The following is a 1,045,615-nucleotide window of genomic DNA, read 5'->3' on the forward strand; positions in this document are numbered from 1 at the left end:
GCGAGCCCGTCGAGTAAACAAGCGGCGTCTTCATGTCTGGTGGTCTGACGCATTGCGCGGCGACCCCATTGGAGGAGTCTGCCCTGACGACCAGCGGCGTTTCTGATTGGACATTTTGGTTGGACCCGGTGCAAATAAAAGAAGCCCTGCGGCGCGTCGCGATCGGCGGTCCTAGGTGAAAGCTGACATGTGTGTCAGAGCGAACCCGTTTTAGAGCAGACCTATGTGTTAGAGAGGAGAGCTCGGCTCTTCGAGTCTCTGTCGGCCCCAGTGCCGAATTTGTAATGCCTCTGTATATAAGCTGTACATAAACCTTGTTTAACTCATCGTCGTCTCGTCCGCTCGTCTCATCAGCTCTGCGCAGAAGCAGTCGCGAGCTGATAAACATACGCTACCAAACGGCTGGTGACCTTCCCGGCGGAGTTGGAAGCAGTGGCGCCTTCGGGACCGTGTTGGCGTCGCCGTCTTTCACAACAGTGGTTGGCAGCTGCGGGATCGGCCGGCGTCAGCGACATCGATGCGGTGAGTGCCTGATGTTTTCCCCTCAGTTCACCAGACTACTCTAGCTCAGGTTGTAGTAGTTTAGAGAAGGGCTGTGTGAAGCATTGAAGTGAGCTTTGATCGTTTCAAGCCAAGTCGAAGCGCTTTGAAACCAAAGTTAATGCAGAGGGGGTAAACACGGGAGTGTGAAAAATTGCTTGCGCGTCTTGCTAGTAGGCTTATAGTGGGTACGGCAAGTAGATTCTTAACAGGGGCAAACAGCAAGAGGCTAGTGTGAACGATGGAGAACCTTAAAGTGAAGGAACTCATCGAAATTTGTGAGGAACTCGGCATTACTTTGGGCTGTGCGAAACGAAAGCAAGCGATCCTTGAGATCATGAAGGATGAGGGAGTGTCGGCTGAGGAAGTCGATGAGGCCTGGGCGGATATCAAAGCACGCCGCGAGGAGGCTGAAAGGCGAGAAGCTCGCGAACGTGAGGAGGCTGAAAGGCGCGAAGCTCGCGAAGAAGCTGAAAGGCGCGAAGCTCGCGAAGAAGCTGAAAGGCGCGAAGCTCGCGAAGAAGCTGAAAGGCGCGAACGTCGCGAGGAGGCCGAGAGACAAGAGCGCCTAGAGTTGAAACGACTAGAATTGGCAATCCTACAGTGTTCGCAGGCGCCTGGCGTAGCTTCTCCGACGATTCAGGTCAGCGGTTTTAGAATTCGAGACCAACTGCCACCGTTCGTAGTAGGCGAGGACATGGCGAAGTATCTCGTCAAGTTTGAACACGTCTGTGAGCGAAACGCTTTGGAGCGGTCTCTTTGGGCGCAGAACCTGTTAGCTCTTCTTCCCGGCGAAGTGTCCGACGCGATAACTTGCTTGTCGAGGGAAGCGTTTGAGAGCTATGACGAGGTTAAGGAAGTGCTCTTGAGACGTTATAAGTTGTCACCCGAGGCTTTCAGGCAAAGGTTCCGGTATGCTGAAAAGGGGAATGAGTCACACGTTGACTTCGCGTTTCGTCTTAAGGCCGATTTAATTGAATGGCTCAAGGGCGAAGGTGTTTATGACGACCGCGATAGAGTGGTGGAATGCGTTGCATTGGAGCAATTCTACCGCTGCATCGAGGATAATGTCAGACTTTGGCTGCAGGACAGACTTGGTGAAGTACAGCTAAACAAGGCAGCAGAGTTAGCTGAGGAGTATTATACTCGCCGAAAGTTGCATAGCAGGGCAGTGCGCGTTGAAAAGGATGAAAGGAAAGAGGGCTTTTCAAGAAAACCTGATCAACGGAAACCCGCTCCGCACCGTAATTTCAAGAAGGACCCGTCTCTTACGAAGGACAGTGTAGGGGAAGGGCAAACAGAAGCGGAGAAATCGAGTGAGGTTTCTACCACACAGGCATTTGAATCGGAAAACAAACGGAAGCCGCTAATCTGCTACAACTGCAAAAAGGAAGGACACATCGCGCGAAACTGCCAGGAAAAGTTTGCCTTCGCAACGATCCGAGAATCAGAAAAAAACATGCGGTTGTTGGAGCCGTATCTCCAAGAAATTATGGTGAATGAGAAAACGTGCCGAGCACTTAGAGACTCAGCGGCAACCATGGACGTTGTCCATCCTTCATTGGTGTCTCCGGATGACTTTACAGGGGAATGCGCGTGGATCAGGCAAGTCGCCGAGGAGCAGAGTGTTCGCTTACCAATCGCCACGGTTGTCATTGAAGGCCCGTTCGGTAAGCTTCGCACCGAAGCGGCTGTGTCTGCCGCGCTAAATGATCGTTTTCCTTATCTTTTCTCCAACAACTCAGAGCAGCTTCTCAAAGAGCAGGGCAAATCGTTCTTCCCCAACTTAGCGTGCATGGCCCTCACGCGATCGCAAGCGCGGAAGCTATCGCGGCAGCTTGATCTGGTTCAATGCGGTGAACTCTCAAGTGACCTTGTCGGCGGGTCGACGGAACCCCAGAAGGGAAATTTTCCGCGGGAGTCATGTGAGCAGTCACGCGAGCGGCCCGTCGCCGAACCGACCGGCGTGGTATGCGTAGAAAGGGGAGACGACATGGCGCCATTGAGTCAGAGCGACAGGGTTGCAACGCTCTCGCCTGTAGCGGAAAGTTGGAGCGAGCTGCCGAGAGTTGATCGAGAGACGCTCATTCGAGAGCAGCGTGAGGATCTCTCGATTGAAGCGCTAGTGGAAAGCCACAAAAACGCGGCACAAGTGCTGCCGAAGGAGCACTACGAGAAATCGGTGAAGAAGCGCGCTTTTGAAGTTGATAATCAGGTAATGCTGCTGCAGCCGTCCAAAAGGAACAAGCTTGAGATTCATTGGGAAGGGCCCGCCAAAGTGATATCGAAGCTTCCCGATACGAATTATGAAGGGAAATTAGGAAGGCGGCGGAACAAAATTTATCACAGTAACTTGAAAGCAGTCGTAAATTTACTTTTAAGTGCTTCAGAGGAAGAGGGAGCGGAAGTTTTGAGTACTAGTGAGGTAATCGAAGGGGGATCGAAAGTAATCTGGGAGCAGATAAACCTAGAGCCTAGGTTAAGTGAAGCCCGGAAGGAGGACCCGAGGAGGATTGTTTCCGAGTTTGGAGACGTGTTTTCGGACCGCCCCGGAAACACGAGGGTGATCGAACACGATATCGAGCTAAGCGGTGAGGAGTCAATCCGTAGCAAGCCGTACCGTTCTTCCCCTGTGCAACGTCGCAAGTGTGAGCCGCTCTTGGTGCCGCATAGGTATCGTCGCCTAAAAGTGGTCGGTTACTGAGGTGGAGCATGTTGCTCCACAGCGCAACTTTGACGTTCGCTATCAAAAAAAAAAAAGGGAAAGCTAAACGCTAATGCAGGTGCATTGAGCAGTGCGTTCTAGCTAGTACCTTCTCAACCTTTCGGTTTCTGGCGGGCGATTCGGGGCAAAATTTTGACCTCATCACGACCTGGGCTGAGCGCTCTCGTTCAGAGTGATCTCAAGGGGCCAACTTTATGTGGTATTCTAATTCGTTGCGTTGTTGTAAGTGTGAAAAATTCAAGTTCTTACTTTAAGTGTCCCACATGTGCCTCTTGATGTAGAGGGAACAAAATTCCGATAGACACGTAGATAGGTATATGTTGTTCTATACTTTGTCTGGTGTTCTGTTGGGTGACCGAGGGCACTTGCTTGTGTCGTGTGTTGTCTGTTGTCGAACCGTTCTTAGCAAGATGAAGAACCATCGACAAGTGCTGAAACCGAAGATGGTCAGAAGAGACGAGCGAAGTTGGCCAGCAAGTTGTGGCGACAAGCCAGTGGAGCTAGGATCTGTCGTCAAGAATGGGATGTGTTCCCGCAACAGTCTGGAGCTGCATTCTCCCTATGGCCCTGGAGGCGAACCTGGAGGGACCTGGCGAACGAGCGCGCCTGTCATCCGAGCCCCGTGGAAGCAGCTCGTCTTTTCGGCGCATTGTCTGGCGGCGGGGGTGCTGTTATGCCAGCGAGTCCACAGCAAACGTCCGTGCCTCTGAAAAAGGCAATCTGGGTCAAGGCCAGCCCGCTTGACGCGAACAACTCAACGGCGTCAACAGGCGGACGGCGCCTTTCTGGCGCGCACGTGCAGTGAGTCAGCGCAGCTGCGAGCCCGTCGAGTAAACAAGCGGCGTCTTCATGTCTGGTGGTCTGACGCATTGCGCGGCGACCCCATTGGAGGAGTCTGCCCTGACGACCAGCGGCGCTTCTGATTGGACATTTTGGTTGGACCCGGTGCAAATAAAAGAAGCCCTGCGGCGCGTCGCGATCGGCGGTCCTAGGTGAAAGCTGACATGTGTGTCAGAGCGAACCCGTTTTAGAGCAGACCTATGTGTTAGAGAGGAGAGCTCGGCTCTTCGAGTCTCTGTCGGCCCCAGTGCCGAATTCGTAATGCCTCTGTATATATGCTGTACATAAACCTTCTTTAACTCACCGTCGTCTCGTCCGCTCGTCTCATCAGCTCTGCGCAGAAGCAGTCGCGAGCTGATAAACATACGCTACCAAACGGCTGGTGACCTTCCCGGCGGAGTTGGAAGCAGTGGCGCCTTCGGGACCGTGTTGGCGTCGCCGTCTTTCACAACAATATCGGAAGAGTGTTTCGGTGTCGCCTACGTACTGCATTCCACAGATCGAGCATTCCAGGAGGTAAACTACATTACGCGTGTCGCAGTTATAGAGTTATAGTCACCATTTATTTTCACGCTGAAGTTAGATGTGGTGCTATTTGCGATATATATATATATATATATATATATATATATATATATATATATATATATATATATATATATATATATATATATATATATATATATGGGAAAGAAGTGTATATCTAAGGGCTCGTTTTTCCGTGTTTTAACACAATATTAATGAGATCTAACAGACAGTAATGCCAAGGAATGTACAGGGGAAGTTATTAGAACCAATGGAATGTAAATAAGAAAGAAAAGTGGATGAAAAAATAACCAGCCGTGAGCAGGAATCGAACCTACGACCTTCGAATAACGCGTTCGATGCTCTCGAACGCATCCACCTTTCTTTCTTCTTATTTACATTCCCTTATTTCTTCTTATTTACATTAACTCATCCCCTAATGAAGGGAGGTCCCCTCCCGAAACTGTTGGGAAATAAATATATTTATACTTGTTGACAACGCTCCCGTTGTGCCATTCCCATACCTTCACGACTAACTGGCCCAATGAATTATTACTCCCACTATATATATATATATATATATATATATATATATATATATATATATATATATATATATATATATATATATATATATATATATATATATATATATATATATATATATATATATATATATATATATATATATATATATATATATATATAATGAAAAAGGGCAATCTTTCACCTGAAGAAGAAGCCTACCAATGAGTAATACGTTGATCTCTCTCTCCCTCTGATCGACTTATCATTAAGTGTTCCTCAACAGACGAAAGATTCGTTTGTTTTTATTTGAGGACCTGCACAGTTTGACGGTGAACTGCCATCTTTGTTTCTACGATTCATCAGCCTCTTTAATGACGTTGCACTCGTGTGACGGGGCTTCCTTGCCCGAGCGACTCGACCGACCGAGATGAGAACCCTCGCAAGCGCGCCTTCGCGGCCACTTGAAAGCAGGCTCGTGTACAGACGTCGACACAACGGCGGTCTCCGTTGCGAAACGAGTGGCCGTCGCGCGAACCTCAGGAATTAATTTCGGCCCCTCGAGCGGGACGCGATTAAACGACCGTGTATGCATGCGAGGGCCGCACGCAGTAGGTTACGTGTAAGGCGCGGCGATGAGACGCTCGTTCAGCGAACTTGGGGAGCTTGCCGCGAGTAAGTGTCGCGTTATCGTGGAAGGGGCTCCGGCCGCTCGCGGTAAGAGGGGGCCGCGATTAAGCGAGCGTCCAATTAGCGGCGTCACCGCCGATCACTGGGCGTTAGAGCGATGCCGTTAAGGGGTCCTCATTTTCTGGCCTCAGGTATATCTTACGCCTCGCAGGTGCGGATGAGTTAAGCGGCGAAGGCTTTAAAGGCATACAAGCGAGGCATATACGCAGTGCATATGGGGAAAGGAATAATGAAGTGCGTTCGATAGCCCCCACGATGCAAAGCACGTCATTTCAAAAGGGGCGCAGACCGTCAAAAGGGGCCCAGGAATTATGGGCATAGCAAGAAATTTGCTCCGGGGGAGCGGGAGGGGGGCTGAGGTTTAACCATACTATGTTTATTCGTACGAATGCTTTTATATACGAGTGTATATATACACATGCTAAAATATAAAATTTCGGGAGGAAGCGATACTAGCCCCACTACTTTCCTAATTACGACATTGCAGCGAATGGCGTAAGACACAAATGGACTGATTAACCGGCTACGAAAGCGCTTACATTGACACAATAATGTGTTTTAAACGCGGGCGATTCCGTGTGGTCAAACGATGCGCCGCCACTTATATTACCGCCATACTTCACTAAGTGGCCCTATTATCAAGCACTGGTAAATAAGTAATAAAGTCACGCCCTTGATGCCATAGTTTCGCGACCCAAGTTTTGGTATTTTGTATGCTGTTTTGCATTACACGATATACGTGATCCCTTTGACAGAAGTGTGTAGAGACCAGCTGTACCGTGTCGAACTATGGGGTATAAGGTATACAGTATACCTTACACACCATAGTTCGACACGCCAGCGACGCCGGCCACCGCTATTGATAGAGGCCTTACGCCAATCACATTTAGGCCAGATGTTAAAATGACGTGTAAGCGAAAACTTGGGATTATGCGTGCCTTGGATCATTCGGAATAACAATTTAGAGCGCGTGATTGCGTTTTAAATTGAAGGGCCCACATTGTATACACTGTATCTCTATCTGTATCTCTGATTTTTTTTTTGACTGAGTATTTTTTTGTTAGCACGTCATGTACCAGCTCTTAAATATGGGTTACTCGTTTTAACAAAGAGGCATGGTGCTATAGAAAAGACGATCATGTACGATGATTAAAAAACTGCATGAAAAAACGCAGGAGAAGACGAATATTACTGCAGAATAAGCGTATGCTACAGCAACTGAATTTGTTTTTTAAAGAAAACGAACGTATATGAAAAGCAAACAGCAGCTGATCACCACGAACAGAACGAAAAAGTCAAGATGTGCGCCGACAGGTAACTTATCTCAGCCTTGTTTAACACGAAGGAAAGTTTGGTCACACATTCATCAGCAGCTTTACAGAATTAGGAAAGCTTCTAAGAACTCTCAAACATGTCTGGCCCGTATGACGTGCAAGCACTTCGGCATAGGACGTCCAGAAGTGGAGTACAGAAGTGATTTGATGATTGATTGATATGTGGGGTTTAACGTCCCAAAACCACCATATGATTATGAGAGACGCCGTAGTGGAGGGCTCCGGAAATTTTGAACACCTGGGGTTCTTTAACGTGCACCCAGTACAGAAGTGGGGCACAACTTCATGCAGATTGTGCGATTGTCTTGCCCGATAAATTTTGTTGTCGTGTTCGTTTTAGTGTAGTGAAAAAAAAAAGGGACAAATCTTGCGCGATTATACCAGGCGTGGTTTTGAGGAAGGTGATTCGGGTGGCAAAAACATTGCGGAGACAAATAGGATAAAAAGAGGAGAGATAAAACTTGAAGTTCTTGGTTCGATCACTTATAGGTTGCCATTCGGGCAGAGACAACACTTTCAGCTCGTCCTTGTAGCCCGTGGACCTGTAACCTGTTCCCGTGGTTCGTCTCAAGGACTGTTCGTCTCAAGGACGAAATACACTGCGTACATGAAAGTAGCTTACACCTGCCTACAAGATCTCTACTGTGGTTGGAATGACTTTGGCAGCGCACTGTGACAACACTTTTGCAGCACTTCGACCTGCACGTGAATGCTGCTTGCCTAAAATATGTCGACATATGCAGGGTATGTTTAAGGCACCCCTAGCAGTTTCTTCATCCTTTATACTCAGTCTTACTGGTGGTATATCTGCTCGTGTGGTCAAAGAGCGAGCGAGAGAGACGAAGGCGAAATGCAGGATGGTTAATGAAGCTTTCGCTCGATTAGCGATCCAACCCATGGTATAGGGGAAAGGGGTAATACGGGATTCGATAAAGAAAAAAATAACCAAAATGAGCAATATATGAAAATAACAGTCAGTGTTAGCCCCCACAACATCACCTCACGCATACAGTTACCAGACTTCAAGATGCGTGATATCGAAAAATTCCCAGGCCGATAACTCATCTAATCATGTAAGCGTGGCCTGTGAACTTTTGATCACGCCTGTATGTACATGCCTCAATGTTGTTCTGTATGGATCGCGCATTTTTCCTGCAACTAGAACCAGACATTGGAGCACACGGGTGCAAAATTGTACTGTAAGCCAAACTTGACCCGATGTACCTCGCTATCAAAACCTGGTTTTCAAACGTAGGACCCCAGAATTCAGCTGCTAACAGACCTTGTTTATGCATAATCTCAACGTGCCATTGAGTTCTATCCTATCCTGCGTTCTCCCATAGCACAGACAGCGAGAGTACATTATCGCGCATTATCAACCTGGGCGGATAATGCGCGATAATTATAGGTTCACGTTTTGAGGTGAAAGTCCACAATATCGAGGTTTCAAGGTCATCTGAGGTCAAACAATAATGTCTAAAAAAGAAAAGAGCGCGAGCGTGCGAGATGCAGATCTTCATCCACCTTGTCTTGGCGCCGATCGCATGAACAGTAGCGCAGGGTGTGAAGAAAAGGGTAACGCGTGTTCCGAAATAGTGGCCTGCCAAACATGCACATTCTAGAAGATAGGGCCCCCTTGGCGGCTGTCGTGGCCGGGCCCAATTTGGCGGCTTCTGCTCGCTATATAGACTGTGTATTCTTGCGATGTTGTTACATTTCTAAAGCTCCATTGCATGGTTCCTATACGGCACCGTGTAGGCTCAGAGCTTTATTTCGCATCGCTGCGGGTTTAACTTGGCTTTCGACTTTACTCTCTTGGAAAGTTGTAGGCGTCCCCCGCAATTTTTTAACGCTCCCAAATTTTGAAGCGAAATCAATCATTCAAAGCACGCCAGAAGGACAGGCTTGTTCGCAGTAATCTAAACGTTTTTAGCTGTCCTGTCACCACTAGTACGTATACAGCTTTGTTACGCAATGTGACCTAGTCGAGAGAAAGCACTAGAGCATTGCGAAAGGCGAGGACAGCCAGCATCACTTGGTGGTTGTTAGACAGGTGGCTTCCGCTGTATGCACATACTTTGTCCGCGGCGTCGCGCACGAAGAACAGAAAAGCAAAAAAAAAAAAAGAAGTTGTGGCTGCTACCGAGAGTAGGCCCCGCAAGTTCGGCGGGTGAAGAGAGCGTCCGTCAGGCGACAATCCAACCCAATCGAGAATCAGCTCAAATTAGGGAAGAGCTATATACGGGGTGCGCGCGACGGGCCCCAGAGGGGGAAACGGAGAGGTGACGTTAGCGGGAGGCTCGTTTTTCCTCATTAGGCCCAACGTGGCCGCCACCGCGCGCGACGGTGCGCTTCAGTGCGCCACGCTACGCGACGCTCTCGACGTCTAGGTGTGGAGGACGAGGGGTGTGAAAGGCAGCGGGAACGGTAGCCGGGTGGGACAGAACCGAATAGCGCAGCGCTAACAGCAGCAGCAGCACACGACGGAACAGCAGCAGACGACGAGGCAGTGGCGGTGTCATCCGTGCGTGCGTGTTGCAATGAAGAAAAACGAGTGCCGGAACCGCGACGCCGAGTGCGGGCCGTAAATTTTTCACCCTTCCCTCCTCCTCCCTTGCTGGTGAGCGGGGGTGGAAGTTCTGGGCCAGGAGTGGGGAGGGGGAGCAGTTGGCAGACAAGAGTGTCGGGAACGATAGCGCAAGACGCGTCAAACTATACAGATGCATCGCGAGGCGCAGTCGGGTGAAAGGCACGGGAAGAAGGTGGGCCACCTCTGCGCGGCGCAGGGGTTGTCCCCTTCCATTTCCAATTTGGACGTCTCGTCCTCGTAAGAAACTGCGGTGCGCGCGACGCTCGGGATGAAATAGCGTCGGTTGTAGGCGAGAAGGGGGGATCCAGAGATGGCAGGGAGGAGGCCGCGCGGGGCTGTCAGTCTGCCGTCGCTGGAGACTTGTGCACGCCGGGTTGCGAGGAGAGAGGCTTTCCCAGGTGCTTAGGGCTGCGGGATCAGGATTGGCGGCCCAGGCAGCCGAGCGACGGCCGGGAGATTCCCGCCGAGACCGCCGGCTTTGAGCGCTGGATTAAGGCCGTAAATCTTGCGCCGCTCCCGCGAGACTAATAGGTCTGACCGCAGGCCGCGCACTGCTGCGTCATGGCAGCTGCAGAGAGCAGCAGCCACGCCACGGAGTCCGCCTCGTTTTCCGTCTCTATTTCTATCTGCCAACTCGGACGTGCGTGTGGTGCTGGAAAGTTGGCTCCCTTCCCCGGACCTGTTCGCCTTGCTCCAAGGTTGCACGCCTATATCCACGAGACATGTGTTACGGGCATTCTAGAGATGACGCCACACCGTGCAGCGAGTTTTCTGCGCGCTCCCCAAAAACTTTTCCACCACCTCGGTGCCTTTTTTCCCGGTCTCCCGCAAAGAGTGAGACAAGTTTCGCGTGCCGGAAAGCAGGTCGCCTCCCGCCATGCGTCTTCATAGCCCGCGGTGTGCAGCCAGACGTTCTTGATTGGGCGGACAGATGAAAACGGAAAGGTTCGCGTGTTTACCGAGATTTATCTCGCTCAGCGGGACCTGAGACTGACTCGCAGTACAGAGCCAACAGGCGTCGGCTTCGTGCTATACAGAGCAAATACATTTTCCAACCGAGGCCGAAAGGTGAAGAATGCTACACTTTGAAAGGTGTATACATGGGAATGCAAATGGTACATAAACACTGGTGTGTGCGAACGGAATGAGCGTGTGATTGCTTCCTCCCGTCACGTATATGATTCCCTATCTTGCCCAAAACCTATTTGCAACTAGCGTGATGGCGACCGGACGCACTAGTAGAAGGGACGTCGGACACTTGCATTACAAACATAATCACGCTAAGGTTCCTAGTCTGCTTTGTTTTTTCCCTGTGTTTGGACAGCGTACAAGACCGGGATTTTCCATAAAATGAATATCACGTTACACCATTTCACCATAGCGGGTCGCGCACCAGTTAGCCACCTTCATTAAATGGAAAGTTATTATTATTATTATTATTATTATTATTATTGATGTTGTACTTGTTCTTGTAATAGGATTGATTGATTAATTTGTTGGGTTTAACGTCCCAAAACCACCATATGATTATGAGAGACGCCGTAGTGGAGGGCTCCAGAAATTCCGACCACCTGGGGTTCTTTAACGTGCACCCAAATCTGAGCACCCGGGCCTACAACATTTCCGACTCCATCGGAAATGCAGCCGCCACAGCCGGGATTTGATCCCGCGACCTGCGGGTCTGCAGCCGAGTACCTTAGCCACAAGACCACCGTGGCGGGGCACTCTTGTAATAGGAGCAGTACCAGTAGTAGTCGTGATATTGAGTGTTGCAGTGGCACATACGTATGCTCTCGTTAATCAGCCAGGAACAAAGTAAGACATGGATTAGACTTGTGAATGTTAAACAAATAAAACAATTAGTTGGTTTATGGTGGTTATAGTACCAAAGGAAAAGCAGCAGTGATAAGTAAAACTACAGAAATAAGTGAAAGCGAGATCGACAACTCGAAATAAGTAAAGCGATAAAAGAAATGGGGTCTTGATGTAGTCACGGGGCCTCAAGAAGAATATAAAGAATTACTTGGCGTCTGTGCCAACATGGACAACAAACTAACTTGGACAAAAGGGTGAGGCATAAAGAAAACTGAAAGAGATCGTCAGCTGCTAGCCATTAACAGTTACTAAAAAAGCAAAGGTTGGTCAGTATAGGGCCGAATAAACCAAACATTTGCCATGAAACATATCAATGAAAAAAAAAAACGCGACATGCAATAAAATACAGAACCTTATCGTAAATCCGTAACCTGAATGAAGATGCATGGAACACATATTATTTTTAAAGCCTTAATTCTTTATGGTATATATGCACCTTTACAACTCCGTAGCACTTTTTTAAGACTTACTCCAGCAAGCATTTTAGTTCAGTTCCCGCGGTGAGTCTACCTGCGCTATTTCTTGATTTCTGCAGTGAACCAACGATTTGCAAGAATCTGCGGCTGCTACAGACGCCTGTTAGCCCACGTGATTTTTGCTCCAAAAACATGCTGTACTCGCTGCCATGATGGCACCACTGAAAGCGCCGTGTATAACCACTTACATGCAAGACAAATAGGTAGAGTAAGGTAGTGAAAACTTGGCAGTCATATACGCTTTATGCAAAAAAACAAAACATAAAAGACTGCAGCAACGTTTTAGGTCATCCTCCCCACGAGCTCATTATGTAAAGCTGAGAGTTGTTTAGCCTCCGAGCATGCCTACGTTAGCGCTGCAATAATGTGAGTGGGAACCACCTAATGGAGTGCACAAAAAAAATACGCACTTGAGTAGACGAGCACACGCCCACGTTAACTTGCACGCAATTATTTGCTTTGTTGGATGCTGTGAAAATAGTGGAGACACAGATACCATGCCGCATTAGCGCTGCACAGTCGGAATCGCTAAGTTCTAACGTATACGGCACGGTATACGGCATCAGCTCAGCGTGCACCACGTTTCTGAGCGCGAAAAATGCCCAAATGAAACAAACACGGCAAGCCACAGAAGCACTTTTCCTTGTCGTTTTTCTTTTTTTTTTTTCGTGCGCCTGTTTTTTTTTTTTGCAGTTTATTGGAACTAGCGTATTGTTTCGTAAATAACCTTCGCAGCAAAAGGGGAAAATGTGCTTCAAAATTGGGGTTGCAGAAAATATTCGGGAATCATGCATGTCTTTTTTTTTTTGTAAAAATAAATATGGGGTGCGGACTATATAATGGGCCGTGTTATACGCGTGAAACTGTGGTATGTACCAACAAGACCATCTTGCCATAAGTACTACGCTTTATTCGCTGCTCAAAAATGAGATAGATAGATAGATAGATAGATAGATAGATAGATAGATAGATAGATAGATAGATAGATAGATAGATAGATAGATAGATAGATAGATAAAATTCATTTACACAAAGGCGCGCAGAAGTTTTACTGGGATGATGCACATCAACAAGAACTATATATTTGAACAATGCTTGAATATGGGATGCAATATACGTAATAATAATAATAATAATAATAATAATTATTATTATTATTATTATTATTATTATTATTATTATTATTATTATTATTATTATTATTATTATTATTATTATTATTATTATTATTATTATTATTATTATTATTATTATTATTATTATTATTATTATTATTATTTCTGGGGCTTCACGTCCCAAAACCACGACATCATTATGAGAGATGCAGCTCCAAAAATTTGGACTACCTGGAGTCCGTACCACTTTTTCTTCATGTTTTTCTAGGGTAATGAGTTTTTTCTAGGTGCGTAGCACTTTAGGGGCTATTCTTCAGCATCCGTATATCTCGCGTGGTGGGACCATACTTAAAAATCAAGTGGTCAATACAGGTCTAAAATAAGGTTAGTAATTAACGTGGTTGCTTGGACGAATTGGTACGACATGAATCCCGTAGAAAACAGTGCAATAACTAGGGACAAGAAAAGAAGGAGACAGTCAGCGGCACTGCTCAGGTTAGTAATCCTCGAAACCTACTTAAATTAAACGATCAAGGTCTGAAATATTCACTTAGCAAAAATAACCAATACGCTCTCGGAAAAACTAAGTTAATATCACGTGATACGCTTCGAAAGATGTCGAATACACCAGCGCCACAGGAGAGAGGGTGCCAACAGCATGATTGCTTCTCCCACCGGCGCCTTCGTTGCTACATCTGATTGGGAAACGAACTGAGGCAACTCGCTCCAGAAGACACGCATGCCGATTGTTTTAATAAGCAGGAAGTCAATAAAGCCCTTCCTCTAAAAAAATATAGCATGCATGTCGCACACCAAGTTTGCGAATCTCCCCAACAAAATTCTACTCGTGCCGGTGAGGTGCATGCTTTCCTCAAATAATGACGTCATCGATGGTTTGATAAACGGAGCAGTGGAAAGTCTACTAAAGGAAATCACCGGGGGACAGTGCTACGCACTTCCTCACGTTTCGCAATAGCGGAGCTGAATTATGAAATACACCAATCGACACCAATCGCAACACAAGCACGACATTTTTTTAGTCATCATTTTTGCTCATAGCATTTAGGACTCTCCAAACGAGTATATTATATGAGCCAGGAGGCTCGTGCCTCCAAACGATTGCTTCCTCTGTTGACCCTTAGCAACTTGAAGAGTACTGACACGATATTGAGGCATCGCAAGCGGGGAACACACATCGTTTTCTTCGCAGATAGTGCTAACGAACTCCTCACCCGAGCCAAGACAAACGCATAAAATATTATAAAGTTTCCGTTGGCATCTGCAATTTAGCGCCACTGAAATGGTAAATACCGTAACGGGTCAACACTCTGGGTGTACAAACTCTGCCTCTGCATGTGGCCGAAATTGACGAAATGAATGTCGCAGTGACTGGACTCATCGCCATTTACATGAACACGTGGAGCTGGCATAAGACCACATAGTCGCTGCTAGTATACGTCCCGAGTAGATGTCGCCACGTGACTTAGACATCAAAAACTGTGTTGACACATCACCACAAAACCGCATCCCCCCCCCCTTTTTTTTTTCCTTTTTCAAGGTAGCAGGATCAAAGATACATTCGATGCTTTCCGAGGCTCCTGATTACTCCTTTTAGGGTTCTCGACACCAATGCTTTCATTTAGAGCAACAATATGAAAATTTCTAAAATTCCGGTCAGTAATCCTTTAAAAAAATGTTGCTGTAAAGTATATAAGCGCCATCATCTGCGGGTATTTATTTTTGATAGACTGCTGTAGCTTACTTTGTAACCCGGATACATAAGTAGTACTACGAGTGATATGCATCTGAATCTCTACACACTCATTAAGTACAAGAAAGTGAGCTCGAAGAAACAGGTGTGCTGTCCCATGTGTCCCACTCCCTCGCACAATAATCAGGAGACTTGAAGTTTTCCATATCCCAAATGAAATGCATGCTGGAGAAATGCTGCATGATATTGAGACCCCGTTTTTAGTCTCTAAAACAAAATCGTACACATCTTCGAAGTATTTTTTTGTTGAATACAACCTGTTTGAAATACAACCTGTAGCCTTTCACATCGTTGTTGCCGAAAGTAACTCCACAAAAGTGCAACATTGGGCCAATAATAGCATGCGGTAGAGGGGGGGGGGCTGTACGCTGGCGGAGGTCATCACTCTCTGAAACGAAAGCCGCGCCTTTCTTTGAAGGGGGCGGAAAGCATGTCCTCCCCCCTCTTCAATTTACTCGACTTCGCTAAAACTCGGCTATGAAGAAACGCGTGCCGGGGAGAAAGCTTCGCCGCAAGGACAGGTCGTGTTCAACAGTTTTTGAACCACTGATATACACAGCAATGGTGTGACCCCGACACGGTCCGGCAATCGCGCCTCCACTGGGAGCACGGCGGTGTTCGCGATTGATGGATGTCTTCCTCGGGCATCCTGCTCGCCGCCTCCACGGCAGCGTAGGTAGAACGAGCAAAATGAAAAAAAGGGACGAAGGAAAAAATGTGCAAAAGTGTCGCGATGTTTGTTTGCTGTTTTCTAGTTGGCGTGCGTGTGGCGCACGCTCACTTGTATACAAGTACAAGGACGATCGGACGGCAGCAGCCAAAAAAGCCCGCGGGCTGGATTGGTGTGTGGGAAAAGACTGAGACACACACACGCACGAAGAGAAACGCGCCCGAGCCGTATATAGCTAGTCGACGCTCTGAACGAGAGACCATTCTTCTCCGGCCGCCTATTCTGTCGCTTCGCTTCCTTTTCTGCCCGCTGTCTGTCTTTTTTTTTTCTAATTCACTCCTGTATCGGTTGATTTACAACCTGGCACGCCGCGACAGGAAGACGTGGACCATTTGTTTCGAGGTCGCGTCTTCTTTCCTGCAACGCCCTCGCCTTCCCGCTCCTCATAATGAAGCCTCATCGGCAGGGCCGCGATTTCATTTTTGGCGCCGCTCAGCACTTTTTGGTCGTATCGGGGGCCCGGCGCGCCACCGAACACTGGCCGTTTTTTTCAGGAGCCCACTTGATGCGTTTTGTTTTTTCTCGATGAGAGCCCGAAAAGTGGCGGCAGCCACCCAAGCAGGTGCCCCCACCAACCTCCAGCACCCCTCTCCATCTCTCTCTCTCTCTCTGTTAGCTCACATGCTTTAAGAAATGCCGTTCATCTCACCCTCTCTAGGAACGGCTTTCACAAAGTTGTAACTTCGTGTGCCCCGTTGGCTTGTATTCTGCGAGTCGTTCTTATCTTACACTGTACTGTACACCCTCCATTCTTGAGGGTTTGCTGGTAGCGTATACTTTAATCTCGGCGTTTGTGGTCAGCCTCGCGCTTGCGCAGTCTTTGGTACAGCATCGCGCCTCATATCAACTTTTTTTTTGCTCTTTGTTCTACTATCTTTGTCGTTGTGCAGCGATAATACATTCTCAGCCGTCCGCACTTTTCTTTAACCCTGTCTCGGTCTTCTACTATTTCACCTTCTTGACGCCCCGTTTTTTTTTTTAGCTGTTTTCCTTATTTCGCAGCCCCAATACTGCATCGGCAGGAAGTGTCCAGCGGCGCGCACACTTTGGTGTACGCTTGCGCGAAGAATGCGAGGCGCCTGTGTGGGCGCCGCGTCAAGGTAACAGTGATATACATGCGCGCGCAAGGGCTGGCCGCCATCTGACCCCTGGGCCGAGACGAGCGCGCGTGAGAAACCAGTCACGCGATAACTGGACCATCAGCGCAGGTCTCGTATACTATACAGGGAGGGCGGGTGGCCGGCGCGGTGTTTCCCACTGCCGGCGACGATGACGAATGGGTCACCGGCCGGACGAGGGGAAATGGGGCAGCTCGCCAGCCCCGGGCTCGGACCGCCGCTCCTTATTTCCTTCCCGGGCGATTCGGCCATTTTGTTTTGTGCCACCCTTCGCCTTTCCTTGCGAAGAAGAAGCTCCCTATCTGCGTATTCTCATCCATTTATTTCTCGCTTTCATCGTGAATGCGCCCTCGGGGCAACGGGCCCAGAAATGGAGAGAATGCTATTCTTTTGTTGCTCTGTTTTGCCTCGACCCCCTCTGGTTTACACGCACGCAAGAACCAGCATGCCAGAACCGATGACATACACAGTCGAAAACAAAACGCGAGCAAAAATAGACGATGACGCTAGAACGGAGTTACCTCCGTGGCATCCCTGTTATGAGGCGAAGAGCTAGGGAGTGGAGGAGATGAGTATGAGCTGGAGCTATTCGGCAAGGAAGGCGTGGAGCCGTGAGACGAGATTGCTCCGGGCAGGTGAGAAACAGCATCCTCTCCCTGACAGGCCGCTGGGATGCTCTTTGTCCACGGAACCCTCCTCCCCCTCACCTACACCCATGGCTGAGCACCTCAGGCGCTGCCACTTTTTTCGCTTCCGCAGCACTGACCATCACGTAGAGGTGCGAATGGGACCATGTAGCTAGGTCATTCACCTGCAAAAAAAAAAGCACCAAACAAGGTGAACTTGCGTTTGTTTCTTTGTTATAGCTGTCGACAGCTTTGTCAAGCTATGGAAATATAGCTTTTACTACAGGCTCCAAGGCTATCATGCTTAGTTTTGATGACGAAAATAAACTGAATTGACTTTAATTGTTTGTAGTGCTTTTAGCTGTCCTTCACGAAGCTCTGCGAGTGACGTCGCAATTTTGTAGGTCCTGCAGTTTGTGTATCAGGGTGCCCTTTGGCCAAATTCCAAGATCTTTCGAAAAGTAAGGAATATCGAAGGCGGGAGGGGGGGGGGCGCCGATAAAAAGTCCAATTCGAAGATAACCTTACAAAATTAAGGAATCGCTTGAATATATAGAACGTGCCTAATTTATTCAAGCACAATGCCAAAAACTAGCATTTGAACGCAACCGAAGCCTTGCGCGAATTAAGATAGAAAAAAAGAAACGCAAAACAGTGAACGACATCAGAACAGCATTATTAGGATTTATAAACACCTTACTCTCTTCCGATGACGTAGATTTTTTTTTTTTACTCGACATATCGAAAGCATCAATTTCGCACCGCTGCTTAGCAATCTATACATTCGCCCCCACTTTAATGCACGGATTGAGGGCTCTTGCTCATTCCGAATGCATTATATTTTTGTTAAAAACTTCAGCACCTACATTGCGCAGGTAACCTCCAGCGTTTCAGACTTACTTCTTTTGTAATCTACATCGGCAATTTGTCCACATATGTGCATGTGCCATTGGCTTTTGTTTGCATTGTCGCGTTTTTCTGAAAGGCCAAAAGCAGAAACCGATACTGGGCTAAATTTCATCGGAACTTAAAGCACGCCTAAGCGTTTTTCACATTTAAAACTTTTGTGGACCGAACTGGAACACTTTTTAAGGGTAACGTGAACTTGAGAAAGCATCTTCGAATAAAAAAATGCGACAAACCCCGCAGCTGTGCAAATCAAACTGAGAAGAGCGCTGCGTCAACGATCGTGGCCAGAACAACCCACGTTGCCGCGTCCAACATGTTTCATTAGTGACGAAGTTGCTTTATTATCACGCTTACGCTGCGCAATTACATTTTTTCATGGGCGGCTCGGTACTTACTATGAGACATGATTCCGTATGGCAAAACTCAAATGGAAAAAGTAAGTCACCTACTTCTTCTGCCACTGCTTGTGTTTCTGTTCAGATTTTTCGCATCAGTATCACGTCCTTGTTTTCCTCCGACACGGTTTAAGGTACTCGGCTGCTGACCCGCAGGTCGCGGGATCAAATCCCGGCTGTGGCGGCTGCATTTCCGATGGAGGCGGAAATGTTGTAGGCCCGTGTACTCAGATTTGGGTGCACGTTAAAGAACCCCAGGTGGTCAAAAATTCCGGAGCCCTCCACTACGGCGTCTCTCATAATCATATGGTGGTTTTGGGACGTTAAACCCCACAAATCAATTCCTCCGACACGGTACATTTGAAATGGAAGACAACGCAAATGGAGTTATCGGGAACCAATTTATACCATGAACAAGCAAAATTTAACCTAAACGCTGATGATTGATTTGGATTGATTTGTGGGGTTTAGCGTTCCAAAACCACCATATGATTATGAGAGACGCTGTAGTGGAGGGCTTCGGAAATTTCGACCACCTGGGGTTCTTTAACGTGCACCGAAATCTGAGCACACGGGCCTACAATATTTCCGCCTCCATCGGAAATGCAGCCGCTGCAGCCGGGATTCGATCCCGCAACCTGCGGGTCAGCAGCCGAGAACTTTAGCCACTAGAGCACCGTGGTGGGGCAACCTAAACGCTGAGGCACAAGACTATAGCTAAGCAGCTAGAGAGAAGATCTGAAGCATTTCTAGGAGGCCTTCAATTGATCTCAGGAAAAGGAAAAGCTGTCGGCAGTACATAATACCTGTCACGCTGGTAGTGTTAATGTGATTAGGTTCAAATGTCATTCCAAACAACGAATGCCATTCGATCCATGGCGGTGCTACACAGGAAAAAGTAATGTTATTCATTCATGATATTGATGTCGATAGTTCAGAAAAAAATGGCCGGAAATGTTGAGCAAGGCACATGTTGAGTGATAGAAAAAAGTTATTCATTTTAAAAGACATGCGGGAAGTCGCTTCGCTGAAGAAATACGCGTAGAAATTGTATAGACGCCTTTCCGCAGCTAGTTTTCTAAGCGAAACTAGATGGCGCACCTGCACCAAAGCATCCTGCATGGCCTGCTCTTCGGCGGCACGGCCGCGATGTGGCGTGTGGCGGACGTCGCCGTGCAGCCTACGGCGAAAAACGGGCGGCGCAGAGTATGCGGGCGCGGGCGAGCGTAGCAAAAAAATATGTCTCGTTATATAGGTGGCTTTTCATTAGAAGATGAAGAAAAGAGGAAAGAGAAGACGCTTCTTTCTGTCTCCCGTATCGGGGAAGGCCGTGCTCTTTAGCAGTTCGCCAAGCCCGGTGTGCTGCCGGGCGACGACGTGAGAGTATCTGAAGCACTGGCGCTCACCGCACTGTCTGCCGTGTCAACATGCTTTGCTGGCCTTCAGCCAGGAAGCGGCGGCGGTGAATCGGCTGGCCGTCGGAGACGGTGGAAAGGAGGAGGCCGTGTTCAAACGTGGCAGCTGGCAGAGCCCGCTCGCTGCTGCGGAATACGGTCCATATCTAACGTTGGTCCATATCGCAGAAGATACGGCCATCATAAGCACATGTGATCCACTTATTCAGTAGCCACAACCGATGGAATAAGCACTAGCACCATGACATGCGCAGCGTGACAAGAAAAAAAAAGAAACAAACAAAAAAATTGACTGGTTCACAGTGCGTGGAACGTGTGTATGTATTGCGGTGTTAAGCTTGTGGAATTTGAAGTCAGGTTTCTGTTTTAACATTTTTTATATAAAACAGGTGCCACACCTTTTTTCTCCTTTTTTGATTGGTGTCGGTCGCTATCTCCACCTGTGGCGGACGGCGCAACAACTTGACATTTTGCATGGCCTCCGAAATGTTCGTGAAGATCTCGAATAACTGTCGACTGAGCACGAGCCATTCGACAGGCATCCTATTATAGGAGGCTATGCCCAGACGAACGTACGGCACCGCACGAGTGCACAGAAAACGTCACCGGTGCCACCAGCCGAGACGCCAAATGATATGCCAGTTGTGTTTAAAAAAAATGGTTAACGATGGAGAGTACAAGGTACTCTACTATGGGAGAGCTCAAAGCCGTCCCGTGGGCCTCATACCAAGAGGGGGGGGGGGGGTTAGAAAAAGTGGGTAACGATTTAGAGTACTTGGTACTCTACTATGGGAGAGCTTAAAGCCGTCCCGATGAAGGAAGCGAACGGAAATGAGACTTCTCGTTTCGCAACTTTATACTATTGTTAGTGGAGGCTGCTGATTCCTTTGCGGACTCAGCGAGCGTAGCGGAATGCGGCCTTCATGGGTGCGCTGGTCGCTTGCTCAGTTCCATGTGCAGTTTTCCGACGACTGGTGCTCTCTTGACAGTATGCTTGCCGGCAATCAGCCGTTTCTGATACGGCAATCTCATCTTTTATCGGGGTCACTTGTAATTTCCTGTAGCTCCCTTTCATTGTTGTCTGAATAGGAATGATGCGACCACCGTTGTTTCTTGTAGCAACTGACGTTTTGAGCTGCTACGCTCGTGGATTGCTGGCTGTTATGCCTGCGAGTCCACAGCGAACGGCCGTGCCTCTGAAAAAGGCAATCTGTGTCAAGGCCAGCCCGCAAGTCCGCCTGACGCGAACAACTCAACGGCGTAAACACGCGCGGCGCCTTTCTGGCGCCCACGTGCAGTGAGTCAGCGCACGTGGAAGCGAGCCCGTCGAGTAAACAACCGGCGTCTTCATGTCTGGGGTTCTGACGCATTGCGCGGCGACCCCATTGGAGGAGTCTGCCCTGACGACCAGCGGCGCTTCTGGTTGGACATTTGAGTTGGACCCGGTGCATATAAAAGAAGCCCTGCGGCGCGTCGCGAGCGGCGGTCCTAGTGAAAGCTGACATGTGTGTCAGAGCGGACCCGTTGGAGAGCAGACCTATGTGTTAGAGAGGAGAGCTCGGCTCTTCGAGTCTCTGTCGGCCCCAGTGCCGAATTTGTAACGCCTCTGTATATATGCTGTACATAAACCTTGTTTAACTCACCGTCGTCTCGTCCGCTCGTCTTATCAGCTCTGCGCAGAAGCAGTCGCGAGCTGAGAAACACGCTACCAAACGGCTGGTGACCTTCCCGGCGGAGTTGGAAGCAGTGGCGCCTTCGGGACCGTGTTGGCGTCGCCGTCTTTCTCAACAGTGGTGGCAGCGGTGGGATTTCGAGGCGCCCTTCGTAACGTCGTCGGAGGCGCGCGTCGCAACATGGCATGGCAATTGCTGGCATGGAGAAAGAAAGCAGTTGGGATAGGACATTAGCTTTCGAGAAAGAAAAAAAAAGAAAGAAAGCAAGCAAGAAAGAAAATTAGTAGCTCACACACGCACACGCCAAGCTTCTCTTGCCTTCCTTTTCCCGGGAGTGGTAGGGCTCCTGAATGTTTTCTAGATGATGTGACATGCTGTATTGAAAGCGTGGAGATATGTGGATGACAACGAAGACGAAGAGTTCTGAGTTCAATAATTGCATAGTCCTTGCGTTGATCTATTTGCAAGCCGGCTTGCTGGTTACAGGCAACCCCAATGCTTTGGGGCACCGAGATAATACTTACATGAAGTGACGGGCTAGATAGATTTTGAACCGCAGCAGGTTACTTGTAAGAAGAGGGCTTTTTGAAAGCATGAGACAGGTAAACTTGAGAGAGGAGAAAGCTTGAGATGAAAAAAAATAGGTTGTCACCTTTTTGTAAACTATAGCAGGTACACCGACTTTCGGGTTTATTATACGCAAATGGTGTCGTTTAGTTCAACGTTACTAGAACGTACGTTCTTTAGTTGGCGGCGTGGTCAGTCAAGGAGACGTTCAACTCCTCTCTGATATATGTGTAGCGGAGGCATGATGCTGTGAGATTTTAGTTAAGCGTCACTAAATCTGGTTTAATGGTGTTTCTTTCTATCTTCCCTCTTCCATCTATTTCTGTCTATTTGTATCTGTCTTTTAATCTTTATTTTGTTCCCTTTCTTTCTATTCCTTTCTATGCTATGATTTACCTTCTCCCATCCTTCTTCCCTCCTCTTCACCCTCACTTCCATTTGTACTATACTATACAAAGCTATGTCATGCTCTGCTAGCGTGGCTATAGACTAGTCACAACGCTTGCCTTCGAGCTGTACGACCAGCGACGTTTTGAGCTGCAACGCACGTGGATGAATGTCTAATTGCTGGCATGGAGGAAGGAAGCACGTGGGATAAAACCAGTAGCGTACCAACTCTAGCAGACAATAATGCCAAGGATAGTATAGGGGAAAATAGACCGAATTGTAATGTAAATGTCAATGAAGAAAAGTGGGTGAAAAGATAACTTGCCGTGGACAGTAAACGAACCCGCGACCTTCGAATAACGAGGAACTATAGGTCAGCTGCCACAGCTCCTAATAGGTTCACGTGCTACGTGACGCCAAACAGGCTCATGAAGAGTGTGCTACACTCGCCGCCATGGCTACTGGTGGTGCTGACTGACACTCCCACGTTTAAATTCACATATTTACCCAATGAAGGGGGGGGGGGGAGATAGCCGCCGTGGTAGCTCAGTGGTAGAGCATCCAAATTGTTATTCGAAGGTAGCAGGTTCAGTTCCTGTCCAGGGCAAGTTATCTTTTCACTCACTTTTCTTTCCTCTCGTTTCCAATTTGGTCTAATAACTTCCCATATACTTTCCTTAGCATTAGTCTTTGTTAAGTTTGATTCATGTTGTGTCAAACATAAAAAAATGAGCCCTTAAGTATACACTAGCGGCAATGTCGGCAAAATTTCACTTATGTTGCAACATAGCCCCGTAACAATTTCATTCTCCCGTAGGAACATGATTGCGTAATTACTTTTGTGACGGAAAACTACACCTTACTTGTTCATTTCCACAGCGTGCACCCAAGAGTGACCACTGCCAAAAGGGGGGGGGGGCTGAGCCTCAGCCCCCCCTCCATTTTTCTCAGTGGGAGAGCTTGCGCCCCCTTGCCCCCCACCCCACCCCGGCTGGTACGCCTATGCATACGATCGGGCCCCCCACCATGAGATAAGGGCGCGCGAGCGTGCCTCCACCTTCTCCACTATGAGGGGCAAAGTGCGCGTGGGAGATTAGAACGCGTTCCACCGCGCGCTCATTGCGCCATCTTTCTGGTAATGCTGAAAACACGATACACCTCCTCCCCCCCCCCCCCCTATAGGTGCCTATCACCAGCGGTAAGTGGTAGATATAAATAGCTTGCCGTTTGAGCGTTGACGCAGTGGTTAACGCCTCGCAATCACGAGTCAGAGGTTCCCCGTGCGATTTCGCGTGCCGGAGTCTTTTCAGGATTTTTTTTTCTTCCTTGCGTTTTCATATACATAGAAACGTATACATATACTGCGAGTGACGGCCACGACGACGTCAACGCCGACGTCGATGCTGACGCCGGCAGCAAAATTTAGTGGAGAGTGTCCATATTATTGCTATCGCAATAAAAGTCACAGGCAAACCTCTGACTTCTTGGGCCCGCGACGGAAAGCGCCCAATGCTTCACCGACCAATTCATCGCGGCATATACTCACCTTTTTACACCTTATATCTGTCACACATTCTTTCTCGCAAGGTGGTCTCTGTTGGCGAGGCGGGGTGGTGCCGCCATCTGTGAACGCTGAAGAGAAGTAATGTGACATGACACTTGCTAGCACTGATGTAGAACGCTTCGTCGACGGCGAAGTTAAAGCATGGTGTCTCAGAGGCCATGGTTAAGTCTTCTTTGATAGCAGCGAAAAGCCTCACCACGCCAGGACATGGGAGTCGCGGAGGCAGTTATGTTCCTCACCTTTCTCTTCCGGTTAGCATCTGGCGGCTCGTTGTCGGATTCGTGCAGCTTACACGTGCACCTAGGTTGCTTCGCCACTGACCACTTTGGGTGCGATAGCACCGACTCATCAAACTTCTGCAGTAAGCGCTGCGGCAAGGCAACGATGTCGACGGCCTCTTGTAGCTACAAGAGCAGCCTTTCAGAGCATTTTCGATACACTCCTGGGGTAACTGCTGCAAGCACACTTGCTGGGTACCCACTATGGCATTAATAATAATAATTTCTGGCTAGTAGGCCGGCATTCGCCATGCTATCCTTCGTCATTCTTCTGCGAAGCGTGGTATCCGCTAAACATTTGCAAGGATTTTGTGCCAATTGTTCATGCACTGGCAGGCGACGAAGAGGAATTTGCCTGAAGTCGGTATGCGCCACAATTAGGAGGCGGTCAAGAACAATCTTTTGTAACGGGTTGGGCCATTGAATGACCCACTCGTTACGCTATTTGCATTGTGGGACTCCTGGTTGGTGCATTGCTGTTCTAAAACGCTTCTAGTCATATCAACGCGATTCCTTTTCCGTCATCAAGTCTGCCTAATGCAGGTTTGCGAACAAACCACAAGCACTGGAGTGGCTCAGTGGTAGAATACTGGGCTGGCACGCAGCGGGCCCGGGTTTCAGCCCCACTGTGTCTTTGGTACTAAGTTGTTTTTTTTCTTATTATTGCGTGCGATAGTGGTTTTGGACACCGGCGGTGACGGACAACTACGGCGCCGCACGTGACCCGAGTTGTGACCTCATAACAGCTTCTGCTGTAAAAAACGGGTTAAGAAATGTACTCATTTATTTAAAATTTCTACAACGCGAAGTAACAGACGCACAGATGTTATAGTTTGCGGTGCGACCACACATTTAAAAAACCCAGAGCGTTTAGCACTTGCTCGCTTTAATACACAGTCTCCCATGTGTCCATGCGGGCCAACATCCTGGAACGGAATTGCCGTAGCCCTAGGAGAGCAAACGTCTGCGCCTGGGTTCATTGCACTCGTGCAGCTGATGCCATCGCTGCAGATACATGCATACACGGGCACAAAGGCGTCTGCTTGTTCACATCATGGCCGACAGCGCCGATGCCAAGACGCCACTGAGGTTTTACAACAGCCTTCCGTACTCCTGCTCTCGAAAAATAATAGATGCCTTAGATAAAGCAGCATTAAACTTGTTGCCGTGAATGCGCCGAGTCAAATTGAGAAAGCCGAATGCCACCCTTTAAGTATATATAGTATCTGGGGTGGAGAGTACGCATTCAGATCAACTACGATGGCGAATGTGTTTCTCGAACTCATTCAATTGCTAAAGTCATTCAATATTAATGGCATTATATATCGCTGCGTAGCAGCCGTAAAATGTCTTTAGATGCGAATGCTATTCCGCTCGAATGACATGAGAGCGTCCAGTGTGACAGGGGCAGGAGTCTGTTTCTAGAAAGGACCCCTTGCTTTTCATGTTAAGTCATACGATACTAAGCTGTACGACACGTCTAGTACTGTTATTTTTTCCGCGTTGTAAAGAAAGCCCCCGAAATTGGAAAAAAAAAATCTCTGTGACGGACCGCGAACGCACTGCTATCTATAGGCTTTCTTCACAACACAAAAAAATAACAGTGCTAGACGTATTGTACGGAAAACAATTCAGTCGGTGCTTTCTTAAAGTGCTCTACATCTCAGTGTTCATATTTTGGGTTTCCAGCCCATAATTAAAGAATAGGTAATTAGGAATTATTATTTATTATATGGGGAGAAATAAAAAATAGCCTGAGTACCCACAGGCTAGAGCGAGTAGTATGCGCTTGGTTCAATTGGCCTTCTAAGTGCCTTTCATTTGCAAATTCTTGGCTCATGTTATGTGGGACACCTTGTATACATACCCTCAAACCTCATTACAACAAAGTTACACCTTACAAGGAAATAAGTTCGTTAATTCAAAAATGTCTTATAAGGGTTATTCCTAGCACTATCTACCGCAAAACTATTTTTAATTTACTTCGTTATAGCCGATGTTTTGTTATATATGTGTTTGTTTTATCGAGGTTTGAGTATAATGCATGCAATGTTACCATGGGCTGATACCACACATGGCGAGATGACAAGTAGCCCTATCCAAAAGTATAATGTGTTCTCCCATGGATCCGGTAGATGCTGAGAGGAGGGGGGGGGGACGTGGCAGTGTGATGGCCAATGATCAGGCTTGTTACAGGGCCAGGAAATAGCAAGTGGCCCCGCCGCGGTGGTCTAGTGGCTAAGGTACTCGGCTGCTGACCCGCAGGTCGCGTGCTCGAATCCCGGCTGTGGCGGCTGCGTTTCCGATGGAGGCGGAAACGTTGTAAGCCCGTGTGCTCAGATTTGGGCGCATGCACGTTAAAGAACCCCAGGTGGTCAAAATTTCCGGAGCCCTCCACTACGGCGTCTCTCATAATCATATGGTGGTTTTGGGACGTTAAACCCCACATATCAATCAAATAGCAAGTGTACGAGAATACGAGTTTCGCAAAGTATGGGTGAATACTAGTGGTAGATACGCGGAGGCATGGTATTTTATTTATTTGTTCATTTATAATGTCAATTCCATCAAGCATAATTACACGAAGTGCATATTTGCCTTGTTACAGTATAAAATATAAGTATAAAACGTTCAAAAACACGTAAAAAAGATATTAGCAGTTAACTAGGTAAATAATGATGATTCATATGTGGGGTTTAACGTCCCAAAACCACCATATGATTATGAGAGACTCCGTAGTGGAGGCCTTCGGCAATTTCGACCACCTGGGGTTCTTTAACGTGCACCCAAATCTGAGCACACAGGCCTACAGCATTTCCGCCTCCATCGGATATGCAGCCGCGGAAAGCAGGATTCGAACCCGCGACCTGCGGGTCCGCATTATCTATAGCCACTCGACCACCACGGCGGGGCAACAAGGTAAATAGGGAAACTTAATAGCACATCATGATATATCCTAATACGCCCCGCCGGGGTGGTCTAGTGGCTAAGGTACTCGGCTGCTGACCCGCAGGTCGCGGGTTCAAATCCCGGCTGCGGCGGCTGCATTTCCGATGGAGGCGGAAATGTCGTAGGCCCGTGTGCTCAGATTTGGGTGCACGTTAAAGAACCCCAGGTGGTCAAAATTTCCGGAGTCCTCCACTACGGCGACTCTCATAATCATATGGTGGTTTTGGGACGTTAAACCCCAGATATCAATCGATATATCCTAATACGGAAAAATAAAAGGGGGTCAAAGAGGCATACAAAAAGAAAAAACCTGAAATGAGAATACAATGATGTAAAATAAAATAAAAAGAAGTGACAATGTAAATGAAAGAGTGGGGTGTGTGTCAGATAAACGGTATTGTCTGTACAATATATAAAGGAAAGAAATTATACTTAAGTATGGCGATACAAGTATATTATCACTGGACAGCATGTACTTGACTTTCAACCAATGATAAGAAGGAGGATAACGTAGTGCTTGTTGTTACATTAGGATCCAGCCTGTTACATTCACGTGTCATTAAAGGAAAGAAATGAATGCTTATAAGTTTCCGTATGAAAGATGTGTTCATGTAATGATATTGGGTATTTGTGCCGCGTTTGTCGTGTTTGTTTTAAACATAAGTATTTGGAAGTGTCAATCTTTATGTGTATGTGAATTAACTGATACACCATTTTTAATCGGGCAAGCTTGGCTCGGTTTTGTAAGGAGAGAATACCGGCCTGTTTTAGCAATGCTGTGGGCGAATATTTTAGCTTATATTTATTGTAAATGCATCTTAGTGCCTCTCTTTGAACTGCTTCGACTTTGTAAATGAGTTCTTTAACAGAAGGAAACCAAACAACATTAGCGTACTCTAAAGCTGATCTGACAAGGATTTGGTATGCTAATAGCTTTGTGATAGGGGGCCCTATCTTCAGGCGTCTATTAAAAAACATTTTTAATGCAGTTGAGGTGACGTTGTTTACATGGCGTTCCCATCTTAAGTCATGGGATAGTGTCAAGCCAAAGTATTTGTACTCATTAACTGCGTTGAGAGTGACGTCACCTATAGTGTACATGAAATCGGACGCGTGTTTTTTTTTTTTCTCGTTGTGGACAGAACAGCTGATTTTTTAACGTTGAGTGTCCTTTGGCATTCTTTACACTATTTTGATACGAAAAATCAAGAGGTGCTTAATGTAAGATGGTCACTTTAAGAATCAATTACTGGGTATAAAACACAGTCATCAGTAAAGAGTCTGATGCTGACAGAAATATTATAAGGTAGATCATTATTGCATATGAGAAATAAGATTGGAGCCAAAACGCTTCCGTGTGGAACTCGGGATTTTACATTAGATTTATGGCAATTGTGCCGGTTGACTTCTACAAACAGGGTGCGCTCATTACGATAATCTTTTATCCAGGTTACGATGGGCCTTTTTCCCAACGTTAGTTCGAGTTTATGAATTAGTTTGTCATGTGACACACGGTCGAATGCTTTCGAGAAATCTAAAAAGATAAGATTGATTCGTTCCTGTTGGTCGACACTTAGTGATACATCGTGTACAAGTAGTTGCGCGACTCTGGAGACACCTGTTCGAAACCCATGCTGACAAGGTGTTAGTATTTGTTCCTTTTCGAGATGTTTGGTTATGTGCTTTAAGATGATGTGTTCCAAAAGTTTGCAGGCTGTGGATGTCAGTGAGATGGCTCTGTAGTTGGAGAGTTCCGTTTTACTTCCTGATTTACGAATAGGAGTTACTTAAGCTGTTTTCCAGTCATTTTGCAAGGTCCCTGAGGACAATGATTTGTTAAAGATAACGAATAAGTACTTCGCCATTCACTCAGCCTATCTCCGAAGGAATGCATTTGATATATTGTCACGTCCTCATGATTTCTTAGAGTCTAGTTTGAGTAGCAAGTGAAGTATGCATGCATGTTTCGGTTATTGAAAGCTGACCAAGAGGTTTTGATTTAGCAGGACGTTACTGCGGAAGTGAGCCATTATCATCCGTGAAAATATAGCAGGAGTAGTCATTAAGCAGGTTAGCAGACTTTCGGTTGTCTACATCTGAATGAAACCATCACAACAAAGACAAAGAGGAATTAATAATGAGCTTTATAGGGATACGACCAAGAAAAAGCCTCCTTAGATACTACAGGTCACTGGATAGCAGTGGGTCGGCCTGCAGTAAAATTTCAATGGTGCGAAACGCTATAGCTGCTGCCGGCCGAACCACTGCTATCGATTGACCTGTCATATCTAAGGAGGCTTTTTTTTTAACCTCCTTTGTCGTATCCCTATAAAGTTCATTATTCATTCCTCTTTGTCTTTGCTGTGATGGTTTCATTCAGATGTAGACAACCGAAAGTCTGCTAACCTGCTTAATGACTACTCCAGCTCTATTTTCACGGATGATGATTGCTCACTTCCGCGGAAACGTCCTGCTATAGCGTTTCGCCTCCATTGAAATTTTACTGCCGCAGTCGGGGTCGAGCCCGCGACTTCGGTATCAGCAGCTGAAAACCGTAACCACTGCACAACATCAGCGGGCAGAAATTATTAATTAGTGACAACTTAACGGGTTCAATTATTTCGGAACATTTGAAGAAAAAATAAAAAAAACAACAACATGAGAGTCATAACATTATTTCATGCAAAGTCATCCAATATCAATGCTCAAACAACGCTGTTAGCCTGGATATGACACATTCACCACGATAATAAAATTACGAATAAGTTAAAAGGTCTAATTACGCCCACAAGAAAGCAGCTATATTCAAAAAATTTTTTAAACGTCTCTGAAGCCCTCATTAGCGCGAATCTTGTTGGCCACGGGTCCTACTATTCCAGTAAACTCGGTCGCATGTACAATATCATTTAATCAAAGAATATTTAAGTCCTTTGCTTTCTGTAACCTGGTGTGGGCATTTTATTATTTTTAGAAGTTTCATATTCATATATGGTAGGTAAACAAAGTTTCAATTCAAAGTGAGAAATTTTCGTCGACAGTGGCGCTCACTAGGTTCGTTTCGACTTCAGGCAGTACGCGCTCAATGTCACACGACTCAAACATGGTGGACACTGTTGAAGATTAAGTGCTTCAGCCGCGGTCAGCATATTGGTATAAAACCCGTTTGATAAAATACTGTGATGGATGCCAACCAATTTTTTTTCGGGGGGGGGGGGGGGGGGGGGCAAAAATATTGTCGCCACGTCCACGTGGCGATGTTGGGGCTGGCGGTACGTAATAAGGGATGGATTCACAGCCAGTTTCGGATGTATACTGGGTGTTCTTGAGCTCCGGTCACATTAATAAGTCGCGAATAACGGAAACTGTGGCTTTTGTAAGGCCGTTATGCAAAATAAGTGTTGCGTTATGCAAAATAAGTGGGCACGAGGTAGTGGGCCTCTAGCTTCTCTCGAGGCTGAAGAAGACGATCTTGTGACTGAGCTGTTCAGGACACGCTGCCTTTCGTCGTCCCAAGGTGTATCTGTGTTTTATTCGCGTTGTACCGCGACACTGGTGGAGGTGCTGGGCCGCAACCCTGTCTGATGCTCCACACGCCCGCTGGGAGCCGCTCATCGAGTCCAAACGCACTGTCACCTGTAGAAACACCGGTGCATCGCTCCAGTCGACGGTTGCGAGGCCTCGCGCCAGAGCTGACTCACTCGCCGGAACCTGCTAGGCACCGCACAGCTCAACCAATGGCCAACGCAAGCTCGCAACAGGTGCCCCAAGGCAGCTTTCCGACGCACCCATCTCAGGTGACCCTCTTTCAACCCCTCGTTCCCGATCGCTTTAGTGGCGCTGCCCATGAAGACGTTCATGACTGGCTTGACCACTATGAGCGTGTTGCCAAGGTAAATCATTGGTCGGAACAGGAAAAGCTTTGGCGCGCCTATTTCTACCTTGACGACGGTGCTCGTACTTGGTATGAGAATAGAGAAGGCAATCTGTCAGCTTGGCCCGACTTTCGAGAGAAGTTCGTCGATACCTTCGCCAATATCGATAGAAGGGACCGCGCGCAGCAGTTATTGGAGCTACGGGTTCAAAAACCCAACGAAACCGTTGCAATGTTTGCCGAGGACATGACTCGTCTATTTCAACGAGCTAACCCACACATGACGGAAGATAAAAAGTTGAGTTACCTCATGCGCGGTGTCAAGGAGCAGCTTTTTGCCGGGCTACTGCGCAACCCTCCGACTACCGTGGTTGACTTCATTAAGGAGGCTACGGCTATCGAGCGGGCCCTTCATCAACGCTGCAGGCAATATGACCGCATGTCCTGCAATGTCCCAATCGATGCTACCGCCATGACGTCTGAGAGTCAGAGCTGCTTGCGAGACTTGATTAGGGAGATAGTTCGCGAGGAACTGCAGAAGTTGCGGAATCCTGTTGCTGAAAATCCCATCGCATCGATCGCTGAAGTCGTACGCGATGAAATCCACCAAGCGTTGTCTACGGCTAGTCATGATGCTCAGCAGCGTCCTATGAGCTACGCTGCCGCTCTCCGACGTCCACCACCCGCTATGCCGACGCTGTACCACCAGGTACCGATGGCCCCTTCGTATCCGCCGCAAGAGCCGACACTGCATCAAACACCTACGCTACAGCCACACAACCCGCCATCCACAGCCACCCCATGGGCATCGACGCGTCCACCGACCCGGAAAACAGATGCATGGCGCACCGTGGACAGGCGTCCACTATGCTTTCACTGCGGAGGTGCAGGACATATTGCCCGTCATTGCTGGCATCGAGGTGATTCATTCCGTCCTCAACGACCTTGGTTTGATGGTCGACGTGCCAACGACGAATACACTCCGCGCCGTGACGACACCTCTTTCTATGGAGCCCGTTATCACTTTGAGGACGGCTCTACCACTGCAGAGAAGGCAATGCCTGCTCAGCCTCCTGGTCCGAGACGTCAGTCCCGCTCTCCGTCCCCCGCGCGTTCGCCTTTGTCGCACCACCGCACCTATGCGAACCTTAATACAAGAAGGTCACCTAGCCCGCGCCGGGGAAACTGAGAGCGGCGACCTCCGGGGGCAAGGTTGCAGGCCATAAAGATAACGACAAGAAGCCCCCACAGCACGACGCCATACAGCCGATAAGCCGTGAAAGCGATGAAATTGTGACTGCTGACCTTAGTGTTCTTCTCGACGGCCAGAAAGTGACAGCTTTAGTCGACACTGGTGCCGACTTCTCCATTATCAGTCAGGACCTCGCCGACAGCCTCAGAAAAGTGAAGACGCTGTGGACGGGCCCTCATATAAGAACAGCAGGAGGCCAGTTATTGATGCCCTCGGGAAGATGTACCGCAAGAATTGACATCGGAGGTTCTCCTTTCACGGCGTCGTTCGTCGTTATCGCCGCATGCTGCAGAGACGTAATTCTCGGCATGGACTTTTTACGGGAATATGGTGCCGTCATCAACATACCAGAGAGCTTGATTACGTTTTGCAACAGTTCGGGCTTACCCGATTCCCCAGAGGCGCGACCAAACCAACTGCGTCTTACTGATGACGATGTGGTTCTCCCTCCGAGGTCATGCACGCTTGTTTCTGTGGCCGCCGCTGCTCAGTTTGACGCCGAAGGAGTTGCGGACCGAATAAGCTCGCTGCTCTTCACCCACGGTATTTCTGTCGCACGAGGTATCGTCAGAGTTGCTGCTGGACGCACGGACTTGCTGCTGACCAATTTTAGTGCTGAGCGCCGGCATCTTCCTAAAGGCACGGCTGTCGCCTACTTCGACGATGTCATAGATGCCGAAGGCTGCTTGGCGGTAGTCGACGAGTCGCTAAATCTTGATTCAGCGCCTGTTCTGGACGTTAGCATTACTTTGCCAAAAGACGACCGACGCAGACTCCTTGAGTTACTGGCCAAATTTCAAGACTGCTTTTCGACAACATCAAGAGTTGGCCGCACGCCTCTAACCAGGCATCGAATAATTACCGAGGAAACGGCGAGACCTATTCACCAGAACCCTTATCGCGTGGCTCCAAAAGAACGTGAAGCGATACAACAGCAGGTAGACAGAATGCTTGAAGATGACGTCATTCAGCCTTCACAGAGCCCCTGGGCGTCGCCTGTAGTCCTCGTTAAGAAAAAGGACGGCAGCCTGCGCTTCTGTGTGGATTACCGGAAGCTAAATCAGGTGACCAAGAAAGACGTATATCCACTACCGCGTATAGACGACTCTCTCGACAGACTTCGACATGCTCGATACTTCTCTTCAATGGACTTGCGGAGTGGATATTGGCAAATCGAGGTGGACCCGAGAGACCGCGAGAAGACCGCTTTTGTGACACCAGATGGGTTATATGAATTTAAGGTCTTGCCATTCGGTTTGTGCTCAGCCCCTGCTACCTTTCAAAGACTCATGGATACCGTGCTTTCTGGGTTGAAGTGGAAAACATGCTTAGTATATCTGGACGACGTCATAGTGTTTTCCGCGACGTTTGACGAGCACCTTGAAAGACTTGAGGTGGTCTTACGAGCCATACAGTCCGCGGGCCTGACGTTGAAGCCTGAGAAGTGCCACTTTTGCTACGAAGAGCTGCGATTTCTTGGTCATGTCGTCAATCATGCTGGTATTCGTCCCGATCCTGAAAAAATCGCAGCCGTAGACCAGTTCCCTATGCCGACCGATAAAAAGGCTGTCAGACGCTTTCTCGGCCTCTGCGCGTATTATCGACGATTTATCGCGGACTTCGCACGCATAGCATCACCACTAACTCGCCTAACAAGAGAAGACGTCACCTTTGAGTGGAATAACGAAGAGGAAGCTGCTTTTAACGATCTTCGCCAGCGACTACAAACACCCCCAGTCCTTGCCCACTTCGACGAGAGAGCCCCTACGGTGCTTCACACCGATGCTAGCAATGTCGGTCTGGGAGCTGTGCTTGTGCAGCAGCAAGATGGCGCAGAAAGGGTAATCGCTTACGCAAGCAGAACGTTAACACGTGCTGAGGCTAATTACTCCACGACTGAGAAGGAGTGTCTCGCCGTGGTATGGGCGGTTACAAAATTTCGTCCGTATTTATATGGCCGCCCCTTCAAAGTAATTAGCGACCACCACTCACTGTGTTGGTTAACTAATCTTAAAGACCCTACCGGCCGATTAGCGCGTTGGAGTCTCAGGCTGCAGGAATTCGACATGACAGTCGTACATAAGTCAGGGAAATATGGACGCCGACTGTTTGTCCCGTTCACCCATTGAGTCGGCAACCCTACCCGAGGAGGAGGAAACATCATTTCTCGGTGTCCTCGACACGACCACCATTGCGCAGCAACAACGAGACGACGCTGAGTTGCTTGGCTTAATTACCTACTTGGATGGCAGATCTCGGAAGGCGCCAAGAGTTTTCGCAAGAGTGTTGTCATCATTTTGTTTACGTGGCGGAGTACTCTATAAAAGAAATTTTTCGTCGACGGGATCTGCCTATCTGCTCGTCATCCCAGCAGCCCTTCGCACCGAAGTACTGAAAGCATGCCACAACGAGGTTACCTCTGGCCACTTGGGTTACACAAGAACGTTGGCCAGGGTACAGCAAAGGTATTACTGGCCAAGACTAACCACAGCCGTGAAGCACCACGTCCGTACCTGTCTCGACTGCCAGCGACGCAAGTCACCGCCAACTAAACCAGCTGGCCTCCTGCAACCCGTACAGGTCCCAATGACTCCATTCCACCAGATCGGCATGGACATTTTGGGCCCACTCCCTACTTCTACTGCAGGCAACCGATGGGTTATCGTCGCGACGGATTATTTGACCCGTTATGCCGAGACAAAGGCTATCCAGAGAGGTACAGCAGCGGAGGTGGCAAAATTTTTTATCGAGAATATTGTACTGAGGCATGGTGCACCAACCGTCGTAATCACAGACAGAGGAACCGCATTTACAGCAGCTCTTTTGGACCATGTTTTGATGCTGAGTGGAACAACGCATCGTAAGACCACCGCATACCACCCACAAACAAACGGGCTGACAGAGCGTCTAAACAAAACCATTGAAGACATGCTTTCGATGTACGTTGACGTTGAACACAAAAACTGGGATACAATCTTGCCTTACATAACGTTTGCATACAACACGGCCAAGCAAGAAACGACCCGCATGACACCTTTCAGCCTCGTTCATGGACGGGAAGTACGAACCATGTTAGATGCAATGTTACCGCACGAAGGCGACGACATCGTCCCGGACGCCGACACGTTTACGGAACGCGCAGAAGAAGCTAGGCAACTTGCACGTTTACGGATCAGCCAGCAGCAAGACTACGATGCAGGCCGCTACAATGCTCACCGCAGAACAGTCGTCTACCAAACTGGCGACAAAGTATGGGTTTGGACGCCCATACGAAAACGAGGACTTTCCGAAAAACTTTTAAGAAGATACTTTGGACCGTACCTAGTTGTGCGACGACTGAGCGATGTCACTTACGAAGTTGTTCCCGACTGTTCGTATAGTACAAGGCGTCGCCAGCACCATCCTGAACTCGTTCACGTAGTCCGCATGAAACCCTACGTCAGCGAGTGATTGCATGATACTTTAATTTAGGAAAAAAAAACTGCATTACAGACTGCGCATCGGGGCGATGCTCTTTGGGAGAGAGGCAAATGACGCGTGTCTACATGTGGACGATAACGATGATGGGGCATTTAGTGGGCACGAGGTAGTGGGCCTCTAGCTTCTCTCGAGGCTGAAGAAGACGATCTTGTGACTGAGCTGTTCAGGACACGCTGCCTTTCGTCGTCCCAAGGTGTATCTGTGTTTTATTCGCGTTGTACCGCGACAATATATTCATCTAGAAAACGAAGATGAGCGCCGATGTAAGTGACATTTGTTCATTGTTATATAAATAGGCTACTTTCGATAACTCGCATTCGCTAACTCACACAATTGTCCAGTCTTGCAAAATCCAAATCAAATAACAAGCTTTTACTGCATATGTCTCACACTGCATTTTAACGCCGAACGTAAAAAAAAAATACAAGGTTTGCTCGTAACCTGCCGCACAGTATAACAGTATATTAGAGCTGGAGGAGTGGCCTCTCTATAGCCCCTTGTGAACTCTCTTGGGGCGATATACGGCAAGTACAGTTGCACGGTACCCACTAAGCCATAAGTCACCATAATTTTGCGAAGTATAGGAATATGTTCCCTGTGTCATTATTCATCATTCTGCGTAGTAGCGAGGCAACCGCATTATGCGCACTTTGTGGATGCTGCGGAAGATATCACGAAGAATTATAGCGGAGCTCTTTGTAATGAGTCGGTATAGCTTTGAACCACTCATTCGTTACGCAGTTGACAGTGTGTCATGCATGGTGCTATTTTACGCTTCGTTGCATCTCTTGATGCTATTCCGTGTCCGGCATAACGCCCGTATATGGTCTTTCTGCAAAGGATTTGCGACCACTAGCGTAGCTGTGTAGTAGATCGAAGGCCCGACTGCCTAGGGCCCGGGCTCAAGTCCCACTCGCTTTCGCTACTTTTTTTTCCCATTGTGCGCGATATCGGCAACAGACAACTACACGACTTTCTAAATATTTGATCAGAAGGCGTCAATGGGACACCCGAAGGGTAACAAAACTGTCGCGCCAGGTTTCTGGCTCGTTTTAGACATCCACATGATTTCTTAACGCGTAGCAGATTGTGGGTAGAAAGCTATGCACGGCACGACGAACGTGGTGCACGCAGAAGCAACGAGAGGACCAAAGAACAGTTCGTGCCATTGGCCCGGCTTTGTGAAAAGCTTTCCGGCGTGTCGTTAACGGCACCGTCGGCGTGACACGAAGCGCACGAGCACGTGATATATCTAAGAGCGACGCTGAAAACAAAAGCTAAGAAATTGGGGGGGGGGGGGATTAAATAGGGTGAAAAAAAGGAAGAAAAAATACATGGGACATGTCTATACAATAAGAAAAGCAAGCCTCTCCACATCTTTCACCTATCGCAAGTGGTGCGGCTGCAGCGCGGCAAGTGGCGAATGTGGCCTGGCTCCTATTTCTTTTCTTCTTGCGCTTCGGAAAATAACGAAAGCATGAAACGGAAGCTGCTGGCTCACTAGCAGCAGCAGCAGTCAGGCAGCTGCAGCGCGGAGCCAATTTATTCGTGAGAGCAGAAACGTGTCGCGCCCGGGCAGAGAGAAAAAGACTCGGCCGCGTCGCGTACGTGGCAACCGTGCCGAGCCCCCAGCCTGATGCGTGCAGAAGGCACGCGCTCTTGATAGCACGCGCGGGCTACAAACGGCGGGGTTGCGGAATAATAGACGTGCGGAGTGACAGCGCTGCAACGAGCTCCGCACCGGAAGAACTGCGTGCACCTTCCGCCTCGGAACCAAGGTGCGCGGAGGAGTAATAAAAACCAGGGAGGTGTATACTGATATGCAGGCCCAGCCTTCTCGTACATGCGCTGCCTTGGTGGTGCTGTTTATACATTCGCGGCAACTTGGCGTCAGGTATAAGCGCAAAAGCAGGCTCCCGAAGCAACGTACGAGCACCCATGCTTGTCTCTCTTTCATATTCATTTTTTTTCTTCGTCAGACGTCATTCATATGTGGGCAGTCCATACTATCTTTCAATGGAGTGCTTGTTTGCATAATATGCGGCTTTTAGCAAACAAATCTACGCTAATAATTGCCGTTTTGGTTTGTTCCGTAAAATTTTTGTTTGCTTGCACGCCCTCTGAGGAAGCTTTGGTAATCACAGTGGGCATGAACTTTCACCCTTGTTCTTTTTGTTGTCCTCTCTATGGGGTATCAGTTCTCAATTTTGTTACTTGCTCCGCTGTTCGCTAGAGAGGCACGAATACAAATCGCTTCACAAATGCAGAAAACGATGCAACTCGAGATTGCACTTACATTCAACGTAACTGACCGGAAGACTTTATTATATAGCATTTTGAGTATACCATACCCACTCATCTCATATCTCGTAGTACTTTCACTTCTCACTGCGTGCAACCCAAACGCCATTATATACCTATGCTCGAGCTATACCGATTGCCGATTTAGAGAGTTTAACTAGCAGCTCTAGTTTTCTTCGCCTGTGGTTCGTATCATTCGTTAATCACAATCATGTGCTCGCTGTCTACCATGTCGCTTTAAAATATTGATGTGTACGCTCTGTATTTCCTCCTATATGAAAGCAAACTGAATGCATATATGCCTTAAATATGCCTTCATAAACTATTATAATAGTTTATGAACACTGTAGCTCCTACACGTTGGTTGCTTGTACAGGACTTCCCAGAACGGTTACTTATTCTGAAATCTTGAGTGACGTCGTTCATATTTATCTGGAATAGCGGATAATTGAATCCCCTCATTCTTATGCAACCGGCTCTGCATTAATATAGTTTATATATTTCCGCTATGCTTTCTGGTATTTGTAAGCTGAGAGTGTTTTTAGAAGAAGCGCCGTGAGCTGACAAGACGTGAAATGATCGACACTGACCCGCCTATACACCGTGCTTATCTGTATATATTGTAAGGAAAGAAAGAAGGAAGAAACAAACAGAAAGGCTGGGAGGTTATTCTGTTCTTAGCCTGACTGGCTACTCCGCGCTGGGAGAAGGGGTTAAATGAGACAAAAGATTATAGAAGAAAGCTGCTATAAAAAAGAAAGAAGAACAAAAAAAAGAGAAAACAAGGAAAGGAGAATACGACACTTCTTATAATGAGCTAATTTTATCAAGCTAGTTTTATGAAGGTGTCAATAGCTGTAGTGACTGTTCACAAAAAAATAATGTTGTTGTTGTTGTTGTTGTTGTTGTTTTTGTTTTTAAATGCAGTGTTGCCTGCTTTATTTCATAGACTGCTGTGAGTGTATGAGCCCGCAGAAGTGTTGGGGATTTTAGTTGGGCCTAGCTAAATAGGAATACCAGGTTATAAGTGTGCCACGTGCGTATTTTATCATACCGCTTCGCTTTGCTTATCCTTCTGTGACTCGCAAATATCGTGGTAGCTCACACCAAGGCGTCAAAAAACGCATCGTCAGGAAAGAGGAGTTCATGTACCATACGCGCACGAATGGCTTTGCAGCGTTGTACTACCCCTGAAAATATTTATATTTAGCCACTACCAAATTGGTACTCTCCCCAGTTAGAAACGGAAAATGGTCGTTTCATTAATAAAATACGCAAGTGACACCCTTATAACCTGGTATTGCTCTGTAGCTTGGTCTAAATAAAACTCCAAACACTTCTGCGTGCTGGTGCACACACAGTAGCCAAGGAAATAGAGTAGGCAACATCGTTTTTTTTTTTTGAAAGAAACAAAGAAAAAAAAAGACATTTTCTCTAAACTGCAGTGACAGCTACTCAATGACACCTTCATATAATCAGGTAGTTTCCGTCTACGCTTGCGTGACCAATTATGTAAATATGCCACCAGGTAGAACGGAATCAAAACAGGATGTAATATTCTGACGACGCAGGTCCCCTGCTTGGCGGTAGCCTTCTCTGCAATGCAAGAAGGCAATGTGAAAAGGCGTAGCAAAGGTAGCTGACATCACATTGAATTTTTTACGCGTTTTGTGGTGGGACACGGTATACAATCATCACTGCAGAAGCGGGTTACGTTCTAAAATTACTTTGTATCATTACGTGACAGCTATGTTCAAGAAGAACTTCGTCCTAGCTTTTTGGTTCGCCAGTGTGCTTTTCAGTGACAACACTCGTGCGCGTTAAAGAAACCCGGTGGTCGAAATTTCCGGAGCCCTCCATCACGGCGTCTCTCATGATCATATGGTGGTTTCGGGACGTTAAATCCGAGACACGAATTAAATCATCGGTGACAACTCTCGAAATGGGAGAGGGCTGTAAAGGGTTTTTAAGCTCTGTGTTTCGGGCTTTCGTCGCCAACATTACATACATACAGGGTGTTTCAGATAAAAAGCATCTAGTAAAAAATTAAACATCAGTGCTACGCGTCTCCAATTAACATAATATTGCTTTAAATCATATAGAGCACGTCAGAATAGTTTTACGATCCGCCAAGCTCGGCAAATAATAAAAATAAATACGTAATTAACATTTTCAATAGAGACTCTGAAGAAAAATCTTTAATACAAAACTTGTAGCGCTCATCTACAGTGAGATAACTGCGCTGCCAATTTTTTTCCTGCCTTTGTTTCAAGTGCGCACAAGTTCAAAAAAATACCACGTGATTGTCGCGCGGCTTTCTCAGTGCCCTCAAATTTAAGTTCAAGGAATTACCAAAGACTGCTCACGCACGAAGGAAAAGGAGAAGAAAAAAAAAACTTTGACAAAAAAGCGACCGCCCCGTGACAATGCAATACGAGACTGTAGGCCGTATTCAACGCAGCGCCGGTATTTTTCTCTTTTCTTTTCGGGCTAACGATAAACATGACGGAGAGGGAGAAGGTGACATTGTGATGAAGTAAGGCTATGATAGAAAGCACGATGAAAATAATTCCATGAATTTTTTTGTCACACTTTCATCGTATTACGTGCGATTTCTGTTATGGATACTTGCAAGCAATACGGCACGATTTACTGTGGGTTCAAAAGCTAATTGCTCGTACTTCGTCTCAATTTAGAATGGCATGTTTAGTAGTTGTCTGTTAGAGCGCAGTGCATACAAATAAGCAGAATGAATAAAAAGGCGTTCAGTGCTCAAATAGCTCATCCTTGAATAATAGGAAAGCTAAGTATTAGAAAGAGATCAGCCTAATTGCAGTCCAAAGTTCTTTTATTGAGACATCATGGGAAGTTACATAGCGTGCTCAAACATCCCTCCATCAACCGCTATGCACAACCTACGCTGAGTCCACACAATTTTCTGTCGCGTGTCGCAGCATTTCTGGAGTAATTAAGTGGCACACATCGGCTATTCTTGACTTCAGTCTGTCTGGCGTAGTCGTTGCTACGGTGTAGACACGGTCTTGAACGTATCCCGATAGAAAGAAATCTAACGGAGTGAAATCTGAGGACCGAGCGGGCCAATCTACAGGTCCAAGACGGCCGATCCATTTCTCAGGAAATTCCCGATTGAGCCAAGTTCGTGGACGCCCGCAGCTGTGTGGAGGACGTTTTGCTGGAATCTAAGCTGCGCTAGAGGAAGCCTGCAGGTGAAGTCACTCAGTGCGTCATTTAGTATTTCCCTGACGTAGCGTTCTCCAGCGAGTGTTCCGTCGAAAAAAATTGGGCCAATAATTTTGCCATCGTAGATGCCACACCAAACACTCAAAGACCCCTGCAGCTGGTGTTGTGACTGGAACAGCCAATGAGGATATGTAGCGCTCCAGTGATGGCCGTTGTGAAGGTTGACTTGGCCATTAAGCGAAAAGCGGGCTTCGTCTGAACAGATTATGTTATTCAGGAAGCCGGGATTATCTTCTGCCTGTATCAATGTCCAATTACAAAAGTCAAGACATCTTTGAAAATCTCTTCAAACTGCTGATGCAGATAAACATAGTAAGGGCGAAGTCCTCCGCTCTTGAGCATACGTCAAACACTACTGTTGGAAACACCGTTTTCACCACTCACGTCACGCACACCTGCGTAGGGATGGGCTGCCATGAAAGCGAGAATGTCTGTTCTAAGCGACTCATTCCCACCTTTTGTGCGCTCACGCGGCTTTCTGAACGTGCCTGTCTCCTTGAGAGTTTCGTAATTTCGCACCAATATCGAATAATTTACACGAATTCCAGGGTGCCAGCTGCGAAATAATCTTGCCGATTTTCTGCTGTTTTCGTTTGCTCGGCCGTCGGGGAGAATCATTTTCGCACGTTCTTCATTAGTAAACCGCATCCTTCCAGACCCTGATTTTCCCTTTCCGAAGCGTGCCCGAAAAAGAACTGCGCACCACGTATTTCCGTCGTGCTTTTTATATCCTTCTTTCATCACAATTTCACCCTCTGCCCCTCCGCCATATTTATTGTTAGACTGAAAAGAAAACGAAAGAAAAAATGCCGGCGCTATCTCGGATGCTGTCAACGGTCTCGTATCGCATTCGCACGTGCAGGCCGCTTTTACGTCGAAGCTTTTTTCTGCGTTTTTTTTTCTCTTTTATTTTTGTAACGGTACCATCCTACCATCGCTTAACGTCCATCGTAGTCACCGATGGCATGTTCAAGCGACCTTCGTGCATGAGCAGTCTTTGAAAATTCCACGAACTTACGTTTGAGAACGCTAAAAACGCCATGCGTTAGGCGGTAATCTCGTGATTCTTTTAAATGTTTGCGCGCTTTAAACAAAGGCTGAAAAAAAATTAAGCACCACTGTTATCTCACTGAAGATGGAAGATTCTATTATTTCCTGATGAGCGCTACAAGTTTTGTATTGGAGATTTTTATCTAGAGTCACTATATAGAAAGTTCAATAAGTAATTTTGATTAATTTCCGAGCTTGGTGGATCGCAAAAAATATTCTGACTTACTCTGTATGACTCAAAACAATACTGCGTTGATTGGAGATGCGTAGCGCTCGTGTTTAATTTGTTATCCCTTGGTGCTTTTTAGTTGAAACACCCTGCACTATACGTGTAAAATGAAGCGCATAAAATCACCACTGTGCCTTACGTACAGCATACAGGCAGACACACCCCATCTAAGCTCTCATTGGGAGCTATTTAAACTAAATAATGACATTAATACCTCTGAATGTGACAGTCGTTTAGGAACGGTCCACCCTTGGGTTAGGAAGTCTTCTTGGACCATGGAAATATACCACTTGTTCGTTTCATTCAACGAAGCCCATTTTTAAGTTTGTGAGAGAAACTTGTCTAATTTAGATATGCTGTCAAAGGCTTTTATAACGAATTCTCTTGGACCTTCAAAACTCCCCACTGCACAGGTCACTTACCGGGAAAGGTTGCATATGGTAACACTTGCAGTATATAGCCAGGACGTATAAGGTATCATTCGTTATACAAGCCGTTGCGTTTTACAGGCGTTCGTTGTAAGGCTATCATTGTCGAGGATTTCATTGAAGAGGCATTCGACTATTGTTTTAGTGTTGCGCGCGCGCGCGCGTTTGTGTGTGTGTGTGTGTGTGTGTGTGTGTGTGTGTGTGTGTGTGTGTGTGTGTGTGTGTGTGTGTGTGTGTGTGTGTGTGTGTGTGTGTGTGTGTGTGTCGTTCACTGTGTGCGCATTATTCTTCATCACACCCATTTGGAGGAACATGAAATATACGTACCATCGGGCAAACCTATAAGATAATCGTTAAAGAAATAATCTCTCTCCTTCTCAAATTATATACAAAGGGTGCTACTGTTCCCAAAAATGTTGTTGGAAAGTTCAGCTCTCTTTTAACAGCAGAGCTGTGACGGTAGAGTTTTGCCGTGTGCCGTAGATAAAAAAAATTATCATCATCATGAACTGGCCTTATGCGACCTACTGCAAGCACCACTTATTTTTCTTTGTTATTTCGAGGGATTCACGTCTCCTTGTATTCGGATTATAACTCGCCGGTGCACCATATAATACAGCTTATATTTCGTTATAAGAGGTAGCATAAGCCTTGAGTGCAAGTTTTAATTCTCCACCTGTACATAGAGAAGTGGAGCTGTCCGTGTATCACGCAATTTGTGCTGGCAATTAGTTATTAAATAGCGCTGAGGCGCCCGCAGGTCGCGTCAAACCTTCGCACCGCATATCCGAGGCGCCGAAGCCTTCATCACGCGCAGTCCCTATACACAGCTGGCTTTTGCACGCGTCACTCATACAGAGCGGACGGAGACAAACAGGCAGGCATGGCGGCAGAGAAAGAAATAAAGATGGAAACCATACGACACCGGAGTGAGAAATGACTTGGCGGCCGTTTAGGCCCCCGCGTGTGTATAGCGCGCCATAAGCAACCTGCAGGCCCCGGATAAATGCGCGCTCACCTCTATAACGACAGACTGGATGAGGAGACCGCAACGCCCTGCGGTTCGCAATCAAGCATCATTTTCGCGGTCATGCGCACGCACGCGCGAGCGTGCCATCTCTCTTATTTAACCTGCCAAGAGGAGGCGGGCCGTTTTCCCGATTGCCGCCGTTTCTTCTACAGCGGCTCCGACGGGAGGGAGCTCGCGATCTTCCTGAAGGTTGCATCATCGCCCAACAAACAACCGCGGCTCGTTGGTCCGTTTCGCGTCGGGAAACCCCTCCCATCCGCGCCGCCGCAATTAACGGCGGAGGCGGCCTTGTTAAAAACGTAATCGCGCGGAGCGCCCGTACACGGCGTCGTCACCGCAGAAGGAAAACCGCAGGCAGGCGTGACAACTATCGGGGTCATATAGCCTTTCTTATATATGCCCTCCCTTTTTTCCGTCATGGTCCCTTCCTCTCTGCCGGTTTACGGGACCGCCGTGCGGGAGAAGCACGAACCAGAGCGCGGGCACGCCATCGGGTCGTTTGTTATGGGGCCGCCACTTTCACGTCGACGCAACCGACTTGAGCCTGAAGCCGACGCGCCGCACGATAGAGCTGGGAAAGGACATGAATGCGCATATGTGCGCTGTGGATTACCGGAGCCCCTCTCCTAAACAGGTATCCTACTGCTGCTACTGATAAACTACCTATCCTACTACTACTACACCACTACCACGGTATACGACCACTACTACTACTACTACTACTACTACTACTACTACTACTACTACTACTACTACTACTGCTGCTGCTTTACATACAGAATGCGCTAAACTTTAGGACCTCTGTCTTCGAGAGACAAGTATAGCAGAGCGCGTTCCGCGGGCTGGCAGATTACGTAATACGTGCGAAGGATGCCAACCGCGGCGAGCCTTATTAAGTGGGAGTGCGCGTGTGTGAGCACGCGTTGTGCAGACACACCGCTCGACTCATCATTAATCAACCGAATCAGCGGCAGAAAGCCAATTTAATTATCAGAATTAATGAAGCTTTAATTGTGACAGCAAGCAGAAAAGAGGGAAGAAAAAAAGAGAGAACGTCCATCGATTCTTCCCCCACTTATAAAACATTTGCCAGCCGGTTGCACCGCTAAAAGTGTATCCGTGCGCACTTCGTATGAGCAGCGTTCGAGTGGTAGGGAAACATCTCAAAGGCATCAGGGCGGGGAAGGCAAGTGGATGGAGAGGGAAGCTCAGTTAACGAACCTGGCGTCTATGCGGGCTCAAGAAATCTTGCGTGTAGGCATTTGCTATCCACACTGCTTCGTACTACATATACGCGTCGCACGGTGGCACGAATGAACCAACGCGTTCCTTTTTATGCCTTTTTAACTTCTTTCCCCTCATTGAGGAAAGCGAAAGTCGACCTACACTCGCGTCTCTCTTTTGTTCTTTTCCTGTCGGGCGAGTGAAGCACCATTCATCAAAGGCGGCCGCGAGCAATTCATTTTGGTCGCAGCGACAAGCAGGTTTACAACGGGAACATCTGCGCCCTTCGATCGGGCCAGTCGGGGAGCCGGAAACAGGCCGCTTCCCGGTCTCCGAGAGCGGCCGATAAAAGCGCGGGACATTTAGAAATCGCAGGCCACCAAGGGGGAGGCGCCAGCTGCGGCCGATATCCGTTTTTCTTTCGCCTCCATTAAGGTCTTTTGACGCTTCGAGAAGTTGCGGAAACTTGGACACGAAAGAATAATACGGGGGAATTTCGCATGGAACTGTCAAAAATTGTGTACGATTCGCGTATAGAGCCGGAGGTTTACTACTACTACTACTACTACTACTACTACTACTACTACTACTACTACTACTACTACTACTACTACTACTAATAATAATAATAATAATAATAATAATAATAATAATAATAATAATTCAACTCGCCAACTTCCACTTCCAATTTCATTTTCGCCATCGAAACAATACACGATAGCCGAGGAGCCCACGCGAACTAACTCTGCATTGTTTAACAACGCCTTGGATACCTGTAAATAACAGTCGACAAAGAAGCCATATGTTTCAGCTCAAAAGTAGCCCACCCATCGTCCGTGTAGTCGTCGTCGTCATCATCGTCGTCCTGATAATCAATATTGTCCTTTGTGTAGCTATGGTACGCAATGCTCTCTCTCCCAGCGATCTGAAAGCGACTATGGGCATGTGCAGCGCCACACATTAAGGGGGGCACCGTTGCCTGGAACCCTCCCCTAACTTACCTGTTGTTTTTGGCACTCGTCTTTGCGCCCCCCCCCCCCCCAGAAAAAAAAAGCCACTTACACAAATATGCATCATTTATTCTATATACAGAATATGGATTTCAACTTTGGCATTTTACTGTTGTTGCAATGCAATACCAAGCAACTGCTAAGCGCTGTATTAATGAAGCCCTGCAACACTTTTTCAGCGTGGTCAAGGAACGCTGGAGCTTCCGGGGTGCCCTGGCGGCCAAAGCGCGCACTTCTCAGCCGCTCCCGCAGGCGAGAGTGGCAGCTGGTAGAGGTGGTGTGGCCGCGCCGCACCGAAACAATTCCAAAGTTCGCTGGTGGTACTGCTGGTATTCAAGTGCTACAATAGTTGGAAATGAGGGAGGACGTATCCTTGTGCACTTTTCCTTCTTGATCATATCAATAAGAAAGGAGGCGGCGTCGCATCCAAGCGGTCAGACGAGCAAAGTATGTTCTGCTCTCGCTGTCCTGTCAGGCTGGTTTCCAAAGCAATTTGCGCCTGTCTGCTAGATTTGATAGATAATGAAGACGGCCACCAGTGGATAAAAGGACGAAACAGCCGAATTTATACAGTCTTATGCAGGAAATAAAAGTGGCATATTATGCTGCATACGTATGGCATATGTAAAAAAAAATGTTTCATCTGATCACCACCACCAAACTCCATCTGATGCCCACATGTGAAGTGAACGATACGAGTAAGTATAGTCAACATAGCTTGCGAACAGGGCCATAGAAGGAAAGCTGCCTGCCCGCAAAATTTATGTGGGGGCACGTTAGCCTAAGCCACCCAACTACTACATATAAACACTCGCGATGAATACTCGATGTTAAGATGGCTCTGTTAAACCAAGTTTGTGCTAAAGACAGGGCTTTTGTTACGAATACGGCAGCGGACTACACTCGAAGCTTAGCTTTCTGGAGTCAGCCGATGCGGTAAGCGTTTCTCTCACTGGTTGCCGTAGCTAAGGAACATCAGAATTTATGCCTTGCTAGGGAAGGATTAAATGTCTTCAGTTTTTACTCATTGTTTAGTTTGCCTAAGGCACAGTTTTAGTTTTTCTGCTTGCCTCTGTCTACTTAAAAAAAAAGGTGTCTGTCCAACGTCAATTGGTAAGCTTTCGTGAGCCAAACAGGATAATATTTTGGAGCATGCTGTAGCGTGGTTATCAGAATTGTGACCACTTGGGATACTTCAATGCGCTCATATATCTTGGGTCACGGATATTATTTGTATTTCGCCTCCCCTAAATGCAGCCATTGTGGTCGGAGATCCATCCCGTGCTATCAAGCATAAGACCGCGACACCACCTGTGCTATGCTGTCGTGGTGGTTTGCTTGATCAATGTACATGTGCATACATACCACGAACAGGGCGTACATAAGGCACCAGAAAAAAAAAATGATGCCGCAGCTACTACTTCCTCTTTGTTTGTTTTTACTACACAAGAGGGCAGTGTGGTATCGTCGCCGAACGGTCTTATCAATGGGTGCATATGAGCCGGCACTAGCTTAGCACAAAATCCAGCACGCAACCAGAAAACGATGATGAGGGAGTTGCCATCACTGCACACCACTGTCCCTTTAATGCCACATATATAGACACGGTCCACTCTGCAAAGCTTCTCTTCAATTTCGAGTGCTCTTAATGCGAGAGTATATAGCATTCGCAGATAGTTTATTTGTTTTTTTTTCTAAACCACGGTGAAGTATTACAGGCGCAATGGCTTTTCGAGCTGTCCGTTTCAAAATGAAGCGCTGCAGCGGCATCCGCATGAGCTTTCCCCTTGGAAGACTGCGGTTGGTCGTCTGGGCGCGAGCGGTTGAGTTGTGTCGCGACTCTCCGCCAGGGGCTGTTTTACGGCGCGCCCCCTATCCTGCGCTGCCTTTCTTACCTTTATAACGGAGATGAGTATCCCTTTCTAGGCTGTTTCACGGGAGCACGAAAGCTGACGCCACAGCTTCAGCCCTGTATCTTTTTTTGGGGGGGAGGGGGGGGGTCACCTATGTTAGCAACAACCAAGAGGAGCTTATGGTGGTGCCCGGAGAGCCTTCAGTAAAAAGGTCCAGGCTCTAGAGATATAATATAGTGTAGCACGTGGCCTGGAATTCACAATTATTTCTCAAAGTCAACTAGATATCATTCCCTATTCTTTTCACAAACGATGCCACATGACCAAATGATCGAGCCATATACCCAAATTCACGGCCATCGGCTGATTTGAGCATCGTGAGCACAGCCGGGCTAGGTGCAGTCTAGCCCGGCCGTGTCGTGAGCTGTATAGTGACCGCTGCTGCCGCGGGAGACCGCCACGTGCCCGCGCACCTCCTCGCAATCACACTCAATGTAAGTAGCACCTTCGAAAAAAAAAAATGTGCTCAAGGCACTGACCCGCGCATGACGTTAATTCTTTTCCCCCGTGCCATCCCCCTCAAGAATCCGTCGTGTGCGAGCGTAGCTACAGATTTGTCATACGTTGTAGTTGCCTTTTTCTCTTCCTGCTTACCTTTCTCACCTTCGTCGGGACGAGAGAAGAGAAAAAGCAACTAAAACGTATGACAAATCTGCAGCTACGCTCGTACATGACACATTCCAAACATTATTACTGCAGTTTATTCGTGAAGCAATAAACTCTTTAATGGAGCCATTCGATGATTAATTAGAATAGTGTTTCAGGACCTCTTCAAGCTGTGATGTAAAGCCGTTGTACACATGGTCAAACATTGTTACGAAATGCAACCAGTATGTACGCTTCCCGCTTCTGGTATCATTCACGCATTTAATTTAGAATGCTTTTAAAGCTTTTCATCAGTATTTCAAGTGAGAAATGTGAGCTGCCGCGCTCTTTTTGCAAACTAAGAAAGAAAACTAACAAGACCAATTTTTTGTCTCTCATGCACTAAACGGGGAGCCGGAGGGGGGGGGGGATGTTGAGGGTGGAGGCGGATGTGGCTAGCATGCGCCTCAGTCTTCTTGATTGTCAATATCTCGTAATAGGCGAGCATATTGTGTCATGAACTTTAGTCTGTACTAATGGTCAGCGTGAATCGCGTCTAGAACGAACATGACATTGCATTCAAACGTCATGCCTGTCAGACCCATAGCGCAATCGTCCAAAACGGTCGCTACATTGATGTGTACCTACGAAGGTCTCTATGTTGGGCTACTGATATTTCTGTAGGTAAGTAACTCGGTTTAGGTTAGTCTTGCTCGTGGAGCTTGCAGATAGTACACAGAGCACGACACGTAAGCGTTGTCAAAAAACTCTGGAAACCTAATCAGCCCAAAGAATATATAACCGATGCGCTAGCTCAGTGGATAGCTGTATCTAACTTTGACTCCCCTCCGAAAAGGCTGATTTTATACTTTGACTTCTCCCTTATGGTCCTGGAAGCGGACAGCGAGGGAGAAAAACAAAACGTAATTTATCGCACTATACGGGTATACGATGCCGCATGCTAGTCTTATAATGAAAGAAAAGATATTGGCCACGCTTCGGGAGGGGTTCCTATTGAACCTTTTGTATTGGCTCAATCAGGGGTACGTGCCGAGTTTACTCGTGTTATTATCCACAATAAAAGAGACGTTTTTATGCAAAGGCAGCAACCCAGCCACACAGGCAGCAACATTAAATTCAGACCCAAACCTCCTCAGTGAAGTGTGGGATGCTGCGATCTCCAAGCCGGACCTCGTCGATTTTTGTCCATGTGTTATTTCAAGCCCTCTTTTCAGCAATGTTTTGGTCCCTGCTGATACACTGAAGCAGCACGAAATTTGCGAAGCCTTTCAGATCTACAATCTTGGTCCTGATAAGTGTGTGAGCGCGCCATCTGTGTTCCTGAATCACAAAGAGCTCCGGTATTTTGACATTAATTTCAGCATGTCGTGATAGAGGGCCTTTCTGTGTGATTGTTGTGTGTGCGCATGCTCATCGTCTTGTTCGCCCTTTTATTAGAATAAAGTCAGTTGACAGTCCATTCAGCACCCTTCATGTCCCTGTCTCTTTTTTCTTGTCTCCATTTCTTCCACTTTAATCGGTGCTGCTGGTATTCCTACTAAGTTATTTGAAGACGAAGGTGCGAGCAAATTTTCAAGGACCAGTATTCATTTACCCATCATCATATCGCATATCAAAGACTTGGCAGAAACTGCTGTCAGTATCACCAGAGTCCTCTCTGGTATCACCAAGCTGGTCGGACGAAGTGGATGAACTATTCCCACGCAGCAGCGTCACTTGTAGATGTTCACGCGCCAAAAAAAATAACAAAGGCTCAACATTGAGGCACATAATAATAACATCCCTTTCGAAAAACGCCCTGTACAGGAGAATAATGTTCATTGATGCAAATCTTCTGAGCAAGGCAGACGATCCATTCCAGTTAGTGCTAAGTTTCTTCTTCATTATTTTCTATTAAACTTTCATTTTAACTGATCCATTTCTTTTTTGTATAATTTTTTTTCTCAATATATAGCTGCCCCACAACTTTCAACAGGTTACTAGTCAACCATAGATGTTCAAATATGAATCTTTGAAGAAAGAATTCAATCAGTTAAAAGGACTGGGTGTATATGTCGAGTGGTTAGGACGTTCACCTTCGGGTCGAGGACACGCGGATTGGAATCCCACCTGATTATGGACGCCAAGGAAGCATCCTCGCTGCAGCCGGAGGCATCAAGTTTTGGTCGCGACAGCCGGAGTCTCATCTATGACGTCGATGTTCCTGTGCTTCAGTCTGACTAATAGCTGGGGTGAAGAAAGACGCCACTTCCTTTCCACCTCTCTCTCTCTCTCTACTCGTTTTCTCACCCATCATTGTTATTATACCAGCCACTATGTAGCGGTGAGTAGTGGCATTTGCCAAATTTCTGTGGCACATGTCCGTTCTTGATGGTGGTTTTCGGGCACGTTCACGCACAATCAAAAATTGCCCGCAGCTTCCCTCGGGGGAACACTGAGGAGGATGCGGACCATATAATTGGTTAACGGGGTGTTAAAGTGCGACTTACTTGGGTCGATGGCTAAATTGGTTAACGTGGTTGTGAAATGGGGTGTTAAATTGCGACTTACTTGGGTCGATGGCTAAATTGGTTAACGTGGTTGTAGGAGGGGGTGTTAAATGAGTGAACACGTACACACTGTTGTGACCGGCGCCAGAGCGGAAGAGGGAGCGGCGCTCCTTTAATCTTCAAACAAGTAACCGAACGACCGGCTGCCTACTGTTAGGACCGGCGCCAGGTCTGACAATGGATCGGCGTTCCTTTTGATGTTCCTTTTTAGTCGCCAAACGGGCTGGCGGCCTGTGTCCGCCATGTATTGTTCCCCCCTGGCCGGAGGGTGCGGCGTCTTGCCGCCACGACACCGTGAGCAGTTCGGGAGACCACAAGTGCCGCTTCTTCTTTGGAAGATGACGGCGGCGGCGGCGGCCGGAAATCGTCCCGCTAATTGAACGAGTCGTTCGGCGACCATTTGAAGCTTGTTTACGGCGGCCCTTTCGATGGATGCAGTCATCAACTTCAGACCCCTCGCCCAGCGACACCCCTTGACGAGGAGGAGCCACGTTCGTGCCACATGGCCGTGCAGTGACCACGCTTCAATTTTGAACGTTCACGTGGACCTTGCGTGCTCGTCACCCTCGCGGGTAATGTGTGATCCGTGGTTGGACGGTGCCCTCTGTACGCGGTCCCCGATCTAGGGATCTGGGGAGGACAGACCCTTTATAATGAGCCCCCGCGGCTCATTCGTGTGTGTTTTTTTTCGAGAGCAGAACCGAGCAGAACCATGTAGAACCAAGCACCATGTAGCGCTATGTTAGGAGACATGTAGAGGCCTGCCACGTTTGAGAGCTCACCGTGTAGGGAGTTCGCAATGTACATATTGTAAATAAACCCTCTTCAAGTCTCTCTTCCTCCTGCCTCGACAACTTCATCCCGGACCTCCGGTGTCTGGAAACCCCGGTCGCAACAGCTGGTTGGCAGCGGTGGGATACGAGTCTGCGACGGAGAGCGACATGTACCGGAGGCCAGCCGAAAGCCCTGGAACCCGGCGGGATCGAAGCAGCGTACCACCACCGCACGTAATGGGGTGAGTGCCTGGCTTTGTGCTTGAGATATATCGAGTCTTTTAGCCTAAATTCGTTAAAAGATAGATATAACCAACAACTGCCTGGCCACTGTGGTTGTTATCTCAGCACAGGGCAGCACTGGATGATTATCTGAGCAAGTACGCTAAAGCAGGAAAGCTTAGATGATTCAATAGGAACAAGGGGTAATGTTTCAAAATTTCTAAGGGTACGTTGCGGGTTAAATTTTAGGATGTTGTAAAAAGCAGGAGTGAAAAATTAACAAGAAAAAGTAGAGAGGGATGTTGGCCACGTAGTGCTACTTGGGTGTTTAAGCTTGTGGTCTCCGCTGTGAGATTTGCCAGGCTTCAATTTCTCTAGACCCAGAATTGAAGCGCTGGTGGGTTTGTGTTTTGTCACAGCTGAGCCAAAGCAAAGTAGTCGCCATGGATCTTACGAGATTGACGAGAGAGAACCTGCTGAACCTGTGTTGGGATCTGGAGCTAGATTTTAATGATGATATGCCTGCTTCTAAACTCCGCGAAGTGATTCTCGAAAGCAATAGTGACAATGAGGAAATCGAGCACTTCGGGAATATGTACTTATTGGACCAGGAGGAGGAAGTACAAAGGGCGCAAAGAAAGGAAAGATGGCGCCAGGAGGAATTGGAAGCTGAGCGCAGGCATGAAGAACATATAAAAAGGATGCAGGAATTAGATGAAGAGATAGAAAGGCTTAATTGTGAATTGGTGGCATTGCAGCAGAGTGGTCAATCCATAGATGTAGCGCACGAACGGTGCGATGTAGCGGCGGTGCCGTTTAAGACCGAAGCGAAGGCTACAGGTCAGACATCTGTAGATGTAGCGCACGAACGGTGCGATGTAGCGGCGGTGCCGTTTAAGACCGAAGCGAAGGCTACAGGTCAGACATCTGTAGATGAAGTGCACGAACGGTGCGACGTAGCGGCGGTGCCGATTAAGGCCGAAGAGAGGGCTACAGGTCAGAAATTTGCAGATGTACCGCACGAACGGTGCGTTTCAGCAGCGGTGCCGTTTAGGGCCGAAGAGAGTGCTGCGGGTCTGATATCTGTAGATATAGCGGCGGTGCCGTTTGAGGCCAAAGAGAAGGCTAGTGCCTGTAAGGGAATGGAACAGGTTTTAACCCATTCTGAGGGAAAAGAGCTCGCGGTCACAGCAGGGTGTGAGGGTTCCGTGGTGGGGGAAACGAAGTTAAGATTAACAGAGTGTTCCATCGAACCTTGCAGCCCTGTAGACCATGTTGATGAGCGTCAGAGGCGGACGAAAGGCTCCAGGTTTGGCACCAAGGAATGTGCCAAACGGAGAAAGCGTCCGAAAAACAGAAGCGCGGCAAGGCTCGCGATCAGCGCGGCGCGTTTGACGAGGACCTTCAAACGGCGTGGCGGATTTGCGAGAAAAGGCCCGTTGTCTTCTCTGACTGGCTTAAATCGCAGGCGTCTGAGCGGCCGGAGAGTAAGGAACAGAAGTGCGCAATCTACGCGGCCGCGGTCTTACGATGAACTGATAGGCAATCATCAGGACTGGGCGCGCGAGATGGCGGAGGAGCATATCGGTGATGAAGAACGTCAGAGTAGGACGAAAGGCTCCCAGGTCCGCACAAAGAAGCGTGCACAGGGGAGAAAGCGTCCGAAGGGCAACAATAAGGCAAAGCTCGAGATGAGCACAACGCGTTTGAGTAAGGGTTTCAAACGGCGTGGTAAAATCGCGAGAAAAGTGCCGTTGTCATCTCTGACGGGTCTGTATCGTGTGCGTCCGAACCGCCGGAAAAGAAAAGCGCATCGTACGCGGCAGTGTTTGAAGGAGAGATTGCTAGGCAATTATCCAGACAGTCCGCGCGAAAAATCAGATGAGCATGTGGGTGCTGGTGAGCATCAGAGATGGGCGAAAGGCTCCGTAGACGGCACCAAGAGACGTGCAAAACGGAGAAAGCGCCGTAAAAACAGGCAGGCAGAAATCGCGACGCGTTTGAGGAATGTATTCAAATGGCGGAGCGAAATTTCAAGAAAGTTGCCGTATCGCAAGCGTCCAAGCGGCCAGAGAACAAAGAAAAGAGAAGCGCATGGTGTGCGTAAGTGGTCGAGGGGCAAGAGACCCTTCCGTTGTTCTCGCGGTGCATTGGACGGGGTGCGGGGCAAAAGAGTCGGTGGTTTTCGAGGGGCAGGAAGCGACAGCAAGTCGGCTTCGAGGAACGTCGCGGGGTTCGGTAGCAGGGCGATTGACGCGTGTTGTAGACCCCGTTTCTCGAGAAAATCGTTCCGGGCGCGACCACCGCGAGTTCGACTCAGAGTTGTTGCGAACAGCTGTTAGCCTCTCGGAAAACGTCGACTCGGGACTGTTGAAAGGAACATTTTGTTTGTTTTTGTGATTTTGTAAATAACTCGTTTGTACCTTGTTTTCGTTAGCGCTCTATCATTTTGGTAGCCTATATACGTTGTATAGATCTATTGGAAGGATAGTGACACGCATTAGAGCGTACAGAATTAGGCGTTTGTCATCAGCACCGGAGTTGGTTTGTATGCGTCCGAGCCGCCGGACAAAACGAAAAAAAAAAAAAAAAAAGCACGTTGGGTAGAAAGGCAGACCCTTTCGTCGCTCTATCGACGGCATGTTTGATGGACTGCGGGAGTGCGAGGTACTCAGCGAGAGTAAGAACGCAGGTTGTCAGCGCAGAGCTTTGCGGGGGTCGGAGGCGAAGCGAATGGGTTTTGCCATTGTTCCATTTCCCGTTCGCCTAGAAAGACCCACAGGACGCGACACCGCGCGTTAGTCCCAAAAAGGAGTAGACATCCGTGAGCTTTTGACGATGGTCATTAGTGGATTTATTTTGTTTTGAAATTTGCTTTTGACTGTTTAAGTTGTTTTGGATTTTAATGTGTTTTTTAAGAATCTCGTCTACCAAATAGTGTTTAGGTAACACAATTTTGGTTTTGTTCATTTCTTGGGCGTTGTACGTTTAGCTAAGGTAAGCGTTGTGCGATGGCATAAACGACACGCATAGGAGCCTGCGTCATGGTAGATACGTGTAAATGAGCAGGAGCAACGTTATGAACTAATTATGACTGAGCGTAGAGACGCAAAGTTATTGCTTGCGAGATTTTTCAGGATTCATGCGAAACTTTTTTTTGTTGTTCATTTAATGTTTTGTTCGCATGTGTCCGGTGTGTAAGAAAAGCTAGCTCGTGAGTTTATATGTATGCTTTGTGAAAGTGGCAACAGCAAGGGAACGGTTAGGTGGTATCTCATCCAGGCAGGAGCACTGTGATGTGCGTTTGCGGATATATAATAAAGATGTTCCTAATGCAGGTGCAGCACGGCAGTTATGCTTTCGTCTTCTCAAAAGGAATTGACGACTGGCTTTGGCGGCACTAAATTTCGGGAACTAAAAGATAGCGTGAAGTAAAATGCTTTATTTTATGAGTATGATACCTGGTGGGTTACGGCGGATTGCTCACGCAAGCACTCGGGTATGCCACGGTGAGCGCATCACTTGACAGTTAGTTTTCTTGAAAGCAGTTTGATGGGAAGATTATTATCGGATCGGGATTAGGAGTTTTGGTGAAACCTCAGAGAAACGTCCCGATTGCTGCTTTGTGTTTGGTAATACCGCTTAAGTAAGGTTGCTTTTGGATAATTTGTCGGACTCGACGTGTCTCAGTGCGGGCAGGGTGCTCTCCCGTGCCTGTGGTGGTGTGTATGAATGCTTTTCCCAGAGGGGAGCCACAAGGAGCGAGAGGGAAAGAGTCCTTGGCTGAGCGTCATCAGCAGTGGCCTGGAAGACAGCACTACACAGCGACACTTCGGGCAACCTGTGCAGCTGGTCACCCTCAGGTCGCTTCTCCCGCCGGCGGACGAGCTGTTGTGACCGGCGCCAGAGCGGAAGAGGGAGCGGCGCTCCTTTAATCTTCAAACAAGTAACCGAACGACCGGCTGCCTACTGTTAGGACCGGCGCCAGGTCTGACAATGGATCGGCGTTCCTTTTGATGTTCCTTTTTAGTCGCCAAACGGGCTGGCGGCCTGTGTCCGCCATGTATTGTTCCCCCCTGGCCGGAGGGTGCGGCGTCTTGCCGCCACGACACCGTGAGCAGTTCGGGAGACCACAAGTGCCGCTTCTTCTTTGGAAGATGACGGCGGCGGCGGCGGCCGGAAATCGTCCCGCTAATTGAACGAGTCGTTCGGCGACCATTTGAAGCTTGTTTACGGCGGCCCTTTCGATGGATGCAGTCATCAACTTCAGACCCCTCGCCCAGCGACACCCCTTGACGAGGAGGAGCCACGTTCGTGCCACATGGCCGTGCAGTGACCACGCTTCAATTTTGAACGTTCACGTGGACCTTGCGTGCTCGTCACCCTCGCGGGTAATGTGTGATCCGTGGTTGGACGGTGCCCTCTGTACGCGGTCCCCGATCTAGGGATCTGGGGAGGACAGACCCTTTATAATGAGCCCCCGCGGCTCATTCGTGTGTGTTTTTTTTCGAGAGCAGAACCGAGCAGAACCATGTAGAACCAAGCACCATGTAGCGCTATGTTAGGAGACATGTAGAGGCCTGCCACGTTTGAGAGCTCACCGTGTAGGGAGTTCGCAATGTACATATTGTAAATAAACCCTCTTCAAGTCTCTCTTCCTCCTGCCTCGACAACTTCATCCCGGACCTCCGGTGTCTGGAAACCCCGGTCGCAACAACACGTATGCGAAAGGGCGGCGCTGGTCGAAGGGACGTCGATCATTGTGTTTGTGGATTCGTTGGAATTCATTTCACCGCGACCTTGGACGTCGACGCGCCGTACAAACCAACCGACGAGCGGCAACTGAGCGAGCGAGCGCCGACCTTGAGTATATATACAGCACGACGGCGCATGCACTGTCAGCTGTTGAATGTTCTCGAAGCGCGACGCCACATGCGCGTCCACTGGAGAATCAGCAGAATTGTAGATGTCGAACGCGGTGTGTAGAGGAGGAAGGGTGCACAGATGGTGGAGGAGTGAAGCGCGCGCGGTGTGTAGAGGAGGAAGGGATGCACAGATGGTGGAAGAGTGGGCGACGGCGCGACGGCGCATGCGCGCGCGTCAGCTGTCGAATGTTCGAGAAGCGGTGCGGACGGCGCGGACGGCGCGGACGGCGCACTACAAGGCGCGAGTATAAGATGCTCCGCATCTAAAACTTTACGCCAAACGGTTAGAACAGCCTTACTGTTAAAATGAAGGTTTCTGAAAGCATGCTTTGCCGTCTGATGGAGACTAACACACATGATTTGCATAACGTGTACAGTTGCAATATAAAAAAATGCATTGACCCCAAGCCCCCCCCCCCCTTTCCACCGGCCTTTTTTGTATTCTTGCTTGCGTAATATGCATGTGTTTTGACCTGGGCCTGTCATGGCTATGGTGACGCATGCGCAACATCTTTTAATCCTCAGTCACCACGTGTTGCATGAATTCTTTGGCGCCGGAAACTGACAAATAAGCACCATTCGGTACTGAAGGCATCGAGTCTGCCAGGTTCGAAAAAATATCGTTCCATATGTGATAACAATCAGGGCAACCCCCTTAGACCTTAGACCAGAGGTCTGCCTGAGCCCAATACGTGGGGTATTTCAAGTTTTACGCGTTCGCGCGACGTTTCAAGAAAGCAAAACTTTACCAGCACCCAACGGAAACCCCATCCCTCCCTATCGCCCTCTCGCTTTCTGCACTGCACTACTGCGTGACGAATCACCTCCCCGCATTCTCATCACCACATTTACCAATGACGATGTTCGCCGTCACGTGCTGCAGTAGTTTGGCTAACTGTCGGATTGCGACCAGGTCTCCAGATAAAACTCATGACGTGCTGCTTCCACTTCAGCTACGTGGCCTTCTTTGCGCGTTCCTGAAAAAAAAATACAATCATCTACACTTGTGCCTAGTTCTTCATAGTTAAGGCGCAGAAAGCATCGATGGACTTCTTTTACCCACAATCTCGAAGGCAGAACGAGTTTTCAGCGGTTGTATATTCAAAGGCATGATGCGAACGGTGAGCATAGAAATTTACTCAAATAAACGAACTCCGCCACTGCGGGGTAATGTTCCGGCGCTATTGGTTCTACCTTCTGCAAGTTCAAATAAATAAATAAGTAAATAAATAAATAAATAAATAAAAAAGAAAGAAAGAAAGAAAGAAAGAAAGAAAGAAAGAAAGAAAGAAAGAAAGAAAGAAAGACAGACAGATAGATAGATAGATAGATAGATAGATAGATAGATAGATAGATAGATAGATAGATAGATAGATAGATAGATAGATAGATAGATAGATAGATAGATAGATAGATAGATAGATAGATAGATAGATAGATAGTTTACCTCGGACTCAATTTATGCTTTAACCACGAAATGTGAAGCATGCTTCTTTCGGCAGAGCAAGGGTCTAAAACACGTGTCCCGCGAACCTTTCCATAGTGGCCCGTGACTTCAGAAAGAATATACTTGAGTGACTTTGCATCAGTATTTTTCTCCCCTACTCTGATTAAAGCGCTTTCTTTGGTGCAGCTGAAGACACGGGACTGGTCTCAAGCGTTTTTTTTTTTTCTCCCTTTACCTGGAGCACCCAATTTGGTCCCCATGCATAACCGTGAAAAAAAAAAAAAAAAAAACTGCGTCTCAGAATTTTAGTCAATCTGCAGATCGTTATGTTTCTCGTGAGCACTGCGAGTCGCGTTGAAAAACAAAGTTCGACTGGGATGTAAAATATTAGGACGAGCAACGCGTGCTAGTTAGGATGACAAGAGAGAGAGAAAATTTAATGCGGAAAGGCAGGGAGGTTAACCAGAAAACATATCCGGTTTGCTACCCTGCACTGGGGAAGGGGTAAGGGAAAAGGGAGGAAGAGAAGCACAAACACACACACACACACACTCGCACACAGTAGTGTCATAATCGTTCAACGAGGCGGGTCGCTCGCAGAAACTTCATCAGCGCCTTCGTTGCTTTCTGGCGTGAAGCTCGATCTTTCCGACATTCCAAGATTGACAAGATTGATAGGATGACAAAGGTTCAATACTGCTCTGCACAGAAAGCTGGCTTTAAAAAACGTGCAATCGTAGTGCTCCTCTTGGATGGATGAAATCATGCGCTTCTAGATTACTTCACACAGTAGTTGGTAAGCAGCGACCTCACCTACAGTCACGCACGTGTGGTACGTTTGGGTGTTAGTGTGCTAGCGTTTGCATGCGCGGCCATGAAAGTAGATACAGAAAGAGGAATATTTACCCCTAATAGTATTGAGATTGTTATCAGACCGAACGTTTTCATTGCGAAATATTACAAAAAATTGACAAAAAGAATTGCTAAGTGCTTCGAAAAAAAAACTCTGGCAAACACTTAGCCGCTACCAACCTATGGATCCACAATCATCTGGCAAGAATAATCGAGTTGTGTTGAGCTCACATTCCCAATGACGATAGTGCGCGCAAACTCCGCGCTGGTGAGCACAATCTTGATGAGAGCATGACGAAATGAATGTGCGTCACTAGCTGCAAGAATAAATACTATGCAGCTTTATTTCATGCGTCCTAAGCGTGATCATTATACGAGAATGCGTCCGTTAACAGCTATGTAATGGGACTTCTGACGATACCAAATAGCAGAGTCAAGCACCTCCACCCCCTCTCCCCTCGCACACCGACTCACCACACAGCACTGCCGGACAGATGCACGCAGTTCAAGTCCGCGAGGCATGCTGACTGCACGTTCATTAAATTAGAAGTTTCTGCACTTTCGACATAGAACGACGGCCCCAACTCCAGCAAATACGTGGCGCGGCAATTATTCGTTCAACCCGGCCTGCCGGCGTCCCTGGCTGGGCTTCCTGGCGGAATTCCCAGCGCTGCGTTATGTTGTTAAGCTGGCCATTGTCTCTCTATATTCTCGGCCAAAGAGGCGCTCTCTCCCTCTCTCCTAGTCCAGCGCACAATCCGCCGCGAAACGAAATTCATTCCTGGCGAGGAAGAAGGGGCAAAAATTTTCGCCAGACGACGCCGGGTTCTGGCTTGGCGACCCGGGAGAGGCCCGGGGCAGCAGGCCGCGCAAAAATGCGGCGCTGCGCGTCCTCGCGCTTCAAATGGACTCGCAGAAGAACGCAAGCTGACACCGCCGCACGGGGACTGACTGACCGTCGGGCCCTGGAGCCCTCGCCCCTTCAATCTCTCCATCGCTCTATTACGCCGAGCGTCCACTTCTCGCTCGAGGAGTGCTGTCCTCCTCTTCTTTTGCAGCGCGGGGAAACGCGATATATTAAAGCGGCATCTGGCACATTTCATTAGAATGGCCGCGCAGGAGCTAGCTGGACGAACGCCTTTGACCCCCCCCCCCCCCCCCTGCTTTCGCTTCGCCGGCGTTTTATTTATATACATAGGCGCTCTGCACTCTGGCCCTTAGCGCCAGAAAGTGGGCGCGCCATATACGTAAGGGAGCGCCGGACCGAAGTGACCGGCAGCCTCTCCTCCTCGACTCTCCCTCGCCCATATTTCACCGCCGCGGCTGTTGTGCGACTGAGCCGAATCCTGGCCGCCGCCTCCGCAGCGGTGACGAATGTACGGAGAGAGTGGCCGGCGCTCATCAAGAGCCCCAGCAGAAGCTTCGCGTTGGTAAGCGCCGGAATACAGCACTCGGTTCCGCAGCGAGCAAAGCTGCGGCCGAAAGGGAATTAAGCGGGACAGCGGGTGGAGAGAGACCGTTGAGGCGCAAGGCAGTTTGAGACGACAGCGTCCCACGCGGCGGCGATAAATCCGCGAGCGCTCGGAGTTCGAGGCCTTTTCGGCTCGCCTAATCCAAAGCCCCGTTAGTCGGTTCTCTCACCCTCGACGCCGCTAATTGCGGCGACGTAATTAAAGCGCGAAAGCCCAAAATCGTTCCTCGCCACCATGCCGCCATACTCGCTGAGGAGCGCTGCCCTTTCTTGCACCGAGAGTTGGGCAATTTACGGATACTATTATTCCACGAACGCACGGCCAGCTCTGAAAGTTTGGATCTATATAGGCACTGGGCTGGTGGCTGTACTTTGGTGTTTATGATGCGCGTCTGTGGAGTGGTGAAAGAGGCCGGTCTGGCGGGCGCTGTTGTAGCCCTCCGACTTACTTTCAATCAACCGCCGAGTATGAAGTGCATTCAGCGCCTCTCTTTCTTCTACGTCTGATAGCAGCTCCGAGACTCAGTGCAGGTGGGTGCCCTGCATTGAAGACCTACGCAGGGGCGGATCTTCGTATCCGCCGTTGTTAGGCACGCTTCCTGTTTTGTTTTATTTTTTCAGCTTTATGTATTCCATTGTATCGAGTATGACGTTTCTGCGTGTAAACGTCAAGCAAACGAAAGATGAAGATTGCGCTCTTTAAGCACGATGTACAAGGGAATGAGTGTCCCGTGTTAGAATGGCCAAAGTCCCGAAACTGGTTCACCCCCTACGTTACACGCCATGTCACGCAGACAATAATTGTGGCAAGTTGTATACTGAACCACACGTATAAGCAGCGAAGATAACTTGTGGTGGGTTGTGAAATAGAGCCCCCCCCCCCCCCTCACGTCAGTACTCCTCAAATTAATATGCATAGATAATGCACTCGTGCACAGAAAAACACAAACACGCACTTACATATAGGGCCTCCCGAAATGCAATTCAGGCTACGGCTCAGTACTGAACACGAAGTCGAACGCATCTTCATGGTTGGGCTTGGGTGAACTCTTTCATTTGAAAAGTGGCGGCTTCCCCGCGGCTCAGCTTCACAATCTTTGAACTGGAATGACACTTTGTCGTAGCCAGCCATGGTATCTTTTTTTTTTCTTTATATTCAGCAGAATATAGGAAGGTAGGCTACGTTAGAGCCGGCTATCCCAACATCATAACAGTAATGTACAATATAAACACACAAAACGCAAAATTAAGAATAAAATAAGAAAAACTAATCAAATGCAATATGTACAATACTATATACATTATAGGGCCTATAATGCATGAATAAGCATGAAATGTCTGGTCATAGTCTAGTTAATATATCGGGATCACATTGCGGATAGAGTCCATACAGATAGCGGCAAGGTATAATATGAACTAAAGACAATTCATTCGATTTGTGTTCATTAAAAAATCGCGGAGGGCGCTCGCTGCGCGCCTGTGATTATCCCAATGTGGCCATGGTCTAAGTGTTTTTGTAATCGTGAATGGTCGTCTGTCAAGTCGGTTCAAGCGATCCCTCAGTTCAGCGCGTTGTTGATCGTATTGCGGACATTCTAGAAGAATATGCTCCTCTGGCGCATCGACATGATCGCAGTGCGGGGATGTTCTTCTTTTTACGTGGCATAAAAAGTGAGGTGTGTATGAAACCTAATCATAGATGGTGCATTAGCGTGTCGAATGGTCTATCGATCTTTTGATTAAGTGAAAATGGGAGAGACTGATCTATTTGATATAATAGCGAAGGCTTTGTATTTTGGTCATACCAAGCGCCGTCGCATAATTTGTGGCACAGTTCACAAAGAACCTTCTTGTTTTCTGAGGAATAAACGGGCGCTGGGGTCAAGTGAACTTTTTTTGTGTGCTGCAGTGGCTAATTTGTCAGCAATTTCGTTTCCTATCACTCCTACGTGACTTGGAAGCCACCGAAAGCATATCTTATGAACGTCCAGATAACCGATGGTAATTGCTCTAATATTCCATATATGACGCTATCATCTATATAGAAATAAAAAACCTTAATAATTTGCAGCGCTCCTTAGGAGTCAGAATGTATTACCCAGTTCTGCCTTTGCTGGCTTTCAACAATGAATTTTGAAGCTTGTATTATTGCAACAAGCTCTGCTCCTGTAGATGATGTCTTTCGAGAAACTCGTAAATCTTTTTCTATTTATATGCGGGTGAATGAAAAGCCGCAGTCGAGCTTTCGTCCATTGTAGAGACATCCGTGAAAACAAATGTGAAGTGGTCTCGATGATTGTGCATTTGTTGAAGGGTCGGAAATTTGGTTTCAAGGTAGTGTATCAAGGATTTTTTTCTATCCCTTTGATGTCCAAAGTGACTGGAGGTGATGCAAGCTGCCAAAAAGGAAAATTTGTATCTGGACGCAGCAAGTATCGTTCTTGTTGAAGTGCCACCTCATAAGCTCGCAAGGTGTCACCAATTAGCCCGTTTCTTTAAATAAGTTTTTCACGAAGCGGATAGGCATAATGCCTTTGCGATAAGCGGAGGAAGTGGCGGCAGAGTTCATGAATGCGAAGAAATTGAATTGGCGGTTCTCTTGATTTTGCGATCACGAGGCCACTGTGAGTTGAGCGCGGTAATCCCAGGTAAATACGAAGACTGCGTGTTGTTTAGTTTACGCTCATTTGTTTGAGACATACCTTGCATAACTGGTAAGAAATATGCAATGGCTTGTCGAACAAGGACTCTATAAAACTTCAGAAGTGCTTCTGATGTGCCACCCCATTTGGTTCCTGTAATACATCGGAGAATATTCAGTGTCCGGTTGAACCATTCTTCAATGTTGTAAGTATATGAGGTTCCCAGGTTAGCATGCGGTCCAATGTTATGCCAAAGAAACGATGCTTGCACACAACAGGCACTGCAGTCTGGTTGACCGAGACGCTTAGCTGATCGTGACGTCTTCTGGTAAAAGATAACACTGCAGATTTCTCTGCTGAAACATCCATGCCGCATTCTGTCAGAAAGCACACCGTTATATCTATGCCTTCCTGAAGCAGATCCTGTACTCCCCGGCATTTATGCCCTGACGACCAGAGGCAGATATCGCCTGCGTACATTGAAGTATGTACTGATGATGGTAAGAGAGTCGGCAGTTGGTGCATTACTATGTTGAAATAGTAGAGGGTTTAATACACTTCCTTGGGGTACACCTGTTTTGAGGCCTCGTAGCGTGCTGCCGCCAGTGATTGTCGCCATGAATACAGTTCAGCCAGTCAGAAAATCAGAAATCCAACGAAGGAGGCGTCCCTTCGTTCCTAGACTATATAACCCGTACAAAACATGTACGTGGCTGACTGTGTCAAAGGCACGCATAATCTCTAAGAAAGCTGCAATTGCTATTCGTCCGAATGTCCTCTCGTGCTTCTCATGAATGACAAGGTCTAAAACAACTGTATAAAGCACTGCGACGTGGATAAAAACAGATAGTTGGTCAGGAAATCCATCACTGACTTCTATCCACCACTGCATTCGTTGTTGCACCATTTTCTCCATGACTTTGCTAATGCAGTTAATTAAGCTTACTGGTCGTAAGAAAGACAGCACATTTGCGGGATTAACGGGTTTAGGAATCGGAACGGCTTTTGCCACCTTCCAGGAAAGTGGCACCGACGCAATTTTCCAGCTGTTATTATATATGCCAAGGAGCGCCGTACTTCCAGAAGGACCGAGGTTACACAGCATGCTGTAAGTGACATCATCTGGGCCTGGGGAAAATTTTTGTCGGACGTTGCGTAAGGCAGGCAGACTGCAGTTCAGCTAGGCTGAATTGTATACGTCTAGGAATGAGTGCTCTTCCGTGAGTGCGTCTCTTATTAGTCGCTTCAAAGCATGCTCTTTTGAAATGAACAGGCTTGTGAACGCTGCTTCCGCTGGTATAGTGTTAACAAAGCGCTAAATTCGTCAGCCATGATATCTTCCGTTGAATTCGATGCCAATACTATCGCCCGAAAAGAATGAGTGTGAGTTACTGGATAATTTAGGGAGCGAAATAATTGCTATACTTTTGAGACTGAAGAATAAGGGCTTAAAGATTCACAAAATTCTCTCCATTTCTTCTGTGAAAGTTTAGAAAGCTTTCTATATACGCATCGCCGAGAAAATCTTTTGCGCTTCTTGATACTCGTCTACGCTGTCTGTACGACGATATCGGTGCTCGGCTCTTCGACGAATAGTGCGAAGTTGTTGGTATTCAGTGTCTATGATCGTGTGCCCTGCTGGAATCGGAAGTGTTTTGCTGCTATAGATTCAATGTTGGCGAGAAGCGTGTTAATGATGGATGGGAAAATGTTTATTACAGAGAAAAAAATGAAATAAGGGTTAAAAGCAGGTGGGTGGGTCCCCTAGTCCTGGGCTCCACTGGCCTCAGCAAACCACCGCGCCTGGTCCAGGAGCACCACTTGGGCCTCATTTTCCTCGCTGGCGAGCAAGGTCTCCCAGTGCTCCATCGTGAATGTTTTCGCCGGAATCTGAGGCGTATTACTTTGGCTGGCCTTAACTTACATTCCCATGTAATGCGAGCAAGTGTTGACCGTCCTCCACACCACGGGAAAGAACCGGCGTATGCGGTTGGGTGCATCGCATGTTTAAACGCAGGTGCGTATATGTATTTGTCTGCAGGTGGCACCACTCATGCGCTTCTTTTATACACTCAGCCGAGAATGGGGTGGTGAGTATCGCCGTCGTTGTCGACGCTACTGTTCTAAGATATCTCGAGGAGTGTGTGGAGCCTGGAGTAGCAAACGGGTATCTGGACGAGGGACGGTTGCTCGGCGAATAATAGCTCGAGCTGCACTGTCTGCTCTATCGTTACCCGTTTCCTCTATGTGTTTAGGGTACCATATGATGCAGTATTCCTGGTCTAGTGTTGCACCTGCGTGTGTAGCGTGTTAATGAAAACTTCAATGTCGCCACAGTTCTGTAAATTGCTTGCATTTAAGTGTCTGAATAATTGTCAATTCGGGATCCGTGCACATCTACTCTTCCTGGGATTACCAAACTTCATAAGAGGGTGGTCTATTATTACGGGCCGATGGTCACTGTCATGTGACTGAATGTCCACTGACCATTGCGATTCAGCTGCAATATCTGTGCAGCGAAATGTCACGTCTTAGCATGCGATATAAAATGGTCCGCGAAAAAAAGGTCGGCGATCCATCATGCACTTACGGTGCAGAGATTGTAACGATACATAATGATCTTTATGAGTTCTCCTCTAGAATTGAAGTATGTTTAGCCCCAGAGAGTGTGGTGAGCATTGAAGTCACCGCACACTATAATCCGCCCCCACAAAGATGTTAAACGGTGGTCCAAGTCAGTAGTAAAAACTGGCTTTCTTGGTTCAATATAGACATTCACTATGTGAATTTCACGCTTCCCGAACTGAACCTCGCATGTCACATACTCAGGAACACCTGTTCTACATACATCTGTGAGAAAGCATGGTAAGTCTTTGCGTAAACACAGAATTGCTCGGCTAGGTTTAGTTGTTTGGGTGACAAGATCTGTACACAACATAGTTTGAAATTCTAAAGTTTCAATCTGCGCGGGCTTCTGATATGGATACAATGGAAAATTTGCGCTCATACACTAGCCTGTGGAAGTCGCCCAGTTTCCCCCGCCGGCTATTAGTATTCCATTGGAATATCGCGACATTATTGAAGCGACTATTCATATTTGCCAGCACCAGTGGAAGCCAAGTTATTGGGTCCTAGAAGTGGTTCCATAGCAAGCAGAACCTGAACCCCTGGTAACGATGTAGATCATGTTGTCATTTTGATAATGACCTTAACTGCGGCAAATAACATCGGCACCAGCATTTGTCCAATGTTGCCACTTGTGAGCACACCTCCCGAAGGAACTTCTTGAAGTGCTGCGGTACCTCTGGCTGTCAAGCGCTTGGTGCTGCAGTAGGCTCTTCCTTTGAAGCTGGTATTTCTGATGGAGATGGACCTTGAAGAGGCTTTGGACTTTTCAGTGCATCGGCATATAGTTTCTTTCCACGGTGTAGCTCCTTCCACTGACGTTGTCGGGGGTACTGTTTCGGCCTGGTGTTCTCCACTATGTCAGGATTAGCGGATGGTCGGTGGCGTTTTCCGGTTTCATATTGTAGATTTTCTTTCTTCTGCTCCGCTGCTGCCTTTTTCTGCAAACACTTTCTGAACGAAGACGGGTGTGGTCTGTCGCTGTTAGCGCATCGAGGTTGGCGGCGTGACGTGCAGTCCCTGGACTGTGAGAACCTGCATATATATTGCATCGTTGTGGTCCTCTGCAGTATTTCGCAATATGTCCGTGTCTTTGGCGTTGGAAGCATTGCACGACACCAAAGAACTTTGTCGTTGGATGACTTGTGAAGCCCAGCATCACCCTTGCCGGCATTGGTCAGTCTGATCGAAAGTGTAAAATAACGTTCCTGTAGAAGTGAGTCTCCACTTCACCGTTTTCGGTCTGTTTTGTTGACAATTGCCGACGAACTGAGACGACTCCTGCATCCTTCAGGTATTCTAGCAGCTATGAGTCACTGTATTTCAAAGGAACGTTCTTTGTCTGACCAACATTTCTCGAGTAAGAAGCAGGCACCCTTAGTCCTACAGTAATTCCCAATTAAGGTAGTCATCGCCAGTAATCTGTTCGCTGCTTCTAGAGAGGCAACCAAAGCGAGAACACTTCCATCTATTGCAGTTCGAACTTCTAACAGTTTTTCCCTTTTCACGGCTAGTACCTGTGCATCCAAAACATTTGGGTTTACGCGCCCAAACGACCTGTCTTGTAGAGAACTAAAGACAACAGGTATGTCTTGCCTTTGTTGTTTCTTGTAATAGACGGTGATGAAGGGGTCGGCATCTGGTAGGTTTTGGTCCTCATCAAAACAGTACTGTGGTGATTGGGGTGATGATGATATTGCCGACAACTTTCTGACAACTATAATGTAAACGAAGAGGAGTAGCTTCAGATAGGCAAAGCTCTCCTTAAACACACCTATTAAAAAAACTTGATTAGTCTAGATTCATAAATGCTAAACAGCGTCTGTGTTAGGATGTTGATTGCGTCTCCTCATCTAAAAACTCACTCTTTTTTCTTTCTAAAACAGCACTGATTATGTGAAACACAACTGACCGAGTTTAGAACACACTTTCCCCCTCACCTTGACTCCTGTTTCCTCATTGATGTTATCTATCTCGACTTTTCAAAAGCATTCATTCGATCGTATCGCCCATCGTCGGATAACTACCAAACTCGCATGCTCTTGGTCCCCGAGTGCTGTCCTGCATTGAATGCCTCCTCACAAATCACTCACAACACACTGCCATCAATATCGTATCATCAAGTATATAGCTCTGGCTGGTCAGGCGTACCACAGGGCTCAGTGCTTAGACCTCTTCTGTTTCTAATTTGTCGAAACGTCCTTCCTGACAACATTTTATCGTTCATTCAATCATTCACTGTTGATTGTCGATGCATATTTATTTATTTATTTATTTATTTATTTATTTATTTATTTGGATACCCTAAGATCCCGGAGGGCATTCCATAGGAGGAGATTTATAAGGAATGAAATACAATCACATTTCAGACATACAGCAGTTGAAAAGCAAAACTAGAAATATAATACAGAGCCAACATTTCACAAATGAACACAATCAAAGATCACATGCACGGTGTAAAATTGAATGAAGTGATCTTTTGAAAAGTGGTATCGTGCTCTAGAAACGAGTGGAGTGCTAACGGAAAAGATTGATGATCGTTGATAGGGGCAATGCTAGATAGCAGTGAATTTCATTGATCTATTGCTAGTGCAAGAGGTGAATACCGGTATTTTTCAGTGCCACAATTAACCAACTAATACTCCAGAAAGACTTAAAACAAAACTGTAAAATGCTGTTCCCATTGGCGTAGGTTCCTCAGCGTTTCTAAGTACAAGTACAAGTGTGTTACTCTCAAGCACAAAATTTTGAAATACGAGTATACTGTCTGAAATCTACAGCAGTCACCCAAGTCAGCTTTTACCGTTAACTTGGAGTCACAGTCCCGGATCAACTCTGGTGGTCCACGCACATAACAAATCTTATAAACGGCTGCTCTAAATAACTTGGCCTCCTTAAACTATCACTTTTTCTGTCCCTAAATCTTGTAGGCAAGGTACGAAACGTTCATTCGGACAAAACATGAGTATGCCTCAGCATCAACTAACTAGAAGTAGTGCAGTATCGCACTGCACGTTTTGTTGCTTCAAACTATGATTGGCGCTCAAGTATCACTTACATCAAATCATCGCTGAGCATAGCTAGTCTAACATTTTACCGTATAAATTTCATAACTTTCCCTCTTCCACAAAGTGTATTATGAATTCACTCACTTCAGAAACCCTAATTTGCTTCCACCCATCCACACTTCACGCCCTCTGTCCAGTATCTTCAGTGTACAACGCTTGCACGGCACCGCAAAAGCCTTCAACAATTCCTTCTTGCCTTCTTGTCGACTGTTGTTGAGCTATGGAAGGTGCCACCCGAAGACATAGTCAATGAACAAGACCTCAAAAAATTTATGCACCTACTTTCATACTTTCTTAAACACTTAATCTGTGAATTTACTGTTATTTCATGCCGTATTCTTTTGTGACGGCATTCATAGCCTTTTTTCTACGTCTTTTACTGTCGTTATATTTCGCTTTTCGGATTCTAACTCGTATACTGCATTTTTCGAACCTTTGTTTATTTCTTGTATGCTTATTTCTTCATTATTGCATAATAATGACCATGTTGCTATTGACGTTTTTGTTCCCCTCCACCCCTTACGTAATACCCTGAAAAGGGCACTTAATACTCTTAGAAAAAAACGTTTATAATCAGTTAATAAACGCGTGTGTTTACTAGTTTCCGGAGTATTTTACCACCTTCGTGGTGTACTTTTACTAGCAACCAGCTAGTACAGGTTGTAACTTTAGCCGTTACTAACTAGGGAACATTTCTCAGTATTTTTAACTAAGCAACTACTAAGCCACCTACGTTGCCAGATCTTTCGTAGATGCCGCAGTCCATTTTGTCGTATTGGTGAGATCGTAAGCAAAATTTAGGCAAGCTCTAATTTCATTGATTACCTTGGAATAGAAGTTTCGTGCGACGTAATGTCACACATATAGGTAAATAGAATGGGACATGATGATGCGCAGAAAACCAGAAATATCTTACACATTCTGTGACTGCTAACCAGTACGCGGGGTGCTGCCCAAAGCAGGGGTATATATAGCCTTCAGGCTACTGCGACAGTAGAATTCTGCTATGCCCAAGTCTTGAAGAATAACATGTGCATGCGTTTGCATGCGTGTTCTCTCTATCCGTTCATATGAGTTCTCATACTCATATGAGCATATTATCATGTAGTATGAAAGCTCATCGGAGCATATCATATGCCCATATAAGTCCATATGCGATGCATATGTGATCATACATATGTGAATCTGATCTGATGATATGATCATATAGTCAATTCTCTATAAGTATATTGCTGTGATTCGCACTTACCACAGTATAGTTTCATGACGTAGTTAAAAGCCATTAGTTAATTTACGAAGGCCATGTCGACTCGTTTTTTTTATCCTATATTTTTGTATTAGAATCATTTTGATATGGCCACGCACACGAACATTAAACAAATAGGCGTAAACCTCTATTTGCAGAGGTTACCAAGAATTTAGTAATGAACTAACCACTCAGGTCAACATTATTCACTCAGTAGCTAGGTAGTAATTTTCGCCAACCTGAATTTTACTACCTTCTTTTACTAAAAGGCTAATGCTTTATGTGACAAGTGAATGGCTAGTTTTCAGTTAGTGAATATGCCGACTTTTAGTTTTAAGAGTGAAGGGTGAGTAAATGATACCAAGTTTTCTGTAATACCCCCCCCCCCTTTTCTTAAACACTGTTGCGAATGACGGCGACGCCAACACGGTCCCGAAGGCGCCACTGCTTCCAACTCCACCGGGAAGGTCACCCGCCGTTTGGTAGCGTATGTTTCTCAGCTCGCGACTGCTTCTGCGCAGAGCTGATAAGACGAGCGGACGAGACGACGGTGAGTTAAACAAGGTTTATGTACAGCATATATACAGAGGCGTTACAAATTCGGCACTGGGGCCGACAGAGACTCGAAGAGCCGAGCTCTCCTCTCTAACACATAGGTCTGCTCTCAAACGGGTCCGCTCTGACACACATGTCAGCTTTCACCTAGGACCGCCGATCGCGACGCGCCGCAGGGCTTCTTTTATATGCCGGGTCCAACCAAAATGTCCAATCAGAAGCGCCGCTGGTCGTCAGGGCAGATTCCTCCAATGGGGTCGCCGCGCAATGCGTCAGACCCCCAGACATGAAGACGTCAGTTGTTTACTCGACGGGTCGCTTGCCGAGGCTGACTCACTGCACGTGCACGCCAGAGAGGCGCGACAGAAAGGCGCCGTGGAGTTGTTGATCGCGTCAGGCGGGCGACGCGGGCTGGCCTTGACACAGATTGCCTTTTTCAGAGGCACGGACGTCCGCTGTGGACTCGCAGGCATAACAGCACCCCCGCCGCCAGACAATGCGCCGAAAAGACGAGCTGCTTCCACGGGGCTCGGATGACAGGCGCGCTCGTTCGCCAGGTCCCTCCAGGTTCGCCTCCAGGGCCATGGGGAGAATGCAGCTTCAGACTCTGTTCCGGGAACACATCCCATTCTTGACGACAGATCCCAGCTCCACTGGCTCGTCGCCACAACTTGCTGGCCAACTTCGCTCGTCTCTTCTGACCATCTTCGGTTTCAGCACTTGTCGATGGTTCTGCAACTTGGCAAGAACGGTTCGACAACAGACAACACACGACACAAGCAAGTGCCCTCGGTCACCCAACAGAACACCAGACAAAGTATAGTACAACATATACCTATCTACGTGTCTATCGGAATTTTGTTCCCTCTACATCAAGAGGCACATGTGGGACACAAGACTCTTAAAATAAGAACTTGAATTTTTCACACTTACAACAACGCAACGAATTAGAATACCACATATAAAGTTGGCCCCTTGAGATCACTCTGAACGAGAGCGCTCAGCCCAGGTCGTGATGAGGTCAAAATTTTGCCCCGAATCGCCAGCGAGAAACCGAAAGGTTGAGAAGGTACTAGCTAGAACGCACTGCTCAATGCGCCTGCATTAGCGTTTAGCTTTCTTTTTTTTTTCTTGAGCGAACGTCAAAGTTGCGCTGTCGGAGTATCACGCTCCATCTCAATAACCGGTCACTTTTAGGCGACGATACCTATGCGGTACCACGAGCGGCTCATACTTGCAACGTTGCAGAGGGGAACAACGATACGGTTTGCTAGGGATCGGCTCCTCACAAGTTAGCTCTATATCGTGTTCGATCACCGTCGTGTCTCCGGGACGGTCCGAACACACGTCTCCAATCTTGGAAACAATCCTGTCCTCCTTCTGGACTTCACTTAACCTAAGCTCTAGGTTCAACTGCTTAAACATTACCTCCGATCCCCTTTCGATTACATCACTAGAACTCAAACTTTCTGCTCCCTCTTCCTCTGAAGCATTCAACAGCTGATTTACGACCGCTTGACGTTGCACGTATGGTTTTATCAAGTTGTAAATTTTGTTTGGCCGCCTTCCTAATTTAACTGCACAATTGGTATCAGAAACCGTCGATACTACTTTTGCGGGCCCTTCCCAATCAACCTCAAGCTTGTTCCTTTTTGACGGCTGCAGCAGCATTACCTGACTTTCTACTTCAAAAGTACGCTTCTTCGCCGATTTGTCGTAGTACTCCTTCGACAACACTTGTGCCGCGTTTTTGTGGCTTTCCACTAGCGCTTCAATCGAGAGGTCCTCACGCTGCTCTCGAATGAGCGTCTCTCGATCAACTCTCGGCAGCTCGCTCCAACTTTCCGCTACAGGCGAGAGCGTTGCAGCCCTCTCGCTCTGATTCAATGGCGCCATGTCTCCCCCTACGCATACCTCGCAGGCCGCTTCCGCGACGGGCCGCTCGCGTGACCGCTCACATGACTCATGCGGAAAATTTCCTTTCTGGGGTTCCGTCGACCCGCCGACAAGGTCACTTGAGAGTTCACTGCATTGAACCAGATCAAGCTGCCGCGATAGCTTCCGCGCCTGCGATCGCGTGAGGGCCATGCACGCTAAGTTGGGGAAGAACGATTTGCCCTGCTCTTTGAGAAGCTGCTCTGAGTTGTTGGAGAAAAGATAAGGAAAACGATCATTTAGCGCGGCAGACACAGCCGCTTCGGTGCGAAGCTTACCGAACGGGCCTTCAATGACAACCGTGGCGATTGGTAAGCGAACACTCTGCTCCTCGGCGACTTGCCTGATCCACGCGCATTCTCCTGTAAAGTCATCCGGAGACACCAATGAAGGATGGACAACGTCCATGGTTGCCGCTGAGTCTCCAAGTGCTCGGCACGTTTTCTCATTCACCATAATTTCTTGGAGATACGGCTCCAACAACCGCATGTTTTTTTCTGATTCTCGGATCGTTGCGAAGGCAAACTTTTCCTGGCAGTTTCTCGCGATGTGTCCTTCCTTTTTGCAGTTGTAGCAGATTAGCGGCTTCCGTTTGTTTTCCGATTCAAATGCCTGTGTGGTAGAAACCTCACTCGATTTCTCCGCTTCTGTTTGCCCTTCCCCTACACTGTCCTTCGTAAGAGACGGGTCCTTCTTGGAATTACGGTGCGGAACGGGTTTCCGTTGATCAGGTTTCCTTGAAAAGCCCTCTTTCCTTTCATCCTTTTCAACGCGCACTGCCCTGCTATGCAACTTTCGGTGAGTATAATACTCCTCAGCTAACTCAGCTGCCTTGTTTAACTGTACTTCCCCAATTTTGTCCTGCAGCCAAAGTTTGACATCCTCCTCGATGCAGCGGTAGAATTGCTCCAATGCAACGCATTCCACCACTTTATCGCGGTCGTCATAAACACCTTCGCCCTTGAGCCATTCAATTAAATCGGCTTTAAGACGAAACGCGAAGTCAACGTGTGACTCATTCCCCTTTTTAGCATACCGGAACCTTTGCCTGAAAGCCTCGGGTGACAACTTATAACGTCTTAAGAGCACTTCCTTGACCTCGTCATAGCTCTCAAACGCTTCCCTCGACAAGCAAGTTATCGCGTCGGACACTTCGCCGGGAAGAAGAGCTAACAGGTTCTGCGCCCAAAGAGACCGCTCCAAAGCGTTTCGCTCACAGACGTGTTCAAACTTGACGAGATACTTCGCCATGTCCTCGCCTACTACGAACGGTGGCAGTTGGTCCCGCATTCTAAAACCGCTGACCTGAATCGTCGGAGAAGCTACGCTAGGCGCCTGCGAACACTGTAGGATTGCCAATTCTATTCGTTTCAACTCGAGGCGCTCCTGTCTCTCGGCCTCCTCGCGACGTTCGCGCCTTTCAGCTTCTTCGCGAGCTTCGCGCCTTTCAGCTTCTTCGCGAGCTTCGCGCCTTTCAGCTTCTTCGCGAGCTTCGCGCCTTTCAGCCTCCTCACGTTCGCGAGCTTCTCGCCTTTCAGCCTCCTCGCGGCGTGCTTTGATCTCCACCCAGGCCTCATCGACTTCCTCAGCCGACACTCCCTCATGCTTCATGATCTCAAGGATCGCTTGCTTTCGTTTCGCACGGCCCAAAGTAATGCCGAGTTCCTCACAAATTTCGATGAGTTCCTTCACTTTAAGGTTCTCCATCGTTCACACTAGCCTCTTGCTGTTTGCCCCTGTTAAGAATCTACTTGCCGTACCCACTATAAGCCTACTAGCAAGACGCGCAAGCAATTTTTCACACTCCCGTGTTTACCCCCTCCGCATTAACTTTGGTTTCAAAGCGCTTCGACTTGGCTTGAAACGATCAAAGCTCACTTCAATGCTTCACACAGCCCTTCTCTAAACTACTACAACCTGAGCTAGAGTAGTCTGGTGAACTGAGGGGAAAACATCAGGCACTCACCGCATCGATGTCGCTGACGCCGGCCGATCCCGCAGCTGCCAACCACTGTTGCGAATGACGGTGACGCCAACACGGTCCCGAAGGCGCCACTGCTTCCAACTCCGCCGGGAAGGTCACCCGCCGTTTGGTAGCGTATGTTTCTCAGCTCGCGACTGCTTCTGCGCAGAGCTGATAAGACGAGCGGACGAGACGACGGTGAGTTAAACAAGGTTTATGTACAGCATATATACAGAGGCGTTACAAATTCGGCACTGGGGCCGACAGAGACTCGAAGAGCCGAGCTCTCCTCTCTAACACATAGGTCTGCTCTCAAACGGGTCCGCTCTGACACACATGTCAGCTTTCACCTAGGACCGCCGATCGCGACGCGCCGCAGGGCTTCTTTTATATGCCGGGTCCAACCAAAATGTCCAATCAGAAGCGCCGCTGGTCGTCAGGGCAGATTCCTCCAATGGGGTCGCCGCGCAATGCGTCAGACCCCCAGACATGAAGACGCCAGTTGTTTACTCGACGGGTCGCTTGCCGAGGCTGACTCACTGCACGTGCACGCCAGAGAGGCGCCGACAGAAAGGCGCCGTGGAGTTGTTGATCGCGTCAGGCGGGCGACGCGGGCTGGCCTTGACACAGATTGCCTTTTTCAGAGGCACGGACGTCCGCTGTGGACTCGCAGGCATAACAACACACACACACGGTAGTGGACACGTATTTTCCATTTGTGTCCAAAATAACAACGCACATTGCACAGGAGATTAATTTTCTTACCTCCAGCTGTCTTTCATCGCCTAACTGTGTTCCTCCAAAAGGCCTAACGCCATCGGTAAGAAGCCTATATACAGGCGTGGCATGCTCTTCTTTGCCGGCGTTCCTGAATATGTGCTGTGTTTGTGCCCCGCCGCTCATGAAAAGTCATTGAGCTGCCCTGGTTTATGTGTGCATAGATATATTTTGTGGACTTGCGCATCAGCAGTCCTAACGCGGGTGGGGCCAACAAGCCGGAGTGCCAGCTAATAATTGGATGGTGAAACAGGTGAGATCGGGCGCGTTTATACTAAAAGGTCGGCGTGACTCAGGGTGACTTGCAGTGCACCTAACGTTCACGTGTGCGCTATGAACCTTTATTGTTCATCGACGCAAAAAATATATAGCTATCCTACCATGCAGCGCTACATGGGAGATCAAAATGCTGCGCCTATATATACCGGATGGTCGAAGTGCGGTTGTATAACGCGAACAGTCTGTTCATGTGTTTTATTGCGCATTGATTGTGCGTATGTGTCTATTTATATGTTAATCTCCGCATGTATACCACCGATTCTGAGTTATTTGATGTTTAAGAAATTCGTGGGCTCACTGTGCGATCAGACCTGTCATCTTTTATTTGCTCATTTTTGACAATCTCAAATAACCCTCAGAAATCCCCCCCCCCCCCCCAAAACCTTGTAAAAGCAGTAAAAAAATTACTCTGTCTATACGCGCTCGAAACCTCTGCGGGGTATTTACTACACCCTTTCTACGTTTAAAAACTCGCTTAGCATGAGAGTAAATTTTTAACTCGACTGGTACGTCGTGAAAAAAAGAAACGGAATACGCTATAAAGGACATGCAGTTAACCCCTTTTTTCTGGTTATTTTTGTCTAGTGTGAACACTCAGCTACCTCTGTGAATGCACGATTCACTATCACGCTCACGCATTACTATCACAGAGGAATCATCACCGTTCTTTTTTTTTTTCAATTTAACGAGTGTTACATTAACAAGCTTTTACTGTATTGAGGAAACCGGAAATGTTTGGAAGTAAAACTAGAATTTCTCCCGTTGCTCACGCTACTGAAAGGTACCCCGTATATAGTTTGTACGCACTGCATTTACCAAACCTTGGCGGATGCGTATACATGTAGCCGTGCAAGCAGCTTACGCGTCAAAAAGCTGGCTCTAGTTTTGTTTCAGCTGCGGCGCATCTCCAATTACCTGCAACAGAAAAGTCCAAAGCTTGTAAGGCCCCTCTTGGGTGCTCCTGTTGCGACGATAGGCTTTAGTGAGCGCGAGCGAAAATGAAATTATTTCCACCACGCACTCGATGGGATAATACGGCCTCTTTCCTCTTGTTTTCTTCCTGGCGTACGGAACAAAACCGGCTTAGAGTAATTGAGCGCCGACGAGGCCGTAACTATTAGGTTCCGATACACGCGCTGCTGTTTCGCCAAAACCTCTCGCTCCTCGCGCTGCGAAGACTCGCCCGAAGCTATGCGCGAGCTGGTGATCCCAAAAGGATGACGGTATCGCGAAAAATTGGATCGCACCGACGTCACCCCAGCCTTCTTCGCCTCCGGGAGTCAATTTTGTGCCGCGCTGCGGCTTCTTTCGACTGTAATTAACGGCGGGGAATCGAAAGGGAGACGCGCTGCGCCTGTCGCTGTGTGTATAGCACAGACACCACTTCTAAAGCGGGGCAGCAAGGGAGAGCGATTGAAACAAAACGAACTCCTCTCCTCCACAATCATCCCGTTCCCTTACAGGTTTACACTTTTCGTATGCTTGTTTTTACCGGAGTTACTATAGCTTTTTCATTCGCAGGCACGAAAAACGCGGAAAGAGGGAGGCTGCAGAACTTTTACATATAGTATCTAGGGCAAAAGAAAGAAAACGTGGACGTCGGTGCACTGAAGAGGAGACACGCGAACGAGCATGCTTGGCAAGCGCGGACCAAAGGAGGGTCGGGCCGCTTTAGAAAATATGGGGACAGAGAACGCGTGCGTGCGTGAGAATGGCCGAGAGCGGTCGTTCGAAAACAGCGTCTTCTTAATTGCCGCGACAATTAACAGTCGTCGCCTAAAGAACAGAGGCTGAAGGGAACGAAGCACGACTCGAAACAACCGCCCCCCCCCCCCCCTACTGTCGTCCACGCTTTCCGCGTCCTTTCTGAGCCTTTCCACACCCCACTTCCACCGAACTGGTATTGTTTATCTCGTGGGGGGGAATAGGGGGGGGGGCGGAAAGGGTGATGTGATTGCTGCGGGCACGGCTTTTAGATGGGCAGCTTGCCTCATTGTTAGGCAGGATTGGAAGAGAAAAGAGTTTGCAGGATGAGAAGGAGCGGGGGATAGGGAATAAAAGGGGGGCGGTGGGGGGTTGAGACGGCTTTCGACAACAATGCGCGACTCAGACGACATGCACACACCGATGAGAGGACAACAATTGCGCGCGCCCGCCTCCAGCTGCCTTTCCTTTGTCAGACGACGCTTCGCTCTCTTGGTTAGCGAGAAACGGGGATCGCGGATGCAAGAAGCGCCAGTGGGCTGTTTGACGCGGCCCCTCTTTGTGCGCATCTCTCTTCGTCTTCTACCGCGTATAACCACGTGCGGGCATCCCTACTTTGGAAGACGGGGGGATGACGAGAAGTGCAGGCAGCCTCCTCCTCCTCGCCGACTGCTCTGTTCGGATTTCAAGTGATGCGTTGTGACGTTTGTCGGAAACGCTCGGCTGCTCCCATTCGCGCTAATTATAGAGGTTAACCAGGATACGCGCGGCGGCCCGTCGTCAGCCTGACTGCGGTTTCGTTGGGACGCGCGGTCTGCGCTGGCGATCGCGCCTATTCACGGCGCCCGTTTTGGATCCGCGTCGCCGACGACGCTGACAGACCGCGCGACCCCGCTTGCAGCGGAGGAAACGGAATGCGCACACTGCTGCTTTGCATGCGAGAGAAGCTTGAGTTATGCGCGCAGATATTGTTACGCGCCGGCATCCCGGATGAGTTCTCGGCCGTGTAAAACGTTGTCCAGAGCGAGCGCTTGAAGGATTGAAGGGAGAAGCGTCCCCCCCCCCCCCCCTCAACTCCGCACACACTCAAGGGTACAACACGGAAACGAACAAAGGTCGAGGATATTGGTTGCCGCCAGTTTCTCGCCATTGTTCGAGGCGGAAGCGACTGATTCTCCCATTGTCGCGTTCATTAGCGGCCCGGTGGTTGACAGGAACAAGAAGGGAGGAGAAAAAAAAAAACGTGTGTTCTGGAGAAAAGACCGCCTGCCGTATACAGTAGACAGTTTGTTGGAAGCATTGTTCTAAAGCGCAGCAAGTAACTCTCTCTTTGCTGGACATGTACTCCTGTGTCGGGCTCGAGTGCGACGACATGCCTGGACGCACATCGACGACCAGCGTGGGCGAAACAGTAGAATACACTGATTGGACGAGCCTTCTAACCCTATTCGTAACTATATAGTAAAGAGTTGTTACTCTATCGCAATGTTTAAAACTAAAAGGATACTCTTCACTGAAATATCATGCGCCCATGTTTTGCGCAAACAAACAGTTCGCCCCTATAAATCGAGCTATTTTCATTGTCACAAAAGCTGTTTTCATTCTTTCAAACCTCTCGCAGCGTCTTTAGCGCAGACTCTCAGCACTAACTCAGTTGAATGCCGTACTTACATGAACAAGTTTCAGTATGGATCACATTTATTGTTTTTCACTCTCGCGCATACATAACTTTTAGCATGGTTACCTGCCAGCGCTGCTACCGTAGGAGCTGCGGGTATAGCTACATAACAACTGACGGCGGGCGACCGCCATGCGTCAAGAAAAGGCCCCATTCTTTCCTGATCTTCCATTCCACCTGACGTCCAGCCCCCCACCAAACATGGCCGTCCCCAGCAAGCGATGAAAATCCTGGCCCAGTTGTAATAATTTCAGGCTTCTACGTCCGAAAACAACGATATCAATATGAGTGACGATGTATTGCAGAACTCCGGAAATAAGCCACACCGGTTTCTTCAATGTGCAACGAAATCTAAGCACACGAGCTTCCAGCATTTTCGGCTCCATCGAAGTGCGACATCCGAGGACGCGATCTAACGAACGATCTTCGGGTCAACAGCCGACCACTGTATAGCCACTGTATACCAGCGCGGCGCACAAGTTGGGTGATGTTAAAGTGATTAGTAATAAGATATTATTAACCTGAAACTCACAAGAATATACATGCTGCTGTCATTTCTTAATTTTATATGCTAACTCATCATCGTCATCAGGCTGACTACGTTCACTGCAGGGCGAAGGCCTCTCCCGTGATCCGCCAATCAACCCGGTCTTGTGCTTTTTGTTGCCACGTTATACCTGCGAACTTTCCAATCTGATCGGTCCCCTTTATGTCTCTTTTTCATGCGTTTGCCTTCTTTGGGAATCCAGTAGGTTACCCTTAAAGACCAGCGGTTATCCTGTATACGCGCTACGTGCCGGCCCATGTAAATTTCGTCTTCTTGATTTTGACGATGATGTCCGTAAACTCGGTTTGTTCCCTGACCGACTCTGCTCTATTATTGTCTCTTAATCATTTTCCTTTCCATCGCTCACTGCTTCGTCCTCATTTTGAGCTGAACCCTCTTTGTAAGACTTCAGGTTACTGCTCCATAGGTAAGTACTGGCCAGATGCAGCTGTTATATACATGCTCTTAAGGGCTAGTAGCCGATTACCATTCACGATTTGAGAATGCTTGCCGAATGTGATCCACTCCATCCTTATATTTTATTTCAGTCTCATGGTTCGGCTCCACGGTTACTACCTCTCCTAAGTAGACATATTCCTTTACAACTTCTAGCGTCTCTCCACCTATCGCAAAGTGCTGTTGTCTTCCGAGACTGTTGCACATTAATTTAGGCTTGAGCATATTAATTTTCCAATCTACTCTTCTGCTTTCCATGTCGAGTTCAGTAATCATGAGCTTTAACTCATCCCCTGAGTTACTGATCAAGGCAATGTCATCAGCGAATCACAGGTTACTAAGATGCTCTCCATTAACTCTTTTTCCTAACTCTTCCCAATCTAGGGTCCTGAAGACCTCTTGTAAACAAGCGGTGAATAGCATTGGAGAGACCGTGTCTCCCTGTCTTACACCCTTCTTTTTTGAGATCCTGACACGTTTTTATCGAGAATTATGGTGGCTGTGAATTCACTGTAGATTTCTTCCAGTATATTTATGCAGGGTGCTTCGATGCCCTGATTTCGTAGTGCCTGCATTACTGCTGATATCTCTACTGAGTCAAACGCCTTCTCGTAATCTATGAAGACTATATGTATAGGGGCTTGTTTTATTCCGCGTATTTTCCTATTACTTGATTGATAGTATGCACATGGTCTATTGTGATAGACTGTACGAAATCCTGCTTGGTTCTTCGGTGGACTGAAATTTAATGTCGCCTTAATTTTATTAGCTAGTATGTTTGTAAATAGTTTGTACAAAACAGACAGTAAGCTGATCGGCCTGTATTTTGGCAAGTCCTTGACGTCTTCTTTCTTATGGATTAAGATGATGTTGGCGTTATTCCAAGATTCTGGTACCCTTCCTGTAAAGAGACACTTCAAATGTAAGGTGATGAGTTTTTCTAACATAATTTCTCCACCATCTTTGAGTATAGGCCCAATGTTACCTTATCCTCACCAGCGAGTTTGCCGCTTTGCATTTCTTCTATGGCTTTCCTTACTTCCCTTGTTGTTACGGGAAGGATGTCGAATTCCTCTGGGCTATTATTGTTTCTCACGATATCATCCTGGTTGTTTCGGCTTCTAGCTGCACAGCTCTCTGTAGAACTCCTCCGCCACCCCGAATATCCAATCCATATTAATTATGACGTTGCCTTCCTTGTTCCTTAATGCATACATCCAATTTTTGCCTATGCACAAGTTTGCCTTCGCAGCTTTGAGGCTTCTGTCGCTTTTTGCAGCCTGCTCAATTGTCTCCATGTTATACTTTCTGATGTCGGCAACCTTGCACCTATTGATTAACTTATAAAGCTCCACTAGCTTTATATTGTCGGTTGAATTTGAGGCGGTCATGCTAACTCAGGCACGAGAAAATTCAGATACTCGCTTGCACTTACGTCCGTACGTGTACCCATTGTAGCAGTGAACTGAACCTCAAGTTGTGCGAAGACATTTGCTGCGCTCTGAATAAAGACAAGTAAACGCACTTAGCGAGAAAGAAAGGTTGTATACAATAATTTTAAGCATCATTGCACTAACAGTGACTGTCTTGTTTGTTTAATTGTTTTCGCATTTTCTTCTTTTGATTTCACGGCTTTGCTTAACAGTAATTGCGTGTATTGTTAAAAACCTACTTGCATTGCACACTGCTAATGGTATAAACTAGTGCCCTATAATTTGCTCGATCACCTTTCTTTTAAGTAGCTTGCTGTTATTTGAATTAATTATTTTTCGTCATCACAGTTACAACTATCGCTCTAAAAAAAGAAAACACACGAGAAAAATATAATGCGTGAAATCCTGCAAGACCTCATCACTGCATCAATAAATAGAAAATGCGTTTAATACCACTGATCTTTTTTTTTTCAGGTTTTCTTTCCCAGGCAGTACACATTTAGCTAACCAAATACCGCACAGTACATGCTTAATTAGACAATGTAAGATATGACAGCGGCTCGCGAAACGGACGTTCCAATTTCAGCGAAAAAAAAAAAACCTTTCACGCACTTTTCCTACAAACATGCATTACCTTGACTGAACGTGTCATTGTACACACCCTGAAGAGGGGAAACGTTCTAAGCATATGTCCCACGAGGCGCCACTCACTTGAGACGAAATTTCTTTCACATTCACTCGACGCTTCGTAGCTATAAATAGGAGCACTTCCGTGCAAACATATGGTTCACCCACGCCTGATCATTTGGCGCGATGCCAGCGGCGAGCATTTACACGGTCCAAAGTTGCAGTTAATAACTACAAATGGCTTTATTGTATTTGTTTGTTTTCTATAGTAAGGGGGCACGGGAATTCCTCAGTGCCACTCCTTTGAGCCGAATTCCACGCAAATGCTGCAGCGCCGACATGACACTCTGAAAACCGACGCATCCGAGTACAAACCACGTGCGCGAAACAATTTAGCTGCGCGTTGACAAGCAAAGGGGAACACACGAGTGAAGTCGCGAATAGTTGGCCACTTGGCTCTTTCTTTTCTTCTCCTTTTTTTTTTTCTCGCGTATATTCTGTTTCTCCGACGAATACGCTTCATCGCCGTCGCTGTTCTTCGTCTTTCCTCAAACTGCGACCGAGCCGAGGAGAGCGAAGGATGCGAGGTAAGGGGAGCGCCACGCGGGAAGTGATTAATTAATTGCGCGTACGTCGTCAAGTGCGGAAATGATCTCTCCACTGCTCTGCGCCAAACGAGGCCGGGTGAGGTTTAACGAAGATAAGGAAAAAATTAAGAGGAGAAGCGCGCGGTTTGAGCATGACGATGTGTGCAGGCGGTGCGTTGAAAAAGAAGGAGAAAGAAAAAAGGTTTCAGGGCGAAACTATGCGCCGGGCCTCCGCCACCAACCGCTTCCGTGAATACAACTCTTTTGATGGCACCGGCAGCGAGTGCTTGAGAATTTGCAGCTACTTAAATTCCATTGTTGAAAAAAAAGCCGTTTTCATTCCAGCCAGCTGTTTTATTTGGATCTGTCAAGAACACTTTCAGCACCCTCTGCTACCTGGCAATGACGAGAAGTTTATGGTGGCTAGAAGCGAGCCAATGTTTTCGTGACAGTCACCGCGAAGTATTCGTCACATATGGAGGAAAAAAAAAACGAAGACGAGTCAAACCAAGGCATTCGGCCCCGGTAAATTCCTGGCCAGAGTTCTACGATTTTCGTTTCGACATGCCCATTTATGATTTTTCTTTGGGGTATATGTAGCAGTGTATGCCATGAGTAACGGCACCTTGCCTCGGGTAATGTATAATCATTACCAAATAACCACATATTCACTCGAAATCACGACCGTACATTTGAGAGATTGAGAAAATCATACCTAATTTATTATTGCAATAGACATTATACAGACAGTACGGCAGATTTTCGTCGTCGTAGTGCCGCCATGACGCGCCGTCTATAGTACAAATAAGTAATATTGCCCCCCGTGTCGCATGTTTTAGGAGCGAGTGAAAGCGTGCGAGAGCTGCCGACGATAGACATATTGCATGTATGTAAAAAGCGTAGTGAGGTGCTTGTAGCGACATCGCGGCGGGTAGGCTCCGCCCAGCCCAAAGCTCACAAGCGCCATCTATGATCACATGACGATTTTCATGCCCCGCCGTGGTGGTCTAGTGGCTAAGGTACTCGGCTGCTCACCCGCAAGTCGCGGGTTCAAACCCCGGCTGCATTTCCGATGGAGGCGGCAATGTTGTAGGCCCATTGGCCGAGATTTGGGTACACATTAAAGAACTTTAGGTGGTCGAAATTTCCGGAGCCCTCCACTACGGCGTCTCTCATAATCATATGGTGGTTTGAGATGTTAAACCCCACATATCAATCAATCAACGATTGGCGCAGCAGCTGGAAAGCTGCCTCCGAGCACAGCGTGCCGGGGAGGCTCCGCAACATGGCATGAGCTGCGTACTTTTCTGGCATGGTATATTCCAGGGCGGCGATGGCATAGTGGTTAGATCATCCGCCTCGCACGCAAAAGGACCATGGCTCGAATCCCGGTGCCACGCAGTTCCCAACTGGATAAAAAAAAATCCACGTGGTGATGGAACTGCACTAAGAGGCCTGGGGTGTGGCTTCACCGGTGACCACCGCCGCTAACGCACTCCCTCACCAGAGAAGGATTGGGCACCCTGGTGATGTATCTGGCCACTACCTGCCACATGCATACGTCAAATAACTCACGGCCCTCAGTCCCCAGCAGCTGCGAAGCAACTGACCAGGGCGGTGGTCAGATCTGCAATGCAGCAGAGGGTGCTAAGAATCTCTGGGTCCGCAGAGGCCGCCATTGAAACCTGAACTTCGCCACGTTTAATGCTAGAACCTTATCTAGTGAGGCAAGTCTAGCTGTACTATTCGAGGAGCTAGAGGGTGCAAAATGGGATATAATAGGGCTCAGTGAGGTTAGGAGAACAGATGAGGCCTATACGGTGCTACAGAATGGGCACGTCCTTTGCTATCGGGGCTTGGCTGACAGAAGAGAACTGGGAGTGGGGCTTCTAATTCACAGAAACATAGCTGGCAACATAGAAGAATACTATAGCATTAATTAAATGGTTGTAGGTATCGTAATTAAACTGAATTACAGATACAAGATGATGGTGGTACGGGCTTACGCACCTACATCCAGCCATGATGACGCTTTGGTTGAAAGCTTCTATGAAGACGTGGAATCGGCAATGAGTAAGGTAAAAACACAGTATACTATACTGATGGGAGATTTTAATGCACAAGTAGGAAAGAAGCAGGTTGGAGACCAGGCAGTAGGAGATTTTGGCATCGGTACTAGAAACGCCAGAGGAGAGCTACTAGCAGAATTCGCCCAACGCAATAATTTACGGATTTTGAATACCTTCTACCGAAAACGAGGAAACCGCAAGTGGACATAGAGGAGCCATAATGGCGAAAATAAGAACGAAATAGACTTTTTAATGAGTGCACACCCAGGCATCGTGCAGGATGTGGAAGTGGTTGGCAAGGTACGATGCAGTGACCATAGAATTGTACGGTTTCGAATTCGCCTAGACTTGACGAAGGAACGACAGAAACTGCTACGCAAGAAGCCAATCAATGAGCTAGCACTGAGAGGGAAAGTACAGGAATTCAGAGTCTCGCTTCAGAACAGGTACTCGGCTCTTAGTGAGGAAACCAACCTTAGCGTAGATACAATGAATGAAAAACTGACGAGTATCATTACGGAGTGTGCAGTGGAAGTTGGAGGTAGTTAGACAGGACACTGGCAAGCTTTCCCAGGAAACGAAGAATCTCATTAAGAAGCGTCAGATCATGAAAGTCTCAAGTACAACAGACAAAATAGAACTGGCAGAGCTTTCAAAGTTGATTAATAGGCTAAGGTATGCGATGTAAGAAGGTATAACATGGAGAGAATTGAAAACGCTCTGAAAAACGGAGGAAGCGTCAAAGCAGTGAAGAGGAAACTTGGGATAGGCAGAAATAAGATGTATGCACTAAGGGACAAACAAGGCAAAATAACTACCAATATGCATAGGATAGTTAAAATAGCGGAGGAGTTTTACAGAGATCTGTACAGTAGCCGGGACAACCACGACCCTAATACTATGAGAACTAGCAGTAACCCAGATGACACCCCACCCCACCATAGAAGAAGTCAAAAAAGCTTTGAAGAGCATGCAAAAAGGCAAAGCTGCTGGTGAGGATCAGGTAACATCAGATTTACTGAAAGATGGAGGACAGATTATGTTAGAAAAACTAGCCACCCTGTTTACGAGGTGTCTCCTGACGGGAAGAGTACCAGAGTCTTGGAAGAATGCTAACATCATCTTAATACATAAGAAAGGAGATGAAAAGGACTTGAAGAAAACAGGCCAATCAGCTTGCTCTCTGAAGTATACAAACTATTTACAAAGGTAATTGCTAACAGAGTAAAGAAAACATTAGAATTCAATCAACCAAAGGAACAAGCAGGATTTCTAACAGGCTACTCAACAATCGACCACATTCATACTATCAATCAGGTAATAGAGAAATGCTCAGAATATAATCAACCACTACACAGAGCCTTCACAGATTACGAGAAGGCGTTTGATTCAGTAGAAATATCAGCCATCATGCAGACACTGCGTAATCAGGGCGTCGATGAAGTATATACAAACATCCTGGAAGAAATCTACAGGGGATCAACTGCTACTATAGTGCTTCATAAAGAAAGCAACAGAATACAAATTAAGAAGGGTGTAAGGCAGGGAGACACAATATCCCCAATGCTATTTACCGCGTGCTTACAGGAGGTTTTCATAAGCCTAGAATGGGAACAGTTAGGGATAAAAGGTAATGGAGAGTACCTTAGTAACCCTCGCTTCGCCGATGACATTGCATTGCTGAGTAACTCAGGGGACGAATTGCAACTCATGATTACGGAGTTAGACAAAGAGAGCAGAAAGGTGGGTCTTAAAATGAATCTGCCGAAAACGAAAGTAATGTACGACAACCTCGGAAAAGAGCAGCGCTTCGAGATAGGTAATAGTGCACTTAAAGTTGTCAAAGACTATGTCTACTTAGGGCAGGTAATAACCGCAGAGCCGAACCACGAGATTGAAGTAACTAGAAGAATAAGAATGGGTTGGAGCACATTTGGCAAGCACTCTCAAATTATGACAGGTAGATTGCCACTATCCCTCAAGAGGGAGGTATATAACAGCTGTATCTTGCCGGTACTTAGCTACGGAGCAGAAACCTGGAGACTCACAAAGCGGGTTCATCCTAAATTGAGGACGACGCAGCGAGCAATGAGAAGAAAAATGGTAGGTGTAACCTTAAGAGAAAATAAGAGAGCAGAGTGGATTAGAGAACAAACGGTGGTTAAGCATATTGTACTTGCAATCAAGAAGAAGAAATGGACATGGGCCGGGCATGTAGCGCGTAGACAGGATAACCGCTGGTCATTAAGGGTAACTGACTGGATTCCCAGAGAAGACAAGCGGGTTAGGGGGAGACAGAAGATTAGGTGCGCAGATGAGATTAAGAAGTTTGCGGGTATAAATTGGCAGCAGAAAACACACGACCGGGTTAGCTGGCGGAACATGGGAGAGGCCTTTGTCCTGCAGTGGACGTAGTGTAGCGATCGGGCTATGCCTTGACCCAGCGAGTCATTTGCCACGCCGGATTAGTGCAAAAAGGACAGTCTCGCCAGGTCTGGACAGAGGAAGCAACAAAGGCCGGCCCCACGAGACGTCGCCTGCTGATTGACAGCGGCGCCAACGGGATGGAATGTCGCCAAAGAGGGTTTTGGAGCCGCCACTCTATCTCCGGCCTGGGCCAGTCACGCATCGTTAGCGCGTTAACCGGCAGACGACGACGGCGCTGGTCAAAGGGCTCTCCCCAGAGAATTCCACGAACCTGGCACCTCTCAAAAGGCCGCTCTAAGATCTCCTCGTGGGAACGCAGCCCGCGGCCGGCATCAAAGGGGTCGAGGCGCCCGTGCGTCTTCCGCCCTCCCCCTCCCTGTTCTACAGCAGCGCTGCGACTAGTGGCAAGAGTGTGTGTGTATGTGCAAGCCTGTGTTGTGCCTCTATGAACAGACATGATGGGCGGTACTTCAATGAGAGGAACTGCCACATCACCATTGGTCCGCATTGTTTTATATAGTGATCCCCAACCTAGGGACCTAGGGAACGGGGGTCAACAAAAAGGGCGTGGAGTGCCTCGCCCAACGTTCTTCTCTTCTCTTCTGTCATCTCGACAACTCCATGTAAAGATGTAAATAAACCCGTTAAGTTTGCTCAAAGCTCTCCCCTAGTCCTTGGCTCGACGGAGCGACGGCGATCGGCCCCGCTACCCGCAGACTGCGGTCGCCGCGACGCGCAACAACTGGATGGCAAGCGGTTGGATGTGAGCCTGGAGGACGGAGAATGAACAACACGCCGAGATCATGGAGACTGGCAGCTGTGGACTGGTGAGTGCTGGCTTTGGTTTTTTTGGTTGCCAGGCTGATAAGATAGAAGTGCAATCTTTTCGCTGGTAGAGGCTACCACAGAAGCAGTTGTTTACGGAACTTCTGGGTAGAGAGTGAGCTGCACCACACTAGTTCTCTGTCATGGATTGGAAGCGTTTGTTGAAGAATCAGCTCCTGATTCTGGGGGAGGAGCTGGGAGCAGAAGTAAATGCGGGGATGAAGAAAGACGCAATTGTTAGCGCTATCGATAGCTTGAATCTGAGCAGTGAAGATATTAAAGAAACATGGAGCGAGATTCAAAAGCGTGAGGAACAGGAGCGTCAGGATAGACGACAGGAACAGGAACGCCAAGAAAAGCGTGAGGAACAGGAGCGTCAGGATAGACGACAGGAACAGGAACGCCAAGAAAAGCGTGAGGAACAGGAGCGTCAGGATAGACGACAGGAACAGGAACGCCAAGAAAAGCGTGAGGAACAGGAGCGTCAGGAAAGGCGTGAGGAACGGGAGCGTCAGCTAAGGCAAAAAGAACTGGATATAGAACAGTTGCGAATCGAAGTGGAAATGAGGAAGATGGCAGGGGTCCAAGGAGTGGAGGTAGAAGGCAGACAAAATCTTTGTGATTTATCTAAACAAATGCAACCCTTCAAAACAGGGCAAGATGTGGGCCTCTTTCTTGTGAACTTTGAGAGAACCTGTGAAAAATCGAAGCTTGGTCGTAGCACATGGGCTCGAAATTTGTTAAGTTTGCTGCCATGTGAAGCAGCGGATGTAATCGCGCGGCTTCCGGTGGAGGATGCGGACAACTACGACAAAGTGAAGGATAGCCTTCTAAAGAGGTTCCGACTTTCGCCAGACGCGTTCCGCCAGCGGTTTCGCAATCTGACAAAGAAGCAGGGCAGCACGTATTCTGATTTTGCCTACGAGTTGAAGGTCAACTTAATAGAATGGATGAAAGGAGCCAACGCTTTTGGGAACTTCGAAATGGCTCTTGAAGAAGTGGCTCTCGAACAGTTTTTTTCAAAACTTTCCGAGCCAATGAAGCTCTGGATCCAAGATAGAACCGGCGTAAAAACAATACAGGCAGCGGCCGACTTTGCTGACGAGTACGCGTCACGCCGGGGAGAAAGAGACGAGGTTCCTCCAACAAAAGCGGGAGATAAAGGGAAACCTTGGACGGCGAAGCAGGGAGCTGGCGCAGGTACGACTGCACAGAAAAAGACAGACTTCGCTGCAAGTGGTCAAGGATCACAAAACAAACAGGGGGGAAAGGTTTCGGGGGATTCTTCCAAAAAGAGTCCTTTTGAGGCTCGGAAACCACCTACTTGCTACAAATGTATGGAGGAAGGGCATATTGCCGTAGGCTGTCGTAGACCCAGGCCAGCCCTTTCGTACACTTCTGACTCAGCCACTAGCGAGGAGCTTCTTAGTCCGTACCTTTTTAACCTAACAGTGAACGGAAAGCCGTGCCGCGTCTTACGAGACAGTGGGGCAACCATGGATCTGGTGCACCCGGACTATGTGGCACAAGCAGACTACAACGGCAAGTGTGCATGGATTAAACCAGTTTTGGAGGATGGAAGCATTTGTCTTCCGGTAGCTCGAGTAATTCTGACAGGACCGTTCGGAGAAGTGGAGACGGAAGCGGCGGTGTCAGACAAGCTGCCCCCGCAGTACCCCTATTTGTTCTCGAATCGGACCGACCGTCTGCTGAGAGAACAAGGGAAAAGTTTTCACGAGGGAACAGTACAAGCCTTGACACGAGCTAAAGCACGAGCGTTAGCAGCCGAACTAGAGCGGCAGGAACCGAGTTTTACCGGAAGTCCCGCAACACCAGCTATAGTCAGCGCAGTTGAGCCTGCTATCCCGTCGCCTACTGAAAAAGAAAGAGAGGGGTCAGAGAAGCAGACTAGCACTGATACAGCGGAAAGGGAATCGGAGGAGGGGCTGCTCGCGTTGCCGGTATCAAAAGCACTAAGCAATGTACTGGGGAAAGTGACAAGAGACGAGCTCATCGAGCAGCAAAAAAGCGATCCTAGCCTTAAGGAGATTTGGAACATCGTCAGGGAAGGGGTGGCGAGGAAGAATGTCAGTTTTCCGGTCAAAGATGGCATCTTGTACCGCCACTACCGGACTGCAAAAGGTCGCACGTTCGACCAGATTGTAGTGCCGGCTAAGTATCGGTCTGACATTGTGGATCTCTGTCACGGAGTTGGTTGGTCGGGGCACTTAGGAGCTCGGAAGACCAAAAATAGGCTCCTAACGGAGTTTTATTGGCCAAGATGCTTCAAAGAAGTTGAGAAGCACGTAAGAGCGTGTGATACCTGCCAGAGAGTGGGAAAACCGCACGAGAAGGGAAAGGCACCACTTAAGCTTGTTCCGCTCATTTCGGAGCCATTTCGCCGGCTGGTAATAGACGTTGTGGGACCACTCCCAGTGACAAAGTCAGGCTACCGGTATTTGCTTACCGCCATTTGTCCAGCAACCAAATTTCCTGAGGCGATCCCAATGAAGGAGCAAAGCTCCGTAGAGGTAGTCAACGCCCTACTGTCTATTTTTTCGAGAGTGGGCTTTCCTCAGGAGATACAGTGCGACCAGGGCTCAGTATTCACCAGCGTTCTCACTACGGGATTCCTGGAAAAGTGTGGAATGAAAATAATCCACAGTTCCGTGTACCACCCGCAGTCCAATAGTGTAGAGCGGTGTCATTCCGTGATGAAACGAGTTCTGCGAGCCCTTATCTTTGAAAGGAAGTGTCAGTGGGATGCTTGTCTTCCGGCAATGTTGTTTGCGCTGAGATCGGTCACTCATGAAGCGACGGGTTTCAGCCCCGCGGAGCTGGTTTACGGACGGACGCTCAAGTCTCCACTGCGACTTTTGCGCGAAACCTGGGAGTCGAAGAGTACCGACCCTACGGTGGTCGAGTACATTCTGGAATTGCTGGAAAGGCTGTGGTGTGCTCGCGACATTGCTGAGGCGAACATGAGAGAGGCGCAAAATAGAGCCAAGAGCTACTACGATCGAAACGCGAAACTGAGAGCTTATCAGGAAGGCGATCAGGTAATGGTCTTGCGCCCCTCGCGAGCAAATAAGCTGGAGATTCAATGGGAGGGGCCCTTTCGGGTTGTGAAAAAGCTCTCGGACACAAATTACGCACTGGAACGTAAAGGAAGACGCCGAGAGGTTGTCATTTACCACCACAATTTAATGAAGAGTTATGTGGGAGAAGTGCAGAAAGTGAACTTGGCTCTTAACAGCACGGAGGAGCTAGCACCTGAAATTCCAGGCTTGGTGGGGGTTGAAAGATCAATGGATGTTACCGATGTCATGAAAGCCGTAGCACCGGCCGAGGGCTTGACTGAGAGGCAGAAAGTCGACTTACGCAACTTATTGTCAGAACACATCACTGTTTTCTCGGAAAGGCCAGGGCGAACTGAGGTTATCACTCATGACATTGAGCTAACTTCTGACACCACTGTGAAGTCGAGGCCGTATAGACTAGCCCCGCGACAGCAGGAGATCTTGAAAAAAGAAGTAGATCGAATGCTCGAGCTTAAGCTTATCGAACCTTGCGAAAGCACCTGCACGTCCCCTATGATTCTCGTTGAGGTTCCGGGAAAGGATCCACGGCCTTGCGTGGATTACCGCAAACTTAACGCGATCACGAAGGACCAAACCTATCCTATACCCAACGTAGAGGAGCTGGTGGAAAAAGTGAGCGCCGCTAAATACGTCTCGACTTTGGACTTAGTAAGAGGCTATTGGCAAGTTCCAATGACTAAACGAGCTAGTGAGTATGCGGCCTTTGTGGCGCCGACGGGCACATTTAGGCCCCTAGTTCTGAGCTTTGGCCTTAAGAACGCCCCTTTTTGCTTTTCAAGGCTAATGAACCGAGTTCTGCAGGGGGCTGAAGGCTACGCTGTTCCCTACTTAGACGACATCGCTATTTATTCCAATACATGGGAAGATCACCTGTACCATCTTAGCGATGTCCTTAGACGTTTGACGCACGCTGGACTGACAGTGAAACCGGCTAAGTGCCAGCTAGCCCGCGCCGAAGTACGGTACCTAGGGCACGTGGTAGGGCAGGGCAGGAGGCGACCTGATGAGTTGAAAGTAGAGGCGGTTAGCGAGTTCCCGCAACCAGAAAGCAAGACGGCTATCCGCTCCTTTTTAGGCCTGACAGGGTATTATCAGCGCTACATCCCTCAGTACTCGGAGGTAGCCGCTCCGTTAAAGGATGCACTGCGCAAGAATGCTCCAGAAAAGGTAGTTTGGAGTGCGGAAATGGAGGGCGCCTTCCAGGGGCTCAAAGCGGCTCTTGTTAGCTCACCCGTACTGCATGCACCGAACTATGATCGTCGCTTTATTGTGCAGTGCGATGCCAGCAACAGAGGCTTAGGAGTAATACTGTGCCAGGAGGATGAGAACGGGAACGAGCACCCTGTGTTGTACGCCAGCAGGAAACTCTCGGTTCGTGAGGAGGCCTACAGTGCTTCGGAAAAAGAATGTGCCTGCATTGTGTGGGCTACCCAAAAATTAGCCTGCTACCTCTACGGAACTTCTTTTGTCTTCGTCACTGACCACTGCCCACTGACATGGCTATCGCAAATGTCGGGAAAGAATCCACGACTACTACGTTGGAGCCTTGCGCTTCAGGAGCTTAACTTCACTGTGAAGTATAAGAAGGGTTCCGCAAACGCCAATGTTGACACATTAAGCAGAGCTTTTTAGCTTTTCTTTTGCTTTTGCTTTCTTTTGTGTTCAGTTGAGGGGCGTTTTTCCGTAATAATTTAAGGGGTATTTGGAGTAATCGAAATTTTTTAGCTATGAGCAAGAGGATTAGTGTGGTTGCCATTTAAAAAAAAAAGAGCGTAGGTGCATTGTGGCACATTTGAAAGACCGGCCTGGTTGCCGAAAACTCATTGCCGGCGCTTGCTGGTTCTAGCGGTGGGTCTTTGTGGTTTAAATGGTGTTGGGAGACTGCGGTTACTGTGATCTCTCCCGTCGAGCAGCTGATACTACCCGACGTCCGAGATCTTCCCGTCGGCGGAGGAGCTGTAGCGATCGGGCTATGCCTTGACCCAGCGAGTCATTTGCCACGCCGGATTAGTGCAAAAAGGACAGTCTCGCCACGTCTGGACAGAGGAAGCAACAAAGGCCGGCCCCACGAGACGTCGCCTGCTGATTGACAGCGGCGCCAACGGGATGGAATGTCGCCAAAGAGGGTTTTGGAGCCGCCACTCTATCTCCGGCCTGGGCCAGTCACGCATCGTTAGCGCGTTAACCGGCAGACGACGACGGCGCTGGTCAAAGGGCTCTCCCCAGAGAATTCCACGAACCTGGCACCTCTCAAAAGGCCGCTCTAAGATCTCCTCGTGGGAACGCAGCCCGCGGCCGGCATCAAAGGGGTCGAGGCGCCCGTGCGTCTTCCGCCCTCCCCCTCCCTGTTCTACAGCAGCGCTGCGACTAGTGGCAAGAGTGTGTGTGTATGTGCAAGCCTGTGTTGTGCCTCTATGAACAGACATGATGGGCGGTACTTCAATGAGAGGAACTGCCACATCACCATTGGTCCGCATTGTTTTATATAGTGATCCCCAACCTAGGGACCTAGGGAACGGGGGTCAACAAAAAGGGCGTGGAGTGCCTCGCCCAACGTTCTTCTCTTCTCTTCTGTCATCTCGACAACTCCATGTAAAGATGTAAATAAACCCGTTAAGTTTGCTCAAAGCTCTCCCCTAGTCCTTGGCTCGACGGAGCGACGGCGATCGGCCCCGCTACCCGCAGACTGCGGTCGCCGCGACGCGCAACAGTAGTCAGGCTGATGATGATGATGATGATAATATTCCAGGGCCATGTGCACTGGAACCTGCGTACTTTGACCAGCCATGTGCACTGCAGTGAGGACAGCTGAACAACAGCTTGCCTCTCGTCCATTCTTCGATGATTGATATTTAACGTTCTGTTACATACCAAAACCACCTTATGAATATGAGAGATGCCATAGCAGAGGGCTCCGAAAGTTCGACCACCCGGGGGTCTCTAACCTGCACCAAAATCTGAGCACATGGGCTTACAGCATTTTCACCTCCATAGAAAATGCAGCCACCGCAGTCGGGATTAGATCCCGCGACCTGCGAGTCAGCAGCCGAGTACCTTAGCCACTATATGCCACCACGCGGGGCTCTCGTCCACTCTTGCGGCTCGTAACGGCTTGCGGCTCGTAAACCAAGCCGCAAGCCGTTCAAACGTTTTTGACTAATACTTACATACAGACCATGTGAATGTCATGCTATCAATTTCAAGCAACGTCTCAATCGCCAGCCGTTCTAAGTGTGCCTTACAGCTTCGTTGCATGCCCAACTTCAAAGCGTGTATTGGAGACCCCATTTTCTGCATTGAAACTACCGAAGGGGCTAACAAACCGAAGAGGAGTCGAGAGGCGCCACTCGAATTCAGACAGCAAAACCGAGGCAATGGATCGAAAGACTTTGAGCACTAGGAGGAACGTCATCATCTGCAGTCAACCTGTATTAAATTTCCCGGCAGCTTTTCCTCTCTTGCCCCTTACTCATTTTTTTACGCCAGCAAGTTGTCACAATTCTGTATTTCGCCCCACTGACTAAACTAGGTTACCAAAATATGCCATCTCAACTTTCTGGTTCTCTTTGACCACAAGATTTGGCCGTCGTAGAATTATACATGCTACAGCAGATGCCGTCAGTATATCAAAAGCCAAGGCGAGCGGGGGCCGGAACTTTTCTAGTTTACAAGGCGCTAAGAGTAGTGCTGTTGGTATTAGGGAGGGGTAATATACTAAGCACGTGACATAATTTTTCTCGTCAACGTTTGAGGCCACCTAAACTGTGTCACGTTTCCCCACATGCCATACTTGCCGCCGATGCTAACCTCGGTTTCCCTAAAACGCGCGTCCCTAAAACGCGCACCGACAGCTGTAACTGCCTCCGCAAAGGTCGACCTAAATCGGGCCGTAGAAGCGATTGCAAAATAAAGCACTCGTTTTTTTTTTCTTCTTCACACGTCTCCTGTCATTGGCGTTGCGTTCAATTCTTCGCCAGCATAAACGATGCCGACCAGTTACCGTGAAACATGGAGTTTGACTAACTCTTCCAAGTTCTTCGCCCCGCCGCGGTGGTCTAGTGGCTAAGGTACTCGGCTGCTGACCCGCACGTCGCGGGTTCGGATCCCGGCTGCGGCGGCTGCATTTCCGATGGAGGCGGAAATGTTGTAGGCCCGTGTGCTCAGATTTGGGTGCACGTTAAAGAACCCCAGGTGGTCTAAATTTCCGGAGCCCTCCACTACGGCGTCTCTCAAAACTATACGGTGGTTTTGGGACGTTAAACCCCACATAATCAATCAATCAATCAATCAATCAATCAATCAATCAATTCCAAGTTCTTCTGATTTCGTAGCACTGTGGCTGTCTGACTGATCTGCGCACGCGCAAGCCCTCGAGCCTCAGTGACGGGAATGATAAGAGTGCGCCATCATGAACACTGTCATTGGGCGTGGAAGCGATAACAGAATGATGCCAGATCTTCGTTCTAATCACAAAGGTCAGTTACCTTTCAAGATTACCATGTACATGCTATAAGTCTGACGATCGTTTTCTTATCGTGTTCGCATGCGCCCAAGGTGTTCTACAAATATCTTGTTTGCTTTTACTTTAATGTGGACATGTCAATAGTAACCCATGACTCAGCACCACGACACCAAAAGGCAGACTTCTTGAGGTTCTTAATAAACGCTTACGAACTTGAACAAGCTATCTGGACGCAAAGAATCCGAAGACGCAACGCTGGTGAGCTCAAGACGTAACCGCAGGATATTCCCGGTGCGATCAAAGTTCACACCTCCGTTCTCTAGCAATGGCGGACCGACCGAAGTAAACTAAAAAATACCGCCTCAAACTAGAAAAAAAAAAAAAAAAACGCACGCGCACTACAAGCCCGGTTGGATGACGCAGAGGACCTCTCCCGCTAAGCTTAATTCTTACGTTGCCTGATGTTGCGGCAGACACTATACTTTATTTAAATAGCAAGAAAAAGAATACTGCATATTCTTAAAACAAGCTATCAACCATATTATTGTCAGTTTCCAACTATTAAGTCGCTTCATAAAAGCAATACTTTGACCCATTTTGACAATATTTTGGGTATAGCAAACAGTCGAATTAATATCGCAACAGGAAAAAAAAAACTTTGTTACCTTTTAAACTGCACCATGCACAAAAGGTTTGTGGGTGAAAAGTGTTTAAAGTACGGCCTAACCTTAAACGAATTTATAATTATATTCACCAACCAAACCCGTCGTTTCATCCTTGAACACAACGTTCTAGTCGCATTATCCCAGCTACAAAGCGGAGGGGATATGTAAGAGGTGAAGGTCACTGTTTAACATAATCCTCGCAAAACAAAAAGAAGTATGTGAAATAACTTACGATTATAACCCAAACATAAAGTTTGTAACTGAAACCTGTTTAACCAATGGCGCAGGTTATTCAGAATGGTTACAGGAAAGCAGCAAAACCGCATTCATAAAGTTGGAGTTGGTGTTTTGTTAGCGGTTCAAAAGCTTCTTCAATAAATTATAATACCAATTACTTATGAAATAGAACGTGCATGTTGATGCGTCATACTAAATTATATACACCGAAGTAAGCGTCTGCTATCGTCCACCCATAGATTCCTCATCATTCTCTCAACTTAATGAGTGTCGCGAAGTGAATTCGCATGTGGCTACGCAGGATCAGACGACGGGTTACCTCATAACATCCAAATATTATGTTCACTCGAAACCTTATTATCTAACCCATCCACAAGAGAGTATAACTGATTCGCAGATGTCTTTTGTTCCGATTTTAGTTTATCTGAACTAGTTACTTCACCCATACGTATCACACAGATTATCATGGTAAATCCTGGGTCTCGCATAGAGTAGCTAACCGGTTACCCTGTACTGGTAAAACTCCCTACCTCTCCTTCTCTACCATGTCTTCTCTCGCTTGGATCTCGTATTAACGTTATGCGCAGTTCCAGATCTAACTTTTGAACTATATCCACTCTGTATTAGGATTGAGCAATCATGACCTGCAACTTTCTTAGTTTACCGTGCTGCGCAAGTCAAGCCGCGAGCATCGTGTAAAACATTTAGAGACTTCAAAAAAGAAAAACAAGCTTATCGGATATACATAAAGTACTTCGTTCATTTCTAGACACTCTTGGAATATGATATGATGACCGACCACCTAATGATAATAATTTATGAGGTTCAACTCCCCAAAACAACCATATGACAATGAGAGACGCCTTGATCATTAGAGCTCCGGAAATTTCGACTACCTGGGGTTCTGTAATGTGCACCTAAATCTAAGTACACGGACTTCTAGCATTTTCGCCTGCATCGAAAATGCTGCCGCCGCATAGCCGGGATTCGATCCCGGGACCTGCGAATCAGTAGTCGACCACCGTAACCACTGGACCACCGCGGCAGGTCCATCGTTTAAACAAAACAGTGGGATGTTTAAAATCAATGCGCGAACTCATTGATCGGTGCATTATTTACGATAGGTATATTCTAATGATAACGCTCCTTGGTACAGCTTTTACCTAAACGTCTAACAAAAAATACGACCCTTTCGAAAGGGCCAAAATGTCATAATTATTCCAAGCTGGTGGGTCTACTAAGCGGCGGTTGATGACTACTCAGGGGCATCAAAATCAGCTTGTCTTTTTTTTTTTAACAGTACAGCTGTCCTAGCTCGAGATTATAAGATGAACGGGTACGTGCCACAGAAATTGGGCAACTACCCCTCCTCACCACTTGACCACTAAAGATGAACAAGCCAACAGTTAGCCGAAAACATGGCTGCGAAACGACGACGGCTAGCGAAAGACCCCGAGAACGTACTTTGCATTTGCCTGTCTCGTACAACGAGAGAATACTAGGGGAAGGCAAAGGCGGGTGCGAGACGACCCCGGAACCATGGAAGCCTTGCGCCAACGACGACGTGCGCGTAGATTTACGAGGTGCGAACGCTGTTTCAGCGCGAGTTTTCGTCTCAGGAGGTTGGACATCCGGATCGTGTCTGTGGGTGTCTGTCGTTTAATTGGAACCTCTCTGCGCCGAGAATCAACCTAGGAACAACCTATATGAGGCTTCAGAATCGACAAGTTGCGCTGTTTCAAGCCTTCCGCGACTTGTTTCCAGCTTTGTTTCTGTTTTATTTTTCATGAGTCATTTCCTGATTTGTTAAATATACCCATCGTCACTTTTGGAAATCCTAACAAAATTTAGTCGAGCATCAAGTGTGCATGTTATATATTTTCTGTTCAAGCAATATAGCTTTCAGTTGTCAGTAAGCACTTGTGGTGTTAACTTTCTTATTCTTGTCTTTTTTTTTTGCACTACTTTTACGCCATAATGGATCAGCACCAACTGACTCGCCACTCCGTTTTTCTTTACCTTATTAAAAAAAAAAAACATTGACACCCGAAACACAGACAGCCTTTTGAGCTCGTTTATACTGTCGAGACACCTTAGCATAAACCTTCTGAATAATACGTTGGGGCAGTCATGCTATAATCATTGTATTATGAACGACTCGATCAGCTACAGACACGTGATATTGAAGTTATGGATACAAATGTCTTAGATTCAAATGAAAAGCGTCATGTGGTATCGACAGCATGAACTCATATTTTCTTCCCATTACTTGCTAGCATTCATCCATCGTACTTGAATACATTTTCGCTCGGTGAAATATTGATGCAAGCTTATCGAAACAATATAATGTCGAAAAATACCAATCCGTGAACCTGGTAATTCAAATGGCCCTCATGAGGCGCAACTACAGGCCTGTATCGCTAACATAAGTATCCTTTAAAATAGTACAACTCATAACTCCCCCCCTCCCTAGTCACTCATCTCGATATCAATAATTTTTTTCACACCATTGCAGTACAGATTACCCCAAGGTCTCTATTGCGATACCCAACTTTTATTACTAGTAATGAGCTTCATAGCAAGCAACATTGATTCTGGAGTATTTACAAGTTGTATCTCTACTGGTTGTATCTCCGCAGATTTTGCTAAAGAACTTGATGAGGCCGATCATGAACTACTTCGACAAAAACAACGTATTAAACATTAACCCCACAGTTTTTCATAGGATGAAGATATCTCTGGCGTCTCGCATTGTATCAAAAGTACCTGAAAGAACTCATTTCTGTGTAAAACAAGTAAACATTGGAATAAACTGCCACGGTCTTGTGTTTTTATTAGAAATGCTGCACTTTTTAAACAGACAATAAGTAACCGACTTCAGGAAGTTTGGGTGCTTTACAGTGCCTTTTGTTTGCTAGTTTCCTTATTGACACTACTTTCCTTATATGTATATTTGAACAAATATTTATAGTTATTATGTAGTGTACGACTGTAATTTTTTACCAACGTGCCTAAGTCACATTTGCAATACTTCTGGGATTTTGTAAGCGAGGACCACGATAAGATTAGGACGCAAGTCACCGTAAGGGAGTGTACATTAACTATGACCTAAAGGGGGTATTTCAGTTTATCTATGACCTCCATGGGTTACCTAAGGTGCACTTCTACTAACGTACATGAACATTCTTTAATTTCGTCTTCGTTGTAGCATTGCGGGGTTCTAACCAACAACGTAGAGTTGACTGACTCTTCAAGTTGCACAGAAAACATAAAAAGGAAACGCTTCATAGCCCCACGCTCGCACATATATGCTACCGTCGTTATGTGGGTCTCTGCAACCTCAGTATAATCACTGCTCACATTTCAACCTATCCTACCCTCCCTGACAGATATCTTGATGACAATAATAACCTCATCTGCATAATTAAATCAAGTTACTGTTCTAAATGCGACAAACTTGCACATTGACGAGCACGGAAAACAGCAGCAGTCTCGCCAAAACAGACCACGACAAAAAAAAAGGGGGGGGGGGGGGGGTTGCCCAAGTGAACAAGCTCCAACAGCGCGCTTGAACAGACGGGCACTGGAAAGCAGCACGGAAATCAGAGCGGTACCTTGTTCCTTGAAAACTCTACTCTCATTCATTTTGTCAACAAAGGTGGAATCCTAGCGAATAAATTGAAGGTTCGCATCCTTGAAATGTTGAAATATAAAGCTCGCATTATTGAAAACTTGGGCTGAAGCGATCACGCTGTGCGTCAACGTGCAGACCTCGATTCCAGAGTAACTTCTCGTATTGCGACCATTTAGACGCAGGAAAGCTTGCATTAACGGTAAGAACGCAATAAAATACTTGTTTATTCGTAAAAAAAATGAACCAAACACAAGGGGACATTACTGACATCAGTAACGTCACTGGTATGTGCTGTGGGAAGTTTGTATCTGCGTCGTCAGCACCCTTTTACTGTTCCGAGACAATCTCTATAGGTATATAAGATTGATCACGTAATTCACCGATCAACGATAACTTTTCGTGACAGCTTTTATTGCCCCTCCATGTGCTGTACACGTGATACATGCATTTCATATTTTGTATGGTCGGTTGACCTTCCCCTTACAGTGTGCTTCTCCTGCAAACATATAGGAAATCCTCAATATTAGATAAATATATTAATGAACTGAAATGATGCCGATAATCACTTCGCAATTTCTTATCCTTTTTTTTACCGCCCTACGCTTGCCCTTTGCTTCGGAGAGTTATCGCTCATGTGGGAGTACGCCTTATTTCCAATATTTATGCGAGTGAACACGAATAGAAGCCCCTTCGAGAAGCAAGGTGTGGGAGCGGGCTAGTTGCTATTGCATGTCTGAAACAGCTGAAGCGCAAAAAAGGGTAACAACGGGCAAAGAGAACACCGAGGACAAGCGCTACCTTTTTTTTGCGCTTCAGCTGTTTAAACCGTCGACAAGTAAGGGAAGATATGACCAATCTTGCTCAGTAAAAAACAACTCATGCCGCCAAATGAGTTACCAGCAGCACTTCTCCCATGTGCACTTACGATTCCTGTAATCTCATTTGCTCCTTCCGAGAAACGCAGGTACTGCACAGCACTACATGCACGAATTTCGTGCAGTCACACAGTCAAACTCGTCGTACAGTGAAGAGACACATCGATCAGTTCATTTAGAAAAAAAAAGAAGGAAACCAGCTGCACAATCTGTACAGTATAGTCCGTATCGCATCGTACTTTATTTTCCTATTGAATGTGTATAGGGCACTCGACCTTAAGAAAACGCGCATTAGTATTGAGCACCACGTAACTCGAACATTTCGCATATTATCCTACAAAATAATAACAATAATAAAAATCAGGCAAAGCATGCAATACTCGGCGCAAGGATTGATACAACCAAACTAGATGAGACAAATGCGGGTTCTTCAAGTTTTTTTATACGCCTCAGCTAGGTGACGAGGATCGTTTCTACGTTGATTATCAACGCAGAGAGGTTCGAATTAAGTCACAAACCATCACTGACACGACACGGATGCCTGAACTCCAGATACCGAAACCCACGCCGAAACCTCTCGAAGATCTACGGGTAGGTCGTCGTCATTGGCCATCGCTTCGGCGTCTCCTCGCAGCTACCGTCGCCTTTGCCGTTCACTGTAGTGTTGAGCCGACTGTTGCCTCTTTCGTCTTTCGTATAAACCAGTGGTGAGTATAGGGGAATTCACCCAATTTATGCGGCACATACCAGTTTTTGATGATGATAGCTGTGGGATATAGGCCGCACGAATTTCTGCGGCTGATACCAGTCTGTTGGGCTAACTGTTGCACCCTTCATTTTCAGTGGACGACGTGGGATTTACCCGAATTCCGTGGCACATGCCTGATAGGCCACACAAGACAGGCCACATAGGATAGGCCGCGCAAATTACGACTGCGTTGAACAGCTAGCCGGCAAAAAAAAAAAAAGTTTACGTGCAATGCACATTTATGTAATAATAAAAATATATAAAGCTTGCAAGATTGACCAATTGGACATATTAAAAATGAGTTTGTTAAATCAATTGAAGTTGCAGTTAGTGCTTGAACACTCCAAACTTCAATTTTCGTTACGCACAACAGCAATTAAGGCCCTATACGTACTGTGCACTTGAACATACTGCTCAGGTTTTCCCGTTTAAAGTGAATGACTACGCATGCTACACTTTCAATGCAAAACATATTTTCCCGCAAGTCACAAAAAAAAAATAGACAAACACTCACAAACTGTCTCTCACGAAATACTAGCGCTCCAAAACGCGTTGGTTTTGAGTCACTTGCAATCGAGAGAGTTGCAAACGGGGGGCCCAACAAGTATTCGCAATGCGTTAAGTGTGTGTGTGTGAATGCGCCTCTTTCTTTGTTTTTCATGCAGGTAAACACTGTAGCGACAGTCCCACAACGGAGAGCACATATATGATTAAATTCACCAGGGCGGTTGCATGGTTGCAGCGTACACTCATTCGTCCATCTCAACTCACGAATATTTTGCTGCAAGCACTTACCTTTGCGCAATGCATGTACGCCAGGCGTCAATTACGTTATTCCAACCATCCTGAATCAATTTTTCATTTCACAAGCAGACAGAGACCGTTTGCGAGAAGCATTGCTGCAACGGCGTACCAGTTCAAATGTAGAGCGCAGGAGGCTACGACGTTAGTGTGTCGGAGAGTGTCTGTACTCAGCACTTCCGGTTACGGAACACGAGATATCTGCGAACAGCAGCGCTTAAGAAGGCATCTTGCAGCGCTAAGTTCAACCAGAGCAGGCATAATTAAGAGCGCAATGACCTACCATGCTGGCTACAGGTGCGTCGTAAACACACACGTTTTGTAGCTTTGGCAGAAACATTTATGTAAAGCAGAAACTTCTTTCGCCCGCAGACGTTACGAGGCGTCCTCCCCAGCCAGCTTTCCTTTCGAATGCTTGCTTTGGCGATGCGCATAAGCGATCGCTAAATCTGCTTGCTCTCGGAGCTTCAGTCTTACGCATATAGTTTATTACAATACGAAGGACCTCTGGGGGTTCGATCGATCAGCCACCGCGGAACGATGGGTAGTGCAAGGATTTGTCTAATCTCGTGCTTGACGCTTCTAACGCACTTGTGCCTTCGATTGCTGTTGTGACTTGGCGTTTTTTTTTTTTTTTGATAAATTGATTGACAATTGTGAACTTCGTGAGCCGATTTCAATCGGCGAGCCTAAGTATATCAACGTGGTGAAGTGCTGAACTTCGTCTTGCGACAGAGCGGCTTAAAGCCAAACGGAGCTTAACAGGGGCCAAATAACGAAGATCAGACAAATTTGTGTATACGGCCTATTATTCCCATGCTGGCTCAATCACAATGCGTTGCAGCTCCCATTGACCACCAGAGCTCCTCCAAGTATATATATATATATATATATATATATATATATATATATATATATATATATATATATATATATATATATATATATATATATAAGTTTATGGTCTTACATGCATATCTCTCAACGTTACAGCACTCCTAACAGCAAATGAACGGGACAGCAGCGTTGGAGATAATTTTGAGACATCTTAATACTGAACGTACTGGAAGTTCTGTTTGCAAGAGAAAGCCAATCGTATTCTAACGAAGCCTAACAATTGTTTACTATGGCAAATAAGTATTTAACAAATAGTCTCTTGCGTCGTAAAGCAATCTGAATCATTATCATCATGTATAGAAAATACTCGCTCACCACATTCAAAATTTGGTGTGAAGCTCAACACGCAAAAACATGCATATCCACTAGATCCGCTCTTGCCGTGCGTGTCTACGGAACCGAGGTAACGGGAAAACGCATACTTGGGGCTGAAAGACTGCGTATACCTATAGCCTTTTGTTCAGACCTACTATCAAAAACGCACCTTCGAGTATGCACGGTTACGTGTAGACATGGAGGAAGCGAAAAATTCATTCTCTACTCCGTAAAACCATGTTTTTATTCTGTATTTCTTTAAAGCAAAGCAGAAAACGCTGAGCTATTTCTTGACTATGTCGCTGTCAATGCACCGACACTAGTAATCGAATGCGGCACCATCGGTCTTGCCAGGAAACTACAAATGCGTGCTTTGGTTGAACACTCTGCCACAAAAAATTTTCGTTCCATGTGTCATATGTTTTCTGAAACTCTTGCGCACTTCGCATCGCGTAAACATTTCCTGCTGTCTTTTCTCTCCCCCAATACGCTTTACCTTTAGACGGTCATGTTACGCCATATAACATTTTGTATCACCCCTAAAAAAGGCTAGATGTCAGGTACACGCTAGCAACACTATTTCCCACCAAGTGCATGAGATCTATCAAGCACGTGCGCGCGCACACACGCACGCCCACTAGCGGCATTCTATAAAACAATCACTCGCTTTCCAACTGTAGTGCAGCCTACAGCGGTTACAGGCTTGTCAGCTTTACCTACGTAATAATAATTTCACATAACTCCAACTCCTCGAAGTATTATATATATATATATATATATATATATATATATATATATATATATATATATATATATATAAATATAGAAACCCATAGCATGCAGACTTCGTGCAGACGCGCATGCGTCTCATGGCCAGGCGCTCGTTTTCTACAACAGAGAGGCAAGGACGTCTGCACGAGTTCCACAGTTGTGTGTGTACGTGTGTGTTCGTGACAAAATACGGGGCCAAAAAAATGAAAATCCAGACATCCCGTTCTTCCTTTTTGCCCATCTGCTTTTCTTTTCGTTTATTCGGCTCCACCACACACGAGAGGTGAGAGGCGCTTCGGGATGAAAAGGACAAATGGGGCGGACGCAGGTGACGTGGCAGCTAGCGAGACACATCCGGCGAATCTCCCAAACGTCAGGGATAGGAGCAGACACTTGCGCAGCTAGCCGGTGTGATTTGAAGGAAACCACGCTGGACTGCGCGGCTGTGTACGCACGACCACCAGTGGAAGCATGGAACAGAGTATTCACACACAATGAGAAAGAGCGCGATCGCGCCGCCTGACACAGATGTGAACTGGGGATTGAGGGCAAACGATAGTAAAACCAATCGTCATCCCAGGAATTCGGAGCAGCCACGCGTGTAACGAAGTAACCAGCCCACGATACTACTAACGCGCTCGCGACCGGTGCTACAGCACGCAGACAACGTTAGCTTCGGTTAGTCGGCGCAACCACGCAGGAAACCCGTAGCTTGCTGTCGAGGCGAAATTTGCGTCCTTGTTGAGCGCCGGTAGCGACGAGTGGAACCTTCCGCGAGGCACCAGTAAACTATAATAATTGTTGGGGCTGAACGTCCCAAAACCATGATATGATTACGAGAGACGCCGCAGTAGAAGGCTCCGGAAATTTCAACCAATTTCGACCACCTGGGGTTTTTAAACCTGCACCGATATCGCACAATACACGGGCCATAAGCATTTCCACCTGAATCGAAAATGCGGTCGCCTCGGTCGGAATTCCATCCCGCGACCTTCGCATCAGCATTGGTGCACTAGGGCGACACCAGTTGGCCAGTGCAGTTGAACCACGCGTTTAGAGATTGTGTAAATGTTAGTTCAATAGCTACACCACTCAATTAAGAGCCACTGAGGGGTTCACATCCTGAAGCGAGTATATTACAAAGATTTATGACGGCACAGTAATGACGGCACAGTTATGACGGCACAGTAAAATTAACCATCGCTAGGGTTTTACGTGTCAAATACAGGATGCGATTACGAGGCGCGCCGCAGTGGAGGGCTCCGGGAATTTCGACCACGTGGAGTTCTATAAAAGTGTGCCTAAATAAACCTGAGTTTACGATCGACCTGTGGTAAGGCAAGGTGATCTTTAGTTTCCAATCAGGTGTGCAGCCTGCCGCTACTAAATTTTTAGCAGCAAATGTGGAACAAGCTCGTGTGTCTACTTTGCCTCAAAAACACGGCCTTCTCGCATGACGCCCGATTATAAATAAAGTGGTTTCGGTCTGTTGACGTGAATGAAAGGTTAATTACAACATAAGAGGTAGCTCTCCCTGATGAAGGTAACATATCCGGTTGAGCATTGATAATCCGGTCTGTAGTAAAACTTGCCTAAACTAAGAGGCTTGAATAAAGCAGTGAGGTGCATCTGTCTGTAAAATTACCTTCGCTAAACTCGCCGAGAGCTTGAGGAAAATGGTGATTTTTCTTCGCTGCAACGCTAGCACTTTATCGTGCCTCTAGCAAGGTGGCGAATTTCACTTTCTGTGGGAGACGACTTCCAATGATTTTTTTTTCAAAAACCTCCTTGTATGGTAGGTACTGTCTCAGACACGCTTCACGCTGGTTAACACAGATCTCGAAGGCTACGTTTGTTTAAATCTGATCTGGCGAAAGCGCTTCGACAGCCGGAAACGCATCATACGCACCATGATTGAGACACCCCTTTAAGGGGAGGGGGGGGGGTGTCAGAAATTTGTGAAACGTCTGAACAGCAACCAACATTGCTGGGAGCAGCTTTTGATAATAAAAACTGCCTGATAAGTTCAAAAGGCCAATGGCTAAAAAAAGCTGCCAATTTACGAGGCGGGCTATCGACATACCCTTCATTGCTGTGTGTTGCTGCTCTATGCAAACTTTTATCTTAGAAGCCACTCATATTTAAAAATTCTTCTAATAAAACATACACGCGCTTTTAAAATTGCTAACCGCAGGTATAAACACAGCCGATGATTGATTTTTCATAGAGCAATAAGAACGGAATGCGGGGGGGGGGGGGGCTGTAAAAAAATTGAGGGACGCTTTCTAAATCACAAAGTGTGTTTGGCGAAAGCCTGTAGCACCTGGACAGGCTACGTGATGTCTTTTCTTTTACACTCCGAGTGGAATGACACACAAACGGAATGTGTGCGTGTTTTCTTTTTCTCTTTTCACCGCGAATCACAGGGAGACGCGAGACTAATCTGCCCTCCGTTTATCAGTTTCGCATGCATTCGTATTCTCGCGTTTTGCGAATCGTGCAGACACGCCATACACGTTCCAGTGCTGAAGGGCCCGTTTATCCTCCCGAGCGAGGGGACTGTGCCAGTGGACCGGACACCGCAAGTATGATACATTAAGGCTTCCGGCTTAAAACCAGTTCTCTGTCCCTTGAAAATTTGTAGTAGTGAGAGTATCTCTCACATATCTTCACTAATGTGTCCCTCCTAAGATGGTAGAGGCCCGGTAGATAATCGTTAAGCAAAGAATAAGTCGGTATAATACAGTTAAAACAGGCGATGCACTCATTAAACGCCACAGGCCCGAAAAGCTCGCTTAGTAAACCGCGCTGAGAATTACGCCATCTAGACATACGCCCTAACGCAAGGAAGACGGTGTTTCCGCCGCAGTTGCACCGACTCGTAGACCGCGTCACGTTTTACACGGATCATCCCGATGTATACCTCATTCGCCTCGCAAAATGCCGTAAATCTCCAATCACTCTTAACGCCTAATCGTACACGTCCGTTCAATATGTACACTATACCGATCACGTTGAGCCAAGCCCAGCGAAATCTATACGACACATGCACGTCAGGGCGAAAGAAGTGTGTCCCCTCAGTCGTCCTGGAAGGCGGCCACGCTACGCGGACACGTCTCCACCGCGCGGTGGTCCACTCACCGGGCTCGGCAAGAGCCAGATGCCACGTCACCTTCACTCCACCCCGCACGTATAGAGCACTACCACTACGACAGTCCGGCCGAAACGCCCCTCACCCGAAAGTCCATTCAGCGGAATCGTCTTTTTTTTTTGCCTCTCTCTCTCTCTTTTCTCGTAATGTTTCGTCGTGCCCTATATATATGATCAGCGTCTTCGTAGCGAAGCCATGGCAGGTCGCCGTGTCACTCCAGAGACGGATAATGATGAGAAGGGCGCGCGCGCGCTCGAGGATGGCGCACAACGAGAGATGAAGAACGGTTTCGTAGTTTTTGTTTTCCTTTCGCGACGACGAAGACGACCGGTGAGAGTGGGTGGGATGGAAGAAGGACGGGAGGCTCCTCTCACATGGGGGGACTGAGCGGCGTGGAGCTGTCGCTGTGGTGTGGCGGCGGACTGTAGGCCATGGCGCGCACCCCGTGGGGAAGCTGCAAAAAGACAAAAACAAGAATGCACCACAATTAGGGCTACGCAGACACATAGCTTGTTCAACGCAAGGCAAGGGTCAGTATAGGCACGCCTCTATAACGAAAGCCCCCCAAAACGCACACAGTCACAGTTTCCTACCATGCCACAGGATTCCCAAAGCATGGCTGGTAGAACCCCGAGAATCCGAATACCTGCTCGCTCAGAGGCTACCCGAATGTGCTCGCAAACGGGATTGCACGTCGCTATCTTGAAACATCTGTGTATCTTTATGCACTGTATAAACACTGAGCCACTCATCCCTCTGAAAGTTCAAACCACGAGTCAAATCGTTCTGCGCTTTGCCATGCAATATTACCAAATCAATCATCAATCACCAAGTTCACAACCTGCGCTAGCGTTCTCGGTACCTTCGAAAGCAAAAATCCTACGTCAATTAGCAAGGTCAGCTTTCTCCTCATCATCATCATAACTACGCCTGTCGCACGCCGAAGGCCTATTCCATGTTTCTCCAATGAAACCGCGGCCCTGTGCTTGCTGCGGCAGTGTTATCCCCACAGGCGCAAATGTGTTTAACAACAATGCTTAAGTTCGAAGCACCATATTCGAACCCAGCCACTGCGACGGCATCGGAACGCTCTATAGCGATGAACAGTCTCCTACACGGTTGAACAAGTACGAAACATTCGTGGTCGGTCACTGTTAAGGAACAATAACGACGTGTGCTCTTAACATGCACTTCAAGACAAACGTACATACAAAAAAAAAGTACCCCAGTGCATTCAGAAGTGAAGGTACGGTGTGCGCGCGGGGCTGTGACCGCGGCTGCACACGAGAAATTACGGGCCCAAGTGGCGCTGCCAATAGACGCAGATAGCAGTTGTAGGTTAAGACGAGCGCGAGAAAAGCGCTCCCAGGCTTCGTATACGGTCGTCCACCACGGTCTGCCGGATTCCAGCTAAGGAAGCGCGAGCTTAGAGGAGGGTGGCAGGAAGAAGCACGCCGTCGTCCGGCAGAAGCCGTTTTCGATACGCCGGGGGCGCAGCGCCCATAAATCCCCGCAGAGGTCCCCTCGACGACGGCCGCGGAGTCCTGTCGCCGACACCGCGGACCTCCCTCCCTCCCCGTGCGCCCTTCATATAAGACGGCACATCGCTCGGGCCTTGGCTACATCCCATCCTTCGAGAACCCTCCCTCTCCAAAGTCGGCGGCGCCACGCTTCGTATCAGGCCCCGGCCAGGAGTGCCGCGCCGAGAGAGGAGCGCCATTACCTTAGGGCGGCGGTAGGCAGCAGGCGTTATCAAGCGGCCAGATGGCGTGGGTCCAGGCGGCACCGCTCTTTTCGGGGTGCCACTCGCTTCCTCTTTTCCCTGCAGTTTCGCGCAGAGCGATGTTGGACTCCCGAGATAAGCCACGGGCTCTCCCCTCTTCCCCAAATCTCCCTACGCGCCTCCTTTCCTCGTCTTCCCAGCGCCGTGTAGTCGTCGTTGGCCACAGCGGACAGAGGTGACGGGAGAGGGGGGGCAAGGAACTGCGGCGAAGAATGGCCTAGCCTACTGCTGTCCCTCCTTCTGTCACCTCACCTCCGAACCCCGCTGTCGTATCGCGCAGTAAGTACTGCGCCGACCAGCCTCATTTCCAAACCGGCCTATGGCGGGGGTGTCGGTGCTAACACACTCGTACGCGCAAATTCCGTGCAGCACAGTCGAGAATGAGTGGAGCAACAGATTAATAGAAATAAATGGTAAGGATTTGAATTTAGCCTAGCTGATCGCTGAGGTGCTCGTACAGTAGCTAGCGAATGAGCTAACGCTTAGGAAGACAGCAACACATACAAAGCATCGGTAGGACTTCACAAATGCTAGGAGAAGACTGCCCAGGGAATCTCAGTGCAGAGCGCCGGTGCTTACGTAGCACAAAAAGGCTGACACCACCGGCGTACTTTTCCTATTTCAGCCAGCACAGTTTCCGCCGCGATGCCGTATATGAGGCGGCGAGCGGCCACGATAACTGCACTGTCTACCAGCTCAAACGGCACATGAAACTTTGTAGACACGAGCAATAAAGTTTAATGAATGTTAAGTAAAAACCCTTGATTCAGATACCGCTCGGGTAATGCGTACCACCATAACTCCTAAGGATGACACGTGAGATTTAGGCATGTTCTAATTATACTCGACACACTTACAAACGAGTAGTGCACATTCTCACGGCTACGGTTGTCACATTTTTTGTTTCTTTTGCCCTTTCCTCCAGCGAACGTCATGCAGACTACCAAAGAAGTGGGCCTAGAAACAGCCAGCGAGAAAATAAGTGCACACCAAGCTAGCAATGCTGGCGAGCAATTTCAACATCTCTTATGATAGGCCGAATAGACGGCAACGCAGTGCTACATATCCATGTCCACAGCCGGCGCTAGCCAAATCCGAGGTGCTCACGTACTTCTTCCCGTGTGCCACCATGACGCGAGTGGCGTACGCAACGACCCGCTGACGCAGTTCAACGCGCTGCATGCAATTCTGACGAGATGGAGCACAGTGCTGCGCTGGGCCTTAGTACTCCGAGGGTGATAACGGTAGGTCTGGGACGGCAGGCTTCCCTCGCCCATGTCCCTCACCGGAAGTGAAAAAGCCGTGCCCTCAAGGCAATGCCAAACAGCATCATGACCCCCTGTTCCGCTGTCCGCTCCACGTACACGCTTCCGGTGGGGGCCAGGAAGGAATAGGCCGGCACATCGAAGGTAAAAAGGGCGTCCTCGCCGCTGGCAAAGTGGTCAAATGGCAGCCACGGGTCTTAGCAAATATGGATGCGCGTGTACTGCGACGAAGCATCGCAGGTACGTCGGTGCACCGCGCATACTACGGATTTGAGCACATGCCTCAAAAGTAGACGCAATGCTCGGCCAATCAAATGCCAGGTGTTCGCAGAGCAGAAAAAAAAAAAAAAGAGCGCGTCGCCTGTCACTTTATCGGAAAAAAGGGAGTTGTGTTAATGCAAAGTTTAGGATACGTAGTGCGTCATTCCAAACCCGAAGGTAAAGGAACAAGAAGTAAAAGCTACCCCCAGCGGCTGCCGCATAGACGAACTTCGTAAGCATTGCGTTCAACGAGCGAGTGCACTATGATTACACATTCTACTTCAGAATATAAGACCCCGCGACACTGAATAGAAAAAAATACAAATATAGCGTACATTGCTCGATACAGCGAACGCAAGCGCAGAAAAGCGAAAAACAAAAACAAAATGCGCCAACAAGTCAGAAAGCCTCACCAGTTTATCCATAACCACGTAGAGAGTGTCCTGACTCTGCACAAAGAATTACTTGGAGAGAGAGCACGCGGATAAAACACAAGAGCTCCTTAATCACCAGGCAAACAACTTTAGGTAGTGGTCCCAGAGGGTCTCTCTGGCATGCCTTGTGTTAGGGTAGTATTCCGAGTAGGAGAAATCTCCATATCATCGCTTTAAAATTACCACTTCCACATGTTCTGACACTGTCGGCGATTAAAATTTCAACTGCGCCGCCCGGATCACACAGGCAAAAAAATTCGAAACTTCAGAGTCACCGAGGAAAGCCAAGCACACTTATGACGATTAAATATTGGTTGTTTAAAAGGCATAATTCATTGACTTATTAATTTCAGTAGTAGATGTTTCGATGTAATCAAACACAACATATGAACCAAGTGAAATTGTCGCTGAAGACGAGCAAGAACATGACAGTGACGATACATGTAATTTTATGTCACGAGAGTGAGTGAGAGATGGTCAAAGAGTAGAGGAAGAAAAACTGCGTGTTAATTTTACGGTGGTTAAATTTACGTGTTGTCATTACTGATTGTTATAATTAATTCTTGTCATGTGCAGGAGATCATACTTTTATTTCTAACAACGAGACCTCCTTTTGAATATTCCTTGTGTGTATAATTATAACCATTTATTAATACCAATGAGCTTACTCCGATTCTGAAATATAGTTTCACAGAAGAGCCTTATCAACCAAAAAGTATTAGAATAGCGTGGGATACTCATTCAGCTGCACAGTAGAGCACATCTGGGACCTTTAACTCAGCAGCGGACGGGGCCCGTAAGAGCAAAGCACATAACTCTCAAGCAGCGGAGACGCAGAACGACAAAAGAAAATGCCACGAAGAGAACATGTCGCTCTGAAATTTCATCGCAGCCGCTTTCGAAATCCCGAAACGACATAATAACGCGGCCCGAGAAGACCGTTTTCGCGCCCCACAAACGACATAACGGGATCATCTCGGCAAAGCCTCGAGTTTTTAAAAGACTCCTCACAGAAACAACCCGCTTTCCTCCTCTTTTCACTCGTCCGTTCGCGTGCCGAGCGCCAGTCTTCTAGAAAGTATTGAAGCGCAGTCGGCATTAGGAGAGCCATACGTCAGGGCTGCTAGCGGGGAAAAGAACGCGAGCTCTGAAAAAATCAACGGTCCTGCATCGTGCAGAAAGAGAAATCTCGGCTAAAGAGCCTCTTCGGCTGCAGTAATGACAGACAAGGCAGGGTGTGCACTGAAGGCAGACCGCCCACTTCCCCTCTTCAAATGCGAGACTCGGGAATTACTAGCTCGAACGGAGGAAAAAAAAATTGAAAAAAAAAAGGATTTAGACAAAAATCTAGAAAAAAAAATACCGGCGCAATATGTCAGCGATACAACTTCTACCAAGACGTCATCGTTCTGACGCATACTGCTGCTTCTTAACAGCGACGAAAAATGAGGTCTGCGCTCAGAGAGAGAGAGAGAGAGAGAGAGAGAGAGAGAGATAGAGAGAGAGAGCAGTACAGAGCATGATGAGAAAGCGTCCAGAGTCGAAGTGAGGGGTGCTGCAAGCGTGAGAAAATGAGCAGCACAAAGCAAATGACGCCAGAAAGGCGGGAAATTATCAGGGAACCTGCTCGTTTTTCGTCGTGTACGACGACGCGACACGTAAGCAACGATGCAGCATGCAGGCCCTCCTTGGCGTCGACGCGCAGTGTCGGAACGACATGCCACCCGCGGCGCCTGTCAAGCCACCCGACCACCGCGCCCGCCAACCACCACGACAACGAGACAGTGGAGAATGACACCCGACCACGCCCCCCTTTGACGCCATTTTTACTTTCCCCCTCCCTTCACGAGCATCGTAATTTGTGCTCAAAAGTGTAGAAGTCGAGAAGATGTCCAAGTGCCCATGTTCGTCTTGCTGCAAGCGCGCGTCAAGTCAGGCAGCGAACTTCACTTATGCGAGAGTCGTCGCTAGACGAAGCCGATAGAATACGGGGGGCGAAGAAGAGAAAAAAACGAGGGGGCTCGCAGAAGCATCGCGTCGCGCCACTCTTCTGCCAGACGGATTCGCTCCGGAAGCCAATATCAGCGCCAGCATGCGCTGTCGACCAACAAAAGACAAACTCCCATCTTCTTCTTTCCCCATCCTCGGTTACAAGGCGAAAACAGCGAGCAACTTCTCCTTTTCAGCAGCTTTCGCGAGGCGAGCAGGCAAGAGACACGCGCTCAGCGGCGTCCGGCCGCCATAAAATTAGCGGCGACGCGCGGCAGCGAAGGATTTTCTCGTTAAAAGAGAAAAGGGGCCGAGTTGCGAAAAAGGGCGGCATAGAAGACGAGCATGCAACCGCCGCCCACGACGACGAACGAGACGCGGGAGGCAGACGCGACACGCGCAAAGAAAAGAATGAAGCCCCCCTCCACAGTGCAGTTGCTGGCGGCCCAAATTGCCCGAACAAGAAGTGCGGACCGACGCTGAGCTGGCTCGGCGAGGCCGTGGTGTCTTGTCTCGTAATTAAAGGAAGTGCAGCAGAACATCCAAGTTTGCATTACAAACCCATTAAGAAACGACTTTTTTTCTTCTTCCTTTATTGCTGTCTCGCTCGCGTTTGCGTGGGAAATTAGAGAGCCCCTTTCGAAGTAAGCACTTCCCCTCTTTTGCGTACGCCCGAATAACTTGAGCGCAAACGAAAGATCCGTTCACTTTCCCCTCCATTTCCGAATCCCCCCCCTCCCCTCCTTTTTCTTTTTACCCGTTTCACTTTGACTCCAAGTTCACGAGACAAGCCGGAGCAAGCTTCCCGTTGCCGTGCACCGTGCATGCAGTTCACGCTGCGCTTTCTTGCGTCACGTCACCATAGATGCACAGAATGCGCGGAAAGTTGTTCCGCATGAAACGGTCCCTTCATTCAACGAAGGCAGTGCCAAGACCTTGCCAGGGCTTCTGTGAGACACATTCTGGGCTATTCGGAGATGCTGTAAGACTGCTCTTTAAGGGCACTAAATGAGATTGCCGCAAGTTGGTCAAGAGGCATGCATTTGCTCCGTATAAGATCCAGGAATGATCAAAAAGGGGGCACGGGGCTTCAAAATTTAAAACTACATAAAGGACTTCCGTAAGGTCGTACATTCAGCGTTCTGGTGACTCGTTTCACTCATTCTGTGCTTTCAAATAGCAACAACCTAAGTACGTACCAGTAAGGACTTGGGACCAATCCAGCTCTCTGCAAGAAAGCACCGAGCCTTTCTATTGCAGGCCACTTCTTCGTTTAGTTTCGCGAGACTTCAAAAGCAGCTCACGCGATGTGACAGTGCCCTCACAGAGTAGTTAAGGGCTCCATGTGCACTTTGTAGAGAGTGGGCTGACGCTCCTGGAATCTTGAGTGTGCACAGTGTAATAACGTTGCATTAAAAAAGCAGAAAAACAACAACAAAAGGAATGGGAAACACGCACAAGTACCGTTTCGTGCAGCCTCATCCAGCTTTCCAATGCACTCCTTCAGACCCGTGCAGCAACAGCAGGAGCGAGCACCTTCACGCCTACACGAGTCAATACCTTCTTACGCTAGGCTCGTAAAACAAACCCGCATCGCACTGAAAACCGCTGCAGTCGGCAACGCACACACGTCCCCTCCTCGCCCAACAAGATAACGACCGCCGAGAACAGGATCACCCGAACCCTCCAGAAGGCCCGGCCGCGGTACTTAGAAGAACACGATGCCCGCTTTTTAACGTCCATCGATGATGGCCACGCCAGAAGGTCGAAAGAGGAGGGGAACACTGCTTCACGGAGCCCTGCCGTACAAAGCGTGCAACCCGGAACGAGCGAACGCAAGGCGTAAAGGAGCTCGTTTTCTGAAGGAAGCAAAAAAACAAGCAAATTTTTCATTGCTGTGCCCGCGCGCGACGGTTTACGACTTGGGAAGCGCCTACCAGAACACGCCGCGCCGGTGGTCGACGCCTTCCCCACAGCGACGACCAGAACGGCGTTCAGGAGCCTGCCCAGGCGGACCGAAGGAGGGGACCACGCCGTTCGTGTCAAGAGCGCCAGAAACACCGGGGCGCGCGCGCTAAGAACCACCGCACACAAAGGCTTGCGGCGGTGCAGGCACAGCGCAAGCACAAGGGAGGGCCGTTTTTACAACCCTTACAGACTTACAAGTTGCGCAAGGCCGCGGCCGGCGCGTTTGCTGCTACAACGTGAAGAGCGCGGCACTGGCTCGGACGGCGCGAGACGGGCTTTTATAGGACCGTTTCCGCCGCCGTTCGGTTTTACGGCCCGCCAAAGGCGCCTGCTCCTGGCGCGCAGAGGTGCCAGCCCCTCGCTCTGGGAGAGAACGGACACCTCTCGCGCTCTTCACCGAAAGGGACGTGGACCTGCTACGAAAGAAGACAAGGAGGCTAGCACGGGCCACGGAACGCACAGATGAGGTGGAGTTTAATGGGATGTCCGATAATGACAATTTCCGGTGCGCGCACGAACGTCGTCGCCACCCTACATCCAATGTTTCCAATCCAGTCAGCTGAAGACAAACGACGTCATGCCAAGCAACACTCACTTTCACCTCGTCATGCTACAAATTGCAAGGAACAACGCCGATGCAGTCAAATTCAGAAACAGAAGTACGTGGTTTCAGAATGAACCAAGTGCGACTCACCAGCTTGCTTTTAGCGTTCCCAAGATGCCCGCCCATCCCTCAGCTTCCTGACACTCTCGTATAAGCGCAAAGGCGCTCGGCGAGCCTCCTTTCCTAGGTGCGTGAAGAACAGCTAAGCGTTTTGTCGTTTCAAAGTGTATATTTTTTAAAGAGGAGCAACACAGGGTGAGATATCCACACTGCTCAAGTGGGGCCGCGCTTGCCGTGCAGGTGACATTTGTTTTTCGGCTCCCGCGGTCCAGTTTTATGGTTTATTTATGGCCGTGCTTCGCAGAGCTGCGGTTATGGGACCCTCCGATCTTTTATGACCGGTCGCTCTTTTCTCGCCGACGGCACTCACGGACAACGCGAGCGCCGCCCGACGGCCGCTGCCGGAGCGAGGAAAGCCCCCGCCAGATCGCTCCGTTTCAAATCCCTTCCTTTGGCATATCATCTGACTCGCCGGTACGATAGTCATCTGAAAAACGGGCGAGGCGAAGAGCTTGGTGGCTTGTTTGCAAATCGGTCGCAGGCAAGTCTCGGGCGCAAACATGAGCGAACAACAGGACGATGCATTGTAATCAGACGAGTCGCAGACTTCAGGTGCATTGCGCTGCTTCTTTCGCAGTCTCTCGCCCGCCTGCTCGCAGTATAATGAATTGCGCGTCCAAGAGGCTGCGGCTGCTTTATCGGTAGCATTTTACTGTGACCTTTACCTTCACCATAATGACAACAAAAGAAGAATGTGGGACGTTTGCGTAACTTTTAGGCCACTATACACGTTACAGATGACAGTGGTTTGAGGTAGCAAGGAGGATTTCACGCGGCCCAAAAAAGGAGCACGGCCAGCACTACTGCCTGCCATAGTGTCGTACGGGAACCAGGGAGAGAGGAGGAGGGCAGTGGAAGTCAAGCGAAATAACAAAGCGGAAAGGTGAGGCCACCTTCTTAAGAGCACCAAACGCGAGGTTTCGGTACTTCTCGCGCTATTAGAGAAGCCGCGGGACGGCACTCGGAATCGAGGGAAGGGCAGACGTTCCTCCGCGAAATATGCATTGTAACGTAAACGTGGAGAAATCATAATGGATCTCGAAGGCGCTGCATTAAAATACAACGATTCTCCAAATAGACGAATATACGAGAGACACGATCGGCCTGCTTTTACCATTTCTTAGCCAACGAAATCGCCGATTTCGGCCTAACTTAAGCCGTGGTAATAATGTTAATAAACTAAGTTGCCGAATGAATATAGAGCGTCCCAAGGAATTGTCAGTAAACAGGGCGGAGCTATACAACGCAAATTATTTAACAAATGAACGCATGAAGAATAAAAAAAATTAAAACAGCTCCACACTACCACGTGTCATGCCTGCTGGAAGCACACAGCTGGACGGCGTTCTCTGTTTCTTTTTAGTTTTCATCGTCTTCCATTTATTCATTTTCTCTGTTCTGTTTATTGTCTTTTATTTCTACGTTCACTTCAATTTCTTCCTGTTTGTCCCTAACTCAGTATTCCTAAGCTATGCTTTATTCTTTTTCCTCCACCTCTCGTTCGCTCCCCTTTCCCACCACCACATTTGCTACGCTACGCAAGACTACGCTTTGCTTCGCTAACGAGCCTGGATAGGACAGTCGCCTGCGGATCGAGGGTACTCGGGTTGGAATCCCGCATCTCAATATATATATATATCTGTTTTTCTCCCTGTGTTGGTTCTCTCACCGATCAAGTTATTGCACGCCACTGCGGAGAAACCGGCTTACGTGTTCTGGGCGCCAAGCAGAAAATGAAGAGGAGGATGAAGAGCGAGCGTGCCGGATCATGATAATGACCATTTCTGTTCCCGGGTCACGGACGAACGCTCGGCTAAAACAGCTCCACTGTTAATAAACAAACAAATAAATAAAGAATAAGCAAATAAATAATAGAACAAAATCGTTAGCTGGCCGCGCAGTCTTCCGGGCAAAAAACTGTGCATGTCGCCGTAGCGAACACACGAGGCCCCGCACTGTTTCGAATGCTGGCCAGTGATGATAAGCCTAGATCCCGATCGCTGCACTGGTGGAGGAGCTCAGTATTGCTCGCCCGCGACGAGAGTACGGCGACATTCATCCAGAGCGCGATCCAAGCTCTCTCATCAGCGCCCTGAATTTGGGCTCCACACGCTTCATGCCTTGGCGGAGATGGTCCAGAAGAAATAACGGAAACGACCGGAGAGCAACGGGTGCTGGAGGCGCAAGACAGAAGAACAAAGAGAATAAAGCACGTGCGGTGGAGAGGTAAAGGAAGAAAAACGCGTCACGCTACTCGGGCAGCCAAGGCTGGCGCAAAGGAATGGATGGACCTTGCGCTGATGGCGCGGTCGGCGCGCGAATATATAGGAACGAGGAGATCGGCGGCCGAAAAGAATGCCCATAGCTCACTGGAGCAGCGACGGCACTTCTTGCCTTGAAGTCCTTCGCTCGGCTGCAGGATCACAACACCGCTCGGCGAAGACCGGGCTCAGGACGCGTGCAGGGCGAAGCCACGCCGAGGGGTCAGCAGCGCGGAAAGATAAATGTAAAAAAAAAATCTTCTCGAAAAAGCGCTACAAATCAGAGAGCATCTCCAGCGCCAGTCTTCTCGGAACATTTCCTCCAATAACAAAGGGAAGACAACAAAAGCCAAGACGACATCGAGGCCCAGCGGTCACCCCCACGAGCCGCGGTCCGGGAGCATCGCGCAAGAATTTCTAATAAAACCCGGGCCGCCGGGAGCAAGAACAACACGTGAGATACGCGTTGCTCGCCGAACGGCTTCTCGCGGGGGCCGCGCGAGGAACGCCCCTGGAGCGAGCGTCGCCGCTCACGCAAGCAGCAGAAGAATGACGCGCCTCTTTCGTTATGCCGCGGCTCGAAGAGGAAACCAAAGAAGAACGACAGGAAGCTGTGGAATCCGGGTCGGACCCCGGCGTTTGAGCCACAGGCCGGACGATGACTAACAGCGCTACGCCGCGATGGAGCGGGTTTCGTGGGGCGGGTGGGATTGGAGGAGGTCATCGCCGATCAAGCCTGCCGTCTATGCACCAAGATGGGAGGGGGAGTCGACCCGCTGTCAAGCTTTTTTTTTTTCCGCGCTGCTTGCCGCAAGAACTGGGGTCTCGCGCCTAGCTGTCGCGTCTCCTAGCAGACAACACCGCTAACCCCCCCCCCCCCCTACCCCGAAAAAAAAAAATGAATGAGGAGCTAGAACAAAGGCGCCTTCGGAGTATAGCTGCTTCTTGTATACTCTTGCTTTCGTGCAGCACACACACGCAGCGCATCGGCCGCACGATGCGGTATGCAGTTATATAGCGTTGGATGGTGAAAATTCCGGAAAGTCCATGCTAAGACCCTTCCAAAGGAAGGGCTGGCAAACTTTACGAGGCACCTCAGGCTTTATCGGAGTTTGTTTCTTCGCGCATCACGGTTTCACCGTACTCGGCTGCCATATTACGGTTTCTACAAGCTAGGAGTGACCAGACTTTTCCGAAAAAAAAGTCAGATTCGCAGTGACCATCCTTTGAGCATCACGGCGGGACATGTGCGACGACAAGGCTGGAGGCGTCATCGCAGAGAACTTGAAGCGCATACGAGAAGCGGTATAAGAACAGCGTGTTCAATGACAGCAAACGATTGAGGCAAAAAAAAAAAAAATCTAGGCCACGCGCCCACGAGCGACGATATTCAGAACAAGGTGGCACGTAAACGCCGCGAAGTCACAATTAAGAGCACCACCACTTTTGAAAAATGAAAAAAAAATATACGTTAGATACTGTCAGTAAAGCTTTATGAGGAAAGTACATACGTGTAAAGTGACCACATAAGGCACTACGTAAGAGTGCGCCACAAGCTACACAAACACAAAGCCCGTTAACGGTGTGTAGGTTTAGGTGTATATGCACACATCATGCACACGCCACGGGAAGGCGAACGCATTTTACTGATTTGCAAATGATGCCCGCCGCGGTGGTCTACTCGGTAAGGTACTCGGCTGCTAACCCACTGGTCGTGGGATGAAGTCCCGGCCGCGGCTGCTGCATTTTCGGTGGAGGCGAAAATGCTGTAGGCCTGTGTGCTCAGATTTGGGCGCACGTTAATGAACCCCAGGTGGTCGAAATTTCCGGAGAACTCCACTACGGCGTCTCTCATAATCATATAGTGGTTTTGGGACATTATACCCCACATATCAATCAATCAATCTGACCAGCAAATGCGCTTCTCTGCAATGCACACGTGTCCAACAGCACAGACGCACCATCGGCCAAGGTTCAAGAGAAAACTAAGTTCCATCTGCGCACGCTGCGGTTTTTCTGCTGTGCATCAGGGCTTTAAAACAGCCAAGCCTGCATTCTTCATGCAATAAGACAAGCAAGCGGTGCTCGCACATGATAATTGAAAACATGGCTGTCCCGTAAGGCTAGCTTCGCAGTAACGAAAAAAAATTTGTCGTGTTCACATATTTTTTGGAACCTCTATTAGTAAGATCAGTCTGTTTTGTATAATATAGAAGTAAACCATCCTTTCAGTTTACCAACAAAAATATCACTATAAGCTTTTTCCCTCGTAATAAATTCGGGAGAGCAGCTATCTGCAAATGGCTGCCCGTCGGATACTTCCAAGCGGTGTAGATAAGCAAAATACTTTCCGGCATAGATAGTATGTAGTGGTTCTCTAGGTTCTCGCTAAAATTTGCAGGTCCTAATTAAGATTGCAGCAAACATATACATGAAAAAGTCTGGATTGACACATTAATTCAGCTGTACTTTGTGTAATGTGTTCTAGTTCTTCTTCCATTTTCCCCTCCTGAAGCGTAAAAAGGCTCCCACTAGCCTCCCTGCCTTTTCTTCTTCGTATCTCTCTATGTCGAATTAAACCTTATTTTTAATTAAAATAATGAAGTAGGAGAGGTTGGTGCCATTACGGTGGCACCACCTACTCCTTTTCTCATAGTCGACAAGATATGCCGTAAGATACACAAGAAGGACACAAATTACGAGACTGTGCAACATACTATGTGAAAGCACACGATGGCTAAACATCACAGGTAAGTTCACATACGGCTAAAAGGTACATATGTTCCACTCACAAGGTCAGTTCACAATGAGTCAAATGATTACACATATGAAAGACCCTATCTAAATATTACACATTTTCTTCATCATGGAGGTGACATTGCATACGGTAGGTTAATATTTCCATGAAATATTTGATTGATATGAGGGGTTTAACGTCCCAAAACCTCCATATGATCATGAGAGACACCAAAGTGGAGGGCTCTGGAAATTTAGACCACCTGGGGTTCTTTAACGTGCGCCCAAATCTGAGCACACGGGCCTACAGCATTTCCACATCCATCGGAAATGCAGCCACCGCAGCCGGGATTCGATCTTGCGACCTGCGGGTCAGCACCCGAGTACACCTTAGCCACTAGACCCCCGCGGCGGGGCGATAAAATATTTGATGGATTGATTGATTGATTTGTGGGGTTTAACGTTCCAAAACCACCATATGATTATGAGATTGATTGATTGATTTGTGGGGTTTAACGTCCCAAAACCACCATTTGATTATGAGAGACGCCGTAGTGGAGGGCTCCGGAAATTTTGACCACCTGGGGTTCTTTAACGTGCACCCAAATCTGAGTACACGGGCGATAAAATATTTGATTCTTCAAGAAACTTCTTGAAGGCGACAAGCGCTCTTAAGACCTGCAGTTGGCCATGGAACCAGTATTTTTGTCACTGTGAAAAGCCTCCTATCTAGAAGTTGCAAACTTGCTCGTATAGTACTTTTATTTGGGTGTCATACTTCGGGCACACCTTAATTTGCCGTTTAAATGCGATACTCTCTCCAGAGCTTGTAGGGTAACAAAGAAACAAGCAAGGAAACCCGCCAAGCAGCTAAATAAATATGAGAAAAAAAAGGGCCATTAATGTAGCAGGCACGCATGATTGAGACCCAAACGTTGTGCCGTAGTGCACTAACGTCTGTTATGCCCTTAATAAAATAGGAAAAGTGCGTGCTTGTATACGTTTGCTGCCATATATCACGCGACGAAGCGGGGAAACAACAAAAAACAAAACGCTTCGACAATCTGCTCGAAGAAAAAAAAAAAGGTCGCTTGTATTGGCACAATACTGAAGCTTATCGTCCTTTAAGGCCCACTTTCCCTAGCATAAAAATCGCAAGAATTCTACGCGATATTAGAAAAGCTCCCCCACGCCAGCTACCGTCGTGTTACAGATGCCTACCGACATCCGTACGAAACAACCCAACGAGCGCCTCTTATACCGTTTCCCCCCCCGCAAGTTTCAGAAACTTTTCTTATCACAGCGGTACGGTCACGTTCGAATCGCAGTGTATACGCACGGAAGTCAAAGGGTCTGACAACGTTGCTCGGTTCCGGGAAGAAAAAAAAACAACAACAATGTAAGGAAGCACGTCCGCAGAGCGGGGCGATGACCGAAGGGGGCATCAAACGAAACAAAAGCGAAAACGGCTGCATCCTGACGATGCAACGAGCAGACGAAAAAGAAAACGCGACAAGAAGAGACGACAAACGCGCACGACGGCAAAGCGGCGACCTCTCCTCGCTAAGGACGCCGCCGAATCGCTTCGCCCCTGGCGGAATAGCCGCGTCCCGATCCCCAAGGACCTCGCTAATGGCGGGGCGTAATTCGCGACGGCGCCTCAAAGGCTCCTTCGACCCGAGCGAGGAGCCTCCGTCTTCCTTTTGTGTGGCTCGGCCATCGACCAGCCGTATAGGGCTTGGCAGCGGGCACAATGGCCACAGCATCGTAAACGTCAGCCGCAGCTTTGTTTACGAGCCGACGCCGGCTTTTCTCGCGTCGCGCGATCCTCCTCCTGGGTGCCCGGCCGCTCCTCTTAGGGCACCCCCCTAAGAGGCTGCTGCCGAGGTGCCGGACGCGATTCCCGACACTAGCAGGAATTCGGCAGACGCCTCCGACGAGCGCTCACAGTGGCCGCGGGATTCGGGTGGGCTTCGCAGCGAAATGATGACGCCTACGCGTTGATAGAGTTATTACCTCAACTGTCAGACTCGACAGCTACCTGTATGGCATGCGCTTCGAAACCCGGCGGAGTGGCTAGGTGGGCACCTGGCGACCCTGTGGATTGCGGCAGTTCCAAATACAAGGCATATACTATAGAGTGAGGCGAAGCGTGAATAAACGCAGTGGCGCCATTCTGCTGGGGTAAAAATATTATGAATTCGTTGTATGTACGTATATTGTAGACGTTCGTAATGCCTCGAGCGTGCTGGTTTAACGAAGGCCTAAGCATGCATTTTTCGGCTGCCTATTGCCTGCAACTGTACAATGGCAGCGCGAGCGTGTGGTATGTTGCAGGGTCGTGAAAAAAAGAGAAAAAAGTCGCTACAGAGATACGGCAAAATACCCAGGCTCAAAGGCAGCACACCTTTTGCACAAGAAGCCGTAAATCAAAGCTCCGGACATTTATATCGCCACCACACCGAAGACACCCATTGCAGAGCGGCGGTAGATTTTATCCCCCGTCCTAGTCGTCGGCAGAGCTGTACACTGTTGGTCACCCGCTGCAATGTGACGCTACCTCTGAGCGACCGTTCGGGAGATACATACAAAAACAAAAGATCGACATATTCCACCCTGTCGTATCATTGTCACTGAGGACAGCACACCATATATTCGATAATAAACAGTTCGTTAGCGTGCTCTGAACATTACAAGGGAAATAACGCGAAAAAAAATGGCCCCACCTCCCCGAAGGGAATCTAGAGGAAATGCGAATGCATTGCGTAGCGTCCATAACAGCGTTTCGCACGTGAGAACCCAGCGTTAGAAGAATAATGTTTTCTTTTTTTTTACAGCGTGCAGCCAATAGCACCGTTCGCAGCAAGTGGCGTTTTTCTGTCGCGAGAAACGCGGTATGCGTTTCCAGCTCTAGTAGCTAGCGTGCACGGTTAAAAAATACTATGAAGGAACAAAACAAACAGCGTTCTCAGCTCGGCGTTGGCACTGAGGCGGTGGCAAGTCACGTTCAAGTCAAGGAGGTGAGGGCTCCGGTTACTAGGGGCGAGGATAAGCGGGCGCACCCGCTGCTGTTGCTGATAGCTGCCGACGCCGAAGCGTGACATGGTGGAGACTCCGGTTGCTAGGGACGCGCCCACCCACAGCTGTTGCTATGGCAGAGGGCGATGGACAGATCCCGACAGACGCCTGACATAGCCCGACTAAGAAATGCAGTCGCATTAAAAAAAATTACCCGTGTTAACAAACCCACCTACCACAGTATCAAAAATACCATACATGCCGTGAGAGGCTAAGCTCAAATATGCGCGAGACCAACATACAGAGGGCGCTACGAACTTGAAGTTACAGTACCAACTCGCCGTGGCAGCATCACATGGACATTCGGCTGCCGGAGTTCAGGTGTGAAATTGAGAAATGAAATGTGCATATTGCGCTCCGTAATATGTGTGTGGGTGTGCGTGTGTGTGTGTGTGTGACAGCTGACCATACGATTATGAAATAAACGCCATTTGAGTTCTCAGAGAAGATTTAGCGTTTCGCTTGAGCGTCCTTTTGCGGAAGCGGGGCGTACCGCTCAGCTCAACACTCACACTCAGCCGATACATCTTCAAGGCGCCTCGGAGTAATCCATGCGGGGAAAATGCGAAATCGAAACAGCAGAAGCAGCGGACCGTTATATATTTTGAACGTGACAAGTCCGATTGGGGGGGGGGGGGGGGTTGCAGCATACATCAGGTACGCAGGTGTGGACCTAACAGTGTTACGGATGGCACGAGTACTCTGGATCTGTGGCTAGCTGCCGTAAGATTAAGAACGTGCCACGATACGACACTATGGGATGCAAAACCAGGGTTGAGAACACAGACTCTACAGTACTAGTGGTAAAAAAAAAAAACACTTCCCCCATCTTCGAAACCAAGTAACTGGATCAGAGGCAGAACGATAGGGACACGCGTTTGACATCATCACCGCGCGCTGTCAGTCACCTCGCCACGGCGTCTAACAGTACGAACACGGGGCCGATAACACACAGGTCACCTAAACGGCGTCGGTACAACAGATCAAACAAAGTAAGCGTGACAACAAAGCCTTTCTAAACTGGCCTTTCTAGGGAACACGACAAACAAACATCAATGGCTGGCTAGGCACTGGCACGCGTGATGTGCAGGAGGAGAAGCGTTCAGTGTCATCTCCCATCAACGGGCCACGCTCAAACCCTCGCAGCACGATACGACCGGTAGCCCGAACACTCAAAGGACGCGAGAAAAACAAACACGAGTACGCGCAACTCGAGGACCTCCCGCGTAAGCGGCGCCTGAACGAACGAGTTGCCGGGGTGCTCGTGGGAAGAGCTCAAGGCGGCGGCGCGGGTCTACAGTGCTTAGATTCGCTTGTTGCTTCTATGTTGCCAGCGTTTGCCGACGTGTGTGCGTACCTCCATCGCGAGCGTTTCAGTGTTTTTTTTTTTTTTTACTCAGCGCCGAAGTCTGTGGCTACGTTTAGTGCGCCGAGTGTTGTTACGTGTTATGCGCGTCTGTGCGGACGAGAGGGTGCGCCAGGAAGCATTTTCCGCCTTGAGTGTCAGCGCCTTCTAAAAATGGGGGGAGGAGGGAAGGGATGCGGCGGGTCCGGGACGATCTCTTAGCGTCAGCCGGTGTCATAAGTCAAACGGATGAGGAGAATTGAGCGGACAGCGGAGGCGCGCAAACAATACCTTACGCTGAACCCCCCCCCCCCCCCCCCCGAGCCACTCCGGGCTGCGAAGACGACACCAGAGAGCAAGAAGCTACGGCGCCGAGGAACGCACAACGAGCGTTCCTGTCACCGCTCATGCGCATCAAAGGGAGCGGCACCACGCGCCGGCGATGGCTGTGTTCGCGTCTGTCGCCTGCTCGCTTGTATACACGGCAGCCCTCGCGCGATCCCGCGATACCACTGCCAGCGACGCGTTAAACTCACCATCAGCGGCGTAAAGTGTACGGTCAAGCCTGTAGTAACCCACTCATTGCGGAGGAGCGTAACAGCGCTGTACGTTACTTGGAGACGAAGAACCTATTTTGCGGGGCTGTTCTATTTCGTCCATTCGCTGTCACGCACAGTCAACCGACTTAAAGCCTGCAGTTATAGAGAAGTATTAATGGGGGATAGTAGTACATATACAGATTGCATTTCATCTCATTTTATTACACTAAAGACCCTTCAAGGGGGTGTTACATAAGGGGTGGATGTAGAGAAACTACACATAATGGTATTGCGAGAAACGTGATGTGTAACACTTTGCAAGAATAAGGTCGGGCAGGTAATGGCGGCGATGCTGTGGGGAGGGTCGTTCCATTCAGAAGATGACCGTGGAAAGAAGGAGGCAGAGAATGTCTTGGTGTGACAGCGCGGACAGGTGGCTTGCAAGGCATTACAGGTGCGATGAGATATGCGGGCTGGCGGGGTGATAAAGTCCAGCCGATCACGTGAGCTGTACAATAGAACTTGGGGAACAGAGCTAAAGTGGCAATGCGACGACGAAGTGCAACAGTTGATAAAGATGATTGTTCCCTCAACGATGACACACTGATATGGTACGAGTAGCATGAATGAATAAATCGTACGACGCGGTTCTGCAGTGCATCAAGTGAATTTGTTAGATAAGCCTGAGACGGGCTCCAAATGGCAGCGGCATACTCGAGCTTAGGTCTGATTGTGGATTTGTAGGCTACAAGTTTTAGATGTCTGGGAGCAAGACGCAAATGACGTTTTAGAAATCCGAGTGATTTGTTAGCTCCCGCTATTATGTTAGTGACATGCAGGCCCCACGCTAGATCATAAGGCAATGTTACACTGAGGTACTTATAGGATTCCTCTCGGTCTATTTCTACGTTACCATCTCTGTATTGAAAAGTTAGAGTTTTGAAGACGTGAGAAAGATAATGATTTGCATTTAGTTGGGTTAGGTGTCATGAGCCACTGGTCACACCATGCTTGAATAGAATTAATCATGGTGAAGTGCTTGCTGTTCAGATGGATTAGTAATAGTACGATAAATGACGCAGTCATCAGGGAACATGCGAATATGACATGACACATGTAAAGGTAGGTCATTAATGTATATTACGGACAATAGAGGGCCTAAAACCGAACCTTGGCGAACCCCGGAGGTTACTAGAAGGGTTATAAACACACTCATTAACAAAAACTGACTGTGAGCGCTCCCTCAGAAAAGCCACAATTCAATTAAAAACACAAAAATTAATGTTTAAGCATGAAAGTTTAAAAAGAAGATCGAAGCTTATGAGACACTTTACTAAACGCTTTCGCGAAATTTTTCGCGAAAAGAAACGATGGCATCAGTTTGTAGGTTACAGTCTAAGTTTAAGTGTATATCACGAAAGAAGTTAGCTAGCTGAGTTTCACATGATAGACCTTTGCGAAAACCATGCTGTGAAGGATTAAAAAAATCATTTATGTGAAGCCTTATGTCATGCTTTGTGAATAAATGACATATTCGATGATTTTTACATGGTCTACTTGTTAATGATACTGGACGATAATTCAATGGCGACTGCTTACTGCCAGACTTATGGATGGAAACGACCTTTCCCACTTTCCAGTCATCGGGTAAGTGACCTGTAGAAAGGGGCTGGGAAAACAAGACATAAGAAAGCAGCCGAGATGTTCTTGGTATTTAGTAAAAAAACTTGTAATTAATTTCGTCAAAACCAACTGATGATGTTAGTTTTAGATTATCTATGCGAGATATTATGCCATCAATGAAAAACCCCATCTCAGGCATTGGCAGCTCACTGGTAATGCACTTTGATCTTAGTACGATTGGAGGCCTGGCATGATCATTAGTAAATACACTTGCGAAGGCGGTGTTAAAAACGTTCGCACATTCCTCATTACTTATAACATCACTGTTGTCATTAGAAAGTGTTATCGTATGTTTGTGTTCAGGGTTAATCACACGCCAAAATTGGTTTGGATTTCGTGTTAGCATACAGGGAAGCTCATGGTGAAAAAAACGTGTACTTAGCACTCTGTATTGCCGCGAGGTATTCGGTTTCAGCTGAGTAGTACCTATCCCACAGCAACGAGTTGTTGCTCTGTTTAGCAGCTCGAAAGTATCTTTGTTTCTTATTTTCTAGTCGCTTTAGTGATTTGTTGAACAAGAGTTTGTTTTTATTAGCAGGGAAACTACATACAAGAATATACTTATCACGTAATTCTGGTACTTTGGCCTTGAAAAGTAACCAGCTCTCTTGTACTGAATGATTAATAAATTCCATCTGGGTTAGTTCGCTGTTGATAGCTTCATAATTGGCCCTATCATAAAGTCGAATTGTTGTCTGATAGGTTCCACATACTAGTGGGGCAAAGTTAAAAGTGGCATGAACAACCTTGTGATCGCTTATTTCCCTCAAGTATGTTTTAGATGCCATACAGTCAGGGTGGTTGGTTAATATCAAGTCTAGTATGTTTGAAGAGCTCTGTGCGGCACGTGTTGGTTCAGTTATCAACTGCGAGAGGCTGAAGTTGAGACACACATCTACAAAGTTGGCTGCTTCACAGATCAAGGTTCATGGCGACATAGACTACAGTAGGCCACGCTTCGTTGACATATAACAAGTCGTAACGACTGAATTTCAACGTCACTAGTTTTCGCGCTCTGTCGGTGGCATACGAGAGGCGTCACATCTCCAGGATCGGAAGGCCACGAACGGCGGGCGATGAGATAAGAAGAGATTCGAACGAAAGGAATTTTCATCTCATACCGACCGGAGCTCACTTCCCTGTCACGCTACACGAGTTGTGGCGAACAGCGGGTTTTCCACCCCACGCCGCGTTTGTCACATTTCTCGAAAGCTTCTTATCATCGCCCAGTTTCAGGTCAGGGCTTCTAATCAGGCGCCCATAATAGCACCTCGAATCGCGAACCTCACCGAAACACCATATATCACAGCGGGAGTGTCAGAAATAAAGACAGAGGCAAGAATCGGGCGAATAGTGACACGACAACACACTCTCGCCTTTTCTACCTCCGCGAAGACATATTGCGGAGCGTCAACACTTCCGGGATCACTTTTCAGCGGGATTAAGTTTTCCCGAGGTTCCGTTAGCGACCGGTGCCTCGCACGCGGTTTATGCTTTCTCCCCTTCTTCTTCATCATTTTTTTCTTCTCCCCACAGTCGCATCTAACAGACTCGGAACACAGTAGCATCTACAGTTCGGCCGGGAAAAACTTTTCCATCGCAGGAATGAGCTGGAACGATGCGGCCACAAAGTCGAGAAATAACAATAATAAAAATAATAAACGGTAAAAGCGTGGACAAGAACGCCGAAGGCGTGGCGTGGGACAAACACAAACTCGCACACAGCCCTCCCCAGCAAATCGATGATCTCTCGAACAATAAATTTGCCGCCGGAATCTCCTTTTCCCTTCTTTCTCGTCTCCTCTGACTTTCTCCTCCTGTCATTTTTTTTTTAGTTTGTTAGCTTCGCATTGTTTCAGTCACTGCGAACTATTTTCACGCCGTATACAGTTATCTGTGCGGGGAAACTGTACCCCAGTGTTGCTCTACAGGGGGGCGTTCGTTATTTCGAGCTATTTTTCATCCCCCTTTTTCCATGAGGAGCGCTTCGATGCGAGACAAACACCTCACGGAGACTCCGCGACCAACGCGTGGACGTTGAAGACGTAGACGCGAAGAAAAAAAAACCATAATAATTCCTCCGCACAGAAAGAGCGGCGAAAAGAAGCCCGCGAAAAAAAAAAAATTAAGAGGCGCGCATCGGGCGAGCGACCTTTTATACTTTCGGCCACCGCCGCCATTACTGGCCCCCACACGCGGGCAACAAACCAGACACCGCTGCAAAGGCTCGTTCATTTTTGTAATTAATGTCCTTCCTGCCCACCTATTTTTCTATACACTCGCGAAACTTTGCTTGCTGCGTACTTTTAGCGGCCTCCCACTTCTTCCTCCTTCGCAGCGCTCGTGACAGCGACCCACGCATTGTTGCCAGCGCTCGGTTTCCCGAACGCGACGAAAGCTGCGAGCTTTTTTGGCAAAAGCGTATTCCTTCGGCAGCATACAGCGGTCCCTGCTTTTTCTCGCTCTTTAGTTTCTTTGTCTCTTACTTCGGCAAGTCCTCTCCTCCATTCTCCTTTGCTTTCCCTCTTTCCTGCAATCTGTACACTGGCCAGTCATTTTGTCTTCCCTAATTTAGATCGTATAGAAAGGGGAACGAAAGTGGAGAGGAACGAGGAACCCACAGAAGCGCGTGCCTTCAGGAGCGGTGCAGATATAAGCAATACAAAAAAAACACCACAAACTCGCTACGGGTCCTCTCGGCCTTGTATCCAGGCTGCTACAGCTAAAGCAATAAACAGCACACTTACAAACTAGTCGAACTAGAAAGGGGGAACAAGAAGGGAGTTGGGGGATTGCGGGAAGAAATCACCGGGAGCAAAATCAGCCCCGGGCGATTATGATATATAATCTCCTGCGAGGTGTCCATATTATTGTTACGTGTTTTTTTTTTCCCTGCACCCTGCAACACCTAACGCACGCACAGTGGCGCCTTCCCCCTCGGCGCGTGCACGTTCCCTGTAAAAGAGGAATCCGCTGTGCATCATTGGGTGCAGCAGTTCCTGCTTCGCAGCGCAGCTCCTTCAATTGCGCGAAGTAACAAGCGACGCCGTTCTTTTGCTCTTTCATTTCTTCTGTCTCCTCGGCCAATCAGCTGCGACCGGCCGGCGCAGCAGCCCGCGCAGCGGTTTCTTGAATGATGGCGACACGAAGAGAAGAAATGAGAGAGAAGGGGAACAATTGCTAAGAAAGGGCTGCCGCAGAAAGCCGTATCAGAAAGCAGGCACCCCCCCCCTCTTCCATATACCCCCCTCCTTCCCTCTATTTCCTAGCTTCAGCCTGGAAGCACCCTGTCTTTCCCTTCCGATCCCAAACTGGCGACTCCTGACCAGCGCCGAAATTTGATGGAATGTCCGCAATTTCGGGCCCTGCTGACCATTACGGAGGGGACAAAAGGAGAGGCACAGCGAGGCGGGCGGTGTACGTGAACCCATTCCCCCCCTTGGCGCTTTTTTTTTTTTTCATTCCTGTTCTCTCCCTCCAACAGGTCCGCCTTTCTGTGTGTAAGACGATGTGCGTACACTAGATCTTTGGCGAGCTATTGTCTTTTCTCGGCTGAGGGGCGGAATGGCACCGCGTACGAGCGGCGGCGAAGCGGGAGAAGGGGCGGACGGAGGGCGAAGAAACGAGCCGTCCCTTTGATGATTATGACTACACGTTGGGGGAAATCGGTTCTTTATTTTTACCTCTATTGCCGCTGTTGCGCATCTTGGGCTCTTTTTCGGTCGAGCGTGCCCTGTTGGGCACCATGCTGGTGCCGCGAAACAAGCCGGCGTCGTGTTCTGGCGGCTTGTCAGCCCTCCTTATTGTCAGCAAGGGAGGAGGAGGATTCGGTGGCCACCGGAACGGCCTCGATGTCCCTAGCTCTAACACCGCCATTTGTCCATGAGAATCGAAGAACGCTCCCACACAGGACAGTTCCGTGTACAGCGCTAGGGGAAGACGCCGCGAGAGCCTAGCTCATACGGCGGGCCAGGACATAAACGTGTCTTAGACAACCTTAAAAGACGTGACACCAAAACACAAGCTACAGATCTTCGTAAAAAATGGCCCTAGTGAGATCCACGGGAAACACAATACAACGCTCGATGCACACACGCTTTGAATTAGTAAAGATTCGCCGTTACTGTTGCGCAAGCCAATAGCATGCCCGTTTCTTCCTCATCATCTCCGCACATCTTCACACGTTTCAGGGCACTGAAATGTTCAGGTGTCCCGACAAACGCAGACAGTTACGATGTCCCGCGTTGTTTTTCTCTTCAACACTGACAGAAATAAGCAATTGTAGAGGCTCTCTACAAGTAACGTAACAAGCCGACACAAAATTATTGGGCACTTTAATTTATGTAATCATGTAACAGCAATCATGGCAGGAGGAGACAAGAAGGTCCACATACAAGGCAACGCGTTTTTCGAGATCAATCTTATGAGTGGCGTTCAGTTACCTGCATACGTGTTTATTGGAATAGTGCGTATTCCATTTCGAGTCCAGCTTTTCCTTTTCTCTCACTCTCACACACACACACACACACACACACACACACACACACACACACACACACACACACACACACACACAGCGCACGCGCTAAATATCTGATCGCGTCTGCACTAATCCCCGTATTCAGAAACGCTAACTGACAAACTTGACTTGCCATCGACTTCAATGCAGCATAAACGCGTTTCAAACGCACTGCATTGAAGGCGATTTCAAGTCGAGTTCAAGTCAGTCAGCATTTATGAATACGGGGGGGGGGGGGGGGGTAAGTGCTTTTATATATTACATGCGCATGTTTGCAGCCAAACGAAAAAAAAAGGGGGGGGGGGGGGCAAACTGCGCAAATGGTGCGTAGCATCAACATAGAGCCGGACATGTTTTACAACGTATGTTGGTTTCGTGCTTCTCAACGGTTCCCGATCGACCTTCGTTTTGCGCGTCTTCAGTTGTTATATACATGGCGCTAATACTAAAGCGACAGGAACGCACGAAAAGGAAACAGTGTTACATATACACCTTCACTGTGGGTCTTTAAGCACACAAGGTCGCTATACTCATTGCGAAAGAAGCATCCCCGTATTTTTCTATCCACTTCTTTCACACTTAGATGAGACACCGTGTATGGCCAACAGGCCGCCACAGTGTGTGCCGAGTCAAGAGCGCACACACTCTGCCGAGCGTTAAGCAAGTGGTTTTCTTCGAACAGCCACCGCTCGGCTCGGAAGGCATCCCCCTTGCTTGGTAGACACGCGTGAGCGGTAAGTGAAAGCGACGGTTCCCCGCGATGCGCTCGCAAAATGCAAACGCCACGGCACGGGAGTGCGCTCCATTTCTGCTGCAGCAATGCGTTATATAGAGTGCAAACAAGTCCACCCACACACCTCCACAAGCGGCACGTACGCACACGCTCTTTACACTGCGCCGCCCCTGATACGTGGCGATGAGGCACGCGCGGCGCATGGTAAGAGGCGTCGGACGTTAGAGCGCTGGGGAAAGCGGGCCTCAGGCAAGGCTTAAGAGAGAGAGAGAGAGGAAAAAAAAATAAAGCACCTGGACGCGCGAAAAGGCAAAGTGGCGCGGACGTTAAAGAAGCATAAACAGCGAGGCGACAGCCACCGTGAGTCGGCGCGGCTGTTTCAAATCGGCCGCTAATGAAAACAGAGGCACCCCAGTGCCTCTTAAGGCAACGGCGAAAGCCAAGAGAGCTTCAATGCTGCTGCCACCGCTAGCGGGCCGCGCAAGAGTGTATCGAAATGGGCAGGAAGAAGGGGGACGAGAAAAGCCCAGGCGTAAAACAAAGACGCAAGCCGCGAATGACAGCGACCGGGAGGCGCACGGGTGGTTTCTGGTGGTTGAAAGCGAGAAAGCAAGGCGGAGAAGAAAGGACTCTGCGCGCGCACTGTGTACACACACGTACACGCTCGCTGTCTTGGTCGCGTTATTTTGGCTTGCCTGTTAATGTTTTTTTCCCCCACCGCCAGCCCGGAGAGTAATTTATGACCACGGGCTGCAAGCAGCCGGGGAAAAGCCTTGGAGCGCCGGCAGAAAAGTCGCAGCGCCGTCGTCCCTCCGCCGTAACGGCACGCCGCGGGTTTATACCTTGAAGCAAGAACGTGTGACAAAAAAACAAAAAAATGTAGCGAGGAAATGACAAAGCGCGCGGGATTGGGAAAAGGGGAGGTCCATAAGCCAGCAAAACAATGATTGCAAACAAGAATGCGCCCTGAAATGAAGAGGCTGGTGAACGCCGCGACAAGGTGAGAGAGAAGAACGGCAAGTCGTAGAAAAGCACACGAGACTACAAAGCAAGTGACAGACGGGGCACAGCGACAACGCCGTGGGAACGCTAAAGAAGAAGAAGCAGAAAAAAAATACTAACGTTACGCCTTACAGCAAATATCATAGGGGAGGGTTGGAAATACGAAAGAGAAATGAGAGAGAGAGAGAAAGCAGCGCAAGATGCTTGTTACGGACACGGCCAGCTCATCTTAGCATGGCAACAAAGGTATCTCGACAACGGTGCACAAAGCACAATAGAAAACACGAAGACGATGGCGCAGAGTGTAACTTCTTCGCCTGTTTCCATTTAATCAGTTAATTTCTCCTGAATATTTCTGTCTCTCTGTCGTGCTGCTCCTCTTATACAATTCGGTAAAAAAAAAAAGCGCCAGTCGAAACAATGCTGAAGAAGTGCACGCTGGAGAAGAAATTCAGCACCGAAGTGTGTATGTACTTAAGAAAAAGGAATGAGCAATGGCGAAAGGAGTTTAAAAATAAAGTGATAAGGAATAATCAGAAGGGCAGCGCGGGGCGAGAAAGGACGAGATTTGGCAGCGACTTTCATAAAGAACGTTTCTCCACTCCCCCCCACATCTCCCCCCTTTATTTTTGAAGATAAATGCAGCCCGAATTCTATCTTTCGCTTCTCTTCTTCTTCCGCGCCTCTGTTTCGTCATTTAACTCAGCCTGGTTTGATTCATTTCACTGTCCCGCCTGGTCTCCGAGGCAGCTAGTCCCGCCACCGTCGCGTGCGCGGCTTGCATTTAAGCGAAAAAAAAAAAAAGGACGTTTCCAACTTCAGCCTCGTTCGTTAAACGCTAGTTCTGGCGGCAGAGAGGGGAGCCACGCAGATTAAAAAATTAAAAGGCGTGGAAGAATGCGATGTAGGCGCCAAGGCAAGAGGCAATAATAAAGTCGAAGAAGGCAGCGGCGGGACAACGCACACGGCGACGCAACTGTGTCTGGTGCGAGCGGGTAGAGAGGAGAGTTGCTGGGTGAAACACATACATCAGGTGCATAACTGAAACAGGAATGGATCAGGTACGTAAGCATCGCTAGCAAGGGGACTGCGGCGACGGGTGTAGGGTAAGAGGAGACAAGGGAAGGGAGCGCAGCCTCGGGAGCTGCAGAGGGAAGGTGGTGCGAGGAGAAGAGGGGCGAGATACAAGAAGGATTGCGCGGAGCCAAGAAGGCAGTTGGAGAAGGAGACGGATTCCGGAGGAATTCTCGGGCTCCACCAGGAATGTAAGCGAAACCCGAATAAGAGGAGAGAAATAAAGTTGGAGAAAAAACGAAAAAAAAAAGGGAATGAAAGAAAAAGTGCCAGGCGCTCGGAAAACAAGACTGGCAGATGGAAGCAAAGCGAGGCTCCTTGCAGCTGTTCCCGCCAGTTGCGTGCGCTATACCGTGCCAGGCATAAAAGAAACAAGCCGAACACCACCGCAGGCAGAAAAGGAGTGGTAGTGGGGGGGGGGGGTTGCATAGATAGATAGAGCGTAACTTAAGCTTGCCTCGGAATAAGAGAAAAGCGAGGAAGACTAAACGAGTCGGGAGCTTTGCGTAATTTATATTTTTGACAAGTTAATTTTACACACCAATGAGCAGCAGCGGTGGCGGCGGCACGCATCGAGCTGAAAGTGAACATCGTTATGCGCGGCGCTGGCAGAAGAAGGAAAAATAATAATAAAGAACGTGCGGCGAAGTAAGGAGGGGTGAAAAAAAAAAAGGGAAGAACAGAGTTCTCTGGCACGGGATGAAAAAAAAAAAGTCTTAAAAGACAGCATAAGACGTCTCACAGAAAAGAAACCTCCCTAAAAAAAGTAAAAGAAAAAGCGCATAACATCACGGACCGGAAAGGAACGATCCCACCAGGACAGAAATGAAAAACGAACCGTGACGTTAACAAGGATGTGAAAAGAAAACGATAAGGGAATAAGGGATACGGTGGACAGAATGAATAGGAGAAAAGGGGACGGAAATGAACGCCGCACGCGTCCAATACCCGCCGCTCGGACACGCACGAGCAGAGCGAGCCCGCTGGACCTGGCTGTACCACGCGAGAGTTGGAGATACGCGGCCGGCGTAAGAGAAGGATGACTGGTCGCTCACGCTGCTGGGCTGACGCTGTCAGGTGCGCAAGCGACAAATGCCGCGCGGACTAGAGCAGACATGGAAACGGACGTGGTTATTCAGAAGAATAAAGTCTTTTTTTTTTTTTAGCAGTGAGCTGATACCGACTGCCCCGCTGTCTAAATACGCATATGAGATACGGAATCTTGCAAGACCCACATAGCGTTCAGGTGCGTCGACCTACACAAGCGTCTGTGCCGATCAATGTCTTTTGTCGCGGAAGACGGACGCACCGGATGCGGATGAAAGAATGAACCTTTACAACTCAGGCGCAAATCATACGCAACCATCGTCGAGAAAGCAGATGACTATGAGGTGAGATTCTGCGGACGATCTCACGGCGATCCCCGATGGGACATTCGATATGTACCAATCGGTCCCCTACTGTCCCGTTTTCTCAATGAAATTGTACAGCGATGAAATGGCACCAGAAAGAACAACCACGTTTTGAAAGCGTCGCTGATTCCCTCAGCACAGCTTAACTTCCACTGCGGAATCTCACTAACGCGTGCACGGCACATCTTATATCACACCGCAAGATCAAACGCTATCACAACTTAAAGACGTGCGTATGTGGCTCGGCGTCACCATGCCTGACTGAGGCAGAGTCACCGATTTTCTCGTCTCAACGAAGAGAATCGCTGGCTGCCTCCTGCGCCGCGTTCTACCCTTGCTAGCCACCTGGAGTCCCTAGCCATTGGTACGGCTCCAGGAGCAGTGACATGGCGTCCCTAGTTGCTGGCGCGCCCCGCGAAGCGCTGCCTTTGCGAGACGATGCCGGCTTCCTGCGATGAGCGCCAACGGCTAGGGACGCCGGGTGGCTAGTAGCATGAGTGGATGGAGGTGAAGAGAAAAAGGCGGGGGCCGTCTCTCTGAGAATTTCCTTGCAAATGCTCAGCTGACATCGAAGTTTGCCGAGCTTTATCACAACAGCTCTCGTATGCTACTCCGCTCAGTATTTTAAAGCACGTTAAGTTAGCCGTAACCGAAATTACACAAGTGCACTTCCCCAAGCGACTCGATCGACAGAATCAAGATGGCCAACACCAGGCTCCAAACAAACGGAGAGAACCCGCGCACTGTTTCAACCGCGGCTTCTGGCGTGAGGTGCATGGAGAGACGGCGCTTCAAGTAAAACATAGGTACGTTATAGTAGCTGTCCAGCAGTGCTGAAATCGTGCTTTACAGAAACGACAAAGGGCAGGCGGATAGACTGTTTTCCAAGCACAGTTAGTGACCGACATCTGGGCAATAAACTTCGCCTTTGCAACGAGCGTGTCGGCCAGACTTCGGAGAAATTTAGGACCTGCGGCGACACGGTTAATCACCGGTTTTATGCATTTTGAATACTTCCGAAAATCAGCCTTCATTACGAGTCAGATCAGTTACGAAAAAAAAAGTCGTACACGAAAAATGAAAATATTGTAATGCTTTCACGTTGAAATGCCGCAGTAATCTATGCCGCCACCCTAAATTAACGCAGTGCCCCCCCCCCCCCCCAAAGAAGTAGGTGATGTTCAGAACCGCTTGTTATTTAGAAAATATTGCGGCGCACATTTCAATGTTGTAATCTGAGAGGCAAGCAAAAAAAAAAAAACGTTATTTGTAGTTGAAGTACAAGACGGCAATATCTTCCCTCGCGTTACTATTTCTCTATATTTCAGTGAGCGCAGAGAAGCCGACGTGTGGTCTGACTCGAGATTACAATGGGTGCTGCCATGCACTACGATAATTCGATATTTAAAAATTACAAATGCACTTACGTTGCAGGCGCCCTGCACTGCAGCGTTAAGGCAGAGACATTACTGGCGTAAATACTCTACAAATGCCATATAATTTGTTTTCTATTCATGACTAGTACAGCACAGTGATTTTGGCCACTGGCTCGACGCATAACGATTAAGTTGAAAGTATTATGTTAGTCATGTTGAATGCAGCGCCACGAAACACACAATACGAAGATATTTAGTACACGGGACACTGCCGCCCTACGCCTATGGCTGCAGCACAATTATTATTAATGTCCACAAACCTGCACAATTATCAGCATTGCCTTGCGTTTCACCCACAACCCAACTTTCCGGCCATCCGCAAGGCCCGGTAGAAATAGCCAATCAGGACAATCACTCCCATACTTACTGTTTTCCTACTTATTCTTTTATTGATATTGTTTTTCTGCTGACTATATACGCATGAGCGCAACGAAGTGCACTCCGTTGGCGACAGCGTTACTGCTCAACATGGCAGTCACATCTCGGTCCTTCTTGTCGGAGGAAATTTCGCGGGGACTCGGGTAAATATCATCACGTAACATAAAAAGAAAAGAAAACGAAGAAACATAAATAACATCAATCAATCTTACTGCTATTCGGATACTGTGTACAGACAGTTCATGCATAGCAACAGCTCCCCGTAAGTCGCGGTGGTTTCGCGAATATCACAGCTATCGATGCGTATATCCTGCAAAAACTGTGTTTGAACTAAAAGCTTGCGCGGCGCTTTTCGGCGTGCCATCAGTTTGCTGTATAGGTATGACGTAGTACGGCATACGGAACGATAACAGGCCCAGCGAAGACAGTTGGTGCGCCCCCCTTCCATCGGCAGGCAATAAAGAAAAGGCGTCGAGATCTTGCACATCTCAGTTTTCTCAGCAGTGTAGGGGGCTTATTTCGTGTACGCGCGAGATCCCGGTGTGTAGTGCACGCGCGCGCAGAAGGGGGTGGTGCGCGTCAAGGAAACGCGCTCCCCTTTCCTCCCCAAGCAGAGGAGGCGCACATCCATTCCAAAGTGGCATTCCGCAAAACAGAAGCACGGCCAAAAACGAAGAAGGGAAAACAAAGGCAGCAGGACCGGACACGGCGTGGATATCGGACCGGGCCCAGTGGCAACGTTGCAGATGCGCCGCTGGCTAGTTGAAGGCGAGCCCCCCGCACACCGATGGCCGATTTTTCCTTCTTTTTCTCGGCGCAACGCTTCCTCCACCTCGAGGGCGGGCGAAACAAAAGGAAGTCCGGCAGACAGGCAGTCGGCGGGAAAGAAATAATCGGGACCAAGGAGAGACGGCCGGGAAAAGAATGGCCAAGCAAAGGCATAAATCCCCATTTCCCGAGCGCGCTGCAAAACGATCTCCTCCTGATCCTCCTCCCGCCTCCCATCTCTTTCCCTTCGAACTGGGCAAAACGGGCATCGTGTGCGCTGCCCCCCCCCCCCCCCCCTCCACTCCACGCGCGTAGAAACGCGTCCGCAGCCATGTCGCGAACGCCCTTCGTTCTCTACACTTCCCCTCTCTATGTTTTTTTTTCAGCAAGAGTAGCAGCTTTTGTGTTTTTTTTTATCCAGCGCACTCTCGAGGCGCCTCTTTTTCGCCGCCGTTCTTGGCACCCCCGGCCGCTGCCGTCGGCGGCCGGCCTTATTTATTCGCCGGACTTATGTCGTTGTTTCGGCGAAGCGCGCAAAAATCCCGCGGAGTAAATCATTAGAAAAGCGCCTGGCAGCACCGGAGAAGTTCGGCACCGAACGGGCTGACCTCCCCACACTCCTCCCGCCCGCACCCGGGGATCTCCGGCTGATCCTTCGCGCAGCGTTCTGTTTTCGACCCCTCGCACGGCTGGAGAAGGCAAAGCATGCGTCTCGAAGACAGCGAACCGGACGAAAAAAAACCCAAGTGCTCCGATCCCAGCGGGCGGCCCCTTATTATCGTAGCCTCGTGCCACGCAGGGATCTGTCTCTCCGGGAGGCATTACAAACAGATAAAAAAAAATCCTGCGAGACAAAGCGCGCCAGGGACTCGAGTGAATTCATTGGTGGCGATGAGAATACGGACAATTAAGCCGCGAGGTTCGTCCGCGCTATTGCGCATTAGATACAGATATACGCGTGGAATAGCCGCGTGGCGACATTATTTACAGCCTAGGCGCAATGTTTCTAGCGCGATAAAGTCACCGTATAACGGTGCAGAAACACGAGCAGTTGATTAATGGGAGGCCCTCAAGAAACCGACGTTGCGCAGAAGCAATGCGTACGAAAGACCAGGAATATGGAGCAGCCAGGAGTGTCGTTTTCTTCACATCAGAGGTTTAAACTTTAAAGAATATATCTAACGCATAGCAAAGAGACGAATTTGCTTACGACACGACCCTTACTTGCTGTCGAAAACGACCGGAAATAGAAACCGCGACAGGTGGGTTGTACTATATAAGTATACTTATATATTACAAACCGCTGTCGAGCTTTCGGATCACGGTCGAGAACAGCGAGAAAACTTTATTTCGTGTCCTTGCTTTTGTCTACGTAGGTGGCGCCTGGAGGCAAGCCCCGCCGAAGCATCCCTTCCTCAGGTGGCGGCCAGACCTGGTGTCTTGGCGGGGTTCAGGAGACCCTTGGTAGTAACCGAGTGAAGCCTTCGGACTACTGAGAGACCGTGTCTTTCGCTATTCGCCTTGCAGCTGCAAGGAGAATACTGGTTGCGTAGTGTTATCCAAAAACCTGAAACGCACAAGTGGATCCCCCGTACTTCTCCTTTTCTCCATGGATTTCAAACGTAGGCACACTGAGGCACGCATGGTACTTGCCGTCGTCCTCCACTTTGTGTAGTGTTAAAAAACTAGATCATGTCAGCTCATATCTCCGCATATTTCGCTGCTGTGCAGTGCCGAGTGCGCAGTTCGGATAAGCACAGCCTTGCGAAGGCGCTGCCAGCATTGGTTCCGCGATCGACATCTGCAGCTGTTGTGGCTCATCTACACGGTCATCGATATAGAAATGCACGCCTCAGTGCCCGCGGTGGTCGGCGGGACTCGTGGAGAAGGGCCGGCGATCAAACGCCACAGGGCAAATATGGAGCCCATTCGCGCGACCCGGGCACCACAAGGGACGGCCACGGTTAGATGGACCGTGGAAGGAATCCTCTGCCCGCGGCCGTTCGATTTCCAACAGAGCGAAAAGGGGGTGGAAGAGGGGGGAGGGGACGCCCATCAGCGCTGCGGTCGCGGCAGGTGCAGCGGAGCCCACGAAGGCTTATCTGACCTCCCTGCCGCCCCTCGTTTCGCGATGACCAGAAGTGCGGAAGGAGCGGGCCTCGAGGAACTCCCCAACGGCGGCGGGGCTGCGTCGAGATGCCCCCTCAGCGGCCAATCTTCTCTGGATGGACGCGAGGACAGCGTGCCGCTCAAGTTGCGCGGGAAACGCGCAGCCGGTAGCGATGCAGTGCTTTTCCGCGAGTGCTGAGTCAGCATCCGAGGACGCTCTGACGGCAAAATTCTTTCGCATGGGCTTCACCGCGAGCTCCTCGAAATGAAGTGGAATGACATAGTAGACGTGCACCTATCTAGAATAAGAAATGCGCATTATTCGTTGAGCTTTGGGGTCTCACGTCATCGAGCGATTGCTTTCGGTGATACATCCCTTTCAGTTCACTTGGATTGTCTAGGCCGTTGAGAGGGTGCCCATCACTCGACTGGGCCGTTTTACTGGACATTGCGTCGAACAAGATCAAAAATATGTACACTAAAGCATGGAAACAGGTGCGCTGACCTAAGGAAGCGTAGTTTTGCGCCGACGCTTGCTGAATTGACGCCACTGGCTGCCAGCGCGTCGCCTGTGTGCTATTCTAGACGTCGTCAAATCCCGCTATCTTTCTATTGAGACCACATCAGAACAGAAGAGGTGGCGAATATGGCAATGAGAAGGAGCTTGAAATCTTCAGCATATCGCGCATCTCTCACCGACCGACTGGGAAGTGGAGATGTGCAGCTGCTGCATACCGAAATACGCTCATCAAGTGACCCACCCAATAACTACTTATCTACAAAAAATAACCATATAGACACGAATCAATAAGAATAACGCGTAGTCAACAACAACGTGTGCAATGCGACGATGACACAGAATCCATGCCTGAAGAAAGGCCTCATTTTATGTCCAAATGAATACGACACAATATATTTCAGTGGCAACTCATAAGGTGGACAGACGGAATGATGACACACTGAATACTCTAAATTCTTCCGAACACTTAGGCGTCCAACACATAACGACGTCTCAATTTAACTAAACAATTTCATATTTCTCAGGCGATACTCGAAAAAATTTATGTATGCATATTCATATACTTGGCCTCAGAGGGTACGCCCAATTTGGCCTTATAGTACATAAGCACAATACCAAGTCTCAATCGGAGACACAGTATGCTAGCATTGCTTGTGCGCTTAAAACTCTCCACTACAGACACTTTCTCTAAAAAAAGTCTTCGGGGTAGTTGGTTTGGAAAGTTCAATGAAGCCACATCAACGAGAAGACAGCGACGAAGGAAGCGAACAGCAGGTGCGTGGAAGCGCTAGTCCTGCCCTCTTTCTTGCCTGTGTTTTCAGCGCTATGAATTTATTGAACGTTTCCCCAAAGAAATTGAGTGTCCCCGCATAACGTGTAACGCCCTGCCAAATATTTTTACCCGAATTTTATACGCACAAAGAAGCACACTAGTATGCGAATAAACACAGAGTGAGCACATCGAAAATTGCCACCGATGAGGTCACAACCATAGAGTTTCCAAACATACACTAGAAGGAACTCTGGCGCTAATGTCTATGGGAGCTGCAACGCACGGCACTTCAGCGAGCATGGGAATAATTGGTAGTAGACACATTTGTCTAATCTTCGTATTTCTGGCCTGCTTCTCGCTTCGCGTGTGTTCGTGTAACTTGGAGCAGTTTTCTCACGAAACAAAAATCGGCAAATGTTCAGCGGTTGCGCTTCACCATATTATTTTTTTTTAGGCTTACCATTTGGAAGTGGGTCACGAAATTTAAAAGGATTTGTTCTTTCTTTCATTACTAAACCGAAACTAGCAATAAACAGAGACGCAAGTGCGATTCGCCGCCCGCAAGTACGAAGGCTTGACAAATCTGTGTACTACCCATAATTCCCATGGTCGCTGAACAATGGCAGCGCCAGAGTCCCCCCCTCTAGTTAATTTTTGCAAACTATATGGTCACAACACCCGCCTTATTTTCCGAGAGGACGGAATATAGGAAATAAAGATAGAATGAATGTAATAGGAGAACAAAATGACGGATACACAGAGGTTTTTATAGCATGAACACGTAAAAATCAGGAATGTACATCGTGCGTTTAATTTCATACGGAACAAAAGAAAAAAAAACTAAGTGCTCGTGTTTCTTTGTTCGACACAATTTTACAATAAAACCCCCGACAATGAAACCAAGGAAGACAGGGGATATTATTTGAAGTTTTTTTAAAGGAGCACTGACATCAAATTTACTCATGCCAAGATTTTTGCGTCAGCGAGTAGCTATAGACCCCGTAGCAGCGATTCGCGACCTTAAACGCAACTGAGGGATGCATAACTATCACTTCTATTGATTTGTATCACTGGTATCTAGCACTATTCAAAACGGCCGGCAATCCCTCCATTTTTAGCGCTGGGAGCACCAGCAGTGGCGCTACTTCGCGGTCACCTCCAGATCATGCCACAGCTGACCACTTCTGCACAGAAAAGAGTGACGTCAGGCTCAGCTGCCCCGCAAACATTTCGTCTGCTAGGCGGACACATTCAGTCATGCCTTGTCACCTGCATTGTCGTCGCCGTACAAAGTGTCAACTCGGGTTCAATACGATAGTCTGGAGCTTGGAATAACTGCGATTCGCAACGTCGCGAATTATTTTCGCTTCGATCGACCTTTTGCAGAACACTGTAAGCAAAAACTATCCGAGTTTGGGGTTTTTCTGGCTCATGACCTCTGAAAACTCCCTCGCGTTTAAAATTACTACCTCGCGTAGGAGTAAAAGATAGTACATGACATAGTTTTACCACCACCTCTCAGGCAAGTAGTAAAAGGATGTCAAAATCCAGTTTTACCACTTAGGGAGTTTTCTATTACGTGATTTTTAACCTGCGTTTCAGAGTTTATTACCACGTGACTGCAAGGTGCAGCTGCTTCGGCGGCTTTTGCCCCATACCCCCCCCCCCCCCCCTTGTGACGCTCTCAGTGAATACTGAAGGTACGCGAAGCCCACAGATGTTTTTTTTTGTTTTTGCATCGCCGTGCCTCTGGACTGACTTCGAGTCAGCGCACTTTTACTGGAACTGGGGGCAGCATAAGCACAACAAGCGAGAACAGCATTCTTTGAAAGAAAAAAAAAAAAGACGGAGGGGGGGCCTCTCAAAAGAGAAAAAAAAAGAAAGAAAACCTGCTGTGGAAAGTTGTCCTGCATATTTTCGCAAATTGTTGCTTTTGCTCGGCGGTGGCTTTGGAGACAGACAGTGCAAGAAGCTCGGTATCTGTGTGTCTGGTTGGGCTGATGGATCTCACGTGTTTCCTACATCATCGAGCGACCGTGCTCTTCCGAGCGCCTCCGAACCTGCACGTCGCGGATATCTCCAGTTCGCGGATATCTCCAGATCTGCCAGTGGTAACAAAATCAGTCTGGTGTCGTCGTCCGTGCTTGCCTGCTGGAGCAGCAATAAGCAAAATGCTTCACTCTGTCGTCGGCACCGAGCCGCGGCCACCAATGACCAGTGGGAGTGTGTCGCCGGGGCAGGTGAAAGAAGCATCGCATATATTTTGTTCCACAGTAGGCGATGTCTGCACGAGTAATGTGCTGCCCGAATTGCCCACCTCATGCACCAACTGTTCTCAAACATGTAGCACGAAGCCGATAAGAGGCAGACGGAACCAACAAGCGGCGGCCGGTGAGCACGAAGAAAACCCGGACCTGCCCGGATGGTGGTCTTTCGTTGGAAGTATGCATACACCGCCCCGTCTCCGCAAGATAGCGGTCACGCGTTCATTTGTGTCTGAAATAACGACGAAATTCGCACAGGATATGTGTTCTGTGATTGCCAGCTGTGTTTCATCGGATAGCCGTGCTCCTCGAAAAGGCCTAGAACGCCGTCGGTAAGAAGCTTGTGTGCAGGCGTGCACCGCTCCTCTACGCCCGTTGTGATGAATACGTGCTGCTACTGTGTTTGTGCACCGTCGCTCAATCAAAATCATTGAGCTACCATGGTTTGTGTGTAATTAGGTATATTTTATGGACTTGTGCATCAGCAGTACTAACACGCGTGGGGCAAAGAGCCCGGTGTGCCAAGCAATTATTGGATAATCAAAAAGGTGAGATCGTGTAGATTTATAATGAAAGGTCGGTGTGACATTTAGTGCCCTGCAGCCCACCTGAAGCTTACGCTTGCACCTTTAAGCTTTGTTGTTAATTGATGGAAAAAAAGAGCTCTCCTACCGGTACTACTTGGCCGGTCAAAAAGTCGTGCCTATATATATACCGGATTGTCGAAGTGTAGTTGAGAAACGCGTGCAGTCTGTTCTAGTGGTGTATTATTCTGCATTTGTTGTGTGTGCGTGTTTGTCTGAATGTGAATCTATGTGTCACCAATTCTGCCGTTCAATAAATTCAATCAGTTCTGCTATTCAATAAATTTGTCGTCTCTGGCCGAATGCACCCGTCAATTTTTATTTTTTTTACCACCAGAAATAACTCCCAGTAATCACCTCAAAAACCTTGTGAAGGTAGTAAAAATTTACTCTCTCTATACTCGCTGAAAACCTCACTGGGGGGGGGGGGGGTAAATATTTACTACTCTCCCTACGTTCAAAAACTCAGTTAGCACGAGAGTAAATTTTTACCTCGGTAGTAGGTGGTAAAAAAAAACCAGGAAAGGTAGTGCGCTAGAGGACAAATGGTTTACCCAGTTTTTGAGGTTATTTCAGGTCATTTTTGTTTAGTGTGAACAGTGATTCTGAAATGGACGCTGTTCCAGGCAGCACTGCAGAGGTGCCCGAGGATGCACGCTTGAGCCATGTTCGCTCGTGTGTCTCAGCTATATTGGTGTGTTTTGGCGTGCAAAGCATTCAGGTATACGCAGAGGGGTCAATGCAATGTAGCTATCGCGAATGAGCATCAGTGCAGAAATAGAATACGTTTCCTGCTTGCCAGGTTCTTTTTTGCGCCTCCAGATGGCCCCGCCCACCCAGCCTTTCGCGGTTAACACTGTATTAGCATTTTTACGCGGACGCAAAGTCTACAGATGAACTGATATTCAACGATACCCGCGTGTTACTTGTTAGCGATGATATCTGACTATACGCTGTTCCACTTTTGATAGCTTGTGGTCCTGCTGATGTGTAACACATACGTGATACGAAAAGACACCCTCATTGCGCTTTTTCAGTGCTTCGAACTCGACGACTGCAACTCACCTGCAACTCGCAACGATTCCCCGACATGCTGACCGACAAGCACACGTTTAATCATGCTCTTTTCTTTCGCCGTTCTTTTAAAGGTGGTTTTTGTCTTGATAATTTCATGAAATCATTCGAACCGGTGCGACGAAGATCAGATGCGACGAGCGAGTGCGTTTCTCCACTTCAGCGCCACGATAAGAACACTCGGATCGTACACGTCATCGCTACTAAGACATCGTCACTCAAAATGGTATTAGTGGAATGTATCACACCGAATACGTAGCACTAGTGTCGATGTCGCGGGGCAGTTTACTTTCCGTTTTTCCTCCTTAGCTTTTGTACGTTGTTTGACATCGAATTAAAATAACTTGCACGCGACGGATGCCGTTCAAATTTGACCAAGAAGACCTATGCTACCAAGCGATCGAATGATGGGCACATCTCCATCTTAAAATTTGATGTCAGTGCTCCTTTAACTGTACTGTAGTTATGACATAGATACGAATAAATTAAAAAAAAAGACGAATGGCAGGCAAATAGTCGGCGGCATAGACCAAATCTGCAACCTCCGGATAACGCACCCGATTTTCCGATACAGAAAAATGTACGAGACATTCATTTTCTATCCCGTCGTACACTACGTAAGGGCGTCGCAGTGCGTGTGGGACAACTCCACGGGGGCAACGATACGCTGCACGATACGTGAAACAGCTATATACGCATGGCAACGGCGGGAGAAAAGCCCGAAGAGAGAGAAAGAGAGCAATAAAAAAAAGCGGGAAACGGAAGGAAAATGAACGGCGATGTGCGTCGGTCCCTCGCTTCAACTAATGAGGTCCTCCGACGCCCGTCCATCACCGGGGCACATGACGTGCCGCACGTCGCTGCCGCAACATTCATCCGTAGCTGCGGCCAGCCGGGGACCCGAAGAAACAGTTCCCACGCGGGTGCAGCGTGTAAGAGCTTGTTAACTTTCACAGAGCCGCTCGAAAGCCATAAACAACGCCGACGACGGCACCGAGCGGTGACAGTTCGAACCTCGTAGGAAGAGCCACACGGCGCGCTGACGGTTCCAGGCATCGCTTAATCCCGCGCACTGGCTCCCCCCAGACGCCGGTCAGCGCAGCACGCGAGAACAGGTCGCGCGACACCAGAAACGCCGAGTAACAACCGTGGGTTTCATCTTTGACGATACGAGGGCTGCCCCGTTAAATGAAAGATGGAAACGGGTAACTGCAAGAACACTCTTGATGAACCGCGTCACAGCTGCTAGAAGTTTACGTACTGTGGATATTTACGTACGCACGTACTTTCCCCGACTTGTGCGGTTGTTCATGTCTCGAAACTCTATCATTGGGCTACGGGGCCTTTGTCGTGCCGGTGCACTTTTACCTGACGACTGCTAGTACTCGATTGAACAATAATTTTTGTAGTATTATGATGTGCCCAAGTAACGACATGATTACGAGGCACGCCGTAATAGAGAGCTCCGGATAAATTTGGACTACCTATGGCTCTTTATTATGGAGCTGAATCTAAGTCCAAGGGTGTTTTCCATCGCACTGCCCCCTTCAATTGAAATTCTGACTTCGTCCAAGTCCCCGTATCAGGACGGATTCACCAACCAAGAAGCTTTCTTTATGGGGAAATCAGCACGAATGTCGTCGTAGCTATACAAAACCAAGTGATTGTCAATTTTGCGCTTTCATAACCTTTCCGCAACCTTGCGGATTGCTACAGAACTACGAAGTACTAATGCGAGTTCCCTTCCCGAGATTTCATGTGGCTCACCGCATTGCACACATTGGCCTGTATATGGGCGGCAGCACGTACACTCTGCCAGTACAAGAACATCCTGCACGGCAACGTGTCACGAATGCCGGCTTCCGTCGACGCGTCCAAATCTGACGGAAATATATTTCCCGAAAATGGCAGTCCGACGAGGCAACGCTGCGTATACGTCACCCGGTTCTGTGGCACACTCCTGAGCGAATAATAAAAGAAAGGCCACACCTCTGAATGCACGGCACGCCGCCCCGTGGGAACCAACGGAACTTCCGACTGAAAGAGCTAGCTGGCTCGCATGACTCTTGAAGAGTAAAGACGACAAAAATAATAACGGACGCAGGTTCGGACCATTTTCGTCTCCCAGCTATGTCACAGTCCCCAACCGCCCACGTCGGCGCATCTACTGTAAAAGTCAGTGCATTGGAACAGCACAGTAATAACTATAAGGCGACGACAGAGAGCGCCACGCGGACGTGAGTCGCATGGAAGTCGGGGCCAGGGTTGGACCGTTTTGCGCTGCATCTCCCGCGCAATGGACAACGCTGCAGCGGCGGAATACATATATACTTATACTTATTGCATGAAGTAAAGGCAGTGCCAACGCCGTTTCGGGAAAGGCTATTTCTGTCCGCGGGAGTCACAGCTATATATACTGCATGGTAGAAACACGGCCTTTTTCAAGCGCCGATGCGCAATCACGTAGCCGAGAGATTTCAAGGTTTTCTGGCACCTTTGCCAGAATTTCTGCGAAGCTCTATATACACTTGAAGTGGTGGGATAGCAAAGCGTTCTAGACTAAGATACGCAACAGACTAGGGTGCTATTTGCGCACGCAAGCCGCCTGTGATAACGCAAAAGTATGCGAATACGAGTAGGCGAGCAACACGTTTTCTAATTATTACTAACATAAAGGAACGCTAGCGTTTTGCCCAAGAACCGTAGGCCTGCCCTGCTTTTTACTGGTATACTCAAGCCTCCTGCATCATCTAGTCTAAAGATCGAAAGATTTGAAACTTGAACATAATAAAGATGGATGCCCAAGCCACCTGTTGTTGTCCGCTGTAGAGTGCCAATGACCAAGTGTCATCAAGATAACTATGCGCGGTTGCCCACATTCACTGTTCTTGGCGCAGTTATGACTGTTATATGAGTGAAGCTCCTCTTTTAATCTAACCTTGCCCTGCGTCAGGCGTAACTGGCAGTATCTGACAGACAAACAGATAGACAGACGGACGGACGCACGGAAGCATGGACGGACGCACGGACAGACGGACGGACAGACACAGGGACAGATGGTCAGACCGACGGACGGACGGACAAACGCTTCGCCCCACTCATCCGTGGATATGCTGCGACTTTTTAAAGTAAACATGTCATCGCGCCTCATTTGTACTTTATTTCTACAGCGAACCACCACCAGGCATGAAAAACGTCAGCATGCGTGAGTGGCGGTGGAAATGCTGGAGTTTATGGTAACGTAGTGGATGTCTGAGATTCATGCGGATGCCTCCATCGCAGTGATGTAGTCTGGAATGGTGGAATCAACCGTGATGTTGTGGATACGAGACGAACATGCCTCCGATCTTTTACAAGCGATCTCGTTCGGCTTACTGCAAATGATTTCAACCGAAGTGTAGACATCTCTCCACAAAAAAAAAAAGAAAAAAATAAGCTTAGGAGAATTACGCTAGATTAGGATTTGGTGAGCGCGCCTTCAGTGATTAAAGTAGCCAACTTCTGCGAGACTTACTCCGTGCAGGGTTCGCGTTTGTGTAGCTCATTCCAACTTATAAACTACCTCTGTTCTCGTTAGCCAGTGGTGACCGGTGCATTACACGCGTTAACATGTCACGTAAACGTAAATGCCCGAATCAGTTGTAGTATTAAGACGACCTAGCTTTGTGCAGAGGGCTGCGATGCTATAGAGACCCAAACGAAGGCGATGTCAGGGACGAACAAGCAATACTGGCCCGGGACGGTGATATTCCAACAAAGTTGGACACCGAGTACGAAAATATGACTAAAGAAGACGGGAAGTATTTGTATATGTCCTGGATATTCATATCTTGGTTTTGTGGCGTAAAAGCACAAGAATCCTTATCATTATTATTAACATTTCTATAACGTAGGACAAAACAAACTGTTGTACGACTCGCTGCTCATTTCAAAGACTAAGTAAGGAAAGATATTGCTGTCAAAACAGACAGGTAGAGGAGAAACTCGACCTAACATCGAAAAGACAGGCAGGTCCAAGCGACTACGTGAGCTCTGACACGCACGCTCCAAAGGCAACAGCGGATGGGCAACGAAATGCGAGCCTCAGAAATTGCGACCAATACACACACGCGTGCTATACACATGTAAAGGGACGGCTGTCGACGGCATAGGACAGCGCAGCCGGCAGCGACTCCACGAGTCCTTGTCAGCTGCTCGTGCCGTCAGTGAAGGCGCCGTCGCTGGACGTCAAGTAGCCAATACGCGCGCTGGGAAGCGCTGAGCGATTGCGTTTGCACGTTGGCGTCTGCGGACAGACGGGGCGATGACGCACGTCGCCGACAACTGCGTCCGTAAATGGCACCTGCGCGGTACATACGCGTATGAACGTCGGTTTCGAGTGTCGCAAAATGACGGCGACTTGGGTGGGTCAGGGGGGCTCGCTTTCATTATGAGTGCCACGAAGGCTGCATTCGCGGACTCCGCTGTTGTTCCGACGAGCGGATACCTATATAGACGGACGCAGACAAGCTGCCTCGATCAGCGCACGTTCTTGACACGTCGTTCAATAAATGGGCAAACGGTGATGCTTATAGAGGCCGCGCAGGCGTCGAACATGGGTAAGCGCGTGGGCGAGCATAAAGTAAGCGCGAACGTGAGCACTCGCCATGTGCGCATATACAGTGCCGGCACCCATCAAAGGGATCCCTTAGAAAGAAGGCGCATCAAGCTGCGCTGATCTCAAGGCTCGAAGCTTAATTGACGAGCTAACGCAGTCTGCATGTGCTCAAGTGCACATGCATGGAAAGGGGCTCATTACACGAGTGATTGCACATATCGCAGCACATGTGCTGTAAAGCAGTATGCCTGAGCCTATATGAAGAACAAAGACTAATGGAGAGAACAGGAAAAAAAAACATTTCTTGTGCGGTAGCGAATCGTGTTAACCGATTAAGTTGCCCACAGTGGAAATAGCATAGAGCCCAGTTCGCAGGTTATCTTGTATTACCTCATAACATAAAAAGTTACGCCCTGCAATTTTTCTTTGATGCTACCTGCATTTGCTTTGATAACTACACTGCTGTCCTGCAACCTTCAAGTAGCGCCTAACATTTGTCAAGGTAAACAGAACTCGCAAAATATATCCCAACAAATAATTCAGGGGAAGCATTAAAGAAAGGCAACAAATCAATTTAGACTGATAAGTCATACTTTGAAAACAGTATAGCCATTAAATTTACGATAGTATGACTTATTGATGAGAGAAAAAAACGAGTCAAGGTTCCATGTTCAAATTATGATGACCCACCAATCTAAATAAGGGCCGCGAAAACACGCTTGTGATCAGTAAGATGAGCAAACAACGATTGCCATGCATACCAAATAATGGAAATGAGGGAAATAAACTAGCAAACGCGTGCGGTCGAGCAGCTTCTATGCGCAAGTAGCGGAGGTGCATACATGGTATAATAAGACAGCATGCTTTCTTTAAAGGCCCCATGCGGTGTGCAAATGTTAGCTCAAGCGGGCCCCGTTAATGGTAATTTCGTCATCAGTGCTTTGCGACCCTCCAAGAACTATATATCATTGCTTTAGTATCCTCAATGTGAATATTGGCATGCCACCCCCCCCCCCCCTTTTTTTATACTGATGGCGGTGGAGAACGATTCTATGCGCATTAAGTAGACGGCAGTCGTCCAAAAGATGGTCGATAGTCTCACTGCAACAGCGCGCAGCACTTGCAGCGTCATTAGTCATTCGGGAGAGGACAAAGTGTAAGCTCTGTCGAAGAAAACCTGTATCTGCACGACAGAGCTGCCTCTGGTCAAGGACCTAGTCTTCAGAATTTGATTAAATAATTAAGAATTCAGGAGAGGCTGAAGGGGAGGGCTTCGGTAATTACGACAACCTGGGGTTCTTCACCGCGCGCCTAAATGTAAGTACACGGCCTCGAGTAATATTTTCACCTCGGTTTAAAATGCGGCCGAGATTCGATCCCTCAACCTGCATGTCAGCAGTAGAGCACCGTGGCGGGTCAATATCGTTTAATTTACTCGAGCCCACTCCTTCGGCTAACTGCTGTTGTTCGGCAATCTTTAGTCGATGATTTGATTATTGCTGTGTGGGGCTTAACGCCCCGGAACCACCATATGATTATGAGAGACGTCGTAGTGGAGGGCTCCAGAAATTTAGACCACCTGGGGTTCTTTAACGCGCGCCCAAATCTGAGCCCACGGGCCTACAGAATTTTCACCTCCATCTAAAATGCAGCCGCCGCAGCCGGGATTCGATCCCGCGACCTGCGGGTCAGCAGTCGAGCGCCTTAGCCACTAGACCACCAAAAGGTTACAGCAATAGCTGGCGCGTTTACGTTTACTCGTCGCGATCACGTGATAATGTGCTATTGTCTGCAACCAAACAACCTGTTCTACACAGAGACGATCCTTCGTCATAGAACTAAGTATTATGCACATTTCGAAGACTCACGTGGTAGGCCGATAAAACTAATGAATTAAGTCTACCCCCGGTAGTGCTTTCCTCCAACATTAATTTCCATTTTACGTATTGGCGTTCAAATTAAACGCATCAACTTAGTCAATCGCCCCCTGCGCCTTGCTTGGCTCCATCTCCTTCGTGACAGGAAGGGAGCGCCTTGGTTCCTACGGGTTCTCCACGATATCACCTCACTGCTTTCGGAGAAAAGTGCGGCACGCTTAGGTGGATGCATTGCTTAGGTGGATGCAGGTGGTAGGTACCACCGCTTAGGTGGATGCGGGTGGTAAAGCTGTCGTGGCTCATTCTTTGGCATATCATAGTTCGAACCATATCACCTCACGAGATGTCTGAATGCAACTGACTTTTCCGATTTCGTAAAAAAGCACCCACGAAGGCCAGTGACTTCTCTCGATTCACGAGCGTCAAGATGTCCGTCTGCCCCTATACTCGTGACACTGAATATGAAGGCGTTGCAAGAGGGACAACGCCCGATTCTGATCAGTTTGACACGGTGCCAGTTAGGGATGCGGCTAGCCTGTAGTGGTGCTTCAAAATAAGTTAGAAGACACACGGCTGCGGACGACCAGGTTTGAGTCATACGTTCCCTTCGCATTATAGAGACCTGCTAATCGGGAGGAAGCACGCTATGTGAGGGAACGCCATTAAGATGGGAGGGAGCGAGAAAAGATGTAGTCACAAAGAATACTGCTTTAAAAGATGGAGGAAAAAACGCACGCAGTAAATCAGGAATATAGAACAGGAAAGTAAGATGGCGCTAAAGTAAAAAAAAAACAGATATGTCCAAGCATAGTTCGAACAACCTGCATGGGAGGAAATTGGGAAACTAGGTGAGAGTGTCCGCGACGAGGAAAAAAAAGAGAAGAATGCTGCTGGGATAACGTGGACATCAATGAAGGGTGGCGTTGGGGAGGTCGAGGGAAAGGCACTAAAGAAAAGGGACTGAAACGTAATAACGGGGGAAAAAAGAAGAGAGAGGTCCCTCAACGATACGAAGTGGAGGCAGGCACCAAATCGCCACGATCTCGGAGCAGCAGTAGCGGCTATGCCGTTGTGTAGTATGCGGCGGAGCAACGCACTATAGAAGCCCCGGGGTTTCCTGACTGGGTTCCCGGATAGGGAAAAGTGAGAGCCACCACTGAGAGAGGTGCTGCCGGTTGGAGAAGGGTGGCAAGTAGAGCTCTGACGTGGGCGGCGGAGCGTATAACTCACCTTGTCCTTCATCCCGAAAGCCCCGTTATCGGGACCGACACATCGCTCTGCCCGCCGGGCTCGCTCTCCGGTCACGAAAAACAGAAAGGCTGGAAGAAAAGGTGGCGCCGGAGGGAGAGGAAGGGAACCTGTCCCGTTCCCCACAGTTTCGCCCCGAAACACGTCTTCCCTGTACATCTCGACCTCCATACATAGTGTGTGCGCGCCACCGCCGACTCGAAGCCCCACCCCCCTCCCATCTTTCCCCGCTCAGACTGCCCTCCTCCCGAGCTTCCCCATCTTCCAGCGAAATCATTTCAATTCCCGAAGGTATCAGAAATTCATAACGTCCCTGCATTGAGATGCAGCACGGGCGCCCACTTGGCTCACCCCGGAGCTCTCTCACGCCGGTGTGGCCCAGTGCTCCCAACACGCACGCACAGACGCCTCCGGCAGACAGAACAACCAACACTTCACACCCGTCCTCGCTGTCCCGCAACCAGCAACTTTCGCCCGCGTTATGATTCATTCGGATTGTCTCTGCTCCGCCGCTCGGCCAAACCTCGTTTGCAGAGAGTTTCACGCTATACGAAAAAGAGAGAGCACAAAGGCCACGAAGCAAGAAGAAAGTCGAATAGACGGGCAAAATAAAAGCGGCAATAGGCCACCCCATCCCCGGGTTCTTTCTGCCGCGCACATTGGCGATTCGTCTCACGAACAGAGCTCGCAGTTATATATACGGGGCCGTTCGAGGGAAAGCTGGACGAAAAAGACAAAGGACAAGACAGTATATGCGGCCAAGGCGCGAAATATGGTAGTCCGCTGGCTCGGGTGGCGCTTTCATTTCACTTTCCCGCTTCGCCGCCAGAGTCGAGGAGTTACCATAATACGGCGACAAAGTGGCAAACAATGGCCGGCACTGGAAATCCGGGGACCGGACAAGAAGCACGGAGATGGTCGACTCCCCCGCGACTGGCGAGGAATTTCCGTCCACCTTTCCTGCCCAATATAACTGGCTCACAACACCGGCGAAAGAAACGCTATATGCGAAAAAAAAAAAAGTAGAAGTAGTAGAAGCCCAGATACAGGAAACACTAAGCTTGAAGCCACGTTGCTAGAAAGTTCCCGTCAGTATCCTCTTCCACATGCAAGCAACAGAATACGCATATTCAAATATTCTTCTCTAGCCAGTGCACTTCTGCATTTTGATGCGTGCACCAGAGATCGCAGCCGCAACTTTCATCGGTGACATTCGTTCGCCTCGCAGTTCAGCTGTCTCTGGCTTCGTCGCCAAAGGCATCTGACCATTTTATTAATGGCATTCCAATATTCTTCAAGCAATCGTATATACGTTTGCTGAAATGGCATAACACTAAATTTGACTGTTCAAAATTTGAGGTTTCAAAAAAAAAAAAAAAACGTTGCCACTAGTCTAGGGTTGCCACGTATAGCTACGCGGGTGGCCTCCTCTAACAGTGTTGTTGGAAATGCTCTGTAAAAAAAGGGAACCAAAGCTAAAGGACACAACGAGCCATAAAAGAATGCTATGATCCTGCAACATATAGTACCTAAATTTTCGCACACGCCACGTTGTTTGGTCACGTTATGTTTGAGGCTCCGAACAAGTGACCCGAGACCGAGCGACGCTGACACGCAGTTACCTGACGCACAGCTTTGTAAATATTTGTTTGGTGCCGAAACTCGGGAATCAACTGATGCTACGCTTGAGAAGCAGCACAACAAGAAGGAAAAGGAATATAGTGCGAACTGGTGCCAAAATTCAAAGCAACGGTGCTTCCTACTAATACGATAGCAATTATATAGACCCTCTTAGCCTGTATTTGCTGCAGCCGCAATGCTGCGTGTATGTATATGTTAGTATATATACACACAAAAAAGCCACAAATATGCATTTTCCGCAGCGCCTGGGGAAATTCGAACCTGCGACACATAGCACCGCAGCGCGCTGCGTTAAAAGACTGTGCCAACGGAGCCGAAGCATACTAACGGCAAGCGATTTATATACACAATTTACCGCTGGCGGTATCCATAAATGCGAGGTGCGAAGCGCGGGCTTGAAATCGTCCCCCTGCACGTTCTTTTAGGGGCGAAGCTCCGCTTAGTCTTAACATCCATCCGTCTGTCCGTCTGTTTGTCTGACAAACAGACGGACGGATGGACTCTTCGCACCACTCATCATCATTCACTCCGTAGATTTGCTGTGTTTTTTTTTTTTTTGCCAGAGTTGCGATGTGCGTGCCCCTATTTATCTAAAACACTTGTACTTTGCCCTACATGATGTGGTCGCCCGTGCGCTAATCTCGTGACGGGGGCGCTTTGTACATACGTCTTGTGCATTGAACACAAAGATTGCGTTGAAGTTGCACAGCACACGAAAATTACTTCGATCGGTGCGGCGGCTCCGTTTGCGAAAGGAGTGAGCAGATAGTTGGAGGAGCCAAAGTATGGGCGAGTTAGTTGAGCATGGTCGACACTATAGGAGCACGCTACTGAAACACAAAGTAACACTGAGATAGTAGTTAGCTTGCGCTCGTCTTGTGTATACCTGCGTGTTCTTTTCGTGCGTCCTGCAGCATATTTGAGAAGCGCGCTGCAAGTGTCGAGTTGTGACAGTTGTTCACACTCGTCCTATGTGTGTGTTTTTTTTTTTCGTGCGTCCTTCGACATGTTTGAGCAGCGCACTGCAAGTGCTGAGCTACTTTCTTTGAGGGACACTGCAATTTGTTGCTGTGACATTCATCGATTCGCCCATGCGGCGAAACTAAGGCGCTTTTTTTCTACTCCTCGCTCGAGGAAAACCAGAAACGATAGCAGTGTTGAACGTGCATAACATGAACCGAATTTTGCAACAACTCGTTCCTTTCGAGTACGTAAATAAAACGTCACAGTTGTGGTTTGTGCTTCTTATCCGTCATTAACTAGTTTTACATTACCTACACAGATGGGCTATTACCAACTAGCCCGATCGAACTGTCTTAAGTCACGACAAAGTCGCCATTCTAGCCAATAGTGCGCACGCGTCCTTATCTGACAAAAGAACGGAGGAGGGACGAAGAGAAACGTTACGAAATGAAGCACTTTATGGCTTACATGTTTTTCTTTTTATTGTAAGGTTCTGTTTAGATAGCTTCCATTTGTGCACTGTAAAAGGTTTTGTGGAGGAACTGCGCAGTTACCCCCGAAAAAGGCTTTTTGCTCCCCCAAAAGACAGAATGCGCGCGAAAGATTGAGCACGGCAGGGCAAGGAGGGGCACTTTCCTCCTTGTGGAGTAAAGCCCCTTTTTTTCTCAGCAACTATAGGAATGTTCACGCTGTGTGCAAACGAAAAAGCCCTGTCAGACGGTGCCGTAGCGTTGTGTGGTGTAGTGGTTAGTGTACGTGCATGCTGACTGAGTGGTCGCGGGTTCGAATCCCGTCTGTTTGCGGAGAATGTTCTGCAATCTATTTCCGAATGCGATACTTGCACATTGACTGTACATCTAATCAAATGCCAGCACGCACTTCGAAAGGCTGGTTGAGGCAACCTGACTTTTCTTTCGCTTACTGTTGTTGCTCCTTTGAGGAGTAACCGCGAGAGCGTGGTTACTCCTTGGCAGTTACTTCCGAAAATTGTGCGATGGGCGTGGCAAGTTAGTTTCTCCTCTAAAGGAGCTACCTCGATACTCCTTTACTTCTTAGGCCCAAACAACGAAACGTTCCTTTCCTTTGACCGCGTCCTCTCCTTACGTGAGGCTTCCTTACAACCAAGTACCGACGGAGGAAGCAAGCGTACTCTGAAAGCTCCCTTAACCCGTCCTCGCGGGAGGAATGGTTGCCGCGCTCCTGCGTTCGAGATTATCGAATATAAGCTTTGCTCACAAGCGTTTGTACTGTAAAAAGGAGTTGGGTCACCACGTCACTTCCAAATTGAAGTGTTAATATAGAGACGCGTGTACGCTTTCTTCCAACTACGACTACTGAATGTGAAAAGCCACCGTAGTTGAGCGCAAAACGTGGTGCATTCTAGAAACACTGAAACGCCCCACGGAGGAAAGAAAAGGGTTTCCTTTCCTTCCTCCGTGGTGCAGTGCACGCACGCTCGCCGCTCGTGTCTCCCCGCAGGGGTGGGGTGAGAGGGTTGCCTCGAAAACGAAAACATCACGTGGGCTAGCTGTGAGGCGAAGCGCTCGTTCAGGGCAAGGAGCGGACCTAAGGGCGCACGAAGGTAGCCCCAAAGCAACCTTAAGCTGAGGAAGCGCCAAGGAAGCCTTCACCGAGGGCTCCTTAGTGAGGAAGCTTTCAGAGTGACATAAGGCGGCCTCACAAAAATGAAGGCTTCCTTACTGAGGAAAGGAACGTTTCGTTGTTTGGCCCTTAGAGTGTAGCTGGCAAAAGTGAGCACACATTTTACCGCTCAATCAATAGAAGAAACGAGGAGATCGAAAGCAGAGCCTGTTGGAATTGCCTGAGCATTACGAATCTACGACATTTCGTCGCACATTTCGCCTAATTTAACCAGGTGCTAGCAACACCATTTCTGGCTAGCGTTAGCCCATGAAACTAACATCGGTCATTTAGTTGTGTGATGACTTTTATAATTCTCTGCAGCAAAGTAACCAGTACACAAAAAATGCGTTGAAGCGTAGACCGAATGACCATTAGCTGGGTCGCTCAGTATAACTTAGACATGAACACTTTGTACGGTGCCACCATGGTAACACAGACAATTACTGGTGTAATTCTACTGTAAGCCCTGCAACGAACACCAGACGTTCAAGTATCGCCGGATGCGTTGGCAGCAAGCAAGCCGAGACATCAACCGGCAAGCGAAGACATAGGGGAGGCCTTATAACGTGCTACATGTGACGATATTCATGATAATAACGACATTATTTTTTATTCAGATAGCGTACGAACTACATACAACTATTGATATATTGAGACGCACTGAAGCGACCATCTACTTTCTCTAAAAAATAAAAAAAGTCCTTTGCATCTTTAATGTGTGTTCTGACTTGTCACGTATATGAGTGTCTTTTTAAACGTGACAGTATACGTGACTGTCACGTATATGACATCACGCGTCTCTTAAATAACAGTCACATGCGAGGCTAGTCAAGACATGAAGAAAAAATAAAATAACCTTAAGTGACTCACCTTTCTTTAAAATGTGTAGTTTAACCTCTGACACTTGCTTATAGTTTTTATGGGCCAGCCCACGAATTGACAAAGATTTTAGTTTTCGTCTCTTGATTGCTATTGCGTTCAGCAAGCTTGCCAGAAAATGTACTGTACATATGGATTGGCGAAAATTCTATTTTCCGAACAATTCGAAGATGTGTCGTTTTTCTAAGCACAGACCAAACGTTGGCACAGACGGATCTTCAGCACCCAGGAGGCAGATGCGTAGTTATATGCCGATACGCCAATACTATTTCTCTTATAACCGAGGCAAGTTGCGTTTTTTTTTCCTGGTTCTTTAAGGAGCCACACTACTACCAATGTATTACTATTACGCGGATGTTTCATGCGCCAGTCTAGCTATTTCAACCACTTAGGCAGCAGATATACAATCTTGATTATATGTTCCATAGTTTAATTATTTTAGGTGCCAGAATCGTGTAGTAAAGTTTTATCAACCCGGGAAGCACACCACTGGGTTTTGGTAAGCAAGGTTTGCTACTCGAGGTGCACCAAGACCCGTTTCCGCAAATCGGTATCGAACAATAAGCAGCTAGATTACAGGAATGCCTCGTGCGTCCACTTCGGCGCTACAAGCCGCGTCCGAACCTGAGAGTGAGCTGTGGGCACTTAAAAGGCGCATCTTGTGACAACCAATACAGGCGGCGCAAAGATCAGAGTGAGTCGTGATCGTCACACTGTATCTCACCAGACAACGTCCGGGTGCACAGCGAAGGGCCTTCCTCGGTCGGAGAGAGAGGAAATGCAAGAGGCGCGATGCTTTTCACTTGAAACCTTTTATTCATCTTCGAATCCCAGTAACGCAATCGTCCACATATATACACAAGCGATATTTGTTTCTGTCAATCGGGTCGGGCCAAACAGGGGAGGGGAAAAAAGAGGGGGTGATGAAGGGCGGGAGATAAAAACGCACAATGAGAGCGCGCGCGGCGACACGCCCCGGGTATTATTATTACACACACTCCGCTGTAGGCTACACAACTTTGCCGGCGGCGCCGGTTTCGAAGCCTCAACCGCGTCCTAGCAGCCGGCGTCGGGCCTAGCGTCCGCCACCGGCTCGAGCACTGGGTCAAGACCCGCGGCCACGAGCAAGGGCCGCCACCCGCAACCGACGCGGCGATTACGAACGGAGGCAGCGAAGCCAGCGCCGCCCGCCTGCGATAAGCTAGACAAGGGGAGTCCATCCGCCACAGCGCCTAAAATACTTCTCTCGACACGCCAACAGAACCAGACGCGCGCACTCAGACGCCCTCGTCACAGCAACCTCCCGTAATAGCTGCTCGTACACTTCGCCTAAAAGAAAAAAAGGAGAACGCTAGACCGCCTGCCCCGGTTCTTTGCACACCGGCGCGCACTCTTCGAAACATCGTCCTCTGGCGGTCACGTCACACACACGCACGCACATACACACACTTTGCAAAGCACACCGCCATCGCCCGCTTTCAGAAAGATGCCGACGACGGTCCGCAGAGTCACTTAGCTTATATTGCCGTTGCTTTCTCCTCGAGAACACACACTACACCTCAGGCCACAGTCGGTTAATAAGCGTCCTCGAGGAAATAACTCCGCCCTCCCTCCCCGACACACACGCGAAAAGGAGAAACAAATTGCGGATGAACACCCGCACACATACACAGGTCAGTCAGCCACTTGGAGCACAACAAACAAACGCAGCCACGTCAGATGGCGCCGAGATACGTATTTACACGTGTGTCACTTTTTTTTTTTCGGGTTGCGTGAATTCGCGCACCTCACGTGCACCAGCCGCATGAACACTGTACATGCACAGATGAGATAGGAAGAAAAGAAACGAGCGGAAAAAAAAAATAAAGGAGTGCGTTGCAACGCCTCGTGCACACGATAAAATGTAGAAAAAGAAAAAAATACACTCTGCGGTGGCGTACGACCGTGTGGTCGTGTTGCCCGTCTCTCTCCTGTAAACAGGAAAAGCAGCACCCGGCAACAAAACGACACTCCGCAAAACACACACACACACACACACACGCGCACGCACTCATTTACGTCGACGCCGTAAAACAGCACACCGTCCACATGGCAATCGACATCATCGGCGCACCAATCACAGCGCGCCTGCCCAGCACATGCTACCCTGTTATTTAGAGGAGTGTATTTACATTTGTGTCACATCCGCACACGCCACAAAAAAACAGACCCCCGATTTCACTTTCCCAGCACACGCAAGCTATCCATCCCCTCGGCACTGAGTGTGTACTCTACCCCATTTGCTCGTGCGGTCATTCGTCAGGGAATAGTTAAAAACTCGCCGCGGTTCTCAGCGCAAAAGGCGAGCAGCAGCGGTTGAGGCAGGCATCGAGGCCGAAGTCAGGTTCATCGAAATTTTCATTGAAGTAATAAAGCAGCCCTGTCATCCACATCTCAGACAAACCGGGTAACTCCAGGGCTACGGCATCATTACACCGAAGAACAAACCAACGGATTTTATTAAGAAATTATGTAGCTTTTCAAAAATGAGCGGGCCACGCTACCTGCCAACAGATGACCCTAGCACGATGAGATTTATCGAAACTGACATGTTAGGCAAGCTGCTTGTTCTTGCAAGTTAACAAACTGAATCAAGCACGAAAATAGTGCGCGTGCTTTAGAGTTCGGATAAGATAATACGACAAGATGCTTTCGAGGTTCCTTTTCCGGCCTCGTGCGCGCTTACACCCGCTCGCTCGTGCTTCCTGACAAACATTAGCACGAGAGGTGTGTTGTTGGTATTGCGTGCTTTTAAATGGCAGTGAATACGAACAGAAGCAGGTGAAAGAGGAGAACGCCCACCGGGCAATGGACGATGCCAGAACACAACGAGGGGGGAGGAAGAGGCAATGTCACACTCGAAAACATGCTGCAGCTGCGGCAGATTTTGCTGTTTTTTTTTCCTCTCTCGTTTGCTTTTACGAAATACGACACGTAGTTTGGCGCAGCGTTTGGTCGACTAGGAAACAAACAAAAAAGATGTCCGTTCAGACGCACCTGATACCCCACGAAGGCACGCACAATACTTCGGGCCAAAGCTTTACCGTTAAAGCAATAGATTTGACGAGGTAAGTTTTTGCGAGGCCGAATGGCCGATGAGTACGCAAAGCGGCTTTCATATTCGACGCATCACAATTCTCGGGCGGATGCACGCGTTAATACCACTGCTACGAATACGACTCGCAAGGGTAATGCTCCCGTGAAGTTTGACCGATCTGATTTCCAGGAAAAGTGACCCCTTTTTGAAGCCCCTTACAAGCACACTTCCTTTAATTCTTAATAATAACAATAATAATATGCGAGGTTTAACGTCCCAAAACCGCCATATAATTACGAAAGACGACATAGTTGAGAGCTCCAAAAATTTCGACCACCTGGGGTTCTTCAACGTGCGCCCAAATCTCAGCACACGGGCGTACAGCGTTTCCGTCTTCATCGGAAATGCAGCCGCCGCAGCCGGGATTCGATCCCGCGACCTGCGGGTGAACAGCTCCTTCAATGCTCGCCCAGAACTTTATTACCAGGCTGTTTTGATTACGTTGAGAGGAAGGAAATAATAACACTATCTGGAGTTTTACGTTTCAAAACCACGATATGATTATGAGAGACGCCAGAAGGCTCCGAAAATTTCGATCATCTGGTGATCTTAACATGCACTGACACCCCACAATACACAGACCTTAAGAGATAATCATGAACGAATTTTAGGATCCACTCGCAGCAAGAAAAGGGGGCGCGCATGAAACCAGGAAACTAAACAGCAACGGCAGTTTCCCAGGAAAAAAAAAAGTTGAAATAACCTCATACCACCTATCCAAAATAGTCTTAGTCACATGCAAATGGAGCGGCGAAATAAAATAAACTTTAGGGGTTTTACATGACAACGGTTGCATCTGATGGAAGATGCCATGGTAGAGGCTGCAGACGTCTCTTGAGTAATTTCAGCTATCTAGTGTTCGTTAACGCGATGCACGATACAAGATCCTTCGCTCCTTCAGTGCGCGACCTCGTGCTGTGGTGTGATATATGGTCTTAGCCACTGAACAAGGCCGCGGCGGGGCGTCCAGCGCTAGTGAACTCTTGAAAAATGGCAACGAAACAAAAACGACGTTTCGGATACGCACGACAGGCGTCTTATTCTGAAGACATCACCGAGAAGGGGCGTCGACGTGTTACTTATATTTTTACGCTCTTCATAGAATTTCGCACGGCTCACGTTTAGTCTGGGATTTAAACAAGGGAGAAAGAAATACCAAGAAGACATCTGTCACGCTGGACTTAAAATTCCGTGTTAAAGAAAAAAAAATATGACAAGACATTCTTGAACAGCGACAACGAAGAAAAGTGGTCGACCGGGGCATTGGAATTTTTCATTGTTTGCCTAGAACGCAAATACGGGTAGCAGAGCTGTGCGCATGCACCGTATAAAAAAGGACCACAATACATACGGTCGAGATAAAAGCAACAAAAAAAAAATACGAGAAGGAAAGTGACGGCGTGAGTTGTGAATAACTAAAGCACCGCAGACGGAAAGAAGAGACGAAAGGTAAATCGAATTAGCCAGTGTGGGGACGTCAAAGCAATATGACAGGCGAAGCTCTCCCTCTTCCTTTTGTTGTTTCTCCGTGGGACACTATCGACAGGAGCACAAAACTTTCTCATTCCGCACGGCGCACTTGAAAAAAATCGATGGCATCAATACGCCTCGGGCCGTGTACGTATGCGTGCCCGATCGAAATAATTTGGACAAAAGAAAAACGAACTAGAATCGGCAGAGATTACGCGGTGCTTTCCGATAGCTGTCGTGAAGTGCCGCCGGGAATATTCCTCCGGGTTTCTCAGCGTATGCCCAACCGTTTACGCGAGAACTTCTGTCTTGCATGCGGTGCTTAAAGTATAAACTGGAGGGGTTTTACGCGCCAAAACCACAATATTATTACCAGGGGAACCTTAGTGGAGGGCTCCGAAACTTTCGACCTTTTGGTGGTCTTTAACGTCCACTGCCGTCGGACAACACACAGGCCATGTCACCTTCATGGAAACGCGACCCCTATCGGCGCGATAGATTCTCTGGTTCAACCCTACGGGTGAGCAGCCGAGCCCCGTCACCGCTACACCATCTGAGCTGACTTCCCAGACAGCGCTGTCGTTGCGTCTGAAGCAAACCGGCGTGTGGAGGTATACAACCAAGTGAATTAAGCCTAGCGATTCGGCACCACGTCAAGGCAATGAATATGGCTTATACTTTAAGCTTGGAAGCCAGGTTACACACACGTCACATAAGTCGTGCCTGGGCAATGCGACGTACGTCTTAGGCAATGCGAGATTACCCGCTGCTCACTTACGGGCCAATTTAGTGATTGAAATCGCCAGAAAAAAAGGTTCGTAACAGCGCACTGTGCATGAACCTTGGACAGAAAAACTTAAGCGGGGGCCGAGTGTGCATCGAAGTCACACGAAGAAGAACGCCAGGACCATATGATGTCGTTTTATTGAATTCACATGTTCAGCCTTTATTCTGGTCTCATTTTGGATTAGTTGCCGCCATGCGATGAGATGCTGCTCACGGCGATTATAAATATTCCGGTAAACAAAACAAAAAATAAATAAACGAACTGAGAAGAGAGGAAAAGGAGAGTGCAGGCGCCACCGAAAAACAGGATATACGCAATGATCCTTTCACAATAAGGCCTTGCGGCGCTCCAAGTCGCGGAGACAAACCCCGGGTTCCGTCGGCGTCCGAGCCCGCCAGGACCCCGGTCGCGACTCGGACCGGAGCGCGCTCGCGCAGCGCCAGAGAGTGCGCATGCGCCGCGAACAGCGGCCTCTCGCCCACCGCTCGCGGCACACGGCGGGCTCCCCGCACGGAAACTCAGAGGCGAGCATCAGAAAGACGAGAAGAAGAAGAAGAAGCTCGCCCGCAGATGCGAGGAGGTGGAGGAAGAGAGAGAACGCCGCAAGAAAGTGGGCGTGTCTCGACTCGCTCATTGGCCCAGCCGAGGAGGGGACGAAACCGCCTTGTCCAATGGGCGACCAAAAAAGCCCACTTTCTATCGCTTCCTCCCCCCCTCTACCCTTCGCTATCTCGGCTCGAGCACTAGTTTTCTAACCGTTGCCCAAGCAGCACATCTGAGACACCCAAGAAAATGAGATAGCCTTCACTTTCTCTTCGCGTCTGCTACGGGAGAACGTGCCTATGTCGCTGCTTGTTACTTGCCCGCACTCCTTCCTTCCCCCGCCTCCGCACACTGCCCCGGAGCGAAGAACGCAGCCAGAGAAGAGGCAACCATCACGGCCCTGCCCGAAAACTTTTCTTCCCACCAGCGGCGTCCCACGGCCCGAAAGCGCCGGGGTCCGAAAGAAATAAACGAAAAAAATAAAAGAACCCGAGGCTCTCTGGCGCGCGCCCGGCGAGTCCAGGAACAAGCAGGCCGCCTGGGAAACACGAGCAACACGGAGAATGTGCGTGGGACTGAGAAAGATTCTTGAGCGAAGAGCGTAACTGGGTCGAGCACCAGAGATTCTCCTCGCCTGTGCGTAAGACAAGCTTGGAAGGAGGAAAGAGTGCGCAATACCGCGGAGTACAAAAAGTAAAAAAGACCCGAGTTTTTCGTTAGAATTAATCAGAAAACTTGCGAGCGCCGGCGAGGCCGTGCGTCCGGATATGACAGGGGGGGCGCTTTCGTGAGATAATAAGTCCGACCATAATCAGCGCCGCTGCTCCCTAAAGTTTGCCGCTGGCATTACGAACGTGCAACGTATAACTTACGCAATACAGATCAAGCTGTCTAACACGTTGCCTAAATCCGAAAAGAAAGCACGATCGAGTTTGGTTGCATTGAGAGTATCGCAATTTTTACCTACACGCAGGGCGAATCACAACTGGCCTCACTTATAATCGTACAGCACAATAATAGAATAAGGGTAACTCCATCTCTCTTGCTCCAGCAGAAAACATGGAAATTGTAGCCGAGGCCTTCAGTTATCGTCTCACATAAGAATTGCTAATCCATTCCATACTCACTGAGCTCTGATCCATAAATTGAACGGACCAAATAACGTGCGCTTGGACTCTTTCAGCTTACAGGTTCACACGCGAAGCGTCCATAGTAAACCATACTATAGCAATTGGATGGTTTACTGTGGAGTACATTAGTATAGAAGCGGCGTCGCCAGGAGGTAATACACCGGATCCGTACTTCCCATTCCCTCCCTTCGTAAAATGTTTTTTCACCATAGCATACAAAACACTTGATGGCACTCGCCCCCATCTGCCTATACGGGCCCCGATTCTATCCCCTACCCCCACTTAAAAAAAAATCTGCCTACGCCCGTGTAGTACAGTATGGTAACCATAAGCGCGATACTTTCGCCTGCAGTGTTATAATCAGTGCCAGCTACGCACTGTTTTGTTTTTATTTCTAACATCCCCGCTGAAAAACTGCCGCAGCTGCAGAGCACAGCTTCAATGAAGAAGCAAGTCACCGGAAGCGACAACACATAGATCATACTCAAAATAGTAATAATAAAATCGTGCCTATACTAAAGGAAAATAATTGACATTTGGGCAAGTGGGATAACGGTAACGCATTTTGAACGGGGCAGCGCGAAAACGAACACACAAGAATATAGTGAGCTTTACTTCAACCTTGTGTGTCTGTTCTCGCGCTGCCCATGTCACAACGCACACACCGAAGAACACTACTCAGGTCAACGAAAGAAGAAAATGGGCAAACATCTCGGGTAGAACGAGGAATAGCAGGGCGCGCGCGCACGAAAGAAAACTGCCCACTTTGATTCAAAAACTGCGCGCACCGCAGAACAACGGCCTAATGGTTCTGCCGACGCCATTTTCGTGAAATTCTGAACACTTCAATCATGGTCGACATACCTCGACCGACCTTTTCCGTTGATAACACTCGCACAGCCCATGTGCTCTGAAGTTGCGGGCGGGCGCACAAGTTATTTTCACGTACACTACACCAGCGGCTGGAATGCACCGGATAGGTCAGGCTAAAGGCGTCTTCGAAAGTGATTATTTCAGTTAATAAAGCACCCTTTCCACACTGTTTATTATCCCCGATTTTACATTAAAGGAGTGTAGACACCAAAGGCTTCCGTGATGAAGAATTTGGCGGACGCAATGAACAGAAAGAGGAAGTTGTCAAGTCTCAAGTTGCATATGAATGCGTCCCAGATGTTTGCCAAGGTGTGTTCGACTGGCGGTCACAAGAAACCTAAGCCGAAGGCATACGCGATCAGAATTTATGCATGCCCTCCAAGATGTACGCCCAAAAGCGGATGCCAGAGCACTGCTTACAGTTGCACGCAATAAACGAGAAAACTGGCGCTGCGATCGTTGCCCTACCATAGGAATGATGGGAAGTACAGGATCGGGTAGCGTCAGCCAGCGAACTGTCCACGGATCTTTTTTTTACCGTTTCAGTTTCGTTTCTCGCGCAACGTGGATAGTGGTGTGCAGTGCAAAGCCCCAAAGCCGTGCCCTTGCTGTTCAAAGAGGCTGACGACCATTAGGAATCTTGGTTTGCTGCGACGCTTCAGAAGCGCCATTTGACAGTTTCAGAGAAACGTCGACCACTCATCGCTGCGTATAGATGTAGCGTCTCACGCTAGTGCAGGATATTGCATGGAGTGCACGCTTTTTTATAAGCGCGTCTTGCCAAAACTCGAAATTGTTAGTAAAAATAACGGAAAAGCAAAGTAGACGCACCACCACGCTCTTCTGACTCAATTTCACAACAAAACTAAAGATGTACTGAGCCAAGACCACTTGGACAGGCGCACCTATCGCATAAGACGCTACGTCAAGTGTTCCCTACTCAATACAGTACTGTTACTTCCATTAAGAGAATGATTTGTGCGGTTTAACGTCACAAAACCACGATATGATTATGAGCGACGCCGTAGAGGGCTCTGGAAATTTCGACCACCTGGGGTTGCACCCAACGTGCACCCAAATCTGAGCACACGGGCCTACAACATTTCGGCGTCCATCGGAAATGCAGCCGCCGCAGCCGGGATTCGATCCCGCGGCCTGCTGGTCAGCAGCCGAGTACCTTAGCCACGAGACCACCGCGGCGGGGCCTTCCATTAAGAGATAATGCGTAGTTTCGCGGGAAAAACAAGTTTGTTTGTTTTCATGTGTTGTAAAAATTAATTATTTGGTGTGCCGAATACGGAACACAATGGCAGAACACTGCATACCCTGGTGGTGAAATTGGTCCAGGTTTCCCTTCTATCTCACGAAAACTTTTTACAAGTTTTACGTAAAAAAATAATGAAGCGAGTTTTATTTGGAAATAACTTCATGTCACTTTATTTTACACTCGACAAACAAGCGTCGCACACCTCGAGAATGTAATCCACCCGAAGCGGATCCGAAGCCTGTACTTCCCATAATTCCCATGGTCGAACAAGCGCCGCTGAAGGAGCCCGCATACACACTAGCGTCACATTACCCTCTATATGTGTTATAACATGAAATTTTATGCTGAAATACTTCCATACCACACGTGGCCACAGTTGTCACGTTCGTCGCGCACATCTCCAACGTCGCACATATCCCAGCTCTTTTTCGCCGTTTTCGCTGATGCTTATCGCGGTAAATCTGAAAAGGCAGCCACTCTTCGTCTATAGACTTGAACGTTGAAATAGCCTCAAGCCTTTCGTTATCTGACGAAATTCGTCACAACATTCCTAGCAAGCACTAGTGACACGTAGTCGGTTTCGTGTTAGGCTATACTGTCCGCTCTATTTCGGCGTCTGCACTCCTTTAACAATCAGCGTAATGACGTCGGTCCGCAGGCACTTTAAAACGGCGCCCGCCAAAGCCTGTCTAAACCTGTTTTGCACGCAGAATATGCGGTCTAGCGAGTGTCAGCAGGAAGCTAGTGAACGCAGTTCCTCATTCGCGCCCGAGATGTTTTTCGCCCCGATAACTAGGAGATGAGAAGCACGAATAGTGTCGCTTGCGCGCGCGCACACACACACACACACACACATACACATTCACCACACTGGCGGCCCGGCAAGCACCAACGAGGCCGGCAATGAACGCCGGCAAGTGAAGGAAGCGATGTTCACATTTAACTACACGTGGCGGATGGCCAGGTAAGCGAAGGGTTAGCGGGGCTGAAAATCGGGAAGAGATTCTCTCATTATCTTATCTTACACATTTGAGACAGACGTCAGAGACGTAGTGGTGATGGGCTTCGCAACATTCGTTCCCAAGTGAACAAACACAGACAAGCGATTCAGAAGTACTTAAAAAAAAAAACAGACTGATCGACAAGAACACGTGTGTCCGTGCGCGCCTGCACATCGTTCCCCGCGTCGCGGTTATAATTTCGCTCACATTTTCCCTTTCACTGTGCCAGTGAGACGTCCCAGTTCGGCGACAGCTGATATGCGGATCGCGGGAAGGCTCCCCAATTAGCTGTCAAATCGCCATATCGGGGCGAACATGTTTGTTTCAGGTTGGGCGTAGGCTATTAAACACAGGTAAATCTGCAGGCATCGATATCTGGAAGACGCTCCCCGACACGTCACTGTTCTAGTTAGACTGGAATCAGTCTGAATAATTGCGATTAACAAAGAAAAGAGTAGGAACTATCCGTTTTCCCAATCAATGCGGGAGTCAATAATAACTGTTGGGGTTTAACGTCCCGAAAGCACGATACGATTATGACAGACAACGTAGTAGAGGGCTTTGAAAATTTCGCGGTTGTTTAAAGTGCACCTAAATCTAAGTACACGAGGCTCTAGCCTCCATCAAAATGCGGCCGCCGCGGCCATGATTCGATCCCGTGACCTTGGGGTCAGGCGTGGAGCCACATAACCACAAGATCGCCGTAGCGAACAACTAACGCAATTTTGACATGCAAAGCCCAAGAAAAATAATATTAATAACGCATGCGATCACCTCACGCAGTCTCGAAGTGTCGAGCTTGTCCAGCACGACCGTTCATGCGTGCTGAACTGCCAAAGCAGTTTTCGATAATACATTTCACAATAGCTCAGCAGGAGGTGTAAGTAGAAGCGACGTCTGAGTCAAGGGACAAAACAAGAAAGAAAGCGACGTTCCCCAGCTTTCGGAATAGCAGTAAACTCTGCGGGCAGCGAGGAGCTTCCACCACACGGGTGCAATAACGGAGCTAGATAGGCTGAAGATCGCCCCCCGCTTGGCGCCGACAAAAAGCAGCCGCCGAAATGGGACAGCGGGGCTGCACACTCGGATCTCGAATGGCGCCACAAGGCACCACGATCGGCAACGACACCAGCGGCGTACGCGGCAGAGGCTCACGGACACACGTGGCCCAAAGCAACGAACGGCCAAGTGATAAAAGCAGTCCCTCTGGCGTCCCTACGACAAACAGTTCAATAACGTCGTAACCGACACGACAAGACGTGCACAACGATGAAGTGGGGGCTCGCTCTTCGGGGGGAAATAATAATAAGCACAGTCTTTGCAAGTTCGGCTCCGGATGGGATGGAAGGCCTGCCGGCGGGCAGGTACACAAAACCACTGGCACTGGAGCCGCGGTTGCCGTCACAGCACCGTGCCGCGCAGCAGTTTTCACACACGCGGCAAGGTGGCGGCGCGTGCCGGGAGAGGCGACACGCGGGATTTTTCCGTCCGACCGGCAGTTCTCTCTCTCTTTCCCTCGTTTTCATGGATGGCGGTGAAGAGGAACGCGAAAGACGCAGAAGCGGATTTTTTCTTTTTCTCTTCCCCCAAGACTCAGGTCAGGGGTCGAACTGCGGCAGCACGCAGGGTCAGCAGCAGCAGCGGCCGTAGTGGTGGTCGTCGCGTCGCACGGGGGATGACGTGGATGGTGGGGACTTCTTCCTCCTCCTCCTCCTCCTAGGGTTACGGTCTTGCGTCGGTCCAGCGCGCAGAACACTTGCCGGCAGGTCGACGCTCCGCCATTTTCTTCACAGAAGGGAACAGCACCACGTTCCCAGCCAGCATTCTTGCTCAGATATTTTCTCCTTTTGTTTGCTTGATTTCTCCAGCCTTAATTTTCCTTTCAGGGAATGCCGTGGCGACGATGTTCCGCCGACCACTTCCCCGCCTTCTATTTCTTTATTTTGGCAAAAACTTGGCAGAGTTGCGCGAGGACGCACGCACACAAGAGCCACGCAGAGAACAAACACGCGCACACCAGTGTCCTTATTTGCATTTGGTGGTTTCCTTCTCCCCCTTTCTTTTGCATTCCTTTCCTGGGCCGACGCAGAGGCGAGGGAGGAAAAAAATAAAGGGAGAAGAAGGAGACAAGGTGAGGATGGGAGGGGGAGGGGGAAGACTTCCCGCGTAACGTGTCTTTCTGTCTTTACAAAAAGCCGGCGGTTAGGTCGGCAGGCGACGACGACGCGACACTGGCGCTGCCCTGCGTTAGAGAAAAAAAGGGGGAAACAAAAAAAAAGAGAGAGAAGGAGAAAAAGGGGTCTCGCTTACAGCTCTGCGCGCCTCTCGCTCTCTCGCACACACTGTCTCCCCTACGCAATGGCGCAAATTTTGCGATCACACAAGCACAGTGATAGGGTGAGTGCACGATGACAAGCAGCAAGACAACTAACGCCCTCGCACTTATCAGGCGATCACAGAATGACCAGAATGTTAATACAGCAACACCCGTGCACACTGACAATCAAGATCACGTATACCCGTACGTACAGGTCACTTTGGCACAATAACAGAAAGAAAACAACGTAACAAAGAAAAGGGAGCGCACAGGAGGAGAACCCATTGCAAAAGCAAACGAAAACTTCGAATGAAAGTGGGAAAAACAGGGGAGGATGGAAATGACGTATTCTACTTATTTCAAATTATTCCTCTTATGAATTGATACAAGTCTACTTCTACAACAATATCTGCCCAAATACACAACACGATTCCGCGGCTGCTCTCGCACAGTCGTGAATTACTTTTTATTAAACCGAAACGGCTCGTAGTGGAGTGGAAATCAAGCTTAGTGCGAAAATAGACCACAACGAAGACTGACATGCTAATGGAGATGCCGAGGACGTTGAAAATGGGCTAGCAGTGAGAGAATAAAATCTTCATGCGCGGCTTTTCAAATGTCGGGCACAACCAGTGGTCAACTGTGAACGTGACAATTATAATGGTTAGGCGTCCGCGTTGACGCTGTACCGAAAGTCCCGCGAATGGTATGGTTAAATTGTTATTTTTTCGTAGTACAGTACGGTTTCCGCTCATAATACTTTCTCTAAGAAAACACGTCGGCTTACGCATATTAAGAAGTATATTTGCAATGTTACCAGAGTCCTTTGTTATCTCTCTGGGCTCTGCCAGCCGCTGTAAAACTGCCGTCACGCCAGGATGTTTTTACTGGGGGGGCAACCACGAAAAGTGAGTTCCTCCGGGGGGGGGGGGGGGGGGGGGCAAGCAAGCTCTGCTCCTACTAGGTTTTCAATATATGCTTCCGGGCACTTGGGTGGGCATAGGGAGGGCAGGCGAGAATTTTGGGGGGGGGGGGGGGGGGGCTCCAGCCCACCCTTGCCCCCCCCCCCCCCCCCTGGCGCCGCCCCTGCGTCACGCTATGGGAGAGCTTCGTTCGCCACTCAAAGCTGCCGTGAGAAGGCGCCACTGTGTCACAGACAGCGTCATACGCCCACTCTTGGAAGTAGCCAGCGTGTCGAAAAACGAGGCTAATATCGCAAGTGTTATAATTAAAGAACTGACGTCTATTTGTATATACTTAAGTGTGAACGTGGGTGCTACAGCACACGTGCTGGCCTCTTTTGACAAGAGCAACAATGGGGCCTTCGTTGGAAATGCGCGGCGTTTAATTTCAAAAACATCGGGCAAAGTTATAAGATTGTGGAGCCTACTGAAGCGCCGAGACAAACTGCAATGAAAGAAGGAAGACGAAAACGACCGTGTACATAGAGCTACATGCTCGTGAAATAACTCAGATGATGAAAAAAATAACACCAAACCCTCCTCCCTATCGCCCCATATTCGATTAGGTAAATAATCATATAGCGACTTTGGCATGTACAACAACGAGTTTTTTGTTTCTTTTTCATGAACTGGGACATCCGGGAACAGTACGTTTCAAGAAGTGATTTTTATCCAGGTCCTCCTTTAAACAAATTCGGTTTTCCCTGGTGAATGTTAAAAGTGCCTACGTGAAGGTAGGGCGAACGTTATGGAAGTTTAGAACCCTAGAATACAGCTCCCCCCCCCCCCCCTCCCAACCAACTCCAAGCGACCACAGCGTTGGGCTTTGGTTCCATATGCAAACTGAGGCGGTAGCCTAGTGACCAGAGAGGTATGGACGGAATCTGATATTACTGTTAATTTTTTAGCCATATCTAAAAGGCTATGCGCTTCGACACAGCAAAGTATGTTCGCGTGTCGCGCGTTCAGAAATCAGCGCCACTCTCGCATAACTGCAAACTGACACTAACAGTGAAGTGCATCCGCTCAAAACTACACTACGTTTGCCCATGGCACCGGAGTAGAAGGACTAAACGGAGATTCATCGGATGCACCAAGCAAAGCTTCAGAGCACGCTAAAGATTCGGAACTGGCGCCACAAAAATATCGATAAGGAAACGCCAAAATTAAAACGGCTTCATCTTTGCGTAATAAGATAAACCAGCGCTGAATGCGCGTAAATATTGTAAAAACAAGGTAACAGAATTTCCATAGAAAGTGGCTAAAATAAAGGGAATGAAGAAATGAAAGTCCAATAAAAGGGCCATGACACCCAATCTTAGATCAATCTGTATAATGTGGGTTTATCCTTGTGCGATCACAAATAAGCCGGTGAAATCTTGGCGAAATCGGTTAAACACTCAATTTAAAATTGAATAAGGCAACACTGGTGCACTCGCGAGCAGCAGAGAACGAGTCCGACGATAAAGCCGTAGGGGGGAAAAAAACAACATTCGTGGAGCCTTCCGAGTCTGGGGTGTAATTACGAAACAAAATAAGTAAATAGAAAAAAACATTGTCCTCGCCGACAACGCCTTCAAAAAAAAAAAATATTGGCAGCGTGCGAAGAGCCACAAGTCTCTAAGCAGAATGGAGAAGGAGACCACCGCCATTCCAGTGCTACAGTGATAATAAAGAGATACGCTTTAGACCACGAAGAATAATCGCACAAGGAAGCGATGCGTCATCCATTTCAAAGGACCTATGCACGGAGTTCTTGAAGTAATGTTGCAGGGCCTATACGCTGCACAGTACTCTCAACATAGGCAGAATAGTAAGAGGCATTAGAAGGGAGTAGGAACAGACAGAAGAGGGGTTGAAAAAAAAATGCGGCTAAACAAAAAGCAAACAAATACGGTGCCCAACAAATATCCAATGAAATGCATTTTTGCTCCTGCACATAAAGTAAGCTAACACAAACAATGCCAGCAGCAACTGGTAGCTACAGGTGCAGCTGCGCATCTGCAGCTACCTGTAACAGCTAGCTACCATTCACGTGCAACACAGATTTCAAGAAAAAAAAAGAAAGCACGTGAACGCTGGCAGGTACACGTAGCTGACAACGTCCACGGCTAGAGGTAGCATCAGAAGCCGATGAAGGCTGTCGATGGCTGCCTTTAGCAAGGTACGAACGACACATAACAAGAAAATACTATTCGTCCCTCTACCAGACTGCTTTTGCGTAGCGTTACCGTTTTAACGATGCCGCCCTGCCAAGCGCCATGTGCGCAAGAACGCATCTGTACTGCGGCACAGAGTGCATCTTGATCGAGCGGCAACGGTTAGCGCGGTAATGCTGTGACACGCAAATATATATACCACCAATAGACTCGAACAGAAATGTAGAGAAGTATCAGCAGTACAATGCAACAACGCTGACGCAGCAACAGAAAACTCAGGAGAAACGCGTACACTGCTCGAACAAAGGCAACATATCTACTTGAATCAGTTGCGAATATATACTATAATAAACAACAGAGAGCTATTTCGAGTTTCAAGAAATTACCAATAAACTAAATTGCATGCGCTTGCCTCTGACGCTAAAAGTAAGCAATTGCACTGCATTATCGAAGCTTTAGGCAATAAGATAAGTGAGAACACCCACAAAATTGTCGTGTGCACAAAAAAGCAGCAATCCAGAAGAAATTTGGGCAGACTGGTGTGCGAGAGCGGGGCGAATGAACATCAAAATGCAAAAAAAGCAGCAACACTGCCAATAATCTGGCGCTGTAGTTAAAATGCCACAATCTTTCGCGCAGTTAATAGAGCATGCGTTCAGTCCACCTAGCGCGGTAATAAGGCCACCACAGGGGTATGACTAGCACTGTCAGCAAACACACTCAGCAGGCAGAGAGGGCGCGAAAAGGGCAGACAGAAGGGCGTGCAGTGATTTCCGAGAAGTACCAGAGACCATGCTGAGGGCACTGACGAAGGTCGAGGCGCGCGCTTTCCTAGCTTTGGCGGGCATTGTGAGGGACCTGTAATGGATGTCGCGAGCGGAAAAGGCTTTCAGGGCACCGCAGTCAGCGCTTGCGAGATTCACGGCTGGCTGATGCGAGGACCGGGCCTGGCCCACGTGCGGGGAAGTCAGACGCCAGGGGAGAAACGTGTCAGGTGCCGAGTCTACACGTCAGGTGCCATAAATCTCTTAGCGACATCGTGTGCTGACTGCGGGAAAAAACTTTTACGCTTTTTTTTTTCTGAGCGAATGGTTAAATGGCAAACGTCTGTGAGTAGAAAAACGGCAGGCTGCAATTCCCGTGTTACGCAAAGGCACGCCACTACACACAGCGACTGCATTCACACGGGTGGCAAGGCAGGAACACGTAAAATGCACAGCTCATACTGGTGACTAGCGCCCCCGCGATACAGGGCGTTCACAAGCGGGCGTTCTCACAAGGAGTGGTTTTGGGAGAGAGAGCTTACAAAGAGCAGAGGCGAGCTTCATCCCGCGAGCCATCATCAACGATCGCCGCCGCCGCTGCCTCAGGCCCACGTCTCCAAATTGCAGAGCTAGCGGAGGAGGAGGGGAGTGTTGGGTGGGGAGGACAGACAACAAAGCGTGGAAGCCCACGGTTAGTCTTCTTTCGACGCCTCTGACGAGAGCGACAGAGACACGACACGGCACAAAAGGGGGTCAACAACACGGGTCTCCAGCAAGGCGCCTTGACCGCCCCTCCGGTCTGGCTTACAGACCCTGCCTAACAGACGTGGGCCCTGGAGACAGGAGCGGCTCCTCCGCGAACGCCCACTCGAATACGCCATCGGGGGGTTTTAAAGAGGCCGCCAAGTAGTGCACGACCGCGTTTTATTACTGCGCATAGCCCAGGCAGAAAACTCCACGGGATTTGACTGAAGTCATGTAGCAGCTGCCACCTATGCATCCTAGATCACCAGTGTCGCACACAATTCATCTATATAGCTTAAAACATATTTTCCCCAAGGAACATCACAAATTGGCGACGCCTGTCGAACTAGCTGTCTGTACACTTGTGGTGCACATATCTAACATAGCTACAACGGCTACGTGGGCCCATAAGTGGGGACGCATAAAAATGTACGCCCAGGAAACGCTCAAAAACATTTGTTTTTATTTCACAGGCAATTCAAGCTTCTAGTAATGACGAAGGCAGACAATATGCAAACCTAGCCCCGATGCGAGCCCCAAAACTTCGGCGCGCCGAAACGAGTGTGACATGACGACCATCAACGCTGCCGACGAGCGTTGAATAAGAGAATCCTGCGCTCTGAGATTAAGTACCTCACGGCGTACCGAGGTAGCAAATGGAAGTACAAGTTGGATATGAAGGATAAAACACCACGCGCGTTTCGATCAGCCTGGGAAGAAGCGTTGTTAAAGCCAGCGTTCCACCTGAAACAAAACAGCGAAAACACGATCGCGGGAGTGTGGGCGGGTGTGGGTAGGTGGGAGGCCTTACGAAAGTTCACCTGCTTCTATACTCGCTCGAACGGGTAAGTTGAACGAGACAGCGGCAGTATGTACAAGCAGGAGCTCTGAGAGTAAACGACGCGAGGAGGGGTTAAAAGGGGGGGGGGGGCAATAGAGACGTAAATCTTCGCCTTCTGTAAACTCGGATGCGACGCACGCGCCTCCTGGCAGCAGCGACGCAAGCACGACGGTTCAGTTCGTCCAAAGAGAAAACACCGACGTGTGTATAGAAGGCAGGGACTGCGGCGGTGCGCAACAAAGGAAAGCTTGTTAGCGGCGGCTTCTCAGAGGAAAAGAACAAAACAAGAACGCAGAGAGAGAGAGAGAGAAGACACAGCAGTGTTGCGGGAGAAAAGGCGCAGGGGGAAGGGCGTGCGTGTGTGCGTGCTCGGCCGTTAATGGAAGGCGGACGCCGGGGCCTCGGAGAAAAACCCGTAACCGAGGATTAACGCCGGAGTCGGTCGCCTCCCGTAATCCCTCCCGCGCTGCTACTGCGCCTACTACAAGAGTGAGCCAGCGCTGTTATTGCCTCACTCTTTGCCCCCCCTTGTTGTCTCTACGCTCGAAAACAAGAAGTAAAGCGAGAAAAATGTCGGACGGAGGAGAGCTCTTGTTTTGCGCGGCAGGCAACGATAAAGAGCAGAAGATGTCGCGGCCGAGCGAGGAGGAGCGGCGGCACATGCGGCTAATCCGCTTTCAGGACGCTGCTGGCCGGCTTTTGCGGAGTTGCGGCGGCGTTGCAGAGGAGAGCGCCGCTAAGCCGAGAGAGCTTTGCCGCAACAGGGCGCCCCTGATCGTCCCTACCGCTCTCTGAAGAGAGAGACCGCCGCCCTCGGCAGAACGAAAGAAAACAGAAGCTCAACAAGAGGACCGAGAAATAAAAAAAAGAATCTTACAGAAAAAAAAACAAAGAATCGCAGGAGCGAGGTAGACGTGTATGCGGTTTTCCGTCGTGGTTAGAGAGACAAGGGGTATCCTCCATCACTAACAAACCGGGCCGCTTTCTTTGCCACTCCCGAAACGAACATATAAAAAAGGCATAGTTGAACAGGTACGCCGCAATGCACAGTTCCAGTGCGCCACTTTTTCCTCTCCCGAGAAAGTAACGGCGGACACGCGTCCATCACGCGCGACGGGCCAAACAAACGTGCCGCGACTATTTTACTGCGCTCCCTTCGTGCTCGCAGACAAACTGCGCCAAAACACCAGGCTGCGGGGTGCATTCGTAGCGTTGCAGGCTATGCACACGTGGCGACGTCTGCGCGCATCGCAAACGACCTGCCTGCAGTGCCGAACGCCGACGATGTTCACATCAGCGTCGCCTCTCTTCACCCGTTTCACTTCGCAGCGCATGCACTCACAACAAGGTCTTGTGTCACACCTGCTTGGAAACTATGAAGAGCTCCCGACTGTTTCCACATTTCGCTTTTCCATCACTGCGGGATTGTAGCGCAAGTGGGCCTTTAGGTTGGTCGTAAAGGCGTTTTAAGCGCCGTCGCTCAGCTCACATCGCATACTGTGGCACCGTTTAAATCGCAGCGACGGGAGGAAAACGGCGGGCGCCGACGAGAGCATTGACAGCGTTGGCGCAAGCAGAGCGCCCGCAAAAAAATCACGTCGGTTCACCACACAACGTTCATCCCATCAGCCCCACTTTCTCATCTCTCTAGAATACACTTTGTGACAGTTCAAATAGTACACCGGCCACAGCTTATCATCTCTGTGAGACTACTTATCAGAGAAACCACCAGCCATTCCTGGGCGCACGTGTCCGCCGAGAAACGAACACGCACATTCCAAAGACTCGCGCACAGACAACTATGAAGAGCCTCATACAGCGGTAGTTTTGCTTTTAGAAATCCTCACGGCCGCTTATAGACTACACGAAACTTCGGCCACCTTCGAAAGCATTCTATGTGCTCGTCCGCCTTTTGTTCAACGATGAAAAACACAAGACCCGCGGATGATGGGAGGCCGACAGCGCCGCCAGATTTTTATTACTTTTACTCGTTCACTTGGAACGCCTCAGGCGCTGAAGCTATAGAGTCGAACATAAGATACATCCTTCTAACTACAACCCACCAAAGTGCACCACTGGCGTTGATCAGGAAAAGCAAGCGTGGTAACGCACTTCTGATAGCTCGGTGCTGGAACGCCACGGCGAGCGGCACCGAGTCCGCCGCTCATTGGCTCACAGTGACAGAAAACGTCGGCCATTTCCCATTTTCCAGTGCTGCCCTCTGCTGCTTCCGTAGGAGCGGGGAAACCCGGTATCGCCAAAGCGAAAGGCTTCGAGAGGTGCTTCTCGATTTTTCCCGCTAGGGGCATGGGCGCATGAGCCGTGGCATCGTGAAAACAAAACAAACAAAAAAAAAAAAGGCCGATGGAACCGACCGCGGGTCGTATTCTGAGACGGTAAGTTTCGGCAACAGCATCGCTAAGCGGGGCGGAAAATCTCGAGTGTCGAACGATTGAAGCGACTACATGACCACCATTGCTCAACCAGCCAATCAGCGGCGGTACCTCCAACTCAGAATACGGCTCCGGTCTCAGTGAATGGTCGGCCACGATAGTACATTGGAAAAGAAACCTCATTTACTTCAACCTTGCTCGAGGCCGCATTCGAGATAGAAAAATTCCGCGCAGCGCATTTGAAGAAAAAAGAAAAGACAGCACAAAATAAGCAGAGCGAATGCTTACACTGCCCAACTCGCGAAGCTGTTCGTCAAGACAATAAAACTAGACTGAAAGGGCAAATATGTTTACGGTGATCACCGAGTGCGGCCTTCACAACCAGTCCGCAGAGACTGGCGTAGCTGAGGTGAACCTCTATCAGCGTGAACGAAAAATCGCTGCACCGCACATCTCAAGGCGGCACAGCGTAAGAACCAAGCGTTGCAAGATGTTTATACACTGCGGTCTGCAGCCTTCAGCCAAGGCGGCCAAACATTACGAGTGCCACTTTTGACTCCAGGAAAGCAAAAAAAAAAAAAATTACGCGGAACAATTTATAGGTTGTCCTTGCTGGTTTGGGAGGCCTCAATCGAACTGTGCGAGCTCTATCTACTAACGCTCGTTAAATCGTGCTCACTCCATACATTCCCAGGACAACCCGATGTGTCGGTCAGAGTGAACTAACTTATGTGCTGCGTCCTGCAGTACACAACGAACGCGTCAAACGATCAATAAGCCACGTTACAGCGTCGCGGTCAACTTGAAAGGGAGGAGCTTCGCCTAGGGAATTTCTTGTCTAAAAAAAAAAAAAAAGGAAATCTGGCACGAGTCTCTGCGTACTTTAAAAGAAATAGTACGGCTTTGTAATCAAGGATGGTACTTGGATTTAAGTGAACTTCGGCCCTTTTGCATTCAATAAATACCTGTTTACTTTAAATGAATTTCTCACGGAAAGCTCTTTTCTTGACAGGAATAAACAAGGAGGTTTTCAAAAAGAAAAGTGCTGGATTGGAACCTCATACAACGCCTTATTGCTGATAGTAAAGCCAGCACTTGTCCATCATTTATCACTAACACATGTCATCTCAAGGTGGTACCCGCCAAGAGGTTCAAGTGGTTTTGCTTTGATAGTGCAAAAGCTATGTTAACTGTATAATAAGAGATAATATTTGTCGACGAAAGTAACATACCGAGATGAGTATTGATGACTTGATCTTCGATAAAGTTTTCAAATACTGAATTTAAGGAAACGAGAACGAAAACACACGTTGAACAGTGTCTGCTCACAAAAAAAAAAAAAAATGCCGTATTAAACTTGTTGGACGTCGGAAGACAACGATTCCTTATCTTCACCGAATGCTAACTTTTCGTTTTACCCTTCCCAAAATGGCGGCCGCAGCCGCCATCTTGAAGCGGGTACGGCTCCACTGTCGAGGCATAATTTCCAATCCAGCAATTCTTTTTAAACCTGTTGGAGAAAACGCCATGTTCAGCGTCTGATTTTTGTTTTTTTAACTGTGATACATGTTTCTCTCTTTATCGCTGACCTGTCGCTAAAGTCACCTTGGGGTGCGGGTGGTTCGAAGAAGAAGAAAAAACAAAAGTTCTACGTTCTTGATTTTCCGTTCCTCATCTTAGAATAAGCTTTTCTCCTCAACTACACCCTGCCGCCCCAATTATTTGTCCAATTTTACTGGTAGGCACGTTCCAGAAAGTGTATCCACGGTTGTTGGTCCTCGACTGCGCGTCTAATGGCCCCTTCTACAGGGCCGCGCATTTTATCGCTGTAGCTAGACGTCCAGAATTTCTATGGACCACGCAAGAATATTTACCAGATAAACGGTCTCAATCTAGCATTGTTTCTCAAGGTGAATGACATGTGCGTAAGATCCAACGACACGAGTAATTCGAAGTGAAGAAACTTCTTTACGTACAGCAAAAAGCTGTTCGCGCACAGCATGTGCTTGGTCTCAATAAGACAACGAAAAGGCCGCATATAGCCGAAAAAACGATGAATATGGTGGGGAGTAAAGATAGAAACGAAAATCACGCATACCATCCACCCCTCGCGGCGTACTTTAACTATTCCAGTGCCAGATTTCCCTTTCACAATCTAGCGACAAAATAAAAACCACCACGACGAGGCTCCACGAGGACAGGTAGCGCAAGCGAAGACGCCCAGCTCGTAAGACACACGCTAGAATAAAAGACAGAAGCCAGGTGGGCCGACTTACCTGCGATTGCACGTTGGCGCCCACGGCGTTCTGGTAGGAGTCTCCGCCGTTCATACTCATGTTGTACATGGAGTCTTGCGGGACGCCCGGCGGTGGTGGGCTTATCATAGGACCCTGCTGACCCTGCGTCGTCGGCACCATGCTGTAGGCTGAAGCGCCGGCCGCTGCGGAACAAAAGGGCAGAGGAGGAAGAAGAACAAAAACACACAGTTGATGAAACTCCCAAGACTCCGCCATTGACGCCACCGCGGTGCATGGTCCAGCAACAAAACACACACGCACGCGTAGAGAAGCTGTGGTAATGAGCAGTACCAAGGTCATGGCACTTTACACACCTGGCAGTGAGCATGCATGTGCGGTTCTCGTGCTACGATAGTCAAACGATGATTACGTTGATACGCGAAAGGCTGTTTACCGCGTCATTCAGGGAATGCCCGTCTTACAGATAAAAAGCTGTCTCTGGTCTTGACCTTTTTCACTACAATGTATTAGCAGCACTGCAGGAAAGTTGATCGCGCACCATTAAAAGAAACACAGTCGCCCTACTCACCCAGCGAACTGCATACTCGCAGTTTACTTTAATGCTGCCCTCTAAGACAACAGCTAGGCTTACTGCTTGTTGGCGCAAGCGTGCCAGTGGCTTAATGGCTGTTTAAGTTCGACCGTTCGCATAATGACAAATCAAACGAGAAGTTTTCAGCGGGCAAACCGAGAGCCCGCACCAAAACGTTCAGTTACGCTGTCCTTTCAATATTTACGTTCCCTCTGGCATAAATAAGAAAGGTGAAAGAGTGTGAGCGCTACGCCGAAATTGTAGCACAACCTAGATTTGCAGAAACGTTCCTGGAAAGAGTAACACTGCACCGAGAAAACAAACAACGCCAGGAGAGTGACGTAATGACATTCCCCTGTCGAGGCGAAGTAACTAACTTCCGTGCAACGTGCGGTACCACAGCAAATGACAAAAATAAGAAATATAAGCAGACGAGAAGTGGGAGAAGGAGGGGGTGGTGGAAGGCTATGGCAAGTAAAGCGCACGATGGGCCACAGTAGTCGTAAGCTAGGATCGCCAAGAGAGGCAGGCCGCACAAAAGGCACCCCGAACGGATCACCAAGGAAAACCTCAGCGAGATCGGAATAAGGCAGGCCACGGGGACGGCCAAATAAAGGAGGACAAGGGTAGGAAAAACGAACAAGAAACGCGCTGAGGCGAGAAAGAAAGTGAGCGCAACTGGCAGAAGCCGAAAACAGAGGACAGACCGCGTAAGAAGAAAAACAGAGCTGCCTATTGCGATGCCTCCCGTCCTGTGTGGCAATATAAGCAAGGGTACTTTCCCTATCCGGCCGGGGGGAGCCCGGCTCACTTTGAATGAGAAAGGCGCTAGAGAAAGCACTCGCTGGTCGCCAAGGAGGAAGCCCAACGAAAGAAGAAGCGAGGGTGCCTTCAGCCGGCATTGATTTGGCGACCGGAGGAGGCGAAAAGGCGCCGGAAGGGCTAATGGAGCAGCCGCCGCGTCGCCCTCCTGCGTCCCCCGCGTGACGACCCCCCTTTTCCCTCGGCTGCTCCCCAGAGTTTGTACATACACACCAAATCTCCCAGAAGGCCCGTTTTCCTCAAGCTGCCTACACCCCCCCCCTCCTTTCTCCCTTTTCACCATACTCACACACGAAAAACAGCTACATAGGCTATGAGAGTGCGATAGCCAGCCAGGGCCAAAACAGAAATTAGTGGCCTATGGAATAAATGATCGGAACGTGAGACGCATCCTTTTTTTTCAATTCCATCAGCTTACCTTCAAGCCATGCAGGACACCTGCTGCTACACTGCGTCCAATATCGCTTCCTTAGTTTGATTAAGAAGTCCCTATACATAGTCCCTAGCGTCCAGCTCGAAACACGCAATGCCAAAATGAAGTGATTTTACTATTACGAAAATTCGTTCACGAAATTGCAGATAGAGCGGACGACGCCATCGACGAAAGGACGACGCAATTTGCAGTCTTTGAGGCCTGAACTCAAATACACTAGAGTGTACAATCTACAAAATGCAAGCATAGATCGTTACACGATACGGGCGTGCAACGAAAGAGTGGTTTCCACATAAAGAGCGGCGAAACTAACGGCAGCTTAATGTTTGCGAAGGCGAACGTGCCACATGAATAAAAAGCGTCGAGGGACCAGTAGGAGCGTTTTGTCGGGCACGATATCCAATGGGAGCAGTGTTGTGAAAGCGTTTTTCATTCCACTTCCCTGTCTACGCTAGCAATGTGCGGATGTACCCAAAATGATAAGTACAGTATGAAATTATTAACATTATTGCAAGTTGGTTATTACACTGAAACTGCAGTAACAGGCCCTATACAATAATTTTAGCTTTCGACCAGATTATTCAACCAAGTCGAAAAGATTACGACAACTGCGCTTTGCACAGCCCGCAAGCAGAAGACGAAGCTATAACTAAACGCGGCTCGGTCAAACTCACACGGCAAAGCCCGTCGCCCGTACGCCTACGTAGGTGCCCACAGGAGTAGTGCGACTCACAGGGAAGGTTGCTAGGTGTACGTAGACACAACAACGGATTGCTCCAGAACTCGTCAGCGTGGGCAGCGTGAAAACGCACACGTAGAGCAACAGCGCAGGTGCACATTAAGTAAGAAAATTTTATAGGCTGGAATGTGTTTCGCAGCTGCAGGCTCACACGTGCTGCTACGGAGTCCCTGATGGTTGCTATAAGCGACGCGTAAAAAACTTGGCCAACGGTGGGAAAATATGCTCGCCTGTTCGAGGTGTAAACACCCACGTTAGATAAAAAGTGAGGGCTACCTCACGCTTCGATGCAGCATTTGTTTGCACTGCATCGATTTAGTTTGGCACGATGCTTTGTGAAGTGTCTGTTTCCTACCCAAAGCTCGGCCATTATAAGCGATACACAAATTTGAAGAGAACCGAGCACATGGAGATGTTTCAATGCGGGATCACCAGAAGAGATGCCGGATGAGGGACATCACGGGAATCGGCCACGCTCGGGGAAGACGCGCAAATAAGCGGACGCCAGCCAGACGTCGGCGGAAGCCGATTCGACACGATATCAAGGGAAGAGCGCCAGAAGGACGGTTCAATTTGTCAACAGCGCGCGACGCGTTGCCCCCGTCAGTGGCGAAAATAAATTCGCAGTATTGTTTTCTCCCCACCCCCCTCCTGCTCCTTTCAGTTTTCATTAGTAAAAAAAAAAAGGTGACATCTCGGAGCCAAGCTAACTCATACACCGGCGGACGAAATAGATACAGCACCAGCCACTTGAAGGCTCCGCCGGATTGCACTTTTCATTCTCGCCGCTACTGAAAAACAGCATTTCGTCAACACAACGCCGCTGCTGTTACGTGGGACCATCGCTCGCGCATTTATTTTTCCACTTGTAAATTTCTTTTTCTCCCCATCCTCACGAACTTGGGAAAGCAATGCCGAGGCAGCCCGAACTCAGGCGCGCACTCGGCGTGTGGAAAGGCGGAGACATTGAAAAGCTTTCGGCGAAATTGGACGGCTCGTCTTGAAAATAGGGGGTAGAGCGGGGGACAAGGGGTAGCGGGCCAAAGGGACCGAGAAGGAAACACAAGCATGGCAACCTTGAGACGGGCTAGCGTCGCCGCCTAGCCATTCTCCTTTCCTCCTCGCTCTGACACCGTGGCGTGAACACACAAAAGATAGAGAAAGAGAGGGGGTAAGGAACGACCGCCGCCGCACGTCGGGTCGCAAGGCGCCTGCCCGAAAAAAAAATTTATACGGGACATCAATCGCGATCAAGCCTAGCCGCGCCTCACACGTGTTGTATACGCACGTTTGCCGCCGCGGTGGCAGAGGACTTGCAGGTCTTGATAGTGTGCGACCCTCATCGCCTCGCCTACTTATCACACTTTTTTTTGCAGAACTGAGAAAGAGGCCCTCAAAATAAAAGAAAAGAAAATAAAGAAATAAAGGCGGGGGGGGGGGGGGGGCTATGGATGACGGGACATCGCAAAAAGAACAGAAAGCCGCGGCCAGCTTGTTTAGCCTAAGAGGCAGCACTTTAAAAAAAACACTGTCAAAATAGAAGAGTGAGAGGGACGAGCACACTTCGAAGCAGTCGTCCTCGGCCTGGACGAAGCTGTCGGAGAAGAAAAAAACACTGAACGCGAATGAAGCACATAGGCAGTGGGCCATGCTATTGCGTAATGGACAGCAGGCGTCTTGAAGAAAACCGAGCTTCGGAAAGTCGGGGAACAGAACACGTTGATGAAATAAATGGACAGTGTGGGGGGTAACATTTCGCGAAAGAGAAAAAAGATTCCGAGCATTCCTCAGATGAAGCCGTTCGAGGAGGGAAGATGAGCTTACACGGTGTCTGGTAAGCAGGCAAACACTCCGAAGCAAATTTCATCTTGATGCGGAAGTCGGCGAGACGGAAATTCGAATCCCCCTCCCCCCCCCCCCCCCCCCCAGAAAAAAACCGACGGATGCGACCCCCGTGGAGGCCCGATGTTGAGAAAGGACGAGCTTCAAAGACAGCCCACGTCTGCGGACAGCTGAGCCCAGGGTAAACTTGAAGGGTGACACTAACGGCAGTCAAATGATCGCCCAATACTGGTGAGAGTGGAAAGCTTACGAACCGACAGCGTTTAGATACGACAGAGAGAGACCACTTACGTGCTGAAGTCTTTAACCACGCAACGGAGTCAACTTGGCCCGACATCGACCGACCAGCGCACGACGAACGCAAACAAACGCCTTTTAATTAGCCCTCGATATATTGCAAATGCGAAACTATGCCAATAATACTGCAATATCGAAAGTTTGGGAATCATCTCGATTACATTGCTTTCATGCTCTAGCTATGCTAAATCTTATCTGCCTGCCCACTACAACGTTCGCGAAAGGGCAATTTTGAGTGTCGACTCACGTATTCGTACACACTACGCACGCTCTCGATTTGTTTTCCCTGTGCATTACAGTTACTCGCAGTACAAGAAAAATAAACGCAGGCAAAGTTATAAAGCACAACAAAAAGAAAGTCTCCGCCCGATATGACAGCCAATATTAACTAGAGTGAGACATCAAGTGCACACTGGTACAACCTACACCCAACTCACGAGACAGACGACGGCCGAACAAAGAAGGAAAAAACGAGTAAAGAGTCCCGTGAGACCTTCCCGTAACGCAAGAACACGTCAACAACGCACAGTGTGTGTGTGTGTGTGTGGGGGGGGGGGGGGGGGCAGAGTGTGACGCGCCAAGATTGGGAGATGAGAGGAGGATGGGAGGTTGAAATTTCTTCCCGCATCGCGCGCTTGCAAAATATTCGGTGGAAGCCTGCCTATATAGAAGAGCCCGCGTCACCCTCTTTCTCTGAATTTCCCGCCATGCCCGCTCACATCAGCAATATCAGCAAAGGGGGCGAGAACCCCAGATTTATACACACAAAAGTGCAGCCCAAGCTTCCAGCGGCGGCTCCTGCTGGTATGGGTAGCTGGGTGAATGCTCGCCGGCCCATCGCAAAATGGAATGGAAATGAAGAAATCCCGCCGTCTTCCATCTCTGCTAGTCAGTTTTAGGGATTGACATGGGAGAGACGAGGTTTCTTTTCTTTTTCTTTTTCCAAGCGAGAAAAGGAAATGCTTGGCAGTACATGCGCAGTGCGGGATGTTTATACGGAGGAGCTAGCTTGGAACCGAACGCAGAAGAGTGCACGGAGCCACTGCAAGAGACTAGGCAGCCCTATTCTGCAAAACATTCTCAGAAGAAAGCTAATCACTGGACGAAGCATGAAGACGAACGTATCTGCTGCCACATGGGGCAACCGAAATACAACACAAGCCTACTATCTCAAGCTCTCATGACAGCTCTAGTGCGACGCCTTGTCGCCTTGTTTTCTGAGACAGCGTCCGCATTCTTAAGGGTTGATCGTGTTACTGACTACGTTGGAGAGGTAAGCGAGATACTTGCGAAGACACGATATATGGATACACATTAAGAAGTGGATTGATTTTTAGCATTTAACGTACCAAGATCACCATGTGAGAGACGCCGTATAGTGGAGAGCACCGGAAATTTCGACCACCTGGGGTTCTTTAACATGCACCCAAATCGGAGCACACGGGCCTACAACATTTCCGCCTCCATCGCAAATGCAGCCGCCAGAGCCGGGATTCGATCCCGCGACCTGCGAGTCAGCAGTCGAGTACCTAGACCACCGCGGCGGGGTCACATTAAGAAGTGCTGGCCTGCCTGAAGCGAACAGCTCAAACGGTGTAGCTTGCAAATGCGATAAGCAGGAGCATTATACAAGACTTTCTACTTTTGAAGTGGATGCAAATCAACAATGAGTGTGCTTGCAAGTTTCTTTGTCATAATAAAGAGAGAGTGTAGTGCTGCGACAAGCATCTCATGACGTGCCACCTGTATTCGCACGTCGCAAGAGTCGTCCTTGGTTGGTAGAGTGAAAAGTGGACGTAACGAACGAATAAATACAACCAGAAACGACATTTATCGCTTTCTCTTTTTTCTAACACTGAATGGCGCACAGAAACCCTGCGTACACTGGACGAACAAGACCCGCTGACTCGGGGCCAGCGAAGAAATGACGAGAAACGAGGCCCCCTACACGTATTTGCCAATAAGTTAAAAAATAAAAGCAGCACTGAAAGGAACCAACAAGGCCAATCGGGCCTCAATGCCTCCCCCCCCCCTCATTTCCCTAGCATAGTTTCGATTCTCAAGTTTCCGACCCTTCCCATCGGGCCTCCGACGTCAAACTGTTTGACGTATTAATCCAGATAGCCCGAGGGTTGTTGCTCCCCCTTCCTGCGCGCTTATTTGGACTGACACCCTCCCCTCCTTTCCAGATTCGTTTTCCGGAATAGAAAGAACATTGCGAGGGGAGAAAAGCAAAAACAGAGTAAATGAGTGTGAGGCTGGGGGGAGGTGAAAGGGTTCCTTCAGTGATTGCCCCAAGTAGCGGCCCCCGCCGAGATGATGAGGAACGAGGCCGAGTGGTTACGGCCGCCTTCGGCGCCGGTTAGGTCTAGCACGAGCTATAAGCTATTTCCGCTCCAGAACCAACGCCCATTTGCTCCGTTCACAAAGTGGCTCGCCTGGGGCGACTCTTTCCCGAAATAAGCCTCCTACGTCGATCCCTGATGAGAGACGCGGCGTGGCCGCAAGCCAGAACGGTTATTGTCGTCGTCCGTCGTAAAAACTGTGACGAGCGGCACGAGCGATGAGGAATGGGCGACATAAGCACTTAGAACAATGAAAGGACAGCCACAACAAGGGGCGCCGGTCGATACTTTTCCTCGATACCTTTCCGTAACAATAAACGTTTCTCTCGATACTTCTAATGCTCTCGCCCGCTTTGCATGCGCGCACGGCTAACAAAACGATTTAGACAGCACTCTCAAATTACTCCAAGCTTAGAAATACGAGCAACGCCTTCCCGAAAAGGGACCTGGTTTGATAAAACACGCTGGTTGCTTTACTTTCAGAAGGCGCCACGACGTCCCCGCTTATTCACGCCGGCCGTTTCAAGACCCTTTAAACCTGAACAGCTGGCACGTGACACAGAGGCCACTGGCCCATTCGGTTCACCGCGGTGACGCAAGCGTGAACTGGTTGAAATACGAAGCGTACCTGGCGAATAGCGGGCGACGGAAGAAAGCACGGAGGCGCTTCAGGGGTGGGCAAGAGTAAAGAAAAAAAAAAGCGGCAGCAACAATCGATCGCAGAGTGGAGAAAAATGCAACCTTATATTCCACCTCAACGGCAGTAGGCGGACGGGAGTGCGTGGCCAAATGGAGCGCAATCGACTCGAAGCCACCACCAAACCACTTGGAGCAGACACGGCGCGCCGCACTCGTCCCGCAGCTATATACAGGAGGCATCGAGCGACCGCAAACACACGCGGCCTCCGCATGCAGGCGCGCTTGACCCTCACTGCAATACAAGGCTGGCGGGGGGGAAAGCCGTTGCTTTAATAGACGCCACGTCGGGGCTAATTAGCATCCCGTGACCGGGGCCAGAAACCGGGCATAGACGGGGGTGAGCAAAGCAGCCTCTGAGATCGAGGGCGAACGTTGTAAGAGGCCTTATACCGCGAGGTGGCCACTGCCATCATTAGTTGGATGGGAGTGGAAGCTACCGCTTTGCAGGCACAGGCTGCTGTAGGCGTTATAGTGTGCTCATACCGCGACAAGAAAGCGCTTACCGAGTACGCACAGAGCTCGTTTGAGGATGAAAACAGGACACGCGAATGGGCGACGACCGTCAAAACTACCAGTGTAACACGCAGAAACACAGAGTTTGTCCAGATGCAAAAAAGTTCGCTACAAAAAAAAAAAAAAAAAAAAACAACGCGAGGACGAAAAAGGAGCGAAAGAGAGCGAACGCTTTTTAAGCGCTCTGCACGGCCACTTGAACACAACGTCAAATTTTGGCAGTCCTTTAGAGATGAGGTGAAAGAAGAGACTGAGAAAGAGCGGGGAAAAATATTAAAATAAATAAAGAAAGAAAACTGCTTTATATAGGAGTGCTACGCGCTGCAGCTATAGATAGAAGGGACGCGAGCTCGTCAAGTTGCGGCCGATCACGTTGGACAACTGAAAGCTCTAGAATAACAACTATATAGTAACGAAAATTGAAAAAAAAGGAGGAGGAGGGTAGCAGCGAGGGGACTTTTCTTGAAAACCACGACTTCCAGATTTGAGAAACCTTAAAGAACAAAAATCTTGCGCGCACACACACACACACACACACACACACACACACACACACACACACACACACACACACACACACACACACACCTCGCTCAGTGCGACGAAGTCATTTGGTTTATAAAGACGTCCTCGTCATGGCAACAACAGCGGAGTACAATTTTATCATTCTTCTTTTTATTTATTTTGCGCTTTTCTTTTTGGCGGTCATATAAAATAGGCGTACTTCGAAGAAATGTCTAGAAAATCAAAACTGCGCCATTCCTCGCACAACGACAGCAGCAATCTCTCCGTTTTTCGTTTGCCTTCAACCAGAGACCGTTGCATATAGCCGAGCGACTTTTGTCCACTTTGGAACATGCGCAAACATTCGCAAGTGCACGGAGTGAGGGTCAAAGGCACGGGGACGCCCTGGAATACAAAAACGGCATAATGCGCAGCCATTCGTGGCTCACCGAACGAAGACGCCAACTTTTCGGCCACTCGCTCGCTTTCTTTTGCCCTGTTCTTTTCATCTTAAGCTTCAAGAACGCGTATACAAGAAAACACTGGGTGAAGAGAATCCCACCTTCCGTCACTTTAGCGAGAATGCATGAGCTTCTCGACGCAGTGGGAGAAAAAAAAAAACATAGCATGGTAACAAAAACGAGTGGGCATGCAGTGGTCCGACGGCGGCTAGGGCGTCGGGGGCGGCGGCAATTCGATGAGACACGTGTCTTTCGCACGAGAAATTGCATTGCAGAGAAGCGAGCGTCCTTCTTTGGCAACCTTTCCGAATGCAGCAAGGACGAAATCTTAAAAAAAAAAAACCTCCACAGCTAGACGTAGCATACTATGACTGCGGGAGTGAAACACGCAAACTGCGCAAAAAAAAAAAAATCGCGAAGCCATACGACCAAGGACTGTACGAATGCAAGAAGGGACCGTCGAAAATTCCTGCAAAGAAGTCTGTCCGCTCTCATCACGTCAGAACGCGTGCGTCGGCAAAAGCAAGAAACGACAAAAAACAAGCCAAGCGAGCCATGCAGCCACACAAGACTTGCGAGCTCCACTCCAGTAGCGGTGCAGCATGTACTATACGGGGCGGGGATTTATCGCATGCGGGGCGCCGCTGTTGCGCGCGACACCTACACAGACAGACTGGCCGCCGAGCGACTGAAAGCTAGACGATGTTGCGTTACGCGAATGTACTGTTCTGGTGTTCGTATGCGGATGGAGTAGCGCGGCTACAAGTACAGTAAAGTTGGCCACAACGAGACCAGGTGGAGGCGAAAAAATTACGAGGGGCGGCCGCCTAGCCGTCCACAATGGCGGCGGCTGCTTCAAGTGCAAGTTTACGCTATATATACACTGTGAGAAAGGATAGCTCACATCGCTCGATTTACTGAAACACGCGCTAAACTTGGTCGCAACGTGATATGCCAATTTTACTAAACAACACTTGATGGATACTGCCGCAGAGAATGTCGAGCAAGTTGAGAGCTGTCGCCAGTGGGTCGCGTAAACTCCACTCAAATTCTGAGGAGTACGTGCAGTCGCTTCTTCATTTAATTAGAATGTAAACGAGGATAACCAGTGTAACGGCGCCTACGTGAATGGAATTTTTTCGGGGGCCTGCGTCTACCACGGACTCCTTGTTGTAGCTTTGACCTCCATAGTCCACCCACATTAGCCACACAGGATGAAGGTCTGGTTTGACGGTAAGCGTTTACGCATTCCCATAGACGACAGAGAGCCATCTACGCTGTCTCCTAAAGGCACGCGGCCTGCTGCGGTAACAGTTATGTACATGGCATGGTAAACCGAGGGCTGCCTGAATGAAGGACGGGCAAAGATGGCGCCTCCCAAAGAGAGACGGGAAAAGAAGCAAGGAAGGGCGCTGCACTGCCATACGCGTGTATCACCATGCGCTGTTCCACTTACTATGTCTGTCTGTTTTCTTTTTCGGGAATGCTGAAAAGAGCAAGGGGATCAGAGTCAGGAGCGCTGCACAACGGCTGATTCGCGCACCACACACTGCTACATTTACGTCGAACACCCTCGAACCTATAAAAGCGCGACACACTGGCAACGTGAACAACAGACAGACAGAGAGACACTGCCGCAGTTGCGAATGCTTACGTAATGCCGGCGTTGTGTGAAAGTGCTGCATCCATTTCTTACAGTGAAATATCAACACGGCTTTCCAATAATCGCACAAAGGTCCGAGAATCTTTTTGCGATCCCTGGGTGACCATTAATGAACGCGTGATACAGTTATCAAATCTAGAATCCCGGTGATGGAATATCCAAGTCTGGCGGTGGACGCTGAGGGTCGAAAAGGCAACGCCTGTCAATGGCCGCGGGGAGCCATATGCACGGAAAGACGAGAAAATGCCACTAGCTTTGCGCACGAGACGAAGACGACTGCGAAAGAGAGCGAAGCAAGCCTTCTACGACTGGTCAGTACCACGTGAGAAACTTACTTAAGAAACGTGCAACACGCAAAGATAGAGTCTCCGTGTCGCGAACTCAATAATCCGAGAACAGCGAAACACCCGGTAAAGCTCTGCACGGAAGAAGGAAAGAAGGAAACAGCGAACACAAATATGAACTGAATAAATAAATAAAGAAAACCCAACAACAACTACGCAACTACGTGCTACGTAGGTGCATCACGGCAGAGCTTGGGTCGTCGTGCAGCGACATGCGACTACTGTCCGAGTCACACGAAACCAAGTACCTTCCAGGACCATGAAACCAACCGCAAAACAAAGAAAAATAACAAGAAAAGAAAGAGACTGAGATAGGAACGTTCGAATACGCCAGAGCGGCCGTGAGCCTGAAAAATTTCTCCGCGCACTCTTACTAATCTTGTTTTACGCTACAAGAGGGGAGGAATGAGGTGGGTGGGGGCTCCCGCTTCAACCACGCGCTTTGGCGAACCCAGATAGCGGAGAAAACGGCCGCGGATCGCTACGGGTCTGCGTCTTGGAGCAGGGGCGCGTGAACCACGTCGACAAGCATTTGCAAGCGGACCGATAACGAGAACACGCCGCCAAACAACTCCGAGGGGAAGAGCGTTGGCGCACAGCCAGCCTACGGGGAGGGGAGGCACGTCAACCCCCCCTCCCTAGCATTTACTCGCCTGAGAGGTGTGAGAGAGGCTTCCACGGATTTAGCTTTCTGGGTTCGCTTTTCGTTGTGTTATTTACAGCGATTTCGGATCCGTTCCCGTGGCACGCTCACACACACGAGGCGGCGCTTCTTCGCTCTTATATATCACGCACCTACACAAGCGCACGCGCGAATTACAGCAGCACCCAAAATGAGCGCTTCGCGGAGCACGAGCAACGGCCGCGCGTGCCGGAGCGGAGAAGAAAAAAAAAACCAACAAAACTCTACAACAGCTCCGGGTGGAGGCAAATGCTGGAGAAAAGCACTCATTCGACTCGCATAGCCGATAGGACGCGCACGGTTCCGTGAGCGAGCGCTCTCCCAGCAAACGAAGAGGAAAAAAAAAAGTTGAGAGAGCCCTAATAAGGGGCATTCATGGCGGAAAACAAAAGAGGCGCACCACAGCTCTGCTGCTCCCTTGTGCATGCAGACGGGAGAAGCCTGAAAGGCAAGAAAAAAAATAATAAAAATAAAAAACGGCTAAAAGGGGAACGAAGAACGCGGTCGGAGACAAACAAAAGGATCCCGCCGCAATACAAGCAAGCACACACACACGTGGACGCGGTGAAAAGCAGTGCCTGCTCCTTATCGGCAAAACAAAAGCCGCGCCGTCGGCCCGAAAACGAGCACGCGCGCGCGTTTTCACCGCATCGAAGAGGCGCCTATTGCTTCTCCCACCGAAACCTTTTCTTTCTTTTTTTTTTCTGCCTGTTTTACCCTCAGCCTCCCCTGCACGCATTCGGCGGGTGGGCAGGCGGGCGCCGTCGAGCGTTCGATGAGCCTCCAAACACATGCATACATTACGGCGCGGCTCAAAGCACCGGTGCATCCCCCCCCTCCCCTCGCTCTCTCACGGTTGCTGTTTCCCATGTACGCGCCATTGCTGGCGTTTTCCTTCAAACATTCCCTACGGCAGAACGCAAAAGCCCGAAACGATGAAAAAAAAAAAAACGACGTAAAAATCACTCGGACCAATGATCCCGGCAGCAAATGTATGCTGCTCGCGAAGACGGAGGGTGCAAGGAGAGAGAAACTGAAAGGTTTCGCGAGCGCGCACACAAACACTTTTACAGCGGGCTGCGCACCCGTGCTTGTTTTTCACGAGCACGGAGAAAACGGAGGGGGTGTAGTCGAAGAAGAAGGCAGCATCGCAGAGGACGCTGCAAACAGAAAGAAACCCAAAACACCATCCGCCGCTGGGGCGGGAAGTGGCGAAAAATTGCTCGGCTAAAGTCTCGGGAGCATCGGCAAATACGGACCCCGCCGAGCCGGTGCCAGCGGCCGGCAGATAAGGCCGCCCGCGAGGCGCGAATAGGGAAATAGGGACGAGCGAACACATCCCGCGCGTCGTGCAGGAAACCTTCCGCTACGAGGAAGCGCGCGGTAAATGCTCATCGCGGCTCTCGGAACATTTTCTTTTTCTTTTTTTGGTTCTCCTTGTTCCGAACTTCGAAGCGTCCTATCAGCGCACGACACCAGTCGAATCGGCACGAACGAGTGGCGGCGAGAAGCACAAGAAAGTCTGTAGTGCCACATCACACTTGGCTCTACCGAAGCAAAACGAGTACACTATTGAATTTTCGACGCTTTCGTTTCTGCTGCTTCACAGCTACGACACGGCTATAGGACGCGTACACCAAGGAAGCCTCACAGCGACCTGGACCGACAATCAGCCGCCTTTTCGTTACTCTTCAGTATCACAACATGCACTGGCTGAAAACACACGCAGATGCGGTTGCGCTACGACACCGATGTTCCCTGCCCCACAAAAATGCTCGTCTAACGTTGCAAGCGCACATGGGCTTTGGGCCTCCAATCGCAGCAATTGCTCCGTTTTAACGGCTCACGGCTGCGCATGAAAGCGCACGTCAGACTACCCACTTCCAAAAAAATATATCACGGCATCCGCTCCCAAGTTAGCTTTCCAAACAAATCGCTTTGCCATGAATCCTGTCACTTTCGCGATGACTATAGCATGCCGCTACAAGATATACCATCTTCCCGTCACCCACCGGTCATATATAGATGCACTTCCTCATATCTATGTCGTTCGTATATAGATGCATATTCCTCGCAGCTGAATGAATGAATATTTCAGTGCTTCAACAGATATAATTTCTTTCCTAGTGGTTTCTCGAACTAAATAGTTATCCGCGGCAGTCAGGGGAATCAAATAAAAGAAAAAGCGAGGGCTGTCCAGCAGCGGACCTGCCACAGCGTAGTACATACAAGTGGGTAGATGACGCCTAAGGCAAGCCTGCTTTTGCCGTGGGTACCACAGCGGTCAGGTCATTGCAAGAGCTTCGGTTACGCATCGCATCGGGCGTCAAAAGGAGGCATGCACCGACGGAGCAGGAACTGCACTTACCCTTTTTTGCTGCGTAGAGATTGGCCTCTTCTTGCGCTTTCCCTATGTTCTTCTTGTATCGTATCCGCTTGTTGCCGAACCAATTAGACACCTACACGAATGCCAAGAAGGGCAGGGTGGAAGAAGAAGGAGTAAGAGAGGGAGAAAGCACACGTTTAGAATCTCTTTGTCACCAGCCACAAACGACCGTGACCACACTTCTAACTACAAACAGTGAGGCGGGAAAATATGGAAACTTTCAGGGAGATGAGGGAAAATTTCAGAGATTAGCAATCCTTGAACAGGAGGCGCCGCAGTAGTCATGAAGTGATTACTTTGACAGAGACAAGTCTTGTCAAAACTCAGGCTTTGGCGACACCCCCCCCCCCCCACCCTTCAAAAGAATTTTTATCTCTAGAAAGAGTACGGTTGCTAGGATACTGTTTTCTACTGCAACGAAAGTGGGCGGAACGATCACTTATACACAAACGCGCATTAGCTTGAAAGTGAACCCAGCGAATAGGGAAAAAAAATCGCAAATACTTCGGCCATACTGCGCAGCAGTACAACGTCACTATTACATTCTTCTCGGCACAATTTTACATAAGCACACAGCGAGTGACGCGAACGTTTCAAGTCTGGCATATTTTTATACTTTCTTCTACGCCTTATCCACCATGTGAGCATAATTCTTTCAATTTAGGATGAGCGTTTTTGTTTTTCGCCTACGATGTGAACGAGTTAGGCGAAGAGTTGTAACCAGGGGTACAGAACAAAATAATTCGGGCAAGTTAATCAAGCTTCGTTGTCTACATTTTGTCGTAACCACAGCAATCAGTGAATATAGCGGCTACTTACGACACATTAACACCAGAATGCAGAAGTCGAGAGAAAACAAGAAAAAAAGAAAAGGAGGGGGTAACAGAGGAGCCGCGCAAACCGTAAATGAGCCTGATAGTCACACTGGTCGAGAATGCCTGAGCAAGCGATTATCCGCTATCGTGTCAGGCAGCACGGCTGCGGGATTCGCGGGCTCCTTCCTCGTCACGGAACCGCGCGTGCGAAGGCACAGTGAAAAGCAGGAGGCAACAACCACCCCCCTTGTATCTGCAGAGACGGCAGCAGCACGCAGATACAGCTGTCGTCCCGAACACCGCCAGCGGACGACACTGCGCTCGTTTCCCCCGCAGGCAGCCCCGCGTAAAATATGTGCGCACGGCGTCCTTATGCTGATTTCATCCACGCGTCCCCGGCGAGCATGACGCGATGCGGCGGCGAAGGCAGCGCAGCGTGAACACGAGAATGAACGGGGAAGAAGCTAAAGGAGCGAGCCAGGAAGCCAGCCGAGCGAGCACCCCGCAACTCTCCTCTTCCGCATTTCCATCCTCTTTAATCGGCAGGGGGGGCGACTCGTCGCATTTCCATACTCTAGAAGCGCGAATAGCGCGTGGAGGCGATGAGAGAGGACACTTTTGCATAAGAACTTATTCATAATCTTCCGCAGGCAGACCTCCCCCAACCTCTCCGCACGCAAGGCAGAGAGCGCTCCTCATCTCGGACTCGGTGGCGTAAAATATGTCAGGCGGCGACAAGATAACTGGTTTATCGGCAATTCGACGGGGATTAAGAAGTCACCGCCGTCTTATATGGCAGAAGCGGAGACGAGGGACACGGAGAAGGCGGCCTCCGGAAAGGAAGTACGGCAGTGACGAGGGCTTGGAGCGCTGCATATATATACGCAGAGGAACGCGACGCGTTTTCGGCGCGTTCACTTTGACGCCCGCCGACACTGTTGATACTGAGCTGCTCGCGGCAAAAATGTAACCGCGATGCGGTAAGCCACCATATTATATGTTATCTGCTATTAGACACACTACGCTGGTTCACTCGACGCTATCAGTATAGGCTGGTCGCTGCATCTGCGTTTCGACGACATTACGTCAAACTAGCTCCACGAAAACATGCGCCGCACCTCATTTAAGCCCGCGCAACCGAACTGACGCGAGAGTGGGTGGGTGGTTGAGCGCCACACGGCCGTCGCGGGAGGAAACATTCAAGCGGCGCCTCAGAAGCGATTAGGCAAAAAGCGGAGGAGAAAAGCGAGCCGCCGCTTTCTCAATTAGCCCCGCTTAACTACCTTAAACGAGATGCTCCCAAAAGTCTCTCCCCAAGGCTCCGCCGCCGCGACGTAGCATTGCGCCGCGTGGGTTCGCAGTCCCGCGCTTTTGCCAATTGGAGAGATGAGAACGCGCGGACTGGGTGCACTCTTTTGCAGGCTCTGCTGACGAGCAAAAAAAGAAAGCATTTGCGGAGCACCGTATCACGCCTTTTAATTCTTCGCTCGTTTCGTAGACAAGCAAAAAAGGTCGCGAGAGAGACGAAAAATTTTTAACCGGCCGAAGGAGGGCGGAGGATAGCATTCCAACTGCCATCCTGCAGCGACGCTTGTCACCTTTCTCTCGCAGCTCCCGATGACGAGAGCGAGCACCAGCGGTGGCAATTAGTTCTCCCGCACCTCGGATGATGCGTCTAAAAGCGCGGTTCATTCTTGCCCCTTTCTGAAATGCCCGGGAAGCGGATTTCTACGAACGGTATGACGTATATACAGCGATTGTCAAGTGCGCCTCACGACAGCAACCTACGCAAACCAAATTTAGAAAAAAAAAACGAAAAAAAAAGCACAATGCGGCTTTCAATTAGTGATTGCGCATAACTAAGCTTCACTTATTCGCCAACTCTGCAACGGTGCTAACTGTCACGGCATAAAACTAGCGACGCAACAGATGCGTACTCCAAACAACACAGTTGGGGCTGTAGAGGACTCCCCGTTTTTTTTTTAAAGGACAATGTCGAGCCGAGACTCACATTACAACAAAAAGAAACCACATTCCACTGAGTAAAAAGTAACCTAATAGGCAAATTCCAAAGTATCCACCACGAATACCGTACAGTATACTCCCACTAATCACACTGCAAAGTACAGAATGAAGTCAGCCACAGAATAGCTGACGCACTCTGAGGAAAAAAAAAAAGTTCTACTCCCTTTAGTGAGTCCCGACTAGCCACAATATTTTACTCTTTAGGGTCCCGTGACTTTTCGACGAGAGTGTAATGGTTTCCAAATAGACTTCACATGTTTCTTTCAACAGTCACCAAGCAAAGAATAGCATATAAAGAGTCAAATGACTCCCCCCCCCCCCCCTTTTTTTTAGGGCAATGAGCTGCGGAGAGGAAGACCTTGTTCCACAGTTATTGCAGCCTTCTTCTTTTCCTCACTTTAAGACCACCTCAGGCGATTCACAACGCTGCATGTATGATTGTGCCTGGACACCCGAAGACGTACCTGAGAGACAGTGATGCCGCATTTCCTTGCGAGTTCCTCCTTGGCCTCCTCCGACGGGTACGGGTTGCTAAGGTGCGAGTAGAAGTACTCGTTCAGGATCTCCGTCGCCTGCTTGCTGAAGTTCCGCCTCTTCCGCCTGAAACGCACGAAGACTTCAACAACGGCAAAGGCTACCCAACACGAGCACGTAGACGCAACCGGGCACAATTATGTGTGCAGCACCATGCGACAGCCATCAACTCTTAATCATTCCTAAGGAGCAACGCTTGTTCTATTTATGTGTATCATTAACTGGAGTGACGCTGCAGAAGAAAGCAGGGCAGGATGGATGTTTCACACTCGGTACGCGGCGAATGCACACATACTGTTCAGTGGGCAACGCTCTTCGCCAGTGCCCTATAGATAACAAGTGCAAGGGCGCGCGAACTGCCTCGAACATTCCCACAGGAAAAAACCGAGAAGGAACAATTTAGCCGATTGTGTACAATAGTGCGAAATGACAACTCCGTTCACAGTGTCAAACACGCACGGCTCGAAATCACACTCATAGGAGTGCTAGAATTACCAGCATTATTGCCTTCATGTTGTCCTATACGAACCGCGTAATGAAGACAAAAAAATAAATGGGAAGGCACGGAGTCTAGTCAGATGTAAATTTCTCATCTACTACCCTGAAATGAGGTAATAAAATTAGGAAGCGGGCAAGCAATGAACACCATCAGTCTGAGGTTGTAGTCGCTCGCTCAGAGAGACAAGTTTTCTGTGTCGGAAGCTGAAACTGACCTACTTTTATTTTCAGCCAGCACAACCTGATTAAACCCGTGATAATGAAGAAGATCAAATCTAAAGGGCGCAACACCAAAGATCAAATGCACAAAAGGTTTTTGAACAGTTCATTACTCACTGAGTTGCAAGGAATCGAAATGTCCTATTAGCAAAAGCAGCTCGTCGTACTTCCCGGTGTCTTTGTCTTTTTTTTTTAAACACGGCTTTCGGTATATCTGTCCTCATAGCACACAAATGCTACTCAGCGATGTTTATTTCACCGTCGGCAGCCAGAAAAGATTGAAAAGAAACGGGTGAGGGAAGGGGAGGTAAAGTGGGAGTGAGACTTCAACAACGGCGACAAGACGTGGACAAATGAGCGCGCGGTGACACGGAGACACCATCAGTCGCCGTCGTCGACACGAAAAGAAGAGAGAGAGTCGAGAAAGAATGAGAAAAGATATAGCAAACAAAAAAAAAAACGACACGTGACATCGCACGCCACGTGACGACACGCACTGACTGCCGCCGCACCCTCCACTCCCGCCGTGAGCTGTGAGGCGGGATGGTAAATGGCTAACACTACTATATGAGTAAGGATGGAGAGAGAGAAAAAGCGGTACAGAGACTGTTTCGAAAGGCAGAAACCGAGAGAGGCTTCCGGGCATTCGAATATAACAGATCGCATCACCCGGACAGCCCGGCGCGGCTGAGAAGAAATACTCTCGGCTCAACAGAGCGGCTTACAAAGCATCTTTTCCTGCACGACGATGCGCAGGAGAAACACGTGAAGTACAAGAAAAAAAAAAGGGGGGGGGGGGGGGAAGAGGAAGAAGGGGGTGGCGGCCTGTTATAAATTGCACGATTATTCTAACGAACTTTAGATTTGCGATCCATTCATTCGGTTGCGCGCTTCCAGGCGTGTAACGGCGACGAAAAAAAAGAAAGGACACGCAGTCGTCACAGCGTCGTTGCCTCCCCCCCCCCCCCCCAAGAAAAAAAAAAAACGACCATGAACGGCAGTTCGAAACTCACCCCTCCGCTTCATCTCTGCACTTTCTTCGCACTGCACTCGTTGCCCTTTCGTTTAGATCTGTTCTTTTTTTTTCTCTCTCTCTCTCTTTATGTCGAACTCCGTCATTTTCGCTAAAACCTTTCCAGTTGCCTTTCCTCTCGACCTTGTTCAAAATTTTTCCGTGGCGCTCATTTCTGAGCTTGTCCTCTTGAAAGGGAGGACAAGCTCCTCGGCACTCCTTCATGCAGTCCTCATATGGTTCAATGAAAGCGTCCCGTAAGTATAGCGCGAGAAAACGAATGCTCGCCTCCGCCCACTACACGACGTTACGCCCGCGCATCGCTCAGAACCGGCGGAGACCGGCCCCCGTCCCTTCAACGTTTTGCTCTCGCGATGCGTCGTTATTTCAGCACTACTCGTCTAGAGCTCTGTTTTTATTTCTAACACAAACACACACACACACACACACATTATATATATATATATATATATATATATATATATATATATATATATATATATATATATATATATATATATATACAATTCCTGTTCTGTTTCTTTGGTTCACTGCTTCGAGACCGGGCCAATAACGCGATAAACTTTCAAGAAACGAGAGAGAGGGGGCGGAGCAAGAGAAAAGTTTCTGTACATCGCTTCACCAATGAGCTCATCACTCTTTCTCTTCTTTCGTTGCGAAAGCGGGGCGAGCCGTTATCAAGCAGCAGCAGCAGCAGAGCCAATCATTCGAGCAGACTGGTGACTGCTCTGCCACGAGACGAAAAACACGAACCACGGCGCGACGGGCGACTTTCAATTCTAGCATCGGGCTCTATTTGCCCGCTCCTTGGTTCAAGCTTCGAGAAAGAAGAGACTGTCCTGCGCAACCACCCAGACTGCCCTGCCCGAAAGCAGAGGGAAGAGGAGGAGGCATCATGCAAATGAGCACCCGAAAGATTGGAAGCGGTAAAATGAAGGAAGTTACGCGAGGAGAATGGCACACTGATCTGCTCGATTGGTTTGGAGTGACTTGCTTTCTCGTCACTGAGAAGGAAGGTAGCCGGGGACAGAATAGGAAATGAAGAAAGAAGACAATCGCACTAAAGACCTAAGATGACGCGTCGCAGAGGAGACGAAAGAAATGGGGGAACTCAAATCCCTGCAATCAACCGAGCGTTCGCAGGTCCAGACAGAAAACTCCGGTGAGTCGCGCGTGTTCCGAGGAACGGCAAGTTGCAGTGAATCCGCCCATTGAAGGGAGAACGCTCGCGGAACGAGAGGAAACAAGCCAACGCGGCAGGTGTAGCAAGAAGGATCAAACTGAAGTGGCATTCGCAGGAGATGAAGATGAAATACGCGATAAGAGAGCCAATCGGATGACAATCGCGGCTGCAGCACGGCGTCGTGTGGCATCCGTACATTTATTCTTTGTCTTAGAAAGAGAGAGAGAGAGAGAGAACGGTTACTAGTGCGATGGTGCAAACGGTACATGGGCGCAATCTGCCTGCGCCACTGTCTTTAAGGTCACGATCGAGAAAAGGCTCGCGGGACGCGTTACGTCAGCCACGCTGTACGCAACCTTCGTTCCTTCTTCCGTTTCGCAACCCGGGGGGCGCCAATGCCCAATCGCGGATCAGGAGGTACCCGTGTGACACAAACAAGTCGCGCTCGAACGAAGCAATAGCAGAGTAGTAGCAAAATCGGGAAACGGGGCTCGTTCGCTCGTCTCGCCAAGGCATGGGCGATCCGGTACTTAGGTCGACGACCATTTCGCCCTGCTGCGCCGCACCATTATCCGCCTGTGTCTGCATTGTCAAAAATTTGACTTACATTTTTTTTTTTTTTGCACATCCCACCCGGGGTCTGCGCTCGTCTGCTCGACGGATGTCATCGCAGACAGAAGCAGCAGGCTACGAGAACGATGCCGTTCAACTTCCCATCCATCACTCTCGTATCCCAATTTTTCCCTCGTTCACCTCCCCCCTCCCCCTCTTCTAAGAGCTTTACCGTAGTGCCCCTGCTTTCGTTCCGAGTCGGCCTATTGTAACTTCGTTGGATTTCTTCAGCAATTGAAATCTGCCACCTTCTCCCTAACATCGCTTCCTGTCCTGCACTCAGGCGATTAAATGAAACGAAATGCCTCCCACACCCTCCCGTCTTATTTGTGTTATACGTGCGAACACTGCACACACACACACACACACACACACACACACACACACACACACACACACACACACACACACACACAGACACACACACACACACACACACACGCACGCACACACACACACACAGACACACACACACACACACACACGCACGCACACACACACACACAGACGAGAACACATCGGATAGATAGATAGATAGATAGATAGATAGATAGATAGATAGATAGATAGATAGATAGATAGATAGATAGATAGATAGATAGATAGATAGATAGATAGATAGACAGACTTTCGGCCCAGGCGTACAGCCAAAGTATTTTTTTTTTGTTGAATGAAAAAAAAAAACTACATAATTTTATTTTGAGGTAGACCTTCACAGACTGTTGCCCTGTCTGTTCACTCGAGGAATAATTAGGACGGCTCACTGATGTCCAATAGTGGCGCAGCTGGATCACCGATACCGCCGCGGTTATTACTGAAACTGACCAACAACACGACAAGGTAAACAAAATAATCAAATTGGGAAGAAAACGATGGCGTCAATTTTTAAGGGACTCTCCAGAGTTGTTCGTATGGAAGGGTACCACAATACAGTGGGCGCACAGACGGCTGAGATATGCCGACTGAAAAAAGCGCACTGCAATAAGCAGCTCAGGTGTACTGCCAGAATTAACGCCACTATGGGGAAATGCACAAATCACTTTACCGAGTGTTATTTCCACGGCCAAACAAACATCGCTCACGAATATCGGGCACCCGAAATTCAAGACTCGCGCAATCCACGCATTCGGGAAGCCTTCTTAAAAACGAATCCAAGACGGGGTTTTTTTTTTTTTTGCGAGAAACCTCTTCACACCTCTCCGCTACTCGCTCCGAGAAGAAACAAGTGCGGCCTTTCTTAAAGACGACGGCTTACTGCGCGGCTCTTTCGCGAGCTGTAGAGTGGAAAGCGCAGTCTGAAAAGTGGCGTCGTTAATCAGCCGAGAAAACTTGCCCCTTTTTGCTGCACTATACACTGTATTCCTTCACAATCTTTTTTTTTCTTTTTAAAACCCAGAACCGAACGCCGCGATTCTCCATTAATAACCGGCGAAATCGCCACGGCAAGTTCAGCGATATCATGCACGCGCACGACCTAGAAGGAATAAAAATATGCACGTACATATTGTAAAATGAAGGGCGATGCGACACAGACAAACGCATAGGCTAGGCATGAAAACGTAATAAAAATAAAAGATACAGGGCCTGGCTGCTACTATCACCTCTTCACCGCCATAAAAAAAAAGACGGGGGAAGGGGGGGGGGGCACTTTAATAAGCGCCTGCGATAAATACTCGGCCGCCCACCCCGCTTCAAACTCTTAGCTCACCGAAAGATATGCGCGAACATATTCAACGCAACAGCGAGATTTCAGGAAAAAAAAAAGGTGCAAGAAAAGAATAAAAGAAAACTCGAAGCGCCGACCACGAGGCTTAAGAACCACTTTCCACTGGACGGCAATAACAAGCGCTGTTACGGACACGCACGCACACACACACACACACACACACACACACACACACACACACACACACACACACACACACACACACACACACACACACACACACACACACACACACACACACACACACACACACACACAAGTTTGAAAGGTGAAGACTTAGTATCGGCGGCAGGTCTTCACGATAACAAACTTCGACGAAAAACTTTGCGATCGGCGAGGGGGTTGCATTAGAGGCAGTATGGAAATTCTCTGCACGCGCTTTAACCCTCAGCAAGGTCTCCCTCCGAACCTTCCTAATAAAACTCCGAACGCTTACTATCGCAGAAAAAATAAAAAAATAAATAAAAGGCGAAGGGTGGACTGTGACTAATATCCGCCCCAAAACAATAACACACAGCCAATGCGCGCGCCGTAGGTTCACCAAACGAAGCGGGGCCACCGCTAGAACGACGTACCGGCAAGGCACATTCGCGAAAAACATTTTGGCAACACAGCGCAGGAATTAAAAAATAAAACAACAAAAAACAAGAAAGCAAATACGCACGAGAAAGATAAGGCGGCATGCTAGTTTAGAGGCTGGCAACATTAAAACACAGGCGGCCATTCTTTTCAATTCCCCCCCCCCCCCCCATTCTCCACCTTCTCCGCGTTTCTAAGGAGAGCGGCGCAAGCACTTTTAATTTAATTACGTGAGGAGAGAGACTTCCTCGGGAGTTTATTTATAAATCGCGGCTTAATAAGACACAGCCGTCCCCCTGATTTCTCCGCCGCCGTACGTAGCACTCTCCGCCACGCTGCTCGCTGTTTTCATCCTTTCAGCCCTAATTTTTATTTCATCGCTCATAATTCTCCTTCTCACAACCCAGTCTGCGAGCAGCTCGGTTTTGCATCTAGAATCATGAGCTTCGCGCCAGCAAGAGCGAGAGTAAAAAAAATATGAACAAAAGGAGTGAGAAAAACACGGGGAGAAACAGTGAACTTTTAATTGTTATTTATTCAGACAGAGAAGGGTCCAGCTCCTAGCAGACTCTTCAAGAGCAAGAGGCTTTCTAGATGCTCGTTTTTTCATTCCCAACTTTTTTATCTTTTATTTTTTAAGCATTTAAAGGCGGCATGGTATGAAGAGAGAGAAAGAGGGGGTCGAAGCTAGCGCCCAAGGCCCCGCCGCGGCACAAACCATAAACATCAACCCCGCGATAGAGAGTTCTTTCAAGTCAGCCTCCTTGCGCGCTCCGGTTTTGAATTATGGCAGCAGCAACGGCAGCGTAAGGCCGCTGCCACTGTCGTTTCTGCGAAGGCAGAACAGCAGAAGCAGCAAAGATGGTGGTGGCAGAGGCTCGCCACTCGCGCTCCTTAATTTGTTTATCAACCCTCTCGAAGAAAAATTGAAGGCCCGCCCAGGCGTTTCCCCCTTCATCTCCCCGCTACGCGCCTCACACTCTCTCTCTGAGCTCCCCTGCGAAATCCTCTGGACCCCGGCGGTTGTATCACTCTCACACACACACTTACATACAAACATGCGCTCGAGCACGGCGCACAACAGTGAACGCATATAACGTGCAAGCCGCATAATGCCCCGCAGTATGGCATGAGCAAGATGATTTTTTTTACACTGTTTGTTTGGTCGCAAAAGCTTGCCTTAAAGGTTCAGCTGCTCATGAAAACAACACAGTGATAACGGCAGCACAAAACGAAGATTAGCGAAGAAAGAAAGAAAGAAAGAAAGAAAGAAAGAAAGAAAGAAAGAAAGAAAGAAAGAAAAGGATGAGGTATTTTGGCCTGCGCTGCATGAGCCAGGGGTTCGAACCGCGGCGCTGCCCGCTTGGAGCGGAAAGGCCCTCCCCTCAAGTCTCAAGGGGAAGATCCCCAGGGACGCTGCGAATAATAAGAGCGGCTTCCCGCGGACGCTGCGAAGCGCAAACGCGCGCTGCAGGGACGAGCGGGGTAGATTTATCACGGCTTATCCTGCAGATAAAAGCACCACGGGCACTTTTGGCGTTGCTTTTTTCTTTTTCGATGTCTGTGCGGTGGCCGCGTTGTTTTTCCACCTTCTCACCATATGGCGCTGCTCTGAAAGGCGGACTGCACGGTATTCATTAGGGAATGTAGATGGATGTCGCAGAAGCCGCTCGAACGTTCAACGAGAGGTACGACTGACCAATGTGCCTTTAACAGAATATACAAGTTGCGCAAAGCCATCAGCCAATTTGAAGCTACTACACACCATAGAGAGTTGTTAGGTGCAAAGAGCGCAAACTTTATTCAATGAACGCGCTACACCAGCGAACTGAGCTAAATTTGCGGTAGCGTGTTACATATAGCCGAGAAACGAAAGCTACGAGAAATGAAGGCAGGCCTCGATACATAGCGCATATGCGAAAGTCTACTCAGTATGAGCCGCGTCTATAACATAATATTTTTATCTGCATGCTAGAGAACATGTTAAATCGTAAGATTGCGGTACAACGAGCTGCCTGAATTGAAGTTTTAGCAACGACGAACTCGAAATGAAACTACGAGTAAGCCTGGCACGCACCTGGCATCGAGGAACCTGGAGCGGAGGATCATGACGGCTTCGCAGGTGCTCTGCTTGAGCTGCACCTGGATGGAGTTGAACTTCTTGTGGATGATCTGGACCATGCGTTCGATCTCCTTGGGCGTGATGGGACGCGTCCGGCTCTGTTCGCGCAGCAGGTTCATCACGTGCGTCGTGAACTCGTTGCACGCCTGGGAAGAACAGAGCAAAACGACACAGGTTAGTGACACGTACATCCACCAAAAAAAGCGTAGTAAGCATTTCGCGACGAATAGCTGGCTGCGTCTCAACACGCGGTTCAATAAGGTTTACAGTAGTGAGAGAATGCAGGTACATAATGCAAATCAGATTGCGTACGTACAAATGACACGAAGGCTGCATCTGGTCATGTAACTGGGAAAATGCCCTTTTAAAGATGGGTTTGTTGTAAGTGTAGTTGTAAGCCATCAGACAGCCACAAAATGATGACCCGAACATTAATGAAAACCTCAATAAGAACGATCAGAGCACGACGCTACCTAACAAATCTTCACAAACATTCACGGAGAACACTGCGCATGGCTGAAATAGTTCAAGCAGTTCAGTACTGTTGATTCACAGTATGTAAAGCTACCTCTACTAAGTTGCTGACATGATGCCAGATTAAGCAAAGTGCCGCCGGAGGCAGCACTGTTTACGCAGGGTTAAAGGTCCGCTTCCGCCGAGATCGGGGTCAAAGGACAACGTTGACAGAGAGAAGAGGACGAGAAGAGAGAGGTGTGAAAAGTTCATACGACACATTCTCGCGCCTCCAGCGCGGGAAAAGAATCGGACTGTAAGCCACATTGAGCAAAGAGAGAGCGCGTTGGCCACTCCGGATGAAAACACGGCAATCTCGAGGCCGCTCACTGGGCGTAGTAAACCAGACTAGCCGCGTATGGCTGCGCGGGGGAGGCCTAATCATCGGCGATGGTTTCCATCGGCTGACACAGGCGCGCATAAAGCCAGACGGTGCACGAAGCGGGCTCCTCTCTCCCTCCCCGCTGGCCTTCCAACCCGCAGGGCCCCTTTTATCTGATTGAAACGGGCTGGCCAACAAAGTTCCCGGCGGCCAGTTTTTCCTCGGCGCTGCTTCTGCCCAAATAATAGCATTATGGGACGTGGCCAAACACTGATCGGACGGCCCGTCACACGCCGGGCGTTAAATTCAAACGGACAAGCGGCCAGGCGTCACGCCGACAAAGTAGAGTGTAGCGAAGCCCGCCGCGAAAATAGGTCCAGCCATGGTTAGAGCCCCTACGCTGCCAGTGGCGAAAATGAAGAAGCAAGAGCGAGAGGAGGGGAGATATAAAAAGCGTTAGGCGCCGGTAAATGCTGCAGAGAGCCCGCAACGGCCACGGCCGAGTTCACGCGCCGCCGCGAAAGCCCACCATGCATCCGCGCATTCGGCTTTCCCGCGGCAAGGGTACTAATGCGGGAAAGACAGATTGCGGGGCAGTCACGGCCCTCGCTGGACGCAGTCGTCCACAAGATTCGAAATGACAGGCAGCGATGCGCATTCGGAGTGTAGCAACTCCAAATGAAGGGCCGAGGAGTCCGACACCGCAAAATACGTTAAAATGAAAAAAAAAAAGAGGGCGGGGGGGGGGGGGGGCACCGCATTATCTTCTATTAGGCACCATGAGTACAGTGTCGACCTGGCGCGCAGCGCTACAACCTAGTATGCTACTCATTGCGTCGTTAGGTTCACGCTGAGAGAACCTCAAAAGCACCGACCTAAGATGTTTTTCAGTTATCTAATGTATTCACTATTCCACCTGAGAGTGGAGGTACATTTATATTTTGTATAAGGTATTTTCTACTACAGAATGTATCAATACTCGCCGTAGACTTGTTCTCAGCAGAAAAAAAAAAAGTCAGGTATGAACTTCCACGGGTCCAATAAGTTAGCACAGTGTAGTGTTACTTCACTTCCTGTTTTCAGACGTTGCGGCATGTGCATCCTTAAGATCCAGACGGCCCTGAGATCAACTAACTATAAAGATATCTATTTCTGTCTCGCCGCCTGCACAGGCAACCACCATTATGAAAAGGAGCAAGCAACTAGTTTAGTCCAACGTGCCATGTCCAATGTCCTTCGACGCGAAGTCAAACAAAAAAAAAAGATAATTGTTAGGAAGACGTGAAACGCGTTAGGCGGCGAAAACTAACAACCGATAGAAAAAGGCGAAGGGACAAGGACAAGTGGAAAACAAGTAAACAAATCGGAAACGACTCACAAGCGGCATTCCTTCAGCCGCTTTAAAGAAGCACACCAGAGAGTTGAGGTACCAGAACGAAACGAATAAAAAAAGGCACACCTTCTCGCCCAGCAGCTTGCCACATCCACCCAGTCAACGAAATCGCCACATATCAAAGGGAGGGAGAAGAGCAGCCATATAGAGAACTAGTAGGAATAAAGCCCTTTGACCGACCAAGGCCGATACGAGCTTACACCCAGTGTATAGCCTCCGCACAATCAAGCAAGCAGAACGCATAGCTAAATGCGGCTCACGCACCAACACCGGACGGCTCCGTCTCGTTCGTTCGTAAGCACCATTGGCCGGACATCACACACGTGACTGCCGTGACAAGTCACGATTGGTCAAGAACTAGAGCTCCCTCCTCGCCGTTGGCTATCATCTGGCTATCATGCATCCATTTTCTACTCGGAGCAAAACAGAAAGAGCCGCAGCGAATGAAGAACAAAAGCACCGTTTCTTTTTATCTCACTCGTTCTCTCATTTTTCGATTCTCCTCTGGCTGACGCTTTAGTTGAACCATTTTATCCGCATATACACACAATTTGGCGCAGTTTCTCTGGCCCTGCTCGCTGTCGGCCGCCGTTCGCACCGCCGTTCAAAGGAGTAGGCCGCCGCAGGGCAGCCAAAGCAGGGAGGAAAGCGCAGAGGGCGTCGTTCTAGGGTTCCGTTTTCCCTGGAAGGCTGCCATTTCCTGGAGGCCCCCTGTTTGTTCGCGGAGACAGTGATGAGTGTGGTAACCATTTCTCTTAATGGGCATCATCTATTACGCGTCCAGAGAACAAGGCTCGCCGCCGCCCCAAGGCGCCCAGGAGGGAGAACTGGAATCGAAAGGAAAGCGGCCTCCTCCCCACCCTTCTCCATCAAACCTCTTTTCGTCAGCTCGCATCCTGTCGATAGCGCCAGGGCGCCCAGCGACACAAAAGAGACACGGCCGGCAACCGAGGAGGAGGTGGCGGCTAGCTCCACTCTCAACCAGCCCTCTCCCCTCCCCCACTTTTTTTCTGCCAACCAAACGATCACGCGAACGGACAAACGTACGGCGACGCTGAAAGCTCGCCCGATTCGGCATTTCTCGAGTCCCCTTTTCAGTGTGACCGAGCAAGGAGAAGGAGCTATAACTTTTCACCCTGCAGGCAGCACACACTCTTGTACGAAACCCACGGTTAAATCAGCGCAGAAAACGAAGACAGGAAAACAGCCAGGCCTATTTGGGCTGTGCTCTCACCGCGAATTAAAGCGCGAGCCCGCCGGACTTGGCCCTCCAAGAGGCGAGCTCAATTCGTTTCGTTATCGTTCTGTACACTTTCACATTGCGAAACGTTGGCGCGCGTCTTTTCAGGCCGAAATGAGGAGTTTAGATAGTCTTATGCTCGTCGGTAAATCGATGCTGTTATAAGAGTCCATGACAGCCGCATCTGTAATGCGCGTCCAATTTTTCAGCGACATGTGTGTGAATTAAAACGAAGACGTAAAGAGAAAACTGCACTACGGACAAAGTGAAAAGTTTTGAGAACACTAAAGTTGACGAGGAGAACTAACGTGCTATGCATACACGGTAAAAGATTCAACAAACTAACCATTCGTTGCTTTCATCGTCCGTACTCGCACTAATAAACCCACTTTAAAGACAAATCGCATCGAGCCGGCTATTGAAATTTGAGGCAACAGACGCTCATACAAAAGAAGTAAAAATTTACATCGCTGCAGACGAATATTTCCTGCAGCGTTGCTTTTTTTCGTACCGGCAAATATACGCTTTCTTGCTCAATTTCTTGACTCATTTATGCCGCTTATTGATATTCTACTGCCAGTCGCGTTCTTTTAAGCTGTTAAATTGCGTATGAACTAGGAAAAATCCGGGCTCCCCCTTTATACATCTGTTTTCTTTTTTTTTTCAGTGGCTCAACCACAACTTGTGTCTTACATTCCCGTCGACTTCCTACCGCTTTGGGCACAGCTGCAGCCTTTAACGTCAGAACCCGAGCACGGCGAGAAATAACTTCTGCGAAAGAGACAACCTGATGTACACTGAATAAGCCGTATGTAATTTACTGCGATAGTTAAGTTGCAATGTTAAAAACTACAATTTTAATACATGATGTTTTATTACCTAACCTACCACCATCCTTTCCGAAACATACACTATAAATATTCCGCATGAAGCCGACACACATAGGCTGTTGCCCACAGGCACTCTACACAGTACAACCAACTGGATACTCGAAGCAAGAAGCAAGACACAAAAGACACAATCCACGCCATTAAAACATACACGCAGTACCGAAAAGCAAGACTATCGTGCCAACATAGACGCACAGAACCAAGAGCGGCCAGCCTTCGAGCCTTCCGGGCTCGCAGTTGAATCGTAACGCTTCCTCCTCTATACGCGAATTGCGCGTTTCTACGTCGGCGGGACAGCAAACAGGACCCCGGAGACTGTGACCACGAAGCAATCAATAGATTCGCCCGAGGGTATCGCGGTCAGGCCCCGACAGAAAGCAAAGCTGAGGACACAGAGCAAGCTCAGCAAAGGTCGAAAAGAAAAACCGTCCTAAAAAGGAGAGCAGGACAAACTGTGGACGCAACGCGAAGATCCTTGCCAAGAAAAGAAACCACAGGCTATCACAGTGTGCGAGCTATACACGATATAGCCGGACCTCTTCTTATACAAACCGTAAGAATTGCACGTTTTGATAGAGGAAAAAAAAAAAAACCGCGGGCTATGGGAAGTGCCGCCGTCGTGTGATTCGGCCAAGGAGAATCGCTAAACGACGCGTCGACGGCGGCAGAGTTTCCGCGCGGCCCTTGCGCGGTGCTGAGCCAGCACACGCCACCCGGTGTTGTCCTCTCCAGAGCACTCCCCTCCCGGACGGCGTTCGGGCCCGGGGGCGCACTTTGGCCTATCGGCAGTCTCAAGGGTTCGCTCGGCAGTGGCCATTTCTCTCTACCGCAGCGGCGGGCTAGTGAGCGGGACGATGCCCGCCGGAGCGTTTTTGAGCGGCAGTCACGCAACTTTTCTGGAGCGTCTTACCGTTTGGCAAGAGAATTGTTCGTGCCCTCTGGTAACGGAAAAGCCGAAAGCAATACGAAGAGAAAGCAAGAATGCTACGGGCGAGCAGCCGGATTGCAGCTACTTCCAACATTGAATTACTGACATTACAAGTTCGCAAATCAAAATTTTTGAACATGTACAGAAAATAGGGGTAACCACTTTTACGGCGTTGCTGGCTGCAATTCTGCCACTGACACATTTTCATTAAAAAAGACCTCACCTAAGGATATGTGGAACACAATGCCAGACTTTCCAAACTATGATTTATTGCACAAACCCTTCCTTCTTCAACGTACGTTGAAGCGAGCAAGAGATCTAGTCATCACAAGTTAGTCCCCCAGAGCTTAGTCAAGCTGCGCAAGCGCAGCTTTTCTCTCGGGTCCCCTATTTTCGCAGTGACAATGCGCTGTATTGTCCGAAGCGAAAATAAAATTTGATTTGATGATGATGATGATGAAGTCGACAGAAGGCGGGCTATTCCTACTGTATTGTTTTTTTTTTATACTTTTTTTTCAACTGGACAGCTTTCAGCAGAAACGGCTTCGATCGTTAGCTGCATATTACAGTTCGCCAGAGAGCGCCAATCCGCACGGCAATGCACCTACTCGAGTCCACAGCAGCGCCAGCAGCCATGGAACGGGGAGAAATCTCGCAGGTGCAACCCGAGCATACGGGAGGTCTACGGCAGCAGCCAGACGAACGGTAATAAAAAGCCGCCGAAGAAGCAGCAGCAACAGCGCCGGATGCTGCTGCAATACGGTAGCGAGGCCCGGGTCGTATTCGCAGCCCACGTCGTAAAAGCGCCGACCTCCCATTTCCCGTAACAGTCGCGGCGGCTCGTTCGCCAGCAACGGCAGGCGAACGCACGCAGAAGAGTTTTGCTCTTCGTTCGACCACCCGGGCCCTCGGTTTGAGACGCGCAGTAACGACACGGGGCGCCCCGAGCAAACGACCCTATGATCGCCGCCTAATGCCGATTGAGAGGGAGGGTGGCAGCTCGGCGCGTCCGCAACCGTGGCACCCGCGATTACCGCCTGGCAGCGACGGGTATAACGACGGCTTTCAAACAGGCCGATACAGCGGGGACGTGGTGCCCGCTTCAATTGGAGAACCAGGCCGATGATGATGTCCGCGGTTACGCCCGATTGCCGCCGAGTATGGTCGCCTTTTTTAAAAGGGAAATGTAGGCCACGAGGTCGGAACAGTTTACAGCCTCGTCTTTCCTGCATCTCGCTCCATCATCGCACTCATTACAGGCACATTTTACTGTAACAGATTGACACCGAAGGTAGATTGACTAAACGCGGCCTACGCTGTGCTCGCAAAAGAGCGCTGCATATACGCAGAGAGAAAAAGCCACAGATAGGCGGCCGTGTAGAGGCACGAGAGTAAAATATTGCGCTGATATAGCAAAATCTGTTTTCATGGTTCTTGCATCAAGTCCTCCACAGCTTTCGACCGGGTATCACCACGAATTGGCGGTGTTACATAGCGACCTGTGCCTTTCTACATGGCACACCCCCCCCCCCCCCCCCCCGTTTCTTTCTGTCTCGCATAATGCGGGGCTAACAATGCTCGGTGCACATTGTATTTTAACCTGCTTCACAAAAGACAACGAGGCCATAAACGTTCCTGCTTTTAAAAAAGCCACCCGAAGACACAGCTGGAGCAGAGCACCAATTCTTTAAAATTCGCAGGTAACTAATCTAACTTCGAAAACAAGTATGTCTTTTCTTGGTGGCGCGCGCACATATTGTGTAGCCTGCACCGCGTGAAATGGCCATCACACGGTGCGGGAACAGAATTCGCATCTATTTCTAGAGCTGCGAATACAAAAGGTTGACCGAACGTATGCGACTAGTGGCACCTTCACCCCTTCTGACACGCTATTTCGAGATGGCAGATGGGCAAAAAAATAAATAAAGAGAGAGAGAGCTTGCAGTGCTGCCTGGAGCCCGAAGCTTCACCGCCCCTTCACCCCCTAACTCCACACCACAGTACAACACCACTGAGACGCTGAAACACGCACGTAGAAGCGGAGCGTTGCGACGGCACACTGGCACGGTGGCGAAACGCAGCACGAAAGAAGCCAGCATACCAAATGCTTTCAAGGGGAGTGAAACAGATGCCTATAAGTAGGAGCGCAAAACGCGCCTCTTCCTACATTCGCAGAGCAGAGAGACGTCGGCCCTAGAGAAGCGAAGGCAGGGAGCAGGAAAGGAGCAGGATCAGCATCTTCCGGAAATTAGCGAGAGAAGCCGGTCGGCGGGGACGTGCTCAAGAGGAGGACGCCATCCATCACGGGACACAGGCCGCCGCCACCGGCTGCCGCTGCTCGGCGTCCTCTTCTTAGGCGCGCGCCTATGCACACAGCGACGGCCGTGAAGAGCAAAAGTAAGAAGTCAGAAGCAAAACGGGAGAGAAATAAAAACAACGCCTGTTCCCGCAGGCAGCACACACGAACCGAGATCTCCCCCAGTGGGTGGGAGGAGAGAACAACGCGCACGAGCAAGCAGCAGCGTCGAAAGCTGAGCGAAAAGACCGTAAGTACAAGGAGGACATTTTACGTAAAGGGGGCGAAGAATTAGGAGACCAGAGAAGAAAGAAAACAGGCAAAGCAGCAAGCGCCCGTCGCAGAAAGCGAGACAAAGACGGCCCGCCAGAGGGAAGTGGGGAAGGGATACCCATCCCTTCGATGCTAGTCAAGAATGCGGGATGAAAGGGAAAATTAAGAGCCAAAAAGCGGACGGAAAAAGAAGAGCCCTGTCTGAGACACCCTCACTTTGCCCCTAAACAAGATGCAAACAACGCCCCCATTCAAGGCGAAAGACACCTTCCACACTCCCGCGGCTGCTTTCGGCACCCTTTTCATCGGCCTGCTCAGCGCCACTGTTTTTCTCCTTCTTCTGTCGCCGCGCATTCCCAGCGCAGAGAGAAATGAGCGGAACGACACGGCGCCTATTTGACAGTCTTGTTGCTTTGTTTGCCTCGACAGCATCCCTGACAAGTTTCCGATTAGCGCCACGCCGTTCCACTGAGCTGCCACTTCGGCTCCTTTTGTTTTACGCTTGCTTCGCCACTCCCTCGCAAAGTTAAGCGTCGCACGAACGCACTTCAGGGAAAAAATAAAAAAAGCCCATCGGCGCGAGTTCCAACAGAAATCGGGACTTGTCGCAATGCCCTGCGACAACGACGAAAAGGCAGCTGGAGGGACGGAAAGACGACCGCGAAAGTGACGCGTCACAACTCCAGGAGAGAGCCAACCATCACGAACACTATATGCGACGAGACGGTCGTTACACGTACGGGACAAGAGCATCTACGAGAGCGAAAGCATCCCTCTAGATACTCTTTTATTTAGCGACCAAATGCATGGCATGAACCACCATTTCTTCACGGATATATATTTCAATCTCATGAACAACAACTATGCAGGGAAAAAAAGTGTTTAGCTAGATTGAGAACTACGGGAAATATAGAAAGAGAAACACTGCGTACAGATACCTTTCTCGTCGCGTCATGGAGGCAGGTTCATAACGTACTCGTACACCAACAGCTGGCTTTGATTACGTAAAGGCAGCATATTGTCGTTGCGATTTACCTGCTTCAATATGATAACAACGCGGCCGAGACGTTGTTGGCCTTCGTGCGTGAACAACTGAAGCAACTGCGCGCAATGAACTGCTACTATTATTATTATGGCGTCACAATATTTGCATCCCACTATGATGTGCTCTTAAACATGGCAGTTTTAGCAACGTCAGTGCAAGCTTAAGAGTTTCCCATAAATACACCAGAGAGAACTGAGGCGATAGGGTCTACGAGAGGTGCTACGCACAGCGCTTCAGCCAGCATCGGAATGATGGGCAGTATACACAAATTTGTCTTCGTTCTTGCGGCTCCATTCGGCTCCGTGTGGCCCGAATCCACTTTGCCGCAAAATGAAGTGCAAAGGTTTAGCAGTTACGCTTCTCCACCTTGGCTCACCAATTCAAAACGGCCCACGATGTCCACAACGGTCCATTCGTTTATTCGAAACAAAACGAAAACACAATAAGCAAAGCCACGAGCGCGTTCGAAGCCACAAGCACGAAGACTAGACAAATCCGTGCACAACCCACCACTACCATGGTGACTGAACGATCGCAGCGCCAGAGTTGATTTTAAGGGAACACTACGAGTGCAAAGTGAGTTCGCCTATTTTCGCCTTGTCTCGTCACACCTGCATTGCCAATTAACCAAATGAGATCAGAAACAACCCACACATTTTAGTAGTTCGGGCGCTCTCTCTATCTCTCTCCTAATTGGTCCCCCACAAAGCAGAGCAAAGTCCCAGGAATCGAGGCGCCAGCAGCGCCATGAGCGAGATGCGTAAGTTATAAGTACGTGTAATGGTTAGGGCTTTAAAAATAATAAAATAAAATAAATAGAACACCGATGCGTGGGCGGATGAGGGCGGGATTCGGCGATCGCAAGAGCACAGGAGCATCGATAATTTACGCCTTGGTTCTAACGAACGAATGTGCTAGGCCACCAATCGTTCCACTCGCAGGAGCGAGACCGGCTCTTCTTGCGGGCTCCCCCGGTCCAATTAGTTCACTTTTCTTTTTTTTCGCCACTGCTTTTTGGATCCCGTGGCATAATAACCAGTATCAATTAGCGGGGCACCCGAGCCAACACGAAGGATAATAACACACCGCGAAACCAGCTAAGAAAGACAGCGCGGAAAAAAAAAAACGTGGAATAAAAAGATGAAAATAAAAACGATGCTGCTCTTCAAGAACACCGTGCATTAATGACGGATAGCGTTCGGACCTCAAGGGTGGTGGGGGGTCATATTTTCTTGAGCACGCCGTTTTTCTGTTATGATATTATTGTTTTGGTGCCCGAACTGGCAGAGCTAGGCCCGTCTTCCTCGTTTACCCTTTAATCATTCTTCAAGACGAGCAGACTACCAACTACGCTTGTCAGATCGTGACAGGGGACACGATGTAACGTGATAAAAAGACCATCATTACCCGGCTCTTCGATGATCACACTGATGACTAAATCAAAACGACTTGTAATTGATAAGTACCTTGCGCAGCAAATAGTGAAGAAAGAAAACTGCATTTTTGGAACAGGCGTGGCAGAATTCGCGAACTAACTTTTTTTTTTTGCTCAGTGTAGTTTTTTTGCCATAAAGAGCCTACAGAGTGGTTGGGAAATGCCGAGGACACGTCCAAGCAAGCGTTCCTTCAAGTGCACCCAAGCCGAACCTTGAAATTTTACGCAGTAGATCCTCATATGCTAAGGTGGATCAGCTCCCATAAGCTGCACTTTGCCATGCCTCGCCACTAACGCAGCGCCAAAGAAAGCGCCAGCGATAAACGCTGAACGTAGTAGCAGCAGTAGTATGTAATGTGGCAGTGGTTTCAGGACAGAGAAATGCGTTTATTTGTGCAACCCATAAGGAAGGAGTCGCAGCTCAGGCGTCTAGACTCAGCACGAAACAGTTGAAACACTGGCTCCTCTTTTGGCCGCGTCCCCCCCCCCCCCCCCCCAAAAAAAAATAACGGTAAGTGCCCACCACACCTGCTCACGTCTCCAGCCCACTGCTTACCAACCGTCAGCAAGAAATCGCCACAGACTGGCGCCCGCGCATCGCACCGCCCAGGAAAGCGGATATATTGCGCACCACACAGCGAGCAGCCCGGGGCGGGCATCGGGGGTAGTTTTCATTTCAGCGCCAGTCCCGGTCGGCCACAAATCACGTGGCTTCCAAGCGCACGAGCAAAGCACTCCCCCCTCCCGTCTGACCACCGCGCGTGGGAAGGACGGCACATTAGAAGCACCTGCGCAGCAGAGACGCCGCCGTCTCGTCGCGCCGTTATGAGCAAAAACCCTAAGCACCGGACACGGTTGCAGCAGGCACTCGTCCGCGGCCTGAGCTCGCAAGTAAGGAAACACGCGGCTAAATAAACCAAGCTCCGCCACTGCAGGTTTACAAACAAAAACGGCTTCCCCATCTGCGATGTGGGGTGCGCAACCCCTCGTGCACCGACAACGCGAGTTTTCGAATCGGATTACGCTGCGTACACCACTGCAAGCACCGGAGCCAGCATGCGTACACACCAACAACGCTCTGCGCATTACTTTACTTTTTTAAGCTACGTTCAAATGATGCATCTTTTGTACGTTTGCGTTGCCCCACTCCCACAGCTTCACAGGAGCCCACGACGCCCAGCAACGCATTCGAGCTTCATAACGCGGACTCACTATGCCGAGGCATTTAAACAACCCGACTGAAAAGATAGAACCACGCTGCAATGTGTGCTAATGACTGAACCCTTAATAAGCAGTCATTAAAGGAGGGAGAGAGATACTGACTAATATTGGTTAGAGGTGAACAAATCTTCGGAAAACGCGACAGGTCACACACACACACACACACACACACACACACACACACACACACACACACACACACACACACACACACACACACACAAAATGAGAAAATTAACTGCCAGCTGAATGGACACAACAGAGTCAGGGGAGCGGGCACAGGCCTAATTTAGCGAAGAAAGCCAGAATCCGTCTCGCTCAATGTCGATTTATTTTTGGAGCACAGCCAAGTGCAGTCAAAACTGCATTTGTTTCGGTGGCCTACTTAAGTAGCAGAGCCGCGAAGGAAAAACAAAGTACTGAATCTGTTGGAAGCGAGACAACGCGAGACATAAATTTCAGGGTCGGTCACCCAAACAGCGGCTCATATTAGTTATTCAGACGCAGCCGGCCCGGGGCGGACCGAGCAACCGAGCAAACCTGAGTGTTTTAAGATGACCACGCACATATTTTACACCTTACTGCGAGTAGAGTTTCTCATGCAGCCCACTGCCTGAAAGTTCCGGCTGGCGCAGCAACCTTCCACCCACCCATGCATAAGAAGCAATGTTTGCTAGAACGTCAAGAACTGAAATACGCCTTAACACTCCATGTGGAGGGAATAGTCGAAGACGCTAACCAACCGCAGCGGTGTAGTTTGCCCCGCTTCGCTTTGAGACAGGCCTGTAAATACGAAGCTCATTTTGGGTGCGGATACGGCAAGCAGGTGCAGGACCCAATCGCGATAAACATCTGGCACCAGGTTCACCGGTGTACAGCGAAGCCCGCACCCTAACAGAGGTCTAGAGTATACTGCCTGCGACTACACAGTTCGCGCAAAGACAAAACCATACTATATACTTGGACTGTTCGGAAGTTCACTCGTACGTATACATGCGACCGCGCGGCGGCAACAATGGAGTTGCAGCCCAACACGCGCGTCTATGGCGCGAAGAGAAAGCAGCACTATAAGCCTAGACACACTCGAGCTAGCAGACGAGAAGCCGAAGACGCGCCTCAGTCGCAGCTCATTTTTCACCACGCAGAAAAACCGCAAGGCGCCGCAGCTGCAGCTCTCCTCTCTCGCGTCGCACGCGCCATAGCCGGGGCCTAATCAAATCGCGCGGACCGCGGAGAAACGAGCTCGCTCCACCGAAAAAGGAGAAAAAAGAAAGCCGGGAATAAACGAAACCGCGGTAAACGAACGCACGAGAGCACGCGACCACGAAGTAGGAAGCCACAGGCTCTTCTCTCCGGGCCGCGTAACAAGAAGCGCGCGCCAACACAGCTCGCACTCCGCGGCCGTCGGCACACGACGCGATGCAAACAGGGAAGAAGGGCAGTGTAATGAGCTCCTTCGGCGACGCGAGTCCCCTTTTCTTTGCTGGCAGCAAAGTCGCCCCATCAAATATTCAGCGCCCGCTTCGCGCCGCGCGATCAAGTAAGGCCATTAACTGGGCCCCGAGATGAATGCGTCCCCAGCGGCCGACATCGGCTCCCGTATGTGCGAGCGCACGTGGCGCCGCCACTACTATGCACGCCAGGCGGGAGAAGAAAAGAGAGCAAAAAGCCAGCCAAGAAGGCGACGTTACGGTGGAGTGTCACCGAGCACGCGGCGGCAGAAACCCCTTTCGTACCGGAGGGTCTCAATCTGGTAGGCACACCTACAGCAAGAACCGTTGCGCACCACCCACATTATGCCAGCTAGTCCTCTATGCACCGTTCCATGAACAGCGCCGTACCCGCTGCGGTAGCACGAAATGGAATAAGAAAAGACGCAGTGTAAGCACGCAGTTGACGCCCAACCAGAGCACCTAGGCGAAAGCAGCAGCGCCGTTTCATCCACTCTATCGGCGTCCTAGCGAGAAGCGCCACGCCAAGCCCATTAAATTTTCAATCGGCGCACGCGAGCGCCCTAGGCTGGGCCAGGCCGCCGGTTATGCACCGAGGACGCCAACGACGGCCAAAAAGGGCAGATAGAGGCGGTTAGCCACCGCATCACCCGACGCCGAGGCTGCCGTCCCCAACGACTTTCGTGTCTCACCCCCTATTGAGCTTTTTTTCTTTCTTTTTTTTAACCTCTCCAAGCAACGTGTCACGGAGAGCGTGAACAGCAACATTGAGTGGCTATACATAGTGTGGCGAGGCGAGAATGAGGACAAATACGAGGTACGCCTGCTGTGTTACTGCAACGAGTTAACTCCGACGAAAGAGATACGGCCAAGGCAAGGCGCTTTCATTTGCAGGGCACGCGCGCCGTCCATAAATACGAGAACAGCGTGTGCGGTAGGCGGCGGCACGCGCCGTTATGATAATCCGCGCAGTTCATTCCTGTACGTACGAGGCTAAAGAGAAGTTGCGATGCAAAAGAAGACAATTCGGGGACGCGCCAAACGTGCAAGACAGGAAGCCTACCCTTGGTCGCAGTTTTCGTGTAGCACAAAGCCCTGCCACTCTACTTCACACATCAGAGTCCCATGCGAAAGAAACTTGCCTCAGCTTGGCTCTGGTAGGTTTCTAGAAGTGTCGTGAGTTCGAGCGCAAGTGTTCATGGCGTTTGTCAACCGAGGAGAGAATGAAAGAACCTAGCACACACATGAAAGAATATACTTGTGAAAGCACGAAGAACAGCGAGTCATCATAATGGCAGGAACCACCTCTGAAGGCACATCACAAACGCTGCAATTTCTGGGTCGCGAATGAAAGCAAGGCATTCTTTTAGTAGACACTGGAGTGTTTTAGGTAACCCCTGAAATCAACCTCGGTTTTAAAGGAACGCGTGCATGCTTACAGCACGAAAGAAGATAGGTTGATGAATAGACAACACGCTGTTGCTGAGGGATACGGACCGCGTCGCAATCTTGGGAGCACAAAAAAAAGATACTAATGCAAAAAGCATACAAAACAAAACGTCAAGAAAGTCGGTGTAGAAGAGAGGGAAACGGCTGAGGGAGAGAGCAGGGAAGCGAGAGGCGATCGGTGAACCCTTGGGAAGAAATAAAGCGCAAATGCAAGGAATAAAAAAAAACAAACAAAAACAAAGCACGAAGGCTGGGTATAGTGAAAGGGGCAGCGGCCAGCAGTCATGCAGAGAGCCCAGAAATCCATTACCGGACCGTTCTTGGTTTTTACTAGTTTTCCTCCGCTTCTTCCCCAAAGGGCAGAGACGAGGAGGAGAGGTGGGCAAGAGGCATTTCCCAGCCACAGCAGCGGCTTTTTTTTTTGCGAGGGAGCGCGTCGTCATTCGGGAAAGAAAGCCCTTGGCCGCCCTCACCCCGCCCAGGGTTACGAAAGATTACTCGTAATCCATCCAAAGTTTGGACAGATCCAGCCGGGCGGGCCAGCCACCGAGCACAGCGAGAAACCCCAGAGAATAATGATAAAGAAAGAAAGAGGGCGCAACCCCGGAGGCAATTTCAGCTCCTCCGACCGCCACGGGTGGCGGCGAAGACGCGAGAGACCGCTCGTGCCCGCCAGGCGTTAGGGCAGCGGATGCGCGGCTTCGGGGCTGCTGCCCGGCGGGGAAAGCAATCCGGATGCGCCACCTGAACCGCGGGCGACGGCCGCGATACGACGACCGCACCAGCGGCAGGAAGAGAGCTCACCACAAACGCTACGTCGACTCGTTTTCCGCTGTCGAAAACTAGCACTGGCCGACTCTGCAAGCGCTAACTTCCGAGTCAGCACAAAACGAGGTGATCTAAACGAGGCACCGTTCGAACTGCTGGAAGAGTTGGAAACAAACCCATGAGAGCTCCAAAACAAAGATATCGAGAAATCAAGCTGTTCTTTTGCAGTCAAGCTCGATTAGAAACTAAAGGTGAACGCGCAAAAATAATTCAAATATTCATACTCGGCAACATATGGCACAAAATTATTTCAGATACGGCTATATGAGAACTGGTGTATTTGCATATTCGTCTGAACTATGCATAGAATAATCAAGAATGTTAAGATCTCTAACGAATTCAACAGAGGTACAAATATAGAACGCCGACCATAAATCTGCGCGCGATATTTCAGTTCGTTCGTCAGCCAAGCTTAATTCTAGCACGTCTAAACTAGTCGAAGTAGCAACTTGATAATGAAGTCTCTAAACGAAAGTTTGGTTGGTTACATGCAAAACAAAATCACTACAGATATCGTCAGTTGTCTGCATATAACTGGACAAAAGAAATAATCAAACTAGGTAGCAGTTAGAACCCATCCAGGCAACAGCTAAACTTGAACAACGCGATCTCGAGCTCTCAACGAGCAACATCAGGCACAATGTACACTATGAGTCACTACAAGAAGTCAGTATAATATATACGCAAAAAATAAAGAAGGTGCGCCCGTGCTTCCTAAATATATGCGTTCTGGCTATACTTTAGTCAACCGCAGTACGCTACGTCAGCAGGCCGCTCTAAATTCTGTTGGAACAACAATCGAGCCACCGTGAAGCAACTTCAGCTATGTTGTCAAGAGGCAGAACTAGCACATCAGTCACAAGAACGAGTGCCTCTCCAAGTTATCGATCGTAGCCTACATGGAGGATGAACAATAGCCAGGATACTTCAACACGCGGTCTGGAAGAGTCGGCGAAACATTGAAACAAAGCGCAGATCGTACGAGAAATTCAACTTCCAGACAACTCAAACTTACTCAGAGCCGCGAATCCCGCATTGTGAGAGCAACGCAAAAAAAAAAAAAAAGGTGACAGAAGCGGCGGGGATGCATGAAGCAGAATGGCGGAGGGCGGTTGACCTTTCCTGTCGTTAACAGAGCAAGCAGGGTTGTAGCGAGCGCTTCTGCGTCGAAGAACAGCGGCGAGGCCGAGCGCGTACGAAGGTGCGGCCAGAAGCATATCGCGGTGTTGCCGAGAGTCGGGCATCCGGTGCGCTCCTTTCCCCGCTCCTCTTCGCAGCGCAACCTCATCGCCTCTGGCGCATTCCCTTATCACATTAGGGACCAACTCGCATTAATCCGATTGGCCCGAGGCGAGCGAATATTCTCCGGCCAAAGGAGGAGAAGAACCCGCCGCCGGGAATTCGGCCATCCGCCACTTCGGAAACGCCACGCACAAGGGCGCCTGGCTTGTGTGGGCGCCACAAGAGGCACGCCGTTGAGCGGGCTTGCTTATGGAGGGCACACCAATGCGCTAATGGGTTGCTGCTGCCGGACTACAGTGGTGTTATCTCCTCAACCCGTCTATTCCTCTCTTCGTCCCCGGTCGGTGGGCGCGTGGCCAGAAGCGAAGAGTGTCCAGTGTCCAGAGCCGGGGGCATAAAGCGACCGACTCGTCGCGATAAGGGGCAGAGATGCGCAGACGACCTCGCCAACGTACGCTTCTAGACAGCGAAGTTCTCGTTACACATGGTGTAAACAAAATAATAAGAATATAACGGGTGCTGCTGGCGCTCAAGACGACAAAATCCCGCTCACGTACGGTTTAGACTGACGATGAGCACGACCTAGATGAGTTGACGAGAGATCTTTTTTTTTTTTTGCAAACTACGACTCGATTCAATTATCACTAATTTGCAGTGCAGCGCTGATCTATTCTTTAGGTCATTAATTGATCTATTCTTTAGGTCATTAAGGCCCACGCATTTAGGCTCAAACCACAAGGTTTTACAACAGTCGCATTTTTTTTCCCCGGGCGACGTAAATAAGGTTTCCATAATCTGGAATCAAACACGACCCTACACACTACGTTTGCTATTAGCGCAGCAAGTTATTGAACGTTGAAACGACATAATATTCGAACAAAAGCGAAAAGTAGAAAGCTAGACAAACCACGGCGAACCTCAAGATTCGCTCGCTACTTGCGCGTCACCTGCTCCCCTTTGATGGTCGCCTGCAGAGCGTGCTTCTCTGCACGCTAAGCTATGATGCGGGAAAGCTAGCGGCAGAACACGGTTCTGCCGGTTCCAAAGGGAACGGTTCCAAATGCGGTAGGGCAACGCGTAGTACAGGAAACCTGTAAGTGCAAAGCTCGAGTAATGGTGGTCTTGAAAACCAATTTAAAAAAATGCATTGGTGACATCTGAGTGTCGATGAAGGTCGAAGTTACTTCTTATGAGAAATGGTCACTAATAGGGTGACGTAATAAACGCGGAACTTCTGCACAAGCGGAAAGCTTCCTGACATATGTACGTGCTTTATACTGAAGTGAAGATATGATGGTAACAGTGGGGGGGGGGGGGGGGGCAATGTAACTTTCTGCTACTATCAGTGCGTGCTTCTTATTACTTCTTTTTGTCCAGGAGTTTCCCTCGGAACAAAGGCCCATGAGTCACCCAATCAGATATGGCAAACCGGAGACAGCTCTCGTCGTATCACTCGGTATGGATAAAAGACGCGCCGGCTTCCGGCCGGCATCACTCCCGGCCAAAGCATTCTCGTTTTATTTCTCGGCCGATGAAAACTCCCCGAACGAAAAAAAAAAGAAGAAAACTTCGCCAGCCAACTCAGGCGCCGTAAGAAACGAATGCCGGGAGCAAATGAATAACAAGAATAAAGAGCAAGAAAGTACCACGCGAGTGGACGGGGCCCGATGTCCGGCCAGGACACTGACCAGAGCAGCATGAGGGCGGCAAGAAAACGTGCTCCGGAGAATGGTCCATTTATTTCGAGCCCATTAGCGCCTTGGCGAGTTCGCCTCCGTGCGCGCGCGCGCGCGAGCAGGGCGACGCTGACCACGCCAACAGCACCGCAGCAAAACGGAAGCACAAGAGAAAGGAAGAGAAAGAGAAAAAAAGTGAGCAAAGAAGAAAGCTAAACAAGCGCGCAAGAAGCAACGCCGCGTCAGCAGACTCCGTCAAGCGTGCGTCGTCGCTGGACACTGGTCAGCGTCCAGCAAGCGTCACGGGGAAAACGAAGTACGCAGATACACTGGAGAAAGGGGACCGAAAAAAGAAAGGAGAGAGTCCGGAAAAGAGGAAGCGGTCTTCTTCGGAGCAAAACAGCAAGCTAACATTACACGAGTAGACGGGGCCAGAGAGTCCATTCTGGCAGGACGCAGCGAAATCCAAAGGCTGCGTAGCGGGCAAGAGAGCCAGCGCCACATCAGCGAACGTCAGCGAAGAGGAAGGGCGAGAGAGGGGGGAATGCTAGTCCGTCTCCAGACTGGCCCACCCATCAAAGCGAGAAGTGGCTGACGCTGGGATGCGCGTGGCAAGTCCAGCTGACTTGACTCCTTTTCATGCTTTTTTTTGTGTTTTGCGCGCAAAGAGGAGGTTCGCTACCGACGAAGAGGTCAAGTGGGACGTGATCAATGGGCAATCTGCGGACGCCAGACAAACGGGACCCTAATAACGCCGTGGCGTCCTCCCAGCAGCGACACTTAACGACAGAAAGGGAGCAGCGCCTTCAAAGAGGGGGTGTGTGTCCACTAGCCACGAGTCACCTAAAAGGCGCCGCACAGGGACGGACCCCGTGCTTTACCACCCCTATCACTAACCAAGCGAACGCGTAAATCGCCTAGCGCTCGTTGGTCGCACGAGCCACCAGCGTTAGCAGCATGTGGTGATCGCTACGAGCCAGAATTAAGACATTTCGGCTCGTTGGACAAAAGTTATCCACGAGAAAGAAGTCAACTCTACATTTTTCCGATTGACGCCCAGTTCGCTTTTCTCGTACGGCTTACTGACGGCAGGTTAAGCCTGCACCAAAATATGCGCTTTTAAATAAATACTACCTTCCATGCCAAGTTTGTGAGTCAAGGCGAAACTGGCGGCTAAGCAACCCGACGAGTCTGGTGACCTAAATGAGCATTCAGGAAACTATCGCATTTTGAAGATCGCATCTTTCGTGTACACGCATTCATGTCGAAGGTTATACTTGTACGTACGTTTATTATAAGGATGCTTCGCACTAACCAATTACACGTCAAAGCGCCCGATTGCACGAACAGTTTTGGGGTCGGCTTTTATGCCACAGCATGACGCATGCTGTAAGAGACCCACGTCAGACAGCGAGTTTGATGCCCTTCCGACCACCAGCACTAGCCGACCACTTAAAGTTTCCCATTCCAGACCTTGCTTTGTAGAAGAGTGTGCTGGAGCGCTACCAGACGGAACTTCAAGGAAGAGGAGAGAGATAGGCGCCTCTTGCAGTTGATAGCGAAATTATACACGAATACGGGAACTGTGAGGGCGCCAAACGACTCGGCTTAATCCTTGATGCGTGACGTCATACCTCGAACGCTCTAAGGAGAACTGTCCGGACCACCGCCTTGGCCCGCTTATACAACCAGTGTTATCTCAGGAGCAACGACAAGACCCGAAGCTGCCACTGTAGCTGCTGCTGCAGCATCGACGGGTAGTTAGTTCCAAAAAGCGTGGGGGAGGGGGGGGGGTTACATAAAGTAGCGTCGGCACACTGCTTCACTGCAGCAGCAGGAGGGCGGCTATGGAGCAAACAGAACACATGCAAGCGGCCCAGCCGAGTGGGGATACCACGCACGGCAGCGGGAAAGTCAAACACGTTTCGTCCCCTGCGCGTCGTCTCGTGACCGTATGTGCATATATGTATGCACGCGCGCGCGCGCCCGTACAGGAATCGATACACGACCCAAGTGCAAGGGCGACGTTCTGCAGGCGGGACGACGACAACGGATGGGCACGGAAAGCGAAACGTTGTGCGAGAAGAGGGCACACGTGCGTATCGTCGCGCGAAAGAAACACGCCCCCTTCCCCTGTGCTCTCTTTGCCGGAAGGTGGTGGGTGCAGGCGAGCGTCCGAGGCGGCGCGACGAAACGTGACTCATGGCTCGGGGCTCATTTACATGCTAACAAGCCACGCGGCACTCTCCGCGACGGTTCCGTGAACGATGCACGTTCCGCTCATGGCCCACCACGCTATTACACAAAAGCAGGCACGACGGTACGCACGAAAGGTGACAGAGACGGCACAAAATCAGCAAGAATAAAATATGCGCAGAGGAGACTAGGCACCGAAAAGGAGCATACTCCCACACATAGAAAAAAAAAAAAAATGTTATAACCAGGCTATATTGTGGAGCGTGGACGGTCGCGTGGAATGACGCTCGCTACATGAATTCAACGCCGAATGTACGCAATGCCTTAGATACACTCTCTGGCAGGTACCACGCCATATTCGCCCCGTCATCAAAGCAGGCTTCTAGAAGCTGTGCGGCTGGTTTTGCTGTTATGCATTATGAGCACGAAAGTCGAAAAATCCTTCCACAGAGACACGTTGAAACGAGATTTTGCCAAGAAAATGGGACACTAAAAGGATGAAGGGGTGCATAATGAAAACGTAGGCGCGACTGTTTTTCATTTAATACACCACGAAAAAGCCTCAGACATCACCTTCGAAGGTGAAGCGCTTCATGTGGAACAAAATAAAGTATTTATAACGAACTGTGTTTCGTTCGTGCGTCGCGTGAATCATACTTGTCAGCAATCAGCTGATTAGGCTGCCCTTTTCAGAAAAAAGAAAAAAGCACGGGTTTCTCCGCATACGACCACGTACGATCATACCACAGACTCGATCCATGCGGTAGGAATCGAATAATTAGGCAACCGAGGAGCTACTACTAAGCAGCTACCTGGGCCACTCGATCATTCTTTACAATCTGCCACACCAAATACAAAAAAAAACTTCGACTTAGGAGTACGGACGCCTACGACGCTTGTGTATTTAGACGACGGAAGATACATGAAGTCTAATCGTTTTACTTTGTCTTTTTTTTTTAATTCCTGCTGCGGAAAATTTAATTTTCACACCAGAAAAAATGAAACACCGCTTCAGACCGATTCCTCATTCGTTGTCATAGTAGATAAACAGCACAATACAACGAAGCCGATTGCGCTGTTTTCTACTACGATCGCGTACCCAACACGCTGAAGTTGATACGATTTCAAAGCTAGTTCGCTATTACAATACGTTGCAAACCCAAGCCCGTATGCTGTTTTCTTTCCAACTTGTTGGTACATATATGTGCAATATGTCTACCGCTTTTCTCCAATTGTCTTCCCAGTTTGACGCAGTGCGCTCCCATTTCAGTGTAAGAATGGCGAGCTCTGATAACCTACGCACTGTCCACCTATAGGAGGAACACGGCGACAAACCTTTCTCGAACGCGGGGCGAGTCATCCGTTTCGACCCTGACCTTTGTGGCCACCGACGCGTTTCTCCTTCTCTTTGGAGTGAATAAAGCAGTCGTTTCAACTCAACAAATCACGGCTCGCACACCTCGGGCAGTCGTTCTTCATCAACTCGTGCAGGGGAAGCAGCAGCAAAGCACGGATCGTGCATGCGTGTGCCTCATCTCAATCTCACCTCGCAGGCAGTGAGGGCACTTGCGCTCCATGACGGGCGGACAATTGTCTCCCACGCCTCGGAGAGCTGTGTGTGCGATCAAGGATGATCTCCTCGCACCGAGAGGCAATGAAAATAAGCGCGCTCTTAGAAAAACAAAACCACGCGAGACGCAGCAAAGAGAGAGACAGAAAAACGCAAAGAGAAATTAAAGAAGAACCACCAAGGCGAACGAGAACTACGCAGGGACTGCTACCAGGAGCAGAACTAGGGAGAAACAAGAGAGAAGAAACAAAAAAAAGTGAGAGCAAAAGGAAGATAGCCAAGGAATACACCGGCTCCAATTACGAGCCGAGCAATTAGGATCGCGAGAAGCTCGACAGAGATGAAGAGAAGGACGAAAGGGAGAGCCTATTTAGGCCGGGAGTTTGCCTAGCTCCCTCCCCTTGCTCGTTCGCTCAGCCATCCTAGAGTTTGCAGTGAGCGAGCCGAGTTTTTCAGAAGCGGGCAATGCAAGGGAGGAAAACACGCCCCGGCGAGCCGAAGGAAGAAGCCCGGAGGAGGCGAAAGAACAGAGCCGCACTTGGCTGCTTCCACGCCCTGCGCTCCCCGGCGTCGGCGGGCGAGCGCAAGCGCGCGCGCGACCACCGCGGCGCTGCGAGCGTCACGTGCACGCTTGCGTGGCAGCGCCCAATGAGAGCCCGGGTCCGGACCCGGGGCCACGCCGACCACGGGCGGGGCTCGACGCGAAGGCCGGGGGGTCCAGACGACGCCCAGAGAGGCCGGCGCGGTTACGATCGGCGCGCCATCGCAGCACGGGCCGGCCCCGGCGCGAACCAACGGCGCGTCGTCTCGAAGCCCGGGCGTACGAGAGCGTGCGAAAAACGCAAACGACGGGCCATGCAGCGCCACCATGTGGAAACTACGGCACACAAAGCAGCCGAGGCACGAGCAGGTGAAATTGCTCAAGGAAAAACTCGCCCCCACTGATGGCGAGTGAAGCATGTTCGAGCACCGCCATTACGCCCCGCCGAATCTCTGCCGCTCAGATGGGCAGCCTGATCATGTCATTCAAGGGAAAAAAAAATTAATAGCCAGTGGAAGGAACATCTGCTCTTTTTGCAAGCACCACACATAACCTTTATGGCGATGAAAGACGAGCATTCGCCGCTCCCAGTTCCCGCAGTACAATAAAATTTGCAAGGGCTGAACGCGCCTGCGGGAAACGCTTCAACTACCGACATTGTCCGCTATTTTTAGTACAGAACTAACCGGATGATTACGTTAGCATACCAATTCATTAGGTGTCAGCACAGCAATTTTTCTAACGAAAGGTTACTTCTAAACAAATATAGAGTACAACTACACGAATCTGTAAAGAATGGGGAACACGAAAAACGATGTAAAATTGAATGCATTGACGCCCTTGACGTCACAGATTCCTTAGCTAAACGCGAATTGCCGATCAGTAGAACAAGATAATCCGCTCGTGCAGCAAACATGTTCCAGAAGCAGACCAAAACCGACTTCCTTATGTCCACGACAAGAAAGAAAAAAAAAGGAGGGGGGGATAAAATGGCACCACTTCTAGTTACTGTTATGGGCTCTGCATTGGCTTGCCCGAGAAGAAAAGTACACAAAGGTCGAGATTATGTAACAAGCTCAAAATGTATACACCGCTTGTTTGCGCGCAGCACTGATACACCGGAGCACGATTCATACAAGACATGCATGGAAGAGGAGAGTCTTGCGACACCAGAGAGCAAGTAGGAGGAAGAAGAGGTTGTGGAAGCCTCTTGACAGCCGTTAGAAAAAAAAGAAAGAAAAACAAAATCGACGCTGCGAGAGCGGTGAAGCAAAAAACAAAAAAGTGGAAGTGTTTAGAAAACGCGACAAAGCAAGGTCACTTATCTAGGGCCCATCGGGGGGGAAGAAAAAAAGAATACGAGGGCGCGTTGTAAAAGGCAAGATACGAGAGCGAAGAGGGGAGGGAGGCGACGGCGAACACGGGTCCGTCGGCGGCGTACGCTAGAGTCATCCGTCACCGGTGCCAGCCCGGCCGAAAGACAAGCGGCGCGGGCGATCGCACAGCGGACAACTGGCGTCTTACTCGGCGCAGAATGAACAAGCGCCGCCGGAAAGGGTGCTTTCCGGCGTTTCTAAAGAAAAAAACGCCAGGCCTGCGCCGAAGCAGGCACAGCGAAAGCGAGAAGAGCAGCAGCCTTTCAGAGCCTTTTCTGAACACTCGTTGGGTAACATCTGCAAGCACACTTGCTGGGTACCCACTACGGCATCAATAACGCCGTCTCAGTTTTCATCTGCACTGAAGAGGCATGCAGCATCGCCAGATGAACGAAGCCGCAAGTATTTTAACTCAATGACGAAACCTCACGGCGTTTGTTTTATGAAGTGTTTAGGTACCGTATTTGTAGGCGGCTAAAATAGGCAAATCGGTGGAAGACGGCACGCAACCTTCACAGTATCACCACTCGACCGCGACTATAACTTTCAAATCTCCACCTATAGCCAATACAGCACTATTCGAGCGACGTGCGCACGAAAGCTGTAAGAGGTAGCCCATACGGCTTTGGTGCCACTCCAACAGCGGCAAGTTCTGTCACGGAACGGCGGGAAGAGAGAGCCCATGTCGCTTGGCAGCGGTCGGTTAAGTAATGGGCGCCGGAGCCGCCCGCTGGGCACGCTGCAATTTTCTCGCCGATCTCCTCGGCGCGATTCTAACACGCGAGTGTGCGCTCGGGCCCCTGAGGTTCGCCGCCCGTGCAGACGTGCCGCGTACAGCTTCGGCCGGGAAGATGGAGGCCTATGCGCTCTTCCCTACGGAGCGAAGCGAGTGCACCGTACAGCCGATATCCGAACGAGGATGATCCAATCCCATTAGAAACGGTTGCGCCCGCCTCCTCCTTCCAGCGGCACGCGCGCCCAGACAGGGTGAAGGGGGGAACCCGAGTGGCGGCCCCAGACGTCATCCATCTCCGGAGCCGTACCCGGATACACCTAATTGACAGCAACCCTTTCTCTCCCGACGAGACCCATTCGTGCCTTCTAAGTTGCGCACTGCGCACCAATCAGCCCGAGAGGCAGCCCCCCCCCCCCCCCCCCCCCCACCGTATCGCTATGCACCCACACATTCTGTTTCGAGAAATTTTTACTTTTGCCGCCTTCGCTACCCGTTTCCTACAAACGGCTGGCGCCTCGTTTCGAGGTTGGAAAAAAGTGACTGCTCCAACGACACCTGTTTTGGTACTGTGTTGAAGTCGCTTTCTTTTTTTGTTACCACTTTAAACAAGCACAGTGCGAACGAAGCAAGGGAATTACTTGGTTGACTCTTATGCTTGCTTACGACACATTTCTGGATTCACCCTTCGCGACACTCACAAAATAACAGTAACCAGCACAGGTTCGTACATGAATCGAAGAGCAAGAAATGCCACAAAGATGAATGTCACAATGCTAAAAAGCGTTAGCGAGAATATCCACATGACGTATGTAATGCAGAAGGAACGAGAGCGCTTAAAGGAGCTGAAAATCCTAACGAAGGCGTTAAGGAAAACCATCCATTACAAAAATCAAGCTGTCACTTTAACAGCTGCGCTATAGTGACAGGGCAACAGTCATCACACATGCACGACGGCCGAATCGAACGGCAATGGATTTCTTTAAGTTCGACTGATCTGCCCATGTAACTCGGACGAGTGTGGTAACTGTAGTCCCTCCACAAAAGTCTAGTTGTTCAAAGCGACGGGCTCTCTCGCTAGACTCAGATCCTTCAAATAGACCACTAAATGTATCGATTTCGAAATCACCCTATCCACCGCGTGGATTAAACAAGGCGAGACACGATATTAAGGCCGACTGCTCCGCCTTTGTCTTGCCAAAGAGTCTCTCTGACGTTCGAACAATCAGCCAATCACCAGTAACTTTGCATTGACTATCTAAAATGGAATAATAAATGCAGACAAGAAATCGTAGACCTGGTCACGCTGCGGGTCTTAACCAATGGGTTTGCCGATCATAAAATTCGCACAAGGACGTCAACCTGAGTACAACTTCTCTCGGAACAACGAGAAATATCTAAATAGGCGCTCCATAAGTGTACGTGGGTAAGCGACGACTCGACTCATTGTCGCGCAGAGGCGCTAGGCGACAGAACACCACGGGAAGACGAAAGATTTGCGAATGAGTCGCCACCAGAAATGTGATGTATACCACATACAACACGCTCTCAAACAGCTTGTTGTCCTTCCAAGCGGTCGACTCGCGCGTTATTATCAATTTACCATAATCGTACTACGAGGAGACGTTCGACACACGCAACTCATTGCCGATTACGCCCATCAGCAGCACTCCCAGTCATGCCGGTTCACGTGGTCTTGCGCAAAAAAAAAAAAAAGAGAAAAAAAAACCGAACAAGTGGTCGTTGGAGGGACAATGTTTCATGGCGCGATGGGCCCTCCTCCATACATTTGCAGGCCCTGCTATACTTGGCTACATGCGGCCCAACAGCCCTCGCCTCGACTCTGTATAGCACCGAGCCCTGCTGTCATGTTCGATAATGCATGCACGCATACTTTATGGGGCGCGCAATATTATCTGGCGAGGAAACGGCAGCGAAGGCCACAGTTACGCAAGCGTCATGCAGTGCGACGGAGCGCAGTGACGCAGAAGTAGCCAACCCGTTCGAAAAGGAGAAAAGCCCTCACATAAAATCTTTATTCCTCCAGTTTTTTCGCCCCGAGGAGGCAGAGTCAATTACGCGATGCGGCCGATGCTTCCGCGCCCGATCCTGTTTCCGGAGCCACGCAGGCGGCGACGGAAATATCGCCGCGCGCGTTCAGCTCGTTTTCCCCCAATCTTTTATTCCATTTTCTCGCCGCTGCGCGACCCCCTCTGAGATGAAGAACGGAACGAACGCCTCATCTCGCCACTTCTTGCCATCTTAGCGTTACTCCCAACGTTTTATCATAAGTTTTTTTTTTTTTTTTGTGAAAACCCATCGGGAAGGTTCTCGTTTTCGTCATATTCCGCCAATCGAAGTAAAAGTAGGCTGTCTTACCGGAAAATGACGAGGCGCCCGAGAGGGGGCAGGGGCACCAGGGAAACGACGCCGGAGTGAGAAAACAGCTTCCACGGCTCGCGAACTTCACCCGCGCGCCATTTCCTCGGCCTTATAGCCCGCAAAGATGTTCCCGATGTCTCGTCACTTCATGTGCTCGTTCTTGCGTGCACGCGCTCAAAGGGGTGAGCGGGAGATATGAGGCATAAACGGCAGGTCCCGAATAGCGGAGAGATAGGGGAAAATAAAACGGCACTACGGATACGAGGACGGAGTTCAAATGAAGCTATGAAACCACGCGAACGATGGAATATAGACGAGCTGGTTTGTAACTGCAAGCGAAAGCAGACAAAAAAAAAAAAAAGAACACGCTGAATACGCAGCTCTCCTCAGTCGAATGAAAACTGCAGCGGAACGTGGCAGCAGAAATCGTACCAGGTCACCACCGAGCGACTTCACTGCCATCTGTTGGTGGAACTTTAGTGATGACTGTAAAGTATAAGGCCCAGGCTATTTACGTGGAAAGCCTTCGCTCGAAGCAACTGTATCTTCACCGACCTTCGTGACTGACTAAGCCGCTGCCTAGCAGTCTGCATGCGCTGCAAACGCCTAAAGTCGTATAGGCTAGCTGTCCATCAGAAGCTCGCGCCAGCGTATTTACAGACGCGCTACAGTAAAAATGGGATATATCTGACACACGTTCACAAGAGAGAGAGAGAGAGAGAGAGAGAGAGAGAGAGAGAGAGAGAGAGAGAGAGAATGGTGCTCGTTTTAACGCAAGCGAAATGGCACATCCCACCGCGCGCCAACGCCACGCCAACAGCCCTCGACGCGCCAGTCGGTCGCCCTGCTCGAACGCAATGTGGCGTGATCACGTCCCGACGCACGCATCGGCAGCACGCCACTGCCGAGCACGCCCCGCACACTGCTGCGCAGACAAGGAACGCGCCAGGAAAACACACGACCGAGAAAGAAGCGACGCGAGACGAAGCAAAGAGACAAGCTGAAAAGACGAGCCCTGCACCGAAGAGACAACTTTCTGCACAGCCGCCTCGCACGTGCGAACGCATTTGTTTCTCGAGATTCACGAGACGCATACAGGGGCGCGACAATGGAAGACGCTCGAAAATATGTCGTCCGTAGCTTATACGCTCGTGGCACGAAATCTCCGGACTCAATGGACGGAAAGGGAAGGATGAAATACGACAAAAACGCCAGGTTCGAGATCGAGTGAGGCCAGAACTCGAGTCTGGGACTTGGCGTTTCGCGAAACTTCGCTTGATAATCGGGATAACGTTCATGCGAAATTGTGGAGGCATTCACTAAGGACCTCAGCTTCTGAGATAACTACTATCGGCCGGCCAAGTTCTTATTATGCGAAGTGTTATTGTGAATTTCGGTTCGTGGCAGCGCCGAAACGATACACTTGTCAAGAGCCGCTATTCCAGCACATCTTTCGTTGGGGAGATATAGTGTTAGAAAACACTCCGCTGTAACACGCATTACCTGCGTCCTCGCAAGAAATCCGTGATGACCTTCAACATGCGAAAAACCCAGGTCACAGGAAATATGTAGCTGCTTTACTCAAAGGCAACGGATTTGATTTTACTATTTGATTTGATACCTACTTATATCTAAATTTGATTTGATACCTACTTATATCTAAAAAATACAAGAGAGATCCGTCATTTTCGAAGGCCTTCACGAAACGACAGCGGATAATGGCGCCTTTACGACGTGAATGCTCAAGTGTTTCGACAATCCTGTGATACCGATTCAGGATCCCGACTCAGCGTACATATCGCTTGCCGAACTCATAGCAACTTACACGATTCGTTGCACATAAATTGCTATGCAGTGGTCTGCCTCATAAGACAAGAAGCCTTAAGCCTGCTTCCAGCCCAAAGACACACCCTGAAACAACTTTCCTATCGCCAAAAAACTGTGTGGATAGAAGCTGCAGAAACCAAGTCGCCTTGAAAGCACAAACTGAACAAACTCAGCTTTGAGGATAGCTATCTACGCCTTCTCAGTTGAATACGCGTACGTCATCGCCAATCAAGTGCAAGCCACCACGATTGCGTGTGTGCTCCATAGGCCATTCGTTAATCACAGTATTTTGGGAATATTCATCCAGAATATACAAAATAAATACCGATTGCACCGTGACCAATGGATGCGACGCGAATAGCTCAAAACACTCGTCTACAACGCTGGAACGGCGCGTTCAAGCTCTCTTCGAAGTCGCGTATACAGTTAACAAGCAGTTTATGCTAGCCCACACTTGAGCATTCATCCTCTGCGATCATGCATGCGTTAACTTCGGCTCGTTCAAACCAGGTGAAATCGGCAAACGTGGTCAATACAGAGCACAGCGCCCGTTCTAGACAAGTGTGTTGACCTCTGTATACCTAAAATAACCGAATAACTGCACGCGCAGACAGCGAGTGGCGTTCGTGCCGTGACATGCGTGCACACGTGCGTGTATAAGCATGGGAGAACTCACCTGCTCGTACTTCTCGAGTTCCTGGTGGTAGATCTGACGGATTTGCGCGAGCTTGGCCCTGTAGTCGGAGTGCTCGATGGCGTTTTCGGGCTGTCCACCGGCCGATGCGGCAGCCGAGGCATTGGCGGCCGCGCCGGCACCACCGCCCTTCTCGGGTCCCGCCACGCCCTCAGCGATCAGCATGTTGTCCAGCCGCATCAGCTGAGGGTCAGGGGGCTCTTCCTCTTGCGTGTTTCGTAAGCTCAGCACTGCGAACACGCGCAAGAGAGGAAACGGTTTAGAAATGCATCCAGGTGACACTGGCGCTTAGACAGTTTATAAAGACATCTTTTGGAACATCTCATACTAAATGCATTACAAGCTGCGTAGAACCAGTGTCCCACAGCAGCACCATCGGTTGGAATCACCTGAAAAGTGAAGTCACTCAACTACTGCACACGGCCTCGTCCCCCCAACGTCCGACAGGTGGTTACTTAGTCTCGCTTCAACTGAATGAACATGAAGAGAGACAGACAGACAGACAGACAGACAGACAGACAGACAGACAGACAGACAGACAGACAGACAGACAGACAGACACGTGTGTGTAATCATGTTCACACACAGGCACACACAGCTCGCATACTTATACAATATTTAATTCTTGCGCTTTGCATGTACCATCAGGACACAATTACCGGGTAAGCGTATAGTTAAGGTATGCAGTTATTTAGCTAGCCCTCAAATTTAAATGTGACGATGCATTAATCTCAGAGGTGTAAAGAGCCTACAACTACGCTTCTACACGATCTTGCAACTTGCCCTTACAGAAACCCAGTTGCAGCCACGGCCCTGAAATGAAGCAGGGGTCTTGCGATAAACCTGAGCACACGAAGTTCCCAAACACATGTGCTTCGGCGGCGAAATTTGGAAAAAAAAGAAAGGAAATGGGGCGACCTGAAAGAAGGGCGCTGACATTTCTGTTGGCTTACCGAATATTTAGCATGGAATTTCGAGCTTGCTCCGGCACTACAAACGTAACTTTACTAACAACATCAGAAAGGGTGCCGCAGCCACACATTTCAAGTGCAAACGTCACCCTCGCTGGCAGACCTGCGACAAACAACCACGTAGTAAGCGCGACAGGTTTTATGCAAGCACGCTAGCATAAAACTTGCACAAAGCGAGAGACAGCAGAAGAAACGCGCGGGGGAAAACCTAGCCGCCGCAAGTGGCATCAGTCACCGGAGGCATTTTGCAAAGGCCAGAAACCTTCTATGCGGCCTTCACCGGCTGCCTACGGGGAAAACGAAAAACGACGCGGCGACAGAGGTCAGACTTGAAGATGGCGAACGGCGCCTAAAGGGGGCGACGCGTAGCACTTAGTATATAGCGTAGAAAGGAGTTTCGAACAAACCAAGTGGAGTGCCATCGTCCCTGCTCCCAAAACATTCCATGCAGTGCGTACAAGAATAAAAAAAATAATTAAAACACAGAAGCGAACGCAGTTTAAATCGAGCCATGCAGGCGACGAAAGAGCTAGGAGGCGCCAGGCGAAGTTTTCAGACTTCCCGCGGTTAACAAAAGACACGTTACGCGAACCCGGTCATCGAACACGATCGCGCAAAGTTCACACTTAACGGCAGAGCCATCACCTGAGAAGCACGCTATATATTGCTACGCTGCGTGCCAAAGCGGCTTGTAAGCCATCCCAGTTCTCTCGCGGGGTCGTGAATCACCAAAGAAGCGAGCGCGTCGAAGCACCAACTAACACGAGGAGTAAACTGCACGCCCGGAAAAGCCACGAGCAACCACCGTGCTACGCGACACTTCCAAACACGTGCACACAAGCTAAACTTGTTCATATATATATATATATATATATATATATATATATATATATATATATATATATATATATATATATATATATATATGCGAACGAAGAAAAGGCTGCTGAACACGGACGAGCGACGCGAAGTTTCCGTACTAAGAATCCGGCTGAGAAGCGATTAGCGGCGAAACTTTTTAATTACCCCGGGGAGGCGAAAGGGAGCCGGCGATGCCATCACCACCATTCGTCGCCGTCGCCGCATCGTCCTCGCGATGCACAAAAGGGGGAACACGCCTCGGGGCGACGCGTTAAAAAGGCCAGCGTCTGCGCAAAAGCCGCGACGTTTTCGCTAGAGGGACTCGGCAATATTAGCGGAGAAAAGAAGGTCTCGAAGAAAGGGCCCCTGGCCTTATAGCCGCATGCCCCCGTTTTTGAAACAGCCTCCGACCAGAAGATACACGAGAAGGCAGTGTGCTTCCCAGCGCTTACATATATGGAAACGTCGCCCTTTACAGCTGTCCCTTTTGTGAGAACTGTAGCCTGTCAGCTGAAGCAAACGGAAAGAGATCCTGAATGCACGAGGACACATGCACCATAATTACTATCGCTAAAAAAAAAAGCTAGTCCCACACGCTAATTGATTGAAAAATGGGGCGGGATCCACGCTTTTCTCAACTAAAAAAACTGCCATTTCCTTATTGGTTTTCAGCAGGCTGCCACGCTTGTTAGCATGGGTTACCACGTGGTCCTGAACCGATGGGTATACATATAGCACAGACGATATTGCAGACAGCCCAGATCGCGGACGTTAAGTGGATGGCTAAACATGTTGAACGAATGCGGGGCACGCTTACACCGAAACAACGAAAGGTGCGGGACGGAGTAAGACGAGCCAAGTGCTCCAGAGATGTCACCCGCGAACAGCGGCGAGTGTTGGTAAACTCAACGCAGAATCTGCAGTTTCACGTTCTCTGATGCGATAGCAGCGTCAAACGCACAAAACGCTGCAGCCTCAGTATATGGTTACGAACAACAAGTTTATTACGTATATACACGGCTTAAAATCAACATTGTTATACATGTCCAAACGAACGCCTCAATCCACACATTTTCCTGTGCTGATGAGCGCAATGAATAACGAAAACGCAAGAACACACAACTTTGTTATAACTGCAGCCATAGCCGCGCGCGCAAGGGGGGCGAAACGCCAACCCCATACATTGGCATTATAGGAAGAGGGGGGCGAAGTCAGCCTCCCTACATTGACATGATAAGGAAGTGGGGGGGGGGGCGACAAGCTTTCGCCTCCCCATAAAGGGGGGGGGGGGCGAAAGTATGATGCCGAAAGTGTGCTGCCGTGTGTCATATACGGTGGGACATTTCATCGACAAGCTTGCACGGCCGAGACGCAAAAGAAGTCGTTTATACGGCGTATCCACAGCTTGAGCCATCGCGACGTATTCGGCAATCAACGACAATCTTTCAAATGCCCATTCCCAAGCGACACTAAACTTAGAGCCACTTTCGAAAGCGCTCGGTTGCGCACCGCTTTCACGAGTGGCGCATACTAATGGGCCTGTTGAGCAAGACCAATGGCACGGAGAAGCGAGGAAGACGGATGTTTTCACTGCACGCTTTCGTCATCCATTCAAACTGTATACGCACCTTGCCCACCGCGGTGGTCTAGTAGCTAAGGTACTCGGCTGCTGACCCGCAGGTCGCGGGATCCAATTCCGGCTGCGGCGGCTACATTTTCGATAAGGGCGAAAATGCTGTAGGCTCGTGTGCTTAAATTTGGCTGCACGCTAAAGAACACCAGGAGGTCCGAATTTCCGGAGCCTGCCACTAGGGCCGCCTTCATTATCATATGGTGGTTTTGGGACGTTAAACTCGACATAGAAATCAACACGCACCTCTGCACGATGACGAAATTTATTACATGCGGTAAAAAAACACGATTGCGTCCCGCAACATTCCCGATGAATTGACAGTGCTCTCCTTAGCCTCCGGAGGTTTGAAACAATTTGTGAAATAAATTGCGGTAAAGATTCCAAGGCGGTGCAGTTCGCAAAAAAAAAAAAAGCCAGCCTCTGTATGCGCCTGTTTTATATAGTTGGGCCACAGCGTGATGCTCCAGGCTAATGGTAAAACGCCACCTCTAGCTGTATAAAAATATAAGAAATAAATCAAATTACACTGAGAGGCCCAGCGGGATTCGCTGGAACTACTACTCGGGTTGTTTATAAACTAGGACGACGCTCAGGCATTGCACACGCAAGTCCAACTTTTCCTGGCAATCAAACAACACAAGCAACGCTCGCGGTGTCGCGCTGCAGTTTCTTCGCCCTTGCTTTGCTCTGAAGTCACACGGAGAGATGTCGCAAAGAAGGCAGGCAGGCACAAGGGACGCGCTTTACAGTGATGTTAGGCAACGACTACAGCCCACACACTGATGGCGAACCGACGCAAAGGAGAAAAAAAAAAGACCGCTGACGTCACTCTGATGCCGCCACGCTCGGCGGCGCCAACCATGCAAGCGCGACGAACAGCGCGCGGGCGCCTGATCTGCATGACTTTGGCGCGGAGACTTTTTGGTCGCAAACTGCGCCCATGCTCGTATATTCAAATAGGCCCGGAGCGGCGGCGCTTGAAAGGAAAAGATTGGGGGGAGCACTGCAATGGCAGGAACACGGCGCCCGAAACGGGCCAGAAAGAGAAGACATGCGCATAAACACGCGTGCTCTACACAAGCGCCCGAAGGGAGAGTTCACGAGCTCACGCATCGCTGGAAAAACGAGAACAAAGGGACGAGGTGCAACTCGGGCCAGGGCGAATCGCGAACGAAGTGGGAAAGGGGCCGGAGGGAAGAGCAATTTATCGCCTTCAAAGCGGTGAGTGTCGACAGCGCCCGTCATAGCGGCCAGCGACGCCTCGCCATAAAATGCACCGCTTTCTCCGCCGGACGTGCAGTCATCATCCTTCAGGGGTGGGCGAGAGATTGCGACCGCACTGCGCGACCCGCCCGGATTTGTGCGGTGGCAGCGTTAATATATTCAAATGCGCCCAAACACGCGCCGCAAAGGGGAAGAAGCGGGCTTTCGGGGGGCCATCTTTGCACCGAACCAGAGGCGGGAGCCACGAGTGATTACCACAGCGGCGCCTCAGCCCAGAGTCAGCGCGGCAACAAAGGGATCGGCTGCGCACACCCACGCGCCTCTCAAGCGCCGCTCCCGCGCTTCCTTTCGTGCCCGATTCAGCGTCGGATAGATTCCGAGGAAAAGTAGGGAAGACGCCATCATGACGCCTCTCGTACACAGCATCACGGCTGAAAGCAGCGCTTTGTTTGAGCGTTTCTTTCACCCCTACAACGAGGCGCTGGTTCCCTTGTCTCCCGGCACATATGTGAACCGCTTCAAGCCCAACGTAACACGCATAGCCCACGAGAGGACCTGCATGGCGTTGCATGCGCGCGCTACTCTTATAAACGCCAAAGCAGAAAAAAAAAACATAATTGCACACACGCAACGCCGGAGCGAAGGTGCTTCGGACATACGAATATGCCTAGTAATTCCATCACAATTGAACTCCATAGCTGACTAAATCATTCCAGTTTGACAAAAGCTCATTTTCCTTGTTTCGAACAAAGGAAGAATGTGCATAATAGATGTGGGAGCCAGCTGTATATCACCTAATGCGCGAGATTCATTTCGCAATTGAGATACAAGTATGCCAAGAGTGCGTGCCGCAGACACAACAGCAAAAAAGAAACACGACGACGGCTAGGAGTTGCGTACAGGTGCCATTCGCGCGACTGGTGCAGTGCACACGAAATTCACGATGAGCACGAGAGGCCAAACCAGGCAGCGGTATTCTGAGCTTGCGGGCTGTGGTTATCGATTTGCAGAACGCACCCCCCTTCCCTCCCAATAAGAGAGAACGAGAGAACCAAGGCTATTTCCGGGCGTTTTCATTCGACAAGTGCGTGCAGGTGCAGCAACGCTACACGCAAAGACGCCACACTGAACGACAGACAGCGTAAGTTAAGAAAGAAAAAGGAAACGGGGGAATAAAACGCGCGAAGAAAAAGAAAAAAAGACTGTCAAGCCCTGCGCTATAGCTCAGGCGGGTCGTTAAAAAGAAAACACAAAAAAGGCGCCATTTTTACTCTTACCGCAGCAAGCTGCTGCCGAGAGACCACTAAATTCATAACCGCTCCCGAGTATAGCGCGTTGCACACCACCAGAGGTCATCAGCATTAACGACGCGATAAATCTCGGCACGCACGAGTGCACAGGGTGGCGCAATGCCGTGACCGCCTCAGCACTTCGACGACGCAGCTCCCGAGTGCCACCGATAGCCCCAGAGAGGCTGGTAGATTAGTATACCCGTTTCATACACTCGTCACGTGGCCTTCCCCTCTTTTTCGCCCCTTCACCACTTAACTAGGGCCGCATACAGAAAAGCATCCCGCGCTCGGCTTCGCCCTACGATGCCTTCCGGACGCCTCAAAGAAGCAGCTGTGACAAGTCACCGTTGATAAAAGCCTACCTTCACAGCCTAGCCCTGTATTGGTCTGTTAAGCAGGCGACTAATGCTCCGCTCGACTGCGTGACGTAACATTTCCTATGTGTACGTACATCTAAATGAATCGTTTGCCGAAGGAAATGGTATTAACGTGGACAGAGCAATCATAACATCATTCCATGATCTGAAAATTTCACCTCTCTGCCGCCCTTCTATGCCAGTAGAAACAGCGCTGTACACTGGCGAACGACACAAACGAGAGTTAATGCTCGAAAATGTTCCAGGACAGGCATCCCTATGGCTTTTACACATACTGGGATGTCAGTGGAAGTCGTCCATGTTTGCTATAATACAGGACTTCATGGACACCACGCGGTTAAGGCACTCTTACACGCAGGTCATCGTTAAAACTTCCGCAAGCTCCAACTTGAAAAGAAGGCCGGAAAAAATGACACCACCTCCCTTCTATTTTATTTATCTTTACCTTTAGAGAGAGAAAGGCGTCAATTCAAACTCTAGTCAGCAACTAGGGACATATAAAGGGGAATAAAATAAACATTGATAATGACCATGATGATGATAACGACGACAAGGAGAAGACAAAGTGAAAGAACGAATCCTACCCATGATCCACAATAAACTTGCGAAACATCTGACTCACGGTTTTCTCACTTGACATTAAACAACGTAGGGACTTTCGCTCGGCTGATATTACGGACTCTTCTACCACACTTGCCTGGGCGAAAAAAAATATATATACTAATCAGTGCAAGCCCGACAGCACTGACGATCGAATCCGTCAACGGCGTGCCGTGTAGCAGAGCGAAGACGGCGCACTTGCGGCGAACTTCCTGCACTTCAAAAGTTTCCCACCGCTCATGGTTGGCGACAATCTTTGTTTGCATCGATTCCTCGTCAGGAGAGAGAAGTTGGGGCAAGCCCTGGAAGAAAAGACACCTTCTACCGGTTTGGGGGGAATAGAGAAGTCGACGAGAGCGCATACGCATCGGCGAACTTCGACCAACGATGGTATAGCTCTCACTCTGCTAGTCCCTTTCCCTCCCACCAATGATTCGGCAGACTCCAATAAAAGGGGAGAAACTCGCACATATAGGAGCAAACCTGATGGATGGGACCACCGAGAAGAAGGAATGACCTGCGGGACACTAAGAGGTGTGCGTTCGAGCAATTGAACACGAGTGAGACCTTCGTAAGTATAAGTGCACATACAGTCACAGTCAGCAGTCAAGTACGTCTTCTAATACAAGCAGCAATATATATATATATATATATATATATATATATATATATATATATATATATATATATATATATATATATATATATATATATATATATATGGCGCTGACTGACACTCCTACGTTTAAATTCACATATAAACCCCAAAAAGTGTATGGGGGATGGCCGCCGGGATAGCTGAGTGGGGCATCGGACGCGTTATTCGAAGATCGTAGGTTCGTTTCCTGCTCACGGCAGGCAATTTTTTGACCAAATTTTCTTTCTTCTTATTTACATTACATTGGTTCTTATAACTTCCCCTATACATTCCTTGGCATTATTGTCTCTTAGATCTCATTAATATTCTGTCAAAACACGGAAAAACGAGCCCTTAGGTATACACTTTTTTCCCATATATATATATATATATATATATATATATATATATATATATATATATATATATATATATATATATATATATATCCTTACGCATAAACATGCCTGATGACCAATACAGCGAGAAGCCAACAAAATTCTTACGCTTGTAGCAATATTTAGGCGATTCGCAGATGATAACGGCGACGAGATTGCGATACCGAGTGACATAATTTGGCTTATTAAAGGCTCATAGTCTGCAAGTAGCTAAATAATCCATGCTAACAAATAGCCCCACCAACAACAATAATACTAATAATAACATATAACATGTAAAATTAGCCGTGAACCAAAAAGAACTCGCACTGCTGTATGAACTTCATTGACAGGCCCGGAGTTCAAGAAATGACAATAAGAACGGAGGAAGCAAGCTATGGGTTCCGAAGAGAGTAGGAAAATGCCGACGAGAGATAGAAAAAAAAACGCAATAGCGACAACTCAAACGCAGAAAGTAGCATGCACGACTATCGGAAGTATCCTAGACTATACTTTCACGCACAGGCCCAGCTGATGGGCGATAATTTCGCGAAGATCGGTCAGCTGTTAAGCGACAACAATCTAATCCAATGTAATCACACACACACACACACACACACACACACACACACACACACACACACACACACACACTCTCTCTCTCTCTCTCTCTCTCTCTGCAAAGGGCGCCAAGGACCCGGCGTACGCATACAGTATACGACGACGATGGGTGAAACGACGTCGATGATGTCGGTTCTCATTTTCGGATCGGCACCACAGCTGTGGTTGGGAACTTCTTTTAAGAGCAGGTAACGAGCTCGGTGTTTTTAAGAGAGAAATATACTGTACAGTCTTCTGCTATGCGAAGTTGAGTGCAGTGTACAGCCCTGCAGCGATCTTTTGTGAACGACCCCGTCTTCCCATGTATACCTATGTTAGACTTTACTCATGGCATACCGTGTTATTCGTTCGGGTTTACCGTAGAGTGTAGCGAAGACCCAAACATACCAATCGAGATTTAGATTTGTCTAAAGTTAAAAATGATTTCGAGCCTTGCGATGGGCCTCAACACTCGCGGGTCACGTAACTTAGCAGCGAATTATTTTCAACCTATTCCTACCGTATCCTAAAGTTGGGCTACATAGCAGATTAAACAGACTGACGAAAACTAAGAATCAGGCACAAGTGAACCGATACCGCGCGCGGGAGGTAACCTGTATGCGCGCTAAACTCGCAAGTGTATTCACCGAGAGACGATATAAAATGTCACAATCACGCGATTAGTGCCGAGAACAAGCGGGCTTCGACGATTCTACTGGGACGAAAACTCTGCACTGAACTTCGAACGCGGGGCTTGCTGGGGCGGTCGGCTGATGCTCCCGTACAATAGCCGACGACGGCGGCGGCGATGAGGTGGGCGCTAACCCATCGGCCGCCGCGAACACAGGACGGCGGCCAGACGCCGCCGAGATAGGCCTCTAATGACCCCCACAGGCCCTACTCGGTCGCAACGAGCCTTCTTGGGGAAGAACCCCGGCGCCAAATCAAACTTCGATCCACCCCGATGAGCTGGGAAGCACCTTTGCTGCTTTCCCTTCGGCGGGTCCTTTCGCAAGCCGTACTTGCCGCCGCCATTCCTCGGTGTGTGTACGAGAAAAGTCGCTCTCTGCTTATAGAGCCGCGGGGATAGTAAAAGAAAGCCCCCGTCGACGGCTTCTATACCTCCTGGAATACTCCGTATTGCCAATCTCTCCGCTTGATAATGGCCGCTGCGGAACGCAGATAGTGAGGATGGGGCGAAATTCCGCCGATACGCTAAGGCAGCCTCGCACGAAGCCGATCCTCTTCCCGCGCGCCACATTGCCACCAGCACGAGGAACGCGACTGCAATGCGGATGAGAAGCGCACGTGTCGAGATCAGACTGCTCCGGAGTTTGGGACTCGTCGAAAAGACTAACAACGCCGCAATGCGAATCTCGACAGGGTAGATCTGATAGACTAGAAAAGAACGTAGAAGGAACACCGAAGAAAACGCGGCTACACGCTCGTCATTTCCGTCTGAGGTGAAGCTACGAAAGCAGCTAACCTGTGTGCTCGCAAGATGAGGACTCATTTACGCATTAATTCAATAACGCCTTATTCTGGAACGTCAACATGCACGCTCTCATACCGTGAACAAGGAAAAAAAAAAGAGAAAAGTTAGAAGACGCAGAAAATAAACGAAAGGCTATAAGCTTGCCGAAATCTCATGAGGATAGACGTCGACCGAGTCAAGATCACGGTTTCTGCAATACTTCTCACTTCGTTTTACCGAGACGGTACAATCCGCGCACATACGACCGCGTAATAAAGATCGCGCAAAGCTCGCCATCATTAAAAATGTCTTAAACGGAGACTGATGAAGAGTGTTCATGTTATTAGTAAATTATCCTTTCACAATTCAAAAATCACCGTACTCGCCGCGAAAACGCGCAGCAAGAAAACGCGCAAAAAAAAAAAAAATGCGGGCGGCGAAGCCACCTTGAAATCCTTGTACCAAACGCTGCGACGCCATAAATTTTGACGGCGTGTACCGAGGCCTGTGCGTATCTCTTAACAGGTAAAAATGAACCGCAATGTCTGCTCACGGGTTTCGGGAAATTTCGCCCAGCCGCTTTCGGCAAATTACGTCAAATAAGCAACATTCGTGACGTAACGCACACAGATATAAGCGCAAAATAAAAAAAAACACTTTGACCTTGATTTTCTCCTCTAATAATGAACTTATGATGGTAACATTAGAGTTCTCAGAGAAGACTTCATGAGTCTAAGCCAATTTCATTATTTTCTCTTTAGTGTCCCTTTAAGAGAGGAGTGGCTGTGACAAAATAAAAAAGACTTCAGCGTCAGCCACTTCGACTTCCAATCTTCCAGATGCACAGCGAACAGCCGGAGTCCGAGGTCGTCGGATTCCGCCGTCACCGACTGCCAGGACTGTTCGTTTACACAGACATTACACGACAGAAACGGCTCGTTCAGCCGGAGGCGCATGGTGGGGGGCAGGACGAGCGGTAGTACAATAAGGAAGCCGAGCGTGTAGAAGCTTGAGTTGAAGGAACGAGAGGCGTCAGTACCTCAGAACGATTGCTCCTGCCCTCCTGGTCAACACGTCTAGGCGCTAATCCACAGCGCACGCTTCTTTACGCCACTCGCCTGAACTCAACGTTCGCCACCCACTGCCATTCGTTTCCTGTACAGCAGGAAGGAAAGTCGCTATCTCCAACCTGCTCATTCTTTGTAGAACGTTTTTTTTTTTCGCCCTTTGCGAGAAATTGTTAACTGAAAGCTTTCCAGTCATTTGTGCGCCAAAGGACACCCCCCCCCCCCCCCCGTCCCTTCACTCTTTCTTATACGTACGTCTTATCACTACACATATATAGTGTCGACAGTGCTGCTCCCTCCTTTTTCATTCTTACCCATAGGAAAAAGAAACAAAAATCTTATTTGAACCAGCTACTCAGCAACTCGTACTTAAGTGCTTTCGAAGACTATATCGGAAAAAAAAAGCATAAATTTAAAGGGGCGGAGCCAATGAGAAAGATGTTTAGATAAGTAGCGGAAATGAAGAAGGGACTGCGGGAACACGCTCACATTGCGAAAGGAGGTGCCGGAACGGCGAAGATAGAAATTAAGACAAAAAAAAAAGGAAATCGTGGGGGAAAGACGACGGGTGGACGATCGCTATGCGATGGCAGTGGTGCTTAAAAAAAAGCAATTCGTTCAAAGAAGCAAAGAAAATTAAAATTCTAGCACGAAAAAGAAAATATAATGAATAAAGCGGCGCCAGCGGATAAAAGAAGCCCCATCAGCAAGCAACCGTAGCGGACACCTTTCTTCGAGGGCGGCACGTCGCCAATATGCGAACACGCGCGTACGTGTCGTCTAGTTTAAGACAAAAGAGACGAATATAACAACGAAACAAAAAACAATGACGCCACACTGACAAGACGAAAAAAAAGCAATAGAGAGAGAGAGACAGACAAAGAGGGAGGGAGAGAGAGGGAGGAAGAGAGAAAGAGAGAAGCGCACGCTGCCAAAGAACAAAACGCAGTACGACGAAACACGTTTTCTCACACAGTGGGCCAAGGCACGAGCGCGCTCCACCTGCTAATAACAATATTATCCGCGGGGCAATTTCTGCCGCGGGCGCAGCACATCTATATACCAGAGCGCAACCACGGGCTCTAGCTTAATGCTCGCCACACACCACTCTGCAGTCACCACCAAAGATACCGGCGCGCAGTCGGGAGGAAGGAGGGGAAAAAAAATTGAACGCTTTTATTTATTTTTAACAAAAAAAGAAATAACGAAGACACCATTGCAAACGAAAGCATGAACGCCGACTGATGCAAAAGGTGCGATTCGAAAGAGAATGAAGAACGCCCCATTTAGAGCAGAGAGCGCTGGGAAACACCATTGGCACATCCAGAAGGGGAGAGAAAGCGAGAAACAAAAAAGATGAAGCGTACATAAAAACGAGACGTCAGCTTGCCGAGAGACCCACGTGGATGTTAAAAAAAGCATAAAAAATAATACTGAAAGGAAGAAAGCTTGTTCGTTTTTTTTTTTTTTTTGGTTCCCCGAAATAAGCACGCGTTACAAAGAGAGCGAGAGCGTAGACGGCGGCAGAATCTAATTCCTCAGCCACGAGTTCGCGTAATTTCCTACTTACTCTTCGGGCCGCACTCGATTACGGCACACACGTTGCGTTATTACAGTTATTACTAACGCTTCGTGCGCCTGAACGCTTCACTTTCTCTGCTGTCCGCTGCCTTTCATTTCAATTGCAAAGCGCGTTCTCTGCGGCGATACCGCAGTGCCAGCCGTGGCGCCGTACGTGGCACCCATTGTCTGACCGTGTCGATGAAAGGACGGAGAAGGGGAGGGGGCGTGCATGCAGGTGGATCTACGTGTGATCAGGACGGGGAGAAGATACAGACGAACAGCGATTGGTTAGACAGCGCCTTTCACGGTGTACCATGCAGGCGAAGGCTGAGAAGGGCATCACTCAACCGCCCAGTTTAGACGCCAGCTTGAGAAGGTAACTATAGAGAGTGTGCTGCGCTCTATTTGGGAGATGGTTAAAAAGCGGTAGCCTTTGCTCACTGCGGAAATGAAAAGTCTCCCGATCTTTTCTATCAAAGTACACAAAGAAAGCAACGACGAAGAATGTCGCGGTGTTCTCGAATGCGAGATTAACGACTCTGCTTAATTAAGAGACGAGTAAAAGAGACCAGGCTCATTACGCTGACGCAAAGGACATGGCGGCAACAGGGGTCGCCACGATGATACGCAAGTTTTCTTGAATTAACCTTCGGAAACTTGACGCTGCATCCTTTGGTAGGCCTAGTCAAGGTTGCGCCGGTGTTCACTGTGCGCAGTGAATTACTGTAACAGAGCGAACGTGTCTACGCGCATGCCCGAGCTATAGAGACGTGGCCGTTGATGGTGAAGGTGTACTATAACGGAGAGTGCTAAAGTAAAGAAACGAAAGACGCCTGTGCTCGCGAGAACGTTCGACACCACACCAAGTTAAACCAAGAACAACTTCAGGCGCTTACACAATCAAGGAGCCTGTATTCCCTGATTTGAAGCACCGCAATACCCCAGAAAAACCCCTAGATAGGGTGGCGACGGAGACTTATGTTTGCAGAAATTGCGTCGTTCTGCGCTAGTGAACTGTAATCATGTTATAACTGAGCCAAAATAAAGAACTTTCCTTGGTTGTAACGAGGGTTAAAATCATGTCCGAGAGCCATTTTTACTGCTTCCGAAACAAATGAAACAATGGGCATCATTGAAGAAACAACCCCTCGCGGGCGCTCATTCAATTTTCTTACACGTAAATATGCTACGAGGAGGAGGACAGACAAAAAAAAAAAGAAAAAGAGAACAGCGTGCAATCTAGACAAAGATAACGAAAAAAAAATAGAACATTAGTTCTTATTTTACGCCATTTCAGTCGACGGATATAAGTGGTCAAGCGCTCTCAAAACAAAAAAAAAAAAAACAATCGCAAGGTATGTCGTGAAATCGCACGCACACCGAAGTGCGATACACAAAAACAGATAAGATGCGCGCGCGATAGCAGTATAAGCTCGCGTTGTACAGCCTGCAACAACCCCCGGCACAGTACGTAAAAAAAGGTGTAAAATAAAAGAGCGAAAAAAAAACAAACAGAACGGGCAGGGAGGAACCACCACGTGCAGAGAGGCGCCAAACTGCTAACGGCATCGTTACCGGCCCCGGTGCTCGGTCGCAGTCATAAAAAGCTCATTCGGGGGCGGTTCTGCTTGCTGCTTTTTCTCGGAGGTACACAGTTCTGTACTGCTCACCGCCGGTTTGTTGTTTCTTTCATCCCCGGTGTGCAGAGCAAAGGATCCTCCACCGTGGATGGAGTAAGTAAAAGAGAAGAGCCTGGTACGATCGAGGTACCAGGTGTATACGCGCGGGAAGGCGGCGGCTGCAGAGTGAAGAGGGAGGAAGCGGTAATGCACTCGAAGCCATCAAACGCGAGGCGGTGCTCGGGGAGGGCCCCGTTATGGACCTTTGATTTAGGGCAGCCTGTTAGCCTCCCGCCATAAAGCATGCCGCGGCCTCCGCGCTACGCATCGAGAGTGGGCCCAACGCTCCTTCTCGCTATGCGCTCAGACGGCAGCAAGAATGGGAAAACGCAGCGAAGAGCACAACGGGTGGCACACAGTTGGCAAGCTACGCAGTGTCGTCAGACAACTAGACTTCCTTCGCAGTTCCTGTAACGTTTGGCGAAGCATGCACGCGCGACGCTGTTCTGCGTCGAACATCAGTGCTGACGCATGTGAAGTTAGGCGTGAGGAAGGGCGAGACGAGCGATATTCTAAGTTAGAAGGACAGAAAGCTCACATACACAACCGCCACGAACCACACTTTCTTTTTTTTTTTTTTTTGTATGGTAAAGCGGCCTATGTTTCTCGGCTGGTTCTCTGCTCCGTGAAAACGCGACGCAAGCCACTTAAGCTGTTGCACGAAGCGTGGCTGTTTCCAGCGGGTCCTGTTGAGCACACCAAAATAAGGACATCATCTTACCGCCCACAGTATATGACGGACGCGGCTCGCCATCTTGCACGCGCGTCTGCCCGTGGTCTAGGAGGACGAGAATAATGCGCCGACATTAAAGATTCCTGCAACGCCAAATTCCGCATGCACAGTCGTCAAGACAGTATAGCAGGCACGGCAAAAAGAACATCATGCATGGTGAGAACGCTAGGGTAGGGCAGGGGGCTGCTGATGTTTATACACATACCAAAGATGCGCGTGCCACTGGTGACAGCGGCCATTCGAGGTGGCTCCTCTCGTGCCTGTCCCTTTCAACTAGAAAAAAAATACTAATAATCGAAAAGGGCAAGCATCCCCATTTCCTCCTCCATCGTATATAGGCGCCTGCCTCGTGGACGGCTGCGTAAGCGTTCTCACGCGGCGCCCCGAGCTCCCGCGACGACGATTCCCCAATCTCGCGGTCGCTTCCTCGGCATATCCGCGCCATTTCTCTTCTCGGAAGCCCGGCCAATTCTGCACCATCTGCCCCCTCTTCCCTGCTGCTCACACGCAAACAAACGGGGACAAATAAAAATAAACAGACCGGAATACGGAAAAGCGCCCACTAAACAACGAGCACCGCAGGCGAGGCCAACGGGCCGAAATGGCTCGAAGCTTATTTGCTCACGGCTTCAGAACCAAAGAAAACAACGGCCAGAGGAAAATCGGCCGGTCGCGAGAAGCAGCCGACCGAACAGCACCCCCCCCCCTTCCCCACCACCAGTAGTGGTCTGACCACGAACGAACGGAGGCGCTAGAAAGCGCGCGTAAAAACGTCCGACGCAGAAATCCTCCGCCGACATACATCACCGAGAATGCGAAGAGAGCCCCGGATCGAAGAAACGACGGAAGAAATAGCCACGGCTGGCCCCCCGTATAGCAACGGCTGTTGGAACAAACGAACACCACAAAACAAGTCGGCAGCGGCGTCCAAAGCCTCGGGGGGACCACAGCGGTGGGAAGAAAAAGGGCGCACTCCACCTTTCCACCCGCTTTCCCGAAGTCCAGAATCTCTGATCAGAGAAAAAATGACGACGAAAGTCCCGAGAAAAAAAAAACGACAAAGAGTAAAGAGATCGGGCCGAGTAGGGAAGGAGGCGACCCGAGGGGGTGGCCGAAATAAACGGAGCCGAGGAGCCAAGCCAAGCGCGCTGACCACGAGATTTCAGGTTCAGCCAAGCGTCGCGCCGGCCGCAGCAGCCAAAGGCAGCGGTCCACGAAGCCGTCCTCTTCGGGTCTCCGCCGACACGCGCCAGCGATCTCCGCGCCGGTCGCGTCACATCGGTCGCGATGGCCGCTCCCCCTCCCTTCACCCTCTTAACCTTTTCGGCCGTGTGCGCACTCTATGCCAAAAGTTTAGGCCCGATAGAAAGCCACGCTCCAGCAGCGGCTGAATTCCCGATGTCATTACTCGCGACACGAAGAATATACAGAGAGAAGCGGCGGGGAAAGGCTGCCCCTTCGTACAAGCTTTACTTGAGACGGACGCCGTACAAATGGCGAAGAAAGGCTACACCGTTTTGGCTAGAAGTACGAGGTAGATCTGCGAAATCCTCCAGTCAGAAACAATAAGGACGAGATATTCGCGACTGTTCCGGCCAGCGTAGGCAAGCAAATGCGCGGGAATCACGATTAAGGTAGGCCAGCATTTGAAAAAGCCGTAGTTTCCCTTTTGTTTCCCACCAACCAACGAATATCAATTAGAAGCGCGCGATAACGCTCTCACTGCCACACTCGTTGCTGGTATAGCATTTTACGCCACGCATCTCTCCCAATCACTGGCGCGTAAAGACATGGTAGCCACTCTAAACATGAACCTTGGTTTCACACACGCGACCTTCCATGAGAGGAATCACGCAGCAGAAAAATAAAAAGTAAACAACCCCCGAGATGAGCTGAAGCTCCCGAAGAGGAAACAGAAACCAACCTGAGCATGAAAAAGGAGAGAAAATAGAACGACTCGACTCACTTATTGCCGCATGTGCCACTAAAAGAAAAAAAGGCACCGAAAAGAAGAAGAAAAAAAGAACGGGCATCGGAGAGTGCAGCGCCTTGATATATCGCGCGAAATGGACGAGTGCTACTTAAGGCTTTCAGGCTTCATTGGTGTGAGCGATGAAATACACAACGCAGGAGCAAAGCGATACGGCGTCGCGCACTGATTTCAAGGAGGTTTGGGGAAAGGTGGAGGGTGTTTTACGTCAACGTTAAGCGACGACTGAAGCAAAGAGAGAAGTGTCGGGCGATAAAGCGACGAGTTAAAAAAAAAATCGTGAAGAGGCGGGAGATGCTGAAGAGAGGCTCGAGAGGTAATGCGAGAGCGACGTGACACTTGATGCTTCGCCTAGCCTGGCGGCCGCCACTCGAAACCGGCAAGCTGCGTGACCGATCACTCGACGGGAGGAGGAGGAGGAGAGCGTTGGAGAGGGCTCCTTCGTGTCCTTTACAAAGATTGCTGCCGAACAGGTGGCGGTAGGAGACAGAAGTGCGACGCGCGTAACCCTTCGAGAGCCACCAGCGACGCTGCGCAACAGCCCGTGACCCGTTCACGAAGAGCCGGATGGGAATGCGAGCGGCCAGAAGCTTGTTTTAAAGACGCAGAAACGCGCGCTTCGCCGTGCACCCGGACACTGATACATGCACCAAAACTAACACCGATAATAATAATAAAATTAAAATCAGTGAAACACTGTAGGAAGCTGACATCGCACAAACGTATGGAACAAAGCAGGTATCCACACAGTAGCTAAGAGCGCCACGACTTGGCTAATGAAAGGAGGGAACAACACGGTGCGACGCCTTTTAATCAAACCAAAGTTTTAACAAACGCGCCACTGACAACAGTGAAAGCAACTTTCACACATTAGATACATGTCTCGTGTTCTGAATTTTTGTTCGATATCTACTTCCATAAGAAAGAAAGAGAGAGAGAAAGCGAGACAACCCTGAGCCAATGGAAGGCAATGAAACCACGGCGAGGAAGCTGGAACTCGAAAGCGGCGTGGAATAAGTAGAACAGAATAAAAGAGCGAGGCCTCTGCTCGGGTCACGAACTCACGATCTCACGGCGATAATGAAACGAGCCCGGCACGCCTTTCGAAACGAATAATGCAGCGAGGGGGCGAAACAACGAGCGCGCGATAAAAAGAGACACAAGGAGGAATTCGCGCCACCACTCCCCCGGATGCATGCGCCGAGGAGAGGCCAACGAGGGGGGTAAAAAAATACAAAGGCGGACAAGTGGGAGGAAGGTTGCTGGAATGAGAGTCACGCCGGCGTCGTCCTCCCTTGCCAATGAAAACCACCCCGACTTATAAAAGGAAGCGAAGAAGGTACAAGCGCAACGACGCTTGCGTGCGCGTGGAGAACAACGGGCGGGATGAGGCCCCGCACGCGCGCCGTCCGAGGTGATGCGGCGATGGGAGGGAGACGGCCGTCTGGGCTGTCAATCAAACACGAGCAGCCTCTTGCACAATAGCGCTGCACGACGCAGTCCGGGGCCTACGTATGAAAAAAAAAAAAAAAGCGCGAGAGGGGCGCACGTGACGAGGCGCCCAAGAGGTCTACGCGCAAAAAAAAAAAAAAAAAAAAAACAGGACGGTGATAAGCAGAGGGCGGTTAAAAGAGGAATAAAAGGCGCTTCGGTCACGGCTCTCCCTCCGACGCACGGGGTGCAGAACCAAATGCGATTAGGGAGCCCAATGTGCGCGCCTCGGCTTTCCATCGCCCTGGCTTCTCATCATCTTGGGCACAAGCGCGTAGCAGCCGGATGATCTGCCAAGGAAACTAGGGGCCCGCGCCGAGTGACGACCATGCACGCTTCAACCGCGCCGGCCATCGTCCAGTCGCAGTAAAACGACAGGGCGACATCTCGCGCGCGGTACTGGCAATCAAGCACAGAGCAAGGCTTTCACCAATGCGAGCTGGCAGTGCGGCCAGGGTCGAAGCAACAATGAACGCTATATGCAGGGAATGATACGGCATGATTGACGATGTCGACTCGGATTACTCGTAATTTGTCCGCACTATATACCAAGCCTGGCACATTGCCCCGTGTGAGCTTCCACCGATATCCCGAGAGAGTTCAATCAAATGTTTTATTTCTACGGTCATCGAGACGATCACTGCAATAGCGACATCATCCGCACGATCGTGAGAACATAAGTGCGCGCAATTGAAAAGAACACGGGAGAGAAGGAAAGCGCCCTTGAAATTGGTGTTGCGGCCCACGTGTGTTAAAGAGTTCCGAAATTAGAGTAGTGAGGGCACAAAAAAAAAAAAACCGAAAACATGCAACGAATAAGGGTTTAGGTTTGACCGCCCCAAAGAACTGTGCGAATTCACCTTAGTCCTGTTTTTTTTTTTTCATTAGTTTTTATCGAGAAGAGATGTTCGCGAAGTTGTCCAAGTTTCCCGGCTAAAAGAGCAATGAGAACTTGGAACACGAGACTTCGGATAACAGCGAAGTCATTGGTAAATGGACTTAAAGAGCGTAGAGGTCGCAGGAATCTTAATGCGTTCACAGGGGTTGGATTCGAACAAACGAGACTGAAAACGAGAAATCAATATAGGAGGCAACGCGATAAGATGTAGTTCAGTTGAATACTAAAAAAAGCACAATAGATAAACAAAGAAACAGGGTGGAGAAAACGACCTCTCTCGGCAAGAGCGGAAACGTTGAGTGAGGATCGATGGCAATCACCGAAAGCTGGCACCTGTCACACATTCCACAGGGTGCACCTTTCGGAGAAACCGCAGTTGCGGGTGGTAACATTCGAAGCCCATTTTTGGCGACAGAACGATACGATGTTGAATTTCTCGCTGTGCTATCTCGATTTGAACATCATCAGCTCAAATGTCGCGCAGCTGAACTTGAATACTAAGACGCCTTGCATGGCCACAGAACACAGAAGGCACAGAAGCACGATGCATGCTCTTTTTCTTTCCTTCTCTCTCTCTCTTTCTTTGTTCGCAGAAGGGTGTCGCAACATACTTAATATGGGACATGTTCGCAGTACTGAAAACCCGAAACGCTCGATGACAAACCACTAAGTGGATCTGTAACGAAGAACTGCTGAAACAATGGCTGGCACATCAAGGAAAAAAAAAACTTTCCCATTTACGTTTGACTGCGGCATTGTGCTGGATTGTAATTGTGCTATATATGAACGATATGCCCAGTGACCTATAAAGTAACAATGATGTGCATAAGTGCACCTACGGGAGTCTCGGCCATGCCAATGACGCAGCGACCGGTCGACAAACGAAGGCATCCCTTCGATACCACGAAAGACTTTTGACGAAAATGATAGCACTGCTTCCGTCTGCTCAGGTGGGTGCTGAACGAACGCCGCCTTCTGAACGACTTACCAGTATCAGCGAGGTGCAAGAAATCACCGACGAGAACCTTACCAGGCATTTCCAGGAGATTTGAATTTGTCAGCGTGAAAAAGGTTGCCCGTTTAGCAGAGATAAAGAAAGCCCCAACTTTTAAGCGGTCATGCATAACAGACGAGTGTATTAGGCGCGTCCTCATAACTCAGGCAAGAAAACGACAGATCTATACCTTTTATTTCTTCAAATCATAGTCAAATAAAACGAGGCGGTGGCCAGTCGGAACACGAGAGAGCCGCGTCATGCTTCCAGAAGCATTAAGCGGACACACCGTTTCCCACTAGATCTCTTCACCGATGAAAATCACGCAGCAACCTACGGTGAGAGGGAGAGAAAAAAAGTGCCAAGAACAACGAACTAAAAAAAAAGAGAGAGAACCGAGAAAGCCATGAGCCATAAGACGCTAGCGAAGAAAGCCCCAGATAGCCCCCCTCTCAAGACGCCTTTCACGCAATACAGAGAGATGAGATCTGAGGGAGCACGAGCGGCGATGGCAGAGGAATCGAAACGTAATCGTCCGGTCGCGCGACGCCAATCGTCCCCGAAGAGGGACCGCGCTTCCTCGCTGTCGTGCGACCCTAAATCTCTCCTCAGCTGCTGCCTTAAGAGGAGGACGGCAGTCGCCGCGGGATCCTCGAGCTTTGAGTATGGGAAAGAAAGACGGCGAGAAGGTAGCGGTGGGGGCACCAAGGTGCTTCGGGAGGCCTACTCCTTCTACAAACAAACGAAAAAGAGTTCCAGCGAGAGAGAGACCTGAGGTACACACAAAACGACACTGATTACTGAGCTACTCGTGGACTTTATGATCGGGAAACTAGAAATTAGTCGTGAAAACGGTACTTGCCGTAAAAAGACGCTCAGCCCGAGCCTTACTGCACATTCGGGAAGCACTGTTTCATGTACCACGTGCACAGCTCTTTCGGGGACAGTACGGTCCTCGTCTGAAGAGGACAATGTTGAGGCGTACGTTACTAACGGAGGAAGGGTATTCGAAGTTATTTAGGGAAATGACAATAACGACCACGCCGTGCTGGTCAGCGATTATGAGAGATGCCAATAGAGTGTGCGAAGAAAGTGAAGAGAAGCAGCGAGAGGATGGGTTTTTGTCAAGTCACAACAGCATGTACCCGAGGCTCAGATCTCAGACCACGACTCACAAAGAAAGACTTGAGAGAGAGGAAAAAGAACCGGCCGAATTGCGGTCTCGACACCACCGTGCCACTTTTTTTTCCTTCTTTTTCGGAGCAGGCACCGTTCCTACTGTTTGCCCGCTACACTGGCACAGCAGTCGCGCGTGACTACGCACCAAAAGACGAGTGCCGATACGTCGGCCGGTCAACACGCGAGGGAAGAAACTAGCGCACACAGCAAGGCGCACGGGGCAAAATACTGAAATGAACAAAAAGCCAGAAAAAAGGCTAATTCTATTTGGCGCCGTTAATTCCGCGCGACAGTTATTCAGAGGCGCCTGTAATTTGGCTCGCAGCCCAACGAGCTCCCCTGGCATCACACCCCCTCTCTCCTTGCTTACCCGCGGCAGTACAAAGGCTCTCTCAGGGAGATGGCGAGCCAAGCCACTAGACAAGCACGGCGAAGCATGGTCTATGCCTCGAAGGCACGAAAAAGAAAGGGTGGAATGAAGGCCCTGTTCTTGGGGAAGCGCTCCCGAGCGAGCCCCCACACCCGACTCGTACACACACACACGTACGCAGCGCTTACTAATACTCTGCCCTTTCGTCCCACCGCCTCCTTTTCTCCACGGCCGTGCCTGGGCATGAAATTAAAAGTTCACCCTCCGGGGGCACGCTGCGGTGGCAGCAGACACATGCTATGCCGGGAATCCGCCGATCGAGACACGGGCACGTAGGCAGGCAGGCTTTCCCCCGCTGCGACGCTGCACAGCGGTGGCGCTCCCTTCGTTAGCCCCGTCATCCGGCACCGGAGGATTCGAGAACTTCGCACTTGTTTTGCGGAACTGCAACAGTTCGAGGGGGGGGGGGGGGGGACTTTGCACCGGGGCACGGAGAAACCCTTGAAGGAGCATAGATATATGCCAGACAGGCGTATATTACGGACAGCTGTATCGACAAGTGGCCCGAGATCCGGATGTGTAGGAGCATCCACCATTCACTCAACGTTTCGACGCATTTTTTTGTTCCAATAAACCATTTTGAGATCTCGGCTTTCATTTCATTTTGTCCCCAAATAATGTTGAATTTTCTGGCCAAAGAGAACAAGAGTTCGAAAACAGGAACCATGCTCTAGAATCCGCGCGAATATCATATATATCTAGGTCAATTAGTCACAGAGAAAAAGAAAAAAAAAACTCGCCTTAGACTAAAAATTGGTTGGAACGCATACGGTAGACATTCCTAAATCTTCACAGGTCAATTACCACTGTCGCCAGAGCTATAAAGCGCAAAATCATCGCATACAGGCAGTAGCGACATATGGTGTAGGAACTAAGACAACAATAAAGAAATCCGAGAAAAAAGTCTAGAACCACGCAACATGCGACTCGACTGGAAATGATAGGTGTAACATTTCCTTTAAAGAGACGGACAACCGGTCGGAACGTGCGATTATATTCTATACTAGAAATGGAATTATGGCGAATTAGTGACAGAATCGAGCATAATCTTTATGAATTCTGCCGGCGGGCAAGACGCCGGACCTATGCGCAACTCTGCTACCTACGGTAGCTTATACAGTAACTCTATACTGTGTGAACAAGTAGCTAGGACTGCTGTACGTGGTCAGCTGTGTTTTAGACGCACCGTGATTCGCACATAAGATTAGTCTAGATATATTTGGCATGCAGGCTTCATTTTGCGTTTATTATTACGAAAGAGTTGTCAGCGAGAAGCGGCGCTGCGTTTGCGGCATCTAGTGGAACCCTAAACCCGCGTCAAACTACGGCGTACCGCGACGCACGTATAGAAACACCCGCGAGACATTGATTTGATTGATTTGTGGGGGTTTAACGTCCCAAAACCACCATATGATTATGAGAGACGCCGTAGTGGAGGGCTCCGGAAATTTTCGACCACCTGAAGGGGTTCTTTAACGTGCACCCAAATCTGAGCACACGGGACTACAACATTTCCGCCTCCATCGGAAATGCAGCCGCCGCAGCCGGGATTTGAACCCGCGACCTGCGGGTCAGCAGCCGAGTACATTAGCCACTAGACCACCGCGGCGGGGCCACCAGCGAGACAAGCTTCATTGATAAGGTCTCACTTGTTAGCCACGGGACGACTGCTAGCAGTTTGCAGCATGCGTTGCGCATTTATTACAACCAATGGTGATTTAAGGGCAACATCGCATACTAGTAGTGGATGGGAAAAACAGTCTAGGTCACGTAGGTGTTTCGATTTCACTATTTTTGCATAGTGAAGCGTAGACTTTGGTCGACGCATCTAACTTTGGTCAACGCGTCTTATCTACAAGCGACATCCTCTCTGTGAGGAACCTTTAAGTCCACATCAAAGGCGCACAGATAGGGTAAATTACCGGTTGCGCTCACAGGTCTAGCAGCTTTCCGAAAGCACTTCACCGCAAAGAAACACAAAAAAACAATGAATATGCCACATCGAGAAACACGATTGCTGCGCAAGTTTAGTCATAACAGTGGTACCACTTAGAGTTACACAAAGTTGCGGTGATGACACTGCGGAAGGAGTCATTTGGCTCTTTCCGAGGAGGAGAAGCCACGGGGACCGATAAACAACGACGCAGACACCCGACTGTTCAGTGAAAACGCTCACGACCACCTCAGAGGAAGTTTCACGGGCATAAGACAAGAGACGACAAGCCCACTCCCGTAACGCTAATCCCCGCGAACATTACGCTCGAAGCGGCGCGCCTATCGCCTCTCCTCGGAGTTAACGGCAGGACGCGCGGCAATTAAGGTGGCGCGCAAGGATTGTGAGGCGACCAAAAGAAGCGACGCTCGCCCGGAACGACGCTGGAGACGCTGCGGCAGCCGAGATAGAAGGCCGCGGCGCGCTGTCCCCGACGATCCAGCTGCTTGGCTGTTAGTGCTACTGCGTCACCCAAGCGACGCTAAAGCACCGCGGGGGAAGCACGGCGAGAAGCTTTTTTCTTTCTGCTCCGCGAACAGCAGCAGGCGGATTCCTGTCCCGAGTTTCCCCAATCAGGGCGAATAATCTTGTTTGGGAAGCAGTGAGCGCCGCTTTAACGGTCCTCGGAAACGCAATAAAAGGAGCGCGCGCACCGAATGCCACAGAGCCCCGCTCGCTCACCGGGGCAACGCGAGAGAAGCAATTTAGGCGAACCCGCGCCGTTACCTCAGGCCCAGGGAAGGAAGCGGGCGGCGAAGACGACCGCGCGCGCCCCGGATGCTCTGGAGACCCGGCGTTCACGAGACCCGGGTCCGAGCATGCAGGGACAGAAGGGGGCTCGCCGGCGCACCTAATTGCCCGTCGGCGGGGAGACAGCAGTTGCGCTTCCCCACCCGCGAAGGTATGCCTAATGAAGGTGCCTGACACACACTGGCCACTTGAATGGTTGCCAGAGACCCGGGCACGGCATGAGAGAGTGAGTTACAACTTAAAATAGGGGCCTCAGGCTCCGATTTTCGCGTACTGCTCATTGTATTGCTCGGAGGAATGCGAGGAAACACCAGAAACTGAGTCTACGCGCTACAGCTCGTACAGTATACATCAACTGCAGGCTTTTCATTTTAATGGAAACATTAGCACGAGTAGTTTCTTATAAGCTATTTACGCACAAAGACTTGGCTCCAAGTTTATATTAGTAGGCTCAGACGACGAGACAAGCGAGGATCAAATACGAAGAATGATGTGTCCCGGTATATATAGAGCTTAAAGTGTCAGACCGCGAGGTCACAGTAAAAACGAAAAGACACCTACGCAGCGCTGCAGTTACAGCTGAAACACTCGTGCCCTCCTCTGCCTTTGACTGCATCGCAATTTGCGTCCCCTCCTTGCATATGAACCAGCACGTCCATCTACAAGTATTGCTAAGAAAGTTACAAAATGCGAATTGCATAAAAGAACATAGCCAACCTCCACAAATCAACTAGGCCTACTTTTCAAACATGGGCGACTGGGCTAGATAAAGCTTGCGGCATACATGCAAAGAAAAACGCAATTGCACGTTTCCAGTGGGACAACGACTTCATTAGGCGAACGACAACGCCTGGCCGAGACAACACGGAAAACAATCCCCACCCACGACAATGAAACTTAACGTTCCGGCGTTGTCGCATTCGCCTAAGCGCGAGGACACACAACGGAGGCTATTCAGCAAGCAACGCCGCCGGAAGTGTCCCTGCACCATCCAGTGGACAGTAAACTCGTGAAACGCGCCAAGCGGAGAGAAGCGATGCCGCGGGAGACGTGAGATAGGACTAAGAAGGGAAGGGTAACAGAGCCAACGACTACGTCCCTCGCAGATGAGGCGGAAGGCGGCGGTTCGCACACGCGGCAGACCGAAAGGAAAGCGATTCAGATAGCCAACGCATTCACTTAAAGAAACAATAACCGGGACCGTAAAAAGCTGCGGAACAGGAGCCTCGAACGGCCGCACGCATTTCTGTTTTGTCCCCTGGACAGACCAGATGCACGTTCGCAGTGCCCGACCGAGTGCCACCAGGCGACGGCGTGTGCCCGCCACGAAACTTGCAGAAGCGCGAGCGTTAACGGGACAGGGTTCATCAAGCACGCGAATAGAGGCGGATAAGCGGGAAAGAGGGTACGGCAGCAGTAGAGCGCGTAGACGACCCCCGTAACGCTACGACGCAACTCTGTCTTGCACTTTAGCTGATAAGAGTGGACCGATAAGGCCCCATCCCCGGGACTCGTAATTACACCACCCAGCTTCCAACGAGGACAATCGCGGCCCACGCGAGCTATTCAACGGGCTTTGAGCACAAGGGCGAGCCGCGTGGCCATTCCACGGCACGTGGTCCTTTGTCTCGACGGCGAAATGCTCCATTCGGGGTGCCATCGGTAGAATTTTTTTTTCGGGCGATGCGAAGTAAACGGGATCAAAAAGTTGCAACGTGCGCGACTTACCGATAATTCAACAGGAGCGTGCATCAAATCAAGCAATCCAATTCATGACCACTCCTTCGTAACAGTACACTGTAAGCAAAAACTATCCGAGTTTGGGGTTTTTGCGGCTCATGACCTCTGAAAACTCTCTTGCGTTTAAAATTACTACCTCGTGTAGGAGTAAAAGATGGTACATGACATAGTTTTACCACCACCTCTCAGGCAAGTAGTAAAAGGATGTCAAAATCTAGTTTTACCACTTAGGGAGTTTTCAGTCACGTGATTTTTAACCTGCGTTTCAGAGTTTATTACCACGTGACTGCAAGGTGCAGCTGCTTCGGTGGCTTTTGCCCCATTGTGACGCTCTCCTGAAGGTACGCGAGGACCACATTTTTTTTTTTTTTTTTTTTTTTGGCATCGCCGTGCCTCGGCATTGACATCGAGTCAACGCACTTTCACTGGAACTGGGGGCAGCATAAGCACAACAAGCGTGAACAGCATTCTGTGAACGAAAAAGAAAAAAAGACGGGGGGGGGGGGGGGTCTCAAAAGAAAAAAAAAAGAAAGAAAACCTGCTCAGGAAACTTGTGCTGCATATTTTCGCAAATTGTTGGCTTTTGCTCGGCGTTGGCCTTGGAGACAGACGGTGCAAGAAGCTCGGTATCTGTGTGTCTGGTTGGGCTGATGGATCTCACGTGTTTCCTACATCATCGAGCGATTGTGCGCTTCCGAACGCCTCCGAACCTGCACGTCGCGGATATCTCGCTTCCGAGCCGAATCGCGAATATCTGCCAGTTGTAACAAAATCAATCTGGTGTCATCGTCCGTGCTTGCCTACTGGAGAAGCAATAACCAAAATGCTTCACTCTGTCGTCGGCACCGAGCCGCGGCCGCCAGTGACCAGTGGGAGTGTGTCGCCGGGGCAGGTGAAAGAAGCATCGCATATGTTTTGTTCCACAGTAGGCGATGTCTGCATGAGTAAAGTGCTGCCCGAATTGCCCACCTCATGCACCAACTGCTCTCAAACATGTAGCGCAAAGCCTATACAAGGCAGACGGGACCAACAAGCGGCTGCCGGTGAGCACGAAGAAAACCCGGACGGTGGTATTTACACCGCCCCGTCCCCGTAAGATAGTGGCCACGTGTTCATTTGTGTCTGAAACGACGACGAAATTCGCACAGGATATGTGTTCTGTGATCGCCAGCTGTGTTTCATCGGATAGCCGTGCTCCTCAAAAAGGCCTAGTGCGCCGTCGATAAGAAGCTTGTGTGCAGGCGTGCACCACTCCTCTACGCCCGTTGTGATGAATACGTGCTGCTACTGTGTTTGTGCACCGTCGCTCAATGAAAATCATTGAGCTACCATGGTTTGTGCGTACTTAGGTATATTTTATGGACTTGTGCATCAGCAGTGCTAACGCGCGTGGGGCCATGAGCCCGGTGTGCCAAGTAATTATTGGATACTCAAAAAGGTGAGATTGGGTAGATTTACAATAAAAGGTCGGTGTGACATTTAGTGTCCTGCAGCCCACCTTAAGTTTACGCTTGCACCTTCAACTGTTCTTGTTTATCGATGCAAAAAAAGAGCTTTCCTACTGGTCCTACAGGGCCGGTCAAAAAGTTGTGCCTATATATATACCGGACTGTCAAAGTGTAGTTGAGCAACGCGTGGAGTCTGTTCTAGTGGTGTATTATTCTGCATTTGTTGTGTGTGCGTGTTTGTCTGTATGTGAATCTATGTGTCACCAATTCTGCCGTTCAATAAATTCAATCAGTTCTGCTATTCGATAAATTTGTCGTCTCTGGGCGAATGCACCCGTCAATTTTTATTTTTTTACCACCAGAAATAACTCCCAGTAATAACCTCAAAAACCTTGTGAAGGTAGTAAAAATTTACTCCCTCTATACTCGCTGAGAACCTCACTGGGGTAAATATTTGCTACTCTCCCTACGTTCAAAAACTCAGTTAGCACGAGAGTAAATTTTTACCTCGGTAGTAGGTGGTAAAAAAAACCCAGGAAAGGTAGTGCGCTAGAGGACAAATGGTTTACCCAGTTTTTGAGGTTATTTTAGGTCATTTTCGTTTAGTGTGTATTTCGCTATTCAGTGACATCATCGGACGCTACAACGAAATAGAGCCGGCACATGCTCTTGCTTCTCACTGACATATTAAGCATGCGGTATATAAAAGATGCCCCAATGGATCATTGCGACATTTATGTGTGATATACCCCTGCAACAAGAAACATAGGAGGAGCGGAAATGATAAAAGGAACGCTTCAAGGGTACATTTATTGAGAGGTTCTTGTGTTTTTCTTTATTCTTCCAGCTACCTTGAAGAGCACCACCGGCGCACAAGGTACGCCCAACAACCTCACGTATACAGACTTGTGACAAAAGGCTGCCTCTCAGTGCTGCGATGAAGTCGGGAAAAGTGAAGAAACAGAGCGCGGCTTTTCCACTCGGTGGCACCCAAGCAAATCGAGGGTCGAAACGTTATGGCGACAGCAGATGCCTCCGGGCAGAGAGAGCCTCCTATCGGCGGGGCGCTTCTTCCGCGCATCATCGCCGAATGCCGAGAGGTAATGCAAGACAAACGGAGCGCACGCAGCTTCGAGACGCGCCTTTTATGGCGGCGATGCTCCATTTCGTCGAGGGACCGTTCACCTAGAGCCGCGGACGTCGCCGGCTGGGAGTCTTCTTCTCTCTCTCTCTCCGACCGCCAACGCGTCGGGACGACCAGCGATTGAGTGTCCGCGGACACAGAGCACCTCGAGAAGCCGAATACCATATCGTCTCCGGAGAGAATGGATCCGGCTATGAAAGTCGTGGAAAGGGACACGACACACACGCACTTTCGGACACGCGCAAGTAGCCAAGGACACTTGGGAGAGCAGTGCGCAAGAGTGGCTTCTTCGCAAACTCCCCCCCGTTTTAGGTGCAGAAAAAACAACGAGAAGCGACCTCTCGAAGCAGATGGCTCGAGAAGAGACGCGGGGCGACAGATTGCTTTTAGGCAGCGTCCATTTGTCTACGGACCGCATCGCCAAGGGATGAGGCCCTCAGGACGCGCGGCCTATACGAAAGGGCGGGTGGGAACGGAGACAAATCGGCATGTACGAATCTCCCCCCCCCCCCCAAATAAAAATAAAAACCGACCACATTTGCGCGGTCGCGTGAGCGCGCGCGCACGCGGCGCAAGCTGCTGGCTTCTGAGCCGCCTATCGCGCTCTTCCCAACGACCATTGCCGCCGGCGGCGCAGACGACAGCGTCAAGACGAATGACCGATTCGAGGGGACTTTCCCGCCATCCTTTCCCCTATCATCCCCTCCCCTTTCCCCGCCACAGCCTCGCCTACATTGCAACTTCATTTTTCAGGACGTTATTTTCCACTTTCTCTTCTTGTTTAAGACCGCTGCTGCTCATATCGAGAGCATGTTGTAAAACCGCGACCATGCTATACAGACGGCGAAAACATTTTCTACCCGGAGTTGCCCCCTAGCACGGTATGTATTTTGGCTTTATTTTTTTCATGTCGTGGCCCCGTTTCTTCGATTCATAGGCGCGGAAAAGTGGCCGATATTCCCCACACACACCCCTCTCACGTTTTCCGACCACCCCACAGTCATTCTCTTCGGACCGCAGTGCTTCTGTTCCTGTTGAGAAGGTGCTGCGAATACAGTGTCGGGTGGCTATCCTTTCCCTTAGTCTTCTGTAGTAAAGGTTGCGCAATGGTGTTTTTCAAGGATTTCTGCCTCAACGGTGGCTAAAGAGACAAGGACATAGTCGGGAACCATTACAGGGAGATGCACGGGGCAGCGCTCTATGCCACGATGAATCGCTGGTCATACTTAAAGAAAAAGAAAAATGATGAGGGCTATGACGGGCAGTACAACAGTGGAGGCCAGATTTTTGCGACACCATCCAAGAATTAACCCCTACTATTAAATGAACTAAATAATCGCTAACGAGCCCCCCCCCCCCCGCAATGAATGATCAATTAGCAAGGTTCTTATGCACAGCAATTGAGTAATTTGCCAGCGCATCATACATTGTTCACCACGCACTTAACCTCTGCAAACACAAATGATACCCGGAACCTATTGCGTACCGAGAGGGAACGTGCTAGCTATTCTTCTTTAGGCGCATTACAAAATGTCGGCGATAACACCCGTGCCTATCTATAATGTCACCAAGACCCAGGGCTGCGGAGGCGAGAGAACACTGGAGACAGGTTGAAGCCCTGCACGCACTCTTAAGGCAATAATGGCTCTGTATGAGCACAAAGAATGGTGATCACGAAACAAAAGAAGAATAATGTGAGCATAGCGTCAGGGCGACCATCATTAGGCTTTTTTCATTAACGCCTCTCCCAGCCACTCCCGACCGCTAAGTAACCGTACTAGAATACAGAATACGCTGCCCTGAAACTATGATAGCTATTTGGGCTTGTTCGTTTGACGCCATACGGGGTGAAAAAGCGCAAGACGGGAAATCGCTCTTTCTACGAAAAAGGTGATGTTTCTAGTGTCGTGATGCGAATTTCATTCACAAGGCGCACACGCGATGTGTCAACGTTTCTTTTAGCTACATATGCAGTTGCTTGTCTCAAAAATAAAACACTGCTGTAAGTCAACGCTCGCGTGTGTTAAGCCCCTCCTCGGGGCCCCATTTTATGCGCCTTCACCACGTATTATGTCCTAAATGTTGTCCTGCTAACGACTCGTGGAATCTCAGATTACGCCACTCATCAACTACATAATTGCCAGTTCTCTCGTGGGGCCACTTATACACTGTGTGGTTCTTGGACACGGACACTTGTCGTGCATGTAGAAAGCAACATCGGCGACGTTGTCTGCGTTTCTGTGAAACGCCTTCTACTTTTCTGATTACGTACAGTATAGGGAAAGTATAAGCAAACCTGACTGAGAAAAACAATGTTAAATATAGCACCTGCACTAGCAGCAATGCCTCAGAGACGTGCAATAAAAATGAATTAAAAATGAAAAAAATATGTGTGTCTGAAGACTTTCACTAGGTACGTCGTACTGAGTGCTCTGCACACCAACAGAGTCCTGTGGCAACGCAGAGAAAAGCGAAATAAATGAGATAGAGAGAGAAAAAAAGGGGATTGCAGAAGAACAACTCTTGTTCAGCCAGACCAACTCGCTGCGTATGAGGAGGTGGACGAACGGAAGAAAAAAAGGAGGCATCGAAACGAAGGCAAAGTTGGCCAGCGAGGGGCGCGCTCGGGAGTGATGGATGCGAGCTGCGGGAAAGCTCTCGGGCGAAAGCTCGCGCGAGACCCAACAGGCGCGGAAAAAGGAACAGCCAGGCGCACGCATAGAAGGCCGGCAAAGGAAACGTGGGCCGAAAAAGACAAAAAAACGAGGCACAATGCACACACTCCGATGATGGCTGAATGAATATAAAAAAAGGCAAAGCTCGAGAAGGAATAGAGGTTGGGCCGCAGTTTCAGCTGGGTAGCCAGAATGCAAATACGCAGAGGCGCCGAGAACGTGCTCCTCGTTGCCAATGAAAGAGGGTGTCTTATCACTCAAGAGAGCAGGCGCAGGTCAGCGGGAAAAGGATAGGAGGATGGGGGTGCCACACGAGCGAGCAGCGTAATTCTACTCCATGCTCAAGAATTTCAAAGAGGAGCTCCGGCTGCCGCGCAGCGAAAGAGAACGAGCCCGAACACCAAGGAAGGAGAATTTCAGCGAGGCTGGAGCACAGGGTCACGATACCGGGCGCAGAAAGGAAGGCAGGTGATAAGAAGACATTCGGTTCCGTTTAATTAAAAAAATTCCAGAAAGATGTTAATCAGCCGAGGGAGAAAAGGGCCCGGGGACACGTTGGTTAGCGGGGTAGGCAGAGAGAATGGCCCAACAAGCCGCACTCCTCTTCTCGTCATCGACAACGCCCCGGTTCCCTTATAGCACACGAGGCGTTGTAAAAGCGGCCCACGCGGAGTAGTTAAAAGAAACCCGGGCGTCCGAAGAGGGAGGGGGAGTTTCGAGGCGGCGGCCAAATTCTTGAGCCCTTATTATAGACCCCAAATGAATCGGTCGAAGCAGCGAGCCATCGCGAAAGAGGAAGAGAGGGGGCCGGGGAAGCCAAAGATCGCGCGGGCGCGCATCAATGGAAGAGGCAGAGGGGAAGCGCTCAAGAGGAGAGCTGCAGCTCGGCTTCAATTAAGCCGGTAATTTATGATGAGGCCATGACGACGACAACGCGAACGAAAGGGAGGGGGGGTCAAAGAAGGAGTGGAGCGAACACGACGCGCCACACTGTCGTCAACCCCGGCGCCGACCCTCGTCTCGAAGGCTACATGGCTCGCTGTTGCTATACTAGCCAATGTTTCGCAGCTTGTAGAGGCTGCGTGTCGATAAGGCCCACAGCGCGGCAACGGCAGTCCCTTCAACTGCTGCGCGGCGCGCAGTGTAGTCGCAAAGGGAGCACGTTTTAAACAACGGTTATGTTGCGCAGCCGTGCAAACGTAGAGCACACACGTAGCAACGAATTGATTCGCTCGTCACACGACAATAGTACATGAGAGATGACGAAGCGAAATGTGAATAAACTAAACTACAGTGCAGCCCGACGCGTCGTCTGTTTGCAGCCCAACAAGTTCGACACAGACGACAAGTGCCAAAACGTCCTCTCGACCAACTGCAGATGCCCGAATTTAATTTAATGCGATGCCTCGCTCGTTACTTACTTACACGAGTGCTACATCTCCTTCGCGTTGTAGAAGTTGGCCATGCAGCGCGGAACGACACAGCCTGCCAACTTCGAGTCACCGACCACGTCCCCCGGGAACGCGGCAACAGCTCCACCGCACGCGCCAAGCTCGGAGCCCAAATGCCAAAGACTCGCACGGCCGAAAAAAAGGGGCTGAGCGGATTAGTGTGGCAGCGAGCGGAAGGAAGAGGAGGCGGCGCGGGAAGGATGTCCGACGGCGCCGCTACGGAAGCAGATTAGCCGCCGCGGCTCGGGTGGGTATCGTTAATCCACTCGAGTGAAGCCAAGGCACGCAAACAGACCCCGCACGACTCCGTGCCTATAGATTCAGCACAAGTTCAGACCGCAAAGAAAAAAAAAAAAAGGTGGAAGAAGATTTCAAAATTACTCCGGTTCACTGCCGTTCATGCAAGCTAGAACGCAGGTTACCCAAAGAATTTATATATAGAGGTCGCATGTTCGGCTCCTGCCCATGGAAAGTTATCTTTTCACCAACGTTTCTTTCTTCACATTTACCTTACAACTTGGTCTAATAACCTCCCATGTACCTTCCTTGGCATTATTGTGTCAAAACACGGAAAAACGAGCCCTTAACCCTTAAGTGTACACTTCGTTCCCTTTATATATATATATATATATATATATATATATATATATATAGAGAGAGAGAGAGAGAGAGAGACAAGCACGTCAACGTAAACAACAAAAAAAGAAAAAAGAGCAGCATCAAGAAGACCTCAAAACAGACGGCTCAGCTATTTTAATCAGAGGAGTACCAAACATGCATCTCTGTTTGTTTTGCTTATACACGTGTTGCTGCATGCCGGGTGCGCGAAATGTCTTCGAAGTCCCTATCCCTTAAAATAATGAACATGATACCATTTATTGACTTCCTCTGGCCTGTTTTTACCACAGAGCATATATTCATCCAAAATTGAAGAGAGGTCCAATAATCGTGCAAATTTTGGTCTTCCTAACCAAGAGAACCTAACTACTGACCTACATGGGAGACCTCATGAAACAAGTGATCCAAAGTTAAATATACAGTTGAGAACAACCTTAAAGTTGCCCCTGCTAATTTTTTTTACAGCAACGGCTGGATGGACACAAGGTACTTAAAAAAAAAAACACGAAAACTGAACTCCGGGAAAGCACTAATGTAACGCCTCAAGTAACGCGCATAGAGTGTGCGAGCTGACTTGATTGATTGATTGATTGATTGATTGATATGTGGGGTTTAACGTCCCAAACCCACTATATGATTATGGGAGACGCCGTAGTGGAGGGCTCCAGAAATTTAGACCACCTGGGGTTCTTTAACGTGCACCCAAATCTGAGCACTCGGGCCTACAACATTTCCGCCTCCATCGGAAATGCAGCCGCCGCAGCCGGGATTCGAACCCGCGCCCTGCGGCGTGCGAGCTGACTGGCTGCGCTTGGCAGTCGTGCGAGATTGAAGCCGACGTCCTAACCAAGCCGCAATCTTGCTTGATTCGTGCTCACTCGAAAGTGAGGCGGTAAGACTTCGATTATATTGTGGGATCTAAAGCCAAGATCCCCGTAGGAATATGAGACACACTGCAGTAAGGCTCTAGAAAGTAATTTTGACCGTTTAGGGTTACTCAACACGCCCCTGGTGTCCCCGCACTTCTTGGTCTTCTCCATCTTCCGTTCCCCTCCTATTGTGACGCAGACGCCATGACTAGGGATAAAACCAGGTCTTCAAGTCCAGGCGCTAAACTACAGTAGCATGTGGAGTGAGGCGTGATGAGGTGCGTCACTAATGCGTGTGAAGTAAGAGCGCCATAGGTGCGGCTTGAAAAAGCTCAGCTGTACGGTTTTTCAGTGAAATTAACCGGCAATAGGTAGGCTGTAAAATTAGCATTATCTCGGATTACGTGCTTCAATATTTGTATCGAGGTCCATGTTTTGGCTCTTTCGGTTGGAAAGTTCGTGCAATTTGCATAAGGAGTTGTATGCTTCAGGCACATCTCTGCGGAAAGGGGGGGGGGCGGTGAAAAAAAAAAGCTTAATCACAGCTTATCTGAAAAATTGAGAACTTCTAACACCTTTTACAACATCCTCGGATTTGCTAAGCACACAAAACTTAATACGATATGCACTATATAAAAAAAGAAAAAAAAAACGCCACACAGAGAAACTTTCACCTCGCTAACATAGTGGCACGAATATCGAAGTAATCTATATTTAGCTTTCTAATGATATTATTTGTGTGAAGAAAAAAAATGGGGGGTTCTATCAGATAGTCTCATTCTCACCAAATGCCCGAGTACACTCGCCGCTTTTTAAAAAGGTTTTTGTTCATTTTCTGCACCAAATTTCAATAAAACTTATGCGTCTCATTTTAAATTTGGTGCAGCAAGCAACAGTGTTGGCATTAGGGGTCTCCCGATTCACAGTCTCAAGATACACGAGCTACGTGCACAAATACTTGTACGGGCGATGATTCATAAAGCAGATAAAGCAACTTAGCAGTCTCGTACTCTAGTTTATGTAAAGATCCGCGGATAAATCTTCGTTAAAGAAGCTTTTGCAGGGGTCACGGAAAGACATTTCACGTTTGCATAGCCCTCCAAAAGCAAATTAATGCGGTAAAAAGTGTCAGTTTACTAACCCAACGTTTTCGGCGCTACTCTACAAGTACTCCACAATTTAGTGCGCCCAACACAGAGCCGATTGCTCAACCAATCAAGTAGTAAGCCATGTACGCTTCACCGAGAAATTCTACGAAACAAATACACCAGTCCGCTTCCATCGTTCTATGACGAGTTTTTGGCACGTGAATGACGCCACGTGGAAATAATCTACTGAAAAAAACGATGAAAAACAGTTCAAAACTAGGAAAACAAACTCTACATGCAGTCACGCTATAGCTTATTCAAAGCGTTATGTCTTAGCACACATATTTCTCATTTTCAAGCCCTAGACTTACTGCATTTGTCTTTATCTTTCATCGGTTTTGTTACCGCACACATCACGTGTGGCACAAGAACTTATTACCTTCTGCGACCCCCCCTCCCCCCTCGCACACACACACACACACACACACACACACACACACACACACACACACACACACACACACACACACGCACACACACACACAATGTATAAAAAGAGGGAAATGTGCCGTTCAACATCCCTTGACGTAGTCGGTGACACGAACGTCTACGGTGAGGGGCACCGCTTATACGGTATGGGACTCACCTGCAAAGAACAAAAGGACACAAGATAAGTCTCAATTTTGAGGAAATTGTGTCTTTCTGCACTTAAATCAACATGAAATCAATACTGACGTTGAACATGTGCACAATACAAGTACACTATGAACTAAACAGCATAACACTTGAGCCATAAGAAACACGTAAGCGTATAGTCAATGCACAATTGCCTGCAGCACTGAGAGCCGTTACAACTGATCAATCATATTAAACACACAGAAGGCTTGTGATTGCCTCTACATTGCAACGATGCTAGATCTTTCGGACAGGCCCGGAAGATCTTGCAATCATTCCGAGTTACAACACTTGCGAGTGCATCTTCATCTGTTTCTTGCACACTACACTCGGCGACAACTTATCTCGACATTAAAGCGAAGGGTATACGGAGTCCTGGATTCCGCACATTCGTGGTGCTCCTCAAGTAGTACGGCATATTGCGGCTGATATCGGGTTTGCTCACTCGCATCATTTACGGGTTCAGAAAGGTACGGAAATGTGAATTCGATGCATGTTTCAGTGCACATTTTTTTTTTAAGTCGTATTAGGAGTAAATTTTTCTTCGAGAACTATAAAGAGCTCTTTTGCGGCCGTACACAGACCCCCTACGTAATGGACGCAATGATTTTTACTTTGGAAGCCGGATGTACTGAAAAGTTGGTGCTTTCTAACTAATGAAAAAAAAAAGCTGGCCTTCTTGCAAAGTGTACTGCAACTGTATTTGACCTGCGAGTTCTCGCAACTGTTTGAGTCTCAGAATAAACAAAGCAGCGTATATTTCCACAAAGAAAATGGGAAAATTATCAGGAAATTTAGGTACTATTTTTTGGCACGGTTGCTGGCATGCGCTTGTGTGTTGTAGCTTCCGCTGTGCTGTCAAGCAAAGCTGTCTGTAGCGAGTTTAGCAGAGTAATGACTCACGCCGAAACCCCGATTGCGATATAACACACACAAGTCTTGCTCGTATCGCATACTAAGCCTTCATTACCGTGGCCCTCATGCAGCGGGTCTCATACCCTTGATGCATAAAGATGATTTCAGCAACACAGGATCAGAACAGTAAGCGAATGGCGATCAGACGAAGTCGAACCGTGCAGGGCTTCAAACGCCGAGCCGCGCCTCCCGTTTAAAGCTTGGCGCCAGGGTGAAAAGGGCGCGCCACGTTTCGTCGCGGCGGCGCCAGGCAGCGCCACGGTCTGCAGTCGGACCGCGGTCCGAGCACGCGCTACGCGGCACGCTCGCGGCCCAAAGCGAGTCAAACGGCGCGCGCTCCACGGAATCCCGGCGACGACCGCGCGGCCGATGCCGTCAGCAGGCGACGCGCCGCGGCCAAAGCCGTAAACCGCGGCTGCGAGATCGCACTGTTTTCATTTCGCGGGCGCTGGCGCGAAAGCTTCATTACAGCGTAGCGTCTTCGGCGCACTTCACCAACCGCAATGACATGACGTCCTTGACATGATATTAGCGATCATTCCCCTTCGCCAATGCAGGGTAGCAAACCTGAAGTGCGCCTGCTTGACTTCCCCATATTTCCTATCCTTTCTTTATGTCTACTGGTTGTAGGAAAGCTTTAATAATATTCAGAGCACTGTCAGGCTTGACAGGGGATGATTACGGAAGTTTTGGAGGTCGTGGGTCTTCGTTTAAAGCAACAAGAGTATGACTAATGAAGTAATCTGTATGCTTAAGTTAAATAAGGGTCTATGACCTTATAAATTAAGATCCACGACACCGTAACAAAAGCACTGTCATGCCTCAGGTCAGGGCCGGATTGACAGTGCTGAGCGCCTTGTCAAAAAAAAAAAAAAAGGCCTCTGCCCCACCCCCTTTCTTTCCCGTTTTGTCATCTGGTCATGCTTGAGACTTGACGCTTTTTAGATTCACCTGCAGAGAACACAAGTCATTATTATCCTAACCCTCTACGGAGTGTTTAATATCACTTGAGAGTTTCCTTTCTTGCGGAGCACGGGGAGAGATTGTCATCGTAATAATTACCCGTATCAGGAGACGAAGACACGTGGACAGCATTAAGACTTGTTTGGTTCGTTGGATCATACCGAAAGAAGACTAAACTGTGCGAGGAGTTAAGACGAAAAGAAGGAATGCATTTGTATATGCCCACTGATCACATCTAGTAATACAGATGGCTTAACATTTAAATATCAAATATTAGGCGCATTAAATATTAAGCGCATTAAAACGATACTTCGGACAGGAACCACTCTCTATGCGCCTTCACATTGCGTGTTGGTCCAGGTGCTAAAATCCTTGTGAGGGTGCTTGCTGTGTGTGCACATCCACTGGATCAGCTCCTTCCCTCTACATGATGCAAGGTCTTGGGCGAGTAAAAGGTTTTTCCTACAGATTACAGAACTCTGAGTTCAATTCAAAATTATGCACGTTGCGCAACGAACAACCTCTTAAAAGGATGTAGTACAGCGAAAGCTGTTATGAGATCAAAACTCGGGTCACATGCTGCCGTAACTGCGCCGCCAGTGTCCGTTACAACGCACAAAATTAAAAAAAAAACTACCAATAACACAGTGGGCTTGAGCCCGGGTCCACTGGGTGCCAGCCCAGAATTCTACCACTGAACCATGCCGGTGCTTGGAACTTGTTGGCAAACTTGCCTTAGGCAGGCTTGATGACGGAAAAGCAATCGCGCTAATACGACTTATCAGCGAAAGAACAACTGCAGTCATCGCTCAATGCAAATATCGTAACCAGTGGGTCGTCCAATGCTCCAACCCATTACAAATGCTTGTTATTGTTCACCAATGAACTGTGGTGCATACACACTTCAGGTATACTTCCTCATCGTCGTCAGCCACTGCACGAACAATTGGCACAAAATTCCTCGCAAGTATTTAGCGGGTAGCACGCTTCTCAGAAGATTGACGAAAAATATCATAGCGAATGGCAGCCTACTACACAAAAAAAATAATTATTAATGCCATAGTGGGTATCAAGCAGGTCTGATTGCAGCAGTTATCCAATGAGTGTTTAGAAGAGGCTCTGAAAGGCCACTCCTCTAGTTTTCCCTGTGACTGTGCTGCGCCTTTCGCGCAGGCCTGGCGTTTTTATTGATTACTGAAATAGGTTATTTGTTTCTATCGGGGGAATCCAGCAGGAGGGTTGAACTTTTTCGAACTTCGAACAAAACAACGAAGTCGGTCATTTTTTCTGGCCGTGGGGGAGGGGCGGCTTAAACCGGAGGGCCTGTTTCATTTGAACTCTCTCAACCCTGGATAATCCGGCCCTACTCAGGGTGCCTTCAATGCTATGCTATTCAACAACGTTTTCCAGTCAGTTTCGTTTCCGAGGTCGATACAGTATCGCAAAATCATAAAAGAGAAGAAGGTGGTCATGCCGGAGCAGCTACACCTTGCGGTGTTTAGGTGCTAGCTTCGGTCAGCTCAATCACCTGTTCGATACCGCTACACGACACAACCGATGGTGCTGAGCAAGCAAAGCAGAGCCAGCAACAAAATCGTCCACACACACGCACAATGAGCAGCGCGCGACTACAGAGCAAAGCGCGACGTACATTCTGGACGAGCGTTAACGAAAGAACGTTCAGGCAAAAATATCCCCGTAAAGACTACTCAGGAAAAAAAACAAAAAAAACGCCAGCGCTGGACGAACCAAATGAAGGACGGCAACGGCGTAAGAACAGGAAGGAATGGGAAGGGGCGAATGCGAGACCCCGCCAGTATAGGAACAAGAGCCGGAGCTTTGGTATTCATCGCGGTATTGCGGCAAAGAGATTGCATCGAAAATGCATGAGCGTTCGGAGAGAGAAGGCCACGCGAACCCTGCCCCTTCCTACCCTCTTTTGCCCATTTCGCCACGGATGCGGGGACTGTGCTTCGCCAGCCATGCGCGAACCCTTTCACTCTCGCTTTTTTTTTTTTTCTAAGCAGCGTTGGATATCCGAAACGATGTTCTCAAAATTTTTTCACTTCGGTCGCGCGCCAACGAACGGCGGCTGGGCGGACGAAAAGAGCAGCCGGCGAAGGATCAGCCTGCGCGCGCAAAGGTGCCGCGGGTGGTATCGGGGCACCAAAGATTGGAAGCCATCGAAGTCACGTACACGCTCATGCGTTGTTTACATTCAGAGGCCCGAACCATGCGATCGGTTAACGCAAATCCGTATTGAATCGCAGCTCGCATGCAAAGCGGCATAATCTCCGCAGCGCTTCTTTTCAGGTTCTAGCAGCCTATAGTTTCTAAGCGTTACGCGGAACCGCCCGCTATCAGAAAATCAAGTGGTCTCCGCGGTAAGCTTCAACGAGATGAAACAAAGCGCACAGCAATGTCCACTTAGCCGACCAGGGGAGACATCGCTTCAAAGACAGCGCGAAAACGGCGTCATAGTACTTGAATTTGTCTGAAGAATTTTGTCGGGATGATCGCGTTTTCCGGATTGCATTCAGCTGTATTCGGGATGATTTTATTCTCTGGAATAAAAGCTAAAAGACCGGAGCTGCCACACCGAAAGCAACGCACAGAGCGGGCGCGCGACAGGGAGAGTGAGCGAGCGAGAAAAGATGACGAAAAGACACGAAGCTGAAACGTAACAGAAGTAGATAAAACTGGAATAACCTTTCTGACCTATTTCCCACCTGCTCTTGCAATAATCTCACCCTCGAAAGCCTACCAACAACCACTTCAAAAGATGGATTACAATGTGTGTGTCAGAACAATATGAAAACAATAAACTTCCGTAACTTGTATGAAAGGATTTTTCATCGGGCGATACACGAAAATAATTAGGCTAGTCAAGCACGTTCCATTGCGGTACACGTTATCGAAAGGGCGCACTCCGGAGAGATGGGAGAAAAGCCCGCTGCTCAAGGCCGCACAGCCCGTTTTGACGAGGAACCGAAACGGGAAAGCGGCAGCAACGGTTGGCAGCAACAACACCAACGGGTCGAACGACGACGCACGTTTCCTTTGTTCTTCATCGACCGGAGAGAAGGCGCCATACATCGTCATTCTCGATGCCGTGGTCTGCAGAGTCAGCAACTCCGCGGGACGGTCAAAGAGAAAGCGAGGCGCCCCTGGTGGCAATCCTACGCCACGCGAGGACTCTGTTGTTGCGTCGAGAGCTATGTTGTTTCGGAGGACGATGGTGGACTACACCGTGCGAAAGAAAAACGTGGACATTACGCGATATAGAGGGAAAACACGGGCCAACGTCATGGGAACCGAAATAGCAACACCAGGAGACGCTACCAAATGTTAGCTCAGCCAAGCCAATCTGGCAAGTACCGTATTTACTCGCATAACTTACGCACCCCTAATATTTCGTCAGCTTTGCTAAAAATAAACATTTACACCCAAATTTTGCGCTCCTCGAGCGAGCCCGCCGACACGCGCACTAACTGGACTTTTCGATGCTTCGGACGGGCGCGCGCCTCGCCGAGAAAACAAGCGCAGTCGAATGAGTTGCGCGTGCGAAGTTCCTTATTACGAGGTCTTCCCACGAACCTAGAATGCCGTACCTGAACGGGTCACCGCAACTGCTCGAGCGTTTGCCTCTGCTTATCTTTACCACGGCGAGAATGCACGCTTATGTGATTCTTAAAAAGAGAGAAAAGAAGATATAAGGGAGCCCCGTAACTGTCTGCATCACAGTGCGACACCTCAACAGTGGCTCACGAGGGATATGCACGCTCGCAAAACGGCACGGGCATCTGTCAGCATCGGAGCTGCGGGAGGCCCTGTCGCGCGAACCCTCGTTTTCTGCGTCCGCGCTGCAACGCACGCTTGGTCGATCTCGGAAGTTCAGGCTTCGCCATCCTGCCAACGCGCTTTTTACGGTTCCCTTGCGATGAAGAAGGAACAGGAAACCACGCCGCCGCATAGCACTTCAAGATGAAGTACCTCAACGTGTGACGATCGGCGATCGGTCCGGGAGAAAGCAGGTGTGCGCGCTTGCTAATGCAAGTTTCCCGCCATTGAAGAAGGCCTTTCACATTATGTGCGGATGCTTGGGTCTTCCGGTTCGCCGTGTGGTGGGACCTACTTTCTCACAGCATTGTCGAAAAGAACTTCGAAAAAAAGAAATGAAGCATACGAACGAGCTCGACGGAACCGAGGAGGATGCGCATTGGGAGGGCGCGACAGTGGCCGCGACGATGATTCCCAATCGGACTTCGCAATGAATGATTCCCACTAGACCGACCGGATCTGACTGATAAAAGTATACGTGCTAATTCTTTCAAGTTAACGAGTATGCTTCGTTTGCACTCCAACTTCTTTTTTTTACGTATATACTGCACGCGTTAGGACTGTGACAATATTTCGTAAACACGCTCGCGAAATCCCCGAGTTATTTGCACACCCCCTTCTCGGGGCCCCAAAACTGCAAAAAAAGTGCGCGAATTCTGCTAGTAAATACGGTATTACGAGAGAGAGAGACAAACCGCTTCAGACAAGACCCGCTCGGACGTGGGTGTCGATGAAAAGACTGCATTAAAGAGAGGCGATTGGAGGGAGCCCTGCCGGTAAAGAAGCACCCTCAAATGTACTGGCAACATGTTCGTTTGACAAGTTTTAATTATGCGTTATCGTGGTCTGATTGGCCAAAACAAAGACATCATAAAGAGGAGCATCGTGGTCTATGTGGTGGTAATCGGGTTTAATCCAGACAATCGTTACTCTTTAACGTGCTCCCGAATCCAAGTAAATGGGAAATATCGAGATGCAGCCGCCGAAGCCGGTGATCCAACCTGAGACCCCACTGCAGAGAGCAACGCCACAGCCGTTAGGTAAGCTATCACGGCGAGGAAGGGAACAACTACCGTTAGAGGACCGACCACACAGTCATCGTCACACTAGGCTTCATGCAGCCGACTAGGTTATTCAGACGCAACGGAGAGCACTAAATAAGGCCGGGCAGCCGCTCCGTTATGACGCGCCTCACGAGCTTCTTTTATCCGCGTATCGACGCCGGCGGGCCACGATATACTCGCCATTGAGGTGAGGGAGGGCGTGTGGCCAACCCCCTTTCCATCCCGTCGAGCGCAGAGGAAGATGGACGCCGAGTGAGACGCCCTTCGTCATCGAAGCCAGTCGCAGAAGAGGGACGGCAGCCCAATGGACAAAATATAAAGAAAGTGGCATAGACGATGGGGAAAAAAAAAAACAAAAGCGGTAAAAATGGGAAACAAGAAAACGAGTAAAACGGGAAAACGGAGCCGTCGAGAAACGGAGCTTAGATAAGCGAGAACGACGAAAGTACAACGGCGGGTGGATGAGGAAGAAGGGGAGGGCGACTGAACAACAAAAGTATATAGATAGTAGCTCCACGCGGCAGGACAGAGCGCCTGAAGAGAGCGCTGGATATCCCTTTCTGCGAGAGCCTTTGGGAGAAACGACAAGAAAAAAAATATTAAGGAACGAGGCCATCTCGAGGCGCATCTATGTATCTCCGCTTCCTTCCTCCTGCCCACCTCCTCCTTCATACAGCGCACGACTCCTGGCAAAGTAAGGAACTACACGACAAGCGACAACAAACGTGGAAGAGAGAGAGAGAGAGAGAGAAATACAAGAGTGAGAAAACGGAACGCATATCAAAGAAAAGTTCGCGCGAGATTCAGACAAAGTTTGGCCTTCTATATCGAACTGCTGAGGACACACGACGCACCTATAGGACATGGTAGCAAAATCGACCAGGCCTGCTGACCCAGCGACACCACAAGAAAAGGATTACGCGACAGTCGACAATATGTGCGATAAAAGGGAAAAAAAGAAAAAAAAGATCATCACGAATAGCGAAGACAAATAGCTGAGACAGACATAGGCGGCGGCAGTGGCATCACTGGGAGAACAGCGGTAGATACGCAGTTACAACGACACGACGCGGAATAAGAGCATCCACGAATATAAGGCGCGCCATTCAGGAAAGGCACTACACACGGCAAGTCCAAGGCACGGGAAGATAAAGGGCTTCGATGCTCGATAAAATGCAAATTTTCAGAGCCAATTAAAACAGATGCCGATGAAAACGACTGGGCCCAGTCTAGTCTATTCTCGCATTCTGTGCGCCGATAAGCGACTTCATTGAGTGTGAAATCACCACCAAAAAAGGGCCCCACTGTTACTGCGCCTCATATTTGAATTGCCCACGCAGAAACCGAGGAGCTTGGCACAGCACGTCACGTGACCTTCTTTCTATCCCGCCCTATGTATCATCAGCAAATGGAGACACCCACAAAGAGACGTGCTATAATCGTGAGCAGTTGGGCAGACTTTACTTTCCCTACTTACAGCTTGTTTTTTTTTTTCCTCCCGGTTAAAAAACGCGCTACTGATGGCGCAAATGGGGAATAATTTATTACGGTAACCTAATCATTTGAATCGAGCTCTACGGAACGTTTAGCTAAGCATACTTTTAAATCCCACAAGTGTACAGGAAGCTGACGAATGTTATTCGCATAAACACGGCAACGCAAGCGTTCAGCCGAATAGCAAGCAGGCCATCGTGCTCGGGGCATATATACTACAGAGCGCACACGCACACAAAGGCAGGAGGCTGGCAGTACAAGCGATAAACACCATGCCACACACACACAAAAAAAATTCTAAGCAGACCAGAGGCAAAATAAGAGGACAGCAATAAAAATCAGAACACGAAAAGATGGAAAGACTGCGAAACAAGAAACGGCGAAGGAAGAAGATCCCGACGGAAGCGAAGCTTCACTTCCGCCCGCCCAGCTTCCGTTTTGTGCGCGTAAACCTTTCCGCGGCAGGGCTTCCCAGTACATGCGCTGTGTGTGTGTGCGGACACACACACACACACGCACACACACGCACACACACACACACACACACACACACACACACACACACACACACACAGCAGGCTTGCTGTCTTCTTTCATTTCATCCCAACGCACCCTCGGAACTCCGACACGCAGAGCGGCCCTTGGGCCTCGGGATCGTCAGCCACGAGGGAAAGCGTCGAAAGCAGGAGATACTGGTACTCCCAGCAAGCAGCATATTTGGGTCATAACGCCTGACCTGTTAGAATAACACAAAAGAGTTTACTTTTTTTTTCTTTGCTAGTTGGCTGCGACTTGCCGAAGAACGCTGCATCGCCTTCGGATCGGTATAGCGAAACGAAGCCTCTCCGAACGAACAAAGATAGGCAATCACATAACTCGGAAACAAAATTCAAGACTCCCGAAAGACGTGAGCGAATGACGCGGTAACGGCAGAGCATGCAATGGCGCCTCGTACTCTGAAGAGCTTTATGACGCCACGCACAAAGATGTTCCCTGCCGCTCTTAACGCAACAAATCACCTATTATACATTGGTGAACAGTTTTGCCACAGAAATTGCAATGAGTTTAACGGCTTGGGGGCAACACTTCGTTGGAACAAAAAATCAGAATATAAAAACTTAAACTAAAAAAAGTGAGCTGCGTCCATCAGAAAAAGAGAAAGTCGTGTTCCTGGGCTGAGGAAGTTCCGCCGCTGTAGGGAGGAGTGCGGCGGCCGGCCAAGCGAGCCGTCGTGGATCGCGGCCAAGGCACGCAGCAGTCCCGGTCGGGGCCTGCGCCCCGGCGAAGGAGCAGCGGCCCGATATCTGCGGTCGACAGGCGGACGACTCCGGGGCGGCAAGCCTCATTAGCCAGCAAGCGACTACCCTCCGAAAGGCGCCCTTTCCTCTTTCCCGCAGTGGAAGAAAAGTCCGCGCCACTCCAATATAGTTGCCCTTTCGCCCCGCTCCTTCGTCTCCGCCATTGCGTCGTACCATCCTCCTCCTCCTCTTTTTTTTTTTTTCGCCCTCGCTGTGATGCGCGACGCAACGGTGGCAAAGTTTAAGCCACGAAGGAGCAGCTCATTGGCTGCTAGCAGTACGTATACCATAAATGGACGTTACATATACGTCGCACCTAGACGGCTCACCATAGTGGCTTGCGAAGCAGCGAACGAAAAAGTATGCGTTACATAGGGCAGTACTGCCCCGCCGCGGTGGTCTAGTGGCTAAGGTACTCGGCTGCTGACTCGCAAGTCGCGGGATCGAGTCCCGGCTGCGGCGGCTGCATTTCCGATAGAGGCGGAAATATTGTAGGCCCGTGTGCTCAGATTTGGGTGCACGTTAGAGAACCCCAGGTAGTCGAATTTTCCGGAGCCTCCACTACGGCGTCTCTCATAATCACATGGTGGTTTTGGGACGTTACACCCCACATATCAATGAATGAATGAATATATCCATCAATCAATCAATAGCACAGTACTTTCATCCCAACACGTGCACTGCACGCGTTTCACGTTCTGGCGCCTCGCATGAAAGGCTCTTTGTCTCAAGCCATAGGCGCAGAGAAACAGCGTGGAGCTTATAGCAGAGCGGATATCAGCGCAACGTCGCCTGAATGCTGAAACGCACCAACAAAAAGATACTCATTCAGTAGAGTTCGGGGATTTTAGGAGCCACAGGGCCACCATGACCACGAGGAACGAAGTGGTGCGGGACTCCGTGTTTATTTTGAGCTGTTCATATTTTTCAACGAGTACCTAAGTATGACAAAAAGGGAAACGATCTCGCCGCGTGCATTACAACTTCACACGGTCCGAAAAGTACATAAACGCGTTTTTCAACAGACTAGATCCAGTGAAACGGTTTTTTTTTTTTTTTCAGGTGACCAATTCGTAGATTTTTACTTTCTGTTTAAACAAATCAAACGTACTATGAAAGTTTGTATTATTATTGACAAGAAATGCAGCCTGTTATTACTTCATAGGGATGAGTGCACGCGCAAAAAGAAAGAAACAAACAAAAACGAGGGAGGGGGGGGGGACATGGCAAACAAACCTCCACAATGAGAACAGCGTAAGTGAGAAGGCGCAATTAGGTCGTAAATGAGAAATAAATCAAGCAACTAGAAAACCAATAAGCGTCACCTCGGCTTCCGGCGGTTCCAATTATAGTTTCGCTTTAACAACGTACACTTAAAAAAAAAAAAGTTCTCCCCATTCACGGATGGCCATGCGCGCTATAATGGCGCCTAAAGGAAGTGCGAGGTACTCGTCCGCGATGAAAGAAAAAGCGCGGAGGAGTCGAAACGTAATGGTATAGCGACGTAAAACGCAGCGCTGCTCGACTAGAAAGCTCCTCTGGCGCGCACTGGGAACAAAAAGTCGTCTTCACTGTCTTCCCCTCCTTGAGTCCTCCCTGTTTCTTTCCCATTTCGGAGGAGTCACTCGCCGCAGCAGAAATTCTTAATAGCAGCGCACGCGCAAAGACAAAGAGACGGCCAGCTGAGAAGAAGACACGGGAAGAAGCGAGGCGAGGATTAAAAGAGGGGACGCTAGAAGGTGAAGGAGGGGAGGGCGGCGTTGTTTTGGTCCAAATTCCATCATACGCTTCATTAATTTCTCATTCCCATGCAAATGAAGAAGACGCGCGCGCGGGCCCCACTCGAGAAGGACGCCGCGGGGGGAGCCCACTCCGTAATGACGGCGCTGTGAAAGCTCGAGTGGCCACCACGCTGAGGATGCTAAGGCGCGCGCTGCTTGCACAGTTAAGGCCGGGGATATTGCGACGACGGACGGGGCAAGCTGGCAGTCTCGCCTCCTGCTCCTCGCTTCTCCGAGCTCTGCTTTTTCATAGCGAAGGCTCATGAATATGTTTTGGGAGCGTTCTTCCCCGAAGGGAGCACAGGAGGGACACACCGGCCCGTACGTGTCCCGAGGGCAAGAGAAAAACCGAGCGTCTGATCGTTCACATTTCACGCCTCAACTAAGAGGTGTATTCAAGGTATTATTACAAGCAGGCGCTGGTTGAGGCACCTCCCAGTTTGTCCAATGTGGCACGCACCACATGATAGCGGAATCCTGTATACTACATTTGTGACACATCGGACAAACCAGGATTTGTGCCCAACATTGCAGGAACGCTTAGGCCTAATGTTTGCACTATTCAGTTTGTGAGGTGTCGAAAGTGCAGAGGCTTTTCCCGTCCGTGTTTTCGACCGCGTAGTATGCTTAGATCATGCATCCCCAACTGGCCCAATCATCCATTTTGATGAGCTCAACCAGACTCGCCAAATATTACTCGCCCAGACTCGCTACGACAAAGGCTCACGGCTCGATCTGAGTCAAGAGAGTCTGCACGAGTCGACGTCGACTCAAGAGTGAGTTTGGAAACCTGTGGATATTACTATTAATGAACACCTTTTTGTGTTACGTAATCACAAACGCAGATGAGAATGAGTACGTGCAAGAAGATTGCACGGAACATCACTACAGAATAAAAAAAAAAACTACACTCAGATAGGCGCCATAACTCATGGCAGCTGATAAAAGCGTACTGACGTTATTTTTTTTTTAACTTTAAGTGAAGATGCTGGATCTACATTAACAAAGAGTCGGTAGCCTCAGAACCACTTCGAATTATTTAATATATTTTCCAGACCGAATTCCAGATTGCCATGACGCCTAAGATGGTCACATGGGAAGGCGACACGGCGAGCGAGCATCATAGCGTCACACGCTCTCTGCACGCTCGTGAGATCATTCGCAAAAAGATACAGCAGCCTAACAAAGCAGCAGCACGAAAACTATTTTACAAGCCATTTAGAGTGCCACAAGGGCTTAACAGTTATAGGACCTTCCCTTAAAGAAAAGAAAAAAAATGCAATAAATCGGCAAGATCACGGAAGTCACCTTGCAGTTGTTAAACGAATGAGCGCAGAGAAAACAAACAGCCCACGTTAGGTACAAAGCTCACGGCGCAAATAAAAACGAAAAAAAAAACGGCGTCTGAAACTAGCACGGGATTATTTTTCCCTAAAGACTAAAAGAGCTCGCTTACGACCTCTAAAGAGGCGAAACAGAAATAAGGCTTCCATCAACAGGGAGAGAAAAAGAAAAAGGGGGCCGGGAGAGGAGTTGGTGTCAGAGATCCAATTGGCCGCGGAGACGGCGGCGCAGTGAATAAGACAATTCCAGGGCGACGCATTGAGGAGAGAAAGAAAGCGGCAATTGACTCCGGTTTTACACGCCGCCTTAACAACGAGCGGGAGGCCACACACACGCGCGCACACACACATACACACACGGAGATGGCGAGGACCGTGGCTCACCGGCCCAGAGCTCAAGCGCCGCCGGCCGAGTGAGGAGGCAGAGTGGAGGGCAAGGAGAGAGCGCTTATCTCCGTGCAAACGATGGCGCCATCAAAGCGCAACAATTTCATCACTTATTCATGGCCGCAAAAGCACCGCTCGTTTCCGCCAGCCAGATTCGGGCCTCTTTCGCGCCAATGGGCGCCCTCTGGCGGCCCCTGGAGGGGCTCGCCCGCTTTTCGGGTTAGGGGGAGGGGCGAAAGGGGGCTCGTTACACGCGCACGCAGCACAGGTTTCCTCGAGGGGTCGTCACTACGCCGCACCCGATTATCGCGTTCACCCCCCCCGCCCCCCTTTCCCGGACAAAAAAAAGAGTTTCGTTAAAACTATCACACACACACACACACACACACACACACACACACACACACACACACACACACACACACACACACACTCTCTCTCTCTCTCTCACTTTATATAGCACGTTTTTCGCTCAAAGCGCGGAACCAGCGAATTCGTGGTCGACAGCGAATTACTCCACATCAAAGTACCCCCCCCCCCCCCCCCCTCGGGAAACTGTTCCCGACGCACGTAGGAACATTTCATTGGCACCTATATGGGAAAAGGGGGCGGTAAGAGAACCGTCTCAAGTTGGCGGCTGTGGCGTGTTGTGGCACCCATCACGCTGCTATCACGCTGCTATCACGCTGCTGAGAAGCGACTAGGGTTCGACTCTCGTCCGCCGCTCACGGTTGTGGTCGGAATGCGACAACGTTGACGTGCTACTTAGACCTCTCTAGCTGTACCGCATGTTCCGTATTCATGTCATCTTATGCCGGTATACAGGGGTACCGAAGCCCGTCCACAAACGGAAGTTCTTGTGGCTGGCGATGTTTTCAAGGATAGTGCTCGATTGAAGAGGGCGTAATATATATCAGCCTGATGACTAAAGAGAGCTAAAACGAACAAGGGTACTTCAATGGCGTACGCTGACATACTCACTGCGAGGAAAGCTAGCGCTAATGACTTGCACGAGTTATGGACACCACCTTGAATATTTCGAAACAACAGCACAAAGCAAGGTTTACAACAACAGGCCAGCGAAACATTCAATTAACAGAGAGAGAGAGAGAACAAAACTGGCTGATATCATTGAAAGCGCTACAATACGGACACCTACCTCAAAAGCACATAAACTGCAACGAAAGCTACAGGCTAGTTAATGGGGTTTAATTTAACGCGCCAAGCCAACTTTGGCAATGAAGACTGGCGTGGTGGAAGGGATGTGGAAAATTTAGGTCATCTGTTTTTTTGTTCTCCGAAGTACATAGTAATAGTAGTAAAGAAAGTAGTAGTAAAGAAAAATAATAGTAGAAAAATAATAGTAGTAAAGAAAAAAAAAACAGGCAAGAGAAGAAAGCCCCCTTTGTGAGCTACGCAAGAGATCACTTTGTCGATAAAAAAAGCAAACAAATGAAACAGCGCTACGCATTCTTTTTTTTTTTTTCTCATGTCGCGCAATTCTAACGTTGCATGATCGCATCCCAATGCCGGAAGGGGTGGCACTTGGCCCGACCGTTTTAATGCATTAAAATTTACGTCATAATTATTACACAATAGAGCCCTGTGATCTTCTTGACTTAATCCTCTGTCGTTCTTTCGGCTGCGTCCTACAAACAAAACGAGCCACTCCAGAATAGTCCCCTTTCGTTATTTTGTTTTTCATGGTACACGTGTAAGCTTTTGCCAGTGCTTACAGATATGAGAAAGCGGCGTACAATAATAAACACAAAATGCTCAAGAACTGTCAACAATACGCTCCACAAGGCCCGACGCTGTGCACGCGCTCTTCACACCTTACGGACTCCTTTTCTCGCCTCCCATTGAGAACAACACACTCGGAATTATGTAAGCGAAGGCGCACTAGACTCGAGCGCCTTTCATAACGGAGCGATTCGAAGCAGCGAACACGAGTACTTATACGAAGAGCGGCGGAAGGGACCGCGGCACATCTGAGAGGCGGCGGCGCAACAGCCAGCGCGTAAGCGGAGAGCTTCCGTCGGAGGCCGCGAGTAAATAATTCGCTCCGCGACCGGCGCAGGCTCTAAAATGGAAAAGGAAGGGGGCGCAAAGAGATTTGAGACAATCGTTTGCTCCGCGCCGCCAACGCCGCTGTACGAGGAGATCGGCGAAGAGAGCTCCGCGCAGATTGCTCGCTTGCCGTGAACTGCGCCACTCTCCCCCCCTTTCAGCACGCGGCTATGACGGCGCGGTTCTGTTTTTTTTGTTTTTTTTTGTTAATACAGAGCGGCGTGCGCTGATACGGGACAAGCGTGGACGTGAGGGGAAAAAAAACTAAACAAAAAAGTTTACCTCTCTTTCATGGCGGCTTGCCCACGCAACAGTATGTCTTTGCGAATCAGTTGTCTAAAAATATGAGCGCGAAAAATACACCATTTTAACGAATAGCGCCATATAATGTGTTTAAGTGCACGCACAAGAGAGAACTGTACACGAATATAGAGCGAAAGGTGTGTGACGGTGCCCACTGAGGAAGCGACTTGAGAGACGCGTTCGCCTACATTCGACTTCGCGCATACCGTGGGAATTAAACGCGAGCGAATTCAAGAAAGACAACTAAATTCGAAATAAGGGGAAAAATTAATTCTAAGGGAAGCCAGAAATACCACGAATAAAGAGGAAGACAAATATATGCGACAGCTCGAAGCTGCAATGAATCCCGATGAGCTGAAATAGAGTAAATATATAACACGAGCGCGACGTCAACTATACATATACAAACAACTAGCCCTTCTTCCCAGTCGATTGTATTGATCCCGCCCTGGGCCATCGCAATGGTTTTAAGGTGCTCGAGTGCTGAGCCAAAGGCCGCGGGATCAACCCCCGACCACGACAGGCGCATTTTCAACAGAGGCGAAAATGCCTGAGGCCCATGTACTTAGATTTGGATGTACATTACAGGACCCCACATGCTCCACATATGTTGAGCCCTCTACCACGGCGTCTCTCAATCATATCGCGGTTCTGGGACGTTAAAGCCCATTAATCACAATTAAAGATCGCGCCCGAGAACTTAGCGCACAAAGCGTGGCTTTGCACTGTCCCCCGAGATCCGAGTAATTGAAAGCTTTCGGCACCTGCGTGATCGGCCCAAACCTTTTACTAGGCGACGACGTCATATTATGACGTCATGTGATGTGACATCACACAATGATGATGATTTTTTTGCATCTCTAGAGTGTTCACGCCATCGGGGGTCGCTTTGGCTAATATAGAAAGAGAAAAGAACACGTGCCCCTAGAAATAAAGCACGACGTATACAGAAACGGACGCGTCGTTTCTGAGCACGTGCGGCACACGAATGTGACAAGCACCACTCAAAATCGCGCGCAGCCATCGATCAAAGCCGAGGTCCTGTTTGTCCGCGTCGGCGTGAGAAAACAGTCACGGTTTGTGGCACAGCGCCAACATTGAGTCGTGCACGCACAACCGGAAGTTTAGAAACAAGACAGATGTGCAGTCGCGAAAGATAAAAGCAAAACTCTACACGCGACCAACAACCGCTTGGAATCTAGAGCAGCTCGCCGAAACGCTTAACTTTTATTTTGATTTATCGGCGAGCGATAAATAGTTTCGGTTCCATCCAGCGACGTGAAATGGGACATGAGTACGCGCAGTGGAATAACGACATTACCATCCGGCATATACAAAACAATGCGGCCCGTACTCGCCGCAACCCTAATTTTGAGTCCGGTGCAATCGACGGCGCAGCGTACGCAAAAATCGGGGAGGGGTGTAAATATATCGAAGCAAATGAGCTGCCGGGATGAAGAGACCGCACGACAGAGCTCGACTGCACCTGCAATGAGGCCGAAATCGAGCCACAGACGGGGCGAAGGATGCACGGTCGAACGACACCCGTGATGGGGGTTTCTTCTTTTTTTTATTTTTTTTTTTGTGGAAAGTCGGAATATTCGATTCGCCACTAAAATATAGGGGGCCGGAAGAAAGCAACGACTCTAACGAGAGAGAGAGAGAGAGCAGACGCAGTGGCGGCGACAAGCGAAATATCGAACAAGAGTCCCGCAATAATCGGATAAGAAACTAAGCTGACGGAACAATGAGAAGCAAGCCGGCAGCGCGAGTGGCGTGCGCAGACGAGGCCAAACAAAGCCACCTCACAAGCAGCAGCAGAAAGAAGGGGGCACGGTCGAGCGACCAAACACGCATTCGAGATGAAGCGATAACGGCGTCGAGCGACGATCAGCGCGCGAGGCGCCCTCCCCCCTCCGGCCGCTAATGTTCCGCCGACGCCAATGTCAACACGCCGCCGCGGATAGAGAGCGGCGTCCATTAAAAACAGCGCGGAGGGGCGAAGGAAGGCGCTCGAACAGGTAGCCCCGGCGCCGCTCCGAGTAGCCGGAGACGCCCAGGAATCAGCATAGCAACTCTATTACGGTGACAAATGAAGGGCGCCGCCGCAACAAGCGGCCGCCTCCCTTGCCCTCGCATTTCCCGCTGCTGCTCTCTGCTCGGCCGCGCTCAAGCTATACCATCCCTGCTACCATTACACGCGCTTTTCCTCGATACTGTCGCAACCCGCCTGTGTACGCTGTACGGATTGGACGGGGGGCCGAACACAGCGACGCCCACGCAAAGGGCTGGCGGAAAAACTGACATCAACAAGCAAACACGCTTCGCGCGAGGAGCACAGGTCGGAGAGCTGGCGAAAACAGCGGGAGCCACGTAGTGAATAGTTTTTCAGCCCCGTCTCACAACGTCAGCTCGCCAACCCGGTCGCGTAATTTGAACGCGGGAAGACACCCGACAAGTAAGAACTCGCTCGTTCGGCACTGCAATGTTACCTTGCCGCTAAAGAAAACATGAGGCAGCCTTTTTCTGTTTCTTTTTTTTTGGGGGGGGGGGGGGGGGTGGGGAGGGGGGATGAGACGCCCTTGTATGCGTTGATGGAATCCCAACCGACGCAATCGAGCTAATTAAATTATTTGGGCAAAGAAAGACAACGTCAAAAGAAGTATTCAAATTCTAGCAACTTCGATGAGGAATGAGTGCGAATCCCGTAAAATTTTACACACACTGGTAGCCACTGCGCAACAAAGTATCGGAGCAGAACCCCCCCCCCCCCCCCCCCAAAAAAAAAAAGTGAATGAACTCGTACTACCTTTCGGTGCTGCATAGTTGCAAGTATCACTCAATATCACGATTTATCCACCAAAGGTGACCCAAGTACCGCTTAACCACGACCAAACCTAGCATATCGAACAACACGACGCTCCAAACGAGCAGATATTCCCGCATCCCACATTTTCTGCTACACCGAAAGACCTCACACTTCGGCTCCATTTACGGAAGTGACGCCATACATGAATGTAAAATCCATCGAAAAAAAAAACTGGAGAGAGAGAGAGCGTGACGTAAATATTCGTAGGACAAACCAGCGTCGAAACATTTAAGCGAGCAATGTCAAAGGCAAACGCGGCGCCACGAAAATGACGCAGCGACAGCCCATAGAGCTTTTATGATAATGGTAAGGACGGCTGAGGCCACGCGACGGGGCTCTTCAACAGGCCAACAGGAAAAAAAAAAATGCCGACGAGCAGCGGCAAGCGCAAAGCTAGCCGGCTACTCTACACAAGCGAGGAGGCAAGTCGCAGCAGAAAACAAAGAGATCAAGAGCCTGCATCACAAATGCGGTAGTATTGCTTCATCATGCGGGAGAACTTGATCCAGACGCATACGCTAAAAAGTTACACAAACTTGATCCAGACGCATACGCTGAAAAGTTACACAAACAGCTATACGTCAATAAGGTTTAAGTAGACGCGGGGATTTGGTAATGCTTTTGCGAGAAGACAGAACGGGGACTCATGGACCAATAGTTCTTTCAGACGTTGGTGCAAATAATACAATGTTGAATGTCACGCAATGGCAGCGGCGGAAACGGCACCGATGCTTGCGTCTTCTTCGCCTCGAAAATCAGTTTTCGCAAGCGCGATTTGAAATAACAGTCTAATGTGAAGCGACTTAAGCGAAACAAACCGGAGATGTCGACCTTAGCCCCTTCGCCAGGCGACGATAACATGCTAAAACCCCTTTCAAAGAATAATATCAGAAAAAATAAAGCAAAAGAAATCAAGGGAAGGAAAAAGCCAAGACCTAGCAATGCTCGTCCGCGACGCATCGGTGAACGGCGAAACCATGAATGCAGCATCACAACGCATGAGCAAACGCTACGAGCCGGTTCAGTATCGCCCTTAGCATTCCGACCGGAAAGCTGGCTTTCCGGCTTCGCTCCAAAGCATTGGGAAAAGCCATACATACCATGCTGACGTCGACAGCGGTAAAAAAAGGGGGGCCTGATATTATTATTATTATTATTATTATTATTATTATTATTATTATTATTATTATTATTATTATTATTATTATTATTATTACTTTGTGCTGCCCTTTGAGAACAATAAGACCACACACCAACGCCAACTATTTTACTGCAGAGTGACTATATGCTGACAGTGTGAACAGCCCCAAAGCGATAAGAACACATTGTTACTTAGTCGACGATACAAGAAGTAGCCCTGCTCGGTCCGACTCAGCGAATCCGGCTGAGTATGAGCAGATGCACGACGTTCCTAGCAACCTGAAAATCACGCTATAGGCGAAAGGATAAATTACAAAATTTCACGATTAGATTAAGTAAGAAAACATAGTATAGTAATCTAGGTGGCGAGAGGAAGCCGAACAATTGCTGCAGATAAGAAACAGTACAGCAGAGTCACGAATGAATAGTAGAAACAGTCAGACTAACTCAGCGAACTCTAAACGCTAGAAAAACATTTACGGTAACAAACCAATCATCCCCGCTCAGTATTAGAATTTGACACAACATTGTACCATCAAATAAAACATATAGAATACCGAACGAAGAATGGCTATTTGCTGACATCACAAACTTTTTCAACTTTCTTTAAGGCGCTTGCTCCGGTAACTATCTGAAGTCCCTCGAAGCAAAAGGAATTTTCGAGGCTAAATTAGAAACCAACCTTCCGAGACGCCTGTATCAAGAAAGTCGCCAGGAGCTGATGTGGCGGACTTCTACGCCAAGATAATACTCGCTCCCAGATAGAAGAAGCCAGAGAAAAGAAAAAGAAATAGGGAAGCGAGGCCAAGCATGCACTCGACGAGCCCACACGCGAACGAGAAGTGTGGCTCGAGGCCGCAAAGCGAGCTCCCAGGGCGCCTGAAACCGGCGCCAAGCAAAAGGCGAGTGCCCGCAGCAGCCGATGCAGGCACGCATCGCGTGCACGCCATCGCGAGCAGCTCTGCGTCTCGGTGGGCGAAGCCTATTAAAAGACCGTTTACATTAGAGCCATCCCTCTTCGCCGTTCGAGCGCTCTCCTCTTCGCGCGGAGGCAGCAGCACGCGAGCAGCGGGCCAAACCAAACAGAAAAGACGAGAGATCAGCGGCGGCAATCGGAATATAATCATTATGTTCCGAGTGGATGGGAGGAGGGGTACACAACAGAGATAGGGGAATAAAAGAGAAAGCGAGAGGCTCAGAAGGCGGGGGTTGTTCTCTTGCTCGCAAAGAGTTGGAAAGTGGGCAGGAGCAGCGGCGACGAAGAGAGGCCCCCGGAAAGACGGTCGTAATGGCTTTCGAATGGCTCCACCGGGAAGCTCTTCTCCATAGCGCGCGGCGGCGGCGTACGTTAGCGCAGGCCGCCGGATAGCCAGCGAGGCGCTGCTCTGTTAGCTGGCGCTGTGACGCCGCACTTGCTGGCCCCTCTTCCCCCGACCGCGCGTTGGGACAGCATCTTCCAGGCGGAGGAAATGACAGCGCAAACACGCTCTCTCCCTCTGGACGCCGGACAGAATCGCTGTCCGCGTTTCTCCGACCGTTCTTCGAGTCATTCATTCGTTCGCTGCCCCTTCCCAATCAAACTGCCTCCGAGCTTCCATCCAGCTCAGCGGCTCAACGCGGTGTGTAGGAAAAGTTCGGTGCAAAAGATGTCAAACTTGGTCATCCGCCAGCTTTGACTGTACGAGCTAGCACTGCCAAGGAACAGCTTGGAATGCACAAACTGAACCTGTCGGGGATAACGCACGGAAAGGCCAAATCGACGTCGCAGTTTTCGCGGTCAGCGCATATAAACGCAGAGATGTAACGCAGCGAATCAGCGTTCGACTAATAAGCTCAGTTCACTAACCCCGGGTCATCTCAATAATTCACCGAATATCGAATGACGAGGAGATATCAGCATTTTTATTGTCTTACTTATTCGTCACGAGTAACACTAAATATAACGGTGCAGCGGTCTATATCAATCAGTTTAATTATCTTGTAGAAGAATGTGAAATAGAAAGTCTTTCCGACAAGGCAGAGAAGCGCTAATTTGAAGACAATCAAGGTGTACTCGAAAGCTTGTTACGCCAACGGCAGCTACACGTAGTTGTAGATTGCATAAAACACAGAAATCGTAGGGAAAGCGACCTAGGGACCGCACAATAAATATCCAAACTGAGCCGCGCGATACGGAGCTGGAGAACAAGGGCTGCGGTGTTCATTCATTGGCGGCCGCTACAACTAGCACAGCGTAACAGAGGGTCAAAAAAGAGGGAGCGAAAATACAGGGACGGGAGCTTGAGCGGCACCGCGCGAGAGGAAAAACAAAACAAACAAAAAACAAACAAAAACAATCCGAGCCGATGAAGCGAAATAGACACAGCGCGCGCGCACGCACACACGCACGCCGGTTTCCATCATCGATTCGCCACGGCCATCCGCGCAGCTGAGCGCGGGCGTCTATCTTCTTCCCGGCGTGTATGCTTCTCGCCGCCACGAATCGCGCCACGTGAGCCCCCACCGAGAATGCCTCGCCAGTGCAGAGAAAGTGGATGCCACGCCGGGTGGGAGATACAAAGTAGGATTCGTGGAACTAAGCCAAGAAAATAGCGAGATACGGTCGAAACAAACGAGCACACAAAAGACGACGTCCAAACAACAGAACGGAAGGGAAGAACTTTATAAAACATTTATCAACGAGACCGCAAGCAGATACCAGAAAGAGTAAGGAAAAAAAAAAAAAGAAGGAACAGGTAAAATTACTTCCTTGCGAGGACCTTTTGCGTACTTGATGGCACAGAAGATCCTGTCGCGAAATAAAAAGCGTGCAATGAACAAGGGAAGCGAAGAGAACCTACATCGATGAAAACAACGGGGAATAGCGAGGAGAAAGCGATGATGGTCAGTCTGCATACGGCTATCGACAGACCGACTTGCACGCGCAAACAGGTACGCGTGAACGCTAACCAAAAAGAAAGAGAAAACGCAAGAGGTCTTTATCGCAGCGCAAAACGCACGCACGCTTTTCTTTTCACTGAAGAGGTTTATTAGGGTTTCAGGCCGCGGGCGCGAAACCAGAAGGGGCTCGAAGCGCGAGCGGCTGACGGCGAGTCAGCGGCGGCTTTACGGGCATTTCGTTACCAGAGAAAAGCTGGGCGTGGAAACAAACACACTCAAGAGAGCACAACGCTGAGAGACACGAGCGTGTTTGTGTGCGGCGGGCGCGCACGTTGTAAAGCAAAAGACAAGGGAAATGAGGCGGCGCAAAGGAGAGGGAGAGAGAGTGGTGTCGAGAAACAGTAAACGGACGACGCCGCGAGAACAAAGCACGTGAGAAGATGAACCGGGAGAAAACTAAAAGGAGGAGCAGGATGAGAAGGCAGAGGGGAAACAAAAAAGAAAGGCTTCTTTTACCTTCGGCAGCCAGAGGAACACAAGCCACGGTGCGCCTGAGGAGAAGCACGGGGTGTAGCAGCACGCGAGCCATACTCCGGCAAAAAGAGAGAGGCAACACCTTCGATTTCCCGCGCGCTCGAGAAAAGGAAACGAAGCGGCCTCAGGGAGAAAAGAAAGAAAACACAAGCCGAGCGTGGGGCCAGGGCGCGCGCGGCGGGAAGAGCAGCTAATGAAAAATATCAGAAAGCCATTAGTAAAGAGGCGCCTTCCAATTTCACGCTTCGGGAGGCATCCCTCGGTGCGCGAGAGCCGGCATCATCGGCGGCGGTGGCGCGCGTCCCACGAGACGCCGCTCGGCCGTCGCCTTGGAAACGCCGCTGACGCCCTTCCTCCCCATCTTCCGGCTCCTCTTTCCCTTCATGCCCCAGAGTTTGCCGCTCATCTCCCACCCGCTATTCCCGAAACTCGGAGGTGCCGCTCTCTGCCTATCGAAGAGGTTGCTGCGGTGCGAGAGGCGATGCGAATTTCGCGTGTTTGGTTTATATTGCCTCGCGCCCAAGACCTGTGCCCCCATCCAACCCCACCGTTCTCAGGCGCACTGAATGCCACTGCTGTGTGGTGCGGGGAAGCAGAGTCCAGCACGGCATTCGAGCCGAGGTCTCGCTCTCTCTCTTTCTCACGCACGCGCAAGAGTGTGCAACTGATAGAACCAGCGAAAGAACATAGTACAGGGGCTGCCACTGAGCGTTAGAGCCGCCCTCATCTGAGTAGCCAGCAAAAAAAAAAAAAAAAACACCGAGAAGATGAAAAACAAAATGAAAAAAAAATAAGACAACGACCGGGGAGCGACACCACGAAGAAGGGAAGGATGTAGAAGACACGCCAGGGAATCCAGACCCCACTATCTCGTTTTCGGTCGCGGAATAAACACGGCTTCCAATATAACTCCGCAGCACCTCGCCTCCGAGGCAAAGCTTGATGCCAGGGTGCTCAGCAGTCTCCTGTGGCGAGACTTGGCGCCGGTGGGGAGGAAGGGATTGCGTGTTCGTGCGGCAATCCCCAAACCTTAAGCCTCTCCCCACGGCGAGGAGCAGAGCACAAACAAGACATGAAAGTGAACGGCAAAACTCGGCCCCTGCACACTTGCCCCGTCTCTCCCTTTTTCTCGCTCCGGTCTCCTTTATAAGGCTGCAGTTTTCCCGAAAAAAATAATAAAAACATGCGCCCTATTCGCTCACAGGTAGGCGCTTTTTCACGCTCGAAAATGTATGACTGCCATATTTACACATTCCTGCTATCCGCAAATGCGCAGACGTTCCGACTGAAAACGTCACACTCCGGTATTAAAGAGGGCAGATAACAACGCAAGACAATGTTTAGTGGTCCGAAGGCCACATGTGATTATAGACACATAAATAGAAACTTGAAAATTTAGGGAACGACGTGCGAAGGTGCTCATGACGCAGATGGGGCAAGTGAGTTTGTGTATATCTTGTACCAAAGCTCGATGGCAGAGCTTGCAAATGTTTACGTGAAGTACGCGTAAACAATCAACACATAATGTTCTCTGGCATCACAACCCCCCATCTCACCAATGCGGAGTACTTTTCTTACACGGTAGCTAACGGTAATAAATCAATCAATCAATCAAGAAATAAATAAATTTCGGAATATATTCAGCCAAAAAATACACTACTAGCTCATATCTATGTGAGCTGTACAACTTGCGTGCCTAAGCAAGCAAACCTATTGATTCGTTTTTATATTGGCCCAAAACGGTATACAGACGTCTGTAGTTGAGACAGAGACTAGGCGATGCGCCTGACCTTTGCGGAAGAACATTGTTATTTCAGCGCTCGAGGCTGTCAAGGACGCCCTCTTACAAGATTGGGAAATCTGCTCAATTGAGCATTTTCTATTAACGATGTCATTCTACCACGCACACAGAACACCAATTCTTATCAGAACGCCGACGACGTTGAAGCGGTTATGCAATATTTCGCTAAGACTACGGCAAGATGGCAACATTGGGTAACAGTTTAGAGTGCCGAGTACAGTGGATAGTTTCGGGAAATATTTGCGCCCAGACAGTGGCCCACACTGCCGAAGGAACGACGATCCACGAGAATCGAGCGCAGAAAGAGAATGGGAAGCTTCTCGCAGACACGACAATAGCAAGGTGCAAAAATGGAACCAAAGGAGAAAGGCAAGGCGACTGTTGGGGCCAATCAGTGGGAGACTTAGTTAAGGGCAGTCCATCGTTCCTGGGGCGACATATAGACCTAAGGCGCCTACAGCCAGACAGAGAGAGCTCGGGACAGGACAGCCGGAGCCAGAACGCCGCTCGTACTTTCTCGGTGGCCGACGAGGGTAAAAAGCATGGAGGACCATTACGAGAAACGGGCCATAAAAACGTGTCCTGAATCGCACCTCGGCTTCTTCTGCCTCCCCCCCCCCCCATTCCCTAGATAGCCACAGCGATGCGCCTGCTTTATTTACAGTCTCGCCCTTTTCTATTTTCTTTTTTTCTATCTCTACTGCGGTGCCGGGCTGTATGTGAGAAGGGAAGGAGCACAAACGCGTCCTGGATACTGACCAACCAAACGCTCTTCCACTGAAACACACACACGTACCGCACGGAGGGCAACGTCAGTCTCGGCATGCTCCGCGCAGCGAAGACCGGCCGAAGGAAACGCGTATACTGCAGACAAGGTGAACATCCGTCTTCCTTCAGTGACTAAGCAGCGACCGCGGCGGGCGTGAAGAGACACTAAGAGTACGATCATCTCTCGGTCCTTTCGAAATACGAAACGGAGGCAGTTCGAGCGGCAGAGATTCGTTTTCTGAACCGAGACCGAGCTCAAGAAGGAAAAAGGGTGGAGTCGGACAAAGGCGAAATGCTAATGGAACGTCACGTGACGGATACTGCTTGTTCACTTTCTGGCCTTGCTGCTGCCGGAATACATTACGCGAAGTAGGGCTTATTGAACGCCTTAGGAATAATCGCGCGCCGCAGCAGCCTCCATACTGGCCGCATGGATGCGACAAAAGTGCGTGCTGCGATAACTTCACGACGGCGCATTTTCATCTTTTTTAATCGTTGTTTTGCATGAGAAAGAGGCGGTGGGCGAGTATGAAAGCAGGGAGAGAGGGCGCGTACTTCACTGTTGTATCCTAAGGAGTGTCACCATCTTTGTGAGGTCAGAAGGAATGTAAATGGAGGGGAGGGGGAGGTGAAGGTTGCTCTCTCCACGAGAATGTTACTCGGACTTGCGTTGAACCGAACGACGCCATTACACGAGTTGAACAAACGATGCCCATCAAGGGCCGAGTAGCATACAAGTTGCAGATGTGCTGAGCGAAACACATTTTTTTAAAAGCAATTGGGGCGAGCTCAAATACTTAAGTATTAAGAAGCACACATGCAAGAGCTTTAACAGCGAGGTCGGTGAAGAAAAAAAAAAGCAAAGTCGACGACCAAAACACGTCCGCAGAGACAAATTGAAACACACGTACCGTTTCACCACGCGATCACAAAGAACGCACACAAAAGGGTGGCACGTACCTGCAGAAAAAAAGAGAAAAAAAATCACAAGTTAATAGCAATCGAAAACAGGGAAAGCACTCATAATGAATGCATTGCTTTACAACATTCATTTCACTAATTGTTTCGCGTTAACGACGAACTGCAAAAAAAAAAAAAATCTTCTAGACAAGCAGGGACTCTATTACACGCGAAACTGCTTCTAAAGAAACGGTCAAACCACTGCTCCGCACTGCACAGTAACGCAACCAGAACGTGGCAGACAATTAACACGTGGTCATTACAGAAACTTATATTTAAATGAGAAGCGAACGCGAGACGGGAAGTAAATATCACAACTGCCCGTTATATAGCGTCAGTTCGCTAACCAACCAGTTACCGCCATCCACGAGGAAAGCGAGCCACGAAGCTATACGCACAATTGAACGAGTGCAGAAAGCAGCTCATACTGCACGTGTATATATTTGTAAGAAGAGCGAAGGCGTCAGTTTGAAAGCGCGAGGTGAGACGGGAAACAGTTCGCGAAGCGAGCCTCAATAAGTTTCAGTAAGGGAGGTAGCAGCGCGAGTAACTAACTAGGCCCGTTCCCTCCAAAAATGTACGCAAAAGGAAGAAGAGAGCCCATTGAAAGGAAAGTTGAAAAAAGTAATAAGAAGTGAGCAATCGAGGCAACGAAAGTCGACGCGTAAAGAGCGAGAAAAAGAGAAATACAGTGGGGGTGGTGGATGGACGAGACATAGCCGGGACGAGGCGGTATGAAAGAGTGGGGGCGCAAGATGCAAAGCCGAGTGGAGTCTAGCTGCTGCTGAGCCGGACACAGAGAGAGAGAGCGCGCGGTCAAAGAGGCAGCAGCGGCGGCGAGCGCACGCACAGACAGCGCTGCTAATGGATAATGGAGGCGAAAGAGCCCTAATGAGAATGAAATTACTTCGCCCCCACGTGGCTCATAAAGGGAACAAACGAACGTGGAACAAAGGCAGGCCGTGCTCCTCCTCCCCCGCCAGAAGAAGAAAGACCGGAGAAGATGGTCAAGAAGGCTACACCGAGGGGAAAAAGAACAAGGTGCAGGGAAAACCAACGAGGGAAGAGGCTCGCGCCATCAAGCACCTTCGTTTGATAATTCCCGTCACCCCCTTCCCCCCGTTTTTTTTTTTTTTTAACGAGGCGACACGTGGCTTCCTGGGGGTGCGTAAGCAGCGGCAATGAGGTGCGCATACGCACGCAAGCCGGAAACCGAGCGGCAGTAACGGCTGCGAGCGATTCACTCGAACATTTCCCCGCCAGTAGGCATCATCTACGCGTACAAATTCAACAAGTAGAGAAGGCGTAAGTAACGCGAACATGAAGCCAAACTGTTGCTGCGCTTATCGCATCAGATCAGCACTTGAACGCTGTTTTTATGGGAACCAGAATACGAATATCGCGCGTCGGCGCAGGCATTTCGGATAAGGAATCCGAGTCAACGCAGAACACACCGGCAAGATGAGTGCGACGCTGAGTGTAGCGAGTGTGCTGAGTGTGCGTAGACCTAACCAAAACGCGGACGCCATAGAATGCGGCGCAACGCCGCTAGAGAACTCGTGGATCCGCCGGCTCGCTGCCGGAGCACGAAGCGAGCACCACGACGGCACGAATGGGGATCGAGGAGACCCGACGCTTTGGCTTCGCACGGCGCGCGTGCCTCGCTTGGAGTAACTGCGTGACTGGAGCCTTCTTGCCTTCGTCTGCGCGCTCTTTTCATTACCACGCCTTTTGTCTTCACACACACGTACAGAGAGAGACGGGAGGTCGGAGGGACAAAAGGCGCGGCTCGCACTCACGCGATGCGGGCGCAAAAAGAAGCAGGGGCCACGAGACGCGCGCTAATAAAAAGAACCGAAGGCAGGTCTTTCTCATTAGTGGTCCTCGAATATTTATGAAGGACGTCTCCTCTCTCTCGCCGGGGCTCCGGTTCGCCCACTCGGCCCGGCGCACACACGCTGCCGTCAGCCAAAGAACGGGCTCGGAACGCGGCGCGCTCCAAAGACACGAAAGAACGGAGATAAAAGCCAAAGGGAATCCCCAAATCTTTGTGATACGAAAGCAGAGAGCGAAATGAACAGGAATTAAAGAGGAGAAATTAAGGAGCAGAAGCCGCGCGAAGAGAGACTGCTCAAGGCAACCCTCCCCCCCCCCCCTTTTTTTTTCGCCCTCCTTGTCCGTGGCATCGTTGCAGGAATGACAGTGTCGCCGGCTGAAGGAGTAAGAAAAACAAAGCGAGGGACCACATCGGCCTGAAGTGCACGCGCACGACCTTATCGCCACTAGAAGGGCGTTCTTCGGAGAAAGGAGAAAAGCGAATGAATAAATTATTGCCCGGTGGCGGCGCCAAGGAGAACAAAACGCAAAAAAAGGGAGGGGGGGAGTTGCGCGTCCCCACCGTTTGCTGGGCCATTTCCTTGAATATTGCCGACGGCTTTCAAATAACGAGCAGGACGGGCAATAAACACCCCCCAACCCCCTCCTTACACCACTCCACCCTATTTGACTCCATTCCCGCACTTTAGGTCCCCTCTCCCTCTAGGTTATTCTTTCCGCCACTCGTGTTAAAAGGTTTAACGAAAGTATTTCGTTTTACACTTCGGAAAGCTGCTCGGGCCATCTAGAGAAAAGAAACGACGAGAAACTGAGCCAAAGATGGCCGGGGCATTCACCGGTGCGGTCGAATTACTGCAGACAGCCACCTGTGGTATCACCCTAGTGCGCAACCACGATGAGCGAAAAGGAAAAGGACTCCTCAATTGATGCGCGTCTTGCAATAATGCTAAAAGGCTGTGCAGCATACACTGTGGGATGAATTGCCGGGCAGGTTTATGTATCACGGATATTGCGACTTCTCGGAGAACCGTTATCGGGGAAACAAGTTAATCTTTGTAATATCAAGCACTCGACACAAAATGAAGAGAAATATAAAGAAGTGAAAGAAGACAACTCCAAATGTCAAAACGTTCATAGACAACTGAATGTATATGCACAGGTAAAATGTATCCACCTCAAGCTTACGCGCAAGCCGCTCTCCCGGCCCGGCTAACACACAATCACGGACCAACTTGAAAAGAGGGAGAGGGACAACAAATAAACAGGTTGAGCATGATTCGACATAGGATGTCTAAGTGCGACAAAGCACAGATAAGTTAGAAAAAAACAAACAAGATCTATGCACGACAAAACTGGGTAAAAGGAACAAAATTTGACACGCAAGTGATATAGACGAACTTGGAGATCAGTGATGATCAGCCGAGACGTATGCAGTGTGCACCTTTATCGACCATTCCCGTAGGTGCATTGAAGCATGAATCCCAGAAAAAAAAGGGAGGGGGGGAGGAGGGTAAAGAGGGCCGAGAAAACGGTGCGAGCAAAACAACTCTAGAATCGAGTGGGTTGAGAACGCCGCGACTAGTAAAGTAAGCCGAGATAAAGGGGAGTCCGGAACGGGACCTGCTCCATATTGGAGCGAGGGAAGCGCACCTTCCGTTAAACCACCGTCCCTCTATCTGATCGATGAAAGAGAGCCGCCACTCACCGCTGCACGCACTCCACAACGCTCGGCTTTCATTGCGCAAAAGGTTGAAACAAAACGCCACCGTAAAAAAACCAACCATTTCCCCGCACGTCGTCCAGGTACCTCTATCCGCATATACATACGACATCGACTCGCCGAAGAACCTGGAAAAAAAAAAAAAAACGACGAGGAGAGAAAGCGAGCCGGTCTCGTCGTCAGCGCGGGGCTCACGTTTTCCTCGCGTTGAAATGGCGCGCCGGCCGCACCGATGAAAAGCTCGTAATGCAGTTACGAGAACCATTTCACGCCGCCCGTCCTCTGAGCGAGTGTCGTGGCGCTACCTTTTGAAGTGCCCCTTCGCGTGGGTGGCATCGGCGATGGAAAGAAGAGGACGGCGAACTGTGAGCTCTTAGTGATCTGCACTAAACCCATCGATGGGGCTGATAATGCACGCATACGCACATAAAACAATGTCAAGAAAGAGATGGAGGAGGGTAGCTGCAGGAGTAAGGAACAAAAGAGAGAAAAGATTTACGAGCTGAACTTTTCGATTAAACACGCGCAACGACGCAACGATACATGAGCGTAAGCTCACTTTATAGATAAAAATGAGATAAGGAAAATATCAGAAATATCAGCGATAGCCACGACTTCCTAACGCTTCCACGCGCTCACGAAAGGGGAAGGTCTGACTGAATGAAGCAACGAGTGGATTGACCGTGCGAACTTGGGCGACTGATATGCTGTGAGCGCTGCAGTTGCAGAAGTGGGGCATTTTTTTATTTTTTATTAACGAGCAACCTCTAACGTTTCCGTGATAGTAAGCGCTGAAAGCGTTTCTTTTTTTTTCTTTTTGTTCTGCAAACCACGTTCATTGCTATGCGACCACTTTTCTCTCACCTATCCTTCCCACCCTTCTTTCCCCCTCCCCGTAGTGCAGGGTAGCAAACCGAATGCTAAACTTCTGGTTGACCTCCCTGCCTTTCATTCTACTCTCTCTCTCTCTCTCTCTCTCTCTCTCTCTCTCTCTCTCTCTCTCTCTCTCTCTCTATCTATCTATCTATCTATCTATCTATCTATCTATCTATGTATCTATCTATCTATATCTCTGTGTGTACGAAAGTCGGACCCAAGGTCACTTATACAGAAGCGGACTGTACAATAGTCTTATTGAGTCACCGCCGCCGGTGACGATACTTTTGAAAAAGGTACATGGATTGGCGTACAGTGACAAAAAATAAATAAAAAAGCCAATTATTTATGCTCAACGAGAGAGTGTGGGGTTTTTTTAGTGAGGAATGAAACAAAAACCCCAATAAATCGGTTCCAATGCGGAAGACGTTAGAAACGGCCTAATGATTAACTAGCACGCCACGAGTTAGAGTGAAAGAGAGGGGAACGTGAGGCGAGAGCCCAAGTAACGCACGTACTAACAAGCTCAGAGTAAAACACAAAACACAGAGAGACAAAAAAAAGCCGAGTTTCGAAGCACAAACAACTAACAATGTATCCTTGCAGATGCCGCCACGAAACGCATTCCACGCATACAAGAGACTTCTTCTTCTTGTCGTTCCGTTTTTCATTCCATCCTCCCTAGATTCTTGTTTAGGGCGCCAAAGAGCAGTTTTTCAGGGAAGCAAAGCCCACCTCGTCGAGGTTCCTGTTAAAGCCCAGTGCGCCGCGCCTCCACGAGCGTGCCTCCAGGCGCTTTTCAAGTTTGCCAGCAAAGCGGGCCGTCGCCAGACGCGAGGGACAAATAGAAAAGAGCGCGGGAGCGAAGCGTCGACCGCAGCGAGCCGGTGGAAGAGAGCGCCTACTACCGTCGCAATATTATTAAAAAAAAAAAAGTGCCATCCTGGCTCTCAAAATTAATCACAGCGCGTGCTGAAGCAGCGAAGGGATGCGACGGCGGCGCCAAATGGAGAGGAAAAGAGCGCCCGCGAAGGAAGAAAACGGGCCGCCCAAATGCAACGGAAAAGAGAGAAGAGGCGCCTGTCGCAAGAAAAACTACATTTCGTATCGCCCACAGCCGAGGGTGCGCATAGCGAGGCCGAAAGCACGAGCTTTTTCAACCTCGGATGAGGCGTCCTCTTCCTCCGGCAATGGAAAGAGTTTGGGCGCGTTGGCGTCCGCTTCATCCCTTCGCGTCGAGCTGCGACGATTTCTTTTTTTTTTTTCTGAACCAGAACGCGAGCACGGGAAGGGAGAGGACGGGAGCGGGGAAGGATGCGGGAAATTCCGCGCGTTGCAAAAGAACGCCGCGATACGGCTGCCTATAGCGAGCTGTCCAAGCGCACCCTTTCCTGCTCCAACCAACCACCACCACACACCTCCGCGCGACGGTAGCAGGCGAAAAATCCCGTTTGTTGGCGCGCTCGTTCGCGGCGGCGGCGCAAATCCCCGCGCCACGCGTAGCCTAGAGCTCCGTCGCATGCTTTCACCCCTCTCCCTCCTCTCGAAACATAAACAAGCCGCAACTCGGGGCTGCACCGAAAACGCACATAGAAAACCGCGGCGGCAGCAGCTACGCTGCTTGAAGGGGGCGCTAGAGACGACCTAACCCGCGAAAGCTAGCGACCAGGTAAGGCGCAGAAAGGCGCATATGCCGAAACGCGCCAACCATCTTCCCTTCACGCACCTTGGTGCACCGTGTTTTTTGGCCCGGTTACTTTCTGCTAGAAGATGATTCGAGAGTTGCGAAGTCTTCTTTTCCAACTTGTTGGCAGTTAGCAGTCGCTCTCACGCGTTAGGTTTTCATTATTTTTTTTTTTTTTTTTTTTTGCTCCGGGGCGCCGTTAGCGCGAGCTCGCTCTTGCTGCCGGTTCGGCTGCTTGGCCCCGCGGCGCGGAGCCGTTGCCCCCGTTGCAAATTCCGAGGGAACGGCTGGAAAACGGGAGCTCGCCAGGTCAAACAAAGAAGACAGTGAGCCAGGAAGTAAACACTAGGCGGTAAGACCAACGACGTTCAGAGGAGGTGGGCGGGCGAGAAAAAAAAAAGAAATGATGAAACAGAGCTGCTCCTCGCGAAATGGAAGTTGAAAGCCGTCAACGCGGACCACGCCACCGCAGAGACCGGGCGCTTTCCCGCCTTTGGGAAAGGCTCGCGCCCGGCCACAGAGCGGAAAAACGATTGGGCGCAAAGTGGCGCGAAATGACGCAGCAGCAGGAGCACTACGCCACCGCCCCAGTAGCGTGCAGTGAAAGGAGCCACGCCGTCGAGCGAGGCGCCGCCGATCACGGGTAAGAGTATGGAGGACTATGGACAATACGGCTGCTACTCGGTCAGAATAGAGCCTCTCCCGAGTGCTGAGGCGACGTGCTCGCAAGGCGGTACGCAGTGCCAGCCTACCTATCACTGCCTCAGTAAAACTATAAATAAGTAGTGCGCGCTCCTGGAACTTGATGGAGGAAAGGTCGACTACAAAATTTTTAGAAATGTCTAGAAATGATCAAAGAAAGGGAGAGAGATACGACCTAGGGATTCACGGTCGCTTCCACTTCAGCTTGAATACGTATGCAAACAAATATGCACGCTTCATTCAAAGCACGAAACTTGAGCACACCGCAGAATATTCTCCCAGGCACTCGCACTCGCTGCATATAACAAAGCAGCAGCAGTAGGTACCGTTCCATCGTCAGTACACATCTGTTCCGACTCGGAGATGCTGTAGTCTTATACAGAAAGGAAGAAGAAATAAATGCGCGGATGCTCTGGCTGCGACCACTGTGGACCGAGAGCGGTTACATTTTCGTGTTGCACGGGGCACGAGAGTTCGGATGCGGCGCAACGCCGCGTGCCTGGCGAGAAGATTCGCAGACCCAAGGGCGCGGCGGTTCATTTATTCAGCGCGAATCGCCTCCTGCGAAGCCACCAGCTGAAGGAGGAGCGCATCAAAAGGGGGTGCTTCGCAAGCCTATAGAAGAATGCGCATCAATGCGGTGGTCAAAAGCCAGGGATGCACAGAAATTACTATAGCAGGATGTAAATATCGCAGCCATCCGCTTACGAAAGCATATTCAGCCTTGAGTTAAGCCCGCGCTGCTCCTTTCTTATAGAAGAGAAAGAACAAAGACCATGGTGACAAGATGGCAAACACCCGATGCGGCTTCAATGATAAATGCGAGAGTAACGTACGACCACGGCTCGAAATCAGACGTGCCACGCGCATATCGTTTGTTGACAAGCTGTTGGGAAATAAAATGCTAAGACGCGGCTTCGACATCCCCATGCGCGATGTCAACACGGTACGCGCGATGCATTCAAGATACGGCGCCCGAAAAGTTTACCAGCCTGAAACCACATTATTAGTTTTGTTTAAAAGTTACAGATTGCTTTCTAAGAGCAAGTTCAATCGGCTGCCTCATAAAAGCGCTTTAAAGGGGTCCAAACTCTAGTTCGCTTCACACGACATGTATTCCAGTGGGATATCGCCGTCCCTCAAGTTGAGGTTTGCTGTTGTAGGCCCGTGTGCTCAGATTTGGGTACACGTTAAAGAACCCCAGGTGGTCGAAATCTCCGGAACCCTCCACTACGGCGTCTCTCATAATCGTGTGGTGGTTTTGGGACGTTAAACCCCACATATAGATCAAGTTGCGGTTTGGTGAGCCTCTGGCTTGTTGGTTTCCCCGCCTAGAAGGTATACATAGTGACTTTATCTCTACCCCCCCCCCCGTCCCTCCTCTCTGGCTTTCAGGCATTGCTATCGCACACCTTATCTCAAAACCAGCGGCTGCTATCTTCAAACTGGAAGATACGGTACTTGCTCCTCTCTGTCGAATCTGGAACAATTCTCGCTACGCCACACCCAATGGTCGCAGTGCAACTACGAACCACAACGTGCGTCACGAACCCCAGCAGCGCACTCTTCGTGCCAAGACACGAAAGAGATCAAAACGCGTGGGCGGGCTGGTTGTTTTACGATCATGAAACATAAAAAGCGGTGCGCACATCGGTGCCTGCTCTTTGCGTTCAGTCGCGCTGTTCAAACTCATTAAGGGGTGGGTAGAGTGTTGAGGCCCCACTGCGCGCACGCGATTTTCCAGCGACAAGCGACGAGACGAGCGACAAGATTTGCTGTCGCGGATGCATAGCCGTCGCTTGTCGCGTCGCCCGTTTCAGCTAGAAAAGATCGCTTGCCGCCCGGAAGCCAGCGTGGCGATTTTTGACAACATGGCTGCGCCCCTGGTTCTCGCTGCGGTTGCAATTTGCTCTCGATGCTTGTTATCCGCGCGTACTCCAAGGAATGAAAGGTATCAACTAACCCGCCCCCCCCCCCCTTTTTTTTAACATTCGCATCTCATTCGAAAAGAGAGCGAGCAGCCGTAGTTCGTCGTAAATCTTGCTATCGAAGGTTTGTTGCCAAGTGCTCTCGATGCGCGGTAGCCGTCACAGCGTACGCTTCTGGGCAGGCACGTAGGCAGAAATATTTTTCGGGGGGGGGGGGGGGGGGGCACTTTCATTTCGGGAGAGGCACCCCCTTAAACTGGCCATTTTTCGCTTTCTATGTCATGGCGAAAATATTTCGGGGGGGGGGGGGGGGGCGTGCCCGGTGTGCCATCCCCTGGCTAGCCCCTGCTTTTGGGCATCCTGCCACGGTAAAATCAAAGATTGCGAAAAAAGAAGGTCATGGAATGCTTATGTGGCCTTCCTTATGTCACACAAGACAGTAATGAATTTGGCATCTTGTCATGGAGAAACGTTAAACTGCTATTCATCATTTATGCACGCGATAGTTTCAATTCAAGCAACAATAAAATAACACTGTCGCCGACATGCGGTTGCAACTGTCCCTATAGAAAATCGCGTGCATGCGATTGAGCCTTTACACGGGACCTCGCCGAGAGTACGCTCCCTACCTCGAAAAACCTGGACACGATGCTTTTTTCACTTTTTATTTGTTTAAATCTCGAACAGCAACGCACCGGCTGTTATCTGGCTTGTCGATCTGGCTTTCAGTAGGCGCGAAAGCAAGCGATGCCGCGGCAACGCCGACGAGCGACGGCCGAGACAGCGAGGCACGCGGTGCCGAGCGACGCCCTGCTTGGGCCGAGACGGATGGCGCACCGCGACACGCGCGAGGAACGGCCGATCCAGGCCTCCGCGCGCTCCTGCGAAGAGCCGCTTTTAGATCAGCCTCGCGGCGATCGGTGGAGACGCCGGGACCCCGAAAATAGGGACAGCGCCGCGGCTCGCTATTTTCGGGGTCCCGAGAGCCCCCGGCGCACCTATACGGCAGAGCGCGTGGACAGCCGCGTCGCTCCGACGCCGCCAAGTGCGCCGCGCCCGGGGCGTCCAAGCGTGGCGCGACGCGCACACACAAGACCCCAGCTCCCGGTTCCGGCTGCGCGCCAAGACGCGCGCTCTGCACATGTGCGGATATGTGTACAACGCGAACAGCGAGACACGAGCAACGACAAAAAAAACCCGGATGTGGCGGTATATACGAGCGACGAGCGAATGGCGAAGTCGAGCTGAAACGAGCTTGACGAGGCGAATAAAGGAACAGACACCGCGACTGGTCGAGAGAACAGTGCTGCGCTCGAGACTGAATCGGAAAGGAAGGCCCGCGAGTCCAGATAGCAGGCGCTGTAAGAGAGCACAATGAGCGCTGAATTTTGCATTAGCGAGAATCACTCTCGAGTGTAAAGAAGGAAGAACACACTCAGTCCAAGCTTCGATACGGGAGGGCGCAAATCTTTCTCGCTCCTTACCTTGTGCGAATCAAACGACTCTCTCGGAGGAAACGAGCAAAGAGAGAGCGAGAGGGGAGGAAGCACAGTAGCGATAATGGGAAGACATTAAAGAAAAATTAACGTTTCCAATCAGGCCCCAACAGGAGACGGGGGAGCGAGGAAACAAAAGGAAGAATAATTTGCCCGATTGGAGCTCGGCGTGGAAACAGAACTGTTTCTCCATTAACATTCCGAAAGCACAATGGGAGTCTCAGTGACGGCGCTCTTACGCGGGCAACAGCCGCCCACGGAGAGCGCTGCCATCCGGGCGGGGCATAATTGAGAGTTTGATGAATACGTCTTCATTTGAGAAAATTAAAAGCGAGGCTCGGCCGCCGAGTAAAGAGAAGCCGATGTGTGCGCGCGCGCGATGGCGTGCTATAGGGAGGAGTGGCGCGAGGAGGGCATTTTCTCACCCCCCGTGTGCGGGTCCGTCATTAATTAAGCGCGAGCGCCGTTTCTCCCTTCGCACTACTTCGCAGCCGCCACTCTCTGTCCACTCGATTCAGCGCCCGCGCGGTGCCGGCCGCCTATGCCGCTTTCCATCGCCCGTATCACTTCCTCTCGCGCTTCCTTTTGCCGTGCTTCCCGCCAAAAGCCAGTTCCGAACGCGGTTCGACGCGCTGCGTCAGCGGGACTAGACATTGCAGCATAAAACAAATGTAACACCAAAAACTGCCGTGCCCCAAAACGTTTCTGTACGTACTGAGATAACAGCGTCGCAAACTCCAAGGCATGCGCCAACAGGGAAGCTATCTTTCATGGACGAATATGGGCCAGGCATTTCGGAAAAGAATTGCACGAGAACACGAGGATCCCAGCGCAGCCTCCCCCTCCAATACACACACACACGTGTGTGTGTGTGTGTGTGTGTGTGTGTGTGTGTGTGTGTGTGTGTGTGTGTGTGTGTGTGTGTGTGTGTGTGTGTGTGTGTGTGTGTGTGTGTGCCACTGCAAGCGCTCTTCATCCTCTCAAAGCACGCCAACGTGGGCAGCCCGAATATGCGTTGGGCTAGTGCGATTACCCGGACAGGATCCTCTCGGCCACCCGAGAAAGGAAAGGCGGCAAGAAGTGCCCGGCTGTCCATTCCTCCCCGGTCAGCCGAAGCCCCCGGAGCCACAGCGCGGCGACCAAGCCGAGGGAACCCGGGCTCTAAGCCCATGGCCTCCCGCGGCGACCAGCGGCGCTGATGAATGAGATGCAATCGGCTTCGCGGCGCTCGTAGACGCCTGCCTTCCTCATGTTTATCTTGGGCGGCGGGGAACCGGGGGATTATCCCGGATGCGCACACCCGCTCCTCGCGTCCCTCGATGCGCCTCGCCGGCTGCACACGACTTCCTCACCCGATGCGGGAGCCACCGTGTCGCGCGCCCTCTTCTTCCACGACACCACACGCGCGTCTGTGCGTGTACACGTTGCTCGCTTCCTAGCGTGTAAGTGCCAGTTGCAGCGATCCTGCGGGAAAGCGAACACACACACACGCTCCCGCCGGCGACGCGTCGGTGCAGGATCGATTGCTCCCGCTGGCAAAAGGTTGGCGCGCGCGCTTCAACGTTCTCCATAGATGAGCTGCGGGAGTGGCGAGCTTTCGCTGATGCCGCGATTTTGCCGCGCTCGTCAATTCGCCGCGCCATCCACTGTGGCCGACAGCGATGATACCACTCGCGGTGATGCAGTTTACGGATTAACTATCTCGTACGAGCCGAGGTTAAGAGGGATAACGAGACGGTGTCTCACGTCGCGCGTAGAAAGGAAATTGCCACAGCGACTGCGACGTCTTTTGCGAATGATACATGCAGTTGTCCTAGCCAGTAGAAATGACGAATCACGCACATAAACGTACTAACGCACATACAGCGCAAGCGGTCAGGCTTTTTTTTTTTTTCATACTTCCCCGAAGTGTCGACGAATCGCAAGCTGCTGACATCCGGCAGTCAAGAAAAAGGAGCCAATGAGTCACATTACTCCCAGATAGACGTGACGTGCCTAAGCTGTCCTTGACGATCGGCCAAACAAGGCTTGCGAAACAGACGCGGTGACAACGCTACCAAGAAAGCAGTAAAACTACACAAGACTTGCGAATAACAGCGTACCTGAATAACAGCAGTTAAAAAAAAATACTAGGAAATATCTCTATTGCGATGCAATTAGCGTACGTTAGTAAAAAATAACATAGAAAATTCCGGCAGCGAAGATACGAGCAGTTTAGTACGTATTACAGTAGCAACCGAACTCTAATAATAATAATAATAATAATAATAATAATAATAATAATAATTGCTGGGCATTTGTGTGTCTAAACCCCCATATGATTACGAGGGAGTATTTGGGATCATTTAAAAGCACACGGGTGTTGCTTACACTTCGCCCTCATTGAAACACGGGTACCAATGCTGGGAATCGAACCCGCGCTCTCAAGCTTAGCAGCGCGACACAGCAATTCCTGCGTCGGTAAGGTGCCCATAACCGCCGTGAAAAATACCTGTATTCGTGTAGAAAGACATCGCAGTCACTTAACTCAGAGCACTGGATATATTACACCAGTTTTAATGAGAAATGACGGGCATCGCTTGCCAGCTCGCTCAGTAATGTTGACTGCTGTGAAGGGGAAAAAAATAGGCAAACAACTAAACAACAGAAACTACGCAGGCACATAGGAGCAAGAATTTACAGTTTTATTCTCTTGTGAAAGTAGCGCAACACGACAGGCGGGCGCTGGGTATACTTCACGTAACGTGCGTTCATCGCTTACGAATAATTCCTGGCACAGAAAGCGAAGGGGATTGGCTTATCGCAGCAGCGGTTCCCGTAGAAGTCCGCATACCGGCGGCTATCATGCGGCAGTGCTTCTTCACCGGCACTCGCTTCCTTTGTATTGATTATCCCCCCCCCCCCCCCCCCCCCAATCAAGCTTTCCAAGCGCGCATCGGCTACAAGCACGCGAGGGCCCACTGCTGTTCATCGGCACGACTGCGCTTCGCAAGGAAAGCCGTGGTATTTACATCGCAGACGGGGCCGTTTGGCAGGCGGCGATTGCAGCCGTCCGAACGGAGCGGCATCGATGCTAATCACGCCTCCGTGGACACCCTCCCTCCCCGCAATATTCGCGCCCCCGCCGCGCTGCCAGCCAGACTGAGCGTTGCGTGACCGGACTTCCCACTCCGCTGCAGTAATCACGCGTATGACGCCGTGCGCCCGCTTTCTCCGGCGTACGTGAGCCACGCTCGGAGCTCTTTAAGTGTACTCAGCCCTGCAGAATAATGCAGGTGCCCTCGGGAACGCTCTTCGAGGTCAGCGCTGCTCGCACTATTGAGAGCGTGCTCACACAAACACGCGATGGACACAGCGCTAATTTCAAACTCACGTAAACAAGACAATGCGCAAAAGCAGGAGAAGGTGAGCTCTTGTAGAAGAAATCGCATTTGCAAGGAATGCTGACGTTGGAGCACCTTCCAAGTTTAGCCAAAATAACTAAAGCTTGACGTGCGCGCATGATTCATGTTAAACGCAGCTTCTTGCGCGTGGTAACCATTACCCTAAAATCCCGAGCAGACAGCCCCCTTCCCTTCCCCCGTCACTTTTTCGAGAGATTTAAAATATCCACCGATAACAAAGAAAGCCTCTCCCCCCCACCACACTCTTCCGCCATTTCCAGTGCAACAATTCAGAGTTGTTCTTCGCTCAAGGTCGAATTATGACAGTCAATGCAGGTGTATTCAATAAAGTATTTCATTGGAAGCACTGTGACTTTTCAACCACTATCTTGAATTACATTCCAGGACCCCCCCACCCTTTTTTTTTTTTGATCTTGTAAGGATTATCTTTCACCGTAGCGGGGGTGGGGCTTGCTTGGTATGTCACAGCACGCTGGGGTTTAAAAAAAAAGTGGTGGCAAAAAAAATGGTATTGTAATCCTATACATTCTACTTTAAACACCTAATTACGTGAATCAAAAGTGCAAATGGGGCTGCCGCATAAACACACATTTAAAGCGCTACTCGAGAACAGTTCTCGAAAAGAAGGAACGCAAGTGATTTAAGACCCCTTTAGTGAACGTGTCACACGCGTACAGGCGATTCGGAAGCAAGGCACAATCATTTCTTCCCACAATCACGCAAACGCCATTCAAAATGACGGCGAGGCTCCTGAAATGATTTCTCGATCAACACACCACTTTGTAAAGACATTCGAGACGCCGCGATACGACTCCCCGAGCTACCCTGAAGCTGCGACATAAAATACGGCCGCATGCTCCTCTCGACATCCTGCTAGAAGGCCCAGTTGGCCGCCGCGGCAGCGACACAACTGGGGGACTTCCCTTATGCACTCCTACTCCTTTCGAACGCGAGGCGAGCAAGCGGAAGTAATTTCGCGCGCAGCGCATCTAGGCGCGCTCGCGAAGAATACAGCGCGAAGAAAAGAGGGGGACTAGTCGCCGGGCAGAGAGGAAAATGGGGTGGTGCAGCAGGGACGCGAAACGAAGCTTGGACTTCCCAGCGCCGAGCAGAGCGTGAGGAACCGCGCCGAAAGAAAGGATTGGGGTGAATGAGGGTGGAGTGACGAGCACGCTGCGAGCCAGGGCGTCGTTTCCGTGTAAAGAAGGTGAAAGGGCGGAGGTGAGGCAGGGGAGAGAGGGGGGTATGAATCGAACAGCAGCACGAGCATGAAAAGCGCAAGAGGACACAACGCAACTGCCTAGAAAGACTTTCAACGGGCCACGCGGAGTGGGGGGAGGCGGCAACGCCGTTGCCCGGGGAGACGGTCCCCAAACAAGCACACTTCCCCACTCGGCTCTTGCGCGCTGCGGGCAAGTCAACACCCGGCGCCGCTTGTGCCCCACCGCCGCTGCTGCCTATGGGCCACAGTGGCAGCCGCGCATGGACCGCAGCAATCAGGCAAATTGGGAACCCCGCCTGAGCAAAAATGCGAGCGAGCGCGCGTACGCCAAAGCTGAGGAGGCGACGACGGCGCAGCGTGAGGTCCGATGTGACGTTCGCTTCGGAGGCCGCTAGCGAAAACACACAAACAAACGCAGGTACGGCAAACGACGCAAGCAGTGCTTACTGGTCCACCTCAATTTAGCTGCGCACGACGCGGAAGCATCACCTATTCATAGTAGAGTGCTCATGTGCGCCAAGCGAGGACGTCGTCATAAAAAGTAGCGCTGCAAACGAAACACTGTTTTTCCACTGACAACCCGGTAAGCAAAATAATCCCCAAGCGTGTAGGCAACTGAGAGATAACTTGCATCTTTCCATCCGAATAAGGGCGTTAGAAAAGGAATGCCTTGTTCTTCAACAGTTTACACTTACTTGAAGAGGTAGCTAAAAGAACGGTAGGAAAAGAACGGGAAAGCCATCTCGATCGAATTGTTGAAGACATATTGTTCTCGCAGAGTCTGCAAGAAGCTCGCCTTATGGGCGAATCGGCCGTTACGTACCACGATGTCATCATGCCAACAACAGCACTCGTAGCAGCGCGCCTTCAGCCAACATTCCTGCACAAAACAGAGCTCCGCTCGAAGAGAGGATGCCCCAAGGCGTCCAATAAAAGACCCAAGAAACAGAGCGAAGTGCCACTGCTGCTACTTGCTGGTTCTTCAGCAGGCAAGAGCGTACAGATGCCCGAAAGGCAAGCCCGGACCGTGAGGCATATTAGCACCAGCGACAAAAGCGTGGCGGGCACGTTTATTGGACTGTCGATTCCTGGCGTTGTGTTCCTGTCAGTTAATTACGGCGTTTCCAAAACGAGGATTAGCGAGGAAATAAGGGGGAACAGGGGGCGCAAAAAAGAATAAAAACGAAAACAGAGCAAGGTGGAAGCGGGGTCATGAAGCTTTGATGCAGAGGAGAGGCAGGCAACAAGGGCACGGAAACAACGTGCGTTCCACACAGAAGAGCACCAGAAGCCAGCGCTGGCGGCGAGAGCGAAAGAGGAGGATAAATCGCTTTCAAGGGTTGTTAGTCTGTCCGATGGGCAGCGAGCCGTAAATTCTCTTTTCGGCCCCTACGCTGCCTCGAATCCACGTGGGAGGCCCGGCTCTCGGGTTCATTCTAAAAGTGGCCCGCTGCTGCCAGGCCGGAGTTTTGTATAGAGGCGTAATTGCCATTTCATCGCGCGTCGGTTCGCGGGTCCGGCCACCGAGGTCTCGGGGGAAGGGCGGACGTGAGCTAAAAGGGGCTCGAATGGAGGAGGGGCGAAAGAGGCGAGACGTAAACAAGCGGCAAGGTGCCTGGTACTTCCGACAGGCTCGTCTTTACGGGTTCAGCATAACAGACGCTACCGCGCGGCACACTCTACATCCGTCACCATGGGCGATTTACGCTTTGTAGTTTATAATGCTGTACTTCAAACCAGCAGTGGTCGCCAGCGCGAAGAAGCTCCAATACTTATACGCATGTTCTATAACAAGAAAAAAAAATAAAATTAACTCGCACACACGCTCTATCAACATCACAGCAAGCTAATATTAGCTTGCACTGCTGCCACCATTACGACAGCATTCACATTTCACATAAAGAGGGTTTTGTGTATGAAACAGCAGTCACAAACAAACTACTTGGTCCTGCTTGCTATCACGATGATGGGTATCACGATGCTATCACGATGAAATGCTATCACGATGATGGCTAAGGAATAACCGATATCATCGACTTGAAGGTGCACTGCGTGGCAGCGGGTCACCGAAAAATCACTTGCCAGCGATGCCATACGTTCTGTTCTTACAGTTTTCGAGCTCCTCGTGGCAATAGCGAAAATGTCACAGGGTGGCACACCGGCTAACATATGAAGACCATTTATTTAGTTGTAAAAAAGGTCTTGCCGCAAAATACCCTAGGAATCCCAAATTTGACGGTGGCCGAGCAGAGGCACAGGTGCAAGAAGCACCCCGAGATGTCGCACTGTCGAAGGGCATTCTTTCGAAACGAGAAGAGCAAAACAGGGAGTCGAGCACAGCAGCCGAGAAGCTCACACATCAGGGCGAAACAAACGAACAAACAAAACCCCACGTGGGTTCCCCGCGGCAGCAGGAACACACCAGTTGTTCTGATGTGTAGATATATCCCTCTAACCCATATCAAATTAACACAAAGGGGCAGTTTTAGTGGCGCCAGGACTTCTGCAGGAAAGAGGGCAGCGCGCTTCGTGGGCGCCTGAAAGACACCTTCCAGGTACTCGGGTAGTGCTACCTACCAGACACATCATACAGACAAGCTGCAGTTGCGGTCGCGCTGCTTCTAGTAGACCTCCACTGTAAAGCGAGGGCAGCCACGCAACCCATACCAACCAATCTACGCAAAAGTAGCCGTGGTGGCATTGCGTGTACAGATCGTACTGCCATGCCATGGGACGCTAAAATAATAATAATAATAATAATAATAATAATAATAATAATAATAATAATAATAATAATAATAATAATGCAAAGGACAGCAGAAAGACAAAGAAGCCAAAGTTCCGGGAACAATGGGTTGGCCCGAGAAAAGGGCTCTCCTTCCCGCACAGAGACAATGAGAACAGAGCGCCTTTCGTCGAGACTGAAAAGGAACGGCGGGAAGCCAATGCGAAACAGAGCGCAGCTGCCTCGGAAGCACGCGAATGAATCCAGGAAGGTGGACGACAAGCGCGTATGAAGGAAAAAAAAAAGTCATCTTGCCCGATAAACGGCATAGAAGTACTCGGGAAGAATCCTAACCAAGATGGAGAAGTATCCGCAAACATTCCGCACGGTGGCTCGCGAGGCTTTTAAGCGAATTAAGCAAAGGGTGGGGTGGGGTGCAAAAAGGAACTGTGACAAAGGCGCCAAGTCCTGCTCCGATTCATTTTTATGCGAGAGAAACAAAAAGGAAAAGTTTGCGCCTCTCGGAGGAACAAAGGCACAATGAGAGCAGGTTTTCTTTGTGCTCTCGCCGCGAACCTAGAAAGCCCCCTCCCCCCACCCTTTTTCCCCGGCACATACGGGGCTCTGGTGCGCCTCCTTCAACCTTTCTCATTCACTCATTCATTCAGTCACCCTGTGTGTTCAGAAAGGGAGACAGGCAGAGACGGCAAGGAGACGGCTGAAGTAGGCCTGCTCTTCCAAACCGCTATGGACAACTACTGTAGTATATAGCAACGGTGAATACTGGCAGCCCCCACCCTCACCCCACACACACACTTCAGTGATGCATTTATGATGATTCGTCGTCTGAACACCTTCCTGGCATGAGCCACACATCAATGACATCGTCTCAGAGGCCAATTGCTGTCGGCTACATTATTAGGACAAAGTTTGGACAAAGAGATATTTTGTGTTCGAATACGCATATTTTATTGAACGCAGAAAAAAAAGTGTTGGCGAGCCTTTTTAGTACATAGAGTATCGCCGACTTTGATTAGCGAGAACGTCACAAAAGCTCCACTGTAGGTAAACAAAACATTTAATGTAAGCTAGTAAAGTGAATACACGACGAAATAACGACATGATTACGACGCACGACGTAGACATAATTGCTATGAATAAATTCTCTCCATTTCGGGTTTCCACAACGCACAAGTCCATCAAAGTATACGACACAACAGCTTTGGCATATCGCCCCCATAAGAAACGAATCGACGTGTACACATAGGAAAAACATATTGAACATGAACAAAGAAATACCTTTACTGTGGCGGAGAGCCAGAAACGACATAAAAAATACAGCATATCCATAGAGTGAATGATGATGAGTGGGGCAAAGCGCTGGAGGGTTCCATCGCTAAACCGTGAACCATCCACGAATATCGTCCACTACATCATCAAAGACGTGACAAACACTGTATATATTTATACAAGAAATTTTATTATTGGTAAGTAGTAGCGATACGTCGCTTCCGTTCCCCCTACATTATAACAGCGTTATGGTTGGTGATGTGGTGGATCGGTGATGGGGCGTGGTGGGCTATTTGCAAGGACGAAGTAGTGGGACTATAGGCGGTCAACGTACATACATAGAAGGGATGTACAGACCCACGTTTTCGATCAATCGCCTTATTACCTGCAGCAACGCCGAGCTAGAGACCAAGGAGTCTACTGCACGATGAGTCCCAAACACAAGGCAACCCATCATGACACGTTATCGCACGCGCTCTCACATAAAATAAAAAACAACAACTGAGGAATCAATCATCTTCTCCGCTGATTTGTTCCTTACACTCCAATGTCGTTGGAGTTGTGCCACTTTCAACGTCTCCGCCCCCTCGATACCAATGCCAACTTTTCGGGAAAGCGCACGAGATACGGGGAATGCGCTGTGTACCGACCATTGTCATAATGATCCCAGCAGTGTGAGAACAATTAAAAAAGTTAGACGAGAATGGAGTTCACGAAAAAAAGAAAAGACCATTGAAGTGGCTGACCGAATAAGCAACGCGATACAGCAACAGGAGCCATCACCGCTACCACAGGGACGGTTTTATGCAGCCACTGTGCGCCTGGGGGAAAATTAATCTCGCAATCCCGGGCGTTGTTGCATACTCCTGCTGGCCGGATATCACCGGCGAACAAAAGAAGGCCGCTGGGATCAACGTCCGAGGCACCCAGAAAAAAAAAAAAAACATTTTGAGCCCACCCACGCGCCTGGCTGCCTAGGCGGCGCTTCGCTGAAAACTGTAGCGGCGCTTGTACCAGGGATTAGAAGAAGCAGAGACACTTCTCTGGCGCGGACAAAAGAAGCGCCGCCGACTCCGTGTAGGAGGCCAAGGAATAAAATTGGCAGCTCATTTTGCACTTCCTCTTGACACACGAGGGCTTTCGCGGGCTTTTGTCCATTGTGAATATGCAGGACGGCGACTAGGTAGCTGATGCACCGGGGGTGGGAAAATTAAAAAAAAAAAAAAACGCCGAAGGTGTAAACGGCTCCACTGCGGATGAAGAGAAGCGGCGCTGGGACACCGGGATAACGTGCGCGGGGACTATGGGAAAGACGGATGAGAGCAGCGAATGGGAAACCGCGACTGAGGAATACCGAGGCGAGTTGGAGCCGGAGTTCAGACATGTCACGACAACTTTCATTAAGACTACAAATTAAAAAAAAGGATCTCGCGCGATAATTAACACGATCGGGTGCTGTGAAATAGAAGGAATCAAATAAATATTGAACTAATGTGAATTAAAATCAGGCCACACGTGGAGTGCGAACGGTGGCGGCGCATGCCGGGCAGAGGTGTGCATCTTCCACGAGGCTTTCAAAGCGTGTGGAAGCGTTGACTGGTCAGCGCATGATACAAAGCAAGATAAATTCGGAATTATTAATGGGAAAATAAAAGGCAGGGATGAGATTGACCGATCAGTAGTTGCTGGAGTAGATAAGCACACGTTATGAAAATGTAAGCTTGGATGAAAAAAAAATAAAAGAAAAAGATATAGTTTGCCAAAATGCAGTGCGTAATCGTTAAAATGAAGAAAGCAAGAAAGAAAGATAATAGATTAGGAGTTGCTCAGTCACCACCGTGTTTCATAACGGGTGACACTTAGATGGTAATTGAATTGCTGGGGTTTTACGTGCCAAAACCACAATATGATTATGAAGTACGCCGTAGCGCAGAACTGTAGGAACTTTGAACTTACGGGGTTCTTTATTATGCACTGATATCACACACATTTCGCCTCCATCGAAATGTGACCGCCGCGTAATCGAACGATCGTCATCAGCTACATAACGTCCAGGTATGTTTTCCCACATTAAATGTGCGACTCAAGACCCCCGTCGGGCACGTGCTTCGACTTCGTCGTTGGCGTAAAACAGCCTTCTAAAAAAGAGAATTGCGCTACGACGTTCCGTAACGCAACCAGCTCAACAAGGAAAAAGACGGGAAACAAATTTCACGCCATACATGATTGAGATTCATAACTACCGATAATCGTGCTGAATACAGTCCTCCCCTCTCCCCGCCGTGCGCCACACATTTTTGTGGCTCTGTACAACGTACATTCAATCCGGTCAAATTGTTTGTTTGTTCTTGCTTTTTTTTTTTTTTTACATGCTTCGAGGTATCTATTCGAACGGTTCAAGATGACTGCTAACAGCCGTCGGCTCCCTCAGATCTTCCTTTTACGCCAGACGCGACGAGCAGCGAGATGGCGACAAAAAAGGGCGCCCCGTGGCGGCAGCAGGCACCTCATTACCCATGCGCCACCGGTCGAGAGCCCCCCGGCGTCATTAGGACGGGAGGGTGGACAGAGCAGCGAGGTCAGCCGTCCGCGCTTGTCCCGCCGCCACGCCCCGAGCAAATCGAAAGGCAATTAGCTTTTTCCCGCCGATGCCACCGCAAAACGGCCGCTGCCCGGGCACAGTTCAAACAATTTCGGGGCCCTGGTTTGAACGTGCAGTTCGCCGCCCGCCCAACTCTGACAGCTAGAGCTCGGCACATCATTTCCGACCTCCCCTCGCCCTCACCCACTACGAACCTGCCTGCTGGCCCGCAACTACCGCCAGCATTATCTCCGCGGAGCAAAGCACACACACACACACACGTTGGCGGTGCGCTGTCGGAATAGTATATTCGACGACAGTCCTCGCTGATCAGACCTGATTCGCCTACTAATGCGACAGGGAGCGCGAAAATACGTACAGACCAAAGTACGGACGCACCCGCGACATAAAAACAAGAAAGCACGGCGGGCGTGTTGAGTACATTAAAACGAGGCCGTGTATATGAAAAGAAAAGGGAGAGAGAGAAATGGGTCCATGTCAAAAGGCAGATACTTACCGCAGAAGCAGTCAAATCACGCTAACATTTAGCGATGTTCCGTGTGCCGACTGAATACTAAGCGCATGCGGTAGCCTACGGTCGAGTTTGAACACCTATCGCCGAAAGGCTCTGTTCCTTGCTAATCGTCATGAACGTCAGACATAATAGCTGTAACACTGCTCGAACGAAAATATTCGGAAACAACCACTGGATCTGCGTCTATACATGGTCAGTATGAAAGCAGGAGGGCGGTAGGATGCGTAATTACAGGTCGCCCATCCAAGTGTGCCTTGAAAAAAAAAAAGGCTAATTGACCCACCAGGGTCACCTGTTTATCTTCGTAATGGACGTTACATTTGGCGGCAGAGAACCGAAACGCTGTTCACAAACCAGCTAACTCCCCAATCGAAACGGGGCGGGGCAATAGCCAAGACTCAGCCGATAGTACAGGTTGGAAAAGCATAAATGGCTTGACAAAACAGGGATGCTTTTCAAACCATTAATTAATTGATATGTGGAGTTTAACGTCCAAAACCACCATATGATCATGAGAGACACCGTAGTGAAGGGCTCCGGAAATTTCGACCACCTGGGGTTCTTTAACGTGTATCTAAATCTAAGCTCACGGGCCTTCAGCATTTTTCGTCTCCATCGAAAATTCAGCCACCGACGCCGGGATTCGATCTCGCGACATGCGGGTCAGCAGCCGAGTACCTTAGCCACTAGACCACCGCGGTGGGGCCCTCTTCAAACCATTAATCAGCAAGTTTATTAGAGTAATCACAGTTCAATTGCTCTCAGTTGACGAATGTGTATAATGTGTGTAATGGGTTGAAAGAAAGAGAGAGAAGAGAAGCGAAAAGTTGTAGTCGATAACTGCGCTGTAGATGGTGGCGCCGCGCCAGAGAGCGTCGCTAAAAAGGAAATCGAAACGCAACTGTCATTTCATTCAAGCCAGGCGACGCTTAACCAACGCTTCTGACGCAACTTTATTACAATTAGGGCATTAAAATGAGTAACACGACATGACTAAGGGAACGTACCAATTTTGACACCAGTTCTAACATTACGGAAAAAGAGCCCCTCACCATCTTTTTGATGGAGGTGAAAGCGCTGTAGGCCCGTGTGCTCAGATTTGGGTGCACGTTAAAGAACCCCCAGGTGGTCGAAATTTCCGGAGCCCTTCAGTACGGCGTCTCTCATAATCATATGGTGGTTTTGGGACGTCAAACCTCATATATCAATCACCCCCCCCCCCCTCTTTTAAGTTATTTGCACACACATGTGTTTTCGCGTGTTTTCGTTCACAGGCTGCAAAATTCTTCAACAAAGTGCAGGCAACTCGGGTCACACGTGAAACGCGACAAGGTATGGCTCCTGCCGCATCGGCACGCATTCTGCGAGTGGCGCGACGCCCAAGCGCGAAGAAACAAGACAGAGCCGTCAACATGAACGGGGAAGGGAAACGGGGAAGGCGATGAGGAGGACAGCGCCCATCGACGAGGGACCGAGAATAGCGTCCCGTATGAACAACGCCGACGACGCCTTGCACTGGGGGATATGTATACGACGAAAGCGCAAACACAGGTCCGAAAAACCCCGGCGCGCACTGAAGCTTCACTGAGAAAAAATAAGAGAACAAATGGAGCGAACGAAGAATAAAGGCAATTTAGAGAAGAAATACAAAAAGGCGACTGGAAGACAAGGTATGGTGGAAGGCCGCATTCATGCAAAGCACTCGCGCTGGGCTCATAGCATGTATGAAATCAGAAGAGAGCGGGGATAAGCGAGAGGGCAAGGCGAGGAGAACACGGTCGGCTCCACGCAGGAATATATGTATAAGTTGAGACTGGCAAAAGGAAGAAGAATAAAGCGGTCATAGTGTACGGGGGATAGAAAGAAGAAAAAAAAAACATCGACCAGGCGGCTCCTGGCTGCGGTCGAGCACGACATGTCGCACGCACGCGCTCGTCCGGCACAGCCCGGCCGCGCCAATCGATGCGCATTCGGGAGCCGCGCAACAACACGGCATGCGATGAAACAGGCGCGCGCGCTCGATTCGACACGCAAGCAGGCACGCACGCACTACTTCGCGGCTTGCAAGGAGAGCGCCCACTATGGAACACACATGGCCACCGATACTGGTAAGGAGAGAGAGAGGAGAGATTCCAATCTATTTCTTCTAACAGTCGAAAAGAAAACTTACGTGATTCTTAAAGAGAAAAGTGAGCCCCGTAACTGTCTGCATCAGAGTGCGACACCTCAACAGTAGCTCACGAGGGATGGGGATAAGGAGAGAGTAAAAGGAAAGGATTAAAAAGTAAATAGATATAGAGAGGAAGGAGAGAGCGAGGCGCAGGGACAGCGAACGACAGAAAACGACGGAAGTTCCCGCAATCCCGCGAACTGCGGGTCAGCAGCCGACTACCTTAGCCACTAGACCACCACGGCGGGGCAACGCTGCAAACGAAAGTACGTGCATAACTTAGTCTTAAACATTATCGTTTCAGTACGTGACTACTGTACCCCAACGCGTCGACTGCACAACTCCGACAGGTAAGTGATTGGTAGTGAACCAATTCGATTCGATTTCAATTGCTCGTTCTGAAAACCATGAACCCAGCCATTACTCCTGGATGAAGGCGCCACCTATAGGCCCTTTTCATAATTTTAAAGCTAGCTTTGCTGCGATGCATTCGGTCCAACTATTGACGGCTAGTCTCTTCAGCAAACAGCGCAAGGAAGCGCGATTCGCTTGCGCTATGACCCAGGAAATGTGGGCACAGCCTTCTTAATAAAAGCCCCAGCACGTGAAACAAAGACCTTCTTTCCCTCTGACAAACGACTTCGACAAGTGTCGCCATTAGTTGTGTTTATGCAGCGCAGGGAAAGGGCAACAGAACGTCATACAGATACATTTTTAAAGGCTCACAGTGTTCATTCTTAGCCTGCATAGGGCTCTAACTCGGAGCATTTAGGGAACGCAAAAGCGTATCAGTAAGGTTTCACAGGTGATAAGGTTGATTAAGACGTTCTAAAGGAGTGCTCTGAATAAGATTATTATTATTATTATTATTATTATTATTATTATTATTATTATTATTATTATTATTATTATTATTATTATTTCGCGTGGGTGCAAGTTACTGAACCTTGTGAACGTATGCGCTTTTTCTTATTACCCGTACAACAACGAATAAACTTCGCTTTGTATTACTTGTATAAAACGTTATAAGAATAACTGATGAATGCGTTAACGAACATGCAACAAAAATATAGTTTAAAAAACTCTCTCTCTGGCATTAGGTGCACTTTCAAGTTCCCGGCAATACAGACGACTGGAGCAGACACATAGAGCAATGAAATGTTTGAAGCTGTCACTTTCTTGCTTGAAATTACATTTTTGCGAAAAAAAGAGAACCGTTGAGAGTTTTAGACAATGAGTGACTACTGAAAAAGAAGAAGAAAAAAAGTACATGTTCTAAACAGACGCATTAGAAAGTGAGATACACAACGCTAATACTTATGAGACACTGGCGATTATTTATCAAGTTTATCAATTTAAGTACCTCGATAAAGAAGCAAATGTGTCATCTCTCTGCCAGCATCCAGTATAGTACCTGTTTCAAAGCGTAGTATTCTTCCGAGCAACCATGTTCCCCCAACAGCAAAAGCAGCAGTAAAGGCGTTACCTTCACCCGCGCTGCCAGCGCGCCGATTTTTGCACGGGCCTCGGCACCAAACCCAATCGAGCCTGTGCTCCCGGAATGCTCAATTACGTTGCCCGCAACAGCGTCTCAACGTCACGCTGGAAGCGCAGCGAGGCGTGCGCAGATCCCAGCGTGGTTGCTGAGTCGATCTACAAGCTCCGCATCTCCCCGCTCTAACTCGGCGGGCCAAGCTAAAGCCCACCCCGCGCTTCTGAACCACCCATACGTCGTCAGAAAAAACGCTGAGCGCGGCGGAAGAACATCGGCATTCGCGACCTCGCCGGAGGAGAAGCGCGCGCGGGCATGGAACCGTGCGCTAAGAGGCCACAACATGCCGCCCAAGCCCCGAGGAGCGACATAAAAACGGCGGCCTCGCTTCCCCGTAGAGGAGCCTAAGGCAACACGAACCCGGGCAGGCGTGCAGCATCAAGCGACCCAGCCGAAATCAGGCACGAGGATCGTCATCGCACACAGTTCATTCGGGCAGGGAGAGAATGTCTCCAGCCAGCGGAGAATCGATGCGCGAACGGCGGCGCCGGTGAAGCGCTGGCGCGGACCAACGACCGAGCTGCAGACGCGCCTGAACGTCACCGGGAGGTGCTCCAAACGACCAGAGGATCGGGAAGAGGGCGCAGACCGACCGTGGTATTCGCAACCACGCCACCCCGTGGTGCAGGACGCGGATGCTAAAGGCGAGCGAAAGCTAGTCGAGCACGGAATGATCCGACATACGCAGAAGCTCTTAAGTAGAAAGCAATATAGAGGAAAGATAAAGTAAACCAATATGCCAGAACTAGTCTGCACACAAGAGCAACGGCCAAGTTGATATGTGGGGTTTAACGTCCCAAAACCACTATATGATTATGAGAGACGCCGTAGTGGAGGGCTCCGGAAATTTAGACCACCTGGGGTTCTTTAACGTGCACCCAAATCTGAGCACACGGGCCTACAACATTTCTGCCTCCATCGGAAATGCAGCCGCCGCAGCCGGGATTTGAACCCGCGCCCTGCGGGTCAGCAGCCGAGTACCATAGCCACTAGACCACCGCGGCGGGGCAGCAACGGCCAAGTTAATATTGGTATTGCACACAGTAGAAACACACGCAGCCCAAGTAGTAGCTGAAGCACACGTGCACTTCAAACTGCACATTGGACGTCAACTCCATCAGAAGGGGCTTCAGATATTTAGAGATACCACAAATATTGCGTAGCTGCTTCTATAGTAACATCTCTAGATGCCTCAGAACGAAACGTACAAAAAAAAAAAAGAAACGACAGCCCAATAAAGACTGGTTACCCGCGTATCACTGTGTTGCGTGACGTCTCGTACAGACTGACGAGCGAAAAAACGACACAGACGCGTAGGTCACGCCAACTAAAACCGCGCAACACTACACAAACCCGGCCAACCTCCGATTCCAATCCGAACGCTTCGTCGGCGTAGTTCCGTAATCTCAGATGCGCGATCGCACACCAGGGAAAGCAAACCAACCTCGGAGCTCTGGCCAAAGCTGCTGCACGGACGCGCTTTAGAAGACCTCGGGGGAAGCCGGCGGCGAGCGTCAACTTGGATGCGCGAGCTTTAATGGGGGCGAAAAGGAGAACGATGCCACGCAGAACTGGCACCTGCCACCACTACCGCGGTGGGGGAGAGGAAGGAAACGGGAGGCCGGAAAGAATAAGCCCGGCGATGGGCGCTTCGGAGAAGGGACAAAGACGCGTCCTTGTTGGCGTCGCCAGTCGTTTGTCTCGAGCACCGGAGGGGAGAAACGCGCGCTGCGCTGATGAAGATGGATTAAGCGGCGCGCCCGACACCGGGCGCCCGCCGCGTCGCCGCCCAGAGCATCGCTCGCGTGCACGAGAAGGTAGGCTACTATACCTGGGCGAGGACGAGACCGAAGCCAAGGCTGTAGGCCGCTGACACCGATACCACGATAAAAGAATAAACTATAGAACTGTGCATAGAGAAGGGCCTCACGATGGCTACACCAGACAGACACTGCGTGGCCGCAGCTGGGGAAAGATAGATGGCAAACATTCGTTTTACCGCACCTTTTTTTTAACGAATGCAAAGCACGCGCCTTTCATTCCGACTTCCACAGCCTAACCGCAGGGTTTTCGCGACTGTACGACACTCTTTTTTCCACGCAGATTAGACTAAAAGCACCAGGTTGGTCAAGACATTCGAACTAAGCGGACGAACGAAAGGCTATTAAATGAATGCTACAAGCCAAAGCGTTAACATTGTGTTGTTCCCTACCGGCGTTGTTCCCTACCCTAAAATCTCAAGAACGAAACGCCAAACCCTTCAATTGTCCGCAAAGGAGAGCAAAAAAGGACAAAAAAAAAAAAGACCAAAAGGTAATGCATTCGGCGAAGACGCCTTCCGAGCAGCCGCCGTCAATCCAGCCAGAGCAGTTCTCGCGCGCAATTATCGCCCTTCAGATTTCGACTTGAAGAGGAGGGGGAGGGGGGGGAGGGACATAAAAGGAGCGCAACGTTTTCTCTAGCGACCGCAATATTCCAGCGAAAGCACGCTCGACACGAAGTCCAAATGGCGACGAGGGGTTCGCGTTATTAAACATGCACGCGGCAGATCGACAGGAAACGAGTGCGGGATACCGACAGAGAGGCAGCTTCCGTCTCCAACTTCCTCCCCCCCCCCCCCCCCACTCTGTACGCAACGTGTTTCGAAGTTCTGTAATCAACAGCCGGCCCGTTAGCGAAGCAGAGCAACGAGTGCTGAAGGTGTACGCGCCGTTTCTTGAAGACGTTGACACGCTGCATCGATTTTACGAGCACGCCACACGCGAGGCTGATAAAGCACACGCCTCGCGCGAATAGCGTCACGTACACGAATCGAACGCGCTACCGCCGCGTGGTTCAGTCGGGCCAAAACTGCGAAAACATGCCACGAGTGACTAAGCTTGAGATGAATCGCGCTACTCCCCCGCCCTTTTTTTTCTTGGTAAATTAAGACACGGTGTCACTGTAAAGTTCCAAAGTCACGCAAGTATCGACGCAAATATCCGGTAAAGGCAAGCTGTAAAGGCATCAAGTCAGAGAAAAACATGCTTGATAACGAAAACGTGCACCACAACCGCGAATACCCCAAGCTAGCTTCTCCGTGTGCACGCATGCCATGAGGAGAAACACGCTTTGCAACAAGCCCACATTTTTAACAGCGAATGCCCAGCGGAAGGGCATTCTACGTCACCGTATAGAAACAAAACATATCAGGTTAGCAAACGTTGAATAGTCTGAAAGGAAAACGAACTAAATCTAAACTTGTCCTTATCGCGTATGATGGAGCGACGATGTCGGTTAAATTGATGGAGCTTGATTTCACCAGTAAGGGCTCCACAACAGGCTCGACTGTTCAGGATAGTTCGATTAAGATAACTTTCGAGAATAATTAGCACAAGAGGGACGCACCCACAAAGGGCTTGTCGCTAGAGCGTCACGGTCCGGTTTTGCTGGCTCATGCAGCCGGCAGAGACTCACCATGAGGACAGTTTAGATTACGCCGATTTGTTTATAGTATTACTTGCAAAACGAAGCCAGGCCTGACTTTCCTTAATGGACCACTATGACCATATACCTCCGTGGCCATTCTTTTTACGCCTATCGCTTCATACTGTTACGCCTGAGAGTCCAGACCGAACGTCATTGTCTCTGCAAAGGCAATCTGTGTCAAGGCCAACGAGCGAGCCCGCCTGACGCCATCTCAACGACGTCATCTAACGCGACGCGCCGGTGTGTCTTACGCAACGCACGGCGAACTCCCTCAACCCACGGGCCCGATGGCAGCCCGATGATGCAAGCGGCGCCATCCAGTCTGGAGTGTCTTACGCAATGCGTGGCAACATCACTCGTCAGTGGGCGCAACCCAGCGGCGGTTTGTGACTGGAGGAATCTGACATCACGGCCAGCGGCGCTTCTGATTGGACGTTGGTGACGTAAGGCATCACCCGGGGCCTATAAAAACAGCCAAGCGGCGCGACGCCAGCAGCCGACGTAGGCGTGCGAGAGAAGACATCTCGGCTCTTCGAGTCCCTAAGCTGTCGACCCCAGTGCCGAATATGTAACGCCTCTATTTCTATGCTGTATATAGACATTGCCTTAACTCACCGCCGTCTTCTCCGCTCGTCTATCAGCTCTGCGCAGAAGCAGCCGCAAGCTGAGAAACGCGCTACGGATCAACCTTGGCGGCCCGTGATCTCGGCGCACTTCGCAACAGTGTCGGCGGCGGTGCGAGTCGTAACAATACTCAGCGTCTGGCAGCTTGCAGATAAGTAGTATTCGAAGGTAGATCGCACTGTTTTCCCATAAAAAAAAAAAAAAAATCGGGCCAGGCTTCGCCTCCATTCATATAAATGAAAAAGTACGGGGTGGGGGGGGGGGGTATATGTTTCGACAGCGTTGTAGTTTAAAAGGACGAAGACGTACGTTCCGCAGAAACGCATTATTATTCTATGTGTCCATGAATGTTGCGAACGTTAATACCAAGGTCACTAAGGTTCCACCCGGACGTTAGCTAAGCCAATTAACAATACGATTTCACAAGCGGCGAATCAACTCCTTTTAGCAAGGAATGTGCACACAGCCTAGCCGCTCTCATGCACCCGGTTGGATACTCCACTTCGTGGGCACGAGGGGAGACTTGGGTAAAAAAGCCTAGCATATCGGAAAGAGCTACAATAAAAAGAAAACTAAGGGGCAAAGGTGCACCACACAAATGAAAAAAAAAAAGAAGAAGCGAAGAAAGTGGCCGGGATGGCCACAGGGATCAGGAAAAAGAGACAATGTGCCCCAGGAACGGGTCGATATAGAGCCGAAAGAGGGGAGCCCTACACCAGGCCGAAACACGCTTGAAGCACCGACAGAAGCCAGCGGGGGCATCCAGAGTTTCCGCCAACAGACCCGAGGCGGTGGCGGCCTCGCCGTGATAAAACGGAGCCGAGAAAAGCCGAGCACCACGAAGCTGGGGCGAAAGAACCACCACGTTCCAGGGTGAACTATACGGACGCCATCGAGAAGGCGGCAGCTTGCTGGACATCGACAGTCGTTTATCTCTACAGTAGTGGGCTGCAGCTTCGAGGCCAGTTTTCACGCGTGGCATAGCCCCTCCCCCCCTCACACACACACAAGAAAACGTGCGAACCTATGCGCCATCGTCGCTGTCGTACCCTTACCACGCAAGCGAATTGAAATTCATAATTAAAAAAACTAGGCTTAGCAAAGCGTCGTCAGTTATACAGGTAGATTGAAGTGCGAATGGACCAGCTTATTGATGGAATGGCGGAAGATTCAGAATAACAAAGTGCGTACGTTAAACAGCGAGTGGAATATACAAAGGGCCTGAAAGCAACCTAGAAGTATCTATTTATTTATTTATTTATTTATTTATTTATTTATTTATTCGATCGAGTGACTAGCTGACGAAGACAACAACCCGAAAAAAACTATGGGCATCACAACTTTGTACTCAACCACATACATCCTGCTCAAAGTAGTGCGATGGCTAACTTCGGCCGCTATGGAGAGAAGCGCCAAGGATAGTACAGAAGAGAGAGAGAGAGAGAACAGATGACGCAAGGAGGCTGGCGTGGACACAAGAAGAGTCACGTGAAGAGAGAACCAGCCATCAGCGATCGAAGCGAGGAAGCACTTTAATGGTCTTCGCCGGAGCAACAAGGCACGATGAATTCTCGGGCACTGGCCTGGCCGAGAGCCCGCTTTCACCACGAAGCACTCAAAACAGAGTCGGCCACACGCAGTACAACGAAAAACAGAAAGGAAATTGTCCTGTTTACAACAGAACGTACACGCTATGATTAGAGACTACTGCCATTTTTTCGGGAGCGTGACAAAGTGAAAGGGATTACGAAAAACAGTGCTCGCGGAGTGTTTACAGACCGAGTCAAAATGTTTTGGCCATTAATTCGGTAAACATATGGAACACAAAGAAGAAGAATAAGAAGCCTCACACCTGGAGTCACGCGACCAACCGGGGCTAATGTCACTAAGAACATCACTACAAATTGCTCTCCTATTAACGTGTGTTACGTGCAGCAGGAAGAGCCAAAGAGGAGCAGATCTCAGTTAATAACGACGAACACTCGCTGCCTGAACGCTTAAGCGATAAACTTGGCAGCCAAGAGCCTTTAGCGAGCGTACAAAATCGGAGAACGGGACAAGGCGCCCGGGACGACAACGTCACAAAGCGATATCATGTGATTTCGGCTCTGCCAGCAGTTGTTGCATTCACCTCCAAAATACGAAGTGAGCACCCAGCCACGGGCACAGCTGGCGAAACCAGAACGACCTGACAAGCTAGACACAAACGCGTACGTTTTGAGTCAGAGCTAAGCAAAACATCCTATTCACGATGGCCATTTTGCTAATTCTCAGGCACCGAAGGCAGGGCTCACCACAACGCACCCAAAAAGAGGACCGCCACACCAGGAGACGTTGATAGCCCCGCGGTGAAAGCAGAGCTAGTGGCCACTTTGAGAAGCCGGCGGAGGAAGTGAGGATGAGGACGCGCGGACTTTGGTCATTTCCTCGCAGAGGGAAGCTGAGAGCCAACGGTCAGCCTTTATCTCTCGACAACTTTCTCTGCACTGCACTGCACTGCCCTTCGGCCTGTACCCGCTGCAGTTCCTCAAATGGCCTGCCTCGCATCGAGACTCGACTCGTGCACCAATTGTGTGCACAGTTCGGCAGCTTCCCTCTAGATACGTACGCACAAATGGCACAGCTAGACACAAGAGAACCGTCTCACGTGCAACTGCTAATGCAGCGCAATACATTGAATGATATACACAAACAAACTGAGAAAGAGGCACGCAGCGTCAATGCATGCGCTTATCACCCCTACCGGTGCCGCTAGACTGCCCCGCTAAGAGGTCATGAACCCGTTAAAAAAAACATTCCGTAGACAGCACCATATTAGTCAACTCAGCTGGCTGTAACTCAGAAGCAAATGATGAAAACCATAGATTAAAAATAAAAGTAAAAAAACATCAAGGGCACAATTGGGAATAAACGCCCCATGTACAAGCAGCGAAGAACTCGTTCGCTAAACAGGCCGCCCCACGCAAGAAAGTCGCACAGAAGTGGGACGTCTTCAACGCCGGACTCCAAGAGCACTGTACCGAACTTGGAGGAAGAGCCGCAGAAAGCTTTCGGATTCTCCAGGAGCGGATGGAGCGCGACCATCACCACTCTCCGGCGTGTACTGCGCCATCACATGCGCACCGCCGCACGCTAAACAGCGGCAAAAGTCATCTCGAAGTGGGGCTACTGCATCGCGCCAATGAAGCGGGTATACGAGCACGCACACTATGGAGCAGCCGTAAATGAGAGCGCTGGAAGAAGGGACCACCGCCAATTACAATAGATGTCTCCCGGAGGGGGGGTGGGGTGGAGATGCTGCCAGCAGACTTGGCCCCCACAGCGACCAAGGCATCAAACGCGTAGAGACGACTTGGCGTGCGTCGAGATAAGCGCCACCCGCAAAAGACCCAGCGCATTCCCTCGATACCCGAACGGCTGACCGTGCGGGATTAACAGAAGCGCACTTTCCTGCCACAGGGGAGAAGAGCAGATGACCCGGAAAAACAGCACGCTCGCGCGCTATCACGGCCACCGCTCTCACGCGGAGTTACCGGCTAAAAGGTTATCGACAGGCTAGTTTTCGAAGGGTTCCGCTTTCATCCATTTCGTTAAGGGCGTGGCTATACTGCGAAACTGCCGTGCGCACAAGGCGCCTCGAACAGCGTTTGGAATAAACATTTCCACACAAACATCAGAGAGGAAGGCGAGGGAAGAGGCGAGAGGCAGGAATGTGAACCAGTCTAAAGAATTCGCACGCTATACACTACACACTGGGATAGGGATGTTTAAATGTTAGAGGATGGGAAAATAATGGAGATGGGTGGCGCGCGCACACACACACACGCACACACACACACACACACACACACACACACACACACACACACACACACACACATCATGAGCACAATATCGCTACTGCCCCGCCGCGGTGGTCTAGTGGCTAAGGTACTCGGCTGCTGACCCGCAGGTCGCGGGTTCGATTCCCGGCTGCGGCGGCTGCATTTCCGATGGAGGCGGAAATGTTGTAGGCCCGTGTACTCAGATTTGGGTGCACGTTAAAGAACCCCAGGTGGTCAAAATTTCCGGAGCCCTCCACTGACGGCGTCTCTCATAATCAAATGGTGGTTTTGGGACGTTAAACCCCACAAATCAATCAATATCGCTACTGGTATGTAACCTCAAGTGTAAGTCTGTCGTCTTTAAGTATTTGAGCAATGGCCTGATCGCCTTCACGCGCGATGGAAGAAGAGGGAGATCTGTGAGCGTCGCTAACGCAACAACGGCGGCATTACTGCGAAGCAATGGAACGACGCAGCCGCGGTGAAACCATCTTCAGCCTTGACTGATAAAAGAATTCGTTACAGAAAAAAGTGACCCCCCCCCCTCTCCCATGAAGCTCTGTGCCCGATAAACAGGGTGCCGCTGCTCTAAAAGCAATCACGCGGGGGCGCTGCTGTAGCCGCCACAGTTGGTGGTCGGTCGGAGACCCGAACTCCGGCGCGTCTGAGCGGTTCGAGCTCGCGTCTCGCGCGCGCCGCGACGGCTGTAATTAGCGGCGGCCCCTCGTGCCCCCGCAGCTACGGTGCATCCAGAAGGCGCGGGTAGCAAAAGAGAGGAACGGTCATTAGGAGCGCGCGCTCGGCCGAGCATGCCGCCGCTCTGGCCCGAGACCAGTTAGCATCAGCCGAGATGGCCGCGAGGCGCGTCAGCGGCCGACTCTTGATAAGTCGCGCACACAAACAGCGTGCGCGATGAAAAGGACGAGTTCACGCGCCAGCGACACCCGCGCAGAGCGAAGCGGGGCGCGGATAGATTGCGCTCCCGACGCCGCTGCAGTCTTGGCCGCTCCAGTGCGCCCCGCAAATGAAGGCATCGCGTCTCAAACGCCGCGCTCAGAGCAGGCGGTTTTCCTCGGGCGTGAAATGCGCGTGTACACGTAACGAAGGGCACAAGCCAAACAGCCCGCGCGAGCAGGAATACAGAATGTATCGCCACAACACGCGCTCAGAAAGATTTGGGGAGATCTTACTTCAAAAAACAAAGGGGGGGGGGGGGGGGGGCTTACCATCATGTAATGAAGTTCCTATAGCCGGGGGCGACGTGGTTGCTCAACTAACAGCAACAACTGTCTTACACCCGGCTATAGTGCCATTAAAATGAACGGCAGGAAAAGTGCAATAAGAGGGGTGATCCCATACGTCATACACACTGTAAGCAAAAACTATCCGAGTTTGGGGTTTTTCCGGCTCATGACCTCTGAAAACTCTCTCGCGTTTAAAATTACTACCTCGCGTAGGAGTAAAAGATGGTACATGACATAGTTTTACCACCACCTCTCAGGCAAGTAGTAAAAGGATGTCAAAATCCAGTTTTACCACTTAGGGAGTTTTCTATCACGTGATTTTTAACCTGCGTTTCAGAGTTCATTACCACGTGACTGCAAGGTGCAGCTGCTTCGGCGGCTTTTGCCCCATACCCCCCTTATGACGCTCTCAGTGAATACTGAAGGTAAGCGAAGCCCACAGATGTTTTTTTTTGTTTTTTTTTTTCTGCATCGCCGTGCCTCTGGACTGACCTCGAGTCAGCGCACTTTTACTGGAACTGGGGGCAGCATAAGCACAACAAGCGAGAACAGCATTCTTTGAACGAAAAAAAAAAAAGAAAAAGACGGGGGGGGGGGGGGGGGCTCTCAAAAGAGAAAAAAAAGAAAGAAATCCTGCTCTGGAAAGTTGTCCTGCATATTTTCGCAAATTGTTGCTTTTGCTAGGCGGTGGCTTTGGAGACAGGCAGTGCAAGAAGCTCAGTATCTGTGTGTCTGGTTGGGCTGATGGATCTCACGTGTTTCCTACATCATCGAGCGACCGTGCTCTTCCGAGCGCCTCCGAACCTGCACGTCGCGGATATCTCCAGTTCGCGGATATCTCCAGATCTGCCAGTGCTAACAAAATCAATCTGGTGTCATCGTCCGTGCTTGCCTGCTGGAGAAGCAATAAGCAAAATGCTTCACTCTGTCGTCGGCACCGAGCCGCGGCCACCAGTGACCAGTGGGAGTGTGTCGCCGGGGCAGGTGAAAGAAGCATCGCATATATTTTGTTCCACAGTAGGCGATGTCTGCACCAGTAAAGTGCTGCCCGAATTGCCCACCTCATGCACCAACTGTTCTCAAACATCTATAGCACGAAGCCGACAAGAGGCAGACGGAACCAACAAGCGGCGGCCGGTGAGCACGAAGAAAACCCGGACCTGCCCGGATGGTGGTCTTTCGTTGGAAGTATGCATACACCGCCCCGTCCCCGCAAGATAGCGGTCACGTGTTCATTTGTGTCTGAAATGACGACGAAATTCGCACAGGATATGTGTTCTGTGATCGCCAGCTGTGTTTCATCGGATAGCCGTGCTCCTCGAAAAGGCCTAGAACGCCGTCGGTAAGCAGCTTGTATGCAGGCGTGGACCGCTCTTCTACGCCCGTTGTGATGAATACGTGCTGCTACTGTGTTTGTGCACCGTCGCCGAATGAAAATCATTGAGCTACCATGCTTTGTGCGTACTTAGGTATATATATATATTTTATGGACTTGTGCATCAGCAGTGCTAACACGCGTGGGGCAAAGAGCCTCGTGTGCCAAGCAATTATTGGATAATCAAAAAGGTGAGATCGTGTAGATTTATAATAAAAGGTCGGTGTGACATTTAGTGCCCTGCAGCCCAACTGAAGCTTGCGCTTGCACCTTCAAGCGTTGTTGTTAATCGATGCAAAAACAGAGCTCTCCTACCGGTACTACATGGCCGGTCAAAAAGTCGAGCCTATATATATATACCGGATTGTCGAAGTGTAGTCAAGCAACGAGCAACGCGTGCAGCCTGTTCTAGTGGTGTATTATTCTGCATTTGTTGTGTGTGCGTGTTTGTCTGTATGTGAATCTATGTGTCACCAATTCTGCCGTTCAATAAATTCAATTAATTCTGCTATTCAATAAATTTGTCGTCTCTGGGCGAATGCACCCGTCAATTTTTATTTTTTACCACCAGAAATAACTCCCAGTAATCACCTCAAAAACCTTGTGAAGGTAGTAAAAATTTACTCTCTCTATACTCGCTGAAAACCTCACTGGGGTAAATATTTACTACTCTCCCTACGTTCAAAAACTCAGTTAGCACGAGAGTAAATTTTTACCTCGGTAGTAGGTGGTAAAAAAAACCCAGGAGAGGTAGTGCGCTAGAGGACAAATGGTTTACCCAGTTTTTGAGGTTATTTCAGGTCATTTTTGTTTAGTGTGCACGCACAAAAATAAGACTTCTTGAAGCTTGTGCACAAGAACTAACATCCGCAAAAAAAAAAAAAATCAACAGCGAGAAACACATAGAAGTATCGGTGCTTTGTGTGCGACAAGTGTGCCGTCACGGAAACGTCCACACCTCATTACTGCACCGTCACCGAAAGCATCCGGGCTGAACTGAAAAAAATTTCAACGTGGATTTTCCAACAGAACGCACAGCGGAGGTCTTGCTCTACTGCGAACGTCAAAGTAGGGGAGGAGAACAATCGCAGCCTGCGCTGGTAGCGTGGAAGCAACCAATACCACGATAGTTACGTTGCTCTCAGTAACATGTACTTATTGAAGAATCTAACGCCTGAATGATCTCGCAGCACTTGACTGAGCATACGAGGACAGCCTGCGTAAAATTGTGTATCTGCAACTTCACCACGTAAGTGAAAGTGTGCCCATCTAGCTGGCGCGAGATGAAAACGTGACCTACCGCTGTCAAAGAAGTCAAGATCGACGATAGGAAAGGCTATTAAACAGCGTTAAATTACACCCGAGTGGGGCTGAAGTCACCGGCGAAGACGCTTACGCACCAGAAAACACGGACACGTCACTCGACAAGAGCCGCACTCAACGCGGCGCAGCTGCGACAGGTTTACCAAGAGGCGCGCGGTGCTAGCACCGAAGAAGGATGAAGCAAATATGACAAATGGAAACACAAGTGCCAACGAGCTGCAAGAGAGACGCGGGACGACCGCGAGCGGCAGGGCGCGCTCAGGCACAAAACGACAGAGCAAACAACCCCTGGAGCTATGAGAGAGAGCCGAGAAAAGGGCCAGGAAGGAGACTTTCTAAACTGAGCCCGGCGGAGTGACGCCATGGGGGCTGGCGACGTCAAAGAGGCGCCCGGTCGCGCAGGACTCTAGACACGAGCATGCCCGCGGATCGGCCAAGAAGGATGGCAGAGCGGCCCAACGCTAAGCACGGCGAGATAGATGCATGCTTCGGGAGGAAGCACAAAGGGGGCCGCCGAAATGAACAATCAGAACTGCGGACTGAAGAACGCTCGACGAAAGCGACCTGGTACGTGTACAGCTTTGACGACACGTCGACAAGCTTCGCGCACCATCCGCGCGAATAAGATTGGAAAGCAGGGACTTTAGGAAAACACCCGGACACGCATACCCGACACGCATACGCGAACGTGGGAACGTGGAATGCGAGATATTTACGCTAACCACGCATCGTGGTAAGCACGATAATGCAAACATTACGAACGTTTGATCCAACGAATTCTCCAATTGCAACACACTGAGCAGGATAGGTGGGCAACATAAAAAAATTGGAGCTCAATGAGACACCCAAGAAATATATTTTCCGCTTACAGCTCATCATGATTAAGACTCGCCAAAATTTGCCTCAACCAGACTTCCCCAATTTCTTGTTTCTCAACCGGATACTACGCAGACTCATACTCACCAAAAGTTTCCTCACACTCACTATACTATTGCTCAGCCAGACTCGCAACTTGATCGGAGTGAGTCAGTCGACTCACGATTTTGCGGAGCTGCGCTAATTAGTGGCGAAGCAATTAATGAGAAAGAAAACTTCCACGTTTTCTGTCACTTTAACGACCCAGCATACTCATGAGTCGACTCACTCAGACGGAGCCGTGGGTAAAAGCGAGTCCAATTGAAGAAATCCTTGGTGAGTGAGTCCGAGTGAAGCCCAAGCGCAAAACATCGTTTTGAATGACTCTGAATGAGCTCTAGCCTATTTGCCGACCTATGTCTGCACGACGATGCGAGGCAGACGCTTTTAAGGGAACCCGACGCCCGAACTTCCCCGGCCACACTCGCTGTGAGCTTAAATGACTGAACGTACGAATGGTCTTCGATGGAGTCGTCAAGTGGCTAAGAAACGTGACACAGCCGGAAAATCGGCCCTCACGAAGACGAAAAGATAAGAATTACAGCTAAAGCAACGCAGAGAGTCCGCGTAATGCTAAAATAATGATACAAGAGGAGCCGACCTGGTGGCGAAAAAAAAAAAAAAAAGACAATACAGACGACGAAAGGCGCGCCCTCCCGCAATTCAGCGCGAAGGGCCCGAAAACCGCGGCGCCCGACCCGTCATAATAAAATAATCGCGCGGAGCCGACCAATAAAAGGGAATCCCAGCCGGCCATTAAAGTGTGAAGCGCTTACCCTCGAATGGCCCATCGGTTCTCTTGCACGCCTCCCTAGTTATCCGATTTACTTTTTATCGCCGTCTCATTCAATGCGTTTTTCTGTAAGCGAGGTGCAGCTGGCGTAAGCACAGCGGCCGCTACCACACGGAGTGGCGTGCCACCGATCTTACGAGAACACTTGTATTCCGCGCACAACGCAACCGAAGGCTCCATCCTCATAAGCACCGCCTGTTCCAAACAGAAGCAGCTAATCGTTCTCTGCAGTTCAGAGCGCCAGCTTCAAAAACATCGGGTTGATTGAAGACAGCCGTGACAAGACAGATAAAAAGCAAATCATAGCAGCACTGCTCTGCTGAAGGTATTCGACAGCCCCTCCCCCTAAACACTTCGAAGAGAGAGCGAGCAAGTGAGACGAAAAAAAAAAAAAAACAAGAAAAAAACACAGGGAAGCTAACCAGACACGCCCCATTTACTCCATGCGCTGTGCGAAGGAATAAAGGGGCGAAAGGGAGAAATGGACAGAACAACCTATTCCAGGACATGACCAGCGACTAACGTCCACTCGGAAAGAAAGCATGCAGTAGGCACACGGTGGTAAGCAAGCATGGTGCGCAACTTTGGCCGTTGAACACTGCCAGTCCAACCGTCCAATGTGGCGGAAAACACACACAAAAAAAAAACTAGAGAGCGTAAAGGATGCAGTGAACCTCAGCGCTGGCGACACAACGCTTTCTCGAAGCGTGTCAGAAATGCCAGCTGCCCTCGTGTCAGACGAGCTGCAACGCAGAATAGACAGCGCTCTGTGCAAATCACCCCGGACCAACGTCGCAGATCGTACGACACGGCAAAAGGGATCCGGCTGCATCGCGTCGCCCGTTCGGCCGGATGTCGCGTCCGTACGCCTCGCCGCCACTCTTGCACCTCCCCCTGGTGGCTGAGCGTCGGACACGCTGTCTCTCAACACGTCGACAGGCATGTCGCCGATCCGTACACGCTCAAGTGTTCCGCGCGCATCCCCAGTGAGCGAGCGGTGTCAGTTTGCATCCACCGAAGAGGAGAAGAAGAGTGATGCATCACCACCCTTTCGTGCCTCCTGAAAGGCGACGCACTCGAAGGCCCGTCTATACAAAGGCAGCCGGCTTCCCAGTGCTCGAGACGCGCGGTAAACACAAGCTGAAGGGCCGCCGCTGTCGCCACTTTTTTTTTTTTTTTTTCACGCAACTTCCGCATCGCGATAAATTGCACATACCGTAACGCAGATGACACTGTAAACATCGACCAGGCCTCTACACGCGTGAGCTTTGTTTTGTACAAGGCGATACAAAGAATCGCGCGATAAGCTTAAGTCACACTTCCTGCCTTAGAAATAGGGAATTATGTGGACATAAAACATTCCCCAAACTTGCTGCGTACATTACCTACTTCTGAAAACGTTTTCTACAGGTCTGCTTTTAGTGCAGCTGCAGTGTCACGCAAGCTGCGGTAATGAAAGTATGCACCTTGAACACCAGTTCCTCGCGCGCAATAAGCGGGACGGCAGGGCAAATAACTCGCAACTCCAAGTTCACGCATGTTGGCTCGCGCTGCTAAAAGGAAAAACCGCCCGCCTGATGCGAGTGATGATGGAAAGTCTCCAACGACGCAAGTGTAGCACTGTGCGGCTTTTGCCAAGGCGCTGCGACCATCGGTCAGCAGGCGTTTTGCGCGGCAATGAAGGGCACTCGTGCCGACGCCCTCAAAAGCTTCTGGAGAAGCGTAAGCGTCCGAAACCTATCACGAAAAACCGGCTCAACGCCGAGCATGCAGTCGATTCATCGAAAGCACGTTTTTAAAAATTCGCTTTTTTTCGGTATCCTCCTCAAAGCATACGGTGCAGAAGCCCTGAAATTGTGTACAGATGTCCCGCCTGTCTAAAACGCTAGGAATAGGAGCACTCCGCAGCACGCAGGCGACGTCCATAGACAAATTCCACGGGACTTACGTCACGAAAAGGCGGTGGCGCTGTCTTAGTAGGCGAAAGACGCTCTGCCTACCACAGTTTCTGCTGGGTTTTCCACGGTGCGTGAGGTGTTCCGACGAACTACGTCACGGATGGATGTGAGTCGCGTCTCACAACTCAGTTTTGTTTGTTGGCGCACTTCGCAGCCCTCAGCGCTTGTGGCGGAAGTTACGTGCAGACGTCGCTATAATTTTACCCATAATGTCGACATCGGCCTACCTGCGTTTACAAACATGGAATGGGTCTACAGGTTAACCTGAGTTGATGTAGCTGTCATCTGAGCCTGCGTCACTCGTGGCAGCACATGCTCAAACGTGAGCATGTTGAAAATGAACAGGTGCGAAGCACACAAGTGCGGAAAGTAATGGAGATACGAGGAAACGAAAGAACGATAAACACGGCGCTTGCGTTCGTCATTATTTCGCTTCCCTCAGTTCTTCCTTCGCTGCATTGCCGCCCTACTGCTCTTCGTCACAATGCATGAACGCAGAAACAAGTTGCCCACAAGGCACTTCTAATTCAAATGTGACCCATCTCAAATGACATGCTTTCCACAGACGCCGCCATCTGCGCTGTTCGGAACGCGCCACTCCAGCGTTCTAGACAAGGGTGTTGAACACTGTACGAGACGAAGATTAAAAGAGGTTCGGAACGGGCGGTCTACGCCGAACGAAACAACCTTAATCAGAGCGGACAAGACGACCGGCATGGCCTAAGCGCTAGCGGCGGCACAACCGACATGGAATGAGTTGGAGCGAGCAGAGGAGGAAGAGGACAGGTAACTTTCTGCCCGAGGCTGAAACTTTCTCGCTCACCGCGAGAAAGTGCGCGAATGAAGGGGTGTGACGCTCTGGCAGCAACAAGATTTCAATCCATCAAGGAGTAGCCCGCGGATTCGGGCATGCTGTCACGTGCTCCCTCGAGGGTGGAAACTGGGAAGTGTGGGGTGTGTGGATCGAACGAGTATACAGACGGGAAGCTGACGCAGAAATGTCGCCTAAAAGTGCTCACAGCTTACACGCGACATGAAGGTAACGTCGCTGCAGCCACTTCAAGAAAGCGTTATACGCACCACCCATTCGGCATTTTGCTGTGGTCTCGTAAGCTGCGCACGATTACGCGAGACAACTTCAAAAGGGCCTTCAATGTATGCTAAAAATTTTCTCACAATCTGGTTTAACGCTTTGCTGGTAAATAATGGCGCGAAAATCAAGTGACACAATAACAAGAAAGACAGCTCCAGCAGTGAGAGACAACGCAAGAAAATGCCAAACTGAGGTCCTGTATTTCAATGCATTTTTCTTTCATGTTAGTCGGACTCACACGAGGAAGTGACAATTCATTGGTACCGGCCACGCACCACGGCGCAGCCCGAACCGGGAGAAGCGCTGGAAACTTTTCGGCAGGAAGGGGGAGGATCAACGAGAGAGGCCCGAACAGCGGCGCCTGGCCGCACCGGCGACCGCGAGTCGACCGCGGCCGCCTACACGAAGGGGCTACTAGACCAAACGAGGAGTCGGGAAGTATCCGAGGAGGAAACCAGAGAAGACGGGTTGCAGGCGAAAGGCAGCGGAGACTCCGCGAGCGCGCGGACGAGGTGGATGGAGGCACGCCCGTGGTCTGGGCAGCCGCGGATGATTAATTACATCGAGGGGGGGGGGGGGGACCCAGAGCTCGCGTTTCCGAGGGCAGCACACGAGGCAGTCCCGGCTGCTTCGATCCACTCGCCCACGGTCTTTCCTCCCAGGAGCAGCCGTGCACGCGGAAGGGCTTTGTGGGCAGCACGCGGCCGGTGCGGTTTCCCTCGGAGTGAGGACGACAGCGTCGGCAGCAGCGGCGCCCGTCACGATGCTAACTTGCCAGCAGTTGAACGAGGGCAAGCGGTGCCGTTCCCTGCACGCTCCAAACCTTACTTGGCGTTCCGCGGGCAATCCCGAGAGTAGGACGCACATCTTCCTACCTCATACGAATGTGCGCGGTTGCTTTCGGTCTGCGAACACTGCTGGCTAAAGAAGCGGCCTCGCAAGGTACACGCGCGCGGGCTACAACACACGAAAGGGACCCCGCACTAAGCAGTTACCCGCTCACCGATTGATACGGTTCGCCCAGACTGCAGACACTCGCGAAATGATGTCACTGGAAGCCACGGATGCTGACGGCGAGAGATTTTGAGGAGCACCGCATCGCCTAGATATCATTATGCGAAATAGAATAATAAAATGACTCGAAGAGCATCAAAGTGAATGCACCATGACACATATTCCTTCCTTGGCTACCTATAAAACACGGTCAGAAAAGAAACCCACGAACCCATGTGTAAAGTGAATGACGTTTTTAAGACATCGGCAGCAGCGAGTAGCATCCTGCTCGAAGGAACCAGACAACACCAGAAACGACGAGAGCGCGTAGAACGATTCGCGAGCAATAACAAAACTTTCCGGGGAGAAACAAAGACCACAGCGCTCCATCAACGGGGTGTGGCGGGTAAAAAAAAAACAATTTTAACTAGTGCCGGAGACAAGGGAAACGTTAGATCTGAACACGAGCGAGGCTACGTGTTTCCCCCGAGGGCAGCCGGCGACTAGCCGAGGCAAAAAGAGCGCTGGGAGAGAGCAAGGCTTCCCGCGGAATCAGCAGCGGGCACGCACCAGCGAGCGCGCTCACGCGCGGCCGGATTCATTCAGACGGCCGAGTTAGTCGACGCTCGATTAAGCGCGACCACGCGCCGCGCACAAATGTTTATCGCAGAAACACGCGTCTCTTTCTCTTTGACACGCTTTCTCCCATCGCGACCGCGCCCATAGCGCCACCGCTGCCTTCGGCCAATCAGATAGAAAGAAAAAAAAACCGCGCAACACAAGAAGGAGAGACAGAAAAAAAAAAGGAGAGCGCCCATGGTGACCACGTGCAGCGAAACTTTCTCAGCTCCGAAAAGTAAACAAACAGTGGCCGAAAACAAAGGAGCAGAATAAAAACGTTCCGGCATCAAACGTAGTTTGCGGAGGGAGGAGCGGGCTGCAGACAGCGCTTGTCGGCCACGCGGGCAAGAAGAGTTCTTTCTCCCAACCCGGCGGAGATAACGGTCCGACAGACAGCCTGCAGAGCGATAAGGGGCCGAGGACGACGCCGAAGGGTTCAGCGGGCCGAAACAAAAGAGGCGCGCGATAGAAAAGAACAGCGCAGCTGCTGGGCAGGCGGCGTACGACGACTACGGGACTTCTCTTCCCTAGACGAGTGACAGACAGGCGAGAAGAATCAAACGTCGGTCCGGCGCAACCAGGCAAGTACCGGGGAAAAAAAAGATGCCCGCGGCCGCATAGCGCGCAGATATGAGTCGCCCTTTCGCTGGTGATCTTGCTTTCTGTCGTGTACCTCCTCGCAAGACCGGGGAAAAGTTTTCTCCCCATTCAACTTTATTTTCCACACTAACGGAAACGAAAAGCAGCGCGACGACCGCAATTATGCTCGCTGCTGCGTTTCTCTTCTTAGTTTGACTTCATGAAGATCGTTTTGTTCTTTGACAATCCCCCTCCCCCCCCTCGCCACCAATTCCCTGTCCTGACAGTCTCGCAGAATTCAACCGTCTTTCAGGCTGCGCGACCCGTTTGTCCGGAGAACTTCCACCTTCATTGGCACGAGCAGATAAGTGGGTGACATGAGCACACGGAAAACAATGGAGAAAGCCTTTACGCTTGCCGCACGATGAGGAATATGAATGCCCCGGCAAAGTGAACCGGCCAGGTTCCTAGGCTGCACAAACAAAACGCGACAGCGACACAGAAAGTTCCGGCACTGCAAAAAGAAGCCTCAATCGCACGCCGTAAAGAACGAGCCGACGACAGCCCGCGAGTCAAACTCTCTCGCGCTCCCTCCTTGTCCCGTCTCTCCGATGGAGCTGGGCCAAACAAAAATGACAGCTGCGACAAAGAAGATGAAACGAAGCGGCAACGGCGACAAAAGGCATCGCGGGAGGCGCGTCAACGAGAAGGAAGCAGCAGCCTTCGGGGAAAAAAAATGTGGATCAGGCCGCAGAACGCTGCCGCCTTGAACGAGAGAAAAGGAAAGGAGGGACGTTCCGGGCCCCGGAGATAACATTGGCGAGCAGCGGGGCAAGCCATCGCGGAGACAATGGGCAGGCAGCAACACTGCTAAGATCAGAATCGTCACAAGCGAACTTTCGCTGCCTACTTTTATTGTTCTTTCTACGAGTGTTTCTCTTATCCCGCCAAACCAGTGAGCCAATAGGCGAAACTCATCGGAACGTTGGGATGAAACACAAATGGGCCGCAAGTCTGGAAGCCCAGGCGCGACACAAGCTACTTTATCTGTACGCCTCTATGCGGGTCCAGAATCCACGGGTTGCGAAGGGTGGGAGATGTGTGCGTGTGTGCTATACCTTCCGCAGTAAGCTACGAGGCACAGAGGCCGCATCGCTGGCGGCCGCGCAAGCATTGCGAGTTTGGGAGCGACCGAAGCGATCCGCATTTCCATAAATCAATTCCGGCGGCAGCAGAGAAGCGCGCGCCGCGGCAGGACCAGCCACTGCCGCTTCTCGCGGTTCACATCCATCCCTAACCAGAAATGCGCACCCCCGGAATTCGAAATACGAGTCTCGCTCGCTCGCCGTCCTACTTGCAGGCAGGCTCTTGGCACAGTCTTCGCTGCGAGCCACGAACAATGCACAAGAGAAGAGAGTGGGTCTCAGACCAAGCGCAAAAGGGACTTCCTCCCACGAGATGTGGAGGAAACAAAGCTTTCCTCCCCCCAAAAAAAAGAAGCCCTACACCACACATGCGAAGTATATATATATATATATATATAGAAAGGGCACGCACAGTCAGAGCCGCGGCAAGGAATAACGAAAAAAGTGTAGGGAAAGAAGAAAAGGGGAAATTTCGCGCGAGAGAAAAACAAATGTGAAAACTTTTGGAGCGAAACGAAAGAGGGGGAGGAGGAGGTGGTACGCGGCTGAAGCCGACGCAAGGGCCCACCAGGCTTCGCCTGCATGAAAAAAAAAAAAAGCAGAGCGCAGAAGAAAAAAACACAAAGAAATCTTTTCTTACAACACACACAGAAGGCAAAAAAAAGGAGGGGAGGGGGCGAAGAAAACTCAGGGAGGAGCGCAAACAGCGCCGCAGCGACAGCAACACGCGCGTACAAACAAAGCGGGACGCATGCAAAATTCTCTTCCAACTCGGTTCGGAGCGGGAAGAAAGAGGTTTGAGCAAGGCGAGCTGTTCCGTGCCGACAACATGAACCTCGCGAGAGCGCGCCTCGGGGAACTCTCGAGCAAACAGCAGCCCCACCTCCCTCCACCACCCAGAGCACGAGCTGCGCCCAAAATGCAGCGCGGCGGCGGCGGTGCGCTGCTCGTCCATTTCCGCCTTTCGGGACCGAAAACGAAGCAAAACAGAGACGGCGACAAGGATGAAAACCTAGAAAGAAGGCGCGAGGACAACGCGTATTCTGGCGCCTCTCACAATCATACGGTGGTTTTTGGGACGTTAAAGCCCGCATATCATCAACAACGCATATTCTCGCAACACTCAGGGGGGGGGGGGGGGGGAGCCGTGGTCTGGTTCGGCCAGCGATCCGCACTGTTTGAGCGCACGCGTCGCTAACTGGCTCGATACGTGCCGCCAGTGTATTAGAACTCTCACTTTAGAAGGTTTAGAACTCTCACTTTCGCCGCTCTGCTCCCTAGCAGCACTGCTGGTACCTATCCACAACTATCTTACAGTATTTCGGAGATCAACAGCCAATGCTCGTTCCTATTAACAGAGCACTTATATATAATTTACAAATATTCCTTAGATTCGTGTGTGATACCTGATGACTGGCGCTCTGCAACAATAGTTACAATTCATAAATCTGGGTCCCCTTTAGAATTAAATAATTACATACCACTTTCTATGACATCCCACAGCTTGTAAACTGCTTGAACATATTTTATTTAAGGAAATTATGACACATCTCGAGGATAATGATTTAATTCATGCAAATCAACATGGTTTTAGGTCTAATTTATCTACCATAACACAGTTAGCTGAGATAACGGATGACTTTTTAAGTGTAGCAAACATGAGGGGTGAAATTGATGCAGTATTTTTTGGGCTTTTCCAAAGCGTTTCGTGCTCCACATGCTGATTTGGTAACCAAACTACACTCTATGGACATTGAACACAATATCATTCGTAGGATAGAATGTTATCTGTCCTCAAAGAAACAGTATGTTGCCGTTAATGATTGTATTTCCAATACATTGGATGTTCACTCGGGAGTACCACAAGGTTCGGTACTTGGCCCTTTAATGTTCTTAGTTTTTATAAATGATATTTATTTGTCCGTTCATTTGCCTGTGAAGATCCGACTGTTTGCCGACGACTATGTTGTGTATGCTAATGTTACTGACCATTCCGACCAAGTTCGACTCAATGATACGTTGCCCTCAACTGGCGTATGGTGTGAAACATGGGGATTGAAGCTTAATACTTCCAAGACGGAAGTGTGTTACATTAAGCAACAAAAGAGAACCCCTAGAATTTTCTTATACTATTATTGATGCTTACAATAAATAACATTCAAAAAAGTATTTAGGTTTTACAATTACAAACAGTTTAACTCGGGAAACACACATAGAAAACGTTCGCAGGAACGCGCTAAAAAAGCTTGCATTTTTCAGACGAAAATTACGTCGGAAGTCATCAACCGTAAAGTTAACTGCATACAAAGCTCTCGTGAGACCAAAATTAAAATATGCGGATCTGATCTGGAGCCCGTACCAAACGTACTTGATCAGGAAATTAGAAAGAGAGCAAAACCTGGCCATGAGGTTTGTATACACCACATACTCGCGATTTTCCAGTATGTCAGTTCTTCGCGACAGGGCCAAAATGAAAAAAAAAACTAGGTCATCACAGAACTGTATCTCGCTTGAAAATTTTTGTATCAGCTGTACCACGGTCAGTACAAAATACCACGTGAAAACTACGTAACTAAGCCCCCCATGCAGTCTGGTCACACAAACCACAACAAAACAATCAAGCAGACGTTTAATAATCTTAATATACACCAGTATTTTATTTTTGCACATGCTATATCACAATGGAATACATTACCCGAAGAAGTAGCAAACGATAACACAGCTGATTCATTTGTTCAGTTTCTAAATAACCTTTCGTTTTATATGTAAAGTTCTGTTCATGCTGAACAGCTTTGTTGCAGTTGATTCTCGCATTCACTTCTTTATGCGTAGTCTTGAACTCATGTGTTGAAATATTGTACGTGCATACTTTATCATTTATAAAGTTGTGTTCGTTATTGCAAAGCACATATATTTATTCATTTTCTTTTGCTTGGTAACTGTGGTTTACTACTTAATTTGTCGATATTTCTAAGCATTACTGTTGGCATTGTTTTCAATGATATTCCCACTCCTGCTTGGGCGGCTAGAGTAGGGCCCGCAGTATTTGTAAAATAAATAAAATATTTCTTCACTGGAAAACCCCGCGAGTAAGATCCATACGCGCAAGCAGAAAGCGCAATTTGATTGAACGGACGACACAACACACACGCTCTCTCTCTCGTCATCCAGCAATGGAGCTGCGCTGGAAGGACCGAGAGAGCGGCCCGAAAATATCGACGCTTTGCTTTCTTTTGTACCTTCCCTAACTAAAGCAGGGCGGCATGATTGGGCCGGCGTGGACAGAAAGAGGAGCTCAACCAGGCGGCGCACAGATTGCCTCCTTCGCCGAGTCACAAAAGAAGAGCCCAATCTTGAGAAAGGCTAAAGACAGAGGCAGCCCAAAGAAGCGGCGCCACAGACGCCACCAGCGCGGCAGCCATGGCTTCGGGGTCGAGCCAGGCCGCTCAAGCCCAGGGCGGCTCAAATCGAATCCGGCGCCGTTTTATTGGAGGCTCCCCGCGGGCGGTGTGGCGGCAACTGCAAGCGGGTTCCTGATATTGACCAGCAGGCCTCTTCGCCCGACAGTCTCTCTCTGTTTCTTTTTTGTGCCTGTTGTTGTTGTTTTCATCTCCCACCCTGCACACTTCGCTGCCTCTGCGAACCCCGGGGCTGAATCCGCGCTGCTGCCTCCAGGCCTAAAGCTGGGGCGCAACTTGGACCCATCCCCATTCCTGGCCTACGAAAGCCAAGCACTCACCACGACAACGTAATATTATCGTTATTATTTACCATACATCTGCAGGCTATCGGATAACGACAACAGTCGTACTAAAGCATTCTCAGGCGAAAAATATGAAAGCCAAAAGAGCAACAGGATGAACCCATACACACACACAAAAGAAAAAAAATTCGGCTGAAGCCTTGCCTCGCAAAGCACATCTATACAGCCTTTCCATACTTTAGAGAAGATGCGATGAACTGAATAGATTGATTACTTCTAATGAATCATCTTCTTCTAATGAATCATATTCTTCTAATAAATCATTTTCAGGGGCACTTTAAGAGTTCAAAGCGTTCGCAGTCTCCGTGGAGACCGCAGTCCACCACTGGTAGTCAACCCCTCTTGGTATCGCGATGACGTTCACGCAAGTCATGGGCGAACATTTTGTCATACCATGTAATTTAGGTATATACTATTGGCAAGGTGCAGCACACGGTGGACCTCCGGCAGAATATTGCCCAGGATGCACTTATGAGCTTCGTCTTTTAGGTGTGCTTAGCAGAGCAAACGCAAGAGAACCGCGCAGAGCAAACTTGCTTCATGTACAGCGGCTGGTAGATCCCCAACATTCGTACACCGCCTGCCGACTAAAAGCGAGCGCTACAAAACGCAACACGGGGCACGACGCAGGAACGCCGGCGGGCTTTAAACCTGCGAATACGTCTGCACGCTGTCATCCGCGCTGAACGCACGTTCTCCACATCCATTTAATTTGGCAGCCCCGCTCTAAAGCAGGAGCAACGAATTTGTACCCAACACCCATTCGGCGTAACAGCTCCCGCAAAACTGCGATGCATGCATGCATTGCGCTGCTGCCAGCTGCTCGGAGTCTGCGTAAATCGCGCCGAAGGATGAGAGCCGTGATGCCAATGATGTCCTCAGAAATCGCCGAAGCGAAAGACCCCCCCCCCTCTCTCTCTCTCTCGCCAGCACTCTGCGAATTACAAACAGTCGGGCCCCTTGCGGAACCGCGGCATAGCCCGTTCCATCTTTTATTTCAATAAATTGCGGTGGGCGCCACCACGCAGGTGGGGATGAAAAGAAAAAAAAAAAAGATCGCGGAGGGCACCACGGAAATCGCACAATACACCTCCTCCCCACCGCCTCCACAGGGCCTTTCCGCGCGTGAGGCTATAACTGCGGGGCGTGGCTGGTCCCGGAAATGAAAGAGCCGTCAAAACAGGGCCTTTCGTTTCTGCAGCTCGTTAATCATTGGCGGAGCAGGGATGGAGGGTGGCGCTCAAACAAAAGAGACGCCACCGTCGTACACGTGGCCTCCTACTCCTGCAGCGTGCACGCGATGGAGCCGGAGCACCTCCGCGCCGGTGTATGTCGCCTAGCTGCGCGGTCGCCAATATGCAAAAGAACGCGCCATCACCGGTCGGGAACTTGAAACCTGGGCTAAAAACCGGCACGACTGACGGAAACAACGGTAGCTAAGAGATATAAAAACTAGAAAACAGCCCAACATCGACAGTATGTAGCCTACAGGTTACTCGGAAGCAACTTCCCGAGATTTTCATGAGGCGATATTTCCTCGAAAAGGGAGCCATCGAATAATCGAATGTTTCCGCGTGTTTATGTGCACACGGGCTCGGCGCCTGAACGCCGACCGCTGGGAGACCTGAAGATTGACAGCGGCGACGCACGCGAGAAAGGAGCAGACAAATAAAGCAGCCGTTTAGCCGCAAACGCGGTGGTGGCTAGCAACCGGCAATTAGACCGGCCCATTCATCACACCGCTCGACTGAGAGATCGCGGCAAACAGCACGCCCGAAAAAGATCTCCCCCCTCGGTCGCAATCGAGCTGTCATCGTGGCAGCCGGCGACCGCGCCAGCAGCGCCGCTCCACTCTTTGCCCTCCGGGAGCGCGCCGGCCATTCATCACGGGGCCCCGGTCCGCAGCACGCGCGCGCCCGCAAAACACGTGCGCGCTCTTCAACGGGAAGACCCCGCGCCAGGACCCTTTCTCCCGGTGCTCCGGAGCGGACACGAAGACTTCCCAGAGGACGAGCCACGACGTGGAATAGTACCATGGGACACCGGGAACGAATAACAGGCTGTACGGACAGAGCTGGCTCAGAGTCAGTGGCGAAGAAGGTGCACGCGACTGTTAATGTCAGTTGGTTTCTGAGAGCTGAGAAGACTGACACTGGCACAAACGAGCGCGACACCGAACACGGCGCGTGAGTGGTTCTTCGATACTGCAACATTTTCGCCGATCAATAGCCTAAGTTCTGGCTTCGGTAACTTGGTTAGTGAACTCGCTAACGAGCAGCGGATGCCAGCGAGGAGATGGGAACGGGAAAAGTCTTCGCAGCCGGCATCGAAGCTTCGGAAAGGCGACGCGCATTGCCTGGGGACAAGCTTCCCGGCGGCGTGCATGCTGGCTCGTGGAACAAGCAGCTGCGTCCCTAAAATAGCGGCCCTCGTGCACCCTGCGACGCTCGGCCCCCTTTTTTCGTTCTTCCCCACTTCGGATCACGCAGTCAGGCCAGAACGGCAGAGAGGATGGAGTAGGGTGCGCGTCATCGACGGCAGCAGCGCCGCACCAAACGACTTTCCCTAAAAAGACGACTGGCGCACTTTTCTCCCGCAACTCTCATCAGCGAAGAGAGACGCTCAGGAACAGCAGCAGCAGCAGGGGAAAAGGGGCCGAAAATAAGCTGGAACGAGCGCAGGGAAGGAGGCAAAAAGAGGTAATAGGACAAAGGGAAAGAAAAGGGTACAGCAAGCATTCAAAAATGTTCGCCAGCGGTTGAAGAAAACGGGAAAACGCCGGACGAGCACCGGATAATTGCGACCATGTAAACGAGAGGCCCTTAACAGAGTCACACGCGCCGACACAAGAGGGCGGTCGGAGAGAAGAAGCGCATGCATCATCGTATAATGGTACCTGCCCTGCCGGCGAAACGTGGTTCATCAGGCCGTTCGTCGCTGCCGCTGACAGCAGCCGGAGGAACGCGAGGGAAGAGCCCCGCGCGCAGGCACTGGGGCGGCTCGGAGAAAGCCGGGCCTAATTGCCCGTCGCCGTAATGCGCACTGGGCCGAGATTAAAGCCGCCGGCTCGAGCCAAGCGAGCCGTGGAAGCTGCCAGATGCGCGCGCGAATACTAAGTACGGCCGCTCGCTTGTTCTCCCGGCACCAAGTGACAGCGCGCTTCTGCAGGGACAGCCGCGCAAAACTTTGCTTCGAACTTGCGCGTAGGAAGATTCAGAGCACGGTTCGGGGATCACGGCCAAGGACTGGCAGTGAACGGCCTGACGGCGTGGACGCCAACACTGACTGAGATGTGGTCGCGGAAGCTGTTCTGGGAAGGGCTACGCCCATTCAAAGCCGGTAGCGAGGTTTAGAATAGTGTACGCAAAGCTTTGCGGTAGCGTATGAGCCACTGCGCATGCGGCGTACGCTATCACGAACGCCATATATGCATACTCCATTTTAACGTTGCCTAGTGTGTGCTACAGGTATCTCCAATAATGTTGGCGACCCTCACATCCTCATCGTTGAAAATTTTGTACGTGCCAACGAAAAGCTTCTATACAAGAAGCGAACAACGTTGTCACGCAGTAAATTATACATTAGCCGGCCCTCAACGACAGCCCCAAGGTTGAAATGATCTGTTCGGTGGTGCATGGCAAGTAAAACCTCCTAATTGAAGAACATCGTACTTTGGGAAGCGCGCTATCACCACCCTCGGCGATATTTACATGTATGCAGTTGTGTCCTTGGTTTCACTCGTATAGTAGACAGACGGCCGATATGCACAAAGTCAAGCCTCATGGCTAGGAAGAAACCAAAACGCGGTTTCTCTCGACATCAGTCGAGTCAACTAAGGAACTAGCCGGTAGTTTCGTTTCGCGAAGTCATTGATACTATGTACCATCGGCACTCGCAAATGAGGGGGGTGGTGGAATGGAGGTAGGGGGTTGTGCAAGGAAATAGAGTCCCTGTATATGCTAGCTTTAGGTAGCAGAGTTGCGCTGCTGTTTTCCGGGCGGGACTTCAGTGCCCCTATTCACCGAGCGCCATCACGAGGTATATAGGTGGTTCATTTTCACTGCGAATAAGCTAACACTGCGCAGATGCCGCCGATGCTTCGCAGATTCTGGGCTGATAAGCGTGGTTGACATCGGCTGTTGTAGTTATCGCCGCTCTTCTTCGGTATACTGTAGCCATGTTGTCTGTTGGTCGCGAGAACTTTGGTAGCAAAGGCATTCTGTGTTGAATTGTACTACGTACAGCCCATGTTGTTAGACGTGGGTGCAGGATTAGCGTCCAGTGAGGAAGGAATAAACGCTTGGGCCTTGGGGTCTTTTCATCTATTGACGGCACTGCAAAACTTGCTGTATTTGTATTACCCACAGATGCAGCAATGAATACGCTATACAGGCAGAGTTGGTCAGCTTGTGTGGGCTACATACGTCCGAATCGGTCTGACGGGTAAAACGCCAGAAATAAAGAGAGAAGTTAAACTGCAACTATTCCAATCGGCAAGATGTTGCTGCTAGAGCGTGAATTTATTGCAGCGTTCAAACCTTGAGCGAAAGGAATGTTGGACGCGACAGGGCTGTTGAACAATGATTCACATCAACTGTCGTGAGCCGCGCGTAACGCGGGCTTCGCACGGCCACTCTCGATCGCTATCCAGCTCGATTCAGTCAAAGCCTTTAAAACTATAGCTGACTTCCTCACAGTGTTAACGAATGAGCCCAACGCGACGAAAAAATCCCATCCCTAACTGGCCCAATTGCGTTCAAAAGTGCAAAAATAACTTCATATCTGTAAATTGTAAAAACAGCGGAAAAAAAGACGAAGCTAATGTGTGACCAACTATAAATATATATCTCACTGGTTCAACGAGCCGACACTTTCTCTATAATTATAACATACCAAGAACGTTATTATAAAAGCAAGGTTTCTAGGAGTGACCGGAGCAACCGAGTTTGCTCGTACCTTCATCAAAAATAGAAAGAAAGCGGAAAAATAAATAAAGCAACGCTAATACTCTGAAGCGCGAGCGCTGCTACTACGCGGGTGGTGAGTGGCTTTCCCGCAGTACATGTGAACCCAAGATGGCGTACCTTGGTGCAACTCTGCTCCGTAAATGTAGCATATACAGTAATACCCATGTCACATGGGCACCAGTGAACCTTGTTAAAGCCCGTCAACGTAAACCTCCCATAGGGAGTTCGACGGAGATGGAGTTGTGGCAGTGTCACACGGCAATGACAAGGTTTCCATAGTTACCGCGAGGAGGCTCAACCAGCGCTGTTTGATTTTCGCAGAAGTATACCAATTTCATCTCTGATTGCTTTTTTTGTGAGCCTTCGTTATGTGATTTTAACAAAAACACAATATAAGTAGGTCTGAAGCCTACAAAGCATTAAAAATTACTTCAAATGAAAACGCATTCGCTAACTGTAGCAACGCTGGCCACCTTGTGTCTAACGCTATGTTAGTTTATAATTGCGCCGAGATGGACGACTAGTTGTTTTTGTAGCCCATGTACGAAAGTTTTCGTGTTACCGTCCTTCGTGAGCGCACTCCAAGTTACCCTTGAATTAGGTTGGGTCCCATTACCCATGCCTGCAGCCGCCGAAGCAGGTGGCGATGATGCAGCCCTGTCAGTCATTCCTTCCGCGGACAAACGCAAACACGGCGACGACAACCGCACGCATTAACGATATATTCTTAAACGGCGGCGCCCAAACCGACTCGCGATATATTGTCTAGGAATATACTTCTAGGCACTATATCGCGAGGCACGTTGTAGGGGCATCGGTGAGAAGAGTAGCTGCACTCTGGCGGGCTTATATATATTTAAAGAAAACCACGTTATGAATGAGTACTGCAACAAAAGAACGTTTAATATTGCCAAAATGTATTATTGTTCCCACTGCGGCAATTTAGGGCTCGAAGTATTTTTCTGGCCTGCAGCTACTGGGGACGAGAATACCTCGTTCCGCTGCAAAAGGAGATCGTCGAACGTCCTTTGCGAAATGCTCCGTTTACTTTCGTTTGCGTAAGGGTTGCCGTGCGACACGGACCGCGTCTCCCTTGTCGTAAGGATGAGGGAGTTAAACAGTGTTCACGGGTGCCCGTGTGGCAGGGGTATCACTCTACGAGGAAAGTAACTAACGTTAGCCTGGCGGCGAAATCCCGAGAGTACAGGGCGCCATGTTGCTTGCCGCGGAGAGTCACAAGCTGTATACGCGCCGAAACAAAGTCACAAACTACAGAGAAAGAGGGCGCCATTGGAAAGGAACGAAAACAAGCAGGAGAAAGGTGGGGGATCGGACTCGGGCAGCGGGCAATAAAGAGCTATGGCGCGTCTGTTTGGACGTGGATTAAGCGCTGCACTGCGGAGGCCCATACGGGGTTCTCTGCAACTATGACGGACCTGCGCGAGCGTCGCACGTCATAACATCCCCGGGGGGGATTAGCGGTCCCGCCTTTTTCCTGGCCTGGCAGGGTGCGCGTATAGGAAAAAAGGCGCGCGCAGCTAGATGGATGCGGAATACTGCGAATCTGCCAAGCGGCAATCGAGCAACATTCGCAATATAACCCATCCCGAGAGGCATCAGTTTCCTCTGCGCTCACACAAGACACCGGCTGGCGCGGTTAGCTGTGTGTCGTGTACGATGCCAAATAGTAGATACCGGGCACGGCTGAAGAAAAAAAAGAAAGAAAACGTCCAGAGCACACAAAGGGTAGACCCACCGAAATGAAAATTAACGCGCCATAATTGTTGCAGAATACATTACTGGTTGGTTAACAGTAACGGTCCTAAGTCTACCCCTGAGGCGGCACTAAATTATTAATCAAAGCAACTCAACCTTAATTTACCTAACAAACATCTACCACCCATCGCGAGCTGAAGACAACAGGGATGAGGTCATTATATAAGCAAACCAACCAGAATGCCGAAAAAAGATTAAAAAAAAAAACACGAAGTGGCGACAGCTGCCTATACCGTGAGGAAACTCAGTAAAGCTGATGTCCCAGAATCATAGCCCAATGAAGCCATCCAAATCTTCTATTTCGCAAACACAATCACGCCTGCTACAGATATCACACGAAGTGCGATTCTACAGAGGACACATCCCACGGCCCCAACATGTGGACTCCGTAAGAGGATATCTTTTTCTTTCTCTCGTATGCTTATGTAAGGACCCACACTACAGTAAACGCTCCAGAGTAAAAATGTAACGATTCTGTGCCGTATCTTTTTTCTGCCGACGCATTCTGACATGCAAACACCCATGTCACGCGGTTGCCGGCTCAACATACGTAAAGCACCCGTGATGGCGAATACGGGTGTAAAGAAAGAAAGAGACGAGAAAAAAAATTGAAACGCGTTTCGCAGAGCTGGGAAGGTCCAACGTTCCCACTATGTCCATTGCTGGTCGAAAGCCCCCAGCGTATAGAACTGGCGCAATTATATTTAATATGGGAATAGGGGCCAGATGACGGGAAGAAAAAAAAAATCTCTACGTGGACCTAGTGTTTGAGAATTGCAGCTGAACAATAAGAATTAAAAAAAAAAAAGATCACAGAAGTCAGCTGAGAAGAGTAACAGAGCCTGTAAAATCCGGGCCACACATATAAGCGAGGGTGGAAAAAAAAAAAGAAGCACGAAATCCGTCGACACCGCTCTTCGATCTCGCGAGTGGCAACTGATTTAGGGCTCAGTGCCACTCCTCAACCAGCACGACCCTTTGTGACACCCTTTGACAACGGGCGCGCGGATGTCGGGCCGTCATAACAGGGCTAGACACGCAGCGCGAGCAGCTACCTAGCTCGTGTCACTCGAACAAGAGCTCCGATGACGTGCTCCATAAACGAAGAGGAGAGGGGGGTGGGAGGAATAATCCCATCGGCAGAAGAACAGTGGAGCTAGGCGACGACAGGGAGAGGCTTTGGAATATAATAGAGCCATCATCGAGACGACGCCACAGAGCTGGTGTGGGAAAAAAGAAAAGTAGCGATAACTGGACCCGGCCGTCAGAACCGTCGCTGACAGAGCGAGGCTTAAGAAGTCATTTACGACGAGAGATCACACAGGTCGCCGTCGGCACCTGCTCCGCTCGCCTTTCACCGGCCATCGTCGGCGCGATCGAGTGCGCGCGCGCGCTTTGTGCACCTTATTTCAGCACGAGCGCCGTGCTGGGTGTAATCTCGACTGTTCTGCGCCACCTAGACAATTTCGTGAGAGGCCCGAGAAAGCTGTAAAATAATCCGATAATATCCTGGACCCTCATCCGCGAAAGGGGGATTATCGAGATGGCGCGAGGTTAAGCCTTCGGCGACAGGCGGGCTTGGGTCGGAGCCGCGCTTTTTGACGGCTGGTCAGACGTGCTTTCTCTCCCGCTGCGAACCCGCACCCTCGGATACTACCATCGGGGCTGTGCGGTGGACGGGCTGCCCACACCTGTCGCCGAAGGCTGAGGACTTGTTTAAAAAACGGCACGGGGGATTGGGTTGCCATCAGCTGCCAAGTACGCGACTCATGGTCCACCTCTCTGTACGTTACGACTAAGCATTTAATTTGCGTTCTCTCACTCTCCGTGTGTCTCCCTAGTACGACAATGACAGGTACTCTCGACAGCTGTCAGCCCTCCACCAAACTTAACGCTCTAAGATTTATTAAAAATCACAGCGAATTCTGGCTTCAATAACGTAGAACGTCCATCATTATCACGCTACGAAAATTAGCCAGTGGATGGGGAGCCAATGGTCCCAACCTAAGCCTTGAAAGAGTAAATCGAAACGCAAGCACCGACAAAAAATATAATCGCGACCCAAACTGTGTCCTCTTCGCGCGACCACACCCGCTGGACAACATTTTCAGACAAACACATACCACTTAATAGCTACAATGTAAAGCAAATTATTCAGCCTACATAGAAAATACTGCCAGTCAGCGAATCCACATACATGATACGAATCGCTTCTCTAACAAGATCATATTATCGCTGAACCTATTATAACGATATAACGCCGTATTTTCGAGAAAACGACACCATTCACCGGTCGAAATCTAATTTCAGCAGTCGTGAAGAATCGCGCTGACACCAAGCCCGCCTTCCCAGTAACACCATGCGTGCTTGTGGTAGCGATCGATTCTCAACCTTGAAATCAAGCTTAATATTCAAAGCGTTCAGCCAGAAAAGGAAAAGAGCAAAAGGAAACAAAGCTGTGACTATCTCTCCAGACACCCTTACCTACAACAAGCAGGAACAGTTCCATAACGTTCCAAAAAGATAAGCCAATCAAAACTGACCCCACTTTCGGCTGCTACACCGCAGATCTACAAATGTAGCCGCGCACAAAGTAATTCCGAGGAGGAGTGAAGAAAAAGTAATTAAGAAAGAAATAACCAAGATGTGGCAGCATAGTTTCGATTTCCACTTTTGCACGTGCTGCGAATTCTGTAACAAGTTCTTCCCGGCGAGGAAAGCGTACGAAACAGTGTTAGTGAGCCCCGGCGGTGGTAAAAAAAGGGAAAAGGAAAGCTGGGGCGACGACGAAGGCCCCAGCGGGAAGGAGACTCCGGGCCCCAGCGAGGCGGCGCGCGCGTGTCTCTGCTAATCCAGGCGACACCGTTCCGAGCCAACGCTTCGCGCCTCTGGGGCTCACACCAGGGCAGATGCAATAGGCCTCCGCCGAGCAGGGGGAGCTCAAAAGCCAACGCCGGCCTCCTTCCCCACAGCGAAGTCAACTCCTTTCCCGCCTATTCCAAGCAGAGTGTATACATAGTAAGGGACTGCCTAAGCGTCCAACCCCCCCGTCCGTAGCCTCGCCTCCAGGACGCGAGTGAGAACCCTCCTCTTCCTCCGCTCAGCAATGGAGCCACAGCAGCACACGGGGTCCGAGCCACCAGCGCGCAGGCAGCAAATGAAAGATTCCCGGGCGCTGATAATCCGGGTCGCAGCGTCGGCGCCCGGGTCCACGCCGTTAATCCCTTAATCTGGGCGAGCGGGGCCGGCCGGCGCCCCATAATCCCCAGGCCGAAATCGCGTCCCAGAGCCGGTTACAAATTGGCCGCCCAGCCTTTCTTCGCCTCGGCCTCCATCCAGCCTTGGCTCGCACCCTACTCGCCGACGAGTTTCAACCCCCCCGGCCACTCGGTCGTCCGGTACTTTTTTCGCTGGCAAAGCGGAGGTTCTCGCCCTTTCTAACACTTCCACACGATGGAATTATAAGGACCCCGAGCACGCGCACGCAGAAAAGCCCGCACAGCGTCGCAGTTTTTTATACTACCCCCATCCACAAAGACTAGGAACCTTTTATCGCGAAAACAAAGGGGCACAGCATGCACGCGGCACCAAAGATACACAGCGACGAAAGGAAAGTAGAGACACACGACCGTTCACCGTGGCGAGAACCGAGAGAGAGAGAGAAAGTCTAACCGCTGCTGAGTTGATCTGGTGCAGTTCGTTGGCACTGTTCGTACGAAATCACGGAGTAACTCACTACGCACTTTTCCGCACGATGACACAGCGGCACGGCTTCCAACTGTTTTCACTTCTGACGAAGGCAATTCCGACACCGCCATCACACACCGCCATCACACACCGCAATACGCGTACCACTCATCAAAACCGTTCCCAAACCGACTTGTATTCCCTCGCTAATTAGGTGCAACCCCCCTCCTCCTCCTCCTCCATCAGAAGAAAGAAAAGCATAGGCTTCCTCGCGTGTCCCCGAAAACCAAATATAGAGAACTCAATGCAGGTGGACACGACGAACCCACCTGTCATTGCCAGCGCAGATGCTGCCCTCTTGGCGATGCATAGATTTACAACAAACCAAACTGTCAATTGAGACCACCTGCTATTCCCTAACGTATACTCATGTCGCACAGCGCAGAAACTATATTTTGCCTCCATCAAAACGCGACTTGCGAGTCCAGGATCAATCCCGCAACCTTCGAGCCAGGAGCCGAGCACCATAACCGTTAGATCACAGCGGCGGACCTAAGGATATTAGCGATTCGCACCTAAGAATATGCATACGTCGCAGGAAGGATTATAACCAGTAGCCTCGCCCTCAGAAGCGGAACGAGAAAGCGACCTATTCAACCTGGCGGGCAGTGTAGGAACTAACACTGACCGGTACAATTTGGCTGTATGTAGAGCACTTTAGCAAGTTTCGGAAATGCGATACCGAATCACGCTTCGGCAGGACGATACCCTAATTCCTCTTTTCCCGCTTGTGCTTCTCCCAAGGACAGTACGTGCTCCTAACGGCGCTTTCCTTGTTAACTATGCGCAACAATGAGGCATGACAATATTAGTAATTTCTGAATAGAATTGGTGGTGTTTCGGTGCATTCACTGGAATAAGGGGCGGCAAAAGCACGAGTGGGCCAGGAGATGCGGTACTGTAAAGCCATACCGTGATTCCACAGCGAGTTTCTCTAACTTGCTTAAAGACTTTAGGAAAGCTAACTACGCGAACGCACCTGCTACATTCGGCACCGACGACGCGCCTTGCAGAGAGGGCAGCGTCACGACGCTCATCGGCACCAAGCCAGCGTGCAACCCAATCTGTCTTGTTCCGGTCGCATCGACGCGGTGCGCTCGGCTCGCTGAACCTGCTTGCTACTTTAGGTGGTCGACAGCGGCGCTCAGGAAAAGCACGAAATAACGAAGAGAAAAAAAAATTAAAGTGCGAGGGCGGAGAACGGCCCCAAGCACCAGCGCTATCCGAAATAGACAGCGCCATCACTGCCAAGAAACGTCACGTGACCGGGGATTTCGAGGCGCACACACCGAGCCTCTGAATACACTTTCACGCGGGCTATTTTCTGTTTCCTTCCTTTTCGACCGGTTCCTTTTCCGCCACCGCCGAGCTTCGAACATAGCACGCTGCGCAACGTTATTAGTGCCAACAAGCGCATTCTTCAAGGATTGCTGAGCCATCGCAGGGAAGCAAGCGCCCGAAGAAAATACCGGACGGTAAAAGAATTCCTTCGCTAAATACAGCCGTTTTGCCCCCCCCCCCCCTTTTTTAATGCTACGTAATATGTGTGAAGCATTTAAACAAGTGAAACGGATTATTTCAACTCTGAACAGAAGCGAAAAATTCTAATGGACGAGTGCGCAAGCTGAAAAAACAAAGAAAACCCCGAAATGCCGCTTATATGCGAGATTTTTCGAAGCGAAAGCGCATATGCCTGCAGACATGCGGGGTGGGGGGGGGGGGGGGGGGGGCCTTGGTGGCATCTTTCAAGTATCGTTGTGTGAGGTGCTTATTGATACGTGAGGCCTACAGTTACTAGGCGACCACAGGAGAACGCGCGGGGTAAGAGTGATACATTTAGGCATGATTCCTTAAACGACAACACCAGGAGAGAAGTCTACACACCACGCACCACACGGACCCATTTTCACTTGATTTAGCTGTACTCAATCTCATTTCGCACAGGAACGTTCGATGCTTTACAAACAACCACACGTACTGGTAACTACAGTTTATTCGGCTGCCTTCTCTAAAACGTAAAAAAAAAGGGAGAAGAGAAAATTACCAATACTTCACCGCGAGACCCTATACCCCCCTTCATTCATCGCAAACAGGAAACTTGGTACAGTACAGCACCAGTACATTTTCGTGCCTGTCAAAATGCTTCCAAATCCGTGAATGCACCCTCACCCCGTCAACGACAACGGACGCAGTGGAAGCTTAATTGCAAGACAAAATTCCGAACAGCTGGTACTACGCTAAAACACAAAAGACAGAGACATACGAGCAAAACTTGAGCGCACAGAAAGCGGGTGTGCGAGAGACCCGTTACGACCCCAAAACAACTGTAGCACGCTGGGTCGCTGAGCCCACTGTGAGACACGCTATAAAGGAGCGAACAAACAGACAGAAAAAAAAAGTATTCAGCCAAGTTACACTTGCGCTCCCTTTACCACATTCGCCTTTACGTACGAATATCTTAAGAAGCAAAGACACCTTGAGCCAAGAGAGAGGAGACGAAGTTATCGTTTCGACACCTCGGGAAACCAAATAAAACAATAATACGCGCTGTAAGGAAAGCAAGAGGAGACGCGAAGACAAGCATGGCGAAGGCTGTGACATGTATATTGAAAGCCGAAGAAATGAGAGCACGGCCGAGAGAGCGTTCGTCACGTTAACTTGTCAAGACTAGTAGCAGGGCGCCGGTCGGTAACGAAGGGCGAGAGACACGACGAGGCTATGTTTCGAGAACTTTGAGTAATTTTCATTTATTTCTTTCGTGAGTTTGTCGACAGACGCGGATAATAACCGTCATAAGCTAAGCGAGGTGGCAATGTGCAGACAAAAAACAGAGGGTAGCAACAATAAAAAAAACAAAATGAAAAAAAAAACTAGGAGGCTACGTTTCCGCACACTCCCCCCCCCCCCTTTTTTTGTTTGCTAACAGAGAAACGGGCGCGTTGAAACGCCTCCCGAAAAATGCGTTCCACAAGGCGCTGCAAGACAAGCGCTGTCGCGCGCACCGCGTGCGCCTCGACACAACCGCTCCTCCTCCTTTTTCGCCCGACACGCGGCGAAACCGCTCGCGCGCCATTCGTGACGACGTTCGCCTTATTAAACCGGGCGGCAGCAGTCACTGCGAAAGCGCGCGATGCGTTATTACGTGTCGTGCCTTTGCTCGCGCGCACCGGGTTACATTTTTTTTTTTTTTTGTACCTTAGAGAAGCGAAACATCCGCGCTCGCCACACTCAACGGGACAGTTTCGACAGTCCGCGCGTTTACGACAGACGCTGGGCAAGTGGGGGGAAGGAGGGGGAGGGGGACTAGGCAGCGACGAGGGTTAGAGTGAAAACCGCGCACACTGCCGTCAACGCCATCCGTGGCTCGGGTCCTGTCCCCCCCCCCCCGCCAAGTCAGATGGGGGTGGTGCCTCGCTCGTCTTATCACCATACACCTTTCTCCGCAATTTAATTAAAGGGGGGGACCAGATCAGACGAGAGAGACAGTCCGTGCAAGGTGTCGCGGCTCCAGCTTTTCAGCTGCACAAGCGCCAGCCTTTTTTTTTCTCTCTTCTGTTGAGCGACGGCCCCTCGTGACATTCACTGAAGTTGTCATACCGGCGAGAACAGTGGTGGCTTTGCAGCCACACGGAGTTACATCAAAACTTCTCAACTGTAAGAATCCGCGGCAGCATAGTTGCAGCTGGCGAACGTTAACGGTCGGCAGTTTACGTTTACAGACGACGCTCCAACGGTGAAATGCCACTACGCAATCATCCGTCGGCTCATCAATGAACATTATCTGAGATCGTTTTCACTGGCGGCCGCAAATTCAGAGCCCCACTCGCACAGTTCGGATGTCAGGGAGGGTGAGCATGTTACCAAACTCGACTATGATGCAGGACAGCGCGCCAAGCGACGCTTGCAAAGATCCTGCTCAAGCGAATACAGAATGTGAAGTTTGAAGCGCTCCCGACTTTTATATAGTTCAATGTGTCTGGTTCACGGTTCGCACGGATTTTCCCTTTTTGAGCACTTTCAGTCATATCCATTCCTGAAGATAGATGAAATCATTCCATTACTTTCAAGAAATTAAACGAGTACCTATACCATAACGATAATTTACAGCTTACAAACTAATGTCTAACAATGTATTTCACTGCAACATTCCAACCAAAAGTTACAATATGAAAGAACCCTCAGAGACTACCTAAACAACTAGACAACAGCTTTGCTGGCAAAACCTGCTCGTCAAATCCACTTCCCTGCGGCGCTTCGAAGGCATGCGGGAAAGCCAAACACAAAGCTACACATCGTGGGGTCGCCTTGCGTAAGCGCGCGGACGAACGTAAGTCCGACCATGAATTGAAACATTTAGCGTAATGTGAACTGCAATCATTACATTAAACACTTACTTCCAGAGCAGCAAATCACACCTGAAAGCAATAATACCGGTTGTCAAGAATCGCTCCATGGCACACGTCCGTTAAGACTACATCAATAAACCGTAACAATATCACGAAACTATTCGCATACAAGGTACTGGTACAAAAGTGTTGTTCGCTGTTTTAAAAAAGACGAGTATAAGCGATAATGAATAGCCAGAGAGAGCGGGAGAGAGAGAAGTTTCAATCTCAGTTTCTCCACTAAAAATCGTCGCTTTACTGCCACATGAGTTAGATGTGCTGAAGGAAAACCTGCTCGCACAAATCGATTTATCAATTTATCGTTTACATTTCGTCTCAAGAATGGCCGGGGGAAAGTCCATTTTGCCACCACTGGGAGCGTTTAACTCGTACTTCGTGGTCCGTTTAGCCGGGTATATATATATATATATATATATATATATATATATATATATATATATATATATATATATATATATATATATATATATATATATATATATATATATATATATATATATATATAAAAGCTAAGAAATGATACTGTCATCGAACTATGATCCTACACAGCCTACGCCAAACTCCAGTTGCGAAGGCAGCTAGCCGCTGGAAGCAACAATCTCACCTCGGCAAGCGCTGATCAACCAGGAAAGTAAGTCGAAAAGAAAAAATAGCGGGGGAAAAACCACTGGCTTACCTGCAAAGAGACAAAACATAAACGGCAACCTTAGACACTCATTCATTTTCACTCATTCGCAGTAAGGTTAAACACAAGCGAGTAGCCAGTCTATTACATACAAGTAAAAGTGAATGGCTGAGCAACTGAACGCCTCTCTAACAACGCATGTCCGACGAGCTCATTATTGATGCTCAGCGAATCGAGGAGAAAAATGTCGCAGCCCTACCGACGTGTGAGCGACAAAATACCGCGGTATAAAGCGCAAGCGCACGGCAGCACACATCGATTAGCGTCCTATTTGAGGGTGCCTGCAAAGCGGCCCTCTACAAGCTGACAACGCCGTGATAACAAATACTCGTTGTGTGTTTAGTCCCCGATTGTAACAATCGCATAAGTCGGTACAGGCGAGCTGGCATGATGTCTAAGGAAGGCGTGTACGTGCACCGGTCTTAGGGGCTACGGATCTCACGCGATGTGTCACACTGCGATTTAGACCAACATTAAAAAAAGGCATAAGTTCAGGCAAAGATGGAAGCTTGCTGGAATAATAATAATAATAATAATAATAATAATAATAATAATAATAATAATAATAATAATAATAATAAATGTTTCAGTCGACGCAAAACTGGAGAAAGTGCGGAGCAGTGATTCAACCTCACTTCTCTTCCAAGCCCCTTTGCTATACTACACTACACATGGTTTTCTCACCGTAGCAAGCGACTCAACACATGAAGACATCGACCGCCCTGTCCCCTAAAGTGCTTCTTCCTCTCATTAAACATTCCTGCAGACGCGGCTCACGTGTTTGAATTTTTTTTTTCAATCTATTAGACTAACAATAGCAGTATCATACACCGCTTTAGGGTTTCAGCAATTGTACACACCCTCTCCCCTACTCCAGGCTTACGAAAGTAGAGAGTAGCGTTCTAAAGGTAAGAGCTCAGCATGTTCAGTCACGCGGGAAACCGAATCGAAAGAAGATACGCCCGCGGAGGACGCGGCGCTCGGACTGAGCCATAGCTCGAGAAGAAACATTGAAAAAATGCCGCGCGGAACACAGCAGCCACAGGCGGCGGGGAATCGTAATGCTGCGATCCATCACATGAACACGGACGCCGATTTGCGGGACGCACTGCACGCTCGTGCACGGGCAGATGAATGAATGGGCACGGCTGAATTCAAGCGAGCAAATGTGACACACGGAATTGGAGAGAAGGGGAAAGAAACGTAAGCGATGAAAAGGCGAGGCGGAGAGCAGAGAAAGAAAAAAAAAAAAGGAGGGGGCAAAACAGTGTACCAAAACGGAGAGAAATCGAGGCACGGGGGATGCGCGTACTCGACGGCAGAACGCGTGCACCGCGACGGGGCTCCCCTTGTGTTGGCGAGTACGGCGCAATCCATCACGAGATTCGGATGAGAGGCGCTCATTTAACGCGAGAGAGGCGCGTTATGGGCACGCCTCCTGCGCGCTACACATACAGAGGTCTCAATCAATAGGCACGCACGCCAGAACTGCGACGGCACTTGCCACCTTGCGCACGCGCGCGGCAGTATAGGAAAACTGAGTGAACCCTTGAAATGGTGAGACGCAGGTTTGCAGCGCCGAGGCGCAATCTGTGCGTTGGCTCATGAGCACAAAGAGAACGGCAAGAAGGCTGTTCAGGCAGAACGCGAAAGTGACATGGACAAAAAAAAAAAAAAAGCGCACGACGCCACCCCCTCCCCGTTCTCTCTCTCTCTCACACGCACCCACGCACACACACACACAAGCACACACACATTTTCTCTCTACTGTTGCAGACGCCACTGTTATACAGGAAGCCTCAGCTTGTGCAGCATTGCAGGCGATGCGTGAAACGGAGTAGGCCTATAGCCATCCTCAAGATGCATCGGAGTCGCAAGTTACTTAACGTACCAAATAACTGGGTTTAGCTTCAAGACAAGTGCACTTATGAAGGTGTCAAATTGCTGGTCTAATGTAGTAACGAGTTGCCGTTATAAGAATAATCCTTGCCTACTTAGTGAAGTAAAGGAGAGAATACACTTTCTTACCCCTACTCTTTTTTTACCTCACCCCCAACCCCCACTGTTTTTTTTTTCTTAACGAAGCTTGTTAATTTATTCTGCTATATCAGCTACTGTAGCTGATTTTCAGCACACAAGGTGTTATTGTCTGCATACGTCTGCATGCAACGAAGCAGCATGCACGCATATCAGCGTCTTTTCTTTTTAGCGTTAATACATTGAAGGTAGGCAAAGTTCGCCCCTGAGCCAATAACAGCCGGAGCTGCTGCTGGGGCCGCCAGCCCCCTTAATAAGATAAAATGAGTGGCAGGTCACGCGGAATAAACAGCAGATTAAACGACGCAGGTCAAGCATTCTTGAGCTCCAAAGAAAGCCCGCGGGAAACCCACACGCACACAAGCTCGAACTGTTGATGCGGCACAGCGACAAGCGAAAAATGCAAAAGATGAGCTACGAGAGTAGCTCGGAAGACTACTTAAAAGAGGTCCTTCTCCAACGACGTGTGCTCACCTAACCGGATTGGCGAATAACGCCGATTTTCGCAATGTTAAAAAGGATCAGCCGGATCGAGCACAAGGGAGGAGGCGGAAGCAACGCCCGCGGGAGGAGTGGGAAGAAACGCAGAGACTCCGTGACGCTCCACTCGACGTTCGAGCCGTGCAAGAAACAAAAAAAAAAAAGAAAGAGAGGGAACTCTCCTCCAGGAGATCTCACTCCCCCACCGCGCATGTGTCAGTGCCGAGTCGTCGTCTTCGCGGCGGCGAGACTACGGTGCCCTTATAAGCCGCTTACGGGCCGCCGTGCGACGAATTTGCCGCTCCGCCGCAGACGACGGAGCCCTGCGAAGCGAGCCGCGAGTCCCGGCGAGACTTTCGACGTTCGCCGCCGCCGGCCCTGCCGGTTCGCTTTCCTGCACGCACGCTCACAAATCGGCAAAAAGGAGGCGGGGAAGACGGTTCTTCTTCCACAGCCACGAGTCCAAATCGGTTCTCGTCGGTGCGCGCGGCCCAATAGAGTTTGCTTTCCTCCCTTTACGTGCACGCACAAGAATGGAGAGACCACGTTGCCTCTTCCACAAACCACTCCCATACGCTCGCTTTTGTCTATCTGTTTTTTTTTTTTTCATTTTACCGTTTTGCTCTCTCACACTCTCCATTTTACTCCTCGGCGCGTCTGCCGGTTGAGAGCGCACGAGAACAGGCAAACGGAGATGACGCGTGAAATGCAATAAATTCTAGTCTCGGTTCACGGACGACGAAGGCAGGCTGCTCCAAGGAACGGGGTGAACCGAACGGAAGGTTCCCAAACCAAGCACGGGAACGAAAGAAAAAAAGGTACAATCACGCAGAACAAGCGGGCACCGGCTCGAGTGAACGTAATAACAGTGGAATATACGCAGTCTACTAAGAGATCGTCTACAGACACAAACTCACTCTCAACCGTCCTCTTTCTTCTTTTTAAAACAGTGTAGCGGCGTGTGCAGCTCCCCTGCAAGAAAGGCGGAGTCAACCAACCTGCAGTAACAGCCGAGAGAGACAAAAGGAGGCCCACCGCTCTCTTCTTAACCGGTCGGGCCACGCACACACACAGGGTGACTTGAGCGCGAAAAAGAGGCGCACACACTGTGCTAAGGCGAAGCGGCGTTCCTCGACAGAAAGACGGTGGCCGCTCAAATCCACACTGCGCGCTCCGCCGTACGAACAAACTGAGCGTTCTTCTGAGCACACTTCGCAGACAGGGAAGCACAAGCCGCACGGAGCCAATCCGGCGACGGCTGCAATCCACTAGGTAAAAACATGGCCGGAAGATACTGTGTCGCCCGTGTCCCTTTCATTCCCTTCCCCTGCGCGGTGTTGTGGAGGTGTCCTCTATAGAGACACAATAACAACGCCACGCTTATTTCTTCCCTTTCCCTTATCAAAGTCACTCTGCTTCAAAGCGCTTCTCAAGTCGGTGTGCTCGCCAAGAAAAGTTCGAACTACTGAAGACAACGTCGAAGGTGATGAACGCTGCCTATAAACCCAAGTGGCTACAAGATAGGCGCAGATAATATGCGTGCACTAGAAAATAAAGAAGCAAATGAGAAAAAAACAAAACGAAAGAACCTCACTACCGCAACCTAGCCAATATAAGTTACAAACTTTCCAGAGATCAGGTGCGAGTAAAAAAAAAAAAGAAAGAAATGAAAAGAACCGGCCTTGAACGAAACTTCTCTACAGGCGCGTGGCAGAGCCAGGCTGAAAGGATAGACGTACAAAAAAAAAAACAAGAAAGAAAACATTCCGAAGCCAAGTGGAGAGAGCGAAGGCACATAGTGAAAGACGGAAGGAGAGCGGCGCGGAAGCCCCCGCGCCCACGGAATTATAAACACACTCCAGGAACGACGCCTTTGACAGCTGCGATAATATTGACTCGGACGACACTCGCGAGGAACGTAAACAGAGACACCACCAGTCGCCGCCGCCGCCGCCTCGTTGCTGCGAGCGCACGCGAAGGGACTTTGGTGCTAGAGAGCATCAAAGGGAAACGGGATTACTTTCCGCGCAACCAGGTGCCGCTGTGCGCTTACTTGATCACAGGGAGACGAAACTGTCCGAGCCGGAGACGGTAGAAGAAAACAGGACCGCGTATCTGCCTGCAAGAGTGGGTGGTTCCCAACGAGGTGGCATCGTGGTGGTCGCAGTATGAATCCCTCTAGCCGATATGTACACCCTTACGGTATCTCGCCCCCCCCCCCTTATCGATGTGCAGTCAAAGAAAGAAAGATATGCACGACTCCACCGACATTCGGCAGGATTGGTTGCATAAGAAGCAAGAAAAAAACAACGACGCCCGTGGGTTCAATAGAGAAAGCTTTTCTTAGCGGCGCCGGCTTGCTCGAATAAGCTCACACACCACGAAACGACCTGCAACACTACAGTCGAACTAAACTTTTTTCCAAATGTCTCACGAACCATCTAAAGAAATCAAAACCTCAAAGTACCAAAAAAAAAAACACGAGATTTATATATTATACACGAAAAATTCAAACTGAACTTCTTGAGTAGGCGGAATTAACTCAAAAGGCTGGTACTGAACCGGCTATTCCTCGAGCTCACGAAACGAAAGTCTTCCCGAACGAAAACTCTCCGAGAAATGCGCCGCATCGACGCATATGGTTTGCTGGCGATTAGGAGAAAAAAAAAAAAAAAGACCGTCGGGGCACGACATAGGATATCGGAGACATATTTGGCGTCTCTAGTATACGGGACGAACATACTACCGGGATTGCGGAAAATGCCAACTCGCGAATAAATGCGAAGCGGATAATAAGAAAAAAATGAAACGTTTATACGCTAACACGTCACCGACATTTCCACTCTCTCACGTTTCGCTGCGGCAAAAAGAAAACAGGAAAAAAATAAAACTTTCGACATTCGCGAACACAGCACTTACCACGCAATCGGGCACGTGCAATAGTAAAGGACACTTCCTCGTCTAGCCCACGTCACCCGTCACTTGGGAAAAAAAAAAAAAAGCGTATGCGTATTATCGCGCAGACCTGGCCATGGAGCACTATACTGGCGCCTAATAAAACAAGCGTGCGCCACGCAAGCTCACCTGAAATAACTCGCGCAAACACACGGCCCTCGTATAAACCCGCTCTAAAAAGATCCGCACGAACGATAAACGTATATATAGAGAAAAAAAATAGAGCGAGAGATAATGTCGAAGGCCCGTTGCGAGCGGGAAAATACTTATAAACGAGGGACAGCATCGGTTATAAGAAACAGCAAGAAATTAATACTCTCGTTCCGTAGATCACTAAAACATAACAACAACGTAACACAAGATAAGCCATACCGCTACAGAAATGCCAAGATGCTTTTACACTCTATGAAAAAAAAAAGAGTGCTCTGACTTTTTTTTTTTTTCTGCGAGCGCGGACTTGGGAAGTATCTTAATTGTCTTTAAAGACACACGATGACTCTCTTACGAGATGGTTGGAGTCTATTCAGCCAGTCGCGGGACGCGGAATACCGTTAAGCTGTCTCTCGAAAAAGAGTGAAAACACTCGTCCAAAAATATTAGCCCGTACACATTCTGGAAACTGTAATAACAGCCGCTGAGAGAAAGTGGAGACCCGCTAAGACAAAACACCGGATCTTTTGCGTAACTTCTCGGACGCCAGTGCGGAACGAAAACCAACACCAACAACAACAACAAAAAAAAAACGGGCGAGGTCACGGGGGGCAGACACTGTCGTATGTATGCACAGCAGAAACTGGAAGACTTGCGCAATTTCATAGCATCGGCGCTACGGCCGCTGAAGTCGTGATGAGAAACGAAGCGGAACGCAAAGAGTAGCAAGGGGCTCCGAAAACAAACAAAAAGAAAAAAGGGGGCAACCCCAGGCAATAACAATAGCAACCGCAATAATGCTAATCAGAACAATAATCTAGATCAGAATGAAACGACAGTGGTATTGCGGACATGGCTCTGTAGAAATGACAGAGTTTATTATTGTTTTCTTTTGCACGGAGACGCGCGTGAGAAAAGCAAAAAATGCAACGTGAAATGAGGAATGTACTGAATGAATCAGTGCGTAAGAGCTTTACTGATCAGAGAAGATAAATAAGGAAAGAGCGAAAAATAGCGACAGAAGTGACGAAGAAAAGAAGAGAGGGAAGAAGCACAACATACATCCCAATGGCAGCTCAGCGTTTGGAGCAACCGCGTAGCGAATAAGAGGAATGGAAATTCGCTCCGCGTCTCTGCTCATAGGCGGCGGCGGCGGCAGAAAAGCGAGGAACGCGCGCGCTTCGCCAAGCGTCGAAATTGAAAGCGCCGCCAAGTAGCGACGTGAAGAAAAAAAAATAAAAGAAAGCTCGTGTCGAAAAGCACGAGGCGGCGGCATAAAAGAAAACATCTGAAATCGCCGAGACTCGGTTTCGCCTATGCGGTTGCGCAAGTTTAAAGAGTGCAGATCAGTTCATTTTATTTTTATTTGGCAAGAACTGCGGACGAAAATTTAAAAGAAAAGAAAAAGATGTTGGCGGAATGAGGAATTGCCAGCATATCTATCTATGGCTTATAGACAACGAGGTGGGCGGAGGCCACATACGTAGTACGTACAAGACACGACTCATTGGCAAAAAAAAAAAAAAAAATCTCGTTTACAAAGTCATTCATTGAGCCCCACAGACACAAAGATACAGTAGCAGCCTACTCGGGTTATTAAAAAAAATAATCGGTACATGAAACATTCCGCGTCAGTGAAATGCTTCAAGGAGCTGCTTCTGTAAATGAGGGGGGCCGCGCCGGCGGGATCGGTTTGATGCCGTGAACTTTGTGTGTTATAGCATCTACTCTATACAGATATATACTGAAAACGGCGCACGCAAACGAGAGCGTTCGCAACACGGGGCGAAGGTGAGCTATTTATTAAGAGCGGAAAGGACGCCGCTGCACTCCTCAAGACCACTGCCACTTTGCAACTCGGCCCTGCTTCAAGACCACGCACACGCCAAGACGCGCCGTATAATGCGGAAGCGAAATAGTATAAAAGGAAGGCCAGCAAAACAAGTTCGATCTACCATGCTCGGCACGTCCACAGAGCGCGATATGGCGGAACGAAAATGGAAGGAAACAAACAGAAGGATCCCGCGAGCCAATACCTCTGCTACGCATCCGGCCGTGCTCAATTCGGTGCGTTTGTGCAAGTGTGGGTAGTGTTTATAAGGCAAGTCCATTTTCGCACGCTCTTTATTATTCAGCGACGCGAGCAGCTAAACTCGAGCCAGCGAGACACTCGCTTTCCACACATCGTCCTTTTCTTTCAATATTCGCGCTCCTCGGTCACCGTGTCCCACAAACGCCTTGCGAGGCGTCATTTTTTCTTTTCTTTCAGTACATTTATCGCGCGCGCATGCTCCGAGAGTCGCCATGCTGATACACTACGGCGGGGTGCGGAGCGTAACGACGAACCACGGCCGCGCGTACACACACGCAAGCCATGCGCGGCGCCGCCCGCGTCTTCTTCGCTCGTCGCGTTTCTCGCGCGCAAGAAAAACGCGGCCAAGTTCGTTACGAATGTGCGTCTCGTTGCCGCGACCGCTCCGTCGGCGGCGGCTCTGACGCAAGCAGCAGCAGCCCTTTTACGACGACGCGGTTCGCAGGAGAAAGGGAGGCGAAAATCCATCTCCTTTCGAGGAACAAGGGCGACGCGGACGAGAACGCACGCTCTGCATGCCGAACACACAGCGGCCGCCCGAGTTCCCATAATAACGCCAGGCGTAACGCGCGCCTGAATATATATTCGATTTAGTTTTTTTTCCCCTCTCAGCACGTGCGCGAAGACGACAACGTGGTCGCCACTGCCGCTGCAAAAAACCAGAGAAATGCGCGCTGAATTCTGAACGCTGCCGAGCTCCAACGCATGCCGCGAAGGAAAATGCTGCTATATTTTTGTTCCTTTTTGCTTCGCTGCCCCGCATCGGGTCAACGCGCTACAGAAGGCGCATGAATATTGCGGTGCAATGTCGGTCACACAGTCCAACAGTGCCGTACAAATTCAGGGAGTCGTCAAAGCGTTCCCTATAGTAGACGAAGTTGCGGTTCCGTGAGCAATCTATGAATGAAAACTCTGAACGTCTGAGTCGTCTGTGCGCCGATAAATCACTCGGAAAAATCCCATATATATATATCGAGACACGGCGCGTAACTTCTTTGGTACAAATATCGCGGGTCGCCACAGCAAAAGTGTCTAACGCTGTAAGTTCATCCAATATCTAAAGTAAATAAGACCCCAATTACACTCGGTTAATGATTTGCAACGAAGAATGATTGCGAACTTGCGCAGGCTGCCGCATATTAATTGATCACGTAGCTGCCCTAACAAAACAAATCGAGACGGCGCCGAGTGAAGTGCACTTCTGCTGCTCAACGAAAGAGCCAAAGTAGGCGAAACAAGGGGAATGAATGTAAATCAACGATCAATATCGAAACTCCACAGCGCACTTATCAAGAGAGAAAAGCGCCGAGGCCAAAGGAGCACGCAAGCTGAGCGTCGAAGACCGGCAAAACCAAAAAGAGAGCACGCGTGCACGCGCGCGCCGGAAAACTCGGGAGAAACACGGGCTCGTTACAAGGCCGGGGCGTCCCCCGAGAAGGGCTCTGGCATAAGTGAAGCGGTCGGCCGGGGACGGAGCTAGGAATCAAGCAAAGGCAGCCACGGTCAGAACACGGGAGCCGAAGAGAACGAACCGAGGAGAGGAAAAAAAAGGGCAAAAAGGGGCCGCGAGGAAGAACAAGAAGCGGAGCAAGCTCCATTCGCAGAGTTTCTTCTTCGACACGGCCATCGAAACGCCAAAGGGGAACGAAGGGAAAGGAGGAGGGAATCAGACGACACGCTTCCTCCATCCGAAGAAGGAGAGAAAGTACGCGTAGGAAAGTCTCGGAGCCAGAAAGGAAAAACCGGGGATCTTCATGCTTCGGGGAGCTCCGGGCGAGCGTGTCGCGGCGACGCTAAGAGCCATTCCGTGTTCTCCCGGAGGAAACGTGGGGCCCACGTGTGCGCGACCCTCCCCCCGCCAGCCTCATCCAAACCCCGTAACTATGCCCAGCGCAGAGCGATAGCAAGGTGCTGGCCCCCCCGGTGGCGAATACATGGGCGCTCTCGGCAGCGCCCTGTTGCCCGGCGCACCGTTGGAACCTGTCGCTGTTGCCTTGGCGCGCACAGCCAACGCGGTAACGACACTTGGCTGCGCAGCGTCGTCGTCGAACGGGCGAGCCCTTGCCCCTGAAAAGGCTCCCTCCCCCACTTTTGCACGGTCGCGTCACCTTCTCTACCAAACTATATACATGTTCGGCTTTCGAAATACTCGCGATGTATCCCAGACTCCCACGGGAACTGTGGAGCTGAACCTTTAAAGGACGGTCCATGTTTCTCGACCTTCCCCGCGCAAGCTAGCGAACATTTCTCGCTGCAGCCTCCAGCAAGCTTTTGCCCTGCCGCTTGGACACGAGTGGCAGTCAGTGATTTAATCGGCGTCTACTGAGAACCTGCGCTTTCCTTTCTTCAGCTAAAAGGACTGCCAACATTTGTTTACAGGTTGGTACGCACCGATGTGTTTTACAGTTCAAGAAAAATGCGGAGCCATCTCCATTGAACGCTTGAACAAGCGGTAAACTAGATGAGCGTCACATTTCCACTAAAGGCCGTTTGCCGCATGCAAGAGCAGTTTGAAATGGCTACAGACGTGTGCGCTTGTTAAGTTGCAGATCTAGGATAAACAACAGCAAATCATGCAGCCGACAGAGCAGGAATTGCGGTGCAAGCATATTCTTGCATTTTGACAGCGCAGCAAAAAGCGCGAAAATATAAGCCCACCTATATTACGCAGAAATGCATGCTCCAACTAATCCCAACCAACGAAGCTCACCGACCGAAGAGTTGCCCACGTTTAAGCAAAATAGTGCTGATTCGCGGCATCCCCGATAAATTGCTAAAATGGTGGAAATTCTGCAGGCAGTCCAATTTTCCATTCCCATTGACGGTAAAATCCATCATCAAAGAGCTCCTGCAACTTGATTAGAGTTCAAGAGACCTGTACTACAACACATAAGAAACCTAGTCGATAGCAATCAGCTGAAAATTGGCCTTGTTCGCGAGGCATTCTGGAAATCAACAGCTTCAATAGGTAATTGTAAAGCAGCCGTGTACTGATATCTCGCCTTATCCCTGTTGCACAACAGTGACGAGGAACGCACAGTTAAAAATACACCATCTGAACAATGTTAGCAACATGATTTTTATCATAGCAGAATAATCACTGAAAAACGCGAAAGGTGGGGTGAGGTAAAATAGTAGCTCTCAATCAGCACCGGCTCAGTTTCCAAACATCCAGAAAAAAAAAATCTCAGTGTCCATAACACACTCGCCTAAGACAACTCGAAAGCGAGAAGCAGCCTTTTTCATTGTAATCTCGGTCGTGTGATCTTTGTGACAAATTCCTAGAACTAACAGTGCTGCACTGCCTTCGGGATCGGTGACATTGCAAGCTTTCTTAACTTCAACTGGCTTTCCGTTGCCTATGTGATCTTTGACTAAGCTGAATGTCACGTATCACGCGACGACACGCCATGATCATTTGCAGTACCGGTTATGGTGACATCATGATGACGACATCACGTGATCATGATTTTTTTTTTACATCACTCGTGTTGATGCCGCCGACGCCAACGGTCAATTTCGGAGTTTGATGAGCAATGTAAGGCTTTAATCTTTATTTAAAAAAAGAAAATAAGACAACATGACTTTAGGAACGGGTCGCCAGAAAAACACTACATAGCATCCCACATTCGGTGAACCAGAACCCCCATGAAAATGGCCACATGGTATGCCGCTACCTAATGAAGACATCGCGCGCAGGCAGCGGGCAACAAACGAAGCACAGCCAACAGACATGCGCAGACAAGGAAAGGAGGCCCCCGAAGCTGCCTCTCGGCGAAACCATCCATCTTCATCGTCGCCGGCCTTGCCGCCATTTTCCCGATCAGCGCGCCCGGCCGCCGCGGCGGACAGGAAACGCAACAGCAACGCGGCTCAAAATCGGTGGAATGCAAAAAAAAAGAACCCGCCGGCGAACGCCAAGAACAGCCGATTGCCGCTATAAACGCTGCTCCCCCCCACATTCGCACGAAATAGACAGCGAGAGCGAGCCACATATCTGCCACAGCAGCAGATAAACAAAATAAACAAGTGCACTTGATCACAAGCGGAGATGTGAAAGAGAGAGTGAGATGTAGGGTGCGAAGAGGTAAGCGTCGCTAGAGAGTTCTAGCGGCAGTTATCCGGCGTGGTACGGGGGTGATTCCACGAGAGATCGACACGGCTCGAAAAGTTGATATTTTAGATTTGATTGTTTATATTATATTTTGTGCACATACCACCCAGTAGCCCGAAAGTGCACCTCGTTTATTTATTACCTGCATAGTTTAGGAAGAAAATTTTTTAACTTATTTTGTACAGAGGGTCCAAGTTCGTCTGTTGTCATTTTCGAAAGTTAACGACGATATAAACACAAATATTACCTTGATGACGATGATTTTATTTCTGGTAAATGCACGCGCAATGAAAAGTGAAGCAGCATTGTTTGAAGTTTGTATGCTGAAGCAAAATATTTGCGAAAAATATCTTAACAAGTGACATTTTTTTTCTCAAGTTACTTGATTAGAGATTTTTTTTCCTCCTAAGCTAAGCTAGCTAGTTTTTATAACTCGGTGACCTATTACAACATAATATTTACAATATTGCCTGTCAATACCGCGGCTGTACCCTCAAACACAGAATTTTATAAATGGCCTCAAACTTTCAATATCGTCGACAGTAAAGCCTATTGAAAAATTAATATTTAAAAAACCCCATCTTCGATTGTTCTTAAAATCTCATACAACGTTTTCACAGATGATAGAAAAAGAATATTCCAAAACATATTGCATTATTTTATTTGCAGCGACAATATTACGGGTGGAAGTTCCAGCTTTTCGAGCATGCACTCAGGCGATAAACGCATGAGAAATCGGGCTAAAGAATGTGGTATTGAGTTTCTGCAGTCGTTTGAACAAGACCATATTTACAGAGGAAAATCAGATTTGGTAAACGGGAATGACCGTTTTAAGCACGCCCTTCTAAAATAACCTCAATTTGCGTTTCAAGCCGAGGCTTGAGACCCCCCAAGTTTTTGGCACCTGAGTTGCTCACCTCGGTTACATGAGGCATCTATTACAGACATCTGCTTTTAACGTTTTGGTTCAGAACACTTAAATTAAAATAGGCTCGCGAGAGGAACCACCGAAGCATAACGAATATTGACATTTAGTAACGCTGCTGCCGCCTCCTTAACCTGCACACGGTTCTTGTAGGTAATGTATGATATCATAGGGTTTCAACTATCGGACACGGTAAGAAATCTATAATTTTAACGAAACATAATTTAGTAAAGCTTAGCAAAGCACGAAACCTCACTCTCCCACCTAAGAGCAGCAAGCTTGGGAGTGATTAAGCCGGCATCTGAAATGATGTTGTAGAAGACCATATGGCTGAAGAATGTCAAAATGCTCTGTGCGAATGGGGATTACCTAGAGACCATTCGTTACTTCAAGATAGTTTAAGTGCATATTCTTGCCACGTGTTGCAGGCCTATAATTTCGGTGCGTTTGGTTAATCTCACCTAACAATACAAATTATTGTCGTGTTTTGCTAGTGTCAAGCACTGCCGTAAGTCATCTGAAAAACTGCAGCGTTTTGAGCACACCATGGCTTTTGTTCAATGCATTCCTCAGCTTAAGAGGGAATAGGGGAAGGGGTCATTCCAAGTGTTCATGTACTACCTTCCGTGGTCCTATGCTGGTGTTAGAGCATTTTAATACATCGCGTTGTCTGCAAATGTGTACGAACTGCCTTAGAGTGCGTCTATATGTCTTGCTCCTCCGGCATTAAAGCTGAGCGAAGCCCACCAGAAATGCATTTTTACAGAAATTTATTCCTCAGTGTGCTAATCTGCTTTTCCTCTGTAAGTATGGTCCTGTTCAAAGGACTCGGAGGCTCAAGCCCACTTTTTTTTAGCCAAATTTATCACGCGTTCATCGCCTAAGTGCAAGCTCTAAAAGCTGGAGTTTCCACCCATAACATTGTAGCTGCAAATAAAATATGCAATATGTTTTTTTTTTCAATATTATTTTTCTACCGTCTGTGAGGAACGTTTTACGAGATTTTAGGAAAAACAGAAGATGGGGTTTTTTTCAATATCGATTTTTCAATAGGCTTTACTCTTAACGAATTTGAAAGTTTGATGCCATTTATAAAACTATGTGTTAGAGGTACAGCCACGGTATTGACAAGCAATATTGGAAACATTACGTTGTAATAGGTCACTAAGTTATGAAACACTAGCTTATTTAGCTTAGGAGGGAAAAAAACCAAATCAAGTAACGTTTAAAAAATTTCACTTCAGATATCTTTCCGAAACACTTTGCTTCAGCATACAAGCTTCAAACAATGCTGCTTCACTTTTCATTAGGCTTACATTTACTAGAAAAAAATCATCGTCATCAAGCTAATATTAATTAGTGTTTTTATATCGTCGTCAACTTTCGAAAATGACAAGGAACGAAATCGGTCCCCTTGTACAAAATAAGTTCAATATTTTTCCTCCTAAACTATGCAGGTAATAAAAAGCGAAGTTCACTCTTTCGGGCTACTGGGTGGCATGTGCACAAAATATAAACTAAACAATCAAATCTAAAATATCAACTTTTCGACCCGTGTCGATCTCTCGTGCAATCGCCCACGGGCGAAATCGTCGCCTATAGTTCTAGCTCCGAAGGGCGGCGCAGGCGCGCACGAAAGAGCAGGACTGCGGTAACGACGCTAAAGTAGGAGATCTATATACTGCCGCATGCATGTTCTCAGAGATTCACTTGCATCTCACACCACGACAACGCTCACAGTGCCGCTGACGTCTGAACATTAGGACAAAACCATTGAACTATGCTCGGATGGAAAGAGACAAAACAAGGCGCGAACGCCGTCAAGGGAGCGACCCAAGAAGTCAACGAAAGTATGACATCCTGCCGGGAAATCACAGTGCAGACCACGCAGTGTTGCGGCCAACAAGTTTGGACAGTCACTAGTACGTTCGATTATTCTCGAGCGTTCGGGGCTGCGTGTGATTGGGTCAGAACAGCGACCGCATGCGGTGCTTCTAAATGAAGCAATAAGCGCGAGACCTCGCACCGACATGTGCAGGTGCCGCGGGCACGAGTGGGAAACCACAACGAATTGCAAAAAAAGAGGGCACATCGCGGCAACGAAGCCGGCAAATCAGAACCGCCCATCCAGCGAAGCTGACCAAGGGCCGAGCACCCGAGCGTGGCCTTGACTCCGTCCAGCTGTAGCGAAACGTCGGGGTTGTTCAAGTTAGGCGCATCGGACGACCAGGGAGACGAATAAGTGTTGTTGAAACTCCGCGGAGGCAATCGATGAGAAGTCAACACGATGAACTCGGGGAGCACTCATTGGGGGTTTATTTAGCTAACACAACTTCAAGTTACAAAATGCACTGGGTTACAAAGACAAAACATAGAAAATGGTGGCATACCCCTCGGCCCGCATAGCTAGTCTCCGGTGGTGAGATCCGCCGTTGACCCCGACTCCGCTCCGCTCACTTTTCAAGTTCAAACATCCTCTTTTAAACCCTTGGTCGAACAAAGAGTCTTCACAAAAACCAATCACATGTTCGGACTCGCAGCATCTCAACCAATCACAGAAACACTTTCATAAAAGGCACTACATTTGTGAAAACCTCCTTACCAAAATGAAACACGCAAAGGGAAAGGTCCTCCGCACGTGACACTCTCTCCCATACCATGCCGTGCTGCTTCCTTCGGCCGACTACCGTCGGCGGCCGTTCCCACGCTCGGGCCCCGTAAGTTCTTTCATTAACTGTTGCTTTCTAGAAGCGTCCTTAAGAGCGATGGGTACACCATTGCTTACCAGGTGTACATGCGACAGCGAGGCACCCCGACATCCTAACAACAGCGCGAGAGAATATGGTCGTTTACCTGCCGCCACTATGTCTCGGTCAGGCTAAGTGGTCGCGTCCCCATGTCATTCTCAATGACACGCGTGCCTGTTAACAATGGCTTAGACTCAGACGGTGGCGCCGGACCTGCCTTCTGCTAGACGCTTTTCCTAGTAAGCTTTCCCCTTCTAATCCCGAACGGGGGCGACCTTGACTGCTCGGTTTGTGAGCCGTAAAATGCAGCGTGTAGGCGCCTGTCCCAGGCTGGAAAACACGATTTATCCCACATTCCATTAAAGTCAAAAGCCGAAGCTCTGTAATGGCCAGAGAAACGAACCCAAAGGTAGAAGAGTACAAAGAAAGACTTAAAAAAGAAGCAGGAGTTGGTTTTGCACAAATTTCCTGAGAAGATACTGGAGCTGGAAACCTTGCTCTCGCGACACCTCCCCCCTACGAAAAAGAGTGCCCCACTCGTTTTATCTGCAAAACACGACAATAAATAGAATAATTATACAAAAAGGTTTTGCATTCAACAAGTGAGATGCTTATTTAAAGACACTTATGCATGTGTATAACAGGTGAGAGGCTTTAAAAAAATTACATAAAAACAACAGACGAAAAACAAAACAAAATCATTGGACACAGAAATATATGGGTTCACTCATCGGTACTGCAATACAATTCAGTGTCCGTTTCGTAAGCACTGGCATTCTGTTGTGCGCTGTTATTACTTGAAAATGTCTTCCAGTCCGAGTAAAGTTCAATGTCCGTGTCGTAGCTTTCGCACTGCTGTACTGGAACACTGGTCTGTGTCCCGCGCACACAATGTTGCAAACGGAGTTCCTGACCCACTCGCGAACCGCACTCGCGCACATCACCATTGGAGCCGCACTCGCGCACAACACTTTGATGCAATCCGTGGTCATCTCTCCTTGCACTGCACTCGCGCACAACACTTCGATGCAATCCGTGGTCATCTCTCCTGGCACTTCCCTCGCGCACATCACCACCGAGATCGTGCACCTCATGATTATCATCAGACTCATCGTCCGCGTCGTCGGCATCGGAGCCCAATCGAACGTGGCAGGGCTTTAAACGCGCCACATTCACAACGTCACGTTTTTTCCCAGTTTGGTCTACCACCTCCCAGTTGTTCTCGGCTACCTGGCGCACAAGACGGAAAGGTCCGTGATATTTGTGAAGAAGCTTTGTCGTCTTCCCTTTCGCCCGGGAGGGAGTCCACAAGTACACCAAGTCGCCCTGATGATAAACAACACTTCGTCGCCTAGCATCATAGCTGCGCTTGTTCTTCTCCTGCTGACGCTTCTCCCGTTCATTTACTATTTTTCGAGCCTGCCGCAGCCTGCGGGCCACTTTCATTGCATCCAGGGTGTAGTCGAATCCATGTTGCGCGCCCGACCCTACATCCACCGGTAGTGTCGGTTCATGTCCGTGAAGAAGAAAGCAGGGAGTGAATCCAGTCGTCTCGTGGGTGGAAGAATTGTATGCAAATAGAACGTACGGTAGGAATTCATCCCAGTCGCGGTGGTGTGAGGAAACGTACATGCTGAGCATGTCAGCCAACGTGCGGTTAAAACGCTCACACAAGCCGTTGGCCTGTGGGTGGTATGCTGTTGTGGTGGCATGCTCGCTACCCACGAGCCGGAATACTTCTTCGGTCAAGTTGGCGACAAAGTGCTGCCCACGATCGCTTATTACTTTCTCCGGGGCACCATGACGTAGGACGATTTGTTCGACGAAAGCTCTGGCTGCTTCTGCGGCAGTGGCCGCTGGACACGCGACAGCCTCGACCCACTTCGTATGGTAGTCGGTAATCACGACGATGTAGCGGTTCCCTGCTTTGGATTTAGTGAAAGGCCCAATGAAGTCCATGCCCACCTGCTGAAAAGGTCGACCTGCAGGTGGGATCGGTTGGAGGAAACCGACCGGCCTCCCCGGTGGTTGCTTTCGTGTCTGGCAGTCGGGGCAGGAGAGAACGTACTTGCTTACGTACGAGAACATCTTCGGCCAGAAATATCGGCAACGAACTTTCTCCCATGTGCGCTTGACACCTAAGTGGCCTGCCGTGGTGGCGTCATGGCAGTACCTTAAAATCTCAGATCTCAAGCACTTGGGGACAACGAGCGCAGCACGATCCTCCTGAAACCCTTTCGCCCTTCGATACAGTACACCGTCAATCAACCGAAAGCTCCGTGCCGTTCTTTTAGTTTTCCTGACAACGGGCGCATCTGGGTGCTCGAGGTGCTGCATAATTTCTTTCATCCATGGGTCTGCCCTCTGCTTTTTTCCAACATCCACCTGATCCAGAACCAGCAACGGTAAGGGGTTTTCTTCGCTTACAGGCACGGGATCATGAGGAAGGCGGGAAAGCGTGTCGGCATTTCTATTCTTGAGGCCAGGGCGGTGTCGCAACGTTTCTGTACCGTTGGCTCGTGTGGGGACTGTGAGAAGCTGACCTTCCGACAATGGGCCTTTGGGGCGGCCGGGCTGGCCCCCTAGGCCCGGCCGCTCTCGTTTCCCGAAGGATTAGGCTGCACATTCTGATTGCCTTGGAGCTCAGCCTCATCGTTCCTGTCATCTCGGAACCGCTGCCAGCACTGTTGTGCTATGTGACCTATGCGGCGGCAAATCTGGCATCGGGGACGCCCGTCGTTGGCACGGGAAGTTCTCTGAGGCCAAGGCATTGGGGGGCGACGCACCTCGTCTTCGATGCTTTTTAGCCGGTCAGACAGCACGGCGATCGAGTCCGCAATCGCTTTTAGGTCTCTTTCGCTGTCAGCAGCCTCCCGTGGGCAACGCAATTCGGCCGCGGCGCAAGTGGCGACACACGTAGGAGGAGAGTACCCTGTCGATGCGGCGGGTGCGAACCCTACGGGATGCGCGATGTTTTGCATCCACGACTGTAATCCGGTGGAATACTGGATGCCAATCGGTTGTGGCGCCGACGCACGGCTCATCAAAGCTGCCAGATTTATGCGTTGCAAAATTTGGAGCAATGCAGTGCAGCTCTCCGGGTTTGCGATTATCATCTTCTCCAGAATATCCGGACGTAAACCGCGTATAAGGTGCCGCAACCGATCATCTTCCGTCATAGACGGGTTCACTCTTGCACAAAGCTGTACGACGTCATAGTAGTACTGCTCGGGGGTTTCGGACGGCAATTGAGTGCGGTTTTGTAGCCTCAAATAGGCGATCTCGACTGAGTGGCGACTTGTAAAGGACGTGTTTAGTAGCGTCGCCCATTCTTCCCATGTATTAGGGGCACCGGTTAGAATTTGAGTATTGTGCCACTTTTTCGCATCTCCGTCTAAGGCCAGATATAGAAATTTCACCTTCGTGGCTTGGTCCCAATTATTGAGCGATGCTACATGTTCGTAGCAAAGTAGCCACTCGGAAATAGATTCCTCCGGCGCACCTCTAAAGACCGGTGGTCCGATGAATGGTTTAGCTTGGGGGGTAGACATAGCAGAGAAGAAGGTATGGGGTTCCGTCATAGTGGAGCAGTCAGAGGTAGGTTCCTTATATTTGTTGTTGACTCGGGGCATAATTTCAGAGCGTGACTATCGGTACCGAGCAACCTCCACCACTTTGTAGCGAAACGTCGGGGTTGTTCAAGTTAGGCGCATCGGACGACCAGGGAGACGAATAAGTGTTGTTGAAACTCCGCGGAGGCAATCGATGAGAAGTCAACACGATGAACTCGGGGAGCACTCATTGGGGGTTTATTTAGCTAACACAACTTCAAGTTACAAAATGCACTGGGTTACAAAGACAAAACATAGAAAATGGTGGCATACCCCTCGGCCCGCATAGCTAGTCTCCGGTGGTGAGATCCGCCGTTGACCCCGACTCCGCTCCGCTCACTTTTCAAGTTCAAACATCCTCTTTTAAACCCTTGGTCGAACAAAGAGTCTTCACAAAAACCAATCACATGTTCGGACTCGCAGCATCTCAACCAATCACAGAAACACTTTCATAAAAGGCACTACATTTGTGAAAACCTCCTTACCAAAATGAAACACGCAAAGGGAAAGGTCCTCCGCACGTGACACTCTCTCCCATACCATGCCGTGCTGCTTCCTTCGGCCGACTACCGTCGGCGGCCGTTCCCACGCTCGGGCCCCGTAAGTTCTTTCATTAACTGTTGCTTTCTAGAAGCGTCCTTAAGAGCGATGGGTACACCATTGCTTACCAGGTGTACATGCGACAGCGAGGCACCCCGACATCCTAACAACAGCGCGAGAGAATATGGTCGTTTACCTGCCGCCACTATGTCTCGGTCAGGCTAAGTGGTCGCGTCCCCATGTCATTCTCAATGACACGCGTGCCTGTTAACAATGGCTTAGACTCAGACGGTGGCGCCGGACCTGCCTTCTGCTAGACGCTTTTCCTAGTAAGCTTTCCCCTTCTAATCCCGAACGGGGGCGACCTTGACTGCTCGGTTTGTGAGCCGTAAAATGCAGCGTGTAGGCGCCTGTCCCAGGCTGGAAAACACGATTTATCCCACATTCCATTAAAGTCAAAAGCCGAAGCTCTGTAATGGCCAGAGAAACGAACCCAAAGGTAGAAGAGTACAAAGAAAGACTTAAAAAAGAAGCAGGAGTTGGTTTTGCACAAATTTCCTGAGAAGATACTGGAGCTGGAAACCTTGCTCTCGCGACACAGCGGCGAAGGGAATTAGCGAGCCGAACGCGGAAGCGTTTCAAGGCTGCCGCGCCGCCTGTCAGACGGACAGAGCTGTCCCATCGCGCCGACCCAACCGGATTTTCTGAGCCTCGAGCGACAGCAGGCCAGAGCGCTTTTTAAGCCCCGCGGGATATCGGAATATCGCAGCCGTCCGCCGACGCGCATTACGCCCCGCGAAGCCCGAAAGGCGCGCAGCCTCGATTATAGCCATGGACGGTCTCTTCTTTAGGACGTCGTTCCACCTGATCGTTTGTTATTTCTTTCCCCTCACTCATGAATGCGGCTTGGTTTCGTCACTCGCGCGGCTTAGCCTTTTCAGTACGCGCTGCAGTTTGCATTTGTTGATTCCCGAAGCGCGCTCTCAAGGAAAAGCGCCGTCGAATGGCGAGCCCGTCAACTCATGCGTCCGTCACTCGGGCCTAGGCTCACGATAATTACTTTGAATGAACACTTCCACCAGCCGGGCCAACCCGGTCAGCTCGGAAAAGCTGGCGCGAAGAGAGAACGGCACTGCGCCAGAAAGAACGCCGACGCGTTCTATTACGCCGCTCAGTCCTGACCATGCACCAATAGAGATAACAAGGAACGTTGCTGTAGATAAGTAAGTGCGCGTGAACACGACCACCTCAACTATTACATACAAGGAGAATAAGAAGCGAACAGGTCTTCCGCCTCTACAATTACAAGTGCGAGGCACCAACTGAAAGGTGCGGAATGAAGAAATGTTTCGCAACCATGCTGCTGTGAACGCAATTAAACCTCGAAGTACCATGGGCGCTTGGGAGGCACATAATAACACTAGTTACTATAGTCGCTCACACGACCCACTGTCCCGTCACAGCACTAAAGCGGCCTTTCCCGCTACACACTGCAGAAATCGGTGAAGCCGACATAGGCACGCGTTAGCGCAAATTGAGACTCCCTCGCCAAGTGTGTCCAGGCGACGCAGCACAGAGAAGCGCTCACGTTGAGGTACCACTCGATTATCGCTATATGCTGGCGAAAGATAAGCTTAAGTTTAGGAACGGAAGTAATGTAACACTTGCGACGAGGCAGCAACGCTGACAATGCAAGCACATATGGAACTACTACACCGCGGTATAGCATATCAGAGTTCGCAAAAGCCCGTTGTCATTATGCTGCGGCCACGTTCACACACGCTTCATTTCTGGACTAACAACAAAACTAATGTACAGGGCTGATTTGACTGCACATTATACTGGCCCGAACGACGGCGAAAAAAAATGGAAAACGAGAAATGCTCAGCACAGAAGAAGCGAAAATGTTTGAACGAACATACAGTACTGGCGCCCAGCTGGTTATTTACCCTAAAGCTTTCACTTGCCCCACATTTCTGTCGTCTTCACCGTAGGCAGGACCAAGTGGGGCAATATGGCGCCGTGAACACCAGTAGGAGATGATCCATGGCACACAATGAAAAATATCAAGTGGATCGACTCGACGCACTAATTTGTCGCACAGCAGGTGACTGCGCCGAACTTCTAAGCACGAAGCTATAGAGGCCAAGCAAAACTTGTCCACGCTAATGCACGTTTCGGAGTACCGGGACGCTCAATAGGCAACACAGCGGGAAAGCAGTTCTCCGTGAATAAAGTTAATGCCATCGATTGGCCACCTTAATGGCGAAAGTGAGGCGAAGCGAAAGACCCGCCTAAACCTTTGACAGAGCACCCATTTAGAGGTGTCGCAGCAAAGACGAGCCTCGCGCGACGAGACAATTTTCACGGCTCACACCTCCCTCCCCGTCGCAGTGCCATCTTCAACTGCTATCACGCCTGGCGTCCCCCTTCCTCCGTGAGCCACGATGGCAGCGACGCAACCGAACCGTCGATCCGGACAAACGCCAGCCGCTGGCCGACATCAGCCCCCTCTCTCCCCTCCGCGCGTCCTCAATCTCCCTGGAACCCACGGGTTGGAGGGAGCTCCGCCACGTCGCTTATCGGGCCAAACAAGGCGCTTGCTGCCGGCACGGTGACACCGGCCTCTCCCTGCTCGCGCGTAGATGAGAGCACAGACGTCTGTGTACACCGCGCCAAGTATGTACGCACGGCGTACGCACACAGCGCCGGCACACAAGCGGGGGAGCCAGCTGAGCGCAGTCCAAACAAGGGCGTCGCGCTCGCCGGGACAACGAGCAGGGAGGGTGGAAGAGGTGTTCCCTATCGCGCGCTGCAGGCGGCGTCCAGCGCGCGCCTGGGCTCGCGATAAGCTTCCCGGGGAAACGGCGTCGTTCCCGAACGCGCGTGTATATCACACACGCAGCCTCGCCTTCATTGCCTGCACACCCCGCCCCAGCATTTTTTTTCCCCTTTTCTGGCTCTAGCAGAGGAACCCATCGCTGCTGCGGCCGGCGACACGGGGATAGTACGCCCCACGCTGGGTCCCTGCGCGACGTGCGGCCACGCTCTTTCTCAAACTCGGTCGCGTTCCGTCTCTCCGATTTCACGGCACAGGGAAGAACACTTATGCCATTCAAACTGCCTGGTTAACTCATTGATCATCACTGACCTGGCATGAGAAATGCATATTCACGTGCGTGAATACGTAGAGCAAACTAATACAGGCATTACATGTCGAAGTGCGTATTCATAATCTATAAGAGTGGAAGAAATTCTTCCGATTTCGGCATAGATCCTCTTCATGGACCACTGCAATCAAGATGTAAAAGCTGACAGCACTGTCAGCGCTCACCAACGCCTCACCGAGAAGAAGATCAAATGTGGGATGCGGAAATCATGAGCCCCTCGAGGCTGGCGTCCGCAGTGCATCATCGGCACTGGATGCAAGGGAGGGACGGGCGGCCAATACATCAGGGCAGTGAAGGCGGGGAAGCGCCGAAGGCAGCGCGAAAGGCGCGCTGATGGAGGGGACAGACAGAACGCGTCTTCGTGAGACTGTTGCGTGCGGCGTAGTGAGGGGGGAGGCACGCGCGAGGTGCCCAAGAGCGCCAAGAGACGCGCTGTCAGGTTGACAAACAGCGCAGGGTCCCGGAACAGGCAGTCGGGAGAAGCGGACCAAGACAGATGGTGCGCGCACCCGGCGGCCACGGTTCGCGCCGAGCTCTCCCTTCCCAACAACCAAACCGGCGCAGTCAATGCTGTAAACGCGAGCCCGGGTACCAAGCCGCTCCAGGCCGATCAAGTCCGCCTGAAAACGCTCCTCAATGCCCGCCCCAGTGGCAACGGTGCTTTCGAATGAAGGCAACACGAAAGTCAAGGTTCTTAGCATGACAGCAATTCTAATTGTTGGGCTTTGGAGTCCTAAAACGACGATATGATAGAGGACGCTGTAGTGGAGGGCTCTGGACATTTCGAGCACAATGGGTTCTTTAACGTGCGCCTAAACCTAAACACACGGACCTCCAGCATTTTGCTACCATCGAAATGCGGCCGCCGCGACCGGTATTCGATGCCTTTGGTGAGCAGTCAAGCAACGTAACCAGGGGGCGGGTAATTTCGCTTCACAAGGCACGTGATTCGGGTCCTTCACCAACGCGAAAGCAATCAGAAACATAATCGAACGCGCGCTACAAGGAACTTTGCTTGGCCTACCGAGGGAGGGAGGGAGGGATGGCAGCTTTGCCAGCAAAGAAAAAAAATCGCGAATAGACAATGTACGAAACTGGAACAGAAATCATGTTTGATGCTGAATGAGCCTATTTACAGTTGGGAAAACAAGTACTGTTCACAGTCGAGTTACGAAGTGACAGAGGAGGAGAAAGGTTGACTACCCCTGTATTACGCGAATTTAGTGCATTTCTCGAAGAGAGGATACCTCCCTAAATGAAAGCCGCATCCAAGAAGTGCTGCAGAATATATTTTTTGGCTCATTCAGAAGGCAGTAAAATGTGTGCAGAAAGAATTTTAATGTATCCATTTGGAATTTAATGTATCCCTTGATGTAGACACAATGGTATCCATTTGTGTTTTGCATGCCTGTGCTACTTTTTTTCAAAATGCGAATAAAGTTATTATTGTTATTACCATTATAGAGGTCCAATTAGGGACTTTTCACTGAACAGCTCCTCATATATATATATAGCTACGTAGCTAGACCATCAAGAGAGACCTTCTGCGGACAATACTACAGCTTGCCCGCTGTGCGTGCTGCGTTCCGTCTTGATCAGTGTAAATACACTCGCAAATAGTCACGTCTCCTCTCATTTCTTGCAACAATATTCTATAGGCTACGACTGACAATATTATAGGCTGTTGCGACGGCATAGAGCATGACTTTCCATATATTCTTTCTCAACTTGAAAGTTCGTGCAGTTAGGGTGAAAAACGGCAGTTTGTGTCAACTATGTTCTTTTCTTCTTTCTGTAGGATGAGAAGCGACTTCGGATGATCAACCTCCACCCCAACACAACGACCAATTTTTGCAATATCCCCTAGCGCAGCGGTGGCTACGTTTGTTTACGCAATCTGTTTACGCTACATTTGCAAACACGTGGCCTTAAGAAAGCAAAACACGTTGCTCATTACATGAATTAAACCTTCTCCGCAGTCCACATGTATTGATATAACCTCGATGCGCTACGTATAGCTGTAACCCATCACTTTTATCAGGCAGTGCTAAGTCAGGCGGGACGTTACACTTGTCGCGTTCCAGAACCAACGTCCAAAATATTATATTGGTTTTGTCAAACATAATACAGCCGAAAACTGGTAGCGCACACATTTGGAGCTCATTATTTTTGTTCTTTTAATGTCTAAATAAAACATCTCTGACAGAAGAATAATTAAATATTTAGTTGCACTCTAACTACAATTATTTAGTGAAACTGACGCAACACAATAACGCTGCTACATTTTCGTTCTTTGAATAAAATGTTCAGTGTCTTACGTTTAGTCTATTTGAATTTAACGCGCTTGTACACAGTGAATCGTACTTCGCGCCTGAAGGGGGCAGTTTATCAAGATAGCCGGAAAACAATGCGATAGTCTTCATCTCACAGAACCTTGCTATAATACATCAGTCGCGCCACTGCCGCTGCTCCGAGTTAAACATGACCCGCTGGCCCAGCTCATCCATTTTGCGCAGCTAATAATTGAAGTTACGACGGGAACAAAAGAAACGCGATAAGAGGCGTTCCATTTGATGCAGGCCGGCCGCTACTATTGTCAACATAGAGGGGGGGGGGGGGGGGATACAGAAGCGGCGAAAAAAGAGAAAAAAAAAGTAGAAGCTATCGCTCCGAACAGTGGAAGGATATTCGACGACCCATCGCCGCCGCTTATTCCGTTAACGAGCATCCCGCGGTCGAGCAACGGAAACAAATAACGCGGCAGACAGGGCGCGTGAGACGGTTCGCTTCGCATGGCAGCCCCACCACAAGCCTCCATGGCTCCCGGCGCCTGGCGAAATGAGCCGCCGCCGTCGCCAGTGGAGGAGGCAAGAAAGTATACGCGTTGAGAGACGAGGGGACTGCATAGCCGCCAAAAGAAAATAAACAACCAAGGCCGTCATGATGCCTCGCCTCGGAAGCTCGACAGGGAGGGGACACTGCGGATGAGTACGGGCTGTGGCTTTTCACAGGCTCAAGGGGGGTGGCAGAGACGCGGGCTTCCCGACAGAGGAATCTCGGGTCCCGCGGTGCACAGCGGGACACCCCAAAACCGGGGCCTCCTCCTCTCCCAGTTATATACATCGTCCAAGGGGGAGGGAGAAGCCGTCGCGCTGCAGTCCCTCCCCTTCCTCGTGCTACTCTCGAACCAAAGACGGGGAAAAAACATTCAACGCGGCAGCACGGCGAAATGGAGGCCCACAAGTAACGACCGTCGCCACCAAGGACTTGAAGCGAGAAACACTGCATACGCGAGCGACTTTCAGCGCTTGATGTGGTCACGCTGCCAGCACTCTCGCAACGCATCATCGATATGCTGCTGGAGTGCGAGTGTCACGCCACCACGCTATAGCATCAGCCACCAGGGAAGGAAGATGACGCGATTTCGACTGCTATTATTCGATCACAACGGTACAGGCTTGATCGTACAAAAACCCAAGTTCGGTGGGCCGTCAGTAGTGAAGTTTAAAGGGACCAACAACTGTGCAGAACATAAAATGAGATGACTGCAAGGATGGAAAGATTGTACCTTATGATGACTCAAGCCAACCTTATTTTTCTCGTGAGAAAAGGAGTTATATTTTTATTTCTTTATTCAAGATTGCGAAAATAGCCTGTGGCGCTACCTGGTGGCAGAAACTTCAATGATCCGAGCTGCCCTGTCGCGTGACCATAAACTAGCGTACACGGTCAACACTTTTCCTGTTAATATTGGAATATTGTTTGCTTTTTCATAGTAAAAGATATTACTCCATAAAAATGTACTTATAGGCCTGCGTGAGGTGTGCGCAATGAAGTGTCGCTGCCTTCGCATGACGTAATGATCCCGTGGTCGTCAGCGCGTCTTGAAAACTTTTCTACGTGCTCATGAAACCATGCACCCAAATTTCCAGGTCACCAAGACTTTAAGAGTGACGTTTTTTTTTTTTTTTTTTTTACCTACACTTGGTCTCGGAAATGACGCGCAGTAACGTTTTCGGTGACTCGAGGTGGCTCGTGTGTCGACAGAGTAACAGCGACGGGATAAGCCATCCACTACTTAGGCGCATCAACCTTGGGCGCAGGCGCACGCAACTCGGTACAGATACAGGGAAACTGTACAAAGCCACACCGTCTCATTGTAATGCCTTGTTACTACCAAAAATAGTTGTGAAGCTCAGAATAAACGTGTTTAAGCATAGTTACAGGAACTCCTGCGAAATAAGAACAATGACAGCATGGACAAGTCGCTAGAAGGGCTGCCGGCATCACTATCAATTCTGAGCGTTGCTGGTCAAAAAAAGCACGTCCATGTTCAGAGCATTTAAATTCGAAGAATACTGATTATAAAGTAAGTACGTGATTCTGGGAGTAATTACTGCCGCTGCGAACACAGCGAAGGGTAAGCTTTCAGTCGCGCCGGAAAAACCTGGGTCGGAAAAAAATCACTTGTCGGTCCCTTTCACGTCGAGACATCCAAAATGTACACATCACGGAACAAAAAAGCCACGCGCAAATGAGGAAGACAGAGTGATACCATGAAAAAGGTGCAGTGCGCATTCGACCAAACGAATGCACCACGAAGGTTAAATGTAATTTTAGAGCCAGCATTTCTATGTATACTCTTCAACGCTCATAGTCCCCCCGACTCACATATCTGGTACCATGTACGAATTCACGGCACCCTTTGGCCAAAAATCGGGAAGTGTCGGTTTGACAGGTTGTGCGGTGCGATCAAACCATGAGAGGTGACAACGCTACTGCAAATCGATGCGAATACTCGAAAGCGCCCATCGTTTGCACATTTAAATCCATTATACACGACCGAATCGCTGTCCACTGATCTACCATCATAAAGCACCCTTCCTGCCAGCGACACTTGAGCAGTCAGTGGGTATACGCGCATTATTATATGTCGCATAAGAAGCCACTCTACGCGACGGTGCGATTCGAGGAAGCACTTGCATCCTAAAAGCCAAGCTACAGTTTGGGACGAGTATGCAAAACAATGCAATTCACGGCTTTTGCAAAGTTGTTATACAGTTAGACCAGCGTTTATTTAAGAGTGCAGTTTACAAACAGCTGAGAGCACGCCGCATAAGTAAGAAATTGAGGCTGACGGCATCACGAGCTCAAGAATTAGGGATCTCAATAAATGGTACGAACGCGGAAACAAGAGTTCTGACTTTCATGCTGATAGTGCACAATACGTTTCCTTGCGAGGACGTCACACGAAGCAGTATGTTCGCAGCGCAGCGCAAAGAACTGCTTGCAGCTTCGTGCGCCCCGCAGGGACAGAAGAAGAATCTAGGAGACTTTAGGGGGGAAAAAAAGGAGAAAAATGAACGGTAGAAGAAGCGCCAAACCAAAGGGTTGCGACACGTTGCTCGAGTCCGCTAGAGTCTTGGAAAACTCTCGGGTTGGACGGCCACCACAAGTGGCCACGCCATAACGAGTCATGGTTGCGAGTGACGGCCACAAGCCTTAACGATGAAACGCATTAACGGGAGTCCGAACTCCGATGGGACGCACTGGCGGAGGAAAAGAAAAGATAGGAGAGTCACGTAAGCGGGCCCCTCTAGGCGGAAACTTCGGCAGGAGAACCTAACGCACAAAAAGGATGGCCGAGGAAGTATCAAGCAAGAAGAAAAAACGAAAGCACGAAGAGGAGGGTGGTGGAACGGATGTCTCGCAGCGACGAAGAGACGGTCTCCCCTCGTTAGCGCCGACCGAAACCCCGGATTCCTCCCACGACCCAGCAGGGCCCACAACCTCTCGCAAAAGCTCGACCCCGGAGTGAGAGAGGAACAGCAAGAGTAGGGAAGCTTCCAACAGAGCGCGAAAAAGCAGCAGTAGAAGAAGAAGAAGCATAGATGCGAGGGGAATGGCAGGACCAGCAGGACGGAATGAGGAGGCCCGCGAAACTTGTGGAATCTAATTTTGGCCAGGCAGGAACGCCGCCGCCGCTTTGCTCTTCTTCGACCGAGTCCCATCGCCGCCTCTTGCGAATGCCAACTCCGCTAGCTGCCAACGGCGCTGCCACCATCCTCCCTCACTTTCTTGCCTTCCTCTTTGCATTTTTGTTCTTTTTGGTGAGGCGCTGTTCTACCCCCCCCCCCTTCCTAATACCCCCTTTGTGGCAATGCGGACGACATTCTCGCATGTCACACCAGTCGCGCGCGATGGAGTTTTTATCACAAATATATTTCGCTCGTCATTCGTCTCTTGACGCGTTGAATGTGACCTGGCAGACCACCGCAGAAGAGCTGTGCAACACGCGCAGATTGCTACAAGAAGAATGCACGGGTTGTATTATGCGGTAACTCGATGAGACAAAGTAATCCAGAGATAACGTCGGAGGCTAACTAAGAAAAAAAACAGCGTGAATACGAATGAAACAGACTGGTAATTAAAAACTGGATGGCCACTGAAATGCATGCATGAAAAAAGCTGGCACATATGGAGAGTGACCAATTGACGATTCACAAGACGCACTCAAACTGCCACGGCACAGTGACTGGAAGTGTTCAAGACCATTAAGGCGGAGCGCGTTTAACTTTATAGCTAAGGGATAAAAAAAAAACAAAAGAGGTGCCGGAAAATGACACGCTCATCACTTTATATAAACCAACACACCGGAAAAACGTACGTCCTCACTTTTCGGCCTGCGCAACTTTGCAGGATTTCTACTGCGTGCTTACCCAGTCAAAGAGGTAACTTGACCAACTCATACGTAAGTAGCACAACGGCGAGATCAACGAATGCTTAGAAGTAAGGGACCACACACCCGATTACCTCATCCCCATAACGGGGGGGGAAATCGCGCCAAATGGCAACAAGGACCCTTTTGGCTTCAACTGACAGTCTGAGCAGGATCTTGTTACTAAATAGCACCGTCATGAATGCACGTAGCCAGCTGACGGGTCGTAAAGCGTCGTTTCGAAAATTCATCCCAAGCACCGTCGTCGTCCGGCTTGCGAAGTTTCAGCGCACCTTAATAAGCCGGAAAATCCGACGCCAAGACACGTACGCACTTTCACCTTCTCTCCACGGAGCGCAGCCTCTCTCTGCCGCACAAAGCTCCGAGAAACGGACAAGGCGCAATATATAACCACAGAAAGCGCAGTATTGCAAAAGAAGAGCCGGTCTACACGCGCGCAATCTAAGGTACAGCACGCGTGCGCTAGTTGAAAACCATAAACTGCGGGTTCGCTTCCCTGCTGCTCCATCTCGGGTTCCTCCCGCGCTCGGCCGTCGCTTCCGAGTGAGGATCCGTCTTCATTCAAAGGTTCGCGTTCAGTGAGCGTCGCGCAGCGAGCACCATCAGCCTCGCGCGAGTCCAACGTGCGGCTCAATGCGCCAGCTCGAAGCGCCGGCTTATGTTCGTGTCCAGGGTATACGCCTATCAAATTGCCCGTGCCCACGACCGCGCTCAGCGCACGCATCCGCGTACGCGGCCCACAAGACGACGCCAACAACGCAACGTCTTGACGCCACGCTGAGTAAATAGTGGCCGCATTATACCGGCTTATTATTACGCCTCCACCCGGACCGAGGGGCGGGAAGAGAGAAAAAAAAATACAAGAAAATCTACGCAACACCGAAACGAAACGGCTGGCAGTATAAGCACGAAAATTTGGCACAAAGACTATATTTAAACGCACACACAAACGGCTCCTTATTTTCCAGCTATAGCTAGCTCGCAAACAAGCCGAACAAAGGGGTTTCCTGTGGAAGATGTTTCAGCAGCAGAGGGCGCACAACTTAAACTCTGATAAGGAAGGGGCAAAAAAAAAAAGTTAAAAGACAGACTCGTTCGGGGAAGCCGTGAGGAGGGCAGAGAAAGAAGCTGCATGCATCGACCTTGGAAAAAGCATTACGACAAGCAGCAAGCTCTGAATGGAAAGTCTATGCCCAAAAAACTCGCAGCGTTCACGCCAAGAAAAAGATATACCATTCTCTAAGAAAGATTATCGACGATCGGAATACTCCCTGATGCGAAATTTGGGCGCACCTCAACGCGTGCTTTCCTTTCCTGGTAGACTATTGTGAATAACTTAATCAAAATGATAATTTAGGGTTTCACGTCCAAAAACAACGATATGATTATGAGAGACGGCGTAGGAGAGAGCTCCGGAAATTCCCACCATCTGGTATTCTTCAACGAACACGGACATCGTACAGTACACAGGCCTTGAGAATTTCGCCTTCACCGAAATTCCGATACCCCTGCTGGGATCAAACCCCCGACTTTCGGGTCAGCAGCCAAGCACCATGAGCACTGTTATCACCACCGCACAAAAGAAGTCGAGAGAGACGCATATGTACAGTCAGCGTAAAACGTTTAGGGACCGCGAGACACAAGGACAGGCTTCATACTCGCGCTGGTTCAGCAGGCGACCTTTCTTTACATTTAGACTCAGGCCTGTTCTAAACCGTGCAAGCTAACACGCATTGCGCAGTTTCTACCAAATACAAGCTTTCTCAGACTTAGTAGTGACCAATCTTACGGCGCCCACTGTAAGACCGGTTACACGTGTCATTTCCCACTGCTACGATTTCTTAAAAAGAGAGAGAGAAAAAAAAAGCAAAAACCACCGATATTTGTGTCGGTGGTTCTCGTATGCGTTATCAAACGTTATGTATAGTTTAGCGCCACTATAGTTTAGCCCTTTCCCCGAAATGTTCTATGCGCACCGGCTTCACTGATAAAAACACAAGAGATGCGCGGACGGCGGGACCATGTTCATCGGATGAAAACATACTGTCACGCCCCATGACTGCGTTCCGAGCTCTGAATGACGAGTTACACTCAGTTATCAAACCCGAAAATGAACCCGAACAAAAGCTGAACAATATTTTCGCACAACCTAGCAAGAGACTTGCTCAGAGTGGCGGCTTGTTCGACCCTCGGAGTGCAAGGGCTACTGAATTAAAGCCAAGGAGGCACGGATGCCCAAGGTTAAAAGCGCTCCAAAACAAACTGCACTGGCGACTGCGGAACCTCCAGGCCACGTTCAGTAAGCGTAAGCGTGAAAAAATTAAAAAAAAAACAGGAACGCGCTAGAGCACAAGGTCCTCCATGTCGTCAAGAGCTTAGAGAAAGCGCCGCGCATCCTGGTTCGAGAAACCGGCACACACGCGCCGACACCGGCTCCGCGGGCGACCCGCACAAACGGACCTGCGCGTCCGAAACAACCTTTCGGCTTAAAAAACTTGACGGAAGCGGCAAACCCTCCTCTCCTCTGCATCCGTCTGCCCGGGTGGTCGCGCCGTATTTACACGACGCTTCGCAACAGCTGAAACGACGGAGAAGCCGAGTCGGGGAGTGCCACCACCGCGAAGGACAAATGTGCGCGACCTGCAAGACAACGACGCCGCGTTAAAGATGCAAACGGCCTGCGTTTCCCGCTGAGAGTCGCCTCGAGGAGCCCGCTCCTCGACTGGCCGGGGTGTCCGCACGGGAGAGCGAGAGGAGCACATGCGCGAGCATGCCTGTTTCCACGCCGTACGAAAGGGGGGGAGACGCCCTAGCGCGGAAATACACACCCGGACATCTAAGCAGGACGCCACCCAACGGTCTCCCGCGCAAGAGAAGCTCGCTGCGGGTGCTTGCGGCATCGCGAACGCTGTTGTGCTCTTGTGAGGCAGTCTTGAAGAAGCTAAACGACCAACTAGATGAGCTATATGCCCGATTTCGGGAGTGTACAGCCCCTCTTAAAGGGAAGACCGGAGCGCGTGCCGTCTACTCGGCGCCGGCTGGCTGAGGCAACCAGTTTCGCGCAGGACCAGTGAGCGCTGTGGGCGGCGCTAGTTTGCCGTTTGCTACAGTTGCGGTCGCGCTGCAGCTCGTCGCGAAGCGCGACTGAAGTCGCAAAACCTTAAAAAATAGTCGCTTTCCTTCGATCTAGAAGGAGAGCAAGTTTTGGAGCAGGTTCGGAGCACCAAAAGTTGTGTTACGGAACAACGAGAGTTAGTTTTGGAGCAGCTTTCTAGGGTCAAACATCATTGCCAATCAAAATTATTGCTGTTTAACAAAAAAAAAAATCCAACGGTTTTCACTACATATCCAGTACTGTTGAGTTTACCAGACTTACCACCTGCGCGCGCGTTTGTGTGTGTGTTTGTGCGTGTGCGTGCGTGTGTTACAAAAAAAATCTCATTTCATACTCAACCTGAAACGAAAAGAAAAATATATTACGGGTGGTAAAAGCATGCAACTATTTCTTCACACGAACGTATCTGGAGAGTCTCGCTAGCCTCCGCAGCGTTGCACCAGATGCGTGAAACGGAGTGTAGAGAATCGTGGCGCACTTCGCTTGGCGAAAGTTTGTTGTCCCAACGCTAATTAAACATACCAATCTGCTCATCTGTGTTCGGTCTGGAGCGAAGTGGGCACGAGGAATTCACAAACAAATCCGCGCGCACAGTACTCTGCGAGCCGCCCGGCAGCGACGGTGTAGGTAGCATAGGCGTCGCACTGCACGCAACTAACGAGGGTATGATACGAGTCCACGCAACCACACCGTGTTTCTATGAAACTGTCAGTTGTCGCTTAGTATCATATCGAAGTAATGAAGTGCACATATGAATAGCGGAAAGCCGAGTCCGTTCTGTCGCTATTTCAGTCGCTGCGGATCGCGGACCCTGATAGTTTCGAAATGCTCCTTGGCGTCGCCACTGCGCGCCACAAAACAATCGTGCGCAAGTGCCAACCACGTATGATCTTTTCCGCGCTCTAGCAAAAAAGGGAGAAAAGAGTTCTTGGTTGGTACTTTGGGCGACATCTGCTGTGGTACTGTGTTTGTTTATTGGTGGTGATGGGGAACATCAGAAGATGCACATTTGTACTACGCGCACACTCTAGTGCACATCGTACCGCGTTCCCGGCTTGTACAAATCGCCAGTTTCACAGTAATACTACACAATTTGAAGGGGCCCTGAAACACTTTTTCAAGTAACCATGGAATGAACTCTCTAGAAGAGCTTATTGCCTCACGAATTAAACGGCACAAAAATTTTAAAAATCCGTCCACTGCGAGTGGAGTAGATTTTAAGTGGAGTTTCGTGGCATGCAGCAATTGCATTCTCTCTTGCCCCGACGAAAGCGCTGGAAGCTAAGCAGGGAGGGATGGCAGGAGCAAAGAAAAACGTCACGCACGCCTCGCGACCTTGAGCACTTTTTCCTTTTCTTTTTGTTCGAATGCGCGGCTTTTTCAGCGTGATCGCGCGCGCACGCGTGGACAAGTCCAGCCTCCCGCGGTAATCTCTGTAACGACCGAGCGCGCTATGTTCAAATCATCCAATGGCTGATAGATGGGCTCACTAAGAGTGATTTTGGGCTTATTCCGCGATTTGTCGAGAGAAGAAGAAGCAATTTTCAGCTGACTTTGATTATTTATTGTGGATTCCAGGTGACGTGCAGAGCTGTAATATTTGGCTCGCGCGTTGTCGGGAGCTTCCACTACCAAATCGGCAGCGTTTTCTGGCCATGCCGAAAAAGTGTTGCAGGGCCCCTTAAACGGTTACTCATGTTGGTGCCACGACGTTGACGGGGGAACTACGGCGATAACAGCAATGAGAGCTTCACGAATGAACCGAATTACTGAGTGATCGAACTACACTGAATGTGGAGGCAGCCACGTCCTTGGTGCAGTCAACGCTCAGTGCTGGCCAGTCGATGATAATAATAATAATCGGCTAGATCGCGCAGCCTGGCGCAGCAATTCCACCACCCGCTTGCGTTACAATCACAACAGGCTAAAAAATAATCATTCAGCAAAGCCATAAAACTAAGCCACGGGCCATGTGGTTGAGAGCCCTGGTCTATTTATTCCTCCCACTTTGAAGTTTAGTTTTGCTGCAGATCGCCACTGCTTCGACAACGTTTATCCTTGCCACTTGGCGGTGCATTTTTTTTAATCAAGACATTTTTTTATTGCAAGTTGTTCTGCAGCCTTCAGAATAAGGGACTCTAGCCTGCAATATGATCCTCACATATTGTGTGTCACTCCGGTTATAACGAATTTCAAACTTAGAAAAAGAAATAAAAAAATGACGGGAACTGAAACAGAAAAGATAAAGCGTGATGGCACCCAAAACGTGTCACCATGCAGGGATCGCCTTGCGCGGAAGTAGAGGCGGAAACCAGGGCCCCTGGCCTGCGCAGTGGTAGAAATCTCCGCGACGCGTCGTTCACTCACACCGAAGCCTCCATCCCCGCCGAGGAAGCGACGAGAGCAGGGCGCCGACGTGCGAGGAGCGTTCCTGGACAGCGTCAGAAATACGCGACGAGAAGTATACAGCACATAAGCGCACGTCACCCCACAGGGCCCCCCGTCTTTTTCGCGGTCGGCGGAAACGACGTCAGAGGAAGATTTCGCGGGGCCCGCCGCCGATCTGAATTGCCGCCGTTCCCACGCCAGGGGCGCCTATACGGCCGCGTCTCGTTCATCACGGCGGCACCTGCGTCGGCTGCCGAGCAGCATTTGCGGGCGCTATAAAGATGCCTAATTGGAAGGAAGACTCCTAGAACCATGCCCCACGACGAGGAGGAGTTGGGTTTCACCCGCAGTGCAGTCTCATCTCCGATAAGACCCCGTCCGACTCGCTCCGGCCTTCCTACGGATAGACAAGCTGAAAATGATTCAGAGAAGCGGAGAACTGCCAGCTCACCGCGGCAGCTCACCACGATCACCCCGTGCTGCGCATCACCCCGTGTTTTTCGTTTTTTATATACCTTGCATCGCTTCACAAGCATGGCAAAATAACCTTCTTCAAACGGCGAGGGGTGCTTTAGCGCGCAAGTTATCACAGCGGGCCGCGACGCACACGCGCCGAGCCTTAGCATGAATGCCTTACCAAGTTTCTACGGCCTTCAAGCATAGACACAGGTATGTGTTCCGTGAGAAAACATATGAATCCCCGTGAAAAACAAAGACGAGAATGAGGCCCGCAATCCAAAGGCGCTATTTCTTCAACCGTAAGTGCACCAACCAATCACGTCGGCGATCTAGTGTTGGGGAGGACGTAACGCTACACCCCCGCCTCCCTTTCCTGGCTGACGCAACTACTCCTCATAAACTTATACCAGCCTCTACGCACGTGTTTTAAAATAAATAATGAATTAATAGAATACCACAGCAGTACACTCGGGCTTTCGACAAAGATGCCGAAAATGGAACCCGAGTCCCGCCCACTGCAAGTGGCGCTAGCAGTTTACAACGGGTTAAGCGATTCAGCGCTTTTCACCGAGAAAGACGGCTCCGAAATCGCACCGTTATTCTTAGCAGATCCCCGAAGTGCAGTTCTAGCAGAAGGGCAACCCCATTCTACGCTGTGCCAGTTGCCGCTCTCAGAAGAGACACAAAGTGCGGCTCCGGCACCTTCCCCAGGCGGTGGCCAGCCGCACGGAGCTGGCCGAGGACGTACAGTACAATCCCGAACCGACATCAACCCCCCCGTCCTGGCGAGAGAGAAACCACGAACACTGCCAAAGCAAACACTCGATATCGGCGGGCGAAAAGGAGCAGGACACGGCCCCTGCAAGACACGATTTCAGGGAGGTGCGGTTCCTTGCAGCAAGCCACGGGGTGAGGGCGAAGAAAAAAAAAAGAGCGAGCACCTCGATAGCGGCGGCCTGTCGGAACAGCCTACATTTCCATCACCGGGGGACAGCGGACGGGGAAGGCTCTGGCCGATCTATCATGCGCGCCTCTCGCGTGAAGCCACGCCGCAGCACACACACGCGCGCACGAGCTTCCCGGAACGCGGGCGAGGGTATCAGCGGACCCTCTCCCTGTTCAGTTTCGTCATTTCGAAAGGAACAACGGCCTGCGCGGCCGCCCCCTATGGTGCCCCCCCCCTCCCCCCTTCCTTCCCCCCCCCCCCCGACGCGCGGACAAGGTGGTCCCAGCGCGGTCACCGCAAACACAGCCGATTTCAGATACCCAGTACTACGGAAGCTCAACCAGTGGCTGTCGCAACGCTTTGAAGTACGAGTGACATGAACCCTCGTGCAATCGGTAAACCTCGCGCCTGATTTTTATTACGTTTTATTTGTACTTTTTTTTAAATTCTGACCAGAAGACGCTGCCAGCTGCAACATTCATATTGCCGGCGATACGTACAACGCGGGTTAACGAGATACTTACGAAACGGCGTGACCGCGAGCAACATTGAGGTCGGACACTAAAAAGCACAGTAAATTGCATTTTTTCTTTAAGCAGCATCCCCAACTATTTTCTTTTTCGTTAAGCAATAAAGCTAGAGCCCTTCCACTCTTCTCAAGTTTGGGCGATGCACGGGGGCACACAGCATAGATAGCAAGGCGGCGGCGGCTAGTCCTGCGGCGAGTAAACTCGCCTGGGTCGCGAGATGGGACGAACGATAATTGCGCCAAGACCGACGACGTCGCGGTCGTTGGGCGAACGACGCGCCCACCTTGGCTCCCCCTCTCCTCGCAAGCCGCCGCCGCGTGACTCAGTGGACAGCGCACGGCGATTGCGTTTGCAACCCCCCCCTTCCCCCCTCCTTCACTCTGCTGGAAGAAATCGCCGCAGTCTGCTGGGCGGCAGCCAGGTCGCACAACTCGCCATCAAAGAAGACCGCGCTTTCGAGCTTGTCTGTTTTTTTTTTTTTCTCCCTCTGCCTTCACTCTACCTTTCATACACGAAGGGGAAATAGCTCGACGAGTAAGTCCTAAGTGATCTAACTCCGATTGCGCGGGACGCGTGCATACGCTTAGGACGAGGTTACAGCAGCAGCTAGTATATGCTACACAGAGCGCTGAGATGACGCATCATCGCAATGCCAGAAGCTCAGCGGCGTTCCACAGAAACCACGAACCTTCTTTTTCAACCTCGGCCACACTTTCATCGTTGTTTTTTTTTTATATATTCCTTCTCCTGCGCGCAACGTTGCCAACGCGAAATGTGTCGACACAGCGCGAGAGCGGCGCCGCAGACTGCAAGCATGCCGTCCCGCTTCAGCGCAGCGAACGAAGTCGCGCCACGCTCATTCCGCCAGTAACGAACGGTAAGCCACGCTGTGTCGACGGTTAATTTTTCTCGCCGCCCCGAACTAAATAAATAGACAAGAGGCGGCTGAGGAGACAGCTCGAGTCAACGCGCACTGGTCGACACACACGGGCCAGGAGGGTTGCGAGCTCGCGAAAGTGGCTCGAGAAGCAGCAGCGCAGGGACAGCTGCCAAATGTTGGCGGAGGGAGAAGGCGCACGTCGCCGCCGCCAGGTTGGAGCAGCCAGGCCGACGTGTATTCGCGGCGAAACGGGCGCCCTTTGATTACACGCCTAGGGTCGCTTCCTCTCGCTTGCATTCCGAGCGCGGTGCTGCAAGAGGCCCGCAGCAGAAATCCGCGAAGGGAGGGGTCGGGGGAGCCGCGTGCCAGCAGTCGTCTTCGCCAGTCTATTTCGCGCACACGTGCGCGGCAAGAACCGGAGTCATTCGTTGAGGCGTGATAAAAAGCGCGCGAAGCGAGGCCCAGCCCGCCAGCCAGCTAAGTACAAAGGCACCGGCTAGTAGTACACACACTCCCGCGCCGCCGCAGGTGAGACGCCGTTGAGATGGCCGCCGGTTCTGCCTCGCGCACTTTGCCTTCCGTGTTCCCTCCACGCTTCTTATTTTATTTTTCACCCGGGCTGTCCACATCCAGATCATATATCACGTCCGACGCATCCTCTCTGCTTTGCCAAGCGCGGATCATTCGCACTAGCCAGCTAGGCGGAAAACGTTCGTCAGCTGCCTCAAAGTGGTTTCACATTGTGCCCGCTGGAGCTGAGCCACCACTGGTCGCACACACCTGATGACCGTCCGAAATACGTTCACGTATCAGCCAGCAGCTAACAACAGTGATTTAGGTGGCATAAAAGACGTACAGGCTTATAACTGTAATTTACTTTAATTGCGCGAGAACTCAGTGACCAGAAAGCAACACAAAGTAAACAAGTTCACTATCGAAGGGAAGTTTCATGAAGACGTAAAAAGCACCGTTGCATCTTTCCTTTGCCTTGTCCACAACTTTACTGAGCGCTGTTTTTAAAACACCTAGGAACCTTACCAATCCCGCGCTGGGTTCGAACAGAATATTTAGCTGAAAATTCAAGGAGTTTTTCAAGGATTTCAAGGCTGCAAAGAGGAAAAAAAATTCAAGGAGTGTTAACGCAATTTTGTTTTCGCACATGACTGAAGAAAGCAGTTGTACTTTAGCACTAATTTCTTTTACAAGAGTAGCTGTCTCAACCTCTTCTTCATTAGCTGTACGACGAAAACTATTGGCCTTGACAAGAGAAGTCTGTCATTTCTTGCTTCGGAGTCTTCTGAAAAGTGATCCGCTGACTTCAGCAAGTACATCCGAGTTTTTTTTTAGTTTTGGCTTCCTCTCTTGCATGCTGTTTAGCTCGAGTTTCAAGGTTCCCGTACACCCGAGTTTTTTTTTTTTTTTTTTTTTTGAAGTTTTGGCTTCCTCTCTTGCATGCTGTTTAGCTCGAGTTTCAAGGTTCCCTACTGTGCCACTGCTTGCGTCTTCTGTTCTTCCATGTGTATACATATCTAGGCTTGGCTGGCGCACTGAAGACTTCAGTTCTTTCAACTGTGGAACGTTAAGCAGCCCACCGTGGGTTTTCACAGCTTCGCAGATGACTCGTTGAAAAATATACGGGAGCTCTGCCATGTTTTCGACAGCAATCTGCTTGTTCGCACTGAAACCTCGTTCTACTGAAATCTGTCCATGGCTAAGCAAGAGAAGGACCTTCATCACTTCCCATGATTTTGAGAATGACGGGTCTTTCTTTATCAGCACACAATGGGAACGTCAAGGCGTTCCGGGTGTTTTACACAGTTTTGCATATCATGTTTTTTTCCTTGACAGAACTGAATTGTGCACACACAATATCTTTTGTGCTCAGAAGGAAGCTTCCTGTCAATTGAGCTAAGAACAACTTTCAGCTTCCCTAGGCACATTTCTATCTTCATCATCTCTCTGGGGTCGAAACATGACAACCCTTGAATGAGAGGGTACTTAAGAGTACTTCTCTCCACGACTTTCAGGATCATATTCAAAATAAACGTCCAACACTCACTTCTCGACTCAAAACACATTTGGGACTTACTTTACTGCTTTTCAGGATCTTCTCCACCGCACGTCCAACAAACACCTTCTCAAGCGACGTCTAAATGGCAGCGTCAGCAACATATAGAAGCAAGATTTTTGTGATGCTTGTGGCTTCTCTCAATACTGAGCGCTTCACAAATCTTGCAAGAAGGCACCTCAAAACACTTTCAACCTCTTTTGATAAAAAAAAACAAAGAAAAGGCAGTCTTGCGAGAATCACTTTGACAAACAGTGAAGAAAGGCTGCACAACCATGGCAATGTGTAGAGAAAAGTTCAGTTTGGCAAGTGCAAGCGGGTTCTTTAGAAAAGCACTGACGTTTTCATACGCTCAAAATTTTGGAATGGGTAGCCTGTGGTCACGTACAACTTCGGTGTACTGCTTCAAGTGCTCCCACATTGCCAGGACTCTCTCCAGTACTTGACCATTCTCGACTTAACGGTGGGATACAAAAGGAAGTAGAAACAGCTGACTACCTGTCTCTTTTGTGAGAACAAATCGGTAATGAGTCTTCCGCACGGTAGCCCAATATATAAAACGATGCGCCACCGATTATGCCTGCACGGGTTTCGCAGCACCCGCTCCAATGGATCGCAGCCCTGCCCGCGCAAGTATAATGCCGTGGACATGGCCTAGGTCGAGACGGTGCAGAGATGGCAGAATAGCGAGAGTTAGGGACCGAAGCCCGACTGAGCAATGCGCCTTGAATCGGATTAATTTCCAATCGATATTAGTCTTGTCAGACGCTGTAACGACTGTGCTATTTAAAACTGAAACTCCCAAACACCTTTTAGTTAGCACAGCTTGTTTTCGTGATCATTAGTAAACAAAAAGGTCTTTGGAATGAGCGTGACTTACAGAGATACTTCGTTAATTTACCTAGTCGAAAAAATTCCCGCGGCGTTTTCAAGTTTTACAAGGAGTGCAAGAGTATTCAAGGTGTTTCAAGGGCCCTTGTACTTATACTGTCAGTATCAAGAATATTTCAGGATTTCAGGGAGTTGTGCGAACCCCGAATCAACCCGAATTGCTTACCGCTTCTGTGACAAACGTGTACGCGGAAACACCTGCTACGTGAACAACGCGCAACTTGTGCGGGCTGTAGCGGTCAAGAAAAGCTTACAGGCCAAGCGATGCTCGTTTGAATCCGCGTTCGTCACGATTTTTTTTAGAAACATAGTTCTTAAACATTCGCTTATTTCTATCTCATTTCTTGTCAGAATAGAATTCAAAGCCGTGCCCGAAAGGAACGTTCGAGAGGTACGGTTCTAGGACGATAACGTCCGCGCACATTGCACACTAATCACGAGACAGTCGCCCAGAGAGCGAGACGGAACATTCCAGCAGAACGGGTTGTAGAGCAAAGGCAGGTCAAGAGACTGTACATAGCTCCCGACAAGGAAAGAGAAGCGCCCTCCCCAGCTCCGTCCATCCAGCACCGCCCGCTTCGTGGCCGCGGAAGCAAAAATCGCGACGAATTCTTGCCCCACTTCAGGAGGACTAAATTTTGCTGCCCCACAACTTCTCGCCGTCGAGGTAAGGAAGCCGAAGGGGTTTATCGACGAACGCGTCCACTAATGATGTCACCAAGCACGTTCGACAACCTTTACGTCGCACGACCGAGTCTTGTATCGCTGCTCGGCAGCCAAATAGTAAATAAAGAGGAAACAGTGAGAACAGCAGCGCGCTGAATATGCGCGGCGCTCTAGTTGGCCCAGGTGGGTTCGCGATCTGCACCTCTCTTCTTGGGCTGCTTGCTATTCCCGCACCGAAACCGGCCAAACGAACAGCCTGACCCCGTTCCACCTTCCCCTCGATTTGTCCACCAGGTCGAGACTTGTGTCGCCGGTTTATTGAAAAATTCCACCCACAGAGAGAAAGGGGGATTCTTGCGACGCCGACGGGACAAGAAGACGAGGCCTCCACGTTCCCTCCTCTGCTGGGCGAGCCCAACCCCACCACCACCACCAAACCGCGACCCCTCGTGTACGCGCAAGCCGGGCAAAAAGGCGCAATCAGCGCGCGCCATCAGCTGCACCGCGGCGGTCACCCAGACGAGAAGAACACAGGCCGCCGCCGTGCCAACGGACGAAGACGCTCTTTCGCCGTACGTGGAGAGGGAAGCAGCGACCGGCCATAGACACACACAAGCGGCCCAGGAGCCAGCAAACGTGCTGCGTGCGCCTACTAACGCGCATTACTACGTACACGAAAAGTGTGTGAGGGGGGGGGGGGACGAAAATCAAGACCGAGCAGGCAGGGATCAAGAAGTAAAGCCATCCTGGCGTGTCATGGCGCTCACGCACACACAGAGAAGAGGCGGTGTCTTGGTCCTCTTTAATGCAAGTTTCATGGGGCGTTTATTAACGAGACCCATTACCGCCATTACCGCGCGCGCAAGCTTTTACTCACCCCGGTCCCCCTCCTTACTCCTCGTCGCGTCGCGCCAGCAGAAGCGCGCATAAACTTGTTCACAGCCTTTACGCCGGGCTAACTCACACACCCCTCAACCACCCGCTGCTCGGGCTACGCTCTCGCGTGGTGCCCGATTTTGCTCGCGAGCACCAGACCAGGAAAACTAGTGTTTACGAGTTCAAACGCGACAACACTGCGCCGACAACGGCGCTGCTGAAGTGCGCCATTAGTGAAACCTTAGTCACCCCGCGCTGCCAGAGACAGACAGTGGTGGTAGACTATTTGATGGGAGAGCGGGCTAACAGATTAGCTTGCGCCACACGTCAACCTGGGCGTCTGGCGGAACTTGCGGGTCTTTCTACGTCAGACCGTTGTTGTTGAAATGTTGGTGATGAAGAACGGCGTGATTTCGACTAATAGGAATAATAATATCTGAAATTTCACCTCTCTAAACAACAATATGATTATGAGCGACGCCGTAGAGGAGGGCTCAGTAAATTGCGGCCATCTGGTATTTTTTAACGCCCACTGATATACCACAGTACACGAACATGATATTTCGAATACGTAAGGATAGACAGGAATAATAAACTCACTGTTTAGTTCCGTGACATTCGAGTTACAACAGTTGACGCAAGGCCTGCGATATCAGCTGAAGAAACATTACCCCAGCGCGAACACTCATGTTTCCTTAGCTTTTTTTTTTCCCGGCAATCGTGCGGACTACTGCACACTTCTAAATTGGGGACAGGAGAGAACCATCATACATACGTCACACATGTAAATTGATCGTCTAGTAGATTTATCTTAGAAGCAGACAAAAACAACACCGACGAAACGAGCGATGTCGAAGTAGATATACGGTTACTCTTGCGCACAGAGAAGTCTCTCACTCCCTGAGCTACAATCCTCACTTAAGCAGCTCTAGAGTGTGCCTTGTACTGGCTCTCCGCATCTTGTTTTTTTCTTTCTTTCAGGTCTCGAATATGAACTTCCATTGAAGGTTTTCCCAGATGTCTATGAAGCATTCAAATCCGAACGCACACTGTCAAATGAGTCACCACGGGGGCGTACACACACGCACACTATATATATATATATATATATATATATATATATATATATATATATATATATATATATATATATATATATATATATATATATATATATATATATATACCCTCAAACCTAGCCCTGCGAGATATAACAAAACGATGCAGTTAGAGCCCGAACGTAAAGTACAAATCTCTAGCAAGATATTAATCAGCCCTATCCTCTCTCTGACAAGCGCGGTGCACCCTTCGACACCCCCACCGCTTCCAGCCAGCGGAGGTCATAAAACACACGGAGACACGACGACCACCGCCACACGGCGAGATATCGCCGTCAACCACGAAGGGAGGAGAGCGTCATCTGTAGCGCCGATGTCGATAGACCGATAATCTCAGCGCGGAGACAGTGACGGTGGTCAGAGAAGAATTTACGACCGCAATAAACGCGGACGCCGACACGACCGCCGCTCGGGAACGGTAGCTACCTATACACAGAGAGAGAAACAATAACACTAAAAAGAGGGAGTTAAAAAAGGGAACGATAAGCCTATAGAATGCAACCACCGCTTCTACGCCAAGATTCCGCGACAACTACCGTAGGAATCAGTGGCTGGTCGACGCTGCTCACGTTAATCCACTTATAATGTGTACGTGCGCGCGCGTGTGTGCTTCTACGGAAAAGCAACCGCCAGAACTTGCACGAGAGATGAGAATCACGAATCTATCCGCACACGGGTGTATTTGACAAATGCACGAAATACCAACCGACAGAACGAAAAAAAAATAAAGAAGAAAAGAAGGGAATGAGGGAGACGTTCCTCTTTCCGTCATGTAATACGTGCCAAGGAAAAGTCTACGCTTATCAGTAAAATGACAGCTTAATGAATGGGTAACCCTTACGCCTCATTCAGTCACTTCTACGCCAAGTGTCTCGGTTATATTACGGTGTTCATGTTGTAATGTATGTTGTAAGCCAAAGCACTTTTGTTATCGCGTAACACCATTCCGAACATATTAAAAAAACAGAATTCGCATCACTTAATCACGACTTGCCGTAACACAAGTTGGGACGCATTGTGCGCGCGACGAACTGAACGTAACGGAGTTGTTCGGTGATCAGCCAAATAAATTAAAAAAAAACGTGGCAACGGTTGAAGTTACACCGCGCACGCATCCGCGACGAACTTGCAGAAGCGCTTTTCCTCCTTTTCCGAAGGATACGGTAGCAATCTGCTGGCTCGCGTCGCTTAGAGGGAAAAAAGAGAAAAGAAATAAAAGTGGAAGACAGCGAAACGCAAATAATGCACGACGGTGTGTGTGCGCAGAGCGTGGCCCGATGTCACGGCGGCCGAACCTCCACGAAAATGCGCGCATAGAAAGAAAAAGAATTAAAAAAAAAACGTTTCGAACGTACATAATAAAACGAGGCGATGGAGGCGCACCGGAGTATGGAGGGACTTAGAAGAAGGGAGAGGGAACCTGCAATTGGCCCGGCCTTCTTGCGCCGGGCCCATGGCAAAACGGTGCATTCCAGAGGGGAACCACCCTGCGTAGCAGCTAGGCTGCACAGGCGCGGATCGCCCCCATCACACGAGCGAAATAGGCTCCTTGGTGGTGCAGCTCGTCAAAGCGCGCGCAGCAGAGACTCGCCGGTAGTTGTCTATGCCCCCATGCCCTTTGTTTTTTTTTTTGTTTTTAGGTCTTTGCTGCGAGAAATTCAGTGTTCAGTAGGTGGAGCAGCGATCTTCTTCTTTCTCGACGGAGTACACGCATGTGCACCCGTAGGCTGCACTTTGGACGATGTACACTCCCGAGGCCACGGCGAGAGAAGAGGCGACGACCGCGAGCTACACCGTGACCAATCGCAACACGAAAAAAAAGTAAATAAATAAAGTGCGCGCCACAATCCGAAGCAGGAACGCTCTCCTACGAGCTGCGCCGAATCGTCGCGCTGCTGTGCATAATATAAACGCACAAGTAAGCCATTCTCGGCACTCACTCTCAGGGCATACCCCCCCCTCCCCCCCTCCGCATTTCCGAAGCGACCTCAGGCGTACGCGAGGCGATGCTTTTGCACTGAAGTTCGAAATTATCACGCAAGGTCTCAGTACTCTTCCAGAGATGAAAAAAAATCGCGAATTTGTTCAGTGGCAAAATGGTGCTTCCTATTAATCGAGGATAAACTATCCACCTAAATTTTGCACACAATCAGCGGTCGCCTATGCGATGCCCCGACCAAAACAAACGCTCGAGGCTGCGGTATACTCGACGAATCGTTCATTCGTCATTGCGCATTCGAAAGCGATATGACATACAGCATCCCTCCACTACAACCCCACCAGCGGGCACCGAACCTCCGACCTGGTGGGAAGCAGCAAAACGTAGTAGCCGCCGACGAGGTGCACGCACTCCCGAGTCATCTCGGAAGCGTATACATGGCTGGAGATAATCGCGTCATTCCACCGTTGCCCGAGGTGCTAAGAGCGGCCATTCATTCAAACAGGTTAGCCAAAACAAGGAGCGAGAAGCAGAGCGGAAAGCGTGCAGTCTCGCGAGAAAACAATTGCAACAATATCTCTCTCCGCGCGCACGGAACCGTTGCCGTACCCAGCAAGGCCGGCGCGCCATTCGTCACCGGTTACAGTGTAAGCCGCGGCTGCTGCCACCGTAGGTGCACGCACATGCATTTAGGCTGTCATCGTGGCAGGTGTGCCCGGTAATCTGTGTCTACGTGTCGCGCACGCACGCTCGGGTTATAAGGGAAATAATAAAAAACAAAGAGAAGCGGCGCGTTCTGGTAGCCCGCGGCAGGCAGACGAAGCGAGGGAGTCATCCGTCACGAAGACAGTCGGACGGCGTGCGCGCGCCGGAGACAGAGCCCCGCTGCGCTTCCCCTCTCGGGCGATCATTTCGGGACTGGCCGGATTACGCTAAGTCTATACTCGGCCGCGCGCGGCCGATCAGTCTCCGTACGCCACAACTCCCGGCCTGTCGGCGGCGCGACGCTCCGAGGCGATGACGCCGCAAAAGCGCCGACTCCGCCGAACAAAGAAGGGACCGTGAGAGCACCTGGTCGTGATAATGACATACAGACAGATAGAGCAGAGCGTTAGCGGAAAAACAAGGCGCCTTCAACTATTACTGCGGCGGCAATAGAGTAGTAACGGTTGAGACATACATCATCAAGCGCTGATTCTTACGCTACAGCGTGAACACCCGCCGAGTCGTTTTCAGAGAGCGAGAACGCCGTATAGTCATCGAACGGTTCCGGTGCTCAAACAGAAAAATTTTCGCAGCGTTTAGCTCATACAGCAGTGTAAATAACTCGTAAGAAGCCACGTTTAATATTAAATTCTGACTGATCAGCCTCCTCGCCCTCCCCTGCACCTGTCAGAAAGGACTGGGAATAAGATTGTGTCATGCGCGACCCATGAAAGGTTCGATTCAAATCGACAAACGGCTCTTTCAAACTACGAAGGTATACAGTCGCCTCATTATCGCAACATCAAAGCAGGAACGGTGCACGCGATCAAAACCACCAATTTTCGACTAGCAGCACCAGTCTACTAAGAAAATGAGCCGCCAATAATATATATATATATATATATATATAAAGGTGGAGAAAGAGAGAGAGCAGCTATGATGAGCAGTGAAATATCCTTCATTCGGCAAGCGCAAGCCAGATGGCGCCACAAACCACGTCGCGGACCCAGTGGATACTCCACAACCTAGAACGGGGTCTTTCTCCGAGGCACGTGCTATTTGAATATTTTTAAATCAAGTTTCCAACACGCGCAAAAAAAAAAGAAAACACCGATTGACGAGCGAGAAATAAACAAGTGTATACCTCAGCCCGACTTCAACCGAAGGAGTACAGCAAGTTGTTACAGCAGGAGAATATTTACAGTTAGTTTCGGTTTACTATAACCAGACACGTAACTATGCTTGCAGCGCTGTCCGCTGCGTTCGGAAGCGACAGTAGAGGACTCGACCAAGAAAACCAAGCACAGGCGGCATACGCCATCCACGATACACGAAGCACATCGTGCCCGCCATCACGCCAAGAAGCCATTTTTGAAAACGTGCTCAGGCCGCCGGCCAACGTGGGGCCAGGCCGAAGCTGAGAATTCCTCAAGCTCCGCAAGTGACACCTGCTACATCGCACACAGTAGGAGACGTGACTCCGCTTGAAAAAAAGGAAACAAGCGGAGCCACACAGTCGAGAGTAATAGCCGAGCGGCCACAGCGGAGCAAGACGAAAGGAAGAATAGCCGAGCGAATGCTACGATAGTTTCGGCGGAGACAGCGGAGCGTATAGCTGCGCCACCTGTTGAACACGGTTGAAGCTACTGTCGATCGAGCATGGCCTCCGAGATTGTGAGCGCACGGCGAGTTTCTCTCTCCGGCTGTCCCATTCGCAAGGAGACCGCGTGTTCCAGAGGTGGGCGCAGTCCGCTTTTTTTTCTCCGCATCGCGCCGCTCTTTCTTTCGGTCGAAAAGCCTGCCGCGCTGTTGGCGAAGCTTCTATATGGAGAGAACAAAAAATATGGTTTTGCGCTTTTATATAACTCTGTGTTAGTTTGGAAATGTCGAGCCAAGGTGTACGAGAAGCGAAGTGAATGCTTGGCGTATATTTTCTCAAATCGACTTGTTTTGCTGTAGATTTGCGCCGCCCATATTAGAGCGCTTATAATTGCGATGCCTTGGCGAGAGATGCGGATCTGGAGGAGCCCGGAAACTTACTGTACTTCGAAGTTTGCAGTCTGTATAGTAGTATGGACACCTGCCGCACCCAAGCAGAGGGTGAAAGAGCGTCGCCAATTGGCTTATTTGTCCCCCGCTTGAGTGCGGCAGGGCTCCCGGCGCGTGCGTTGTGGCTGTGCGGGAAGCGCGTGGAACAACCCTGAGAAGGACGAAATGAGCGGCTCGCTCCGTAAGACGATTACTTCGCTCAGCATACTGCGAATGCGCATTTTGCGTTCCGCTCGTACGCTGGGCCCGCTGAGCCGCTCGATTATTACTCTCTCATTTGAGCACGCCCGGCAGGAAGTTACGTATGCGTTGTAAAGAAATCAGTGTGAAAGCCTGTAAACGGAATATATGTACGAAGTTCGTACGTTTCGCTCGCGGTACGCTCATCTTCAGCAGATCTCGCTATAGCAGTGAAGGTCCACCTGTCGAACGAGTACCTGCACATGCGAAAGTGTTTTTTTTTTTTTGTATGTCTATGCGTATGTATAAAACTGTAAGCAACGTACCGGTGCGGCAGCGCTGGAAACCACGCACCGCACATGTTTATGCTACTTGAGCTGCTACATGGTACACTGGCATCAGTGAATACACATCGGACTGAGATTCACGGGGTAATATCGCTATATGGACACACTGTACGTATATCAGAACGCGCACACGGGGACTGCGTCTCGTGTTCTTTCAAAGTTCTGGCGGTCAACACCCATAAACTCGGAACTTTTGAGAACCACGGGCCCCTGTCCAGCGGGAACGAGGCGCAAATCCCTTCGAGCGGAAAGCGTGCGGGCAGCGCGAAAGCGCGCGATGGGGATGACGCAGGGCGCGGCAACGAAACGAACATTGGTTCGCTTCACACCCGAGCATATTTGTCAGGCGAAAAGGAGCTGCTGCATGGCGCACGTAATCGAGCAAGCGGGGAGAAGAGATAGCGGTTCCCCGCAACAAAACGGCCATCTGCACCGGACCACGGTCGCCACGAAAGCGGCAGAGAGAAGGGGAAACAACAAGTGTAGTAACGCCGAGAATCGCAAAAGAAGCGAAGCCAGAGAGAAAGCACCTAACCGCAAACGGGCTGCGCGCCACGGGAGAAAAGAGGCGCGGGGGTGCCGAGAAAAAGCATTGTTTTGCCAGTTCGCGCCGGCTGCACCAGACTGTCCATTAATTAAACCATTAGCGTGCCGGCGACCAAGCCACGGCAAGGAAGTGCGCGCAGGCGAGCCCGTATGCAGGCGCGGGGCGGTGTGTGGACTGGCGCGAAAACTGGCGCATCGCCGCAAACGCGCCCAGGCAGGCGCGAAACGGCATCGCCGCGCGACGCACTGGCCCGGAAGACATGCTGCCGCCACCGGCCTGCAATGAGATCGCGACACGGTGAGGGGCTCACCCTCGCCCTGGAACGGAGTCGCCCGCATTTGTACACGTGGTGCCAACACTTATGATGACTGCGTTCGCGTGCGCTTGCCAAACTTCGATTAACCGGCGGTTTCTCATCCGCCGTTTTGACACCAATCATAAACACTCCCAACGACGAAAAAGATGCTTGTCAAATGTCTTGCAGCGCCCAGCTACGCAGGCAGCCACACGACCTTTCGAATAGCCTCGAGCGCCGCTTTAATGGCACCTACAGGGAATAAAGCTTGTGAAAACACAGGAAGCCACTCCCGCACAACCTATAAATAATGCTTTAAGAGCACTGCCACGACTGGATTGTGGGAAACTACACGCGTAAAGCTACGGGCCCCCAAAACAACAAAAGCAACCTCTGCGTGCGAGCGACATTTAAACAGTTCCAGGCCCGAGAAAAAACGAGGCAGCTCCAGTCCGTTTCGCCCATCAGTGAATAATTCGAAGCAGGCGCCTGTCTTTTCCGCCGCACCGTGAAGCGCGCGGAACATAGCCCTCGGCGCGTTCAACTAATCGAGTGCGTGCAGCAGCCGATGGAGGCGTGCCTATACACAACACGAGCTATAGCAAAAGCCGAGCTGGTTGCAGAGCCATGCATTCATGACGGCGATGACACAACATTGCTCAGTTCGCCAGCCGAAACACGCTCGGCAGCGGGGACCTATATAAGGCCAAAATAGCCCGCGAACAGCCTTAGGCATTCAATTACTTTTCCCGAAAAGGTCCAGAGCCGAAGAGCACAGCGGCCGGATCAACAAGTAATAAAACAAAAAGCGATCAGGTTATGGCCAGCTGAAGAAAAATAAGTGCGTCGCGAGCTGGCGCAGCAACGGCTGCAACTCGTCTCCCATGGCGGTAATTGAATAGCTGCTCTTCACGCTGTAGTAACCTGTTATTAGCGCGCCGAATAAACCCCGGTGGAGACGGCGCGCGCTCAATTTCACTTTTCGTTCGTCCAAAAGGTCGCTGACTTGACAGCCCCAAACGAAGAAACACTCTGCAGAGGGGAGAGTGCGCAATACAGACAGTAGAGCGCTTTAAACACGACACTCTATCCTGAAACATTATTTTATTTTTTCGTTTGTCATTGTTGTTCTCACGGTACTGAGAAAGTGCACCAGTGTTCTTTCTCTGTCCAGTGGCGAACCCGCACCATCTCGTATATAAAACTGAAGAACATCCCCGCGAAATCGCGTACTACTTTCCCAACGGGCAAGCACCCTCCCTACTAGCAAACTAAAGCGGCGACAGGCCACAGAGGTGTAGAAGCAATAGTGCTCGACTGGTCACTTAAAGGCTGCACTTCGATAGAGGCGAAACGCTTGAGTATCACGCACAAAGCTTCGCACATAAAAAAAAAAACTATAAGTGGCCGCAAATTTCCGAAGACCTCCACTACCCCTGCATCGCGTTTTTGGGACGTAAAACTCCCAACAATCATTACTCGTTAAGCTAGAGCAGCGCTCATTAGGCGCCCACCGCCCTCCACGCAAAGTAAGTGCCTTTCGCGCTACTTCCACTCCAGGCGTTGCGGCACTACCGTCCGGCACATCATCGGCGTCGTCGCGGCGGCGGCATCACGCACAGTCGAACGGAAACTGTCCAACAAACCAGCTATAACAACCAGCAGCAGGCGAGGGAGGAAAGCGTCCTGCCAACCCGACGCTTCCGCGACCCGGAACGGCAGTCCCGGCAGCGTGAATATAATGGGTCCGATAACGAGAAACGACAACCCTCCCTCCTCACGACCCTCCGAACGTCGGCGACACTGCGGGACCCGCGCGTGAAAGCTTTTCGATCGCACTACGACAATTCGGTGCTCCCCAATCACGACCCGGCGATGCAGTCGCTCTAATACGGAGCAGCCTCCCACATTTAAGAGAAAACGCATCCTTGCTTCGTCGCGATCCGAGGTACAGGACAGTTCTCGTCAAAACGCGCGCACTGGCATAATGGTTGTTTCGAGTCATTATCCTGTGCGAATCACGATACCTGGCAACCTAATGTCCCCGCTACGTAATTCAGAAAAAAAAGAACAAACAAGAAATATAAAATAACTGATGTGATGTTGTACAAGCTGAAAGACATTTATAGCTGCTACCAACTTCTGTTCACCCGTGAAATAAATAAAAATGAGTGCAGACGATGCCGCTTCGTCTTTCATTTTCCGGATTACCACTCGGGGTGGTCGATCAGGCTATAGCTGATGAATCATCATCTTCGAGATAGACAAGAAAAAAGAAAATTACTCCCCAACACCGGCCACGCCTGCTATTTTGCCAGGAATTCAAGCGAAAATAAGAAAAAAAATCTGTCATCCCAAGCTACCCGTCATACACGTCTGAACCTTCAACGCCTCGAACAGCTTGTTATTACAACACAAAGGGGATGACTGCGCTGCACACGTATGAACCAGACACACACAGACGCAGATTTGCAACTGACTTTTATTTCACACAGTCCACCAGTCGGTTGCAAGTCTGCGCCTGCGTGTGTGTCTGGTTTATAACGTGTGTAGCGCAGTAATTCCCCAGTGTTAATAAGCACCAACTCCGTCTTTGTCGTGGTCCTTGTTAACGCCAGCACTGTAAAGGTATACAACACCAATAACGCTAGTCTGCAGAGAGCGGCTATCAAAGAAATGCCGGAATAACCCACGAACGCACAGGCGAAAACCATCAGTCCGTGAGATACGGTGCTGCGCGAGGAATGTTAATCCCTTCCAGCCACGAAATTCAACGTGCAACACGGCAAAGGGAAGGCAAGCCACGGAAATACAAGTAAGAGAACGTGACTCCATTCAATCGCTACCTTGGAACGGCGAAACACACGATGATCGAATGCCGAATACATCGAGAAAAAAAAAAGAGCCATAAAATAAAAGCCCGGATGGCGATATATATCTTCGGTCAAATTTCACGATGTCGGGACAAAAAAAAAAAAAAACAGGCAATAGAATTCATACCACTCGAGCGCCATCTAGGAGCCCATTCATTGCTCATATGCAAGGCTACAGCACGAAGCACACCCCTCCACAAGCGCCACAGTTCCAGCGACGAACGAGAACCCGTCCGAATTTTTACCAGGTACGCAATGTAAGCGCATTTCATCAAAAAGAAAGCGACGAAAAAACTACCAACTGATCCCTTGTCCTACTATACCGTTCTCCTTTGTATATAAAACCGGAGAAAGAAACATGAAAGAATAGTCAGCGCGCCGTTGGGGACAAATCGCTCTCTGAATGGAGGAAGCCACGCGGGAAAACTAATCAAGCGCGAGTCGATCTTCCACATGCGCGCGCCCCTGTGAACATCGTGCGAGAAAGGGAGAAAGGGACGAAAAGAAGAAACATAACAGCAGATAACGCCCAAACGGAATCATACTGTAAAAAGAGATGGGGGGGGGTCTGGAAACATAGGTTCAAAGGCGCCATTGCGGCACCTTTTCTTTCGAATAGCTTTGTACGGGCCATGCCTTCCTTTCTCGAAGCCTATACATGTCAATCGCACAGATGTGTCCGATCAGACGGCAGTATGTACTTCCAGATTCCTTTACTTTAGCTTTACAACAATGCACTTTAACGACAAGCACGAAATCTCTTATTTTACGGGACGAATTAAAACTTATGTGCGCCGCAGAATAAACAGCTCTTCTTTAATGTGAGGCGTGTAAATGAAAAAAAAAACGAATTCAGCAAAAGTAAAAAATAAAACATTGCCGCAATTTGAAACTGAATTCGTAAAGCGGGATTTAGTTATCATGACGAGCTTGACTTCATATACGAGAGGTTGAGATGGAACAGACGTACAAGGCAGTTGCTTGGGATGACAAATTTATTTATCTTTTCCATATTGAAATTCTTCGAGACCCCGTGTTTTATTGCTGGGTGAACTCGCATTACCTTTCATCCCCGGTCCACGCAAAATCTCGAGCGCTAGAAAAAACAGACAAAACTTGATCGATTTCGGTTGCGTCGTAACACATCGCCTAGCTCCTTGTCCTATCTTTCCATGTCTGGTCACCAGTGTCCTGCACTCTCCAGCCGTTAAGAAAGGAAGGAGAATAAGCTTTAAAGGAACGTCAGGTTTTCGCGAGGTTCCTGGTGAACTCTTACTGCAGATGTAAGAAGGTGCAGTGCCAACCGTGGAAGCCTCTCATAATTGAACACCGACAACTAAACTGAAGAAAAGAGCGGATCTGGAAGAAGTACACCAGAAAAAAAAACTGTTTGGACCACTGACGTTCGCACAGCTGTGCATGCAAAATTCGGCAGGAAATGCAGATTTTTCAATGATAATTTAGCTACGCCGAAGTGCAGCATCCAATCAAAGCGTACGATCTATTACACTCGCTCCTTCCAAAGCACCAAATAACACACAGAGACTGTTAAACTATCAGCACTCAACAAACCATCGACGCAACGACACCGAATACAAAGAAAAAAAGGCGGCAACCACCGGGGCACCATCAATGAGCCAAGGGATCAGAGAGAATAACAAGTATCAAGCAGAGAAACAAGAAGCGAATCCCAAAGAACAAAACGGTCAGCGCGCGGCAGTCAAGCGGGACATTGCGAATGATAGCAGCACGGTCCGAAATCCCGCGACCACAGGGTCCACTTTAAAAACACTCTCCTCGTCGCGCCAAATAACAGTAAACGCCAAACGAGCGACCTCCTTCCGGCAAGCGCCACGGTAGTAAGGGAACGGCAGCATGAGAGAGACAAAAGAAACAAACAAACAAAAAAGAAAATCGTCGGGGGGAGCGGGGAGGCGAAAATGACCGGCCCATAGATGTATCCAACGGCCACGCCGTGAAAAGGAGGGAGGGGGGGCAACGAAACAGAGAGCAGCAAATCTGGCCACCGTGCCGCGGCGGAAAAGTCGACGGGGCCAGGAAACAAATGGGCAGCGAAGCGGCGAAAAAGAGCGCGCGCGCGCCGACGGAGCCAAGCCAGCCACCGAGCGCGCCCTTCGCCCGAGCCCCGTAATCAAATCGAGCGAGCCATCGGCGGGATTCCCTCATCCATAAAACACAAAAGGCACTTCTTCCTTTTGCCCCCTTTCCTCCTTTACGTCGCCAGTGCGCGGCGAAAAAGACTGTGCTCTGCAGTGGTGGCGGTCGTGCCGCCGCCGGCGAACTCGCACCAACGAAGAAAGCGAGCAAAAAGAATACAAAGATTAAAAGCAAAAACACGACGGCAACGAAACAGACCGAGGAGCGCCGACGGCGACGCCGGAGTCGCGCACAAGAACAGCGCGGCTAGAACAAGAAACAAATCCATAGCAGCCAGAACGCTGGCCAGAGAGAAAGAGAAAAAATAAAGGCTCGGGGAAAGATAGATAAAACGAGAAAAGGAGCAAGAAAATAAGGGGGGGGGGGGGACGAGACACACAGCCGGCGCGGCGTAGAAAGAGCTCCATAACGACGCCCACTCAAGTGCCTTTTTATTACCGGGCCAAAACCACCGCCGGGCCCACATCATAATCATAAAAACGGGATGGGAGGGGGGGGACGCCAGCGGAGGATAAAAGGGAAAAAGAAAAGGCGAGACATGCCTTCTGGATAGAAGGAGGGGGCAGCAGAGGGACGGAGCATCGCGCAGATTCTCAACGGGAAAAACTAACAGCGTTTTAATTCGCGCCGAGCTCTTTTCCCTCGAACGTTCGCGAGAACTTTTACTCCTTCACAATCCATAGTATTGCTTTTTCTTTCTTTGCTTCGCTCCTCTTGTTCGGTAATCGTCTGGCGTTTTTTTTTTCTTTTAGTTTGTCCTCTGCTCGACCGCGCATTCTTCCCTAACGGTGTCGTCTTTTGTTTTCTTGAACGTTCTCCTTTTCGACATTGCGGCTCGTCTTTTTTCATTCTTCTTCCCGCTAGTAGCGCTAGGCATCGCTGACGAGGATGTATATCTCGAGCTCCGTTGCAGTCTTTCTCTCTTTTTGCGGCTGCGAGAAAAAGCCGCCGCGCGCACCTCTCGCGCTGCCACGGTGGCCCCGGGGCTCTCACGGTCGTTGTCGGAGCTCGCATGAACTCCGCTCATTTGTCGTAATCGCGCCCTTGGCCTTGCTGCCATAAGCTTTGCAGAGGGGAGCGGGGCGCGAAATCAACTAAAGCCACGACTCTCGGAGCTTACCACGCCGTCAAAACATCACCATGACCTCCCGCTCGTCACAATTTTTTTATTATTTTTACGACCACTGAACATCTCGTGGATCATCGTTTCCATTTCAGTATATAGAAAAACTCTAAAGGAGATTCCGCAAATAAATAGTAGTTTAAAGAGCAGTCTGGCGAGGTGAACAAAGGGACTTCGCTGACACCATGCTACACGGAAACACGTGCATCACGTGCAACTTCCGCCAAGAGGCGGGACTAGACTTGTCGTAACATTGAACGGGGTAACGCAGCAGAGGCTAAAAACGTTCAGAATTAACTAATAATAGCTGGGGTTCGTTCAGCGTCTCAAAAACCACCATATGATCACGAGGGACACTTTAGTGGACGGTTCTGGAAATTCGAACCACCGGTGTTTTCCAACTTGCACGGGGTACACTTACCTCCGGCATATCATCTCCAACGAAATGCGACCAGCGCGGCCGGGATGAAACCCGGAACCTTCGGCTCAGCAGCCGAGCACGCATCGTAACCGCAACACCACTGCGGCGGACGTGTACATGTCACGTGCACGACGCCGGCAAAATGAAAGAGCACCCGTATATAAGGAGACCGACGCCCACCTCCGAAAATTGTGGTTTTAGCTACATCAGTAATGTACCACACCGGCGGTATTAGCAAAATCGGTCGTCTTGGGCTTATAAGCAAAAACAACGGCCGTGCAAGAGAACTCGAACCACTTCTCGTCAAAGTACGAAACGAGGCCACCCGCGAGTCCAACTTGGATAAAGGTGGCAAAACCGAGACAGACTCGGCCAGCACGGCTCGCCTCAAGGGAGACAGGGAGATGAGCCAGACGCGAAGAAAGGCGCAGGATGCGCGACGGAGATGCCATATGTCGCCTCCTCCCAAGTGGTCCCTGTCCCCCCGGATGCTCTCACGCTCAGCGATGCCGCAAGGCGAGTCGCAAAGGTTCGGGAGGCGACCGACCGCAGGCGGCTCCCTCTCTCTCTTTTCTTCCGGTAAGCGATACGTAACGCGGGAGAAGGCGGGGGGATGTAAAAAGGTAGCAAAGTTGAAAATAAACAAAACCGCCACGGCACATATCCTTACAGGGTGTAAAACCCACCGCCAAAAGCGCTGAATGACGAAGATTAAAAGAGAGAAAAAAAATCAAGAGGAGAAGGCCAATCGACAAGACAGAAGGCAGGCCGGAGGAGACCTTAGCCGGCGCAGAGAGGAGGACTCGGTCGCCTTTTGTGACGCCTGACAAAGTCGCGTCACAAAGTCAGCCTGTCAAAACAGCGCCTCGCACGGAAGAAGGGAGCGCCGAAAAAGCTCCCGCGCGCAGCGGTAGCTCTCGCAAAGACGGCAAAAACTCGACGGACGACCAAAGGACGGGCACCCAGGGCTACGGACACCGCGACAGACTCGCAACATCGCTCCAGATGAAAGGCAGCGGGCGCGCGCGCCGCGCACACCACGCATTCACGTACACTTCGCCCCGAGACGCGAAGCACACGCGCGCACAATGAGCGCGAATAAGCCGTGCAAAGCTCGACCCCCGACACGGGGAAGCTGGGGCAGGCCACTTTCAAAGAAACAGCCAAGGGCTGCAGCCCTACAAAGGCCCGCACAAATGCGGGACGAAGGAGAAAAAAAAAAGTGCGGCATATGCCTTCTCTTTTTACCTTCATCCGTGTAGCAGCACCTCCCCGCCGATACCCTCTCGTTGGCTTCCTGCCCGGCCATAGTTGCCCGGCCACAAAGGCGACAGCGTGTTGACCTGTCGCAGCCATTTGCCACGCACGCGAAAAGCGCATGCACCGGGCCTCGGAAAGCCAGAGAGAGAGAAAGGGGGGGAGCCGTCTGCGAGCTGACGAAAAGCCGTCAACGCGACCAGTGGCGCCTTCACAACGCATTTCACGCCGGTCTCAAAGCGTTCCCGCCCCAAACGAGTGTCATTGTTTCCTATAGTGCCGATCATCAGGACTGCCAACTGGTTCAAACCAGAGTGGATGGAAGAAGCAAGAGTGACCCGCACTAAGCTTCCAGATAACATCGCACTGCGCAATAAGGACTATTCGCAAATAGGCAGCTTTACAATATGGTACGCACAGAGAACGTTCGTTAGTTGTGATATGCTATTCTCATAACTGGAACGCGGATACCCAAAAGCATTGCGTACCCTACTCTAACGCTGCCTAATAACGCCTCTGAAGCACTTCGAAAACGTTGCAAAGCGCGGAGTGTTCGCCGTCTAAATGACCACGTAAAACTAAGTGACACGAAGCCACACCATTTTGCTCCTTCGTTATAACTGTCTGACCGCGACGTCATACATTTCACCCGATCACGTCTGCCCATGTATATTCTTCTAATTTTCTCTGTCAAAGAATGACTGCAATGCATTCCTAAATGGGATCACATCAGAAAACTTCGCCAGCGCCGCAACATACCAGAGAGACTATAAAACATCAATCACGCCTTAATGACGTAGTGATTTCACTGCAAAAGTGGAAATAAAAAAGAAAACAAAATTTTTTAGCCCTCCGTTGCTCCAGAAGTAACAAGGCTCTCTTGAGCCAAATCAATGGAAAAAATGGGAGGGGGGGGGGGGGGTTGCAAAGAGCGAGACTAATCAAAACTGACTTGGCGTGTTATGTTGATTCATTTCTGCTTTTCGTGGCGATTGCTGACACTTTGACCCACAAGATAATGAACGGATGGCGGATTTCACGGCGGCCAAAGACAATGCAGAAACACGCAGTGATCTCACGTCGTCTTTAGCGAAATATCTAACGCAACCTCGAAACGCTAAAAGCGTAGGGGCGAGTCGGAGCTCCGCAAGGCTAGATTTGGCGGTGGCCTCTGTCAATAAATCCGGCCCATATCCATCCCACTTTATTATTGTTACCTTTCTCCTACACTCCCCTAGCTGATTTGGCCAAAAGTAGAATCCTCAATAAACAGTTAACTCTCCTTAAGAAACAGCGAAAAGAAAGAAAGAAAGCTACAGGACATATAGGAACGACAGACCAAATTACCGGTCTTTTTCTTTTTTTTTCATTGGGTGAAGTGCGTGGAATCAACAAGCCCGACAATCCGCATTCATTTGATCATTCATTCATTCATTCATTCAGTTATTCAGAACACGGGGAGTGTGTTCTTCACTGCCGGCAACTTTATGTCCGCAGTACAAGTTGCGAAATCTAACAATATTGACGCGTGTGCCAATCACTAGATGGCGCTAGGTGCACGCAGTTAAACTTGTAATGGTGCGCCTAGGCGGGGACAGCGGCGAAAGCCGTCCGTACGCACAGGCGGCCATAGTAGAGTAGGTTGCATATACCGCGCGGATCCCGCTGATTCTGCGAGGCGCATCTGTTCAACTCCACCCCCTTAAAACTCGGTGACGCCGCTCGATTCCGTAAAAAAAAGCGAAAAATAAATCGGACGAAAAGTTATTACGGAGCGGCGACCAACATCTGTGGCAAGCGCAAAACGGCACGCCACTATAGAGAGCAAGTACAAAATAAAATTTATAAATAAAGTTCCACGACGCAAATGGACACTGGGCGCGATAGCGGTTAATATAGAGCATAGTTTTTTTTTTAATTAATTCTCGTCGTTCGCTTATGCGCTTCGCATGACGCGCCTATCTTTATAGCGCCAATATCGCCGGTGCAATATTCCGAGTAATTCGCATTTTGTTTTTCGTTTTGTTTTCTTTCCAGCGAGTTCGTTCGTGCGTACGCGCGCGCGGGATAACGTTAGCACACAGCCCGGCTTCGCTAATGGACATGTCACACCGGTCACGTCAACTTTTGATTGGATGTTCCCCCGCCTGATTCACAGCCGCAAGGAATGCATTAAACGGTTGTGGTAAGGTACTCTGCGTTTTCGTTGCTATTGTTTAGGCACGTCTTCACTCACGTTTCACGGAATACTAAGCGAAACGAGTAATCTTTTTTTTTCGTTGCAGTGCTGTACGTTCTGCGTTTCTCTTCGGATTCGGGGGGAAACACCACAGTCGTCATGACTTTCTAAAAAAATCGCACAACACACACACACACACACAATATATATATATATATAGTGTGTGTGTGTGTGTGTGTGTGTGTGTGTGTGTGTGTGTGTGTGTATATATAACTGAAACCGCCTAATAGCAGTGAGCAAAATTAATTGCGAGAGACCCAATGATAAAAAAAAAATCAATAATTGAACTCTATGCAGCTGCGCGGTCAACATGTTCCTCGCCCGACGCCACCTGGAAGCCGTACAACTCGTTTGTGTAGAGCGAGCGCTATAGGAGACGAACAGTAAGAAAATTTCGCTTGAGCTAAATTGGTTATATAAATGCGTATCATTCCCGTCGGTGCAAGCTGGGGCAAGAGCTTCGGGACTCGCTTCACCGTCAACAACCACTACATGGCACAATGGGCGTCAGCAGGGTCTCTTAAAAGGAGTCACTCGCCTTCCTCAAGCCACTCCAGAACTGCCCCCCCTCCCCCTACCCAAGCGACACTAGCGATTCCACCCTCCCCACATCACGATGCAACACGGTACTTGCACCCTTCAAGACAGAATCCTGGCGACGGCCATGCATGGCGCTTAAGCTAGATTGTGCGTCGTGGTTTAAGGGATATAACATAACGGCACATCAATTATTAGACAAACAGGGCGCTTGACCTTCGCAACGCATTCACCAACAATACTACGTGGGTGTATCTGCAGATCGGCTAATTGGGAAATAAAAGCAAGGAAAAAAAAACACTGCCACAGGGTAGCCAGGATACCCTTCTTTACGGCGCCAATACAAGACCCAAGAGCGCCGTGGTTGCAACCCAATTTCGAAGGTGCATATCCTAAACCAAACGTTCCAGGGCCCCGCCACGGTGGTCTAGTGGCCAAGGTACTCGGCTGCTGACCCACAGGTCGCGGGTTCGACTCCCCGCTGCGGCGGCTGCATTTCCGATGGAAGCCGAACTGTTGTAGGCCCGTGTGCTCAGATTTGGGTTCACGTTAAAGAACCCAAGGTGGTCGAAATTTCCGGAGCCCTCCACTACGGCGTCTTTCATAATCAAATGGTGGCTTTGGGACGTTAAACCCCACATATCAATCAAACGTTCCGGGATCTGTTGCATTTATTTCACGCACCTATTTCAAGCGTAAAATTACGCCACCAAAGTTTGTCTATATTCACGCTATATATCCTAAGCTGTTTTTTCAGGCAGTCCGAAATTTCGTTCATGTGGTTCCTTTTATATATGATGAAACCGAGAACGTGTGCGTTCTTTTCGATAAGAACTTTAAAGGCACAGGCAGCTTCTTTATAGGACACGTTTTCTCAGGAACTGCCATTTCTAAAGAGTTCGGGTTTGTTTTGTTTTGTTTCTCGGCGGCTCTTTATTGCAACTGTATTTGTTGCCATAACATTTTTTTGCTATTCTTTTTAGCAAGTGAGGTAGTTTATAAATTATGTATAAAAAATAAGACTCAAAATAATGAAAGCTTCCACCTACGTACACTATTTTAGTTGAGTAGCTACGTATTCATGTTTATTTATTGTGGCTAAAATCAGCCTTCTGCCTTTTTCAAGTTTTTTTTATAATGGGGCAAATGTAACAAAACAATTGATTTCGAAATATTGTAAATTAAAGAGGGAAAAACAAGTTTCTTTCATGTTTCGTTCAAAACGAGGACATGCCGAACAATTCAAATAATAGCAGCGAACCATATAGTGATTACACGAATCAGTTTTTCGCTTGTTTTATTGTTTTCTTGCTTTCCTGGCTTGTTTTGCAATATCTTCCGTGTGTGCATTGGCCTACTGTCGATAGCAGTCGATTTCCCTCAGCCGTATATCACATCTTTGAGCCTCATCGATGTACCCAACAACGTTGAGAATGTTTACTCGGAGAATGGATGCCTTCCCCCTCCCCCCCCCTTTTTTTTTTGGCAGTTCGAACGGCATCAACGGTGGCAGTTTTGTGTGTTATGATTCTGAAGAATACGATCCGTTGTGTTCTCTACGAGTGCCACGTTTCCTCCGGATTACGTGCAGACACTCGCAATTGCGGTTTGTAGAAGATGCACAAAAAATAAAAGCGTAGCCATTGTCACAACGGGCAACATTTCGTCCTCGTGGCGACGCGGAATGAGGACAAACCTTACATGCTGAAGTGCTCGCACGAGTGGCCCCGGTCTCATTTCTGTTAGTAGCCGCAGCATGACGATTTCCAAATATATTATGCTTTTTAAAAGAGTGTCTGTGATTTGTCAACACGAGAAAATCATTTACCGCCACAACTAACAAATGCGCAACTAAACTCGAAATAAATCCACCTGTTAAAGCAAGTCGGCTCGGTGAATGCCACTCGTTTTCAAAAATGAATAAATAAAAACGATGTATCCTTATGTACAAGGAATACTCTCTTTTTATAAACCTGCTAAGCTCATAGAAACTAGCAGTTTCGACTTTTCAAAAGTTTAATTGACACACACACACACACAGACCGAAACCCGTTGTTATAAACAAATAGTTCAAACTAGCCTCGCATATTCGGTAATATTACTCTAGCCATGCTTATATTTCCGTGAAGACCTTGTTGACTCACCCAATGTGACCCGCAGTTATCCAAAAGCGCGAAGAGCTTTTTTTTTTTAATCCACAGAGACTTGCTTACCTGCAAAAAGAGAAAAAAAAAACGAGGCACAAATTTAGGAGAACTTTACACCAGCGAGCACACGCACACTTTGCGGGCACTGAGTGATTATTTTAACGCTCCCAATCAATAAGAGCGAGGGAAAGGGGGTTATGTATAGACATTAGTTGCTAGTACCAGCAACAATATCTGGGACTTCACGAGCCGTAAGCTATGATACGACTGCGAGGGAGGCCGTAAAAGTGGACTCCTTATTATTTCTGACCGCCTGGGTTTCTATTATCAATGAACAACGAGGAACAAAAAGTATGGCTATTTTTTGCGCAAAATAGCCATACTTTCTGTAGCTTATTCACTCAACTGACTAGCCCAGCAACGTGTATTCCTAGGTTCTGCGACGTGCACCTAAATGAAAGTAAAACGGGCGTTCTTTCTATCAGACCCATTCTAAATGCATCCTCCGTGGCCTGAGATTGAAGCTGCGTTTTCGAGCGAAGCAGCGAGACACGCGGGTCGTGGTAAGACAACATATTATATATAAAGAAATTATTTTTTTTTTTTCGTTAGAGCTCGAAATAGGCCATATGCTCTTGAGGACGCCCAGTCGAATGTCGTTTCTAAGGCACACGCGTCTCACGAAAACTCGATGACCAAGAAAGCGCACATGCGCGATACTCAAGGCCACCACTACGGACCAACTAAAATGGGATTCGGAAGCGCCCTCACGAGACAACATCGACAACTGGCAGGAAAGCAACACTGCAAAAAATGAAGATCAGACAGCTGTTATTTGAGCTCGGCAACATACGAACACACTGGGAGCTTACTTTAAGAGCAGTCACGCTTCGACTTCTTTAAGGTGAGCAAGCAACAGTGTGCGATCAAACTATTCTCGAAACGTCCCAAACGCGGTCCTCCAAGTTTATTATACGATAATAGAAAAAGAATTATAGCACAAAGCTGGCACACAGGTCGAGAAACACAGGACAGGCGTTGTCTTGTGTCAGCGCCTGTTCTGTGCTCCTACACAACCTATGTGAATATTTGAACAATAAATACTACGCGAGTGTGTATGTTTGAATTTTCACGTCCCTTACAGCCACGGAAAACGCTGCCAGTGTGACCTGAACTGGCGTAGCGTCAGCACGTCTTTATGTCCACCGCAAGTTCAAGCTGTCGCTAATGATGACCCCGTCCTGCTTCACTCATGTAATCACTGCCATCAAATTCCCTACTTTCATTCCACCACCCAACTTTCCATCATCTTTTATTCATTTGGAAGACATTCTGCAACGACTATAATCCACCGGTTATCTGCTTCGCCCGTAAGCTATATAGCTTTCACGTGTACATTTTTGTTGTCTTGTGTTAGGTATCCGATATACTCGCCACTTGTTGTTAAACATACCGCCGTCGGCTTATGATCATAATAGCTATTATTATCGTAACTACAACTACTACTATTATTAAATGTGTTCAAGCAGAGCTTGGTTTGTAAGTGTGGCTCCAGATACTCCTTTTCGCTCTCTTACATAACAGTCTACATCACGCGAAGTACTTAATAATCATAAAAACACACTAAAATTACACAAGTTTCATGCTATACGCGTATCATTTTGCCTTCCCTCGGCTCCTTCACGGCCCGTAAGTTCTCAAGATTCTTCTGGAGCTGATGCTCAACGAAGCTGGTGCATTTAGACAAAACAAAGCTGCAACTATCAAAATTATAAAGCAGTAAGCAAGCGAGAACACGCCAGCACAATAACGTCCGAGATACGTCTCTCGTTACACCGAGAGACACTGCATGCGTGTCAGAAAACACTTCGACAGCGTGCTCGTGGAGCCTCCGACTTTGGTGGGCGGCGCGCCGAGTGCCATCTGTCCCTGCGACTCGTTCTCTATTCGGATAAGGGGGAGCCTTTCTATGCTGTCACCACGTGAGCACGGGGTGACGGCCGCGCTCGTCGCCAGCCAGCACAGCGCCAAGACGCGAGGAAGAGACGCCGCCAGTTAACAGCTCCACGGCCGAGCGTTTATACAACACGCGCGGGAACGCCACCAACACGACAGTCAGGTGCGGCGGCCCATAAATCTCGCCGGCCAGTGTGTCCGAGAGAGCAGCGGCTGCAGACCAGCGTCGAGGGCCAGCTTCGCTAGGCTGGCTCACATATAATACCAAGCATGCACATACAACACAGGTGACGGAGGTGGCGGCGTCTCGCCGCTCAAGGGCGGCGCCTTAATTGCCAGAGTGTGTGCAAGTTGAATTCCGCCGGCGAAAACAGAACTGAGACTTTTATGTGCGATTAAAAACGCCTCACGCGCGAAGGAAGAGAGGGAGGAAGGCAAACAGTCGCATAAGAGTTCAGATAGAAAGCTATGAGAAACACGTATGAAGAACAACAACAACAACAACAACAACATTATTAATAATTGGGGTTTTGCTTTCCCTAACCATGACATGATTATGAGAGAAGCCATAGTAGACGGCCCCGCAAATTTTGACCATCTGGCGTTCTTTAACGTGCACACACATCGCAAAGTATACACGGGCCATTTCGCCTTTATCAAAATGCGACCGCCACGGCCGGGATCGAACGCGCGACCTTCGGGTCAGCAGCCAGGCATTCTCACAACTGATCCAGCGAGGCGGACGTGTGAGGAATAGTTATACAGTCGACACGAAACCTGAAAATCGTGCGGAGAAAAAAAAATGCCGCTGTAACTAACGATCAAGCACGCCAATCGTCCACGTGGTATCTAGTGTGCGAGCACCAAATTCATACGCCGACCTGTGAATGGAAAGAGTGTACCACACGAGCATGTAGACACACCGGAGAGAAAGCGGGTATCGTCCAAGTATGCACAGTGAAAGCCCGCAAGCTCCACGAACGAACATTTTAAATGAAATAGTGACGAGACCGACAACCTTAAGAAGCACACACTGAGAAAGCTCGGCAGCAAAGATTAGCTTCAAGCGCTCCAACTGAAAATGCACATAAGCGTCAGGATTTCACTCGCCACCACTTGAGTTACGACCTCTTGAGTCCACCCTGCAAATGGCCACTGTTCCTGGCGGCCGGACGGACGCAGAAAGACGAAAAACAAAGAAACCCCAAACGCGGTTAACGCCGTACGTACGCCTTTCTTCCTGCGCCAGCTGGACGCCGAGTAGACGACGAAAATTAGAAAGGGTGGAAGAAGGGGGGCGCGCGCCACCGGACGCCTGCGGAAGGACCCCGGCGTGGTCAGCGAACCCGAGCGCGCCCCGCCGGACCGGACTTGACGCGGCTCGGTCCACCTGGGAGAGGACAGAGCGAGGCTCCTCGGACGCACGCCTAAATGCCCCACCACGGAGAGTGCGGCAATTTTCGCCGGCAACTACGGGGAGGGGGGACGTCAGAAGAGAGCTCTTCGGAGGAACAGGAGCACGGCGGCTGTCGAGGCGCAGAAATGCGCACTTGGCGGGGGCAGCGCGAGCAGGAAGGAAGGGCAGAAAACGACGGAGCTGCAGAAGCGGATGAGACTCCCGGACGAGCGGGGCATTCAAACTTGGGAACGAAGCCGCGCCACAGTCAAAACTAAAACGTGGCTCCGGAAGCACGTGCGCTTCGTCGTATATGATGGGAGGGCGACTACGTAGGACGAGGGATGCGACAGTGCGCAAGAAGGAAAATCTGAAAGCGGGCGGTGTTAGCCAGGACGTCGCCACTGTTGGCAAAGGACGAGCTGGCATCGGGCAGAGAAAAGAAAGGATGCGCAGATAGCATAGAAAAATGAAAGAACCCGGCAGCGACCGGTGGGCCGCACCCTCCTCGCCGGCACCAGCGGTTCCGCCACCGCGGGAGGCGAATCAATGCCGGCTCGCGCGCGGTGATTACCCGGGGACGTAACGAGAAAGAAGACGAGGGGGGCACACCTATGCAACGGCAGAAAACTCCTTGGCTGCCGCTCCTCCGAGCGGCATCCCATCATTCGAGCGGCGGCATGCCCCGCGGGCAACCCAGGTACGCACCAGAGGGCCCCGCACGACCCCAGAGCTGGAAACGCGCCTCTACATACATGCGCGGGCCTCGAAGTACCCCGCGAGCCAGAGTAGGAGAGAAGCGAACCATTTACGGGTTGAGAACGCCTACTCGTCAAGCGCAAGCCATTTTACACCCGATTCGGTGGAATGCCAGTAGCGAGCACCCTTTCCTAGCAGGCCTGTTTTGAGAGACACGGCTAAAGAAAATTGCTTCAGAGGAGGACCACACCCAAGATGGTCTCTCTTATCTAGTGATGCATCGGACCACTCCGATGTACGAGACACTCGGCAATCCGGTATTATCGCCGGCCACGGCAGGGTGCCGATCAAGCATCGACCGTCGTTCGAATGACGTGGCGATTCAGTCGCGCCCAGCGTGAACTTGTGTACGAATACGCGTAAAGATGAACTGTAGATCGCCGATCTAACATTCCCGAGCAGCTGCGGTCAGCGCCTAAAGCAACGACACTGGACGGACCGGCGCTACATCACAAGCACGGAAACTCAGCTCGTAAGGCCATAGAAGTATACAGCAGTAGTAGCACCACGATACTTTTCTGCTTCACTCACTCTTTGCAGGAACTGCGCGTGCGAAAGGAACGTTTTGCAATTTATAGGCGGCGAGTTAAAAGGAGCCCGTCATAACACCGAACAACAAATAGGCACTTTAAAAAAATGACGTGGTCCCCTGTGCACAGTACGCGAACCGACCTGAAAGAAGAGATCTTGAGCGGACGAAACACGACTGTTCGCGAGGAATGCTGGCACCTGTCGAGCAGTAAAACAAACTTCCGCGCAAGAGACGAGAGCCGAAGCGTCTAAAACGCACCGAAGAGCTCAAATAAGCCTTGCGGATGTGTTTTTTGTTCGGAGCAGTAAAAAACAACTGTCTGGCAGCGCGCGCGAAACTCAGAAAAATCCAGCGAGTAAGAAACAAATAATAAAAACGCGCGCAAAGCAAACCCGCAACGTCGAAACCGCTTTGAGAAAAAGAAAAAAAATTAACTGAGAAATAAGGAGGACGGCAGAGCCAAACTGCGCGCAAACAAATGCGCACAATCTTTTTCGTGCACACGCAAGTACTACGCGGCAAGACAATGAGCGTGTCTAGCGCGGAGCCAGGGAACAAAAGGAGTGCATGAGCAGGCCGGAGAAACTAGAATAAAAAAAAAAAAAGAGACAGCGCCGGAACACCAGCGATAGAGGAGCAGCACTGGTACTACCAGCGCACAAAACGACGACGTCTCAGACGAACAAGGATCCCTTCCCTCCTCCTCTACCACCAACGCAGATATCGGTGGTAGAAGAAGCGTCCGACATAAAGAGCACGTAGAGTCAAGTCGCACGGGCGTCCGTAGCGAAGAAGAAGCGGGAAAAAAGAAAGCCCCGGAACGACGATGGCGAATGACTCGCGAACAGGCCTGTGCCGCCAACGACGACGACTAACACAGTTCGCGCGGTGGTGAAAATGCAAACGAGTCTCGGGAGTCTCGTCTTTTGGCCCCGCGCGCACTTCGGAGCACCGTTTCCTTTCTGGGGCTCGTTTTTGTTTCCATCTCGCTGTAATAAAAGAGAAGCTGCAGCAGCCGAGCGGCGCGATATCTCGGCGACACTAAGGGCGGAGTCTCCCCCCTTCTCCTCAGGGAGGCGCGCACTACGCAGTGGAAGACGGTTGCAAAACTTCCATCGTACGCACACATTCCTTTACTTACTTATTCATTTTTTTTTTCGTTTTCGCTCCCACGTAACCACCGCTTTCGACAGGGGTAATTTCCTTCGACTGAAAGGACAGCTTCGGCCGCCTTCTCCCTGACTTATGCCTAACTACACGGCGAGACATTGACTAGCACACATTACGAATCGGTACAAGTCGTAGCGCAAACAGGGCAGTGGAGGAAGAACACCCCGCATACATTAATGCGCGAGATCGAAGGCGAGCGAGTGCGCGGTACAGCTTCTGACAGGTCACTGATAACATAGCCCAAAGATTGCCAAAATAGATAAAAGGAGGAGGCGACGAGTTACATCGGCTATCGGCGACGTCCAAACATCACATGCGAGACAAAACGTATAAAATAAGAACACCGACATTTCGCGCACCGACGGCACAAAACGGGCGCTGAATTCGCCGATCACGTTAACACCCAAACGAAGCTAGCCTTGAATTTCGATTGATTGATTGATTGATTGATTGATATGTGGGGTTTAACGTCCCAAAACCACTATATGATTATGAGAGACGCCGTAGTGGAGGGCTCCGGAAATATAGACACACCTGGGGTTCTTTAACGTGCACCCAAATCTGAGCACACGGGCCTTGAATTTCGAGCGACAACTTCGTAGCGCACAAACAACGTGTGCTTCTTTTGAATCCGCCTACTGCGAAATCCGCCTAACGTCGTCTAACTAGGTGTCGTAGAGCACGCTGAGCTCTCAGCTGCCACAAGCATCCGCACAAATGCCCGCAAGGCGTCCACGACGGCTCGTATCCAGGAGCACTCGGGCTCACCCCGACGCTGCGATGCCTTCCCTCTCCCACGTGCCCCCCTCTCCATAAGCTGCCCTCGTGAGCACCCTCTTTGTTCGGGCAGTTATCATTACAGCCTCGTTTTCGCACAACACGCCAGGGCACCGGCTTGAAGGTGCGGTGCACGTCCCTCCTCGGTTTCCTTCTTCCCAACCCCTATCTCAGTAGCGCCTAAATGGAATCCGTTTTTATGACCCACACTGTCCGGATGTCCCAGAAGCCCCTCTTCTAGGCTCGCCCAACAGTACACACACACTGACACACTGGCTTCCTCACTTTTATCCGGAAGAATGCTGCAAGGTTCGCCTACGGCTCACTGCTGCGCCAGTGCCCTCAAATACCGAGGGAATGGACAAAAGAAAAAGTGCAAACCTTGCTCCGGCTAACACTTCAATCGCTAACGCAAGTGCTTCAGTACCCCTTTAGTGCACTCGCATGTTTATATGTGAATGGGTACAATATCAAGAAGGGAACATTAAAAGGGCTAGGTCTGACCAAGACAAAATAAACGATGTAATAAAAGCAACTGTTGTAGTTGTGACGCTCGACAGCGATACTATAGCGTTGGAAAAAGGGGATGATGGAATAGGAGTAACAACGCCCAGAGTATACAGGACGAAAGTCGTCGAAGAGTACGTGAAACATCTCTGGGACGAGAGTGGCAGCACACGTTTCCAAGCAGTAACATTTTTAACATTGCACGCAGACTACAAGTGAGCGTTGACGTTGCAAACAATGGATGATGACGCGAACGTCGACAAAACGCGCGCGTGCGACTCGAGAAGTCGCTGCAACTACAACGTCCGCTGAAACACCACCATTGTAACGAACAAATCCGTGAGAAGAGAGCCGAGAACGCCTCTGAACCTTGCTCTCACGGCGAGCACAACTAGAACGACACAAGCAGCGCGGCAATAAACACCAGTGTTCGCGCGAAGCGAAATGGGACAGACCAGCGGCCCAAAACGAGTAAAGCGGGCCAAGCGCAGAGAGGACACGATCGTCGCGGATGCAGTGGTGACTGAACAGCGTGCGTCGTCAGGTTGCGAGGAGGTGGACGCGACGATCGAAGTAAGGACAGACCCCATTCGAAGGAGGACGGCTCCGGAATTCAACCTCCCCACCCTGCGTGACCCACTGGCACAACAGTAAAGTGGCCGTGCCGTAGGAAAAGAAGAGCAGCAGGACGCACGCACGCCAAGGGAACCAACAGATTGGCCTTCCGCGGCGAACCTCGGCCGGGTGGATGGAAGACGGGCGAGCGTCTTGGGTTACGTGAGGCGGGGAGAGAGCCTATCCCTTTGACCTTGGGTGTCGGATCGGCGAACGACGCGTCTCGGAAAAGGAAACCCGAGGCGCCGTCACGGCGGACGTGAGGGGAGAAGAGCTCGACGAGAACTCCGAGCTGCGCTGCCCCCTGAACCCCCGACGCGAGCAAGGGCCGCCGCCGCGCGGGTGTTTCTCTTCAACGCCTCTCGCGGCCGAAATGCTACACCCGGGACGACGCTACAAACGCGCCTCTCTCATCCACCCGCGTATTTCACGCCTGCGCCCCCTCCTTCTTCCAAACCCATGTGCCTCGGAGGAACGACGCCATGACCGAACGCGCGGCGCGAAAAGGGGCCTTTCGCCCACACGCACTGGCGGGACATCCGAGAGCCGACAGCGCAGAGAAATAAATGAGCGAACAACGCAGCGAACCGCAGTCCGGCCCATCGGGGCTGATCTGCTGCTGCACCAGCCTGGCAAAGCGAAGAAAAAAGAAACACGACTCACTTGTCGGGTTTTCTGTTTTAGGCACGGTTGCGTTGAAGGCCCATAGAGCCATTCTTCAAACCTAATTCTGTTAAATTCACACCATGCCTTGCTCTGCATGCACACCCTCTGAGAACAACCAAACAGGCGAGTCGCCAAAAATGCTAGTGTCTAAAGTGGCAGAACCAATAGAAGACCGAACAAAACGAAGTTGGGAAAAACGATTTCGCTACGATGGTCTAGCGCAGCCCTTTTTCCTCACCACCTCCCACGTTTTGGGGGCGAAGCTCCTCTCAGTCTAAACTTGTCACTGGTCACGCGTAACCGAGAGAAGAAGATGCGAGAAATGAAAGAAGGCTAAAGAAATGGATGACCATATCTCGTCTCATGTCCTAAGTAGCCTTACTCTGCCGCTACTCTCCGACTGGCTGCTGCGCGCGCTTTGACTGAGTGTTCGGAGAACGAGTGCTTCTCACAGTCTACTGGATAGTCGCCGTACGTGGCGGATTGCTGGTGGGGGATGGACGAAGCTGAGCGGCGGGCGCGTTGACGACGCTTGCGCTCTGAGGCTTCCTTGGCTCGCGTCTCGTCGGCGTTACCTGCGCGCCGTCAGCATTCTCCAACGCGACGGACGGATGGACGCTTCGCCCCACTCATCATCAATCACTCCGTGGCTATGCTATGTTTTTTTTGTTCGTTTGTTTCTTGTGCTCGTAAAGCGCCGATTTTGTTAGCCATGTGCGACGATAGCATAAAAAAAAACAACGTCGAGGGGAAAACCACCGAAAAGCACTTGCATCACAATGCGAGCGTTACGTTATTCCTGGACAGTGCTACCATTTGGCGGGCACGAAGTCAAAAGATGTAAATTAAGCGACTGTCCGAAACACGACACACACCGAAGGCAACTAGAACAAGAACTGCGTAGGTTAGATCCTGCGCGACCATTCGGGTTGAATAAAATACTAGGTCCATGGCCATCCAAAACAAACGGCAAAGCAAAGAAGGTGCTGCAACAGTTCTTCGAAGAAAACATTTGTGACGAATACTGAGCGGACAAAAGTTACAAGTGAGCGTGTGGTCTACGTGTTTGTTCTGCCCATATAGGAGAACTTTTGCCCTCACCCATATAGGCCTTCTGCGAGCCGGCAACATATGCTTCTCGTAAGCCTGCCCCTTTACTACGCAAACTAAAGCAACTTCGACAGCCTACTACTACTGTACATACACTTTTCGGCCACCTCTGTCCCGTGGGTCACAAAACCCCCCGAATCAACATCACTACACAAGCGGGGTGAGGATATGCGTAGAACGAGGAGACAACGAAAGGTAACAGAAGTGAAAGCGCAAGGGTAGTCTGGTCGCGCGCAAGCGCACAACTGCGAAAAAGATCGTGCCAGCAGTGCACGCGAAACGAAGTGCGAGCAAAACTCGGCGGAAGAAAACAAAACGCGAGGCGCGCATCACGAACCGGCAGCCAACCGCGAGAGGGAAAGGGCGAGAGTAAAGCCCTTGGGCGCATCATTGTCCTGTCAGCCAAAGAAGGGATTTCACGACCGCCACATCGATCACTGCCGCACCGCCGGCGGCAGGCGCCCAAATAAGACGCAACTCAGGGGCAACCTCCGCGAGCGTGGCCACAAGCCATGGGCGCACGCGCGACGGCTCAACGTGCGAAAAGCGGGCGCCTCGCCATTTACCGGAAATGACAGTCCCGAGGGACGCCGGGAAGTGGGCGACGCGAGCCACACGAGAACGGCTGACGCGCGAAACGTCACCGAAATTATCGTCGCCCGCTAGCATACACCACATATATGGAACGCCACGACCTTAACCGAGATTCCGCGGCTGGATCTCTACGGGACCACACTCTTCTCACCACTTACAAAAAAAAATAAAAAAATAAAATAAAAACAATTGCTTCATCTCTACGATTCGGTGTAGGGGTATAATAACATAGTTCACGAGATCTACACTCGAAAAGTCGAGGGCGCCATGGAGTCTTGAAGTACATGTGATGACAAATCGTCCCCCATTCATATTTATGAACGGCGCAAAAAACACGGGACACAAATGAAGAAAAACACACTGGTACCGGGTATAACCAATCAGGACATTGGCGTCAATATAACCAATGGTGACAAGTAAGATCGGCCCGAATATTGAGCGGAACTATGAGGCTAGAGACGCCGGACAACGGTTAGGACAGTTTAGTTTCTGAAAAAATTTATTTGTAGGTTTAATTTGGTGTTAATTATGGTTGGGGTGCACATTTTTGTACATATTTTTTTACTGTCCTGAGGGTCTCCTAGTTTAATTTAAAAGCTTTGCACCAGCAAGAAGTCGATAACTTCTCCATACAAACAGCTAGGGTATGTCAGTTGCGACCACTAATGCAAAGCTCTCTAGTATGTCGGATGTGGCATTTCATATATCTTGAAGACGTGAAGGAACCTTTTACGTTGACAACGTTGCACCGGCCCATTTATAATGCTTGAAGAACAATCCGACAAATCTAGACTACCGAAATATGCTCGAAATTTAATGTTAAACTAAACTGTTCAGTCATCTCTGTCCGTTCGTCTTGTCCATCCGTCCGTCTATCTATCACACTAGCACCACCTGCTGAGTCATCCATAAACTAGGCGGTCACGAACCGGTCACAGCAGGACAAACCGACGGGTTGAAGAGCTTCGCCTCTAAAAAAAAATTAAACAGAAAAACGGTCACCGAGAAAAGGATAAACATAACACGAGCGCTCCTTTCAACTGAGGATATTAATTGAATAAACCTAGTAATATACTCGCTACCACACACGCCCATCGGTCACCATCTTTTTGGATGCACTGTTTTGCATCTACCAGCTATGAATCATTACCATCCTGCCCAGTTCCCAATCCTACTCGGTATAAAAAAAATTTAAAAAAAAACGTGTACATGCTTTGGCAACGCTGATGTTGATGAATATAATCATCAAAGAGGCCACTGATCACTTTCTTCTCCAAACTAGCCATCCCCATCACAATAAGGAAACGTGATGAAACGACTTAACACACGACCATAGTGTTGCAGACTTATAATGGTCAAGAACGCCAAACTTCAAACAGGCTAAATGCAATTGAACGGTCACTGCAGCAACAATGTAATGACGAGATATGTCGTAGTAGGGGAGATCCCCAATCAATTATGATATCTGGGGTTTTTTCAAGTCTTGAAGGTGCCCGCGGCGTTCTTGCTTATCGCCCCCATCAAAATGCGGCTGCAGAGGCCGAGAATCGAACCCGCGTCGTCCAGCTTTGCAGCGCGACACCTCTTGAGCTATCGGGACGAGCGTTTACATAGAGAGGATGCGGATGTCCAACAGACTTGAGTTAGCGTAGCAATGGCCTCCTCGTAACGTATTGATGATAATAAAAGAAAATGTTAGCGTGTGCATTATCAAATCGAAGGCAGTGCTCTGCCACGGAGGCGCACACTGTCCGATAGGGTATTTGTAAATGAAAAATGTGTGATATAAAAAGAAAACAAAAAAGCTATATCGACAGGGGACAGAGGGACTAGTTTAATTGTGAGGACTAAGTGCCTTTAGAACCACTACGAGCAACAAGAAAAAAAAAATCGCGGATCATGTCATTCACCTAAAGTTATTTTACGCTATGCTCGCGGCGTTGTCCACCCCTCGGAGTGGGTCGCTCCTAACGAGACGGCCGCCGTTCAGTGCCCCGAGCGCCCCGTACAAGCAAGCGTTCTTTCCTCCTCACCCTATTCCCATCAGCGCCCGCCACTCCTACTGCGCGCACTAGTAGCTCACGAGCGTCGGCCGGCTCCTCGCGGCCAAAGACGGCGGAAACCGCGTTTTCTGAAGCACGCCGCATAACAAGCAGGTCGGCGAGGGGGAAGTCTCGTCGGGCCCATCAGAGCGGGATTCGCTCGCAGGATTTCAAGCTGGACGGTTGTGCCCTCGCGATCTCCGACTTCAGCGTAGCTCCCGCCGACTGGTTCGCCCTCCGCGGTCTCCTGATGCCGTGTAGCTCTCGCATTGTGGCACCCCGCCCTTGGACTGCTTCGACCGGATCCCCACTTTCCTATCTCCTTCTTTTTCCTCTCGTTGGCTGTCTTCTTCTGCTTCTACTTTCCTTCTATTCTTTTTATCCCTCCTTCCCCCCACCCCTATAAGGCACTGCGCCGTGTCGCCTGAAGGCAGACAGAAATTAGGTGCCTTTTTCCTCTTCATTGTAACCACTACCACCACCACCATCAGAGCGCGATAAACGGCAAGCCACGAACGGACCCCGCCGACGGCACCTCGCTCCGGGCGACGTACACCCAAGATGAGAAAGCGCGGAGTAGACCGGCAGTTGGGCGAAGAAGTTACACGAAAGGGATCATGCACTCGTCGGCGGCGTTACACGGCGAATTCATTATGGCCGCCCTCCAGCGCGCTCATCCACTCCGGCGTCCCCCATTTTGGGGCCGCACCTATGGCGTCTCGCTGTCTCTTCGCAGCCAAGGGAGAAGAGGAACGCACCCAAGAAGGGGGGCCCCGACGAGCGCGTTCCGGAACTGCGCGCTTGCCGAGCAACCCCCCCTCTCCTTCTCGTCGTCTTGGTCGCGGCTGATGCGCTCGCGATCCATCACTCTTAGCAGCACAGCCAGCCCGCAGGTGCCAGCATCGGGCAGAGCACGAGGAGGCCAGGTACGCCATCAATCCGGGCAAAGGCGAAACAACGAGGAGGAAAGGGGGGGGGGGCGTGTTTACAAACAGCGGCTGGATGAAAAAAAAAAAAAAAAAACACTTGCCAAGTGGACTGAGGAAAAGGGGCCGAACGGGTCAAGTAGGTGCGGGCCAGCAAAAGATTTTGAGTGATTCTTGGAAGGAGGCAAGAAGGCACCTAATTTTTGTCTGCCTCTTGGGCGACACGGCGCAGTGCCTTGTAGGGGAAGGGGGATAAAAAGAATAGTTGGAAGATATCAAGAAACAGGACATGCAAGTGACAGAAAAAGAAGGAGATAGAAAGTTGGGAGCCGGTCGAAGAAGTCCCTGGTCAAGCCAAGTCCGAGGCCAGCGCTGGCACCGCACGGCGAGAGCTACGCTGGCGTCGAAGATCGCAGGCGGCACAACCGTTCAGCTTCAAATCCTCCGAGCAACTCCCCCAGCAAACGAGCCACGTCACTGTTCACTTACCCCCGACGCGGTTAGCAAGCGCGTCCCAAGTTTTTTTTTTTTTTTTTTCCCTATCGGCAAGAGAACAAGGCACGAGAGTTCGCACCATGTCGCCGAGACAACACAGCGCGTAATCCACCTGCACGAGCCACGGCAAGAAGAAAGTTCAGGGAGCACACGAAGCGGCCGGATAAGTGGCGATCGCCGCTGGCGATAACGCGGATCGACCATGCGTGGCTCCGAAGAGAGAGGTCGGAGGCAGAACAGGACACATCTGGCGAATCTTTCCTCGGTCATTATTAAGACAGTCTCGGCCTCCTTACCACCAACCCCTTCGTTTTTTTTTCTTTTTATATTTTTTTCCGTCTCTTACTAACGTTGACATTCGATGGCTGTATCGGTACTGCGCAGAGGCAAAAAGGACAAACCGATCACCCTATAGCAAAGCCGCTCATCCATAACAACTATAGGACAGAAGAAAGAAACGCCGGTAAATGCGAGGTCTAAAGAGATTACCAGCCATAGGAATGGGTGTTTTAATTCTTATACGCTTTGCCTAGACTGTAGTCTGCCTATTCAAACGTATTCTGCAATATGATTCTTAATGGTGCAAAGTATAGCGTTTATTATAAATAATAGGGTTTAACGTCTCACAACCACAATATGATTATGTGATTGATATGTGGGGTTTAACGTCCCAAAACCACCATATGGTTATGAGAGACGTCGTAGTAAAGGGCTCCGGAAATTTCGACGACCTGGTGTCTTTAAACGAGCATCCAAATCTGAGCACACAGGCCTACAACATTACCACCTCCGTCGGAAATGCAGCCGCCGCAGCCGAGATTCGATACCGCGACCTGCGGGTCAGCAGCCGAGTACCTTAGCCACTAGACCACCGCGACGGGGTGATATGATTATGAGGGATGCCGTAATAGCATAATAATGCCGGAAATTTCGGCCATCTCGGCTTCTTTAACGTGCACTTAAATCTAAGTAGACGGATCCTCGACCATTTCCGCCTCATTCCGAAATATACTTACTCCTAAAGATTTTCTATTAACGAACACTTCATATGACACCTCCCCACATATCGCATCTTCCATAGCAATAAATGTGTACGCCACGGTTGGAACCCGTCCTTAATGCCCTCACTAATAGATACAACCACACGTTTCAGTACAAAAGCGTTTATTGGAGAGAAAATACTATTATTACAATCAATACACCCGTGAACAATCTTCTTCATAATGCTTGAAATTTGCCAAACTGGTGAAAAAGAAATTTAAAATACGAAACCCTTGTGTCAATTCATATTATTAAAGAAAATGTCGGTGAATTCCCCACTATCATGCTGATTTACTCTCCATTGATAAGGCGCTATAAATATACGTGGATGTTAAAAAGACGTACCAAAGAAATTTATTTCACAGCTCACTGTGTTGAAAATAGCGTACGGTGCCCTAGGTACGTGAGTACTGGGCAAGCGCCGATTCACAGCGAATCTTGCGAAATGGTCATGTGTCGCCTACATGCAAGAGATGCATCCACCTCTCTCGCACAGGATTTTCTTTCTTTTTGCAGAAGTACCGTACACCTAAACACACACAGGCTTCACCCTCACCACCCCGCCGGATCACACTAACATTGCGTCGGATCTACCGGACCGGCGATGCTCATTCCCGCACAAGAGCGGACTTTCGTGAGAACGCATCGTCGAGGCTGCCGATGAACCCAGAGGCAGGCGAGGTGCGCGTGCTCACACGACGAGAGATCCGCCGCCAGTCGAGTCGGGGGGAATCTCTCTCGCCAGAACAAGATGAAGATCGTCGTGCCTCGCGCGCGCAATCGTCATAACAAGGAACGCACGGCCCGATCGGCCGACCGGTCAGTCCGCCAGCCGGACAAAATACAAAAAGAAAGAACAGAGCGAACGAATGAAACGCTCGAGTCCGGTCGTCGCGCGGTGCAGCAGAACGAGAATGAATTTAAAAGAAAGAAAAGAAAAACGACAGGAGGATGCCCTCGACCCAGCGGGAGACCCTCGGAGACCTGCGAGCATGCCGCTGAGAGAGAGAGCGCCGCGCAACGGTGGGGAGAATGCTTCCGAGAAACAGCAATCGCGAGTTCGCACCGGCCGTGCTGCGGCCGCGCGGGCCACGCTCATAAACCCTCGATCAGTTCCGCCCCCGTTGGAGTCTTTCCTTCGACAAAGAGATGGTCGGAAGCCCGACTCGTGGATACCACTTGTCCTTAGCCGGCGCGATAATCGAGAGGCCAGCGCTGTACTCCGGAGATCCGAGAAGACGACTGGAGGAGGCCGGCTACCGTCATAAGTTGACGATTTCGTACACTCGAAAAAAGCCGGCAGTGGCACGTTAACGGGCTTCCCCTGCCGGCGTTCCAAACAAGCGAAGCAATGAAAGCGGCCGCCAAGAAGGAACGCCAACGTCAGCGAGTGCACGGCTTGAGCGAACAGCGTCGCGGTTATTACTGTTGCTCTTCTTCATCCATCGCACTACGCCCCGACGCAACGATTGGCGCTACGGCCGCAGAGGTGTAATCGTAGCGACGGCGGCAGCGTCGATACGGAAAGCGGCCCAAAAGAGAGGCCCATGCGGAATGGATGGACTCGCTCGAACGAAGCGGCAGCGCTTCAGTGAAACCCACCGAAAAGGCCATCGCGGAAATGAGCCGCAATGCGAGACGTTACCCGAAGATTCTTTCCGCTTAATCTTGGCTCGGCCGCCTCCCGCTGCTGGCTACTACTACTGGCTCGGCCAGAGGAGAGGGCCGCAAGCGCGCATGTGCTCGCTCACAACAAGCGAAGGGAGAGATAGAGCGAGCCCGGGCCAACAGAGCGGCGGCGGCCTGCCTTTGTGGCCATTATCGGAGACAAGTTGTCAGTCGGCGGCTTCCTCCCCGCTGGGGATTAGCCGCATTCCCGCCGAGCTGGCCTTTCCCTCCTTCTCCGGCGTTCCGGAGAAACCTGTTCGCGGCGGACGCCGGTCAGTCGCCGCCGTTGCACGACGAACCCTCCCTCTGCCACCCAACAGCGTGCATGCCTTCCTCGAAAAAAAGAGACAGGCCGCCAGCCTGGCGAGCATCGAAAGACGGCCCGCTGCGAGACGCGGTTCGATCGGCCAAGGTTCGCCAGCCCTCCCGATATATGCCCCCTGCAGCGGGGACCACGAGGAAAGTCGCCGCCAAGACCAGTTCGAAGACGAGGGCACGCCTCGCTTCTTCAGGAAGGTCTTGCCAAACTCGGTTATGCACACGTGTACACGCTCAAAAACAACCAAGAAACTGCCAGACGGACGCACGAAATAAATTGTGCAATTGGGGTGGCTCTAAACAAACGCAAGGTCACATACCTTACGCCCCCAGGAAAAGCAACCCCTTCACAGCCGGCATATGAGTGCGGACACTCAGTTCCAAACTTAAGCGAATCTAACGTCATTCGGCCCTTCACCTCTGTGGCAAACTCCTTGCGCATCTCAAGCGACGAAAAAAGTTTCGACAGGCGAAATAAACGCAGTTTTGTCAGGCTACGTAGACGGACTACACTCTTACACTATGCGTGTTTCGTCTCGAGGGTCGCAGTCCCAAAATGTCTTCAGGCGCCAAGAAAGGAACTTATTTGTCCTTGGTTGAAGGTAATGCAGATCGCTTCAAAGTTACCTTGATCCATGATGGCAGCCCTAACATTTGCTAAATAATCTATTTCTCCACCATCGCTACTTGTTCGTTGCTATCTATGCATACATATTCAGGTATCCGAACTAAACGGAGGGCGAAACCACTAAGAATTATCTACCACAGCACTCCTCGCTAAGCAAAACTTGGTGCGCGGTCTGAATGACGAGGCGACTACATTCACGAGCTACCTTGGCGTGCGGCACCCGAACTGGGCGCAGTGTCCAACACAGCGCCGGGACAAAGCGCCACCTGGCACAATTTCATCCTACACGTTAGCGAGAAACGGCGGATACGCTACGGTGCAACACCATGCTAGTGTACAGGAAAGCAGCATAAAGAGGGGGGCAAAGCGGGTGTGCCTCCTTGAGGGGGAAAAGGACCCCTGACGTTTACACGCACACCGTGCGTGACGAGCGAGCGCCACGTGCGCGCGTAAGCGAGGCACCCGGATACAAATAAATGCCACTCGAGAGTCTTGCACGCGGAAAAAAAAAAGCTAAACGCGCGCGAGAGAGAGTAATACCGAGAGGCAGTGGAGAGTGGGAGACGGTGGGTGGCCATTGGCTAGGCATCACGTCAAACGAGCGTCATTAGCCTATCGGCTGCCACTGGCTCGGACTACTATTCGACGGCGACATGGAGCAAACTTGTCATTATACCGGGGCAAGCGTTGGCCAGCCGGCAACAGCAGCAACGCGCGCTCACGTGCGCGGGACGGCCAAAACACGGCGCCCATGTGCCGTTGTTCTTGCGAAACCCTGCAATCTGGCACGAGCCACTTGCCATCCCTCCCCACTCGCTGCTAAAACTGCCAGAGGGGGGAACCATACTACCAGAACATAGAACGACCAGAGGGGAAACACGGCCTGCATTTCTGGGCCGTTGTATGCAAGTTCCGAAGCGCGGGGCGTATAATTAGGATTAGCACGGCACCCGTGTACTGCATTTTGGGACAGGCGGGGGGGTCTTTGCGTGCCCGAGCCACGGTTGGTTTGGCTGACGCGTCGCGCAGTTGCGCTCATCGACGCGCTGGGGATAGCTTCATGCGAAAAGATTTGTTTCATAGAGAGCTGACTCCATCACCCCCCCCCCTACCCATGTCATATTGTTTCGCCTTTCAAACGTCAAAAATGAAGTCGAAATAGCGAAACGGTTGTTGGAACGAGACGCAACTTTGGGAGAGTAGCATCTCTGTCTCACAAATAGCACACTAAATGAAATTTACAGAATTTCCACATTTTCACGGCTCTTATCAGTGGGTGTGTTAGCGTTCAGCATAGAAGAAACGCGCGCGGCAGGTTTCGGACGTGTAGGAAGTGACGCAGCAGTACGAACAAGAGAATAAATAGCGTGGCAGCTATTTAACGCGAGCAACAGAAAGCCCGCCACAGGGACAGCAACCATCCACCTCCCTGTTCACAGCCGGGTGAAAGGGCGCGAGGTCACGAGCCTGTGTCACGCAACCGGAATACCGCAGGCGAGGCCCGTCGCCCAGGACGACTCGACGCACACGGGACATTCGTGACGTCATCGCGAACACTGGCGTCCCGCTAACAACACACGTCCCTCTCTGCACGACGAATTCTTTCCCCAGGTAACGCCCACGCGCCCGGATAGAGAAGGGGGAAAAAATCGCCGAGAGCTAACACGGGACGATAATGGCAAACGCTATGTAACTCGCTTAGAGCCCGGACACTCGTTCACCGCATTAGCGTCGCGGGTGGCGGGGGGAGGGGGGAGAACACTACAGCAGCCAACCAGGGGCGGCTGGTGGCCGGGAGCAGGATGCCGTCCGCACGTCGGCGTGATGACCAGTGACAGGCAGGGGGTGAGGGCGACGGTGACCGCTAATGTTACGGGGCCGGCAAACACATACACGAGCATTCCGCAGCACCCTTAACCCTCCTCCCCCTCATCTCCACGGTCCGATTATCACAAAGCAAAGCACGACGACGCACTTCGCACACAATTCTGGCACATTGGCTTCATGCGGTTTCTCTTTCGCGCACACATGTCCACCGGCGTGCAACCGAAGCAAGTCAGCAAAAGACGGACACTCACAGCAGCTAAAGACCCTGCGGCTAAATACGCACATTCCAACGGCCAGTTGAGGGCAAGTTACAGCTTGAACGTGTACCCATATTTGCTGCAGAATGAGACATATACGTACTTCCTTCGGGTGGAAAAGCTGCGACTGAATGTAGTATGCAAGCGATGGATATGGGCGAGAGAGGCCTTCCATCCTTACGACTCATCATTCGAATTGTGAACAGGCAGCGAGTTCAACAAACAAGTAACGAAAAGTGGACGAGTTCAACTATTCACATATCGACCAGCGCTGGAACCAAAAACGTATACAATAGAATGAACAGATCATAAGCTCTGATCGTCTCTTCGAGTGTTGGTGTCTGTTTTTGCCTATCCGACGTTAGCAAATCTACGGCTGGCTGCCACGGTGATATATCAGGAGTAACAGACACGTATTATCCCCCTTCGCATGCGTAAAAACGAGAGCGACATGATCGAAAGCTTCCATTATCGAGCGACCTACAGTGTGCTACGGGTGTTGTCTAATTTTAAGCGCACTGCAGTAATTCTCGCAGATCTCAAATGAACAGTAAGCCCGTAAGAGCAGACTGACATTACAGTGAACGAAGTACAACGTAGCGATAGCGAGCTTCCCTTACAACTTGACCACGGTGCCATATTTGAACTGCAGCAGCTGCCGTGGCTGAACTAGACCTACATAAATAATTCTCATTGAGTTTCTAGATTAAAAAAAAAAAAGGTAAGACAGGAGCTTAGTGACAACTCCAGTGATTAATTGCACCACTCGCAGCCTGCAGCCACTTTAGTTGCAGAGTGTCAATAATAATTGACGAGAAATACGTCATGCCATAAACATTGATTGGCTACCGATCGTCTAAATCACTGGAAAAATAGTAAGCCGAAAAAAAGATGCGATATATTAACTATACACATAATAAAGCCAGTGGCTTCACATTGACGTAGAGGTATGTTGTTTTGACAAGATATGCTACAACGACTGTCACTTATGCAAATTTAGTAGCTCTCAGTTAATACCTATTGAGTGCCTTATTGGCGGCCTCTATAAAGCTCTAGTTACGGTGTTGTGGTGACCAGAGAAACGGGCCTTGCGGTGGAGTTTTAGGTCTTGTACTACGGGCAGCTGACATTTCGCATGAATAATAGGAACATATTCGGCCTTTGATTTTCGCAGCGTAAGCTACACTATAGCCGAGGTTGAGCAGTTTCGCCTGGCTTATCGAGAGCCGCACTGCGCATGCCCCAGGAGCAGTTACGTCACACGAGGCACAGCTGGCGCGCCGGAGAAGGCCTGGAAGCTTTTGGAGCAACGCGTCAATAGTGGCCTGGCACTTGACTCGCGTGAGCTCACTCGCTAGTGCGTCGGTCCGTCTGTCCATAGCTCACGCTACGTATATCCTGGCACAGCCGATGAGCTAAGCTACTAATTATTCTTATAGGTACGCAACGAGCCAATCCCTCGCCAAAGATCAAACGCTCTCAACTGAGCTGCCGGATCGAAGAACTAATCGATTCGGTTAGATTGATAATGACGACCGACCAAAGCGTTATACCAACGTTAAAGACCATGTCACGTCTTGAGCCAGCCCTCCTAGATCTAGATTACATTAATTAACTGCAAAAAACTACGTATCAGTCTATGGTCAGACAAGTGAAAAAGAATTAAGACCATAATATCAGAATGATGGTCAGAGCCAGGCAAAAACTGCTAGACAAGACAAATAGCGCCCCAAACGAAAAATACGGCAAAATGGGGAGCTAGCGTATTCGTATTCCAACGGTAGAACAGAAGCGAATTCTAAACGAAAGCAAATTAGACAGTGTTCAAGCGAGCGATTCCTGCACACGGGGCCGAACGGAAACGCCAACCACAGGCGATTGGCGCTTATAGGGAACCGAAGCTCAAGTTTGCGGAGCGCTGACAACGCCGCGCCTGGCCCTGGCGGCGAGCTCCGGAACACTTGAGGAGAGACGCGGGAGAGGTCGCAGGTGAGTATGTTTCGCCGAAACGGGAGCGCGCAACGCGTTCAGCAGTCGGTGCGGCGAACTTGGGCTAGGTGTTCTGTGCTTGGGCGCCGTGCCGAACGCTTGGCGCTCTAAAACGAGACGCTCGCTGTGCGAAGTTGCCTTTCAGTGATGGAAGAAGCGACCCCACGGAAGTGTCGGCGACGTCCGAAGTATTGTGTTGTGGGCTGCCACAACAATGCAAAAAACACCAAGGGACGCTCTCCGCGTGTAAAGCTGTATCAGTTTCCCATCTAGTAACAGCCGGCGAACACAGCCGCGTTCGCGAAAGATAGAGCAAGCATGACACGAGAGCCGGAAAAAAAAAGCGAGCACTTCAACTTGACTAGCTGTGGTTAAGCTTAGCTTGCTGCTTCGCGGCGACGTCAGCGGGTCATGCGCGGCACGAAGGACGTGACTCTTAAACTTATCGGACATTTTAATGCCATGACCCTATAATCTTCGTTTTTATTTTTTTTTTTCAGCACGCCGCAAACGTTTGCACATGACAGCACACGGCTGCTACTGCTAAATACCACATCAAAACACCAATTATATGCTTTCCATAAACGTCAACACAGCACATCGACAGAGTACACGGCTTCATGTCGGCAAATTACCTTGAGGCATTACGCCGTAAACGGTATTATCACGAAGGGTACCGAGAAATGCATTTTGCAGTGACTCGGGCGTCCTCGTCTTTCGTCGTCTGCTCTACATCATAAACTTGACTAACGAGCTTTACTCCTTTGGTTCATTGGCTTCTCGGAAGTGCTTGTCCAGCTCAGAGATCGTTGTGAAGCCGCACTGCAGGCGGTACATTGCGGTAGAATCAAACGCAGCGTGCACTCTCTGCGCGACCACGTAAGCGAGCAGCAGCGCATTCGAGCAAAGGGAAAACGCGTCATCTACATCCCCGATTTCTACTTTTCCACCAAAGATGGCACTGCCTGCGCGGAGTCGCAGCGCCACCATGCGTTGCTTTGGCTTCCTATACTTCTCGTGTTGAGCGATTCCAGGAGCTCATAGAACGAACCCTTGTGGGCACTGTGAACGAAAACACGGGAGCACACCAAGCATGGCGTCATCAACCACGCCCACCTTCACCAACGCGTCACCGACGAGTTATCATCACCCCCGCACATCACGTCATCCGAGCGCCCCGCTGATCGATGTAGTGTTGCTTGCTATAATAAAAAAATTGGCCCCGTATCTGCATGTTAATATGCAAACGTCGTCCAAAGACGATAATCTTGCGTGTGGAGAGACTGAACAAAACACTTATTTGATGTTCTGCGCAAGAAATCGGTGAATGGTATTCTGGAGGCGCAGCGTTAGAGTGCCTCGAGCGTGCAGCCGAGGCGAACGAGCGCCTCAAGTCACGTCACACGTAAGACATGAGCGCTATCTGACAGTTTTCTTCGAAAACGAAACGCGTGGCTCTGAGAAGGGTGTGCGCGCCCGTCTCAAGAGGTGATAAGGTGTAGAACGCAAGGCGACCGCCAGGTGCCACCACCGTGTCGTCTTAGCAAAGCCAAGACGGCCTTATCGCGTACTATAGTAAGTGTTCAACCTCCGGCCAAAAGCTGTCAAGATACCTTTGAAGAAAGACAACGACAGTTGGATATGGCGGCCACATCATACAATCGATCAGTATGTCATTTGCAGTCTTTTTTTTAAATAAAACAACATTAGTGAAAACGAATTCTACGAACAATTACTGAAGATTTGAGAGTAATTTCGAAGGTGGACATTTTCTAGGTTTCTTACGCTTAATCGGATAACGTATCAATGTTTACGAAAATCTTGGCAACATCGTACTCAAAACTTCAAAGATAAATTTAAACGATCATCATCAGCCTGACTATGCCCACTGCAAGCAAAAGTCTCTTCCATCATCCACCTATCAACGCGGTCTTGCGCTTTCTGCTGCCACGTTATACTTGCGAAGTTTCTATTCTCATCGGCCCACCTAACTTTCGTTTTCGCTTCGTGCGTTTGCCTTTTGGAATCTAATCAGTTTCCCTCAATGACCAGCGATCATCCTGCCTCCGTGCTAGGTGCCGGGCCCATGTAAATTTCTTCTTGATTTCAACTATGATATCCTTAACCCCAGTTTGTTCCCTGACCCGCTCTGCTCTCTCTTTCTTTCTTAAGATTACACCTATCATTACTTTCCATCGCTCACTGCGTCATCCTCAATTTCAGCTGAATCCTATTTGTTGATTGATTGATATGTGGGGTTTAACGTCCCAAAACCACCATATGATTACGAGAGACGCCGTAGTGGAGGGCTCCGGAAATTTCGACCACCTAGGGTTCTTTAACGTGCACCCAAATCTGAGTACACGGGCCTACAACATTTCCGCCTCCATCGGAAATGCTGCCGCCGCAGCCGAGATTCGAACCCGCGACGTGCGGGTCAGCAGCCGAGTACCTTAGCCACTAGACCACCGCGGCGGGGCTAAATACTATTTGTAAGCCTCCAGGTTTCTGCTCCGTCGGTAAGTACCACCGAGATGCAGCTGTTATATACATTCCTCTAGAGGGTTAGTGGCAGATTACCATTCATGATTTGAGATTGCTTGCCGATTGTGATCCACCCCATCCTTATTCTTATAGTTATTTCACTCGCATAGTTCGGGTCCGCAGTTAGTAGCTGTCCTAAGTAGACATATTCCTTTACAACTTTCAGCGTCTCTCCACCTATCGGAAAGTGCATGCTGTTTTCTGCCGAGACTGTTGCACATTAATTTAGTTTTGAGCATATTAATTTTCAGACTTACCCTTCTGCTTTCCGTGTCCAGCTCAGCTATCATGAGCTGTTATTCGTCTCCCGAGTTACTTATTAAGGCAATGTCATCAACGAATCGCAGGTTACTAAGATACTCTTTATTAACTCTACCCCATCTACGGTCCTAAAGAACCTCAGGTAAACACGCGGTGAATAGAATTGGAGAGATCGTGTCTCCCTGCTTTTAACACTTCTTTATTGGGATTCTGTGGCTTTCCTTATGGAAAACTATGGTGGCTGTGGATCCACTGTAGATTTCTCCTGCAGTATGCTTATGTAGGGTTCTTCGATGCCCTGATTTCGTAGTGCCTGCATTACTGCTGATATCTCTACTGAGCCAAACGCCTTCTCGTAATCTATGAAGACTGTGTATAGGGGCTGGTTTTATTCCGCGCATTTTCCTATTACTTGATTGATAGCATACACATGGTCTATTGTGGTAGCATGTACGAAATCCTGCTTAGTTCTTTGGTTGACTGAAATTTAATGTCGCCTTAATTCTATTAGCTATTATGTTTATAAATAGTTTGTAGAGAACGGACAGTAAGGTGATCGGCCTGTAATTTTGCAAGTCCTTGACATCTCCTTTCTTATGGATTACGATGATGTTGGTGTTCTTCCAAGACTACCCTTCCTGCCAAGAGACACTTCAAATATAGGTGACGAGTTTTTCTAACATAATATCTCCGCCATCTTTAAGTAGGTCCGTTGTTACCTTATCCTCGCCAGCGACTTTGCCGCTTGGCATTTCTTCTATGGCTTTCCTTACTTGTCTCGTTGTTACTGGTAGGATGTCGAATTCATCAGGACTGTTATTGTTTCTCACGATATCATTCTCGTTGTTTAGGATTCTGTACAGCTCTCTGTAGAACTCCTCCGCCACCTCGACTATCCAATCCATATGAGTTATGACATTGCCTTCTCTGTTCCTTAACGCATACATACGATTTTCACAAGTTTGCCTTTGCAACTTTCAGGCTTCTGTCGCTTTCTTGCTCAATTCTCTCCATTTTATACCTTCTGATGTCGGCTACCTTACGCCTATTGATTAGCTTAGGAAGATCCACCAGCTCTATATTGTCGGTTGAATTTGACACTATTATGGTTTGTCGTCTCTTAATGTGATTTTTCGTCTCCTGAGATAGTTTGCCAGTGTCCTGTCTAGTGACTGTACTTCCAACTTCCATTACGCACTCTTTGATGATACTAGTAAGATTATCGTACAGTGTATCAACGCTAACATTGGTTACCTCGTTTAGTGCCTCGAATCTATTCTGAAGCAAAACTCTGAATTCCTGTACTTTCCCTCTCACCACTAGCTCATTAATTGGCTTGTTAAGTATCAGTTTATGCCTTTGCTTTTTTAAATCTAGGTGAGCTCTTACCATTATACAGTTACGGCATCGGATCTTGCCAACGACTTCGACATCCTGTACACTGCCTCGGTGTGCACACGGAATGAAGTCAATTTTATTTTTAGTTTCGCCATTAGGACTTTTCCACGTCCACTTACGATTATCTCATTTTCTGAAGAAGGTGTTCAATATCCGTAAATTATTACGTTCTGCGAAATCTACTAATAACTTCGCTCTGGCATTTCTAGAGCCGATGCCGTATTCCTTCACTGCATGGTCTCCGGCCTTTTCTTGTCTACTTTGGCATTAAAGTCGCCCATCAGCAGAGTATACTGTGACTTAACTTTAATAATGGCTGATTCTACGTCTTCATAGAAGCTTTCCAATACATCATCATGCCTCGATGTAGGCGCGTAGGCAGCCATGTATCACCTTGATCTTGTACCTTTGCTAAGCTTAATTTAATACTTGCCACACTATCAATGATGCTATAGTATTCCTCTATGTTGCCAGGGATATTCTTGTGTATAAGGAACCCTACCCCGAGTTATTTTCTGTCAACTAATCCACAGTAGCATAGGACGTGTCCGTTCTTGAGCACTGTAAAAGCGTAACCTGTCCTCCTAACTTCACTCAGGCCTATTAGATCCCGTTGAACACATTTCTCGAATAGCACAGCTAGACTAACCTCACTAGACAGCGTTCTAGCGTTGAACACATGTTCCAATGGCAGCCTGTCCGGACCGCCACCTTGGACAGTTGCTTCGCAGCCGCTGGAGACTGGGGGTCATTGGTTGATTGGAACTTTCATAAAGAAGGTAGTGGCCAACTACTGCACCAGGGTGGCCAATTTTACTCTAGTGAGGAAGTGCATTACGGGCAGATGGTCGCCAGGGAGGCCGCAACCCAAACGTCTTTTTTTTTTCTCTTTTTAGCGATTCCTTAATCACACGTTTTGAGTAAATATACAATTGGGAATTGACCGGTATCTACATTCGAACCTAATTTTGTCATTGCATGCTAGGCTGCTGCGCTATCTCTATGTAGAGGGTTCTGTTGCACTTTCTTGGCACTCTAGAATACCACCCGACTGCCTATAGGAGCCCTCAACTTCACATGACTCGTATCTCGACTGGCTTTTTCTTAACTGTTTGAAAGTCGATATTTCCCTTATTAAAAACAAAAAAAAAAGGAGCTTAGGCCAGCTTAGTTCCCTGGATAACTCTGCTTTTCACGGGTTCTCTCTCCTCACTTCTGCCTGTCTCGCTCAATTTTGACATTGTTGGCTTCAAACTGCCCGCAATATCGGAGTATTGCCGATTTCGAGTGGTCGCACTCGTACTTCGACGTTTCCTGCCAACTGGCGAGTTGCGCGCTCTTCTTTTGCGAGCTAATAGGCCACTTCTATGTGATTGTTAACGTTCAGCGCATGCGTCGCGGCCAGTTGGAGTGCATGAAAAGTAAACGAGAATAGTTTCTAACTGCTATACAATAGGCGGGCGCTACATTTAAGGGTGTATGCTACTTTGTTGGCCTACTGGAGTAGTGATTAAAACAATGGTAAATAGATAAAGTGGTCCTGCTCAGTCGGGAGTCAGATACACGTACTAGTAATTACAAATACGGCTAGCCTAATAACGTAGAATAATGAATGAAATGGTAAGGAGCGAATTATTTCTAATTCTAGAGAGCGGCGAAAGGCAAGAAACTTCGTACGAAAGAAATGACGTGTTTGCATGACACACCGCATAGCGTCAGCTTTAATTGATGGAATTTGGCGACTCTCAACACCACACATATACACAACGCTAAGTCCACACGACACGTTTCAATTTCAATACATTCAGCCTATTTTTTTTATACTTCAGCGGGCGTTATTATTACGAGTATATGCACTCTACGCTCATCTATCTTTATTTTCCCCCGTGGACTGCACTGGGCCTGCGTCCTAGAAGGCAATGCTGTAGAGCTTGAATGGTCAAACGCAGCTTATGTGTCATGGCCTGTGAAACTACATAGCGGATACGGACTCGTCTCAAGTTTACTTCTCTTACCGCTGTCACTTACAGTCTTGTATTATCCAGTACAGGCCTCAAATATTGGGGAGGTACGTATTTCGCCAGAAGCACAATTCTGCCTATAAATACTTAAAAAAAGATATCGCTTTGTGTTCAAGGGAGCAATAGCTCGATGGAAGTGTCTATCAATGACTTCACCGTATTTTCTGTCGCTGTTTCGGTGGCAATCAGCTGAGTGGCGCGAGGGCGACCACGTATCGTGGTCTGAGAGGCCTAAATTCAGCAAGAGCGCAGCGCGACAGCAGGGTAATGCTCGATGAATCATATCATTCACAGCTAATGAACATTCACTAGTAGAGCGAAATAACGCTGTCCCGATCGCAGCGCCCCAGTGCGGAACTTCTCGAAGCAGTCCCGTCTTCGAAAGGGAAGCCCGGCATCGTGTCAAGGGCTGCGCGGCGAAAGGTACTTTTGGCACCTCTCACGCCAGCAACTGGCAAAGGAAGTAAAACAAACAAAGAGAAAAAAACACACGACCAGCGGCGCTCCCCTAGAGACCGAACGGGGCCCCATAAAGAGGCGATAAATCTCCACAGACCCGAGACGTCCGCCGCGAGCCAGACAGCAGCCAGCGGACGCGCCACGCTGCCCCCAGATGGCGACACACTACGGGGAACCGCGCGTCGCATGCAGACTCAGTCCCGCGCACGTGTTTCGTACGCCTCCCTGGACGCAGCAGTACGTGACCGACGGAAACCACGACCGTGCTGCGCGAGAAGGAGCCCCCCCCCCCCCCTCCTTCCCCCGGCGGCGGCGACTATCTGTTACACGCTGACTGTTGTTACACAAGAGACAAGAACACTGGCCGGCTTGTAGCGGCACCTTCCACCCCCGCTCCGTAAATCATTTCGGCTAACTTGGCTGTCTGCGCGGAGAAAACAAAAAGAATAAATGTAAGGAAGGTGGCAACGTTGTTGCGGCGCGAGCAGGGGAAGTTTGCCGCGGCTACATGCCAAGTATCTCGGTCAGAGCCAACAAACTCCGCCATGACAGGTCACGCAAATCACAAATGCCTGCGGCGCAGAGACCGCGAAGATGACACGTTTGTGACGCGTAAGCCCCCGCGGCAGAATCGAGTGAAATTCCATTCCAGTGTCGTACTTTTCAAATCTTCGTACGGTCCTCGTAATTTTCTCTTCTGTGCGTGTTTTTCTATAATATTGGCTACATAACATTATTGCCAGCTCTAGAGAACAAGTGGCCTGCATTACAGCTTTTCGCGTTCCGTCAATGACCACTATCTCCGTGAAGGGTATCTCCACCGATATTCTCATCAATGAACTTCCCTTTAAAGTAACTGATTTTATTTAAAACGCGCGCAATGCCTCATGGCGCTTATTATTTAGATTATTGGTTTCGTTAATGCTATACAATATTGCATGAAACGGCCGGAAAAGGTGCACCATTGGATATCGACTGCAACGGGGAGGTGGTTTCAGCGAGGTGCTATGTTGGGTAGAAATTAACGGAAGAAAAGGTTTGCATCGGAACCTAGCATTGGCGTATTGACGCTATGGTCGATTCGCGGCAATGCGGAAAGAGGTAGTAAAAGCCAACTTTTTTTTTTAATTTTTGGCTGGTAATGTAAACGTGGTCGACCTTCCTTATTAGGTGTACAACAAATGAAGACTACCAGTTTTGACGGTTTATTTTTCTCAACATTGTTTGTTTTGATACCAGATGAAAATCAGGCATGCTGCAAAAAAAAGTGGACGACCTTGATTTAGAGGACTCGGGACCTCAGCAGCGAAAGGCAGCAACCCGCAGCTACAGCGGTGGGTGGCAAATTAGCAATGCAAATGGAACATCGAAAACCACGCGTTAAGTACTGAAAGCGTTGAGGCTATCAGACGAGCAGTGATGTGACGAAAGTATTGAATGAGTTGCCTATATCAATATAGCTACTGTAGTTTATATTCGATCTGACCGCAGTGGAAACTAAGATTCCCAGGGAGAACTCTTACGCTGGCACTGATGGGGGATTTACAGGTCGCGCTCAGTATGCCCTGCAACTCACGAGTTCAAAGGTTGCGAGTGAGAGACACCCATTCATTATTGGAAATAAGGGATAGTGGAAGCCATGCGCGCTGCAGTGTTGGAAGGCATACTGAGCGCGACTGTCCGTAAGAGCAGTTCAGGAAGCATGCGACGGAATAGGCACATGTTCGATGTTTGCACTAGATTGCCCCCTTACCTCGCCGACTATATACACGCTGCTTCGCGACTTCGGGAAACGGTTGGCAAATACTGCGTTAAACGAAAAATTATTAAATGAGCACGCGTTTCGAGGAGTTTCGAAATTAGAAGCACGCCAAATAAAAGACGGAAAAACGTTCGCGGTAAGAGCAAGCACGAGAATCATTATTAAACTCGCCAATTAACCACCTCTTCCTTGCCATAAACTCTCGTCCGACCAAATAGGTAAAGAAAAAACACTCTTCCTTGTCCCACACTTCTGAAGTTACAACTTTCCTGGACAGCACTGTGGAAGCTGCAGAACCGAAGCGCACACCTGCTAACGCACCAAAACAAAATAGTACTTAAGTTTACTGATAATTTTCTAATTTTCCTAGCTGAAATAAAAGCTGATTTGTTTGTGATTAAACTCGAACAGTTGAGAGAAGTGGTGTGTAGAATACGGTTATTGTTCGCTGTGCAAGGATGTCTCGATTTTTCTTTCCATTTCTTCCCACCATTTCAGGACAACCGCTGCACAAGGTAAACATGACGCCTGTGACGTAGTGGGTCAGTGTGCGGCAGCAAACACGCTGTTCAGTTCAAGTAAAATATATACTCGTAATACGACCCTAACATGTACAATGAACCATCGAGATGTTTCTCCCATTCACATTTTAACGTACATAACTTTCTAAACACGTCAACGATGCGAGCCACTGCAAGCTGCCACACTATACTCGCCGACCAGCCCGAATGTGCGGAAGGCCCGCCTCCATAGGATTCGCTCCAATGTCATAATAACTCGTTCTCTGTATTTCGTGCCCACCGGTTGTGCCCCCGCGATTTCCGCCGACAGCGCAGCTCTGGCCGACTGGCTCGCCCTATGCCATCTCCCGACGCCGACAAGAGCTCTCGCCCAGTGGTGCCCCGTCCTCGGACTCCTGCAACCGTGTCCATCTTTCCTATCTTCTCCATACTTCCGTATGTGGCTGTCCCTGCGCCTCGCTCTCTTCTTCCCCTCTCTCTATCGCTATACTTTTTAATCCCTTCTCTACCCCCATCCCTCGTGAGTTACTGTTGAGGTGTCCTCCCCCTGAGAGACAGTTACGGGGCTCACTTTTCATTTAATATCAGCCCCCCCCCCCACCCGCCGATGTCATACGTTGTCGTCAAACAACAATTAGTAAGAGAAAATGCATCGAAATTAACTAGACCAACTTGAATAATTACAAGAAAAAAAGTTATCAAGCTATGGGGCCAAAGTCACTGCTAATACAAGCAAAAGTGGATGAGTGAAGTTAGTACAGAAATTAATAATCTTAGTGTTTGCGTTAACCGGGAATTTCCTTGGGAGTTCTTTATCGTGCTTTTTTCCCTGAGGAGTTCCTTGAAAGTCATAGCTTGGGAACACCGCGAGGAAACCTCGTGGCTATAAGGATAATCCTCTTAACACTAACTCAAGCCCGAGCGATCACTGAGAGTCATTTATGCAGCGAACTGTGGTTTAGACAAAACCGCTCAACGGACGACACCGCGCGCGAGACGGCGGCGGGCGAGAGGTGCGTCAGGGACTCCGGCAGTGGCCGCCGGGCGCCGCCACCTGACGGTCGCCGCTTCGAGTCCGCCCACAGATGTGAGCAGGCCGAGGCAACAACTCGCGATGGCAGCAGCGGCCAGTGGCGGCAGCCCCCCACCGCACTGTACACGTGGCCGCTGCATTCAGTAGCAAACTATTGTTGGCTCGAGGCACATGCCAACGCAATTTCAAGGTTGCCGTCAGTCGAAACACATTCAGGCCGACACGATTTGCAGTCGCCACGCGCGCATGTGTGTGTGCACATTGCTGTACCGACGTATGCGTTGCCTAAAATCAAAACTTTTATATTTAACGTTGCGTATTTACAACGGTTTTCAACGTAAAACAGCACCAATTAAAAAACATTCAGAAAAAAAAAGGGGGGGGGGGGTTACTGCATTGTTAACGTCGCCTGGACGTATTGGAAGCATATCTATGTCTCCCAACACCACCTGGCCACTTCACCGTCAACGAAAACGCATTACCTAGTCACACAATGCGTGCACACCACGATTCACTCTTAAAAATAAAGCACTGTAGGATCGTGGGTTCATTTTGAGATTCACTTAGTAGACTGCGACCCCGAGAGTCACCTGGTTGCCTGCCAGCCCAAACGAAGAGCTTAATTTCCGACAGGTCTGATTCGCGTTATTTCGTTCATTCTCCTTGACCAGCTTGTCCCGTTCAGAGCGTCAAAAAGATACAACACCACGAAGCTAAAGAAATAGGCAAAGACAAAGAAAGCGAATAAATAACGAAGCACTGAATCGGAAGAACTTTATTTTCCCTTGTCCAGACGTACGAAACAATGTGTCCAAATAGCAACTCACCTCGGCAATGAGTCCCCGAACTCGGAAGTGTATAAATGTCGGCGGAAACACAGCGCCAATCACTCGTAATTACTATATGTGGCCACATACGATACCACCGAACCCCTTAAAACAGCCAAATCAAGAGTGCCTGATCAGCGAAAGGCTCGTGGGGCCAGGTAACAAAGCGAGAAAAAGCACTTAACGTTTGTAACTTGCGATCTCAATGAAACGCACTGGAATAAACCTGCGGTCAAGACGACTATTATGCGACAATCATGACGCACGAAGTTTGATGTAGCGGCAAGCGAAACTCCACTGTGCAATGACCGAGCAGTTTTCCAAAACGACCAAATGCTCCAGTGGGGGGTAAACGTCGTTTTGGATTGACAGATGTCAAAGACAGCTGTGGCGTTGAAAAGAGAGAAGCAAGCTACAAAGGTAGACCTTAACCCTCTGCGCAACACGAAAGGTATGGCGATCGGTACGTTGTACGAACAGCGAGGCGCTAACGTAGGGTTTTCCGAGCAAGTAGGCCCACTGCGGGGCTCTGACAACGTGAGCGAACCTTGCAACCGCGAGTCCTTAAAGGTAGCGACCACAGAGGACCCGGGGTTCGACGGGCACCACAGCGTCGGCGTTGCACCGCGCCGGGACGGCAAACCTGACGGTGGCTGCACGCGTCGGCGACTACGTGGAGAGAAGCGAACCGGGCGGGCAGGAGTGTGGGTAGGGGGGAAGCGAGGCCGGCCGCCACGTGGGGGAGGAAAAAAACGCAGCCGGCCGAAACGCGCGCTCGCCATTGGCCGACCGCAAAACGAAGTAGGCGGGGTCCACCTTCGTCGACCACGCCCTTTTGGTCGGCGAGAGGGTTACACGTCACGGCAGGGTAAAACAAAACCCAAGTGTGCAAGAACGAGAGTGGGGGAAGGAAGCAACCGAAACGACTGCAGGCTGGCAGCGCCAGCCGCCACTGACGACAACGCTACAGACGTCGCCGTGCCACACCACACAGTCGCGCCGCGGCACGTAACGACTCCTCCGCGCCTCGCAGTTCGACTCCTTCACCCTCTCACATGGGGGGGACTTCTTCGCAGGACTAGACACCCAAGGCTTGACGGCCAACCTCGACGCCATGCTCTAACTAGCCGACCACTATCAGGGCTGGTGATCTCCCCACAGAATGTTTTTTAGTTTTTTTTTTAATTGACAGCAGGAACGCGAATGACACAAGAGAAGTGGACGTTACAATTCAGGAGCAGGTTTTTATTCTGTAAAGGCGACCACAGGTTGTTGAAGGTGTAAAGTGACACAAACAATTTGGGAAGAACACCTATGAAGACAACTCGCATTTTGGCACTTCCCGTATGTGCGCGATATCAAAGGGAGGAATAGTTTTTTCAAATCCTTTCCTCTCTTCAATTTGAAGCGGGGGCACGGTCAGTGTAAACATCAGCATGAACGGACGCAGAAAAATGAAGCGACACGACAGAATCGCTTCCTTGTTGATTTTCGGTTTGAAGCGAACGGGGCGCTGGAAAATAATAAAAGAAGACCACACAGTACGGTACGGGCTATGTGCCCCTAGCATGCGGCTCCTTCGGCACTTACAAAACGCAGCAAAAAACAGACAACGACGACAGTTCCATTATTCACTTGTGAAGAAGCAAGAAGAAATAATAAACGGTCAAATGCGGAGCCTAGACTCCCGCACGAGATCAATCAACGCCTGTCACGTTAAGCGCTTCTCGGCCGGCATACACGAAGGGAAAAATAGCACATTGACATAAACGACGCTGCTCCATTCCAGTATGCGACGGGCAGAACGAATCATCGACACCCGTCGCTGCGAGGCGCCCGTTACGGCCGATGAGCGCGACGAATTTAGGAACCGTTCACCGAAGCCTCGTGATTTCAGCTGCGCTTCGCCTACAAACCCCGACACCGTTGTTTGCGTCAAATGAAACCAGAACAGCGACAAGAATGAGGAGTGGTACGCACCATCCAGTCATCACCACTGACACGCGCTCAGCACTCGATCCGGTTGGGCTGTACATGCGCGATGACTGGACGGCGCGCATTACAACACTGCTGATTTCTTGCCGCTGTTCGGGTTTCACGTGACGCCAATGGTACCTCTACTTCGTCTTGCGTCTCTGCGCGTCGATTCCCCATCGAAACACTGCGAATTATCTGGGCACGCACTATAGACAAAGGACCCATTGGTATTCGAGTTTTGACACGGATTTCGATGGCCGTGTCGTACAGGCGAAAAACGCGGCGCCAGCGAGCGCACCGAAATGTACAGCGAAATGTGTGCCGGTCACGGCGGTATTTGCACGCACCGTTTTCAAGGAGACGCCATTTGACGCTGCCGCATTTCATGCCTGCCTGGATACGAACGTACGGTCGTATAAAAATAGTAATATCTGGAGTTACAGCGTCCCAAAACCACGACATGATTACGAGAGCTTCCGCAGCGGAAGGCTCCGGCAATTTCGACCCCCTGGGTGCTTTTTTAACGTGCAGCTAAATCTAAGCACGCGCACCTCGAGGATTTACGCGCCCAGCGAACGCACGGCCGTCGCTGTCGCATGTAACAAATGAAGCGTCCAGGTGTTAAGCCCGTGGAATGTTTCTCCGAAGCCCACTAGACGATCCTGATGACGGACAGGGGTTAGCGAGTGCAGCCGGTCGGTCAGTGGGCAAACGAACGCCGCACGAAGAACAGTTGAACCTCACGAAATCATCGCAAGCATCGCTACTTCCATTTTTTGCGAGGTCACCACTACAAGGTGGCAGTTTTGTTGCCGGCTAAACGCGCGGCGCACAATGCCGCGACGAGGACGACCTTGAGCTGTCGCAAAATTAGCGCTTTTCGACAGCCGGTTCGCGCGGAACTTCACCCGCCCCTATACAGCGAGGTGCCTTCAGTAAGTTAACGAGTTTCCGGCAAAAGCGCTCAGCCGAGCTACTGGCAAACTCGGCGGAAAAAACAGCGCAAAAGGTGGGAGGCAAAATGGCAGCGCAACACCGGTGGGTGCCTATAGTTTTGAGACGGAGGGCAACTCGGTGAACGCCGTAAAACATACCGAAAATTCATTTCGGGTGGTAGAATGGCTGTCATAGAGGATGGCAGCCGTGCTGCTAACTAGTCGGAATCGAAATGCTTCGAAAATAGGCGCAACACCAAACACCTCATTTTTGCACAAGACCACTAGGTATGGGCATTCAACAAGAGACGCTGCGCCAAAATCTTTCCCACAACCAGCTTCAACAACGCTTCCATGCAGCTCCAATCGTCGTACCACCACCCCTTGTGGGTGTATAGAGCACCAGAACGACCCGTTCACTAGGAAAGTTTTGTAGCGAGAGAGAGAGCAACAAGAAGCAAAAGTTTCCTGCTGTCCTGTCGAGTTTTTTTTTTTTTTACCTATTCGCTGGAAATCGTTTTGGTTGTTTGTTTCAAATAAATAATGGCACGGTCCCAATCAAGCCGTCTTTTTTTTTTTTTCTTGTCAAATTTGACTTTGAATGCGGCAAACTTGACTTTGAATCCGACTCGTCATGCATCCGATCAACTTACAATAGCAGGGAGCGAAATAAAGGTGCTTTCGGGCAACCAAGTAAGCAGCTTTTCTAATTAGAACTTCTAGTATAAGGTGCTTACTTAATCACTTCACGTCTGGCGGTCATTAGGAGCATCAGTGAAGACCATACACGGATCATACACGGATTGACACGGTTTGCCATAGTAAGCATTCCCTACAGAACACATGAAGGCACCGCAAAGTCTTGCACGCATACAAGTCTTGATTACGAATCGATTTTGGACCGGTTGTATTTTTTTTACACCGACGCGCGCATTTTGTTTGCATGGGAGTCTCGGAATTCGGTCCCGTAAAATATATAACCGGGATTCAGGCACCAGACCTCTCTGCTCCACTCCAAGAAACGCCCCTGACGTTCATATGTTCAAATACATTTTTTTTTTCCGATCCATCGACGACTTTAATTTGTTACCCGGTTTTGTTAGTTCACGCCAATCACTCATTTTTTTTAGCCGACATCCATGACACCTACACCTTCATCTGTTTGCAAATCCATGGTGTTGGCTCGTTAGTTGCAATGTTTTATTTTCGTTCATATCCCCCATATATTTGTACACTTTTAGCCTCATATATTGACACATCTGTACTAGTGTACCCGTTTGAATATTATTGTTTCCTTCATTTAAATTTCTAAGTATTTTTGCGTACCCACCACTGACACAGCACACATTGCACTACAGTATGTATACAGAAATAAATTACCGTGTCTCGACAAGACTGTCAAGGTGAAGGGTACATCGCCTGCTGTTCAGTAGAACTCGTCAGACATTGCACAGCAACGAAAAATCGCTTCAAAAATGTTCATCCTCGGGACAAACACCGGCGGCGCTCTCATCCATTCGGTGACAGAAATACTGCATATGCTACCTTTAGGTGGTAGAGTTGCACCTAGGTACGCCTTCTTAGGTTCAAATGTCTTGCGGGAAAGCCATTCATCGCCCGCGTAGGAGCAGCACTCGCGGTTCAGAGTATACTAGCGTTGCTTTAATCTTTTTTTTCCTTTTCTTTCTATTTAATGAAGGTATGAGCAATAAACTCGATTGCTCCGGACACGTGTGCAAGTCTTTATTTTATGCTTACGTTCTCGGTACGTAATAATGAAACAGAGCGTCGGCTCGTTGAACCAGTGAGATATATATTTATAGTCGGTCACACATTAGCTGCGTCTTCTTTTCCGCTGTTCTTTCAATTTACAGAAATGAAATTATTTTTGCACTTCTGAACGCAATCTGGCCAGTTCAAGATAGAATTTTCGCGTCACGTTAGGCTCATTCGTTTACCATGCGAGGAAGTCAGCTATAGTTTTATAGTCTTCGACTTATTCGAGCTGGACAGTGATCGAAAGTGGCCGTGCGACGCCCATGTTAGACGAGGCTCTCGTATTGCGCTCACAATCGCGGCTCACGACAGCTGATGTGAATCGTTGTTCAACATCCCTGTCGCTTAAGTTGAACGCTACATTAAATCCACGCTCTAGCAACGACATCTTGCCGATTGGAATAGTTCTAGTTTAACTTCTACGTTTATTTTTGGCGTTTTACCCGTCAGACCAGTTTGGACGTATGCAGCCGACGCAAGCTGACCAACTCTGCATGTGTAACGTGTTCACTACTGCTTTTGTGGGTAATACTAATACAGCAAATTTTGCAGTGTGGTGAATAGATGAAGAGAAGCCAAGGCTCAAGCGTTTATTTCTTCCTCACTAAACGCTAATCTTTCAAAAACAACACTCGCTGCACCCACGTCTAACAACATGGGCTGTACGTAGTACAATTGAACACAGAATGCCTTATCTACCACAGTTCTCGCGACCAACAGACAACATGGCTACAGTATACCGAAGAATAAACACAGCCGAATTAGAACAGCCGATGTCACCCACGTTAGATCTGCCCGGAGCACTGCTACCTAAAGGTAACATATACGGTAACTCGGTGGCACGCAGGAGACAGGGGCTGGACGAGCCGATTGCACTTTTCCGTTCCTTCCGCTAGTGTCGGCCGCCGCGGCATAGCGGTTACCACGCTTGGCTGCAGATCGCAAGGTCGCGGGTACGACCCGGTCGGATTTCGATAGATGCGAAATGCTAGAGGCCCGTGTACTGTGCAATGCCAGCGCACGTTAAAGAACACCAGGTTGCAAACACTTTCGGAGCCCTCCACTGGCCGCCATCTAAATCGAGGTTTTGGTAAAGACCGGACATTGTCATTACTGCGCTCATCCACAGTTCGCAGCCCGAAATATCGCAATCAGCAATATCAACCACCCCGCACAAGCCCCCGCAACATCACGCAATGTCATCGCCAGTTGAGCACGCAAAACCCCGCAAGGGGGATGGGACAGCGACGTCACATCATGGCCGGCCGCGCACAGCCCGTTTTTGCCAACGTGGCCTGCAGCATAGGATGGCACAGCGGGAGCAGCGAGGCGCGCCTCGCACAGCACGCAGCAGCAGGGTTGAACAAGAAAAAAAAAAAAAAGCGCGCACGAACGGCCGCCGCCACGGAGGCAGGCCCCGCGAGGTTTGCCTCTTGGCGCGCAGCAGCTGTGAGACCCCGCAGAGCGAGCACGCGCCTGCCCTCCCACCTTCGCAACTTTTGCGTGGCGCCAGGCCACGAGTGTCCATCACAGCACTCCGCCGAACGGGAAAACAATGGGCGGACAACGCGCGCGCCGCCGAGCATGATATCGTGTGCTCTCCGGCGGCGGACGGAGCACGTGACGACTGCCTCACCGTTATTCCGGAAATGTAAAACGCCTTTGCACGTTCCTCCGTAACAAATTCTTCGTCCACAAAAGAAGGAGGGCTGGGCAATGCCACCGCTTCCGGCACCATAACTGTACTGGCACCCGGAATCCTTCACTGTTTCCACATTTAAGGCAGACACAAAGCCAGGGAGACACGCGCTATTCATTCATGCTTCTGCCTATATAGGGCGCGGAGGAGACGCGCGCTTTGATTGATTATCGCGATCATCAATTGCGGCCTGACAAGAGAGAAGCCGACCGGGGCGCGTCCGTGGGAGGAGAGGTATGCGTGTGTGTACACGAAAAGGGGCGAACCTCGCGTGCACCCTCCCTCCCCCCAACCTCTTTACAACCCAGCCCGCTTCCGACATCGGTCTCGCACTGTATATATAGTCCGGCTCCGCATCAGGTGCTCGACACCACCGATCTCCCTACACGACGCTCACTAGTTACGGAACGCCAAAAAAGCTCAAAAGCTAACCACTCAACGCAACGGGCCGCTTACCCCAAAACTCCCCACATATTTTTTGCCCTAGTTTGTTAAACTCGCCGAGCGCCATTACGACTGTCCAGTACTACAAGAACACGTTACATGTGAAGCCGCGGTCATCAGATACTGCAGTTCACGGGTGTCTTCGATACGACCATCCTACCCACCGGTGACGGGGTACGCGTTAGAATGAAAACCAACACCCGCTCAGTTGCGCGTCGGCAGGATTTCGTCTTGGGGGAAGGGGGGCGCAAACCGTGTTTCATCGCGACGCGATAGCGGGAAGGGGGGGGGGGGGGAGAGCACTGGCGTGGCTTTGAGATGGGCAAGTGCTCCCTTCGCACCAGCCTGCCGAACGTCAATGCCTGTCCACAATAGTGAGGCCTGAAGCACGCGCGCCAAGTATTAGAACCCACGATCCCCAGAAGCCTCAGCGCCAGCAATAATGGCCGAAGTGGCAATGTCTGAACGCCAGCCACAACACGCAGGATTTTTTTTTTTTTTTCATTCCTCACACTTAAACCAGACATGCATGGCTGCCGGATATATGCACGTGCACGAACCCGCAGTCAGAGTTTAGCTTGTTGATCAACTTCGGATTCGACTCCCAGCGCGCACTATATTTAGAAACTAGCCACAGCAACATCGGGAGATAAAAAGATTAGAAGATACACATTAGTGGTCTGCTTGATGCTTAAAGAACGGCGTAGAGAATACTGCAAAATGAGGGAGGGTTGCAAGAAAGACGCGGTGCGCTTAGTCATGAACTAGCACATTAACTAAAGTGGTTAGCGACTAAGGAAGGCAACAATACGTTCAAACAAACGTCGCAAGACGAATGAAAGTGCACGATAACAAAGAATTAAACGGCAGCACTTGACAAACGCTTACGAGTTATCTGCGACACCGCGGAACGAGAAGCAAAGAATAAAAGCTCCGAGGAAGAAAAACACAATGAAGGAAACACAAAGAAAAGCGCACCGATCGCAGCAACCTTTTGCTCGTTACGAGTGCCACCTGTAGACGTTTACAGCAGAAAAGACACTCTTTTTCGAACGTTAAAGGTCACACTAGGCGCGAAAAGGAAGCAGACAACGTTTTGAGAATACACAAACCATAAGTGAATACAAGAAATCATTGATATGACGTTACTGAGCTACTACCGGCAATGTCTCAAATAGTGTTTTTAATTTATTATTATTATTATACTTATTATTATTATCCTTATGAATTGATTCCACGAATACCAGAGCCCATGTTATTTCACCATATCCACAAAACCGCCCATGCTCTGACGAGGAGACACAAAAATGAGCTCCGAAGGGGCACGCACTTTCTCATTAAAAGATTATGTGCATGTGCAGTATTCGCGCCGCCACCCTCTACAATTGAAGACTGAAAAGACGCGCACACAAAAACTGACACACGCAATGCGTCACCAACTAGCCTCAATCGTTTATCAATTTGGATGCACCGGCAAACGCTGCGTCAGACACTCACAAACATTGTTTCTAGACTTTTTTTTTGTTTTTTAGAGCACTCAAAGACTGCTTACCATGACCCAATATACCAAACAGCCGCCAAAAGCTCCATTAGGGAGTTAACAGATACGCTCAGACGCGTAAATAAATAAAAAAAACCGTAAACGTGGGACACGGATCGAAATTATCAAAGGAAGCTAGTCTGCAAGGTGTCACAGAATAAAACAGACCAACCATCCTCAAGACATACAGACGACGATATGGCACCCACCGGGATTATTGTTATTGACCGATACGTTGACAAATGCTTGCAAACTTGCTCAAACACGTTCATGCATTAGGCCGCGAAAGTTTTCAGTTTGCTGCGTATTCTCTACGACAAAATTGATTGATAAAAGCGATTGTCTATCTGAATCGACCGTTTGAACGTGCAAAGAGTGAATTTCACTTGGTACAGCGGTCTACCGAACACGCTACATGTAGCACTTTCCAGGGCTAATCTATTATTATAGTTACACGCAGGCAGATGTACTAAGAGAACGCATTACTAGAGCTGCGGCGTAAATGGTACAGCGTCACACGCGTAATGCTAAATATGTGGCTTTCGCTTACGCCGACGGCTATATGTGTTTTCGTGTCCATTCCCCGATTTGCTTCTACCATTTAGTGCTACAACGTTTTCCACCTCCCGAGCGTAAATAACGCCCTACGTTTTGCCGGGCTCGCTTCGCGATCTGATGTGATGTGTGAACACTATAGCCGACAAAATGGAACCCACTGGAATTCCTCATCATTCTCGACTCATTCAAAGAGTGGCATACAGGTGTCGCCAGCAAGCGAAAACCACTTCCTCAACCGACAGGAAGTTTCGAGCGACAGCTGTGAGAAATGCAAAACTGCCACAGCAATGGCATCGTCAGCGGTGTATTCTCTCCCAATGCCTGCGTCTTCGGTCTAATCAAATCGCCCTGCACTTACCTAAAAATGGCCGCGAGCGCTACTGCCTGGTGTACTTCTAACTATGGTGACACTCTGGTGATTGCATGTATTTTTTTTTTAGATTAACAGTACGCTGCAAAGGTTATTCCTTCCTGCTGGCCAAAACGCGAAAGATTTTCCGGAACTCTAATTGTTCGTTTCGCGGGAATGACAAGGAATTATTATTATTATTATTATTTGTGATAAATTTTCAAACATGAACTTTTTTTGGTAGAAAGAGAGAATGACACTCCTGCTTTTTCGTTAGGCTACCTAACGGTTAAAAAATGTCTGTCCTTTGACAGCGAGGGTCAGTTTCCACTGACTGCCTATCATCAGGGACCTTCATGCAAGGTCAATGCGAACCTTAAACTTAGAATATGAATACTCAATTTAGTTTTGATTGAGAGATTGCAGTGAAAGTTTTTAATGGCGGTTTTTGGTTCCACACAACCCTTCATTTTTTTCGTATTTACATTAACTGCGAGTACATTACATAACGTTGCCTCCGTCTCTTCAATTCACCTACATAAAAGTTTGCCACATGGCAATTAAAGCAGTAGAGCGCGAAGGCCTTCAATGTATTTGTTTGTTTGTTTGTTTGTTTGTTTTTTAACGTCTAGGTGCTGAATAACAGCGGACAACTAGATTCAGTTTCCTCCCCTTGAGTTAGAGCGGTATGTCGACATCTCGTGGCCGGTAACATGGAAAAACAAGCAGTCTCTGTACTGTCAATACTGGTCCGAAAAAGGTCGTTTTATTTGACATTTTTTCATCCCTCTGCGAGTCGTTTCGCATTTCATGCGCCCACATTTCACGATAACCGGGGTTTTACGTTGCAGTCGAGTAAATAGCGGTGCGTACGACAAAAAGAAAAATATATTAGTCAGAAAGCGCATCGTTAGACGTCGATCAAACCGCAGTTCACTGGTTCACTTACTGAATGAATTTATCGGTCTGAACGGTGGCTTCTCATCATAGCCAAGACCGTTTGCACCCCTTTTTTTTTTGTAATTCTTGACGCCACCGCAAAACATTTCCTTCACTCTTTAATGTAAGTTCGCAAACTAGACAACAACTCGCGATGAATGTCGGCCGCTGATGGTGATCATTTTAAACAAAAAAAAAAACACAATCGAATTAAAGCACGCACTGGGCAAGTGGAGGAAAGGAGGGATGCATACGGCTGAGATTGTGACCTGCATTCACCGTCAGGCTAACAACTAAAATCCAAGCAGTCACTCTGGTCCTTGCAGAATAAACCAGCACAGTAATGACGGATTGAAGCTGGTCAATTTAGGGGCCAAGTAGCACACACACTTTCATTTTCAGCACGTTTAGTTCGGGTCACGTCGGCGTTAAAATGTACACTCAACCTCTCCGATCAGAGCCAGCGTTATCTTTAGAGACGTCGCGACACGACGCGGTCATCTCGAGCAATTAACTGCGTATACCAGTCGTTATACTAGGGAAACTTGAGCCCGCATTCGAATCCGTGAGTACTGTACACGGATGGCCTTGCGAGCGTGAAACATTTCTACCACAGCAAAGGTTAAATACCGTCAAGTGGTCCTTACATCTTGAATATATTTCGTGTATACATAGGCATATCAATTCGGTATTTCGAAAATAACCGTACGCGGAGAAACAGAGCTAGAGTTTTATTTCGGTGCATGGTGGAGAGGGGTATCCTTGTGCTTCACACACACACACACACACACACACACACACACACATATATATATATATATATATATATATATATATATATATATATATATATATATATCCTATCTCTTGTGCATTTTGATTATTTCGACCGACAGCCCAAACCGGATAGTTCACGAGATAGACTTCGACATAATTAATAATAATAATAATAATATCTAGCATTTTACGTCCCTCAAACCATTGTTCGAGGAGTGTAGTGACGGACAATCTCGATAGTCGAACTGCGTGCGAATTAAGAAAGGGCTGCATTGGAGAGGAAAGGCACGGTGCACCGCAGATACGAAAAAAAGCGCGCGTACAGCGCAGCACCACGGCAAGGAAGACCACGACGCCGCAGGGCGTCCCATCCTCCACGGCCAGTCCGGCGCCGCGTGCTCAGCGCGTGCGGCTACGAGGAGGTCACCTCGGACGCGACACAGCGCCCGCATAGCGTCGCACGGCTGCGCTACGCAGCGACAACAACGGCAGCCGGTAAAAAGAAAAAAACAAAAAAACCCAGGCAGGCTGCGGTGCAGAACAGAGGCAGAGAAAATTAAAAAAAATACAAAGAAAGACAGCGGCGCTGTCACCCTGAGCCACATGTGCCCGTGAGCGATGGGCAGCCGCGGCCGCCGCTGCGCAACACTTTGTTTTTCCCAGAATCACACGTGCAGGCGTCGCAGCACACACGAAGGCGCACGCTGCGCCGCACACACGCGAAGACGAGGCAGCGATCAAACGACAAGAAAGGCCGCCTAAAGATCAAACCCGAACGGGAGGGGGGATCAACGGGGGATCATCGAGGTGCGTCGCCAGATAACGCCGCCGTCCAAGGGCCGCCTCAAAACACGTCTCCTCCTGAGCTCACCCCCCCTCCCCCTTTCCCGGCGGGCAGCGCGTAAAATAACAATAGCAATAATCAAAAAACGCAAAACTTTGAAACCAGCTGCCCGCGGATCCCCTGAAAAGTAGTTTTGGTTTTGCTCTGCAAACGGGTAACGCACAACGACCGGAGAATAAGTTAAATAAAAAAAAGTACCCGGAACGCCAGCGGACGCAACCTTGCCGTCGTACACTTTAATTAACGAGTGCAGAACGAGCGAAAAACACAGTGACCACTCGTGTTCTTCTTTTGTTCCTTTCAATTTGTCTTCGTTACAGCTCAGCTTCAAACAGAAAGAACGCCAACATATTTTTTTCTTCTTTTTGTCGGATATTTAACGGGCTTACGGCGCGTTTTTACTGAACTTCACACGCTCGGTTTTTAAAGAATGTCCGAGCACTTTTGAGCCGCTCCTCAGCAACAAAACAAGGCCCCTCCGATAAGAGGAAGTGCGGGGAAAACACCCGCCACTCGAACCTAGACAGGACGAAAAAAAAAATAAAAATAAATCACAGCATATCCATGAGTGGGGCGAAGCTTCGGAGGGTTGTATCGGTAAACCGTGAATCGTCCGTACGTCCTCGCCTGCTGACTGAACACAGCAGGTACTGCCATCCAGTTTTATAACATCTCGCATCTTTTCATCATATACCAGTAGCGCCATCTAGTGAACACTGCAATAACAAAACTATAGGTGGCTATTTACAACTACATACGTTGAGGATGTACAGACCCACGCCTTAAGGAGCTTCACCCCTAAGAAGTCGAAAAAGCTTCATTGTCGCTGCCCTGTATCCGGTGGCCCGCATCCATTTACACGTCGCGCTGTGCCGTTCTGCCCTTTTCATTCCTAACGACGTGAAGCACGAACCATTAAAACAGATACGATAGGCATGAAGTGCTATTACTAAGGCAGAGAGCGAGCACGCTAACATCTTCGCGTAGGTTGCAGCTCTCACTCATCGCACAGCAGAAATGCAAATATATGGTTGAAATACAATCTATGCGGCTGCGACGCAGATGGAATGACACCTGCATCTACGTCTTGAGGAGGACAATCAGTGCCTGTGTACTCAAAAGAAAGCTCTCAAGGCAGACTTGTGCACACGATCGCCAAGCGAACAATCCTCCGTTCGGGGACTTCAGCTATGGACAGTGGCGTAGCCAGAGGGTGGCACCCCCCCCCCCTTTCCCACACACAAAAATTCTGCCTACAGCCCTGACTAGGGAGACCAGCCCCCAGCGGTTGCAGAAAAAAAAATCTTTCTTGAATTCGGCCCGAGAAGAGCATGGTACGTTCCCTTGGGTAAAACATTAATTGAAGTATAGCGTCTAGGCTTTCAAGCTGAGGGGAGAGCACACGAAGAAACACGCTCGCAAGTGTTAACCCAAAGCTCGCGAGTCACTATACATACAGGCACTGCAGCTTGGAAGTCTCCGAGCGAAATCCGCGCCTCGTGATATGTGACCATCACGGCAGGGACTACGATGCGAAAGAAACGCTGTGTGCTCCTCCTGCACACCCCAAAAGCACACACACACACACTTGGACGCCTGCTGGAACAAGACTCCCGCGGGCGGGGAGGTCGTCTGAGGCGTCTGGCAAATTCTCCCTCCTCCTCCTCGCGGGAGGACAGCCAGGCGCCCAAACGAACCCGAGCGGCCGGCCGAACCGAGGTGTCAGATTTCACCCCGAAAGACAGCCTCCCTTCTTATCTTTCGTCCTTTTCCTAGCGCGCATGGAGATCCCCCGAAGGAGCATTCCGAAGACGGCGCACATAACGACTTTCACCCCTCAGGGTCAAAGGAAAGCAAGCCAGGGCGAAAACTCCCGCACCAAGAAGACCAGGTCGGCGAACTATATTATACAGCACCTTCGACAGTACACAGAAAACGAGACTTCACTGCGAAGCTCCTCTTCTTGGGCGACGCTCTCGAGAGCCAGAACACCCAGGCTGTTGAAAAGTTATGCAGACTAGCAGACAGCCTGTGATTGCGGTTAAACGCAGTGGTTCTGTCGGGAACCTTTCACTCCATTTGGCAGAGAGAACGTACAACAGTTAAAGACCACACGCAGCCCCGGTAGATGGCGTGGACGGTTGGGAGCCCACAGCCGCTGTATCGTAAGGGACCTGTTGAGGCCTCAGTTGAGGTTTCGGTGACCGAGGAACAAGAGGAATTGGCGAGAGGTCACTTTAGGTTTGTGTTGGACGTCCAGGTGGTGGGTACTAGGGTGGACCTGTCAGAGGCACATGAAGCAAAAATAAGGAAGCACCTAATCCCCTACATGCTTATGCACATTACATCAGCGACGGGAGCGAAGTCCTATCCAACAGTCTCATCCATCGCTATGACATACCAAGGCACGTGGGCGACAGATTCTGCAAGTATCCTGCTTGATCTGGGCCTTGGACGAGAAGATATCAAAGAGGCGACCATAAGGCGTGTCCAGGGGGGGGGGGGGGTGCCTGCGGGCATTTAGGGTGCACCAAAGGTCGACGTCGGTACGTAACAGACGCGACCGACATGGGTTCGAGTAGCCATTTTCCAACGTTGCAAGCGCAGCACTGGCAGCTAAGCAAAGCTGCCAAACGGGTCCCTCTGCCCTTTCAGAGTGGCAAGATAACAGAAATCTGAGGGCTTGTCTCACTCCAGGAGTAGGTTCCCAATGATGATGTTAAAAATAGACACCTAACGCATAATTATAGCGTGTGTAAACCATCTAGGGCTCCATTTTTGGCTTTAGGCGTAGCCGATACCAGAGAGTATTGGTCAGTGGAGACTCGAACAACCCCGAAGTTGAGATGTGATGACGCAGACCGCGGTGCCCTCTCAGCTATAGGCTTCGATCATTCCTCAGTTCAGGCACTCAATGATGACCACGCAGACGTGTAAGTGGTGGCGCTATGAACGCCATCAGAAGAGAAGCAGGGAGGAAGAGTCCCGCGTGAGGAGGACGGTGGGTGCGCGCAGGCGACAGCGGCCACGCTCCGACACCCGCGCGGCGTCGAAACAGACGCCACATCACGATGTGCGCGCGCAGGGGGAAGGAGAGGGAGCATCAACGAGCCAGCCTTGTATACACACCGAGCCCCGCTGCTACGAGCGTCGGACGATGAGAGTCTACACAGCTGCCAACGTCACACACACGGCGCCCATTGTACACAGAGCCGAATAGTTGGCCACCCTTCCTCCCCATCATACGTCGCAAGGCAAATCGTCCGCGGGCTTCGCCGCCGTACACGTCAATTTAACCTAGCTCATTCTGCCTCCTCGGCGGACTGCGCATGTTGCCGATACTGCGACGCGTTCACGTTATCTCATCTCATGTCGGAGAGTTCAGTAGACGCATGCCCTGCGAAGAGAGTGTCTGCTCCTTCCACTGTTGCCACATTTTTTGTTTAGAAAGTTTTGCGCCCGTGCCCACTGGAAAAGCCAGCATATGAAAGCGATTCATACTACTTATCATGCTTAGCCCAATATTAGTACCCCGACAGTAAGAAGACTCGGCGGCGTTTCTATAGCCTTTCATGCGTGACCCATTCGCTGTATGCCACACATGACCGGGTGGAAACTGACCAGTGCGCGCGAGCCCAGGAGGATAAAAATGAAAGCGCGCCTTCGTGACGCCGCGGAACGTGCATGTAACTGCGGCTCGCGTGAAGTACGTGCAGGCGCTGGTCAAAAGGAGCCGACCCTAGACGTGAGTGCGTCTCATCAAAGGCGAATCAATTAGGGGCGGCGGCCGGCCGCGGACCGATCTCGTCCAGATCCCTATCGGTTAATGAAGCCATTAGGCCGAGCCGCCCCGTGTGCGCATCACGGCAGGATTGTGGCCGCGAGCACGCTCTCTTCGGCAGCAGATGGAGCGTCGGGCGCAGGTGTAATGCACTTCGCCTGCCTCGACTGCATTCATACTCGGCAGTGGCCGCAACAAGCCATTCGTGGAAGAAAGAACGGCTGCCGCTCAACACGAGCCAGTGCGAGACTGCGACAAACAACCCGATGGCCCCGGACAAGAGTCACGTGGGCGGCGGGCTACCAGCTCGTCTACACGAGCGCCAGAGACCGCGGGAGGCACGCAGCCGCAGAGGCTCCCACCAACAAAGTGGCTCGCACTGCTGCATGGGATGCGAGCTCGCGTTTTATTCTTTCGTTACCATAGCGGCGCCTTCACAGGCCGGCCTGCACGAAGGGAGCCTTCTGGCCAGGGGTTGTGTTCGAACAATGGCCATTTTCGCCCTCCAAGCAGAGCCCACGAGGCGGGCGAGGGGCCCGGCAACAAAGGCGTCCCAAACTAGGCCTATCCGGCCCGGCGCCCCCCCACACACGCAGCAGGGGTCCCCAGCGGCACTACGGGGTGTACCGCACGCAGCGGGAAGGGCAGGCCCTACGACGACGCTCCGCGAGGGGAACCATGCACACTGGGGCCATTTTCCAAGCCCGGACGCAACAGAGGAGAGGCCCCTCAAAACACGTCACGCGAAGGACGCCATCCACCGCTAAGGACCGCCGTACATGCCTTGGGACTATCGCCTCCTTATTCCATTACCACGGAAGAAGAGTGGCGTTGTTCCTCGGAGTTCGCATACTGAACGATCGAAGCGAACGACGAGTCACGGCACACACGGAACGGTGGCCCATCTGGCACAAAAGGAGACGAAGCAGTACGTGCTCCACGAGAACGAACACTAGGTTTTTCGGCCAGTGCTATGCATGCACCGCGCCAAAAACACCGCATTTTTCTTGTTTTTCCACATGCCTGCACAGCTCAAGTGCTTATCCCGCGATTAAATGTTGCAACCAACGATCGAACGGCCTCAACTGCGCGATCGTTTGGACATTTCAAGTTGGCACGTAAAATCGTACCTCGTAAAATGCCAGCGCGAGCCCAAGCCACGCAAAACGCCACAATCGATGCGGACAGTGCTCAAACACGGTCGCGAACGATTCGGCCGCTGAAGCAGTAAGCGAAAGGATTTCACGTCTTCGACTAACGCGCTCTTTGCCTGCCAGCAACGCGGAACTTTCAAAACACACGACTTCGAATGAGAGCGCAGATGACACGAAACTGCACGGCCGTCGTTTGGCGACCACACAAGAACATCGGGTATGTCGGCACGCGCAACGAGAACACCGTTCCCGAGGCACTTGACACGCGACCATTGCAATTCTCGAAATGAATGGACGGATAGAAGAGCAACAGGATGTACCGACAGAAATGGGAATGTCTGCAGCACTTTGCAGTGCGCTTTGAACGCTAGCCGCCACAACAGTGTAAACACGAACGCATACGACGAGGCCGTCTCAGAATGCACTGCGAGCACGAGTAACTACAGTACAAAAACTCAAGATGTCTGACTGCTGTCTGCCTCAACATTACAGACATTATTTTTTTTTTCCTCTGCGAAAAGCCTGCCCCCCCACCCCCCACCCCCAGAACTCTTTAACATGTTATGGCTTCTCACGAAACCTCACATGTTCGAATCGCAGTGCAATCTGTTCGTCACGCAGGTGTGTATGTGCTTAATCCAATGCAAACGTACTTATACGTGTCCTCTATGTTTACGTTTTCTTCTTTGCAGTGGCCAATACTAAACACCGCCCCGCCGCGGTGGTCTAGTGGCTGAGGTACTCGGCTGCTGGCCCGCACGTCACGGGTTCGGATCCCGGCTGCGGCGACTGCATTTCCGATGGAGGCGGAAATGTTGTAGGTCCGTGCGCTCACATTTGAGTGTACGTTAAAGAACCCCAGGTGGTTGAAATTTTCGGAGCCCTCCACTACGGCGTCTCTCATAATTATATGGTGGTTTTGAGATTCTAAACCCCCCTATCAATCAATGTTAAGCACCCTAAAGTTCACATTACACGAGAAACATAATTCAAATGAAAACCAACGCCACGTGCAACATAAAAATATTCAGTTGCAACTGACTGTGCAGGAGTATAAAATTTTTGAAATACAGCCTCAAGTGGTACATGCTCCTTAGGAACGCCCCGGTTTAAAATCGTCTCATAACCAGCACTACTCCGCCGAAGAGTACCCCCGCCTATACTCCAAACTGCCCATCACGCTTGTAAACATGAAAATGGGCGTATGCGCGAAAATAAATGCAGAGATTCGAGACGAGCGTTGCTAAAGTAGAGACAGCTGGGCGAGTTGGCATGGTAGCATAATTAATAAGTACGCTACTATTTAATTCTTACTGCATATTCCACGATTTTCAATGGAGAGTCTGCACGCCCTTTTGTGATAACTTAGTCGTCTGTCTTTGCCTCACGCACTGCTTTTTATTTATTACCAGAGACACCTGAACACATGGAACCATTTCTATCTAATCGAGCGCAGCTAAAGTTGTAGTAATAACAACAACAACAATTATAATAAGGCTGGCAAAACTGCAGTGTAGTCGAGGGATATGGTTTGACTTCCATTACGTAGGGCTCTTTCGTAGCAAACACATAAATCTAAATCAATGTACAGGACTACGGGCGACGGAGATATAGCAGCACTCGCGCATCCGCCGAGCTTTCGGGTAAAAACTCTTTTAGACCTTACGCATCCTGTCCGACGGAAGTGTACAAAGCCCCCCCCCCCCCCCCCCCCCCGCACCACGAATCGCCGATCGTTTCGCCAGCTGACGCCCTAAACGAAGTTCTCAGGTCAGTTGCGCTCCGTCAAACTGAACGCAGGAAATGCGGTGCAAGCCGTTACTGCGCGCACGTACAGTAGTAATAGTTTCGTTCTCAAATAGTTAGAGCGGCGAAATATCTGCCCGTCGATGGAGATACAAAAGAACGCGCGCGTAATTCCCAGTGCGCTCCACAAAACGGAGACCGTGGCCGAGAACCCTTCCAACACGCGCAATGTCTCGGAGAATAACAACAATAAACTAAAGAAACACAAACTTCAACGTCACGGCTGACAAACCACCCTGAACGACAACACGGGCAGGAGGCGGTGAAAGCCGCTCAAACACAAAACGGGTGGCGCGTACATGGGAGATAAAAAATAATAATAATAAAAGGAAACAGATGACAGGCGCGTTGCGCCACGCACCATTCATCAAGGACGCGTCGAGCGCGCGAAAGCCACCGAGGAGGAATCGATGCCTCGCCGGGGGCTCCACCTTTGTCGGAGGGAGGGAGGGGGATCAAGAAGTATCACCAAACTCTCACGTCGCGATTCAGCTCTTCGCTCTCCATTTATGCTCCGGGGGCATCGAAACAGTGTACGAGCCGACAGCGATTCCGTCACGCCGCCAAACGATACGGCAACATGCGAGCGAAAAAGTCGAAACGATCTTCTCAGGTACGCATTGTTTCAAAAGGAAGCGGTCGCGCATCGCGCTCTCCTCCTACCCGAGACGGCCGTGCGCTACCAGGCGCGAGCTGTAGGGCATGCAGGGATCACGTGACACTGGTCCACGCGACCTACGGCTTTTTTACACGCCAGTCTCGCGCTATAAAGCTTCGTATCATGAAAAGAGTTGCGCACTCATCAATTCCGACATGAAGCCAAGCAAGTTGCGTACGCAAACCTCTCGCGCCCTCTAATATAAATCTGTCCGTTGTTTCGAACTGGCACGCAACGCCGCGCCACTGCTTGCCTGCGCTCAGCACGGAGCCCGAAAATCGTTCACGGGCGACAAGTATTGAGGATGCAGCGCGTTCAGCAACGGCATTGCATTACAGCACTTTCAAGTACTCGGGTTATAAAATACGCGCTGTAGACTCTGCGTGTTCTCTCTAGCCTTACGTTACTAAATAAGACCACGGTTATATACCCACTGCGCTGAGCCAACAAGAGTCGCCAAAGCCTTCGACTGACGTCAGAGAAGCGCTTCCTTCCTTACTCTCAGCCCAAGCTTCTCAAGAAAAAAAAAGAGAGAGAGACTCTAGTGCATACGTATATAGCCTCCGCGACTAGAATCACCGGAGAAATGCAACGTCTCCGGTGAGTCTAGCCTGGAGGCGCAGTATTTGCAAAGTACACAAAACGCGGTCGTCGAAGCTGCAAGGCTTTCGAGGACCAACGCTCGAGTGAGATTCGTCCGATAAAGGTTGAGAGCCGATGAACGACGTCTTTAATAAACCGCCTGTATATGATAGGGCACTCTTTGGGACTTGGTGCGGACGAAGTTCTAGAGAAGCACAAAGTTTTGGTGGAGAGTTCTGGCGAGGCACACGAAAATATCTAGAGGGTGGACGAACGTGGTAGCACAAGCGGCGGCGCGTTTCTCAGTGTTCACACCCGACGACGAGCCGTGAGAGAGCCGTTACGACCGCAAACTCGGCCAACGCGCTCCCCGCTCCAGTGTCGAGAAGCTGTCAGGGACGGGGCCCGGGCCTCCTTCGTATGCGCAGATTTTCTGGGAGCAGAAGAAAAGGACAGCATTTAGGTGACGCGCCTCGAGAAAACATGCCCGCTCCCTCCGCCGCCGCATGCCACGAAAAATACTCGGAGAGGGGGATCAAGAAGTCTCTCACAACCTGCAAGCAAGAACGCGGCGCGATCTCTCACTAAGAGATGCACACGTATCGCTAAGCGTGTTTATTTCTTTTCGCTGATCCTGAAATAACCGAAGCAAGTGGGCCAGCTCTTCCGAAAGCGAGGTGAAGAGCGTGTTTACCTAACTCCGCGTGCCAATGCACGCAAAAATCCTCGCCCAGGCGTAACGACGGTTTAATTCGATAAGTGAATAATGAGAACCTCCGAACATGGAAAGTAGCTTCGGGTGAAATTAATCGACGCGTCCTAGCGCACCAAGCGCCACTTGAGAATAGGAGTTCGGGCCCACAAGTGGTAGGGGCCTAATACAGTATTGATTCACACTAGCCAGTCGTCCGACATTTTTTTTCGTTCACTCCTTCTCCCTCTTCAACTTCGAAAACGCACGACAGCCGCCAAGGGAGCAGCAGTGGATTGAGGTCGTACCATTGCTACTCCCGAGAATGACGCAAAGCGGGGTAACACCCCCCGCGTTGCCATTTAAAGGCGAGAAACTGATCAGTTCTTCAACGCGCATGAAAAAATCAGTGGCTCAAAAGAAGTACGGCGAGCACCAGTGTGGAAACCAGAAAACACTGACACACGAACGCGTGACCTGAGGATAGTTCTTCAAAATTCGCATGGAGGCTACTCTCGCTGCGGTCACACAACGCCACGGACTTTCGGGTGCGCCCCGCCACAGCTCCCATTCATTACACCCAGCCTCCCCAAGACGCTGATTAATGCGGCGTGCAGCGATATGCAGCGAAAACCTGGCGGCGGCCCGCAGTCTGCGCTCTACAGGCACAGTGGCCTGCCTACCTGCGACGTGTACTACGAGCAGCGTGTCAAGCCGGTGATTTCGCAGGTGCTGCGCGTTGAAAGTGCCGAGCGCGTACACAACCTTTCGCCCGCTCGCGGCCTCGCTAGAAAACGAAGCCCCACACGGACAACGGCTGATAACGACGCGCGGCGCCGTGAGCAAGTGTGTCGAAACGCGCCGGTGTAGTGTAGTACTTGCAATGTTCGAGTCACCTGCGAGCTGCTAGTGTGCACGACGCGGCCTCCTCGTGCCAGGAAGTAGTCGAGCAAGAGGGTGGCCAAGAAGAATAAAAAAAAAATCCACGTATGAGTGCGTGCGAAATCCGTGTCGCAGGGCGCGTTGAACAGATAGGCCGATATCCTACGCGAGCGTAGGCCGCCTTGCTCTGCAAAACGCGCGCTGACGGCAAAGGATTACGAAGAGGAGCGGCATGCACGCTCTGCCCCGAGTGATAAGGGCCGCCGTTTCAGGAAGGTCGTAGACCGAGATAATGCGCAGCCGTTACGGAGACAAGACTATGACCGCCAACAGCTATTCACAACTTTCTCTCCGACGGTCAGTGTGAACAGCAGTTTTACGAAATTCTCGTCACAAGGACTTTCAAAAGACCAGCAAAGAGCCCACCAAAAGAACTGAGGGACACACTTCTTATTGACCCACCCTCGCGAGCTCTTTCACGATATCGCGGGAACGTTTTACCACGACAGAATCTCGGTGATGCCGATAAAGGATCGAAAGCGCGAGCAGACACACAAGGAGCGGTCATTGTCAGAGCTGTGTTGACCGCTTCTTGCGTGTTGTACGTTGTCCGCTGTTTTACACAAGCACACGACACACAGTGTACAGTCACATCTTGCCTAAAATTTGAACACACGCCAAGATCCTTCAAAGACACCATGCAACGCCAGCTCCTCAACAATTCCGCGCTATAAACGTGCACTGCATGCACGTTGAAACGTGTAATAGCCGCCCGTTTTTCCGCCAGTTTGTTCGCTACCCACGCACATCGGCAACCGTGTCGGGTATGCTTCGTTCGCGCCAGCAATTTTTTTCGCACTACGCCACAAGGCTGAATCACACGACCGGCACGTCAAGAGGCTGTCCTACTGGACTCGTAATCACTGCCGGCGTCCTGAAGAATGTCAACAAGAACACAACGACGACAGTTCAACGTGCATGCAACAGTCTCCCATTCAAGTTCACTGTGATAATAGAGGGGATTCGTGAATGTGCGCGACAAGTCCGCACATGCCGCTCGCTGAAACAACATGCAGACCTCTACCGAACGCGATGTAGCGTCGGGCAATTTTGTATAGTATAACTCGCTGTTTGGGCTAGTTGGTGCACATCTTGATTAAATAGTCAACGTCGCGCCAAATGAACCACACATAGAAAGAAACACACATAGACACCAGGGTCGCTCACTTAGTAAACGTGGTACGAATGTGACTCAACGAACGGGAAGTTTTGAAATGGAATAAGATAAGGGAGAAGCACGTACCACCATACTAGCGCTGTCGGAAGGTTACTCTAAAGATTGCATAATAGTTCTCGTCAGTGTTTTTAATAAACGGTAACAGTGGCCGAACGATTTTCTCAAGCGCGCGCTATTGTCGCACGGCCCATCAAATGACGCCAGCAAATGCAGGTAATTTTCTCGTCGGCAGGGCAGCTAGAGAAGAAAAGCGAGTCGTCTAAATTGGCCAGCACACGTCCGAGGAGAGCGTCAACATAAAAGAAGGAGGCACCGATGTGAAACATAGCGACGTGCTCGTAACCCATCGCGTTGTACTCGGTGGAGTGCCTCAAGAGTGCACAGACGTGCGCTTCGTAATTACGGTGTTGGAGAGGAAGCAAAAAAAAAAAAAACGGAAACAAATAAGCAGCGTAATAAGGCGTCGTGGCTCTTTAGCTTAATCGACGCGAGCGACGGAGAGGGCAACCAGGAGAAAAGTGGGCAGACGAGCCGGACACGAAGCGGCGAGCACTGCACCGAGAAATTGAAGCCGCCGCGTAGACTTCATACCCGGCACAAAACACCGTCACGAACGCCATGCGAGGCGGCGATCGAGGCACGTGAGCCGCTCACCCAGAGCAGGCTTTTCGTATTGGAACGGACACAGGAGGGTGTTTTGGATTAGTGAGACTCCCGCAAAGCAACTAGTGGCCTCCCCACTTGCCGTGCAAATGTATGTATGTAAGCCGCCAGTTGGTGATACGTTTCCCGCCACGGACGGAATTCACGTGCGCCCCGGAACAACGACGCCGTGCACGCGTCCCGCGAGGGGTCAGAGCACCCACGGACTCCCCGGAGCCGGTTACTGACACAAGCCGATAAGCGGTTGTCTCGGGCTGCCCGAGAGCTACAACGAGTCGGTGGCGTTTCGCCGAGGCCGCTGACAGCGCTTATCACTGTTGACAAACGCAGTGAACAGCCGGTGGACGCGCGTGCGTTTTGTTGCTGCACGCACGGCGCTTAATGGGACCGAGGCAGACGACGCGGGCCTTGGGCGCGCGCAGGGAAGGCCGTGCTCGATACTAGGCCTCGCCTCCCGTGCGGTAGCCTGCGGCAGTGTCTTCCGCTGTCATCGCCGCTGGCCTGAGACGCGATCGGCCGCCGATAGCGTCAGAAACACACTCTAAATGCGACTCTACACACAAACATGGCGGCCCCCAGGTACGGTACAAGCCTAAAAAAAAAAAGTTTTGAGCAACTCACCTGTTTTCTCTTTGATTTCGCAGAGGACGCTGAAGAGAGCGGGCTTCATTCGGTGGCAGTTGAGCGTGTGTTTCCTGGCAAAAGAAAAGGGCAGAAAGACAGCCGGTAAGCCGGATGCAGGCTTACGCTTACAGTGCCGATGTCGTCGGCCGGAGAAGTACTAAGCCTTTCCGAGCCGACGATTCCGGCGTTAGGGTTAGGGGGTACGGGAGCAGTCCGACGCGGCTCGCGCGCGCGGCACAACACACGTTGCACGGATGTCCGCGCCATCGCCGGGTTACAGCTGGCGATCGTGTGTCAATGCCCGCTGCGTGATCACCAATTCCGTTGTTCTCCGAGACGCGCAGAATCGGGGAAAAATCGCAGACCCCGGAGGCAGGCTACATACCTAGCTTGCGCTTCGTCCAAGCTCTGGTCGGTGATGTTCATGATCTGTTGGAGAATTTCCGAAATGTCGTGCTTCCTCGGCTCCTGGTCGGGTGCGGCCTGTTGGCCCGTCGGGTCGACACCGTGCGATTGCGGAGGCATTCCGTAACCATGCTGGGGCACGACATGGCCCGCCATGCTCACGATGGGATGTTGTGATACTGGGTGCATCATTCTTTGTTGCTCGTCCATCGCTCGGAAGCACCTTTTCACGGGCGGCCCGGCTACAAACACCAGCGGTAGGCCTCACACGGCGTTAGCCACGGCTCCCGGAGCACCACCATCCATAAGTCCGCACTCACGCTACGCTAAACCAACTGTAATTGAGTGTTTTGATTGGAATACTTTTGACGGACAGCGAGCGGCTTCAGGGTGGGTTGAACGATAATGCCAGTCAAGCCACTTCGCCATAAAAGATGAGCGTATGCTGTGACGACAGCTACGTCATAAAAGGGAGTAACCAATGCGCGCGCCTGGCGCCAGTCACGTGGGCGTCCGGGATGGGTGTCAATCACTTTCGAACCTTCCAACGAAGCTCCGCCCACTGCGTGACAAACGACTAGCGGAACTTCCGGTTTTTTTGCTCCTGCGCATGCGCTTTGCTCGTTTACGATTGCCACGACGTGCTCGGTTTTGCTTAACACTAATCGCAAACTTTTTTGTAAATTTGAAAGTTTACGTTACAGAATTATAACCGTAGTTATCTTATTACTTTTTAAAAGTTTCTGTACAACGTTTTTCTTTTTTACTAAATTACAACTTTGTGTCACAACATTACTTCTAACTTGTTTTTTTTATTTGACCTAATCTAACTCAACAAATTCAAAACATAACAATATTTTTTGTCGCATTTTTTGTATAACATCCAAATGTTTATTAAAAACTTTTGCACGCCAACTTTAATCTGGTAGATGGCAGCACTTGTAGGCCATAGTTTTCTCAAAAGTCGAAAAGGTTTGTTTTGAGCTTCGAAGATTGGGTTTCCGCAAATTTTACTGCTGTCTGGCGTTGGTTGATGCCGGTACATCGAGTCAATTATTGAATCCTGCGCTTTTTTTTTTTCACGCATCAATCGTAAAACGGGCCGTCCGTGCGGTATCGGGAAGTCACCATGTCCGGTCTTGTTCGTGTGATGGACTTGTCAGAACAACAGTGTTTTAACGCAGAAAATCGGCTACTATATCCCATCTAGGTCGTCTTCGACAGCGTTTATGCGACCCCGGGTATCCCTCATCACTCCTTCGGGGACTTGGCCGCCTCGCGTTTCCAAAAGGTGACTGCATTCGCGAATTCCGTTTCTTGCCGTCGATGCGGCGCCCGAGTGATCGCTAAAGCTTTATGCTGCAACTCTTGTAACGCGCTAGAAGTTTTTTTCTTTCTTTCGTTACCGGGTTTGTTTTTATTATTGTTGTACGTTTCAGGTCAAATCAAGATGCCGGGGTCCGTCCATCTACGTGTGAGTACTACAGCCTGATCTCGGTACATTGTTCCGGGCGAACGGGTTAATCTTGACAAGAGGCGTGCTAAACGAGTGCACACTGTCTTCTTCGGGCAGGCGATACGAATTTGCGGTCAGATAAGGCGCACGTACGCCGGGCCCGCGTGCTTTCAGTCTTCAAGCCACGGCAAGTTTTCGTCATTTGAATGGCAAAAGCTTTCTGTGTGCAAGACGAATGACCGAATCCGCTAATCGTTACGGTAGTACTTGACTTTTTTTTTTCTGCTATTCTCAGCGAACATTGTTTAAGACAGGAGTGAAGCTTCGTAACATTGTTACTGTGTCGTACTTCCGTTCGCACACTTTCGACGTCGCGTACAATGACTGTTAAAGCCGCTCACTGTTGCATGAACAGTGAATGATTTCGAGATCTCGCAAGGGAGTTTGGCATGCTACAGTGCAAAGCGGAATCGTAAACGTTAGTCGGGCCAAACGTTTGTTTTTCTGGCTGGGATAAAAGTGTGAAGGTCTTTTAATCCCTAATTCAGGTTTTTCCCCCTAATTGCACATTGTTTTTATTTGGCATTAAGTCGTGCGCAAAAATTCCGCTGCATGCTGTGCGCATCTGCCCTCTGAAGCTGTAGGATGGGTGGTTCCTGGATTGCGCTAACGCATTTTGTCTTGCCTTACTGCAAAGTAGACGAGCTGCATCCTCTTCTAAGCTTTTTGTGCTTGCCACACTCCTATCTAAATTATCCACGAGCTTAGTGTTCAACAAAGATTTAACATACTAGGCATTTTAATTATTGCACTGTACCTGCTGAAACCGCAATTCATTGGAGAAGCTGGATAAGATGGTTTTTCTGTGCCTGCCGAGTTGGGATAGTAGCTGTGAGATATCTGTCTATGCAATGAAACGGTTAAAAATTCAGGGCGTTTAATGCATATCATTTCTCATCATCTGGTTGCCACAATAAGTGTTCAGAGCCACCGCAGCCGTACTACCTAGAAAGCGGCAAGCAAAGGAGGCACTGGCGACATTGATAACTCGTTGTCCATCCTTTATTTCAGCATTTTGAGTGGTCGCATTTTGCTTGCTGCGTTGATTCAGCAAATGGCGGCAGCACAAACTACCCATTAATCACAAAGGGATCAGGATAGGTGCACTTCACACAAAACATTTCAGTATTTCCATGAAATAAAATTCTACTTCAAGCCATAAGTTGACATCAAACGGGAATACTCGTTGCTGGAATCCCATCTACTGGTCTTGTACCAGAAAACGATGAAGCACTTATGTAAACTTCATTTTTGTACCTTTTGCAACCATGAGGCTGTGTAGTCAAACTGCCATTATAAAACAGGCCGTTATGGAAAGTTTGTCAGCACGCACAAAATAGAGATGTGAGGAAAGAACACAAAGTAGCCCAACATTTTTGTTTGTCGCACTCACGCTGAAAAACTTTCCGTGTTGAATTCTTTCCCATTCGCCCCGTTTTCTATACTCTTACAAAACAGGCCAGACTATGTCCACTGTAGTGAATGTCGTGAGAATTAGAGAAGGAGGGGTTGCATTACAAATCAAAGAAATATGGACATAGACACAGAGTAATATTGCTGTTCTGAAGATTTTAAGTATACCTATTTCTCTTTATGTAACGCAGTACCACACACATTGAAGTAATAGCTGCAGTGCTTTTTCCTGAAACTGTCTTCGTGCAGTGTGCTCGGGTCGGATTTGGCTCACGACCCACCAGTTGCCGACGCCTGCTTTAGACCAGGATAGAGTGTTGTGGCAAGTATAGAACCTGCAGAAGTGCAACTGTGTCTAGGGCTCAGTATGGTTGGGGTGGCTCTGTTGTGCTAATGTTGAGCATTTTGTTTACATTCATTTACATTCAAGCAAAATGCCCAACATTTAAAAAAAGTCTGTTAATTGTGGGTGCCATTGTTGTATGTGTCTTCGCAGTAGTATTTGAAGTATTGACAGAAAGTTTTTTTTTTTCAGTTTTATTTTTTTATTCAAAAGCTGTTTGTCCTAAAATTTTGGTTTAGAAACATAGTTTCTAAAGAGCAGAATAATAGGTCACATTTCTTTTTAATGCAACCGGTTCATAAGGTCAGCAAAGTGCTGCACAGGTTTGAACATTCGATGGGAAAGCTCGTTGCTGGAATCCAATCCACTGGTCTTGTAGTACCAGAAAAAGATGAAGCGCTTATGTACACTTCAGTCATACTGCCGAAAGCGGAGTCCATTCAATGCTTAGAGAGGTAAGAGGCTTTTCGAGCGAGGAGCCCAATCTCAAGTGTCAGTCTTGCAGTTTTCAGCGGCACCCTCGGACTTTTGGCTTGTCGACTGGTACACTCTGAAGTTGGTTGAAATAATATGTGACGGCTAGCTATGCTTTGGCTCCACAAGTTTCTCCTTTTCGTGTTGGAAGTCAAACTGTACATGATGTGCTTTTTGAAAAATAAGTTGCATACACAGGGCTGTAAAATTTGTGGGGCTGTCGAGGAATTGCTGCTTTGCGCCATAATTGTAAAATCGATAGCTGCTCTAAAGCACCGGCTTAGAACTCTTTTTTTTTTTGTCTTGATAACTTTTTAAATCTGTTTCTTGTAGGTTCCTTCAGAGTGCAACAAACATTTCCTCATAGTGTAGATCTTACCAATACAAAATGCATCACTACCATATCATGGCTTCAAGCAGAACTTCCTATTCAATCTCAGAAATTGCAGGTGATGGCCACATGCTATCACAAGCTGCTGACGTGGGGTTCAGTCATCCTGGTGCAGTGTTTGCAACCTGCACCATGACCATCCTGCCTCTGAAGGCTGAGCGGGCTGCCACACCGGCCACCTTTTCCTCTACGTGTTACGGTTCATGCGAAAAAGCCTGCTCTTCTGCGGTCACATCTTTGGGAATGCAGTAATGCCCACTCACCCCTTCTCTTCCCTATCGTGTTGCTCGATGCCCATTCTCCTCATTATAATGATCCAATCAAAGCTATTTGGGTTTCAGTGACACAGTCGGAGTGTAATCTGAGACCACTGCACGACCTGTCTGACCCGTGCAGCGGGGCTTTGTTACACCGCATGACTACCCTTTTCTCTTTAATGGCGGAGCTGTTATAAGTCGAACATGCGTCACTGTCTGTGCGTCTGTCTGGTGTCACACTACGCAGGGTTGTGTTTTCCTCCCTGCTAGAGCAAGAGCAAGTGTTTCGTTGATACTCCATGGGCTTTGCTCCGTAGGCTTCACACGGCGCGGTCAGCTGCAGGAGCTTGCCGCAGCGTTCACATCGCTAAAATTCTTCATTTTGAGCATAGGGATCGCAAGTGAAATGGCAGTGGCAAAAACTCTGAATCCTGATAGGTGACAGCTATGTCCCAAGAGTCGCAGTAAAACGCACCAAGCCACCAAATACCACTAAGAATCTCGCCAACGCACACTGGCTCTCCCTTAATCACGACCACATCACCGGCGAAGCACACATAATCACAGGTGATTGCTGAATATTTCACCAAACCACAAAAATCACACAGGGACACATGATAACCATAGGTGCACTGTTTCAGCAGATTTCAGTTTGTTGAAGTATGTTTCTTAATTTCTGTCGCACCAGGATTCGTACTTCAAGCCCATAATTACACAACACTCAACACACACTTTATAAATCGGTCACATTCAATTATGATTGAATTATTTATTGCTGCACGTCAAAGGGATTGATTGGCATTTTGAATGCATGATAGCTGCCCTGCATGAAAGGAGAAACCTGTGCTATTTTTCTGTTGGATTGAGCTCGTGGCAATACTCGAGAGAATGTTATTGTGGTTCTTGCAATGAAATTCAGGGTAAATTGGAGTTACCCAACTCCACTCCTGTTGTGAAATGCTTTTTACGCCCCCCTGCCCTTTGATCCGAGTGGGGGAGTGGTTTTGCCGTGGTACCGAACAGTTTCCTTCTTGTAATAGCTTAACATCGACCTGCTAGTGGCTACTGCTGTAGGCATGCCTTTTGGTAGCAACTTCTTTGCACAATCAACATATTCAGAAAGCCTCATCTATCTATAGTGACAATTGTCCGAAGAGCCTGAATTAAAGCACACTGCCTCCTCTTTTATCTGCTAAGGCCATGTATTTTAAAGGTGGTCGCAACAGGCAGAAGCATCGTGGAGCATTTTCTTGTTGTTTTCTATTAACGATTATGTTATGCAGACTTCCTAATTTCTTGCAATATATAAAAGAATCTATAGTCGTGCTTAGAGGCTCGAGAAATGGAGTTGGCATTTTCATCTGTTGTTACTAAAAGCACATGACAGGGATAGGCATTTTATTTTTAAAAGATTTTAAGCTTACCACAGCCGCACTCGTGCTCAACGGTTGCAGTGAGGCTCTATTTTACAGTGAAAGCTGTTCCACATCGTGCGAAATTAGAAAGAAAAAAAAACCTAGCAGCAATGACACAGTAGGGCTCGAACCTGGGTCTGCTGGGTGCCAGCCCGGTATTCTACCACAGAGCTACACTGCTGCTTCTAACTTGTTGGCAAACTTGCCTTAGGCAGGCTTGATGTCGGGAAAGCAATCGCGTTAGTACGACTTATAAATCGTTTTAAAACAGCGAAAGAACAAGCAGTCGTCGCACAATGCGAATAGCGTAACAAGAGGGCCGTCCAATGCTCCAATTTATTACAAAAGCTGGTTCTTGTTCCCCTATTAAGTTGGGCACATACCCACTTCAGCCATAATTCCTCGTCGTCGCCAGCCACTGCATGAACACTTAATACAAAAATCCTTGCAAATGTTTAGCGGATACCACGCTTTTCAGAAGAATAAGGAAAATAGCATAGCGAACGTCAGCCTACTACCCCCAAAAATTTGTTATTAAAGGCCTTGTGCATATCAAGCAAGTGTGCTTGCAGTGGTTACCCAATGAGTGTTTTGAAAAGGCTTTGAAAGCCGGTTTGCTAGCTTTCACTGTGACTGTGCTGCGCCTTCCACTTAGGCCTGGTGTTTTTTTTTTTTTTTCTGTCAAGATCATCTGCTTGAACTTGTGACCCTGTTATTCACTCTAGTTTGGCAACAAAAACTGCTGATTTATCGTTGTCTGTGCCTTTTAAATATCTTAGTCCAGTTCTTAAGAATTGATGTCGAAGGTGATTACTGGCCCCAATGCAATGCACAGATGTGCAAAACTACACATTCTGAACAAAATTTGTCAGGCCGGCATGGTTGGCCAGTGGTTTTGGTTCTTGCCTGCTGATCCAAAAAGACACCACTTCGATTCCGGCCACAGCAGTTGAATTTTGAAGGAGACAAAATGCTAGAGGCCAGTGTACTGTGCAATATCAGGGTACGTTCAAGAACCCTAGGTGGTTTTAATTCTCATAGACTTACTCACTTTGGGGTGTTAAGCACCATAAGCTAATCTTATCAAATTGGCAAGGTATGGTTCAAGTCATTCAGTATGACACATTCTTGTTTTGTTTGTAAAAAAGACAACTGGTTTGCCTTTGTGTGCAATATTTGCACTGAGTTATCCAACAGTGGGAGCAACACCTGATTGGTGTTTGCATGGCAGTAAACTACATCTTTCGAGTTATGTTTTTGAGAATTGTTCGGAGCTTCTTGAGAGGCACATGCAAACACAAATGTGTGGCCTTTTTGTGACAGACTAGGCAAGTGAGAACACATCCGCCTGCCCATAAGCAATTAACTCTACGGACGCACCCCTTATGCAGCTTCACTGCTTTTGGAAAGTGGTGAGAACATGTGCTGTAGTCTGTCAGTCTATTGCTGCCACACATAAGCACACATGCTCGCTCGCCTGCCATCTTTTCTGTCTTCTGCAGCATGCTGAAGGACATGAAATGCAGAAAGGCTTGATGAAAGTTCAGGTCTGCAGGCTCTGCATCCACCTGACGAGCACAAAAGATGAGTTAAAAGTTGAAAAGTTAGACAAAAGTTTCACTTGATGCCTTCGCATTCTCTTCAGTGGCTTCTCGGCCTGCACATTCACCTAACGCTGCTACCGAGGGTAAAGCACGGCACTTTGTTTTTCTGAAGAAGCCAATTTATAATTTATAAGGGCCACTTACCAGATCTGAGCGTTGCAAAGACACAACCTCAACAGATGCATCAGGCAGTGGCTATCATATCTGTGAGTTTGAGACGATATCGTCGAGCTAAAATTTTAAACTTAAGTGTGTACACTTGTAGAGTAAGCTGGAGTCAGAGTCTAAGTCGCACGCACTGCATGGAATGTGTCTGACCACAGCATGTGACTTAGGTTCATCATCCAACGTAAAGCTTGCTGTGCTGCCCCTACCAATGCACAGCAAAGCGAAGTAGAAAGAGAAGATTAAAAGAGGGTAAGGCTGCGCGTGAGCATAAAGCACGTAGAAGAATGGAACTGGACTTGATGACGTTGGCTGAGACAAAAAAGAATGCTTCTGCTGACAGTCACGCTGTCACCATACTTCTGCCCAGGGTGCATATGGCTGGTCACAGCTGCTGCTGTGGCTAGGGGGCTCAGCTGCTGACCTGAATCTCGCGGGTTCGATTCCGGCTGTAGCGGTCGCATTTTGATGGAGGCAAAATGGTAGAGGCCCTTGTACTATACAATGTCAGTGCACATTAAAAAACACCAGATGGTCAGAATTTCCAGAGCCTTTCACTATGGCGTTTCTCTTGATCATATGGTGGTATTGGGAAGTAAAACCCCAGATATAATTATTACAGCTGCTGCTATCATTGGTGACCTGACAATGATATTTGTCATCACCTGGGCATTTAATCACACCATTGCTAAATCATGGGGGAAAATTTATTTTTCTGGCCACTCTGGGTATTTCAGTCTATGTTGGTGACAATGCTAACTGGCCAAGTTAGCCAAGCATGCTAACTACCGAGCTATTGCGTGGCAGCAATTCTAAAAAATTGCTGAAACTAGTATTCTGCATAGCGAGTCTGAAATCAGTAGTGTCTGTTTATGTATTCTGGAGAGCATTTTACTGTACTTGACAAAAGTTCATTTTCTAAGCATCACTTTAAAACACTTAACAGCAAAGCTGGTTAGCCAATAGTTCCTTGTCTGGTGAACATAATAACATGGTAAGGTATGCGCTACAGGAATAGGGAAGCCCCACTACTGAGTAAAAAGGATAGATGTATGCAAGCATTTTTATTGAGAGTCCGGTGAAGTTCAACAACCCAGGCTCAGGTCTTCAATGAGGGGACTTTGAGGCCTTGGATTGTACTTAACTCTCAGGTCCACTGTACTGCCCACAGATGAAATTTCTTCGCGAGCTTGGCTCTCGGAAGGAGTGCGCCGATCTGGTTGTCATGGGGTGCAGTAACTCGCATGGGCAAGAGGACAAGTACAAAGAGAGGGGAAGAAAGAGAGAAGTAGAGAAATAAATAAAATAAAGACAACAATAGGGAAAGACATTGAAAGAAATAGACTGAGAAAGAAAGAGTGAGATAGAGAAAAAAAAGCTAGAAAGAAAAAGGAAGTGAGAAACGAAGAGAAATATAAATCGAAAAAAAAAGGTAGATAGAGTGACAAAGATGAAGAAAAACAAAGTAGGAGAAAGAAACTGCGAATAAAACAGAGAGAAATGGAAAAAGTGAAATAAGAGAAATAAAAAATTGAAACAAGGAAGGCTGCCCAGCTCTGCTCTTCCTTCAGGCTTGGCTCCACTAGTACGGAGCTGGCTTCATTTTTTATTTATCTATTTACTTTTTGCTAGATGGCTGCATGTTAGTGTGCAATTTATTAATAACATGCTCGTGAAAAGAGTATCAGCAGTTTAGAAGAGGAATGCATTGCAGTGACAATCACAAGCTTCATGCATGGCTAATGTGCTTGCGTATAACTAATGATGACAAACAGTAAAGATACAGCATGGTGACATAGGGGACAGAAAAACACGTAAACCATGGAATAGCATCACTTCTATAAAATATTATAAGAGCAACATGTCACAACAACTTGTGCATGCATTTCTAGCGGCACAATTCTCGGTGGGTAGATTATACATGTTTTCTCTGCAGATATAGTGGAATCGATCTTCAATAACTTGGCCAAGTTACCGTGGAGGGTATGGGCCACTAGAAAAACAATAGAAACAGTAATGCAGGTAACGTACATAGTGTGGCTATCACAGTGCTGCATGGGTTCAAAGCCAAATGATTTGGGGAAGTCTGCTGGATTTTTTTTACTCCTTCTGATTGCATATAAAAGGGCCACCTAACTTCTAGTTGCAACAGTCTTTTGGGATTTTCATTGTGTTCTCTCCCTTTTCCAGTTACCACTTTCTCACATGGAACTGAAAGAGGCTGGAATCCTAGATAAGATATGAGCTTATCAGCAGAAACTGAATTGAAGTTAAAGGCGAAAAAATTTGTCTTTAACGAGTGTATTTTCACTATCATTTGCATTTGCACTTCATACTTGCCAGTGCCTGCCTTCATGCTCAGTCGCATTCACACATACTCGCATCTAAATTGCGTTTGTAATCATGTCTTTCAAAAAAAAATTGGTGATGCTTGCACTAAGTAGTGAACCTGACGATTCTGAAGATTATTCAGGTTGTTTTTATGCTGCCTATCGGTCATCTTTAAGCTAGGTGACGTTGGGTTGTTTCTAAGTTGATTCACACGAGTCAAATTACGCTGTCACAGACACGACACGGAGGTCCAAACTCGGGAAACAAACTCGTGCTGAAATGAAACGTTTACGCCTCTTGTAAATTTACGCACACGCAGCTTTGGTGTCTTCTTGCAGCCACCCTTGCTTTTACAATGACGAGTATTCTCTCGAGTACGCACGAGTATTCTCTCGTTGTGCGTACTCAGCCTGCAGCCATTTGTTGTTGTCCTGTTTCCTTCTTCATTTTTAGTGGGCTAGTAGTGATTAGTGGGATGTACCCAATTTCTTTATGATGGTGATAATTTTTGGTTTGCTGTACAAAAATATGATTTGCTAAACAGCTTCACTTTTAAAGCTCGCCATCAGTGGCTCTGGTACTTACGTTATCTGGCACTTATCCATGTTGATGCTCACTCCTAATAGGCCAAGATATCACAAGTCCCTTTTGTGCTTGCATTCCTTGCCTCTACAAGGATGAAAACCAACTTCTTGAGAGAGTGTACTGGTTGTAAATGGATGAACCTGTGTGAGCCCTCGCTGCATTACTGTGAAGGGTCTTGGAGCTCCTTTTTTTGAAGTGTCAAACACTTTGGATGATGTAAAATGCATCTTGGAAGCATATTACTGAAAAGAAAACTAGAAAAGAGAACCTCGTATGAGTGGACGCACTGTACGCACAGGGTTTGCCTTTCCTGCTCATTCTTAAAGTCATCTATTCCAAAGGAGAACATTGGCGCGGGTAGCAGCTTTATATAGGGATTGGCCTTCAGGTATCTGGTGATCGTATTCCCGTGCTCGGTTTAAAGAGACAATGCAACTTTACACTGCGCCTGTGGCATGTAAAAATGCAGAATTTGGCTCAGATACTGACAGCTCATCTTCAACATGGGCGATGTATGTATTTTCTCATCAAGCCTGAAGTGTGATTCAGAGCCCCTATAAAAGTAGTTCAAGCTCCTTGGGAAGTCATTTGGATGATATAACCGACTATAGTCATTCTATAGCTGGTTACCACTTAAGAAAAGCCAATCACTTCAGAACTATTCATTTGCGAAAAAAATCGTGCTAGGTGCTTTCTTTTCTGACCAACAATACTTTTTCGTGGCTTATTTAAATACAGTAAACTCTCATTAAGATTAACTCTGTCAGGACAAATTTTTCCTTAAGATGTTTAACACAAGAGTGTTTGTTTGGTTTCCTCTAGACTCGATGCAAAAAAAATATGATTGAGATGAACCATGTAACAGGCCTCTTCTGTTAAGATGAACTCTCCCAGCGACCAATGATGGTTATTCTGTGCAATGAACATTATGGCCGTGATAGGGGCACGCAGGCGAACAAGAAAAAGAAAAAAAAAATCTTCCTGGCACAAAGACTCAAAGCAAATCGAAAGCAAATTGCAACGTGGTGGGAGAAAGCGAAGTAAGTGGAAAAGAAAAGTCAGCTCATGAAGCTTGCATCTTCCTCACCGCTACCCTATAGGCAGAGAAAGGGTCGGCTTTATCAGCAAAGAAAGCAACAAAAAGCGTTCGTCCTTTCGTATTCTCCTCGTGTTCTTCAGTTTGCCAACAGGAGTACGGTAGAGGACAGAACAACACAATAGTTTGGCTAAAGGGGATAATACAACGGAAGGGGGGGGGGGGGGGCAAAAAAGTCAATTTAAAGTGAAAACTGGAACAAAGATTGTCTGTGCATTATAATCACATGAAACGGAAACCACATATGCGGTCCTAGCACTCCCTTCAGAGGAGTCCGATGCATTGTCATTGCCATCATACAATAGCGCCCGAACACATGTTGTGGTTACTTTTCGTTGTTCTGCATAGGGCCTGTGCGCGTCATATATGTTCCCACTGAAATGCAGAAAATTGTGATGTGCCTTTTTTACTATGAAAGTGCACGACAAACGAAGCTCATTTTGCACATTGAATATAGGTGCGTCATGTCTTTCTTGTGCCTGGGGCTTGCAATAGTGAGTCTGACCAAGCACAGCTGTTGGCACCATGTAAGGTAGGCCATGTTAGGATAATATCAGTGAAGCGGTTAGGTTGATTTATAAATTATGGTACTGTGGAGAGAGTATCGGCAGTCAGAGCGGCCAACGTTCAAGTGATTATGTGTAAATATTCACAATGAAGAATTCCTGGGGGTCACCTGCAAGTTCACACGTGCAGGTACACTCAGAAAATATCTTTGAAAGCAGCAAAACAGAGGTTTCAACATGTTGGTTTGAAGTCATTAAAACAGTGGAACTACACAATGTCGAAAAAGGCAGAAACAGAGCCTGTCTTGTTGTTTCTTCTATTTTTGTCATTGTGTAGTTGCACTGTTTTAAAAAAGAAAAGCAGCAACACTACACCACATGCAACACTTCTAAGATAGCATGTTGTCATGCAGTGATGAAAAAGTGTGTCAATGCAAAACAGGACAATCATCTTCCACCGTTTTGTTTCAGAGTGTTGGTTCCTGTGTTATTATATCATAAGGGGGTGATTTATATTATAAGAAATAAGGTAGGCTATATCAGAACAGTGAACGATTAGGCTTGTTGGTGTTGAATTCGGCTTATCAGCTTCTCCGTGCAGTCTTTTTATGGCACTATCACATAAAATGTAGAATACTTTTTGTATTCTGCAGGACTATCTCAGTTAAAAGTGTTCAAGTATCACTTTCTATGTGTGATAACCCACAAAGCAACTTAAAAATGATGGCATAGCAGCTCGAATGTTGTCAATCTGGTCCCCTATTCGTCGATGAATGAAGTTTTATTTCACAGCGACACGAGTTGAAACCTTGAAGTTGGCTTTGCTTTGCCATCTATCTGTTCCTCCTTTCTGTTATGCCAATAGGTGTCCTTATTGCGTAGTGATTTGGCCGGGGGTCTGCCCATAGGACCGGAGCCAGCCAAAGTCTTGGCGAGATGCCAAGGAGAGTAGTGGGAGCTGCAAAAAGAAACGTTTATTTACACTATTTACATAGCGTCTAAGCGTTGCTACATGATGTTGGAAGCGTCATGGAAGCTTGGTGGGAGCTTGTCGGAAGCGTCTCGGTGCTCGCATTTTATGCCCTGTTCTTCCCAGGATTCCCTGCAGGGAAAAACAATGGAGGCCAGGACAGTCCAATGAAAATGCTGTCTTCACCTCCGCACCCAGAAAGGGAAGGTGAAACACCGCCTCCTTCCCAGCTTGAGAAAGAGGAAAGAGGCATGCCAGTTCGGTTCCAGGGCGAGGGAGAAAACATTGCACAACATAGCACACTGCATAGACAATGAGTATATGTATACATGCAAATCAACTCTGTTGTCTGTTGCAGTGATGAGTGTGTGGCGCGGGGCAGATCACTGTTTATGGAAACGGCGGCATGAATGCACCACGGAGCACATGGGAAATACACAGGAACACGGATGCCTGGCTCTATCTTTGAGGTACCTTGACGTGCAAAGCAAGCCGCCTCGATGACCAACAGCTCTTATTAATCTATCAGTCGGTCAGGTGTGTCCAAAGGTTTTTAGGAGGGACACCGACTTTCGTGTTGCCGCTCTTTGCGCATTTCTGGGAGTGCTTACCCAAAAGAAATCAGGGTAGGCTCAGCGGCGAAATCTCGCTCGTTTAAGTGGATCCAAGCCAGGGAAGTCGATCACAACAGCCCGTCCACCGCCACAGGAGGTCTCGAAGGGTTTGCAGCACCAAAGCACTCTGCAGAGACCGTAGATCTGCTCCCTTGTAGACGTTGACACAGGCTGCACCAATCTCTAGACCTGAGCCATGGCTAGCAAATGCCAGAAACGAACAATGTAAAACACAAGGCACAACATACAGAGAGCACTCAACTGACCTCAAGAAATGTCAAGTTGCAGTTCTGGTAGAAATTTAAAATTGGTGCTCGCTTGTGAAAACGACTGACCAGCTAACAAAGCCATGAGAAATACAGGCCTACTACGTGGGAAGCAAATCATTAGCCTAACGTTTTGTATCATTACCCAGAGAGATTCGCAGCCTCCAAGGTATGCAGGTGCTTGGGGCGACACAAAAACGAAACTGAGTAATCAAATATGCTTCTCGCTGCATAAGTGAATCTCAAAATCACACCTGCATGTATAACATAAAACAAACAGAAACAAAACACTCCACTACACTGGTGTGTATACTAACAAGTGTACTGCAAGTTACAGAAGGTTTATACAGGGGCCTTTAGTCAGCCTTCTCTGTTCAACTAAGCTTGCGGGTAAAACATAAAACAAAGAGAGAAACAAAAACCTACTCTACACTGATGCGCATACCAACAAGTATACTGCCAAAAATAAGAAGGTTTAAATGCAGGCTTTTACATTCAGCCTTATTCTCTGTTAAACTCAGTGCAAAAGCCCTCTTCTTGAGCACTATGTTTTGATAAATGTAAGCAAACAAGCAGTTTACTACATATCTCAATATCTGAAGTTGTGATGAGGAGGAGAATAAAACTTTCAGAAATCGACATAGTTCTTGTTCATCGGCAGACATGCAAACATTAAACAGCTAAACAATTGCTAGGACTGGATGCAAGACAAATTCTTAGTATTCTTCGTTACACTAGGCATAACTTAATGTGGCACCCTTTCAGACGGGCTCTGGTGCATACCACAGTTTTCGAAGGGCCAGATCCTGACGGATGTACAAAGAGCTGACCTGTCTGAAGCACTGAGTGGCAGTGGCTTTTGTTTCACGACCCCCGAACTCCGATACACAGGCATACCGACGGATTTGCTTGTCCCTTGTTTGCCTCCCGGTCAAGCGGTTACCCTTTCGTTGTGGAGGGGTATGGCATTTGTTATTAGCCATGTGTATGTGCCACCTCATGTTGCGTTTCTTTCTATTGTGCACTGAAACCGACGTGACCAGACGGCTCCTTCAGCATCTGTTTCTTTGCCTTCGCGATATGCTTCATGCCTAATCTCGATTTCAAAGAGACCTACAATTTCTGACTTCCAGCCCGCTTTGTCGGTATTGCCATCCTTCGCTCGAGGCAGCACTGACCCTTCGCATATCCCCGACATTTTCGTCGGCGTCTTTTTTCTTCCGAGGTGGCACGGAACACTCACCGGCTCTGCAATAATACTCAAAAGGACACAGCTCAGAACTCTACGCAGTTCAACTGGCTTATTCTCTGCATTATTTCTAGCTGTATGCACTTTTGAAACAACACTACAATCAACAGTTTCTAAACCAGCCGGCTCGCTATCGGATCTCTCTTCTTGATGACAGTCATCATCTCGTGCTAATCTAAGTGCTTCATCCCCTCGCACTGTGTTAAGCGCCTCTCCCTTTCGTGATAAGCTAAGCCCCTCGCACTGTGTTAAGCGCCTCTCCCTTTCGTGATAAGCTAAGCGCCTCATCATCTAGACTTTCATATTCTACTTGCCTCTCATTTGCGCTTTCTGCTGCCTGAATCTTGGGAGCGGACTCACAAGCCGTCGGAAGCATCAGAGCTGTCGCCAATTCGTCACTAAAACAAAAGCCTTTCAAAAGCATATCCGCATCATTCTAAGAGGCATAATGCTCGGACAGGTCTAAGGACGTCACAGTTTCTGTTGCGAGCAGTTTGAACGGTCCTTCACTCTCAACGCCAGCGGCAAACACACATTTTTCTTCTCAACTACTTGCCGTGTGCACATGCGTTCCTCTGTGGTGACCTCATTTCTCAGGGAGTAGGGATGCACCGCATCAAACGTTGTGGCTGAGCCCCGCCGTACGTTACCCTCAACTGATTCTTGAATGTCAATTTCTCCAGATTACTGTCTCTGCTGTCCACCAAAAAGAAAATACTCCTAAACTTTCCGCAGCCGATAGCGATGGGCCAAGGCTCTTAGCAGCGGTGGCAAATGACTGGTTTTTTAGCCTTACACAATTTTTGATTCTCTTTATCTTCTGAGCGGCTCACTGTAGATGTGGACTTGGCAGGACTGCCTTTTTTATTCATATCGGAGGGTGCTCTCCCGTTAATCAGGTTGCTTGACGCCTGATAAATTGTGAAAGCCAATTGCCTTTTCTCATTCATCCTGTCTTCTTCAGCCCAGTTTTTGTTCTTTTGAACTTCCTCCAGCACTCCTCAATTTTATCATCCTTCGCCCTGCATTCCTGAATAGCCTTATCATCTGAGACTCTCTCTCATCTCTTCCCACCTTGATTCCCAGTTCTTCACAAAGTAGTAAAAAGTCTGGTCTCTCTAGCTTCTTTAACAACTCCATGGTGTTCACGAGTGAGGACTTTCTTACGTTAGGTAGCAAACAAGCGAAGCCTACATGCATAGTAAACACACTGCCAGTTTAGAACATGAAAGCTAAAATTTGGTGAATAGCTGTGATGTGTGGTATTGGTACAACAAAGCCTGACGCACAGAAGATTACACACAGTTTTAGAAAACTTCGAAAGCTAAAACCTGGCAAATCTTAAGGAAAGTCAAGCACTCACCATATCATTGAAGCCCAAGTCAAGCATGGGACATCCCATCGCTGCCACCAGTTGATGTAGTCGGGGGTCTGTCCATAGGACCAGAGCCAGCCAAAGTCTCGGGGGAGACGTCAAGGAAAGTAGCCGGAGCTGTCAACAAGAACGTTTATTTACACTATTTACATACTGTGTTAGTGTTGCCACATGATGTCGGTAGCATCATGGAAGCTCTTGATGGGAGCTTCTGGGAGCTTGTCGGGAGCACCTCGGAGCTCGCATTTTACGCCCTAGTCTTCCCAGGATTCCCTGCAGGGAAAAACAATAGAGGCGAGGGCAGTCCAATGAAAATGCAGTCTTCCGCCCACAGAAGGGGAAGGTGAAACACCACATCCCTCCCAACCCAGGAAAGAGCGAAGAGGCATGCTCAGTTCGGTTCCAGGGCGAGGGAGAAAACACTGCATAGCGCGTAGATGTTGAGTATATGTATACGTGCAAATCAGCTCTGTAGTTCGTTGCAGTGATGAGGGTGTGGCGCCGGGCGTATCACGGTTTGTGGAAACGGCGGCATGAATGCACCGGTGAGCTTCATCGATTTACACGTCCCGGACGGCTCCGGACGGCCCCGGACGCCGGTGCCGCATTCCTTTTTCTTAGAGACCAACTGGAAGCTCCGCCCACTGGTCCGGGATCACTCGGACGCATGTTCGTTTTTCGTGTGCCTGGCGGCCTGTGGGCGGCCCGGAACCGCCCGAACAATTTCTTTCGGGCCGCTGGCAGACGACAGCGCGGTGCGCATGCTGTGCGACCATCTTAAGTTAGACACGGTAAATTTTCGATGCGCTCTTGCTCTCTCTTTGCTTTTTTGTCCGCTTCTCGCATGTTTCTGGATTTCGCATTGTTAGCGCACCCAGTTTTTGTCATCGGTGTTCTGAGCCACGTCGAGCATGTGCGTATTCCCGAAGGTCTGGCAAACACGCGTTATACTCGCTAGGAGAAACAGCGGTGCAACGACCACGCCGGTCTACGATGCGCACGCGCTCGAGTAGTTCACTTACAGTAAATTGCATCACAACAGAAATAGGTATAATTCACTACCTAACTGGTGTTTAGGTTGCAAATGAGTCAGCGTTGTGGCCTGTGTTTCAGCTATGGAGGGAGCAGACGGCATAGCCAGGCATAGCAGACGCCACAGCGGATGCAGTCAGCATCAAGCGCGCAGATGGCCTGAGGCAGCTCGGACTGGCTCAGGGCTTTTAGATCACGTGCATGTGATGTAGCCACCTGTGAGCCGAGGCGTCCGCGGGCCATCCACGAGTGATCCGGGACTTGGTAAATTGATGAAGCTCACTGTGAACGCGGGAAATGCACCGGGGCACGGATCCCAGACGCTTGGGTCATTGTCCGGGGCACCTCGACCTGCAAAGCAAGCCACCTCGACGACCAACAACTCTTCCTAATTCATCAGTCGATCAGGCATGTCCAATGGTTTTTACGAGGGGCGCCGATGGCCCTGGACAATTACGAAAAATGACTTTCGTGTTGTTGCTGCTCTTGGCACATTTCTGGGAGTGCTGACCCAGAAGAAATTAGGGTAGGCTCAGCCGCAAAATCTCGCACATGCAAGCGGAGCCGAGCCAGGGAGGCCAGTCATAACAGCAGTTAGGCCTGTGCCTTGCTCTTAGCTTCAGCTTTTGGAAAAATAAAACATTGCATGCTGCCATCACTGCATTTTTCACACTGAACAGTTCAAGAAGCACAGCACTTTGATCCTCATGGAAGTATCAGAAGGCGGCGTTTTGTTTTGCATAACAATGTAACAAATTGTAAAATAACGCCCATGTACCAGTTGTCAAGGTTATCATGCAGAAAGCCTTGAAAAGAAATTCGTGAGCCATTCTACTTATGTAAATGACGAGTGAAGTTGTGTAGCATGTGGTGCAGAAGTGACACAAAATTTTGATGGAAGGTACAGAAAGTCCCTCTTTAGTTTTTCTTTTTTTTTTGCATGTTCAGCTTCAATGTTTTCTATTGGAACAGCATAAGTTTTTTTGCCTAATTCTTGATGGCTCAATGTTTTAGTTGACCTATAGTGAGTAGGAGGATTTGGCCTATTTGTGTTGCCACATGTGTTTTTGCCTCCTGGCAACTTTTTCATTTTTTGTGCACCTGAGGTAGGGAATGTGGTTTATTCAATTTGTATGGCAAGTACCTGCTATTTCTGTGATGAACTCCTGCTAGAAGTTTTACAGTTGTGTAGGTAATCATCAACTAGCCAACTGTTAGCGGAGTTTCAATATGTTCATATTTATTATTACTTTGAGACTCTAAGTCACGTCATATAATTCGCCCAGTTCGACAGCTGCCATTTGAGTCTGGGTAGCCGCAGTCCCTCTTCCCTTTTTTTTATTTTTTAAAGTAAAATCTGTTCATAAGGGCCATTCTGTGTGGGATGTAACTATTTGCAAGGTTATGAATTGCCTAAGCATATTGCTGAATTTTAATAGGGCGCCATTTCAGCCCTGCAAAAAATTTGTGCGAATTAAGATGCTACAGTGAGGTAGTGAGTACAATGCATTCTTAGTAAAATGAAAACATTGGAAGTTTCTCAGTGCTCTAGCCTGTGCGTAAGAAATGAAGGCTATTCTATTCACGCTATCAATGCCTTCCCCTATGCGTAAGGATTGCAGTATTCAGCTTCTCTGTTTAAAATGCTGTGAAATATAGTGGTGAAAATGTGACTTTTTCTCGTAATGACACTTTCAATGCTTGGTCATTAAAAATTATCTTTTTGTGATCAGTGTCACTATGTCAGTTAATGTGATGTTGTCGTGGGGTTAGTATGGATCACATTAATATTGTGTTCAATGTCACAATGTCAGCTATAGTGTTGCTAAGTCATAAGAGAACTGCCAAGTATCATGTTTGTAAGTGGCCATTTTGACACCATAAAGTTCTTTACAGGTTTATTGTTGATTTTAGCCAATTACTTTTAAAAGGCCCTCATCAGGTTTCATAACTTTTAATTGACGAGCGCAATGCATACACTGGACACTCATGATTACATCTGCCAAATTTTGCAAGGCTATGTGCCATGAAAATAGATGAAGTTTCTTGTCTAACGCTGCTCGTTCTTTTCGCGGACGCACACCCAGAAAATTAGGAGATACCGTACACGATGGAATGTCCCTGCACAGTTGGTAGTGCTGTGACATTACCCTTTTATACAGGCCCCTGGGCTCTGATGTCACCGATTTTACCATGTGACACTGTGACAATTATGTGACACGACATGTGTAGTTTGTGTAATTTGTAGCTTGAATAGATGAACTTGAGAGCAATAATAAAACTCACAAACAGAATTTTTTTTCATTTTTACTGCGAATTGCGTGAGATGCAAGACTAATCTACGGCTGTTTCACATGCATGCATATTCTCACACTTTGGTCATGGGACAGACGCCACCACTTACAAGAGAACTAATTTTCTACCGTGTTCCAGCACTCATTTATCCTCCCGCATCTGGCTAATTGTTCATGCGGCGCACTGCTAGTCTTGCATTCGTATAGTTGGCAATTTTCATGCTCAGTAAAAACTAGTAGTTGTTTTGTGCATGAATAAAACTGATGAGCGAAGCTCCTTACAAAGGGGACTCAAACGACTATGTGTCTGATTTCGCTGTTGACTTTCAGTAAGGCTGTAGGCTGGGGAGTGGGTGTTGAAAGCATCGGCTGCACCTGATTGAGGCAACAAATAATCAAGTGAGTGTGCGGCGCAGCATACGCCATCTGCTGCTGTGCATTTGTAGCTCCTGCTTTGCCAGGAGTTATAAATGAGCTAAAATGCTGTTCGTTTTTTTCGCGGAGGTAGCTTCTACGGTGACGGTGGGATGCGGGCCTAAGGAGCTTAGCTCCTAATAAGTTGAAAGCCAAGTGATCAGTGAGGGCACATTCGGCATACCTTGCAGAGATGGAACACAGAGAACGCTAACATAACACCATTTGCGTCTCTGGAGCTGGGGCTGCATGTACATGATGCGCTCGCGACCTTGCGTGTGCATGACGTGCTCATGCATATGTGCCATGTGATCCTCCAACTTCTGTATTGAAGAGGGCAGGGAAGGCATTTGGCTTGCGAAGGCTAAATGGGGCAAGCGACAAGGGTTCCGAAGCTTACCTCCTCGCATCGTGGTTTTGCACTGCTTCAAAACATTGGTTTTTTGGCGACCATTGTGCACATTCCTACGCAGCCTCGGTCTTGCCACTGATAAGCCTGGCCTGACACGGCCACTTGCTGCAACACGCGCGTCTGATAACGGACAGCGTCGCCATTCTTTCACCGGAGGCTGACGTCACCGGAGGCTGACGTCACCACAGGTGTCTATAAGGCCCCAGCTGCCAGGCTTGCAAAAAGATTGTTTCTCTAACCGTTCGAGCGCAGCATCGGCACGCTTGCCCTGCTGTTCCTACTACGTTAATAAACGTCGTTACGTTTTATGTTGAGATCTGTCCTTCACCGACTTCGCATCCCACATCTGGTGACCCGAAATTCGAACTAACCGCATCCCCATGGCCGAGCAAGAAGCCCTCGTCGCTCTTCGCCACCAAGTGCAACAACTGCAAGAGCAACTTCGGGCCTATCAATAGCCGTGTTTCGACCACGCCCCACAAAGCCCTGCTTCAGCGGGCGCCACCACTCGACACGAACATACGTCACGTCATCGTTGAGCTCCTGCCATGTTCGGCGGAGATCCCGACGTATGGTTCATCCAAATCGAGGCCCAGTTTTCTCTGGCGCGCATCACACAGGACCAGACCCATTATAATTACATCGTTGCCCACTTGGACGCTCGATTCGCCAACGAGGTCTGCGATATCCTCGTCAACCCACCGTTGACTAACCGGCACGAACACCTCAATACCGAACTCGTGCGCCACCTGTTATATTCGAATCAACAGAAGTTGCGACAACTTCAGTCGGCCAAGCTCGCCAAATGCAAACCTTCACAGCTGCTCCGCCACATGTGTGCTCTCACGGGCAGCATGGAAGTCCCGGATTCTTTGCTGAAAGTGATTTGGCTTCAACAACTTGCACCGCATGTTCAAGCAATTTTGCAGGCTCAGCCCAGGTTTCCTCTCAACGACCTTGCCGAGATCGCTGACTTCATCGTCGAGGTCTCTGTGTCGCAGTCACCACCCACCATCCAGGCTGTCGCTGTACCACTCAACACCACAGAGCTTGCGTGCCGCTTTGACAACATCGATCAAAAACTCGGCTACGTTGAGCAATGCGTCGGTGGGCAAATTTCAACACGTCAGCGATACCAATCGCAAAGCAGTCACTGTGACACCGCCTCGTCACAGCTGCCTGTTGAGCACGGCTAGTGCTACTACCAGCGGCACTTCGGTGACAGGGCCCGGCAATGTCGACCACCTTCCTCCGCCAACGAGAAGCACCAAAGGCAGCTGGTGGAGACGACCGCAAGCTGCCAACCTGGAGGCCACCGCATCTTCGTCACCGACAAAGTCACAAAACAGCGGTTTCTTATCGATAGCGGTTCCGACATCTGCTGCTACCCGCGGTCACACCTCAAGGTCCTTGCCCACCAACATCTTTTGAGCTCAGCGCGACTAACCGATTCACAATCAAGGCGTATGGCTTGCTGCGCCTGCACGTCCAGCCCAAGAACATACGCCGCCACCTTCACTGGAACTTGGTCATCGCCGACGTCGCCGAGCCAATCATCGGCTCAGGCTTTCTGGCTCACTACAACCTCCTTCCGGACTGCCGCAACGACCGGCTCATCGACGCGACAACAGGACACTTTACACCTGGCCAGCGAACGACCGCCCAGCAGCCAAGCATCAAGGTCCTCAGTGTCGACAATCACTCGCCGTACCATGCCATCATTGCCGAGTTTCCCGGCTTGATGCGCCCCAGTAGACTGCCACGCAAAGTGCAGCACACCACCATGCACTACATCCGGACCACTCCAGGCCCCCCAGTTTTCTGCCGCGCCCGTCGCCTTGACCCAGAGCACATGTGCATAGTCAAGGCAGAGTTCGAGGCCATGCTCCGAGAAGGCATCGCTTGTTGCTCCGACGGCCCATGGGCCTCGTCACTTCACGTTGTCCCGAAGAAGACCGCTAGCTGGCGACCATGTGGGGACTACCGCACCCTCAACATGTGCACCATCCCGGACAGGTACCCCGTTCCCCCGTGCACCACATACAGGGCTTTGCTCACCGCATTCACAGATGTCACGTCTTCTCCGTGCTGGACTTGGTGAAGGCTCGCACGCAAATACCCGTAAATCCAGACTACGTTCCAAAAACTGCAATAATCACCCCGTTTGGCTTGTTCAAGTTTCTCTTCATGAGCTTTGGGCTAAGGAAGGCAGAGCAAACCTTTCAGCACTTCGTCAACGGAGTCATTCGTGGCCTTGACTTCTGCCTGGTCTATCTTGACGCTATATTGGTCTTTTCACATGATGCCAAAGAACACCACGGGCACCTTCATCTGTTGCTCCAATGCCTCGACAACCACGACCTGCTCGTCAACCCCCAGAAGAGTACGCTCGGAGCTTCCACCGTTCATCTTCTCGGCCACGAAGTTTCATCATAGGATGCTTGACCCTTGCCTGAACGCATCTCTGACTTGCAGAAGTACCCTCAACCCACCTCCGCTAAAGACTTTTGCCGTTCCCTCGGCATGCTGAACCTCTATAGGCGTTTCTTACCACACGCTGCCGACTACCAGGCACCCCTTCATGATGTCTTTCTTGGCTGGTCTATGAGGAAACCAACCCGTCATGTGGGCACCGACTTCGGTGCAAACTTTCGAGGAATTCAAGGCTGCGCTCTGTACCGCCACGCTCCTCTCCCATTCTGTGCCTGACGCGGACTCTTCACGGACGCCTCTGGTTACACCGTTGGCACCGCTCTTGTGCAACGTGTAGACAACTCCTGGCACCCCTTGACATTCTTCTCCAGGAAACTCTCAGTTCGGAAGGTCACCCCTGCAGTAGCCAGTTCCACCGACAAAACCACGACCTCTGCACCCACAAGTTTGCCAGGTTACTACAGAGAACTTCTGGTAATATACGGAGCAGTTCAGCCCTTTTGCCACATTCTCGAAGTGCAACACTGCACCATCTATACCGACCACAAGCCTCTAATCTATGCCTTCTCTCAACGCCGCGACTAACTCCCGCCTATTCAGCAGAACCAACTCTCGTTCATTGCACTGTTCACTACCGACATCCAGCATATCAGCGGAAAAGACGTGGTTGCCGACGCGCTTTCACGTGTGGCCACCATCAGCTCGGTGCAAATAACAGCAGACATCTTTACCGAGGCTCAGACCATGGAAGTCGAGCTGCAGGAACTTCTCAAGGGAATGTTTTAAATTCAGCTAAAGCAAGCCCCCATTCCAGGGTCGGCAAGAAAAATCTGCTGTGACACGTTGACAGGACGAAGCAGGCCCTATGAGCCCCTGTGCCATCGCCGAGGTCTTTTTAACCAGCTCCACAACCTCGGCCATCCCTGCATACGTGCCTCTACACGCCTCGTGGCTGACCGCTATGTCTGGCCCTTCTTGCAGCGGGATTGTCGCACTGCCAACGCGCTAAAGTCACCAGGCACGTCACGTCCCCACTCAGAACATTCCCTCAGCCCTCTGGTCGTTTCGAGCACGTTCACCTCGACATCATGGGACCCTTTCCCCTGGCTGGGCACTACCGCTACTGCCTCACCGCCATTAACCAGTACACTCGATGGCCCGAGGCGTGGCCCCTTGAGGGAATGACCGCTGAATCCGTCGCCTCGGCTTTCTTCACCGGCTCGATTGCTCATTTGGGCGCCCCCCGCCGTGTAACCACCGACCAAGGACGACAGTTTGAGTCGCACCTCTTCAGGTTTCTCGGACTGACTATCGGTTTTGAACGCTTGAGGACCACCAGTTACCACGCCTGCGCCGACGGAATGATCGAGCATTTTCATAGACAGTTCAAGGCAACCATTATGTGCCATCTGAAATCAACCTGGCTCGAGGCCATCTCGGCTGTCATTCATTCTCGGTTTTCGCGCCACCTTCAAGGCTGACATCCTCGCTACGCCAGCAGAGTTCGTCTACAGAGAATCACTCCGTCTCCCAGGGGAATTTCTCGCAGCTCTGCCATCCAGCACTACGACGTCAGACCCCACCGACTTCGTCGACCGGCTCCGACGCACAATCGCCTCCTTACGCCCATCACCTGCTGCTCACCACAGCAAGCCTACACCTTTTGTGTTCAAGGAGCTAGCATCACGCACGTTTTCTTCCGTGTAGAGGTGCTAACACTCTCTCCACATCGCGTTCAAAAGCGCGATCCCAGTGCGTTCAGATAATGTTCTGGCCATTATCAGTTATCTTGCAGCTTCATTGGTGCATTCTTAGATGGCGCTACAACGAGCAGGGTCAGCCGTCTCGGCAGCACACTCGGCAGAAACGCAAGCTGCTGATTCTGGGTCTTTTTGTTGCATGGGTGACTGCACTGTCTTGAAGCCAGGTTTTTTTTTTTTTTTCGTTCACATGCATTTAATGCTGTTCTATCGATGAATGGGGACATCGAATTGCTGAGAGGTTCCCATAATGCGTAGAACATGCTTTGTACTGAACTGACGTTCTGGCTATCGAAATTGTGCGGAGCATGTGCCTCTCTTCAAAGTGCCTTCTGACAGTGATAGTCTCACAGTGATCGTTGACAAAAAAATCTCTGAATTCCCATCATAACCTTTAGCCATGACTAACGGCATCGCTTTAGTGTGCTGTATATGACATAATTTCATTGTTCAAATCTTTGCATATTTTGCCGAACAACGGCATTGCTCTTGTGTGCTTGATATGGAATTGTGCGTTTTAAAATATTTATTCATATAGCGTTCACATGGGATATGCGCAACTATGCTTCAGCAGTTTCCTGTGTAAAGAGAGCAACAATACGCACAAAGTATGTTTCTGGTGCAGTAGCGATTCTCTTTTAATAGAGGGATAATAATTATTACTAGGGGTCACATGCCGAAACCTTTATTTCATTAATAGAGACGCCATAGTGGAGGGCTCCTGGGTGCTTATGACCAAGTGGGGCTGTATAACATGCACCTACATTTCAGCACGTTGGAGTTTTTCGCATTTCTTCCCCACAGGGAAATATATCTTAATGGAGAAATAGTAGGCCTGTTAACATTTTTTAAAATAATTTTTCTTTACATTGAGGAGTGCCATAAACAAACGAAAATGCCAGTGCGCGCGAGCAGAACTTAGCTTTAAGTACTCCCCGATCGATTCGTTTTGACGATGTTCATACTTTTCAAAAGGCATTTTCGGATTAATAAATCCTCAGATCTGGTAAAGTTTTATCTTTTATTCTGAAATAGAAAATTTTCTTCATGCTTTTAGTGTTAATTACACCGCTTGTAATGAAAACAGAAGAGGCAGGGGAATTTCAATGCGCCAGCACCGCTTCACTGGGTACGTTGGCCGCGGTGCCATCTGACGGCTCGCAGCACGAAAGACCGAACATTATCTGGCTGCTCAGGAGCGCCCAGTGTCAACACCTGATTATTCTTACACCGTGGATGTGCCCCAACCTTTAGGGGCTTTATCCCACCAGCGAGCATTGTACGGTCGGTGCAATTGAGAGTTGTTCTAGGACATTTAGTGGGAACTGAGCTCGTTGATATCCGCGGGTGACGACAGGCATTGTTGACATACCAGTTTCTGGTAGATTAAACATAACCTATTCTAGTTAGTGGCACAGTAGCTATACTCAGTTTCATAAGCAATTGGCAGTGCATTCAAAGGTAGAGCTTTCTCGTCCAATCAGAGCTGTAGGGGCACAGCAAATAGTCCCTCAAATATTTTCACAATCTAGTTCCATTTTGCAAGCTACACCCACAGAAATTCAAAACATCGATGGGATTGACTTTTTCGAAGCATGCAGAATGGTTTAATTGTTAGAGAAATTAAAAGAGAAACCCTGCATTGATGCATCTCTGCGGAGGCTTGTTGATGCGCCGGCTTACGGAAACATGGTGTCACCTGATGTGATTGTGTCTGTGCAAAATGCCTCTCAATCTGTGTGACCTGTCAGCCATCCTTTGAATGTATGTGGTTTTCCCATGCTGACGAAGCTCATAGGTTTAAACGTTCTTGAAGGGCTTCGCGTTGAATGTGGGGGCAGTGCAAGTGTGCATGTACTTATAAAAAAATTTGCTCAACTGACCCTGGGGAGTCGGTGAGTGAGGGCTGTATTTGTAGAAAACAAAGGCAGAAAATGCCGGCAAAGTCGTACCCCCAAAGAAACATTCTTGTGGGAAAGGCTGTGACCAGATGAAAAAGCTGGACGATTTTGACCTCGGTGTCTAGCGAAGAGTGGTGGATGGTGAGAGAAAAAAGACGAGACGCTACCGACCATGTCCAAGACGGCGATCCAGAGGGTGCTGAAAAAGCTTGGCTTCAAGTCTAAGAAATGATGTCGGAACGCCCTTCTCATAGAAGCGACGCACATTATCTAGAGTCACCGCCCATACCTGCGTCAAATAGCGGAGCTATGACGCCAGGGTAGGTCAATTTTTTTTTTTTCCACAAACGAAATGTGGGTCAGCACCGGTTTCATGAGTAATCGGGTGTGGATGGACGGCACTGACCATTCTACGCACGAAGTCTGTCGATCTGGTTTTTCTACTGGTCTTTGCAAACACAGTGGCAAAGCCCCGAAACTGATTCCACTACTATAGCCTGGCAGGGTTATAGTCATGCATAACGAGCCAGATCGTTCTATGAAGCATGAAGAGATGCTGTGCATGAGTAGCCTGAAAAGGGACACACAGGCCTGGCTTTCTGAAAAGTGTTGCGGGGAGCAGCGACAAGGTGAAGGCGGAGCTCGTGAATCTTGTCCACAACGTACACGCAAGCGGGAACCGATACTATGTGAACTGCGTTGCTGCGGCTACTGTTCACCTCATGGGCCTACCTGCCAGCCCTTCCAGCTGAACCCCATAGAGCTTGTTTGGAGCAACATGAAGGGCTTCGTAGCAGTGGCAAACAAGATGCTTAAACTTCTAGACGGTGAAACTCTGCTATGGCTAGGAATCAAGCAAGTGACCACTGAGAAGTGAAAATACAGCTTCAGAATGATTGATTTAATCATTGGTTCATTAATTGATTCAGAGACTAAAGTAAATATTATTATACACATTGCATAAATGATTTTAATAATATTGAACGTTTCGAGAACTCATGGAAATCGGTGGTAATAGCAATAAATAGAAAAGGTCGGGCCAGTTTTACCGCAACGCTGGTCATTCCATCCAAAAATAAGCAAAACAGATCAAGAATATTGCAAACGCCATCTGCTACAAAAATCAAAAGTTAATTAGTATAGCACACCTACGTCCACACAGATGGGGCCACCTGTCAAATTAAAAAATGTGACATGCGCTTAGGAAGACACTTACCAAGTTCACTCAGTCATGATTGGCTGAGAGCACCCGTACCTTCCAGAACGCTGCCAACAGCTTGTGAAAAGGGGCATAGACGCGGTGGCTGGTGAACAGTGCATTAAATTCACTTTTTCCCCCTAGTTTCTGCCTGAAATGAAGGTTGTGTCTATCGATTTTAGCTTCCAATCTTTCAGTTTGGTTGACAATCTTGGCGGGAAACATTTTGTTGAGTATCGAAAGCTTTCCTAGATATTAAAGGTTGTTATGCAAAGTGTATGGCTGTGATAATGACAGCCACCCTTTGCAGCACTGTGTAACTCTCGCATTTAAGTAGGGCTAAAATGCTAAACAGCTGTATACCATGCTACGTCAGGGCATGTTAAGAGAATCCCGAGGGGTTGAAATTATTCTGGGCTCTTTGTTACGTTGTCTCTATAGCCTTGGTCATTTTAGGACATTAAAACTCCATAACCAATCAACCATCTTCCAATCAACCAATTGGCTTGTATCTCACAATAGCAAGGAAGTTCAAGACTCTCGCAAAGACATGGCTTGATGCCATCTGCCATCTGTGCCTCTGCAATTTTTTTTTCTGAATTTGCACAGTAACAAAAATGTCATGGCGCATTGTGAGCAACAGAAACCATCCTTGACCTCTGCTCCAAAATGTCAATCCTCATTTTGACGTTTTATGTTGACAACTATCACTGAAACATAAAAACATATGATTTGTAATAACCAGCAATAGTAAATAAAAATCTGTTCGTATTGCATTTGCAGAAACTCGCAACAAATATTAAAATAATTCAAAAGTATGGGAGTGGATCGAGGGGCCGTTTTTTTTATGAGACACAACCAGAGGAAACCAAGGAAAGCTCTAATGGGCATTGTTTTTAGTTTTTTGTTGAGCTGTGGTAATTATGAAATAAGAGGAAAATAATTGAAATGAGTAAAAAGAACTACTTGCGGTCAGTAGGTGCAGTGCCCACACCTTCACTCTCAGAATTACACATGCTGAAGTAACCTAGAAAGTTGATGACAGAACTCCTCCAGCCGTAGCACAGTGGGTAGTTCATCTGAAGCTGAATGCATAGGTGGTGGTGTTAACAAAGTGAGAAGAACAGCTGGTGCCTTCTTTACGAGTATTTAGTAGTCTCATTTCTTGTTTCATTTTTACAGTGAAAGCTGTTATGAAATCACAACAAAGGTCACATGCGCTGTAGTTATCCGCCACCGCCGTTGGCAGTGTCTGTAACCACTATCATGCAAACTAAGAAGAAAACTTTAAAAAAAATCACAGCATATCCACGGAGTGAATGATGATGAGTGGGGTGATGCGTCCGATCGCATCACTGATTTGTGCATTTCTCTCAGTGCAACTACATTACAATGCCATACTAATTAGCCCAAATTGAAGCTTTGCTTCTGTAACATTTGTGCCCCAAACATTTGCAGGCATTGTTGCGAGATAGGTAGATAAATATCCATTTTTAATGATGATTGTGAAGATGTTAGTGTGGTTTGTCACCTGGTTTGCTACTCGAGGTAATTGGGTTACATTTGCTTCAAATGCAGTCACATATTGTATTCTATTCAGAAAAGGAAAAGGCTTCAAAGTGACAGCTGCAAAAAAGGTTTGGTCCTGCTTTCAACTCGGGAGAAGGTCAAAATTTTTTCAAGTGCAAAACTTCTTTTTTGAGAAACTTGGGTGAAGTTTCCATATAGGTTTTGCTACAGATGAGTAGATGACACTTTCATAAATGTTTTTCCACCTTGTGGCCTTTCATAGGACTGATTTGGCATACTTTGTTCTAGTGTTGCCTATTCTGAGCATTGCTACGGTTATTTTGTGCAAGTGAAGAAGAGTAAAGGTCAGGAGTATACAACAACTATTCTGCTTGTTTTTGCCTCAATAAAAGCAAAAAAAGAATGTGAACTGTTTGCACAGCCAAGTGCCAAATTCAAAGCCCTTTTGTTGTCAACTTATCAGGGCTAAAGTGGCTGTCAAAGCAGAGTGATGAAATATGTATCTTCAGCTTTATTCATAGTAGTACTTGAATCAACAAGAAAAAAAAAAGCGAGGCCTAATGCCTAAGTGTGTTGACATCCCAGGCGAGTTAGGATAGTTTTTCCTTTCTGTTCAGTATTTTTTTTTACTGTATAACTCACAACTTATACTATTGATGACAATATAAATACACTTTTATTGAAATTTTTTTTCATTTCTCTTAGCATTGCAAAAATTATTTGAAAAAACGGTGTTTAGTTAAGGGGTCATGGACCACTTTTCGGGTATGGTGAGAAAAAAAAAATACATGAACAGCTCAGCAAAGTCGTCCTGTTTTGCGCGGCAAGGATAGTGCAGAAGCAGAGTGTCAAGTTGCCATTATTTGAGGTAACCTCTTTTCCTACAGAGGCCTGTGCTCATTCTCTTCATAACTGCCAGCACCTGCTGTTTGTTTATATGTCAAACAACAGAAAGCATTCTATTGGCCTATAGCCGACATAAATCAAAAGGGGCGTTTTGCATCAGATGCGCTTCTTGTCATGGGGTGGCACCTTGTGCTGACACCGCTGTAGTCAGCTAACATTGGATGATGAGCCACACTGTCACACAGGAATCATAAAGGGAAAGAGCAATTGTGTTTCATCACACGCATTCAAGGTAATGACGCACGCTGGCGTAACCTAATTTTCCTGTGCCATTTCTCCGTGTGTAACTTCCAGTGTGCTCATTGGGACGACAGAAGAGAGGAATGCGCTTGACAATGACTTTTAACTCCACTCATTTTTGACCAATTCGACAAGTTTTTTAGACAACTGATTTTTAAGGCAATTAACATCAATACTGAGGTTATTTTATAATCACTTGAAGAAGTCATTCAGGACCACTTTAGAGGGATACTATAGAGTTAAATAATTTTCCTCGTATTGGTACATTACTCTTTCACGATACCAAAATAACCTCTCTTTACATGAAAATGTGCTTAGTACACGAGAAAATACACAATGCTGAAGTGCCGGTAGTGAGGTGAACTTGAAGCTCCCACACTATTCGTCGGGATGTCATAGATTTTTATAGTACATAGTTCCTAGTCCGTAAGCATGCGGTAGTTAGTCCTCTTAGGGGACCAGAGGCTTAGCTATAGAGTTTCAGAAAATTTTGTACAGCCGGTGTAGCTCAAATACAAATAACAGGGTTCATGCAGCTCCTTGAAGCCCTTGAAAACTTTTGGATTAGAAAATTTCGTTTTCAAGGCCTTGAAAATGCTGGAATTTTTGCAAATCCTTGACAATCTTTAATTTCCTTTTTTTTAATAAACATTGTCGCACGTTTTCTAGCACATTAGGTTTGACGCCATATAAGTAGCAGGTGGCATATGTAATGCGCCCATTACAAAAGAAGCCAACACCATTCAAATTTGATAACTCTGAAAAGGCATGATCAAGAGTATAAGAAATGGAAAAGGATATGTTGCATTGTGGAGGAGATTGAAACTTTTACAAAAAAATAAAAAGAAACAAGAAGCCACTTTAAAGGAATTAACAGCTACAGCAGACTCGTATGCAGAAAAGGCAGAGTGTACTGGGGACTTGACATGCATCAAGTCACACACCTTTAGGAAGACTGCCAAGACTGAGCAGCAGGAGACAGTGGACATTCATATGAAAATTCAGGAGTACTGATTACTAGAATACTGAAATTTAGGAATACTGAAAGTGATTATTCATGCAACTTCCAAGGAATTATGATTGAAAGGTATTTAGGAAGAAAGTGTAATCGCAGCCATGTTTTCGATGTTTGCTCCAGTAATACGTTTCTTTTTCGATGAATTATAAATGTTTCAAGCCTCCATCTTCCCCTGAAATATGCTACTTGGGTTTCTGACAGACAATGGGGTCCTTGAAAATTTGCAAACATAGCCTTGAAAACCCTTGAATTTTTGTCATGTAATCGAGCATGAACCCCGATATAAAGCATTTTGAAATCCTTGTTGTCACATGAAAAATTTACTATAGAAAAGAAACTTTCACCTTGATTTTCTCTTGTATTAATGGGCCTACAAAGGTGAAAGTAGCAACAATAGAGTTGTTAGAGTACAATTTATCAGTCCAAGCTGATTCATTGTTTTACTTTAGTGGCCTTTAAAATAGTATTGGTATGCATTCAGAACCCTAGCTGTGTTTGCACACACTTCATCTCTGCTATGCTGACTGAGTGCGTGCTGTCTAAAAAACAAAACACACCTGCAAACTAGTTGAAGAAACATGCTCGTAGCACCTGTATAGTTAATAGTTCAAAAGACAGTTTTCATGTGTTGTAAAGAAATTTTTATAAATTATTGTCTGGTGTACAGGACACAGCCTTTTTGGTGTAGCCCTTTGCAGTTTGCACTTTTGTTTCTCTTTGTAAGCAATCTTTTAATGCAGCAGGGCCACGATCAGTCAAGAAAAACTTTTTGTTTTTTCCGGTTAGCTGGCATCCTTGATCACCTCGAATAGATTAGCTTTTGCACTTGTGCAAAAGCTCATTTATGTTATGCTCATGTGCTGCTCCTCAACATTCCAGGCAGTGCACACAAACGTGATGTGTCTGCATGGTTGAACCTTAACACATGATTGCTCATGCTCCCGAGGCTCTCTTATTTGCTTTTTTGCGCACCAAGCGGAGTGGTGGAAGTCTTTTATTTATTTATTTATTTATTTATTTATTTATTTATTTATACAATACTGCAGACCAATTTAATGGTCCAAGCAGGACGGGCAGAAAAAAAGAATGTTCACGCACATACAATGCAATGCAAAAAAAAAAAACAATGAAGCAACAAAACGCAGAATTCGCTTAGAACTACAAAATAAACAAGCCACGGTGAAACCGACTTTTTGCACAAACATAGCAGGGTTTCCAATCCAAATAAAACTAGAAACTTTCACCTTGATTTTCTCTTGTATTAATGAGCCTACAAAGGTGAAAGTAGCAACAATAGATAGAACGAAACAGCGACAGAATTATGCAAAAAGAAAGCTGTTTGAAGGCCTTCTTTACATTACGACCAGTTGCTTGCATCAAGCTATTTTATGTGTTATTAAAAACAATTTATCATGAGCTTGCCACTAGCTACGAACTAGCTGTATTGATAACTAAGTTAACCATCTGGCTGCGTCATCTCCAGCTGGGTTTTCCTTGTGCTTTCGTTCAGTGGGAATCTTGTGCTACACAAGATATATTTCTTTGTTGTCACAGAGTTCTTTGTTAGTTGAATTTATTTTGTGGTACATACAGAAATGTGTGTGCACAAAACACGGTACACAAGCTAAGGAAGGTGAAGGTGTGAACTAGCTGGTCAGGCAGGTTTGAACTAAAAGTTCAAATGTAACAGTTGTACTCATGAAAAAAAAAAGGGGACAAATGTAGCAGAGACTTTCAGCCAATTTACTTTTTGAAGCAGCTGCTTTAATATAAATTGTGTGATAACTAACAGGGCACCCAGCGGCCAGGAAAGGCAGGTCAGTCAGGCAGTTTTGAGGCAACGGGAAAAGCAAGGATATTGTCAGGGAATTCACGAAACAGCGATAGAATTATGCAAAAAGAAAGCTGTTTGAAGGCCTTCTTTACATTACGACTCGCAGCGGGCCATGCACGGCTAAGCTTGTAGGCAGCCCCCACATCTTATCTTGCAGATGACCTGCAGTGGCTGCAATGGTTCAGTAAGTTGAGATGGCCTCTCACTTCATGTACCTTGTCTGTCTGTGCACTTAGTGTTGCAAGTTGCATTATCTCAAATTTTGAGGGAAGAGTAGAAGCCAGAGGCAGCGAGACTGAATTGCAGAACTCTTCATCCTCTGTTTCATGCCAGCTGTATGAAAATGGTTGTTTGTGATCATCATGTAAGACCCTAGTAACATTTGCATACTCACAAATGCATTTGAGCAGTTATTTAATCCAGTAATGTTATGAAAGTGAATTATTTGGGCACTCTCATTTAAAAAATTCCAATTATGACAGACTGCAGTTGAAATATGTCATCCCTTCTTTTGTCCTGCATCGTGAAGTTTAACAAGAATAATTTTAACAAAGTGACAGTTTTGCTGAACTATTCGGCCATATTCTCTAGATGTCTTGGGAGGAGATATTCCAGGTGTCTCCAAGCAGACAAACAAGTTCCCAAGCAGGCAGTGTCATTAGCCTTGCAAAGCTGCTGGGGTCTAAATATGGTGTGTTTGTTTACTAAGTTTGCCTAGGTTTATTTTGGCTTGTTTATTGCATCAAAGTTAAATAATTTATAAAGTGCATGCTTATGTCCCCCGCAGAAAATATAGGCTTTGGAAAATTTGTTCTTTAAAGGGGCACTGAAGGAAAAGCAAATACTTTTTTTTTTACTAGTAAATTTCTTTATTTCTTTCTTGATTCAATGATTACCATGCTTAGCCAGAAGGCAGTGCAGCATTACTCTTTCCGATTTGTAAAATCTTCACACTCACTGCGAGAAGACGCTTGCTAAGCGAGAAATTGCGCAAAAACAAAATGGGTCAATGGCTGATTGGTACTCTATCTGTGATTTTTGAGCGTTTTCTGTCATTTGCCGAGGGAAGAGAAAGCAATTTTCATCTGACTAATAATTTATTGTGAATCGCAGGCTGCGTGCTGCGTTATAACATTTGGCTCGCACGTTCTCGGGAGCCTCTACTACCAATCAGCAGTGTTTTTTGGCCATGCTCAAAAAGTGTTGCAGAGCCCTTTTAATGACCAGTGGTTATCTTGTCTTTGCACTACGTGCCCTGCCCATGCCAATTTCTTCTTCTAGAATCAAGTGGATGAGGGGGAGACAAAGTTAGGTGGGCAGATGAGATTAGGAAGTTTGCGGGTATAAAGTGGCAGTAGCAAGCACAAGATGAAGTTGACTGGCGGAACATGGGAGAGGCCTTTGTCCTGCAGTGGGTGTAGTCAGGCTGATGATAATAATGGTGATGATTCCCTCATAGATTATTTTTATGCAATGAAAGTTGACAGTTAGGAAATAAAACACAGTACAGCCTTGTATAAATGCCTGCAGGGTTGTACGAGTGCCTACAAATGTGTATAGCCTGTGATGAATGCATGTGCAAATGTTTCTGTGATAAAGCGGTTACAATATGAAATGACCATTTCTCATTGTTGAAATCTTGTCAGGCTTTTCATGTTGCAGCTTATGAACTCCAAGTATTTTATCTGCTGTGGTTTCATCCCAGTATAGGCCACCTGTGTAAATTGTCTGGTATACTGTACTGTACTCGCAGATTAAAATGCAAAAACTTAGGGTGTAGTAAGGCAGATATTTTCATTTCTAGCACGTACAGTCTGTTGTGTTGGCATAGTTATGACACAAACATTTACATCAGAGTCAAGATTACTTTTTATGATAAAGTTTACTTATATGGTTAAGCTTGACTGTGGATAGATTTCGGATGGGCGGGCCACACAGATGGCAGTCTAACACAAGGCGGTGTTCACATTGTCGCTGGTCTTCAAACTTCTACCTAGTTTGAGTACAGTCTTACGATGCAGCACAGGCCAGGAGAGACAATAAATGCTGCAAAATCTCGCAAGCTACAATTTTTTGCTGACTGCATGACTTTTTGCATTGCTTATGTTGTATACAATTGAAGACTTTTTCTTTTTTTTATCTGATGAGACAGACCAATACATATGATTGTCGAGTTGTTTCCCTGTGTCAGGCTGTAACGCTGTGCCAGTAGAGTTTACAAAAGCAGCAGCTGGCCATTTGATCGGTCTAAGCAGCAGTAATGAAACAACTGTACTATTTTGCTGTGCAATTACTTATAGGCGATTCCGCTGTGCACTGGACCAACTGCAGAGGTGAATGTGCCATGGGGCATAGCAGCCCCTCCAGTTCACACCGGTGTCATAGGCCGCATTATCACTTCTTGCTTGCTCATGTTGCATTCATTATATGCATTTTCATTTCATTGTCGATACTTGTTCAGTGAAATGTAATACAGGAGTGGCACTCACTGAGTAGTGAGTACGGCACGACGCAAGTGTTACCATGAAAGGGCCACTGCTTTTAGTGTGAAGCTTTTTGGGTGCAAATACGAATGCTCTGTTGGAAAAGTTGTGCTCACAATCTTTACATATCTTACATTTTTCTAGGCTTTCAGTTACTCCCTGTTCTCTGTATTCTGCCTTTGTGTCTTTCGTGTCGATCACTGGCACTGAAACCATGGCACAGAAGAGTGTCTGAGCTTGTGCTATTTGTGAGCATCAAGCTACATCTAAACTTGTTTCTTTATTGCAGAGCAGCTGGTACTGCGTGACAAAGACGCCTTGTCTTTTAGGGAGGGTCGAATCTACACTCTGAGCAAGTGACAGTGTGAAGTCCGTAGGAGGAATGCATTTGCTTCGAAACGAGGTGAGAATGTTTTTATTATTCTGTTTGATATATCTCTTCTGCTGTGGAAACCATTTTCTATAGTTTGTCTTATGTAGTTATGTACTGATCTTTAGCACCTCATGCAGCAACTTGTAACTTCAGAAGCTACACATGTTACCCTGGCTCTCTTTTTATAGAACCATCATTCCAACTGTGCTGTTTTGAGATTGTCTTGTCCGTGTATGATTCCTTTTTTAAACTATAGTTTTGTTGTTCTCAACTCCGAGCATAGCACTAAGGTATGGTTTATGTTGGTTGTCTTCTTTTCTCTGCTTGTTCGAATGAGCTAGAGAGTGGGTTAAAACAATTTAAGACGATTATTATTTGTCTACAGGACTACAGTGCAAGTTAGTAAGTTAGTTGGTTCCTGATCCTTGGGCAACTTTTTTACAGCATGAAACAGACAGATACTTCTTACTTTGCAGCCAAAAATTGTCACTCCGCTTACATTTTCTTATGCCAAAAGGTTTATTGGGCGAGCCAAACAAATGGGCTGTAGCTCAAAAAAGTATGCATACAGAATAAGATGGTTGTGTTCAAACACCAATCTCGTGCCTTCATGTTGTGATGATGATATATGAGCCCATGATTTCAGTGTCCTTCTTTCCTCATTATAATTGCCCCCGTCGAGAAAAATGAAGCCATCCTGGTAATCTAACATGTTGTAACAAACAGGTCGAAGTGTGGCTTGAGGCAGTCAGTGTGCGCCGTGTCACGTCCACGCTGACTATGATTCCTGGGTGGCACAGGAGGTTCAGTGGCGTAGTTGATGGATGAAGTACACGTGACCATGCAGTAGAGACCATGATAATGTTAGAGTAGTTTCCTGCCAGACAAAGCTGGAGTCCATGGTGATACTGGCAGCCATTCAGATACTGCAGGAGCAATGCTGCAGCACGACGGTTGTTGTCATCACCTGCCTTTTTCTGGTGCCATTGCTGTTGGAAGGCTTAAGTAAACAACTTGGCTAGATGGCGGCATACTTCGGCGTAACGAGCCCCCTCTGACGCAAGCGTACCCTTGGAGGCATGTGGTGCATATGACAGCCAAGCAAAGTGTTGACGGTGTGCGACAGCTGGCGATGTATTGTACAGAAGAAAGAATGGGGGAAACCCAGTTGCGACTTGTCTGTATGTCACAAATGGAACGACACGGTTCGAATTTGTTTGAATGAATGCAACATGCTTCGCAAGCATGTTCCCTCGAATCCGATTGAACCACTCAGTCAGACATTTTTGTGAGGGTAGTAGGCAGTACGCGTCTAGTGCACAAGGTGGTACTGGTGTATAAGTGCTTGAGTTAATGTCAGAGAGAAAAAAATACATACCATGTTCACTGAGAAGTTTACAGGGAGGACCATGACCTAGCACAAAATGATCAAGAGTCGCATTACTAGACTTAAGCTCTTTGGTAAATCAGCGACTATAGCATTGTGGTGAAGAAAACAGAATCACCAATTCCCAGCCACAGAGGCCGCGTACCCATAGGATATTAATTTAAAAAAAAAAAAAAAACTTGTATACTAAAGATAAGAAGTTGGAACTTAAGGGCTCGTTCTTCGTTACACAATATTAATGAGAACTGATTGAAGGTCACAGGTTTGATCTCTCCAAGTGGCCAGTTATCTTTTTGTCCACTTTTCTTTCTTCACCTTACATTACAATTATTTGTAATAACATCCACCATACTTTACTTAGCATCGTCATCATTGAGTTCTCGTTAGTATTGTGTATAACAAAGAAAAAGGAGCCCTTAACTTTTTCGTTACCATGCCTATCCAAATCAATTACCGGTGATCGACACTTTTGGATGATTGATTTCGGCATGTTAAATTTGTTTCTCATGCACCCAGCAGTTTCTAGTATTTAGTCCAGCCACTCAGTTTTCAGAATCGATTTGAATTGGCCCATTCGGCAGCATAGTGATTTTCGACAGACCTTTGCACGAATCAATGTGCGTGTACTGTTGAAAAAGTGCACTAGGTTGGCGAACTTGACAGGAGCGCGGTCCCCTTATGATTATAGTACAGTAACATCGAAGTTCTGTACTAAAAATAACCTTTGCAAGCCAAATATCGAATTAAAGTGTCAGCTTCGTAATTTGACTATGTTGAGCAGTAATGATAGCCAGAATTTTATGCCATATATTCAATAGTGAGCTGTTCCTAAATGTTTGGAAAAATTTGTTCTGCGAAAAATTTGTTCCGCGAAAAATATCTGTGAAGGTCCATCGCGTGTTTAAAGTGGGGAGGTGGCTTCCTATGACAGTTTTCCAGCTCTTTTGGTTTTGCTTGCATTGTTATATCAGGCACAGGGTCGCATCTAGTGTCACTAATCGCTCCTATGACATCGTCGTCATGCGCGCATGAGTGTGCATCAGCGCTGAAAAACACATGCGCTGCTCAAAACTGTCTTGCAACCCCACCTGAATTGAGTGACGATGAGCTTAGCGTTCGAGGATGACAACACCTCAGCTTCAAGTTTTATGGCGACGATGTTTTGCGTCAGCCTGATACATCCACAGCCGTTCATGGGTTTGTTTTGTTTACATCCTCAAGTTGTTTCCTCTGCTGCAAGTGCGTATAGCTTCTAACCTTTGCGCAAAATGTTATAGCTACTCTGTTTACGTGTGTGGTCCACACTTCACTGGGGCGCATGCCCCGCCGCGGTGGTCTAGTGGCTAAGGTACTCGGCTGCTGACCCGCAGGGCGCGGGTTCGAATCCCGGCTGCGGCGGCTGCATTTCCGATGGAGGCGGAAATGTTGTAGGCCCGTGTGCTCAGATTTGGGTGCACGTTAAAGAACCCCAGGTGGTCTAAATTTCTGGAGCCCTCCACTACGGCGTCTCTCATAATCATAGAGTGGTTTTGGGACGTTAAATCCCACATATCAATCAATCAATCAATCACTGGGGCGCAGTGTGCTGTCACTGGCTGCAGAGTTTCTCCTAACAACAAGAAGGCCCCAAAGCACATCTTGACCCTGACTACGGAGCAGTGCGAAATGTTTTAGAACTGCACGCGATATTTTCCTTTTTAATATGATGTGCATGAAAACGCAAAGAAATATGCATGGATGCATATATTGGAACACTAACCTATGCAGTGTAAGGTGGCTCCTGGAAAGAGGTGATGCTAGATGAAATAGCGAAGTTCATTGGACATCGCATTTATAGAGGGATTATTCACATCACGTGTATCCATCTACCTCTATTAGAACACCAGGACACTTTTATTGCAACACAACAAAAATTTACTGAGAAAAAGTGTACAAGTACACTTGTGTCTCTCGAAAAAAACAATGAAATGCTTCACCGCATGGCACGAGCAGCGAAGCAGTACCTCGGTTCTGATTTTCTTTGTGTGAAGAGAACCATTTTTGTACCACATTCCTTATTTTTTATACTGTTCTTGGGACATTTATCAACAAAATGTCTTTGTATATATAGTGTTTTTATTGCACTGTTTACCATCTTGTGACCAAAACTTTTACACTTTTTCATTTTTATTCATTCTAAAATAATTTTGTTGTTGCACAACATATATTTTTTTGGAAGGAGCATTTCGTTGTGCAAAGTTTGGAATGCTGCAATGCGTGCTGGAGTACTTCAACTGGCAAAAACGATCTTCCCAAGACATCTGAAAAGGAACCATTTTTGCGTGGTAACGAAAGAGTGAAATTTTCATTTTCTTTCATTCATAGCGAGGGTCTCGTTCTGGCAGACTTGATGCCTTCTGGTATGTGAAGAATTATTGGTCAGCTGCCAGCTGGTTACAAGGTCACGTACTCGAACAGTCAGAAGGAGGGTGTTTCACCCTCGCCATCATGGCTACTAGCAGCGCTGACTGGCACTTCCTCATTTAAATGCACATACATACTCCATTAACGAACGGGTGCATGACCGCCACTGTAGCTCAGTTGCTAGAGCGTCAGATGCATTTTTCGAAGGTCACAGGTTCAGTCCCTGCCAACGGCAAGTTAGCGTTTTGTTCACTTTCATTTATTAATATTTTTTGCATTCAATTAGTACTAATAACATCCCCTATACTTTCTTTGGCATCATTGCATATTCTGTCTACCTCTCTGTAAATAAATTATTTCTCTCTTGTCTGTTCTCATTAACTCGTATACTAAGCTGTTGAAGGGTCACTAAAGGCAAATAGCAATTTAGGTTAAATATAAATTAGTCCTTGAGCATTCTAGAGCTTTGTTATTATCAACAGAACATTAGTAACAGAGAAATTAAGGTAACTGTGGGACATAACATGAAACTCCAGTGGGACTTTTTAGCACAAACCTGATAATGTAGAAACTCCTCAGCCTAATTCTGTCACCACCATAGAGTTTCTCACAAAAATACTTAGAGGGAAACGTGGCACCACCGTCTATGCGAAATTCTTATTGGGCCTCGTTGAAGTGCTGGGAATGATGGTATATATGTGTCTGCAAGGCTTCTGTTGGCTGGTGTTGAGCGAGGCTTCGCCTAAAACCAGATGCGACTGCACAAATAAAGCTTCTCTAAAGCTTTTATCAGCAAATCTTGTTCTCGCGTATTATATTCTAAAATAAAACTCCACTCACTTTGATGGCACAATCAAGCGGTGAAAGAAAGAAACAGACGACACAAATTGGCAGAGGGAAAGCTGGCTTTGTTGTCTGCCTGCCATGTTTAGCGGCCGTTGGTAACTATTTAGGCTTTGTAAAATTGTACATCAACGCAGAAGTTCCTGAGCATTTAAATAAAACACGTTTCTGTGCAGTGGCAAAACATAAATGCTTATTACGTGCTTTTTTTTTATTAAGAAATCAACCATTTTAACGTGAAGCCAGATGTGTTTTCGAGGTATACAAATGCGAGTCAAGTTCGAAGCTCGCATATCCCGGCATTCCTTTGCATCCAGCAGCTCACTAGTGCCAGATTTCCTTGTAGGTAATTTTGTGAGAAACTCTACGGTCACCACTACTCAACTGCTCATAACAGAACAGTCATGAACATGCATTGTAAGAAGTAAGAAAGGGCCAAGTGTTCATTTCTATTTCTTTATTGGAAAAGGGAAAAATTTTGCACATCACCATTGAAAACAACACAGCTGGTTGAAAATTTTCCTTTTTGTGCCATTACTCCTTACCCATGCACTTGTGTTTCAGTAGTTTCATTATGGCTTAGTGTTGCACTGGCATCACTCACTTCCCTAACTCATTTTAACTGGAAGTTAGAGAAAATGCCACCTCCAAGTAATGTTATCAGGAATGTCTTGGCTCAGATTCCGGCTACGCTTTTGCGTTCTGTGCCAGAAATCACAGTGCCGGCTGTCACGCAGTAAAGGACAGTGATGGTGTATGCAACGTTAAGAAAAAAAAAAAGTCTTGAGAGATTCACCATTGCCGCAATACATTTACCCCTGTTCTTTCATATAAAGGCAATAATGCATTGTCCTGCCAAGCAGTGCTGATGATCTTGGATGCTAATGGAACATGCTTCGTTATTGTGCCTGAGCTTCAAAACTATTCTCCCCTTCCCCCCCCCCCCCCTTTCTGTCATTGCTTGGCAGGCCAGCGCAAAAAATCAAAGTAGAAAGCAGGGGTTACATGCTATTGCCGTAATATGGGAAACCCTCGTTACTTTTCTTTTTTTCTAAGAGCATCACTGCAGCAGCGGCTTGTCTGTATATATTAAACATCATAGTATATTTAATACAAAGGATAAGGTTGATAAAGGAATAGTGGTATTAAATTCACAAAACTGCAGTTGTGTAAGTATAGTATGCTACACAAACCTATTATGCCACTCTCATTATATACTAATGCTAACTGATGCAGAAATAAGCAAACAAGATTTATTTAAAATATACAAAACAACACCCTTACTGACAGTCAGATTCAATTCTTCATTGTAAAGTTTGAAACAGTGATACCTGTGAGGTGGACAGGATCAGCCGGCCGTGAGTAGTTGATGTATATTGTGCAGAGCATGCATTCAAGCCGTCAATCAACCGTCGAGTAACTTTTACTACAATGGCTACTTAGCTTCTTTTTTTGTTGTTGTTTTACTGTGTGTTTTTGTTGTCTTTTTCGTGCTTTCTTTAGTTTCCTTCTTCAGTGACAGCAGCATATTCAATTTGCCTTGTGACACAATTATTTCATTTATATAGTAACTATGTTTTTTTCTGATTTTTTTATGCTCATATACTTCATCGAGGCAATACTTTTCTGGGAGAGGGAGAAATGTCACTTGCAATCATGTATGAGCCTTTTTTTTACTGTAGTACATGCAGGCTTAAAGGGACCGACAACTACCCAGAACATGAAATGAGATCACTGCATGAATGGAAAGATTGTCCCTTATAGTGACTCAAAGCTACCCTATTTTTCTCGCGAGAAGTGGATTTATATTTTATTTCTTCGTTGAAAATCGTGTAAAATGGCGTGTGGCATTTCTGGTGGCAAAAACAAGAACTATTCAAAATGCCCTGTCACGTGACCGTGTGTTGATTTACAGGGCCAGCAATTTACTTGCTGGTACTGAAATATTGTTTGATTCTTTATAGCAAAAGATAATATTCTATAAAAATATACGTATAAGCTTGCACTAGTAGTATGCATTAAAATGGCACTGCTTTCGCGTGGTGTAATTATTCGATGCTCGTCAGCTCCTCTTGAGTGTCTTCAGCTTTCCACGTGGTCTTGCAACTGCGTACAGCTTATATCCATTCATTTTGTACACCGATACATTGTAGTTTGTTCAACAACAGTAGGTGTCACTAGTGCCAGTATCGTCGCTACTATCGTTGTCGCGCTGCTACTTGGCACGGCCGTACATATGTGCAGTTTTGTTTTCAATTACTTGGCTTGGCTCGCGTGTCGAGAGAGTAACAGTGACGGGACAGGCCATCCATGACACAGGCACAACAACCTTCGATGCAGATGCACGCAGCGCAGTACAGATGCAGAGAAGCTGTATAGAGCCACATCGTCTCATTTTAATGGCTTGTGATTTTCACTAATAGTTGTAAAGCACAAAATAAATGTGGTTAAGCACCTGCAAAATAAAAATGACAGCATGCACAAGTCACCAGAAAGGCTACCGGCATCACTATCAATTCTCAGTGTTGCTAGATAAAAGGGCAGATCCATGTTCAGAGCCTTTCAGATTGTAAAATACTGCTTTAAAAAAAGTCTACGTGCTTTTGGTATTGACTTCTGCAGCTACGAACACTAAGAAGGGTAAGTTTTCTGTCCCAACGGAAAAAACTGAGTCGAAAAAAATCAGTTGTTGGTCTCTTTAAGAGTGGAAGAAGAAAAGAATGTTTCTCTGGTCTGGTTTTCGAGAAGACGTGAACTCCTGGCTCACATTCTTCGTTCGCCAGTGGCATTACTGCTATTCACTTGTGCTGAACTTTTCTTTATTTTTACTTTGTTCTTATTTCACTCTGGTACTTACAGTGACCATGAATTTCAATTTGAAAAGCAAATCATCCGTGTGGTCCTCTTGTGCTGTAGAAGTTTGTAATAATCCCTGAAAGTATTATAGTCATTATCAAAGCGTAGATAAGTATTTGTCTGAAGATAATCCACCAATTGCTTAATCGATGAGCATGTGTCCAAGTTCATCATCACTAGAGGCCGGATTTGTAGGCACTCAAAAATCAGGTTTAGGCACCGAAAATCTACCGGCAAAACACAGTTTTAGGGCCCAAGTATCATAAATATAGCTAAAGTAAATTTTTACAAAAATTCAAATTTTCGAATTAATGCTTGCGGGACCTTTGTCTACGACAGGAAAGCAAAAAGAAATGTTTTAGCTAATTATAGTGTAACGGTGCCAATAATTTAGCATAGCCATGCAACTTTCTTTCCCGCAGGATTTGCATGCAGAACACGGTCTCTGTTTTTTTATTGTCCAACATGGTGAGTCAAGTGTCTGTTGTTGAATAAATGCGCTTCTGGGTTTTTTTTTCTTTTCGGCATGGCTTAGAAGGACAGCACATAAGCAAATGGAAAGACTGCTAATAGGCTAGAAGGGTCTTTTAGCCTCATATTAACTGGATCTCATCACGCAGGGTCGCTTTTTCCTCGGTCATTTAACGCAGTGAGGGGACCCTCACCAGGTTTGAGCATTTCGAGCAGGCAAAAGAAATATGAGTACTGGGCATTCACAATCTCGTCTGTCAAGATTTACAATGCCATGCACCCCGGAAAAAGGTTAAATGTCAGACTGAATGCCGCTTGCCCTTCATCTCACGGGCATGTTCTCCAATATGGTGGAGGTGACGTATACAAGGCATGGATTCTGCGTACGTCAAAGTTGACACTGTGAGAATTATTTGAGATGATGTGTGTAATTTGTGCAATATGTACAAATTGAGTAGAAGTATGAAGTTTGATAGAATTATTAAAACATACAAAATCTCTGCATGTTATTCATCTTTTTAACTTTGTATCGAGGGAGGTACGAGATTAAGCTGTCTCCATTTCGTTTGTGTTGGTGCTCTTGCCATTCTCGCATTGTGCTGGTCTTAGCCCTGTACAATGGTTGGCGTGTTTTGGGTGCATCATCTCTTAGAGAAGCTCCAGCGGTGCGATGCTGTGTATCATGGTAAGGATACATGATCCATGCCATCCCCTCTAAACGTGCGCACATAGACGGATCTATCCTACAGAAACGGGCAGTACAATACAAAGAATGCCAAAACGACACAGCATCCCTTGCGTGCACGACCTCGCTTGGTCATGTCATGCGAATATAACCTCTCGTGCGCACATGTGCTTGTGCATGACATGTTGATGCGTCAGCGCTGTGTGAGCTTCCAGCTCCAAGTTGTTCCTATACCAAAGAGGGCATGGAAGAAACTTGGCTTGCAAGGTCTACACCGGGCTAGTGGCAGAGGTTTCAAGCTCGCCTTCTTACACCATGATTTCGCGGCTCGTAATGAACCAATGAAAAAATTCTTGTGGTACAACACTTTTCATTGGGCATGCAACAACGTTTAGTGTCTAACTAAAATTTCTCATGTAACCCGGTGAAGCACCTTTTAAAAAGTACCTACACTCTGCTTTTCCCTGATGACACTCCATGGTTTCACATTCGCTCTCCATCGTCCTGCGGTTGCACAGAAGCACCTCCTATTCCCTGCGTGCGAGCACATGCCGGGGACATGCCAAGCAGACGACGCGATGCGGATAATACATGTGTAAAGGGTAATCGGCTTTCTTATTGGCCAAGGGACCTTGACAATGCTGAAAGGACCTTCTGAGATGAATATTGGATGCACTCCATAGAGTTGCGAAAGCTCAATTTTGCCCGGTGAAATAAATACGGGTCTCCAACTGTACCCGAAAGCGAAATTTGAGGTTATATAGTGTTCGTATGAGCACCAATTTTTAAAATAGGCATTTATAGGTGCTTATAGAAATTCAGGTACAAATGTTAAAACTGGCATTTATAGGTACTATCAGAATAGTATAGAAGCACTTCTTAACGTTTAATTTATGCTCATATATCAAAGTGGCACGATAGGAATACAAGAAACAAATTAGGCATTTGGCTATAGTCCGGTCTGTAGTCATCACGTGCCAAATATTGAATAAAAGTACAGGTAATGCACGGGCATGTGTCTTCATTGTTACACACTGAATGTTGGCAAATTCCATTGGGAGAACAGAAGCAGTCAAAAGAACACTTAAAGTGCTTTTTTGAGTTCTGGTGTGTTTCACCGGTCAAACAGGAGCTCTGTCGTCCAGTAATAGAAAGAGACCACCATTGCTGCACGAAGAGTAGTCGGAAGCAGTCCAACCACCTCTCACTTGAAAAGTCAAGTAGAAAAAGAGTCACGACTTGTAAACATGGTATCCTATTTCTATACCTTATATTGCTTTGGCCATTGTCCCGGTGAGATGGCAGCAATGGCAGCAGCCAAGCAAGTATTGGTGTGCTGGCTCTGATGATTTCGACATTGGTGAGGCGAGTGAGGTTACCGCTGTCAATGTGCTAGATCTTTGTAGTCGCCATTCATCTTTGCTGTCATAAGATACATAAAGAACAGTGGCATAAGGCAGAGTTGCCTTGCTGAAATACTCAAGGCGCTGATAGCAGTGGCAGCTGTTCGAGCTCATGTTCAAGGCGGCGACCTTGCAGTATGCATCATTGTTGGTTGTTTTCGTTACATGAGGTGGATTTAAAAAGTATCCCAATTTTTTGCTTTATTATTTTAGTGCTTATTGTGCAACATTCTGAGCAACATCTCTCATAAGGTAGTCTTCTCTACTTAAAGTACACCATTGCTATTTTTTCTTCAAATTTTAGAAGCTTTTTGGAATACACTTTCTGGGATTGCATGAAAGCCTCTTCTCACAATGTCCTGAATATCTTCTGTGGCCTAAAAATGGCAGCTTTTCAGCATTGTTTTAAGTTGCAGAAACCGGAAGAAGTAAGCTAGGGCTAAGTTTCTAAAACACACTGAATGGTGTGCAATAGGAGTGTGATGCTCAGTTGAATAGCTGCAGACAAGGAGTGATGTGTGAACCTGCACGTTAACATGGTACAACATGAATGTCCAGTTTTTCTATATTTCAGGGCTCTTACTGCACATAGCATCCCTAAAATAGGCTGGAATATTGTAGCAAGTTTTCTTGTTTACCATCTAGCCATGTTCTACAATTACTTAATGAACATTGCTTTGCAGTAAAAAAAAAAAACTTGTAGCAACACCTTGATCTTAAACCTACGTGTCACCTCATTTGGATGAGGAAACTATTTTCCTACCCACTGAGACAACAGCGCCTTCCTTTTATCATTGTCGCCATAAACCCACGTCTTTTTGCCTCGTTTATGGCCATAATTCACATTGTTTTTCAATATCTGCCATCATAACTTTGGTAGTGATCCCAAAAGGAGCATGTGCTTCAGTCCGCTGCATTGACTATAGCTCGCCAAGTAACAGTCAGAGGGAAAAGTGGCAAACTGCAGTTTGTTGTGTAGGCCTGCGCACTACACGTGCTGGATGGTGTAGCCTCACCACCTGTTTGAGGTGGTGAGGCTACTTGAAAAGTTTAGTTTGTTTTTGACCACACCTCGTTCTTGCTCATTGCTCTCTCTCTGACTCACCTCATTCTAATGGTGGATTAAATAGCCCCGCTCTCACTGCATTGCCACACACTCCACACAGCCCAGCACCTATGCTTCTGTTCTACCAGTCGAATTCGTCATGAGCTGTCGTTCTTTGTTCATGGGACTGACGTACTTGATGAGCCATTTATGCGACATCTTTTTGTTGTTCTATGCATCATAATGCCTCACTAGCTGTGTCACTGTTTGCAAAACCAGAAGGTTAATTCTTTCGTTTCTCAAGTTTTATGGTGTAGTGAAAAACCGCAACTGTGTCTTAGGTTAAAAGGGCCACGACTGTCCTACTGATCTCAATTTTGTCATTGTAATTGAGAGTAGAGGGCTTAGTATGGTTATCCACACAAAAAATGGGCTCCAAGAGCACATTTCACTAGAGATTTTCATTTTAAAGTGCTGCATATAGACTCCTTTATCTGTCAACCACCGCCATTTAGGCGCGTGCTATGTGATGCAATGACGTGAAGTGCCACCACTGTGGTGTCTGCTTTGAAACACTGTAATACCACACTAGATGTATCGCTTCCCCAGCTCTGGCATTTGCCAACATGTCAAGAGTGTCCCCGTTTAACTCTGTTCTGACTTCCTGCACTCGCAAAGTAAAATTCTGCAGCAAACTTCTGAGGCTAACATCAGAAAACAAGGCTTCTGCATGGTAGCCATGGCTTACTTCTTGCCCTTGCAGTAACTTCCTATTTTAACAGATTGGCTTCTGTTACATGATGCAGTGGTCTGGTCCAGTTCTGTAGCAACTCACTAAGTATAATTTTTATGTCCATCTAACCACAGGGAAAAGAGAATTTTATGATAAGACAATAATTGTACTTTTGTACATCTGTTCCTATTCTGGAGAAAATAATCTTTTGATGCCTGTCTAGGTGGTGTGTAAGCTCGCATCCCAACAATGATTTCTTTGGAGCAACAACCACTAATTTCAAAGGCTATGTTTTCAGGTACCTTGAACATCAGATTCAGTTGTCGTAACCGGAAACATATCTTGTCCCCTATGTTTTCAATATCATCTCAAAAACACATGTGATGATGTGATTTGTCGAAAAGTTTCATGTGCCTTTATGGCTAACAGCACGAAAACCCAGACATAGAGTAGAAGGGGACGCGGTACAGTGCTGTGCCGTGTCCACTTCTACTCTATGTCTGGGTTTTCGTGCTGTTAACCAATTTTAATCTGTACCAACTCGCCCAGTTTTCCATCTTGCTTTTATCTCCGCTTTCTACAATTTTAGTAATTTTAGTAAAGTATAGGCATGCAATGGCTTTTCCATGTGGCGAAACTTCTTTAGACTACAAGTGTTAGAAAAGGCGACATTTAATTTCTCACCATGATTTTGTGCTTTGTGCAAAAAAAAAGTTCAGTGCTGGCTGTTGGGCAACGAAGGGCAGAAATTACATATACAGCACCACACCTCATCACTCTGGAGTTGGTGATTTATGTTATTGCTGTGCGGGGACGCGTATCATTGAAGTGCAATTTTCCCTGAAGCTGAATCTTGGCAGTACCGAAATTTCTCGAATTATGAACAGTTCATCTTGACTACCTATTTTCCTTTGGTCTGTCTACCTTTAAAGCAGTCATAGCATGTCCTTTTCATTAGCATATATAACGGAAAGCAGATCCCGCTGTGAACAGCTCAGCCAAATCATGCAGTTGTTTGGCAAGGAGCGTGTACAAGCAAAGCACGAGTTAGCCACATTTTCAAGTGTGCTCTCTTCATAAAGAAGCCCTTTCACACTTTCTCCAGCAGGTAGGGTGCCAGCTGCATGTCATCAGATTAGCAGATTGCTTTTATTGGTTGACAGACAACGCAAACCAAAAGCAGCGTTTGGATCAGACGCGTTTCTTGCCACAGGGTACTGCCACGTGCGAGCGCTGCACTCTGTACTCTTCTAACATCACACAATGGCCCGCTAGCACCAATAGGAACCACATCGGACAGGAGCAGTTGTGTTTCATCAGGTGCTCTGAACGTGGCGATGCAGGTTGACAACTTTTTCTCCTGTGCCGTCGCTTTCCGTGGGGCTTCTAGTGTATTCTTCAGGACGAGAGAAGAGAAAAAAAACTTTGAGGGAGCCCCGGAATACTTTTTCGTGTATCTGTTTAATGGCTTCATTAAAAGAGCCCATTGCCTCACAAATAGACTGCCACCAAAATTTTTAGAATCTGTCAAGCACGAGGGGGGTTACAGTAATTTGCCGCAAGCTTTAAGAGGATAGGGTAAGATAAATTTTCAAAAAGACACCACTTCTTTTTTTTGTGCATTTTGGGGAGGTTGTTTTTTTGTGTATCTTTTCCACAGTCATGCTTTTTTTTAGTAATATTTTGTGTGACTGAAAACCAGTTTTCCCCAAAGCAGGTAGTGAGTGTACATGAACCTTAATACAAACTTCTCGTATGCGCGCCATGCTTACAGTTCATTTTTTTTATGAAAAAAAAAAAGACAAGCCAAAATGCTTCTTCGGAGTCAGCTGTATGTAAGAAATTGTCGAGTAATTTCTAAGGCAGTCCAAACACAGTGTTCACCTTTTTATTCACTCTTGTTCTACGGAAAGTGTCTGTTAGAAAACTCTCAACACGTAGCTTTCTTACTCCATGTGTCTGTGGTGCCTGTCGATAAGTTATTACGCTGAGGGTAAAGGAGGTTTTCAGCAAGTCTAAATTTCATGGCAACTAATACAGTTCTCTTATACATTCCAATAAATGCCAGTGGCGTATTGAGGTGCTGAATGGTGAACCAGCAGGCTCCTCATCGTTGAACCTCTAAGGTGTCCTTTGAGGTGAATCATGTGCAGGGGAACAGTGGATATGCTCTAATGGACATGAATATTATTTGTGATGGAATAAGAGCGGATTGCATGTGCAGACTGTGCGGCCCAAGTGTTGAGTAAATAGGAATTGCGTCGCAGAGTCTTTGCTGTCCATGTTTAGGCCTCGGAGTCTTAAGGATTGCGGCATTGTATATAGCTCTTTCACTTAGTGATGGCAGTATCGCAAGAGCCAAAATTCTGGAATAATTAGGATTGAAGCCTGGCCAAAATATGGTCATTTGGCTTGAAAAAGTTGTATACAATTGACTATACTTTGTGGGTAGAGCTGCACAACAGCCTATTAAAGAAGCAAGACAAGGGACTCTAAGTGAAAATGCTTGTAGCTACTAAATAAAATAGTTTAATGGTGTTCGTTGCAAATCATGTTTTACGTATTCCTGTGCATTCCAAGGTAACCAGCTAATTATTGTCATGTGTTTTGCATAAATATACAACAACTGAACCCAAACTGAAATTATACCTTTTAGTTTCATGGATGCAAATTGACACAAAATTTCGGGCCTGGTGGATAACAATTGGCCAAAATTCCAATATTAGTCAGATTGACATAAATCTTTTTTAGTTAAAGAAGTGGAAAAGTTGGGAAAAAGTTATATAGGCATAATGTGGACACCCCATTTATTCACTGACAGAATGGCACCACAAAGTGGTCAAAAATGCATAGGCTTGCCCTGGGATCTTGAATGCTTACTCTCCTTTCAAACCAGCGAGAATGCTGATGCAAGTAAGGGGATGACAAGGGGGTAACGAGATGCATCTCTTCATCAGCGTGTATTATGGCTCTGAGCGCTTTCTTTCAAATGCGCGACTTGCCTGCACTGTGATTGTGCGCACGCATCCAGGCACGTGGCGGCCTCCCATGGTGGCCACGATAACTATGCAGCCCACAATGCTCGACTCGGCCAACTGCCATGGGGTTTGGGTATACGGTGCTGTAAATTTGTATATGTGGCATCATTTGTATAAAGAAGAGAGAGGGAGTTCTAGCCAACTTTCATAATTGTAAATTTTCTGCTGTATGTATAATGCCTGGCTCACGTGTTTCTCTGGAGCCTTGACTGCAAATGAGCATCATTTTCTGGCCCTGCTGAAAAAGTGTTGAAGGACCTAAGGCGTCTGATAAGTGTGTGCAACTCCGCTCGTTCTTTACCCATTTGATCAATTTTTGCAGCAATTGATTCGTGAGACAGTAAAGTCGGATACTGAGGTCACTCCATGATTATTTGAAAAAATGGTTTATGACCGCTTTTGAGGAGTTTAGTTCCCTGCACTACCTTTACATTCAAAGAGCTAGCCCATCGTCAGAGGAAAACTAGCACAATTTTACAAAATAGGTAGACAGTCAAAAATTGATTTCAAAATTCAGTGCTTTCACCCAAAAGAAAGGGTTAAAAACAAAAAACAGCAGCAAGGCTCAGCATTCCCCTGAAGCTTGTCAAATGCTGTTCTGAGAACATGCAAAGGTAAACGGGTTGATATGTCACAACATGTTAGGCAAATGCTGCTGAATAACAGTAACAGTGTCCTAGCAGTTATTTGGCATCTTACAATGTCTATAGAATGAAGAGTGCCACCACTGGCATCGCAGAGTTCTTTACTAGAAGGGGTGAACTTTCACTGCACACCTCCTTACTCTCCCCTTGATGGTCGAGTGGGTCCTAAAACGAGAAGGTTTTGATATAGATGGACAAGCGGGATTGAAGTGATCACTTGTTTCTCACAGCAGCCTCGCTTCGGTCTCTGGCATTCTGCAGGTAAAGGTGGGAAATTGACAATTATTGGAATGCGATAGCAGGCATGCTCCGCCATCATTATCATAAAAAAAACTTGCATGTCTGTAACCTTACCCTTTGTACAATGACAGAACAGGTCTAACTAAGTGTATGGTGCATTCTTAGATGTTTGGGGACGCGGCCCTGCACCCCCCTTCCAAGCTCAATCTTAGGTGCATTCACAATATACCATGCTTTATTGTAATTGTGATTAAATGAAGTCAATGAGTTAATAATAACTTAGAAAGTAGCATTTTGCTTGTTCACATGCCAGTACCAATACGAAAGCCCATGCTACAAAATTTGCTTCTAGAAGGGTATTACTGTTCCTGTTAACAAATTAAAAAGAAAAGTTTTGTAGCACAAAGAGTTTGGAATAGTAATAAGTGCAACATCTGTGGATACCTTAACACAATTTGGTGACTGATATTTTGAAATAGAATGTAGTCTCTATATTTAATTTTGCTAGGCAAACAGAAATTCGCTAGAACTTGGTCACAACCTTACAGTTCAAATATTCAGTTTGAATATTATTACTGGGTAATTTTAACTGGCTTAGCTAAATAGTCACCTCAGTTGGTCATACAGGTCTCAGTGTTTTTATGTAGACTGAATATAGCTTTGTTTTGCAGACAGTATTGAAAAAATTATATCCTAATGAAAGAGAAAGGCGAGACAGGGAGTACCTCTTGCACCAAAGTGGAAATATCTCACGATAACATGGATGTGCATTTTAACCACTCTTTGCGAGACTATGCATTTGCTGCAATTGGATAGCAGTCATCGTTTTACAAGTGTACACAATAAGTATATGTCATTGCTTTCATTTTGAAAGAAAACAAAAAGCGAAAGGCTCACAGATTCGAAGCTTCACGACAACCATGGGCAGTGCTGAGTATCATATTTTGTGAATATATAGGGTATCTGGAAATAATAATATTGTTGGGGTTTGACATCTCAAAACTACTATATGATTATGAGAGATGCCGTAGGAGAGGGCTCCAGAAATTTTTACCTCCTGGGGTTTTTTAACGGGCACCTAAATCTAAACACACGGGCTTCAAGCATTTTCACTATCGAAAATAAGGCCGCCACGGCCGGGATTCGATTCTGCGACCTGTTGGTTAGCAGCCGAATGCTTTAGCCACTAGACAACCGTGGTAGGTAGGGCATGTGTAAAGTTTTCTGCATTTATTGTTAGCACTGGGTGACTCGTATTACGGTTAGTGGCTTTATCTATTTGTAAAGCACATATAGAATGGTTCAGGAAGGCACCCATGAGCAGGGTTGGCACTGACTCACGACGAAAATTTGCCAAAGGACAAGCAAAAGGTCACCAAAATGATTATTTTTCTTCAAATTTTGCCAAAAAGGTAGCCACTCCACATATTGGCGTGCCTAGTAATAAAATTTACTAATTATGTATAGCCCCATGAAGTACGGTGTATAGCATTTATAAATCCTAAATTTATTGATGTTTTTCAATGCTAGTCGCATCACCCACTTCACCATGGGAGCACTGAGAAAGGGCGTGCACGCACCAGTAGCGTCCCTGAATGTCAGCACAAGGTAACAAATGTTTGTGAAGGTTTCAGTTGTAGCGAATACAGGGTGAAGCAGCCGCTACAGCAAAAGAGGGGCAGCGTGTGTAGCCTACCTGCCAGAAAATTTAGAAAATTTCGTTGCAGTGGATTCATTCAACTTTTCAACTTTATTTCAAACTAAGACAAATAGTGTGTACATTTGTCCTGTCTAGGAGATGTTACAAAAAGGCACAAGTGCCTGACTGAGTGTCACATTCCTTTCTAGACACGCATAACTGAAACATCAGTGACAGTTAGATAATCAAAAGTACATACAAAAGAACATATACTATATATCTTTAGGCAAAACATAAATAGGATTCTATAGATATATACATTCTTCTATATACAGACAAAACAGAAAGATTTTCTAAGTATATGTACAGTATAGACTGTAGCAAGGTAAAAAACAGAATTATTCTTGTATTGAAATGAGGTATGAAGTTAATTTTTTTAAGCATTTCATGTGCATCGTTTCCTGTACCCAGTTTATTATGGTAGGATGATGATTTAAGAAGTGTGCTATAGCATAAGATTGTTTTTACATACCATAGTTAGTTCATATGAAACCTTTATCATATATAGTTTTTCTAGTTTCGTGTGTCCCTTCCCCAGGAATTGTCGATAATTGTCCTGACACGGCTTTATTTTCTGGAATATTGCAATGCCTAGCTTCTTTTCCAGTATGTGTTGCATTGTTAATATGGTATCTGCGTTAAAAAGTGAAGCAGAGGGAGTTAGATATGGCACATTTTCAATAACTTGTAAAATACGTTTTTGTAGATTGTGCAGCTTTCTAAGATTACTTTTTGTTGTTCCCCGCACAAGGAGGCTGTATATTAAATGAGAATCAATTAGTGGGTAGTATAGTTGAATTTTTAACCACTGGGGCAAAAGTTGCTTTGCTCTACTTATAATACCTATTGAGCGTGAGATGCGTCTTGTGAGGTTATCGACATGAGGAGACCAGCTGGGGTTTTCTTCGAAAAGAACACCGAGAAATTTACGTATTCTTACATGCTCAATGTTCTCGTCACTGAACTTCAAATGTACGTCATTCCCGATAGTCTTATTTTTTGAGCAAAAAATCATATATTTAGTTTTTTTTTGGTATTTAGTTCAAGTTTGTTTATATTTAGGCACTCAGCCAAATTGTTGAGCCATTTACTAGCCTGCAATTGCAGTATATGTAGATGCTCTCCTGAAAAAAAATGCATTCGTGTCGCAGCATAACGAACTATATCTGGCGTTAACGCAATATTCACTATATCATTTATATATAATAAGAAGTGGTCCAAGGATAGAATCCTGAGGAACCCAATATATAATTTCCCCCAGTACTGATTTTGAGTGATTGGTGTTTGTGTACTGGTAGCAGTTTGTCAAATAAGTACGTATAAGGTCGAGAGCAAGTCCCTTAACACCATATTTGCTTAAATTTTTTAATAAGATATCATGCTTAATAGAGTCAAACACCTTTTTAAAATTAAGAAATATCCCTAAAGTATACTTTTTGTCTTCAAAATTCTGAATTATTTTTTCTTTGATACTTAAAAGAGCCATTTCACTTGACTTCTTTTTACGAAAGCCATATTGATTGCCTGTAAGTACATCATTTTTAGTGCAGAATTTTAGTATTCTTACATTAATCATTTGTTCAAAAACTTTTGAGAATAGGGTTAATAACAAGTATGGCCTGTAGTTGTTCATGTCATTTCTGTTGCCTTCCTTATGTATAACTGTTACTCTAGCGATTTTTAGTTTATTAGAAAACATGTCTGTAGACAAAATGAGGTTGCATATGTGTGATAGAGGATTGCTGATACTGTAGACAACTGCTTTTATCAGCGTGGCTTTCATCTTAGCTTTGCCACATGCGGATGCATTCTTTAGCTTTAGTATTTGGGATTCAATTTCATGTTCTGTTGTTGGCTCCATGAAAAGAGACATTAAATAGTTTTGTGCAATGTATGACCTGTAAGTATGCCTGTCATAATTATCATGTACCGATGCTCCACATTTTAAAAAGTTCTCATTAAACCTATTAGCCAAAGATATACCGGTATAAGTTGTATCGCTGTTTACAGTTTCAGAGACGCTTATTTGTTCTTTTTGCAACAGTAGGTTTTTTAATGTTTGAGACACACGTTTAGGGTCATTGAGAATGTTTCCAAACTTTCTTTCGTAATAACAGTTTCTTGCTTCTTTGATCTCACGGCCTAGTTTATTTCTAATTTTCTTATAATCAGTTATGAGATGAAGTTGTCTAGTTTTAATGAATTGACTAAAAAGTCTGTCTTGTTCCTTCATTTTTTTTAGAAGCAACGTAGTAATCCAAGGTTTTGTACATTTCTAGTTTTGTTTCATAGTTGTTACGGGGAATGTCTCTTCATAAAGTTTTTTAATGTGATTGATAAAGTAATTGTAAGCAATGACAGGATCTGTTAATTGATACAGATGAGACCATGAGGTTTTACTAACAGACATTTAAAAAGCAGCAATATTGCTTTTGTTAGTCTTTCTAAGTTTAAAAGCTTTATTGGCATGCATTCTATATGTTTTTGAATGAGGGTTGAAAAAAAAACGAAAATTGGCATGTGATCACTTACATCAGATAGCAAAACACCAGCTTCTATGACATTCGTTTGTGGTATAAAGCATAAGTCAATGAGGGTTTCGGAGACATCTGTTACTCTTGTCGGTACTTCAGTTACATTTTCAAGGCCATAAGAGAGAAATAGATCAAGAAAAACTTGTTTGTTGCATTCTAGAGACAGCATATTGATGTTGAAAGCACCCGTAATAACAATAGCCAGACTGAGGTCGGAACAAAAATTCAGCATACGTTCTAAAAAGTTAAAAAAGGCATCTATGACACCAGAGGGTGGCCTGTAAATTAGCACAATTACAGTATGGTGGCACTTCATCACGAGGGATTCATCGTGTGGGTTTACGAATGAAAACTCTATCACAGTTTCGAAATGTATGTCATTTTTTATATAAAATGCTACCCCACCTCCTCATTTTTCTTTTCTGGATACGGTTGTATATCTGTAACCTGGGAATTGTACTTCATATTCATTGGTGAACCATGTTTCAGAAAAGGCTAAAATGTCGAAGTTGTATTCTAAATCATCAAAAAGCATGCAAATGCTTTCTCCCTAATTTTTAAGCATTGTGCATTTAAATGCAGAATAGACAAATCGTTTCTACAGCATAATATGGTGGAAGCCTTAAAAGCGTCCTTATCATAATATTTATTGAACCTTGCCATTCTTGTACGTCACCTGTAATGACAAGCAGCATGCATGAGAGCGCTATATTATCTTTTCAAGGTCATCCATCGTGATAATTCGGATAACACGATGGAGAGGGTAGTAAGTAAGTAAGAGTGGTAAATATTTTACCACTCTTATGCCACACAAACTGACATTTTTGTTCGACTTCTCTGGTTATCGTCTTCCAGAAAAGCTGTTTGTTTTGCGCTGTTAGGTTTTCATTGAGAAATATTTTTTATTTAGTTTTTCTCAGTTCACTTTCCTTTTCTAGCCAGCTGTCCCTAATCTTTCGCGAAAAGAACCGAACCAAAATAGGTGGAACTGTGTCTGTTTTGCTTGCATTACCAGTTTTGCTCTTGGATGGAAGTCGATGAACGGCTTCAACATCCTGGTCAGAAAGATGTGGTATGTCAAGATCGTCAGCTAGCCTATTAAGTTTGTCCAGCAAATTCTCTCTATCATGGTGGGGGATACCACGTATTTCTAAATTTAGTGGTCGGATGTACTGATCTAAGTCATTAAGCTCTTGATTCAGCTTTCCGATTTCAAAATCGTTCACTGTGACTTCAAGTTTTTTCACGCATTTTTTTAGTCCTGTAATACCGACATTCTGCTGTTTCATCTGCAATATGACTTCATCATATTTATTAGCCATCTTCTGCACTGCTTGTTAAACGCTGTCAATAATTTCCTTAATTTCATCTAGTGCATCTACTTTCACTTTCATTTCAAGAAGCACAGCAAGCTTGCGGTGCATTTCTTTAATTTCAACAAAAAGGTCCACTTCAGTTTGATCGCTGAAATTTGTGTTATGACTTCCTCGAGCCTTTGTGGTTTTGCACGTAGGGCATTTCCAGGTCTTTAGAGTGGCGTCTATCTTTTTTCGATACGCGGTTAGCGATACCTCGGAACAATTTCCGACATGGTAATGAAAGTTTCATTCACAGCACATCAAGTACTGGTCTTCGCTATGAAATGATTTGTGACAGGAAAGACAAGTATCTGGCATTGTCACAGCACAGGAGACACTCAAGAGGCGAGTTACTCAGCAGCAGCGGCAACCACAGGCCTAATGATAACTAAAGTATACCAAGTATAAACTAACCTATAAAACTCGAAGAAATCTTCCAGTGCTGGGCGAAAACAGCACGTCACTACTGCTGCTGAGTAAGTGTCCATTAATTCAATAACTTAATTACAAAGCAAAGGAAATAAACTTGAAAGTACTGCGTAAGCTTTGCAATGCTCGCACGATGCTTTCTGTGTGGCCATGCTTATGCTACACATTCGCCTCAGTACACTTTCTAAAAGCTGCCTAAATAAGCCGACTTCTTGGCTGGCCCAAAAAGTATGTTAATAATAAATTTAAGCTCTATATACAAATTGAGGGTAATACCGCAGTCAGTTAAAAAGTCTACAAGCTATTCCGGACTGTTGGAGTTGTGGTCAAAACACGTGACATAACCGTCATCTTGCCATTTCAGATGCCAATATTTAAAGAAGTTTTAAGCTCATAATGCACCACCATTCCCTCACAGCACTCTAAGCAGTCTGCTGACATGAATTTTGTTGCAGGTTACTGGCTACACACCTGTGCTCTCAGGATCTTAATGAATTGAGGAGGTACTCATGAGAAACAGGACATACATACTAAATAGCGCGTAATGTGCAGCGGGGGGTGTAAAACTTAGAAAAATAGACAAAATGTTGTGGCCCTTTTGTTTTGAAGACACTGAGTGTATAATGCATAACTCAGTCAAGACCTAAGCTAAAAATTGCCAAAAATTTGCCATGTCACCATTCAGAATTTCAGGTCTCTATGGGCTACTCGAATTCGCCACTTTGGCAAAACGTAGCCACCAGTGGCAACTCTGCTCATGAGGCCCTATATTGAGCTCCAACAGCCAAACCTATGAGGAGTATGTTGTGGTATTCATCGTGCAGCTTCAGCCAGGTGCTTCTGATAATGGTGACTCTGTATGACCTCGCCACCAATACTTGGAGCTGGAGAGTAGATGCTTGTGTTTATTTATGTGTGTGTGTAAACCATTGTAAGAGCCGGTAATTTATAAGTTACGTATAATATGGCACTCTGGCCTGATCAACAAGGCTGTATATCATAAAGCCATTGTGGTAAGTCTGTAAGCAAAAACAGCAGTCTTTGTCTCTACACTCACTCATGTTTGCTCTTCTCTTCCACTTTTCAAGTAGGGGGAGAATAAGAAAAGCGTACATAAACACGGTGCTAAGGAAGATAGCTGCTGCACTGACACACACCAGTCCTCTTTTTGAAGCATTGGGGCCTTCGATGTTGTCTATTCAACAATTTTTCAGGTCTTCAACACTGTATTTTACTCTGAACTTGTGCCTTTTTTCATTGAGGTGTCATCATTTAAAATGGTCTATGTTTAAGCGAGTTGGTACGAGTCTATCTTTTTTATAAACATGCTACAATTACACAGACAAGACAGCATGAAAGGACGACTGTAGATGTTTATTGTGCTTGTTCATATAATAGCTTTTGATAACTAGAAAAGCAAGAAAGGGTGTGTTTTTGAGACACTGGTTGCTCAGCTTGCTTTAGAAAATTGAAAAGAACTTGAAAGCTGGTCATCATTGAGATTACTATACCCAAAGGAAAATGAACTGCTTGTCTACAAAGGTAATCGATGGTTGCCTGGCAGAAAAGGGCTATTGTTGTTTCCTGCATAAGCTCCAAAGACTTCCGTTGCCGCTGGATTCCAGTAACTGCAGAGCGCTCATGCAGCTCTCAGTACTGAGTTCTGGCAGGATAACTTCCTCTATTTCTTTTTTGGTTATCGAAAGGGATAAATGTTAGTTAGCACTATCAGTTCACCGCTAGTGATTGCCTTTATGTTGTATCGTGTGTGTGTCATTTAAGCACTGGTAAAAAAAGATTGTGGTTTCATTGCAAACGTTATCTCAGTTATGTTACTACAGCATCATGGTGAAGTCGTGCATTTTTTTTATACTATCGAATTACTTCCAAGAAAAGTGGCTGGGGTTTCACTGTGACCAATGCGTATCAGAACAAACAGCATGAAACAGTTATCTTATTTGTTTTATGAAATAAGTGTAAATAGAAGGGCTTGTTTTTTTTTTTTTGTTAGACACAATATTAATGAGAACTAACTGGCAGTGATGTCAAGAGCAGTATAGGGAATGTTATTAGAAGTACTTGTAATGGCTTTGTGAAGAAAGAAAAGTGGATGAGAAGATAACCTTTCTTTCTTCACATTTGCGCTACCATTAATTCTAATAGCATCCCCTATACATCCCCTGGATTCATTATCTGTTGCCATTATTATGGTCTCTAACAAACAAAAAAACGAGCCCTTGAATTTACTCTTCTTTCACACAATTCATAGCGAGGGTCTCGTTCTGGCTGACTTGATGCCTTCAGGTAGTATGCGAAAAATTATTGGTCAGGTTACTGTTCGTTATAAAATCACGTGCTACGAGACGCCACCGGGCAAAAAGAGAGAGAGAGATAGTGGTCCACACTCGCTAGCGACAGGCGGCGCTGACTGGTGCTCCCGCGTTTAAATGCACATACATACTCTATATAAAGAGGACGGAGTGATGACCCCACAGTAGCTCAGTTGGTAGAGCATCGGACGCGTTATTCGAAGGTCGCAGGTTCGACCCCTGCAGCCCACGGCAAGTTATCGTTTCGTGCACTTTTCTTTCTTCACATTTACATTACAATTACGTCCGCTATACTTGGCATAATTATCTGTTAGATATCATTAATATTCCCCTGATGTAGCCTGACGTGTTACTCAAAGCAAACTGAATAGTTGCTAGAATTTCTTCCTGCTGCTATACACCGTGATAATATCCGCAGGACGTGTGCCCGTATATGTTCATTTCTACCTTCCATCATGCCCGCCGCGGTGGTCTAGTGGCTAAGGTTTCACTTAGCCGCTAGACTAGGCTGCTGACCTGCAGGTCGCGGGATCGAATCCCGGCTGTGGCGGCTGCGTTTTCAGTGGAGGCGTAGGTCCGTGTGCTCAGGTTTGGGTGCGCATTAAAGAACCTCAGGTGGTTTAAATTTTCACCATGGCGTCTGTCATAATCATACGGTGGTTCTCGGTCGTTAAACCCCACATATCAATGAAATAAACCTTCCCTCATGTTTGCCATAGGGCTAAAGTTTTACATAATTTCTGTTATGGGCTATGTAGTAGTGATGCTACGTGTGGCGAAACTGTTGTTCAAAAGCTTGCAACGTGGAGGAAAGCTATGAAGACGAAAAATTGTCATTCTTCGTACTCCAGCGCTAAACTACAACGGCAATCCTTACTAGAATGGCCCCGCCGCGGTGGTCTAGTGGCTATGGTACTCGGCTGCTGACCCGCAGGGTGCGGGTTCAAATCCCGGCTGCGGCGGCTGCATTTCTGATGGAGGCGGAAATGTTGTAGGCCCGTGTACTCAGATTTGGGTGCACGTTAAAGAACCCCATGTGATCTAAATTTCCGGAGCCCTCCACTACGGCGTCTCTCATAATCATATAGTGGTTTTGGGACGTTAAACCCCACATATCAATCAATCAATCTTTACTAGAATGGCCAAAAACGTATCGGTTGATGCAAAAAAAAAAATGAAACATTGCTACAATGCAGGCCAACCCGTGCCCGTTTCCCTCGTCATCATTCGTATTTCACTGTGCACCCTCCACCGTCCATCCTGTCGCAAAATGTTCGTGACAAGCACTCTGCATCTCTCATTCGATACTCGGACGGTGTGGTACGTACACGAAAAACGCCGCTCTTCTAATTAGGTCGGAGCCGAGTCTTGGCCTTGTCGTCGATGTCAGTGTTTTGGTTGCTGCGGCTATCGTCGAACCACTTCCTCGTCTGACGCGGACCCTGCATTCGCAGGGCGCCACATTTTATCGCGTCCCGATTGCGGCCGAACGACGTCACAATGCTCTATCTCTCTCCATCTTCGCGTCATCTTGCGGCGACTCTCACGTCTGATGTGTGCCACGCGGAACAGGTCGACCAGCGTCCTAGCTCTGCGCTCTTTCTGAAACATTTGCTTGCCTGCGAGCCCGTTACACGCTTTAGCGCACCTTCGGATTTTTCTCCCCTCCCCCCCCCCCTCTCGTTTGCTTTGCGTGTGTTCCCATATCATACGCTCCTCACATTCTCCTTATATGCTAGAAGGTGTATGTTTTTTTTTTTGTGGGGTGGGGGGGGGGGGGGCATATTTGCGGCACGCGCTTGGCGATATCGCGAGCGGGATATTGCAGTACGTGCAATGCGTACAGCTCCCCTTCCCCGTCTCTAGCCATCGCTCTCCCTCATCGCGTCGGTAGTGCACGGTCGAGCACCAGACGCGGCTGCAGATTCGCGCCGGTTGTCGCTGCCGTACTCCTTCCCCCCTTTTTATTCGGCCTTGTCACACGGAGGCTTGAAGGTCGGAAGTGACCGGTCGCGTCCTTAATACGTCATTCACGTACACGGCCAGCTGCGTTATCGGGTTCTCTCTCGAAAACTGGTGCGCTCTTCCGGCTGCTATACTAGCCACCTCCTCGCTTCTATTCTACCTGCATAGACATCCTGTTCCTCTTGTGTTTTGCCCCGCTCAGGCATTTCTTGATCTCGGCCACAGCCTTGTCCTTCCATGTTGCTCAGCCTAGAGCGTTTAGCGCGTGCACCACTTGGACGTGCAGGTGAAACGCTGTCATCCTGTGTAGTCGCGATGATCGGTGTCCTTGCGGGACGCCCTCGTGTTGACCTTTTGTTTCGTGCCTGTGGCTTTCTCTCTTACCTTTGTATTTTTATTTTTTTCTTTGCTGGCTCGACTAATTTACTGCGTTTTGCGTGCGTGTTTTAAAGCTGACTAAACCTAATGTCGGGAAATGTGACGAATATGCCTTGCGTTCTGTGCTATAGTGCTGAAAGTTGTCTCGTAGCATTTCGTCCAGCAAGTGGGTCAATAAATTTAATTACTGGAGCGAGCAAAAGCTCATTCTCGTGATTACTTTTAGTTTCCTGCAGCAACAACCAGGTGCTGCCTTGAAAGTAGATGACTGCATTTTCTCAAATCTGAGTCCATTCGATTATGGTTCTTTTCTTTCCTTAGGTGAGTGGAAGGCTGAGAAGAGCACATCAATTCGAGCAGGTAGAGGGGGGAAATACTAAAGAGCAAATGAAAAAAAAAACGAAATACATTCAGGTATTTTGTATTGTTGTGAGACAATTATATCAACCTAACACGATGTAGCCGTAAACACAATCATAGTTGTCGGGTACCTTGATCACTGGGAACTTATTTAACGGGCATCTAAATCTACATGCACGGGTGTTCTTTTGTTTCCCTTTCATCCAAATGTGCCGCCATCGCAGGGAGTTGAACCTGTGCCCTCTAGTCTTGCAGCGATGTGCTGACTCGGGCTCTAAGTGTGAGCTATGCAAAAGCGTGGGACTGCGCAATGTAGCAGTAAGGCAGTATTCTGCTTCTTACCAAGAAATGACTTTCTGTTATATTTAAATATTGCTGACAATCAGCCCTCTTCGTTGCCTCTTAGCATGCGTGTCCTTCGCGGTCCTGCTGAGCACTGACAGCTTCGTTATCGTACTGTGGCGGCAACCATCCGAGAGCATCAAGTGTCTAATGTGTAATTTGAGGGGCGTTAAACTACACCACAGTGCTGAACAGTCTGTCTTCGGTTTGACGTTACGCCTTTCGAAATGTTTCGCCGTGACACGTCTCGCAGACTGGTAACGGACTTTTAAAAACGAACGAGTCAATCTACATTCTCTTGTGAATATAGATAAATCGTGCGGGTTTTCATATATATATATATATATATATATATATATATATATATATATATATATATATATATATATATATATATATATATATATATATATATATATCAGAGAACGAATCGTAATGTTAATGTGAAGAAAGAAAAGTGGGGGAAAAGATTACTTGCCGTGGGCAGGAACCGAACCTGCGACCTTCGAATAACGCAAGTTAGATAACGGCCACTTATTTTTTCACACACTTTTCTTTTTTCACATTTACATTACAATTCGGTCTGATAGCTTCGCCCTTCTTTCCTTGGCATTATTGTCTGTTAGATCTCATTAATATTGTGTCAAAACACGGAAAAACGAGCCCTTAAGTATAACTTCTTTCACTTATATATATATATATATATATATATATATATATATATATATATATATATATATATATATATATATATATATATATATATATATGTGTGTGTGTGTGTGTGTGTGTGTGTGTGTGTGTGTGTGTGTGTGTGTGTGTGTGTGTGTGTGTGTGTGTGTGTTGGAATGTGAGGCGCGATACTATGTCGATATGTCGAAATACATGCATGGGCAGATAAAGAAAACGAGAGGTGAGGGATTGCCCCCCTCCCCGATTCATTTTCAACGCCATACCGTTACAGAGCTCGTTTCGCGAAAAGTCTGCTGCCGCCGGCGTCGTTGGTTGTGAGTGAAAAAATCATATGCGTGACCGAAAAATTGAGAATGATGCAAATAAAATTAATGAAAAAAAAAATCCTGGGTAAGAGTGAGGATCGAATCCTGGTCGTTTGCGTGGCAAACGAATGTTCTCCCCCACGGCCACGCGTCTCTTTTAACATGGCATTTATTAGAATGCGTATAAAAATAGTACACACTATCGCACAGATCTGCACTGCTGCAGTTCTATAGCGAAAATAAGCGTACAAGCACTGCTTAGAAAGAAAGGTGAAAGGTCCTATAGTCTAGGTATGGAGTTCGTCATCATGCACTGCACAAGAAACGTGGTGACGCTAAGCGCTTCACCAAGATGAGCACCAGTCTGGTCGGAGGTCAAGTTCATCATAAACATTTTTTAAGTGAACAGCCATTTGGATAAAACGTGTTGATTGATTGATTTGTGGGGTTTAACGTCCCAAAACCACTATTTGATTATGAGAGACGCCGTAGTGGAGGGCTCCGGAAATTTTGACCACCTGGGGTTCTTTAACGTGCACCCAAATCTGAGTACACGGGCCTACAACATTTTCGCCTCCATCGGAAATGCAGCCGCCACAGCCGGGGTTTGATCCCGCGACCTGCGGGTCAGCAGCCGAGTACCTTAGCCGCTAGACCACCGTGGCGGGGCGGGATAAAACGTGTGCGTAAAGAGGTGATCGGCTCTGCGCTGTGGTGCGACATACGCGTCGTCTACAGGCTCTGTATACCGATAAGGAAAAAAACATATCGTATGACACTTCATCAAGAGATGTTAGCATATAAGATAACAGTGTACGCATTAATTACGAACTTTTTCTGTAGAGTTGGAGGACATCCCAGAATAGAATGGCGTCTTTGCAGCTCACGAAGCAATGCTCTATTGTTTCAGGTATATACAGGTCTGCTTGTGAATACAGTGAAAAGAATTTCCTCTGCTTGGAAATGCAGTAAAAGCAGCTTGGATGCTTAACACTCGCGTCCTGTATACATGCTTCACAATGCAACATGAAGTATGCCAGTAATAATGCGTTGTACAAGTGCCCATTACCAGCGGGCGTCAGAATATGTGATTATCATAATGGCTTCGCGGTTTAAAGGCGGTCGTGCACCCACTGCAAAATGCACACACGCTACTGCGCCTGTTCTCTTAAAGCCCCGTAATGGGTGCATAACAAGTTCGAAAATGTTTCTTGCACTAAGTGTTCGAAGTACGCACTAGGAACAGGATATTGCTGTCGCGTCCAACTCCTAAAGGCGAAGCTTCAGGGTCCCCTATTTTTTTTTCTGAATTTATAGGTTGAGTATGAGTGTGTTGACGCCGCATACTCATCTTTAGGTATCATACTTTCCACAAGCTGCCCCCCCCCCCCATACAGATGGACTCATAAGCGTGCGCAGGGTTGTCCAAGAGGGGGGCAAAGGGAAGGGGGCAAAGGTTTTGCGCAGCGCCCACCTCCTACTATGTCTATGTATAAAGTAGATCCCCCCCCCCCCCCCCAATCTTAGGTAACTAGGGGCCGCCTATGAATGGACAAGTGCTTCTATGTGAAGGAAATGCATAAGTAACAGTATATTAGTAGTACAACGGGAACACATGACTATTGTTCGTGCGCACACTTTCGCTCGCACTTCGTTGGTTGCTGTTGGGTTTAGAGACGAGCACGATTCATAATTGGATGCTTGTGGCTATTGTGTGTGGAACGGCGGGTCGCGATTGTAGACGTGTACTGGTTTGTTTGCGATACAGCATATTCATGCAGAGTTGTGCCTCCTGCTCCAACTCAGTCGTCGTCATTCCTGGTGTGCAATGCTGCTGAATCGAAAATGGCTGCTTATTCCTGTTCTTCATGGGATGCATGATAACAAGCCTTAATTGATGGGTCAAAAAGCGTCTGCGCTCGTTGGAACGCATTTGTACGATTTAATTTCTAGAAGGCTTCATTAGGCATGCTATATGACGACGATACCGGAATTGTGATGGCGGTACATCTTAGTGTTGCTCGTGGATGTGGCCACCTAACGCGTGTAGGTGTGGAATCACACGCATTTTGCTGCCGATGATTGTGTAGTGCAACCCCGAATGCCTGTCTCTTTAGCCTGCCGGCCGGGCCCACGGCGTCGCATACTAAACTTCAACGTGCAGGCGTTTCCTTCCCGGGGAGGATATGGCCTGGTCTCTTCGACACGGCGCAGATGCGTGCTTCCGGCGTGTTGCGTTCGGTTGAGAGACGCGTGTCTCGGGGGAGAGCCTTGACGTAGGGGCCGCCCTGCACGCAGCCACCGGTTGCGTGCGTGAACCCTGGCGTCGTGCTTTGAGAAGAGGCATGCGCGCAACACGCGGTCGTCGGTTCGGAAGCTGCGGCCGGGTCAGGTCCTCCGTGTCGCGGGAGCCGCGTTTTTCCCCGGGAGCCATTAATCACCAAACCCCGGTCGCGGTGTGGCGGCGCCTCATGGTCTCGGTGGATGTTGTGCGTGCGCGAACCGTCGAGTCCTGCTGCTGCTGCTGTTCGTGTGGCGGCGGAACGCCCCCAAGACTGGCGGGCGTGAAAAATGACGCCGATTTCGGAAAGTGGCGATGATTTCGCGCCGCCCGATTTGAGCTCTTCATTTGCGGCCGCCGCGCTCTCTACATCCCTTCTTCGGCGTCTGCTCTCGTTGTGTTTCATCCGAGGAGGGGGAGGGAGACAGCGGCCGCTTGCGCTTTGGAGCGCGCATCGCGGTACTGGTTGCACACCTTTTTTACCATGTGTTATCCCGGAAGTTTGTTCCGGTAGTGTAGTAGCGTCGGCGGCACCTACGTCGCACTGGCTTCGTCGACAACATCCGTGCGCTATGTTGGGTGTGATTCACGCGACGTTGTATCTTGCTGTTCTACGCTTTGTAAGGTTTAGCGTAACCTGTAGTGATGGGAAACGAACGTCAGTTCTGTTAGGTTGCATTTCTCATGCGGCGTCCGTGAAGAATACAAGCGACGCCCGTGAATTTTAGGTTGTGGGCTTTTTTTTTTTTTTTTGTAGTGGCAGTGTCGGTGCGCGTCTTGCAAGGCTTAACGTTTGGATATGTATATGTTTAAGGCGGAACGCCAGATGTGCAGTAATTCTGGCATCGTGTTGTTTACATAAGAAAGAGCTTAATGATCCGCTCATCGCTTCCTTTGGTTTCAAGCTTTGTGGTATTAAGGCAAAGGAAGTGGCACCTGTCATATATTGGTACATATTATACATCGACGGATTGTTTTGAATCGCAGTAATATAGCTGAGTGAATCACTGAAGTGTAGAAGCGCCGTTTTTCAACTTAAGTTTTTGTGGGGCACGTGTTACTGGCTTTTTCATATTGTCATGTGCCGAATCACTGATTGTAGCCAGGTGTCGAAAAGAGGGTTCAAACCCCGATAATTTTTTTCAGCTTTGCATGCGTACATATGCACTCACACATACAAACACGCACCCAAACATGCATAAGGTACCCCCCCCCCCCTCCCTTCCAACAAACCTTTCAGGCTACGCCCCCTGCGTTTCGTGCTCTGTTCGAGGACGTTGTTTGGGAATTCAGCGTATATAACGTTGAGGTATGAGGTACCCTTACATTAAGGGTCGGAAGAGGCTTGCAGTGTCTATATACGCAGGCTGCTTGGAAAAGTCAAGAAGACGCTGAATTCTTAGTATATACGCGAGTCAGTGTGTAAAAGTGGCACCGCGTCACGGATGTGCGCCGCTCTTCGAGCTCTGCTTGGAAGCCGAAGGTGCTTCGAAAGAAGTGCACGAAAGGAGAAAGAGAGGGAAAAAAAAGAAGAAATACATTGAGCGGTTGAATTAGACGCCGAACGCGCACAATTGCTTGCTTCCTCGCTCCGAAATGGGAGTGCTCCCGTGGCTTTTAGGCGGATCGGGCACGTGTACACGCCGAGTGGCTGGCGCTCGTTGTCGCAGTATATGTGCTGGGAGAGATGAGCGCTGGGTTTTCAAGAGGGGGGTGGCTTCTTGCCGTATATACGCCGAAAAGAGTGACCGAGTGGTGGAGAAGCCCTACTGCTGCTTGCGGATGCGTCACTCGCGGAGGGCGATGATGGACGTCCAAATTAGGCCCTCCTCAGATATATATATGTATACGCACGCACACACCTGGAGCGACCGGGGACGGCTTCGTAATGCGCTGCAAGAAAGACTCCGTTTGTGATAACGGAGTTATGGCCGACGGTAATGGACGCCGACACGGCTTTGCCATTAGCCGCCGTCCCGCGTGCGGGCGCTGGCTGAGAGCGCCGACGGGCGACGCAGGTGCTGCTGCTGCTGCGTGCTTCGAATGGCGCACACATTTACAGTGTGTTCACACCCGAGCTACCTTCGCGCGGGAAAAGTATTGGCGCCGGTGATCGCCCGAAAGATAGTGCGAGACTGCGCGTGACGATCGCGTGGCTCTGCGCGAACTTGTAGACAGCGTTGTGCACGACCGCTTCGTGCACTGACCAAGGTGCACAGCTGGTTTTCTGGCTTCGGCTTTCTGGCAGTAGTCGCGCCGTAGCGTGCTAGTTTCGCACTTGCCTCTCGGCGTGCTCATGTACGTAATTCGTAGGTCGTCAATATACCACGCGAGCTGGTTCAGGAAAAAATACTCTTTAGGCTGTCGGTGTTGTCATTTGTTATATAGACATTCGCTTGTTCTCAGGCCTTTCTTCAACATAAGTTTGCCTTGTCTGTTCGGGTGCTTTCGTGCTCTCCAAGGTGGACTAATGTGTGGGGTTTAACGTCCCAAAACCACCATATGATTACGAGAGATGCCGTAGTGGAGGACTCCGGAAAGTTCTGCTACCCAAATCTCAGCACATGGGCCTACAGCATTTTCGCCTTCATCGAAAATGCAGCAGCCGCAGCCGGGATTTGATCCCGCGATTTGCGGGTCAGCAGCCGAGTACTTTATCCACTAGATCACTGCCGCGGGGCGCTCTCCAAGATTAGCACGACTGAATTTTAGCGTTATGAATCTTGTCTATTACCTCTTAAGCATGGAACCACTCATCGTGGAGGATCTGCTGGATTTAGGTGACAACGTTCAAACATTACAAGGCTTCGCTGATGTTTCGCACTACCACCACCTCTTACACAAGCATTTGCAAAATGTGTCATCGCACCTGACTCTTGCTAGGCTTACTTATAACCGCGCCTATACGAGATATGTTCGCGGAAGTTATCGACAGCAAGATTGACAAATAAAAACATCGTCACACACATGCAACATAGATTCATGTACGCGTATTTGTTACGCGTGGCAATGAAGTCAGATTACAAACAGTAAGATAGATTTCACACGGAGCTGATATGGCATTACACAGTAGTGATGTAGCAGTAATTATAAATTGCACGTCACATTGAGGGGAAAAAGGGGGGGGGGGATGACGTAAGATCTACGCTTAACCTAAGTTTTTGTAGTAACGTCGTCACATGCTAGCGTTTTATTGCAAACAGTTTGAGATCGCAAACAGTAAGTCGGCACACACCACTAAGATGTCATCTTCAAATCAGTTGTTTTTTTTTTTTAGCTTCCCCTCAACCGTCCTTTAAACACGTTAAGGTTAATACATCAAGACGCCCAAAAACAAGTCGAAAAAAATCTTCCGGAACTACATCTTCCGAAGACACTGATCATGATACAACGCAGTACGTCAGCACGTAGTGTGGTACGATGGACATGCAAGATAATGGGCAATTACCAAATTAATCTTAGAGAAAACATGCACGATATTAGAACCAAAGCAGCCTATCCCAAGGAAGACGAGATTATGATTGATTCTGCTTAGTGGGAATTCTCGTTAGTGTGCCTGTGCTTTCGTTAATACCAGATGAGATGGTGTTAAAGATTAGGTAAGACTCGCGGGCCTCACGATCGTGATGCGAACGAAATCCTGACTCAAGTATAGTGGCCCGAATATTTTCCAAAGAATGTCCAGATAACCGAATGTGTTTTCATAATGGCAAGTTAGGAAGCCTATTGGCATGCGATCTATGGTTATTGAAGCGCAATCGAAATGAAGTTTCCGTTTGACCAATGTACTGTTCTTTGCATGTGGCATGTATATATAACGTTACAACTATCACAACTAAAGGAACCTGGAATGTTAAGGGAAAACATGCTAATGGCTTTCTGTGTCGTTGATATATGTGCGCACACTTTGCAACGTGCTTTGTGGCAAGGTGCACAACCAGTTATTTTGCGCTCATTTGTTTTTGATCACGTTAATAAATTCCGAATATTCTTAGATCGTCAATATACCACTCGAGGTGGTTCAGGAAAAATACTGCCCCGTCGCGGTGGTCTAGTGGCTAAGGTACTCGGCTGCTGACCCGCAGGTCGCGGGTTCGATTCCCGGCTGCGGCGGCTGCATTTTCGATGGAGGCGGAAATGTTGTAGGCCCGTGTACTCAGATTTGAGTGCACGTTAAAGAACCCCAGGTGGTCAAAATTTCCGGAGCCCTCCACTACGGCGTCTCTCATAATCAAATGGTGGTTTTTGGACGTTAAACCCCACAAATCAATCATCAATCAATCAGGAAAAATACTCTTTAGACGTTCATTTTGCACAAGGATATTATATAGTGGCGTTTTAACATGGAATGTACCTTTGGTGCTGAGGCTGAATGTGTTAGTACAAGATTGGTGCTATTGTGTTTTTCTGTTACTCCGTGTGCATTCAAGGAAAATAGAAGCGATTTCCGCGTGTGGTTACGAAATAATAGAACGAAGTAAATTGTTGACTATGCTTATCGCTGTCGCGTGTACCCAGTGGCAGGTTTTGTAATACAGTTGCCTATTCTTAGAAGAGGGGCGCCTATACAGCTCTTGGAAGTGTTTGAGAACAATGTAGCTTCATTTCGTATAATGTCGCTCAAAGTAGGATTAAATTTTGGACGAAGAAAACAAACAACACATGGCGTGCACGCTGAGCATCGTTCTGCTTGCGAAGCGACCAGTACACACGCAGCTTCTGCCAGCACAGCAGCGCACAAAGGAAGCGCCGCTATAGAGCTTTTCCCCACCACCACTGAACTCGAACGAGCCACTAATGCAGAGCGTTGTCGCCCGAGTGCGTCGAAATGCTTTCAGGGGCAGAGACCCTCTCTTTTCTTTCTTTTCGTCCACCCTCGCCGATATGCATGCGTGCTGTGGCGTCGTCCCGAGGGTCTCCTCGAGAATCGCGCGCGCGCTCCTCTCGCCGCATCCCCTGGGATGAGGGGAGTGGCGGCGCTTTCATTTTCTGCGCGCTTCTTGTTTCTCTTTTGCCTTGTGGAGTCTCGCGCACTGTGCGGGGCTTCACAGTTGTGTGTGCGGCCGATGTTCGCTGTCGCGGTGTACACTGGCCGGGAAGGGCTTTTCCGTTCCGATCCTCAAGCCACGCCGCGGTCACTCGACTCTCTCTCTCTCTCGCCTGGTGCATCTCTACGGACGTGTAATGCGAACACCTCCGCCCTACCCGCGTCTCTCACGTGGCAGCGTCCAAGAAGTTCTTCCATCTGTGATAGAAACAAATCCGCTCTCGGTTCCTCCCTATACCATCCCATTGCAGCACTAAACGCGACGCCACCACGCATCACAATCCCAGAAGTAGCTTTGGTAAATAAGACTCTCTCCCCCGTGTCGTAGCAGCTCGAGCCAACGTGTTTGTCGTGCGACGCTTTCAGCCTAAAGGGTATTGCTATCGGTTGTGCAAGAATACCAGTAACTGCTACGAGAGCGTGCCTATGTTGACGCTATACAATAATTTGTACCAGATAATCCCGATTGGTTCACATTGTCTTTTAACGCGAGAGTTTTTAGCCGATCTTGTTTGACAGGCCGACAGTCGCAAATGCGAGTATGCAATGCCCTCAACAAAAAAAAAAAGGGGGGGGGGGCGGGAATCACGTAGTTCCGTAAAATGCTACACTGTATCGCGTCATCTCCGCTGCCCCTCCTTCCCTTTTACATTTTGGTCTGTTCCAGTGCCCGTTACACCACCTAGATTGTTACTAGTGCCTTAAAGGCTCGGTGTCAGTCGTGTGAACACGAGCTTACCTCATGCCCGAACAGTACCTAATGAACATCCATGCTATAGAGTTATTTCAGATGAAAAAATTATTTCGGGAGCAAGCTTAGCGGAAAAAAAAATTCAAAAAGACGGGTTTAAGGTTTCTGCTTATACTCTGTAGAATTACTTAGCTACCGTTGTTCCTAAAGGCTACGATTACCCTTGCTGGATTTTCGTAAACAATTCAGTGGGACAGTATACAAAACGTTATAGCTAGGCTGTAACTTTTGTTAAGTATGATGTGGAGCTTTATCTAGCTGCGTAGAAGTTGTTCGGAGTGACATTTTCGTGGCGCTCACTGACTGTTACATCGGTGCTTTTCGCCTTGCCGGGAGCTTCAAAGAAACGAATATCTGCCTTTTGCTTACGGTTCTGCCTTTGAAAAACGTGCGCATGTTACCTGGCCTTTTTGCATGAAAAAGTTCTAGCGAAGGAAACAATTGGCGCAGGCACCGTACTCTTATAGCCGTGCATTATGATTTACATTTGAGCGGTAGCTGTGCATTCAGTGTTGCGATACCGGCTGTTCAAAGTGCATAGATGAATTTGACCTCGTGCAAGTTGGTACTCAAATAAACTTTGCCTCAAGATTGATTCGTGGCGCCTTGTTTTCTTGGTGGCAGCCCCGTTTTGCTGCTATACACAATGTTACGAATTCTACTCTCGGTCGTGGAGGCTGTGTTTTGATTTAAGGGAGTTCCCCAAAACACTCTTGTGAAAGCTTTTTGTGACGCGTTGAACAACCTCGTATTGTGAAAGTTTATCTCATATATAATGTCACTGACGAGTGCACTATCTTTCAAGTGTGACTGAAGAGTGCATAAAAAAAGGTCGCAGAGCCATGTTTGAGGCCACCAAAACTGCTTAGCCAAATACAGTCCTCTCTAACAATTAGAATGCTATGTGATACAAAGAAATTTGTTTTCTCGCGCATATTTGGTGTCGATGCATTTTTCTTAACATAGTGGATATTGCTCCGCACCGTGGATAAACGAAGGGTGCCTGTAAAGCATACTTCTTCGTACAGCGGCTCGTTAAACGGGAATGCACGCTTTACGGGGGGGACATACCTGCCTGCGATCCGCACACTGATAGGTATAGTTATCCTTGGCCGCTATTATGCCGTCTTTTGCAGCACGGGCCGGGCGCGTTTGTTTGTGAGGGACAGGGGAAAGGGGTGCGGGTTGGTTTATGGTTCAGGTTCTTAAAACCAAAAATCGCTCGTCACTTGATTTCCACGTGCCAGGGTGAGCTGGGCCTGAGCCAGGGTTCGTGGCGCTTTTGCGATATTCACGTATGACGCGGAAGACCAATGTTGTACTAAATAGATAACACAAAGTGGTTATTCATCTTTTCGCCTTTCATTAGCGCTAGAATTATGCAGAGAGAAAATAATGGCAGCTATCGTATGCGTGTGTGCAATTTGAGCTCTATTTAAGAATGTGTATGTTTTACGAACTATAGTTCGTGCGCAGAGCAATTAAGGTTATTATTATTATTATTATTGTTGTTGTTGTTGTTGTTGTTGTTGTTGTTGTTGTTGTTGTTGTTGTTGTTGTTGTTGTTGTTGTTGTTGTTGTTGTTGTTATGTTTCGATCCTAAATCTTGATAAGAGCCACGCATTGTTCTGATTGCCCGCCGCAGTAGTTGAGCGGGCACTGCGGCGCCCAGCAAGAGTGTTCCCAGCATTTAACTATTTGGGGTGCACGTTAAAGAACTCCAGGTGGTCAAAATTAACCCGGTGTCGCCCCCCCCCGTCCTACTTTCACTTTGTCTATGACGGACCTTATAACCACATCGTGACTACATCGAAACCTTGGAAATTCCTTTGTTTTTTTTTTCTTACTCCATTGTTCACATGGCCTGTGACTTATTCATATAGTGGGTGCACAAAATGCCTTTTTGATGCCCAGTCTCTCGTGCTGCAGAGATTTCCCGCGCTTCGTTTCAAATCTTAGTATGGAGTGAAGAGTAATAAGGCACGGCCTGTGAGTGACCCCTGCGCTGTTCGGCGCATCGAGTGAATGACGAGGCTCTTCCCGGCCATCCGATCGACGGTTTATTCGCGCGCTCGTTCGAGGGGAATCCCCGCGGGTGTCGTGTCCTCCGCGCTCTCTCTCCCTCCCCGAGATGGCTTCGCGTAAATGGACCAGCGCCGGCGGCGCTTATGGCGTTTCGTTCGCTTGCCCAGATCTTCTCCGTGACTGAATGATGATCGCTCTCAAATAGCTCTCGGCGGTGTTCACTTCTCATCTTTGCCTCGATCGTCCAAGTCGTCCACGAATCAGTCCGCCACGATGCTGAGTGGGAAAACAACGCTAGTGCACAGTGTTTTGGGACGCCGGCATTGTGCGCTTTGGAGGGAGGTTGTGGAAGAAGAGCTCGGATGTTCAGCTTCGTGTTTTGTACGATGGTGGTGGAAACTTTGTGTGGCTCCTTAAGCATCTCGTTCTAACTACGGGAATGGCTATAGTAAATCGATGCAACCAGAGATAGCGGAGAATCGCTGATGGGCGCCATCGCGTGGAGGAGGTGTAACATGCCTGCGTCGCTGCTTTCGGCGAGCCGTGTCACTATGCGTCTTCGCGGATGTCCCAGCACGTGTATAAGTTCGTTCGGAAGTGGCATATATATTTTAAAAGCGGCGGCCTTAGGTTTTCGTTGGGTGAAATGCTTCGATCAGGCGGTTGAAGTGGTATCAATAACCCGTGTGACACACTTCACTGATGTCGTCAAAACGACGTTGCATACCTCAGTAATTTGTGACGTCACACGATGACGCAATCGCGTGGCATCGTCGCTTGGTCAAAAGACGGGCGAATTCCTGGGGTAATGCAACACCACGTGAAGTGAAGAGAGCTCCAGAAGGGGGCTGGGAATCGTTAATGCGCGTTTCTCACACTGTGGCTAGTTATGTCTTGAAATAAGTCTGATTCCCGATTGTATAACTTAATGCAATACCAGGTGTCCTGCAGCTTTTCACCCTCAAATGTTATTGTAACACCCTGCTTTTTAACGCTGTGGTGTTGAAGAGCTCGTTTCACAGAAAGTCTGGCGTCGGCGTCCTTGGCTGTTAGCGAAAAATAATCTTTTTCGTGACCGAAAAATCGAGAAAGATTCGAATAACCTAAATAATAAAAATTTCCGGGTCTGAGTCAGGATTGAACTCAGGACATCTGTGTGACAAGCATATGTTCCACCGCGCAGTCACAATATCATATTGAAACTAATTCAAGAAAAAAAGAAACGTCATATGAATGTCCTGTGGTGGAAGGAGTCTCCTTGACACACCACATATATTGCGTGGCAGCATAGAATCGTGCCAGGCGTCAAAACATGTTAATTGAACGAGCGGGTGTTTCAAAGGCCCATCCATTACAATGCGCTCAGACGTTTAATCATCAGCTGCAAAAGCGTCAACAAAGCGAGCAGCTGCGTGGGTTCGCGTGTAGCCTAACGGATGTGTATAGTGGACCTTTCGTTCATTTGCAAAAGGAGGGATTATGGCGTAGGGCAACTCTAATAAATGTGCTTCCAGTAGGCATTCAGGGATGCTTGTTACGCGCACAGTCGCTCGTTCCCTTACGGCATGGTTGAGGCATGCACCGAGAACCGAAGTAGGCTATAGCAGTTCAGAAGGCGTTGCGTACGAGGCTTGATTACGCTATCGCGGTCTGCGCTTGAAGACGAAGCTCAAGCGTTCTTTCTCTATTTTTTTTTCTTTTTGTTGGGTTAACTTTCATCGGGGTGTCTGACGGGCTCTGTCCCGTATGCTGTTAATAACTGTACAGTTCCTATGTACTTTATAGGGAAATATGCGGTTGTGGACAGTCCCACCCATGCTCTTCAATACCAGACCCGCGTAATCTAAACTGTGGCCCTGTGAAGTGTGGCGATGTCAGTTCAAACATCTATACCCTTGCCTTCGCGAAAGCGACGGTTTCATGGGCAATGTGGCCGAGAGATACTGTGTCAGATTTCTTTATTTCTTTTTTTTAAGTGCTACTTCACGGAAACATTTTTCTTCAATTGCTCCTTTTGTGGGATATCCCATCTAACCCGTTCAAATTTGGGGACATTACTTCTCAAGCAAATTAGACAACAGCTAACTGCTCAGTGGCATTGAAAAAATCGCGCGTTCGTCGCCCAGTGTCTTTTACACATATACTAAGAGTCGGCATCAAGAGTCAGCTTTAGCGGCTGGTGCAGAAACAAAACAAAACGATGATGGGAAGATCGTGCATTGCGTGGCTGCTTGGATATGACTGTTTATATTTTGTTTGCTTATATAGTATTGGCAAGAGAAGTTATGTTATGGGTTTCTAGGAATTATTAAACAAAAAAAATTGATGCACCAAAAGCCAGTATTCGCATTCAATTGACGTGTTTTTACCATATTTGCAAATGTCCTCATTCGTTCACACCCGTTTTTAAACTTTGCAAAATAGAATTTTTGTCGGAAAGTTTCTTTTTTTCACTGTTGCGCTTGTAAAACCACATGAAAGAAGGTTTTCCTAACTGCATTTTTATACATGTTTGTTCGGTTGTGAAGAGACTAAAAGAGTACTCACAAATTTTTAAAAATGAGCTACACAGACACAATTGGTCTAAAGCATTGTTTTCCTGAGGGACGTATTGTGATCACCATGTGTTGAAGTGTATACCGTGAAACAAAAACAGTGTTGCAAAATCGGCGTTTAGAATTTACTCATTTTGGAGATCGCGGCATCGGCACGTTGTTGAGTGTAATCCTGGCCCAAATTCTTGAAATACGAGAAAGGTTTTCTTTTCTTGCTAACAATGTGTTCGTACTAGCCTCCTGCCCCCTTCCGGTTTTACCTCTTCCGGCCCTTGCGAGACTTTAGATGATGATAGTTATAGCGCGAGAACAGGACGGCGACACAGAGACAAGAAGGACACGATCGCTAACTTCCAACTGAGTTCATTGCGCAGAGCGCGAAAATATATAAAGGAGACAGCAAACCATGTGACAAAAACCATATGGCACAAAGAGCAAAACATGAGGAATGGAAAAAACGAAAGCACAGAAAAAGGCGAAGAAAAGTCTGTAAAAAAACGAAACAGAAAAGTAAAGGTAATATAACTACTTGCGCGCACCAAAACCTTCGAGGAACCTTAGTTCCTTCTCGGACAGAGACACGGAGGGCTTGCTAATGCACGACACCTGTTCGCGTGCAATCTGCGCGGCCTCGACGATGACTCGGGTGCGCTCATCCTTGTGCTTGTACAGCGTCGCTGTGTGCTTGAAAAGGGGCACACAATTGCACTCAGTGCAGTGCTGAGCAAGAAAACCATCTTTCCCGTTTCTAACCTTGTTAGCGTGTTCTCTCAGTCGATCGTTCAGACACCTTCCGGTCGTTCCGACGTAACTAGCACCGCAGCTGTGGTTTTTCGTTCCTTCGCAGCTTTTACACGGTGAATTTCGACTGAAGTGATGCAGGTTCTTTAGAAAATGACTCTATGGCACATTCTGACAAGATTCAAGTCGTTGAGGGTCAATGTTTTTATTATACAGTGCCGCGAACGAGTCCGCCTCTGTTGATGCAGTATATTCACAGCACCTACTTTCCGCTCGAAGAATCCGCGGTATTCAAAGTTTTTTTTTTTTTTTTTTCAAAATGAGCAGCAACACTTCGAGAGCATAGTGAATATCTTTCTTGAGCTGTAGTCATCCGCTTTTCTAACAAGATTTCTTTACGCCACGCCACCGCATAGGTTACCACTCTTGCATGAAGCCGTGCGTTGGAGCGTAGTGGTTCGTCTTTATTTCGTGGCACTGACAGTTTTTGTTAACTGCGCACTAACTGTTGTCTGAATTGTTTCTCAACAAGGAGTGACGTTATCGTGCTGGCTTGTTTGTTTTTTTACAGGTGCGCACTTGAATACAGCTCTTACATGAAACGACGCTGACGTGCCTGCGCGTGCCCTTTATTTTCTTTTTATTTTAATCGCGATATCTGGGTGACTCTAGGTGCAGCGGTACTTTGACCTGCGATAGAGAGAAATGTTACGTAGGGCTGCTTATCGAGGAAATATTGCCATCGTTGGAATAGCTGCAGGCTGCGTACCTTCCATTCATAGTCGAGGTTGAACACCGGTGTCGAAGTCGTTGTTGTTCGTTCTCATGAGAAGTACTCTGAGCTTACCTGAGTACCCCAGAAGGGTACAAAGTTCTTCCTGTTTAATTTTGCAAGCCATATAAGCTGCTGCTCCCCGTTAACAGGAAAACGATGCAACTTGAAAGAGTCCACAGCCACAAAAACTCCTCTTCTGGTGATGCACAAGGCACATTTCTTCCGACAGCAGTTTCCTTTTTCTGTAGTTGTTACTGCACCCAAAAAACTGTGCAGTAGTTCCCTGATGGCCAATTCTTGGCCGTCATAGCAATGAAGAAAAACAAAATCCGCAGGTTGGCTTAATACACGGCTTATTGCTCGATAATGCCACACATACCAGTATCGACACACACACTCCAAGCCGTCGCCCGCATGCCAGAGAGGAGAAATGCGTTGGTTGCCAGACCGGACCTCCTCGCCCGATGCAAAGTCTAAACAAGATGCGAGAAGAGCTATAGTGCCCACCTGCAGCACTAATGTATCAGGTGCCGCTCGTGTATCAGTGCCCGTCTCTGTGCAGTGAAGTTGCAGATAGTGCAGTGTGCTGCCCTCGGCTTTGCGTGAGAAGCTGTATGACTGCTTGCGCGTGATGTACCGCTTTCGTTATGACCACTGGCTTCCACCCCCCCCCCCCCCCCCTGCACGCAGGTGTCCCGCGGAGACTCCTAGGCCCACGGCGCGCCGCCAAGGCGCGCTGTGTCCCGACTCCCACATCCAGTGTAGCGGCGCTGGCAGGCTTCTGGGAGGAGGAGCGGCGGCATCGGCGGACCAGGAAAGGCGGGAGACCCGTTGCGACGGATAGCCCCGGCTGGGGGGGCAGGGCAGTTGACTGCGCACACAAAAAGGACGTGCTCCTGTACGAGCCGCGAGAGCGCAGTCGACGGCGTGCTACCTCTGTATAGTTTTCCTTGCTATTATCTCGGTGAGTGGGTTGGACTGTCGACGTCCCTCCGGCTGTGGTATTATTCGTGCATAACGGTTGGTATGGCGCTGTACGACGACGCGCGGTTTGTGCTGTCGCACGTGCGCCACTCGTTCGTGACGTGCGACGACACCGGACTGTGCGAGCTGGCCTTGCTGAGCGACGCCGACATCCGCGTCGCCTGGCCTCAGCAGGCGACCTCGCAGGTGACCACCGACCTAGCGGCGGAAGCCGAGCAACTGCAGCTGCAGCAGCAACAAGAGATGAGCCAGTCCTACGACATCGTCTCCGAGATGGAGTTCATCGGAGCTCACCGCAGGTAACGCTGAAACAACAACGATGCCGGGCGAGTACGGGCCTGGCGTGGAGTCCGCGGCGCAAGCGTAGCGATATAAACTCGTAACGAATTCCTCGTCGTATGCAAGTTTGATCCCGTTTTCTGAAATGAACGCTCCCAGACGTTATTGAAATGGCGTGCATCGTTCTGTTGACGACCGGCTCTAGGCGCGGTGCCATTGCACAATAGCAGTGTTCAATAGTCAGCTGCACAGCGTATTGTGCTGTTTAGCCTGCTTTTCAGCACACAAATAGCGGGACTCAAGGTATAGGGAATGCTACTCCTTCTGCGTAGAAAGGGACTTCGGAAAATTTTACATTGCTGCAGCGCAGAGGCCCTGAACTCCCGTTGGGATATAAGCAGGCCATTTGCGCCCGCTGTTTAGTAGGCTATCGCCTAATGCACTAGCTGCCTTTCAGGAAGCTTACCTTGAATTTCTTTTGTTCTCGGCATATATTATAAAAGTATGTAGAAGTGCAACGTAGAATGGCGGAGGAAATAGGTGCGCATATATAGACTTTCAAACCCTAAATTAAATTGTTTCCCGAATTCCCCAATGTGCGATTCCCAACTAACAGCGCTAACAGAGCAATTCGAATTCCTTTACTGTTCTGTTGTTCCGGTCAAATGACAGCAGCTCGGACACTTCACACTGCGCCGCAAGCTCCGCGTAGATTTTTGATGTAGCTGCTGCAATGTAGCGCTGGTCCTGAGTGCGCGAGGATTATCTGTGGTATGCGTGCATTTGTTGAAACATCCCTAGGAACGTAGTTTTCGCTCGCCTATCAAATCGGCCGCAAGCGCTAAAAGTTCCCAAGACGCATGGGTCGAAATGTCGGTGCGATAAGAGTGAAACTGAGTAGTTTGAAGCAGCGATCCAACTTAGTTCTGACACTTGTTTTGTGTGTTTTACACTCGTTCATCTATTAACGGACTCATTCGTACATACCCACACACACACACACACACAAAAAGAGCGCTACAGTGGCACGCGCTACCGCGAAAGGTCGTAATCAATGCTGCTCTTGCGTCGCATTCGGATCGGCTCATAAAAATGAGCCGGCTTAATCTAACCGACATTCGTTCAGAGAGAAGCTCGTTGACGGGATCAGCGAAGCTAACGGATCAAGCTCTTGCGGTGAGGGGTAAAATGACAGCAAACGCTTCTCTGGAATGAACTCGTACTTTTCAACGGGTATAACACTTGCGCGGTACTTGACGAGAGGCAAATTGGGTGCAGCAAGCTTTCCCGGCAGCCATTTGACTGCGCTTTTTTTTTTTTTTTCTGGGACAACAATTTTCCGACGCAGAACGCATCGCGTGGCGCCTCGGCGATACGAGAACGATTGGTGAATGAAGGGGAGAGAGTGGTCGGTTGGACGTTGAGTTCGAATAATTCATGGCGCCGAATCCACTATTATATCTTGCAGGCTAGAGATCTGTATTGTATGTACAAATTTTAGACCTAAATCAAAAGGTTGGTTTCTTGCGATCGTTTCTTGGTCAAAGCCCAACCTTAAGAAACCTATAAATTATAATGGTTCTGGTGTTTCAGGACGCACTTAAGCTCGTTTACAACCTAAGCAAAAATGTAAGCTCCGCCCTCAGAACGGCGGCGCGCCTGCGGAAAGAGTTGTTGCTAGCTGGCGCCTGATGCAAGTACTACGCATATTGAGCGGTAAAGGGGCAAAAAAAAGCAAAGTGGCATTTCGCGCATTAGTAAAGTACAATTTCACAACCCCGAAAACACCACTCTTACAGCGACCTCGCGCTTATGCGAGAAAGCGCGCGAAAAGAAAATGTGGGTGGAGACGCCACCGTGAGGTTCCCACACCAAAAACCGTGACGTATTAAATTTTGACGGTGTCTACTGGGTTCTGTACATAGCTTCTACACGATAAAAATGAAGTACATTGTTATCTGTGGGTGCCATAGGCCTATAGCATACGAAGTTTCAAAACGTTTTCTCGAGCCAATGTCGCGAAAACATGAAAAATGCATTTCAAAATTTGTTACGTCATACGAGGAGATTTCGGCGCGAAATTGGAAGAATGAAACTTCAATCTTGACTTTCTCCCCTAATAATGAACCTATGACATTGGAACTTATGACACTGAAACCTACGACATTAGACTCCTCCAAGTGCAGTTTATCAATCTAAACCAAATAATTGTTTCTGTACCTTTAAAGATTTGTCATTGCTACACGGAATGGCAAGCTCGGCGGAGCAGCGATGTCAGAATCCCTAACAAAGTTTAACAGGTCTGTTTTAATAAAAGCAGTCACACAGGCGTGTCCCTGTGGAAAAGTAAACTATCTGAAACACTCTAGTGGCGCTTGACGTCACTAATTTATGGAGCACTTATTTTGCGTATTCTCTCTGTGGGAAGGACAGCAGTGGGCGCTGCCGACATTTTCCTCTTAGCTTGTAACCGAGTGTTTGTTCTCCTCATTACTACGGCAAATGCAGCTGCCGCGCTCATCGGAGTGACGCCGGGGCCGTCACAACTAACAGTCGCGCCTTCGCGCAACGCGTGACTAGTGTGTGCGAGGTCAACAACCTTTAGCGTTTTTCGATTTGCGATCTGCGTAGCTCAGCGTGTCCCACCTTTAAGGCTTCGTGTGCTTTGACTCTGACCCAAAGCACGCTAAAGCCGCGGGTCCTATAGCTATAGCGTAAACGACTCAACGTTACTGGGAACAGAGCGTGCGCGTGCTTCGCTTCCCGACGAGTTGAAAAGACCGGCGCTCTTTTCAACAAAGAGAAGACCGTTTTAGCACAACTCTTTCTGCTGTCCACTGAAGTGGTTGAACGGAGAAAGAATTTTCAGGCGAGCGTTCGACTGCTCACCGCGCTGTCTTGTAGTGGAGGACAAAGCTGCATCTAGAAATATGCATATATAGCATGCCTGAGCTATATATTTTTTTTATTGTTCCAAGTTTTGTTATGACGACATCAAAGACGTGTGTGTGTGTGGGGGGGGGGGGGCGGTTCTGAGCAAAGGTGCACTGCCACAAGGAACTGCGAGGGCGCGCACTCGAAGACTCTTGACGTGCAATTTCCTTATTCGTCGACAAATCGTCGTATTCACAGCCGCGCTATCGGTACCGAGTCTTTACCTCGTTCTCGTTTCCCTGGGCTGCTCCGCTCAGCCAGCTCTATTTTGGAGCGGTTTCCGAGCACGTGTTCGCGCCTGGGCTTTCGTCTTTTGCGTACGTGAGCGGAGCGGGACGAAAAAAAAAAAAAGTTATGTTTTAGATATATTTCAGCAAATTGGCCCGGTTGGTTTACGTTCATGTTTTTTTTTGTTGGTTTTTTTTTGGGGGGGGGGGGGGGAGTGCACCGAAAAACACTATAGAAGAAGCAGCGGACATGCAGGACAGCGCTTACCAGCCAGCGCCTGATTCTCCTCTGTTTTTCGGTGCGCTTCAACCAAATTTTGAAGTACGTTGAAACTGCCATCCGAGGAACGTTTAGTGCCGGAGCCCTCAAGCGGCTTGCGTACCCAGGCTATTTGCGTTATTTTGTACTCTGCGCACTTTTCTGCTAAATTCGCCAGCAACCATTAAGCTGCTCGAGGGCCCCGGTACTAAATCTTTGTATGGGTGTGTTCGACTGCTGCAATCGTCATCCCTTCCAGGTCTGAATAAGCCTTTTTTTGTTTGTTTGTTTCTTTCTTAGTGCTGTTGGCCTACTATTGGCCGATCGCTTCACTAACATGTCCGCCATCTCAAGTGCCTGGCAGGGCTCCTATAAGAACAACGCTATGATAACCTCTTCAGTGCGGCTATGCATCGCACAGAAACGATGTTCGTCGTGCAAGCGCTCAGCGGTTGCCCCCCCCCCCCCCCCCCCCCAGTCTGACGCCACCAATCACGAGCTTGTTTCTGTTCTGCGCGATGCATCACATCCCGACATGTCATTGTGTAGTCTGGATGTGTACAACACATGGTAGCTGCGTTTTAGTCCTCATTTGTCCTATTCATTCTCATTTCAACATTCAGTTCCCACATTACCTGGATTTATTCGTGCATTTACAATAAATTACAGGCTACTACCGCATTATCATCATTATCATCATCATCATCAAAACTACGTAGTGGTAATGGGCTCATCCCCCCCCCTCCCCGTGCCTTCTTTGAAATTAGTATTTCTGGCTAGACCCCTGAGCTTTCTATAAATCACAATTTCGAATTCCATGTCTTGGCCGAGAACGAAATCATCCCTAGTTGTTCTAGCGTGGTGCTTATACATAATAAGCGACCGCTTTTCCTCAGCCGCAGAAGGTGGCCATACGACTGTGGCGAGACTAGTCTTTGTTTTCTCCCCTCCTTTTTTTTTCATTTACTTATCCGCTAGTTCGTAATCGCAAGAACGATGCGGTCTGTTGTGTTGCTGTCCCTGTCGACTCGTGACGTTAGCGCTATCGATACCGAAAGAAAGGTCGAAGGAAGTGCCATAGATCGGTTGATACTCTGCGTGTGCGACGCTTTTTTTTTTTTAGTAACATGTTTTAGGCTTTGAGTTGCGTATGCCGTCCGACATTTTTTGCGCGTGTATTTCTTTCCAATGTCACCACAGGCGCTCTAACACGGCCCAGCGACTGGAACGGCTGAAGAAGGAGCGTCGGCTGCAAGGGAAGCTGCGTCACGTCGTCTGGAAGGACCAGCCTGCCAAAGAACTCAGCGGTCAGTCTGACCTCTATCCATACCTTTTCATTCCTCTGCGCGCAGAATTAGTCACAGAGGCCGAGTTCCAGTACACGCGGTCGCCCGTTGCGTTCGTGATAGACTGGGCTGTAATTATTTGCTGCAATGAGTATAACTTGATTAATCACTTGTGTGGGTTCGTAATTTAGTAACGTGATAAACTGCTTCGAGGAAGTGATTTCAAGAAAATTATGCATTACTTTCTGAACTACTTTTCACTGAAGTATAGCGTGTCCGCTTGTCTTGTGGCATTAAAGAATAACTAAAAATGAAATAGGAATAGCAGACAAGTTAATCTGAGTGCCAAGTTTTAAGCGTGGAAAGTCGATCAAAGATACCCGCGACTACAATGTATGTGTACATATTTACAAGTGTACTTGTGCTGTGCGCGAATTATGAATTATTTTTAAAATTAATTCCAAAATAATTTCGTTAGGATTCTAAAGTAATGGTAGCGTGATGTCATTACTTTCCGCTAGCTGCAACTTGTAATACAGTTTAGTTATTTAGTAGAAATTTTTGCCGACTCAGTTTTGTGACCACGTGATACGAAGCTTTACACTACTGCAGGGTCTCTTGCAGCGACTGTCTGGAGACCCCGAGCCAAAGTTAGTTTGTTTGTAAGTGATGTGAGATTTCAGGCTGATTCGGCAACATTGCGCTGTGATTTGTAAACTTCGGCAGAACGTGTGGCTGGTCTAGATGGTTTATAGTTGCAGGTTTAGTGAGCGCAGACCTTGTTCAGGCGAAAGGCTCGTGGCCCGTTGTTATGAATTTTCTCTGTCGCGATGGTAGCGGTGGCGAAGAGCGGCGAGCCGTCGAGCGGACTTCGATGAAGCCGTAGCCCGAAGGTGAAACAGGGAGGCAATTCGTTTGGAAAACAGCAACAAAAGTAGCGTTTACTGTAGCAGGTTGTCGTTTTACAGAGCCGGCCAGCACGACAACGTCGGCCGGGGCAAAATCTCCTAACATGGGGCCGGCTCGGCCTTAAATAGCGTCCTTGGTCCATTTTCTCGGACCAGTTCTCGGGCTCGGAGGGGGAGACGTAGCCGTACCCGGAACTGCAAAGTGGTCCGGCGGAGGAAACGACGTTATCCCCGGACTGCACGGTTTTTCTGCACGGAAGGCGGCGCTGGGAGGGGGGGAGACAGTTCGTCGAAACAGGGCTCGATCCTGCGAGACGCGCTCCCGAACAAGGAACATGTCTGTGGCACAACAGCACCCCCGCCGCCAGACAATGCATCCGGAGTTTTGAGCCGTCAGCGCGGCTCGGAAGGAGGGATGCTGGTTGACCATCGGTAGCCGTTCCGCTCTCTCCGCCCGTTGAGACTTCCAAAGGCCTGCAGATGTTCACTGGAACGACGGAGTCGAACACAAAGGCGAACCACTCCGGCCATAGCAAGCACCCTCCAAATGCTGATCAAGTCGCCAGACCAGCAGACACCAAATGTTTCCTCGAGATTACGCTGGGCTAACAAATAGCATCACGAGCAACGAATCTCGGGAGGAATACACAATGCGGACACTCCTTTACAGTGCATGACACTGCTAAACCAATCAGAATTTTTGTTTTCGTGAGCGATTTTCGATTGTGACCCGGGCAGATTAGGGACGATCGAAGCTGCCGAGGTTAACTCAATTTGGCCCCGAATCTAGAATTTAGAACACCAAGAACTCGCGAATCACGCACATTTGCGTCGCCTGCAAGCATCAGACCGCTAAACAAAACAAAGTCATTCGATAAGCCCTAACTCAAGGTGCTCAGCCAATGAGCATCCCAGCAAAATAAAACATGCTTGAAACGTAAGAAAATAACAATGAAAATCAAACTTGCGCACGTTAAACAAAACAAAGTGAAAATTACCCTACAATGAAACGCTTACCAACACGTAATGCCAAACAAAGAAGGTATTTTAAACAGGGCTTTTACTCAGCCTTCTCTGTTAAAATAAAACACACTAATTGTTACTTTTGAAATAATATGAAAACAAATTTAATCAAACAAACTTATTAATATGAGCTTCTGCGATGACAAGGCAAGTAAAACTTACAAAAATTTAGAACCATTCCTTGCTCATCGGCAGACGACAAAACTAGAAAAGTTATTCTCAAATTTAAATACAAAAAAATACACTCTTGGTATCAGCAAGGTGGCACTCTCAGACGAACTCTGGGAAGTCGCCCACTCCATAGCTTTCGTGGGATGCGGTCTGGACAAAAGGACGACGAAGGAACGTGTTCGCCGAACTCAGTAGTAGCGACTTTTGATCCGCAGCCGCTGGACTCGAAGAAAAGGGCATCTGCACTGCGTCGTTTACGCTGCCCGTTCGACCAGTAACCCTCTCGCCACGGTGGGGAACTATAGCCTTTGTTACAACTCAGAGGTACGCGATGTTTCCTCTCGTGGTTGCCTCTACGCGGCTTCAAAATTTGTAAGGCCAGGCGAAGATCTCGGCGTCCGAATTTTCCCGAAAGCCGGTTTTTCTGAACACGCTGTCCGCCAAATCTTGATGTGCGTGACAATCTGCGCTTCAAACATTTCATGGCGTGCCCTTTCGTGCGCCTAGCCTTGAACCTGGCGTCTCGAATGAAGACGTCACGGCGCTTAACAGCGGCTCTAGCGCACGTGGCGCCCGTCGTCTTTACCACGTTACGCTTACGCAGATGCCTCCTTTTGACGGAATGGCTAGGAATGCCGGCTGTTTCGACACACCCAGTTTCAAGTGCGCTGCCTTTGACAGGTACTGCCAAAACTCTAGACTGGTTAGCTAGCCTTTCTTCGGGCCCGTTGCTAGCTGCCTCTGCTTGGGACAGAACGGGAGTCCCGATGTCTTTAAATGCAACTAACGCGCCTAAAGAGCTTTCGATCGGTGGGGGTTTATCGCTGTCGTGGTTAGCCCTTGTTCTCTGCACTTCTACGTCAGCCTCGTGCTCTCTTTCAAGAGCTTTATTCTGTAGCGCTTTATCTCGCGCATCCCGCTCAATATTTTGTCGACATGCGTCAACTTCTAGCGCCTTGCGATGCGACTCGTCGTCAAGCTCTTTTTCACGCGATGCATCTTGATCATGAGCGCTGCGAAGCGGCTCCGTCTCTAGCGTTTTACGATGCGCTTCGGCGTTCTTAGCTGTGTGATGGGCCTCGGCCCCTAACTCCTCGCGATGTACCTCAGCGTCTGGCTCTGTCCGACGCACTTCGGCGTCCTGCATTTTGTGACGGGCCTCAACGTCAGATACCTCGTGACTTTCCTCAGCGCCCCGCTTTCTCTGACGCACTTCAGCGGCTTGCGCATAGCAACGAGCCTCGGCGTCTTGCGCTTTGCATCTGTCCTCATCTAATACTTTCCAGTGAGCGACATCATGAAGCGCCACGTGGCGGGCCTCAGCCTCCATCGTTTCACGTCGCGCCTCATCCTCACGCTCTTTTCGGCAGGCGTCTACCTTTAGCGCCCTTCGGCGCGCTTCAGCGCTGTCTCTATCGCTCCGACTTTCCCAGTCAGCAGGACTCGAAAGAAAAAAATATCTTATCAAGGCATATCTAACATAACTGAAGTCTCTTGCTTCCTCGAAGGGTAAGCAATTCAAAACATGCGCTATCTTGCGCGGCAACAGCGTGGCGAGCTTCTCCACCCAAAGGTCGCGGCTAACATCAACATTACAGCAGACAACTTCAAAATCATCAAGAAAATGCGCGATGTTCTCGCCTGTCTGAAAGTTGTGGAGCTGGTGTTTAGCTCGCTCCCATTTAAGTGCTTGAATTTGAAGATCAAGCTCTTTCATTTTGAGAGCATGCTCTCTCCCTTTTCGGCACTCTTCGGCCTTCCACTGTTCGTGCCTTTGAGCTTCGAGCTCTTCGGCCTTCTGCTGTTCGCGCCTTTGAGCTTCGAGCTCTTCGCGGCTTTTCTCGGCCTTCTGCTTTTGCTCACAAATGAGCTCCCAAAACTCGTCAGCTTCCTCGGCCGTCACATTCTCTGCCCGCATCACCTCGAGAATCGCTTCCCTTGTTTTAGCGGACCCGGCGGAAATCCCCATGGCTCCACAAATTTCAAGGAGGTCCTGCACCGGGTACTGCTCCATCGCGATCTCGTCCCTCGTGATGCTCTACTACTGATATTCACCGTACTTTAAAACTAATCTCGTGGTTTAAAGTATGTGAATATTAAATTATAACCAACAAAACAAGTCAAAACACTCTCCTAACATCTGCCTGTGCTAGAGAGGTCTGGCGAAATGAACAGTAAATGTTGGGCACTCACCCAACCAAAGTAGCCGACGATGGTGCAACTCGTGGCTGCCGTCGAACAGTGTCAGGCCTTCAGGGATCCGGTCCAACTTGTCAATGTTGAGATCCGGGGTTGCTTGTCCCAGCTTGCCGAACGATGAGAACAGGGTAGCGTATCGCAGCGTAGCCAAACGCTATCACGGCGGTCGTCCTCGTGCTCGGAGATCCGATCCAACTTTTCAGCCGTTGAGATCGGGGTAGCGGGTCCCAGAGCAGCAAAACGTTGAGGACAGGGGTCTGATCCGGCGTGCCAAACGTAGGATATCGTATCCCGAAGCTGCCAACCACTGTTATGAATTTTCTCTGTCGCGATGGTAGCGGTGGCGAAGAGCGGCGAGCCGTCGAGCGGACTTCGATGAAGCCGTAGCCCGAAGGTGAAACAGGGAGGCAATTCGTTTGGAAAACAGCAACAAAAGTAGCGTTTACTGTAGCAGGTTGTCGTTTTACAGAGCCGGCCAGCACGACAACGTCGGCCGGGGCAAAATCTCCTAACATGGGGCCGGCTCGGCCTTAAATAGCGTCCTTGGTCCATTTTCTCGGACCAGTTCTCGGGCTCGGAGGGGGAGACGTAGCCGTACCCGGAACTGCAAAGTGGTCCGGCGGAGGAAACGACGTTATCCCCGGACTGCACGGTTTTTCTGCACGGAAGGCGGCGCTGGGAGGGGGGGAGACAGTTCGTCGAAACAGGGCTCGATCCTGCGAGACGCGCTCCCGAACAAGGAACATGTCTGTGGCACAACACCGTGTACCTATAGATTTAGCTGCACGCAAGCGAAAAAGACCTGATGGTCAAATTTTGCGGAGCTCTTCGCGACGGTGTCCCTGATTCGTGGTTTGAGGGGGGGGGGGGGTGTAAAACCCGAGAAATATTATTGATATTATTGGACCATGTTCAGGACAGTGAAGGCAAGCGCCAACTTGCAACTCGTGTGTTACAGATTACGCGTCAGCTCTTGTGTCTGCTTAACTACTCTATCCAGATTCGGCGCTTGTCGAGCGGGCATGTTTAAAACTCCCCACAATCGTTGTGCATAGTTTTGTCATTACGCTGATACGGTGTATTTTTTTTTCCTCTCTCTCTCTCTAGATAATCGCTCGGCGCAAAAAGCGCCATCATTTATCTGAACTGTCTCGAATACCGTCGCCGGTTTTGTAATGTAGAACTGCGTTTAGTTGAATCCGAGTGTCTTTATCCGCGAATACTGGCAACCACATTCCGGAACGCACGCTGACACGTTCGACCAATTATTTAATAGCAGCGCCTGCGGGTGCAGTTCGCCTGTGTATGTCAAGTTTCGATGACACTGCTCAGTGTCTCACCCCCGTATTCACAAACGTTCCTCGACTCGACTTTCACCCTTCACTTGACAGAGTTGGGCACTGCGCCACCACTCGGCTGAAAATGACACTGCGCTACCCAAGAATCGCAGCAGATTATCGGTGGTATGCAGTGAGTTGCTGTGCCTAGAGAAGGCGCTCCCATCGGCTTTCTCAAGTGAAGGTGAAGCGTTGAGTGAAGAGACGATCTAGAATACGGGGGTCAGTCGCTTCGTCGTGTAGTTTGTTAGTGTCGGCGGCGTTTTGTCTCAAAGTTTGGCGTAGCCGCTGGGTGCCAACGGCCCGCGGTTGCCGCTACTCAGGACGAATCTGAGATGAAGTTCGGGTTATGTTTCATAACATAAACATTTTTTTTATGTTTCTCCCTACTTCTTTCCGGTGTTTCGGTTTTCTGCGTTCCGCTTACTCAAGTATAGTTTTTTTTTTCTTCTTCTGAACACTTCGCACGTAGCTTGCCGTCCGGTGAAATCGCCGTTTACTTCTCATTCCAAAAAAGTGCGACGAGCTTCGTTTGTTGCGTGTGTATCGCAATTAGCTGCTTTGCCCGGAAGCACGATACTTGGCGGTCTCCTCTCTGTCTGTGTTTTTTCTTATCATTTATTTTACTTCGACCTGTCTTCACGTCTTTGCGTGGTCAGTCCCGCGTCACTTTTCGGAACTCGGCTGACGCCGTCAAAAAAACTTTCCCGTGGCGTCGCTCGGTCGGCCCCCTCCTTTTTTTTCTTTCTGGCATGAGTACGCATTATCTTGTTTCCGCCCGCTTTAATCACTTTGACACACCCTTCCTCCTCGTCCACTTTCGCGGTCGTTATAGTTCGTTTTTTTTTTTTTTTTTTTGAACGCGTCGAAAGAATTTTCGCTCCTTTTAACGCGTCGCGCCGTGTTTGTTCTTGGGTAGCGGACTACCGCGCGTTCACCGTTGTGTCGCATAATGGGTTATCTTTGCGCCCTTTGCCGATTGAGTCGTCGAGTTTGAAAGAAACTTTCCTCCTTTGTGGGAAACAATGTGGGGAACGGGGAAAATGAGAAAGAGAGGAGGAGGAGACACTGTTCGAACTCTCTCTAGCGAGCGAGCTTTTTTTATTATTATTATTGTTCCGTCAATTGTTGAGTTGCTGGATCGGGCCGAGACAAGTTTCGTGGCTGGACAAACTTTTCAACCCCGTTGGATACGGCCGACAGGTTTGGTTTTGTCTGGTGGATGAGACGTACACTGCGTATCGCGGATACGCGAACCGATATATTATATTTTCCGCTCTGGTAGCTTTTATTAGCCTTTTTCTATTGTGCTTTTATTATTTAGTTTTTTAATCAATTTCTGACGTTTCCGTTCCTCGGTGGTTTGAAGATTCGAAGCAGTAAATCAATGAATGACCGACGAAAACGCGCGTGTGACTCGCCGAGCTGGTTTGGTGATTATAACGGTGCTTCACTGCTGACCCGAAGGTCGCGGGATTGAATCCCGGGCGCGTTTCGATAAAGACGCAATGCTTGAGGCCCGCGTGCTTAGATTTAAATGCGCGTTAAGGAACACCAGGTGGCCGAAATTGACGGAGCCCCCCACTGCGGTGTCTCTCGTCATAATGTCATGGTTTGGAGACGTCAAGCTCTACCTATTGTTGTTGAAATGCGGGCTTGGAATCGTTCGCGTCGGTCCACCAGAACGTTTATTAAAAAGATGAGAACCGCTTCATTTTAGGTCTCTTACCAGGTTTTCTTAGAGCTTATTTGTCTGTAATGAAACTGACGTCATTGCTGGGACTTTTTTTGTTGTTGTTGGGCTTCTTCGGCTTGATGCATTCGAAATCACGTTACCTCAGTAAATTTGAAAGTTAGGTGCGCCGACTATCTATTCATGGGGAAATTCGCCGCGCACTAAGGACACAAATACCTCAATTGACTGAACGTATCAATGACGCGTCCACCGACGCATGTCGTCTGCGTTAGTGTATGCCGCAAATTATGTTTATAGGGTTAGGAGCATGTGTGCTAAGTGTTGTGTTCGGCGTTCTTTGGCGGGCATGTGTTGTCCTTGAAATGCGCCGGCTAACCGCTGCTTTAAGTCGCATTTAAAAACCACGCTTTGCTCCAAGTGGCACCCTAGCGCTGCGATGTCCTTCATCAATAGCTGCTCGACTTTGACGTGTCTGTACATTGATTGCACCAAGTTTAACGTAAATCTTATCACAAATAAACAGCGTTTTCAGTCGCTGTTTGTTTTGTTCTGGCTTTTTAACGTATGGTCCTCGTTGCGTGCTCATATTACTGGCCAAAAGCAAGAGTTTGCTGGTATGGTTTTATCGGACAGCTTTTCCGGTTGGGTGAAGGCTTAAGCACTGCGAGTGTGTTTTACGCAGCGCTTTCTGTGTTTCTCCGATTCATTGCTCTTGCTTTGAGCGATTGATTTTGGCACGCGGAGTATATACACCTCGCAAAATTGATACCTAAATTTTATGCCCGTTTGCTCGAGTCACAATAAAAGTTTATATAAGAAACCTTAGTAAAGAGTTTCGGCCATTTTTTTTTTTTTTTCAGTAAACTACCTAAGACAGAGTTTCACCAACGGCAGGTAGCATGCTATACGTGATACAGTCGTTGTCGCGGTTCTTTGGCGGCTGTATAATAAACTTGTGCGTGACCCATATCGGGGACTACGCAGCAATTTTTGTTTTAACGGGAACTTTCGTCCATAAATGCTGCGGTGGTGAGCAGGAAAGCCGAAGTATCCATCATTTCGCACAGTACATCTTTGCCGTCGGAACAAAGTGACATTCAATTGGTAGCCTCCGCCCCGCCGCGGTGGTCCAGTGGCTAAGGTACTCGGCTGCTGACCCACAGGGCGCGGGTTCGAATCCCGGCTGCATTTCCGATGGAGGTGGAAATGTTGTAGGCCCGTGCGCTCAGATTTGTGTGCACGTTAAAGAACCCCAGGTGGTCTGAATTTTCGGAGCCCTCCACTACGGCGTCTCTCATAATCATATAGCGGTTTTGGGACGTTAAACCCCACATATCAATCAATTGGTAGCCTCCGGCCATGTATTTTAGTTGCATGCCTCTAGGCATGTGTTGCTGCACTGGTGCTTGAAATCAACAGCTGTTCTTTGTTATCTGTGCAGTGTATGTTGTGCTCGTGACCGTGATCTTTGCTTAGCCAGCCGCGCGTTCTGGCACTGACTGTCACGAAGAGCAGATGGCCAATGTGGCAGGACTCGCCGACAGCCTGAAAACCTTAGCGCTGCAGGGGACGTGGACAAGTGAGCCTGGGTTTTAGTGAGAGATAGAGCTGTTGTTGAAGGGGAGAACGGCGCAAATAAAGGCCCCTGTGAGTCCTTATTTCCTCGAACAGTGACAGCATGCTTCTCGCCATCTCCTTGTTGAGTCACGTCACGAAATTCCTTTTCATGACCTGCATGCGTGGAACGCTACCTCTCAAGTCGACTGCCGTAGTGCCGGCCTTGCTCTCAAGCTATGTTAAATCGCCAACACTTGCTGCGACAGAGAAGTGCGGCGTGCCATGCGGCTCCTCCACGTGGGAGTTAACATGCGATGAAAATACGAAAAAAAATTAATAAAATATAATAATAAAGGCAGGTGCACACTATTGTTACTCCGGTGGAAACTTAATCGAGAGCAACGACAGAAAAAGAGCGGCACTTCGACTTCACCAGTGAACATGGATAGTTCAAGCGACAACGACTTTTTTTTTACTTTATGGAAGTGTGCGACTATATATCTGTGTGTGTGTGCGCGCGGTTCGCGTTTTCTGGCTTTATACTATACCTCTGCCAGAGATGTTCCTGATATCTTTTAGTGGTGCATTTCATTGAGACATCGCTTCTTTGAAGGAAAAAAAAAAGACTAAGAGATATGGTTCCGTTAATGGTTTTTGTCTTTGATATAGGTTTGTGAATTATGGCGCAGTTGGCACTTAGCCACTGTACTTGCAGTAGTCATTCGAGGATAGTGTAAAAGGGCCGACGGTATACGCGCATGCAAGAACGTTCCTTCCCTTGTGGCGCGGCTGAAGGCGATTCGCACCGGGCCCGATTACGGCGTGCTGCTTTGGAGACGGGGCTCAAGTGTGCTCCAAGTTTTTGCATATCTCCCTTATTCCTTTTTATTTGCTGAGACACCACTTGTCACCAAACGCGACACTCTCTAGTGTTTGACGTGCATGTCTTCTCTCCCTCTCTACGCCTTTACGTGCCAAGTATTTTTTTTAGGATTGTTTGACCAGTGTGGCGACGAGTAGCAGTGCAACGCGGAACGATTACAGAATAAACGCGGTACGCGTGGCCAACTCTCAGCTGCGCTGGGGTACACAAAACGCATCGGTTAAATTACATTTCGCGTGTGCTCCTCGGTCAGAGCATCGCATCGTGTCATTTGTTGAGCGCCTAACTCAGCTCGGCCGTGCAAATGCCGGGCTGTAGCTTTGTGACTTCGCGTCTCCCCTTTACGCGATAGCTTGAACTCCATTACGTGGCGCCTTTAATGATTGCTACTTTGGTGTGCGAACCGTCTCCAAAAATGAGCCACACAGTTTCGCAGTACGGCAACGAAATTGCAACGTTGCATTTCGCATCCCGTTGTGCGGCTGATCTGTATGGCGCACGCTGCCAGCGGTGGGTAGAAAGAATTGAAGGTCTCGTTTACAGGCGAGCAAGACCCATCCGTTACAGTTCGCACCTCGAAATCGGGCAACTATCGCACGTCATCTCGAAGTAGGCTTTCTGTCGTGTTCTTTCTCCGTGGTTTCGAACCACCGCTCGACTTTCCACGACCACTGGCACTGTCTCGGTGTTGGCGGCACACATGGCTGCGGTAGGGTCATCCGGCTCCTTGGGTCCCATCCGCGGCCATATTTGTCTGTTCTTCCTCGTGCACGCGTCTGCCCTTGTTTTGCTGCGCGAAAAGTGGAGGGATGCGTTCCCTTTTTGTTTATTTGCTTTCTCTCTCTCCCCCGCCGCTGAGCCTTTCTTGTGGTCGCTCGGTGCGCTCGTAGCGTACTACCGCCAGCGGAGGTTGTAAGGCGTCCTCCTGCGGCTCTCTCTGGTTGGCTGCGGCCGGGCGTTAGTGTATCCTTGGCAGGCTAATTGACTGGCGTCCGGATAGCTGCCGGCGCGCACCCGAGCCGCCGGTAATTACGGCCGAGCCACGGCGGCGACGGGAAACGAGAGACGACGAGCGTCTCGCGTTGCGCTGACAAATGGCGCCAATTTGGACACCCTCACGGTACCCCCGCTACTTCTCCCTCCCCTCTGCCGAGCTTTGCCGCGGCGACCGTATACCAAAGAAACGGGAGCTCAACACCTCCCCCCTCTCCATATTCCGCGTGGTGTCCAAAGGCCCTGTTTTTCTATCCCGTTTCGTTTTGCTTCATTGGTGGCTTTCTGTGGCCGCCTGCGCGATTCTTCGCCGTTCGCTGCTACGCGTGTGCCGCATCGGCCACCGGAGAACGCGCTCCCAGTCACCCGGAGACGAAGGCTTTCGTTGCCCGCGATAAATAAGGTGCCAGCAGCCGCGGCGGCTCCTGTGTCGTGCGGGCGTGCGCGCTGTTGCTTTTCCCGCAGGGCTTCTGTGCCGTGTACGAAAGCGTGGTTCGGGGAGCATTGAATGTTATGGCTTTTGTTTTTCTATCGCTTCCTTTCGAGCACATGCCGCACTAGAAACTGAGAGAGAAACGAGGTATTTAAGACGGTACGTGCTACTCGTTACGAGTCTATTCATTACTTCCCCTGCCAAATAACTGCTATTGAAAATAGTAGTCAAGCTTTTTATTAGCACGTTGTAGCGACTTGCCGTTTTTTTTTTTGTACTACCAAAGACGTCGGTGATTGAGCAAGACGAAAAAAAAAAAAAAAGGCGTTTCTCTCCTCGCCCCGGTCAAAGGTATCGCTGTGTAACACTGCACAATGTCATATGTCTTAGTTCAGGGCAAAGTTCAGTAGAGCACAGGATTGGCGCACAGGAAACACTTTCGCAATTGAGCCATTCCCATGAAAGTAGCTGATGTCTCCAAACCTCTGTACACTCGTAAGTCAGCACTTCTTGTCTCAGCAGAAACAAATGGTATGGTCTTGTCACGCTGAAGGGAGAGAGGTGATCAGTGAGTCCAGCAGCACGAGATCGCATTCACATAAGCAGCTATGGGATCAGCCCAACAGGGGCGCAGGCAGAAATTTTCTTCATGAAGCGTGGGGGGGAGTGGCACCCCCTGGCTATGCCATTAAGCCCGAGCACCAAAGCTGATCTCTAGCATTAATATTTTTTTTTCACAGAGTTGCGTTTACTTTCCGCTTATTTGTAGCTGTGCGTAAAGTCAGTCAGCAGTTGCGTGTAAGAACTGCGCCAACAGGTTTGGGCAGTAGATATTTGGTTAAGTTACTGCAGTGGAGGTGCCAGGCAGGATTTTTGCACTGGAAAGGAAGGAAAGCAGTCCACCGCCCCCACCCCCGCCCGTGCTGGCACCGCCCCAGAATCTCTGGCGTATATTCGCACACACACTGAGTACCCTCACCATTGTCATTCAGAAAAGTTGCTAAAATATGTTGATTGAAGTACGTGTGCTGCTGCAGATGCATGTATATAACGGAGCGAAATTCCTGCCCTGAAATTGTAACAGTAGGGCCTTGCTGTGAGAGGATATGACTCGAGCTTACCTCGCCTCCAGTTTCTGAAGACAAAAATCTAAAAAAAAAATAGCACTGATTTCGGTGAGCGTAACGGACCCATTGGGCACGCGCTCAGGATGTTTATATCTCTCTTTTTTGTGAAGAAAGGAGAGGGGGGAGGTGGCGGATGCGGATTCTGACGCGGGAAATGCTTTCGCCACTGCAGCCTCGGAATTGGACGCCTATTTTCCCCGCAAGGACGTTGGCCGCCGTTCCGGCAAGTGGTCTCCCCCCGCAGACGGCGAAGCCACGAAAAGAAGTTCGGCGCTGACGCGACAGCTGGAGCAGTTTCCCGTGGCGCCCAACAACCCGTTCAACGAGTACACGCGCTTCGATGGCAAGGTGAGCATACGCATCGAGAATCAACGGCAGGATACTTGTGCTTCGAGCAGTCATCACTGCTCGAATTGGGGAGTGAAAGATTACCAGCAATAAAAGATTGATAGCATGTTGAGGCTTGCTCCTGCCAGGGTGGGCAAATATGAGACTGTGGCAGAGAGAGACTTAGAACTAGGCAAGAGAGGTAGCGCTTTCCAGTGGCTCCTGCATGCAGTGCGAGGGTGCCAGGCCTACACTAAATAATATCTAACTAGTACTTTGGCAGCTGGTGTCAGGTGTGCAGAAAGTCATTCTTACTTGTGACTATCTTGTGACTGCTTCATGTGCGAACCATCAGCAAATGTGTCAAATTCGCACAACATAATTCTAAGACAGCCACTACGACATTGCTACAAAAAAAAGGGAAGTAATGTCACTTTGTGTGAGATTAATCATTCCTAATTAGCATGTAATTAAATATTTAATTATTCTGCTGTAAGTCGTGTTCCATTTTTTCATATGAATCAAATTGTAGGCTTAGAGCACATGCACAATGTGTCTTTGTTTTCAGAGCAAAGAAATGCAGTACTTTTGACTTCAGTCTCGGAACACAGCCAAGCCTTCAGACATAGTAGGGCCTTCACCAAAGTGGTCAGCTAGAGCCTGAGGGGGTCCGCCTTATGTACGGCTGACTCAGAAGCCAATGTTTTAGTCGCACACAATCGTACCGTGCACGATTAATGTCCCCTTTCTATATCGCGAGTCATCGCAGCTACACTGGTTCGGCCAAATAAGGCAACAGGCTAGGTCAACAAAACAATACTTTAATGCTACGCTATCAATAACGCGTAAATGTCACGTAGAGGGACTGTTCGCTCTAGGAAGATAACAAAGGGTAGACGCTTACACATTGGGTCGTCTAAGTCCTTGTCTCACAGGTGGTATCCGATCCAGTTAAAAAAAAACGATTGGAACCCATTGGAAAATTTCAACTTGGTTTCAATTGGTTTTATTTATAAATTAGTATACCATGGGCCATTTGGACTGATTGGGCCAATTGGTTATTAGCCAATTGGGTCAAATGATGCAGTAGCATATAATCAATCGAGCCAATTGAGTGTATTCCTATTGGACCAATTGGTTGAATTCCAATTGGGTCAAATGGTGTGGTCAGTACATAACCAATTGGGCTGATTAGCTGTATGTTAATTGGTACAATTGGCATACTGCACCACTTGAATCAATTGGTTTTAATTGGTTCTAGTGGCACAGTTAGCACATTTGTCTGTAAAAGTGGTGAAGCTTGACACCTTAGTGGTGAACCATGCCCAAGTGAAATTTCAAGATTATTTTTAAAATTGGCCAGAACTTGCACGGATCTCAGCTGGTATATCGCATGTCACGTAGTTAGTTCTTTGATAGGCCCAGGACCTGTGGATCCAGCGAACTTCACACAGTCAAGGTGGGGAAACTCGGAAGTTTATTTCAACACTTGCAGCAGGTGTTGTTATAATGGGAAAATATCCTCAAGTAAGCAATGTGCTTGCACGCATCCTCATACACCACGTGAAAGAAATTAAGGCAATAATGACTCATCAAACGTACACAAATACAGCAGACATATAGCTTTACCAAATAACAGGTGGCATTAACCTGTTTGTGTTTAGCAATACAACATTAAAATGACCCTTAGCGCAATGTGAACTAGCCTCCCGATTCCCCCAACCAGGGATGGTTCCCTCGCTGAGGGAGGGTGACCTGTTTCACGAGCCGAGAAAGGGAATAGCGTGCGCAGGCCGCGGGGTGACAAGTCCCTTCGAAAGCGGCTTCAGTGTCTCGTTTCTCTAAGGGACAGACATGTCCTTGCAACTAGGTTGTGGTAAAAGGGAAAGGAACCATGGGCACCTGTGTTTCCCCACAAGCCATAGACGGCACGTTGAGGTTAAGGGAAGGCACAGTGATTATGTGGAATCCTCAGTTCATCTTATGCACAATGTATCTTGCTTTTACTTAATAACTAGTCCTAAGAACCGGTTTCTGATAGCTTTGCCATGTTTGAGATAGGCATGTCTCATATCATGTAAATAGTCGGAAAGCTAGATGCCACTAAAGCGGATGGGCTCAGGACTTTTGCAGTTAAACTAAAACATAAAATAGGCATTGGGACAGACTATTTGCTGTTGTATGTTTGAACACTGGCAGGACTGCGGTAAAGTCATTCCTGTATGCAAAGATGGAGACAGACCGTTCAAGTGCCTCTAGTTACAGACAAATATCTCTGTAAAGTTTATGGCAATGTTTGAAAAAATTCTATCAGCATAGATAACATGATGTGCATCCAAACTTAACATAATTTGCTCAAAGCAGCTGGGTTTCCGAGCTCACAGATGTAAATATACTGCAGTTTTGGTATTAAGCCAACAAGTCAACAAAGCCTTGAACGACAATACGATTGCCGTCGTAGTCTCCCTAGATACAAGGAGAGCTTTCAATTCATGTTGAGTAAGCTTCATGACTATGGCTCCTGAGGCAAAATTCACCAGCTTCTTAAATGTCATTTCGCCGACCGACAGCAACGAGTAGTAATGGATACTGTCTTGTCCTCTAGTCAATCAGTGGTTTGTGGGGTATCACAAGGCTCAGTTATTGGACACATTCTTCTTATTCACTGTATGTTAATGATTTCCCCTCTGTCCTACTCTACTCGGAAGCCTTAGTGTATGCAGATGATGCGGCATCAATTTCTGTTGGCGACACCTTAAGGGATATCGAAGATAAAATTAAAGAAGAATTACAGAGAGTACATTTGGGGTTTAAGCAAAACCACCTAAATATTCACACAGACTAAAACTAAATAGCCTTTAATTCTAGTATGTAGTAACTAGTTTTTCCAAGGCTCAACTTAGTTCTAGATACTGCGCTAGTATAGTGAGTAGTCTTGTCTAAGTGCTTAGGAGTCATGTTTGATTCGGATATGAATGAGAAATCTCACATAGAAAAGACGGGCTCCGAGCTAGCATATCGGTGTCGTATGCTACTAAAAGCCCGTGAATGCTCTGGCGCAACAGTTCTGCGCTTCCTGTGTTTCTTATTTATGCACAGTCACTTGAGCTACTGCATAGCATCATGGGGCTGTACCTGAATATAAAACTCATTTGAAATGTATTAATCACCTTAAAAAAAGTGGCAATTAGGATCATTAAAGTATTAAGCAAGACTGATAATACAAAACAACTGTTCCAACATGTGCGTATACTACCGCTGGACTTTGTTAACATCTCCAGTGTTGCTGATATAGTGCACAGAATAATAAAGCATGATGACCCATTCCTTTTAAAGAAGTAAAGACACGATTTTAAGGCACCCAAGTGGGGACATCTTTCATTTCCTTGGTATGTGCTATCAATGCTCCGAGGGTCCCGTTGCAGTCTTGTACTTTGGGACCCTCTTCTGTATGTTTTACTCCCTGTAACATCCTTTTATGACATGATAATAAACTGATTGAATGCTCTCCACGTATTGGAGCCAGACAGCACGTGTAAAATATATTACTTCGATTTTAACGTTTTCGTCACCCAGCATCTGCACGCCAGCCCCACCGCGATAAGCATTATCATGACAAGTCAACATGGTTCGCTGGGTTTACGGTGTCCTGTGTGCAGCCTAAATTGCCAAAATATCAGACGTCGGAGTCTCTGGATGACCATTAACCCATCGTTGTTCTCGTGAACCATGCGCGATTCACAGCAAATGGGCAGCTGTTGCTTGTATGTCACGTGTTACAGTCCTCTTGTGGCATCAGACCTCTTCTCAATATGTCACTGCGAAGCCACCCCTTCTATAAGGAAACATAAATTGCTGTTTTATGGTAGCGGTATTAAAAATATATTCAATGCGTTCTCAACCATTGCGACACTTTATTTTAGGGTTCTCTACATCTGCGTTTTTATTTCGAACAGCAACCCAAAAATATTTAGAAGTCATGTCAGTACTACTTTAAGCATCTTTACGTTACCTGCACGCTGTACAAATTCACTGATTGCCAGAAACGCCTACCGCCGGAAGGTCCATAAAATTTCACGGCGCTCTAATTTGGGATGCCATACCAACTAATTTGGAAGAGGCGAATAATTTTTGTGTGGCCATGAAGTACCTTATGTACAGTTTTTAAGTGTTACGACTGTCTAAGTGGTTATTTTGTCTACTGTAATTCCCTGTTTTCATGTGTTTTTTAAATATTTGTATCCAATTTGTTGCCCTTTGTCACTGTTGTAACTACTTGTGCTGCAATTATGTAGGCATGTCACACCATTGGTCTCGCTACTAGCCAGTTAGGCTATATGGGACCAAACGAGTGTTTGCGAAGTTTTATGTTACGTGGATTTTAAAGTCACGATAAAAAAAAAAGAAAGTGTTCACATATGCAGACGCTCTGTATTATCTCGCTATTTGAATTGGACAATCCTTATCACTTACAAGTGAGGTTGAGATGTTCTTAGCCACTCTAGGCAGAAAGCGGACAGCTGCAATATTTGGAAACTCGAATTTTATCAGACTAGCAAAATTGTGCTACACTGCTTTATACATGCGACGTGTCAGTGAGAACAGTTGTAGCGTTGCATCTGTTTCATTGCTGTGTGGTTTCATTGGCAAGCCGCAGCAGATGAGCAAGTTTATTTACCCTGCTGCTGCCGTTGATAAAGATAGTCATCATGAGCTGTAACAAAGTGGCCGATGATGACTGTATTCATCATCAATGGCTATATTATACTCGGATAACGAGTACAATCATCGTTGGCCATTTTGTTCCATATCATGACAACTGGTATATTTGTCTTGAAAAGAAAAAAAAAATTGGTCCTACATGGAACCAGTGAAGACTATACTAGCAGTGATAATTGTGTTTCTTGACACTAGATGACCATACTTGTCTTTGTTGGGTCATTTGTGTCTTGGCTTCCGTTATTCATTGTATTGCCATGTGGTACAGTCACCTTTGAGTTGACTTTTCTTATGTGATAAGTAAAATAAGAGAGCCCCATTGAATTTAGATAATTGTACCATTTTAATTTTAAAAAAGAACAAAAGATTGAGTGAAAAAGAAATTTTTACTAATTTTAGCACATTCTTTATTTGTTTGGCAGCGAAAGGGTTAATTAAACCAAGGCAGCACACGGGGGACATATGCATTAAAAATGCCTCTGTAAGCATGCTTGTGACCATAACTTCAGCCCTATTGTACTTGTATGCTGGGATGAAAAAATATCAATGTTTTCTCTGCAAAGCAGCATTTATTTCATGAATTCATAAATTATTGAAAATAGAAAATTGGCATTTCAAACACCCTGGCAATGCATTTTTCATAGTGGTGCATCACTACATGATCAGTGATGTGCAAATAGAAGGTCAGCTTTGAAGTGTGGCAGCTTGGGCTAGTTGGTATGGCATGACGATAGTTATAGCGCGAGAACGAAACGACGACACAGAGACAAGAAGGACACGGAAGACACGAGCGCTCGTGTCTTCCGTGTCCTTCTTGTCTCTGTGTCGTCGTTTTGTTCTCGCGCTATAACTATCGTCAGCTTTGAGTTTTGTCAAGTCACTGACGATGTTCAAGTGAGAGATTGTTCTTTACCATTATTTATGAGATTGGTCAGTCAGCTCATTAAATTCACAGAGCATTCATAAATTTGATTAACTTTTGTGTGGTTAAGAAATTTCACAATCTATAGTGAAACTTTCTTTTTAACTTGACCAACCTTTACTTAATTCTTTTGAGAGCTTGAAATTTGTAGTAAATTTTAGACTAGAGCCTTGTGACAATAAAGTAAAAACGGCTTTCTTGAATGAGTTGTCAAATTTTCTGCCTTGGGATACCTGGCACTCGCACACTAATGCAATCCTCGAGAGTCAGGAACAATGAGGTTATTCGTTAAAGGTAAATCTTTTGCAAAAGCAATATCTAAAAACATTTTCTTCAGAATTTATTTTGCTTGGCACTTTGTCATAGTGTTCGTTCAACCACAGGAAATGTCCGTTACATCTCACTTTAAAACATCCCTGCAGCACCTTTTTTAAGAAAGCATTGAATGGCTTCATTGAGGGAGTTAATTGTCTCACTAATTGACTACCACAAAAATATTTAAAATTCGTCAAGTACAAGAAAGGGGATGACAAGGGGGCGAGTCTATTCGTCAGCGTGCATTATGACTTTGGGCATTTCTTTTCTTCAAACACACTTCTTACTTTTAGCGTGATCGTGAGCGAGCGCGGGGGCATGGTGTAGCATGCCATAGTGGTAGTGGTAACTATGCAGCTCCTGATGCTCAAATCAGCCAATAGCCACCGACATTGGGTTTATGGTGCAGTCATTTGTGCTTGTGGCATCATTTGTCAACAGAAGAGAGTAATTTCTAGATAACTTCTAGAATAATTATAGTTTCTAGGCTGCGTGCTGCGCTGTATGTATGGCTCCTATGTTCTCAGGAGCCTGGACTTGTAATCAGCACCATTTTTCGATCGTGTTCAAAAAATATTGCAGTGCCTCTTTAAAGGAGTCATTTCACAGCATGTAGCTGTTGTTCTTCAGATAAGGTTTTGTTCATTTTATTCTTGGTCTGCCACAGCGGAGCAGTGGCTAAGGTGATCGGCTGCTGACCCAAATGTTGCAGGTTCGATCCCGACTACAGCGATTGCATTTTGATAGAGGCAAAATGTTAGCGGCCCATGTACTGTGCGATGGCGAAGAATGCCACATGGTCAAAATTTTCGGTGTCCTTCTCTACGGTGTCTCTCATAATCATATCTTGGTTTTGGAACGTAATACCAAAGATATTATTATTGTTTTATTCTTGAAAAGATGATTTTTATAAAGTGCCACAAAAACTGTGTACTACTGCAAAGTGTCTCTTGAAAAAAAAAAAAAAAAAAAGCCTTGGATTATGTCTAAAACAATTGGTGTAAAAAATACCTTCATATTACCTGGGAGTACAATAGTAAATTTGTGTGTATATATGTAAGCAGCATATAAATACACAGTAGTAGTGCAGCAAGCTTCAAATATCTTCCCTCTTTCTTTTTATTACTTGGACTTTTTTCTTCTTTTGAAAATTACACCTTTAGAACAGCTTCAGAAGCCTGTGTACTCGTATGCATACTTTCCAACAGTTCCAAACTTTTTAAAATCTATGTACAGTTGCACCCACATGAATCGAGCTCGTGGAAAAGCTAAGTTTTTTTTATATACTGAATAATTCGATATAAGACATTTAATGAGATTGCTGTATATTTGGTGCTAATTTACATGTTCGAGTTGGCTTCACTGCACTGCTAGATCATAATCTTAGGAAGACTCGTTCGTAGCGAGTGCAGCTATGTGCAGGGGTGAGTTATACGGGAAAAAATGTGATATTGATAGCGATGGCGCCTCAAAGTTATGCTCAGCCGTGCGTACTCGTCTGGCGCCAGAAGTGTAAAGTCTGCCTTAGTCCTAATGTTGGCCTTGTTCTTCAACATCTCACTGAGCCTGCATATCGGTACCTGTACACAGTAGTGATGTAAGGCAAGGAAGTTCTTTTGCTTATGTTTGAACATCTTGTTTGAATAGCAGGTTCTTCTGTTTTACGGTATCGATCACAGCAACAAACGAGCGGTAAATTGAACAGCTACCCGCAGCGTCATCATGAAGCAGCGACACAACAGTGACCGATTGTAAGTGCAGAAAGCACGTGATGCCAAGCAGTAGTCTCTGCTTGTCCCGCCCAGTGTCCTCCTAATCACGCCACTTGGTCTCCCAAACAGTCATTGAAATGTCTTGCGTGGGAAAAGACCAACCTCATCATAGGGAAAGCCAGCTTGTTTGGGTGTTTTCTGCTGCCCGATGGTCAATATATGAAGTTATCCGGCTGTTTCAGTTCGATGGTGCTTTAGGTTTTCCCATGCACTTATGTTATAGTGTTGTTGTGATTGAAAATAGTTGAATATAAAGGATCATTCAGTGTACCGGAGTTCGATATACCGTATTTACTCGCATAATCCTCACACTTTTTTTGCCGAAAAATCGATGCAAAGTTGGGGGTGCGAGAATTATGCGGGGAAAGCTTTCCACGAAAGCGCAGAGAGCGAAAAAGAAAACAAAGTGGCCCTCAGATCTGGATTCTCACACTAGCAACTTACATCAAGCTTTAAGAAGTACTAATTAGAACTTACCTCAACAATAAAAGCAGAGGTTCAACACAAGGCAAGATTTATTTGAGACACAAAAAGTGGAAGCAAATAGCTGAGAATTAGAATACCATACGCAAAGCTTGTGGGCGTTGCGGGCGTGGCAGTAGCATTCGTTGCTCAACAGGAGCCCTCAAAAGGTAAGCGTAGGACGTCAGTATTGGGCTGATGGCTATTTAACAGAATTGTCCGCAGTTTCCTTCTGAAGAAATAAAGTTTATCATCAATCCCAGTTTTAGGCACACGGCAGGCCCAACGTGCCTTGGTGGCTTTCAGCTGCCGTCACCAATAGCGAACACAAAACACATAGGCTCCGAAGGGCCTACCGGCGGCCCTGTCGCTGTTGTTTAGTGCATGATCTATCACTTGCAGCTTGAAGCAGCCATGTAGCTTCAGTGTCGCCCCATAACGTGCCAGGATTACCGACACAACATACAAAACACGCCGCAACGTGCACTGGCCACTTCGGCTTAGCTTGGATTGGAATGATTCTTCGTGCAATAGTACGCTTGATGCTCAAGAGATGGCGCCAGATGTGCACGCTATCATCATCAGTGGTTGGAACGAGCAGATGACATTATTGCGGCAGTTTTTGGGGGTGCGATAATTACTCGAGGAAAAAAAATCGTGTTTTTCTTGGGCGATGTGGGGGGTGCGAGAATTATGCGAGTGCGAGGATTACGCGAGTAAATACGGTAGTTGGGTTCAACTGTGTACAAACTTGTTCTTCGGCTTTTTTTTTTGCATGTTTCGTCAATTTTTACTGAAAGTAGAATCAGTTTATGAAACAGTTTTTGTAATCAATTCCCGACCTTAGATCTGAAAGTCTTCTGAAGTAAGTTTACACATAATTCTGAAACAGGTCAAATCCACAACTGCAGTGCTATTGAAGATGGCACCGGGGCATTAGTACAGTACGTTCATTCTTTGCCTTTGCAGCTTCATGGTTGCTGCTGCTGCTTGTGCGCCGTGTCAAGTGGCAAATGTGTGCCCACTTATCTATCCCATGAAAAGTGTGTGCCCAGTCCAATCCTTTGAAACAGAAATGCTCCTTCTATTTTGGTGTCATGGGCAAGGAATTTTCACCAATGTCAAGGTTCATCTGTTGGCAGCTATGATGGTGGAATTGTACACGCGACATGAGGCTGTGACACAGTTGTACATATGCACAATGGTTGCTCAGGTGAGCGAGCCAGCACACCGTCGAATCAACATCTTCATGAGCATGCTGCCTCCGGAGGAGCGGGGATTCCCCATTGTGGTGTCGGCATTGCCTGGTGCCCGAATCCAGGACCTCATAGGCCTTGTATGTTGGCACTACACCAACGAGGGGCGTTCACCAAAACTCAGGTATGTGTGTGTCCCCTTTTTTTGTGTTGATTTAGGTAGCTGGTTGTTTCTCATCTATTACAGTGTCATAGTTAGTTTTCATACTCGACAAATCTAATCCCATTTACTAGCAGTATGAAAGGGAACGCCTAGATTTCTTTCAAGAGGTCATATTGGCCTAATGCAGATGATCATATTGGCTTTACGCATTGCACAAGTGGCCAATGTGATGAATGTTTTGCTAGAATACTAGTAGTACTTGTTTGGTTGGGTAGTTTCGTAGATCACTAGTAATCATTGTTTTAGAATGAATTTGGCATTCCGTGTGGTGTTGCTAAGGGGTGTACTTTCTTGTATCTTTTATGTCTTGCCATTTTTATGCAGAAACACTTGCAGTGAAAACGTTCTTTCCACGTGCTGTTAGGGGGAGTTAAAAAAATATTGCTGCTCTTACTTGAACTGATTAATGCTGCTGTTTGCATGTAGTTTTTTCAGTGTGCTTCTAGGATGCAAAATGTGTCTTAATTTTTGTGCCATTACTGTTTAGTGTCGATGGACTCTCTCTGAACAGACATATATATGCCCTGTGCCAACAGCGTGGTGCAAATGAGTCACTTTGACTCAAGTTATGTTTGCAATAATCTTGTACTTAAACACATGAAGCAACAACACTATTTCTCACAAAAATCATGAACTGCGTAGTCTGGTACAACATGTGTACATGCTACCCTCGGTCAGCAGCCAACAGGTTATCACAAGGTTGAATTCTTCAACCTGTAGCTAGGTTTCTGTCATTACAATGTGATACATCACCGAGGGGGACTGATTGTGGGCAGTTGGGTAAAATGTAGCCAGGTAGAAGGGTCTAAGGTTTAGCAAAAACTGGACTTTCATTATTTATCATTCGTATGCAGCAATAAGCACTGTACATGGTACTGGACTGCTCTAGGAATGCCAGAAATTTATTTGCAATTGATATCATATTTATCATGTTTTTCACTGGTCGGTCTACAGCATGTATTTGTTTTTGCCTTATGGTGATGAATCCAAATTTCATTGCAGAAGGATCTTGCTTTTCACATGTGTTTTTGGATAAACTCTTTCGGCGCTAGATTGCTCCTACTTGTAAATGTGCTGATTCAGGCAGATTAGGCTGTCACATGCCCATGTCACATTCATTGTATTTTGTGTTAGATTGCAGTACCAGTTTGGGCCACACGTTTGCAGACTTCTAACATGCTCCCTTCAGAGTGTTTCCGCTTTTTGCTGGTAGGTTCACCTTCATAAGATATGAGTGCTCTCTCTAGGATTTTGGCGGCTGCTTTGAATCGATCATTGAAATTATCCAATGTAGAAATGTTATGTTGATGTTGCAATGAGCTTTATGTGCTGTGGCTTTAGAAAGTTTGCTTTCTGGTAGTTTTTCTTTTTCAGATAATAACAAAAAAGTGCAAACTACCATAAGTAAGAAGCTTGCAGATCACAGTGCTGTTGTGTTACAGTAACACAACACCCCGCGATTGTCTTTTCTGACTGCAATTTACCGAGTGTCTGATTGCCATGCCCTGACATCATAAGTTCACTGGGGCTGCGTTGTCCACTCCAAGAAGAGGGCACTTGTAGATGGTGAAGAAACAAAAATGATTCATTAGTGAAAAGTTTATTGACATAACGTGGCACGAAAACAACTTCCACAAACGACTTATGCACCAGTTCCACTATTCCTGGCCCCAGCGGACCGCACGCACGCGCATAGATGAGCACTCCCGACGAACATTTACCGACCACTCTCCTGGGCTGTTCGTTGTGCTTGCTTAGAAAGCATTCGCTCATGAAGGCACATGCTCAGTGGCGCTCATCACTCCTTGTTATCACCGCCACTGTGGATGAGGGTGGTTATCTTCAATCTCTACAAGTTCAAGAATATCTCTTGTGCTGTGAGGCGCGAGAGACCGACTTTGAGAATGGGGGAAACGGTGGTAATGCAGCTCAAGTCCCCTATTGGTGTTGTAGTCTTCTAAACTTGTATGACAAAGCCCTTCAGTAAACCCATGCTTGCTGACGTAGGTACCTGCCTTCATGCATTTTGATGCCTGCATCCTTGGGTTTGGCATTCTCCAGAAATCACTTGCAGTAGGTTTGCTTGATTCTGCACCAGTCTTGCTGTACTAGTATGTGACCACTGTCAAGTCAACCAATTAATCTCCAACTTTTACTACATCGGTGCCTATCCAAGAAGCATCCAGAGTGCATGGAGGCAGGTTTTGTAGATACTGATGAACGTACAAGTGCTACTACTTGTAACTAACAAGCTCACTACAATGATAGCCTTGAAACATATAGGTAGTCAGGGTTCAACCCCTACCCCAAATTTTCAATTTTGCTTGTGTATATATACACACACATATGAACAAATGAACATACATAAAGTATAGCAAAAAACTAAATTCTGGCTACGACCCCATCTTCAACTATCCAACCAGTGGCATGTCCGGCAAGGCACTACGTATTCTTAATGTACAGGCTGATTTGGGTGCACGTTAAAGAACCCCAGGTGGTCAAAATTTCCGGAGCCCTCCACTATGGCGTCTCTCATAATCAAATAGTGGTTTTGGGACGTTAAACCCCACAAATCAATCAATTAATGTACAGGCTGGGCAAATTAGCTGCTGTGGATCCATGTTCTATGTCATTCACAGTTTCTAAACTCTCCTTGGTATCACCACTGTACTATTGCATGGCCCTATGATAAAGCAGAATTTTTTCCACACTTTGCCACAAATAAAAAAAAAAAGCCTTGTAGTAATTTGTGGTTTGTGGATAATTACACTGTATCTTTTTAATATGTACATATTAACAAGCTTTTACAGTGGTGCATGAAATTGCAGAGCAGGGATTTATCGATATGTCTAGGCCTTTACCGCTCTGTCACTTTCTTGAAAAAGTGTGGAATTTAAACTGGTAAGTACAATGAATAGTAGTCGGTTATTGATAGCATACTGGGAATAGTTTGACAGTGACTCAACTATCAATAATAGGTGTAATCCTATTCAGAATCACCAGTAGCCACACCTGAAACAAATTCATTTGTGACCTTGCCCACAAATGTAAGAGAGCAGGGTAAATAATGTAAATTAATGAACTTCAGATTGCAGTATAATGCCAGACTGCCACGAGAGTGGCGTTGTGGGACTTTACTTGATGCTGACGTCTCTGTGGTGCGTAATGTGTTCACCACACATGGGCATCTGTGCAGGCCTAGTGTGTCTCAGTACTGCTTGAGGATTGCGGAAGAAAGTGGAGAAATTGATGAGGACTTCCCGCCACTGGACCCTCGGGAACCTGTGACAAAGTTTGAGTTCCCGTACCTGGCCTTGGCCGAGGTGGAGAGGGAAGATTTTCCCACAGGACCTCTGCTCACCTTGTGAGTTGTTTTGCCAATGCAGCGGTGCAGTTGCCGAAACACTCTTGAGCTTGCACTCTTTCAGAACATTATCCGAGCATATGCATCACAGAGCTAGCACTAATTGCTCTTGTGCTGGCTTTATCAACGAGGGCCATGACAACAGCACACAAGAGATGGGCAACTCTCATAGATGCGCTGTACTTATTTGTCACAAGTAGACTGTACAATTGTACAGTAGAACTTTATTGGTATATTCCCGTCGCATTTTTTTCTGTTAGGCTTTGAACTGCCAGTCATGCTTCATTATTTTGTCCAATAACTGCGCTGAGAAACACATTGCAACAGCAGAGCTTGTTTAACGTTGTAGTTGATCACGACGTAGGCCATGACATCAGAATAGAAGCTGTCAGGAACACAGTTATCAGTGCAAATACCTCATGCAGTTACATTGATACACAGGCAGTCAGATAAACTGGAAACGAAAAGTAAAAATTGTGTGCTAAGGGTTGACCCATGCGGCAGATAAAGATTAGAGCTGTGTGAATAGCGAAATTTCAGGTGCGAAGCAAATTCGAAAATTGGAGTGTGAGTGCGAATCTAATATAATATTTTCTGAATATTTCTAAAATATTTTTCTAATTGTTCGACACAAAAATGTGGGAAAGAAAAGTTGGAGAGGATTTATGAGCATATTCTTATAAGATATAGCAACATGAAAGTTTTTCTTTTCGCAAGGTAAATGAAGCGCTGGCGGGATGGTATTTCATAGTTGTCTTATCAAGAATGAGGCATGTACATGATTTGGTGCAGCAAAGGAGTTGCCGAGAACTCTTTGCACCTAAAAGGCAAAGATTCTATTTCCCCAGCCTCTCCTTCTCTTTCAACCTCTGTGGTAGCCTAACTGCTGTGGCAGGCAAGGTTGTGCTCCTTCCGAGTTAAGAGTTCCAAATCTTTCTCGCAGACATCAACATACAATAACATTTAAAACTTTGGATGCTAAAAATTTTTGGCATCCGATTTTTCGGACTTCCTGCCCAAATTTCAGGTTGGAAACAGCATTCATTGAGCCCCCACCTCTGCGACATTTGTAATCTTCATGTTGGAACCAGAAGGAAGGAAGGAAGAGAAAACTTTATTGGGAAGGAACTTAATTGCGAACCAAAGAACATAATTACGTTCTCATATTGCAGCAAAGTTGCCTTTCAAGCTACACTACAGTCGCAAATATATTGACTCATGAAACCAGAGTTTTCCCGACTCAATACATTTGCGACTGTAGCGGAGTTTGAAAGGCAGCTTTGCCGCAATACGAGAATGGAATGAGCTCGAGCATAATAAAAATTTGAAGAGGTCACTTTCAATCGGACGTTGATTGCATTTGTCTTTGGGGAGTTCGAAGAGTAAAAATTGCAGTGCGAGTCGAATAGAGTAGCAAGCACTATGCAAGAAATATTCGAAATATCGAATATTCGCAAACTCCTAATTAAAATCCTTGTGGCAATGGACCATTGCGAAGTCCATTGGCATTGAACAACAGTTTGTGTGAAGTCGCTTTTCAGTATGCTATAACAAAGTAATTTGCAGCACGAGGCTTTAATAAAACACAAATTTTTTTCAGTAAAGTTTTCTATGTTTCAGTAGGAAAAGTCTACTTCATAGGTTCCTAGAAAAAAGACCTGGAGCTGAATTTTTGAAGCTTTTGATTCGTGTCAGTTTCCAGTGGTCGTCCATCTTGAGTAATTATATGTCCATCATCCCACTTGGCTGGTGACTGCCTGTAGATAAACGGTCGTAACGTATGCGCTTAATGGTGAAAAGGACCCAGGTGGATAACTATTTGTCATTATGCATAGTGAACAATTCCTGGCAAGGAACTTTACATATCATTACCAGATCAATAGCTCTGGCAGGTGGGATAGAAATACACTAAGAAAAACGTTTTTGCACAGATAGTATCGACTGTAAGTGGCCATCGTAACATTACCACACTGCGCAAGTGCAGCGCTCAGAGATCGAAACATAATACATTGGGCGGCTGCAGGTGTTTTTCACTCAGGTGGTGAGCACTCATGAAAGTGAGACAAGGAATTTCGCTATATGGTGAGGGGGAAAGCGAGGAAAGGAAAAGCCTGTCTGTGCTTTTGTTCTTTTCTGTGTTATATTTGTCCTTGTGGCTTGCAACTCATGGTGGCCTTGTGCTTCATTATGCAAAATGTGCAATCCAATCTTTCATGTAGCACAACCAGTGATCCGCCTACACAGCCTTCAAAGGCACATTGAACAACTGTTGACTGCATGCGGTCATATTGCATTATTGCCCTCAGTTTAGGAGCTCGCTTTCTCAAGCACTTGGCTGTAGCACAATATGTGCAGGCAGCCACATGCTCCGAGTGGAGTTTCAGTAGCCAAGAACTCTACATACCTGTAAACTTTGCTGAACTTTTGTGAAGTCTACGAAATGAATCTCATGCTACGACATCAGAAAGATTGCATCTGGTATTTAAAAAGTGTTTAAAAAGTAAGTTTTGTGTACAGGACCATCTTAAAGCTCTTGATAGGTGAACCAATGTGAGTTTACAAGAGTAAGTATGCAAAAAAAAAAAAAAAATGTGACGGTACCTGCAGCACCATCTTGTGGCACTAGCTCTAAGGGGCCACACAGTTATCATTGACCTTACTAGTGGTCCCACTTCCATCACAAGTCTACAGCTGCAAAAGTTATTTCATATCCATCAAGCATAAGCAGAGCTATCATAAACACCCTCTCTTACTTTTAATCATCACAAGAGCTCTCAAAGGTACAAAGGGGTGGGAGGGATGGTAAGAAGGGGATGCGCCGCCCAAAAGTCAAGCTACCGTGTGTCACTGCCGTGAGCACTTTTTTTTTGTTTTACTATCATGTTGGACACTACTACGGTTAAAATATGCACAGCATCGGCATATCACTGCACCTTATGGGCAGCAATAATATTTATGCAACGCAGCATGGGAGCCCCGCCGCGGTGGTCTAGTGGCTAAGGTACTCGGCTGCTGACCCGCAGGTCGCGGGATCGAATCCCGGCTGCGGCGGCTGCATTTCCGATCGAGGCGGAAATGTTGTAGGCCCGTGTGCTCAGATTTGGGTGCACATTAAAGAACCCCAGGTGGTCGAAATTTTCGGAGCCCTCCACTACGGCGTCTCTCATAATCATATGGTGGTTTTGGGACGTTAAACCCCACATATCAATCAATCAATCAACGCAGCGTGGGACCCCCAAAATTATGTGCTGCTGCACCATTCATAACTGCGGCCTGTACTTGTTGTGATCGCTTGCTCCTGCCAACCGTGTTGCTTGCCAAGGAGAGAGCAAGGGATTTTTGAATTTGTTCAAATAAGTGACATGAATTGTCACTTATCTAGTACTGACAATCAGTGCACATGTTCACTGGAGCCTTGACTACAGATCAGCAGTATTTTTTGTCTATGGTCAGAAAGAGTTGCAGCGCACCTTTTCAGAAAGTCCTGTCAGTGGCAGTGAAATGATCGAGATAAGTTACTGTGATCTAAAAGCAACATTTCTTGCTAGTGTGTTCAGGTTGGGTGTTAGTACTTGTTTGCTGCATCTAATGGAGCATGCTATTGTCCCCTCGCCTGTCATGCTCCCAAGGTTTTTACAAATCTTTATATTCAAAAATTGGAAGATATACATGTGCATTTATTTTGGCCTACCAATGCTAGGCTGCCTTTTTTTTTTTTAAACACTATAGGGGATCCCAGAGACAAAGTTGAAGGGCACTTAATCTTTGCCTCAAGAGTTAAAACGTGATAGCATAATCAGGTTCTGTTAGCATCGACATCTGAATCAGTAGCCTCACATGGCTTCTTGGGGGTACGTACACCTAAACCGCGGTACAAAGGAAGGAACGTTCGTTCGTGCAACATTAGCCATTTCAAACTATCCTATACTACCTACTACATGTATGGTTGCTAAGTGCGCTCTAAGCCCTCATTCTTCCTCATGAGAATAAGTTAAGTACCCATTTTCCCTTTCTTAAGGCAACACGCTAACCTGAGCAGCTGCTCACTTTGGTGATGCTTTTGATGATGATGATAATTTAAAATGTCTAAGTGATGGTAATGGGTGGACCTAAAATCCCCTCACTCGATGCGCTAGTCACATGTCTTGAAGGGGCCCTGCAATATTTTTTTAGCATGGCCAGAAAACGCTGCCAATCGGTAGTAGAGGCTTCCGAAAACACGCGAGCGAAATGTTATAGTGCAGCAGCATGTGGCCTGGAATTCGAAAATAAAGTATGAAAGTCAGCTAAAAATTACTTTATCTTTCCTTGACAAATCAGGGAATATGCCCAAAAATCACACGTAGATGACCCATCTGTCAGCCATTGGCTGATTTGAACATGGCACACTCGGTTGTTGCAGAAATCGCCGCCAGGGGCCGTCACTTGTCCACGCGTGCACGAGTGATCGCACTGGAAAAGTTGCGTATTCAATGGGAAAAAAAAGCAAAAAAGTGCTCAAGGTCACAAGGCACGCGTGACGTTTTTGCCCCTCTCATCCCTTTCTGCTTAGCTCCCAGCGTTTGCTCGGGATGAGAGGAGAGAGAATGCGATTGCAGGGTGTGACAAATCTTTGTAACTGTGCTCGTACTGGACGGATTATTAAAATTTTTGCGGCGTTGAACTTGTGAAGAAATACGCTTTTCCAGCGAAATAATTTCGTAGTTACTTAAAAAAGTGTTTCAGAGCCCCTTTAACGCCTGGCATGATTCTACACTTCTGCCACACAACAGTACATGCATTGAGGACACTCATCACATTACAAGTCATTCCTATTGGGGTTTTTAGACGCGGTTCCAAGCAATGGTGTGGCTCTGTGGTAGAACACCTGCTTGCCACGCAGACTATCTGGGTTTCATTCCCTTTAGAACCAAAGTTTTCTTTACTATTTCTTTATTTGCATCTTAAAATTTTGTTTGTGGACAACACTGATTTTTCACTCCCAGCCACTGACAACAACACCAGAATATCAGCGAAACGAGCTCTTCAACGCAATCTTGTTGAAATGACGGCAGTGTCATGAGGGACAAGCATTCAAAATGTCATGACACAGAATCGCCAGTGCAGTGCACACATTGTCATCATCATTACCGATGCTTTAATGTGTTTACTTGGGGTTAGCATTTTTCTGTTCCAATTTGCCACTACAACATTTAGAAACATAGGCTACACACATACTGCGAAGGACTCCTTTTTCCTTGCACGGTCAAAGATACTGGCCTAGCAAGCGTTCCTCAAGGTTGTGGTTCTTGCAGACCTGTAACCAAACGCTTTGCCTTCATGCTCCCGTCTGCATTGACTAGACACTATCTTTACACGCCTCCGACTCCTTTCTGTTTTCTCTTCTTTCTATCATCTTTACTTCTCTTCCCTGTCCCAAAAGTGCTAAGCCGTGCCCTCACTACAGGAGACAGAAAATAGTGTCCTTTTTTTGCTCTTTCTCTAAACCACTCTCTCTCTCTCTCTCTATTTTCTCTCTGCGTTCTTCACTACTGCCTGACATTCCCAGGCAGAAGGGTTTTGGTGAGTGGGGAATTGTATTTTGCACATGGAATCATCTTTTGCGGCTATGGTGGCTACAAATGATCCAGGTACACGCAAACGAAGTTGATCAGCTAGTCAAGACTGTTGAACAAAATTGCTGAACTATAAAGAAAATTATGCGCATGGAACAAAGATCGGGAAACGAAAAAAAAATGTTGCTGCTATGTTGTGTATTGCGGTAGGCAATCAGTACTTGTCCAGTCAAGGTGCAGATGCAGAACACAATCATTACGTGATTTTTTCTGTGAATCTTATGCATTTAAATATAGCTTCTTGACTCCTGGTTCTTCTTGCAGCCACACCAAGGATGGTTTCACGAAAGTCCAGATTCCCAGTCTAGATGCCACATTGCGAGAAGTGCTCGACCAAATGCTCAAGAAGCGCAAGGGCTTGCTACGCTCATTGGGTAAGTCTTGGAGAGTTTCGTCTTGTCTCTTTAACTTCTCTTAAATGTAAGAAGAGTCCACTGGGAATGCATGAGAGGTGCCTAGCAACTTGTCACGCCGTCTTGGGGCCACTAAATGTTGTTATTATAGATTAGGTTATAATATAATACAGTTGTTGACAGATTTTTCTAAATCCAAAAATTCGAACTTGTTGGATATTTCAGACTTCAAAAATGCATCGTCAAGGTTCCCAATGCACTAGTGCACTTTTGTCTCCAATTTTTCGGACGAATGTATGGTCGAAAACTTTTCCGCGCTAAATCCTTTGTTTTGAGCTATGCCGCTCGATTTTGAAAACGGCCATGTTGGATTTTTTTGTTGGCTTGGTCGAGTTTGTCTTGCAGTGGCCATTTGTGTGGCCGCTAAGATTGGAAGCGCACATTATCTTCCGGTTTCCGAGGCCATGTCTGATCTTTCTTTGCTAGCAAAACGGCAAAACTTTCCTTTTCAGACAGCATTATCATCATCATTAATACGCCGTAGGTTTTTATTTTCCAGGCCTTTGTTTTTCTGGTCGTCATTACGCACATGGTCGTGTTAGGAATGTGCCAAGTGTGTTTGAGTCGTCGTGTGCTTCACATGCTCGCTGCTGTTCGTGGTAGCATTTTAATGTTCGCGAAATACTGGGGGCTAACGTACTGTGCGGTGTCAGTGCAGGTAAAAGAAGCCCACATTGTGTAAATCCCACCAAACAGGCAAGATGTTACATACATCTTTTTGTGACCGACATCAAGTTTTGTTTGCTTTGTTCCATGGAGCCACCAACTTTGCCACCTGCAACGGTCGGCGGCCAAAGGGCTTGCCAAAGGGCTTGCCAACGATGTTACTGTAGCCCAGATAGAACTAAATTTTCTCCTCCTCAAAAACAGCATGAACCATGGCATTACTGAGAGTTTTTTTTTTTTTGTAGGCTTTTCTAATCCAAATAAACTTCATTTTCACGGTTGGACCATTTTGTCAGACTGTTCCAATTTTTCAGACTATTTTGTAGTCCCCGCCAGGTCCGAAAAATCGGTCGGCAACTGTACACAGTTGTTCTTTGACAAAAAAAATTGTGCACTTTGTTGTTTTAATTACAGTGAAAGCTTGCTATATTTGACGCTGGGTAATTTGCAAAATTCGATGATTTGTATGTGTTCTTTGTTCCTGGTGAGCATGCATTGTTCAACACAAAGGAGTCTTGTGCTGTGGTTGCATTGTAAAACAACTAGCAGGATGAAGAGAATTGGGAATTCTACTTTGTTTTTAGCACAGCAGGTATAGAATGTATGTACTCATCAAGAAAATGAAAATGTTAACACAAAGATGTATAACTGCGCTACACACGTAGACACACACACAGGTGTAGAGGAAGACATGTCGAAGCACCTCTTAAAATCTTCAAACCTGGTCCCTTATCTCATCACGTGTGTTTGTGCAGACTTGTCTTTCCATGTTTCCAGGAAGGATTAAATCCTCTGTATAAACACAGCACTTCGTTGGGGACCTATTTTTCTTTATGTAGAATCTATATAGGTACAAGCAGCACTTCGCCATCACAATGTCGGCGATGATTTCCGGAACACGGATTACAGAGGAGGGGGGGGGGGGGGACGCACAGGTTCGAAGATATAAGAGACCAGGTTCGAAGATTTGAAGGAGTGCTTCGACAAGTCTTCCTCTACACTTGTGTGTGTCTTATTTGTATGTGTGGAGCGTAGTTACCCCCTATGTGCCAATATGCACCAACTCGCCCAGCAAGTTCTAAACAAAACATGAAAATGTATTGAGTAATAGGCATTAGTTTATTGTTTGCTTGATACTTTTGATGATTCAGCATTGATTTAGTTCAAGCCCTTTTTCTAGTTCTGTCAAATTCAAATTAACATGCTTTTACTATAAATTCTACTCAATTTATGTTGCTGATGTGTGTTGGAAACAATGCTACAGGCGGTTTATTCTAACCATCACTTCACTTGCAAATGTGTAGGGCCCGAGTTCCATGTTGAAGACTACCGAGAAGTGGGCATCCCTATAGACTTGGACACCACCATCCGGACGAGCGGCACCCTTGAGTTCACCCTAGTGTCAGAGGACGGTGAGTGCCGCATAGTCTGTAAGATGGAAATAATCATCAGCATCATGTTGACTACACCAACCGCTGGGCAAAGGCCTCGCCCATGTTTTGCTAATCCCTCCAGTCCTCCATTTGATAGGGCCGGGTTATCTCTCAAACTTCTTGATCTCATCTGCCCACATAACTTTCTGCCCACCCCTGGCACGCTTGCCTTCCTCGCACGCTTGCCTCCTTTCACTTTGCAGCGAGCTGCTACAGGGTAAATCCTGTGTTGGCGAACCAGTTGGGTTTCACTGGGAGTACGAGGCCTCTTCTCGAGGTCGGGGCTATTCCTACCGTGTGCCCTGCTGCAGCTGAAAGCAGCGATTCGCTCTCCAAATGTCCGTGACATGAGGTGCGTAGTTCGTGTTCCTGAGCTCTGACAGTGCGGCCGGGACTGATAAATACATTGCACTTAACGCAAAGCTTGTCATGCAAGGATCGTCGCGAATCGCAGCGATACGCAATTCAAGGTCGCTGTCATCATCACTTGCCGATGTTGACCGAGACGACAGCGGGGACGGCGATGTTGGCAACATGACTACGCCTCCAGAGACAAATGACTACGCCTTCAGAGACATAGCTGTGCTGACTGCACGTGCGCTCCTAGCAGACGAAACACCAGTGTGACATCATTATTTTTTGTGAAAGCGGCATCAGCTGTGCAGTGGCCTCGACGTGGTCGTGAGGTAGTGCTGCCAGCACTACAATTTGGTGGGCTTCGCTCCCATTTTGAACCGCGTTTGATAGCGAATATATTAATCAATATTACAGATAGTCATTTGTCACTCAGATGCATTTTAGGTCGCGAATCGCTACTAAGGGGTCGATAGCTATTAGTTGACCTAAAAATCTTGGCATGAGTAAATTTGATGTCAGTGCTCCTTCAAGAAGTTGGCAAGTGCATTCATTGAGTACTTTCATGGCGACTTTGTCAAGGACTTGTCGCCATTATGTTTAAATCATCGGTACGTTTAAATCAAGTGCATATTAACGAGGTTTTACTATCGCAATAGCAATACGAGATAAATACAGTGAAACCTCAATGATAAAATCTCAGCTTGTACGAATTTTACGGTGATATGAATTTTTCTCTGGTCTGAGCCAAGGTCCATTAGCGTGCAATATATTGGAGCACGGTTGCTGCGAACCGATTTTCGCCCCGCGACATTTGATACGAACATGCACTCGTGCCCAGGTACGAACAGGGGCTGCCCAAGCTATCGTGGAAGACATGGCATTCACGAGCAAACATGCACGCTGTGCGACCACCAGCTGTGCATCATTGACTCTGAGATTGTGCACTTGTATCTTGGATTTCTCCCCCCCACCCCCCATTGTGTCAATGCGTGCTTTTGCAAGAGGCAGCAGCATCGCTATACTGTGTTAACACGTGCCTGCCACATCAATACAAGCCATATCCTTTCAATCAGATGCCTTATAAAACATGACTGACATTTGGGATTTGGTGCTGCAGCTTTATCATGAAATCCTATGTAAGGGGAAGAAGGACCCTAAGAGATGAAGCGGGTGGTCTTGATGAAGGAGCAAGGCCTCGCAACGTACGCACAGACCTGACAACTCCAATTGGCACGGGCGATTCCCAAATTTTGAGCACCTCCCCAATTTTCTCTCTGGGAAAGGCCGTTAATCCCCCGAAAAGCACCCCAATACCACCACCGTAAAAAAATAACAGCAGTGAAGAACAGCAGTTCGAAAATTTTCTGGCCTTCATCTATCGCATGCGAAGTGCTTCTTAAGTCACTTTTGCCGCAGTTGCTATGTGGTCATGCGAAAAACGTAGTAAGACTAGGAAGGTGCGACTAGTGGTCTGGTCACAAAACATATGGTTCGTAATTTACTCACGCACGGATGCACCATATATCTAAGAGCACCACTGTGACAAGACATCTTGTTCATTATTTACTCATGCACGCATGCACTATATATCTAAGAGTACAACTGTGGTCGTTGACATCTAATAACTTCTCTGGCAATCATTCAGAGCTGTTCATGACATCACTGCAGTCCTGAGAAACAATGAATCAAAAGGTGCACCAACTTTCTTTTGTCGCACACTAATTTTTCATGTTTTCTGGTGTTACAAGTTTAGGATGATGCGAATATTTTGTTGACCCCCTGAGATTTACCGTAATTACTCGAATCTAACGCGCACCTTTTTTCCGGTTAAGCGAGTTCATAAACCGCATGCAATGCTCCGTTGACGGTGACGGCAATGCTTCGTTGCACGTCAGATACCGTATTTACTCGATTCTACCATGCCCTCGATTGTAACGCGCACTTGGTTTTCACGACGTAAAAAAAAAAAATATTAAGACATCAATTGCAACGCACACCCATTTTTCTCGTTGGCCCGCACGATCACACTACTCTGAAAAACGACTCCTTTCGGAAACATCTTCTGTTAAAATATGAGGTACGAAGCAAGCTGTGCCTATTTGACGTGCAACGGAGCATTGCCGTCACTCTTGTTTTACCGTGGCCCGATGTCAGCATGCGAACTTGCTTCGCCCCCTTCTTCTCGACGGTTGTGGTGCCAGGCATGTCGAAGTAAAGAGGCGTCTAATTGGCATTCCCAATTTGCCCAAGCAGGTAGCCGTTGTTGTGCCGCAAGTTTAGGGTGAACCTCTGAAAACTGTGTAGCTTTTCTTCGTACTCCTCCGGCAAGTTTTGGCACATGCCCGTTCGCTTTCGGAGGGATAAGCCTTTCCTCTTCATAAAGTTAGTTAGCCAGCACCTGCTCGCTTTGAAATGGCTCCGCGTTAGCACTTTTTCTAAAGCTAACTGCATAGCCCGCACTTAGAGCAGTTCTGTCGTCACGGGCCGCTGTGCCGCTTGCTGCTCAAGCACATACTCGGCAAGCAGCTCTTCAATTTGCGGAAACCTACCCTGCTGTGGTCCACTGAAGCCTTTGCATGAATCTTTGACAATCTTCTGCTTTTGTTTCCGCCAGTCCCACACGCACGTTTTGGGAACTCTGAACGACCGCAATGCGGCCCGATTTCAGTCTGTTTCGGCACATGCGATGACTTTTCTTTTAAAAGGGGCATCGTGGTGCACTCGTAGAGTTTCTGGAGTTGGCCCTTCCACGCTGTTGATGCTAATGAACTACAAGATGACGAACTCCTCAGCACACGTACGAAGTGCCGCACATGTGAAACACATAGGCAGAAATGGCCGACGCGCCATGCCGAAGCACGTAGGGGGTGGCCATTTTGGAAATGTCGATGGCAATAAAATGACCGTATTAATTTTTTTTTCGCACTCGATTTTAACGCTCATGGGATTTATGAACTCGCTAAACCGGAAAAAAGGTGCGCGTTAGATTCGAGTAATTACAGTAGGCACAAGCTTCCCCCGTACCTCATATTTAAACGGAAGATGCTCCCGAAAGGAGTCTTTTTCCCGAGTGGTGTGATCGTGTGGGCCAGCGAGAAAAATGGGTGCGCGTTGCAATCGATGTCTTACTCTTTTTTTTTTTTTTTTTCGTTGTGGAAACCGGGTGCGTGTTACAATCGAGGGCGCGGTAGAATCGAGTATATACGGTATATCACCGAGGTTTCGCCATAGTTGCAGAGAAAATCGAGTCTTGCAGTTCCTGGCATGTATTGGTTAGAGTGTGACAATAGACCAAACAGTAGATTCAGTCTGCATAGGTAATGAGGTATTTCGCCCATGGTAGGTGTCCAGAGTCAAAGTGACACTACAGCAAAAACCAAGTTTCAGGCATAGCCCATCATTGCACACCCAAGATAACATACTAAAGATGTGTGCCACTTTGACAAGCTGCTACACTGCTTTTTCTGTGGATGTGCCATCGTATCCCCAGTGCTATGGCTGATGGCTGTTGAGTCCAAGGTGGCAGATTAAATCCTGTCATAGGGGGCCACATTTTGGCAAAGGGAGGGGGGGGGAGATGCAAAGTTTGCTTGTGTACTTGGGTATGGGTGTACTTTAGTACCTGCATTAAGCTAAGCAGGCAATAAATAAATGCATATAAAGTACTATGTACATATCTTAAAAGAGTAATGAGACAACATTTTGAACTTGTTTTCTCAACTTATACTTCCTGGGCAAAATATTAGTCAGCCTCACAGATACCCAAATAACAAAAAAAAGCAGTTCTATAAGAAGTCTCATTTTTCTGGTTTGTTTCTCTTGATAAGTCGACGAAGTTATTCACAGAAGCAGAATACCGTTTTTACTTGAATCTAAGAAGAGTTTCTTTTCCAGATTTTCGCTACCTAAACTGCACTCTTGCGTAGCAGTTGATTGGCGAAATTCAAGTTGTCAAAAAAGTACAATTCTTTTAGTTTTGTTTTCATTTTTTCTCCACGTTGCAATGAAGATTCATCCCTCACATTAGTACAATAGCAGTGCCATTATAATCAAACAAATATGGTGTTTTATTATTATGCTGCTACTTTCGGACACTAAACGAGTAGTTGCATTGGTGCTCAATTTTGGCAGTTGATTAATGCACGCTAGGTTGCCTGATTGTGCTCCGTTTTGCACATTTAGTTCTTTTCTGTGTGTCTGAATTGGTGCATGCAGCGGTGTTATCAAGAACACAGCCAGATGATTATCCTGACCGAGACATGACCGCCATGGAAGCTCACCTGTACCAAGCATTCAATGTGGCTCTCGTACCTCGCATAGGACGTAACACTGAAGTCCAGTTAGGTGAGTACGGCACTCACTAGGCATTGCTTCTGTCACTCACTAAGTTGTATTATGTAAGAACTATAGTTGAACACTGCTGTAATGTGTACTGACTGTTCTCGAACTGATTGTTCGTTAGTGAAGCTACAGCTAAATTTAAATTGTACATGTTGAAAACATAGCATCGTTTAAAAGCCTGTTTTACATGCGATTTCTATCGCATACAATTGAAATCTCAATCTCACTCTTCACAGGCCCCCTGTAACTAGATTTCTCGAAATTGGTTGCACAGACCAAATTTTTGTTGATTGCCCTTGCAGTGTTAATAAAGAAGGTTAAATTTTTACTCTAATTGCTTGAATATAACATGCCAATAAATGTAATGCATCCAAATTCTCACAAGTGCAAAATAAAACTGCATCTTAGTGTAATGTTACCAGAATTTCAAAAGAAAACATTGGCATGCCCCTGTGTTGACGATTAAGAAAAGTAGAAGGACAAGCACAATATGTTTTCATAGTATAAAAAGTTTATTCTCATAGTTTTCCATCTTTTGTGATGTTGCTGTTTTAGCTTGAAGGTTATTTTGGAATATGCCTTGATAGTGATCAAGGGCCGTTATCTTCACAAGCCTGGTCTACACAGGGTTGATGAATTAAGTTTGCAGGCGTGTCATGAAAGTCCCCACTTTCAGCTTGCAGGAACTTTTTCTGGTAGACGTGCTACTGATGGTCTCCTTCTTTTGCTTGTGCTGCTTACAGACAAGTGTTGGGCTCAAAGCAGGCTGAATGCAGCTATCCCCAGCATGCCATGTATCCTCATACACGTAGAGCCAGAGCTGAAAAATTAAGGGTGTTCAAACTCAAACCTAAAAAAAAGAGATAAAAAAAAGATCTACAGTTCGTATATGTTACCATACGGGAGTCTCCAGGATTGGCCGGGAGACTCCCGGATTTAGACCGTTTCTTTCATTTCTACAGTTGTCATGAAAATCTCCTGGCAATCGAAATGTCTGTGCGTGACCTGGCCACATTGACAAGAAAGCAGCTCAATCTGCTCCAGTCTTTTCAAACCTGCCCCATTTTATTATAAATGACTTTAAGGGGTGTTAATTTAAACTTACAGTAGAATCTCACTAATGCAAAAGCACGGCAAATATGAATTCATGAATGAATGAATGAATGAAACCATGTTTATTCCACTTTGTTCATTATAAGGGCGCTGCAGTGGACCGAATTCTTGTAATTCCCTAGCAGAATTCTATTATGTCCATTGGCCCTAAATTCGAATGTTCCGAACATATTTTCTAATCGCGGCGGGCGATACGAACCTTGGTACGAAAACTGTGAGAGATGAGAGCGCGTCGACGCATTGCAACAAGCTTGACACCGAGCGTGTGTGGCTTTTTTTTCTTTATTGAGTGTTCATACACGTATACATATACGGTGAATGACTGCGTCGATGGCAATAAAACCAGCCGAGACTGTCCATATAATTTCTATCGCAATATAAAAAGGATGTAGACGAGGCCGAGACTGTCCATATAATTTCTATCGCAATATAAAAAGGATGTAGACGAGTTGAGGTGTTCCTGTCAAAAGAATCTAATAGTGAGCAAAGTTTTGACCCGCGCTTTTGCGGCAGCCAGCTACGCCGTCCCGTTTATTCACGTGTGTCTCAGGAAGACATACGCACATTATTTTGATGGAAGTAGATTCAGCTAGTTGTGTTGATCCTTTGAGATTCTCACCTTAGTGGGAAACCCTACCCCCGTGTGTTTGGCCAACACTAATGTTGGCACTAATGATTGAGAACCTCCACCTCCGTTTGTTTTTTGCGATGTTTTTTCTGTTTGTTTGTCTATGGGTTTTTTTTGGGGGGCCGAAAAAAATAGGAGCAAATAATTCAGCGCACTCCTCCTGCCCCCCCCCCCCCCCCCCCGGGGACAGAAATCTCCCGGATTCAGAATCCTTGAACTTGGCAGGTATGTATTAACGTATTTTCCAGTGTATAAGACACTTTCTCCCCCCCTAGAATTTTTGCGGCTCTGTGTTATACAGCGACACACAAAGCCAGTGTTCTCGCATGTCTAATATGTCAAGTCTTTTATATTCAAGTACAATAAACTGTACATAGCACCACCCCAAAAAAATTAAATTTATTATATTTAAAACAGCATAGTTACCACAGCCTCCGCTGTCGACTATTTCTAGTTGAAATAGTACAACAGCTGAGGAGGTTGTGGCCACATCTAAGACCATTGTTTCTATTATCATCATCATTATCATCATCATCAGCCTGGCTACGGCCACTGCAGGGCTAATGCCTCTCTCATGATCCACCAAACAACTCGGTCTTCTGCTTTCTGCTGCCAAGTTATACCTGCGAACTTTCTAATCTCATCGGCCCACCTAACATTCTGTTTCCCCTTTGTGCATTTGCTTTCTCTGGGAATGTAGTCAGGCACCCTCAATGACTAGCGGTTATCCTGCCTACTTGCTACGTTCTGGGCCCATGTCCATTTTTCATGTTGATTTCAACTATGATATCCTTGACCCCAGTTTGTTCCGTGACCCACGCTGCGTCGTTCTCAATTTAAGCTGAACCCTCTTTGTAAGCCTCCAGGTTTGTGCTCGATAAGTAAGTACCGGCAAGATGCAGCTGTTATATACTTTCCTCTTGAGGGTTAGTGGTATATTACCATTCATGATTTGAGAATGCTTGTTGAATGTGATCCACCCCATCCTTATTTTTCTGGTTATTTCACTCTCATGGTTCGGCTCCACGGTCACTACTTGTTCTAAGTAGACATACCGTATTTGCTCGCATAATGAACGCACTTTTTTTCTAGAAGAATCCGAGCAAAGTTGGGGGGTGCATTTATTATGCGGGGTAAATGAATGAATGAAACAACTTTATTGTGAAATCCGGCTAGTTGCTGGTCCGGGCCAGACCGCTCAGATAGAGGATGGAAAACCTTGTCTCAAAATAGCCTCCCTGGCCTGCTGGATAGCCTAGGTTTGGTCTTCTAGTTCGAAGCTGAACAGCATTGTATGCCAGCGCTCCCGGAGAGGTTCTAGGGAGTCTGTTTGCTTCTTCGGACACTCCCAGAGCATGTGGCTTAGGGAGGCCGCTTCTACTTTACAGGCTTTATATATAGAGTCTGGGTAAATTGATGGAAACATTGTGTACCTGAGCAGTGCTGGGGAAAGAATGAGTTAGTAATTTTCGCCAGTCTGTCACCTGTTTTCGATCTAATTTTGAATGAGGTGGAGGGAAAATACGCCTCAAGTCACGATCATACTTGGTATATTCTTCATTGCTGGAGATTCTGTCTTTTAATACAGGTTCAATTTCGGCAGCAGCATCTCTCGACAAGGGTACCCCTTGGGCTGCACGGCGGGTTAAATCTCGCGACAGCGCATGGACTGTGTTGGTGGCCGCGTTTGTGTACGCCGGGAAACAGATTAGATATTTACGTTCCTCGAACTCATCAGTTCCTGGTTCCTCGCAAGAATTTTTAGGGCACTTTGCGAAATGTGTCTGCATGCAAAATTCCTAATTGCAACCTGTGAGTCACTCAGAATGAAACTGTGTTTTCTGGAAGTGGGAGCCATTGCGATGGCCACCTCTTCAGCTGCCTCAATCCGTGTCGTAAAGACAGTACAGGCATTAACGCAGTTTCCAGTCGCGTCTTCAGCCGCTGCAACATGTGCTTTCTTCTTGGAGTACGGGCTTGCATCTACAAACAGAGACTTTTCACTTGTCCGATGTGTCTTGAGCGGCGCTTTTGCTCTGTGGTGTCTGCGTTCTGCATTCGTAGTGGGGTTCATATTTCTAGAAAGTGGGTTTATCACGATTTTAGAGTGGATGTAGGTGATAATGTCATATTTCTCGCGGTGCTGAACGTGGTATGCGATACCCGATTTTGTTGATATGTTCCTGCCTGTTTTGTTGCTGACAGCCTTTCTAATTGTGAGACGCTTCGGCAATCTCATCTAGCATGTTGTGAACGCCTAGTTTCAGGAGCAGTTCCTTACTTGCATATTCTGGGACACCTAAGGCTTGCTTGCATATTGTGGAAAGCCGCTACGTATGCAACATGGCTAATTACAAATGCCTGTATTAGGCGCATGACGCTGGCCTCGCCCATGCCTCGGTGTCTATTTGTAACCCTGCGCACTAACCTCATAGTGTTGGCGACCTTGGCTTGTAGCTTGTGGATCGTTTTCTAATTGGTTCCCTTGGACTCAATGATCAATCCCAGGACTCTTATATGCTGAACTATGGGTATAAGTTTGCCATTGGCCGTCCTGACTGCAATCTCTTCGTACTCGCCACTACCTGCGTACGATTTTGGCGGTCTGCCTCTCAGCGTGGGTCTATATAGAAGGAGCTCTGACTTTTCCTTTTTTGGCGAACATCGAAGGCCCGTGCTTTCTCGGTATCTCTTTACCGGGGCTACAGCTTCTTGATGTCTCTACTCAATGTAGCCATCACTACCATCGGCTATCCAGATGGTAATATCTACATAGATAGAGTGATGAACTCCCAGAATTTCATCACGTTCCTTCAGTAGACCTATCATTGTCAAACTAAAAAGCATTGGCGAAATCACGGAGCCCTGTGGCGTTTTGCTGCTGCCCAACTCGTAGAGGTCTTATTTAACATCACCTATGGTGATCCTGATTTTCTTGCTGGCCATGAAGTTTTTAACATACTGTATATACTCGCATAATGATCGCACTTTTTTTTTTTTTTTTCAAAAAATTGACTCGAACTTCGGGATGCGATCATTACGCGGGGTAAATGTTCCGTGAAAAAATATTCTGAGCACCAGAAACGCAAAAAAGTTGCTAATCAGAATTCTTACAGCAGCTATCATGAACGTAACCAAAAATAAAAGTAAATTAAGGCTTACCTTTGTAATAAAATGCATGCATAATGCAGGAGCTACATGCATGGCACACTACCCTTTTATTTTTTACCTCTCTGACCCTCTACATTAATTCAGACTCCGAAGCATCACTGGCGTCAGTGTCGTCGCTGCACGATTCCCTGTCGGAACCGGCAGTGTCTTCACTGTCCCACAGAGGGTCATCTTCCGTTCCGTCGAGCGCGTTGGAAATGCCAGCGACAGTCCATTCCGCCGCATGAAGCGTGTCGTCCAGCCGGAACTGGCGCGGAAGTTTTTTGTGGCTATTTTCAGGCTCCGGGAAACTGTGCACGCCTGCGTCCGTATCATGCCTAATGACACTGCATAACCATCCTTGCATATGTCCTTCACGTATTCGAGGACTGCCTTTTCAATGTCAGGGAACTTGCCAGATTTGGGTCCACGGAAAGGCCATCGCGTGCTGTTAGTAGCCATGAGCATGTTGCGCTGTTTTTTCTAATATCGGATCCGGATTTTGTTGACGCCGAATTGTCTGCCGGCAGCGCGGTTGCCGTGCTCTAGCGCCTAGTCAAGCGCCTTCAGCTTAAACGCGGCAGTAAAGCTTGTGTACCGCCCCATGGTGAAACGGCGCTTCAACAGACGATCACAAAGCACACCAAAAAAAAAAAAGTGGTCTCAGGAAAAAAAAAAAAACATTGCTGCGGGATGAACACAAGTCGACCAACAGGCGGCCGCCGCTGTAACAGTGCGGGATGTCAAAACAAACATGGCAGCTGACCGAGCGAAGCCACGGAGGAAGGAAAGGTAAGGAGAGGCCCTGGCGTCACTCGTTGTGAAGCCGCGATGAAGCCGGAAGTCGGCCATATTGACTAGGCAAATTCTCCTCTCTTGTTTACTTACATATGAATGCGAAGCAGAAGGCGCGACTCCCTCTCCGGCTCGGAAAGCACGTAGGCTGCGCAGCGCGTGTGTCGTGACGATCCGAAACTAATGGAACTGGGCTCATCACTCTGAGCCAACGGGACACCTTCAGCGAAATAGCTTCGTCCGAGTAATAACAGGGAGTAACAGCTCGCCGACAACGAAGCAACTACGAGAGAACGCGCGCTAGATGCACTGACAATGGCGAGTGCTTTCACGTCATTAATTCAGCAACTGTACAGACAACACGATTGGTCGTGCGCCTTCTACGGTTGCATTCCGCCACGCGGCCGACGCAGCGTCCTGCCACTGTGTCCGAGTTCTGCGTGAAACTCACCGGCGTCAGCATTCTGCGACCGGGGTGACTTTGAGCACGGTGCTAGTGACAGTTGAACGTGGTTGCTGTTACGTTGAGATTACATGCAATGCTGGTGGAGAGTGTACCAAGCGGAACAGAAAAGGTGTTTTAATACGCACATGCAAGTTGTTACTGTACACACACAACACGAAACTACGTATGTGCACATGGTCCTCACGGCGTCTTGCTGGGCTCAACAGCGTCGTCCGTAGTCACAAGCAGGAGCACTGCTCAACCGTCACTGACCTGCAAGGCGTTCGTCGTCATTCAGCTCCGTCATGGTGCCCAACGCAATTTCGCTGAACACTAACTGCTTCATTCGCGTCATCCGCCGCACGACACATGGATATGCACTTGTTCTACGCACTGTTGAAACGCCGTGATGGACAAAGGGATTTGTAAACGTTGCTAACAGTAATGTAACAGCCAGGAGAACACTGCGTAACCAATAAGGCGGCGCAGAGCACAGATATTGTCCGCCACAGCTCAGTACGAGACCTGGGGAGGCACACATTCCGCCGCCAGCCGCGGCCGCTCACTGCTAGACCAGCTCCACTGCGCAAAACGTAACCATAGCAACGCCGCCATTGTGCCTAGTGAATATGGCCGCCATGATGTCATTTCCGCCACATTTTTTACGCCCTGCGCCGGCTGGGCATGCCCTCTCCTTACCTTTCCTTCCTCCGTGGAGCGAAGCACTCCGTGGAGCGAAGCCACCGCATTTTTTTCTTCTTTGCGTCAGTTATGGAGGTTGTGAGTACATCACGCGCGTCAGAACAGTTTCTTCCATCTAAATAAGGAATGCTTTCATTTAAATCAGTAAATTTACGGCATTAGCATAGTGATGCCCGCTTTCAGATCACAGAAACAATGATAGGTGTGTTCAGCTAGACTTGGCACATGACATGTCGATGCGGCAAGTTCAGGGTGCGATCATTAAGCGGGGGGAAAAAAGTCGAACTTAGAGGACAAAATTTAGGGGTGCGATCATTATGCGAGTGTGATCATTATGCGAGTGCGATCATTACGCGAGTAAATACGGTAGTTGTACGCTCTCTTTCCCATGTTTAGACTAGAAATTCAAGCTAGAATGGTGCTATGTGCCGCATTATCAAAGGCTTTTTTGAGATTGAGTCCAAGGATGGCCCAGGTGGATCTGTATTTATGGTTGAGTACATGCAATTGCGCATAGCATAATGCCTATATAAGTGTGTACTAACATCACTTTATATACTTTTAATATAAAAATACTTGTCATCCTTGAATTTCGAGGAATGAGTTCTGTCATTCTCTAATCATGTTCTACACCGAGGTCATGGGTTTTGACTGTCAGTTCTTTGCTAACTAATGTCGCGAGAATTCTATCATTGTCGCCCCATCCGGTGCCTATGGATCGGTAACCCGCCAGTTTGGCAAGCCCGTGCGTTTCCTGGAGCAAAAGAACGTCTGGTTTATTGCCCTGCTTAATATATTGTTGGAGAACGTATCTTTTGGTCCCATATTCTCTACAATTTCATTGCCAAATTTTGAACTGTCCCCCACCTTGTCTGCTCATCCGTAAGTCGCATGGGACGAAGGGATAAAAGTAGCTTGCCGTAGAATAGCTATCGGTGTCGCCACGGTTGGATTATACGAGGAGTGCTGTTGCTGTGATTGCACATTGGCTCCTGCATGTACAGTAGGTGTTGACATCGCTCCATGGTTTCGACTCTGGTGGTGAGTGCTGCAACATCGATGGGCGCTATGGTCGTGGCCTCAACTAACGATTGGATCGTGGCTAGTATTTGATCTACCTTCTTCTCAATAGTATCTAATCTTTCCTGTTCAGCAAGGTCTTGCCTGGGGACTTGCGATTCCACGGTCTTTTGAATTTTGGCCTTTCGTTTGAGCGGGGGGATTGTTACCTCCATGCAATCCCCACCTATTGGAATTTCGCTATTCCGTCCCATGGTAGAAGTGGATTTTTTTAATTTTCTGCTGGCGGGGCTGTCCACAACAAGCTGCCACTAATAGCGACACACGGCGTATAGCCCTTAGTATCAGCATGCGCTGACCAAGGGTGGGGCGCTTCTCGTCAACGCTTTCATTACGCACAAGCTTTGTTGTGGCCATCAACTATGGCTGCGCCACAGGAAACCTGGTTACTTAGCAAGCGCATGTTTACTACAATTAGTATTGCTCCTAAAAATGCTAGTCTTGCTTTGTAAAACATTTGAACATGTTGCTATCGCATTCATTGCTTGGCTTTTTTGGCAAAACTGTGACTTTTTTCAATTTAAAAATTGTTAGGTCTTGTGCCCTCTGGATACGATTGATAATGAAATACATCAGGCACAGCTGAAACAACTTTCTTGATTCAAAAACATCGCTAACATCCAGTCCCTTTCAAAATTGTGACAGCCCTTCTCTGTGTTATTCACTTTCCAGTCTATTTTGTCTTGAAGGGACGCTTAAGAGGTAAACGATTTTTCGGGTAATATCAAAGTACAATTTCACAATCTTGAAAATGGGAAAATGTGCTAAAAGAAAATGCCACTAGCGACGCCACCTTGAAATTTCAGCACCAGACACCGTGACGTAAGAAATTTTGAAGGCGTCTTCTGGGGTGCTACGTAACTTTCAATGAATAAAAATAAAGTACAATGTAATCTGTGGGTGCCATAGACTTAGCATACGAAGTTTCATAAAGTTTGATCGAGTGATATCACGAAAATGCCGAAAGTACATTTTGAAATTTCTTATGTCACACACAATGATTTTAGCGCTGAATTTGAAAATTAAACTTTAACCTCGGTTTTCTCTGCTAATAATGAAATTGTGGTAGTGAAACATATGACATAAGAGTTCTCAGAGAGCAGTTTGCCTATCTGAAGCAAGCCATTGTTCCTCTTTAGTGTCCGCTTAACCGTACAATGTAAAATACTTAAATGGGAGAGGGAGCGGCGTTCATGCTTCAAAGCCCCTACTGCTTGGTTTTACCTTAGTTAACATTTGTTCTATAGCATTTTTTTTTCTTTAGATGAACTCTTGACAGGTGTTTTGTGCTTTCCGTGCAGTGTTCTATAAATATCCTGAGCGCAATGTTGGTGTTATAGGTTCTGGTCTTTGACACATTGTTTTGACCCTTCTTTGCCTGTTCTCTTTATGTGCTACCAGGTATATCCGGCGAGAAGGTGGAGATAACGCCTCTGCATCAGAAACCCAAGAACCGACTCTGGAGTTGGCAGCCAAAGGCAGTTACGCACAACATGAACGAGATTGCTGCATGCGAGTTTGTCCACCGAAAACACAGTTGAGTCTAGCTCCTCCACCTGCCACTTTCTTGTTTCTCTGTGTAACGAGTTCAGTCCTGTTATGTCTTCCCATCATGGCACCAGCGCTGATAGCATAGCACAAATGACCAAGTGTTGGGCTTGCCCCCTCCCCCCTATTTTTCGACAACAGCAAAAGTTATGAAATCACAGGGATCGTTTTTGGTGCCGTAGTTGTCCGCCGCCGCCACTGCTGTCTGTAACCTCTACCGCACGAAAGCAAAAAAAAAACTAAGTAAATAAACAACGCCAAGTACACTATAGGATTCCAACCCGAGTCCTCTGCTTGCCATTCCAGTATTATACTACTGAGCCACGCTAGTGCTTCAACCCTCATTGCAAAGTGACCATATGATTATCAGAGACGCCGCAGCGAGGGCTCCAGAAATTTCGACCACCTGGGATTCTTTAACTTGCACCCAAATCGGGGCACACAGGCCTACAGTATTTTTCGCCTCCATCGAAAATACAGCTTCCACAGCTGTGATTCGATCTCGTGACCTTCGGGATTGCAGCTGAGCGCCATAACCTCTAGACCACGGTGGCGAGGTGAACTGACCCTATAGGTAAGCTTCATGTCAGGAAAAGAATTGCGTTCATGAGTAATAAGTTATAAATGTTCTGAATTTTAGCTGCCACATTCAGAAGGGTATAAAGGTGGAGCTGTAGAACTGATGAGGTGTCTTGAAAAAAGACAGTTTTGCTTTTGGATGGAGATGCACCTACAGAATGATAGTTGTCATCTCGTGAGAGCGACCTACACTCATCGGGGCACTTTCTATAAGGCACTGTGAAAAAAATTTTAGCAGCGTATTTTCTGAACTAAAAGTGTTGGGAGGGTTGTTGAAGTACCACTTGTAGTTTTTTTTTAGCACAAAGAGGATGTGCGTGTGACATCGGTAACTGCTAGGCATTCTAAACTTCACTTACCTTGCAGTATACAATACACCACCTACAAGAATCATTGACGTAATGAACAAGCTGCATTCTTGATAATCCCCATTTCTGTCTTTGCACACAAAAAAGCTGGCGTCCAAAGAAATGCCCATTTCCTTTGTCTGTTTCTGCAGGTACAGTTATGCAGTGTTCATTTTCTGGCACAAATGTGCCATATGACAATTGTGCGCATGCTAGTGTCCAAAGCATTTATTTCAGCTGCACTAGTTTTTCATTTCAGGGTACACACCATCTTGTGAAACAAAATTATGCTGAGAGATTGTCACATAACATCACAGTTTGTTCACATTATTGTAGCTTATACATAACACATTCGTATGAATTGCAGGAAAACATAGACAGAAGCAACTCACGACCATGTGTCATTGCTTTCTCCTGCGTGCACCCTTTCTTCCACTCTGCTACGAGATGTTGCATGTAGAACATCAGTTTGTCGCAACTTATGCCTGATTGGCACATTGTCAATGGAATTGAACTGCACTGAAGACATTGCACACCATTCACTGCACAAGCTTTTCAGTGGAGCTCGGGAAGTTAAGATCCTCATAAGTGATATCATTAACCCCTAGCTGCATAGATAATTCTAGGCCAATGCCTCATTTGCTCTTTTAAACTAATAGCATCTTAAAGGAGACCTGCAACATTTTTTCAAGTATAGTCGTCTAGTGGCTTCGTTGAACGAACTTATGCCTCACAAATTTAATGGCGCAAAAATTTTTGGAATCTGTTGAGGACGGGTGGTATTACGGGAATTGCCCTCGTGCTGCGAGCGCAGTCTCTTCTGTCTTATCAGCGAGCGTGCTACAGGGAGAAGTACAACAGGCGAGCAGTAACACAGGGGAGCCCTTCGTCAGACCTTGTGTCATGACCTTGAGTGCTTTTTCAGTTTTTTCTTCGAATTCGTGGCTTACTTTCAATGTGATCACCAGTGTGCGCGCAGGCAAGAGATGGTCTTGGTAACTATGCCGCTCATGATGCTCAAAGCAGCCAACGGCCGTGAATTTTGTATATATGAGGATGTAATTTAGGTATGTGGAATAATTTATAGAGGAAGAAGCAATTTGTAGCTGACCTTGAGAATTCATTGTAAATTCGAGGCCACATTTTGTGTTATGTTTGGCTTGCGTGTTCCAATGAGCCTCGACTACTGCTACTGATCAGGAGAGTTTTCTAACTATGCTGCAAAAGTTTTGCAGGGCCCCTTCAAGCATGTTGGTGTTTGCAACATGTTTCAACTGCAAATGCGAAGCAGGAGTGTTCACTTTTTTTCTGTTCTAAAGTGAGCTATCAAACAGGAATAGAATTCCTTTTATTATAATAATTAATATTTTTTGGCTAAGCCAATCAACATGAAACAAAAGGAATATGCATGTTTAAAAAATCTTGAAAAATTGAATTGCTGCACAAAGTTGAGGGAAAACAAGGGAGACAGGAAAGTATGAACCAACTAGTCTGCAAAAAAGTATTGCTTAAAAAATCTGTTTATAACGCAGCTCTACAGTGGCTAAATGGGCCTGATGTCTTGAAATGGATAAATGGTTTATTGCTTGTTCAGTTATTTAAATATCTGTTATTCATTAATCAAGCACAGTTAGCAGCAACCCCTTTAAACGACTCCTGACAGCTTAACTAACCTCACTAACAATAATTTTGTCTTTAAAGTGTTTTGCTTCTTAATAGTGGTAGTAAAGTAATTAAGAGGAGATGTGATTTGAAAAAAAAGTTTTATTAATATGTAGCCTAGGGCAATGAAATGTTTTGCTGCATATATAGGCTTTTATGCTGATTTCAAATATGTAATTAGTTTTATAGTATAAGTTGCACAGTTTTCATTTTGTGCAATGACAATGTATAAAGTATAGTTCGTTTTGGACGAAGTTTTTATGTGGCTAAACCTGTATAGTTCTGAATCATTAATGGCTCATATTGCTTCATATTACCTGTAAAATTCAAATACTGATCAAGAAAGTATGTACATCTTAATGTACAAGAAAAATTGTAATGTAATAATTCTTAGAATCATCAGCCCATACTGATTGTTTGCTTTAGGTTTGTAATTATACAGACAATATAAGTTTTTAAATAAGATTCTTGCACCCTTCACATGTTAAGGAATATGTGGGCAAAAATTCATTCTGATCTGGTTATCAGAAGTACCAAAAATATGATTTTTAAACTTAAGAAATTGCCCAGAAATGGATCTTGGGAAAAATTCATCTTAAAGGTATGTGTCAAATTTCATCTATGCACCAAAGATATGTTTTCTTGAATGATTTCTTCTGCCATGAGAGCTTGGCCATCATTGTTATTTTAAGTGTGTGGCCTTAGTGAACTCCGCATGCAGAATGCAATGGCAAGCAGCCAGGTGACAATTTTCAGGAAACTATACAATGAGCTTTAGTTTTTATTAGCCACCTTGTGCTCCTGAAAAGTTATGTTAATTTACTTCAAGTTTAACTGCAATCTTTAGTATTTTTGTTGCAAAAGTAGAGAAACCAAACTTGTCAAAGCAAATAGAAATGAAAATTGTGTAATTTTGGAAAAAGCTTGTTTTTTGACTTCTATCTCTCCTTGAGCGACTATATTGCTCTTCAGATTGCAATGTGTTGTGATAAATTTTCGTGTACATTTGTGCCGGATGCCGTATTTTTTTTTTTTTTCCTACCAGGCATGGGCTCTCCAGAGAAGTGTGTGGTGAAAGTAGTGTACTTATCTGGCGGAGAGTTCAAGAACCATGTCTTTGAGACAGACCCTGGCACGGCATCTGTTATCCGGAACAAGCTGGGCTACATCCTCGTCATGCGTACAAGTCCAGCACGTACTCAGTACCTGGCACTAAAGGAGCGAAAGCTGCTTCGCAAGCAATCCTCCTTCCTGCTGCCTAGCTAAGGCCTTGTTCCTTGAACTACTATTTCAAGCTCCATCCTCCACTCTGCATCTTGTGCTACAACACGTGATAGCAAATGAGGCGTTCAGACGGAGCATGTGTGTTGTGCTCCAAATTGTGCTCAGATCATTTGTTGTGTTGTCATTTGTCTTGCATGCCTCGTGCTTTGTAGCGCACCCCTCGGCTAGACATGAGGTTCCTCTCTCCTCTCTCTCTTATGCTCAAACATGTCCCACCCCTCTGCTTTCTCCTCTAACCAATCCCGTCATATCACATTTTCTCTAAGAATGAATGGCAAAGAAAGCTTACTGGTCGTAGAAGCAGTGTTGAGAACTTGGTCATGCCTTTCTGTTTTTTTTTTTGTTTTTTTTTGTTTTTTTTCGGTGGCAGCAGTTTTTGTTTACAACCATAGTCTCCCTTGAGGGTGCAAATTATAGCCATATGCTCTGAAGCCTATCGTTTTCTTCTGCATTTTATGGCCCTGAGCCTCTGACACCTAATCCACTGGTAATCATTTTTTTTATTGATGAACGTGTCTCTGTTGTGAGGATGCGAGTTGTATTAGGTGAAAGGCCTTGTTGGTCATTTGTGCATGCTGGTCACTGTGCATTGTTGCTTGTTTTCCAGCTCTCACAATGATTGGTCTGTGAGGCTCAGGGTTTCCTTTAACACACTTGCTGCCCCGTCTTCTATCGCATCCTCCCCTCATCTCATCCTGAGGCTGCGTTATGTATGTGCCTAGTAGAACTTTGTGGTGGACACGTCTTGTCCTTGTTAGTTTGTGCGATTAGCAGTGTACAGCTTTAGAAGGACTCTCGAACACTTTCGAAGCCTCCTTCTTTTTTTTTTTTTTGCAGGTTGTGTAGACAGTTTGTTAGAGAAACCTTTTGCGTGGTTCGTATCATGGATATGAAATTATTTATTTGATATTTTAATCACGCAAAGCAGTTGTGACATGGGCTGCCAACAGCATCAGTGCATAGTGGGGCTCGCCAGAAGCACTTTTTATAGAAAAGTCATCATCAGAAGCTTGTCCATATTGATAAAAACAAAGTTGCAGATAACTAGTTCTTCATTGATGTGAAATCTTGCTGGAAGTTAGGTTAGCTTGGTTTCAGTTTGTTTGCTGTACATCTTAACATATTGCATATAGATGTGGTCGTAAAAATGTAAGCATTACAACTATAAGAAGTCGGTAAGCGCTAGCTGCTCTCTCACCTGTGGCCTCTAAGCGTAAAGAAATGCACGCACAAGCAGTGAATCTGCGTGAAAGGTTTTTTTCTCACTTGTGTGCTCTCATGAGTAGCCCGGTTTTTTACTTCTTCACACTAGTGAATGCTGTTGAAGTGGTAAATGTTTCTCACCTCAGCAAGTTGTTGTTGTCTCACTTTTTTCTCCAGGTGTGTGGCTTCACATTAGTTAAACCTCGTTAGTGCATTCCCGCTTTAAGCATACTAACGTTTAAAATCTAGTTGCGACGAGTCCCCGATGGAGTCTCGGAGACTAGTGCATTCGTAGACCGCTTAATCAGTAGTGTTTGGCTTATGCCTACCGGTTAGTGCGTAATAACTGTGTAACACAATAGCATTTTGTGCCACAAAATTTTACTGTGCCACCGTCATGTTGATAAGTGCGGAGATCAGCCAATAAGTTATTGCAATTTCTGCGCGATTGCGGCGATGACATTCCGAGTAATCATCAGGGAAAAAACGAAGGCGAGGTAGCGACCACCAACAAACGCGCTGGTACGACTTATTGCCAGCAAAAAGACTTATCACAGTAAGCATCCTTAGTTATCTGCTCGGGCAAACGTGTGATGTAGCGTCACTTTAAGCCTACTGCACTCTTTTAGGAGTCAACTACCTGAACGGGCTGGGCTGCCGATCGTTGCCGCTTCGTTTTCCGGGACCGTGTTCAAACACGCACCGCTTTACATAAACGCAAGCAGCTCGCTGTCACAGAGTTTAGCGTTGCCGGCACTGAGAAACCTTGCTTTATTACGCCAATGCACGCATCGTACAGCGAGCGTAGTGCTGTTGTTATCATGCTGGACGCTTTTATGTAGCGACAGCCCAAACGCCCCTCTATCTGCTGCCAGGACTGCTAGAGCATCACGGAGAGCGCATTGCTTGCGTAAGCTCTTCGTTGCCGCATTAACTGAGCAGGCTACTCGCCAAATTTGTGCATGGCCTGAAGCAGAGAGGGTGTACTCTACAGCAAGCAGATCGGCAGTGATGGTGTGCACAGGGTGAGCGAAGCACTGCATGCAACTAGTCATGTAGTAAACAATCTGGCTCTCTGAGACTGAACTGCGTTTTAAAAAAGAAAATGCGTGAGTTTTCGCTAAGAAGCAGACCGTGGAAAAACTTTCACGAACAGCCGATTGTGTTCGTTCTATTGCTGTACAACGCTGCGTATCCCGGATCCCCCTGTAGTTTCTAAATGCTCATTGGCGTCGCCATCGTGTGCTATCGGACGGTTGTGCGAGAATCAGCAACTTTTCTGTACTTTGGCAAAAAAAAAGAAATGGCTTTGCGGTGGGAACTTTAGTCAATGTTTCCCGTGGCACTGAGTTTCTTCCATTGTTGGCGGCGATGGCGCATGTCAGGAGATGCAAATTTGTAGCTGGTGGTTAATGCATGGTACGCTTAGTGCATAGATATGCCGCCGTCCCTAGCAGGTACATATTAACGGGGTTTCACTGTATTTGTTACTGTGGTAATGGCATTATTATTACCCTGGGTGGAACAAGCAAACATGGAATGCAAACTTCCACTGTGTAGGTGCTTCTAGCTCTTACCGGTAGCAGCAGGTTATGTCACTGAGTGAGAGAAATCATCACGTATTACCCGTGAAATTTGTTTGTTTTTTCTTGTATTCCTAATTTTTTGGTGGAATAACTTCCTAGGGCATGCTACTATTGCTGCCATTGTTGCTGCCATTGTTGCTGCATTTATCTGTCCTGCTATCAGTCTATACAACCCACAAATAAAAAAAATGGGGGTTTAAGAAGCGAAAGAGGGCCTGTTAGAACTTTCAACTTGTATATAAATGTGTGATTCGAAAGTTAGACAGTTAGCGACATCTTTCCCGGTACAATGAGCATCCTCCATTCACATTTGATTCTCTTCGTTTTTGTGAGCCATGCGACACCAATATAGAATAATGCACCATCATCTTTTGAAACTTGAAATGCAACAAGCTGAAAGGCCACAATGTGACACAAGTGAAATGTGAAATAAACAGCCAGAATTGGGCATCTATATGTACATATTTGCTTTTTATCATGCAGAGTGGTATAGTTCGGTGTTAGGAATATGTGTGGCAAATGGGCAGCAAAAGCACTGGACTTCGCTTGGTTTCACAGGCCCTCGAGTAATGTTGATGGAGCCAATAAAACTTGGGAAGTGTGCATCAGCTACGCAAAGAGAGTTATGTGTCAAGCAAGACTGCTCTGGGCATACCTGATATTTATGTAACCTCCCCACTTGCCTACTGTACAGCACTGGTGTTACATGCGACAGCATTTCTCAGGTTTCACCACGGTTCATTTGTTTGCTTTTCCAGTCTTCTGTATCTTTTGCCCTATTTTGTATGTAGCTACCCAGAAAAAAATGTACGACTAAGCAGCTGTTCATGTCATGCACACGGCCTGCTGCCAAGAGAATGGGGACGTTTACAGTTGTCTGTTACTCAAGTGACCTTGGGAATGAGTTTTCAGTAAATGCAACTACAGTCGACTCTCGTTAGTTCAAACTCTAAAGGACTTCTGAATTTTCTATGAATTATCAGAAGTTCTCAGATAGATGACTCTGGGTGAGGTGACACCACACATTATGATTAGGCATTGATTTTATGTGTTTTTATGTGTTTTTAAGCCCTAACTGTATGCAGTGAACAGAAAGCAGAAATGTAAAGTCCACAAGTTTATTGTCCATTTACTGCTGATCAGACCTTTTGAAGAAATCGTGAATTGCCAACTGCTTCATTGCTACAGGTGTGTGCCTTCGGCACAAGCTGTCTATACCAGTTGAGAAGCATTACGGTTTACCATGCGTGTGCTTCGTTTCAAACATTTGTTTACTTGCAAAGCCTTTCTCCCTGAATGCCTCAGGGGCTCATTTTGCATTTTCAGACTGTTAGGATTATATAAGCACACACATTTTTAAATAGTAGTGGGAAAGCTGGATATTTTTTGGCATAGACCTGCAAAAAGTACCAACTGAATGATGGAGTTTAATAGGAGGCTTTTAAATACATTGAAAGAATAGAGGGCCAACCAAAAAAATGAATTTTGTTTGAATTAACCAAAAGTACAAATTATCAGAGTTCGAATTATTGATAGTCTACTGTAAGTACTTGTGACCTGTCATGTGATCCATAATATGCCAGAGAAAGAGGCAGAATTTCACAGACATGTGCCGAAAACTTATTTCTAACAGGCATTTCCTGCATGACACTCACATACACCTCATCTTTCTTTGCTGATTTCTTTCCCTCTTTTGAGACAGAGTGCTCCCATTACTAAAGTTGGTAACTGTTCCACACCCATATTTGCTTTCTTTGTTTCTTCGGTTACTACAGCGTTTTACTGAAGCAATGAAGTGTGAAAAGAAGGTATAGAAGACCTTGCGTTATCTGCAGTGCAGATTTGCACCCTTGTCCTACCTCTAGTTTTGCAGTGTTTGCAGATGTAGCAAGTAATCTGCTGCGTTACCTGTGTGGGTCACTCAAAATGTTCCACAGTGCTCGCCCTATTTTTTACTTTTTACAAGTTGTTGAAGTGACCCTGACACCCGTGTGGCAGAGGCGAGGAAGAGCAGTGTTTTGATTTGTGCCGGTGATTTCACGAAAATGCGCATTTCACCCAGAGACACGCGAAATTATATGCTGTGTAGCAACCGACAAGTTTGGTGCATTCTGCCTTGTTGGCCCTTTTCTGTGTCACCTGCGTAATTTGTAAGCATCACCGTTTTTTTTTTTTTTTCTATTGGATAGTCACTTTGGATATATGCGATTTTGCCGACTGAACTCTGGCTGACGGCATGGGTTCATACGCACTCAGTGTTCACATTCATAGTATGCTACATGCTTTTTCTGACTCTGTGTAAAAACTAAACTTTTCCTTTGTATAGCGTGATCAAAGAGCAGTGTGTTGTGTGGCACTTGGAATTCACGTCTTCTACTCATTGTACAGCCATCATTGTGTGTGGCTTAAGGTAATTCTTAAAGAAAGAAAAGGAAGGAACAAGATGTCATGTTGCCCTAATTGCAAACAGTCTTATTGAAAGTGTCTACTAGAAGCCACCATTAATGCACCTTCGAAGTGCATTAAAGTACTGATATCACACATTGCAAGGGTAAGCAAACAGACCAAATTCACTTGTAGTGCTCATCTTGTCTTGGCACCCAAATGGTTTTACCCCAGCTTAGGTATCCAATGTTACAAGGAATACGTCAATCACATTCAAGAGCTTGTGTTCCTTCTCTCTGAATAACCTTTCTCACTGAGTATTCTCATGGCAGTTCTCGGTGAACACAATATTGCCTGAAATTTTGGCGAAATTTTGGGCAAATATATGTGCTGTTGTTTCATTCCTGCTGGCACGGTACTGTAGTCCTGTGCCAGTACAAGACTGGCAAGCTCAAAAGCAGCTTTATGTTTCCTTCCCGTATATCTGGCATCTTGCATATTCTGCCAGCAGGATTCGTAGTATCAATGCTTGTAATTCTGCAGTGCTGTGCCCTTCTCTGCAGGAGTGGATAAACTGTCTTTGCAAGAGCAGAAGAGATAAGGGGAGCTTCGAAAGCTGAGCGATTTGGGCCGAGCTTGTACATTTTGCATATGATGTTGTCTGTTCAGCGAAAATCTTTTGCTCAAATGGCTATAAACACACGTTCTATCATATGGGCACGTGAAAGGTGTTCTACGAAACTTTCAACAGCCTCTTTCTGTGAAGGTTCGCCATAATGCTATACAGGTCATGTTCTGATTGCTTGCCTTGTTTTTAGTTTGTGATGACTGTAGCAACCTTGGTGCAGTGAAGAAGTCATACATAATTTTTCCTCCTGCCTGGGGACTGACCATATATTGGTTTGTCATCCATGTTCTGTTTCTCTTTTTTTTGCTGTTTCATGAAACTGTTTTTGTTTGTGTGACTTTGTTAGCAGAAGTTACTATTGTAACACTGTCCAAAGAACAAGAATTGTAAGTAAAATTTTACAAGTAGTAAAATGTTTTGGTGCTGCCTAGTTACTTGGATTTTTCTATTTACTGTCTCTGTTAGCCACTGACAAGATTCCAGAGCTGCCACGAATCAAGTGAGACATCACTGGTGGGCATAACAATGCTTTTAATTAACTCTCGTTGATGATCTAGTAATTGCTCTTTCTAGCAGTATTGCTATAATGTAACTGTGTTAAATTACCAAAAAACGATTTCGTGTGGCCTGTACCTTGCCATGTTTATGACACCAAATCTTGGTAACGTTTCTCACTGAGAGGAACAGGTGAGTGCACTTTGAAGCACTTGTGTCTCCCCTTTCTATTAGAGACATCCTCTCATATTGGATACTCGAATGAGAAACATTAGGTCTACCTCGCTAATAATTCAGTGTACAGCACGGAGTTGGCAGCCAATCATTTCTGTAAAATGCACACTGGGACATTCCTCGCTCTTCGCTCGCTCGATAAAATGTTCCCCCGAAACGTACGAAGGTGACTTCCGTTTGTGATGGGGGAAAGCTAACAGTGCTTCCAGTTGTATGGGATTGTCCTGTCCTAACAAGCTCATTGGCATTGGCAAACACGTGAACATCTTACACTCTCAGTGAAGAGCAACTGGTGGTACTAAAGCAGATCATTGTTGATATGTTCCCGCTTAATACGATTTTCCGGATCTTGCGCTCAAATCGCAAAAACTATTAATACCCCCATATAGCTATGTTGTATTACATGTGTAATGCTTTCCGCATAATTAATATGTTCCCGGAAAGTGCAATAATTCGACAGCAACGTTCGGCAGCAGCAGACGATGTGATATGTTTCCCAGGCAAAGATTCTCGTTCAGGTGTAAAAAAAATAACATTCTTATGAAGCACTAAATGACAGACTCACCATGCTACGATGACGTTTTTTTTTTTCGTGCTCAATGCTCTTCCTCCTCCCACTTATTTTTCGAATTGCTCTACTCGGTCGTCCCCTCTGCGTCTTCTTCGAATGCTTCGATCGCCCTCTCCATCATTGCCTCAGTTATTGCCTGCTTGTCAGCCACTCACGGAGCCGTCAGCCATAGAGGTACTTCGGGCTGCTTCTTTTTAACTTCTTGCGTAAGCGCGAAACAACTTCATCTTTGCACAATGCAAATTTCAGTGATCCGCTGTTTCAGGATTATTGTATGTTATTCTATTGGTTGCTCAAAACATTGCGCCCGTGCTGCCGCGTCAAACCAGCAAAAAAAAGCGATCGTTGGCTCTTTTTTTTTCTAGCCACTATAAATGTAGGCACTTATTCGCGGCGGCACCGGTAGAATTTTTGTGCACTCGTGCCGTGCCGTACACTCATCAGGGAACCACGCGTGTGGTCTCGCATGTTCGGCTGGGCCATAGAGGTGCATGGTCGTGCAAGGTCGAGCAGGTTGGTTGGTACAGGAGCAGCGTTCAACGAGAGATAAGTTGTCCTTTATTTGTGTGTGTTTGTGAACGCCATTATTTTTTCTTTCTTAATCAATAACTTGCGTTACGGGTCCTGTGGGTGTGGGGCATAAGCAACGTTGCAGTGACGTTGACCGCGTGAACGGTGTAGGCGGCTGTTTTGAAGAAGTTTGGTGCGCCCGATTAGTTGTTAAACAGCTAGAACTAAACACGAAGTGGACCTACTGAGGGGCTACTAGTGAATTGAACACGCGTGTGTGTGGTGTAGACGCCAGCTTCAAACAGTTGTTGAGGTAGGAGAGTTAGCGGAGGCAGCTGAATAGCGGGATTAGGGTTGAACTTAGGGCTGTCGGGTACTCGGTCCGATGGTCGAGCGGGCGATGGCTAATGAGGCTAGGAAAACCACGGGCAAGAGTGAGCTGGTGCAGTGTGAAGAATGCAAGCGCTGATGCTACTTAGACAAGACAGCATTCACGAGTTTGGCCGATGCGCAGAAGGCGAGCTTCGTGTGCAGGCTGTGCGAGGCCCTGAAGGCGGCCGTGTCATGCATGGAGGCTAGCATCGAGGGGCTTTAGGGGAAGCTTAGGGCAGAACGGGAGCAGAGGATAGGACTTCAAAAACAGCTCAGAGTGTCACGTGAGCGGGAGGAGGCTACCGCCAGCCTATTGGAGCAAATGAAGGGCGATCTTCGAAAAGAACGGGAAGGGCGGACCGAGCTCGAGCAGCAGGTAAAGGAGCTAATGGCGCTTTCCTTGACCCCGAGCGGAGTGAGACGGAAGGCATGGGTAGCGGAGAAGGCGACAGGCGGGAAGCATCAGGCGATAAGGGAGGTCAGGGGGCCGCAGTGTCTGGCCACAGCACGGAGGCTCCGAGAACATACAGCTCGGTGGCGCGGCAGTCTTCGAGCAGGGCAGGAACACAGGACAGATGGCAGAGAGAGAAACAGGCAAAGCAAACAGGGGCGCCAATACAAACAGGAAGCCAGCGATTGGAGCATAGAAAGGTCCTAGTGGTGGGGGACTAACGTGGACAGGGTTAGAGATGGCGTCTTCACGACAGTGAAGGAAGATGGGAGTGTTAGGGTGGAGGCCCAATCAGGGAAGAGCATGGTGGATGCACTGGCCAAAGCTCAGGAGGTTGTAGAGGACAGCATGGAGGGCGAAAATCTTGTCATTATTCATTCTGGTCTCAATGATGTGTTGATGGGCAAGAATCGGAACCTTCAGAGACAGAGGATGGGATGCGTAAGCTCCAAGACGCCTCTGGGAGTGAGCATGTGACCATATGCACAGTCCCAGAGGTCTGGGGGCAGTCTCGTGGGATTGAAAAGAGAGTAGTGGAGGCCAACTGTGTGATCAAGGGTATGAGCCGACAACTCGGATAAAGCATAATGGAGGTGAACCAAGACGTGTACGAGTCTGGCGCTCGCCCCTCTGCACAGGATGGCATTCATTACAGTGGTGCGACGGGCAGGAAGGTTGGTAATAGGATGGGTCGTCAAGCCACAGCTATTTTAGGGGGATCCGGAGCCCTGAGGCCAACAGCGTAGCCAAAGTTGGTTCTAAAGGGGCACAAATATTCAAGCCACACGGGGTTCGTGGGAGAAGAAATCGACGTAAGCAGAAGGGCCGAGCTAAGTCAGACATAGGCTTTATTAACATGCAGGGTGGCAGGAATAGGTTAAAGTGGGAAGAGATAGAAGAGCAGTTGAGGCAGGAGGAGCTGAAGGTGTATGGGGTTGTGGAGACACATCTTCAGGACATGGAGCAACCACCTTTCAATCTGGACTACGTATGGGAATATTGTAATAGAACACAAGGCAGCAAAAAAGGGGGTGGAATTGGTGCATTTATACACAAAAGTATGGGTTGGCAAAGAGTCAAACATGGATACATGGAACATTTATGGTTAAGAGGGAAAGTGGCAAGGCAAACGACACTCCTTGGTTTGGTGTACTTGTAGAAGGGAGCAAAAGCCAGAGAGGAAAACTAGGCAATGGTGGAGTGTATAGGAAAGGACATTGAGGAATTAGGAGGAGAGTGCGAGATAATTATACTAGGAGATTTGAATGCGCACATAGAAGATATAGACGGGCATACCAACCCAACAGGCAAAATGATCATGGATATGCGTGAAAGGCATGATTTGATCATTTGCAACAATACTGAGAAGTGTGAAGGGCAAATAACATGGGAGGTAGGAAGGCTGCAGTAGACGATAGTTTATGCACTGATGTCACATAAGATGTATGATAGGCTCAGGGGAATGCACATAGATGAATGTGGCTCCAGAATTCTGGGTAGTGATCGCAAACGTATGAAGCTAAATTTTTGAAGAGCAGTGAAAGTGGGAAGGAGACAAGATGAGCAACTACAGGAAAATTTTTATTCAGAAAGGCAAATAGAAATAGCTACTAAATAGATTGAGAAAATAACACTGAGGATAATAAAACGGTGTGGACATACACAAATCTAATTAGACTGTTTGAGCTAAACCTTCTTGAGGCACCTGACAAGTCACCCCGGAAAAGAAGACACAAACCCGAAAGTTGGTGGGATAAGGAAGTTAGGAGAGCCATAGCAAAACGTCGGGAAGCCTCTAGGGAACACAGACATGCTAAGCAGCGGGGTGAACCGACAGGTGATGTTGAAAGAAAATGGGAAACTTTTCCAAGCTCTAGAAGGGATGCATCTCTTCTGATCAATGAAAAGATTAGAAGAAAGGGAGCTCAGTGGCTGGCAGAAGTACATAAAAAAGATAGAAAGGCAACTGCGAAATTTTGGAACCATCTAAACTCCATCAGAAATGAGACGAGCCTAGAGCAGAGGTTTATAACTACAGCTCAAGGTGCTAGGCTAGAAGGGGACGAAGCTATTGAATATATAAGAACAAGGATGACAGAAAAATTTCAACACAGAAGTGCTTTATGCACCACATTAGACAAGGATGAATCAAGTGGCACAATGGCTCCATTTTCACAACGAGAGTGGGAAAGGGCTGAGAAGAGGGTTCCTAGTAGTAGATCAACAGGCCCAGATGGCATTCCAATTACGTTGATAAAGACATTAGGTCCGAAGTCTAAGCAGGCTTTGAGAGAGGCAGTGAGCAAAATAATAATCGATGGTGAAGTCCCCGATGGATGGTAACTTAGCAGGATGAGCATGATCTATAAAGGAAAGGGGGACAAAGCTGACATAAACAACTACCGTCCTATAATAGTGACATGAGTGGTCTACAGGCTCGCAATGCAGATTATACAGTAAAGACTGCAGGCAAGGATAGAGGATGAGGGGGTGCTGGGGGAACTGCAGAATGGGTTTCGGAAACACAGGAGGCTGGAAGACAGTCTGTTCTCACTGACGCAGTGTATCGAAATAGCAGAAAAAGAACACAGGCCCCTGTGACTAACATTTTTGGATATCAAGGGGGCGTACGATAGCGCGGTTCAAGAGGGATTGTGGGGAATACTGGATGCGCTTTACGTGGAAGATGGAGTCATTAATCTTTTAAAGGATATCTATAAATGTAACAAGGTAGTTATAATATGGGAAAAACAGGTATCTATGCCTGCAGAGGTAAAACGGGGGTTTAGGCAGGGGTATCCTCTGTCACCCTTATTATTCATGATGTACCTACAAGGATTAGAGACCAAATTACAGGAAAGTGGACTGGGCTTCAACCTCCCTTTCGTCAAACAAGGAAAACGCATTGAACAGGCACTACCAGCATTGCTGTACTCGGATGATATAGTGCTAATGGCCGACAACAAGGAAGATTTGCAATATTGATGGACATCTGTGGTAATGAGGGAGATAGGTTAGATTTCAGATTCAGTAAGGAAAAAATCAGCAGTCATGATTTTTAATGACAATGAAAGTAGTGAGCTTAGAATGCAGGAGCTCACGCTATAGATAACGGATAAATACAAATATCTGGACGTATGGATAAGCAATGGGGCCGAGTACCTAAGGGAACACGAAATATACGTGACGACTAAAGGTAACGGGAATGCAGCAGTGATGAAAAATAGGGCACTGTGGAATTACAATAGGTATGATGTTGTAGGAGGAATATGAAAAAGGGTCATGGTTCGTGGTCTGACGTTCGCCAATGCGGTCTTGTGCATGAGATCAGAAGTTCAAGCAAGATTAGAAATTAAGCAACGTGGAATAGGTAGGTTTGCCTCAGGAGCTCACGGGAATGCACCAAATCAGGGAGTACAAGGTGATATGGGATGGACATCATTTGATTTGAGGGCAGGGAAGCTAGTAGCAAGATAAAATTTGAGAAGCGATTGAGAGAAATGGGGAACGAGCGTTGGGCTAGGAAGGTATTCAGCTACTTGTACATGAAGAATGTTGATACAAAATGGAGGAAGCGAACCAGAAAATTGACTGGTAAATACTTAGAATACAGCAGGGGGTCAAACCAAAAAGAATTATCGGTTAAGAAGAAGGTGAAAGAAGCTGAGACTGATATCTGGAGAATTGGCATGATTAAGAAGTCGGTACTAGAGATGTATCGAACTTTTAAGCAGGAAATTGCCAAGGAAATGATATATGATAATACTCGAGGTAGTTCTCTACTGTTTGAGGCCAGGACGGGAGTATTGCGAACCAAGACATATCGGGCTAAATACGAAGGGGTAGACACCGTATGCAGTGCGTGTGGAGAGGAAGAAGAAACTGCCGAACTTAAGATAATGTTCCGTAAAGGGCTTCACCCTATAGTTCAGGACGATAGCGCAGAGTTTTTCAAAGCACTGGGGTTTAGGGACAGGGAGGGCAAGATAGACCTTAAGAGCGGGTAGAATTAACTAGAAGGAGGTTATCTGATTGGTGGCTAAAGTCAAGGCACGAGTGAAAATTAAACCCTTCACTGCAAAGTACGAATCCTGAACCTCACTATTTAAAGGGAAAAAATAAATCTAGTTTTTTGTTCATTAAGTATTACAGCTTGGTGGTGCTAGCCATCGCCCGATCTAAAGGGCACAGCCATATCCATCCATCAATCCATCCGCTGGCCTAGATTGACAGGAATGCAAAAGCAGTTTCCACCATAAAAACAAGGCTCGAACATTGGTGCCAAAAGTGAACTCTTCTTAGTGCTTTCGCTGTTTTTTGTTTGTTACTTTTTATATACCTAGGCCGGAACACAACACATATGTGTTCACCCGTTACAAAGGGCAAAGCCATAAATCATCATCATCATCATCATCGGGTTTAGGGGCAGGGAGGGCAAAATAGACTTTAAGCGGGTAGAATTAACTAGAACGAGGTTATGCGATTGGTGGCTAAAATCAAGGCACAAGTGAAAGTTAAACCCTTCACTGCAAAGTACCAGTCCTCAACTTCATCAGTTAAAGGTGAAAAAAAGATAAATCTAGATTTTGATTCACTAAGTGTTACGGCTAGGTGGCGTTAGCAACCGCCCAATTTGAAGGGTACATTCGTATCAATCCATCCATCCAACTTCACCCAAGCCGGCGATGCACTGCGCAGAGACAGGAATCAACCACGCGTGCGAGCAATGTGAAACATTTAAAATATATTTTGTTTTTCGTGCGTGGTTTCAAATGGCAACAGAGAAAATGTGTTAATTAGCTTCTGGAATTACAGGATGCCTACGAGTGTGCGAGACTGAACTGAAATATCGACAGGGTGCCGAAACTGAGTGCGTAACTGCTCTGAAACATTTTATCGATGTGAAGTGGTCGAAGAGGGGAACAATGAACTAAGTTGTGAGCCATTGCTTGGAACACATTCAATGGCGAACCATCATTTCCTCAAGCACTAATTAGTAAATAAAACCCCATCATTCGTAACATCAAGCTCAGAGACGAGAATCACGAGTGGTATCTGGATGAAAACGTTTTATTTTCTGCACACTGGTCATACAACGCTTTTTCGAGTAGTGACTCACTATCTGTTTACAGAATGCATTCTTAATAATTCGTCGCGCGTCTTTTTTTATTCCCAAGGAAAAAAGTTTTATAGTTCACAAGCGCCCCACAGAACATTGTTTCCCTTGGCCTGAGAGCTTAGGTGACGCGCCTGAGCTTCAGATACTTCCTCTTTTGACGGGATGATGCTCGCTTCTTGTGGAGTGCCTTTGTGGAAAGACACAAATGGGTGAGCAGAAAAAACTTCGTCCGAGCCTCACCAATTAAGTGAACATGTACGTTGTGCACAGCCCAGTGTGACATTTTTTTTTTTTTTTTAAATTAGCAAACAAGCTCTTTCAAGCTGTTACTGTGAAGCTCGTTGTTGCTAAACCACGTTGAAAAAAGAAATTTCAAGGGCGTCTACAAATGTGGAGAGCTTCTCCGAAAGGCCTTCCTCATAGGCGTCCGCACGAGAGGGGCACCCCCCTCCCTAGTCACCCGGGAGGGGGGCGCTAAATCTGCTCTATGCATTGACTAGGTGGCGGGGCACTCTTTCAATCATCTAAAAGTCCGACTTGTAGCCTGTAGTGTACCCCGGGACGAAGCAATGACTTTGTTTTCGCACTATGAGAGTGCATACAGAAGCATTGGTGTCAGAGTGTCACCGCAATAAAAAAAAAAAAAAAAACGAGGACGAATGCACCCGAAGAAACTGTCGGAAACGTGCAAACAACGTAAAAGCCCCGAGAATAGAGTTCCTCGATGCCTGCGCCCTCTTGGAGGGTGAAACCACTCGTTGAAGGGGTTTCAGTTCTCATTTATAGGACCAGTTCACCATTTATAGGACACGAAGTATTGACATTTTCAATATATCTGTTCGCACAGTGCTTCATTGGAGTCGTGCAAGCTTAAAATATGGTGCTCCCACAGAGAAATTTTTCTTCCTGTGCTATGATCAACGGGAAAACTATGTTGACAATAACGAAAAAAGATCACAACTAGGCTTAGCTGTGTGATGTCTGCCTCAATAAAAATGTAATAAATTAATGCAAGTGTGCTTATATCACCATGGTGTTGCCAGTTTATTACTACATTTGATATGAACCTCTGCTCGCTCCACCATGGTGTTCCTAAGGGTGTACACAGTCTTACCTCTGAGACAGCATTGCCAGAACTAGTTTCACTGTCACAATCTTGAACAGGTGTGCAACAAGCATGCGCCAGTGCAGAGAACACAAGAGAAGTGGTCACTGTTTACATGTTCAAGGTCGTATGCATGCACACCGGACTATAATTTTGCAGTGTCTTACATTTTGAGTAGAGTATACATTGTGATGGCTGGAGCAGTCTCTGTGGTCACCAGCTAGACAATCACAATGTGCATATTGTTGCTTGAGACAACTGTTTAGGACAAAAAAAGGGCACCGTAGAAAAAAAATATTTTTAGGCTAATGTAAGGGCTTGCGGTGAGGAGACTCTCAAAAGGTATATGGTGTGTCATCTTGCAATAGAGAAGCAACATTTATACCTAGTTTATGTTAGTAGGAGTCTGCTAAACATTGGCCATACAAGCTTGTGGCTAGAGAAGGATGATGTCCAGAAGATACCCTCCTGAAATGTTAACTTGCACTGTCCTCCCTTGCCCTTCTTGGTGCACTGGAATTTTTGCCCTATAGGTACTAATTCCTTCAGTGGGTACTCTTGAAGGGCTTCTGAATAAGCTCACTCTTACCACCTGCTTTACCCAAGGGCAAATCCTACTGTTGGAACTTGTTTGCTTGGCAGAAATTTTTAACAGGAAAAGAAGCTTCACTCGTTACACAAATAAAGCTACAGCATTGCAATATTACTATGATGTTATGTACACAGACCTCCCACATACAACTCACTAAAATGTCATTAATTACCTCTATGGTGAGCCTGATTATGCCTTAAGACAGCATATAAGTTTCTTGATCCTATTTTTTTAATCAGTACATGAACCTTGAAAAAACAAGATCGTCACATGCAGTGCATAAAACCAGTGCTTATGAAGTGCAATGATGCCATCGGAAGCATCAGCAGAAGTAAATTCACCCTGCTAGAAAGCAAATTCTGCGTGAAGCCTGTAAATGTACTGTTAACAAAGTCTTCTCAACAACTTCATTACTTTTACTTCTGCAATTTGCATAATCCTGTCTCATGCATACCTTGCTGTCAACGCAAACATTATTGACCTATGAGGTGTTACTCATGTGACCATGCTCATTTAACATACCTGCAAGCCTCAGAGCTAACATGATAAAATTGAAGACTTTAATAAATTAATGCTCTCTGCTACTCACCCCTGCAAAAAAAAATGTTTAGCATCCCCTTCAAACCTGTTTTTTTAGAGACTCAACAGGCACAGTGACGTGACTCATGAAAGCCATATCCGGAGCTTATGGTGCAACTAAAATCTTTTTGGAGCAGCATAAAAGCCGCCTGAAGCTTTTAAGCTAGAGCTGTTGCACCACATGTTACAGGGAACTAGTTCATGAACATATGCATGCATGTTCACTTGGACTTCTGCTCAACATAAACGTAGGCTTTTTTGCTTTTTTGCAGGCATCCCCAATTTATATCAAGCTACCTAGCGCTTTCCGGGAATTCACATGGCATTTGTAAATGACTCTGGCTTTCAGTGATAGTTTAGCTACAATATTGAAGCACGGACTGGTAAGACTCATTATGCATTGTATTTACTTTCCAAAAAAAAAAAAAAGAGTCCGATTATATTAATGGTTTTATTAGTACAACCTAATCATTCAATGTGTGGAGAAGTGGTTGCTGTCATCGTTTATGTAAAGAATTGTTAGATTCCTGATTAATGAGCGCTTCATAAAAAAGGGTTTTGTAACTGGTCTTTTCTGCCTATTATTTATTATGGCTCAACAAAATTTAGAGTTATGGGGGAGTAAGTAGTTACACTTGGCAAACTGTTTGACATGTACAGTCGTCGAGGTCGAGAAGCCCAGCCAAGACATACCGGAATAGTGGAACACCATGCTTTCTAGGAGAAGTAACAGTGATTGTACAGCATGGGGTACTGCTGATAAAATTTGCCCACTGTATGGACTTAAAACTTAACCACCTTGTATGAAATATTTTGAAAGTAAACTGTAACAAATAGGACCACAAATAAAAAAAATAACTACGTGGTCAGTTCTATATGCAGGTACTAAATTACTGTATTTTAATACAGTAAAGCAAGACTGTTGTCCAAGCACAACTAGCTCATTATTACTTTTATCTGACAGTAACCACAACAGTTAGAAACTATTTGGCTGAAGTCACGTGGTAACTTTCGTAGTATAAGCAGGTTCAGATTGTTAAGAAAGTTGGTGTCCAGCAACGTTTTCAACTACATTTCACGTTCATGTCCACTGTGATGACATCTCCAAATCGCAGGGGTAACGTATAGATTTCAAGCATATGCCATATACTTGCTCCCTGAGAGAACACAACAACGAAGAGTGCACGCATGCTCGACACAAATAATGAAATTTATGAAAAAGATGTAGAAGGTTTCGTCTCTTGGTGCAGATCCCTGAAGGCACTTACTTAATTCCCACCCCGTTTTGCCAACAAGCAGCCCATGTAAAACATTCGAACATGCGCTATTATGTCAGGTCATAACCAGTTTTCTCTAACCACCTTGCACTTAGTTCTGGCACGACATAGGTTTCAAAGATTTATTTCTTGCAAACTGTGTGAGTAATTGTAGACCATTCTTCAACAGTTATTTTCGTGCTTACTCGATAGGAAAACATGAGCTTCAAATTTTTAAGTTTCTAAAATATGAATGGTAATTGAATTGTGAATGGTAATCTACACCCAGCCTTAGTATATATTTCCTTCATAATCATTTTCAATTTGAGGCATGGCACAAATTTTGAAGTACGACTGAAGCCTCTCATATGCATGTTTCGTTTACTTGGAGGTGCCATTCAACAATCTTGAATTAATCCTGCAATGAACTAAAATCTGAATGCCTTGCGAATTGCCTGCCACACAATGTATTTTACTAGGTAAATTGTTCTGGGCTTGTTACACAAGCTGAAGATGATGACGATACTGACTGCCGCATCGTCACTGATGAGGCAGAGGATAGCGCGTGTACAGTTTAGGTGCACACACGAGGCCCAATGTCAGTGCTAAATTTCCAATTTACACACGAGCGCGCGCAATATGTATGCTTTACCGCAATACACAGCGTGCACTTCGCCGCAAGGCACGACTGTCTTGCGGCACTGTTTAATTTTAAGAAGACGCTTAAGGTGGCAATTTTGACCGAATATTTATAGTGCTACTAGCATATCTTCAATTTTATTTCTTTTTTTTTCTTTGTATACACCCACAAGAACAGACATAGTTTAGAAAACCAATTATCGTAATCGGCGACAGCATATTTAAGCCACATGGAAAATAACGTCGTGTGAACGTTTGGTAATACCCATCGCTTCGAACTTGTGCATTTCGTATCTGTCTCACGCAGTTACGCAAGAAGAAGCTTCAATGAAATTTTTGGCGCAAGCATACAATTCACCCAAGCGACACATCGATCCTTACGCTACACATGCACTTACCAGACATGCACGTACGGCATACATCCACAATTAGCATAACACACGGTGTTCATGATCGGGGAAGTCGTTACCACATTGCTTATAGACAGTATTACAGAACGAGACCACGTATCCATGCGCAGAGGCGGTTCTCGCGAATGCATACAACTCCCGCTCAAGCAAAGACCACGGATAAATAAAACCGCCGCACGATAAAGATCCTCACAAGTTAGTGAGGAACTTTAGACCTTTCATTCCCACCACCTAAACGTCCCCAAAAAATGTCCAACACGGCGATTCTGTCGCTGTGTATTCATACATTTTCAGCCAATTCAAGCCGGTTTTAAGCGGCTATTGGGTGAACCGAACGTTTTGGCCCTCAAAAGGTTCGTGCCACCCGGTGGCAGCAGGGATTCGCTCGCAGGATTTCAAGCTGGACGGTTGTGCCCTCGCGATCTCCGACGCCAGCGTAGCTCCCGCCGACTGGTTCGCCCTCCGCGGTCTCCTGACGCCGTGCAGCTCTCGCATTGTGGCACCCCGCCCTTGGACTGCTTCGACCGGATCCCCACTTTCCTATCTCCTTCTTTTTCCGTCGCTTGCCTGTCTTCTTCTTCGTCTATTTTCCTTCTATTCTTTTTATCCCTCCTTCCCCCCACCCCTATAAGGCACTGCGCAATGTCGCCTGAAGGCAGACAGAAATTAGGTGCCTTTTTCCTCTTCCTTCTAACCACTACCACCACCACCCGGTGGCAGCAGACGCGGCCAATCAAAACATATCGATGATGTTAACGATGACGATAGTTATAGCACGAGAACAAAACGACGACACAGATACATAACTATCGTCATGCCATACCAACTAGCCCAAGCTGCCACACTTCGATGTTAACGATGCTCCTCATGATGCTCCTTGTGGTCATTGCTTTCAGTTTGCATGAGTTGACTGTGCAGATAAGTTGCGATTGTGGTGTCTTCTACTGTCCGTTGTGTCGCGTGTGTGTTCCAGCACCGTGTGGGAGTAAAAGACGCCAGAAAGGCCTGTCTCTTTTTTGTATCGCGGGGAAACGTTTGTATACCGATATCAATTTCTTAACCTTGATTCTTCTTGGCCAAGCTTTGAATCGATGTCAGGCAGTCGCTCTTCGTGCTGAACACCTAGGAGTACGACGAACGTTAGTTGCCCCGCCACGGTGGTCTAGTGGCTAAGGTACTCGGCCGCTGACCCGCAGGTTGCGGGCTCAAATCCCGGCTGTGGCGGCTGCATTTCCGATGGAGGCGGAAATGTTGTAGGCCCGTGTACTCAAATTTGGGTGCACGTTAAAGAACCCCAGGTGGTCGAAATTTCCGGAGCCCTTCACTACAGCGTCTCTCATAATCATATGGTGGTTTTGGGACGTTAAACCCCACAAATCAATCAATCAATCGATGAACGTTAGTTGGTACTAGTTCATGATGTTATAGCGCGACCAGAGCGAGAAAAGAAAAAAAAAACAGGTCTGCGTGGAAGGCGCAGCACGGTCACGGCGAAAGCTAGAAAAACGGCCTTTCAGAGCCTTTTCTAAACACTCATTGGATAACTGCGGCAAGCACACTTACTTGATACCCACTGCGTCATTAATAATAAAAGTATTTGTTTAGTAGGCTGACATTCGCTGTCCTATTTCTCGTCATTCTTCTCGTCATTCTTCTGACAATAAAGAACCCCCAGCCAGTCGAAATTTACGAAGCCCTCCACTACGGCGTCTCTCATAATCATATGGTGGTTTTGGGACGTTAAACCCCACAAATCAATCAATCAAAATCAATAAAAAATAACGGCGCGGATGCGGCAGTATTGGCATGGGTACAACGCCTGAAGCACGTTTTCTTGCCGAAATTTCTGTACTACAATAAAAAAATTAAGAAAACGCACGACTCCCAGGCCTAGCACCTTATTTACTGTCGATAATGTGTCGGCCTATTCAGACAGGTTCTTTTAGAAGGTAGACCGTACTCTTCACTGCTGCAGGTAAAAATTAATGAAAGTGTTGAAGTTGAAAACGTCAAGCCAATGATTACTGAAGTTTCACATTGGTCTAATTGAAATACTGAGACAATCAACAAGCATTACATAACTGCTGGAAAGCCTACTGATTTGACCATTTGAAGAAATATGCAAGGTGGTTTTCCTTTAAAGTTGTTTTCCAACCAAAATGTCTAGTTCACAAGACAGCTTTTCTCACTCATTGTGTTTTTACCTCTCCCCCCCTCCCTTCTTTACCAACAGGTGCCTCGCTCACTATGCGATCTGAGGGTTTGTTCGAGATGGGACACAGTAATTATTGGGGGAACATGTCGTTCTGCCACACTCACGTGCCTTAAATAAAATAGGAGTGGTAAAAGTGAGCGAGAAAAACAGCCTCGGCACGAGAGGTTTTTTACTTGTTTTTTTTTTTTGTTGTTGAAGCACTATCTTGCGGGAAAGCCGCCTTGCAGATTTCTGCAAATGGTCAATTTTCTTTTTTTTTTCTTTTTCAAACCCTCTAGAACAATTTCAAATGCTCTGTGCAATTGCAGTTATTTCTTCCATGTAATCATAAAACTTCAGTAAAGGCCTGACTCCACTTATCCATTCCAGCACTTCGGCGTGTGTCTGACGTGGCACCGAACCCTCTCTCATACGAAGGGAGAGAGCTTAGCTTCGCTAATCATGCGCCCTCTTTCGTGATAGAGAGAGGGCACGGCACCGCGTCAAAAAGCTTTGCGACAACGCACTGAAACATGGGGTCAGGCCTCAACGATTGTTGGCAGGCTACAGCAGGAGCATGAGATACAAAGACGAGGAAGAACACAAATAATTGAGGTCAGCACTCTGGCTAGTGTTCTTGCTGGAATTAACTTATATCATGTGTTTGTATTGCGAGTTTTACAAAGTTATAATCATAGCAATCGTATGCAAGCTGGCAGATTTGGGAAAGTGGGCTATTTCTGTCACAAAATGTTCATGAATACTGCAAATTTCTACATCAGCTAGTATAAAAATTCTTGAATGGTTCATACAACCGAAATAGCCCGATACAAAGCATGGTAGCAGAGTGAACTCTAAAGACTTAAAAAAACCTGTAAAACTTCACAGATGTCTTCAAGAAACCTATTTTTGGGTGCGCTGAAGCTTAATAAACATATAGTAGCACTAAATTCTGAAGGTGAGGAATGATAGACTGGTGTTTTGAAAAAGTTGCAGCTCTCCTTTTTCTTTTTTCCTTTCCTAGTTTTTTTTTCTTTTTTCCATGAACTTTGTGCTTAAATATTATTTATTATCAATATCATTGCACAATGTTGTGCGTTCTGCAAGCTGAGTCTGCTCCGAGTACTTGTACCCTCAGTGAAGTGAAGGCCTATATGTGTGCAATTATATTTTTATTGCAGGATGGTCTTCCATAAGGTGTAGATATGCCAACATAAAAGCCATAATTAAACTGCCACAAAGACTGAAAAACGAAACACAAATTGCCCTGCAAAAATTCACATAAAAGTAAATTGAACAGAGACACAAAAAAGAATGATGCTTTTCTGTGCGGGCCCACACCTTTACAAATACTCATAAAATTGGCAAACGAACACAATCACAGCACACAATGTGCAGAAGCATTGCGTATACTGCGTCCCACTGAACAAAGGAAATCTTCATTGCGTATTTTGAGAGCGGCCTGGGGCCGGCCGATGCTATTCGGAGCCATGAAGAAGCTTTTTCTGGGAAGTCTGATGGCCCTCTCTTGCTAGCCAAAGGCAGCATTAATCCGATCAGCAGGAGTGTGTACCATTTGCATGATGAGTGGAGAAAAAAAAAAATACGGCACATCGCGAAATCCCCTTCCAAAGCTTCTAGAGAAGATGAACGAGCATGCTGATATAGATGAGTCGGTATGACATATAAGCCACAAGTACAAGCAGGTAGAGCACATCGAAGCCTAACCTTCTCAAAAGACGCTAATGCCACTTGTAGCAATAATTGGTTTACTGTACAAATCTGCAGAAAATGAGATGTTATTCACTGCACATTTCACTCTTCCTCAGTTAATAAAAAGCAGTAATGGTCAATACTGGTAAACAGTTACTGTAAACAGGACAAGCCAAAGCTCATCAGAGTGATGCTTCAATATCTACAAGCATTAGACCAGTTGTAAAATTACAACTAGGTACAAATTCTGATCCTAACGGGCATGAACTGCTTGAATTGATCCTCCAGATTAGAGGAAGCATTGTGCATTAGCAGAGAGAAAGGAAAAGAAACATTGTGTGGAAGATTGTAGGATTCATGGCCCTGCCGCGGTGGTCTAGTGGCTAAGGTACTCGGCTGCTGACCCGCAGGTCGCGGGATCGAATCCCTGCTGCGGCGGCTGCATTTCCGATAAAGGCAGAAATGTTGTAGACCCGTGTTCTCAGATTTGGGTGCACATTAAAGAACCCCAGGTGGTCGAAATTTTCAGAGTCCTTCACTACGGCGTCTCTCATAACCATATGGTGGTTTTAGGATGTTAAACCCCACATATCAATCAATCATGTAGGATTCATGGAATGCACATACGAAGTACCAATAGAGAGAGAAAGAGAGTAAACGTTTATTTTGAAACAGTGCCCCGAGCAATGCCCGGTGTCACCCTGAGGTGGAAGGGCTCCTTAGTCCAGGAACCCTCTGGCTTCTACTGCCCTCTTGGTCCTGGCAACGAGTTGTTGTTGGTCTTCGAGGTCCTCGAGGGCGAGCTTCGCCTCCCACATTTCGATTAGGTCTTCGTTCGTTCATTCTGCTTCATTATCAGTCGTGTATTGTTGTACATTACGTCTGGCAATACACTGGCATGCAAGAAGCAAGTGTGCCAGAATGTCCGGTACGTTGCAAAGCGGGCACATAGTTATATTTCGTTGGGTAGAGACGGTGCATTAGGGCCCCATGTGTGTATGTGCTGCTTTACAGGCATCTCAGTATTACGTTTTCCTCTTTTGTCAATTTTGGGTGTGGTGGAGGGTATACTCGTTGCTCCAGCCTGTAATGCTAGAGTAACGACAAGTAGGTGTTTTGAACAACTTCCGTCTCTTCAACGACGGGTCGAATGTCCAGTGAGCAGGGGGCAGCCCGGCTGACTGGCTCGCGGGCACATATAATTTCCCTTCATTTCCCCGCAGACCCTCGTGTCCTGGCACCCATAATTTACAAGTGTATGGGAGTGGAGTGCTTCGCCGTTTCAAAATATTGATAGCATTGGCTGAGATACGGCCCTTAGCGAAATTCCTGCAGTCGGCTTGTGAGTCGGTTAAAACTACCGCGGCGTCTGTACATGTTGTGGTTGCTAGAGCGATTGCCGATTCTTCTGCGGTGTCTGAATTGAGTGCGTTGACCGTGACTGACGCTAATTCTTGGTCTTGAGAATCTACGACGCTGACAGCGTACACGTTTCTATGCGGATACTTGGCCGCGTCAGTGTAGCGGGTGTCCGGGTCTCTCTTGAACTTTCGTTAAATAGCGTTAGCTCTAGCCTTGCGTCTACTTTTGTGGAAAGTAGGACGCATGTTGCGTAGAATAGGTGCGATGGACAGTGACTCTCTAACATACAGCGGGATGCGCTTTTTCCGGTCTGCATCGGCGATGAACGTGTCACTGTAGTTGAGGTACCGGAGCACTGACTTCCCGTGGGAGTCAGCTTGAGCCTCTCCAGCTGACTGTTCCTATGAGCTTCGATGAGCTCTTGCCACGTGTTGTGGAAGCCCATCTTTAGAAGACGTGTGGTAGAGGTCATTGACGGAAGTCCCAGGGCTACTTTAGTGGCCTTTCGTATCATGATATTGAGTTTTTCAAATTCAGCAGTTTTCAAATTCAGGTACGGCGTGCCATACGTAATGCGGCTGGTGAACAGAGCTTGCATTATACGTAGTGTGTCGTGCTCTTTGAGTCCGTTTCGTTGATTGGTGATCCTCTTGAAGAGGTGCGTGTGTTGTGATAGTGTCCGTTGGAATCTCGGTAGGGTGGCAGCTCCCGATCCATCCTTCTAGATGTGAACTCCAAGTACTCGCAGGGTCTCGACATTTGGAATTAAGGTCCCTTTCAGCGTTACGCTAGGGTCGGGCTCGTCGTATAGGGGGGTCTGCCTCTTGTTCTCACTTTGAGGACGAGGTGCTCGGATTTCTCGAAACACAGCAGAGACCGCAATTTCTGAGATACCATTCAAAGGCATCTACGGCGGTTTGTAGGCGGGTTTCTTGTCTCCCAGTGTTCGAAGCCCTAATCCAGAGCGTGATGTCATCAGCATGGATCGCGTGCCGTAAATCTGGTATTTTGTCGAGAATTTTCGGCAGATTGATCATAGCCACATTGAAAAGTAATGGCAAAATGACCGAACCCTGCGGCGTGCCTTTTTTTGGTATACTTGGAAGCTTTTGCTGCGGATGTTGCATATGCCCACAGTTGCCGTACGGTTCACCAGAAAGTTTATGACATACATGTAGGTTCTAATGCCGCAGCCAACGCCTTCGAGGTTGTTGAGGATCGCGTCGAGGCTGACGTTATCGAAGGCCGCCTTGACATCGACTCCGAGTATGGAGTACTTTCTTCGATAGGTGAGGTGATCAAGGAGGTCTTCTTTGAGTAGTAAGCGCACGTCGTGCGTCGAAAGATGCTGCCTGAAGCCGAACATGGTGTCCGGTAGGTGTCCACTGTCTTCCAGATACTGGGTTAAGCGGTCGTGCACCATGTGTTCGAATAGCTTTCTCATGCATGAGGTGAGAGAAATCGGGCGTAGGTTCTCAATGCCGACTGGTTTGTTATGCTTACGGATCATGGTGATTTTCGAGTGCTCTGATACCGCAGGTAGCTCTCCTTTATCCCAACAGTCGTTGTATATCGAAGAAGAGCCGTGGTGGCCTGGTGCGGTAGGTTGCACAAGTGCTTGTTGACAATCCTGTCTATTCCGAGGCTGGTATTTCTTGTCAAGTTCGTTAGGGCTGTGTGCAGTTTAGCCTGGCTGAAGGGCTGGTCAAGTTCAGTGTTTGGTGGGCCAGCGTATTCTGTGGTGTGAATTGAAGCCCCAGTGGGTGCATCGCTACAGAGCTTCTTTTGTATTTCTTTTAGGAGGTGTTCTTCTGTACCAGCGTAGTTTCAAATAAGTGTGGCAGCTTGGGCTAGTTGGTATGGCATGACGATAGTTATAGCGGGAAAACAAAACGATGACACAGAGACAGGAAGGACACGAAAGACACGAGCGCTAACTTCCAACTCATGCAGAGTTTGAAGTTAGTGCTCGTGTCTTTCGTGTCCTTCTTGTCTCTGTGTCGTCGTTTTGTTCTCGTGCTATATCTTTCGAATACGCCTCTGAAGGTGCTGCTTCTGTGCTGCTTTGGAGGGTTGCGTGGATAGAAGTGTGCGTAGCAGATGCCAGGTATTCTTGCTGCTCAGAGTCCTCTGCAGCTTGTCACAGAAAGCGTGCCAGTTCTGCCTGGCCAATTGGTTCGCATAATCTTGAGATTGCTCGGTGAGAAGAGAAATGCGTTTCCGTAACTTTCTGTTTAGTTTTTGCCGCTTCCACCGTTTTTGATGTCCTCTTCTAGCCTCCCAAAGGTGGAGAAGATGTGCGCGACGGTGAGTGTATCGACGTCAAGCTGTATGTCCTTAGTGTAGCATTTGGCTACCTTGAGCACATTCTTAAACCAGTCTTCGATGTCGATTGTGGTGGTTTCAACGTCGAGGTCATTCCTAAAGGATTACCATTCCCTTAACCGCGTTATTCCAGTCTTGGTCTGCTTACGAGTGTGCGCCATGGAGAGTTGGATGATGTGATGATCACTACCTAATGTTTCCGGTAGCGCACTCCACTCTGCCCCAGTGACGTTCGCCGTAGATGTAAGATCGGGATTTGTATCCCTGGAGATGCTGTTCCCTATTCTCGTCTTCTGAAGAGGGTCGTTCCAACGGGTTAGTCTGTGATGTTGAGCAGTATTGTGCACCCTAGAACCCTTCCTCGTGGTTATATTGCCACAAGGCAGTAGTGGGATTGGGGCATAAAGCAGTAGAGGGTCCCTGGCTGAAAGGAAGGACTACGAAGTGGATAGAGACTGGTTCCAGCCCGCCAGTGCCCCAGGCATTGTCATCGCGTGTAATCACTGTAAATATCTGTAAATATACGTTTCCTTGTAAGATTATTGGTAGAGGTACGGGGTACGCCTACCTGGCTCTTCCGGCAAACCAACACGGAACTTCAGAGTGGTCGCCACCTTCATTTTCCTGCAATGGCTCAACAGGCGCACCCACACGAGCAACAGCAGCCGCAGCTGCAGCAGCAGCAGCAGCACAAGCACCAGCTGCACCAGCAACACCAGCAGCACCTGCACCAGCAGCAGCTGCCTCCTCTGATTATCCTGCCTCCACGAGACCCCGGAACTTTCTCGGGCACAGGCAAGGACAAGGTGAATGTTGAAGATTGGGTCGCTTTGTACGAGCGCGTAAGCGAATACTATAGGTGAGACCCTACATTGATGCTGGCCAACGTTGTATTTTACTTGCGGGATACGGCGCTCACCTGGTATGAGACGCATGAGTCGGAGTTGACCAGCTGGGACATTTGCAAACTGAGCTTCTCGAGTTATTCAGCAGGCCATTTGGGCGACAGCAGGCCGCGAGGAAAGACCTGGAATGTCGCGTGCAGACATCGACAGAATCATATGTATCTTACATACAGGACGTATTGGGCCTCTGTCGAAAGGTGGACGAGAACATGAGCGAAATTGACAAAATCGCTCACATATTAAAGGGAATTGCCGATGACGCCTTCAATCTGTTGATCGTTAAAGATTGCGCCACCGTCGACGCGGTTGTGAAGGAGTGTCAGCGCTTCGAGCACGCCAAGAACCATCGCATAACCCGCCAGTTTGCGTGTCTGCCTAATACGGCAGCCACTTCGACCTGCGAAGACAGCCCCAAGTCCACGCAAGCTACATCATCCGAAAATGTCACCTGAATCGTTCGCCGCAAACTCGAAGCAATGGCTCCTGCAGCCATCGCCTCTGACAGTCTTCAAGACAACGCATCCACCGTCTCCCTCATCCAAGCCGTCGTTCGCCAAGAAATACTAAATTTTGGCATCACACCTGTTTGCGCTGTTCGCACCACCGAGAGCTCGGCTTCTGTTAACCAGATTCCGGTGTACCCTTCACGCTACCCTTCCCGCTACCAGAACCCTGCTGAATGGAGAACGTCGGATGATAGACCGATCTGCTTTCACTGCTCTCGCGCCGGCCACATTGCACGCTACTGTCGCAATCGTTGGTCATCCAATTCATCTTGGAACACTGGGACATGGCGTCGCTTTGAAGGCAGTTCTCGCCGCTTTTCTACTCCGTACGATCCACAGCCTGCTCCTACTAACGTTCAGGGCCGAAGGTTCAGCCGGTCACCATCACCCCAAGGCCACCGATCTCTCTCGCCGATGATTTCTCGATCCAGGTCCCCTGCACGACCTGGGCCCTCAACCTCGGGAAACTAGACCATGCAGCTCCCGGAGGTGACGCTGCATTAACGACCCATTCGGCAAATCCTCTGTTGACGATTCCTACACGCCGCAATATTCTGGACCTTTTGGTGGATGACGTTACCATTACAGCCCTCATAGACACTGGTGCACAAATTTCAGTCATGAGCGCTGCTCTCTGTACTAAACTGCGAAAAGTGATCACGCCTCCTATTAAGTGTGCAGTAATGCTTGCCGATGGGAGCGCATCTGGCGTTCTCGGCATGTGTACCTCTCGCATGTGTATTGCTGGGCGCCAGACCGTCGTATTGTTCACCGTGCTTCAGCAGTGCCCACAGGACGTGACTCTTGGCCTCGACTTTCTCTCTGCGCACTCCGCCCTTATCGACTGCTCGACGGGTCTTCTTCAGTTGGAACTGCCTTTTGACGCCGCTGTTGCCCGTCATGCTCAAAGTCGCCTTTGTGCCACCGAATTCCTGCATCTTCCGCCGCAAGCCGCGACTTACGTGCAGCTCGTGTGTGATCCGCCTGTGCGCGATGGTGAATATGTCGTTTCACCTATTACCGACGTTGTGCTAAAGCACTCCATTGCTCTCCCGCACACCGTGGTGAGAGTATGCCACAACCAGACCCATCTGTCTCTTTTGAACTTTGGTTTCTCCACGCATGTGCTGCCTGCTGGTATTAAACTAGGCGTCATGTCGTCGTTGCAAGAGTGTGATATTTCTGAACTGTCGGCTCAGCAACCTACTCCGAATGTCAACTTGCTCACTGCGCCCAACCTGTCAAGCATTGACATTGCCAAAATGATAGCGCCAGATCTTTCGCCCTCCGAAGCACAAGACCTCCACCGTCTGTTGACATCCTATGCGGACATATTCGATCTTGACAACCGCCCTTTAGGCCAGGCATCAGTTATGACCCATCACATCAACACCGGCGATGCCAACCCAATTCATCGCCGCCCTTACCGCGTCTCCGCTGCCGAACGCTCTGTCATCCAGAAAGAGGTCAAGAAAATGCTCGCCAAAGGCGTCGTCAAACACTCATCTTGTCCGTGGGCATCCCCGGTCATGCTTGTCAAGAAGAAAGACAACACATGGTGGTTTTGCGTCGACTATAGACATCTCAACAAAGTCACTAAGAAGGACGTTTACCCTTTACCAAGAATAGATGACGCCCTTGACTGCCTTCATGGCGCAAAGTTTTTCTCGTCCATTGACCTTCGATCTGGTTATTGGCAGATCGCTGTTGACCCACGGGACCAAGCAAAAACAGCATTTGTAACCCCCGATGGGTTATACCAATTTAAAGTAATGCCGTTTGGGCTTTGTAATGCGCCGGCCACCTTTGAGCGCATGATGGATTCCCTTCTGCGCGGCTTCAAATGGTCCACTTGCTTATGCTACTTAGATGATATAATTGTTTTTTCACCGACGTTCGCAAGCCATCTAGAGCGACTGTCCAGTATTTTCCAAGTATTTCGCAACGTTGGTCTCCAGCTGAACTCCTCCAAATGCCGTTTCGGCCGTCGCGAAATAACTGTACTTGGTCACCTCGTTAGCGCATCTGGTGTACAGCCCGATCCGGACAAAATTTGCGCATTGACTCAATTTCCCGTGCCCTCTTCTCATAAGGATGTCCGGAGCTTCCTTGGTTTGTGCTCCTATTTTCGCCGCTTCATCAGAAATTTCGCCGATATTGCGCGGCCTCTCACCGAGCTTCTTAAAAAAGACGTCCCATTTACTTGCAATTCGCCTCAGAGTGCTGCATTTTCGGCGCTCATTGCAGCCCTCACGACCACGCCAATATTAGCCCACTTCGATCAGACTGCCCCGACAGAAGTTCGTACGGACGCGAGTGGCCACGGAATTAGTGCTGTTTTAGCTGAGCGTCAGCATGGACGTGGCTGTGTCATCGGCTACGCCAGCTGCCTTTTATCCCCTGCCGAGAGGAACTATTCCATCCATCACCGAAAGAGAGTGTCTTGCTCTTGTTTGGGCTGTCGCTAAATTTCGCCCGTACCTCTTCGGCCGCAGTTTTACTGTTGTAACTGATCATCATGTACTCTGCTGGCTTTCCTCACTAAAGGATCCCACGGGACGTTTCGGTCGTTGGTCTCTCCGCCTCCAAGAATACACCTTCTCGGTCGTGTATAAATCTGGTCACCTCCATCAAGACGCCGACAGCCTGTCACGGTATCCAGTGGATCCACCAGACGCCACAGAGAGAGCTACGGAGGCTTGCGTCTTATCAATGAACCTGCCACTGGTCACCTGGGAGTCACCCGCACTTATCATCGCGTCCGGCGCCGTTTTTTCTGGCCACGCCTATATTATATCGCTCTGTGCAAAAAAATGTCGCCAGCTGCGACCTTTGGCAACGTCGAAAACGACCAACATCGCTTCCAGCTGGCCTTCTTAACCCTATTTAGATCCCTGCTGAACCATTCTACCGCGTAGGGCTCGACCTTCTCGGGCCATTTCCCACTTCTGCATCCGGGAACAAATGAGTTGCCGTAGCGACCGACTACGCGACACGTTACGCGATCACCCGTGCTCTTCCAACCAGCTGCGCTACCGATGTCGCCAACTTTCTGCTACATGACATCATATTGCATCACGGCGCTCCTCGACAGCTCGTTACTGACCAAGGCCGATACTTTTTATCTCGCGTCGTCCAGGATATCGTACGTTCCTGTTCCACGAACCACAAGTTCACAACGGCATACCATCCACAAACTAATGGACTTAGAGAGCGCCTGAATCGCACTATCACGGACATGTTGTCAATGTATGTTTCTCAAGACCACCCTGACTGGGACGCAACGTTACCCTACGTCACCTTCGCTTACAACTCCTCCAGACATGACACCGCAGGCTATTCCCCGTTCTACCTTCTTTATGGACGCGAACTTTCACTGCCTCTTGATACACTCCTTCCCGCTGGTTCAAGCTCCCCTGTCACATACGTCCGCGATGCCATAGAGCGAGCCGACGCAGCACGACAGATTGCCCGAGAACGACTCATGCTTTCTCAAGCCTCTCAGAAAGATCGATACGATCGTCACCACCGCGAAGTTTCGTATGCACCAGGTTCTCTCGTACTCTTGTGGACCCCATGTCGTCACATCGGCCTCTCAGAAAAACTTTTATTTCGCTATGACGGACCATACAAAGTCCTTCGCAAGATCACGAACCTCACCTACGAGATACAGCGAGTCGTCGACGAAGCGCACTCAATGCCACCACCATCCACTGTTGTGCACGTCGTAAGACTGAAGCCTTATGTGTCACCCAACACTCCCCTTTCGTGACAATAAGCGCCGGGTCTGCGCTTTAACGCCGCGGGGTAGTGCCACAAGGCAGTAGTGGGATTGGGGCATAAATCGGTAGAGGGTCCCTGGCTGAAAGAAAGGACTACGAAGTGGATAGAGACTGGTTCCAGCCCGCCAGTGCGCCAGGCATTGTCATCGCGTGTAATCGTTGTAAATATCTGTAAATATACGTTTCCTTGTAAGAATATGATAGCCCCATGCTGTGTGAGAGGCGTTAAAGTCTCCCATTATTATGATCTGGTGGCCATTCGTGCGTTTCCTGATTTCTCGAATGAAGGGATTGAAGTCTGGTAGTTGGTCTCGTGGAGGAAAAATGAAATTTTTGAAAATGAAAACCAGTAGAAAATTAAATTTTTCAATACCCTACTTTTCCAGGTAATATAAAATGAAGGCCCTTATCGTTTCAAAATCCTCTCGTGAAGGCACTACTTTCACTGCTGCATGTGGAGGACAGTGCTTGTCCTCACACTACATAACTTTCACACAGGCATTAGAAGTGCCTAAAGTACCCAGAAACCTTCGATAAACTGTACTATACAAGCTTCACAGAAGTGCAAGGGCTTCTTGGTGGTGAAACATGTGTATAAAAGATGAGCAGAACCATTGCAATCAAACTCCAATGACTAGGTGGAAGAGACAGGCATGCAATCTGTACCTACAATTACTGCATTGAAGAATGAAAAGAGAAGACTCACAATAAAATAATGTGTGGATATGTGTAGGTACCCAAAATGCAATGCCAGCACAGCACGTAAAGTTTTCCCATAAGACAAGGTAGAATAAGGCAATGCTAGAACACTCTTCGAGGGCCGATTTGGTGAAACTTGGCTATTATTTGCTGCTTGCCTACTAAAACAGACACTAGCGCAAGTTGGTACATAGCTAAAAGCTGTAAACAGCACATAAATGTCAAAAAAAAAAGAAAGCCCCAAGTGCAGTGCTCACTTTAAAACAGTTTAAATCTACATTTCCATGACTAATGCACTGCTACTAAAAGTGATGGCACACTCACTCATGTCCGGCTATGCCTGTTTTATTGTCCTTACTCATTAGTCGGAACATTTTAGTACAGGCACCTCCAAATGAAATATTGCTTTTAGGGCTAAACTGTACCATACAAGCTTCACAGAAGTGCAAGGGCTTCTTGGTGGGGAAAAATGTGTAAAGGATGAGCAGAACCATTGCAATCAAACTCCAATGACTAAGTGGAAGAGACAGGCATGCAATCTGTACCTACAATTACTGCATTGAAAAATGAAAAGAGAAGGCTCACAATAAAATAATGTGTGGATATGTGTAGGTACCCAAAATGCAATGCCAGCACAGCACGTAAAGTTTTCCCATAAGACAAGGTAGAATAAGGCAATGCTAGAACACTCTTCGAGGGCCGATTCGGTGAAACCTGGCTATTATTTGCTGCTTGCCTACTAAAACAGACACTAGCGCTAGTTGTTACATAGCTAAAAGCTGTAAACAGCACATAAATTTCAAAAAAAAAAACAAAGCCCCAAGTGCAGTGCTCACTTTAAAACAGTTTAAATTTACATTTCTATGACTAATGCACTGCTACTAAAAGTGTTGGCACACTCACTCATGTGAGGCTATGCCTGTTTTATTGTCCTTACTCATTAGTCGGAACATTTTAGTACAGGCTCCTCCAAATGAAATATTGCTTTTAGGGCTAAGAATATTGATGCATGGTTAAAAGATGAAAAGTACAAGGTTATGCATCTCTTGGTTATGTTTGAATTTAACAGTAGTATGGTGCAATGCTACAGTAGTCCCTATACACAAATCAGGCTCAAAGCTAGAAATAAGCAACTACCGCCCAGTGTCGTTTACAAGCTCATGCTGCAAAATATTCGAACATATAATTTTCAAGGCCATATTAACTCACCTAGAAACAAATGAGCCCCTTTACAAACATCAACATGGCTTCAGATCAGGTCTCTCAACTACAACCCAATTAGCTGAATTACCTCACAACATAGCCAATGCAATTAACGAGAATAGTCAATTACATGCAGTTTTTTTAGACTTTTCTAAAGCGTTCGATGTTGTTTCACACAAGGATTTAATAAAAAAAAGTATCGGCCTTTGGTAATTATGGTAAAATAGTAGCGTGGATTAACAGTTTTTTAACCAAACGGAAACAGAGAGTAACAATCGATAACCATCTATCGCAACCGCTTGATGTTTACTCCAGAGTACCTCAGAGATCGGTACTTGCTCTGCTTTTGTTTTTAATGTTAATTACCGACATTTAATTTTCTGTTAATAATTCTGTTCAACTATGACTATTTGTAGACGACTGTATCGTGTACACAGTCGTGTGTGATCAAGTTAACCTGAACGATTCATTGCAAATGATCTATTCCTGGTGCGATACTTAAGGCATGAAATTAAACACAACCAAAACTCACTTCATTTCATTCACAAATAAGACCAACCCTCTTAACTTTACATATACTATACAAAACACAACTATCGACAAAAGCGACCAAGTAAAATACTTACGCGTTACTTTCTCATCGAACCTCAACTGGGAACCACATGTTTTAGACATATGTCGTAAAGCGGAGAGGAAACTACCCTTCCTGAGGAGAAAATTGCGCTATGTACCATCACACCTTAAACTTATTGCATACAAAACACTAATTATACCATGTTTAGAGTACGCCGATTTCATCTGGAGTGCACATCAAAAGCACCTCATTAATAAAATAGAAAGAATACGAAAATTGGCAGTTAGATTTGTATATTCAGACTTCTCGAGGCAATCCAACTCTGGAGGCTTGCTGGCAAGGGCAAAATTAAAACCTTTTTCACAACGCAGAATTATCTCGCGACTAAAATGTCTTTACCAATTATATCATGGTCAATTCCGCATAACGCGCTCTCATTACCTGTTTGACCCACCAAACACTCGTCGTGATTGAACCATTCCAAAACTATCCACCAACCTTTCAGTCGTGTTAACGCTCACAAACATTCCCTTTTTCCGTCAGCTATCCACCATTGGAATAGACTAGACAACAATATTGTGTGCGGTAACATTATTCAATCATTTATGAACTTAATACAGTGTGTCCATTTTGAATTATGAGCTTTTTGGCATATCTTTCTTGTCCCGGTATGTATTTTCTTTTGATGCTTAGTATATATCTTCTTGTCTCCACTTCTGCATGGGCCGTGAAAAGCCTGCAGTATGTTCAAATAAAATCTTTTTAAAAATGACAAATCAGCTAAAATGCGTGTACTCTTTACTGTGGATATGCAGGCGCAGATGTGCTCACAAGTAGCCAGTCCAGCAACGGCTGGGCGGTCCTCATCGTCACACCAATTATGCGCCGAGCCCAGCACCTGGAGTCTGCACAAAGCATTACTTTCGTGGAATCGACATCGTCGTGTGACCTAGACGGAAGCACAGATACTGTGCTGCTGACATCGACAAAGGCTGGGGCGGTGCCCATAGCAGTACTGGTTCACAGCTCCTAGAGCAGGGAGGGGTATGCCACGGCCTTCCAGCTTTTCAAGCAAAGATTTCCATTTTGCTTTGGCAACAAGCAGGCACAAATCTTTCATATTATAGCAACCTCGTGTTTTTTTCTTCACATTGTATTGTATCCTTACCTTTTGATCAGCATCTAGCCCAAGATGTTTTACTACAATGGTTTGCTAAATGCAAATGTAAGCACAGTTGACTGCCCCAACTGAGAGATTAGCAAAGGGTAATAAAAAGATGAGAAAGAAATAGGAGGAAAGACAAGGGTAAAGAAAAAAGAGACAGGTCGTAAATTAACCGCGGCATGTGGCACATAAACTATTAGAGTGATGAAGAGAAAGTTATTGTATTTATGTTATGGTTTGAAACATTAATTTATCAAAATTTTTGCCTGCAGGCACCGCAAACTTTTATGAGCGACAATTCGAGTGCGAAAAAGGGTGCCTTACACGAGACCTGGCCATCTGCAAAACAGCTCTTGTGTTCCTTTCATGTTTCCCAAGCAGAGTGGTGATGGCTGACAGCTGTACGAAATAATGTAAAGATGACCACCGTTAATATATGAAGTGTTTCCAGAAGATAAGAGAATGTTGTTGGAGATCAAAAAACACAAAATGGAATTTGAACACTTCCAAGTGAGACATTGCTAGGACATTACTGTTTTCACTTGTGTAATGCTTTTCCCTTGCTATAATACTAGGCGTCCTCTAACTGTAAAATGTCAAGCAAGCGCCACACTACGGGGAAAGATAATCCACCCAGATTTTGAAAGCGGTGCTTGCTCTGTCCCCGACTAATATTCAAGATGGTGGTGGGAGAGCCACTAAAATAACAAACAAAAAGACTCATCCAAGTTTCTATTGAAATGCTTTATTTATAAATCATTTCATAAACAACATTATATTATGCATTTAGTGTACTCATTCTTGTGGTTCTTTTTACACAAGCGACGCTTTTCTTGAAATAAAAGGTGGCCTCAGGGGAGGAGGGAGAGGAGGGCTTGCTCAGTTATTGCTGCTTATTTTGGATCTCCGGAAAAAAAGGGAGGGAAACGCTTGCTTGACAATTTATGATATGTGTTCCCCTGGTTGACATAAAAAAAGAAAAGTTTTAGTGAAACTTTCAAAGACATCTAAATATCTTCACAAAAGGAAAACACAAAAGGAAAAACTGTGCTTAATAGGTGGGGGGGGGGGGGGGAGGCTGGTAATATGCGTGGTTACATGTGTAATTTATTTCCTTCTTGCATCGTTAAAGTTAGGGGGGCGGTTTTTATGCAGCAGAAAATTATGTGCGAGAACATACGGTATATTTCTTGAAATCAGTGACACAATGTCAGCACAACCGCTACAATTTCTACTGAGTCACCCCTTTTTTAGTCCATGAAAGCCAAATAGGTCAATCGTACTCAGCAGATTTATCAGTTGCCCGAATGAGGACGAAGCTGTGATGTATTATCGAATACTCATTCCTGAGACTAAGACAGTTTTCAACCTACCCACTCCTAATCACTAGTACAGCTGAACATTTGAAGTAAGTGTGTATAGAGGGTAGCAAACTTCTTAATTAATATATCCTTTGTTCTTAAACTCAAGTTTTTAAAGGGACCCTGAAACAGTCTTTTAAATTTTGTCAGTATTCAGGCTAGAGCACCATCAAATCATTTACACCACAGACTTAAAAGCCTGCCATCTACGAAGACCGCAACGAACAATTCTATTCTTACCCTCTTTCTCACCCCCTTGCCTAACCTCAACTCATGAGACACGCCCGCAAAATTCGTTTGGCTGACTCGCAGTGATCTGCAGCAATATGCAGCTTTAAAGTTTTGTAATGGATCGCAAAGTTTATGCAGAGAGCTAAAATCAGTCTGTAAATTGCCACTGTTGATTGATGATTGATATGTGGGGTTTAACGTCCCAAAACCACCATATGATTATGAGAGACGCCGTAGTGGGGGGCCCCAGAAATTTTGACCACCTGGGGTTCTTCAACGTACACCCAAATCTGAGCACACGGGCCTACAGCATTTCCACCTCCATTGGAAGATGGGAAAATTTCAAACCGGCCGAAACAGATATTTTAACTCCTGTAGCATGAATTCGTAAATTTTTTGTGTTAGCATTTTGAAATAGCAAAAGTCCACATATTTCTCTTCATTACAAATTTTCGACTGGGTTGTTTACTTGCCTTTTATCCTATAACGTTATTGAAACATGCAACTAACACTGGTGCTGTGTAAGAGTGCAATCCATGCGCCAAGCCGGCAAGTGCTCCTCAGTAATTCAGTGCCTTCGTGGCTACATTCAATGGGGGAACGACCTGATGGAACTTACTGCAGAATACATGTATTATAGTGCTGTAACAAGGAGAAAGCCTGTAAAGCACAGCAAAAATAAAGCGCATGTCACACACTAAGTATACGAATCTCCTTAACGATATTCCACTCGTGCCAGGCAAACCCTACTTGCCTTTCTCAAAAACTGACATTATCAACTTTTTGGTAGGTGGAACAGTGAGAACTCTATGAGCAGGAATCACTGGGTGTTCATGTTATGCACTTTCTCAGCTTTCACAGCAATGGAACAGCATTTACTGCAGGATTTAGAACTACGCCAATAGCTACACAATTATTGTTTCATCTTGCTGCTTTCCCATGATGTATATTTAATAAAGCCCATCTAACCTCACTAATACAGTATACACTGATACAGAGTAGCTTGTTCATCACTGCCTTCACTTAGTGGGGTCATGAGCTATTCCTTGTGCTTGGTAAAAAATGTATCCTGCAGAAAACAGACACTACTAATATGAATAGCTCAGCAAAATCTAAAATTTTTGCAAGGCAACGAGAGTTTGCAAGTGCAGTAACGTTTCGTCAAATAAAAAATTACAACAGTCACCTTCCATATGCATGTTCTTTTTTCATTTTCTATTTCAGATCCTTCATGCAAAAGACGAGAAAGAGCTGGAAGCAGCAATTGCACACTTGCAGTCTTTACCTCATACATCCTATGTAAAAAAAGTTCAGGCATTTCTAGAGCATAAACATGAGTGGGTGCTCCTTTACCATGTTGGCATTGTCACAAGAGGACATAACACCAACAACTACTCTGAAGCATCCGTACAAATTCTGAAGGATGTTATCCTCAGCCAAACGAAAGCTTACTATGCAGTGGCCCTAATCGACTTCATAATACCAATCGGGAAAAATATTTCGAAAAAAGGCTTCTGCACCATGCACATAATCGGGAACCTTCACACGGAATCGGCTTTGAGCACCAGCACCAAAAAAACCTCAAGTATTTCTCCAAATTCTGTCATCAAAATTGAAAAAAAAAAATGCTTACAGTGTGCCAAGCTCTTCTGGCACTGGGATGTATGCGGTAAGAGCTGACGTGGGACTGTGCACCTGCTGGGTAGGAAGACAAGGCGCCTTCTGCAAACATCAAGCCCTCGTCCAGCAAAACTTTGGAGGGCCTTTCCTCAACAGCCCTGCTCTCACACAAGCCGATTGCAGTGACCTGGGCCCCCTGGCCCTTAGCGACAAGTGTCCCCCAGCAGAGTTTTTCCGACCTTTTCGAATTTCTGATTGCTCTTCACCCTCCCCCCATCCTGGGCCCAGCGAGTCAGCAACAGAAGCAAGCCCCTTCTTCGTCGAGGCAATGGAAATATCAAAAAAGGAGCCTTCCAACGGCAATTTACAAGAGGAATTTATGTTACAGTTCAGTCCCAGAAGATATAAGCAGCATTTTAAGAATCAGTTAATTTACTAACTTGTATGTGATGTGTGTGTGAAAGCAGAAGCTTTCACGGTAATTGTTATAGCATGTGTTTCCCAAGTGTGGAGAAAATGTTCCATGCAGTGAGAGATAAAAATAGTAAAACAGCAAATATTGTTTGCAAGTATTTGAAATGAGGACTACAAAATCGTATGCCAAGACTCTTTTAATGGGTCATTAAAAAGAAAATCACTTTTTCTAACTCAGGGCAAGGTAAATTGGAAAAAATTGGAAAAGTCCTCCATCCAGATGTGAACATTGGATAGGCTGACTGTGATGATGAATGAGTGGATTACTCTTTACCAATACTGGAAATGCCCCTCAAGAAAATGCAGCTGGCAAGGCTATTTTGAAGCGCCTGCAAAAAATTACCCTGGTTCACATATTTTAATGGCCTCTGACTAGGCCTAAGTATTTATTGGTAAAATTATTACACTCTAAAAGGCCAGAGGCTGAACTACAAAAGTTGGAGGCAATCTTGCCAAAACAAAGGCTGTAAAATCGGTGATGCTATACTGATACTCAGGTGTTTGTGTGTATCAGAAATGAAATTTTTTGATCTCCAAATGGCAAAATAAACAAAACACTGTTCATGAATGATCTATCGGCATCACTTGATCCTGTTGAAACATTTTTTCTAGTGAACTTTAAGATGTCACAATTTTAGACCAAAGGCAAATTTATAAATGGCAACATTCTTCAGCAACTAACGGGTACTTAGGAGATGTGTCATACCAATGATATTTTCTCTCTTTTCTGCAGAACCAGGAAGAACAGCCCAAGCATCCAGTGGATAAGGAACACCTGCAATGACTTTGTACAATGGCTGAAACGGATGCCACATGCGCTTCCCTTCTCAGCTCAATGTACAGCTATCGGGAGTAATAACCACAAGTGCCCTACGGAATTTGCTTCTAAGAATGAAGGCTTCTGCGGTTGCGCACAAGAGGCGTGGCAAGAAAATCAAAGTACAGCCGACAAACTTGGCAAGGCGTCAGCCTGGCTTGCCACGTGGCTCAGGCAGAATTTCACCAGGAGGACCAGCAAAAAAAAAAAACGAGCACACTCACTGGGAAAGAGCATTCGTGATAATGTTCAGTGTACCAAATCACACTAACTGTACTTATCTCAATCTTTCCTTTAAACAATGAAGCTGTTATAGCTAGCTACATGATTATGATATGTTGGGTTCAACGTCCCAAAACCACCATATAACTACGGGAGACAATGTAGTGGAGGGCTCCGGAAATTTCGACCACCTGGGTTTCTTTAACATGTACCTAAATCTGAGCACATGGGCCTACAGCATTATCGCCTCCATCAAAAATGCAGTCACGTAGCCGGGATCCCACAAGTTATAGCTAGCTGCAAGTTGCGTGCGTGGCCTATCGGAAAACCACCCTCCTCATAAACGGGTATGTGCTGTAGAAACTCGGCGAATCACACTACTCACCACTGGCCCACTAAAATAAAGAAAGCAGCAGTTGGCTCAAGGAGTTATAAACAAGCACGTGCCATACAAATTTGGTAAATCCCACTACCCGCACTGGTCTACTAAAAATGAAGACAGCAGTGAGCACAAATAATGGCTGTGAGCAATGGTAACGAGCTATGGGCCTCAAGTACGCAGAACAACAAAATACTAGGAAATAGGAAAGACAATGGTGGCTGCAAGAAGACCCCGAAGAAAACGAAGGTCTACACTAATGATGACATGCCTGTAGGTCTATGAAAAATGCCAGGGCTTGGTTTCAGTGCGAATTTTTTTCTCTGCAGTTCGGATGCTCCTGTTGTGTCTGTGACTGTCTGTGGTTTAACTCAAACATCTCTGCACTGAGAATCAACGAAGAAACATCCCAGCTGCATCGCCTAGCTAAAGCCTAGCAACAACCTCAAACTACCGATCTAAAAGGACACTGAACTCTGTTCGGCCGATACTCGCTCTAATTAATTTATCATGTGCTAATCGGACTCAGGAAGACTGCAGTGAACTATGCTACACCTGTGCCAGTTATACCGATTGAGATGTGACCAGCGTATCCAAGCGCATAGCTCGCATCTATGCATCATGCACCATATCCACCTCGCATCCTTGAATGGCGGCCTCTATACGTCGAATTTCACCGACTGACCAAGCATCATGACAAACACCTGGAAACGCCTACTACTGATTATAAGAGGGAACACCTGAGCTGTCACCTACTAGGACACAGCACTCTTCTTGGCCAATTCTAACTCTCCACAATGCACCACATTTGTTATTTAAGCCACTCTGGTGGCTTCAGAAGTAATCACGTCATGCTTATCAGAGTGCCATGCCCATTAAAAGAAGTAAACCTATGTGACTTAGCGAAGTTCTTCCTTCTGACAGCACAGTGTACCCATTGTTATTGGAAGGCTGCATGAGTCTTTTGGATACACTGTTGCTTTTGATGTTTGACAATGAGCTAAATCCTGGCACAGTGACTGTGGCTGAATGAGAGTAAACATGCAAGATTAAAAAAAAATACTGAAGGAAGTACAAGGTGGGCATGCAACTGTGCTGAATAAGCTCTTGGACACTAGAAGCACCTAAGAAAGACTCCAGAAGAAGCTAGACAATGTGATTTCTAGAACGTCATTCAAAAGTGACTCACTAAAATAGCACAAGCAATGAGCCTCTCTGAAAACCTCAAGGACTTAAGTAAACTTCAAAATAAAAGACGGGCATTCTAGGAAAACCTGGCATGAATCTGAAAACTTAGCAAAGTCCACTTGCATGAATGTTTAAAGTTAGACAACACATCAAATGAAAGAGAGCATTGTGTGGGGGCTTACAAGAAAGAATGCATTCGACCAATTTCTTCAGGAAGCTAAATGAAGATCTTCTGAAAATATGTACGTGGTGTGAAAATAACAAGCTGCAGTTTAATCATATAAGACCAAATTTGTCACCTTTTCCTGACATCAGCATTCGTACACTCTTACTAAAAACATTTATATCAACAATCACACTATCTCTGCAGCTAACTACTGTACATTTCTAGGTATCGAACTTGATCGCCACCTTAAATTTCATCCACATGTCTCTAACTTTAAAAAAGAAAATGGCCTGCGGTATACGCGCTCTCATCAAAGCTCGCTTGCATTTCTGCTTCTCTACTCTCATATCACTTCATTATGCTTTTGTTCATTCTCATCTTAACTAGAACGTTGAATCATGGGACAATACTTAAAATAGCCACCTTATGTCCCTGCAAGCCATTCAAAACTGAGCTATTCCTCTAATAACGTTTTCACCTCATTGTGCTAATGCATTCCCATAATATTCTAAGTGTGTCTAATCTCAATAGGTATAATCTCGCCATTTTTGTTTATAGGGAACTACAAAATAACATTGCTGCATCCATAATGCCAAAGACATCTTTTGTTAACACTAATAATACCACATTCGTCGGTAAACATAGCTTTATCTTGCCCATCGTCCAGACTAACTATAGCAAACAGTCATTACATTTTTCAGCACTCGCTTTCTGGGATGCGCTACCATCCACTTTAAAACTATTAAATGTCCATAGCCTTCATTCTGAACTCAAACTTTTTTTATCCATCTAACTCCAGTTTTTGACCGCTCTAGATCTCCCACCCCCTATAGCTCTTGTTTATATTTTTCCGCATTTTTGTATCCCATTTCTACGATCGACATTATGTGTCTATTCTATTTTGTTTCTTGCCTCCGTCTTGTGCATTGCTTTTTCGTTTTACTTTTTGTTCCCTGCCCTGCTCTTCTTACTGTTATTGACTTAGCCACATTCGTTTTCTTTTTCAATGATTATTGTTATGCTGTTTGTTGATTAGTCTTTTGCTTGTATCATGTTAGCTTATGTCGTTATTAAGTCTCCATATTGCTATTTTCTATATATTATTCACCAAGTTATCATGAATAGAGGGGGTTTCATTTCAGTCTGTGACTACGGGTTCTGATGTACTTGCTCCTTTGCTTGATGTCAAATGAATGTCCGATTCTGAAAAACTGAGTACACTCGAGCTATGACAAACTGATAATCAATGGAAAACATTTATCTGGGATTCTCACATGGATCAACATACGTCATTATGAGCATACGTCATTTTGACACGCAATATAATGACAATTCTTCGCGTGAAACTTGTTATATCATTCCATTCAGCATATGCGCCAACAATAGTTAAGGAAACGTCTGCGCCATTATCACGCGAATTGATGCGCGCACACTGGCGTCAATGCCACAGGGGGGCAACTATAGATATGACATCTACCTGATAGCGAACTCGCACAACACCACGGATCCTAATACGAAACCGCGTCGGTTATCGCAGTTATTCAAACAAACCTACAACACTAAACAGGCAGGCCGATTGGTAGCTTTCATCTCACTAGCCGAGGGGATTCTTAAGTTTTAGAGCATCTGCAGAACTTCAAATTATTCATCAACAGCGTGCAGAATAAGCTCATCGGTGCTATCCCGCGAACGAGGAACCCTCCCTTCTCAGGGGAAGCTTACCTTATGACCCTCACGTGCTCTTCTCGCCAGCGGAGTCGCCGGCCGCCGCAGCTGCTGTTTCTCGGTCGACTGTCATCGGCCCCTCGAAGCTACCGGCGCAGACTCATGGCCTATCTCCCAGAGTGGGTTGCGCCAAGTGAGGAACAACTTAGGTGCTATCGCACTTGGAAGTGACCACTCAGTGAGCCGTGTGACAGCGGTGTTAGCCTTCCAATTCGTCATATTACGCGTTATATAGTGTGACAACCACCTCGTTCAGAATTAGCCTGCACAAAACGACCCACATCACACTTCATCAAATTCGTAGGGAATATTGCATACATACAAATCAATATAAATACATACATATATCATACAAATCATCGCACACCGCGCACAAAACAGCCACCACGCGAGCGCGATCACAGAACACCTGGCGCGATCACATACACCAATGCACTGCTTGCAAGGAACATTCCAGGGGAGAGCCAAGCTACTATAGGGAATAAAGAGGCTAAGGACGTTTGCGAATTTCGGTGCCTAGGCAGGGTGCAGTCGTCAGAAAAGCACCTAGCACCTGGGCGCTCTAGTTTGCATCGTGACGCAGCAGTCACCGGCTGCACTTTTGCGGCCCTGCCGCAAAAGTGCAGCCGGTGACTTTATTCATACTATATTTATATTTATTATTATTATTATTATTATTATTATTATTATTATTATTATTATTATTATTATTATTATTATTATTATTATTATTATTTTATTATTATTACTTTATTTATTATTATATTTGCGGCCCTGCCGAGACAGCACAATGGGGCAAATGCTATGGTCGAATACCAACGCATCTTGTAAACCAAATGGTCTCCTTTGGCTTTTGACAAGAGGTAATGGGGGTAGTACGGTTACTTTCAGAAAAGTTCGTTAGCGCAAGCTTTCGAAGATGGTTTCAGTCGTAATACAAAGTTTAACGCTGAATCTGGGTACTATGCCATTTGATATTTTTATTACACGTAGGGTGAAATTTCTACAAGAGATGGCCTGCAGGCCTCAAATGCTGTTGAAACGAACCTTTTCCATTTGAAACGGGCAAATTGCAACGCATTAACCAGTCCACCTAGTCCCGATATGCTGTGAAATGGTTTACGTCAGACCAACCACAATGTCTGGATGATTACATGTGCATAAGTCACGAAAAAAAAAACTACTGGGCGTGGAAAACTGTTCCCCCGTGCAAGCAGAGACGATCGAGAACGTAAAGTGTGGCTAAGGGTGGACGCTACTGCAATGCTCGCAACTCTTTATCGAGAAGTCATACGTGACAAACATGCCATGGTTGAAACCAAGCTTATGCAAGATACCGCTTCCACGTTCTTATACCGCAACACTAAGTCCTGCCTCGCCGCGGTGGTCTAGTGGCTAAGGTACTCGGCTGCTGACCCGCAGGGCGCGGGTTCAAATCCCGGCTGCGGCGCCTGCATTTCTGATGGAGGCGGAAATGTTGTAGGCCCGTGTGATCAGATTTGGGTGTACGTTAAAGAAACCCAGGTGGTCGAAATTTCCGGAACGCTCCACTACGACGTCTCTCAAAATCATATGGTGGTTTTGGGACGTTAAACCCCACATATCAATCAACACTAAGTCCTGGCTGTACAGCGTGTCATTAAGTAACAAAATGCAAATACCGTTGCACTTGAAACCCACCTTAGTTCTACGATATCTCTTGAGTGTCCATAATCTACGGCACATTTAAACTATGCTGCGTGGCATTATGTGACGAAGCGCATTTCTTCCACGGTTTATCATTTCAGTGTTTATACTCTGTTGTGTAAAATTCCTATGTACATGGGGCTGCATTATTCAAAAATCCTGATTTTATTGTTGAAACTACAAAATTGCGACACTTCTGCAGAAGCTAGACACAACAAGCTGGCTAACACATTCATCACAACTGAGCAACATTTTTTTTCTTCATAATGGCAAACCGTGATCACAAATTTACGGCCTAATGCTGATACGAGTGCTGCTTAATAATCTGCAGGCACGCCTTCATTGTTTCGAGTGTACACGGGGCACAATGATATATTTTTATAAATTCAAAACATGTACTTCTGCGAGGCATAGCTACAGTATGACGCGTACAAGAGTTTCTTAAAAACTGTGACCTACAATACGACGACATGTCGTGCCAAGCCGCACAGTTACGTCAAGCAGCGGCCCAAAAGAGATATGCAACTTTCCCAACATTTCTACAAATACAGCACACGTTCGACAGCTGAAATGAGCCTTAATAAAGGCCTCAATAAGGAAGGGACCACCGAACAAGTTTTGTCGAGGGTTAAAAATGTTTTTATGAGAGCTCCTGTTTTGTGCAATAACAAATAACACAACGAACTACTGAAACCAGAAATGAGAGCAAGTGGCGAGAAAAAAGATAATGAACAAAAAAGTGAAAAAAAAGGGGGTGCTAGGCTTAGATGCTGCAACCTGGTCAAGACCAAGGAGGATACATAAACCTTGCTGGAGTGGAAGGGGCGCTGTGCGAGTGAAGCCAGCCGCCGCCATCATGCCAGTGGCAAAAAGCGTGCTCAGCGCCATCGCGAGCTGCTGATTTCGTCCGTTCTTGTTTCACCTTTTCGGCATGTAAAGACAAATGGTTTACAATGGTTGCCTCTTGCGTCGTTTACGGATGTGCCAACAGGTTGAAAAAAGGTTGTGGCCTCACACTCCACCTGTACGTACACGAAAACGTTTTCGACATAGCCATTCTGCGCTCGTTACTAAAGGGAGCTATAGCTGGCGTGATCTAAGCGTGCAAAACATAACAGTCCAGATTTGTTTTACAGGTTTCCTAAAGATCCCGTAGCGTGGAGCCTCTGGGAGTGGGCCGTTCGCCGTGAGAAGTAGAATGCGAAAGACTGAGATCACTTCGCCTTATGCACTTCGTGCCAGAGTGCTTTTACCACCTCTTTGACATTGAAGGGAAGCATGTGAAATGGGGTTATGAAGTGGCATTGAAGGCACTTCAACGTGAAGAAGGGTTGTGGCTCGGAAACAAACTTACGAAAGTCCACGTCCAATGGGAAAAGCAAGAAAATGAAAGTATGATATGCTGTACAACTGATCGAGTGCCTCAGTTGCCGATGCTTGGACTTCTGTGAACAAAAGCTAAAGCTGCGCAATTCAAGGGTGCCAGCACAAGATCTACGTTTATTAGAACTTTCGATCGCTTGTTTGACATCTTAAACTCCAGGAACCCGCTGGCAAGGTCGTACAAAGCGCCCCTTCAGCAGGGGAACGAAGCATTCTGGAAGTCGTTTTTTGCGGAGACTCTAGCGTACATAAACGGGCTGAGAGATCCGGCATTGACAGAAGGACTGAAAAAAAAACGGATTCATTGGTTTTTGGATACGCATGGCAAGCACGGAAAGAATGTTTGACAGACTTGTCAGCCAGGGTCAGCTGAAATATTTACTGACACACAAACTCAGTCAAGACTATGCCGAAAACTTCTTTGAATCAATACGTGGATGAGGCGGCCATAACAACAACCCAACAGCTTCGCAGTTTATGGCTGCATACAATCGTCTATTGGTTCAGACGGAAGTCACGTCTTCAAGTTCTGGACACTGCTCCCAAGATGTTCTCTCCGTATTGAATGCAACGACTCCTGCAGCCATGGTAGATCCAAGAAGCAATCTCACTGACATGCGCAAGGCCTCAGTCCTGCAGCCCGATGACCACGACAATACGCATCGCATTGACTAGCCCGAAAGCTTTTCTGCTTTTGTCGGTTCCGTGGTGCCATACATAGAAGGCTTCATTGTTCGAAAAGTTGAACTGCAACTACCTGTGAAGAGTGCATAGCAGCCATGCACTCAGATGAGCTGACACCTTTAATTAAATGTAAGAGGCGAGGTGGTCTTGTTTCACCGTCACGAGATGTCATTAGCCTCTGTAAAGAAGTCGAGGACTGGGGCGGCTACAGGCTGAATGTGCTCTTCATCACAACGGTGAAGTCAAGAGCAAAACACCTCATCCTGAAAGTTCTATGAGCTTCCTCTGAGAAAAACTGGTTCTATAAACTAGAGCAGCACGTCCCAGACTTTGATACGCTTGATAATCAGGTTTACAGTTCGTGCAGGCAAATCACCGAACATTACGTAAAAGGAAGGATACAACACATGACGATGGAAAAAAAACGAGAATTGGTATAATAAGGGCAATAATTTTCAACCACCAGTAGGGCACCTATGTTTTCGATGATGTGTTTGCTTTAGGCATCGCTATTTGATGCATCATCATCATCATCATCATCAGCCTGACTACGTCCACTGCAGGACAAAGGCCTCTCCCATGTTCCGCCAGTTCACCCGGTCCTGTGCTTGCTGCTGCCAATTTGTACCCGCAAACTTCTTAATCTCATCTGCCCACCTAACCTTCTGTCTCTCCCTAACCCGCTTACCTTCTCTTGGAATTCAATTAGTTACCCTTAACGACCAGCGGTTATCCTGTCTACGCGCTACATTCCCGGCCCATGTCCATTTCTTCTTCTTGATTTCAGCTATGATATCCTTAACCCCCGTTTGTTCTCCAATCCACTCTGCTCTCTTCTTGTCTCTTAAGGTTACACCTATCATTTTTCTTTCCATTGCTCGCTGCGTCGTCCTCAAGCTGAACCCTCTTTGTAAGTCTCCAGGTTTCTGCTCCGTGGCTAAGTACCGGCAAGATACAGCTGTTATATACCTTCCTCTTGAGGGATAGTGGCAATCTACCTGTAATAATTTGAGAGTGCTTGCCAAATGTGCTCCACCCCATTCTTATTCTTCTAGTTACTTCAATCTCGTGGTTCGGCTCCACGGTTATTACCTGCCCTAGGTAGACATAGTCTTATACAACTTGAAGTGCACTATTACCTATCTCGAAGCGCTGCTTTTTTGCGAGGTTGTTGTACATTACTTTCGTTTTCTGCAGATTCATTTTAAGACCCACCTTTCTGCTCTCCTTGTCTAACTCCGTAATCATGAGTTGCAATTCGTCCCCTGAGTTACTCAGCAATGCAATGTCATCGCGAAGCGCAGGTTACTAAGGTACTCTCCATTAACTCTTATCCCTAACTGTTCCCATTCTAGGCTTCTGAAAACCTCCTGTAAGCACGTGGTAAATAGCATTGGGGAGATTGTGTTCCTCTGCCTTACAACCTTCTTCATTGGTATTCTGTTGCTTTCTTTATGAAGCACTATGGTAGCAGTTGATCCCCTGTAGATTTCTTCCAGGATGTTTATGTATACTTCATCGATGCCATGATTCCGCAGTGTCTGCATGACGGCTGATATTTCTACTGAATCAAACGCCTTCTAGTAATCTGTGAACGCTATGTATAGTGGTTGGTTATATTGCAATGCAATATAATGCAAATACTATTGCAATGTATTTTTTAACATAATTTCCCTGAAAAATTAAGAAACAAATGGCACATTCTTGCAGCCTCTTTTGGCAAGAATCTATTTTGGATGGGATTGAAAGCAAATAAGGTTGAAATGGGGGCAAGCAACTTGAATTTGGGAGTGAATATCAATTTATAATTTTCGGGAGGATATAGAAATATGCAACATATGGGCCAGCTTATGCTAGAAAGGCATCAGTAGTCAGCCAGCAGGCTCTGGCAAGCGTCTCATTCAGCGCTTTCTGCTACACATAGAGCATCGCAGCTCCATGTGGATGCAAAAATCGTCCTCACGGAAGCATTGACTGCAATCATGTGTTGTAGCCACAGGTTGACTAAAACCTTCAAGCTCACTCAGACTCGCGGCTTGACCTGAGCCTGAGTCCGTTAGTGTAAAACTCATGAGTCCATTAGTGTAAAACAAGCTTTTTGATTATGGTGTCAATGTTCTGTACCACCAATGTCTCTTATAATCGAGGCTTTGCGATATGCCTTTTGGTCTTGCCCGTTTACATACGAGTTAACAGTGATTTAAATATGGAACTGACGAGATATGTTTTTACTAAGAGCTCTTAGTGAAACAGTTTGCGGTGGGAGGTCATGGCACCTTTCTTCTGACTCATGTCTCTGATCAATAAACATTGAGGTGTTGCATGAATGCAAGTGCATAATGTGTGTGAATATACTTGGAGTTCTAAACAGACATAATGCTGAAGTTCATTTGATAGAACCACAGGCCGGTGATAAAAGGTGGAGCTCACTCATGGCATCTTCAGCTGGCAGCACCAGTGACGCTTTCTGTGCACTCATGCGTTGCCGTACCTTTGTTTGGGCACTGCGCGTGCGGTGCCGCATGTTTGGCTGGGCCGGCCATGACACTAGTGCACGCCACCGCAGAGGTTGACGATGGAGTGTGGTGCATCAGCCTGTGTGTGCTGGCAGATGACGTGGTGACATACCATTTCAGGCGTAATTTACAGTTGGTGCTGCTACACAGAACACAGCTGGACGGGACGGAAAAAAACATGCGTGGGCTTACATCATCCGACCATACTCGCGCAAGCTACTTTTGCTGCCAAGGTTTCAAGGCGATGAGAAAATTACTGTAACCCTCTGCCAATTGGTACAGAACTGATGCAGCACAACTGCGGGGAGAACCAATGCGCACCCACTGGACATGTAACGTCTCGCAAGTGTCTCTCATTGTATGGTGTTCTGTCGTTTGATCTTTTATTCTTTGTACAAACAAGATGCTGGAAATTGTCGTTTGCTGAATAGCGTCTCGCAGATGGCGCTGCTGCCGTGTCATCGAGTCTTGTGGCTCACACGTTCATTTGATTTGTTGCGGGACGTGAAACTTGGGTGGTGTTTAACGTAACTTCCCTTTCTTTGTCACGTTGCCAGTGCACCTCAGCCCTGAAAAGGCTCACTTGGACTTATACTCGCCTAAATATTACTCAGTTGGTCTGTCTGGACAAGTTGACTCTTGAGTCAGTTTGTCAAGGTACGATTGTAGCCAGTGTAGAGTTTCACAATCCAACCTTCACTCATACCCCTGCCACACAGCCTTCCTCCGAAAGAGAGATTCACCCTCAGACACAAGACTGAGAGCGATCTCTTTTTTTAAAACAGGGTTCATCACTCTCTTTCATGACCATAAAAGAGTAGCTGCAAAACTAGTGGGTACAACTAGTTAGGAACTTAACTTATGGATAAATTAGTAAATATTTATTCTGTTACCTTGGCTTATAAAAAATTTCATTTCTAGTAGAAGACGTAAAGAGCCCTTTAAAGGCTTTCCTTGTGAACTCTCTGAGCAGGTCGAATGCATCGGGTATATTACATGAAGATGCAGAGCACATCACATGCACAGTCTCAAGAAACGTGGCACTGCGCCGGTAACCAAAGAGACCAACAGAGGTAACTAAAGAAACCAACAGCTACAATTGTTGTAGAGGGAACATACTTTATAGGTCAAGATATGTAATTTTTTCTTGCCTGGTTCTCTTTTTCAAAACTATTCCCATGCTTTTGGTAGCTTGTTTGAAAAAACAAACACTCAATAGGGGTTCTTGGTGGCCTGTGCCTATGAAACAATGCCTCCTCATTAAAAAGTGTTTCTTTAAACTCTGTAAAAGATTGCTTATGTAAGAGAGTTTTGTGCGCTCATATTTTCCACACCGATGGTGGCACCATCTTTTCGAGTGGTAGGTTTAATGCTCACTATTGCAGTTAAACAGTATATACACCGCGATCACACCGGTATTGAGAGGTAACATTGCAATTTGGCTGTGATATACTCAGCAACAACTTATCTTGATGTTGGAGCACAGGCTGTGAAAGCGGGGCTTTAGCGCATTTGTGTTTTTATTTATTTATTTACAAAATTTCTGCAACGCCCTAGCGGCATTACTGCAGGGGGTATATACACAAAGTCCGATATGGTTGCTAATATTTCTACAATAGTACCCCTTAACATTCTGGAAAATTATAACAACATATAATAATTACAGCATGCAATAAAAAATATGGCACGTGGCAAACAGGTTCAAAAAGTGAATAGGATCTGCAGATTGATAGATAAGTGTGGTTTAACGTCCCAAAACCACCATATGATTATGAGAGACTCCGCAGTGGAGGGCTCATAAAAATTTCGACCACTTGGCAATCTTTAACGTGCACCCAAATCTGAGCACACGAGCTTACAGCATTCGCCTCCATCGAAAATGCAGTTGCCGCAGTCGGAATTCGATCCTGGATCTGCAGGTCAGCAGCCGAGTGCCTTAGCACCTAGACCACCACGGTGAGGCATGTTGCTCTACAAGTTAGGCAGTTTTTGGATGAGGGACAATTCTAGATTCCTAAAACACCACAAGCGAAGCAAACAAACACAGGGTGTGCTTCCTCATTCTTGAGGTGTTTTAGGCATCTAGATTTTTCCCTTAAATGATGTGCGAACTAGACTACTAACAAGCACTTCGAAGTTTTCGGATGGTCTTCGTTTTAGCTCGCATCGTTAAAACCTACGGCAGCGCACACCAGGTTACAGAATGAACATGCACACAAAGGGAAACCTGGAAAAGTAAGGGAATTTGGAATCTTCTGGAAAAGTCAGGGAATTTCTGAAAAACCTGGCCAGGTCATGGAAATTGACAGTAGTTCTGTGCGACTGTCGCAAAAATAAGCATTACCATTGATCCAACCTTAAAAAGTCTCTCTCTCAGATGCAACTACAGCGAGCTGCTAGAAGGTGTATAAAAAACAAAAAGTCCGCCCGCATCTTCTCACAGGGGGAACTTGAGTAAATGCGTCGCAGAGTGGTGGGGAGTATCTCGTGAATGTTGCGTAATTGGGTATATGGTTTGGGACTCACCAAGTAGCGTTTATCTCGGGTAGGTGTGCGGGTCGAGGCAGGTAACAGTAATCGTAGGTGACGCTCATCGACGGTACGTGCCCACGTACCAACGAGTCCTTACACGATGCGCACACCAAGTATGACTTGAACAGCTCCATCAGTCTCTCGTCGTCATCTTTATCGCTGTTAACGTTGTCCTTGACGATGACGCCCTTCAAGTCGACGTTACCAAATGAGCTCCAAAGAACCCAAAGCGCGTTGGTCTGCTTCGCTTTGTTCGTGATGCTCCCGGCCAGCGTAAGGTCATTATCGAAGTGCAGTCAGTCGCACACCTTACAGCTGTGTCCGAAGCTGTGGTCTTCGAAGTCGCGTTTGAAACGAGCGGCCGGCTGTGCAAACTGCTTGGCTCGCCCCGCCCCTTTCGCAGCATGCTCGCGTTCACGAGCAGCTGCCGGAGCCGCCTCTCGTTGACGACGTTTAAGACCAGAGGTACGTGAGCTTCTCGCTCACGTACCTCTGGTCTTAAAGCTTGCTGCTCACGTTTCGCCGCTGCTTCTGGTGCACAATGTTCCGAATCTACAGGTGCTTCTCGTGCATAAAGTTCAGAATCCGCAGCTCGGCACTGCCGTTTTGCAGCTGCTTCTTGTTCCCCGAATAAAGGATCTGCAGCTCGCTTCAAACGCTTGCGTTCAGTGTGTATGCTCGTCTCTTCACAGCTTTGTCTTCTGCGTTGCTTGCTATTGCTGACGCTGAAAATGGTGAGGATGGGTAGCGTTGCCTTGAACGAGTGGTGTGACGATGATGTGTTGTGCCCCAGTACTGGTTGAAGGTACTGTTGCCATCTGTTGCTTTCATTGCATCTACTCGAGTCAAGCAAAGCGTGAAGTCAAGCGAAAGAGAGGATGAAAGGGGAGAGAGGGAGGTGGGGGGGAGATGAGCTGAGCTTGTGCAGTGAGGGTGTGACGCCGACGATGAGTGACATGGTGCGACCAAGAAATGCTCCGCCAAAAAAAAGACAGTGCATAGCTCTTGCTTCTGAGTGTAAATGCAAAAGGATACACTGACCCATAGAACACAAAGTTTACTATTTACTGTGATATGGGAGGGAACCTTGTTCGCAATAAAAGCCATAAGAAATGCACAGCGTACTTAAATACGCCTAGATATGTGACGTAAGCAGCGAGAGTACTGTTGCGAAAGACGGACCGATCCCACCGAAGCCACCACTGTTGCGAAAGACGGCGACGCCAACACGGCCCCGAAGGCGCCACTGCATTCAACTCCGCCGGGAAGGTCACCAGCCGTTTGGTAGCGTATGTTTCTCAGCCCGCGACTGCTTCTGCGCAGAGGTGATAAGACGAGCGGACGAGACGACGGTGAGTTAAACGAGGTTTATGTACAGCATATATACAGAGGCGTTACAATTTCGGCGCTGGGGCCGACAGAGACTCGAAGAGCCGAGCTCTTCTCTCTAATACATAGGTCAACTTTTCGCCTAAGACCGCTGACTCACACACATGTCGGCTCTCCGACATGGGGACTCCTCTCTCGTAGGACCGCCGATCGCGACGCGCCGCAGGGCTTCTTTTATTTACACCGGGTCCAACCAAAATGTCCAATCAGAAGCGCCGCTGGTCGTCAGGGCAGATTCCTCCAATGGGGCGCCGCGCCATGCGTCAGACCACCAGACACGAGGACGCCGGCTCGCTGTCACGTGCGCAGCTGACTCAATGCACGTGGGCCAGAGAAGCGCCGCGCGTGTTCACGCCGTCGAGTTGATCGCGCCAGGCGGACTGCGGGCTGGCCTTGACCCAGATTGCCTTTTTCAGAGGCACGGTCGTTTGACGAGGACTCGCTGGCATAACAGCACCCCCGCCGCCAGACAATGCACCGGAAAGACGAGCTGCTTCCACGGGGCTCGGATGTCAGGTGCGCTCGTTCGCCAGGTCCCTCCAGGTTCGCCTCCAGGGCCATGGGGAGAATACAGCTCCAGACTGTTCCGGGAACACGTCCCATTTTTGACGACGGATCCCAGCTCCACTGGCTTGTCGCCACAACTTGCTGGCCAACTTCGCTCGTCTCTTCTGACCATCTTCGGATTCAGCACTTGTCGATGGTTCTGCAACTTGCCAAGAACGGATCGACAACAGACAACACACGACACACGCAAGTGCCTTCGGTCATCCGACAGAACACCAGACAAAGTATAGTACAACATATACCTATCTACGTGTCTATCGGAATTTTGTTCCCTCTACATCAAGAGGCACATGTGGGACACAAGACTCCTAAAGTAAGAACTTGAATTTTTCACAATTACAACAACGCAACGAATTAGAATACCACCTAAAGTTGGCCCCTTGAGATCACTCTGAACGAGAGCGCTCAGCCCAGGTCGTGATGAGGTCAAAATTTTGCCCCGAATCGCCAGCCAGAAACCGAAAGGTTGAGAAGGTACTAGCTAGAATGCACTGCTCAATGCACCTCCATTAGCGTTTAGCTTTCCCCCCCCCCCCCTTTTTTTTTAGCGAACGTCAAAGTTGCGCTGTGGAGCAACGTGCTCCACCTCAGTAACCAGCCACTTTTAGGCGACGATACCTATGCGGCACCAAGAGCGGCTCACACTTTCGACGTTGCACAGGGGAACAACGATACGGCTTGCTACGGATTGACTCCTCACCGCTTAGCTCGATATCGTGTTCGATCACCCTCGTGTTTCCGGGGCGGTCCGAAAACACGTCTTCAAACTCGGAACCAATCTTTCTCAGGTCCTCTTTCTCAGGTCCTCCTTCACTGAAGCTAGGCTCTAGGTTTATCTGCTCCCGGATTACTTTCGATCCCCCTTCAATTACCTCACTAGAACTCAAAATCTCTGCTTCCTCTTCCTCTGAAGCATTCAACAACAGATTTACGACCACTTGATGTTGAACGTATGGTTTCATCAAGTTGTAAATTTTGTCCGGCCGCCTTCCTAATTTTACTTCATAATTTGTATCGCAAGGCTTCGATAATACTTTGGCGGGCCCTTCCCAATCAACCTCAAGCTTGTTCTTTTTCAACGGCTGCAGCAGCATTACCTGACTCCCTACTTCAAAAGCACGCTTCTTCACCGATTCCTCGTAGTGCTCCTTCGACAGCACTTTTGCCGCGTTTTTCTGGCTTTCCACTAGCGCTTCAATTTGGCTTTCCACTAGCGCTTCAATTTGGCTTTCCACTAGCGCTTCAATCGAGAGATCCTCACGCTGCTTTCTAATGAGCGTCTCTCGATCAACTCTCGGCAGCTCGCTCCAACTTTCCGCTACAGGCGAGAGCGTTGCAACCCTCTCGCTCTGACTCAATGGCGCCATGTCGTCTCCCCTTTCTACGGAAACTGCGCCGGTCGGTTCGGCGACGGGCCGCTCGCGTGACTGATCACATGACTCATGCGGAAACTTTCCTTTCTGGGGTTCCGTTGACCCGCCGACAAGGTCACTTGAGAGTTCACCGCATGGATCCAGATCAAGCTGCCGCGATAGCTTCCGCGCTTGCGATCGCGTGAGAGCCATGCACGCTAATTTGGGGAAGAACAATTTGCCCTGCTCTTTGAGAAGCTGCTCCGAGTTGTTGGAGAAAAGATAAGGAAAACGATCATTTAGCGCGGCAGACACAGCCGCTTCGGTGCGAAGCTCACCGAACGGGCCTTCAATGACAACCGTGGCGATTGGTAAGCACACACTCTGCTCCTCGGCGACTTGCCTGATCCACGCGCATTCTCCTGTGAAGTCATCCGGAGACATCAATGAAGGATGGACAACGTCCATGGTTGCCGCTGAGTCTCTAAGTGCTCGGCACGTTTTCTCATTCACCCTAATTTCTTGGAGATACGGCTCCAACAACCGCATGTTTTTTTTCTGATTCTCGGATCGTTGCGAAAGCAAACTTTTCCTGACAGTTTCTCGCGATGTGCCCTTCCTTTTTGCAGTTGTAGCAGATTAGCGGCTTCCGTTTGTTTTCCGATTCAAATGCCCGTGTGGTAGAAACCTCACTCGATTTCTCCGCTTCTGTTTGCCCTTCCCCTACACTGTCCTTCGTAAGAGACGGGTCCTTTTTGAAATTACGGTGCGGAACGGGTTTCCGTTGATCAGGTTTCCTTGAAAAGCCCTCTTTTCTCTCATCCTTTTCAACGCGCACTGCCCTGCTGTGCAACTTTTGGCGAGTATAATACTCCTCAGCTAACTCTGCTGCCTTGTTTAGCTGTACTTCCCCAAGTCTGTCCTGCAGCCAAAGTCTGACATTATCCTCGATGCAGCGGTAGAATTGCTTCAATGCAACGCATTCCACCACTTTATCGCGGTCGTCATAAACACCTTCGCCCTTGAGCCATTCAATTAAATCGGCTTTAAGACGAAACGCGAAGTCAACGTGTGACTCATTCCCCTTTTCAGCATACCGGAACCTTTGCCTGAAAGCCTCGGGTGATAACTTATAACGTCTCAAGAGCACTTCCTTAACCTCGTCATAGCTCTCAAACGCTTCCCTAGACAAGCAAGTTATCGCGTCGGACACTTCGCCGGGAAGAAGAGCTAGCAGGTTCCGCGCCCAAAGAGGCCGCTCCAAAGCGTTTCGCTCACAGACGTGTTCAAACTTGACGAGATACTTCGCCATGTCCTCGCCTACTACGAACGGTGGCAGTTGGTCCCGAATTCTAAAACCGCTGACCTGAACTGTTGGAGAAGCTACGCTAGGCGCCTGCGAACACTGTAGGATTGCCAATTCTAGTCGTTTCAACTCGAGACGCTCCTGTCTCTCGGCCTCCTCGCGACGTTCGCGCCTTTCAGCTTCTTCACGTTCGCGAGCTTCGCGCCTTTCAGCTTCTTCGCGAGCTTCGCGCCTTTCAGCTTCTTTACGTTCGCGAGCTTCGCGCCTTTCAGCTTCTTCGCGAGCTTCTACTTCTCGCCTTTCAGCCTCCTCACGGCGTGCTTTAATATCTACCCAGGCCTCATCGACTTCCTCAGCCGACACTCCCTCATCCTTCATGATCTCAAGGATCGCTTGCTTTCGTTTCGCACGGCCCAAAGTAATGCCGAGTTCCTCACAAATTTCGATGAGTTCCTTCACTTTAAGGTTCTCCATCGTTCACACTAGCCTCTTGCTGTTTGCCCCTGTTAACAATTTACTTGCCGTACCCACTATAAGTCAACTAGCAAGACGCGCAAGCAATTTTCACTCTCCCGTGTTTACCCCCTCCGCATTAACTTTGGTTTCAAAGCACTTCGACTTTGCTTGAAACGATCAAAGCTCACTCTAATGCTTCACACAGCCCTTCTCTAAACTACTACAACCTGAGCTAGAGTAGTCTGGTGAACTGAGGGGAAAACATCAGGCACTCACCGCATCGATGTCGCTGACGCCGGGCGATCCCGCAGCTGCCAACCACTGTTGCGAAAGACGGACCGATCCCACCGAAGCCACCACTGTTGCGAAAGACGGCGACGCCAACACGGCCCCGAAGGCGCCACTGCATTCAACTCCGCCGGGAAGGTCACCAGCCGTTTGGTAGCGTATGTTTCTCAGCCCGCGACTGCTTCTGCGCAGAGCTGATAAGACGAGCGGACGAGACGACGGTGAGTTAAACGAGGTTTATGTACAGCATATATACAGAGGCGTTACAATTTCGGCACTGGGGCCAACAGAGACTCGAAGAGCCGAGCTCTCCTCTCTAATACATAGGTCAACTTTTCGCCTAAGACCGCTGACTCACACACATGTCGGCTCTCCGACATGGGGACTCCTCTCTCGTAGGACCGCCGATCGCGACGCGCCGCAGGGCTTCTTTTATTTACACCGGGTCCAACCAAAATGTCCAATCAGAAGCGCCGCTGGTCGTCAGGGCAGATTCCTCCAATGGGGCGCCGCCCCATGCGTCAGACCACCAGACACGAGGACGCTGGCTCGCTGTCACGTGCGCAGCTGACTCAATGCACGTGGGCCAGAGAAGCGCCGCGCGTGTTCACGCCGTCGAGTTGATCGCGCCAGGCGGACTGCGGGCTGGCCTTGACCCAGATTGCCTTTTTCAGAGGCACGGTCGTTTGACGAGGACTCGCTGGCATAACAGTACATTGTCAGAAGCATCTCATCACTCCTGACCAGCATATGTACAGTCTGTATCTGGGTTTGAGATGCAGGCATGATGTAAGCTTCTTTTAAATGCGGAACATATTGTCACGGGGGTGAGGGAATGGCTGAAATAAATATATTTACAAAATATATGGGGAGTCAGAGGCAGCTGCAGCCAAGATGGAGGTACAATAGCAACAACAACACGAGCGCAGTCGCTTTCATCGTCTTCATCGGCTATGATGCTCTTTCGTTGCCAATGTCGTGTAACCTATAACCCCCCGCCGCTGGCAGTGCCGTCTCGGCGTCTAAATGAAAGTAGGATCATATGCGGAGATGTATGATTTCAGGCGGGTCACGTGGACGACGTCAGTGGCGGGTGCGGACGACGACGACTAACTGCCCAACGGAGCAATCTCATATGTGACCTCGGTAAGCTGGCGTAAAACCTTGTAAGGCCCCGAGTAGCGAGACAGGAGCTTCGAAGAGAGGCCAACGTGGCGGCATGGTGTCCAGAGGAGGACCAATGAACCGGGAGAGTAGGAAACTGTGATGGCTATCGTAGCGGGCTTTCTGAGAGAGCTGCGAGCCAAGAAGACGTTTCCGTGCGATTTGGCGGGCCACTTGAGCCCGAGCAGTGGCAACCCGGGCGTACTCTGTAACCGTTTGTGTAGTTGATGGGAGAAGAGTCTCGAAGGGTAACGCTGGGTGGCGGCCGAACAATAAATAGAAGGGGGAGAAGCCAGCGGTGTCGTGGCGTGACGAATTGTATGCGACTGTCACATAAGGCAAAGTACTATCCCAATCAAGGTGATCTTTGGAAACGTACATGGAGAGCATTGTTATCAAGGTTCAATTTAGGCGCTCGGTAAGACCATTTGTTTGTTGGTGATAGGCTGTAGTGAGCTTGTGACGCGTCGAACACGAGCGAAGGATGTCACTTGCTACTTTTGAAAGAAATGAGCGACCATGATCGGTCAGCAGCTGTCGAGGAGCGCCATGGTGAAGAATTACGTCATGAAGCAAGAAGTCCGCGACGTCAGTGGCACAGCTTGTTAGTAGCGTTCGTTGTGATAGCGTATCTTGTGGCGTAATCAGTGGCTACGGCTATCCACTTGTTTCCAGTGAGAGAAGTAGGAAATGGTCTAACGAGATCAAGACCGACGCGGTAGAAGAGAACGGTGGGCATGTTTATTGGTTGGAGCAGACCAGCTGGTGGCAAGGTGGAATGTTTGGAGCGCTGGCAGGACTCATAAGCAGCAACGTATCGGCGCACAGAACGGTGAAGGCCTGGCCAGAAGAATCTACGCCGCACGCGATCGTACGTGCGCGTGACCCCGAGATGTCTCGTGGTTGGGGCGTCATGAAGCTGTTCAAGAACAGCAGAACGGAGTGTCGCAGGAACTACGAGTAGTAGCTCTGGTCTCTCGGTGCTGGTGTTGCGTCGGTAAAGAATGCTATCGCGTAGAACGAACAAGTGTAGCGACGGGTCTATGTGGGGCAAACGTAGACTCTGCATGATTGACCGCAAGTGGACATCGCTCAGCTGTTCCTTGCATATGTCAGTGAAATCCGACATGGCGAAGACACAAGGGTCAGAATAATGCGCTGAAAGGTCGGTTGGGTCCCTGGGTTGACGAGACAAACAGTCGGCATCCTGGTGCATTAGGCAAGAATTGTATGCCACGTTGAAGCTGTATTCTTGTTGTTTCTAGGCCCAACGGCCAAGTAGTCCTGTTGGATCTTTAAGGGACGACAGCCAGCACAAGGCATGATGATCTGTAATTACCGAAAAGGTGCGGCCAAACAAGTATGGCCGAAATTTTCCGACTGCCCAGACTAGTGTGAGGCACTCACGCTCTGTAATGGAAAACTTGCTCTCCGAAGGAGAAAGGAGGCGACTGGCATAAGCAATGACGCGATCTTGTCCTCGTTGCCGCTGGGCGAGAACAGCGCCAATTCCATGTCCGTTGGCATCGGTATAAACTTCCGTATGGGCTGACGGGTCAAAATGGGCCAAGATGGGTGGGAAAGTAAATAATGTTGTAAGGGTGCTGAAGGCAGTTGCTTGGTCAGTACCCCAATAAAGAGGCATGTTCTTCATTAGCTCCGTAAGTGGTCGGGCAATGTCAGCAAAATTCTTCACGAAACGTCGAAAGTAAGAACAAAGGCCGATAAAACTCCGTACATCTTTTGCGGAACGTGGTATGGGAAAATCTTTGACAACTCGAATTTTGTCAGGATCAGGTTGCACGCCTCGAGCACTGACAAGGTGGCCGAGCACAGTGATTTCCCGACGGCCAAAGCGACATTTGGAAGAGTTGAGCTGAAGTCCTCCTTTCCGGAAAACCTCAAGAACAGCCGTTAGGCGGCTAAGGTGGCTTTCGAATGTAGGTGAAAATACGATGACGTCATCGAGATAGCACAAGCAGTGGTCCATTTGTATCCACGCAGGAGAAAGTCCATCATTCTTTCAAATGTAGCTGGCGCATCACACAATCCGAATGGCTTAACCTTGAACTGAAAAAGTTCATCCGGTGTGATGAATGCGGTTTTCTCACGGTCTCGATGATCGACAGAAATCTGCCAGTATCCTGATCGCAAGTCAATAGATGAAAAGTAGGCAGACCCATGTAGGCAGTCGAGAGCATCGTCAATCCGCGGCAGTGGATACACGTCCTTACGTGTTACTTTGTTTAAGTGACGGTAGTCTACGCAGAAGCGCCAGCTGCCATCCTTCTTCTTGATTAGCACGACCGGCGATGCCCATGGTCTGCAGCAAGGTTCGATGACGTCTTTTGTGAGCATTTCTTCAACTTCGTGCTGGATAACTTGTCGCTCAGCATTAGACACGCGATAAGGACGTCGTCGGATGGGGCTGGCGTCTCCAGTGTTAATCCTATGAGTTACAAAGGATGTCTGACGCAAAGGGCGGTCATCAAAATCAAAGATGTCGTGGCAGGATTTCAGCAGGTGCCGGATGTCAGCTGTCTGCACTGGAAGAAGGTCCGGAGCGATCATCTTGTCGATGGTGGCATCCGCTGCGCTCTTCGAGGCTGAAAACGGAGCAGAGGACGAAGAAGATTCAGCAATTCGGTTTTCAATACATCCTCAACTGGAAGTTAGCGTCCGCCTTTGTTCATTTCATTGCCCGGTGACAGTGGCCTCCAAACATACTGTCCCGACCCGTGTATCCAAAACAAGGTGTTTTTTTTTTCGGCGGGAAGAGAACAGCCGGGCATTCTGCATGGTAGGGGGTAGACCCTGGCGCCCGAATATGGCGATCACGGAAGCTTACTGGGGCTGAAATGCTGGGCTAACGCGCAGGATGTGCGCCAGTATTGCATAGGCCCTGTAAACAGACTTCGATACCCGGCCAAGATGGTGGCTTAGAGCATTGGGCCAGTGAGCAGCTGATGACCAGCCTGAAAAGGAGGGACCGTTCCTCCCTGTATTTAATCCGCAGTTCGTCAGCTGGGTTGGTGGTTCCTAGCTGTCCACACAAAAACGTCGCCTGCCAAAGGTTTTCTTGTCCATGGACAACATTGTAATAACTCGCCTTTGCTATAACAATTGTAAGCGATCGACAGAATATTTATCGACCCGTTTTCTTGCTGTTCCCTCCTCTACGTTTCTCAAGACGAAACCCATGCATTGGTCGCTCATACTGAATATAGCTTTCGCGTATGCTCCTATCATTCAGAAACAAACTATGATAGACAGCTCTTACGCAGACGAACCCTCGAAGTAACGTATACGACAGAGCCACACACAGAATCGGAAGGAAAGCATATGCAGATATTGCATCTCTAAGTACTCGACCATGTGCTGGGCTGAATATTCATAATCTTCCCAGTAACTACTGCTCCCTATCATTTCATAGGTGCTTTGGTACCTTGCTGTTGGCGATCGGACAATACCGTGGCACTTCAATGTTGCTCAGAACCAACAGGTCACTTCCACCTTCTAAATATGGAACTTTTGTGTGCGCGCAAGTATTTTCACGGTGGCACTCCGGGTGCATGCCGCTTCCGCATTTTAATTCTGTCTGAAATAGGATGTTTAGCCGCGCCAGAGCTTTCGTCTGGTGAATTAGGCGTACGTTTACGTACCATTCTTCCTGTGGGTGGTTGAGAAGTTGAAGCCCAGTATAACTATGCTTGAGGGAGGCACACGCAGTAAATTTTTATATTTGTGATAAGAATTTAAAACTTCACTTTCATCCGAGCAGCATGTCACAGTAAAAAAAAGAAAAGGCCGCCTACATCCTCCTACGGGGGGAACTCGAGTTAATGCGTCGCAGAGAAGGGGGGTATTAGGTGAATGTTACGTAATTGGGTATGGTTTCGGAATGCTTGATTGTTATTTCTTATTATGTCTTGAATGAAGGAGAAGCGTTTCCTTCAACTAGTAGCGGGACGCTGATGTTGGGTTGTGCCCCACTACTGGTTGAAGGTACTGTTGCTTCCATCGCATCTACTCTAGTCAAGCAAAGCGTCATGTTAAGCGAAAGCCAAATAACGACGCCCATGACTGAATTCTGGACGCGTGATCCAGTGCCCACATATACGGGGTGGCCAGTGAACGGTTGTGCAGCGCGAGCAGTCAGTTTTTTACTAAGGGGGGGGGGGAGTGATTCCTAAATGAAAAGAAGAGAAAAGTGAGCCCCGTAACTGTCTTTGAGAGGGAGGACACCTCAACAGTAGCTCATGAGGGATAGGGGTAAGGAGGGATTAAAAGGATGGTATTAAAAAGTATAGTGATAGAGAGAGCAGAAGGAGAGCACGAGGCACAGGGACAGCCACATATGGAAGTAGGAAGATAGGAAAGATGGACACGGTCGCAGGAGTCCGAGGACGGGGCACCACTCGGCGAGAGCCCTTCTGAGCGTAAAAAGATGACGTTGGGTGAGCCAGTCGGCCAGAGCGGCGCTGTCGTCGGAGATCGCGGGGCACACTGGTCGGCACGAAGTCCAGCGAGATAGTCCCTCTTTTTCTTTTCTTTTTTACTACGCTGCCTGCGTCGGCCTTGCGAGGCGAGAGAGGGGAAGGGGAGCGACAGTTGGTTGGCACGAGACGCGAGTATGCGCAGTGGGGGTGTGGACAGCGCCACTCCTGTCCTTTCCTCTCATGTGGCATTTCTTGTGTGCAGAAAACGCGGCGTGCGTTTTCAAGTTTAAGTGCTGGTGTGCAATAGCCGCGTTCTTTGACTAATAAATTCAGATTTTTTGCGTTGCGGCAGTTGCTTCGTAAAAGCGTTCTTGCTCTGCGCGTCATCCCACCGAAAGATATCTACAGCCGTCAGCAGTCCGATATGAAAGACCGCTGTGACGCGCGGTTGTTTCTCACCTCCACCCAAGCGCAACAAGATTTTGATGTCCTCTCACCCGGCATTGCAGCTTTCTGCGGTGACTCGGGCTGACGATATAATCCCCTCGAAAGGAATACATGGCCGTGCAGACGTGGCGTGGGACCGCGTGGTGGTAAAAGGACATGAGGGGGTACAAACACAACTTGCAGATAGTTTTTCAGTCTGTCCATCTGTCGATGTCCTCTCGTTGTGTTTCGGCAGTCAGTAATAGCCTCACATGAAAAAAAATCTCTACGAATTTCCAGCTCAGAGAGATAGAGGTATACAGAAAAGGAAAAGACGCAACTTCTCCAGCCCTAATTGGGAGCACGGCTCAGCACCTGTAGGGGAGAGGGGGAAAGGAAGGGCATTAAAGATGTGAAGAAGAGATAAGGAAAAAGAAATGGCGTCCATGACCAAAGACGTTGCGGGCGGCTTCCAAAGCCGTTGTCTAGTCCAGTGTCCTCAAGGAAGCGAAGAACCGCCTTGAAGACCTGAGTGTGGTGCCGTTCCAGAAAGAGAAGGTCCCTCTGTGTAGCCGTGGGCAGACCATGGCGACAGAGTGTGGTGAGCAAGACGCCGCGTTGTGTGTGAAACGCTGGGCAAACACATAAAAGATGCTTGATGGTTTCATCTGCCCCGCACGCAGTGCTCGCAGGGGATGAAGCTCTGCCAAGCCGATGACGGCGGGCCGTAGGCCAGGAGCAGCCGATGCGTAAGCAAAGTAGCAGGGACCTCTCCCTCCTGGCGAACCCCGGTCAGGCGACCAAGTTGGTGATTTCATTCTTGCTACACGATCGTGAGGGTGGCAGCATAGCAACAACCTCCTCAATGTGAGCCTCGAAAAGTCTGAGGCAACCACGGTACGGCACACAGGGACGGCGCAGTGATTACGAAGTTCCAGCTGGCGAGCGCTTCGCGACAAAAGCGTTGGATGCGGAGAGCGTCTGCTAGCTATGCACCGCGCAGGTGGATGCATGGTTGAAAGAAGAGGGAGCGAACGCCGGCGCAAAAGGAGGAGAGATGAGTTGTTACTTTTATTTCATTCAGGGGTTGTACCGCCCATGCCGGATCTGTGACCTCAAGAAATGCTCCGCATTTAAAACATTTTTACTCGTGAGAACTGTTGAGCAGCGTTAGCCTGGTGAGCATATATGCTCTTACAAAAAATAAAATAGATGTGTTTAGGACGTTTTTTTGTTTTTTTTTGTAACTTAACTTGTTATGTCGTCTCATTTAAGCATTTCATGTACATTTTTCTACATGTGCACATGTTATCGGTGTGCGCCAGGTACTTCGCTGTCACAAAAGGCGTGCGCACGGCCGCTGCATCGCTGGATGGACCGTGGCAATGCCATCATGATGTAAATGTTGAGTATTTGTTTAGCACTTCTGCCATGTCTCTACAATCATCATCTACCTCATCCGTTTTCCTTGCATTATCCCCGCGGCTCTGGCACTTCCAAATGGCGTGAGCGCTAACAGCGTGCGCGTTTAGTATCCTGTAAAGAATATATTATAGTATTATTCGCAGCAAACTACTGAGCGCACAATTTTCTTGACAGGAAACGCAAGGAAGCCAGATTACTGCTATTGCTGTGTGGCAGAAAAAAAAAACGATACAAACACTCCCGTTCGCTTAATAGTGCGAAGGCATAGCCCGGGCGGTAATAATATCTGGCGTCTTACTTCCCAATACCAGGACGCAATCCGCAAAGCGTGTTCACAGGTCGCTTGCTGGATTCCGTGCCGACCGGTTGTGCGCCCGCGCGCTTGCGATCTTCGGCGTCAGCGTAGCTCTGGCCGACTGGGCTCGCCCTACGTCACCTCCTGCCGCCGACGACCTTCGATCACAGTGTAGCTCTGACTTACTGGACTTGCTCTACGCCATCTACCGACGCCGACAAGAGCTCTCGCAAGTGTGCCCCGTCCTCGGACTCCAGTGACCGTGCTTCCATCTTTTCCTGTCTCTCCTATCCCCTCAGTTTGTTGTTGCTTCTCCTTCCTCTTTTCTACACATTTACTCCTACCCTTTTTATCCCTCCTCACCCCCATCCCTTGTGAGCTGCTGTGGCGGTGTCGCTCACTGAAGCAGACAATAACGGGGCTCACTTTTCTCTTCCTTTCTCTCTCTTAAGAATCACTCACACTTGTACTAAGTGCAGGATTACACTTAGTAGTGCAAGGAATGTGACAAAATATATTACAATGTTTTTTTAGTTATTCTTCTTCTTTAATGCGTAAAGCGACACTTTGACTAAGAAAGAAATAAAGGGTCGAAAAAGCACAACATAAAGTTTCACAAAGTTTGAAAGCACGAAGAAACGAGGGCAAGAAACGAAAGTAAAGTCAGTCCTGGAATTTCTTGTCCTCGCTTCTTTGTGCCTCCAAATTATGTCAGACCATGCACCAACTAGCCTAACAACGTGTTTTAGTCATCACGTCTTTTGTTTTTTTTAACCACAGCTTCGACCTTGAACCGCGTCACGCTAATTCGTCACGCCAATTCGGACATCACTGTGACGCGATGAAATCATATGAACGTTTCGTGAAACTCAATTTATATGCGATGAACTACTTCAAAGCTTATTATTAGCCAATATGAGTTAATTAGCCGGTTGTGCAGTTCGACTTATCAATATAGTTTATATAATGACCACCTCGTACAGAGTTATCTATTTTGATGGAGGCGAAAATGTTGTAGACCCGTGTACTCAGATTTGGGTGCGCGTGGTCGAAATTCGCGGAGCTCTCCACTACGGCGTCTCTCATAATCATATGGTGGTTTCGGGACGTTAAACCACGCATATCCGTCAGAGTTATTCATTTCAGGGACTAGAACAGTGCTATAAAACAGGCGCAATTTCTGACGAAAACGTTTTTCTCAGTCTACTGCAAACACAACAGCAAGAACAACTTGCATCGTTTCACGTATAAGTATTTTCCGGCCCCTGAGTTCCCGCGTTAGTGCACGCCATTGAATTAGCCACATGACGTGCACTAACGCAGCAATTCTGAATCCACTTAGAATTGCACTATTTTGCGTGTGAATGAAACATGCATGAATAAAAATTGATGAGGTTTTGCGTCCCAAAACCACGGTGTGGATATGAGAGACGCCGTGGACTTCAGAAATGTCGACCACCTAGGGTTCTTTGTAGTGCAACTTAATCCAAGTGCATGGGTCTCGATCATTTTCGCTTCCATCGGGTAATGCGGCCGCCGTGGTCGGGATTCGATTCCGCGACGTGCGGATCCCATAAGCGGACGAGCAGCATAATGACCAGACCACCGTAACAGGTCATTTGAATATAAACATGTGCACATTCAAACGTACGCAGTTCACGTGCTCGGCCAACATCACCTGGGGGTGATGGTTGGGCCCCACATAGCGAAGTTCAAGACGCCACAGCTTACACAACAGCGTGTCTGGTGGTGGTGGTGGTGGTAGTGGTTAGAAGAGGAGAAAGGCCCCTAATTTCTGCAGCCCGGTCGGGAGCACGACGCAATTCCGTGTCTGCAGGTCTCAGTAGTGGGTTCTTTGCTAACGAAAGCGGTCTCCCGCCTAAAAGCAACTTCCCTCTCCGAAGAACTGCATCGATTTCTCTCTCTCTCTCTCTCGACAGAACAACTGCGCGCTTGGATCCAGGCAACCGGAGGGGGGACGGAAAAACCAGTTTTTGTCATGCTCGCGTATGCGAGTCGCCCCGCCGTGGTGGTTAGTGGCTAAGGTACTCGGCTGCTGACCCGCAGGTCGCGGAATCGAATCCCGGCGGCGGCGGCTGCATTTCCGATGGAGGCGGAAATGTTGTAGGGCCGTGTACTCAGATTTGGGTGCACGTTAAAGAACCCCAGGTGGTCAAAATTTCTGGAGCCCTCCACTACGGCGTCTCTCATAATCATATGGTGTTTTTGGGACGTTAAACCCCACAAATCAATCAATCAATCAATCAATCAATCAATCAATCGTGTATGCGAGTCGGCGGTCGCAGACGGTCGGACAAGCCCGTCAACCTGGCCCTTTTTTTTCGCGTGTGAGCTTCGATGGCGCTCGCATGCGATGCTGGGTCGATATCAATTTTTTTTTCGACTGCCCTCGTCCCATTACAAAAGTCACGTGGGCTAAGGCAAACATTTCAATACCTATTGGTTGCACAGTACACTGCGGTTGATTACGTAACAGCTCGATTTTCCGCAGAGATTGCAGAGCATTGCCCAGCGCGGCCGCATTTAGTCGGTATCCTCGCGTCATGCTCAGAGGGAGCTTAACTGTTCGCTTTGAGGGAATTTTCGATTGTTGTAACCGATGTGGAAGAGCGTGAAGAGCTTCTGTTAGGCCATTTGCGCCGTTTTCCGCAGCAGCATTCGAGTATTCTGATATTTTCAAATGGAACTGAAAATCACCTAAAATAAAAAAAAACTGACACGATGTATTAAAATCTACGTTTTAGTTTAATTCTCGTGGCAAGAAAACCGAGGTGCGGCGTTAATTGGGCTGAGCAACTTCCTTCGATGCAAGTTCAACAAAAAATGTGCACAAATTGATTCTCACTCAATAGAATCAGACACCACAAGTGTGAGACTGCGCTTTCGGTAATTGCGTGATCACATAAGCAGGTAGAAAAGGTGGTGGTGGCTGTTCATACACGCACGAAAACTTGTTGAACAATGAACGAAAGTAGTGCGACCATAGGCATCTGCCTGGGATTATTCATTAGAGGGGGGGGGGGAGCCTAAGCTTTGTGGCTTCGCAACGCCTCTCCCCCTCCGACCTCGCAGGTGGAGCGCTAATGAAAAAAAAAAGCCCGCAATGCATGCAAAAAATGACGACGAAGCGATGGCGTCCTGCGCCTCTGTTCCCGCTCTTTCCAGGGTAAATGTGAGAAGCAACCAGTTCTTCAAATGGATGAAACAAAGGGAATTTTAAGGGCTCGTTTTTTTTTCTTTTCTAGACGCAACAATTATTAGAACTAACAAACCAAGCAGTCTTCTTGAGTATCGGGCGCGTTATTCCAAGTTCTCGGGTTTGGTATCTGCCAGAAGCGTAGCTAGAAATATTTCCGAAGGGGGGGGGGGGAACCCCTGGGTGCGCCACTGGTCCCTGCCCGCGGCAACTTATCTTTTCGTCTGCTTTCCTTTCTTCACATTTACATGAGAAATTCTACAAATATCATTCCTTGGCTTTCTTGTCTGTTATAATAATTCTTAGTTTTCTGAATGCCCAGAAAACTAAAGCGCCGCCGCAGGACCCTCTCCACAGGAGGTCCTGCCTACCCCCCTGCTAGGCGGCGTCGAGGATGCGGCGGGCAGCCCAGCTCACCACCAGGCAGCACGACCGAGTTCCCCCTCGGACGAGTACTGCAGTCCTGCAGAGGGAGAGCTTCCAGAGCAGACTGCGGGGCGAGCCATCGGGAGTCCACCACCACCTTCTCCCGAGGCAATGACACCCCGCAGAGTCAACCGACACAGCGGCAGCACATACGGCACCCAGGAGGAGATGGCCGACACCGCCGGACCAGAGAGTGCCTGGGTCCTTGCTGAGATGACGGCGGAGCTGCGGGCACTAAGCCGGTTGCCCGTATCTGAGGAGGAGTGGGCGCGGTTCGAAACCATCCTGGACCGCGCAGAGGCAGCCATTACTGACCACCTGAGGCTGCCCAATCGGGACTCGCGCCAAACACCACCTCGGCGCGAGATTAATCCCGATAACCCCTCCCAGATACAGGCTCTTTACAGGAGGAACCGGCGCCGTGCCGTCCGCCTGATTGCGGAGGGCCCTTCGCAGCTCTGCCCCATTGACCCAGGCACGCTTCAAAGCTACTACGCCCGCCTCTGGTCGCCGGCAGCAGTGGACACGACAATCCTAAGGACGCGAGCCCCCACCAACGAGGAACTGGACCTCTGCCCCTTCTTGGACGACGAGGTCGCAGCCAAGCTCCGAAGGTGCGAGAGTACAGCTCCGGGAGAGGACCGCCTCACTTACCACCACTGGAGGCAGGTGGACCCTGAAGGGCGGTACCTTGCGGCGGTATTCAACGTCTGCCTCAAATACCGCCGCACACCCCGGAGCTGGAAGTCGACGAGGACGATCCTCATTTACAAGAAGGGTGACCGCGAGGACCCCACAAACTGGCGACCCATTGCCCTTGGTCGAACGATCGCCAAACTGTATGCCGGGTGTCTCACCACGCGGCTGCAGCGGTGGTTGGGCGACCATGCGGTACTGTCCAGGTGTCAGAAGGGCTTCCTGCCGCACGATGGGGTGTTCGAACACAACTTCGTGCTGCAGGGACGCCTGGACGACGCCAGGACGGGAGGTGGGGAGCTGTGCGTGGGGTTCCTCGACTACGCCAACGCCTTCGGCTCGGTCGCCCATGAGGCCCTCGTCGACGCTGTCCGCGGCGCCGGCGCGGGGGAGCCCTTCGCGGAGATCGTGGAGGAACTCTACCGCGCCAACACCACCTGCGTCGTGGCAGCTGACGGCACCACGGAGCCAATCGCCATCGGAGCGGGCCTACGCCAAGGCTGTCCCCTGAGCGGCCTGCTGTTCAACCTGGTGGTGGACCCCATCATCAGAGCGGTGCAGGGAGGCGATAGGCAACACAACATCCTTGCCTACGCCGATGACCTGACGCTGCTCGCTGGGGATCCCGCCACCTTGCAGCGCCGCCTCAACGTGGTGACGGCCCTTTCGGACCCGCTCGGGCTGCGACTGAAGCCTGCCAAGTGCCGCACCCTCCACCTGTCCGGGCGCTACCCGGTGGGCACACGGCCCACCACTTTCACCGTGGGGAGCGTCCCGGTCCCGGCACTGGCGGACTTCGAGGGGCACCGGTTCCTGGGGCGTCCTGTGGGGTTTCGGGTGCTACCGGACCAGACAACGGTCGACGAGGCCATCCATCTCGGCAGACGGCTGCTCTCCTCCATGCTCACCCCATGACAGAGGCTGGATTCTATTAAAACATTTCTATATCCAGCCCTCAACTTCGCCATGCGGGTGGGCCTTGCCAGCAAAGGAGAGTGGCATCGCTTGGACGAGGAGCTTCGCCCACTGATCAAGAAGACCCTGTACGTGCCGGCCAGAGCGTCAAACGAGTATGTGTACGGGAGCGCACATGCCGGCACTGCAGGGATCCCTCTTGCGGCGGAGCTCAGCGACATCTGCCGAGTGGACGGGGCCTTCAAGCTCCTGTCGTCGACTGATCTGGAGGTCCGGGAGCGAGCGAGGGAGGAGCTCAACCGGGTGGTGTCGAGGCGGCTGAGGCGACCGGCGAACACGGACGACACCGAGGCCTACCTCTCAGGCGAAACGGAGGGCGACTTCCGGCAGACTGCGACCCAGCTGCAGTCTGTCTGGACGGAGGCACGCAAAGCCTCCCGTCGCCTGTCCGTCGCCTGGGAGCTACTGGACCAGGGCGCCCGCATCACCTGCGGAGAGGCCACGGTGTCAGCGCGGAACCGAAACAAGCTGATCAAGATCCTTCGGGCCATCCTCAACCAGGACCGGGACCGTTCTCTCCAGGAGAAGCCGTCCCAGGGCAAGGCGATGGCGTGTGTAGCGGCGGACCCCGCCAGTTTCCACTTCATGAGGTCCGGCCGCTACACTCGCTTCAAGGAGTGGCGCTTCATTCATCGAGCCCGGCTGAATCTCCTCCCCCTGAACGGCACAAGAACGTGGGTGCCCGCAGCTGACAAGAGGTGCCGACGCTGCGGGTACGGGGAGGAGACCCTGCCGCACGTCCTCTGCCACTGCATGCGGCAGAGCCGGGCCATGACAGAGCGCCACAACGCCATCGTTGCGCGCCTCAAGAAGGCGGCCCTGGAGCGGTTCACCGTCATCGGGGAGAACCAGCAGGTCGGCGTCCCCGGCTTGCGACCCGACCTCGTCCTGGCCCGTGGTGAGGAAGCCCTGATCCTGGACGTCTGCTGTCCCTTCGACAACCGCATGCAGGCGTTCCAGGAGGCTCGGAGGGTCAAGGAGGAGAAGTACGCCCCTCTACAGCGTCATCTCCTCCAGCGGTTCCAGCGCGTCTCCGTCGACGCCATCGTCGTAGGCTGCCTCGGCTCGTGGGATCCGGCCAACGATCGTGTCTGCCGCAGGTTCTGCTCCAGGAGCTACCTGCGGACCATGAAAAGACTTTGCGTTTCAGACACGATCGCTGCCTCTACGGACATTTATCGTGGCCATATAGGCGTTTTGTAAATAGTTTTTTTTATTCGAGAAGCGATACCGCGTTTTTTATTGTTATACGCTTTTATTCATACTAACACTACTAACTCTTTTTTAGCCTTTTTGTTACCTGATTTTATTATATACACCTCTTATTACCGTTTCTTGTTCTGTTATATAACCATGTATGATGTTTGTGTACTAAGTATAATAAAAAAATTCTTAGTTTTCTGAATGCAACATCAGGGGTCTTCTGCAGTCATTATCGGTTAAAAAAAGACAAGCCAACAAAAAGAAAGCATGCATGGCCATGACCCTGCCCACTAAATACTGAAAGTACACGTCCGACTGAGTAATGGTATGGGCAGACTCTGGTATAGGGCAAATTTGGCGCCCCCAGTTCCCCCATTATGGGATTTGGGGAGGCGGCCGCACTCTTTGCCCCTTCCCATCCGGGGGAACCTTCCACATTTAAGAGTGTGACGGGGAGGGATTGTCCCTAACTGAAAACAAAAGAAAACTTTTTTTCTTGGTTGATAGGGGTAATTTATTCCCCAAATTTCGTCGGTGACTGTGATAGAAAAAGGCAGTGGAGGCCCATATTCTGTAACTCTGATGGCAATGAATCAGTTGATCTATCCAGCGCTTTGTACAGAGCCTTACCCAATTTCGTTGGTTTTATTGAAGCTCGACAACCAGGCTCATGGCCATGGGGGTTGGGCCCTAGCCTGAAATTCTGATGAAGGCGGGTGTTCTACCGAAAACAAGTAATCAAAATAAGTGTTTTTCTAAAATAGTCAACGTCTTCAGCTAGTACCCTCTTTTCCCCACCCCCCAAAAATTCCGTTACGGGCATATTGACAGCTATAACTTAAAGCGTTTAGTCTAATTTTAATTCGTGTTGCGCCTTTATGTATTCTAATGCCAATCTTAATGTCTCCTGTACACTGGCTCTTAGACTACTTGCGCGTTGTTCTTATACTTACGATGTATGACTTCGACACGCATACAGTCGAGCACGTTATGAAGGTTATCGTGCCAGCGCCCTCCTGCGTAACCTCTCAGGGACCGGAACAGTGAAAATAAAGATTACGAAGATTACGCATTCTTCTCTCCCTCTTTGGCTGTTCCGTGTCATAACAATCGCCCCTAAGGTGAACACCCTTTCTCTTTATTACAATTCTTCCGTTCATTGCGATCAAGTGTCAACTTCGTGCGAGCGATTACGAAATTGCTGGGAAAGATGTCTGAAAGCTGGATCTTGGCACTACTACGTTTAAAGAGATTCCTCAGACGGGAGTTATCGAGGCTTGGGAACAGTAAAAAGAGTGAGTGAATCTTCCGTGTGCCAACCTCTCCTCGAAAGGGTATTCTGGGACGTGGCGCTGTTGTAGTTTTTGGTCGACGCTCGCGTGATAACCTTCAAATCGCACTAGACTGTGCGTTCTTCGATAGATTAGTGTTGATATATTAATGCGATATATTAATGCTTAAGGTTCGGATTTCGTCATGCAAGATATATACAACAAAACAAGTAGGCATCTTAAGTCCACATTTTTCATGGCGCTCACACGGGTTATTCTCAAACATGTTTATTGAAATCTTCGGCCGCATGACAATGTTTCTGCACGGCGAGACTGAATCCAACGAAGGGGCGGCTGCCACTCGCTGCACGCCACCCGCTGGCGCTTAAGGTGACCGCAGCCATGCAGATGCGCCTCTTTTTGCGATTCACATTACAAAAAAAGAACAATAAAAAGCGAGAAAAAAAGGACAGAAATAGGATATTAAAGTTTAGACCACAACGGTGGAATTTGTTTCTGCCCGTTTGCTACGTCGCCAGCATCCGGGTGTGACTCTTGCTTTGCGGGTCTCCTCCGTCCCAGGAGTTTTCGGAAAAGAAGCTTGTCAACGGCGGCAGTCGGAGCTTCACAAGCGAGGAATGCCATGTACCCCAGAATGTTGCTCCAGATGAACACACCAAAGAACAGGGTCACCTAAAATTATACAAAAAATCTTTTTGATTTGTTTTTCATTCAGAAGTACCAATCAACACGACTCACATAGGCCCCTCTTTTTCGCAGTTTACAGCGGTTAAAACTGTACGTGTTTTATCGCTATAGCGTCCTTCAAGGCTGATTTCATGAGCGAACGTTAAATTTAGCTGTGAACGTATATGAATGAATAAACTTTATCAAGTTGAAGTTAAACAGTTTCTTTCGGCTGAAGGGGAGGAAGAGAGAATCAACTCCTGTCTCTTCCCACCCTCTTTAGATGATGATGGTGGTGCCTCGAAGTCCTTGGACCCGGGCGGCATCTTCGGCCTGCCGGACGGCCCAAAGCTGGTTGGTCAAAAAGCAAGAAATTCGCGAGGCTTTCTCTCACCCTCTTGCTAACGTGTAATAATAATAACGTTTGGCGTTTTACCTCCTAAAACTAATATGATTATGAGGGACGCCATAGTGGACAGGCCGCGGGAATTTCGACCACCACGACGTTCTTCAACGTACACGTTAGTATAGGTGCACGAGATTACAGCATCTCGCCGCCAACGAAATGCGGCTGCCGCGGCCTCTTCCCCACTTTTGGAGCGTGAATTCATCGTAGCGAGAGCTTTGACAAAATTTGCGTGAAGCTTCGAAGCTAACTGCCCCGCTACAATTCTGCAGCACCTTCTGAACTCTACTAGAAAGCAGTGAGGAAGAAATAGCCAGAAAATCTTTCATGAGTCGGGGAGGAGGGCACGACCCTTTTTATCTGTGTTCATGTGTCTGTTTGTTTGTGTGCGCGTATAAATATATACACATACAAAACATTTAAAAACGGGAAGGGGGGCGTTTGAACTGCCTAAACCACCCATCTGATGAGGCTGTGCCACTGTGGGATGGGCTATACTACAGTACATTATTATATAGTATCTAACTATGTCATACATAAAGTGACAAATACAATATTATTATACAGCATCTATCACTATGTCATATCTAGAGTGGCAAGTGAAATTGACTGGTGTAAATTCATAATTTAAGGTGATTCCAATGCAGGGCTTCACTGACTACTGGTGTTAAGTGCTACAAAACATTTCCGATAGCCTAAAAAATGAAAATGAATACTATTAACCATCTTGCGCCCGGGCGACTCCGTTTTGCCTTACCTTCCGCTTTGTATAGTGTAATGGAGCACAAATGCATGCTTGCACGTCAACCAACGCGCATGTACAACGCTCCCATCACTTATTGCTAGCCTTCTTATGCAATAAGAAGAATTAGGCTGCGTTGCTGAATAAATGCTTTTTGTTCTATTCCACTCGTCTGGCTTACATGGTGTCAGAAGTGCGCACGTCAGTTAGTCTCTGTCGTGCAGCAAACCTTTCCATGCGACCATTGCATTAAGGCATTACGGGACGAGCGTCCCTCATGCACAAGTCGGAGACAATGACCGGATCATCCCGAACGATGAGTTTCACACTGCTCATCTCGACAACACTTGTGACGTTTGCCATAACTGGAACATCTGAAAAAGTGAGTTCAAACTTTTCGCAATAGCAACGCGGCCGAGTATGTAAGGTGGCTAGCGATAGGCGATGGGAGCGTTGCACATGCGTGTTGGCTGACGTGAAAGCATGTGTGCTCCATTACATCTAGCATCAAATTACCCCTTATTGAACCGGCAAGCGCGCATGACTTGATCATCGTGAGAAAGCTTTAGTTTCCGGACACATACTCCCTGAAAAAAAATATTCCTTAAGACCTAGGGATTGGTTCGCTTCATTTGCTGCTTTGAGAAATGGTGTAGCCTATAGCGTCGCTTCGCAAAGGAACGCATATAGCGGCTTCTCTGCATTACCACAGTGAAGTGAGACCACAGCAGGCGCTCTCTGGTTGTATGCAGCACCACCATGATGAAGGGGTAGTGTATCAGGTAGACGCCAAAGGAGAGCTTGCCCAGGGGCACAAATATGTCCGAAGAGAGGACTCTGTTAACAAATCCTGCGACACAGAGAGAAAATGTTGAATCAGTCGAAGCCAGAAAGTGCCCCAAGTTGTATACACATGTGCGGAGAACAAAATGGAGACTTATGAGACGAAAATATTAGTTAGAGAGAGATTGGGTGGGGGGAAGGGGTGTGCAGTGAAATAAACCAGCATATATTGATGGCGATTCATGGCAACACGATTCGCAATCGAGGGCAATCAGGAGTTGATTTCGCGAACATCAAACCTTGATTGATTGATATCGGGTTTAACGTCCCAAAACCATCGTATGATTATGAAAGACGCCGTAGTGGAGGACTCCGGAAATTTTGACCACCTGATGTTCTTTAACGTGCACCCAAATCTGAGCACAAGGGCCTACAAAATGTTCACCTCCATCGGAAGGGCAGCCGCCGCCGCCGCCGAGATTCGATCCCGCGCCCTGCGGGTCAGCAGCCGAGTACCTTAGCCACTAGACCACCGCGGCGGGGCGAACATCAAAGCTCGAGCGGTGAGAGGGAGCTATAATTGCGATTGAGAAACCCGATCACAACTCCAGCGTTCTCTGCGCTACGAAATATTATTCCGCCGGGAAGTAAGAAGCATATCTAACTTTGGCGAGTGCGTACGTGTACTGAATTAATGTTGTTCCCCACCCGCTACGTGTCTCTTAGAATACCACGAAGGATTAATGAACAGTGGGAACTAAAAAGTGAAATTTTCAAAAAAAGCGTAAAAATTGAAATAACGGCAACAGCAGACATTAAAAACTAACTAATAACTTTATTTTCCTGTTGGTTAGATGTACTAATCAACTAACTTATTTATATAGCGTAATCACGCGGCTACCGATTATTAAGCTTCTGCCAGGGTGATATTATAAAAATCTATAGAATAACAGAAAAAAAAATGCCTTCCCCCTATAGGCCTTCCACCGTCAGAAACTTTCTCATTTTTGCGCTGGGAAACTCCACGAAGAAGAGTACGAGAAAGCGCATGTAGAAGAATGGTTAAGGGCGCAAACCCAAGTAGACGGAACAATCAAACAAGACAAAAACACCAGCTTCACAGCGAAAGCTGGAAGAGTATCCTTTCTAGAGCCTTTTAAAACACTCTTTGGGCTACTGCTACAAACACACGTTTGGTACTCACTACACCATAAAACATCATAATTTTTTCTTGTATTAAGAAGGCGTTCACGAAGTCATCGTTCGCAATTCTTCGGAAAAGCGGGGTACCAGCTGCACACTTTCAAGGAATTTTGTGCGATTTTTTTTATGCTGTGGCTGACGACAATGGAGAATTACGCCTGAAGCTTTTGTAATGAGTTGGAGTACTGGACGACCCACTCGTTACGCAATGTTCATTACGTGATGCCTGGTTGTTGTTCTAAAACGCCTTGTTACTCACATTAACGCGATTCCTCTACCGAAGCCTGCCTATGGGTCAGTTTGCAACATAGTTTCAAGTGCCGGCGTGGCTCAGTTAAGGGGAAAAAAAACGAAGTGGCTCAGTGGTAGAGTACTGGACTGGCATGCAAGGGACCTGGCTTGGAATTTCACTGAGCCCTTCGTGTTTTTATTTACTTAGCTTTTTTTCTTATTGTGATAGTGGTTAGTAACATTAACGGTGACGAGGGACAACTACGGTGCCAAAAACGACCCTTGTTATGATCTCATAACAGCTTTCGCTTTTGAAGAAAGGGCACAGGATGTTGCAAGTTGACGCTCTATCTCGTCCCCTTGCCCCACCGCGGTAGGGTAGTGGATAAGGCGCTCAACTGCTGACCCGCAGGTCGTGGTATCGAATCTCGACTGTGGCGGCTGCATTTCCGATGGAGGCAGAAATGCTGCAGGATCGTGTGCTGAGATTTGGGTACACGTTAAAAAAAAACTCCAGGTGGTCGAAATTTCCGGAGCTTTTTAATTCGGCGTCTCTCATAATCACATGGGGGTTTCGGGAAGTTAAACCCCACAAATTATTATTATTATAATTTTGTACCCTTCTTTTCGTCTACATGAATTTTATTCCGTTACCTTTCTACAGCATGAACTAACTCAACTAGTCAAAGAGCACGTTCTAGAAAGCACATGTGCAATAAACGTAAAGTTCAGTCGTCTTATGGCATCTACCAACCTGAACATGCAAGCCGATTCATACCACGATAACAGCAAGAAACGCCTTTCAAACGGTTTCTTTCGATTGTTTTACGTCATTTTTAAGCGGCCTATAATTCATGCAATGTATACTTGCAGTACTTTTGGTTACAGTTTTATTTAAATTACTGCATTTATAGAATCTCAGTATAACCAGTTGAAGCGGGAGGGGGGTAGCTGTTCGCCTCTTTCCTTGTCACTTCTTCATATGCTCTCATCAGAAAAACGTAGCTGAATTGGAGTGTACAAAATCTTGCGAAGTTCTAGTAGGTGTACACGTGACGCGCAGCGAACAGGCATTAATGACTCGTGCTTCACGCCTCAACCAACCGCATCGCCGTGTTGATGGTATACGCACCACTGTGGTATACGAATACGAGACATCCTTTAAAATGTTTGACACCAACTGCATTTAAGGGGCATATGTCCAACATTTCAAAATATCATTGTTGCCTAACAGCTTTCTTGTCTTCAGTTTCGATATGTAATCTATCTTTACGAGGTCCACATAAGAACAGCACTTAGTGCGTGTTTGGCTTACATTGTACCAGGTTTTTCAAAGAAAGGCATAAAAGCATATATATTGTGAGCGTGATAAGATATCTAATACAAAACGTGAAAAAGGAAAATATGTATGTTTCAGATTTTCTCCGCTGGTGTTCAATATGAGTTGCATTACATAGTCACAGAATGTTTCACGTGCAATTAGGACGCCTGATAAGTTCCGCTATAGAAGCGTCATAGCTTCACCACGGCATCTAGCAAGCTGACTCCAGTTTTGACGCGTACCATGAACAGTGACAGCTGGAATGATCGAAAAAGAAAACACAAAAGTGACCCTTTACATTTTTTGACGAATGATTCGTTGTCGCCAAATTATGAAACATGTTTGATCAAATTGCTCTTCGTGTTTACAATTTTCGTAATTATATATATATATATATATATATATATATATATATATATATATATATATATATATATATATATATATATATATATATATATATATATATATATATATATATAGTGGGAGTAATAATTTAATGGGCCAGTTAGTCTTCGTGAAGGTATGGGATATGGCACAACGGGAGCGTTGTCAACAAGGATAAATATATTTATTTCCCAACAGTTTCGGGAGGGGTCCTCCCTTCATCAGGGGATGAGTTATACTGACATGAACTTCTAAACTTCGTTGCTGCTGCGTCCCTCTCGCCTTGAAAGATGTTTGCGAGAGTGAGAGGGAACTAAAAAAAACAAAAAAGGAGGAGAAAAAACGAAAAAAGAAAAAGAAAGAAAAGAAAGGAAGTAAAAAAGAGGAAGAACCACTGTCAACACTGAGAACGAAACCAACTGTCCGTGTACGTCTACATACGGTTCTTATCACGTGCTGTTCAGTTCTCGACGTGTGTCGGGCCACCCGGCGTGCGACGTGCGGCGTATATATATATATATAAGTGTGCGGTACTGGTTCTTTTTTAGGTTTTGCAATTGCGGGACGTTTTTTTTTTTCAGTTCTCTCGGAGTTAAAATTTAATACTTCATGTTGACTTGATAAGAACTGCCTGCCTGCCTGCCTACCTGCCTGCCCGCCCGCCCGTCCGTCCGTCCGTTCGTCATTTGGCAGAGCAGTGCGATTAAACAAATGCAAACAAAAACAAGTCAGTGTTCTCACCTCCTCGTCCAGTGGCGCAAGCCATAGTGAACCACGAGAGGAACAATGACCACAGGATGCGGTCGAGGAAGGCCATGAACAGTTTCACACCTTCCGAGGTGGGATTCGTTTTTATGTACCACGGATACTTCATGAACACAGTACAGACTGCGCAGAAAGCTGCCACAAACCATCCCACGGCATTCATGACCTGGACAAAAGACAGTTGGGTGGATATTCGTCATGTTCTATGCTCACCAAACACACCAAATGCAAAACATATGCCGTTCATTAAGCATTAGAGATGACTTGTCGTTTTGCCTGACCATATTCTTCTGCGACTCGTCTTTTTTTTTTGAAAGTTAGTCACGTGAGCTTCCGGTGTGACGTAACGCAGCTGACGAATTTCCTGCGCGTCCAGTGCACTCACTTTCGGTATCACCTAAATCTGGGATATGAATTTCGATTATTATCTCAAATTACGAGTTTTTAGCAAATAACGAAAAGGGCTTAACATCATCTGTCATGTCCTACAACTCGCCCACGTAAACAACGGTTCTTTAGTTAAAAATTAGTTACCGACTTTTTGCTGATTATTTATTTGGATGTAACTTTAGGTGCAGTGACTTTTTTCCACCTCCACCTAAAGTTCGTTCGCGAAGACGTTTTTTAGTATTAATATTTTTATTAAGAATCTTGATTTTCTTTAAAAAACACTATGGATTAGCTCGAATTTTACACAAAAGTGGTAGACTTTCAACTAATATTTTTAAAATGTATGAACAATTAGTAACACAGTTTAGAGCTTGGTATAATGTGTCATTTTACTCGACTTTGTGTGCTATTAGGTGGAGTTTACAGAATGCATGTAACATTTTTTTTTTCATGCATCGATATGCAGTTATAAGCTTAGTTCTTAAGCTTTTTTTTAATATTGTGATGTTTAAGACATAACGAAAATGAGACCCAAGGTATATTAAAACTTTCTTACAGTCGCAATAAATATTGCCTTTCCTTTCAACACAACGAATCTCAGTGAATTCTATTTAGTGGTTTCCGCGAGTAAAGAATTTTCCATTCCCATGCGTTTGGTTAAGAGCTCCCAAGCCAAAACTTATTCGCGGTATTTTTATTTTATTTCTCTTTTAAAGAACACTAAGTAACGTTGTCAGAACCTATATGCTCAACCATCGCACAAGGTACAAGAGGCGTCAAAGGCTGTGTCTTGCCCATGGAATGAATTTTACAACTGACCGTCTTCTCTTCCGGCTCGGTGAATACTACTATGCAATTTGCATACTGTTACCACATCATCGCGAATTTTTACTGCATATGGACGATCCGTGGATCTTTAGGGAGCAATAGGGACAAAATTAAATATAAAGAGGGCAGACCAATCGACCTTCGACGCACTCCTCCAGCCGGCTACTTCGCGATGGCCATGTGAAAGCAAGCAAGAGGGCATTAGAAACAATAGAACTCATTTTGTTAGATTTCCAGGCATTCATAGAAGGAAGATCTTGTTTCCAAAGTACAATATTCTCAACTTCACAAGTACCCTTAGGTCTCGGGAAAATACTTGTACTTGTGCCTTCTCCATCTGAGCCATGTGAAATTTTCGAATATCTCTGCATGCTCCTCAAGGACATTACCTTAAGTGATCAACTGTAAACTGGCATACATCACAACCAGTACGTTCCAACAAGCACCTGCCACAATCACACATGTATTTTCTTCTTTTTTTTTCTTTTCCTGCCCTCCTTCTTTTATGGGGGCTATCTGTCTTTATTCCCCTTCCACAACCCAGAATAGCATGAGACGCCTTCATACATATACGCAGGCAAATTTCACAATTCTTCAATAAAGGGATTTTCTCTCTTTCTCTCCAACATACAAGCTAAAAAGAAAGAAAGAAAGAAATGAAGAAAGAGAGAAAGAAAGAAAGAAACGAAGGAAGAAAGAAAGGAAGAAAGAAACTGCTTTAACACAATGACAATGGCGCAGGTACAGCGAGCACGTGGGAAGAATGCGAAGCAGATATCGTCAAGCATTGGAGAGAACGGCGCGAACTTTGAACAAAATGCCGAGGTTTCACTGCAAAAGCGAGGTGCGTATTAGACAATATATGCACGAAACGGTGTTTCACAGTTTTTGCAACCGTAGGCTGTATATGTAAATTTAAGTAAACAGCCACTTACTAATTAACAAGTGGGCATTGTGTTGGAAATGTGCACACATGCATCAAGAGATATCACGCTATGGTAACGAACGCTCGCCGTCACACTCCTGACGTGATTCACAGTGAAAAAAAAAGAGCAACCACCTTGCACTGCCTCTCGTATCAATATGACATATTGTTGGCCTGTATAGTTGGTCATACCAATATATTGTTTCAATGCGTCTTCAAAACTTGATATGACATGACCCCCATCGTTGTAGGCACGCAAAAAGGCAGCGCTTACGAAGCAGGATGCAAAGTGGCACTTGCAAGAGGCAACTCGCAAGAGGCAAGTATCGTTTAATTAACAGCCGGCTTACCCTGGAAATCTTACGATTCTTGAAGTCTTCCAGAACAAGGAGGGTCATACAGCCACTGAAGTAGCACACCGCATGGTAGAAAGGCCACATGTAGTATTTATTCATGGTCTCAAACAATGTTCTGCAAAAGCAACAATGAGCTAGCGTGTTACAACAAATAATGATAAAGCGCTTACACTATACAATATCCTCCTACGAAGAAGACTTAATGAGCAGGAAACGGCTCTGAACGATACGTTGAAAACTAAAAAATATTGTTGATCTACCCTCGAAGGATTCAAGAACTTCCAGTAATATCACTTCATGTTTGGAGAGCTGCGATCAAGGACGACTACAAAAAGAGCAGCGAAATGGGTCAGCTGAGGTAAATAGGCATTTTTGCAATCTCTTTTCGCATGAAAGCAACTGCTTGTCATCATTTGATACAGCGACAGACATGTACATTATTGTGTAAAGACTTCGACTTTCGAAGCAAGAGCACAATTTACAACAAACTTAAGGTGGCAAAAAATATAACGTAAATATAAGACTTTGCTTTTCGTCACACCGGTGAACGCTCGGCGAAAGAAGCTTAACGTTAATTCGAAAGAGTTTCAAAAATGCAGCAAACGCATAATATATACGACTTACAGCACAGTAGCATAATTTAACAAACCTCTGATCTTACGGGGGAGTCTACGAAACTGGAAAAGTAAAACGTTACGTCAACCAACACAATTATTGTGAGAGGCAAGGGATACAAAGTGTTTATGCATGCAGTGTATATTAGTCAATGTAAGTCTATAACCCACGCAACTGTACATTTACAACGCGAAGCAGCATGAAGTCTTTCAAAAAATAAAGCACAATATACATGCAGGAACTACTGTAGACAAAAGTGCATGTATCTTCAATTATGATAGGTATTGCGAATGATATTCGGTGGTGGCAAACCTGTTTGTACAGTCCGCACAAGTTCACTGTATCGTACGTAAAAAGAAAATCACTTATTCACCCGACTTCGCAGGCATGCGAGTATAATCGACCAGCTACGGTATACATCATGCTTACGTTCTTGTGAATGCAGGGTAGATCATGAAGGGCGTGATGTCTGGATTGGTCGCTTGCCACGTGGCGATGGCGCAACCCAGTAAAGACAGTCCGATGAAGGCTGCAACGGCCAGCCTTTTCTGACTGCGGAGAGGTTCATGCGCAGGGCGTTAGATGACACACTCATTAGACAACATGCTCACGACATGAATCGAGGGGCGGGCTGCTAGCGTATATGCTCCCGCAGCCTGTGGACACTGTTGACAACAGACATGTTCGCTATAGTTATCCGTCCAATGAATAACGCTTGTCACGAAGAACACTCGCGAGTGCTAGCTGCTTCGCTGTCTAGTATTCTCTCAGGAAATATACGCGCTTTAAGCCACTAATTCTTCAACCCTGACGTTTTTCTTTAACTGCAAAACTGTTCATTTTTTGTTCACTTGGCCTGCAGACCTTGCGAATATGTCTCCCACTTTGTTCGCTGAAATCTGCTCTTGAGAACAGCAATAATTTACGGAGGTCATATTTAGGGAAAACATAATACGACACATAGAGCTGTTCCCGCCGTGGTGGTCTAGTGGCTAAGGTATTCAGCTGCTGACTCGCAGGTCACGGGATCGAATCCCGACTGCGGCGGCTGCATTTTAGATGGAGGCGAAAATGCTGTAGGCCCGTGTGCTGAAATTTGGGTGCACGTTAAAGAACCCCAGGTGGTCGAAATTTCCGGAGCCTTCCACAACGGCGTCTCTCATAATCAATTCGTGGTTTTGGGACATGCAGGTCAGCAGCCGAGTACCTTAGCCACTGGACCACCGCGGCGGGGCGGTTTTACGTTATGAGCAATTGTGTTCAGGCGACACAATATATTTGGCTTTATGTATGCACATGTATACTTGTATTGGTAACATAAAGTCAACCACGAAACTTATGCGTCGTGTACTGTTGGACATTATTGTGTCAACGTACGCATTCTGTTTTCTGTCACGTTTCCTGGTATTTTGCTCTGTTGTCCTTCCGCATTCGTTGCGCTTTTTCTAAGCGACAAGGAGTGACCGGTGCCGTGCGAAAACGGCAGCCTACCAGCCGATAATTTCAATTTAAGACAGACACTAAAGAACAAAAACCTTTGTGAAATAAGGTCAACCACTTTTATATGGGTGTTTGTGTGCTAGAACTTTTTGGTGTTTTCCCGCCTCATGGCGCGGGCCACCGAAACAGAGCCACCGGAATTTATTGCTCTTGCGCAGCTGGCGGCTCGCCGGGACCAAAGTGACAGAGAAATGCGCTGCTCTTACTAACACCTCGAGCGTCATCCATAGGAGAAGGAGTTACCGTGACAACATAATTACCACCTGTCGAGGCTACAAAGAGACCATGAGGCGTTGTCAGAACGATTTAGGGCTACGTTTTATGGGCAGGGGTGGCGTTAGAACGTTTGTATTATTGGGAAAGGGCGGGGGGGGGGGGGCACTCACGACAAGCAAGTTTCTTCAGGGAGACTGGGAACGTATGCGTTGGTTTTTATTTTGCTTGCTCTTAGGGGGGGGGGGGGGGTTCAAGAGGGAGCAGGCAAAAATTGGGTGGATGGGGGAGGGGGGGCTTTCCGCTGGCGCGCCGCGTCTGTTTTCAGTGGGACTCGTTTAAGAAGGCGTTTGACTCAAATGCCACATCTCATTGCATATAAGTGTAGTTTTTGCGACATTGCATTGATGGTTCGTATGTGTCTGTAAAGAGAATTACGATTAATCGCTTGCTGCAACTCAAAGAGCGGGAAGGGAAGAAAAAAAAATACAGAGGTCGCAGAAGAGAGTGGTGTCCAACCTTCAAGAGGTAGGTAAGGCTCAGCCTTGTGTCAAAAATAAGTATATATTGCAATCACTGATGGTGAACACGAGCCTCGCCATATCAGTATCGGAACTTATCGTTGCGCTATCATCATAAGCTTGCATGGACTCACCCTTTGAACAGCAAAAGAACCAGAAGGGCGACGATGAAAAGCTGAAAATCTGCAGATATGTACCATAGGTGGATCATCACAGACTGTGAACAAAGAAATAAATAAATATGCAAGTAAATAAATAAACATGGTGACTGCAACATGTATTTATATTTGCTAGAAAATATAGCTGTTCTTTTTTTTTTTCATCGAAGAACAATGAAGAGAAATATACGCTAACTTCCAACTATGAATTTCAGGTTGGGAGAAGGGGAGGTTCAAGAATACTTCATGTGTGTTTGTGCGTGGGTTTGTTTGTGTGCGTGTATATATATATATATATATATATATATATATATATATATATATATATATATATATATATATATATATATATATATATATATATATATATATATATATATATATATATATATGCACGTAAAATTTAAAAAAAGGGGGGGGGTGTTTGACCCTGCCCTGAATACGCCAGTGGCATGCGTATATAGTTTGAAAATTTTTCGTCATGATATACAAAAGAAAAATAATTCTACAAAAGAAAAATTCTTCTACAAAAGAAAAAAAATTGATGTAGGAAAAGCAGTGAGGTTAACCGAAAGATATGCTTTTTCTGTGCTACCATGCATAGCAGTGTTCGCCTCAACATCTTCGAGTGGCGCCTTCTTGCGTGTGACGTCATCGCTGTTGCTCAGGTGCCCAATGCGGCTGCTGGGCGTTGCCGACCGGTGTGCGAATTTAAAGCATATGACGAATGAGGCGTGATGTCATTCGAATAAGTGAAGTGATCGTTACAGGAAACAATTAACCTTTGATTAGATGCAAGTTTTAGGCAGCTGCTGAGTAAGTGCGTCGTCAGTACTTCAGGCAATCGGGAGGTTTTTACCATAAAGGGAAAGAGGATGCATGACGGGGTTGTGAAATATTAAGAGGCTTTCTCACGTTCTCTTGTGCAGCATAATTTAATCTCTACGTTGATAAATCAACGTTTTCTGGCTCGTTTACGGTCGTCTGAAAGTACACCAAGGAGAAGCCGCCTGGACATACTAACGTAAATATATACAAGGCTTTCGCATTGCGAAGTCGTAACATGATCGTATCTAGAATAAAACAGTGCAAATCACTATCAACAGTCGGGTCGTAATAGAGGGTAGAGCGTTCATTGTTCAAAGAAATATTCTATCTTGTCACAGCGAGCTAAAGAATAGCAATGATAGGCCAAAGGATCCAGAAAGAGGGTGAAAAAGAGCACTCTTTCTCCTCGTCTTGGAATCTTACACCAACTTTCCCCAATTTTCACCAAAGCATACTATCGGCGTGTGGCAGCTTGGGCTAGTTGGTATGGCATGACGACAGTTACAGCGCGAGAACAAAACAACGACACAGAGACAAGAAGGACACTAGCGCTCGTGTACTTCGTGTCCTTCTTGTCTCTGTGTCGTCGTTTTGTTCTCGCGCTATAAATATCGCCGTACTATCGGCGTCAAATAAAATGCGAACAGCGGAGTGCATGGACCATTAACAACGGTATAGCGCCCCGCCACGGTTGTCTAGTGGCTAAGGTACGTGGCTGCTCACCCGCAGGTCGCGGGTTCGAATCCCGGCTGCGGCGGCTGCATTTCCGATGGAGGCGGAAATGTAGGCTCGTGTGCTCAGATTTGGGTGCACGTTAAAGAACCCCAGTTGGTCTAAATTCCTGGAGCCCTCCACTACGGCGTCTCTCATAATCATATGGTGGTTTTGGGACGTTAAACCCCACATGTCAATCAACAACGGTATAGTGCGCTCCGTACAGTCGATCACATTTGACATGCACGCACATCCGGCTAGGCAGCATTACTATGTACCAGCTGCAGCATTGCGGATTGAAATCATGAATGTGCATAGTGCACGAGCGGCGAACATGCCATGAGCGCCTCTCAAATCGGGAAGATGCAAACTGCACCACGTGCACCGCTGCTCAAATTTCATTCGGCGCTGATAGAACGTGTAAAAAGATTTAATATACGGGGCCGACTCGTCAATTTCACGCTGGTTGTCCGCAATAATTCACTTGACGGTGAACTTATCAATTTAATTTTGTCGGTAAACGTTTTGTATACACTTTTGGACATGACTATACAATTGGAAACGAAGTAAAAATTTTCGTCCAAGTCAAGTGATGCTTATATACAACGCCTGATTTTGCGAATAAGCCCTCAAATTGGTCGCGCTTCACTTTCAAAGACGCGCAAAGTCTCGTTAGCTGGCTTGCCGAGACGCTCGCGCTTTCGGTAAGATATTTCAACGTCACCTATAGCCCAATGATTTACAATATACCAACTCGGGTAATGATTCTGACTGCGATGGCTATAGAAATTACATTAAATGTAAACGTTTCTTGACCTCCTGTGATGCTGGCAGCCATCTGTACAGAACTAACACAAGACAATACAATTACTAATCGAGGATCGCGGCGCCACACGAGTGAACTATAATGAAAATGCCGCTATTCTAGCCAGAGGCTATGTCAGACGCCAATAGCTGCATCCCCCGGATTGCATCTCCGGAGGGCCGTCCGCAGCGCCGCCATCGTTAGCGCGAATAGAGTGTGTATTTCAGTTGCGGAAAATGTACCAGTGATCTCGGAGATGTACCACGACAAAGTGGCTGGGTTGAGCTGGCATAGCCGAAGCTGGATAAACGGGTCTGCTAGTCGACATGATGGAATGGCCAAAAAGATGTCCGCTGTCAAGTTCCGTGTTGTACTTCGGATATACCCCCTCCCCCTTATCAACGGTGTCACCACGGGGAGACGCCAATACATATATATATATATATATATATATATATATATATATATATATATATATATATATATATATATATATATTGTGGGCATTTGTAACTTACATCGTCCTCATCCCTGCATAATCACAATCACCATCATCCGCTTGTCCCTTTGCCCTCATTGCCACTCTGGGTCATCATCATCGTCATCGTCTGTGTGCTGGCTCTGCCCGTTCGTTTTGCGCGGTCTTTCCTCAATTAAACGCTGTCGCAGCCAAGACTACGAAGACTTCATACGTGGTGGAGGTGGATTTTCGGTCCTCTGACCTCCCGCAGCCCGCTATACCCCCTGGAGCTTCGTTCAGGCCGCCGCTTGCGCCCACAATCAGGCAGCATGTCCCAGACCGAGCCTGCCGGCACTGATGTCATCAACCCCGCACCGCCGCAAGCTGCCCCTCCTACGTACATACACGGACATCAGCGGGAACCCCCGCTCTTCGCTGGTCTTCGGGGAGAAGACGTAGAAGACTGGCTTGATGACTACGACCGCGTAAGTGCCGCTAATAGGTGGGACGAGGCCGCCAAACTGCGTTACGTGCCTTTTTATCTGGTCGGAGTCGCGAAGACATGGTATTTTAACCACGTAGTTGACTTACCCGACTGGGCTACCTTCCAGTAGCAGCTGCGGCACGTCTTTGGGACACCAGACATTCGATCCGCCGTCGCGAAGAGGACACTCGATACTCACCGACAACATCCCGGTGAATCGTATACTTCATACATCGAGGATGTCCTCGCACTCTGCCGGCGTGTGAATAAATCCATGCCGGAATCGGACAAAGTGCGCCATATATTGAAAGGCATTGGGCCTGTTGCCTTTAATGCCCTCGCTGTGCAAAACCCAGCTACCATCGCTGCTGTCGTGGCGACATGCCAGCGCCTTGATGCGCTGGACTCCGTCCGCCTTCAACCAGACATCGGCGACCACCACTCCACATCAGATGGCCATCTGCGTGACCTCATCCGGGACATTATACGCGAAGAATTGCGGTCCATGGGCTTCACACCTCCTACACCACGACCTACACAGCCTTCGGTAATGCCCTTATGTGACATCATCAGGGAGGAACTTACATCCCTGACTGGCTCTGCGCCCGTACAGCCACCTGCTTCTCAACCTGTATCCACGTACCCCCAAGTTGCTGCCGTGCCTCCCAGCGACGCCCACGCGACATTGCTGCGTCCATCCTACGCGTCAGTTGCTGCCGCTCCCCCGGTGAACTACTATTCCGTACCCCCTGACCCTCCGGCCCACCTGACCGCGCTATCATCTACAGGTGCCCCGAATGCCTTCTATTCCCCACCGTCGCGCTCGTCTCGCCCTGTCTGCTACTACTGTGGCTATCGCGGCCACATATCTCGTTTCTGCTGAAAGCGCCAGCAAGATGAGCGTCGGAACGACGTGCGTGAACGGGATTTGTACGCCGGGGCGTCTTATCAAGGTCGGCGTTATTCGTCTCCCCCGCACCGTTCTCCATCTCCTCCAGCATCGACTGCACCACGAAACAGCCGAAACACGAGACGCCGCTCGCCTTCGCCCTTCCGCCGTTCCACTTCTCCACTTCGGCCCGCCTCATTCACCTCTGAAATTCATTCGGAAAACTAAGTGATGCAGTTTGTGGAGGAAAAACTGCATTCGGAGTTAGAACTGAAATTCCTCCATCGGGCCCGTGTAACATGGTTTCTGTGGAAGTGGAAGGAGTGCGAGTCGATGCTTTGGTGGACACAGGTGCGACATTGTCTGTGATACGTGCTGATTTGTGTGAACATTTAAGGAAAGTAATGACGCCTTACGATGGCCCCACATTAGTTGCTGCCCAGGGGAACGTCATTCGCACTTCCGCGTTTTGTACTGTGCGTGTTTTCATCGACGGCATCCGCCATCATGTCCAGTTTGCTGTCCTGTCCCGCTGCTCTCACCAACTAATTTTAGGGTGGGATTTTCTATCATCTGCTTCCGCGGCGATTTGTTGTGGACAACGCGTCGTTCACCTCGCTGACACCAACTACATGCTTGACGACGATAATCAGAAGCCACTTCGTCTGGTCGCTGCGAAAGACATCGAACTCTCGCCACTACAAGAGCAAATTGTCAGCATTACGTCCAACGACATCTATCACGGGGATGTATTGGTCTCACCGTCACCACTTTGCGTTCCCAAAGGTATAGTTCTTCCGTCCGGTGTCGTTCGTTTTTGCAATGGCTCGGCACTTGTCAACGCTGTCAACTCTACACCGGAGAAGATCTTACTGCCACAGGGCACTACTGTGGCCCGTGTTGCTGACTTCGAGCCTGTACTCGTCACGCCACTTCAGGCCATCGCATTCAAAGAACATTGCCTCGGTGAGCATGTTTCTTCCTCCGCCTTTACCACCACTATCAGCAGCAAATTGACATATTCACAGAGGCAGCAGCTGCTCGCATTGTTACAGAAACATGCAAATTCTTTCGATATTTGCTCGTCTAAGCTGGGCCGCACTAATACTACAGCACATCGAATTCAAACTGTTGGGACATCTATTGTACACCGCCGACCCTACCGCGTGTCTCTAACTGAAAGAAAAATTATAGGAGAAAACGTTGCGGACATGCTTAAACGGGAAGTCATCCGTCCTTCATCTAGCCCTTGGTCGTCTCCTATAGTTTTGGTCCGCAAAAAGGATGGCTCTGTGCGTTTTTGCGTGGACTACCGGGCGCTCAATAAGATCACACGCAAGGACGTGTACCCTATGCCACGCATTGACGACGCCCTCGATTCCCTACAAGGCGCGGAATTCTTTTCAAGCATCGACTTGCGTTCTGGGTACTGGCAGATCCCCATGCATGAAGACGACAAGGAGAAAACGGCATTCGCAACCCCCGACGGGCTATATGAATTCAACGTGATGCCTTTCGGGCTCTGCAACGCACCCGCGACGTTTGAGCGCATGATAGATACCGTGCTGCGCGGCCTGAAATGGAAAAGTTGCCTTTGCTACCTGGACGACATTATTATCTTTTCGTCAACGTTTTCTGAGCACCTAGAACGATTGGATCAAGTTTTGACGTGCCTTGCCGGCGCCGGGCTTCAAATAAACACGAAGAAATGCTCCTTCGCTAGCAAATCTATCAAGGTCTTAGGACACGTCGTTAGCAAAGATGGCATCCGGCCCGACCCTGACAAGATTTCTGCAGTCCTTCACTTTCCGCGCCCCGAAAAACCAAAGGAGCTTCGCAGTTTTCTTGGCCTCGCCTCCTATTTTCGCCAGTTTATCCAGAACTTCGCTTCTATTGCTGCTCCATTACATCAACTACTTGCTTCCAACGTCCCCTTTCTGTGGTCTCAAGAATGTCAAACAGCATTCGACCTGTTGAAGCGGGCACTCACGTCTGAACCTCTGCTCTGCCACTTTGACGAAGCCGCACCAACTATCCTCCATACCGACGCTAGCGGCCTTGGTATAGGAGCCGTTCTTCTACAACGCGACAAGTCTTCCTTAGAGAAAGTTGTTGCATATGCCAGTCGCGTACTCACCGCTGCTGAAAAGAACTACACTATAACTGAGCAAGAGTGTTTGGCTGTGGTTTGGTCGGTCCAGAAGTTCCGTCCCTATCTCCACGGCCGTCACTTCACAATTGTTACGGACCACCATGCCTTATGCTGGCTTTCTACACTGAAGAACTTGTCCGGACGCTTGGGTCGGTGGATACTACGCTTGCAGGAGTACGACTTTGACATAACTTACAAGTCAGGCAGAAAACATCAAGACGCCGATGCTTTATCTCGTTGCCCGCTTCCAACTACCCATATGAGCGTTGGTGACAACTCAACCGCCACATCTACCAAAGTTCATACGCTAGCATCAATAAGGCAACCCTTTTCGGATGACGAGCCAACATTTATCTCCCGCCAGCAGTCCGATTCATACTGCAGACGCATCATGGACCACCTTTCGGGAGTTTCTCATCCACCAAACGCGCGACTTCGTCGTCAAATCCTGCACTTTAAGCTGGACAATGGGGTTCTCTACCGCCACGTCTACCACCCTGACGGTCAGCGCTGGGTTCCTGTACTGCCACGCTCTCTTCGACTTCAGGTGCTCGAAGCCTTCCACGACGACTTGACTGCTGGTCATCTTGGTTTTAAAAAAAACTCTTGACCGCATTCGATGTCGTTATTACTGGCCTGGCCTTTCTTCTAGTGTAGCTCGGTACGTCGGTTCCTGCTACCCATGCCAGCGTCGTAAACTCCCCACGTCGGCACCTGCTGGACCTCTACAGCCACTTCCGTCCCCTTCAATGCCGTTCGAGGTTGTAGGTGTTGACCTTTACGGGCCTCTCCCTGTGACATCTGCTGGCAAACGATGGATAGTGACTGCCGTGGACCACCTGACACGCTACGCTGAGACTTCCTCTGTTATTACAGGCTCAGCTGTGGAAGTTGCAGACTTTATTCTTCACGCAATAATACTGCGTCATGGGGCTCCTCGTGTACTGCTTAGCGACCGCGGCAAAGTGTTCCTGTCACAAGTTGTAAATGAAGTACTGCGCGCTTCTGGAACTGCTCACAAGACAGCTTCAAGCTACCACCCTCAGACAAATGGTCTCACAGAAAGATTTCACCGAACCCTTGCAGACATGATAGCCGTTTACGTCCAACCCGACCACAAAAATTGGGATACTCTTTTACCATTCCTGACATTCGCTTACAACACTGCCGTTCAGCGAACAACTTGCTACTCACCGTTTTACCTCGTGTACGGACGCACCCCGACTACCTTTCTCGACGTCTCCTTCTTTAGCAGCCATGGCAATTCATGTCAGTCTTCTAGCGAAGAATACATTTCCCGCCTGGCCCAGTCTCGCCATCAGGCTCGCATCAATACTGAAGCGAGACAGCACGAGCGGAAGATCATCTATGACGAATCCCACCGCGTTGTGTCTTTCCAACCTGGTGACGAGGTGCTGCTTTTGACACCTATTCGCACTTCTGGTCTCTGTGACAAATTCCAACCACGCTTCATCGGGTCATACATTGTTTTAGAACAGACTTCGCCGGTTAATTATCGTGTGACACCACTCGTCGCCCCAACAGACCGCCGCTACCGCAGCACGGAGATTGTCCACGTTTGTCGCATGAAACCTTTCACGCGACGTTCCCCGTCACTTTGACTTACGGCGGCCAGGATGTCCGCTTCCAAGTGGGGGGAATTAGTGTGGGCATTTGTAACTTACATCGTCCTCATCCCTGCATAATCACAATCACCATCATCCGCTTGTCTCTTTGCCCTCATTGCCACTCTGGGTCATCATCATCGTCATCGTCTGTGTGCTGGCTCTGCCCGTTCGTTTTGCGAGGTCTTTCCTCAATTGAACGCTGTCGCAGCCAAGACTACGAAGACTTCATAATATATATATATATATATATATATATATATATATATATATATATATATATATATATATATATATATATGTATATGTATATATATATATATATATATATATATATATATATATATATATATATATATATATATATATATATATATATATATATATATATATATATAATAACCTCCAGCAGAATAGAGCAATCTCGATAACTGACGTCGTCATGGCGATCCAGCCTAAGTGCTGAGACAACGAAACATAATCTTCCTCTCAACCTGACAAATACCTGCCCTCGGGTAGGATTCATCTTCTTCCCTAAATTTTATATATTTATGACCGCGTAAAAACGTTAATGCTGCCAATACGCGGCACATCAATGATTTGGTATACGCCACCTCCCTCTACCCCAGGAGTGCACCAACGCTATACATTCGAGCTCTCAATATGTTAAATTTAGAGTGCTCTTACCCTTTCGGTCATGCCAAAAAAATTTCTTATCGGAATGATCAGATGCCACCAGTTTTCCGCAATTTCTTCGTCGAACTTCTGGAAGAACGATTTCGCATCTGGTCCGGTTACGAAACGTGGAAGCACGAAGATGCACGTGATGACAAAGAAGACTGGAAGGCAAGTCCTGCGGCGAGAATGAAAAGAGAACGTGACAAAAGACAAACTGTGGGCGTATCCAGGCCTCTCCGAGGGCCATATCACTCGCGATGCAGCGCTAGTAATCTTAAAGTTCAGCGTTGCTCATCTGAATGACGAAGGTTCGATTGCCAATCAGAGAGGCTGCTGCATTTAGTTTCAGATGATGTAAGACATGTGCGTGCGCATATAATAGCTTCACAGGGTTACTTTTAATCGCGATGGTTCGGATGACATTCTTTGACCACGTGACTATATTATTCATGGAAGCTGCGGAAGGAAGCCAGTCACTACTGAGAAATTTGATCATGATCGGGCTTTAATCGCGATCAGCAGTGCATCATGTGACATCGGCACTAAGTTCACGTTAATGAACACCAGGTTGTTGTAGTTATTCTGGAGCCCGCCCCCACAATGACGTGCCTAAGGGCCACGTCATTCTTATGGCTGGTACAATCCGACGATTGCTTTAGACGTTTTTTTTTTAAGCGTTTGACTTGCAGGCTTGCAGTTGTGCCCCTAAGAATAGTTCTATATATTTAGCGGGTAAAACAAAATACAATGATGACTGCGCCAATACAGAATCTCACGGCCTATTATTGGTGTCTCCCTGTCTGGCGGCTTCTCACAATGTCGTGTGTGAATTACGAACTTTTCTTTCCTACAAGCGGGCTGCAGCTAACTTAACTTACAACGTTTTTTTGCCTAATAAGCTTACAAATATGGACGATATAAAAACATAGACTCAACATATACTATGGAGCCTGTATAGATTGCTCAACCGTAAACTGGTTTTGTACTTAACTCCATCATATTTGAGCACAGGAGCAACAGACTATACATTAAAGGGACCCAAACTTTTTGAGCATGCTCAGAAAACGCGGTCGATTGGTGGTCGAGGCTCTTGAGAACGCTTGAGCCAAACTTTATAACGCGGCACGTGGCCTGAAATTCCCAATTGATTCACAGTTAGCTAGAAATCGCTCTTTCTCCTCTCGACAAATTATCCCATAAACAGAAACGGCGGCGCCACAACACCACAGACCGTGGCAGTTATGCTTGGGGCACGCGAAGGATGGCCAGTCGGTAGACGGCGCCCGATAAAAAGGGAAGTTAATGAAAAGAGGCTGCCCAGACGTGGACTAAGCCGTTTTCCTAGGAACGCGTCTTTGTTGTCGAGTGTGGCAGCTTTGGCTAGTTGGTATGGCATAGTTATAGCGCGAGAACAAAACGACGACACAGAGACAAGAAGGACACGAAAGACACGAACGCTAACTTCCAACTGAGTTTATTGCGCAGAGCACGAAAATATATAAAGGAGACAGTAACCATGTGATAAAAACCATATGGCACAAAGAGCAGAACATGAGTAAGAGAGAAACAAAGGCAAAAAACACAAAAACAAAAGCACAGAGAAAAGGCAAATAAAATTATATAAGAAAACGAAACAGAAATGTAAAGATAATATAACTACCTGCGCGCACCGAAACCTTCGAGGAACCTGAGTTCCTTCTCGGACAGAGCCACGGAGGGCTTGCTAATACAAGGCACCTGTTCGCGTGCCATCTGCGCGGCCTCGACAATGACTCGGGTGCTTTCATCTCTGTGCTTGTACAGCGTCGCTGTGTCCTTGAAGAGGGGAACAAAATTGCACTCAGTGCAGTGCTGAGCAAGAAAACCATCTTTCCCGTTTCTAACATTGTTAGCGTGTTCTCTCAGCCGATCGTTCAGACACCTTCCGGTCGTTCCGACATAACAAGCAGCCCATGAACCCCGTGAGCCTTTGTTCACCGCACCTTGTGCTGGGGAGTCACGCGCACGGTGGTAGCGCTCTCACGGTGAGCCAGACTGAGAAATAAGTTGTCACTATCTCGACACCGCTCCCGACAAGATAATGTGGCACCATACTGTAACAATACTTGTGGATAGACTGTAGAGTAGTATCAACTAACTCCAGACAGCCGACCGGCCGTCTAGGCAGGCTTGTTGTCGCATGAAGGTATCTTTTAAGCTGTATGTCGACGAAATGACGAAGTTTTTCTTAGCCGATGCTCCGAGGATAGCAAAATGTGGGAACGCAGAGGCGGAGACCCATCTCTGAGGAAAGGGCAGTTGTTTGCTCCATTGATGGAGCCTGGAGTAGGGGTTCGTCCCACGAGGCTGTCTCAGATGAGACGGGAGGTATTTAATGAAGAGAAATGGAGAGAAGGGGAGCTTGGTGCTCGAGAACGAGATCGGGAAGCGGGACTGTAGAAGTCGTGCTTAGCGCAGACTCTGATCCAAGGTTGATACTACATCGAGAAGTTGGTGTCGATGTGTGGAGTATACGAAGGGCTCAGCAAGTAACCCCGACGTTAATATTAATACAGGCCAGTGCTTACTGTGTGGTTGGTTTAGTGGCCACCCCAGCGTTTGTAAATGAGTATCAGTGTGTGAATAAACCGGAGTTTGCCAGGAAGTGAGCAAGCAGCCCAGTCCTTCAACGTGTTGTCGTGATCATCTGAACCATCGGGATTCCATCCATCAGCCCAATGTTAACTGCGACCATTGGCAGATTTAAACGTCGTGTGCTGCATACAGAGTTACCGTGGCCGCCGTGGGATGCTGCGATGTGCCCGCACGCTCGCTCACGATCACTGTGAAAGTAAACTGCGCGTTCGAAAAAAAAATGCTGAAGGTCATGGCGCGTGCTAACGAACGGGCGTCGTTGCAGACAGTCGAAGACACATCACACCAACGATACTGAGGAGGATGGATCCTGCCTTTCCTACTCTATGCCCACACTGTGTACACAAATAGAACAATTTCGAGCACATGCTCTGGTCCTGCCCACGCGGGAACATGTTTTTCTAACCAGTCCTCCTGGGACAGAGCTCATCGCTCAGCTCAAGGCGGTCAAGAGAGCCCGGGCTGTCGCCGAAGGACTGTGCCTACCGGCCCGGATCTGGATGGAGCCGCCAGATTGATTGGTGGGGCCTTCAGCACTGTTTTTTTTCCTGAGAACCTTAATAAAGTTCATGCCAATTTACTCGTGTCCCCTTTTCATGCAGATGCATGGCTGAAAGTTATGCATCTGCATAGCTCTCAGTTCGCTCGTTCGTACAAGAGGAGAGAGACGTGCGACAAATTATTTTAACTCCGCAAGTATTTATAGGATTCTAAAGGGGTTTTTTTTTTTGCGGTATAGTCGATTTGAGAGGCAATAAACTCTTCTGATGAAAACATTTGATGATTACTTGAAACAGTGTGGCACGACATCTTTATTACAAAGCACTCTATATTAATGGAGTCAATGAAAAATAAAATATGAAGAAAAATATTTTATTAATATAAATGAATCATTTACTTAAGCGGTACCGACGAAATCATTATGTATAGGGCAAATGAAGTTAAGGAAGTTTCTTTTTCTGATTTCTGAGAGATAATTTTTTTACATCATATGGTGCTGAGTGTGGGTGAAAGATAGGGAACTGTTTCTTTTTTTTTCTGAAGAACACAATATGAATGTCAAGGCAGAATGACCTAATTTAGCACAAACTATTTCTAATATAACAATAATAATTACCTAATATACCATTAACTAATATAGCATTAACTAGGTACGTACTCATGTCATTAGGGGACTGCATTTATACTCCTAGCAGAATTCTAGCATTATACCTACTGAGCTCTGTATTTACTGTTAAAATACAATTTCCAGCAAGGTAAATTAAAATATGACTACACAAAGCAGGATATATTGCAACCTCCTTATTACCTACCGCTAGCACTTTATAGGAGTCATTCTCTAATGCAGAGAAGTTCATCCCAACAAGGAAAAGGTTTACCGCGACAGTAGGATAGAATTTAAAAAATATATATTCGAAGCTGTACAACGAGGAGTAGTTTGGCAAAAAAAAAAAAAAACATGGCTGATCCCTCGGTCTATAAAAATCGGTTAGACATAAAAGTGAAACGCGTGTTCACAGAGGCAGTTGGGCGTTTATTGCGCCTTGCTTCGCCACAAGAGCGAGGGAATGAATGCTACAGCAACAAATTGTGATGTCACGCGAAGAAAGGCAGGCAGCTCGAAACTTACAGCGCGCACCTCAAGCAGGAAGCACGCACGAAATGTGCATATGCAGGACAAACGCGGACTAATGCCTAGTTCACACTGAAACATCCGCTTTCTACAGCGACCGAAATTCCCCTGCTGCCGAAACACAGCGTCGTTCGCACTGGACGCGCCCCGCGCCGCCGAATGTGCCATCTACACGGGGCGAACGCGGGATGGATGCGCTGTCACCTGGTTGTTGTCGTGGCCCGCAAACGCTACTACGCTATCCGGTGGTGTATACTTCGACAATTCTCGTACGCAAGAAGCAAGAAAAGACAGTACTGCTTACTTCGCTGGCAAGTGGTTGTCCTGTAATGCACGAAGAGCAGAAAAACCACCGACGCCAGCGGCGTTGGTGGGTTTGTTTTGCTTTGCAAGACCACAACAAGCTCGGTCACGCCAACAGCAAGCTCGGTCACCTCTTTCACGAAATACGGAGGCGAAGTAGGCACAGAGTGGGTTAAACTCCCGTTGATTTCAACATTCAGTTACGTGCACTGCAGCATAACAAGTGAGTAGGGCTTGGCCGCCATTTTACAAAATTCCTTGACTAGCGCTCCTATTGGTCCGCGGTGACCGATTCGGCGGCAGACGCCGCAAAAATCGGTCCGAGAGCGATCGGCGCGGAGAGAACCCTTCCGGCGGATCTCGCCGCCGCCGAACCGGATTCGGAGCACTTTCGGCAGCCGGAATGCTCAGTGTGAACGCGGCCTTACAACTGTCACTGCTCGAACCTTAAAGCACGTTGCTCAAACTGAAAGAGAGAGCCACGAAACTAACGCACAAGTATACAAAGGACGATCCGCGAACTGTCAAATTCTTATTTGTTCGTCATTTTCTAAACGTGGCAGCGGTAGTGGGCGAAGTAACCTTCGTGCTTATTTTAACCGCTGCAGCCTCAAAGCCAAGTTGCGGTCGAAGCACAAAACGTACGAAGCGCCGCAATCACGAAATCAGCGAGCGCCCACAGCTAAAGACGTGGTGGCGACGATATTTAGAGTACACCCAACATGCTATAGCTGCCCTTCAGGTCGCAGGTGGGACTCCCATGCAGTGGCACAGCTTTTTTTTTTTTGCGTTTTCTCCGAAATCTGTTTCTTAATATTTACAGCGTCATATCCATACTGCGCTTGTCCTTGTATCTTCTTGTCGTCCGTGTTTACTACCGCGCAGTCACATACGTCGGTCATATCCATCACTGAAATACTTCAGCGCAGCCGTGGTGGGTCGCGGCATAAAATATTTTCGATGTTAATAAACATGACGCGCACTATAGTTCGTAAATAGCGTGGTTACCACTGATTTCGCTGGCGAGTTGACGTCGTAGAACGGCCATTCCCCGGTGTGTCGCTTACAGCGCCAGCAGCATACAAAATTTGGAGGACGCTCGAGTTTCGAGCTGATCGCGATAGCGTAATCGGGCCTCGTACGCAACGCCGTCTGAACTGCTAGCCGGCTTCGGTTTTCGGGGCACGCCTCAACCGTGCCGTAAGGGAACGAGCGACTGTGCGCGTAACAAGTATCCCCGAGTGCCTACTGCAAGCACAGTTGTTAAAGTTGCCCTACGCCATAATCCCTCCTTTCGGGAATCAGCGAAGGGTCCACTATACACGTCCGTGAGGCTACACGCGAACCCACGCAGCTGATCGCTTTGTTGATTCTTTTAAAGCTGATGATTAAACGTCTGAGCGCGCATTGTAATGGATGCGCCTTTGAAACACCCGCGCGTTGTTCAATCAACATGTTTTGACGCCTGGCACGATTCTACGCTGCCACACAATATATGTGGTGTGTCAAGGAGACTCCTTCAACTACATGACATTCATATAACGTTTCTTTTTTTTCTTTTGAATTACTTTCAACAGATATTGTGACTGCGCGGTGGAACATATGCTTGTCACACAGATTTCCTGGGTTCAATCCTGACTCGGACCCGGAAATTTTTATTATTTAGGTGATTCGAATCTTTTGTCGATTTTTCGGTCACGGACAACATGACTTTTTACTCACAACCAAGGACGCCAACGCCGGAATTCTGCGAAACGAGCTCTTTAACGCTATCGCGTTAAATCACCGATCGTTTATAACACGAGCTGCACATGATCTGTAAATAGATAGACTGCGCTAAATTTTGAGGAAAAATGAGTACCTCGCTCTCGTCATACATGTGGTGTGTGTGTCTTCTGCACGCGCAGACAATTCACCGAGAGGAGAGCCTATGATACATACCTTTTACATATCGTAGACCCTCCCAAAATGAGTGAAAACGGAGCACCTTACCTGATCAACCTTCGATAGATAGCGATTATGAAGACGATGATCCTATTCATATTCCCCTTCTGCTTCGTCACAGCGAGGCACAGTAAAAATCCACTGAAAGGACAATCGAGAAAAAGTGCAAAGCAAATGTCAACGCCAGAAGTTATCAGATTTTCCAGAAGCGCATCGCGTGTAGGCCACACTCATTCAGCCTCTGAATGGGACAGTCGAAGCAAGAGGGAGGTTCGAAATCATTTTCAAGTCACAACTGGTAGCTTTGTCCTCTCCAGATATGGTCGTACTGCGCTTTTCCACGAGCGAGCAAATCTCGATGTGAACTCGCGACCAATTGTTGTTTATGTTTGACGTATATTCAGGCTATACGTGACGTCCGTATGGTTGGCCTATGCTGGAAATCCAGCCCGCCTGTAGATCTGATGCGCTCTATCTCCCCCCCCCCTCCCCCCATCTGTCTCCTGTCACATCTTCAATTCCCAACCGCAGTGTGGTAAAGGGTGCGTGCGCCTCGTTAACCTTCATTCTTCTCCTTCATTTCCTCTCTCTTTATCTCGAGTTAACTGAGTCAAGGTTTGTGCAATTACTTTATTGACAATGACAACAATGTGTTACTTTTACTGTTATGTAGGTGCAACCGAATTTCGTGGTTCAGACAGACCTACATAACTGTCGGCAATGGCGTAAATTTAGTACCCTGTTTCTTAGAGCAGGAGCTTTAGAATATGCGAAATAAAAGATTGTCTTGCCCCGCCCATGCACACGCGCCGAACTGGGGGCGCGGGAACGAATGCCATCTTCGGGTTCTTGCCGCGCCGCACTCCGACGGAATGTGGGTGGTGGTAGTGGTTAGAAAATGAGAAAAGACACCTAATTTCTGCAACCCGGTCGGGAACATGGCGCAGTGCCTAGACGGAATGTTTCCGTCACTCACAGATTCGAACTGCGAGAGCGCTGTTTATCTCGCCGAGTGCTGAAAGTTCTGCAGCTGACGCTGTTGCTTGCTCTGTCCTCCCCCCTCTCCCCCCAAAAAAAAGAGAGAAAAAGCTATTTGCGTGTGTTCACTTTTCGGAACTCTCACATCTGTTTTCGAATTTGATTTGTGAACACTGTGATTATGCGCTCCAACGACCTGTTTAAACCTGCAGTTTCCCTTTAAACTACTTGCGCACGCCATCCCCAGTGCAGGGTAGCGAATCGGATGCTTACATTAATTTACCACCTTGCCTTGCCTCTTCTTTCATCGCTCCTACATCCCGCACGCAATGAGAAAATGTTACAATACCATTCAGGCATAAGGGCTCTGAATACACGCACTGTTAGCACATGTGTGTTACATGTCAGCGTCACTGTCCGTTCGTGTAATACGCGTTAAGAAGCGAACCTAATTGTCCGGGCTTTCGCTGTTTCGCGAAGTACTTCATGTGTTAGAAAAAAGAATAGAAAAATAAAGGACGTTGCAATGTTGCTGAACGTTTGTTTACTTGCCTGAGGAAAAAGAACGTGTCCACGCTACTGTAGGCAGCCGGCAAAATCAGGTTGCACCATTTGTCGGATACTATCAGCAAGTTTAGCATGCGTGCTGAAATAAATGAAACAAGTACGTCACTTTTTTTTTAGCCTAAACGTCCTGAAGACTATATATACGTCTTCCAAGGCCGCTTGCCACCCGTATTCTGTAACGCGCTATGATGATGGCCTATGTCAATTTCTAGAAGACCGACGTAAATATAGTGTCTATAGACGTAATCATCAAGAAATGCAACATAACTAAGTACAAGATAAATAATTAGGCAAATGAAATACACGTTACCTTGCACGCCCTCTCCTGTATAGGCCCCAAAATCCCGCAGTATTGGATAAATAAATAAATAAAATGTAACCAAATCCACGCAGCTGCCGCTGTCTAATAGAACAGTATTGAGGAGTTGCAAAAACTGCAAGAGAGCTCGCCTGCGCAACAAACATGCATGCACAATGGCGGTTGCCGGGGTGCCTCTCATCTTCGCTAGAAGTGTTACGTGAAGTGTAGCGAGGGCGGGAGGCATCGCTATTGTGCATTGATGCACAACGAGTGGTGGGAGACCCCCGCCCCCCTAACACAGCCAAACACAGGAAACACTACGAGGACGGGAGACAATGCCAGTGTGCATTATTGTATTGCGCAACTCCTCTATAAGCTTCCGGACTATTCTTTCATTCCCTCCGGATTTTCAAAAGGAAATAAAAATGAAAAAAGTAAATTAAGCAGGGTAAATAAAACAAAAAGTATCCCAATGAATAAATAGAACGCGGTAAGCCCAAAAGACTGAATGAAGTACATCACTGTCATTCAATTTCAATTATATCACTGTGCTGCGTAAAAGTTTGTGTCCGATGTAAAAATTTAGAATAATGATGAGATCGAAAGTGCGCGTCACCCCGCCGCTGTGGTCTAGTGGCTAAGGCACTCGGCTGCTGACCCGCAGGTCGCGGGATGGAATCCCGGCTGCGGCGGCTGCAATTTCGATGGAGGCGGAAATGTTGTAGGCCCGTGTGCTCAGATTTGGGTGCACGTTACCCCAGGTGATCGAAATTTCCGGAGCCCTCCACTGCAGCGTCTCTCATAATCATATGGTGATTTGGGGAAGTTAAACCCCACATATCAATCAATCGAATCGCGCGTCGATGTTCAGACTTTTATAATGGTGCATTCAGACGACGGACCGAATCCGGATTTGTCATGGACGTGGATGGCTAATCCGCGGATGATCCGCCTGCAAGCGCATCCACACGACGGACGGTGTCCTAGGAGAAAACAGCCGGATTACCCTCAACAGCAGAATCGGCGCTCACCTGCGCCAGCTGGCAGCAGACCGGTTTGAGAGTATTCAACATGGATGCCCGCAAGAAGCGAAGCTTGGCTGCGATGTCTGTCGTGTTGTGACAAATGAACAAGTAGTGTTATTTTTTCAGGAGAAAAGGGAGTTGCTAGCAGGATATTCTTTCAACTACATTATTCCCTACTTGTAGAACTTCTAAACGTGTCTCCCGCCTTTTTCTTTTTTTTAGAAGCGGCACGTCGCCGGTTGCAGAAGTTGGAATATTTCACCACCATGACGGCTAAGAATTTCGCGTGTTAAGCGACGGCGGCGACATTTCCCGAACCACCAAAAGTGATTTCTGCATATTTAATCACCTGAGAACAAAGTCTCCGAAAACTAAGTAAACAATGCTCAAGCGTAGATGATGCCGACCAGTCATGCAGCTGTCCGCGAGCCATGGAGGACATGCCGCGAGCAGACGAAAAGTGCACTGGTTGCCACCGACCCCAAGCTATTCCGCTGAAGTACCGGCTCTCCCCCGCCAGAATCCCGATGTGAGAAACAGGTTGGGTTCATCCGTCCGCGAGCGGCTCGGACGAGTCGCGGACGAGGGGAATCGCTGATGTGAGGTCACGTGACGCGCCGTCCGTCCCGCCACATCGGGATTCGATCCGTCGTCTGAATGCACCATTCGGAAACCATCGTGGGTCAGCATCGCCGCTCGGTCGACGCAAGCTGTTGGTATACGTCCTTCATGGTACACTGGTATAGTTGCGCTTTTACGCTTTCGCTAGAAATAAATACTACTGGTTGAGTGACCAAGCGCATCAGCGTAAGTAATCGAAAAAAGAAAACGCCCTCAGGAAGAGGCACGCAGAGAATGACCAAAGGTGCGCTTACACCAAGCGTCTGACGCAATCTGGAGGCAATGGCCGAGCACAATGTGTCCCAGGCTGATGGTCCGTATTCCGTACAGGAAGCGCAGGGAGTAGTTGTCGGCGCTCGATCTTTCGGCAGCGTGGAACAATTCGCTAGTACTGGCCGCCGCTGAGAGCGCCTCCACAAGCTGAAGCAGCGTGCCTGCAACAAAACGTGATGCATTCCTCTATTTATTACTCGCGTTGACGCTTACTGTCCAACCAATGCTGCCCTTTTTACAGCAAATGCTGTTAAGAGATCACAACTCGGGTCACGCGCAGTTGTTTGCCGCCGCCGGTGTCTGTAACCACATCGTGCGAAAAAAGAAAACTAGCACTAAAGACACAGTGGGGCTCGAAACCCGGGTCTGCTGATTACTGGGTGCCAGTCCAGTATTCTACCACTGAGCTACGCCGGTGCTGTTGACTTGTCGGCAAATATAGCGCCAAAGACACAGTGGGGCTCAAACCCGGGCTCGCTAGGTGCCAGCCCAGTATTCTACCACTGAGCTACGCTGGTGCTTGTGATTGGTGGCAAATTTGCTTTAGGCAATCTTGATGTCGGGAAAGCAATCGCGTTAATACGACTTATAAAGTGCTTTAAAGCAGCGAAAGAACAACCAGTCATCGCACAATGCGAATAGCGTAACGAGTGGGCCGAACAATGTCCAAACCCATTACAAAAGCTTGTTCTTGTTTCTCTATTATCTGTGGCGCATACCCACTCAAGCCATAATTCCTCATCGTCGTCAGCCACTGCATGAACAATTGGCACAAAATTCATTGCAAGGTTTAGCGAATACCACTCTTCTCAGAAGAATGATGAAAAATAGCATAGCGAATGCGAGCCTTTACTACCCTAACATTTTTATTATTAATGTCGCAGTGGGCACCAAGCAAGTGTGCTTGCAGCATATACCTAATTAGTGTTTAAAAAATGCTCTGAAAGGTCGCTCTTTTAGTTTTCGCTGTGACTGTGCTGCGCCTTTCGCGCAGGCCTGGAGTTTTTTTTTTTTTTTTTTTGCAGTACCTGTGAATTTTGGTATTCAGCAGCGGTTGCACATTCAGGCACCGTTTGCAAAAAAAAAAAAGCGCGCTTTTCAAACACAGTGAAGTAACAACTTGTACACAGTTAGTTCGCACTCAAATCTGTTCCTATGATTATGTTTTGTGCGTCATTTTTTTAAAGAGTGCGTTAAGTATTGAGCTGTAAATGTTAGTTCGCTCTCGTCCTGTGTGTGTTATTTTCGTGCGTCATTTGAGCGTGAGCAGCGCGCTGCAGGTTTAGATCTGCTTGCCGTTCTCAGCGTTACATTCCGAGCTTGTTGCTATCGCATTCATTGCTTTGCCCTTGCGGCGAAACTGTTGCTTTTCATCAATAACGACTTACCTGCCTAAATGCATTCTGCGCGAAAGTATTTGTTGATGAGCATGATTTTACATTGTGGTTTACTCAAGAATTATTGCTGTCAATACAATCTAGATTACATTACGTCGCTTTTGTCGAAAAACCAAAATGCGGCTCCGTGACTTGACTTCGCAATTTTTCATCAATACAGAGTGGTATCTTCGTAGAGGACATGTTCACTTTTGCCATCGCTGTCCGCAGACACGAAAAAGTAGTGATTACCACGCGATAATTGTGCGTGACAGTCTTTCGTGCTCCTTCCGCCCGGTTCTTGGCCGATCCCCCTTTGTGGGTGTGCGCCAGGGTAACAAAGATCATCATCATCATGATCATCATCATCGTCATCATCATCTTTGGTGCGCTCAGACATGAGTCCCCGCATAGCCTCCAAAATACATCTGATGCTAATTGGAACAATTCCTCATACATACTTACCACCCTTCTCGCTGTAGTTTGGCTTGGCTTTGGTGATAATGTCAATGATCGTGGCGCCGGCTATAATTATGCCTAGGAAGGCTAGGAATGCGCTGTGAGACAAAAGGACAAAAAAATGCACTTGTAAATTAAGCGGGAGTAATCTCTTTATTTGTTGCTTATTAGCTACGCACATGCACACGTGCAACAGCAGAGCTATGCTCGTCTATCCCTCTCTCTCTTTCTCTCCCACACAAACTCAAAACCATCGTACGTCGGGATTGATTGTAAATGTGAATAAGAGCCAATAAAGAAGCATGTACATATTAACGATGTCGTTTTGTGAGTGGTATAGAGAGGGCATACGACCTGAATGCTTTGGGAATTTGGCACCTGTCCTGATACAGATGAGGCAGTGTTGCAGGATACGATTGCTGTTCAACATCCCTGTTTTATAAAAGGCGGCAATACTGACTCCATGCATCCATAATTAGCAGGAATTTATTCATTCAAATTCTTCTCATCTGGCGCAACTTTACAACATTTTATTTATTTATTTACATATTTTATCATTGGAACTGTCATTTAATTAACTTCCATTTTTTGACGATGTTATCAATGTTTACGAGAAGTATTCGCCGTGAGATCGGGCTATAGGGGGCAGCACCGTCACAGTGCTAGTGTGGATAGGCGGCTGGCGGCACGCATCCCAATGCACGAAACAGCGCGTTTCCTGAGCGCTGTGAGCCGATTGCCGGTGAATAAAATGCGTTCACTGCTGCCCAGTCGTAATAAATATGCCTTTCATTTCCTAACGGATGCACGAAGTTCACCGAACGTTACTTTTACTTGTGACAGAAACGCAGTCTGTCATTAAAAGGGATGCTCGCGCTTGGCGACTGTTTGCACTTTCGCACTGCAGCGTGTCACGTTTCTTGCATTTTTATTTTAGGTGTTGAGCTTGTGTCCCGTCTACTATGCTCTGCTGAGTGACTGAATTTATTCTTCATAAAGGCTGGTCATGAATTCCGACCCCCTCCTCCCCCCCCCAAGAATAAGTTAGAAATTCGATATTTTTGAGTGATGAACCCAAAAATACAGAGATTACTCATTCCACCTTTTCGTCTTAATCATGTCTTCATGGAAGAAATGTAGGACAGTCGATAAGTTTATTCAGGAAAGCTACGTGACTTAGAGCACCTAAGCGCGCTTGTTCTTACTCCTGTAACAGTATAAAAAGATAATAGTTCAGCCCGCAGCTTTCTTATATTTATTATCTGCATCAAAGTGATGGAAAGGTTCGATTAATAGATGGAACGAAGTTTTTTTCTTCAAGCGAATGTGTGTCCACTCCTTCCGTGTGTCTAGCACAACGCCACAAAAGCGCTCAAGATAGTGCGAAAAAAACGGAAAAATGTGACGTTATCCTTGAAATTATACGACATATATGAAGCGCACCGTCTGAATTAATTTTGACAATCTGGCCTCTTTTAAGCGATCCCAAATTTAAGACCAAGGGTGCGACAATTGGGAACTCCAACCAAAAATTGTATTACAGCACTTGAGTCAGCACTTGGTCTGGCTTCGAAACATTGGTTTTCTGAATACAATTTTTGCTTAGAGTTTTCTAATTTTCTAATTTCCATTCCAACCAGGCAGACTTCTGCCAAGTGTTCACCTTGTTAAGAACACGGGTGTGTCTGTATAAATATATCACCCAATGCTAAAGTTGTGCATGGCAACTCAAGTTTCATCAGTTCCGTGTCATTCAGTTGAAATACCGAAGTGTCAGAATTTACTATACAGCAGTGTCATGGGACTAGACCCGTACAAAACAAGGTTATCTCAAGAAAAACTAAAGCTCGTCGCATAATTAAACAATAAGAAAGAACGCCAGAATTTTTTTTGAAAGTAGACCCCTAACAACAATGTAAAACTTCCGTTTATCCCCGAGTCGCTAAAACGCTGCATTCCCAAAATATTTATTATTCCTCATGTTTGGGGCAACGCCAAGCACTTTACGATGGGCTTCAGCTAAAAAGCGGCACCTACACCGACATGAACCTGGTGAAGAGAGGCTACGACGATGATACACATCACTCTCGCCAAGTGCTTGACCTCATCTTATTGCGATACATATACAGGCGAGTAATCTAGGCCAAATGCTTCTGTAGGCAGTGCTTGGCGAACGTACAAGCAGTTACTCATGCGCTGACAGAGTGGGACCTCTGTCAGCGCATGAACCTCCCCTTGAGCACGAGCCTCCCCTTGAGCACGAGCACCCCCCTTGAGCACGAGCATGACCTACGTGCTCGTGCTAGCCTATGTGGATAGCAGAAGACGCCGGAAGCAATTCACACTAGGTGCGCTTCAGCCAGTGGCCACCAGGCGGCGACTCCGCTTGATCTAGGGGCGAACAGCACAACTCTTCCTATGCGCCTCTCCTCTACCGTTTTCTTTTTGTGCGTCCTTGTGGCTCCCTCACTGAATTGGTCTGCTTGGTTTCAACGTTTTTACAGTAGCTCAGCTAACGACGCACTTTCTTGAGCGTACGAGCGTGCGTGCGTGCGTGCGTGCGTGCGTGCGTGCGCGCGCGCGCGCGCGCGCGTGTGTGTGTGTGTGTGTGTGTGTGTGTGTGTGTGTGTGTGTGTGTGTGTGTGTGTGTGTGTGTGTGTGTGTGTGTGTGTCAGAAGTTAACTTTGTGTACAATATCCTCGAGTATTTGTCACCAAATACGTTCTCAAGATGAACTTACACAAGTCCGATTTGCAATGAGGTCCATGGTTCGGGCTCCGATGTAACGCAGTTTGACACCAGAATATCTACCATAGGAGGTTTCACTGAAGAAAAAAAATGAAGGTACATTACCGAAATTTTCAACGACACTGTGAGCATCAACTTCTACGCGCAACCGTTACCTATAGATGAAATGCATGATAGAGTCTCAGGACGCCTTGACATGTACTTTAATTTCCACAGAACTATATGTCATCTTTTAGCTAACAGACCATGCACCCGACTTGCAGTGAGCGCGAATGTCTGTGAGTGTTATGTTTGACACAGATTAATATGACAGAGTGATTCCTTCGTTGGCCAACTGCGTCGGTTTGTGTCAAAATTAAGAGAAAGTTACACAGGCAATGAACACATCACCGCATAACGGAGTTGAGCAGGCTGAGCCGCCAACCGGTGACATCGGCTCTGTACTTCACACAGCACGCTGTCATAGCGAACCCTCCCACATTATTGGCGAGCCGTCTACGAGCCTTATAAATGTCGGTTTCAAAACGATGTTAACGATCGTGCAGAAGAAATGGCCGGACGGCCAAACGCTCTCTGCCATTGGCCGTCATCACTTAAGTGAAGGTGGTCCATGACAAAAATATTGCGTTAGTATATATTCCCCACACTGTCGTTTTCATTGTCTGTTTTCCCACATGTTTGAGAGAGTGTGCACGAAACTTGTGTTTGCAGAAGTATTTGCGTTTTTGTGTAATAATTACTTTCCACTCTTTTTATTATCTTTTTTTAAATCTCCCATTTCTCTTTCTCACGTGTAGGGTATTAAACCGGTTATCCTGGACTAGTTAACCTTCTTGTCTTCCCCTTTCTACCATTTTTTTTCTTTTACAAAGTGCAAATCACGCATACGCTGCATGATGAGATATCCATACACGTACTGATAGGAAGTGCTCGTATAAGAAAAAGCTTTTCATAGTGAAGTCACCTGTGTCTGCTAGTGCTTGCAAATCAGCTGCGTTGCAGTCGTCCAGGAAGCATAGCCCTATGCGAATAAGTGGCGTTTCCTGACCCTCAAATAATCCCATGTACTCGAGAAGCTGAAACAGACAAAAAAGCGTTTTGATCGCTCATGGCCACAATGACGAAATATTCAATAAAGGGATATGGCACATGTCGTATATATACGTCCATTGAGCTGGCGCGAGGCCAAATAAACACACACACGCACACGCACACACACACACACACACACACACACACACACACACACACACACACAAACACACACACACACACACACACACAGCTTTCCAATGCCCATCAAGTGCTGCTACATGATACCTCTGTTTAAAGTATACATTATTTTAGAAAAAACTTGGGGGAAGTCGCCTGCTATGGTGGTGTATGGGCAGTGGTACTCGACTGCCGAACCACTGGTCGCGAAATCGAGTCCCGGCCGCGGCGGCCTCATTTTCGATGGAGGCGGAAATGCTGTAGCCCCGTGTGCTCAGATTTGGGTGCACGTTAAAGAACCCCAGGTGTTCGAAATTTCCGGAGCCCTCCACTACGGCGTCTCTCATAATCATATCGTGGTCTTGGGACGTTAAAGCCTATCAATCATTACAGGTGGTATCCACCTCCGAGCAACCCTGCGCTCCCGTAGCTAACGCCTCAGCATATCCGCACAGCATGTGGGTAATGCGGAGAAGGTAGTACTTCCGACCGCCATGACTAGGGCCATTGTGTGTGCCTCTGCGTGCTACTAAAATTGAGCCCCCCCCCCCCCCCCCCCCACCTTTTTTTCTTTTGGGCCGACCATTCGTTATCACGTTTGATTGTGCCTTATTTGTGTGCAGCCGTCGCACAAAATGGAAGAGTGAAGAGTCTCAGAACGCAAAGCCGGCCAAATTTTAATCGTCGCCGAACGTTATTTACGGTCAATGTAGTCGTACACTGGAGGTCACGGCGACGCGTCATGACGAATGATTCAGCCGTCTTTGCCAGGCTGATTTTCACAAGGCTGGCTGTGGGGTGAGCGCCGGAGAGTGGTTCACCTGCGAATAGAAACTCGGTTGAGTTCATATTCTGACAGCCTTGGCTAATTCAGACGCTAACGAAACATAAATATAAAGGAATCACAATAACACAATAAATGCAGTCAGTTTCAATGCACTGACAGAGACATGCGAAAAGCACGACACAGACGTTGGACTATTCATATTAATATATGCGTGGTACACCGCGAGCTTAAATGAGAGGCACACGCTTTTGTTTTTCTCGCTAAAGTGAACTAGATCAGTTTATTTGCATCAAAGCACACTTGTAAGCTTGGCCTAGTGAATCATTTTACGCTTCAGATACTTTTCATTCGATTGATCAAACTGGTGGGTGAGCCAACTACTAATAAATTTCGTAAGCGCTGTTAAGCCCGCAGTTTCAACTGGATTCGTATAACATCGCACTAGTATCAAATTAATGGGTAAACTCAACTTTGGCGCTTACGAAAAATTGTACCTTCAAATTATCTTACCTTTGCGTGCACAACGGCGCAGTCACCGTGACTCTTCAGTGAGGGTTCGTCGACAAACCCACTAGTCAAGCATCCGAAGATTTCTTGTCTTTTAATAATAGTTCGTTGATTGATTGATTTGTGGGGTTTAACGTCCCAAAACCACCATATGATTATGAGAGACGCCGTAGTGGAGGACTCGGTAAATTTTGACCACCTGGTAATAATAGTTCGTGCGTCACAAAACTTGTAGTAGGCACCAAGTTGTCCTTTATGTCTCAAAGTGCCACCTTCGGGATGAGTGTAATGTGAAATGCAACTTGCCCGCTCGTCAGAATGAGTGGGTCAACGCTCACTGCAGAGAGCCACTTTGTTCGTGTGTTGCTGTTTAGCATCGGCGTCAGATTTCTCGCAGTACACGCTCAAACGGGCCGAGCACGCATCGCCCATGGCTGCAGCAGCTTACCAAATGGTAAATCTCGTACCTTCTAAAGCTAACGAAGATTAGAAAACCACCAGGCCTGCGCGGAACGCGTAGCACTGTCACAGCGAAAGCTGGAGGAGCGGCCTTTCAGAGCCTTGTTGAAGCCCTGTACAAGTTTCTCTCGAGTGTCGCTACTATTTGAAGTTTCAGGGGCTCTAGGTCAAAGGTCATCGCAGCGCCCCCACCTCCTAATATGTAATTGTGGGACAGCCTTTGCGCCCTCATTGACTAAAACACTAGGGACCTGCCCACCCCAGCATGTCCCCACCCCTTGCACATGCCTACAGCCATTACCCTCGATACCGACGTCTTTTTTTAATTAATGACGGAGCTTCTCATACATTTGACTGTCTTTTATTTGCTGGAAAAATTACAATATTTCTCCGCGGAAGAGAAAACAAATAATACAGGCTAAATAGTCTGACAAGCTAAGCCTTCGCCTCCTCAAAAAGTCCCCGATTCGCTTTCCCAAACACTTTGACGCCGGTTCACGTTCTCCTTGATCTTCAGCTTCGCCACCCAAACACGGGCATCTGGCAGACCTCATGCGCTGTGCATGCGTGCCGACTTGTCCGGCGTGAGATGTAGTAACAGGGATGTTCGGTATTACCAGTACAGAGCGGAAAAAAGATATAGAAACATAGATACCTTGACTGAAAAGCAAGAGAGAAAGAAAAGAGAAATAGATACAAATAAACACACATAGAAATATATAAATAACAGACATAATAGAAAGTCAGACAGGCAGGGAGAGAGAAACGAAGATAGAGGAAACATAAATTAGAGAAATAAAAAACGACAGAAAGAGTTAAAAATAAATAGATCTACAGAAAATGAAATAAATATACAGAAACACAGGCAAAGAAGGAACAAAAAAACGGAGAAAAAGAGAAAAAATAAAGAGGATCAAGGAAGGCCGCCGAGCTTCACAGTTGGTTCAAGCCTTCCGCCACGAATGCAAGGTGCGCCGATTTTAATATGTACAGCACTCGCCAGCGAATCCCGGGATATGCGCAATTCTACCACGCAGCCACGCCTATGGATATGAATACAGCGAAAATAACTCCCTCTGCTTGGGAATGGAGTGAAATTATTTTCATGCTTTACAAACATACGCATCCTGTATACAGGCTTCACAATACAAGGTGAAATATTGAAGCAATAATGCGCGGTACAAGCAAGCGTACATTGCCATCGGGCGTCAGAAGATTAAAAATAACGACTTCATGTTTAAAGCCGGTCACCCACTACAAGAGAGGCACACACTTCACTGCGACTATTCCATTATGGCCACATATTGGGTGCATAGCAAGTTCGAATATATTTCAGTGCTTGGAGTATGCACTATAGGGCAAGATATCGCTAAATTTTTACCAATGCATAAATATAAATTGAGTTTTCGCTGCAGGGCTGCAGCGCACACGCCGTATTCTGGCCACCACGAGGTCTGCGCTCCGCGTATACCAAGAGCTTTCATTGGTTTTCCTCTTTTTTTAATTGCTATACATAGGTCTTAGCGAGCGCACGTGTCATGTGCGCGTGGTGGCTCGTTCTGCAAGGCATTCCACGCTAGCTCGCTCGTCATCATGATGAAGCCTCCGCAGCAAGTCTTCGACCTGCATTTCTCAGCATATGCTTGTCGCGACTTTCGCCAGCTGACCTCAAGTACGACCGAGACCCCGTTGGCTCCCCCCTTACACGTAAAGCGTCGTGAAGACAGAAAACTGCGCATGCCTTCACCTCGGGGCACCGCCAAGCGGCACCGTGCTCCCATCGGACAGCACGACTGCGAAATCGCCACCTCGAAGCGCAGAGCACAGCGGCATGGCGAAGACCTGGTGTTTGTGTTTGAGAAGCGCCGCTTCGGACTCGCGGGGTTCAGGCGAAATGCATGCGGCATCGTCATGCACAGCCGCGAGCTCATTCACAAAGCGCCTCCGCTCCGCACCTGTGCCTTCTTCGCAAAACGCCTTCCGTTCGGGTCCTGTTGTCTCGGCCGTCGTGCTACCATGGGGTTGTCGGCCAGGCAAGCGTTTTGTGCTCCTTCAAGGCCGGTACATGCGTTAAGCTTCAAGTTTTCGCCCTGAGCTACGCCATGCATCCGCGGCTACTCAGAGAGGACTTCAACGGCCAGCCTCGTGCTTTCATAGGCGGTTTCTTGCCGGTCAACATTATGACGCACAGCTCCCCCAGCTCCATGTGCGGCTGGCTTGCTACTATCATTCGAGTCGAGTAATCACATTTCTTGTTCTTCGAAGGGGGCCGTAAGATCCTGGACAACCATCTTGAAAAGGCACGGGCTTCAGGGTCGCCGTCAGTTACTTTTCGCTTCCTGATGGCTTCCTGCAGGACAGCAATGCGCCTTTCCAGGGTGTGTATAGCCAACGTGTGCAGGAGCTGCGCAAGGAACTCGAAGCATGGATTCGCCGTTTCCTTCGATATACTGACCGTTATACACGTAGGACCAACACGAGTGTGCATTATGATCTGCCGTACAGTAGCAAGTACTGCTTCGGAGAAGTGGTCTATATTTTGCTCATACTGGATTTATAAATAAACGATGATATTGCAGTCTCGCCTGATCACTTGTGACGTTAAGCCTGATTAGAGTGTATAGTGGTTCCTCAAACAGCTGAAGAGCTCTTTGTTGTTTGAAGCATCCTTCATCTCCCACTTTCATTTCCCACGCTGTATTCATATTGGGCAGCAGGGCTGGCGTCCGGATTTTCATATTGTTGCTATGAATATCGACAATGAGAGTTCTCAGCTCGACGGAGGCAAGCGCGGTCGTGATTGAAAAAGGTGATTTTCTATGTATAGCGAACCGAAAAAGCATTGTGGTCAAGAAAGTCACCATTACCGTTGATGTGACTACAGCGCGTCGGGTAGCAGTGACATCACAATTAGATATCGATATTTTGTTATATTGTAAGGCATTTTTATATAGACACTCTGTTTAAAAAGGCTACCTTGTAAGGTATGTGCAGTGCCTTTTAGGTCAGCGATGAAGGCAACGTGGCCAATACACATGTGTGTAATGAATAAGTATACACTTATTTTAGGAACCAACAAGGACGGTTACTTCATCATGGATGAGTACATTCATTTTAGAAACCAACAAAGACGGTTACTTCATCGTACAGAGCAAAAGTAACTAACATTTAGAGCCCCCTTTGTAAGCGTTGGTTCTCTACGTGCCTGACCCTTCTTTTAATTTTTGTCTGTGGTAAATCAAGTCGCGCAACTAAAGGCGAACAATTGCCCATCTCACACTTTTAAGAGGAACACTTTAACGCGTGTACGTGGTTTTCAGGCGATTTGGAATTAATAATGTCCACGGGGGCCAATCGCAGAATTGTATTCCTTGAGCTCAATTACTTCAATGGGAGTGGAATACTTTCTCTATTTCTTTCACGAGAAAGAGAAGTATATGGCCGGCAATCAGCCCAAGTTTTTAAAAGTATGAAGCTAGTTACACGACAGCAAGAACTCAAATCACGTCGAGAAATAATGGAATCGCGCGACGTGAGACGTCGCACGATACCATTATTTGAGTGGCCGTATTGTTCTGTGGGTTTTTCACGCACTCACCTCTTTCAATCAGTTTGACAGACAGTTATTGATGCGGATTATACAACAGAAATATGCTACATCGGCTCACTCAATCGTGCAAAGTACGCGTACATATGTAGACTTAGTACGTATATTGACGTATGACAGCGTGTGAACATATCTATGAGTGATTTTGAAGTGGTCTCGGCAAGTGTATGCGCTTGAAAATACTAGATCGAGGTGATTCCGCAAACGATTACTGCGTGTTTCGAAGCATAAACGCACGCTGTTCTTAAAACCCATCTCTCAACGTTCCTTGCCCATGTCCACGTCTCGCTTCGTTCCCTGAAATGCGCGAAATATCATCACTCCTTTCACACAAAAAAAGAATTATTAATGAACACAGTAACTGAACAAGCGGCAGCAAAAATGTCACACAATTGCACGTGTGCCCCCCCCCCACCCCCAATTACACTGCGCAGTAGTAACTACGAAACAGCGAAGAGAGAGGCCTGGAACCGGAAGTACCGTAGCACAGGACGCGTGGTTTTGCTATCCACCTATTTGTTCATGCAGTGGCTGAGGACGATGAGGAATCATGCCTGAACTGGGTATGCGCCACAATTAGTAGCTGAACAAAAACAAGCCTTTGGAATGGGTTGGAGCTTTGGACGACCCACTCGTTACGCAATTCGCATAGTGCGACGACTGCTCGTTCTTGCATACCAGACCAACTGCAATTTCAGCCGGACTAGTATGCTGAATTCATGAAGTGTGCTACTCAAATACCCCTTCAGAGTTTTGCTGTACGAGATTTACTTTGTAACATTCATTGTACATTTGTCGACTTGACCCTATGTATGTTGTACGCTATGTATACACGTACGCCGCCTTTGTATTAAGTACCATGTAAGAAAAAAAAACGTTGTGGCTCAGGCATAGAATATTGTGCTGGCACCCTGCGGACCACGTTCGAGCTCCCCAGTGTCCTTGATACTAGGACTTTTTTTTGTAATTTCGTGCGGTGTGTTTACTGACACCGGCGGCAGCGGCGGACACTTACGGTGCTGCGCGAGACCCGAGTTGTGATCTCATAACAGCTTTCGCTCTAAAAAGATAAGAGCAACGGGTCCGCAGTAACTTTTAGGCGGCAGACGCGCAATGGCGGAATGAATGCACTTGTCGGAACCATGGTCTTCAAAAGGGTGGCCATGCGGTTGCCAGCACAGCTGGCACACTTTTCGCTACCGCGCCCGCCAACCTAAATTCACGTGAATACAGCCTATAAACTTGGGGGGATATGCTACAATGGCAGAGAGCTTTTCTGGTGAAATCAAAGTGTTCTATAGAGTCATCTGCACTATATAGTGTAGGGGTTATACGGTGGCTGTCTACTTACCCGAAGGTGGCGGATTTGATCACGGCACGCGAAACAAAAATGCTAGCGTCTTCTGCGACGTGCGGTTCACTAAAACTCTACACACATATAGTTCACCATAATCCTACACAAAATTGGCACTTGCACCGCACGGAAGTGACGTCATCTAAATAAAACAACTTTAAGGCCATTCAAATGCACTAATTATTACCTTTAATTGCGCCAAACCTACAAATGTAATAAACAAGAACTGCTTGATGAGTCAGTTGACGTACATTTCTTAACTAAGGACATATCGTAAGTACCTCAAGACCAGGGGGTGCTGCGAAAGCTAACTGTGACAAAGATGGTAGCTCCAAAAATAAAAATCGAAGTTTCTCACTGTGATATGTGGATTACTGCTAATGGAAGTACTGCATTTTCTAAATTGTAATGTAAAAAGTTGTCGTCGAATGTGAGTGTGTCCTTGCTGCCGAGCACCTCATCTGATCATCGCGAAGGGCAAGGTCGACAATTGTATAAATGTTTTTGCACAGTTCGCGTGAATGTCCGGACGCTCATGAAGTCACAGTGCATCGGCGAACTGTATTTATGAAACTGTGATCACCGAAGGACAGCGCTCCTGCAATGCAGACTTTTTCGCAAAGTGCGAGCACGTATCGGCCGTTCTCATCTGTTGCTAGGTTAATGGTGCAGTGCTGTCCCTGGCCGCATGAATCATCAAAGCAAACTGTTGCGCATTGTTTTATATGTATCTGAGCCAACGCAGTCGACACTTGCCATTGGGCATCAATTATAGAGTGCTGATTGCCTAGAACGTCAAGAATACAGGTCAGTATAATGAAGTGATTTGTCTGCCGTGCAACTCAACATTCCTGACGCGCATGCCGGAGAAACCAGCTGCATCTGAATTTCACGTGTTCTGCGGTGTCTCGCCAACAAAAAACATTCATTCACTAAGCAGCTCAGCACAGTAAATATAGCCAATTCTGCGAGGGTAATCAAACATATAATATCAAAGGGCCTGTAGACTGGACCACCAGCCACGCAGCAGCGAGTCCGGCCAGCGCCTCCTCTGAATTGAGGAGGCGCTGGCCCGGTAAGGGATGCCGTCGAGGACGCACACTGCAAGTCAGGTCATCGCGTGCCGATTTGGCGAAGTAATGTCCTATTCACATGATCCCAACGGAAAAGTGTACGATATCACTTCCGTGCGGCGCTGGAGCCATTTCTGTGCGGAGGTGGCTCGTGCACCAAGCGGCACAGCAGTTTCTACCAATAAAAAATGGGCATGGGAAATGAAATTCAAGTTCTAGTTCAATCGCAAGAAGAGACGTCGAAGAAAGAAGTGAAACAAACCTGAACACTTCACATATAACAGTCTCAGAGAAAAAGGACGATAAGAAGCCTGAAAATACGTAAGAGGTTTAGGATGGTTGCAAGGGGGTGGGGCCCCCAAGATGTGGCCAGCGTCAGCACGGTAAGGGACAATCTTGGGTGGTTTCAACGACATTCTATCCGCACAAACTGCAGTGGCAAGCATACTGTCATGCACACAGCCTCTCGTAGCCGCTTCAACAGAACCGATGAAGCGCCAAACCAGAGAGAATCTGCACCGCCACGGACCACCAAGATGACGGTGGGTGCAGCTGGCGCACTAGAGGATGACGTCACTTGAAATCATTCTATGGGACCTACCCTTTGCTTTTAATGATGCCTTCAAGAACATCAATCGAAGTCCCGAGAGTAAAGACACCAGGATAAACGCATAAACAAAAGAATGCTATCTAAAATGAAAGCCTATAAACAAACTAAAAATAATCGGAATGCTGTTAAGTCAACAAAGTATTTCACACAGCATTGCCCTCTCAAAAAAAAAAAAACATGGCAGTGCAGCTGGATTGAGGAGCAAAAAATGCTGAAGCATTATACTAGTACAAAAGCTGGGACAGGACTGGCAACACAAGAAAGCACCAAGGTGTGGTGCAAAAGAAGAGTGAGCGCATAAAACCATAAAGAAAGGAAAGGTTGGCCAGCCAACTTTGCCTGTAAAACTAAAAATGAAATAATGCTAAAGCTAACTTAGGTATAAACGACAACACACACACCACTGTAAAACGGTAAGTTTTAATTAAAAAAAAAGAGAAACCAAGGCCTGAGTAACACAAAATAAGATGGACTTTTGTCACTGTTTTACCCCACAGCTTCGCTTTGCCCTGCAGGTGGATGGCGTGGTGTTCGGATCGCCGAAACAGCTTCGTCTGCATTCTGCTTCTCGTTGCACCAACACTGCTGTTCATAACGAGGTCTGTCCTGGCTCACGATAAAGCAGGCTTCGAGAGGGAACCATGCGAGGGCGCAGCCTCGACACGTGCGCTTGACCTTCAAGTCGCCGCGTGTGTTAAGCAGGCGGGTGGCATGTGGTTGCCGAAGAAGTTGCTTGGACTTTCCTCTCTTGCAAAAGCGTTAAAAAAAGAAAAAGAATTGACGCTGCACAAGACACCCACGAACAATTACCGTTCAGTAAGTCTGCACAACACTTGCCAGCGGAGCACTGCTCAGCAACAACACGGGACATCAATAAAGGAAACTTCAAAACATGCCACACACCAAAACTACACTCTGTTGCCATCCGAGGTGTCACTGGCCGTCGAACGCACCTCTTCCAATTGTGTGGTGATGCGCTCCAGCTCAGCCACTTGGGTGTTGGCGTAGTGGCAGTACATCATCTTTATGCCGCTTGCGATGGACCTTTTTATGAGGATGTTGTAGCAAAAAGCGTGCTTGTTGTACTTCTCGGCCCTCTTGTACAGGCGTCTAAGGTCGCGGATTCGCTGGTTGAGGAACCCTATCTGATGGTAAGTGTTGTCAAGTTTGTTCCGTATGGCCGCAGCTCGACCCTCCAGTGTCTCATCTTCGTTGGGCGATACATCGGTAACTACGACGCCACTGTTCCCACTGCTGCTGCACTCCCCATTGGGCGCTGCCATGTTCTGCGCCGCCAGTGTGCTGCGCCGCTTACCTGAGCAGCCAAGAACAGGTAGCGGCCCTCAGCCAGCCACAGCGGGTGTGTTGAAATTTGTTCCAGCAAGAGGAGCTTGACAGCTTCAGAGTCCTCCTTCCTCCGTTAGCTTCCCGGTGTTCGCTGTGTCAGACTGCGGTAAGCTAGTGGTTTGTCTGCAGGGATGGCAGCGCGTGCAGTACCGGAATGGACGCGCCTGTACGCCACCTTGCATCCACTTCTAACGTAACGAAAAGAAGAAACCCCGTGTGTAAAAGGTTATTCTTGATTTATTTATTTTTAAAAGACAATTTACGATTTCTTCTTTTTTTTTGTACATAGGATGACAATCACTGTAAAGTTATCCTACATATGCTACAAGTTTTATTTTGCCAATCCCCCATACTGGGTATATGCCAGAACTTACAGGTCACAAGCAAACAAACAAACAAAAGAGGTTTACAGTGTCAATGCACGGTGCGGTAATCTACATTCATTTTCAGAAAAGCTATATAGAGTACTAAAAAAGTTCCTCTCTTCATTCTTTATCTATATCGGCGTTGCGTCGCAGGGTGGTATTATAATCCAATACTCTTCTATAATCTCCGATGATGATAAATAATGTCGCTCGTCGTCCTCTCCGCATTTTGGAACATCCTCCGCACTCCCACAGTGTGGCCGCCTCATGATGAACGATATAACAATTCCTATATAAGCACTAAACACACAATGTTCGTCACTAATAGTTTCAGGAGCAAGTCAATCCACGTGGAACAATCCGGGTTTACTCTATCGCCTGGTTTTCCAATGGTGCTTTCGACGCTTGTTCCATATCCATGCCTTTGAACGCGTCGCCTTCAGTGAACTTGTGCTCTTGATGATCAGATTTCGTTGGCAGAAACATGGGTTCATCTGCGAGGTTCTGGTGTAGCTCATTTTGAGAACCTTTATTTTTGATTTTCTTGCTTTGAGTGTGGACACCTTGGAAGCATCATCCTTCTGCCTCCATCCTGGACTTGATTGCTTCATTCGCCGCTATTGTCCTGTCTCAATATTCTTAATCGGCAGTGTGGTAGCTTGTACGGTCAGCACTTTTCTCTCCCTTGATGTTGGCAGCTTACTCAAGGAGATCTTAGGACTAATACAGGCAGCAGACTCCTGCGCCCTCACAATTTTTCTCTTGCTTTTTTTCGCTTGAATGCTTCTTGTCTGCTTCTGTCAGGCGTGTATACGTGTGGCTGAGAGGACTGTACAACATCTGAATCTGTTGCCTTAGGCTTGCATCCATTCTTAATATCCCACGAATATCCTTTTAGATATTTAAAGGCCTTTGCTTTTCGACCATAAAACTTTCTTCCTCCACCATGTGCACTTGAGCTATTCTAACTGTCGTGTCGTTTGCTTCATTGATAGCGTACGCTGACGGGAGTTCATAAGGCGTGTGCTAGTTCTTTGGAAGTAGCGGTTCTACGTTTCTTGAATGCTCGTTACGGTGGTGAAATCAGCTACCTTTTGGCTTCAAGCACGTTCAGCACTTTGTCGTGAGTCGGAGTCGTCTAGCTTCCTTACAAAAAGATTGCTGCTGAACAAGCAGAGGCTGGATGGTGGTGCCACAGACGAAGAGTGCTAAAAAGTCTGTGATCTTATATTCCACTCTGACCTTGGCAGAATGACCTGGTATTCAAAAATCTCTGCTTCGTCCATCTCAGTTTCCAAGCGATTGATATGAACTGCGTCTTCTACTAACTTTTCGGTTTCTTTAAGAAGTTTATAGTGCTCAGACGAAATTCGATAAATATTTCGTACCTCACTTACTGATGGACGTTCCGCGCGTATTAAACGTTCAATGTTGGCGATGCATTTCGTGACGGCCTTGCGCACATGACTCCGCCTCTCGCAGAGGGCATCCATGACCCAGTCCAGGGTCGTAAACGTGAGAAATCACTGGCCGGCCGCGTCCCGAGGTGAAGTTGGAGTCAACACGCACGGCGTCAATGAAGAACCGCACAATGAATTTCCGGGTGTCGTCGAGATGTTATGTCCTACGATCTGGGTCACTGCATGGCATACGATTAGGCCTCCCACATCAGCTTTACATATGGCGGCTTCACAAATTAAGCTCCTCGCGGCTACGACTGCGGTTGAAATTTGTGAAATCCACCCTGTTGACCTCTTCTTTATTTGGTTGGTTGGTTCCTCAACAACTCGGCGCAACCCAACTAAAGAGATCGGCCATGAATGGGACGGTGCCTTGCTTTTATAACTAATTTACACATTGACGGGAAGGGTTGAATTCGTTAGGTATTACAGGTAATATTTGAAAGTTGAAGAACTTCAAAACAAAGAAAAAACTTTGAAAAGGATAACATAAAAAACGCAAAAAAAAACTGAAAAGAAAACGTCTACGCATAAAACAACTGAACTTAGCTACGTTTAGCATTCTATTCTTTTAGACTCTCGTAAGAAATTTGTAACAGCGGTAACAACGCTCCTTCTCTAATGCCCTCCTCTAATCGCCGATGATGATAATGTCGCTCCTCGTCCTCTACAAAATCAGCAGAAAATAACGCGTCTAAACAAGTAATCAGATTATTGGGTTCGGCGAACAAAAGGTAAACGGACAACTCGACAACAGGGCCACAGCCAGAATTTTTTTCCGGGGTGGGGGGGGGGGGGGGGGGACGACTCGCCCGATCGGAGAAGACATCGTTAATGTCTGTTGAGCGTAGATGGCGTAGTCTTCGTCGGGGTGAAGCTCGTTTCAGAAGCCAAGGACGGCTCCGCTTACAACGTAAAATGAGAAGTATACGCAGCATGTTTTTCTACATTTATTATTACATTTTGGTTTGGCTTACTTTGCTGAGCCAATTTCTGACTATCGATGTTTGTGACTGCATGCCTATAGATGGAGATGGCCTTTATGTTAAGATCCATATGTCAAGCAGGCCTGGTCGCTGTGATAGCTTCTAGTCAGCATTTTTTTTTTTTACTTTACTGCGGGCATCCAAGCAAGCTTGCGATACGCAATAAGTATTTTTTTTTTTGCTACGTTATGCTGCACGTTGGCTACACAATTTCGCAGGCGTTATTTTTCCGGCAGACTTTCTCGCAGCCTTGAGTCACATTACAGTTGCACTGTGACTTGATAGCAACGGATTGCTCCAATCGCAGAGGTTGTATTGTGAAATCTGCAAGGGCAAGGTAGTCATTGTTGAGAAATTTTCACTTGGTCGGAAACGAAAATGCACCTGGGACCACACTATACCTAGGCGCATAGAAATAGCTTGTTCGCTGAATATATTCTCCAAAAAACTTATATGCGCGCAAAAACGCGTATTGTCTTTTTTTTTGTAGCTTTCGTCGCTATGCTCTCTATATAGCAGAAAAGTACTCTCTATAAGGCTTCCGCTTTCGAGGTTGCTTCAGCCTAGCTCTTTGGACCTGGCCACCGCTTTGATGCGTGCCGACGACGTTAAATCTGCAGTGCTCTAGATGCGGGAGTCTGGCTTTAATGATCTACACGACGCCTCTGTAAAGGATGCCAAAGCCGCACATGTTGAAATGAGGATGCTGCGTGTCGCAGGCAAGCAGCTTCATCCAAGTAACGTGCCAGTTGCTGGCGTAAAAGAGCACTTTAGGCTTTTAGTACTCCTGGCCTTTTCTGGACTATTTATTAGACCACTTCAATGAGTGCGATAAAAGGCATCGGCACACCTTGAAGATGCCTTCTTCGCTTCTGCCACAAAATATCCCCGAGTCTGCCGCTCTTCCAAATGCCGAGGAGTTTACTGACGTGTACTCGAACATTATCTCAACTTCAGCATTTCAAGGGGAGTTAGCAGAATAGCGGCTCCGAAATGAAAGCGAAAGACGCGAGAAACATTGAGCATGTCTGCGATGCAAGCGGTTGTCAATCACCCAGAAGTTTTCTTCCCAAACGTGCACCGTCTTCTAAAGATTCCGGCAACTATGCCGGTGAGTACAGCTGAAGCCGAACGCTTTTTTTCATCGCTGAGACGCCTAAAGTTGTACCTGATAGCTACAAAAACAATATAAACATTGTTTCGCATTGCTCTCTGAACATATACCGTGAAATACAAGTTCGCCCAGAAGACATTCTCGCTGTTCTTTAAAGGAAACGTATAGACGGCTTCAGCCAAATGTATCAACCACGGGCGCCTGCTGAGAATCAAGAAAGAAAATTAACTGAAGTTCTTGTTGGATATAGATTTTCCGAACAGCCGTAAAAACATAGTTGTTAATGATCAATTGATGGGGTTTGACGTCCCAAAACCACAATATGATTAAGAGAGACACCGAAGTGGACCCTCCGGAAATTCGCCACTTTGGGCTTTTAACATGCCCCTAAATCAAAATGTATGAGCATTGACTATTTTCGCCTACACCAAAAATACGTAGGACAGGGATTCGATCCAGTGACCTGTGGGTCATAAATGGAGCACCATAACCACTGAACAACCATGGCGGGTAGAGTAAAAAAGACAGCTTTGGTAAAATCGCTCTGCGCTACTTTTCGTCCAGCTCTAAGGGCACAAGTTCGACTGATATATAAGGGCACAAGTTCAACTGATATAGGCACATTGCTGAAAATCACTTTGACACCGTGACAGAGTGATTCCGTTTTTTCCTGTTGCCTATTCCTTGCTATTTCGTGGCACTTTCCACTTGCAGACGTGGTCCACGGAAAGGTGTGAACAGCAATACAAAAACCCAAGCATGAAATAATTCTCGCAAATTTCGGGGAACATATGTGGCTGTGATCAGTGGTGCGCGTTAGAATATTGCGCGTTTCTGAGTGCCTTGTAAAAGTGCGTTACACTAAAAGAATCAAGACACGCAGTGCATATGCTGACAGAAACCGGGTGTAGACGACGACGACAAACATCGGCACGAGGGCGCTACGTAAACAACATAAAAGGAAAGTGGCCCAATCACCAGTAACCACGAAGATTTAGGGTGCCAATGGTTTGGCCCCACGAAACTGCAGCATCACCAATCAGAATGACACAAGTGGGTCAGATATAAAGAGATATCTGAGCCGAAGAAGAGCAGGGGAGTTGGAAGAGGACGTGCCGAGTGGTCTGGCGCTCTAGCGCGTTTCCGGGGTCTAGGAAGGAGGCGATTGTCGTCTCGGTTCGCAGGAAGGGCAAGCCCTCATCGGAACCGACCTCCTACCGGCCGGTCTCGTTTACGTCAGCTGCTGGGAAGGTCATGGAGGTCATGGCCCTCAAGCGACTCGAATGAAAAGCCGCTACCCTCAATTTCCTAGCAGACGGGCAGAGCGGCTACCGCAGCCACCGGTCCAACGCGGATTCCATCTCCGACGTTGTCACCACCCTGGAGGATGCAAAGCTCCGCGGTGACGCCAGATACTTGCACGGTTCTCCTCTAAATCGAGAGTGCCTTTGATTGCCTGCATCATGCGAACATTTTGGACGCTCTGCGTGCAATGGGTGTGTGCGGAAGGGTTCTTGAAATAAAATAAATAGAATTAAATATACAGAAAGAGAGACAAAGAAGGAACAAAAACGGAGCGAAAGAAAAAAATAAAGCAGATTAAGGAAGGCCACCCAGCTTCACAGTTCGTTCAAGTCTTCCGCCACGCATGCAAGGTGCGTCGATTTTTATTTGTACAGCACTCGCCAGCAATTCCCGGGTTATGCGCAATACTACCACACAGCCGCGCCTCTGGATGTGAATACAGCGAAAATAACTTCCTGTGCTTGAAAATGCAGTTAAAGTATTTTTATGCTTTACAAACATACGCATCCTGTATACAGGCTTCACAGTACAAGGTGAAGTATTGAAGCAATAATGCGCGGTACAAGCAAGCGTACATTGCCATCGGGTGTCAGAAGATTGAGAATAACGATTTCATTTTTAAAGCCAGTCACCAACTACAAAAGGCACACACTTCACTGCGACTTTTCCATTATGGCCACGTAGTGGGTGCATAGCAAGTTCAAATATATTTCAGTGCTTGGAGTACGCACTATAGGGAAAGATATCGCTAAATTTTTACCAATGCATACATATATAGAGTTTTTGCTGCAGGGCTGCAGCGCAGATGCCCTATTCTAGCCACCGCGAGGTCTGCACTGCGCGTATACCAAGAGCTTTCATTGGCCTTCCTCTTTTTTTTTAATTGCTTCATAAGTCTTAGCGAGCGCACGTGTCATGTGCGCGTGGTGGCTTGTTCTGAAAGGCATTCCACCGTAGCTCGCTCGTCATCATGATGAAGCCTCCGCAGCAAGTCTTCGACCTGCATTTCTCAGCATATGCTTGTCGCGACTTTCGCCAGCTGACCTCAAGTACGACCGAGACCCCGTTGGCTGCCCCCTTACACGTAAAGCGTCGTGAAGACAGAAAACTGCGCATGTCTTCACCTCGGGGCACCGCCAAGCGGCACCGCGCTCGCATCGGACAGCACGACTGCGAAATCGCCACCTCGAAGCGCAGAGCACAGCGGCATGGCGAAGACCTGGTGTTTGTGTTTGAGAAGCGCCGCTTCGGACTCACGGGGTTCAGGCGAAATGCATGCGGCATCGTCATGCACAGCCGCGAGCTCATTCACAAAGCGCCTCCGCTCCGCACCTGTGCCTTCTTCGCAAAACGCCTTCCGTTCGGGTCCTGTTGTCTCGGCCGTCGTGCTACCATGGGGTTGTCGGCCAGGCAAGCGTTTTGTGCTCCTTCAAGGCCGGTACATGCGTTAAGCTTCAAGTTTTCGCCCTGAGCTACGCCATGCATCCGCGGCTACTCAGAGAGGACTTCAACGGCCAGCCTCGTGCTTTCATAGGCGGTTTCTTGCCGGTCAACATTATGACGCACAGCTCCCCCAGCTCCATGTGCGGCTGGCTTGCTACTATCATTCGAGTCGAGTAATCACATTTCTTGTTCTTCGAAGGGGGCCGTGAGATCCTGGACAACCATCTTGAAAAGGCACGGGCTTCAGGGTCGCCGTCAGTTACTTTTCGCTTCCTGATGGCTTCCTGCAGGACAGCAATGCGCCTTTCCAGGGTGTGTATAGCCAACGTGTGCAGGAGCTGCGCAAGGAACTCGAAGCATGGATTCGTCGTTTCCTTCGATATACTGACCGTTATACACGTAGGACCAACACGAGTGTGCATTATGATCTGCCGTACAGTAGCAAGTACTGCTTCGGAGAAGTGGTCTATATTTTGCTCATACTGGATTTATAAATAAACGATGATATTGCAGTCTCGCCTGATCACTTGTGAAGTTAAGCCTGATTAGAGTGTATAGTGGTTCCTCAAACAGCTGAAGAGCTCTTTGTTGTTTGAAGCATCCTTCATCTCCCACTCTCATTTCCCACGCTGTATTCATATTGGGCAGCAGGGCTGGCGTCCGGATTTTCATATTGTTGCTATGAATATCGACAATGAGAGTTCTCAGCTCGACGGAGGCAAGCGCGGTCGTGATTGAAAAAGGTGATTTTCTATGTATGGCGAACCGAAAAAGCATTGTGGTCAAGAAAGTCACCATTACCGTTGATGTGACTACAGCGCGTCGGGTAGCAGTGACATCACAATTAAATATCGATATTTTGTTATATTGTAAGGCATTTTTATATAGACACTCTGTTTAAAAAGGCTACCTTGTAAGGTATGTGCAGTGCCTTTTAGGTCAGCGATGAAGGCAACGTGGCCAATACACATGTGTGTAATGAATAAGTATACACTTATTTTAGGAACCAACAAGGACGGTTACTTCATCATGGATGAGTACATTCATTTTAGAAACCAACAAAGACGGTTACTTCATCGTACAGAGCAAAAGTAACTAACATTTAGAGCCCCCTTTGTAAGCGTTGGTTCTCTACGTGCGTGACCCTTCTTTTAATTTTTGTCTGCGGTAAATCAAGTCGCGCAATTAAAGGCGAACAATTGCCCATCGCACACTTTTAAGAGGAACACTTTAACGCGTGTACGTGGTTTTCAGGCGATTTGGAATTAATAATGTCCACGGGGGCCAATCGCAGAATTGTATTCCTTGAGCTCAATTACTTCAATGGGAGTGGAATACTTTCTCTATTTCTTTCACGAGAAAGAGAAGTATATGGCCGGCAATCAGCCCAAGTTTTTAAAAGTATGAAGCTAGTTACACGACAGCAAGAACTCAAATCACGTCGAGAAATAATGGAATCGCGCGACGTGAGACGTCGCACGATACCATCATTTGAGTGGCCGTATTGTTCTGTGGGTTTTTCACGCACTCACCTCTTTCAATCAGTTTGACAGACAGTTATTGATGCGGATTATACAACAGAAATATGCTACATCGGCTTATTCAATCATGCAAAGTACGCGTACATATGTAGACTTAGTACGTATATTGACGTATGACAGCGTGTGAAACATATCTATGAGTGATTTTGAAGTGGTCTCGGCAAGAGTATGCGCTTGAAAATACTAGATCGAGGTGATTCCGCAAACGATTACTGCGTGTTTCGAAGCATAAACGCACGCTGTTCTTAAAACCCATCTCTCAACGTTCCTTGCCCATGTCCACGTCTCGCTTCGTTCCCGGATATGCGTGAAATATCATCCATCCATTGACACAAAAAAGAATTCATGACACAAGAATTGAACAAGCGGCAGCAAAAACTTCACAAAATTTCACATGCTCCCCCCCCCCCCCCCCCCCCCCGATTACACTGCGCAGCAGGCATGCACCTTGAAGCAGCGAAGGGATAGGCCTCGAACCGGAAGTACCGTAGCAGAGGACGCGCCGTTTTGCTATCCACCTATAGTTCATGCAGTGGCTGACGACGATGAGGAATCATGCCAGAAGTGGGTATGCGCCACAATTAGTAGCTGAACAAAAACAAGCCTTTGGAATGGGTTGGAGCATTGGACGACCCACTCGTTACGTAATTCGCATTGTGCGACGACTGCTCGTTCTTCCATACCAGACCAACTGCAATTTCAGCCGGACTGGTATGCTGAGTTCATGAAGTGTGCTACTCAAATACCCCTTCAGAGTTTTGCTGTACGAGATTTACTTTGTAACATTCATTGTACATTTGTCGACTTAACCCTATGTATGTTGTACGCTATGTATACACGTACGCCGCCTTTGTATTAAGTACCATGTAAGAAAAAAAAACGTTGTGGCTCAGGCGTAGAATATTGTGCTGGCACCCTGCGGAACCACGTTCGACCTCCACAGTCTCCTTGATACTAGGACTTTTTTTTTTGTAATTTCTTGCGGTGTGTTTACTGAGACCGGCGGCGGCGACGGACACTTACGGTGCTGCGCGAGACCCGAGTTGTGATCTCATAACAGCTTTCGCTCTAAACAAATAAGAACAACGGGCCCGCAGTAACATTAAGGCGGCGGACACGGAATGGCGGAATGAATGCACTTGTCGGAACCATGGTCTTCAAAAGGGTTGCCATGCGGTTGCCAGCACAGCTGGTGCACTTTTCGCTACCGCACCCGCCAACCTAAATTCACGTGAATACAGCCTATAAACTTGGGGGGATATGCTTCAATGGCAGAGAGCTTTTCTGGTGAAATCAAAGTGTTCTATAGAGTCAGCTGGACTAGTGTAGGGGTTATACGGTGGCCGTCTGCTTCTCCGAAGGTGGCGGATTTGATCACGGGACGTGAAATAAAAAAGCCAGCGTCTTCTGCGACGCGCGGCTCACTATAATTCTACACAGTTATAGTTCACCATATCTAAGCAGAATTAGCACCTGCACCGCACGCAAGTGACGTCATCTAAATAAAACAATTTTAAGGCCATTCAAATGCACTAGTTATTACCTTTTAATGCGCCAAACCTACAAATATAATAAACAAGAACTGTTTGATGAGTCAGTTGACGTACATTTCTTAACTAAGGACATATCGTAAATATCACAAGACCAAGGGGCGCTGCGAAAGCTAACTGTGACAAAGATGGTAGCTGCAAAAGAAAAAAATCAAAGTTTCTCACTGTGATATGTGAATTACTGCTGACGGAAGTACTGCATTTTCTAGATTGTAATGTAAAAAGTTGTTGTCGTCAAAGCTGAGTGTATCCTTGCTGCCGAGCACCTCATTTGATCATCGCGAAGGGCAAGGACGACAATTGTATAAATGTTTTTGCACAGTTCGCGTGAATGTCCGGACGCTCATGAAGTCACAGTGCAGCAGCGAAGTGTTTTTACGAAACTGGGATCACCGAAGGACAGCGCTCCTGCAATGCAGACTTTATCGCAAAGTGCGAGCACGTATCGGCCGTTCTCATCTCTTGCTAGGTTAATGGTGCAGTGCTGTCCCAGGCCGCATGAATCATCAAAGCAAACTGTTGCGAATTGTTTTATATGTATCTGAGCCAACGCAGTCGACACTTGCCTTTGGGCATCAATTATAAAGTGCTGATCGCCTAGAGCATCAAGAATACAGGTCAGTATATTGAAGTGACTTAGTCTGCCGTGCAACTCAACATTCCTGACACGCATGCCGGAGAAACCAGCTGCATCTGAATTTCACGTGTTCTGCGGTGTCTCGCCAACAAAAAACATTCATTCACTAAGCAGCTCAGCACAGTAAATATAGCCAATTCTGCGAGGGTAATCAAACGTATAATATCAAAGGGCCTGTAGACTGGACCACCAGCCACGCCGCAGCGAGTCCGGCCAGCGCCTCCTCTGAATTGAGGAGGCGCTGGCCCGGTAAGATATGCCGTCAAGGACGCACACTGCAAGTCAGGTCATCGCGTGCCGATTTGGCGAAGTAATGTCCTATTCACATGATCCCAACGAAAAAGTGTACGATATCACTTCCGTGCGGCGCTGGAGCCATTTCTGTGCGGAGGTGGCTCGTGCACCAAGCGGCACAGCAGTTTCTACCAATAAAAAATGGGCATGGGAAATGAAATTCAAGTTCTAGTTCAATCGCAAGAAGAGACGTAGAAGAAAGAAGTGAAACAAACCCGAACACTTCCCATATAATAGTCTCAGAGAAAAAGGATGATAAGAAGCCTGAAAATACGTAAGAGGTTTAGGATGGTTGCAAGGGGGTGGGGCCCCCAAGATGTGGCCAGCGTCAGCACGGTAAGGGACAATCTTGGGTGGTTTCAACGACATTCTATCCGCACAAACTGCAGTGGCAAGCATTTTGTCATGCACACAGCCTCTCGTGGCCGCTTCAACAGAACCGATGAAGCGCCAAACCAGAGAGAATCTGCACCGCCACGGACCACCAAGATGACGGTGGGTGCCGCTGGCACACTAGAGGATGACGTCACTTGAAATCATTCTATGGGACCTACCCTTTGCTTTTAATGATGCCTTCAAGAACATCAATCGAAGTCCTGAGAGTAAAGACACCAGGATAAACGCATAAACAAAAGAGTGATATCTAAAATGAAAGCCTATAAACAAACTAAAAATAATGGGAATGCTGTTAAGTCAACAAAGTATTTCACACAGCATTGCCCTCTCAAAAAAAAAAACATGGCAGTGCAGCTGGATTGAGGAGCAAAAAATGCTGAAGCATTATACTAGTACAAAAGCTGGGACAGGACTGGCAACACAAGAAAGCACCAAGGTGTGGTGCAAAAGAAGAGTGAGCGCATAAAACCATAAAGAAAGGAAAGGTTGGCCAGCCAACTTTGCCTGTAAAACTAAAAATGAAATAATGCTAAAGCTAACTTAGGTATAAACGACAACACACACACGACTGTAAAACGGAAAGTTGTAATTAAAAAAAGAGAAACCAAGGCCTGAGTAACACAAAATCAGATGGACTTTTGTCACTGTTTTACCCCACAGCTTCGCTGTGCCCTGCAGGTGGATGACGTGGTGTTCGGATCGCCGAAACAGCTTCGTCTGCATTCTGCTTCTCGTTGCACCAACACTACTGTTCATAACGAGGTCTGTCCTGGCTCACGATAAAGCAGGCTTCGAGAGGGAACCATGCGAGGGCGCAGCCTCGACACGTGCGCTTGACCTTCAAGTCGCCGTGTGTGTTAAGCAGGCGGGTGGCATGTGGTTGCCGAAGAAGTTGCTTGGACTTTCCTCTCTTGCAGAAGCGTTAAAAAAAAGAAAAAGAATTGACGCTGCACAAGACACCCACGAACAATTACTGTTCAGGAAGTCTGCACAACACTTGCCAGCGGAGCACTGCTCAGCAACAACACGGGACATCAATAATGGAAACTTCAAAACATGCCACACACCAAAACTACACTCTGTTGCCATCCGAGGTGTCACTGGCCGTTGAACGCACCTCTTCCAATTGTGTGGTGATGCGCTCCAGCTCAGCCACTTGGGTGTTGGCGTAGTGGCAGTACATCATCTTTATGCCGCTTGCGATGGACCTTTTTATGAGGATGTTGTAGCAAAAAGCGTGCTTGTTGTACTTCTCGGCCCGCTTGTACAGGCGTCTAAGGTCGCGGATTTGCTGGTTGAGGAACCCTATCTGACGGTAAGTGTTGTCAAGTTTCTTCCGTATGGCCGCAGCTCGACCCTCCAGTGTCTCATCTTCGTTGGGCGATACATCGGTAACTACGACGCCACTGTTCCCACTGCTGCTGCACTCCCCATTTGGCACTGCCATGTTCTGCGCCGCCAGTGTGCTGCGCCGCTTACCTGAGCAGCCAAGAACAGGTAGCGGCCTTCAGCCAGCCACAGCGGCTGTGTTGAAATTTGTTCCAGCAAGAGGAGCTTGGCAGCTTCAGAGTCCTCCTTCCTCCGTTAGCTTCCCGGTCTTCGCTGTGTCAGACTGCGGTAAGCTAGTGGTTTGTCTGCAGGGATGGCAGCGCGTGCAGTACCGGAATGGACGCACCTGTACGCCACCTTGCATCCACTTCGAACGTAACGCAAAGAAGAAACCCCGTGTGTAAAAGGTTATTCTTGCTTTATTTATTTTTAAAAGACTATTTACAATTTCTTCTTTTTTTTCTTTGTACATAGGATGACAATCACTGTAAAGTTATCCTACATATGCTACAAGTTTTATTTTGCCAATCCCCCATACTGGGTATATGCCAGAGTTTACAGGTCACAAGCAAACAAACAAACAAAACAGGTTTACAGTGTCAATGCACGGTGCGGTAATCTACACACATTTTCAGAAAAGCTAAATATAGTACTAAAAAAGTTCCTCTATTCATTCTTTATGTATTTCAGCGTCCATCGCACGGTAGTATTATAATCCAATACGCTTCTATAATCCCCGATGACGATAAATAATGTCGCTCGTCGTGCTCTACGCATTTTGGAACATCCTCCGCACTCCCACAGTTGGCCGCCTCATGATGAACGATATCACAATTCCTATATAAGCACTAAACACACAATGTTCGTCACTAATAGTTTCAGGAGCAAGTCAATCCACGTGGAACAATCCGGGTTTACTCTATCGCCTGGTTTTCCAATGGTGCTTTCGACGCTTGTTCCATATCCATGCCTTTGAACGCGTCGCCTTCAGTGAACTTGTGCTCTTGATGATCAGATTTCGTTGGCAGAAACATGGGTTCATCTGCGAGGTTCTGGTGTAGCTCATTTTGAGAACCTTTGTTTTTGAATTTCTCGCTATGACTGTGGACACCTTGAAAGCATCATCCTTCTGCCTCCACCCTGGACTTGATTGCTTCATTCGCCGCTATGGTCCTGTCTTGATATTCTTAATCGGCAGTGAGGTAGCTTGTACGGTCCGCACTCTTCTCCCCCTTGATGTTGGCAGCTTACTCAAGGAGATCTTAGGACTAATACAGGCAGCAGACTCCTGCGCCCTCACAATTTTTCTCTTGCTTTTTTTCACTTGAATGCTTCTTGTCTGCTTCTGTCAGACGTGGATACGTGTGGCTGAGAGGACTGTACAACATCTGAATCTGTTGCCTTAGGCTTGCATCCATTCTCAATATCCCACGAATACCCTTTTAGATATATAAAGGCTTTTGTTTTTCGACCATAAAGCTTTCTTCCTCCACCATGTGCACTTGAGCTATTCTAACTGTCGTGTCGAATGCTTCATTGATAGCGTACGCTGACGGGAGTTCATAAGGCGTGTGCTAGTTCTTTGGAAGTAGTGGTTCTACGTGATCTTGAATGCTCGTTACGGTGGTGAAATCAGCTACCTTTTGGCTTCCAGCACGTTCAGCACTTTGTCGTGAGTCGGGGTCGTCTAGCTTCCTTAGAAAAAGATTGCTGTTGAACAAGCAGAGGCTGGATGGTGGTGCCACAGACAAAGAGTGCCACACAAGTCTGCGATCTTATATTCCACACTGACCTTGGCTAGAATGACCTGGTATTCATAAATCTCTGCTTCGTCCATCTCAGTTTCCAAGCGATTGATATGAACTGCGTCTTCTACTACCTTTTCGATTTCTTTAAGAAGTTTATAGTGCTCAGACGAAATTCGATAACTATTTCGTACCTCACTTACTGATGGACGTTCCGCGCGTATTAAACGTTCAATGTTGGCGATGCATTTCGTGACGGCCTTGCGCACATGACTCCCCCTCTCGTAGAGGGCATTCACGATGTGGTCCAGTTTTGTAAACGTGAGAAATCACTGGCCGGCCGCTTCACGAGGCGAATTTGGAGTCAACACGCACGACGTCAATGAAGAACCGCACAATGAAGTTCCGGGTGTCGTCGAGATGTTACGTCATACGATCTGGGTCGCTGCATGGCATACGATTAGGCCTCCTACATCAGCTTTACATATGGCGGCTTCACAAATTAAGCTCCTCGAGGCTACGACTGCGGTTGAAATTTGTGAAGTCACTCTGTTGACCTCTTCTTTATTTGGTTGGTTGGTTCCTCAACAACTTGGCGCAACCCAACTAGGGGGATCGGCATGAATCGGACGGTGCCTTGCTTTTAAAACTAATTCACTTATTGAATGGAAGGGTTGAATTCGTTAAGAATTACAGGTAATAATTGAAAGCTGAAGAATTTCAAAACAAACAAAAAACTTTGAAAAGGATGACATAAAAAACGCAAAGAAAACTGAAAAGAAAACGTCTACGCATAAAACAACTGAATTTAGCTACGTTTAGCAATCTATTCTTTTAGACTCTCGTAAGAAATTTGTAACAGCGGTAACAACCCTCCTTCTCTAATGCCCTCCTCTAATCCCCAATGATGATAATGTCACTCCTCGTCCTCTACGAAATTTGCAGAAAGTAACGCGTCTAAACAAGTAATCAGATTATTGGGTTGGGCGAACAAAAGGTAAACGGACAACTCGACAGCAGGGCCGCAGCCAGAAATTTTTTCTGGGGTGGGGGGGGGGGATTTTTTTTAGTTAACCTGACTGAAGAAGGGGACACAGGCATCAGCTTTTCTCTGTGACGTGACTATCGGCGATAGTTTGAGCAGATTGTGTACATGAATATCAAAGTCATAAAGCTCCCTCCTCCCCATGCGTATGCGTTCGAAGAGAGTAAGTAAAGGTAAAGTAATTGCAGTAGAATTCAGTAAACAGCAGGCACAGTGGCCGTTTGGACCAACGGTCTCTCGTCGCACCACTGAATGGACTAGACTTCGAAAACACATCATTGCCACGACCCGACCGATCAGAGAAGGCATCGTGAATCTCTGTTGAGCGTAGATGGCGTAGACTTCATCGGGGTGAAGTTCGTTTCAGAAGCCAAGGACGGCTCCGCTTACAACGTAAAATGAGAGGTATACGCAGCATGTTTTTCTACATTTATTATTACATTTTGGTTTAGCTTACTTTGCTGAGCCAATTTCTGACTATCGATGTTTGTGACTGCATGCCTGTAGATGGAGATGGCTTTTATGTTAAGATACATATATGTCAAGCAGGCCTGGTCGCTGTGATAGCTTCTAGTCAGCATTTTTTTACTTTACTGCGGGCATCCAAGCGAGCTTGCGATACGCAATAAGTAATTTTTTTTTTTTGCTACGTTATGCTGCACGTTGGCTACACAATTTCGCACGCGTTATTTTTCCGGCAGACTTTCTCGCTGCCTTGGGGGACATTACAGTTGCACTGTGACTTGATAGCAACGGATTGCTCCAATCGCAGAGGTTGTATTGTGAAATCTGCAAGGGCAAGTGTTGAGAAATTTTCACTTGGTCTGAATCGAAAATGCACCTGGGACCACACACTATAGCTACTCACACAAAAATAGCTTGTTCGCTACATATATGCTCAAAAAAACTTATATGAGCGCAAAAACGCGTAATGTCTTTTTTTTTTTCGTAGCTTTCGTCGCTATGCTCTCTATATAGCGGAAAACTACTCTCTATAAGGCTTCCGCTTTATAGGTTGCTTGAGCCTAGCTCTTTGGACCTGGCCACCGCTTTGATGCGTGCCGCCGACGTTAAAGCTGCAGTACTCTAGATGCGGGAGTCTGGCTTTAATGATGTACACGACGCCTCTGTAAAGGATTAAAGCCGCACATGTTGATATGAGGATGCTGCATGCGTGTCACAGGCAGGCAGCTTCATCCAAGTAACGTGCCAGTTGCTGGCGCAAAAGAGCACTTTAGGCTTTTAGTACTTGTGGCCTTTTCTGGACTATTTATTAGACCACTTCAATGAGTGCGATAAAAGGCATCGGCACACCTTGAAGATGCCTTCTTCGCTTCTGCCACAAAATATCCCCGAGTCTGCCAATCTTCCCAATGCCGAGGAGTTTAATGACGTGTACTCGAACATTATCTCAACTTCAGCATTTCAAGAAGACTTAGCAGTATAGGCTCCGAAATGAAAGCGAGAAAAGCGAGAAACATTGAGATTGTCTGCAATGCAAGCGGTTGTCAATCGCCAAGAAGTTTTTTTCCCAAACGTGCACCGTCTTCTAAAGATTCCGGCAACTATGCCGGTGAGTACAGCTGAAGCCGAACGCTTTTTTTCATCGCTGAGACGCTTAAAGATGTACCTGATAGCTACAAAAACAAATTAAACATTGTTTCGCATAGCCTTCTGAACATATACCGTGAAGTACAAGTTCGCCCAGAAGACATTCTCTCTGTTCTTTAAAGGAAACGTACAGACGGCTTCAGCCAAATGTATCAACCACGGGCGCCTGCTGAGAATCAAGAAAGAAAATTAACTGAAGTTGTTCTTCGATATAGATTTTCCGAACAGCCGTAAAAACATAGTTGTTAATGATCAATTGATGGGGTTTGACGTCCCAAAAGCACAATATGATTATGAGAGACGCCGTAGTGGACCCTCCGGAAATTCGCCACTTTGGGTTTTCAACATGCACCTAAATCAAAATGTACGAGCATCGACTATTTTCGCCTACACCAAAAATACGTACGACAGGGATTCGATCCAGTGACCTGTGGGTCAGAAATGGAGCACCGTAACCACTGAACAACTGCGGCGGGTGGAGTAAAAAACAAAGCTTTGGTAAAATCGCTCTGCGCTACTTTTTGTCCAGCTCTGAGGGCACAAGTTCAACTGATATATAAGGGCACAAGTTCAACTGATATGGGCACATTGCTGAAAATCACTTTGACACCGTGACAGAGTGATTCCGTTTTTTCCTGTTGCCTACTCCTTGCTATTTGGTGGCACTTTTCACTTGCAGATGTGGTTCACGGAAAGGTGTGAACAGCAATACAAAAACCCAAGCACGAAATAATTCTCGAAAATTTCGGGGAACATATGTGGCTGTGATCAGTGGTGCGCGTTTGAATATTGCGCGTTTCTGAGTGCCTTTGAAAAGTGCGTTACACTAAAAGAAGGAAGACACGCAGTGCACATGCTGACAGAAACCGGGTGTAGACGACGACGACAAACATCGGCACGAGGGTGCTACGTAAACAACATAAAAGAAATTGGCCCAATCCCCAGTAACCACGAAGATTTAGGGTGCCAATGGTTCGGCACCACGAAACTGCAGCATCACCAATGAGAATGAGACAAGTGGGTCAGATATGAAGGGATATCTGAGCCGAAGAAGAGCAGGGGAGTTGGAAGAGGACGTGTCGAGTGGTCTGGCGCGTTTCCGGGGTCTAGGAAGGAGGCGATTGCCGTCCCGGTTCGCAGGAAGGGCAAGCCCTGTCGGAACCGACCTCCTACCGGCCGGTCTCGCTTACGTGCAGTTGCTGGGAAAGTGATGGAGGTCATGGCCCGCAAGCGACTCGAATGAATAGCCGCTACCCTCAATTTAATTCCTAGCAGACGGGCAGAGCGGCTACCGCAGCCACCGGTCCACCGCGGATTCCATCTCCGACGTTGTCACCACCCTGGAGGATGCAAAGTTCCGCGGTGACGCCAGATACTTGAACGGTTCCCCTCTAAATCAAGAGTGCCTTTGATTGCCTGCCTCATGCGAACATTTTGGACGCTCTGCGTGCAATGGGTGTGTGCGGAAGGGTTCTTGAAATAAAATAAATAGAATTAATTATACAGAAAGAGAGAAAAAGAAGAAATAAAAAAAACGAAGCGAAAGAGAAAAAATAAAGATTAAGGAAGGCCGCCCAGCTTCACAGTTGGTTCAAGCCTTCCGCCACGCATGCAAGGTGCGCCGATTTTTATTTGTACAGCACTCGCCAGCAATTCCCGGGATATGCGATATTATACCACACAGCCGCGCCTTTGGATGTAAATACAGCGAAAATAACTTCCTGTGCTCGAAAATGCAGTTAAAGTATTTTCATGCTTTACAAACATACGCATCCTGTATACAGGCTTCACAATACAAGGTGAAATATTGAAGCAATAATGCGCGGTACAAGCAAGCGTACATTGACATCGGGCGTAAGAAGAATAAAAATAACGACTTCATGTTTAAAGCCGGCCGCCCACTTCAAAAGGCACACACTTCACTGCGACTATTCCATTATGGCCATGTAGTGGGTGCATAGCAAGTTCGAAAATATTTCAGTGCTTAGAATACGCACTAGCGAAATATATTGCTAAAATTTTACCAACGCATACATATATATTGAGTATTCGCTGCAGGGCTGCAGCGCACATGCCCTATTCTAGCCACCGCGAGGTCTGCGCTGCGCGTATACCAAGAGCTTTCATTGGTTTTCCTCTTTTTTTATTTGCTATACATAGGTCTTAGCGAGTGTACGTGTCATGTGCGCGAGGTGGCTCGTTCTGCAAGGCATTCCACGCTAGCTCGCTCGTCATCATGATGGAGCCTCCGCAGCAAGTCTTCGATCTGCATTTCTCGACGTATGCTTGTCGCGACTTTTGCCAGCTGACCACAAAAACGACCGAGACCCTGTTGGCTCCCCCCTTTCACGTAAAGCGTCATGAAGGCAGAAAATTACGCATGTCTTCACCTCGGGGCACCGCCAAGCGGCACCGCGCTCACATCGGACAGCACGACTGCGACATCACCACCTCGAAGCGCAGAACACAGCGAGATGGCGAAGACTTGGTGTTTGTGTTTGGGAAGCGCCGTTTTGGACTTGCGGGGCTCAGGCGAAATGCATGCGACATCGTCATGCACGGCCGCGAGCTCATTCACAAAGCGCCTCCTCTCCGCACCTGTGCCTTCTTCGCAAAACGCCTTCCGGTCGGGTCCTGCTGTCATTCTCGGCCATTGAGCTACCGAGGGTGTGTCGGCGAGGCAAGCGTTTTGTGCTCCTTCAAGGCCGGTACATGCGTTAAGCTTCAAGTTCTCAGCCTGAGCTACGCCATGCATCCGCGGCTACTCAGAGAGGACTTCAACGGCCAGCCTCGTGCTTTCGTGCGCGGTTTCTTGCCGGTCGACATTATGACGCACAGCGCCTCCAGCTCCATGTCCTCCAGGCACGAGCTTCAGGGTCACCGTCAGTGACGTATCGCTTCCTGGTGGCTTCCTGCAGGACAGCAATGCGCCTTTCCAGGGTGTGTATAGCCAACGTGTGCAGGAGCTGCTCAAGGAACTCGAAGCATGGATTTGCCATTTCCTTGGATATATTGAACGTTATATACGTATGACCAACACCAGTGTACATTATGATCCGCCGCACAGTAGCAAGTACTGCTTCGGAGAAGTTGTCTACATTTCGGTCATACTGGATTTATAAATAAACGATCATATTGCAGTCTCGGCCTGATCACTTGTTACGTCAAGGCTGATTAGTTTATATTGGTTCCCAAAACAGCTGAAGATCTCTTTCTTGTTCGGAGCATCCTTCATCTCTCACTCTCGACTCCCAAGCTGTATTTAAATCGGGCAGCACGGCTGGCGTCCAAATTCTGATATGGTTGCTATGAATATCGACAATGAGAGTTCTCAGCTCGAAGGAGGCAAGCGCGGTCGTGACTGAAGAAGGTGATTTTCTATGTATAGCGAACCGAAAAAGCATTGTGGTCAAGAAAGCCACCATTACCGTTGATGTGACTTCAGCGCGTCGGGTAGCAGTGACATCACAATTAAATATCGATATTTTGTAAAATTTAAGGCATTTTTCATATAGCCATTCTGTTTAGAAAGGCTACATTTAAGGTATGCGAGGTTCTTTTATGTCAGCGATGAAGGCAACGTGGGCAATACGTGTGTGTATTGAATAAGTACACTTAATCTTAAAAACAAACAAGGGCGGTTACTTCATCGTGGATAAGTACATTCATGGATAAGTACATTCATTTTAGAAACCAACAGTGACGGTTACTTTATCGTGGATAAGTGCATTGATGGATAAGTACATTCATTTTAGAAACCAACAAAGATATTTACTTCATCGTGGATAAGTACATTCATAGATAAGTACATTCATTCTAGAAACAAACAAGGACGGTTACTTTATCATGGATAAGTACATTGATGGATAAGTACATTCATTTTAGAAACCAACAAGGATATTTGCTTCATCGTGGATAAGTACATTCATGGATAAGTACATTCATTTTAGAAACCAACAATGACGGTTACTTCATCGTGGATAAGTACATTCATGGATAAGTACATTCATTCTAGAAACAAACAAGGACGGTTACTTTATCGTGGATAAGTACATTGATGGATAAGTACATTCATTTTAGAAACCAACAAGGATATTTACTTCATCGTGGACAAGTACATTCATAGATAAGTACATTCATGGATAAGTACATTCATTTTAGAAATCAACAAGGACGGTTACTTCATCGTACAGAGCACAAGTAATTAACTTTTAGAGGTACCGTTGTAAGCGTTTGTTCCCTACATGCCTGACCCTTCTTTTGATTTTCGTCCACGGAAAATCAAGTCGCGCAATTAAAGGCAAACAATTGCGCATCTCACACTTGTGAGAGGAACACTATAACGCGTGTACATGGTTTTTAGGTGATATGGAGTTATAATGTCCACGGGTAAGATCGCGGAATTGTATTCCTTGAGCTCAATTACTTCAATAGGAGTGGAATACTTTGTCGACTTCTTTCACGAGAAAGCGAAATATATGGCCAGTAATCAGCCCAAGTTTTTAAAAGTATGAAGCTAATTACACGACAGCAAAAACTGAAATCTATTAGTTTCCTCCTGTGATCTCGCTAGGTGCAGGGACTACGATAAAATAGATGACACCTGCTTCAGTATAATCATTCTCCAATGGCAAACAACGAAACAAACGAATGGAAGAACGAATGAATAAACGAACGAATAAACAAATGAACAATGAAACAAAAAAACTATCCAAAAAACGCCAGGCTTGCGTGGAAGGCGCAGCACAGTCACAGTGAAATATAAAAGAGTGGCCTTTCAGAGCCTATTCTAAACTCTCATTGGGCATCTGCTGCAAGCACACTTGCTTGATGCCCACTACGACATTAATAATAACAATTATAGGGTAGTAGGCTGGCATTCGCTATGCTATTTTTTGTTATTCTTCTGAGAAGCATGGTATCCGCTAAACTATTGCCAGGGATTGAGTGTCATTAGGTGTATAGCAATATCGTGGCTCACGAAATGAATTGTGGGCTATGGCGGCCGTATGCACCCATTTCCGGTTCGAGACGCCATAATACTGTGCGGGCATTCTTGCAAGTGCCGGTGTTTTTTTGCATGTCTTGCACTCGTGGTGTCATTTTTTTTATCAATTACTGCGTAATACATTGGAGTGCTATGCAGCATGATTGAATAACAAATGGAATCACTACGAGATAGTTATAATTGTGCGACCGGCCATTTTTTCATTGAAGTGGCTTACACCTCCGGACACCTGCTGAGTCTTGTTTTGCAGCGAAGTTTATATCGCACATTTTTTGTCACGTACAAAGATTTCCTGCACATCGTGGGATCACGAAATATCCGTTCACTTGTTTTCGTGTTGCTCACGTACACATAAAATGATTTATTTACTTTTTGTTTGCAAAGATACCAATCCGGGCTCGTTACAGCGAATGGCCCTAGTAATTTTTTTGGAACGCTATAAACGGAACTTGCACGAAGTTCTCTGGCCTTTTTTTTAAACCTCCAAATATCTCTTTAAATGAGATCTCGTCCATCACGCGCTCGAACAATGTTTTTAAATGCATGCAAGGTTATCCTCACTCAACGTACAGTTGCGCAAGATACGCCTTTAAGGCTACAAGTCGGAGTATAACAAGACCTATCGGCACTATACACGCTTGCAAGTCTGACATAACAGACACGCCAAACCATGCTACGCGTTGATTCAAAAGCGACTCCGATCGTTTCACGTCACACGATACCATTATTTTAGTGGCCGTATTGTTCTGTGGGCTTTTTACGCACTCACCTCTTTCAATCAATTTGACAGACAGTTCGCGATGGAGATTATACAACAGAAAGATGCTACATCGGCTTACTCAATCGTGCAAAGTACGCGTACATATGTAGACATAGTATGTATATTGAGGTATGATAGCGTGTGAACATATGTATGAGTGATTTTGAAGTGGTCTCGGTAAATGTATGCGCTCGAAAATACTAAATCGAGGTGATTCTGCAAACGATTACTGCGTGTTTCAAAGCATAACCGCACGCTGTGCTCAAAACCCATCTCTCAACGTTCCCCGTTTTTGCCCATGTCCACGCCTCGCTTCGTTCCCGGATATGCGTGAAATATCATCCATCATTTAACAAAAAAAAAAGAATTCATGATGAACACAAGAATTTAACAAGCGGCAGCAAAAACTTCACAAAATTGCACATGCCTTCACCCCCCCCCCCCCCCCGATTACACTGCGCAGCAGGCATGCACCTTGAAGCAGCGAAAAGATAGGCCTCGAACCGGAAGTACCGTAGCAGAGGACGCGCCGTTTCGCTATCCACCTATTGTTCATGCAGTGGCTCATGACGATGAGGAATCATGCATGAAGTGGGTATGCGCCACAATTAGTAGCTGAACAAAAACAAGCCTTTGTAATGGGTTGGATCATTGGACGACCCACTCGTTACGTAATTCGCATTGTGCGACGACTGCTCGTTCTTCCATACCAGACCAACTGCAATTTCAGCCGGACTGGTATGCTGAGTTCATGAAGTGTGCTACTCAAATACCCCTTCAGAGTTGTGTTGTACGAGCTTTACTTTGTAACATTCATTGTACATTCGTGGACTTCACCCTATGGATGTTGTACGCTATATAACACGTACGCCGCCTTTGTAAAAATACCATGTAAGGAAAAAAAAGCGTTGTGGCTCAGTATTAGAATATTGTGCTGGCACCCAGTGGACCCACCTTCGAGCTCCACAGGGTTCTTGGTACTAACACTTTTTTTTTCGTAATTTCGTGCGGTGTGTTTAGTGACACCGGCGGCGGCGGTGGACACTTACGGCGCTGCGCGAGACCCGAGCTGTGATCTCATAACAGCTTTCGCTCTAAAGAAATAAGGGCAACGTTCCCGCAGTAACTTTTAGGCGGCGGACGCACAATGGCGGAGTGAATCCACTTGTCGGAACCATGGTCTTCAAAAGGGTGGCCATGCGGTTGCCAGCACATCTGGCGCACTTTTTGCTACCACGCCCGCCAACCTGACGTCACATGAATACAACCTATAAACTTGGGGGTTATGCTTCTATGGCAGAGAGGTTTTCTGGTGAAATTAAAATGTTCCATAGAGTCATCTGCACTAGTGTAGGGGTTATACGGTGGCTGTCTGCTTACCCGAAGGTGGCGGATTTGATCACGGGACGTGAAATAAAAAAAGCCAGCGTCTTCTGCGACGTGCGGTTCACTAAAACTCTACACACATATAGTTCACTATAATCCTACACAGAATTGGCACTTGCACCGCACGGAAGTGACCTCATCTTCTTAAAACAACTTTAAGGCCATTCAACTTCACATATTACAACCTTATAATGTGCTAAACCTTCAAATGTTTTAAACAAGATCTGTTTGATGAGTAGTTGACGTACATTTTTCAACTGAGGACATATCGAAAGTATCTCAAGACCAGGGGGCGCTGCAAAAGCTAGCTGTGACATAGATTGTAGCTGCAAAAAAAAAAAATCGAAGTTTCTTACTGGATTACTGCTGAAGGAAGTACTGTTTTCTAAATTGTAATGTTAAAAGTTGGTGCCGTCGAATGTGAGTGTGTCCTTGCTGCCTAGCACCTAATTTGATCATCGCGAAGGGCAAGGTCGACGATCGTATAAATATTTTGCACAGTTCCCGTGAATATCCGGACGCTCATGAAATCACAGTATAGCGGCGAAGTGTTTTTACGAAGCGGTGATCACCGAAGGACAGCGCTCCTGCAATGCAGACTTTTTCGCAAAGTGCGAGCACGTATCGGCCGTTCTTATCTGTTGCTAGGTTAATGGTGCAGTGCTGTCCCAGGCCGCATGAATAATCAAAGCAGACAAACTGTTGCGCATTGTTTTATATGTATCTGAGCCAACGCAGTCGACACTTGCCATTGGACATCTTTTCTAAAGTGCTGATCGCCTAGAGCGTCAAAGTGACAGGCCAGCATTTTGAAGTGACTTGGTCTGCCGTACAACTCTACATTCCTGACGCGCATGCCGGAGAAACCGATGCAGCCAGCTGCATCTGAATTTCACGTGTTCTGCGTTGTCTCGCCAACAAAGAACATTCATTCTCTAAGCAGCTTAGCATAGTAAATATAGCCAATTCTGCGAGGGTAATCAAACATCCAATATCAAAGGGCCTGTAATGGGCCACCAGCCACGCAGCAGCAAGTCCGGCCAGCGCTTTCACTAAATTGAGAAGGCGCTGGTCCGGTGACGCGATGTCGACGAGGACACACACTGCAAGACAGGTCGTCGCGTGCAAGCATGCCGATTCGGCGAAGTGATTTCATAATCAAATGACTCAACCGGCAAAGTGTACGATATCACTTCCGTGCGGCTCTGGAGTCAATTTATTGCGGAGGTGGCTCGTGCACCAAGCGGCGCAGCAGTCTCTGCCAAATAAAATGGGCATGGGAAATAAAATTCTAGTTATAGTTCAATTGCAAGAAGAGACGTCGAAAAATGAAATGAAACCAACCCGAACGCTTCATATATAATAGTATTAGAGAAAAAGGGTCATAAAGAAGCCTGAAAATACATAAAAGGTTTAGGATGGTTGCAAGGGGGTGAAGCCCTCAAGATGGCGCCAGCGTCAGAATGGTAAGGGACCATTTGGGTGGTTTCAACGACATTCTATCCCCCCACACTGCAGCGGCAAGCATACTGTCATGCACACAGCCTCTCGTGGCCGCTTCAACAGAACCGATGAAGCGCCAAACCAGAGAGCATCTGCAGCGCCATGGACCACCGAGATGACGGCGAGTGCCGAGAGGATGATGTTACTTAGAACCCTCCAATAGGGCCTACCCTTTGCTTTTAATGATGCCTGCAACAACTTCACTCGAAGTCCTGAGAGTAAAGACACCAGCATAATTGCATAGACAAAAGAGTGCTATCTGAAATGAAAGCCAATAAACTAAAAACAATGGGAAGGCTGTTAAGTCAACAAAGTATTTGGCACAGCATTGCCCCACCAAAAAAAAAAAACATGGCAGTGCAGTTGAATTGAGGAGCAAAAAAATGCTGAAGCATTATAGTAGTACAAAAACTGGAACAGAACTGGCAATACAAGAAAGCACCAAGGTGTGGTGCAAAAGAAGAGTGAGCTCATAAAATTATAACGAAAGGAAAGGTTGGCCAGCCAACTTTCCCTGTAAAACTAAAAATCAAATAATGCTAGTGCTAACTTAGGTATAAACGACAACACACACACGACCGTAAAACGGTAAGTTGTAATAAAAAAAAGAGAAACCAAGCCATGGGCAACACAAGATTAGATGGACTTTTGTCGCTGTTTTACCCCACAGTCTCACTATGCCCAGGTGGATGGCGTGGTGTTCGGATCGCTCACACAGCATCGTCTGGATTCTCGTTCTCGTAGCACAAACACTGCTGTTCATAACGAGGTCTTTCCAAGCTCATGATAAAGCAGGCTTCGAGAGGAAACCATGCGTGGACGCAACATCGACACGTGCGCTTGACGTTCAAGTCGCCGCGTGTGTTAAGCAGGCGGGTGACATGTGGTCGCCGAAGAAATACCTTGGACTTTGCTTCTTGCAGAAGCATTAAAAAAAAGAAAAAGAATCGACGCTGCACAAGACACCCACGAACAATTACTGTTCAGGAAGTCTGCACAACACTTGCCAGCGGAACACTGCTCAGCAACAACCCCGGGCATCAATAATGGGAACTTCAAAGCATGCGACACACCAAAACTACACTCTGTGGCCATCCGAGGTGTCATTGGCCGTTGAACGCGCCTCTTCCAATTGCGTGGTGATGCGCTCCAGCTCAGCCACTTGGGTGTTGGCGTAGTGGCAGTACATCATCTTTATGCCGCTTGCGATGGACCTTTTTATAAGGATGTTGTAGCAAAAAGCGTGCTTGTTGTACTTCTCGGCCCGCTTGTACAGGCGTCTGAGATCGCGGATTTGCTGGTTGAGGAACCCTATCTGACGGTAAGTGTTGTCAAGTTTGTTCTGTATGGCCGCAGCTCGACCCTCCAGTGTCTCATCTTCGTTGGGCGATACATCGGTAACTACGACGCCTTTGTTCCCACTGCTGCTGCACTCCCCATTTGGCACTGCCATGTTCTGCGCCGCCAGTGTGCTGCGCCGCTTACCTGAGCAGCCAAGAACAGGTAGCGGCCCTCAGCCAGCCACAGCGGGTGTGTTGAAATTTGTCCTAGCAAGAAAAGCTTGGCGGCTTCAGAGTCCTCCTACCTCCGTTAGCTTCCCGGTCTTCGCTGTGTCAGACTGCGGTAAGCTAGTGGTTTGTCTGCAGGGATGGCAGCGCGCGCCGTACCGTAATGGACACACCTATACGCCACCTTGCATCCACTTCTATTGTAACGCAAAGAAGCCCCGTGTGTGAAAGGTTATTATTGCTTAATTTATTTTTAAAATACACTATAGAATTTCTTCTTCTACTTTCTTTGTACATAGGATGGCAATCACTGTGAATGTATTTTACATATGCTCCAACAAGTTTTTTTCAAGTTTGGCCAATCTTCCATACTGGGTGTATGCCAGAGTTGTCAGGTCACAAACAAACAAACAAAAGAGGTTTACAGTGTCAATGCACGGTGCGGTAATCTACACTCATATTCAGAAAAGCTACATATAGTACTAAAAAAGTTCCTCTCTTCATTCTTTATGTACGCAGGGTGGTATTATAATCCAATACGCTTCTACAATCCCCGAAGATGATAAATAATGTCGCTCGTCGTCCTCTGCGCATTTTGGAACATCCTCCGCACTCCCACAGTGTGGCCGCCTCATTATGAACGATATCACAATTCCTATATAAGCACTAAACAAACAATGTTCGTCACTAATAGTTTCAGGAGCAAGTCAATCCACGTGGAACAATCCGGGTTTACTCTATCGCCTGGTTTTCCAATGGTGCTTTCGACGCTTGTTCCATGTCCATGCCTTTGAACGCGTCGCTTTCAGTGAACTTGTGCTCTTGATGATCAGATTTGGTTGGCAGAAACATGGGTTCATCTGCGAGGTTCTGGTTTAGCTCATTTTTAGAGGTTTTGTCGTCGAATTTCTTGCCTTGACTTTGTACACCTAGGAAGCATCATCCTTCTGCCTCCACCCTGGATTTGACTGAATTTGTGCGTGAGGCCCCTGGTCGCTATACAGCCGAAATATCTACCGCCAAAAATGCACTCCCGAGATATAACTCTTTACGTTACAGAGGTGCCCGTGTTCGATTCCGGAATACTCGTATTTTGCATTCAGAGGAGCCCACACGTCAAGCCTTAATCGATGAATATCGCAACGCTAAAATCACGTTTATACCGGACATTTAATTGGGAGGATTATTGGTCGATAATTCCAGTGAAATGATGTCAGAATTACAAACTTATAACAAAGAATTATTGAGCGCCTCTTCTGAAAACGACAATAAAGAACTGGTGACGCAGTTTTTGTCATTTGTGACTTCTCTAGCTGCCGAGGAATGTGAACATATTAGTGGGTCATTCACTATACAAGAAATAGAACTTGCCGTTGAGCAGTTACCTTTGTCAAAAACGCCAGGACCTGATGGAATATCCGGCGAGTTTTACAAAGCATTTAAATCCATACGGTTCTCTGTACTGCTCGACATTTTCACGCCGAGTTTTGATCCGAAGATGCTTCCTCACTCTTTTACTAAAAGCCACACTCTTAATTCCAAAATGTTCAGATAGAAAAAACTTAGTCACGTTGATGGCTACAGACCAATTACATTGTGCAAAGTTGATTACAAAATTTTTGCAAAGGTACATTCAAACAGGCTTCAATTTGCAATGTCAATACTCATTGGTGCCCATCAGACGTGCGGCCTAAAGGTCGCTCGATACAAACTAATAAAATGGCAGCATATCCACGGAGTGAATGATGGAGAGTGGGGCGAAGCATCCGTCCGTCTATTCGTTCTTGCTTCCGTCCGTCCATGCGTCCGTCTGTGTGACCGTCCCTGCGTCCATTCGCCCGTCCGTGCGTGCGTCTGTTCGTGCGTCCACACGTCCACCTGTGAGTCCGTCCCTGCGTTCGTCCATGCATCCACCCCTGCGTCCATACGTCGGTGCAGCCATCCGTGAGTCCGTCCATGCATCTGTCTGTGTGTCCATTCGTCCATCTATTCAACACTCCAAGTACCGCAATCTCGCATCTTTTCATCATATATTTGGCATATGCACCGCCATCCAGCGGACATTCCAAGGACTAAACGAGAGGTGGCACACGTACACTTTCTTACGGCTTGCGCTTCGTGTCTACTTTCCACCTTTAACCACCTCGAGTTCATGATATATACTAATTCACTGTATTCATGGCACTGCGGCCCAACGCTCGCTAAACCTTTCTAAAACCAAGGAGGTTATGCCCAGCGAGTATAACGTAGCAACTTTTTCTTGTCAGATAGTGCTCAATGTACATGTCAATGGCTGCTAAGGGGGAATGAGAGACAGGAGAATTTGGCTTTTAGTAACGCGCACGCTGCGAATTTTTTATTGTTAAACATCGCACAGAAGAAATCTCTCACCGGCACCACCTTGGAGGTCAAAATGTAAGACTGGTTACACACTACGACTACTACCACGACTACGAGAGACAAACGGGTGCCGCTATAAGGGGCTTTGCTCCTAATACACATCGCTCGCACAGTATTCCAACATTGTTCACACGCATATGAACAACTGGCAATATTACAAGTAGACTTAGCGAAAGCCTTTGATCGGGTTCGCCATTCTTTTCTGTTTTCTATTCTCGAACATGCCAACATTGGCTACACTATATTTAAAGGTGTAAAACAACGCAACAATGAATGCCCAACCCAATTACTTGTTAATGGATATCTTTCAAAACCCGTGTTTCTTAACTCGTCTATGAAAGAGGGCTGTCCGTTGTCGTCAATGCTTTTTGCTCTTTACTTGGAGCCACTGTGCTTAAGTGTAATTCGATGTAGTAACGTCCGCGCTTTCAGTGCTTATGGGAATTAGGTAAATGTATTGGCGTATGCGGATGACCTAGCATTCTTTTGCACAGATCTTTCTAGTATAAAGATGGTGATGACAACAATCGGAGAATTTGGAAAAACTTCAGGGGCACGAATTCTTTCAAGTTAATTTCGCAAATGTTTTACTAAATTTAGTGGTATCTACTAGTGTTGCATCGCCTCCCTATCTGCAAGTTTTCATGCGTGAAATTTTGCATCCACTTCTAACGTCACGTAAAGAAGAAAGCCCGCGTGTAAAAAGTTGTTCTTGCTTTATTTATTTTTATAAGACAGTTTGCCAATTCTTTTTCTCCTTTCTTTGTACATAAGATGACAATCACTGTGAAGTTATCTTACATATGCTACAACAAGTTTCTTTAGCCGATCCCCCATACTGGGTATATGCTAGAGTTAATAGGTCACAAACAAACAAAAGAGGTTTACAGTGTCAATGCACGGTGCGATAATCTACACTCATTTTCAGAAAAGCTATATATAGTACTAAAAAAGTTCCTTTCTCTCTTCAGTCTTTATGTATGATGGCGTCACGTCGAAGGGTGGTATATTAATCTAATGCTTTTCTCTAATCCCGATGATTATAAATAATGTCGCTCCTCGTCCTCTACGCCATTTGCAAGATCCTCCGTACCCCACAGTGTGGCCGCCTCATGATGAACAATATCACAGTTGCTATAAACGCTAAACACACAACGTTCGTCACTAATAGTTTCAGGTCCAAGACAATCCACGTGGAACAATCCGTGCTTACACTTGCACCTGGTTTTCCAACGGTGCTTCCGACGCTTGTTCCATATCCATGCCTTCGAACGCGTCGCCTTCAGGGATGAGGTTTCGTTGGCAGAAACATGGCTTCATCTGCGAGGTTCTGGTGTAGCTCATTTTTAGAGGTTTTGTCTTTGAATTTCTTGCCTTCACTGTCTACACCTTGGAAGCATCATCCTTCTGCCTCCACCCTGGACTTGATTGCTTCATTCGCCGCTGTGGTCCTGTCTCGATATACTTAATCGGCAGTGAAGTAGCTTTTACGGTCCGCATTCTTTTCCCCCTTGATGTTGGCAGCTTATTCATGGAGATCTTCGGACTAATACAGGCAGCAGGCTCTTGTGCCTTCGTAATTTTTCTCTTGCTTTTTTTTCGCTTGAATGAATCTTGTCTGCTTCTGTCAGACGTGTCTACGTGTGGCTGCGAGGACTGTAAAACATCTGAATTTGTTGGCTTAGGCTTGCACCCATTCTTAATATCCCACGAATGCCGTTTTAGATCTGTAAATGCTTTTGCTTTTCGACCATAGAACTTTCTTCCTCCACCATGTGCACATGAACTGTTCTAACTGTCGTGTCGTTTGTTTCATTGATAACGTACACTGATGGGAGTTCTGAAGGCATGTGCTAGTTCTTTGGAAGTAGCGGTTCTATGTGTTCTTAGATGCTCGTTACGGTGGTGAAACGGCTACCTTTTAGCTTCCAGCACGTTAAGCACTTTGTCGTGAGTCGGAAACGTCTAGCTTCCGTAGAAAAAGATTGCTGCTGAACAAGCAAAGGATATATGGTAGTGCCACAGACGAAGACTGCACGTTAGCTTGCACTTCTGTCCTAATCCTTTGCGTCATAGCCTCCAAGTGCACTTGCCGAGCATTTATTGCGTCTGAGATTTTATATTCCACTCTGACCTTGGCTAGTATGATCCGGTGTTCATAAATCTCTGCTTCGTCCATCTCAGTTTTCAAGCGATCGATATGAACTGCATCTTCTACTTCCTTGTCAGTTTCTTTAGGAAGCTTGTAGCGCTCAGTCGAAATTCGATTAATATTTCGTACCTCACTTATACTGATGGACGCTCCACGCGTTTTAAACGTTCAATGTTGGCGATGCATTTCGTGACGGCCTTGCGCACATGACTCCGCCTCTCGCAGAGGGCATCCATGATCCGGTCCAGGGTCGTAAACGTGAGAAATCACTGTCCGGCCACGTCCCGAGGCGAAGTTGGAGTCAACACGCACGACGTCAATGAAGAACGGTACAACGAAGTTCTCGGTGTCGTCGAGATGTTATGTCCTACGATCTGGGTCACTGCATGGCATACGATTAGGCTTCCCACATCAGCTTTACATATGGTGGCTTCACAAAGCTCCTCGAGGCTACGACTTCGGTTGAAATTTGTGAAGTCTGCTTTGTTGACTTCTTTATTTGGTTGGTTGGTTCCTCAACAATTTGGCAAAACCCACCTAGGGGGATCAGCCATGAATCGGACGGTGCTTTGCTTTTTAAACTGATTCCCTTCTTGAACGGAAGGGTTGAATTCATTGGGTATTACAGGTAATAATTTAAAGTTGAAGGATTTCAAAACAAAGAAAAAAACTTTGAAAAGGACGACATAATAAACACACACAAAAAACTGAAAGAAAAAAAAAACGTCTTCACATAAAACAACTGAATTTAGCTATATTTAGCATTCTATTCTTTTAGACTCTTGTAAGAAATTTGTAACAGCGGAAACAACGCTCCTCTTCTAATGCCCTCCTCTAATTCCCGATGATGATAATGTTGCTCCTCGTCCAGTACAAAATTTGCGACAAAAGTAACGCGTCTAAATTAGTAATCAGACTATTGAATTGGGCGAACAAAAGGTAAACTGACAACTCGACAGAAGGTTTATCGCCAGAAATTTTTTCCATGGCAGGAGGGGGGGGGGGGGTCACACTAACTTGATTGGGTGAGGTGGACACAGGCATCAGCTTTTCTCGGTGACGTGACTATATCGGCGGTAGTTTGGGCAGATTGTGTACATGCATATCAAAGTCATGAGACCCCCCTCCTCCTCCCCATGCGTATGCGTTTGAAGAGGGTAAGTAAAAGTAAAGTAATTGCTGTAAAATTCAGTAAACAGCAGGCACAGTGGTCGTTTGGACCAACGGTCTCTCGTCGCACCACTGAATGGATAATACTTCGAAAACACATCATTGCCACGACCCGCCCGATCAGAGAAGGCATCGTTAATCTCTGTGTAGGGTAGATGGCGTAGTCTTCGTCGTGATGAAGTTCGTTTCAGAAGCCAAGGACGGCTCCGCTTACAACGTAAAATGAGAAGTATACGCAGCATGTTTTTCTACATTTATTACTACATTTTGGTTTGGCTTACTTTGCTGAGCCAATTTCTGACTATCGATGTTTGTGACTGCATGCCTATAGATGGAGATGGCTTTTATGTTAAGATCCATATGTCAAGCAGGCCTGGTCGCTGTGATAGCTTCTAGTCAGCATTTTTTTTTTACTTTACTGCGGGCATCCAAGCAAGCTTGCGATACGCAATAAGTAATTTTTTTGCTACGTTATGCTGCACGTTGGCTACACAATTTCGCAGGCGTTATTTTTCCGGCAGACTTTCTCGCAGCCTTGGGTGACATTACAGTTGCACTGGGACTTGATAGCTACGGATTGCTCCAATCGCAGAGGTTGTATTGTGAAATCTGCAAGGGCAAGGTAATCATTGTTGAGAAATTTTCACTTGGTCTGAATCGAAAATGCACCTGGGACCACACACTATAGCTACTCACACAAAAATAGCTTGTTCGCTGCATATATGCTCTAAATAACTTATATGCGCGCAACAACGCGTAATGTCTTTTTTTTTATTTCGTAGCTTTCGTCGCTATGCTCTTTATATAGCAGAAAAGTACTCTCTATAAGGCTTCCGCTTTCGATGTTGCTTCAGCCTAGCTCTTTGGACCTGGTCACCGCTTTGATGCGTGCCGACGACGTTAAATCCGCAGTACTCTAGATGCGGGAGTCTGGCTTTAATGATGTACACGACGCCTCTGTAAAGGATTAAAGCCGCATATATTGAATTGAAGATGCCGCGTGTCACAGGCAGGCAGCTTCATCCAAGTAACCTGCCAGTTGCTGGCGTAAAAGAGCACTTTAGGCTTTTAGTATTTGTGGCCTTTTCTGGACTATTTATTAGACCACTTCAATGAGTGCGATAAAAGGCATCGGTACACCTTGAAGATGCCTTCTTCGCTTTTGCCACAAAATATCCCCGAGTCTGACACTCTTGCCAAATCCGAGGAGTTTAATGACGTGTACTCGAACATTATCTCAACTTCAGCATTTCAAGAAGACTTAACAGTATAGGCTCCGAAATGAAAGCGAGAAAAGCGAGAAACATTGAGCATGTCTGCGATGCAAGCGGTTGTCAATCGCCCAGATGTTTTCTTCCCAAACGTGCACCGTCTTCTAAAGATTCCGGTAACTATGCCGGTGAGTACAGCTGAAGCCGAACGCTTTTTTTTCATCGCTGAGACGCCTAAAGTTGTACCTGATAGCTAAAAAACAAATTAAACATTGTTTGGCATTGCCTTCTGAACATATACCGTGAAATACAAGTTCGCCCAGAAGACATTCTCTCTGTTCTTTAAAGGAAACGTATAGACGGCTTCAGCCAAATGTATCAACCACGGGCGCCTGCTGAGAATCAAGAAAGAAAATTAACTGAAGTTCTTGTTGGATATAGATTTTCCGAACAGCCGTAAAAACGTAGTTGTTAATGATCAATTGATGGGGTTTGACGTCCCAAAATCACAATGTGATTATGAGAGACGCCGTAGTGGACCCTCCGGAAATTTGCCACTTTGGGTTTTTAACATGCACCTAAATCAAAATGTACGAGCATCGACTATTTTCGCCTACACCAAAAATATATACGTACGACAGGGATTCGATCCAGTGACCTGTGGGTCAGAAATGGAGCACCATAACCACTGAACAACCGCGGCGGGTAGAGTAAAAAACACAGCTTGGTAAAATCGCTCTGCGCTACTTTTCGTCCAGCTCTGAGGGCACAAGTTCAACTGATATATAAGGGCACAAGTTCAACTGATATAGGCACATTGCTGAAAATCACTTTGACACCGTGACAGAGTGATTCCGTTTTTTCCTGTTGCCTACTCCTTGCTATTTGGCGGCACTTTTCACTTGCAGACGTGGTTCACGGAAGGGTGTGAACAGCAATACAAAAACCCTAGCACGAAATAATTCTCGCAAATTTCGGGGAACATATGTGGCTGTGATCAGTGGTGCGCGTTTGAATATTGCGCGTTTCTGAGTGCCTTTCAAAAGTGCGTTACACTAAAAGAAGGAAGACACGCAGTGCACATGCTGGCAGAAACCGGGTGTAGACGACGACGACAAACATCGGCACGAGGGTGCTACGTAAACAACATAAAAGAAATTGGCCCAATCACCAGTAACCACGAAGATTTAGGGTGCCAATGGTTCGGCACCACGAAACTGCAGCATCACCAATGAGAATGAGACAAGTGGGTCAGATATGAAGGGATATCTGAGCCGAAGAAGAGCAGGGGAGTTGGAAGAGGACGTGCCGAGTGGTCTGGTGCGTTTCCGGGGTCTAGGAAGGAGGCGATTGCCGTCCCGGTTCGCAGGAAGGGCAAGCCCTCATCGGAACCGACCTCCTACCGGCCGGTCTCGCTTACGTGCAGTTGCTGGGAAAGTGATGGAGGTCATGGCCCACAAGCGACTCGAATGAATAGCCGCTACCCTCAATTTAATTTCTAGCAGACGGGCAGAGCGGCTACCGCAGCCACCGGTCCACCGCGGATTCCATCTCCGACGTTGTCACCACCCTGGAGGATGCAAAGCTCCGCGGTGACGCCAGATACTTGCACGGTTCTCCTCTAAATCGAGAGTGCCTTTGATTGCCTGCCTCATGCGAACATTTTGGACGCTCTGTGTGCAATGGGTGTGTGCGGAAGGGTTTTTGAAATAAAATAAATAGAATTAAATATACAGAAAGAGAGACAAATAAGGAACAAAAAAACGAAGCGAAAGAGAAAAAATAAAGATTGAGGAAGGCCGCCCAGCTTCACAGTTGGTTCAAGCCTTCCGCCACGAATGCAAGGTGCGCCGATTTTATTTGTACAGCACTCGCCAGCATTTCCCGGGATATGCGATATTCTACCACACAGCCGCGCCTCCGGATGTAAATACAGCGAAAATAACTTCCTGTGCTTAAAAATGTAGTTAAAGTATTTTCATGCTTTACAAACATACGCATCCTGTATACAGGCTTCACAATACAAGGTGAAATATTGAAGCAATAATGCGCGGTACAAGCAAGCGTACATTGACATCGGGCGTAAGAAGAATAAAAATAACGACTTCATGTTTAAAGCCGGCCGCCCACTTCAAAAGGCACACATTTCACTGCGACTATTCCATTATGGCCATGTAGTGGGTGCATAGCAAGTTCGAAAATATTTCAGTGCTTGGAGTACGCACTAGCGAAATATATCGCTAAAATTTTACCAACGCATACATATATATTGAGTATTCGCTGCAGGGCTGCAGCGCACTAGCCCTATTCTAGCCACCGCGAGGTCTGCGCTGCGCGTATACCAAGAGCTTTCGTTGACCTTCCTCTTGTTTTAATTGCTATACATAGGTCTTAGCGAGCGCACGTGTCATGTGCGCGTGGTGGCTCGTTCTGCAAGGCATTCCACGCTAGCTCGCTCGTCATCATGATGGAGCCTCCGCAGCAAGTCTTCGATCTGCATTTCTCGACGTATGCTTGTCGCGACTTTTGCCAGCTGACCACAAAAACGACCGAGACCCTGTTGGCTCCCCCCTTTCACGTAAAGCGTCATGAAGGCAGAAAATTACGCATGTCTTCACCTCGGGGCACCGCCAAGCGGCACCGCGCTCACATCGGACAGCACGACTGCGACATCACCACCTCGAAGCGCAGAACACAGCGAGATGGCGAAGACTTGGTGTTTGTGTTTGGGAAGCGCCGTTTTGGACTTGCGGGGCTCAGGCGAAATGCATGTGACATCGTCATGTACGGCCGCGAGCTCATTCACAAAGCGCCTCCACTCCGCACCTGTGCCTTCTTCGCAAAACGCCTTCCGGTCGGGTCCTGCTGTCATTCTCGGCCATTGAGCTACCGAGGGGGTGTCGGCGAGGCAAGCGTTTTGTTCTCCTTCAAGGCCGGTACATGCGTTAAGCTTCAAGTTCTCAGCCTGAGCTACGCCATGCATCCGCGGCTACTCAGAGAGGACTTCAACGGTCAGCCTCGTGCTTTCGTGCGCGGTTTCTTGCCGGTCGACATTATGACGCACAGCGCCTCCAGCTCCATGTCCTCCAGGCACGAGCTTCAGGGTCACCATCAGTGACTTTTCGCTTCCTGGTGGCTTCCTGCAGGACAGCAATGCGCCTTTCCAGGGTGTGTATAGCCAACGTGTGCAGGAGCTGCTCAAGGAACTCGAAGCATGGATTTCCCATTTCCTTGGATATATTGAACGTTATATACGTATGACCGACACCAGTGTACATTATGATCCGCCGCACAGTAGCAAGTACTGCTTCGGAGAAGTGGTCTATATTTCGGTCATACTGGATTTATAAATAAACGATCATATTGCAGTCTCGCCTGATCACTTGTTACGTCAAGGCTGATTAGTTTATATTGGTTCCCAAAACAGCTGAAGAGCTCTTTCTTGTTCGGAGCATCCTTCATCTCTCACTCTCGACTCCCACGCTGTATTTATATCGAGCAGCAGGGCTGGCGTCCAAATTTTGATATGGTTGCTATGAATATCGACAATGAGAGTTCTCAGCTCGAAGGAGGCAAGCACAGTCGTGATTGAAGAAGGTGATTTTCAATGTATAGCGAACCGAAAAAGCATTGTGGTCAAGAAAGCCACCATTACCGTTGACGTGACTTCAGCGCGTCGGGTAGCAGTGACATCACAATTAAATATCGATATTTTGTAAAATTTAAGGCATTTTTCATATAGCCATTCTGTTTAGAAAGGCTACATTTAAGGTATGCGAGGTTCTTTTATGTCAGCGATGAAGGCAACGTGGGCAATACGTGTGTGTAATGGATAAGTACACTTAATCTTAAAAACAAACAAGGGCGGTTACTTCATCGTGGATAAGTACATTCATGGATAAGTACATTCATTTTAGAAACCAACAGTGACGGTTACTTTATCTTGGATAAGTGCATTGATGGATAAGTACATTCATTTTAGAAACCAACAAAGATATTTACTTCATCGTGGATAAGTACATTCATAGATAAGTACATTCATTCTAGAAACAAACAAGGACGGTTACTTTATCGTGGATAAGTACATTGATGGATAAGTACATTCATTTTAGAAACCAACAAGGATATTTACTTCATCGTGGATAAGTACATTCATGGATAAGTACATTCATTTTAGAAACCAACAATGACGGTTACTTCATCGTGGATAAGTACATTCATGGATAAGTACATTCATTCTAGAAATAAACAAGGACGGTTACTTTATCGTGGATAAGTACATTGATGGATAAGTACATTCATTTTAGAAACCAACAAGGATATTTACTTCATCGTGGATAAGTACATGCATAGATAAGTACATTCATGGATAAGTACATTCATTTTAGAAATCAACAAGGACGGTTACTTCATCGTACAGAGCACAAGAAATTAACTTTTAGAGGTACCGTTGTAAGCGTTTGTTCCCTACATGCCTGACCCTTCTTTTGATTTTCGTCCACGGAAAATCAAGTCGCGCAATTAAAGGCGAACAATTGCGCATCTCACACTTGTGAGAGGAACACTATAACGCATGTACATGGTTTTTAGGTGATATGGAGTTATAATGTCCACGGGGAAGATCGCGGAATTGTATTCCTTGAGCTCAATTACTTCAATAGGAGTGGAATACTTTGTCGACTTCTTTCACGAGAAAGCGAAATATATGGCCAGTAATCAGCCCAAGTTTTTAAAAGTATGAAGCTAATTACACGACAGCAAAAACTGAAATCTATTAGTTTCCTCCTGTGATCTCGCTAGGTGCAGGGACTACGATAAAATAGATGACACCTGCTTCAGTATAATCATTCTCCAATGGCAAACAACGAAACAAACTAATGGAAGAACGAATGAATAAACGAACGAATAAACAAATGAACAATGAAACAAAAAAACTATCCAAAAAACGCCAGGCTTGCGTGGAAGGCGCAGCACAGTCACAGTGAAATATAAAAGAGTGGCCTTTCAGAGCCTATTCTAAACTCTCATTGGGCATCTGCTGCAAGCACACTTGCTTGATGCCCACTACGGCATTAATAATAACAATTATAGGGTAGTAGGCTGGCATTCGCTATGCTTTTTTTTGTTATTCTTCTGAGAAGCATGGTATCCGCTAAACTATTGCCAGGGATAGAGTGTCATTAGGTGTATAGCAATATCGTGGCTCACGCAATGGATTGTGGGCTATGGCGGCCGTATGCACCCATTTCCGGTTCGAGACGCCATAATACTGTGCGGGCATTCTTGCAAGTGCCGGTGTTTTTTTGCATGTCTTGCACTCGTGGTGTCATTTTTTTATCAATTACTGCGTAATACATTGGAGTGCTATGCAGCATGATTGAATAACAAATGGAATCACTATGAGATAGTTATAATTGTGCGACCGGCCATTTTTTCATTGAAGTGGCTTACACCTCCGGACACCTGCTGAGTCTTGTTTTGCAGCGAAGTTTATATCGCACATTTTTGGTCACGTACAAAGATTTCCTGCACATCGTGGGATCACGAAATATCCGTTCAATTGTTTTCGTGTTGCTCACGTACCCATAAAATGATTTATTTACTTTTTGTTTGCAAAGATACCAATCCGGGCTCGTTACAGCGAATGGCCCTAGTAATTTTTTTGGAACGCTATAAACGGAACTTGAACGAAGTTCTCTGGCCTTTTTTTTTTACACCTCCAACACTCTAAGCCAAAACGGAGCAACAGGGGTATAGGGGTTGCTCCTTTCAGGGAGCAATTGCATTGCCACTCCCATTACTCTCCTAAAAGGAGTAACTGCAGAGGGAGGAACCGTTGCTCTCCTTTCAGTTCCTCCTTCGGGGGATGAACAGTTACTCCCTCCAGTTCCTCCCTGCAGACCAACAGTTACTCCCACCAGTTGCTCCCTGCCGACCAACCATTACTCCCACCAGTTGCTCTTCTAAGAGCAACAGTTACTCTTTACCGTTCCTCCCACGTGTTCGCAGTTACTCTCTGAAAACCAACTGCACATGCTTCCAGTTACTCCTTGGGGAACTGAGTATTTATCTCGAGTACGCTTGTCACACGCTTAACACATGGCGAGAGCTCCTTGGAAGAGCACTGCTTGGGTGCTTCTAACACAAAAAGTGGACAATATTGAAAGGAAAATAAATGCTTTATTGTTCTTTTTATGAGGCGACGTGTGACCACACGTAAAAGTGGACTTCGCCACACCACAGCCAGCACTAAACAAACACCATAATACATCAAAGGTTTTCTGCGTCATCCGTGGAAAAACAATCTTGAATTTCTAGCATAGGGCAGTCTGTGTCATCATTGGTGAGAGAAGGGCAACTTCTCCAATTCTGAAGAACTCAAGTTTCGCAGCTGGTGTTTCCATCAGGCTAGCGCAGCAGAACGTCACCGCAGGCATATGTGAAGCATCTCATTGCTGCAAGAAAAAAAATAGAAGTGTGAGGTTAAACATGCCAGAATCAATTCATAACAATGAGTCACACACACTGCAGCAGCGCTTACATTCTAGGATGTCTACTGCAAAACGAAATGTGAAAAAAAGGAAGGTTCGGCCAAACGTTACTTGGCAAGCTATATAAATGCTGATGTGGTAGACGCTCTTCACATGATGTCTCAGACAGCAATATTCTGGAAGAAAATGTGCAGCACCTCAACAAGGCATATTTGTAGCAGTTAAAGATACCCTTAGGTACAGTTAACTTGTTTCCTATACACAGCTGAGTGACATTTCTATGAGCCCATTCACCAATGGGCATTCTAAATGAGGTCTTGTGTGTGGCAAATAACACGTACTGTCCGCTCATGTTAAAATACTTATTTAGCTCGTGCACATAGTTGCTCTCGATTCTACTGTTCTATCATACGCTGCTGCGTCTTGAATTGTGCAATACCTGTAGGCACAAGCCAAGCATGCAAAGCCTGCTTGAAAGCAACTATTTGCAGAGGCTACATGATAATCTTCAGTATATTTCTTTGTACCTGACGCAAACGGCTGGACAAAACTATAGACAAATAAATGTAGACCGTGCTACCTTCAAAAAATGCTTTAAATTTAGAAAACTAGGGTGCGTTCGTTCACTAGGTTGACGAGTCACAGCCACGAGATATGTAAACGAAGCAATATATCTTAAGGCATGCACAGATATTCTGATTCTTTGTTTGACAGTGTCACAGATAGCTTGCCAATACATATATATTTGAGAGCAACAAGATGTGAAGCTTTCATTAGTTCAACGTCTTGTTGGTTCACAGCCAAACAGGTTACTGCTTGTTAGACAAATTGGAATAAGCACACCATGGTTTCCAAAAAAAAAAAGCATTATTAGAAGTTAGCTCCTGGTGTGAATGTCTGCCTATTTATTTTGTACTGCCTTCTACATGTGCCACAAAGACATTTGTTGAGGATGTGCTACCAGTCAAGCCAAGATCGCATACTTGGTCAATGTGATGGAAATACAAACATTAGAAACAATGCCACCTCTAGTAAGAGCATAACACTTCAGTATCTTGGACTAGCAAAGAGGTGCACAAGAAAGTTAAGCCCACTCTTGCGGAACTTTGAACGCGAATATTTCAGAGTGTGGGAGGTCAACATGCTGTGGCACTTTTAAACCCACGAAACATCTGCAGAAAACAGGGTAAAGGCAAGTCAAGAAACGCTGTTATGAAGGCCTGCGCATGGACAGCTTTGTGAATCTAGGCCCAAGTGTTATGCTTTGTGCAAGCCAAAATCCATGTAAATAAGGAAAACATACTTTTAGGAGTACCAGCATAAACAAATCTTGGCAGTTGGCTTTTTAGTACAAACAGCAATCCCTGCAATGAAAACATAAACATTTTATCTTAACGGTAACAGTGTGAGCACACACACGGGCCAGCGGAGCCATGTCGAATTGTCAGTGCCAGTGTAACCATGTGGCATAATGAACTATTCTCTGGCCAACACATGCACAGTTTGCCCCTAAAAAGCGATGCTTTCATATACGTAGTACAAAAAGTCTGCACTTACCAAAATTCACTTGCTTTCTGTACTTTAGCATCGTTGGGAACATCTTTATCTGCAGTATAACCAAATTTGTGTCATATCCCTGAAAAAAAAGTAAAAGACATGCATCAAATATTGTTTCATTTGGTAGCAGTGAAGTCAGGTTAAGAACAGCCAAGTGGGAATCAGCCTAATTATGTGCATGCGGCAAATCCCAAACGGCGTTATTGAGGTTGTCGAAATTTTCGTCGATATGTGACTTCAACGGCATGCCAAGTTTTCACAGCGCATAAAGATTTCATGATGCAGAATAATGACAGCGCTAACGAGAACATACAGCATTTATGATTGTCTTTTACAATATTCAGTTTTGCTAAGGTTTTGTATCACTAAAGAAATCTGAAAGATTTGGGTCATTCCTCCTCCAATTGTTCTGTCAATATGTAAACTGCTCGCTTGATGGTGCGCTTATAAAATAGTACGTTCAGCGCAGAGGTGAAGCAAGTGACGCAGTGATGTGGGCAGATTTTTTTTTTTTTTAGGCGTGCGGGGAGGGGGGGGGGGGGGGGGTCCGCTTATCTGAATAGGCCGGGCAAGCGAATATCGTCGTCAATTTGGGCTCCCTACGCCCGGCCTAAAAAAATTCTGTGCGCAACCGCCTGGCTATGCCAGTGAAGTGATGCGACAATGATTTGTTCACTTACTGATTTACATACAGTTTACATCTCTAAAAAATGTGGCCCAAGGCCCCAACACTCAGCCGTTAACATTGCATAAAGCCAATGGTAGAAAAGTGCCAGTATGAATGCAGCTACAACCCCACCCCAATGTTTTTTTCAAGCGAGGTAGTGTTGCGGAAATGAACTTTTAACTGCAAAAGTACACTGGCACTGCAGTGGTGACAGGGGAAGCAAGAGGGTATGCAGGCGGTAATAGAGGTAATTTAGTCCGATACGGCTAGCAATGGATACGGTGAATAAGAGCAAATAATTTCTCTTTCAATAGCGCAACCACTCAACAATGTATTGTAAGAGCATTAAATGTTGCTGGAAATGCCACTCACCTGCACGCTGATGCATGCACAGTCCTTTGTCCGACGAGCGAACAGGCTTGCAGATAGCCGAAGACGTGTTTACGATGTGTTTGTTCCACTCAGCAGCAAAATCCACAACAACTTCGCGCTCCATAAAGATAAATATATACTAACCTTCATCAAGAATAAGTAGAAACGCAAATCTGCGACACACACACACGATCAAAACATAGCTCACAAGCTGGCACGTCCATGTGCTCGCCGACCACAGACCATATGAAAATGAGTAAGTAGTGCGAACGCGAACCTAGTTGCGCCGAGAAAAAAAAAACGTCGAGCAGTGGCAGCTCAGGCGTCAGCGCAACAATTTCAGTGTGTTTTCCTAATACAAATATAATAAAAAAACTGAGGTACACTAAAACTCATAAATAAATATAAAAAGTTGAGTGTAATTTTTATTTAGTGCTAGTCAACATAAACACTGAATAAAAATTACTTTGTAACTTACATCGTTTGCTACGCTAGCGCCACACTTCTCGTGCGGGCGCAGATGGCGCAGATTTGTCATTCTGCCCTCAAACTACACGGTGAAGCGTGCTACTAAGTGTATGGCTGATGAGAAGCGCGTCTGGGTCCGCTTTTTTTTTTTTTTTTTCTCCGATATATCTGGGCGGGGGGCTCCTTATGCACGTGTTTCGGTGCTTGATCGACTTTGACGCCCTTACTTCGCGGACGAACGGCGTGTCTAGGCTTTTTTTATCGTTGTTTTGCACGTGTTTCGGCGTTCGGTCCGCTTTGACGTGCCAACTCTCCATTCTGCTGCTGCGTGTGTTAGGTATTTGCCGTACTGTATTCTCAGGCCTTCTGTGTTCAGCCAGCGCTGCTATCTTATTATCTACGGATGCTAAAATAAATCACTGTTTTGGTTTGGTGAAGCTTGGCACACAGAACAAACAATAATCTGGCCCATGAATATCAATGTGGGCGGCATGCATATTTGTGTGCGGTGTCCTGCCGGGGAGTAACCGTTGCGTGACGAGAGCATTTACAGCGGTTCCTCCTTCCGTTGCTCCCTTACAAACTTAAGATGAATACAGTTGCTCCACCAGTCTCGAACAAGTCGGCCATCTTGTTCCGCTTGGTCTTTTCGGAGAGTAACAGTCGGTCTGAAGGAGTAAAAACAGCCGTTGCTCCCATTTTGGCCATTTTTGGCTTAGAGTGAACTATCTCTTTAAATGAGATCTCGTCCATCACGCACTCGAACAATGTTTTTAAATGCATGCAAGGTTATCCTCACTCAACGTGCAGTTGCGCAAGATACGCCTTTAAGGCTACGAGTCGGAGTATAACATGACCTATCGGCACTATACACGCTTGCAAGTCTGACATAACAGACACGCCAAACCATGCTACGCGTTGATTCAAAAGCGACTCCGATCGTTTCACGTCACACGATACCATTATTTTAGTGGCCGTATTGTTCTGTGGGCTTTTTACGCACTCACCTCTTTCAATCAATTTGACAGACAGTTCGCGATGGAGATTATACAACAGAAAGATGCTACATCGGCTTACTCAATCGTGCAAAGTACGCGTACATATGTAGACATAGTACGTATATTGACATATGACAGCGTGTGAACGTATGTATGAGTGATTTTGAAGTGGTCTCGGTAAATGTATGCGCTCGAAAATACTAAATCGAGGTGGTTCTGCAAACGATTACTGCGTGTTTCAAGGCATAACCTCACGCTGTGCTCAAAACCCATCTCTCAACGTTCCTCGTTTTTGCCCATGTCCACGTCTCGCTTCGTTCCCTGAAATGCGCGAAATATCATCACTCCTTTCACACACAAAAAAAGAATTATTAATGAACACAGTAACTGAACAAGCGGCAGCAAAAATGTCACAGAATTGCACGTGTGCCCCCCCCCCACCCCCAATTACACTGCGCAGTAGTAACCTTGAAGCAGCGAAGAGATTGGCCTCGAACCGGAAGTACCGTAGCAGAGGACGCGCCGTTTCGCGATCCACCTATTGTTCATGCAGTGGCTGACGACGATGGGGAATCATGCCCGAAGTGGGTATGCGCCACAATTAGTATTGCTGAACAAAAACAAGCCTTTGTAATGGGTTGGAGCATTGGACGACCCACTCGTTACGCAATTCGCATAGGGCGACGACTGCTAATTCTTGCATACCAGACTAACTGCAACTTCAGCCGGACTGGTATGCTGAGTTCATGAAGTGTGCTACTCAAATACCCATTCAGAGTTGTGTTGTACGAGATTTAATTTGTAACATTCATTGTACATTCGTGGACTTCACCCTATGGATGTTGTACGCTATATAACACGTACGCCGCCTTTGTAAAAATACCATGTAAGGAAAAAAAAGCGTTGTGGCTCAGTATTAGAATATTGTGCTGGCACCCAGTGGACCCACCTTCGAGCTCCACAGGGTTCTTGGTACTAACACTTTTTTTTTCGTAATTTCGTGCGGTGTGTTTAGTGACACCGGCGGCGGCGGTGGACACTTACGGCGCTGCGCGAGACCCGAGCTGTGATCTCATAACAGCTTTCGCTCTAAAGAAATAAGGGCAACGTTCCCGCAGTAACTTTTAGGCGGCGGACGCACAATGGCGGAGTGAATCCACTTGTCGGAACCATGGTCTTCAAAAGGGTGGCCATGCGGTTGCCAGCACATCTGGCGCACTTTTTGCTACCACGCCCGCCAACCTGACGTCACATGAATACAACCTATAAACTTGGGGGTTATGCTTCTATGGCAGAGAGGTTTTCTGGTGAAATTAAAATGTTCCATAGAGTCATCTGCACTAGTGTAGGGGTTATACGGTGGCTGTCTGCTTACCCGAAGGTGGCGGATTTGATCACGGGACGTGAAATAAAAAAAGCCAGCGTCTTCTGCGACGTGCGGTTCACTAAAACTCTACACACATATAGTTCACTATAATCCTACACAGAATTGGCACTTGCACCGCACGGAAGTGACCTCATCTTCTTAAAACAACTTTAAGGCCATTCAACTTCACATATTACAACCTTATAATGTGCTAAACCTTCAAATGTTTTAAACAAGATCTGTTTGATGAGTAGTTGACGTACATTTTTCAACTGAGGACATATCGAAAGTATCTCAAGACCAGGGGGCGCTGCAAAAGCTAGCTGTGACATAGATTGTAGCTGCAAAAAAAAAATCGAAGTTTCTTACTGGATTACTGCTGAAGGAAGTACTGTTTTCTAAATTGTAATGTTAAAAGTTGGTGCCGTCGAATGTGAGTGTGTCCTTGCTGCCTAGCACCTAATTTGATCATCGCGAAGGGCAAGGTCGACGATCGTATAAATATTTTGCACAGTTCCCGTGAATATCCGGACGCTCATGAAATCACAGTATAGCGGCGAAGTGTTTTTACGAAGCGGTGATCACCGAAGGACAGCGCTCCTGCAATGCAGACTTTTTCGCAAAGTGCGAGCACGTATCGGCCGTTCTTATCTGTTGCTAGGTTAATGGTGCAGTGCTGTCTCAGGCCGCATGAATAATCAAAGCAGACAAACTGTTGCGCATTGTTTTATATGTATCTGAGCCAACGCAGTCGACACTTGCCATTGGACATCTTTTCTAAAGTGCTGATCGCCTAGAGCGTCAAAGTGACAGGCCAGCATTTTGAAGTGACTTGGTCTGCCGTACAACTCTACATTCCTGACGCGCATGCCGGAGAAACCGATGCAGCCAGCTGCATCTGAATTTCGCGTGTTCTGCGTTGTCTCGCCAACAAAGAACATTCATTCTCTAAGCAGCTTAGCATAGTAAATATAGCCAATTCTGCGAGGGTAATCAAACATCCAATATCAAAGGGCCTGTAATGGGCCACCAGCCACGCAGCAGCAAGTCCGGCCAGCGCTTTCACTAAATTGAGAAGGCGCTGGTCCGGTGACGCGATGTCGACGAGGACACACACTGCAAGACAGGTCGTCGCGTGCAAGCATGCCGATTCGGCGAAGTGATTTCATAATCAAATGACTCAACCGGCAAAGTGTACGATATCACTTCCGTGCGGCTCTGGAGTCAATTTATTGCGGAGGTGGCTCGTGCACCAAGCGGCGCAGCAGTCTCTGCCAATATAAAATGGGCATGGGAAATAAAATTCTAGTTATAGTTCAATTGCAAGAACAGACGTCGAAAAATGAAATGAAACCAACCCGAACGCTTCATATATAATAGTATTAGAGAAAAAGGGTCATAAAGAAGCCTGAAAATACATAAAAGGTTTAGGATGGTTGCAAGGGGGTGAAGCCCTCAAGATGGCGCCAGCGTCAGAATGGTAAGGGACCATTTGGGTGGTTTCAACGACATTCTATCCCCCCACACTGCAGCGGCAAGCATACTGTCATGCACACAGCCTCTCGTGGCCGCTTCAACAGAACCGATGAAGCGCCAAACCAGAGAGCATCTGCAGCGCCATGGGCCACCGAGATGACGGCGAGTGCCGAGAGGATGATGTTACTTAGAACCCTCCAATAGGGCCTACCCTTTGCTTTTAATGATGCCTGCAACAACTTCACTCGAAGTCCTGAGAGTAAAGACACCAGCATAATTGCATAGACAAAAGAGTGCTATCTGAAATGAAAGCCAATAAACTAAAAACAATGGGAAGGCTGTTAAGTCAACAAAGTATTTGGCACAGCATTGCCCCACCAAAAAAAAAAAACATGGCAGTGCAGTTGAATTGAGGAGCAAAAAAATGCTGAAGCATTATAGTAGTACAAAAACTGGAACAGAACTGGCAATACAAGAAAGCACCAAGGTGTGGTGCAAAAGAAGAGTGAGCTCATAAAATTATAACGAAAGGAAAGGTTGGCCAGCCAACTTTCCCTGTAAAACTAAAAATCAAATAATGCTAGTGCTAACTTAGGTATAAACGACAACACACACACGACCGTAAAACGGTAAGTTGTAATAAAAAAAAGAGAAACCAAGCCATGGGCAACACAAGATTAGATGGACTTTTGTCGCTGTTTTACCCCACAGTCTCACTATGCCCAGGTGGATGGCGTGGTGTTCGGATCGCTCACACAGCATCGTCTGGATTCTCGTTCTCGTAGCACAAACACTGCTGTTCATAACGAGGTCTTTCCAAGCTCATGATAAAGCAGGCTTCGAGAGGAAACCATGCGTGGACGCAACATCGACACGTGCGCTTGACGTTCAAGTCGCCGCGTGTGTTAAGCAGGCGGGTGACATGTGGTTGCCGAAGAAATAGCTTGGACTTTGCTTCTTGCAGAAGCGTTAAAAAAAAGAAAAAGAATCGACGCTGCACAAGACACCCACGAACAATTACTGTTCAGGAAGTCTGCACAACACTTGCTAGCGGAACACTGCTCAGCAACAACACCGGGCATCAATAATGGGAACTTCAAAGCATGCGACACACCAAAACTACACTCTGTGGCCATCCGAGGTGTCATTGGCCGTTGAACGCGCCTCTTCCAATTGCGTGGTGATGCGCTCCAGCTCAGCCACTTGGGTGTTGGCGTAGTGGCAGTACATCATCTTTATGCCGCTTGCGATGGACCTTTTTATAAGGATGTTGTAGCAAAAAGCGTGCTTGTTGTACTTCTCGGCCCGCTTGTACAGGCGTCTGAGATCGCGGATTTGCTGGTTGAGGAACCCTATCTGACGGTAAGTGTTGTCAAGTTTGTTCTGTATGGCCGCAGCTCGACCCTCCAGTGTCTCATCTTCGTTGGGCGATACATCGGTAACTACGACGCCTTTGTTCCCACTGCTGCTGCACTCCCCATTTGGCACTGCCATGTTCTGCGCCGCCAGTGTGCTGCGCCGCTTACCTGAGCAGCCAAGAACAGGTAGCGGCCCTCAGCCAGCCACAGCGGGTGTGTTGAAATTTGTCCTAGCAAGAAAAGCTTGGCGGCTTCAGAGTCCTCCTTCCTCCGTTAGCTTCCCGGTCTTCGCTGTGTCAGACTGCGGTAAGCTAGTGGTTTGTCTGCAGGGATGGCAGCGCGCGCCGTACCGTAATGGACACACCTATACGCCACCTTGCATCCACTTCTATTGTAACGCAAAGAAGCCCCGTGTGTGAAAGGTTATTATTGCTTAATTTATTTTTAAAATACACTATAGAATTTCTTCTTCTACTTTCTTTGTACATAGGATGGCAATCACTGTGAATGTATTTTACATATGCTCCAACAAGTTTTTTTCAAGTTTGGCCAATCTTCCATACTGGGTGTATGCCAGAGTTGTCAGGTCACAAACAAACAAACAAAAGAGGTTTACAGTGTCAATGCACGGTGCGGTAATCTACACTCATATTCAGAAAAGCTACATATATAGTACTAAAAAAGTTCCTCTCTTCATTCTTTATGTACGCAGGGTGGTATTATAATCCAATACGCTTCTACAATCCCCGAAGATGATAAATAATGTCGCTCGTCGTCCTCTGCGCATTTTGGAACATCCTCCGCACTCCCACAGTGTGGCCGCCTCATTATGAACGATATCACAATTCCTATATAAGCACTAAACAAACAATGTTCGTCACTAATAGTTTCAGGAGCAAGTCAATCCACGTGGAACAATCCGGGTTTACTCTATCGCCTGGTTTTCCAATGGTGCTTTCGACGCTTGTTCCATGTCCATGCCTTTGAACGCGTCGCTTTCAGTGAACTTGTGCTCTTGATGATCAGATTTGGTTGGCAGAAACATGGGTTCATCTGCGAGGTTCTGGTTTAGCTCATTTTTAGAGGTTTTGTCGTCGAATTTCTTGCCTTGACTTTGTACACCTAGGAAGCATCATCCTTCTGCCTCCACCCTGGATTTGACTGAATTTGTGCGTGAGGCCCCTGGTCGCTATACAGCCGAAATATCTACCGCCAAAAATGCACTCCCGAGATATGACTCTTTACGTTACAGAGGTGCCCGTGTTCGATTCCGGAATACTCGTATTTTGCATTCAGAGGAGCCCACACGTCAAGCCTTAATCGATGAATATCGCAACGCTAAAATCACGTTTATACCGGACATTTAATTGGGAGGATTATTGGTCGATAATTCCAGTGAAATGATGTCAGAATTACAAACTTATAACAAAGAATTATTGAGCGCCTCTTCTGAAAACGACAATAAAGACCTGGTGACGCAGTTTTTGTCATTTGTGACTTCTCTAGCTGCCGAGGAATGTGAACATATTAGTGGGTCATTCACTATACAAGAAATAGAACTTGCCGTTGAGCAGTTACCTTTGTCAAAAACGCCAGGACCTGATGGAATATCCGGCGAGTTTTACAAAGCATTTAAATCCATACGGTTCTCTGTACTGCTCGACATTTTCACGCCGAGTTTTGATCCGAAGATGCTTCCTCACTCTTTTACTAAAAGCCACACTCTTAATTCCAAAATGTTCAGATAGAAAAAACTTAGTCACGTTGATGGCTACAGACCAATTACATTGTGTAAAGTTGATTACAAAATTTTTGCAAAGGTACATTCAAACAGGCTTCAATTTGCAATGTCAATACTCATTGGTGCCCATCAGACGTGCGGCCTAAAGGTCGCTCGATACAAACTAATAAAATGGCAGCATATCCACGGAGTGAATGATGGAGAGTGGGGCGAAGCATCCGTCCGTCTATTCGTTCTTGCTTCCGTCCGTCCATGCGTCCGTCTGTGTGACCGTCCCTGCGTCCATTCGCCCGTCCGTGCGTGCGTCTGTTCGTGCGTCCACACGTCCACCTGTGAGTCCGTCCCTGCGTTCGTCCATGCATCCACCCCTGCGTCCATACGTCGGTGCAGCCATCCGTGAGTCCGTCCATGCATCTGTCTGTGTGTCCATTCGTCCATCTATTCAACACTCCAAGTACCGCAATCTCGCATCTTTTCATCATATATTTGGCATATGCACCGCCATCCAGCGGACATTCCAAGGACTAAACGAGAGGTGGCACACGTACACTTTCTTACGGCTTGCGCTTCGTGTCTACTTTCCACCTTTAACCACCTCGAGTTCATGATATATACTAATTCACTGTATTCATGGCACTGCGGCCCAACGCTCGCTAAACCTTTCTAAAACCAAGGAGGTTATGCCCAGCGAGTATAACGTAGCAACTTTTTCTTGTCAGATAGTGCTCAATGTACATGTCAATGGCTGCTAAGGGGGAATGAGAGACAGGAGAATTTGGCTTTTAGTAACGCGCACGCTGCGAATTTTTTATTGTTAAACATCGCACAGAAGAAATCTCTCACCGGCACCACCTTGGAGGTCAAAATGTAAGACTGGTTACACACTACGACTACTACCACGACTACGAGAGACAAACGGGTGCCGCTATAAGGGGCTTTGCTCCTAATACACATCGCTCGCACAGTATTCCAACATTGTTCACACGCATATGAACAACTGGCAATATTACAAGTAGACTTAGCGAAAGCCTTTGATCGGGTTCGCCATTCTTTTCTGTTTTCTATTCTCGAACATGCCAACATTGGCTACACTATATTTAAAGGTGTAAAACAACGCAACAATGAATGCCCAACCCAATTACTTGTTAATGGATATCTTTCAAAACCCGTGTTTCTTAACTCGTCTATGAAAGAGGGCTGTCCGTTGTCGTCAATGCTTTTTGCTCTTTACTTGGAGCCACTGTGCTTAAGTGTAATTCGATGTAGTAACGTCCGCGCTTTCAGTGCATATGGGAATTAGGTAAATGTATTGGCGTATGCGGATGACCTAGCATTCTTTTGCACAGATCTTTCTAGTATAAAGATGGTGATGACAACAATCGGAGAATTTGGAAAAACTTCAGGGGCACGAATTCTTTCAAGTTAATTTCGCAAATGTTTTACTAAATTTAGTGGTATCTACTAGTGTTGCATCGCCTCCCTATCTGCAAGTTTTCATGCGTGAAATTTTGCATCCACTTTTAACGTCACGTAAAGAAGAAAGCCCGCGTGTAAAAAGTTGTTCTTGCTTTATTTATTTTTATAAGACAATTTGCCATTTCTTTTTCTCCTTTCTTTGTACATAAGATGACAATCACTGTGAAGTTATCTTACATATGCTACAACAAGTTTCTTTAGCCGATCCCCCATACTGGGTATATGCTAGAGTTAATAGGTCACAAACAAACAAAAGAGGTTTACAGTGTCAATGCACGGTGCGATAATCTACACTCATTTTCAGAAAAGCTACATATAGTACTAAAAAAGTTCCTTTCTCTCTTCAGTCTTTATGTATGATGGCGTCACGTCGAAGGGTGGTATATTAATCTAATGCTTTTCTCTAATCCCGATGATTATAAATAATGTCGCTCCTCGTCCTCTACGCCATTTGCAAGATCCTCCGTACCCCACAGTGTGGCCGCCTCATGATGAACAATATCACAGTTGCTATAAACGCTAAACACACAACGTTCGTCACTAATAGTTTCAGGTCCAAGACAATCCACGTGGAACAATCCGTGCTTACACTTGCACCTGGTTTTCCAACGGTGCTTCCGACGCTTGTTCCATATCCATGCCTTCGAACGCGTCGCCTTCAGGGATGAGGTTTCGTTGGCAGAAACATGGCTTCATCTGCGAGGTTCTGGTGTAGCTCATTTTTAGAGGTTTTGTCTTTGAATTTCTTGCCTTCACTGTCTACACCTTGGAAGCATCATCCTTCTGCCTCCACCCTGGACTTGATTGCTTCATTCGCCGCTGTGGTCCTGTCTCGATATACTTGATCGGCAGTGAAGTAGCTTTTACGGTCCGCATTCTTTTCCCCCTTGATGTTGGCAGCTTATTCATGGAGATCTTCGGACTAATACAGGCAGCAGGCTCTTGTGCCTTCGTAATTTTTCTCTTGCTTTTTTTCGCTTGAATGAATCTTGTCTGCTTCTGTCAGACGTGTCTACGTGTGGCTGCGAGGACTGTAAAACATCTGAATTTGTTGGCTTAGGCTTGCACCCATTCTTAATATCCCACGAATGCCGTTTTAGATCTGTAAATGCTTTTGCTTTTCGACCATAGAACTTTCTTCCTCCACCATGTGCACATGAACTGTTCTAACTGTCGTGTCGTTTGTTTCATTGATAACGTACACTGATGGGAGTTCTGAAGGCATGTGCTAGTTCTTTGGAAGTAGCGGTTCTATGTGTTCTTAGATGCTCGTTACGGTGGTGAAACGGCTACCTTTTAGCTTCCAGCACGTTAAGCACTTTGTCGTGAGTCGGAAACGTCTAGCTTCCGTAGAAAAAGATTGCTGCTGAACAAGCAAAGGATATATGGTAGTGCCACAGACGAAGACTGCACGTTAGCTTGCACTTCTGTCCTAATCCTTTGCGTCATAGCCTCCAAGTGCACTTGCCGAGCATTTATTGCGTCTGAGATTTTATATTCCACTCTGACCTTGGCTAGTATGATCCGGTGTTCATAAATCTCTGCTTCGTCCATCTCAGTTTTCAAGCGATCGATATGAACTGCATCTTCTACTTCCTTGTCAGTTTCTTTAGGAAGCTTGTAGCGCTCAGTCGAAATTCGATTAATATTTCGTACCTCACTTATACTGATGGACGCTCCACGCGTTTTAAACGTTCAATGTTGGCGATGCATTTCGTGACGGCCTTGCGCACATGACTCCGCCTCTCGCAGAGGGCATCCATGATCCGGTCCAGGGTCGTAAACGTGAGAAATCACTGTCCGGCCACGTCCCGAGGCGAAGTTGGAGTCAACACGCACGACGTCAATGAAGAACGGTACAACGAAGTTCTCGGTGTCGTCGAGATGTTATGTCCTACGATCTGGGTCACTGCATGGCATACGATTAGGCTTCCCACATCAGCTTTACATATGGTGGCTTCACAAAGCTCCTCGAGGCTACGACTTCGGTTGAAATTTGTGAAGTCTGCTTTGTTGACTTCTTTATTTGGTTGGTTGGTTCCTCAACAATTTGGCAAAACCCACCTAGGGGGATCAGCCATGAATCGGACGGTGCTTTGCTTTTTAAACTGATTCCCTTCTTGAACGGAAGGGTTGAATTCATTGGGTATTACAGGTAATAATTTAAAGTTGAAGGATTTGAAAACAAAGAAAAAAACTTTGAAAAGGACGACATAATAAACACACACAAAAAACTGAAAGAAAAAAAAAACGTCTTCACATAAAACAACTGAATTTAGCTATATTTAGCATTCTATTCTTTTAGACTCTTGTAAGAAATTTGTAACAGCGGAAACAACGCTCCTCTTCTAATGCCCTCCTCTAATTCCCGATGATGATAATGTTGCTCCTCGTCCAGTACAAAATTTGCGACAAAAGTAACGCGTCTAAATTAGTAATCAGACTATTGAATTGGGCGAACAAAAGGTAAACTGACAACTCGACAGAAGGTTTATCGCCAGAAATTTTTTCCATGGCAGGAGGGGGGGGGGGGTCACACTAACTTGATTGGGTGAGGTGGACACAGGCATCAGCTTTTCTCGGTGACGTGACTATATCGGCGGTAGTTTGGGCAGATTGTGTACATGCATATCAAAGTCATGAGACCCCCCTCCTCCTCCCCATGCGTATGCGTTTGAAGAGGGTAAGTAAAAGTAAAGTAATTGCTGTAAAATTCAGTAAACAGCAGGCACAGTGGTCGTTTGGACCAACGGTCTCTCGTCGCACCACTGAATGGATAATACTTCGAAAACACATCATTGCCACGACCCGCCCGATCAGAGAAGGCATCGTTAATCTCTGTGTAGGGTAGATGGCGTAGTCTTCGTCGTGATGAAGTTCGTTTCAGAAGCCAAGGACGGCTCCGCTTACAACGTAAAATGAGAAGTATACGCAGCATGTTTTTCTACATTTATTACTACATTTTGGTTTGGCTTACTTTGCTGAGCCAATTTCTGACTATCGATGTTTGTGACTGCATGCCTATAGATGGAGATGGCTTTTATGTTAAGATCCATATGTCAAGCAGGCCTGGTCGCTGTGATAGCTTCTAGTCAGCATTTTTTTTTTACTTTACTGCGGGCATCCAAGCAAGCTTGCGATACGCAATAAGTAATTTTTTTGCTACGTTATGCTGCACGTTGGCTACACAATTTCGCAGGCGTTATTTTTCCGGCAGACTTTCTCGCAGCCTTGGGTGACATTACAGTTGCACTGGGACTTGATAGCTACGGATTGCTCCAATCGCAGAGGTTGTATTGGGAAATCTGCAAGGGCAAGGTAATCATTGTTGAGAAATTTTCACTTGGTCTGAATCGAAAATGCACCTGGGACCACACACTATAGCTACTCACACAAAAATAGCTTGTTCGCTGCATATATGCTCTAAATAACTTATATGCGCGCAACAACGCGTAATGTCTTTTTTTTTATTTCGTAGCTTTCGTCGCTATGCTCTTTATATAGCAGAAAAGTACTCTCTATAAGGCTTCCGCTTTCGATGTTGCTTCAGCCTAGCTCTTTGGACCTGGTCACCGCTTTGATGCGTGCCGACGACGTTAAATCCGCAGTACTCTAGATGCGGGAGTCTGGCTTTAATGATGTACACGACGCCTCTGTAAAGGATTAAAGCCGCATATATTGAAATGAAGATGCCGCGTGTCACAGGCAGGCAGCTTCATCCAAGTAACCTGCCAGTTGCTGGCGTAAAAGAGCACTTTAGGCTTTTAGTATTTGTGGCCTTTTCTGGACTATTTATTAGACCACTTCAATGAGTGCGATAAAAGGCATCGGTACACCTTGAAGATGCCTTCTTCGCTTTTGCCACAAAATATCCCCGAGTCTGACACTCTTCCCAATGCCGAGGAGTTTAATGACGTGTACTCGAACATTATCTCAACTTCAGCATTTCAAGAAGACTTAACAGTATAGGCTCCGAAATGAAAGCGAGAAAAGCGAGAAACATTGAGCATGTCTGCGATGCAAGCGGTTGCCAATTGCTCAGAAGTATTCTTCCCAAACGTGCACCACCTGCTAAAGATTCTGGCAACTCTGCCAGTTAGCACAGCTGAAGCAGAACGCTTTTTTGATCGCTGAGACGCGTAAAGTTGTAGCTAATAGCTACAAAATTACTATAAACATTGTTTGGCATTGCTCTCTGAACTAATACCGTGAAATACAAGTTCGCCCAGAAGACATTCTCTCTGTTCTTTAAAGGAAACGTATAGACGGCTTCAGCCAAATGTATCAACCACGGGCGCCTGCTGAGAATCAAGAAAGAAAATTAACTGAAGTTGTTGTTGGATATAGATTTTCCGAACAGCCGTAAAAACATAGTTGTTAATGATCAACCGGGTTCGACGTCCCAAAACCACAATATAATTATGAGAGACGCCGTAGTGGGGCGCTCCGGACATCTTGCCACTTTGGTTTTTTAACATGCACTTAAATCAAAATGTACGAGCTTCGACGATTTTCACCTACACCGAAAATACGTACGACAGGGATTCGATCCCGTGACCTGTGTGTCGGAAATGGAGCACCATAACCACTGGACCACCACGGCGGGTAAAAAAGACGGTTTTGATAAAATCGCTATGCGCCATTTTTCGTCCAGCTCTAAGGGCTCAAGTTCAGCTGATTGAGGTACATTGCTGAAAATTGCTGAGGTACATTGCTGAGGTACATTGCTGAAAATCACTTTTAAACATTGCTAATATTTTTGCGCTGTTTTCCACACTGCTGAATCATAAAACTTGTACTCACAACAGCTGCCCACACTGCATTTCTCATTAAGCTGCTTAGGATTAGGCGCACCGTCCTTTTATTTATCAGTTTAAGTTACATGATGACCATTATAGTAGGCCTTTCCAAGGTTTTGATTGGCCTGCACGTTTGCCTGTGTTGCACCTTCGTCACTAGAGACAACACTTCAGAGTATACCTTTAGCGGTTAGGGCATAGTAAAGATAGGCATCAATATATTGTACGTACACTCGCATACAAGCAAAGTTCGGTAGGTGACCGAATATTCAGTCGCACGTGTGTGTGTGTGTGTGTGTGTGTGTGTGTGTGTGTGTGTGTGTGTGTGTGTGTGTGTGTGTGTGTGTGTGTGTGTGTGTGTGTGTGTGTGTTTGTGTGTGTGTGTGTGTGTGTGTGTGTGTGTGTGTGTGTGTGTGTGTGTGTGTGTGTGTGTGTGTGTGTGTGTGTGTGTGTGTGTGTTTAGATGTTAGCAGAACGTGCGAAGCTTTGAATGTTCAATAGAAATGTTAGTCTCTGGCTTTAGTGTATCTTCGCACATGTACCAAGAGTCACACTATAATCTGCTCGAACGTGGCCCATTGTACCTTGGAGCTGTGGCTTTTACCATTAAAACGAACCTTTGCCTAGTGAAAAGTATTGTAGTGATCTACTCTGGAGAGATCTGTTGCAGTGGGTACAACTATGACTACCGCTGCAGTATTAATATCGTCGCCGAGCGAGCTTAAAATGCTTGCGAGACTTTTGCCCAAAATCTCAGAGTGCTTGCAACTGTTCGAGGTGGACAGATATTCTCCGAGATAGATTTAACGCAGCCTTATCAACAACTGCATGTCGACAAGGCCACTTCAGAGATGCTGACTATCAATACAATTGAAGGATCGTACGCGGTGAAGCGACTACCATTCAGCGTTTCAGCATCCCCATCGATAATCCAACGCTTCATGGACTTTCATCTCGCTTTGTCCTTGACAAACACCGCGACAGGTACGTTTCTCTGCATGCAGATATTATTAACTTTAAATGCGCCCAGGAATGGTATTCTGATAGTAGCACCGCTTAGTTTATAAATCATGTCAGCACAACAAAGCGACGAGAAAGAGGGGAGTAAGTGGCACGGTGGGGTTGCGCGAAAAATGTCTGGGGGAGGAAAAAAGTTGCCCCCCCCCCCTGGCTACGCCACTGCTCGACAGCAAAAAAAAATGGTAGCTGGGAGACCAAACGTCGGCTTCTATTCGGAGTTTTGTGACTAACGGATGTCATAAATATTCAAGGTGTGGACAGGTGGTGATGAAATCATGATGGCGATAGTTCTTAAGGGAGACTCGCGAAAGACTACTTCATTCTGCGTGCATTCACGCGGATACGGCTGGTTACGGTGAACTGAAAACATCCAAAGAGTATAGATGTATTTAATAGTGGTAACACGCGTTCATAGGGAGAAGAGAGATTCTCGGCTCCGATTTAGTAGGTATATAAAAAACAGTAAGCATTGATTATTAGGTTAAACGTGGACTTATATGCCAGTGATAGTGACCTCTGCGCATTTCGTGAGCACACACACACACACACACACACAGTCAGATGCCATAACCTGCATTTTTGTTTATGCTACACTTGTACAGAGGTGATACACAGGAACATCATAGGAATATGAACAGGATATATTTTTTTTAATTTCTATGTAACACAACTTCGGTTATGGTGGCGAAACGATGAATTTCCACAATAAAAATTGACTCCGTCTACCATACAGATTCTGCAAGTTTAAACGCAGTCATATACTATGTTTTAAAGTAGAGCACAATGGTCTCGATAGATGTCCCCGTGACAATATGTCAGTTTCAGTCAAACATTTCAAGTTTATCTGATGAACCTTAAGCGTACGGAAAGCTTGATTGATTTGATTTGTGGGGTTTAACGTCCCAAAACCACCATATGATTATGAGAGACGCCGTAGTGGAGGGCTCCGGAAATTTTGACCACCTGGGGTTCTTTAACGTGCACCCAAATCTGAGCACACGGGCCTCGACATTTCCGCCTCCATCGGAAATGCAGCCGCCGCAGCCGGGATTTGAACCCGCGACCTGCGGGTCAGCAGCCGAGTACCTTAGCCACTAGACCACCGCGGCGGGGCGGAAAGCTATAATGCAAACTGAGTCAGACCCATCACGCGTGCTTTGTCGGCTGTAGTGTTGTGCTGCTATAAGCACATGGGCACGAGTTCGATTATCAGCCGCGGCGGCCGTGCATTGGTGGGGCTACATGCGAAAACTCCCGGTCACTTAGATTTAGGTGTACAGAAAAGAACCCCACGAAACCCAGGTTGTTTCGGATTGGTCCAATACAATGTGCCTCATAAACAGACTTTGGTGTTGGCTCTTAAAACACCGGATTTTGTTTAGAAAAAAATGAAGAACTACCAACCTAAATAATCAAACCAGTGATCGATCACCTCTCCCGTACTGTGAGTAAGCAACCGATGCATATCTCAGTTCCTTAACGTTCACCTGAGAGACATAGAGCCCCTCTCAGAGTGCTCAGTAGTAGTCGCAGAGTAGTGCATTTCAAAAATTTTGAGTCATGCATCTCCTACGATGTTACGTATAAAGAAGCTGTACGGGTTCATGTGCCTTAATCATCCTACGCACGCACGGAATCTGTCTTCCAGAGAGAAACTATAGAGAATATGTATTAAAACTGCACTTTCAAACAGAGTATACTTGAGAGACGCTTGAGAGACGGTATACTGTAGATGATGCATAGGAATACGTTACCTTAGGGTGCAGCAAAGTCGATAATAATTCCGTCTCATTGAGATCAATAGCCCCCTTCTGAGGCTGGAGCTGCACATTGCAGTACTGGCCACGTGAGCTGACATTGCCGTACATGTCGCGCACCTCCGTCTCGATGCACTCGTCGAAAGCCCCGAGGTCGACGCGAGAAGCTTGCAGCATGCCCGTCGGGTATTTCCCGGTAGCATCGAACACTGCGTTCCCAAGCACAAGTTGTAAATAAGGTTACACCAAGTGGGACCCGACTCTGCGAGACAAATTGCACGCGAGAAATTATCACCACCACCCGCACCACTACCACAAGAAAGAAAGAAAGAAAGAAAGAAAGAAAGAAAGAAAGAAAGAAAGAAAGAAGGAAAGAAAGAAAAAAAGAAGGAAAGAAAGAAGAAAAGAAAGGAAGAGAGAAAGAAATAATGAAAGAAAGAAAGAAAAAAGGAAAGAAGGAAAGAAAGAAAGAAAGAAAGAAAGGAAGAAAGAAAGAAAGAAAGAAAGAAGTAAAGAAAGAAATAAAGAAGAAAAGAAAGGAAGAAAGAAAGAGAGAAAGAGAGAAAGAAAGAAAGAAAGGTGCTTGTATGCGTGGGCGTTCTATTTGCTAGTAAATAACGCGAATAGAATTGTAATACGAATGAAACATACACTAAATATGCCCCATTCGACAGAGAAAGATGAATTGTTGTGAGTGTTCTGAGTAATTTGTAACCTAGAAGCTTTGCGGAGATTCCAGAAAAATATGTGTGCTTTCAAAAAAAATTGAGGAACCATTCCTCTGTGAAGGTGCAAGACTAGCCAAGCTGTTGCACACCACACAAGATTAAACGAAGGCACATGTACTCATCATCTAGTAATGGGCAGACAAGCTTTGTGGTTACTGTAACAAACACTGGCTGGTTCAGTTACAGCCTTTGTACTCACGGCCGATAATAAATTTATACACGACTGATGCGTAGTTGAGTAGCACTGACTGCATGGTGTGGAAGTTCAAACATAGCTGTTCCAGCGCGAACTGAGTGGACCATTTCTTTATCATGAAAAATAGAAGAGGGGGCGCAGTACGTAACATGGACTGGAGGAGAGAAGAACACAAGCGCACAAGTCCGTGTTACGACTGCGCCCTACTTCTATCTTCTATAATGAACCACAACCAACGAGCCCAAATGGCTGTTTTGGACCATTTCTTGTTTGGTTTTTGAAAAACTGAATTCAGGAACAGCGCAACCTACAAGTAGTTACTTCGTAACTACGGAAGAGAAAAAACAAGGACAGAAAAGAGCGCTGACTTTCAACAAAGGTTTAATATCGGAGGGATGTACATATATAGGCGAAAAATGAGAAAAATGGGCATGCGTAGAAGGGTGCAGGAACAACAACTGCGATACACTGTCAGCAAAACTGTTGTCTCTTGTTGAAAGGGCTGAGAAAACAACTGCATATGCAACTTAAAAAAGATCGAGATACGCAATCTCCTTTTTCAACAATGCAACCGATGGGCAGCTTACACATTTACCGTCAAACTTGTTTATTTGGTAAGCTTCAATTATCTCACGCGTGGCCTGCGAGTTGTGCTTGCTTAATACCTCGCAACGCTCAAAAACTGGCACGCAGCCGCAGTCTCTGCAGTGGATTCCGAGGTGTCCTTGAACTGCGTTGTGAACATTGTTATTGTGCTCTCTTAAACGGTCATTAAGGCACCTTCCGGTTTGCCCTATGTATACCATTCCGCACGAAAGCGGAATGAGATATACGACACCAATGACACAAGGTACAAAGCGCGTTCTGTGTTTCACAGTGCACCTTCTTTTAATGGCAGCTGGATTATTCACCAGCTTACAAAGCTTTATAAGCTTTTCTGGGGCGGAAAAAATAACAGTGACACCAGCGCGTTTACCGATTTTTCTCAGCCGATGCGACACCTTATGCAGATATGGAACTGCAACATATTTCATGGGAACAGATGCGCTTTGAGGCTGAGATCGCCCTCCTTGATATTTAATTTGCTTCAAAAGTTTTTCCGCAACAGCAGAAATCAGGGTGCTCGAGTACCGGCGCTTAAGAGGCGCTCAACCTGTGCTTTAAAACTGCATTGCATCGAGTGCGGGCATGACCTCATGAGAGCGTTTACCAGGCAACCTTTAATGATACCCCTTTTCACTAATTTTGAATGAGCTGAGTGGAAAGGTAAAAGCGGTTTACCACTCCTCGGTGAAAATAGCCAGCACAAATGAGTACTTCTAAGACAGAGTGTTAGGTCTAAGAACCTAATCAAATTTCCAGACGGTAACTCATGCGTAAGTTCAAGAGGAAACAAGTGCTTCTTAAACAAATCTAGAAGACTATGGACAACTCCAAAATCAGTATCTAAACAATCAAAATTGATTTTTGAAAAGACCCACATTCATTCATTCCTGCATTATCATTATTCATTATCATTATTAGGGGGGGGGGGAAGTGCTTAAAGTCCGCTTCGCCTGTTTGTGTATATAGTTGGAAACTTCACAAACATTAGTGCTACACGCTTATGTGTCTGAAGTGTAACCGATACCGAAGCACGGAATTACATTCGACTGCGTACTATAGCTATAGCGCGCGGGAGACGGTACATTTCGTTGCACTGGAATTCACTGCGCATGTCGTGTTCCCTACTCTCTGTCTACACCCTCTCTGTATGGTCGTTACTATAGCTGTATTGCTCCGATTATCGGTAGCCAGCTTATTTCAGGTGGTGAACTTCTGATGCAATTCGGGTCGTCAAGCACGAGGTAAACTGGCAAACAGGTTCTTTTCCATGCGCATCGCGCAGCTTCAAGCTGCATACCAGCGCACAGTGGACAGCGAAGGGACCGTATGGCCGTACCTCTGTCAGAGTAAGTAATGAAATGTCATTCTGACGTAAAGCGGCTGCTTTTGAAATTTTCAATTCTATTACTTAGTTTCTGTTTGACTGCGTAGCGGTGACTGCAGTTGCTCTATTAAAAATGATGGTTCACTACTGCTGTCCTCTGTATGGAGAGGTTGAAAAAAAAAAATCTCGTTTACCTCCAGCGACAGTAGGTTTCCGCTCGCTTGTGCTCACCGACATATGTGCAGCCTAATTTACCGAAAGTATAGCTTAGATTGCTTGCTCATCGGCGAAAAAAGTGTGCCATCCCAAGTAATACGTTTACCTAGCTACCATGTTGAATGTATCCTTACAGACATCCCATGCGATCCCCGTCCGCATAAGCTTTAGGTTGTCCCGGTCTGTAAAAGACGTTACCGTATGCAGGCTTTAGAAGCCGGTCACGAGAACAGTGCTTTTGTCTGCCGTATATGACTGCTCTGAGAACACAATGGGTGTTGTATACTTCTGTTGGCGTGTATATATTTGTGCACTTTATTACAGGTGCCTGTTTTCTGTGGACCACAATTTCATCGCCATGGAGCTCTCACCTACTCGTGCAGCAAGTGCATGAAATAGGCATGCACAAGGTGTCACAGATGTGGACTACATAGAACGTGCAAAATGTAACAATGGCTAAATATAAGAAGGAGCATACGAAACCGTCACACTTGCACCATTTTTTTTACGTATCTTGCTTTTCACTGAAGCAATATGCAACTATGATCAAACTGTGTACAAGCTTTATTAAAATTTCCATCACAATAGCGTAATTGTATCATATCTCTTTTCTGTCCTGTAATGATGTCAATTTCAGTATTTTATTTTGTTATATCTGCGAATGACAACTCGACACTTAGATCGTAGAGGTGGTCAGCGCCTGCTTCTTTCAGCCATGTGTTCGCGAAACGCACACCGCACGATTTAAGATACATTACAAAAATGGTAAGCTGTCAACGCGGCCAACGCGATGTGCAGTGGCAAGTGAAGGCGATGCCGAGGTGAGTTTGATGCAGCAGGTCTCTTTGGTTTGTTGCACCAATCGAGTACCAGGAAGCAAGGAGTCGTCATTCAAAGCTTATATTTTTTTCACAATCATTTGTAACACTCGTTTGCTTAAGTCCACTCAGTTATTGTGCAGTTATTCGTCGAATTCAGCGGCTTTATCAAAGGCGGGATTTCAGTCTCGGCAGTAGCTATTTTATTACGCTAAAGCGAATTGAGAAACATTGCTTAGAAGCTAAGATGCAAGCAGAGCCAGTAGCGGCCCTGGAAGAGTGAGTAGGAAGTTTTATCGCCCTTGATGCAACGATGAGCTGGCGCAAGTACGTGTGTGTGTGGGGGGGGGGGGGGTATTTGCCAAGGTTAGACGTCCCGAACGCACATTGGTCTAGATAGCTGTTCTTAACGGGCTTTTCTCCAAAACCTGAGATGTCTCATCAAACGCAAAATTTTTACCATCGGTGTCAGCGTTCCGCGGCGTTCGGGATGAGTGAGGCAAAAAATAATCAGTCACCGATCACCATAAATTGTAAATCGTTGTGATCGTTTCTTAATCGGTGATCGCTAATCGGTGATCACATGGGACGTCTGTAAAGATACTTTCAACATGGTAGCGAGGTAAACTTATTACTTGAAATGGCACATTCTTTTCACCGCTCAGCATCTTACCCGCATACCGCATCGCAGCAGACATGAGCCACAAGCATCACGTTCACGTGCTGGCACTGTCATATTTTCCTCTTCATTTTTCTCCCGAGCAGCATCAGATAGGAATTGCCTTTCGCAAATCATTGTAGCCATTACGATTCTGCCAAACGTCTTGGAAAATGTAACCAACTTTCTCACCGAGTGACTTCACCTGGCTGTACTGTACATCCACCCCTGATCTAATACCACCCTTGAGGGATATTTGAAGAGAAAGGTGATGTTATGTGACGTAATAATTTCATCATTGTGACGCCACGTCACATCATGACGTCATCCGACACTGTAGCTAGGTCAATGATGGCTTGATCCCGGATGCAATAGAAAAACCAGGTGATGCCCTACGAATTTGGAGGCCGTTCAAAAACACGACAGAAAGCTTTCGAAGGGTGGCGGGGTAAGATCAACACATCGACTAAGAAGAAAAAAACTTATGTGGTCTCCGCCTTCGTGTCGTCAAGAGACCCCGTGAGTTTTCCCCCCCTCTCATAAATAAGTAGATGACTTTCTGACAACTTCATGAGTGATCAATGAACATCTGTCCTCGCGGCTGCGTTTATTACAGACATTAGCGACGTCATAGCACTTAATGAGGGACCTCAGATAACCTTAATTTATCTATTCGTCACCAAGAGTATCATGCTTACCAAAGCGACGGAACCAGCCATCCTTAGTCGTCCACCCTTAACTGCAAATAGTAGCTGTACCGAAGCCCGGTTATAATTAGAATGATCATGTTATGCTCCACGTGGCACTCGTCACACCCATTGTTTGCTTTACGCTGGTATACGCGAGCAAGTGGCTTCAAGTAAGCGTCGTTCGCCCCAACGATCTGGCCCTGGTCACTTGTCACGTGTATTTCACCAGAGCGACCACACCGCTGGCAAGGCGCGAGGTTTGTTTTATCACCACAGCTGTCACTATTCTGCACTTCAAACGGAAGGAATGCTGGTCATTGCGACGCCGGGAGTGTCATGCGATACGTTTCCAACAAAGCGGATGTACATACTTCGAAAAACACTGAGCAACCCACTGAGGCGTTACGGCAGCATATGCGGCAACGAAAGCATACATCAGGATGATCGCGCCGTTTTTGATGACATCTTACTCTCCAGCACTAAAAAAAAAAAAAAAAAAAAACTTCACGGACAACCCCCGCGAGTTCAAACACATCGGCTGGAATTGTGTAAATCTATAGGTGGATGCGACAATCATGTAGAGTTATCAAATGCACGTTCGCACCATTGAACACAGTGACAAGCTGTCACTTTGCTACTTTATTTGACTTTCTACATATTCTATAGTTTAAAAGTGTTGTGGCTCGGGCGATTTGGTTATCCGTGAACTTAGCTTGTATTTGCGCGGCAGATATGAAAATGAAAGGGGAAAGACGACAGAGACTTGTAGAAAGGTAGGTGCCAAACTTCTAAAGTTTAGCTTAGTGCGAACAGAGCTGAGCAGCAGCTGTGTGTTCAGCGCTGAACACACAGCTGCATTAGGCTGGCAATGTTCCTTTTCCTGTGGTGCCCTTTGCCGTTTTCGTAGAGAGGAGTAGCTTTGCGGGGTGATCAAGGAAAGCAGGGCTCGCCAAAACAAAAAGCCTCTGAGATTAGATACCCTCACACATCGTTCAGCGACTTTCCCGCCAGGAGAAGGGTGCATGCACCGTAGCACTGTGAGAAAGATGGATTCCAAGAAGTCTAGTATTGAGCACTACAGGCCCGTCGGCAATGCTTTCTATCTACACTCATAGGCGTGCGCCCGGAGGCGCAGGAGGCATCTGCCCCACGGGAGAGTCTATTTGCACCTGAACAGCTGGGGGTCACGGGATCCAAGGTGAACGTCACATATGACGTCATTGGTAAAACGATCGACTTCAAATGGCACTGCAACTGGCTACGTCTTGTCAAGCAAGCTTTAAGGTCACGTGACGTAAAAAAAAGAAAGACGCACTTTGTTTCCATTTGGTTCGCTTGCACTATTTCATGTTATCTTGCATTCTTGTGGTCGTCATCCACGCTGCTTAGTTCATTAACTTGGCAGCTCCATTGCACCGTGGTACCCCGTTTTTTTCTGCATTGCGTACCACGTCGCCACTCGGCCGAAGAATAATAATATTTGTCAAAGTTTAAAATCCCAAAAGCGGATCAGATTATTGGGAACGTCGTAGCAACGGGCTGCGGTAATTTCGACCACCTCGAGCTGCTTACTGTGCCTAAATCTCAGCACACGGGTCTCAAACATATTTGCCTCGATCGAAAATGCTACCGCCATGTGTTCCGTGCGGCGACTTTCGGATCACCTATAGGCAAGGGACCAGAGTGAGTGCTTGTTTCACCACTGGCGAGTCGTGTGCCGTGCGTAACGTAGTACACTACCGGTAACTGGTCAGCACTTTTGTCCAAAACACCAAAAAGGCGTGTTCCGGACTGCACTGACAACGTTTTCGGATTGCTACTATTTTGAAAGAACCAATATTCTCGCATATGCGAAGCCGCCATGGTTAAATGCTCAAGTGTAGGCTGTCAACAACTATATATCGCTATGCCAGAGAGTGCTGGAGCGGCCCATTATGTCAATATAGACAAGTTTCTTGACCCTTGTAGTTGACGACTGCTCACTGGGTGCTTCAAAAATTAGAAGCGTCTACTGTGTAACGCTTTTAATTCTTCTAACGCTTCTAACCGAATGACCATCGGGAAGATATCCGGGCTGTACACTTGTAGTAAAGTGCTTATTTGGGCCGGTTGGTACATGATCAAGGAAGCGAGAAAAAAAAAACAGCGTGCTTCGTCCATCTTCGGTGCTTCGTCCGGTGTTTCGTCCATCTCTGTCACTGTCCTGTGTTACGCGCTGTTTTCTTTTTTCGCTTCCTTGTACACTTGTAGACTTCAGTAAATTCCTTTGATGTAAAGTGTATGGCGCTAGCAGCCGTATCATCAAATTCCGGCAAACATGCTCCTAAGTATGTTTTTTTCGCTACACAACAAGGCATGACCAGCCGTTCATGTGGCTACGCCTTCTAAAGCGACTTTGAGGTCAAGTGATTAAAAAAAAAAAAACGGGGTTTGGAGACCCCCCTATATGGGATGGAAGAGACGAATGCAGGCGGGGGTTGGTGCGATTTGTTGCCATCATTATGGTTCCGCGCTGCGTGTCCTGTCGGATTGAAGAGCCCGGCAAAAGAAGCCCGCGTAATTGAAGTCACTCCTCTGCCGTGCTCATGGATTTGTCATGTGTCGTTGATTGATTGATTGATTTGTGGGGTTTAACGTCCCAAAACCACTATATGATTATGAGAGACGCCGTAGTGGAGGGCTCCGAAAATTTCGACCACCTGAGGTTCTTTAACGTGCACCCAAATCTGAGTACACGGGCCTACAACATTTCCGCCTCCATCGGAAATGCAGCCGCCACAGCCGGGATTTGATCCCGCGACTTGCGGGTCAGCAGCCGAGTACCTTAGCCACTAGACCATGCGTCGTTGTGTAGGCATGAAAGCAATGAGTGTTGTCGAGGGGAGTGCCAAAAGTGTTGTGTATGGAGAACCTACGCGAACGGCCGGTCATGTTGTGCGGCGTCAAACATACTTAGGAACACGTTTGCCGGCATTTGCTGATATACGGCTGTTTGCGCCATACACTTCACATCAAAGGAATCCACTGAAGTCTACAGGTGTACCCAGCAGTCTTCCCGATGGCCATTCGGTTGCCTCGCAACGTTACACAGTAGACGCTTCTAATTTTTGAAGTAACCATGTCGACAACTACAGGGGTCAAGAAACTTGTCTATAATGACATAACTGCACGCTCCAGCACCCTTTGGCACCATGTATTCCGATATCTAGTTGTTGACAACCTAAACTTAATCATTTGACATTGGCGGCTTTGCATACGCGAGAATATTGGTTCTTTCAAAATAGTGGCAATCAGAAAACGTTGTCAGTGCAGTCCGGAACACGCCTTTTTGGTGTTTTAGACAGCTTGAAATAGTGGAAACGAACCATAATGTAAACAAAACGCGCCTTTTTTTTTTCACGTACGTGATTTTAAACTCGTTTGACAAGACCTAGCCAGTTGCAACGCCATTCGAAGTCGATCGCTTTACCAACGACTCCATATGTGACGTTTACCTTTGGTCACATGACCCCGAGCTGTTGAGGTGCAAGTAGACTCTCCCCTGCCCCACGTTCTGACTTAACGTGGGGGAGGGTACGATTACCCCTGGCCCTTTTTGAAAGCGTGCGCACGCTTTTGTTTACATCATCTTTACGCTACCAGCAGACCACGTTCGAACCAAATCAACTGCGTCGAAAATCCACGTCGATAACATACGTGGAATGATGACTGGGAAACATTTAGTTAGGAATTATAGATTGAATTTCGGAAGGTTGAGGCCATGAAACAGGCGGAAAACGCTAAGTGTCACATTCATCGATACGCGCAACAGAACAACTTTGCGGTGATCTTTAATGTGGACACCGTAGCTATACAGCCAACAGACCCAGGCATCTGTGACCATATTTTGTTCACAAGTTTCAGATGTCTCGTATGTAATTGTTCGCGACAATGTTGCTGCCAGTACTGCATATTTAGCGTTGACGTAGCGACTAAGTCGAATCTTTTTTTTTTCATGTACTGACTCGCTTTGAAGAGTGACGCCGTATTTAACACCTTCCTTTTCACTGAAGCAACACGCAGTCGCACCACACCAGTTTAACACGTCCAGCCATTCTAGATCCACACCTATGGTTTCGCACACGTGGACGGCGGAATTTCTTAGCTGTTGTTTGCCCCGCAGTTTGCCAGATATACTAGGTGGTGTAAAGCAATAAATTCGGACACAGGACCATTAATTCCTTACCGCTCCTCGGCCTTTTGGCTAAGAGCATTGTGATCTTGGTGTCAAACCTGTAGAGGTGTGTAATAATTAAAAACCTGGGCTCGCTTCTCGCATAAGTGAACTATCTGCACAACACCTACATGGCTAAGATGAATGTTCGTGAATGCAGCAATCATGTCACTTACAAAAAGTATCTTCAGTGTCCGCAGGTAGTGTTTGCAACACAGTCTGCGGCCGACACAATCGTTGACCGGATGCCACATTCCGAGGCAGCCGACGACGATGGCGTCGACGGAGACGCGCTGGAACCGCCGGAGGAGATGTAGCTGTAGCGGGGCATACTTCTCCTTGATCCGCAGTGCCTTCTGGAACGCATGCGTCGGGTTGTCAAAGGGACAGCAAAAGTCCAGGGCCAGGGCCTCTCCGCCAGGTTGGGCCACAGGCTGGGTACTGTTGCGAAAGACGGACCGATCCCGCCGAAGCCACCACTGTTGCGAAAGACGGCGACGCCAACACGCTCCGACGGCGCCACTGCTTTCAACTCCGCCGGGAAGGTCACCAGCCGTTTGGTAGCGTATGTTTATCAGCTCGCGACTGCTTCTGCGCAGAGCTGATAAGACGAGCGGACGAGACGACGGTGAGTTAAACAAGGTTTATGTACAGCATATTTACAGAGGCGTTACAATTTCGGCACTGGGGCCGACAGAGACTCGAAGAGCCGAGCTCTCCTCTCTAACACATAGATCAGCCTTTCGCCTAAGACCGCTGACTCACACACATGTCGGCTCTCCGACATGGGGACTCCTCTCTCTCGTAGGACTGCCGATCGCGACGCGCCGCAGGGCTTCTTTTATTTACACCGGGTCCAACCAAAATGTCCAATCAGAAGCGCCGCTGGTCGTCAGGGCAGATTCCGCCAATGGGGGTCGCCGCGCCATGCGTCAGATTACCAGACACGCGGACGCCGGCTCGCTGTCACGCGCGCAGCTGACTCAATGCACGTGGACCAGGGGGGCGCCGCACGTGTTCACGCCGTCGAGGTGATCGCGCCAGGCCGACTGCGGGCTGGCCTTGACCCAGATTGCCTTCTTCAGAGGCACGGTCGTTTGACGAGGATTCGCTGGCATAACAGCACCCCCGCCGCCAGACAATGCACCGGAAAGACGAGCTGCTTCCACGGGGCTCGGATGTCAGGTGCGCTCGTTCGCCAGGTCCCTCCAGGTTCGCCTCCAGGGCCATGGGGAGAATACAGCTCCAGACTGTTCCGGGAACACATCCCATTTTTGACGACGGATCCCAGCTCCACTGGCTTGTCGCCACAACTTGCTGGCCAACTTCGCTCGTCTCTTCTGACCATCTTCGGGTTCAGCACTTGTCGATGGTTCTGCAACTTGCTAAGAACGGTTCGACAACAGACAACACACGACACAAGCAAGTGCCTTCGGTCACCCGACAGAACACCAGACAAAGTATAATACAACATATACCTATCTACGTGTTTATCGGAATTTTGTTCCCTCTACATCAAGAGGCACATGTGGGACAAAAGACTCTTAAAATGACAACTCAAATTTTTTTCCCCACGTACAACAACGTAACGAATTAGAATACCACATAAAGTTGGCCCCTTGAGAGCACTCTGAACGAGAGCGCTCGGCCCAGGTCGTGATGAGGTCAAAATTTTGCCCCGAATCGCCAGCGAGAAACCGAAAGGTTGAGAAGGTACTAACTAAACGCACGGCTCAATGCGTCGGCATTAGCGTTTAGCCTTCCTTTTTTGTAGCGAACGTCAAAGTTGTGCTGTCGGAGTATCATGCTCCACCTCAGTAACCGGCCACTTTTAGGCGACATGTTATTTAACCAGGTTAGAGGACAGTGGTCCGTTTCAACCACAAACCTCGAACCGGAGACATAACAAGCTAGCTTTTGAACGGCCCACACGAGGCAAGCGCATTCCTTTTCAGAGGTACTGTACGCCTCTTCCCTGCCGCTGAGTTTTCGACTTAAATACAAAACTGGCCTTTCGTTACCAGCACTGTCCTCCTGGCACAATACAGCTCCCATGCCGCGATCACTCGCGTCGCATTGAATCACAAATCTCTTAGAGAAATCGGGTGCCATGAGAACAGGCTTTTCGCTTAGGGCCTGTTTTAGCTGGCAAAACGCAGTCTCCTTTTCTGAGTCCCATACTACTTTAACCGGCTCGGACTTTCGAAGCGCGTCAGTGAGGGGGCTGGCAATGCTAGAGTAATTTTGCACGTAATGCTGATAGTATCCAGCCAAGCCCAAGAATGCCCTTATCTCTGATTTTGTGGTTGGTCGTGGATAGTTCACGACAGCGGCTACCTTAATTTCTGAAGGTCTACGCCGGCCACGCCCCACAACGTGCCCCAGGTAAGACACCTCGCCACACCCTAGGTGACATTTAGTAGGTTTCACGGTAAGGCCAGCCTTTCTCAACCTGTTCAGCACGACGCGTAGATGCTCGACATGTTCTTCCCAGTTGTTGGAGAAGATGGCGACATCGTCAATATACGGCAGAGCGAACTCGGAGAGGCCTTTAAGAACGCGGTCCATTAAGCCTGAAAAACAAAAGGGTGCATTTTTCAATCCAAAGCTCAGCTTAAGTGGGCGATACGTTCCAAATGGAGAAACAAATGTGGCATAGCGGCTGGCACGCTCTGTAAGGGGGACTTGCCAATACACTCGCACGAGGTCTAACGTGGAAATATAGCTGGACTGTGACACAGTTTCCACCCTCTCCTCTAGGTTGGGTATCGGGTAAGTTTGGTCTCGAGTTATTGCGTTAAGACGCCGGTAATCGATGCATGGCCTCGGATCTTTTCCTGGCACCTGAACCAATATTAGAGGGGATGTATAGTCACTCTCGCCCGGTACTATGACTCCCAACTCCAGCATTTTATCGATCTCCTCTTTCATGATCTGCTTTTGCACGGGGGAACAACGATACGGCTTGCTACGGATTGGCTCCTCACAAGTTAGCTCGATATCGTGCTCGATCACCGTCGTGTTTCCGGGACGGTCCGAAAACACGTCTTGAAACTCGGAAACAATCCTTCTCAGGTCCTCCTTCTGGACTTCACTTAACCTAGGCTCTAGGTTCAACTGCTCCAAGATTACCTCCGATCCCCCTTCGATTACATCACTAGAATTCAAAATTTCTTCTCCCTCTTCCTCTGCAGCATTCAACAGGAGATTTACGACCGCTTGACGTTGAACGTATGGTTTCATCAAGCTACTGTGGTAAATTTTGTTCGGCCGCCTTCCTAATTTCACTTCATAATTGGTATCAGAAAGCTTCGATATTACTTTGGCAGGCCCTTCCCAATGAACCTCAAGCTTGTTCTTTTTGGACGGCCGCAGTAGCATTACTTGACTACCAACTTCAAATGTGCGCTTCTTCGCCGATTTGTCGTAGTACTCCTTCGACAATACTTGTGCAGCCTTCATGTGGCTTTCCACAAGATCTTTCGTTTTTCCAAGCCTCTGAAGGAGGTCTAGAACATACGCAACTACATTAGGGTCCTCATCGAATCCCTCCCAGGACTCGCGTAGCATTTGCAATGGTGTTCTCAAACTCCTGCCATACACAAGTTCTGCAGGGCTAAAACCAGTGCTCTCATGAGGAGCTGATCTTAGAGCGAACATAGCGGGAGGAATACACGCTTCCCAGTCGCATTTGTGCTCATAGCAGAGAGCTCTCAGTATCCGTTTCAGAACGGAATGCATACGCTCTACCGGATTAGATTGCGGGTGATGGATCGAGCTGTGCACTACTTTTATTTCACATTTATCCATAAAGGTAGAGGTAAGGCAGCTGGTGAAGACACTACCATTGTCGCATTGGATTTCAGAAGGAAATCCGACGCGTGCAAAAATAGATAGCAGCGCATCCACGACATGAGGGGAATTGAGCTCCTTAAGGGGTATCGCTTCCGGAAATTTTGTGGCTACACAGAGAGCCGTCAGGATGTACCGACAACCTTGCCTTGACTCTGGCAATGGCCCGACTATATCAATTACTAGGCGCCGAAAAGGTTCTGTGATAATCGGCACAAGCTTCATGGGTGCCTTCCACTTGTCCGTGGATTTCCCCGTTCTCTGACAAGTGTCGCATGAGCACACAAAGTCTTCGATATCCTTCCAGCATTTCGGCCAATAAAACTGAAGGGAAACTCTAGCCTTGCTCTTTTTTATGCCGAGATGCCCTGCCCATGCGTTTTCATGCGCCAGTTCCAATAGTTGGCGACGATACTTTTGTGGCACTAAGAGCTGCTCATACTTGCGACCTTGCGCATTTGTGTAGCTCCGATACAAAAGCCCCGCTTTCTCAAAAAAAGAAACATTCTTTTTCTTTTTTTCTAAGTTTACGCTTTCCATTAGCGCTTTAATCGAGAGGTCCTCACGCTGCTCTCGAATGAGCGTTTCTCGATAAACCCTCGACAGCTCACTCCAACTTTCCGCTACAGGCGAGAGCGTTGCAGCCCTCTCCCTCTGATCCAATGGCGCCATGTCGTCTCCCCTTTCCACGGGAACCGCGCTGGTCGGTCCGGCGACGGGCCGCTCGCGCGACTGCTCACATGACTCACGCGGAAAGTTTCCTCTCTGAGGTTCCGTCGACCCGCCGACTAGGTCACTTGAGAGTTCACCGCTTTGAACAAGGTCAAGCTCTTGCGAGAGCTTCCGCGCTTGCGATCGCGTGAGGGCCATGTACGCTAAGTTGGGGAAGAACGATTTACCCTGCTCTTTGAGAAGCTGCTCTGAGTTGTTGGAGAAGAGATGAGGAAAACGATCGGGAAGCGCGGCAGACACAGCCGCTTCGGTGCGAAGCTTACCGAACGGGCCTTCAATGACAACCGTGGCGATTGGTAAGCAAGCACTCTGCTCCTCGGCGACTTGCCTGATCCACGCGCATTCTCCTGTAAAGTCGTCTGGAGACACCAATGAAGGATGGACAACATCCATGGTTGCCGCGGAGTCTCTAAGTGCTCGACACGCTTTCCCATTCACACTAATTTCTTGGATATACGGCTCCAACAACCGCATGTTCTTTTCCGATTCTCTAATTGTTGCAAAAGCAAACTTTTGCTTACAGTTTATCGCGATGTGCCCTTCCTTTTTGCAGTTGTAGCAGATTAGTGGCTTCCGTGATTCAAACGCCCGTGTGGTATCAGTGCGTTGTTTAGAAACCTCACTCGATTTTTCCGCTTCTGTTTTCCCTTCCTCTACAGTGTCCTTCGTAAGAGACGGGTCCTTTTTGAAATTACGGTGCGGAGCGGGTTTCCGTTGATCAGGTTTCTTTGAAAAGCCCTCCTTTCTTTCATCCTTTTCAACGCGCACTGCCCTGCTATGCAACTTTCGGCGAGTATAATACTCCTCAGCTAACTCAGCTGCCTTGTTTAGCTGTACTTCACCAAGTTTATCCTCCAGCCAAGGTTTGACATCCTCCTCGATGCAGCGGTAGAATTGCTCCAATGCAACGCATTCCACCACTTTATCGCGGTCGTCATAAACACCTTCGCCCTTGAGCCATTCAATCAAATCGGCTTTAAGACGAAACGCGAAGTCAACGTGTGACTCATTCCCCTTTTTAGCATACCGGAACCTTTGCCTGAAAGCCTCGGGTGACAACTTATAACGTCTCAAGAGCACTTCCTTAACCTCGTCATAGCTCTCAAACGCTTCCCTCGACAAGCAAGTTATCGCGTCGGACACTTCGCCGGGAAGAAGAGCTAGCAGGTTCCGCGCCCAAAGAGACCGCTCCAAAGCGTTTCGCTCACAGACGTGTTCAAACTTGACGAGATACTTCGCCATGTCCTCGCCTACTACGAACGGTGGCAGTTGGTCACGAATTCTAAAACCGCTGACCTGAATCGTCGGAAAAGCTACGCTAGGCGCCTGCGAACACTGTAGGATTGCCAATTCTAGTCGTTTCAACTCTAGGCGCTCTTGTCTCTCGGCCTCCTCGCGACGTTCGCGCCTTTCAGCTTGTTCGCGAGCTTCGCGCCTTTCAGCTTCTTCGCGAGCTTCGCGCCTTTCAGCTTCTTCGCGAGCTTCTACTTCTCGCCTTTCAGCCTCCTCACGGCGTGCTTTAATATCCACCCAGGCCTCATCGACTTCCTCAGCCGACACTCCCTCATCCTTCATGATCTCAAGGATCGCTTGCTTTCGTTTCGCACGGCCCAAAGTAATGCCGAGTTCCTCACAAATTTCGATGAGTTCCTTCACTTTAAGGTTCTCCATCGTTCACACTAGCCTCTTGCTGTTTGCCCCTGTTAACAATTTACTTGCCGTACCCACTATAAGTCAACTAGCAAGACGCGCAAGCAATTTTTCACTCTCCCGTGTTTACCCCCTCCGCATTAACTTTGGTTTCAAAGCACTTCGACTTTGCTTGAAACGATCAAAGCTCACTCTAATGCTTCACACAGCCCTTCTCTAAACTACTACAACCTGAGCTAGAGCAGTCTGGTGAACTGAGGGGAAAACATCAGGCACTCACCGCATCGATGTCGCTGACGCCGGCCGATCCCGCAGCTGCCAACCACTGTTGCGAAAGACGGACCGATCCCGCCGAAGCCACCACTGTTGCGAAAGACGGCGACGCCAACACGCTCCGACGGCGCCACTGCTTTCAACTCCGCCGGGAAGGTCACCAGCCGTTTGGTAGCGTATGTTTATCAGCTCGCGACTGCTTCTGCGCAGAGCTGATAAGACGAGCGGACGAGACGACGGTGAGTTAAACAAGGTTTATGTACAGCATATTTACAGAGGCGTTACAATTTCGGCACTGGGGCCGACAGAGACTCGAAGAGCCGAGCTCTCCTCTCTAACACATAGATCAGCCTTTCGCCTAAGACCGCTGACTAACACACATGTCGGCTCTCCGACATGGGGACTCCTCTCTCTCGTAGGACTGCCGATCGCGACGCGCCGCAGGGCTTCTTTTATTTACACCGGGTCCAACCAAAATGTCCAATCAGAAGCGCCGCTGGTCGTCAGGGCAGATTCCGCCAATGGGGGTCGCCGCGCCATGCGTCAGATTACCAGACACGCGGACGCCGGCTCGCTGTCACGCGCGCAGCTGACTCAATGCACGTGGGCCAGGGGGGCGCCGCGCGTGTTCACGCCGTCGAGGTGATCGCGCCAGGCCGACTGCGGGCTGGCCTTGACCCAGATTGCCTTCTTCAGAGGCACGGTCGTTTGACGAGGATTCGCTGGCATAACAGTACGCAGACCTGCTGGCTCTCTCCGATGACTGTGTACCGACCCAGGGCCGCATTGTTGAGGCGCGTTAAGATGGCTTTGGGGCGCTCCGTCATGACGCGGCTCTGCCGCATGCAATGGCAGAGGACATGCGGCGTGTCTCCTCCCGCAGCGTCGGCACCTTTTGTCGGCTGCGGCCGCCGGCCACGTCCGTGTGTCGTTGAGGGGGAGGAGGTTCAGCCACTTTGACCTTAGCCAAAAAGGCCGAGAACCGGTAAGGAAGTAATGGGCGTGTGTTCGAATCCAATGTGTTTTATCACCTATAGAGATCTGGCTAACTACCGGGCATACAACAGCAAAGCAATTCCACCGTTCACGCATGTGAAACCAGGAGTGTACACCGAGAACGGCTGGGCTACATTCACTCAATGCTTTTTATTCCACGTACGTGTAACATTGCTTCGCTATACAAAGTATATTATAGAACAGAAGCCCTCTCTTGCTGCCAACGAAAAAATTAGCCACCCCCCCCCCCATCAATGACAATAAAATAATGATAGATTAATGTGTGGGGTTTAACGTCCCAAAACCACCATATGATTATGAGAGACGCCAGAGTGGAGGGCTCCGGAAGTTTCGACCACCATGAGTTTCTTTAACGTGCACCCAAATCTGAGCACACGGACCTACAACATTTTCGCCTCCATTGGAAAATGCAGCGGCCGCAGCCGGGACTCGATCCCGCGACCTGCGGGTCAGCAGCCGAGTATCTTATAGCCACTACACTGCCACGGTGGGGTAATGGTAATAAAATAAAATGACTATATGAGCCCGACTACGGCGCACATTCAACATGGCTTCTCACAGGGTACACTGGCTGTCCAACGCCCCTCGAACGACAACCTGAAGCATATAGGCGAAGATTCGATCCTGCCCGAAGGTAGCAGAATCGAATCCCAGTCGCGGCGACCGCAATTTCTAGGGAGGCGAAAATTCTTGAGTTTCCTAGTTAATTTCCTCATCCTTGACTAGCTTCTACACTAGCACAGGAGGGAAGATGTTTGAGGTTCGGGATGGGTCCCCTCGATGACTCAAGTGCACGGTGGCAGCGCGAAGGAAGACCTGTAGTCCAGTGAAGGGACGCTTTATTGCAGCCTCAGGCTACTGCCCGAGTCCAAGACCGAACATCCGCTCTTTTTTTCAGATTCAAACATCCTCTTTTCAACCCTCGGTTGAACAAGGAGTCTTCACAAACACCAATGACATGTTGGGACTTGCATCATCACAACCAATCGCAGAAACACCTTCACAACAGGCACTGCATTGGTTAAAACCACGTTACCAAATAAAACACGCAAGGGGATAGGTTGTGCGCGTGTGACACTCTCTCCCATGCCAGGCCGTGCTGCCTCCGTCGGCAGCCGTTCTCACGCTCGAGCCCCGTCAGTTCTCTCATTAATTATTGCTTCGTGGAAGCCTCCCTAAGAGCTGTGGGTACACCGTTGGGCTCCGTACGCTTACCAGGTGTGCATGCGACAGCGAGGCGTCCCGACATCCTAACAACAGCGGGGGAGGTTATGCTCGTCTCCCTGCCGCCACTATGTCTGGGTCAGCCAAGTGGTTGCGTCCTTGCGTCATTCTCAGACGGTGGCGCCTGACCTGCCTCTTGCCAGACGCTTTTCCGAGTAAGCCTTCTCCTTCTAATCCCGAACGTGGGTGACCTTGACGGCTCCGCTCATGAACCGTGTGAACTAAGAAGTCTCCTTTCTTTCCCGTGCATGGGTCTTTCCGCGTTCGCCTTCGCGGAACCTATCAGCTTCGTTAGTTGACGGGACGGGAGCTGGCTACGCACTCTGCATCAGCCGCATTAATTGCGCTACACACAACACGCCGGTAATTGGTGCCTCATACTAACTATCCTATTCTTAGATTCAGGTGCGCATTGAAGAACTTCAGGTGGTAGAAACTTTCGGAACCCTCCATTTCGGCGTCTCTCATAATCACATCGCGATTTTGGGACGTCAAATTATTCTTATAGGCACTACAAGTACGTCCCCGATACAAGATCACAAATAAATTTCCAGCATTTATAGCGACATTTAAAGCTTGAGAGACAACAATGTGGACATTGCTGTAAAATTATAAGACTGGAGAGCGTCTGAGCAATTGGTTACAAAAGCGCCATGGTACGAATTTCGCCTACAAGAAACAATTTATAAATGTATGGTGCAAAGACTATGCACTAATGTGCATGTTCCTTGCACCACGAACTGTACCGAGTCATGTCACGTTTTCGCCTACACGCTCAGAATGATTTTTTGCCATACAGAAATATAATGGCTACGTAAAAAGTTTATTCATTCACACCAAACAAGAAAACAACACCAGAAATGAAAGGCTCCTAAAAAATTCCCACAGAGAGATAAGAAGACACTAGTTGGGATCTTTTCGTGCCTCAACAGCACGGTGAAAGTTTTGTCTATCGCCGACCTACCAGTGCCTCATCGTGGTTCCAACAGGACCGTTACTCAAGAATGGGAGCGCCAAATAATATGCGTGGTCTACCGACGTCGGCATGCATTAAATACAAGAACGCGGCTAAGAAGCAGAATATACGCCCCCTATAACATTGAACGTGTGAGTTTCCAGACTGTCCAGACTTTTTGAGTCAAACTCTAGACCTGTATGCTTCATTATTTTTTTTTCTGGGAAGGTAGAGGAGGGTACATGGTATACTGCCAGTCTCAACGACGGCGTACCGCGCGTACTTCCGTCGTTGTTTCGTGGTTGACCTTCTAACTGATCCATGTGCGGGGAAAGGGAAAATGCGTTTACTTACATCTGAAAGCCCATGGCTCCAATTTCTTGAGGGCCACCATCGTCCTGAGAAGGGCCAGTCTGCACTGTGGACGCATCTTGGCCGCGAGCGTCTTGGCCATCACAGACGGAGTAATGCTGTCAAAGACGCTGGTCATCATGTCTCTTAGCCCTTGCAAGATGTCATCAGTGCCATTGTCTGTGGCCGCAGCTTTCACCGGTGGCAACGGCGACAATGGTGGCAATGGTGGCGTGGACTTCTCGTCGTTGCCGACCGTGACGTTCTCGGCTAGCGCGCATCGAGCGGAGATCTCGAACAGCAAGCAGATCACCAAGAGTCTGAAGGGTGAGCTGTCGCGCCTACTTTGCGCCATCGACAGTAGTAAGAACATTGCGTCCGATTTTGTCGTCCTGTAGTAAAATATCCAACTCTAATCGTTTTCTTCTCTTCCTTTTTTCTGCAACCTTACGTAATTCAAAACGAAGAGTTACGTTGATGAAAATTACTGAGTGGTAAACACCAAGTGAGACTGAGTTAGTTCTGTTCACAGTGGCACAGATGGCAGTGATCTAGCTTTAGCTCTAAAGGTCTGCAGTAATGCCCGTCGACGAAACGCAGCTGGACTCTAAAGCATGACAACAGGGCATGGGCGAGCGAATAAGTTGAGCGATAGGCACCAACATAAAATGGAATGAATGTGACGTCGAGCCTTCCAACGCCTTGCTAAGTGTTCAGGTTAATTTGACGAAGGGACCAAGTTATGATTGCATGCGTGAAGAAGAACGTGCACGAACGATTCAATGAGATGGGCACTTCACACTGACTGATGTAATGAGGTTACGACAGAGGAAGTCTCATCCACTGAGCCAAGTCCACGGCTGACAAAATTTCACTTGCCTGCAGTGGGCAATATGCAGAGAAACGACAAACGATGAAAAAAAAATGTTTTACGAACTACACCATGAGCAAACGCGGGGGTGAAAACGCGATTCAGACGACGAATGGAGCCAACAGTGCCAGCATCTGTGCTGCGTGAAGAGAGGTACGCGATCCAATGCACGCAGGTTCTTGTGCGGACAAACCAATGCTTAATGCGTGGCCTGAGAGCAAAGCTATAATGCCTCTTATATTTTTTTTCTTGCCAGGAGTTTTGAGGATACCTCACGCTAGACTGCGCAGTTTTAGCAATGATGTCTCAAAGTGACATTGATAGGGAAGTAGCGGCAAACTCAATGATGTCCCGAAATTATCTCGGCGCGTTGTACATTTCGCGATTTGCCTTTTGCCACTGCGTTGCCTGTGCACTAGGCTAGCGCTTCTGCTAAAGTGGTCGACGTGAAAACACGTGACCCAGAGAGAGCAAAGCGAGATAGAGGAAAGAAATGTAGTTCATTAATGATCAACATTGCCGACCACCCTCCATACGTTCCCTTCATTCGCAATAATAACCAATTGCGTCAATGTGACCAGGCAGTTTCAAAAACTGGACGAATATGTTTTTTATTTTTGTTTTGTTTTAGTAGCAGCGAGAGAGGTAAATTTTAATGTCTCTCTGAGGCTCAAGTCGTGCTTCGCCCAGTCTGTCAGTCAAGGAGACAAGTGAAGCGCTCGCTAATTAAAATGTTCTACATCGCTAAAAGAAAATTAATTCCCTGACTGTCGGCCGCCCAATGGACGTCTGCGGACGCTGAGTCATAAAACGACAGAGCCGCCATTGTTAAACTGCTTCGCGGCAGAATACGTTCACAGACAAAACACTTTAATCGAACAAGAAAAAATCACGCGATAGACTGCATGCGCCGTAGATGGTGCTCCTAACAGCCCTTTCACGGTTTGTTCAGCGTAAAAAAAAACGCGATTGGAAACAAAATTATTTTTATTGAGCAAGACTTGCAACCTCGGACACTTAGTAATAAGTGTAACTTAACATCCCCAAACCACCAATGATTATGAGAGATGCTGTAGTGGTGGGCTCCGGAGATTTCGACCACCTGGGGTTCTTTAACGTGCACCCAAATATGAGCACTGGGGCCTACAACATTTTCGCCACCATCTAATACGTAGTCGCCGCAGCCGGGATTCGATCCCGCGACCTGCGGGTCAGCAGCCGAGTACCTGTAGCCACTAGACCACCACGGCGGGGCCACCGTATGATTATGAGAGACGCCGTAGTGGAGGGTTCCGGAAATTTCTACCACCTATAGGGTTCTTTAACGTGCACCCAAATCTGAGCACACGGGCCTACAACATTTTCGCCTCCATCTAAAATGCAGTTACCGTAGCCGGGATTTTATCCCCCGAGCTGAGGGTCAGCAGCCGAGTGCATTAGCCATTAGATCACTACGGCGAAGCCATCCTTTGACACTTTGATCGTTTCGTACGCTGTTACACCGGTCCCTACGAAGTGGTAAGACGGTGTTGAAGGAATCAGGGGGTCTTTTTTTTTTCTTTCCTTCCTTCTTTTTTTGTTAATTTCTTTTTTCTTTCCTTCCTTCTTTCGCATATATAGCGTGATGCTCGCTCCAAAATCTTTACCTAATTACTCCACGCAAATATTGGACTTTTATCCACGTCGTGCATATAGGCGCTACACCAATTGCTATATAGACCACGATGGCGGTCATGCTTTCATGTCTACAAAACAATGAAATGTGACTGCGAGAAATAACAAGTGACCCTAATAAAACATCATATTTCCATTTCAGAAACGGTTGATCACCGACAAGCCAATAATCGAGAGAGTGTAACCTACAGAAAAATGGTGCCCACAATTACGCATACGCGACCCGCGCAGGGCCGCATTTTATTTCGCGCCGGTGAAGAAGTTTTCGCATACTACGCCATGTTCAAATTACATGGATCGCGAAAGTTGGAAGGAAAACACCGTCCGGCGATCGAAGCACGACTAGGTGAGGAGGGACAAATAACGAAAACGGAAAACTCAATAAAAGATACTTCTTAATTAGTCGTAATTTTATATATGTCAAAGTTAACTAAAAAAATTCTTTACAGTTTATCTGACACCTGGTCAAATGGTTGATTGCCTTAATTTTCGCTCGAGTGTCTTAAATGGAGGGGGAGGGAGGGGGCGTATCCAAGCAATCTGCTATCAGAGCATGCGTTTTGTTCGGCGCATTGCCGGGTCAACGAGGCATCGCTCACTTTTGCGTGGTGGTTTCATGCGTACCTTTTGTAGTTTATTTATTTGCTTATGTGCCGTTTACTAGCGTTACATTTCAGAGCTGAACTAGCTCACAGAATGTGTAGATAGCCGCTCCACTGACTTCGCTCAGGTGGTCGAAATTTCCGTAGCCCTCCACTACGGCGTCTCTCATAATCATATGGTGGTTTTGGGACGTTAAATCCCACAAATCAATCAATCAATCCTGACTTCGCTGCGCACGGCCGGCGTGCCCTCGCTTTGGTGAGGATGAATGCGACACGCTGAGAAACGAGACGCTGTACACTATAGGTTGCCAAAGGTATATTCTCAGGGCCACTGCCTCGCTGCAGTGGTTTTTGCACGATTGGGCAACGTGAGTGTGTGAACTAATATCCTATTGGGCTTCTGAAGAGCTGTCACAGTTTCATCTGCGAAGTTTTCAGTGTATATTGCAAGTACGTCATTTGGCTAATAAGACAACTTTGATTCCACAATTTTCCTTATTGGTCTTTTTTTTTCTCGCGCATGCATTAACGACTCATCAGGCGCAATAAAATCGCGTATATATAACGGCACGTAAAAGGTCATCAGTAAAGAAAATGTTGATGTTTTTTTTTTATTTTTTGCTAGCTGTTATTTGTCACTTCCATACATAGATGGCGACGGTGGTAACAAGCCGCCAACTATTGGATACATGGGGTTCCATTGAAGTTACGCTACCAGTTTACATATACCTTGTACTACGCCACCACCGAAATCTGTGAGCTGTAAAAACTCCAGTTAGTGAGTAAAGCAAGAGGTGAAGCTAAAACATATGTTACGAACGCATACTCAATAACATTCACCGCTCATTCACAGGCAGTCACACGTATAGAGCTAAATTGTCCGAGAACTATTTGTGAGTACAGTTCCCTTGCGGTTGTAATTGATAGTTTGCACTTGACGTCATGGAGGCAGCTTCCTATACTTTGTTCCAGAAGTTCTGTGCAGCAGAGCCAAGGCCACACGACCCTCGAACGCAGGTTGTTGCGAAGCGAGATGTAGTACACCGTATACGTAGCCCGTTGTTTGTCCTATTTTTGCAAGCGGTCTCGTCGGATGATTTTTACTTGAAGGCTTCTCTGTGTGTTGTAGCTGTGATTTGTGTGACGATTTTGTCACATTTTCTGTAGAAAACAATTTTTGTGACTCCATGATACTGAAAAAAAGTTCTTGCTTGTACGTGTTATAACATCCAAATGACGAAATAAATAACGCTGTTGTGGCTCGTATGTGGTATGTTTTTACTTATAAAGTACGAATGAATGGTACGACACTGTCTAAACTTTTATGAGTAGTCCGCACAGCCCGAGCGTCAACAATGCCACGGAGGACCCAGTCTTTGGTTGTGATTCGTCCGCTGTGGCAGATTTGGTCACTCCTGTCAAAACGGTGGCGCCTCGTTCACCTGTACGATATCGTTCCCGGATCAGCTTTTGCGACAAGGGAGCGAATCAGCTGGCTCTAACTGTGTTCGGGACACTGCGTAAGGAAGGCGGCAGAAATGCAAGCATGAGCTCTCTCATTAAGAGAACGGCTGCGTTCACCAACGCCAGCGAGCGCGCGCTGCACAAGTAAGTAGCGGAGCACGATAAGCACGGCGAGGCACCGGGAATAGAGCCATCATTTCGTATTGAATTCGGGCGGCACTTCGCATGCCCATAGGCATGCGTATACGAAATCTGATGAAGCGTGGTGCTTTCATATTCAGTTTGGCTAAGGCGGCACTTTCTACCGAAACATGAGCCACTGAACCCTATCCCTCAAATGTCTACGTGCAAGCATCTCGAAGACGCGCGCTTCTACGGTGCCGAGGAGAACATTTAACCGTTTTCACAACTACAGCCCATCTCACTGCGCAGTTGCACAGTGTCCCGAGACGCTCTTTCCGCTTCCGCTGCAGCGCGCGTCGCTAGCAGAGGACAGGGCCTGAAAGGATACACTTAGATGTGCTCGCCGGTTGAGAAGGCCTGTAGCCTCCACAATGATGCACGGAACTTCTGGAACAGAGTATAGTGTGATGGTTAAATGGTACTTCAGCATGGCGGCTATAAAGACACCAAGGCAGAGTATAATCACGTTGTGGTTATACAAGGTGCTCTTTCAGCAATACTTCAATGGGATTACTACGCGGCCGGAACTTTATTGACCTTTGTTCATGAATGACGAAAAAGAAACCGCAAGGCCTGCGCGAAACGCGCAGCGCAAAAACAACAAAAGCTCGAAGAGCGGGCTTTAAGAGCTTTTTCTCAACACTCTTTTGGGTAACTGCTACAAAACCACTTGCAGGGTACCCACTACGCCATAAATCAAAATTTTTGTGCCGAATGGAGGCATTCACTATGCCATTTTTCGCCATTCAGCGGAGAAGTATGGTACCCACTACACATTCAAGGAATTTTCTTCAATTTTTTGATGCTGTGGTTGACGACGATGAAGAATTGCGTCTGTAGAAAAACCAATCGGCCAAGTGCAAATAGAATTTGACGATATCTTCCCAACGAGTGCTAAACACTGGCCCTCTAAATATTTGATTGCCTTATTAGAAGAACACCTGTCTCAATTAGGTACTAATAAAGTAATTGCAACGGATGCATCGATCTATGAGTGGCCAGAAAGCAGGTGTGGGTATTTTTTCTCTCTCATTATTCTGGTCCTTTTCATTACGCCTCCCAGATTATACACCAATATTTGAAGCGGAATTAACGGCCGTCATACTAGCTATTCGTAAACTTCCTGGGACTCATTCGACAGCTGCGAAAGTGACTGACTCGTATTCTGCGTCTGCATTTTTATCATCATCTTCGGCATCAGCAGCACTAGAAACTTTTAAATCATTAATCTTAGCAAAGATTCGTCTAATGCGAATGATATAGGTGCCAGGCTATCGTAGTAAACTTATAAATGAGATCGCTGACTCACTCGCGCGAGAATCCCTTCACCTTCCGATTGTGCCAATCATGCCTCTTACAGCCTACGTAACAGCAGCGAGGTTCAGAAAACTTTCCCTTCTTGAAGACTCGTGAAAAATTACGATACGGAATCCAGATTTCTCGCACCTGCACTTCGCATTGAATAATAAACGGTGTCCCATGCGTCAATTGGAAGTCTCCATAACAACGTGTACCACCTCCTAACTTCTACAGGTCTGGTCTGGTTCCATTCCCTTTGTGCTCAAGCTGAAATGAACCCGAAAATATAAACCATTTTCTTCTCACATTCTACTTTTTAAAAATCAAAGAAAAAATTGTTTCAAAATTTTATTCAAGAAACTGGAAATACCTCTTACTACTCCTAATATTTTGTCCTTTTGGGCTGCTTCATTAGGACTGAGCGACAGGACCATCTGCGGGGCTCTGTGCGAATTCCTGTGTAACACAAGAAGATTACCTTGCTGGGCCATTGATCAGCTCTCGATTTTCACTAGCCAATCTAATATTTACTGTTTAACTATTACACTGTAATGACTTGACCTTCAGAAGAATTTTACATACCGACTACACCTCAGCTATTCAAAAAATTCTACAATTTCTTTTCTTTCACTTTTTTCACATTGTGCCAAAATAATCCCGTCAAGTCAAAACAATCCTATTTCCCTAACCTGGATAATCTTAAAGTATTGACTTATGCCCCGCCGCGGTGGTCTAGTGGCTAAGGTACTCGGCTGCTGACCCGCAGGGCGCGGGTTCGAATCCCGGCTGCGGCGGCTGCATTTCCGATGGAGGCGGAAATGTTGTAGGCCCGTGTGCTCAGATTTGGGTGCACGTTAAAGAACCCCAGGTGGTCTAAATTTCCGGAGCCCTCCACTACGGCGTCTCTCATAATCATATAGTGGTTTTGGGACGTTAAACCCCACATATCAATCAAGTATTGACTTATATTAACCGCCGGCTTCCTGGCCAATTCTTCTTAGTGGGTGAGAGCCACGAAAGAGGATCAAGCAAGCAAGCAAGATTTTCTAATGGGTGGGGGGGGGGGGAGCATTTCACGCATTGTGTGACAGCTGGTTGTTATTTTGCCGATGTTAAACACATTATTACTTTCATTAACGATATTCCCTTCCCGGCATCAAGCCTGCCTAAGGCTATTTTGCGAAGCTGCTTCGAAGCAACGGCGTGGGTGTGTGGTAGATTACTGGGCTTCCATGCAGAGGACCCGAGTTCGATTTCCGTTGTAGGTTTGGTGTTTAATTGCCTTAATTTTTTTTAATTCGTAGGATAGTGGTTATGGACACCACGGCGGACTACGGCGCACGCGCCCGTGTGACCTCATCTTTCGCTATATAGCCTGCATGCGATATACTGATAACACTAACGCGATATGACACACTTCGCGTCTCACCATGTTGATACCAAAACATGGCAGTTTCAGTGACGTAATTGGAAGCCATCGGTAGTGGAAATGGACTGGAATTCATATTACCAAAGGCTTGCAAGGAATGGTGCGGTTGGTACCAAGGTATACAGAACTTGCCATACGGTCGGATTCATTGGAGTTGACATTCTATTGAGGACCATAATATTGGTGTTAATTATTAATCCCAACCTTAGGGAGTACTTGTGGCGACAAATAGAAGCCATGGTAATCACCAGTAGAAGGTGCAGTATGTTACATGCGGTTGAATTTCGCGCAGGCTCTCCGGCTGTTCGCAATCGTGGTATGTATGTATGTATGTATGTATGTATGTATGTATGTATGTATGTATGTATGTATGTATGTACGTACGTACGTACGTACGTATGTATGTATGTATGTATGTATGTATGTATGTATGTATGTATGTATGTATGTATGTATGTATGTTACGGTATGCACATATATACTGATTGCAAGTCAGGGGAGCCGGGCCCGCTGTTATATTCTAATGGACTGGATAGCACGTATTCAATACAGGACAAGAACACAGAAGACGAAACAAGCGCTCTCCGTGCAGGTACCGCTGGAGCACCGTCCTTATCGCTCGTCGGCTCACAAGGCAGTCAAAGCACTTCTGTGCTTATTGGGGGACTTTGCGCTCTTGCATGACTGATGAGACTACAGGAGGTTAAGAGACGTTAACACATAACATATCTTCTCATAACATGTACCCACAGCTATTGCCGTCAGGATCATGCCCCCCGAGTTCGCAGCGTCACTCACTAGGCTGTATGTAGTTCAAACAGCTTTCGTGAAAGCGCGAACATCTCGCCAAGCGAGTTGAAGAGAGTCTACGCTGCTTTGAAAGCAAAGCGCTATCAATTTTACAGCTTAGTCGCTTAAGCTAGCGTTGTGTATAAAGACTTGAGTTGAATAAAAATTCACGCTCCATTCCCAATTGTAGTCATGTGGACCCGTGTACACAAAACGTTTGCCGACAAATTGAATTCATAGCTACAACGACCAGCGAATTATTGCGGAGATCGGGGGAGTTGCACATTAAACTTTGTTACACACTGTAGGCCCGTGTGTTCAGATTTGGGTGCACGCTAACGGAGGTGGTTGAAATTTCCGGAGCCCTCCACTACGGCGTCTCTCATAATCATATGGTGGTTTTGGGACGTTAAACCCCACATATCATGGCCGATTTGGGCAATGCGCTCCATCATTAGTAAAGCCGCTGCGGGATTCTGCTATTTGTCTAAGAGTGTGTGCGAATGCACTGAAAAGCCGTGCATATGATAAACAAAAATGAACAAACAAAAATCGCTGCCCAAGCACTGCGTCCAAGTGGTTAACCAGCGAAAACTGAAATGTGTGGCCCCTGTGTTCGGCAGTGGGTTCAACCCGATGCTTCCCTGGGGCCTTTCACAATTATTGGTTACATCTGCGTGCTTCTTGATGAGGTTAGACACGTGTTTGGCTTAATTACCGCAGTGTTTATTCCACATGCCACACATTGTGTCTCTTATCATCGCGATCATGGCGGAGTGTAAAGAGCGGTTTAATGCGTTTCGCAATGCCATAATCACATTAGTTCTTCTCGAATCGCAGGCGGTCACAGAGGTCGCAAACCAAAGTCAATGTGGCACGGGAGAAACTAGTTGAAACCTGGCGTTTGTCCCGGTGAGCACGCTCCCGTAATCATCACATTGACGCCGCGTTTTTGTAAGCGTTTGAAATTGCAAGCTAATTCGGCTGCGTGGTTTGCAGGATCCGCCCGCCACCGGCGCTTGCATTCCTGTTCGTGATTTATAAATCACGAACAGGAATGCAAGCGCCGGTGGCGGGCGGATCCTGCAAACCACGCAGCCGAATTAGCTTGCAATTTCAAACGCTTACAAAAACGCGGCGTCAATGTGATGATTACGGGAGCGTGCTCACCGGGACAAACGCCAGGTTTCAACTAGTTTCTCCCGTGCCACATTGACTTTGGTTTGCGACCTCTGTGACCGCCTGCGATTCGAGAAGAACTAATGTGATTATGGCATTGCGAAACGCATTAAACCGCTCTTTACACTCCGCCATGATCGCGATGATAAGAGACACAATGTGTGGCATGTGGAATAAACACTGCGGTAATTAAGCCAAACACGTGTCTAACCTCATCAAGAAGCACGCAGATGTAACCAATAATTGTGAAAGGCCCCAGGGAAGCATCGGGTTGAACCCACTGCCGAACACAGGGGCCACACATTTCAGTTTTCGCTGGTTAACCACTTGGACGCAGTGCTTGGGCAGCGATTTTTGTTTGTTCATTTTTGTTTATCATATGCACGGCTTTTCAGTGCATTCGCACACACTCTTAGACAAATAGCAGAATCCCGCAGCGGCTTTACTAATGATGGAGCGCATTGCCCAAATCGGCCATGATATGTGGGGTTTAACGTCCCAAAACCACCATATGATTATGAGAGACGCCGTAGTGGAGGGCTCCGGAAATTTCAACCACCTCCGTTAGCGTGCACCCAAATCTGAACACACGGGCCTACAGTGTGTAACAAAGTTTAATGTGCAACTCCCCCGATCTCCGCAATAATTCGCTGGTCGTTGTAGCTATGAATTCAATTTGTCGGCAAACGTTTTGTGTACACGGGTCCACATGACTACAATTGGGAATGGAGCGTGAATTTTTATAGCGCAGCTTGGAAGGCTGCCGGATTATCTGTACGCAGTTGCTGCAGGCTCTCGACCTCCCTGGCCTGTTCTTGCGCCCGGGCTGCAACATCGTCCTGGCGAATGCGAGCTCTCCGACTCTTCTACTGTCGCCGTTCTCCTAGAGTTGTCTTTTGCATACCCACGTGACAGGTTTCAGGAGAGGCTGATGCACGTGTGCTTAGCGCCACGGCTGCGACAGCATGGACGACATCACAACACAGCCAATAGCACGCGTGCTTGGGTACGATGCTGCGAACAACGTAACTGATGACACAGCCAATGGAGACCGCTCGTAACACCGCTGCCGGATGGGTTTTCCTTTCTGCTAGCCATGTACAGCTAGTGTAAACAAAAAACTGCCCTAGGAACACGCCACTTATTTTCATTTGCGAAGAAACCATTTCGTGCAAATCATAAGGTTTCTTCATTGTGCCGACAATACGAGCCTTACTTTGAGCGACAAACTGACAAGGTTGTGCCCCCTGATGAAACTTCTAAAGGCAAAGTTCCTGCAGAACTTTCAGCCGGTGCGTCAGTTGAGTTACGGCGAAAGCATGATAGAATATTATGATCGTCATGGTTGCAAGCAGTTATTTCGCGGAAAACCTATCTGCTTTGGCTACAAAGTGTACTGCCTGAATGCGAAAAATGGCTACCTTGCAAACTTTGAAGTATACCAAGGAAAATGGGAAGACACTGTAACAAGCACGCCTTATGAAAAGGCTTCGGAAAAGTGGCAGTGCCTTTCCTTGAAATGGTAGAATTTCTAGTTGGAGTTCGTCAACCGCCATATCATTTTTATTTCGACAATCTTTTCACCAGCCTGCACTCGGGTGCCTGCAAGAAAAGAACTATGGAGCAGCGGGCACAGTGAGGCAAAACCGTGTGCCCCATCGCTCAGCCTGATTTGATCAAGCGCATGACCCATGGATACGAAGAGCACACACTTTCGGATGATGGGATAATGGTCGTACGCTGGATGGACAACTCTGTCGTAACAATTGCAAGCACGGAGCATGGCGTAAAGCGCATGTCCTCTGCAGATGTCATTCACACCCGTCAGCCGGAAAGTTCGTGATGCGGCAAGGGATGACGTCAGCGCCAATCTTGAGAGGTCGAAAGAGCTCGCAGTGAGAGAGCTTAGCACGGAAGACATTGCCATTATGTACGACGGTATGTGGCAAAAACATGGCTGCAAAACGGCATGACACTGGACTTAGTTTGTATTTCGCAGTCCTGTCGAACTTCTTCCTATCTTGCAGTTGGCACAAGGCTCTGCCAGGTGGAGCTGAAGTTTGGCAAGCGTTTCATGGCCCTGTCTGTGAGCGAAACGTCCGTGAGGAGTCTGCTCGAAAAAGCCGAGAGGGACAAACTCTGGTGCTGATGTATTTTAGTCGCAGTGGCCACTACAACAAGGATTGTTCTTTTTGGTGTGAACATTTCATCTTAATGATATCTCTCATGTATAAAAACTTAATTTTAACTTTAAAACTCGTTTTTCTCAAAACACAAATTTTGCTACTTTTCCGATGTGCCCCTTTTTTTTTTCGGGCACTTTTAGTGCTCGGATCTGCATGAAATTTTGCCCAAATTTTATCCAAAGTATGACAAATCCGATTATCTAGTTTAAATTTCAATATTTTATTGTATAATAAAAATTGTATGCATACCTTTACTAGGTAGGTGAAATATAGACTTTTTATGTCTTATTGTTCACTCATATTACATATTTTTTATGTGCTTCCTAATTAGTTATTTGTACTTTACACTTTATTTGAAGCATTATGAACTATGAATGGTAGAAAATTGCAGAAGTTTAAGGATGAAAAGGGGGGGGGGGAGGGGGCAAAAGGGTTCAGGTTTTCACAATGTCATGTTGCAGAGCTAAAAGTGTGTAACTTGCAAGAAAACTAATTATACAGTTGAAATCAGCATAAAAAGTTCCATAAACAGCTCAAGTTTCATTGCTCTAGGGTGAATATTTAAAAAAAAAGTGTCTTCGAGTAGCATCTCCCCTTAAAAACAGTCTTAAGGCAGGAGGACGCAACGATAGGCGAGAAGAGAAAGTTGGCACAAGTAGTTATCGGGCATCAATTCATATACACAGGAGGCAAAAGTCTAAAACATGGTTAGTAGGGTAGCAGGAAGACCATGCCTATCACTCCTTGGTAAACACACAGGAGGACAGCTTGGAAGATCTGGTGAACTTCCTCGGCGCACTATTAGTGAGGCTTTCCGAAGATACAAAATACAAAAGCAGAAAATAGAACTTAAATGTATAGAATACGAGGCATACAGCCAACCTCTCAGCTTAGCTGAGCTACTAACAACACTAAACTGCTGCAGTAATTCTCCCCCAGGTTTCAAATGTTGAAAAACCTACCCCTTGAAACACAAATAACCTTACTTTCCTTGTACAATGCTATCTGGTTGTCTGGCACACATTCTTACTTGAAAAGAGGTTACTGTTACTTCCATTTTGAAACTGGGCAAGAACCCTTCCTCCTTTACGAGTTATAGGATCATCATGGCACTTGCTAGCTGCCTCTGTAAACTTTTTGAAAAAATGATAAACTGCTGACTTGTACCTATTCTTCAAACAAACAATCTGCTCGACCAATTTCAGTGCTGGTTTCGAGAGGGTACATCCGTCACCGACGACCTGATATGTAGAGAAGCACAAATCCGAGAAATTTTCATCCACAAACAGTACTTTCTGTGTACCTCGATATTGAAAAGGCTTAAAGCACAACATGGTGCTTTGGAATATTAGGAGACTTGTCTCCCCGTGATGTGCATGGCAGAATGTTCATTATTATGAAAAGTTACTTTTCCAGTCGGACATATGGTGTCCGAGTGGGCAGCATTCTTTTCCAAACATTTGTCCAAGCGGGAGTGCTGCAAGGTGGTATAATTAGCAAGGTGGTACACTTTTTATTATAAAAATGAATTCCTTACGCTTGTCTATGCTCAGCAATACATTTTACTGCACGTATGGTGATAATGTCCAGATTGGCTTTGTCTTGTAACCTGGTACTGTGCGAGTGGCAGATTCAGCTGGGTTTGAACAAGGTTTCAGAATTAGCAGAGGAAAACTGGTTCCAACTGAATCCACAAAAAAGCATGTGTGCTTTGTTCTCCGAAAAAAAAAAAAACATTCATTCCAAACCTGAAACTCAAGTGCATGGTCAATGTCTCGTAATGCCAAAAACAAATTAATAGGCCTAATCTTGACACCAAGCAAACCCTTGTACCACACATCAAGTACAGTCGACTCTTGTTAATTCAAACTCAAACGCACTTCTGAATTTTGTTTACTTATCGAAAGTTTTCAGATGTACAACTTCAGGTGAGGTGACACCACACATTATAATTAGGCGTAGGACTTGAACCCTAACTGTATGCAATGAACAGAAAGTAGAGATGTGGGGCCCACAAGTTTATTGGCCATTTACTGCTGATCAGACCTTTTTCAGAAATCGTGAATTGCCAACTGCTTTTTCACGATTTACCATGCGTGTGCTTCATTTCAAACATTTGTTTACTAGCAAAGCCCGTTTCCTTAAAGGCCTGAGGTGCTTATTTTTCATTTTTACACTGTTATGACTTGCATGCATAAGCATGCAAGTTTTAAAATAGTAGTGGCAAAGCAGCAAATTTTTTCTGGTATAGAACCTCAAAAAGTATTAATTAACCGAATGGTGGGCTGAAAGAATAGAGGGCTGAACAAAAATTTGAACTTTGTTTTAATTAACTGAAAGTATGAATTATAAAGAGCTTGAATTATCAAGTCTACTGTATTTAAGAAACACGTGCATAAAAGCCGTGAATGTTGTGTAAGTGTTGTCACGCGCTATGTGGGGTAGTGACAAGAAGTGTCTGATGAACTTGTATCGCAGCCTGAAATGCACTCGCCTAAACTAAGGGACAATAACCTGTCAGGGTGCGACACCTACTGCCCTAAAGATTCTTGACCCTTTACATCATTTAGGCATTCACCTCTCTATGGGTGCTTCTCAAACCAGCCCCGTTGAAATCCTGTTTATGAAATCCAAGTGGTCGTTCCCCTGTAGAGATATTACATGTCCTTTCTATATAAGTGAATGCAGACAAGGAACGCCCTTCACATTTTACAATTTATGACATGTCCAGTTTTGCTTGGTTTGAAAACTGGCCTTCATTGAGAGAACCTTAGTTACTTCGTTTGAGGCGTCAAGAAGAGGAAACCGGTGTGCCACTTGAACACCGTTTGATGGCTCCTGCACTGTGTCTGCCACCATGGATGTGGCAGATAATAGATTGCCACGTGTCCATTGTACAAATATCTGCACATATTTTCAGGAACTGTACCGAATATCTATCGCCAGGATGGTGGCCAGGATAACGCAACTTCAAATAAGAAAAATTGTGTGCTACTTACTGCTAAGCAATCTACGTGGTCGCTGGCAACGCCGGGATACGCTTCCAGCTTTAGTTACTAACAAGCCACAGCCGTGTTTTCAGGCTGGGAAATTTAAATTTCCGGCGAAGCGTTGGTGGCTATAGCAATGCATTTCTGTCTTGAAGTTTGTCGTCCCGCCGACAGCGCTGCGGTCAGCGACCGATGGGCGGCCAGCGTTACTTTATCTGGTCGATCGCGTCTCACGAGTGTAGGGCGGGTGTGTAGAATATTTTAAGTATATTCTAGGCATATAGTTAAGGTCTAGGCGCTCTAACTGATGGAACAAACTGCACGTAGCTTGCATTTTTCACTGAAATTAGTGCACCTGACAAAACTGAGGCTGGCTGAGCATATTGGCACAACATGACACAACAATTGGTAATTGTATCAAATTGGCACAGCTGTTGAACCCCTGCTCTTGCCATCATTTTTTAATTAGTCATTAAAATTTCTTTTGATCACCTTTTCAGTAATTTGGCTGTACAGATCCTGCTGAATGAAGTTATTCTACAGCTAGCAAAGAGGGCAAAATGCAAATTTTATGGCTCTAGCTTTCCTACAACAAAAGATTTTTTTTATTTTATTGTTGATAAAAATTTGCATTGTCCTATAGTTGCATATGGCACTTTCTTGCACTCGCTAAACAATCCCAGGTGCAGCTGCTACACTTTCGATGTAGGCGAAAATTCTGTACGCCTGAGTGCTTAGATTTGGGTGCACGTCAAAGAACTCCAGGTGGGCAAAATTTCAAGAGCCCTCCACTACGGCGTCTCTCATCATATTGTAGCGATACTAAAGCACAGAGGCTTATGAAAACAAACTTATTAGGGCGAACTTGTGCCCTCGAGTTGACTGTGAAAAAAACTGCGAGTCCGTCAAACGCCAAAAAAATCTCGGAACACCTCTTCCTTTTCTTCAGCAGAACCCTGAGTGCGTGACGCATGCCAGGTGCTCGTGCTGCCACAGTCTCTGTGCGGCACGGTGAAGGGCGGTCTATTTTAATGTGATCAATATATTGCAGCAATATGGTGGTTTTGGGACTTTAAACAATACACATCAATCAGTACACTTGCTGAACATCCAGCTTTTGAACAAGGCAAAAATTATTAAAATTTAGTGTACCGAAAATGAGAAGTGCTCGACAGAGAATGACAGGTGGCCAAAAAATAAACTGAGAAAATGACAAAAAAATCTGTGTATTTAAGAAACTGTACACAAATGAAAATGCTTTACTAGCGTATAAGTGCCTCAGAAAACACCAGGGGAGTAGTCTGGATATGCAACTGGTCCCACTGTACGTCCAGCATTTAGCAGTCCTTTCAAGCATCTTGTTAATTAATCATAGAGTAGTCGTGGATCCAGCCTCCAATGGGTCTGAGTCTTTGCGTAATGTCGCGAGCTTTCGCAGCTTGCATTAGCTCGCCGATAAGATGCAGATCTTATCGTCACTCACTTCCTGCTGTTGCACATGATTGGCGTTCATTAAAAAGGTTGTTTCTATCCTTTTGCCGTGCTGCCTCCGTCGTCCGAGGCTGCCGGAGAAACGGGCAGCAGAGATGTCGGCATTTCAACCGACAGATTGTGCTCTGTCACCGAACCTGCTTCCCCCTCAAGCCGCAACTTGGTTATTGGCCACCAGTATCAAAATCATGATGCACAGAAGTAAGACTTGCGAGGCTAACAACAAGACAAGTTCACACTACACATTCATACCTTTTGTCTGGTGGCAATCTACCATTGTGCAAGAGATATAGTGAAGCACTAACAGTGCTTCACATTTCAATCCAATACAAGGTATCGGACATGCCCAGAAGAAAATACTTTCCATTACCCTACTAACAACAGATACCACTTCAGCCAGCAATGTTTGTTGGTAGGGAATCACTTTTAATGTCATATACCCAGGCATTCTGTAGCAAAAACTCAGAGGTCACTGCTGTGGTAGCTATATAAACAAAGCCCTTGGAATCAAGGGCATTCATAAGGCCCTTGCACTAATGCCATATATCTCAACCATAGTTTTATTATCACGACCTTTTGCCATGCATTATGATAATCATTGTTCCTCTTGGCTCCTCCCTGCCTTTCCTCTCTATTTCTCTCTCTCTTGTCTCATGACCTGACACTCTTCGGTCATCAAATTGCCCTTACACCACAAAACACCAAACATCAACATGCTGGTAACTTACATCTGGGGGTCATCCCAATGCAGGAATAGATCAAATGATGATTGTGTGTCACAACATTGTGACTATGGGGTTGTCAAGCTCACACGCTGGGCAATGTGGAAGTAGTGTGTTGCACAATTCGAAACAGGTCAACTGGGTGGTTGTATGTACACATTCGCTACTAATAAATAAATTTTCCATGAGACATTATTGTGATGTTCATTAAAATGTGTGTGGTGTGTGCTTTATTATTTTGGTAAAATTTGGTCAATCTCGAGCATAATTCAGCTAATAGCTCTTGTATAACGAGTTTTGAAAGCCTGCATGTTTTGGCTTTGGGATTTTTTTTTATTCCAACTGGCTGCAAACGGCTGTCAATCTTTTTTGTTCCAAGTTTTGAAGGCAGGAAGCAATATGCAGCAAAGATTTCCCGAGGCCTGCAGACAACACTGTTTCAACCGACCTAAAAGTTGAAGCACAAGTGAATAAATTATATTTTATATGTCTATTTCACCAATTCTTCGGCTTCCAGTCACTAAGAGTACATATACATTTCAATGTGTCAATTCAGTGGAGGTATAACATATCATGTTGGCAGTAGCTATGTCTTTGTAGCAGTTCACAACTGCAAATGTTGCTGTTCGAACATTTTTACAATTGTTGGTAATGAATACATTTAATTACCTGAGCTGTGCCCTTGAAGACGATATATGTAAGCAAAACAAAAAGGGAGTGCAACTCATATCAGCAGCCAAAACAATAGTGCTTCTATGGCAGCATGATGTCTAGTATCGGAGGTTGGCGTAGTCTACACTCCTTTGCGAAAGTTGGGCTTTTTTATTTTTATTATAAAACACCTAGATTACAGTACATCAGATGTTTGAATAGCTTGTGTGCTGCAGGTTTGCTCATTACAAACACCACCGAACAGCTGAAGCAATTAAAGTGCTACTTTTGGTTGGGTTAAGGTGATCAGATACTGTACCGGTGATGTTTTCTGCTGAAGAATTGGTACCAAGGGTTGGGAAATGCTGTCAGGGAAGGCAGAGACTTAGATGGAGTGAGGAAATTAAGGATTTTGCAGGGATAAAATGGAATTGGCTTACACAGGATAGGGTAAACTGAAGATTCTTGGAAAACGCCTTTGTCTAAGCACTGGACTAGAACAGGATCAGAATGATAACTGAAACAAACAAGAGAAATTGCAGCTAACATGTCAGTGGTAACACCTGAGTGGTGAAACATACAACTGTTGCAAATATATAATACACAAAAGAGATTATAGAAATGTGTATACTGTGTGCATGTTTAACCTTGCATCTAACACACAAATTGCTGCGAAAAAAGCTTTTTGAATGCCTTGTTTTTTGTCCCCCCCCCCCACCTAAAGGCTGCCATTCAACAAGCAGTCAAGACAAACTAATGACTGCCGCAAAGCAGTATTCAAGCAGTAAGACCAAAGGAGCGGGCTACTTCGGCACACTGTGGCCACCTACAACAATCACTTCGATATACCTTTTTGTTGTGGCTGGAGCCAACACTGCAAGAGGCACTTACAAAGATTAGTGCTATCACGAACACACAAACAGTACAAAAAATGGCATCAAAAAGAACAATTCAGCTTCAGCGAACATTCTTAAAAAAACGAAAGCCCACTAACGAAGGCAAGCCAAGGATGGCAAAGCCTTCATTAAGTGAGCAGATGGCAATGCACGATCTCCTCAAAGGTGAAAACGCATCAGAGGGGCCTGCCGGCATTGCTAAGGAAAAAGAGCACAACTACAGCAAACCCAGCAGTGAAGTCATGCACACAATGCTAACTCTTCAAACAGATGCCACACATAACTTGATGCCCCAGCAATGTAGCACCAAAAAAAAGCACTATGTAATTCAGTGTAGTCACATTTCTACTTTAGCTGATAGACTTCAAATGACACTCTGTTACTATTTTGCACAAAACTATCGTAAACCAAGAAGGTGGTCAGACCAGAACACTGAAAAACGAAGATGACATTTGTAGTGTCCCTATGACTCGATGGCTCATGTAATGAAACACCAAAGAGTGAAGCAAAGCTGGGGACTAAAACAAAATTAACTTATGTAATGACACCAAGTACAGGGAACATCCGGGCAGCACAAAGATTCGCTGGCGACTGATGTCGTCAAGATTCCGCTGGGCTCTCCTCCTTGAAGCACACAGAAACCACTGACACTGATTATGGCCCACTTGGAAGGGAAAAATAGCAGCCGTTGAGACATGCACGCTTTTAAAGGGTAGAAATCTCCCAAGAAGGTTGTCCGCGACAACGTTCATGCACTACTACTTCATGTCCTTCTAAACACCGTTATTTTTCACCTGCGAACTTGTGTCTATGTTTCAAGGAATTTTTGGCGTATTAAGTCACTTACAAATTAAAAAAAAAAAAGAAACATTTTCAGAGCAAATCTGACCTGTGTTCTTGTCATTCAACTCTTTCAAAGAAAAAAAGCTGTAAAAAATGCAGCTAATGACGTGCTTTGCTATCTCTAGCAAATGTTAAAAAAGATGCCGGGGCACTTTGTTCCGACGCGAGCCAAAACATGATTCAATTTAGCGGGTGCACGAGCACACAGCAAGGTTGAACTCCACTCTGCTGCCCGATTTTTACAGCGATATTGAATACTCGCCCTGACTCAAATATTCGAGTAACGTCTCATGTTTTAATCCATGAGCACTGATCACACTTGTCTAAAGCAGCGGAGCGTGTGGCTGTGGACGCAGTTAATGTTCGCAGCTGCTACTTCATGCTAGCTACAAACTTTCTCTTATGCTAGAATTACACCATAAGGACCTCAAACGACCATGACGGTGTCGCTATTGGTACATTTCATCAGAAAACGGGAGCTGAAGTGGCCGGCTGGGTGCTCTAGGCAAGTGCGACTCCGTCTGTATACATATTCGTGGTGCCAGCTGCGGTCGGCGACTCAACGGCACGTAAGCAACTTCAGAGGTATGCAATGGCACATTCCGTACACATGCGAGTAAAGGCGCACCCATACAGCTTTGAAACTCAATTATTATAGTCCCTGTACCTTCAGAATTCAACACAGCTGAAGAATGTTCAGGCCAGAGAAAGGAGTCTTACTTGAGATCGTTATTAGGACAACCTTGACTCCTTGACTTGGTGAATATCAACGCACCGCTCCTGCGTATGGAAGAAATCACAACTTGAACGCAAACGTCTGCTGTACGCACAAAACTCTCACACAAAACGTAGAAATTAGCTCCACACGAAAAGTGTAAGTCGAAAACACCGGCGCAGGACTCCGACAACATGTAACCGCCATCTTAACTTCCAGAATGAAAGCAAACATGGTGCCTGCCGAACGTTTTTATGCGCATGCGCCGCTCTAATCCGGTGGGCTATTTGAATGCAATTGACGTAATAAAATGCACGGAAATAACACTGCATTAAAGGTTATGTGGAACGTCTTAATGGGAACAGGTGGGAAGCCGAATGGGAGCACCATTTAGATTACCAAAGAGGCAGCCGCACTTTTTCTTGAGCGCACGCCTACGATCTCACACACACGGAAGTAATGTATGCAGTGCACTATGAATGAGATCTAGCCGACATTGCAGTATTAACAGATCTAACATTCTCTGCGATAGCCCTTCGGAGCTGCAGTATGTTAAAATAAATAACTAGTCATGCCAAGTATAGGATATGGTATCAGAAGCAATTCTTATGTTAAGAAAGGAAAGCAGGGATGGTGCCAGGATCATTTTACCGGGGGTGGGGGGCCCGAACAAGTTGTGGGGAGCTCCAGCTCCCCGCACGACCCCACCCCCGAAGAAAAGTGGCCAAAAAGATGACGTGCCGTGGCCAGGGATTAAACCTGCGACCTTCGAATAACGCGTTTAATGAGTCAACTGACGCGACCAACTGAGCTATGCCCCCTTCCACTTCTTGGGCTATCTATTTATGCGTCTTTTACGTGGGAGCATCAGTCAGCACTGCCAGTAGCCATGACGGCGAGTGTGAAACACTTTTTTTCTGCCTATTTGGCATCACGTATGTGATCTTATGAGCTGGCAAATGGGCCGTAATCACTTATATACTATCTGAAGGCACAAAGTCTCTCAGAAGAAGCCCTTCACTATGAATGAAGGAAATAAGCGTACATTTAAGGGCTCATTTTTTTTGTTAGACATTAGATGTAGCAATCATGCCAAGAAAAGTATCAGGGATGTTATTAACAGTAATTATATGCTTGTGTGAAGAGTCCAACAAATATATATAGTTTTCTTTCGGCTGATCATGTTAAGGCAGTTATAAAATGTAATAAATAAGTCACAGAATCGCTGTCAGTTATTGCTCCCGTCATTGAAATGTTCAAATGATGCACACAGCATACAAACACGCACACACAAAAATGTTCACAGAGCACCAAGGTTTGTTTAACATTCACAGCGTATGCCTAAAAAACTTATTATATCTGGTGAACTGTTATGGCTGGAAAATGCCATTAGAGAGCATGCTACAAGCATTTTTTTGAGTGAAGTCTCAATAAGGGTAAAGAAGCACAATACACGCAAGATTTATTTATTCCTGCTGAACATTTCCATATCATCTTATTTATGAGGAGAATTTTCGATTTCGGGGCACTGAGTTGGGCACATAGCAGTGTAGGTGGCTTGGCCACGTGACCACACAAAGCTTTGAAGCTGCAAGATGATCAACTAAGTTGAGAGTATTGCTTGAAAAATAGTAACTAGTGACAGCAACATAGAATTATATCTTAGCAAAAATGACAAAAATAAAGACCATGAACTATAATGACAAAATTGAACATTGTTTTCGCAATTTCAGTAGGATCTTCATAGTGAACTTACTTACAGCGCAACACCAGAAAAAATACAGGACAGGGAAGGAGTAGAACAGAAAGAAAAGACGGCGCTATCTTCATATTTAAATTGTGTTCGGAGGCCCCAAAAACCAGTAAATTGCACTGCCTGGAGGACAAGCCTGTGCAATATTCAAAGGGGTTGTTAGGATTGCTGTACATAAGAGTTTTAGTCTGTCCGCAAACTCCTTTATGTTAGCGTTATACCAGATGTCGTAGTCTTAAATATGAGAAGCCTAGATACTGGCAAGATCTGTCGGGCAAGATGAATCAGGTACCCAGTATTCTGTTCAATCCTTTGCATTTTGCATATATCAAAATAGTGGACAAGCTAAAACCCTCTCTAGTCTGAAACATTTGTGTAGGTCCACCATAATCTGTGCATAAAATTACAGCACGTATAACTACACGCCCCTACTTTATTTTATGCTTCTAATGTTGTAAATGGACTTAAATCTAAGCACTAGTGCTCTCTTTGCAGCAATTACTGGAATTGAAAAGCTATCGAGCCACTGTTCCCACCTACGCAGCATACCTCAGCACACAAAGATAGGCTACCGAAATACAGGCTTCGTAAGCACATTAACTTCATATTGACAAAGCGTCCCTTGTTTGCTGGAGTGGAATTATCTGTTATACTCGCCTAGCACTGTCAGCTGTATGTGATGTATCAAAGACTTCGTCGGCTCTGCACACACAAATTTTGATAAACATGCTACCATACCATATAAAGACATAATAAATGCAAGGCTTTTCATTGCATTGAAAAAAAAAAAGAACAGGTACCACAAATATTGGTGCTTGTTACTGCAATCAATGCATAAAAAAGTAGATATATTCATGGCACACAAGAACAGTTCATTGTAGCACACACACCCACACTCTGATCAATGTGAAATTAAGGCAGTAGTTTCATTAGCCAGAACACTAACATAAAGAAAATAGTATAGCTAGAGCTAAAATATGCCCACAAGTACTTCATTTTCAATTTTTATGTAACGAACCCGTTACTCCCTAGCACTAACTGTGCCCGAATGTTGGGGAACCTTCCCATTTGTGTAGAACCTTTCGGTGAGTTTAGGCACACAATATAAACAGCTAGAGTTCACTCTCGAACTAACACATAGTCGTGTGTGCATGTGTTTTGTGCATGCATGTGTATCTATTGGGAATTTAGAGCGCAAAAAAACAAAACAAGATATTCACAATAACAAGAGACGAGGCGGGAGCTACTTTCATCTAAATTTATTTAATGTTTTGCCCACAAATATATACAGAAACTGTTTGACAATGCATTTGAGTGTGTGTGCATGCCTTTTCCTGAAGACGTTTATGGGCGAAGCCTCAAATAATATTAGATGATAGTTGCGCCCGTTATGTATCCTGTTGTGAATGTTTTGTGCCAGTGCGCTTTTGTGTGCACGTTTGTGCGTGCATTCACTTGCGTTTTTGGGTTTGGCTGCACTCGTATATGTGAGTCGGGAAGCTGCGAGTCATAAAACAGTCTTTCCCTAAAAAATATGTGTTTTTCCTTTTTACTTGCTTTTACAAGCTTGGGTTCTCCATACTTTGCAACAAAAACTGAATATTGCCAATAAGGTAGGTTAAGACCACTTTTAAGAGCACGAGGTGGCTACTAAGGAATTGGCCTCGCACCTACATGTTTGACTGCAAATGTCATCGAAAGACGACAGTCTTCTGTCTGGAGAGAGTGAATAGAATAAAATATTGTGAGCGCTGACTATGATGTTTTGCGTGAGAACATCGGTGAATGGGATTCTAATGGCGCTGTGTGAGACATGATCGCCATCTGGCGGTAATCGCAGAAAACGAAAGGATGGCCTCCTTTATAGTGAACACGCACAATCTTGAAGGCCATATTTTGTAGATTTCAAGGTAGGCGGCAGCACTGTATTGTCTTAGCAAAAAGTAGGAAACTCGCCTTTTCGTGCACAGCGTCCCATTGTCAGTGCAGCGTAATAAACGCTAAAGTTCTTAGAATTACTTATGTATACCTTTTCTAGTATAAAGAAACACACCGCAGAATATTGACGTGTTGATACTGTGCCGCAGATGTGCACAATATTTGCTTTTCAATCGACAATCGCACAAGTATGAACGCAGAAAGCTGAGCAACATTGGTGGGCGCTGTGGATGTGGTTGTGCTTGAGCAACAGACAGACCAAAATTTTTGCGTTGAAGTATCTCAAAAAAGACTATCACCTTTAAAAAACAAAAAGTGCTCAATATCTAGAGCCTTCTATAAATGGTCACCTGGCTGCTAGCCATTGCATTTTGCACGAGGGCTTCACTAAAGCTCTCATGATGAAAGAAGTCATCTAAAAAAAACATCTTTTCTGCATAGATGAGCTTTCACTTAAAGTTGTACGTTGCACAAACGGAAGCCCTGGCTTGGGAGCAAAAGTGGCTTGACAGGTGACGACTACGGCAGTTATTGACATAAGTCTTACATGGCTTGACAATGTACTATCAGCATCAAATGAAACCCAAACAGTGGCAAGCCTCCGCGATGGTATAGTGCACGCCGTCCACTTATCACTACGAACAGTCACGCATATATGCGCAAAGCTGCTGAACAAGATGCGTGCACCTGTCAATGGTGATAACTGGATGGCACGCACTACACCATCGCAAAGGCTTGCCGCTGTTCCGGTTTCATTTGACGCTGATAGTGCGTTGGCGACAGTGGTAGGTGTTTTCGAGTGTTGGAATGCCATAAGCTATAAGGGCTAGAAAGTTACGCTTCTAGCTTCAAGTGACGCTAACGTGAAAAAAAATTATCAAGACAACTAGACTTGATATTATCGATTCTATTTCTGTAAAGACAGCCTAGGGGACTGAATGAGTTGCTGCTGTTCATGAAATAGAATATCAAGGAATCTATTAAATATCCGGGCATACCGATACTCTGCAGATGGCATTTTCTGCAATTGTTCTAGATTTATCAGGACAACAGCTAGAGCAAAATGTTGGTGTTGAAAGTAGCTTGCACGAGGGAACAATTTTGGGAAGGTGCACCATGTTTAGTTCTTTGTAATGTGGTGTATCTCGGGACATATGCCAGTATGTTTGCTCGTTCACTGTTTCTTCTTGTGCCGAAAAAGTATCAAAAGTATTTTGACGTGTTCAACGGGCAGTTGACAGTAGCTAATTTCTTACGTATAATGTGGTTGCAACATCCCTGTGTCCAGTTGATATTAAAAGAAATGAGTTTGAATCTACCTATGGATTATTTAGAAAACAGGGTCGATTTCAAGTGTTGCTCTAGAATTGTTATTACATATTTTAAATGAGCCTATCATACAGCCAGATCGAAAATGAATAACCTCTAGTGGCTTTGCTCTTGGGTTTTTTTGTGAGTCCACATGTACGGTTCTGAGTATTGGTTGGTCTGAAATGTCATCTTAACAAAAAAACAGGTTGTGAATTAGTAGTTCTATGTGTTGTTCCTCATCACTGTGTTGGCGTGAGAAACGTTATTTTAGGGAAACAACTTTCTTGTGTGGTGGGTTATTGTGATGAGTGAGGAAGAACGACGACGACTACGAAATTGCGAGACAAGGCGCATGGGATTGCAAGCCAACTGTGTGACGATTGGCTGATGACTTGTGATGGTCCATGGAGGTGGCGTACCACGATGGGGCAACCGGTGAAGATTATGTGGCGAGAAGCTTTGTGGCTGGTGACTAGCCGAAGCAGCTGCAGACTTAAGACAGCGGGCCAATGCATCAGATGCTGGCGATCCAGGTTCCGGCCACGGAAACTGGCTGTCCACGCTACTGCCGTCTGACCTCCAAGCTGGGGCAGCGTTGCCAGCACAAGTACTGCATCTAGGCACGCAGCCAAGCCTGCTGCTCTGTTCTTTGCCGAGAGCATCGCAGATCTCGGCAAGGCGTTTCCACGGTCCGTCGTTCCACACAGTGACGGACGTGGCCTGACCAATGGTGACCGTTGCGCCAAGCATCGCATCTTGACGCAAGCTGTTCTCTGGACAGGCTAGCGATTCTCTGCGTGGAGCATTGCATCTCCGATGCAGGCTGACTGCTCTGTAGTGGGACCCAAGCCGTCAAGCGTCATCGTCGCCACAGCGTGACACATCGAGACACACCCCACTACACATCGCCCGCCACCGCCTTCTGCCCAGCACCTCAGCGTTTGTCTGGCTTTTTATCTCATCGTGAGGTTTTGAAAATTTCTGCATTAAACTCACATTTGTGGATTTCCTCATTCAGTCAGACAGTCTTGTTACTCAATTGATTTAACACTTTTGCTGGTTCTGTGTTGTAGGTTTCTGTTCTGTGTTTATCATAAATGTCGGTGTGCTTTGACACATCGTCTCAGAGTCCGTTTCTCTTCAGACAGCATGGAAAATGAGCGTTTGTGAACGTAGTCAGAGGCCTCAAGCATTCTGCATATACAGAAACACAGCCACCTCAGCTGAGACTCTTTCCCACAACCAGATGAACTTAAGGACGTTCTCATAGAAAAAGTATGGAACTAGGGGCATAAAAAAAATTGAAAGTTTCTTAGGCTAGGTTGATGTGGTATTGCCTCATAAAGAATGAAGCAAAACAGAAGCAGAGTTGTATTTATGTACAAGAGTTGGTGCTACCTACGTGTTGTCTACAGCACGTTACAACTGGAAGGCCAAGATGCCATTTCCTCCGCCTATCCTTCTGATAAAAACTTCTGTGGAAGCCCAACTGCGGCGAACAAGGATTAGCTCCCGTCAATTCCTTCATTCTTAATATGCTTCGTATGCATCAATATATAAGGACATCTGAAATTCTGGATGCTAAAAGTCTTTAGCATTTGATTTTTTTTATTACTTTCTGGCCACATTTTAGGTCAAAAACAGCATTATTTAAGCTCCCAATTTTGCCACATCAATCATTTCAATGTTGGAACAAGCAGTTTTTATTCAATTATTCAATATATTTGTGATTGTAGCAGAGCCTGAAAGGCAGCTTTGCCGCAATACGAGATGATCGAGGTGAAGCATATTCAAAATAGGGCCACTGCAAATCGGACGTTAACTTTGTCTTTGCGATGTCACAATAGTTTCGAACAGAAAAATTCCAGTGCAAATTGAATTAAATAGCAAGCACATTAGAACCATATACAATATTTTAAATATTCACACACTCCTACTAAAACCTTTCTTCGGGGGATGGTTTCAACCCAAGCTTACGTATGATTGTGGGTGTGTTTGTATGTGTATGCATTATACACATTAAAAACTGAATCTGCGGGAAAAGAGCCCGCTGGCTCCAGCACAGCAAAAGCATGATGCTGACTATGATATCACGATTTAGCTGAGCATCTTGGAGCTCGGTTGCAATGGAATCCACCACAGTACTTGGCAGTCAGTCGCCTTCAGCTCACTTCTTATGATGTCAAGGTCGTCATGTGCAGTGTATAGCACGAGATAGGGCACACAATCTTCAAAATGCATGTAAATTACCTTCCAAGCAGTATTTGCTATTCAGATTTTGTAGATGATATGCACGTGTGATACTATACGAAATTACATATCCCACAGGCTAGCTATGAAAGTTTGTGTCAGTGCCCTTCAACACTGTGCATAAGCACTTCCCTCAGAAAGTAGAGTACAAAGCTTTTAACAATATGGTGTGCCCAAGCATGTACACTCAAATGCACAAGTGGCTTGGTTCTGTCTCTGTGCAACTGCATAGTGTAACAACAAAAGGCACCTGAATAAATTGAATGCAAGAAAATCTGCATCACCAAACTCACGATTTTTTTTTAAACAAAACAAACTTCTCTCAATACCTCCTTTTTTAGGTGTTTTCGAATAGCAGTACGAGCATAGAGTGCTCAAATGCTGTGCACAGTCATGAAGTCATATGGGCTTTCAGCAAATGGTGATGTACAATGCCAAAGTAGCCGAGGTCAGACTCGTCTACAAGAATAGCCAAAGAGGGACAGTCACACAGCTTTAGAAGTATGAACAAATCAGTCCATAGCTGTACAATATTGTATTGTGCAGTTTTGCTACGAAGCTCATGTGCTTGTCTAAATAAATAATCCTTCCCGAATTCAGTCCTTCCTCGAGTCCTTGGTTGGCAATTCTTCCATGGCCCATTCGCACATGAATGTAGTCTGCCTATGTTGGCAAAGCAACATAGTTTGCCTAAGCAGTGGTAACTTACTGCATGGCCAACAAATAAATAGTAATTTTTTTACACCAGTCCTCCCCCACATTCTCTTGTCAGAGGCTTGCTTCACTGTAACACAAGTACTAAAACTTTACAATAATAACTACATGCTTACTAGTGCAATATTTTTCGTGAGAACTACCGTACTTAACCACATAATTTGCACACTTGTTTTTGCTATTTTGAAACTCTGCGAAGGGGGTGCGGAAATCACGCAGGCACTTTACGGAGCACATCAGAAATAACATGCATAACAAAATAATACAGTGAAACCTCGTTAATTTGAAATCCCACTTAATTCGAAGTATTTCAACGGTCCCGTATTTTGCAATGCAAGTTTGAGCGGGTAATTTAAAGCGGTGGTCAGCAAAAGTCTGGTTAACTTGCAAACTTCAGGTGCAGTGTGCAAATTCTCGATTCCAATTCTGCCGCAAATCCGCAGAAATGACCGCCCTTAAGAGCACTAGGCAGTGTACTTTAGCGATACTAATTAGTTGTGGCTGAAGCACCCTTGCCTTGCTACTGCGAGCTCGAAAAAAAAAAAAAAAATGTTCTCGTGAAAACAAGACACACTTGGGGAAGACAAGACGTGCTTCACTGCAATACACTGATGACATGTGGGCAGCGTGTTGCATGCTTCTCGCAACGTCAGCCAACACGATTTATTCTTTCTTTCTGGAATTTAAAAAACTTAATTAAGGATAGTCTTCGGAAACCAGCAATGTATGCGAACCTCTGATTGCCGGTTGCTCCAGCAGCTTGCACACTTGCACGGCTGGTGGAGTTCTTGCCTGCAACGCCTACTTCGAAACTTGGGTAAGTAAGTTCACGATGGATCCTAACCAACTGGCCCAACTTACCTTCTTACTACAGTAGGAATGAAGTGCCAACCAAACAATGTTGACACACAGCTGGTAAAAGCTGTGACTTTCAGAACATGCCAAATATCTTTAGAATGGAGCGCAGTTGCGACGGCTTGGTTTGGTGATAAAAACAAGACTTGTCAGCTGATACCTGTTGAGGTTCCGTGGCTTTTCAACACACCCCGTCTGTGATGGTGTACAACGAGAGAAAATTATCTTTTGAGTTTCTGCTGTTGCCACTGTAAAAAAACTATGACTAAGACTGGTCGGTCTCCGCCGAAATTTGGAGTTTCCGGGAGACAGATGTGCATGGCGTCGGCACCATCTTTGAAGCTATGCACATTCAGTGCTCTCAAGTTAAAAGCCAACTCCCGCAATTTTTCGAGTTCAATGGATCTCAATGAAATTCGCTGGGTACGCTCCTTTGCACATTTTCGTTATTTATGCCAAAGTACAGGCTTAAGAAAAGTGCAGATTATTTGCAAATGAATTTTAAAGGGTTTCTTGAAGGGCTAGTTTATATACGATACTGAGGCTGGTCCTGTTTCCCTCAGAAGTTTAAAGATTAACTCGAAAAGCTCACCTCGCTTGCCAGAATTATTCACAACACTGTCTGTGCGACGCCATGTTTAGCATGTCAACGGAAGTGACGCAGCCGATGGCATTGCTACTTTGACTGCTACAGCATTTATTGTGCTGCCCACAAGGCGGCGGCGGTGGTGTTTGGCCGGTGCTTCACTGGTCTGGCTTTCAGAGTTTTCATACCACGCGCCGGCGTAACCAGTATACGGCCTCCGGTTCTTACCAAATAGTACGTCATATGCAGACAGGATGCCCGGACGGATTTCGTTTTGCAACTTTTTGCTTACTAAAGATTATTTTCAAATTTTCTAAGCATTTCAGCTACTGGGCTCGTGACAAGAGTGTCTCACGAACCTAGAAACACCATTACCTTGACAATGTCGAAAAATTGCCGGAGTCGCCCTTTAAAGACATTCAGAAGACACCTGCAGTGACAATGGTAAAGGAAAAAGCGAAACTAACAAATCTGTTTTACACGATAAATAACATTAGCCATTGGTAAGCACTTCTAGTAAAGCAGAATTTGAAGGTGGAATCAATTTATAGCTGGCTATCAAAGGGCATGGGTGAGGACAGGAGAGTGTTCAGGCACAGTAGGATATATACCAAGCTTCACAACCACCATCAGGATATTAGTATTTTCACTCAAAAAGCCTGAAATAAGGGAGGACAGCAACTTTTAAACCGGCTGCAAAGTGCCCGGTATAAGAAAAAAATTAATACTTCATTGAAAATGCCTAATGAGCTTGTGTAATAGCTAGCGCAAACATTTTTTCACATACCTAATAGTATGCATGATATTTAATAGCACATACTTGCTATGCCTAATGGTCCAGCAGTGGCCCTATAATGAGAAGAACCAGAAGGACAACCCTCGACAACGACACAACAAAAAAGCAATAGTACTACCGAGGTGGTTGTATCATCTAAGAAACAAGCACAACCCAGAAAACAAATGCATCAAGGCCACCTTTTTCGCGTAACACTTGTGCACTGCAGGGCAGCACAGGAATGCAGTGGTATTCTAACAGTAGTATCGCATCTCCAAAATGAAAGAGCCCACTTTTCCGCATTCACATAGGTTCTCTTGAGGCTCATCCCAATTCCAAGCATGGCTGCAACCTGTAAGTCGCTTTAGTTTCTTATAACCAGAAAACATGTTGCATCATTATCCTTATAAATTGTATCATGATGTTGTTTACCCTTTTGTATGTTTCACCTGTTACGCATGTTGTTACACATGTATATATACATAGCCTTTCAAGTTTCTGATGTTTTGTTTTTCTCATTACGAGAACTGTTGTATCCTGCTTACATTTAGATTATGTAATTGATTAAAATTATCATATTTCTGGATAGTATGCTTTTGTTATGTTACTTGTATGTCAATGCTTCTGAACCTTTCATTTTAGGTAGCGGGAGCTAGTCAAGCTGTTTCAGTGCAACTTTTACTCCTGCTATCGTTTATCTAGCATGAAACATGAAAATAAAGATTCAATTCAATTAAAAAAATTGTATAAAGAGGAGGTTATTCTGCATGCAGAAAGAAGATAGCTACATCGCGTTGTTTTTGCATGCTGTATGCCTTTTTCCGAGTAGCACAAGGATGAGATCTGCAATTACACATCAATCAGGAATATTTTAGTGGATAAAAACAGGGAATATCTGGACCTAAAATACTAGCTTGTCGACAATCTCCAGCAATCCTATGAAGAAAGGCGTTGTAGAGGTAACAGCCCTAGAACATCCCTGTTTTCAAGGACTACCCAGAAGCGATTTTAAAGCTACAAATTTACATCGCTGAAAAAAAAACTACAAAGAGATAAATAACCCATTTCATGAACGGCACAGAATACTTATGCCTCACACACTCTCTCTCACACATCTGTTTTATATTAAAAAGCTGGAATATGACATTCAGTTAAAGTGTTTGTTGAACCATTGACAGCCAAGTTTATGTTACATTCTAGTAAATGCAGTATTTTATTAGATTCTCAGTTGACAACAAAGGTGTTGTACATGGTAGCAACTTTCCTCTCACAATAGTTTTCAGTAAACTAGTACACATTTTAGGTCTTTAGTAAATTACATATTTTGACATGTTTTCCTGTCAACTAGCAATTTCGTCATAAATAGGTGTCGACATAAACTGGAGGAATGTACAAACCAGGTCACACGGTATATTGATATGTACATTGTACTAGCCTAATTCAAGATGTGTAATATCAGAAATAATATTAATGCATACCAAGTAATGGAAATTATCAAACGCACATAGCGCTGCACTAGATATGTGTATGATGTGGCATATACAGGAGGATGAGGAAAAGAATACATGCCCCGATCTTAAGCATAGGCCAATACCTCATTTTATGGAGACTGCATGAGGGTAGATGCACAGGGCAATGATTTACGCCGTTACACAGTACAGCAGCACAAAGGAAACAAACATGCTTTCACACTGATATGAAATATTTGAGGCTGTAGGCTATTTACGAAGGAATGCAACAGACAAGGGAGTGCACTCACTGACGTAGATATGCTTAGAAGTTTGCAAAGCTTTTTACATGGACTGTGTAGTCCCTCTGGCTATATGAGGTTCTCTGAAAATTTAAACGTCTCTTGTCAGGCTTTCCTTTGTTATGGGAGTCTATTGACACTTTGAGAGGGACGTTGCAATAACGCCACCAATGAAGCTTCAGAAATTGCACTCAAGTTTCAGCTGCTCATCAATGGTGACAAGAACAGCAACAGTCACTCAAAGAGCACCATGGCAAACTGTGCCCCTGCCAGTGTGTCGCACTTGGAGTTCACCACAACTGCAACCTAAACAGCAGCCACATTGCCAGTGTAAAAACAGGGGTGCTTCTTCACATTTGCCAGTGCGTGGTCAACGAAATGAACGATATGAGATGACGCCAGAGTAGATTTTGAACAACATTTATAAGAACAAGGGATTCCATCAACTTTCACAACGACAAGCACAAAAGTACACCTACTAAGCACAAAAGTACAACTACCTAAGGTCTGCGTGGTTACTGTCTAACCTACGTGGCTACACAATAGCTCACAGTTTGTTGAACCAGCATCCCGAGGAGGCGACAGTCCACGCACGGCGACGACCCTTGCCCGTAGCGAGCAGCAGGAGACAAGGCCTCCGTCAGGCCTCACGTTCATAAATGGCTTTCAGCCGTCTTAGCTGGCGACGGCAATCAGAAACCCCTCGTCCCTGCCGCGCACGCCGACGTAGCAGGAGCCGCACCCAGTGTCGTTGACCCCGGACAAATACAGCTGCTCCCGAACCTCGATCCCCAGGGAACAGGAAGGTGAAACTCCTCAGACAGCACCCTGGTCCGGCGTGTCCCAGCTGGAGCCGCCGTCAGGACCACCAGGCGAGCACCAGGCCCTCTCTGTTAGCATGCCACAAAAACCTCTAAGGACAGCACTCTAATACGGCGCGTTCTTCGGCTAGGTCTTGATCGGCTCTTTGCACGATCCCCACGCGCCTCTCTTCTTTTTCCTCTTGTGCCACCTGTCGCTGGCTCGGCTTCTTGTCCTCATCGTTCTTTTCCATGTATGCCCGCACTAACATTACCAAATTTCACCAAAGTTTCCACGCACACACATTTGCGGCACACAAAGTTCGTCCATGCATACAGCCAGGTACCTGTGACAGTTGGCAGCACGGGCAGAGGACAGGCTGTCATCAACAGCTGCCTCAAAAGAGTGAGCTGGATCAAGATCAGTTGAACATCTTGCCTATATGCTGCCCTGGTACAGAAGACCACCACCTCACCTGGAATAGTTTACCAGATGAAGCACACCATTCGATAATTAACAGCAGCATCTTGGCACCTGGTTCTCTATTTTTGTCACCAATATGAATAAGTTGATGAAAATTTAGCAAGCAGAAGTCATTTATCACAGTGATATCATAAATTCGTTTTGGGGAATGTTATAGTTTTTGAGTTAGAATAACTCGGCTGTGATTTCCGAACGAAATGGACACATGCTTCTCGATATTCTCCCATAAACTGCAACCTTCGCATCCAAAAGTTGCAAGTTATAAGTGTGAAGAATGTAAGGTGATTAAAAAAAACTTTCACCATACAGAGGCTTAACCTCCAACATTCGTCTTGAAATATGGCAGGTTCAGTCAAAGTTGCAGGTCCAGTTTCTGCCGGATGCAAGTTGTGTTACTTTTAGTGTCTTTTACATTCTGTTCACACACACACACACACACACACACACACACACACACACACACACACACACACACACACACACACACACACACACACACACACACGCGCGCGCGCGCACGCATGCACGGACACGCATATATAAAATTAACTATTACTACAATGCACTTTGAGGAGCGCCGGCAGAAAATTTCGAAGCCGAGATAATGAGCGAGATCTATTTATCTCGAGACACACACATCTACGAAATACCAAAGGCAAATATAGCCTAGAATATGTTCAAAATCAATTTTAAAGTGTGTGTCACAGGGCTGCAGGTGTGGAGCCCTTTGCGACAACACCAACACAACCAGAGTGTAAACAAGCCCACAGCACAATATCGTGTTGGACCCATGACAGTGGTATAGTGGCTAAAGCATTCGGCGGCTGAGTCGCAGGATAGAATGCTGGCTACGTGTTGTCAGGATCCAACTAAATTCATGTAGCTAGACGCCAGGTGCAATTGTGCCACGTGAGATTACATCTGTTAACAAGACTACTTGTATGTGACAACTGTACAGAAGGTATTCACATGAAGTCATCCACAAGGAGCACTAGTGCCACAGCTGCCGTAATTGTGGTCACAAGCAGTCGTCATCTTAATACCACGACACACGACCAAGGTGCTTGGCCCGAGTATATTGTTGTGGATTTTTGTTTCCTCATCATTTAACAAGACTTAAAAGTGTCATACGTCAGATCACTGACCAACGGCTATTTTTGGCCACATGTGGACACTCACTGGCCCCGCATTGTAGCTAAGCTCGTTTAATGCTCTATAGGATCTTGCAGCGCTTTTTAAGCACTGACATGGCTCTGTAGCAGAACGCTCGAGTGCCCGGGTTCAATTTTGGCTTGATCTCCACCTTTTTTAATTTATTATTTCTGTTATTAACCTCACCAAGGTCATAGGAATTTTCGTACTGCGCACAACATTTTTCAAGGCGAACCTCACGCGTCACAAGGGGCTTAAGGCTTTTGTCTTAATAAACGCAGAATTCAAACTACTGTAAGTGCAGCCGTAAGCCAGACACAACGTATTAATTAGCCCATGGCTTCAGCAAAGTCAATTATCGAGCAGTTAACAGGCTCCCCTTATAGATGGCATGCTTTGATGTCACTGAAACCACCGTGTTGAGACACAAGTATGTGAAGACGCATCATCTGCCATTTCACATCAAAGGGATTATAAAACGTTTTTTGAAAAGCCTTAACTACATGTGTATTCAGATTCATGGCCATTTATTCACAACTATACCTCGATAAGTTCACTTAGTCGTTACATTCAATTCCCAGCTCGCGTTCTCCTCCAGTGCAGAGCCTACGTTGCTTTAGAGCGGCCAATGAAAAGCTTCTATCGTAGATAAAACATGGTGACCCAGTTACGTTTGCTGACCGAGCTTCGTGACATCGCATCGTCTCGATGGCAGCACCGCAAAGTAGTCACAAACGTTGTTTCCACTTTGATAAGTTGTGCGGCACCGTATGATGACGCATGCGGTATGCACAGTGAGGACGAAGCTGCATCCATGATGTCGCCGGCGAGCTATGTATTGGCTGACACCCTAAACGCAATTAATGAAGCATTTCCCATCAATTCTAGACTTAATGCTACAGACAACGTTTCCAAATACGGGTTTGCCTGATTATACTGTGTACAATTACGTGCATCAGCTCCTCATGCTTCCCCACTTAAATCAAACGACGCATTTCTAGAAACGCTTGCAACTCAGTGGCACCAAAACTACGCAGCTGAACAAAGAGTGCCGCCTGTAGTGAGAACGATGTTCGGGTCAACGGCAAGTTTACGCTCGCCATAAGTGGTTCAGCTTCGAAATATTACGCATTCGTCTACGATGACAGTCAAACCGAATGACGCGATACTGGTGAGAAATTCCAACCTGGGGAAGCACGTGGGCCGGCACACATGCTGCTGTCTTACCGATGCACATTTAGCGAAACAAAACAATGCAGTAGCTTGCTTACCTTACGCCCATGAATTCGGCGTGCCGCGCTCAGGAAGTGCGGCAAAATTGATCGTCCAGGCATCTGGCGGCAAAAAGGAAACCTTCAAGGAAGACCGACTCTATACGCACGACGTCGTGGGTCTTGGCGGAAGCGTGTATACGCACGACGCGACTGAGGCGCCACGACACGCCACGCGGCAACTTCAGAAAACGGAAAGCGCCCTCGCTACTCTCGCTGCTCAGTGCACGTCCACGTGCGTATTCATGCTTTCATCGAGCGGCCGTGCACAGGCGCCTCGCTTTGTTGTTCTAGTGGCCGCAGTGTGGTGAACGGCATGGGATTCGAAGTTGGGGCACGGTTTAGTTGTTTTAGCGATTTTGATCGCGCCTTTAGGGAATACCAGCTCCAAAACAATACCCTTTTCGTAGCAAAAGCGACAAAGACAGTGGACGTCGTCAATTCGCGGCTAAGTGTCGGACTTGAACGTCTGCAAAAGAAGCTCAAGTACGCAAACGCGACGTATGTGTGTAAACACGCCGGGGAACGGAGGTGCACTGCTACTGGTGTACGACCTCAGCAAAGGTGAGCTGCAATCCATCTATCCTTTCTTAACTTGTACACTTTAACAATGAGCTAACCTCTTGGGTTACGTTTCCAGTAGTTACGAATAGAAAACAAAATGTGCGCAGGACCATGAAGCAAGGGTGTCCCGCGACCGTTGTCATCGCAGCACGTCGGACCAGCCAGCAGTTAGAGATAACAAAGATTGACTGCAACCACAACCACGAAGTGAACAAGGAAATTTTCCAGCTGTATCCGGAAAACCGCCGGCTTACGCACCATGAAAAGGAATATGTCCTTCCTTTGCTTGACCTCAATGTGTTGCCCAATGTCATAGCTGGGAAGCTAGCAGAAAAGACTGGTAAGGACATGTGTTTTTTCCCTCTTTTTGCGACGCATTGATTGCCTTAATTTTCGCACTTCCCGTCTTATTTTTCTCAGAGTGCTCAATTATGACTTCCGAATATTTTTTCCTGTTTTGTCAGTGCATGCTATTCATGCATGTCTTTCTTTCCTGGCTTTTACCAACAGGAAAGGTGGTAACAACGCAGGATCTGCACAATGTCAAGCGAAATTGTCACGGCCGAGACGAAGCTGAACAACTTCTTCAGGAGATAGAGAAGTGTCGTCAGCAGCATCGGGCAAAGATAATTCCTATCACAGATGAAAATGAGGAGCTGCAAATTTTGTTTATTCAAACGCCACACGTGCAGCAAGCATATAAGTCCTTCCCAGAGGTGGTGTTGCTTGATGCAACATATAGGACAAACAAGTTAAAGATGCCACTTTTTGTATTTGTCGTGCAAGATGGGTGTGGAGAAAGCCAAGTAATTGCTTATGCTTTTGTTGCTTCTGAGCAGTGTCACCACGTCACTGAAATGCTCAACCTCTTCGTGAAGGAAAACCCTTGTTCTGAAAATACTGGCGTCATAGTCGTGGACAAGGACTTCACCGAAATTAGTGCAATTCGTAGCGCTTTCCCATCTGCTCCATCAATACAGTTGTGCCAGTTTCATGTGATGAAAGCGTTCAGAACAGCAGCTAGCCACTTAGCACGTTCCGCTGAAGAACGTGACAAAATGGTGACCACATTCAATGAAATGCTGCACGCCCCTAATTCAAGCAAATTTGAAGATGCACAGTCTGAGTTCACAAGGTTTGCAAGCAAAGACTCAATAGAGTACCTCGAGAAGAATTGGCTCTCAATTAAGAACATGTGGGTTCGCCACATCTGCGACCAAGAGTTCACTTGTGGAGCCAACACAACTAACAGAGTTGAAGCGCACAATGGTTTCATAAAAACGGCATTGTCATCATCAACAAAGCTTCATGATGCTGTAAGGAAACTGCTAGATTTATCAAGCAGTATTGAAAGAAAGTCGGCCCACTCAGCAACATTGCTGAAGACATGCATCTTCTACAACCATTCTAGCAATAATAAAATTGAAGAGGCATGTGCTAAAGTGCTGACCCCGTTTGCTTGTGGAGTAATTAGAAAGCAGTTCAGCAAACTTGCAGAAAATGATATTGAAGTGAAGAAAACAAAAGAAAAATTGTACCATGTTACATTTTCAAATGGAGAAAGGTGGCATGATATTTCCATTGAAAGTCACTCGTGCAGCTGCACCTTCTCTTCCAAAATGGGGTTGCCTTGCCGGCACTTGTTGGCCGTGTACGTCAAATACGACATTGAGCCTGACTTGGACAAAGCAGTACGAAGCCGCTGGTTCAAACGGTACCAGGCCGCATTCTTGCCAAATCAGCAAGCCGCTGCTGAGAACAGCACCCCCACGGACCAACTCCGAATACTTTCGATGCCTGGCCCAAATTTTGAAAAAATGAACCGTAATCAGCGATACAATTTTGCTATGCGGACACTCAAGTCACTTGCTGACACGTAGGCCGATTGTCAACCTGGTATCTTTGCACAACGACTCGGGTTCTTGGAGGATTTGAATAGCACTTGGCTCAAAGGAGGTGAAGAGAACAAAAGGGACTGCTCTATAAATTTAGCCACCAGCAGTAACAGTGAGTGTGACACACAAGCAGCTGAAAATCCTCATAGTCAAGCCGTTGAAGTGGAAAACATGCAGAAGAAACCTGAGGAAGCTGAAAATTCGGGTCAAGCCATTGAGCTGGAAAACATGCAGGAGAAAGCTGAAGAACCCGACAATCCTGGTCAACCCGTTGTAGTAAAAAACGTGCAGGAGAAAGCTGAGGAAACAGGGAAAAGCTGTCCAATAAAGCTTCCAGTGGTGAAAAGCAGAGGACGTCCTGCCAAGCGCATTCGCCAAAGAACAATGAAGAGGAAGAGACAAGGAGAAGGTCCTGTGCCTTTCAAGGATTTATCTCCGAGGTCTCAAGAAAAGTGTAAGGAAATATGCCTTTTGCAAGCGTTCTGGAAGTGTGCAATCATTACTTGCTTGGAATGGAACAGAAAACGTTTCTAGTGATGATTTTTTGTCAGATGCATAATTTTTAAGAACTTTTAAACATGCACTAGCTACGTCCCTCAAGAAAGGTTAATCTGAGGAAATGTTCTTTATTGGCATGGCTTGTCATGCTTGTGCATTATGTGCTGGATATTTTTTTCAGTGATCCTAACTGGCATTGCTGGCCAGGAGGCTGCAGCACGTGTTTTGAATGAAGGGGGAATTCTCGATGAGAGTGATATTGAAGTGCGCCCCGAGGAGTTGGCGAGCGCCCTCCTAGACCACCGGGTATCATTGCCAAAGCTGAAGAAATACTTCACCGCAGAGGCATGGCTGTTGCTCTCATCATCCCGTAAGAACCTATCTCTTTCTGGTCGTTTATCATTGTTTTGTGACTGCCATGCATGAGCAACTGTTCCTTGTCTGCAGTTGCTGTGAAAAAAAAAGGAGACATATGGAGCTGTGCACAATGCAAGAAAAAGGATGATGGCGAAATAAAAATGGTTTTGTGTGATCAGTGCTTGGAATGGTTTCACTGGTAAGTATAGGATGGCATAAGGTCATAATTTATGTTCTTACATGCTTTTCTCCATTATATTACAGGTTGTGTGCTTCAGTGAAGAAGGAGGACCTAAAGCGTCACTGGTTCTGTATGAAGTGTTGCAGTCACACATAGATACTTCCTGGAGCAATAAACGCATGCTTTTTTTTCTTTTTGCACTTATGCTGTTTTGTTTTGCTGCTGAATAGACGGTAGGCAGTCTTCGGTAGTGCAGTGCCTTGTCAGCTCGAAACTGCAGTACTGCTACGGGTCCGTCCGCTCTGTTGCAAAAGTTCAGGAGAGCTTAGTATATCTCATACGCCCCCGCGCATGAGATGAGGGAATCGCGAGAGACCAAGGTGACTGAAGTGTTTGACGCATGTTGCGTCCTGTCTATTTCAGTTCTCACCCAGGAAGCACATCAGCGTTAGGTTACTTTTTTTGTGTAGCGTGAAAGTTTAAATAGGGAGACCCTGAGAAAAAGGGAAGGGGGGGTAATTTGACACAGCAGGATGAGAAATTTACTACAGTAAATTATTTCTAAACTTTTATATCTTGTCATCTATGAAACAGGGAAATAGAGTAACTGATACAAGTGTAAGTTGAAATACATGTAACTGTAATATGCTCCAACATGAAACTGTTTCGACGGTGAGGACAGCCAGCGTGTGAACAGCGCGGCTAGCTGACTTTTTCTGAAGCTCGGAGTGCTTGCTGCCAACACATGCTCAAACAGGATGGCCAGATGTATATGAACTGAAGGCACTGCTGAACAATAATAGGGTGTTCACCCTATTAGCGTTGTCAAAGACCTCCATTTCCACTGCAAGCTGGTTTCTTCCAACGAGGACAACTTTTCATGGCAATGAAGGGAAAGCTACGGGGGCGGAGCTTCTGCACATGTACAGCCACCCAAATCTTTTTAACTATCGTGCGCGAACGCCGACTTTGTGCGTTAGCGCCGTACGACGGAGCCAAGTTGCAAACGGCGAGAGTAAGCGCAGTCCCATGACGCGCGCACATGGGCCTATCGTCTGCTCGGCTGTTCCTTCGTGAGAACGTCACCCTGCATTAACTTAGTTCAGAAGAACAGGCAGCGCGTCTGGCTCGTATCCTAATATTCCGAAGATTAGCAAGCAACCGAGAAAATGAAATCCGCAGATACGTCACACGCCCCCGCGCATGAGATAAGCTGACAAATGTGGATCGTTCATTTGTTATCTGGCGACGCAAACGCTTTTTTTTTTTAAAGTTTTCTCTCGCCCTATTTGGAACATGGCTCCGTCGTATGGCGTTGACGCACAAAAAGGTCGGCGCTCGCGCACGATATTTGGATAGTTATAGATTTGGGAGTCTGTACATCTCACTAGTGTGTGCTGCGTCCTGTCTCAAAGAGGGCTACATGTAGAAAATAAAAGAGTTGTTCTGATAACTTACCTAGAAATACGGTGGCATTTGCGGGACTACATTATTTACGATAGGATACGCGCGATTTGACTCTGCAGCCTTCGCTTCAATGCCAAGAAAAAGTTGTCCGCGAGTATAGTGGTCTACCCCATTGAAAACTGCTGCTCTTTGCATGCGCAATTACGTGCAGAGCGATAAGGTGAGCAAGGTGCAGCACACGCTCTCGTTTGCATTAAAACATCGTACTGTCCACAGCTGTAGGGCCCGTTACTTTGGCAACATCCACTAAACAGTTGTCACACGCGCGGCGACCGAACAGACACGCGCAGACTACTCGGAAGCATGCATCGGTAGTCCGATCCGGAAGGTTTCAGCAACTGCCGCGTGGCGCGTCAGTCGCGTCGTGCGTATACACGCTTCCGCCAAGACCCACGACGTCGTGCGTATAGAGTCGGTCTTCAAGGAAAGCACAACGTTAACTAGCAACATTCGGCGAGGAGCAGCAGGAATGAATAACCAGTTTTACCAAGCCGCGTGAAAACGACGGACATGGCTTACCGTGGGCGATAGGACTTGAAGGTCTGACATCAGCGGTCGTCGTTCGCAGTTGCTTTAATATTTGGGCCGACAGAAACACGTACGACATCGCCACAACAACGAGATATTTCTCCGCTCAGTTTTTTTGCTTCGCAGTTGCGAACACAGTTGCCCGACTGTGCTTCGCTTCCAGCGCAGGTCGGGCATTTTTACCGTAAATAAAAATATTTTCAAGAATGGTAAAACTCAATGTTTACGTCGCTCCTTGTGGGCTTCCCACAGAACACCTACCAGTTTAGAAAACAGAAACTGTACCTTTGAGCTGTTGTTATCGGCTTCCTTTGTGACGGGTATTCACTTCTTTTCTCGGTATAGCATCAGCCAACTATGGTACGGGAGTCCTCGTCTTCATAGAATCCGCCGTACCTAGCTGTTAAAACTTAGAATGTCTTAAAGAGCCACTTTTACATTTATCTTGAAGTAGGTTGCTTAAAGGATGAATTCAAAGACATATCTTGTTTCTAAAAGTGTTTTCACTGCACAGATTACGGAATAAATGAATCCGACAAAATACCCAAAATCTTTTACCTCACTATATCCACTACGCAGGCTTATGAGGATAACACAAAGATAGCGTAGTATGAAAGAACGACTTCTACAGGCAAGTCAAGGTGCTTGTATTCACAGAGCTGCTGTGGTGAATACCGTTCACCTATGATTCGGGACGGCTCAATGCTCTCCCATAGTTGACTACCATGTACTCGAAATCGTAAAACACGTCGTCAATCACAAAAACAGAATCGATATATCTATGGCGCCTCATGCTTGACAACGCAGCCGTTGCCAGTGGTATCGGTGTATGTGTATACTTTTGACGATTTGTGTTTTCTAAAGAGGTAACCACATCTTCCTGCAGTAACTTATTGGGCGCGAGATCAATCTATAGGTGGTAACCAAGGAAGTTGTACTAATGCTTCTGAAGTGGCGGAGGCGCTCTGCGGCTGACGCCGATAAAGCCCCTATATGGGCTTTAGACGCCGACGCACCGCCATATTGCTCCGGGAAGAAAACGGACGGGCAGCATTGTATAAGGCGCGTGCCGGCGTGCATGGCTTTTTGTGTCGTTGTTGGTTATGTTGCGTGCGGTGCCTCTAATCGAACAAGGCGGCTGTGGAAAACCACTGTGATTCATCCTCAAGATGATGGTGGGTGCTTGCGCAGCATTTGGCGGCGAAATTCGCGTGAAGCAAACACCGGGCAGAACTTTCCAAGTGTAACAAGGCATTTTTCTCTCAACTTTTCTCACGTATGTTTAAGACTATGAATGCATTCGTGTATGCAAATATTTCCTTTTTGCGTCCACGTGCCATAGAGACACTGTGAAACATCTTTTTGTACGCTTTACGTTTCCCAAAGATGTCGGATTGCGTAGCAGATATATTTGAGTGCGCTGTGGGGTGAGAAGGTTGAAGGCCGAAAAATAGAGTTGTCTTACGCTCAGCGCACTTTGAAGAAGACTGCTTCGATAGGACAAAGCAATCAATGAGGCTACACGCTGCCAGCAACAGTATTCACAGCGTTCCCAGCGTTTCTACAAAAGCCGGTGAATATGCTTCGTAGAAGTAAGTGCATCGTTTTTCAAACATAATAAGCTTAGCGCTCACTCTGCATTTCTGGGATTTTCAATTTCTTCTATTTTCATGTGTACTGCGCTTGAAATGCTAAAATATTTGATCATGTCGTGAGATGCCTCTGTCTTTACGAAGAAGAAAACAAAGCGATCTCCTGTAACAAGCCAAGAAACAGCTCTGCCTCCCCTCCTTCCACTCTCCCTGCAACTTTCACCCACGAAGGAGAAGTACAGGCCGAAAGCTCATGAATCATTGAACTAAGCGTGTCAGCTGAAAAAACAGAGTTAAGACATTCGAGCTGAACAATTGGATAAATGTAGGCTTTAAAACCACACACTGTCGCTTCTCAAGAATTGGTCGACAAGCTTAATGAGCACAACCTTTTATCGGAAAGAGTATTGTTCAGTTCCTAAGCAGCATTTCCTCCAGGAATCTAGCAGCTCTTCAAACGAGTCCATGAAAATGCGGAAAATGCTCTCCTGAAACAAAAACATTTGCACTGACGCTGCAGTATTATTTGACAAGCACCTATGATTACGGGTGGCGAAGTTCAGCAATGCTCTACCAAACCAACACACCATTCGTGAATAATAAACGCGGTGAACGGTGATCCTGGCTTCACCTCTGAATCTTTCGGATTTATCACGAACACAGCGCAGGTAAGAAAGGAGCTAGCTACTCATTGCTGTCATATAGCTGACGACATGCCTATTGAAAATATATCCAACTTATAGGCAATGCAGTTTTCGAATATGTTGACTTGGGCATGGACAGACATGGCTGACGTTCTTTCTTTACTTAAGCTTCGCTGCATTTCCTCATGTAGAACTTCTGCAGTGAGGCGAGTGAAGCAATTGTGAACATATTGCGAACTGATATCACAGAGTACAATTTCTCGACACCCTTCAAGGACAAGTGGAAAGGGAAAATAAATAAGATCTATAGTAAAGTCACTCCAACGTTCCCTCGCTCCTTGAGAAGAATTAAGACAGGCACTTACATAGCATGGGTAACGCATGGCTGCTAGCGCCCATAGCACAAAGGCAGCGTAGACCAGGCAATCGCCGCTTCCAATTCGGCCCTGAGCAATATGACCGCCCCGACTTCAATTCATAGACGGGTATGGGGTGACCACCACTCCACAAGATTTAGTATAACCTCCTTGGTGGTAACAGCCCCGTGGTGGCAGAATGGTTAGGTGGTCGGTCGCGCATCTGCAAATAAATACAGCAGCGCATCGTTTTCAGCGGCTTATGCTGATTGTCGGCGAATAAAATGCGCTGACAGTAACATAATATTAATGTCTACACTTTACATCGCCGTATAGATGGTATAGATGCACTATGCCCATCCAACGTCACTATTACAATTGATAAAACGCTTCTGCACGTGAACTGGATTCTCGCCACGAGTGACGGTCGGCGTTTTCGCACTGACTGATGATTTTTTGGTACTATTTGTACGTGTTTAGCTTGTGTTCCTCATACCGCGCATCGCTTTAGCGTGACTGAACTGAATTTACTTCTTGCTCATCAGGCCCCCCCCCCCCCCCCCCCCCTTCTCAAAAAAAGAAAAAAAAAACTTATAGTGGCTCCCTGTGAAACCTGAGAAAGACGTCGCTTGAACACATAGAGATTTCCTTTCGTGGAGTTGATTTGATATGTGGGGTTTAACGTCCCAAATCCACCATATGACCCTTTCGTAGAGTTCCCCCTGCCCCGTTTACCAAGTCGTCAATGACGCCAATGTTTGAGAAGCGTTAACGAAGTATGAGTGAGAAATCATGACATCGAGCACCATTGGACTTGTCTACGACGTTATAGCAGACATTGAATTCAGCAAACATCGAACCATACTCATATGAGAGACGTTCAACTTCGCAAAGTAGATCCCAAAATGTCGGCCTGAAGTTCTCACTTCCGATTCTAGGCAGCCATGTCTTTTGTCGCAACTCGTGGCGCTTAACGGATGGTATCATAAAGAGCTTTCGGCCTCAACAACCACTCACGGCAACGAAAAGCGCCGGTGATTCTTGGGTGAAAAGTATATCACAGCACGGCGCGCTCGGAAGGACAAGTTCGTATATACGCCAAAACAAAGGCGCTGTACTTCATGGAGTCCGCGCCTCGAGAGCAAAGATGGTTTTCTCGAGCGACTGTAAACAAATGAACACGACGAGCGTTCCCACGTAACGGTATTTGGCCTATACCGATGCGGCGCGGCCTCAGAGAGATCGGAGGAGGGGGAAAATAGAGGAGGTGCGCAAATAACCACATCATACGTCGCTACTTTGTGAAGTTTTGGGGGCTTTATTAATCATTCATCACATTCAGCAATGCACATTTGTTGTTCACTAACAGTGCGTTTGTCGATGACTGAGTAGTTAAGTACGACATAGCCGTGCATTGCGTTCCCCATCAAGAAGAAGGAGGGGGGGCTGACACTTCATCAGAGCGCCCCTCTCCCCTGCCGTCCTCCTAAGTCACGGTATGGGGCAGATTTAGCGCCTCCCCCCATCTAGTTGACTATAGAGGGGAGAGAGGGGGGGGTTTCCGTGCGCACGATGATCACACATCGCCGGCCACATCGCCCGCCACCGCCTTCTGCCCAGCACCTCAGCGTTTGTCTGGCCTTTTATCTCATCGTGAGGTTTTGAAAATTTCTGCATTAAACTCACATTTGTGTATTTCCTCATTCAGTCAGACAGTCTTGTTACTCAATTGATTCAACGCTTTTGCTGGTTCTGTGTTGTAGGTTTCTGTTCTGTGTTTATCATAAATGTCGGTGTGTTTTGACACATCGTCTCAGAGTCCGTCTCTCTTCAGACAGCAAGGAAAATGAGCATTTGTGAACGTAGTCAGAGGCCTCAAGCATTCTGCATATACAGAAACACAGCCACCTCAGCTGAGACTCTTTCCCACAACCAGATGAACTTAAGGACGTTCTCATAGAAAAAGTATGGAACTAGGGGCATAAAAAAAATTGATAGGTTTCTTAGGCTAGGTTGATGTGGTATTGCCTCATAAAGAATGAAGCAAAACAGAAGCAGAGTTGTATTTATGTACAAGAATTGGTGCTACCTACGTGTTGTCTACAGCACTTTACAACTGAAAGGCCAAGATGCCATTTCCTCAGCCTATCCTTCTGTTAAAAACTTCTGTGGAAGCCCAACTGCGGGGGACAAGGATTAACTACCGTCAATTCCTTCATTCTTAATATGCTTCGTATGCATCAATATATAAGGACATCTGAAATTCTGAATGCTAAAAGTCTTTAGCATTTGATTTTTTTTATTACTTTCTGGCCACATTTTAGGTCAAAAACAGCATTATTTCAGCTCCCAATTTCGCCACATCAATCAGTTCAATGTTGGAACCAGCAGTTTTTATTCAATCATTCAATATATTTGTGATTGTAGCAGAGCCTGAAAGGCAGCTTTGCCGCAATACGAGATGATCGAGGTGAAGCATATTAAAAATAGGGCCACTGCAAATCGGACGTTAACTTTGTCTTTGCGATGTCACAATAGTTTCGAATAGAAAAATTCCAGTGCAAATTGAATTAAATAGCAAGCACATTAGAACCATATACAAAATTTTAAATATTCACACACCCCTACTAAAACCTTTCTTCAGGGGATGGTTTCAACCCAAGCTTACGTATGATTGTGGGTGTGTTTGTATGAGTATGCATTATACACATTAAAAACTGAATCTGGGCGAAAGGAGCCCGCTGGCTCCAGCACAGCAAAAGCATGATGCTGACTATGATATCACGATTTAGCTGAGCATCTCGGAGCTCGGTTGCAATGGAATGCACCAAAGTACTTGGCAGTCAGTCGCCTTCAGCTCACTTCTTATGATGTCGGGGTCGTCATGCGCAGTGTATAGCACAAGATAGGGCACACAATCTTCAAAATGCATGTAAATTACCTTCCAAGCAGCATTTGCTATTCAGATTTTGTAGATGATATGCACGCGTGATACCATACGAAATTACATATCCCACAGGCTAGCTATGAAAGTTTGTGTCAGTGCCCTTCAACACTGTGCATAAGCACTTCCCTCAGAAAGTAGAGTACAAAGCTTTTAACAATATGGTGTGCCCAAGCATGTACACTCAAATGCACAAGTGGCTTGGTTCTGTCTCTGTGCAACTGCATAGTATAACAACAAAAGGCACCTGAATAAATTGAATGCAAGAAAATCTGCATCATCAAACTCACGATTTTTTTTTAAACAAAACAAACTTCTCTCAATACCTCCTTTTTAGGTGTTTTCGAATAGCAGTACGAGCATAGAGTGCTCAAATGCTGTGCACAGTCATGAAGTCATATGGGCTTTCAGCAAATGGTGATGTACAATGCCAAAGTAGCCGAGGTCAGACTCGTCTACAAGAATAGCCAAAGAGGGACAGTCACACAGCTTTAGAAGTATGAACAAATCAGTCCATAGCTGTACAATATTGTATTGTGCAGTTTTGCTACGAAGCTCATGTGCTTGTCTAAATAAATAATCCTTCCCAAATTCAGTCCTTCCTCGAGTCCTTGGTTGGCAATTCTTCCATGGCCCATTCGCACATGAATGTAGTCTGCCTATGTTGGCAAAGCAACATAGTTTGCCTAAGCAGTGGTAACTTACTGCATGGCCAACAAATAAATAGTAATTTTTTTACACCAGTCCTCCCCCACATTCTCTTGTCAGAGGCTTGCTTCACTGTAACACAAGTACTAAAACCTTACAATAATAACTATATGCTTACTAGTGCAATATTTTTCGTGAGAACTACTGTACTTACCCACATAATTTGCACACTTGTTTTTGTTATTTTGAAACTCTGCAAAGGGGGTGCGCAATTCACGCAGGGACTTTACGGAGCACATCAGAAATAACATGCATAACAAAATAATACAGTGAAACGTTATTTGAAATCCCACTTAATTCGAAGTATTTCCACAGTCCCGTATTTTGCAATGCAAGTTTGAGCGGGTAATTAAAAGCGGTGGTCAGCAAAAGTCTGGTTAAATTGCAAACTTTGGGTGCAGTGTGCAAATTTTCGATTCCAATTCTGCCGCAAATCCGCAGAAATGACCGCCCTTAAGAGCACTAGGCAGTGTACTTTAGCGATACTAATTAGTTGTGGCTGAAGCACCCTTGCCTTGCTACTGCGAGCTCGAAAAATAAAAAAAAAATGTTCTCGTGGAAACAAGACACACTTGGGGAAGACAAGACGTGCTTCACTGCAATACAATGATGACATGTGGGCAGCGTGTTGCATGCTTCTCGCAACGTCAGCCAACACGATTTATTCTTTCTTTCTGGAATTTAAAAAACTTAATAAAGGATAGTCTTCGAAAACCAGCAATGTATGCGAACCTTTGATTGCGGTTGCTCCAGCAGCTTGCACACTTGCACGGCTGGTGGAGTTCTTGCCTGCAACGCCTACTTCGAAACTTGGGTAAGTTCACGATGGATCCTAACCAACTGGCCCAACTTACCTTCTTACTACAGTAGGAATGAAGTGCCAACCAAACAATGTTGACACCCAGCTGGTAAAAGGTGTGACTTTCAGAACATGCCAAATATCTTTAGAATGGAGCGCAGTTGCGACGGCTTGGTTTGGTGATAAAAACGAGACTTGTCAGCTGATACCTGTTGGGGTTCCGTGGCTTTTCAACACACCCTGTCTGTGATGGTGTACAACGAGAGATAATTATCTTTTGAGTTTCTGCTGTTGCCACTGTAAGAAAACTATGGCTAAGACTGGTCGGTATCCGCCGAAATTTGGAGTTTCCGGGAGACAGATGTGCATGGTGTCGGCACCATCTTTGAAGCTATGCACATTCAGTGCTCTCAAGTTAAAAGCCAACTCCCGCAATTTTTCGAGTTCAATGGATCTCAATGAAATTCGCTGGGTACGCTCCTTTGCACATTTTCGTTATTTATGCCAAAGTACAGGCTTAAGAAAAGTGCAGATTATTTGCAAATGAATTTTAAAGGGTTTCTTGAAGGGCTAGTTTATATACGATACTGAGGCTGGTCCTGTTTCCCTCAGAAGTTTAAAGATTAACTCGAAAAGCTCACCTCGCTTGCCAGAATTATTCACAACACTGTCTGTGCGACGCCATGTTTAGCATGTCAACGGAAGTGACGCAGCCGATGGCATTGCTACTTTGACTGCTACAGCATTTATTGTGCTGCCCACAAGGCGGCGGCGGTGGTGTTTGGCCGGTGCTTCACTGGTCTGGCTTTCAGAGTTTTCATACCACGCGCCGGCGTAACCAGTATACGGCCTCCGGTTCTTACCAAATAGTACGTCATATGCAGACAGGATGCCCGGACGGATTTCGTTTTGCAACTTTTTGCTTACTAAAGATTATTTTCAAATTTTCTAAGCATTTCAGCTACTGGGCTCGTGACAAGAGTGTCTCACGAACCTAGAAACACCATTACCTTGACAATGTCGAAAAATTGCCGGAGTCGCCCTTTAAAGACATTCAGAAGACACCTGCATTGAGAATGGTAAAGGAAAAAGCGAAACTAAAAAAATTGTTTTACACGATAAATAACATTAGCCATTGGTAAGCACTTCTAGTAAAGCAGAATTTGAAGGTGGAATCAATTTATAGCTGGCTATCAAAGGGCATGGGTGAGGACAGGAAAGTGTTCAGGCACAGTAGGATATATACCAAGCTTCAGAACCACCATCAGGATATTAGTATTTTCACTCAAAAAGCCTGAAATAAGGGAGGAGCGCAACTTTTAAACCGGCTGCAAAGTGCCCGGTATAAGAAAAAAATTAATATTCCATTGAAAATGCCAAATGAGCTTGTGTAATAGCTAGCGCAAACACTTTTTCACATACCTAATAGTATGCATGATATTTAATAGCACATACTTGCTATGCCTAATGGTCCAGCAGTGGCCCTATAATGAGAAGAACCAGAAGGACAACCCTCGACAACGACACAACAAAAAAGCAATAGTACTACCGAGGTGGTTGTATCATCTAAGAAACAAGCACAACCCAGAAAACAAATGCATCAAGGCCACCTTTTTCGCGTAACACTTGTGCACTGCAAGGCAGCACAGGAATGCAGTGGTATTCTAACAGTAGTATCGCATCTCCAAAATGAGAGAGCCAACTTTTCCGCATTCACATAGGTTCTCTTGAGGCTCATCCCAATTCCAAGCATGGCTGCAACCTGTAAGTCGCTTTAGTTTCTTATAACCAGAAAACATGTTGCATCATTATCCTTATAAATTGTATCATGATGTTGTTTACCCTTTTGTATGTTTCACCTGTTACGCATATTGTTACACATGTATATATACATAGCCTTTCAATTTTCTGATGTTTTGTTTTTCTCATTATGAGAACTGTTGTATCCTGCTTACATTTAGATTATGTAATTGATTAAAATTATCATATTTCTGGATAGTATGCTTTTGTTATGTTACTTGTGGACAGAAGCATGTCAATGCTTCTGACCCTTTCATTTTAGGTAGCGGGAGCTAGTCAAGCTGTTTCAGTGCAACTTTTACTCCTGCTATCGTTTATCTAGCATGAAACATGAAAATAAATATTCAATTCAATTAAAAAAATTGTATAAAGAGGAGGTTATTCTGCATGCAGAAAGAAGATAGCTACATCGCGTTGTTTTTGCATGCTGTATGCCTTTTTCCGAGTAGCACAAGGATGAGATCTGCAATTACATATCAATCAGGAATATTTTAGTGGATAAAAACAGGAAATATCTGGACCTAAAATACTAGCTTGTCGACAATCTCCAGCAAACCTATGAAGAAAGGCGTTGTGGAGGTAACAGCCCTAGAACATCCCTGTTTTCAAGGACTACCCACAAAGCTACAATTTACATCGCTGAAAAAAAAAACTACAAAGAGATAAATAACCCATTTTATGAACGGCACAGAATAATTATGCCTCACACACTCTCTCTTACACATCTGTTTTATATTAAAAAGCTGGAATATGACATTCAGTTAAAGTGTTTGTTGAACCAATGACAGCCAAGTTTATGTTAACTTCTAGTAAATGCAGTATTTTATTAGATTCTCAGTTGACAACAAAGGTGTTGTACATGGTAGCAACTTTCCTCTCACAATAGTTTTCAGTAAACTAGTACACATTTTAGGTCTTTAGTAAATTACATATTTTGACATGTTTTCCTGTCACCTAGCAAATTCGTCATAAATAGGCGTCGACATAAACTGGAGGAATGTACAAACCAGGTCACACGGTAGATTGATATGTACATTGTACAAGCCTAATTCAAGATGTGTAATATCAGAAATAATATTAATGCATACCAAGTAATGGAAATTATCAAACACACATAGCGCTGCACTAGATATGTGTATGATGTGGCATATAACACACATAGCGCTGCACTAGATATGTGTATGATGTGGCATATACAGGAGGATGAGGGAAAAAATACATGCCCCGATCTTAAGCATAAGCCAATACCTCATTTTATGGAGACTGCATGAGGGTAAATGCACGGGGCAATGATTTACGCCGTTACACAGTACAGCAGCACAAAGGAAACAAACATGCTTTCAGACTGATATGAAATATTTGAGGCTCTAGGCTATTTACGAAGGAATGCAACAGACAAGGGAGTGCACTCACTGAAGTAGATATGCTTAGAAGTTTGCAAAGCTTTTTACATGGACTGTGTAGTCCCTCTGGCTATATGAGGTTCTCTGAAAATTTAAACGTCTCTTGTCAGGCTTTCCTTTGTTATGGGAGTCTATTGACACTTTGAGAGGGACGTTGCAATAACGCCACCAATGAAGCTTCAGAAATTGCACTCAAGTTTCAGCTGCTCATCAATGGTGACAAGAACAGCAACAGTCACTCAAAGAGCACCATGGCAAACTGTGCCCCTGCCAGTGTGTCGCACTTGGAGTTCACCACAACTGCAACCTAAACAGCAGCCACATTGCCAGTGTAAAAACAGGGGTGGTTCTTCACATTTGCCAGTGCGTGGTCAACGAAATGAACGATATGAGATGACGCCAGAGTAGATTTTGAACAACATTTATAAGAACAAGGGATTCCATCAACTTTCACAACGACAAGCACAAAAGTACACCTACTAAGCACAAAAGTACAACTACCTAAGGTCTGCGTGGTTACTGTCTAACCTACGTGGCTACACAATAGCTCACAGTTTGTTGAACCAGCATCCCGAGGAGGCGACGACCCTTGCCCGTAGCGAGCAGCAGGAGACAAGGCCTCCGTCAGGCCTCACGTTCATAAATGGCTTTCAGCCGTCTTAGCCGGCGACGGCAATCAGAAACCCCTCGTCCCTGCCGCGCACGCCGACGTAGCAGGAGCCGCACCCAGTGTCGTTGACCCCGGACAAATACAGCTGCTCCCGAACCTCGATCCCCAGGGAACAGGCAGGTGGAACTCCTCAGACAGCGCCCTAGTCCGGCGTGTTCCAGCTGGAGCCGCCGTCAGGACCACCAGGCGAGCACCAGGCCCTCTGTTAGCATGCCACAAAAACCTCTAAGGACAGCGCCCTAATACGGCGCTTTCTTCGGCTAGGTCTTGATCGGCTCTTTGCACGTTCCCCTCGCGTCTCTCTTCTTTTTCCTCTTGTGCCACCTGTCGCTGGCTCGGCTTCTTGTCCTCATCCTTCTTTTCAACGTACGCCCGCAATAACATTATCAAATTTCACCAACGTTTCCACGCACACACATTTGCAGCACACAAAGTTCGTCCATGCATACAGCCAGGTACCTGTGACTGTTGGCAGCACGGGCAGAGGACAGGCTGTCATCAACAGCTGCCTCAAAAGAGTGAGCTGGATCAAGATCAGTTGAACATCTTGCCTATATGCTGCCCTGGTACAGAAGACCACCACCTCACCTGGAATAGTTTACCAGATGAAGCACACCATTCGATAATTAACAGCAGCACCTTGGCACCTGGTTCTCTATTTTTGTCACCAATATGAATAAGTTGATGAAAATTTAGCAAGCAGTAGTCATTTATTACAGTGATATCATAAATTCGTATTGGGGAATGTTATAGTTTTTGAGTTAGAATAACTCAACTGTGATTTTTGAACGAAATGGACACATGTTTCTCAATATTCTCCCATAAACTGCAACCTTCGCATCCAAAAGTTGCAAGTTATAAGTGTGAAGAATGTAAGGTGATTAAAAAAAACAACTTTCATCATACAGAGGCTTAACCTCCACCCTTCGTATTGAAATATGGCAGGTTCAGTCAAAGTTGCAGGTCCAGTTTCTGCCGGACGCAAGTTGTGTTACATTTAGTGCCTTTTACATTCTTTTCACACACACACACACACACACACACACACACACACACACACACACACACACACACACACACACACACACACACACACACACACACACACACACACACACACACACTCACACATATATATTTAACTATTACTACAATGCACTTTGAGGAGCGCCGGCAGAAAATTTTGAAGGCGAGATAATGAGCGAGATCTATTTATCTTGAGACACACAGATCTACGAAATACCAAAGGCAAACATAGCCTAGAATATGTTCAAAATCAATTTTAAAGTGTGTGTCACATGGCTGCAGGTGTGGAGCCCTTTGCGACAACACCAACACAACCAGAGTGTAAACAAGCCCACAGCACAATATCGTGTTGGATCCATGACAGTGGTATAGTGGCTAAAGCATTTGGCGGCTGGGTCGCAGGATAGAATGCCGGCTACGTGTTGTCAGGATCCAACTAAATTCATGTAGCTAGACGCCAGGTGCAATTGTGCCACGTGAGATTACATCTGTTAACAAGACTACTTGTGTGTGACAACTGTACAGAAGGTATTAACATGAAGTCATCCACAAGGAGCACTAGTGCCACAGCTGCCGTAATTGTGGTCACGAGCAGTCGTCATCTTAATACTACGACCAAGGTGCTTGGCCCGAGTATATTGTTGTGGATTTTTGTTTCCTCAACATGTAACAAGACTTAAAAGTGTCATACGTCAGATCACTGACCAACGGCTATTTTTGGCCACATGTGGACACTCACTGGCCCCACCTTGTAGCTAAGCTCGTTTAATGCTCTATAGGATCTTGCAGCGCTTTTTAAGCACTGACATGGCTCTGTAGCAGAACGCTCGAGTGCCCGGGTTCAATTTTGGCTTGATCTCCACCTTTTTTAATTTATTATTTCTGTTATTAACCTCACCAAGGTCATGGGAATTTTCGTACTGCGCACAACATTTTTCAAGGCGAACCTCACGCGTCACAAGGGGCTTAAGGCTTTCGTCTTAATAAACGCAGAATTCAAACTACTGTAAGCGCAGCCGTAAGCCAGGCACAACGTATTAATTAGCCCATGGCTTCAGCAAAGTCAATTATTGAGCAGTTAACAGGCTCCCCTTATAGATGGCATGCTTTGATGTCACTGAATCTACCGTGTTGAGACACAAGTATGTGAAGACGCATCATCTGCCATTTCACATCAAAGGGATTATAAAACGTTTTGTGAAAAGCCTTAACTACATGTGTATTGAGATTCATGGCCGCTTATTCACAACTACACCTCGATAAGTTCATTTAGTCGTTACATTCAATTCCCAGCTCGCGTTCTCCTCCAGTGCAGAGCCTACGTTGCTTTAGGGCGGCCAATGAAAAGCTTCTATCGTACATAAAACATGGTGACCCATTTACGTTTGCTGACCGAGCTTCGTGACATCGCATCGTCTCGATGGCAGCACCGCAAAGTAGTCACAAACGTTGTTTCCACTTCGATAAGTTGTGCGGCACCGTATGATGACGCATGCGGTATGCACAGTGAGGACGAAGCTGCATGCATGATGTCGCCGGCGAGCTATGTATTGGCTGACACCCTAAACGCAATTAATGAAGCATTTCCCATCAATTCTAGACTTAATGCTACAGACAACGTTTCCAAATACGGGTTTGCCTGATTATACTGTGTACAATTACGTGCATCAGCTCCTCATGCTTCCCCACTTAAATCAAACGACGCATTTCTAGAAACGCTTGCAACTCAGTGGCACCAAAACTACGCAGCTGAACAAAGAGTGCCGCCTGTAGTGAGAACGATGTTCGGGTCAACGGCAAGTTTACGCTCGCCATAAGTGGTTCAGCTTCGAAATATTACGCATTCGTCTACGATGACAGTCAAACCGAATGACGCGATACTGGTGAGAAATTCCAACCTGGGGAAGCACGTGGGCCGGCACACATGCTGCTGTCTTACCGATGCACATTTAGCGAAACAAAACAATGCAGTAGCTTGCTTACCTTACGCCCATGAATTCGGCGTGCCGCGCTCAGGAAGTGCGGCAAAATTGATCGTCCAGGCATCTGGCGGCAAAAAGGAAACCTTCAAGGAAAGCACAACGTTAACTAGCAACATTCGGCGAGGAGCAGCAGAAATGAATAACCAGTTTTACCAAGCTGCGTGAAAACGACGAACATGGCTTACCGTGGTCGATAGGACTTGGTCTGACATCAACGGTCGTCGTTCGCAGTTGCTTTAATATTTGGGCCGACAGAAACACGTACGACATCGCCACAACATCGAGATATTTCTCCATTCGCATAAAAGAAGGAATCCGCTCGTTCGTGACGGCCACGGAGGAACGAACGAGCGTGGTGAGGGCCATATTTTCATTTCTAGAGCGGTGTCCTCCATAGCAGCGTCCACTTTAAAGAAGCTGGGCGGGCAAAAAAAAAAGACAAAAAGCAACGCAACTACAACGCTATTACAGAACACCTACCAGTTACAGAATGTGACGGAACGTCACATCCTGTAAAAAAAATTTTCCTCTTCGTCTTTTTTTTTTTTTTCACCTAGCGCATGCGCAGACACTGCAAATACCTCAGATTCGATGTTTTTCAAATAGTTTTTCGAATAGGTTTTTACGTAACTTAGAAGTGTGGCAGCTTGGGCCAGTTGGTATGGTACACGGAGGCTTCCTCCGTGGTATGGCATGACGATAGTTATAGCGCGAGAACAAAACGACGACACAGAGACAAGGAGGACACGAAAGACACCAGCGCTTTTGGAGCTTATATGCAACAAACATACCGTAAAAAAGTTTTTAAAAGGCATAAAAGTAATTAAAATAACTCTACGTAACTGACGCCGTCGTTCAGCAAGCAACTTTTTTAGTACAAGGCATCCTCTGAAATTGGTAGCAAACGCCAAAATTGCCGATCTTAAAGGCCAAGTACAAAGACCTTTACCCCTACGTAGGCAACGCTGCCATAGATGACCGGTGTTTCGCGCTCATTCGGCAAGCACAGGAAACGCCCGTAAGGCACGCGCATGCGTAGTTCAGACCCGGTAAACCGGTATCCGCAAACTTTTTTTTTCCGTATAGCGGTGCGCCGGTAAAATCCTGACCGTACCGCTCTGTCACGTGCCATGACGGCTGCTCGGAGGCAACTGTGAGAGCATTGCTGTGTTCGCAGGAGGCGGCCGTCAGAGACGCTCACCTTCGTACCGAAGGAGGAGGATAAAATCAGAGGGTAGGACGGCGCGTTCGCGGCTCATGTTGCAGGCATAACTTTTTAGGAGTCGTTGACCGGTTGTTGGGTGGATAAGCGGTGCAGAACATGGCAGCGTCCAAAGGGGAGTGCAGCGAAAGCAGCAGCAGTGGGAACAGTGGCGTCGTAGTGACCGATGTATCGCCCAACGAAAGTGAGACACTGGAGGGTCGAGCTGTGGCCATACAGGACAAACTGGACAACACGTACCGTCAGATAGTGTTCCTCGACCAGCAAATCCGCGACCTCAAACGCCTGTACAAGCGTGCCGAGAAGAACAACAAGTATGCTTTTCGCTACAACATCCGCATGAAAATGTCCATCGCAAGCGGCATAAAGATGATGTACTACCACTACGCCAACACCAAAGTGGCTGAGCTGGAGCGCATCACCACACAATTGGAAGAGGCGCGTTCAACGGCCAGTGACACCTCGGATGGCGACAGAGTGTAGTTTTGGTGTGTGGCATGTTTTAAAGTTTCCATTATTGATGCCCCGTGTTGTTGCTGAGCAGTGCTCCGCTGGCAAGTGTTGTGCAGACTTCCTAAACAGTAATTGTTCGTGGGTGTCTTGTGCAGTGTCGATTCCTTTTTATTTTTTAACGTTTCTGCAAGAGAGCAAAGTCCAAGCGACTTCTTCGGCAACGACATGCGGCAAGGTTCTGTGTCTTCGTGTCCTTGTCTCTGTGTCGTCGTTTTGTTCTCGTGCTATAACTATCGTCATATTGTTCTGTTTCATTATATTGTCATATTGTTCTATCGCCAAATGTGGCGGAAAAATTTATCTTATTGTGATTTTTTTGTGAGAGCTTTGTGTCGTGCGTGAGCGACGTTGGCCGTTTTAATTAACGGAACGCGTTGCAGAAATCGGGACGCCTTCTCTTGCTGTCTGCGCAGCTGTACAAATAAGAGATCGTGTCTCAGAGTTAGGGAAAGGACGCATCGTCCGCCGTACATTTCGCGAGTGTGTGTGCGATGAGCTTGTTCGCTATTGCGTGTGTGACATTGGCCGTTTTAATTAACGAAATGAATCGCGCGTTGCATAAGTCGGGGCGCATTCTCTTGCTGTGTGCACAGCTGTGCAATTAAGAGATTCTGTCTTGATCAGTACTAGACGGTGCATATGAATGCGGTGAAGTGAATTTGTGAGTCGCATCGCCGAAGCACGGACTATCTCCATAGCTGTTTGTACCTAGTCGACTGCACACGACGACGCATTTTCTGGGGTAACTGAATAGAGTCCGAACGATGTGTCTTGGGCTGACAGCCCCGCCACGGTGGTCTAGAGGTTAAGGTACTCGGCTGCTAACCCGCAGGTCGCGGGATCGAATCCCGGCTGTGGCGGCTGCATTTTCGATGGAGGCGGAAATGTTGTAGGCCCGTGTACTCAGATTTGGGTGCACGTTAAAGAACACCAGGTGGTCTAAATTTCCGGAGCCCTCTACTTCGGCGTCTCTCATAATCATATAGTGGTTTTGGGACGTTAAACCCCACAAATCAATCATCGTCTTGTGCTGACACAGCTAGGGGAAGCGTAGCGTCCCTGTCGTTGCGCGTTCGACACGGCACGATCAGTTCTGCAGAGAGCCTACTTCCGAGATATGATCGTCGGACATGATCAGAAAAAAGAAGGGCACAGCCTGCTGCGACTCTATGCAGCTTCCCCAGAAAATGCGTCGTTGTGCGCATTCGACTACGTATGCACCGCTACGGAGATATTCTGTGCTTTGGCGGTATGAGTGTGACGTATATTGAAACGCGGCTCACAAATTCGCTACCCCTTAAGCATTCATACGCCTCGTCCCTAATACTGAGACACAATCTCTTAAATGCACAGATGCGTACACAGCAAGAGAACACGCCCCGTATTCTACAACATGCAGTTCATTCCGTTAATTAAAACGGCCAACGTCACACACGCAAACAAGTTGATCGCACTTGCGAAACTCATGGCAGGCGACATGCACCAGGGACGACATAAAGCCCTCACAGGGAAGTCACAACTACAGGGGCAAATTTCTCTGCCAAATCTGGTAGCAGTCTGGCAACAACCACCCAAAGTCTGGCATTTGAGATATGCAGTGCCAAACAGAGCCTTGCCACCCGCCTGCTTAACACAAGTGATGGCGACTTGAAGGTCAAGCGCAAGTGTCGAGGCTGCGTCCTCACATGATTTCCTCTCGAAGCCTGCTTTATCATGACCTAGGACAGACCTCGTTATGAACAGCAGTGTTTGTGCTACGAGAAGGAGAATCCAGACGAAGATGTGTAAGCGATCTGAACACCACTCCATCCACCTGGGCATAGCGAAGCTGTGGGATAAAACAGTGACAACAGTCCATCTAATTTTGTGTTACTCGGGCCTTGTTTTTCTTTTTTTTTTTATTACAACTTAAGGTTTTATGGGCGTGTGTGTGTGTTGTCATTTATACCTAAGTTAGCATTAGCATTGTTTGATTTTTAGTTTTACAGGCAAAGTTGGCTGGCCAACCTTTCCTTTCTTTGTGATTTTATGCGCTCACTCTTCTTTTGCATCTGTGATGTGAATGTGCGTGTTTGAAAAGTGCGCAACGCCATCAGCCTGAACCAAAGAGGACGACGAAGATGACGCTCGGTGGCATGTGTGGGCATAAAGATTTGGAGCCAATAAGAAGCCTCCACGGAGATTTAGGTGAGCCACGGGGGAAGAACAGCGAAACCAGGTAGACGTGGCTGAGTCGGGAACGAGTGCAGAAGGTGGCCTGGGTGCGGGGGTGGTGCCATCAGAGCTCCTGCGTCAAGGTCGCTGTGGGCTCCCACCTGGACCCAGAACCTCTCGTCGCCTGGCGTGGGCCAGGCATGGTCGTTTAGCGTTGGCCAAGAAACGTCTCCGGCTTCGTGTGCGAGCTGCGGCTGCCGAACGCCGTAAGGTCACTGACATCGACCAGCCCGACGCTTCCTTCCCTGCCAGTCAATGACGCAAGGGTCTCAACCCCATCACCACTGTCACCGTTTGCGTAAGTGCGTCTATGCCTCGGTAGCAGAGCCTCCGCCGCAAGCACCGCGCCCCGCGATGTGGGGATATAAGTTCCTATTGTCTGAACATTTATTTCCACTCACTCTTCGTGTCTTTAGCCATTCGTTCTTCCTGTTAACCTCGTTGTAGCTTTGCATGCGGTGTTCTTTGTTGTTTATCTTTTAGTGGTTTCTGAAATATATTGAGTGTTGGGTATTCGGTGTAAACAAATAGTCTCGTCTGCTCATTTCTCGATGACGGTTATGTTATCGCTTTTTGGTTTATGCTAACCTACACGAGAGCTTGCCCATTCAATAGCCTCGTGACAGCATTACACCTTGGTGCTTTCTTGTGTTGCCTGTTTTGTCCCAGCTTTTGTACTAGTCTAATGCTTCAGCATTTTTTGCTTCTTAATTCAGTTGCCCTGCCATGGTTTTTTTCCGCGCAATGCTGTGTGAATTACTTTGTTGACTTAACAACCTTCCCCTTATTTTTAGTTTGTTCATTGGCTTTAGATAGCACTCTTTTGTGTATGCTTTTATGCTGGTGTCTTTACTCACAGGACTTCAAGTAATGTTGTTGCAGGCATCATTAAAAGCACAGAGTAGGTCCTATAGAAGGGTTGCAACTGACGTCATCCTCTAGGGCGCCAGCGGCATCTGCCATCATCTTGGTAGTCCGTGGCGGTGTAGATGCTCTCTGGTTTGGCGCTTCATCGGCTCTGTTGAAGCGGCCCCGAAAGGCTGTGTGCATGAAAGTATGCTTGCTGCTGCAGTGTGTGCACATAGAATACAATCGAGTGCCTACACACACGGAGTCCACCAAGATAAATGCGCTTCCGATCTGACACTGGCGCCATCTTTGGGGACCCTTCTCCTACAAGCTTATTTTTGATCCTTTTTCTCTGAAACTACTAAAAGTAAAGCATTCGGGCTTGTTTCATTTTATTCTTCAGCATCTCTTCTTGCAATTGAACTAGACTTTTATTTCATGAGCCCATTTTTCGGCAATTTTGTTAAGAAAACCAAGTAGTTTTGTCATTTTTTTACAAAAGGTGCCGAAAATGTGAAAACTCTTCCACATACGTACACCATCCTAGTTCAGGACGCGCTTGGCGGATTTCGTGCCTGATGGTTGTCTTGTGTGCGATGTCCTCTCATAGGACCAGTGCAGAGCATGCACCTCATTTTTGTTCATATTCACACTGTGCTGCTGCTCATGCAAATGACAAAAACACAAAATGAACGAAGTGGATGCGCAACTTCCACCTTCATGTGCTGTTTTTATTCTTTCAAACGCCACAGACACAAAGTGGACAAAGTACATGTGCACATGATTTTTAATTTTTCCTATTCAAGCAAGGCGCAAAAACGAGCAGAGTGAAATTCATGTGCATCTAGTGTGCTCACTTCACTTTTTTGGACCACCTATTTTGAACCTCACACAACCTTTAAACATACACATTTAAGACTTCTGCCTTAAAATTATACGTCTACGTCAGTTAATCAATGGCTGCCTGCTTACTGTTTAATTTTCTTCTTCATACATTTGAGGTGGCATGTGGTGTACTACACCCGTACTATTTCAACCTATGTGTGTCTGAATGAACCAGTTGTCACATATTGAGGCCGCTATGATGGCACTTGCAATGCACATTGTTGCGTGGTTTTCAATGACATTCTCGGTGTATAGTGGGGCAGATCCTGCTGCTCTGTTCTCTGCAGAACTATGCAGTAAAACAAGCTGTGCCTCAATATCGTCAGTGCAAAAAAAAAATCTACATCAAGAGCATAAATTTCTTAAAGGGGTCTTCAAGAACCCCTCATGGGTGGTGAAAAAAAATGCAGCACAGAAAACACAGTGTTTCAAATAGCTCAGCCATATCTTGCAGTCGTTTGTGTGTGGCAAAGAGAGTTTACAAGTGTAGTGCGAAGCATTCTCTGTTCATACAGTGGCCCGTACTCGGAGGTTTTTGTAAGGCAGTCGCAGCACAATTTTTTTGTCGCACAACAAGTTACTGTTGTTAGTTGATAGCTGGTGTAAACCAATAGCAACCTTTGGTTCATATGTGCTTTTTATTTTTATTTATTATTTATTTATTAGTATACCCTCAAGACCCAGAGGGTGTTACAGAGGGGGTGGGTACAATATGAATGTGGCAAAAAAAAATAATAACAACAGAAAAATGAAAAACAGTGTGCAGTTACGCCATAATGTGTTTCGACACTGCGGATTTGAACAGCCCTTGATTCTTAGTGGCAGCAATGGAGGGGGGAAGGCGGTTCCAGTCCCTGCTTGTCTTCGGAAGAAAAGACTGCAAAAAGTGGTTGGTGTGGCAGAAAGAAATGGCTACTTTATTCTGATGGTCAACACGGGATGAGATGTGTGCAGGTCCTGAGATTAATTCCTCTCTAAGTACTTGATTATGAAAGAAAATTTTATGAAAGAGCGACAGACGGAAAATTGTTCTTCTCGTGACCAGATCTGGGAGTTCAAGAGTAGATTTCATTAAGGTCACACTGGCAGTACGAGCATAGTTGTTATGAATGAAGCGGGCTGATCGGTTTTGGACAGCTTCTAAGGCTTCAATTAATGTTGATTGAGCTTGGTCCCATATGGCAGACGCGTACTCGAGTTTTGGTCGGACTATTGTTTGGTAAAGCTGCAATTTAAGGTGTGTTGGTGCTTGGCGAAAGTTTCTGCGGAGGTAACCAAGAGACCGGTTAGCGTTGTTGATAATGTAGGTAATGTGAGAATGCCACGATAGATCATTTGTTATGTGAACTCCAAGGTATTTAAGGTATTTGTAGCTACTAACCTGCTCTAATGTAGTTCCATTTAATGTGTAGTTGAAAGGCTTCGGAGTGATAGAAGAACGTGTGATTGTCATGCTTTTACACTTAGTAACGTTAAGGTTCATTAGCCACGTATTGCACCAGTCAGAGACGCGATTAAGATCACCTTGAAGAAGAACGTTGTCGTCTTCGTTAGTTATTCTGCGGTACAAAACGCAGTCATCAGCAAACAGTTTTATGGATGACTTAATGTTACTTGCTAGATCATTGATGCAGACTAAAAAGAGTAAAGGACCTAAAACGGAACCTTGCGGTACGCCAGATCTAACTGCACAGGGATTTGAGCAACAATTATTAGCGGTAACATACTGAGTGCGGTTAGTAAGGAAGCATTCAATCCATTTCAGAGTGTTAGGGTCGATATTCAGTATGCTAAGCTTTAGTAGTAATTGGTGTGACACTTTATCAAAGGCTTTCGCGAAATCTAAAAAAATGCAATCTACTAGTATTTTGTTATCTAGTGCTGAGATGACGTCATGTGTAAAACATAGAAGCCGAGTTTCGCACGAATGATGGTTACGAAATCCGTGTTGGAACTTGCTGAAGAATACGTTAGTTTCAAGAAATGCCATGAGATTAGAGTAGATTCGTGATAAGCCTTCCAATGAAAAACACTGCTGTCGAGCTTAGCAGAGCGGAAGAGGCGTTTTTTTTTATTAAGAAGCCTTTTCAGGTTTACTGTGAACCATGGCGATCGCTGCTTTTTTGATATAACTTGAAGCGGCACATGCCTGTCGATCAATAAAGAAATTTTGTCCCTAAAACGACACCAATTCTGCTCGACTGATCGGTCAAAAAAACCAGGCATATAGCTATCAATAAACTGTTCAAGTTCCGTATTTATTGCGGCATAGTCCCCTTTTTTGTAGTTTCTTATGGTCTTCGTAACCTTGGTTCAGGGTGAAATGTCAATATTTAAAGTGAATTGCAGGCAGCAGTGGTCACTAACACCAGGAAAACAAGTCAGTGAGTGCAGTAAGTTTGGTGTCGTAGTCAGGATTAAATCCAGTACATTAGCAGACGTAACGGCTGTTCTTGTTGGTTCGGCGACCATTTGAGTCAGATTGAAATCTAAACATAAATTAATAAATGATTTATTCTCCGCTGTCACCTCTGTGATACTAGGACTCGTACTTGACCAATCAATTTTAGGAAAGTTAAAGTCTCCCAAAAGGAACAGATGAGAATGCGGAAATTGTACAACTAGTGAATTCAACACGTCATGCAATTCGCTACAAAAGTCAGGCGCCGCGTTGGGCGGCCTATAGCACACACAAAATAGAGCACTCTGGTGGCGTAAAGGGATATTTGCACAAACAATTTCTAAAGAAGAATTCACCGGTATCATGTGTGACTCTAGGTTATCGGCTACCGCTATAAGCACACCTCCCCCTTTTCCACTACTACGATCACAGCGATAGATGGTGTACTTTTTGTCGCAGTCAAATAGTTCACTACTGACTACATCGGGGGACAGCCATGTTTCGGTGAGCGCCACGACGTCAGCGCAGCACGAGTCAATGACAGCCGATAATGTGTCTCGCTTATTGATTATGCTTCTGACATTTGATAGTAGAAAGGATGTGCCAGCCAAAACAGGGGTCACAACATTTGATGTTCGGGCTAGGACAGGCAAGGGCCTCTACCAGCAGACGTAGAAGCAGACGAAGAATCGTTCGCACTTTCATCTCTGTCGGATTCCAGTTCACAGATGCTATCGGTTGTTCGCGAGTACACGAAGCACTTTTTGTTTATATATAGTCTGTTATAACGTGCTGAAAACTGCTGTTTGCTAGCTTTTCCATATTCAAAAAACTTTTTATGCACACTTCTCGTAGTCGCACAGAAGTCTTCATTAACCGATAAGCCAGAAGCCTTGAGTTTGGCTCTAGCGACCAAGATGCTCTCGCGCAGCTTGGAAGATGCGAATTTAATTATGACGGGTCGGCATTTTCCTGGCGCATACTTTTCCAACCTGTGCGCGCGAGATATGCGTTCGTCATCGTCACCAAGATTTAGCTTTAATTCTGTATTAAGGACATTGCATACTTTTTTTTCACACTGGGTCCATGTTTCGGATGCAGTGTCTTCAATGCCGTGTAATATCAGATTATCCCGGCGGGAGCGATCTTCTAATTCGTTGAGACGTTCGCTCAACGCTGCCAGTTTTGGCGCTACGCCCACACTCGCATTTTCACTGCTCAAGCGCATACTGTCCTCTACCACGGAAAGCCTGCTGTGAATGTCGCAAATTTTTTCTTCAAGTGAACGCTGCGCTTTCTTGACAGCGCTGAGAGAAGCCATAACCTCGCTGTGCTTCGTGTCAACGTTTTTATGAAGGGATTTTATCAAAGAAAGAAGTTCTTTGTGCTCTTTGCTTGTCTCCTCCTTCGGCGGCCCAGGATTCAATTCCACATTACCCGCTAGAAACAATAACCCCGCTACATGTACACACTCGCAACCGAGAGAGAACAACACTTGTGGGCATGGAAGTACTAGCAAACAACGGTCGCTGGACCTTTTACAGTACAGCGGAAAGGCACAACCCACCTGCACGATAAAGCAGAATGGCGATTGAGGCGGCTGCATCACTGCGGTACTTCCACGCCCACTGAGCGGAGGCAGAGGTTTCCAGGTGCTTAACAGGCGCTCCTGTGATGTGTATGGCGATGTGGAAGACCAGGCTGGTGGGAGCACATGCAGGGATTCTTGAAGAACTGAAGCAGGAGCTTTGCAAGACGCCGAAGACAACGCAAGCAGTCCGGCGAGAAACGAGCTGTCACATTGGGGCGGTGGCGGCTCGGCACTTGCGCTGTTTTGCTGGTTGCACGCCAAGGCGGTTATCAAAACCTGCACGATAAAGCAGAATGGCGATTGAGGCGGCTGCATCACTGCGGTACTTCCACGCCCACTGAGCGGAGGCAGAGGTTTCCAGGTGCTTAACAGGCGCTCCTGTGATGCGTACGGCGATGTGGAAGACCAGGCTGGTGGGAGCACATGGAGGGATTCTCGAAGAACTGAAGCAGGAGCTTTGCAAGACGCCGAAGACAACGCAAGCAGTCTGGCGAGAAACGAGCTGTCACATTGGGGCGGTGGCGGCTCGGCACTTGCGCTGTTTTGCTGGTTGCACGCCAAGGCGGTTATCAAAACCTGCACGATAAAGCGACACTGCCTCGTGCTGGACGTTGCGTTCTGTAGTTTGCTAAAATTAAATAGTTACAACACTAGCACACTCCGAAATCGCATCTGTAGAGAGTAAATGTGTTTCTGTATGTGTACGTGACATAACTTCTTTTTGTTATTTCCTTCCTGTTTAGCACACCGCACTTGTCAGGACAAAATACGAGAAAAAATACTGTGTGTGATAAATCTCCTTAACTCTGCTTGTTCTCAATGTACTTTGAATATTTTTGTGGCTCGATTCGTGAGGCACTCAACTCTGACACCGAGGGCAGTCGATTGCATGGGAAAGTGGTTTATAACCTCTTTAAGGAAGAATATGCCCCCTTTCTGGGAGGTCCTGATTGGCCCAGTCTAGCCAATGCGCTGATCTTGTAGACAGTAGCAAAGTGGGCCAATTCCAAAGAATGTACAACATGGCCACCAAACTGGGGCAGCCAAGAAACTTGGACACTTCATATGTTTACCCGCCGTGGTAGGTTGGCACGTAGGGTGGTGCATTACTAAGCTCGAGGGCACGGGGTCTATCGCTGTCATGATAACTGTAGTATCATGCGTCAGATGTGATGTATGGAGAACACGGGATACTATAGCAACCGCATTTGGATGGGGACGAAATGCACAGAACACATGTGCACTTAGGTTCAGGTGCACATCAAAGAACCCCATGTGGTCGAACTCAATTTGGAGTTTCCCAAAACATCGTGCCTGACAATATCATGGTTTTGGCATGTAAAACCTCAGGAGTATTATTATTGACGTATTTAGATTTTGCCACATGCGAAGGGCCTTGCCAGCAGTAAGAGACAAATGGGTGCATCATGTTCCAATGCTTCATGCAGTCGCATTGTATAGCTACCAACTACAATCGAGTCTGTGAGATGCCTTCTCGTTTTTGTCAAAACATGTGGCTATAGCCAGGTTTGGCTCTGTGTCATGCAGTATGAGATGATGAGATTAGGATTGAAACAGAAGCATTCATTATGAAAGGCAGGAAGAAGTGTTAGTGGTCGGCTGTAATGAAATTTTGGACCTTGTAAGAGGCCTGCTTTTGGGTAGTGCACATAAAAAGCGGTCTTTTTTTTTTTTGTGTGTGTGAGTGAGTGCCTCACAAAAAAATCTGCAGACGTGAATTATTCATCAAGTACTGAACTAGTGACAGCAGGGAGCTAACGCAGCTGATGCCGCCCCAATATAATGATCCTTTTTCTGTTTTTGATGCTTAAAGTGGCATGGTTGACTGCTACAATATTGAAGGTGCTACCAGTCTGTATGGTGCACGACACTTTGCACCATTACAAAATGTGAAATGTGGTGTGTTAGCATGGTCGTTTAAAGGACCTGCTCAGAATGGCATATTGTTACAGCATTGCAAGCCTGAATACCAGTGACATATGAGTCCAGACATTTCTTTCAAATGCTCGTAATTTATTTTGGCTATTCCTCAAACTTTTCGGAGACATTTTTGAGCAGCATCTAATGTATGTATGGCGTGAAGCTATTAAATGTCATGCCGCGTTTCACTTGAAGTTCTTGCACTCTAAAGGCACCCATGATATGATTTTGTAAAGGCTGTGTTGATTTACTGTCCATTTACATAGGACAAAGCTGTACTCACTGGCATTGCATTGTTGATCAGAATACCATGCTGATCAGTTTTTAATGGATTGAAAATTCAGCTATGAATTAAATATTATACAGTACAATGACAGCGATAGAAACCATGAAAGGATGATCGCCAAAGTCATTTTGCAGCTGCTAAGTAGATATCCTGTTAAGACATTTCTTGCTTATATGTACTGAGACATCTGGGTGTTGGGACATAAGGACATGTTGGAGTGCACCCAGCTCGTAGTCTTCTGTTTGTCAGTGCTACAAGATGAGCGACACACTGATGTAATTTTGCCTGAAGCTATGGCTTTACCGGAGGATCTTCTGTGGCTGGCTTCTAGTTATGTATTGCTTGTGCTGTGACGTTCTTCATTTGGATCCTCCATTCACAAGCCAGTGTGCCATAATAGTGCATTGTGTTCTGCAGAGGAACAGTGTGTGAAGAGTAAGCAAAACACCAGTTGTGCATTCTCATTCGGTACCTGGGACAGCATGTTATGTGCTCAGTTGTGTGTGACATGACACAGTGGTGCGAGTGCACACGGAGTCATTGCATATTTGCCATCGCAAAAAACAAAAAAAGAGCTTTGCAGGTCACAAGGGATCAATGCAGAGTATTGAAGCTGGGTTCAGGGGCTCTCCAAAATCAGCAGCAAACACTTTGCTTGTGACCAGTGTCACGTTAGTACAGCAGCCAGGCAAGGGTACCATAGGTCCCGTAATTTTAGAGCTACTCTCTGCCTGGCACGTGGCCAAAGGCTGCCATAATCTGATACATGGCACATTTGTGTCTTGCAATGTGGATTATAGCTGTGGATTAAGACAGATCTCTAAAAAATAAGAACATACTCTATTACTAATTATTGCTGCCTTGCATGGCATTGCAAAAGATGGGCACAGCCTTTTCTTTTTTGTTTCTATTACTATAGCATATTTTGTGGTTTGTATCCCATTGTATAGCATGAATGAACTTGTAATATTTTTGTAAATAGTACAATGACATCTCTGAACATGGCTTAAGCTACCTGGCTTGAAGTTGGGTGAGGGCAGATGTGTCAGTTCAGAGCATACTGTAATGCCTTTGCCGTGGCAATTTGGAGAGAAGTGTATTTATCTGTCTGTGTTGATGTGCATGTGTGCTGTATTTAACGTGAATGCTGTCTGCACCCTTTTGTGTATCACACGTGAATGTGTAGCACTATTTCTTTTTGAGAGGGTATGGTTTACCCATTGAAATATTTTTTTTGTGTTTGAGTAAAATAAAGTGAAAAAGTCTGCCTTGGCGGAATAGTGGCTACGGTGCTCGGCTGCTGATCTGAAGGTCGCAGGTTCAACCCCGACCGCGGCAGTTGCATTTTCATGGAGGCGAAATGGTAGAGGTCCGTGTACTGTGCAATGCGAGTGCAGGACAGCGCAATGTCAAAACACCAGATGGTCAAAATTTCCGAAGCTTTTCACTACAGCTTATCTCATAATCATATCCTGGTTTTGGGACATAAAACCCCAGATATTATTACTATTAAAACTAAGTGAAAAACCCTGTGCAGATTGTCTTCCAACTCCTCAAGTTTAGTGCTTGCAGTTAGTTGCCACTGTATAAGCTGTTTACTACTGAAGATGGACCCTCTTGTAACCCCAAGTTTCAGTTTAACTTATTATAAATTTGAGTTCGTGAACTGTTCTAGTGGTCACTTCTGATGAAGGGAGAAATATGCTTAGCTGTAGTGATTATGAATTACAGGAACAGGTTTCTGTAGTTAAAAAACTACGAGGAGGACCTATCATATTTAACTAATGATGTAGCACATAGCATATCATTGGCAAAATAGCAAGTGATTAGAATCTATAAATTGTTTCAGTACATGTTCAGCAAGAGGAATTTGAGCAAACCAATGTGACAAAAGAGCTGCAGAACTTCTAACCAGGAAACCTAAAGACCAGAAAAAATGGAGGGCTCGGAGCATATGAAAGACATTCATATTGAAAAAATAAATTAGGATACAGTATATATTGTAAAGTATAGCATCTATAGCTAGGAGCGTGGTTTGCCCGCTGGTTTCTCATTAAACCAGGTTGTGTTAGAAATTTTATCTATATACTATGAGTTGTACGCTAGGATGTCTAGTGAGTATTGTTTCGCAGGATTTTTAAGTACGAGCTTAGTGGTAACTATGGTGTGTGCAAAGGAACGTAAAGTGCTGGCGCCAGGATGCAGCCTAGCTACTTTCTTCATGAACAGGTTCCCTCCATTTGCCTCAACCAACACCATCAAACGATAGTTCCCGCCTGCTTACTTCCATTTTGTTACATATTGCCCAACTCCACCTCCTTTTATGCTTGACTGTAAATTTCCATAGGTGGCTCTGCACTTTATGTCTAATGAGTTTCCACTGCTACTGGCTATAAGAGTTCTCCATGCAACACGCGTGTGACGCAGGATCGCCCTGCCACATTGCGTGACCTTGCTTCACACTTGAAAGGCTCCTTTGTGGAAAAAAAGGGCTTTTATTTGAACTTTAAGCTGTATTTTTAACAGATGTGTATCAACACAATAATGTAACAATGCAGTCATCATAATTCCTCCAATAGAAGCTAGTGCTGTTAAGATGCTGGGCAAACCTCTGTTATATTCAGTGTTGGCCACAAGTCAGATCAAAATTTAGTTTCTTGTCAGAGCACAAAATAATTGGCGCTTGTGCCATCACCATCATATTTTAGTTGCCACTATGTTGCTACTTTTATCACACACAAATGCATTGGTTACCTGGTAATGTTTTACAGAGTGCCTCAGTATGCTAGATAAACTAGCTACCCTTGCGAAATCAATTCCCCCAATCAGCAGTACCTGTATGAACTCTTATTTCTATGATTATGCTGCAAGACTGTGTCTTTGAGGGGGGGGGGGGGGGGGGAGGGTAGATTGGACATTGATCTGGATTTTGGTTGCCAAGCAGGCAGCAGAACTAGAAGTCTTCTGTAAACTAGTTCCATCATACTGTACCTGGTGTATTCTGTTGCATGCCATTATGTAGGGGAAAAATAGAGACCATGGAAAAAAAAGTGCTGATTACCAAACATAAAAAAAAAATTAGAACGCTACTGAGTCAATATAAAGGCAGTGTACAATTGTGCCACCAGGACAGAGTCCGGCAAGGTATATTTTACTACTGATACAAACATAGCTTGTGTGACGTCTAGTCCATTTGATACAACCATGTGGCTGTATATGATGAAGATAAAAATCTAGCCTTCAACATTATAACAAATCGGTAAAATCAGAAAATGCGGCCCTCATAACAAATAGCAAAAAGAAAAGAATCGTATGGTTGCAGTGCAATGAATTTGACAAGAGAATGAGAAAAAGAAATAGAAACAAAGAGAGACAACGAAAGGGAGAACAAAACAAAGAAAAAGAAAGCATAGCCTTGTATGATACAGCTATAGCAAGGTTGTGGCAAAGAGAAGTGAGGAGAAAGGAAGAGGTCAAGCATATCGTAGTCTTGTGTAGTATAGTGTAGCAAGGGGTGAAAAAGAAGTTTGGGTGAGGAAGAAGGCAAAGCCATCAGCTCTGCTGTTTCCTCAATCTTTAGGCGACTAGTGTACAGGTACTCGCGTTTTTTTTTTTTTGCTAAAAGAAGTGATTCATCAGCATCATCAGCCTGACTACGTCCACTGCAGGACAAAGGCCTCTCCCATGTTCCGCCAGTTAACCCGGTCCTGTGCTTGCTGCTGCCAATTTATACCCGTAAACTTCTTAATCTCATCTGCCCACCTAACCTTCTGTCTCCCCCTAACCCGCTTCCCTTCTCTGGGAATCCAGTTAGTTACCCTTAATGACCAGCGGTTATCCTGTCTACGCACTACATGCCCGGCCCATGCCCATTTCTTCTTCTTTATTTCAACTATGATATCCTTAACCCCCGTTTGTCCCCTAATCCACTCTGCTCTCTTCTTGTCTCTTAAGGTTACACCTACCATTTTTCTTTCCATTGCTCGCTGCGTCGTCCTTAATTTAAGCTGAACCCTCTTTGTAAGTCTCCAGGTTTCTGCTCCGTAGCTAAGTACCGGCAAGATCCAGCTGTTATATACCTTCCTCTTGAGGGATAGTGGCAATCTATCTGTCATAATTTGAGAGTGCTTGCCGAATGTGCTCCACCCCATTCTTATTCTTCTAGTTACTTCAATCTCGTGGTTTGTCTCTGCGGTTATTACCTCCCCTAAGTAGACATAGTCTTTTACAACTTCAAGTGCACTATTACCTATCTCGAAGCGGTGCTCCTTTCCGAGGTTGTTGTACATTACTTTCGTTTTCTGCAGATTAATTTTAAGACCCACCTTTCTGCTCTCCTTGTCTAACTCCATAATCATGAGTTGCAATTCGTCCCCTGAGTTACTCAGCAATGCAATGTCATCGGCGAAGCGCAGGTTACTAAGGTATTCTCTATTAACTCTTATACCTAACTGTTCCCATTCTAGGCTTCTGAAAACCTCCTGTAAGCATGCGGTAAATAGCATTGGGGAGATTGTGTCCCCTTGAAGAAGTGATTAAATGAATGCAAAACAAAGAGAAATGCAAAAAAAAAACATGATACTGACAGATATTAAGTATGGTTACATATCAAACGTGGCCATTGACGAAGGCTGTCTACCCCATGTGCTTTCCTGTCTTGTCTTTCTTCATTTCATTTTGACAGCTTGAAGACCTCATTTCAGGTATTACATGAGGGTTGGGTAGCATGTTTATAGTACAACGAAAAGCAGTTGTTATGATCAGATACATGCTTACACAGTGTACAGGAACTCGAAATGACTTGCTACTGCAGCAGCATTATGGGGCAGGTCCATGGTTGCCGTTGGTGGCTACTTAGCACCGAATTGGCTACTGTAGGACCCCTGTCTGGCCATGAAAACCTGAGGTTAGTGCCATGGTTATCTTTTGGCTTCATTTAGCTTCTGTTCAGGCATATATAGTAGCCAATTTTATCATTGTAAGTAAATGAACAAGAAAGTCTAAAGGTCAGCAACCCTTTTCCTCCTTTTCTGTTGTGTATTTTAATTCACGGCCATGTCTTTGGCCCAAGCAACAAGTTATTCCGCATCAAAGCACCCCCAAGCAAAACCCATATCTGCACCAAAATGTAGCTGGATCTGCCATTATGGTAAATCTAGTAATCAAGTTCGCCCTGTGCCTTCAAAAAATGAAAAATGCTTAATGTTTAACATTCCCGCTGACTTGGCTGGAATGCTCCAAAATTACCCCCTCTCTGGGAATAACTCTATCCTGCATAAATATATGAAGACGCTCTGAAGTTATACTAATACGACATACTTCCTGTGCCACTCAGCAAAATATGATTTAGGAAACTAAATTTAACAAAAAAATGCAAGGTTATTCATCTCCCGAAACACTAACATCCTGCCTATTTACCTCTTGAGCACCATTACATTGTATGAGCTGTCACGTGCTGTGAATTTATGCTGACATATATAATGAAATATTTAACAGGAAGCATATAAAATTCTACAACAGCTCTGCGGTTATTATCTGTTCTAAACATACCTGCTCTCTTACAACTTCAAGTGCACTGCTACTTATCTCAAAGCATGGACCTCTTCTGAAGTTGTACATTACGGTACTTTTCTTTTCAGCAGATTAATTTCAAGTGCTACTTTTCTGTTCTCCCTGTCTAATTCTCTCTTATTAATAGTACGTATACCTCGGACAGATAGTAACCATGAAGCGGAACCATAATATTGAAGTAACTAGAAGAATAAGAATGGGGTGGAGCACATTCGGCTAGCACTCCCATATCATGACTGGTAGATTGCCACTATCCCTCAAGAGGAAGGTATATAACACCTGCTTCTTGCCAGTACTTAGCTACGGAGCAGAAACCTGGAGACTTACAAAGAGGGTTCAGCTTAAATTGAGGATGACGCAGCGAGCGATGGAAAGTAAAATGATGGGTGTAACCTTAAGAGACAAGAAGAGAGCAGAGTGGGCCAGAGAACAAACCGTGGTTAAAGATATATTTGAAATCGAGAAGAAGAAATGGAATTGGGACGGGCACGTAGGCAAGATAACCGCTAGTAATTAAGGGTAACTAACTGACTGGATTCCCAGAGAAGGCAAATGCACGAAGGGGAGACAGAAAGTTGGGTGGGCCGATCAGATAAGGAAGTTTGCGGGTATAATGTGGCAGCAGCAAGCACAGTACCGAGTTGACTTGCGGAACACGAGATAGGCCTTTGTCCTGTAGTGGGTGTAGTCAGGCTGATGGTGATGTAAAATTCTTTCAGACTCCAACCGTACTGCTAACCTAAGAGCACTGAAGTCCAGCCTTTCTGCTTCCTCTCTAGCAGCGCATCAAAATTTTCACTGCTTGAGCTTGTGCAGCATGCTCAACGACCTCCTTATTTTATCACCACACAACAAATCTCATGTTTGATTATCGCTCTGAGGTCATTCTATTTTGTAAAACCCAAAACTGTATTCTGTTTCTTTTTTCCCTTTTTTTGTCCACTTTCTTCAGTAATGATCTTGGCCTCACGATTGATAAATAAGAAAATAAATATAAAATCATTTTTGGCCACTCACCTGAGCCTTGAAGAGCAAAGTAGAAAGAAATATGGTGTTATTTTTATGCTTTTGCACACTATAAATCGTGTTTTTAAAAAAATCTAGTCATAATACTGGTTTATTTCTATTTGGCTACAAACCTGGCGATAAAGTTAAAGGGCATGGCTAGTTGGGCTACATTTAGCTTTAACTTTGGCTCCTTTTCAAATCTACCCAACGAAAACCCTGGACAGGTCTTTCCAGTCTCTGACAGCCCCGGGAAAAAACAGGGCTGGAACTGCTTTGGTTTATGTTTCAGGACAGGTAACATGCAGTTAGTGGCTGGTGCACTGTGACATGCGTGAAGATGATGGTGTGATGTAGGGAGGGTTGTTTATCAAGCTGTGAAAGAATTTGGAGAGAGAGTGAGTGTGGCGACATGACGATAAAACGTGAGAGATGACAATAGCCCATCATGTGAACTATGCAGGTGTAGCAAAACAATTTCACCTCTTCTCTGCAGGTGCACTCAGTCTAACTCCAACAGAGCAGTTCTCTCAATCGCACTAGGCCAGCTGGACAACCGCCCTCTCACGAAATGCAAAATTTTAGGGCAAAGGCCTACAGACTTGAATGCATGACACTATGAAGGCATTGCTTTGCTTCTTAAGCAAAACCGATCTGAACAACAAGTTGCAAGTATTCATAGTTTATGTTGCTGTGTAGTATTCGGACATTGCCATAATGTCTTCGTGGTACTGTCATAAGCTCTTCTCATTTATTAGTTCCCCTTTTTGAGTACATGGTAGCCAACTGAAGACGTCCTCTGGCTAGCTTCTCTGCCTTTACCTTCTCCCTCTCCAAAGCTGCAGCTTTCCCACATACCACACAAATCTCTACGACTAATTTTCCTGTGACCAATTATATACACTATTACCTTTATTTGGTCTAGCCTAGAGAAAATGAAATTCTAGAGCAAAGGATCTATTATGTACCTTTCAGACTTTTTTCTTTACTTTCAATACTTTTAGTGAAATCAAATCATTATTTTGATCAATACTTTACCAGATGCTTAAGGTGGTAGGCCACTCAAAAACAAACATTTTTTTAAGGGCAGGCAGCGTTGCAGTAACTTTTTTCTCAAAACCAGCATGTCCTATTTAATTTACCCAGCTATTTACAGTGCAAAATATTGAATATTTATTTATCGGGAGGTAATCTTTGTCAAAAATTGCATTGAAAGTGCTAGCCACACCAGCTGTGATAAGTGACTAATGGGTGGCTTTATTCAGTAAAGCTTTGACATTTGTTTAACTAATGGCTGGAGCTATGCAGTGAACTAGAATAAATATTATGCAGTGAATATCAAGGAAGTAATGCTAAAAAAACGGGGAAAAAGAGCCAATTTTGACTGAACCTGTTGGAGAATTCAGCTGTGAGCTGAAAAATATTCGATGGATTTCTTTTATTCTAGTTCACTGCACAGATATATACGTTGTAAATCATTGTGCAAAATTTCAGTTCAAAGTGTATGCTGAGAAATACGTTAAGAAAGTTTGCGTCGCAACATTTGGAGCAAATTGTTATTTTCAGAAAAACGTAAACAAAGATTTTCGAGCTTGTAAAAAGGGTCACAATCTTCGCATGCAGGCCTAAAATGCACCAGATTCATAGCTGGGCCCTTCTGCGGAAGCATTATTGTCTCCTTTTGTTCGGGTGGCTGCTCGTCTTTTCTTCCTGGCCTGTTTTGTCCCATCCTCTGACTTGCGTTTAGCATTCTGCATGCGCAGGTGATCCCTGGCGATGCAAGCTTTCGTCGTGTGGTACCCTGATTCTATGCCAGCTAGCCTCAGGATATCTAGGGTGCTTATACTGCCATTATTCAAGTGTGCCACAGCATCATGCAAGGCAAACATTACTGTAGGCAAGGCTACATAGACCTCTTTGGGTGCCCGCTGCCATATTAGACCATTGAAACACTCATTAGCATTTTGAGTCTTTCCATGAAGGCACTTCATTAGAAGTTCATCAGAGCACAGATCACTGTAGACAGTTTTAACTTTGTTGAGCACATCATTTGTCCTCCTTTGTGTACATATTTTTCTTGGCGGAGTGCTTCGACCCTTTGGTATCTGCACCAGCTTTTCGGTTGAAGTGAACACAGGCCATGTCTCGGCTGCTTGTCGGTATAGCTGCAATGAAAGACTCACAAGGGTAACCTTTTCATTGCATAAAGGTTCCCCACATTAGCCCTTATGGCAATGACACAGTAGTTTTGCAGGCAGTCAAATGAGGGCATCAGTGAGCTTTCCCTTACCACCGAGTCCACGCACTGTCTTTTTCAGTTTTCTGAGGCGGCAGCCAACACGCTTCTAGACATGCCTAATACATTCCAGTTTCTGCACACTGTCCTTTCCATACATGTCTGACAGCGGCATAGCTCTTGGAATCACCATCGCCGTAGTACTGCAGGTACTTCAAATCTCTTTTGCCTTTCGACCTTTCAAATATTCAGTATAAACTAACCGTCTCCATACTGCCAGCACTTCCTTCATGGTTTGCTTGACAGGAAGTGTGGTTTGCCTTCCATTCCTGTTATGAAGCACTATCTTGCCTCAACTTCCTTTTGGTTTTACAAGACTTACCCGAACTAGAAAGGGTCTCAACATCAATAACCTTTCCCGTGTCAACAGAAACCACAGACACACAACCGTACAAAGATGAATGGCCACGCTTCTGCCACGTGCCATCACCTGAAACACCCCACTCGGCACTCCCCACAACACGACGAACTTCCACAGCAGCATCAGTCATCGACTTCGACGCCACTTCTCCTGCCGCTGCAGAAAGCCGAGATGACAATTTGTCGTAGGCGGAGTGACGTGGAGGAGCAGGCATGTTCATCACTTTGGAAAAAGTTTTCGCACCAGCATGCCCTTTTCCTAACTGGCGCATCACGTAAGCCAGACGTAAATTGTTTTTATTGGCACGACCCACCTTTCTCAACGTATGAATGGGCGCTTGAACCCACAGTCGGTACACACGACAGCACAAGCCGAGCATACCCCTTGGTGAGAGCGTTCCTCGAGCTTCAGTGTTGTGTTCATGCATTCGGAACATGCTAGCGATGAAAACACTGTAGAGAGAATACCTATGTCCATTATCCTGTTCCCTTGGAGCGCAGAATTCTCTAGTGGAGCCTGGCACGCCTTGCTTATGTCCCCAAGCTTCTTCGCGGTCGCCGAAATACCGGCGTCTGTGTCAGTAGGCAGCCTCGTCGTCGTGTAGCGATTTCCGGCAAACTTGCGCTTCCTCCTCTTCTGTGTTCTGCACTTCCCCATGCTGGTCGTAATATGGTCCAGGCGGCCTAAGGATACAGCCCTAGTAGCGTTAACACGTGGAACAAATGCAGAACGAAGCCTGACGTAGCCTGACCACAGAACACCTACCAAGGCAAACAAAAAAAATTCCGACTAGCATCGTGCGTTTCCCTTGTGGCTGTTGTTAGAGATTAACGAAGACTTTTAAACACAAAGTTGTAACTAATGACATCATCTTATATAACAGTCACAATAAAATGCATAGAGTATTTTGAATAGCATAGACGAAACAACACTTGCTTTTGAAAGCGTTTTTTTGAAACCGAAACCACAGTTGGAAATGTGATTTCGGTTTTGCTATAGGAGCAAAGGGCATAGAAAACTTGCTGTAACTCGCAAACTAATAACGCTATGAGGATAATTGGATAACTTTTGTTGCAACGTATATGTGAATGTTTGGGCATGCAAGAAAAAGAAAACCGTAAAAATTTATCTTGCGAAAAAAAAAAAAAAGACTTTTGAAGGTGGCCTACCACCTTAACTTTCATATCAGGATATTCAAGAGCTGCCCGAAAAAGTTCTGCTTCCATTCAGAACAAGAATGACAGCATGACAACTTATGTAACATGGCTTATGTTTTGCAGGTGAGTAGTGTCCTCGTGCAAGTTTCCTTTGAGGAGAGATTACACAGACACTAATGCAGCCACACAGCAGGTAACCATTGTTATACCAAAAAAAAAAAAAAAGAAAATCCCCAACCAAAAAGCATTGGGCGTTAGGACCAAATGACCAACCTGCGCATTTAGGAAGCTTGTGGCACTACTCTCAGCCAGTCTCGCAATGTTTCATTCAATACCACGACGGTGACTTATGCATTATACAAGGTAACCAGACAAAAGTGCTGGCATAAGCAGACATGAAAAAAAAAACAATATTAATTGTTGGGGTTTTATGTGTAAAAACCACGATATGGTGATGAGGGACACTGTGAAGAAGAGCTCTGGAAATTTCGACCATCCAGTGGGCTTTAACATGTATTGACATCGCACAGTGCACAAGCCTGTAGCATTCCACTTCCATGAAAATACAACCGCGGTGGCTGGGATTGAGCCCGAGGCCTTTGGGTCAGCAGCCAAGCACTGCTGCACCACAATGGCAGGCAGCATAAGCAGATATGAAACAAAACCAATGCACCACAATGTAGTATGTGTTCGAATTAATGTGTCTTGAAAGAAGATGTCAAAGCATAATTATATCTAAAACAAGTACTTTTTGTGCAGTGATAAAAAGGTTAAGGTAAATACTAGATATCAAGATATTCAGCTTTGAGCATATTAAATGAAAAAAAAAATTCACCATTTAGTATGTAACACAAACTTAGTGTATGTATGCAAGACAGATAAAAATTTTGTTTGCTACTTTAAAGTGCCCTTAAAGCACACAGAGGACAAAATGTACAAAAGGAGTCAATCAGACAACGTAAAGTAGCACTTTCAATAATGATAAGTAGAAACACTCAGTTTTGTTAACTCAGTTTTGTTAACAAACTTATATGGTCTGAAGCAGGGGCGTAGCCAGTATTTTTTTTTTTTGGGGGGGGGGGGGCATTTTTTTATTTCGAGGGGGCACCCTTGAAATGCTCATTCGTCACTCTGGCGAAAAAAATTTCGAGGGGGGGGGGGGGGGGATGAGCCTGGTGTGCAACTCCCTGGCTTCGCACCTGATCTGATCTGAGGTTCTGACTGTACCTCGTTAATTTATTACCATCTAGTAAACAAGCAGTATGGTTAGCGTATTTACTTGACTATAATAAGGCGCCATCTGAACCCTTCGCTTAAGAACAGATGACTCTTATACGTCAGTTGCATAGGTGAGCGAAAGAAATGTTGATCTTAATCAAGAATATATTTTGAGCTTAGGGCTCACTTGGACTTTGCAAAAATTTTCTCAACCGCACTCACTCGAACTTAAGCTCAGCAAAACATTACTCACAGACTCACATAGACTCGATAAGTACAAGGTAGGTTCATCAAACACGTTAAGGGCGGACTTATGGCTAAGGTTGACTTCATACACAATCTAACGTGGCAGAAGAATCTAACGTGGCAACGAGGTGTCCCAGAATGCGAATTGTGTAACTAGGCGTTACACAATGTGAAGTTTTATGATAAGTGGGTCTCTGAATGTTTCGAACCCATCACAAAGGGTTAAGCTATAATTGCTCATCTTCGTCAGCCGCCGAATCAATTAATGTAGCATAGTGAGTACCTTGCAAGAGGGCTTGTATTATATTAGCGCCAATCGAGTTTGCAACGGGTTCCAGAAAATGCGCTCTTCCAGCAGTCTATTTGACTGGACAACTGTGCTTCGCTTCCAGCGCAGGTCGGACGTTTTTACCATAATTAAAAATATTTTCAAGAATGGTAAAATTCAATGTTTACGTCGCATCTTATGGGCTTCCTTTGTGACGGGTATTCACTTCTTTTCTCGGTATAGCATCAGCCAACTATGGTACGGGAGTACTCGTCTTCATAGAATCCGCCGTACCTAGCTGTTAAAACTTAGAATGTCTTAAAGAGCCACTTTTAACATTACATTTATCTTGGAGTAGGTTGCTTAAAGGATGAATTCAAAGACATATCTTGTTTCAAAAAGTGTTTTCGCTGCACAGATTACGGAATAAATGAATCCGACAAAGTACCCAAAATCTCTAACCTCACTATATCAACAACGCAGGCTTATGAGGATAACACAAGGATAGCGTAGCCTGGAGTGGCGGAGGCGCTCCACGGCTGACGCCGACGCGCCGCCATATTGCTCCGGGCAGAAAGCGGACGGGCAGCATTGTATATAGCGTGTGTCGGCGTGCGTGGCTTTTTTTTGTTGTTGTTATGTTGTGTGCGGTGCCTCTAATCGAACTAGGCGGCTGTGAAAGACGACTGTGATTCCTCTTCGGGATGATAGTGGGTGATTGCGCAGCATTTGGCTGCGAAATTCGCGTGAAGCAAACACCGGGCAGAACTTTCCACGTGTAACTAGGCATTTTTCTCTCAATTTTTTCTCACGTATGTTTAAGACTATGAATGCATTCGTGTGTGCAAATATTTCCTTTTTGCGTCCACGTGCCATAGAGACACTGTGAAACATCTTTTTTTACGCTTTACGTTTCCCAAAGATGTCAGATTGCGTAGCAGATATATTTGAGAGCGCTGTGGGGCGACAGCTGTTGAAGGCCGAAAAATAGTGTCGTCTTACGCTCAGCGCACTTTGAAGAAGACTGCTTCGATAGGACAAAGCAATCAGTGAGGCTACACGCTGCCAGCAACAGTATTCACAGCGTTCCCAGCGTTTCCATAAAAGCCGGTGAATGTGTTTCGTAGAAGTAAGTGCATCGTTTTTCAAACATAATAAACTTAGCGCTCACTCTGCATTTATGGGATTTTCAATTTCTTATATCTTCATGTGTACTGCGCTTGAAATGCTAAAATATTTGATAATGTCGTGAGATGCCTTTCTCTTTACGTAGAAGAAAACAAAGCGATCTGCTGTAACAAGCCAAGAAACACCTCTGCCCCCCTCCTTCCACTCTCCCTTCAACTTTCACCCACGAAGGAGAAGTACAGGCCGTAAGCTCATGAATCATTGAACTAAGCGCGTCAGCTGAAAAACAGAGTTAAGACTTTCCAGCTGAACAATTGGATAAATGTAGGCTTTAAAACCACACACAGTCGCTTCTCAAGAATTGGTCGACAAGCTTAATGAGCACAATCTTTTATAGGAAAGAGTATTGTTCGGTTCCTAAGCAGCATTTCCTCCAGGAATCTAGCAGCTCTTCAAACAAGTCCATGAAAATGCGGAAAATGCTCTCCTGAACCAAAAACATTTGCACTGACGCTGCAGTATTATTTGCCAAGCACCTATGATTACGGGTGAGCGAAGTTCAGCAATGCTCTACCAAACCAACACACCATTCGTGAATAATAAACGCTGGGAACGGTGATCCTGGCTTCACCTCTGAATCTTTCGGATTTATCACGAACACAGCGCAGGTAAGAGAGGAGCTACTCATTGCTGTCATATAGCTGACGACATGCCTATTGAAAATATGTCCAACTTATGGGCAATACAGTTTTCGGATATGTTAACTTGGGCATGGACAGACATGGCTGACGTTCTTTCTTTACTTAAGCTTCGCTGCATTTCCTCATTTAGAACTTCTGCAGTGAGGTGAGTGAAGCAAGTGGGAACATATTGCGAACTGATATCACAGAGTACAATTTCTCGACACCCTTCAAGGACAAGTGGAAAGGGAAAATAAATAAGATCTATAGTAAAGTCACTCCAACGTTCCCTCGCTCCTTAAGAAGAATTGAGACAGGCGCTTACATACCATGGGTAACGCATGGCAGCTAGCGCCCATAGCACAAAAGCAGCGTAGACCAGGCGATCGCCGCTTCCAATTATGCCCTGAGCAATATGACCGCCCCGACTTCACTTCAATTCATGGACGGGTATGGGGGACCACCACTCCACAAGATTTAGTATAACCTCCTTGGTGGTAACAGCACGTGGTGGCTGAATGGTTAGGTGGTCGGTCGCGCATCTGCAAATAAATACAGCAGCGCATCGTTTTCAGTGGCTTGAGCTGATTGTCGGCGAATAAAATGCGCTGACAGTAACATAATATTAATGTCTACACTTTACATCGCCGTGTAGATGGTATAGATGCACGATGCCCATCCAACGTCACTATTACAAGTGATAAAACGCTTCTGCCCGTGAACTGGATTCTCGCCACGAGTGACGCGGTCTGCGTTTTCGCACTGACTGATGATTTTTTGGTACTATTTGTACGTGTTTAGCTTGTGTTTCTCATACCAGGTATTGCTTTAGCGTGACTGAACTGAATTTACTTCTTGCTCATCGGGCTCCCCCCCCCCTTCTAAAAAAAAACATATAATGGCTCCCTGTGAAACCTGAGAAAGACGTCGCACGGACACATAGAGATTCCCTGTCGTGGAGTTGATTTGATATGTGGTGTTTAACGTCCCAAAACCACCATATGACCCTTCTGTAGAGTTCCCCCTGCCCCGTTTACCAAATCGTCAATGACGCCAATGTTTGAGAAGCGTTAACGAAGTCTGAGTGAGAGATCATGACATCAAGCACCATTCGACTTGTCTACGGCGTTAGAGCAGACATTGAATTGAGCAAACATCGAACCATACTCATATAAGAGACGTTCAACTTCGCAAAGTAGATCCCGAAATATCGGCCTGAAGTTCTTACTTCCGATTCTAGGCAGCCATGTCTTTTGTCGCAACTCGTGGCGCTTAACGGATGGTATCATAAACAGCTTTCGGCCTCAACAACCACTCATGGCAACGAAGAGCGCCGGTGATTCTAGGGTGAAAAGTATTTCACAGCACAGCGCGCTCGGAAGGACAAGTTCGTATATACGCCTAAACAGATGCGCTGTACTTCATGGAGTCCGCGCCTCGAGAACAAAGATGGTTGTCTCGAGCGACTGTAAACAAATGAACATTACGAGCGTTCCCACGTGACGGTATCTGGCCAATACCGATGCGGCACGGCCTCGAAGAGATCGGAGGAGGGGGGAAAGAGAGGAGGTGCGCAAATAACGACATCACTCGTTGCTACTTTGCGAAGTTTTTGGGGCTTTATTAATCATTCATCACATTCAGCAATGCACATTTGTTGTTCACTAACAGTGCATTTGTCAATGACTGAGTAGTTAAGTACGACATAGCCGTGCACTGCGTTCCCCATCAGGAAGAAGGACGGGGGGCTGACACTCCATCAGAGCGCCCCTCTCCCCTGCCGTCCTCCTAAGTCACGGTATGGGGCAGATTTAGCGCCTCCCCCCTTCTAGTTGACTATAGAGGGGAGAGAGGGGGGGTCTCCATGCGCACGATGATCGTGCGATGGCAAACGTACCGGCTGAATGGGGAGTATAGTCTGTGGGAATCGAGAGCGCCCTCCTACCTGGCGCCTTGTTCCCAGCTGCCGCACGCGCGCCAACAGCGTAGCCCAGGCGCGCATAAGCACAGGCATCCGCCAAGATGGCTGCCAGGGTGCCTCTTGGTCTGGGCCAGTCAACCGTCGGCCTCTCCCGCGCTGGCATCTCCGGGCACGCTACGCTGGTGCGCTGCGCGGGCCTACGTCACAACGCAGCGCCATTTACCATTGGGCGCGCGTGACATTCTCCTCTCCTACGAGCTGTGTTGCGCCCGACGATTCGCTCGTCGCGGCAGATGCTCTCAGGTCTCCACGAGCGGTTGACGTGCTGCTTAGCAGGCGGCTTCTCGTTCGAGCGTTCGACCTCGACCCTCGTGCGGGAGTCGTAGCGCCCTAGGCAAGCGTACTTGCTCGGTCTTGTGGAGTTCCCTATACGGCCTGCAAGCCCGTGAATGTCGCACTGTGCTGCATCTTGGGTTAATCAACCCGTTGTTGTTATCCTGCCTCGTGCGTGGTTTCTGCGCCATGCCGGAGAAAATGACGAGCCTGGCCGCAACGTCTTCGCACGCAGCGGCAGTGGAGGACATCGCATCCCTACACGGTTGCGCATAGTAGGAAAGCCTTGTGCAAACCTATCTCCACATAACTGGCGCCCAACTTGGTTTCGGCATGGCTTCAGAGCAGACCCATTCGAGACGCTAGTTCCTGTTCGATCTTGTGGCGACGGACTTGATCTCGTTCGAGGCGGACGGCTGCAACAGCACGGGGTACGGCCCTCTCGGCGACCCTCTGCTTTCGTTCACCGGGAGAGATCTCTTTTTCGTGGCTCCCTACGGTGATGCGAGTCGCTTGAACGAGGACCACAGTCCTAGCCAAGCCAGTAACGGGCTGTATCAGCTGTTGGAGACTCACGCGGTTACGGGCCCGTCCCCGGCGCAGTCTCCGCTCGCTGGCCTATCCCCGTCAGCAGCACGGTGGACAGCTCAAATCACCGCACCCAGTCCTTCTTACCGGGGGCACTCAGGTGTTAGCGGGAACGCGCTTACTGACCCGTCGTGGTCGCGAGCGCAAAGGGTTGACGATGTCGTTCGCGAGCCCGCTCGCTTAACCGACAACGTCGCCGCGTTCACCGACGCTCCGCTCACTGGCCTGCGACTCGCGTGGGCGACGCTTTCGACGGACGTGGGCCACCGTGCTCCGCTGTCGACCCGTTTGCCAGTCGCGTGAATCCTCAAGCACCAGTCGGAGCGCAAACCCTACCCTCCTCCATGCCGTGTACTGGCCCTTTTCGGTCGGACGCGCATGTTGGGGAACAGGCGCGCGCACCTGTTACGGCCGCGCTCGCCTCGGAGCAATTACCGCTGCACGCAACTGTGGCGCAGCTCCTAAACGTTCTGTTGGAAGCGGTACGCTCGCAGCCTTGTGCTATAAAGGGAGACCCCGAGTCCCCTCAGCCAAGCATTCCGAGTAGCTTAATGGTACCTCTGCCTAAGTACAGCGGTTATTCGGACCGCATCAGTGCCACATAGTACCTCGATGCGCTGCACCGCTATCAGCAGGCTACGCGGCTGAGCGACAGCGTTACGCTAGGCTCTGTTTTGCCCGTGTCGCTAACAGCCCAAGCGGCGAGGTGGTACCGGCTCGTCGGCCACAAAGCTCGCTCGATGGAGGAGTTTAGGGCGCTCTTCCGTAGCGAATTCCTTCCTCCTGAATACGAGCGCCGCATGCGTCGTGAGTTAGAGCTTCGCACACAGCATCCGACGAATCTCTTCTCGAGTACGTTCGGGCTTTGCAGGAGCTCTACCTCCTTGCCAATCCTACGGCACAAGACGCCGAGAAGGTGGAGCGAGCCATACGTCAGGCTCATCCAACCTTCGCCACTTACCTTCGGAGCGCCCGTTATCGTGACCCAACCAACCAAGTGGCTTTGAAAGATGAAAAAGGAAGAAAAAAGTGCTGTCCCGTTACTGCCTCTCTTAAACGAGGGCACCTCCACAATTAAGCGCAGGGAAGGGAGATGGGAATTAAAGAGACAGAAGAGAAGAGGTAAGCGTTATCGTGACCTAAACGAGCTGGCATCCGATGCGAAGCGTATTCAGGGCGACATTCTGGCGACGCGAGCCTATCGCCCGCTGCCACCGCCGTCCGCGCCTCTCGAGCGTCGTTGCGCGTGGGCTGGTCGTGACTCGTCACACTGGGGTTCCCCGAACCATGAGGCGGCCTCTGCCACGAGAGACCGAGACGCGCTCGATGTGTCGGACCGCGCTCTGGACCCGTACTCGTACGCCCGGGCGGCCACCGTTGCCCGGCAGCGTGAACAAGAACGGAAACCCCGTGCTCCAGTGCACGAGGGGATATCCGATCGCGGAGCCCCCACTACGGCTAGCAAACGGACACCTCGTAGCTCTAAAGGATCGCCAAAATCTCCCCCCCCCCCCTGTTGGAGGAAAAGGCGTGGTCTGCTTTCGTTGCCGTGAGCGTGGTCACACCACGCGAGAGTGCAACGCGCCCCAACCGACACAAGGGCCTCCTCGCCCGTCGGGAAAAGGGGTGAGCCGTCGGTGAGCTCCCCCTTGCCGGCGGCTGCAGCTGTAAGAGAGCACGGGAGCGTAACACAACCTCTGGCACTCAGGCACTGCGCCGTGCTCTCGACCGGGTTGCAGAAATTAGGTGCCTTTTCTCATCTTCTAACCACTACCACCACCACCTCTGGCACCAATGGCATGTCGCGCTGGACATGTCATTCCAGCCACGCCGGCACCGTTCATCGCCCTTACGATCACTGGTCGAGAGTTTGCGGCGTTGCTGGATAGCGGGGCTTCGATCTCGCTGTTCGGCGAAGAGGTTAGGGCTCATTTGCGCGACCTCTCTGTCCGCATTCGAGCTTGCGACACTGCCTTCCACCTCGCCAGTGGTACCGCCACCTCGTGCGGCACTGCGCGGTTGGTCGTGCGTTGGGAGAATCGCGCACGCCGACAGCGCTTTGTGCATCCCCCTGGTCTTTCCGTGCCTGTGATTCTCGGTCGCGACTTTCTCGCGCGCACAGGTATCGTGATTGACGTCGCAAGCGGAGGCTACAGGGACGGCCCTTCCGGCGCCCTACGGCCTTTCGCTGCACCCCCCATGGTCTCGGCTGCCAGTAAGTCGCCAGACGCCACGAGGAAGAAGGAGGAAAGGAGACCAAGCGTTGCCCCCGCGTCTCCCCCTCCGACGCCAAGACTGGTCATTTGGCCGGCGCGGCGGAAAACGGTCCGTGCGTACAGCTTTCCTTCGAGCATAATGCTGCCGTGGTGAACGAGGTCTCGGCTATGCCGGTGACCCCCCCGCTAAGCAGCAACTCTAATGGCTCGCTGCCGCCTTTGTCGGACAGCTTGTCGAAACGCGAGAAAGCACGCCTGTCGTCGCTGTTGACACGTTTCAGCGACACGTTTACAGAACGCCCGGGTTGCACCTCTCTGGTGAGGCACCGGATTGACACAGGCGTCGCACAACCGTGAAAATGCCATCCTCGCCCCGTTAGTGCGGCAGAGGAAAGCAATGGACCAGGCACTGGATGAGTTGATTGAGACCGGAGTTGTCCAACGCTCAAACAGTCCTTGGGGTTCACCGGTGGTAATGGTCCCCAAAAGAGACGGCTCGCATCGGCTCTGTGTGGACTACCGTCGGCTGAACGAGGTCACGAGGAAGGATGCTTATCCTATGCCTAAAGTTGACTCGATCGTGGCTGCTCTAGGCGGTGCTTGCTACTTCAGCACCTTGGATGCTAGCCACGGTTACCTACAGGTTCAGATGGAGCCAGCTGACGCGGAGAAAACTGCGTTCACCTCTCACAGAGGTTTGTACGAGTTTACCCGCATGCCGTTTGGCTGTTCTGGAGCTGCAGATACGTTCCAGAGATTGATAGACCGCGTTCTAAGGGACACTAAATGGCAACACGCCATGGCGTACCTCGACGACATCGTCATCTTTTCTCGAACGTTCGAGGAACACCTTCACCACTTGGAGGATGTCCTTGGGAGGTTGCGTGCCGCCGGGTTGACTTTGAACCCGAAGAAAGCTCAAACAGCTGAGACTCGCATCACACTATTAGGCTTTACCATTCAGAGCAGTCGTGTTCTGCCGTGCGAGGAGAAGGTACGTGCCATTGTGGAGTACCCGACGCCGGCAAACATTCAGGGCCTGAGGCGCTTTTTGGGCATGGTGAACTACTATCGACAGTACATCCCAAACTGTGCGGACCTCCAAGCGCCCTTGACTGCACTCTTGAAAAAGTCGGCACGATGGAGCTGGGGGCCAGAACAAGATCGAGCCTTCAAGGCGCTTTCTGAAGCTCTAGTGGCCACAGCCGAGTTAAAGCTGCCCGACCTGAACAGGAGGTTCGTTGTCCAAGCGGCCGCAAACGACCTGGGTCTCGGCGCGGTACTCCTTCAGGAGCACGACGGCGTCCTCCGGCCAGTCGCCTTTGCGAGCCGAGCACTTAACGCCGCCAAGCGTAACTATAGCGTCACAGAAAGGGAATGTCTCGCTGTAGTTTTTGCTCTCCGGAAGTTCGACTGCTATGTTGACGGCGTGCCATTCATGGTGGAAACGGACCACATGGCACTCACCTGGCTTAAGCGCTTGCGCAAGCCCTCGGGCCGCCTTGCGCGCTGGGCGTTGACCTTGCAGCAGTATAACTTTGTTGTGCGCTACCGGAAAGGGAGTTCGAACGTCGTGGCTGACGCTTTGTGACGTGCCCCCGTTTCGGCGTCTGACACATGTGTCCACCACTCCCGAGAACAATCGCATCAAGTAGACCCCGCGGCCTCTGGCTCCAAAGGGACGAAAAGCGCGAACTCCGATGGCGAACTGACTTCCGAGTCGACAGCCTCGGGTGAGGACGCATACCTGGTAGACCCTGTCACGTCCACCGGTATCGTCTTTAGCAGAGAGGAGCTGCTCAAGGCACAGCAGGACGATTCGTTTTGTCAACACATCGTTGATGAGCTCAAAGAGCTGAGCTCCCAAGTGGAGCGTGGCGGTCAAGCCGCCGGGCGCGAACAGACAGCTGGTATTGCTGTCGGCGCCGAGTGCCGTACGCAGGCTGGTATTGCTGCGGGCACGTTGGACTCGTACCTGCTTGATGCCGACGGCGTTCTCCTGCGCTAGTCCCATCTGAAGAAGCTCCCCAGGAGTCTTTCAAGGTGGTGATACCACGCAGTCTAAGGAAAGCCACCTTAGGTTATTTCAACGACTCGCGGTTGGCCAGACACGCGAGTGGCCTTAAGACTTTTCAAAAGTTGTGCCACTGCGCTACCTGGCCTGGCTTGAAGCGCGACGCCCTTCACTACGCCCGCTCATGCCGCGTGTGCCAATGCGTGAAGCCTCGCGGGGGCAAGCCTCCCGGGCTCATGCAGCTGATCGACAGCCAACAACCTTGGCAGGTCGCGGACTGTGACATTATGGGACCTTTCCCAAGAAGCCGGAGAGGCCATGTTTTTCTCCTAGCTGTCACAGATCACTTCACGAAGTGGGTCGAACTGTTTCCCCTTCGGAAGTTAACGGCACGCGTAATCTGGGACAAGTTGACCGAGGTATTTACCCGCTTTGGCTTTCCGGCGGAGTTGATCACGGACAATGCGTCCTATTTCACGGCCAAGGTGTTTGTGGATGCGTGTGCATCCTTTGGCATTAAGCACCATAAAACAACCACGTATCACCCACAGGCCAACCCGACCGAGTGGATCAACCGGAACCTCAAGCCCTTGCTGACAGCTTTTGCGCAGCAACACAGGGATTGGGATGCTTGTCTTAACGAGATCGGCTTCTCCTTGCGGTCTACGGTCAATCGCTCGACAGGGTACACGTCCGCTTTCCTCAACTTTGGGAAAGAGCTGTCTAACCCCATGGACCGCGTCCTACGGGGCGGCGGCGGGGCAAGCGCCGCGAAGGTCAGCCCGTCTGGCTACGCGGCGGAACTGCGCTCGCGGATGGACGCGGCCCTTGACCTGGTGCATTCCAACCTGGCGAAATCGCGAGCTGGTCAGAAGGCTCAATACGACCGGTCGCATCGGGATGTCCGTTACGATGTCGGCGATCTCGTCCTCAGGCGCAATCACGTCTTGAGTGACGCCGCCAAAGGAATCTCGGCCTCCCTTTCGGCCAAGTGTTTGGGCCCATACCGAGTGCATACCAAAGTGTCGCCCCTGGTATACAAGCTGGCTGACTTCCAAGAGAGACCAGTCGGCGGTCCAGTTAACGTCTCCGACCTCAAACCTTTCGTTGCCCGCAGCAACGACTTCGGGGAGGGGGAGGCGGTCACCGAACCGCAGGGAAACCGGGATAAGGCTGGTTCCAAACCACGCCACTGGTACAACCTGCGAAAACGTACCTAGGCTTATTTTCGCCTCTGGCATGTAGCGGGACGTTATCCCCTCCATGTAAGGGAGCGGAGATTTATAGCTGCAGTGCGAGAGCCCATCCAGCAGCAACAGTAACGGCTACCTGGTGGGCTTTCTCCCTGGGAATACCATTACACGCGCTGCGCGCGGAATATCCAACCAGTTCCTAGCACTCCCGGCTGCTCGAGAGAGAAAAGCCCTTCCCCGGTGGCTCACTCTCTCACTGTGTATCTTCCCAACACCACCTAGAGGAAATTCTTTCCAGGCCGGGGGGCTGCCTCTGTGACGTAGCCGGGATGGGGCCGACGGAAGCGGGGGAACGATTGAACAGAAGTCCTTATATTATTTATTCAGACACCCTAAGGGCGCCGGAGGGCATTACGGAGGGCATAAGTTGTGCGCTTGGTTGACTTTTTTTGCTGCTACACGTGTAATATACTTATATAATAATATCTGGGGTTTAACGTCCCAAAACCAAGATATGATTATGAGAGACGCCGTAGTGGAGGGTTCCGGAAATTTTGACCACCTGGGGTTCTTTAACGTGCACCTAAATCTAAGTACTACTCGTGTAATATACTGAATAAAATTAGGAAGGAAAAGACAAAAGAGACCACTCATATTTACACCCATCGCCGTTTTATTCATTTATTTGTTAGAGTTTGCAGCTTCCGCTTCTTAGACTTGTTGTCCGGGTCCAAAACTTTGTTGTTCAATTGCCGGCAAAAGTTCTTCAGCAGAATGTTCGTGCTGCACCACAATATATATTTGAGCACCACTTCACTTGCGTGTCCCTTTTCACAGACGTCAAAATCGGAAGGCTCCTCGTCGCTGAGCAGTTGCAGTGTTAGTTCTGTGGCCACTTGATGTTGGTTTTGAACTTTTAAAAATTCGGCACATTTGGAAAGCTCTTCCACAACAACGTAATTATGAGCCACCGCATTCACAGCTGGCATTACTGGCTAAACCAGGCCTACCCTGTCAATTTCTTTGACAAGACTGTACATGCGATTTTCCAGAGAAACTGCGACAGTCTTGTCAATTGTGAGGAGCTCTCTGCATTTGTCACATTTTAACCTCTTCACAGCGATGTGCACCGAGTAACCAGCAACATAGGTAACCACTGGAATGACATCCTTCAGTTTTGATAGCGCCTCCTGGGTCACAACAACGTTGAATTTTCCACTTGGCTCTGCTGCCTGCGTTTGGAGCTCTTCCCAATTTTGATTTTGGTCGTTGTCGATTGCGGACGCCGTGCTGATTTGTGGTAGTGTGGTTTGCAGTCGCAACTTGTTCTCGCACTCGTAAATCTGTCTTACGGACAAATGATACTGCGAGCCAGACACTCGTCGGTAACAACCAAAACGTTCTTCCAGAAGGTCTGCTTGGAACTTCCCAAGAAGCACAAAGGACATCTTGAGCTCCTCAAAGCAATATGCGGAGATTTCAATGAACGCCCGAGTCGTCTGAATAAGAGCCCCATGTGTCTCAGCAGACAACTTACAGGCATCCGCTCTCCTTTCCTTCCACTCCTCCAACCAGTCCAAAAAACGCTCAAGAAGGAAACCTTAGGGTCAAATGGAGAAGGGTAGACTGGCTTTTGCAAGTCATCCCTTAGTCTCAGTCCTTTGAAAGGAGTCTTTACGTTGACAACCTTCCACCATCTCACTATTACATCAATGAAACTGGCGGTTTCTTCGTAGTGCTTCAGGTTGTGCTTGGCTCCAATGACTTGAAGTGCATTCGGTCCGTACTCGCTGAATACCTGCAAAGCAGCTTTAACATCCTGTTTCTCGATGTCTGTTGGGGAAACAGCTTTTCTGGACAAAGTGTAGCCGTACCGGAGTAACTGCTCACTCTCTAAATTATATGCGTCTTTAACTGTTTTGAAATACACATACTGAATGCGCCGCTGCCTCGTTGTGCTTGGTTCGAACTGAGGTAACCAGAAACACTGGTCATTTTGTTTTAACCAGTTGTTGCGCACGCACTTCAGTAAATGCACTGGGTCGATGACGAAGAACAATGGCCTCTGGGGATCTGATGGGTGCGGAAACACGAAATGATTTGCCAGTGATTTTTTTGAAACGGCTTGAGGGGCCTTGCTCACCGAATACTTAAACGGCACCATTGCGCTTCGATTCAAGGCGTTGTTGTCGGTCACGACACACATTACTTTGTATCCAGTTTTTCTAAGCCGCGAATGACATCTCCTAAAACGTTGTGCTGAAATTCTCCATTAGCCTTTTGAACGGGAACAATGTGCGCTACCTCCTTAAACTTACACATGAGGCTGTGTACCATAAATACAAATGCACTGTTTGGTGTTTCTGCGTTGTTCAACGCGATACCAGCGATGTTGCCTCCCTTATAGTCAAAAAATGGCTTTAGATGAATTTCGTCCACCATCAAAGTCACGTAGCGTTGCTGCTCATTCAACTCGGATATCTTCTTGGCCAAGTAGCGGAGGAATGTATTGTCTTGATGCTCCAGTTGGGGGTTCATTCCGAAAGACGAACATATTGACCTAATGGTTCTTGGGTGTGGCATGATGATGCTCCCGTGACTGCGCATTGTTACGAAAGACGGCGACGCCAACACGGTCCCGAAGGCGCCACTGCTTCGAACTCCGCAGGGAAGGTCACCAGCCGTTTGGTAGCGTAGGTTTCTCAGCTCGCGACTGCTTCTGCGCTGAGCTGATAGACGAGCGGACGAGACGACGGTGAGTTAAACAAGGTTTATGTACAGCATATATACAGAGGCGTTACGAATTCGGCACTGGGGCCGACAGAGACGCGAAGAGCCGAGCTCTTCTCTCTAACACATAGCTCTACTCTCAAATGGGTCTGCTGTCAAAGGGGTCTGCTAACACATACCTCAACCCTCTATCACATAGCTCTCTTCTCTGACACACAGTTTAACTCTCTATCACATAGCTCTCTTCTCTGACACACAGCTCAACTCCCTGTCACATAGCTCTTTCTTCTCTGACACACAGCTCAACTGCGACACACATGTCTGCTCTCCAACGGGTCTGCTAACACGTAGCTGAACTCTGACACACAGCTCAACTCTCTATCACATAGCTCTCTCCTCTGACACACAGCTCAACTCTCTATCACATAGCTCTCTTCTCTGACACACATGTCTGCTCTCACATAGGACTGCTCTCGACGCGCCGCAGGGCTTCTTTTATATGCACCAGGTCCAACCCAAATGTCCAACCAGAAGCGCCGCTGGTCGTGAGGTTAGAATCCTCCAATGGGGTCGCCGCTGGGCCGCGTCATTCTTTCTCATCGAATCTGGAGAGGGTTCGCTGCAGGTGGCTGCATCCAAGGACGAGTGACGTCGCCAGGCATTGCGTCAGACCCGCCAGACAGGAAGACGCCAGTTGTTTACTCGATGGGCTGAGGTGACTCACTGCACGTGCGCGCGAGAAAGGCGCCGTCGTGTGATGACGCCGTTGAGTTGTTGATCGCGTCAGGCGGGCTCGCGTGCTGGCCTTGACACAGATTTCCTTTTTCCGAGGCATGGACGTTCGCTGTGGACTCGCAGGCATAACAGCATGTACTTGTACGCGTGAGGCGATATAGTAAATAGTATGCAGCAGTACACCATAAATTCTACAGAGTAGCGCCGTCGTTCTTTTTTTGTTGACATTAACTTCACTTGCTCAGCGAGCAGTTGAACGATCGGGGTGTTATCGCTTTCTTGTGCTGTGTATAGTTCGTTCAGAAGAGAAGCGACAGTCTCGAAGATGTCTGCGGTTGAGTTTTCAGAGCTTGACCTCTGGGCACTGTCGAACCCCTCGACTCCTTCCAGCAATTCCAGCAGCTGTCATTTGCTGTCGATCACAGACGAAACTACCATTTTGGACCCGAGCCGCTTCACTGATGCTTTTGCGACGTTTACCGTAAGAGTTAGGTCGGTGTTTACGACAACAGAGTACTTAATCCAAGGAGCGTCATCATTACAAATGTGAGCCAAAATGACGTGGTCACTGTATTCGATGACATGCCAAAATGTCAGCTTCTTGCTTCGAACGAAGTTTGCGACATCTTTCAAATCGCAAAGCTTATCTGCTTCTTCTTCTTTTTTGGCAGTGAGAATTGACTCGGCGAGCACTTTCTCAAGGGAAGCGGCCTCTGAGCGCATTCGCTTGCTCTCTGGGTCCTCTCTTCTAGAGCTTTCTATAGACAGGTAGCTTGGGCAATCAGGGAATACCGTCGGTACTGCCTCAGCTCGAAGCCGCAAACGTGAGAGCGGTGCGGTCACTGTGCGGCCGGTGGCTTGGTCAATATAGCTTGTTTCCCGAACGATGTCTTCGGCTTTAAAGTGAAGTTCGCACACCTAAACAAAAGAAACATATCCTAGCATCAGTACGGCTACCTCGTAGCAGCAACAGTACATTCAGGGCTTTGCGTGACGCGTTTAGGCGTAACGTGCTACAAACTACAAGGCTCGCCACGCAACGGTAGGAGCAACCTCCATGAGAAAATTATAAAGCATTCAAAATTTCTTACCCTGGCATTCGCTGACACGACCAGGTTTTCACGTGGAATGGCACATATCCACGCTTGTCTTGCTTCGTCGGCTTGAGGGAACGAAAAAACGTGCACCTTGGGGCCTGTCTTGTAATTGCCGTTGCACCGTAGCACACAACACTTTCCTGGCATTTCGGCGCTGATTCTAACTCGGCACGAGCCTGTTCGCCACACATAACAGGCGATAAACACTTAGGTCACTCGCCGTTGCCCAACTACGCACAGAAACGAATATCCAAGCAGCAACGTGCATCCGCGCCACGAACGCTCACAGCGCGTCCAAACGTGCCCACCGCGCCGAGGCTGCCGAGGCCCCGCCGCTCAGAGGACCAACGCCATCTAGCGGAGACGTGGGACTGGGCCCCTTACTGATGACGTATATTCACGGCCCCACGGGAGCCCCCAGGCCTTGAGTCAGTCTCGGTGGCGTTGATCTTCCACGTAGTCGGCGGGAGAAGGGAAGCGTGCGCCCTATTGGCTCACGCAACCTTCAATCCGACGGAGTATAGGCTCTCTTTATTGGGCCAGCCTGTCGCGCCCCCAGGGCCACACCTTCAGTTTCGTTTCGGCTTTCCCCGACACCCCAGCATTCATGATGTCCTCCTCGATAGCCCGTTCCTCCAAGAAAAAGCCCGGGAGACCAGCCGCGCGCTCGGTCGTTCTGCAGACACCGGCTGCGTCGATTCCGCCTCCGTCGAATGCTCCCCCGGCCCCGGCTAACAAGACACCGCCTCATCGTGAAGTCGCTACGTGAACGTTCCAACAAGGCACTGAGGCCCCGGTCACCTTCGTGTCGACTCGTCGCTGGTCCAAGCAACGCAAAGTCTGGGTGGGGTCAGACCCCGAGTCCGTCCCGCGTCCTTTCCGCGGATGCGCCCTTTCGGACCTGCTCGACGCTTCCGGAGGTGCCTCGATGCCGCCTGTTCACGAGGCCTCCTACTGCGACGCTTGTGGTGTCCTGCTGGTGCACGAGGCTACCCACCTCTGTTCGAGGGTTAACCGAGCGAAGTCCGGCGATGCCCCTGCGGTCATGTTCACCCCGGCGGTGCCACCTGGCCCGGCCCTTCAATCTGCCCTGTCGACCGACTCCGTTCAGGCGGTCGTGGCGGTGCTCGTCACGGACTCTTCATTCAAGTCGGCCATCGCTGCTGCGGTGTCCGCCACCCTCCCGCGGCCCCAGGCTCCTGCTGAGACGCCGCCGAACGAATACACCGGGGCGCCCGACGATCTCGTGGACGGCATGGACCTGGACCTCAGTTTTTTCGGTGTCGGTGGATGCTGTTATTGCGGCGTCTTTAGGGCGGCCTCGGTCTTAGGAGGGGGGCATGTGGGAATCCAGAGCGCCCTCCTACCTGGCGCCTCGTTTTCAGCTGCCGCACTCGCGCCAACAGCGTAGCCCAGGCGCGCATAAGCACCGGCGTCCGCCAAGATGGCTGCCAGGGCGCCTCTTGGTCTGGGCCAGTCCACCTTCGGCTTCTTCCCGCGCTGGCATGTCCGGGCACGCTACGCTGGTGCGCTGCGCGGGCCTACGTCACAACGCAGCGCCATTTCTCATTGGGCGCGCGTGACATCCTCCTCTCCTACGAGCTGTGTTGCGCCCGACGATTCGCTCGTCGCGGCAGGGGAGTGAAACTTCCTATACCCTCCATGGAACGCGATATTCGCTCGCAGCGCCGGACGAACGCCTGGTGTTTGGGGGCGGTACGAAAACATGGCGGCGCATTGCAGACATGCACTGGGGGACGCCATCTTGATGAGGACTGAGGATCCGAGTGGCGAGGGGGGGGGGGCAATTTAGCGCCAAATTCAATTGGGATGCACCAGCAAGCCAAATTGAGCGAGTGGAAGGTATTCAGATGGCGAGCACGCGACCTTCTTCCTCTTGCGCAACCCGCCACATGATGAAAACGGCCATCATTGCGTTCTGATTGATGGTCTGCCCATCCACCTATTTGTGCACTACTTATTCTAAGTAAGACGTTGTTTTTTTTTACGTGTACACATAAATTAGACAAGAATAAAGAGCAGAGTTTGTTTGAATGTTTTATTGCCTAAACGTACGGTTTGTGCACTACAAATACAACTTGAATGTTTTACGTTTTTGGTCGCATACAAAAGTGGACCGCACATGCCAGCATGCTAATAACCTAGTATCAATCCAGTGCACATTGCCGCACATACGTATATACAAAGACAAAAGAAAAACAGTAATAACTATACACAAGTTCACAGCACGTATCCCGATATAAAATCATCCCATGAGTGGGACAAGATAATACGGCACACCGCACACTTAGGATGCAAGAGGAAATGATACAAAAACCATAAGGTACCGGAGTTAGACATTGCTACATTTTCTATTCAGCATCAGGTTTCTTTATAAAAGCTTAAGCAAAAATTTACAAAATACTGAAGCCACTATAGAGTGTTCTCATAAAATAACACGAAGGGTTTATGCTTTCTTCAGCGTAACATACCTATATTGCTTAATGAAAAAAAAGAAAAACAAAATACAAGCAGATAAATAGTACATACACATGTCCGCTTCAGAGGCAGAAAATGGTGACCTCAGCTATAGAAGTATAGCGGTGACTCAAAAATATGGAAGTAGCGCCTACTTTTGCGCATATGTGTGTCTTTTTGTCGTCCGTGTTTTCTGAGCACTCAGTTTTTCAAGACCTCAAATATGCAAACAGAATCTTAAAAGTTACAAAAACTTCCGCATTTTTCGTGCTGCAGCAGATTTTCTGGTGCGTTGTTTAGCCAAGGAGATGTTCACGAAGCGAATATGCCACAACAGGCGAATCCTTGCAAAGAGGTGCACAAAGGCTTTCTTGCATTCTTCAGAGCAGAATTTTTGCCTTCCCATACAACTGTGCAAAATGCCTGCCAAAACTCCACTCACATTAGGCAGGTGCGCCACAACACCGATATATTCCAAAAAGCAAGCTTCCATGGCCTTAATATCCTGAAAGCAATCGTCAGAAGGCATTGTTACATTGCCAAATAAATCTGAGGAGATGTTGCTTGCCTTAAACATAGCAAAATACTGGTGTGATGCACAAAGCTGGCGGTCGGCATTCTTCAAAAGGGTGTTGCACACACAGTGTGGAGGCCTGTGCAACAAAAATTGTCGTACGAGATATCCCCCAACATAGTAGAGAACGTTATCTTCTACTATATCATGGCTAACGGGCTGTTCCTCATCAGGAAAGCATATCGACTGTTGGTGCTGCATCACAATTAGTAGGAAGCGAATGAGGTGGCTCTGACATTTGTGCCAACACAGTGCTGCGATCCTGTTCACAGTTTCCTTCTGAAAAAAGGGCAACCAGTTTGCCAACAGAAATGTGTTTCAGACCTGATGTGAACTGAAGCACATTTGGGTTGTCATTGCAGCCATGCTTTAACCTAAGAAGCCCGAAAAGGTTCTCCAGGGGGTCCTGCTGTAGGCAGCGAGTCAAGAGAACACGAAAATCAAAATCTTGGAAGAGGTCGTCCCAGAGGAGAAGGATAGCCTTTAAGGTGACCTTCCATGCCTCAACTGTGTGTGGTTGCCGAGGCCCGTCAAATTTCCACCTTTCAACCCACGACAGGCACTCCCGCAAAAAGGCTAGGTGTTCGGACCCTTCCGAAATTGCATAACGTAACTTGTCACTGGCTTTTTTTTACAGAAGAGCTATTCAGACAGTCGAATAACTTATCTATCTTCTCGAGAAAATCAGCTGTTGGTTTGGCGGATGCCGGCAACACGCCAAGAGCAATGAATACATCAAAGGCCACTGAGACCGATTCGCTCATCACCTGGCTGGCATATTTAACTTTCATGTTATTGAAAGGCTTCCGGTAAATGTGGTTGTCGATTAGTTTCTTCGCCGATTTGAGTTTGAGAGGATGCGAGCTTTCGTATAGTTGCGTAATGAAAGACCAATCCACAATTTCTTGTCCGATATGGAGCTTGTGAGGTGCGTGGAGATTATTCCTTGTGCATTTAAGTAAGTGTGGTGTGTCATATAGGAAATAAATCTTGCGGCCTTCAAGCACAAAAAACGGCTCTTCAGGCGTCACACCTAGCTTACTTGCCAAAGTGATGTTGCTTCCCCCCTGGTCGCAGATGAGCGCCTTCACAAACAACCGGGCTCCCTGCAGCTGCTTGATTAATGTTATGATCAGATGATGAAGAGTATCTGCGGGCGTTTTGGTCCTTGATACTGTGTAAGCAACAGGCTGAATCCACGTTTTTGAAATGCCTGCCACAAGTATCAGGAGCGCTGAATTTGCCACGGCTGGTGTTCTTTGCCTACCGTCATCAGAGAATCCCATCACAATGTCATGCTTTGCATCATACTGCAGATGTTCCTTCAAGGACATTTCGTCAAATATTAATGTGCACGCACGATCTGTTAAATGCCAATTTCGGGTAGCTTCTTCGAGGGCTTCAATAGCGGTTGGAATAACTCCGGGAGTCATCGGAATATTTGATAACCACTGCTTTAGCGACCTCACAGTTGGCATGTCAAGCAGTCTTGACAGATGTCTGTACGCTTTCGGACCATGAAAGTATAAGTTTAAAGCGAACTGGCGGTGCTCGGGTTACCACCTTCGTCCTCTACGTTTCACACCATTAATTTTAACTTGAGTCTCAGGCAATCTAAAGAATTTCTTGCGGACGTAGGGCCTGATAGCATTCAACGCCTCGGACTGGGAAAGCTTTTTAACCTTTCTCTTGCCAATTCTTGACACTGCCTTCCGAAGCCTTGAATTTATCTTCTCCAGGTTCTTCATTTTTCTGGCTGTCCGGGGCGAGCACCTAGAAGGCTTGTGTTGTCGACCCGCTGGATTGGAACCTGAAAGATTTAGAAAAAAAGCTCATTTATACTGTGTTTTTGTGAAAGCTGACCATGATCTTTAAACCTAGTAAAAGTTCTAGCGGCTTTTAGAATTGAAGTGATTACTTCCATGAGTAATCAGTTGGTCATATTTAGTTCTCGATCCTTCACTTATTCAAACTTGGGGCATTGGGAACAGGCCTCTGATAAGCACACTGCTGGGCATTGAGCCTACTAATGGCATGTATAAGCATCGTGGGCAACATGAAGCGTCAACTAATTTTTCCTAATCATTAGCATACTCCTTGTTAACAAACATTATTGGTTATACGTTTAAAATGGTATTTTTAGGAAAAAAACAACGAATTCATAGTCTTCTTTAAAAAACACTAATCCCTCTTATAATAATAATAATAATATCTGGGGTTTAACGTTCCAAAACCACGATATGATTATGAGGGACGCCGTAGTGGAGGGCTCCGGAAATTTCGACCACCTGGGGTTCTTTAACGTGCACCTAAATCTAAGCACACGGGCCTCAAACATTTTCGCCTCCATCGAAAATGCAGCCGCTGCGGCCGGGATTCGATCCCGCGACCTGCGGGTCAGCAGTCGAGCGCCATAACTACTAGACCACCGCGGCGGGGCACTAATCCCTCTTAGAAGGCAACAAACAAGCAAGAAAGGGATCGGACAAGCACTCGTTTCATCCTGCCTTTCGGTATACATCGCTCTGGTTCTCGTCCCCTAGCAATGAACTAGCTCGCCCAGCTGACACCCTTGTGCACTTTAGGATCTGTTAAACGGTACGTGACAATAAAACGATAGCTGCAGGGCATTAATTTATCTGGAATAGTTTTAAAGAGCTTAGAGAGCAATAAAATTTGCGTACATGAGGGCTAAGTCTGTTGAACTTCTTCATCGGCGCTGTGAGCGGGCATTGCAGTGGTATTCGCGGGCCGAGGAGAGCCTGTGAAGAGAAATTGGCGGAGCACAGATTTCAGCGTGACATACATACAGCTGGTATTAGGCGTCACATTAAATATTTGCAATTACAATCACTCAGGGCGTTTTCTCACTATTGATTGGTCTCCTCGCGTATTATGTCTCAGTACGAGTAATAAAAAAAGTGTAAACACACAAAAAGAGAACGCTACGTGTCACTCACTAAATATATGGGTGTCCCAACTATCCTAAACCAATATTTTAAAAATCTTAATGCGATGTGCCTAGAACAGGTTAACATCGTGGTGCCCGTGATGACCTAGCGCGTAACCGAATTCTTGCCAATTATACTTATTTGGCCCATTGAAAATAAAAGTAATTTTGTAATAATAAAGCTAATAAAAATAAAGCACCTTTTGGATTCTTAATTTTAAAAGCGACTTTGAACTAGGGTGTCGTAGAATATATATATATATATATTTCTAAAAGGCCAGTTCTGTTGCTCCCACTGTCAGAGCTATCGCGCAATTGTTTTAACAGGGACACCAAGTTGGCCGCTACTCACTCGCCATGTGCGAAATAGCTGATAACGCGCCACATGGAGTACTCTCTCAAGTTATGAGGTCATTTTCGCCTTTTCCTGTAAAACGCTACGCCACGGGTAAAATAGCAGAGACAACTGAATCAGAATCGAGGAGGTTACATGTAGAGCGTTCTGAGTGAGACGTTTGCTCTAAATTTAACGATTGTGAAGCCGGCAAAGTTTTTACTTAGCTAGTTATATCTACCAGCAAAATCATGCCGGCGAATCCATGGATGCTGTGTACACCATGCGTTGGTATTGTTGGTGTAATCTGCGCGAGAATCTTAAAAATACTGAGTCATGATAACTCGGACAGGTACACATATTGAGTATTAAGATATTTCTGTAAATAGATGTAGAGGCATGAAAGTTTGTGCTGTTGTATGATCACTTTACAGTATTCCCACCTGGACTTTCGACGTGTGTCTGCCCATCGCCAAAGATGGAAACTGTTGGCACAGCACATCTTAGCAGCCTTGTCTGTCCAGGGTCTGCGTAGTCTCTGCTGGTGAAATGGGCAGAGCACAGGTGGTAGCTGCTGTAGATCTGACGAGGTGGTAAATGAGCCAGGTCCTGCCGTCTCGCATACTGAAGCCAAGCGCAAGATCTGGAAAATCAATGTGTGCGTGTGTAGTATTTGGGTTAGAATGGATTTATTTCTGTTTTCAGGCGTAGATGGATAGCTTTGAGTGAAAACTGGCATCCTTATTCGAAGTAAGCGTTATTTGATACATTTCTCATCTTCCTTTCTTAATTGAATTTTTGTAACCAAGACGACTTGTGATAGCAATCCTGAAAGCAAACTTTAAAATAAAATCTGTCTTTATTATTAAGAGACGCGGATACATGCTTCTACTTGCGCGATAGTAATGTTTGGTGGCAACGACCCCAGCTTTCCTCCTAATTCAAAATATATTTTTGCAGACAATAGCAATCATCCCACACCAAAATCTCTAAACAACTATTCGTATATACCCTCGCGCACTGCGTATTTCTCGGGTATTTCTCGCGCCCTGCTGCAAATCTTTCATAAAAACCTTACTAAAACCGGTAATAAATTAGTAGAACACGTAAGTTTACATTGTCCAATTATTTATGGGCTTTTAGCTGCAATTGCATTCTTGTTATAATATCGTAATTGTACTTAAGGGTGAAACTGAAAACATGAAATTGAAGTATACATTATAAATTATTACTTTATAAATTTATTGCTAAATTCCTCTGCAATATGCCGTGGATTTACGTGAGGCCAAAATGAAAACACACAAATGAAACGCAATAATGTAAAAACATCCGTCTAAACACGCAAGTGTAATAATTTATGTACTCAGTACTTAACTAACACAGTACTAACAACATATGCTATGAACGTATATGGACCCTCCCTTATAGCCAAAAGATTATGGGAATCACCTTCCTCCAGCTATGGACATAAATAGGCTGATAATATTCAAGAATAATAATAACGCATGCAACGAGAACAGACTGAACGCAGGCAATCAAAAGGTAATAAAGAGAGTGCGGATAGGCTTACACTGTTCTATTAGTTGTACATTTGTGACATGCCTTGCATTGCCTAGAGCCAAAGTGCAACATCGAAATGCAATGCACGATCGAAACGCATTAAATTGAAAACGCAAGTATAAACAATCGTGCGTAGCAAATGTATTCGCTGGAATAATTTCCAGATGCTCTGCCGTGCATGTCATGTATAATTGAAGCCGAAAAGCAGACAATCAGAATGTAATGAATAAATCATGTACGTGTAGCTCAATTAAATTACACAGCTACTGCAGCAACCGCATCCTGATATGCCGTGCAAGCGTAGAAAGACAAAACGAGCAGCATGCAGATCGTACCTTTCGTCCGCCGGAATCCGAAAGAATTTTATGCCGGTGTGTCGTGAAGAATTCCGACACCACTCAGCGCAGCCCGATTTGTGATGACGGCGAGAATCCATGGATGCGTCTGTTTGGCTGAATCTTGCATGGGTTTCGCTAGAACAAACTTTGCAGCGGTAAAAGCGGCCTTTGGGACACCGCAGGCTGTAGCATACATGGGCGCGCGAAAAGAAACGCCCCTTCTTCGCCGTGAGAGATAGGACGACTGCGCAGTTTTCGTTTTCCACTTCGGGTGGCGCTCTTATTTTCGCAATCTCGAACTGCAACCTTTAGGTTCACTTGTGTAGTAAAAACTCCGGAGTTAATGAGTAACCTAGTAATAACTATAAAATAGAACAAGAACGTTCATTTAGGTAGTATAGCCCCCAAATGTTAGGATCGCTGCGGTCACGGGAAAGAAAAACCGCGAAGTTTCACCCCCCTGGTCGCGGCACATGCTCTCAGGCCTCCACGAGCGGTTGACGCGTTGCTTAGCAGGCGGCTTCTCGTTCGAGCGTTCGACCTCGGCCCTTGTGCGGGAGTCGTAGCGCCCTAGGCAAGCGTACTTGCTCGGTCTTGCGGAGTTCCCTATACGGCCTGCAAGCCCATGAGTGTCGCACTGTGCTGCATCTTGGGTTAATAAACCCGTTGTTGTTGTCATCCTGCCTCGTGTGTGGTTTCTGTGCGTGCCGGAGAAAACGACGAACCCGGCCGCAACGTCTTCGCACGCAGCGGCAGTAGAGGACGTCGCATCCCTACACGGTTGCGCATAGTAGGTAAGCCTTGTGCAAACCTATCTCCACAAGTCAGAGTTAAAATGTAGCTGTGTGCTTTCCTTCATAGTTGCATATACTTTCACTGTATACTAAACAAGTAGGTGGTTGTTTAAACTCCCTCTAGTATTTGAGCGACACACACACACACACACACACACACACACACACACACACACACACACACACACACACACACACACACACACACACACACACACACACACACACACACACACACACACACACACACACACACACATATATATATATATATATATATATATATATATATATATATATATATATATATATATATATATATATATATATATATAAGACTCATTATCAAGGTGATTCTAGGAGCAGCCGAAGAAGAGGAAGTGCGTGTGCATTAGAATAAACGCATGGCATCTAGACCACGACGTGTCTCCATTTTGTAGCGTCACACAAGTCGACAGGATCGACCTCATCAACGTGCCATGGCTAAGCCAAAACCTCCGCTCAACATACAGAAGTTCAAGGGAACACCAGAAGACATCCCCATCGACAAGTGGCTTCTTCTTTTCGACTTGAAGGCAGCCGAGGCGTCATGGACTCACCGCGATTGGGTCAGTCACTTCAGCGAATATATTGAAGGGGAAGCGTTCAAGTGGTACCTGACAGAGATTTTCGGCAACGGCGAGACAACTTGGGACGGTATCAAGCGTGACATGCAAGTCCGCTTTGCTACGACTGACGGAGATGCCTTCCGTCTCTTCATTCACTACCGACTGAAAGGAGGGCAGACCACCAAGGACTACTACGACGAGAAAAAGCGACTGGGTTCCTTGGCTGACCTGAAACAGTGCCGCATCATTTCTGGACTGACTGACAGCGTTCCTCCTGATGTGGAACTGGCGCTCGCCGGACTGTCTTTCAACTCGTCAGTAGAGTGGCTCACCGCTGCTCAACGCGTCGAGACATCTTCAAAACGGGTGAAAGGAGTTTCCTTTACTCGTAACGCTAGTACCGCATCATGAGCTCCACGTCTCTTCAGGAGACCGCAGCAACCGACAATAACTCCTCAACCGCGTGCCCCGCAAAACGAATGTAGATACTGCTCAGCTGCTGGTTTCCCACGACAGTTTCACTGGCACAACGAATGTCCGCGCCGCGGCAATGTGTCCGCTATTGATAATGAATGGGGAAACGGGGAGGGCGACCCAGAGTTTCATTAATACACTTCAGTGCTCTCATCAACGGAAAGCCAGTAAATGCAATTCTCAATACAGGAGCAACAATTACATGTATCAGCGAGGATGTGTACAAACAGCTAAAACTTCAGTTGATGAGAGACTCCAGCATCATGGTCCAGCAAGTTGCATCAAGCATTCGAACTTTGGGTCGCGTAAACATTCAGCTACAAATTGGGAACGTCATAAAGAAAGTTTATGTACATGTGCTGCGAGGCATGAGAACGCAATTAATTCGTGGCCTAGACAGCGCTTCATACTTCAATCTTTCTGTAAATCTGGAAAGCAAGTCAGTGACACAAGCACGTGATAATATGAGCCTTCCGCATCACAATGGAAAGAAAACCATTCAAGCCCCGCTGATGCGAACCCTGACTTCAGAAAACTTATCAGAGCATGAGTCTGTGGCGCTCGACTCTCTTTTAAGCAAGTATGACGAGATATTTTCGAAATATCAGACAGATATTGGGTGCATCACTACTGAGAAACATAGGATCGCACATACCAATGCTGTCCCTATTCGTCGAGCACCATACCGATGTTCACAGGCAAAGTGGAGATCAACAAACAAGTTGACGCTCTCCTCAAGCAAGGTGTTTCGAGGCCTTCATTATCCCCCTACGCCGCACCTGTCATTTTAGCAGAAAATAAAGGTGAAGGACGCACTCGTCTATGTATTGACTACCGGAAACTCAATGCCATAACGGTACCCGACTTTCAACCAATTCCACGTATAGATGATATTCTTGACCACTTGGGAAAGGCGGAGTTTTTCACTACGTTGGACGCAACGTCGGGATACTGGCATGTCCAAATGCATCCTGACGATGTTCAGAAAACTGCATTTGTCACGCCTGATGGTCATTTTGAGTGGTTGGTAATGCCGTTTGGGTTGAAGAACGCTCCAGCTACATTTGAAAGAGCCATGAAATCAATAATAGCGAAACATCAGCTCACCAATATTATTAATTACTTTGACGATGTGGTCGTACACTCAGAGACATTTAATGATCATATACAACACCTTGAGGCGCTATTGAAAGCTCTCAAAACCGAGAACATAAAACTCAAACGAAAAAAAGGGCCCATTTGCACGCTGCAGCATTGAATACCTGGGCCACAAAATTTCGCAAGGAACAGTGACACCTAAGCAAAGTAATGTGGCTGCCATACTCAAATTTTCGACACCAAAACGAGAAAAAGATCTCCAGCGTTTTCTGGGCACTGTAAACACCTACCGTCAGTACATCCCCCACTTCAGCGATATCGCTTTTACACTCACAAAACTACTCCACAAAGGCAGCAAGTGGGTGTGGACAGAAGCACGCGAGCAAGTTTTTCGTGAACTGAAGGAGCGGATAACTGAAGAACCGGTGCTTCACATATACGACCCTTCGAGACCGTGTACTGTGACGCATCTGGCGAAGGCATCGGTGCAGTGCTGAAACAACCTGATGACAAAGGCAAAGAACATCCTGTTGCTTACTATTCGCGCAAACTACTTAAGCACGAGGTGAACTATGCTATTACAGAAAGAGAATGTTTTGCCATTGTAGATGCCATTGATAAATGACATTGCTACCTTCATGGAAAGTCATTCACCGCTGTAACAGATCACTCTGCACTCCAGTGGCTGAAGAATGTTAAAAATCCTCAAGGTCGTCTCTTCCGGTGGTCTTTGAAACTGTCAATGTATGATGTGAACATCAAACATCAAAAGGGTGCAAGTAATGTCGAAGCAGATGCGCTCTCCAGAGCCCCAATAGTTAACCTTCTATCACACGACGACCTTCAGCGATGCAACAATGAGCGTCCAAAAGGAACGCACTCATTGGAAAATAATATCATCATCGTTAAAAGAAAAGGACTATGGAAAATATACGTGCCCCATGAACTACGCCTAACCATTCTGAAGAATGTACATCAACATTTTTGGCATGCCGGAGTGAAGAAGACGCTATCACTCCAGTCTCCGCAATATTATTGGCCACATATGGTAACCGATGTTTCCACTTACATTCGGCATTGTGATACATGCCAGAGATGCAAGAAGACGAAAACAAAAAAGTTTGCGACGCTTGAATTACTGCCTCCAGCTGAAGAGCCCTTCGACCTCTTTGCGATAGACACCATTGGAAGATTTTCTGGATATGGCTCGTCAAAAAGGTTTATACACTTGGTTATTGATCATGCGACTCGCTACGTATGGGCGTTTGCTCATAAAAGTGAGAACAGCGACGCCTACATTTCATGCTTAAAAACAATTTTTTTCTTCTGGAAAACCACGGAAGCTCATTTCAGATCGTGGAACAGGATTTACCGCAGGAAAATTCAAGCAGTTTTTAAAACATAATCGTATACACCAACTATTCATCTCATCTCATCATGCAAAATGCAACGGCATGAACGAGTGGACAAACCAGACTATCGTAACGAGACTTAAATGTAAGGTCAATGACGAACCACAGAAGTCTTGGACTAAGCTGCTTCCGGAGGTAATTGACGAATACAACAGAACACCCCACGAAGTAACTGGCTACGCACCTTCCTTCCTGATGTATGGAATTCCATCTTATCCTACTGTACTGGAACAACGAGGAGAAACTGTCGAGGAAGCGCGAAAAACTGCAGTTACCAATTCTATCACCTACCACAATAAAAACAAAGTCATTTATGATAGAAAATTTCTTCCGATTGAGTTCCAAGTCAGTGACTTTGTCCTTTACGAGACACCATGGCATCCCAACAACGGCAAACTGAGTTCCGTCATGGAAGGACCCTACATGATTCTACGCAAGGTCTCATCAGTGAACTATGAGATAAACCGCTCCAAGCTACCCTTACGTAGAAACTCCGACATTGTGCATGTTAGCAAACTGTGGCGTTATTTTAAACCTTCTGAACTAAGACTTTCTCGAGGGGAGGGGGAAGTGTGACGCATTGACAAGGTGATTCTAGGAGAAGCCGACGAAGAGGAAGTGCGCGTGCATTAGAATAAACACATGGCTTCTGGACCACGACGTGTCTTCATTTTGTAGCGTCACATATATATATTATAAAATGACAGCTGTTATGAGATCACAACGAGGTGCCGTATTGTCTGCCACCGCCAGTGTCCGTAACTGTTATTGCATGAGATAAAAAAACGAAATAAGAAAAAAATATTCAGAATGGAACGAGGTTTTAAAAGGGGTCCACTTCGTGCCAGCCCCGTATTCTACCATCAAGCCATGCCGGGTTTCTTCATGTTTGTTTCTGAGCTATGCTGGTGCTAAAAATTCGGTTGCACAAAAATCTTATACAAGCGTTATGTTGGGAAGGAACCGCATTAACGTAAGTAATATAACGGGGCAGAAGATTAAAGTAGCAACAAGCTGTCACAGAATGTGAATTGTGTAACTAGGCGTTACGCAATGTGAATTTTATGTTGAAAGGGTCTCTGAATGTTTCGAACCCATCACAAAGGGTTAAGCTATAATTGCGCATCTTCGTCAGGCGCCGAATCAATTAATGTAGAGTAGTGAGTACCCTGTAAGAGGGCTTGTATTATATTAACGCCAACCGAGTGTGCAACGGGTTCTAGAAAATGCGCTCTTCCAGCTGTCAATTTGACTGGGCGACTGTGCTCCGCTTCCAGCACAGGTCGGGCGTTTTTTACATAATTTAAAATATTTTAAACAATGGCAAAGTTCAATGTTTATGCATCTAGGAGGTCCCAATTCAGTCTCCGACTACGGGACCTCCTTCTGTATACTGTCTGTAATGACTTTACTTCTTAGTAACAATGAAATTTGATTCTGATTCTGAAATTTGATTCTGATGGGTTTCTTTGTGACGGGTACTCACTTGTTTTCACGGTATAGCATCTGCCAACTATGGAACTGGATTCTTCATCTTCATAGAATCTGCCGTACCTAGCTGTTAAAACTTAAAATGTCTTACAAAGCCACTTTTAACATTACATTTATTTCGTAGTAAGTTCATTAAAGGATACATAGAAAGACATGGGTTGGTTCAAAAAATGTTTTTACTGCACAGATTACCATATAAGTAACTCCGACAATGTATCCAAGGTATCTAACCTTACTATACCAACAAAGGAGGCTTATGAGGACACTGAACCAGCGTATAGCCTATAAGATACGCCTGTTATAGGCGGTTCTTAACGTATACCTGCACCAGTCGTGAACCGATTTTCTAAATACCGTTCACCTATTATTCGGGACGGCTCAGTGCTCTCCCATAGTTGGGTACCATTGAGTACTCGAAATCGTGAAACACGTCGTCCAAACCCAAAAACAGTATCGTGATCTATATGTCCCGTGCTATTCTATATACGAATGCACTTCTTGCTTCCACGCGTACTCCTGGCATCAAAAATAGAGTTTTATGCTTAGTTTATTAGAAGCTTCGTATTTGTCGCCTTCAGCCAACAACAAAAGTTTTCGCCTCATGCTTGAGAACGCAGCCGTTGCCAGTGGTATTGGTGTATGTGTATACCTTTGGGCAATTTGTGTTTTTTTTAAGGGGTAAGCACAACTTGCTGCAGTAACTTATTGGGCGCGAGATCAATCTATAGGTGGTAACCAAGGAAGTTATACTAAAGCTTCTGGAGTGGCGGAGGCGCTCCGCGGCTGACGCCGCCGCACCGCCATATTGCTCCGGGCAGAAAGCGGTCGGGCAGCATTGTATAAAGCGCGCGTCGGCGAGCGTGGCTTTTTGTTGTTGTTGTTGTTGTTGTTGTTGGTTATGTTGCGTGCGGTGCATCTAATCGAACAAGGCGGCTGTGGAAGACGACTGTGATTGCTCCTCGAGATGATGGTGGGTGCTTGCGCAGCATTTGGCTGCGAAATTCGCGTGAAGCAAACACCGGGCAGAACTTTCCACGTGTAACTAGGCATATTTCTCTCAATTTTTCTCACGTATGTTTAAGACTATGAATGCATTCGTGCATGCAAATATTTCCCCTTTTGCGTCCGGGTGCCATAGAGACACTGTGAAACATCTTTTTGTACGCTTTACGTTTCCCAAAGATGTCGGATTGCGTAGCAGATATATTTGAGTGCGCTGTGGGGCGAGAGTTGTTGAAGGTCCAAAATATTGTTGTCTTACGCTCAGCGCACTTTGAAGAAGACTGCTTCGATAGGACAAAGCAATCAATGAGGCTACACGCTGCCAGCAACAGTATTCACAGCGTCCCCAGCGTCCCTACTAAAGCCGGTGAATATGCTTCGTAGAAGTAAGTGCATTCTTTTTCAAACATAATAAACTTAGCGCTCACTCTGCATATCTGGGATTTTCAATTTCTTATAATTTCATGTGTACTGCGCTTGAAATGCTAAATTTCTTTATAATGTCGTGAGATGTCTCTCTTTACGTAGAAGAAAACAAAGCGATCTCCTGTAACAAGCCAAGAAACACCTTTGCCCCCCCCCCCCCTCCTTTCACTCTCCCTGCAACGTTCATCCACGAAGGAGAGGTACAGGCAGAAAGCTCATGAATCAGCAAACTAAGTGCGTCAGCTGGTTAACAGGGTTAAGACATTGAAGCTGAACAATTGGGTAAATGTAGACTTTAAAGCCGTATACTGCCGCTTCTCATGAATTGGTTGATGTTACAAGCTGCCACTCTAGCGTCGCCAGCGCGAAGTCGGCGACGGGAATGACAGCAGGTTGATTCGTTCCGTACGCAAGCAGAGACAGTGAAGAGATCAGAGACGTGGGAAAACAAAACAAACTTTACTCTAGTGATATTGCAGCAACACGGGATCTAATACAACACTTCAATACGACTAACAAAATACATCGACACTTGATACAACTAAAGAAATATATAACAGAAACAATAAATTAGCTTACGAGAGAGAACTATTACAAACTACACAAACTAACAAGAATAGAACGACGGAGGAGAAAGTTCGAAGATGATATAAACAGGTGAAGGCATACGTGTGATGACCGGCAGCGTTGTGTCCCCGACGATCGGATGCGAGAAGTCGAAGAGAGTTCTGGCACGACTGCGATGTCGGCGGTGTTGCAACGCTGGTGGCTCTGGGAGGCTAGTGCTTGCAGGTGACTTCGAGCAGGTTGAGCTAACTCGAGGCGAAGTCCCGATGTCTACGTTGCAGACGTTAATATCGCGTCACAACTAGACGAACGGCCAAGTTTAGGTGGCCAGCCGATACAGAGCCACACTAAAAACTTCTAGAAGAGATGCTTGTTGATCTGTTTCTACACCATCTTGGTCAGCGACTAGTCTGCCTAGCAGGGCAAAATCCTGCGCTTAAATTCCCCTCGTGTCTCCTCGCTCTCTTCCTTGGGGACAAGAGACCTCTACCTGGGTCCAATCATGCGCGTTTAATTGAGGGGAAACTCCGCCCCAAAAATATTTTGACCCCACCCCTTTTTAATAGGGAGAGGGCCCGCAACTAGCGAGAGTGACAACCTGTCGGGTTGTTGTCATACGGCTTGGCCACCAGAGCGTTTCCCACGCTTTTCTCCGTGGGAACGGTCAACCACTTAGCTCTCAGCCGGGCGTCTCGTAGTCTAATCCTTGTACGGGGTATACCGCGGCCTTCTACGACCTTGCAGACGCCGCCACAGTTACAAAAGGATTAACCGTCGGCGGCGACGTTCTAAGGAGAGCACCCCATTTTGCACTTATCGGTTCCCTTTCATGTGCCGCCGTTTCTCACGGTCAGTCGGGGAGTACGGCGCCCGTTAATTGCCGTGACGCGGTGTCGCCGAAAATAGCCGTCCGTGACAGTTGACAACCTAAATGAGCAGAACCTTTTATCGGAAAGAATATTGTACGGTTCCCAAGCAGCATTTCCTCCGGGAATCTAGCAGCTCCTCAAACGAGTCCACGAAAATACGGGAAATGCTCTCTGGAATCAAAAACATTTGCCCTGACGCTGCAGTATTATTTGCCAATCGCCTATGATTACGGGCGAGCAAAGTTCAGCAATGCTCTACCAAACCAGCACACCATTCGTGAATAATAAACGCTGGGAACGGCGATCCTGGCTTCACCACTGAATCTTTCGGGTTGATCACGAACACAGCGCAAGTAAGAGAGGAGCTATTGATTGCTGTCATAGTAGCTGACGACATGTCAATTGAAAATATATGCAACTTATGGGCAATAACGTTTTCGGATATGTTGACTTGGGCATGGACGGACATGTCTGATGTTCTGTCTTTACTTAAGCTTCGCTGCATTTCTTCATTTAGAACTTCTGCAGTGAGGCTAGTGAAGCAATTGTGAACATATTGCGAACTGATGTCACAGACTAACATTTCTTAACACCCTTCAAGGACAAGCGGAAAATAAAAATAAATAAGATCTATAGTATAGTCACTCCAACGTTCCCTCGCCCAGTAAGAAGAATTAAGACAGGCGCTGACATTGTTACCATGGGTAACGCATGGCTGCTAGCGCCCATAGCACAACGGCAGCGTGGACCAGGCAATTAGCGCTTCCTTCGGTCCTGAGCAATATGACGACCGCGGCTTCACTTCAATACATGGACGGGTATGGGGGCCCACCACTCAACAAGTTTCAGTATAACCTCCTTGGTCGTAATACCACCACGGCGGCAGTGTGGTTAGGTGGTCGGTAGCGCATCTGCAAATTCATACAACAGCGCATCGTTTTGAGCGGTTTGAGCTGATTGTCAGCGAATAAAATGTGCTGACAGTAACATACTAATAATGTCTACACTTTACATCGCCGTGTAGATGGTATAGATGCACGATGCCCATCCAACGTCACTATTACAAGTGATAAAAACGCATTCTTTCCGTGAGCTGGATTCGTGCCACGAGTGACAGTCTCCGTTTTCGCACTCACTGATGATTTTTTGGTATCATTTGTAAGTGTTTAAGTGTTTAGCTTGTGTTCCTCATAGCACGCATTGATTTCGCATGACTGAACTGAATTTACTTCTTGCTCATCGGGCTCCCCCCCCCCCTTCTAAAAAAAACAACAACATATAATGGCTCCCTGTGAAACCTGAGAAAGACGTCGCACGGACACATAGAGATTCCCTTTCGTGGAGTTGATTTGATATGTGGTGTTTAACGTCCCAAAACCACCATATGACCCTTCTGTAGAGTTCCCCCTGCCCCGTTTACTAAATCGTCAATGACGCCAATGTTTGAGAAGCGTTAACGAAGTCTGAGTGAGAAATCATGAAATCGAGCACCATTCGACTTGTCTACGGCGTTAGAGCAGACATTGAATTGAGCAAACATCGAACCATACTCATATAAGAGACGTTCAACTTCGCAAAGTAGATCCCGAAATATCGGCCTGAAGTTCTCACTTCCGATTCTATGCAACCCTTTCTTTTGTCGCAACTCGTCGCGTTTACCGGGTGGTATCATAAAGAGCTTTCGGCCTCAACAACCACTCATGGCAACGAAGAGCACCGGTGATTCTTGGGTGAAAAGTATTTCCCAGCACAGTGCGCACGGAAGGACAAGTTCGTATATACGCCTAAACAGATGCGCTGTACTTCATGGAGTCCGCGCCTCGAGAGCAAAGATGGTTTTCTCGAGCGACTGTAAACAAATGAACACTGCGAGCGTTCCCACGTGACGGTATCTGGCCAATACCAATGCGGCGTGGCCTCGGAGAGATCAGAGGAAGGGGAAAAGAGAGGAGGTGCGCAAATAACCACATACGTCACTACTTTACGAAGTTTTAGAGCTTTAGTCATCATTCATTACCTTCAGAAATGCACATTTGTTGTTCACCAACAGCGCGTTTGTCGATGGCTGAGTATAGTTAAGTACTACCAGAGTCTTTCAATGGTACTACATAACCGTGTGCCGCGTTCCCCATCAAGAAGAAGGGGAGGGGGGGGGGAGGGCTGACAGTTTGAATGAGCGCCCCTCTCGCATGCCTTCTTCCTAAGTCAATGTATGGGGCAGATTTAGCGCCCCCCTCCTTCTAGATAACTACAGAAGGGAGAGGGGGAGGTCCTGTGCGCACAGTGATCGTGCGATGGCAAACGTACCGGCTGAATGGTGAATATAGTCATAGTTAAGATGTCGCTGTGTGCTTTCCTTCATAGTTGCATATACTTTAACTGTACAACGCATCACAAAGGGTTAAGTCATAATTGTTCGTCTTCGTCAGCTGCCGAACCAATTAATGTAGTATATCGAGTACCTTAAGTCATAAAGTCATAAGGTCTGGGAATACGCGGGTCAAGCCTTACAGCTCTATCTGAGTCTGTGTGAATGTGCGACTCCATGAGAGCCTGGGTGAGCCAACTCGTGAGTTAGTTTACCTACATATGGTCAGCTAGTTGTCGGATTTAGGTGGAACAAACAAACAAAAAACACTAAAAGCTTAAGTGAAGTACACAACCAATGTACATAATTGCAGTACGCATGCATTGTACTGACTGAAAACGTATCTACGCCAACTTGGTTGACTAGATTATTTTTACCGTTCATTTATGAACCTTAGCGTGTCCAGTGAAACAAAAATAAAATTGCTCACTTACCTAACTCGCCTAAGCTATCTTACGTAAAAAAATAAAACACGCAAATGTGACAATGGTTGAAGTTAGACGAACTGTCATCACTCGCATTTCAGCGAGATCTGACCGCGTGCATTCAGGCTCAGACAGGTCAAGCTGCCTACCGTATTAAATTAAAAATTTCCAACGAAGCTTGTAGTCCTGAATAGGCACGCGCATACATTAACAGGAAACAAGTTACTTCGCCGATTACATCCGGAAACTTAGCAACAAAAAATAAAATATGGCTAGGCAGCATTGCTCAGGTTAGCTGTATAACAAATCTTTCGAATATAAATAAAATTTGCATCCACGAAACCACAACAAAACACTTACGAAATTTGATATGTGCTTGAATGGCACGCATTAACTGAGGGAACCTGAAGAAAGAAAAATACGTCAGTGACTGCTGTCATCACTTTATCACAGGAAAGGGTATTTACCAGTTATGTCCAGGTTTGCCACGTTTACTTACGTGATATCGGGTCGCTCTCTCCAGAATGCGACCTAGACTCACAGACAAGCTTTTCCCTTGAATAACGGCACACCTGGTGTTGATAAATGAGGCTAATGGTGCAACATATTGACACAAGGTGACTTCAAATTACGCACGCTAGCAAATACTTGTGCCTTCTAGATGATTTGCGACGCACGAGCCTGTGGGACCCAGCTGCGCACGAACCGTGTTGGGGAAAAAGACGAACGTAGAAGAGGAGGCAGAAGGGAATCCTCGAGACAATCTAGCTGTGCTATTATTCTCGGGCACAAGTTCGCCCAGCGTACGTTAGCGTATTAAAAGAGTTTATTGAAGAGTGCGTTACAAATCTGGTGGAAGTGCTGGGTGTGATGCCAAGCCCCTCTCGAGTGACGGAGCACAGTCCAGAAGCACAGCGATTTCGACCCAACGAGCTGACGCCTGTTCATCAGCGCTGCAGTCGACGCCTACGTGGTGAGGGTCCTGAATTTTCACCTTTATCGACTTCGCTTGGAACATCAACGGCTGTGAACGGGTACGCAATTGACATGACAGCTCAGGTCACTCCAGCCAACATTGTAGTAAACCAGCCAATGCTACCAAAGCCTTTCCACGGCGAAAGCTACGAGGACGCAGAGGACTGGCTTGAGCACTTTGAACGCGTCGCAAAGGCTAACGGATATGGGGAAGAGCGCAAACTTGGAAGTGTTTACTTCGCACTGGAAGATAGCGCACGAACGTGGTATGAAAACCACGAAGCCACCTTCCGGTCATGGAATGATTTTCGACGGGAGCTGCTCACTGCTTTCCCGAACACAGACCGCAAAGAGAGAGCTGAAGCTGCGCTCCAGACAAGAAATCAGCGCAATAACGAAACTTTTGCCTTGTATGTGGAAGACATGTCTCTCTTATTCCACCGAGCGGATTCAAATATGAGCGAAGACAGGAAGCTGCGCCATCTGATGCGAGGCGTGAAGCAAGAACTCTTTGCCGGACTAATTCGAAGCCCGCCGCGCACCGTCGCCGAGTTTCGTTCCGAGGCTACTACAATGGAAAGGACGCTACAACAGCGAGCAAGGTTATACAACTGGGATGCGATCGTCACTTCCTTGGACATGTTGCCACCAGCCTTCGGTAACGGCATGGAAGCACTACGCGAGCTGGTGCGGTCTGTTGTGCGAGAAGAGCTGCAGAGGCAGCGTCTTGACCAGAACACCCCAATGCTTTCGTCTCTGGCCGATGTGATCCGTGAGGAGGTCAGGCAGGTGGTACGCGAACCTTCGAGCAACGCACAGCCAGGGCTGCCACTACAACAGAACACGAGAATGACGTATGCGGATGTGCTACTACGAGGACCTCCAGGACGTGCGGACGTCGCGGCGGCTACACCTATGCAGTACCCGATGCCGCCGAGCACCCTGCAGCCAACGCCAGAGAGGAGACTAAGAAAGAGCGATGTCTGGTGCACCCCCGACAGGATACCGCTGTGTTACCACTGTGGGGAGCCTGGTCATCTCTACCGAACGTGCCACTACCGCCAGGCAGGACTACGTGGTTTTCCTGTTAATGCACATCGACCACGAAATGGTGAACGTCCCTTCGAAATTGAAGAATACCTGTCAGGTCGTCAAACCTCAAGTGGCTTCCAACGACACCGACCTCGGGCAACGACAACGGGGAGGTATAGATCGCCTAGCCCCCGACCTTCAGCAAGCTCCCCAAGGTCTCGTTCCCCAAGCCCACGTCGGGAAAACTAGAGCCAGCGACCTGTGGAGGCAAGGCCGCTATCGACGCTAATGCAGAAAAACCTCCAGTGCTGACTATCAACGACGACCGATTCAGAAACCGGTGCTTCGATAGTGACGTTACTTCCGATTTACGTGTGTTCGTTGACGGCTATGAAGTCATCGGACTGGTAGATACCGGCGCAAATTATTCAGTGATGAGTAGCGGACTTTCTAAAATACTAAAGAAAGTGCTGACTCCTTGGAAGGGACCACAAGTTCGCACAGCAGGAGGGCACCTCATCGACCCTACTGGAATATGCACAGCAAGAATCGGAATACGGGGTTTCACGTGCGTCGCCAGTTTTATTGTGCTGCCGGAATGCTCAAGAGACGATTATCGGCATGGATTTCTTACGAGCTAATGGCGCTGTAATTAACTTGCGAGAATCTTCCGTCTCATTCTTGACTAGGCATGCGATTGCTACCTTTGAAACGGAAGAAAACGTATATGACCTTTGTATTGCAGATGATGGCGTCATGGTGCCGCCAAGATCGAGCATATCTGTCGCAGTAAACAACAAAGCATTCAGTGAATTCGAAGGATTTGCTGACAACAACACTGCCTTACTACTCCAAAAAGGGATCTGCATGGCACGAGACCTTTAAGTTACGTGACGGATGTGCAAACGTTCTACTCACAAACTTTGGAAATGAGGTGCAGCATGTTGCAAAAGGAACCGTCATCGCCAGTCTGAATGATTTCGTCCAGGTTACGGAGCTGCGAACTTTTGAAACCAATGATTCTGATTTCGAAGACGTGGAGTCTGTCCTTGCAGCCATCGACATCGAGCCAGGCCTACTACTGAGCGAAAAAGAGCAAATAGAGGGTCTTTTAAGGGAATTCGCCGAATGTTTCTCGTTGTCATCTAAGGTTCGACGCACTCCTGTCGCCAAACATCGCATCATTGTCGACGAGTCAGTGTGGCCAATACACCTGCATCCCTACCGAGTGTCACCAAGAGAAAGAGAAGCTATTGGTAATCAGGTTAAAGAAATGCTCAAAGACGATGTAGTCCAGCCTTCATCAAGTCCATGGGCGTTACCTGTTGTTCTTGTGAAGAAAAAAGACCAAACCTTACGTTTCTGTGTTGATTATCGGAAGCTGAATGCCGTCACCAAACGGGATGTTTATCCTCTGCCAAGAATTGATGACACTCTGGATAGGCTGCGAAATGCCAGGTATTTTTCCTCATTGGATCTTAAAAGTGGGTATTGGCAGATAGAAGTTGACGAAAGAGATCGCGAAAAGACAGCGTTTGTGACACCTGACGGTTTATACGAGTTCAAGGTACTCCCTTTTGGCCTTTGTTCAGCACCCGCCACATTCCAATGGATGATGGACTCAGTGCTCTGTGGTCTTAAATGGCAGTCATGTCTGGTTTATCTCGACGATGTTGTAGTTTTCTCTGCTACCTTTGAGCAACATTTGGAAAGGCTCCGGGCCGTGCTCACTGCGATCAAATAAGCGGACTTGACGATAAAACCGCAGAAATGTCATTTCGGCTTCCGTGAGCTCCTTTTTCTCGGCCATGTCATCAGTGCAGAAGGCGTCCGCCCAGACCCTGCAAAAACTGAGGCCGTAGCAAGATTTCTGAAGCCAACAGACAAAAAGGCTGTTAGGCGATTTTTAGGTCTCTGCGCTGTTACGACCGGCCCTGGGGAGCCAAGCAGGAAGAGTTTGGGGGAGAACCGGTTCTTGACCGACGGTGTCGTCCACCCCCACCTCCCCATTCGGGTTCCTCCTCGCCGGGAGAGCTCTGGGGTCTGCTGTGCGTTCGTGACCATGTTTGGTAATATTTTAGGGCGCCGTGACCATATATGGACCTCGTGTTAGGTTGTGCCACTCCATGTGTTGTGAGGTGTGTTTTCCCCTCTCTCGTGGCCGAGGTGCCGGAGACACCGTATTGGCTGACGATGCGGACGGGGCGCCCAGTGTCAACGGCGCGGCGCTATAAAATGCCGAAGACGTTTTGTATCACACTCACTCTTCTCTCTTTGGGTCAGTTGACCACTTCTCCACATGTAAATAAATCTCTGTTGTTCGTTCGGGCGCTTCTTCTCGCTGAATTGTTGGACGATGGATCCTGCGACGGGGCCAGCTACCGAAAACGAGACCGGCAGGACCCGGAGTCACAACAACTGGATGGCAGCGGCGGGATGCCGATAACCCCGAAAGCGACCACTGGACGGAGTGAGCCCGAAGTTCAACAACGGGACGACAGGAGAAGGAGGACACGAGCTCATCGACTTCCAGAGGGAATCGAACGGCACTTCTGAGAGGCACGACGCCGGAGACATGACTGCGAACTGGGTGAGTGCCGGCTTTCTCTGTTAAATTTTACCAGGCATTTACTCTATGTGTTAAGTAAAAGCTGGTAGAGAGGGGCTGTCTTGGTCATTGGGTTAACAGGTAACTTGCGTCAGGCAGAAATTGTGTGATAGCTTGGTTAAGCTCTTTCTGTCAGTGGCGTCAAGGTTAACAGTGACAGGGCAGGATTCCGTGTAAGAGCTTTGAAGCTTTATTTGTAGACTAAGTTAACGGAAAACTTGAGGCAAGGCAGGTATCTAGAGCTGTCGTTGCCGTCAAGGTTAATTAGTTGCAGGACAGGAATCTTTGTGGAACAGAGACAGCGGTACTGGAGGCAGCCATGAATCTGAAATCCCTGCGAAAGTCCATGTTGTTGCTTCTTGCAAGGGAGTTGAATCTGGAGGTGTCGGACTCTCAAAGAAAGCCAGAGCTGATAGAGGCGATTCTCGCAGTGGGGGCGGAGGATGACGAGCTGTCAGAATGTGTCGAGGAGATTCAGGAGAGGCAAGCGGCAGAGGCCGAAAGAAAGGCAGCCGCGGCCGAGGCCAAAAGGAAAGCGGCAGAAGCTGAGGCCGATAAGATGCGAAAGCACGAGCTTGAAATGAAGCGCCTCGAGCTAGAGATTAGCCATAATAGTAGAACAGGAGGCAGCGAGGCATCCGGTACCGCAGAGCAGGTCAGGTTCAAAATGACGGACCTAATGAGATCGTACAAGCTAGGGGAGGACATTGGGCTGTTTCTCGTCAACTTTGAGAGAACTTGTGAAAGGCAAGGTTTCCGCCAGGATACGTGGCCTCAACGCTTGTTGTCCCTACTTCCGGGGGAGGTCTCAGAAGTAATCACGCGCCTCACGAAAGCGGAGGCTTACGAGTACAGTGAGGTAAAGTCGAGCCTTCTCAAGAAATACAGGTTGTCAGCGGAAGGTTTCAGACAAAAATTTCGCAACGCCGTAAAAGAGAACAATGATTCATACCCGGAGTTTGCTTACAAGTTAATGGCCAACATGGGGGAGTGGCTCAAAGAGGCAAAGGCGTATGGGAATCATGACAAGGTGCTCGAGTGTATCGGTCTGGAACAATTCTATCAAAGGTTACCAGAAAAGGTGAGGTTCTGGGTGCAGGATAGACCGGACGTGAACACAGTAACGAAAGCCGCAGAGCTCGCTGAAGAATTCGTTACGCGCCGCGCCCTCGGGGCCAACAGCGAGCCTAAAAGGGAAAAATTCCTACTACCGAATAAGGCGCCGTTTAGAAAACAACCGACAAGTCTCGCACAAAAGGGTGAGGAAAACAATTCATCTAACCATGGGGCGTCGGCAGAGGCAAGCAAAAGGAATTTGAGGCGAGAAAACCGGCTGCTTGTTTCAAGTGTCACGAAACAGGGCACTTCGCGAAACACTGCGCGAATGAAAAGGTGGCCTTTTTATCTATAAATGAAGCCGACGAGAACATGAAGTTGTTAGAGCCCTATATGTACGACCTTACCGTGAACGGCAAGCAGTGTCGGGTTCTTAGAGACTCCGCAGCCACTATGGACGTAGTTCATCCGTCTTTTGTTCAGTCCGGACAGTATTCAGGAGACTGTGCCTGGATTAGACAAGCCGTAGAAGCAAGCAGTCAGTGCCTCCCCGTAGCTAAAGTTGTCCTTAAAGGCGGATTTGGTACGTTGGAAACGGAAGCCGCGGTATCGCCATATCTACCCCCTCAGTATCCTTACTTATTTTCAAATAAGTCAGATCAAATGCTGAAGGAGAAAGGTCTAACGTTGGAAGAAGGCATAGTGCAGGCACTGACTAGATCAAAGGTACGTGCGCTGGCTGCGAGAGCAACATTCACTGAGGCAAACAAGCCTCAAATCGACAACGGGCCTGGTTGCGAGTTGGACACCACGGTAACAAATCGACTTGTGCGAGAACAGGCTGCAGAAGCCGTAGTCGCGGAGGCAACCATTCCTAAAGGCGACGTTGAACCTCCTCCCGAATTGGAAGGAGTCAATTACGCCTCGTTGACCAAGCAAATAGAAAATGCCGTTGCTCCCAAGCCGATTCCTGGTAGTACAGAGGATAGCACAAAGGGTGACACATTCCAGGTACTAGGAAATACAAAAGAGTTGTGTGTCATGCCATTTTCGGATAATTTCAGTCGGCTGCTGCAGGTGAGCCCCGCTTCATTAATAACCGAACAAAAGGGGGACCCGACGCTTAAGCAATTCCAGGACAGTTCGAAAGAGGGAATCGCCAAACGTAATGTGAGATTCCAAGAGAGGAGCGGCATACTCCATCGAAAATATCTAGATAGGCGAGGAGTAGAATTTGACCAGGTAGTCGTACCTCAGGCGTATTGTCAGGATTTGCTTAGTTTGGTGCATGGAGAATCATGGTCAGGCCACTTAGGCGTAAAGAAGACGAAAAATCGTCTTTTACAGGAATACTACTGGCCTGGATGCTTTAAAGATGTAGAGATGTTTGTAAAATCTTGCGATGTGTGTCAGCGAGTGGGTAAGCCGGGAGATAAGGCGAAATTTCCAATGAAGCTGGTACCCGTAATCACGGAGCCCTTTCGTCGGTTGGTAATTGACACAGTAGGTCCTTTGCCCAAGACAACTTCAGGCTACCGTCACATCCTGACCTTAATCTGCCCAGCTACTAAATTTCCAGAGGTGGTCCCGCTAAAAGAGCTAAGTTCCGTCGAAGTAGTGAACGCACTTCTGTCCGTGTTTGCCCGGGTAGGCTTTCCTGCCGAGATACAATCAGACCAGGGCACCATTTTCACGAGTGCCTTAACGACAACCTTTCTAGAGCGGTGTGGCGTGAAATTATTGCATAGTTCAGTCTACCATCCGCAGTCGAACTCGATAGAAAAGCTTCACTCCGTGATGAAGCGAGTGTTAAGAGCCTTATGTTTTGAACGGAAAACTGACGGGGAAATGTGCTTACCTGCAACGATGTTTGCACTAAGAACTGCACCACATGAGACAACAGGGTTTACGCCAGCGGAACTTGTTTACGGCCGCAGACATCGGTCTCCTCTTCGTATGCTGAGAGAGTCGTGGGAAGGTCAGGGTGATGATCCTGTAGTAGTGGAATATGTCCTCACCTTATTGGATCGTCTAACAAAAGCCCAAGAACTGACCGAGAGTGCGATGACCAAAGCACAGCAGAAGGCTAAGCTTTACTACGATCGGACCGCTAAAGCACGACACTTTGCTGTAGGAGACAGGGTCATGTTGTTGAGGCCCTCCCAAAAGAATAAGCTTGAAGTGCAATGGGTCGGCCCGGCCGAAATTACTCGAAAATTTTCTGACACCAACTATGTGGTAAAATTACCAGGAAGTCGTAAGGCACACCAGGTGTATCATAGCAACTTACTCAAACCCTACAAAGAGAGGGAAGCCATCGTGAACATGACTTTAAATGTTCCGGAAGAGGTTCCGGCAGAAATCCCTGAATTAGCTCCCGAATCGGACGAAGTGCCGATCGAGAAAAGAGTTGAGGATTTAGTATCAAAGTCACAACTAACAACGAAGCAGAAGCAGGAATTTCGTGGTCTTTTGACCGAGTTTCAGGACAGATTTGTAAGCGAGCCAGGCCGGACATCCGTCCTCACTCATGACATAGAGCTTACCTCGTCGGAACCGGTAAGATCTAAGACGTATCGGGTGTCACCTCGCCGGCTTGAGATAATAAAAGCAGAGGTTAACAGGATGCTGGAATTGGGTGTGATTGAGCCGTGTGAAAGTGATTACACTTCCCCGTTAATTCTCGTGGAGGTACCCGGCAAAGATCCGCGTCCTTGCGTAGACTATCGTAAGTTAAACCTCATCACCAAGGATCAGACATACCTAATTCCCCACATTGAGGAACGCGTCGAGAAGGTAAGCAGCGCGCAATTTATCTCAACGCTAGACCTAGTGAGAGGTTACTGGCAGGTGCCGCTCACCGAGAGGGCGAGCCGGTATGCTGCATTTATTTCACCATTGGGGACATTCCGCCCTAAAGTGTTGAGTTTAGGCCTAAAGAACGCGCCTTACTGTTTTTCCAACCTAATGGATAAGGTTTTGCGTGGTCAAGAGGACTTCGCATTGCCTTACTTGGACGACGTCGCCGTGCTTTCCTCGTCCTGGCCAGAACACTTGACGCATTTGAGAGCAGTACTGACACGCCTACGCGAAGCAGGTTTAACAGTAAAGGCGCCCAAGTGTCAGCTAGCACAAGCAGAGGTACTCTATCTCGGGCATGTTATCGGTCGAGGGCATCGCCGTCCCTCTGAAATGAAAGTGGCAGCTATCCGAGATTTTCCCCAGCCCCGAATGAAAACCGATATTCGGGCTTTTCTTGGAATAGCTGGTTACTATCGTAAGTACATCCCTAGATATTCCGACATTGCCAGCACTCTTACTGACGCGTTGCGCAAGACCGAGCCCCAAATGGTCGACTGGGATGAGGAGAAAGAAAAGGCTTTCCGCGTTTTGAAAGCGGCCTTGTCGAGCCAACCTTTGCTTAGTTCACCGGACTACTCGAGGCCTTTCATAGTCCAATGCGACGCTAGTGATAGAGGCATGGGGGCAGTTCTTAGTCAAAGGGATGAGGGGGATCAAGAGCATCCCGTCCTCTATGTTAGCCGGAAACTCACTCTTCGCGAGCAGGGTTACAGCGCTAGCGAAAAGGAATGTGCGTGCTTGGTTTGGGCAGTCCAGAAACTGGCTTGTTATATTGCCGGAAGCAAGTTCATTGTTGAAGTGGACCACTGTCCTCTCACCTGGCTACAGTCCATGTCCTCTAAGAACGGCCGCCTGCTGCGTTGGAGCCTCGTTTTGCAACAATATACGTTTGAAATACGCTACAAAAAGGGTGTACTCCATGGCAACGCTGATGGCTTAAGTCGATGCCCCTGACGCGAGAGGATGTCTCGAGAACTCTGGCATTTTTTTCCTGACCTAGACAAGAGCTAGTGATTGTTTTTTTTTACTCTTTTAGGTGTACTTGTTTGAAAACTTTGAAGACACGGTTATCCAGGGTTTCGGGTTCGGTGTGCTTCCAGTGTTGTTGTTTTGTGTCACCTTAAAGTGTGAGTAACATTTTGAATAAATTGTGTATTTCCTTTAATATCCGTTAAAGGGGAAAATTGCCTGGTGGAGTTTGGCGGAATTGTCCGGCGCTCACCGGCTGAGTAGTTGTGTTTTCATGCGCGTATGTGATGTCTGTTGAGCCCTCAATGAAGCAGGTGTTGCCCTCTACTTCATCAAAGACGGTCGTCACCAAACCGACTGCCGGCGCTGATCTCTCCGGACAGTGGCTGCAAACCTCAGCCCATCGAGATCTTCACCCCCCCCCCCCCGCGCGAGAGACTGTTACGACCGGCCCTGGGGACCCAAGCAGGAAGAGTTTGGGGGAGAACCGGTTCTTGACCGACGGTGTCGTCCACCCCCACCTCCCCATTCGGGTTCCTCCTCGCCGGGAGAGCTCCGGGGTCTGCTGTGCGTTCGTGACCATGTTTGGTAACATTTTAGGGTGCCGTGACCATATATGGACCTCGTGTTAGGTTGTGCCACTCCATGTGTTGTGAGGTGTGTTTTCCCCTCTCTCGTGGCCGAGGTGCCGGAGACACCGTATTGGCTGACGATGCGGACGGGGCGCCCAGTGTCAACGGCGCGGCGCTATAAAATGCCGAAGACGTTTTGTATCACACTCACTCTTCTCTCTTTGGGTCAGTTGACCACTTCTCCACATGTAAATAAATCTCTGTTGTTCGTTCGGGCGCTTCTTCTCGCTGAATTGTTGGACGATGGATCCTGCGACGGGGCCAGCTACCGAAAACGAGACCGGCAGGACCCGGAGTCACAACAGCGCCTATTATCGACGGTTCGTTAAAAATTTTGCACGAATTGCTGAACCACTGACACGGCTGACAAAAGAGGAAATGCCTTTCGTATGGCTTGCCGAACAAGAGGATGCCTTCAATGAACTACGAAAGTGCCTTAAAAGCCATCCTGTTCTGGCGCATTTTGACGAGGAAGCAGAAACCGATATCCACACACATGCAAGCAATTTAGGTCTTGGGGCCGTGCTCATCCAATGGCAAAACGGACAAGAACGAGTCATTGCGTATGCCAGTCGCACTCTTTCGAAAGCTGAGGTGAACTACTCAGCGACCGAGAAAGAATGCCTTGCCGTGGTATGGGCTATCAGCAAGTTTCGACCATATTTATATGGTAGGCCTTTTCGGGCTATAAGCGACCATAATTCGCTATGCTGGCTGGCTAATCTCAAGGACCCATGTGGACGGCTTGCACGATGGAGCTTGCGATTACAGGAGTATGATATCACGCTTGTGTACAAGTCAGGTCGCAAGCACAGTGATGCGGACTGCTTGTCAAGTGCTCCGATTCAACCTGCTGCTTCTGCTTCCACCGAGGATGGTGAAGATTTTATTTTCTTGGGAGCTGTGACACCATCAGAGATGGCACTTCAGCAGCGATCCGACCCTGAGATACTCCTCTTGATCAAGTACCTACAAGGACAGTCTGTCGATGTTCTACGAACTTTTGTCCGCGGCTTGTCAGCGTTTGTCCTATGAAACAACATCCTGTATAAAAGGAACTTTGACAACAATACAGCGACATTCCTGCTTGTCGTCCCTTCACCTCTGCGACCAGAGATTTTGGAGGCTTGCCACGACGATCCATCAGCTGGACACTTAGGAGTAAGCAGAACGTTAGCACGCATCCGCACTAAATACTACTGGCCGAAGTTTCTTAGCTCTGTACGACACTATGTCAGAACCTGCCGGGACTGCCAAAGACGTAAGACGCCACCGCTAAAACCAGCAGGTCTCCTTCAACCGATAGAACCACCAGAAGCCCCATTCACACAAGTGGGAATGGACTTACTGGGCCCATTTCCTACGTCGTCATCGGGAAAACGGTGGATAATAGTTGCCACCGACTATTTATCCAGATATGCCGAGACAGCTACTCTTGTTAAAGGATCAGCCGTTGAAGTAGCCGAATTCTTCGTCTCCAACATAGTACTGCGGCACGGAGCTCCAAAATCGTTGATCACGGACCGAGGGACTGCATTTACGGCCGACCTGATGAAATGTATCATGAAATTGACGCACACCAGTCATAGAAAAACGACGGCATATCATCCTCAAGCAAATGGTCTTACGGAACGACTGAACAGAACGGTGGCTGATATGTCGTCAATGTACGTTGATATAGAACACCGTACTTGGGATAAAATATTACCCTATGCAACATTCGCCTATAACACTGCGATGCAAGAGACAACACGGATGACGCCATTCCAACTTGTTTTTGGCCGGACGGTAACGACACCTTTAGATGCAATGTTACCTATTGAGGAGACGCCCGAGAATTACTATGACGTTCACGACTACATACAAAGAGCAGAAGAAGCCAGACAGCTGGCACGATATCGCATTCTCCAACAGCAGAAAACCGACATGCATCGATACAATCTGCGAAGAAGAGACGTCCAGTACGCGCCAGGAGACAGAGTATGGGTGTGGATTCCTGTACGAGTACGTGGCCTGTCAGAAAAACTGCTTCGCCGCTATTTCGGTCCGTACAGAGTGCTCCGTCGCGTCGGCTCGCTCAACTACGAAGTTATGCCAGAGGGACAGGATATTCAATCCCGATGGCGGCATCGCACGGAAACTGTGCATGTGGTCAGGATGAAACCATATCACGACAGGCAATGAAACGCTGAAGATACAACGTTCTTTGACGTTAACGACATCCCCAACGAGGGTTTGTGAATGACTGCCATGCGACCAGTTTGACACAAGCATCGGGACGATGCACTCTGGAAAGGGAGGCAATGACACAAGGTCACTTCAAATTACGCACGCTAGCAAATACTTGTGCCTTCTAGATGATTTGCGACGCACGAGCCTGTGGGACCCAGCTGCGCGCGAACCGTGTTGGGGAAAAAGACGAACGTAGAAGAGGAGGCAGAAGGGAATCCTCGAGACAATCTAGCTGTGCTATTATTCTCGGGCACAAGTTCGCCCAGCGTACGTTAGCGTATTAAAAGAGTTTATTGAAGAGTGCGTTACAATATAAAAATGTGTCTTCTTTTTCAGGACAACCGGCTAATTTCATGGACGACGATGAACCCCCATTGGGCTCCGAGCCTACTGCTGGGCTACCGCCGACTTGACCCGACTACTGCCGCAGCACAGACGAACACGCTAGATGCAGTCGCAGCGGGCGCGACGTCCACGGAGTCGGGAACAGCGCTGGAATTGCCGGCCATAGATCGACGCTGCACAGCGTGATGAACCTCTGGTTGATATGTGGGGTTTAACGTCCCGAAACCTCCATATGATTACGAGAGACGCCGTAGTGGAGGGCTCCGGAAATTTTGACCACCTGGGGTTCTTTAACGTGCACCCAAATCTGAAGCGTGATGAACCACCTGCAGTAGATCCCACAAAAAGCTCCCGAGAGGAAAATAGACCAAGCATTGCTACGAGACTGAAACGAACACAACGGCGGTGACGTCCGAGTGTGGCCATAGACAGGAGCGTGCAAAAGGGGCATTACGCCTTCCAAACGAAACCAAAATTTTCCCCACCACGATGCAACGCGGGTTTGCATCCTTCACTACAAAATTCTTTGGAAGCCCATGCGTCTTGAGAAATACAAAGATTCACTTCGACCGTAACGTCAAAAAGCGTCGTAACTATCCTCGCTTAGAACAACCACATGCTGTGATAGAAGCTGCTTTGCTGCTATACTCTTCGCCTATCCGCTGGTGAAGTAGTTTAGACCGTCTAGTGTCTTGTAGACTTTAATTTGTTGCAGCATGACATGACTTGTCGAAAGCACTACTAGTTCAGGAAGTCTCCGCGCGTCACGGAAGGCAGCAGATCGACGTTCGGTCCCGATGCGGAGTTCGTACGGTTCAATGCCATCACACACTTCAATTTTCGCTCGGTAACGTACACGAGTCGGCCTTACAAGCTCATCGAAGTACGACGGGCAAAGCGCGTGCACGTTTTCTCTCGCCCTTATCCCACGAATGACGCCGACAAGTTCCCAAGTGGCTGCACGCGTAGCCTAGCGGACCCTCACATTTTGCCGAATTAGCCCTCACGCATGATCGCATTTTGGAATAGCGCAAAAACACACAAGCAAGAGAGACGATACAGGGACTACTTTTTCTCAATTGACGTCTATTTTCAGAAATACAACGTATATGCCGACAACTGGTCATGAGCAATGACTCTGTCCAACAGGAAAACATAATCTGCACTTCCCTTTTCTCCTTACAGCCCTGAAACAAGCAAACCTACAGTTTCTCATCTCACAAACATGAGTGGCTTATGCCCTCGTCTTTCAATCTTGCAATGAAAATGCTTCGGCTACAACTCTGGCTATTTGATCCCCGTGTTGAAATACTAATACGGTTGTGCCATGAAAAAACGGGGTGCATTTAACATTTCCCGCTATAGCATGTAGTGATCTGCATAATAAGATTTTTCCCTATTTCACAATGACGTTCGTACCAACTAGCTCCGATATTCATTTCTACGACATGATAATATCAAGAATCCCTGATCGTGTGGTCTTCTAAGGAAGTTCGTTGGATAATTATAGGGATGACTGTAGACACCAACACTTACTTGCGCTTTCGCATAGCTGCTGCTTCCGGCCTCACAGATTCTAATCAGTCCTCAACCAGCCAAAACTTTATCCGAAACAGAAGTCAGAAAATATAGTAATAAACACAGCCTTCGGCATACGTCTGAGGCCGCCTGCACAAACACTAGACAAATTCATATTAACACCTACTATTCTCACCTCGCCGCGGTGGTCTAGTGGCTGTAAGGTTCTCGGCTGCTGACCCGCAGGTCGCGGGATCGAATCCCGGCTGTGGCGGCTTCATTTCCAATGGAGGCGGATATGCTGTTGGCCCGTGTGTTCATATTCGGGTGCACGTTAAAGAAACCCGGGAGGTCGAAATTTCCGGAGCCCTCCACTACGGCGTCTCCGATAATCATATGGTGGTTTTGGGACGTTAAACCCCACAAATCAATAAAACCCACTATTTTTTATGGTAGTTGAACGATTGCAGCGTCAAGGTGGTCTCTAGTTATTATAGTATAGGAAGCGCTGATGGTCGAGGTATTTAGCGCCAGCCTCCGTTTCCCGTTCCGCTGCTTCTCTGATCGTCCTATAGACATAGCGCCACCGAAAGATTCGAAATGTCAAAGCGCGTGAAGATGCAAACTAGTTTGGGTATCGTTATACATTCCATGCAGCTATATTGTTTTTTATGTTGGCTTAAACCATTCATCACACGAAGAAACTTCGGACATTTCTTGGGTGCCAATGCAGCCACACGTCGAAATGGCGAGGTCCCTAGATAAAACAAGTTTTTTTTTATCAAGGGACCTTTCGAAATGGTAGGGCAGAGCGCGATGATAAGAATCGGAGAGGGCAGCTAAAAAAAATCAGGGTACCTTTCGATTTCTGATAGAACGACATTATTCTGACTTACATACAGAGATACCTCGATGTCTTGATCTGTACTGAGTACACGCTTGCAATATTTTGTTCTCGCCAATTTTAAAATGTTCGTTGACATGAGCTAAAAATATCAGCGGTCATTCAAAGTACACGTATATTACGAGTGCTGTCTGCGCATAGCTCTACTGAGTATTAGCTCCGTCGTTTTGAATGACAAAATCGGCCCCATATATGTGACTATTCACCTTTATTTCCTTTTGTTGGCCCCTATAGAGATACCCGCGTGAGAACTAACGCGCACCGCAGTCCTAACAACTTTACACCCTTCGTTTTTTGGCAGCTTGCTCAGGAAAGATACATGGTGGCTTGCTCTATACGCACAATCTGCATTCAATCATTATCAAAGCCGCCCCGAAAACTTGTAGAAGGGGCAGAATTCAATTAATTTGCGACTTGTAGCTCAACAACAACAACAACAACAACAACAACAACAACAACAACAACAACAACAACAACAACAACAACAACAACAGCAACAACAGCAATAATAATAATAATAATAATAATAATAATAATAATAATAATAATACTTGGGGTTTAATGCACCAAAACCACGATTGATTTCGAGGGACGGCTAAGTGGAGGTCGTCGGAAATTTCGACCCTTTGGTGTTCTTTACCGAGCACTGACGTCACATAGTACACGGGTGTCACAAACGAGTACTCAAAAAAAAAGAGCGCGCCGCCGAATTCTGGCGACCAAGCGCCAGAGAGACACCTCAATGTCAACGCCAAAGAAGAAAACAATCATCCAAAGACTCCCCGGGTGCGCCATCTCTCCCCCCTCGGAAGCGTAGTTTCGCCGACCAACCTCCTCACATCGCCGGCCGAGCAAGCACTGAAAAGGTTTGGAAGGAAAGGGGCGTGGTGATGTAGAGTTGCGTCACGAGTCGTGGACGGTCCTCGAAATGTCTTGCTCTTTCCCCAGCCTTGGCTGTGCATCGCGCCGACGAAACGATTGAATTTTCTGGAATTTAGCGCGAAAAGTATTTTAGTGGGCAGCGGAGAAGAGAAATCGCGCAAGTGTGCGTAGGGTCATTCCGCCATGTCGGGGAAGGCTTTTGTCGCCAGTGACAAAGCAGGTAATGAAGAGGGTTGCTGCCTGAAGGGTGAAGGCTGGTGCTACCAGCAGAAGAATAGCGTGAGACTACCGCCAGAGAGCGAAGACGCGTCCTGCAATCGAAACGCGTGGGAAGCCGACGTGTTATACGGGCGAAGAAGTTTGGGGCTTGGAGAGCGGCCAATTGAAGACGCGAGGTTACCTGGAAGAGAAACTTCGGGGGCAGCGGAACGACAACAGCGCTGGACTTTGAGTGAGTGATTCTCGGAAGAGTAACATTCAGGCTTTTGTTCCATGGACTTTGGACTGAATACGTTTTCGAACTCTTTAGTCTTTAAGTATCTTTGTGGTTCGATGCACGTGAATGCATTGTAGCGCATATTGTTTGTGTCCGTTGTTCAAGTGTAGCTTTTTGTACTGTGTATAGGTGACATAGCGTATTCAACTATTGTCGAGTGTGGATATTTGTGTATCGTTTGATCTGCTATATTTGAGAATATAATTTTGTATTGTTCATCAACTCTCGGCTCTGACTTGTTCTTTGGGCCACAGCCGGTGTCCGCTGGCGCGCCAAATAGGACCACTTCTAAATTGTCCGTGCTTTCGTGGTGCTGTCCGGGTGGCCGATACTCCGGCCCTTGGAATCAGCCCGGCGATCACCTCCCTAATTAACGGGACTGGTGACAACGGGCCTTTAGCATTTCGCCTCCTTCGAAACGCGATGAGGCGGGGATCGAATGCTCGACATTCGGATAAAGATCGGAGCACCGTAGCCGCTATATGCCCGTGGTCGACCGCTTGTAGCTCAAAGGCAACGAGTAACGCTTCACAGGGCTCATGCTATCGAATCAAAAGCAGCGCAATATATGGGTAATCTCACATTTATCGCGTGCAATGCTATCCTTTTAGTAAATACTTGCACAGGGCTATAGGTCCCACTGCCGCATCGGAACTATGGGGCATCTTCTGGCGTTAAAACACAGAATATACACATGCAATACATGATTAAAAAAACACAGCGCAAACAACGGCAGGAAGAAAGGAAGAGACAGGACAGAGCGCTGACTTACAACTGATCTTTATTAGGAAATGCGAACAAATATATATCATGGCAGGCAAATAACACGTGTCCACCACAATATCAAAAAAATTCGCACAAGCGTCACCATCACCATATCGCTACTGTCTCACCGCACACGTGTTCATCCTACAGATAAGAAGTCCATCTCTTTTTGAGAGAGGGTTACAGATGCCCTACTTACACATTGATCTTTCAGACGTGCAATTTCAGCTGCTTCCATTATCTCCCTAGTTTTTCTTTCTTTGTGCCTGGCTAGGATTTTAGTGTCGCGAAACTGCGGTGTGCACCCACAATCCCTACAATGGATGCCAAGGTGGCCGCTAATAGTATTTTTCACGTTGTACTCGTGCTCCTTCAATCTTGTGTTTACGCACCTTCCTGTTTGGCCCACGTATATCCTTCCACAGGACAGCGGGATCGAATAAACTACATTTTCTGCGCAAAGTATGTAGCTAAATTTATGATTTACTGCGCAGAGCTGCGGCACTCTTGCGGGTTTATTCACTTGCGCACATATGGACAACAGCTTTATCGGCGCAGAGAACAGCACTCTGACGTTGGCATGCTTCCCTATCTTTTTCAAATTGTGTGCGATCCCATGCATATACGGCACAACGGTACACTTTTTATTTCTGTTGCACTCCGATACCGATAGCCGGCCCTGGGTATGCTTTAGCTTTTTTAAAATAGATTCTGCGACAGAAATTAACAGATGTGATGGATAAGCTGCTGCCTTAAGGCGTTCAAGTTGTTTACTGAAGCTCTCTGAAATTAAGTTAATTCGACTTTTACAACATGGAATGACAGGGTTTACATCCAGACAAATGGGGTCTGCATTGGATCTAGCATAGCTCCGATATTAAGTGATCTTTTCCTAGCGCATCTAGATAGGCAAGTGCACGACCACATGAATGTTTTAAGGCTGACCAAGGTCTTCCGCTACGTAGATGATTTCTTAGTTATTTTTCAGACGGACGAATCAGGCCTACAACCACTAATGTTAGAAGTGCTAAATGAATTTCGAAAGCATTTCCAGCCACTTGTTTTGACGCATGAATTACCAGTGGGGCAGGTCATTAGGTTTCTTGATCTAAAGCTTAAATTTGAAACAGATCACATTTGCTGGGAGTATGAGCCACGAGCCAGTAAACCATTGCTACCTTTTGATTCCTGCCATTCTAAATTGGTAAAGAGGTCTATTGCCACTACGTGCTTTACTAATGCCCTAAAGAAGTCTTGTCGCCACTTAATTTCAGAGAGCTTCAGTAAACAACTTGAACGCCTTAAGGCAGCAGCTTATCCATCACATCTGTTAATTTCTGTCGCAGAATCTATTTTAAAAAAGCTAAAGCATACCCAGGGCCGGCTATCGGTATCGGAGTGCAACAGAAATAAAAAGTGTACCGTTGTGCCGTATATGCATGGGATCGCACACAATTTGAAAAAGATAGGGAAGCATGCCAACGTCAGAGTGCTGTTCTCTGCGCCGATAAAGCTGTTGTCCATATGTGCGCAAGTGAATAAACCCGCAAGAGTGCCGCAGCTCTGCGCAGTAAATCATAAATTTAGCTACATACTTTGCGCAGAAAATGTAGTTTATTCGATCCCGCTGTCCTGTGGAAGGATATACGTGGGCCAAACAGGAAGGTGCGTAAACACAAGATTGAAGGAGCACGAGTACAACGTGAAAAATACTATTAGCGGCCACCTTGGCATCCATTGTAGGGATTGTGGGTGCACACCGCAGTTTCGCGACACTAAAATCCTAGCCAGGCACAAAGAAAGAAAAACTAGGGAGATAATGGAAGCAGCTGAAATTGCACGTCTGAAAGATCAATGTGTAAGTAGGGCATCTGTAACCCTCTCTCAAAAAGAGATGGACTTCTTATCTGTAGGATGAACACGTGTGCGGTGAGACAGTAGCGATATGGTGATGGTGACGCTTGTGCGAATTTTTTTGATATTGTGGTGGACACGTGTTATTTGCCTGCCATGATATATATTTGTTCGCATTTCCTAATAAAGATCAGTTGTAAGTCAGCGCTCTGTCCTGTCTCTTCCTTTCTTCCTGCCGTTGTTTGCGCTGTGTTTTTTTAATCATGTATTTGAACCAACTCGCCCAAGCTTTAACCTTAACATGCAATACACCCCGCAGTGACGAAGCAGTAAATTAAACCTAGCTACATGCGTCGGCGCACGAATTTGTACATGATAGGGATTGTGGATCGAGCAGAAAGATGTCCCGGACTTAAACAGATGCACTTGTTCTGTGTCCTGACTTGTCGCTGTCGATTCTGTGTTCGTTGTCATACCCTGAAACTGAAAGCAGCTGTCGCATACAAGGAACCAGTGACACTCTTGTCAAATGACACATTTTAGCCTCGAAATAACACATACACAGGTCAAGGAAACCCACAACGACAAGGACGGGTGGTCATTGTGTATTTGTTTTCTCCATGTATGCGTTATTTCGTGGCCCAATATGTCATTAAGCAAGTACCCACTAGGCTTACAAACAGACTTGTCAAAACTCGTGGCAAATAGAGGAGTTAATAGCAACACTAAAAATGAACGACGCGTGGTGCCTACAGCGTTGCGAAGACGCGAAGTGTGCACATGGCACTATAAGTGATTTTGCACTTAGGTTTCCAAGGCCCGGCGTGTACTGTATTTTAACGCGTCTGTTGTAGAGAAACGTAGCTGATTGCGCCAGTCAGATGACAATAGCAGTGACACTTGCATAGTACAAAAGAGAAAGTGAATGTCAATTATATGCTGGCCTTGAGTTCACCTTGGATGCTAAGAAAACTCACCGCGACAAGCTAGGTCGAACATGCAGCTTTTCTATTCCTACAGCCTGTTGTTCCAGTATTCATCATCGCGTGCAACGCAGATATGAATGAAACAGTTCAAAAAGAAACACAAGATGCATACGGTTTCTAGACAGTATTTTTTGTGTCTCCATATATGCCGATTTCACGTGTCGGTAGTTATCTCTCAATGTGTCCCTTTTCGTTCTTTAATATTGTTTTCTTTCTACGACTTGTCGATTCTATATACTCCTAATTTATTTTAAAAAACTTGAATCTTCTATTTGTACTTGTTATTCTGGCGCCTCTCGGTGTGTGAATGGCACACTAGAATTTCGTTAGTCGAAATGCTCAGATATATGCCACTGCGTAAAAAAAGTTTCATTGTTCTCGAGCTACGTATATATTTCGTTAGTCTGTCTAATTTAGATGTAAATAAATAACACAAAAGTGCTTCAAGAACGAAAGCTTTGTTTTAGAACGCACTGACCTTTTGCACAAATGGGACGTATTATGTGCAATGCATAATGCTAGAAGCGTGAACACCTCACCCACCGCGCCACCACATACTATATCAATTATTTGGAAGCACGAGACATATCCAACAACTAACAATAGGTTACGCTAAAATAGCACAACTTTCCTTTTTAAACGCTGGATATTTATAGGAACATATAACGCTATCATATAATTAAAAATGACTAAACAACACTAAAAGTCAATGCGTGTGTGTTGCTTTTTTTTACGCCGTTGCAAGGGCAGTGCCACAAATTGGACATTTTGACTCAGCAGTTGAATCTTCAACTCTTGTTCTGCCATTGTTCGTTTATAACCTTCTTCTGCTAAGCCGAAGTATTGCTGTTTTACGCATTGAATCCATACATTTTCTTAAGTTGTTTAATATTCCGTCGAGATATTTTAAACACCTGCAACATGGGACACCTTATACGCGGCACACGGGGCCACTTCATTCACACTGATTTGTGGTAGGTCGCGTAGAAGTAGTAAAAAAGATGCCGCAAAGCACATTTTTGAAACTAAATGGCGATGAAGCACGCTATATTTCCTGACGGTATCATTTGTGTTTATTATGATGCACGGCCACAATCATACCGAACGACAACGCTGGTAGTTTTTAGTGTTAGTGCATCATAAGTGCCGTTCGCAAGTTAAGTTGATACATATGACGAATGGATATGTGGCGTTTAACGTCACGAAACCACCACGCGATTATGAGAGACGTTGTAGTGGAGGGCTCCGGAAATTTCGACCACCTGGGGTTCTTCAACGTGCACCCAAATCTGAGCACACGGGCCTACAGCATTTCGGCTTCCATCGAAAATACAGCCGCCGCAGCCGGGATTCAATCCCATGACCTGCGGGTCAGCAGCCGAGTACCTTAGCCACTAGGCCACCGCGGATGGGCAATACACATATGATTGTGATATATCTACAGTTTCATAGCTGGACGAATAACATACGAAGATGTGCAACAGACTGCTGCGAGGCGGCCGTGCAAAGCACGCGAAGACGCACTCAACACGGTGATAGATGTTTAACATTATACTCCACCACAATGATCACTTTCATTGCTACGAGGTTCTGCAAATGTTCACAGACACCTAAACAAGAAATAATTCACATGTAAATAAGTATGCATGTTTCCCAAACGATTGCTACTCTGTCGGAACGACCTTCGCTCCTTGAGAGTTTTATTTTACAGCTGTCACGTAAACCGCACGGGAGAACGCCTGAGCCTTCTCACGTTCTCAGCGTAGAAGAAGGTGCCACCGAACGGCACAGTGTCGCCGATTTTTCTGCAGAACGCCTTCAGCCAAAATTTTTTTCGTCTCTGAGTCTTCAATTTCGTGATCTTCAGACGCTTTCCTCTTTGACAGAAGGCTAAAAAGACGTATCGATGAGGGCCCGTTCCTTCGGGAGGAGTTGGACCGTTATACTCTACTGCCTGTTCACCCTTGTGCAGTTTCCGCGTGGTGTTGGCGTTGATCACCATCCAGTGCAACCAGCTGCGCAGGCTAGGATATTGGCGGCTTGGTGCGTCCGGGTCCAACATGAGCAGCGCGAACGGTGGCACGCAGTTTATGGCGCCCACCAGAGCAACCTCGGGCATTTCAGCTGTCTGCTGGGGCGTTAGCGTGCCGTTTATAGTCACTGGAATACTCCCGTAAACGACCTTAAGCTGGGCCACCGGCGCAGCGCCCAGCGAAAGATCATCCACCAGTCCAGCAGCTGTCCATAGATCAGTCCTCGGTCCCGACTGCTTTTGTGAAGGAAAGCCCGCCTGTCCAGCGGGTATCAATAGATTTGTCTTTGTCTGCAGCACCTCTTGCGCACGAACAGGTGATTTCACGAGTGCCGCGTTAAAATCAAACTGCTCCGCCTGGGCTCCGCTCCAAAGCGTCAAAAGAATGAACGCAGTAGAAATGTGGATTACATCCATAGCTCACCCGGTCAGCTGCAACTCGTACAGATACTGAACGGAACCGCACGGTATATGCGGAGTTAACAAACATACTCGCGAGAACCTGGCCTGCGGCGGCTGGACTACCGCTCTCCTGCACATATGTAGTATACATACAGCGACTGCCGATATATAGCTGGCCATCTGCTGCACGCGTCATGTGTTTTGCTGATGCCGTCTTTGTCCTTTTGTCTGCACAGCGTTCAGACGGCAAGCTGTGCCGGCGTCGGCGCTGATGCGAGCTCCGCCTCACAAATACTGCGTGCTTATTTTAGATGCGAGCTTTGAGAAGACGTTCACACGAATGGACTTTCTGTTTCTTGTTTGTAAGTCACTTTGCTGCTGTACGTTTTTTCGTGGTTTTTGTGATTTTATAGTTAACTAGATATTTATACCACCTTAAGTAGAGTAGCAAAAGCTTACGTAAAACTAGGCTCTAACCCCCCCCCCCCCTTCCTATAAATGCGTGAGTAAATGTTGGTGTATACTTGATGACCGTTCTTCCTTCTCTCTTGGGCAAATATTACATGTATATTACAAGCCATAGAGCAATAGAGTGAACGAAGCAGGATCAGCAGCACACATCAAATATTCCTAGGCTCCTACAACTGATAATGATATGTGGTGTTTGACGTCCCAAAACCACCGTATGATTAGGCTCCTACAAACAGACAAACGAAATTAGGCAAAACGTGCTTAAACATGCTCCAGAAATATACTCTTCTGTATACCAACTTCTACCCTGTCAAGAACAGAGTATTATTTAGATCGAGGCACGGCAGTGTTGGAAGGCAATTCGGATTAATTTTGACCCGCGGAGATCATTTACCGTGCATATAAATCTAGGCCCTGGTCTGTTTGCTGCCCTTACTGATCACCTATAGGTCCAAAAAGAAAAACTAGCTAACCCCGGGGACATGAACGTAGTATATATCTGGGGTTTAATGTCCCAAAACCACTATATGATTATGAGAGACTTTGAAGTGGAGGGCTCCGGAAATTTCGACCACCTTGGGTTCCTTAACGTGCACCCAAATCTGAGCACACGGGCCCATAAATGTCCCTAAATAAACACTAGAGGGAACACTGGCGCTAGTGTCTATGGAAGCTGCAACGCACGGCGCTTCAGCGTGCATGGGAATGATGGGTAGTGCACGGATTTGCCTATATAATTTTCGTACTTCAGTCTCCACGTGTGTTCGTTTGCCTTGGAGCTGTTTTCTCAAGAAACACAAAAAGGCAAATGTTCAGCGGTGTCGTTTCACCATCTTATTCTTTCAGGCTTACCATTTTAAATCTGGTCACGAAGTTCAAAAGGGTTCATTTTTTCCGTCAAAACTAACCTAAACAAAACAATAACGAAGCCACAAGTGTGATTCACCGCTCGCGAGTACGAAGACTAGGCAAATCCTCGTACTACCCATCATTTCCATGGTTGCTGAACGATCGCAGCGCCAGAGCCCTCTCTATTTAATTTGAGGGAACTCTATGCACGGGCCTACAACATTTCCGCCTCCATCGGAAATGCAGCCGCCACCGCCGGGATTGGTTCCCGCGACCTGCGGGTCAGCAGCCGAGTACCTTAGCCACTAGACCACCGTGGCGGGGTGGTGAGCGAGTGAGTGAGTAGGTTAGTGATGATAATGATGATGATGATGTTGATGATGATGATGTGTCTACCACATGTATCAAAACCACTCGGAGAATTGGCCAAGAATTGGTTATATGAAATTTTTAGTAATTTAAAGTATGAAATATTGACAAGAAAATAGAAAAAACAAACATACCTAAAACAGAAAGAGTAAAATGATTGTTTTTTGTCATTCAGGTCAGATTGTAAAGTCTTCATCTTGAATAGAAAAAACAGCAATAGTCTTCCGCACCTGTCTCACTTAAACTACTAATGTACAAGACGCCGATTCGTATCAAGATAGAATACGCCGTTGCAGTATGGGTTCCGAGTTCAATTCATTTAATCAATGCTCTTGAACTAATCCAAAACCATTCTGTTCGCTTCATTCTTCACAACTACAGTCGTCACGCTAGTATTTCTGCCATGAAAAATTCACTCGAATCGCCGTCTCTTGCCTCTCGTCTTATACTCTTCCGCCTTTGTCTATTTCACAAAATTTATAATCATATTCCAACTCCTCGCGAGGCACTCATTTTTCAGCCTTTTTACGTATCCTCTAGAGTTGATTATCCTAATAAAGTTGGTGTTATGTCATGTCTAACCAAAACATGCACCGATTCATTTATTCCCAGAACATCAGTAGACTGGAACCACCTTCCCGGATCTGTGGCCATCTTGACCGATCATCACTTGTTTCGTTCTGCGCTAACTAGCATTGTATAAACGCCCGCACTCACTTACTTGATCTGTTTGTACACAATGCTTATATTTTCTTCTTTTTTGTTTATTTATTTTTCATTGTTAGCTAACATTGTATGAGTAAAAAATTGTGTTTCACCCCCCTCCATAATGCCTCTGGCCCGGAGGGTAGTATGAAATAAATAAACGAATAAAAATTCTGTTCTGTTTCAGCTGAGTACTTATATAATAATGCTTACACAGGTGGGAATATAGAATTGCATTCGTTTTGTTTCATGCCAACTTTGTTCTTGTCTTAGGCTTTCGCTGGTATTTCTTGTACCTAAACATATGCTTGAAACGGTTCAGCTTTTTGCACTCCTGGACTCCTAACCATCCAATGGGGCGCGAAGTCTGTCCCATGCCTTTACTCACTCGTACCTGTCCCATCGTCGTCGTAAGGGTGGGTTATGACCACGCAGGATTTTCACTGTAATGGCGACAAAGAACCCCCTTAAGTTGCTTTCAAAGAACTTCTTACTTCCCAGTTTTAACGCCGAAATTAAAGCCGAAAACTAAAGGTTGGCCATTGTGAAAAAGACTCAATCACTTCGTTTTTGTTTTTCATTTATTGCGCAGCTTGTACCCTTTCGGACTCGACAAAAAAAGGGGGGGGGGGAATGGGGTGAAACTTGCCTCTTCCTCCTCCCAGTGGAGAACAATACTTACGCCTTCATTTCATTTATTAGACCTTAAAAGCCCGACAGCATGGTATAACAGGGAAGAGGGATACACGGGTTTTGAAACGGCACAATGAAAGTAATTGATACGAAATCAAACAAAAGAAAGATAACACAGAAATGTAGCATCGGGCAATACAAGGGCAATTCAACAATACGTTATGGCAGGTAGGGGCTCGGGAACCGGAGAGCAGTGAGGGCCGTTGCCCATACAGGTTCAAAACCGGATGGGGCGTGCCCCCACACCACTGTTCCAACCCCTCGTATTGTTTTCTCCGCTACCAACCGTGATGCTAGAGACTTCTTTGACTAGTTAAAGGGCGTTCTCTTCCTTTAACAAACGAAGCAAAATTTTCTGCGAGTCGGAGTTCTGACAATATTTTTCGGTGTTTTGTCTGCGTGAGTAGCACTGCCTGCTTTCGCCTTGTTCAACGTATACCTTCTGAAGTGGTTCTCCAGGAGGTAAAGGCCGGTCCTCATGCAGCCCTTGCAGGAGCATGACTCAGTGACATGACTTTAGGACGCCACGTGTTCTCTCCCTCCTTCTTTGGTGTGGTGATAAAATGAATAACGTGAAAAATCATATCCAATCACACGAGAATAAACGAGATGGGAAAAAAAGGCCGGTGCAAGCCTCCTCCCACATAATCACAATTTTAAACCATGATGGGGCGTAGCCTGAAACCTTTTTTAGGGGGTTCTGAACTCCCTTTATTTATGTTTTTGGGTGTGTTCGTATGGCTGCACGTACATATTCACACACAAAATGTAATAATTTCAGGGTGGTGGTGGATGAACCCCCAAACCTCCCACAAAATTCGCCAAAGAACTTTTCGCTTGAAATGTTCGGTTTATTTCGGCTCAGACTACCTCGGTTTTTCCACACATAATGACCGTAGTGAAAATCGGAAAGAAAAAGCGCGGCCCACGGTCTTGTTGCTGGAGTGGAGGTTTGCGATCGGGAATCTCTCACTAGGCGCATGTTAACCTCCACGCACAATGTGAGCTTTCGTGGGCAGACGAAGGGACGAATTGACGATAAAAATAAACACGGGATTTATATAACACTGTAAATATGAAATTACACGCTGATCTTTTGCATGCATGTTGCATTAACTGTGCACACAGTACCAGAGTATCAAGCCACTGAGAACAGTGGTCACGTTTTGCAAACTCCTGTTATCTCTGCACATGAACTTGTTGTGAAACGAAACTGATTGAAACGGAAAAGTCGAGGAGAAAATGCGCTCGGGACGCAGGCTTGCTCTCGTCAAGGTTTTGTGATGCAATTAGGATGTCATTATGTCTTCCAACTTAGGACGCCACAACAAAAACGTATATAGAAGAAATATAACTCACGTATATTACTAACGCGCCTTCAACTTTCCTGCAGTGGTCACAAACGCAGTCCGGCCGCGATTCGTCGAAAGCTTTATATTCCCTCGTTCCTATACTTCGCTCCTGCCGGTGGCGGCATTCAGGTGTAGCGACCCCAATGATGTTTACGCCGTCAATACGAGCGAGCGAGTGATTCTGCCTCGAATTTTACACGTGCTGGACCGCTGTCCCGCAGATAACTATGGGGTTTGGACGCTTTCGATAACATGACCAATTTCTCCTAACTGAAACTCTTCCGCCTGCTCTCCGAATGCGTCCTCCATCACCCTTCTTTCACTGTTCTACCTCGCCTCTACTGACTGCATGGAGCCTTTCTCCAGTTCTCGCAAATGAAATCGCTATTAATAAAAAAAAACACAAAATGAACTACACAAGTACATAAACATATTCGGGAAAATGACACCTTGTATGCCGTCGACGAAAAAATGAAACGAGGCTTCGCTTTCTGTCTGTTGCTGCGAGACGTAGTGCGTGCAGAAAGAGCAGCCACAAGAGCATGGGGTATCATTCTAGACTCACTGAAATCCTATCCTGCTGCCATCGCGGTAATCAGAAAAGCGGTGGCTATGCAGCGTCCTTTTGTACACGTGGTGATGCATCGTGGCGTCTTCGAATGCGCTGAGAACAATGGGATTTGTGGCAAATTCGCTTTAGCACCGAGTCTGGGACGAGGGAGTTTGAGTACGACATATCCAGTCTTTGCTTACAAATATATCCTCTAATAAGTCATCTTCACATTCAACGCAAACTGCACGGATTTTTCAATGCCCTTGTTCATTTGAGCTGAACTTTACATTTTTCGTTAGCGTCCCATAGAAGTCCTGATCTGGCTGCGAGTATATCTGACGCCTAAGCTGGAAAAGGTTTATATGCACATGTTTTACCCACTGCCTGGGGAGAGAAGGTGGACAAAAAATATCCACTTTACTGGCGGCTTCAGTGATGCGGTAAGGTACAACAGTACTTCCTTTTCGAGTACGCTTGTGCCATCTGGGACCCGCACCGATCTAATCTATTTAAACTGTTGTAATCTATTCAGAATAGGGCAGCAAGGTTCAATTGCTCTGAATATTCATATCCCTCAAGTGTCACTAATCTGAAAGACCGAGCCCAACTTCAGAACCTAGAATTGCGACGCAAGGCCGCTAGACTAATCCTTTTTCACAATGTTTTTCATTCATTGTCTGACGGATCCGGTATCTTGCCCGCACCTCGAATCTCTTCTCGTACTAGCCACCACAACACTGTTTATTCTGCGCATACCCGCACAACTGCCCACCTTCGCTCGTTCTTTATTCAAACAGCAAAGGATCGGAATGATCTTCCACCCGACGTCGTGCACCGCACAAGCCCAGTTCTGTTCAAAACCCACATCGAAAGAAATTCGTACCCCAGCCCACCCCTCATGTAACACCCCGCTGGGGCATTTGATGTATATTAAATAAACAAAGAACTCCAGCTCAAAGTTTCGCGTTTGACGCTCCACGTAAACATGCTATGGGGCTTTCATGAGATACCATCAGCGTGATTTGGTCGATACAGGCTATGGATGAGGTACAAAACACACTCACACAAAAGGCGGATGGAGCTGTAAGCAAACCAAATTGGGAATGTCTAATCTCCCGGCAGTTGGGAAAATAATTTCACCAGGCAGTCGGTGGGCTTGTGTGAATAGTCAACTTGAAAACCTAATCAACATGTGATTAGGTTTTAGGTAATCAACATTTCATTAGGTTTGTGAAAAACTAATCAACAGGCCTGCGCAGAACGCGCATCACTGTCACAGCGAAAGCTCGAGGAGCGGACTTTCAGAGCCTTTTGAGTAACTGCTACGAGCACACTTGTTAGGTACCCACAACGCCATCAATAATCATAACTTTAGGGTAGTAGGCTAGCACTCAATATATGCTATCATTCATCATTCTTCGGGGAAGCATGGTATCCGCTACACACTTGTTAAGAAAATTGTCCGAAATTTTTGTGCAGTGGCTAACGACGATGAATAATTATGCCTGAAGTTGGTATGCGCCACAGTTATTTTCCCTCCTACAGTACACATTACGGTGTAGGGATTTCACACACTTAAAATGAGACAAAATTTATCAGACCCTGCACTGACTGCTTCTCCGGAGTACAACCACTTGTTATTTCCCTGGCGCAGTGAGCTGTCTAATTCAAGGATGAGGTAAGTTGTCATCACAAAGTTTCGTTGCCACGTTATCACCCTCAATTTGTACTTGCATAGATCAGGTTTATTGAATTCCCCTATGTGCATTTACTGTAATCAAAAGGAAACGATTAGTCATTTTTTATTATATTGTCGCCGTTTTCATTTATTCAGGCAAAGCATACTAGCACCACCTCTTCAAAAACTGGGCTTGCAATTATCAGAACCTGCTCTTCTCTCATTTGGAGCTTCTCTACACTGGGTTTCAGCCACAGGGATGTTTTATTCGCCGTTCAGGAATACTTCACTGTGACTAAACGATTTTCTTGGCTAAATTGTGGTCTCGCTATTGTTCTTTTCCTTTATTTTTTTCTTCAAAATCGCAATTGCCACTTCGAATCATATAAATAACTAAATTTTTTTTACGAGTGAAGCAATGCACAAAATATCGGGCAAATTCACCTTATTATCGGCCAATCCTGGGTACGAGCCATGTGCAAAGGAAAACAACAACAACAACAATGATAGATGAACAAGAACAAGCTTTTGTAATAAGTTCGCTCATTCGACGACCGACTTTTCACATGATTCGCATTGTGTGACGCCTGGTTGTTCCTTTGATGTTTTAAAACACTTTATCACTCATATTAGCGCGATTCCTTTCCCAACATCAATCCTGCCTAAGGCCAGTATTGAAGTGAGCTTCAAGCGCAGGCCGGCGTGGCTCAGTGGTAAAATACTGGGCTGGCACGCAGCGGACCCGTCGTCGAATACCATTGTGTTCTTAGTGTTTGTTTATTTACTGAGTTTTTGTCTTATTTCTTGCGATATTGGTTACGGACACCGGTAGCGGCAGCGGTGAACAACTACGGCACCACACGTGACCAGTGTTGTAATCTCAAAACAACTTTGATTGATTGATTGATATGTGAGGTTTCATTTCCCAAAACCCACATATGATTATGAGAGACGCCGTAGTAGATGGCTCCAGAAATGTGACCACCTGGGGTTCTTTCAAGTTCACCCGAATCTGAGCACAAATATTTCGAAACAGCTTTCGCTGTAAAAGCCACTAAACAGACGTAATCTTGGTGAAACGTTGATTGTGGTTGCAGCGCTGCCCACCTAATGTCAAACATTGGATGCAAGCCACTGATACAGGCTTCGTGCCAGGCCAGGCCCAAATTTTAGTTAAGCGCCATCTACTTAAGGTATAGTCTACGTAGCACTATCAAGAACTCCCTCTTTCAAGCCCAAGCCCTACATTTCTGCTTTCTACTTCTGGTGTTGGTTATACCCACGTTGCTCTTGGGTTCTTTTTGCAACTGTAGACACCTGGTTGTGTAAATCATGCTCCAATGTGTAAGATGCATGTCGGTCCGTATAACATTTGTGCACATGTTTAGCGTGATTTCGCAAGGTTTAGTTATATCGGAAAATTGCAGCAAAGTCAGCTTCCCTCTGCATGCTTCGCGTAACATCAATTTCTATGGTACATGGGATCTGTCGAATTTTTTTTGCTTCATAGATGCACCATTCACAGTCACTCATCTGAACAAATATTTAGGTAAAGTACCCTGCAGGCTTAGATAAGGAATGTTTAAGAGTAGTGCTTACCTGAAGTCCTTAACTGCAACTGTTTACCATTGGGCTTCTCAAAGCGGGTAAAGTTATCCCTTGTCGGGTTCACGTTACCGTTAATGATGTAGCACTTGTAGTTATTGACACTGAAAGTTAGATCGACAGAAAACATCTTCCACGACGTCATAGCGGGTGGAAGACTTGTATAGGAACATGCATCATGTCGTACATCTAAGCCATATTTATGATCTTTCGAAAAAAAAAAACGAAAGTGTGAGGGAACTTATAGCTATATATGCAATGAGTCTAATGACCTACGGTGGGTGATGTGGCACATTGCATTGCACATAATCTTGTCATCTGCCAAGCAATATGAAGCATACTGCATCACTTTGACCTATTACCGACGGTGCAATGTCAAATGTATCCCGTGCATGCCCCTGTTTATTCTGACCACTCACACTAATGCTGGGTACTGCTGTATCCTTTCGTTTTAACACAATTTTAATGCTCTAAGCACTCCCAATTTTTTTTTCTGGCGCAAAGGTTGCAGAGACGAAGTAAGTAATGCGCGCGCGCAAGAGCGCTAACTTTTTCTTTTGTAGCAAAAGTTTTTGTCCTCTCACAGCCTTGAAACAACTCTTTTCATAGCAATCGCGGGAATAAATATAAAAATAAATAAATAAACTGCACAAGCACTTTGTTCAGACACTTAAGCAGTGAAAGCGAAACATGCAGCCCCGGTGTTTATTTTGCATACGCTCTTCACTTTTTGTGAAGCAGTGGTATGTAATTTGGCCCTTCCTGATTCCTGTGGCACGATCAAAAAGACAGTGCAAAAACAATGGATGAATATGTCTCATAGTTATTCCGTTATTTTCGCACTGTTTTTTTTACTTTTTTAAGGAACTAGCCCGAATTAGCACCTTTGGGAAGTTTTGAGGCACATACGTCATTGGAAGTTTTTTGCGGACACAGGGCGGACAAATTTTAGTTTCCCCTAACCATGTAGAGCTTCACTGCATAATAAAAGATATCTCAGAGGGGATAAAACGGCCTCCTATGGAAGCTGCGCTCTGTAACCCTGTAAACGCTTATCGGCTACAACGTTTGAGAATTTCGTTTTACACCTGGGCAGCGCCCCTTCATTTACACAATGGTGGACACAAATCGTGTGTGCGCTTCAAGGTATCACCATAAAACAGACGACGTCGATGGTCGGCTGCGGCAATTGTATAGTTCACCTGAGTGAACTACGTATCATGACAGTTCACGTGTGTTCTCGCTAGCACACGCTGTAAACAGAGGATTGAAATTACACGGAGCCCTCCACTCACAGCCTGAGCCGCTTTGGAATGTTAATCTGGTCAGACGGACTTTGAAAAATTATATTTTCACATTTGACGTGTATCAGCGCTAGCTGCTTGACCAGATTGTGCCTCATGATCTTTAAAGAGCTTCTGTGAATTAGCTTCGGTGCCAGCGAAAACACAAAAACACGCGCGCAAGACTAAAGCAGAAGACAGGGACGAACGCTCGAATTTCAACTATATTTCGGCCGTATTTGATGTAAGTGCATCTGACAACGACGTACACGCTATCGAACGTTAGCAAGATTTCCTGTTTTATGCTCCTTTGATATATACGTTCTCTGCCGACAGCTTATTTTAAGATGATAGCGAGTAACATCTTTGTAAATGCGATGCGTTGATTGGTATGTGGGGTTTAACGTCCCAAAACCACCATATGATTATGAAAGACGCCGTAGTGGAGGGCTCCGGAAATTTCGACCACCTGGGGTTCTTTAACGTGCACCCAAATCTGAGCACACGGGCCTACAACATTTTCGCCTCCATCAGAAATGCAGCCGCCGCAGCCGGGATTCGAACCAGCGACCGGCGAGTCAGCAGCCGAGTACCTTAGCCTCTAGACCACCACGGCGGGGCGTAAATGTGATCCGAAGGAAGATGTTGTCACGTTGCAATCAGCGCTGAGCCAAGATGAGGTAAATCTCCTAAGTGTATGCGCCAAGTACCACTGAATATTTGCGCATCCGCGTTAAACTTTAACGCGTTTTCAAACATGCCTTTCTAAAATATTTTAACTTCAACCTAATTACTTCGCTATCGTATCTTCTTGATAGCGACTCTTACTTCCGAATACTTGCCTCAGAAGCTGTCGTGCTATAATCTATGCGATGGCGGACAGGATGCTTTCGATACAAATACTTCGTTGATTGATTGATTGATTTGTAGGGTTTAACGTCCCAAAACCACCATTTGATTATGAGAGACGCCGTAGTGGAGGGCTCCGGAAATTTTGACCACCTGGGGTTCTTTAACGTGCACCCAAATCTGAGTACACGGGCCTACAACATTTCCGCCTCCATCGGAAATGCAGCCGCCGCAGCCGGGAATCGAACCCGCGACCTTCGGGTCAGCAGCCGAGTACCTTAGCCACTAGACCACCGCGGCGGGGCAACTCCGTGTCTTTCTCTAGGGATTTAAGCATTTCTGAAATATAGACAGCGTTGTGACTCGAATTCACTACTATACCGCGTAATATTATCTGAAAACAACGTGAATAACTGTTCAAGCACTGCTTGCGTTCACGAAATTATAATTTCTAAACCCGCAGAGCAGCGAGCATTGGAAATTTGTATCCCATCGTACTTTGCCTCCCATTCCCACAGGCATCAAAAGCGAAAGAGTTTATGTTGTTTATGAACAACACCGACTAAATTTCAAGGCCGAAGGGCTGCCGCAGTGACGTCAGAGGGTGGGGACCCAGTTACGCCGCGAATGCGGTGGAAAGCCAGTGTTTCGTTCACGTTTTAGGAGAACCAATGCTCCCGCTGTCGCAGCTGCTGCGGCTAGCTTGGGCCTAATAAAAGATGTGGAAAAAAAATCTTACTGAGCATGCGCAGTAAGATAACTGGGCCCCCACCCTCTGACGTCACTGCGGCAGCCCTTCGGCCTTGAAATTTAGTCGGTGTTGCTATGAGCTATGGTTTGAGTGAGTGCGGTGTTATCGCAACGGTGACGTCACTCTGCATGGTGGCGCTCGAAAGGTGGCCAGAAGTGAAGAAGGGGGCCGTTCCCAGCATCTCGACGGTCAGTACCGATAGCTTTTTCCGACGAGCATTCGGCGTCGTCCGATGGTGCCTCGAAGGCTACGTTGAGGGATAAACGTGGAATACAGCAACTGCGTATACGAAAGGCGGACGGAACAGCCCAGTAAGGAACATTTGGCGTGAGTACCGCGGATTTTTGTCGCCTTTATTGCACTATACGACTATCTATTTTTAGTAGCGTTTTTATATGTGACTGCAAGTGGAAGATTTTGCCGGCCTCGGTGGCTGCATTGGCGTTGGAGGCGAAAATGTTTCGAGGACCAAGTACTTAAATTTATCTAATTCAAAGAACCCCGGTAGTCCAAAATATCCTGAACTCTTCATTACGACCTCCAACGTAATCGTAACGAGGTTTTGGGGTGTTAAGTCCTGGCAATCGTGGGAGGTCGCACATTTCATGCAGTATCCGTCGTAGCTGCTCTAAGCGAATATCGACATTTTTTCCGATACCTGAAAGTCATTTCAAACGAGACCAGACGTTCACCTTTGCAGATGCTTTACCACAGAGGCCCCAAAACAGCGTCATTATGTTGTAGTTCGCGAAAAAGAAACGGAACAAGTCTGCCTTCTTCAAACTGGGACATAAAGCCCACCTAGAGGTGAAGCGGTCGCACAACCGCTGGGCAGCTAAATTTCAGCAGAGGAACAATTTCAAATCAATGCCTCGTTTTTTCAGCGATTGGACTAGGAAACATACGCTCGAAATACTACTCGCATGCCACGACTGGTTTAATTGCAGGGCCGTTTTTTTTTTTTTTTGTCACTGGAAGCCCCGAGCATTGGCACGCTATAGTTGCGCTCTGGTTGCAGATATATCAATAGCAGTTACTCAGTGTAGGTCCACTTTTGTGCTACTTCGTTTGCTTACTGCTTCGTTCGCGTAATCTAACTCTGTTTAAATAATTCTTACGCCGTTGTAACGGGTACTTCAAGGATATTGCACCAACTTTGAAAAGGCGACTAGCCGCGACTGTAGGAAACCACGATAATGTGCGAGTGTGTGGTGCCCGTTAGGGTATTTTTCATATAGTGCTTAGTCAAGTAAAATGAATCATGCATTTTTTTTCTGAATATGAACTTAACTTCAGCACCAGATGCGCTTTGTTACGTTTTAAGCGGTATTCGAAAACTACCCGTTCGATTTACTGTGGTGACCTAGTACAGCCGAACACAAATTTTTGAAGCCCCGCCACGGTGGTCTAGTGGCTAAGGTACTCGGCTGCTGACCCGCAGGTCGCGGGATCAAATCCCGGTTGTGGTGGCTGCATTTCCTATGGAGGCGGAAATGTTGTAGGCCCGTGTACTCAGATATGGGGGCACGTTAAAAAACCCGAGGTGGTCGAAATTTCCGGAGTCCTCCACAACGGCGTCTCTCATAATCTTGTGGTAGTTTTCGGATGTTAAACCCCACATATCAATCAACTGTTTGCAGACCATGCGAGCGCATTTCAAATTGCCTGTTCGCATCACTTAGCGCTGCACCATCTACCGTGGACCGCAGTGCTGGGCCGGAAACGGGTCCTTTTAGTATTAAAGGCCGCGTGTAGTCCCGTTGTTCGCAGTTTCCTAGCGAAACGCTTATCTGCAGTATGACCGTCACATTGATGTTTTCATAGCAGGATCAAAGCTTTCATGGCGTGCTACAAGCGGCGTTCCGTTGGCTATAGGTGTCACTTTGTAAGAAAGATTGCGACTGATAACAGTTCTGCTCGGACTGCTTCTCGGTGCAGAAGCACGTAGGCGCAGGTGCTAAAGATTGTCCTGTTAAAAAGCGACAACTGAAAATTTTTTGTACTCAGTCAGAAAAGAGACGGGCCATATAATAAGGGACGGATGCGTTTCTGGAGTAGGGTTCTGCCGACCGCCGCTGTCGTAGCGGAAGTGTCGCGAAGAATCCTTTGGGAACGCGCTCGCGGGGTCCGTGAACTTTTATGGTAGATCTACACACGCAGACTGTGTGGTAATGTTTTCGGCATTTAAAGAAACTTAAGCAAGAAAAACAATTACATCCAGTGACTGCGCTGATTCGCAACCGTATTAATGGCCACCCAAGCGTGGTTTGAGCCAAAGAGCCGTGTGAATTGGTCATTCCTGGCGCATGGTTTAGTCCTTGGTTTAGCCTTTCCTCTTCCACCAGTGTCTTGTGACACGCTGTGGCTGGAAGCCCAGCTGCACGTGCAGTTCTTGTGGTTGTCGCTAGCTTATACCAACTGTGCTTCCGCATGCCACTCGGATACACGCAAGTTGGTCAAACTATACATTGAGACATCAGTTCTATGAACTAGGGGTTCGTGGTAGTAGGAAGTTTGACATAAACAAAGGTACCGATCACTTAGTAGCACTAGATTGCAATAAGAGCCTGGTCTTCTGTAAATAACGCTGTTATATGCTACATAAAGTGCACATGACAATTGAAATGATTGCTTACGAGTATTCTTTATTCGAAGATTACCCTGCATTGCCCGAAGACGTTATAGCAAGGGGGGGGGGGTCACAGCAGTGCCATATATTCATTTTTACAGCACATTTTTATTTAAGAGAACTCTTGCCACTTTTCACGAGTTTTAACAAAAAATATTTTGCGTTAGGTTGATCTTGGTACGCGATTCTCTCGTTTTGAAAACATGGGCGATTCCAGATGGATGGTAATGAAATTCCTTAAAGTATTTTTCTTTGTTACGTTCTAGTGGCTAAGGTACTCGGCTGCTGACCCGCAGGTCGCGGGAACGAATCCCGGCTGCGGCGGCTGCATTTCCGATGGAGGCGGAAATGACGTAGGCCCGGGTGCTCAGATTTGGGTGCACGTTAAAGAACCCCAGGTGGTCAACAATCCCGGAGCTCTCCACTACGGCGTCTCTCATAATCATATGGTGGTTTCGGGACGTTAAATCCCACATATCAATCAATCTATCAATCATTCTTTTGTTACGTCCCGTTTTATTATTTTATATTTGAAAAAAGGTTTGTATCAGTGCTCGCTGACGCAACGAAAGCAGTTTCTACAAAAATTAGGTTTCAGTGTATACATGCGTATTGCATAGGCACTTGAATGAAAACACCACACCCAGATATTTTTTATACGACTAATCTTTTTGCACGTTTCATTCCTTAAAATATACTGTCACCATTGGTTTTCATAACCGTGTAAAGGAAATATGGACGCACTTTTTCCTATTTAGGTTCATTTTACACATAAAACATCGATTCTAAACGCGTTACAAATTAGTTTGATGTTGTGTCAGATCGCTGTGACCCTTTAGTTGTCTATGCACAACACAATCGTTTGCAAGCAATCTAATTTGTGACGAAACGCCTACAGAAATATCACTTATGGAAACTAAAAATAAAAGTGACCCCAATACGAAACTTGCGTAACTCGCGAAGTCACGTTAACACATTTGGAGCTTTTGCCGTTTAAAATGACGCAGTGTCGGAGCTGGAACCAATAATTTTCTATCCATCTGATGACAGTATAATCTAAGTTTAATAATGTAAGTTTGTTGCAAAGAACTAATTGTTACCATGTGGAATGCCTTACATAAATTTAAGGTACAATTGATTTGTCCCCATCAATATCGGATACCAGATCATAAAATTTAACTATTTGTGTGGCTAATGAGAACCCCTTTCGGAACACGTGTGGAACATTTATTATGTTGTTCTCAATTAGGTGCTTCGTTATTATTGACTATAGAATGAGTATAATTACCTGTCACACTATCGAGGTTAAAAGTATGTGCCTGTAGTTTTCTAAATTCTTTTTTCAATCCTTCATGTAGATTTGAACAACATTAGCAGTTTTCCATTCAAAAGGTAGGAGGCTTGTTACAAACGATTGGTTGTAAATTATGTACAGGTAGAGGTATAGAGATATTGTTAGAGCACCGCGTGTCTCAAAATGCGCAGAAAAACTGCACGTGGTTCAATTTCTTGTTTCATCTGTTTGATTTAATAGCTTTTCGAAACCACTTACAAATTACGCTAAGCTCAATTGGTTTTATTTGAGATATCCTACTGACGTTGGGTGAATAGAAAAAATGCTGTATTGGAGAAAATACTCATTTTATATTGCGTTTACAGCAGTTTGGCTTGTCTACATAATCTATGATAGTTTGGTTATTATAAATGATTTATACCGATACTGTCAAAACTACACCTCATAATATTGTCACGGGGTCGTGGCGTGGCCAAAGACAGGAAACTTCGTGTTGGGATTTAACTGTTTATTTGGGCGAACCTGTGCCCGGTAGAGGGAAAGTCTAATTACAGCAGCAGTCTTGCACAGATAGCAGTCTCGGAATGATAGCGGCGAACGCAGCGTCGGCCTTCGATCAACTACTGACAAGCGGCGAAGCGCGTCGGCATTTATACCCTTGCCGTTGAATGTTCTATCGCTGGCGGTGGCGTAGGTTCCAGAACAATCTGTACCGTTCGCACAGTGGGCGTGATCTTATCGAAATGATCTACTACAGTCCGGAACCTTCTCGAAACCTGCAGGCGCGGTTTGCGCCGAGAATCGTGTGGCGTTTCGGAACGATAACAAAAACTTGTGAAATGGAACGTGGCAATATACTGCCGGAAATTCATGGGATTAGCTCTCGTCCTATCATTTAATTTTTCTTTAAAGTGAATGTCCCTGGCATTTTATACGTTTTTATATTGTGTAATCTGGCATTATTTTTGATGGGGACAAGTACCTTTTGTTCGCTTGAGTTTAGCGAATAACCGCATACTCTTGCTGATCAGCTGCAGTAGTCGTGATGCCCCCTCCTTCCGGCTTTCTGCATTTTTCATTTTATAAGAATCTGCACTTGATACACGTACGTCAATGAGTTCAGATGAATTTTTGACAAGACACCCCAGTTCAACAGCCTAACCTGCCGCGCATTCGAAGACCGGTATATAACTATAGCAAAGGCACACAGCGGCCAATAAAGTAGTCAGGCAAACATGCTCGAAGATGGGCCAGGTTTTATAAGCACCGGTACTTCACCAAACTTCAGTGTGACTCTGCGCACGGCCAGCCATGTTTTATGTCGCTGCAGGGGGCCGGTGACCTGGTAACTCTATGCGTCGTAACTAGCGACTAGCGCAGCTCCACAATACGGGATGAGCTAGTTGATAGCTGATACGATAGGCGTGCAAACCCGGACGAGGTATGTTTAAATTTCTCGAGGGAGGGGGGGAGGCTCGTGCCCGGTGTGCCACCCCCTGGCTACGCCCCGGACACAGCAGTAGAGACACCAAAAATGCCGACCAACAACAGCAAAGGCGCACTGCGGCGAAGAAAGTACTCGGGCGAACTCCTCGGCGAATGTCAGTGCAGGCAGCGCATAACGGAGCTGTGGCAGCAGCGATCTGTTGCTGCGCTCGCGGCGCCTAGAAGCGGCCGTCGATGCTCGCGCGTTCAGGTTACGAAAATCGGGCGGTTGTAGTACATCCCATCCGACGAGAACACAAATGTGTCGTTCAAGGTCATGATACCCCACACCTGGAAAGGAGCACTGTATCGCTTCTTTCGCGATTCGGGCATCGCACGTGATCGGACTTGCCATATTTGCCGCTGCTTGCCGCTGCTTGCCATTGCCGCTGCTTGCCGCTGCTTGCTCCATTGCCGCTGCTCCATTGCCGCTGCTTAAGAGCAATATCTTAAAAGATGCATCTATTAGGCTTACACAGGTCGTAATACAACACAGTACACGTAAGGCCGCGGAACTTAAAGAGGAACAAAAGGCGCGACTAAAACAGTCCAGTTTAACGCAGTCAGAAACAGAAGAGCTAGCCAAATACGAAGGAAAAAAGAGATTGACCATTCAGGGCAAGAAGGACAAGAAATTGAGGCGAGACGGTGCGTGGCCGACTTTAAAATACTCCGCCAGCAATCCTCCCACAACGTATACAGATCAACCTGTTACCTCTCATCAATCTCCACAAAAGAGCACCGATGTCACCAATGTGGTTAACCTTTCCGGAAAATCTTTGACACCTGCGCAAACAAAGCTGCTATCAAAAGGTCTAACCTTCTGCCCCGCCTCTGGCAAAATTGATGAGTTTAAACTTTACCAAGATTTGGACAACTTTGCCAGAACCATGCGTCTAAAAGAATATTTTCATGATCGAAGCAGCACGCAACAAAATCAATTTTCAGATAAATCTTGGACTCCAGGTGAACAACGAGACAAATATCTAGACATGTACATTTCAGCCGTCCAGGGTGATATAATCAGGGAATATGAAAAGCGCCGACCCATTCGCAACAATCTGTCCAAAGAGGAGCGGGAGGCTTTGCGCAGTTTAAGTGACAGCCAGAGCATCGTTATTAAACCAGCTGATAAGGGTGGTGCTGTGGTTGTACTCGACAGGACTGACTACATCAAAGAAGGGCTTCGCCAACTGGCAGATGAAAATTTCTATAAACACCTCCCTTGTGATCCGACAGAGGAGTATGAAAGTACTATGAAGGCCTCACTAATATCATTACGTAAAAGTGGGAAGATAACCTACCCTATGCTTAAAATGATGTCACCTGGCAAATCGTCTCCCGGGCGTTTCTATTTACTACCCAAAATTCACAAGACTAACAATCCCGGCCGACCCATAGTTTCCAGCAACGGTACTGCTACTGAAAAAATTTCTAGTTTCATTGACTCTCTGATTAGGCACATCCCACAATCATTCCCATCATACATCAAAGATACCAGCCACTTCCTTCGAGAAGTCTCAAAACTTGTGGTACCTCTAGATTGCTATTTGGTCACCATGGATGTCTCATCACTGTACACAAACATTCCCCACACCGAAGGAATCGCCGCCACAGTCGCCGCCTACGGAAAAAGTAAATCAACGAGTGAATTCGACGAAAGCGCTTTAGAGGTGCTCCTAAATCTGGTACTTAAACATAATAACTTTGAATTCGACCAAAACCATTATCTGCAAGTAAACGGAACTGCCATGGGAACCAAAATGGCCCCAAATTACGCAAATATTTTCATGGCCTCTTTAGAAATTCCTTTCCTCGAAAATTCTCCATTCAAACCTATATTTTACCGACGCTTCCTCGATGATATATTCTTTGTGTGGGCCGATAGTGAACATAATCTTTCCAAATTCATTTCCGGTTTCAACTCCGTGCATCCTTCGATAACATTCACGCACACGTATTCGCAGAGGAGTGTTCACTTTCTGGATGTCACTGTATCACTCAGTGGCACCACCATATCTACTTCCCTGTATAAAAAACCAACAGACCGCCAACAGTATCTGCATTTCCATAGCAGTCACCCCCATCACTGCAAAACAGGTGTTCCTTACTCTCAAGCCCACAGATACAGAAGAATTTGCTCTGAAATCGCGCAATTTGACACCCACGCACAGGAATTGAGAACAGCCTTCTTGCGTCAAAAGTACCCCGAAAAAATAATTGACAATGCAATTGAGCGCGCTCGCTCTTTGGACCGAGAATCAACAATGGGAGAAAAAGGTGGGAATAAAGATGATATAACTTCAGGGGCAAATTTAATCCTCACATACTGCGCCGCCGCCCCTCGGGTGAATTCTATACTAAACCGCCACTTCAACATACTTAAACAGAGTAGTCGCCTCTCTGCCATTTTTCAGACTCCGCCCAAGGTGGTTTACCGAAGAAATAAAAACCTGAGAGACTTACTGGTCAAGGCGAAAACACACAAATCCGACCACCATCAGGGCTGTAGACCGTGCGGGAAACCTCGCTGCAGGGTGTGCACACACATGGTGACCACAGATACGGCCGAAGCCTCCTGTTCAGACTATGTGTACAAAATTAAAGACGACCTTAACTGTGACTCAGCCAATGTGGTATACAAAATTCGCTGTGAGGTGTGCAAACAGGAATATATTGGACACACGGAAACCGCGTTCCGTTTGCGTTCCAACAACCACAGGGCACACGTAAAGGGCCTCCCCAATTTGCCGTTCTCCAAACATATCAATCTTCCTGGTCACTCTTTCGAACGCGTAAGTGTCATACTCCTACAATCCGGCTTCCAGAACACACGGGAGCGCGAACAGCGGGAGTCATACTTTATAAAGAAATTCAGATCACTTACCCACGGAATCAACGAGAGCCCTGGGCGACTGACGTGTCTCCGCGACGTTTCGTGAAACACAGAAATTGAATTACTCAATTAATTTATTTATAAATACGTGAAGTCGCACACGCAAGTTGGTCAATATAGCGAAACTTAACGAATTCGATGCTACGTGAACCAAACGGATTGTGTTAGTATTATTAGACTTTATTTTCCTTTCTGAGTACTTTTTTAGTATTATTTATTTTTATATATTTTTTAATATATTTTCATCCTTTACAAAAATACCCATTTATTTATTTTCAGTATGACTGATTGTACATTTTTCTGCAAGAGAGGGCAGGTGGAGGAAGGGGGAAAGGGCACATTAGCTTTCCAACGTGGCCATTATATTCCGAAAGCTGGAGCGGGTCGTATGCTTCTTGTGTGTGTTTGTGTGTGTGTGTGTGTGGCCCGATGCCACGGGCCAGCCGCCGAACCACGTGAACTTAAACTCGATCCATGTGTGGGATGCGAGTAAGCAGCAACATGTTCCACATTTTTCCGTTTTTCTTGGTCGCCTCCGCTGGCGGCGCGTCTTACCTATACCAAGTAACAATGCCAGAATTACCCGCTCGTTTCCGGCGGCTCTCCGTCGCTCCTTTCTAGTTCCTCTCCTTCTTCTGCTTCTTGTTGTCTGTTGCTACCTCGTTCGCCCGCTTGTCTTTTTCTCTCTCTTTTTTTTTTTGGAGGGGCTTTAAACTGTGAGGGTGACCCTCTGCTACGGGAACTTGTATCATTTCACTTACATCCTCCGAAGAAGGCTGGTCCACCAGCCGAAACTGTTAGGATTAAATAAATATTTTATTGTTTTGTTTCCTATACTGCACTATTCTCGAAGTTTATAACTATATATATATATATATATATATATATATATATATATATATATATATATATATATACGATGCTGCGATTGACGTAACTGATAACACAGCCAATGGAGACGGCTCTTGACACCGGTGCAGGACGATTTTTGTTTCTCCTATAGCCATATACAGCTTTCGATGTAAAACTACCGCATAGCTGTCCACTGAGATGACTATTATGCGCCGTGACCGCCTGTATTTACCGTTTATATGTTGCTGGCAACAATGGTTGCACATGCGTGCTTGCGGCTTTCTTCGTCGCTGAAGGCATTTGCAATAGGTCCCGTGCTGTCGTTGTACGTTGTGCAATCTCAGCCACTTTGTCCAAGAATGGCTGCAGCAGTTACGAAGACGCGTTGTCTGCCACGAAAATAGCGTTAAACGTTAATTTAAACGTTACGTTATTTTTCATATGAAAGAGCGACAACAGAAGTGCAGGCCATCGTTTCGGTGTGCCGTTGATTTGCGCTCACGACTGGCGTAAATTAACTATGCAAGTGGATCTTCGAGTGCACGTCTTCAAGAGAATACCGCCACAGTCTGCACGTGGGGCGACTTCCAGATATTGAAGATGAGCTGGCGAATGAACAAAATATTTGCATGTTTTGTTCATTAACGAAAATTTCATGCGTGCATGCGTGTTAGGAGCGTGGTTGAGTTTTATAACACGGGTGCATTGTAATCGAGAATCGCAGTATTTTTCTTCCTGCATCACGTGAATCTGGTGCACGTTCCAATCGGGGGCACGTAGGAATTGGGTAAGTACGGTATTTGGCTTTGTCGCCTCGCTACCTGGCTAGGCATGAAATGAGATGCGATTCACTGCGCCCCTTCGTGCCACGTGTATCAGAGAAGCCCCGAGACAGACGACCACCCTGCCTCATACAGGCGATCGACAGCCAGACATCCTCGAAAATCTTGGCATGTAGCGTCGTGGAACCTGGACTTGCTGTATATGCTAAAGGTAGCATATACAGTAATTTTAGTGGGATCCTTCCCCACAACTTCTAGCGGAGAAGGGTTCTTGCTGGTGGTCACGGATCACCGCAAAAAGGGGGTAAGACTTTTCCCCCTTACACAGATGGCGCGAGTGACTTTGGACAAATTGAAGTGAAGGTTCTCACCAGATTCTGGTTCTCTTAGTATAGCTAAGAGAAGCATGTGTCAACTGCGAGAGTGTCAGTTGGCACATGCGGTGCCCTTGGTATTAAGCACAAGAAAACTACGTAGCATTCTTAGTCGGACCCCGCGGAACGAGTCAATCGCAAGATCAAGCACATGGTTGTCGCGTTCTCTGATTGGCACAAGGACTGATACCTATACATTGCAGACATCGGCCATTCATTGAGATTGACCATCAGCCGCTCGGCTGAGTAAGCGTCTTCTCTGAACCTCGCGAGAGAACCGCCGAAGCCACTCGGTATAGATCCATGGTAGCAAGCAGCGAGAAAAGACTCGCACAAGAAGTTTCGTTTGAAAGGGATAATCTTCCCCAGGCTGTCTGCGTGGGGTGTTCTACCACTCTTTCTTGATACTGCTTTTGGGAAAAAACACACGAATGTCATTTAATACCCTTAACACACGCAACAACGGCTAAAAGAAGCATGGAATCGCGCCAGGAGCCAAAATGGGTTAATCGCGCAACGAGTGGATGTTTCAAGCTGCCAACCTATTAAATTATACGGCCAAGTAATGGGTACTTCGTCTATTAGCAAAAGAAAACAATGGAGAAGTACACTTGCAGATTGTGCATACAGTTCACATTCTAAGATAGTTTGAAAGGGCCAATTTTACGCGAAAAAACGTTCCTTTCCAATTGCGGCATGGTTGAAAGCAGTGCGCACGCGTGGCCCGATTATTAAGCGATCGCGTTCTACTTTTGAAGGCAAAGCTATAAAGGGTCGTCCAAGTTTTGTGGAAATATTAGTTTCTCATCTAAACTACCACTAAATAAATTGGTATGTTTTATCATTTTGTGGCCTGTATTTCCGCAACTTGTATTGACAATTGTGAACTGATGCGCACCCCTACACAGGATGCTTCGGAAACTTCCCTGTCAGTGAACACGTACCGTGTGCGCTTCAGCTAAGCAGAACACCTGCAGGAGTATGCATTAAAAATACGGTATTAAATTTGATCAATTGTATAGCATATTGATGTCGCAAGTCCTTGCATTAGAGGGCGCCGAATAGCAGCATTGCCCCCCCCCCCCCATTTTTATTTGGGATACCAATCTGTTGTAGTTTATTTTTAAATAGAATTTTCGTCAATGGTCGTGGACTTAGTTTTAATGAATATTATGTTCACTACATTTTAGTGAAGACCAATTTGGGCCACTTTACCATCACGCTACCTTTATTTTGATTGAAGGAAATTTCGAGCTCGTTTCTTTTTTTTACATCACCTAATTAAAACCAGCGGATAATGAAGCAAAGTGTAGGGGACGTTCATTTGTTAATTCCTCTGTTGTAAGTGTAACGCAGCTCTTCTGGTGTGGCTGTGAAGAAAATACAGCAAAAAAAACGTCAACTTGCCGCTGGAAGCTAGGAACAGAACCTGCAACCTTCTGATTCCACACACACGATGCTCTTTACCACTCGAGCTATGGCTACTGTCCCCATCCCCCCTCTTTCCACTTTGTGAGGTAGTTCTGAACTTGCAAGCTTAGGACAATTATGACAGTTATGACAATTATGACAGTAAACAATTATGACAGTTATGACAATTATGACAGTAAACCTAAAACCTTATGACAATTACGACAGTAAACCTAAAACCTTAGGACAATTATGACAGTAAACCTAAAACGCTGTAATAAACATGCCTATCTTCCTTGGATTCATTATCTGCTTGTTTTCATGAAGGTTACCTTTTACCTTAACAAATTCACGTAGCCATTGGCAACCGATCATAATCAATGTAATACTCTTGAGCAACTATAAAACCTTACCTTCCTTGTTTCTCCTTTTTATTTATTTCTTTAATTTTTGTTTACTTGAAATAAGTGCATTCATTGGTACGTGTATTTCTTGATTTTATACTTTTCTCGTAGATTCGGATGGCTACCCTTCCATCACTCGGTGGCTCACCAACTAGCACCAAGGCTGATTCTTCCGGTTTGGAGCAGCAGCCCACCGAGGCTACGACGTCGGAGCGACCATCAAGTCACAAAGAGAGCTTCCCACATGATAAATGTGCTATTTGCTTGGGACCAATTGGGAACAAAGCATTTCCCGATGGCTGCAATCACCATTTCTGCTTCTCTTGCCTTGTTGAGTAGGCCAAAGTGAAAGCCGCATGTCCCCTTTGTATGCACCCATTTAAAGCCACAATCTACACCATCCGTTCAGAAAAAGATTACGACCGGCAAATCGTCGGGGAGCTGCAACGTTCCTCGTTATGGTCACTTAGTGCCTCTGCGAGAGCAGTTTTTATCCCCATAAAGGTATATTATGTTCAACATTGACAAGAACGCGAGGGGCAGCCGCAGCTACACAATGCAACTCTCCCAAATCAAATCAACATCAGCAGGCCACGCATAAGGACTGCTTTTAGGCTTCAAATATACCTTAGCGACCTATGGGCTGTGTCCCACGTCCCGAGCTCCCGCCAAGTGTCACCAGAGTTCTACCGTGCTAATCCAGATCAAGTTGACCGTCTGGCCCCCTGGCTCAACCACGAGCTAAAAGCATTAATGCAGCTCAACGAAACACGTGTGTTGGCTACTTGAAACAATGTGCGGTCTCTAATATTGGATTTGGACATCAAGTACCCCGACTTTTCTAGAAAAATGGAACCATTGCTCAACGCGCGTACAGAGCACTTCGTCCATGAGTTCTATTCATTTGCAAGTTCATCATCTGAAACGGCTGAGGATTACGACAGTCGCACAGTGTACGCTTCATGACCTATTGGTTGGACTGAGGCTAACCCTGTCAATTCTTTCAGGCTGTTATTGCAGCGCTTGGAACGAGCAAGAGCTCGAACATCACCTGCTGCACCAGTTGCCTCAACGTGTGACCAGCCTGATTCGTGTCGTGCTACTTTAATGGTGGTGAAATCAACCATAGACAATCTCTTTAGCTCTGACAGTTTCGATGACTTCGTATACACAGTGGAAGACCAAGTCGGGGACAGAACTGATGTGACCGACGAGGAGGCAGTTTGTGCAAGGGGCGTCACAAGTCCATTAGAACAGGGTGCGGGACCAACTAACTCGCGTAACAGTAATGATCATAAGCCTCTCAGTTGTTTGTCCCAGAGAGACAAAAATGCGGAGTAGCCTTGAAGGAGTTAGGCTTGCCATTGTGCAACAAGCGATTTGCAAGGTGATGCCGATTACTACATTCAGAAGCGTAACTCCAGACACATGCAACATAGGATTTAATGGAGGCGTACAAAAAACGTTCATGAACGCCAAAACCAGGGTAGCAACGCAATAAAACTTGGTGCAACAGCTTTGGTAGCTGGAGTAGCAAGTTGTCCGAAGGGGACCAGCCGTACTATCAGCCAAAAAGATGTGTTTGGCGTTCTTGGTGCTGGCAACATTAGCAAGCCGCGTGACGCATTCGCCGCAAGGGACATCATTCTCACCCCCTCCATCATAGCGAACGCTGACTGGTTTTGGCAAAAGTTGACCGGAAAATGTAGCTTCACAAGTCGCACTTGCATACTTAAATTTCTTTTTTGGTACGTCTTTCATCTGTATATGTTTCATTGGCTAAATTTTTAGATGTTCGTGTTAATTTTCATTCACCTGCAGTGTGTGAAATCTAAATCATCTTATTCCATTGCTTTGGAAGCTTCGTCATCCATGGCCCACTTCACGACAAAGTCAGCGACATCGATTTTATTGTCGATGCATGAAATTGTCTTATATCTCTACGAACCTGTTGATTTCATCATAGGACCTAACTTTCTGCCACCCTAGGCTGCGTTTTTCACCACATGGTTTCTGTCATTCTCACCTAATGTTTGTATATGTTACGCGGCTAGCAATACCTGGATGCTTTATGTGGTCAGCCTTGGCACTTTTTAAAAGTTCATCTCTAAGGAAACTGTACCTGGGTTGAGCGTCGTTGGCCCTTGCCGGAGCCTACTTAACGTGCACAGCTAAAGACCCTCCGTCATACAAGCACACAACGCTCTTAAATCTTTTATCTGCGCCAGCTGGATGATTCTGGAACCTTCGTCATTGAAATAAAATCAATAAAATATAAAAAAATAGTTGTCTGAGTGATCTTTGCGATACCTGAAAAATTAAACCAAGAAATACCGATAAAAATGAAAACAATAAAAAATCAAATATAAAATAGAGTAATGCATAAGTGTGACAACGGTACTCCTGTACTCCTGTGATAACGGTACTTCTGTGACAACGGTATACTGACCATTGCCGCCCGTATGCCATTGCCGTCCAGTCGCGAGCCGTCTGCTGTCGAGAGCATTTAAAGTAATCGTCTTCTGCTTTATTGCTTTCGATGCCAGTGCAAAAGGGCCCTCCTCAACGGGAGCCGTTGGTCCGCCTTAGTTCAGACGCCACATGTGTAGGGTAGAACTGCTTGCGTCACATTTGCGTCCGAGAGCTCAGCCGTAGAGTCATTTAAAAGGCTATGGCTTGGCCACAGAAATGCGATGTATTTCCCTCCCCAATATCATACGTGCATCAAATTTGTTCCTTCGGGCTTCTTTGTAGCTCGAAGTAATGCCACCGCCGCCTCACAGTGCTCTTAAAAGCCGGCGCGTTGAGCAGCGTCGCCGTGACGCTTTCCAGTTGCCCGCATGGTGCCACGATCGGCGACGTGCTATCTCAGAACAGCGCATCTTTTACAGCTCGTCTTAGAGCCAGCGTTACCGCCAACATTGTGAGCACATGGAATGCAAGACTCCTCAAATCTGTACACCATGGAAGGAAAATCGTACGATTTCCGACCCGAGGCACCACATGAGCGGTTCTCTCCCTTGTGACCGCGAAATCTAGGTGATGGACTAAAGTAGGGAAGGGCTAGAGAAGGGGGGTGTGAACTGCTGGATCGGGCACATCTGGCAGGCATTGAAAACATGGGAGGCGCTTGATTGATGCTCCACACAGTAGACTGCTCGTGACTATGCTAAAGTATATGTAAATGGTAGCATAACTTCTATAGAAGCTCATGTATCCAGTAGTTTGTGGCTTGTTGCCATCATCGCCATCTATGTCCCGACTAACAGCTAACGAAAAATAAAAATATGACGCCACAACTAGAAGTGGTGGCGAAGTCGGGCATTTGCCCTACATGTCACGAAATTGATTTTTTTCTTAATTGCGGACCTCGTACGTACTGTTGTCAATGCGCAATTTTATTGCGCCTTATGACTAATTTTGTGCGTGAGGGAAAAGAAAGACCAACAAGAAAGATCGAGGAAGCAAAGTTTTGTTAGCCACATGGCGCATCTGCAATATACACCGAAAACTCATCATATGAAATTGTAACACAACTGTTCACGAGCACAATAGCATCATAGTTCGAAAACGAAAACTTGCGTTGCCCAATCGTGGAAAACCACTACAGCGAGACGGAAGCCTTGAGAATGTACCCTTTGCAACCGCAGAGTACAGCGTCTCGTTACTTAGTGTCGCATTCACCGTCACCAAAGGCGACAACACGCCAGCCATGGGCCAGAAGGTGTATGGCAGAAAGAAAAACGCGGCGATTATATGGTGGCGAAGAAAAGTTGAAGGCAAAGAAGAAGCGGCACGTCCACCAGAGATGATTTGACGAGCCAAGCGACAAGCATTCTTGGAACTCTTAACAAACAAGTGCTGCGCAGTGCATGAAGCCCCCTCAGGTCCATAATAAAGCAACTGTGCATGTAAAACTGTGCGACGCAAGCAGGTTGGTCCTCCTCAGAAAGATAAGAATGGGGTGGATCACATTTGGCAAGCATTCTCAAATCATGAATGGTAATCTGCCACTAACCCTCAAGAGTAAAATACATAACAGCTACATCTTGCCGATACTTGCCTATGGAGCAAAAACGTGGAGGTTTAAAAAGAGGGTTCAGCTTAAATTATGGACGATGCAGGGAGCGATGGAAATAAGAGTGATAGATGTAACCTTAAGAGACAAGAATAAAGCAGAGTGGGCCAGGGAACAAGCCGTGGTTAACGATATTGTAGTTGAAATCGAGAAGAATGAATGGAAATGGGTTGGGCACGTAGCGCATAGGCAGGATAGCCGCTGGTGATTAGGATAACTCACTGTATTCCCAGTGAACGCAAATGAACAAAGGAAAGACAAAAAGATATGTGGGCTGGTGAGATGAAAGAGTTCGCAAGCATAACGGGCAGCACGAATGACAAGACCGGGTAAATTGGTAGATCATGGGAGAGACCTTTGCCTTGCAGTGGGCATACAGTCAAGCTGGTGATTTTTACAAGACTAGCAGCTCATGTCTCTAGTTTCGATGTGTTACTTATCTGTTAATTCTAAAGACAACAGAAATTTAGGTGATAGGTGTGAAGCAATAAAAAAATCCTGAACCCGTGATGCCTTAGCAGTCGCCAAATATTTGTGGTAAAAAGTGCCAGCACACCCGTGCCTATAACCCTCACCTTGTTACAAAGGGTACAACAGCAAATAAACATAACCATTAACTTCCTTAAATTCAAGACTCCAACTAAGCACTCGCCACCTAGCGGCCGCACCTGGAAACAGTGCTAACAGGGTCAACCTTGAAATGAGAAATGTTGCCTCATTGCATGCGTTGAGAAATGGCCGGAAAGTTTTTTTTATTTTTGCCATGCCGCACGCGCAAGCCCGAAAAAGAGGAAAGAGAGTCCCAAAGACAACCAAAGTGTCCCAAACTGCGTTGCATTGTGGCGGAAAGATGAAAACGTGTCGTTTGATCACTTCCCGAAGGATTCAGAAGACACGCAACGGAGAACGGCTCAAGTCGGAAACTTGCACAATGGAAATATGACACACGGTAGTTTGTCCTTATTAATTTCTTCGCGATGACCTAATTCTCCTCGGTGAACACATCATCACGTATGTTTGCATTTTTATCAATAATCGGGATTATAAGCGCTTTAGTAAATTCATTGCGTTACGTGTGTGACTGTATCTTTCACATATGCTTGTTTTTTGTGCAAGTAGGAATGCTACCCATTCTCAAAGTAAGCTGCCGTAATCCCTGCTCCCGTTCATTGTTGCTTTCGAATATGTTGCTTTGGAACACGCCCAGCAACGTGCGGGTCGTACGTGCATGCGTGCATCTATGTGTTGTGTGCATAGTCTTCCTTCCCCATGTTTTGTTATCGTCCCGTTACACTGTAAATCAGCGCCTGAGGTTATCAAGAAGCTTCAGCACATAAGTTTGTTAAGATTACGTGCACTACATTACAGATTATTCTAGAACCTACATGGGCGCCAGTAATATCACTGGAATATTCGACGGCACATGTATACGTGACAACGCGTTTCACCACTTGCGAGATGATCAACAGTCGCCAACGCTCTGTTCGCCGCTAACAGTGCCAGTGTGTAACGCTGTTCTGACTTTCCGTTCACCGGCCACAAATACGGCCCAATAAAGCTTTTCTTCGATTAATGTGGAGCTTAACGTCCAAAAACCGCCATATAATTATGAGACACCGTAGAGGTGGGCTCCAGAAATTTCAACCACCTGGGGTTATTTAACGTGCACCCATATCTGAGCCTACAGCATTTTCGCCTCCATCGAAAATGCAGCCGCTGCAGCCGGGATTCGGACCTGCAGATCTACTGCAGTAAATGCCGGCCTACTGCAGACACCAATGCTGGTGTCTGTGCAGTAGGCCGGCATTTACTATGCTACCCTTCGTCATTCTTCGAGGAAGTGTGGTATCCGCTAAACACTTGCAAGGAATTTTGCAGCCCAGATTCTTAGCACCACGGCGGGGCAAAGTTCCATTCGTCGTTATCACGACCCCGTGACACTATCATGTCCGTGAATATCAACTATACTGCTAACACGAAGAAGCGTGTGTTCGGAAGCATATGACCTCATTCATGAGAAACTTCATAACATGATCACAAACGAAAAGAAAGCACTCCTATTACAATGGGAATCATGATTTGCCTTATCTGTCCCAAACATAACTCTGTTTGAAATCGAGTGAACGTAGTGCGCCTTTGATGGGACAACGGTACTCAATGGCATTCATGTGATGGGCAGCACGAGTCGCAGCATCCTTATTTTATTGCTAGCAGCCGCTTAAAGAATGAACTGATAGAAGTTAATTCAGTACCAGTTCTGAAACAAAATATTCAAGTGGCGAATTTTCAAAAAATGTTAGCGTGAATATTTGACACTTGCATAGCATGCTTGCATATCGATCATTTTGACCGAACACAATACGGGTTGAATACACGCTCCCCTAAATTGTTTGAATTGACGCTCGGTACAGATAGTCACTAGCTGGTCAATAATTCCATTTGACTCACTCAAAAAACGCTCAATTCATCCGCAAAAATTGATATTCAATAGAAACACGGTGGCCAATATTCTTGTGAAACCCAATAAAAAATTCAATAGACGCTTAATTTAAACACAGTACATCCCTTGGAGAAAAGTCAATATACACTCCCCTAAATTATTTCGATTGACACTCGGTCAATTGCTGGTGAATAAGCCCTTTTGACTCACTCAACTGACACTCAATTGATTCGGGAAAATGATATTCAATAAAAGCACGGTGGTTGATATCCTTGTGTAACGCAATAAAAAACTTAATAGACGCTTACTTAAACAAAGTACATCCTATGAAAAAAAGTCGATTTAGCTTCAATTAAATTGCTATAAGCATTTTTGTAAGGGATGCTGCTCATTTGTAGCATAGATGTAGCAGCTTTAACGAAATTTAGCAGGTTTCAGTAATTGCAGCAGCATTACCATCACTAGCTGTCACAGAACGAGCGCTCAAAAAGAGCGCGCCGCCAACTCCTCGCGACGAAACGCCCGAGTGACGCCGCGAGGTCAACGATAAAAAAAAAGAAAAAAAAGAAAACAAGCTCCCCGGGCCCGCTCTCTCTCCCCGCGGAAGCGTGGCTTCGCCGACGAACCTCCTCACCCCACAACGGCGGCCGAGCAAGCACTCGATCTTTCTAGATGGAAAAGGGCGTGGTCATACCGAGTTGAGTCATCCGTCGCGGAGGGCATTCGAACCGTCTCGCCCTCTCCCCAGCCTTCGCTGCGTATCGCGCCGACGAAATGACGAGAACTTTCTGGAATCGCGCGCGGAAGGTATTTAACCGAGCAGCCGAGGTGAGAGATCAGGAGAAGACGGAAGTTAGCGCCAGAGCGCGTAGGGATACCGCCGTGTAGTCGGCGAAGGTTTTGTCCGTAGAGACAAAGTGGGAAAAGATGATTTCCACATGAGGGGTGACGACTCGGGCTACAGGCAAGAGTGTGTGTTTACCGCTATCGAGCGAAGACGCGTGGCAACAGCTGCGTGTGTGAAGCCGACGTGTTTCTGGCGAAGAAGTTTGAAGCTTGGAGAGTGGCCTATTGAAGACGTGAGGTTTCCTGGAAGAGAAACTTCGGCGAGGTTTCCTGGAAGAGAAACTTCAGGGGCAGCGGAACGACAACAACGCTGGACTTTGAGTGAGTGATTCTCGGAAGAGCATCATCCAGACTTTTGTTCCAAGAACTTTGGACTGAATAGGTTTTCTATCTCTTTAGTCTTTAAGTGTCTTGGTTGTTTAATGCATGCGACTGCATTGTAGTCTGTATTGCTGTCTGTGTCCGTTGTTTCGAGTGTGGCTGATTGTACTGTGTAGTACGTTGTTTGATTGGTGACATATTGTACTCAACTATTGTGGAGGTGCATTCTTGTGTATTGTTTTCGATCTGCCATTTTTGAGAATATACTTTTTGTGTTGTTTATCAACTCTCGGCTCTGACTTGTTCTTTGGGCCACAGCCGGCGTCCGCTGGCGCGCCAAAAAGGACCACTTCTAAATTGTCCACGCTTTCGGGGTGCGGTTCGGGGGGCCGATACTTCGGCCCTTGGAATTAGCCCGGCCATCGCCTCCCTAATTAACGGGACCTGTGTGACACTAGCACAAGTGGACACTCATTATTAATGCATTACTTTCACCGATTGTTATTTTTAAGAGTAATTATGACAACACTTTGTCAGTCATTCAAAAGTCCCAATTAGGCCAACCAGACAGATAGTTATAGCAGAATGCTTATATTTCAACAACAAAAATCTTCAGGCCTGCGCGGAACGCACACCACAATCACAGCGAAAACATGGAGAGCGGCCTTTCAGAGCAACACTCTTTGGGTAAGTGGTAGAAGCACACTTGCTCGGTACCCACTTCGCCATAAATAATCAAAATGTCTATGCAGTAGGCCGGCATTTACTATGCTACCCTTCGTCATTCTTCTGGGAAGTGTGGTATCCCCTAAACACTTGCAAGGTACTTTTTTTCCAATTGTTCATGTGGTGGCTGACGACGATGAGCAATTATGCTTGAAGTGGGTATGTGCCGCAGTTAATAGATGATCAAAAAAGCTTTTGTGATGGGTTGGAGCATTGTACGACCCACTCGTTATGCTATTCGCATTGTGTGATGCCTTGTTGTTTCTTTTTGCAGTTCTACAACGCTTTATAACTATTTTTAACACGATTACTTTCCCGACATCACGCCTGCCTAAGGCAAGTTTGTGAACGCACCGGCATGGCTCAGAGGTACAATACCGACCTGGCACGCAGTGGGCTCTGGTTCAAAGCCTACTGTCACCACATGCCTTCGTTGTATTGTCTTAGTTTATTTCCTTATGTCAAGCGATAGTCGTTACAGACAGCAGCGGTGGCAGGGGCAGCGGGGTACAACTCTGTCGCCGCGCGTGACCCGCGTTGTGATCTCATAACAGCTATCGCCATAAAACCTGCACTAACTGCCATATATCATACTACATTATAAAATGAGCAATGTGCACTTTGCAATGTGCAATGTGCAAATGTGCAATGTGCAATTTTAAGACTTACCATTCTGCTCTCCTTGTCTAACTCCGTAATCATGAGTTGCAATTCGTCCCTTGAGTCACTCAGCAATGCAATGTCATCAGCGAAGCGCAGGTTACTAAGTTAATGGAGAATACCTTAGTAACCTGCGCTTCGCCGATGACATTGCATTGCTGAGTGACTCAGGGGACGAATTGCAACTCATGATTACGGAGTTGGACAAGGAGAGCAGAAAGGTGGGTCTTAAAATTAATCTGCAGAAAACGAAAGTAATGTACAACAACCTCGGAAAGGAGCAGCGCTTCTAGATAGGTAATAGTGCACTTGAAGTTGTAAAGGACTATGTCTACTTAGGGCAGGTATAAACCGCAGAGCCTAACCACGAGATTGAATAAACTAGAAGAATAAGAATGAGGTGGAGCACATTCGGCAAGCACTCTCAAATTATGACAGGTAGATTGCCACTATCCCTCAAGAGGAAGGTATATAACAGCTGTATCTTGCCGGTACTTAGCTACGGAGCAGAAACCTGGAGACTTACAAAGAGGGTTCAGCTTAAATTGAGGACGACGCAGCGAGCAATTGAAAGAAAAATGGTAGGCGTAACCTTAAGAGACAAGAAGAGAGCAGAGTGGATTAGGGGACAAACGGGGGTTAAGGATATCATAGTTGAAATAAAGAAGAGGAAATGGACATGGGCCGGGCATGTAGTGCGTAGACAGGATAACAGCTTGTCATTAAGGGTAACTAACTGGATTCCCAGAGAAGGGAAGCGGGTTAGGGGGAGACAGAAGGTTAGGTGGGCAGATGAGATTAAGAAGTTTGCGGGTATAAATTGGCAGCAGCAAGCACAGGACCGGGTTAACTGGCGGAACATGGGGGAGGCCTTTGTCCTGCAGTGGACATAGTCAGGCTGATGATGATGATGATGGTGCACTTTGAGCTGAGAGTTCCTAGGAAATAATCTGCTACAATAAAAAGGCTTGAAAATAAACATTCAACATTACCAAATTAGGTCAGCATCCATACCCATCTTCTTAACACGAGAGCTCCAAGAAAATAAAAGAAAACAAGCCCTCTGAAATGTCTATGATGAGTGTGCACATGCAATACGTCTATGTGGTGAAATAACTTCTAACCTTACAAAGTATGCTTGTAAAGAAGTTGTGAGAAAGCCTAGCCCAATTGTTTACGAAAGAAACCCCTTGACTTCTGTCACACCAGTCCCGTTTATTAGGGAGGCAATCGCCGGGCTGATTCCAAGGGTCGAAGTATCGGCCCCCCGAACCGCACCACGAAAGCGTGGACAATTTAGAAGTTGTCCTTTTTGGCGCGCCAGCGGACGCCGGCTGTGGTCCAAAGAACAAGTCAGAGCCGAGAGTTGATAAACAAACAAAATTATATTCTCATTAACGGCAGATCAAAAACAATACACACGTATGCACACTCCACAATAGTTACATACAATACGTCACCAATCAAACAACGTACTACACAGTACAATCAGCCACACTCAAAACAACGGAAATAGACAACGAACGATACGCTCTACAATGCAGTCGCATGCATTGAACAACCAAGACACTTAAAGACTAAAGAGATAGAAACCTATCCAGTCCAAAGTTCTTGGAACAAAAGTCTGGATGATACTCTTCCGAGAATCACTCACTCAAAGTCCAGCGTTGTTGTCGTTCCGCGCCCTCGAAGTTTCTCTTCCAGGAAACCTCGCGCCTTCAAATGGCCACTCTCCAAGCTCCAAACTTCTTCGCCCGAACACGTCGGCTTCACACACGCAGCTGTTGCCACGCGTTTTCGCTCGATAGCGGAAAACACACGCTCTTGCCTGTAGCTCGAGCCTTCACCCCTCAGGTGGAAATCCTCTTCATATCCTGCTTCGTCCCTACGGACAAAACCTTCGCCGACTACACGGCGGTATACCATACGAGCTCTGGCGCTAAATTCCGTCTTCTCCTGATCTCTCATCTCGGCTGCTCGGTTAAATACCTTGCGCGCGACATTCCAGACGGTTCTCGTCATTTCGTCGGCGCGATACGCAGCGAAGGCTGGGAAGAGGGCGAGACGGTTGGAACGCCCTCCGCGGCCGATGACTCAACTCGGTATGACCACGCCCCTTTCGTTCTGGAACTTTCGCGGGCTATCTCGGCCGCCGCTGTGGGGTGAGGAGGTTCATCGGCGAAGCCACGCTTCCGAGAGGAGAGTCGTCGCGCGCCCAGGGGAGCCTTGGATGGTTGTTTTCGCTTTTCTTTTTTTTTTCGTTGACCTCGCCGCGTCTCTCTGGGCGCGTTATCGCAAGAATTTGGCGGCGCACCCGTTTTTAGCGCTCGTTCTGTGACACTGCCCCTCACTTTAAGAATATTATCTCATAATATTCAAAACCACACAAACGAGCGCGAACAGTCACCACATACTCTGAAAGACTGTTACACAAACCGTCGCTCATGACACTTCACATTCGCAATAGATCGCTCAATACAATCTTACATTGTAGTTCAATTCCACAACACATGAAATATAGCCACAGGTACACGACTACAACACTTCATCACTCATTCCAAACACTACAAACGTACAAAGTTCTCTCATTACAACAATTATACAACACTATACATCACACCACAGCACAGACACTTCGACACTTGTGACACAGGATAACACAACATTAACACAACATATGGCACTCAGCACTGCCAAACACATTCTGATTCGACTTCAGCGCTTATCCTGTGTATTTCGAGCTGCGCTTGCGTCCTTTCTTGCGGTGCTCGCTCGATTTCTTCTTGTTTTTCCTTGTTCTTTTTCGCCGAGCCTTTTCCAGCGACGATATCTGAGGCGGCGTCTCAGCCATCGTTGTCACTTCCGACACCGTTAACGGGTCATAACGTTCAACGGTTCCTGTCGGTTTATTTACCAGCTTGTTCATGTCACGGCATTGGGCCTGGCTGGCCGTCTCCGTCTTTTTTACACTCTCGGTCGGTTGGGGTCGTGCCGACGTACGTCCAGCTGCGCAGCATGTGAACTCATTCAACTCGATCGTCTTCTCATTCACTGTCTCTTGCGCCGCGGCTTCACCTTGGGCTCTAGTGAGATCCGTCACGGGATGCCCCTCCACTGTATCTCGCGGTCGCTGGGTTGGCGAAGGCTTTATCTTCGGGTCTTCTCCCAAACATTCTGGATCGTTCGGCCCTCGCGCCCCGTCGATGTTTCCGATGACAAGGTCATACAGGGGGGTCGTCATGCATAAAGCAGTAACCTTCCCGCTGAAGTACGGGGTTTCAACCTCAATTTTCGCTTCGAGAAGCATCCGAACCGTACGGTCAATTAGGCAAACCGGTTTCGTTCTGCCCGTCAACTCACTTTCCCGTACCAAATTTCTCCATACGTTAACCGTGGAGCTACCGGTGTCTCTTAGAACCGTAATCTTCTTGCCCGCAACCTTTCCAGGCAGCGTTGGCATTCGCTTCGTAACACCGGTTGTCTGTTTTGACATTACAGCACCAACAATAGGAATTTTCTCCCCATTCTTCAACTCTACGAATCCATCGGTGACGGCATTATTATCAGATTTCGGTGCCGCTTGCACACAAGATACCTGGTGAGATTGACTCACTCCGTTCCGACAAGCGTCTGCTTTGTGCCCAGTCTGACCACACTTAAAACATTTCACTACCGTAGGGCTCGTAAAGATCGTTCGACAGTTTTTCGCGCGATGACCCACTCGGTTGCACAGAAAACATCGCGGAATGCTCTCTGGTGCACGCTTCTTTTCTTCGGGAGCCAATTTCTTCGAATCATCGGGACAATCCTTCTTGACCTTGGCCAAATTAGTTCCACATTGCGCTTCCAAGAATTGATCAGCCAATTCAAGCATTCCTTCAAGTGACTCAGCCTTCCTTTCTTTCAAATAAAGCGACAGGTTTGGGTGGCAACTAGTAAGAAATTGTTCTCTAATTAGGAGCTCTCTAAGTTCATCGTACTCCTGCGCTGTCCCTGAAAGTTCAATCCATCTGTCGAAATAATGGCAAAGTCGTGCGGCATACTGCGTAGCCGTCTCACCATCAGCTGGCTTTCCTGTCCGAAATCTGTCCCGGAAACCTTCTACAGTAAATCTAAATCGCTTCAGCAAAGCAGCTTTCACTTTTGCGTAGTTGGCTGCATCGGTCGGCGTCAGCCTGCCGTACACACTGAGCGCTTCACCACTCAAGCAAGTACTCAAAGCAGTTGCCCATTGATGTTCCGGCCAATTCTGGCTCTTCGCAATCGTCTCGAATCGGTGAAGGTACGCGTCAAGGTCGTCCTTCCTTTCATCAAACGCCACGAGCAGCTTGCTTGGGTTCAAGCGGAAGCCATGATCTTCCCGTTCACTGCTTTCAACTCTAGGTTGGACAGAAGTTTCACTTCGCTGTTGCAAACGGAGTCGCTCGAGTTCTATCTCGTGCTGTCGCTGCCGTTCCCTTTCCTCTCTTTCTTTTTTCGCCCTCTCAGCTGCCAGTCTTTCTCTCTCCAGCTCCAACTTCAATTGCTGCTCTCTTTCTTCTCTCGCCCTTTCGGCTGCCAACTTTTCTCTCTCCAACTCCAACTTCAATTGCTGCTCTCTTTCTTCTTTCAGCTGTCGCTCCTTTGCCTCTCTTTCTTCTTTCGCCCTTTCAGCTGCCAACCTCTCTCGCTCCAACTCAGCTGCTTTTTCTTCCTTGGCCCTCTCAGCTGCCAACCTCTCTCTCTCCACCGCCTCTTTCTCCTTCTGGCTTACCCACTTCCGTAGTTCGGCGCCAGAAAGACCCATCTTCTCACCAAGAGCTACTAACTTTTCGAGATCTATGGTGTCTCGCAAATAAAGTCTTGCCGCGTGTAAAAAGTATCTGCCTAAATCAGTCTATCGGAACACTCCACTGCACTCGTTAACGAGAACACTGCACAGCACACAAAATCGTTCCGATAGCACTATCAACACTCGAGGCTCTTTCTCACTACCTTGGACACACTGTGCACCAAAAAGTCCCGTGTCGCGGACGCCAGATTAATTGTCACACACGTCCCGTTTATTAGGGAGGCAATCGCCGGGCTGATTCCAAGGGTCGAAGTATCGGCCCCCAGAACCGCACCACGAAAGCGTGGACAATTTAGAAGTGGTCCTTTTTGGCGCGCCAGCGGACGCCGGCTGTGTTCCAAAGAACAAGTCAGAGCCGAGAGTTGATAAACAAACAAAATTATATTCTCATTAACGGCAGATCAAAAACAATACACACGTATGCACACTCTACAATAGTTACATACAATACGTCACCAATCAAACAACGTACTACACAGTACAATCAGCCACACTCAAAACAACAGACATAGACAACGAACGATACGCTCTACAATGCAGTCGCATGCATTGAAACACCAAGACACTTAAAGACTAAAGAGATAGAAACCTATCCAGTCCAAAGTTCTTGGAACAAAAGTCTGGATGATACTCTTCCGAGAATCACTCACTCAAAGTCCAGCGTTGTTGTCGTTCCGCGCCCTCGAAGTTTCTCTTCCAGGAAACCTCGCGCCTTCAAATGGCCACTCTCCAAGCTCCAAACTTCTTCGCCCGAACACGGCGGCTTCACACACGCAGCTGTTGCCACGCGTTTTCGCTCGATAGCGGAAAACACACGCTCTTGCCTGTAGCTCGAGCCTTCACCCCTCAGGTGGAAATCCTCTTCATCTCCTGCTTCGTCCCTACGGACAAAACCTTCGCCGACTACACGGCGGTATACCCTACGCGCTCTGGCGCTAAATTCCGTCTCCTCCTGATCTCTCATCTCGGCTGCTCGGTTAAATACCTTGCGCGCGACATTCCAGACGGTTCTCGTCATTTCGTCGGCGCGATACGCAGCGAAGCTGGGAAGAGGGCGAGACGGTTGGAACGCCCTCCGCGGCCGATGACTCAACTCGGTATGACCACGCCCCTTTCGTTCTGGAACTTTCGCGGGCTATCTCGGCCGCCGCTGTGGGGTGAGGAGGTTCATCGGCGAAGCCACGCTTCCGAGAGGAGAGTCGTCGCGCGCCCAGGGGAGCCTTGGATGCTTGTTTTCGCTTTTCTTTTTTTTTCGTTGACCTCGCCGCGTCTCTCTGGGCGCGTTATCGCAAGAATTTGGCGGCGCGCCCGTTTTTAGCGCTCGTTCTGTGACAACTTCATTGAAAGCATTTTAAACACCAAACGTGCACACGCATGCACATAAATGTTATTCTTGCAATCAACGACTTTTTGCAATAGCTTCACATTTTAATTGAGTTGTATTACGTTTCATATACAGCAGCGACAAGCACTCACTGATGTTGCAAACTTTCAAAGAAAACACAAAGATAATGCCGGTGATAAAATGATTAGACATACCAAAACTGCTTACAATCATCCACTGCAGTCATTTGAGGCAGCCGACAAAACACGTAAGTCGTTGTGCACTTCAAACAAAACACAATAGTAACATAAAATCAAACAGGCAGCTTGTGATAGATCCTGTGCACTCATAAAAGTGAAATTTCACAAACACATCTACAGAAAAAGCAAGACAAAAGTTCTGTCCTGCATCACAGCAAAACCTGTCATTGGTTGGTTGATTGATTGATTTGTGGGGTTTAACGCCCCCAAACCACCATATGATTATGAGAGATGCCGTATTGGACGGCTCCGGAAATTACGACTACCTGGGGTTCTTTAACGTACGACCCAAATCTGAGCACATGGGCTTACAGCATTTTCGCCTGCATTGAAAATGCAGCCGCCACAGCCTGGATTTGATCCCACGACCTGAAGTTCAGCAGCCGAGTACTTTTGCCACTAGATCATCGCGGCGGGGCAACTTGTCATTGGTAGCTAGTTGTATGCGTTTAATACTCAGCATACGGTCCTGAAGATGCTACAAAAGTACAGCTGTTAGAAATGTCTAAGAGATTCTAGATGTACACATTTCAAGTCCGACTCTTTCTTGTACAGAAGTGCGGCATTACACAGTTCACTTGACTGCGAATATCGGTTGGGGTACCAGTAACAATGTAACGCATTGCACCGCAAAAACATGAAATTTAACATATCATAGAATTGAATGATCTATACCGCTCTAATATGTCATGTTTTAGGATAGAGGAACCTCTTTAGTGATTTAGCGCTGCCTGTGATGCATAAATGGAATTGTAGGACTTCGAAGGATATTTTCGCTTCAAAATTGTAGCATAAAATGTCATCTATCATGCAGATATAGAATTGCGGATGAAACTTATAAATCTGCTCTTAACAAAGCTCGCTCTAACTAGCAGTTCAGTATATGTACGTTCGAAGTTAACTTGTACTAGTGAAAATACCATATGACCCTTGGAAAGTTCGGGAATACCTCACCTGTGCGCAAGCAGTTTTTTCTGAATCGCAATAGGCTATCTCTAACCTCTTATAGTTTCTTGACATGTCGATACCGCAGGTGGCGGGATCGAATCCCGGCTGCGGCGGCTGCATTTTTGATACAGGCGAAACTGTAGGCCCATGTACTCAGATTTGGGTGCACGTTAAAGAACTCGAGGTGGTCAAAATTTTCCGGAGCCCTCTACTACGGCGTCTATTGGAATTTTATGGTAATTTTGGGATGTTAAACCCCACATTTCAATCAATAAATCAACCAAGTTAGTAGCAATACAGCCCAAACACTACCTACACAAACCAAAGACAAAAATGCAACGCCAGCTTTAACACAAAGTAGAACACTTTGGCTTTATGCCGATGTGCTGCAACATTCACAGACGACATACACTGCCATCCTTCATGAAACGTAACACACAAGCGTGGCTCTGCGGCGGATGCCTACAGCATCATCAACCGACAGATACACTAAGCACGTTAACTTTATCGTGATCTAAATAACTAATTATGGCCAGCTAAATAACTAATTATGGCCGTTGTAAGAGCGCTGCTAGATAAAACTCCCGCTCCGGTCTAATAATGGGTGGTGCCGCCAAAAGTGGATGCGCTTTCTTTAGCTGTCTGGTTAAGGCGCTCAAGGTAGCCGCCGCAGAGCGCTGGCCACGTGTTCGCGTTTGCCCTTTCATGACAGTGCGCAGTAGCCGACGGACGAGGCTCAGGCCTGCAACGTCACACATGCTACAAATGTGGTCGACAAGGCCACTTGGTGGCACAATGCACCCGAAGAATCACCGCCCACAGAATCTTCGCGATAAAGAATGTAAAGTGAAAGGTGAAAATAATGACAGTAATGCATTACAAAAAAAAACTGTAGTAAAAAAACTAACAAATACCGGACTTCACCCACTCTCAAAGAAGTCAAATATATCGGAGTGCCATTGAATGTGATAATAAAGTTAGGTTAGCCTCTCAGCGCAGTACCTGAAGCGAAATACAAGTACAATCGTCACAAGAGGTCAACGCATTGTGAAGCTGCATTAGGTGTCATGTTATCTAGAGATGATGCCAGTGCTGTTCATTTTGAAAAAGCAAGCTGCCTGTAACTCTGCGACAGGTGAATGCGATTTCGCAGTAATAAAATGCGAAGGTGCTCGTATTTGAAGCCATGACTTATTGCTGATGCTTGAGACACAATGAGTGCCGCTTCTTCAGATCACACAGCATTGAGCCAAAGGGAAACTGTGGGGTCAGGGAGCTGCACCGGTGATGAGACAGTGCGCCGACGCTTTCGCAGAGGGCTTGGGATTCAGTTTCAGTTTCACTTTTATTGAGCATTTTCTTCACAGAGTTTCGAGAAAGAAAACGCAAGGATAAGAGCGAAAAGTCGCTATGTTAGCAGCTTGACGAGGCTCCTACCCCTTTTCACTTGGCATTACAAAATTCGCAGAGCACAAACATGAAAAAACAATTTGACGTCGATTTTCAAAACTTCAAAAAATAAAGAAATAAAAAGAAAATGCATAAAAATTACATCAGTTTCAGGTTTACATAAAATAAGCAAACCACAAAGAGAGAAAAACAACAAATAAAAAAGAAAACAGCGTACGGTCAATCATGAAACAATGCACACGTTGCTAAACGACTACCGAAGTATTACAAAATGATTATACGACGCTTACAACACTGGGTGTGCGAAAAGCACAAGTTTTAATGCACAAGGGAAACACTAACGAGTGAAATGTTGCATGTTTTACTCGTAAAAAAAGCAACGAAAAAAATGTCAAACAAAGCAAACATCATAGAATGTCATGTTACACACAGCAATAGACCGTTCTCACGGCCTCATGTAAAGGACAGGGGGCGCCACCGTTAGTCTCCATGACGAAAGAAATTCCATATTCTCGGGTACACAAGGTCTCCACCCAGCTAGGTCGACTTGTGGCCCAAGATAATATTTCGTCATTCTTTTATAGAGAATGGGCAAAGCCGGTGGTTTCCGTGATTAAACAAGATGAAACCGTTGCCTTTAACCGATTTCGTGAACTGAAAAGACATCCTCTGCCTTTTGCGGCTTTTGCAGATGACCTTTTCGCTTCTCGGAGGACAGCATTTAGCACATTGAATCTACGCGATGCATACAACAAAATTTGTCAGGGCAAAATTCGCGTAAGTTAGCTGATATAAATACTTATTCAGCCAATTTTGTTATCATAGGCCACAAAATGGAATCGCTTTGGCAGCTATAAATTTTCAGAGAATAATTGAGTAGGTCCTTCAAGGCCTTTCAGGGGTTGAAGCATATTGTCACGTGCTACAAAAGGTCTTCATCTAGGAAGAATTGAGCCGGCGGGGAGACGCACCGAAAACTGGCAAGATGGCTGCTTCAATAATAAACAACTAACTAGAGCACGCCCTGCCCCAGAACATCGTCTTCCATCCTCGCGGGCAGCCATGGCTTGCGCTCGCCGTAACTAGCGGCCAAGTGGCATTATTCCCCCTCTGAGAAAAAAAAGGCATCACTCTGATGCTCGGAAAGTACAAAGGCAAAATTGGGGACAAAGACATGTCCAGCTTCACCACAGTGGTAACACAGTGGCCGTCTGTCCGGTGTGCGTCATACGTTGGATTTTCTGGGAAGCGGCTGTCGATTTTGTAAGTGCTGAATTGGCTGCAGCGATGGAAGTGCATCCTGATGCATAGGATTAACGAAGCGCGGTGAAGCAGGAATATATCGGCTTACAGCTTCTGCGTATGATGTACGATGTGGCTCCGCCGGGACAGGCGGGACATAGCTGGAAGGCGGAACTTGGAGAGCCTGTCGTACTTCGTTTCTGACAAGTCTGCAAATAGACCCTGCAGTAGGTTTGGACTGGCACTGAATCTTTTGTAGTTCGTCGCGCACCACCGATCGAATGAGATCGCAAAGAGACTCGATATTGATGTTGCCTGCCACCCCTCCGATCTGACCTATTGACGAAGCGGCACTCACTTGCCGGTCGTACAGAGTAGAGCGCTGCTGCAGCACTTGCTCCATGGTTGTGGCTTCGGTCAAAAATTCCACCATGATCTTTGGGGGACAGTGAACAAGGCCAGCGAAAAGCTGCTCCTTCACTCCTCGCAATAAATGAAGGACCTTCTTTTCTTCTGCCATGTCGGGGTCAGCTAGACGAAAGAGGCTTGTCATGTCCTCGACGTGCATCATGAAGCTTTCATTGGGCATCTGGAAGCGCGCCTGAATCGCTCGCTCGGCTCGTTCGTGGCGATCGGGATTGGCCCAACTTGCCAGCAGGTATCGACGAAAGACGCTCCACGAGGGAAATGGCTCATGGTTTTCGTACCAAGTACGAGCGCCGTCCCCCAAGCTGAAATACACGTTCCTCATTTTGTCGAAGTCGGTCCAACCATTGTAATTCGAAACCCGTTCGAACTGGGCCAGCCAGTCTTCGACATCCTCCAAGACGGAACCGTGGAACACCTTCGGCACACGGGGCTTCCACAGCGTATGATGCGTGGCTGCAGCGCTTTCCTGTGCGTTGAAGGCTGCAGCGCCTTCCGTAGCGTTCGGGGGTGTGACAGACGTCATCTCGGGAAGACGTCCACGCTCAGGAGGTAGCTCTCGGAGTCTTCGGCTTGAGCGTTGGACAATATATAGATGACATTCTGATGGCAAATTCAAACGATAAGATAAGCGCGGACCTTCAAGCGTTCCTGACACGTTTCAGAGAATACGGCACAAAGCCGAGCGCCGACAAGCGCCGAGTACGTGAGACGTCCGTTATGTGCCTATGCTACAAAATTGACGCGGCAGGGTTCCACCCGTCGAAAAAGAACATCGAGGCCAATAAGCTGGTCCCCGGGTGTTTGCTGAGCTGCAGTCCTTTTTGGGAGGGGTCACTTTGCTCAACAAATTCTTATGTTCCCACACTTCAGGGCAAATTTAAACCTCCCACTTTTTCAAAATAAAAATCGAAAGTATCTTGGAGCGCGAGAACGATGCATTAATTCCGGCAAGCGCTCTGGAAAGCAAAGGCCACCGAGATGAAATAACAGCCGCTGGGCCTGTTGCACGAAGTAACAGAGCACACTCACTAAATGTTTTTGTTCGATGGTAATTCTCTCATTCTTTTTCCAAATAAACAACTTCTCTTTTTATTTATACTCAGCTGGCATAAGCCTGTTATTTCTCCGGATGGTAAGGGCTAACCGCTTTTTTTCCCTCAAGTTACATTTGCACAAATGAGTGAGCAAAAAACGCTAGCGTGTGCGTATGCGTGATTGTGTAGGGGTGAGACAGAGAGTAGAAAATAGTGCGCACACACATACACACACACACGCACAGACAGAGCTCAGTTAGAAATGAATGAGCCATGCAGGCAGGAACTCGAGCAACTGCCGTCGTATATGTCGCAGGAAGCTCATGTTCACCCCTCTGTTATGCAGCTCCCTCACAACCTGCTTGGCGAAGGGCGTCGAACCAGGCTCATCGCTGTCAACCTGCGCATTCAAACGAAGAGCCAGCCGCATGAGAGAGCGTTTACGTGGCAACAGCCACACTATCTTGCCATGGACAAGAAGTGGGTCACGTGCCAATGACTTGAGCTCCTAGTTATATGTCTTTTCAGCAGGCGCATCTTTGTTTGTTTCAATAGATACAATTTGCTGCTTCGGCCAGAGCTATGTACTTTTTACCGCCTGAAAGGTTCGTTATCCAGCCAAACATTAAAATCATAAAGCGGCATGCAAAGCAAAGGTTGACAAAAATGCAAAAAAAAAATTGGCACGCCGATCTGGTGAAGAAACATTGTTAAGGTGAGAAGTCAATAAAAAAACGAAATCGGTTAGTGTTGTATGCACGTTCTACCCGTGCTACACGGAGCGCTTGCTAACGAAGCGGAGTACTAGAATAGTTCGTCTTGGTCTTCATCACATGGCTTTTTGCAAAACCATAGATAACACCATCCTCGTTCATTTCTTTTCTTCTTTAGAATGATCTCTGTGATCATGTGCGATATCTTTTCAGTGGCGTCTCCGCAAAAAGTGAGATATCCACCATAATTATTTATCGTGTAGACTCAACTGACCAAACATCGATGCGTACTGTGCGAGCACCTTAAAAGGTATTTGAACTCTAAATACTGCCACACTCGCTCTTACTCACTCATAAACTACGTCATAGAGTTTCATGCCAATTGGCGTCACGATCAATGAACTTAAGCAATGGCAGATTCAAAGGGTGGGGGGTGGGAGGTGGGAGGTGTGACTAGCGTCCCAACCCCCAAAGCTTGTGTCACTCCCCCCCCCCCCCCCTCACTTCATTGCTTGTAGTCCCCCTACTATCCCCAATTAGGACAAATGGTGAAACCACTGTAAGTACACATAAACAGTAGTTGTGCTATGAAGCACTTCTCCTGGTAAAAACAAAGTCGTGACCCCCTTCCTCCACCCTCTTCAATGTTACTTTAGGCGACCCCCCCCCCTAAATTGAGTGGCTGGATCCGGCCCTACCGCGAAGACATGGTTGTACCAATGAACGCATGGTGTCCGCTAAGGAGGCTGACCTCTCGTGGAATGCCCCTTTCGGTAGGCCGTTCTCGGCGGTCAGCAAGAACTGTTCCGGGAGAGGCCACCATTATACAGTTGCCTATATAAAGCTCTATGCTAACGCACCACTTATATAACTCCCAAAGGAGATTACACGTGCAGTATCCTTCTCTCTTAGTGGATGTTAACACGACTACTGCTACTACTACCATAAATTCGGCAGATACCACGTACCATGGGACTGGATCTTATGCGAAGGATGCGCAGGAAAGGCAACTGTGGTGAAATTTCATTGGCAGTAGCGTTACGAAATGATAGCTATATGTGCGAATGTACGCACAAAAATATGTTACAGTCGTATATAATCTATATGTCCTGTTCTTTACTCCTGCGTAACGACGCAAACAGCAACGATACTACCAACATCAGAAGCGTGCTTAATCACAATTGAAGTTAACCGGACGTAGTGCCTGTTTCATAGAACATAAAGTCGGCCCTGCAACCACATTTGACATTTAACCAACATTGCATCTCCATAGTGTCTTCTTCCGAAGCAGTTCCGATATCTGGCGTGTATCTGTGGTAGAATACTTGATTTCCACGCAGAATGCTTCAGTTCAATTCCTGCTTGAACTCTCATAATTAAAATTTGCACTCGTAGGGTGAAGGCAGTGGATGTCAGTTTTTCTAATGGTCTCGGATTTAAATTACCAATGTCTGTTTCAGCCATTTCTGGTATGTATAAACTGCCAATCACCTGTTGCGCTTACCTGAATACCGCGGCCCATGCTAAGCAGATATGTGCCAGACGTGTCTGGAGGAATGTGGTTGACGAGGTATGTAACGGGATTTTCGCATAAAACCATGATAAGCCAGGCATATCCCTCTAACCTCCTTGCTCTTCCATACTAATTTTGGCCTACCTGAAGTTAAGAAGGTGATAACGAGAGTGCAGAATAGATAGATAGATAGATAGATAGATAGATAGATAGATAGATAGATAGATAGATAGATAGATAGATAGATAGATAGATAGATAGATAGATAGATAGATAGATAGATAGATAGATAGATAGATAGATAGATAGATAGATAGATAGATAGATAGATAGATAGATAGATAGATAGATAGATAGATAGATAGATAGATACGCTCAAAGTGCCTGCCATATGCCAAGAAACGCTTTGCATGTGAATAACAGCATCGTAAAAGTAGAATGGGTTCATTGAATATCTCAAATGTTACTCGTGTTTTGAAGTGCTTTGTGACGGCACGCTTGTATAAACACCACCGAAACAGCAATAGCGACTGGCTACAGCGCGAAAACAAGCCATTAAAAAATTTGCCGTCAGGTGCGATCTCTTATCGAAGTAAGCACCCGGTCGGAAAACACCGACAACTGCTTCCATAGTATTGTGTGAAAAAAAAATTAACTTCACCTCGATATAACATCTAGGGCGGTGAAGCCACCTTTTTACGGAATGAACCGAAACGCGAGATTTGAAAGTGCCAAGAAAACGCATTTTCTGATTTCCCAGAGTGAGACTGCTAGTTGTGGTGCTATCTCATCCATTCACTTCACACCCGTCGCTAGCATAGCACGTTAGAAAGGATGAGATGACAAGGCCCAACACCCCACATCTAGGAACAAAGAGTTCACGTACGAGGTTGCTCAAGCGCCTGTACAACCTGCGGCTCAAGAGCGGAAGCGACCGAGAGCAAGGTTAAAAGAGAGCGTGCACACAGCACGCGTCATGGTGAGAAAAAATCTCATTTACTTGCTCGTAGCACAAAGCTATGTGAAAATATCTACAGGTTTTTTAACAGCCTTGAGCTGCGGAAAGTTACGTCGCATATTTTCACTTCTTTATTGTTCCTTCACCTTTCGGAATCGCTCAAGACTGATTTTCCACACCTCTAATGAGTTGTAATATAGTTATTCTCACCAGAAAGAGGTTGATCAGGAGGTTGGCCGCTTCACCTGGAAGCTCTTTGTGAAGTTTGTTCATGTACAATACACAGATGTCAACTCCACAGTGCATGAGCATCCTTGCTCGGTCCAAGGGTCGCCTTTCGTCAAAGGTTTCTGCGTCGTCAACACAAGCATGGTATAACAGCATACCATTTCTTCAATGGAGATATTTGCTGTACGTTATGCTTAATTGTCTTTAGAGGCACGATGCACCACATGGTCATGCATACAAGCACTTCGGCAGATAGCGCAACATTGCATGAATATATTGTCAAGTGCCGCTACAAACATCAGGAAACGTTTTCATACATCACGTCTGACAGACAGCACTATTGCAGTAGCAAGGCTGCTTTTCATCCAGCGGCCGTGGCAGTAGAGTAGCAAATTGGGCTAATTGGAAAATACTCGTTACGATTACTGCAAAAAACCAAACACGAAAACACAAAGAAGTGCACGACACAAGTGTCTATAACAACCAAAAGATTGTTGCGAAAAAGAAACGTGTAATATTTAAGCTTAAAGAAAGGCATTGAAAGTTCTATCAGCGCTTGCCATACACGTAATCACGTATGCTGTAGAAATGAAATTTCAGCAACTGAGAGAGCAACTGAAGGCTTGCTCACGCAACTGTCTTTTGCCTTCTTAGACGATAGTCTTTCTTGGGGTAGTTTGACGCAAAAATTTTGGCCTGTCTGCCTGCCTGTCTGTATTTATGTCTTACTGTACAATTGTCTGTTTGTCTACCGTAACGATGTCCTAAACGGCCCCGAACGATACCCCAACGGCCAACGCCATCCGCAGTGCCCATCAGTATTGCTCAAGTTTCAGCGTTCATTCGTGTGCGATTGTCAATTCAAAAGCAATTATTTCGCATATCTGAGGCACCACAACACGTCGATATCTTCTATGTGTGGCTTTGTACAAGAGAAGGCCCACATAAGTAATTTTAAGGACCGTAGCGTTTATCACGCTGCGCTGACAGCGCAACGCGATGCTCAAAAAAGGCGTTTTCAATACTTTGCTAAGACGACACGGTGATGGCGTCCGTCGCTTTGCGTTCCTACACCTTATCGCCTCCAAGACAGGCGGGACGCTTTTCTTCATTTTCGAAGATAACTGCCAGATAGCGCTCGTGTCTAACATGCCTCGATGAGCTCGTTTGCCTTCGCTGCACGGATCGAGGCACTCTAACGCAGCGCCTCCAAAATACAATTCACCGATTTTATCGTGCAGAACTTGAAATAAACGTTTTGTTACTTTCTTTCGGCCACATTGGCAGTGAAACATGCAGATACAGTGGCAAATTTTGTGATCTGAAACGCTATTTCACACGTGCGCTGGTCCCTGTGCCTCATCACCACAGTAGTTTCGCCTTGTCTGCGTAACCGCTCTTTCGGCAGTAGGAGGGATGCGCAGATGGTGTACCGGATGTTGAGACAACGTCCCGTCTGCCCAACGTACCACCGCATGACACAGGGATGGCGTATACCACTGCGCTCGCACAGTCAGTGAAACGCCTAGTGTTTTCTAGAGGAACCTTCAGCGCTGACAGCGGCCTTCTGCACTCTTTTGTCCACTCTTGCGCACACGCTTCCTTGCCCAGCGCGAAAGACAGCATCTATGTCACAATGAATGGCAATTTTTTTGAAACGGTGCGAGACCAAGTGCAGATAACGTAATAACGACCAACTTTTTTCGCCTATACGAGAGTGAAACCGCAGCGCCAAGGCCCTCTTTTGATTCTCTTTCCAAGCCATGAAACAATCGCGTTGAAGGCGACGACCAGGCGCGCGAAACCAGCCGTTTCCAATCTGTCAACCTCCCGTGAAAAACTTTCACGTCCAGCGTAAGGACAGGACTTCTTTAACGCTTCTAGACACCACCTATGAACAATTGTCTATAAATGTGGGAAATCACTAAGACGTTACTTTATGGCACTCGGTATTCTACTGCAACAGAACGATAATTGTCGAACTTATGTGTGTTTTGCAGTAACTCGTTCTAAGTCGTTACTTTTGGCATAAACAGAATCCAATCTAGGCCAAGGAATATAGTACAAAGCCATTTTTGGTTATGTCAATCCTGACCGAAGAAAAATTCTGCTTTTCACGATGCTTGCAGGAAGCTGCACATCGCACGACTCGTTGAACGTGGTAGTGCCGCCTTCTGAAAAGTGATCACATGTATCAGCTCACTGCAAAATGTAATTAAATGAGGAAAAATTTTTGATGCAGAAGCTTCAAATGATCCCAAGTACGATATATATCGCTTTGTCTTAGCCTCTACTTGATGCAAATAACAAAAACGAGTGATGTACAAAACTGTGTGCATAGCGCCTCAAAGGTTTCAAGCCGAATAGAGACGAGAGGTGGTCAATCCATGTTTTACATTTAAATGAGCAGAGCTATAGCTTAAAAGTGGGTTTGTGTAACAGGTCGGAATAAGACCAGCAAACATGCTCCGTCTGGAAATGTAATGAAAGATTTAATAATTGCAAGACATTGTCTCTTGGCACTTCAAAAGTAAATCGCAGACCTTTGCCTTTTTGCTTAAACATACTCAAGACTTGGATCATAGACCCCATATTATTGATGCAATTGACAACACCAGGTAATCGTCAACGTATGTAAAAATATGTCGTGATATACCCTCAATCTTTTACAAGGGCTCAGTCCAATTTCCAAGAAATAAATTATTTAGTACTGGGGCTACCCTTGACTTGATATAGATCTCAGATTTCTGTACGTACAAATTCTTTTCAAATGAATTTAACTGTAGAGCATAAGAAAAAGCAAAGTCGCTGTAAGAAACACTCCACTGGAATACCAACAATGCTTCTAAACACCACTTCATCATTGAGCTCGACAATAGTTTCTTTCACACAGCTCATAAGATAATAATAAGAATAATAAGAAGCACGCGCAGTGCTCATTTATTTAGTAAGTTTAAAGCATAAGGCTCTTGCCTGAAGACACAGATAAAGCTGGCGAAGCGTGAATATTTATCGTCCCTTAATAGCAAAATCAAAACAAATCCAAAGGCAGTCTGGCGTTACGTTAAAAGTAACAAAAAAGACGTCAGTGGAATTCCCTTTATCATGCACAATGACGAACTACTTAGAGATGATATAAGTAGAGCAGAATGCTTCAATGCGTATTTTCAATTCGTTTTTTCTCCGCCAAGCCCGATATCTTCCGTTACGACACTCAGATCGTCACCCGCTATGAGTGATATCCTAATAACTGAATCAGGTATAAGAAAACATTTGAATAGGCTAAATCCCCAGTCTGCGCATGGTCCCGAAGGTATTTCAAACCACATGCTAAAACGATGTGCTGATCATAGAGCTCCATTTCTAGCTGCTTTGTATGAAGTATCGATAAGGTACGGAAAATTGCCACGAGAGTGGAAGTTAGCCAATATCACGCCTTTGCACAAATCCGGCGTCCGTGATAATGTATCTAACTATAGACCGGTATCGCTAACCCCCGTTTGTTGCAAGACACTGGAACACATAATCTATTCTTGCCTTATAAAACACCTTCAAGATAATAATTTTTTCACTCCGTCTCAACATGGCTTTCGCGCAGGCCTTTCGTGTGTTACACAGCTAACCGAATTCGTACATGACATCGCTTCATCATTCGACCAGGGCATTCAATTGGAGGCTGTTTTTTTGGACTTCAAAAAAGCATTTGATGTCGTCCCCCACAGTCTTTTTCTTCATAAGTTGTCGTTTCTTGGTATTCCTAAAACCCTCATAGACTGGATTAAGGATTATCTCAGCAGCCGCAAGCAATGTGTTGTGATAAATGGTGTGTCTTCATCAACAGCTGGTGTACTGTCCGGGGTGCCACAGGGGTCTGTCCTGGGGCCGCTTCTGTTTTTGATTTTTATCAATGATTTTCCACTGGGTTTGAAATCAACAGTGAGGCTTTATGCTGATGATTGTGTTTTGTATTTCCCAGTCAAGTGTTTTGATGACACTACAGTACTTCAGGCTGACCTCGATAAGATTGTGTCTTGGTGTGCTCAGTGGCAAATGAGATTGAACCTAACTAAATGTTTTCATGTGCAATTTAATAACAAAAAAGGTTGTATCCAGGTCCTATTACTTAAATTCCTGCGCAGTACAAAAGGTAGATCAAGTTAAGTATTCGGCGTAACATCCACGGCAACACTAGATTGGACCAGTCACGTAGATCTAATCACAGCCAAGGTTTCGCGCTTAATTAATTTTTTTCAAAGAAATTTCAGCGACGCGCCGCAAACACTCAAGGAAACCCTGTATATTACAAATGTGCGCCCAGTTTTAGAGCATGCTTGCGTTTCTTGGGACCCTTTCACGAATGTACTAAAAGAAAAGTTGGAGAGGGTGCAAAAAAGGGCTGCTAGGTTTGTTACAGGAAACTACGATTTTAGAATAAGCTCTTCTGGAATTCTTCAGGCGTTGGGATGGGAACCCCTTTGTGGACCACGGAAAGTTCAAAGACTTAAATTTCTCTATAATATATATCACGGTAAGACTTGGCTAAATAAAGAGCGGTATTTAAAGACGCCTAGTTATATGTCCGAACGGAAAGATCACTTATATAAAATTAGAGAATATACCTGTCGATGGAATGTCCTTAAATACTCTTTCTTTCCAAATTCTATTAGTAGCTTGAATTCGCTAAAAATACCAATATTCTCTGATTCTAATTTCCTAACAGCCATTGAAACAGCATTTTGAGCTGCTGAAATAACCCATATATTTAACGTTGGCTTTGTACTTCTCTTGGTTGTTGATTTTTTATAAGTATAATTACTGCTTTCGTTGTATAATCCTGTGTTTTGTACTTTTGTTCTAATGCTGTACTACAAGTGTTGATTTCTCCTGTATACTGTAAGGCACGATTTATTTGCCTTTAATTTTGCTGTTTTGTATTCTATTTTCTACTGTAACCCCACTACAACAATGCCCAATGGGCGATGTAGGTGCTTGTAATAAATAAATAAATAAATAAATAAATAAATAAATAAATAAATAAATAAATAAATAAATAAATAAATAAATGTGGCAAAGCATAAAACAGGTCTTGTACGTAAACGTTACAGGCAGTACAACTTTAATGGTTGTGCTCCAACAACACTGCACCACCCTATCCGAGTTGCGAACAAAGGTCAACCACGTGAAGCGCCTCTGTAAGCCTCTCTAAAATACACACGTGCGAGTTGCTCTCAGCAACAACAGCCCGGAAAGGAACTTCAGTGTTATGAGGGATTGCAGTTAAAAAGGTTCAGCAGCTTAAGACATTTAGCAACTTTAAAAGTAGAATGCAAGTGCTCTAAATTTAACTGCTCAATAAGTGCCAGGGTACGCTTCTTTATCTTTTTTAGAGCTTTTCCAGACAGCACCTTAAAGTTATTTTCCACGGAACTGATGGCCTTCTTATTAAACATCACATATGACGTGGCAACAAAAAACCCTTTCCTGTTAGGTACCAGGACCCGAAATCCTTTATGTACGAACGAGTCCACAAGTCCTCGAAGGTTTTTTCCCGTATGTTGATGTCTCAACCCCTTTACGTATAGCTGCACCGACTCTTTGATGCAATGTGCGTTTTCTGCCTCGGGAACCTGGCGTGAAGCCTCGCGTGCTCGGGGCACTTTTCCGACTGAAGAGAGGTCTGGTTTTTAGTTCAAAAGAGTATTTAGGACCTGAATGAAAAATACGTTCGAAGAATTCCGGTACTTTAGTGTCCTCTAAAACAGTCACACGCGCTTCACGAATGTATTCATTGTTTAGGTCCAAAATTCTGTTCTGAACCACACCTTTTTTTCAGTTGAGAGATTGAACGTGGCTAGTTTCCCACACCTCGTCCTTGCCTGCACTTCCCAGCAATTGTTTCATCACTTGGAAAGGGAACAGAAAAGGGATTTGATGCTGCGGTTTTGTCCTCAGATAGGCGAAAAAACCTCATCATTCTGATATCTGCATTTTGTCTCGCACCGTTTGAAGAAGCTTGTCTGGACATTAATGTTGTCTTTCGCACAGGGAAAAAGCTAGGAGGCGTGTGCGCGAGAGTTGACAAAAGAATGCAAATGGGGCAAGCTGCTTCTATCGAAAGCACTCTTAAGCATTTCACTGATTGTGCAAACGAAGTGGTGTCCTCCATCCCTTTTTCATGCGATGGTACGTACATTGGGCAGACCAGAAGTTGCCTAACGATTGTCTAAGGGAACACGCTAGGTGTCTGAAAAGTACAATATCTAAGCATTTCTTTCCTCTATTACTGGCACCGTGGTTGCGCAGCCGAGCTAAGCAAAACCGCTGTGTTCACGAGGCACAGCCGCAGGTGTAAAATAGCTGAAGCGTTTGAAATCATAAGAAACAAGAGACAGGCGCATGAGCAAGCTTTCAAGCATTTTCATAATAGTAGCTGAGGTTTAACGTCCCAAAACCCCCATATGATAATGAGAGACGCTGTAGTGGAGGGCTCTGGAAATTTCGACCAGCGAGGTTCTTTAACGTGCACCTAAATCTAAGCACACGTGCCTCAAGCAGTTTTGCCTCCATCGAAAATTCTACCACCACGACCGGTATTTGATTCCACCACCTACGGCTCGGCTGCTGAGTACCTTAGCCACTAGACCATCGTGGTGAATGCCTTCAAGTGCTATCACAGATGCTGAAATTTCATTTCCACAGCATACGTCATTACATGCTTGGTTGAGAGAGATAGAGAGAATTGTTTCAATGAAAAGCTGGAGAAGTTTGCTCGGTTCTTCGCCTCACATACTACTCCAGGTGCCGGGTGATGACTATGATATATACAGTGATAAACACATAACACATACAACAAAACAGTCCCGTAATACATACAGTCACACTATTTACAACGTTCTGTTCAGGCCTGTGGCCTGTAAGGTTGTTAGTAGCACTTTTGTGGCAAGTAAGCCACTGGAGCTGTTCTGCCATGGGCCTACAATATCTGCCAATGCCAAGTTTGTGTCCCGTTGTAGTTTATATACGGTCACCTTCAGAGACTGTCTCTCTGACCTGACAGTCTGATTTTGTTCCTGAAGTAATTCGTTTCATCATGATTATCATCATCATCATCATCATCATCATCAGCCTGACTACGTCCACTGCTGGACAAAGGCCTCTCCCATGTTCCGCCAGTCAACTTGGTCCTGTGCTTGCTGCTGCTATTTTATATCCGCAAACCTCTTAATCTCATCTGCCCACCCAACATTCTGTCTCCCCCTAACCCTCTTGCCTTCTCTGGGAATCCATTTCGTTGCCCTTAATGACCAGCAGTTATCCTGTTTACGCTCAACATGCCATGCCCATTTCTTCTTCTTGATTTCAACTATGATATTCTTAACCTCGGTTTGTTCCCTAATTCACTTTGCTCTCTTCTTGTCTATTAAGGTTACACCTACCATTTTGCTTTCCAATTCGCATATGAAACATTTATTTGGATGCGGTGTAAACATGTTTCATCTTGCCTGGTGAGGTTTCCCGGCATACTAAAGTGACACGACGGATTGATCTTGTACAGAGGCCCCTTCTAGTAGCCAGGTCCCTCCAGTAAGATCGCTGGAGACGCCAAGCCTTGCCTAACGCTTATATATCGCACGTTTTTTGTTTCAATAAACTTTCGTTTGTTAGACATCGCGTGTGTCGTGCACTTCTGTGTGTCTGAGTATTCTTTTTTTTTTTGCGCTGATCGTGATGAGCATTATTGCACTCATTGAACCTGAAAAGTGCACAAGAAATCGAAACGCATATTTTATGAAATGTCTACGACAGCGTGATGACCTTTTTAGTAACTACACTCTAGGCCGTATAACAGGCTTAGGAAGCCGCCAGAGCTCAAGGGCTCATGGTCGACACTTAGGCGGGGATAATTATTCTTGAATAAAAGCGTTGTCACGTGGGCAGTTTTAACCACAATCAGGATTATCTGTATCAGTTTTCTTGGTCGCGATCAACTTTATGGCCACTGCTAAACGGTCAAAGCCAGGGGCGTAGCGAGAATTTTTTCAGGGGGGGGGGGGTTACACATACCCGACTCAGGGGGGAGGGTGGGCATCAGCTTTTTACGGTGATGTCCCTATCAGCGGTAGTTTGAGCAGATGGTGTATATTAGACTCTTCGACGGGAGCCGCGGTGCGCCTACATAAGGATGTGCACACTTCGTGCGCTGTTTCAATGTTTGCGTTCTCTTTTCGCTTGTCTCAAGCTGCCGATGAATAAAAAATAGATTCAGTAAGATATATCAGGTAAAACAATAAAAATCTTACTTTTGCTGCTGTACATTCACGTGCTGGGTTGTATAGCAATGTGAGATGAGTGAAAAGGTCTGTGTCGCGCTGCTAATCCCGATGGATCCCATTCGTGGCGACAACAGACGCATTTTTGATGGGTGTGAAAATCAAGAACCCACTTCTATTTGGATACAACAAACTCGATGACGCATAACCATGTGATTTTAGGAGGGAATCAAGACACCATATTTAAATTATAAGGTTGAGATGAGCATGGTTGATTCGTTTAGGGCATATCAGGGCTTCTCGTTTTCTAGAATAATTTGTGCCGAAAGAATCCACGTATCTATGGACAGCGCTTTCACAAGAGTATCAAGCACCGCACTCGGGTGCCGCATTGAGTATCGCAACATACACCGAAAGCCGCTCGCCCTAGAATACCGCTGCCGCTGTTGTGTGCTTTTCTTATGTACTTGTTCACTCGGCACAAAATTTAGTTTTATGTTTCTCTCACAGTTATTTTGAAGTTTCAAATGACCGAAATTATTCAGGTTAAGTGCGGTTGAGGTTAGGCTCTGAAATTTCTACGGCGGTCAGATTTTGTCTTCGTGCAGAATCGTAGCAACGGTGCAATCGCGCTCTAAACAATACCAGTTTAGATAGCCACCTGCTTCGTTAAATTTCATTGCAGTTGATTACCTGTTGGTGGACATGACGTGCGAGACCAGTCATCGCCTTATCGAAGAGAAGGTTGTTTAGTTATTGCATAGGCCCAGAAGCCTATAGGTTGCAAATTTTTTCGGGGTTTAGGAAGAGCACGTACTCGAAATGGTTCTCTCTCTCTACACGGGGAAAAATTCGGGGGGGGGGGTAGGGGTCAGGCCCGGTGAGCCATCCCCTTGTTACGCTACCGCTCAGACTACGTCCATGATAGTGCGCCATAGAAAGAGGTCATTTCGAATTTCTGTCGAATTGAAACTGTGCGGCCCTCCAAGCGCCCTTTGCTGTACTTTTGAAAAAGTAGGCACGATGGAGCTGGAGGCCAGAACAAGAGTGATCCGTCAAGGCGCTTTCCGAAGCTCTAGTGGCCACAGCCGAGTTAAAGCTGCCCGACCTGAACAGGAAGTTCGTTGTCCAAGCGGACGCGAGCGACCTGGGTCACGGTGCGGTACTCCTTCAGGAGCACGACGGTGTCCTCCGGCCAGTCGCCTTTGCGAGCCGGTCACTTAACGCCGCCGAGCGTAACTATAGCGTCACAGAAAGGGAATGTCTGGCTATAGTTTTTGCTCTCCGGAAGTTCGACTGCTATGTCGACGGCGTGCCATTCGTGGTGGAAACGGACCACATGGCACTCACCTGGCTTAATCGCTTGCGCGAGCCCTCGGGCCGCCTCGCGCGCTGGGCGTTGTCTTTGCAGCGGTACAACTTTGTTGTGCGCTACCGGAAAGGGAGTTCGAACGTCTTGGCTGACGCTTTGTCGCGTGCCCCCGTTTCGGCGTCCGACACTTGTGTCCGCCACTCCCGAGAGCAATCGCATCAAGTAGACCCCGGGCCCTCTGGCTCCAAATTGTCGAAAGGCGCGAACCCCGATGGCGAACTGACTTCCGAGTCGACAGCCTCGGGTGAGGACGCATACCTGATAGACCTTGTCACGTCAACCGGTATCATCTTTAGCAGAGAGGAGCTGCTCAAGGGACATCAGGACGATCCGTTTTGTCAACACATCGTTGATGAGCTCAAAGAGCTGAGCTCCCAAGTGGAGCTAGGTGGTCAAGCCGCCGGGTGCGAACCGACAGCTGGTATTGCTGTCGGCGCCGAGTGCCGTACGCATGCTGGTATTGCTGCGGGCACGTTGGACTCGTAGGTGCTTGATGCCGACGGCGTTCTCCTGCGCTACATCCCATCTGAAGAAGCTCCCCAGGAGTCTTTCAAGGTGGTGATACCCAGCAGTCTAAGGAAAGCCACCTTGGGTTATTTCCACGACTCGCGGTTGGCCGGACACGCGAGTGGCGTTGATGCTTTTCAAAAGTTGTGCCGTTGCGCTACCTTGCCTGTCAAGAAGCGCGACGCCCTTCACTACGCCCGCTCATGCCGCGTGTGCCAATGCGTAAAGCCTCGCGGGGGCAAACCTCCCGGGCTCATGCAGCCGATCGACAGCCAACAACCTTGGCAGGTCGCGGCCTGTGACATTATGGGACCTTTTCCAAGAAGACGGAAAGGCCATGTTTTTCTCCTGGCTGTCACAGATCACTTCACGAAGTGGGTCGAACTGTTTCCCCTTCGGAAGTTAACGGCACGCGTAATCTGGGACAAGTTTACCGATGTCTTTACCCGCTTTGGCTTCCCGGCGGAGTTGATCACGGACAATGCGTCCTATTTCACGGCCAAGGTGTTTGAGGATGCGTGTGCAGCCTTTGGCATTAAGCACCATAAAACATCCACGTATCACCCACAGGCCAACCCGACCGAGCGGATGAACCGGAACCTCAAGCCCTTGCTGACAGCCTTTGCGCAGCAACACAAGAATTGGGATGCTTGTCTTAACGAGATTGGCTTCTCCTTACGGTCTATGGTCAATCGCTCGACAGGGTACACGCCCGCTTTCCTCAACTTTGGCAAAGAGCTGCCTAACCCCATGGACCGCGTCCTACGGGGTGGCGGTGGGGCCAGCGCCGCGAAGGTCAGCCCGTCTGGCTACGCGGCGGAACTGCGCTCACGGATGGACGCGGCCCTTGACCTGGCACGTTCCAACATGGCGAAAGCTCGAGCTGGTCAGAAGGCTCAATACAACCGGTCGCATCGGGATGTCCGTTACGATGTCGGCGATCTCGTCCTCAGGCGTAATCACGTCTTGAGTGACGCCGCCAAAGGCATCTCGGCCTCCCTTTCGGCCAAGTGGTTGGGCTCATACCGAGTGCACACCAAAGTGTCGCCCCTGATATACAAGCTGGCTGACTTCCAAGGGAGACCAGTCAGCAGTCCAGATAACGTCTCTGACCTCAGACCTTTCGTTGCCTGCAGCAACGACTTTGGGGAGGGGGAGGCGGTCACCGAACCGCAGAGAAACAGGGATAAGGCTGGTTCCAAACCACGCCACTGGTACAACCAGCGAAAACGTACTTGCGTAAAAACACGAAAAAACGAGCCCTTAGGTATAAGCTTCTTTCCTTATTCATTAACGAGGGTCTCGTACTGGCAGACTTGGTGCCTTTAGGTTGTATACGAGGGACTATTGGTCGGCTGCCCATTCTTAACAAGTTCACGTGCTACGTGACGCCAAACAGGCTCGCCACACTCGCCACCATGGCTACAGGTGGCGCTGATTGACACTCCTATGTTTAATTCTCAAATAAACCCTAAAAAGTGGCTTGGGGGATAGCTGTCATGGTAGCTCAGTGGTAGAGCATTGAACGCGTCATTCCAAGATCGCAGGTTCGGATCCTGTCCACGGCAAGCTATCTTTTCACCCACTTTTCTTCATATTTACATTACAATTTGGTCTAATATCTTCCCCTATACTCTCCTTGGCATTATTGTCTGTTTGATCTCATTATATATATATATATATATATATATATATATATATATATATATATATATATATATATATATATATATATATATATATATATATATATATATATATATATATATATATATATATATACATATGATGCGTTAACAAGGTTATTTTTTTGTTATTTTAGGAGAAGCCGGCGAAGAGGAAGTACGCGTGCATTAGAATAAACGCATGGCATCTGGACCACGACGTGTCTCCATTTTGTAGCGTCACACAAGTCGACAGGATCGACCTCATCAACGTGCCACGGCTAAGCCAAAGCCTCCGCTCAACATACAGAAGTTCAAGGGAACACCAGAAGACGTTCCCATCGACAAGTGGCTTCTTCTTTTCGACTTGAAGGCAGCCGAGGCGTCATGGACTCACCGTGATCGGGTCAGTCACTTCAGCGAATATATTGAAGGGGAAGCGTTCAAATGGTACCTGACAGAGATTTTCGGCAATGGCGAGATAACTTGGCACGATATCAAGCGTGACTTGCAAGTCCGCTTTGCTACGACTGACGGAGGTGCCTTCCGTCTCTTCATTCACTACCGACTGAAGGGAGGGCAGACCATCAAGGACTACTACGACGAGAAAAAGTGACTGGGTTCCTTGGCTGATCTGAAAGAGTGCCACATCATTTCTGGACTGACACGGCGTTTCTCTTGATGTGGAACTGGCGCTCGCCGGACTGTCTTTCAACTCGTCATTAGAATGGCTCACCGCTGCTCAACGGGTCGAGACATCTTCAAAACGGGTGAGAGGAGTTTCCTTTACTCGTAACGCTAGTATCGCATCAAGAGCTCCACGTCTCTTCAGCAGACCGCAGCAACCGACAATAACTCCTCAACCGCGTGCCCCGCAAAATGAATGTAGATACTGCTCAGCTGCTGGTTTCCCACGACAGTTTCACTGTCACAACGAAAGTCCGTGCCGCGTTCAGAAAACTGCATTTGTCTCGCCTGATGGTCATTTTGAGTGGTTGGTGATGCCGTTTGGGTTGAAGAACGCTCCAGCTATATTTGAAAGAGCCATGAAGTCAATAATAGCGAAACATCAGCTCACAAATGTTATTAATTACATTGACGATGTGGTCGTATACTCAGATACATTTATTGATCATATACGACACCTTGAGGCGCTATTGAAAGCTCTCAAAATCGAGAACGTAATACTCAAACGAAAAAAGTGCCAATTTGCACGCTGCAGCATTGAATACCTGGGCCACAAAATTTCGCAAGGAACAGTGACACCTAAGCAAAGTAATGTGGCTGCCATATTCAAATTTCCGACACCAAAACGAGAAAAAGATCTCCAGCGTTTTCGGGGCACTGTAAACACCTACCGTCAGTACATCCCCCTCTTCAGCGATATCGCTCTTCCACTCACAAAACTACTCCACAAAGGCAGCAAGTGGGTGTGGACAGAAGCACGCGAGCAAGTGTTTCGTGAACTTAAGGAGCGGATAACTGAAGAACCGGTGCTTCACATATACGACCCTTCGAGACCGTGTACTGTGACGCATCTGGCGAAGGCATCAGTGCAGTGCTGAAACAACCTGATGACAAAGGCAAAGAACATCCTGTTGCTTACTGTTCGCGCATATACTTAAGCACGAGGTGAACTATGCTATTACAGAAAGAGAATGTTTTGCCATTGTAGATGCCATTGATAAATGACATTGCTACCTTCATGGAAAGTCATTCACCGCTGTAACAGATCACTCTGCACTCCAGTGGCTGAAGAATGTTAAAAATCCTCAAGGTCGTCTCTTCGGTGGTCTTTGAAACTGTCAATGTATGATGTGAACATCAAACATCAAAAGGGTGCAAGTAATGTCGAAGCAGATGCGCTCTCCAGAGCCCCAATAGTTAACCTTCTATCACACGACGACCTTCAGCGATGCAACAATGAGCGTCCAAAAGGAACGCACTCGTTGGAAAATAATATCATCATCGTTAAAAGAAAAGGACTATGAAAAATATACGTGCCCCATGAACTACGCCTAACCATTCTGAAGAATGTACATCAACATTTTTGGCATGCCGGAGTGAAGAAGACGCTATCACTCCAGTCTCCGCAATATTATTGGCCACATATGGTAACCGATGTTTCCACTTACATTCGGCATTGTGATACATGCCAGAGATGCAAGAAGACGAAAACAAAAAAGTTTGGGACGCTTGAATCACTGCCTCCAGCTGAAGAGCCCTTCGACCTCTTTGCATTAGACACCATTGGAGGATTTTCTGGATATGGCTCGTCAAAAAGTTTTATACACTTGGTTATTGATCATGTGACTCGCTGCGTATGGGCGTTTGCTCATTAAAGTGAGAACAGCGACGCCTACATTTCATGCCAAAAACAATCTTTTCTTTTGGAAAACAACGGAAGCTCCTTTCAGATCGTGGAACAGGATTTACCGCAGAAAAATTCAAGCAGTTTTTAAAACATAATCGTAAACACCAACTATTCACCTCATCTCATCATCCACAATGCAACGGCATGAACGAGCGGACAAACCAGACTATCGTAACGAGACTTAATTGTAAGAACAATGACGAACCACAGAAGTCTTGGACTAAGCTGCTTCTGGAAGTAATTGACGAATACAACAGAAAACCCCACGACGTAACTGGCTACGCACCTTCCTTCCTGATGTATGGAATTCCATCTTATCCCACTGTACTGGAACAACGAAGAGAAACTGTCGAAGAAGCGCGAAAAACTGCAGTTACCAATTCTATCGCCTACCACAATAAGAATAAAGTCATTTATGATGGAAAATTTTTTCCGATTGAGTTCCAAGTCAGTGACTTTGTCCTTTACGAGACACCATGGCATATGGCATCCCAACAACGGCAAACTGAGTTCCGTCATGGAAGGACCCTACAAGATTTTACGCAAGGTCTCAACAGTGAGCTATGAGATCAACCGCTCCGTGCTACCCTTACGTAGAAACTCTGACATTGTGCATGTTAGCAAACTGCGGCGTTATTTTGAACCTTCTGAACTAACCCCCGTATCCACAAACGCTCTTCGACTCGACATTCACCCTTCACTTGACCGAGTTGAGCACTGCGCCACTGCTGGGCTGAAAATGACGCTGCGCTACTCAAGAATAGCAGCAAATTATCACCGGTATGCAGAGACTTTCCCTGCCTACAGATGGCGCTTCCATCGGCTTTCTCAAGTGAAGGTGGAGCGTGGAGTGAAGGGGCATTCTAGAATACGGGGGTAAGACTTTCTCAAGGGGAGGGGGAAGTGTGACGCGTTAACAAGGTGATTCTAGAAGAAGCAGACGAAGAGGAAGTGCGCGTGCATTAGAATAAACGCATGGCTTCTGGACCACGACGTGTCTCCATTTTGTAGCGTCACATATTTATATTATAAGACGACACCTGTTATGAGATCACAACGAAATGCCGTACTGTACGCCACCACCAGTGTCCGTAACTGTTATTGCATGAAATAAAAAAACGAAATAAGAAAAAAAATATTCAGAATGGAACGAGGTTTGAAAAGGGGTCCACTTCGTGCGAGCCCAGTATTCTACCGTCAAGCCATGCCGGGTTTCTTTATGTTTGTTTCTGAGCCGTGCTGGTGCTGAAAATTCGGTTGCACAAAAATCCTATACAAGCGTTATGTTGGGAAGGAACCACGTTAACATAAGTAATATAACGGGGCAGAAGATTAAAGTAGCAACAAGCTGTCATAGATTGTGAATTGTGTAGCTAGGCGTTACGCAATGTGAATTTTATGTTGAGTGGGTCTCTGAATGTTTCGAACCCATCACAAAGGGTTAAACTATAATTGCTCATCTTCGTCAGCCGCCGAATCAATTAATGTAGTGTAGTGAGTACCTTCTAAGAGGGCTTGTAATATATTAACGCCAATCGAGTTTGCAACGGGCTCTAGAAAATGCGCTCTTCCAGCTGTCAATTTGACTGGGCAAATGTGCTCCGCTTCCAGCGCAGGTCGGGCATTTTTCCATAATTTAAAATATTTCAAAGAATGGTAATGTTCAATGTTTAAGCGTCTCATGGGCTTTCTTTGTGACGGGTACTCACCTGCTTTCTCGGTATAGCATCTGCCAAATATGGAACTGGATTCTTCGTCTTCATAGAATCTGCCGTATCTAGCTGTTAAAACTTAAAATGTCTTACAAAGACACTTTTAACATTACCATAATTCCGTAGTAAGTTGATTAAAGGATGCATAGAAAGATATGTGTTAGTTCAAAAAATGTTTTTACTGCACAGATTACCATATAAGTAACTCCGACAAAGTATCCAAGGTATCTAACCTTACTATACCAACAAAGGAGGCTTATGAGGACACTGAACCAGCGTATAGCCTATAAGTTATGCCTGTTATAAACGGTTCTTAACGTATACCTCCACCAGTCGTGAACCGATTTTGTAAATAGAATTCACCTATTATTCGGGACGGCTCAGTGCTTTAGCATAGTTGAGTACCAAGTACTCGAAATCTTGAACACGTCGTTCGAACCCAAAAACAGAATCGCGATCTATATGTCCCATGCTATTCATAATACGAATGCACTCCTTGCTTCCACGCGTAATCCTGCCATCAAAGATAGAGTTTTACGCTTAGTTTATTAGAAGCTTCGTATGTGTCGCCTTCAGCCAACAACATAAGTTTTCGCCTCATGCTTGAGAACGCAGCCGTTGCCAGTGGTATCGGTGTATGTGTATACCTTTGGACAATTTGTGTTTTCTTAAGGGGTAACCACAACTTTCTGCAGTAACTTATTAGCAGTGAGATCAATCTATAGGTGGTAACCAAGGAAGTTATACTAAAGCTTCTGGAGTGGCGGAGGCGCTCCGCGGCTGACGCCGACGCACCGCCATATTGCTCCGGGCAGAAAGCGGACGGGCAGCATTGTATATAGCGCGCGTCGGCATGCATGGCTTTTTGTTGTTGTTGTTGGTTATGTTGCGTGCGGTGCCTCTAATCGAACAAGGCGGCTGTGGCAGACGACTGTGATTCCTCCTCGAGATGATAATGGGTGCTTGCGCAGCATTTGGCGGCGAAATTCGCGTGAAGCAAACACGGGGCAGAACTTTCCACGTCTAACTAGGCAATTTTCTCTGAATTTTTCTCACGTATGTTTAAGACTATGAATGCATTCGTGTGTGCAAATATTTCCCCATTTCCGTCCAGGTGCCATAGACAGTGTGAAACATCTTTTTGTACGTTTTGCGTTTCCCAAAGATGTCGGATTGCGTAGCAGATCTATTTGAGTGCGCTGGGGGGTGAGAAAGTTGAAGGCCGAAAAATAGTGTTTTCTTACGCTCAGCGCACTTTGAAGAAGACTGCTTCGATAGGACAAAGCAATCAATGAGGCTACACGCTGCCAGCAACAGTATTTACAGCGTCCCCAGCATTTCTACAAAAGCCGGTGAATATGCTTCGTAGAAGTAAGTGCATCCTTTTTCAAACATAATAAACTTAGCGCTCACTCTGTATTTCTGGGATTTTTAATTTCTTATATTTTCATGTGTACTGCACTTCAAATGCTAAAATAAAATTTTCGGTAAAGTCGTGAGATCCCTCTCTCTTTACGTAGAAGAAAACAAAGTGATCTCCTGTAACAAGCCAAGAAACACCTTCACCTTCCCCCCCCCCCCCCCACTCCTTCCACTCTCCCTGCAACTTTCACCCACGAAGGAGAGGTACAGACCAAAAGCTCATGAATCAGTGAACTTAGCGCGTCAGCTGAAAAACAGGGTTGAGACATTGCAGCTGAACAATTGGATAAATGTAGGCTTTAAAACTACACACTGTCGCTTCTCAAGAATTGGTCGACAAGCTTAATGAGCACAACCTTTTATCGGAAAGAGTGTGATTCGGTTCCTAAGCAGCATTTACTCCAGGAATTTAGCAGCTCTTCAAACGAGTCCATGAAAATGCGGAAAATGCTCTCCGGAACCAAAAACATTTGCACAGACGCTGCAGTATTATTTGCCAAGCACCTATGATTACGGGTGAGCGAAGTTCAGCAATGCTCTACCAAACCAACACACCATTCGTGAATAATAACCGCGGTGAACGGCGATCCTGGCTTCACCTCTGAATCTTTCGAGATTATCACGAACACAGCGCAGGAAAGAAAGGAGCTACTCATTGCTGTCATATAGCTGACGACATGCCTATTGAAAATATATCCTACTTATAGGCAATCCAGTTTTCGAATATGTTGACTTGGGCATAGACAGACATGGCTGACGTTCTTTCTTTACTTAAGCTTCGCTGCATTTCCTCATTTAGAACTTCTGCAGTGAGGCAAGTGAAGCAATTGTGAACATATTGCGAACTTATATTCCAGAGTAGAATTTTTTGACACCCTTCAAGGACAAGTGGAAAGGAAAAATACATAAGATCTATAGTAAAGTCACTCCAACATTCCCTCGCCCCTTAAGAAGAATTAAGACAGGCGCTTACATTGTTACCATGGGTAACGCATGGCTGCGAGCGTCCATAGCACAACGGCAGCGTGGACCAGGCAATCGCCGCTTCCAATTCGGCCCTGAGCAATATGACCGCCCCGACTTCACTTCAATACATGGGTGTGTATGGGGACCACCACTGCACAAGCTTTAGTGTAACCTCCTTGGTGGTAAGAACACCATGGTGGCAGGGTGGTTATAGCCAGTCGATGGCGCATCATAAAATCAATACAGCAGCGCATCGTTTTGAACAGTTTGAGCTAACTGTCGGTAAATAAAATGCACCGACAGTAACATACTATTATTGTCTACAGTTTATATCGCCGTATAGATGGTATAGATGCACTATGCCCATCCAACGTCACTATTACAATTGATATAACGCTTCTGCCCGTGAACTGGATTCTCGCCACGAGTAACCGTCTGCGTTTTCGCACTGACTGATGATTTTTTTATATTATTTGTAAGTGTTTAGCTTGTGTTCCTCATAGCACGCATTGCTTTCGCGTGACTGAACTGAATTTACTTCTTGCTCATCTGGCTCCCCCCCCCCCCCCTCTCAAAGAAAGTAAGAAAAAAAATTATATGGTGGCTCCCTTTGAAACCTGAGAAAGACGTCGCACGGACACATAGGGATTCCCTTTCGTGGAGTTGATTTGATATGTGGGGTTTAACGTCCCAAAACCACCATATGACTTTTTCGTAGAGTTCCCCCTGCCCCGTTTACTGAAACGTCAATGACGCCAAGAAGTGTTAACGAAGTCTGAGTGATAGATATCGTAACGTCCTGCACAATTCGACTTGTATATTGGCGTTAGAGCAGGCATTGAATTGAGCAAACATCGAACCATACTCATATTAGAGACGTTCAACTTCGCAAAGTAGATCCTAAAATGTCGGCCTGAAGTTATCACTACCGATTCTATGCAACCGTGTCTTTTATCGGAACTCGTTGCGCTTAACGGGTGGTATCATAAAGAGATTTCAGTCTCAACATGTTCCACTCACGGCAACGAAGAGCGACAGTGATTCTTGGGTGAACAGTATTTCCCAGCACAGTGCGCACGGAAGGACAAGTTCGTGTATACGCCAAAACAGATGCGCTGTGCTCCAAGGAGTCCGCGCCTCGAGAGCAAAGATGGTTGTCTCGAGCGACTGTAAACAAATGAACACTGCGAGCGTTCCCACGTGACGGTATCTGGCCAATACCGATGTGGCGCGGCCTCGGAGAGATCGGAGGAGGAGAAAAAGAGAGGAGGTGCGTAAATAACCACATACGTCGCTACTTTGCGAAGTTTTAGGGGCTTTAGTCATCATTCATCACCTTCAGCAATGCGCATTTGTTGTTCTCTAACAGCTCGTTTGTCGATGGCTGAGTATAGTTAACTACTACATAGCCGTGTGCTGCGTTCCCCATCAAGAAGAAGGGGGGGGGGGGGGGGTGACAGTTTATCAGAGCACCCCTCTCCCCTGCCGTCCTCCTAAGTGAATGTATGGGGCAGATTTAGCGTCTCCCTTCTTCTAGTTGACTATAGAGGGGGGGGGGGGGGTCGTGTGATGGCAAACGTACCGGCTGAAAGGAGAGTAGTCAGAGTTAAAATGTCGCTGTGTGCTTTTCTTCATAGTTGTATATACTTTCACTGTACAAAACAATTATGTGGTTATGTGGTTGTTTAAATTCCCTTTAGTATATATATATATATATATATATATATATATATATATATATATATATATATATATATATATATATATATATATATATATATATATATATATATATATATATATATTGTTACGCACAAGGAGGACCAGGACGTATAGGCTGAAGGGGGCCAATTATTTTGGTCGCGAAAAAAGCGCCGGAGCGGCCAACAGGTTGATGATCGCAGTGTCGTCGTCTTCTTTCTTTCTCCAGCTTCGGGCAGCCAGCCTGTTCACCCATCTTGGTTTTCTTCCCAGGCATGCGTAACATTCCTACCCTCGCAGACGAAGCCCGCCGGGCGAGGTAACTGATTCACCTTGGTGTGTACAACTTCAGTCGAGCGACATGGACTGCTTGGGTTTTAGCGGCTCTTCTACCACTTCTCGTGAGGCGAGCTATTGTGTATGTGACTTCCGTGATTTTGTCGAGAACGACAAATGGTCCGTCGTATGTGGCCAAAAACTTTTGGCATAGCCCGCGTCTTCGTACCGGAGTCCACAGCCACACTAAGTCGTCTGGATGGTAAGTTACAGGACGGTGGCGGACGTCATAGTGTGCCTTCGATTTTTCCTGTGATGCCAAAGTGCGTAGACGAGCAATACGACGCGCCTCTTTTGCAAGGCAGAGGATTTCGGTGACTGAGAGGTTCTCGTGCGTCGAGAATGGCAAAACTGTGTCGAGTGTGTGCCGTGGCGGTCGTGCGTACATCAAGAAAAAGGGGCTATAGCCTGTTGTCTCGTGCTTAGCGGTGTTGAACGCGTACGTTATAAATGGTAGCACGTCATCCCAGTTCTTGTGATCGAATGCCACATACATAAAGAGCATGTTTGCAATTGTTCGGTTGGTGCGCTCCGTGAGCCCATTTGTTTGCGGATGGTATGGTGACGAGTGACGAAGGCGGGACTCACTCAATCGAAGGAGCTCTTCTACTATATCTGCCGTAAATTATCACCCACGATCACTGATGATCACGTGAGGTGGGCCATGTCGGAGGATAACGTGCTGCAGCAGGTACACAGGGACGTCGCTGGCAGTTGCGGTTGGTATGGCCGCCGTCTCGCAGTAGCGCGTGAGGTAATCGACACATACAATTATCCAGCGATTGCCCTTAGACGACTTTAGAAAAGGGCCCAAGAGGTCAATTCCCACCTGTTGGAAAGGTGTGCTTGGAAGTGGCAAGGGCTGTAGAAGACCAGCCGGAGCAGTAGATGGGCGTTTGTGGCGTTGACACTGTGTGCAGCTGGCCACATACGCCTCGACTGACTGTCGAATTCCTGGCCAATAAAAGCGTTCCTTAGCGCGGTAAAGCGTCCGCGCAGAACCTAAATGTCCGTACGTAGGATCGTCGTGCATAGCACTTAAAATCGCTGTCCGAAGGCTTTCTGGCACTACCAGGAGGAAACGTGCGCCAGTGCTGGAAAAGTTCTTCTTATATAGGAGTCCGTTGCGTACACAGAAATGGCATGCCGTAGGAGCTGTGCAAAGCGATGATAGGCTGGTGTCCTTTCGCTGTTCATCTTTGAAAGTACTGAGGTCGGGAAACTTTGGTGACACAGAAGCTACGAGGTGATCGAGGTCATCGGCGTCACACTCTGTAGTGCTCAGTGGCATGCGCGAAAGGCAATCTGCATCGGCGTGTCGTCGACCACTTTTGTACGAGACTATGAAGTTATACTCTTGGAGTCGAAGTGCCCAGCGCGCTAGACGGCCGCAAGGATCCCGAAGGTTGACGAGCCAACACAATGAGTGGTGGTCGGTGACGACTGTAAAAGGGCGTCCATATAGGTAAGACCGAAACCGCTGAATCGCAAATTTTACCGCGAGGCATTCTCGTTCTGTAACAGTGTAATTCTGCTCGGGCCTACTCAAAGAGCGACTTGCGTATGCAATCACGTGCTCGCGGTTACCATAGCGTTGAACTAGGACGGCACCAATTCCTATGCCGCTGGCATCTGTGTGCAGTTCGGTTGGAGCTGATGGGTTGAAGTGTTGAAGAACAGGCCGCGACGTCAGGAGGAACTTCAGTTGACGAAAAGAGGAGTCGCACTCCGGAGTCCACTCGAAGGGAGTATTCTTTTGTAGCAAACATGTCAGCGGATATGCGACATCGGCAAATTTGGGTATAAAGCGGCGAAAATAGGAGCAAAGCCCCAAAAAACTGCGGAGCTCCTTCACAGAGCGCGGCACATTGAACGTTTCAACGGCTTCTGGGGATCTGGACGGATGCCCTCTTGATCGACTAGGTGTCCGAGAACAAGGGTTTATTGGTCTCCGAAGTGGCATTTATTTGAGTTAAGAACAAGGCCAGCGTTTCTTATGCAAGTCAGTACAGTATCCAGACGTGAATTGTGTTCGCTGAAGGTGCGGCCAAAGATGACGACGTCATCGAGATAGCACATGCAAATGCTCCACTTCAAGCCACGAAGAACAGTGTCCATAAATCGCTCGAACGTCGCCGGCGCGTTGCACAGTCCAAATGGCATCACGTTGAATTCAAAGAGGCCGTCAGGGGTTACAAAGGCTGTCTTTTCTTCATCTTCTGGATGCATGGGAATTTGCCAGTAGCCCGATCTTAAGTTTACAGAGGAAAAGTAAGAGGCCGAATGCAGACAGTCTATGGCATCATCAATACGTAGAAGTGGGTACACGTCTTTTTTTGTTACAACATTCAATCGGCGATAATCGACGCAAAATCTCCAGGATCCGTCTTTCTTTTTAACGAGAATCACTGGAGCTGCCCATAGACTTACCGACTCTTGAATGATACCGTTTTCAATCATTTCGTTCACCTGCTCATTAATAATCCGCCGCTCGGATGGCGGAACACGGTATGGCTTTTGTCTAATCGGATTGGCCAAACCCGTGTTGATAGTGTGACATGTCCGAGAAGCAGGGATTAGGGGCGCCTTGTGTTTCTGCGCAAAGTCGAATGCAGAGACGTGCTTCGAAAGTACATTGACCAATGTTCGGCGTTCACTTGTGCTCAGCGACTTATTCACCATTGACAGAAGAGCCGTTTCAAAACTGTGACGACGATGCTCTTCCGGCGCATCTCTAAGCTCGGTCACCAGTAAGGCCTCGTGTTGTCCACTGACGACGGCTAACTTTAGACCATCTGGTAACATCATGGGTTCTGTAGAGCAATCGACAATCCATAAACCAGCGTGTCCACGTCTGATCGACACCACACAATGTGGGATCAACACATTCTTTTTCACGCAGATGGTGTACACTGGTTCTACGTTGGCATCAAAGTTGGCGGAATAGCTGCCGCTGCAACCAACAGGTACATGAACGGTTGATAACGGTGGTATGATAGTGTCACCACAGACACACAATGCCGTCTCACCATACACAGGGTTTTCCAAGAGTGCTCGCGCAACGTGATCACTCAAGACTATTGTCCCTGTGCGGCAGTCGACAGTCGCACCACACTCCCTCAAAAAGTCCATACCCAAAATAACATCATGTGTCACCTGCGGAATAATCACGAATTCCGTTGGGATAACGCGGCCTCCGAAAAACACGTCAGCTTTACACACACCAACAGGATGCAGTGCCTCACCACTCACTCCGCAAAACTTCGAAGCTTGATTCCACTTAAATAAAACCTTCCGCCCCAAGGTATCTTTAAAACACGCACTCAAGACCGAAATATTTGCCCCCGTATTCACCAAAGCCATCACAGGCACATCGTCAACAAAAACACCTACTTTGTTCTTGAGCATCAACACAGGAGGTATTTCTGATATTAGCACGTCTCCGGCGACCTCACCTCCATTGGCCGCGCTTGCTAGTTTTCCTGTGGCAAAGGAGACGTGTTGCGACGCCGTGGTGAAGGAGAACGGGGAACACGAGGCGGTGGAGGCGTCAAGCTCCTGTCAGATGAAGGGGAGTGGTTTCGGAAGCTGCGTGTCCAGTAGTCGTCGTGAGGCAGCAGGTATGTTGCCTTAGGGTCATCGTACGGTCGATCAGACGATCGTGTGAAGTGTTGTGGCGGGCCATAGTACGTTGCTCGCGGGTCATCGCGAGGTTGTTCGGAAGGCCGTGCAAAGTGGAGTAGGTAGCCATACCGTGGGGCTACACGTTGACGGCTGCAAAATCGCGAAATATGTCTTGGTACACCACAGGAGTAGCAAACTGTGAGAGGTTGAAACTCTCTTTGTTCGTCGATGAATCGAACATCGTCTTCCCTGGCGTAGTGGGTCGGTTCGTTCCGTATATCATAGGGATAAACCGGGCGTCGCGAAGAAGGCGGACGGTGGGGGCGTCGGTCATGGCGAGGAGCTGGCAAGCGTGGTGCTCTCCTTGGCTGTGGGGGTGCGCTGTACTCAACAGCTGCTGCACTAACCATCGATTGCCAAGGGGTCGTAGAAGGCGGCGGCGCAGTCACAGCCTCACGTGGCACATATACCGAATGTTGGTCGTTTACAGAATGGTGATCAACTGCTGAATGCGTCTGTTCTCTATAGCGAAAAAGTTCTTCGCGAACAATCTCTCGAATCGTCGAGGACAGGTCTGGGCAGCTGCTCGTGTCGATGCTGGCAACCGTTGTAACATTTGTAAGCCGGCCGAACTTAGGAGCAATCCTGCGCATTTTCAACTGTTCGAAAGTTCGGCAATGCCGAATCACGTCGGACACCGAGCTCAGGTGCTCTTTTCCGATGAGAAAATTATATACATCTTCGGCTATGCCTCTCAGCAAATGCCCTACTTTGTCGTCTTCTGACATCTGATCATTGACCACCTTGTAGAGCTTCAGCACATCCTTTATATACGTGGTACATGTCTCACCTGGAAGCTGCGCTCGTTGAGATGATGTCTGCTCTGCCCGCTTCCTTTTGACGCTCGAGTCGCCGAACCACGCTTTCAGCTCTGCAACAAAAATGTCCCACGTCGTCAGTGTGTCCTCGTGGTTTTCGTACCACAAGAGCGCAGTATCCGTAAGGCAAAAGACCGCATTGCTGAGCTGAGCGGCGGCATCCCAGCCGTTGGACTTGCTGACTCGCTTGTACTGGACGAGCCACGCGTCGACATCCTCTCCCGATTTTCCTCTGAAGGTTGGCGGGACTCGGTAGTAGGGCACGGAACCCATTGGAGTTGGCCTTGAAGCGTTAGATGGCTGATCTTGGGCCATTACGATCGGCGCAGGCGGGAGTCCGGCAAGGCGGCGGCTGCGGCGTAGTCCAGGTAGTGAAGCTCCTGTCGTTGGGCTTGTCTTACCCAGCACCTCCACCAATCTGTTACGCACAAGGAGGACCAGGACGTATACGGCTGAAGGGGGCCGTTTATTTTTGTCGCGAAGAGAAGCGCCGGAGCGGCCAACAGGTTGATGATCGCAGTGTCATCGTCTTCTTCCTTTCTCCAGCTTCGGGCAGCCAGCCTGTTCGCCCATCTTCGTTTTCTTCCCAGGCATGCGTAACTATATATATATATATATATATATATATATATATATATATATATATATATATATATATATATATATATATATATATATATATATATATATATATATATATATATATATACATCAAGCCATGCCGGGTTTTGTTTATGTTTGTTTTTGAGCCAGGCTGGTGCTGAAAATTCGGTTGCGCAAAAATTTTATACAAGCGTTATGTTGGGAAGGAACCGCGTTAACATAAGCACTATAACGGGGCAGAAATTTAAAGTAGCAACAAGGTGTAACAGAATGCGAATTGTGTAAGTAGGCGTCACGCAACGTGAATTGCATGATGAGTTGACCGCTGAATGTTTCGAACCCATCACAAAGGGTTAAGTTATAATTGTTGGTCTTCGTCAGCCGCCAAACCAATCAATGTAGTATATCGAGTACCTTAAGTCATAGAGTCATAAGGTTTGTGAATACGCGGGTCAAGCCTTACAGCTCTATCTAAGTCTGTGTGAATGTGCGACTCGATGGGAGCCTGGGTGAGCCAACTCATGAGTTTGTTTACCTACCTATGGTCAGCAAGTTGTCGGATATAAATGGAACAAAAAAAAACAAAAGAAAACACTGAAAGCTTAAGTGAAGTACACAACCAATGTAGATAACTGCAGTACGCGTGCATTTTACTGACTGAAAACATATCTACGCCACCTCGGTTTAAGATGATTATTTTTACTGTCCATTTATGAACCTTAGCGTGTACAATGAAACAAAAATAAAACTGCTCACTTACCTAACTCGCCTAACCTAACTTACGTAAAAAAATAACACGCAAATGTGACAATGGTTGAAGTTAGGCGAACTGTCATCACCCGCATTTAAGCGAGATCTGACCGCGTACATTCAGGCTCAGACAGGTCAAGCTCCCTAACGTATTAAATTAAAAATTTCCAACGAAGCTTGTAGTCCTGAATAGGCACGTGCATACATTAACAGGAAACAAGTTACTTTGCCGATTACATCCGGAAACTTAGCAACAAAAAACCGAGGGAACCTGAAGAAAGAAAAATAAGTTCGTGACTGCTGTCATCACTTTATCACAGGAAAGGTTATTTTCCAGTTATGTCCTGGTTTGCCACGTATACTTACGTGATATCGAGTCGCTTTCTCCAGAATGCGACCTAGACTCACAGCAACCTTTGCTCTTGAATAATCGCGCACCTGGTGTTGATAATTGAGGCTAACGGTGCAACATATGAAAATGCAGGACAACCTTCTTTTGCAGGACAACCGGCCAATTTCATGGACGACGCAAACCCCCATTGGGCACCGAGCCTACTGCTGGGCTACCGAAAGCACTACTAGTTCGAAAGCACTACTTTCGAAAGCACTATCGAAAGCACTACTAGTTCAGGAAGTCTCCGCGCGTCACGGAAGGCAGCAGATCGACGTTCGATACCGATGCGGACTTCGTACGGGTCAATGTCATCACACACTTCAATTTTCGCTCGGTAACGTACACGAGTCGGCCTTACAAGCTCATCGAAGTACGACGGGCAAAGCGCGTGCATGTTTTTTCTCGCCCTTATCGCACGAATGACGCCGACAAGTTCCCACGCAGCTGCACGCGTAGCCTGGCGGACCCTTACATTTTGCCGAATTAGCCCTCACGCATGATCGCAATTTAGAATAGCGCAAAAACACACAAAGACACAAGAAGAGGGACGATACAGGGACTAATTTTTCTCAATTGACGTTTATTTTCAGAAAGAAAACGTATATGCCGACAACTGGTCATGCGCATTGACTCCGTCCAACAGGAAAACATAATCTGCACTTTCCTTTTCCCCTTGCAGCCCTGAAACAAGCAAACCTACAATTTTTTTTACTATCACAAAAATGGGTGGCTTATGCCCTCGTCTCTCAATCTTGCAATGAAAATGCTTCGGCTATAACTCTGGTTATTTGATCCCCATGTTGAAATACTAATATGGTTTGCCATGAAAAAACGGGGTGCATTTAAGATTTTCCGCTATAGCATGTAGTGATTTGCATAATTAGATTTTTCTCTATTCCACAATGACATTCGTACCAACTAGCTCGGATATTCATTTCTACGACATGATAATATCAAGAACCGTTGATCGCGTGGTCTTCTAAGGAAGTTCGTTGGATAAATACAGGGATGACTATAGACATCAACACTTACTTGCCCTTTCGCATAGCTGCTGCTTCCGGCCTCACAGGTTCTAATCAGTCCTCAACCAGCCAAAACTGTATCCAAAACAGAAGTCAGAAAATAGTAATAAACACATCCTTCTGCATACGTCCGAAGCCGCTTGCACAAACACTAGACAAATCCATATTAAGACCCACTTTTCTTTCCTCGCCCTGGTGGTCTAGTGGCTAAGGTACTCGGCTGCTCACCCGCAGGTCGCGGGATCGAATCCCGGTGGCGGCGGCTGCATTTGCGATGGAGGCGGGAATGTTGTTGGCCCGTGTGTTCATATTTCGGTGCACGTTAAAAAACCCCAGGTGGTCGAAATTTCCGGAGCCCTCCACAACGGCGTCTCTCATAATCATATGGTGGTTTTGGGACGTTAAACCCCAGAAATCATTGAAACCCACTATTATTTATGCTAGTTGAACGATTGCAGCGTCAAGAATGTCTCTAGTTATTATAGTATAGGAAGCTCTGATGGTCAAGGTATTTAGCACCAGCCTCCGTTTCCCGTTCCGCTGCTTCTCTGATCGTCCTATAGACATAGCACCACCGAAAGATTCGAAATGTCAAAGCGCGTGAAGATGCAAACTAGTTTGGGTAGTGTTATACATTCCATGCAGCTATATTGTTTTTTATGTTGGCTTAAACCATCCATTACACGAAGAAACATCGGACATTTCTTGGGGGTGCCAATGCGGCCGCACGTCGAAATGGTGAGGTCCCTAGATAAAACAAGTTTTTTTTTTATCTAGGGACCTTACGAAATGGTAGGGCAGAGCGCGATGATGAGAATCGGAGAGGGCAGCTAAAAAAATTACGGTACCTTTCGATTTCTTATGGAACGACATTATTCTGACTGACATATAGAGATACCTCGATGTCTCGATCTGTACTGAGTACACGCTTGCAATATTTTGTTCTCGCCAATTTTAAAATGTTCGTCGACATGAGCTAAAAGTGTCAGCGGTCCTTCAAAGTACACATATGTCACGAGTGCTGTCTGCGCATAGCTCTACTGAGTATTAGGTGCGTCGTTTTTAGTAACAAAATCGGCCCCATATACGTGACTATTCACCTTTATTTCCTTTTGTTGGCCCCCATAGAGATACCGCCCCGCCGCGGTGGTCTAGTGGCTAAGGTACTCGGCTGCTGACCCGCAGGTCGCGGGTTTGAATCCCGGCTGCGGCGGTCATTTCCGATGGAGGCGGAAATGTTGTAGGCCCGTGTGCTCAGATTTGGGTGCACGTTAAAGAACCCCAGGTGGTCAAAATTTTCGGAAAATTTCCGAAATTTCATCAAATTGGGCACAGTGGCACAAGAGATGTTCAATAGTCTCTATACAGTTGCAGCTTTCACACATGGATGAATCTGCCATGCCAATGCCATGGCTGAATGACTAAGTAAACGCTACCTCAGTCCACAGCCGGCACAGCATTGTAGCGTCACGTCGAGAAATCTTGGATGGCAGTTGTTTTTGGAGTAATGACCTAAGATTCTAGGTCGATGATTGCAGTTAAGTGGAGAATTCCAGTGCGCAAGCGTGGCATTATGCGCGATGTGACGAAGTTCTCAAGCTGCGTCTACTCTTGACAAGGGTATTAACAGTGTGGGCACATCGGGCAGCGTCGTCGGCGGGGTGGTGACCACTGATGCCACAGTGGCCCGGCAACCATTTTAAAACAATATCGTGTCCTTGATCAGCGGCGCGATGACAAATTTCGCTAATACGATACACCATCTGGTGGTAGTTTTCGCGTCGTAGACTTCGCACGCATTGAAGAGCTGCCTTGGAGTCGCAGAAAATGGCCCATCTACTAGGGAATTCTCGCGTAACAAACTCCACAGCGGCTCGAAGAGCGGCGAGCTCGGATCCCGTAGATGTCGTGACATGTGATGTCTTAAATTTGACGGTGATTGATCGAGATGGTATGACAAAGGCACCTGTCGAACTTCCCGAGACCGAACCGTCCGTGTAAACATGAATTCGGTTAGCATACGACAAATGCAGAAGGTGCAGTGAGATCTGCTTGAGGGCTGCAGATGACAGGCTTGCCTTTTTAGTTATCCCCGGCACTTCAAGGTGCACAGTCAGTCTTTTCACGCACCACTCTGGAGATAGTGGTATGGCTGCGGGCGAGAATCTCCACGAGATGGAATTCTAGTTAGCCGCAACAACTTTGGAAAACGCTGCCTTTGGTCTTTCTAGTGGCAAGCTAGCAAAGTGGTGGTTAGGCACTCTGGATATGTGGCGGATATATGTCCGGAGTGTGTCGACAGTTATATATGTCGTGTTCGAATGGTCTTTAGCAATACCAATTGTTGCTAACGTATTAGCGCACCGAGGCAGCCCCAAGCATGTGTTGAGGACTTGGCCTTGAATGCTTTGCAGGACCCTGATGTTAGTTTTTCCGGTGTTGGAAAGCACAGGCGTGCTACACCGCAAATATCCCAAGAAGAGCGCTCTGTACAGATGAAGCATAGATGACACTGATGTGCCCCATGTTTTACCAGTGAGAAATCTCATCACGTGTGTGATAGAGCTGAGCCTCTTCTTCAAGTGCGAGATGTGAGCACTCCACGAGAGATCTCTGTCGATAATGACGCCCAGGAATCGGTGACGTCTCGTATACGAAAGGCTCACGTTGTTGATGGAAACAGGATAATAGATCATGGGCTCGCGGGTAAAAGGCACTAAGGCGCACTTCTCGGTGGAAATTGTGAGGCCTCGAGCATTGAGGTACGTCGACATTATTCGCGCTGCTTTGTGGAGCCGTGCGCGTACCTGGGGTCATGTCACTGCTGAAGCCCAGATACATATATCACCAGCGTATGTAGAGATATTGACTGATTGAGGTAGACTTTGTACAAGGCCAATGATCGTGAGGTGAAACAGCGTAAGGCTGAGAACCCCGCCTTGTGGAACACCACCAGCGGTGTAATGAACAACGGTACGGCATTCCGCAGAAAGCACGAAGAAGGATCTCCTCCGTAGGTAGTTCCGAATGTATGGAAACATTTCTCCACCGATTCCAATGTTCGCCAAGGCATCTAAGATGGCATCGTGCGTTACGTTGTCGTATGCAGCTTTCACATCGAGGAAATTTGCAACCGAGATGCGCTTGAGGATTTCTGTTGTTGCACAGAGGTTACGAGGTCGGTGACATTATCAATGGAAGAGCGGCCTCTTCGAAAACCAGCCATGGCCTCTGGGTATATATTATAGCGTTCAAGGTACCACTCAAGGCGTTTCAGAACCATTCTTTCCATTATTTTCTCCACGCAACTGGATAGCGCAATGGGTCGATATGATGCCAGATCAAGCGGCGACTTTCCAGGTTTGATGGTTGGTACCAACCAGTCATGGAACGACGCCATCGTTCCATGACTGGTTGTAGCATTTTAGTATCTTGTCTCGGCCGCGTTTTCCAAGATGGCATAAAGCGGCGTATGTAATACCGTTCGGCCCAGGTGACGATGAACGTCTGTAGGTGGATAGAGCTGCATCCAGTTTCTCGAGTGAGAAAAGCATATTCAATTCAGAAACTCGGGCTACAGGAACATCCCCGAGAACTTTGTCATTTATAGTAACCACATTGCTCGCAATCCGCACGCAGAAATCTTCAGCAACGTCAACCTGCAGGCGGCCTTGATGGAGAGCCAATGGGCTGAATGGACGTTGTTGTGGAGTCGAGCCAAGGCCATACACCGTCCTCCATATATGGGACATACGCTTGCGAGGATCGAGTGATTCACAAAATTTCTTCCACCGTTGGTCCTCCAGCTTGTCCATTCGACGTTGAATTTTCTTTTGTAGACGTCGAGCGTCTCTGAGGTCATGAATCGAATTAGTGCGCCTGTACCTCCTCTCCGCCCGCCTACGAGTCGTTTGTAGTCGTTCAAGTTCTATATAAACTTCTGTACGCTTTGATGTGTATTTAAAGGCGCACGTAACCTCTTCCATCAAATTTTTTAGTACCCCTCGAGGCCGCACGCGATATCATCACATGCCTCTTCTACCTTTGTCTTGTACATTGTCTAATTAACTCTTCTGTTAGTTGATGAGGAGGAAGTTGCAAAACCTGAGATCTTCAGATACGTTGGAATATGATCCCTGCCGTGAGTCTCAATATCAGTGAACCATCGCACTTCTTGGGTGAATTGTCGTGACACCAATGCAAGATCCAAGCAACTGCTATATCTCGAACCACGCAAATACGTTGGACTGCCGTCATTCATAACGTTAATTTCGTGGCGTGAGGCGAATTCAGCAAGTTTCCGGCCTCTGGAATCAATCTTTGTGCTTCCCCAAAGCAAGTGATCAGCATTGAAATCACCAATAACAATCCAAGGTCCAGGTGTAGCGGTCAAGATGTCATGTAGTATTTCACCATCGAACTGACCAGATGGTGAGATGTATGCGCCGATAAGCGTGAAGGCTACCTTCTTCTTTGCAACGTGGAGGCATACGTATTGATTTCCGTTATGGGGTTGCACTTAATGTGGAATGTAGGTTAAATCTGTGCGGATATATATAATTACTTTGCTGGGCTCACCACAAGTCGATGAAGTGAAGGCTTCGTAGCCAGAAAGCTTTATCGCTTTTGACAAATTTGGTTCACATATTACTAATATAGGAAATATGTTGCGGAAAACGTACTGTCGAAAACATGAGATCCGTGATTTAAGTCCTCTGGCATTCCACTGTAAAACTGTCGCACTACGTACTTCGTCTCGGAATGAAGGCAGTGAAAGAGCCATTTTGTCTATGCGAAGTTGGCAAGCACTGGACTCAGGGCATCCAATACTGGCACTGTGCATCGTGCTGTAGGCGTATTCGTGTTGCCTATAAGCGTGCGAATGGCATTGATGAGAGACTTGATCAGGTCAAAATTTTACGGTCATGCTTTGTCGCCTCATCTTGGCGAGATGCAGAAAGTGGTGCTACCAGTACACGTTCCAGTTTTTCTGCAGGGGTTATCCTTGGAAGTGATGGCCATGCTTCTTCCAGAGCCTCCTTTTCAGGGGCAGTATTATCAGTGCACGTGTTCCTTCTGTCCGGCGGTGGTGGTGAGGCCGATTCAACGAAAGGAGGCTTTACAGAAGGCTTGATACTGTATTCAGGCTTTCTAGATGAGCGTCTGCGACGATAACAATGTCGCCTGACGACATCAACCGCTTTTCGGTGAGTCGAACGGTCCCTAACCATTTTCTTCATAACCGAAATCTTCTGCCTTATTTTCGGACACTCTTTTGATGTGGCGTCGTGGAGCCCTTAGCGATTCGGGCATTTATAGGAATTAGCTTTACAGTTGTCGGCAGAGTGTGGTGCGCCACAACGAGAACATGTTGTAGGATTTCCACAGACGGCGCTCACATGACCAAATTTCTGACATTTCCAGCACTGAAGCGGCTTAGGGACAAATGGCCGCAGAGCATGTCGGAAATGACGCACCTTAACAAGTGTCGGCAAGCAATCACTCTTAAAGTCTATCTTCACACATCTCGACTTTCCTAGACGGCACACCTGTAGTATTTGGGGCCCATAATTAGCAGGCTTAATAAGAATCGGCAGATCTTCGTTCGAGATGGTCACATCGATGTCATATATGACGCCTGTAGTTGCCTGATTTCCTAGCGGAATGATATTGTGAACAATCATGCCGCCAAAGATGGTGACTTTGCTCAGTAAATCTAACGCTGTCGCTTGAGCGACGTCCACTGCTGCAATATTTTTCCGGGGATTTACTCTGATATCCTTAATACTGTCCGGCGACAGTGCCTCGATCTCTGAAGATACAGCTTGCCTGTTCAGTAGTCTCATGTTGATGGATGGTTGCGTAGGTGAGAATACGACAGTGTACCTCGGCGGGCTTTGCGGGGCCCTCCCAGCAGACGCGTCCATGGATGCCCTGAGCATCTTCCGCTTTGCTTTCTGGCTCATGACGGTCACGTGTTCGTCGTCGGAGCTGTCGGCGCTCTCGGCAGTGTCAATGAGGGTAGCCTCGCTGTCACTGGAAAGGCAGTTTCGCTTCCTTGAGGCTGCCGGCGCTGTCGCCGGCAAATAATTGTAATAATAATAATAATAATAATAATAATAATAAAAATAATAATAAAAATAATAATAATAATAATAATAATAATAATAATAATAATAATACTTGGGGTTTAATGCACCAAAACCATGATATGATTTCAAGGGACGCCTAAGTGGAGGTCTTCGGAAATTTCGACCCTTTGGTGTTCTTTACCGTGCATTGACGTCACATAGTACACGGGTGTCACAAACGAGTGCTCAAAAAGAAAAAAAAGAGCGCGCCGCCGAATTCTGGCGACCAAGCGCCAGAGAGACGCCTCAATGTCAACGCCAAAGAAGAAAACAAGCATCCAAAGACTCCCCGGGTGCGCCATCTCTCCCCCCTCGGAAGCGTAGTTTCGCTGACCAACCTCCTCACATCACCGGCCGAGCAAGTCCTTAAATGTGTGGAAGGAAAGGGGCGTGGTGATGTAGAGTTGCGTAACGAGTCGTGGACGGTACTCGAAATGTCTCGCTCTTTCCCCAGCCTTGGCTGTGCATCGCGCCGACGAAACGTTTAGAATTTTCTGGAATCTAGCGCCAAAAGTATTTTAGCGGGCAACGGAGAAGGGAAATCAGGAGAAGAAAACAGTTTATGCCAGTGTGCATAGGCAAGAGATGAAGCAACTTTTGTGCAAGTGTACGTAGGGTCGCCATGTCGGCGAAGGCTTTTGTCGTCAGTGACAAAGCAGGAGATGAAGAGGGTTGCCGCCTGAAGGGTGAAGGCTGGTGCTACCAGCAGAAGAATAGTGTGAGACTACTGCCAGAGAGCGAAGACGCGTCCTGCAATCGCAACGCGTGGGAAGCCGACGTGTTACGGGCGAAGAAGTTTGGTGCTTGGAGAGCAGCCAATTGAAGACGCGAGGTTTCCTGGAAGAGAAACTTCGGGGGCAGCGGAACGACAACAGCGCTGGACTTTGAGTGAGTGATTCTTGGAAGAGTATCATTCAGACTTTGTTTCAAGGACTTTGGACTGAATAAGTTTTCGAACTCTTTAGTCTTTAAGTGTCTTTGTGGTTCGATGCATGTAATTGCATTGTAGCGCATATTGTTGTTTGCGTCCGTTGTTTCGATTGTAGCTGTTTGTACTGTGTAGTACGTTGTTTGATTGGTGACATAGTATATTCAACTATTGTCAAGTGTAGATATTTGTGTATTGTTTGATATGCCATATTTGAGAATATAATTTAGTTTTGTTCATCAACTCTCGGCTCTGACTCGTTCTTTGGGCCACAGCCGGCGTCCGATGGCGCGCCAAATTGGAGCACTTCTAAATATTCCGTGCTTTTGTGGTGCAGTCCAGGTGGCCGATACTCCGGCCCTTGGAATCGGCCCGGCGATCGCCTCCCTAATTAACGAGACCTGTTACAACGGGCCTTTAGCATTTCGCCTCTATCGAAACGCAGCGGGGCGGGGATCGAACCTTCGACATTCAGGTAAGGATCGGAGCACCGTAGCCGCTATATCCCCGCGGTGGATCGCTTGTAGCTCAAAGGCAACGAGTAACGCTTCACAGGGCTCATGCTATCGAATCAAAAGCAGCGCAATGTATGGGTAATCTCATATTTATCGCGTGCAATGCTATCCTTTTAGTAAAGACTTGCACAGTGCTATAGGTCCCGCTGCCGCATCGGAACTATGGAGCATCTTCTGGCGTGAAAACACACATACACATGCACTACACCCAGCAGTGACGAAGCAGTAAATGAAACCTAGCTACATGCGTCGGCGCACGAATTTGTACATGATGGGGATTGCGGATCGAGCAGAAATGTGTTCCGGACTTAAACAGATGCACTTGTTTTGTGTCCTCACTTGTCGCTGTCGATTCTGTGTTCGATGTCATACCTTGAAACTGAAGGCAGCTGTCGCATACAAGGAATCAGTGACACTCTTGTCAAATGACACATTTAAGCCTCGAAATAACACATACACAGGTCAAGGAAACCCACAACGACAAGGACGGGCGGTCAGTGTGTATTTGTTTACTCTATGTATGCGTTATTTCGCGGCCCAATATGTCACTAAGCAAATACCCACTAGGCTAACAAACAGACTTGTCAAAACTCTTGGCAAATAGTGGCGTTAACGGCAACACTAAAGATGAACGACGCGTGGTGCCTACAGCGTTGCGAAGACGCGAAGTGTGCACATGGCATTATAAGCGATTTTGCACTTCGGTTTCCAAGGCCCGGCGTGTACTGTATTTTAACGCGTCTGTTGTAGAGAAACGTTGCCGCTTGTGCCAGTCAGGTGACAATAGCAGTGACACTTGCATAGTACAAAAGAGAAAGTGAATGTCAATTATATTCTGGCCTTGAGTTCAGCTTGGATGCTAAAAAAACTCACCGCGGCAAGCTAGGTCGAACATGCAGCTTTTGTATTCCTACAGTCTGTTGTTCCAGTATTCATCATCGCGTGCAACGCAGATATGAATGAAACAGTTCAAAAAGAAACACAAGGTGCATACGGTTTCTAGACAGTATTTTTTGTGTCTTCATATATGCCGATTTCACGTGTTGGTAGTTATCTCTCAATGTGTCCATTTTCGTTCTTTAATATTGTTTTCTTTCTACGACTTGTCGATTCTATATACTCCTACTTTTTTTAAAAAACTTGAATCTTCTATTTGTACTTGTTATTCTGGCGCCTCTTCATGTGTGAATGGCACACTAAAATTTTGTTTGCCGAGATGCTCAGACATGCGCCGTTGCGTAAAAAACAGTTTCATTGTTCTCGAGCTACGTATACATTTCTTTAGTCTGTCTAATTTAGATGTAAAATAATAACACAAAATTGCTTCAAGAACGAAAGCCTCGTTTTATAACGCACTGACCTTTTGCATAAATCGGACGTATTATGTGCAATGCATAATGCTAGAAGCGTGAACACCTGACCCACCGCGCCCCCAAATACTATATATCAATTATTTGGAAGCACGAGACATATCCAACAACTAACAATAGGTTACGCTAAAATAGCACAGGTTTCCTTTTAAATGCTGGATATTTATAGGAACATATAACGCTATCATATAATTATAAATGACTAAACAACACTAAAAGTCAATGCGTGCGTGTTGCTTTTTCTACGCAGTCGCAAGGGCAGTGCCACAAATTGGACATTTTGACTCAGCAGTTGAATCTTCAACTCTTGTTCTGCCATTGTTCGTTTATAACCTTCTTCTGCTAAGCCGAAGTATTGCTGTAATTTCACATTGAATCCATACATTTTGTTAAGTTGTTTAATATTCTGTCGAGATATTTTAAACACCTGCAACATGGGACACCTTATACGCGGCACACGAGGCCAATACATTCACACTGATTTGTGGTAGTTCGCGTAGAAGTAGTAAAAAAGATGCCGCAAACAACATTTTTGAATCTAAATGGCGATGAAGCACGTTATATTTCCTGACGGTATTTTTTGTGTTTATCATGATGCACCGCCACAATCATACCGAACGACAACGCTGGTAGTTTTTAGTGTTAGTGCATCATAAGTGCCGTTCGCAAGTTAAGTGGATACATATGACGGATGGATATGTGGCGTTTAACGTCCCGAAACCATCACGTGATTATGAGAGACGTCGTATGGAGGGATCCGGAAATTTCGACCACCTGGGGTTCTTTAACGTGCACCCAAATCTGAGCGCATGGGCCTACAGCATTCTCGCCTCCGCCGAAAATGCAGCCGCCGCAGCCGGGATTCGATCCCATGACCTGCGGGTTAGCAGCCGAGTACCTTAGCCCCTATACCATAGTAAAGGGGCAATACATATGACTATGATATAGCTATAGTTTCATAGCTGGACGAATAACATACGAAGATGTGCAACAGACTGCTGCGAGGCGGTCGTGCAAAGCATGCGAAGACGCACTGAACACGGTGATACATGTTTAACATTATACTCCACCACAATGATCACTTTCATTGCTACGAGGTTCTGCATATGTTCACAGACACATAAACAAGAAATAATTCACATGTAAATAAGTATGCATGTTTCCCAAACGATTGCTACTCTGTGGGAACGACCATCGCTCCTCGAGAGCTTTATTTTACAGCTGTCACGTAAACCGCACAGGAGAACGCCTGAGCCTTCCCACGTTCTCAGCGTAGAAGAAGGTGCCACCGAACGGCGCAGTGTCGCCGATTTTCCTGCAGAACGCCTTCAGCCAAAATTTTTTTCGTCTCTGAGTCTTCAATTTCGTGACCTTCAGACGCTTTCCTCTTTGACAGAAGGCTAAAAAGACGTATCGATGAGGGCCCGTTCCTTCGGGAGGAGTTGGACCGTTATACTCTACTGCCTGTTCACCCTTGTGCAGTTTCCGCGTGGTGTTGGCATTGATCACCATCCAGTGCAACCAGCTGCGCAGGCTAGGATATTGGCGGCTTGGTGCGTCCGGGTCCAACATGAGCAGCGCGAACGGTGGCACGCAGTTTATGGCGCCCACCAGAGCAACCTCGGGCATTTCAGCTGTCTGCTGGGGCGTTAGCGTGCCGTTTATAGTCACTGGAATACTCCCGTAAACGACCTTAAGCTGGGCCACCGGCGCAGCGCCCAGCGAAAGATCATCCACCAGTCCAGCAGATGTCCATAGATCAGTCCTCGGTCTCAACTGCTCTTGTGAAGGAAAGCCCGCCTGTCCAGCGGGTATCCATAGATTTGTCTTTGTCTGCAGAACCTCTTGCGCACGAACAGGTGATTTTACGAGTGCCGCGTTAAAATCAAACTGCTCCGCCTGGGCTCCACTCTAAAGCGTCAAAAGAATGAACGCCGAAGAAATGCGGATTACATCCATAGCTCACCCGGTTCGCTGCAACTCGTACAGATACTGAACGGAACCGCACGGTATATGCGGAATTAACATACTCGCGAGAACCTGGCGGGCGGCGGCTGCGCTACCGCTGTCCTGCACATATGTAATATACATACAGCGACTGCCGATATACAGCTGGCCATCTGCTGCACGCGTCGTGTGTTTTGCTGATGCTGTCTTTGTCCTTTTGTCTGCACAGCGTTCAGACGGGCTGCTGTGCCGGCATCGGCGCTGATGCGAGGTCTGCCTCACAAATACTGCGTGCTTATTTTAGATGTGAACTTTGAGAAGACGTTCACACGAATGGACTTTCTGTTTCTTGTTTGTAAGTCACTTTGCTGCTGTACGTTTTTTCGTGGTTTTTGTGATTTTATAGTTAACTAGATATTCATACCACCTTAAGTATAGTAACAAAAGCTTACGTAAAACTAGGCTCTAACCCCCCCCCCCCCCCCTTTCTTATAAATGCGTGAGTAAATGTTGGTGTATACTTGATGACCGTTCTTCCTTCCCTCTTGGGCAAATATTACATGTATAATACAAGCCAATTTAAAGCAATAGAGTGAACGAAGCAGGATCAGCAGCACACATCAAATATTCCTAGGCTCCTACAACTGATAATGATATGTGGTGTTTAACGTCCCAAAACCACCATATGATTAGGCTCCTACAAACAGACAAACGAAGTTAGGCAAAACGTGCTTAAACATGCTCCAGATATATACTCTTCTGTATACCAACTTCTACCCTGTCAAGAACAGAGTATTATTATGATCGAGACAAGGCAGTTTTGGAAGGCCATTCGGATTAATTTTGACCCGCGGAGATCATTCACCGTGCATATAAATCTAAGCCCAGGTCTGTTTGCTGCCCTTATTGATCATCTGTAGGTCCGAAAAACAAAACTAGCAAACATCGGAGACATGAACGTAGTATATATGTGGGGTTTAATGTTCCAAAACCACCATATGATTATGAGAGACGCCGAAGTGGAGGGCTCCGGAAATTTTGACCACCTGGGGTTCTTTAACGTGCACCCTAATCTGAGCACACGAGCTCATAAATGTCCCTAAATAAACACTGGAGGGAACACTGGCGCTAGTGTCTATGGAAGCTGCAACTGATTGATTGATTTGTGGGGTTTAACGTCCCAAAACCACCATTTGATTATGAGAGACGCCGTAGTGGAGGGCTCCGGAAATTTTGACCACCTGGGGTTCTTTAACGTGCACCCAAATCTGAGTACACGGGCCTACAACATTTCCGCCTCCATCGGAAATGCAGCCGCCGCAGCCGGGAATCGAACCCGCGACCTGCGGGTCAGCAGCCGAGTACCTTAGCCACTAGACCACCGCGGCGGGGTATGGAAGCTGCAACGCACGGCGCTTCAGCGTGCATGGGAATGATGGGTAGTGCACGGATTTGCCTGTATAATTTTCGTACTTCAGTCTCCACGTGTGTTCGTGTGGCTTGGAGCTGTTTTCTCACGAAACACAAAACAGCAAATGTTCAGCGGTTGCGTTTCACCATCTCATTCTTTCAGGCTTACCATTTTAAATCTGATCACGAAGTTCAAAAGGGTTCATTTTTTTCCGTCGAAACAAACCTAAACAAAACAATAAACGAAGCCACAAGTGCGATTCACCGCTCGCGAGTACGAAGATTAGGCAAATCCTTGTACTACCCATCATTTCCATGGTTGCAGAACGATCGCAGCGCCAGAGTCCCCTCTAATTAGTTCGAGGAAACTTTATGCACGGGCCCACAACATTTCCGTCTCCATCGGAAATGCAGCCGCCACAGCCGGGATTTGGTCGCGCGACCTGCGGGTCAGCAGCCGAGTACCTTAGCCACTAGACCACCGCGGCGGGGCACGGACGAAGTAGAGAGCACGCTTCAGTGCCCACCACTGTCGGTGAGCGAGTGAGTGAGTAGGTTAGTGATGATGATGTTGATGATGTTGATGATGATGATGTCTCTACCACATGGATAATACCCACTCGGAGAATTGGCCAAGAATTGGTTATATGAAATTTTTAGTGATTTATAGTATGAAATATTGACAAGAATATAGAAAAAACATACTTAAAGCAGAAAGAGTAAAATGATTGTTTTTTGCAATTCAGATCAGATTGTAAAATCTTCATCTTGAATATAAATTACAGCAATAGTCTTCCGCACTTTTCTCAAACTACTAATGTACAAGACACGGATTCGTAGCAAGATAGAATACGCCGCTACAGTATGGGATCCGAGTTCAATTAATTTATTCAATGCTCTTGCACTAATCCAAAACAATTCTGTTCGCTTCATTCTTCACAACTACAGTCGTCACGCTAGCATTTCTGCCATGAAAAATTCACTCGAATTGCCGTCTCTTGCCTCTCGTCGTGTGCTCTTCCGCCTTTGTCTATTTCACAAAATTTATCATCATATTCCAACTCTTCGCGAGGCACTCATTTTTAAGCCTTTTTACGTATCCTCTAGAGTTGATTATCCTAATAAAGTTGGTGTTATGTCATGTCTAACCAAAACATGCACCGATTCATTTATTCCCAGAACATCAGTAGACTGGAACCGCCTTCCCGGATCTGTGGCCATCTTGATCGATCATCACTTGTTTCGTTCTGCGCTGACCAGCAATGTATAAACGCCCGCACTCACTAACTTGTTCTGTTTGTACACAATGCTTATATTTTGTTCTTTTTTGTTTAGTTATTTTTCATTCTTAGCTAACATTGTATGAGTAAAAAATTGTGTTTCACCCCCCTTCATAATGCCTTTGGCCCGGAGGGTAGTATGAAATAAATAAACGAATAAAAACTCTGTTCTGGTTCAGCTCAGTACATATATAATAATGCTTACACAGGTGGGAATTTAGAATTGCATTCGTTTTGTTTCATGCCAACTTTGTTCTTGTCTTAGGCTTTCGCTGGTATTTCTTGTACCTAAACATATGCTTGAAACGGTGCAGCTTTTTTCGCTCCTGGACTCCTAACCATCCTACGGGGCGCGAAGTCTGTCCCATGCCTTTACTCACTCGTACCTGTCCCATCGTCGTCGTAAGGGTGGGTTATGACCACGCAGCATTTTCACTGTAATGGCGACAGAGAAACCCCTGAAGTTGCCTTCAAAGAACTTCTTACTTCCCAGTTTCAACGCCGAAACTAAAGCCGAAAACTAGAGGTTGGCCATTGTGAAAAAGACTCAATCGCTTCATTTTTGTTTTTTTCATTCATTGTGTAGCTTGTATCCTTTCGGACTCGACAAAAAAAAAGGGGGCGGGGCGAAATTTGCCTCTTCCTCCTCCCAGTGGAGAACAATACTTACGCCTTCATTTCATTTATTGTACCTTATAAGCCCAACGGCATGATATAACAGGGAAGGGGGATACACGGGTTTTGAAACGGCACAATAAAAGTAACTGATACGAAATCAAACAAAAGAAAGAGAACACAGAAATGTAGCATCGGGTAATACAAGGGCAATTTAACAATACGTTATGGCAGGTATAGGGCTCGGGAACCGGGGGAGCAGTGAGGGCCGTTGCCCATGCAGGTTCAAAACCTGAGCGGGCATGCGCCCACACCGCTGTTCCAACCCCCCTCGTATTGTTTACTCCGCTACCAACCGTGATGCTAGAGACTTCTTTGACTAGTTAAAGGGCGTCCTCTTCCTTTAACTAACGAAGCAAAATTTTCTTCAAGTCCGAGTTCTGACACTATTTTTCGGTGTTTTGTCTGCGTAAGTAGCACTGCCTGCTTTCGCCTTGTTCAACGTATACCTTCTGAAGTGGTTCTCCAGGAGGTAAAGGCCGGTGCTCATGCAGCCCTTGCTGGAGCACGACTCAGTGACATGACTTTAGGATGCCACGTGTTCTCTCCCTCCTTCTTTGGTGTGGTGATAAAATTAATAACGTGAAAAATCACATCCAATCACACGAAAACAAACGAGATGGAAAAAAAAGGCCGGTGCAAGCCTCTTCCCACATAATCACAATTTTATAACCATGACGGGGCGTAGCCTGAAACTTTTTTAGGGGGTTCTGAACTCCCTTTATTTATGTGTTTCGGCGTGTTCGTATGGCTCCGCGTACATAATCACACACAAAATGTAATAATTTCAGGGTGCTGGTGGATGAACCCCCAAATCTCCCACAAAATTCGCCAAAGAACGTTTTGCTTGAAATGTTCGGTATCTTTCGGCTCAGACTACCTTGTTTTTTCCACACATAATGACCGTAGTGAAAATCGGAAAGAAAAATCGCGGCCCACGGTCTTGTTGCTGGAGTGGAGGGTTGCGATCGGGAATCTCTCACTGGGCGCATGTTAACCTCTACGCACAATGCGAGCTTTCGTGGGCAGACGTAGGGACGAATTGACGATAAAAATAATCACGGGATTTATATAACACTGTAAATACGAAATTACACTCTCATCTTTTGCATGCATGTTGCATTAACTGTGCACACAGTACCAGAGTGTCATGCCACTGAGAACAGTGGTCACGTTTTCAAACTCTTGCTATCTCTGCACATGAACTCGTTGTGAAACGACACTGATTGAAAAGGAAAAGTCGAAGGAGAAAATGCGCTTGGGACGCCGGCTTCCTCTCGTCAAGGTTTTGTGATGCAATTAGAATGTCATTATGTCTTCCAACTTAAGACGCCACAACAAAAATATATATGGAAGAAATATAGCTGAAGTATATTACTAACGCGGCTTCAACTTTCCTGCAGTGGTCACAAACGCAGTCCGGCCGCGATTTGTCGAAAGCTTTATATTTCC

At 47.5% G+C, this 1,045,615-nt stretch overlaps 11 protein-coding genes and 5 long non-coding RNA genes across 27 annotated transcripts; 9 read left to right on the forward strand and 7 right to left on the reverse strand.

The window, feature by feature from the left end:
* The first annotated feature begins 89,172 nt into the window (after positions 1–89,172).
* On the forward strand, positions 89,173–93,687 carry LOC142775380 (uncharacterized). Its single transcript, XM_075876744.1, has one exon. The coding sequence runs from the start codon at positions 89,173–89,175 to the stop codon at positions 93,685–93,687; it is 4,515 nt and encodes a 1,504-aa protein (XP_075732859.1).
* Positions 93,688–108,719: 15,032 nt separating this feature from the next.
* On the reverse strand, positions 108,720–485,072 carry exd (PBX homeobox extradenticle). 6 transcript variants are annotated; one of them, XR_012887508.1, is made up of 10 exons: positions 484,670–485,072; positions 484,282–484,355; positions 237,967–238,214; positions 208,419–208,609; positions 200,422–200,557; positions 197,100–197,190; positions 193,499–193,528; positions 182,835–182,998; positions 177,123–177,209; positions 108,935–109,065 (listed from the first exon to the last, which is right to left on the reverse strand). XR_012887508.1 is itself a non-coding variant. In XM_037413397.2 (9 exons), the coding sequence occupies exons 1-9, from the start codon at positions 484,897–484,899 to the stop codon at positions 108,982–108,984; spliced, it is 1,248 nt and encodes a 415-aa protein (XP_037269294.1). In that variant the 5' UTR covers positions 484,900–485,072; the 3' UTR covers positions 108,720–108,981. The 6 variants fall into 6 exon arrangements, 4 of the variants coding, with proteins under 4 accessions (XP_037269294.1, XP_037269296.1, XP_037269295.1 ...); XR_012887507.1 differs by lacking the exon at positions 108,935–109,065 and adding an exon at positions 172,504–172,620; XM_037413397.2 differs by lacking the exon at positions 177,123–177,209 and having other exon boundaries at positions 108,720–109,065.
* A 559-nt stretch (positions 485,073–485,631) lies between these two features.
* On the forward strand, positions 485,632–627,389 carry Sin1 (SAPK-interacting protein 1). 2 transcript variants are annotated; one of them, XM_037413402.2, is made up of 13 exons: positions 485,632–485,980; positions 486,129–486,163; positions 521,004–521,117; positions 564,094–564,686; positions 569,287–569,393; positions 581,872–582,047; positions 591,430–591,596; positions 594,832–594,999; positions 600,879–600,988; positions 602,998–603,105; positions 607,699–607,827; positions 617,139–617,273; positions 620,919–627,389. In XM_037413402.2, exons 4-13 carry the CDS (start codon positions 564,430–564,432, stop codon positions 621,137–621,139), a joined length of 1,578 nt encoding a protein of 525 aa, XP_037269299.1. In that variant the 5' UTR covers positions 485,632–485,980; positions 486,129–486,163; positions 521,004–521,117; positions 564,094–564,429; the 3' UTR covers positions 621,140–627,389. The 2 variants fall into 2 exon arrangements, with proteins under 2 accessions (XP_037269299.1, XP_075736115.1); XM_075880000.1 differs by having other exon boundaries at positions 521,009–521,117.
* On the reverse strand, positions 608,318–664,327 carry LOC142776393 (uncharacterized). 2 transcript variants are annotated; one of them, XR_012887510.1, is made up of 4 exons: positions 664,246–664,327; positions 663,901–664,166; positions 656,045–656,119; positions 608,318–608,644 (listed from the first exon to the last, which is right to left on the reverse strand). It is a non-coding gene; the product is annotated as an uncharacterized LOC142776393 (long non-coding RNA). The 2 variants fall into 2 exon arrangements; XR_012887509.1 differs by lacking the exon at positions 656,045–656,119.
* On the forward strand, positions 636,658–662,303 carry LOC142776394 (uncharacterized). 2 transcript variants are annotated; one of them, XR_012887512.1, is made up of 4 exons: positions 636,658–637,370; positions 655,371–655,599; positions 658,537–659,319; positions 660,140–662,303. It is a non-coding gene; the product is annotated as an uncharacterized LOC142776394 (long non-coding RNA). The 2 variants fall into 2 exon arrangements; XR_012887511.1 differs by having other exon boundaries at positions 658,537–662,303.
* A 26,789-nt stretch (positions 664,328–691,116) lies between the features above and the next one.
* On the forward strand, positions 691,117–692,328 carry LOC142775381 (uncharacterized). Its single transcript, XM_075876745.1, has 2 exons — positions 691,117–691,122; positions 691,168–692,328. Exons 1-2 carry the CDS (start codon positions 691,117–691,119, stop codon positions 692,326–692,328), a joined length of 1,167 nt encoding a protein of 388 aa, XP_075732860.1.
* Positions 692,329–693,871: 1,543 nt separating this feature from the next.
* On the reverse strand, positions 693,872–820,861 carry LOC119186467 (nose resistant to fluoxetine protein 6). The gene is made up of 15 exons (XM_075880002.1): positions 819,054–820,861; positions 799,546–799,757; positions 730,092–730,203; positions 729,120–729,204; positions 726,386–726,477; positions 724,526–724,705; positions 722,310–722,403; positions 720,828–720,920; positions 714,275–714,440; positions 705,607–705,689; positions 703,668–703,790; positions 702,618–702,738; positions 700,101–700,290; positions 696,142–696,284; positions 693,872–694,292 (listed from the first exon to the last, which is right to left on the reverse strand). Exons 1-15 carry the CDS (start codon positions 819,421–819,423, stop codon positions 694,083–694,085), a joined length of 2,274 nt encoding a protein of 757 aa, XP_075736117.1. The 5' UTR covers positions 819,424–820,861; the 3' UTR covers positions 693,872–694,082.
* LOC142777309 (uncharacterized) lies at positions 752,038–752,950 on the reverse strand. Its single transcript, XM_075881615.1, has one exon. The coding sequence runs from the start codon at positions 752,619–752,621 to the stop codon at positions 752,247–752,249; it is 375 nt and encodes a 124-aa protein (XP_075737730.1). The 5' UTR covers positions 752,622–752,950; the 3' UTR covers positions 752,038–752,246.
* Positions 820,862–834,731: 13,870 nt separating the features above from the next.
* On the reverse strand, positions 834,732–874,937 carry LOC119187144 (uncharacterized). Of its 3 annotated transcripts, XM_075880007.1 has the most exons (9): positions 874,276–874,937; positions 874,092–874,173; positions 868,220–868,274; positions 860,158–862,981; positions 854,677–854,758; positions 848,820–848,874; positions 839,043–839,102; positions 837,024–837,100; positions 834,732–836,948 (listed from the first exon to the last, which is right to left on the reverse strand). In XM_075880007.1, exons 6-9 carry the CDS (start codon positions 848,861–848,863, stop codon positions 836,890–836,892), a joined length of 240 nt encoding a protein of 79 aa, XP_075736122.1. In that variant the 5' UTR covers positions 848,864–848,874; positions 854,677–854,758; positions 860,158–862,981; positions 868,220–868,274; positions 874,092–874,173; positions 874,276–874,937; the 3' UTR covers positions 834,732–836,889. The 3 variants fall into 3 exon arrangements, with proteins under 3 accessions (XP_075736122.1, XP_075736120.1, XP_075736121.1); XM_075880005.1 differs by having other exon boundaries at positions 834,732–837,100; positions 854,677–854,739; XM_075880006.1 differs by lacking the exon at positions 848,820–848,874 and having other exon boundaries at positions 834,732–837,100; positions 854,677–854,739.
* On the forward strand, positions 857,307–858,193 carry LOC142776395 (uncharacterized). Its single transcript, XM_075880003.1, has 3 exons — positions 857,307–857,589; positions 857,815–858,003; positions 858,081–858,193. Exons 1-3 carry the CDS (start codon positions 857,307–857,309, stop codon positions 858,191–858,193), a joined length of 585 nt encoding a protein of 194 aa, XP_075736118.1.
* A 224-nt stretch (positions 874,938–875,161) lies between the features above and the next one.
* LOC119187142 (uncharacterized) lies at positions 875,162–887,270 on the forward strand. Its single transcript, XM_075880004.1, has one exon. It carries the CDS (start codon positions 875,412–875,414, stop codon positions 875,793–875,795), a length of 384 nt encoding a protein of 127 aa, XP_075736119.1. The 5' UTR covers positions 875,162–875,411; the 3' UTR covers positions 875,796–887,270.
* A 67,046-nt stretch (positions 887,271–954,316) lies between these two features.
* Positions 954,317–955,189, reverse strand: LOC119162296 (protein D1). The gene has a single exon (XM_037414748.2). The coding sequence runs from the start codon at positions 955,080–955,082 to the stop codon at positions 954,348–954,350; it is 735 nt and encodes a 244-aa protein (XP_037270645.2). The 5' UTR covers positions 955,083–955,189; the 3' UTR covers positions 954,317–954,347.
* Positions 955,190–955,304: 115 nt separating this feature from the next.
* Positions 955,305–957,635, forward strand: LOC119162297 (uncharacterized). The gene is made up of 2 exons (XR_005108535.2): positions 955,305–955,429; positions 957,369–957,635. It is a non-coding gene; the product is annotated as an uncharacterized LOC119162297 (long non-coding RNA).
* Positions 957,636–966,249: 8,614 nt separating this feature from the next.
* LOC142776396 (uncharacterized) lies at positions 966,250–980,636 on the forward strand. The gene is made up of 2 exons (XR_012887513.1): positions 966,250–966,552; positions 978,463–980,636. It is a non-coding gene; the product is annotated as an uncharacterized LOC142776396 (long non-coding RNA).
* Positions 980,637–999,156: 18,520 nt separating this feature from the next.
* On the reverse strand, positions 999,157–1,040,918 carry LOC142775382 (uncharacterized). Its single transcript, XM_075876746.1, has 3 exons — positions 1,040,324–1,040,918; positions 1,002,295–1,002,434; positions 999,157–999,300 (listed from the first exon to the last, which is right to left on the reverse strand). The coding sequence occupies exons 1-3, from the start codon at positions 1,040,478–1,040,480 to the stop codon at positions 999,157–999,159; spliced, it is 441 nt and encodes a 146-aa protein (XP_075732861.1). The 5' UTR covers positions 1,040,481–1,040,918.
* A 107-nt stretch (positions 1,040,919–1,041,025) lies between these two features.
* Positions 1,041,026–1,043,654, forward strand: LOC142777310 (uncharacterized). Of its 2 annotated transcripts, none has more exons than XR_012888026.1 (3): positions 1,041,026–1,041,153; positions 1,042,623–1,042,763; positions 1,043,388–1,043,654. It is a non-coding gene; the product is annotated as an uncharacterized LOC142777310 (long non-coding RNA). The 2 variants fall into 2 exon arrangements; XR_012888027.1 differs by having other exon boundaries at positions 1,042,623–1,042,751.
* The last annotated feature ends 1,961 nt before the right edge of the window (positions 1,043,655–1,045,615 follow it).

The sequence above is a fragment of the Rhipicephalus microplus genome, chromosome X (genome assembly GCF_043290135.1).
Source record: "Rhipicephalus microplus isolate Deutch F79 chromosome X, USDA_Rmic, whole genome shotgun sequence".
NCBI lineage: Eukaryota > Metazoa > Arthropoda > Arachnida > Ixodida > Ixodidae > Rhipicephalus > Rhipicephalus microplus.

Bases quoted from the DNA above. Each gene is read 5' to 3' on its own strand.
- LOC142775380 (XM_075876744.1), top strand. From the start codon at position 89,173: ATGAAGAAAGACGCAATTGTTAGCGCTATCGATAGCTTGAATCTGAGC.
- exd (XM_037413397.2), bottom strand. From the start codon at position 484,899: ATGGACGAGCAACAAAGAATGATGCACCCAGTATCACAACATCCCATC. The intron at 208,610-237,966 runs GTGAGTTCTCCC...TGTTCTTCCCAG, and splicing joins AACTCGAGAAGTACGAGCAG to GCGTGCAACGAGTTCACGAC. The intron at 182,999-193,498 runs GTAAGTGGAACA...TTTGTTCCGCAG, and splicing joins AAAGAAAACAGACAGACATA to CGGCCGGCGCTTCAGCCTAC.
- Sin1 (XM_037413402.2), top strand. From the start codon at position 564,430: ATGGCGCTGTACGACGACGCGCGGTTTGTGCTGTCGCACGTGCGCCAC. The intron at 603,106-607,698 runs GTGAGTGCCGCA...TGGTGCATGCAG, and splicing joins CACCCTAGTGTCAGAGGACG to CGGTGTTATCAAGAACACAG. The intron at 617,274-620,918 runs GTTGAGTCTAGC...TTTTCCTACCAG, and splicing joins GTTTGTCCACCGAAAACACA to GCATGGGCTCTCCAGAGAAG.
- LOC142777309 (XM_075881615.1), bottom strand. From the start codon at position 752,621: ATGGCAGTGCCAAATGGGGAGTGCAGCAGCAGTGGGAACAGTGGCGTC.
- LOC119186467 (XM_075880002.1), bottom strand. From the start codon at position 819,423: ATGTTCTTACTACTGTCGATGGCGCAAAGTAGGCGCGACAGCTCACCC. The intron at 722,404-724,525 runs GTAAGCGCACCT...CATTTATTTCAG, and splicing joins GATTGCGTCAGACGCTTGGT to CACGCATGCTAAACTTGCTG. The intron at 714,441-720,827 runs GTAAGGTGCTCC...TTCTCGCCGCAG, and splicing joins ATCTATCGAAGGTTGATCAG to GACTTGCCTTCCAGTCTTCT.
- LOC119187144 (XM_075880005.1), bottom strand. From the start codon at position 848,863: ATGTCTTTAAAGGGCGACTCCGGCAATTTTTCGACATTGTCAAG. The intron at 839,103-848,819 runs GTAATGGTGTTT...TTCCATACGCAG, and splicing joins AATTTTTCGACATTGTCAAG to GAGCGGTGCGTTGATATTCA. The intron at 837,101-839,042 runs GTAAGACTCCTT...TGTTTGTTTCAG, and splicing joins TGTCCTAATAACGATCTCAA to TTATCATTCTGATCCTGTTC.
- LOC142776395 (XM_075880003.1), top strand. From the start codon at position 857,307: ATGCAGAAGAAACCTGAGGAAGCTGAAAATTCGGGTCAAGCCATTGAG. The intron at 857,590-857,814 runs GTAAGGAAATAT...TATTTTTTTCAG, and splicing joins TCCGAGGTCTCAAGAAAAGT to TGATCCTAACTGGCATTGCT. The intron at 858,004-858,080 runs GTAAGAACCTAT...CCTTGTCTGCAG, and splicing joins GCTGTTGCTCTCATCATCCC to TTGCTGTGAAAAAAAAAGGA.
- LOC119187142 (XM_075880004.1), top strand. From the start codon at position 875,412: ATGGCAGCGTCCAAAGGGGAGTGCAGCGAAAGCAGCAGCAGTGGGAAC.
- LOC119162296 (XM_037414748.2), bottom strand. From the start codon at position 955,082: ATGGATGTAATCCACATTTCTACTGCGTTCATTCTTTTGACGCTTTGG.
- LOC142775382 (XM_075876746.1), bottom strand. From the start codon at position 1,040,480: ATGCCCGAGGTTGCTCTGGTGGGCGCCATAAACTGCGTGCCACCGTTC. The intron at 1,002,435-1,040,323 runs GTGAACAGGCAG...TTGACGACGCAG, and splicing joins CACGCGGAAACTGCACAAGG to AAACCTTTGACGAAAGGCGA. The intron at 999,301-1,002,294 runs GTGAGAATAACT...TTGAATGCGCAG, and splicing joins TCCTGATCAACCTCTTTCTG to GTTGACAGCGATGAGCCTGG.